The sequence below is a fragment of the Triturus cristatus genome, chromosome 2_2 (assembly GCF_964204655.1).
Source record: "Triturus cristatus chromosome 2_2, aTriCri1.1, whole genome shotgun sequence".
Taxonomy (NCBI): domain Eukaryota; kingdom Metazoa; phylum Chordata; class Amphibia; order Caudata; family Salamandridae; genus Triturus; species Triturus cristatus.
This window is the reverse complement of record NC_140582.1, coordinates 86926257-88079689: the sequence shown is the minus strand read 5'-3', so window position 1 is coordinate 88079689 and position 1153433 is coordinate 86926257. Positions and strand designations below refer to the sequence as shown.

Below are 1153433 nucleotides of genomic sequence, written 5' to 3'. Positions count from 1 at the left end.
GCTAAATACCGGTCGGTAACGCTAAAATCTACCGATTTTCGGTATTACCGACCGGTATTTAGCTACCTACATCTGGCTACAAGTGTATTGTGATCCCCCATGGACATCAGTAATTATAATGTACTATAGGTCGGAGGTTCCGTCCCTCCTCTACTCCAGGGGTCTTGAAAGGCGCATGCCAGTACTTCATATCTAAGAAATTGACCATGAGGCAGTTGGTGGGAGTCCATTAGGTCCTCCATGGGGATTAATATCCCCTGCTAATAGCAGTCGCCCACCGTGAGTATACCCACATCCGTCCAAGCTGTCAATTGGCTTTAGGTGAAGTAAACGAGAGGATCGCTGTGTGGCAGCCCCGTTAAGGGCAGCGATGGGGCATACAAAGTAGCTCCCTTGGTTTTGCATACACACCTATGCCAACATCTTAGGGCCATGTCAAGTAATATGACGGCTTGGGGATCGTGATTGAGTTATTTAGTAGTTTAGTAGTTTGGCCACTAATAGGTCTATTTGCATGGTTTTTCCCGATTGCTGTAGCTCGTCTTGATTGGCTCCGTCTAGCCACTATGTGAGCCACTGGAGTTGAGATGCTAGAAAATATAACTTGAAGTTTGGAACTCCTAGACCCCCCCTCGTCTGTTGGACGTCTGAGTGTCGTCAAGGACACTCTATGTCTGTCCCCGTCCCATATTAGATCTCGTAGAAGAGATTCTATTTGCTTAAACCAAGGAGCCGGTACACATATTGGCAAACTAATAAAGAAGCCTTAGTAGCATTACCATCTTGAAGGTCGCTATTCGGGCCTTGATGGGCAGTTTTAACAACCTCCAAAAGAGCACGTACACCCTCAGGGAGCGCAAGGCTCCTCCCAGATTGCTGTCCCCCAAGTCTACTATCGTTTCAGATATTCAGATTACGATCTTGAAGTACGGAGACTGTTGGGTGAGCAGAAGAACTATCATCCCCTCTCCAGAGATCCCACTCATGAGTTAATTAACTTAATCACTAAAATGGTTGCGGATGCCAAGAGTAAGAATTGGATCACGATCAAAGAGGCTGAATTTCTTGTGAACACCAAACCCAGAATACCGGCTTTCTATATACTCCCGAAAGTGCATAAAGCTCAACGGCCTCCCCCGGGTCGCCCGATAGTTTCGGGTATATCTTCCATTCTTGAGCCACTTTCCCAATTTGCAGACTTTTTCTTACGGGAGTCAGTCCTCAAACAACAATCATATGTGCAGGACACGACGGATATATTGAATATCTTGAGCACTTTGGAATTTGATGCTTCACAACAATTCTTGCTCACTATTGACATCGAGTCTTTGTACACTAATATCCCCAAGGAAGCCACGCTGGTGGCAGCAGCGAGGGCCCTGGGGGAACAGGACTGGTTCTATGACACACCCCAGTCGTTTGTGCTCCAATGTATCGAACTTGCCCTCACTCGCAACTATTTTTGCTACAAGGACGAGCTATTTTTACAGGTGTCTGGTACATCTATGGGCGCAACTTTTGCGCCGAGCTTGGCCTGCATTTATGTAGGCCAGTTCGAGGAACATTTCTTGTACCAGTCATCTAATCCTTTCCAGAGACATATTTGTCTCTGGAAAAGATATATTGACAATGTGATATGCATCTGGGAGGGTACTGAGAGTACCCTTCTGCAATTTTTGAATTGGCTGAACAATCTTGACCCCTGTCTTAAATTCACCTGGATCATGCGGTGTACCTAGACCTTGACATCAAGGTGCAGGGTAACAAGCTGTTCACGATCGTCCACCAAAAAGGGTCTGATAGAAATTCTTTGTTACACTATCAGTCATATCACCCCAGGGCTCTACGGGATAATTTGCCGGTAGGCCAATTTTTCAGGTATCGCCGCAACTGTTCTACTGTAGAGAGTTTTTCCGAACAGACAGAGGAGCTCTCGGGCAAGTTGATCCAGAGAGCTTATCCCAAGAAGATCGTCAGTAGGGCACGCAAAAGGGCCCTTAATACACCACGGGAGGCTCTTTTAGAAAGGAATAAAAGAGTATCAAGTGACTGCCTTACTGTGGTGATGACGTATGACCCCTTGGCAACCAAGATAAGACAGTTGATCAGGAGGCATTGGCCATTATTGTCCACCGCTAATTTTAAAATGCCCCAACCCAGATTCGCGTTCAAGCGTGCTACCAACTTAAAAGATAAATTGGTACACTCACGTTCACAGGTGACACAAAGGAGTTCCTCGGTACCGGCCGGACATTACCCTTGTGGCAGCTGCTCGTTCTGTAACTTGACGGACAAAACTAAGTCTGTAATTCTTAACAGCGGCAAAATTTGGCATTTGAATAAATTTTCAAACTGTAACACCACAAACATCATCTACAGACTCACATGTCAGTGTGGGTTACAGTATGTGGGCCTAACAACAAGGAAAATAAAAATTCGGGTCCAGGAACATCTAAGCACTATCAAAGCTGGGAAACTTACCACACGCCTGGTACAACATTTTTGCGAATCCAAACGTGATATACAGGCCTTAAAATGGGTGGTCCTGGAAAAGGTAGTGGCCGTTAATGACTGTATTGAGCAAGTCCTAGCAACCAGAGAAGCGCGCTGGATTTTTTCTGAGAAAGTGGACCAAGTGGGGCTAAACGACCACATAGAGTGGAACAAAATCAGTAGGTAATGGAACCCTTGATAGCAATGCGAAGAACTGTGTGGGTTCCATTGCAGGAAATCCCAGGTTGTAGGCACCCCGCCTTTTGGGTTGTAAAGATGGTTGGACTAATTCACTATAACCCCACCGTGCAGTCTCCTGTTCTAAGATGCTTAGAGATGTCTCGATCCCGGGGGCTCTGAGACCCCTATTTTGATAATGTATAACTACACATTTCAAGATGGCCGCCGCGGCGGGTAATCGATTGAGGGCCATACGGCTGGATTGACTGAGGGGGTCACATAGTGGTTATGAGGAGAGCTAGCGCATTATCCGTGTCAAACTCGAGTCACTGCGGACTATATGTGCTGATATACCGCTGTCCTGTCTCCACTGGGTATCTTTAGATCATGTTTAAATTATGGTCCATTAAATCCCGTAGACACTCTAAAATGGCCGCCATGGAAGGGCTACAGATCCAAAGTGTTGTGAGCTTGTCAGTGTCAAGCATGAGCCACTGCGGACTACATACGCTGAGATTATCTTTGTCCTGTTTCCACTGGGTATCTTTAGATCAAGGTATCTTTAGATCAGGTTTAAATGATGTTCCATTGAATCCCGTAGACACTCTAAGATGGCCGCCATGGAAGGGCTACAGATCCAAAGTATTGTGAGCTTGTTCCACGAGATGTGGGTTGGTCATGGAGGGGCGGGGCCCTAGCTCGAAAATATGAGTAGCCGCCGCACACCGGAAAAGTGAAGCGGGGAAGAGATACGGCCCTTCCAGATAGCGGTTGCGGTGAGAGAAGTGTGTCAGCGGTTGAGTGCTTTTAGTGATGCTCTGTGCAATGTCGACCTTGCACATGATTGGGGGCGATATTTGGACATGGTGGACTGGCTTTAGACATAGCTGCCTGGGGTATAACTTGAAATTAGAAACACCCCGTTACTTTTAAATGAGTGGTGGATGCACTAAGCGTGTGAGCGTGGAATTATTTGTGGTTTGCGCTATTTGTAATATAATATACAGTGCTACACCGTGCGATACGTAGCCTGATTGACGCCTTCTTTCCACAGGTGATTAACGAGCTAGCAATAGTGCAGCCATAAAAACCGGGGAAAGAGTATTCAATACAACCCCGTGCGGCATAGTGGAGGCAGGTACGCATGCCCTCCGCCTCTACATGGTAAATACCCCCATTTTTAATAAGAAACGTATGTGTAAAATTATGTGACTACAAACACACGTGGTTGGTGTGTTTCAATTGACAATGGAACAGAAATTGGCTATTCTGTTTTGTCTCCTTTTAAACAGCCCTCCCGCAACATAAAAACTTACGTCCAGTGAGGTGCTTGATTGAAACCCTTGCACTGATGAATTTGCCAGAACAAAGTTGAGTGGCAATGAAACATGTTGGCCTTCTTTACAAAGGCTAGCAACATCGAGTGCTTTTAGTTTGAGTAAGACTCACCGGTTTGAATAAAGAGGGTTATTGCAAGTGAGTCTTTAACTCAATTTTAATATTGCTTGGGACATCTGGTTCTTCGCAATACACGGGTTTCTTTTTCTTTGTTAGGAACAGTAAATATTTCTCTTTCTTGATCTGTTCCCTCTTTTTCTTTACTGGACTCTAGCTTCTTGACTCTTGTGAGTGGGTAACCGATGATGAGAAAACGTGTGCAAAAATCCGATTGGCTGCACTCTGCTAGTCCTACCAGCGTGTTCCCCCAAAGAATTGTGGTCCATGAAGTGGCGTCGGCGGGTACGCCTATGCCAAAAGTTCAAAATGAAAATAAGTGTCGCGTTAGCCATCCCTGGACACGTGTTTCGAAGTAGTTGCCTCTCGTCAGCAGGGAGTAGGTATGTGTGTAGGGTTGCTGCGTAGGCTGCCAAAAATATTCTCAGGTAAAGCACCACTCAAGGCGCGCAGGTGCGTAGCCATGGGCTCGTCACCCCACCGGCTCAGGGGAGCCTGAATGTAAACAAAAATCCGATTGGCTGCACTCTGCTAGTCCTACCAGCGTGTTACCCCAAAGAATTGTGGTCCATGAAGTAGAGTCGGCGGGTACGCCTATGCCAAAAGTTTAAAATGAAAATAAGTATCGCGTTAGCCATCCCTGGACACGTGTTTTGAGGTAGTTGCCTCTCGTCAGCAGGGAGTAGGTATGTGTGTAGGGTTGCTGCGTAGGCTGCCAAAAATATTCTCAGGTAAAGTACCACTCAAGGCGCGCAGGTGAGTAGCCATGGGCTCGTCAGCCTCACCGGCTCAAGGGAGCCTGAATGTAAACAAAAATCCGATTGGCCGCACTCTGCTAGTCCTACCAGCGTGTTACCCCAAAGAATTGTGGTCCATGAAGTAGCGTCGGCGGGTACTCCTATGCCAAAAGTTTAAAATGAAAATAAGTGTCGCGTTAGCCATCCCTGGACACGTGTTTCGAGGTAGTTGCCTCTCGTCAGCAGGGAGTAGGTATGTGTGTAGGGTTGCTGCGTAGGCTGCCAAAAATATTCTCAGGTAAAGTACCACTCAAGGTGCGCAGGTGCGTAGCCATGGGCTCGTCAGCCCCACCGGCTCAAGGGAGCCTGAATGTAAACAAAAATCCGATTGGCCGCACTCTGCTAGTCCTACCAGCGTGTTACCCTAAAGAATTGTGGTCCATGAAGTAGCGTCGGCGGGTACGCCTATGCCAAAAGTTTAAAATGAAAATAAGTGTCGCGTTGGCCATCCCTGGACACGTGTTTCGAGGTAGTTGCCTCTCGTCAGCAGGGAGTAGATATGTGTGTAGGGTTGCTGCGTAGGCTGCCAAAAATATTCTCAGGTAAAGTACCACTCAAGGTGCGCAGGTGCGTAGCCATGGGCTCGTCAGCCCCACCGGCTCAAGGGAGCCTGAATGTAAACAAAAATCCGATTGGCCGCACTCTGCTAGTCCTACCAGCATGTTACCCCAAAGAATTGTGGTCCATGAAGTAGCGTCGGCGGGTACGCCTATGCCAAAAGTTTAAAATGAAAATAAGTGTGGCGTTAGCCATCCCTGGACACGTGTTTTGAGGTAGTTGCCTCTCGTCAGCAGGGAGTAGGTATGTGTGTAGGGTTGCTGCGTAGGCTGCCAAAAATATTCTCAGGTAAAGTACCACTCAAGGCGCGCAGGTGCGTAGCCATGGGCTCGTCAGCCCCACCGGCTCAAGGGAGCCTGAATGTAAACAAAAATCCGATTGGCCGCACTCTGCTAGTCCTACCAGCGTGTTACCCCAAAGAATCGTGGTCCATGAAGTAGCGTCGGCGGGTACACCTATGCCAAAAGTTTAAAATGAAAATAAGTGTCGCGTTAGCCATCCCTGGACACGTGTTTCGAGGTAGTTGCCTCTCGTCAGCAGGGAGTAGGTATGTATGTAGGGTTGCTGCGTAGGCTGCCAAAAATATTCTCAGGTAAAGTACCAGTCAAGGCGCGCAGGTGCGTAGCCATGGGCTCGTCAGCCCCACCGGCTCAAGGGAGCCTGAATGTAAACAAAAATCCGATTGGCCGCACTCTGCTAGTCCTACCAGCGTGTTACCCCAAAGAATTGTGGTCCATTAAGTAGAGTCGGCGGGTACGCCTATGCCAAATGTTTAAAATGAAAATAAGTGTCGCGTTAGCCATCCCTGGACACGTTTTTCGAGGTAGTTGCCTCTCGTCAGCAGAGAGTAGGTATGTGTGTAGGGTTGAAATGAAATGAAATGAAATCCAATTTATAACGTGCTACTTAGCCCAGTGGGCGTCAAGGCGCCTAACCAAAAATACTAGTTAAATCAGACTAAAATAGAAATTGCTTACTAATAGGCTTTAGTAAAGTACCACGTTTTGAGTGCTTTTTTAAAGAGGGTTATTGAAGGTTGGGCCTTAATCTCTAAGGGGAGGGCATTCCATAACCGGGGAGCCACAATGGAAAAGGCCCTACTTCCCCATCTGACTTTCTTAAAACGGGGAACTACTGGGAGGTTCATCTCTGAGGAACGAAGACACCTGCTAGGAATATAGCAGGTTAAAAGAGAGCCCAAAGCGTTAGGGGGTGCAGCCCTTAAAGCTCCAAACACCAGGATTAGAAGTTTAAAAGAACTCCTATACTGGATTGGGAGCCAATGTAGGCTTTTTCTAGCTAAGGTGGCCGATGAGGCAGCAGGAGCAGCTAGAACAAATCTGCGTAGGCTGCCAAAAATATTCTCAGGTAAAGTACCACTCAAGGCGCGCAGGTGCGTAGCCATGGGCTCGTCAGCCCCACCGGCTCAAGGGAGCCTGAATGTAAACAAAAATCCGATTGGCCGCACTCTGCTAGTCCTACCTGCGTGTTACCCCAAAGAATTGTGGTCCATGAAGTAGCGTCGGCGGGTACGCCTATGCCAAAAGTTTAAAATGAAAATAAGTGTCGCGTTAGCCATCCCTGGACACGTGTTTCGAGGTAGTTGCCTCTCGTCAGCAGGGAGTAGGTATGTGTGTAGGGTTGCTGCGTAGGCTGCCAAAAATATTCTCAGGTAAAGTACCACTCAAGGCGCGCAGGTGCGTAGCCATGGGCTCGTCAGCCCCACCGGCTCAAGGGAGCCTGAATGTAAACAAAAATCCGATTGGCCGCTAGTCCTACCAGCGTGTTACCCCAAAGAATTGAGGTCCATGAAGTAGCGTCGGCGGGTACGCTTATGCCAAAAGTTTTAAATGAAAATAAGTGTCGCGTTAGCCATCCCTGGACACGTGTTTCGAGGTAGTTGCCTCTCGTCAGCAGGGAGTAGGTATGTGTGTAGGGTTGCTGCGTAGGCTGCCAAAAATATTCTCAGGTAAAGTACCACTCAAGGCGCGCAGGTGCGTAGCCATGGGCTCGTCAGCCCCACCGGCTCAAGGAAGCCTGAATTTAAACAAAAATCCAATTGGCCGCACTCTGCTAGTCCTACCAGCGTGTTACCCCAAAGAACTGAGGTCCATGAAGTAGCGTCAGCGGGTACGCTTATGCCAAAAGTTTAAAATGAAAATAAGTGTCGCGTTAGCCATCCCTGGACACGTGTTTCGAGGTAGTTGCCTCTCGTCAGCAGGGAGTAGGTATGTGTGTAGGGTTGCTGTGTAGGCTGCCAAAAATATTCACAGGTAAAGTACCACTCAAGGCGCGCAGGTGCGTAGCCAGGGGCTCGTCAGCCCCACCGGCTCAAGGGAGCCTAAATGTAAACAAAAATCCGATTGGCCGCACTCTGCTAGTCCTACCAGCGTGTTACCCCAAAGAATTGTGGTCCATGAAGTAGCGTCGGCGGGTACGCCTATGCCAAAAGTTTACAATGAAAATAAGTGTCGCGTTAGCCATCCCTGGACACGTGTTTCGAGGTAGTTGCCTCTCGTCAGCAGGGAGTAGGTATGTGTGTAGGGTTGCTGCGTAGGCTGCCAAAAATATTCTCAGGTAAAGTACCACTCAAGGCGTGCAGGTGCGTAGCCATGGGCTCGTCAGCCCCACCGGCTCAAGGGAGCCTGAATGTAAACAAAAATCCGATTGGCCGCACTCTGCTAGTCCTACCAGCGTGTTACCCCAAAGAATTGTGGTCCATGAAGTAGCGTCGGCGGGTACGCCTATGTCAAAAGTTTAAAATGAAAATAAGTGTCACGTTAGCCATCCCTGGACACGTGTTTCGATGTAGTTGCCCCTCGTCAGCAGGGAGTAGGTATGTGTGTAGGGTTGCTGCGTAGGCTGCCAAAAATATTCTCAGGTAAAGTGGCGCGCAGGTGCGTAGCGATGGGCTCGTCAGACCCACCGGCTCAAGGGAGCCTGAATGTAAACAAAAATCCAATTGGCAGCACTCTGCTAGTCCTACCAGCGTGTTACCCCAAAGAATTGTGGTCCATGAAGTAGCGTCGGTGGGTACGCCTATGCCAAAAGTTTAAAATGAAAATAAGTGTTTGCGTTAGCCATCCCTGGACACGTGTTTCGAGGTAGTTGCCTCTCGTCAGCAGGGAGTAGGTATGTGTGTATGGTTGCTGCGTAGGCTGCCAAAAATATTCTCAGGTAAAGTACCAGTCAAGGCGCGCAGGTGCGTAGCCATGGGCTCGTCAGCCCCACCGGCTCAAGGGAGCCTGAATGTAAACAAAAATCCGATTGGCCGCACTCTGCTAGTCCTACCAGCGTGTTACCCCAAAGAATTGTCGTCCATGAAGTAGCGTCGGCGGGTACGCCTATGCCAAAAGTTTAAAATGAAAATAAGTGTTGCGTTAGCCATCCCTGGACACGTTTTTCGAGGTAGTTGCTTCTCGTCAGCAGGGAGTAGGTATGTGTGTAGGGTTGAAATGAAATGAAATGAAATCCAATTTATAACGTGCTACTTGGCCCGGTGGGCGCCAAGGCGCCTAACCAAAAATAATAGTTAAATCAGACTAAAATAGAAATTGCTTACTAATAGGCTTTAGTAAAGTACCACGTTTTGAGTGCTTTTTTAAAGAGGGTTATTGAAGGTTGGGCCTTAATCTCTAAGGGGAGGGTATTCCATAACCGGGGAGCCACAATGGAAAAGGCCCTACTTCCCCATCTGACTTTCTTAAAACGGGGAACTACTGGGAGGTTCATCTCTGAGGAACGAAGACACCTGCTAGGAATATAGCAGGTTAAAAGAGAGCCCAAAGCGTTAGGGGGTGCAGCCCTTAAAGCTCCAAACACCAGGATTAGAAGTTTAAAAGAAATCCTATACTGGATTGGGAGCCAATGTAGGCTTTTCCTAGCTAAGGTGGCCGATGAGGCAGCAGGAGCAGCTAGAACAAATCTGCGTAGGCTGCCAAAAATATTCTCAGGTAAAGTACCACTCAAGGCGCGCAGGTGCGTAGCCATGGGCTCGTCAGCCCCACCGGCTCAAGGGAGCCTGAATGTAAACAAAAATCCGATTGGTCGCACTCTGCTAGTCCTACCAGCGTGTTACCCCAAAGAATTGTGGTCCATGAAGTAGCGTCGGCGGGTACGCCTATGCCAAAAGTTTAAAATGAAAATAAGTGTCGCGTTAGCCATCCCTGGACACGTTTTTCGAGGTAGTTGCTTCTCGTCAGCAGGGAGTAGGTATGTGTGTAGGGTTGAAATGAAATGAAATGGAATCCAATTTATAATGTGCTACTTGGCCCGGTGGGCGTCAAGGCGCCTAACCAAAAATAATAGTTAAATCAGACTAAAATAGAAATTGCTTACTAATAGGCTTTAGTAAAGTACCACGTTTTGAGTGCTTTTTTAAAGAGGGTTATTGAAGGTTGGGCCTTAATCTCTAAGGGGAGGGTATTCCATAACCGGGGAGCCACAATGGAAAAGGCCCTACTTCCCCATCTGACTTTCTTAAAACGGGGAACTACTGGGAGGTTCATCTCTGAGGAACGAAGACACCTGCTAGGAATATAGCAGGTTAAAAGAGAGCCGAAAGCGTTAGGGGGTGCAGCCCTTAAAGCTCCAAACACCAGGATTAGAAGTTTAAAAGAAATCCTATACTGGATTGGGAGCCAATGTAGGCTTTTCCTAGCTAAGGTGGCCGATGAGGCAGCAGGAGCAGCTAGAACAAATCTGCGTAGGCTGCCAAAAATATACTCAGGTAAAGTACCACTCAAGGCACGCAGGTGCGTAGCCATGGGCTCGTCAGCTCCACCGGCTCAAGGGAGCCTGAATGTAAACAAAAATCCGATTGGCCGCACTCTGCTAGTCCTACCAGTGTGTTACCCCAAAGAATTGTGGTCCATGAAGTAGCGTCGGCGGGTACGCCTATGCCAAAAGTTTAAAATGAAAATAAGTGTCGCGTTAGCCATCCCTGGACACGTGTTTCGATGTAGTTGCCTCTCGTCAGCAGGGAGTAGGTATGTGTGTAGGGTTGCTGCGTAGGCTGCCAAAAATATTCTCAGGTAAAGTGGCGCGCAGGTGCGTAGCCATGGGCTCGTCAGACCCACCGGCTCAAGGGAGCCTAAATGTAAACAAAAATCCGATTGGCCGCTAGTCCTACCAGCGTGTTACCCCAAAGAATTGAGGTCCATGAAGTAGCGTCGGCGGGTACGCTTATGCCAAAAGTTTAAAATGAAAATAAGTGTCGCGTTAGCCATCCCTGGACACGTGTTTCGAGGTAGTTGCCTCTCGTCAGCAGGGAGTAGGTATGTGTGTAGGGTTGCTGCGTAGGCTGCCAAAAATATTCTCAGGTAAAGTACCACTCAAGGGGTGCAGGTGCGTAGCCATGGGCTCGTCAGGTCACCGGCTCAAGGGAGCCTGAATGTAAACAAAAATCCGATTGGCCGCACTCTGCTAGTCCTACCAGCTTGTTACCCCAAAGAATTGTGGTCCATGAAGTAGCGTCGGCGGGTACGCCTATGCCAAAAGTTTAAAATGAAAATAAGTCGCGTTAGCCATCCCTGGACACGTGTTTCGAGGTAGTTGCCTCTCGTCAGCAGGGAGTAGGTATGTGTGTAGGGTTGCTGCGTAGGCTGCCAAAAATATTCTCAGGTAAAGTACCAGTCAAGGCGCGCAGGTGCGTAGCCATGGGCTTGTCAGCCCCACCGGCTCAAGGGAGCCTGAATGTAAACAAAAATCCGATTGGCCGCACTCTGCTAGTCCTACCAGCGTGTTACCCCAAAGAATTGTGGTCCATGAAGTAGCGTCGGCGGGTACGCCTATGCCAAAAGTTTAAAATGAAAATAAGTGTCGCGTTAGCCATCCCTGGACACGTTTTTCGAGGTAGTTGCTTCTCGTCAGCAGGGAGTAGGTATGTGTGTAGGGTTGAAATGAAATGAAATGAAATCCAATTTATAACGTGCTACTTGGCCCAGTGGGCGTCAAGGCGCCTAACCAAAAATAATAGTTAAATCAGACTAAAATAGAAATTGCTTACTAATAGGCTTTAGTAAAGTACCACGTTTTGAGTGCTTTTTTAAAGAGGGTTATTGAAGGTTGGGCCTTAATCTCTAAGGGGAGGGCATTCCATAACCGGGGAGCCACAATGGAAAAGGCCCTACTTCCCCATCTGACTTTCTTAAAACGGGGAACTACTGGGAGGTTCATCTCTGAGGAATGAAGACACCTGCTAGGAATATAGCAGGTTAAAAGAGAGCCCAAAGCGTTAGGGCGTGCAGCCCTTAAAGCTCCAAACACCAGGATTAGAAGTTTAAAAGAAATCCTATACTGGATTGGGAGCCAATGTAGGCTTTTCCTAGCTAAGGTGGCCGATGAGGCAGCAGGAGCAGCTAGAACAAATCTGCGTAGGCTGCCAAAAATATTCTCAGGTAAAGTACCACTCAAGGCGCGCAGGTGCGTAGCCATGGGCTCGTCAGCCCCACCGGCTCAAGGGAGCCTGAATGTAAACAAAAATCCGATTGGCCGCTAGTCCTACCAGCGTGTTACCCCAAAGAATTGAGGTCCATGAAGTAGCGTCGGCGGGTACGCTTATGCCAAAAGTTTAAAATGAAAATAAGTGTCGCGTTAGCCATCCCTGGACACGTGTTTCGAGGTAGTTGCCTCTCGTCAGCAGGGAGTAGGTATGTGTGTAGGGTTGCTGCGTAGGCTGCCAAAAATATTCTCAGGTAAAGTACCACTCAAGGCGTGCAGGTGCGTAGCCATGGGCTCGTCAGCCCCACCGGCTCAAGGAAGCCTGAATGTAAACAAAAATCCGATTGGCCGCACTCTGCTAGTCCTACCAGCGTGTTACCCCAAAGAACTGAGGTCCATGAAGTAGCGTCGGAGGGTACGCTTATGCCAAAAGTTTAAAATGAAAATAAGTGTCGCGTTAGCCATCCCTGGACACGTGTTTCGAGGTAGTTGCCTCTCGTCATCAGGGAGTAGGTATGTGTGTAGGGTTGCTGCGTAGGCTGCCAAAAATATTCTCAGGTAAAGTACCACTCAAGGCGCGCAGGTGCGCAGCCATGGGCTCGTCAGCCCCACCGGCTCAAGGGAGCCTGAATGTAAACAAAAATCCGATTGGCCGCCCTCTGCTAGTCCTACCAGCGTGTTACCCCAAAGAATTGTGGTCCATGAAGTAGCGTCGGCAGGTACACCTATGCCAAAAGTTTAAAATGAAAATAAGTGTTGCGTTAGCCATCCCTGGACACGTGTTTCGAGGTAGTTGCCTCTCGTCAGCAGGGAGTAGGTATGTGTGTAGGGTTGCTCCGTAGGCTGCCAAAAATATTCTCAGGTAAAGTACCACTCAAGGCGCGCAGGTGCGTAGCCATGGGCTCGTCAGCCCCACCGGCTCAAGGAAGCCTGAATGTAAACAAAAATCCGATTGGCCGCACTCTGCTAGTCCTACCAGCTTGTTACCCCAAAGAATTGTGGTCCATGAAGTAGCGTCGGCGGGTACGCCTATGCCAAAAGATTAAAATGAAAATAAGTTGCGTTAGCCATCCCTGGACACGTGTTTCGAGGTAGTTGCCTCTCGTCAGCAGGGAGTAGGTATGTGTGTAGGGTTGCTGCGTAGGCTGCCAAAAATATTCTCAGGTAAAGTACCAGTCAAGGCGCGCAGGTGCGTAGCCATGGGCTTGTCAGCCCCACCGGCTCAAGGGAGCCTGAATGTAAACAAAAATCCGATTGGCCGCACTCTGCTAGTCCTACCAGCGTGTTATCCCAAAGAATTGTGGTCCATGAAGTAGCGTCGGCGGGTACGCCTATGCCAAAAGTTTAAAATGAAAATAAGTGTCGCGTTAGCCATCCCTGGACACGTTTTTCGAGGTAGTTGCTTCTCGTCAGCAGGGAGTAGGTATGTGTGTAGGGTTGCTCCGTAGGCTGCCAAAAATATTCTCAGGTAAAGTACCACTCAAGGCGCGCAGGTGCGTAGCCATGGGCTCGTCAGCCCCACCGGCTCAAGGGAGCCTGAATGTAAACAAAAATCCGATTGGCCGCACTCTGCTAGTCCTACCAGCTTGTTACCCCAAAGAATTGTGGTCCATGAAGTAGCGTCGGCGGGTACGCCTATGCCAAAAGTTTAAAATGAAAATAAGTCGCGTTAGCCATCCCTGGACACGTGTTTCGAGGTAGTTGCCTCTCGTCAGCAGGGAGTAGGTATGTGTGTAGGGTTGCTGCGTAGGCTGCCAAAAATATTCTCAGGTAAAGTACCAGTCAAGGCGCGCAGGTGCGTAGCCATGGGCTTGTCAGCCCCACCGGCTCAAGGGAGCCTGAATGTAAACAAAAATCCGATTGGCCGCACTCTGCTAGTCCTACCAGCGTGTTATCCCAAAGAATTGTGGTCCATGAAGTAGCGTCGGCGGGTACGCCTATGCCAAAAGTTTAAAATGAAAATAAGTGTCGCGTTAGCCATCCCTGGACACGTTTTTCGAGGTAGTTGCTTCTCGTCAGCAGGGAGTAGGTATGTGTGTAGGGTTGAAATGAAATGAAATGAAATCCAATTTATAACGTGCTACTTGGCCCAGTGGGCGTCAAGGCGCCTAACCAAAAATAATAGTTAAATCAGACTAAAATAGAAATTGCTTACTAATAGGCTTTAGTAAAGTACCACGTTTTGAGTGCTTTTTTAAAGAGGGTTATTGAAGGTTGGGCCTTAATCTCTAAGGGGAGGGCATTCCATAACCGGGGAGCCACAATGGAAAAGGCCCTACTTCCCCATCTGACTTTCTTAAAACGGGGAACTACTGGGAGGTTCATCTCTGAGGAACGAAGACACCTGCTAGGAATATAGCAGGTTAAAAGAGAGCCCAAAGCGTTAGGGGGTGCAGCCCTTAAAGCTCCAAACACCAGGATTAGAAGTTTAAAAGAAATCCTATACTGGATTGGGAGCCAATGTAGGCTTTTCCTAGCTAAGGTGGCCGATGAGGCAGCAGGAGCAGCTAGAACAAATCTGCGTAGGCTGCCAAAAATATTCTCAGGTAAAGTACCACTCAAGGCGCGCAGGTGCGTAGCCATGGGCTCGTCAGCCCCACCGGCTCAAGGGAGCCTGAATGTAAACAAAAATCCGATTGGCCGCTAGTCCTACCAGCGTGTTACCCCAAAGAATTGAGGTCCATGAAGTAGCGTCGGCGGGTACGCTTATGCCAAAAGTTTAAAATGAAAATAAGTGTCGCGTTAGCCATCCCTGGACACGTGTTTCGAGGTAGTTGCCTCTCGTCAGCAGGGAGTAGGTATGTGTGTAGGGTTGCTGCGTAGGCTGCCAAAAATATTCTCAGGTAAAGTACCACTCAAGGCGTGCAGGTGCGTAGCCATGGGCTCGTCAGCCCCACCGGCTCAAGGAAGCCTGAATGTAAACAAAAATCCGATTGGCCGCTCTCTGCTAGTCCTACCAGCGTGTTACCCCAAAGAATTGTGGTCCATGAAGTAGCGTCGGCGGGTACGCCTATGCCAAAAGTTTAAAATTAAAATAAGTGTTGCGTTAGCCATCCCTGGACACGTGTTTCGAGGTAGTTGCCTCTCGTCAGCAGGGAGTAGGTATGTGTGTAGCGTTGCTGCGTAGGCTGCCAAAAATATTCTCAGGTAAAGCACCACTCAAGGCGCGCAGGTGGGCTCGTCAGCCTCACCGGCTCAAGGGAGCCTGAATGTAAACAAAAATCCGATTGGCCGCACTCTGCTAGTCCTACCAGCGTGTTACCCCAAAGAATTGTGGTCCATGAAGTAGCGTCGGCGGGTACGCCTATGCCAAAAGTTTAAAATGAAAATAAGTGTCGCGTTAGCCATCCCTGGACACGTGTTTCGAGGTAGTTGCCTCTCGTCAGCAGGGAGTAGGTATGTGTGTAGGGTTGAAATGAAATGAAATGAAATCCAATTTATAACGTGCTACTTGGCCCAGTGGGCGTCAAGGCGCCTAACCAAAAATAATAGTTAAATCAGACTAAAATAGAAATTGCTTACTAATAGGCTTTAGTGAAGTACCACGTTTTGAGTGCTTTTTTAAAGAGGGTTATTGAAGGTTGGGCCTTAATCTCTAAGGGGAGGGCATTCCATAACCGGGGAGCCACAATGGAAAAGGCCCTACTTCCCCATCTGACTTTCTTAAAACGGGGAACTACTGGGAGGTTCATCTCTGAGGAACGAAGACACCTGCTAGGAATATAGCAGGTTAAAAGAGAGCCCAAAGCGTTAGGGGGTGCAGCCCTTAAAGCTCCAAACACCAGGATTAGAAGTTTAAAAGAAATCCTATACTGGATTGGGAGCCAATGTAGGCTTTTCCTAGCTAAGGTGGCCGATGAGGCAGCAGGAGCAGCTAGAACAAATCTGCGTAGGCTGCCAAAAATATTCTCAGGTAAAGTACCACTCAAGGCGCGCAGGTGCGTAGCCATGGGCTCGTTCGCCCCACCGGCTCAAGGGAGCCTGAATGTAAACAAAAATCCGATTGGCCGCACTCTGCTAGTCCTACCTGCGTGTTACCCCAAACAATTGTGGTCCATGAAGTAGCGTCGGCGGGTACGCCTATGCCAAAAGTTTAAAATGAAAATAAGTGTCGCGTTAGCCATCCCTGGACACGTGTTTCGATGTAGTTGCCTCTCGTCAGCAGGGAGTAGGTATGTGTGTAGGGTTGCTGCGTAGGCTGCCAAAAATATTCTCAGGTAAAGTGGCGCGCAGGTGCGTAGCCATGGGCTCGTCAGACCCACCGGCTCAAGGGAGCCTAAATGTAAACAAAAATCCGATTGGCCGCTAGTCCTACCAGCGTGTTACCCCAAAGAATTGAGGTCCATGAAGTAGCGTCGGCGGGTACGCTTATGCCAAAAGTTTAAAATGAAAATAAGTGTCGCGTTAGCCATCCCTGGACACGTGTTTCGAGGTAGTTGCCTCTCGTCAGCAGGGAGTAGGTATGTGTGTAGGGTTGCTGCGTAGGCTGCCAAAAATATTCTCAGGTAAAGTACCACTCAAGGGGTGCAGGTGCGTAGCCATGGGCTCGTCAGGTCACCGGCTCAAGGGAGCCTGAATGTAAACAAAAATCCGATTGGCCGCACTCTGCTAGTCCTACCAGCTTGTTACCCCAAAGAATTGTGGTCCATGAAGTAGCGTCGGCGGGTACGCCTATGCCAAAAGTTTAAAATGAAAATAAGTCGCGTTAGCCATCCCTGGACACGTGTTTCGAGGTAGTTGCCTCTCGTCAGCAGGGAGTAGGTATGTGTGTAGGGTTGAAATGAAATGAAATGAAATCCAATTTATAATGTGCTACTTGGCCCGGTGGGCGTCAAGGCGCCTAACCAAAAATAATAGTTAAATCAGACTAAAATAGAAATTGCTTACTAATAGGCTTTAGTAAAGTACCACGTTTTGAGTGCTTTTTTAAAGAGGGTTATTGAAGGTTGGGCCTTAATCTCTAAGGGGAGGGTATTCCATAACCGGGGAGCCACAATGGAAAAGGCCCTACTTCCCCATCTGACTTTCTTAAAACGGGGAACTACTGGGAGGTTCATCTCTGAGGAACGAAGACACCTGCTAGGAATATAGCAGGTTAAAAGAGAGCCGAAAGCGTTAGGGGGTGCAGCCCTTAAAGCTCCAAACACCAGGATTAGAAGTTTAAAAGAAATCCTATACTGGATTGGGAGCCAATGTAGGCTTTTCCTAGCTAAGGTGGCCGATGAGGCAGCAGGAGCAGCTAGAACAAATCTGCGTAGGCTGCCAAAAATATTCTCAGGTAAAGTACCACTCAAGGCGCGCAGGTGCGTAGCCATGGGCTCGTCAGCTCCACCGGCTCAAGGGAGCCTGAATGTAAACAAAAATCCGATTGGCCGCACTCTGCTAGTCCTACCAGTGTGTTACCCCAAAGAATTGTGGTCCATGAAGTAGCGTCGGCGGGTACGCCTATGCCAAAAGTTTAAAATGAAAATAAGTGTTGCGTTAGCCATCCCTGGACACGTGTTTCGATGTAGTTGCCTCTCGTCAGCAGGGAGTAGGTATGTGTGTAGGGTTGCTGCGTAGGCTGCCAAAAATATTCTCAGGTAAAGTGGCGCGCAGGTGCGTAGCCATGGGCTCGTCAGACCCACCGGCTCAAGGGAGCCTAAATGTAAACAAAAATCCGATTGGCCGCTAGTCCTACCAGCGTGTTACCCCAAAGAATTGAGGTCCATGAAGTAGCGTCGGCGGGTACGCTTATGCCAAAAGTTTAAAATGAAAATAAGTGTCGCGTTAGCCATCCCTGGACACGTGTTTCGAGGTAGTTGCCTCTCGTCAGCAGGCAGTAGGTATGTGTGTAGGGTTGCTGCGTAGGCTGCCAAAAATATTCTCAGGTAAAGTACCACTCAAGGGGTGCAGGTGCGTAGCCATGGGCTCGTCAGGTCACCGGCTCAAGGGAGCCTGAATATAAACAAAAATCCGATTGGCCGCACTCTGCTAGTCCTACCAGCTTGTTACCCCAAAGAATTGTGGTCCATGAAGTAGCGTCGGCGGGTACGCCTATGCCAAAAGTTTAAAATGAAAATAAGTCGCGTTAGCCATCCCTGGACACGTGTTTCGAGGTAGTTGCCTCTCGTCAGCAGGGAGTAGGTATGTGTGTAGGGTTGCTGCGTAGGCTGCCAAAAATATTCTCAGGTAAAGTACCAGTCAAGGCGCGCAGGTGCGTAGCCATGGGCTTGTCAGCCCCACCGGCTCAAGGGAGCCTGAATGTAAACAAAAATCCGATTGGCCGCACTCTGCTAGTCCTACCAGCGTGTTACCCCAAAGAATTGTGGTCCATGAAGTAGCGTCGGCGGGTACGCCTATGCCAAAAGTTTAAAATGAAAATAAGTGTCGCGTTAGCCATCCCTGGACACGTTTTTCGAGGTAGTTGCTTCTCGTCAGCAGGGAGTAGGTATGTGTGTAGGGTTGAAATGAAATGAAATGAAATCCAATTTATAACGTGCTACTTGGCCCAGTGGGCGTCAAGGCGCCTAACCAAAAATAATAGTTGAATCAGACTAAAATAGAAATTGCTTACTAATAGGCTTTAGTAAAGTACCACGTTTTGAGTGCTTTTTTAAAGAGGGTTATTGAAGGTTGGGCCTTAATCTCTAAGGGGAGGGCATTCCATAACCGGGGAGCCACAATGGAAAAGGCCCTACTTCCCCATCTGACTTTCTTAAAACGGGGAACTACTGGGAGGTTCATCTCTGAGGAATGAAGACACCTGCTAGGAATATAGCAGGTTAAAAGAGAGCCCAAAGCGTTAGGGCGTGCAGCCCTTAAAGCTCCAAACACCAGGATTAGAAGTTTAAAAGAAATCCTATACTGGATTGGGAGCCAATGTAGGCTTTTCCTAGCTAAGGTGGCCGATGAGGCAGCAGGAGCAGCTAGAACAAATCTGCGTAGGCTGCCAAAAATATTCTCAGGTAAAGTACCACTCAAGGCGCGCAGGTGCGTAGCCATGGGCTCGTCAGCCCCACCGGCTCAAGGGAGCCTGAATGTAAACAAAAATCCGATTGGCCGCTAGTCCTACCAGCGTGTTACCCCAAAGAATTGAGGTCCATGAAGTAGCGTCGGCGGGTACGCTTATGCCAAAAGTTTAAAATGAAAATAAGTGTCGCGTTAGCCATCCCTGGACACGTGTTTCGAGGTAGTTGCCTCTCGTCAGCAGGGAGTAGGTATGTGTGTAGGGTTGCTGCGTAGGCTGCCAAAAATATTCTCAGGTAAAGTACCACTCAAGGCGTGCAGGTGCGTAGCCATGGGCTCGTCAGCCCCACCGGCTCAAGGAAGCCTGAATGTAAACAAAAATCCGATTGGCCGCACTCTGCTAGTCCTACCAGCTTGTTACCCCAAAGAATTGTGGTCCATGAAGTAGCGTCGGCGGGTACGCCTATGCCAAAAGATTAAAATGAAAATAAGTCGCGTTAGCCATCCCTGGACACGTGTTTCGAGGTAGTTGCCTCTCGTCAGCAGGGAGTAGGTATGTGTGTAGGGTTGCTGCGTAGGCTGCCAAAAATATTCTCAGGTAAAGTACCAGTCAAGGCGCGCAGGTGCGTAGCCATGGGCTTGTCAGCCCCACCGGCTCAAGGGAGCCTGAATGTAAACAAAAATCCGATTGGCCGCACTCTGCTAGTCCTACCAGCGTGTTATCCCAAAGAATTGTGGTCCATGAAGTAGCGTCGGCGGGTACGCCTATGCCAAAAGTTTAAAATGAAAATAAGTGTCGCGTTAGCCATCCCTGGACACGTTTTTCGAGGTAGTTGCTTCTCGTCAGCAGGGAGTAGGTATGTGTGTAGGGTTGCTCCGTAGGCTGCCAAAAATATTCTCAGGTAAAGTACCACTCAAGGCGCGCAGGTGCGTAGCCATGGGCTCGTCAGCCCCACCGGCTCAAGGGAGGCTGAATGTAAACAAAAATCCGATTGGCCGCACTCTGCTAGTCCTACCAGCTTGTTACCCCAAAGAATTGTGGTTCATGAAGTAGCGTCAGCGGGTACGCCTATGCCAAAAGTTTAAAATGAAAATAAGTCGCGTTAGCCATCCCTGGACACGTGTTTCGAGGTAGTTGCCTCTCGTCAGCAGGGAGTAGGTATGTGTGTAGGGTTGCTGCGTAGGCTGCCAAAAATATTCTCAGGTAAAGTACCAGTCAAGGCGCGCAGGTGCGTAGCCATGGGCTTGTCAGCCCCACCGGCTCAAGGGAGCCTGAATGTAAACAAAAATCCGATTGGCCGCACTCTGCTAGTCCTACCAGCGTGTTATCCCAAAGAATTGTGGTCCATGAAGTAGCGTCGGCGGGTACGCCTATGCCAAAAGTTTAAAATGAAAATAAGTGTCGCGTTAGCCATCCCTGGACACGTTTTTCGAGGTAGTTGCTTCTCGTCAGCAGGGAGTAGGTATGTGTGTAGGGTTGAAATGAAATGAAATGAAATCCAATTTATAACGTGCTACTTGGCCCAGTGGGCGTCAAGGCGCCTAACCAAAAATAATAGTTAAATCAGACTAAAATAGAAATTGCTTACTAATAGGCTTTAGTAAAGTACCACGTTTTGAGTGCTTTTTTAAAGAGGGTTATTGAAGGTAGGGCCTTAATCTCTAAGGGGAGGGCATTCCATAACCGGGGAGCCACAATGGAAAAGGCCCTACTTCCCCATCTGACTTTCTTAAAACGGGGAACTACTGGGAGGTTCATCTCTGAGGAACGAAGACACCTGCTAGGAATATAGCAGGTTAAAAGAGAGCCCAAAGCGTTAGGGGGTGCAGCCCTTAAAGCTCCAAACACCAGGATTAGAAGTTTAAAAGAAATCCTATACTGGATTGGGAGCCAATGTAGGCTTTTCCTAGCTAAGGTGGCCGATGAGGCAGCAGGAGCAGCTAGAACAAATCTGCGTAGGCTGCCAAAAATATTCTCAGGTAAAGTACCACTCAAGGCGCGCAGGTGCGTAGCCATGGGCTCGTCAGCCCCACCGGCTCAAGGGAGCCTGAATGTAAACAAAAATCCGATTGGCCGCACTCTGCTAGTCCTACCTGCGTGTTACCCCAAACAATTGTGGTCCATGAAGTAGCGTCGGCGGGTACGCCTATGCCAAAAGTTTAAAATGAAAATAAGTGTCGCGTTAGCCATCCCTGGACACGTGTTTCGATGTAGTTGCCTCTCGTCAGCAGGGAGTAGGTATGTGTGTAGGGTTGCTGCGTAGGCTGCCAAAAATATTCTCAGGTAAAGTGGCGCGCAGGTGCGTAGCCATGGGCTCGTCAGACCCACCGGCTCAAGGGAGCCTAAATGTAAACAAAAATCCGATTGGCCGCTAGTCCTACCAGCGTGTTACCCCAAAGAATTGAGGTCCATGAAGTAGCGTCGGCGGGTACGCTTATGCCAAAAGTTTAAAATGAAAATAAGTGTCGCGTTAGCCATCCCTGGACACGTGTTTCGAGGTAGTTGCCTCTCGTCAGCAGGGAGTAGGTATGTGTGTAGGGTTGCTGCGTAGGCTGCCAAAAATATTCTCAGGTAAAGTACCACTCAAGGCGTGCAGGTGCGTAGCCATGGGCTCGTCAGCCCCACCGGCTCAAGGAAGCCTGAATGTAAACAAAAATCCGATTGGCCGCACTCTGCTAGTCCTACCAGCGTGTTACCCCAAAGAACTGAGGTCCATGAAGTAGCGTCGGAGGGTACGCTTATGCCAAATGTTTAAAATGAAAATAAGTGTCGCGTTAGCCATCCCTGGACACGTGTTTCGAGGTAGTTGCCTCTCGTCATCAGGGAGTAGGTATGTGTGTAGGGTTGCTGCATAGGCTGCCAAAAATATTCTCAGGTAAAGTACCACTCAAGGCGCGCAGGTGCGCAGCCATGGGCTCGTCAGCCCCACCGGCTCAAGGGAGCCTGAATGTAAACAAAAATCCGATTGGCCGCCCTCTGCTAGTCCTACCAGCGTGTTACCCCAAAGAATTGTGGTCCATGAAGTAGCGTCGGCGGGTACACCTATGCCAAAAGTTTAAAATGAAAATAAGTGTTGCGTTAGCCATCCCTGGACACGTGTTTCGAGGTAGTTGCCTCTCGTCAGCAGGGAGTAGGTATGTGTGTAGGGTTGCTCCGTAGGCTGCCAAAAATATTCTCAGGTAAAGTACCACTCAAGGCGCGCAGGTGCGTAGCCATGGGCTCGTCAGCCCCACCGGCTCAAGGGAGCCTGAATGTAAACAAAAATCCGATTGGCCGCACTCTGCTAGTCCTACCAGCTTGTTACCCCAAAGAATTGTGGTCCATGAAGTAGCGTCGGCGGGTACGCCTATGCCAAAAGTTTAAAATGAAAATAAGTGTCACGTTAGCCATCCCTGGACACGTTTTTCGAGGTAGTTGCTTCTCGTCAGCAGGGAGTAGGTATGTGTGTAGGGTTGAAATGAAATGAAATGAAATCCAATTTATAACGTGCTACTTGGCCCAGTGGGCGTCAAGGCGCCTAACCAAAAATAATAGTTAAATCAGACTAAAATAGAAATTGCTTACTAATAGGCTTTAGTAAAGTACCACGTTTTGAGTGCTTTTTTAAAGAGGGTTATTGAAGGTTGGGCCTTAATCTCTAAGGGGAGGGCATTCCATAACCGGGGAGCCACAATGGAAAAGGCCCTACTTCCCCATCTGACTTTCTTAAAACGGAGAACTACTGGGAGGTTCATCTCTGAGGAACGAAGACACCTGCTAGGAATATAGCAGGTTAAAAGAGAGCCCAAAGCGTTAGGGGGTGCAGCCCTTAAAGCTCCAAACACCAGGATTAGAAGTTTAAAAGAAATCCTATACTGGATTGGGAGCCAATGTAGGCTTTTCCTAGCTAAGGTGGCCGATGAGGCAGCAGGAGCAGCTAGAACAAATCTGCGTAGGCTGCCAAAAATATTCTCAGGTAAAGTACCACTCAAGGCGCGCAGGTGCGTAGCCATGGGCTCGTCAGCCCCACCGGCTCAAGGGAGCCTGAATGTAAACAAAAATCCGATTGGCCGCTAGTCCTACCAGCGTGTTACCCCAAAGAATTGAGGTCCATGAAGTAGCGTCGGCGGGTACGCTTATGCCAAAAGTTTAAAATGAAAATAAGTGTCGCGTTAGCCATCCCTGGACACGTGTTTCGAGGTAGTTGCCTCTCGTCAGCAGGGAGTAGGTATGTGTGTAGGGTTGCTGCGTAGGCTGCCAAAAATATTCTCAGGTAAAGTACCACTCAAGGCGTGCAGGTGCGTAGCCATGGGCTCGTCAGCCCCACCGGCTCAAGGAAGCCTGAATGTAAACAAAAATCCGATTGGCCGCTCTCTGCTAGTCCTACCAGCGTGTTACCCCAAAGAATTGAGGTCCATGAAGTAGCGTCGGCGGGTACGCTTATGCCAAAAGTTTAAAATGAAAATAAGTGTCGCGTTAGCCATCCCTGGACACGTGTTTCGAGGTAGTTGCCTCTCGTCAGCAGGGAGTAGGTATGTGTGTAGGGTTGCTGCGTAGGCTGCCAAAAATATTCTCAGGTAAAGTACCACTCAAGGCGTGCAGGTGCGTAGCCATGGGCTCGTCAGCCCCACCGGCTCAAGGAAGCCTGAATGTAAACAAAAATCCGATTGGCCGCTCTCTGCTAGTCCTACCAGCGTGTTACCCCAAAGAATTGTGGTCCATGAAGTAGCGTCGGCGGGTACGCCTATGCCAAAAGTTTAAAATTAAAATAAGTGTTGCGTTAGCCATCCCTGGACACGTGTTTCGAGGTAGTTGCCTCTCGTCAGCAGGGAGTAGGTATGTGTGTAGGGTTGCTGCGTAGGCTGCCAAAAATATTCTCAGGTAAAGCACCACTCAAGGCGCGCAGGTGGGCTCGTCAGCCTCACCGGCTCAAGGGAGCCTGAATGTAAACAAAAATCCGATTGGCCGCGCTCTGCTAGTCCTACCAGCGTGTTACCCCAAAGAATTGTGGTCCATGAAGTAGCGTCGGCGGGTACCCCTATGCCAAAAGTTTAAAATGAAAATAAGTGTCGCGTTAGCCATCCCTGGACACGTGTTTCGAGGTAGTTGCCTCTCGTCAGCAGGGAGTAGGTATGTGTGTAGGGTTGAAATGAAATGAAATGAAATCCAATTTATAACGTGCTACTTGGCCCAGTGGGCGTCAAGGCACCTAACCAAAAATAATAGTTAAATCAGACTAAAATAGAAATTGCTTACTAATAGGCTTTAGTAAAGTACCACGTTTTGAGTGCTTTTTTAAAGAGGGTTATTGAAGGTAGGGCCTTAATCTCTAAGGGGAGGGCATTCCATAACCGGGGAGCCACAATGGAAAAGGCCCTACTTCCCCATCTGACTTTCTTAAAACGGGGAACTACTGGGAGGTTCATCTCTGAGGAACGAAGACACCTGCTAGGAATATAGCAGGTTAAAAGAGAGCCCAAAGCGTTAGGGGGTGCAGCCCTTAAAGCTCCAAACACCAGGATTAGAAGTTTAAAAGAAATCCTATACTGGATTGGGAGCCAATGTAGGCTTTTCCTAGCTAAGGTGGCCGATGAGGCAGCAGGAGCAGCTAGAACAAATCTGCGTAGGCTGCCAAAAATATTCTCAGGTAAAGTACCACTCAAGGCGCGCAGGTGCGTAGCCATGGGCTCGTCAGCCCCACCGGCTCAAGGGAGCCTGAATGTAAACAAAAATCCGATTGGCCGCACTCTGCTAGTCCTACCTGCGTGTTACCCCAAACAATTGTGGTCCATGAAGTAGCGTCGGCGGGTACGCCTATGCCAAAAGTTTAAAATGAAAATAAGTGTCGCGTTAGCCATCCCTGGACACGTGTTTCGATGTAGTTGCCTCTCGTCAGCAGGGAGTAGGTATGTGTGTAGGGTTGCTGCGTAGGCTGCCAAAAATATTCTCAGGTAAAGTGGCGCGCAGGTGCGTAGCCATGGGCTCGTCAGACCCACCGGCTCAAGGGAGCCTAAATGTAAACAAAAATCCGATTGGCCGCTAGTCCTACCAGCGTGTTACCCCAAAGAATTGAGGTCCATGAAGTAGCGTCGGCGGGTACGCTTATGCCAAAAGTTTAAAATGAAAATAAGTGTCGCGTTAGCCATCCCTGGACACGTGTTTCGAGGTAGTTGCCTCTCGTCAGCAGGGAGTAGGTATGTGTGTAGGGTTGCTGCGTAGGCTGCCAAAAATATTCTCAGGTAAAGTACCACTCAAGGGGTGCAGGTGCGTAGCCATGGGCTCGTCAGGTCACCGGCTCAAGGGAGCCTGAATGTAAACAAAAATCCGATTGGCCGCACTCTGCTAGTCCTACCAGCTTGTTACCCCAAAGAATTGTGGTCCATGAAGTAGCGTCGGCGGGTACGCCTATGCCAAAAGTTTAAAATGAAAATAAGTCGCGTTAGCCATCCCTGGACACGTGTTTCGAGGTAGTTGCCTCTCGTCAGCAGGGAGTAGGTATGTGTGTAGGGTTGCTGCGTAGGCTGCCAAAAATATTCTCAGGTAAAGTACCAGTCAAGGCGCGCAGGTGCGTAGCCATGGGCTTGTCAGCCCCACCGGCTCAAGGGAGCCTGAATGTAAACAAAAATCCGATTGGCCGCACTCTGCTAGTCCTACCAGCGTGTTACCCCAAAGAATTGTGGTCCATGAAGTAGCGTCGGCGGGTACGCCTATGCCAAAAGTTTAAAATGAAAATAAGTGTCGCGTTAGCCATCCCTGGACACGTGTTTCGAGGTAGTTGCCTCTCGTCAGCAGGGAGTAGGTATGTGTGTAGGGTTGAAATGAAATGAAATGAAATCCAATTTATAACGTGCTACTTGGCCCAGTGGGCGTCAAGGCGCCTAACCAAAAATAATAGTTAAATCAGACTAAAATAGAAATTGCTTACTAATAGGCTTTAGTAAAGTACCACGTTTTGAGTGCTTTTTTAAAGAGGGTTATTGAAGGTTGGGCCTTAATCTCTAAGGGGAGGGCATTCCATAACCGGGGAGCCACAATGGAAAAGGCCCTACTTCCCCATCTGACTTTCTTAAAACGGGGAACTACTGGGAGGTTCATCTCTGAGGAACGAAGACACCTGCTAGGAATATAGCAGGTTAAAAGAGAGCCCAAAGCGTTAGGGGGTGCAGCCCTTAAAGCTCCAAACACCAGGATTAGAAGTTTAAAAGAAATCCTATACTGGATTGGGAGCCAATGTAGGCTTTTCCTAGCTAAGGTGGCCGATGAGGCAGCAGGAGCAGCTAGAACAAATCTGCGTAGGCTGCCAAAAATATTCTCAGGTAAAGTACCACTCAAGGCGCGCAGGTGCGTAGCCATGGGCTCGTCAGCCCCACCGGCTCAAGGGAGCCTGAATGTAAACAAAAATCCGATTGGCCGCACTCTGCTAGTCCTACCTGCGTGTTACCCCAAACAATTGTGGTCCATGAAGTAGCGTCGGCGGGTACGCCTATGCCAAAAGTTTAAAATGAAAATAAGTGTCGCGTTAGCCATCCCTGGACACGTGTTTCGATGTAGTTGCCTCTCGTCAGCAGGGAGTAGGTATGTGTGTAGGGTTGCTGCGTAGGCTGCCAAAAATATTCTCAGGTAAAGTGGCGCGCAGGTGCGTAGCCATGGGCTCGTCAGACCCACCGGCTCAAGGGAGCCTAAATGTAAACAAAAATCCGATTGGCCGCTAGTCCTACCAGCGTGTTACCCCAAAGAATTGAGGTCCATGAAGTAGCGTCGGCGGGTACGCTTATGCCAAAAGTTTAAAATGAAAGTAAGTGTTGCGTTAGCCATCCCTGGACACGTGTTTCGAGGTAGTTGCCTCTCGTCAGCAGGGAGTAGGTATGTGTGTAGGGTTGCTGCGTAGGCTGCCAAAAATATTCTCAGGTAAAGTACCACTCAAGGGGTGCAGGTGCGTAGCCATGGGCTCGTCAGGTCACCGGCTCAAGGGAGCCTGAATGTAAACAAAAATCCGATTGGCCGCACTCTGCTAGTCCTACCAGCTTGTTACCCCAAAGAATTGTGGTCCATGAAGTAGCGTCGGCGGGTACGCCTATGCCAAAAGTTTAAAATGAAAATAAGTCGCGTTAGCCATCCCTGGACACGTGTTTCGAGGTAGTTGCCTCTCGTCAGCAGGGAGTAGGTATGTGTGTAGGGTTGCTGCGTAGGCTGCCAAAAATATTCTCAGGTAAAGTACCAGTCAAGGCGCGCAGGTGCGTAGCCATGGGCTTGTCAGCCCCACCGGCTCAAGGGAGCCTGAATGTAAACAAAAATCCGATTGGCCGCACTCTGCTAGTCCTACCAGCGTGTTACCCCAAAGAATTGTGGTCCATGAAGTAGCGTCGGCGGGTACGCCTATGCCAAAAGTTTAAAATGAAAATAAGTGTCGCGTTAGCCATCCCTGGACACGTTTTTTGAGGTAGTTGCTTCTCGTCAGCAGGGAGTAGGTATGTGTGTAGGGTTGAAATGAAATGAAATGAAATCCAATTTATAACGTGCTACTTGGCCCAGTGGGCGTCAAGGCGCCTAACCAAAAATAATAGTTAAATCAGACTAAAATAGAAATTGCTTACTAATAGGCTGTAGTAAAGTACCACGTTTTGAGTGCTTTTTTAAAGAGGGTTATTGAAGGTTGGGCCTTAATCTCTAAGGGGAGGGCATTCCATAACCGGGGAGCCACAATGGAAAAGGCCCTACTTCCCCATCTGACTTTCTTAAAACGGGGAACTACTGGGAGGTTCATCTCTGAGGAATGAAGACACCTGCTAGGAATATAGCAGGTTAAAAGAGAGCCCAAAGCGTTAGGGCGTGCAGCCCTTAAAGCTCCAAACACCAGGATTAGAAGTTTAAAAGAAATCCTATACTGGATTGGGAGCCAATGTAGGCTTTTCCTAGCTAAGGTGGCCGATGAGGCAGCAGGAGCAGCTAGAACAAATCTGCGTAGGCTGCCAAAAATATTCTCAGGTAAAGTACCACTCAAGGCGCGCAGGTGCGTAGCCATGGGCTCGTCAGCCCCACCGGCTCAAGGGAGCCTGAATGTAAACAAAAATCCGATTGGCCGCTAGTCCTACCAGCGTGTTACCCCAAAGAATTGAGGTCCATGAAGTAGCGTCGGCGGGTACGCTTATGCCAAAAGTTTAAAATGAAAATAAGTGTCGCGTTAGCCATCCCTGGACACGTGTTTCGAGGTAGTTGCCTCTCGTCAGCAGGGAGTAGGTATGTGTGTAGGGTTGCTGCGTAGGCTGCCAAAAATATTCTCAGGTAAAGTACCACTCAAGGCGTGCAGGTGCGTAGCCATGGGCTCGTCAGCCCCACCGGCTCAAGGAAGCCTGAATGTAAACAAAAATCCGATTGGCCGCACTCTGCTAGTCCTACCAGCGTGTTACCCCAAAGAACTGAGGTCCATGAAGTAGCGTCGGAGGGTACGCTTATGCCAAAAGTTTAAAATGAAAATAAGTGTCGCGTTAGCCATCCCTGGACACGTGTTTCGAGGTAGTTGCCTCTCGTCATCAGGGAGTAGGTATGTGTGTAGGGTTGCTGCGTAGGCTGCCAAAAATATTCTCAGGTAAAGTACCACTCAAGGCGCGCAGGTGCGCAGCCATGGGCTCGTCAGCCCCACCGGCTCAAGGGAGCCTGAATGTAAACAAAAATCCGATTGGCCGCCCTCTGCTAGTCCTACCAGCGTGTTACCCCAAAGAATTGTGGTCCATGAAGTAGCGTCGGCAGGTACACCTATGCCAAAAGTTTAAAATGAAAATAAGTGTTGCGTTAGCCATCCCTGGACACGTGTTTCGAGGTAGTTGCCTCTCGTCAGCAGGGAGTAGGTATGTGTGTAGGGTTGCTCCGTAGGCTGCCAAAAATATTCTCAGGTAAAGTACCACTCAAGGCGCGCAGGTGCGTAGCCATGGGCTCGTCAGCCCCACCGGCTCAAGGAAGCCTGAATGTAAACAAAAATCCGATTGGCCGCACTCTGCTAGTCCTACCAGCTTGTTACCCCAAAGAATTGTGGTCCATGAAGTAGCGTCGGCGGGTACGCCTATGCCAAAAGATTAAAATGAAAATAAGTCGCGTTAGCCATCCCTGGACACGTGTTTCGAGGTAGTTGCCTCTCGTCAGCAGGGAGTAGGTATGTGTGTAGGGTTGCTGCGTAGGCTGCCAAAAATATTCTCAGGTAAAGTACCAGTCAAGGCGCGCAGGTGCGTAGCCATGGGCTTGTCAGCCCCACCGGCTCAAGGGAGCCTGAATGTAAACAAAAATCCGATTGGCCGCACTCTGCTAGTCCTACCAGCGTGTTATCCCAAAGAATTGTGGTCCATGAAGTAGCGTCGGCGGGTACGCCTATGCCAAAAGTTTAAAATGAAAATAAGTGTCGCGTTAGCCATCCCTGGACACGTTTTTCGAGGTAGTTGCTTCTCGTCAGCAGGGAGTAGGTATGTGTGTAGGGTTGCTCCGTAGGCTGCCAAAAATATTCTCAGGTAAAGTACCACTCAAGGCGCGCAGGTGCGTAGCCATGGGCTCGTCAGCCCCACCGGCTCAAGGGAGCCTGAATGTAAACAAAAATCCGATTGGCCGCACTCTGCTAGTCCTACCAGCTTGTTACCCCAAAGAATTGTGGTCCATGAAGTAGCGTCGGCGGGTACGCCTATGCCATAAGTTTAAAATGAAAATAAGTCGCGTTAGCCATCCCTGGACACGTGTTTCGAGGTAGTTGCCTCTCGTCAGCAGGGAGTAGGTATGTGTGTAGGGTTGCTGCGTAGGCTGCCAAAAATATTCTCAGGTAAAGTACCAGTCAAGGCGCGCAGGTGCGTAGCCATGGGCTTGTCAGCCCCACCGGCTCAAGGGAGCCTGAATGTAAACAAAAATCCGATTGGCCGCACTCTGCTAGTCCTACCAGCGTGTTATCCCAAAGAATTGTGGTCCATGAAGTAGCGTCGGCGGGTACGCCTATGCCAAAAGTTTAAAATGAAAATAAGTGTCGCGTTAGCCATCCCTGGACACGTTTTTCGAGGTAGTTGCTTCTCGTCAGCAGGGAGTAGGTATGTGTGTAGGGTTGAAATGAAATGAAATGAAATCCAATTTATAACGTGCTACTTGGCCCAGTGGGCGTCAAGGCGCCTAACCAAAAATAATAGTTAAATCAGACTAAAATAGAAATTGCTTACTAATAGGCTTTAGTAAAGTACCACGTTTTGAGTGCTTTTTTAAAGAGGGTTATTGAAGGTTGGGCCTTAATCTCTAAGGGGAGGGCATTCCATAACCGGGGAGCCACAATGGAAAAGGCCCTACTTCCCCATCTGACTTTCTTAAAACGGGGAACTACTGGGAGGTTCATCTCTGAGGAACGAAGACACCTGCTAGGAATATAGCAGGTTAAAAGAGAGCCCAAAGCGTTAGGGGGTGCAGCCCTTAAAGCTCCAAACACCAGGATTAGAAGTTTAAAAGAAATCCTATACTGGATTGGGAGCCAATGTAGGCTTTTCCTAGCTAAGGTGGCCGATGAGGCAGCAGGAGCAGCTAGAACAAATCTGCGTAGGCTGCCAAAAATATTCTCAGGTAAAGTACCACTCAAGGCGCGCAGGTGCGTAGCCATGGGCTCGTTCGCCCCACCGGCTCAAGGGAGCCTGAATGTAAACAAAAATCCGATTGGCCGCACTCTGCTAGTCCTACCTGCGTGTTACCCCAAACAATTGTGGTCCATGAAGTAGCGTCGGCGGGTACGCCTATGCCAAAAGTTTAAAATGAAAATAAGTGTCGCGTTAGCCATCCCTGGACACGTGTTTCGATGTAGTTGCCTCTCGTCAGCAGGGAGTAGGTATGTGTGTAGGGTTGCTGCGTAGGCTGCCAAAAATATTCTCAGGTAAAGTGGCGCGCAGGTGCGTAGCCATGGGCTCGTCAGACCCACCGGCTCAAGGGAGCCTAAATGTAAACAAAAATCCGATTGGCCGCTAGTCCTACCAGCGTGTTACCCCAAAGAATTGAGGTCCATGAAGTAGCGTCGGCGGGTACGCTTATGCCAAAAGTTTAAAATGAAAATAAGTGTTGCGTTAGCCATCCCTGGACACGTGTTTCGAGGTAGTTGCCTCTCGTCAGCAGGGAGTAGGTATGTGTGTAGGGTTGCTGCGTAGGCTGCCAAAAATATTCTCAGGTAAAGTACCACTCAAGGGGTGCAGGTGCGTAGCCATGGGCTCGTCAGGTCACCGGCTCAAGGGAGCCTGAATGTAAACAAAAATCCGATTGGCCGCACTCTGCTAGTCCTACCAGCTTGTTACCCCAAAGAATTGTGGTCCATGAAGTAGCGTCGGCGGGTACGCCTATGCCAAAAGTTTAAAATGAAAATAAGTCGCGTTAGCCATCCCTGGACACGTGTTTCGAGGTAGTTGCCTCTCGTCAGCAGGGAGTAGGTATGTGTGTAGGGTTGCTGCGTAGGCTGCCAAAAATATTCTCAGGTAAAGTACCAGTCAAGGCGCGCAGGTGCGTAGCCATGGGCTTGTCAGCCCCACCGGCTCAAGGGAGCCTGAATGTAAACAAAAATCCGATTGGCCGCACTCTGCTAGTCCTACCAGCGTGTTACCCCAAAGAATTGTGGTCCATGAAGTAGCGTCGGCGGGTACGCCTATGCCAAAAGTTTAAAATGAAAATAAGTGTCGCGTTAGCCATCCCTGGACACGTTTTTTGAGGTAGTTGCTTCTCGTCAGCAGGGAGTAGGTATGTGTGTAGGGTTGAAATGAAATGAAATGAAATCCAATTTATAACGTGCTACTTGGCCCAGTGGGCGTCAAGGCGCCTAACCAAAAATAATAGTTAAATCAGACTAAAATAGAAATTGCTTACTAATAGGCTGTAGTAAAGTACCACGTTTTGAGTGCTTTTTTAAAGAGGGTTATTGAAGGTTGGGCCTTAATCTCTAAGGGGAGGGCATTCCATAACCGGGGAGCCACAATGGAAAAGGCCCTACTTCCCCATCTGACTTTCTTAAAACGGGGAACTACTGGGAGGTTCATCTCTGAGGAATGAAGACACCTGCTAGGAATATAGCAGGTTAAAAGAGAGCCCAAAGCGTTAGGGCGTGCAGCCCTTAAAGCTCCAAACACCAGGATTAGAAGTTTAAAAGAAATCCTATACTGGATTGGGAGCCAATGTAGGCTTTTCCTAGCTAAGGTGGCCGATGAGGCAGCAGGAGCAGCTAGAACAAATCTGCGTAGGCTGCCAAAAATATTCTCAGGTAAAGTACCACTCAAGGCGCGCAGGTGCGTAGCCATGGGCTCGTCAGCCCCACCGGCTCAAGGGAGCCTGAATGTAAACAAAAATCCGATTGGCCGCTAGTCCTACCAGCGTGTTACCCCAAAGAATTGAGGTCCATGAAGTAGCGTCGGCGGGTACGCTTATGCCAAAAGTTTAAAATGAAAATAAGTGTCGCGTTAGCCATCCCTGGACACGTGTTTCGAGGTAGTTGCCTCTCGTCAGCAGGGAGTAGGTATGTGTGTAGGGTTGCTGCGTAGGCTGCCAAAAATATTCTCAGGTAAAGTACCACTCAAGGCGTGCAGGTGCGTAGCCATGGGCTCGTCAGCCCCACCGGCTCAAGGAAGCCTGAATGTAAACAAAAATCCGATTGGCCGCACTCTGCTAGTCCTACCAGCGTGTTACCCCAAAGAACTGAGGTCCATGAAGTAGCGTCGGAGGGTACGCTTATGCCAAAAGTTTAAAATGAAAATAAGTGTCGCGTTAGCCATCCCTGGACACGTGTTTCGAGGTAGTTGCCTCTCGTCATCAGGGAGTAGGTATGTGTGTAGGGTTGCTGCGTAGGCTGCCAAAAATATTCTCAGGTAAAGTACCACTCAAGGCGCGCAGGTGCGCAGCCATGGGCTCGTCAGCCCCACCGGCTCAAGGGAGCCTGAATGTAAACAAAAATCCGATTGGCCGCCCTCTGCTAGTCCTACCAGCGTGTTACCCCAAAGAATTGTGGTCCATGAAGTAGCGTCGGCAGGTACACCTATGCCAAAAGTTTAAAATGAAAATAAGTGTTGCGTTAGCCATCCCTGGACACGTGTTTCGAGGTAGTTGCCTCTCGTCAGCAGGGAGTAGGTATGTGTGTAGGGTTGCTCCGTAGGCTGCCAAAAATATTCTCAGGTAAAGTACCACTCAAGGCGCGCAGGTGCGTAGCCATGGGCTCGTCAGCCCCACCGGCTCAAGGAAGCCTGAATGTAAACAAAAATCCGATTGGCCGCACTCTGCTAGTCCTACCAGCTTGTTACCCCAAAGAATTGTGGTCCATGAAGTAGCGTCGGCGGGTACGCCTATGCCAAAAGATTAAAATGAAAATAAGTCGCGTTAGCCATCCCTGGACACGTGTTTCGAGGTAGTTGCCTCTCGTCAGCAGGGAGTAGGTATGTGTGTAGGGTTGCTGCGTAGGCTGCCAAAAATATTCTCAGGTAAAGTACCAGTCAAGGCGCGCAGGTGCGTAGCCATGGGCTTGTCAGCCCCACCGGCTCAAGGGAGCCTGAATGTAAACAAAAATCCGATTGGCCGCACTCTGCTAGTCCTACCAGCGTGTTATCCCAAAGAATTGTGGTCCATGAAGTAGCGTCGGCGGGTACGCCTATGCCAAAAGTTTAAAATGAAAATAAGTGTCGCGTTAGCCATCCCTGGACACGTTTTTCGAGGTAGTTGCTTCTCGTCAGCAGGGAGTAGGTATGTGTGTAGGGTTGCTCCGTAGGCTGCCAAAAATATTCTCAGGTAAAGTACCACTCAAGGCGCGCAGGTGCGTAGCCATGGGCTCGTCAGCCCCACCGGCTCAAGGGAGCCTGAATGTAAACAAAAATCCGATTGGCCGCACTCTGCTAGTCCTACCAGCTTGTTACCCCAAAGAATTGTGGTCCATGAAGTAGCGTCGGCGGGTACGCCTATGCCAAAAGTTTAAAATGAAAATAAGTCGCGTTAGCCATCCCTGGACACGTGTTTCGAGGTAGTTGCCTCTCGTCAGCAGGGAGTAGGTATGTGTGTAGGGTTGCTGCGTAGGCTGCCAAAAATATTCTCAGGTAAAGTACCAGTCAAGGCGCGCAGGTGCGTAGCCATGGGCTTGTCAGCCCCACCGGCTCAAGGGAGCCTGAATGTAAACAAAAATCCGATTGGCCGCACTCTGCTAGTCCTACCAGCGTGTTATCCCAAAGAATTGTGGTCCATGAAGTAGCGTCGGCGGGTACGCCTATGCCAAAAGTTTAAAATGAAAATAAGTGTCGCGTTAGCCATCCCTGGACACGTTTTTCGAGGTAGTTGCTTCTCGTCAGCAGGGAGTAGGTATGTGTGTAGGGTTGAAATGAAATGAAATGAAATCCAATTTATAACGTGCTACTTGGCCCAGTGGGCGTCAAGGCGCCTAACCAAAAATAATAGTTAAATCAGACTAAAATAGAAATTGCTTACTAATAGGCTTTAGTAAAGTACCACGTTTTGAGTGCTTTTTTAAAGAGGGTTATTGAAGGTTGGGCCTTAATCTCTAAGGGGAGGGCATTCCATAACCGGGGAGCCACAATGGAAAAGGCCCTACTTCCCCATCTGACTTTCTTAAAACGGGGAACTACTGGGAGGTTCATCTCTGAGGAACGAAGACACCTGCTAGGAATATAGCAGGTTAAAAGAGAGCCCAAAGCGTTAGGGGGTGCAGCCCTTAAAGCTCCAAACACCAGGATTAGAAGTTTAAAAGAAATCCTATACTGGATTGGGAGCCAATGTAGGCTTTTCCTAGCTAAGGTGGCCGATGAGGCAGCAGGAGCAGCTAGAACAAATCTGCGTAGGCTGCCAAAAATATTCTCAGGTAAAGTACCACTCAAGGCGCGCAGGTGCGTAGCCATGGGCTCGTCAGCCCCACCGGCTCAAGGGAGCCTGAATGTAAACAAACATCCGATTGGCCGCTAGTCCTACCAGCGTGTTACCCCAAAGAATTGAGGTCCATGAAGTAGCGTCGGCGGGTACGCTTATGCCAAAAGTTTAAAATGAAAATAAGTGTCGCGTTAGCCATCCCTGGACACGTGTTTCGAGGTAGTTGCCTCTCGTCAGCAGGGAGTAGGTATGTGTGTAGGGTTGCTGCGTAGGCTGCCAAAAATATTCTCAGGTAAAGTACCACTCAAGGCGTGCAGGTGCGTAGCCATGGGCTCGTCAGCCCCACCGGCTCAAGGAAGCCTGAATGTAAACAAAAATCCGATTGGCCGCTCTCTGCTAGTCCTACCAGCGTGTTACCCCAAAGAATTGTGGTCCATGAAGTAGCGTCGGCGGGTACGCCTATGCCAAAAGTTTAAAATTAAAATAAGTGTTGCGTTAGCCATCCCTGGACACGTGTTTCGAGGTAGTTGCCTCTCGTCAGCAGGGAGTAGGTATGTGTGTAGGGTTGCTGCGTAGGCTGCCAAAAATATTCTCAGGTAAAGCACCACTCAAGGCGCGCAGGTGGGCTCGTCAGCCTCACCGGCTCAAGGGAGCCTGAATGTAAACAAAAATCCGATTGGCCGCACTCTGCTAGTCCTACCAGCGTGTTACCCCAAAGAATTGTGGTCCATGAAGTAGCGTCGGCGGGTACGCCTATGCCAAAAGTTTAAAATGAAAATAAGTGTCGCGTTAGCCATCCCTGGACACGTGTTTCGAGGTAGTTGCCTCTCGTCAGCAGGGAGTAGGTATGTGTGTAGGGTTGAAATGAAATGAAATGAAATCCAATTTATAACGTGCTACTTGGCCCAGTGGGCGTCAAGGCGCCTAACCAAAAATAATAGTTAAATCAGACTAAAATAGAAATTGCTTACTAATAGGCTTTAGTAAAGTACCACGTTTTGAGTGCTTTTTTAAAGAGGGTTATTGAAGGTTGGGCCTTAATCTCTAAGGGGAGGGCATTCCATAACCGGGGAGCCACAATGGAAAAGGCCCTACTTCCCCATCTGACTTTCTTAAAACGGGGAACTACTGGGAGGTTCATCTCTGAGGAACGAAGACACCTGCTAGGAATATAGCAGGTTAAAAGAGAGCCCAAAGCGTTAGGGGGTGCAGCCCTTAAAGCTCCAAACACCAGGATTAGAAGTTTAAAAGAAATCCTATACTGGATTGGGAGCCAATGTAGGCTTTTCCTAGCTAAGGTGGCCGATGAGGCAGCAGGAGCAGCTAGAACAAATCTGCGTAGGCTGCCAAAAATATTCTCAGGTAAAGTACCACTCAAGGCGCGCAGGTGCGTAGCCATGGGCTCGTTCGCCCCACCGGCTCAAGGGAGCCTGAATGTAAACAAAAATCCGATTGGCCGCACTCTGCTAGTCCTACCTGCGTGTTACCCCAAACAATTGTGGTCCATGAAGTAGCGTCGGCGGGTACGCCTATGCCAAAAGTTTAAAATGAAAATAAGTGTCGCGTTAGCCATCCCTGGACACGTGTTTCGATGTAGTTGCCTCTCGTCAGCAGGGAGTAGGTATGTGTGTAGGGTTGCTGCGTAGGCTGCCAAAAATATTCTCAGGTAAAGTGGCGCGCAGGTGCGTAGCCATGGGCTCGTCAGACCCACCGGCTCAAGGGAGCCTAAATGTAAACAAAAATCCGATTGGCCGCTAGTCCTACCAGCGTGTTACCCCAAAGAATTGAGGTCCATGAAGTAGCGTCGGCGGGTACGCTTATGCCAAAAGTTTAAAATGAAAATAAGTGTCGCGTTAGCCATCCCTGGACACGTGTTTCGAGGTAGTTGCCTCTCGTCAGCAGGGAGTAGGTATGTGTGTAGGGTTGCTGCGTAGGCTGCCAAAAATATTCTCAGGTAAAGTACCACTCAAGGGGTGCAGGTGCGTAGCCATGGGCTCGTCAGGTCACCGGCTCAAGGGAGCCTGAATGTAAACAAAAATCCGATTGGCCGCACTCTGCTAGTCCTACCAGCTTGTTACCCCAAAGAATTGTGGTCCATGAAGTAGCGTCGGCGGGTACGCCTATGCCAAAAGTTTAAAATGAAAATAAGTCGCGTTAGCCATCCCTGGACACGTGTTTCGAGGTAGTTGCCTCTCGTCAGCAGGGAGTAGGTATGTGTGTAGGGTTGCTGCGTAGGCTGCCAAAAATATTCTCAGGTAAAGTACCAGTCAAGGCGCGCAGGTGCGTAGCCATGGGCTTGTCAGCCCCACCGGCTCAAGGGAGCCTGAATGTAAACAAAAATCCGATTGGCCGCACTCTGCTAGTCCTACCAGCGTGTTACCCCAAAGAATTGTGGTCCATGAAGTAGCGTCGGCGGGTACGCCTATGCCAAAAGTTTAAAATGAAAATAAGTGTCGCGTTAGCCATCCCTGGACACGTTTTTTGAGGTAGTTGCTTCTCGTCAGCAGGGAGTAGGTATGTGTGTAGGGTTGAAATGAAATGAAATGAAATCCAATTTATAACGTGCTACTTGGCCCAGTGGGCGTCAAGGCGCCTAACCAAAAATAATAGTTAAATCAGACTAAAATAGAAATTGCTTACTAATAGGCTGTAGTAAAGTACCACGTTTTGAGTGCTTTTTTAAAGAGGGTTATTGAAGGTTGGGCCTTAATCTCTAAGGGGAGGGCATTCCATAACCGGGGAGCCACAATGGAAAAGGCCCTACTTCCCCATCTGACTTTCTTAAAACGGGGAACTACTGGGAGGTTCATCTCTGAGGAATGAAGACACCTGCTAGGAATATAGCAGGTTAAAAGAGAGCCCAAAGCGTTAGGGCGTGCAGCCCTTAAAGCTCCAAACACCAGGATTAGAAGTTTAAAAGAAATCCTATACTGGATTGGGAGCCAATGTAGGCTTTTCCTAGCTAAGGTGGCCGATGAGGCAGCAGGAGCAGCTAGAACAAATCTGCGTAGGCTGCCAAAAATATTCTCAGGTAAAGTACCACTCAAGGCGCGCAGGTGCGTAGCCATGGGCTCGTCAGCCCCACCGGCTCAAGGGAGCCTGAATGTAAACAAAAATCCGATTGGCCGCTAGTCCTACCAGCGTGTTACCCCAAAGAATTGAGGTCCATGAAGTAGCGTCGGCGGGTACGCTTATGCCAAAAGTTTAAAATGAAAATAAGTGTCGCGTTAGCCATCCCTGGACACGTGTTTCGAGGTAGTTGCCTCTCGTCAGCAGGGAGTAGGTATGTGTGTAGGGTTGCTGCGTAGGCTGCCAAAAATATTCTCAGGTAAAGTACCACTCAAGGCGTGCAGGTGCGTAGCCATGGGCTCGTCAGCCCCACCGGCTCAAGGAAGCCTGAATGTAAACAAAAATCCGATTGGCCGCACTCTGCTAGTCCTACCAGCGTGTTACCCCAAAGAACTGAGGTCCATGAAGTAGCGTCGGAGGGTACGCTTATGCCAAAAGTTTAAAATGAAAATAAGTGTCGCGTTAGCCATCCCTGGACACGTGTTTCGAGGTAGTTGCCTCTCGTCATCAGGGAGTAGGTATGTGTGTAGGGTTGCTGCGTAGGCTGCCAAAAATATTCTCAGGTAAAGTACCACTCAAGGCGCGCAGGTGCGCAGCCATGGGCTCGTCAGCCCCACCGGCTCAAGGGAGCCTGAATGTAAACAAAAATCCGATTGGCCGCCCTCTGCTAGTCCTACCAGCGTGTTACCCCAAAGAATTGTGGTCCATGAAGTAGCGTCGGCGGGTACACCTATGCCAAAAGTTTAAAATGAAAATAAGTGTTGCGTTAGCCATCCCTGGACACGTGTTTCGAGGTAGTTGCCTCTCGTCAGCAGGGAGTAGGTATGTGTGTAGGGTTGCTCCGTAGGCTGCCAAAAATATTCTCAGGTAAAGTACCACTCAAGGCGCGCAGGTGCGTAGCCATGGGCTCGTCAGCCCCACCGGCTCAAGGGAGCCTGAATGTAAACAAAAATCCGATTGGCCGCACTCTGCTAGTCCTACCAGCTTGTTACCCCAAAGAATTGTGGTCCATGAAGTAGCGTCGGCGGGTACGCCTATGCCAAAAGTTTAAAATGAAAATAAGTCGCGTTAGCCATCCCTGGACACGTGTTTCGAGGTAGTTGCCTCTCGTCAGCAGGGAGTAGGTATGTGTGTAGGGTTGCTGCGTAGGCTGCCAAAAATATTCTCAGGTAAAGTACCAGTCAAGGCGCGCAGGTGCGTAGCCATGGGCTTGTCAGCCCCACCGGCTCAAGGGAGCCTGAATGTAAACAAAAATCCGATTGGCCGCACTCTGCTAGTCCTACCAGCGTGTTATCCCAAAGAATTGTGGTCCATGAAGTAGCGTCGGCGGGTACGCCTATGCCAAAAGTTTAAAATGAAAATAAGTGTCGCGTTAGCCATCCCTGGACACGTTTTTCGAGGTAGTTGCTTCTCGTCAGCAGGGAGTAGGTATGTGTGTAGGGTTGAAATGAAATGAAATGAAATCCAATTTATAACGTGCTACTTGGCCCAGTGGGCGTCAAGGCGCCTAACCAAAAATAATAGTTAAATCAGACTAAAATAGAAATTGCTTACTAATAGGCTTTAGTAAAGTACCACGTTTTGAGTGCTTTTTTAAAGAGGGTTATTGAAGGTTGGGCCTTAATCTCTAAGGGGAGGGCATTCCATAACCGGGGAGCCACAATGGAAAAGGCCCTACTTCCCCATCTGACTTTCTTAAAACGGGGAACTACTGGGAGGTTCATCTCTGAGGAACGAAGACACCTGCTAGGAATATAGCAGGTTAAAAGAGAGCCCAAAGCGTTAGGGGGTGCAGCCCTTAAAGCTCCAAACACCAGGATTAGAAGTTTAAAAGAAATCCTATACTGGATTGGGAGCCAATGTAGGCTTTTCCTAGCTAAGGTGGCCGATGAGGCAGCAGGAGCAGCTAGAACAAATCTGCGTAGGCTGCCAAAAATATTCTCAGGTAAAGTACCACTCAAGGCGCGCAGGTGCGTAGCCATGGGCTCGTCAGCCCCACCGGCTCAAGGGAGCCTGAATGTAAACAAAAATCCGATTGGCCGCTAGTCCTACCAGCGTGTTACCCCAAAGAATTGAGGTCCATGAAGTAGCGTCGGCGGGTACGCTTATGCCAAAAGTTTAAAATGAAAATAAGTGTCGCGTTAGCCATCCCTGGACACGTGTTTCGAGGTAGTTGCCTCTCGTCAGCAGGGAGTAGGTATGTGTGTAGGGTTGCTGCGTAGGCTGCCAAAAATATTCTCAGGTAAAGTACCACTCAAGGCGTGCAGGTGCGTAGCCATGGGCTCGTCAGCCCCACCGGCTCAAGGAAGCCTGAATGTAAACAAAAATCCGATTGGCCGCTCTCTGCTAGTCCTACCAGCGTGTTACCCCAAAGAATTGAGGTCCATGAAGTAGCGTCGGCGGGTACGCTTATGCCAAAAGTTTAAAATGAAAATAAGTGTCGCGTTAGCCATCCCTGGACACGTGTTTCGAGGTAGTTGCCTCTCGTCAGCAGGGAGTAGGTATGTGTGTAGGGTTGCTGCGTAGGCTGCCAAAAATATTCTCAGGTAAAGTACCACTCAAGGCGTGCAGGTGCGTAGCCATGGGCTCGTCAGCCCCACCGGCTCAAGGAAGCCTGAATGTAAACAAAAATCCGATTGGCCGCTCTCTGCTAGTCCTACCAGCGTGTTACCCCAAAGAATTGTGGTCCATGAAGTAGCGTCGGCGGGTACGCCTATGCCAAAAGTTTAAAATTAAAATAAGTGTTGCGTTACCCATCCCTGGACACGTGTTTCGAGGTAGTTGCCTCTCGTCAGCAGGGAGTAGGTATGTGTGTAGGGTTACTGCGTAGGCTGCCAAAAATATTCTCAGGTAAAGCACCACTCAAGGCGCGCAGGTGGGCTCGTCAGCCTCACCGGCTCAAGGGAGCCTGAATGTAAACAAAAATCCGATTGGCCGCGCTCTGCTAGTCCTACCAGCGTGTTACCCCAAAGAATTGTGGTCCATGAAGTAGCGTCGGCGGGTACGCCTATGCCAAAAGTTTAAAATGAAAATAAGTGTCGCGTTAGCCATCCCTGGACACGTGTTTCGAGGTAGTTGCCTCTCGTCAGCAGGGAGTAGGTATGTGTGTAGGGTTGAAATGAAATGAAATGAAATCCAATTTATAACGTGCTACTTGGCCCAGTGGGCGTCAAGGCGCCTAACCAAAAATAATAGTTAAATCAGACTAAAATAGAAATTGCTTACTAATAGGCTTTAGTAAAGTACCACGTTTTGAGTGCTTTTTTAAAGAGGGTTATTGAAGGTAGGGCCTTAATCTCTAAGGGGAGGGCATTCCATAACCGGGGAGCCACAATGGAAAAGGCCCTACTTCCCCATCTGACTTTCTTAAAACGGGGAACTACTGGGAGGTTCATCTCTGAGGAACGAAGACACCTGCTAGGAATATAGCAGGTTAAAAGAGAGCCCAAAGCGTTAGGGGGTGCAGCCCTTAAAGCTCCAAACACCAGGATTAGAAGTTTAAAAGAAATCCTATACTGGATTGGGAGCCAATGTAGGCTTTTCCTAGCTAAGGTGGCCGATGAGGCAGCAGGAGCAGCTAGAACAAATCTGCGTAGGCTGCCAAAAATATTCTCAGGTAAAGTACCACTCAAGGCGCGCAGGTGCGTAGCCATGGGCTCGTCAGCCCCACCGGCTCAAGGGAGCCTGAATGTAAACAAAAATCCGATTGGCCGCACTCTGCTAGTCCTACCTGCGTGTTACCCCAAACAATTGTGGTCCATGAAGTAGCGTCGGCGGGTACGCCTATGCCAAAAGTTTAAAATGAAAATAAGTGTCGCGTTAGCCATCCTTGGACACGTGTTTCGATGTAGTTGCCTCTCGTCAGCAGGGAGTAGGTATGTGTGTAGGGTTGCTGCGTAGGCTGCCAAAAATATTCTCAGGTAAAGTGGCGCGCAGGTGCGTAGCCATGGGCTCGTCAGACCCACCGGCTCAAGGGAGCCTAAATGTAAACAAAAATCCGATTGGCCGCTAGTCCTACCAGCGTGTTACCCCAAAGAATTGAGGTCCATGAAGTAGCGTCGGCGGGTACGCTTATGCCAAAAGTTTAAAATGAAAATAAGTGTCGCGTTAGCCATCCCTGGACACGTGTTTCGAGGTAGTTGCCTCTCGTCAGCAGGGAGTAGGTATGTGTGTAGGGTTGCTGCGTAGGCTGCCAAAAATATTCTCAGGTAAAGTACCACTCAAGGGGTGCAGGTGCGTAGCCATGGGCTCGTCAGGTCACCGGCTCAAGGGAGCCTGAATGTAAACAAAAATCCGATTGGCCGCACTCTGCTAGTCCTACCAGCTTGTTACCCCAAAGAATTGTGGTCCATGAAGTAGCGTCGGCGGGTACGCCTATGCCAAAAGTTTAAAATGAAAATAAGTCGCGTTAGCCATCCCTGGACACGTGTTTCGAGGTAGTTGCCTCTCGTCAGCAGGGAGTAGGTATGTGTGTAGGGTTGCTGCGTAGGCTGCCAAAAATATTCTCAGGTAAAGTACCAGTCAAGGCGCGCAGGTGCGTAGCCATGGGCTTGTCAGCCCCACCGGCTCAAGGGAGCCTGAATGTAAACAAAAATCCGATTGGCCGCACTCTGCTAGTCCTACCAGCGTGTTACCCCAAAGAATTGTGGTCCATGAAGTAGCGTCGGCGGGTACGCCTATGCCAAAAGTTTAAAATGAAAATAAGTGTCGCGTTAGCCATCCCTGGACACGTGTTTCGAGGTAGTTGCTTCTCGTCAGCAGGGAGTAGGTATGTGTGTAGGGTTGAAATGAAATGAAATGAAATCCAATTTATAACGTGCTACTTGGCCCAGTGGGCGTCAAGGCGCCTAACCAAAAATAATAGTTAAATCAGACTAAAATAGAAATTGCTTACTAATAGGCTTTAGTAAAGTACCACGTTTTGAGTGCTTTTTTAAAGAGGGTTATTGAAGGTTGGGCCTTAATCTCTAAGGGGAGGGCATTCCATAACCGGGGAGCCACAATGGAAAAGGCCCTACTTCCCCATCTGACTTTCTTAAAACGGGGAACTACTGGGAGGTTCATCTCTGAGGAACGAAGACACCTGCTAGGAATATAGCAGGTTAAAAGAGAGCCCAAAGCGTTAGGGGGTGCAGCCCTTAAAGCTCCAAACACCAGGATTAGAAGTTTAAAAGAAATCCTATACTGGATTGGGAGCCAATGTAGGCTTTTCCTAGCTAAGGTGGCCGATGAGGCAGCAGGAGCAGCTAGAACAAATCTGCGTAGGCTGCCAAAAATATTCTCAGGTAAAGTACCACTCAAGGCGCGCAGGTGCGTAGCCATGGGCTCGTCAGCCCCACCGGCTCAAGGGAGCCTGAATGTAAACAAAAATCCGATTGGCCGCACTCTGCTAGTCCTACCTGCGTGTTACCCCAAACAATTGTGGTCCATGAAGTAGCGTCGGCGGGTACGCCTATGCCAAAAGTTTAAAATGAAAATAAGTGTCGCGTTAGCCATCCCTGGACACGTGTTTCGATGTAGTTGCCTCTCGTCAGCAGGGAGTAGGTATGTGTGTAGGGTTGCTGCGTAGGCTGCCAAAAATATTCTCAGGTAAAGTGGCGCGCAGGTGCGTAGCCATGGGCTCGTCAGACCCACCGGCTCAAGGGAGCCTAAATGTAAACAAAAATCCGATTGGCCGCTAGTCCTACCAGCGTGTTACCCCAAAGAATTGAGGTCCATGAAGTAGCGTCGGCGGGTACGCTTATGCCAAAAGTTTAAAATGAAAATAAGTGTCGCGTTAGCCATCCCTGGACACGTGTTTCGAGGTAGTTGCCTCTCGTCAGCAGGGAGTAGGTATGTGTGTAGGGTTGCTGCGTAGGCTGCCAAAAATATTCTCAGGTAAAGTACCAGTCAAGGCGCGCAGGTGCGTAGCCATGGGCTTGTCAGCCCCACCGGCTCAAGGGAGCCTGAATGTAAACAAAAATCCGATTGGCCGCACTCTGCTAGTCCTACCAGCGTGTTACCCCAAAGAATTGTGGTCCATGAAGTAGCGTCGGCGGGTACGCCTATGCCAAAAGTTTAAAATGAAAATAAGTGTCGCGTTAGCCATCCCTGGACACGTTTTTTGAGGTAGTTGCTTCTCGTCAGCAGGGAGTAGGTATGTGTGTAGGGTTGAAATGAAATGAAATGAAATCCAATTTATAACGTGCTACTTGGCCCAGTGGGCGTCAAGGCGCCTAACCAAAAATAATAGTTAAATCAGACTAAAATAGAAATTGCTTACTAATAGGCTTTAGTAAAGTACCACGTTTTGAGTGCTTTTTTAAAGAGGGTTATTGAAGGTTGGGCCTTAATCTCTAAGGGGAGGGCATTCCATAACCGGGGAGCCACAATGGAAAAGGCCCTACTTCCCCATCTGACTTTCTTAAAACGGGGAACTACTGGGAGGTTCATCTCTGAGGAATGAAGACACCTGCTAGGAATATAGCAGGTTAAAAGAGAGCCCAAAGCGTTAGGGCGTGCAGCCCTTAAAGCTCCAAACACCAGGATTAGAAGTTTAAAAGAAATCCTATACTGGATTGGGAGCCAATGTAGGCTTTTCCTAGCTAAGGTGGCCGATGAGGCAGCAGGAGCAGCTAGAACAAATCTGCGTAGGCTGCCAAAAATATTCTCAGGTAAAGTACCACTCAAGGCGCGCAGGTGCGTAGCCATGGGCTCGTCAGCCCCACCGGCTCAAGGGAGCCTGAATGTAAACAAAAATCCGATTGGCCGCACTCTGCTAGTCCTACCTGCGTGTTACCCCAAACAATTGTGGTCCATGAAGTAGCGTCGGCGGGTACGCCTATGCCAAAAGTTTAAAATGAAAATAAGTGTCGCGTTAGCCATCCCTGGACACGTGTTTCGATGTAGTTGCCTCTCGTCAGCAGGGAGTAGGTATGTGTGTAGGGTTGCTGCGTAGGCTGCCAAAAATATTCTCAGGTAAAGTGGCGCGCAGGTGCGTAGCCATGGGCTCGTCAGACCCACCGGCTCAAGGGAGCCTAAATGTAAACAAAAATCCGATTGGCCGCTAGTCCTACCAGCGTGTTACCCCAAAGAATTGAGGTCCATGAAGTAGCGTCGGCGGGTACGCTTATGCCAAAAGTTTAAAATGAAAATAAGTGTCGCGTTAGCCATCCCTGGACACGTGTTTCGAGGTAGTTGCCTCTCGTCAGCAGGGAGTAGGTATGTGTGTAGGGTTGCTGCGTAGGCTGCCAAAAATATTCTCAGGTAAAGTACCAGTCAAGGCGCGCAGGTGCGTAGCCATGGGCTTGTCAGCCCCACCGGCTCAAGGGAGCCTGAATGTAAACAAAAATCCGATTGGCCGCACTCTGCTAGTCCTACCAGCGTGTTACCCCAAAGAATTGTGGTCCATGAAGTAGCGTCGGCGGGTACGCCTATGCCAAAAGTTTAAAATGAAAATAAGTGTCGCGTTAGCCATCCCTGGACACGTTTTTTGAGGTAGTTGCTTCTCGTCAGCAGGGAGTAGGTATGTGTGTAGGGTTGAAATGAAATGAAATGAAATCCAATTTATAACGTGCTACTTGGCCCAGTGGGCGTCAAGGCGCCTAACCAAAAATAATAGTTAAATCAGACTAAAATAGAAATTGCTTACTAATAGGCTTTAGTAAAGTACCACGTTTTGAGTGCTTTTTTAAAGAGGGTTATTGAAGGTTGGGCCTTAATCTCTAAGGGGAGGGCATTCCATAACCGGGGAGCCACAATGGAAAAGGCCCTACTTCCCCATCTGACTTTCTTAAAACGGGGAACTACTGGGAGGTTCATCTCTGAGGAATGAAGACACCTGCTAGGAATATAGCAGGTTAAAAGAGAGCCCAAAGCGTTAGGGCGTGCAGCCCTTAAAGCTCCAAACACCAGGATTAGAAGTTTAAAAGAAATCCTATACTGGATTGGGAGCCAATGTAGGCTTTTCCTAGCTAAGGTGGCCGATGAGGCAGCAGGAGCAGCTAGAACAAATCTGCGTAGGCTGCCAAAAATATTCTCAGGTAAAGTACCACTCAAGGCGCGCAGGTGCGTAGCCATGGGCTCGTCAGCCCCACCGGCTCAAGGGAGCCTGAATGTAAACAAAAATCCGATTGGCCGCTAGTCCTACCAGCGTGTTACCCCAAAGAATTGAGGTCCATGAAGTAGCGTCGGCGGGTACGCTTATGCCAAAAGTTTAAAATGAAAATAAGTGTCGCGTTAGCCATCCCTGGACACGTGTTTCGAGGTAGTTGCCTCTCGTCAGCAGGGAGTAGGTATGTGTGTAGGGTTGCTGCGTAGGCTGCCAAAAATATTCTCAGGTAAAGTACCACTCAAGGCGTGCAGGTGCGTAGCCATGGGCTCGTCAGCCCCACCGGCTCAAGGAAGCCTGAATGTAAACAAAAATCCGATTGGCCGCACTCTGCTAGTCCTACCAGCGTGTTACCCCAAAGAACTGAGGTCCATGAAGTAGCGTCGGAGGGTACGCTTATGCCAAAAGTTTAAAATGAAAATAAGTGTCGCGTTAGCCATCCCTGGACACGTGTTTCGAGGTAGTTGCCTCTCGTCATCAGGGAGTAGGTATGTGTGTAGGGTTGCTGCGTAGGCTGCCAAAAATATTCTCAGGTAAAGTACCACTCAAGGCGCGCAGGTGCGCAGCCATGGGCTCGTCAGCCCCACCGGCTCAAGGGAGCCTGAATGTAAACAAAAATCCGATTGGCCGCACTCTGCTAGTCCTACCAGCTTGTTACCCCAAAGAATTGTGGTCCATGAAGTAGCGTCGGCGGGTACGCCTATGCCAAAAGATTAAAATGAAAATAAGTCGCGTTAGCCATCCCTGGACACGTGTTTCGAGGTAGTTGCCTCTCGTCAGCAGGGAGTAGGTATGTGTGTAGGGTTGCTGCGTAGGCTGCCAAAAATATTCTCAGGTAAAGTACCAGTCAAGGCGCGCAGGTGCGTAGCCATGGGCTTGTCAGCCCCACCGGCTCAAGGGAGCCTGAATGTAAACAAAAATCCGATTGGCCGCACTCTGCTAGTCCTACCAGCGTGTTATCCCAAAGAATTGTGGTCCATGAAGTAGCGTCGGCGGGTACGCCTATGCCAAAAGTTTAAAATGAAAATAAGTGTCGCGTTAGCCATCCCTGGACACGTTTTTCGAGGTAGTTGCTTCTCGTCAGCAGGGAGTAGGTATGTGTGTAGGGTTGCTCCGTAGGCTGCCAAAAATATTCTCAGGTAAAGTACCACTCAAGGCGCGCAGGTGCGTAGCCATGGGCTCGTCAGCCCCACCGGCTCAAGGGAGCCTGAATGTAAACAAAAATCCGATTGGCCGCACTCTGCTAGTCCTACCAGCTTGTTACCCCAAAGAATTGTGGTCCATGAAGTAGCGTCGGCGGGTACGCCTATGCCAAAAGTTTAAAATGAAAATAAGTCGCGTTAGCCATCCCTGGACACGTGTTTCGAGGTAGTTGCCTCTCGTCAGCAGGGAGTAGGTATGTGTGTAGGGTTGCTGCGTAGGCTGCCAAAAATATTCTCAGGTAAAGTACCAGTCAAGGCGCGCAGGTGCGTAGCCATGGGCTTGTCAGCCCCACCGGCTCAAGGGAGCCTGAATGTAAACAAAAATCCGATTGGCCGCACTCTGCTAGTCCTACCAGCGTGTTATCCCAAAGAATTGTGGTCCATGAAGTAGCGTCGGCGGGTACGCCTATGCCAAAAGTTTAAAATGAAAATAAGTGTCGCGTTAGCCATCCCTGGACACGTTTTTCGAGGTAGTTGCTTCTCGTCAGCAGGGAGTAGGTATGTGTGTAGGGTTGAAATGAAATGAAATGAAATCCAATTTATAACGTGCTACTTGGCCCAGTGGGCGTCAAGGCGCCTAACCAAAAATAATAGTTAAATCAGACTAAAATAGAAATTGCTTACTAATAGGCTTTAGTAAAGTACCACGTTTTGAGTGCTTTTTTAAAGAGGGTTATTGAAGGTTGGGCCTTAATCTCTAAGGGGAGGGCATTCCATAACCGGGGAGCCACAATGGAAAAGGCCCTACTTCCCCATCTGACTTTCTTAAAACGGGGAACTACTGGGAGGTTCATCTCTGAGGAACGAAGACACCTGCTAGGAATATAGCAGGTTAAAAGAGAGCCCAAAGCGTTAGGGGGTGCAGCCCTTAAAGCTCCAAACACCAGGATTAGAAGTTTAAAAGAAATCCTATACTGGATTGGGAGCCAATGTAGGCTTTTCCTAGCTAAGGTGGCCGATGAGGCAGCAGGAGCAGCTAGAACAAATCTGCGTAGGCTGCCAAAAATATTCTCAGGTAAAGTACCACTCAAGGCGCGCAGGTGCGTAGCCATGGGCTCGTCAGCCCCACCGGCTCAAGGGAGCCTGAATGTAAACAAACATCCGATTGGCCGCTAGTCCTACCAGCGTGTTACCCCAAAGAATTGAGGTCCATGAAGTAGCGTCGGCGGGTACGCTTATGCCAAAAGTTTAAAATGAAAATAAGTGTCGCGTTAGCCATCCCTGGACACGTGTTTCGAGGTAGTTGCCTCTCGTCAGCAGGGAGTAGGTATGTGTGTAGGGTTGCTGCGTAGGCTGCCAAAAATATTCTCAGGTAAAGTACCACTCAAGGCGTGCAGGTGCGTAGCCATGGGCTCGTCAGCCCCACCGGCTCAAGGAAGCCTGAATGTAAACAAAAATCCGATTGGCCGCTCTCTGCTAGTCCTACCAGCGTGTTACCCCAAAGAATTGTGGTCCATGAAGTAGCGTCGGCGGGTACGCCTATGCCAAAAGTTTAAAATTAAAATAAGTGTTGCGTTAGCCATCCCTGGACACGTGTTTCGAGGTAGTTGCCTCTCGTCAGCAGGGAGTAGGTATGTGTGTAGGGTTGCTGCGTAGGCTGCCAAAAATATTCTCAGGTAAAGCACCACTCAAGGCGCGCAGGTGGGCTCGTCAGCCTCACCGGCTCAAGGGAGCCTGAATGTAAACAAAAATCCGATTGGCCGCACTCTGCTAGTCCTACCAGCGTGTTACCCCAAAGAATTGTGGTCCATGAAGTAGCGTCGGCGGGTACGCCTATGCCAAAAGTTTAAAATGAAAATAAGTGTCGCGTTAGCCATCCCTGGACACGTTTTTCGAGGTAGTTGCCTCTCGTCAGCAGGGAGTAGGTATGTGTGTAGGGTTGAAATGAAATGAAATGAAATCCAATTTATAACGTGCTACTTGGCCCAGTGGGCGTCAAGGCGCCTAACCAAAAATAATAGTTAAATCAGACTAAAATAGAAATTGCTTACTAATAGGCTTTAGTAAAGTACCACGTTTTGAGTGCTTTTTTAAAGAGGGTTATTGAAGGTTGGGCCTTAATCTCTAAGGGGAGGGCATTCCATAACCGGGGAGCCACAATGGAAAAGGCCCTACTTCCCCATCTGACTTTCTTAAAACGGGGAACTACTGGGAGGTTCATCTCTGAGGAACGAAGACACCTGCTAGGAATATAGCAGGTTAAAAGAGAGCCCAAAGCGTTAGGGGGTGCAGCCCTTAAAGCTCCAAACACCAGGATTAGAAGTTTAAAAGAAATCCTATACTGGATTGGGAGCCAATGTAGGCTTTTCCTAGCTAAGGTGGCCGATGAGGCAGCAGGAGCAGCTAGAACAAATCTGCGTAGGCTGCCAAAAATATTCTCAGGTAAAGTACCACTCAAGGCGCGCAGGTGCGTAGCCATGGGCTCGTTCGCCCCACCGGCTCAAGGGAGCCTGAATGTAAACAAAAATCCGATTGGCCGCACTCTGCTAGTCCTACCTGCGTGTTACCCCAAACAATTGTGGTCCATGAAGTAGCGTCGGCGGGTACGCCTATGCCAAAAGTTTAAAATGAAAATAAGTGTCGCGTTAGCCATCCCTGGACACGTGTTTCGATGTAGTTGCCTCTCGTCAGCAGGGAGTAGGTATGTGTGTAGGGTTGCTGCGTAGGCTGCCAAAAATATTCTCAGGTAAAGTGGCGCGCAGGTGCGTAGCCATGGGCTCGTCAGACCCACCGGCTCAAGGGAGCCTAAATGTAAACAAAAATCCGATTGGCCGCTAGTCCTACCAGCGTGTTACCCCAAAGAATTGAGGTCCATGAAGTAGCGTCGGCGGGTACGCTTATGCCAAAAGTTTAAAATGAAAATAAGTGTCGCGTTAGCCATCCCTGGACACGTGTTTCGAGGTAGTTGCCTCTCGTCAGCAGGGAGTAGGTATGTGTGTAGGGTTGCTGCGTAGGCTGCCAAAAATATTCTCAGGTAAAGTACCACTCAAGGGGTGCAGGTGCGTAGCCATGGGCTCGTCAGGTCACCGGCTCAAGGGAGCCTGAATGTAAACAAAAATCCGATTGGCCGCACTCTGCTAGTCCTACCAGCTTGTTACCCCAAAGAATTGTGGTCCATGAAGTAGCGTCGGCGGGTACGCCTATGCCAAAAGTTTAAAATGAAAATAAGTCGCGTTAGCCATCCCTGGACACGTGTTTCGAGGTAGTTGCCTCTCGTCAGCAGGGAGTAGGTATGTGTGTAGGGTTGCTGCGTAGGCTGCCAAAAATATTCTCAGGTAAAGTACCAGTCAAGGCGCGCAGGTGCGTAGCCATGGGCTTGTCAGCCCCACCGGCTCAAGGGAGCCTGAATGTAAACAAAAATCCGATTGGCCGCACTCTGCTAGTCCTACCAGCGTGTTACCCCAAAGAATTGTGGTCCATGAAGTAGCGTCGGCGGGTACGCCTATGCCAAAAGTTTAAAATGAAAATAAGTGTCGCGTTAGCCATCCCTGGACACGTTTTTTGAGGTAGTTGCTTCTCGTCAGCAGGGAGTAGGTATGTGTGTAGGGTTGAAATGAAATGAAATGAAATCCAATTTATAACGTGCTACTTGGCCCAGTGGGCGTCAAGGCGCCTAACCAAAAATAATAGTTAAATCAGACTAAAATAGAAATTGCTTACTAATAGGCTGTAGTAAAGTACCACGTTTTGAGTGCTTTTTTAAAGAGGGTTATTGAAGGTTGGGCCTTAATCTCTAAGGGGAGGGCATTCCATAACCGGGGAGCCACAATGGAAAAGGCCCTACTTCCCCATCTGACTTTCTTAAAACGGGGAACTACTGGGAGGTTCATCTCTGAGGAATGAAGACACCTGCTAGGAATATAGCAGGTTAAAAGAGAGCCCAAAGCGTTAGGGCGTGCAGCCCTTAAAGCTCCAAACACCAGGATTAGAAGTTTAAAAGAAATCCTATACTGGATTGGGAGCCAATGTAGGCTTTTCCTAGCTAAGGTGGCCGATGAGGCAGCAGGAGCAGCTAGAACAAATCTGCGTAGGCTGCCAAAAATATTCTCAGGTAAAGTACCACTCAAGGCGCGCAGGTGCGTAGCCATGGGCTCGTCAGCCCCACCGGCTCAAGGGAGCCTGAATGTAAACAAAAATCCGATTGGCCGCTAGTCCTACCAGCGTGTTACCCCAAAGAATTGAGGTCCATGAAGTAGCGTCGGCGGGTACGCTTATGCCAAAAGTTTAAAATGAAAATAAGTGTCGCGTTAGCCATCCCTGGACACGTGTTTCGAGGTAGTTGCCTCTCGTCAGCAGGGAGTAGGTATGTGTGTAGGGTTGCTGCGTAGGCTGCCAAAAATATTCTCAGGTAAAGTACCACTCAAGGCGTGCAGGTGCGTAGCCATGGGCTCGTCAGCCCCACCGGCTCAAGGAAGCCTGAATGTAAACAAAAATCCGATTGGCCGCACTCTGCTAGTCCTACCAGCGTGTTACCCCAAAGAACTGAGGTCCATGAAGTAGCGTCGGAGGGTACGCTTATGCCAAAAGTTTAAAATGAAAATAAGTGTCGCGTTAGCCATCCCTGGACACGTGTTTCGAGGTAGTTGCCTCTCGTCATCAGGGAGTAGGTATGTGTGTAGGGTTGCTGCGTAGGCTGCCAAAAATATTCTCAGGTAAAGTACCACTCAAGGCGCGCAGGTGCGCAGCCATGGGCTCGTCAGCCCCACCGGCTCAAGGGAGCCTGAATGTAAACAAAAATCCGATTGGCCGCCCTCTGCTAGTCCTACCAGCGTGTTACCCCAAAGAATTGTGGTCCATGAAGTAGCGTCGGCGGGTACACCTATGCCAAAAGTTTAAAATGAAAATAAGTGTTGCGTTAGCCATCCCTGGACACGTGTTTCGAGGTAGTTGCCTCTCGTCAGCAGGGAGTAGGTATGTGTGTAGGGTTGCTCCGTAGGCTGCCAAAAATATTCTCAGGTAAAGTACCACTCAAGGCGCGCAGGTGCGTAGCCATGGGCTCGTCAGCCCCACCGGCTCAAGGGAGCCTGAATGTAAACAAAAATCCGATTGGCCGCACTCTGCTAGTCCTACCAGCTTGTTACCCCAAAGAATTGTGGTCCATGAAGTAGCGTCGGCGGGTACGCCTATGCCAAAAGTTTAAAATGAAAATAAGTCGCGTTAGCCATCCCTGGACACGTGTTTCGAGGTAGTTGCCTCTCGTCAGCAGGGAGTAGGTATGTGTGTAGGGTTGCTGCGTAGGCTGCCAAAAATATTCTCAGGTAAAGTACCAGTCAAGGCGCGCAGGTGCGTAGCCATGGGCTTGTCAGCCCCACCGGCTCAAGGGAGCCTGAATGTAAACAAAAATCCGATTGGCCGCACTCTGCTAGTCCTACCAGCGTGTTATCCCAAAGAATTGTGGTCCATGAAGTAGCGTCGGCGGGTACGCCTATGCCAAAAGTTTAAAATGAAAATAAGTGTCGCGTTAGCCATCCCTGGACACGTTTTTCGAGGTAGTTGCTTCTCGTCAGCAGGGAGTAGGTATGTGTGTAGGGTTGAAATGAAATGAAATGAAATCCAATTTATAACGTGCTACTTGGCCCAGTGGGCGTCAAGGCGCCTAACCAAAAATAATAGTTAAATCAGACTAAAATAGAAATTGCTTACTAATAGGCTTTAGTAAAGTACCACGTTTTGAGTGCTTTTTTAAAGAGGGTTATTGAAGGTTGGGCCTTAATCTCTAAGGGGAGGGCATTCCATAACCGGGGAGCCACAATGGAAAAGGCCCTACTTCCCCATCTGACTTTCTTAAAACGGGGAACTACTGGGAGGTTCATCTCTGAGGAACGAAGACACCTGCTAGGAATATAGCAGGTTAAAAGAGAGCCCAAAGCGTTAGGGGGTGCAGCCCTTAAAGCTCCAAACACCAGGATTAGAAGTTTAAAAGAAATCCTATACTGGATTGGGAGCCAATGTAGGCTTTTCCTAGCTAAGGTGGCCGATGAGGCAGCAGGAGCAGCTAGAACAAATCTGCGTAGGCTGCCAAAAATATTCTCAGGTAAAGTACCACTCAAGGCGCGCAGGTGCGTAGCCATGGGCTCGTCAGCCCCACCGGCTCAAGGGAGCCTGAATGTAAACAAAAATCCGATTGGCCGCTAGTCCTACCAGCGTGTTACCCCAAAGAATTGAGGTCCATGAAGTAGCGTCGGCGGGTACGCTTATGCCAAAAGTTTAAAATGAAAATAAGTGTCGCGTTAGCCATCCCTGGACACGTGTTTCGAGGTAGTTGCCTCTCGTCAGCAGGGAGTAGGTATGTGTGTAGGGTTGCTGCGTAGGCTGCCAAAAATATTCTCAGGTAAAGTACCACTCAAGGCGTGCAGGTGCGTAGCCATGGGCTCGTCAGCCCCACCGGCTCAAGGAAGCCTGAATGTAAACAAAAATCCGATTGGCCGCTCTCTGCTAGTCCTACCAGCGTGTTACCCCAAAGAATTGAGGTCCATGAAGTAGCGTCGGCGGGTACGCTTATGCCAAAAGTTTAAAATGAAAATAAGTGTCGCGTTAGCCATCCCTGGACACGTGTTTCGAGGTAGTTGCCTCTCGTCAGCAGGGAGTAGGTATGTGTGTAGGGTTGCTGCGTAGGCTGCCAAAAATATTCTCAGGTAAAGTACCACTCAAGGCGTGCAGGTGCGTAGCCATGGGCTCGTCAGCCCCACCGGCTCAAGGAAGCCTGAATGTAAACAAAAATCCGATTGGCCGCTCTCTGCTAGTCCTACCAGCGTGTTACCCCAAAGAATTGTGGTCCATGAAGTAGCGTCGGCGGGTACGCCTATGCCAAAAGTTTAAAATTAAAATAAGTGTTGCGTTACCCATCCCTGGACACGTGTTTCGAGGTAGTTGCCTCTCGTCAGCAGGGAGTAGGTATGTGTGTAGGGTTGCTGCGTAGGCTGCCAAAAATATTCTCAGGTAAAGCACCACTCAAGGCGCGCAGGTGGGCTCGTCAGCCTCACCGGCTCAAGGGAGCCTGAATGTAAACAAAAATCCGATTGGCCGCGCTCTGCTAGTCCTACCAGCGTGTTACCCCAAAGAATTGTGGTCCATGAAGTAGCGTCGGCGGGTACGCCTATGCCAAAAGTTTAAAATGAAAATAAGTGTCGCGTTAGCCATCCCTGGACACGTGTTTCGAGGTAGTTGCCTCTCGTCAGCAGGGAGTAGGTATGTGTGTAGGGTTGAAATGAAATGAAATGAAATCCAATTTATAACGTGCTACTTGGCCCAGTGGGCGTCAAGGCGCCTAACCAAAAATAATAGTTAAATCAGACTAAAATAGAAATTGCTTACTAATAGGCTTTAGTAAAGTACCACGTTTTGAGTGCTTTTTTAAAGAGGGTTATTGAAGGTAGGGCCTTAATCTCTAAGGGGAGGGCATTCCATAACCGGGGAGCCACAATGGAAAAGGCCCTACTTCCCCATCTGACTTTCTTAAAACGGGGAACTACTGGGAGGTTCATCTCTGAGGAACGAAGACACCTGCTAGGAATATAGCAGGTTAAAAGAGAGCCCAAAGCGTTAGGGGGTGCAGCCCTTAAAGCTCCAAACACCAGGATTAGAAGTTTAAAAGAAATCCTATACTGGATTGGGAGCCAATGTAGGCTTTTCCTAGCTAAGGTGGCCGATGAGGCAGCAGGAGCAGCTAGAACAAATCTGCGTAGGCTGCCAAAAATATTCTCAGGTAAAGTACCACTCAAGGCGCGCAGGTGCGTAGCCATGGGCTCGTCAGCCCCACCGGCTCAAGGGAGCCTGAATGTAAACAAAAATCCGATTGGCCGCACTCTGCTAGTCCTACCTGCGTGTTACCCCAAACAATTGTGGTCCATGAAGTAGCGTCGGCGGGTACGCCTATGCCAAAAGTTTAAAATGAAAATAAGTGTCGCGTTAGCCATCCTTGGACACGTGTTTCGATGTAGTTGCCTCTCGTCAGCAGGGAGTAGGTATGTGTGTAGGGTTGCTGCGTAGGCTGCCAAAAATATTCTCAGGTAAAGTGGCGCGCAGGTGCGTAGCCATGGGCTCGTCAGACCCACCGGCTCAAGGGAGCCTAAATGTAAACAAAAATCCGATTGGCCGCTAGTCCTACCAGCGTGTTACCCCAAAGAATTGAGGTCCATGAAGTAGCGTCGGCGGGTACGCTTATGCCAAAAGTTTAAAATGAAAATAAGTGTCGCGTTAGCCATCCCTGGACACGTGTTTCGAGGTAGTTGCCTCTCGTCAGCAGGGAGTAGGTATGTGTGTAGGGTTGCTGCGTAGGCTGCCAAAAATATTCTCAGGTAAAGTACCACTCAAGGGGTGCAGGTGCGTAGCCATGGGCTCGTCAGGTCACCGGCTCAAGGGAGCCTGAATGTAAACAAAAATCCGATTGGCCGCACTCTGCTAGTCCTACCAGCTTGTTACCCCAAAGAATTGTGGTCCATGAAGTAGCGTCGGCGGGTACGCCTATGCCAAAAGTTTAAAATGAAAATAAGTCGCGTTAGCCATCCCTGGACACGTGTTTCGAGGTAGTTGCCTCTCGTCAGCAGGGAGTAGGTATGTGTGTAGGGTTGCTGCGTAGGCTGCCAAAAATATTCTCAGGTAAAGTACCAGTCAAGGCGCGCAGGTGCGTAGCCATGGGCTTGTCAGCCCCACCGGCTCAAGGGAGCCTGAATGTAAACAAAAATCCGATTGGCCGCACTCTGCTAGTCCTACCAGCGTGTTACCCCAAAGAATTGTGGTCCATGAAGTAGCGTCGGCGGGTACGCCTATGCCAAAAGTTTAAAATGAAAATAAGTGTCGCGTTAGCCATCCCTGGACACGTGTTTCGAGGTAGTTGCTTCTCGTCAGCAGGGAGTAGGTATGTGTGTAGGGTTGAAATGAAATGAAATGAAATCCAATTTATAACGTGCTACTTGGCCCAGTGGGCGTCAAGGCGCCTAACCAAAAATAATAGTTAAATCAGACTAAAATAGAAATTGCTTACTAATAGGCTTTAGTAAAGTACCACGTTTTGAGTGCTTTTTTAAAGAGGGTTATTGAAGGTTGGGCCTTAATCTCTAAGGGGAGGGCATTCCATAACCGGGGAGCCACAATGGAAAAGGCCCTACTTCCCCATCTGACTTTCTTAAAACGGGGAACTACTGGGAGGTTCATCTCTGAGGAACGAAGACACCTGCTAGGAATATAGCAGGTTAAAAGAGAGCCCAAAGCGTTAGGGGGTGCAGCCCTTAAAGCTCCAAACACCAGGATTAGAAGTTTAAAAGAAATCCTATACTGGATTGGGAGCCAATGTAGGCTTTTCCTAGCTAAGGTGGCCGATGAGGCAGCAGGAGCAGCTAGAACAAATCTGCGTAGGCTGCCAAAAATATTCTCAGGTAAAGTACCACTCAAGGCGCGCAGGTGCGTAGCCATGGGCTCGTCAGCCCCACCGGCTCAAGGGAGCCTGAATGTAAACAAAAATCCGATTGGCCGCACTCTGCTAGTCCTACCTGCGTGTTACCCCAAACAATTGTGGTCCATGAAGTAGCGTCGGCGGGTACGCCTATGCCAAAAGTTTAAAATGAAAATAAGTGTCGCGTTAGCCATCCCTGGACACGTGTTTCGATGTAGTTGCCTCTCGTCAGCAGGGAGTAGGTATGTGTGTAGGGTTGCTGCGTAGGCTGCCAAAAATATTCTCAGGTAAAGTGGCGCGCAGGTGCGTAGCCATGGGCTCGTCAGACCCACCGGCTCAAGGGAGCCTAAATGTAAACAAAAATCCGATTGGCCGCTAGTCCTACCAGCGTGTTACCCCAAAGAATTGAGGTCCATGAAGTAGCGTCGGCGGGTACGCTTATGCCAAAAGTTTAAAATGAAAATAAGTGTCGCGTTAGCCATCCCTGGACACGTGTTTCGAGGTAGTTGCCTCTCGTCAGCAGGGAGTAGGTATGTGTGTAGGGTTGCTGCGTAGGCTGCCAAAAATATTCTCAGGTAAAGTACCAGTCAAGGCGCGCAGGTGCGTAGCCATGGGCTTGTCAGCCCCACCGGCTCAAGGGAGCCTGAATGTAAACAAAAATCCGATTGGCCGCACTCTGCTAGTCCTACCAGCGTGTTACCCCAAAGAATTGTGGTCCATGAAGTAGCGTCGGCGGGTACGCCTATGCCAAAAGTTTAAAATGAAAATAAGTGTCGCGTTAGCCATCCCTGGACACGTTTTTTGAGGTAGTTGCTTCTCGTCAGCAGGGAGTAGGTATGTGTGTAGGGTTGAAATGAAATGAAATGAAATCCAATTTATAACGTGCTACTTGGCCCAGTGGGCGTCAAGGCGCCTAACCAAAAATAATAGTTAAATCAGACTAAAATAGAAATTGCTTACTAATAGGCTGTAGTAAAGTACCACGTTTTGAGTGCTTTTTTAAAGAGGGTTATTGAAGGTTGGGCCTTAATCTCTAAGGGGAGGGCATTCCATAACCGGGGAGCCACAATGGAAAAGGCCCTACTTCCCCATCTGACTTTCTTAAAACGGGGAACTACTGGGAGGTTCATCTCTGAGGAATGAAGACACCTGCTAGGAATATAGCAGGTTAAAAGAGAGCCCAAAGCGTTAGGGCGTGCAGCCCTTAAAGCTCCAAACACCAGGATTAGAAGTTTAAAAGAAATCCTATACTGGATTGGGAGCCAATGTAGGCTTTTCCTAGCTAAGGTGGCCGATGAGGCAGCAGGAGCAGCTAGAACAAATCTGCGTAGGCTGCCAAAAATATTCTCAGGTAAAGTACCACTCAAGGCGCGCAGGTGCGTAGCCATGGGCTCGTCAGCCCCACCGGCTCAAGGGAGCCTGAATGTAAACAAAAATCCGATTGGCCGCTAGTCCTACCAGCGTGTTACTCCAAAGAATTGAGGTCCATGAAGTAGCGTCGGCGGGTACGCTTATGCCAAAAGTTTAAAATGAAAATAAGTGTCGCGTTAGCCATCCCTGGACACGTGTTTCGAGGTAGTTGCCTCTCGTCAGCAGGGAGTAGGTATGTGTGTAGGGTTGCTGCGTAGGCTGCCAAAAATATTCTCAGGTAAAGTACCACTCAAGGCGTGCAGGTGCGTAGCCATGGGCTCGTCAGCCCCACCGGCTCAAGGAAGCCTGAATGTAAACAAAAATCCGATTGGCCGCACTCTGCTAGTCCTACCAGCGTGTTACCCCAAAGAACTGAGGTCCATGAAGTAGCGTCGGAGGGTACGCTTATGCCAAAAGTTTAAAATGAAAATAAGTGTCGCGTTAGCCATCCCTGGACACGTGTTTCGAGGTAGTTGCCTCTCGTCATCAGGGAGTAGGTATGTGTGTAGGGTTGCTGCGTAGGCTGCCAAAAATATTCTCAGGTAAAGTACCACTCAAGGCGCGCAGGTGCGCAGCCATGGGCTCGTCAGCCCCACCGGCTCAAGGGAGCCTGAATGTAAACAAAAATCCGATTGGCCGCCCTCTGCTAGTCCTACCAGCGTGTTACCCCAAAGAATTGTGGTCCATGAAGTAGCGTCGGCAGGTACACCTATGCCAAAAGTTTAAAATGAAAATAAGTGTTGCGTTAGCCATCCCTGGACACGTGTTTCGAGGTAGTTGCCTCTCGTCAGCAGGGAGTAGGTATGTGTGTAGGGTTGCTCCGTAGGCTGCCAAAAATATTCTCAGGTAAAGTACCACTCAAGGCGCGCAGGTGCGTAGCCATGGGCTCGTCAGCCCCACCGGCTCAAGGAAGCCTGAATGTAAACAAAAATCCGATTGGCCGCACTCTGCTAGTCCTACCAGCTTGTTACCCCAAAGAATTGTGGTCCATGAAGTAGCGTCGGCGGGTACGCCTATGCCAAAAGATTAAAATGAAAATAAGTCGCGTTAGCCATCCCTGGACACGTGTTTCGAGGTAGTTGCCTCTCGTCAGCAGGGAGTAGGTATGTGTGTAGGGTTGCTGCGTAGGCTGCCAAAAATATTCTCAGGTAAAGTACCAGTCAAGGCGCGCAGGTGCGTAGCCATGGGCTTGTCAGCCCCACCGGCTCAAGGGAGCCTGAATGTAAACAAAAATCCGATTGGCCGCACTCTGCTAGTCCTACCAGCGTGTTATCCCAAAGAATTGTGGTCCATGAAGTAGCGTCGGCGGGTACGCCTATGCCAAAAGTTTAAAATGAAAATAAGTGTCGCGTTAGCCATCCCTGGACACGTTTTTCGAGGTAGTTGCTTCTCGTCAGCAGGGAGTAGGTATGTGTGTAGGGTTGCTCCGTAGGCTGCCAAAAATATTCTCAGGTAATGTACCACTCAAGGCGCGCAGGTGCGTAGCCATGGGCTCGTCAGCCCCACCGGCTCAAGGGAGCCTGAATGTAAACAAAAATCCGATTGGCCGCACTCTGCTAGTCCTACCAGCTTGTTACCCCAAAGAATTGTGGTCCATGAAGTAGCGTCGGCGGGTACGCCTATGCCAAAAGTTTAAAATGAAAATAAGTCGCGTTAGCCATCCCTGGACACGTGTTTCGAGGTAGTTGCCTCTCGTCAGCAGGGAGTAGGTATGTGTGTAGGGTTGCTGCGTAGGCTGCCAAAAATATTCTCAGGTAAAGTACCAGTCAAGGCGCGCAGGTGCGTAGCCATGGGCTTGTCAGCCCCACCGGCTCAAGGGAGCCTGAATGTAAACAAAAATCCGATTGGCCGCACTCTGCTAGTCCTACCAGCGTGTTATCCCAAAGAATTGTGGTCCATGAAGTAGCGTCGGCGGGTACGCCTATGCCAAAAGTTTAAAATGAAAATAAGTGTCGCGTTAGCCATCCCTGGACACGTTTTTCGAGGTAGTTGCTTCTCGTCAGCAGGGAGTAGGTATGTGTGTAGGGTTGAAATGAAATGAAATGAAATCCAATTTATAACGTGCTACTTGGCCCAGTGGGCGTCAAGGCGCCTAACCAAAAATAATAGTTAAATCAGACTAAAATAGAAATTGCTTACTAATAGGCTTTAGTAAAGTACCACGTTTTGAGTGCTTTTTTAAAGAGGGTTATTGAAGGTTGGGCCTTAATCTCTAAGGGGAGGGCATTCCATAACCGGGGAGCCACAATGGAAAAGGCCCTACTTCCCCATCTGACTTTCTTAAAACGGGGAACTACTGGGAGGTTCATCTCTGAGGAACGAAGACACCTGCTAGGAATATAGCAGGTTAAAAGAGAGCCCAAAGCGTTAGGGGGTGCAGCCCTTAAAGCTCCAAACACCAGGATTAGAAGTTTAAAAGAAATCCTATACTGGATTGGGAGCCAATGTAGGCTTTTCCTAGCTAAGGTGGCCGATGAGGCAGCAGGAGCAGCTAGAACAAATCTGCGTAGGCTGCCAAAAATATTCTCAGGTAAAGTACCACTCAAGGCGCGCAGGTGCGTAGCCATGGGCTCGTCAGCCCCACCGGCTCAAGGGAGCCTGAATGTAAACAAACATCCAATTGGCCGCTAGTCCTACCAGCGTGTTACCCCAAAGAATTGAGGTCCATGAAGTAGCGTCGGCGGGTACGCTTATGCCAAAAGTTTAAAATGAAAATAAGTGTCGCGTTAGCCATCCCTGGACACGTGTTTCGAGGTAGTTGCCTCTCGTCAGCAGGGAGTAGGTATGTGTGTAGGGTTGCTGCGTAGGCTGCCAAAAATATTCTCAGGTAAAGTACCACTCAAGGCGTGCAGGTGCGTAGCCATGGGCTCGTCAGCCCCACCGGCTCAAGGAAGCCTGAATGTAAACAAAAATCCGATTGGCCGCTCTCTGCTAGTCCTACCAGCGTGTTACCCCAAAGAATTGTGGTCCATGAAGTAGCGTCGGCGGGTACGCCTATGCCAAAAGTTTAAAATTAAAATAAGTGTTGCGTTAGCCATCCCTGGACACGTGTTTCGAGGTAGTTGCCTCTCGTCAGCAGGGAGTAGGTATGTGTGTAGGGTTGCTGCGTAGGCTGCCAAAAATATTCTCAGGTAAAGCACCACTCAAGGCGCGCAGGTGGGCTCGTCAGCCTCACCGGCTCAAGGGAGCCTGAATGTAAACAAAAATCCGATTGGCCGCACTCTGCTAGTCCTACCAGCGTGTTACCCCAAAGAATTGTGGTCCATGAAGTAGCGTCGGCGGGTACGCCTATGCCAAAAGTTTAAAATGAAAATAAGTGTCGCGTTAGCCATCCCTGGACACGTGTTTCGAGGTAGTTGCCTCTCGTCAGCAGGGAGTAGGTATGTGTGTAGGGTTGAAATGAAATGAAATGAAATCCAATTTATAACGTGCTACTTGGCCCAGTGGGCGTCAAGGCGCCTAACCAAAAATAATAGTTAAATCAGACTAAAATAGAAATTGCTTACTAATAGGCTTTAGTAAAGTACCACGTTTTGAGTGCTTTTTTAAAGAGGGTTATTGAAGGTTGGGCCTTAATCTCTAAGGGGAGGGCATTCCATAACCGGGGAGCCACAATGGAAAAGGCCCTACTTCCCCATCTGACTTTCTTAAAACGGGGAACTACTGGGAGGTTCATCTCTGAGGAACGAAGACACCTGCTAGGAATATAGCAGGTTAAAAGAGAGCCCAAAGCGTTAGGGGGTGCAGCCCTTAAAGCTCCAAACACCAGGATTAGAAGTTTAAAAGAAATCCTATACTGGATTGGGAGCCAATGTAGGCTTTTCCTAGCTAAGGTGGCCGATGAGGCAGCAGGAGCAGCTAGAACAAATCTGCGTAGGCTGCCAAAAATATTCTCAGGTAAAGTACCACTCAAGGCGCGCAGGTGCGTAGCCATGGGCTCGTTCGCCCCACCGGCTCAAGGGAGCCTGAATGTAAACAAAAATCCGATTGGCCGCACTCTGCTAGTCCTACCTGCGTGTTACCCCAAACAATTGTGGTCCATGAAGTAGCGTCGGCGGGTACGCCTATGCCAAAAGTTTAAAATGAAAATAAGTGTCGCGTTAGCCATCCCTGGACACGTGTTTCGATGTAGTTGCCTCTCGTCAGCAGGGAGTAGGTATGTGTGTAGGGTTGCTGCGTAGGCTGCCAAAAATATTCTCAGGTAAAGTGGCGCGCAGGTGCGTAGCCATGGGCTCGTCAGACCCACCGGCTCAAGGGAGCCTAAATGTAAACAAAAATCCGATTGGCCGCTAGTCCTACCAGCGTGTTACCCCAAAGAATTGAGGTCCATGAAGTAGCGTCGGCGGGTACGCTTATGCCAAAAGTTTAAAATGAAAATAAGTGTCGCGTTAGCCATCCCTGGACACGTGTTTCGAGGTAGTTGCCTCTCGTCAGCAGGGAGTAGGTATGTGTGTAGGGTTGCTGCGTAGGCTGCCAAAAATATTCTCAGGTAAAGTACCACTCAAGGGGTGCAGGTGCGTAGCCATGGGCTCGTCAGGTCACCGGCTCAAGGGAGCCTGAATGTAAACAAAAATCCGATTGGCCGCACTCTGCTAGTCCTACCAGCTTGTTACCCCAAAGAATTGTGGTCCATGAAGTAGCGTCGGCGGGTACGCCTATGCCAAAAGTTTAAAATGAAAATAAGTCGCGTTAGCCATCCCTGGACACGTGTTTCGAGGTAGTTGCCTCTCGTCAGCAGGGAGTAGGTATGTGTGTAGGGTTGCTGCGTAGGCTGCCAAAAATATTCTCAGGTAAAGTACCAGTCAAGGCGCGCAGGTGCGTAGCCATGGGCTTGTCAGCCCCACCGGCTCAAGGGAGCCTGAATGTAAACAAAAATCCGATTGGCCGCACTCTGCTAGTCCTACCAGCGTGTTACCCCAAAGAATTGTGGTCCATGAAGTAGCGTCGGCGGGTACGCCTATGCCAAAAGTTTAAAATGAAAATAAGTGTCGCGTTAGCCATCCCTGGACACGTTTTTTGAGGTAGTTGCTTCTCGTCAGCAGGGAGTAGGTATGTGTGTAGGGTTGAAATGAAATGAAATGAAATCCAATTTATAACGTGCTACTTGGCCCAGTGGGCGTCAAGGCGCCTAACCAAAAATAATAGTTAAATCAGACTAAAATAGAAATTGCTTACTAATAGGCTGTAGTAAAGTACCACGTTTTGAGTGCTTTTTTAAAGAGGGTTATTGAAGGTTGGGCCTTAATCTCTAAGGGGAGGGCATTCCATAACCGGGGAGCCACAATGGAAAAGGCCCTACTTCCCCATCTGACTTTCTTAAAACGGGGAACTACTGGGAGGTTCATCTCTGAGGAATGAAGACACCTGCTAGGAATATAGCAGGTTAAAAGAGAGCCCAAAGCGTTAGGGCGTGCAGCCCTTAAAGCTCCAAACACCAGGATTAGAAGTTTAAAAGAAATCCTATACTGGATTGGGAGCCAATGTAGGCTTTTCCTAGCTAAGGTGGCCGATGAGGCAGCAGGAGCAGCTAGAACAAATCTGCGTAGGCTGCCAAAAATATTCTCAGGTAAAGTACCACTCAAGGCGCGCAGGTGCGTAGCCATGGGCTCGTCAGCCCCACCGGCTCAAGGGAGCCTGAATGTAAACAAAAATCCGATTGGCCGCTAGTCCTACCAGCGTGTTACCCCAAAGAATTGAGGTCCATGAAGTAGCGTCGGCGGGTACGCTTATGCCAAAAGTTTAAAATGAAAATAAGTGTCGCGTTAGCCATCCCTGGACACGTGTTTCGAGGTAGTTGCCTCTCGTCAGCAGGGAGTAGGTATGTGTGTAGGGTTGCTGCGAAGGCTGCCAAAAATATTCTCAGGTAAAGTACCACTCAAGGCGTGCAGGTGCGTAGCCATGGGCTCGTCAGCCCCACCGGCTCAAGGAAGCCTGAATGTAAACAAAAATCCGATTGGCCGCACTCTGCTAGTCCTACCAGCGTGTTACCCCAAAGAACTGAGGTCCATGAAGTAGCGTCGGAGGGTACGCTTATGCCAAAAGTTTAAAATGAAAATAAGTGTCGCGTTAGCCATCCCTGGACACGTGTTTCGAGGTAGTTGCCTCTCGTCATCAGGGAGTAGGTATGTGTGTAGGGTTGCTGCGTAGGCTGCCAAAAATATTCTCAGGTAAAGTACCACTCACGGCGCGCAGGTGCGCAGCCATGGGCTCGTCAGCCCCACCGGCTCAAGGGAGCCTGAATGTAAACAAAAATCCGATTGGCCGCCCTCTGCTAGTCCTACCAGCGTGTTACCCCAAAGAATTGTGGTCCATGAAGTAGCGTCGGCGGGTACACCTATGCCAAAAGTTTAAAATGAAAATAAGTGTTGCGTTAGCCATCCCTGGACACGTGTTTCGAGGTAGTTGCCTCTCGTCAGCAGGGAGTAGGTATGTGTGTAGGGTTGCTCCGTAGGCTGCCAAAAATATTCTCAGGTAAAGTACCACTCAAGGCGCGCAGGTGCGTAGCCATGGGCTCGTCAGCCCCACCGGCTCAAGGGAGCCTGAATGTAAACAAAAATCCGATTGGCCGCACTCTGCTAGTCCTACCAGCTTGTTACCCCAAAGAATTGTGGTCCATGAAGTAGCGTCGGCGGGTACGCCTATGCCAAAAGCTTAAAATGAAAATAAGTCGCGTTAGCCATCCCTGGACACGTGTTTCGAGGTAGTTGCCTCTCGTCAGCAGGGAGTAGGTATGTGTGTAGGGTTGCTGCGTAGGCTGCCAAAAATATTCTCAGGTAAAGTACCAGTCAAGGCGCGCAGGTGCGTAGCCATGGGCTTGTCAGCCCCACCGGCTCAAGGGAGCCTGAATGTAAACAAAAATCCGATTGGCCGCACTCTGCTAGTCCTACCAGCGTGTTATCCCAAAGAATTGTGGTCCATGAAGTAGCGTCGGCGGGTACGCCTATGCCAAAAGTTTAAAATGAAAATAAGTGTCGCGTTAGCCATCCCTGGACACGTTTTTCGAGGTAGTTGCTTCTCGTCAGCAGGGAGTAGGTATGTGTGTAGGGTTGAAATGAAATGAAATGAAATCCAATTTATAACGTGCTACTTGGCCCAGTGGGCGTCAAGGCGCCTAACCAAAAATAATAGTTAAATCAGACTAAAATAGAAATTGCTTACTAATAGCTTTAGTAAAGTACCACGTTTTGAGTGCTTTTTTAAAGAGGGTTATTGAAGGTTGGGCCTTAATCTCTAAGGGGAGGGCATTCCATAACCGGGGAGCCACAATGGAAAAGGCCCTACTTCCCCATCTGACTTTCTTAAAACGGGGAACTACTGGGAGGTTCATCTCTGAGGAACGAAGACACCTGCTAGGAATATAGCAGGTTAAAAGAGAGCCCAAAGCGTTAGGGGGTGCAGCCCTTAAAGCTCCAAACACCAGGATTAGAAGTTTAAAAGAAATCCTATACTGGATTGGGAGCCAATGTAGGCTTTTCCTAGCTAAGGTGGCCGATGAGGCAGCAGGAGCAGCTAGAACAAATCTGCGTAGGCTGCCAAAAATATTCTCAGGTAAAGTACCACTCAAGGCGCGCAGGTGCGTAGCCATGGGCTCGTCAGCCCCACCGGCTCAAGGGAGCCTGAATGTAAACAAAAATCCGATTGGCCGCTAGTCCTACCAGCGTGTTACCCCAAAGAATTGAGGTCCATGAAGTAGCGTCGGCGGGTACGCTTATGCCAAAAGTTTAAAATGAAAATAAGTGTCGCGTTAGCCATCCCTGGACACGTGTTTCGAGGTAGTTGCCTCTCGTCAGCAGGGAGTAGGTATGTGTGTAGGGTTGCTGCGTAGGCTGCCAAAAATATTCTCAGGTAAAGTACCACTCAAGGCGTGCAGGTGCGTAGCCATGGGCTCGTCAGCCCCACCGGCTCAAGGAAGCCTGAATGTAAACAAAAATCCGATTGGCCGCTCTCTGCTAGTCCTACCAGCGTGTTACCCCAAAGAATTGAGGTCCATGAAGTAGCGTCGGCGGGTACGCTTATGCCAAAAGTTTAAAATGAAAATAAGTGTCGCGTTAGCCATCCCTGGACACGTGTTTCGAGGTAGTTGCCTCTCGTCAGCAGGGAGTAGGTATGTGTGTAGGGTTGCTGCGTAGGCTGCCAAAAATATTCTCAGGTAAAGTACCACTCAAGGCGTGCAGGTGCGTAGCCATGGGCTCGTCAGCCCCACCGGCTCAAGGAAGCCTGAATGTAAACAAAAATCCGATTGGCCGCTCTCTGCTAGTCCTACCAGCGTGTTACCCCAAAGAATTGTGGTCCATGAAGTAGCGTCGGCGGGTACGCCTATGCCAAAAGTTTAAAATTAAAATAAGTGTTGCGTTACCCATCCCTGGACACGTGTTTCGAGGTAGTTGCCTCTCGTCAGCAGGGAGTAGGTATGTGTGTAGGGTTGCTGCGTAGGCTGCCAAAAATATTCTCAGGTAAAGCACCACTCAAGGCGCGCAGGTGGGCTCGTCAGCCTCACCGGCTCAAGGGAGCCTGAATGTAAACAAAAATCCGATTGGCCGCGCTCTGCTAGTCCTACCAGCGTGTTACCCCAAAGAATTGTGGTCCATGAAGTAGCGTCGGCGGGTACGCCTATGCCAAAAGTTTAAAATGAAAATAAGTGTCGCGTTAGCCATCCCTGGACACGTGTTTCGAGGTAGTTGCCTCTCGTCAGCAGGGAGTAGGTATGTGTGTAGGGTTGAAATGAAATGAAATGAAATCCAATTTATAACGTGCTACTTGGCCCAGTGGGCGTCAAGGCGCCTAACCAAAAATAATAGTTAAATCAGACTAAAATAGAAATTGCTTACTAATAGGCTTTAGTAAAGTACCACGTTTTGAGTGCTTTTTTAAAGAGGGTTATTGAAGGTAGGGCCTTAATCTCTAAGGGGAGGGCATTCCATAACCGGGGAGCCACAATGGAAAAGGCCCTACTTCCCCATCTGACTTTCTTAAAACGGGGAACTACTGGGAGGTTCATCTCTGAGGAACGAAGACACCTGCTAGGAATATAGCAGGTTAAAAGAGAGCCCAAAGCGTTAGGGGGTGCAGCCCTTAAAGCTCCAAACACCAGGATTAGAAGTTTAAAAGAAATCCTATACTGGATTGGGAGCCAATGTAGGCTTTTCCTAGCTAAGGTGGCCGATGAGGCAGCAGGAGCAGCTAGAACAAATCTGCGTAGGCTGCCAAAAATATTCTCAGGTAAAGTACCACTCAAGGCGCGCAGGTGCGTAGCCATGGGCTCGTCAGCCCCACCGGCTCAAGGGAGCCTGAATGTAAACAAAAATCCGATTGGCCGCACTCTGCTAGTCCTACCTGCGTGTTACCCCAAACAATTGTGGTCCATGAAGTAGCGTCGGCGGGTACGCCTATGCCAAAAGTTTAAAATGAAAATAAGTGTCGCGTTAGCCATCCTTGGACACGTGTTTCGATGTAGTTGCCTCTCGTCAGCAGGGAGTAGGTATGTGTGTAGGGTTGCTGCGTAGGCTGCCAAAAATATTCTCAGGTAAAGTGGCGCGCAGGTGCGTAGCCATGGGCTCGTCAGACCCACCGGCTCAAGGGAGCCTAAATGTAAACAAAAATCCGATTGGCCGCTAGTCCTACCAGCGTGTTACCCCAAAGAATTGAGGTCCATGAAGTAGCGTCGGCGGGTACGCTTATGCCAAAAGTTTAAAATGAAAATAAGTGTCGCGTTAGCCATCCCTGGACACGTGTTTCGAGGTAGTTGCCTCTCGTCAGCAGGGAGTAGGTATGTGTGTAGGGTTGCTGCGTAGGCTGCCAAAAATATTCTCAGGTAAAGTACCACTCAAGGGGTGCAGGTGCGTAGCCATGGGCTCGTCAGGTCACCGGCTCAAGGGAGCCTGAATGTAAACAAAAATCCGATTGGCCGCACTCTGCTAGTCCTACCAGCTTGTTACCCCAAAGAATTGTGGTCCATGAAGTAGCGTCGGCGGGTACGCCTATGCCAAAAGTTTAAAATGAAAATAAGTCGCGTTAGCCATCCCTGGACACGTGTTTCGAGGTAGTTGCCTCTCGTCAGCAGGGAGTAGGTATGTGTGTAGGGTTGCTGCGTAGGCTGCCAAAAATATTCTCAGGTAAAGTACCAGTCAAGGCGCGCAGGTGCGTAGCCATGGGCTTGTCAGCCCCACCGGCTCAAGGGAGCCTGAATGTAAACAAAAATCCGATTGGCCGCACTCTGCTAGTCCTACCAGCGTGTTACCCCAAAGAATTGTGGTCCATGAAGTAGCGTCGGCGGGTACGCCTATGCCAAAAGTTTAAAATGAAAATAAGTGTCGCGTTAGCCATCCCTGGACACGTGTTTCGAGGTAGTTGCTTCTCGTCAGCAGGGAGTAGGTATGTGTGTAGGGTTGAAATGAAATGAAATGAAATCCAATTTATAACGTGCTACTTGGCCCAGTGGGCGTCAAGGCGCCTAACCAAAAATAATAGTTAAATCAGACTAAAATAGAAATTGCTTACTAATAGGCTTTAGTAAAGTACCACGTTTTGAGTGCTTTTTTAAAGAGGGTTATTGAAGGTTGGGCCTTAATCTCTAAGGGGAGGGCATTCCATAACCGGGGAGCCACAATGGAAAAGGCCCTACTTCCCCATCTGACTTTCTTAAAACGGGGAACTACTGGGAGGTTCATCTCTGAGGAACGAAGACACCTGCTAGGAATATAGCAGGTTAAAAGAGAGCCCAAAGCGTTAGGGGGTGCAGCCCTTAAAGCTCCAAACACCAGGATTAGAAGTTTAAAAGAAATCCTATACTGGATTGGGAGCCAATGTAGGCTTTTCCTAGCTAAGGTGGCCGATGAGGCAGCAGGAGCAGCTAGAACAAATCTGCGTAGGCTGCCAAAAATATTCTCAGGTAAAGTACCACTCAAGGCGCGCAGGTGCGTAGCCATGGGCTCGTCAGCCCCACCGGCTCAAGGGAGCCTGAATGTAAACAAAAATCCGATTGGCCGCACTCTGCTAGTCCTACCTGCGTGTTACCCCAAACAATTGTGGTCCATGAAGTAGCGTCGGCGGGTACGCCTATGCCAAAAGTTTAAAATGAAAATAAGTGTCGCGTTAGCCATCCCTGGACACGTGTTTCGATGTAGTTGCCTCTCGTCAGCAGGGAGTAGGTATGTGTGTAGGGTTGCTGCGTAGGCTGCCAAAAATATTCTCAGGTAAAGTGGCGCGCAGGTGCGTAGCCATGGGCTCGTCAGACCCACCGGCTCAAGGGAGCCTAAATGTAAACAAAAATCCGATTGGCCGCTAGTCCTACCAGCGTGTTACCCCAAAGAATTGAGGTCCATGAAGTAGCGTCGGCGGGTACGCTTATGCCAAAAGTTTAAAATGAAAATAAGTGTCGCGTTAGCCATCCCTGGACACGTGTTTCGAGGTAGTTGCCTCTCGTCAGCAGGGAGTAGGTATGTGTGTAGGGTTGCTGCGTAGGCTGCCAAAAATATTCTCAGGTAAAGTACCAGTCAAGGCGCGCAGGTGCGTAGCCATGGGCTTGTCAGCCCCACCGGCTCAAGGGAGCCTGAATGTAAACAAAAATCCGATTGGCCGCACTCTGCTAGTCCTACCAGCGTGTTACCCCAAAGAATTGTGGTCCATGAAGTAGCGTCGGCGGGTACGCCTATGCCAAAAGTTTAAAATGAAAATAAGTGTCGCGTTAGCCATCCCTGGACACGTTTTTTGAGGTAGTTGCTTCTCGTCAGCAGGGAGTAGGTATGTGTGTAGGGTTGAAATGAAATGAAATGAAATCCAATTTATAACGTGCTACTTGGCCCAGTGGGCGTCAAGGCGCCTAACCAAAAATAATAGTTAAATCAGACTAAAATAGAAATTGCTTACTAATAGGCTGTAGTAAAGTACCACGTTTTGAGTGCTTTTTTAAAGAGGGTTATTGAAGGTTGGGCCTTAATCTCTAAGGGGAGGGCATTCCATAACCGGGGAGCCACAATGGAAAAGGCCGTACTTCCCCATCTGACTTTCTTAAAACGGGGAACTACTGGGAGGTTCATCTCTGAGGAATGAAGACACCTGCTAGGAATATAGCAGGTTAAAAGAGAGCCCAAAGCGTTAGGGCGTGCAGCCCTTAAAGCTCCAAACACCAGGATTAGAAGTTTAAAAGAAATCCTATACTGGATTGGGAGCCAATGTAGGCTTTTCCTAGCTAAGGTGGCCGATGAGGCAGCAGGAGCAGCTAGAACAAATCTGCGTAGGCTGCCAAAAATATTCTCGGGTAAAGTACCACTCAAGGCGCGCAGGTGCGTAGCCATGGGCTCGTCAGCCCCACCGGCTCAAGGGAGCCTGAATGTAAACAAAAATCCGATTGGCCGCTAGTCCTACCAGCGTGTTACCCCAAAGAATTGAGGTCCATGAAGTAGCGTCGGCGGGTACGCTTATGCCAAAAGTTTAAAATGAAAATAAGTGTTGCGTTAGCCATCCCTGGACACGTGTTTCGAGGTAGTTGCCTCTCGTCATCAGGGAGTAGGTATGTGTGTAGGGTTGCTGCGTAGGCTGCCAAAAATATTCTCAGGTAAAGTACCACTCAAGGCGTGCAGGTGCGTAGCCATGGGCTCGTCAGCCCCACCGGCTCAAGGAAGCCTGAATGTAAACAAAAATCCGATTGGCCGCACTCTGCTAGTCCTACCAGCGTGTTACCCCAAAGAACTGAGGTCCATGAAGTAGCGTCGGAGGGTACGCTTATGCCAAAAGTTTAAAATGAAAATAAGTGTCGCGTTAGCCATCCCTGGACACGTGTTTCGAGGTAGTTGCCTCTCGTCATCAGGGAGTAGGTATGTGTGTAGGGTTGCTGCGTAGGCTGCCAAAAATATTCTCAGGTAAAGTACCACTCAAGGCGCGCAGGTGCGCAGCCATGGGCTCGTCAGCCCCACCGGCTCAAGGGAGCCTGAATGTAAACAAAAATCCGATTGGCCGCCCTCTGCTAGTCCTACCAGCGTGTTACCCCAAAGAATTGTGGTCCATGAAGTAGCGTCGGCAGGTACACCTATGCCAAAAGTTTAAAATGAAAATAAGTGTTGCGTTAGCCATCCCTGGACACGTGTTTCGAGGTAGTTGCCTCTCGTCAGCAGGGAGTAGGTATGTGTGTAGGGTTGCTCCGTAGGCTGCCAAAAATATTCTCAGGTAAAGTACCACTCAAGGCGCGCAGGTGCGTAGCCATGGGCTCGTCAGCCCCACCGGCTCAAGGAAGCCTGAATGTAAACAAAAATCCGATTGGCCGCACTCTGCTAGTCCTACCAGCTTGTTACCCCAAAGAATTGTGGTCCATGAAGTAGCGTCGGCGGGTACGCCTATGCCAAAAGATTAAAATGAAAATAAGTCGCGTTAGCCATCCCTGGACACGTGTTTCGAGGTAGTTGCCTCTCGTCAGCAGGGAGTAGGTATGTGTGTAGGGTTGCTGCGTAGGCTGCCAAAAATATTCTCAGGTAAAGTACCAGTCAAGGCGCGCAGGTGCGTAGCCATGGGCTTGTCAGCCCCACCGGCTCAAGGGAGCCTGAATGTAAACAAAAATCCGATTGGCCGCACTCTGCTAGTCCTACCAGCGTGTTATCCCAAAGAATTGTGGTCCATGAAGTAGCGTCGGCGGGTACGCCTATGCCAAAAGTTTAAAATGAAAATAAGTGTCGCGTTAGCCATCCCTGGACACGTTTTTCGAGGTAGTTGCTTCTCGTCAGCAGGGAGTAGGTATGTGTGTAGGGTTGCTCCGTAGGCTGCCAAAAATATTCTCAGGTAAAGTACCACTCAAGGCGCGCAGGTGCGTAGCCATGGGCTCGTCAGCCCCACCGGCTCAAGGGAGCCTGAATGTAAACAAAAATCCGATTGGCCGCACTCTGCTAGTCCTACCAACTTGTTACCCCAAAGAATTGTGGTCCATGAAGTAGCGTCGGCGGGTACGCCTATGCCAAAAGTTTAAAATGAAAATAAGTCGCGTTAGCCATCCCTGGACACGTGTTTCGAGGTAGTTGCCTCTCGTCAGCAGGGAGTAGGTATGTGTGTAGGGTTGCTGCGTAGGCTGCCAAAAATATTCTCAGGTAAAGTACCAGTCAAGGCGCGCAGGTGCGTAGCCATGGGCTTGTCAGCCCCACCGGCTCAAGGGAGCCTGAATGTAAACAAAAATCCGATTGGCCGCACTCTGCTAGTCCTACCAGCGTGTTATCCCAAAGAATTGTGGTCCATGAAGTAGCGTCGGCGGGTACGCCTATGCCAAAAGTTTAAAATGAAAATAAGTGTCGCGTTAGCCATCCCTGGACACGTTTTTCGAGGTAGTTGCTTCTCGTCAGCAGGGAGTAGGTATGTGTGTAGGGTTGAAATGAAATGAAATGAAATCCAATTTATAACGTGCTACTTGGCCCAGTGGGCGTCAAGGCGCCTAACCAAAAATAATAGTTAAATCAGACTAAAATAGAAATTGCTTACTAATAGGCTTTAGTAAAGTACCACGTTTTGAGTGCTTTTTTAAAGAGGGTTATTGAAGGTTGGGCCTTAATCTCTAAGGGGAGGGCATTCCATAACCGGGGAGCCACAATGGAAAAGGCCCTACTTCCCCATCTGACTTTCTTAAAACGGGGAACTACTGGGAGGTTCATCTCTGAGGAACGAAGACACCTGCTAGGAATATAGCAGGTTAAAAGAGAGCCCAAAGCGTTAGGGGGTGCAGCCCTTAAAGCTCCAAACACCAGGATTAGAAGTTTAAAAGAAATCCTATACTGGATTGGGAGCCAATGTAGGCTTTTCCTAGCTAAGGTGGCCGATGAGGCAGCAGGAGCAGCTAGAACAAATCTGCGTAGGCTGCCAAAAATATTCTCAGGTAAAGTACCACTCAAGGCGCGCAGGTGCGTAGCCATGGGCTCGTCAGCCCCACCGGCTCAAGGGAGCCTGAATGTAAACAAAAATCCGATTGGCCGCTAGTCCTACCAGCGTGTTACCCCAAAGAATTGAGGTCCATGAAGTAGCGTCGGCGGGTACGCTTATGCCAAAAGTTTAAAATGAAAATAAGTGTCGCGTTAGCCATCCCTGGACACGTGTTTCGAGGTAGTTGCCTCTCGTCAGCAGGGAGTAGGTATGTGTGTAGGGTTGCTGCGTAGGCTGCCAAAAATATTCTCAGGTAAAGTACCACTCAAGGCGTGCAGGTGCGTAGCCATGGGCTCGTCAGCCCCACCGGCTCAAGGAAGCCTGAATGTAAACAAAAATCCGATTGGCCGCTCTCTGCTAGTCCTACCAGCGTGTTACCCCAAAGAATTGTGGTCCATGAAGTAGCGTCGGCGGGTACGCCTATGCCAAAAGTTTAAAATTAAAATAAGTGTTGCTTTAGCCATCCCTGGACACGTGTTTCGAGGTAGTTGCCTCTCGTCAGCAGGGAGTAGGTATGTGTGTAGGGTTGCTGCGTAGGCTGCCAAAAATATTCTCAGGTAAAGCACCACTCAAGGCGCGCAGGTGGGCTCGTCAGCCTCACCGGCTCAAGGGAGCCTGAATGTAAACAAAAATCCGATTGGCCGCACTCTGCTAGTCCTACCAGCGTGTTACCCCAAAGAATTGTGGTCCATTAAGTAGCGTCGGCGGGTACGCCTATGCCAAAAGTTTAAAATGAAAATAAGTGTCGCGTTAGCCATCCCTGGACACGTTTTTCGAGGTAGTTGCTTCTCGTCAGCAGGGAGTAGGTATGTGTGTAGGGTTGAAATGAAATGAAATGAAATCCAATTTATAACGTGCTACTTGGCCCAGTGGGCGTCAAGGCGCCTAACCAAAAATAATAGTTAAATCAGACTAAAATAGAAATTGCTTACTAATAGGCTTTAGTAAAGTACCACGTTTTGAGTGCTTTTTTAAAGAGGGTTATTGAAGGTTGGGCCTTAATCTCTAAGGGGAGGGCATTCCATAACCGGGGAGCCACAATGGAAAAGGCCCTACTTCCCCATCTGACTTTCTTAAAACGGGGAACTACTGGGAGGTTCATCTCTGAGGAACGAAGACACCTGCTAGGAATATAGCAGGTTAAAAGAGAGCCCAAAGCGTTAGGGGGTGCAGCCCTTCAAGCTCCAAACACCAGGATTAGAAGTTTAAAAGAAATCCTATACTGGATTGGGAGCCAATGTAGGCTTTTCCTAGCTAAGGTGGCCGATGAGGCAGCAGGAGCAGCTAGAACAAATCTGCGTAGGCTGCCAAAAATATTCTCAGGTAAAGTACCACTCAAGGCGCGCAGGTGCGTAGCCATGGGCTCGTCAGCCCCACCGGCTCAAGGGAGCCTGAATGTAAACAAAAATCCGATTGGCCGCTAGTCCTACCAGCGTGTTACCCCAAAGAATTGAGGTCCATGAAGTAGCGTCGGCGGGTACGCTTATGCCAAAAGTTTAAAATGAAAATAAGTGTCGCGTTAGCCATCCCTGGACACGTGTTTCGAGGTAGTTGCCTCTCGTCAGCAGGGAGTAGGTATGTGTGTAGGGTTGCTGCGTAGGCTGCCAAAAATATTCTCAGGTAAAGTACCACTCAAGGCGTGCAGGTGCGTAGCCATGGGCTCGTCAGCCCCACCGGCTCAAGGAAGCCTGAATGTAAACAAAAATCCGATTGGCCGCTCTCTGCTAGTCCTACCAGCGTGTTACCCCAAAGAATTGTGGTCCATGAAGTAGCGTCGGCGGGTACGCCTATGCCAAAAGTTTAAAATTAAAATAAGTGTTGCGTTAGCCATCCCTGGACACGTGTTTCGAGGTAGTTGCCTCTCGTCAGCAGGGAGTAGGTATGTGTGTAGGGTTGCTGCGTAGGCTGCCAAAAATATTCTCAGGTAAAGCACCACTCAAGGCGCGCAGGTGGGCTCGTCAGCCTCACCGGCTCAAGGGAGCCTGAATGTAAACAAAAATCCGATTGGCCGCACTCTGCTAGTCCTACCAGCGTGTTACCCCAAAGAATTGTGGTCCATGAAGTAGCGTCGGCGGGTACGCCTATGCCAAAAGTTTAAAATGAAAATAAGTGTCGCGTTAGCCATCCCTGGACACGTGTTTCGAGGTAGTTGCCTCTCGTCAGCAGGGAGTAGGTATGTGTGTAGGGTTGAAATGAAATGAAATGAAATCCAATTTATAACGTGCTACTTGGCCCAGTGGGCGTCAAGGCGCCTAACCAAAAATAATAGTTAAATCAGACTAAAATAGAAATTGCTTACTAATAGGCTTTAGTAAAGTACCACGTTTTGAGTGCTTTTTTAAAGAGGGTTATTGAAGGTTGGGCCTTAATCTCTAAGGGGAGGGCATTCCATAACCGGGGAGCCACAATGGAAAAGGCCCTACTTCCCCATCTGACTTTCTTAAAACGGGGAACTACTGGGAGGTTCATCTCTGAGGAACGAAGACACCTGCTAGGAATATAGCAGGTTAAAAGAGAGCCCAAAGCGTTAGGGGGTGCAGCCCTTAAAGCTCCAAACACCAGGATTAGAAGTTTAAAAGAAATCCTATACTGGATTGGGAGCCAATGTAGGCTTTTCCTAGCTAAGGTGGCCGATGAGGCAGCAGGAGCAGCTAGAACAAATCTGCGTAGGCTGCCAAAAATATTCTCAGGTAAAGTACCACTCAAGGCGCGCAGGTGCGTAGCCATGGGCTCGTTCGCCCCACCGGCTCAAGGGAGCCTGAATGTAAACAAAAATCCGATTGGCCGCACTCTGCTAGTCCTACCTGCGTGTTACCCCAAACAATTGTGGTCCATGAAGTAGCGTCGGCGGGTACGCCTATGCCAAAAGTTTAAAATGAAAATAAGTGTCGCGTTAGCCATCCCTGGACACGTGTTTCGATGTAGTTGCCTCTCGTCAGCAGGGAGTAGGTATGTGTGTAGGGTTGCTGCGTAGGCTGCCAAAAATATTCTCAGGTAAAGTGGCGCGCAGGTGCGTAGCCATGGGCTCGTCAGACCCACCGGCTCAAGGGAGCCTAAATGTAAACAAAAATCCGATTGGCCGCTAGTCCTACCAGCGTGTTACCCCAAAGAATTGAGGTCCATGAAGTAGCGTCGGCGGGTACGCTTATGCCAAAAGTTTAAAATGAAAATAAGTGTCGCGTTAGCCATCCCTGGACACGTGTTTCGAGGTAGTTGCCTCTCGTCAGCAGGGAGTAGGTATGTGTGTAGGGTTGCTGCGTAGGCTGCCAAAAATATTCTCAGGTAAAGTACCACTCAAGGGGTGCAGGTGCGTAGCCATGGGCTCGTCAGGTCACCGGCTCAAGGGAGCCTGAATGTAAACAAAAATCCGATTGGCCGCACTCTGCTAGTCCTACCAGCTTGTTACCCCAAAGAATTGTGGTCCATGAAGTAGCGTCGGCGGGTACGCCTATGCCAAAAGTTTAAAATGAAAATAAGTCGCGTTAGCCATCCCTGGACACGTGTTTCGAGGTAGTTGCCTCTCGTCAGCAGGGAGTAGGTATGTGTGTAGGGTTGCTGCGTAGGCTGCCAAAAATATTCTCAGGTAAAGTACCAGTCAAGGCGCGCAGGTGCGTAGCCATGGGCTTGTCAGCCCCACCGGCTCAAGGGAGCCTGAATGTAAACAAAAATCCGATTGGCCGCACTCTGCTAGTCCTACCAGCGTGTTACCCCAAAGAATTGTGGTCCATGAAGTAGCGTCGGCGGGTACGCCTATGCCAAAAGTTTAAAATGAAAATAAGTGTCGCGTTAGCCATCCCTGGACACGTTTTTTGAGGTAGTTGCTTCTCGTCAGAAGGGAGTAGGTATGTGTGTAGGGTTGAAATGTAATGAAATGAAATCCAATTTATAACGTGCTACTTGGCCCAGTGGGCGTCAAGGCGCCTAACCAAAAATAATAGTTAAATCAGACTAAAATAGAAATTGCTTACTAATAGGCTGTAGTAAAGTACCACGTTTTGAGTGCTTTTTTAAAGAGGGTTATTGAAGGTTGGGCCTTAATCTCTAAGGGGAGGGCATTCCATAACCGGGGAGCCACAATGGAAAAGGCCCTACTTCCCCATCTGACTTTCTTAAAACGGGGAACTACTGGGAGGTTCATCTCTGAGGAATGAAGACACCTGCTAGGAATATAGCAGGTTAAAAGAGAGCCCAAAGCGTTAGGGCGTGCAGCCCTTAAAGCTCCAAACACCAGGATTAGAAGTTTAAAAGAAATCCTATACTGGATTGGGAGCCAATGTAGGCTTTTCCTAGCTAAGGTGGCCGATGAGGCAGCAGGAGCAGCTAGAACAAATCTGCGTAGGCTGCCAAAAATATTCTCAGGTAAAGTACCACTCAAGGCGCGCAGGTGCGTAGCCATGGGCTCGTCAGCCCCACCGGCTCAAGGGAGCCTGAATGTAAACAAAAATCCGATTGGCCGCTAGTCCTACCAGCGTGTTACCCCAAAGAATTGAGGTCCATGAAGTAGCGTCGGCGGGTACGCTTATGCCAAAAGTTTAAAATGAAAATAAGTGTCGCGTTAGCCATCCCTGGACACGTGTTTCGAGGTAGTTGCCTCTCGTCAGCAGGGAGTAGGTATGTGTGTAGGGTTGCTGCGTAGGCTGCCAAAAATATTCTCAGGTAAAGTACCACTCAAGGCGTGCAGGTGCGTAGCCATGGGCTCGTCAGCCCCACCGGCTCAAGGAAGCCTGAATGTAAACAAAAATCCGATTGGCCGCACTCTGCTAGTCCTACCAGCGTGTTACCCCAAAGAACTGAGGTCCATGAAGTAGCGTCGGAGGGTACGCTTATGCCAAAAGTTTAAAATGAAAATAAGTGTCGCGTTAGCCATCCCTGGACACGTGTTTCGAGGTAGTTGCCTCTCGTCATCAGGGAGTAGGTATGTGTGTAGGGTTGCTGCGTAGGCTGCCAAAAATATTCTCAGGTAAAGTACCACTCAAGGCGCGCAGGTGCGCAGCCATGGGCTCGTCAGCCCCACCGGCTCAAGGGAGCCTGAATGTAAACAAAAATCCGATTGGCCGCCCTCTGCTAGTCCTACCAGCGTGTTACCCCAAAGAATTGTGGTCCATGAAGTAGCGTCGGCGGGTACACCTATGCCAAAAGTTTAAAATGAAAATAAGTGTTGCGTTAGCCATCCCTGGACACGTGTTTCGAGGTAGTTGCCTCTCGTCAGCAGGGAGTAGGTATGTGTGTAGGGTTGCTCCGTAGGCTGCCAAAAATATTCTCAGGTAAAGTACCACTCAAGGCGCGCAGGTGCGTAGCCATGGGCTCGTCAGCCCCACCGGCTCAAGGGAGCCTGAATGTAAACAAAAATCCGATTGGCCGCACTCTGCTAGTCCTACCAGCTTGTTACCCCAAAGAATTGTGGTCCATGAAGTAGCGTCGGCGGGTACGCCTATGCCAAAAGTTTAAAATGAAAATAAGTCGCGTTAGCCATCCCTGGACACGTGTTTCGAGGTAGTTGCCTCTCGTCAGCAGGGAGTAGGTATGTGTGTAGGGTTGCTGCGTAGGCTGCCAAAAATATTCTCAGGTAAAGTACCAGTCAAGGCGCGCAGGTGCGTAGCCATGGGCTTGTCAGCCCCACCGGCTCAAGGGAGCCTGAATGTAAACAAAAATCCGATTGGCCGCACTCTGCTAGTCCTACCAGCGTGTTATCCCAAAGAATTGTGGTCCATGAAGTAGCGTCGGCGGGTACGCCTATGCCAAAAGTTTAAAATGAAAATAAGTGTCGCGTTAGCCATCCCTGGACACGTTTTTCGAGGTAGTTGCTTCTCGTCAGCAGGGAGTAGGTATGTGTGTAGGGTTGAAATGAAATGAAATGAAATCCAATTTATAACGTGCTACTTGGCCCAGTGGGCGTCAAGGCGCCTAACCAAAAATAATAGTTAAATCAGACTAAAATAGAAATTGCTTACTAATAGGCTTTAGTAAAGTACCACGTTTTGAGTGCTTTTTTAAAGAGGGTTATTGAAGGTTGGGCCTTAATCTCTAAGGGGAGGGCATTCCATAACCGGGGAGCCACAATGGAAAAGGCCCTACTTCCCCATCTGACTTTCTTAAAACGGGGAACTACTGGGAGGTTCATCTCTGAGGAACGAAGACACCTGCTAGGAATATAGCAGGTTAAAAGAGAGCCCAAAGCGTTAGGGGGTGCAGCCCTTAAAGCTCCAAACACCAGGATTAGAAGTTTAAAAGAAATCCTATACTGGATTGGGAGCCAATGTAGGCTTTTCCTAGCTAAGGTGGCCGATGAGGCAGCAGGAGCAGCTAGAACAAATCTGCGTAGGCTGCCAAAAATATTCTCAGGTAAAGTACCACTCAAGGCGCGCAGGTGCGTAGCCATGGGCTCGTCAGCCCCACCGGCTCAAGGGAGCCTGAATGTAAACAAAAATCCGATTGGCCGCTAGTCCTACCAGCGTGTTACCCCAAAGAATTGAGGTACATGAAGTAGCGTCGGCGGGTACGCTTATGCCAAAAGTTTAAAATGAAAATAAGTGTCGCGTTAGCCATCCCTGGACACGTGTTTCGAGGTAGTTGCCTCTCGTCAGCAGGGAGTAGGTATGTGTGTAGGGTTGCTGCGTAGGCTGCCAAAAATATTCTCAGGTAAAGTACCACTCAAGGCGTGCAGGTGCGTAGCCATGGGCTCGTCAACCCCACCGGCTCAAGGAAGCCTGAATGTAAACAAAAATCCGATTGGCCGCTCTCTGCTAGTCCTACCAGCGTGTTACCCCAAAGAATTGAGGTCCATGAAGTAGCGTCGGCGGGTACGCTTATGCCAAAAGTTTAAAATGAAAATAAGTGTCGCGTTAGCCTCCCTGGACACGTGTTTCGAGGTAGTTGCCTCTCGTCAGCAGGGAGTAGGTATGTGTGTAGGGTTGCTGCGTAGGCTGCCAAAAATATTCTCAGGTAAAGTACCACTCAAGGCGTGCAGGTGCGTAGCCATGGGCTCGTCAGCCCCACCGGCTCAAGGAAGCCTGAATGTAAACAAAAATCCGATTGGCCGCTCTCTGCTAGTCCTACAAGCGTGTTACCCCAAAGAATTGTGGTCCATGAAGTAGCGTCGGCGGGTACGCCTATGCCAAAAGTTTAAAATTAAAATAAGTGTTGCGTTAGCCATCCCTGGACACGTGTTTCGAGGTAGTTGCCTCTCGTCAGCAGGGAGTAGGTATGTGTGTAGGGTTGCTGCGTAGGCTGCCAAAAATATTCTCAGGTAAAGCACCACTCAAGGCGCGCAGGTGGGCTCGTCAGCCTCACCGGCTCAAGGGAGCCTGAATGTAAACAAAAATCCGATTGGCCGCGCTCTGCTAGTCCTACCAGCGTGTTACCCCAAAGAATTGTGGTCCATGAAGTAGCGTCGGCGGGTACGCCTATGCCAAAAGTTTAAAATGAAAATAAGTGTCGCGTTAGCCATCCCTGGACACGTGTTTCGAGGTAGTTGCCTCTCGTCAGCAGGGAGTAGGTATGTGTGTAGGGTTGAAATGAAATGAAATGAAATCCAATTTATAACGTGCTACTTGGCCCAGTGGGCGTCAAGGCGCCTAACCAAAAATAATAGTTAAATCAGACTAAAATAGAAATTGCTTACTAATAGGCTTTAGTAAAGTACCACGTTTTGAGTGCTTTTTTAAAGAGGGTTATTGAAGGTAGGGCCTTAATCTCTAAGGGGAGGGCATTCCATAACCGGGGAGCCACAATGGAAAAGGCCCTACTTCCCCATCTGACTTTCTTAAAACGGGGAACTACTGGGAGGTTCATCTCTGAGGAACGAAGACACCTGCTAGGAATATAGCAGGTTAAAAGAGAGCCCAAAGCGTTAGGGGGTGCAGCCCTTAAAGCTCCAAACACCAGGATTAGAAGTTTAAAAGAAATCCTATACTGGATTGGGAGCCAATGTAGGCTTTTCCTAGCTAAGGTGGCCGATGAGGCAGCAGGAGCAGCTAGAACAAATCTGCGTAGGCTGCCAAAAATATTCTCAGGTAAAGTACCACTCAAGGCGCGCAGGTGCGTAGCCATGGGCTCGTCAGCCCCACCGGCTCAAGGGAGCCTGAATGTAAACAAAAATCCGATTGGCCGCACTCTGCTAGTCCTACCTGCGTGTTACCCCAAACAATTGTGGTCCATGAAGTAGCGTCGGCGGGTACGCCTATGCCAAAAGTTTAAAATGAAAATAAGTGTCGCGTTAGCCATCCCTGGACACGTGTTTCGATGTAGTTGCCTCTCGTCAGCAGGGAGTAGGTATGTGTGTAGGGTTGCTGCGTAGGCTGCCAAAAATATTCTCAGGTAAAGTGGCGCGCAGGTGCGTAGCCATGGGCTCGTCAGACCCACCGGCTCAAGGGAGCCTAAATGTAAACAAAAATCCGATTGGCCGCTAGTCCTACCAGCGTGTTACCCCAAAGAATTGAGGTCCATGAAGTAGCGTCGGCGGGTACGCTTATGCCAAAAGTTTAAAATGAAAATAAGTGTCGCGTTAGCCATCCCTGGACACGTGTTTCGAGGTAGTTGCCTCTCGTCAGCAGGGAGTAGGTATGTGTGTAGGGTTGCTGCGTAGGCTGCCAAAAATATTCTCAGGTAAAGTACCACTCAAGGCGTGCAGGTGCGTAGCCATGGGCTCGTCAGCCCCACCGGCTCAAGGAAGCCTGAATGTAAACAAAAATCCGATTGGCCGCACTCTGCTAGTCCTACCAGCGTGTTACCCCAAAGAACTGAGGTCCATGAAGTAGCGTCGGAGGGTACGCTTATGCCAAAAGTTTAAAATGAAAATAAGTGTCGCGTTAGCCATCCCTGGACACGTGTTTCGAGGTAGTTGCCTCTCGTCATCAGGGAGTAGGTATGTGTGTAGGGTTGCTGCGTAGGCTGCCAAAAATATTCTCAGGTAAAGTACCACTCAAGGCGCGCAGGTGCGCAGCCATGGGCTCGTCAGCCCCACCGGCTCAAGGGAGCCTGAATGTAAACAAAAATCCGATTGGCCGCCCTCTGCTAGTCCTACCAGCGTGTTACCCCAAAGAATTGTGGTCCATGAAGTAGCGTCGGCGGGTACACCTATGCCAAAAGTTTAAAATGAAAATAAGTGTTGCGTTAGCCATCCCTGGACACGTGTTTCGAGGTAGTTGCCTCTCGTCAGCAGGGAGTAGGTATGTGTGTAGGGTTGCTCCGTAGGCTGCCAAAAATATTCTCAGGTAAAGTACCACTCAAGGCGCGCAGGTGCGTAGCCATGGGCTCGTCAGCCCCACCGGCTCAAGGGAGCCTGAATGTAAACAAAAATCCGATTGGCCGCACTCTGCTAGTCCTACCAGCTTGTTACCCCAAAGAATTGTGGTCCATGAAGTAGCGTCGGCGGGTACGCCTATGCCAAAAGTTTAAAATGAAAATAAGTCGCGTTAGCCATCCCTGGACACGTGTTTCGAGGTAGTTGCCTCTCGTCAGCAGGGAGTAGGTATGTGTGTAGGGTTGCTGCGTAGGCTGCCAAAAATATTCTCAGGTAAAGTACCAGTCAAGGCGCGCAGGTGCGTAGCCATGGGCTTGTCAACCCCACCGGCTCAAGGGAGCCTGAATGTAAACAAAAATCCGATTGGCCGCACTCTGCTAGTCCTACCAGCGTGTTATCCCAAAGAATTGTGGTCCATGAAGTAGCGTCGGCGGGTACGCCTATGCCAAAAGTTTAAAATGAAAATAAGTGTCGCGTTAGCCATCCCTGGACACGTTTTTCGAGGTAGTTGCTTCTCGTCAGCAGGGAGTAGGTATGTGTGTAGGGTTGAAATGAAATGAAATGAAATCCAATTTATAACGTGCTACTTGGCCCAGTGGGCGTCAAAGCGCCTAACCAAAAATAATAGTTAAATCAGACTAAAATAGAAATTGCTTACTAATAGGCTTTAGTAAAGTACCACGTTTTGAGTGCTTTTTTAAAGAGGGTTATTGAAGGTTCGGCCTTAATCTCTAAGGGGAGGGCATTCCATAACCGGGGAGCCACAATGGAAAAGGCCCTACTTCCCCATCTGACTTTCTTAAAACGGGGAACTACTGGGAGGTTCATCTCTGAGGAACGAAGACACCTGCTAGGAATATAGCAGGTTAAAAGAGAGCCCAAAGCGTTAGGGGGTGCAGCCCTTAAAGCTCCAAACACCAGGATTAGAAGTTTAAAAGAAATCCTATACTGGATTGGGAGCCAATGTAGGCTTTTCCTAGCTAAGGTGGCCGATGAGGCAGCAGGAGCAGCTAGAACAAATCTGCGTAGGCTGCCAAAAATATTCTCAGGTAAAGTACCACTCAAGGCGCGCAGGTGCGTAGCCATGGGCTCGTCAGCCCCACCGGCTCAAGGGAGCCTGAATGTAAACAAAAATCCGATTGGCCGCTAGTCCTACCAGCGTGTTACCCCAAAGAATTGAGGTCCATGAAGTAGCGTCGGCGGGTACGCTTATGCCAAAAGTTTAAAATGAAAATAAGTGTCGCGTTAGCCATCCCTGGACACGTGTTTCGAGGTAGTTGCCTCTCGTCAGCAGGGAGTAGGTATGTGTGTAGGGTTGCTGCGTAGGCTGCCAAAAATATTCTCAGGTAAAGTACCACTCAAGGCGTGCAGGTGCGTAGCCATGGGCTCGTCAGCCCCACCGGCTCAAGGAAGCCTGAATGTAAACAAAAATCCGATTGGCCGCACTCTGCTAGTCCTACCAGCGTGTTACCCCAAAGAACTGAGGTCCATGAAGTAGCGTCGGAGGGTACGCTTATGCCAAAAGTTTAAAATGAAAATAAGTGTCGCGTTAGCCATCCCTGGACACGTGTTTCGAGGTAGTTGCCTCTCGTCATCAGGGAGTAGGTATGTGTGTAGGGTTGCTGCGTAGGCTGCCAAAAATATTCTCAGGTAAAGTGGCGCGCAGGTGCGTAGCCATGGGCTCGTCAGACCCACCGGCTCAAGGGAGCCTAAATGTAAACAAAAATCCGATTGGCCGCTAGTCCTACCAGCGTGTTACCCCAAAGAATTGAGGTCCATGAAGTAGCGTCGGCGGGTACGCTTATGCCAAAAGTTTAAAATGAAAATAAGTGTCGCGTTAGCCATCCCTGGACACGTGTTTCGAGGTAGTTGCCTCTCGTCAGCAGGGAGTAGGTATGTGTGTAGGGTTGCTGCGTAGGCTGCCAAAAATATTCTCAGGTAAAGTACCACTCAAGGGGTGCAGGTGCGTAGCCATGGGCTCGTCAGGTCACCGGCTCAAGGGAGCCTGAATGTAAACAAAAATCCGATTGGCCGCACTCTGCTAGTCCTACCAGCTTGTTACCCCAAAGAATTGTGGTCCATGAAGTAGCGTCGGCGGGTACGCCTATGCCAAAAGTTTGAAATGAAAATAAGTCGCGTTAGCCATCCCTGGACACGTGTTTCGAGGTAGTTGCCTCTCGTCAGCAGGGAGTAGGTATGTGTGTAGGGTTGCTGCGTAGGCTGCCAAAAATATTCTCAGGTAAAGTACCAGTCAAGGCGCGCAGGTGCGTAGCCATGGGCTTGTCAGCCCCACCGGCTCAAGGGAGCCTGAATGTAAACAAAAATCCGATTGGCCGCACTCTGCTAGTCCTACCAGCGTGTTACCCCAAAGAATTGTGGTCCATGAAGTAGCGTCGGCGGGTACGCCTATGCCAAAAGTTTAAAATGAAAATAAGTGTCGCGTTAGCCATCCCTGGACACGTTTTTCGAGGTAGTTGCTTCTCGTCAGCAGGGAGTAGGTATGTGTGTAGGGTTGAAATGAAATGAAATGAAATCCAATTTATAACGTGCTACTTGGCCCAGTGGGCGTCAAGGCGCCTAACCAAAAATAATAGTTAAATCAGACTAAAATAGAAATTGCTTACTAATAGGCTTTAGTAAAGTACCACGTTTTGAGTGCTTTTTTAAAGAGGGTTATTGAAGGTTGGGCCTTAATCTCTAAGGGGAGGGCATTCCATAACCGGGGAGCCACAATGGAAAAGGCCCTACTTCCCCATCTGACTTTCTTAAAACGGGGAGCTACTGGGAGGTTCATCTCTGAGGAATGAAGACACCTGCTAGGAATATAGCAGGTTAAAAGAGAGCCCAAAGCGTTAGGGCGTGCAGCCCTTAAAGCTCCAAACACCAGGATTAGAAGTTTAAAAGAAATCCTATACTGGATTGGGAGCCAATGTAGGCTTTTCCTAGCTAAGGTGGCCGATGAGGCAGCAGGAGCAGCTAGAACAAATCTGCGTAGGCTGCCAAAAATATTCTCAGGTAAAGTACCACTCAAGGCGCGCAGGTGCGTAGCCATGGGCTCGTCAGCCCCACCGGCTCAAGGGAGCCTGAATGTAAACAAAAATCCGATTGGCCGCTAGTCCTACCAGCGTGTTACCCCAAAGAATTGAGGTCCATGAAGTAGCGTCGGCGGGTACGCTTATGCCAAAAGTTTAAAATGAAAATAAGTGTCGCGTTAGCCATCCCTGGACACGTGTTTCGAGGTAGTTGCCTCTCGTCAGCAGGGAGTAGGTATGTGTGTAGGGTTGCTGCGTAGGCTGCCAAAAATATTCTCAGGTAAAGTACCACTCAAGGCGTGCAGGTGCGTAGCCATGGGCTCGTCAGCCCCACCGGCTCAAGGAAGCCTGAATGTAAACAAAAATCCGATTGGCCGCACTCTGCTAGTCCTACCAGCGTGTTACCCCAAAGAACTGAGGTCCATGAAGTAGCGTCGGAGGGTACGCTTATGCCAAAAGTTTAAAATGAAAATAAGTGTCGCGTTAGCCATCCCTGGACACGTGTTTCGAGGTAGTTGCCTCTCGTCATCAGGGAGTAGGTATGTGTGTAGGGTTGCTGCGTAGGCTGCCAAAAATATTCTCAGGTAAAGTACCACTCAAGGCGCGCAGGTGCGCAGCCATGGGCTCGTCAGCCCCACCGGCTCAAGGGAGCCTGAATGTAAACAAAAATCCGATTGGCCGCCCTCTGCTAGTCCTACCAGCGTGTTACCCCAAAGAATTGTGGTCCATGAAGTAGCGTCGGCAGGTACACCTATGCCAAAAGTTTAAAATGAAAATAAGTGTTGCGTTAGCCATCCCTGGACACGTGTTTCGAGGTAGTTGCCTCTCGTCAGCAGGGAGTAGGTATGTGTGTAGGGTTGCTCCGTAGGCTGCCACAAATATTCTCAGGTAAAGTACCACTCAAGGCGCGCAGGTGCGTAGCCATGGGCTCGTCAGCCCCACCGGCTCAAGGAAGCCTGAATGTAAACAAAAATCCGATTGGCCGCACTCTGCTAGTCCTACCAGCTTGTTACCCCAAAGAATTGTGGTCCATGAAGTAGCGTCGGCGGGTACGCCTATGCCAAAAGATTAAAATGAAAATAAGTCGCGTTAGCCATCCCTGGACACGTGTTTCGAGGTAGTTGCCTCTCGTCAGCAGGGAGTAGGTATGTGTGTAGGGTTGCTGCGTAGGCTGCCAAAAATATTCTCAGGTAAAGTACCAGTCAAGGCGCGCAGGTGCGTAGCCATGGGCTTGTCAGCCCCACCGGCTCAAGGGAGCCTGAATGTAAACAAAAATCCGATTGGCCGCACTCTGCTAGTCCTACCAGCGTGTTATCCCAAAGAATTGTGGTCCATGAAGTAGCGTCGGCGGGTACGCCTATGCCAAAAGTTTAAAATGAAAATAAGTGTCGCGTTAGCCATCCCTGGACACGTTTTTCGAGGTAGTTGCTTCTCGTCAGCAGGGAGTAGGTATGTGTGTAGGGTTGCTCCGTAGGCTGCCAAAAATATTCTCAGGTAAAGTACCACTCAAGGCGCGCAGGTGCGTAGCCATGGGCTCGTCAGCCCCACCGGCTCAAGGGAGCCTGAATGTAAACAAAAATCCGATTGGCCGCACTCTGCTAGTCCTACCAGCTTGTTACCCCAAAGAATTGTGGTCCATGAAGTAGCGTCGGCGGGTACGCCTATGCCAAAAGTTTAAAATGAAAATAAGTCGCGTTAGCCATCCCTGGACACGTGTTTCGAGGTAGTTGCCTCTCGTCAGCAGGGAGTAGGTATGTGTGTAGGGTTGCTGCGTAGGCTGCCAAAAATATTCTCAGGTAAAGTACCAGTCAAGGCGCGCAGGTGCGTAGCCATGGGCTTGTCAGCCCCACCGGCTCAAGGGAGCCTGAATGTAAACAAAAATCCGATTGGCCGCACTCTGCTAGTCCTACCAGCGTGTTATCCCAAAGAATTGTGGTCCATGAAGTAGCGTCGGCGGGTACGCCTATGCCAAAAGTTTAAAATGAAAATAAGTGTCGCGTTAGCCATCCCTGGACACGTTTTTCGAGGTAGTTGCTTCTCGTCAGCAGGGAGTAGGTATGTGTGTAGGGTTGAAATGAAATGAAATGAAATCCAATTTATAACGTGCTACTTGGCCCAGTGGGCGTCAAGGCGCCTAACCAAAAATAATAGTTAAATCAGACTAAAATAGAAATTGCTTACTAATAGGCTTTAGTAAAGTACCACGTTTTGAGTGCTTTTTTAAAGAGGGTTATTGAAGGTTGGGCCTTAATCTCTAAGGGGAGGGCATTCCATAACCAGGGAGCCACAATGGAAAAGGCCCTACTTCCCCATCTGACTTTCTTAAAACGGGGAACTACTGGGAGGTTCATCTCTGAGGAACGAAGACACCTGCTAGGAATATAGCAGGTTAAAAGAGAGCCCAAAGCGTTAGGGGGTGCAGCCCTTAAAGCTCCAAACACCAGGATTAGAAGTTTAAAAGAAATCCTATACTGGATTGGGAGCCAATGTAGGCTTTTCCTAGCTAAGGTGGCCGATGAGGCAGCAGGAGCAGCTAGAACAAATCTGCGTAGGCTGCCAAAAATATTCTCAGGTAAAGTACCACTCAAGGCGCGCAGGTGCGTAGCCATGGGCTCGTCAGCCCCACCGGCTCAAGGGAGCCTGAATGTAAACAAAAATCCGATTGGCCGCTAGTCCTACCAGCGTGTTACCCCAAAGAATTGAGGTCCATGAAGTAGCGTCGGCGGGTACGCTTATGCCAAAAGTTTAAAATGAAAATAAGTGTCGCGTTAGCCATCCCTGGACACGTGTTTCGAGGTAGTTGCCTCTCGTCAGCAGGGAGTAGGTATGTGTGTAGGGTTGCTGCGTAGGCTGCCAAAAATATTCTCAGGTAAAGTACCACTCAAGGCGTGCAGGTGCGTAGCCATGGGCTCGTCAGCCCCACCGGCTCAAGGAAGCCTGAATGTAAACAAAATCCGATTGGCCGCTCTCTGCTAGTCCTACCAGCGTGTTACCCCAAAGAATTGTGGTCCATGAAGTAGCGTCGGCGGGTACGCCTATGCCAAAAGTTTAAAATTAAAATAAGTGTTGCGTTAGCCATCCCTGGACACGTGTTTCGAGGTAGTTGCCTCTCGTCAGCAGGGAGTAGGTATGTGTGTAGGGTTGCTGCGTAGGCTGCCAAAAATATTCTCAGGTAAAGCACCACTCAAGGCGCGCAGGTGGGCTCGTCAGCCTCACCGGCTCAAGGGAGCCTGAATGTAAACAAAAATCCGATTGGCCGCACTCTGCTAGTCCTACCAGCGTGTTACCCCAAAGAATTGTGGTCCATGAAGTAGCGTCGGCGGGTACGCCAATGCCAAAAGTTTAAAATGAAAATAAGTGTCGCGTTAGCCATCCCTGGACACGTGTTTCGAGGTAGTTGCCTCTCGTCAGCAGGGAGTAGGTATGTGTGTAGGGTTGAAATGAAATGAAATGAAATCCAATTTATAACGTGCTACTTGGCCCAGTGGGCGTCAAGGCGCCTAACCAAAAATAATAGTTAAATCAGACTAAAATAGAAATTGCTTACTAATAGGCTTTAGTAAAGTACCACGTTTTGAGTGCTTTTTTAAAGAGGGTTATTGAAGGTTGGGCCTTAATCTCTAAGGGGAGGGCATTCCATAACCGGGGAGCCACAATGGAAAAGGCCCTACTTCCCCATCTGACTTTCTTAAAACGGGGAACTACTGGGAGGTTCATCTCTGAGGAACGAAGACACCTGCTAGGAATATAGCAGGTTAAAAGAGAGCCCAAAGCGTTAGGGGGTGCAGCCCTTAAAGCTCCAAACACCAGGATTAGAAGTTTAAAAGAAATCCTATACTGGATTGGGAGCCAATGTAGGCTTTTCCTAGCTAAGGTGGCCGATGAGGCAGCAGGAGCAGCTAGAACAAATCTGCGTAGGCTGCCAAAAATATTCTCAGGTAAAGTACCACTCAAGGCGCGCAGGTGCGTAGCCATGGGCTCGTTCGCCCCACCGGCTCAAGGGAGCCTGAATGTAAACAAAAATCCGATTGGCCGCACTCTGCTAGTCCTACCTGCGTGTTACCCCAAACAATTGTGGTCCATGAAGTAGCGTCGGCGGGTACGCCTATGCCAAAAGTTTAAAATGAAAATAAGTGTCGCGTTAGCCATCCCTGGACACGTGTTTCGATGTAGTTGCCTCTCGTCAGCAGGGAGTAGGTATGTGTGTAGGGTTGCTGCGTAGGCTGCCAAAAATATTCTCAGGTAAAGTGGCGCGCAGGTGCGTAGCCATGGGCTCGTCAGACCCACCGGCTCAAGGGAGCCTAAATGTAAACAAAAATCCGATTGGCCGCTAGTCCTACCAGCGTGTTACCCCAAAGAATTGAGGTCCATGAAGTAGCGTCGGCGGGTACGCTTATGCCAAAAGTTTAAAATGAAAATAAGTGTCGCGTTAGCCATCCCTGGACACGTGTTTCGAGGTAGTTGCCTCTCGTCAGCAGGGAGTAGGTATGTGTGTAGGGTTGCTGCGTAGGCTGCCAAAAATATTCTCAGGTAAAGTACCACTCAAGGGGTGCAGGTGCGTAGCCATGGGCTCGTCAGGTCACCGGCTCAAGGGAGCCTGAATGTAAACAAAAATCCGATTGGCCGCACTCTGCTAGTCCTACCAGCTTGTTACCCCAAAGAATTGTGGTCCATGAAGTAGCGTCGGCGGGTACGCCTATGCCAAAAGTTTAAAATGAAAATAAGTCGCGTTAGCCATCCCTGGACACGTGTTTCGAGGTAGTTGCCTCTCGTCAGCAGGGAGTAGGTATGTGTGTAGGGTTGCTGCGTAGGCTGCCAAAAATATTCTCAGGTAAAGTACCAGTCAAGGCGCGCAGGTGCGTAGCCATGGGCTTGTCAGCCCCACCGGCTCAAGGGAGCCTGAATGTAAACAAAAATCCGATTGGCCGCACTCTGCTAGTCCTACCAGCGTGTTACCCCAAAGAATTGTGGTCCATGAAGTAGCGTCGGCGGGTACGCCTATGCCAAAAGTTTAAAATGAAAATAAGTGTCGCGTTAGCCATCCCTGGACACGTTTTTTGAGGTAGTTGCTTCTCGTCAGCAGGGAGTAGGTATGTGTGTAGGGTTGAAATGAAATGAAATTAAATCCAATTTATAACGTGCTACTTGGCCCAGTGGGCGTCAAGGCGCCTAACCAAAAATAATAGTTAAATCAGACTAAAATAGAAATTGCTTACTAATAGGCTGTAGTAAAGTACCACGTTTTGAGTGCTTTTTTAAAGAGGGTTATTGAAGGTTGGGCCTTAATCTCTAAGGGGAGGGCATTCCATAACCGGGGAGCCACAATGGAAAAGGCCCTACTTCCCCATCTGACTTTCTTAAAACGGGGAACTACTGGGAGGTTCATCTCTGAGGAATGAAGACACCTGCTAGGAATATAGCAGGTTAAAAGAGAGCCCAAAGCGTTAGGGCGTGCAGCCCTTAAAGCTCCAAACACCAGGATTAGAAGTTTAAAAGAAATCCTATACTGGATTGGGAGCCAATGTAGGCTTTTCCTAGCTAAGGTGGCCGATGAGGCAGCAGGAGCAGCTAGAACAAATCTGCGTAGGCTGCCAAAAATATTCTCAGGTAAAGTACCACTCAAGGCGCGCAGGTGCGTAGCCATGGGCTCGTCAGCCCCACCGGCTCAAGGGAGCCTGAATGTAAACAAAAATCCGATTGGCCGCTAGTCCTACCAGCGTGTTACCCCAAAGAATTGAGGTCCATGAAGTAGCGTCGGCGGGTACGCTTATGCCAAAAGTTTAAAATGAAAATAAGTGTCGCGTTAGCCATCCCTGGACACGTGTTTCGAGGTAGTTGCCTCTCGTCAGCAGGGAGTAGGTATGTGTGTAGGGTTGCTGCGTAGGCTGCCAAAAATATTCTCAGGTAAAGTACCACTCAAGGCGTGCAGGTGCGTAGCCATGGGCTCGTCAGCCCCACCGGCTCAAGGAAGCCTGAATGTAAACAAAAATCCGATTGGCCGCACTCTGCTAGTCCTACCAGCGTGTTACCCCAAAGAACTGAGGTCCATGAAGTAGCGTCGGAGGGTACGCTTATGCCAAAAGTTTAAAATGAAAATAAGTGTCGCGTTAGCCATCCCTGGACACGTGTTTCGAGGTAGTTGCCTCTCGTCATCAGGGAGTAGGTATGTGTGTAGGGTTGCTGCGTAGGCTGCCAAAAATATTCTCAGGTAAAGTACCACTCAAGGCGCGCAGGTGCGCAGCCATGGGCTCGTCAGCCCCACCGGCTCAAGGGAGCCTGAATGTAAACAAAAATCCGATTGGCCGCCCTCTGCTAGTCCTACCAGCGTGTTACCCCAAAGAATTGTGGTCCATGAAGTAGCGTCGGCGGGTACACCTATGCCAAAAGTTTAAAATGAAAATAAGGGTTGCGTTAGCCATCCCTGGACACGTGTTTCGAGGTAGTTGCCTCTCGTCAGCAGGGAGTAGGTATGTGTGTAGGGTTGCTCCGTAGGCTGCCAAAAATATTCTCAGGTAAAGTACCACTCAAGGCGCGCAGGTGCGTAGCCATGGGCTCGTCAGCCCCACCGGCTCAAGGGAGCCTGAATGTAAACAAAAATCCGATTGGCCGCACTCTGCTAGTCCTACCAGCTTGTTACCCCAAAGAATTGTGGTCCATGAAGTAGCGTCGGCGGGTACGCCTATGCCAAAAGTTTAAAATGAAAATAAGTCGCGTTAGCCATCCCTGGACACGTGTTTCGAGGTAGTTGCCTCTCGTCAGCAGGGAGTAGGTATGTGTGTAGGGTTGCTGCGTAGGCTGCCAAAAATATTCTCAGGTAAAGTACCAGTCAAGGCGCGCAGGTGCGTAGCCATGGGCTTGTCAGCCCCACCGGCTCAAGGGAGCCTGAATGTAAACAAAAATCCGATTGGCCGCACTCTGCTAGTCCTACCAGCGTGTTATCCCAAAGAATTGTGGTCCATGAAGTAGCGTCGGCGGGTACGCCTATGCCAAAAGTTTAAAATGAAAATAAGTGTCGCGTTAGCCATCCCTGGACACGTTTTTCGAGGTAGTTGCTTCTCGTCAGCAGGGAGTAGGTATGTGTGTAGGGTTGAAATGAAATGAAATGAAATCCAATTTATAACGTGCTACTTGGCCCAGTGGGCGTCAAGGCGCCTAACCAAAAATAATAGTTAAATCAGACTAAAATAGAAATTGCTTACTAATAGGCTTTAGTAAAGTACCACGTTTTGAGTGCTTTTTTAAAGAGGGTTATTGAAGGTTGGGCCTTAATCTCTAAGGGGAGGGCATTCCATAACCGGGGAGCCACAATGGAAAAGGCCCTACTTCCCCATCTGACTTTCTTAAAACGGGGAACTACTGGGAGGTTCATCTCTGAGGAACGAAGACACCTGCTAGGAATATAGCAGGTTAAAAGAGAGCCCAAAGCGTTAGGGGGTGCAGCCCTTAAAGCTCCAAACACCAGGATTAGAAGTTTAAAAGAAATCCTATATTGGATTGGGAGCCAATGTAGGCTTTTCCTAGCTAAGGTGGCCGATGAGGCAGCAGGAGCAGCTAGAACAAATCTGCGTAGGCTGCCAAAAATATTCTCAGGTAAAGTACCACTCAAGGCGCGCAGGTGCGTAGCCATGGGCTCGTCAGCCCCACCGGCTCAAGGGAGCCTGAATGTAAACAAAAATCCGATTGGCCGCTAGTCCTACCAGCGTGTTACCCCAAAGAATTGAGGTCCATGAAGTAGCGTCGGCGGGTACGCTTATGCCAAAAGTTTAAAATGAAAATAAGTGTCGCGTTAGCCATCCCTGGACACGTGTTTCGAGGTAGTTGCCTCTCGTCAGCAGGGAGTAGGTATGTGTGTAGGGTTGCTGCGTAGGCTGCCAAAAATATTCTCAGGTAAAGTACCACTCAAGGCGTGCAGGTGCGTAGCCATGGGCTCGTCAGCCCCACCGGCTCAAGGAAGCCTGAATGTAAACAAAAATCCGATTGGCCGCACTCTGCTAGTCCTACCAGCGTGTTACCCCAAAGAACTGAGGTCCATGAAGTAGCGTCGGAGGGTACGCTTATGCCAAAAGTTTAAAATGAAAATAAGTGTCGCGTTAGCCATCCCTGGACACGTGTTTCGAGGTAGTTGCCTCTCGTCATCAGGGAGTAGGTATGTGTGTAGGGTTGCTGCGTAGGCTGCCAAAAATATTCTCAGGTAAAGTACCACTCAAGGCGCGCAGGTGCGCAGCCATGGGCTCGTCAGCCCCACCGGCTCAAGGGAGCCTGAATGTAAACAAAAATCCGATTGGCCGCCCTCTGCTAGTCCTACCAGCGTGTTACCCCAAAGAATTGTGGTCCATGAAGTAGCGTCGGCGGGTACACCTATGCCAAAAGTTTAAAATGAAAATAAGTGTTGCGTTAGCCATCCCTGGACACGTGTTTCGAGGTAGTTGCCTCTCGTCAGCAGGGAGTAGGTATGTGTGTAGGGTTGCTCCGTAGGCTGCCAAAAATATTCTCAGGTAAAGTACCACTCAAGGCGCGCAGGTGCGTAGCCATGGGCTCGTCAGCCCCACCGGCTCAAGGGAGCCTGAATGTAAACAAAAATCCGATTGGCCGCACTCTGCTAGTCCTACCAGCTTGTTACCCCAAAGAATTGTGGTCCATGAAGTAGCGTCGGCGGGTACGCCTATGCCAAAAGTTTAAAATGAAAATAAGTCGCGTTAGCCATCCCTGGACACGTGTTTCGAGGTAGTTGCCTCTCGTCAGCAGGGAGTAGGTATGTGTGTAGGGTTGCTGCGTAGGCTGCCAAAAATATTCTCAGGTAAAGTACCAGTCAAGGCGCGCAGGTGCGTAGCCATGGGCTTGTCAGCCCCACCGGCTCAAGGGAGCCTGAATGTAAACAAAAATCCGATTGGCCGCACTCTGCTAGTCCTACCAGCGTGTTATCCCAAAGAATTGTGGTCCATGAAGTAGCGTCGGCGGGTACGCCTATGCCAAAAGTTTAAAATGAAAATAAGTGTCGCGTTAGCCATCCCTGGACACGTTTTTCGAGGTAGTTGCTTCTCGTCAGCAGGGAGTAGGTATGTGTGTAGGGTTGAAATGAAATGAAATGAAATCCAATTTATAACGTGCTACTTGGCCCAGTGGGCGTCAAGGCGCCTAACCAAAAATAATAGTTAAATCAGACTAAAATAGAAATTGCTTACTAATAGGCTTTAGTAAAGTACCACGTTTTGAGTGCTTTTTTAAAGAGGGTTATTGAAGGTTGGGCCTTAATCTCTAAGGGGAGGGCATTCCATAACCGGGGAGCCACAATGGAAAAGGCCCTACTTCCCCATCTGACTTTCTTAAAACGGGGAACTACTGGGAGGTTCATCTCTGAGGAACGAAGACACCTGCTAGGAATATAGCAGGTTAAAAGAGAGCCCAAAGCGTTAGGGGGTGCAGCCCTTAAAGCTCCAAACACCAGGATTAGAAGTTTAAAAGAAATCCTATACTGGATTGGGAGCCAATGTAGGCTTTTCCTAGCTAAGGTGGCCGATGAGGCAGCAGGAGCAGCTAGAACAAATCTGCGTAGGCTGCCAAAAATATTCTCAGGTAAAGTACCACTCAAGGCGCGCAGGTGCGTAGCCATGGGCTCGTCAGCCCCACCGGCTCAAGGGAGCCTGAATGTAAACAAAAATCCGATTGGCCGCTAGTCCTACCAGCGTGTTACCCCAAAGAATTGAGGTACATGAAGTAGCGTCGGCGGGTACGCTTATGCCAAAAGTTTAAAATGAAAATAAGTGTCGCGTTAGCCATCCCTGGACACGTGTTTCGAGGTAGTTGCCTCTCGTCAGCAGGGAGTAGGTATGTGTGTAGGGTTGCTGCGTAGGCTGCCAAAAATATTCTCAGGTAAAGTACCACTCAAGGCGTGCAGGTGCGTAGCCATGGGCTCGTCAGCCCCACCGGCTCAAGGAAGCCTGAATGTAAACAAAAATCCGATTGGCCGCTCTCTGCTAGTCCTACCAGCGTGTTACCCCAAAGAATTGAGGTCCATGAAGTAGCGTCGGCGGGTACGCTTATGCCAAAAGTTTAAAATGAAAATAAGTGTCGCGTTAGCCATCCCTGGACACGTGTTTCGAGGTAGTTGCCTCTCGTCAGCAGGGAGTAGGTATGTGTGTAGGGTTGCTGCGTAGGCTGCCAAAAATATTCTCAGGTAAAGTACCACTCAAGGCGTGCAGGTGCGTAGCCATGGGCTCGTCAGCCCCACCGGCTCAAGGAAGCCTGAATGTAAACAAAAATCCGATTGGCCGCTCTCTGCTAGTCCTACCAGCGTGTTACCCCAAAGAATTGTGGTCCATGAAGTAGCGTCGGCGGGTACGCCTATGCCAAAAGTTTAAAATTAAAATAAGTGTTGCGTTAGCCATCCCTGGACACGTGTTTCGAGGTAGTTGCCTCTCGTCAGCAGGGAGTAGGTATGTGTGTAGGGTTGCTGCGTAGGCTGCCAAAAATATTCTCAGGTAAAGCACCACTCAAGGCGCGCAGGTGGGCTCGTCAGCCTCACCGGCTCAAGGGAGCCTGAATGTAAACAAAAATCCGATTGGCCGCGCTCTGCTAGTCCTACCAGCGTGTTACCCCAAAGAATTGTGGTCCATGAAGTAGCGTCGGCGGGTACGCCTATGCCAAAAGTTTAAAATGAAAATAAGTGTCGCGTTAGCCATCCCTGGACACGTGTTTCGAGGTAGTTGCCTCTCGTCAGCAGGGAGTAGGTATGTGTGTAGGGTTGAAATGAAATGAAATGAAATCCAATTTATAACGTGCTACTTGGCCCAGTGGGCGTCAAGGCGCCTAACCAAAAATAATAGTTAAATCAGACTAAAATAGAAATTGCTTACTAATAGGCTTTAGTAAAGTACCACGTTTTGAGTGCTTTTTTAAAGAGGGTTATTGAAGGTAGGGCCTTAATCTCTAAGGGGAGGGCATTCCATAACCGGGGAGCCACAATGGAAAAGGCCCTACTTCCCCATCTGACTTTCTTAAAACGGGGAACTACTGGGAGGTTCATCTCTGAGGAACGAAGACACCTGCTAGGAATATAGCAGGTTAAAAGAGAGCCCAAAGCGTTAGGGGGTGCAGCCCTTAAAGCTCCAAACACCAGGATTAGAAGTTTAAAAGAAATCCTATACTGGATTGGGAGCCAATGTAGGCTTTTCCTAGCTAAGGTGGCCGATGAGGCAGCAGGAGCAGCTAGAACAAATCTGCGTAGGCTGCCAAAAATATTCTCAGGTAAAGTACCACTCAAGGCGCGCAGGTGCGTAGCCATGGGCTCGTCAGCCCCACCGGCTCAAGGGAGCCTGAATGTAAACAAAAATCCGATTGGCCGCACTCTGCTAGTCCTACCTGCGTGTTACCCCAAACAATTGTGGTCCATGAAGTAGCGTCGGCGGGTACGCCTATGCCAAAAGTTTAAAATGAAAATAAGTGTCGCGTTAGCCATCCCTGGACACGTGTTTCGATGTAGTTGCCTCTCGTCAGCAGGGAGTAGGTATGTGTGTAGGGTTGCTGCGTAGGCTGCCAAAAATATTCTCAGGTAAAGTGGCGCGCAGGTGCGTAGCCATGGGCTCGTCAGACCCACCGGCTCAAGGGAGCCTAAATGTAAACAAAAATCCGATTGGCCGCTAGTCCTACCAGCGTGTTACCCCAAAGAATTGAGGTCCATGAAGTAGCGTCGGCGGGTACGCTTATGCCAAAAGTTTAAAATGAAAATAAGTGTCGCGTTAGCCATCCCTGGACACGTGTTTCGAGGTAGTTGCCTCTCGTCAGCAGGGAGTAGGTATGTGTGTAGGGTTGCTGCGTAGGCTGCCAAAAATATTCTCAGGTAAAGTACCACTCAAGGCGTGCAGGTGCGTAGCCATGGGCTCGTCAGCCCCACCGGCTCAAGGAAGCCTGAATGTAAACAAAAATCCGATTGGCCGCACTCTGCTAGTCCTACCAGCGTGTTACCCCAAAGAACTGAGGTCCATGAAGTAGCGTCGGAGGGTACGCTTATGCCAAAAGTTTAAAATGAAAATAAGTGTCGCGTTAGCCATCCCTGGACACGTGTTTCGAGGTAGTTGCCTCTCGTCATCAGGGAGTAGGTATGTGTGTAGGGTTGCTGCGTAGGCTGCCAAAAATATTCTCAGGTAAAGTACCACTCAAGGCGCGCAGGTGCGCAGCCATGGGCTCGTCAGCCCCACCGGCTCAAGGGAGCCTGAATGTAAACAAAAATCCGATTGGCCGCCCTCTGCTAGTCCTACCAGCGTGTTACCCCAAAGAATTGTGGTCCATGAAGTAGCGTCGGCGGGTACACCTATGCCAAAAGTTTAAATGAAAATAAGTGTTGCGTTAGCCATCCCTGGACACGTGTTTCGAGGTAGTTGCCTCTCGTCAGCAGGGAGTAGGTATGTGTGTAGGGTTGCTCCGTAGGCTGCCAAAAATATTCTCAGGTAAAGTACCACTCAAGGCGCGCAGGTGCGTAGCCATGGGCTCGTCAGCCCCACCGGCTCAAGGGAGCCTGAATGTAAACAAAAATCCGATTGGCCGCACTCTGCTAGTCCTACCAGCTTGTTACCCCAAAGAATTGTGGTCCATGAAGTAGCGTCGGCGGGTACGCCTATGCCAAAAGTTTAAAATGAAAATAAGTCGCGTTAGCCATCCCTGGACACGTGTTTCGAGGTAGTTGCCTCTCGTCAGCAGGGAGTAGGTATGTGTGTAGGGTTGCTGCGTAGGCTGCCAAAAATATTCTCAGGTAAAGTACCAGTCAAGGCGCGCAGGTGCGTAGCCATGGGCTTGTCAGCCCCACCGGCTCAAGGGAGCCTGAATGTAAACAAAAATCCGATTGGCCGCACTCTGCTAGTCCTACCAGCGTGTTATCCCAAAGAATTGTGGTCCATGAAGTAGCGTCGGCGGGTACGCCTATGCCAAAAGTTTAAAATGAAAATAAGTGTCGCGTTAGCCATCCCTGGACACGTTTTTCGAGGTAGTTGCTTCTCGTCAGCAGGGAGTAGGTATGTGTGTAGGGTTGAAATGAAATGAAATGAAATCCAATTTATAACGTGCTACTTGGCCCAGTGGGCGTCAAGGCGCCTAACCAAAAATAATAGTTAAATCAGACTAAAATAGAAATTGCTTACTAATAGGCTTTAGTAAAGTACCACGTTTTGAGTGCTTTTTTAAAGAGGGTTATTGAAGGTTGGGCCTTAATCTCTAAGGGGAGGGCATTCCATAACCGGGGAGCCACAATGGAAAAGGCCCTACTTCCCCATCTGACTTTCTTAAAACGGGGAACTACTGGGAGGTTCATCTCTGAGGAACGAAGACACCTGCTAGGAATATAGCAGGTTAAAAGAGAGCCCGAAGCGTTAGGGGGTGCAGCCCTTAAAGCTCCAAACACCAGGATTAGAAGTTTAAAAGAAATCCTATACTGGATTGGGAGCCAATGTAGGCTTTTCCTAGCTAAGGTGGCCGATGAGGCAGCAGGAGCAGCTAGAACAAATCTGCGTAGGCTGCCAAAAATATTCTCAGGTAAAGTACCACTCAAGGCGCGCAGGTGCGTAGCCATGGGCTCGTCAGCCCCACCGGCTCAAGGGAGCCTGAATGTAAACAAAAATCCGATTGGCCGCTAGTCCTACCAGCGTGTTACCCCAAAGAATTGAGGTCCATGAAGTAGCGTCGGCGGGTACGCTTATGCCAAAAGTTTAAAATGAAAATAAGTGTCGCGTTAGCCATCCCTGGACACGTGTTTCGAGGTAGTTGCCTCTCGTCAGCAGGGAGTAGGTATGTGTGTAGGGTTGCTGCGTAGGCTGCCAAAAATATTCTCAGGTAAAGTACCACTCAAGGCGTGCAGGTGCGTAGCCATGGGCTCGTCAGCCCCACCGGCTCAAGGAAGCCTGAATGTAAACAAAAATCCGATTGGCCGCTCTCTGCTAGTCCTACCAGCGTGTTACCCCAAAGAATTGAGGTCCATGAAGTAGCGTCGGCGGGTACGCTTATGCCAAAAGTTTAAAATGAAAATAAGTGTTGCGTTAGCCATCCCTGGACACGTGTTTCGAGGTAGTTGCCTCTCGTCAGCAGGGAGTAGGTATGTGTGTAGGGTTGCTGCGTAGGCTGCCAAAAATATTCTCAGGTAAAGTACCACTCAAGGCGTGCAGGTGCGTAGCCATGGGCTCGTCAGCCCCACCGGCTCAAGGAAGCCTGAATGTAAACAAAAATCCGATTGGCCGCTCTCTGCTAGTCCTACCAGCGTGTTACCCCAAAGAATTGTGGTCCATGAAGTAGCGTCGGCGGGTACGCCTATGCCAAAAGTTTAAAATTAAAATAAGTGTTGCGTTAGCCATCCCTGGACACGTGTTTCGAGGTAGTTGCCTCTCGTCAGCAGGGAGTAGGTATGTGTGTAGGGTTGCTGCGTAGGCTGCCAAAAATATTCTCAGGTAAAGCACCACTCAAGGCGCGCAGGTGGGCTCGTCAGCCTCACCGGCTCAAGGGAGCCTGAATGTAAACAAAAATCCGATTGGCCGCGCTCTGCTAGTCCTACCAGCGTGTTACCCCAAAGAATTGTGGTCCATGAAGTAGCGTCGGCGGGTACGCCTATGCCAAAAGTTTAAAATGAAAATAAGTGTCGCGTTAGCCATCCCTGGACACGTGTTTCGAGGTAGTTGCCTCTCGTCAGCAGGGAGTAGGTATGTGTGTAGGGTTGAAATGAAATGAAATGAAATCCAATTTATAACGTGCTACTTGGCCCAGTGGGCGTCAAGGCGCCTAACCAAAAATAATAGTTAAATCAGACTAAAATAGAAATTGCTTACTAATAGGCTTTAGTAAAGTACCACGTTTTGAGTGCTTTTTTAAAGAGGGTTATTGAAGGTAGGGCCTTAATCTCTTAGGGGAGGGCATTCCATAACCGGGGAGCCACAATGGAAAAGGCCCTACTTCCCCATCTGACTTTCTTAAAACGGGGAACTACTGGGAGGTTCATCTCTGAGGAACGAAGACACCTGCTAGGAATATAGCAGGTTAAAAGAGAGCCCAAAGCGTTAGGGGGTGCAGCCCTTAAAGCTCCAAACACCAGGATTAGAAGTTTAAAAGAAATCCTATACTGGATTGGGAGCCAATGTAGGCTTTTCCTAGCTAAGGTGGCCGATGAGGCAGCAGGAGCAGCTAGAACAAATCTGCGTAGGCTGCCAAAAATATTCTCAGGTAAAGTACCACTCAAGGCGCGCAGGTGCGTAGCCATGGGCTCGTCAGCCCCACCGGCTCAAGGGAGCCTGAATGTAAACAAAAATCCGATTGGCCGCACTCTGCTAGTCCTACCTGCGTGTTACCCCAAACAATTGTGGTCCATGAAGTAGCGTCGGCGGGTACGCCTATGCCAAAAGTTTAAAATGAAAATAAGTGTCGCGTTAGCCATCCCTGGACACGTGTTTCGAGGTAGTTGCCTCTCGTCAGCAGGGAGTAGGTATGTGTGTAGGGTTGCTGCGTAGGCTGCCAAAAATATTCTCAGGTAAAGTACCAGTCAAGGCGCGCAGGTGCGTAGCCATGGGCTTGTCAGCCCCACCGGCTCAAGGGAGCCTGAATGTAAACAAAAATCCGATTGGCCGCACTCTGCTAGTCCTACCAGCGTGTTACCCCAAAGAATTGTGGTCCATGAAGTAGCGTCGGCGGGTACGCCTATGCCAAAAGTTTAAAATGAAAATAAGTGTCGCGTTAGCCATCCCTGGACACGTTTTTTGAGGTAGTTGCTTCTCGTCAGCAGGGAGTAGGTATGTGTGTAGGGTTGAAATGAAATGAAATGAAATCCAATTTATAACGTGCTACTTGGCCCAGTGGGCGTCAAGGCGCCTAACCAAAAATAATAGTTAAATCAGACTAAAATAGAAATTGCTTACTAATAGGCTGTAGTAAAGTACCACGTTTTGAGTGCTTTTTTAAAGAGGGTTATTGAAGGTTGGGCCTTAATCTCTAAGGGGAGGGCATTCCATAACCGGGGAGCCACAATGGAAAAGGCCCTACTTCCCCATCTGACTTTCTTAAAACGGGGAACTACTGGGAGGTTCATCTCTGAGGAATGAAGACACCTGCTAGGAATATAGCAGGTTAAAAGAGAGCCCAAAGCGTTAGGGCGTGCAGCCCTTAAAGCTCCAAACACCAGGATTAGAAGTTTAAAAGAAATCCTATACTGGATTGGGAGCCAATGTAGGCTTTTCCTAGCTAAGGTGGCCGATGAGGCAGCAGGAGCAGCTAGAACAAATCTGCGTAGGCTGCCAAAAATATTCTCAGGTAAAGTACCACTCAAGGCGCGCAGGTGCGTAGCCATGGGCTCGTCAGCCCCACCGGCTCAAGGGAGCCTGAATGTAAACAAAAATCCGATTGGCCGCTAGTCCTACCAGCGTGTTACCCCAAAGAATTGAGGTCCATGAAGTAGCGTCGGCGGGTACGCTTATGCCAAAAGTTTAAAATGAAAATAAGTGTCGCGTTAGCCATCCCTGGACACGTGTTTCGAGGTAGTTGCCTCTCGTCAGCAGGGAGTAGGTATGTGTGTAGGGTTGCTGCGTAGGCTGCCAAAAATATTCTCAGGTAAAGTACCACTCAAGGCGTGCAGGTGCGTAGCCATGGGCTCGTCAGCCCCACCGGCTCAAGGAAGCCTGAATGTAAACAAAAATCCGATTGGCCGCACTCTGCTAGTCCTACCAGCGTGTTACCCCAAAGAACTGAGGTCCATGAAGTAGCGTCGGAGGGTACGCTTATGCCAAAAGTTTAAAATGAAAATAAGTGTCGCGTTAGCCATCCCTGGACACGTGTTTCGAGGTAGTTGCCTCTCGTCATCAGGGAGTAGGTATGTGTGTAGGGTTGCTGCGTAGGCTGCCAAAAATATTCTCAGGTAAAGTACCACTCAAGGCGCGCAGGTGCGCAGCCATGGGCTCGTCAGCCCCACCGGCTCAAGGGAGCCTGAATGTAAACAAAAATCCGATTGGCCGCCCTCTGCTAGTCCTACCAGCGTGTTACCCCAAAGAATTGTGGTCCATGAAGTAGCGTCGGCGGGTACACCTATGCCAAAAGTTTAAAATGAAAATAAGTGTTGCGTTAGCCATCCCTGGACACGTGTTTCGAGGTAGTTGCCTCTCGTCAGCAGGGAGTAGGTATGTGTGTAGGGTTGCTCCGTAGGCTGCCAAAAATATTCTCAGGTAAAGTACCACTCAAGGCGCGCAGGTGCGTAGCCATGGGCTCGTCAGCCCCACCGGCTCAAGGGAGCCTGAATGTAAACAAAAATCCGATTGGCCGCACTCTGCTAGTCCTACCAGCTTGTTACCCCAAAGAATTGTGGTCCATGAAGTAGCGTCGGCGGGTACGCCTATGCCAAAAGTTTAAAATGAAAATAAGTCGCGTTAGCCATCCCTGGACACGTGTTTCGAGGTAGTTGCCTCTCGTCAGCAGGGAGTAGGTATGTGTGTAGGGTTGCTGCGTAGGCTGCCAAAAATATTCTCAGGTAAAGTACCAGTCAAGGCGCGCAGGTGCGTAGCCATGGGCTTGTCAGCCCCACCGGCTCAAGGGAGCCTGAATGTAAACAAAAATCCGATTGGCCGCACTCTGCTAGTCCTACCAGCGTGTTATCCCAAAGAATTGTGGTCCATGAAGTAGCGTCGGCGGGTACGCCTATGCCAAAAGTTTAAAATGAAAATAAGTGTCGCGTTAGCCATCCCTGGACACGTGTTTCGAGGTAGTTGCTTCTCGTCAGCAGGGAGTAGGTATGTGTGTAGGGTTGAAATGAAATGAAATGAAATCCAATTTATAACGTGCTACTTGGCCCAGTGGGCGTCAAGGCGCCTAACCAAAAATAATAGTTAAATCAGACTAAAATAGAAATTGCTTACTAATAGGCTTTAGTAAAGTACCACGTTTTGAGTGCTTTTTTAAAGAGGGTTATTGAAGGTTGGGCCTTAATCTCTAAGGGGAGGGCATTCCATAACCGGGGAGCCACAATGGAAAAGGCCCTACTTCCCCATCTGACTTTCTTAAAACGGGGAACTACTGGGAGGTTCATCTCTGAGGAACGAAGACACCTGCTAGGAATATAGCAGGTTAAAAGAGAGCCCAAAGCGTTAGGGGGTGCAGCCCTTAAAGCTCCAAACACCAGGATTAGAAGTTTAAAAGAAATCCTATACTGGATTGGGAGCCAATGTAGGCTTTTCCTAGCTAAGGTGGCCGATGAGGCAGCAGGAGCAGCTAGAACAAATCTGCGTAGGCTGCCAAAAATATTCTCAGGTAAAGTACCACTCAAGGCGCGCAGGTGCGTAGCCATGGGCTCGTCAGCCCCACCGGCTCAAGGGAGCCTGAATGTAAACAAAAATCCGATTGGCCGCACTCTGCTAGTCCTACCTGCGTGTTACCCCAAACAATTGTGGTCCATGAAGTAGCGTCGGCGGGTACGCCTATGCCAAAAGTTTAAAATGAAAATAAGTGTCGCGTTAGCCATCCCTGGACACGTGTTTCGATGTAGTTGCCTCTCGTCAGCAGGGAGTAGGTATGTGTGTAGGGTTGCTGCGTAGGCTGCCAAAAATATTCTCAGGTAAAGTGGCGCGCAGGTGCGTAGCCATGGGCTCGTCAGACCCACCGGCTCAAGGGAGCCTAAATGTAAACAAAAATCCGATTGGCCGCTAGTCCTACCAGCGTGTTACCCCAAAGAATTGAGGTCCATGAAGTAGCGTCGGCGGGTACGCTTATGCCAAAAGTTTAAAATGAAAATAAGTGTCGCGTTAGCCATCCCTGGACACGTGTTTCGAGGTAGTTGCCTCTCGTCAGCAGGGAGTAGGTATGTGTGTAGGGTTGCTGCGTAGGCTGCCAAAAATATTCTCAGGTAAAGTACCACTCAAGGCGTGCAGGTGCGTAGCCATGGGCTCGTCAGCCCCACCGGCTCAAGGAAGCCTGAATGTAAACAAAAATCCGATTGGCCGCACTCTGCTAGTCCTACCAGCGTGTTACCCCAAAGAACTGAGGTCCATGAAGTAGCGTCGGAGGGTACGCTTATGCCAAAAGTTTAAAATGAAAATAAGTGTCGCGTTAGCCATCCCTGGACACGTGTTTCGAGGTAGTTGCCTCTCGTCATCAGGGAGTAGGTATGTGTGTAGGGTTGCTGCGTAGGCTGCCAAAAATATTCTCAGGTAAAGTACCACTCAAGGCGCGCAGGTGCGCAGCCATGGGCTCGTCAGCCCCACCGGCTCAAGGGAGCCTGAATGTAAACAAAAATCCGATTGGCCGCCCTCTGCTAGTCCTACCAGCGTGTTACCCCAAAGAATTGTGGTCCATGAAGTAGCGTCGGCGGTACACCTATGCCAAAAGTTTAAAATGAAAATAAGTGTTGCGTTAGCCATCCCTGGACACGTGTTTCGAGGTAGTTGCCTCTCGTCAGCAGGGAGTAGGTATGTGTGTAGGGTTGCTCCGTAGGCTGCCAAAAATATTCTCAGGTAAAGTACCACTCAAGGCGCGCAGGTGCGTAGCCATGGGCTCGTCAGCCCCACCGGCTCAAGGGAGCCTGAATGTAAACAAAAATCCGATTGGCCGCACTCTGCTAGTCCTACCAGCTTGTTACCCCAAAGAATTGTGGTCCATGAAGTAGCGTCGGCGGGTACGCCTATGCCAAAAGTTTAAAATGAAAATAAGTCGCGTTAGCCATCCCTGGACACGTGTTTCGAGGTAGTTGCCTCTCGTCAGCAGGGAGTAGGTATGTGTGTAGGGTTGCTGCGTAGGCTGCCAAAAATATTCTCAGGTAAAGTACCAGTCAAGGCGCGCAGGTGCGTAGCCATGGGCTTGTCAGCCCCACCGGCTCAAGGGAGCCTGAATGTAAACAAAAATCCGATTGGCCGCACTCTGCTAGTCCTACCAGCGTGTTATCCCAAAGAATTGTGGTCCATGAAGTAGCGTCGGCGGGTACGCCTATGCCAAAAGTTTAAAATGAAAATAAGTGTCGCGTTAGCCATCCCTGGACACGTTTTTCGAGGTAGTTGCTTCTCGTCAGCAGGGAGTAGGTATGTGTGTAGGGTTGAAATGAAATGAAATGAAATCCAATTTATAACGTGCTACTTGGCCCAGTGGGCGTCAAGGCGCCTAACCAAAAATAATAGTTAAATCAGACTAAAATAGAAATTGCTTACTAATAGGCTTTAGTAAAGTACCACGTTTTGAGTGCTTTTTTAAAGAGGGTTATTGAAGGTTGGGCCTTAATCTCTAAGGGGAGGGCATTCCATAACCGGGGAGCCACAATGGAAAAGGCCCTACTTCCCCATCTGACTTTCTTAAAACGGGGAACTACTGGGAGGTTCATCTCTGAGGAACGAAGACACCTGCTAGGAATATAGCAGGTTAAAAGAGAGCCCAAAGCGTTAGGGGGTGCAGCCCTTAAAGCTCCAAACACCAGGATTAGAAGTTTAAAAGAAATCCTATACTGGATTGGGAGCCAATGTAGGCTTTTCCTAGCTAAGGTGGCCGATGAGGCAGCAGGAGCAGCTAGAACAAATCTGCGTAGGCTGCCAAAAATATTCTCAGGTAAAGTACCACTCAAGGCGCGCAGGTCCGTAGCCATGGGCTCGTCAGCCCCACCGGCTCAAGGGAGCCTGAATGTAAACAAAAATCCGATTGGCCGCTAGTCCTACCAGCGTGATACCCCAAAGAATTGAGGTCCATGAAGTAGCGTCGGCGGGTACGCTTATGCCAAAAGTTTAAAATGAAAATAAGTGTCGCGTTAGCCATCCCTGGACACGTGTTTCGAGGTAGTTGCCTCTCGTCAGCAGGGAGTAGGTATGTGTGTAGGGTTGCTGCGTAGGCTGCCAAAAATATTCTCAGGTAAAGTACCACTCAAGGCGTGCAGGTGCGTAGCCATGGGCTCGTCAGCCCCACCGGCTCAAGGAAGCCTGAATGTAAACAAAAATCCGATTGGCCGCTCTCTGCTAGTCCTACCAGCGTGTTACCCCAAAGAATTGTGGTCCATGAAGTAGCGTCGGCGGGTACGCCTATGCCAAAAGTTTAAAATTAAAATAAGTCGCGTTAGCCATCCCTGGACACGTGTTTCGAGGTAGTTGCCTCTCGTCAGCAGGGAGTAGGTATGTGTGTAGGGTTGCTGCGTAGGCTGCCAAAAATATTCTCAGGTAAAGCACCACTCAAGGCGCGCAGGTGGGCTCGTCAGCCTCACCGGCTCAAGGGAGCCTGAATGTAAACAAAAATCCGATTGGCCGCGCTCTGCTAGTCCTACCAGCGTGTTACCCCAAAGAATTGTGGTCCATGAAGTAGCGTCGGCGGGTACGCCTATGCCAAAAGTTTAAAATGAAAATAAGTGTCGCGTTAGCCATCCCTGGACACGTGTTTCGAGGTAGTTGCCTCTCGTCAGCAGGGAGTAGGTATGTGTGTAGGGTTGAAATGAAATGAAATGAAATCCAATTTATAACGTGCTACTTGGCCCAGTGGGCGTCAAGGCGCCTAACCAAAAATAATAGTTAAATCAGACTAAAATAGAAATTGCTTACTAATAGGCTTTAGTAAAGTACCACGTTTTGAGTGCTTTTTTAAAGAGGGTTATTGAAGGTAGGGCCTTAATCTCTAAGGGGAGGGCATTCCATAACCGGGGAGCCACAATGGAAAAGGCCCTACTTCCCCATCTGACTTTCTTAAAACGGGGAACTACTGGGAGGTTCATCTCTGAGGAACGAAGACACCTGCTAGGAATATAGCAGGTTAAAAGAGAGCCCAAAGCGTTAGGGGGTGCAGCCCTTAAAGCTCCAAACACCAGGATTAGAAGTTTAAAAGAAATCCTATACTGGATTGGGAGCCAATGTAGGCTTTTCCTAGCTAAGGTGGCCGATGAGGCAGCAGGAGCAGCTAGAACAAATCTGCGTAGGCTGCCAAAAATATTCTCAGGTAAAGTACCACTCAAGGCGCGCAGGTGCGTAGCCATGGGCTCGTCAGCCCCACCCGCTCAAGGGAGCCTGAATGTAAACAAAAATCCGATTGGCCGCACTCTGCTAGTCCTACCTGCGTGTTACCCCAAACAATTGTGGTCCATGAAGTAGCGTCGGCGGGTACGCCTATGCCAAAAGTTTAAAATGAAAATAAGTGTCGCGTTAGCCATCCCTGGACACGTGTTTCGATGTAGTTGCCTCTCGTCAGCAGGGAGTAGGTATGTGTGTAGGGTTGCTGCGTAGGCTGCCAAAAATATTCTCAGGTAAAGTGGCGCGCAGGTGCGTAGCCATGGGCTCGTCAGACCCACCGGCTCAAGGGAGCCTAAATGTAAACAAAAATCCGATTGGCCGCTAGTCCTACCAGCGTGTTACCCCAAAGAATTGAGGTCCATGAAGTAGCGTCGGCGGGTACGCTTATGCCAAAAGTTTAAAATGAAAATAAGTGTCGCGTTAGCCATCCCTGGACACGTGTTTCGAGGTAGTTGCCTCTCGTCAGCAGGGAGTAGGTATGTGTGTAGGGTTGCTGCGTAGGCTGCCAAAAATATTCTCAGGTAAAGTACCACTCAAGGGGTGCAGGTGCGTAGCCATGGGCTCGTCAGGTCACCGGCTCAAGGGAGCCTGAATGTAAACAAAAATCCGATTGGCCGCACTCTGCTAGTCCTACCAGCTTGTTACCCCAAAGAATTGTGGTCCATGAAGTAGCGTCGGCGGGTACGCCTATGCCAAAAGTTTAAAATGAAAATAAGTCGCGTTAGCCATCCCTGGACACGTGTTTCGAGGTAGTTGCCTCTCGTCAGCAGGGAGTAGGTATGTGTGTAGGGTTGCTGCGTAGGCTGCCAAAAATATTCTCAGGTAAAGTACCAGTCAAGGCGCGCAGGTGCGTAGCCATGGGCTTGTCAGCCCCACCGGCTCAAGGGAGCCTGAATGTAAACAAAAATCCGATTGGCCGCACTCTGCTAGTCCTACCAGCGTGTTACCCCAAAGAATTGTGGTCCATGAAGTAGCGTCGGCGGGTACGCCTATGCCAAAAGTTTAAAATGAAAATAAGTGTCGCGTTAGCCATCCCTGGACACGTTTTTCGAGGTAGTTGCTTCTCGTCAGCAGGGAGTAGGTATGTGTGTAGGGTTGAAATGAAATGAAATGAAATCCAATTTATAACGTGCTACTTGGCCCAGTGGGCGTTAAGGCGCCTAACCAAAAATAATAGTTAAATCAGACTAAAATAGAAATTGCTTACTAATAGGCTGTAGTAAAGTACCACGTTTTGAGTGCTTTTTTAAAGAGGGTTATTGAAGGTTGGGCCTTAATCTCTAAGGGGAGGGCATTCCATAACCGGGGAGCCACAATGGAAAAGGCCCTACTTCCCCATCTGACTTTCTTAAAACGGGGAACTACTGGGAGGTTCATCTCTGAGGAATGAAGACACCTGCTAGGAATATAGCAGGTTAAAAGAGAGCCCAAAGCGTTAGGGCGTGCAGCCCTTAAAGCTCCAAACACCAGGATTAGAAGTTTAAAAGAAATCCTATACTGGATTGGGAGCCAATGTAGGCTTTTCCTAGCTAAGGTGGCCGATGAGGCAGCAGGAGCAGCTAGAACAAATCTGCGTAGGCTGCCAAAAATATTCTCAGGTAAAGTACCACTCAAGGCGCGCAGGTGCGTAGCCATGGGCTCGTCAGCCCCACCGGCTCAAGGGAGCCTGAATGTAAACAAAAATCCGATTGGCCGCTAGTCCTACCAGCGTGTTACCCCAAAGAATTGTGGTCCATGAAGTAGCGTCGGCGGGTACGCCTATGCCAAAAGTTTAAAATTAAAATAAGTGTTGCGTTAGCCATCCCTGGACACGTGTTTCGAGGTAGTTGCCTCTCGTCAGCAGGGAGTAGGTATGTGTGTAGGGTTGCTGCGTAGGCTGCCAAAAATATTCTCAGGTAAAGCACCACTCAAGGCGCGCAGGTGGGCTCGTCAGCCTCACCGGCTCAAGGGAGCCTGAATGTAAACAAAAATCCGATTGGCCGCACTCTGCTAGTCCTACCAGCGTGTTACCCCAAAGAATTGTGGTCCATGAAGTAGCGTCGGCGGGTACGCCTATGCCAAAAGTTTAAAATGAAAATAAGTGTCGCGTTAGCCATCCCTGGACACGTGTTTCGAGGTAGTTGCCTCTCGTCAGCAGGGAGTAGGTATGTGTGTAGGGTTGAAATGAAATGAAATGAAATCCAATTTATAACGTGCTACTTGGCCCAGTGGGCGTCAAGGCGCCTAACCAAAAATAATAGTTAAATCAGACTAAAATAGAAATTGCTTACTAATAGGCTTTAGTAAAGTACCACGTTTTGAGTGCTTTTTTAAAGAGGGTTATTGAAGGTTGGGCCTTAATCTCTAAGGGGAGGGCATTCCATAACCGGGGAGCCACAATGGAAAAGGCCCTACTTCCCCATCTGACTTTCTTAAAACGGGGAACTACTGGGAGGTTCATCTCTGAGGAACGAAGACACCTGCTAGGAATATAGCAGGTTAAAAGAGAGCCCAAAGCGTTAGGGGGTGCAGCCCTTAAAGCTCCAAACACCAGGATTAGAAGTTTAAAAGAAATCCTATACTGGATTGGGAGCCAATGTAGGCTTTTCCTAGCTAAGGTGGCCGATGAGGCAGCAGGAGCAGCTAGAACAAATCTGCGTAGGCTGCCAAAAATATTCTCAGGTAAAGTACCACTCAAGGCGCGCAGGTGCGTAGCCATGGGCTCGTCAGCCCCACCGGCTCAAGGGAGCCTGAATGTAAACAAAAATCCGATTGGCCGCACTCTGCTAGTCCTACCTGCGTGTTACCCCAAACAATTGTGGTCCATGAAGTAGCGTCGGCGGGTACGCCTATGCCAAAAGTTTAAAATGAAAATAAGTGTCGCGTTAGCCATCCCTGGACACGTGTTTCGATGTAGTTGCCTCTCGTCAGCAGGGAGTAGGTATGTGTGTAGGGTTGCTGCGTAGGCTGCCAAAAATATTCTCAGGTAAAGTGGCGCGCAGGTGCGTAGCCATGGGCTCGTCAGACCCACCGGCTCAAGGGAGCCTAAATGTAAACAAAAATCCGATTGGCCGCTAGTCCTACCAGCGTGTTACCCCAAAGAATTGAGGTCCATGAAGTAGCGTCGGCGGGTACGCTTATGCCAAAAGTTTAAAATGAAAATAAGTGTCGCGTTAGCCATCCCTGGACACGTGTTTCGAGGTAGTTGCCTCTCGTCAGCAGGGAGTAGGTATGTGTGTAGGGTTGCTGCGTAGGCTGCCAAAAATATTCTCAGGTAAAGTACCACTCAAGGGGTGCAGGTGCGTAGCCATGGGCTCGTCAGGTCACCGGCTCAAGGGAGCCTGAATGTAAACAAAAATCCGATTGGCCGCACTCTGCTAGTCCTACCAGCTTGTTACCCCAAAGAATTGTGGTCCATGAAGTAGCGTCGGCGGGTACGCCTATGCCAAAAGTTTAAAATCAAAATAAGTCGCGTTAGCCATCCCTGGACACGTGTTTCGAGGTAGTTGCCTCTCGTCAGCAGGGAGTAGGTATGTGTGTAGGGTTGCTGCGTAGGCTGCCAAAAATATTCTCAGGTAAAGTACCAGTCAAGGCGCGCAGGTGCGTAGCAATGGGCTTGTCAGCCCCACCGGCTCAAGGGAGCCTGAATGTAAACAAAAATCCGATTGGCCGCACTCTGCTAGTCCTACCAGCCCAAAGAATTGTGGTCCATGAAGTAGCGTCGGCGGGTACGCCTATGCCAAAAGTTTAAAATGAAAATAAGTGTCGCGTTAGCCATCCCTGGACACGTTTTTCGAGGTAGTTGCTTCTCGTCAGCAGGGAGTAGGTATGTGTGTAGGGTTGAAATGAAATGAAATGAAATCCAATTTATAACGTGCTACTTGGCCCAGTGGGCGTCAAGGCGCCTAACCAAAAATAATAGTTAAATCAGACTAAAATAGAAATTGCTTACTAATAGGCTGTAGTAAAGTACCACGTTTTGAGTGCTTTTTTAAAGAGGGTTATTGAAGGTTGGGCCTTAATCTCTAAGGGGAGGGCATTCCATAACCGGGGAGCCACAATGAAAAAGGCCCTACTTCCCCATCTGACTTTCTTAAAACGGGGAACTACTGGGAGGTTCATCTCTGAGGAATGAAGACACCTGCTAGGAATATAGCAGGTTAAAAGAGAGCCCAAAGCGTTAGGGCGTGCAGCCCTTAAAGCTCCAAACACCAGGATTAGAAGTTTAAAAGAAATCCTATACTGGATTGGGAGCCAATGTAGGCTTTTCCTAGCTAAGGTGGCCGATGAGGCAGCAGGAGCAGCTAGAACAAATCTGCGTAGGCTGCCAAAAATATTCTCAGGTAAAGTACCACTCAAGGCGCGCAGGTGCGTAGCCATGGGCTCGTCAGCCCCACCGGCTCAAGGGAGCCTGAATGTAAACAAAAATCCGATTGGCCGCTAGTCCTACCAGCGTGTTACCCCAAAGAATTGAGGTCCATGAAGTAGCGTCGGCGGGTACGCTTATGCCAAAAGTTTAAAATGAAAATAAGTGTCGCGTTAGCCATCCCTGGACACGTGTTTCGAGGTAGTTGCCTCTCGTCAGCAGGGAGTAGGTATGTGTGTAGGGTTGCTGCGTAGGCTGCCAAAAATATTCTCAGGTAAAGTACCACTCAAGGCGTGCAGGTGCGTAGCCATGGGCTCGTCAGCCCCACCGGCTCAAGGAAGCCTGAATGTAAACAAAAATCCGATTGGCCGCCCTCTGCTAGTCCTACCAGCGTGTTACCCCAAAGAATTGTGGTCCATGAAGTAGCGTCGGCGGGTACACCTATGCCAAAAGTTTAAAATGAAAATAAGTGTTGCGTTAGCCATCCCTGGACACGTGTTTCGAGGTAGTTGCCTCTCGTCAGCAGGGAGTAGGTATGTGTGTAGGGTTGCTCCGTAGACTGCCAAAAATATTCTCAGGTAAAGTACCAGTCAAGGCGCGCAGGTGCGTAGCCATGGGCTTGTCAGCCCCACCGGCTCAAGGGAGCCTGAATGTAAACAAAAATCCGATTGGCCGCACTCTGCTAGTCCTACCAGCGTGTTACCCCAAAGAATTGTGGTCCATGAAGTAGCGTCGGCGGGTACGCCTATGCCAAAAGTTTAAAATGAAAATAAGTGTCGCGTTAGCCATCCCTGGACACGTTTTTCGAGGTAGTTGCTTCTCGTCAGCAGGGAGTAGGTATGTGTGTAGGGTTGAAATGAAATGAAATGAAATCCAATTTATAACGTGCTACTTGGCCCAGTGGGCGTCAAGGCGCCTAACCAAAAATAATAGTTAAATCAGACTAAAATAGAAATTGCTTACTAATAGGCTTTAGTAAAGTACCACGTTTTGAGTGCTTTTTTAAAGAGGGTTATTGAAGGTTGGGCCTTAATCTCTAAGGGGAGGGCATTCCATAACCGGGGAGCCACAATGGAAAAGGCCCTACTTCCCCATCTGACTTTCTTAAAACGGGGAACTACTGGGAGGTTCATCTCTGAGGAACGAAGACACCTGCTAGGAATATAGCAGGTTAAAAGAGAGCCCAAAGCGTTAGGGGGTGCAGCCCTTAAAGCTCCAAACACCAGGATTAGAAGTTTAAAAGAAATCCTATACTGGATTGGGAGCCAATGTAGGCTTTTCCTAGCTAAGGTGGCCGATGAGGCAGCAGGAGCAGCTAGAACAAATCTGTGTAGGCTGCCAAAAATATTCTCAGGTAAAGTACCACTCAAGGCGCGCAGGTGCGTAGCCATGGGCTCGTCAGCCCCACCGGCTCAAGGGAGCCTGAATGTAAACAAAAATCCGATTGGCCGCTAGTCCTACCAGCGTGTTACCCCAAAGAATTGAGGTCCATGAAGTAGCGTCGGCGGGTACGCTTATGCCAAAAGTTTAAAATGAAAATAAGTGTCGCGTTAGCCATCCCTGGACACGTGTTTCGAGGTAGTTGCCTCTCGTCAGCAGGGAGTAGGTATGTGTGTAGGGTTGCTGCGTAGGCTGCCAAAAATATTCTCAGGTAAAGTACCACTCAAGGCGTGCAGGTGCGTAGCCATGGGCTCGTCAGCCCCACCGGCTCAAGGAAGCCTGAATGTAAACAAAAATCCGATTGGCCGCTCTCTGCTAGTCCTACCAGCGTGTTACCCCAAAGAATTGTGGTCCATGAAGTAGCGTCGGCGGGTACGCCTATGCCAAAAGTTTAAAATTAAAATAAGTGTTGCGTTAGCCATCCCTGGACACGTGTTTCGAGGTAGTTGCCTCTCGTCAGCAGGGAGTAGGTATGTGTGTAGGGTTGCTGCGTAGGCTGCCAAAAATATTCTCAGGTAAAGCACCACTCAAGGCGCGCAGGTGGGCTCGTCAGCCTCACCGGCTCAAGGGAGCCTGAATGTAAACAAAAATCCGATTGGCCGCACTCTGCTAGTCCTACCAGCGTGTTACCCCAAAGAATTGTGGTCCATGAAGTAGCGTCGGCGGGTACGCCTATGCCAAAAGTTTAAAATGAAAATAAGTGTCGCGTTAGCCATCCCTGGACACGTGTTTCGAGGTAGTTGCCTCTCGTCAGCAGGGAGTAGGTATGTGTGTAGGGTTGAAATGAAATGAAATGAAATCCAATTTATAACGTGCTACTTGGCCCAGTGGGCGTCAAGGCGCCTAACCAAAAATAATAGTTAAATCAGACTAAAATAGAAATTGCTTACTAATAGGCTTTAGTAAAGTACCACGTTTTGAGTGTTTTTTTAAAGAGGGTTATTGAAGGTTGGGCCTTAATCTCTAAGGGGAGGGCATTCCATAACCGGGGAGCCACAATGGAAAAGGCCCTACTTCCCCATCTGACTTTCTTAAAACGGGGAACTACTGGGAGGTTCATCTCTGAGGAACGAAGACACCTGCTAGGAATATAGCAGGTTAAAAGAGAGCCCAAAGCGTTAGGGGGTGCAGCCCTTAAAGCTCCAAACACCAGGATTAGAAGTTTAAAAGAAATCCTATACTGGATTGGGAGCCAATGTAGGCTTTTCCTAGCTAAGGTGGCCGATGAGGCAGCAGGAGCAGCTAGAACAAATCTGCGTAGGCTGCCAAAAATATTCTCAGGTAAAGTACCACTCAAGGCGCGCAGGTGCGTAGCCATGGGCTCGTTCGCCCCACCGGCTCAAGGGAGCCTGAATGTAAACAAAAATCCGATTGGCCGCTCTCTGCTAGTCCTACCTGCGTGTTACCCCAAACAATTGTGGTCCATGAAGTAGCGTCGGCGGGTACGCCTATGCCAAAAGTTTAAAATGAAAAGAAGTGTCGCGTTAGCCATCCCTGGACACGTGTTTCGATGTAGTTGCCTCTCGTCAGCAGGGAGTAGGTATGTGTGTAGGGTTGCTGCGTAGGCTGCCAAAAATATTCTCAGGTAAAGTGGCGCGCAGGTGCGTAGCCATGGGCTCGTCAGACCCACCGGCTCAAGGGAGCCTAAATGTAAACAAAAATCCGATTGGCCGCTAGTCCTACCAGCGTGTTACCCCAAAGAATTGAGGTCCATGAAGTAGCGTCGGCGGGTACGCTTATGCCAAAAGTTTAAAATGAAAATAAGTGTCGCGTTAGCCATCCCTGGACACGTGTTTTGAGGTAGTTGCCTCTCGTCATCAGGGAGTAGGTATGTGTGTAGGGTTGCTGCGTAGGCTGCCAAAAATATTCTCAGGTAAAGTACCACTCAAGGGGTGCAGGTGCGTAGCCATGGGCTCGTCAGGTCACCGGCTCAAGGGAGCCTGAATGTAAACAAAAATCCGATTGGCCGCACTCTGCTAGTCCTACCAGCTTGTTACCCCAAAGAATTGTGGTCCATGAAGTAGCGTCGGCGGGTACGCCTATGCCAAAAGTTTAAAATGAAAATAAGTCGCGTTAGCCATCCCTGGACACGTGTTTCGAGGTAGTTGCCTCTCGTCAGCAGGGAGTAGGTATGTGTGTAGGGTTGCTGCGTAGGCTGCCAAAAATATTCTCAGGTAAAGTACCAGTCAAGGCGCGCAGGTGCGTAGCCATGGGCTTGTCAGCCCCACCGGCTCAAGGGCAGCCTGAATGTAAACAAAAATCCGATTGGCCGCACTCTGCTAGTCCTACCAGCGTGTTACCCCAAAGAATTGTGGTCCATGAAGTAGCGTCGGCGGGTACGCCTATGCCAAAAGTTTAAAATGAAAATAAGTGTCGCGTTAGCCATCCCTGGACACGTTTTTTGAGGTAGTTGCTTCTCGTCAGCAGGGAGTAGGTATGTGTGTAGGGTTGAAATGAAATGAAATGAAATCCAATTTATAACGTGCTACTTGGCCCAGTGGGCGTCAAGGCGCCTAACCAAAAATAATAGTTAAATCAGACTAAAATAGAAATTGCTTACTAATAGGCTGTAGTAAAGTACCACGTTTTGAGTGCTTTTTTAAAGAGGGTTATTGAAGGTTGGGCCTTAATCTCTAAGGGGAGGGCATTCCATAACCGGGGAGCCACAATGGAAAAGGCCCTACTTCCCCATCTGACTTTCTTAAAACGGGGAACTACTGGGAGGTTCATCTCTGAGGAATGAAGACACCTGCTAGGAATATAGCAGGTTAAAAGAGAGCCCAAAGCGTTAGGGCGTGCAGCCCTTAAAGCTCCAAACACCAGGATTAGAAGTTTAAAAGAAATCCTATACTGGATTGGGAGCCAATGTAGGCTTTTCCTAGCTAAGGTGGCCGATGAGGCAGCAGGAGCAGCTAGAACAAATCTGCGTAGGCTGCCAAAAATATTCTCAGGTAAAGTACCACTCAAGGCGCGCAGGTGCGTAGCCATGGGCTCGTCAGCCCCACCGGCTCAAGGGAGCCTGAATGTAAACAAAAATCCGAGTGGCCGCTAGTCCTACCAGCGTGTTACCCCAAAGAATTGAGGTCCATGAAGTAGCGTCGGCGGGTACGCTTATGCCAAAAGTTTAAAATGAAAATAAGTGTCGCGTTAGCCATCCCTGGACACGTGTTTCGAGGTAGTTGCCTCTCGTCAGCAGGGAGTAGGTATGTGTGTAGGGTTGCTGCGTAGGCTGCCAAAAATATTCTCAGGTAAAGTACCACTCAAGGCGTGCAGGTGCGTAGCCATGGGCTCGTCAGCCCCACCGGCTCAAGGAAGCCTGAATGTAAACAAAAATCCGATTGGCCGCACTCTGCTAGTCCTACCAGCGTGTTACCCCAAAGAACTGAGGTCCATGAAGTAGCGTCGGAGGGTACGCTTATGCCAAAAGTTTAAAATGAAAATAAGTGTCGCGTTAGCCATCCCTGGACACGTGTTTCGAGGTAGTTGCCTCTCGTCATCAGGGAGTAGGTATGTGTGTAGGGTTGCTGCGTAGGCTGCCAAAAATATTCTCAGGTAAAGTACCACTCAAGGCGCGCAGGTGCGCAGCCATGGGCTCGTCAGCCCCACCGGCTCAAGGGAGCCTGAATGTAAACAAAAATCCGATTGGCCGCCCTCTGCTAGTCCTACCAGCGTGTTACCCCAAAGAATTGTGGTCCATGAAGTAGCGTCGGCGGGTACACCTATGCCAAAAGTTTAAAATGAAAATAAGTGTTGCGTTAGCCATCCCTGGACACGTGTTTCGAGGTAGTTGCCTCTCGTCAGCAGGGAGTAGGTATGTGTGTAGGGTTGCTCCGTAGGCTGCCAAAAATATTCTCAGGTAAAGTACCACTCAAGGCGCGCAGGTGCGTAGCCATGGGCTCGTCAGCCCCACCGGCTCAAGGGAGCCTGAATGTAAACAAAAATCCAATTGGCCGCACTCTGCTAGTCCTACCAGCTTGTTACCCCAAAGAATTGTGGTCCATGAAGTAGCGTCGGCGGGTACGCCTATGCCAAAAGTTTAAAATGAAAATAAGTCGCGTTAGCCATCCCTGGACACGTGTTTCGAGGTAGTTGTTTCTCGTCAGCAGGGAGTAGGTATGTGTGTAGGGTTGCTGCGTAGGCTGCCAAAAATATTCTCAGGTAAAGTACCAGTCAAGGCGCGCAGGTGCGTAGCCATGGGCTTGTCAGCCCCACCGGCTCAAGGGAGCCTGAATGTAAACAAAAATCCGATTGGCCGCACTCTGCTAGTCCTACCAGCGTGTTATCCCAAAGAATTGTGGTCCATGAAGTAGCGTCGGCGGGTACGCCTATGCCAAAAGTTTAAAATGAAAATAAGTGTCGCGTTAGCCATCCCTGGACACGTTTTTCGAGGTAGTTGCTTCTCGTCAGCAGGGAGTAGGTATGTGTGTAAGGTTGAAATGAAATGAAATGAAATCCAATTTATAACGTGCTACTTGGCCCAGTGGGCGTCAAGGCGCCTAACCAAAAATAATAGTTAAATCAGACTAAAATAGAAATTGCTTACTAATAGGCTTTAGTAAAGTACCACGTTTTGAGTGCTTTTTTAAAGAGGGTTATTGAAGGTTGGGCCTTAATCTCTAAGGGGAGGGCATTCCATAACCGGGGAGCCACAATGGAAAAGGCCCTACTTCCCCATCTGACTTTCTTAAAACGGGGAACTACTGGGAGGTTCATCTCTGAGGAACGAAGACACCTGCTAGGAATATAGCAGGTTAAAAGAGAGCCCAAAGCGTTAGGGGGTGCAGCCCTTAAAGCTCCAAACACCAGGATTAGAAGTTTAAAAGAAATCCTATACTGGATTGGGAGCCAATGTAGGCTTTTCCTAGCTAAGGTGGCCGATGAGGCAGCAGGAGCAGCTAGAACAAATCTGCGTAGGCTGCCAAAAATATTCTCAGGTAAAGTACCACTCAAGGCGCGCAGGTGCGTAGCCATGGGCTCGTCAGCCCCACCGGCTCAAGGGAGCCTGAATGTAAACAAAAATCCGATTGGCCGCTAGTCCTACCAGCGTGTTACCCCAAAGAATTGAGGTCCATGAAGTAGCGTCGGCGGGTACGCTTATGCCAAAAGTTTAAAATGAAAATAAGTGTCGCGTTAGCCATCCCTGGACACGTGTTTCGAGGTAGTTGCCTCTCGTCAGCAGGGAGTAGGTATGTGTGTAGGGTTGCTGCGTAGGCTGCCAAAAATATTCTCAGGTAAAGTACCACTCAAGGCGTGCAGGTGCGTAGCCATGGGCTCGTCAGCCCCACCGGCTCAAGGAAGCCTGAATGTAAACAAAAATCCGATTGGCCGCTCTCTGCTAGTCCTACCAGCGTGTTACCCCAAAGAATTGAGGTCCATGAAGTAGCGTCGGCGGGTACGCTTATGCCAAAAGTTTAAAATGAAAATAAGTGTCGCGTTAGCCATCCCTGGACACGTGTTTCGAGGTAGTTGCCTCTCGTCAGCAGGGAGTAGGTATGTGTGTAGGGTTGCTGCGTAGGCTGCCAAAAATATTCTCAGGTAAAGTACCACTCAAGGCGTGCAGGTGCGTAGCCATGGGCTCGTCAGCCCCACCGGCTCAAGGAAGCCTGAATGTAAACAAAAATCCGATTGGCCGCTCTCTGCTAGTCCTACCAGCGTGTTACCCCAAAGAATTGTGGTCCATGAAGTAGCGTCGGCGGGTACGCCTATGCCAAAAGTTTAAAATTAAAATAAGTGTTGCGTTAGCCATCCCTGGACACGTGTTTCGAGGTAGTTGCCTCTCGTCAGCAGGGAGTAGGTATGTGTGTAGGGTTGCTGCGTAGGCTGCCAAAAATATTCTCAGGTAAAGCACCACTCAAGGCGCGCAGGTGGGCTCGTCAGCCTCACCGGCTCAAGGGAGCCTGAATGTAAACAAAAATCCGATTGGCCGCACTCTGCTAGTCCTACCAGCGTGTTACCCCAAAGAATTGTGGTCCATGAAGTAGCGTCGGCGGGTACGCCTATGCCAAAAGTTTAAAATGAAAATAAGTGTCGCGTTAGCCATCCCTGGACACGTGTTTCGAGGTAGTTGCCTCTCGTCAGCAGGGAGTAGGTATGTGTGTAGGGTTGAAATGAAATGAAATGAAATCCAATTTATAACGTGCCACTTGGCCCAGTGGGCGTCAAGGCGCCTAACCAAAAATAATAGTTAAATCAGACTAAAATAGAAATTGCTTACTAATAGGCTTTAGTAAAGTACCACGTTTTGAGTGCTTTTTTAAAGAGGGTTATTGAAGGTTGGGCCTTAATCTCTAAGGGGAGGGCATTCCATAACCGGGGAGCCACAATGGAAAAGGCCCTACTTCCCCATCTGACTTTCTTAAAACGGGGAACTACTGGGAGGTTCATCTCTGAGGAACGAAGACACCTGCTAGGAATATAGCAGGTTAAAAGAGAGCCCAAAGCGTTAGGGGGTGCAGCCCTTAAAGCTCCAAACACCAGGATTAGAAGTTTAAAAGAAATCCTATACTGGATTGGGAGCCAATGTAGGCTTTTCCTAGCTAAGGTGGCCGATGAGGCAGCAGGAGCAGCTAGAACAAATCTGCGTAGGCTGCCAAAAATATTCTCAGGTAAAGTACCACTCAAGGCGCGCAGGTGCGTAGCCATGGGCTCGTCAGCCCCACCGGCTCAAGGGAGCCTGAATGTAAACAAAAATCCGATTGGCCGCACTCTGCTAGTCCTACCTGCGTGTTACCCCAAACAATTGTGGTCCATGAAGTAGCGTCGGCGGGTACGCCTATGCCAAAAGTTTAAAATGAAAATAAGTGTCGCGTTAGCCATCCCTGGACACGTGTTTCGATGTAGTTGCCTCTCGTCAGCAGGGAGTAGGTATGTGTGTAGGGTTGCTGCGTAGGCTGCCAAAAATATTCTCAGGTAAAGTGGCGCGCAGGTGCGTAGCCATGGGCTCGTCAGACCCACCGGCTCAAGGGAGCCTAAATGTAAACAAAAATCCGATTGGCCGCTAGTCCTACCAGCGTGTTACCCCAAAGAATTGAGGTCCATGAAGTAGCGTCGGCGGGTACGCTTATGCCAAAAGTTTAAAATGAAAATAAGTGTCGCGTTAGCCATCCCTGGACACGTGTTTCGAGGTAGTTGCCTCTCGTCAGCAGGGAGTAGGTATGTGTGTAGGGTTGCTGCGTAGGCTGCCAAAAATATTCTCAGGTAAAGTACCACTCAAGGGGTGCAGGTGCGTAGCCATGGGCTCGTCAGGTCACCGGCTCAAGGGAGCCTGAATGTAAACAAAAATCCGATTGGCCGCACTCTGCTAGTCCTACCAGCTTGTTACCCCAAAGAATTGTGGTCCATGAAGTAGCGTCGGCGAGTACGCCTATGCCAAAAGTTTAAAATGAAAATAAATCGCGTTAGCCATCCCTGGACACGTGTTTCGAGGTAGTTGCCTCTCGTCAGCAGGGAGTAGGTATGTGTGTAGGGTTGCTGCGTAGGCTGCCAAAAATATTCTCAGGTAAAGTACCAGTCAAGGCGCGCAGGTGCGTAGCCATGGGCTTGTCAGCCCCACCGGCTCAAGGGAGCCTGAATGTAAACAAAAATCCGATTGGCCGCACTCTGCTAGTCCTACCAGCGTGTTACCCCAAAGAATTGTGGTCCATGAAGTAGCGTCGGCGGGTACGCCTATGCCAAAAGTTTAAAATGAAAATAAGTGTCGCGTTAGCCATCCCTGGACACGTTTTTCGAGGTAGATGCTTCTCGTCAGCAGGGAGTAGGTATGTGTGTAGGGTTGAAATGAAATGAAATGAAATCCAATTTATAACGTGCTACTTGGCCCAGTGGGCGTCAAGGCGCCTAACCAAAAATAATAGTTAAATCAGACTAAAATAGAAATTGCTTACTAATAGGCTGTAGTAAAGTACCACGTTTTGAGTGCTTTTTTAAAGAGGGTTATTGAAGGTTGGGCCTTAATCTCTAAGGGGAGGGCATTCCATAACCGGGGAGCCACAATGGAAAAGGCCCTACTTCCCCATCTGACTTTCTTAAACCGGGGAACTACTGGGAGGTTCATCTCTGAGGAATGAAGACACCTGCTAGGAATATAGCAGGTTAAAAGAGAGCCCAAAGCGTTAGGGCGTGCAGCCCTTAAAGCTCCAAACACCAGGATTAGAAGTTTAAAAGAAATCCTATACTGGATTGGGAGCCAATGTAGGCTTTTCCTAGCTAAGGTGGCCGATGAGGCAGCAGGAGCAGCTAGAACAAATCTGCGTAGGCTGCCAAAAATATTCTCAGGTAAAGTACCACTCAAGGCGCGCAGGTGCGTAGCCATGGGCTCGTCAGCCCCACCGGCTCAAGGGAGCCTGAATGTAAACAAAAATCCGATTGGCCGCTAGTCCTACCAGCGTGTTACCCCAAAGAATTGAGGTCCATGAAGTAGCGTCGGCGGGTACGCTTATGCCAAAAGTTTAAAATGAAAATAAGTGTTGCGTTAGCCATCCCTGGACACGTGTTTCGAGGTAGTTGCCTCTCGTCAGCAGGGAGTAGGTATGTGTGTAGGGTTGCTCCGTAGGCTGCCAAAAATATTCTCAGGTAAAGTACCACTCAAGGCGCGCAGGTGCGTAGCCATGGGCTCGTCAGCCCCACCGGCTCAAGGGAGCCTGAATGTAAACAAAAATCCAATTGGCCGCACTCTGCTAGTCCTACCAGCTTGTTACCCCAAAGAATTGTGGTCCATGAAGTAGCGTCGGCGGGTACGCCTATGCCAAAAGTTTAAAATGAAAATAAGTCGCGTTAGCCATCCCTGGACACGTGTTTCGAGGTAGTTGTTTCTCGTCAGCAGGGAGTAGGTATGTGTGTAGGGTTGCTGCGTAGGCTGCCAAAAATATTCTCAGGTAAAGTACCAGTCAAGGCGCGCAGGTGCGTAGCCATGGGCTTGTCAGCCCCACCGGCTCAAGGGAGCCTGAATGTAAACAAAAATCCGATTGGCCGCACTCTGCTAGTCCTACCAGCGTGTTATCCCAAAGAATTGTGGTCCATGAAGTAGCGTCGGCGGGTACGCCTATGCCAAAAGTTTAAAATGAAAATAAGTGTCGCGTTAGCCATCCCTGGACACGTTTTTCGAGGTAGTTGCTTCTCGTCAGCAGGGAGTAGGTATGTGTGTAGGGTTGAAATGAAATGAAATGAAATCCAATTTATAACGTGCTACTTGGCCCAGTGGGCGTCAAGGCGCCTAACCAAAAATAATAGTTAAATCAGACTAAAATAGAAATTGCTTACTAATAGGCTTTAGTAAAGTACCACGTTTTGAGTGCTTTTTTAAAGAGGGTTATTGAAGGTTGGGCCTTAATCTCTAAGGGGAGGGCATTCCATAACCGGGGAGCCACAATGGAAAAGGCCCTACTTCCCCATCTGACTTTCTTAAAACGGGGAACTACTGGGAGGTTCATCTCTGAGGAACGAAGACACCTGCTAGGAATATAGCAGGTTAAAAGAGAGCCCAAAGCGTTAGGGGGTGCAGCCCTTAAAGCTCCAAACACCAGGATTAGAAGTTTAAAAGAAATCCTATACTGGATTGGGAGCCAATGTAGGCTTTTCCTAGCTAAGGTGGCCGATGAGGCAGCAGGAGCAGCTAGAACAAATCTGCGTAGGCTGCCAAAAATATTCTCAGGTAAAGTACCACTCAAGGCGCGCAGGTGCGTAGCCATGGGCTCGTCAGCCCCACCGGCTCAAGGGAGCCTGAATGTAAACAAAAATCCGATTGGCCGCTAGTCCTACCAGCGTGTTACCCCAAAGAATTGAGGTCCATGAAGTAGCGTCGGCGGGTACGCTTATGCCAAAAGTTTAAAATGAAAATAAGTGTCGCGTTAGCCATCCCTGGACACGTGTTTCGAGGTAGTTGCCTCTCGTCAGCAGGGAGTAGGTATGTGTGTAGGGTTGCTGCGTAGGCTGCCAAAAATATTCTCAGGTAAAGTACCACTCAAGGCGTGCAGGTGCGTAGCCATGGGCTCGTCAGCCCCACCGGCTCAAGGAAGCCTGAATGTAAACAAAAATCCGATTGGCCGCTCTCTGCTAGTCCTACCAGCGTGTTACCCCAAAGAATTGAGGTCCATGAAGTAGCGTCGGCGGGTACGCTTATGCCAAAAGTTTAAAATGAAAATAAGTGTCGCGTTAGCCATCCCTGGACACGTGTTTCGAGGTAGTTGCCTCTCGTCAGCAGGGAGTAGGTATGTGTGTAGGGTTGCTGCGTAGGCTGCCAAAAATATTCTCAGGTAAAGTACCACTCAAGGCGTGCAGGTGCGTAGCCATGGGCTCGTCAGCCCCACCGGCTCAAGGAAGCCTGAATGTAAACAAAAATCCGATTGGCCGCTCTCTGCTAGTCCTACCAGCGTGTTACCCCAAAGAATTGTGGTCCATGAAGTAGCGTCGGCGGGTACGCCTATGCCAAAAGTTTAAAATTAAAATAAGTGTTGCGTTAGCCATCCCTGGACACGTGTTTCGAGGTAGTTGCCTCTCGTCAGCAGGGAGTAGGTATGTGTGTAGGGTTGCTGCGTAGGCTGCCAAAAATATTCTCAGGTAAAGCACCACTCAAGGCGCGCAGGTGGGCTCGTCAGCCTCACCGGCTCAAGGGAGCCTGAATGTAAACAAAAATCCGATTGGCCGCACTCTGCTAGTCCTACCAGCGTGTTACCCCAAAGAATTGTGGTCCATGAAGTAGCGTCGGCGGGTACGCCTATGCCAAAAGTTTAAAATGAAAATAAGTGTCGCGTTAGCCATCCCTGGACACGTGTTTCGAGGTAGTTGCCTCTCGTCAGCAGGGAGTAGGTATGTGTGTAGGGTTGAAATGAAATGAAATGAAATCCAATTTATAACGTGCCACTTGGCCCAGTGGGCGTCAAGGCGCCTAACCAAAAATAATAGTTAAATCAGACTAAAATAGAAATTGCTTACTAATAGGCTTTAGTAAAGTACCACGTTTTGAGTGCTTTTTTAAAGAGGGTTATTGAAGGTTGGGCCTTAATCTCTAAGGGGAGGGCATTCCATAACCGGGGAGCCACAATGGAAAAGGCCCTACTTCCCCATCTGACTTTCTTAAAACGGGGAACTACTGGGAGGTTCATCTCTGAGGAATGAAGACACCTGCTAGGAATATAGCAGGTTAAAAGAGAGCCCAAAGCGTTAGGGGGTGCAGCCCTTAAAGCTCCAAACACCAGGATTAGAAGTTTAAAAGAAATCCTATACTGGATTGGGAGCCAATGTAGGCTTTTCCTAGCTAAGGTGGCCGATGAGGCAGCAGGAGCAGCTAGAACAAATCTGCGTAGGCTGCCAAAAATATTCTCAGGTAAAGTACCACTCAAGGCGCGCAGGTGCGTAGCCATGGGCTCGTCAGCCCCACCGGCTCAAGGGAGCCTGAATGTAAACAAAAATCCGATTGGCCGCACTCTGCTAGTCCTACCTGCGTGTTACCCCAAACAATTGTGGTCCATGAAGTAGCGTCGGCGGGTACGCCTATGCCAAAAGTTTAAAATGAAAATAAGTGTCGCGTTAGCCATCCCTGGACACGTGTTTCGATGTAGTTGCCTCTCGTCAGCAGGGAGTAGGTATGTGTGTAGGGTTGCTGCGTAGGCTGCCAAAAATATTCTCAGGTAAAGTGGCGCGCAGGTGCGTAGCCATGGGCTCGTCAGACCCACCGGCTCAAGGGAGCCTAAATGTAAACAAAAATCCGATTGGCCGCTAGTCCTACCAGCGTGTTACCCCAAAGAATTGAGGTCCATGAAGTAGCGTCGGCGGGTACGCTTATGCCAAAAGTTTAAAATGAAAATAAGTGTCGCGTTAGCCATCCCTGGACACGTGTTTCGAGGTAGTTGCCTCTCGTCAGCAGGGAGTAGGTATGTGTGTAGGGTTGCTGCGTAGGCTGCCAAAAATATTCTCAGGTAAAGTACCACTCAAGGGGTGCAGGTGCGTAGCCATGGGCTCGTCAGGTCACCGGCTCAAGGGAGCCTGAATGTAAACAAAAATCCGATTGGCCGCACTCTGCTAGTCCTACCAGCTTGTTACCCCAAAGAATTGTGGTCCATGAAGTAGCGTCGGCGAGTACGCCTATGCCAAAAGTTTAAAATGAAAATAAGTCGCGTTAGCCATCCCTGGACACGTGTTTCGAGGTAGTTGCCTCTCGTCAGCAGGGAGTAGGTATGTGTGTAGGGTTGCTGCGTAGGCTGCCAAAAATATTCTCAGGTAAAGTACCAGTCAAGGCGCGCAGGTGCGTAGCCATGGGCTTGTCAGCCCCACCGGCTCAAGGGAGCCTGAATGTAAACAAAAATCCGATTGGCCGCACTCTGCTAGTCCTACCAGCGTGTTACCCCAAAGAATTGTGGTCCATGAAGTAGCGTCGGCGGGTACGCCTATGCCAAAAGTTTAAAATGAAAATAAGTGTCGCGTTAGCCATCCCTGGACACGTTTTTCGAGGTAGTTGCTTCTCGTCAGCAGGGAGTAGGTATGTGTGTAGGGTTGAAATGAAATGAAATGAAATCCAATTTATAACGTGCTACTTGGCCCAGTGGGCGTCAAGGCGCCTAACCAAAAATAATAGTTAAATCAGACTAAAATAGAAATTGCTTACTAATAGGCTGTAGTAAAGTACCACGTTTTGAGTGCTTTTTTAAAGAGGGTTATTGAAGGTTGGGCCTTAATCTCTAAGGGGAGGGCATTCCATAACCGGGGAGCCACAATGGAAAAGGCCCTACTTCCCCATCTGACTTTCTTAAACCGGGGAACTACTGGGAGGTTCATCTCTGAGGAATGAAGACACCTGCTAGGAATATAGCAGGTTAAAAGAGAGCCCAAAGCGTTAGGGCGTGCAGCCCTTAAAGCTCCAAACACCAGGATTAGAAGTTTAAAAGAAATCCTATACTGGATTGGGAGCCAATGTAGGCTTTTCCTAGCTAAGGTGGCCGATGAGGCAGCAGGAGCAGCTAGAACAAATCTGCGTAGGCTGCCAAAAATATTCTCAGGTAAAGTACCACTCAAGGCGCGCAGGTGCGTAGCCATGGGCTCGTCAGCCCCACCGGCTCAAGGGAGCCTGAATGTAAACAAAAATCCGATTGGCCGCTAGTCCTACCAGCGTGTTACCCCAAAGAATTGAGGTCCATGAAGTAGCGTCGGCGGGTACGCTTATGCCAAAAGTTTAAAATGAAAATAAGTGTCGCGTTAGCCATCCCTGGACACGTGTTTCGAGGTAGTTGCCTCTCGTCAGCAGGGAGTAGGTATGTGTGTAGGGTTGCTGCGTAGGCTGCCAAAAATATTCTCAGGTAAAGTACCACTCAAGGCGTGCAGGTGCGTAGCCATGGGCTCGTCAGCCCCACCGGCTCAAGGAAGCCTGAATGTAAACAAAAATCCGATTGGCCGCCCTCTGCTAGTCCTACCAGCGTGTTACCCCAAAGAATTGTGGTCCATGAAGTAGCGTCGGCGGGTACACCTATGCCAAAAGTTTAAAATGAAAATAAGTGTTGCGTTAGCCATCCCTGGACACGTGTTTCGAGGTAGTTGCCTCTCGTCAGCAGGGAGTAGGTATGTGTGTAGGGTTGCTGCGTAGGCTGCCAAAAATATTCTCAGGTAAAGTACCAGTCAAGGCGCGCAGGTGCGTAGCCATGGGCTTGTCAGCCCCACCGGCTCAAGGGAGCCTGAATGTAAACAAAAATCCGATTGGCCGCACTCTGCTAGTCCTACCAGCGTGTTACCCCAAAGAATTGTGGTCCATGAAGTAGCGTCGGCGGGTACACCTATGCCAAAAGTTTAAAATGAAAATAAGTGTCGCGTTAGCCATCCCTGGACACGTTTTTCGAGGTAGTTGCTTCTCGTCAGCAGGGAGTAGGTATGTGTGTAGGGTTGAAATGAAATTAAATTAAATCCAATTTATAACGTGCTACTTGGCCCAGTGGGCGTCAAGGCGCCTAACCAAAAATAATAGTTAAATCAGACTAAAATAGAAATTGCTTACTAATAGGCTTTAGTAAAGTACCACGTTTTGAGTGCTTTTTTAAAGAGGGTTATTGAAGGTTGGGCCTTAATCTCTAAGGGGAGGGCATTCCATAACCGGGGAGCCACAATGGAAAAGGCCCTACTTCCCCATCTGACTTTCTTAAAACGGGGAACTACTGGGAGGTTCATCTCTGAGGAACGAAGACACCTGCTAGGAATATAGCAGGTTAAAAGAGAGCCCAAAGCGTTAGGGGGTGCAGCCCTTAAAGCTCCAAACACCAGGATTAGAAGTTTAAAAGAAATCCTATACTGGATTGGGAGCCAATGTAGGCTTTTCCTAGCTAAGGTGGCCGATGAGGCAGCAGGAGCAGCTAGAACAAATCTGCGTAGGCTGCCAAAAATATTCTCAGGTAAAGTACCACTCAAGGCGCGCAGGTGCGTAGCCATGGGCTCGTCAGCCCCACCGGCTCAAGGGAGCCTGAATGTAAACAAAAATCCGATTGGCCGCTAGTCCTACCAGCGTGTTACCCCAAAGAATTGAGGTCCATGAAGTAGCGTCGGCGGGTACGCTTATGCCAAAAGTTTAAAATGAAAATAAGTGTCGCGTTAGCCATCCCTGGACACGTGTTTCGAGGTAGTTGCCTCTCGTCAGCAGGGAGTAGGTATGTGTGTAGGGTTGCTGCGTAGGCTGCCAAAAATATTCTCAGGTAAAGTACCACTCAAGGCGTGCAGGTGCGTAGCCATGGGCTCGTCAGCCCCACCGGCTCAAGGAAACCTGAATGTAAACAAAAATCCGATTGGCCGCTCTCTGCTAGTCCTACCAGCGTGTTACCCCAAAGAATTGTGGTCCATGAAGTAGCGTCGGCGGGTACGCCTATGCCAAAAGTTTAAAATTAAAATAAGTGTTGCGTTAGCCATCCCTGGACACGTGTTTCGAGGTAGTTGCCTCTCGTCAGCAGGGAGTAGGTATGTGTGTAGGGTTGCTGCGTAGGCTGCCAAAAATATTCTCAGGTAAAGCACCACTCAAGGCGCGCAGGTGGGCTCGTCAGCCTCACCGGCTCAAGGGAGCCTGAATGTAAACAAAAATCCGATTGGCCGCACTCTGCTAGTCCTACCAGCGTGTTACCCCAAAGAATTGTGGTCCATGAAGTAGCGTCGGCGGGTACGCCTATGCCAAAAGTTTAAAATGAAAATAAGTGTCGCGTTAGCCATCCCTGGACACGTGTTTCGAGGTAGTTGCCTCTCGTCAGCAGGGAGTAGGTATGTGTGTAGGGTTGAAATGAAATGAAATGAAATCCAATTTATAACGTGCTACTTGGCCCAGTGGGCGTCAAGGCGCCTAACCAAAAATAATAGTTAAATCAGACTAAAATAGAAATTGCTTACTAATAGGCTTTAGTAAAGTACCACGTTTTGAGTGCTTTTTTAAAGAGGGTTATTGAAGGTTGGGCCTTAATCTCTAAGGGGAGGGCATTCCATAACCGGGGAGCCACAATGGAAAAGGCCCTACTTCCCCATCTGACTTTCTTAAAACGGGGAACTACTGGGAGGTTCATCTCTGAGGAACGAAGACACCTGCTAGGAATATAGCAGGTTAAAAGAGAGCCCAAAGCGTTAGGGGGTGCAGCCCTTAAAGCTCCAAACACCAGGATTAGAAGTTTAAAAGAAATCCTATACTGGATTGGGAGCCAATGTAGGCTTTTCCTAGCTAAGGTGGCCGATGAGGCAGCAGGAGCAGCTAGAACAAATCTGCGTAGGCTGCCAAAAATATTCTCAGGTAAAGTACCACTCAAGGCGCGCAGGTGCGTAGCCATGGGCTCGTCAGCCCCACCGGCTCAAGGGAGCCTGAATGTAAACAAAAATCCGATTGGCCGCACTCTGCTAGTCCTACCTGCGTGTTACCCCAAACAATTGTGGTCCATGAAGTAGCGTCGGCGGGTACGCCTATGCCAAAAGTTTAAAATGAAAATAAGTGTCGCGTTAGCCATCCCTGGACACGTGTTTCGATGTAGTTGCCTCTCGTCAGCAGGGAGTAGGTATGTGTGTAGGGTTGCTGCGTAGGCTGCCAAAAATATTCTCAGGTAAAGTGGCGCGCAGGTGCGTAGCCATGGGCTCGTCAGACCCACCGGCTCAAGGGAGCCTAAATGTAAACAAAAATCCGATTGGCCGCTAGTCCTACCAGCGTGTTACCCCAAAGAATTGAGGTCCATGAAGTAGCGTCGGCGGGTACGCTTATGCCAAAAGTTTAAAATGAAAATAAGTGTCGCGTTAGCCATCCCTGGACACGTGTTTCGAGGTAGTTGCCTCTCGTCAGCAGGGAGTAGGTATGTGTGTAGGGTTGCTGCGTAGGCTGCCAAAAATATTCTCAGGTAAAGTACCACTCAAGGGGTGCAGGTGCGTAGCCATGGGCTCGTCAGGTCACCGGCTCAAGGGAGCCTGAATGTAAACAAAAATCCGATTGGCCGCACTCTGCTAGTCCTACCAGCTTGTTACCCCAAAGAATTGTGGTCCATGAAGTAGCGTCGGCGGGTACGCCTATGCCAAAAGTTTAAAATGAAAATAAGTCGCGTTAGCCATCCCTGGACACGTGTTTCGAGGTAGTTGCCTCTCGTCAGCAGGGAGTAGGTATGTGTGTAGGGTTGCTGCGTAGGCTGCCAAAAATATTCTCAGGTAAAGTACCAGTCAAGGCGCGCAGGTGCGTAGCCATGGGCTTGTCAGCCCCACCGGCTCAAGGGAGCCTGAATGTAAACAAAAATCCGATTGGCCGCACTCTGCTAGTCCTACCAGCGTGTTACCCCAAAGAATTGTGGTCCATGAAGTAGCGTCGGCGGGTACGCCTATGCCAAAAGTTTAAAATGAAAATAAGTGTCGCGTTAGCCATCCCTGGACACGTTTTTCGAGGTAGTTGCTTCTCGTCAGCAGGGAGTAGGTATGTGTGTAGGGTTGAAATGAAATGAAATGAAATCCAATTTATAACGTGCTACTTGGCCCAGTGGGCGTCAAGGCGCCTAACCAAAAATAATAGTTAAATCAGACTAAAATAGAAATTGCTTACTAATAGGCTGTAGTAAAGTACCACGTTTTGAGTGCTTTTTTAAAGAGGGTTATTGAAGGTTGGGCCTTAATCTCTAAGGGGAGGGCATTCCATAACCGGGGAGCCACAATGGAAAAGGCCCTACTTCCCCATCTGACTTTCTTAAAACGGGGAACTACTGGGAGGTTCATCTCTGAGGAATGAAGACACCTGCTAGGAATATAGCAGGTTAAAAGAGAGCCCAAAGCGTTAGGGCGTGCAGCCCTTAAAGCTCCAAACACCAGGATTAGAAGTTTAAAAGAAATCCTATACTGGATTGGGAGCCAATGTAGGCTTTTCCTAGCTAAGGTGGCCGATGAGGCAGCAGGAGCAGCTAGAACAAATCTGCGTAGGCTGCCAAAAATATTCTCAGGTAAAGTACCACTCAAGGCGCGCAGGTGCGTAGCCATGGGCTCGTCAGCCCCACCGGCTCAAGGGAGCCTGAATGTAAACAAAAATCCGATTGGCCGCTAGTCCTACCAGCGTGTTACCCCAAAGAATTGAGGTCCATGAAGTAGCGTCGGCGGGTACGCTTATGCCAAAAGTTTAAAATGAAAATAAGTGTCGCGTTAGCCATCCCTGGACACGTGTTTCGAGGTAGTTGCCTCTCGTCAGCAGGGAGTAGGTATGTGTGTAGGGTTGCTGCGTAGGCTGCCAAAAATATTCTCAGGTAAAGTACCACTCAAGGCGTGCAGGTGCGTAGCCATGGGCTCGTCAGCCCCACCGGCTCAAGGAAGCCTGAATGTAAACAAAAATCCGATTGGCCGCCCTCTGCTAGTCCTACCAGCGTGTTACCCCAAAGAATTGTGGTCCATGAAGTAGCGTCGGCGGGTACACCTATGCCAAAAGTTTAAAATGAAAATAAGTGTTGCGTTAGCCATCCCTGGACACGTGTTTCGAGGTAGTTGCCTCTCGTCAGCAGGGAGTAGGTATGTGTGTAGGGTTGCTCCGTAGATTGCCAAAAATATTCTCAGGTAAAGTACCACTCAAGGCGCGCAGGTGCGTAGCCATGGGCTCGTCAGCCCCACCGGCTCAAGGGAGCCTGAATGTAAACAAAAATCCGATTGGCCGCACTCTGCTAGTCCTACCAGCTTGTTACCCCAAAGAATTGTGGTCCATGAAGTAGCGTCGGCGGGTACGCCTATGCCAAAAGTTTAAAATGAAAATAAGTCGCGTTAGCCATCCCTGGACACGTGTTTCGAGGTAGTTGCCTCTCGTCAGCAGGGAGTAGGTATGTGTGTAGGGTTGCTGCGTAGGCTGCCAAAAATATTCTCAGGTAAAGTACCAGTCAAGGCGCGCAGGTGCGTAGCCATGGGCTTGTCAGCCCCACCGGCTCAAGGGAGCCTGAATGTAAACAAAAATCCGATTGGCCGCACTCTGCTAGTCCTACCAGCGTGTTACCCCAAAGAATTGTGGTCCATGAAGTAGCGTCGGCGGGTACGCCTATGCCAAAAGTTTAAAATGAAAATAAGTGTCGCGTTAGCCATCCCTGGACACGTTTTTCGAGGTAGTTGCTTCTCGTCAGCAGGGAGTAGGTATGTGTGTAGGGTTGAAATGAAATGAAATGAAATCCAATTTATAACGTGCTACTTGGCCCAGTGGGCGTCAAGGCGCCTAACCAAAAATAATAGTTAAATCAGACTAAAATAGAAATTGCTTACTAATAGGCTTTAGTAAAGTACCACGTTTTGAGTGCTTTTTTAAAGAGGGTTATTGAAGGTTGGGCCTTAATCTCTAAGGGGAGGGCATTCCATAACCGGGGAGCCACAATGGAAAAGGCCCTACTTCCCCATCTGACTTTCTTAAAACGGGGAACTACTGGGAGGTTCATCTCTGAGGAACGAAGACACCTGCTAGGAATATAGCAGGTTAAAAGAGAGCCCAAAGCGTTAGGGGGTGCAGCCCTTAAAGCTCCAAACACCAGGATTAGAAGTTTAAAAGAAATCCTATACTGGATTGGGAGCCAATGTAGGCTTTTCCTAGCTAAGGTGGCCGATGAGGCAGCAGGAGCAGCTAGAACAAATCTGCGTAGGCTGCCAAAAATATTCTCAGGTAAAGTACCACTCAAGGCGCGCAGGTCCGTAGCCATGGGCTCGTCAGCCCCACCGGCTCAAGGGAGCCTGAATGTAAACAAAAATCCGATTGGCCGCTAGTCCTACCAGCGTGATACCCCAAAGAATTGAGGTCCATGAAGTAGCGTCGGCGGGTACGCTTATGCCAAAAGTTTAAAATGAAAATAAGTGTCGCGTTAGCCATCCCTGGACACGTGTTTCGAGGTAGTTGCCTCTCGTCAGCAGGGAGTAGGTATGTGTGTAGGGTTGCTGCGTAGGCTGCCAAAAATATTCTCAGGTAAAGTACCACTCAAGGCGTGCAGGTGCGTAGCCATGGGCTCGTCAGCCCCACCGGCTCAAGGAAGCCTGAATGTAAACAAAAATCCGATTGGCCGCTCTCTGCTAGTCCTACCAGCGTGTTACCCCAAAGAATTGTGGTCCATGAAGTAGCGTCGGCGGGTACGCCTATGCCAAAAGTTTAAAATTAAAATAAGTGTTGCGTTAGCCATCCCTGGACACGTGTTTCGAGGTAGTTGCCTCTCGTCAGCAGGGAGTAGGTATGTGTGTAGGGTTGCTGCGTAGGCTGCCAAAAATATTCTCAGGTAAAGCACCACTCAAGGCGCGCAGGTGGGCTCGTCAGCCTCACCGGCTCAAGGGAGCCTGAATGTAAACAAAAATCCGATTGGCCGCACTCTGCTAGTCCTACCAGCGTGTTACCCCAAAGAATTGTGGTCCATGAAGTAGCGTCGGCGGGTACGCCTATGCCAAAAGTTTAAAATGAAAATAAGTGTCGCGTTAGCCATCCCTGGACACGTGTTTCGAGGTAGTTGCCTCTCGTCAGCAGGGAGTAGGTATGTGTGTAGGGTTGAAATGAAATGAAATGAAATCCAATTTATAACGTGCTACTTGGCCCAGTGGGCGTCAAGGCGCCTAACCAAAAATAATAGTTAAATCAGACTAAAATAGAAATTGCTTACTAATAGGCTTTAGTAAAGTACCACGTTTTGAGTGCTTTTTTAAAGAGGGTTATTGAAGGTTGGGCCTTAATCTCTAAGGGGAGGGCATTCCATAACCGGGGAGCCACAATGGAAAAGGCCCTACTTCCCCATCTGACTTTCTTAAAACGGGGAACTACTGGGAGGTTCATCTCTGAGGAACGAAGACACCTGCTAGGAATATAGCAGCTTAAAAGAGAGCCCAAAGCGTTAGGGGGTGCAGCCCTTAAAGCTCCAAACACCAGGATTAGAAGTTTAAAAGAAATCCTATACTGGATTGGGAGCCAATGTAGGCTTTTCCTAGCTAAGGTGGCCGATGAGGCAGCAGGAGCAGCTAGAACAAATCTGCGTAGGCTGCCAAAAATATTCTCAGGTAAAGTACCACTCAAGGCGCGCAGGTCCGTAGCCATGGGCTCGTCAGCCCCACCGGCTCAAGGGAGCCTGAATGTAAACAAAAATCCGATTGGCCGCTAGTCCTACCAGCGTGATACCCCAAAGAATTGAGGTCCATGAAGTAGCGTCGGCGGGTACGCTTATGCCAAAAGTTTAAAATGAAAATAAGTGTCGCGTTAGCCATCCCTGGACACGTGTTTCGAGGTAGTTGCCTCTCGTCAGCAGGGAGTAGGTATGTGTGTAGGGTTGCTGCGTAGGCTGCCAAAAATATTCTCAGGTAAAGTACCACTCAAGGCGTGCAGGTGCGTAGCCATGGGCTCGTCAGCCCCACCGGCTCAAGGAAGCCTGAATGTAAACAAAAATCCGATTGGCCGCTCTCTGCTAGTCCTACCAGCGTGTTACCCCAAAGAATTGTGGTCCATGAAGTAGCGTCGGCGGGTACGCCTATGCCAAAAGTTTAAAATTAAAATAAGTCGCGTTAGCCATCCCTGGACACGTGTTTCGAGGTAGTTGCCTCTCGTCAGCAGGGAGTAGGTATGTGTGTAGGGTTGCTGCGTAGGCTGCCAAAAATATTCTCAGGTAAAGTACCAGTCAAGGCGCGCAGGTGCGTAGCCATGGGCTTGTCAGCCCCACCGGCTCAAGGGAGCCTGAATGTAAACAAAAATCCGATTGGCCGCACTCTGCTAGTCCTACCAGCGTGTTATCCCAAAGAATTGTGGTCCATGAAGTAGCGTCGGCGGGTACGCCTATGCCAAAAGTTTAAAATGAAAATAAGTGTCGCGTTAGCCATCCCTGGACACGTTTTTCGAGGTAGTTGCTTCTCGTCAGCAGGGAGTAGGTATGTGTGTAGGGTTGAAATGAAATGAAATGAAATCCAATTTATAACGTGCTACTTGGCCCAGTGGGCGTCAAGGCGCCTAACCAAAAATAATAGTTAAATCAGACTAAAATAGAAATTGCTTACTAATAGGCTTTAGTAAAGTACCACGTTTTGAGTGCTTTTTTAAAGAGGGTTATTGAAGGTTGGGCCTTAATCTCTAAGGGGAGGGCATTCCATAAGCGGGGAGCCACAATGGAAAAGGCCCTACTTCCCCATCTGACTTTCTTAAAACGGGGAACTACTGGGAGGTTCATCTCTGAGGAACGAAGACACCTGCTAGGAATATAGCAGGTTAAAAGAGAGCCCAAAGCGTTAGGGGGTGCAGCCCTTAAAGCTCCAAACACCAGGATTAGAAGTTTAAAAGAAATCCTATACTGGATTGGGAGCCAATGTAGGCTTTTCCTAGCTAAGGTGGCCGATGAGGCAGCAGGAGCAGCTAGAACAAATCTGCGTAGGCTGCCAAAAATATTCTCAGGTAAAGTACCACTCAAGGCGCGCAGGTGCGTAGCCATGGGCTCGTCAGCCCCACCGGCTCAAGGGAGCCTGAATGTAAACAAAAATCCGATTGGCCGCTAGTCCTACCAGCGTGTTACCCCAAAGAATTGAGGTCCATGAAGTAGCGTCGGCGGGTACGCTTATGCCAAAAGTTTAAAATGAAAATAAGTGTCGCGTTAGCCATCCCTGGACACGTGTTTCGAGGTAGTTGCCTCTCGTCAGCAGGGAGTAGGTATGTGTGTAGGGTTGCTGCGTAGGCTGCCAAAAATATTCTCAGGTAAAGTACCACTCAAGGCGTGCAGGTGCGTAGCCATGGGCTCGTCAGCCCCACCGGCTCAAGGAAGCCTGAATGTAAACAAAAATCCGATTGGCCGCTCTCTGCTAGTCCTACCAGCGTGTTACCCCAAAGAATTGTGGTCCATGAAGTAGCGTCGGCGGGTACGCCTATGCCAAAAGTTTAAAATTAAAATAAGTGTTGCGTTAGCCATCCCTGGACACGTGTTTCGAGGTAGTTGCCTCTCGTCAGCAGGGAGTAGGTATGTGTGTAGGGTTGCTGCGTAGGCTGCCAAAAATATTCTCAGGTAAAGCACCACTCAAGGCGCGCAGGTGGGCTCGTCAGCCTCACCGGCTCAAGGGAGCCTGAATGTAAACAAAAATCCGATTGGCCGCACTCTGCTAGTCCTACCAGCGTGTTACCCCAAAGAATTGTGGTCCATGAAGTAGCGTCGGCGGGTACGCCTATGCCAAAAGTTTAAAATGAAAATAAGTGTCGCGTTAGCCATCCCTGGACACGTGTTTCGAGGTAGTTGCCTCTCGTCAGCAGGGAGTAGGTATGTGTGTAGGGTTGAAATGAAATCCAATTTATAACGTGCTACTTGGCCCAGTGGGCGTCAAGGCGCCTAACCAAAAATAATAGTTAAATCAGACTAAAATAGAAATTGCTTACTAATAGGCTTTAGTAAAGTACCACGTTTTGAGTGCTTTTTTAAAGAGGGTTATTGAAGGTTGGGCCTTAATCTCTAAGGGGAGGGCATTCCATAACCGGGGAGCCACAATGGAAAAGGCCCTACTTCCCCATCTGACTTTCTTAAAACGGGGAACTACTGGGAGGTTCATCTCTGAGGAACGAAGACACCTGCTAGGAATATAGCAGGTTAAAAGAGAGCCCAAAGCGTTAGGGGGTGCAGCCCTTAAAGCTCCAAACACCAGGATTAGAAGTTTAAAAGAAATCCTATACTGGATTGGGAGCCAATGTAGGCTTTTCCTAGCTAAGGTGGCCGATGAGGCAGCAGGAGCAGCTAGAACAAATCTGCGTAGGCTGCCAAAAATATTCTCAGGTAAAGTACCACTCAAGGCGCGCAGGTGCGTAGCCATGGGCTCGTCAGCCCCACCGGCTCAAGGGAGCCTGAATGTAAACAAAAATCCGATTGGCCGCACTCTGCTAGTCCTACCTGCGTGTTACCCCAAACAATTGTGGTCCATGAAGTAGCGTCGGCGGGTACGCCTATGCCAAAAGTTTAAAATGAAAATAAGTGTCGCGTTAGCCATCCCTGGACACGTGTTTCGATGTAGTTGCCTCTCGTCAGCAGGGAGTAGGTATGTGTGTAGGGTTGCTGCGTAGGCTGCCAAAAATATTCTCAGGTAAAGTGGCGCGCAGGTGCGTAGCCATGGGCTCGTCAGACCCACCGGCTCAAGGGAGCCTAAATGTAAACAAAAATCCGATTGGCCGCTAGTCCTACCAGCGTGTTACCCCAAAGAATTGAGGTCCATGAAGTAGCGTCGGCGGGTACGCTTATGCCAAAAGTTTAAAATGAAAATAAGTGTCGCGTTAGCCATCCCTGGACACGTGTTTCGAGGTAGTTGCCTCTCGTCAGCAGGGAGTAGGTATGTGTGTAGGGTTGCTGCGTAGGCTGCCAAAAATATTCTCAGGTAAAGTACCACTCAAGGGGTGCAGGTGCGTAGCCATGGGCTCGTCAGGTCACCGGCTCAAGGGAGCCTGAATGTAAACAAAAATCCGATTGGCCGCACTCTGCTAGTCCTACCAGCTTGTTACCCCAAAGAATTGTGGTCCATGAAGTAGCGTCGGCGGGTACGCCTATGCCAAAAGTTTAAAATGAAAATAAGTCGCGTTAGCCATCCCTGGACACGTGTTTCGAGGTAGTTGCCTCTCGTCAGCAGGGAGTAGGTATGTGTGTAGGGTTGCTGCGTAGGCTGCCAAAAATATTCTCAGGTAAAGTACCAGTCAAGGCGCGCAGGTGCGTAGCCATGGGCTTGTCAGCCCCACCGGCTCAAGGGAGCCTGAATGTAAACAAAAATCCGATTGGCCGCACTCTGCTAGTCCTACCAGCGTGTTACCCCAAAGAATTGTGGTCCATGAAGTAGCGTCGGCGGGTACGCCTATGCCAAAAGTTTAAAATGAAAATAAGTGTCGCGTTAGCCATCCCTGGACACGTTTTTCGAGGTAGTTGCTTCTCGTCAGCAGGGAGTAGGTATGTGTGTAGGGTTGAAATGAAATGAAATGAAATCCAATTTATAACGTGCTACTTGGCCCAGTGGGCGTCAAGGCGCCTAACCAAAAATAATAGTTAAATCAGACTAAAATAGAAATTGCTTACTAATAGGCTTTAGTAAAGTACCACGTTTTGAGTGCTTTTTTAAAGAGGGTTATTGAAGGTTGGGCCTTAATCTCTAAGGGGAGGGCATTCCATAACCGGGGAGCCACAATGGAAAAGGCCCTACTTCCCCATCTGACTTTCTTAAAACGGGGAACTACTGGGAGGTTCATCTCTGAGGAACGAAGACACCTGCTAGGAATATAGCAGGTTAAAAGAGAGCCCAAAGCGTTAGGGGGTGCAGCCCTTAAAGCTCCAAACACCAGGATTAGAAGTTTAAAAGAAATCCTATACTGGATTGGGAGCCAATGTAGGCTTTTCCTAGCTAAGGTGGCCGATGAGGCAGCAGGAGCAGCTAGAACAAATCTGCGTAGGCTGCCAAAAATATTCTCAGGTAAAGTACCACTCAAGGCGCGCAGGTGCGTAGCCATGGGCTCGTCAGCCCCACCGGCTCAAGGGAGCCTGAATGTAAACAAAAATCCGATTGGCCGCTAGTCCTACCAGCGTGTTACCCCAAAGAATTGAGGTCCATGAAGTAGCGTCGGCGGGTACGCTTATGCCAAAAGTTTAAAATGAAAATAAGTGTCGCGTTAGCCATCCCTGGACACGTGTTTCGAGGTAGTTGCCTCTCGTCAGCAGGGAGTAGGTATGTGTGTAGGGTTGCTGCGTAGGCTGCCAAAAATATTCTCAGGTAAAGTACCACTCAAGGCGTGCAGGTGCGTAGCCATGGGCTCGTCAGCCCCACCGGCTCAAGGAAGCCTGAATGTAAACAAAAATCCGATTGGCCGCCCTCTGCTAGTCCTACCAGCGTGTTACCCCAAAGAATTGTGGTCCATGAAGTAGCGTCGGTGGGTACACCTATGCCAAAAGTTTAAAATGAAAATAAGTGTTGCGTTAGCCATCCCTGGACACGTGTTTCGAGGTAGTTGCCTCTCGTCAGCAGGGAGTAGGTATGTGTGTAGGGTTGCTCCGTAGATTGCCAAAAATATTCTCAGGTAAAGTACCACTCAAGGCGCGCAGGTGCGTAGCCATGGGCTCGTCAGCCCCACCGGCTCAAGGGAGCCTGAATGTAAACAAAAATCCGATTGGCCGCACTCTGCTAGTCCTACCAGCTTGTTACCCCAAAGAATTGTGGTCCATGAAGTAGCGTCGGCGGGTACGCCTATGCCAAAAGTTTAAAATGAAAATAAGTCGCGTTAGCCATCCCTGGACACGTGTTTCGAGGTAGTTGCCTCTCGTCAGCAGGGAGTAGGTATGTGTGTAGGGTTGCTGCGTAGGCTGCCAAAAATATTCTCAGGTAAAGTACCAGTCAAGGCGCGCAGGTGCGTAGCCATGGGCTTGTCAGCCCCACCGGCTCAAGGGAGCCTGAATGTAAACAAAAATCCGATTGGCCGCACTCTGCTAGTCCTACCAGCGTGTTACCCCAAAGAATTGTGGTCCATGAAGTAGCGTCGGCGGGTACGCCTATGCCAAAAGTTTAAAATGAAAATAAGTGTCGCGTTAGCCATCCCTGGACACGTTTTTCGAGGTAGTTGCTTCTCGTCAGCAGGGAGTAGGTATGTGTGTAGGGTTGAAATGAAATGAAATGAAATCCAATTTATAACGTGCTACTTGGCCCAGTGGGCGTCAAGGCGCCTAACCAAAAATAATAGTTAAATCAGACTAAAATAGAAATTGCTTACTAATAGGCTTTAGTAAAGTACCACGTTTTGAGTGCTTTTTTAAAGAGGGTTATTGAAGGTTGGGCCTTAATCTCTAAGGGGAGGGCATTCCATAACCGGGGAGCCACAATGGAAAAGGCCCTACTTCCCCATCTGACTTTCTTAAAACGGGGAACTACTGGGAGGTTCATCTCTGAGGAACGAAGACACCTGCTAGGAATATAGCAGGTTAAAAGAGAGCCCAAAGCGTTAGGGGGTGCAGCCCTTAAAGCTCCAAACACCAGGATTAGAAGTTTAAAAGAAATCCTATACTGGATTGGGAGCCAATGTAGGCTTTTCCTAGCTAAGGTGGCCGATGAGGCAGCAGGAGCAGCTAGAACAAATCTGCGTAGGCTGCCAAAAATATTCTCAGGTAAAGTACCACTCAAGGCGCGCAGGTCCGTAGCCATGGGCTCGTCAGCCCCACCGGCTCAAGGGAGCCTGAATGTAAACAAAAATCCGATTGGCCGCTAGTCCTACCAGCGTGTTACCCCAAAGAATTGAGGTCCATGAAGTAGCGTCGGCGGGTACGCTTATGCCAAAAGTTTAAAATGAAAATAAGTGTCGCGTTAGCCATCCCTGGACACGTGTTTCGAGGTAGTTGCCTCTCGTCAGCAGGGAGTAGGTATGTGTGTAGGGTTGCTGCGTAGGCTGCCAAAAATATTCTCAGGTAAAGTACCACTCAAGGGGTGCAGGTGCGTAGCCATGGGCTCGTCAGGTCACCGGCTCAAGGGAGCCTGAATGTAAACAAAAATCCGATTGGCCGCACTCTGCTAGTCCTACCAGCTTGTTACCCCAAAGAATTGTGGTCCATGAAGTAGCGTCGGCGGGTACGCCTATGCCAAAAGTTTAAAATGAAAATAAGTCGCGTTAGCCATCCCTGGACACGTGTTTCGAGGTAGTTGCCTCTCGTCAGCAGGGAGTAGGTATGTGTGTAGGGTTGCTGCGTAGGCTGCCAAAAATATTCTCAGGTAAAGTACCAGTCAAGGCGCGCAGGTGCGTAGCCATGGGCTTGTCAGCCCCACCGGCTCAAGGGAGCCTGAATGTAAACAAAAATCCGATTGGCCGCACTCTGCTAGTCCTACCAGCGTGTTACCCCAAAGAATTGTGGTCCATGAAGTAGCGTCGGCGGGTACGCCTATGCCAAAAGTTTAAAATGAAAATAAGTGTCGCCTTAGCCATCCCTGGACACGTTTTTCGAGGTAGTTGCTTCTCGTCAGCAGGGAGTAGGTATGTGTGTAGGGTTGAAATGAAATGAAATGAAATCCAATTTATAACGTGCTACTTGGCCCAGTGGGCGTCAAGGCGCCTAACCAAAAATAATAGTTAAATCAGACTAAAATAGAAATTGCTTACTAATAGGCTGTAGTAAAGTACCACGTTTTGAGTGCTTTTTTAAAGAGGGTTATTGAAGGTTGGGCCTTAATCTCTAAGGGGAGGGCATTCCATAACCGGGGAGCCACAATGGAAAAGGCCCTACTTCCCCATCTGACTTTCTTAAAACGGGGAACTACTGGGAGGTTCATCTCTGAGGAATGAAGACACCTGCTAGGAATATAGCAGGTTAAAAGAGAGCCCAAAGCGTTAGGGCGTGCAGCCCTTAAAGCTCCAAACACCAGGATTAGAAGTTTAAAAGAAATCCTATACTGGATTGGGAGCCAATGTAGGCTTTTCCTAGCTAAGGTGGCCGATGAGGCAGCAGGAGCAGCTAGAACAAATCTGCGTAGGCTGCCAAATATATTCTCAGGTAAAGTACCACTCAAGGCGCGCAGGTGCGTAGCCATGGGCTCGTCAGCCCCACCGGCTCAAGGGAGCCTGAATGTAAACAAAAATCCGATTGGCCGCTAGTCCTACCAGCGTGTTACCCCAAAGAATTGAGGTCCATGAAGTAGCGTCGGCGGGTACGCTTATGCCAAAAGTTTAAAATGAAAATAAGTGTCGCGTTAGCCATCCCTGGACACGTGTTTCGAGGTAGTTGCCTCTCGTCAGCAGGGAGTAGGTATGTGTGTAGGGTTGCTGCGTAGGCTGCCAAAAATATTCTCAGGTAAAGTACCACTCAAGGCGTGCAGGTGCGTAGCCATGGGCTCGTCAGCCCCACCGGCTCAAGGAAGCCTGAATGTAAACAAAAATCCGATTGGCCGCCCTCTGCTAGTCCTACCAGCGTGTTACCCCAAAGAATTGTGGTCCATGAAGTAGCGTCGGCGGGTACACCTATGCCAAAAGTTTAAAATGAAAATAAGTGTTGCGTTAGCCATCCCTGGACACGTGTTTCGAGGTAGTTGCCTCTCGTCAGCAGGGAGTAGGTATGTGTGTAGGGTTGCTCCGTAGATTGCCAAAAATATTCTCAGGTAAAGTACCACTCAAGGCGCGCAGGTGCGTAGCCATGGGCTCGTCAGCCCCACCGGCTCAAGGGAGCCTGAATGTAAACAAAAATCCGATTGGCCGCACTCTGCTAGTCCTACCAGCTTGTTTCCCCAAAGAATTGTGGTCCATGAAGTAGCGTCGGCGGGTACGCCTATGCCAAAAGTTTAAAATGAAAATAAGTCGCGTTAGCCATCCCTGGACACGTGTTTCGAGGTAGTTGCCTCTCGTCAGCAGGGAGTAGGTATGTGTGTAGGGTTGCTGCGTAGGCTGCCAAAAATATTCTCAGGTAAAGTACCAGTCAAGGCGCGCAGGTGCGTAGCCATGGGCTTGTCAGCCCCACCGGCTCAAGGGAGCCTGAATGTAAACAAAAATCCGATTGGCCGCACTCTGCTAGTCCTACCAGCGTGTTACCCCAAAGAATTGTGGTCCATGAAGTAGCGTCGGCGGGTACGCCTATGCCAAAAGTTTAAAATGAAAATAAGTGTCGCGTTAGCCATCCCTGGACACGTTTTTCGAGGTAGTTGCTTCTCGTCAGCAGGGAGTAGGTATGTGTGTAGGGTTGAAATGAAATGAAATGAAATCCAATTTATAACGTGCTACTTGGCCCAGTGGGCGTCAAGGCGCCTAACCAAAAATAATAGTTAAATCAGACTAAAATAGAAATTGCTTACTAATAGGCTTTAGTAAAGTACCACGTTTTGAGTGCTTTTTTAAAGAGGGTTATTGAAGGTTGGGCCTTAATCTCTAAGGGGAGGGCATTCCATAACCGGGGAGCCACAATGGAAAAGGCCCTACTTCCCCATCTGACTTTCTTAAAACGGGGAACTACTGGGAGGTTCATCTCTGAGGAACGAAGACACCTGCTAGGAATATAGCAGGTTAAAAGAGAGCCCAAAGCGTTAGGGGGTGCAGCCCTTAAAGCTCCAAACACCAGGATTAGAAGTTTAAAAGAAATCCTATACTGGATTGGGAGCCAATGTAGGCTTTTCCTAGCTAAGGTGGCCGATGAGGCAGCAGGAGCAGCTAGAACAAATCTGCGTAGGCTGCCAAAAATATTCTCAGGTAAAGTACCACTCGAGGCGCGCAGGTCCGTAGCCATGGGCTCGTCAGCCCCACCGGCTCAAGGGAGCCTGAATGTAAACAAAAATCCGATTGGCCGCTAGTCCTACCAGCGTGATACCCCAAAGAATTGAGGTCCATGAAGTAGCGTCGGCGGGTACGCTTATGCCAAAAGTTTAAAATGAAAATAAGTGTCGCGTTAGCCATCCCTGGACACGTGTTTCGAGGTAGTTGCCTCTCGTCAGCAGGGAGTAGGTATGTGTGTAGGGTTGCTGCGTAGGCTGCCAAAAATATTCTCAGGTAAAGTACCACTCAAGGCGTGCAGGTGCGTAGCCATGGGCTCGTCAGCCCCACCGGCTCAAGGAAGCCTGAATGTAAACAAAAATCCGATTGGCCGCTCTCTGCTAGTCCTACCAGCGTGTTACCCCAAAGAATTGTGGTCCATGAAGTAGCGTCGGCGGGTACGCCTATGCCAAAAGTTTAAAATTAAAATAAGTGTTGCGTTAGCCATCCCTGGACACGTGTTTCGAGGTAGTTGCCTCTCGTCAGCAGGGAGTAGGTATGTGTGTAGGGTTGCTGCGTAGGCTGCCAAAAATATTCTCAGGTAAAGCACCACTCAAGGCGCGCAGGTGGGCTCGTCAGCCTCACCGGCTCAAGGGAGCCTGAATGTAAACAAAAATCCGATTGGCCGCACTCTGCTAGTCCTACCAGCGTGTTACCCCAAAGAATTGTGGTCCATGAAGTAGCGTCGGCGGGTACGCCTATGCCAAAAGTTTAAAATGAAAATAAGTGTCGCGTTAGCCATCCCTGGACACGTGTTTCGAGGTAGTTGCCTCTCGTCAGCAGGGAGTAGGTATGTGTGTAGGGTTGAAATGAAATGAAATGAAATCCAATTTATAACGTGCTACTTGGCCCAGTGGGCGTCAAGGCGCCTAACCAAAAATAATAGTTAAATCAGACTAAAATAGAAATTGCTTACTAATAGGCTTTAGTAAAGTACCACGTTTTGAGTGCTTTTTTAAAGAGGGTTATTGAAGGTTGGGCCTTAATCTCTAAGGGGAGGGCATTCCATAACCGGGGAGCCACAATGGAAAAGGCCCTACTTCCCCATCTGACTTTCTTAAAACGGGGAACTACTGGGAGGTTCATCTCTGAGGAACGAAGACACCTGCTAGGAATATAGCAGCTTAAAAGAGAGCCCAAAGCGTTAGGGGGTGCAGCCCTTAAAGCTCCAAACACCAGGATTAGAAGTTTAAAAGAAATCCTATACTGGATTGGGAGCCAATGTAGGCTTTTCCTAGCTAAGGTGGCCGATGAGGCAGCAGGAGCAGCTAGAACAAATCTGCGTAGGCTGCCAAAAATATTCTCAGGTAAAGTACCACTCAAGGCGCGCAGGTCCGTAGCCATGGGCTCGTCAGCCCCACCGGCTCAAGGGAGCCTGAATGTAAACAAAAATCCGATTGGCCGCTAGTCCTACCAGCGTGATACCCCAAAGAATTGAGGTCCATGAAGTAGCGTCGGCGGGTACGCTTATGCCAAAAGTTTAAAATGAAAATAAGTGTCGCGTTAGCCATCCCTGGACACGTGTTTCGAGGTAGTTGCCTCTCGTCAGCAGGGAGTAGGTATGTGTGTAGGGTTGCTGCGTAGGCTGCCAAAAATATTCTCAGGTAAAGTACCAGTCAAGGCGCGCAGGTGCGTAGCCATGGGCTTGTCAGCCCCACCGGCTCAAGGGAGCCTGAATGTAAACAAAAATCCGATTGGCCGCACTCTGCTAGTCCTACCAGCGTGTTACCCCAAAGAATTGTGGTCCATGAAGTAGCGTCGGCGGGTACGCCTATGCCAAAAGTTTAAAATGAAAATAAGTGTCGCGTTAGCCATCCCTGGACACGTTTTTCGAGGTAGTTGCTTCTCGTCAGCAGGGAGTAGGTATGTGTGTAGGGTTGAAATGAAATGAAATGAAATCCAATTTATAACGTGCTACTTGGCCCAGTGGGCGTCAAGGCGCCTAACCAAAAATAATAGTTAAATCAGACTAAAATAGAAATTGCTTACTAATAGGCTTTAGTAAAGTACCACGTTTTGAGTGCTTTTTTAAAGAGGGTTATTGAAGGTTGGGCCTTAATCTCTAAGGGGAGGGCATTCCATAACCGGGGAGCCACAATGGAAAAGGCCCTACTTCCCCATCTGACTTTCTTAAAACGGGGAACTACTGGGAGGTTCATCTCTGAGGAACGAAGACACCTGCTAGGAATATAGCAGGTTAAAAGAGAGCCCAAAGCGTTAGGGGGTGCAGCCCTTAAAGCTCCAAACACCAGGATTAGAAGTTTAAAAGAAATCCTATACTGGATTGGGAGCCAATGTAGGCTTTTCCTAGCTAAGGTGGCCGATGAGGCAGCAGGAGCAGCTAGAACAAATCTGCGTAGGCTGCCAAAAATATTCTCAGGTAAAGTACCACTCAAGGCGCGCAGGTCCGTAGCCATGGGCTCGTCAGCCCCACCGGCTCAAGGGAGCCTGAATGTAAACAAAAATCCGATTGGCCGCTAGTCCTACCAGCGTGTTACCCCAAAGAATTGAGGTCCATGAAGTAGCGTCGGCGGGTACGCTTATGCCAAAAGTTTAAAATGAAAATAAGTGTCGCGTTAGCCATCCCTGGACACGTGTTTCGAGGTAGTTGCCTCTCGTCAGCAGGGAGTAGGTATGTGTGTAGGGTTGCTGCGTAGGCTGCCAAAAATATTCTCAGGTAAAGTACCACTCAAGGGGTGCAGGTGCGTAGCCATGGGCTCGTCAGGTCACCGGCTCAAGGGAGCCTGAATGTAAACAAAAATCCGATTGGCCGCACTCTGCTAGTCCTACCAGCTTGTTACCCCAAAGAATTGTGGTCCATGAAGTAGCGTCGGCGGGTACGCCTATGCCAAAAGTTTAAAATGAAAATAAGTCGCGTTAGCCATCCCTGGACACGTGTTTCGAGGTAGTTGCCTCTCGTCAGCAGGGAGTAGGTATGTGTGTAGGGTTGCTGCGTAGGCTGCCAAAAATATTCTCAGGTAAAGTACCAGTCAAGGCGCGCAGGTGCGTAGCCATGGGCTTGTCAGCCCCACCGGCTCAAGGGAGCCTGAATGTAAACAAAAATCCGATTGGCCGCACTCTGCTAGTCCTACCAGCGTGTTACCCCAAAGAATTGTGGTCCATGAAGTAGCGTCGGCGGGTACGCCTATGCCAAAAGTTTAAAATGAAAATAAGTGTCGCGTTAGCCATCCCTGGACACGTTTTTCGAGGTAGTTGCTTCTCGTCAGCAGGGAGTAGGTATGTGTGTAGGGTTGAAATGAAATGAAATGAAATCCAATTTATAACGTGCTACTTGGCCCAGTGGGCGTCAAGGCGCCTAACCAAAAATAATAGTTAAATCAGACTAAAATAGAAATTGCTTACTAATAGGCTGTAGTCAAGTACCACGTTTTGAGTGCTTTTTTAAAGAGGGTTATTGAAGGTTGGGCCTTAATCTCTAAGGGGAGGGCATTCCATAACCGGGGAGCCACAATGGAAAAGGCCCTACTTCCCCATCTGACTTTCTTAAAACGGGGAACTACTGGGAGGTTCATCTCTGAGGAATGAAGACACCTGCTAGGAATATAGCAGGTTAAAAGAGAGCCCAAAGCGTTAGGGCGTGCAGCCCTTAAAGCTCCAAACACCAGGATTAGAAGTTTAAAAGAAATCCTATACTGGATTGGGAGCCAATGTAGGCTTTTCCTAGCTAAGGTGGCCGATGAGGCAGCAGGAGCAGCTAGAACAAATCTGCGTAGGCTGCCAAATATATTCTCAGGTAAAGTACCACTCAAGGCGCGCAGGTGCGTAGCCATGGGCTCGTCAGCCCCACCGGCTCAAGGGAGCCTGAATGTAAACAAAAATCCGATTGGCCGCTAGTCCTACCAGCGTGTTACCCCAAAGAATTGAGGTCCATGAAGTAGCGTCGGCGGGTACGCTTATGCCAAAAGTTTAAAATGAAAATAAGTGTCGCGTTAGCCATCCCTGGACACGTGTTTCGAGGTAGTTGCCTCTCGTCAGCAGGGAGTAGGTATGTGTGTAGGGTTGCTGCGTAGGCTGCCAAAAATATTCTCAGGTAAAGTACCACTCAAGGCGTGCAGGTGCGTAGCCATGGGCTCGTCAGCCCCACCGGCTCAAGGAAGCCTGAATGTAAACAAAAATCCGATTGGCCGCCCTCTGCTAGTCCTACCAGCGTGTTACCCCAAAGAATTGTGGTCCATGAAGTAGCGTCGGCGGGTACACCTATGCCAAAAGTTTAAAATGAAAATAAGTGTTGCGTTAGCCATCCCTGGACACGTGTTTCGAGGTAGTTGCCTCTCGTCAGCAGGGAGTAGGTATGTGTGTAGGGTTGCTCCGTAGATTGCCAAAAATATTCTCAGGTAAAGTACCACTCAAGGCGCGCAGGTGCGTAGCCATGGGCTCGTCAGCCCCACCGGCTCAAGGGAGCCTGAATGTAAACAAAAATCCGATTGGCCGCACTCTGCTAGTCCTACCAGCTTGTTTCCCCAAAGAATTGTGGTCCATGAAGTAGCGTCGGCGGGTACGCCTATGCCAAAAGTTTAAAATGAAAATAAGTCGCGTTAGCCATCCCTGGACACGTGTTTCGAGGTAGTTGCCTCTCGTCAGCAGGGAGTAGGTATGTGTGTAGGGTTGCTGCGTAGGCTGCCAAAAATATTCTCAGGTAAAGTACCAGTCAAGGCGCGCAGGTGCGTAGCCATGGGCTTGTCAGCCCCACCGGCTCAAGGGAGCCTGAATGTAAACAAAAATCCGATTGGCCGCACTCTGCTAGTCCTACCAGCGTGTTACCCCAAAGAATTGTGGTCCATGAAGTAGCGTCGGCGGGTACGCCTATGCCAAAAGTTTAAAATGAAAATAAGTGTCGCGTTAGCCATCCCTGGACACGTTTTTCGAGGTAGTTGCTTCTCGTCAGCAGGGAGTAGGTATGTGTGTAGGGTTGAAATGAAATGAAATGAAATCCAATTTATAACGTGCTACTTGGCCCAGTGGGCGTCAAGGCGCCTAACCAAAAATAATAGTTAAATCAGACTAAAATAGAAATTGCTTACTAATAGGCTTTAGTAAAGTACCACGTTTTGAGTGCTTTTTTAAAGAGGGTTATTGAAGGTTGGGCCTTAATCTCTAAGGGGAGGGCATTCCATAACCGGGGAGCCACAATGGAAAAGGCCCTACTTCCCCATCTGACTTTCTTAAAACGGGGAACTACTGGGAGGTTCATCTCTGAGGAACGAAGACACCTGCTAGGAATATAGCAGGTTAAAAGAGAGCCCAAAGCGTTAGGGGGTGCAGCCCTTAAAGCTCCAAACACCAGGATTAGAAGTTTAAAAGAAATCCTATACTGGATTGGGAGCCAATGTAGGCTTTTCCTAGCTAAGGTGGCCGATGAGGCAGCAGGAGCAGCTAGAACAAATCTGCGTAGGCTGCCAAAAATATTCTCAGGTAAAGTACCACTCAAGGCGCGCAGGTCCGTAGCCATGGGCTCGTCAGCCCCACCGGCTCAAGGGAGCCTGAATGTAAACAAAAATCCGATTGGCCGCTAGTCCTACCAGCGTGATACCCCAAAGAATTGAGGTCCATGAAGTAGCGTCGGCGGGTACGCTTATGCCAAAAGTTTAAAATGAAAATAAGTGTCGCGTTAGCCATCCCTGGACACGTGTTTCGAGGTAGTTGCCTCTCGTCAGCAGGGAGTAGGTATGTGTGTAGGGTTGCTGCGTAGGCTGCCAAAAATATTCTCAGGTAAAGTACCACTCAAGGCGTGCAGGTGCGTAGCCATGGGCTCGTCAGCCCCACCGGCTCAAGGAAGCCTGAATGTAAACAAAAATCCGATTGGCCGCTCTCTGCTAGTCCTACCAGCGTGTTACCCCAAAGAATTGTGGTCCATGAAGTAGCGTCGGCGGGTACGCCTATGCCAAAAGTTTAAAATTAAAATAAGTGTTGCGTTAGCCATCCCTGGACACGTGTTTCGAGGTAGTTGCCTCTCGTCAGCAGGGAGTAGGTATGTGTGTAGGGTTGCTGCGTAGGCTGCCAAAAATATTCTCAGGTAAAGCACCACTCAAGGCGCGCAGGTGGGCTCGTCAGCCTCACCGGCTCAAGGGAGCCTGAATGTAAACAAAAATCCGATTGGCCGCACTCTGCTAGTCCTACCAGCGTGTTACCCCAAAGAATTGTGGTCCATGAAGTAGCGTCGGCGGGTACGCCTATGCCAAAAGTTTAAAATGAAAATAAGTGTCGCGTTAGCCATCCCTGGACACGTGTTTCGAGGTAGTTGCCTCTCGTCAGCAGGGAGTAGGTATGTGTGTAGGGTTGAAATGAAATGAAATGAAATCCAATTTATAACGTGCTACTTGGCCCAGTGGGCGTCAAGGCGCCTAACCAAAAATAATAGTTAAATCAGACTAAAATAGAAATTGCTTACTAATAGGCTTTAGTAAAGTACCACGTTTTGAGTGCTTTTTTAAAGAGGGTTATTGAAGGTTGGGCCTTAATCTCTAAGGGGAGGGCATTCCATAACCGGGGAGCCACAATGGAAAAGGCCCTACTTCCCCATCTGACTTTCTTAAAACGGGGAACTACTGGGAGGTTCATCTCTGAGGAACGAAGACACCTGCTAGGAATATAGCAGCTTAAAAGAGAGCCCAAAGCGTTAGGGGGTGCAGCCCTTAAAGCTCCAAACACCAGGATTAGAAGTTTAAAAGAAATCCTATACTGGATTGGGAGCCAATGTAGGCTTTTCCTAGCTAAGGTGGCCGATGAGGCAGCAGGAGCAGCTAGAACAAATCTGCGTAGGCTGCCAAAAATATTCTCAGGTAAAGTACCACTCAAGGCGCGCAGGTCCGTAGCCATGGGCTCGTCAGCCCCACCGGCTCAAGGGAGCCTGAATGTAAACAAAAATCCGATTGGCCGCTAGTCCTACCAGCGTGATACCCCAAAGAATTGAGGTCCATGAAGTAGCGTCGGCGGGTACGCTTATGCCAAAAGTTTAAAATGAAAATAAGTGTCGCGTTAGCCATCCCTGGACACGTGTTTCGAGGTAGTTGCCTCTCGTCAGCAGGGAGTAGGTATGTGTGTAGGGTTGCTGCGTAGGCTGCCAAAAATATTCTCAGGTAAAGTACCACTCAAGGCGTGCAGGTGCGTAGCCATGGGCTCGTCAGCCCCACCGGCTCAAGGAAGCCTGAATGTAAACAAAAATCCGATTGGCCGCTCTCTGCTAGTCCTACCAGCGTGTTACCCCAAAGAATTGTGGTCCATGAAGTAGCGTCGGCGGGTACGCCTATGCCAAAAGTTTAAAATTAAAATAAGTCGCGTTAGCCATCCCTGGACACGTGTTTCGAGGTAGTTGCCTCTCGTCAGCAGGGAGTAGGTATGTGTGTAGGGTTGCTGCGTAGGCTGCCAAAAATATTCTCAGGTAAAGTACCAGTCAAGGCGCGCAGGTGCGTAGCCATGGGCTTGTCAGCCCCACCGGCTCAAGGGAGCCTGAATGTAAACAAAAATCCGATTGGCCGCACTCTGCTAGTCCTGCCAGCGTGTTATCCCAAAGAATTGTGGTCCATGAAGTAGCGTCGGCGGGTACGCCTATGCCAAAAGTTTAAAATGAAAATAAGTGTCGCGTTAGCCATCCCTGGACACGTTTTTCGAGGTAGTTGCTTCTCGTCAGCAGGGAGTAGGTATGTGTGTAGGGTTGAAATGAAATGAAATGAAATCCAATTTATAACGTGCTACTTGGCCCAGTGGGCGTCAAGGCGCCTAACCAAAAATAATAGTTAAATCAGACTAAAATAGAAATTGCTTACTAATAGGCTTTAGTAAAGTACCACGTTTTGAGTGCTTTTTTAAAGAGGGTTATTGAAGGTTGGGCCTTAATCTCTAAGGGGAGGGCATTCCATAAGCGGGGAGCCACAATGGAAAAGGCCCTACTTCCCCATCTGACTTTCTTAAAACGGGGAACTACTGGGAGGTTCATCTCTGAGGAACGAAGACACCTGCTAGGAATATAGCAGGTTAAAAGAGAGCCCAAAGCGTTAGGGGGTGCAGCCCTTAAAGCTCCAAACACCAGGATTAGAAGTTTAAAAGAAATCCTATACTGGATTGGGAGCCAATGTAGGCTTTTCCTAGCTAAGGTGGCCGATGAGGCAGCAGGAGCAGCTAGAACAAATCTGCGTAGGCTGCCAAAAATATTCTCAGGTAAAGTACCACTCAAGGCGCGCAGGTGCGTAGCCATGGGCTCGTCAGCCCCACCGGCTCAAGGGAGCCTGAATGTAAACAAAAATCCGATTGGCCGCTAGTCCTACCAGCGTGTTACCCCAAAGAATTGAGGTCCATGAAGTAGCGTCGGCGGGTACGCTTATGCCAAAAGTTTAAAATGAAAATAAGTGTCGCGTTAGCCATCCCTGGACACGTGTTTCGAGGTAGTTGCCTCTCGTCAGCAGGGAGTAGGTATGTGTGTAGGGTTGCTGCGTAGGCTGCCAAAAATATTCTCAGGTAAAGTACCACTCAAGGCGTGCAGGTGCGTAGCCATGGGCTCGTCAGCCCCACCGGCTCAAGGAAGCCTGAATGTAAACAAAAATCCGATTGGCCGCTCTCTGCTAGTCCTACCAGCGTGTTACCCCAAAGAATTGTGGTCCATGAAGTAGCGTCGGCGGGTACGCCTATGCCAAAAGTTTAAAATTAAAATAAGTGTTGCGTTAGCCATCCCTGGACACGTGTTTCGAGGTAGTTGCCTCTCGTCAGCAGGGAGTAGGTATGTGTGTAGGGTTGCTGCGTAGGCTGCCAAAAATATTCTCAGGTAAAGCACCACTCAAGGCGCGCAGGTGGGCTCGTCAGCCTCACCGGCTCAAGGGAGCCTGAATGTAAACAAAAATCCGATTGGCCGCACTCTGCTAGTCCTACCAGCGTGTTACCCCAAAGAATTGTGGTCCATGAAGTAGCGTCGGCGGGTACGCCTATGCCAAAAGTTTAAAATGAAAATAAGTGTCGCGTTAGCCATCCCTGGACACGTGTTTCGAGGTAGTTGCCTCTCGTCAGCAGGGAGTAGGTATGTGTGTAGGGTTGAAATGAAATCCAATTTATAACGTGCTACTTGGCCCAGTGGGCGTCAAGGCGCCTAACCAAAAATAATAGTTAAATCAGACTAAAATAGAAATTGCTTACTAATAGGCTTTAGTAAAGTACCACGTTTTGAGTGCTTTTTTAAAGAGGGTTATTGAAGGTTGGGCCTTAATCTCTAAGGGGAGGGCATTCCATAACCGGGGAGCCACAATGGAAAAGGCCCTACTTCCCCATCTGACTTTCTTAAAACGGGGAACTACTGGGAGGTTCATCTCTGAGGAACGAAGACACCTGCTAGGAATATAGCAGGTTAAAAGAGAGCCCAAAGCGTTAGGGGGTGCAGCCCTTAAAGCTCCAAACACCAGGATTAGAAGTTTAAAAGAAATCCTATACTGGATTGGGAGCCAATGTAGGCTTTTCCTAGCTAAGGTGGCCGATGAGGCAGCAGGAGCAGCTAGAACAAATCTGCGTAGGCTGCCAAAAATATTCTCAGGTAAAGTACCACTCAAGGCGCGCAGGTGCGTAGCCATGGGCTCGTCAGCCCCACCGGCTCAAGGGAGCCTGAATGTAAACAAAAATCCGATTGGCCGCACTCTGCTAGTCCTACCTGCGTGTTACCCCAAACAATTGTGGTCCATGAAGTAGCGTCGGCGGGTACGCCTATGCCAAAAGTTTAAAATGAAAATAAGTGTCGCGTTAGCCATCCCTGGACACGTGTTTCGATGTAGTTGCCTCTCGTCAGCAGGGAGTAGGTATGTGTGTAGGGTTGCTGCGTAGGCTGCCAAAAATATTCTCAGGTAAAGTGGCGCGCAGGTGCGTAGCCATGGGCTCGTCAGACCCACCGGCTCAAGGGAGCCTAAATGTAAACAAAAATCCGATTGGCCGCTAGTCCTACCAGCGTGTTACCCCAAAGAATTGAGGTCCATGAAGTAGCGTCGGCGGGTACGCTTATGCCAAAAGTTTAAAATGAAAATAAGTGTCGCGTTAGCCATCCCTGGACACGTGTTTCGAGGTAGTTGCCTCTCGTCAGCAGGGAGTAGGTATGTGTGTAGGGTTGCTGCGTAGGCTGCCAAAAATATTCTCAGGTAAAGTACCACTCAAGGGGTGCAGGTGCGTAGCCATGGGCTCGTCAGGTCACCGGCTCAAGGGAGCCTGAATGTAAACAAAAATCCGATTGGCCGCACTCTGCTAGTCCTACCAGCTTGTTACCCCAAAGAATTGTGGTCCATGAAGTAGCGTCGGCGGGTACGCCTATGCCAAAAGTTTAAAATGAAAATAAGTCGCGTTAGCCATCCCTGGACACGTGTTTCGAGGTAGTTGCCTCTCGTCAGCAGGGAGTAGGTATGTGTGTAGGGTTGCTGCGTAGGCTGCCAAAAATATTCTCAGGTAAAGTACCAGTCAAGGCGCGCAGGTGCGTAGCCATGGGCTTGTCAGCCCCACCGGCTCAAGGGAGCCTGAATGTAAACAAAAATCCGATTGGCCGCACTCTGCTAGTCCTACCAGCGTGTTACCCCAAAGAATTGTGGTCCATGAAGTAGCGTCGGCGGGTACGCCTATGCCAAAAGTTTAAAATGAAAATAAGTGTCGCGTTAGCCATCCCTGGACACGTTTTTCGAGGTAGTTGCTTCTCGTCAGCAGGGAGTAGGTATGTGTGTAGGGTTGAAATGAAATGAAATGAAATCCAATTTATAACGTGCTACTTGGCCCAGTGGGCGTCAAGGCGCCTAACCAAAAATAATAGTTAAATCAGACTAAAATAGAAATTGCTTACTAATAGGCTGTAGTAAAGTACCACGTTTTGAGTGCTTTTTTAAAGAGGGTTATTGAAGGTTGGGCCTTAATCTCTAAGGGGAGGGCATTCCATAACCGGGGAGCCACAATGGAAAAGGCCCTACTTCCCCATCTGACTTTCTTAAAACGGGGAACTACTGGGAGGTTCATCTCTGAGGAATGAAGACACCTGCTAGGAATATAGCAGGTTAAAAGAGAGCCCAAAGCGTTAGGGCGTGCAGCCCTTAAAGCTCCAAACACCAGGATTAGAAGTTTAAAAGAAATCCTATACTGGATTGGGAGCCAATGTAGGCTTTTCCTAGCTAAGGTGGCCGATGAGGCAGCAGGAGCAGCTAGAACAAATCTGCGTAGGCTGCCAAAAATATTCTCAGGTAAAGTACCACTCAAGGCGCGCAGGTGCGTAGCCATGGGCTCGTCAGCCCCACCGGCTCAAGGGAGCCTGAATGTAAACAAAAATCCGATTGGCCGCTAGTCCTACCAGCGTGTTACCCCAAAGAATTGAGGTCCATGAAGTAGCGTCGGCGGGTACGCTTATGCCAAAAGTTTAAAATGAAAATAAGTGTCGCGTTAGCCATCCCTGGACACGTGTTTCGAGGTAGTTGCCTCTCGTCAGCAGGGAGTAGGTATGTGTGTAGGGTTGCTGCGTAGGCTGCCAAAAATATTCTCAGGTAAAGTACCACTCAAGGCGTGCAGGTGCGTAGCCATGGGCTCGTCAGCCCCACCGGCTCAAGGAAGCCTGAATGTAAACAAAAATCCGATTGGCCGCCCTCTGCTAGTCCTACCAGCGTGTTACCCCAAAGAATTGTGGTCCATGAAGTAGCGTCGGTGGGTACACCTATGCCAAAAGTTTAAAATGAAAATAAGTGTTGCGTTAGCCATCCCTGGACACGTGTTTCGAGGTAGTTGCCTCTCGTCAGCAGGGAGTAGGTATGTGTGTAGGGTTGCTCCGTAGATTGCCAAAAATATTCTCAGGTAAAGTACCACTCAAGGCGCGCAGGTGCGTAGCCATGGGCTCGTCAGCCCCACCGGCTCAAGGGAGCCTGAATGTAAACAAAAATCCGATTGGCCGCACTCTGCTAGTCCTACCAGCTTGTTACCCCAAAGAATTGTGGTCCATGAAGTAGCGTCGGCGGGTACGCCTATGCCAAAAGTTTAAAATGAAAATAAGTCGCGTTAGCCATCCCTGGACACGTGTTTCGAGGTAGTTGCCTCTCGTCAGCAGGGAGTAGGTATGTGTGTAGGGTTGCTGCGTAGGCTGCCAAAAATATTCTCAGGTAAAGTACCAGTCAAGGCGCGCAGGTGCGTAGCCATGGGCTTGTCAGCCCCACCGGCTCAAGGGAGCCTGAATGTAAACAAAAATCCGATTGGCCGCACTCTGCTAGTCCTACCAGCGTGTTACCCCAAAGAATTGTGGTCCATGAAGTAGCGTCGGCGGGTACGCCTATGCCAAAAGTTTAAAATGAAAATAAGTGTCGCGTTAGCCATCCCTGGACACGTTTTTCGAGGTAGTTGCTTCTCGTCAGCAGGGAGTAGGTATGTGTGTAGGGTTGAAATGAAATGAAATGAAATCCAATTTATAACGTGCTACTTGGCCCAGTGGGCGTCAAGGCGCCTAACCAAAAATAATAGTTAAATCAGACTAAAATAGAAATTGCTTACTAATAGGCTTTAGTAAAGTACCACGTTTTGAGTGCTTTTTTAAAGAGGGTTATTGAAGGTTGGGCCTTAATCTCTAAGGGGAGGGCATTCCATAACCGGGGAGCCACAATGGAAAAGGCCCTACTTCCCCATCTGACTTTCTTAAAACGGGGAACTACTGGGAGGTTCATCTCTGAGGAACGAAGACACCTGCTAGGAATATAGCAGGTTAAAAGAGAGCCCAAAGCGTTAGGGGGTGCAGCCCTTAAAGCTCCAAACACCAGGATTAGAAGTTTAAAAGAAATCCTATACTGGATTGGGAGCCAATGTAGGCTTTTCCTAGCTAAGGTGGCCGATGAGGCAGCAGGAGCAGCTAGAACAAATCTGCGTAGGCTGCCAAAAATATTCTCAGGTAAAGTACCACTCAAGGCGCGCAGGTCCGTAGCCATGGGCTCGTCAGCCCCACCGGCTCAAGGGAGCCTGAATGTAAACAAAAATCCGATTGGCCGCTAGTCCTACCAGCGTGATACCCCAAAGAATTGAGGTCCATGAAGTAGCGTCGGCGGGTACGCTTATGCCAAAAGTTTAAAATGAAAATAAGTGTCGCGTTAGCCATCCCTGGACACGTGTTTCGAGGTAGTTGCCTCTCGTCAGCAGGGAGTAGGTATGTGTGTAGGGTTGCTGCGTAGGCTGCCAAAAATATTCTCAGGTAAAGTACCACTCAAGGCGTGCAGGTGCGTAGCCATGGGCTCGTCAGCCCCACCGGCTCAAGGAAGCCTGAATGTAAACAAAAATCCGATTGGCCGCTCTCTGCTAGTCCTACCAGCGTGTTACCCCAAAGAATTGTGGTCCATGAAGTAGCGTCGGCGGGTACGCCTATGCCAAAAGTTTAAAATTAAAATAAGTGTTGCGTTAGCCATCCCTGGACACGTGTTTCGAGGTAGTTGCCTCTCGTCAGCAGGGAGTAGGTATGTGTGTAGGGTTGCTGCGTAGGCTGCCAAAAATATTCTCAGGTAAAGCACCACTCAAGGCGCGCAGGTGGGCTCGTCAGCCTCACCGGCTCAAGGGAGCCTGAATGTAAACAAAAATCCGATTGGCCGCACTCTGCTAGTCCTACCAGCGTGTTACCCCAAAGAATTGTGGTCCATGAAGTAGCGTCGGCGGGTACGCCTATGCCAAAAGTTTAAAATGAAAATAAGTGTCGCGTTAGCCATCCCTGGACACGTGTTTCGAGGTAGTTGCCTCTCGTCAGCAGGGAGTAGGTATGTGTGTAGGGTTGAAATGAAATGAAATGAAATCCAATTTATAACGTGCTACTTGGCCCAGTGGGCGTCAAGGCGCCTAACCAAAAATAATAGTTAAATCAGACTAAAATAGAAATTGCTTACTAATAGGCTTTAGTAAAGTACCACGTTTTGAGTGCTTTTTTAAAGAGGGTTATTGAAGGTTGGGCCTTAATCTCTAAGGGGAGGGCATTCCATAACCGGGGAGCCACAATGGAAAAGGCCCTACTTCCCCATCTGACTTTCTTAAAACGGGGAACTACTGGGAGGTTCATCTCTGAGGAACGAAGACACCTGCTAGGAATATAGCAGCTTAAAAGAGAGCCCAAAGCGTTAGGGGGTGCAGCCCTTAAAGCTCCAAACACCAGGATTAGAAGTTTAAAAGAAATCCTATACTGGATTGGGAGCCAATGTAGGCTTTTCCTAGCTAAGGTGGCCGATGAGGCAGCAGGAGCAGCTAGAACAAATCTGCGTAGGCTGCCAAAAATATTCTCAGGTAAAGTACCACTCAAGGCGCGCAGGTCCGTAGCCATGGGCTCGTCAGCCCCACCGGCTCAAGGGAGCCTGAATGTAAACAAAAATCCGATTGGCCGCTAGTCCTACCAGCGTGATACCCCAAAGAATTGAGGTCCATGAAGTAGCGTCGGCGGGTACGCTTATGCCAAAAGTTTAAAATGAAAATAAGTGTCGCGTTAGCCATCCCTGGACACGTGTTTCGAGGTAGTTGCCTCTCGTCAGCAGGGAGTAGGTATGTGTGTAGGGTTGCTGCGTAGGCTGCCAAAAATATTCTCAGGTAAAGTACCACTCAAGGCGTGCAGGTGCGTAGCCATGGGCTCGTCAGCCCCACCGGCTCAAGGAAGCCTGAATGTAAACAAAAATCCGATTGGCCGCTCTCTGCTAGTCCTACCAGCGTGTTACCCCAAAGAATTGTGGTCCATGAAGTAGCGTCGGCGGGTACGCCTATGCCAAAAGTTTAAAATTAAAATAAGTCGCGTTAGCCATCCCTGGACACGTGTTTCGAGGTAGTTGCCTCTCGTCAGCAGGGAGTAGGTATGTGTGTAGGGTTGCTGCGTAGGCTGCCAAAAATATTCTCAGGTAAAGTACCAGTCAAGGCGCGCAGGTGCGTAGCCATGGGCTTGTCAGCCCCACCGGCTCAAGGGAGCCTGAATGTAAACAAAAATCCGATTGGCCGCACTCTGCTAGTCCTACCAGCGTGTTATCCCAAAGAATTGTGGTCCATGAAGTAGCGTCGGCGGGTACGCCTATGCCAAAAGTTTAAAATGAAAATAAGTGTCGCGTTAGCCATCCCTGGACACGTTTTTCGAGGTAGTTGCTTCTCGTCAGCAGGGAGTAGGTATGTGTGTAGGGTTGAAATGAAATGAAATGAAATCCAATTTATAACGTGCTACTTGGCCCAGTGGGCGTCAAGGCGCCTAACCAAAAATAATAGTTAAATCAGACTAAAATAGAAATTGCTTACTAATAGGCTTTAGTAAAGTACCACGTTTTGAGTGCTTTTTTAAAGAGGGTTATTGAAGGTTGGGCCTTAATCTCTAAGGGGAGGGCATTCCATAAGCGGGGAGCCACAATGGAAAAGGCCCTACTTCCCCATCTGACTTTCTTAAAACGGGGAACTACTGGGAGGTTCATCTCTGAGGAACGAAGACACCTGCTAGGAATATAGCAGGTTAAAAGAGAGCCCAAAGCGTTAGGGGGTGCAGCCCTTAAAGCTCCAAACACCAGGATTAGAAGTTTAAAAGAAATCCTATACTGGATTGGGAGCCAATGTAGGCTTTTCCTAGCTAAGGTGGCCGATGAGGCAGCAGGAGCAGCTAGAACAAATCTGCGTAGGCTGCCAAAAATATTCTCAGGTAAAGTACCACTCAAGGCGCGCAGGTGCGTAGCCATGGGCTCGTCAGCCCCACCGGCTCAAGGGAGCCTGAATGTAAACAAAAATCCGATTGGCCGCTAGTCCTACCAGCGTGCTACCCCAAAGAATTGAGGTCCATGAAGTAGCGTCGGCGGGTACGCTTATGCCAAAAGTTTAAAATGAAAATAAGTGTCGCGTTAGCCATCCCTGGACACGTGTTTCGAGGTAGTTGCCTCTCGTCAGCAGGGAGTAGGTATGTGTGTAGGGTTGCTGCGTAGGCTGCCAAAAATATTCTCAGGTAAAGTACCACTCAAGGCGTGCAGGTGCGTAGCCATGGGCTCGTCAGCCCCACCGGCTCAAGGAAGCCTGAATGTAAACAAAAATCCGATTGGCCGCTCTCTGCTAGTCCTACCAGCGTGTTACCCCAAAGAATTGTGGTCCATGAAGTAGCGTCGGCGGGTACGCCTATGCCAAAAGTTTAAAATTAAAATAAGTGTTGCGTTAGCCATCCCTGGACACGTGTTTCGAGGTAGTTGCCTCTCGTCAGCAGGGAGTAGGTATGTGTGTAGGGTTGCTGCGTAGGCTGCCAAAAATATTCTCAGGTAAAGCACCACTCAAGGCGCGCAGGTGGGCTCGTCAGCCTCACCGGCTCAAGGGAGCCTGAATGTAAACAAAAATCCGATTGGCCGCACTCTGCTAGTCCTACCAGCGTGTTACCCCAAAGAATTGTGGTCCATGAAGTAGCGTCGGCGGGTACGCCTATGCCAAAAGTTTAAAATGAAAATAAGTGTCGCGTTAGCCATCCCTGGACACGTGTTTCGAGGTAGTTGCCTCTCGTCAGCAGGGAGTAGGTATGTGTGTAGGGTTGAAATGAAATCCAATTTATAACGTGCTACTTGGCCCAGTGGGCGTCAAGGCGCCTAACCAAAAATAATAGTTAAATCAGACTAAAATAGAAATTGCTTACTAATAGGCTTTAGTAAAGTACCACGTTTTGAGTGCTTTTTTAAAGAGGGTTATTGAAGGTTGGGCCTTAATCTCTAAGGGGAGGGCATTCCATAACCGGGGAGCCACAATGGAAAAGGCCCTACTTCCCCATCTGACTTTCTTAAAACGGGGAACTACTGGGAGGTTCATCTCTGAGGAACGAAGACACCTGCTAGGAATATAGCAGGTTAAAAGAGAGCCCAAAGCGTTAGGGGGTGCAGCCCTTAAAGCTCCAAACACCAGGATTAGAAGTTTAAAAGAAATCCTATACTGGATTGGGAGCCAATGTAGGCTTTTCCTAGCTAAGGTGGCCGATGAGGCAGCAGGAGCAGCTAGAACAAATCTGCGTAGGCTGCCAAAAATATTCTCAGGTAAAGTACCACTCAAGGCGCGCAGGTGCGTAGCCATGGGCTCGTCAGCCCCACCGGCTCAAGGGAGCCTGAATGTAAACAAAAATCCGATTGGCCGCACTCTGCTAGTCCTACCTGCGTGTTACCCCAAACAATTGTGGTCCATGAAGTAGCGTCGGCGGGTACGCCTATGCCAAAAGTTTAAAATGAAAATAAGTGTCGCGTTAGCCATCCCTGGACACGTGTTTCGATGTAGTTGCCTCTCGTCAGCAGGGAGTAGGTATGTGTGTAGGGTTGCTGCGTAGGCTGCCAAAAATATTCTCAGGTAAAGTGGCGCGCAGGTGCGTAGCCATGGGCTCGTCAGACCCACCGGCTCAAGGGAGCCTAAATGTAAACAAAAATCCGATTGGCCGCTAGTCCTACCAGCGTGTTACCCCAAAGAATTGAGGTCCATGAAGTAGCGTCGGCGGGTACGCTTATGCCAAAAGTTTAAAATGAAAATAAGTGTCGCGTTAGCCATCCCTGGACACGTGTTTCGAGGTAGTTGCCTCTCGTCAGCAGGGAGTAGGTATGTGTGTAGGGTTGCTGCGTAGGCTGCCAAAAATATTCTCAGGTAAAGTACCACTCAAGGGGTGCAGGTGCGTAGCCATGGGCTCGTCAGGTCACCGGCTCAAGGGAGCCTGAATGTAAACAAAAATCCGATTGGCCGCACTCTGCTAGTCCTACCAGCTTGTTACCCCAAAGAATTGTGGTCCATGAAGTAGCGTCGGCGGGTACGCCTATGCCAAAAGTTTAAAATGAAAATAAGTCGCGTTAGCCATCCCTGGACACGTGTTTCGAGGTAGTTGCCTCTCGTCAGCAGGGAGTAGGTATGTGTGTAGGGTTGCTGCGTAGGCTGCCAAAAATATTCTCAGGTAAAGTACCAGTCAAGGCGCGCAGGTGCGTAGCCATGGGCTTGTCAGCCCCACCGGCTCAAGGGAGCCTGAATGTAAACAAAAATCCGATTGGCCGCACTCTGCTAGTCCTACCAGCGTGTTACCCCAAAGAATTGTGGTCCATGAAGTAGCGTCGGCGGGTACGCCTATGCCAAAAGTTTAAAATGAAAATAAGTGTCGCGTTAGCCATCCCTGGACACGTTTTTCGAGGTAGTTGCTTCTCGTCAGCAGGGAGTAGGTATGTGTGTAGGGTTGAAATGAAATGAAATGAAATCCAATTTATAACGTGCTACTTGGCCCAGTGGGCGTCAAGGCGCCTAACCAAAAATAATAGTTAAATCAGACTAAAATAGAAATTGCTTACTAATAGGCTGTAGTAAAGTACCACGTTTTGAGTGCTTTTTTAAAGAGGGTTATTGAAGGTTGGGCCTTAATCTCTAAGGGGAGGGCATTCCATAACCGGGGAGCCACAATGGAAAAGGCCCTACTTCCCCATCTGACTTTCTTAAAACGGGGAACTACTGGGAGGTTCATCTCTGAGGAATGAAGACACCTGCTAGGAATATAGCAGGTTAAAAGAGAGCCCAAAGCGTTAGGGCGTGCAGCCCTTAAAGCTCCAAACACCAGGATTAGAAGTTTAAAAGAAATCCTATACTGGATTGGGAGCCAATGTAGGCTTTTCCTAGCTAAGGTGGCCGATGAGGCAGCAGGAGCAGCTAGAACAAATCTGCGTAGGCTGCCAAAAATATTCTCAGGTAAAGTACCACTCAAGGCGCGCAGGTGCGTAGCCATGGGCTCGTCAGCCCCACCGGCTCAAGGGAGCCTGAATGTAAACAAAAATCCGATTGGCCGCTAGTCCTACCAGCGTGTTACCCCAAAGAATTGAGGTCCATGAAGTAGCGTCGGCGGGTACGCTTATGCCAAAAGTTTAAAATGAAAATAAGTGTCGCGTTAGCCATCCCTGGACACGTGTTTCGAGGTAGTTGCCTCTCGTCAGCAGGGAGTAGGTATGTGTGTAGGGTTGCTGCGTAGGCTGCCAAAAATATTCTCAGGTAAAGTACCACTCAAGGCGTGCAGGTGCGTAGCCATGGGCTCGTCAGCCCCACCGGCTCAAGGAAGCCTGAATGTAAACAAAAATCCGATTGGCCGCCCTCTGCTAGTCCTACCAGCGTGTTACCCCAAAGAATTGTGGTCCATGAAGTAGCGTCGGTGGGTACACCTATGCCAAAAGTTTAAAATGAAAATAAGTGTTGCGTTAGCCATCCCTGGACACGTGTTTCGAGGTAGTTGCCTCTCGTCAGCAGGGAGTAGGTATGTGTGTAGGGTTGCTCCGTAGATTGCCAAAAATATTCTCAGGTAAAGTACCACTCAAGGCGCGCAGGTGCGTAGCCATGGGCTCGTCAGCCCCACCGGCTCAAGGGAGCCTGAATGTAAACAAAAATCCGATTGGCCGCACTCTGCTAGTCCTACCAGCTTGTTACCCCAAAGAATTGTGGTCCATGAAGTAGCGTCGGCGGGTACGCCTATGCCAAAAGTTTAAAATGAAAATAAGTCGCGTTAGCCATCCCTGGACACGTGTTTCGAGGTAGTTGCCTCTCGTCAGCAGGGAGTAGGTATGTGTGTAGGGTTGCTGCGTAGGCTGCCAAAAATATTCTCAGGTAAAGTACCAGTCAAGGCGCGCAGGTGCGTAGCCATGGGCTTGTCAGCCCCACCGGCTCAAGGGAGCCTGAATGTAAACAAAAATCCGATTGGCCGCACTCTGCTAGTCCTACCAGCGTGTTACCCCAAAGAATTGTGGTCCATGAAGTAGCGTCGGCGGGTACGCCTATGCCAAAAGTTTAAAATGAAAATAAGTGTCGCGTTAGCCATCCCTGGACACGTTTTTCGAGGTAGTTGCTTCTCGTCAGCAGGGAGTAGGTATGTGTGTAGGGTTGAAATGAAATGAAATGAAATCCAATTTATAACGTGCTACTTGGCCCAGTGGGCGTCAAGGCGCCTAACCAAAAATAATAGTTAAATCAGACTAAAATAGAAATTGCTTACTAATAGGCTTTAGTAAAGTACCACGTTTTGAGTGCTTTTTTAAAGAGGGTTATTGAAGGTTGGGCCTTAATCTCTAAGGGGAGGGCATTCCATAACCGGGGAGCCACAATGGAAAAGGCCCTACTTCCCCATCTGACTTTCTTAAAACGGGGAACTACTGGGAGGTTCATCTCTGAGGAACGAAGACACCTGCTAGGAATATAGCAGGTTAAAAGAGAGCCCAAAGCGTTAGGGGGTGCAGCCCTTAAAGCTCCAAACACCAGGATTAGAAGTTTAAAAGAAATCCTATACTGGATTGGGAGCCAATGTAGGCTTTTCCTAGCTAAGGTGGCCGATGAGGCAGCAGGAGCAGCTAGAACAAATCTGCGTAGGCTGCCAAAAATATTCTCAGGTAAAGTACCACTCAAGGCGCGCAGGTCCGTAGCCATGGGCTCGTCAGCCCCACCGGCTCAAGGGAGCCTGAATGTAAACAAAAATCCGATTGGCCGCTAGTCCTACCAGCGTGATACCCCAAAGAATTGAGGTCCATGAAGTAGCGTCGGCGGGTACGCTTATGCCAAAAGTTTAAAATGAAAATAAGTGTCGCGTTAGCCATCCCTGGACACGTGTTTCGAGGTAGTTGCCTCTCGTCAGCAGGGAGTAGGTATGTGTGTAGGGTTGCTGCGTAGGCTGCCAAAAATATTCTCAGGTAAAGTACCACTCAAGGCGTGCAGGTGCGTAGCCATGGGCTCGTCAGCCCCACCGGCTCAAGGAAGCCTGAATGTAAACAAAAATCCGATTGGCCGCTCTCTGCTAGTCCTACCAGCGTGTTACCCCAAAGAATTGTGGTCCATGAAGTAGCGTCGGCGGGTACGCCTATGCCAAAAGTTTAAAATTAAAATAAGTGTTGCGTTAGCCATCCCTGGACACGTGTTTCGAGGTAGTTGCCTCTCGTCAGCAGGGAGTAGGTATGTGTGTAGGGTTGCTGCGTAGGCTGCCAAAAATATTCTCAGGTAAAGCACCACTCAAGGCGCGCAGGTGGGCTCGTCAGCCTCACCGGCTCAAGGGAGCCTGAATGTAAACAAAAATCCGATTGGCCGCACTCTGCTAGTCCTACCAGCGTGTTACCCCAAAGAATTGTGGTCCATGAAGTAGCGTCGGCGGGTACGCCTATGCCAAAAGTTTAAAATGAAAATAAGTGTCGCGTTAGCCATCCCTGGACACGTGTTTCGAGGTAGTTGCCTCTCGTCAGCAGGGAGTAGGTATGTGTGTAGGGTTGAAATGAAATGAAATGAAATCCAATTTATAACGTGCTACTTGGCCCAGTGGGCGTCAAGGCGCCTAACCAAAAATAATAGTTAAATCAGACTAAAATAGAAATTGCTTACTAATAGGCTTTAGTAAAGTACCACGTTTTGAGTGCTTTTTTAAAGAGGGTTATTGAAGGTTGGGCCTTAATCTCTAAGGGGAGGGCATTCCATAACCGGGGAGCCACAATGGAAAAGGCCCTACTTCCCCATCTGACTTTCTTAAAACGGGGAACTACTGGGAGGTTCATCTCTGAGGAACGAAGACACCTGCTAGGAATATAGCAGCTTAAAAGAGAGCCCAAAGCGTTAGGGGGTGCAGCCCTTAAAGCTCCAAACACCAGGATTAGAAGTTTAAAAGAAATCCTATACTGGATTGGGAGCCAATGTAGGCTTTTCCTAGCTAAGGTGGCCGATGAGGCAGCAGGAGCAGCTAGAACAAATCTGCGTAGGCTGCCAAAAATATTCTCAGGTAAAGTACCACTCAAGGCGCGCAGGTCCGTAGCCATGGGCTCGTCAGCCCCACCGGCTCAAGGGAGCCTGAATGTAAACAAAAATCCGATTGGCCGCTAGTCCTACCAGCGTGATACCCCAAAGAATTGAGGTCCATGAAGTAGCGTCGGCGGGTACGCTTATGCCAAAAGTTTAAAATGAAAATAAGTGTCGCGTTAGCCATCCCTGGACACGTGTTTCGAGGTAGTTGCCTCTCGTCAGCAGGGAGTAGGTATGTGTGTAGGGTTGCTGCGTAGGCTGCCAAAAATATTCTCAGGTAAAGTACCACTCAAGGCGTGCAGGTGCGTAGCCATGGGCTCGTCAGCCCCACCGGCTCAAGGAAGCCTGAATGTAAACAAAAATCCGATTGGCCGCTCTCTGCTAGTCCTACCAGCGTGTTACCCCAAAGAATTGTGGTCCATGAAGTAGCGTCGGCGGGTACGCCTATGCCAAAAGTTTAAAATTAAAATAAGTGTTGCGTTAGCCATCCCTGGACACGTGTTTCGAGGTAGTTGCCTCTCGTCAGCAGGGAGTAGGTATGTGTGTAGGGTTGCTGCGTAGGCTGCCAAAAATATTCTCAGGTAAAGCACCACTCAAGGCGCGCAGGTGGGCTCGTCAGCCTCACCGGCTCAAGGGAGCCTGAATGTAAACAAAAATCCGATTGGCCGCACTCTGCTAGTCCTACCAGCGTGTTACCCCAAAGAATTGTGGTCCATGAAGTAGCGTCGGCGGGTACGCCTATGCCAAAAGTTTAAAATGAAAATAAGTGTCGCGTTAGCCATCCCTGGACACGTGTTTCGAGGTAGTTGCCTCTCGTCAGCAGGGAGTAGGTATGTGTGTAGGGTTGAAATGAAATGAAATGAAATCCAATTTATAACGTGCTACTTGGCCCAGTGGGCGTCAAGGCGCCTAACCAAAAATAATAGTTAAATCAGACTAAAATAGAAATTGCTTACTAATAGGCTTTAGTAAAGTACCACGTTTTGAGTGCTTTTTTAAAGAGGGTTATTGAAGGTTGGGCCTTAATCTCTAAGGGGAGGGCATTCCATAACCGGGGAGCCACAATGGAAAAGGCCCTACTTCCCCATCTGACTTTCTTAAAACGGGGAACTACTGGGAGGTTCATCTCTGAGGAACGAAGACACCTGCTAGGAATATAGCAGGTTAAAAGAGAGCCCAAAGCGTTAGGGGGTGCAGCCCTTAAAGCTCCAAACACCAGGATTAGAAGTTTAAAAGAAATCCTATACTGGATTGGGAGCCAATGTAGGCTTTTCCTAGCTAAGGTGGCCGATGAGGCAGCAGGAGCAGCTAGAACAAATCTGCGTAGGCTGCCAAAAATATTCTCAGGTAAAGTACCACTCAAGGCGCGCAGGTGCGTAGCCATGGGCTCGTCAGCCCCACCGGCTCAAGGGAGCCTGAATGTAAACAAAAATCCGATTGGCCGCACTCTGCTAGTCCTACCTGCGTGTTACCCCAAACAATTGTGGTCCATGAAGTAGCGTCGGCGGGTACGCCTATGCCAAAAGTTTAAAATGAAAATAAGTGTCGCGTTAGCCATCCCTGGTCACGTGTTTCGAGGTAGTTGCCTCTCGTCAGCAGGGAGTAGGTATGTGTGTAGGGTTGCTGCGTAGGCTGCCAAAAATATTTTCAGGTAAAGTACCACTCAAGGCGCGCAGGTGCATAGCCATGGGCTCGTCAGCCCCACCGGCTCAAGGGAGCCTGAATGTAAACAAAAATCCGATTGGCCGCTAGTCCTACCAGCGTGTTACCCCAAAGAATTGAGGTCCATGAAGTAGCGTTGGCGGGTACGCTTATGCCAAAAGTTTAAAATGAAAATAAGTGTCGCGTTAGCCATTGCTGGACAAGTGTTTCGAGGTAGTTGCCTCTCGTCAGCAGGGAGTAGGTATGTGTGTAGAGTTGCTGCGTAGGCTGCCAAAAATATTCTCAGGTAAAGTACCACTCAAGGCGCGCAGGTGCGTAGCCATGGGCTCGTCAGCCCCACCGGCTCAAGGAAGCCTGAATGTAAACAAAAATCCGATTGGCCGCACTCTGCTAGGCCTACCAGCGTGTTACCCCAAAGAAATGAGGTCCATGAAGTAGCGTCGGCGGGTACGCTTATGCCAAAAGTTTAAAATGAAAATAAGTGTCGCGTTAGCCATCCCTGGACACGTGTTTCGAGGTAGTTGCCTCTCGTCATCAGGGAGTAGGTATGTGTGTAGGGTTGCTGCGTAGGCTGCCAAAAATATTCTCAGGTAAAGTACCACTCAAGGCGCGCAGGTGCGTAGCCATGGGCTCGTCAGCCCCACCGGCTCAAGGGAGCCTGAATGTAAACAAAAATCCGATTGGCCGCACTCTGCTAGGCCTACCAGCGTGTTACCCCAAAGAAATGAGGTCCATGAAGTAGCGTCGGCGGGTACGCTTATGCCAAAAGTTTAAAATGAAAATAAGTGTCGCGTTAGCCATCCCTGGACACGTGTTTCGAGGTAGTTGCCTCTCGTCATCAGGGAGTAGGTATGTGTGTAGGGTTGCTGCGTAGGCTGCCAAAAATATTCTCAGGTAAAGTACCACTCAAGGCGCGCAGGTGCGCAGCCATGGGCTCATCAGCCCCACCGGCTCAAGGGAGCCTGAATGTAAACAAAAATCCGATTGGCCGCCCTCTGCTAGTCCTACCAGCGTGTTACCCAAAAGAATTGTGGTCCATGAAGTAGCGTCGGCGGGTACGCCTATGCCAAAAGTTTAAAATGAAAATAAGTGTCGCGTTAGCCATCCCTGGACACGTGTTTCGAGGTAGTTGCCTCTCGTCAGCAGGGAGTAGGTATGTGTGTAGGGTTGCTGCGTAGGCTGCCAAAAATATTCTCAGGTAAAGTACCACTCAAGGCGCGCAGGTGCGTAGCCATGGGCTCGTCAGCCCCACCGGCTCAAGGGAGCCTGAATGTAAACAAAAATCCGATTGGCCGCACTCTGCTAGTCCTACCAGCTTGTTACCCCAAAGAATTGTGGTCCATGAAGTAGCGTCGGCGGGTACGCCTATGCCAAAAGTTTAAAATGAAAATAAGTCCCGTTAGCCATCCCTGGACACGTGTTTCGAGGTAGTTGCCTCTCGTCAGCAGGGAGTAGGTATGTGTGTAGGGTTGCTGCGTAGGCTGCCAAAAATATTCTCAGGTAAAGTACCAGTCAAGGCGCGCAGGTGCGTAGCCATGGGCTCGTCAGCCCCACCGGCTCAAGGGAGCCTGAATGTAAACAAAAATCCGATTGGCCGCCCTCTGCTAGTCCTACCAGCGTGTTACCCCAAAGAATTGTGGTCCATGAAGTAGCGTCGGCGGGTACGCCTATGCCAAAAGTTTAAAATGAAAATAAGTGTCGCGTTAGCCATCCCTGGACACGTGTTTCGAGGTAGTTGCCTCTCGTCAGCAGGGAGTAGGTATGTGTGTAGGGTTGAAATGAAATGAAATGAAATCCAATTTATGACGTGCTACTTGGCCCAGTGGGCGTCAAGGCGCCTAACCAAAAATAATAGTTAAATCAGACTAAAATAGAAATTGCTTACTAATAGGCTTTAGTAAAGTACCACGTTTTGAGTGCTTTTTTAAAGAGAGTTATTGAAGGTTGGGCCTTAATCTCTAAGGGGAGGGCATTGCATAACCGGGGAGCCACAATGGAAAAGGCCCTACTTCCCCATCTGACTTTCTTAAAACGGGGAACTACTGGGAGGTTCATCTCTGAGGAACGAAGACACCTGCTAGGAATATAGCAGGTTAAAAGAGAGCCCAAAGCGTTAGGGGGTGCAGCCCTTAAAGCTCCAAACACCAGGATTAGAAGTTTAAAAGAAATCCTATACTGGATTGGGAGCCAATGTAGGCTTTTCCTAGCTAAGGTGGTCGATGAGGCAGCAGGAGCAGCTAGAACAAATCTGCGTAGGCTGCCAAAAATATTCTCAGGTAAAGTACCACTCAAGGCGCGCAGGTGCGTAGCCATGGGCTCGTCAGCCCCACCGGCTCAAGGGAGCCTGAATGTAAACAAAAATCCGATTGGCCGCACTCTGCTAGTCCTACCTGCGTGTTACCCCAAAGAATTGTGGTCCATGAAGTAGCGTCGGCGGGTACGCCTATGCCAAAAGTTTAAAATGAAAATAAGTGTTGCGTTAGCCATCCCTGGACACATGTTTCGAGGTAGTTGCCTCTCGTCAGCAGGGAGTAGGTATGTGTGTAGGGTTGCTGCGTTGGCTGCCAAAAATATTCTCAGGTAAAGTACCACTCAAGGCGCGCAGGTGCGTAGCCATGGGCTCATCAGCCCCACCGGCTCAAGGGAGCCTGAATGTAAACAAAAATCCGATTGGCCGCTAGTCCTACCAGCGTATTACCCCAAAGAATTGAGGTCCATGAAGTAGCGTCGGCGGGTACGCTTATGCCAAAAGTTTAAAATGAAAATAAGTGTCGCGTTAGCCATCCCTGGACACGTGTTTCGAGGTAGTTGCCTCTCGTCAGCAGGGAGTAGGTATGTGTGTAGGGTTGAAATGAAATGAAATGAAATCCAATTTATAACGTGCTACTTGGCCCAGTGGGCGTCAAGGCGCCTAACCAAAAATAATAGTTAAATCAGACTAAAATAGAAATTGCTTACTAATAGGCTTTAGTAAAGTACCACGTTTTGAGTGCTTTTTTAAAGAGGGTTATTGAAGGTTGGGCCTTAATCTCTAAGGGGAGGGCATTCCATAACCGGGGAGCCACAATGGAAAAGGCCCTACTTCCCCATCTGACTTTCTTAAAACGGGGAACTACTGGGAGGTTCATCTCTGAGGAACGAAGACACCTGCTAGGAATATAGCAGCTTAAAAGAGAGCCCAAAGCGTTAGGGGGTGCAGCCCTTAAAGCTCCAAACACCAGGATTAGAAGTTTAAAAGAAATCCTATACTGGATTGGGAGCCAATGTAGGCTTTTCCTAGCTAAGGTGGCCGATGAGGCAGCAGGAGCAGCTAGAACAAATCTGCGTAGGCTGCCAAAAATATTCTCAGGTAAAGTACCACTCAAGGCGCGCAGGTGCGTAGCCATGGGCTCGTCAGCCCCACCGGCTCAAGGGAGCCTGAATGTAAACAAAAATCCGATTGGCCGCACTCTGCTAGTCCTACCTGCGTGTTACCCCAAACAATTGTGGTCCATGAAGTAGCGTCGGCGGGTACGCCTATGCCAAAAGTTTAAAATGAAAATAAGTGTCGCGTTAGCCATCCCTGGTCACGTGTTTCGAGGTAGTTGCCTCTCGTCAGCAGGGAGTAGGTATGTGTGTAGGGTTGCTGCGTAGGCTGCCAAAAATATTTTCAGGTAAAGTACCACTCAAGGCGCGCAGGTGCATAGCCATGGGCTCGTCAGCCCCACCGGCTCAAGGGAGCCTGAATGTAAACAAAAATCCGATTGGCCGCTAGTCCTACCAGCGTGTTACCCCAAAGAATTGAGGTCCATGAAGTAGCGTTGGCGGGTACGCTTATGCCAAAAGTTTAAAATGAAAATAAGTGTCGCGTTAGCCATTGCTGGACAAGTGTTTCGAGGTAGTTGCCTCTCGTCAGCAGGGAGTAGGTATGTGTGTAGAGTTGCTGCGTAGGCTGCCAAAAATATTCTCAGGTAAAGTACCACTCAAGGCGCGCAGGTGCGTAGCCATGGGCTCGTCAGCCCCACCGGCTCAAGGAAGCCTGAATGTAAACAAAAATCCGATTGGCCGCACTCTGCTAGGCCTACCAGCGTGTTACCCCAAAGAAATGAGGTCCATGAAGTAGCGTCGGCGGGTACGCTTATGCCAAAAGTTTAAAATGAAAATAAGTGTCGCGTTAGCCATCCCTGGACACGTGTTTCGAGGTAGTTGCCTCTCGTCATCAGGGAGTAGGTATGTGTGTAGGGTTGCTGCGTAGGCTGCCAAAAATATTCTCAGGTAAAGTACCACTCAAGGCGCGCAGGTGCGTAGCCATGGGCTCGTCAGCCCCACCGGCTCAAGGGAGCCTGAATGTAAACAAAAATCCGATTGGCCGCACTCTGCTAGGCCTACCAGCGTGTTACCCCAAAGAAATGAGGTCCATGAAGTAGCGTCGGCGGGTACGCTTATGCCAAAAGTTTAAAATGAAAATAAGTGTCGCGTTAGCCATCCCTGGACACGTGTTTCGAGGTAGTTGCCTCTCGTCATCAGGGAGTAGGTATGTGTGTAGGGTTGCTGCGTAGGCTGCCAAAAATATTCTCAGGTAAAGTACCACTCAAGGCGCGCAGGTGCGCAGCCATGGGCTCATCAGCCCCACCGGCTCAAGGGAGCCTGAATGTAAACAAAAATCCGATTGGCCGCCCTCTGCTAGTCCTACCAGCGTGTTACCCAAAAGAATTGTGGTCCATGAAGTAGCGTCGGCGGGTACGCCTATGCCAAAAGTTTAAAATGAAAATAAGTGTCGCGTTAGCCATCCCTGGACACGTGTTTCGAGGTAGTTGCCTCTCGTCAGCAGGGAGTAGGTATGTGTGTAGGGTTGCTGCGTAGGCTGCCAAAAATATTCTCAGGTAAAGTACCACTCAAGGCGCGCAGGTGCGTAGCCATGGGCTCGTCAGCCCCACCGGCTCAAGGGAGCCTGAATGTAAACAAAAATCCGATTGGCCGCACTCTGCTAGTCCTACCAGCTTGTTACCCCAAAGAATTGTGGTCCATGAAGTAGCGTCGGCGGGTACGCCTATGCCAAAAGTTTAAAATGAAAATAAGTCCCGTTAGCCATCCCTGGACACGTGTTTCGAGGTAGTTGCCTCTCGTCAGCAGGGAGTAGGTATGTGTGTAGGGTTGCTGCGTAGGCTGCCAAAAATATTCTCAGGTAAAGTACCAGTCAAGGCGCGCAGGTGCGTAGCCATGGGCTCGTCAGCCCCACCGGCTCAAGGGAGCCTGAATGTAAACAAAAATCCGATTGGCCGCCCTCTGCTAGTCCTACCAGCGTGTTACCCCAAAGAATTGTGGTCCATGAAGTAGCGTCGGCGGGTACGCCTATGCCAAAAGTTTAAAATGAAAATAAGTGTCGCGTTAGCCATCCCTGGACACGTGTTTCGAGGTAGTTGCCTCTCGTCAGCAGGGAGTAGGTATGTGTGTAGGGTTGCTGCGTAGGCTGCCAAAAATATTCTCAGGTAAAGTACCACTCAAGGCGTGCAGGTGCGTAGCCATGGGCTCGTCAGCCCCACCGGCTCAAGGAAGCCTGAATGTAAACAAAAATCCGATTGGCCGCTCTCTGCTAGTCCTACCAGCGTGTTACCCCAAAGAATTGTGGTCCATGAAGTAGCGTCGGCGGGTACGCCTATGCCAAAAGTTTAAAATTAAAATAAGTGTTGCGTTAGCCATCCCTGGACACGTGTTTCGAGGTAGTGGCCTCTCGTCAGCAGGGAGTAGGTATGTGTGTAGGGTTGCTGCGTAGGCTGCCAAAAATATTCTCAGGTAAAGCACCACTCAAGGCGCGCAGGTGGGCTCGTCAGCCTCACCGGCTCAAGGGAGCCTGAATGTAAACAAAAATCCGATTGGCCGCACTCTGCTAGTCCTACCAGCGTGTTACCCCAAAGAATTGTGGTCCATGAAGTAGCGTCGGCGGGTACGCCTATGCCAAAAGTTTAAAATCAAAATAAGTGTCGCGTTAGCCATCCCTGGACACGTGTTTCGAGGTAGTTGCCTCTCGTCAGCAGGGAGTAGGTATGTGTGTAGGGTTGAAATGAAATGAAATGAAATCCAATTTATAACGTGCTACTTGACCCAGTGGGCGTCAAGGCGCCTAACCAAAAATAATAGTTAAATCAGACTAAAATAGAAATTGCTTACTAATAGGCTTTAGTAAAGTACCACGTTTGAGTGCTTTTTTAAAGAGGGTTATTGAAGGTTGGGCCTTAATCTCTAAGGGGAGGGCATTCCATAACCGGGGAGCCACAATGGAAAAGGCCCTACTTCCCCATCTGACTTTCTTAAAACGGGGAACTACTGGGAGGTTCATCTCTGAGGAACGAAGACACCTGCTAGGAATATAGCAGGTTAAAAGAGAGCCCAAAGCGTTAGGGGGTGCAGCCCTTAAAGCTCCAAACACCAGGATTAGAAGTTTAAAAGAAATCCTATACTGGATTGGGAGCCAATGTAGGCTTTTCCTAGCTAAGGTGGCCGATGAGGCAGCAGGAGCAGCTAGAACAAATCTGCGTAGGCTGCCAAAAATATTCTCAGGTAAAGTACCACTCAAGGCGCGCAGGTGCGTAGCCATGGGCTCGTCAGCCCCACCGGCTCAAGGGAGCCTGAATGTAAACAAAAATCCGATTGGCCGCACTCTGCTAGTCCTACCTGCGTGTTACCCCAAACAATTGTGGTCCATGAAGTAGCGTCGGCGGGTACGCCTATGCCAAAAGTTTAAAATGAAAATAAGTGTCGCGTTAGCCATCCCTGGTCACGTGTTTCGAGGTAGTTGCCTCTCGTCAGCAGGGAGTAGGTATGTGTGTAGGGTTGCTGCGTAGGCTGCCAAAAATATTTTCAGGTAAAGTACCACTCAAGGCGCGCAGGTGCATAGCCATGGGCTCGTCAGCCCCACCGGCTCAAGGGAGCCTGAATGTAAACAAAAATCCGATTGGCCGCTAGTCCTACCAGCGTGTTACCCCAAAGAATTGAGGTCCATGAAGTAGCGTTGGCGGGTACGCTTATGCCAAAAGTTTAAAATGAAAATAAGTGTCGCGTTAGCCATTGCTGGACAAGTGTTTCGAGGTAGTTGCCTCTCGTCAGCAGGGAGTAGGTATGTGTGTAGAGTTGCTGCGTAGGCTGCCAAAAATATTCTCAGGTAAAGTACCACTCAAGGCGCGCAGGTGCGTAGCCATGGGCTCGTCAGCCCCACCGGCTCAAGGAAGCCTGAATGTAAACAAAAATCCGATTGGCCGCACTCTGCTAGGCCTACCAGCGTGTTACCCCAAAGAAATGAGGTCCATGAAGTAGCGTCGGCGGGTACGCTTATGCCAAAAGTTTAAAATGAAAATAAGTGTCGCGTTAGCCATCCCTGGACACGTGTTTCGAGGTAGTTGCCTCTCGTCATCAGGGAGTAGGTATGTGTGTAGGGTTGCTGCGTAGGCTGCCAAAAATATTCTCAGGTAAAGTACCACTCAAGGCGCGCAGGTGCGTAGCCATGGGCTCGTCAGCCCCACCGGCTCAAGGGAGCCTGAATGTAAACAAAAATCCGATTGGCCGCACTCTGCTAGGCCTACCAGCGTGTTACCCCAAAGAAATGAGGTCCATGAAGTAGCGTCGGCGGGTACGCTTATGCCAAAAGTTTAAAATGAAAATAAGTGTCGCGTTAGCCATCCCTGGACACGTGTTTCGAGGTAGTTGCCTCTCGTCATCAGGGAGTAGGTATGTGTGTAGGGTTGCTGCGTAGGCTGCCAAAAATATTCTCAGGTAAAGTACCACTCAAGGCGCGCAGGTGCGCAGCCATGGGCTCATCAGCCCCACCGGCTCAAGGGAGCCTGAATGTAAACAAAAATCCGATTGGCCGCCCTCTGCTAGTCCTACCAGCGTGTTACCCCAAAGAATTGTGGTCCATGAAGTAGCGTCGGCGGGTACGCCTATGCCAAAAGTTTAAAATGAAAATAAGTGTCGCGTTAGCCATCCCTGGACACGTGTTTCGAGGTAGTTGCCTCTCGTCAGCAGGGAGTAGGTATGTGTGTAGGGTTGCTGCGTAGGCTGCCAAAAATATTCTCAGGTAAAGTACCACTCAAGGCGCGCAGGTGCGTAGCCATGGGCTCGTCAGCCCCACCGGCTCAAGGGAGCCTGAATGTAAACAAAAATCCGATTGGCCGCACTCTGCTAGTCCTACCAGCTTGTTACCCCAAAGAATTGTGGTCCATGAAGTAGCGTCGGCGGGTACGCCTATGCCAAAAGTTTAAAATGAAAATAAGTCCCGTTAGCCATCCCTGGACACGTGTTTCGAGGTAGTTGCCTCTCGTCAGCAGGGAGTAGGTATGTGTGTAGGGTTGCTGCGTAGGCTGCCAAAAATATTCTCAGGTAAAGTACCAGTCAAGGCGCGCAGGTGCGTAGCCATGGGCTCGTCAGCCCCACCGGCTCAAGGGAGCCTGAATGTAAACAAAAATCCGATTGGCCGCCCTCTGCTAGTCCTACCAGCGTGTTACCCCAAAGAATTGTGGTCCATGAAGTAGCGTCGGCGGGTACGCCTATGCCAAAAGTTTAAAATGAAAATAAGTGTCGCGTTAGCCATCCCTGGACACGTGTTTCGAGGTAGTTGCCTCTCGTCAGCAGGGAGTAGGTATGTGTGTAGGGTTGAAATGAAATGAAATGAAATCCAATTTATGACGTGCTACTTGGCCCAGTGGGCGTCAAGGCGCCTAACCAAAAATAATAGTTAAATCAGACTAAAATAGAAATTGCTTACTAATAGGCTTTAGTAAAGTACCACGTTTTGAGTGCTTTTTTAAAGAGAGTTATTGAAGGTTGGGCCTTAATCTCTAAGGGGAGGGCATTGCATAACCGGGGAGCCACAATGGAAAAGGCCCTACTTCCCCATCTGACTTTCTTAAAACGGGGAACTACTGGGAGGTTCATCTCTGAGGAACGAAGACACCTGCTAGGAATATAGCAGGTTAAAAGAGAGCCCAAAGCGTTAGGGGGTGCAGCCCTTAAAGCTCCAAACACCAGGATTAGAAGTTTAAAAGAAATCCTATACTGGATTGGGAGCCAATGTAGGCTTTTCCTAGCTAAGGTGGTCGATGAGGCAGCAGGAGCAGCTAGAACAAATCTGCGTAGGCTGCCAAAAATATTCTCAGGTAAAGTACCACTCAAGGCGCGCAGGTGCGTAGCCATGGGCTCGTCAGCCCCACCGGCTCAAGGGAGCCTGAATGTAAACAAAAATCCGATTGGCCGCACTCTGCTAGTCCTACCTGCGTGTTACCCCAAAGAATTGTGGTCCATGAAGTAGCGTCGGCGGGTACGCCTATGCCAAAAGTTTAAAATGAAAATAAGTGTTGCGTTAGCCATCCCTGGACACATGTTTCGAGGTAGTTGCCTCTCGTCAGCAGGGAGTAGGTATGTGTGTAGGGTTGCTGCGTTGGCTGCCAAAAATATTCTCAGGTAAAGTACCACTCAAGGCGCGCAGGTGCGTAGCCATGGGCTCATCAGCCCCACCGGCTCAAGGGAGCCTGAATGTAAACAAAAATCCGATTGGCCGCTAGTCCTACCAGCGTATTACCCCAAAGAATTGAGGTCCATGAAGTAGCGTCGGCGGGTACGCTTATGCCAAAAGTTTAAAATGAAAATAAGTGTCGCGTTAGCCATCCCTGGACACGTGTTTCGAGGTAGTTGCCTCTCGTCAGCAGGGAGTAGGTATGTGTGTAGGGTTGAAATGAAATGAAATGAAATCCAATTTATAACGTGCTACTTGGCCCAGTGGGCGTCAAGGCGCCTAACCAAAAATAATAGTTAAATCAGACTAAAATAGAAATTGCTTACTAATAGGCTTTAGTAAAGTACCACGTTTTGAGTGCTTTTTTAAAGAGGGTTATTGAAGGTTGGGCCTTAATCTCTAAGGGGAGGGCATTCCATAACCGGGGAGCCACAATGGAAAAGGCCCTACTTCCCCATCTGACTTTCTTAAAACGGGGAACTACTGGGAGGTTCATCTCTGAGGAACGAAGACACCTGCTAGGAATATAGCAGCTTAAAAGAGAGCCCAAAGCGTTAGGGGGTGCAGCCCTTAAAGCTCCAAACACCAGGATTAGAAGTTTAAAAGAAATCCTATACTGGATTGGGAGCCAATGTAGGCTTTTCCTAGCTAAGGTGGCCGATGAGGCAGCAGGAGCAGCTAGAACAAATCTGCGTAGGCTGCCAAAAATATTCTCAGGTAAAGTACCACTCAAGGCGCGCAGGTGCGTAGCCATGGGCTCGTCAGCCCCACCGGCTCAAGGGAGCCTGAATGTAAACAAAAATCCGATTGGCCGCACTCTGCTAGTCCTACCTGCGTGTTACCCCAAACAATTGTGGTCCATGAAGTAGCGTCGGCGGGTATGCCTATGCCAAAAGTTTAAAATGAAAATAAGTCGCGTTAGCCATCCCTGGACACGTGTTTCGAGGTAGTTGCCTCTCGTCAGCAGGGAGTAGGTATGTGTGTAGGGTTGCTGCGTAGGCTGCCAAAAATATTCTCAGGTAAAGTACCAGTCAAGGCGCGCAGGTGCGTAGCCATGGGCTCGTCAGCCCCACCGGCTCAAGGGAGCCTGAATGTAAACAAAAATCCGATTGGCCGCCCTCTGCTAGTCCTACCAGCGTTTTACCCCAAAGAATTGTGGTCCATGAAGTAGCGTCGGCGGGTACGCCTATGCCAAAAGTTTAAAATGAAAATAAGCGTCGCGTTAGCCATCCCTGGACACGTGTTTCGAGGTAGTTGCCTCTCGTCTGCAGGGAGTAGGTATGTGTGTAGGGTTGAAATGAAATGAAATGAAATCCAATTTATGACGTGCTACTTGGCCCAGTGGGCGTCAAGGCGCCTAACCAAAAATAATAGTTAAATCAGACTAAAATAGAAATTGCTTACTAATAGGCTTTAGTAAAGTACCACGTTTTGAGTGCTTTTTTAAAGAGAGTTATTGAAGGTTGGGCCTTAATCTCTAAGGGGAGGGCATTGCATAACCGGGGAGCCACAATGGAAAAGGCCCTACTTCCCCATCTGACTTTCTTAAAACGGGGAACTACTGGGAGGTTCATCTCTGAGGAACGAAGACACCTGCTAGGAATATAGCAGGTTAAAAGAGAGCCCAAAGCGTTAGGGGGTGCAGCCCTTAAAGCTCCAAACACCAGGATTAGAAGTTTAAAAGAAATCCTATACTGGATTGGGAGCCAATGTAGGCTTTTCCTAGCTAAGGTGGTCGATGAGGCAGCAGGAGCAGCTAGAACAAATCTGCGTAGGCTGCCAAAAATATTCTCAGGTAAAGTACCACTCAAGGCGCGCAGGTGCGTAGCCAGGGGCTCGTCAGCCCCACCGGCTCAAGGGAGCCTGAATGTAAACAAAAATCCGATTGGCCGCACTCTGCTAGTCCTACCTGCGTGTTACCCCAAAGAATTGTGGTCCATGAAGTAGCGTCGGCGGGTACGCCTATGCCAAAAGTTTAAAATGAAAATAAGTGTCGCGTTAGCCATCCCTGGACACATGTTTCGAGGTAGTTGCCTCTCGTCAGCAGGGAGTAGGTATGTGTGTAGGGTTGCTGCGTTGGCTGCCAAAAATATTCTCAGGTAAAGTACCACTCAAGGCGCGCAGGTGCGTAGCCATGGGCTCATCAGCCCCACCGGCTCAAGGGAGCCTGAATGTAAACAAAAATCCGATTGGCCGCTAGTCCTACCAGCGTATTACCCCAAAGAATTGAGGTCCATGAAGTAGCGTCGGCGGGTACGCTTATGCCAAAAGTTTAAAATGAAAATAAGTGTCGCGTTAGCCATCCCTGGACACGTGTTTCGAGGTAGTTGCCTCTCGTCAGCAGGGAGTAGGTATGTGTGTAGAGTTGCTGCGTAGGCTGCCAAATATATTCTCAGGTAAAGTACCACTCAAGGCGCGCAGGTGCGTAGCCATGGGCTTGTCAGCCCCACCGGCTCAAGGGAGCCTAAATGTAAACAAAAATCCGATTGGCCACACTCTGCTAGTTCTACCAGCGTGTTACCCCAAAGAATTGTGGTCCATGAAGTAGCGTCGGCGGGTACGCCTATGCCAAAAGTTTACAATGAAAATAAGTGTCGCGTTAGCCATCCCTGGACACGTGTTTCGAGGTAGTTGCCTCTCGTCATCAGGGAGTAGGTATGTGTGTAGGGTTGCTGCGTAGGCTGCCAAAAATATTCTCAGGTAAAGTACCACTCAAGGCGCGCAGGTGCGCAGCCATGGGCTCATCAGCCCCATCGGCTCAAGGGAGCCTGAATGTAAACAAAAATCCGATTGGCCGCCCTCTGCTAGTCCTACCAGCGTGTTACCCAAAAGAATTGTGGTCCATGAAGTAGCGTCGGCGGGTACGCCTATGCCAAAAGTTTAAAATGAAAATAAGTGTCGCGTTAGCCATCCCTGGACACGTGTTTCGAGGTAGTTGCCTCTCGTCAGCAGGGAGTAGGTATGTGTGTAGGGTTGCTGCGTAGGCTGCCAAAAATATTCTCAGGTAAAGTACCACTCAAGGCGCGCAGGTGCGTAGCCATGGGCTCGTCAGCCCCACCGGCTCAAGGGAGCCTGAATGTAAACAAAAATCCGATTGGCCGCACTCTGCTAGTCCTACCAGCTTGTTACCCCAAAGAATTGTGGTCCATGAAGTAGCGTCGGCGGGTACGCCTATGCCAAAAGTTTAAAATGAAAATAAGTCCCGTTAGCCATCCCTGGACACGTGTTTCGAGGTAGTTGCCTCTCGTCAGCAGGGAGTAGGTATGTGTGTAGGGTTGCTGCGTAGGCTGCCAAAAATATTCTCAGGTAAAGTACCAGTCAAGGCGCGCAGGTGCGTAGCCATGGGCTCGTCAGCCCCACCGGCTCAAGGGAGCCTGAATGTAAACAAAAATCCGATTGGCCGCCCTCTGCTAGTCCTACCAGCGTGTTACCCCAAAGAATTGTGGTCCATGAAGTAGCGTCGGCGGGTACGCCTATGCCAAAAGTTTAAAATGAAAATAAGTGTCGCGTTAGCCATCCCTGGACACGTGTTTCGAGGTAGTTGCCTCTCGTCAGCAGGGAGTAGGTATGTGTGTAGGGTTGAAATGAAATGAAATGAAATCCAATTTATGACGTGCTACTTGGCCCAGTGGGCGTCAAGGCGCCTAACCAAAAATAATAGTTAAATCAGACTAAAATAGAAATTGCTTACTAATAGGCTTTAGTAAAGTACCACGTTTTGAGTGCTTTTTTAAAGAGAGTTATTGAAGGTTGGGCCTTAATCTCTAAGGGGAGGGCATTGCATAACCGGGGAGCCACAATGGAAAAGGCCCTACTTCCCCATCTGACTTTCTTAAAACGGGGAACTACTGGGAGGTTCATCTCTGAGGAACGAAGACACCTGCTAGGAATATAGCAGGTTAAAAGAGAGCCCAAAGCGTTAGGGGGTGCAGCCCTTAAAGCTCCAAACACCAGGATTAGAAGTTTAAAAGAAATCCTATACTGGATTGGGAGCCAATGTAGGCTTTTCCTAGCTAAGGTGGTCGATGAGGCAGCAGGAGCAGCTAGAACAAATCTGCGTAGGCTGCCAAAAATATTCTCAGGTAAAGTACCACTCAAGGCGCGCAGGTGCGTAGCCAGGGGCTCGTCAGCCCCACCGGCTCAAGGGAGCCTGAATGTAAACAAAAATCCGATTGGCCGCACTCTGCTAGTCCTACCTGCGTGTTACCCCAAAGAATTGTGGTCCATGAAGTAGCGTCGGCGGGTACGCCTATGCCAAAAGTTTAAAATGAAAATAAGTGTCGCGTTAGCCATCCCTGGACACATGTTTCGAGGTAGTTGCCTCTCGTCAGCAGGGAGTAGGTATGTGTGTAGGGTTGCTGCGTTGGCTGCCAAAAATATTCTCAGGTAAAGTACCACTCAAGGCGCGCAGGTGCGTAGCCATGGGCTCATCAGCCCCACCGGCTCAAGGGAGCCTGAATGTAAACAAAAATCCGATTGGCCGCTAGTCCTACCAGCGTATTACCCCAAAGAATTGAGGTCCATGAAGTAGCGTCGGCGGGTACGCTTATGCCAAAAGTTTAAAATGAAAATAAGTGTCGTGTTAGCCATCCCTGGACACGTGTTTCGAGGTAGTTGCCTCTCGTCAGCAGGGAGTAGGTATGTGTGTAGAGTTGCTGCGTAGGCTGCCAAATATATTCTCAGGTAAAGTACCACTCAAGGCGCGCAGGTGCGTAGCCATGGGCTTGTCAGCCCCACCGGCTCAAGGGAGCCTAAATGTAAACAAAAATCCGATTGGCCACACTCTGCTAGTTCTACCAGCGTGTTACCCCAAAGAATTGTGGTCCATGAAGTAGCGTCGGCGGGTACGCCTATGCCAAAAGTTTACAATGAAAATAAGTGTCGCGTTAGCCATCCCTGGACACGTGTTTCGAGGTAGTTGCCTCTCGTCATCAGGGAGTAGGTATGTGTGTAGGGTTGCTGCGTAGGCTGCCAAAAATATTCTCAGGTAAAGTACCACTCAAGGCGCGCAGGTGCGCAGCCATGGGCTCATCAGCCCCATCGGCTCAAGGGAGCCTGAATGTAAACAAAAATCCGATTGGCCGCCCTCTGCTAGTCCTACCAGCGTGTTACCCAAAAGAATTGTGGTCCATGAAGTAGCGTCGGCGGGTACGCCTATGCCAAAAGTTTAAAATGAAAATAAGTGTCGCGTTAGCCATCCCTGGACATGTGTTTCGAGGTAGTTGCCTCTCGTCAGCAGGGAGTAGGTATGTGTGTAGGGTTGCTGCGTAGGCTGCCAAAAATATTCTCAGGTAAAGTACCACTCAAGGCGCGCAGGTGCGTAGCCATGGGCTCGTCAGCCCCACCGGCTCAAGGGAGCCTGAATGTAAACAAAAATCCGATTGGCCGCACTCTGCTAGTCCTACCAGCTTGTTACCCCAAAGAATTGTGGTCCATGAAGTAGCGTCGGCGGGTACGCCTATGCCAAAAGTTTAAAATGAAAATAAGTCCCGTTAGCCATCCCTGGACACGTGTTTCGAGGTAGTTGCCTCTCGTCAGCAGGGAGTAGGTATGTGTGTAGGGTTGCTGCGTAGGCTGCCAAAAATATTCTCAGGTAAAGTACCAGTCAAGGCGCGCAGGTGCGTAGCCATGGGCTCGTCAGCCCCACCGGCTCAAGGGAGCCTGAATGTAAACAAAAATCCGATTGGCCGCCCTCTGCTAGTCCTACCAGCGTGTTACCCCAAAGAATTGTGGTCCATGAAGTAGCGTCGGCGGGTACGCCTATGCCAAAAGTTTAAAATGAAAATAAGTGTCGCGTTAGCCATCCCTGGACACGTGTTTCGAGGTAGTTGCCTCTCGTCAGCAGGGAGTAGGTATGTGTGTAGGGTTGAAATGAAATGAAATGAAATCCAATTTATGACGTGCTACTTGGCCCAGTGGGCGTCAAGGCGCCTAACCAAAAATAATAGTTAAATCAGACTAAAATAGAAATTGCTTACTAATAGGCTTTAGTAAAGTACCACGTTTTGAGTGCTTTTTTAAAGAGAGTTATTGAAGGTTGGGCCTTAATCTCTAAGGGGAGGGCATTGCATAACCGGGGAGCCACAATGGAAAAGGCCCTACTTCCCCATCTGACTTTCTTAAAACGGGGAACTACTGGGAGGTTCATCTCTGAGGAACGAAGACACCTGCTAGGAATATAGCAGGTTAAAAGAGAGCCCAAAGCGTTAGGGGGTGCAGCCCTTAAAGCTCCAAACACCAGGATTAGAAGTTTAAAAGAAATCCTATACTGGATTGGGAGCCAATGTAGGCTTTTCCTAGCTAAGGTGGTCGATGAGGCAGCAGGAGCAGCTAGAACAAATCTGCGTAGGCTGCCAAAAATATTCTCAGGTAAAGTACCACTCAAGGCGCGCAGGTGCGTAGCCATGGGCTCGTCAGCCCCACCGGCTCAAGGGAGCCTGAATGTAAACAAAAATCCGATTGGCCGCACTCTGCTAGTCCTACCTGCGTGTTACCCCAAAGAATTGTGGTCCATGAAGTAGCGTCGGCGGGTACGCCTATGCCAAAAGTTTAAAATGAAAATAAGTGTTGCGTTAGCCATCCCTGGACACATGTTTCGAGGTAGTTGCCTCTCGTCAGCAGGGAGTAGGTATGTGTGTAGGGTTGCTGCGTTGGCTGCCAAAAATATTCTCAGGTAAAGTACCACTCAAGGCGCGCAGGTGCGTAGCCATGGGCTCATCAGCCCCACCGGCTCAAGGGAGCCTGAATGTAAACAAAAATCCGATTGGCCGCTAGTCCTACCAGCGTATTACCCCAAAGAATTGAGGTCCATGAAGTAGCGTCGGCGGGTACGCTTATGCCAAAAGTTTAAAATGAAAATAAGTGTCGTGTTAGCCATCCCTGGACACGTGTTTCGAGGTAGTTGCCTCTCGTCAGCAGGGAGTAGGTATGTGTGTAGGGTTGAAATGAAATGAAATGAAATCCAATTTATAACGTGCTACTTGGCCCAGTGGGCGTCAAGGCGCCTAACCAAAAATAATAGTTAAATCAGACTAAAATAGAAATTGCTTACTAATAGGCTTTAGTAAAGTACCACGTTTTGAGTGCTTTTTTAAAGAGGGTTATTGAAGGTTGGGCCTTAATCTCTAAGGGGAGGGCATTCCATAACCGGGGAGCCACAATGGAAAAGGCCCTACTTCCCCATCTGACTTTCTTAAAACGGGGAACTACTGGGAGGTTCATCTCTGAGGAACGAAGACACCTGCTAGGAATATAGCAGCTTAAAAGAGAGCCCAAAGCGTTAGGGGGTGCAGCCCTTAAAGCTCCAAACACCAGGATTAGAAGTTTAAAAGAAATCCTATACTGGATTGGGAGCCAATGTAGGCTTTTCCTAGCTAAGGTGGCCGATGAGGCAGCAGGAGCAGCTAGAACAAATCTGCGTAGGCTGCCAAAAATATTCTCAGGTAAAGTACCACTCAAGGCGCGCAGGTGCGTAGCCATGGGCTCGTCAGCCCCACCGGCTCAAGGGAGCCTGAATGTAAACAAAAATCCGATTGGCCGCACTCTGCTAGTCCTACCTGCGTGTTACCCCAAACAATTGTGGTCCATGAAGTAGCGTCGGCGGGTACGCCTATGCCAAAAGTTTAAAATGAAAATAAGTGTCGCGTTAGCCATCCCTGGTCACGTGTTTCGAGGTAGTTGCCTCTCGTCAGCAGGGAGTAGGTATGTGTGTAGGGTTGCTGCGTAGGCTGCCAAAAATATTTTCAGGTAAAGTACCACTCAAGGCGCGCAGGTGCATAGCCATGGGCTCGTCAGCCCCACCGGCTCAAGGGAGCCTGAATGTAAACAAAAATCCGATTGGCCGCTAGTCCTACCAGCGTGTTACCCCAAAGAATTGAGGTCCATGAAGTAGCGTTGGCGGGTACGCTTATGCCAAAAGTTTAAAATGAAAATAAGTGTCGCGTTAGCCATTGCTGGACAAGTGTTTCGAGGTAGTTGCCTCTCGTCAGCAGGGAGTAGGTATGTGTGTAGAGTTGCTGCGTAGGCTGCCAAAAATATTCTCAGGTAAAGTACCACTCAAGGCGCGCAGGTGCGTAGCCATGGGCTCGTCAGCCCCACCGGCTCAAGGAAGCCTGAATGTAAACAAAAATCCGATTGGCCGCACTCTGCTAGGCCTACCAGCGTGTTACCCCAAAGAAATGAGGTCCATGAAGTAGCGTCGGCGGGTACGCTTATGCCAAAAGTTTAAAATGAAAATAAGTGTCGCGTTAGCCATCCCTGGACACGTGTTTCGAGGTAGTTGCCTCTCGTCATCAGGGAGTAGGTATGTGTGTAGGGTTGCTGCGTAGGCTGCCAAAAATATTCTCAGGTAAAGTACCACTCAAGGCGCGCAGGTGCGTAGCCATGGGCTCGTCAGCCCCACCGGCTCAAGGGAGCCTGAATGTAAACAAAAATCCGATTGGCCGCACTCTGCTAGGCCTACCAGCGTGTTACCCCAAAGAAATGAGGTCCATGAAGTAGCGTCGGCGGGTACGCTTATGCCAAAAGTTTAAAATGAAAATAAGTGTCGCGTTAGCCATCCCTGGACACGTGTTTCGAGGTAGTTGCCTCTCGTCATCAGGGAGTAGGTATGTGTGTAGGGTTGCTGCGTAGGCTGCCAAAAATATTCTCAGGTAAAGTACCACTCAAGGCGCGCAGGTGCGCAGCCATGGGCTCATCAGCCCCACCGGCTCAAGGGAGCCTGAATGTAAACAAAAATCCGATTGGCCGCTAGTCCTACCAGCGTATTACCCCAAAGAATTGAGGTCCATGAAGTAGCGTCGGCGGGTACGCTTATGCCAAAAGTTTAAAATGAAAATAAGTGTCGCGTTAGCCATCCCTGGACACGTGTTTCGAGGTAGTTGCCTCTCGTCAGCAGGGAGTAGGTATGTGTGTAGGGTTGAAATGAAATGAAATGAAATCCAATTTATAACGTGCTACTTGGCCCAGTGGGCGTCAAGGCGCCTAACCAAAAATAATAGTTAAATCAGACTAAAATAGAAATTGCTTACTAATAGGCTTTAGTAAAGTACCACGTTTTGAGTGCTTTTTTAAAGAGGGTTATTGAAGGTTGGGCCTTAATCTCTAAGGGGAGGGCATTCCATAACCGGGGAGCCACAATGGAAAAGGCCCTACTTCCCCATCTGACTTTCTTAAAACGGGGAACTACTGGGAGGTTCATCTCTGAGGAACGAAGACACCTGCTAGGAATATAGCAGCTTAAAAGAGAGCCCAAAGCGTTAGGGGGTGCAGCCCTTAAAGCTCCAAACACCAGGATTAGAAGTTTAAAAGAAATCCTATACTGGATTGGGAGCCAATGTAGGCTTTTCCTAGCTAAGGTGGCCGATGAGGCAGCAGGAGCAGCTAGAACAAATCTGCGTAGGCTGCCAAAAATATTCTCAGGTAAAGTACCACTCAAGGCGCGCAGGTGCGTAGCCATGGGCTCGTCAGCCCCACCGGCTCAAGGGAGCCTGAATGTAAACAAAAATCCGATTGGCCGCACTCTGCTAGTCCTACCTGCGTGTTACCCCAAACAATTGTGGTCCATGAAGTAGCGTCGGCGGGTATGCCTATGCCAAAAGTTTAAAATGAAAATAAGTCGCGTTAGCCATCCCTGGACACGTGTTTCGAGGTAGTTGCCTCTCGTCAGCAGGGAGTAGGTATGTGTGTAGGGTTGCTGCGTAGGCTGCCAAAAATATTCTCAGGTAAAGTACCAGTCAAGGCGCGCAGGTGCGTAGCCATGGGCTCGTCAGCCCCACCGGCTCAAGGGAGCCTGAATGTAAACAAAAATCCGATTGGCCGCCCTCTGCTAGTCCTACCAGCGTTTTACCCCAAAGAATTGTGGTCCATGAAGTAGCGTCGGCGGGTACGCCTATGCCAAAAGTTTAAAATGAAAATAAGCGTCGCGTTAGCCATCCCTGGACACGTGTTTCGAGGTAGTTGCCTCTCGTCAGCAGGGAGTAGGTATGTGTGTAGGGTTGAAATGAAATGAAATGAAATCCAATTTATGACGTGCTACTTGGCCCAGTGGGCGTCAAGGCGCCTAACCAAAAATAATAGTTAAATCAGACTAAAATAGAAATTGCTTACTAATAGGCTTTAGTAAAGTACCACGTTTTGAGTGCTTTTTTAAAGAGAGTTATTGAAGGTTGGGCCTTAATCTCTAAGGGGAGGGCATTGCATAACCGGGGAGCCACAATGGAAAAGGCCCTACTTCCCCATCTGACTTTCTTAAAACGGGGAACTACTGGGAGGTTCATCTCTGAGGAACGAAGACACCTGCTAGGAATATAGCAGGTTAAAAGAGAGCCCAAAGCGTTAGGGGGTGCAGCCCTTAAAGCTCCAAACACCAGGATTAGAAGTTTAAAAGAAATCCTATACTGGATTGGGAGCCAATGTAGGCTTTTCCTAGCTAAGGTGGTCGATGAGGCAGCAGGAGCAGCTAGAACAAATCTGCGTAGGCTGCCAAAAATATTCTCAGGTAAAGTACCACTCAAGGCGCGCAGGTGCGTAGCCAGGGGCTCGTCAGCCCCACCGGCTCAAGGGAGCCTGAATGTAAACAAAAATCCGATTGGCCGCACTCTGCTAGTCCTACCTGCGTGTTACCCCAAAGAATTGTGGTCCATGAAGTAGCGTCGGCGGGTACGCCTATGCCAAAAGTTTAAAATGAAAATAAGTGTCGCGTTAGCCATCCCTGGACACATGTTTCGAGGTAGTTGCCTCTCGTCAGCAGGGAGTAGGTATGTGTGTAGGGTTGCTGCGTTGGCTGCCAAAAATATTCTCAGGTAAAGTACCACTCAAGGCGCGCAGGTGCGTAGCCATGGGCTCATCAGCCCCACCGGCTCAAGGGAGCCTGAATGTAAACAAAAATCCGATTGGCCGCTAGTCCTACCAGCGTATTACCCCAAAGAATTGAGGTCCATGAAGTAGCGTCGGCGGGTACGCTTATGCCAAAAGTTTAAAATGAAAATAAGTGTCGCGTTAGCCATCCCTGGACACGTGTTTCGAGGTAGTTGCCTCTCGTCAGCAGGGAGTAGGTATGTGTGTAGAGTTGCTGCGTAGGCTGCCAAATATATTCTCAGGTAAAGTACCACTCAAGGCGCGCAGGTGCGTAGCCATGGGCTTGTCAGCCCCACCGGCTCAAGGGAGCCTAAATGTAAACAAAAATCCGATTGGCCACACTCTGCTAGTTCTACCAGCGTGTTACCCCAAAGAATTGTGGTCCATGAAGTAGCGTCGGCGGGTACGCCTATGCCAAAAGTTTACAATGAAAATAAGTGTCGCGTTAGCCATCCCTGGACACGTGTTTCGAGGTAGTTGCCTCTCGTCATCAGGGAGTAGGTATGTGTGTAGGGTTGCTGCGTAGGCTGCCAAAAATATTCTCAGGTAAAGTACCACTCAAGGCGCGCAGGTGCGCAGCCATGGGCTCATCAGCCCCATCGGCTCAAGGGAGCCTGAATGTAAACAAAAATCCGATTGGCCGCCCTCTGCTAGTCCTACCAGCGTGTTACCCAAAAGAATTGTGGTCCATGAAGTAGCGTCGGCGGGTACGCCTATGCCAAAAGTTTAAAATGAAAATAAGTGTCGCGTTAGCCATCCCTGGACACGTGTTTCGAGGTAGTTGCCTCTCGTCAGCAGGGAGTAGGTATGTGTGTAGGGTTGCTGCGTAGGCTGCCAAAAATATTCTCAGGTAAAGTACCACTCAAGGCGCGCAGGTGCGTAGCCATGGGCTCGTCAGCCCCACCGGCTCAAGGGAGCCTGAATGTAAACAAAAATCCGATTGGCCGCACTCTGCTAGTCCTACCAGCTTGTTACCCCAAAGAATTGTGGTCCATGAAGTAGCGTCGGCGGGTACGCCTATGCCAAAAGTTTAAAATGAAAATAAGTCCCGTTAGCCATCCCTGGACACGTGTTTCGAGGTAGTTGCCTCTCGTCAGCAGGGAGTAGGTATGTGTGTAGGGTTGCTGCGTAGGCTGCCAAAAATATTCTCAGGTAAAGTACCAGTCAAGGCGCGCAGGTGCGTAGCCATGGGCTCGTCAGCCCCACCGGCTCAAGGGAGCCTGAATGTAAACAAAAATCCGATTGGCCGCCCTCTGCTAGTCCTACCAGCGTGTTACCCCAAAGAATTGTGGTCCATGAAGTAGCGTCGGCGGGTACGCCTATGCCAAAAGTTTAAAATGAAAATAAGTGTCGCGTTAGCCATCCCTGGACACGTGTTTCGAGGTAGTTGCCTCTCGTCAGCAGGGAGTAGGTATGTGTGTAGGGTTGAAATGAAATGAAATGAAATCCAATTTATGACGTGCTACTTGGCCCAGTGGGCGTCAAGGCGCCTAACCAAAAATAATAGTTAAATCAGACTAAAATAGAAATTGCTTACTAATAGGCTTTAGTAAAGTACCACGTTTTGAGTGCTTTTTTAAAGAGAGTTATTGAAGGTTGGGCCTTAATCTCTAAGGGGAGGGCATTGCATAACCGGGGAGCCACAATGGAAAAGGCCCTACTTCCCCATCTGACTTTCTTAAAACGGGGAACTACTGGGAGGTTCATCTCTGAGGAACGAAGACACCTGCTAGGAATATAGCAGGTTAAAAGAGAGCCCAAAGCGTTAGGGGGTGCAGCCCTTAAAGCTCCAAACACCAGGATTAGAAGTTTAAAAGAAATCCTATACTGGATTGGGAGCCAATGTAGGCTTTTCCTAGCTAAGGTGGTCGATGAGGCAGCAGGAGCAGCTAGAACAAATCTGCGTAGGCTGCCAAAAATATTCTCAGGTAAAGTACCACTCAAGGCGCGCAGGTGCGTAGCCAGGGGCTCGTCAGCCCCACCGGCTCAAGGGAGCCTGAATGTAAACAAAAATCCGATTGGCCGCACTCTGCTAGTCCTACCTGCGTGTTACCCCAAAGAATTGTGGTCCATGAAGTAGCGTCGGCGGGTACGCCTATGCCAAAAGTTTAAAATGAAAATAAGTGTCGCGTTAGCCATCCCTGGACACATGTTTCGAGGTAGTTGCCTCTCGTCAGCAGGGAGTAGGTATGTGTGTAGGGTTGCTGCGTTGGCTGCCAAAAATATTCTCAGGTAAAGTACCACTCAAGGCGCGCAGGTGCGTAGCCATGGGCTCATCAGCCCCACCGGCTCAAGGGAGCCTGAATGTAAACAAAAATCCGATTGGCCGCTAGTCCTACCAGCGTATTACCCCAAAGAATTGAGGTCCATGAAGTAGCGTCGGCGGGTACGCTTATGCCAAAAGTTTAAAATGAAAATAAGTGTCGTGTTAGCCATCCCTGGACACGTGTTTCGAGGTAGTTGCCTCTCGTCAGCAGGGAGTAGGTATGTGTGTAGAGTTGCTGCGTAGGCTGCCAAATATATTCTCAGGTAAAGTACCACTCAAGGCGCGCAGGTGCGTAGCCATGGGCTTGTCAGCCCCACCGGCTCAAGGGAGCCTAAATGTAAACAAAAATCCGATTGGCCACACTCTGCTAGTTCTACCAGCGTGTTACCCCAAAGAATTGTGGTCCATGAAGTAGCGTCGGCGGGTACGCCTATGCCAAAAGTTTACAATGAAAATAAGTGTCGCGTTAGCCATCCCTGGACACGTGTTTCGAGGTAGTTGCCTCTCGTCATCAGGGAGTAGGTATGTGTGTAGGGTTGCTGCGTAGGCTGCCAAAAATATTCTCAGGTAAAGTACCACTCAAGGCGCGCAGGTGCGCAGCCATGGGCTCATCAGCCCCATCGGCTCAAGGGAGCCTGAATGTAAACAAAAATCCGATTGGCCGCCCTCTGCTAGTCCTACCAGCGTGTTACCCAAAAGAATTGTGGTCCATGAAGTAGCGTCGGCGGGTACGCCTATGCCAAAAGTTTAAAATGAAAATAAGTGTCGCGTTAGCCATCCCTGGACATGTGTTTCGAGGTAGTTGCCTCTCGTCAGCAGGGAGTAGGTATGTGTGTAGGGTTGCTGCGTAGGCTGCCAAAAATATTCTCAGGTAAAGTACCACTCAAGGCGCGCAGGTGCGTAGCCATGGGCTCGTCAGCCCCACCGGCTCAAGGGAGCCTGAATGTAAACAAAAATCCGATTGGCCGCACTCTGCTAGTCCTACCAGCTTGTTACCCCAAAGAATTGTGGTCCATGAAGTAGCGTCGGCGGGTACGCCTATGCCAAAAGTTTAAAATGAAAATAAGTCCCGTTAGCCATCCCTGGACACGTGTTTCGAGGTAGTTGCCTCTCGTCAGCAGGGAGTAGGTATGTGTGTAGGGTTGCTGCGTAGGCTGCCAAAAATATTCTCAGGTAAAGTACCAGTCAAGGCGCGCAGGTGCGTAGCCATGGGCTCGTCAGCCCCACCGGCTCAAGGGAGCCTGAATGTAAACAAAAATCCGATTGGCCGCCCTCTGCTAGTCCTACCAGCGTGTTACCCCAAAGAATTGTGGTCCATGAAGTAGCGTCGGCGGGTACGCCTATGCCAAAAGTTTAAAATGAAAATAAGTGTCGCGTTAGCCATCCCTGGACACGTGTTTCGAGGTAGTTGCCTCTCGTCAGCAGGGAGTAGGTATGTGTGTAGGGTTGAAATGAAATGAAATGAAATCCAATTTATGACGTGCTACTTGGCCCAGTGGGCGTCAAGGCGCCTAACCAAAAATAATAGTTAAATCAGACTAAAATAGAAATTGCTTACTAATAGGCTTTAGTAAAGTACCACGTTTTGAGTGCTTTTTTAAAGAGAGTTATTGAAGGTTGGGCCTTAATCTCTAAGGGGAGGGCATTGCATAACCGGGGAGCCACAATGGAAAAGGCCCTACTTCCCCATCTTACTTTCTTAAAACGGGGAACTACTGGGAGGTTCATCTCTGAGGAACGAAGACACCTGCTAGGAATATAGCAGGTTAAAAGAGAGCCCAAAGCGTTAGGGGGTGCAGCCCTTAAAGCTCCAAACACCAGGATTAGAAGTTTAAAAGAAATCCTATACTGGATTGGGAGCCAATGTAGGCTTTTCCTAGCTAAGGTGGTCGATGAGGCAGCAGGAGCAGCTAGAACAAATCTGCGTAGGCTGCCAAAAATATTCTCAGGTAAAGTACCACTCAAGGCGCGCAGGTGCGTAGCCATGGGCTCGTCAGCCCCACCGGCTCAAGGGAGCCTGAATGTAAACAAAAATCCGATTGGCCGCACTCTGCTAGTCCTACCTGCGTGTTACCCCAAAGAATTGTGGTCCATGAAGTAGCGTCGGCGGGTACGCCTATGCCAAAAGTTTAAAATGAAAATAAGTGTTGCGTTAGCCATCCCTGGACACATGTTTCGAGGTAGTTGCCTCTCGTCAGCAGGGAGTAGGTATGTATGTAGGGTTGCTGCGTTGGCTGCCAAAAATATTCTCAGGTAAAGTACCACTCAAGGCGCGCAGGTGCGTAGCCATGGGCTCATCAGCCCCACCGGCTCAAGGGAGCCTGAATGTAAACAAAAATCCGATTGGCCGCTAGTCCTACCAGCGTATTACCCCAAAGAATTGAGGTCCATGAAGTAGTGTCGGCGGGTACGCTTATGCCAAAAGTTTAAAATGAAAATAAGTGTCGCGTTAGCCATCCCTGGACACGTGTTTCGAGGTAGTTGCCTCTCGTCAGCAGGGAGTAGGTATGTGTGTAGGGTTGAAATGAAATGAAATGAAATCCAATTTATAACGTGCTACTTGGCCCAGTGGGCGTCAAGGCGCCTAACCAAAAATAATAGTTAAATCAGACTAAAATAGAAATTGCTTACTAATAGGCTTTAGTAAAGTACCACGTTTTGAGTGCTTTTTTAAAGAGGGTTATTGAAGGTTGGGCCTTAATCTCTAAGGGGAGGGCATTCCATAACCGGGGAGCCACAATGGAAAAGGCCCTACTTCCCCATCTGACTTTCTTAAAACGGGGAACTACTGGGAGGTTCATCTCTGAGGAACGAAGACACCTGCTAGGAATATAGCAGCTTAAAAGAGAGCCCAAAGCGTTAGGGGGTGCAGCCCTTAAAGCTCCAAACACCAGGATTAGAAGTTTAAAAGAAATCCTATACTGGATTGGGAGCCAATGTAGGCTTTTCCTAGCTAAGGTGGCCGATGAGGCAGCAGGAGCAGCTAGAACAAATCTGCGTAGGCTGCCAAAAATATTCTCAGGTAAAGTACCACTCAAGGCGCGCAGGTGCGTAGCCATGGGCTCGTCAGCCCCACCGGCTCAAGGGAGCCTGAATGTAAACAAAAATCCGATTGGCCGCACTCTGCTAGTCCTACCTGCGTGTTACCCCAAACAATTGTGGTCCATGAAGTAGCGTCGGCGGGTACGCCTATGCCAAAAGTTTAAAATGAAAATAAGTGTCGCGTTAGCCATCCCTGGTCACGTGTTTCGAGGTAGTTGCCTCTCGTCAGCAGGGAGTAGGTATGTGTGTAGGGTTGCTGCGTAGGCTGCCAAAAATATTTTCAGGTAAAGTACCACTCAAGGCGCGCAGGTGCATAGCCATGGGCTCGTCAGCCCCACCGGCTCAAGGGAGCCTGAATGTAAACAAAAATCCGATTGGCCGCTAGTCCTACCAGCGTGTTACCCCAAAGAATTGAGGTCCATGAAGTAGCGTTGGCGGGTACGCTTATGCCAAAAGTTTAAAATGAAAATAAGTGTCGCGTTAGCCATTGCTGGACAAGTGTTTCGAGGTAGTTGCCTCTCGTCAGCAGGGAGTAGGTATGTGTGTAGAGTTGCTGCGTAGGCTGCCAAAAATATTCTCAGGTAAAGTACCACTCAAGGCGCGCAGGTGCGTAGCCATGGGCTCGTCAGCCCCACCGGCTCAAGGAAGCCTGAATGTAAACAAAAATCCGATTGGCCGCACTCTGCTAGGCCTACCAGCGTGTTACCCCAAAGAAATGAGGACCATGAAGTAGCGTCGGCGGGTACGCTTATGCCAAAAGTTTAAAATGAAAATAAGTGTCGCGTTAGCCATCCCTGGACACGTGTTTCGAGGTAGTTGCCTCTCGTCATCAGGGAGTAGGTATGTGTGTAGGGTTGCTGCGTAGGCTGCCAAAAATATTCTCAGGTAAAGTACCACTCAAGGCGCGCAGGTGCGTAGCCATGGGCTCGTCAGCCCCACCGGCTCAAGGGAGCCTGAATGTAAACAAAAATCCGATTGGCCGCACTCTGCTAGGCCTACCAGCGTGTTACCCCAAAGAAATGAGGTCCATGAAGTAGCGTCGGCGGGTACGCTTATGCCAAAAGTTTAAAATGAAAATAAGTGTCGCGTTAGCCATCCCTGGACACGTGTTTCGAGGTAGTTGCCTCTCGTCATCAGGGAGTAGGTATGTGTGTAGGGTTGCTGCGTAGGCTGCCAAAAATATTCTCAGGTAAAGTACCACTCAAGGCGCGCAGGTGCGCAGCCATGGGCTCATCAGCCCCACCGGCTCAAGGGAGCCTGAATGTAAACAAAAATCCGATTGGCCGCCCTCTGCTAGTCCTACCAGCGTGTTACCCAAAAGAATTGTGGTCCATGAAGTAGCGTCGGCGGGTACGCCTATGCCAAAAGTTTAAAATGAAAATAAGTGTCGCGTTAGCCATCCCTGGACACGTGTTTCGAGGTAGTTGCCTCTCGTCAGCAGGGAGTAGGTATGTGTGTAGGGTTGCTGTGTAGGCTGCCAAAAATATTCTCAGGTAAAGTACCACTCAAGGCGCGCAGGTGCGTAGCCATGGGCTCGTCAGCCCCACCGGCTCAAGGGAGCCTGAATGTAAACAAAAATCCGATTGGCCGCACTCTGCTAGTCCTACCAGCTTGTTACCCCAAAGAATTGTGGTCCATGAAGTAGCGTCGGCGGGTACGCCTATGCCAAAAGTTTAAAATGAAAATAAGTCCCGTTAGCCATCCCTGGACACGTGTTTCGAGGTAGTTGCCTCTCGTCAGCAGGGAGTAGGTATGTGTGTAGGGTTGCTGCGTAGGCTGCCAAAAATATTCTCAGGTAAAGTACCAGTCAAGGCGCGCAGGTGCGTAGCCATGGGCTCGTCAGCCCCACCGGCTCAAGGGAGCCTGAATGTAAACAAAAATCCGATTGGCCGCCCTCTGCTAGTCCTACCAGCGTGTTACCCCAAAGAATTGTGGTCCATGAAGTAGCGTCGGCGGGTACGCCTATGCCAAAAGTTTAAAATGAAAATAAGTGTCGCGTTAGCCATCCCTGGACACGTGTTTCGAGGTAGTTGCCTCTCGTCAGCAGGGAGTAGGTATGTGTGTAGGGTTGAAATGAAATGAAATGAAATCCAATTTATGACGTGCTACTTGGCCCAGTGGGCGTCAAGGCGCCTAACCAAAAATAATAGTTAAATCAGACTAAAATAGAAATTGCTTACTAATAGGCTTTAGTAAAGTACCACGTTTTGAGTGCTTTTTTAAAGAGAGTTATTGAAGGTTGGGCCTTAATCTCTAAGGGGAGGGCATTGCATAACCGGGGAGCCACAATGGAAAAGGCCCTACTTCCCCATCTGACTTTCTTAAAACGGGGAACTACTGGGAGGTTCATCTCTGAGGAACGAAGACACCTGCTAGGAATATAGCAGGTTAAAAGAGAGCCCAAAGCGTTAGGGGGTGCAGCCCTTAAAGCTCCAAACACCAGGATTAGAAGTTTAAAAGAAATCCTATACTGGATTGGGAGCCAATGTAGGCTTTTCCTAGCTAAGGTGGTCGATGAGGCAGCAGGAGCAGCTAGAACAAATCTGCGTAGGCTGCCAAAAATATTCTCAGGTAAAGTACCACTCAAGGCGCGCAGGTGCGTAGCCATGGGCTCGTCAGCCCCACCGGCTCAAGGGAGCCTGAATGTAAACAAAAATCCGATTGGCCGCACTCTGCTAGTCCTACCTGCGTGTTACCCCAAAGAATTGTGGTCCATGAAGTAGCGTCGGCGGGTACGCCTATGCCAAAAGTTTAAAATGAAAATAAGTGTTGCGTTAGCCATCCCTGGACACATGTTTCGAGGTAGTTGCCTCTCGTCAGCAGGGAGTAGGTATGTGTGTAGGGTTGCTGCGTTGGCTGCCAAAAATATTCTCAGGTAAAGTACCACTCAAGGCGCGCAGGTGCGTAGCCATGGGCTCATCAGCCCCACCGGCTCAAGGGAGCCTGAATGTAAACAAAAATCCGATTGGCCGCTAGTCCTACCAGCGTATTACCCCAAAGAATTGAGGTCCATGAAGTAGCGTCGGCGGGTACGCTTATGCCAAAAGTTTAAAATGAAAATAAGTGTCGCGTTAGCCATCCCTGGACACGTGTTTCGAGGTAGTTGCCTCTCGTCAGCAGGGAGTAGGTATGTGTGTAGGGTTGAAATGAAATGAAATGAAATCCAATTTATAACGTGCTACTTGGCCCAGTGGGCGTCAAGGCGCCTAACCAAAAATAATAGTTAAATCAGACTAAAATAGAAATTGCTTACTAATAGGCTTTAGTAAAGTACCACGTTTTGAGTGCTTTTTTAAAGAGGGTTATTGAAGGTTGGGCCTTAATCTCTAAGGGGAGGGCATTCCATAACCGGGGAGCCACAATGGAAAAGGCCCTACTTCCCCATCTGACTTTCTTAAAACGGGGAACTACTGGGAGGTTCATCTCTGAGGAACGAAGACACCTGCTAGGAATATAGCAGCTTAAAAGAGAGCCCAAAGCGTTAGGGGGTGCAGCCCTTAAAGCTCCAAACACCAGGATTAGAAGTTTAAAAGAAATCCTATACTGGATTGGGAGCCAATGTAGGCTTTTCCTAGCTAAGGTGGCCGATGAGGCAGCAGGAGCAGCTAGAACAAATCTGCGTAGGCTGCCAAAAATATTCTCAGGTAAAGTACCACTCAAGGCGCGCAGGTGCGTAGCCATGGGCTCGTCAGCCCCACCGGCTCAAGGGAGCCTGAATGTAAACAAAAATCCGATTGGCCGCACTCTGCTAGTCCTACCTGCGTGTTACCCCAAACAATTGTGGTCCATGAAGTAGCGTCGGCGGGTATGCCTATGCCAAAAGTTTAAAATGAAAATAAGTCGCGTTAGCCATCCCTGGACACGTGTTTCGAGGTAGTTGCCTCTCGTCAGCAGGGAGTAGGTATGTGTGTAGGGTTGCTGCGTAGGCTGCCAAAAATATTCTCAGGTAAAGTACCAGTCAAGGCGCGCAGGTGCGTAGCCATGGGCTCGTCAGCCCCACCGGCTCAAGGGAGCCTGAATGTAAACAAAAATCCGATTGGCCGCCCTCTGCTAGTCCTACCAGCGTTTTACCCCAAAGAATTGTGGTCCATGAAGTAGCGTCGGCGGGTACGCCTATGCCAAAAGTTTAAAATGAAAATAAGCGTCGCGTTAGCCATCCCTGGACACGTGTTTCGAGGTAGTTGCCTCTCGTCAGCAGGGAGTAGGTATGTGTGTAGGGTTGAAATGAAATGAAATGAAATCCAATTTATGACGTGCTACTTGGCCCAGTGGGCGTCAAGGCGCCTAACCAAAAATAATAGTTAAATCAGACTAAAATAGAAATTGCTTACTAATAGGCTTTAGTAAAGTACCACGTTTTGAGTGCTTTTTTAAAGAGAGTTATTGAAGGTTGGGCCTTAATCTCTAAGGGGAGGGCATTGCATAACCGGGGAGCCACAATGGAAAAGGCCCTACTTCCCCATCTGACTTTCTTAAAACGGGGAACTACTGGGAGGTTCATCTCTGAGGAACGAAGACACCTGCTAGGAATATAGCAGGTTAAAAGAGAGCCCAAAGCGTTAGGGGGTGCAGCCCTTAAAGCTCCAAACACCAGGATTAGAAGTTTAAAAGAAATCCTATACTGGATTGGGAGCCAATGTAGGCTTTTCCTAGCTAAGGTGGTCGATGAGGCAGCAGGAGCAGCTAGAACAAATCTGCGTAGGCTGCCAAAAATATTCTCAGGTAAAGTACCACTCAAGGCGCGCAGGTGCGTAGCCAGGGGCTCGTCAGCCCCACCGGCTCAAGGGAGCCTGAATGTAAACAAAAATCCGATTGGCCGCACTCTGCTAGTCCTACCTGCGTGTTACCCCAAAGAATTGTGGTCCATGAAGTAGCGTCGGCGGGTACGCCTATGCCAAAAGTTTAAAATGAAAATAAGTGTCGCGTTAGCCATCCCTGGACACATGTTTCGAGGTAGTTGCCTCTCGTCAGCAGGGAGTAGGTATGTGTGTAGGGTTGCTGCGTTGGCTGCCAAAAATATTCTCAGGTAAAGTACCACTCAAGGCGCGCAGGTGCGTAGCCATGGGCTCATCAGCCCCACCGGCTCAAGGGAGCCTGAATGTAAACAAAAATCCGATTGGCCGCTAGTCCTACCAGCGTATTACCCCAAAGAATTGAGGTCCATGAAGTAGCGTCGGCGGGTACGCTTATGCCAAAAGTTTAAAATGAAAATAACTGTCGCGTTAGCCATCCCTGGACACGTGTTTCGAGGTAGTTGCCTCTCGTCAGCAGGGAGTAGGTATGTGTGTAGAGTTGCTGCGTAGGCTGCCAAATATATTCTCAGGTAAAGTACCACTCAAGGCGCGCAGGTGCGTAGCCATGGGCTTGTCAGCCCCACCGGCTCAAGGGAGCCTAAATGTAAACAAAAATCCGATTGGCCACACTCTGCTAGTTCTACCAGCGTGTTACCCCAAAGAATTGTGGTCCATGAAGTAGCGTCGGCGGGTACGCCTATGCCAAAAGTTTACAATGAAAATAAGTGTCGCGTTAGCCATCCCTGGACACGTGTTTCGAGGTAGTTGCCTCTCGTCATCAGGGAGTAGGTATGTGTGTAGGGTTGCTGCGTAGGCTGCCAAAAATATTCTCAGGTAAAGTACCACTCAAGGCGCGCAGGTGCGCAGCCATGGGCTCATCAGCCCCATCGGCTCAAGGGAGCCTGAATGTAAACAAAAATCCGATTGGCCGCCCTCTGCTAGTCCTACCAGCGTGTTACCCAAAAGAATTGTGGTCCATGAAGTAGCGTCGGCGGGTACGCCTATGCCAAAAGTTTAAAATGAAAATAAGTGTCGCGTTAGCCATCCCTGGACACGTGTTTCGAGGTAGTTGCCTCTCGTCAGCAGGGAGTAGGTATGTGTGTAGGGTTGCTGCGTAGGCTGCCAAAAATATTCTCAGGTAAAGTACCACTCAAGGCGCGCAGGTGCGTAGCCATGGGCTCGTCAGCCCCACCGGCTCAAGGGAGCCTGAATGTAAACAAAAATCCGATTGGCCGCACTCTGCTAGTCCTACCAGCTTGTTACCCCAAAGAATTGTGGTCCATGAAGTAGCGTCGGCGGGTACGCCTATGCCAAAAGTTTAAAATGAAAATAAGTCCCGTTAGCCATCCCTGGACACGTGTTTCGAGGTAGTTGCCTCTCGTCAGCAGGGAGTAGGTATGTGTGTAGGGTTGCTGCGTAGGCTGCCAAAAATATTCTCAGGTAAAGTACCAGTCAAGGCGCGCAGGTGCGTAGCCATGGGCTCGTCAGCCCCACCGGCTCAAGGGAGCCTGAATGTAAACAAAAATCCGATTGGCCGCCCTCTGCTAGTCCTACCAGCGTGTTACCCCAAAGAATTGTGGTCCATGAAGTAGCGTCGGCGGGTACGCCTATGCCAAAAGTTTAAAATGAAAATAAGTGTCGCGTTAGCCATCCCTGGACACGTGTTTCGAGGTAGTTGCCTCTCGTCAGCAGGGAGTAGGTATGTGTGTAGGGTTGAAATGAAATGAAATGAAATCCAATTTATGACGTGCTACTTGGCCCAGTGGGCGTCAAGGCGCCTAACCAAAAATAATAGTTAAATCAGACTAAAATAGAAATTGCTTACTAATAGGCTTTAGTAAAGTACCACGTTTTGAGTGCTTTTTTAAAGAGAGTTATTGAAGGTTGGGCCTTAATCTCTAAGGGGAGGGCATTGCATAACCGGGGAGCCACAATGGAAAAGGCCCTACTTCCCCATCTGACTTTCTTAAAACGGGGAACTACTGGGAGGTTCATCTCTGAGGAACGAAGACACCTGCTAGGAATATAGCAGGTTAAAAGAGAGCCCAAAGCGTTAGGGGGTGCAGCCCTTAAAGCTCCAAACACCAGGATTAGAAGTTTAAAAGAAATCCTATACTGGATTGGGAGCCAATGTAGGCTTTTCCTAGCTAAGGTGGTCGATGAGGCAGCAGGAGCAGCTAGAACAAATCTGCGTAGGCTGCCAAAAATATTCTCAGGTAAAGTACCACTCAAGGCGCGCAGGTGCGTAGCCAGGGGCTCGTCAGCCCCACCGGCTCAAGGGAGCCTGAATGTAAACAAAAATCCGATTGGCCGCACTCTGCTAGTCCTACCTGCGTGTTACCCCAAAGAATTGTGGTCCATGAAGTAGCGTCGGCGGGTACGCCTATGCCAAAAGTTTAAAATGAAAATAAGTGTCGCGTTAGCCATCCCTGGACACATGTTTCGAGGTAGTTGCCTCTCGTCAGCAGGGAGTAGGTATGTGTGTAGGGTTGCTGCGTTGGCTGCCAAAAATATTCTCAGGTAAAGTACCACTCAAGGCGCGCAGGTGCGTAGCCATGGGCTCATCAGCCCCACCGGCTCAAGGGAGCCTGAATGTAAACAAAAATCCGATTGGCCGCTAGTCCTACCAGCGTATTACCCCAAAGAATTGAGGTCCATGAAGTAGCGTCGGCGGGTACGCTTATGCCAAAAGTTTAAAATGAAAATAAGTGTCGCGTTAGCCATCCCTGGACACGTGTTTCGAGGTAGTTGCCTCTCGTCAGCAGGGAGTAGGTATGTGTGTAGAGTTGCTGCGTAGGCTGCCAAATATATTCTCAGGTAAAGTACCACTCAAGGCGCGCAGGTGCGTAGCCATGGGCTTGTCAGCCCCACCGGCTCAAGGGAGCCTAAATGTAAACAAAAATCCGATTGGCCACACTCTGCTAGTTCTACCAGCGTGTTACCCCAAAGAATTGTGGTCCATGAAGTAGCGTCGGCGGGTACGCCTATGCCAAAAGTTTACAATGAAAATAAGTGTCGCGTTAGCCATCCCTGGACACGTGTTTCGAGGTAGTTGCCTCTCGTCATCAGGGAGTAGGTATGTGTGTAGGGTTGCTGCGTAGGCTGCCAAAAATATTCTCAGGTAAAGTACCACTCAAGGCGCGCAGGTGCGCAGCCATGGGCTCATCAGCCCCATCGGCTCAAGGGAGCCTGAATGTAAACAAAAATCCGATTGGCCGCCCTCTGCTAGTCCTACCAGCGTGTTACCCAAAAGAATTGTGGTCCATGAAGTAGCGTCGGCGGGTACGCCTATGCCAAAAGTTTAAAATGAAAATAAGTGTTGCGTTAGCCATCCCTGGACATGTGTTTCGAGGTAGTTGCCTCTCGTCAGCAGGGAGTAGGTATGTGTGTAGGGTTGCTGCGTAGGCTGCCAAAAATATTCTCAGGTAAAGTACCACTCAAGGCGCGCAGGTGCGTAGCCATGGGCTCGTCAGCCCCACCGGCTCAAGGGAGCCTGAATGTAAACAAAAATCCGATTGGCCGCACTCTGCTAGTCCTACCAGCTTGTTACCCCAAAGAATTGAGGTCCATGAAGTAGCGTCGGCGGGTACGCTTATGCCAAAAGTTTAAAATGAAAATAAGTGTCGCGTTAGCCATCCCTGGACACGTGTTTCGAGGTAGTTGCCTCTCGTCAGCAGGGAGTAGGTATGTGTGTAGGGTTGAAATGAAATGAAATGAAATCCAATTTATAACGTGCTACTTGGCCCAGTGGGCGTCAAGGCGCCTAACCAAAAATAATAGTTAAATCAGACTAAAATAGAAATTGCTTACTAATAGGCTTTAGTAAAGTACCACGTTTTGAGTGCTTTTTTAAAGAGGGTTATTGAAGGTTGGGCCTTAATCTCTAAGGGGAGGGCATTCCATAACCGGGGAGCCACAATGGAAAAGGCCCTACTTCCCCATCTGACTTTCTTAAAACGGGGAACTACTGGGAGGTTCATCTCTGAGGAACGAAGACACCTGCTAGGAATATAGCAGCTTAAAAGAGAGCCCAAAGCGTTAGGGGGTGCAGCCCTTAAAGCTCCAAACACCAGGATTAGAAGTTTAAAAGAAATCCTATACTGGATTGGGAGCCAATGTAGGCTTTTCCTAGCTAAGGTGGCCGATGAGGCAGCAGGAGCAGCTAGAACAAATCTGCGTAGGCTGCCAAAAATATTCTCAGGTAAAGTACCACTCAAGGCGCGCAGGTGCGTAGCCATGGGCTCGTCAGCCCCACCGGCTCAAGGGAGCCTGAATGTAAACAAAAATCCGATTGGCCGCACTCTGCTAGTCCTACCTGCGTGTTACCCCAAACAATTGTGGTCCATGAAGTAGCGTCGGCGGGTACGCCTATGCCAAAAGTTTAAAATGAAAATAAGTGTCGCGTTAGCCATCCCTGGTCACGTGTTTCGAGGTAGTTGCCTCTCGTCAGCAGGGAGTAGGTATGTGTGTAGGGTTGCTGCGTAGGCTGCCAAAAATATTTTCAGGTAAAGTACCACTCAAGGCGCGCAGGTGCATAGCCATGGGCTCGTCAGCCCCACCGGCTCAAGGGAGCCTGAATGTAAACAAAAATCCGATTGGCCGCTAGTCCTACCAGCGTGTTACCCCAAAGAATTGAGGTCCATGAAGTAGCGTTGGCGGGTACGCTTATGCCAAAAGTTTAAAATGAAAATAAGTGTCGCGTTAGCCATTGCTGGACAAGTGTTTCGAGGTAGTTGCCTCTCGTCAGCAGGGAGTAGGTATGTGTGTAGAGTTGCTGCGTAGGCTGCCAAAAATATTCTCAGGTAAAGTACCACTCAAGGCGCGCAGGTGCGTAGCCATGGGCTCGTCAGCCCCACCGGCTCAAGGAAGCCTGAATGTAAACAAAAATCCGATTGGCCGCACTCTGCTAGGCCTACCAGCGTGTTACCCCAAAGAAATGAGGTCCATGAAGTAGCGTCGGCGGGTACGCTTATGCCAAAAGTTTAAAATGAAAATAAGTGTCGCGTTAGCCATCCCTGGACACGTGTTTCGAGGTAGTTGCCTCTCGTCATCAGGGAGTAGGTATGTGTGTAGGGTTGCTGCGTAGGCTGCCAAAAATATTCTCAGGTAAAGTACCACTCAAGGCGCGCAGGTGCGTAGCCATGGGCTCGTCAGCCCCACCGGCTCAAGGGAGCCTGAATGTAAACAAAAATCCGATTGGCCGCACTCTGCTAGGCCTACCAGCGTGTTACCCCAAAGAAATGAGGTCCATGAAGTAGCGTCGGCGGGTACGCTTATGCCAAAAGTTTAAAATGAAAATAAGTGTCGCGTTAGCCATCCCTGGACACGTGTTTCGAGGTAGTTGCCTCTCGTCATCAGGGAGTAGGTATGTGTGTAGGGTTGCTGCGTAGGCTGCCAAAAATATTCTCAGGTAATGTACCACTCAAGGCGCGCAGGTGCGCAGCCATGGGCTCATCAGCCCCACCGGCTCAAGGGAGCCTGAATGTAAACAAAAATCCGATTGGCCGCCCTCTGCTAGTCCTACCAGCGTGTTACCCAAAAGAATTGTGGTCCATGAAGTAGCGTCGGCGGGTACGCCTATGCCAAAAGTTTAAAATGAAAATAAGTGTCGCGTTAGCCATCCCTGGACACGTGTTTCGAGGTAGTTGCCTCTCGTCAGCAGGGAGTAGGTATGTGTGTAGGGTTGCTGCGTAGGCTGCCAAAAATATTCTCAGGTAAAGTACCACTCAAGGCGCGCAGGTGCGTAGCCATGGGCTCGTCAGCCCCACCGGCTCAAGGGAGCCTGAATGTAAACAAAAATCCGATTGGCCGCACTCTGCTAGTCCTACCAGCTTGTTACCCCAAAGAATTGTGGTCCATGAAGTAGCGTCGGCGGGTACGCCTATGCCAAAAGTTTAAAATGAAAATAAGTCCCGTTAGCCATCCCTGGACACGTGTTTCGAGGTAGTTGCCTCTCGTCAGCAGGGAGTAGGTATGTGTGTAGGGTTGCTGCGTAGGCTGCCAAAAATATTCTCAGGTAAAGTACCAGTCAAGGCGCGCAGGTGCGTAGCCATGGGCTCGTCAGCCCCACCGGCTCAAGGGAGCCTGAATGTAAACAAAAATCCGATTGGCCGCCCTCTGCTAGTCCTACCAGCGTGTTACCCCAAAGAATTGTGGTCCATGAAGTAGCGTCGGCGGGTACGCCTATGCCAAAAGTTTAAAATGAAAATAAGTGTCGCGTTAGCCATCCCTGGACACGTGTTTCGAGGTAGTTGCCTCTCGTCAGCAGGGAGTAGGTATGTGTGTAGGGTTGAAATGAAATGAAATGAAATCCAATTTATGACGTGCTACTTGGCCCAGTGGGCGTCAAGGCGCCTAACCAAAAATAATAGTTAAATCAGACTAAAATAGAAATTGCTTACTAATAGGCTTTAGTAAAGTACCACGTTTTGAGTGCTTTTTTAAAGAGAGTTATTGAAGGTTGGGCCTTAATCTCTAAGGGGAGGGCATTGCATAACCGGGGAGCCACAATGGAAAAGGCCCTACTTCCCCATCTGACTTTCTTAAAACGGGGAACTACTGGGAGGTTCATCTCTGAGGAACGAAGACACCTGCTAGGAATATAGCAGGTTAAAAGAGAGCCCAAAGCGTTAGGGGGTGCAGCCCTTAAAGCTCCAAACACCAGGATTAGAAGTTTAAAAGAAATCCTATACTGGATTGGGAGCCAATGTAGGCTTTTCCTAGCTAAGGTGGTCGATGAGGCAGCAGGAGCAGCTAGAACAAATCTGCGTAGGCTGCCAAAAATATTCTCAGGTAAAGTACCACTCAAGGCGCGCAGGTGCGTAGCCATGGGCTCGTCAGCCCCACCGGCTCAAGGGAGCCTGAATGTAAACAAAAATCCGATTGGCCGCACTCTGCTAGTCCTACCTGCGTGTTACCCCAAAGAATTGTGGTCCATGAAGTAGCGTCGGCGGGTACGCCTATGCCAAAAGTTTAAAATGAAAATAAGTGTTGCGTTAGCCATCCCTGGACACATGTTTCGAGGTAGTTGCCTCTCGTCAGCAGGGAGTAGGTATGTGTGTAGGGTTGCTGCGTTGGCTGCCAAAAATATTCTCAGGTAAAGTACCACTCAAGGCGCGCAGGTGCGTAGCCATGGGCTCATCAGCCCCACCGGCTCAAGGGAGCCTGAATGTAAACAAAAATCCGATTGGCCGCTAGTCCTACCAGCGTATTACCCCAAAGAATTGAGGTCCATGAAGTAGCGTCGGCGGGTACGCTTATGCCAAAAGTTTAAAATGAAAATAAGTGTCGCGTTAGCCATCCCTGGACACGTGTTTCGAGGTAGTTGCCTCTCGTCAGCAGGGAGTAGGTATGTGTGTAGGGTTGAAATGAAATGAAATGAAATCCAATTTATAACGTGCTACTTGGCCCAGTGGGCGTCAAGGCGCCTAACCAAAAATAATAGTTAAATCAGACTAAAATAGAAATTGCTTACTAATAGGCTTTAGTAAAGTACCACGTTTTGAGTGCTTTTTTAAAGAGGGTTATTGAAGGTTGGGCCTTAATCTCTAAGGGGAGGGCATTCCATAACCGGGGAGCCACAATGGAAAAGGCCCTACTTCCCCATCTGACTTTCTTAAAACGGGGAACTACTGGGAGGTTCATCTCTGAGGAACGAAGACACCTGCTAGGAATATAGCAGCTTAAAAGAGAGCCCAAAGCGTTAGGGGGTGCAGCCCTTAAAGCTCCAAACACCAGGATTAGAAGTTTAAAAGAAATCCTATACTGGATTGGGAGCCAATGTAGGCTTTTCCTAGCTAAGGTGGCCGATGAGGCAGCAGGAGCAGCTAGAACAAATCTGCGTAGGCTGCCAAAAATATTCTCAGGTAAAGTACCACTCAAGGCGCGCAGGTGCGTAGCCATGGGCTCGTCAGCCCCACCGGCTCAAGGGAGCCTGAATGTAAACAAAAATCCGATTGGCCGCACTCTGCTAGTCCTACCTGCGTGTTACCCCAAACAATTGTGGTCCATGAAGTAGCGTCGGCGGGTATGCCTATGCCAAAAGTTTAAAATGAAAATAAGTCGCGTTAGCCATCCCTGGACACGTGTTTCGAGGTAGTTGCCTCTCGTCAGCAGGGAGTAGGTATGTGTGTAGGGTTGCTGCGTAGGCTGCCAAAAATATTCTCAGGTAAAGTACCAGTCAAGGCGCGCAGGTGCGTAGCCATGGGCTCGTCAGCCCCACCGGCTCAAGGGAGCCTGAATGTAAACAAAAATCCGATTGGCCGCCCTCTGCTAGTCCTACCAGCGTTTTACCCCAAAGAATTGTGGTCCATGAAGTAGCGTCGGCGGGTACGCCTATGCCAAAAGTTTAAAATGAAAATAAGCGTCGCGTTAGCCATCCCTGGACACGTGTTTCGAGGTAGTTGCCTCTCGTCAGCAGGGAGTAGGTATGTGTGTAGGGTTGAAATGAAATGAAATGAAATCCAATTTATGACGTGCTACTTGGCCCAGTGGGCGTCAAGGCGCCTAACCAAAAATAATAGTTAAATCAGACTAAAATAGAAATTGCTTACTAATAGGCTTTAGTAAAGTACCACGTTTTGAGTGCTTTTTTAAAGAGAGTTATTGAAGGTTGGGCCTTAATCTCTAAGGGGAGGGCATTGCATAACCGGGGAGCCACAATGGAAAAGGCCCTACTTCCCCATCTGACTTTCTTAAAACGGGGAACTACTGGGAGGTTCATCTCTGAGGAACGAAGACACCTGCTAGGAATATAGCAGGTTAAAAGAGAGCCCAAAGCGTTAGGGGGTGCAGCCCTTAAAGCTCCAAACACCAGGATTAGAAGTTTAAAAGAAATCCTATACTGGATTGGGAGCCAATGTAGGCTTTTCCTAGCTAAGGTGGTCGATGAGGCAGCAGGAGCAGCTAGAACAAATCTGCGTAGGCTGCCAAAAATATTCTCAGGTAAAGTACCACTCAAGGCGCGCAGGTGCGTAGCCAGGGGCTCGTCAGCCCCACCGGCTCAAGGGAGCCTGAATGTAAACAAAAATCCGATTGGCCGCACTCTGCTAGTCCTACCTGCGTGTTACCCCAAAGAATTGTGGTCCATGAAGTAGCGTCGGCGGGTACGCCTATGCCAAAAGTTTAAAATGAAAATAAGTGTCGCGTTAGCCATCCCTGGACACATGTTTCGAGGTAGTTGCCTCTCGTCAGCAGGGAGTAGGTATGTGTGTAGGGTTGCTGCGTTGGCTGCCAAAAATATTCTCAGGTAAAGTACCACTCAAGGCGCGCAGGTGCGTAGCCATGGGCTCATCAGCCCCACCGGCTCAAGGGAGCCTGAATGTAAACAAAAATCCGATTGGCCGCTAGTCCTACCAGCGTATTACCCCAAAGAATTGAGGTCCATGAAGTAGCGTCGGCGGGTACGCTTATGCCAAAAGTTTAAAATGAAAATAAGTGTCGCGTTAGCCATCCCTGGACACGTGTTTCGAGGTAGTTGCCTCTCGTCAGCAGGGAGTAGGTATGTGTGTAGAGTTGCTGCGTAGGCTGCCAAATATATTCTCAGGTAAAGTACCACTCAAGGCGCGCAGGTGCGTAGCCATGGGCTTGTCAGCCCCACCGGCTCAAGGGAGCCTAAATGTAAACAAAAATCCGATTGGCCACACTCTGCTAGTTCTACCAGCGTGTTACCCCAAAGAATTGTGGTCCATGAAGTAGCGTCGGCGGGTACGCCTATGCCAAAAGTTTACAATGAAAATAAGTGTCGCGTTAGCCATCCCTGGACACGTGTTTCGAGGTAGTTGCCTCTCGTCATCAGGGAGTAGGTATGTGTGTAGGGTTGCTGCGTAGGCTGCCAAAAATATTCTCAGGTAAAGTACCACTCAAGGCGCGCAGGTGCGCAGCCATGGGCTCATCAGCCCCATCGGCTCAAGGGAGCCTGAATGTAAACAAAAATCCGATTGGCCGCCCTCTGCTAGTCCTACCAGCGTGTTACCCAAAAGAATTGTGGTCCATGAAGTAGCGTCGGCGGGTACGCCTATGCCAAAAGTTTAAAATGAAAATAAGTGTCGCGTTAGCCATCCCTGGACACGTGTTTCGAGGTAGTTGCCTCTCGTCAGCAGGGAGTAGGTATGTGTGTAGGGTTGCTGCGTAGGCTGCCAAAAATATTCTCAGGTAAAGTACCACTCAAGGCGCGCAGGTGCGTAGCCATGGGCTCGTCAGCCCCACCGGCTCAAGGGAGCCTGAATGTAAACAAAAATCCGATTGGCCGCACTCTGCTAGTCCTACCAGCTTGTTACCCCAAAGAATTGTGGTCCATGAAGTAGCGTCGGCGGGTACGCCTATGCCAAAAGTTTAAAATGAAAATAAGTCCCGTTAGCCATCCCTGGACACGTGTTTCGAGGTAGTTGCCTCTCGTCAGCAGGGAGTAGGTATGTGTGTAGGGTTGCTGCGTAGGCTGCCAAAAATATTCTCAGGTAAAGTACCAGTCAAGGCGCGCAGGTGCGTAGCCATGGGCTCGTCAGCCCCACCGGCTCAAGGGAGCCTGAATGTAAACAAAAATCCGATTGGCCGCCCTCTGCTAGTCCTACCAGCGTGTTACCCCAAAGAATTGTGGTCCATGAAGTAGCGTCGGCGGGTACGCCTATGCCAAAAGTTTAAAATGAAAATAAGTGTCGCGTTAGCCATCCCTGGACACGTGTTTCGAGGTAGTTGCCTCTCGTCAGCAGGGAGTAGGTATGTGTGTAGGGTTGAAATGAAATGAAATGAAATCCAATTTATGACGTGCTACTTGGCCCAGTGGGCGTCAAGGCGCCTAACCAAAAATAATAGTTAAATCAGACTAAAATAGAAATTGCTTACTAATAGGCTTTAGTAAAGTACCACGTTTTGAGTGCTTTTTTAAAGAGAGTTATTGAAGGTTGGGCCTTAATCTCTAAGGGGAGGGCATTGCATAACCGGGGAGCCACAATGGAAAAGGCCCTACTTCCCCATCTGACTTTCTTAAAACGGGGAACTACTGGGAGGTTCATCTCTGAGGAACGAAGACACCTGCTAGGAATATAGCAGGTTAAAAGAGAGCCCAAAGCGTTAGGGGGTGCAGCCCTTAAAGCTCCAAACACCAGGATTAGAAGTTTAAAAGAAATCCTATACTGGATTGGGAGCCAATGTAGGCTTTTCCTAGCTAAGGTGGTCGATGAGGCAGCAGGAGCAGCTAGAACAAATCTGCGTAGGCTGCCAAAAATATTCTCAGGTAAAGTACCACTCAAGGCGCGCAGGTGCGTAGCCATGGGCTCGTCAGCCCCACCGGCTCAAGGGAGCCTGAATGTAAACAAAAATCCGATTGGCCGCACTCTGCTAGTCCTACCTGCGTGTTACCCCAAAGAATTGTGGTCCATGAAGTAGCGTCGGCGGGTACGCCTATGCCAAAAGTTTAAAATGAAAATAAGTGTTGCGTTAGCCATCCCTGGACACATGTTTCGAGGTAGTTGCCTCTCGTCAGCAGGGAGTAGGTATGTGTGTAGGGTTGCTGCGTTGGCTGCCAAAAATATTCTCAGGTAAAGTACCACTCAAGGCGCGCAGGTGCGTAGCCATGGGCTCATCAGCCCCACCGGCTCAAGGGAGCCTGAATGTAAACAAAAATCCGATTGGCCGCTAGTCCTACCAGCGTATTACCCCAAAGAATTGAGGTCCATGAAGTAGCGTCGGCGGGTACGCTTATGCCAAAAGTTTAAAATGAAAATAAGTGTCGCGTTAGCCATCCCTGGACACGTGTTTCGAGGTAGTTGCCTCTCGTCAGCAGGGAGTAGGTATGTGTGTAGGGTTGAAATGAAATGAAATGAAATCCAATTTATAACGTGCTACTTGGCCCAGTGGGCGTCAAGGCGCCTAACCAAAAATAATAGTTAAATCAGACTAAAATAGAAATTGCTTACTAATAGGCTTTAGTAAAGTACCACGTTTTGAGTGCTTTTTTAAAGAGGGTTATTGAAGGTTGGGCCTTAATCTCTAAGGGGAGGGCATTCCATAACCGGGGAGCCACAATGGAAAAGGCCCTACTTCCCCATCTGACTTTCTTAAAACGGGGAACTACTGGGAGGTTCATCTCTGAGGAACGAAGACACCTGCTAGGAATATAGCAGCTTAAAAGAGAGCCCAAAGCGTTAGGGGGTGCAGCCCTTAAAGCTCCAAACACCAGGATTAGAAGTTTAAAAGAAATCCTATACTGGATTGGGAGCCAATGTAGGCTTTTCCTAGCTAAGGTGGCCGATGAGGCAGCAGGAGCAGCTAGAACAAATCTGCGTAGGCTGCCAAAAATATTCTCAGGTAAAGTACCACTCAAGGCGCGCAGGTGCGTAGCCATGGGCTCGTCAGCCCCACCGGCTCAAGGGAGCCTGAATGTAAACAAAAATCCGATTGGCCGCACTCTGCTAGTCCTACCTGCGTGTTACCCCAAACAATTGTGGTCCATGAAGTAGCGTCGGCGGGTACGCCTATGCCAAAAGTTTAAAATGAAAATAAGTGTCGCGTTAGCCATCCCTGGTCACGTGTTTCGAGGTAGTTGCCTCTCGTCAGCAGGGAGTAGGTATGTGTGTAGGGTTGCTGCGTAGGCTGCCAAAAATATTTTCAGGTAAAGTACCACTCAAGGCGCGCAGGTGCATAGCCATGGGCTCGTCAGCCCCACCGGCTCAAGGGAGCCTGAATGTAAACAAAAATCCGATTGGCCGCTAGTCCTACCAGCGTGTTACCCCAAAGAATTGAGGTCCATGAAGTAGCGTTGGCGGGTACGCTTATGCCAAAAGTTTAAAATGAAAATAAGTGTCGCGTTAGCCATTGCTGGACAAGTGTTTCGAGGTAGTTGCCTCTCGTCAGCAGGGAGTAGGTATGTGTGTAGAGTTGCTGCGTAGGCTGCCAAAAATATTCTCAGGTAAAGTACCACTCAAGGCGCGCAGGTGCGTAGCCATGGGCTCGTCAGCCCCACCGGCTCAAGGAAGCCTGAATGTAAACAAAAATCCGATTGGCCGCACTCTGCTAGGCCTACCAGCGTGTTACCCCAAAGAAATGAGGTCCATGAAGTAGCGTCGGCGGGTACGCTTATGCCAAAAGTTTAAAATGAAAATAAGTGTCGCGTTAGCCATCCCTGGACACGTGTTTCGAGGTAGTTGCCTCTCGTCATCAGGGAGTAGGTATGTGTGTAGGGTTGCTGCGTAGGCTGCCAAAAATATTCTCAGGTAAAGTACCACTCAAGGCGCGCAGGTGCGTAGCCATGGGCTCGTCAGCCCCACCGGCTCAAGGGAGCCTGAATGTAAACAAAAATCCGATTGGCCGCACTCTGCTAGGCCTACCAGCGTGTTACCCCAAAGAAATGAGGTCCATGAAGTAGCGTCGGCGGGTACGCTTATGCCAAAAGTTTAAAATGAAAATAAGTGTCGCGTTAGCCATCCCTGGACACGTGTTTCGAGGTAGTTGCCTCTCGTCATCAGGGAGTAGGTATGTGTGTAGGGTTGCTGCGTAGGCTGCCAAAAATATTCTCAGGTAAAGTACCACTCAAGGCGCGCAGGTGCGCAGCCATGGGCTCATCAGCCCCACCGGCTCAAGGGAGCCTGAATGTAAACAAAAATCCGATTGGCCGCCCTCTGCTAGTCCTACCAGCGTGTTACCCAAAAGAATTGTGGTCCATGAAGTAGCGTCGGCGGGTACGCCTATGCCAAAAGTTTAAAATGAAAATAAGTGTCGCGTTAGCCATCCCTGGACACGTGTTTCGAGGTAGTTGCCTCTCGTCAGCAGGGAGTAGGTATGTGTGTAGGGTTGCTGCGTAGGCTGCCAAAAATATTCTCAGGTAAAGTACCACTCAAGGCGCGCAGGTGCGTAGCCATGGGCTCGTCAGCCCCACCGGCTCAAGGGAGCCTGAATGTAAACAAAAATCCGATTGGCCGCACTCTGCTAGTCCTACCAGCTTGTTACCCCAAAGAATTGTGGTCCATGAAGTAGCGTCGGCGGGTACGCCTATGCCAAAAGTTTAAAATGAAAATAAGTCCCGTTAGCCATCCCTGGACACGTGTTTCGAGGTAGTTGCCTCTCGTCAGCAGGGAGTAGGTATGTGTGTAGGGTTGCTGCGTAGGCTGCCAAAAATATTCTCAGGTAAAGTACCAGTCAAGGCGCGCAGGTGCGTAGCCATGGGCTCGTCAGCCCCACCGGCTCAAGGGAGCCTGAATGTAAACAAAAATCCGATTGGCCGCCCTCTGCTAGTCCTACCAGCGTGTTACCCCAAAGAATTGTGGTCCATGAAGTAGCGTCGGCGGGTACGCCTATGCCAAAAGTTTAAAATGAAAATAAGTGTCGCGTTAGCCATCCCTGGACACGTGTTTCGAGGTAGTTGCCTCTCGTCAGCAGGGAGTAGGTATGTGTGTAGGGTTGAAATGAAATGAAATGAAATCCAATTTATGACGTGCTACTTGGCCCAGTGGGCGTCAAGGCGCCTAACCAAAAATAATAGTTAAATCAGACTAAAATAGAAATTGCTTACTAATAGGCTTTAGTAAAGTACCACGTTTTGAGTGCTTTTTTAAAGAGAGTTATTGAAGGTTGGGCCTTAATCTCTAAGGGGAGGGCATTGCATAACCGGGGAGCCACAATGGAAAAGGCCCTACTTCCCCATCTGACTTTCTTAAAACGGGGAACTACTGGGAGGTTCATCTCTGAGGAACGAAGACACCTGCTAGGAATATAGCAGGTTAAAAGAGAGCCCAAAGCGTTAGGGGGTGCAGCCCTTAAAGCTCCAAACACCAGGATTAGAAGTTTAAAAGAAATCCTATACTGGATTGGGAGCCAATGTAGGCTTTTCCTAGCTAAGGTGGTCGATGAGGCAGCAGGAGCAGCTAGAACAAATCTGCGTAGGCTGCCAAAAATATTCTCAGGTAAAGTACCACTCAAGGCGCGCAGGTGCGTAGCCATGGGCTCGTCAGCCCCACCGGCTCAAGGGAGCCTGAATGTAAACAAAAATCCGATTGGCCGCACTCTGCTAGTCCTACCTGCGTGTTACCCCAAAGAATTGTGGTCCATGAAGTAGCGTCGGCGGGTACGCCTATGCCAAAAGTTTAAAATGAAAATAAGTGTTGCGTTAGCCATCCCTGGACACATGTTTCGAGGTAGTTGCCTCTCGTCAGCAGGGAGTAGGTATGTGTGTAGGGTTGCTGCGTTGGCTGCCAAAAATATTCTCAGGTAAAGTACCACTCAAGGCGCGCAGGTGCGTAGCCATGGGCTCATCAGCCCCACCGGCTCAAGGGAGCCTGAATGTAAACAAAAATCCGATTGGCCGCTAGTCCTACCAGCGTATTACCCCAAAGAATTGAGGTCCATGAAGTAGCGTCGGCGGGTACGCTTATGCCAAAAGTTTAAAATGAAAATAAGTGTCGCGTTAGCCATCCCTGGACACGTGTTTCGAGGTAGTTGCCTCTCGTCAGCAGGGAGTAGGTATGTGTGTAGGGTTGAAATGAAATGAAATGAAATCCAATTTATAACGTGCTACTTGGCCCAGTGGGCGTCAAGGCGCCTAACCAAAAATAATAGTTAAATCAGACTAAAATAGAAATTGCTTACTAATAGGCTTTAGTAAAGTACCACGTTTTGAGTGCTTTTTTAAAGAGGGTTATTGAAGGTTGGGCCTTAATCTCTAAGGGGAGGGCATTCCATAACCGGGGAGCCACAATGGAAAAGGCCCTACTTCCCCATCTGACTTTCTTAAAACGGGGAACTACTGGGAGGTTCATCTCTGAGGAACGAAGACACCTGCTAGGAATATAGCAGCTTAAAAGAGAGCCCAAAGCGTTAGGGGGTGCAGCCCTTAAAGCTCCAAACACCAGGATTAGAAGTTTAAAAGAAATCCTATACTGGATTGGGAGCCAATGTAGGCTTTTCCTAGCTAAGGTGGCCGATGAGGCAGCAGGAGCAGCTAGAACAAATCTGCGTAGGCTGCCAAAAATATTCTCAGGTAAAGTACCACTCAAGGCGCGCAGGTGCGTAGCCATGGGCTCGTCAGCCCCACCGGCTCAAGGGAGCCTGAATGTAAACAAAAATCCGATTGGCCGCACTCTGCTAGTCCTACCTGCGTGTTACCCCAAACAATTGTGGTCCATGAAGTAGCGTCGGCGGGTATGCCTATGCCAAAAGTTTAAAATGAAAATAAGTCGCGTTAGCCATCCCTGGACACGTGTTTCGAGGTAGTTGCCTCTCGTCAGCAGGGAGTAGGTATGTGTGTAGGGTTGCTGCGTAGGCTGCCAAAAATATTCTCAGGTAAAGTACCAGTCAAGGCGCGCAGGTGCGTAGCCATGGGCTCGTCAGCCCCACCGGCTCAAGGGAGCCTGAATGTAAACAAAAATCCGATTGGCCGCCCTCTGCTAGTCCTACCAGCGTTTTACCCCAAAGAATTGTGGTCCATGAAGTAGCGTCGGCGGGTACGCCTATGCCAAAAGTTTAAAATGAAAATAAGCGTCGCGTTAGCCATCCCTGGACACGTGTTTCGAGGTAGTTGCCTCTCGTCAGCAGGGAGTAGGTATGTGTGTAGGGTTGAAATGAAATGAAATGAAATCCAATTTATGACGTGCTACTTGGCCCAGTGGGCGTCAAGGCGCCTAACCAAAAATAATAGTTAAATCAGACTAAAATAGAAATTGCTTACTAATAGGCTTTAGTAAAGTACCACGTTTTGAGTGCTTTTTTAAAGAGAGTTATTGAAGGTTGGGCCTTAATCTCTAAGGGGAGGGCATTGCATAACCGGGGAGCCACAATGGAAAAGGCCCTACTTCCCCATCTGACTTTCTTAAAACGGGGAACTACTGGGAGGTTCATCTCTGAGGAACGAAGACACCTGCTAGGAATATAGCAGGTTAAAAGAGAGCCCAAAGCGTTAGGGGGTGCAGCCCTTAAAGCTCCAAACACCAGGATTAGAAGTTTAAAAGAAATCCTATACTGGATTGGGAGCCAATGTAGGCTTTTCCTAGCTAAGGTGGTCGATGAGGCAGCAGGAGCAGCTAGAACAAATCTGCGTAGGCTGCCAAAAATATTCTCAGGTAAAGTACCACTCAAGGCGCGCAGGTGCGTAGCCAGGGGCTCGTCAGCCCCACCGGCTCAAGGGAGCCTGAATGTAAACAAAAATCCGATTGGCCGCACTCTGCTAGTCCTACCTGCGTGTTACCCCAAAGAATTGTGGTCCATGAAGTAGCGTCGGCGGGTACGCCTATGCCAAAAGTTTAAAATGAAAATAAGTGTCGCGTTAGCCATCCCTGGACACATGTTTCGAGGTAGTTGCCTCTCGTCAGCAGGGAGTAGGTATGTGTGTAGGGTTGCTGCGTTGGCTGCCAAAAATATTCTCAGGTAAAGTACCACTCAAGGCGCGCAGGTGCGTAGCCATGGGCTCATCAGCCCCACCGGCTCAAGGGAGCCTGAATGTAAACAAAAATCCGATTGGCCGCTAGTCCTACCAGCGTATTACCGCAAAGAATTGAGGTCCATGAAGTAGCGTCGGCGGGTACGCTTATGCCAAAAGTTTAAAATGAAAATAAGTGTCGCGTTAGCCATCCCTGGACACGTGTTTCGAGGTAGTTGCCTCTCGTCAGCAGGGAGTAGGTATGTGTGTAGAGTTGCTGCGTAGGCTGCCAAATATATTCTCAGGTAAAGTACCACTCAAGGCGCGCAGGTGCGTAGCCATGGGCTTGTCAGCCCCACCGGCTCAAGGGAGCCTAAATGTAAACAAAAATCCGATTGGCCACACTCTGCTAGTTCTACCAGCGTGTTACCCCAAAGAATTGTGGTCCATGAAGTAGCGTCGGCGGGTACGCCTATGCCAAAAGTTTACAATGAAAATAAGTGTCGCGTTAGCCATCCCTGGACACGTGTTTCGAGGTAGTTGCCTCTCGTCATCAGGGAGTAGGTATGTGTGTAGGGTTGCTGCGTAGGCTGCCAAAAATATTCTCAGGTAAAGTACCACTCAAGGCGCGCAGGTGCGCAGCCATGGGCTCATCAGCCCCATCGGCTCAAGGGAGCCTGAATGTAAACAAAAATCCGATTGGCCGCCCTCTGCTAGTCCTACCAGCGTGTTACCCAAAAGAATTGTGGTCCATGAAGTAGCGTCGGCGGGTACGCCTATGCCAAAAGTTTAAAATGAAAATAAGTGTCGCGTTAGCCATCCCTGGACACGTGTTTCGAGGTAGTTGCCTCTCGTCAGCAGGGAGTAGGTATGTGTGTAGGGTTGCTGCGTAGGCTGCCAAAAATATTCTCAGGTAAAGTACCACTCAAGGCGCGCAGGTGCGTAGCCATGGGCTCGTCAGCCCCACCGGCTCAAGGGAGCCTGAATGTAAACAAAAATCCGATTGGCCGCACTCTGCTAGTCCTACCAGCTTGTTACCCCAAAGAATTGTGGTCCATGAAGTAGCGTCGGCGGGTACGCCTATGCCAAAAGTTTAAAATGAAAATAAGTCCCGTTAGCCATCCCTGGACACGTGTTTCGAGGTAGTTGCCTCTCGTCAGCAGGGAGTAGGTATGTGTGTAGGGTTGCTGCGTAGGCTGCCAAAAATATTCTCAGGTAAAGTACCAGTCAAGGCGCGCAGGTGCGTAGCCATGGGCTCGTCAGCCCCACCGGCTCAAGGGAGCCTGAATGTAAACAAAAATCCGATTGGCCGCCCTCTGCTAGTCCTACCAGCGTGTTACCCCAAAGAATTGTGGTCCATGAAGTAGCGTCGGCGGGTACGCCTATGCCAAAAGTTTAAAATGAAAATAAGTGTCGCGTTAGCCATCCCTGGACACGTGTTTCGAGGTAGTTGCCTCTCGTCAGCAGGGAGTAGGTATGTGTGTAGGGTTGAAATGAAATGAAATGAAATCCAATTTATGACGTGCTACTTGGCCCAGTGGGCGTCAAGGCGCCTAACCAAAAATAATAGTTAAATCAGACTAAAATAGAAATTGCTTACTAATAGGCTTTAGTAAAGTACCACGTTTTGAGTGCTTTTTTAAAGAGAGTTATTGAAGGTTGGGCCTTAATCTCTAAGGGGAGGGCATTGCATAACCGGGGAGCCACAATGGAAAAGGCCCTACTTCCCCATCTGACTTTCTTAAAACGGGGAACTACTGGGAGGTTCATCTCTGAGGAACGAAGACACCTGCTAGGAATATAGCAGGTTAAAAGAGAGCCCAAAGCGTTAGGGGGTGCAGCCCTTAAAGCTCCAAACACCAGGATTAGAAGTTTAAAAGAAATCCTATACTGGATTGGGAGCCAATGTAGGCTTTTCCTAGCTAAGGTGGTCGATGAGGCAGCAGGAGCAGCTAGAACAAATCTGCGTAGGCTGCCAAAAATATTCTCAGGTAAAGTACCACTCAAGGCGCGCAGGTGCGTAGCCAGGGGCTCGTCAGCCCCACCGGCTCAAGGGAGCCTGAATGTAAACAAAAATCCGATTGGCCGCACTCTGCTAGTCCTACCTGCGTGTTACCCCAAAGAATTGTGGTCCATGAAGTAGCGTCGGCGGGTACGCCTATGCCAAAAGTTTAAAATGAAAATAAGTGTCGCGTTAGCCATCCCTGGACACATGTTTCGAGGTAGTTGCCTCTCGTCAGCAGGGAGTAGGTATGTGTGTAGGGTTGCTGCGTTGGCTGCCAAAAATATTCTCAGGTAAAGTACCACTCAAGGCGCGCAGGTGCGTAGCCATGGGCTCATCAGCCCCACCGGCTCAAGGGAGCCTGAATGTAAACAAAAATCCGATTGGCCGCTAGTCCTACCAGCGTATTACCCCAAAGAATTGAGGTCCATGAAGTAGCGTCGGCGGGTACGCTTATGCCAAAAGTTTAAAATGAAAATAAGTGTCGCGTTAGCCATCCCTGGACACGTGTTTCGAGGTAGTTGCCTCTCGTCAGCAGGGAGTAGGTATGTGTGTAGAGTTGCTGCGTAGGCTGCCAAATATATTCTCAGGTAAAGTACCACTCAAGGCGCGCAGGTGCGTAGCCATGGGCTTGTCAGCCCCACCGGCTCAAGGGAGCCTAAATGTAAACAAAAATCCGATTGGCCACACTCTGCTAGTTCTACCAGCGTGTTACCCCAAAGAATTGTGGTCCATGAAGTAGCGTCGGCGGGTACGCCTATGCCAAAAGTTTACAATGAAAATAAGTGTCGCGTTAGCCATCCCTGGACACGTGTTTCGAGGTAGTTGCCTCTCGTCATCAGGGAGTAGGTATGTGTGTAGGGTTGCTGCGTAGGCTGCCAAAAATATTCTCAGGTAAAGTACCACTCAAGGCGCGCAGGTGCGCAGCCATGGGCTCATCAGCCCCATCGGCTCAAGGGAGCCTGAATGTAAACAAAAATCCGATTGGCCGCCCTCTGCTAGTCCTACCAGCGTGTTACCCAAAAGAATTGTGGTCCATGAAGTAGCGTCGGCGGGTACGCCTATGCCAAAAGTTTAAAATGAAAATAAGTGTCGCGTTAGCCATCCCTGGACATGTGTTTCGAGGTAGTTGCCTCTCGTCAGCAGGGAGTAGGTATGTGTGTAGGGTTGCTGCGTAGGCTGCCAAAAATATTCTCAGGTAAAGTACCACTCAAGGCGCGCAGGTGCGTAGCCATGGGCTCGTCAGCCCCACCGGCTCAAGGGAGCCTGAATGTAAACAAAAATCCGATTGGCCGCACTCTGCTAGTCCTACCAGCTTGTTACCCCAAAGAATTGAGGTCCATGAAGTAGCGTCGGCGGGTACGCTTATGCCAAAAGTTTAAAATGAAAATAAGTGTCGCGTTAGCCATCCCTGGACACGTGTTTCGAGGTAGTTGCCTCTCGTCAGCAGGGAGTAGGTATGTGTGTAGGGTTGAAATGAAATGAAATGAAATCCAATTTATAACGTGCTACTTGGCCCAGTGGGCGTCAAGGCGCCTAACCAAAAATAATAGTTAAATCAGACTAAAATAGAAATTGCTTACTAATAGGCTTTAGTAAAGTACCACGTTTTGAGTGCTTTTTTAAAGAGGGTTATTGAAGGTTGGGCCTTAATCTCTAAGGGGAGGGCATTCCATAACCGGGGAGCCACAATGGAAAAGGCCCTACTTCCCCATCTGACTTTCTTAAAACGGGGAACTACTGGGAGGTTCATCTCTGAGGAACGAAGACACCTGCTAGGAATATAGCAGCTTAAAAGAGAGCCCAAAGCGTTAGGGGGTGCAGCCCTTAAAGCTCCAAACACCAGGATTAGAAGTTTAAAAGAAATCCTATACTGGATTGGGAGCCAATGTAGGCTTTTCCTAGCTAAGGTGGCCGATGAGGCAGCAGGAGCAGCTAGAACAAATCTGCGTAGGCTGCCAAAAATATTCTCAGGTAAAGTACCACTCAAGGCGCGCAGGTGCGTAGCCATGGGCTCGTCAGCCCCACCGGCTCAAGGGAGCCTGAATGTAAACAAAAATCCGATTGGCCGCACTCTGCTAGTCCTACCTGCGTGTTACCCCAAACAATTGTGGTCCATGAAGTAGCGTCGGCGGGTACGCCTATGCCAAAAGTTTAAAATGAAAATAAGTGTCGCGTTAGCCATCCCTGGTCACGTGTTTCGAGGTAGTTGCCTCTCGTCAGCAGGGAGTAGGTATGTGTGTAGGGTTGCTGAATAGGCTGCCAAAAATATTTTCAGGTAAAGTACCACTCAAGGCGCGCAGGTGCATAGCCATGGGCTCGTCAGCCCCACCGGCTCAAGGGAGCCTGAATGTAAACAAAAATCCGATTGGCCGCTAGTCCTACCAGCGTGTTACCCCAAAGAATTGAGGTCCATGAAGTAGCGTTGGCGGGTACGCTTATGCCAAAAGTTTAAAATGAAAATAAGTGTCGCGTTAGCCATTGCTGGACAAGTGTTTCGAGGTAGTTGCCTCTCGTCAGCAGGGAGTAGGTATGTGTGTAGAGTTGCTGCGTAGGCTGCCAAAAATATTCTCAGGTAAAGTACCACTCAAGGCGCGCAGGTGCGTAGCCATGGGCTCGTCAGCCCCACCGGCTCAAGGAAGCCTGAATGTAAACAAAAATCCGATTGGCCGCACTCTGCTAGGCCTACCAGCGTGTTACCCCAAAGAAATGAGGTCCATGAAGTAGCGTCGGCGGGTACGCTTATGCCAAAAGTTTAAAATGAAAATAAGTGTCGCGTTAGCCATCCCTGGACACGTGTTTCGAGGTAGTTGCCTCTCGTCATCAGGGAGTAGGTATGTGTGTAGGGTTGCTGCGTAGGCTGCCAAAAATATTCTCAGGTAAAGTACCACTCAAGGCGCGCAGGTGCGTAGCCATGGGCTCGTCAGCCCCACCGGCTCAAGGGAGCCTGAATGTAAACAAAAATCCGATTGGCCGCACTCTGCTAGGCCTACCAGCGTGTTACCCCAAAGAAATGAGGTCCATGAAGTAGCGTCGGCGGGTACGCTTATGCCAAAAGTTTAAAATGAAAATAAGTGTCGCGTTAGCCATCCCTGGACACGTGTTTCGAGGTAGTTGCCTCTCGTCATCAGGGAGTAGGTATGTGTGTAGGGTTGCTGCGTAGGCTGCCAAAAATATTCTCAGGTAAAGTACCACTCAAGGCGCGCAGGTGCGCAGCCATGGGCTCATCAGCCCCACCGGCTCAAGGGAGCCTGAATGTAAACAAAAATCCGATTGGCCGCCCTCTGCTAGTCCTACCAGCGTGTTACCCAAAAGAATTGTGGTCCATGAAGTAGCGTCGGCGGGTACGCCTATGCCAAAAGTTTAAAATGAAAATAAGTGTCGCGTTAGCCATCCCTGGACACGTGTTTCGAGGTAGTTGCCTCTCGTCAGCAGGGAGTAGGTATGTGTGTAGGGTTGCTGCGTAGGCTGCCAAAAATATTCTCAGGTAAAGTACCACTCAAGGCGCGCAGGTGCGTAGCCATGGGCTCGTCAGCCCCACCGGCTCAAGGGAGCCTGAATGTAAACAAAAATCCGATTGGCCGCACTCTGCTAGTCCTACCAGCTTGTTACCCCAAAGAATTGTGGTCCATGAAGTAGCGTCGGCGGGTACGCCTATGCCAAAAGTTTAAAATGAAAATAAGTCCCGTTAGCCATCCCTGGACACGTGTTTCGAGGTAGTTGCCTCTCGTCAGCAGGGAGTAGGTATGTGTGTAGGGTTGCTGCGTAGGCTGCCAAAAATATTCTCAGGTAAAGTACCAGTCAAGGCGCGCAGGTGCGTAGCCATGGGCTCGTCAGCCCCACCGGCTCAAGGGAGCCTGAATGTAAACAAAAATCCGATTGGCCGCCCTCTGCTAGTCCTACCAGCGTGTTACCCCAAAGAATTGTGGTCCATGAAGTAGCGTCGGCGGGTACGCCTATGCCAAAAGTTTAAAATGAAAATAAGTGTCGCGTTAGCCATCCCTGGACACGTGTTTCGAGGTAGTTGCCTCTCGTCAGCAGGGAGTAGGTATGTGTGTAGGGTTGAAATGAAATGAAATGAAATCCAATTTATGACGTGCTACTTGGCCCAGTGGGCGTCAAGGCGCCTAACCAAAAATAATAGTTAAATCAGACTAAAATAGAAATTGCTTACTAATAGGCTTTAGTAAAGTACCACGTTTTGAGTGCTTTTTTAAAGAGAGTTATTGAAGGTTGGGCCTTAATCTCTAAGGGGAGGGCATTGCATAACCGGGGAGCCACAATGGAAAAGGCCCTACTTCCCCATCTGACTTTCTTAAAACGGGGAACTACTGGGAGGTTCATCTCTGAGGAACGAAGACACCTGCTAGGAATATAGCAGGTTAAAAGAGAGCCCAAAGCGTTAGGGGGTGCAGCCCTTAAAGCTCCAAACACCAGGATTAGAAGTTTAAAAGAAATCCTATACTGGATTGGGAGCCAATGTAGGCTTTTCCTAGCTAAGGTGGTCGATGAGGCAGCAGGAGCAGCTAGAACAAATCTGCGTAGGCTGCCAAAAATATTCTCAGGTAAAGTACCACTCAAGGCGCGCAGGTGCGTAGCCATGGGCTCGTCAGCCCCACCGGCTCAAGGGAGCCTGAATGTAAACAAAAATCCGATTGGCCGCACTCTGCTAGTCCTACCTGCGTGTTACCCCAAAGAATTGTGGTCCATGAAGTAGCGTCGGCGGGTACGCCTATGCCAAAAGTTTAAAATGAAAATAAGTGTTGCGTTAGCCATCCCTGGACACATGTTTCGAGGTAGTTGCCTCTCGTCAGCAGGGAGTAGGTATGTGTGTAGGGTTGCTGCGTTGGCTGCCAAAAATATTCTCAGGTAAAGTACCACTCAAGGCGCGCAGGTGCGTAGCCATGGGCTCATCAGCCCCACCGGCTCAAGGGAGCCTGAATGTAAACAAAAATCCGATTGGCCGCTAGTCCTACCAGCGTATTACCCCAAAGAATTGAGGTCCATGAAGTAGCGTCGGCGGGTACGCTTATGCCAAAAGTTTAAAATGAAAATAAGTGTCGCGTTAGCCATCCCTGGACACGTGTTTCGAGGTAGTTGCCTCTCGTCAGCAGGGAGTAGGTATGTGTGTAGGGTTGAAATGAAATGAAATGAAATCCAATTTATAACGTGCTACTTGGCCCAGTGGGCGTCAAGGCGCCTAACCAAAAATAATAGTTAAATCAGACTAAAATAGAAATTGCTTACTAATAGGCTTTAGTAAAGTACCACGTTTTGAGTGCTTTTTTAAAGAGGGTTATTGAAGGTTGGGCCTTAATCTCTAAGGGGAGGGCATTCCATAACCGGGGAGCCACAATGGAAAAGGCCCTACTTCCCCATCTGACTTTCTTAAAACGGGGAACTACTGGGAGGTTCATCTCTGAGGAACGAAGACACCTGCTAGGAATATAGCAGCTTAAAAGAGAGCCCAAAGCGTTAGGGGGTGCAGCCCTTAAAGCTCCAAACACCAGGATTAGAAGTTTAAAAGAAATCCTATACTGGATTGGGAGCCAATGTAGGCTTTTCCTAGCTAAGGTGGCCGATGAGGCAGCAGGAGCAGCTAGAACAAATCTGCGTAGGCTGCCAAAAATATTCTCAGGTAAAGTACCACTCAAGGCGCGCAGGTGCGTAGCCATGGGCTCGTCAGCCCCACCGGCTCAAGGGAGCCTGAATGTAAACAAAAATCCGATTGGCCGCACTCTGCTAGTCCTACCTGCGTGTTACCCCAAACAATTGTGGTCCATGAAGTAGCGTCGGCGGGTATGCCTATGCCAAAAGTTTAAAATGAAAATAAGTCGCGTTAGCCATCCCTGGACACGTGTTTCGAGGTAGTTGCCTCTCGTCAGCAGGGAGTAGGTATGTGTGTAGGGTTGCTGCGTAGGCTGCCAAAAATATTCTCAGGTAAAGTACCAGTCAAGGCGCGCAGGTGCGTAGCCATGGGCTCGTCAGCCCCACCGGCTCAAGGGAGCCTGAATGTAAACAAAAATCCGATTGGCCGCCCTCTGCTAGTCCTACCAGCGTTTTACCCCAAAGAATTGTGGTCCATGAAGTAGCGTCGGCGGGTACGCCTATGCCAAAAGTTTAAAATGAAAATAAGCGTCGCGTTAGCCATCCCTGGACACGTGTTTCGAGGTAGTTGCCTCTCGTCAGCAGGGAGTAGGTATGTGTGTAGGGTTGAAATGAAATGAAATGAAATCCAATTTATGACGTGCTACTTGGCCCAGTGGGCGTCAAGGCGCCTAACCAAAAATAATAGTTAAATCAGACTAAAATAGAAATTGCTTACTAATAGGCTTTAGTAAAGTACCACGTTTTGAGTGCTTTTTTAAAGAGAGTTATTGAAGGTTGGGCCTTAATCTCTAAGGGGAGGGCATTGCATAACCGGGGAGCCACAATGGAAAAGGCCCTACTTCCCCATCTGACTTTCTTAAAACGGGGAACTACTGGGAGGTTCATCTCTGAGGAACGAAGACACCTGCTAGGAATATAGCAGGTTAAAAGAGAGCCCAAAGCGTTAGGGGGTGCAGCCCTTAAAGCTCCAAACACCAGGATTAGAAGTTTAAAAGAAATCCTATACTGGATTGGGAGCCAATGTAGGCTTTTCCTAGCTAAGGTGGTCGATGAGGCAGCAGGAGCAGCTAGAACAAATCTGCGTAGGCTGCCAAAAATATTCTCAGGTAAAGTACCACTCAAGGCGCGCAGGTGCGTAGCCAGGGGCTCGTCAGCCCCACCGGCTCAAGGGAGCCTGAATGTAAACAAAAATCCGATTGGCCGCACTCTGCTAGTCCTACCTGCGTGTTACCCCAAAGAATTGTGGTCCATGAAGTAGCGTCGGCGGGTACGCCTATGCCAAAAGTTTAAAATGAAAATAAGTGTCGCGTTAGCCATCCCTGGACACATGTTTCGAGGTAGTTGCCTCTCGTCAGCAGGGAGTAGGTATGTGTGTAGGGTTGCTGCGTTGGCTGCCAAAAATATTCTCAGGTAAAGTACCACTCAAGGCGCGCAGGTGCGTAGCCATGGGCTCATCAGCCCCACCGGCTCAAGGGAGCCTGAATGTAAACAAAAATCCGATTGGCCGCTAGTCCTACCAGCGTATTACCCCAAAGAATTGAGGTCCATGAAGTAACGTCGGCGGGTACGCTTATGCCAAAAGTTTAAAATGAAAATAAGTGTCGCGTTAGCCATCCCTGGACACGTGTTTCGAGGTAGTTGCCTCTCGTCAGCAGGGAGTAGGTATGTGTGTAGAGTTGCTGCGTAGGCTGCCAAATATATTCTCAGGTAAAGTACCACTCAAGGCGCGCAGGTGCGTAGCCATGGGCTTGTCAGCCCCACCGGCTCAAGGGAGCCTAAATGTAAACAAAAATCCGATTGGCCACACTCTGCTAGTTCTACCAGCGTGTTACCCCAAAGAATTGTGGTCCATGAAGTAGCGTCGGCGGGTACGCCTATGCCAAAAGTTTACAATGAAAATAAGTGTCGCGTTAGCCATCCCTGGACACGTGTTTCGAGGTAGTTGCCTCTCGTCATCAGGGAGTAGGTATGTGTGTAGGGTTGCTGCGTAGGCTGCCAAAAATATTCTCAGGTAAAGTACCACTCAAGGCGCGCAGGTGCGCAGCCATGGGCTCATCAGCCCCATCGGCTCAAGGGAGCCTGAATGTAAACAAAAATCCGATTGGCCGCCCTCTGCTAGTCCTACCAGCGTGTTACCCAAAAGAATTGTGGTCCATGAAGTAGCGTCGGCGGGTACGCCTATGCCAAAAGTTTAAAATGAAAATAAGTGTCGCGTTAGCCATCCCTGGACACGTGTTTCGAGGTAGTTGCCTCTCGTCAGCAGGGAGTAGGTATGTGTGTAGGGTTGCTGCGTAGGCTGCCAAAAATATTCTCAGGTAAAGTACCACTCAAGGCGCGCAGGTGCGTAGCCATGGGCTCGTCAGCCCCACCGGCTCAAGGGAGCCTGAATGTAAACAAAAATCCGATTGGCCGCACTCTGCTAGTCCTACCAGCTTGTTACCCCAAAGAATTGTGGTCCATGAAGTAGCGTCGGCGGGTACGCCTATGCCAAAAGTTTAAAATGAAAATAAGTCCCGTTAGCCATCCCTGGACACGTGTTTCGAGGTAGTTGCCTCTCGTCAGCAGGGAGTAGGTATGTGTGTAGGGTTGCTGCGTAGGCTGCCAAAAATATTCTCAGGTAAAGTACCAGTCAAGGCGCGCAGGTGCGTAGCCATGGGCTCGTCAGCCCCACCGGCTCAAGGGAGCCTGAATGTAAACAAAAATCCGATTGGCCGCCCTCTGCTAGTCCTACCAGCGTGTTACCCCAAAGAATTGTGGTCCATGAAGTAGCGTCGGCGGGTACGCCTATGCCAAAAGTTTAAAATGAAAATAAGTGTCGCGTTAGCCATCCCTGGACACGTGTTTCGAGGTAGTTGCCTCTCGTCAGCAGGGAGTAGGTATGTGTGTAGGGTTGAAATGAAATGAAATGAAATCCAATTTATGACGTGCTACTTGGCCCAGTGGGCGTCAAGGCGCCTAACCAAAAATAATAGTTAAATCAGACTAAAATAGAAATTGCTTACTAATAGGCTTTAGTAAAGTACCACGTTTTGAGTGCTTTTTTAAAGAGAGTTATTGAAGGTTGGGCCTTAATCTCTAAGGGGAGGGCATTGCATAACCGGGGAGCCACAATGGAAAAGGCCCTACTTCCCCATCTGACTTTCTTAAAACGGGGAACTACTGGGAGGTTCATCTCTGAGGAACGAAGACACCTGCTAGGAATATAGCAGGTTAAAAGAGAGCCCAAAGCGTTAGGGGGTGCAGCCCTTAAAGCTCCAAACACCAGGATTAGAAGTTTAAAAGAAATCCTATACTGGATTGGGAGCCAATGTAGGCTTTTCCTAGCTAAGGTGGTCGATGAGGCAGCAGGAGCAGCTAGAACAAATCTGCGTAGGCTGCCAAAAATATTCTCAGGTAAAGTACCACTCAAGGCGCGCAGGTGCGTAGCCAGGGGCTCGTCAGCCCCACCGGCTCAAGGGAGCCTGAATGTAAACAAAAATCCGATTGGCCGCACTCTGCTAGTCCTACCTGCGTGTTACCCCAAAGAATTGTGGTCCATGAAGTAGCGTCGGCGGGTACGCCTATGCCAAAAGTTTAAAATGAAAATAAGTGTCGCGTTAGCCATCCCTGGACACATGTTTCGAGGTAGTTGCCTCTCGTCAGCAGGGAGTAGGTATGTGTGTAGGGTTGCTGCGTTGGCTGCCAAAAATATTCTCAGGTAAAGTACCACTCAAGGCGCGCAGGTGCGTAGCCATGGGCTCATCAGCCCCACCGGCTCAAGGGAGCCTGAATGTAAACAAAAATCCGATTGGCCGCTAGTCCTACCAGCGTATTACCCCAAAGAATTGAGGTCCATGAAGTAGCGTCGGCGGGTACGCTTATGCCAAAAGTTTAAAATGAAAATAAGTGTCGCGTTAGCCATCCCTGGACACGTGTTTCGAGGTAGTTGCCTCTCGTCAGCAGGGAGTAGGTATGTGTGTAGAGTTGCTGCGTAGGCTGCCAAATATATTCTCAGGTAAAGTACCACTCAAGGCGCGCAGGTGCGTAGCCATGGGCTTGTCAGCCCCACCGGCTCAAGGGAGCCTAAATGTAAACAAAAATCCGATTGGCCACACTCTGCTAGTTCTACCAGCGTGTTACCCCAAAGAATTGTGGTCCATGAAGTAGCGTCGGCGGGTACGCCTATGCCAAAAGTTTACAATGAAAATAAGTGTCGCGTTAGCCATCCCTGGACACGTGTTTCGAGGTAGTTGCCTCTCGTCATCAGGGAGTAGGTATGTGTGTAGGGTTGCTGCGTAGGCTGCCAAAAATATTCTCAGGTAAAGTACCACTCAAGGCGCGCAGGTGCGCAGCCATGGGCTCATCAGCCCCATCGGCTCAAGGGAGCCTGAATGTAAACAAAAATCCGATTGGCCGCCCTCTGCTAGTCCTACCAGCGTGTTACCCAAAAGAATTGTGGTCCATGAAGTAGCGTCGGCGGGTACGCCTATGCCAAAAGTTTAAAATGAAAATAAGTGTCGCGTTAGCCATCCCTGGACATGTGTTTCGAGGTAGTTGCCTCTCGTCAGCAGGGAGTAGGTATGTGTGTAGGGTTGCTGCGTAGGCTGCCAAAAATATTCTCAGGTAAAGTACCACTCAAGGCGCGCAGGTGCGTAGCCATGGGCTCGTCAGCCCCACCGGCTCAAGGGAGCCTGAATGTAAACAAAAATCCGATTGGCCGCACTCTGCTAGTCCTACCAGCTTGTTACCCCAAAGAATTGTGGTCCATGAAGTAGCGTCGGCGGGTACGCCTATGCCAAAAGTTTAAAATGAAAATAAGTCCCGTTAGCCATCCCTGGACACGTGTTTCGAGGTAGTTGCCTCTCGTCAGCAGGGAGTAGGTATGTGTGTAGGGTTGCTGCGTAGGCTGCCAAAAATATTCTCAGGTAAAGTACCAGTCAAGGCGCGCAGGTGCGTAGCCATGGGCTCGTCAGCCCCACCGGCTCAAGGGAGCCTGAATGTAAACAAAAATCCGATTGGCCGCCCTCTGCTAGTCCTACCAGCGTGTTACCCCAAAGAATTGTGGTCCATGAAGTAGCGTCGGCGGGTACGCCTATGCCAAAAGTTTAAAATGAAAATAAGTGTCGCGTTAGCCATCCCTGGACACGTGTTTCGAGGTAGTTGCCTCTCGTCAGCAGGGAGTAGGTATGTGTGTAGGGTTGAAATGAAATGAAATGAAATCCAATTTATGACGTGCTACTTGGCCCAGTGGGCGTCAAGGCGCCTAACCAAAAATAATAGTTAAATCAGACTAAAATAGAAATTGCTTACTAATAGGCTTTAGTAAAGTACCACGTTTTGAGTGCTTTTTTAAAGAGAGTTATTGAAGGTTGGGCCTTAATCTCTAAGGGGAGGGCATTGCATAACCGGGGAGCCACAATGGAAAAGGCCCTACTTCCCCATCTGACTTTCTTAAAACGGGGAACTACTGGGAGGTTCATCTCTGAGGAACGAAGACACCTGCTAGGAATATAGCAGGTTAAAAGAGAGCCCAAAGCGTTAGGGGGTGCAGCCCTTAAAGCTCCAAACACCAGGATTAGAAGTTTAAAAGAAATCCTATACTGGATTGGGAGCCAATGTAGGCTTTTCCTAGCTAAGGTGGTCGACGAGGCAGCAGGAGCAGCTAGAACAAATCTGCGTAGGCTGCCAAAAATATTCTCAGGTAAAGTACCACTCAAGGCGCGCAGGTGCGTAGCCATGGGCTCGTCAGCCCCACCGGCTCAAGGGAGCCTGAATGTAAACAAAAATCCGATTGGCCGCACTCTGCTAGTCCTACCTGCGTGTTACCCCAAAGAATTGTGGTCCATGAAGTAGCGTCGGCGGGTACGCCTATGCCAAAAGTTTAAAATGAAAATAAGTATTGCGTTAGCCATCCCTGGACACATGTTTCGAGGTAGTTGCCTCTCGTCAGCAGGGAGTAGGTATGTGTGTAGGGTTGCTGCGTTGGCTGCCAAAAATATTCTCAGGTAAAGTACCACTCAAGGCGCGCAGGTGCGTAGCCATGGGCTCATCAGCCCCACCGGCTCAAGGGAGCCTGAATGTAAACAAAAATCCGATTGGCCGCTAGTCCTACCAGCGTATTACCCCAAAGAATTGAGGTCCATGAAGTAGCGTCGGCGGGTACGCTTATGCCAAAAGTTTAAAATGAAAATAAGTGTCGCGTTAGCCATCCCTGGACACGTGTTTCGAGGTAGTTGCCTCTCGTCAGCAGGGAGTAGGTATGTGTGTAGGGTTGAAATGAAATGAAATGAAATCCAATTTATAACGTGCTACTTGGCCCAGTGGGCGTCAAGGCGCCTAACCAAAAATAATAGTTAAATCAGACTAAAATAGAAATTGCTTACTAATAGGCTTTAGTAAAGTACCACGTTTTGAGTGCTTTTTTAAAGAGGGTTATTGAAGGTTGGGCCTTAATCTCTAAGGGGAGGGCATTCCATAACCGGGGAGCCACAATGGAAAAGGCCCTACTTCCCCATCTGACTTTCTTAAAACGGGGAACTACTGGGAGGTTCATCTCTGAGGAACGAAGACACCTGCTAGGAATATAGCAGCTTAAAAGAGAGCCCAAAGCGTTAGGGGGTGCAGCCCTTAAAGCTCCAAACACCAGGATTAGAAGTTTAAAAGAAATCCTATACTGGATTGGGAGCCAATGTAGGCTTTTCCTAGCTAAGGTGGCCGATGAGGCAGCAGGAGCAGCTAGAACAAATCTGCGTAGGCTGCCAAAAATATTCTCAGGTAAAGTACCACTCAAGGCGCGCAGGTGCGTAGCCATGGGCTCGTCAGCCCCACCGGCTCAAGGGAGCCTGAATGTAAACAAAAATCCGATTGGCCGCACTCTGCTAGTCCTACCTGCGTGTTACCCCAAACAATTGTGGTCCATGAAGTAGCGTCGGCGGGTATGCCTATGCCAAAAGTTTAAAATGAAAATAAGTCGCGTTAGCCATCCCTGGACACGTGTTTCGAGGTAGTTGCCTCTCGTCAGCAGGGAGTAGGTATGTGTGTAGGGTTGCTGCGTAGGCTGCCAAAAATATTCTCAGGTAAAGTACCAGTCAAGGCGCGCAGGTGCGTAGCCATGGGCTCGTCAGCCCCACCGGCTCAAGGGAGCCTGAATGTAAACAAAAATCCGATTGGCCGCCCTCTGCTAGTCCTACCAGCGTTTTACCCCAAAGAATTGTGGTCCATGAAGTAGCGTCGGCGGGTACGCCTATGCCAAAAGTTTAAAATGAAAATAAGCGTCGCGTTAGCCATCCCTGGACACGTGTTTCGAGGTAGTTGCCTCTCGTCAGCAGGGAGTAGGTATGTGTGTAGGGTTGAAATGAAATGAAATGAAATCCAATTTATGACGTGCTACTTGGCCCAGTGGGCGTCAAGGCGCCTAACCAAAAATAATAGTTAAATCAGACTAAAATAGAAATTGCTTACTAATAGGCTTTAGTAAAGTACCACGTTTTGAGTGCTTTTTTAAAGAGAGTTATTGAAGGTTGGGCCTTAATCTCTAAGGGGAGGGCATTGCATAACCGGGGAGCCACAATGGAAAAGGCCCTACTTCCCCATCTGACTTTCTTAAAACGGGGAACTACTGGGAGGTTCATCTCTGAGGAACGAAGACACCTGCTAGGAATATAGCAGGTTAAAAGAGAGCCCAAAGCGTTAGGGGGTGCAGCCCTTAAAGCTCCAAACACCAGGATTAGAAGTTTAAAAGAAATCCTATACTGGATTGGGAGCCAATGTAGGCTTTTCCTAGCTAAGGTGGTCGATGAGGCAGCAGGAGCAGCTAGAACAAATCTGCGTAGGCTGCCAAAAATATTCTCAGGTAAAGTACCACTCAAGGCGCGCAGGTGCGTAGCCAGGGGCTCGTCAGCCCCACCGGCTCAAGGGAGCCTGAATGTAAACAAAAATCCGATTGGCCGCACTCTGCTAGTCCTACCTGCGGGTTACCCCAAAGAATTGTGGTCCATGAAGTAGCGTCGGCGGGTACGCCTATGCCAAAAGTTTAAAATGAAAATAAGTGTCGCGTTAGCCATCCCTGGACACATGTTTCGAGGTAGTTGCCTCTCGTCAGCAGGGAGTAGGTATGTGTGTAGGGTTGCTGCGTTGGCTGCCAAAAATATTCTCAGGTAAAGTACCACTCAAGGCGCGCAGGTGCGTAGCCATGGGCTCATCAGCCCCACCGGCTCAAGGGAGCCTGAATGTAAACAAAAATCCGATTGGCCTCTAGTCGTACCAGCGTATTACCCCAAAGAATTGAGGTCCATGAAGTAGCGTCGGCGGGTACGCTTATGCCAAAAGTTTAAAATGAAAATAAGTGTCGCGTTAGCCATCCCTGGACACGTGTTTCGAGGTAGTTGCCTCTCGTCAGCAGGGAGTAGGTATGTGTGTAGAGTTGCTGCGTAGGCTGCCAAATATATTCTCAGGTAAAGTACCACTCAAGGCGCGCAGGTGCGTAGCCATGGGCTTGTCAGCCCCACCGGCTCAAGGGAGCCTAAATGTAAACAAAAATCCGATTGGCCACACTCTGCTAGTTCTACCAGCGTGTTACCCCAAAGAATTGTGGTCCATGAAGTAGCGTCGGCGGGTACGCCTTTGCCAAAAGTTTACAATGAAAATAAGTGTCGCGTTAGCCATCCCTGGACACGTGTTTCGAGGTAGTTGCCTCTCGTCAGCAGGGAGTAGGTATGTGTGTGTAGGGTTGCTGCGTAGGCTGCCAAAAATATTCTCAGGTAAAGTACCACTCAAGGCACGCAGGTGCGTAGTCATGGGCTCGTCAGCCCCACCGGCTCAAGGGAGCCTGAATGTAAACAAAAATCCGATTGGCCGCACTCTGCTAGTCCTACCAGCGTGTTACCCCAAAGAATTGTGGTCCATGAAGTAGCGTTGGCGGGTACGCCTATGCCAAAAGTTTAAAATGAAAATAAGTGTCGCGTTAGCCTTCCCTGGACACGTGTTTCAAAGTAGTTGCCTCTCATCAGCAGGTAGTAGGTATGTGTGTAGGGTTGCTGCGTAGGGTGCCAAAAATATTCTCAGGTAAAGTACCACTCAAGGCGTGCAGGTGCGTAGCCATGGGCTCGTCAGCCCCACCGGCTCAAGGGAGCCTGAATGTAAACAAAAATCTGATTGGCCGCACTCTGCTAGTCCTACCAGCGTGTTACCCCAAAGAATTGTGGTCCATGAAGTAGCGTCGGCGGGTACGCCTATGCCAAAAGTTTAAAATGAAAATAAGTGTCGCGTTAGCCATCCCTGGACACATGTTTCGAGGTAGTTGCCGCTCGTCAGCAGGGAGTAGGTATGTGTGTAGGGTTGCTGCGTAGGCTGCCAAAATATTCTCAGGTAAAGTACCACTCAAGGCGCGCAGGTGCGTAGCCATGGGCTCGTCAGCTCCACCGGCTCAAGGGAGCCTGAATGTAAACAAAAATCCGATTGCCCGCACTCTGCTAGTCCTACCAGCGTGTTACCCCAAAGAATTGTGGTCCATGAAGTAGCGTCGGCGGGTACACCTATGCCAAAAGTTTAAAATGAAAATAAGTGTTGCGTTAGCCATCCCTGGGCTAATGCGACACTTACTTTCTTCGAACAATTTTGGCACAGGCGTAATCGCCGTCGCCACTACATGGACCACAGTTCCTTGGGGTAACATGCTGGTAGGACAAGCGGTGTGCGGCCAATCGTATTTTTTTGCAGAAAACGTGGGCATACTGGCGAGAACCGGCTGGTAGCCTCCCTGGTGTTGCGTACGTGAGGTGCCCACTCACTTTTCACCTTCATTTTTTCTTGAGTATTCTTTACTTCTTTCTGTGAAGGTGTTGGATAACGGTGGGCTGTTATTTAGTTTGTTTTCAACATTTGAGGGGATTAGGACTACATTTATCTGGATACAATACCAGTAGCCGAGGAGAAATAACAATTTCCATGAGCTGTGCAGGTCCTAAAGCAACAATAAAAGTCATATCCCTCCCTAGTGCTAAGCCTTGTTTGATTTAATGATTATTGAGTGGAGGGCGGCTTGGCATATACCCTCTGTAGCTCCTACTTGTGATGAGTTAATTTCTAAGGCAAACAGGAGCGGGGATAGAGGGCATCCCTGATCCCTGCCTCTATATACTTTTAATTGTGGTGGCAGTGAGGTTCTCATTTTAACCCTTGCTGTCGGGGCCCTGTACAATAGTCTGGTCCCTTTAATCCAATCGTCATCTAGGCCCATCCGTTTCATTACAGTGAGCAGAAAGTCCCACCTTACTGTATCGAAGGCTTTCTCCAAGTCTACCAACAGCAGCATTGCTTTGTGGCCTGTCTGTATTACTGGGTGATACATGATGTGGTAAAATCTTCTAAGGTTGTGCGAGGAACTACGAGTGGGTATAAACCCGTTCTCGTCCGAGTGCACTAATCACTGCATGCGGGGGAGGAACCTAAGGGACAGCACCTTGCTCAGGATTTTAAAATCAAGGTTCAGCATAGAAAGACTGCAGTATTCAGTTACTTTCATGCCCTGTTATTTGCTTTTTTGTAGGGGTGTTACTACCGCATCCCTAGTGGACTCAGGGAGCAATCCAACCTTCCAAGCCTCTGCATAAACTTTCTCAAGATGAGGTGCCAGCACCCTAATGTATGCCTTATAATATTAAGCCGGTAGTCTGTCTGGGCCTGGTGTTTTGCCTGTTGCTAACCCTTTTACTGCTATATGTGAAAAAGTGGTTCTGCCACTCTTAAAAATCTAAAGAACTTTTCTTAGAATGATGTCTCTCCAAATGGATGAGAACAGTCAACAAATGAGAAAACAAGACCTTATGTCCAAACCAAAAAGCGCAAAACTCGTCTTATATTCAACGATATATTTTTATCTGTTTTTTAAAAATCAGTGTAAACTTATTGCAATACATATATTTACATACACACAGAATAGTTCTTCTGAGCTAACATTTAGGACTTAGATGTGCACAAACATTGAAATATTTACATGTCACAAAACATTCCACAGAATACATGGACATATACTACATTGAAAAATTATATTTAAACACAGTGCACGGGGCTCCATGTGGATCTCTTTGTAAGAATTAGAAGGTGACTCCAAGGGGCCTTCCGCCTCTTCACCAGGCCAGTCTATTGACTTCAAAGTCTCATTCTTACAAAGAGATCCACATGGAGCCCCGTGCACCTGATGCCGGAGGAATGGCTTACCTGATTAATCTTTGGAGTGACCAGATCACCAACAGCACGTGATTAAGACTACAGTGCCATAAATAGATGACTGGGTGGAAGCCCCACAAAGGCTACACACAGATTTTCCAGTTAGTCCCGAGGAAGACCACACTAAGACGCTTATAAAATCGTGTTTTTTCAGGGGTCGAAACGTCAACGCTTTATTGTCAAGTGTTGATGATCACCCAGGATACCACACAAATAATTTGATTAATCACTTACTGGGCTGATATTTCTTTTTTCTTCTTTCAAAAATTTCGCACTGTGTTTAAATATAATTTTTCAATGTAGTATTTGTCCATGTATTCTGTGGAATGTTTTGTGACATGTAAATATTTCAATGTTTGTGCACATCTAAATCCTAAATGTTAGTTCAGAAGAACTATTCTGTGTGTATGTAAATATATGTATTGCAATATGTTTATACTGTTTTTTCAATAAACAGATAAAAATATATAGTTGAATATAAGACAAGAGTTTTGCGCTTTTTTGGTTTGGACATAAGGTCTCGCTTTCTCATTTGTTGACTGTTCTCATCCATTTGGAGAGACATAATTGTAAAAAAAAGTTCTTTAGATTTTTAAGAGTGGCAGAACCACGTTTTCACATATATTAATAACCCCTAGGTTCTGCAATAGACTGGGCTACCCCATTGCTTTATATCGTTTAACCCTTTTACTGCAGCGCGGATTTCCTGTACAGTAATGGGGGGCCCCCAGTTTCTCACGGTGTTCCTCAGCTAGTTGTTTTATGGGTATTTGCATCAGATAACTATCTAATACTTCTGCAGTATGGCAAGGAGGGGCTTTATACAAGGTCATATAATAGTTACAGAATTCTTGATTTTTCAATGTGGGCAAATATATGGGCTGTCCGCTGTGAGTGTGTATCTTAGTAATGGATGAGCTTCTGGACTCGGTTTTAATGAGCCACGCCAGCATTCTACCTGCCTTTCCCTCCTCCTCATGTACCTTTGTGATGTATTGTTTGCGATCATGGGTCCTCAACTTCTCTAATGTGACATGATACTGCTTTCTCGTTGCTCTGGCTTCTGCTATTTTTTCCTGGTTTCCCACTACTGTGTTATCAAATATACATATTTTCTATTCTATTATTAGTAAATCTTTGCGTAGTTCTGCTAGTGCTCATAACGACTGACTAATGCTTTGCTTTCTCACCACCGCCTTGAAAGCCTCCCATTCGATCAGCCACGTGGACGCAGTAACCTGATTATTGGTGAAGTAGCTTGAGATAGCTTCTGCTAATAAGTTCTGATAATCTGTGTCTTCCAGCAAGGTTCGATCAAGGCGCCATATGGGGACTGGTGGCCTCTCTCCCATTGGGGCATTACATAGCAGTACCGGACTATGATCTGAAATGGTTCTCCCCAGATATTCTGTATGTGTTACAGTCTGGGCTATTCTGTGGGAGCATACAAAACAATCTATTCTAGTATGTAGTTTGACTACCGTTGAGTAGTATGAGTATGTGCGGTCTGTATCATGGCAAGTTCTCCATATATCAACCAATCCCCAGTTTGCAAGCCATTCCCGCAGTCCAGTTGCCAGCTTCCTCATAACGGTCTCTTTCAGGGGAAGGACAGATCTGTCTAGGTGTATGTCAAGTACACAATTAAAATCGCCTCCTAACAGGAGCGTATCAGGTGAAAAACCTGCCATGTGCATGGACAGCATCCGGAGGTAGTTCAGCTGTTCTTGATTGGGGGTGTAGACGCTACCCAAGGTGCTTTCTTTGCCATGTAGTCTGCCTTCTAAGAGGACATATCTCCCCTCTTTGTCCATGACTGAGTGTATCAGTTCAAATGGTGTTCCCGCTCTTATCCAGATTAATGTGCCTCTGGCATATTCTGAGTAGGACGTTGCGTAAGGTTGGCCTCTCCATCTTCGTCTCAACCTTCCTATTTCTGGCCCTATTAGGTGTTTCCTGGAGCAGGGCAATTTGGGGTCCCCTGCCTGTAAGGTATCTATGGATATTGTTTCACTAAGTGGGGACCCCATTCCCTTGACGTACCAAGAAGGAAATGATACCCCCTTTGCGGAGTTAGGTGTGCTCTCTATGTTCACATACCGGGGCCCAGCCCCCATCTGTGTCTCCACCCCCCTACTCTTGAACTAAGCTTTTGTCCTCTATGAAGCAGGGTGTGGAAAGGGAAAGGAAGGAAGGGTAAAGGAAAATAGATTAAACCCCAACAGCAACTCCCGCATCCCAGGGCAGCACAGCATGGCCTGTCTGACAAACAGCATGAAACAACCATGTGATATTCGAATATCTCCTCTGGTAAGCCTGTATGGGCTTTACCAGAAGGGGCATGCCAAGATGTGTTGTCCAACTCTCCCAGTGTACTACAGCAGCCCGGTACGTATCATGTAAGTTCAAGTATCCTGGCTTAAGGATAACCTCTCGTTCTCGCTGACTTCCGCTCAGATGAAGAGTCTCTGTCTTTGGAGGTGTGTTGGGTCCCAATCTCAGCAACCGTCTGTTGCGCCGTCCCTCTTTACATTTCTGTCTGTGATAGTGAGGGACCATTTCCTGTGTTGGTCGACATGCCGCAGCAGGGGTGACGCCGCTCTCTCCTTATCAGGCCAGCAGCCGGAGTCCCGCGATCTCACCACGGGCCAGGACCGCGCAGAGCCAGCAGCAGTGGGATAATCGGGCAGCTCCTCTCAGGCAATCCTATCGTCGTCTGTAGCAGGAGCTGGCGTCCACCTTCTTGTCTCGGACCCTCATCGTCAGCCGCCATACATTTTGCTGCTTCCGACAGTTTTGGTGGGAGAACTTTCCCCTAGGCTTGGCTGCCGCTGGTCACCGCTCCATTTACGTTATTTTGGTGCTACTAGGGCCGACCCCTATAGTAGGATGTTGGCGGATTTAGGCCCCAGGCAGCAGGAGCCTCACAGCGATTTGGCCATCTTGCTTGCTGGCTCTCTAGCACCCCTAAAACTGCTACTTTGTCAGTCTAAATTGCAGCTTGGGCAGCTAAGTCAGCTGCACAACTCCCATTTTGCATGAAATCCATCACACTGATGGCCTAAAGTGTGCCTCACATGGACCAATGGAAGCTTGTCTTGTAAGACAGCTACTTTCCCCAGAGCTGTTTTTTCTTGGTAGGTTTTCCCTTTATCCATTTAAGCACCAATCTTTTACATTTGCATGTGTGAAATATACACCCATACATCCAATCTGTCTTGCATGCACACATCTAACCTGGGGGGAAAGCTGTGCTTGGGGCATGCTGGGGATTGTGAAAGATTAATTATGCTTTCACAAAAATGTTCCCTGTCTGCATTGCAAATCCAGTACATGTGGGGCTGCATCGGAATCCATTCTTACTTTGCACACCATGCCACCTCAGTTTGGACCCAGCTAAATGCAAATCAGTCTTGACCCTGCTCCAATAGTAACAGGACAGCTGGAACTGCCGAGCCTGGTCCTCCCCGATCGAGAACACAAGCAACCCAGGACCGGTTTTGCCCTGGTTATGGACTTATTAGCTGGGTACAGCTGGGCATACCCGTCCCACTTAGGGCTTTCAACACACAATCTCTTTCCTTGTAATCCCCTTCTGAATCATTCTCCCCATCATCCTGTACACATTTAACCTTCCAATTACCTTTACAGTTCTCCCTCCAGTATACTTCTACATATATGCACAAAATGTCCTACCACCCCACATCATTAACAGCTCGACAACTTTTGCTAGAAGCAGAGGTGATTTTGACTTTCACATCGATAGCATTGACCATGCATGTTCCTGTTCGATTGTCTTCCTTCATATCCACTGAATACATTGGCATTTGTTTTCTATCCTTACCATTGTTCATTTTAGGATCTTTTACTTTCCCCACCACTTCCTGTTCTTTGACACTCACAACTGCTTTAGCACATCTATTCCTCAATTCAGCCTTTTGATAAATAGCTACAATGTCCTTCAATTGAGGTTCTCTATTGACCCACAAACGACCTTGAATGCGACTGTCATTTGTGTGCACAATGATCTGGTCTCTGACAAGTTAGTCATGCAAGTTACCAAACTGACAGGTTAAAGATACATTTTTCAAATGCTGATACATAATCATCCAGACCTTCAGTATTCATTGCTTCCTCTGGAAAAATGTGAAGTGAATAATTGCAACACACACGTGAGATGTATGAATCAAGATCATCCACAGCATTATCAAATATGTTTCCTTGACCTTCTTGTCGAGGTTTTTTTTCAATCATTGGTATATTTTCTAAGTGGTGTAAAAATATTTTCATTTTTCTTTCCAGTGACAACTGCTCTTCATCAAAAGTTGAAATATAGTTAATGATTTTTTTACCACTCTTCCCATTTCATAGAGGTATTACGAGCTACTAGAAAGGGTTAAGGTGGAGTACAATTTATTCACTGAGTAATACTCATTATATCCAAAAGAATAGTCAGTACAGATTACCTGAATATTTTCAATAACCTCAAAATTTATGACATTGCACAGAAAATGAGGATTAAATTTAGTTCCTATGAATAATAAATAAATAAAATCAAAATAAATATTGTTTACCAGCAATAGGAGTATGTTTTGTGTTTATATATTGCAGTCACAGTATATGACTCCACCAAGTATGCAACAACCACAGTGCGACCCAGAGCAAATATGGCGCCATATGAGGTCACTGGGTGACATTTGCGTTTGATGCTACACACAAGTTCACCAAGATGCCCCACTGACCAGAAGAATCTTCCAGTGCCTCCTACTTGTGCGAAGTCCACATATTTCAAATTATAGCATGCGCCAAGTAACACACTCGGTAAGCACTAATAGCTTTAATTGCTCCAAAATGAATATATTTCACAGCAATATATACATTTGCTTGTCATCCAACACAATAAATATAGTTCCAGAGCTGAAGAGTTGTGTTGAAGAGGCACAATGACAAAAATGTCTTGTTTATAGTTTGGCTCCTATTTAATTACAGTTCCCAAGGCTGATAAAATCTCTCCAGGGTATCACCCTCCTCTACACCAATTTTATAATGACGAGACGTACTCTAAATGACACAAGTTGTAGGTTTATTGCAACCCTGGTGACACACAAATGACTTATTCTGCAGCACCTGTTCAACTGACTTTACATTCCATATGGAATATGAAATACCTAGATGTCATCAGTTGAGCTCAAACCGCGATACAGTCAGGTAACATAACTGAACCAGGCTCTCCAATGCCAAGTGCCTCCCTACGGAACTCCATTAGATCCTGAAAGAATTCCATAATCTAGAGGGCCCAATCACAAAAACTCCACAATCTTAACAACTCTTTTAATCCATCACAGATCTCTTTGTGGCCATAAAAAAAAGCAGGAACTTTATCTTGCAAACAAGACACAAAACCTACAGCCATATGAAGCCACGACAAAAAGTACCATACCAACCAGTAGACATTGGACAGTTGCACCTTTCAAGCACTTGTGAGCCTCAGAACTCCGGGGACTGGCAAGCTGAGTAGGACTGTAGGCTCTCCTTAAGGCCCATGTCCTTATAAACATCCAAGTACATCATACTATCAGTGACTTCTGTAATCTCAGCAATGAACACCACTTGCAATTTCATATCTTCCGGGACCCTCGCACCAGAAATTAAGGAATCATATATACATATATTTGCTCATCAAGAAAAAACACCTCGACCCAGTAGATCTCACCAGATACACACCAATTTGTGAATTGCCTACCTGTGAAAAACTGATAGAAAGAATGGCATTCACTCAGTTTTGCTGGCACCCTAAGTGTACCCCTCTGTTTAAAAACAAATTACCTGTAGGGACCTCCTTCTCCGCAAAAGCAGCTAAATTATGGAGCCTTCTCCTTGAGAAGATATAAATCACTGAAAACCAACTGCAATCAAGGTAGTCGGTAAAGACACTGCTCTTCCCAAAATGATGCAATGATAGCTAAGCCCTAAACATTGAATATGAGTCAAAACCTTTTGAGCTTATGCTGTCCCGGGTGGACTTTGCAGGGCATATACTATTTATTTCAACGTCTTATATAAGGCCCCAGCACCAACAGGTGCCTTATATAAACAGGGATTTTACAGCTCTTTAAAAGGAACATCGATGAAGATTCAAATAACAATGTATCTGAAAATACAAAACATGATTGAAGTCACAATTAACATCAGACATAGACAACAAAAAGCAGCACATAATAGCTGAACAGACAAATACCCGAGAATGCCAGCGACAGGGGGACCCTGAGAACAGTTTACATGGAAGAAATTGGTTTTAAAATTATTCCTGAATGCAATACCTGTGAGTATATTCAAGGATGTAGCTTAGTCAGTAATATTTGGAGGTGTGAAAATCAAATTTCCCAACTAAAAAAGTAGTAGGCCACAGGGTGAATGTGTGAAGTGACCAAGAGTCAGCATGAACTGTTCCATGAGCAACAGAGATGTTACTGATTTACATGAAGTGGGTCTCTGGGGCTGACTTAGATTATGGCCGACATCTACTCTGTTTCAATAGTGATGGAGTACCCGTCTGCTTGATTTTGAGTCAGGCGGTCCACAAGTTTTACACTAACTGTGTATAATTTACTCTGTCAGTGTAAAACTTCCTTTGATGGTCCAACAGAGTAGGTATCAAAACACAAATGGGGAGAGGAGAGGTAGGTAAAGCAGGGACCTGTCCTCCCCGGCACTATATAGATAATCAAGAGAGGTCCCCTCCGTAGGAAGAAGAGAAAAGGGAGAAGTATTTTATTTACTTGCAGGAACACAATGAAAAGAACGAGATTTTTTCTTTTCATAAAAATCCCTCACCCACCAGGATTTCCCATTGGCCTCTAAGGACAGGGGCGTGCTACTACCAACAGATACATGGGAGCACTTAGTTGTAAAATACAGGGGTGTCCCTATACACCTAACCACCTATGTTAAATCAGAAGGGAGTGGGTTTTGCAAAAGTGAAGAAAAAGGTTTAAAAATACCAAATTAGTGGACCCAAAAACAATTTTATTTCCCACCCCCAAAATGGTATGCTAAAATCTGGGTACGTGTGTGAAAACCCTAGGCGTCAATACCTATTGTTTCCCTTATTGGTCAACTAGTTTCATGCCTTTCCCCAAGGCATTTTGTCAGGACCTAGACAGGAGAAATGATGTTCCCACTCCAGGTATCACAATAAACACAATAATAATGAAAAATGCAAAATAAATATACAGCACCTAATTGGCCTGTGTTAAATATAAAAAAAACTTAAAATGAGACCATCATTGGGTTCCATGAGTCCTTCGAGGAGTTAAAGGAGGGGTGCCTGTAGTCAAACCTCCATCACTGGGCAGAATTGGAATCTATATAGGATAATACCTACATGGTGAAAGGTTCTGACACCGTGATGAATTGATCGGTATAAATAGACAGTCATTGTATTTTGAATCATGTATAATTGATTGGGTGGTAGGTTTTTTGACACCGAGAATAATGATTTACAATGGGAACCTTGCATAATAATAATGTTGTTAGAGAAAAATGTTCAAACTGCCAGTAATAATATTGTACCACCGAATAATCCGAGTGATGGGATGACCATTACAAAATAGATGCCTTTTCTGCTGAGAGATGATGACAATTATGTAGTCCAATCTTTATGCTTGTAATTGTGCACTATATGGTAATGGTGGCAACAAACGTACTCTGACCCGTGACCAAGGAGCGGCTGCTCTGAAACGCGTTGGGCGTTTATTGCTTTTTGGAATGAATAAGCATTTTCACTCCAAACGAATTGGGCTCGGCATTGATTTTGTTTATTAAGATACCATGGGATGGATATATATATATATATATATATATATATATATATATATATAGAGAGAGAGAGAGAGAGAGAGAGAGAGAGAGAGAGAGAGAGAGAGAGAGAGAGAGAGAGGGAGCGTGCAAGGATGGGAGACACTAGCCCACCCTGTGCAGGTTGCTTAGTTGTTTTGGTGGAAATCTGAAAGTTTTCCAGGGTTGTTCACTGATAGTTGGGGTTTTCAGTGTGAGAGGGGCTAGGTGGGTAACTACAATGGTACTATGCGTTGTCAGATAGACATCTAGAGTATGAAGAGCTCTCTCTGCAACTGTTTCAAGGAGTTATAAGAATGGTTCTTCTAAAGTTAGTGCCTTGAGCTCACTGACAGGTCAGAGTAAAGGGATAGCTATTAAAAAAGCTACCTTTCAAGATAAGTATTGAAGTTGGAAGGAATGTAGTGCATCAATTGGTAGCCCCATGACCCCAGTTAGTACAATGTTACCATTCCAAGATGGTGCTGGTGGAAGTGTGGGTGGAATTACTCTTTAAAGTACTTCCATAAATGCTTTAATGACTGGCATTTTAAATAAAGATATATGTTGTCTGTTTTGTAGATAGGCTAAAATGTCTGGAAGGTGCAGGTGTATTGAAGTGTAGGCTAAATCTGTTTTTTGGCGTAAACATAATTTACATAAATGTTTACACACCACATGCGATTACAACCCGGTCATTACAATGACCGAGTGGTTACATTGCATGCCATTACAACGCCAACATTTACAACGACTTGTTGTAGGGGGCAAAAGGTGTTGGATTTTAAATCCAACACCTTCCCTACTGTTGCACAGACTAGAGTTGGAAAAGTAAATGATACTATTCCAACAACCAGCGCCCCGCCCTACAGCAAGTCGTTGTAATGACTTGCTTTGTATTGGTCTGAGATGTAACAACGCGGTTGTTGTAATGACCTCTTTATAATGGCATGCGTTCTAAACGCATGCTGTGTAACGTGGCCCATTCATTTTTGGGTGACGCAGGAGATAATAATGGTTTTTACGGGTGCATCTAGTGGGTTTACTTTTTGATGCTGGCCGTAGAGGACCATTTGTTTCCATTTGGCTGCGCAGCATTTTCTGGTTGTAGGCTTTCGAGCTTCTTTAAGAATATCCATGCAAGTCTGAGGTAGGTTTAGATACCTAAATTCTATGACTTCAGGAGCCATATGGCAAGGTTAATTTCCTCGGGACAGGGATGTCTGATTCTGCTATGGTTCTGTGTGAGAAGGTCCAGGTTGAGGGGAGGTTTTTTATGTGGAACTTGTGAGAGTTCCAGTAGAGTGGTGAACCATGGTTGATGATCCCAGGTTAGAACTAATAGTATTAGGGTGAGCGAGGTTTGCCTGAGCTTCCTGACCACAAATGGAAGTAGAGGGAGAGGTGGGCAAAGCGTAGGAAAATATCCCTTACCAGTTCATCCATACACCATTGCCCTTTAATAGTGGGTGTGGGAATATGGACACGAAGTTTAGGCATTTTGTACTTTGTGAGGTTGCAAACGGGTCTATTTGTAGGAACCAACACTTGCGAAAGTATGGTAGGAGGACTTTGGGGTGGAATTCCCATTTGTGAACTTGTTGCTCCATTCTGCTGAGGAGGTCTGCAACTTGATTGCTTGTCCCTGGTACGTGTTCTGCCAGGAGATGAATGTTGTGATGTGAAGCTAAGCACCATATGGTCTGGGCTAGGCGGGATCATTGTAGAGAGTGGGTACCTCCCCGTTTCTGTAGATAGTAATTGGTTGTCATGTTGTCTGTCTGGATCAGTACAACCTTGTTTAGCAGGCGAGTTAAGAATGCTCTCAATGCTGGGTGAACACTTTGAAGCTCTAGGTAATTGATATGGAGACCCTGGTATCCCATACATCCTAAATTGTCAGATATTGAAGATGAGCCCTCCCAACACATCAGAGATGAATCTGCTGTCAGAATGGTCTGGGAAACTGGGTCTAGAAACGGCCACCCTAAGGAACTGCATATTGCTTTGGGAAAGTACTGGATGCAACTTTTGAAGGGCAAGATAATCTCAATGTTATTGCTGCTATGAAAATAGTGCTGTATAACGTGGCTAAAAAGCACATTATCAAAGTCCATAGCTTTTGTGTCAGACAGACCTATTGGTCTTGCCAATGCTTATTTTTACCGCCAGGACATGAGGGGGAAAGCAACAACACAGCGGAGTGGGAAGGGGCCAGTAACAACACAGAGGGTTAAAGGAGCAAGCAATGACACAGATTATGACAGGAGGGTGCAATCAATATCTCGAAGCGTCAGGGGAAGGGCGAGGGGGTAGAAAGACAGAAAGGAGATGGCCTGCAAGCACATGCACACTTCTGGAGTGCTACAATTCAAAGAAAATAATAGACTGGGCTCAAAAGTGTGAGCAGTGGCGGACACTCACTGGGCAAAGAAGCAGTCTTGGGCCATGCTATAATGAATCAAAAAACATATAAAGAGGAAGTGAACCGGCAGTGACTGACCAAAGAGAAGCAAGGAAATGAAAGAGACAATGAAGCCAGCCAAAGGAAAGCACTGGAAAGACTATAAGCCCTGTGTAAGCTGACAAAACTCTTGCAAGCATTTCAGGTGTCAGGTGAGAGCTAAATAGTGAGACCTATTTGCTTGGCCAGTTCCTATTTGTTCCAGATACTAAGGTAATATTGCATCTCATATATTCCGCAATGGTCCATCCTAAATTTCACTTGTGAATTCTGTTGCCTGACCTGCGGGATGTGGAGTGAACCATTGCCTGTTCCTCTTGATGTATTCCCAAACGTAAAAATCTTTTTAACTTTTTTATTTGGATGCAATGCCTATTCCTTTAAGGATCATAGCTTTTTAATATAAAATCCTCCTCGGGAAAGAAAACACAAGGATGATGGTCTGCAGTTCCTAGCAGGCCACTACCACAGTGTTACTAGCCAATCAGAAGGGTTACAAATAGCGATCTACCTAATTAATACTCATTAGGCCGTTTGTTCTAGGACCTCCTGTGAATAGACCTATTAGTACGTAGGTTGTATTAAAAAATCAGAGAATGTTGCAAAATGTTGGTGCGCAATTTGCAACCATTTCGTACGACCTCTCTCTTCGTTCTTTGCGCCTGAAATCTTCCATTAATTCCACATTACAGACAGTCGCGAGGACTCATAATTAGTGCGTAGACACTTTCCAACAACCGTCCACTAATACCCACTCCTTACACCTATTTACTGATGCGCAGGGTTACGCCATAATTAGGTAAAACAATGTTTAATTAATCTTTCTACCAGTGCGAAATCACGTTTTTTAAAGTGGATTTGCAATTGTAAAGGAAGCCATTTGTAAATATATCTACTCGCTCAGGTGGTTTTATGAATAGGGTGCACAGTATTTAGTTACAGACAGAACACCGTTATTAAGACATGTTGATAAAAATGAAACATTTTCACCCGCCTGGATTTTTTTTTCCCATGATGGTACTGACTCAAATACTTTTATATAGTTTACACTGTTTATCATATAGTAAGTTTTGCCAAGCAAGCAGTCGATTTTTCTGTCGACATTAGTTAGTTAGGGGCTTTATTTCCAGCCCTGTTGCGTGAATTGAGAATTCCTTTTCCATTTATGAAATAATTGCCGCTCTCCAACAGGTAATCCCCATACAGTGAGTGCCTCGTTTCTCCGGCCTCTCGCACCCTCCTGGGGCTGGTCAAGACCGGCTTCTGAAGCTCAGGAAGCCGGGCGAGGTGCAGACAGGCTGGGGAGGGGCATCTGCCACTGCTGCCCGGCTTGCCCCGCTGGGAGTGATAACCAGCTGCTGCTTGCACTCACTGCCCTCCCTCCCTCCTGGAGTCCCCGCTCCTCTGGGAGCTGGGACTGAGCCCACGGGCGTGAGGGAGGAGCCTGGAGGAAAGCTGTGCCTCAGGACGGAGGATAACGGCCCGTCTTTAGCCATCTCTTTTTCTTTGCGAGAGCGCAGCTCTTTCCCTCCACCACAACTTTCGTCGGCGACCGTCCCAGAAAAGAAGCCAAGGTGGCGGCCAACAGAGAGCAGCGACTCCCGCCTGATCCGGTGCTCCAGCCTGCAGGTGAGTGCCGCGGACAGGGTCGCTTTCTGGGGCAAGGGAGGGCGCTGCCCAGGCACAAGGTGCCGCGAAGCCTGACGTGCAGGAGCGACATGCGCTGCCGAATGGCTTGTATCGGACAGAGCCATTTGTTGCACAGTGATGGGTAGATGCTACCCAGCACAGGCATAGGCGCGCGCTAATGCTTAAGAGTGACAGGTGCCTCACAGAAGGAGGTGTTATTCAAACACTGGCATGGTCCTGTGTGAGGTGCCACAGGGGAAGGGGGGCAGATGGGGGGTACTGACAATGCTGTCCCGTGACAGGTGCTCCGGTGATGCGCATATAGTTACCAGGTTACAGGCGTCGCTGTACACACGAAGGAGTTCCTGTTCAAATAACCAACCCGTGAGTGCTTCCCACACCCCATTCTTCCCTTGAATCAAAGGGCGCCGTTTTATCGCCACAATACCCCTTGTAAGAGCTCCCGGTTCTCCCACTAATTCCAAAATTCCTAGAGGACTGCAGAGAATTCCTCCCTGCGGCCGGGGGCTCCTATTGCCTTGAGGATCCCTTTCATAGTTCCTGCCCTTTTGGGTCCCTCCTGCCAAAGCCCGTATTGCTGCGCTTAACTTATTCCTCCAAATTGGTCTTATGCTGCTATAAAAATTGCTTAGCTTGTTTGTCACGAGGCTGCAGTTTGTATTATGAAGTGCCAAAAGAGGACCAGTGGTAAAAACGAGATTGGATTTGGGCGTCTTGAGGGCCTCCGTGCTCTGCTTCACTTTAATTGGTACACGAGTCCGTGTCTTTCTCAACCCCTCTTTAGCCTCACCTCAGCTCGAGTGGTTTAAAGGCATAGTTCTCCATGCCTGTCCCCATGTCAGCCAGTTGTGCTGCCCCCCTACTACCAGTCCGCTGCCTGTAACATGCAGGGCACAAGTCCTAAACAAGCATTTGCAAGGCTATCGGTCTCACCTTTGGGACCTTGCATTAGTCTGGGTGCTGATACATCTACTGTTCTTTAACATGGACGGTAAGTAAGCATCAACTGCGTGACATACCAGGTATGGGAACACATGGAGAGAAATATTGCCTTTCAGCTAGAAATGCTATAGTCCAAAGCTCTGTTTTTAATGTAAAATCAGGGCCTTCGGTGGTCATCTCACGGACAATACAAGATTTGAAAAAAAGATTATTGTCTACGGGTGCTCCTGGAAGACAATTTCTAAGGACTGAAATCTAGCGAATGCTAAAGTGATTCTGGTATTTTACTGACTTCTGCTGGTCGTTTTCTATCAAGACAGTTAAATAGAGGCAGTTGAACAAGCAGAAAGCAATTCTGGTATTTTACTGACATCTACTGGTCGTTTTCTATCAAGACAGTTAAATAGAGGCAGTTGAACAGAAAAAAGTCCCTAAGTGGAAGCACACAAGCCCTAGAGCTGATCTCCAGAGCCCACAAAGTACATACACATATAAGTATATACTAAAGTATATACAAGAGGTCTCGAATGCTCGACCTGAAAAAGAAGTGGGGGGACTAACCTAGTTAGGCAGTATGCATGTGACATCACGGTGCGCGACATCATGACGCAAGACATCACACGTGGCATCACAGGAACTGACATCATAGTAAGTGGCATCACAGGCCACAACTTTACAGGAATTGGCATCACAAGAAGTGACATCAAATCTAAAGCCCTCACATATATGTTTAGCAGGTCTATCATGTGTACATTTTAGCGCATTGCAAGGATAATAGCACAGTGCGCTATGGGAGATGATATGTGACTTCTACACCTTGCAGTCCCCCAGTTTTATGTAAGACATCCTGTACATTCATTTACAAACTTACATAATTTATTGTAGATGTATTATGCATGTGTTCATGCAAAGCGCTCCGACACCCTGCATTGGGATGAGTAGGGCTATACAAGAAAAAATAGTGGTACTTAAATTATTTCAACGCCTCGTCAGGTGTAGTAAGCTCTATATAAATGCAATTTGCTTTGTGTAAATACTGGGAAAGGCCAACACACCTGACATTCTAACAGTGCATGCAGATCTCCTAAAAAGAGACTGAACAAAGTGAAAAGCGGCCTCTCTTAAGTATGTGTGAAGTGCGAACAAGGTGTGAGCCTTTGTTTCCCCTCCGCTTGTCTTTGGAGTCCATCCGAGTGAATCTGGACATAGAAATGATTTTCAGTAAAGCAAGAGCGTTTGGTTCATATACCCACTCGCCAGCAGAGAGAGCCAATTGAAGACATCAGAGAAAAGATGTTCACATTCAGGTCAAAGAGCACAAATTGCAATGTATTTATATGACTTGGTTTTGGTATTTTTGCAGTTTGTGGGCGATCTAATGAAATATTGTTTCTTATATCTGTTACCAATACTAGATTACAATCAGTGCTTTATTCGAGGGTTTGCATATAGCAATAATTAATGATTAATGCTGAAACCGACGGAGATGGTCTTTGGTAAAGACTCTCTAATTTATTAATTTATAATCAATTGGGAAGAAAATTATACATCGGAGTCACAGTTTAAAGGCTGTCCAATATGCTGCCCATCTGAGAGAAAACATAAGCTTGCATCTTTCCGTAAACTTCTAAACACTTGTTCAGATCAGATATGTTCAGAAAAACTGTTATGGCAGTATTATATTCCACTAAGTCCCACTAGCTCTTTTTCATGGCACAGAGAAACCCTGCATGCATTTCGTTATATACGTAACAGTTTTGTTGGCTTTAAATCACAGGGTCACAGCAACCTGGAATGATGCCAGGAATCTAAGAGCAACTGGCAGGGTGGTTGTGCAAGGAGAGCAAATTAAATAAACAATTTTAGCCTTCTTTTACTTGAGAAAGCTAAACGTTTACCCTGCTGCAACCAAACAACTAATGGTGATGCATTTTACTATCTGAAAGAAACACGTTAGTTAGATTCCTTACCTTAGAATATCCCCAGGCGTCAGGCTGGATCCGGAAAGATTTTTCGTCAGCAGTACCCCTGCGCGTCGGTAGGCGTCGTCTGCGGCTCCGCGTCCATCGTCATGATCGCCGGGATGACGTCGGAGTACTTAGACGCCGCCCTCGCGCGCTGACGTCAGTTCTTCTTTTTTCCACACCAGTAAGCGCATATCCGGGAAGAGCGTACCCTCAGTCATTTTTTGACTAACTTTTTGGACATTTTGTCTATCTTTTTCGAGTCGACTTCGACTGCTGGTGCCGGTAGGGATGCCCAGGTTCAAGCCGTGTGACGTCTGTCATCAACTGATGTCGGTTACCGACCCCCACCATCGCTGTCTCTACTGTCTTGGGGCCGACCACGATGACAAGTCGTGCCCCAACTGCCGGGCCTTGACGTCGAAAGCTAGGCGAGAGCGGTCTGGCAAGCTCCTCGAAATCCGACAGTCGGCTCCACACCGCTCGAAGTCCCGGTCGAGGAGGAAGTCGAGGGGCCGGTCACAGAGCCGCAGTCCTCACCGCTCGTCGGGATCCAAGTCCTAGCACTCAGGTAAGTCGAGGCATGACAAAAAGAAGTCGAAGAAGCAACATCGCTCTTCTGACTCCCCTCGACGGCCGAGGGCTCGGGTGGCACCACCCGCGCGGCTCCACCGGAGTCGCATCAAGCCCCACACCCTCCGGTCCCTGGGCTTCATGCGACTTCGGGAGAGATTCAAAACTTCCTTGTGGCCATGAGGACTCTCTTCCAACCGTCGAGGCCTGCCGGCCCGCCTCCGGTCCGACTGGGGGTCTTAGCGAGCCGGCGGCTTCGGCCCCGGCACCGTCATCGACTTTGGTCCCGATGCCGCAGGCCCCCGTGGGATCCAGGCCTGGATCCCGGTCGACGCCAGATGACCTCACGACTCCTACGCTGGCGCCGAACCCCATGGTGTCGATCCCGATGCCGTCCTCGCACAACGCCATCCCTGGTTTCATCCCCGGTCCGGGTCCGGCGTCGGAGCGGCGCCGCCCGGCGCCGTCTCCGGCATCGATGGGTGAGCTTTTCGCCTATGACCGGCTCCGTCATTTCTGCCTGATTACCAGGACACGGATGAAGGGGAGGACTGGGAGGGGTCTGAGGACCCTCTGGCACAGCAGTGCCAGTTAAGTCAGGACTGGGCAGATGAGCTGGGGGAGGCCAGTGGTCTAGACACTTCGCCTGACACTGGTTTCATCTCTCCTCCTTCGATGGCTACAGAGGAGGGTGCTACTTATGCGGTGGTACGGCCAAGGCCTTGCGCTTGGAGCTCTCTGCAGCGGCCGTGAGGACTAACCTCCTCACTGAGGTACTTCAACCGCCAGTAAGCTCTTCGGAGCCTCTGCTGCAGTTTAATGAGGCCCTCACCGAAGTTCTGATGGGCACTTGGTCCAAACCCTCCCCAGTCTCTCCTGTAGATCAGAACGTGTCCCTGCGCCAAGCTCCGGGCGACCCCTGCTTTCTGTCCGTACACCCCACCCCTGAGAGTCTGGTTATCCAGGCCTCCACGTCCCAAACCGCATTCCCATCCGCACCTCCGGACCGGGAATCAGGACCGGGGATCCAAAAGGATGGAACAGTTTGGCAAGAAACTGTTTTCCTCACTCAGTCTTGGGTTGCGGTCCACTAATACCGCATGCCTTTTGGACAGTTACACCCACTGTCTATGGGATACGGTGGTGGACGTGCTGCCCCAGTGTCCAGAGGAGGCCATGACACGGCTCACCCAGGCTCTTGCTGAGGGGCGTGATGCAGCACGGTATTCCATTAGATGTGGACTTGACACCACGGACTCGCTGGGCAGAGCGATTGCAACGACGGTGGCGATTCGTCGTCACGCCTGGCTGAGGTCCACGAACTTTTCAGGGAATGTCCAGAGCACTCTCATGGACATGCCCTTTGATGGCCGTCGCCTTTTTGGCGACAAAGCAGATAGCGCGCTGGAGAGCTTTAAGGACTCCAGGGCTACGGCCAAGTCCTTGGGTCTGTCGGCCCAGCGCCAGCAAACTTCTGCTTTTCTCCCCTTTCGTGGCCAAGGAAGGGACGCCCCCGCACGTTCGTCCAGCCACAGGCCACAAAACCAGCCTCAGCGCGGTCGGGGACGTGGATTCTGCTGTGGCGGAACAGGGGGACAGAGAGCCGGCCAGTCCACAACCGCAGCATCTGCCTCGAAGCCTTCCTAGTCCGAGCTTTCAGGCCCATTCCATGCCAGTGGGAGGCAGAGTTCGCCATCACCTGCTCCACTGGCGTTCCATCACTACAGACAGGTGGGTGCTGCAAATCGTCCGAAGGGGCTACTCCCTCCCCTTCGAGGCGACCCCTCCGGCCTTGCCACCGCAGTACCACCGCATGTCGGGGGATCACTTGCAACTTTTGCAGGAGGAAGTTACGGCCCTCTTGGCCAAGGGGGCCATCGAGCGCGTTCCTGGCCCAGAAGTAGGACGGGGTTGTTACTCCCACTACTTTCTGGTTCCCAAGAAGGGCAAACGGGGTCTACGCCCTATCTTGGACCTCAGGAGCGTAAACGCCTTCCTCCGGAAGGAGTTCAAGATGCTGACATTAGCTCAGGTTCTGGCAGCCCTAGACCCTGGAGACTGGATGGTAGTGTTGGACTTGCAGGACGCTTATTTCCACATCCCCGTCCTTCCGGCCCACCGGCGTTACCTGCAGTTCACGGAAGCCCTCAAGCACTTTCAGTTTACCCTGCTCCCCTTCAGCCTCACCAGTGCCCCTCGGGTGCTCAAGAAAGTGATGGCGGTGGTCACAGCTCATCTGCGCAGATTAGGGGCTCCAGTCTTCCCCTATCTCGACGACTGGTTGTTGAAGGCGGGCTCGCCCGACCTCCTGCATTTGCTGGGGTTCTCCATCAACATGCCGAAGTCACATCTGAGTCCCTCCCAGAAGCTCTTCTTCATCGGAGCGGTTCTGGACTTGGTGCAGTTTTGGGTCTATGCTCCCAAACAGCGGGTTCGGGATATTCAGGCTCTGATTCCGATCTTTCAGCCTTTATCCCGAGTTTCGGTCAGGATGGCCCTACGGCTGCTGGGTCTGATGGCCTCCTGCATCCTGCTGGTACATCACGCCAGGTGGCGGATGCGGGCTCTGCAGTGGGACCTGAAGTTTCAGTGGGCTCAACATCAAGGCAACCTGTCCGACCACGTCCTGATCTCGGAGGGCACTGCAAAACAGTTGCAGTGCTGGCTCACAGACCGCGATTGGGTCAGTGGCAGATCCCTCTCCCTACCCCAACCAGAGCACGTAGTGGTGACGGATGCGTCCCTCCTGGGATGGGGGGGCCACATGGGAGAGGTGGAGATCAGAGGCCTCTGGTTTCCAGCGGAGTCCTGGCTCCATATCAACCTATTGGAGCTGCAGGCGATCCAGCTTGCACTGAAGGCATTCCTTCCCTCTGTCCGGGGAAGTGTAGTGCAGGTGTTCATGGACAACACCACCGCCATGTGGTATTGCAACAAACAGGGCGGGGTGGGGTCGTGGACCCTTTGTCAGGAGGCTCTGCGCCTCTGGACATGGCTGGAACATCAGGGCATCAACCTGGTGGTTCAACACCTGGCGGGCTCTCTGAACGCCAGGGCGGACGAACTCAGCCGTCGGTGCACGATGGATCACGAGTGGCGTCTGAGTTAGGACGTAGCGCAAGGTCTCTTTCAGCAGTGGGGAAAGCCTTGGTTAGATCTATTCGCCACCGAAGAGAACGCGCAATGTCATCAGTTCTGCGCGTTGGAATTTCCAAGGCGGCACTTGCTCGGAGACGCTTTTCGTCGCGAGTGGAGTTGCGGTCTGTTATACGCCTTTCCGCCTATACCACTTCAGGCCAGAGTGCTGAAGAAGTTCAGGCGCGACCGGGCCCAAGTCATCCTTGTGGCTCCGGATTGGGCACGAAGATATTGGTATCCCGAGCTACTCAGTCTGTCAATCGATCCCCCGATTCGACTGCCTCTTCAGGAGGACCTTCTGTTGCAGCAGCAGGGGACGGTCCTCCACCCGAACCTGTCCAGCCTCCACCTCCATGCGTGGAGATTGAGCGGCGGCAGTTGATGCCATTTGACTTGCCTCCTGAAGTCTGTGATGTCATTCTGGCAGCCAGGCGTCCCTCCACTAAAACGGTATACGTCTGCAGGTGGAACAAATTTGTGGCATGGTGCACAGCAAAGGCTATGGATCCCCTTTCCGCCCCTCTTTCTAAGGTTCTCCTCTTTCTTCTTTCCCTGGCCCAGCAGGGCTCTGCTCTGGGCACCATCAAGGGATATCTTTCAGCTGTTTCAGCCTTCTTGAGGCTTCCTGATCAGCCTTCTCTTTTCAAGTCCTCTGTTGTCAATAGATTCTTGAAAGGCATTACTCACATGTTTCCTCCTGTTCCCTTTGTAATGCCTCAGTGGGACTTGAATCTGGTGTTAACTTATCTGATGTGCGCTCCCTTTGAGCCACTTCATAACTGTCCTCTTCGTCTTCTGACTCTCAGGACTGCTTTCCTGGTTGCCATTACCTCTGCCAGAAGAGTGAGTGAACTCCATCCAGGCTCTTTCTTCTAAACCTCCTTTCCTCTCTGTCCATCAGGACAAGGTTGTTCTGAGGACTCGCCCTTCTTTTCTTCCCAAGGTGGTTACTGCCTTTCACATCGGGCAGTCCGTTACCTTACCCACCTTCTTTTTGCCTCCGCATCCCTCGAAAGAGGAAGAGAGGCTCCACCGTCTGGACCCAAAACGTGCGCTCTCCTTTTATCTGGATCGCACAAAACAGTTCTGGGTGGACGACCAACTCTTTGTTGGCTACGTGGGCGCTAACAAGGGGCGGGCAGTGCACAAGCAAACCATCTCTCGGTGGATCGTTTTGGAGCATTAAGGTCTGTTATTCCTTGGCTAAGAAGGATACTCCTGTGGGGCTGAGGGCCCATTCCACTCGGGCCACAGTGGCTAGTACTGCCTTGGGAGGGGGAGTCCCTCTGCAGGACATTTGTCAGGCAGCGACGTGGGCCTCGCTGCACACGTTTGCCAAGCATTACTGCCTGAACAGCCAAATCCGGAGAGACGGCTTCTTTGGCCGTTCCGTTCTCCAGGACTTCCTGGTGTGATCTTGGTTCGCAGACCCACCACCGGGGTTGGTATTGCTGGGGTATCTATTCTAAGGTAAGGAATCTAACTAACGTGTTTCTTTCAGATGCACATTAGGAATCTAACTAACGTGTTTCTACCAGATGCACAAGTTACTTACCTTCGGTAACAATATATCTGTAAGAAACATTAGTTAGTTAGATTCCTTACGGCCCCACCCATCCTCCCCGTTCTGCGAACCGATATCTAGGGTTAAGGTCATCCCTTTCAGGGCCCTAGTTTCATGGCACCAGTGTTGGTTTCTTGCATGACTCTGCGTTCCTGACGCGGAAAGCTATGTACAGAACTGACATCAGCGCGCGAGCGCGGCATCTAAGTACTCCGACGATGTCATCCCGGCGATCACGACGCCGACAACGGACGCGGAGCCGCAGACGACGCCTACCGACCCGCAGGGGTACTGCTGACGAAAAATCTTTCCGGGTCCAGCCTGACGCCTGGGGATATTCTAAGGTAAGGAATCTAACTAACTAATGTTTCTTACAGATATATCATTACCGAAGGAAAGTAACTTGTGCATTAACTCCAAAGTAAAATCAATTTAACTTTTGCCCAGCAGGTGGCGCTTGTCTTATCAATTGCACGCAAACTCTAAAAGCTGCTAAAACATTGTAATCTTCGCTGTTTAAACAGGACAGAGCACTGGAGACCCGGTTAACCGATATTCCCCGGCGTGATTTCCAATATTATTGCGCTATTGGCCACGATTAGGATTTAGGCACTGAACTGGGAAAGACAAAAAAAAAACCAGAGCCTGGCAGAATAGCATGATGAAATGCTGCGTTTTTCACAGCATCCCAACCAAATAATAACGAACAATAAAGGAAATAAAGGGTACATTAGTTAAGATAACTATAGCAACTTTAGCAAGCAAGTACTCACACATGTTATAGTTAGCTGGACATTTCACTCGTACACAACCATTGAAATTCCCCCGTTATAGTTAGTTCAGCTAACTATAACTCGCGCGACCGCAATCCACTGCTGATGACGTCACATATTACATCACTCATGACATGGTCAGTGACATCACTGATGACATCTCAAATGACATGTCTTTCACGTGGGTCTTCAAAATTCAATCTGAAACCAAATCTGAAACCTTCCAACAACAACAAAATCTCATCCTTCTAGTCGTAAAACTGAAGCCAGTATGACTACCTGTCCACTTTAACAAGTGTAAGAGTCCTTTTCCTGATGTCCAGGTCCCTCGCCACTTCCACCCTCTCTTACCATCTGCCCTTGCCCCCTGTCCGGACTGACAACTGTTTCCCCATATTCTGGGGATACTGGGTAACGGGATGCTTTCCCCTACACTTAGAGTAGCCATGTCTGAACTTGCAGTATTCTCCATAGCAAACCCCCTTATTAAATGACCTGCATGCCCCGCGTGTTACGCTTGCCCTCTACCTGTTTGTCTTCCCTGAGAGGGTCAGTATGGTCCACCACTTGTAACCATAGGCATTTATCCAACTCTCTTCATTTACCTTCAGCATTCTCTGCTAGACAGGGCCTAAATTCCTCATCCTAATGCCCCCAAGCCAGCCCACCCAAACATCACTTGTGCCTCGCATATGACATTGATGCATTTAAACACCACCACTTAAGGTTCTGGGAATTTCTCGCAATGCACACTAGTGTATATTACAAAGGCTGCTGTCCCATTCTCAAAAGGTACCAGGTCCTTCAATCTTATGCCCAACGGATATTATCTTCCTTGGACCTTCCTTTGCTCTCATCTTTCTATGCAGTATTTAAAATACTTCGATATATTCCCCTTTCCTTATCTTGTGTTTTGTGGCACTCATCACGTGTGTTCCCAGAGGCTTGGTAGAACCCATGTACAGGAGTTCATACCTACTTATACCCCTGCATCAGATGTCTTTTTCCTTTAATCTGTTACGGTAGCTGCATGACCCAATTTAACTTCTCCCACCATGTCTGTAACCTGGTTGTTGTGGTCTCCATGCTAGTCCCTTTGCCCAGTGTCTGGTTCCTGCATGTCTTATCTCTGATTCGATCCCCGGGCAAATTTGACATTCCGGTGGTCATCAGTGGCACAATAGTGAACTGGGTTTGAGGTTGGTGGAGCACTGGGGACTGGGTGACAGTTGGATGCTGAGCTGTTGTTTGGACTGGGGGTCTTTTGACTATTGCTGAATAAATACTTGGAAATAAACATTGTGTTGGAGTGGTGACTACATCTTAACACTGGCGACAAGCGCCTGCTTGGGGACAAGCATTCATTGACCTCCAGTTTCCCCATGAACCCATGGATGTTTATCAAAAGTTACTGGATGAAAGTTTGGCTTCAGCGATGTAGAGGGTTGAGGTTGTAAGTACACTTGACGTTGGCATTGAAAAGTGCCAATACCCTGGTTGCCTGTGTCTAGTAAACTTTCAGGATTGTTAATTTGCTTAGAGGACCAGCCGTTCTCCGATTGCTCACTTTAAATTATGGCACACGTTTCCTAAAATTCCATCCATGCGCATCTACTTACAGAAGTGGGTGATAGCACCATGATGTGACGTTTTCCTTATGCCGCGACGGCTGATGTCCCCGTGTCTGGAATGTGTGATCCATTTCCACTCCTACGAGCCTCCGAAGCTGTGGCAAAAGTGCAGGTCCGACGCCGATTTTCTTCAAAAGTGGTGAAGCCGTCATCTTTGTTCCATGTCATGAGACATTCGCAAAGCTTTCAGTGCGCGATATCGGCGGAGCGTAGTCTTGACCACAAAACTGTCATCGGGTCATGGAGCATGCGCAGTGTACATTAAAGGGTCCCAAAGCATCTGAGTAGAGCCTTTTTTTTTGTGCATGCATGGTGATGTGCACACCCTTACAATTGACTTTCACGTAATTTAGGCGCACCCTGTGTCATTGTATGCCGGTGATGCGCACACCTCTCAGTATGAAATAGTGGGTATTGATTCATCCTAATACAAAGCAACGCCAGCAGCGCAGTGATGCGCGCACACATTCTATTTGAATGAATTTGCATTGGATTATAATTTCAAGAGGTAGCACTTTCACTAGTGTGGTGTTTACATTAAAAGGTGGTGGAATTGTACTGTGTTTTTGCCACTTTGATTCCTTCTGCTTACTGTTTACAAGACTTATAACATTAATTAAAGTATACTGTTTAGTGTTTTTCTTCTCCTTTTCACTAGTATAATTTCTTGTGTCTACTGTTTGCAAGATTATAGAAATAATTTAAGTTTACTGGGTTTTTTTCCTTTCCATTTCAATATGGCATCATCCAGCATGTCTCAGCCACAACAGTTTATTTCTGATAAGGGTGATCCCATTTTACCATGAACCAGAAGGAAACTTTTATTTGATCCGTACCTACTTGCAATTGGTGGTAGAAAACAAGCTGTTTTATTACACAGTCTAGGGATTGAAGGCAGACATGTTTATGACAGTTTGGAAGAAATAGTTTTGGGGTGTGGTGAAGACGAACCAGACTATTTTTGACATGTCTGTCATAATGTTGGAAAGGCATTTTGGAGCAAAACTTAATATTGTGTTGGAACGACTCAAGTTCTTCACAAGAGTTCAGGGTAAACAAGAGAAAATTGGAAGGTATGTTGCAACACTAAAAACGCCGGCACGCACCTGTGAATTTGAGCAACTCACTGATTTCCTGTTGAGGGACCAGATAGTTAGATGCACCAATGATGTTAGAGTCCAGCAGAAGCTTCTTGCTAAAAAAACTGATTTAAAAGAAACAATAGCTATTGTAGAGGATATGGAAAATACAAACATATAGGTGCGTGAGATGAGGGATGACAAAAACAAAAAGAGATGACACCTGATGAGGTTGTTGTACAGAAGATAAGGAAAGAAGGGGATAAGGGAGGTGAAAAACGAGGCAGTGGTGAAATGAGGAAAAAATCTTTTGGACATGAACATCCAAATGTTGGACGCCCTTCTATTGGTTTGAAGTGTTTCAGATGTGGAAGTGAGGGACATTTGTCCAATAGTCCTGGTTGTTTTGTAAGATTTGTCACGTGCAAAAATTGTGGTAAGAAGGGTCATTATGCTCGAGTATGCCGCAGTGCCAAGAGTCAGGTAGTGCATTGTATAGAAGAGGAGAAGAAGTTTCTCTTGACCGTAAGGGATGGCGGTGCTATTGAAAGCGACAAGTTGGAGATGCCTGAGTGTGAGATTATAGTTGGAGGAAAACAATTATCAGTCTTGGCAGATTCTGGATCACCTTATACTTTGGTTGGTGATACAAATTGGAAAGCCTTGTTTAGAAGAGATGGGATCGAGCTTTCTCCCTCAGTGAGGTATGGTGGTGTAAAGATTGTTGTGATGGGGTATGCAGTGTTAAAGATACAATTTTTGAACAGGGAGACTGTGGGGAAAGTTTACAATGCGAAGACAGGAGATAACCTGCTCGGGTGGTGACACCAAAGGGACATGGGTATCACCCTAAACCCTTATACCCCTGAGAATGTGCCCATAAATCGACCACCTGAGGATGTGTGTTTTCAAGTTCTTAAAGTGTTTTGTGAAAACCTGGGTTTGTTAAAGAATTTTGAGCACAGAATTGTTTTAAAGTATGGAGCCCAGCCTTTTTTGGGCAAAGTTAGGAAGGCATCACGTCTGATGATGGAGCCTTTGGAACGTGAGATTAAAAAATTGTTTGAATCTGGTGCTATTGAGGAGATAGAATGTTCAGAGTGGTTAGCTCAAATTGTTTTGGCCCCCACGGATGGAGGGAAAAAAATCAGGATGTTTGTGGTGTCAACAATCACATTTGGGTAGACAGACAACTTTTGCCTAACATTTTGGAAACTTTGGCTCTAGTAAAAGGTGCCAAGTTCTTTAGTGTAATGGACTTGTCCTCCGCTTACCACCAAGTTTTGCTGCATCCAGATTCTAGACTCTTCACATTATTTGTAACTCCTTCGGGTTCTTTCAGATTTGTTCACAAGCGTTTCGGACTGGCGTCTGCAGCTGCTTGTTTCCAAAGAGTCATACCTAAGGTGTTGGGAGGTGGTATGCAAAGTTCTTAACTTTCAAGATTACATTTTAGTTTATGGTAAAGATCTGGATGAGCATGACAGGCAGTTGTTGAAAGTTCTAAATCACTTGCAAGATGCTGGATTGGTAATCAAGAAAGAAAAGTGCAAGTTTCGAGTGACTTCAGTGAATCAACTTGGATACACAATTTCAGAAGAAGAAATTAGTCCTAAGCTGGATTTAGCTGAAAGCATTGTGAAAGCACCCATGCCAGAGAATAAGGATCAAGTATGATCTTTCCTGGGACTAGCGAAATTTTTGTCTTTACCTTTAAGATCATTGTTGAAAAAGAATGCAAAGTTTGTGTGGTCGGAGGAGTGCATTTTTGATTTTGATAGCATAAAAAGTATTATAGGAAAGATGCCTACTCTAGGGCATTTTGATGCGTGCAAGAAGACTACTGACAACGGATGCCGTCATGAATGGGTTGGGGGCAGTTTTGTCTCAAGTTGTTGATGGTGAGTCAAAAATTCCGGCATTTGTTTCTCGTTCACTTCAAGGAGCAGAAGAACTGTATTCCGTAGCATAGCATGAGGAGTTGGCTGTGTTTTGGGAAACCCACCATTTCAAATTCTTTCTGTGGGGCATACCTGTGGTAGTCAGTTCAGACCATCGGCCGTTATGTCAGATTTTTACATGCAGGGATGTGGAGAATCTATCTCTGCGCATCAAAAGATGGATGGAAGGGTAAGGCAATACCTCTGCCTCATCCGTAAGCCTCACCCATCTGCCTGTGGCACTTTGACCGAATGCTGCATCAAGCTGCACTTCACCACTCTCCTGCATTCTTAGCTTCCACTCAGTTGGCCAAGCCCCCAGTAGGCCAGTATCTCTGATGCCTGACACAATTAAACCACTTCCCAATTATTTGTCTAGCTTTAATACAACCCCCACAGGCAGCTGGCTTACCTGAGGATATGCAGCTCCTATAGGCCCCCTCCCCCAAGGTCACAACACACGTGCTTGTTGGCCTCAGCTCAGGGAACCACCCTCCTTGGTACCAGCTCCTTGGTACGTCTGCCTCTCTGACATGGTCTGAAGTGTGTGTTAAGCTCTGGCACCAAGCAACACACTATGTGCCACCTGGCAACCTACTCTCTCACCGCATTGCCGTCTCCACAACCACAGCTTGTGGATACACCACCTGCTCCCAGTGGTACAAATGAACTCCCTGTTACTCAAGCTGGCAGAACAGGTGAAGCCCCATGCTCTTTTTACAAGCACCACACTGCCTATCCCAAGTGTTTTGGCTAGTCTCATAACCGGTGCAGACACCGTTGCCCCACCTCCATGCCTTAGCTCTTTTCTGCATGCACAGATCTCCATTGCAACTCCTTTGACATAGGGCGTGCCACAATGGAGACCTGCACCACTCCCACGCCTTTGCCCACTCCTGTCACTGCATCACTCTTCCTCATTTTAATGCATGGAAGGGAGTAGGCCACAACGGCCACCATCACTCTCCCTGCTAACCTCCTGACAGTATCCCCTTACTGCGGGACCAAGGCCAACCCCAGCACTCTAGGCTTTAACAGATCTTCCCTCCCTGCCTACTTAAGTTTCAACTGCACCTCAACCACAGTAACGTGCGTCACACCCGACATCTTTTTTAACACTAGGCCTACCTGCTTGGTAAGAGGACTGACGTGCAGCCAAAACCTGAAAAGGGCAAACTACCCCAAATGCAAACTTTTCTCCTCTGCTGACCCTGCCTCTAAGCCCATTGTCCAATCATGCCAATTGCTGTCCTATGACTTCACCACTCGCCCTAAAAACGCAGGAGGGCAATGTTCCTTCGCTGCCCACCAGCAATACCCCATAGCGCACTGCACTCCAGCCACTCAACATTATGTCACAAAATTCTTTACTAGAGCATTGCCTGCAACTACAGGAAATGCAGAAAGGCAGCAGAAAGCACACTAGATTCTCAAAAATTGTTTTGATGTGGGAAGGGGATCCCCAAGCATGGGGAATTGCTCTCCAGCACTTGAGTCCCAATATTAGTTCTGTCCTTTTTTGTCCAAATCGGCGGCTTACCTCTGATCTAGTCACTGGGGAGTGGGGTAGATAGGCCAATAGACACCAGGGAAATAATGTATAAGTAAATGGAGTGGAGGGCTTGGCTGTCCTGGCATCAGGCTGCACTGCCCCACCCCAAGGGCACAGTGAGACTCAACTTCCATGGGGCAATTTGGGAAGATTACTTCAATTGTGCCAACTACAGTTTAAGGATAGCCCACTGCTTAAAAGGCAATTATTTCAAGCCTTACTGTCCCTTGTAGGGTGATGGATTGAGAGGTTTAACCCAGTTTGTCCATTCCAAGAGTACTGAAATTCAACTCGATGCCAGGAGATTGTTGGGGGAGTGGCGTTCTAGTGTGGACAATTGTTCAAACCCCCCATATCCCTAAAAGTCTTTTTAAGCACCCAGGAAGTTTACGGTCAACCGGCCGAACACATAGGAGCAGAAAAGCCATTAGATAGTAGATAAAGAATGTTTAAGTGAATGGGATAGAAGGCTGGATAGTTCTGGATTGGGGCAGCAGCCCCATCCTTAGGAAACGGGGAACACAGATTGGTGGTATACTCCTAGTCATGCATCTCCGTGGCAAAATTGAGTGGTGGAAAAGCACTTTAGACACCAGGGAATTGTTTTGATGATGGGATTCTCTCCCCGAGCATTGCTATCCCATCACTCAGACCTGTAACAATCTATCTGCCCAGTGCTAATAGCTGGTGGAATACCCTACAAATGACAAATCTAGGCCTTAAATTACAAGTTTCTTCTTTGATTCCATGGGGTTGGAAAGAAAGTAGGATTGCCCTAAAAATGGCAAAACTAAGCCTAAAAAGCCCCAATTACCTCTCAACCTCTGTGGGGGATGGGTGCAATGTTTGGACCGTTGGTCAGATCAAGTAGCCATACTAGTTTTAGGCCATTTTGAAAACTAGAGACTAGAGACCCGTGAAACAGCTCTGCAAATTTCAAAACAGGGATAAAAACTTATATAATTTAAAAAATATATATTTTTATTAATCATTGGTCAACATTTCGCTCCTACTAGGGCAAGACAAAGTATCACATTAATGACATGCATATACATATGTCTTCACCAATGAGCAATACAATAGAAACGATAACATAACATGGTACAGTCAATATGCAGTTACAACATCATCAGTGATAATATGCTAGGAACGCAGTCCTCCTCCTCCCTCCATTCCATTTCCACCCATCTGGCACCTCCAATCCGTCTGGAGCTGGCCCCCCACATGCAGTAATTCATAACCCTCCCTTCACACTTCTGGGAAATCCCCAAGGTACCTCCACCCCGCACTCACGGTGTTCCCTCATCGACCACTGCTGTCCCCCCATACCCCAAGTCATGCCCCTGATTGTGAGAAGGCTCCATGCCCAGTGATGGCGTACCTGGTCATCAGTCCTGCCCCAACCCGTGTGCATGGTCTCTAGCAACGCAGCCCAGACCTTTAAGTCATCTTGTAATTTGTTGTCTCTACGATTACGTTTCAGATGCACCTCTACAGCCATGGCCCACTCTTCCACATCCCTGCACTACATTGTGATGGAGGGGGCCCTCATACCCAGCCACCCAACGGCTACCCTCCGTTTAGCTAATACCAAGGCTAACTAGAGGAACCTCCATTTCGTTTTGCCTCCGTCGGGACTCTTAATACCCATCAAGCACATCTGGGGTGATTCTTCTACTATGAAAGCTGTTGCCTCCCTTACCTTCACTACCACCCGTAGCCAGTAGTAATATACACTTGGAAACTCCCATGCCATATGCAAGGAGGAGGACCCTTCTCTTCACCTGGGACAATCTGCCCCCTGCCCACATACATCCTGCTAAGTTAAATTGGTTTTAAGTACGTGCAGTGCACATAATTAAAGTGTGCCAGTCTGAATCTAGTGTTGTACGATACCTTCTTCACCAACTCTCAGGTTGCACTCCATTCCGGATCCGTGAGGCGTGCCATCTATTCCTCCCCAACACTTGCCGCACCACAGGTTTGATCCAGGATCCATCTGCCAAAAGTGTCTTATAAAGGTGAGTCACCATGTGCCTCATCAACTCTGCCGTTAGCATTAGTTGCAGGGTGTCCATTAATTGAGGAGTGTTCAGGAAATATGTCCATATTTACCCGAGGAAACAACAGGGTCTTCCTCCTATTAATGAGCAGACCTGCCACGCCCCCAAACATTTCCAATCACGTCAGGTGCGGTACCATCTCCACAGAGCGCTCCAGATAAAACATCATCTGCGTAGAGGGAAATCAGGTGTGTAACATCCCCCACCACGATGCCTACATCTCCCATATCTTTCCAGAGCTTTGTTGCCAACAGTTCCAATACCAAGGCGAAGAGGAGTGGCGTGCGAGGGCAGCCCTGCTGCATGCCTTTCTGCACAAACAATTTGTGTGACAGCATTCCCTCTCTGCGTACCCTAGCGCTAGGCTCCGTGTATAATAACTGCACCCATTTACAAAACTGAGGACCAAACCCGAGTTTGTGGAACAAAAGTTGCATATAATGCCACTCCACTGTGTCAAAGGCCTTAGTAATGTCCTCCGATTCAAGTGCCAACTCCCTGTTACTACCCTGCATGGAATGTAACACGTGCGCAAGCCTAACCCAGGTTTAAAGCTGGGCTTCGCTCTGTCATAAAACTAGGAGTGGGTGGTAAACTCTACTTTCCGCTGAGATTTGCCACTCCTTGCCCGCTTGGAGCACAGAGTTCAGTAAAAACTCTGCTGACCGCTGTGTGGCAGTTTAAAGGCGCTCAACATTCTTGAAACGCTTGCCATGTGACTTTATGTGTATGCCAAGGGTCCTTTATCTAAGGCGAACTAATCCTCCACCACAAAGCCAGCACATCATTGCTGAAGGGTGTTGTGCATATGCGTGCGATGTGCATGTGAAAGCATTTAATCAGGGTCAGAGTTTGTGCTTATGCATGCAGTGATGGCAGCTGTGAACCTGAAGCCCAAAAAAGAAGTGGGACTTCGAAGCACAGTGAGATGTTTATTCACAAAATACACGCAATCCCGACTGACCCAACCCCTGGGACCAACCTCCCCGCTGCAGTTGTTATACAGCCCATATGTTTTCTCCAAATGTCACGCATACCCAACTCTGCACAGGCTTTCTCTATTGGTTGTGTTGCAGCCTTATACCTGGCTGTGTAAGCTCTGGAACTGAAATCGCTGGTTCTACTGGGTCCTGCTGTGGTTTGTTGGAGGCTGGTGCGGTCGGTGCTCCTGGGTCCTGCTGTTGCTTGTTGGAGACTGGCGCTGCCATGCAGGGCCAGTCAAAGTGGTTGAGTATGACAAGTTGCCGAGGGGTGCGCGCAGGTTCATAGAGGCCCATTGTGGGTGCGGTGTCAATTTTAAATTTATGTTAATCGTTTACTGTTCGAAGAATGTCCGATTACAGTTTGACTGTGCGAATGTATTCTAAACTCCTGACATGCTTTTGTGTATGTTTGTGCCTTCTCTAAAGCAACAAAAGTACAACATACTAATGCACGTGACCGTGTGTCTTTAACTAAAAATCTATGCATCTAGTTAGTAAGTATGTACATAATTTTTCACTTTAACCCCAAGTGCATATACACAGTGTGGAGCTTACATGTTTGTCTGTGAGCAGCCTTATGTAACACACCCACAGTAGACGACAAACATGCAGTTAATGTGTGTTTGGCCATTACCGGTGTGTTAGCAACTTTATCTAACATATCTACAATTTAACACCACCAGTCTATACATTAGCTGAACGTCCAGGAACTATAACGTTTTCAGAATAATAGTCACAACAATGACGTTTGTGTAGAAGAGTGTACACCTAGAACATTCTTGTAGAATCGGTCAGCATTCCACCATAGGTGGAACTATGTGGAATCTTACAGAGTTTAAGATAACTCCGCGGAATCCCACGGAGTAGAACTCTGTGAGTTCTGGCCCCCCCTACATAACACCACACTGGTTTTCATGCACCAGGGTTCGCATCACGCCAGTCAATCTTTCCGCCAGAACCTTACAAAATACCTTGGTGTCCACGTTGATCATGGTGAGGGGCCTATAGGAAGATGGGTCCATCGCTCCCACCCTCAAGGTATAAGGACTATATGCATCACTTCCTCCCTCAAGATGGGGGGCAGTGTTCCACTCTCCTGTGCCTCACGAAGTACCTCAAGTAGCGGGACCGCGCGCTGCGCCACATGGGTCTGGTAGGAACTTCATGCGACCCATTACTTCTATAACCTCCTCCAGGGAGATCTCTGCCTCCAATTCTTCTCGCAATGAGGGTGACAATACAGGCAGGTCCGCACCGTCCTGATATCCAGCCACTGTTGCGGCATCCGCCGCCTTCCCCTGCCATAGAGATCCTGTAAATGATCCCCTAAAGTAGCATTAATAAGGCGTTGGGTGGTGGTTAGAGCTCCACGCAAGCATGCCAATAACCTACTGCCTTGTCCCCCTCCCGATGCAGCCATTGTCAATATTCCCGCTCTGCGCAAACCTGTCCACTCTATCCCATGTGTCTCCCAAACATCTTTTTAATCGCAACCACTCTCATACCGATCGCATGCACCTCTCTGGGCCTCCCCTAGCTTAGTCTCCAGGTCCCCTAGCTCACTGCAAATTGCTGGTGCAGGCCGCTCAATTTACTTGAACATTTCCCTCGAATTACTGCCTTTAGTGCCTGTCATTCAGTATCAAGTATTAAGTGATCTTTTCACCTAGCATTTGCCTAAACGGCTAATCCAGGAATGTGTCTGTCTGTGGATGCCAGTACCTCCTCCCTTCCTGAACCAGTGGTCCACTCCACTCCAGTAATAGTGGGAGTGATCAGATAAGAATCCTCCCAGGTATGCCATCAACTGAATATCTGCTCTTACAGTCACTGTAGCCAGAGCACGATGACTATAGGTGTACTCCCTCCTTCACCTGGTATTTCTCCCGCCACACATCGTCACATCCCAGATTACACATGGTTTTAGTCATCGTGTCTACTATTCTAGATTTAGTTGTTGCTCTGGGGGGGGGGGGGGGAGTAGGGTTCTCCTGTCCACATTGGCATCCAAGACACAATTAAAGTCCCCAACCCTAACAGCCTCTCCACCATATTATCCATCAGTAGGGCGTGCATTTTTGGGAAACACTCCCTATCATCTACATTTGGGGCATATGTATATTCAGAATGGTGATGTCCACCCCGTACAGCACGCCCTGTACCAGGATTTATCAACCCTGTGTATCCGCCTCCATATAGAGTGGGCAGAAGGGGGCCCCGTAAGCCACCCAGACCATCACCACACAAGCGTAGGAGAAGGTGGATGTTATCATTTGACTCCTCCATTTTCTTCATCAGCTTATCGGCTTTACTCTCAGTGAGATGTGAATTGTGCAGGCACTCGATACTCACACCACTTCGTGTCAAATAAGAGAGTGCACCCTATATCTCTTCACACAGCTATGCAGACCTCTGACTTTCCATGTGATTATGTTATAATTCTGTAAGATGCCGGTGGTTAATACCACCTCCCCTACTGCCTCTGGAGCCCACACATCCACTGAAGGTGGGCCACCCCTTCCTGCCTCACTACATCCCTGCTCACACCACTCGAACATTCCATAGCATAACCTGTACCATAACAAAAACAACTACAAATGCCCCCTCCCCTTCCCATCCTGGACAGTCGTACGACGATACAATAAACAACCCAATTGTGAACCTGCACCAACTAGCCACAGGTACCCCCTACCTCAACCCCACTGTGAGCAAACTGGTTGGCACTCTATCCCTACTGGCAGCTCCCAACCCTCACAAGGTAATCTACACTATTCCCCCCGAAAGGTAGGAGCAAGTAGTGCTGACATTTCCCCATCCCAAACAGGGCAAAGCTCAACACCATGTCACACCCTGGCTGCCTAAACAGTGCCCTAACTAACAACCCCCATAGGAGCCAAAATGCAGTAGCTCCACGCATCACGTATTATCCAACTGGAGCATCCCCTTAGCAAATAGCCCTGAGCCACCGCTGGTCCCTCATCTCGCAATCCCTCTCCTCCTTTCAAAATACTTCCAAACCAAGACCATGGCCGGGCCTGTTCACCAAGAAGCAATCAGCCATGCCAACCAGACTTTGAAGCATCAGTCCCTGATTGAGTTGGGACTGAACCCTCTTTCCCGCTGTTCTGGGTGCAGATTAACATATAGGTGGAAATTGTTGAGCTAGTGAGCGTGCCATCCTTCTGCATCGATCCGGGATTCTGTTCCCTTCCCTGCAATCGACTGTCCCGGCAATACACTTCACTGTGGTGTTCTTCGTTCCCCCGCCTCATCGGACTCAACCTGTCCTTAGACAGCCTTGTTCTCCCTGCGGTACTTTGTCCCATTGTTCAAGCCGGACCCAGACATCCACGGGACGGTAAAAAAAATTGATCCTGCCCTGAGTGACCACCTGGAGCCTTGCGTAAAACAACAGCATGTAGGGCAACCTCATAGTCCTGAGTTTTTGCGTAACTTCTACAAAAGATTTTTTCTGAGAAATTGAATCTTTATGTATAGTCTGGAAGAATAGCAACATTATAATTCTTGTACTTCAATGGTCACACCTCCTGGCCTCCTTAAGCATACAGTCCCTGTCGCTGAGTAGACCTGGGAATGTGTCAGAATGGAATGCTTGCCCACAAGAGGTGCAACGAGGGGAAATGTCTTATTTATCCTTGTTGCTTCTTTTCAAATGTACTGCATTCTGCAGCACACTTAGAAAGAGGAAAATGCCTTTGAGGATTGTTTTTGTTCAGGAAGCAGTCCCATCCTTCACAAAAACAATCCTTCCTTCAATGCAGGCACCCTTGCACCATGGTACAACAGTGCCAGCATTGGCACTAGGCAGCAGTTTGTACTACAGCCCATGCAGTGAGCAGGAACGCTGTATAATGTTAAATACTGTACATTTCTGCCCTCTCCCTTTCATGCAATGCGGCACAGCAAGGTGGCTTGCTGAGTTGCGTTGTGTAAAATATTGATAAATATAGGCCTGAGTTTTGTGACACATATGTTGAATTATTTTAGTCCCTCAGGGTAATACAGAGAGAGTAAGGGCATGCACACAAGCCACACCACCCTAGTCTTCCCTGCGTCTCCAGTTTTGAGAAAGGCCAGGTTCCCTGATTGCTGACTGGCCCCGCATCCAAATAGCTCAGCTACCCCCCTCTCAAATGTTGATATATTTCCAAACATATATCTTGTGCTTTTCACAGTGGTGTTTTCACTGGAAAAAACTGTGAAATCTCAGTGTTAGGACTTTTGTCGCTTTCCACAAATTCTGGAAATTTCCATCACAGAAATGTAAGGAAGTCCACTTTTTAAACCGAAGTTTGATGTTTGCAGGGCATTCATTGGTAGAAGTGTGGGAACAATGCGTGAAAGGGAATTTGTTATTTTGGACGGAATTTCTCTATATATTGACTTCTTATTGTAAGTCAATGTCTCAAAAACACTTACTCAGAATCACATTATAGGCATTTCAAAATTCAGAGTGGTGCAAATGATCGATAAAGACTAAACTCAGATTTTGTGGTACGCTTAAAAAACACATATATTTCCTTCATCCCAAATGTCTACTAACTAGATTTTTCAATATGAACTTATGCTGATTGGTGCACTGTGACAACTCATTGTATGTCCTGACTGTTGTTGCCTCTTGATATCAACATACAAGCACTTTGCTTCTCTTCAAGTGTAACAGTCTGTTGGACAAAACGGTATATAACTTTTGTGGATCACATTCAGTTTAAAAGATATAAAGGAAAACCTGGTTTCTACTTTTGCTTTGTTCCCACATATATTCATTATTTGTTTTTTATTTTAACAATTAGTGTACGTGGGAAATCCTTCACCAATATACACAAATGCCCCCTTCTTGAATTCAGAAATGTGTCTACTTTTCTGAAATCAACATAACGAATTCCTAGTACTGAATCTGTACATTTTGACAAATGTTTGATTTTTCATCTGTGCTAAGGTGCAGGCACCATTTATGTGTGTAGGTATGCGGTAAAGCACCTTTCCAAATAGTTACTTTCACCACCTCTCTATGCCAAAAAGCATATTTTAAGCCCTCACACTGGGACTTCCCCCAAGGTTTTACTGAAGTCAGGAATTTGAATGTTGACTCCTGTAAAACGTTGAGGAAGTGTACTAGATACCTGCCTCCAATAAAATCCTGAAGAAGGCCTGACATGAAGCTTGAAACGTCCATATTGGCGTGTAGAAGTGGGAATAATTATGCTAATTCCATTGTAACCTTGAATTTTATATTGAAAGCGTATAAGGCGATGCGGTGACGAGAGGAGCAGGCATTACTTTAAAGATCAAAAGGCACAGTTTGTTGGGAGGTCACTTTGATATATTTTCCGTTTGGACTTCCTCATGCCATGCTATGTTGGATTTGTTTCTTGTCAATTGCAGCTAGATTGAAACTTTTTTTGTAAGCCCCTCAGTGATTAGTTTCCTGAGAGGTGATAAGTCTAAATTGAAAATTGATGGTTGCTCTCTACATTTGATTTTGTCCTGATGATGACCTGATAAGCAATAAGGTAGAAACGCAGTTGAAGTCTTCCTTTAGCAAAATCAATAGGAAACATATGTTGTGTTTTGTTTTTGCCATTTGACAAACCTATTTCATTATCTTTCTTTTTGTCATTGTTTTTTTGTTTACACCTAAGTTTGTATTTTCTTAATTGTACACATTTGTGTAACCTAGTGAGCACCCGTTTATTCTTGTTCAATATTTTTTGTGTACTTTTTCTTCAGTTATTAACAAACTTCTCTTTGGATAAATGCCTGAGGGTACTAAAATTGTTTTTCTTTGGAAAAATTGTCATTCTATTTATTGGGTTGGTATAGGTTATAATTGTTTTCCTTATTTTAATTATTACCTGAACCATTGTTGCTTTCATATTGTTTATTGACCCTAGATTTGGGGGACAGGACTGCCCGTTTGTTGCAATCATCTAATATAGCATTACAGCCTGCCTCTGAGGGAAAAAACTGTTTTGGCCTATTATGAGGGACAGGGCCTTAGTAACTGTTATTGACTGAGGCAGAAGATCTATAATGCTATTAGAACATTTCACCCACTGAGAATAGAATGTTAAAACTAGACAGGGCGAAACAGAAAGGCAGGCTTTGAAATGATGGAGCAGAGTGTCTGTACCAACCATGTTCAGTCTTAAGCCACTTTATCGCCTTCAATTGAAGTCTCAGCATTCCAATGTTCTAATAGAAGTTCATCTATTATACCATTAAGCAAGAGTTACTATAGGTATCTGGCCAGTGTGGTTACGGTACAAAAATATTTTGGCCTATTTGCTGTGCAGGACACAAATAGTCAAAAATGCTCAGACTATTTAATACTTCATCTTCCTTTTCGAGGCACCATTTCCCATCATGTAATCTAACTAGATTAACTACCTTTGACTAAAAGTCCGATCTTTATGGCCTCCTACATGTGTCATAAGGTCTTGTATTCAACTGTTGTGTTAGTGCTTTGTAAGGATCTAGTCCATTTCTGCACTTTTGGTACTGCCTGGAGCAGCATATATAAAGAAGGAGATTGCATCGCAAGGGTACCAAGGGTTAGCAAGGCATTCATAAAAAGTGCAAATCTGTATCGTTCTACGGTGCATTTAATCAAAGGGAATTGAAACTTGGCTTGAACAAAAATTTTATTTCACGGGCAAATTCAAATGAAATTATGAACTTCGTGATTTCTTTTTGTCCAAAACGCGGGTATGGTATTTTGTGTAATTTTTGCACATGGGAGAATAGTGCGTGTAGAAAATGATGCGGGAGGACTGAAAAACCATAGTAGAGAAACATTTTCTCCTCAAACTAGTTTCATGCGCAGTGCTTAATTTGTAATAAAATAAATGCCGGGCCAACGTCAGGAGGCCACTCAAGCTGACACCACCCATTGCCCCTGCCAAAGCTGCCCAAACAAAACTATTAACCATCATACTCCGAACAGTTTGACACATCAGACTATACCAGGCCCCCATAGTTGTAAGGATCTCTTGGGCAGCTGATATTAGTAATTTTTAATGTATAATTATTAAGAAACATCTGTTGTTGTGCTCCTCTCTAAATTAGACACCATGTGTCAGACTGTCATATGTACTGGTGTTGACAATAAGTACCGGTGCTGATCGCTGAAAACCACCGGTTAAGCACTGATCATGCATGACTTTTGTCAGCAAGGCATGCCCTTGTGTTAAATTTACATGCAAGATCCCCAATGCACATTTTGGGCAGGTCAATTTTTTGTGTGTACTTTTTAAGAAAAGTATACTTATTTTGCAAAACATTTGCAATTTCTCACACTCAAAACGAAGGTTATACAAATAACAAAAGTGCTGTTATTGAGTAGAAAGCACTCATAGTTGCTTGACAAAAAATGAAGATTTGAATATCTTGAATTGGCGGTGTCTCAAGACAGAGAGATTTTTTGGGAAATGCTTACATAGTTTGATAGAACAGGGAAGGCAATCTATGGGCTAAACTCAGAGAGGAGATAATGTTGCTCACAGCCCATTCTGTAGGTTAAGAAATGTTGCTTTGACATATAGGAACAGTAGACTTGACAATATATGAAGGGAAATGAACCAGTGGAGGACCCTCCCACCATGCACCTCGAATACCTACAGAAACCTAGGTGAAGTCAACAGTACAATACAATGCAGTAGAGTTTTGCCAGAAATTGTCAGCTGGTGAACCACTTGTGGACGTTGGGAAAATACATGTAGCGTTTACAGTCCCCACCATATTTCTGTAGTGCAATAAGAACATGTTTACCATGTGTGTTTATATCACTAACTGAGCAATGGGTAGGGTGAATATGTTGCAGGTAGCTGCCTTCCTGTGTGCCCTGTTGTGAATTATACATCCTGATCCTCACTTAGCCCTTACCATTTGTAATGACATCAGGAGGTTTGTACCAGCTACCCATAAGTGATATACCTTCATGCCTGTACCAACATAAACAATCCATGCACTGTCACCACTCACCTTTGTGAGATATTTGCAAAGGGGATGTTCCTGCCCATGTGATGAGGGCATGCCATAGATGAAGTTCAAGGGTGTGACACTGGTGTGCTTCAATCTGACTCCTTTATGATGATGACAAAGTAATAATATAGTGGTATAAACAGTGCAACCAGTGACCGTTGCTTGAGGAAGACATCCTCCTATGCGACAAGCCAGTGGGCAAACTCTTCACCTGTCCCCTGCTCACCTTCCTACTGCAGACGATGGGACAGGCCACTGTGATTCACATAACTCCCAAATAGCCACAAATGCATTAACTCGTGATTATCCCATTGTTGAACACGGGTGTGCCACAGTTCCTTCCAGCTCCAATATCACTCTCCCAAACTGCTAACGGTAACTATCCTTTGGCTGCATCTAGAGGCCCTGAAATAGACATGTTGGGCCTCAAGAGATGGTGTTGATTTATAAAGTAGTGACTTATATTTAACAGTCTGCATAACCTATGACATCGTTCTTGATTGCCTATGAAGGAAACACAGGATTTCCCAATCTGCTAGACCAGGAACCTGGGCAATAGTTAATAACAAAGACCAGAGGTTCACTGTAGACTCGTTTGCAAAATAGCAATTGGATGATTTTTTTGGATGCAGCTGCTGATAATTTATCCACAAAGTTTAGCGAGTAATATCAGCAGCAATTATGTGAGGATAAATTGCTCGACACATGAAAGGGTGCTAATGTGAATACAAACGTGAAGGGTACATCTGAAAAAAAAGAAAACATATGACTCACTACTCCTTGAATGATTTACAGAAAAGGGGTCATAAATGTGAGTCTATATAGCGTCGGTAGTCAACGGCATTTTAACCTCAGGGCAATAAGTGGTCATCATCAGTGCAGGAGAATATGAGGTTCCCTGGGGGCACTAGGGCATGTGCACCCCCTTTGCGCGCCTGGTGCTCTTTGGTATTACAGAAAGGGCTGGCGCACATATAGCACCAGCACTATCACCAGAGGGTGTTCCCTCATTAGCATGGGGGCGTGGCCCCATGTAAATGAGGAAGTCCCTTTTCCTCTGCTCCTGCGCCCTATCATGGATGCGGGCGCAGAGGCAAAGAAGCTGTCAGTAGGTGCACTGGCAGTGCGCCACCCCCTAATAGCAGTCCTCTAGCGTGAAAGGGGGTCCTATGTACCCCCCCAGACATCCCCACGCAGGCAGGTGCAGTCACTCACTGCATCCACCTGCAAGGGCATCTCTAATGCCCTTTGAAAGTGCAGGCGGGTTGCCACCTGTACAGTGAAGCCTGGAGTGGCTGCTTCAAAGCTACTCCGTTTTTCACTTCAATGCGTTGCCACCAGGGTAGCCCGACTTCTCGGCTGCCCTAGGGGAGTGAATTCAATGTGATAGGGTGCACTTTATTTGTTTGCGCCTGGTGGACCTGTTTTAAGGTGCGCCATAGGGCATCCTGGGACAGTGCGCCCTATGTGTAATAGGTCCCAGATGTAAACGAAGTGTTGTAGCAGGGTCCACAGAGGTCTTCAGTGAACCGAAGTAAAGCTCCCACTTATAAACGTTTACAACATCGCTGCTTGTGTGGCTGGGACCAACCCCCTCAGGGGACCTCCCTCCATCATCTTTCCACCAGGAAGTGTGAAGGGAAGCAGTACTCCGCTACTGTCATGGTAACACGGGCCTGCAGGGCCTGTTCTATGCTGTGACTTGGTGGAAAGGGATTACTTTCTGTAATCCCTCTTTGCCAGGTCACCAAGTACTCCATCTTGCTGAGGTTGAATCTACTGTAATAAGGGCATGTGCAGGTCATCTCTCCTCTGCATTATTGCCCCAAATAACGTGTTCTCAGCTCGCCTCTTTAGCAAGAGACTCCCTATCAGCTATCAAGCGTGTTTCATCAGTCAGAGAACATACTGTTTCCCTATAATTTGTTTTCATAAACACATTAATTCCCAGGGACTCTCAGTCCCGAAGCTGTCATTCATAATTATGTCGCAGACCTGGGCACACACGTTATTTCAAGTGATATTCCAGTGAGTCAGCATACCAAGAGATAGAGGGAAGACACTATGGGCCAAGTTTCGAGCGATAACTATATGTGTGGTAACGGCTGGCCTCAGCTGAGTTGGATTTTATGGAGAGGCCCCTCCTAAGGAGAGTTTGAGTCTTAACTCAGTCCAGATGTCACACAGTGACTCTTCTTCAGCACTTCTTCCAGATAGCATACTAGAAGGGTCAGCATAGACTGCTGCAATCGCTCAAACCGGAGTGTTTTAATGTTATAATCATTTCTCTGAGAAAAAAATTAAAGCAAACATTGTTATGCATAGTGCGTGGGACAGCAATGTCTGTGCATTTTAGGTGATTCAAAATATGCTTAATTACTGTCCAATATTGTCTTTATATTTTTATTCTAACTAGATTTTGGGTTTCAGTTCAGGAAAAACATTCCTTTTTATTGCTGCCTGTAGCCATCTTTCCCTTGTAGAATCCAACTATCCCATTAGATTTGAATTTAACATTCAAGCTTCTAAAATATGTTAATGTAAAGAGGTTTCTTATTTGCAAGTCAGAAATCAAATTTTCATTGTAGGACAATAATTCATTCAGGTGTACAAGAGCTGCCCTTTTATAGGAAATACTGCTTCTTTATCACCCCACTGTTGTGTGGCAAAAATGTATGATGCCTTTGCACAGTGAGAAAGACAAACAGACGCACAAACTCATATAATATACTCAGGTGTAAAAAAGTGTGGGGAGTTTTGCATTTAATTCCTTACACTTGTGCCAGGTGTCATCTGAAGTTTTACACCAGATTAATAGTCTTGCCCCACGAATGGGCAATAATGCACAGGTGAATATGCTCCTTTTGCCCACGGTATTCCCGTAGGTTTTACCTTAGCCTGCTCACACTTACCACCCACTTAAAGCTGATGGTAAATACAAGTGCAGAACAGTGGGATAGCACAATTGGCTCGCAACTCTCGTGCTAAAATGGGAGCAAGTTTTCTTTCACCCCGTTGAAGCCTTGTTGCCAGGGTCTAAATGAGACCCAGGGGATCTTGTCTTCAGAAGAAAAAGAAATCTCACTTATCTTGTGAAAGGATTTCTCATTGCTCGTCGCAGAACCTTCTAGAAATGTGCCCTCTGGGAATTATTAGGTGTGGAGCTAGGGTTTCCTCTTAGTAGAGATCGCTCATAATTTCAGATATGAAGTGTGTGTTGCAGCGCGGAATGCAAAATCCCTCCCTTCGTCACAGATCATAGATCACACACAATAACACCAACATACATCCTTCTAATAACCTGTTTCAAGGAGGTGATTGTTCCACTCGCTGTAATGGAAGAGAGTACTCACATATCCCTATTCATAAAGATCTAAACTTCACCTTTAATACTCCTCCCATGAATAGGCCATGGATCTACTAGCTGCAGGTTGGAGTGATAACAAAATCTATAACATAATTTGCATAAATACATTTTCTCAAATAATAACGACCCAACACAGTTCTTGTAATGAATCTTAAATTTTATCTAAATAATTGAAATTCGAGTCTCTGGTTTAATCAAGCACATAGATCATCATAGTTACCTATTCTGGCTAAAAGTCGCCCTCGAAGTCAAAATCTTGGTCATCAGTTCATACTGTCAGAGTCTTAGGAAACAGCTGTCCTGCAGTGTCACCGTCCTCTCCGTCAGCATAACGTGAGGAAATCGAAAATCTTCTGAAGGGTCTCGCGATACCAACCTCTCTAGTCTACCATTTTTATAGTAAAATTTACATTCCAAAGTGTAACAAATGATATTTTGAACGATTCTAATTGGTCCGTTGAAAATTGTTCGACTTCTTTCCCATACATATAATGTGTCTTTAGATATAGTTCCAATCCACGCAATAGTATCTTTTCATTGTTTCTCACAGAGCAGCTGGCCGAAAGCCCGGTGTGTCCTTGGGTGGCACAGTTGAGTTAGGGTCGTCCAAAGGCTACTGCAGCTGATGGCGACGCATGCGCACTTCACCCAGAGATGCTCACAAATGAAATCGTGTTCGTCAAATAGGAATGTCGGCCATTTTGTGGCCACCAAATGGTCAACTTAAGCAAAGAAACACAAAAATGTAATTAATACATGGTAATGACTAATAATCTGTTATCCCCTTACTAATACCCATATGTGTGTGTATTTATCTAGCAGAAGCAATACTTAATGCAGGTTATATTCACATTAATAAAGCACACATCACGAATACATCACGAAAGCAACATATAATTATGCAATTTCTGATTGTCTATTATTAGTATGCATACGAAAATTAGTTTACGTCATTAATTAGGCCATGCAAATGCAATTCCCACGTGTATTTCTTATATTAGTAATGTTGGTCAATTCACACAGCAAACAATTAGTACAATTACTATTAATTAATTATTCATATTAATCTAAACATTCAGAATGGAGAGGGTATACAATTTTTAAAGAAAACCCCACTCCAGCATGCGCATTGAACTGGACAGCAGGAATTGTAAGCCTGAAATAATGAGACATTCAGAATTGCCTCTGGGTCTCTTTGGCACCTACCTGATGCGTAATATGTGTAGAGGTTTAGGATGAATACGTTGCTCCTGTAAGAGCCGATCTACAGAATTGCAAGCTCGTAACACGTTCCACAGGATTGATCTTCTCAGTGTTAAATATTGTGCAGGAGCCCCAAGTTTTTCTTGGGAAAGTGTCATTGGCACTGTCAAATTACAGGGTTGCTGCATATCATCTTCATTCCATATGACGCCCCCTCCGTCCACCACTTTACACTTCCTGTCTCTTTATCTCACTCTTAGGGATTCTTTTTCATCCCTTCTTTCTGATGAACAATTATTACTGGCTCTGAAACACACTTACCAGTGCACACAACCTGCAACTAATGACACAAATTAAGCACTGGCTCTTCCAACCATCAGACACAGCTAGTTGACCCTTTCATGTACACCTTGTGTGAATATACAACAGCTCTTACTCTCTAAAACAGGTTGCCTCCAGGGGTCACATTTGTACAGCTTGCTTTTGATTGTGTGCCCTGCTTTTGTTAAAAGCTCAAGTCTCAGTCGCTGCAAGGTTAAGTGATCAAAGTCCAAATGTCACCATTAGCTCCCAGTAGAATATTTGAGACAGATCAATAAGTTTTCAACATCTTTCAACATGGTCTCTGACATTCATCACACTGTTGACCATTTTATTCTTTGTACCAAGCACGCCATAATGCCAGATTTTTCCTTTCGTCTAGGGTGCCAGAAGAGAATGGGAAATGGTTCAGTGAAGACAGAGAGGCAGCCAGAAGCCCTCCCTGCGAGCCTCACTGCGAACTCAGCAAATGGCGGAGCCACAGCAGAGACCCTGAGAAGCAAGGTCCTGGAGCTTGAAAGAGAGCTGAAAAAAAGGGATGAAGAGCTGCGAAATAAAGAGCACATATTCAGAGATCAGGAGGATCAGCTGGAGAGGCAAAAAAAGGCGATGGCGGAGATTGCGGAGAAGCTTCAAAACAAGTGCACCGAGCTAAGCAAGTTGCAAGATGTCATACAGACACAAGGTGGGAACTACTTGCAACCCTCCCCATTCAAAACAGCACTCAAGATTAACCAAACCATTTCTGAGTTCTTTCGTGGAAGTAAAAGGCGTGGTGCGAAAGACGGGGTGTCTGCTGAGCCTACCACCAGGACCTATGACTTGCATCATGACCAGCCAAAGTTCTCCTTTGAAAAAGCAAGGGTCAGAAAGGATTCAAGGTGAGAATATTTATAACAAATGAAAAACAGGAATGCTGTTTGGAAGCTCAAAGAATACATTTTGAGTTATTTTCCCTATTCCCTAAGGTAAGGCTTGCACTGAGCTTGCACAAGCACGTTTAGTCCCCCTAGCTAAGTGATATTTTACCTCTGACTCCTGCTCACATGCTTATCCAATCTTTTCAAGGTAGAAATTAATGCTCGAATGGGCCCAACTAGCACATCCCAGCTCCTCTGACAGCCACCTAGGTCTTGATCTAAAACTGCTCCTGATCCGGAAGGCCTTGAACTTGTTAAAGTGTCCAGAATCCAAATTCAAGAACCCCAGGCCTGTTAGTTAGCGCTGGAACCATAACTGAGCCTGACCCACGAACAGTCCCATAGCTGTGCCTGCACTTTAACAATGCAAAGTGGTCAAACCGTTTGTCCAGGATACATATCATACACTTTGTGTAGTGGGTTTATCAAAGCAAAGCTCTTTGCACCCAGTCCCGTGCTTCTTTAATTAGTCTTGCTTTCATTCTACACTGTACATGAAATATGTTGCATACAGATTGTCTAGGTATAGGATTTGGTCTCCTTGGCAATTGAGGATAGGAGTAACTGGGGAGGCGTTATGGGATCACTAAATTGAGTACCCTTCGATAAGTAATAGTAATACCAGTTATCCATACCTAGTCTGCAGTTTGTACTGTGCAAATAATTGTTATTTTCAGGTTATTCTCATTCTAATACCAGGACCAAGGACATAAGAGCAGATAGGGAACACACTAGATGGTCTAGAGCAGAAGTTCCCAACATGTAGACTTCTGTGGAGACCCACTGAATCATCACTGGAATTTGGAGACCCCCACTAAGACATTATTGGAAGCTGGGAACTCCTAGCCTAAGCAAGTTCTATGATTTGAACCTCAAACTAATGCACAAAAATATGTGTACACCAAGCAAATGCTCAACTATTTAAATATTCAGTTTAATTCACAATCAAGAATAGAAAAGGTGTTCACATTTACCATTTTGGTTCTTTATTTTTATATACTTTATTAATTTTAATGGATGAATATTAATGTCATTCAGTTTTATAACACAGTTGCAGACCCCCTGGGTAGGCATCATAGACCCCCAGGGGTCCTTGGACCACAGGTTAAGAATCACTGGCCTAGAGAGCATAACTCGACTAATTCATGGGAAAGATTACTACTACAATTGAAAAGGGATTCAGATAGGTTGACCAATGAACTGGTCCTTGATCACTAACATGGACACGAGTGTGATAAAGTAGTAAAGGCACCTCTAGTCCTTGACCCACTGCACAGTACACTTCCTGTTAGCCCTCAGTTTGTTTATTGTAATATTATGGGGCCAGAGAAAGAAGGATAGTGAGAATGATAGATAGTAGTTGCCCCTGCCTGAAGAACTTTATAACTTAAGACTACCACCTATGTCAGATGTCGGAAAATGGATAGTAATGTATTGCCTAGTCGTCAAGAACGGGGGTACGGTATGTGATTTTATTTTATGGGGCCACGATATTAAACAAAGCATTTAGTAGACTACTGCTAAAATGTGTTGATGATACTAATCATTTGTGTTCGCATTGAGGCTTATGATGTATAATGCACCTTATTTGATATTTGTCTTATTAAAAAAAAAAGAAAAAAAAAGAAACACATCTTTAAAAGAAAGGATTTAGGAGTCAATTCAGATGCCTGAAAAAATTAGGCAATAGCCTTTATAGTTAATACAGCATTAAAAAGATAAGGAAGAAATGGAGGAACTCTCTTGAAATGGAAGGTGTGGTAGCTCTCCAATGCCACTCCTCTTTACAAAGAAGAGGCAGGGGAACAACACAGCTGCAGTGTGGAGCTTTATGAGGACATTGATGTATGCAGTAGAATTCCTTAGAAATTCTCTTTCTCCTTTAGAAACAGCTCAGCTAAGCAGGCAGGCTGCCATCTCGGACAGGTTGTGATGGGATTAGATAAGGAAGGGATTTCATCATAAATTGATCTACATGCCTCCTTGTAACCCCAGATTTGCAAAGGCGATGATATAAACTAAATCATCAATATTATTAATTTAAAAAAGCAACATGCTTCTTGGTCAGAGACAAGACGGTCCTTTATTCTCTGTTCACATAAATGTTGAAAATATTCAATGAAATATAATAATCTTTAGTACTTTAATTTATGCATCGAATCATAAATCATAGGCCACATATGCATAAAATAATCCTCATACCAGTAATATCTTCTTCTATTCTCCTACAAGCTTCTTCCGGTTTGTGACCTCTTTCTGGTTTAATCACTCAGGATGATACAACCATGTGTCCACATAAACACAACTGGCCAAATGTATAACAAGGGTAGACACAAAAAGTAGTCGCAAATTGGCCATCGATTTTCACACCAGAATTTAATTTTGCAATATGACGTAAGTATTAATAGGTGGCATTACAAAATTTACAGTTCTAGGGCGTAAAAATGTGACCTGCCTAACAAATAATAAATGTGTAGGTCACAATTTAAAACCCCTGTGATTAACTACATACACCGGGATGGTGGATTGCAAGTACAGCAGACCACCATCCTTGAGTCCCTGTGTTTACATTCCCAACAGGAACAATTTTTTTAAACAGGCTGTTCCCCTTAAAGGAAGTGATGCTGCCTTAAAAAAATAAAGGTTTCCAGTTTCTCAGAACACCAGAGGGAGCAGACAGTGATTCCAAGGACCACCCCTACTCTTCCTTAGGCTGCAACACAATTTGCTAAGAGAAAGGATGCTCAAAGGGGCTCCTTCCACCTTTGAGAAACAGTTACCACGTCCAATGAGGTGTAGGTAACTCATCAATGGTTTGCAACCACAAGCGTGGTCTCAATCGATACACAGCATACCGAATTGCAAGCATGAAGGAACGCCCCTTTCATGTCCCTTCCTAATGTAATTGGTATGGGTCAGTACACCTGTTTTGGATTGGTGGTTAAATATCATTTATAAGTGCAAATCCATATTTGTGAAAACCATCATAGGGTCCTGATGAATCACCACTAGATCACTTCGACTAATCAAGGCGTGAAACATGTTGACACTCTGGGAGTAGAGCGTCTCTAGACTCATTGTAGCTTGACAGTCGCCTACCCTGTTTTTTCTTTTAATCAGACTGGGAATTTTCTTATGACAAATGACAAATTACACTGAAGTTGTAAATTGGCAGCAATTGGGTTAGCATTAGCGGAATCCATCTTGCACCCAAACCTCTTGCCTACTAGGATAATCTGTGCGATTGCATGTCATGAAGTACCTCTCTGCAGGTTACTATACAGAGTAATAACAATACACTCGCAAATGCCTATTGACATATACTTTATACAGTAAATATGTGATGCCTACTGCCTTTTTCATTGCTTTTCATAATAAGCAAGATCAGGCTTATAGGCTTGATCATTGGCTTGGCACCATAACCAACAGTCCTGCTACATTGATAATAAGCTTTACGAAGACAAAAATTACAATAGAACACACTGTATTTAGGAGTAAGACGACAACTGCGCAATCAAATTCTGTACTCGGTGCACGAACATGTGGGCGGAGCCAACGTACATCTCTAAGTAGGACTTCTGAAAGCTCTTTTTTCTGTTCATCACATAATGTTGTGTGATAGCTGAACTATTAAGACAGACCTACAAAAGACACCAGCCCTTGGTGGCAGATGGATTGAATAGAGTCTTTCCAAAAACCTGTAATCTTTTTGAGGGGTGGAGAAGAAAGAATCCGATTCACTAGAGAAGCTTTACATATACACACTGAATGTTTCCATTGGTTTAAGAAAAAGTTTAAAATTGGGGGATGAATAGCTGATGGCTTCTTGGCTATGGTGGACCACCAAGGACATAACAGCTAGCTCACTGGTTCACAATTTCCACTCTGTGAATGTATCCACTTCACAATAAAAGGTGTCATCTATACCAGGGGTCTCCAACGAGTAGCTCGGGAGCTACTGGTAGCTCGCCAGTACCCTCAAAGTAGCTCTCAGAGGTGAAGTCATTCCCAGTATCTCATTCAGAGAGTCTATGCGGAGACTCTAAGCATATTAAAAAAGGCAGCACTGCTCATCTGAAGATCTTTAGCCAACCAGCCTACAGCAGGGACTCATCTTAACAATCAAACACACACTGTGTCGGCCTACTGAGTCCGCCACATGGCCATCTTTATCCAGTCTCGGACTAAGTCACAAGGTGATTGACCATGTGGTAGTCCCCTGCTTTATCAATTTCACCATGTGCGTGAACAGTGGGCTATAAATGAAGAGTGGTAGTGGTAGCCCAAGCAGTAATCAATGTTGACCCACTAAAGTGTGGGACTGCAGGAGTCAGAGTGAAAATGTTTCAGTTGGGTGTATGAGCAGCCAAGGGCTGAGGAAAGCTATAATCCTGAGCAGAGAAAATTAAGAGCCTCATCTGCATTTATTTATGTGTGCGTCCATTATAAACACTATTGCTTCCTGTAAGCTACACCTGGTGTCAAGGACTACCAAATGGGTATGCTAGCCCCCATCATATGGGTTTTGTCTGTGGCACAATTGTGTCAGTTCATGGCATAATAGTGCCAATGACATAATTGTGGCCATCCTGAACTATTTTGGGTATTCTTGGTCTAGTTATGGTATACTGGCAGCCATCAGTGACATATTAACAGCATTACTGCACTATATTTAGGTGTCCCTGATATAATTGTGGCTGCCCCTTGCATAATAATGGCCATGACTAATAATACGGTGGCCATCCTGGTCCTTATGGTGTCCAGCCTTGGCACAATTGTATACTGGTGGGCATTATTGGCATTATACAGTCGTCCTCAGTGCTATGGTGCCATGGCTTATGACTGTAATACCGGAGCCTTCCATGCAGTCTGTCCATGTGAGGCATTTGTACAGGCGAGTGTTCAATTGAAATATCAAGCTGATGTTTGGGGGCCCTGTATTTCCTAAAACTGAAAATGTGTATTTTAAAGGCATTTTTTTCAAACATAGGTTTTCTTCAGGAAAATGTAGTTTATTTGCCCAAAATGGAAAGTGGTGATAGAAAAATCTGAGCATTTTCAGAGATTGATATGCTGATGAAGACAAAAAGTTGCAATTCCAAACAGATTCAAAGTTGATACTTGAAAGATAAGTCAAGCTGAATTGAGGAAACTTATTGCTGTGGTTATGTCCTTTGTGCCTCAAGGCATGTGAAGATTTGAATGTTACTTTATCCGTCGGGTGGGGGCATTTAATATTGATAAATGTTTCCTTAACATTTCTTCTGGTAACATTGCCTGGAATACTTGGTTGGCACTATGCTAATCCTGCTTAGGGCGGTCATAGTGTAATGTTTACATGTGCTGTCAATATTTTACAGTGATACAATTTGCTAGTAGCTCGACAGGACTTTCCTTGAGCTGAAGTAGCTCTCAAAACAGAAAAGGTTGGAGACCCCTGATCTATACTCACCTATGCAGCATCCAGCTTTAATACTAGGTGCCCTTCAATGTGCAAAAGCTCAACCCATGCTTCGCTATAGAAATAAAAAGAAAACTCAAAATAGTAGTTATCTGGAGACACTTTTATAAAGTAACTATATTATAATTGTTGCTGCCTCACCAGAATGTCAGTACATAGTTTCTGTCCTAAGCTTTAATCAGTCAAGAAAAGTGCATATTCCACCTGGTGAGAATCATCCTAAAAGGTAAAAAATTAACAATACAACAAAACGGTGGATGATGCAATGGGCATTCTGTCTGTTGTGACATACATTTAAAAGTATTGCCATTGATTGGCTGATAATGCAGGGGCTTTGAAACAACTGCTAGATCCGGATTACTCTCACAGTGGTGTTTTATGTTTATTCTTTATAGCAATCATTAGTCACTGAGGTCTGTTGTTAGACAATTACTGTATATATGCTACCCCGCTGTTTTTGCCTTTTCCCATATGTTTAATTATTCTGATCTATTTTAAGTAAATTAAGGTGCTGATCATGTCATTATTTAATCTATACCAATAGTACTTAAGACAACCATGCTGGTCTGCTTCCTCAACACAATTAGGGCTGATTTAGAGTTAGGGGGAAGAGTTAGTTACTGCATCATGTTTGTGAGACAGAACCAGCGCACAAAAGTCTAAACCAGGCTCTCGTCTTTTATCTAAGCAATGCACCGATTCCAATATCAGAAAAGAAAATAAGACACAAGGCTCTGAGTAATTTCAATCACACACAGTAATTTCCAACTTACGTAGAAAGCAGCCTGGAAATTTGGTGAATAGCAGCCTGAAACAATATTTCTGAAAGCCTGTATTACAAGTTTTCGCTGGCAACAAACGGCCTCTGGAAATATCTGCGGTAAATTGCTGGGAGTGAAACATGAATACTATGCACCATGTGGTAGTTTCCTGAAAGTGTTCATTTATGGGGTATAGAAAGAATATTTGGTATCTCACTCGCTGGCTATTTTTTGTGCTCCAGACCATTACAGCTCACTTTTAAACACCCTCAAATGTTTTTTTTAACTGGTGCATGTATAGTGCAAATATTGTTGTACATTGTTAAAACCTATTTGTACATTTTTTTGTGTTAACACCTATTTATTACATGCAAAACATCTAAACAGTGCCTCACTTCCCTTTCCATGCTAAATAAACATTTGGAAAACATTTAAGGTTATTGTTTCATATTTAAAATAGGCAGCCTAGTTTGTGCACCTGTATGAACTGTGCATTGGTAAACCTGGAAAGGCGCCAGAAAGATAAGCCTTCTCGGGGAGATGTAATGAGGAGGAATATATCTATTTCTTCTGGTTTCTTCCACTTTGTATGTGTGCAGTATTCGGCAGCACACATAGAAAAAGGAATATACCTCCCAGGTTTGTATTTGTGCAGGAAGGTGCCCCTTCCTGCACAAAAGAAATTCTGCATGCAACGCAGGCACCCTTGCACCAGTAGCAAATTGCGTGCCAGCACATGGAAAAGGGCATAAATTCACCATATTCCATTAATAAAGGTGCATTACTGACCTTTCCTTGAGGCACAACGCAACAAGATGACTTACTGAGTTTCCCCACATTGTAGTAATTTTGGTAGGTTGATGTAAAACACTCAGGGGCCAATTACGATGTCGGTCGGTAAGCCTCCGACTGCTCATCGGAGGCTTACTGCCCTACATGGCTAGTTTACAGTACGACCGCCCAATTATGATGTAGGTGGTCGGATTGTTAACGGGCCAGTCTTTCAGACGGGTTTCCGACGCGCTCAAGGAGCCTGTCGGCCAGTCAGAAACCTTTCATAATCCCCTATGAATGCCGTTTCCGCCGTAGGGATTATGATGCCAGTTTCTGACAGGCTTTTTATGTTGGCCTTTATGACATTCTGAAAAGCCTGTCGGAAAGTGACTCCGGGGGTCCCTAGCAGGGCCCCCATCCCTTAGTGTCACACGGTGCTGGGATTAAAAGAAACTTCCCTTTCTCCATGGGAGCTTGTGCTGTGGCCGGTTTCCGACCGCAGCAAAAGCTCCCATTGAGAAATGGGAGCTTGCGACAGCACCATGTGCGGTCACAATGCAAAGCAATTGCGGTGTCGGGATCGACAACCGGAGGTCGGTTGGTCCGAAGACCACAATGGTGTCCAGACATCATAACGATGCCCTTAATGTGGTAGAACACATTTTACATCTCAAAATATAATCAAATAAAGTTGCAGTCTCTTTTAAGGATGTAGTTTGCAAATAAACTTATTGTTTTGGGAATGATTTTGGCATTGAAATGCCAATGGTTGAATAATTTGGAATCAGTGGAGTTGTTGTTGGTGACCTTGTCGTCGCTGGCTAGTTTATGGGCAACATGCTTTTTAACATTTAAAACATGCCTAGAACTATTAAGCTCAAAGCGCATAATGTGTGAGTCAAGATGTCTGCCAACGCTTTTAAATTTTGGTGGGTATGCTTTTGCATGCTGATGAGCATAAACTTCTACTCTGAATCATGGTAGTGGTTCTGGGTATTGATGTGCATGAGGATGTGGTGAATCTGTGCTCTATTTTGCATGACAGTTTTTGTAAATTTGTCAATAAAGAATTGTGATTGCTTTTCACTGCATTTTGGAGATGTATTTGTTGTGATTGTTTTTCATAGAATTTTGGGGATTTATTTGTTGTCATGCCTAGAAAAGTATGCTTTACAGGTTTCAAAAGGATACTTGACGGAGATTTTTGTTAATTTTTTTTAAATTGGAAGTAGTGGAATACCCTATCCAGGAGGATTAACCTCTGAGAACTTTGTGATGGGTGTGACAACATTTTAAATTTATAGGACTGATGTTTTTAGCGAGTGTTAATAGTGCTGCTGTCATTTTTGAGAAGTTAGTATGCTGGAAGCAGCATGAGTGTAGTTTGTAGTTGATTTTGGCTCAGGGTATGGTTGTTTGAGCGTTGTGTAATCCACAAATATGGAGATCATAAATCAGTGTCTTGCATAGTATGCAGACCAACGAGTTCATCTGTAAATTCAGCTGAGTCTGGTGAGATGACATAATCTCTGACCATTTTCCGTTGTTTCGGGGACTTGGTTGCTGTTTAATGTATTATGAAGCAGTGAGACTTGAAGATGAGTTAACTAATAGGTAAAGATCCCATAAAAGATAATAGGCCTTGTTACTATGTTGATCGGTAAGCCTCCGACCGCTCGTCGATCTGACTGTGTTCCGACGGGCTCAAGGAGCCTATAGGCCAGCCGGATACCTATCCTAATCCCTTATGGACAGTGTTTATGCTGTCTGGATTATAATGTTGGTTTCCGACAGCCTTTCCATGATGGGCTTTCCGCCATGGAAAGGCTGTCGGAAACTGCTTTTGGGGGCCCTAGCAGGACCACATTCATCCAAGGCCTAAAGTTGTTGGCATGGGGGGCACCAATGGAGAGGAGAGGACTGACTATGAGTCGGAAATCTGTCATCAACTTGCCATCAAGATCACGACAATTTGAGCACCGTGGTGACAAACAAACTGATTGATCTAATTCAAAAAGGAGAGGAATATGGCTGGCTCTCAAAGAAGGAAAAATAACAATATATCCTTTGGTTGGCGAATACTGAAAGAACTCTTACTCATTCACTCACCTAAAGTTCACACACATCCAATCATGGGGGATATAGTACCAATTGGATAAGCAGTGTGCCGGTACACAAGAAAAATATTGGAAAAGTTATGTATCAATTTATTTATAGCATAGAAAACAATTGAAGCAATTTAAAAACAGTTAATCATACATAGTATATATATGTTCAAAATTAAAAAAACATCACACTATAAATAAACAAATGAACAAATGTAATAACAAAGACAATTAGACAAGAGAATTAAAAAGACACTACACTTTGTCATAAAGGGACAATAACCGTATGAGGTAACATTGGGGCTGGACCCTGATGTACAAAAGACAATAAATATCTAGTGTGGCAGCCCACTTTGCCGATTATGGGTCTATTGCGTCGATGCATTTCGATGGTATTATCTTGATTTAACCCATCTTTATCGAGACTAAAGATATTATTCTCTGATAGTATTTTAAAAAGTAGCTTGACCAAAGTGCAGAAGTCACTTCTAGCCTGAAACTCCTTGTCGGGGAATATAAAATGCTTCTCCCAACACCAGAGAATGTTTTTAAACCAACAACTTGTATAAGAATCAATACGAAATGCAGATTTGAACAACAGCTAGCCTCACTGTCCTCCTTTTGTCGTGCAATCTACAGCACCAATAAGGGATAACCTCCAATGTTGGTATAATGCTGCCTACTTAGGCCTGTATGACATATCAAAGGGTTCCTATATGCCCTTCATTTGATAGGGTCTTTAATCCTTAAGTATGAAGGCGTCACTCTGCATCTGTCCACTGTTGTTTCTCAAAGAAGGAAGGCAAGTATTTACTAAATGAAAATCTAAGAACGCCTTTGATATATATCCTCACAAAGATTTACCAAGATCCTGCAAACCCCCCGGGACGGCCAATTATTTCAGGGGTCAATTCAATCTTGGAAAGACCAGCAAAATATGTAGATACCTTCCTAAAACCATTGGTTCAGGCTACTCCCAGCTTTTGAGGGACACTACGCAAACGATTAACATCCTGGAAGGTATGCCATTTGATCCATCATCAGACTGCCTGGTGACTTTAGATACCGTTAGCCTGTATACAATCCCGCAGGATAGTGGTCTGGAAGCACTTGAGTACTTTCTCAATATAAGAGACCATCCACATGCTGTCCGTACAGATTTTCTGCTGTCACATTGCAAAATGGAAACGTTATATAGATGACGTGTAACTCCAAGAGTTTTATTGCTGGTTGAACAACATAAACTGCGACATCCAATTCTCAATAAACTTCAACAAGGAGGAAATTAATTTTCTAATTTTTTCTAATTTTGATTGTACCAAACGGGAAAATTACTCCAGTAATTTGAAAAAATTGATGGTCCGGCTATAACAGTGAAACTACCCACGGAAACTATTAAAGAGAGCACTAAAATGAGATTGGTATACACCCAGAGAAACACTGTTGGACCCCAAAGGAACGGAACGAGAATAAACCACTGGTATGCGTAACCACATTCTCAGGCATCACCAATGACATTAAGAAAATCATTAGGAAATACTGGAACACTGTAAAAGGTCTTCAAGAACCGCTAGAAACTCTCTTATTTGCCCTGAAAAGAAGTAAAAACTTAAGGGACAAACTGGTACGAGCAAATACACCAGAAGAAGGAAAGTGCTTCATTACCCACAATGCTTGCACTGCCCCCGATCAGAGGACACAACAAGTGCAGAAATTGCTCTTTCTGTGCTAGTACTATTGAAGGAGAACAATTCAACTAACATGGGATAACAATCAAACATGCTATGAACTGCAACACAGATAATGTGATGTACTGCGTCACATGCCCAGGCTATGCCCATGCAATTTAGCCTATGTTGGAAAAACTGCTCTGGCCATCAAAAAGAGGATAACCCAACACAGGTCTCACATCAAGTGCAAAATTCCAAATGCACCAATGGTTCACCACTATGTAGAAAACAATCATGGACCATCGTACCAGCAATGGACTATGTTAAAGTATGTGAAGGGAAGGCAGGTAGATGCAATTTTATCCAAACTAGAAGCGGAAATGATTCTGCGCCTGGGCACAACTAACAATGGCCTAAATGAAATCAGTGAGATAGTCCATTGTCTCAAAAAAAGAAACAAGCTATAATGCACAGGACAGTATAGCTTTGGGCACGCCATGCAGTCCTATACAGGTTCCCATACACAGTCCAGTTATGCTGCAAAAGTGATTAGTTTCCATCCAGTCTGAAAATCTATCTTTCATTAAGAAGAGTATGATAAGGCCAATACACTTAAGCTTATATATAATGTTCAAGATATACAAGTATTGACAGAATTATGTAAACATCTTCTGGTCATAACTACATGTGTAAGATCAGCCATAACTGCCAAATTCCGCGTGGAAGAAGAAACTCATAAGTACATACCCTCCCTCACTAATATATATTCAGTAGCAGTAATACCAACACAGATGTAAGAGTGCACATAGATTTTTTTAAATAAATTCCTATAAGGGGTGGATGCCCTCTCACTGTGCAACCATATGCCAGCGATATACAAGGGAATGAGTTAGTTCGAAACCAAAAGGTGAAATATTCAAGTGCCTAAAGAGTTTAGTAGAAAACTTTTTTCTACTATTTACAGTTGCAATGTTCGCGGGCCCTCATAATACTCCTGGCACTATCAATAAAGTTACTGTTGTTCAATAACACGGGGTAAGGCAGCACGCCATGCATAGGAAGTCAGGCATAACTTGGGAAGGCCAGGCATAGCTCACCCGCCCCCTCAATTTCCGCTTCCCAGACGGAATTGAAGGAGGGTAAATACAAAGCAGCAAACCGGAGAAGTGAGGCACCGACGACCGGGGTAAACCGCTGCGGGAATAAATTCCTTCAAGTGATCACCGATATTAAGGTAACAGGCAGAAGCGCATGGGAGGCAGAGATCTGCAGTGAGATATAGAACTGCACGATGTACGAGGTGATAGCCACCTGTTAGCAAAGCACACTTCCCACACACAAGGAAACAAGGAAGATATTATGATTGATCCAGCGCAAAGGACAACATTTACATATCTCCTTATATCACAGATTCTTATTCACAAAGGTTCATTCATTCATTGGTGGGGTCCGTAACACCAACACACTTCACATTCACTCAAAACTCACTCAAATCTGTACACAGGAGAAGAGGTTGCTGGACGTGTGGATACCTTATTATCTATCAGGATTAATTTCCTTACTACTTCATATACACATTCTATATACAATTTTCAGAATCCTGACTTTATGATCAAGGCACTCCACTGTTTGGTCGATGGACTAGTTGGACTGGTTGATGGTGAATTAGAACCTGCTAAAACACAATTCAAAGTCTAGGAAAACATTTTATATCATCAGTAATTAATTTAAAAACCACAAAAGTAATTTCTTTTTATTTCAATTTTGTTTATCTAAATCATTAATCAATCCCTTTAATCTTGCATTTATTTATTATCGCTCATAATTTGAAAAATGTGATCTATTAAAGAGTAATTAAGCATTTAGACATTTCATTTAAGCATAAGTTTAAGAAAAATGCAGTAACTCATTTGCCAATGAACAGGCGACGATAGCTTCAGATCGAATAGGGAGTTATCCGCATTCTCAGATAAAGACTCCCTCAGACAGGCTGTCTGACCCTCACCAAGGGATCAAACCGTCAGGCAAAAATACAGGATATAATGCAATATCTCTGAGATTTAGCAATGTCCATACATCAATCCGCAGCATGGATTAACTCCACACCCAGACTGGCAGCATAGAACTTAATGAGAAATATAAAAGTCGGAAAAATTGAAAAATAGGAACAACCACCACCCTACAAGAACTCTCTCCCAAAAACTCTCCTCCAAAATCCTCCCAAAGAACTCTCAAAGAACTACCCAAAAACTCTCCTCCAAAATCCTCCCAAAGAACTCTCAAAGAACTACCCAAAAACCTCTAAAGAACAACCCAAGAACAACCGCAATAGCAACACCTCCCGTAATGACAGATGAGGGCTTATTATATCTTTCCTTGCCTTACTTCATACAAAATATGGCAACTTTAGGGGCAAACCAAATGCTCTGATTGGACAGTTCGGGGTTATCAATAGTTCTGTAGTAGGGGATCTCTGTCTATAGTCATAATCTAGTGAATAGTCCCGCCCATGTGCGTGGACCCCGGAGCAATAAAAAATTATCTCTAAAAGGTGACAAATCATGCAGACCTGCATACACCTTTAAGAGTGAATTTAATTTAAAGACAGATAATGCAGCCTATACCCACAGGCTACACTGTCCAGTACTTCAACTAGAATTCCACCAACATCCACAAACAGCACTGCCTGTCTAGTTTTTCTCCCCATAGGAAAAAACCCTGCCTCTACCAGCAAAAGCCTCTGGAATGATAGAGAGGAAGGAGTGGACAGACAAGCTCCATAGGCTGCCATTATGTGGCTTAAAACAGGATACTGTGCCTTTAAGAAAACTTTCCAGGTTTCCAGAACTTTCCCCAGTATCCCAGAATGCCCAGCAGGTCCCATTTACTTTCAGTTCTTTTTTCCGGCTCCTGCTAGCAGGACCCTGGAGCATTGAGCTCTCCCCTTTTCAAGGGTTTTTTTTGGAGATTTTGTCAATTTTTGTCACTTTTTCAAGTGCTTAGTAGCTGGTACTGTCAACATGCCTGGCTTGTTCGACAAGTGCCCGGAATGTGGTAGGAAGAAGGCTAAAACTGATCCACACGAGGTGTGTATAGGTTGCCTTACCCAGTCCCACGTGCCTGAAAACTGTACCATCTGCCACTCGTTCTCAGCCAGGACCCTGAGGGACAGGATGAAAATCAGGCTTCAAGTTCTGGAGGAGAGAAGACTGAAGGCACCAGGTGGGTCTGGAGGGGCTGATTTGCCCCATACTGAGGCCTCTGGTGGGCTCCCCAGGGGCAGGAAGACCAGTAAGCGCTCCCACTCCCCGTCGACGTCGAGGGCGGTGACGTCGAGGAGGATGACCACCGTCTGTTCGCCGTCTCCCCAGGGCTCTGGGGAGAAGCGGCGTCGACGTCGAGGGACCTGAATAGGCCGCCGTCGACTACATCGGCTTCGTCGGCGACGACACCGTGTTCGGCGCCGTCCAGCAGTCGGCGTCGAGATCGGACCCGGCGTTGGCGCTCGCCGTCGAGGGGTGATCGCCGTTCGCCGTCGATGAAGAGGAGACGGTCGACGTCGCCGCCGAAGAGGAGATCGACGTCGAGACGCTCGAGGTCGAGGAGATCGCCGTCGACGTCGAGGCACAGGTCGCCGTCGAGGCGAAGGTCGCCGTCGAGGCGAAGGTCGCCGTCGAGGCGAAGGTCGCCGTCGAGGCGAAGATCGCCGTCGAGGCGAAGATCGACGTCGAGGCGAAGATCGACGTCGAGGAGAAGATCGACGTCGAGGAGAAGATCGACGTCGAGGAGAAGATCGACGTCGAGGAGAAGATCGACGTCGAAGAGAAGGTCGACGTCGAGGAAGAGAGAGTCACCGGAATCGGTGTACTCTGTGGTGTATACGCCCCCTCGGATGCCTCCGTCACCGCCTCCTCTCCCACCTCCGCCGACTCCTCCGCCACCACCACCACCAACGCCACCTCCTCCATCTCCACCACCGCCACCTCCACCGCCACCACCGCCTCCACAGCCGCGGACACTGCCTCCGCCGCCCCCACCTCGGTCGCTGCCACGCACTCCGGTGGGACCGCCGCCGGTTCCCCCGCGGTCGGTTTCCCTTCCGAGGTACCCGACTCCGCCGCAGGGGACCCCGAAGCCACGACGCCCGCGGTCGCCGGGACCGGCTAGACCGGCGGACAGGCCGAAGCCGAGGAGGTTGCGCTCCCGCTCTCACAGGAGGAGAAGGTAACGGAGCCGTGGACGGTCATCGTCGGACTCCGGAAGACGCCGTAGGAGGCACAGGTCCAGGTCACACACGCGCTCCTCGACCAGAGACTTTTCCCCGACGCTGTCGGACTCACCGGGGACTAGGGTGTCGCCGGTGGACGATTTGGTCTCTTTCCAAGAGGTGCTGTTGAGAGGGGCAGCAAAGTTGGGTATCACGGTGACGGTTCCAACACCCACGACATCCGTGATATTCGAGACACTTCATAAGAAACATCTGTCTCGCCCTCTACTGCCTCTTGTACCAGGACTGGTGGAACCCGCGTTGGAGCTGTTCCTCACTCCCGCGATGACGAAGGCCGCCCCCTCCAGGCTCATGAAAAAGTATAGGGCCCCGGAGTCGGACCCTACCTTTTTGAGAGTGGACCCGAAGCCGGATTCGGTCATCATGACGGCGGCGAGGAAACAACATGCGACCGTGCCTTCGTCGACGGTCCCGTCTGACAAGGAAAGCCGCTGGCTGGACTCTGCGGGCAGGAAGGTGTGTGGGACCGCCGCCACTACCATGAAGGCGGCGAGTGCAGGGGCTTTGTTGGGCCGTTACGTCCGGGCCCTGTGGGAGTCCCTGCAGCAGTATGCGGACCTACTGCCCCGGGACAAGAAGGAGGACTTCTTGGAGACAGTGCGCGAAGGCATGCTGGTTTCTAACCAGGTGATCGGCGCAGCGGCGGATGTATCCTTGCTGGCCGCCCACGCTTACTGCCATGGCGTTCACCAGAGGCGGCATTCGTGGCTGCGCCTGACGTCCCTCAAGCCAGAGGCGCAGCAAAGAGTGGCCAACCTGCCCTTCTCGGGGGAAACCCTGTTCGGGAAACATGCGGACGATGAGATGGCCCGCATGAAGGTGGAGGCGGAAACCCTGACGGCCGTTGGGTTGGAGAAGGCCGAGAAAAAGAAGCGCCCGTTCCAGAGGCGGTTCGGGTCTTCGGGCAGAGGGCGTGGGCAGGGTTCGGGACAGCAGCAGCAGCAACAACAGCAGCAGTTCCGCAAGCCCTTCCAGAAGCGCCAGAGGGGTAGAGGAGGCCAACAGGCTACTGCCACTACCAAGGGCCCGGCCGGGTCTCGGCCCTGAGCGGCTACTTCCCCCTCAACCGTTACCCACTCCAGTGGGGGGAAGCATTCAATTTTTTCCGGCAGAGTGGAGAAAAATTACTCAGGACAAGTGGGTGCTGAATATTGTTTGCAATGGATACAGTCTTCGGTTTATCAGCCCGCCTCCGGCGATTCCGCCGGTCAGCTCTCGATTCCAGCTGAGAGAGCTCCAGGTGGAGGCAGACATCTTGTTGAGAAAAAAGGCGGTAGAAGAGGTACCTCTGTCTCAAAGGGGAAGAGGTCTGTACTCTCGGTTCTTCCTCGTTCGCAAGAAGGACAAGAACGAGTTCAGGCCCATTCTGGATTTGCGACAGGCAAACAAATGGATTCGCAGAGAGAAGTTCCGCATGCTATCGTTGCACCAGATTTACCCTCAGCTGCAACGAGGAGACTGGCTCTGTGCCATAGATCTACAGGATGCGTACTTCCATGTGCCCATAGCGAGGAAGCACAGGAAGTTCCTGCGATTCCAAGTCGGCGCCAATCACTATCAATACACAGTACTGCCATTCGGGCTAAAGTCTGCTCCCAGGACCTTCTCGAAGTGCATGGCGGTGGTGGCGGCACACCTGCGGAGGAACAAGGTGTTTGTCTACCCGTATCTGGACGATTGGCTGATCAAGGCTTCATCCTTCTCGGAAGCACAAGATCACTTCCGATGGACGTGCGCTCTCTTACACAAGCTGGGGTTACACGTCAACATGTCCAAATCGGTCACGACTCCGGTCCAGTGCATACAGTACCTGGGGGCCTCCATCGATACGCGGTCAGCAAGCGTGTCTCCTTCGGAGGAGAGACGGTTATCACTTCTTCAGAAGGCTCAGGACCTCAGGACTGCTCCATCAACGACAGTGAGGAAGGTGTCTTCTCTACTGGGATCGATGGCCTCCTGTATCTTCCTCACGCCTCACGCACGGCTACACATGAGGCCACTGCAGGAGTGCTTGGAGGATCAGTGGGATCAGAGGACAGGCTCTTGGGACGACAAGATACGACTGTCGCTGCATACTCTTCAATCTCTGAAGTGGTGGTGTTCGGCGGAAAACCTCCTCCAGGGGGTTCCCTTCCACAAGGACATTCCCACGACGAGTGTAGTGACGGATGCTTCTCTCCAGGGCTGGGGAGAGCATTCCGGGGACTTGCAGATTCAAGGAAAGTGGTCTCCTCTGGAATCGACGTACCACATCAATTTCCTGGAACTCAGATCTGTCTTCCTGGCACTGAAGGCCTTCCTTCCGTCCTTCCAGACCAACTCGCTGCTGATACAGACGGACAATGCAACCACGATGTATTACCTCAACAAGCAGGGGGGGTCGAGATCGCGCACTCTGTCACAGGAGGCGTAGGCGATCTGGCGCTGGCTGCTGGCCCGAGGACTGACGATTACGGCCACGCATCTGCCAGGGGTGCAGAATGCTCAGGCGGACGCCCTGAGCAGGCTGATTCAGGAAAACCACGAATGGGTCATAAACGACGAAGTACTAGGAGAAGTCTTCGCAAGGTGGGGGACTCCAGACGTAGATCTGTTCGCCACCGCCGAAAACAGCAAATGCCGAGACTTCGCATCCAGGTACTACCAGCGGGGGACGCTGGGGAATGCGCTATGGATCGATTGGTCGAACAGCTTTCTGTACGCTTTTCCACCCATTCCCCTGATTCCGGCGGTACTCATCAAGCTGTCCCAGTCCAGGGCGCGGATGATCCTGATCGCCCCGGAGTGGCCCAGGCAGTGGTGGTTCACGGACCTTCTTCACCGGTCTCTCCTTCCTCACATGCGGTTGCCGTGCAGGCCGGACCTTCTCACGAAGTTCGGGGGGCGGATGGTGCACCCCAACCTCTCGTCTTTGAGTTTGGCGGCATGGCTCCTGAAATAGTGCAATATGGCCATCTGAATCTACCGGACGATTGTATGGACATTCTGAAGGAGTCTAAGCGACCTTCCACTAGGACATCCTATGCTTACAAGTGGAAGAGGTTCTGTATCTGGTGTAAGTCCAAGAACTTTGATCCGACAACATGTAAGGAGGATGTCATCCTTCCATACCTTTTACATCTGGCGCAGTCTGGCCTTAATTTCCATTCCATTAAGGTTCATCTGGCTGCTTTGACTGCTTACAGGAAATGCCCTTCACAGACTTCCTTCTTTCAGATCCCTGTGGTCAAGGATTTTTTGGAAGGCTTGAAGAAAGTGTTTCCTCCCGTCAGACTTCCCTCGTCTTCCTGGGACTTGAACGTGGTGCTGTCCAGACTGATGAAGGAGCCTTTTGAACCCATTCACAAGGCTTCATTGCAGCACCTATCCTGGAAGGCGGCGTTCCTAGTGGCCATCACATCGGCCCGTAGGGTGAGTGAACTTCAGGCATTATGTTGTCAAGAACCTTATACTGTATTTCATGCTGCTAAGGTTGTGATGCGTACTCACCCTAAATTTCTTCCTAAGGTTATCTCTGATTTTCATGTCAACCAGACTATAACTTTACCTACGTTCTTTCAGAATCCCTCTTCGCCAGCGGAAAGGTCTCTCCATTCCCTGGATGTTCGGAGGGTGTTGAAATTTTAACTGGATAAGACCAAGGATATTCGTAGGTCTGACCAATTGTTTGTTAATTATGGCTCAGTCAGGACTGGTCTTGCGACCTCTAAGCAGTCCATTTCTCGGTGGATTGTGTCCTGAATACAATTGTGTTATCAAAAGGCTAATAAGACCTTAGGGGGTAAACCTAAGGCTCATTCCACCAGGGGCAAAGCTGCCACGACGGCTTTGCTGCGTAATGTTCCGATTGCGGAAATCTGCAAGGCGGCCACTTGGAAGTCGGTCCATACCTTTGCTGCGCATTACTGTCTGAACACGGATGCCAGGGCAGATGCTCAGGTTGGGCAGGCTTCGCTGCGAAATTTGTTCGCACAGTAGTGGTAGTGTCTTGTGTGTTCTCCACCGCTTTTGTTGTGTGGGGATGGGCTTGCCATTCTATTCACTAGATTATGACTATACACAGAGATCCCCTACTACAGAAGGAGTAGTTTCTTTTCTGTAACTCCAGTTCTGTAGTAGGGGTATCTCTGTTATAGTCATAAGCGCCCGCCCTCCTCCCCGGTGGAGAGATACTTATTCATTTGTAGAATGCTACAGGTCTGGCGTGCTACGCCTTCAAAACGAACTGAAAGTTAATGGGACCTGCTGGGCATTCTGGGATACTGGGGAAAGTTCTGGAAACCTGGAAAGTTTTCTTAAAGGCACAGTATCCTGTTTTAAGCCACATAATGGCAGCCTATGGGGCTTGTCTGTCCACTCCTTCCTCTCTATCATTCCAGAGGCTTTTGCTGGTAGAGGCAGGGTTTTTTCCTATGGGGAGAAAAACTAGACAGGCAGTGCTGTTTGTGGATGTTGGTGGACTTCTAGCTGAAGTACTGGACAGTGTAGCCTGTGGGTATAGGCTGCATTATCTGTCTTTAAATTAAATTCTCTCTTAAAGGTGTATGCAGGTCTGCATGATTTGTCACCTTTTAGAGATTATTTTTTATTGCTCCGGGGTCCACGCACATGGGCGGGACTATTCACTAGATTATGACTATAACAGAGATACCCCTACTACAGAACTGGAGTTACAGAAAAGAAACTACTCCTTCATTGCACTCTTCCTAGTGCAAACTGGTTCTTCATAGTGACTTGGCACAAAAGTTCCCAAATTGTAATGGTTCTTCCGATTCCCATGTGGGGACCAGAAAATGTATCTTTTCAAGGCAAGAGGGTCCTATTGACAGGTTCATTCTTTGTCTCTTCCGTGGTTCTCATACATTCATCTACTGGCTTGCAGTCAAGTCCCAAACACATCGACCTTGGCAGGAAACACGGTGTCAGGAGTTCATTTCACCTTGTGATCTCCAGAGCCATCTGAGCATGCGCAGAAATCATTGCGCGCACATGGTGGCATCTGCTTCAGAGAACGCCATCTTGAGTACTGCGGCCTAGTAGGCCCGAATGTTAACTAAGCGAAAATAGACATAACAGCAATTAATATAAAGAAATGAAGGTTCTAATGTTCAAACCCACACTAATCCCAATATATATTAGTATCTTCCTAGCTGCAGCAACATTTAAAGCAATAATACTTACCATACGATAACTTTGGCCACAACACAATCACGAAGCAATATAAACCATGCAGTTTTACTATTTCAACACAATCTAAGGATAGTTTGCGTACCATTGTTAATTATTTAATTTTGCCATGCAATTAGCAATTTAGTCTCACGTGTATTTGTTTATCAAGGTGCAAATATTGATTAGTACCACTCCCACTTCAAACATATTATGTAAATTAATTTTAGAATGATTACGAAATTAATTTCATGCAAATTAGAGGAGGTATACAAAATCTTGTTTTACCTGCTCCATCAATCCCCCCTTTGGTGATTTTTTAAACATCACCACTACTCACTAGTTTCACTAAATTTATCTAAGGAAATTGTTTTATTCGGATCCACTTGCATTTGTTAGTTTAAACAATAGTGTTCTCCACACTGTTCTCTTTTGTTTTCTTGTACACATTTTCTTTAAATTCTTCTAATTCTATTTCTCTTTCCCTTATTTCTTTCTCTTTATTTTTCTTGGTTTCTCTTTTTATCTTATTTTGTAGTTTCCTTCTTTTTATGCACAGACATCCTAATCTCAATATTAACACTAGAATAATCACATAAGTCACAGGTATTAGTATTTTGCCCACAAAAGAGCTATCTAATTTTGTTAATAAATTCTTAAGAGGAAAATCTTTTACCAAGTTTCTCCCATACACCTTCAACCTCTATTGGAACAATTTCTTCATGCAATTCAGTTATATTCTTAATATATTTCTTTATATTCTGACTTTTGTCAGGACTGTAAGTACAGCAATTTTCTACTTTCAGCATTTCAGACTCCTCCCTCTTTTGCCAATATAATGTCAAGCGCAAGTCGATTTTGCATTACCATAGCTCTTATGGCAACCATTTCGGTATTTACCATTAAGAACCCTCCAGCTGTGTTTGTTGATAAACAATCCACAACTGTAGACAATCTTCAAATTTTATGTGCATTCAGAGATATTCCAACGGCTGGTATCAGTGCTCCAAAAATATCACCAATAATTTCTGACCAACTCTCCCTTCTTCTACGTGTTAGCTGTCTACCCATTTCATGCAATCCATTTTCTCCCCTTTCCACATGAAATATTTCTGGAAAGACCAGGCCTAAGTAGCAAGTTCCGTACCAATGGTCCGGCAACCTATAATAAGTTCTGTTTCCACAAATGTAATATATTCCAGGGAATACAGGATCTTTTCCTCCTTTAAATCCCCATCCTCCCAAGATTTTGTATGAATCCTGGCAATCACTTGCACCCACAAAATAATTGGCATATAAAGTATTTTCTCTACTTATGCACAATTTCCCTTTCTGGGGCCAATCTAAAGCCATTGCCAGGTTTATCTCTTCCTTTAAATAATTTTCCTTCCCATCATCCCAAAATGGTGTTTTTATTTTTTCCCCAGTCACTTTCTCTTGCATTTTAATTCTCCTCTCCTCCACCATATTCAGGAAAGTTTTCTCTTCTTTTCTTAATCTACAAGTAAGGCTGTTTTTAAACACATTTTCTAAGGTTAGTTTTCTTTTTTCTAGGAAAAATTTGCCAAGAGTTTTCCCAGGCTTCACCTTGTTTAATTCAGGAACTACAGGAATTTGTGAGAAAATATTATCTATGTCAGTGTAATAATATTCTAATTTGCCTGTTTTATAAAACAAACTTGCTAGGACACTACAAGTCATCCCATATGTCAAAGGAAGATGATGATAAGTGACACCTTCAGATACAGATGCAGGCAACTGCATACAAACGTAACAATCTCTAACACCCATTTTTTCTACATATTCATATAATAGCTTTGTGAAAACATTCTTAGAAAAATCATTGATGGATTTATCTTTGTGAAGTTCTGGTCTATCTACCAGTTTTGTGATATGACTGTCATCAGAGTTTTGGCTAATGGCTCCATTCATTGAGTGTCTGTCTACATTTTCCAATGTTAATCTAAATGAAATAGTTATTGCCAATATAATCCAAACAAGCATTAATAATCCTGTACAACAAAAACACATTCTACACCATCTTCGGAAAAATCCACATGTTGGACTTCTATTCTCAGTGTTTGCCATGTTTTGAATAATCAGTGCCTTTTGACTTAACCTCTTTATTCAAAAAAATTATTTGTCTAAACCTAAGGCTTTAGTTGCCTATTTGGCTCTTTCTGGTCATTTGTCTTATCCGGGCTTTCAATTCCTTTTAGAGTCCTTTGCCTCTTAATTCATGTGTGTATCATCCTTATCTATGGGCTCACAGTCTCCATTCAGAATTTCTTGGTCATCAGTTTCTTCTCTAATGTCAGACAATATTACTCTCAGGATTTTCGAGCCTTTTTCTTCCTTGTGCACTTCCTGCACAGTCACTCTCAGACTTTCTTGGCTATCAGCTTCCTCTTGTATATCAGGAAGTGCCACATATGTCCATTTCGGTGACTTGTACTTCTGGTTAGGCCTTTTTATCCTCTTTGTGCGTTGCAAGTGCTTCTGATCCGTGTCCTCTTGTTTTTCCTGACTGGACACTTCATTCACTTGTTCAGCATTATCATGCTTTATTCTTGTCAATCAGTATCTCAATTTCTTGATTTTGTTGTGCCAAGCATCTTCTTTCAATGGCCTTTTCAATTTAGATCCTTTCGCATCTCGTTCCGTTTTAAAGCCCTTTTTCTCAAATTTCTTCTCCTTTATTTTCTGCTTCACTTTCTTCTGATTTTGTCTCCGTTTGGATATCACTTTCTTTTAATTTTATTCTCAATATTTCAGGTTCACTGTCTGAATCTATCCCTTCTCGTGCTTCTTCCATAAATCTTCCTGCTGACTATCTGACCCTTTTTCTACCTGTTTGGGTTGTGTCCCTAAACCTCCTCGGGGTTCTTCCGCAATCATTTCACCCTCACTCTCTGTATCTAATTCCTCTTCTTCTATCTCTATAATTTCTGGAGGAATTTCTCTTGTACTTGGGATTTCTTCGTCAAAGATTACTTGTTCAGTTTCTCCAGTTTCATGTTTAGTTCTTTCTCGTATTCCTGCGTGTTCTGTCTCAGATTCAGAACTAGTATCTGAAATTTCAAGTCATCGTCTAAGTGGTACATTTTCTTGACCAATAATTTGACTTTGACCTTGTTCATCGGCTTCTGGTACTTGTCTTGTTTTTGTTTCTTCTGATTCCGAACTAGTATCTGATACTTCCCGATGTTCTCTTTCAGATTGATCTTCCAGATTTGGGACTCAAAGAGTGTGACTGGCATGAATCCAGTTCTTCACCCCTGCACACGTCACAGCAGTTGTCGTTGTCAGAATCACTTGACGTGGTCTTCCCCAGCGTGGAACCAGACAATTTCTTCTTCGGTGTACTTTTGTGCGGACCTAATCTCCAGGACTCAGATCATGAGCTGGCTTCCTTTCAACAGTGGTCGCATCTGGTCCAACCTGATGAAACACAGAATGTACCATATCAGCCAATCCTTTACAATAGTCCAAGGCGAAGTCCTCAGATATAGGCAGCAGTTTGTTGACAGGAATGAAAACATATCTCATTGCTCTGCCCATTATATTCTTATGGGGGCTCAGACCAGTTTTCCTATCAGGAATTGATCTAATGCTCATTAAGACAAGAGGCAAGACATCTGGCCATTTGACACCTGTGGCCTAACACATTTTCCCCAATCTGTTCTTTATTGTGCCATTCATCTGTTCCACCACTCCAGAAGCCTTTGGTCGGTAGGCACAATGCAATTTTTGTTCTACTTTTAATGCTTCACGAATCAGTTTAATAATTTAATTCTGAAAATGTTTCCCTCTATCTGTTTCAATCGTTACAGGGAAACCAAACCTAGGAATGAACTCTCTCAGTAGGAGTTTTGCTACAGTGACTCCATCATTCCTTCTGGTTGGGTAAGCCTCAACCCAAAGAGAAAACAGACAAACAATCACCAGTTCATATCTTAGCCTGTTGCATGAGGGCATTTCAATGAAATTAAGCTGCATACAAATGAAAGGACCTCCCTCCCATCCTATGGTTCCCAAGCTCACCACAGTTTTCCTTCCTGGATTAAATTGCTGGCATATGAGACATCTCTGGCAAAGGCTCTCAGCTATAAGCCGGAATTTTGCATTATACCAAGTTTGTTTGAAAAGTCTAATCATGGCATCCCTTCCTATGTGTGCTTGTCCATGGTACATTCGTGCCATTGTAGAGATCATGCTATCAGGCATTACTGGTCTTCCATCTCTGTAAACCCAAACTCTGTCCACCTCCCGTTGTGTGCATCCGGATTTTATCCATTGTTTTTTCTCCTCTTCTTATGCTGCTTCCAGTAACTGTCTCACCTCATCCCATGTACTTACTGTGTTAGTAAAAAGCAAGGGTCATAAATCCATTTCCTTTTCCTTTTCCCTGTTACGATTCAATGAAGTCAAATTTCGAGCACAGTGTTGTCATTTGCAAATTTATTACCAGCTGACACATAATCTGTTCCTTTCTTGTGTGCTGCACATTTTATGACAGCTATTTGTTTGGGCAGTAGAATCGCCTCAAGTAACTTGTCAACTATTTCTGCGTTTCTAATTGGAGTTCCACTCGACGTCAAGAAACCTCTTTGGGACCATATCTGCCCAAAGTCATGCACCACTCCAAACCCATATCGGCTGCCAGTAACCAGTGACTCACAAATTCTTTCCACACTTGCATGCTCTAATCAGTGCAAACAACTCGCAACTTGAGCAGATCGTACTCCTTTCAAACAAGATGCTTCTAAAACGGTGCATACAGCATATGCAAAATTCAAAATTCCTTCTTCAGTTCTCAGGCATGATCCATCTACAAACATCACACAGTCAGACTCTTTCAAAGGCTTGTCCTTTATATCTGGATGCATTTTGGTGCAAAAATCAAGCACTTCCAGACAATCATGATCAACATCATCCTTCACTTCTGCATTCACAGCATCAGGCAGTAACGTCGATGGGTTCACATTAGAGCATCTTACAAGATTCACATTTGTAGCACCCAAAATCACCTTTTCATATTTAGTTAGACGACTATGCGACATGAACTGTGTTTTACTTCTTGTCAAAAGGATTGCCACATCATGTGGAACAAACACTCTCACAGGATATCCCATTACAATTCCTTCACTTTGTTCCAAGCTCTTACATGTGGCAGCTACTGCTTTCAAACATCCAGGCAACGCTACAGCTACTGGATCTAGTACAGCTGAAAAATAGGCAATTGGTCGTCTCAATCTTCCATGTCTCTGCACTAACACGGAAAGAGCACATCCATCTCTTTCACTGCAATAAAACTCAAACTCTTTTTCATAATCAGGCATTCCAAGAGCCGGTGCTTCACACAAGCTGTCTCTCAATTGTTTAAAAGATATAATCTCTTCTTTATTCAGCTCAATTGGATCTCTCACATCACTCTTTGTCAAACGTACCAATGGTTTTGTAATCAAAGAAAAATTCCTAATCCACTGGCGACAGTATCCCACCATTCCAAGAAACATTCTGACTTCTCTCTGTGTCATTGGGGCTCTCATTCCTTTAATGATTTTAATCCTATCCAATGTTACTTTTCTCAGGCCTTTTTAAATCTTATGACCTAAGTATTGTACTTCTTTCTGACAAAACTGCAATTTTTATGGTGATATTTTAAGTCCTTCATCTGTCAAATGACTTAACAGTGCAATTGTGTCAACGACACAGGCTTCTCGCGTCTTCGATGCCACTAATAGGTCATCGATATATTGGACTAGCACTGAACTTTCTGGCATCCTTAAATCTTCCAGTGATTTCTTTAGGATCTGATTAAATATTGAAGGACTTTCTGTTTACCCCTGAGGGATACGGCACCATGCCAAATACGCTCGCCAAACCGGAACGCAAATCTTTGTTGGCTATCAGGGTGCAATGGAATAGAAAAGAAAGCACGACACAAATCAACGACTGTGTACCATTCTGCATCATGGGGAATATGATATAGAATTACTGAAGGGTTTGGCACAATGGGACAGCAAGGAACAACAATTTTATTCACCTTTTTCAAATCCTGCACTATTCTAAAAGTCCATTTAGGCTTTTTCAAACCCATGATCGGTGAATTACATGGACTGCTCATTATCTCTCTTAGAATTCCTTGTTCAATCATTCTGTCTATTACAGACGTTACTCCTGTAACTATCTCTGGTGTCAACTTGTACTGAGTAGTATTTGGGTAATTTACTCCGACATCTTCTCCTGTGAAATCCCACACTTCTGTTTTCCCCATTTCTTTTAATTCCTGAGTTATTCCCTCTGGATCAAATACAACAAATGCATCAGTAATTTCTGGTTCTAGGTTAGCCATTGTCATTCTATAAAGAACATCATCGTCTGGAGTTTCAAAAGCTATACCGTCAAGTGTACAAAAGATGGTGCAGTTCATTTTGCAAACTAAGTCCCTACCTAACAGATTTACAGGACTAGTGTTACATACTACAAAGCGATGCATATCAGCAAATTTCCCAATTCTAACTCTTACAGGATCGGTAAGATGGGCTTTTATCTGTTTGTTAGAAACTCTAACCACTTGGATTATCTCACCAGAGAGAGGAAGAATTTTTTCTTCAGCTGATCTAACAGTTGAACGAGTAGCACCAGTGTCCACTAGGAAAGGAACATTTACTTCATTCACCTTTCCATCCACAAAGGGTTCAGTCTGGTCTACTTCTAGAGTTGCGCCAAGTACGCACTCTTCTTCCTCTCCTAGGCACCGTCAATAACTCTCCTCTGACTCACTTTCATTGTGTTGGAGCCAAAACTGCGAAATGGCACCAGCGCGCGGTAGCTTTGTTACCTGTTCTTCGTTGTAGAATCCTGTCTCATTACTGTATCGTTGAGAATTTAGGTTCTGTGAAAAAGGTGGCTTTGGCACATGACACTGTTGGGTAACAACCTGCTGCTGTCGCGGCGGTTGGCAACTCACCTCATTCTGCACCTGTGGATTTAATGATGAATTATCACCATTAGCTTTCAGTGGCAATTTACTCTTGGATTTCCAATGTCCTAAGTTTCCGCAATTATGACAAGGCAACTTCTTTTTAGCTTCATCAATGCTAATCTGCCCTTTTCCCTTTCCAATATTAGGTTTTGGTATTGCTTGCCCTATTCCACTGGTTTGTTTAATTAACTGGGCTTCTTGTCGCTCCGCTACTTTAACCTGTGCCCACATTGCCTTTTCCTTCAACTTGCGTTGTTTGGCTTCAATTTCATCACTAAACTATTTTGCATGAAGCAACACTTCATCTATTTTTTTATTTTGCCAGTCTACCGTATGTTGGTTAATCATTTCACTAACTTCAGGCCTTAAACCATGGACAAATCTGTAAACAAAATGACTCAAATCCTTTTCACTCAGTTTCTCATCGCCACTGTATTGCTTAAAAGCCAAAAGCAACCTCTTGTAATATGCATGCACTGATTCTTTGACCTCCTGGTGAGTTCTGCCAATTTTTACCCAATCAGTTTCTTTCGGAGGTACTTTATTTTTCAGAAAAGTAATTACCTGATCATGTTTTTTCATTACTTCTGGATCTGGGGCTCCTGTCTTAGGATCCCTAGGGTACTCTTGGGTTGGCCAATCTATAGTGATCTTACATTCTGTCCATAAATCTGCAGGCACAAGTATGTCAAAAAGGCCATTCAGATCTATCCATAATACTTTTGAAAGTTTGACAAACCTATCTACCTGTCTATACCATTCAACTGGTTTTTCTCTCAACCTTGGAAAATCATTTGTAAATGATAAAATATCCTGTCTAGTCCATGTAAAATGTACATCTCCTCCTCCAGGAATTTCTCTCATGGGACATTCTGTTACCACTGGCTCTTTCTCTCTCATCGGGAAAGCTAGGGAGGCTTTGTCTGTAGTTTCCTCTCTCCTTCTAAACCATCTACTTTTCCATCGATCCACATCACCCCATATTCTTAATAATGCAATTAACTCTTTAATTTGGGTTAACCTTCCTGTAGTATTCAAGTTTTCAATGTTTTTTTCAGTAAAATCTACTCTGTATGGCTTCTGCAATGACCTTATTTTTTCAAAATCTATTCCCATTTCACTCGCTGTCTCGTCTAGCTTTTCATGCAAACACCTTGCTCTCCAAGTAATGCTTTTACATAAAAACATTAATTCCTCATCTTGGTATGCTTTTAATTTTTCAGTTGGAATGGTTCCTACAATTAATTCTTGTAAAGTTATTTTTAATTTCGCTACATCTAAAGGTTGTGGTTCTGTATCCTTTTTCTGCAAACTCCTTAACCAATCGGGGGTTGTCGCTATTCGTATTTTATCTACCATTTTCTCTGGGGTTTCTGTGGCTGATTCTGTTGCCATAGGAGTCTTATTTACTGGACTCTGGTTTACAGTCACATTTTAGGTGTACTTAATCCTGATATTCCTGCATTAACCTTCCATTCATTTTCTCCTGAACTACTCTTTTCTTTCTCCTTTTGCACACTGCAATTATACAGGACTGTTAAGCAATGCTCACTATCTTTTTGTTTATCAAAAACTGGTATCACTGGTCCTATAGTTACAGGCACAGTCACTGCTTCAATATTCTTTGTTAATTCGCTAATCTTTTCAGTTAATTCCTGTGTTGTTCTAGCTAGTTCAACAGACTTTTCAATCTTACCGTCTGTGACATTTCAGAATCATTAAATGGATTATTTTTCCCAAAATTATTTGGCATTTGTTCAAGACTTGTATTTGTTACAGTTGCCTTTGGTGGTGTACTTGGTGTCACCATCACAGAATCCTGTTGAAATGGAGGTGGTTCTTTGTGGAAAATGTCCTCCAGCACTTCATCCTCAGATTCACTCACTCCATATCTGTAACCTTCTGAATCCGTGTTATTTTTTTTTCCGTACATTTTCTACCACCCGTATCTCCAGCACTTCTCAGAGGAAACATTCCATCAGTCATGCTCGCACTACGCCATCTTCTCATTCTGTCATCATGGCTTTCTTGACCATAATGTCCACCAAACACATAATTATACCTTTTCCACGCCGAGACCTTTCTCTTTCATACATTTCTTCTTCCCATTCAGTCAAAGCCTCAAATTGGGTAGGTCTGGGTTTTGGTTCCAATCTCATCATTCTATCTCTCAAATTTCGTAGTACAGCTAGACTAAATGAACGATTCTCCGGAAACGCTAGTACTCCATCATCTTTGGTATACTTTACTTAATTTTCCAACCAAATGCATGTATGATAACCATATTTCGTCACCATAAAGGATGCAGGCGTTTACGGTGGAGGAAGTATCTGTCCTTCTCTAGTTACAATCGGCTTATCTTTCTTGAATAGGTTTTTGATTTTTAAACCATGACTTTTTCTCCTTTTCAGGTGGATCGTAATACATCCTATTTTATTCAAACTCTTAATGAATTAAGCTCTGCAATTTACCTTTTCACTGCTTCTCAGTTTTCTGACCAATCGCGACTCACAATAACGCACCAATCCAGAGCATCTATGTCACTCTTGTAACTCTCCAATCCTAGCGCGTCTCACACTAACGCACCAATCAGTGAAAGCTTCGTCTTTCCACAGCTGACCAATCCCAACGTGGTTTTTCTGTTGTCTGCCTTTCCCACTACTCGTGCTCTTGCTGACCCCTCCTTTACAAAATCTATCGGCAAACTTTTCTCAAGTTTTTCTTTAATCAAAATCTGTTAGTAACAACATAAACACATCTCCATTGCCTGTTTCGCTAAACCAGAGAGAGCTCTGTCCATTTACACAAGAATTCTGTCTTTCCAGTAGGCAGCTTACCTCTACCCTACCACAGATGTTTTTGTTTTGCCGATAAAGTAGCACTTCCCTCTAACTTAACCATCTAACAAGTAAAAGGCAATCCCGTTTCGCTGGGGATAAAACACATATGGAGACTATAATGCTCCTGAGAATTAAGGCCAGAGTTTCACAAGAAAACCTATTACTATTCCACTCTCACACATTCATACGGAGATTTCCCTTAACATAACACAATTCCGTGTTATCACAAATCTTGAAACCAGACAATGTTCAATTCCATGTGACTTCTCTTGCCACATAAATCCACTCCCTACATCCCGGAAGCTTCAAATTTCCAACTACACTTAACATAAACAATACTCAACCTAAAGTGTTAAACATAATCAATAATCACCAAACCAATACAATAGAAACCATCACCTCTGCTACCAGGAAATACTGATCCATCCACAAAGGACAACATTTACATATCTCCTTATGTCACAGATTCTTATTCACAAAGGTTCATTCATTCATTGGTGGGGCCCATAACACCAACACACTTCACATTCACTCAAAACTCACTCGTATCTGTACACAGGAGAAGAGGCTGCTGGACGTGTGGATACCTTATTATCTATCAGGATTAATTTCCTTACTACTTTATATACACATTCTGTATACAATTTTCAGAATCCTGACTTTATCATCAAGGCACTCCACTGTTTGGTCAATGGACCAACTCGTTGGACTGGTTGATGGTGAATTAGAACCAGCTAACACACAATTAAAAGTCTAGGAAAACATTTGATATCATCAGTAATTAATTTAAAAACCACAAAACTAATTTCTTGTCAAATCATTAATCAATCCCTTGCATTTATTTATTACTGCTCATAATTTGAAAAATTGGATTTATTAAAGAGTAATTAAGCATTTATAAACTTAATTTAAGGATAAATTTAGGAAAAATGCACTTAATCATTTACCAATGAACAGGCGACGATAGCTTCAGATCGGATAGGGAGTTATCCGCATTCTCAGGTAAAGACTCCCTCAGACAGGGTGTCTGACCCTCACCAAGGGATCAAACCGTCAGTCAAAAATACAGGATATATGCAATATCTCTGAGATTCAGCAATATCCATACATCAATCCGCAGCATGGATTAACTCCACACCCAGACTGGCAGCATAGAACTTAATGAAAAGTAGAAAAGTCGGAAAAATTGAAAAAGAGGAACAACAACCACCCAACAAGAACTCTCTCCCAAAAACTCTCCTCCAAAATCCTCCCAAAGAACTCCTCTCAAAGAATAACCCAAAAACCACTAAAGAACAACCCAAGAACAACCGCAATAACAACTCCTCCCGTAATGACAGATGAGGGCTTATTATACCTTTCCTTGCCTTACTTCATACAAAATATGGCAACTTTAGGGGCAGACCAAATGCTCTGATTGGACAGTTCGGGGTTATTAATAGTTCATTGCACTCTTCCCAGTGCATACTGGTTCTTCATAGTGACTTGGCACAAAAGTTCTCAAATTGTAATGGTTCTTCCGATTCCCATGTGGGGACCAAAAAATGTATCTTTTCAAGACAAAAGGGTCCTATTGACAGGTTCATTCTTTGTCTCTTCCGTGGTTCTCATACATTCATCTACTGGCTTGCGGTCAAGTCCCCAACACATCGACCTTGGCAGGGAACATGGTGTCAGGAGTTCATTTCACCTCGTGATCTCTAGAGCTATCTGGGCATGCGCAGAAATCATAGTACGCACATGGTGGCATCTGCTTCAGAGAACGCCATCTTGAGTGCTGCGGCCTAGTAGGCCCGAATGTTAACTAAGCGAAAATAGACATAACGGCAATTAATATGTAGAAATGAAGGTTCTAATGTTCAAACTCACACTAGTCCCAATATATATTAGTACCTTCCTAGCTGCAGCAACATTTAAAGCGATAATACTTACCATACGATAACTTTAGCCACAATACGATCACGAAGCAATATAAACCATGCAAATTTACTATTTCAACACAATCTAAGGTTAGTTTGCGTACCATTGTTAATTATTTAATTTTGCCATGCAATTAGCAATTGAGTCCCAGGTGTAATAATGTTTATCAAGGTGCAAATATTGATTAGTGCCATTCCCACTTCAAACATATTATGTAAATTCATTTTAGAATGATTATGTAATTAATTTCATGCAAATTATAGGAGGTATTCAAAATCTTGTTTTACCTGCTCCATCACGATCTTGTCACTAAAAATGAAGGGAACTACATGTTTAGCGTGTTTTAACAGACTGTGCATGTCGCACAAGGTGTTAGTAATCCAAGAGCTACACATGCTTGCCACATCAACAGGGGATTAACGCAGACACCGCGGTCCACTGTGGTAGGACTCCCAAATAGTGTCCGCAAGTAATACATGTTTGCCACCTCCATGTCATCCCTCCCAAATAGCATCCGTGAGTAATACATGCTTGTCACATCAAGAGGGGAACAACACAGATACCGCGGTTCACAATGTCACCCCTCCCTAATAACATTAAAAAAACTGCCTGACCCAGCACCCCCTTGCTGCCCTGTAGGTTCACGGACCAGAAGTAACAAAGGGTCCCACATCATCGCATACCCTAAGGTAGGATGCATACTCCTCTTTATTTACATGCAAGTAAATAGGCTGTAATTGCTCACCCTTCAGAAAAGATTTTGCTCATTTTTCAAGGTTGAACAACTAAGCAGGATTCATTGACCTGCCCTGAACATGGAACAAGAGACCAGATAGATAAACTGAGATAGGCTTTGCCTATATCCCTAGGAAAACGGTACGTCCTCTAAAAAAACAAAAAGAAAAATGAAGTTGAACCCACTCCACATTGTTTCAAAGTTATGACATACAAGAACATACATAAGATAGTAATTGCTATTTTCTAACATCCTCAGTGTCCATAAAACCACCTGTCCTAAAGAAGACCTTCCCCGAAATTATCCACAGGCCCACCTAAGAAGATCGAAACGCGACGGCGCAAACACTACCGGGGCCAAGAGCGCCCTGAATTGACACACTGTGTGCTAAGTAGTAGTGCACTATGCGAGATGGAATCTGGGATCACATCCCGACATAGACTCTTGCTCTGACTTCAATGGGGCCTAACAGTAGGGAGCTTCATTACTTACGGAGAGGCCGACCCAAGTGGTAAAGGTTCCACCAATAATACGTTTCAGGACACCAGACAAACAACTCCATATGTTCTGCAGCATGTTCACAAATGTATTCATGAACTGTATTCCAGATGTGGCATTATTATTTTTCGTACCCCATGAACTGTTGGTTGGATTAATCCTTTACATGTATTCATGAAATGTTGTCATGTCAGTAATGTTTCTCATTAGTTGTGTTTCTTGTCATTATGTCTATATATGTATAGTATGTTTTCTTTGGGAAAAAAATCCTTTTTCTCTAAAAAAACACGCAAAAAGAAAAAAATCTATAGCAGAAAGAAAATATTGCTATGACTTACAAAAAAGTTTCTGTAATTTATTTCAAATATACAGGTGTGACAGTCAGGGGTACGCGACCTAGATGAAAAACTGTAATAATAGCACGTCAAATTAAATACAGCAGGGAGAACAATACTTTGATTCCTTCCAATCGTCTGGGAGGCAATACCCTAATTTTGATTTGCCCTTGTAAATCCCCGCACCATGTGGTGCCAGCCACGCGGTGCAGGGATCTACATAAACCCCCTTTTCTCTGTGGGAGCTTCTGCTGCAGGCAGTTTCCGCCCGCCGCACTAGCTCCCATGAAGAAATGAGAGTTTGCGACCGCACCATGTGCGGTCACATCATAATACAGTGTTCGGAACCGCTAACCTACGGTCGGTTGCTTCACACACCAAGACGTGTTAGTCAGAGGCAACGCCGAACGACATCGTAATAGAGCCCTAAGTTGTTTGAAATTAACGTATAATAAGAGTAAGATTGGACTTTTATCAGACTGACAGGACACAGACTGCTTTATTGCCAAGTCAAATTTAGGTTAATATTGTTCTGACATTAGCCTAGCTTGGATAGTCGCAGTGCCTCTATTGAGCCAGGTGTTTATGAAGATAGACTTTGGTGTTGGCAGATGATGTAGTTAACTGAATGTACGTGCAATATAATACAACACGCAGTACTTCATTTGTAAAAACCTCAGTGCTGGGACTTAAAGTTTTTATCATAGAATCCCGTAACCAGCGCTACCGAATGTGGTGTTGACATTTGATTTATCTATCACCAGACACACCCTGGCAAAGTACAAAAAATCTCAGGAAATAAAACTTTTTTGCTCTGATGCATTTACTAAAACTACGTTGTGTGCGAGTCACACTGAAGTCCAGTGGTCCCATCCAGCTCAGCACCCAGCAACAGAGTGCCTGAGAGGTTGTCCCAGGCAGCGAGATGCACGCAATGCAGTCACCGCTGCATACCACGAGTGCAGCATTTGTCTTTAAAAAATGACTGCACTACCGCTGCTCGCATGAAAGAAAGTTATAGCGCCGGCCCTGTAAAATAAGTGCTGGTGCTGAGCACTGGAAACCACATGCAAAAACAACAACTGATGGACAGAATGGAGAATAATGTCATACTTCCACCCCAGTACAGAGATCTGGGCCTAAATCCATCGTTTTTTTCGCTCCCCATGCCATTCCAGATTGAACCCAGCCATACACAAATCAGTCTTGACCCTGTGCCCAATGGGAACAGTCCAGCCCGAACTGCCAAGCCAGGTCCTCCCTGGACTGGAAACAGGCATCCTAGGACCGATTTTGGGGTTTCATCCCTTATCAGCCAAGATAGCGAGTGTTTTGATTTGTTCTGCATTCCGTCCCTCAATAGTGTGTCTTTTGCACCAGAAACCACAGATGCAAATTAAGCACTGACAACGCGGTTTTCGTGTTACATTGCGTTAACTTTTCCCCCGATTCTAGAGAAGGACACATAGTATGTTTAGTCCAGTAAAGCTGAGAGGGGCCTTAATGTTTTTGGGGGTGCCCAAGTGGAAGATGTTTACAATTTTGGTGAGGATTTGTGTTTTTTATACATCTTTTTCTGGCTAAGATATGCAAGAATGGGTGGTTCAAGGTTGAATATTTATGATCGTGTTTGCCTAAGGTTGTCAAGTTTAAAGGTGAGTGTTGCAAGCTGTGCTAGAGGATCACTGGTTGAAGGTGGTGTTACTGGTGTTTGGGCCTAGATTTATAAGAGGGTGAATGGTGGAAGGTGATTTGCTTTAGAGACAATTGTGTATTTGTATGTGGTTGTAGTAGTGGGTGATGTGGGTGGGTGGATGTTTGTGAGTGGTAATTTGAGTGAAAGAATAAGTGGTTGCGGGTGCAGGTGATTAATGTAGCTGTGGGAATCTTGTGCCATGGATTGATGTGGTGAGTGGTGTGAGTGTCTGTGGCTGAGTGCTACTGCAAGTGTCTGCAGGTGAGTGGTGTTATCAGTAGGAACAACTACTGTGCCTGTATATATCATTACAGGCATGTATTTTAAGTCACTAGAAGCATTTACTTTCTACATACTCTGTGCTCTGGAGGAATCATTTTTTTAAAGAACCACAGTGAGCTGGATTCACCGTTCCTGAGTACAGTAAACGAAAAACCCAAAGGGATCTGAAGATACACCAAAAGGGCTGGGGCCACACCAAAGCAGAACTGGACAGGGTGGCACCCACCAGCACTCATTTCTGGGGACCGGTGCTTATTTTTCCTCATCAGATATTGACAGGGAGCAAGAGGCAAAAACACACAAATGAAAAGAAGGGAGAAGAGAAAGACGGAAAACAGTAACAGGGGAGAAAGCTGGGACCGGCAAAAGTGAGATAAAAGGGCAGGGAGTGTCCAGATGTGGAATAAAGAGGCCTGCACAGGCTTAGATGCGCGAACACCCATTGCCGATACGACAAAAATCTTCTGTGAATGTCCCTCGATCTAACGGTTCTGGCCATATGTTGGATCAGTTTTGAGTGCCTCTATGCCTCACAAATACCACTCACCTCCTCAGTTATTCTTCTCCATGATGTACAGACCGCGCCCACAGCACCGCCTTTCATACAGCCCTGGCCACAGCTAAGATATGTATTCTCCGCCAATGGAAGTCGTCAATACCCCAGCTTCACACAAACTTGCAGGATAAGACTGAATTGTTCCTCCAGACATGGGTACCTTTCTTCCATGACGAGCACACTGACAGGCACCCTGTCCCGTGTGCCACAGGCCTCCCACCCACATGAAATATGCTGGGGCATACAAAACCGTACAACTGATTATAATTAAAACACAAACTACTTACACACCTCCCTACCCTCACTACCACTTGCATAATGTTGCATTCTAACCCTCCCTCTTCACCCCACCACTATCTTACCCCACCCCACCATTCCGTCTCCCCTGCCCCACACCTCCCCCTGTCTACCTTCCCCCACACCTCCCCTGTCTCTCCTCCCCCCACCCTCACCCCCTATCTCCCCAAGGCAATTATAGACCCCTTACCTCATTCTCCCCCGATCCCCACCATGATCCCCGCCCCATTTTCACATCCTCGTCACTTCTCCCCCCCTACTTTCCACAACCCGTTCTCCCTCCCTGGACATGCAGACCTACCAAATGACATGACCCACCTCCCCTCACACCAGCCCAGTCTTCTTCATCCTTATCTCTTCTATTGAGTTCCCACCCATCTCCCCAACAATATTTGGATATACCACTGACAGCAGGACCGGAGGCTAGTCCCCCCTTCCCTGTTCTGCATCACAACCTTGACCTCCGCCACACCCGTTGCCTGTACCACCCAACCCTGGGGGCCCCCCTCATTATTTTCCACATCCCTCCACACACATCTCTCTTCCCTTGCCCTCACCCGAAAGACTGTGACACTGCAAACACCGCTGAATGTGTTCCCTGGGGACCATTTTAGCGACACAGGCCTTTAATGTTCTTCTCCTTGCAGGCCACCATCCTTAATCCTCGGTACTACTCAAGAGGTTTTGCTAGCCCCCTCCAGCAGCCCTCGGACATTGTCTCCTACCACACCCTCTACAACTACTTCTCCACCCCCCCTTCTACCTCCTTATTGCTATCTATCCACTCATCCTTTTTGCTGCTACACGAAGTTGTCATATCTGACTGTTGGATGATGTTTATCCATGCTGTACATTTCTATTCCTTACTTAATAAACAATTGCAACACAAAAAGACTGCACAGGCTTGAAATTTGGTGCACCAACATATTATAGCACCAGCTTTTGAGCACATCTATGACCACCATCACTACTTCTTTTACAAATGAAGCACTGGCCCTGATTACGGATGTCTGACTATCCAACTGCCCCATTAGGGGTGCACTATATATAAGCCAATACAATATATTAATCTACTTGCACAGATCTACCCCTAGATTTATTCACTTACGTACCAGCTGCTGTGTCAACCCAGTTATCACCTTCTGCTCCCTGTCTATGCCTCCTCAAAAGTAATGTGCTCCGTTCTCCACACCAAGCAGTATTTCCTTGCTTTCTGAAGTTTTGAAGTTCATCAAATATTTTCCTTAGTCCTTCTTTATCTCACCTATCTTTGGCCAAAAGTTGCTCATTAAATTAGTGAGCCCTCATGGATGGATGTACGGAATTGTCATGTACTGTATGGTCTCTTGAGCATTGGTTAATAAAAAGAATTACAAAAATAATAATTAGTGAGCCCAGCCTCGGTAGCCCTCCCTGAGCTGCAGTTGCTTTAAATGGTATGAAAAAAGGTGTTGAGCTCCAGAAGGGGCATGGCCTAAAAAGCACATGTGAAAACGTCCACAAGAGGAGTGACATGCCTAACTAAAGGGCCCAGATCAACTCACATGAGATGGATTCCGGTGCTTGACAAATGAATAAGTAGTATCTTTCTGAACAAAGATTATCCAAAATCAGCAGACAACAAAGTATTCATTTTAATAGTTTAAATAACACCATTTTCCTGGGTCATAAGCAGTAAAACACTGGATTAGGTACACTTAAAAGTAATCAGTGCTTTAACTTCTTGCTACAGTTACCCTTTAAGAGTCAAGTGTACAAAAGGCATAACTTGGTTATTCAGTTAGAATGAAGTAGTATCTTAGGACTTGATCACTAATAGTAAGCAACAATATTCACCATATCGCATTGTCCCTGTGTACGAAGGAGGCTTCTGTCCATGTTGCACTGCCGTTCTGATGTGTGATAAGCAGGCAGGCCGTTTTGTTTTCTTGAGCCATAGAAGGACAGAAATGGAAGCTCTTAAAGAGTCCTGGTTCAGTGTCCATTTTGTTTAACTGTAACAGGACTCAACCTGGCAGGCCCTGTCTCACTTCAAGCACTGCTGAGCAGCAGCCTGGCGTCTGCTTGGATGGATTCATAATGCATACAAGAGTCAGGTGGATAGTTCTATATTTGTGATTTGCCTGATCCATTTGAAAACTTCCATTGCTTTAACCTCAAGTTATCATAATTTGTAATAAAAAATAACAAATTATTTACAAACCAATTTGCTGAAGCAACCCACACCAGCTCATAATACCTTTTTAGTGATATATAGCATTGTTAGATTCCTATTCTATACCGCTCTTCAGCTTCTCTTCCCGAGCTCCATTCTGTGCCCCTTCTCGTCCTCCCTACAAAATTACAGCCTTCTAACCTGCCTTCACCTTACCCTGCTGCCCCTTTTAGTTCGGGGCCTTTCAGCATCTGTGCATTTTCTCTTTCTCATCCTGACCCTAGAACTATTATCCTTCCTGTATCCTTAACTCACATGCTCTGTTTAACTACTCTTGCTTCTGTTTGCTGCCCCCTTTTCTACTCTAGCCATTTTGGTTACTCTATCCCTTCCTGCCTTCTCCTCTAATTGCCATCTCACCTTTCAGGCCACTCCTCCTGCCATCCCTGCCAATTTCCTCCCTTCACGCATCTCTCCTTCCATACATCAGGATCTGTGCCCTTTCCCTTCGGCTCCCCATTTCTGAGCCCCCCTCTCATGGCACTGACCCCCCTCATGCTAGCTCATCTTAAGTCCCACTCACATTTTTCTCATACACTGTGGAAGCTCTTAGTTTCCAAATTGCAAAAGTAATAAATGAGGTCTCCCTTTACACATTGTGAGCTAAACTCTGTATTATATATTTATGTTCTCTAATGCAAATGTTTTAGTCATGGTCAGATTTTCTACCATCTGCTTGAGGTCTGTTGAGGACAATATGGTAGATTTGTTGATATTTTCTGATCCTACTTGGAATCTTCTCAATTATGTGTGAGTAAGGCTAGAATTGGTGTGCAATACTCACTGGGCAGTTTTATTTCTGTGGCATATTTTAATTGTCTTTTCTTCTTCCAACATTTTAAATAGTTCCTTTTTGGAGTAGTCTCCATAATGAATGCAATTGCAAAACATTTACTTTATTTAGCTCTAATATTTTCTACCATTTATGGCTGGTTAGTTTAAATACATGGTGAAATTTAGGGTCTCAGGCGCTCACTCGATGTTAACACAATATCTCATGAAACAATCAAGTCTCGGGGTGCTTAAACTGGGGGATGCATACCCACCATCTGCCAACGAACCTGCAGGTTTACACAAACAATTGTACAGCCCCAAGCATACGCTCAATTGTATATACAATCTTAGTAGCAGGTCTTCAGACATACATTTCTGATCTTGATAATTTGTTGATGCTTCTTAATCTTGGTCTCAACTCTTAGCCAACACATGTTTTGTTGTATTCACGACTTCATCAGGGCTGTTTTATCTCTAAATCGAACCACTTATTCAGTCTTCTAGTTCCATCCGGAAATTTAACAGTTAAGAGACCATGAATAAGAAGCACCAATAAATTAACAAGATTAAGAAATGTATGTCTGAAGACCTATTACTAAGATGACTGAAGACCAATTACCAAGAATATATATACAATTGAGCATGTGCTTGTGGCTGTACAATTGTTTAAATACAGTCAGTTTCCGCGATACACGGTTTTGAACCTCTGGATCTATCGTCTGTTAAGTCTAGGTGCTCGACCAACTGCTCAACAATGGAGTTTTATTGTATCATCAAGCAGCTTAAAGGTGATCTACTTCCAAAATGGGAAATAATGTTCCTATTAAGTAAGGGTTCCAAAATGTAGGTAACAATATATTTGACCAGGATGTTTGGGGCGTGGGGCTTTTAAACGTATAATTTTACACCGAACCAAAGCATGATCCGACTGGGAAACGGCCTTAACAATGCGGGCTTAGCCACGTGTGCCCATTTCCCCACAAGCCATAGCACACATGTGCCGTGGTTAAGGCAATGCTCTGTGTGTAGTTGCCAAGCAGAAGGGAAAGACAAGAAGAGGAAGACTCGGGAGAGGATATGGCAAGGTAAGTGGGGCTGGGGCTTGGTCTTGAGGGGGTAGTTTTTTGGAGTGGGGGTAGGTTTTAGGACTAAGGAGGGGGTCGTTTTTAGGGTAGGTAACAGTTTTATGGCTAAGGGCAGGGAAAAAGGGACAGTTTACAGGGCAGGGAGCAGGGTTGGGGTAGTTTAGGGATGTAGAGGTAGTTTTTAGGGCTCAGGGCAGGGGGCTGGGTTGGCGTAGTTTTTGGGGCATGGGCTTAATTTTTAGGGCTCATGGCATGGGGAGAAGGGACAGTATAAAGGCAGGGTTAGGGTGGTTTAGAGATGTAGGGGATAATTTTTAGGGCTAAGGGCAGGGGGCTGGGGTTGGGGTAGTTTTGGGGGCGTGGGCTTAATTTTTAGGGCTCATGGAAGGAGGAGATGGGCCAGTTTACAGGGCAGGGTTGGGGTAGTTTAGGGATGTATTGATAGTTTAGGGCTCAGGACAGGGGAACTGGGGAAGAGTAGTTTTTGGGGTGTGGATTTATTTTTTAGGGCTCAGGGCAGGCGGAAAAGGGGCAGTTTACAGAGCAGGGTTGGGGCAGTTTAGGGATGTTGGGATAGGTTTTAGGGCTCAGGGCAGGGGAGAGGAGTCGGGTGGTTTTATGAGGCGTGGAATTAATTTTTAAGGCTCAGGGAAGAGGGAGAAGGGACAGTTTACTGGGCAGGGTCGTGGTAGTTTAGGGATGTAGGGGATAGCTTTTAGGCTCAAGGCAGGGAGACTAAGTCGGGGTAGTTTTTGGATCGTGGGCTTGATTTTTAGGGCTCGGGGGAGAGGGACAGTTTACAGGGCAGGGTCGGTGTAGTTTAGGGATGTAGGGGATAGTTTAGGGCTCAGGGCAGGGAGGCTAGGGTCGGGGTAGTTTTTGGGGTGTGGGTTTAATTTTTAGGGGGCAGGGGAGAGAGAAAAGGGACAGTTTACAAGGCAGGGAGCAGGGGCATGATATTTAGACTGCATGCGCCTTTACCCATCATGTCATTACCATTAAATTGCGTGGTAAAGGCATGTGTGTTAAAGACGCGGTCGTGGTAGAGACCCAGCGGCGGTTTCTTTATTAGGGCGTCACCCCCGTTTGTTTTGTTTCCCCAGGTGGCACAATATAAAATGTTTTGATTCCATTTAGCACTGCTTTTCTTCGGAATGCATGTCCCGGGCAGAGTTCGCATTTTTGAGAGTGAGGATAGCCATGAGTTGGGGGGCGTGGAAATGAAATGATAATTGGCAGGTCATTCAATTGGGTTTTGGGGTGAAGTGCGCATGTCGGGTTGGACGGGTGCCTAGCTGTGACCAGCCCAACATGCTCACTTGCAGCCTCGCCTACCAGTGCAATGTTAAGAGCCCGGGGGTCTACAGCCATAGCCCCCCAAGTCGCCTAAGGAGTGCTGGCAGTGCCTGACCGATCCAATGTTCGCACTGCTCTCATGCTGTTTGCAAACATACACAGCAGAGGGAGCAGCATCTACATTGGCTCAGGAGATGGGGTGGGACTGAGGGGCCGAGCTGGTCACAACTTCATCCATGCACGCCCAGAGGCAATAGCTCAAAGTCACGAGTAAAGGAGGGAGTGTAGAAGCGGTCACAGAGTCAACTCGGTACAGGGTTTAATGCTGCTGTGACACACGGTGAGTCAATCATCGTGAAAGGTGTTAGTGCAAAGGCGGTCACAGGGTTTAATAAGTGTGTCTGCAGTGCGCAAATCACAAACGTACTTAATGAGCCAGGGCTTCTCTGCGGACCGTGCTACGAAGCTCAGACTAAGTTTGTTAAGAGCAGGGCCGAGTGCAAAAGTTGTTCTGATGCCTCCGCCATGCTTTACATCTCAGTTCAACTTGCATGTGGATTTCCGAGGGAGACTAGTGTGCGTGTTCTTCCTGCAGGGTCGGACAGGCCTATGTGCCATTCTGTCAGTTCCTGGTCGGCTGCTCCGTCAGGAAACATGTTCAGATAGTGGCCTGGTGGTGCCAGTTAGAGAAATTACGTTGTAGAATTAGAACATGCCATTCAAAACGGCATTAGCGGGATCCAGCCAAAGAAATATTCACATTCTGTGGCGAACACAGGGCCCAGACGGAAGTGGCCTTAAATGTATCTTGCAAATTTAGTTTGGAATGATGCAGAATTTCCCGCACTCCACTTCCTACAGGCGCGAGAAAGGAATCTTTCCTAAATGCACCATCTGAATGGAATGAAAAAAAAACCTGCTTGCAAAATGGGGTTTATAGCAGTACTACCTGACCTGAGATGCACAGTAGGGATTCATTTCCAAAAAGATAAACATATAGAAAGAAAGGAAAATGGCATCTAGTCATCTTCCTTTGCTTTTTAGATTCATTTAGAAGTAAATAATGTGTGCACGCGTTTCAAGGAAAGTGCATTGAACATATTTTAGGTCAAATGTTTGTTCCAGAATCGCATACTTCATTTTTATCAGCACGTTGTTATAGCTCAAAGAGATCATTCTGTAGAAGCGAATACAGCATAAAGTGCTAGCAAAATCGCCCGAGAAATTAAGGGGCACATGAGTCATATAAAATACAGGTCGCAAAGGGGCAGATTCTGCACATCTGCCCCTTTGCTACCAGTATTTTTGCATTCGGGATGCATCAACCCAAATGCAATTTCGCAATTTAGGGAATCGCAAATTTAGCGATTACCTAAATTGAGAATGCATTTAGGGAATCATAATTTGCGATTCCCTAAATGCAAAGCGTGATGCACTTTAAAATTGAGATTTCGCAATTTGGAATTGTAAATTACCATCAATTTCAAGTTGATTGTAATTTGCGAATGCCATGTTTCGCACACACATGCCCTTGGGGCATGTGCACGCGCAACATGTGATAACTTGCCAGTTTCAGGGGTGCATCAGGGTGACCTTTTAGCCCCCTTTCACCCTTGAAACTGCATGCGTAATTTGCGAGTACCTATTTGGCATGCAATTCCCATTCTCTCCTATGGGCCTCTAGGCCCATAGGAATGAATAGGAATTGCAATTTCTTAATTGCGAATCACAATTTGCAATTAAGGAATATGTAGGAATCGCTCATTATTTAGCAAAACCTACATGCATAGGCAATTGTGATTCCATAATTGCGATTCCTTAATAATCGCAATTATGGAATTGTAATTGCCTACATTGATGCATGTGCCCCTAAGGTATGCTGGAATTTGTCTAACCTGAGAAACTCCGACACCCCTTGGTACGTAATTTATTGGATGTCATTAATTCCACCTATTTCGCCTTTTTGTGAATATCGTGGATTTTGGTGCTTAGTGCACCAAAATCTGTACGTGCTCGTAAATACCGGGTCTATTTCATGTAAAGGTCCAGCAGATTTCCGTTTGACCTGCCAACCATTAAGAGAGAAAGAACTTTACCGTACCGGTACTTGTCGAGTGTACTAAACACCACACTGTTTTAATTAGATTCCCTGCGCAAACAGCTGGTTGTGCGGTGCAAGGATCGTAATTTACAGAACAGTTGTAATATGGTCCTGTAGAGACTGCCACGTGGGAGCCTTTGGCAGGCTACACGCTGTGACAGGCGGTGAGTCACTCGTGGAAGGTGCGAGTCACTTGCACAGTGATACCACTTCAGCACAACTGTACATCTCACAGGCCCAGTTTCTAAATTCAAAGAGAGAAGATTTTAAAATCACAGATGCCGGCTGAAAAGAATGTTTGCTTGCCGGAATGTGAAGTGTTAGTGTTTACTACAAAATTCTACAAGATCTCAGAAGCCGCTACATTGCTGACAATGAGGGTGACTACACTACACCACTGGATACAGAAATGTTTTTTTCCAGGAACAAGTGACATGATCTTAGGGTTGGCTGGATGTGCGTGCTGGGGCAAAGCACATAAGGAAACCACTTCAAGGTCCCTCTGCAGGTACTCAACATTGTTATCTCAGGCTGTTATGAATTTCTGTGGTTATACCGAATAAGCAGTTACCTACATCATCATCATATGAGATCTCTTTGTTAGTGTCATAACTACACCATCACAATTGCTTTATTATCCTTCCTGCTTTCACGAATTTGCTTGAAAATGCATCATTTGCAGACTATTTAAAAAAAACAAATCTCGGGGAGAACCCCCCAACCCTCCTCATTACGGTTGGGATCACTCGCCACAGTGCACTCATCCACACTTTTTATGCCTCTCCACTTTCAAATGTCACCAGCCGCCACTGTAGAGACGGCGTGGCAAGGGCATGCGTGGCAAGGAATGCGTTGTACCATCATACAACTGATCTAACTAATTAGGGGAGAGGAGTTGGCCTAATGGCTAGGGCGGCCGACCTCGAATCTGGGGAACTGGGTTTGAGTCTCGGCAATGACGCTGAACATCCTGTGATTCTGGGCAAATCACTTAATCTCCCTGTGTCTAACAAAAATGAATGTGATCTCATGTAATGCAACTGGTGCTATGTAAAGCGCTCTGATACCCAATTCGGGTCAAGTTTGCACTATATTAAACTCTGTAAAAAAAAAAATCCTAATTATGTGTGTACCAGGCCTTTGGACATGTAGCACTGCCATCAACTAACTCTTCCTTGATGACATAACAGGAAGTTATAGTATTTGATCTTTGGTCCTGATAACATAGCAAGTTACTTTATGTAACAGCAGGGAATCCAAACATTAATTGTATGTCTTGTAGAGGAACCTTCATTGAAACAGATACATGAAATAAAACATGGAATGGCATTAACCAAAACCCTGCTGGAAATCTTCGCACGCATGGTGTGTTGCAGGAGTCATCTTTTGTTGGGGAAGGGGAGTAAGCAATCTAAATTCAATTAATATTTGTGAGTTATGGGACCACAGGCATTCTGATGAGGTGGCCTCATCCTATTGCATTAGGCCACTAAATAATGTAAAAAGACGTGAACTCCCAGAAACCCTTAAATTTTGGGGTATTAATGATCAATTTGGAGATCACAGGCCAAACGGAAGTCCACTGAATAGGCCCTGGATTCTGAAAAATTGGACCAGGTGCCTTCCAGGAAAAGGAGCAGGAGGGGTAAGGCTGTGTCTTCCCCACAGGCTCAGAGCGAGGGTCAGTCTTTTGAGGAAGACTACCCAAGGTATTGTGAGGTTACTGTCTCAGAGGAACTTGAACGTGACCAGGTTGAGTTCTTGGAAACAGGGGGCCCTTCCAGGGCAGATCTGAGTCAGGAGCAGCAAACCTGCCCTTCTCTTGAACCCCTCAGACAGCAAGCTACTGCTGAGGCTGCTCGGAGTGTCAGTGGGTCCCACAGAATCTAATGAGATGAGGGACTCCTATACTCAGAGGGTAGAGACCCCAAGCATGGTGCCACCAGGAGGTTGGTCATACCTCTGAAGTTTAGGGGCTTCTACTCACCCTTGCACATGACATTCCCCTGGCAGGTCACTTAGGCCAAAGCAAGACTTGGGACAGGCTTGTCCCTCACCTTCACTTGCCTCACATGTCACTGTGAGGACACAAAGGGGGTTTGTCGCTCCTCTACCACCTGTCAAGCCAGTGTTAAGTCAGGTGGTACCTGTGGTGGGGGTTCCCTTTGAGAGGGCCGGGATTGACATAATTTGTCCCATTAACCCTCCTACTGCATCTGGGCAGTTACATACCAGTGGTGGTGGACCATGCCACTAAATATCCAAAAGCAATTCCCTTTAGGCCTACCACAGCACCTGTGGTGGCAAGGGCCCTCCTGGGGATTTTCTCCAGGGTGGGTTTTCCTAAGGAGGTCCTAACTGACAGAGGTACAAACTTCATGTTAAGTTACATAACTGCAACGTGGAAGGAGTGTGGTGTAAATTACAAATGTACCACACCCTATCACCCACAATGCAAGGGGTTAGTTGAAAGGTTCAACAAAAACCTAAAGGGCATGATAATGGGAACCCAGAAAAGCTTAGGCAAAAAAGGGATGTCCTGTTGTCCTGCCTTCTCTTTGCCTACAGAGAGGTCCACAAAAGGGGGTTGGCTACTTGGGCACCCAGTTAAGGGTCCCTTGTGTTTAGTGGAGGAGGTATGGGAGTTACCTCTCAAACCACCTAAGCAAGACATAGTGGACTATGGACTTGGTATCCGCTTCAGGATAGCTGAGTATATGAAGAAGGCAAGTAAAAACCTTGGTTATATGGAAAACAGAACTCTAATTTTTTTATTAACTAATCGTGGCTGCATAATTGTAGTAAAAAGTGGTTGGCACAAACACTGACACTAAAAATAACAAAAGCGTGCTTTGTCTTTACAGGTCAGAGTGAGTCAATCCCTTGGCTTACAAAGTACTGTAAGGAGACTAAAAACAGAAGTACTGGGGTAATCATTGTTACCCGTTTTTTCCTCGGAGTTTGACCTAGATGAAATACAACTGCTCAGTATTTATTTCTTATGACCATGCTGTCCCTACTCCTTGTCGCTGTCACACGTCCTCGATCTCACCTGCTTTTGTGTTAATTTAATGGGTTGCTTGTCACCTTTGAATGTATGTTAGGAAACAAATGTTCTCCACGGTAACAAAACCAGCACACAAGAGACCCAGATGTTGACCGCTGATTATACTGGATTTTTCTGCAGCCTTTAACATTGTCAACCAACCCTATCCAGAACCTGGAGTCTCAAATGTGAATCACTAGAAATGTTCCAAATGCTGTTGCTACTCTCTTTCACTCTCTCTGCATTTGTCCTCTGCCACTTTTTCAATTTCTCTTTCTTTGCATTAACTTTCAGAGATGACATTGTCTGCACATGAAATTAATGCACACTGCCCCATTCGCTGTCTAATTATGTTACAACTGCTAGAGAAAAACACTCACCCTAAACAGCCATGCAGGCGTTGATGTGTTAAAAATGCAGCTCTCCAGTATTGCCCTATTTCTCCCCTCTCCAGTACTTAGACCTTCCTCATGGCTCTTGTTTCATGTGCCTGACTAGTGTTTTTATGTCACGGTCATTAGAAATATTAATAAAAGCAGCAATAACTGGTATTTGTCCCCCTTTGAATGATAAACATAAAGTGGCAAATGCAAGTAGAAAACACATTGAAAGTATTCAAGCTGTCCATTTGATTCCTGAACTTTTTTTAAAAAACACATGCAGAATTGCCATGTATTAATTGAGGCGTTTTTCATAAAATTGCACCTAAGAACCAATTTTTGGCACTTATCGAATCTCAAAAATATAACCAAATAGCAGCTATTTTTTTTATAGAGAAAGGTATTGAATCCAGCAGCCCATAATTCTCCTTTCGTCAGTTTATTGCATCAGTCCTTCTACCACCAGTGCTTAAATTGTGAAAGCATAATTGCGGTGCGCGAGTACCGTGTTCTTCCACTACCCGTGGCCTCACCTTAGTGCTGTATCACGTCACTTACTGTCAACTTTTTCATGTACCCTTTTGGCCCCATTGCACCGTTCTGCACGTGTTTTAATTATGAAGTGCTTTACACCCAATTCTTCTTCCTTCCCGGCAAGTAGGTTTTTCATGTGGTGAAATAGCATTGCTTCTCCCCTTCCTGTGTCTCATCCCTCCCCCTACCTACCCCCCCCCCCCCCCCGGGTCTTGTTGCCACTCGTCATTAATGCTTGATTATTGGCCCCTATTCACAACTCATTGGCCTGTTATTCCCACTGCTTGTACCTTCCTACCCCATGGTGCGGGAGTCCATAAGTAACACAAAGTTGGAGGGAGATTATAAAGGGGCATACTATGGTTTAGGATCAGAAACGCAGCTTGGGGCATTCTTAAAGAAGCATTATAATGTTTGGCTCCTAAATCTAAAACATTCTTTTAGCAGGCACTCCGGACAGCGCCGAAAGCTCCTACGTAACTGCCGTTTTCATTCCCGCCCTCGTGTATTTATAGTATCCCATACGTCATACGGGACTCTACCAAAATACAGCACGCACACGGGTGCGTTGTCTCCAACCACCCCACCAACCATGGGGAGATGGAACAGGCTAAGTCTTGCGAATTGCATTTCAACACTTTTGCAGAGTAACTTCATGCGAATCTTACGGTACTTTCCAACCGGCAGAGTTAATTGCAGGCATATTTGGCAAGTTCCGGTGCATAGGAAATGAACATTTTAGCCCTTAAAGCATTTCTACATCTTTATAATTTTGGAGACATCTAACAAGCATGGAAAGGTCCCACACCGGTCGTGGAAAGGAAACGGGCGCAGTTTAGGGGACGAGTGGGTGTCAGGCCCGGCTCCAGGAATTTTTATTTGGGTGGGCCAACGGTGCATTTGGGTGGGCCACTCCGGGCTCGATTTGTGGCATATATATCTAGACAGGCCTGCTTCAGGACCCTCCTTTATCTCTTCTTAGTCTTACAAGGCCCAGTAAAACGCACTCTTTTCCAAATCTCTTTCTAAATATCACTCTCAAAAAGTGTTTTTTCCATGTAATGTGCCTTTGATGGGAAGAGGAGGTTCCTGAGGTGGGAGTATAAGGCTCCCTCTGTGCGAGCCTTCAGGGAGAATCCCTCTTCATTACTACCTCCACCTGACCCCGTACTCTGCAACGCACTTCCATACAGGCTTGATTATCCACTACTCCTCGCCAGTGCACCTTATCTCACAGCTGACCTTTGGCCCCAGCCCCATATCAGGCACCATCGGGCTCCACTTTAATTTTTCCCGGTAAAAACATGAGTAAAATCACCTTCAAACTTTAAACATTGAATATAGCAGTAAATATAATTAGCACAAACTTTAAAGTATGTTCCACAGTAGCCCTTATAACCTAACTGCTAATTAAATAAACAAAAACAGAAAGGCTATGACAGGGTAGGCTTCAGCGTTGATGCGAAAGTCTTTTTTGGCACCGCACCAATAACCTCTTTCTCCGTAAAAAACCTTTACAACCACCTTCCAACAGTACCCGTCATCCCTCCATGGCCCCCCTTATTGACCTCCTCCTCGGATTCCCTCACTGCCACCCTCCACTAGTGTCCCTCATCTCTCTGTAGCCCATCCCCTTCATGACCTCCTCCTCGGATTCTCTCACTGCCACCCTCCACTAGTGTCCCTCATCTCTCTGTAGCCCATCCCCCTCATGACCTCCTCCTCAGACTCCCTCACTGCCACCCTCCAACAGTGCCCCTCATTGCTCCTTAGCCCCTCCCCCTATTGACCTCTTCCTCGGATTCCCTCACTGCCACCCTCCAACAGTGCCCCTCATCTTTACGTAGCCCCTCTCTCATATGCATTTCATTTGTTGTACAGCGCTACTCATATCAGTGTAGTGTGTGTCAGTACTTTACACCACGCACACATTATACAGAGACAATGAATCATACAAATATGTAAATCAGTCTACAGGGAATGTCACATAAGCAAATGAGGATTACAAGGTGTATGAATCACATGTCATCCATACTGGTGGGCCGGATATTTTAAGAGGGTTTGGTCTGGGGAAACACAACCTTACGATTTAAAGAGTATTCCATGGGGTCAGCTTTACTGATAAAAATGTATATCTGCCCAAACATACTCATTTTAGCAACATTAGAATAATAAAAGACTGGGGAAGTTCTAACTATATCACAAAAAACAGAAAGCGAAGTTCTAACTATACCATTCTTGTTTGTATGCAGCTCTTTGATGACCGTTCATTGGTCACTGTCCTATGTTAGGATTGCAACTTCTGAACTGCAAGGAGCATAAGTATCTCTGTGACAAAGGCAGGAACCCACTGAGCTTCCACATAAAATACAGTCCATCTGCATTTAAAAACTACTAACAGACAAAGGATAGCTCTCCAGCAGGATCATTTATCACCAGCGTTATCTGGGCATTTTGTATTGTCTTAATGTTGTCCTGCATCGGCCATGATAATGATAAAAAATGTTTAAATGAAGCACACACGAAGTATGTGTCCTGCTGGGCCTGTGCATATTTTAAAAAGAAAAACAAATAGTAACACATTCTCTTACCTACTCCATTAGTCAAACTTTGTGTCACAGCCTGAAGTGATAAGCAGCTGCAGGGGTCAGGAAAGGTGAATAGGAATAAACAAACTTCTTTTCTCCTGCCCTGCATAGAAAAAGATATATCCACGCACAGAACATTGGCGCCTTTGCCATGTGGAGAAGAAGGGGTGAAAAAATAAACAAAGCCTCATTAACATGTAAATGGTCTTTTAAAGACCTGTGAAGTACTCGGGTGCGGCTGCCATAATCTCTAAAACTGTCTCTGTGTGTGTGCGCGCCCGGGAAGCTGTCTCGGCCCGGGCTGACACACAATGTGTGCTTTGCGCGCCTGCCTTCAAGCCCTCACTGCGAGGGCCAAGGCTCCTGTTTGGGTGGGCCAGGCTCATGTTTGGGTGGGCCTGGCCCACCCGCTAAAACCGGGCCTGGTGGGTGTTTGGGGTGATACACCCCCTTAATCAGTGCACAAGTCCTGAAAAAAGAAGTGGGGGGACTCACCTACTTAGGCAGGATGCAAGTGACATAACAGCGTGTGACATCATGACGCGTGACATCACACGTGGCGTCACAGGAATTGGCATCATAGGAAATGGCATCACAAGCCACGACTTTACAGGACGTGGCATCAGCGCTATGTTAATTACATTTATTTTGTGTGAATACTGGGAAAGACCAACACATTTGACATTCTTACAGTGCATGCATATCTCATAAAAAGAGACTAAACAAAGTGAAAAGCTGCCTTTGGGAGGGAGGAGGGGCAAGCCGACACAAGACCAATTTTCTGTGTGTGTAAAAGGCCGCTTTATTGAAACAGGTGTATATCACAATTTCATCACCTTGGCAACTGCCTTCCAAAACTAAAACCTCACTATACATGAATTTCCTGACCCCTTGTTCCCTCCCCCACCCCTACGATCCCCGCATCAGATCCCCCACCTCACAAAATACAACATAACATTCCATAACAATAATGTTACACAATCCTACACAATCTAGCATTTACAAATCCTAACCTCCCCTGACCATAATCCCTACCTGCCTTTGTGCTACTGTAACTAACCAACCTCTAATCTAAACTTATCCTACCTGGTTACCCTTTCCCTGCTCCTGCTACCAACGTATAACAAAAAACTACAGCCAATCCCGGCCAACTGTCAACCACCCCACCTGCACCTGTCCAAGCGACAAATACAACTTATCCAAAAAAAAACTATATACCTGTTCCAACAAACGCTGGGGAGGGATGGTGGGGACAAAAAACCTCACTACAACAGCGCTCCCAGCCACCAGGTCACCAAACCTAAAATGGTGGCTGGGCAGGTCACCAAACCTAAAATGGTGGCTGGGAAAGCCTGAAAACTAACTAAATACCCTTTTGGGCTAAACTGCCAAAATTGGGCTAGTCCCAATGTAGCCCAAAAATTTAAAATGGCCGCTCGCCGGCCAGACCCACTCCCTCCCAAAAAACCTCACTACAACAGTGCTCCCAGCCACCAGGTCACCAAACCTAAAATAGTGGCTGGGAAAGCGCGAAAACTAACTAAATACCCTTTTGGGCTAAACTGCCAAAATTGGGCTACAATTGGGCTAGTCCCTATGTAGCCCAAACACTCAAAATGTCCGCTCGCCAGCCAGCCCCTCCCAGTCTGCCCAGGGGGCAGACCTCGCCGTGCTTGGCTGCCCCCAAACCCCCCTTGGGAGGGAGGGGGGGCAAGCCGACACAAGACCAATTTTCTGTGTGTGTAAAACGCCGCTTTATTGAAACAGGTGCATATCACAATTTCATCTTCATGGCAACTGCCTTCCAAAACTAAAACCTCACTATACATGAATTTCCTGACCCCTTGTTCCCCCCACCCCTACGATCCCCACATCAGATCCCCCACCCCACAAAATATAAAATAACATTCCATAACAATAATATTGTGGCTCAATGGTTAGAGCGGCAGACCCTGAGGCAGAGGTCTGGCCCGAACCATGGTTCAATTCCCGCCTCGGTGGGTCTTGGGCTCCATTTCCCCGTACCCGATAATTCTCGCCTCGGTGCCTATTCTAATCATGGGTCCCACTCTGCAACTCTGGGCAATAGCTTGCTTAATCTCCACAACGGCCCCAAAAGCGCTAGGATGCCTGGCTTAACCTTGGGGGTGCCCAGGAGTGGGCACTTCACAGGGAAAGGCCAGGAAGGGTTCCACAGCGGTATGTGCACAGCGCCTGAGAGATCCTCTTGGGGGTGTGCGGTGCGCTATATAAATGCACTACATTTACATTTACACAATCCTACACAATCTAGTATTTACAAATCCTAACCTCCCCTGACCATAATCCCTACCTGCCTTTGTGCTACTGCAACTAACCAACCTCTAATCTAAACTTATCCTACCTGGTTACCCTAACCCTGCTCCTGCTCACAAACTACCAACATATAACAAAAAACTACAGCCAATCCCGCCAACTGTCAACCACCCTGCCACCCAGGAAAAGGCGGGAGGGTAGACGAAGACGCCGCCTCCGCCTTTTTCTGCCCCCCCAACAACCCTCCCCTTTCAACGTTTATGGACGCCCAGCAATCTGGCCAACACTTCCCTCAATTCCAATAAATTCAAGTCCATACTCAGCCGGGATAGATGGACCCCGTCACCTCTGAAAAAATCCGGCGTGTCATAACTAGTATCTTTGTGCGCAATCCTGAAAATCCCCGACTGCCGACAAAATTTCACCATTTCCATATTCAGCTTACGCCGGGCCTTGTCCACCGCACCCGGGTTAACCGCCCCTCTCCAAGCCCTGCGAGGAACAAATTCCGTCCAAACAATTGCACAACCGGACCACTGACACTTAATCAAAGCCAAGTCCCGCTTCATACATCTCATAAGTGCCAGGCCCGTTTCTCTTATCATATTGTTCTTCCCTAAATGAAGTACCAAAACATCAGGGCACCTAACAGCCACCAAAACTCAGTTGAGAACTTGCAGCAACTCCTTCCAACGCATACCACCCCTGCCCTGCCAACACACAGTAAACAGTTCTTTATGAAACCCCAAACTCTCCCCAAAACAGCTGGAGCGGGCCTGAAGTGGCGCCCGCTTCACAAAAGAATGACCGACAATCCAAATAGACATCTCCCTGGCGAGGGGACCCATCACCGAACCTGAAACGAAAAACATAAATGAACAACAGGAAAACAGGAACAACCGCGCTATAACTCCCCAGGTACACTGCGCACATAACGCTGGTAGCAGTCAGAAGACCATCTACCCAATCTCATGATGTCCCCTCGCCCCCAACCTCTATTGCTTGCTTCTGACGCCGCCCCAATCTGAAAAAAAAGCATCCCAAAATCTTTTCCCTCAATCCCCAGCCTACCCAGCGCTTTCCACAGTACAGCTAAAAGATGCAAGGCTTTCACACCCCGTCCGTCCCCATGCCTGAAGACCAAACCCCCCAAATCCCCCGAGAAGGGCCTCCACCTCAAACCCCACCGATAAGGGCAAGCCTGCGGAGCATCCCCCTTTTGCAACAAAACCCATTTTCCCCCTCCCCTCTGATCCGTCTTTGATTTTCTCAGCCATATGCTGACCCTATCTTTACTGAAAGACACCTCCCTCCATGACAGCCCCTGATCAGCTTTGGTTCCCAACAACTCAGAAACCCGAAAAGCCCTCGAAAAACATCCAGGACATCAGTGTGGAAAAAAGGCCAACTTCCTGCTCGTCAAAACAAGTCCCAGGTAACACCCCAAGCACCCTCTCCAAAAGCCCCCACGACAGAGGATTCCGCACCCGCGTTGCGCGGTCGCATTCACGGGCCCAACCTTCCAACATGCGCGTCCCAAGTTACCCCGCAGAGGGTGCGTAGCCCCACAATAATTTCCCGTTGAACGCAATCCCCGCCAGCTTACCCGCTATCGTGACCCTCGTAAGACCCTTCTCAACCAAATCCAAAATAAACTGAATCACATCTTCCTATCTAGCGGCCAAAGAGTCCCGCCGCCTAGCGCCGGAGCGCAAAAATTCCTCCCATGCTGTCCGATACGCCGCTTTCATGGATCGAGCCAGGGAACCTAAAACCAGTTGCAACATCCTGTGTTGCCTACTTACCATAAATGTTGTGGCATTCTGGTCGGGGTCCTGTCCGCGTCCTTGGCAAGCCCACGGAATCTTCCCCACTGTGAACGAGACAAAGCATCCGTAATGTCATTGTGCACACCTGGCACATGCACCGCGCGAAAAGCGATATCATGCTTCAAGCATCCCAACACAAAAACCCTCAACAGTTTCAGGACCTGTTCATCCCGGGCAGGCTGGCGATTCACAATGTGCACCACCGCCATGTTGTCAATTCTGAAGGTTATTTTCTTGTGCGCCAAGAGTTCACCCCATAATGTGATTGCCACCACCAGAGGGAAAATCTCCAAAAAGGCTATGCTCCTGCCACCATCCAACCACTCCTGGGGCCAGTGCTCCGCACACCACCTCCCTTGCCAGTACAAACCAAAACATGTGCTCCCCGCCGCGTCCGAAAAAATCTGGACATCCCACAACATGTCGCTTCCCTCATCAAGGGCATGCCATTGAAATGTTGCAAGAAAAACTGCCACATCCTCAAGTCCTCCTACACCCCCACTGACAGACGTACATGATGATGCGGAGGCCTCTGCCCCACCAGTACCCTGCACAGTCGCCTACAAAAAGTCCTCCCTACTCTCACCACCACACAAGCGAAATTGAGATGACCCAGCAGTACTTGAATTTCTTTCACTGTGACCTTATGTTTTACCAACATTGTTGCCAGCAGCCCCAACATTTGCTGCTTTTTGTCTGTCGAAAGGCGTGCCTCTATCAACTGTGAGTCCATTTCAATCCCTAAGAAGGACAGGGCCGTGCTGGGTCCCAAAGTCTTCTTTGGTGCCAACGGCACGCCCAGTTCCCTCATGATCTCATTGAAACTGTCCAGAGCCCTCTGGCAGTCCGCGGAGCCTGAGGTGCCAACAAAAAAGAAGTCATCCAGGTAGTGCGTAACTCCTTGGTGAATCGTCCGTTCCGTAAACAACCATTGTAGGAACATGCTAAAACACTCAAAAAGTGCGCATGACATAGAACAGCCCATCGGCAATGCCTTGTCCATGTACCAATGACCACCAAACTGGATGCCCAAAAGATCCCAGTCATCTGGGTATACTGGAAGCAGCCGGAAAGCCGACTTTATGTCGCACTTTGCCATCATTGCTGTTGCGCCCGCGGTCACTACTAGTGACATGGCTATGTCAACAGATGAATAGGACACCGTGGCCTCCCGCTCGTCGATGAAATCATTCACCGAACCTCCTTCAGGCCACGACAAATGTTGAATGAGACGGAACTGACCCTGCTCTTTTTTAGGCACCACACCAATGGGTGACACAATCAAATTTGGTAAAGGCCACTCCTGAAAGGGACCCGCCATGCAGCCCTCACGCACTTCCTTATCCAGCTTTTCTTGCACTACCGGAGAGTGCTCTTTCGGCGATTTCAAATTGTCCGCCCACCGTCTCGTCCTCGGTCCATCGCACCCCAGTCTGAAACCCTCAAAAAAAACCAATCTCAAACGCTCAGTAGCCTCCACATCAGGATACCCCTATAAGGCTGCCACCAATTTGTCTACGTTAACCAGAGTACGAGCCCTTTGGCCCAGGCCCCTTAGATCCTCACCCCCCTCCCAAATACTGCTGCTGCTGACCCCCCGACTTAAACCCTCCTGCCTGCCACTGCTGTGACCCTTGCTGCTGACCCTGGCTGCCCCAACAGTTGACCAGCGCGTGCCGTCCTCCGCACCCTGAGCAATCGTGCCAGAAACGGCAGTACTCCCGGGTACACAAACCCTTGTTATAATCCCAGCAAGCACCTTTCGCCCCAAGCTGTCCTCTGCCTGCTCCCCCCCCCCCCCCCCCCACGGGTGGGGCTTCCTCGAAAGGACCACTGGCCAAAAAAATGGTTTTCCCAGACCCAGCTAAACCCATAGTGTGTTGCCACAAATCCGTATCGAGCTCACCCTATTTTGCCTCCGGGTCCCACGCCATGCGTGCCCGGAACACCTCATCGTATTGGGCCCATGCATACCCGCCCCCGTAATCTGAGCCTTCCTGATCACATCCATGTATTTAAACATGGCCACAGACCTTTCAGGGTATTTTTCGCAATAAACGCTGGCATAAATGAGAAATGCTGCCGTCCAATTCTCAATCGTCAAGGGCACCTTAGGCCGTTTTGCCAACTCTAATTCTTCCTCTTTAGAGCCCTCCTTTGCCCGCACTTCTCTGTGGAGGATTTTAAGCATTTCGACATATTCCCCCTTCCATATACGTTCTTTGGTAGACAACATTAGATGAGCGCCCAAGGGCTTTGTAACACCCATGTATGGCAACCGTTTAATTTTCACCTCTTTACTCTCCAATTTAGTCTCCACCTCCCCCGTCTGAATCTCAACCGTCACCTTCTTGTCCGTCCCGCCTCCCGTGTCTATGGACGTCTTACCTGTGCACTCCACTGCTCCCTTACCTGAGTCCTCCGTTCCTACCCCAACATCCACCACATAAGCACCCTTGTTTAACCTACCTCCTGCCCCCTCCTCCCTGTCAGGTCCACCTACACCCACGGACACCATCACAGGACGCAAGCGCGATGACCGTTTACCTGGCGCCAAGGACTCCTTCCGCCGTTTCACCCTGCGTCCTGTCAAAGGGGCCGACCGCTCCTCCTGACGCGATGTCCGACCCGTGGGCTGCGTCTGGAGTCGTGACACTTGTAAAATACTATGTACAACATTACTCTGCCCCCCTCTCACCCATCTTCAACATCCTGCACTTCTCCTTCCTCCATACTATCCTCCTCGTAATCCAACTCCTCCTGTCTAGCACCCCCAGCGCTCCCCGCTGGTGGCGCAGAATGCACCCTTCTAGAAAAACAGAGATCTTCCTCCTCGGTGCTTCGTCTTCGGCGTTGTCCCCCAGGACGTTGGGAGCCCGTGGGTGTTGGGGCCGGTGAGCCCGTCCTGGGCCTACTTATGCCAGTCGCGACGGGATCCCCTGCTGGTACTGGGTACGCCGCCCGAGGCTCCACCCTCCCTTCTCCTTGGTGCCAATGGGCCGCTCCCAGCCCTACCAAGTCGGGCACCCCGCAATGCTCTGCGCGTTGCTCCACCGCCTGAAACAAAAAAGTATGGTCTGGTGGGCTGGGCCTACCTCTCTTCTCTCTCCCATCCCACCCCCTCTTACTTGCGGCCCCTAAAGTGCTAGTTGCCCATGCCTGCCCCACCGCCCTAAGATCCACCACCTCCGCCGCGTCCCCCCATCCCCTTCCCCATCACTCCACTCCAAACCAGCTGCACCCTGTCTCCCTAAGCCCAGCCCCCTCGTCCCCTTGAACCTGCTCGGACTCCCCCCGCACCCCCCAACTACTACCCGTCGCAGAGAAATCCATGACCCCTCTTCCCAAAACATCGGACCCCACCCCTCCAGCCCACCATCCTCCTGTGCCCCTGAAACGCCCTCTGCCCACGGTGAAAAAATATCCAGCCCGGCCCAGTCTCTCTCACTCCCGTCCGACTCAATAAACAAAGGGGAAACCTTCCCCCCCACAGCCACACCCCACCAATCACCCGCCTGAGCCTCCTCTCTTGCACCCCCACTCCCAACAAACTGCCCGGTAATCTCCTGGCCGGACCACCTGCCGCCTCTCCCAGCCCTACACCCTCCCTGGGGGTCTTGAAAACTCTCCTTCATCTGCTCTCCCTCCCCTCGCACATGCCTGCCCCCTGCCAGCTTTGCCACTCCTTGTCTCCCGGACAAAACTTCCCTCGGGCCGCTCTCCTCACGTAGGAGTGGCCCCTCTCTGCCTGTGACTGCAGCGGGGAGCCGCGCGACGCACTTCCCCGCCAGGCCCTGGCTTTAACAAGCTTCGATGACACTGGGACCCCCCCTTTCCGCCTCCTCCCGCACCGGGGCAGCACTGTCATAACCCCGCGCTGCCCCTCGGCCCAACTGCAATTGCCGCCTCCGAGGCCGCTCCACTGACATATGAGCGGCCCCCAACAGAAAGTGATCCCGGCGGGGAGACGCATGCCACTCTCCTCCACCAGGTAAAACCGGCGCGCAAACTATTGGCATTCCCGACTCCCCCCCCTCCCTCAAAACCGCCACAACTGCCGGGGCCGCGCTCCTGACATCCGCGCGGCCCCAAGAACTCACCTTCGCCTTCCCAGCCTTCCGGGGGGGGGCGAACAAGCCGCGACGGCGGCCTCCACCCCGGCTGACACGCGCCTCACCGGGCGCGTTGCAGAGGAGGCCTCCGCCATCAGGAGATCAAGCCGGCCGGCCTCGCTCAAGAGCCTCACCGCCTCCAAAACACGATAATCCTCACCAGCCATAACGAACAAATAAAAATGACTAGCACAACGCACCTGCCTCAACTTCCAATGTACCCTGACAAAAAACCTCACTACAACAGCGCTGCCAGCCACCAGGTCACCAAACCTAAAATGGTGGCTGGGAAAGCGCGAAAACTAACTAAATACCCTCTTGGGCTAAACTGCCAAAATTGGGCTAGTCCCAATGTAGCCCAAAGCCTCAAAATGGCCGCTCACCGGCCAGCCCCTCCCAATCTGCCCGGGGGGCAGACCTCCCGTGCTCGGCTGCCCCCCAAACTCCCCTTCTTCAGTATGTGTGAAGGGCTAACAAGGTGCGAGCCTTTGTTTCCCCTCTGCCACATTTGCTTCTAGGTGTGTGGCTCCTGACTGCTCCCAGCCAGGGTACTTGAACAAAAGGAGGCGTGATGACCCTTCTAATTTGGCCTTTGTAATGGTAGTCTGGAATAAGAAATCCCTGTTCCCGCTGCACGTTCTTGCTTACCTAAAGCAGGCAACGTGCAGGCACTGCTGAATGTTTCCCGGTGTTTGAAAATGACACCATAACGAGTTCAGCACTTTATTCAGTGGGCCCCAACTTCTTGGCAGGGTGGACGGTGTTCACCCTGAGAAAATAGTTGGTGGACGCTGTTCACCTGCGTGTACCCCCGAATAAGTGTAATCTTTTGTAAATAATTGGGCACAGGTACTTTAAGACGGTTGTGGTGAAGTGTTTGTCACATTTCACTTGGGACTTTTAGTTACACATGCAGAAAAAACACACATCTCTGTTTTCAAGGTCTTAAAAATGGTTATTTTACAAAATATTTAGTTTTAAGTAACCCTCACTAGCCACGCTCCCCTCCCTTCCTTACTGTTCCTTAAACCCCCCTCACGCCCTACTTTGCATATAATGTATTTTAACCATGCTGATGGTTGGGAAATCTGAAGCTTTCCCCCCTCAAAATATCTTAATGATAAAGCTAAGCCCCTGGATGGAGATTTTGTAGATATTATAGGCCCACGGTTTGTGCTGCTACACGTTTCTCAAAAAAAGGCCATATTGACATCATCAATCCGTTGATTAAGCAGTTGTTTGTGATATTTATTTATCACTTAACTCCTATTGTAAAAAAAAAAAACTGACTCTCTCCAATGCACTCCCCTATATTTCACCATATACCTCTCTCAATATACCTCATTCTGATTCTGTGATCTCCAAAACAACCCTTTCTTGACTCTTCCCTCTGCTGTCCCTCCTTGGATCAGCCCACATCTCATTTTAATACTATGATCTTCCAAACAACCCTTCTAAATTCTTCCCTTATTTATCCCTCCTTTGATCCATCCCAAAACTCCTTTTACTAGTATAATCTCCTTAATCCATTTCTTGGGATTCTTCCCTCCGCCGTCTCTCCTTATACTCGTCTCAAACCTCATCTTACTTCTAGGATCACCAGATAAGCACTTTCTAGACTTTTCCCTCTTTTATCCCCCCATTTTCCTATTCATTCCAACTAACAGACTCACCTGTGCACCTCTCAAATTAACTCGAATGGTCACTATACTAACCCACCACCAATCCTTTTTGGGTTCCGGAGTAGTTTTCTACTCGCCAAAAAGCGTTTTGATGCCTCGTCAGGGTTAGTAAGCACTATATAAATACAATTACATTACAATACAATACAACATGCTAATCATGGCTGCTCTTTTGTTAGGTTACTAAAATGCGTTCATGATTAAAAAATTAACAGCAAAAACACTGTGGCACAGAGTTAAAGCATTAATGAAAATTGCCGTGCTGTGTTACACTGGGAGAAAACGCAGCATAGAGCAATATTTATTAATTTTGGCTTGTTACTGCTTTCTTCCACTGCGCTGGTGCTCTTAAAGGTTGCCCTCTGCGATGCACAACTTCACAGAAGTCCGCGTGCACTGTCTAGCATTGGATTCTTACTGGAAATATACCCTTCCAGTACAAACTCCATGTCTAGACAAACGTAGAAAAATCCCAAGCACTCAGGCCTGATTTTTCAAAATGGCACGCAGCAAGACAACTTGCTGTGCTAACTGACAGGTAGAGAGCCAGAATGCACCATGTCTACTGATATATGACCATATTTGCCACCATTTTACAAGAAAAATGGGAGGAATCAGGAGAATGTATTTCCCAATTTACTTCTAATGAGGGCTGAATCGGGTTACTGTCATTAATGGGCTTTGTAAATTTACTGCTGCAGGATTGGATGTTTAAAACGCAAATGTACGTATTTTTTATTACCTGTCAGAAGCACAGAGAAAGTGCTATGGCAGGCAGAGAGAGCATCACACTAGTGTTGTGCACTGGCCTGAAGGATGAGGTTACTGGCAGTGCAATCACAGAGTTACACAATACCAGACCCTGTCATCTGAAACCCCAGAGGGGGTTTTTGCATGCAGGAATCGGGAGGCGGGAGACTAGCCTTGAAATCGGTAGTCTCACGCCTGAATCAAGAGGGTTGGCATAAGTGTATGACATTCCTGCTAACTACTTGTGCTGAAGCACTGAGTGCTGCCTAGTGCCAATGTGGGCACCCTTACGCCATGGTGCACGGGGGCCTGCATTACAGGCAGGATTGTTTTTGTACAGGAAGGTATCCTTTGATGAATTTTCCTCTTTCTATGTGTCCTGTAGAATGCAGCACACGTTGAAAGAGGAAATAACAAGGAGAAATGAAGCTATTTCTCCCTGTCTGTTCGTAATGTGTACCTTTTTGACGTAATCCCAGATTTACTACCCTTTGTAAATTGGTGATTTTCTCAAACTCCATTGGTGGTTGCTGAGAATGCCCATGACGCACCCATGAAATGCCTTCCCAATGCAGAGAAACGTAAGGCAGCAATTTGTGCTAACTAGCGTTACTCTGTATTTACTAGGCCACGCAAAGCAACAGCTATTCCATGATCCAAGGCTGTGATCCTGAGTACAATGGGAGTGGGGTCAGATATGTGGCTAATAACAGCAAAATAACAACCAAATACCAAAATATTCTGTCACTATTTGGTTGCCTTTTCACCTACAAGCAACTACATCTAAAATATAATGCACACAACTTAATGGATCAAGCATTGGCAAGGCCACTTGGTCTGGCATTGACCACCAGCCTTTAGCGTTGTTAATGTTTAGTTTTTCATAGTTTTTTAAAAACCTTTATTTTTGGGATGCTGCCAGGCCATCATCAATTTAAAACATGCTTGGCTAAAAGCAGAGATGTTTTTGGCCTCAAAAAGAACCCATTTCAGTGGCGGTCCCTGGCACCAGAGGGCCCCTTGTGAAAGTGCAGAATGTTGTGACTGAAAGTGAAGTCAGCCAGTGGCTGAAGTGGGCTGATACTTTTTCCATGCTGTATGCTGTAGTGGGGCAAGAAAAATTGAAGGACACAATACCAAGCCAATGGATGATGACTAGCTGAATGGCCCTACAAGTAATCATATTCCAAATGTAATTGTAGTAAAATCAAAACGTCTTGGCCAACCCATGACCTAAACAGGATTGCAAGTTGAATTAATCTATTTAACTGTTCTTGTAGGTAAGCTCAGTTGCTTTAAACAGTGTATTACACAAGTAACAGACATACTGCTGCAAAATGTGCAAAAAGACTCAGTTTTGCAGTGCTTCAAGTGCTTTCAACAGATATAATTTTAGTAATAATATACTGTACCTAAAGCAATCGTTATTTTATAGGTTTTCATTAAATGGACATTTTCCAGAACTGGCAAGACTCAAAAAGAATACCTCTGTCACTGCACTACAGATTTTCAAATGATTCTCCCAATTAAAGCTGAGATTAGCTCCCAAGTTAAATTTGTCGATTAACCAGCGGCACCCCTTTTAATTTTCTTTCAGCTAGCAAACACCCTGTACAGAAGGCTTGTTTTGTCTTTTGGTGTCTGTCCATTTTCTACTTTCGCAGTACAGGAGACCTGAATCCTTCTCTTTCAGCCAGAGACAATGTAATATTGGAATTAACCATTCAGGAACAATTGTGATTTTTTCTTACAAAGTATGGGAACTCCTTTGGTAAAATTAAAAGTAGCTCTCGCCCACCTCGACCCATGCTCCAAGGGCATTTACTCAGTATCTCCCAGTAAGAGTTCACTTTGAAGGAAGTATCAGCAAAGCCAATAGTTCTCTCCTTGTGGGCTATTGACTGACAGTGTTTTTGCGGATGCTATGCAGCACAGGCAGAACACAGAACATTAAAAAAAATAGCATGATGAGATATACGCATGTACATATATGGGATTACGCAACCTTTATTTTCTTTATATTGTAGTTACTGTTACAAGATGGTGGACATCTCTTCGAGAAGTAAATAAAAAATATATTTTAATATGCATAAAGGTCTTTTAAAAAATGGAGTGGTCTGGAAGTGGTGATGGTTCTGATCCCGAAAGCTGGTTGATACCCAGCTTGACTAACTTCCTATAGGCCGCTCTCCATGCTACATACGTAAGTAAAATTGCTCTGTAAAGTCCTGGCTAACCAACTACTCAGAGTTGTAAGTTCCCTGATACATCCTGACCAAACAGGGTTCATTCCTGGCTGGAGAACAATGTATAACATACGACGGCTCTTCCATGTGATGCATTCACTTGCCGATTTCCCAGTCCCAGGCATGCTGGCTGTACTGGACTTGGAGCACGCGTTTCACCCAGTGGGATAGTTATACTTATGGGAAGTCCTGTGACATATGGGCTTTGGGCCCCAACTATATTAAATAGGTGCAGTTGCTGTAAACACTAAGGTGTGCACAGGTACCATGGTCTCCGACCTGTGGAGCACAGGCAGACCCCCTGTCTCTGGTACTCTTTGCATTGGTGGTGGAACCTCTCATTTGTCAATTGCATGTGAAGCTGCGGCTCTGGGGGATCGAAATGGGGAGACAAAGAAAATGTGGTGTCCCTCTATGCAGACGAGGTTTTGCTATACTTAAATGATCCGACAGGGGCAATGCCTTTGCTGCTGGGGAGCTGGACCTTTTGCCGAGGTTTCCGTCCTGCACAAGAATAAGACAAAAGCCTCTTGCCTCCCCTGGGGTGGTGGCGCTGTACCAACCAGGGACTGTTGTCCCAAGGAGTTGGGACTGAATTAGGAAGTTGATTGATTCGGGTACCTTGGTATATGGTTTCCCGCAAACCATAACATCTCACTATGACTTAAATGTTGGGGTGTTGATGAAAGGACTTTACAGCTCTTTCAAGTTCTGAATCCAGCTGCCACTTTAGTTTATGGGTCGTGTGTCGGTGACCAAAATGGTGTTCCTTCTTAGATGTGTCTTAATGCTGCAAAAATGTTTTGTGCCCGCTCCCAATGGCAGAATTCTGCCGACTTGATCAAAAGCTCAAGTTGACTGGTGTGGGGCTGGAAGAGGAGCCAAGTGAAACTGTACACCTTAAAACTCCTCCTAGTCCAGGGTGGGGTGGACTGTCTATAACATGCAGCAATGCTGCTCCAGCATGCGGTCGGCTGGTTTGAGTATGAGCCTTATTGAGAGTGCATCATACTGGCTGGGGCTTGAGGGCCTCACTTTCTACAGAAGCTCTTGGTAATGAGTACGGGAGTCCTGAGGTACTCCCCCTCCTGAAAAGACACCAGCAGGTGCAGGTTGGGCACAGAGTGGTTGTTAGAACCCTGCTGAAAACCTGCCACTATGGAAGCTAAGCCTATGGATTGAATGTCCTAATCCCAGTGGTAAAATAGCAGTTGTGAAACTGTATTTGACTTATACTGTAATAATAGATTTATCACCATCACCTTCGAAAAGGTGTGGAAACAGTTTGGGGTAGAAATGGGACAAGTCTTGCTCTACACAAGGCTGGCTCATGTGGCACTCCAGTAGTGGACGCCATTCCTGGACAAGCTGCGAGAACACTGCATGGTGCGACAACTGACCTAACTGGCAGGATGTAAGCAGCTGATCACAAACATAAAAGGCGGTGCTGGATGACAAGGGGGCACAACAGAGGGAGGAAAAGACAGATGGGAAGCCACGTGTCCGAAAGTACTGACAGTGCAAGACTGAATGAAGGCCTGTGCAGCGGTGAAGTGGCTATCTCCCAATGCCAGGTTCAAGTTAATACACTTTATCTACTTGCACAAGACCTACTTCACACCTGGCAAGCTGACCTGAATAAACCCTTCTAGTCCAGTGGCTTGCGGGAGGTGTGAACTACATGCAGTGGATGTCATGCACATGACCTGGACATGTTCTGCAGTGACAGCCTTTTGGAGTCCTGTCACAATGGTATTATTGCTCATTACAGCACTTAATTTGGAGGGGTCTGTGAAGTTATACCTCCTTATATCCTTAAGGACTGGAAGAACAAGAAAATGGGAAACGAATGGTGGCACTTTGTTTGGCAGGAGCTAAACAAACGATTGCATGCACTGGGTAGCACCACAGCTCCCGGGTATGGAAAAAAGACTTATTGGCGTGGGCGACTGCAGACACCCAACTCATGAAGCAAGTGAGGAGAGATGACAAGATGGCAGAGGACCTAGTGGATTGGGATGGGATGATTAATTAGATTATGGGACAGCAGGACAATGAGACTCTCCAGATATCCACAGAGGATATGAAGATAAGGATTAAGTTGTACAACTATTGCACCAGAAAACTATTTTGGGTGGGGGAGCAGTAAAACTGTGAAGCAATGGGAAGTGGGTAGGGGAGCACCAGATTATTATGAGTCGGGGAGGAATAAAAAAAGTAACATGATAAAAAGACAGTAGGTAGGCAATGGATGATCTGAGGAAACAACACAGTGCATGTGGAGGTGGTATTTGGGTGGAAATAAAGCATGAGGCAGAGAGCAAGAAACACATACACTCTAATTGAGTACAGAAAGAAAAAGAATAGAGTACTTCTTTGAACAGTGGACGGAAACAAGTCATCCAATCAAAGGGATGGGAAGGAGGCTATGCTCCATGGTAGAGACAAACACATTAAGAGGAAGAAAAATCATCAAATAAGTCGCAAGCAAATGAGTGTGATACTAATGCCAACAAGTGGCACTATGGGCTGGCTCTAAGCCCACTGTAAGTTTTTTGTATGAGCCACAAGAGGTCTTTCAATAACAGATAGCTAAAAGCTGTAGGTGACAACTAAAAACCAGAGAATGTCAACATTTCATTGTACTATTGAAAACCTACAGACCAGTGACAAAGACAGACCAGTGACAAAGTAAATAACATTTTACTGTGTTAGCATGGTCTTTGCAGCGAGAGACTGACCCCTCTATGCATATGAACACACAGGGACAGCTCAGAACAACCTATTGCTTAGATACCTGTTAGAACACACCTTTCAAAGGGCAAGCAGGAATTATTGGGCCTAGCAGTGGTGGTTAAGGCCTTCTACTCCTTGTGTTATTGGGCCGGGCATACCATGGGCTCTGAGCACTGTGCCAAGTACTCCATCAGCACGACTCTCAGTGGTAGCGCAGGTCAAGAATCTAAGTCTTCTCAGTTAGGAGGTAGGTGTAAGGTGAGCTCAGACTCCCAACTCAAAAGACATCCAGCAACCCCAATAAATTATTGACTAGTCACATAATTGCTTTCATGCAAAATGGAGTACTTATCGACTAGCACAAAGTAAAAGACAACACACTGCTAACACAGCCTACTTGAGGCCAGCCCACCAGTGTTACTCAGGTCAGCTTTCCAGTCACACATCTGCGTTTATAGTTATAAGCCATTCATGTGTGGCAACATCCAAGCTAGGCCTGCTAAGGCGTTCAAGTCTCAGAAGTTCTATGAGGGCTCTTTAGTAAGATCCTGAATCCCTGCAATGGAGCGTGTCAATTCAGAGCAAGTTCCCCAGAGCCAGGCAGCTTATTGTCAATCACACCCACTGTTGCAAAGTGGCAGTTCTGAGTCCCCAGGCCCTCCTCGGTGGTCCAGCTGTGCCCAGACAGCATGACACTGTGGTTGTGGCAGCTTCGGCCCCCTCAGTGTTTCTCCGATGCAGTAAATCTCCTGGGATACATGCAGGTATCCGATGCTCCCTGACGTAGGAGATGAAGTAGTTGCTCTCACACTCCATGGGTCACGGCACCTTCTCAACAGCATGTGGATTTAGGGCGATGACCCTCTTTCTCCTTCACAGCTCCTTCATCCTTACATTCAGGTAGGGTCACAACAGCACATACAGGACAACTGCCCTCTCTCTTTACCACAGCGGCTTCAGCTGGCACAACCAAGGGGATGGCCCTCTTCAGGCCTCGCCGCTGTATCGGTCAATGGCCCTCCGTCTCTCACAACGCAGCACCAAGGTCAGTCCCCACCTAGCATGGGGGTCGTGGACTTAAGCAGATGGTCCGGCAACCATGATCGGTTTAGTGGTCTTGACAGACTAGAATCTCACACTCCACAACAAGGTTCCCACTGGACCGCTCTCCCTCTATGTGATCCCTTTCACCTCAGAAGGCCACCGGTCTTTGATCAGGCAGAAGCTGATGATATAGGCCCCAGCCCTGTTCTTAATGATTATCTTATTTCCTTTCTCAAGGGTGCCTAGGCCCCTTTGACCTCCTTTTCACAAAGAGCTCCTATTGAAGAACCTGACTGTTCCTTCCTCCAGTGTGTGTTCCATCCCGGTCTCAGGAATGCAGCAATCCACAAATCTGTCTGGCGGAACACCTCTATCTCCCCCTGCTCCTCCAGCAGGCATTGAGTCTCCCAAAATGGAAGCCAGTGTTTTCTGTGTATCCAATGGGTTGGATGTGTTTGCATGCACACACATATTCTGGCGCTCACATGCAGCTGGTCGCACTATGTTTCCCACACTGTGCCATCTCTCGGGTACAAGTACAGCCTCACGCTCATACACAACTGCTTGCGCTATTTCTCCTGCACTGTAACTTCTCTCTGGCACATGTACACCCTTGCACTCACTGCACACAACCCAATGCACGCCAAAGGTTCAGTCAAGCACACAGCAGTGGAACTTTTCTAGAGTGGGCCAGGAGACACAGCTGCTGATGCACAAGTCATACCTCTATTAGGAGGGAGGGAAACATGCACTGGTGATGCACATTTGGTATCTGTACTATGAGGGAGAGAAGTTTGCACACCTGATACACCCCTTCTACCTCTCTGTGTTTGCAAGGCTTGCTGCCATGGCTAGCCCTCATGTGATATCTATTTTTGTGAGCGGAGTTGGCACTGCTGATGCTTATGTGGTTCATGTTCTTTGTGTTTTACTGAAATCTGAAAACATGATTTGCAATACACAAATGAAAATGCTTGACGATGCCATTGCTTGTTTTTCATAAGCAGTGCCTCCTGTCAAATGACCTTTTACTCAAAAACAAATATTTACCGTAGCATGGGTAAAATAAATTGCAACATAGTACATTTCATTTTGGTTCATAGCAGCGGTAGCTCGTAATGCTTATTAATAGTGGGGCTGGCACAGGGGGGCACACACTCACTTCCATCCATCAATTGGCAATCACATAATTATACTCATGCCCACCCATCCACAAGCACATCCACTCACTTCCATCCATTCACAAGCACACAAACTCACACCCACTACTTACTACCACATACACGCACACACTTGCACACACCCATACAAATACCCATACATTCATACCCATATGCACGCACCCTACCACTTAAAAAAAAACACCAGTCTGTGTCAGTGATGACAAGACCTGCGGGTGATGGAAGGCACTGGAAGGAGTTCAACGCTTTGGAGAGCGAAGGCAACACTAGAAAATCCTTCTGCCTCCCATGACTAACCATTTGTCATGGGTCAGCTAATTTGAGGAGGTACTTCCCTAATTCCTTACAGAGTGCAGTGGGGTGACTAAGACTTGCTGACTTCGCCCCACTATGTGACGGTTAAATATAATGGTGTTGCCCTTTGTACCTCTGAACCTGGTTATACAATTATAAATTACAAAGAGTTCTGCTGGGTAACACAATTCTTCAACGAGAATTGTGAAAGATGTTGAACATTCAACATCCATGACAAAGGGTCGAGAGATGATGCCTTTGCTCAATTTGGGGGAAAAATGGGGTTACAAAATGTATTAATCATGCTCTATAAACAAATGAAAAAACATGTGTCCAACTTGTTGTGAAAACAAATTGGAAAAAAAACACTCAAATTAAAAACTCCACAGACAATACATAAAGGACTTTTTCTAATTTGGTATATTCAGCTTCATATATCAAATGCAACATCTAGCAAAATAATCTATTTACTTTCTATTTTTTACAATAAGCTGCCCATAATATATTTAAAACATATAATAAATCTAAAACCATGACTCACTGAAAACACGATAAACAGTGAAAATGAAATAATCATTATACATAAATGTAAAACATACAAAAGATGAAAACACAAAATGTCTGATGCCAAAGAATCAAGGTTCAAACTTCCTTTTATCTTCGTTTTCAGTCTTAGAATAGATAATGTAGAACATTAGACTATGCCATCAACGTTTCCACCTTATGGTTAAGTGTTAATAACTAAGTAACTTGATGGAGTAGCATGGGCAAGCTCTGAGCTGCACTTGGAATCTACAAACCTTTTTAAAGGAAACTAAAAAAGGATATATGGATTGATGATATTCCCCATTCCAGTTGGATACATGTTGATCCTTTGGTAGGACATAATCGTGAATTGGAGAAGTTTGGGTTTTCTCTCGAATTTTATCTTTTGAAGGCTGGCCCCTGTTTTTTTCATATTTTTAGTCCTGAGGAAGACTCACTATGATGCTTAGTTATTAAAACTTAACCATAGGGTCGAAAAGGCATTGTTTAATGTCCTACATCAACTAATCTAAGACAGAAAACAAAGATTAAGCATAGTTTGAATCTTGATTCTTGGGCATGAAACATATTTTGCTTTCATCTTCTGTATGTATGTATAATGTGATATAATGTGATTATTTCATTTTTATTGTGTATCATGTTTTCACTGAGTCACATTTTTTGATCTATTATATGTTTTGAATATATTATTGGCAGCTTATTGTAAAAAACAGAAAGTAAAATGTTTTTTTTGCTAATGTAGCATTTGATATCTGGCGCCCAATATATACCAAATTAGAAAAAGTCCTTTGTGTCACATCGATGGTGTTTTCAATTTATGTTTTTTTTTCAAATTGTTCTCACAAAAAGCTGGTACCCATGTTTTTCTCATTTGCTGATCGGGGATGATTAAGAAATTTGGTAAAAGAACAAAAAAAAACACCCCAGCATTTTTCTCCTAAACCGAGCAAAGGGATTGTTTCTCGACCCTTTGTCATGGATGTTGAATGTTGAACATCTTTCACAATTGTCATTGAAGAATTGTGTTACCTGACAGAACTCTGTAGTTTATAATTATAAAACCGCTATGTGACGGGGCATCATTGATAAAAAGCCCTGAGCACTTCATGGGTTAAACCTGAAGCGCCCAAGGCTTACTCAGTTGGTGCCATCATGAGAGGGGAGGATCTCACAGGGCTTTGTCGGGCTGATGAGTTCACCTCCCTCAGGGCTGTGAAATCTTCAGCCTGGCAAAACTTGGCTCAGGAAGCTAGGTGCCTTCGCGTTAGCGCAAGTAGAGACCATGGCTGCCTGACCCTTGCATGGTGAGTGTCTGTCAGGCTTACCGTTTCTCAAGCTGACAGACCCTCATGATGCTTTGGAAAATGGAGGTGGTCAAAGCCCTGCTGCCTATCATGACTAGTTGGCCCTTCTACACAGTTCTTTTAGATTCACTGTTAAAAGAATTATTGTAGTTGCAATTGTATTTATATAGCGCTCATTATGCCTAATGAGGCACTGAAATAATTTGCTATTCGAACCCAGAGTTATTGGATGTCTAGTACAGTGTTTCCCATACTGTGGGTCTGGTCGTGAGCCAATATTTAATGGGCCACCAAAAGTCCAAGCCATAAATAACGATGCCTTTAAATATTGTTTTTATCTTGTCACATTATCTGCGCTTCAAGATAAAGGTCAAAAGTCAGGCTATGTTTCCTACTGATTATTTTTGTTAACATGGGAACTGGTGTTTACAAACTCCTCTCGCTTCGCAGTCTGAGAAAGAAAAGGAAAGTGAATTATGTGACAATCTTGCTGGAGTACATGAAGTGTGAAAGAAAAGGCTGTAGATTGTCATTTTTTTGTAAAACACAACAAAATGTAAATACCTGTAAACTGTACACATTCAGCAGTTAGGAAAACAAAAATGAAACACATGTTTTTGTAATTCTGTAATGTGATGAAAACAAAGATTTTAATAGGATTGGAACAAATCAAGACACTTAATTTGGTGATTCACAAATAATAACTATTCACTGGAACCCGATCTCAATACATTATTATTTGTGTTTGCAATATACTTTTATCTATAAAACTGTATTTCTGTGCAAATGTAGTGGTCATTTTAATGGAACATGTGCTGTCTGTAAATGACAAATGCGCTACCACATGATGCTTTAGTTACATTAAAAAAATCGCCCACCTCATGTCTATTATAACTATGTGGGTCACAAAAGTTTGTTGTACCAAAAAGTGCTTGTGGTTCGAAAAAGTTTGGGAAGCACTGTTCTAGTACTTGATTAGCTTTTCCTTCTTCTTTGCTGATGTGTGTTTTTTTGTGCTCTGCCTTAAAACCATCTCATGCATTTACTCCAGTTTATTTGTTATAGAGTAAATTATTAGAGTTTAGGTGTGAATTACCAGTGGGAGTATGAGAGCCTGTGCAAATGTTTGGTGAGATGAGTAGGTAGATTAAGAGGAGATCAAAATATTGGGGCTGATTTAGAAGTTGGTGGATATATACTCTGTCACAAATGTGATGGATGTCCAGTGGGCCATATTACAAGTGTATTATATCTTTATGTTCTTGTAATTAAGTTGACGGATTTTCTGTCATGTTTGTGATGGAGTACCCTACTGCCAAACTCTAAATCATCCTGTAGATAGGATGGAGTCGTAGGTAGATGGTATAATGGGTGCCGAAAGAAGATATCAGTAGAGTGGGGAAGGTACATACAAGTCAAGATAGGTTGTTCACAAGATTAGCAGCGATCACAGAGGAGAGAAAGGGTACTTTGCGGCTCGAAGCCTGGAAGTGCAGGCAAAGATGCAGGTGGGACTAAGGGTCAGCGATTCAGGAAATGGTGACAAGAAGTGTTGATTTTATGAAAAATAATATGACCAGTGGCAGCCATTTTTTGTTGAGGAAGAAGGGAGGTGGATGGGACTCACAGGCACGCATACACACTCACTCACACCCATGCAAAAAAGAAGCAGAGAACTCTGGGTAGTTCTCAAGTTTAGGTGGAAAGCAACTCCTGTATAGAGCACTCTCAACACCAGCAACGCTCTGGATCTGATCACCTCAATGTCTTCTTTTCTATCAAAGTCTTTAAACATAGGATTAGCACAGTGCCATCCACACCGATGTAGAAAGGGACAAAGTCTTTTGCCATTTTTACAGCATAGTCTTTAAGCATAGGATTAGCACAGTGCTATCCACGCCGAGCTGTAAAATAACAAAAAGCATTCACCACTCCAGGTACAGTATTACTGCTTTGAATTGGTAAAATACCAACCAAGCCAATCTGAAATGAGTAAAAGCAACCCCTGACTCAGTGGTTCGCTCTACTTAGAGCTCTTCGGAGTGACCTTTGACCCTGTCACCAGGCAGGTCGCTCCCCCCATCCACCACGCAGCCCCCTGTGGGTTGAACCTCCGTTGCCGCTTTTGCCGCCTGACTGCTCGCTCCCTCTTTTATTCTGTACCCCTGCGCTTGGCTTTCTGTGCCACTTTGATTTTTTCATTCTGTGCCCCTGTGTTCTGCCTTCTGTAACCCTGTGCTCTGTTGTCCCTCTCCCACCGTCTTTTCCCGCCGTTTTTTCCCCAGGTTTTCCCCCGCCGCTGAGCCCCTGCAGCCCCGCCCCCTTCACTCCCATAGGCCGCCCCGCTCCCACCTCCCAGCTGCTCCTCCCTCCCTCTGCCCTCATATGGAGGCCGCGAAGCGGTGTTAGAGAGTGACCTTTGACCCTGTCACCAGGCAGGTCGCTCCCCCATACACCACGCAGCCCCCTGTGGGTTGAACCTCCGTTGCCGCTTTTGCCGCCTGACTGCTCGCTCCCTCTTTTATTCTGTACCCCTGCGCTTGGCTTCTGTGCCACTTTGTTTTTTCATTCTGTGCCCCTGTGTTTTGCCTTCTGTACCCCTGTGCTCTGTTGTCGCTCTCCCGCTGTCTTTTCCCACCGTTTTTCCCCCGGGTTTTCCCCCGCCGCTGAGCCCCTGCGGCCCCGCCCCTTTCACTCCCATTGGCCGCCCCGCTCCCTGCTCCCAGCTGATCCTCCCTCCCTCTGCCCTCATATGGAGGCCGCGTGCAGCGGGCGCGCCGCTGGCGCGTCGAAGGTGCGCCTAAGGCAAGCCCGTCTGAGCCCGTCCGCGCCTGGACCGCACCCAGCGCCAGAACTCCTGGACCCCGCACCCCCCACAACGCCAGACTGCACTACGACGCAAGCACCCTCCACTCTCTCAACACCAGACGAGACCACCCCTGCTACCGGGCCACCCCGAAATGCACCCAGGGGCCTTTCACCTGCCAGAACTGCAGATTCACCAGCATCCAACCCTCCACACCACCAGCCAGAGAACCCAACCACCTCCACTGCATCCTCCTCAACACCCGCTCCACTCGCAAGCACGCCATCGAACTCTGGGACCTCCTAGACTCCACCGCCCCCGACGTCGCCTTCCTGACGGAGACCTGGCTGAACGCCACCTCAGCACCAGACATCGCCATAGCCATCCCACAGGGCTACAAGATCTCCCGCAGAGACCGCACCAACGGAGTGGGAGGAGGAATCGCCATCATCCACAAAGACTCCATCAAAATCTCAACGAACACCGATGACACCCTCACCACCGCCGAGCACATGCACTTCCAGATCCACACCGACCCCAACACCACCCTCAGAGGAACTCTCATCTACAGACCTCCCGGACCCCGCCCACAGTTCAGTGACACCATCGCCGACCTCATCAGCACCCACGCCCTCGCTTCCACGGACTACATCCTCCTCGGGGACCTGAACTTCCACCTCGAGAACAACAACGACGCCAACTCCACCGCCCTGATCGACAACCTCGCCAACCTCGGACTCAAACAGCTCGTAACAACACCTACTCACGCCGCCGGACACACGCTCGACCCCATCTTCTCCGCAAGCCCCCACATCTCCTTCAATCACCGAACAACACTGGACCGACCACAGATGCGTCCACTTCACCTTCAGAAAACCCACCACACACAACCGCACCCAACAGCTACCACGCCGCTGCTGGGGCAAGGTCACCGAGGACCAACTGACTACCGCCCTCGCCCTGAGACCACCCACCGACCCAGACACCGCCACGACCAACCTCACACAGTGGATCAACGACTGCGCCAACACCCTCGCCCCTCTCAAGTCCTCTACAACCAACCACAGCAACAAGAAAGCCGCCTGGTTCACCGAGGACCTCCGGATCTCCAAGCACACCTGTCGGAAGCTGGAGAAGAAATGGCTCCATGACCGAACACCAGACAACCACACAGCCCTAAAGAGCGCCACCCGCAGACACCACCAACTCATCAGGACCGCCAAGAAGACCGCCTTCAAGGACCGCCTAGACAACAACGCACACAACACCAAAGAGCTCTTCAGCATCGTGAAAGAACTCTCCAACCCCAGCTCCAATACCAACGACATCCCGCCATCTCAAGACCTGTGCGACTCCCTGGCCACCTTCTTCCACCGCAAGATCACCGACATCCACGACAGCTTCAACTCCGACCCCCCCGCACCCACCACCGAGTCCACCACCCCTGCGACTACCACTCGCACCAGTCGCCTGACCGTCTGGTCCAGCGTCAGCGACGAAGACACCATCAAAACCATGAACTCCATCCACTCCGGATCCCCATCGGACCCCTGCCCTCACCACGTCTTCAACAAAGCCAGCGCAACCATCGCACCCCACCTCCGGAAAACAATCAACTGTTCCTTCGAGACAGCAACCTTCCCAGAAAGCTGGAAGCATGCCGAGATCAACGCCCTTCTGAAGAAGCCCAAGGCGGACCCCAAGGACCTCAAGAACTTCCGGCCCATCTCCCTGCTCCCTTTCCCGGCAAAAGTGACCGAGAAGATTGTCAACAAACAGCTGACCCGCTACCTCGAAGTTAACAACATCCTGGACCCTTCCCAATCCGGTTTTCGCAGCAACCACAGCACCGAGACCGCCCTCATCGCCGCCACTGACGACATCCGGACCCTGATGGACAAAGGAGAAACAGCCGCCCTCATCCTCCTGGACCTATCAGCAGCCTTTGACACGGTCTGCCACCGCACCCTATCAGCACGCCTCCATGACGCCGGTATCCAAGAGAAGGCCCTGGCCTGGACCACATCCTTCCTCTCCGGCAGAACCCAGAGCATCCGCCTCCCACCCTTCCACTCCAAAACCACAGAGATCATCTGCGGCATCCCAAAAGGATCCTCCCTCAGCCCGACGCTGTTCAATATCTACATGGCCCCCCTCGCCCACGTCGCACGACAACACAACCTCAACATCATCTCCTACGCCGACGACACCCAGGTGATCATATCCCTCACCGAAGATCCCCACACCGCCAAAGCTAACCTCCACAGAGGAATGAAGGCCGTAGCCGATTGGATGAAGGACAGCAGACTGAAGCTGAACTCAGACAAGACAGAGGTCCTCATTCTCGGACCCACCCCATCAGCCTGGGACGACTCTTGGTGGCCCACGTCACTAGGCACAGCCCCGGAACCCACGGACCACGCACGCAACCTGGGGGTCATCCTCGACTCCACTCTCTCCATGACCAGGCAAGTCAACGCCGTCTCCGCGTCCTGCTTCAACACCCTCCGTATGCTCCGCAGATCTTCAAATGGATCCCCCTCGACACGAGAAAAAACGTTACCCAGGCCCTCATCACCAACAGACTCGACTACGGGAGCGCCCTCTACTCAGGAACTACAAACAAGCTCCTGAGACGACTCCAACGCATCCAGAACGCCTCGGCCCGACTTATCCTCGACGTCCCCCGCCGCAGCCACATCACACTCCACCTGAGAGGCCTGCACTGGCTCCCCGTCAACAAAAGGATCACCTTCAAGCTCCTGATCCACGCACACAAAGCACTGCACAACACCGGACCCACCTACCTCAACAACCGACTCAGCTTCCACACCCCCACCCGAAGCCTCCGCTCAGCCAACCTCGCCCTCGCCACAGTCCCTCGCATCCGAAAAACCAGCGCCGGTGGCAGATCCTTCTCCTACCTCGCCGCCAAGACCTGGAACACTCTCCCCACCAACCTACGACAGACCCAGGACCTGCTGGCCTTCAGAACACTCCTCAAGACCTGGCTCTTCGACCAGTAGCACCCCCCCTCCCCAGCACCTTGAGACCCTCTCGGGTATGTAGCGCGCTTTACAAATGCAGTGATTGATTGATTGATTCAGAGAGGTATAGCTTTGTCCAGACACAAGGGAGCACCCAGTATAAGTCAAACTAATACCCTTTCAGGCATAGAGTGATGCATAAACTATTCAAAAAAGAAGCAGAGAACTCTGGGTAGTTTTACAATTATAGGAGAAAGCAGCAAGGTTATACGTGAGTGCACAGCCTGGACCTGTCACTATGCAGTAGTGAGAGTATTGCCCACCTCAAATGGCCAGCTGCTTAGACGACCATAAATAAAGCATATATTCACAAAAATATGAGAGGCAACACAAAACTAAATACACTGTATTAATACAGTTTGAAGACTGAATGCTGAGTCCACACAAAGATTGAAAGATTCAAATGTTCTTTATTCCAAGATGTGGTACAACCATATTCGCAGCCAACGCGTTTCACCCAAACATGGCCTTCTTCAAGGCTGTTAGAAATCATACAAAGATATTGGTTGTATAATTAATTTGTACATATAAAACTTCACAAACGTTTAGGTGGAAAGCAGCTCCTTTATAGAGCACTCTGAACACTAGCGAAAGTAGAATGGGGAAGGTACATGAAAGTCAAGATAGGTTGTTCACAAGATTAGCAGCGATCACCGAGGAGAGAAAAGGTAATTTGCAGCTAGAAGCCCAGAAGTGCATGCAAAGATGCAGGTGGGACTAAGGGTCAGCGATGCAGGAAATGGTGACGAGAAGTGTTGATTTTATGAAAAATTATATGAGTAGTGGCGGCCGGTTTTTTTTAGGAGGAAGGGAGGCGGACGGGACTCACAGGCACACACACACACTCACTAACACCCATGCATTCACACACGCCGCACAAACACATCCATTCACAACACTCATTACCAAATATTCAAACATACATGCACACACACACACCAAACATTATTCAACAAAACAAAAATCACACTTACCTGCAGCTCTGCTTCGGAGGCCCCAGGAGGGTTGGGACTGCTGCCTTCCCTCACTGCATGACCATAGGTCAGCCAATGATGGAAGGCAGCAGTCCCAACCTCGTCAAAGAGTGGGGTGGGGTCGGTGAGACTGCTGACCCCACCCCACCTTGTGATGAAATGTTACTGATTGATACTCAACCATGGGTGCTTCAGGGCTTAAGACAGAAGCGCCCAGATTCAAGGCAATGAGTGATGCTACCCCTCATCACGAGGGGGAGGGCTCAAGGACCTTTGATGAGCTGAGGAGGTCATGCCCATAGGAGCTGTGACATCCTCAGCCCAGCAAACTTCAGCTCAGGCCTCCGCCTGTGCATAGAATGCATGTCTAGCTCCTGGCTGCCTGACCTGAAAATGAAGAGTATCTGTCAGACCAACCTTTGCTCAGCCTGACAGACACTATTCGTGAGGGGCAAAGGATGAGAGGGAGTGGCCCCTCAGCCCCAAAGGACCGACCGGCATATAGAAAGGAGAGACACTAAAATCAGTTCTTCCACTTCCATTCAGAAAAGAGTATCTTTCTGATACTCCCAATTATTAAGCAAGGCGGTAATGTTTTTTTTCACAAATGAGGCGGGACTTGTTCATAAATCTCCATCCACAGTGCGTTAAGCTGAAAGTCACCTTTGTGTCTGTAGGGAGTGCAAGGCTTTGCTTTCTGTGTCAAGGGATTCAGATTAGTAGCTAAGTGCAAAGGTTGAAAGATGCAACAGCACAAGGATTTGCAAGAGATTTACATATAAAACAGCACAAGTTAACACAGCTTCCTGCAAGACAGTGCTTAATTTTTAAAAGAAGTGCTATGGTCCAAAGTTTTGCACAAAAGCACACAACAGGCACTACAGAATGTTGGGGGAATTTAAATACCAAAGCTGCCTAGCCTTCATTCCAACTCATGCCTCTTTCTCCGACCACCAGACACTCCCTGCCCTTTATCTCACTCTTTTTCGTCCCTAATTTCTCCCAGTTTTTCCATAGTTCCCTTTCTCCTCCTTTTCCCTTTTGTATTTTTCTCTCTCTTTGGTTCAAAATCTGATATATGAAAAATAAGTTTCAGTCCCTAAAAATGGGTGCTGCGGGGACCCCTACAACCAACAGCTTGTAGGCCACTCTGCTTATTGCTGCCTTACTTTGTGATTTTGTTGCCGGTGGCTTTGGAGTACAGCTGCACCCATGAGTTTTATTTGCTTTGTTTGTTCACTAAATTGCTTCGTATCTTAGTGGTGTTTCTTCCCATGGCCACTTCACAGTACTGTGAACTTGTTGAAAATGCTGCCGCATGTAGGGACAAATCTCATGTCAGGCTCTAAGTGAGGATTTATGCACCACCCCAAAAAGGAGACACTCTTCAAATTCATTGTTCAGAGTTCTTGGTTCATTTGTGAATTAAGCTGCACCCCCTTCTGATTGTACTTGTACAAGACGATAGTGAGAATCTCACCAACCTTTTGATCCACAGAATTTGCAACACTAAACAGCTGATTGTGATAAGCCCACATTTTGTTATTTACTGTCCCTAATAAAGCGGACCGAAATGTTGAGCTCAACCTTAATGAATCTGCATTCAGGTTAACATCGGAAGCTTAGCCCAGACCGAATCTTGCAGCAACTTGGATAGCTTTTCATCCATACATCGACATTATCTTCAGTTTATCTGTGGAATTGAGCCACACGCCTGCATGTTTTAATCATGCCATTGTTCACCACTCCTCAAAAAACGATAACAGAACCCTCAGGAATCTCTGATTGCAGACATGTCCCTCTATTGCCTCCAGTCTCTAAAATTCTTCAGTCACTAGCAAAGGCGCAACTAGAGACAAATTTCAGGGGGGGGGCTAAATCTGCCAGCAATAGGCAGAGTGCAGATGCAGGGGCTCTAAGAAGGGGTGATAAAACAACAAAGCCTTGTTGACAAGTAAATGGTCTTTTAAAGACCTGTGAAGTACATAGGTGCGGTTGCAATAAGACGGACACCAGACCAGCCAGCCCGCAGCAGCTCAAAAACTGTCTCTGTGTGTGCCCGGGAAGCTGTCTGAGCCCGGGTTGACACACACAATGGGTAGGGGCTAAAGCCCTTTGAGTCCTGTTGCGGGCCTGGTCACTAGTCACATAGAATTAGGATATTTTCTAGAAGACTGATGTCTACTCAATGATCAATAAGCAGGTTTTGTGCCTGACCCTAGCACTTTGTCCTTGACAGCCTCCATAAGGTGAAGGTAGTCCTACTATTTTGTCCCTTTTGGGACTGCCAGCAGCATTTGACACTGTCAATCATAGGATCTTGTTGCACAGATCTAGGCAAATGTCAGGTAGTGCGTGGACCGTTCGGCTCATTCCTGGTAGGTCATATTATAAATCAGCCTTCCCGTACTTCTCAAGAGTGCCCAGCGTGCATTGACTGTCAGGTACCACAAGGTTCATCATTATATCCAAGATTAGCCTATACATGAAAAAATGGCGTTTTACAAACCTGTGAGAACCAGTTTTGTATGCATGCTGCTAACACTGAGCTCATCTTGAGGTGGGGAACTGCACTGCAAGTGCCAGTAGATTTTCTGATGGTACGCAGGACATAGGCTTCTGGATGAATTTAAATTGCTGAAGTTAAATTCCACCCATGTTGAATTGATATTAGTAGGTAGCCATGAGAATTCATGGTCATTCCTTCTGGCTACTGGAGCTCGGAGAATTCCTCGTCCGATGAAGGAGTGGTGAGAGATTTGTTTTTTAAATCTGATCACCAACTATCTCTGGCATTCCAAGGTTAAACTCTCCCCTCCCCCCACTTGTTCTTCCAATTTTAACTGCATAAAATGCCCTTTACTCCTAACCCCTGAATAATATTTGAATAACAGTACAGATTAGTTCACACCTGGCATGGTATACCATAATGGGCTGCAGTTTGGTTTTACCAAGGCTCTTTTTGCCCATAACTAGATTATTAAAGCTATGGCAGCTAGTCTTCTGCTAACATCCCCTAAATTTTGTCATGCTGTTCCCCTCTTTAGGACACTATTGCCTGCCCATTAAGGCAAAATCTCAATCAAGTTGCTATTCAAGGCGCAGGCCCCTCGTTAAAGAACATAAACTCACAAAATATGGCCAGGGATGCTCTCATAGTTCGTGTCATTAGCTTCTCCGTTTTTCTCATTTTCGTCAGCGAAACGAGGTCAGTGACAGGATAAGCCTTTTTGCCTGCCACCAGCAGGCTTCTTCTGCATCTTAAATTGGTCTATCAGTACCCTGCGACCTGATGCTTTACTCCATCCAGGTGGGACATTGATGGCACATGTGTGTAGTTCAGAAATGTACAGTTGAATTCACCTTGCCCAAGGGTTTAGCCCAAAGCTGCCATCAGCTCTGCCCTACCATTAAGTAATAGAAACATTACTAATTATATCCCATATTGAAGATCTCTATTTTTTATGTGCAGTGTTACTTTGTGCCGTTAAAGCACTTACTAGGCAATAACTGACCGTTAATATATGTGTCACTGACTTCTGAGATTGTACCCCAGACGTCTTTAGTGAGTAAGCCTTGGACTGCTTGACTTTGGTATCCTGAGGGCCGAGTATGGGCTCTACTTGGTGCTCAGTTTTGGGCCCAGTAGTAAGCTAGAGCCCCGTGACACCAGTGACAAAAACTCTGATTGATACAGTCTGAGCCCAGTAAGCCCTGTTTTTCCTAGGATAGTTAAAAACGTTGCCACAGGGAAGATGTAAAAAGTTTTATGTGGCAAACCAGTAATGTCACTTTCTGTTGAGATGAATGCTGTGAAATGCAATGATGTCACTTCCTGTCTTTATAGAGGATGGGAATGCAGTGAACTCACTCCCTGTTGTGAGAGGGGTTGTAAATGGGTTTGGCTAGTTTCTTCTTTAAGATGGATTAAGCTGGAAACCAGTGATGTCACTTTCTGTTGAGATGGATGCTGGCAGAGAAAATCTTCCAGAGGACTTTGCAGGCTAAGTCCAATATGGCAGAAGGTTCCGTACAAAGAATACATTGTGTTTTTTTTTATCTAAGCCATATGTAAGAGAGAAGAGGACATTTACAACACCGTTAAATAGGAAAGGAACAGCTATCATCTTATAAAGAGAATAATCACCTCAGCAGCTCTAATTCATAAAGCCAAGCCTTCTGAAGGGAGGCAGAGCGGCTATTATTGGCGAGGCTCTGCATATTTTGAGGGCCCTGTCCTTGTGCTGCAACATTCATTTGTCAATGTTAAGGCAAAAATACAATATATTAATGAGGAGGCAGCTGACACTTCTCTACTTGAGTGCAAGTGGAAAATCTCTATGACGAGGAAGCTCTAAGGACCTATTTTTAACAACTCAAATTGAATAAAAGAGCCTTTGAGATCAGAGACTGACTTTTTATGCAATACAATTCTCAAATCTAGTAACACTACTAGGGCAATATTTAAAACACCGAAAGCTTTCTGTAGTGCCTCTTGCACAGTTTCATCCGCACTGTCATCACAAGCATTCTGTGAAGAACTTGCTCAATGTTTCACTATTAGGGTATTGCTTATTTCCGGGAAGGCAGTGATTTAATCCCTGTGTCTTGTGGAATATACTACACAAGAAATAATGTAAGTAAGTTTGAACTTCTTTATTCAAGTTTCATATTCAAAGACACTGCATTGAACCTTATCTCTCTATCTTTCACCACAAAATGTCTTTGGATAAATTTTCTGTAGTGGTATGGTTTTTCCACCTCTAGCTTCTTCACTCTTTCCAAATACCAAGACCCATATCTCAGGTAGTTTAAGCAATCAAATTCACAAAACACAGTAATCAATGACTCCACAGTCTTCACATGCAGTTCACAGTCACCTTCCCGATCAGAATGTACCAAGTTTTTCACTAGAGCTAACATGTGTAAAACATTTCCCTTGCAAAGTTCTGATTCTTCTTCACTTCTTCTTCAAGACTGATTTGTATATGGCTGGGTCCAAACTGGGGTGGCATAGCGCGCAAAACAACAATGGATTAAACCCAGATCTTTGACTGGGGTGAGCAGTGTAAAAGTTTCAGCACTCCGTCCATGATGTTTTTGTGTTTGCTATTTTCGCCCTAAGTGGCCAAGGGTATGCCCAGATGTGGATACCTTGCTCGTTGTGCCACTGGATTCAAGCTAGCCTGGCTGATGAGGGTTAAAACGCTGAAACCGGTCCCCGGATGCTTGTGTCCGGTCTATGGAGAACCTGGCCTAGTAGATGGGGCTGGACTGTTCCCATGAGGAACAGGGTCAAGACTGATTTGTGCAATTGAGGCAGAAGTCACTAAACTCCTTTGGGACAATAAACCGGCTTGCATAGCTATGGCAAAACTATATCACACCTGGTATGATGGGAGCATCGCTCTCCCGAACATCCAAACATATTATTGGGCCTCCCAACTGATAGTGGTTAACCACTGGATTCATGTCCCCCACTCGGACCCAGCCTATATCCTCGACCGCTTGCAGCTGGGTGAGGAGGGGCCATACCGGCCGCTATATAGCAAGACCCGGACCTTAATGGGCCCCACAAACCATACACTCTGGGTATGGAATATAGTGCAAAAAAAGTCAGGGTGGCACAACAAAATCACACAAGCAACACCCCTCTGGGTCACGGACAGGCAGGGAAGATTGGGAAAAAGCAAAGGCTTTAATCCAAAGTGGGTGATCTTTGGGTAAGGGGAAAAGTGATCATATTTACATGGCTCCAGATGCAGTATGAGATGGCGCCAATGGAGCACTTCCGCTACCGACAGAATAAACACGCCCTCGAAGCGGCAATTCCCGGGTAGCCATCAATCTTATCAGTTGTAGGCATTGGGTTTGGTTGTCATCGCTTTCTCAGAAGACTCAAACTCTTGTGAGTTTCTGGTTTCTGCTATTGTTTTGTAAGTTTTTCAGGCTTTTTTTCAATTGTATACGATTCGTAGCACCAGGTTGTTACAATGATTAAATTTTGTTCCTCTTCACCCATCAGTTTCAATCTTGTGTGATCTTTGTCTTGCGGTATTTCTGCAGCATCTCAAACTCTCTGTCCAGCCATTGTTGATGTTATCTTTTCTTACAGATTAGTTTGGCATATGACAAATTTTTCTTTGTTGAAGGAGTCCTCAGATTTTGTAGTTAGCAACAGTATGTCAGGAGATAAAGATCCTCTACTACCACCTGCTTCGCTCATATTTACAAATTTGAATCAACGGAAAACTGGAAACAAAAATATTATTAAAATAATTACCAATATGATGGCTAAAACACATCATTATAGAGCTGCCATTTTGGAAATGTCGGAAGGCGTGCTCTGTTTCTATAAGACTACTGTACCCCAAAACATATGTTTTGACAGCAAAATGAAGTATATAGGTCTCATGGTTCCTGAATTTTACATCATCACTGCAACACATCAGCCATTTTCAAAAATGTCACCCACAAAAATTCAGCTCCTATTAGCAATGTCTACCCAAGCTAAATTACTTTTCTAATGATACAAAAACACTAATCAAAAATGAAAATCTATGGACAACAATTTTTTTTACAGATGTATATCAAGGGGCCAGGACTATTGTGGTCAGGAGGAACGTCACGTTTCTGAAGGTGGAGCCCCCACTGTCTCTGGTGTCGGAAACCCTACAGTGACCGCCCAACTCAATTGTGGCCTTCTGCGTAGGAGCATTAGTCCTTCTGCTCTATTTAGAATGGATGGTCTGATGTAATTGTTTTCAGCTTGGGGCCAGCAGGGAAACCCTGGTGGTCCTGAACAGAAATAATTAAAAATGACCCCAACTTCCTAGTTGAAAAATCACAGGGTGTCAGGGCCATTAGTTTTTTTTTCAAAAGCAAACTCCTGCTTTGGAAGTTATTTCTAAAAACAAAAAAAGATTCTGAGTGGCTACTTCTAGCATGAAGGCTGCTTAGAAATCTATCAGTGTGGCAGAACAAAAGACATTACAATACATTCCTTTATAACACATGCCTCTACCACACATGCCTTTTCCACACAGCCGTTACCACGCAGATGCATTTACTATGCATGCCTTTACCAGGCATGCCTTTACAACACGTTGTAAGTCTGTGTAAGGTAAGGGACCCCTCACGCATATGTACATATGTTTAATTTAATATTTATTTATTTTTTCTTTTTTGGGAGGGAAACCCCCCTACCCCATTGGGTTTAATGTATTCCTAACCTCCCTTCACCACTACCGACCTCAAATATAAAATTACCTCTACCTCCCTTTACCACTATCCACCTTTAAACCCCTTAATTAACTTCACCTCTCTTTACCACTACTCACCACATATCCTAAATTTAAACTTACCTCCTTTTACCACTGCCCACCTTTAAACCCTGAAATTAACCTTACCTCCTTTTACTACTACCCAACCCTGAACTCTAAAGTCATCTTATCTCCCTTTACCACTGCCTGCACCTAAAAGCTTGTTTAAAAAACATAACATAATAAGAATATTATTTAAAAAATGGTAAAGAGACAAATACTTACCTGCTACGTGGGAAAGACATTGTGTGGTAAAGACTTTGTTGTAAAGGCTGTTTCCCACTGCAGCAGTGGCTCCTCTGAAGGCATAGAGATCTCCTTAAGGTGACGGAGAACTCTTGGTGGCCGGCAGTTTAGCCAGGTTGGCAGAAGTAATGACCTCAGCCACCATGACAGACCTCATGCCACTCATCCTACTATAAATGAGGTTGTAAGTCCAATAATGAATGTTCTCCCAGAACAAGAGCTTTTTGGCATTTCTTTGGAGCATGACTCATTTGTGAAGCTTTGACCTGCTAAAGGGAATTATGGAAGCTTTTCACTTTTCAGAAATATTTCAACAACTGAATGACAGTAACTCACATTCAGAATAAACCTTTGGTTCGGTTTTCTGACCATATTTTCCTTTTGAAGGGTGTACCTATTTAAGCCTGATTGGAATATTAATGCTTTAGTTGCACAATAAAATTGTTTAGTAGGAAATTCACTTTATCTTTGGATTTTCTGCCGCTAAGACATTCTTTATTTCTTGTGGCGATTTAAATCATGTTATTTAGGGTTTTAATTCTTATTATACCTAGCTGTGTATAAACCCCATTCTCAGCCAGGTTATCGAACAATCATCTGTCTCATCTCTGTTCACTTCCTAGTTGCACTTTTATTTATTTTACTGCTGTAGTGCTAGTTTGAATTAAAAAGGTTCAAAATACAGAGTAACAACACAGTCTTAAAATAGAAGACATATATTTGGAAATTTAGCAAATTTATGATCAAATGTTTTGAGTTCTCTTACATGTTTTTGTGAATAGGTCCAAAATGTCCAACTCCCTCTTAGCAAAAGTGCAAAGAGGGCACAGTTCTTTCTATTTTGAATAGTTATATATGAATAATCCCAGTTTATTCCCATATAAATTTTTAATTACTAAGGCATGTAAGAGTACATAAAAGGTATGTAAAAAGGTACTATGGGAATACTATTTTATCGACTCCAAAAATGCTTTCGTGAACAGGCCTCGTTGTCTCACAGAAATCTGGTGACTGGGCCCCCATCTGCCACAAACGTGCGTCCGTACTTAAAGATTGTCTTGTTCACAAATGAGTGAAACCGGACAAGCTGGAGGCTGAAGTGGGGAACATTTTAATTCCATGCCAGCATAAGACCACACTCACCGAAACACCACTTACTCCAACTATGGCAGCTAGACTTCCTCTCCCCTCTAGGCCAAATCTGCATATTCCATCTGAACCTAGAGCTCCTCAGCCACCTGGATCACATCTTCAGCTAACTATCCCCCCTGCAGCCCCTACTGCCTTGGCAGGTGTCCCTATTCTTCCTGCACCTCGAGGTCCTCCTTCCCATGCTGCACACGAGCCCTGTCTAACATCCCCATCACCAGTGATCAGCCTTCTCCCTGTCTGCTGCCCCTATGTTGTGGTTATGGCCAATATCCCTCCTCTGTCTGATCCCAGCCGGGAGTCCATTAGTCAGCTCCAAAAAATGTGTGCCACTGGCCTGCTAGCCATGCTGGATTTAAAGTAGAAGTTCATCAAAATATCCTGATGATACATCGTGTGGCCTGGATTGGCCCCTCAACAAAGGCCTTCATAGCATCAGCAAAGCAAGGAAAACTTTTCTGACTTAGCTGATGCAAAATGTCCTCGCTAGCGGTTTGTACAACTGGTGTGGACTGCCCCAGGAGCATGATATACCCCCGTATACATTCTTTCAAAAGGGCAGCACATGCTCAGACTGACAAGAGGGTTAAACCTGGCATCATGGTACGATAGGGGACAGAGCAAACAATAAGGTTTGGGACTTGCGCGTTGCCATGGAGGGGCGCCGACTGTTAGGTAGGTATTGGACCCTGGGGCACTGTGAATGGGTAGATTGGAAAATATCAAAGGGGATGATGGACGGAGTGTTGAACATTGCAAGCACTCACCCCAGTCAACTGATTTGGGTTTAATCCATCATCATTCTTTAGCTCACTCCGCCACCCCAGTTCAGACATGGCCATATGCACATCAGTCTGACCCTGTGCCTCATGGGAACAGCCCAGTCCGAACTGCCAAGCCATGTCTTCCCTGGACCGGAAACAAGCATCCTGGGACCTGTTTCTGGCTAATCAGCCGTCATCAGCCAGGCTATCTTGAATCCAGTGGCAAAGTGAGCAAGGGACCCACGTCTGGGCATACCCTGCCAACTTAGGGCGAACAAAGCAAAACCAAAGGGGATGATGGACGGAGTGTTGAACATTGCAAGCACTCACCCCTAGTCGACTGATCTGGGTTTAATCCATCATCATTCTTTAGCTCAATCCGACACCCCAGTTCAGACATGGCCATATGCAAATCAGTCTGACCCCGTGCCTCATGGGAACAGTCCAGCCCAAACTGCCAAGCTATGTATTCCCTGGACCGTAAACAAGCATCCTGGAACTGGTTTCTGGCTAATCAGCCGTCATCAGCCAGACTAGCTTGAATCGAGTGGCAAAGTGATCAAGGGACCCACGTTTGGGCATACCCTGCCAACTTAGGGCGAACAAAGCAAAACCAAAGGGGATGATGGACGGAGTGTTGAACATTGCAAGCACTCACCCCCAGTCAACTGATTTGGGTTTAATCCATCATCATTCTTTAGCTCACTCCGCCACCCCAGTTCAGACATGGCCATATGGAAATCAGTCTGACCCCGTACCTCATGGGAACAGTCCAGCCCAAACTGCCAAGCCATGTCTTCCCTGGACCAGAAACAAGCATCCTGGGACCGGTTTCTGGCTAATCAGCCGTCATCAGCCAGGCTAGCTTGAATCCAGTGGCAAAGTGAGCAAGGGACCCACGTCTGGACATACCCTGCCAACTTAGGGCAAACAAAGCAAAACCAAAGGGGATGATGGACATAGTGTTGAACATTGCAAGCACTCACCCCCCAGTCAACTGATCTGGGTTTAATCTATCATCATTCTTTAGCTCACTCCGCCACCCCAGTTCAGACATGGCCACATGCACATCAGTCTGACCCTGTGCCTCATGGCAACAGTCCAGCCCGAACTGCCAAGCCATGTCTTCCCTGGACCGAAAACAAGCATCCTGGGACCGGTTTCTGGCTAATTGTTAGACCTGGCACCTTGGCGTGAGTTTCCCTTCCACTTTTTGATGGTGTGCCTCGATTGTTTTGCTGGTGTTGTCTGCTCAGGGCGCCGCGCCACAGCTAATCCGTGCCGCAGCGCAAGTGCTCCCTAGATAAAGTGTTCATAATTGATATACATGATTGGTTTATTGGATTCACTGTCAGTCCCCAGTAAAGTGCACCCGGAGTGCCAGGGCTTGTGAGTACCAATGCCGCTAGTGGGCTGCAGCGCTGGTTGCGCCACCCACACCAGCGGCCATGTAAAATGTGTCCTGGGTCTGCCACTGCAGACCTGGCGTACAGTCCCGTACTGTCATGCTGGCCGGACAAGTGCACACACCTGCCCGCCTCCAAAACCTTCCCTTTACCTCATGTTAGTCACCCCTCTGGTAGGCCCACGGGCAGGGTGCATTGTAGGTGTAAGGTAGGACAAGCCCTGAGTGTGTGGCCTGTCCTAGTAGTGAATTACCGCCATATTCGTGGTTCACTATTGCAAGGCTGCCTGTTCCCCTTAGGCCAGATGAGCTGCTGGAATTATTACATTCTATAATCCCAGCAGGCTCAGGGAACACGGTAGAGAGATATGTTTCGTATGCCTGAACTCGGAATGATAAAATACTTCTTGTAGCCAAGTTTATTTTACTATCCTGGGTTTGTAAATACGACTTTTAGAAAGTTAGTATTTACTCGCTTGACCACTTCAGCCCGCCTCTGCTGTGCGTGTATCTGACTGTCTGGGCTATGTGAGTGACAGGGCTGGGGGGACGGCAGGTAGCGAATGGCAGGAGGACACCTTGGTGGGAGGTGGGAGTGCCCCTTGGACCCTGAATAGGGCAGTACTCCACTACCACAATGCTGGCTCCGCCCCCTGGGGAGCGACTGATGACTCAGCCTGCACCTGGCCCAGGACGGGCGAAGCGCTGTCCACAAGGTGCTCCTGCAAGTACTTGCCCCCTGAATGCCGGCTCCACCTCCTGTGGAGCGGCTGATGTGCCTGCCCCTCATACTGAAAGCAGAAGTCAGAGTACCCCCAACAAAGTGCTCAGGACTGAGAACGGTTATGCGAAGGCCCCCCTGGCCTGAAAGAACAAAAGAAATGTGGTATAAAAGTAGGAGCCCTGCTCCTTGCAAATCAGAATCCTGTTTACCACAAAGAACCTCTGCCCGACTAGGAGGAGAAGAAGACGCTGGAAGGACTGGCCTGCTGCTTGCCTTGCTGAGGAAGGAGAGGAAAAGACTTGCTGAAAAGACTTTGCTGCTTTGTGCTTGAACATTCTCCAAGGGCTTGATCTGAGCTTGCCCCCTGAACTGAACCCCAGGACCAGTGGGTTCTCTGTGCTTTTGCTCGTCCACCAATTCGAGCCGTGTGTGCATCCTGCTGGAAAGGGACTGCGCCCCTCATCGCCCCCTCCTAGGGCCGTGACACTCGGGAGATCGACGCCTTAACCCCGTGAGAGCCCCGCTCCGTCCGAAACCGTTCTCTGTCCCCGGGCTAGGTTGTCTGCGCCTCTGTCACTGCCTGCCGCTGGAGCGCGCTGAAAGCGCTGTCACCCCTCCCGCCGGAATCCTTCCGACGATCGTGATCTTCGCCGGGCCACCAGCTGCACGGACCGTGCCCTGTGACCCCGCTTCGCTATCCCCTGCACCGCCGTGCTAAGGGTCGCTGGCCGCGCCTGCCTACCTGCCCACACCCGCTGATTGAGGACCCAAGAACACTTCCCAAAGCTGAGCGTCGCACCGACCCGTGCCGACTCTCCACACAACGTTGCTAAAGGAGTTCCAGTATCGGGCTCGGGGCCCGCACCGCCTTATTTCCCCATAAATCCTCACTGCACGCCCGTCTCACCTCCCGCTGCCCCGGAGCCGCCGGGGGGAGCTGTGCACGGCACAGGTGTGCCCACGACAGATGCGTGAGCCGCGGTAGGCCTGAAGTAAGTCAAGACTGGAATCCCCCAAGTGACATTGGTAAAAGACTAAAGAAGCATCCGCTTAAGGAACCGTTTGCCTGCTTTATAATCTGGTGGCATGGAAACAACATTACTAGTCTTGTGATAAGTCTGCGTATTGAGATAACTATTTTTATATAAAGAAGCGTATTTTCACATACCTAAACCTGATGTCCGTTTCTGGGGGAGATTAATGTATTTACTGTGTGTGTGATTATAATTGCTTAACCAACAACGCCTGAAGAATCGCCTTGGCTGCTCACGCCACGCACCTAGAGGGTGAGCAAGGGTCATTCCAAAAGGGGTTATCCTTTGCCCTGACGTGGAGGAGAGGGTCCCTGCTTGACACAAGGACATCCTTGCACCAATCAGAGATCCCCGAATCTAACATTGTTGGCAGCGGCTGGGATTTCGGATTTGCACTTGTAATTTGGCTACAGTGAATTATTAATCGCCAGATAGTGAGAGCAGACCAAGTAACGCAGCCACAGGTTTTCATTTTTTGAACTTTGTTGAGACATCTGCCATTATTGCAACCATGCCTGGCTCACTCCCTGCTGGAAGAGCACTCTGTGATTTCTGGAATAGATGAGGTGGATTGGGAGGGACTGGAAGGTTACACAGTAGAGCAATTGAAAGGCTACAGTGTAAAACTCCGAGTTCCCCATGCTGGATTCAAGAGGAAGAACCCGTACACCAAGGCGTTGAGAGCCTGGAAGGAGTCAAGAGGCCCACAGAATGCTGGGGACATCATCCCACCCGACAACTTTGGAGAGCCCAGCAGAGTCCTGTCGCCAGAGGAGCTGGCAGACAGGGCGCATGCAATGGAGATGGCAAAGTTGGCAGGACAAATGGAAATGGAAAAGCAGAAGTTGGCCTTGGAGGCACAATAACGCCAAATGGATCATGATATAAGATTGAAGGAGCTGGAGCTGAAGGCGAAAAGTTTGGACACCGCTCCTTCTGGTGGCAGCACTCCGCCGGTGCAGGTAGAGTCCAAGGTGTACATCCCCAAAGATGTAGTTAAGGAGTATTTTAGAAAGGATGACATAGGGCCGTGGTTTAGAGCCTATGAGGTAGCCATGTCTTCACACCGGGTCCCTGAGAAAGACTGGGGAGCGGGGTTGTGGGGAAGGTTCCTTGCTGAAGGGCGTGACACACTGTTAGATTTACCCTTAGATCTCCAAGCCTCATACCCCCATATGAAGGAAGCTTTAATGACCAGGTATGGGTTAACTCCTGAGCTATATAGACAGAGGTTCAGGGAGACTAAGAAGATCCCTGAGAGTACGTATTTGGAGTATGTAACTTTTTTTTGCAGAGCACTGGATGGTTGGGTGAAGGGTAGCAAAGTGAATGATTATCAAGGGCTGCTTGATTTAATTGCATGGGAGCACTTGTCCAGTCAATGTTTTCCTGAGCTACGCCAGCACCTGATTGATAGCAAGCTGTCCAACCCGAGGAAGCTTGCTGAGGAGGCGGACCGCTGGCTCAGCACCAGGGTCCACAAGGGTCAAGTGGGAGACTCCGCCAAAGGTGGGCAGGGTCCCCAGCAGAAGAGTGGGGGGGACAAGGGTAAACCGAAAGGGTTCCAAAAAGGCCCCCAAAGTAATCCCCGAGGAAACCAGCAGAAGGGTTCTCAGCCTCCCCCGCCCCTGCAGCAGAACGGGGCCCGACAGGTAGGCCTGTTCCAAAGGGGCCCTTCAATTGTTACAGGTGTGGTGACCCGGGTCACATTGCCACTGATCCTAAGTGTCGCCTGTTTGGTAAGACAGCACCCACTGGTGCTCCACCCCGGCAAGTAGCTAATGTTAATTTTGGGGAGGAGTTAGCAGTCCAGGGGGGTGGGGGTCCTGCGCATATGACCCTAGTCTCGCTAAGAGACAGTGAGATGGTCCCTGAAACCTACTTACCCTCTAACACTAAGAAATATGGGCAAGTAGTGACCATCAATGGAAAGAAGGTTGAGGCTCTTAGAGATACAGGAGCCAGCGTGACCTCGGTGAGGCAACACCTGGTGTCTCAAGAGCAGATTGTACCCAATGCCTACTGTAGGGTTGTCAATGCTGACAACTTATAGAGTCGTTGTCCAATGGCTCAAGTTCCCTTTGAGTGGGGGGAGGTCTCTGGTACTCTACAAGTCGCTGTGAGAACTGACATGCCTGTAGACTGTCTGCTAGGGAACGGCCTGGAGAGCTCCCCTTGGGAAAAGGTGGAGAAGACCACGCACCTGAGGATGGTGGGTCTACCCGACTGGGCGTGCGTGACCACCCGGTCAATGGCAGCCAGTAGGGGTGTTGAAAGGGTCCTGGAGCCTGAGGGAGAGGTCCAGGAACCGGCCTTAGGGAGAAGGCGCAGGAGGCGCAGGAAACCGGCCCCCGAAGTTCCCACGGCCCAGGAGGAAGCAGACCCTGAGGGGGATGCTCTGGAGCCTACCGGGGAACAGATTGCCGAACTGGGGGACCTGCCTGAGCTGACCCATTGGCAGCAAGAAGGAGGCCCCTCCAGGGAGGAATTCTGCAGGGAGCAGAAAGAATGCCCTTCTCTCGTGGGTATGCGGCAGCAGGCTGCAGACCAGGCCAATGGTGTTCAGGCCAAAACACACTACGTGTACTGGGAGAGTGACCTCCTGTATTCAGAGCCTAAGGCTGCTGAACCTGGGTCAGCCCGTGTGCTGGTGGTACCCCAGAAGTTCAGAACCTTCCTACTGGGGCTGGCTCATGATGTGCCTTTAGCAGGACATTTGGGGATGGACAAGACCTATGACAGGCTTGTCACCCACTTTTACTGGCCCCAAATGCACAAGAATTCAGATTCCTACTGCAGAACCTGTCAGACTTGCCAGGCAAGTGGTAAGAGCGCACAAGGCTCCTCTGCAACCCTTCCCCGTGGTCGGTACGCCATTCCAGCGAGTGGGTATTGATATTGTTGGGCCTCTGGACCCCAAGACAGCCCTGGGCAACAGGTTCATCCTGGTCTTGGTGGATCATGCCACCCGGTACTCTGAAGCCATCCCTCTGAGGACAGTGACGGCCCCCGTGGTGGGACGGGCACTGATGGGAATTTTCTCCAGAGTGGGATTCCCTCTAGAGGTGGTGAGCGACAGGGGGACCAATTTCATATCCACATATATGAAATCCCTGTGGAAGGAGTGTGGGGTAACTTACAAGTTCGCCACTCCTTACCACCCCCAAGGAAATGGGTTGGTTGAGAGATTCAACTGAACCCTCAAAGGCATGATCATGGGCCTAGACGGTCCAATGAGGCGTAAGTGGGACGTCCTCTTGCCATGCCTGCTCTTTGCTTACCGAGAGGTGCCACAGAAGTCTATAGGGTTCAGCCCCTTTGAGCTTCTGTATGGTCACCCGGTAAGAGGACCTCTGAGTTTGGTAAAGGAAGGCTCCCCAGAATGTATATAGTTACATGCTGGCCTTCAGAAACCAGACTAGGCGTTTCAGGCAACTTGCTGAGGCAAATCTGGAAGCCAGCCAGGAGGAGATGAAGCGGTGGTACGACCGGAATGCCACTCTGGTAGAGCTTCAACCTGGACAAAAGGTGTGGGTCTTGGCCCCAGTGGAGCCTTGTGCACTTCAGGATAAGTGGACAGGTCCATTTGAGGTTGTGGAGCGCAAAAGTCCTATCACCTACTTGGTGGACATGCAGTCTCCCAGGAACCCTTTGAGGGTCCTACATGTTAACCGCCTTAAGCCCCACTCAGAGAGGACCGAAGTGGGCATGCTGCTGGCCACTGATGATGGAATGGAAGGGGAAACTGAGCCTCTTCCTGACCTCTTAGTAGCCTCTGAGAAAGATGGGTCAGTGGATGGAGTTAACCTCTCACCCACCCTGACGCCTGAACAACAGGAAGATTGCCACCACTTGCTGGGGCAGTTTCCAGATAGGTTCTCCCTGGTTCCTGGTGTCACAGATTGGTGCGTCCATGATGTGGACACAGGAGACAGCTTACCTGTGAAGCACAAGGCTTACAGGGTAACTGACAGGGTCAGAGCTTGCATCAAGGAGGAGGTCTCCAAAATGCTTGCTTTAGGGGTGGTTGAGTCCTCCAGCAGTCCTTGGTCCAGCCCCGTGGTCTTGGTCCCCAAAGCTGCTGCGCCGGGAGCCACACCTGAACTCCGGTTCTGTGTGGACTACAGAGGACTCAGTTCAGTAACTAAGACTGACGCGCACCCCATCCCCAGAGCTGATGAGCTCATTGATCGGCTGGGGGCTGCCCGGTTCCTCAGCACGTTTGATTTAACGTCTGGATACTGGCAGATCGCCTTGACCGATGGCGCAAAGAGAGGTCAGCATTCTTTACACCAGATGGGCACTTCCAGTTCCGGGTCATGCCATTTGGAATGAAGAATACCCCTGCCACCTTTCAGAGGTTGGTCAACCAGGTACTGGTTGGGCTGGATGAGTTCAGTGCCGCCTACCTGGATGACATCGCAGTGTTCAGTGCCACCTGGCCCGAACACCTGCGCCACCTCTGGGAAGTGTTGATGGCTCTGCGCCGAGCAGGCCTCACGATCAAGGCAAGCAAGTGTCAGATCGGGCAGGGTTCCGTGGTGTACTTGGGACACCAAGTGGGGAGTGGCAAGGTGGCACCCTTGCAACCCAAAATTGAGACCATCCTGGCTTGGGGACCCCCCAAGACACAGACCGCAGTGAGGGCCTTCCTGGGGCTCACTGGGTACTACAGGAGGTTTGTCAAGGGCTATGGAACGATTGTTGCCCCCTTGACAGAGCTGACTTCCAAGAAGCAGCCCAGGAAAGTGATCTGGACTGACACCTGTCAGAAAGCTTTTGACACCCTGAAGACTACCATGTGCACGGCGCCCGTGCTCTTGGCCCATGACTTCTCCAAGGAATTCCTAGTACAGACAGACGCTTCAGAGCATGGTGTAGGGGCTGTTCTCTCACAGATGACTGAGGAGGGCTGGGACCAACCCGTAGCCTTCATCAGTAGGAGGTTACTTCCACGGGAAAGTAGGTGGAGTGCAATTGAGCGAGAAGCATTTGCTGTGGCCTGGGCACTGAAGAAGCTAAGACCCTACTTGTTTGGGTCTCACTTCCGGGTTCAGACGGACCACAGGCCCCTCAGATGGTTGATGCAAATGAGGGATGAGAACCCAAAGCTGTTGAGGTGGTCCATCTCCCTACAGGGTATGGACTTTACGGTGGAACACCGTCCTGGTACAGATCACGCCAACGCTTACGGTCTGTCCAGGTATTTCCGCCTTAATGACGAGGAACCCCCTGGGCAAGGGTAGTTCTCCCCACATTTCAGCTGGAGGGGACACGTGTTAGACCTGGCACCTTGGCGTGAGTTTCCCTTACACTTTTTGATGGTGTGCCTCGATTGTTTTGCTGGTGTTGTCCGCTCAGGGCGCCGCGCCACGGCTAATCCGTGCCGCAGCGCAAGTGCTCCCTAGATAAAGTGTTCATAATTGATATACATGATTGGTTTATTGGATTCACTGTCAGTCCCCAGTAAAGTGCACCCGGAGTGCCAGGGCTTGTGAGTACCAATGCCGCTAGTGGGCTGCAGCGCTGGTTGCGCCACCCACACCAGCGGCCATGTAAAATGTGTCCTGGGTCTGCCACTGCAGACCCCGCGTACAGTCCCGTACTGTCATGCTGGCCGGACAAGTGCACACACTTGCCCGACTCCAAAACCTTCCCTTTGCCTCATGTTAGTCACCCCTCTGGTAGGCCCACGGGCAGGGTGCATTGTAGGTGTAAGGTAGGACAAGCCCTGAGTGTGTGGCCTGTCCTAGTAGTGAATTACCGCCATATTCGTGGTTCACTATTGCAAGGCTGCCTGTTCCCCTTAGGCCAGATGAGCTGCTGGAATTATTACATTCTATAATCCCAGCAGGCTCAGGGAACATGGTAGAGAGATATGTTTCGTATGCCTGAACTCGGAATGATAAAATACTTCTTGTAGCCAAGTTTATTTTACTATCCTGGGTTTGTAAATACGACTTTTAGAAAGTTAGTATTTACTCGCTTGACCACTTCAGCCCGCCTCTGCTGTGCGTGTATCTGACTGTCTGGGCTATGTGAGTGACAGGGCTGGGGGGACGACAGGTAGCGAATGGCAGGAGGACACCTTGGTGGGAGGTGGGAGTGCCCCTTGGACTCTGAATAGGGCAGTGCTCCACTACCACAATGCTGGCTCCGCCCCCTGGGGAGCGACTGATGACTCAGCCTGCACCTGGCCCAGGACGGGCGAAGCGCTGTCCACAAGGTGCTCCTGCAAGTACTTGCCCCCTGAATGCCGGCTCCACCTCCTGTGGAGCGGCTGATGTGCCTGCCCCTCATACTGAAAGCAGAAGTCAGAGTACCCCCAACAAAGTGCTCAGGACTGAGAACGGTTATGCGAAGGCCCCCCTGGCCTGAAAGAACAAAAGAAATGTGGTATAAAAGTAGGAGCCCTGCTCCTTGCAAATCAGAATCCTGTTTACCACAAAGAACCTCTGCCCGACTAGGAGGAGAAGAAGACGCTGGAAGGACTGGCCTGCTGCTTGCCTTGCTGAGGAAGGAGAGGAAAAGACTTGCTGAAAAGACTTTGCTGCTTTGTGCTTGAACATTCTCCAAGGGCTTGATCTGAGCTTACCCCCTGAACTGAACCCCAGGACCAGTGGGTTCTCTGTGCTTTTGCTCGTCCTCCAATTCGAGCTGGGTGTGCATCCCGCTGGAAAGGGACTGCGCCCCTCATCGCCCCCTCCTAGGGCCGTGACACTCGGGAGCTCGGCGCCTTAATCCCGTGAGAGCCCCGCTCCGTCCGGAGCCGCTCTCTGTCCCCGGGCTAGGTTGTCTGCGCCTCTGTCACCGCCTGCCACTGGAGCGCGCTGAAAGCGCTGTCACCCCTCCCGCCGGAATCCTTCCGACGATCGTGATCTTCGTCGGGCCACCAGCTGCACGGACCGTGCCTTGTGACCATTCTTCGCTATCCTCGGAACACCTCAGGCCGCGCCGCCCCCGCTGTGGAGACCCCCCCTGCACTGCCATGCTAAGGGTCGCTGGCCGCGCCTGCCTACCTGCCCCCACCCGCTGATTGAGGACCCAAGAACACTTCCCAAAGCTGAGCGTCGCACCGACCCGTGCCGACTCTCCACACAACGTTGCTAAAGGAGTTCCAGTATCGGGCTCGGGGCCCGCACCGCCTTATTTCCCCGTAAATCCTCACCGCACCGCACGCCCGTCTCACCTCCCGCTGCCCCGGAGCCGCCGGGGGGAGCTGTGCACGGCGCAGGCGCGCCCACGACAGATGCGTGAGCCGCGGTAGGCCTGAAGTAAGTCAAGACTGGAATCCCCCAAGTGACATTGGTAAAAGACTAAAGAAGCATCCGCTTAAGGAACCGTTTGCCTGCTTTATAATCTGGTGGCATAGAAACAACGTTACTAGTCTTGTGATAAGTCTGCGTATTGAGATAACTATTTTTATATAAAGAAGCGTATTTTCACATACCTAAGCCTGGTGTCCGTTTCTGGGGGAGATTAATGTATTTACTGTGTGTGTGATTATAATTGCTTAACCAACAACGCCTGAAGAATCGCCTTGGCTGCTCACGCCACGCACCTAGAGGGTGAGCAAGGGTCATTCCAAAAGGGGTTATCCTTTGCCCTGACGTGGAGGAGAGGGTCCCTGCTTGACACAAGGACATCCTTGCGCCAATCAGAGATCCCCGAATCTAACACTAATCAGCCGCCATCAGCCAGGCTAGCTTGAATCCAGTGGCAAAGTGAGCAATGGACCCCCGTCTGGGCATACTCTGCCAACTTAGGATGAACAAAGCAAAACCAAAGGGGATAATGGACGGAGCGTTGAACATTGCAAGCACTCACACCCAGTCAACTGATCTCGGTTTCATCCATCATCATTCTTTAGCTCACTCCGCCACTCCAGTTCAGACATGGCCATATGCAAATCAGTCTGGACTTGTGCCTCATGAGAACAGTCCAGCCCGAACTGCCAAGCCATGTCTTCCCTGGACCGGAAACAAGCATCCTGGGACCGGTTTCTGGCTAATCAGCCAGGCTATCTTGAATCCAGTGGCAAAGTGAGCAAGGGACCTATTCTGGGCATACCCTGTCAACTTAGGACGAACAAAGCAAAACCAAAGGGGATGATGGACGGAGTGTGTAACATTGCAAGCACTCACCCCCAGTCAATTCATCTGGGTTTAATCCATCATCGTTCTTTAGCTCACTTCGCCACCCCAGTTCAGACATGGCCATATGCAAATCAGTCTGACCCCGTGCCTCATGGGAACAGTCCAGCCCGAACTGCCAAGCCATGTGTTCCCTGGACCAGGAACAAGCATCCTGGGACTGGTTTCTGGCTAATCAGCCGTCATCAGCCAGGCTAGCTTGAATCCAGTGGCAAAGTGAGCAAGGGACCCACGTCTGGGCATACCCTGCCAATTTAGGGCGAACAAAGCAAAACCAAAGGGGATGATGGACGGAGTGTTGAACATTGCAAGCACTCACCCCCAGTCAACTGATCTGGGTTTAATCCATCATCATTCTTTAGCTCACTTCGCCACCCCAGTTCAGACATGGCCATATGCAAATCAGTCTGACCCCGTGCCTCATGGGAACAGTCCAGCCCGAACTGCCAAGCCATGTGTTCCCTGGACCAGGAACAAGCATCCTGGGACTGGTTTCTGGCTAATCAGCCGTCATCAGCCAGGCTAGCTTGAATCCAGTGGCAAAGTGAGCAAGGGACCCACGTCTGGGCATACCCTGCCAACTTAGGGCGAACAAAGCAAAACCAAAGGGGATGATGGACGGAGTGTTGAACATTGCAAGCACTCACCCCCAGTCAACTGATCTGGGTTTAATCCATCATCATTCTTTAGCTCACTCCGCCACCCCAGTTCAGACTGCCAAGCCATGTCTTCCCTGGACCGGAAACAAGCATCCTGGGACTGGTTTCTGGCTAATCGGTCCCAGGATGCTTGTTTCCGGTCCAGGGAAGACATGGCTTGGCAGTTCAGGCTGGACTGTTCCCATGAGGCACAGGGTGAGACTGATTTGCATATACCATGTCTGAACTGGGGATGGCGGAGTGAGCTAAAGAATGATGATGGATTAAACCCAGATCAGTTGACTGGGGGTGAGTGCTTGCAATGTTCATCACTCCGTCCATCAGCCCCTTTGGTTTTGCTTTGTTCGCCCTAAGTTGGCAGGGTATGCCCAGACGTAGGTCCCTTGCTCCCTTTGCCACTGGATTCAAGATAGCCTGGATGATCACGGCTGATTAGCCAGAAACCGGTTCCGGGATGCTTGTTTCCGGTCCAGGGAAGACATGGCTTGGCAGTTCGGGCTGGACTGTCCCATGAGGCACTGGGTCAGACTGATTTGCATATGGCCATGTCTGAACTGGGGTGGCGGAGTGATCTAAAGAATAATGATGGATTAAACCCAGATCAGTTGACTGGGGGTGAGGGCTTGCAATGTTCAACACTCCGTCCATCATCCCCTTTGGTTTAGATTGTAAAATATACTATGTTTGGAAAAGGAGGGTTAGACGGGAGGAGACAGTGTGAGGGGTGAAAGGTGGGTCTGGGTGCATGAGGGAGTGGGGGCTTTCATGGCAGGCAGCTTCCAGGCAGCGAAAGGCCACCTGCAGTCCCTCATGGCATCTCAATGTTTGCTGTCACAAAGCACCGCTGAGGCTCCAACCTTTTTTTTTTTAGAGTTGGGCACTCACGATGCTTGCAAAGTTGTTTTTTAAATGCCAATTTGTGAGTCAGTTAATTTCCCAAATCAATGATCCTTATTAGCTTATTGTATTACAAAAGTGAAAAATAACTAAGCGACATTATACCTCAGTGGAAGAAGATCATTAGAAATGTTCCACAAACTTTCCTTCCCACTGTGGTGGGGCTAGTGTAAAATACTGACAAACAGACATCCCTCATAAAAATATCCGATCTAAAACAGTAAGGGGCATATTTACAAGGGCTTCATCTCTGCTTTTTTGGCTTTTAAAGCCAAAAAAGCAGAGATAAAAATATTGCCCTATTTACAAGAGGGTGCTAACATGCATTAGTGCATGTTAGCACCCTTTTTTCCGACTCCTCCCTTTGCATCTCTAATGAGATGCAAAGTGGGCGTCACTGGGCAGTACAACCTTGTAAATATCGCTGATGTGCACATCACGAAATTTACAAGGTGGCCCACGCATTTTAGCATACGTTAGTTTTGGGCGAAATCCGCTGTTTTCGCCGAAAACTAACGTCTGCTAAAATCATGACTAACCCATACCTAACATGGGGGGTGGATTCTTGTGTTACGACCACATGGTCGTATTAACAAGCATATTGCCGTTTTGCAGGGAACATCGGTGGAAAACCAGCGATTACCCCGCTATCGCTGGAATTTATATTGCCATTGCGCTATGCGTTGTAAATACAGCGCAAGCATGGCGATAAATTCCAGCGATAGACGGCGATAATTATGAAAGCGCTAAGCTCACTTTGAGATATTTATCACCGTCTGTTGTAAATATGCCCCTAAGTCTTTTATAAACAACTATTAATAGCCCTCATTACGTCTCTCGCTTGCATGAATGGACGTTCCGCGCGCCCAGTGACAATCACAAGATGGTCGTCAGCACGTCCTCCCCGAGCCTCTCCAAGGCATTCATCACAACTCTTTTTTGAAGTCTTAAATTACCCGGACAGAACAGAAGCTGTCCTCGAGCAGCCCGTAATTGGGCCTGTCCCCCCGGAGTTCGCTGCCGTCATGACTGCAAGCACGTCCCTGCTAACCCCTGAGGAGAGGCACACGCAGCATTAATCCTGGGTTGGCCTCTTAGCGGGCTGTCTGTGCCGCAGCTGGTGCGTAAGGAGTCCCTGTGACACAACTCAAGAGCCAAGAGCTCATAATGTGATCATAAAAATCGAACCTTGAATACAATCTTAGCAAAAATTCCAAGCATTGCACTGAAACCAACACTCATGCGATATTTGTCATTTTGTAATCGGAGAACTCGGGAGGAGGGGGATAGTGAGGGCTAGAGCATATTACACTTCCTCAGCAACATTATCTGGGCCCTCCTGTGAATGAAGTCACAATAGATTTTACGACCGAACCAGACATCATCAAACTAAGGGACATGTGGAGCCAAAATGGTTGGTGTCAGATGATAATGTAAGATTGGAAAAGAAGGTTAGCTTTTTCGGCAAACGAATGCCCCTCCCCCCTTTCCGTTTTGCCCTTCCTTATACCTCATATTAAGTCCCGGAAGACCAACTCAGGCCGTCAGAAGGAAAAAACAAGCATTTGCAATGCAATTGGTCTCGCTTTTGCGAGTATTTAAGCTATTGGCACTGTACATGACGATGCTTTTTATTTATCTGTTTTGATAATTAACACATAAGTAAAACGCATTGTCATTTACAATGCCAATAGCTCAAACTCTTGTAAATGAGACACCTATTTAATTTAAAAGAAGCGGGGCCCATTGTCCCTGGCTGCTTGGAAAGTGAAGCGGGCGTGGCGCACTGAATGTTGCAGGAAAGCATGTCCTGCCTGCAGTAGGAGGAACTCATTAAAGAAAATAGTGCGTACAGACTAAATAAGAGCTACGGTGTAACAACTGAAATAAAAGGGCCAGTCCTCATAGGAGGTTACAAATGAAGACAAGGCGGTACTAAGGAGGGACTAAAATGCCTATTAACGAATCAGAAGCCAGAATTTATGAAGGACAATGACACAAGCCAATGACAAATATGGGCGGAGAGTGGACGGGGCTTCAAGTTTGTACTCCAATAGAGCATGCCTCGCAGAGCAGCGCATGAGCTGCCCAGGCTCATCCTAAAAAACACAAGGGGGGCATTTAGAGCACGGCGCATTAGCTGCTCCTTTTCCCGGAGAAACTGAGGCTTGGAACCTAATAGCACTGTACTGCACGTGCTTGGGCATTTCCTCCCACAGTTACCACATGGCTCATGATAGTTGTCATGCAAAACGGTTTTTACACTTCATGATGTGGTTTTTACCCATTGCTTAATTTGTACTGGTGGTTGTCAGTGGTGGACACTGGCACTCATTTTTGGAAACCAGGATTTATTTTTCATTGTTAGGCTTTGATGTAGAGCTTGACCTAGCATATGCAGCATGAAAGTACAAAACAAAAGATGGGAAGGGTGGAGAGATGGGGCAATGTATGGAAAGAAGGATGGATGGAGTGATGGAGGAGGGATGGATGGATAGAATGATGACTGCATGACAAATAACACGGAGACATGGGGATAAGAATTGAAGAAGAAATGATGGATAGAGAGATGGGTGGATCGATCAAAGGGGTAAAGAATGGATGGAAGGAGTAGAGGAAGGGTGAATCAGAAAAGGATATTAGGATGAATGGAGACAATAAGGTTTGAGTGATAGAGAAAGAAAGTATACATTGAGAGAAGGATGGATGTGTGGGTGGATGGCATGGAAGGAAGGGTGGCCCAAAAAATTGAGAACTGAGGTGTAAAAGGCACCTTTTGGTCAGATTGGTTTCACAATTCACTCGGGTAAATCTCGCTCCCTTCACGTGTTCACTCAGTGCCATAAAGGATATGGTTCAAAGTGGGGGGTGTGGGCATTAGCTGCAGTAATCATTGTACTGCACTTATTTCCTGATTTTGCTTTCTCAAAATGTGCATCCACTCTGCTGTTGCCACATGGTAGTATAACATGTACATCTCTTGCTATCACAAAAGAGTTGTAGAGGGTTCTAGAAAGCTAAAAATCTTCTTCCAACAGTCTTATGAGGCACATAAACCGCAGGAATGGCTGGTTTTCAAACACGTTTTATTGTACATTATTTACGTCTTAAAATTGTCTGATATGTGGGGCAAAACATCATGTGGCGAGGCCTCCACAGATGGTGTGTTTTACCTCCAGAACGAGTTCACTGATAATGTGGACAACAGTAGGATTCTCCCATCTTCCACCAAAGATCTTTGGATCAGAACAGCCCCCTGTTTTCGGCATGAAGCACCTGTCTCTCATCAAAGATATTTCTCACTGTCATCTTTACCATTGACTCAATCTGTCACTGACATGAACACACTGAAGCAGCCGAATGCAAATGCACTTAATAAAACACCAAATTAAATTAAAAAAAATAAAGAATTGAATACAACAGTAATACCTTCTTGTCTTTGAAGAGAGAGGTCTGAAGGGGCCCCTTTCAAAGGAGTGAGAGCAGGCTTCTATACCAGCTGCAGCATTCCGTACACCACCATTGAGACTCACATCAATTGCCTTTTTCAGAGTGCTGAATTGTTACAGTGCTTCTTGTGATGGGGAGTGTACTTATGCCCATAACATTTCTAAAGTGCCCATCCAAGGGAATTGAGTCCTTGGGGGAAACTTTATCTAATAATTGTTGGTATCCCAGTCCTCTTTGGATTGAAAGTATCTCAGTCTATGCAGAGGAGATGCAAACACCAAAGGCACAACTCAGCAAATAGCATCAAGGCTGAGACCACAAAAATAAGTTCATACATTTATAAACACCAAACACCACCGGAGATTGGCCTGATATGTAACAAGACGTCAGTGTCTCAATACAATTCATGTTAAGCCATTGTGTTTCCGTGACATAGTTTAATATTTACAATATTTGGCCATGATGACGCAAGCACATACTATATTTGGCCATGCGTGAGGCAGCCTTGGGCCAGGGTGGGAAGCCTCAATATTCAAGGTCTATCAGTTAGCTCACAATGGCTTAGTCCAAGGATAAAGATTGTATTTTAGCAGTTCTGACCCTTGCAAACGTCTGCTGATGAAGTGTCACAATAGACCATAAACTCATACAATCAAGTTATCATAAACTCATACCCAGAGCTTTAAGTTGCATGAAAAAGGTTAAAGGGGACCTCTAAAGGGAGAATATCCCAAAACGTGCCTCTAATAAATCTCCACCATCACAGGAGCCTATTGCATATTAAATATAATCCTGTATTTGACAAATCCATATCTGGACAAATAATTACTGACATTGGTAGGCAAAAAGACATTCCTTTGGGTGTTTGTAGAGCACAAACAATGAAACACTTGATATGATTTAAAGGTGAGTAATGATAACTTGATTGAATGACATGTGACTATCAAGCAGGTAGATTTTTTTAGCTTCATTCAGCAAAGAGAAAAGTGTTCAGTGTCCCTTTTTAGGTCTCTCCTACCAGACATCACAACTTGTCTGCTTGGGAAAGATCTAGTGGAAACGTGCCCTCCCATTGCTTACCATTGGTTGACTTTACTATAAATCTGAATCGCTTGGTTCTTATTTAGTGGCTTGCCTTCCTCTTGTGTTTGTCCCTTCTCTGGAGCATAGCTTCTTTACGACTCTTTTGACTGGTGGGCAACTTGTATCTTTCCACTGCTCACATTCAGGAACAAACTTTCTTCTTTCTCATTTAGCACTCCATGAAAGTGCATGCATTTTCTAGCTCTTTCCGTCTTGTTCTGCTGCCTCACCATATGCCACCCACATGCTGTGTTGCTACCCATCCCTCCCAGCTTGTCTATAAAAGCACAAGAACAGGGATATTTTTTCAGGATATGGCTGCTTTTTGTTTTATGTTCTGCATTCCACATATTGCATGATAGCACAATCTTTGGCACACACAGTGTTTTATGGGGCTGGGGGAAGAGCCATATGTTGCATTCACTCAGTTGGCATCTAATGCAGAAGGTGTACTTACCATGACACTTCTCCTGGAGGCCCTTATATCTACTCTGTTGGCCAGTGCTGGAGACAAAATGGCTGAATCTTATGGAAAGTGAATGAGGCTTTGGTAAAAATTCTGTGCCCAATTTATATATTTTCAGATGGAGTAGAATACGGCGGCATAGCATTGTCCTTTACAACCACCATGTGCAGGGTACCTAGGCCTCCATGTTTACATAAGTCCTTCGGGCCAGCGGATGTATCTATCAATCTAGGAACAGCAGTGATGGTGGTTGCTCGAATTAAGTTTGACAGATGGCTCCGTCAACATGATGGAGCTGTCTGCCAAACTTTCAAGTTTTTTCTTATTTTCTAAACAAAACCCCAAAGTGGGGGTTTTGAAAATCAAAAAAAACAATCCCCCCCTCCTCACCATGGGGTTCATTTTTCAGTTTGCAGTGCCTATTACCACCAGGTTTTTCCTGGCGGCGATGGTCTGTGAAAACTGTCCTCTCCGTCCATCCATCGAAATTAGGTGGGTGAACAAACTTGTCAACCTCCGATAGCCTTTTCTCCATTGGGTCATAAGAGGGGTGTAACCAAATCGGAGACGGAGTAATCTCTGCTGTTGTTACACCGCCTGCCTTTAAGGCAGACGAGTAGACCATTATTTTGGGGGAAAGGGTACTCTGTAGCTGTTTGCGCTGAAGTACCCTTTCCACCAACATATAAATTAGGCCCTTTGCTCAGAGGTTCCTGAGTAAAAAGTACTTAAAATAATGCCATTTATAAAGATTGACAACATTGAATTCAGTGTACAGTTTTAAGATACCATAATATATGTATTTGCTTTTCCTTCAATATTTTTAAATGTTTTTTCTTTTACTTTCATTTTACACAATATTTCACATACAAATATTGAAAAAGCCAACAGCTCCGCACTCACATTGTAAATGCAAGACCTATTAGTTTTGTCATGCTGTGTTGGTTCCAGAGTGCTCAGAGCTGTCAGGCCATGGTTCACTTGCAGCTATACTTCATTCCAACAGCAGTACTAAAATATAAAGAAACATAAAGGACCGGATGCTAGATGTACTCTGGTATTACTCCTCTCATATTTCTGAGTTTCAAGACTAAAGCTGAAGTGATCCTGTCTTACTGCTGTAATTAAGTAGTAAGCAGGAGTACTATTAAATTATGTTACACCTATTCATAGCAACATTTTTGTCAACCATGCCTAAATGATGCTTATAAGAATGAGATAGGGTATCAATGGCTGTCTGAGAACCAATTTTTTGTCTTGCATGAAAAGTGCATTTGGAATTCTTGGCTAACCATGGAGACGCTGAGCTTAGATGCTTGCTTATAACGGACGTGTGATGGATAACGCCTGCCTTGCGCTTTGCGTCGCTGCATTGTTTTAAGCCCATAATCATGTCCCTCGCGTCAATGTCTCTCATGCTTGGTGTTGGGCAGTAAAGAACAGGCTGACGTGTGCTTCCTGGCAGTACTGCCACCAGATTAGTAATGTGTGCCCTTAGGGCAGTGGGGAATACTCAGTGTATTGTATCCTCTTGCATTATGGGCTTGAAACAGTGAGATGCCCTGTGTCAAACATCCCTTAGATTAGGATCCATGTTTTAAACACAAAATAATTCCACTGGGGTAGAAGGATACCTCACTTTGCCCATAGTGTTACATATACATGGCTTGCAGTGGTGCCTTAGCTCAATATTATGTAACATTAATAAACTTTTATTTCAATTTCTCAATACATGAGGGTAGCAAATAATTGTGTATGTTTACTTTGTGATGTTGGCATTTTATGAACAATAACACAGTTGTAATTGACTTTTGGGACAGCTATGTGGCCTACATGGTAGACTGCTATGTACCCTAGCCCTGAGTGCCCGACTGCATGTGAATCTAGTGTCATGACTTTTATTTTGTTGCTGGCATCACACTAATCTCAGCATGTGTTTAGAGGCCCAGGCCTGTTGATAGTAATACAGGCTCTAGAACCTGTTCTGTGACTTGAAGAGGTGCACAAAGGTTGTCTTCCTGGCAGGCACTGGACTACTGTCCAGACCCTTGTCGTATCATATAAAGCAGTGGTGGCAGCGTACTGTTTTGTGAGTCAATAGTGTGATCAAACCTTTTTCTCTTTGTCAAGGAGAGGCAAGCCTACTGACTCCGGTAATGTAGAGTTGAGTTGCTACATGAAGCTCAGAACCTTGCACTCACATCCTGCGTGCATGTCTAGTGCGTACATGTGAGTCAAAGTCATGGGGCCAATGGGATCCATTTTGGATGGCTCTGGTTTAGCAGTGTACTAGACGGAGGTGAGGGTAGCTTCCCCAGAAAGTGGAAGTGTATTGATTGCATTCCTATGGCTAGAGGTTTGCGACCCAGGCACTGAAGTGAGGAAGGATGGAAAAAGAGCTAGCTTTAACAATTAAAAGAGGACCCTCTTAGCAAAGGGCAGTTGTTTAGTATTTCATGAGCACTACCCTTTAGTAGTGTCGGGAGGTTACATAGGCCCCGGGGACAAACACCTCCATTTTACATGTTCACTTTTAAGGTTGACCTCTTTATAAACAATGACTTTGAAGACACATTTGCTTTCGCTCCTGCATCGGATAATGGTCTCAGTAAATGGTTTGCTTACACTTCTTTGTAGGCACATTATCAGGCTATGGAACATTTTGTAAAAGGACTAGGTACACAGCGCAAAATGTTGTGTTTTGTTGTCTGTTCGGCGACAGCACTGGGTGGGCAGAATCAACAATGACAGCCGCAACAAGCTCAGAACAAATGGGTTAAGTTCATTATATAAACTACACCAAGCCTTTGCTTGGACAGAGGTGCATTTTGATGGGTTGTCGGGATTGCCCCATGACAGGATTCTAGCCCAGCTGAATCCCGTCACTATCCTGAGGAGGACGGTGGCCTGTTTTACAGCAAGTCTGGCTACCAGATGACCAATACCCGCAGAGGAATGGGGAGTTTAACCATTTAATGTATTTTGACAGAATCGCTCACCCTAGGGTATCTACGATAGGCAACAATAGGTAGGAGTACAATTATATGTATTCATATAATCCAATGCAAATGCCCAATGGTTGAATAGTTCATTCTGTTCACCATTCTTGTAATGCTGGTAACATTGTTTTACTTCGTTTTATTAATCATTCCAGTGCTCATATTTTACACAAGAGTCCAATTGCTTCAATAGATTTTTGAAATGCCAGTTTGTGTACTTGTTGTGTCTTCCTTTGGACATGCTGAGTTAACAACGAAAGGGTAGATCTGTTTCCACGATTTCCTTGAGGAGTCAGGGTTGTCATGATCTGAGGTTGCACAAACCGTCTGGCTCCTTGTAATGTTTAGAGATCCAGGTGGCTCACTGTTAGCAAGCACAGAATTAGGTCAACATATTCTGATAGTATGCCTGGACTCAGTCCACATAGTTTTGATGTTTATGTTGCCCAAATGCACAGTCTTACTCAAATAGAAAGAACCGTAGATGGTTGGGTTAGCAGGCAATAGCATCCGCCTTTGTCCTCTTCTCCTCTCTTTAGCACCAGCGATCTCTGGTACAATTACCAGACATGAAGTCGGGTGCAAGTGTTGTTACTGCTACTCTCTTTGGTTTGTACACTGTGCCCACCTGTAATACTGAACGTGTGGAAGGGAGATGGGGAGATTTCATCAGGTACTAACTTCTGAAGGAGACCCAGATTATTACCATCTCTTCATCTTCACCAGAGTGACCTCTAATGGTCACAAGGCAGCCCCAGGATATCCAAGCATGCAGATGAATGAAGATGCATCAGGAGCATCAGTGCTTACGGTTTTTAAAATTAAACACTGGATTTAATTTGCATTAAGGGGGTGCAAGATTTAATTTCTCCTGCCACTGTTTGTAAAGGTAGCAATCTATTGCAACTTGACAAAGTTGAGTTTACCACCTTGGTAACCCCTTCGCCGCGCGGCATATTCTACTGTGGTGCGAGGGGGGGCTGGGCGTGGCGCTCAGGTACCCAGGACGGCTCCCAGCCGTCATAAATCACGGTGGGCGTGTGCTCATGACGGCCGGGAGCCGTCCGAACTCCGCCCACTAATTAATTCGCCCACACAGGCGGGGAATTAACCGCGCGTAGGCGGAGCGGCAACGATCAGACGGCTCCCAGCCGTCATGAGCACACGACTACCGCGACTCATGATGGCCGGGAGCCATCCTGAGCATCGATGAGGGTAAAACATCACTGTATTGTCATATTTGTCTCTCAAAAAGTATATTTGCCTGGGTTTTTCAAACACGATTTTTCACACTTCACAAACTTCATGAAGTTGTTGAAATTGGTGATGTTTAAAAAAAATCGTGAGGTAGGCAAAAAGTAACTTTGCAAAACTCCAAGCACATCTAATTTAGGTATGTGATTTATTCAAGGTGGCAACATTTACAAAGAATTCACAACAGCAACATAAGTTGCTGTTCTGTGTAAAAGGGAGAGACATATTATAAGCTAAGATATCTATGACACTGTTCTTGTCCCTCCTTGCGCAAGTGCACTTTAGGCTAACCGTGCACCAATGCACACATCTTTGTACTATTCAGTGGAGGATTGTGCTTAATATCAAGTAGAGTTAGACTGGAAAGGGCAGTACTAAATACTATGATTTGATTTAGGTTAACACTTTTATAACTTTGTATTTGTAATGTACAGTACAGCACAGAGGCAAAGTTTGGAAACTTGAGAAAATAAATCTTTTACTTTGGGTTACTTTGGGGCTACTTTCCAGTGCGTAATCTGTTTTTAACTGAAATGTCAATTCTAAAATCAACACTTTTTACCTGTTTGCATGAGGCAAACTTGCTGCAAATTGTTGCTAAACTTGTCCCAAGATGTATAAGAAGTGACGCATCCTTTATGTGCCTTTAGCCTCCTTACGAGGATGTGACTTCCAGTGGTTGCCGGCACAGGTAAGAGCAGTGGTGCGAGGGCGGGGTAGGGGGAAGTCAACAGACGACGGATAGGTAAAATTAAATAAAAACATTAATCAAACCACTTACCTTGCGCTCGTCGTATCGCCGACTCGGCAATGCAGGAAGCACAAGGTAAGTGGGTTTATTAATTTTCTTATTCAATTTTACCTATCCCATCTGTTGAATCACACCCACCCCCACCCTACAACGCCCAACTGCTCTTATTTGTGCCTGCAGCCACTGGTGACTTTGCTATGGAGTAGTCTGATGCACATTCCACCAGAAGCTTGTATTTAATTGCAAATGCTTTAAAGCTTTGGGTCTAATTTTTATTATGAGACGGCCTAAAGCTGTCACTGTCAGTTCTGGCCCTCATTTTAAGTGGGCTTTTCATTCTGATGGAGTCAATAACATGAGTTATCAGTCCATCATATTTACATGGTCTGGGTAACTTCCTTTGCCAAGTGATCCCACCTGTAAAAAGCAGATGGTGTCTCTGGTTGAAATGCGGTGGAAAATGAGGATTAACCAGCAAAATCTGAAACAGAATTGCCAATTCACCCAGTAAGCTGCAGTTTCTCGGAGCCCTCGTGGCCCCACAAATAAAAAATGGTAACTCCGCCCCATGTATTGGGGGAGGTGGGGTGCCGAGTTACAAATCCAGAGCACTAAGAATGAGGGTCTGCCTGTCAGAGTCAAGAATGATTATAAGGTGCTTGCATTCAATGCTTAATTTGAGCCTGTGGTTTCTGGTGCTCGGCACCCAAACTTAATTGTCAACACTGGCACTTATGACAGTTTGCCACATGGTGCGTTGTTTGTCAGATTTAGAAATAAGCACAACGGTTGTTTATCAGTTCAGTATACATTAAAAATGACTACTACCTGCCGCCCAAGTTATTCTTATAGCTTTGGGGGCCTGGAATAGTCTTAGTTGTCACACTTGTGGGAGTGTGATGGTTAATAGTTGTGTTTGTGGTGTTATTGGCAGCATTGCAGAGGAAATGGGTGGTGCAAGCTGCAGCAGCCTCCTGGCGAGGGCCCTGGTACTTATTTTTTCACAAAGTAATCACTAATTCAGAGGCTAGGATCTGGGGCACCGACTGCATTCCTGTCGTATTATGTGATTTAATAGAACTAGCAACAGTTCTGTCTGTGCTTCATGCCATAACAGACAAGTAACATGCTAAGTTTTGTAACACTTCTGAAAGCTTTCATTCAGAGAAACAGGAAGGTAGTCATCTGGCTGTAGATGCTGTATGATTGTGTTACAATACAATTAACTGCACTTTCACAGCCCTCAGGCCCCTGTTGTCAAAGTAAATCTGTGCACGTCATAATATATCAGACTCTCCAGCGGTTGTATCCCCGTTTGAGGTCAATGCTGTTTTATGCGTCGTCTTTCATTTGCTTATATGTAAATGACCATGCGCCCTCCGCAAATAGCGGTGGGGTGCCCTTAGTCACTCCATCTGCAGGAGCCAAATCGGGGAGTCCCTCTTCTGTTTTGCCAGGAAGTGGAGAGGGTCATCACTGATGTCATCTTAGGGCGCCCAGGCAGCTATAAGGTATTAGGAGACAAGGGACTGGCCTCTTTTTCTCTCAACCACGCACCAGCCAGAATTCCACAGTAAACACCTACCCACCCTCGCCTGGAGGAAGGAGGAATTGGTGGAATTTCTTGCAGCAGAAAAAGGGGGGCTACCCCAAATTTGGACTGATTTACAGAACTTGGAGGGGTGTTGTTTTGTGCGGTCACTGGGCAGGTAGGAGGGGGGACTGACCTGCTGGTGGTCCTGGACCTTTCTGCCCAACTCAGGGATGCAAGGAGTGGAACATTTTGGGGATTTTGCCTGGTGACCGGTACGCCAGCAGGGACAGAGCGCCATGCGGTGCCCTTGGTGTATGTGGAACTACGGGTGGTGTATTGCCCATCCATCTTAGTGATGATGGGGAAGTTGCCACGAAGTTATGCCCCGGATGCCCTGGGTTGAGGGTGTGGGCGATGGGCATGGAAAAGGGGCCTGCTGGCACTTTTGCATTCCGAAGTGTTGCCAACTGTTTTATTGCTTGCGCACTCTTTGAACTGTTTTGCTGGACTTTTGTACTGTATTCTCAGAAAAATAATGGCTTGGACTCAACTTGTAAGCGCATTCTGAAGTGTTGTGCTGTAATGAGTGGAGACAACTGTTTTATTGCTTGCACAATCATTGAGCTGTTTTGCTGATCCTAGATTATGCATTCTCATGACAATGTCTTTGGCTGATCTTACAGTGTCCTCATAATAATAATAATGTATGCCTTAACTATGGTTATTATTCCTCACTGATGCAATGTAACTGTGAATAAAATGCTACGCCCTTCAACCCCATTAAATTGCAGTTGTATATCTCTTTGGTAGTCGTTTCAGTGGGGGGGGCGGCGAGTTACACGTTGTGAGCACACTATAAACATGTATCTGCCCTCTCAGCTATTCTTGTTCCTGGAAAAGAGTTTCTTTCCCTTCCAGAACGTGGTCAAGTAAGTGGTCTTTGTAAGTGGGTAGGGAAGGAAAAAGTGTCTTTTACTTTCTGCTACATGGTCTGAACTGGCGGCATGTTCTGCCCTTTCTTCTTTTGCGGTTCCATCTGCCACATTCCTGCTGTCTCCCTTTCTCTCCACCTTTCCCTCAATGATTTTCTTTCACACTCTCTTTTGCTCTTTCTGTGTATATTTCTCTTTCTATCCCTTTTCAACGTTCCCTCACACTCTGCTGTTTCTCTCCCCTTTCTGGTGTTGTTCATTCCCCTCTTTCAGTCAGTACTATTTTTCTTTACACATGTTGCTTGGTCTTTCTCTGTCCTCCACCTCTCTCCATGTTTCGTCGTCTCTCCCCCTCTTGCCTTATGTCTCACTATCCCATTCTTTAATACCATCTCACACTCTCAAGCTTCTCTTCCTCTTGCTATCCCTCCCTATCTGTTTCTCAACTCCTCCCGCACACCTTACTAAGTTATTCCTTCCTTGTTCAAGAAATGTGTGTGCTTGTCTGGGGCACCCCTTTTTATTGTTTCTTTGGGTTGTGAACAGTTCTGGTTGGATCACACTGTCAATTGTGAAAAGTGCCTTAATTGCCTGGTGAGACAAGTCCTTCTGAGCGCATGGCCCAATACACCCTGGAGGGGAGAAGTAGGGACACCACACCAGAACAGGGCCCAGGAAAGCACAAGCAAAAGTAGGGTTTAAAGGAAGAATGTGGGCGGCATAAGTAATACTTGAGGGTAAGGGGTCAAAGGCCAACCAAGGGTGCGAGGGGGGCACAAGCCGGGCTCTTGAGTGTAAGGGGGATGTTGGACAAGCTGCTGCGTAAGTGGAACGCCGGTCAGACTGCAGCATTGTAGTGTGGCTGAAGGAATAAAGGGCGTAGACAAGAAGTATTTTCCAAGCATATAGAAATGCTTCAATCCAGGTTATGAACCCACGACTGAACAAGACAGGAACCAGGCATTTAATGACTCAAGAGAGTCTTACATTCTAGAATACCTGTCATGACACATAGATTCCTAGTACATAACTATTCCATAAAGTGGTATTACATAAGAATAAACACACCATTAAATAATATGTACAATACCCTTACCACACATCCCCCTTTTTATATAAACAAGAGAAATAGAACACATAAATAAAAATGACAGTATATGTGCAAAAAAGATGAAAATTAGTAAATCAATTTTTTAATAAGAACCCAATCACCTGAACTCAATGATTTGTCTTTGACATGCATACGTTTATCATAATCACTTTTATAAGCAACTTGTTTTAGCTTAACTTTTTCCCTGACTTTATTCAAGTCAAGGGCCGGACGATCACACTTGTCCATTAACCATGCAGGATTAAGTTTAGGAATGGGAGAACGACCTCTGAGTAAAACATATGGAGAAACACCTGTGGTACTATGTGGTGTTGTATTATAATTCCAGAATTTTTTAAATAAAAAGGAAGCAACATCCAAACCGTTAGCCACAGCAGTTTGAACTCCTTCTTTAAGTAGGCGATTGGCACGTTCCACAAGACCATTGGAAGATGGACTATATAAAGGACCTAAAATATGCTTAACATCAAGTTTTGTGAGAAATGAATTTACTTCTTGTGCAAGGAAATGAGAACCATTATCAGTTATAACTTCCGTAGGAGTGCCCTCAATACAAAATAGAAGTTGCAAAAACAGTACAACTGAGTTGGCATCAGCATTTGTGACAAAGGCAAAATATATCCATTTCTATGGCAACAATGAGGAATTTCTTGTCGCTACCAAAAACAGAGAAGGGCCCAGCGAAATCAAGACTGATCTTTTGCCAAGCACCATTAGGTCATTGAACAGGACAAAGGGGTGCACTAAAAGTTTTCCAGTGCTTATCAGAACACAGGCATTGCGGACACTGGTCAGTGTGACCTTTGACTTGGTTGTCAATACCAGGCCACCAATGTGTCTGTTTGATTTTACTTGTGGTAGCAGTAATTCCTAAGTGCCCCTCGTGGGCTAAAGAGATAATGATATCTCTCAGACCCTTGGGAGGAACAAACTTGTCTTGACGTAACAAAATGCCATTAGAAAAAGATAACTCTGGGGCTATTTGGGCAAAAGTCTTTTCTTCCAGAGAAAGATTTCTGTCAAGTGGCCAAACTTTAACAAAAAATTTCTTGACGTTTTGCATTGAGTCATCGGTCTCAAAGCAAAGTAAGCATTGTTCTTGAGTGATTTTAGTGTTTTGAACTACATCCTCAATAGAAAAAACACATTCCCAAATCATAATCACTTCTGACCAAGTCATCAACTCCAGATAAAGGGAGACGTGAAAGACAATCAGCATGTACGTTTTTCCCTCCTGGTAAATATTCAATATCAAAATTAAATTCCTGAAGTCTGGCAAGTAATCTTATGAGTCTTGAAGAAGCTTTGTTAGAGCAACTATCACCAAGCATATATATCAAAGGTTTGTGATCCGTGTAAAGTTGGAATTTAGTCCACCAAATGTACATCCTAAACTTTTCAACTGACCAGGAACACGCTAATGCCTCGCGCTCAATAGTACTATAATTTTGTTCAGCTGAACTTAGAGTGCGAGAGGCAAAAGCTATGGTGCTTTCTTGGCCATTCACTATTTGACTTGGAACAGCACCAAGACTCTTGGCACTAGCATCCACAGTTATAATGCACTCAACACCATGTGTGAAAGGTTTAATAGCAGGAGCATTGATAATCAAATTCTTAACAGAAGTAAAAGCTGCTTGTGTGTCTTCAGAACATAAAAATTTAGCATGTTTTTTAAGTAAATCCCTGAGAGGTTGCACTAGCAAAGCATAACCTTGAACGAAACGAGCATAATATTCGCTTAAACCAAGGAATGCTCCTAAAGAGTCCTTGTCTAATGGAGTTGGGGCATTATTGATTTCATCAAGTAAGGAGGTTTTAGGTTTAATGCCTGCACCAGAAATACTGTGACCAAGATAATCAACTTCTTGAGTAAGAAACTTGCATTTTGTAACATCAACAGTCATTCCATGTGTTTGCAAAGTGTTAAGAACTCTTTCTAGAAGTATGTAATATTGTTCAATAGATTCAGAATGTACTAAAATGTCATCCTGAAATGCCTGAATGCCAGGAATGTCATCAAACATTTGATCCATTAACCTCTGAAATATATTGGCAGCGGACGCCAAACCAAAAGGAAGACTTTTGTACATGTAGACGCCAAATGGGGTGACAAATGTGGTTAACGGTTGAGAATTTACTGACAAAGGAACTTGATGATATGCAGAGCGTAAATCTATGGTGGAAAAGAACTTACTACGGCCTATTTTCGCTAGCATATCGTGAATACGGGGCAAAGGGTGGCAATCCACCACAATGTTGAGATTCAATACCCTCAAATCAGCGCAGAGACGAATATCCCCTGAAGATTTGCGTGCAACCACTGCAGCCGAAACCCACTCAGAAGATTCAATGGGACAAATTATGTCTTGTGAACACAACAGGGCTAGGTGAGCCTTTAGATCTTCTCTTACAGAAAGAGGTACAGGTCTAACATTTTGAATGACAGGAACAGCATTGTCCTTCAACTTAATAGAATGTTCAAATCCTCTTACCAAACCAATATTGTCACTGAAAACAGTACTATATTTATCTAACAAATTGAGTAAAGAGGAATCCTGAGACGGAGAACAGTTTACAGATAATGTAGGCAGATCACCAAACACAACTGGTTCAGCATGACCTGGTCTCAGTAAGATACCCCGACCAGCTTGATCAAGCCATCCAAGAATGTCTCTACCTTTCTGTGCCACATATATTTTAGTATGAATCTCCCTATCTTTAAATTTGAGAGTGTCACTAAAATATCCACACATGATAATATCATACTCCCCAAATGCTTTGGGATTAACATCAGAAGTAGATAACACAGTGTTGGTCCAAAGTTTGTCAAAAGTTTTGTCAGCCAAAATAGTAATTGGAGAACCTGAATCTGCAGTAATATGAAGTGAAATAAGTACTTCACAAATTGGTCCTTTGATCACTTTATCATAGAGCATGTTAACATCTACAGAGAAGGAAACAATATTCAATGCATCACAAGTTGACTCATCTTCAGTACTAATTTGACTAACTTTGCTCTTGTCCTTAACTGCTTTACAAACGGTATGAAAATGCCCAATTTTCGTACAATTTATACACCTTTTATCTTGGGCAGGACAATTAGGAAAAGTGCCTACATGGAATTTAGAGCCACACCTTTAACAAAATACATTAGATCTTCGTTCAACTGTCTTCTTATTTTTTAAATGAGTAGCAACTACATTAACATCTGGTTCACTATTACTGTTTGTAGAAAGAGCCATAACACTGGTGCTAGGAGTAACTGTGGGATTAGTATTAGTATTTTCAGCAAGAATTTTAGATGGAGTAACAGAACATTCAATGCACCTAGCAATTCCCATAACTTCCTCCAACGTAGGATTCTTACAGGTGAGTATACGCTCTTGTATCTTCTTGTTAAAACAGTTGAAAACAAGTTGATCCCGTAATGAAATGTCAAGAGTCATACCAAACTCACACTTAGCTGCCAGAACACGTAAAGTAGCTAAATAATCCTCAATGGATTCATCATGTTGTTGTTTTCATTTAAAGAACACATGACGTTCCACCATTACTGACGGTTCATCTTTATATTGCTTTCTCAAATGTGCAAGTGCTTCAAGATACACATTCCAATTGTCATCACCAGAGGTTGCAGGTATTACAGGTAAGTTATCAAACAGCTGTTGACCTGCTGTGCCTAGATGATTAAAATGAATAGCTCTTTTTCTGGAAGGAGAGCACTCAATAGCATCAATTGCCTCTAGATCATTTGAAAATACTCTCAACACACTCATGCCAAGGAGTAATAGGTTTTCCTGGTACTTGTAAAAAGGAGGTGGAGGGAAAATGTTATTGGAATTAGCCATGAGAAAAATAATTAAATCTTACTTGAGTAACAACAACATGCAGCTTGAACTGTGATGATGCAAGCAAAATCCTGTAAAATTGAAACAAAATAAATAAATAATGTGTGCTCGTCACAGAAGAGTAAACCGATCAATGCAGTGAAACAGTTAATATGTAAGCCAAGTTATCCCAAAGTTCAAAGATGGCTGCCAAAAACATCAAAAACGTGATATGCTTATGACGTGGAGCGTGTTGCATTGCTTGTCTCTGAAGGAGATAGAGTGGAATGAGTAGAACGAAGCTCTGATTCAAAGATCAGCAGCGCTAAGGAATCTCAGCTTCGGCAGTGCGTGAGGCAAGTGCGCGAGAACAGTGCGCGAGGAATACATGCCGGTAAGGTTTAAAAATTAACATTGGCTGAGAGTCGAGCCAACGTCCGAAATTATGCCAGAAAACAGTAAAAAATTACTCACAATGTCCTCGTACACACCAGAGAAACGGGTTTTGCCGAAACCGAAAGCACATTGAGATCGGCACCCGATTTTACTGGAAAAACTGTAGGTAGCTCGACATAGGTCGGTGGGTCCAACGTCGGATATCGAAAATCAGGAAAATAAAGCCAAAAATCGTCGCCAATTTATGTAGTGTGGCTGAAGGAATAAAAGCCGGAGACAAGAAGTATTTTCCAAGCATATAGAAATGCTTTAATCCAGGTTATGAACCCACGACTGAACAAGACAGGAACCAGGCATCTAAGGACTCAAGAGAGTCTTACATTCTACAATATCTGTTATGACACATAGATTCCTAGTACAGAACTATTCCATAAAGTGGTATTACATAAGAATAAACACACCGTTAAATAATATGTACAATACCCTTACCACAAGCATACAATGAGGGGCAGGGCTTTAAGTGGAATGAAAAATCTGGAGGTGGGTCCCTCAAAGGGGTGTGATCAATGAAATTAAGGGCGTGACTTAAGAAAACATAAGCTAAAAATCTGTGCTAATTATAGTGTGCCACCTGACTGGTATTGTGCTGCTTAATATATCCAGGTATATAATACAGCAAGTAACAAAACACCTACACGAAGCCAGATTTAGGGTACAACAAGGCGCGGCAGACGCTTTTGAGGGACTATGTCTCCAGCAGCAGTGACATCTTGAACCTAGAATGTGGTAAATAAGGCATGGCACGGTGGCAGGGTTCTATATCATAGCGGCAAGGACATGATGGGCTGGTGAAAACTAGTAATCTGAGGCACGAGGGAGTCACTTGAGAGTGCCTTGCCCACAAGCACTTTTATTTGCATTAGTGCTGAAGCTGGGATTATTGATTTTGGTATATTTCTTTCTTTTATGTAGCATTTTGTATTGTGGTGACGTTTTTCCAAACAGCCACTTTGCAGGCCCGATTCCACATTTGGATACTCTCAAAAGATTTAAGTGGGAAAAAAAATTGAGGGTCTCTCAAAGGGGCGTGGCCACTGTAATTCATGGGCGTGGCTTAAAAATACGCTAACTAAAAATCTGTGCTTCGCATAGTGTGCCATTTTGCTATTTCTGTCATTGCATACATATATATAATACTACAAGCAACATTACACCTACAACAAGTCTGGGCTATAGGCTTTGCCAATGGTTGTTAGTTGCGTAAGGTACATAAGCAACAACTATGGCTTTGTTGTATAGAATATTAAAAATGCTTAAGAAGAACTATAACAAGTCTCTTTGAAATTACATCAGAGGGAGTGAAGGGAGGTACTGCTCCAAAGTTAAGATTTTTTTTCCACCCTGACGGTGAGGGCCAAAATGGAGAGGCCAGTAGAGACCCGTCTCAGGGCCTGCTTTTTATAACTGCTGGTGCTAAGCACTGGCAGGACCCGGACCATTTAAAGCGCTGGCTACTGGTGGGTAATAACTAAAGTCAGCTCAGGTCATGAACAGCCTTGGCATCACAAGTGTACGCACGCAACCTCTTTATGCCTTCCTCTCCACTCTGGATGCGCCGAGTCCTGTCTTGCTCTCCGTTACAGTGAGCTTCTCCTCTCAGGTCTCCCACCTCCCTAAAAAATAAACATTACGCAGGTTAGGAACCTGGAAAAAATCCGAAGACTGGCCTATAAATCATTGCAGATTGCACAGGGCAGGCTGAGCACCAACATTGGGACCCCCGGCCATTGCACCAACTGTAAAGTGATAGCTACCAGCGGTGGCTCCCCTGCTAAGGGGGAGGAGCATTGCCCCACTACTCTGCGAGCAGTAGTTAAAGGAAAACTAAAAGGATAATAACCAGTCAATTAATCAGGGGTTTCAATTTGCGTGGCTACTCACCCTTGAGGGTCTCAATGCACAATTTTATTATCATGTTAGTGTTCTGTGTCCTGGGGCGGGGCTGGGCTGCCAGAGCAAGGACCGGGGGGAGAAGTGGGGAGCACACTCTAAAGTGCGCATGACAGTTTGGCCAGCGGTCTTGGACTGGCCAAACCGTCATGCACACTTTGCATGTTCTCCACCAGCTGTACTGCACAGCCTGGAGGGAGAACATGCCCAGGCTCCCACTTCCTCTCTTAGTGCCGAACCACTGCGCTCAGACCAATCACAACGCCGCTGTAAGGCAGTTTCATGATTGACTAGGGGAGTCAGGAGCCTCTGTGCTTCCTGGTCCTACTGTGGAGGAGCCGAAGAGGACCAAAAGGCGGCAGCCGGCCAGTTGCACGGCCTACAGGTAAGTGTTTTCTTTATTTTTTTTATGTACCATCCCTCTCCCCTGCCCCACCACCCCATTAAATAGCGGCCTCCACTGATAGCTATGTCCCTTTTCACCAGTGATGGGTTGCGTTCTAGGATGCTGCTTTCCTGCAAGTGTGTCTCCTGTGGCATTCCATAGTCCTTCTTCAAGGCCTTGGCTACGTGAGTGGGAAGCTTTTCAAAATTTCTAAAGCGCATGAATACCCTTGGGTGTCTTGGTGCTGATACGTTTAGCAGTTTGGGAGGAGGAGATAGGATTAAATGTTAAAGAGCCATGTTTTGAGCAGCTCTCTAAACATCAATAAGGTGGGAGCTGCTCTAATACTTATAGGCAGTTTGTTCCAAAGTGTGGGGGCTACTGAGGAAAAACAGCTGTCCTCTATTTGAGTCTCTTAAAATTGGGGCAGGAGACCCTCATTGTGTTTTTAGATTGTACGTCTCTGCTGGGTACGTACCAGGTTAGAGAGTGTTTGAGCTGACAAGGACTTGAGTCATACGATCCTTATAGGTAAGGCAACAACGCCTTAAATTTAATTTGGTTGCTCACTGAAATCCAGGGGAGTCTTCTGATGGAGGCGGAAACAGGTTGGAGCTTGGGGAGATCAAGAATAAGTCTCACCGCCGCATTCTGTACACTCTAACTTTTTCAAATATTGTTTTTGAAGATTGGCATGAAGTCCATTACAATAATCCAGTTTGGTAAGAATTAGTAATGAGATAACTGTTTTTCTTGAGTTAAGTGGAATGAACAGAAGGATCTTCTTAATTATTCTCAATGTGTTAAAACTAGAATAGATAACTGAGCTGATATGTTTATTCAAATGTAATTTATCATCTCTAAGTATTCCTAAATTTTTTACTTTTTGAACTGGAATGGTGAATGTTCCTGGCTCAGATGGCCAACAAGGTGGACCCTAGTTTAGGGTTCTATAGGGTTCTGTCGCTGGTGGAATGCATGGGAGTACACATACATAGTATCCAATCACTCAAACTTATCTTGGCACTCTGTTGCTGCTGGAGACAGCACTGGTGCACCAATTATCACTTGATATGAAGAGCTTGAATGTCAGATGATCTTTGCTAGTGGTGCTTTTCAATGAGGCACCATTCCATTGTTTGGCTGCAAGGTACAAGAAAGAAACGCGTTACTTACCTGTAACAGCAGTTATCCAGTATTGGTGTCTTTCATAGATTCACATGCCTGAATCATTCCCCATCGTCGAGACGGGAGCCTCCGTTACATAGAAAAGTAATGTCCTATAGACATACATAGAGAAAAATAGGCCCAAGGGCCTCCCCTTAGTGGCCTATCCTTGTCCTTATGTAAAAAGGACCAAACTCTTAGAGCCAGCCAATCAGCTATCACCTCCCTCTAGAACCTTCCTGACAGGAGCCTCAGTCCCTCAGATTTTGGTACGCACTAAGCTAGGTAGGCGTAATATAGTTAGAGAGAGATGAGTCCTTCCAGGGGAGGCGGGAGGGTTGCATGTGAATCTATGAAAGACACCAATACTGGATAACTGCTGTTACAGGTAAGTAACGCGTTTCTTATCCAGTATTAGGGGTGTTTTTCATAGATTCACATGCCTGAATCAGAGTAGTCAGCAATACATTAAGCACATTTCTGATGTAACATGCCATATAGTCATTTTAGATAATACACATATTACCATACCAGTTTGAAACATTGGCATACGTCAATACAGTATATCAGCAAAAGATGTGCATACCAGGATGGCGGGATGTTGGAAGGCTCACCTCACTGGAATAGATGGCGAAGCACAGCCTGGCCCACTGCTGCATCCTTCAGAAGTTCAGCATCTAGGCAGTAGTGTCTGGAGAAGGTGTGCGGTGACTTCCACGTCGCCGCTCTACAGATGTCCAAGATCGGCACTCCAGCGAACAGCGCTGCTGATGTGGACATCGCTCTGGTGGAGTGCGCCTCCACCCTGTCTCTTAAAGGCCGTCCGGCCCCGTCATGGCAGAATGCTATCGCTGAGGAGATCCACCGTGAGATGCTCTGTTTCGTTAGAGGCATGCCCAACCTTGGCCTACTGTAGGCCACAAATAGCTGTGATGACTTTCTGAAGCCCTTTGTTTTGTCTATGTAAAACTTAAGACACCTTTTGAGGTCCAGAGAGTGGAGCGTCCTTTCTGCTGCCGTGGTAGGGTTTGCAAAGAAGGAACGTAGAACCACCGGCTCATTGAGGTGAAAGTCTGAAGGCACTTTCGGTATGAACTTGGGATTTGTCCTCAGCACCACCCTGTCCTGTTTGAACTGCATGAAGGGTTCCTGAATGGAGAGAGCTTGTAGCTCGCTGACTCTCCTGGCAGATGTTAGAGCGAGCAGCAGAGCCGTTTTCCATGAGATGTACTTGATGGAAGCTCGATGAATGGGCTCAAAAGGGTGCTTCATGAGTTGGTTAAGAACTAAATTGAGGTGCCACGTCGGAGGGACCCGTCTAGGTCTTGGGAAGGACCTATATAGTCCCTTTAGGAACTGTTTGATAAGCCTATTGGACCAGAGAGACGGGCCTTTGTAAGTCCGGGTGAAACGTGAAATGGCCGCCAGATGCACCTTTATGGATGCATGCGCCAATCCCGACTGTGCCAAGTGTAGAAGATATGGCAATATCTGGTCAGGTGTGATATGGAGTGGTCTCAGGCCTTTCTCTAAACACCATACGCAGAAGCGTTTCCATTTGAGAGAGTAGGTTTTGTTGGTACTGTCCGCTCTCGCTTTTGCCAGCACGTCCCTGCAGTCCTGCGGGATGTTTAAATGACAGAACTCTCTGTGCTCAGGAGCCAGGCCGATAACCTGAGCGATTGCAGGTTCGGGAATTGCACCTGCCCGTTGGACATTGTCAGCAGGTTCGGGTGCTGTTTGAGACGAATCGGTGTCCTGATGGAGAGGCGATGAAGGTCCAAGAACCAGTGCTGCCTCGGCCAGAACGGGGCAATTAGGATCAGGGTACAAGGCTCCGCCTTCATCTTCCTGAGGACCCTGGAAATCATCGGGAACGGCGGAAAAGCGTACGCAAATACGCTGAACCAGCCTATGGAAAAGGCATTTCCGAGTGACCTTGGTTGGGGATGCCAGCTTGCGTAGTTTGGGCATTTGGCGTTCTCCTTGGTGGCAAACAGGTCGATTCCTGGGACTCCCCATTTTGAGAATATGTGAGCTAGCGTATTCTCGTCGAGCCCCCATTCGTGGGAGAGGGATTTCTGTCTGCTTAGGACGTCTGCAATGGTGTTGTCCTTGCCCGGGACATAGTCCGCTCTGAGAGTAACCCCATGGAGAACAAGCCAGTTCCAGATCTTTTGCGATTCGCGTGATAGAGTGAGCGAACGCGTTCCCCCCTGTTTGTTGAGATAGTGCATCGTCGTGGTGTTATCCGTTCTGACGAGCACCTGGGAGTTCTGGATGCGTGGTAAAAAGGCTTGTAGCGCTAGATACACAGCCCTCAACTCCAGAAGATTGATATGGAGATGCTGCTCCAGATCTGACCATTTGCCGCTTACTCGGAGATCCTGAAGGACAGCTCCCCAGCCTGCCAGAGATGCATCGGTGGTGATCACCAGCGGCGCTGCTGGAAGTAGGAAAGGCAGTCCCATAGACAGATTCCTGTAATCTTTCCACCATTCGAGGCTTTTGGATATCCGCGGTGTTATCCTCACAATGTCTTCGAACGAACCCGTACTCTGAGTCCATTGGTTCGTGAGGGCTTCTTGCAATGGACGCATCCGAAGTCTGCAGTGAGGGATGAGGAGTATACAAGAAGACATCATTCCTAGGAGTGATTTGTAGGTGCGAACTTTTGGGGACTTCCTTGATGCCACCACCGTGGCCAGAGAGATTATCTTGTTTTTTCTTTCTTCTGAAGGAAATGCCCTTGCGCATTCCGTATTCAAGGTCGCCCCGAGGAAGGTGATGCTTCTTGTTGGGGACATATAGGATTTCTGAAGATTGAGAGTCAATCCTAGATGTTGGAAAAGATTGGTGCAGGCGTTGGAGGATTTGGTTGCGCCTGCAGCTGTCGGTGCTTTTACCAGCCAGTCGTCGAGGTAGGGGAAGACTTGGTGACCCATTTGACGCAGGAAAGCTGCCACAGGTGAAAGGCACTTGGTGAAAATCCGCGGAGCGGATTTGAGGCCAAACGGCAGGACCTTGAATTGGTAGTGCTGTCCTGCCACCTCGAAACGTAGAAACTTTCTGTGCCCCCTGAGTATCGGGATGTGATAGTAGGCATCCTGAAGATCCAAAGATGTCATGAAATCTCCTTTTTCTAGAATGCCTAGTATTTCTTGGAGCGTTACCATCCTGAACGACTGACTCTTCAGGAAAGAGTTGAGTGCCCTGAGATCTAGAATGGGCCTCCACTTCTTCTCCTTCTTGCGTATAAGAAAGAAGCGGGAATAGAATCCTTCCTCCCTCTGAGCCGATGGAACCCGCTCGATCGCTCCTTTCTTCAACATCGCAGATATTTCTCGGAGCAGCAGTCGCAGATGTTTGTGTGGGAACCTGCGGGGAGGGGTTGCAGGTGGGATGGTGGTAAATTCTAGGGAATGGCCGAATCTTAGTAGTTGGAGTACCCATCGATCCGTGGTGATGAGGTGCCAATTTTCCAGGAAATGGGTCAATTTTCCTCCAATCCTTGATGAGGGAGATTGTCGCTGGACTGGCTGGAGTAACTGGTCACTGGCGTCCGCCGGTGCCCCTCTTCTGGTTTTTACCCCTGAAGTTAGATCTTCCATAAGAAGACTGCCGACCTTTTTGCTGCTTCTGCTGGTACTGGGATTTATTCTGGGAATACGAGGACCTATTCTGGTAGGATCCCCTGTAGGAGGACTGGCCTCTGGATTTGTTGCCCCGAAAGGACTGATTCCTTGCCTGCAAAGTTCCAAGCGCTCTAGCCGTATCAGTATCCTTCTTGATAGCTTGGAGCGCCTCGTCGATTTTATCCCCGAAAAGGTGTTGTCCATCGAAGGGCATGTCCAGCACCTTCGTCTGCACTTCCTGCCTGAAGGATGTTGCCTTTAGCCATCCCTGACGGCGCAGGACTGCAGCCCCAGCCAGTTGACGAAAGCCTGTCATGGCCACATCTATGGCACAATCAATGATTTCTGCCGCCGAGGTTTGGCCCTCAGAAAGTAGTGCCTTGACCTCCTCTTGAACCGCTCTTGGTAGCTCCGCTATATATGGGGCTATATCCTCCCAAAGTTGGCGGTTGTAACGCCCCAACAGGGCTATGGAGTTGGCCACCTTGATGGTCATTGCTGATGTGGTCGAAAACCTTTTACCAATCGTGTCCAACTTTCTGCCCTCCTTGTCTGGTGGGGCTGACAGAGGAGAGGAAGGGTTACGAGAATTCTTCTGAGCCGCCTGGGTCACGACCGAATCCGGTTTCGGGTGACCATTAAGGCAAGCTGGCGCCGTGGATGGAGCCTTGTACTTTTTATCCAGGCGTGGCACAACCGCAGGTACGGAGGCCGGCGTCAGCATTAGTTTCTTTCCCTGGTCCCAGAGAAAGTCAATAATTGGGATTGACTTCGTCGTCTTCTTCGTCTGCTCCTTAAAGTCATGCAAGAAGCACTCAGTCTCCGCCGATTCCATGACCATATGAAACCGCGTCGCTGCTCGTTCAAGTATCTTATGAAAACCGCCAATATCCACGGGCGGTGAATCAGCCTGGCGCGGTTGTGGGGAAGCTGGGGAGGATGCCACATACTCCTCCTCCTCATCCTGATCCGTCTGGTCTTCCTGGACTTCCCCCTCTTCCATGTCCTCTGCCTCCTCATCCGATGACTCTATCACCTGAGGTGGCAGTTTTTCCTGGCAGGCCTGAGTAGCTGGTCGTGTTTGCTTTGGAGCTGTCGTTGGTGGATTTGTAGTAGGCACCGGGCCCCCTGTTTCTAGTGCCGGCGATTCCGGGGAACGCTGCTTGTAGTCCCGGATAAGGTATTTGAGGTCATTAACAATCGACAGGGGAAGGCATACCATCGGGGTGACCTCCGTGCGAACCTGCTCCCGGACGGGTCGTTCCTGGCCGCTCATCTCTTCCTGTTCTTCGTCCGTGCTCTGACATTTGACGTACAGCTCAGAAGGGGAAGTAGCCTGATCAAAGAGTTCTTCTTCTGACTCCTCACTTTGAAGAATCTCCATAGGCAAATTGGTTTGCACCTTACTTGGAGACGTTGTTTCCGGTGTAATCTGTGTTCTGGTCAGTTTGCCAGATCCAGAACCCTGTACAGGATCCCCTGCAGTCTTCCGTGTTGTTGTTGACGGTGGTAGGGCCATAGACGACATTCCTACTAGTTCGGATTTCTTCCATGGCTCAGAAATACCCATGGACGACGACGACGTCCCCGTCGACGATACCGTCGTCGACGGCATGGCCTTCGTCGACGGTGTCCCCGTCGACGATGTTTTCCTCGTCGACGATGTCTTCGTCGACGATGCGCTCGTCGACGATTCATTTGTCGTCGACGCCTTTGTTGTCGACGCCTTCGTCGTCGATGCCTTCGTCGTCGACGCCTTCGACCTCGACATCTTCGTCGTCGACGCCTTCGTCGTCGACGTCCTCGTCGTCGACTCTTCCGTCGACGGGGGGCTCCTCATCGACGATGTCGTCGTCGATGGGACAATCTTCGTCGTCGACGATGTCTTAGACGTCGACGACGGTTTTAGCAGTATAACAGACGAAATAGGTGTACCTGCTGACGACGATGAAGGGGTGGTCGTCGTCGACGAGAAGACTGACGACGCTGTCGTTGTTGACACAGTTGTCGTCGCTGTGGAGACATGACCTGGTGCCCTTTTTTGCGCTGAGGAAGGTGTCGCAATTTTGCTGGCCGACAGGGTAGGCTTCTTAAAAGTCAGAGAGTCCTTGTCAGACACTGAAGATTTTGAAGATCTTGCCTCTGAAGACTTCTTGTGTGTCTTCATAGGAGGAGCGTCTGAGGGGCCAGGAGACGTCACTCTCGGCCTCTTCAGGGAGACTTCAGAGGTTCTGGAAAAGCTTCCCTCTGAGGATACCACACTCTCCCTGTCCTTAAGCCTGTCCAGCCAGATAAGCAGACGACCCTCTCTGTCTCTCAAGGTCTTGTGAGGAAAAGGCCTACATATTTTACAGTCCTTAGGCACGTGGTCAGGATAAAGGCAATATAGGCAGAGGTCATGCTTGTCGTCCACATGTAGCCTCTTTTTCCCACATGAAGAGCAGGCCCTGAAAAGGGCTTTCTTCTGCGATTCAGACATGCCAGGAGTTTAGAAGAAATAATCACTCACTGCAGTAATAAGCCTGAAGCAATCTCTGTTCAAGTCCTTGAAGAAGTAAGTCACTTAAAAAAGTGAACAATCTGGTTTTAAAGAAATCCTGAGGAGAACTCAGGTTGGAGACTCCCTAGCACAACGTGCGGTAGAAAATCTGAGGGACTGAGGCTCCTGTCAGGAAGGTTCTAGAGGGAGGTGATAGCTGATTGGCTGGCTCTAAGAGTTTGGTCCTTTTTACATAAGGACAAGGATAGGCCACTAAGGGGAGGTCCTTGGGCCTATTTTTCTCTATGTATGTCTATAGGACATTACTTTTCTATGTACCGGAGGCTCCCGTCTCGACGACGGGGAATGATTCAGGCATGTGAATCTATGAAAGACACCCCTAATACTGGATAACCACTCCCTCTTTTACGGATGCAATGAATGCATAGGATATAAGTAGATCCAGTCCCTTTTGCTAGCTAGCAATTTCATACTTGGTCATGTCCAACTAAAGGTAATTGCAATAGGCCAGCAATAGGTTAAATACCGTAACATGGCGGACAAACAATAAATATCCAGGAACTTTATAAGAGGGAGGATCTGATAGAGACAGCTTTAAGTTCTTGGTTTCGCATTCACTAATATGAAGCAAGTTTGACTCAGGGGTTACCTGCTTGTTTAACTGGTGAGGAACAACTCCTTATGATACATGACTGTGAGGAAATTACTTTCTGCAGGTTGATTCCTCATTTTTTTTGCCCCACGTTTTCACTATTAGGGACTGGTGTAATGACTTTGCGAGTGTATTGAGGCCTTCTAACCAGACCTCAGTGCCAGTGTTCTGACCCTTAAAAGTGTATGTTTAATTGGCTTCTACCCTATTGGCATACTCTAACTTACTTATAAGTCTATATTAGTATATGGTATATAGGGTACCCAGGGCCTTTAAATTAAATTGTTCCTCATGGACCACAGCACTTATTGTGCCACCATCAGTGTGGCAAAGTAAAACATGTTTTCCAGCCTGCTACTGCAAACAGGTAGGGCAGTTTTAAAAGGACAACTCCACTTTGCCATTTAAACTAATGACAAAGTCCAGATCTGCCCTTTTAATATATATTTAAGGCACCCCTAAGGTGGGGCTGTTGAGTCCTAAGGTAGGGTGCTGTATAACAAAAAGTAGGACATGTGTTTTTATATGTCCTAACAGTAGAAACCTCTGTGGTTTTTTACTGTGTGAAAGATAGTAGCCCCATTGGCAAGTACAGGGCTGCATACTGATCAGTCAGCCAAGCTAACTCCTGACTAGGACTACTAAAGTTGGTACTTCAAGTTATTAAAAAAATCATTGCATTAAACTTGACCTGATGCTGAAGTCGAATTTAATGTAACTTTTCAGTAAAAAGCAACTGTAGTAAGTTGCCACTCTGTTGCCCACATTTGCTGGTGGCCATTTACGGTTGCTGGCCTTGAGACAGCCTTCTGTCCTCTTGGGGAGACATGTGTACAACTCCCAGGAAAGGACATAATAGAGACCTGCTGTTGATAGAGGCATTACCTCTCCATGGCAGGAAGCCAAAGGAGATATGGTGGACACACACAAGAAGGGCTGCTATTTAGTTTTGGTATACAGGTATGCGTTAAGGACAGAGGGGGAAACAGTTGCCAAACCAGTTTTCCCATGGGCGTGTAGCCCTCAAGTAGCCCACCCTACCAGATGAAGTTAGGGACGTGGGGAGGGATGGGATATTTGCGTCCATGTGATACACAATTCTTGTATAGTATGGTGCACTTACAATGCATGGTGATTTCAATGTGATGCATTACTGTGTATAACCACAATAAGTTGTAACTGAAGGGATGAAAATGGAAAATTAATAAAATATGTTTTAAAAAAATAGCCCACCCTACCAAGAGAAGGGTTCTGTCATCCTAGGCAGAATGTTGCACCTAGGAATAACTAAATGCCACATGGAGAAAGTTGTCATCAAGCGGAAGAGGACCTGGTAGCCAATTGGTTAGTAATCACTGCATCTCCCAAGCTCAAGTCGTGGACATAAAAGTGGCACCCCTGCAATGGAGAGAGGAATTAAGAAGGACTACCCTGCTGTTCCCTGGATCCAATGAAGAGAAGCTGCGCCAAAGTCTGGACTGTGCCAGCTGATCCATGGACTAGCAAAAAGAGAACTGTGCCTGTTGTGCCCTGCTTGAGGAAAGCCATCCTTGAGCCCCAAACAGAACAGGTGAACTCTAGGAGTCAGTTGGCTGACTTCTTGTTATAGCTCCAGGGCCACAAAAGCTGATTAAGCTGCTGTGGCAAGTTGGTAGCCACAATCGCTTGATCGTTACTAACCACTCAAGCACAGCCTGGAAGACTGAGTCCCAACACACAAAAGTTGCTGGACCTGGGAGAGTCGGAGTGCAGTTTGGCCACCCAAGACGGACTCTAGCCTCAGTTAAAGGGAACCTCTGTGGCCACAGACCAGTGGCAATTGGTTTTTGGCGGGAATTCACCTGGACTTAGAGGGACATCAACCTCTGTGGCCAAAGTAACCCCACTGTGTTTTTGGACCCAGGGTTGGCCCCAGGAAGATCGCCATTGACCAGAATAGCAACTACTTTGGCTGCAAGGTAACAGTCCTTCTTAGCCTTACTGGCCACTCTGACTTGCTCCTTACTGGAGTCTGTCACCCAAAGCGGGTTTGAGTAACCGAACAAAACTTTACAAAAGTTTTCAAAGTACTTACTAACTGCAATAGTTGTCAATGCTTGTATGTGATTGGAGTGAAAAAACAGTGGTTTACGATTTACTTAATAATTCATATCTCCGGAATCCTTCAGTGGAATTACTTTGTTTTGGCATCTAAAATTTCATAAAAATAAAATCTATTTTTATAAAATGATGTCAGATTTCCTTTGGGTTGTGTTTCTTTCTTATTCAATTGTTTTGTCTAAAGGCTTTCTCTTTTTCCTTTCTTAAAGCCTGACTGCTCGAAGCCACATCTACCCAGAGTTGAATTAAGGTTTTAGAAATGAGCCTTACTGGACCCAAGACAGGTTTGTGAGTTTATTACACGGTGCGGTTGCACGACCACAGCATATAATAAACCGCTTTTCCTCACAATGACCATTAATCAGATTCCTTTATCCGTGCCTATTAAGATGTTTTGCTTTGAAGGGATTTCTTGTGATCGTATTTCAGTTCATCCATCACCTTATTGAAAGGATGCATTTTTACAGTTGGGTCATCATAGGTCGCCTTTCAAATTCAGTAGAAAACGGATGTACTCCACATATATGTATGTGTGCATGGGACTCGTAGAGCACAATCCTAAACCACAAAGCAATGTAGTGCTGTACAGAAATGGATTTACACAGCAGGGGATTGTAACGAGAGATGGAGATACATGGCAGAAGGGAATGCTCAAGGTTTACAGAGCAGACAGAAGGTAGATATTGAAGTGTGATGAGATTCGACTTCATTTGCTTGCAGAAGTGTAAAAGGGTGTTTGTCATATCTGGATAGGTTTCTTGTTCTAGATTCCTGGGACATTAGGCAGAAGACTAACTTTATGGTTTATTTTTGTTTTTCTGTAATTTTTATTTTTTTGGTTTCGCAGTGAGTACAAAATAAAACATAATATACAAAACAAAGGCTCTGCCAAGCAATGGCATGAGAGAGAATTAACAACATAAACAACAGAAGAAGCAATAACCCACAATGCAAGGGTGGCAGGGGGCCCGTAGGGGGACACCTGACTTGCCAACCACCCAGACACATAAAAAGAAACTAGAGGGAAGGCTACTGCCAGAGCCACGGAAGAAAGAGGAAGGAGGAGAGGGAAGGCCGCAGCAGTGCAAATGCAGTGACACACAGAGAAGGAGGCACCACCAAACCATGGGGGCAGGAAAAAGGATGATGGGAGCAAGGGGGGAAGGAAGGGGAGAGGGGATGCGAGGGGTGGTGAGGGAGGAGGCAATAAAGGGAAAGCACGCCCATAAGCGGGACACCCAAGAGTCCAGGGCAGCTTGGACTGGGCCAAACATGCCCTCATCAAGAATGGGGCCCAAACCTGGTAATAAACATCAAGCTTGTCAGAAAAAACGTAAATGGTCTCATAAAACGCTGTCAATAACATTGTTGTGAACCATTCCGCATGGGAAGGGGCATGAAGGGGGCGCCAATGTCGCAGGAGACTGAGCTTCAGTGAGGTCAGAGCTGTGGCTAAGAACCAGCACATATGATGCATGATGGGGGGTGGGGGGAGTCATGCAGTAGCACTGCCTGGTGAGAAACCGGGGAGGGAAGAGGCCCTCCCTTCCATAACCTCCAGTCATACAAAATGTGAATAGTGTAACAGCCCGGCTGATCACACCGCCAGCAGTGGGAGTGGGGCAGAAGGCCAGCCTGCTCCAGCTTGGATGGCTTCCAGTACCAGTCCTGCACCGTCTTGAAGAGGAAAAACTTCATCCTGGACTCCCACACCCCGCAGTCCAGGTTGTCAAGGACCACTGTCCAGTCCTCCACCTCATACTCGACATGCAGCTACGTCTGCCAGGAGATGCGCAGGCGCTGCGAATCGGGCAACAGATACTTGTGCTGCACCATAAGGTTGTACAGGCCTGACATCACTCCACGGATTTATCCACACACTCATAGATAGATGATAATGGAAGATGATGGCATACCCCAAAGCGGCATCCCCAGACCACTGCTGAGGCAGTGGCAGAGCTGGAGGTAACGCCAGGACTGGGTCGTGGGGAGATGCAATTCCTCCTGCAGGGCCACAAAAGAGTTAAGAGAGCCATTATCCAGGATTTGGGAGAGCAACTAGATACCGGCATGCCGCCAAATTGACCAGTTGGGCAGAACACCTGTAGTGCGAATGGATGCATTCCACCAGAGGGGGGCCTCTGCATGCAGGTAGGGATCAACTGAAAAGAGACCGTGGGCCCACCTCCAGGCAGAAGCCATTTCCCGGCGCATGGGGTTGGCCGAACAGTCCCTGAGAGCCCCATATACATAGAACAGGTGGAGACCGGACAGGTTACGGGTCATTCTCTGCTCAATCAGGACACAAAAGGGAGTGGTCTGGCATCCCCGTTGCAAAAACGCCAGTTGCGACAGGTGGAGTGCCAGGGAGTAGTGTTCCACTGAGGGCCAGCCCAGACCCCCGCACTCCATGTGGTCCACACGTTTAAGGATCACCAGCTGTGGCCTAGCTACGTCTCATATGAATCCCTTGATAGGCTTGTCAATATCTCCAAGTAGGGAAAGCAGGACCTGGAGTCGCAACATGTCCAACACGTACATGAACCGCGGGAGGGTGACCATTTTGACAGCCTGTACTCGCCCCCAGAGTGAGAGATTAAGGTGTATCCTCTTCGCAAAGTCCACGCACATCCACTCCAGCAGGGGTCAATGTTGTCCCTCATAATGTGCACCAATCCCTCATTAACAAGGATGAAGAGGTAGTTGAGACAGGACGGCATCCAACAAAAACAGCGTCTGCCATGGTTAATGGAGAGGGGCAGCGCCTCACTCTTCCCCCAATTGATCTTGTATCCTGCAATCTGCGCAAACCTGTTCACTAGGGTAAAAAGAGCCAGAAGGGATCTAGGGTGGTCCAGGAGCATCAGCAAGATGCCATTCACATTAAGAAAGGTGAAAGAAGGACCGCCCAGTGTGGGGATGACCACTATCTGCAGCAACTGAATGGCCGCAGCTAGAGGTTCCAGAGCGAGTAGGAAAAAGCACGGAGAGAGCGGGCACCACTGATGTGTCCCCCTTCAAATTGGGACGGAGACAGACAAGTAGCCTCCACAATTCACCTGGGCTAGCTGACCTTGGAAATTAAGTTTTCCCCCAGAAAACAAACTTACAGTGGGCTGCAAAAATATAGCTCCATTTGATGAGTTTGAACACTTTCTGAACATCCAAAGACAAAGCCAGTGCCTCATCTGGCAGATCTTCAGCCAGCCAGAGGACATAAGCTATGGTCCTCAAATGATTGCAAGAGGTCCGAAAAAGCCGATCTGAGTATGATGGATCAATGTGGAGAGAACCTTCCTAAACCCAGCTGCCAGAGCACCAGCCAGTATCTTAACATCACCGTTAAGAAGTGAAATGGGGAGGTAGCTATCACAGGACAGCGGGTCTTTGCCCAGCTTGAGGAGCACCGTTATGATGGCTTTATTAGACATCGGCCCCAGACTGCCCTGCTCCTCACCCTCCTTGTAAGACACCTCAAAAGATTGGGTGGAGGTCCATTTATAGAATTCCGATGGGAAACCGTCCTCTCTGGGAGCTTTGCTGTATGGGGGCGGCAGATATCTCCTGCGCACTTTCCTCCTGAGTGATCGCCCTGGAGAGGAGGGCCTGCCCCGCTCATTGTTATGCTGCGGAAGACAGACTTACACAAAGGATTGTGCAATGCACTCTATGGGCTCCTCAGAGTATAAAGGCGACCATAGTACTCCGCAAAGGTATCTGCTATCCCCTGGGGGGGGGGGGGGGCAAATGCAAAAACAACTGTTGATGGACAGAATGCAGAACAATGTCATACATTCACCCCAGTACAGAGATCTGGGCCTAAATCCATCTTTTTTTGCTCACTATGCCATTCCAGTTTGGACCCAGCCAAATGCAAATCAGTCTTGACCCTGTGCCCCATGGGAACAGTCCAGCCCGAACTGCCAGGCCAGGTCCTCCCTGGACTGGAAACAAGCATCCTAGGACCAGTTTCGGGGTTTCACCCCTCTTCAGCCAGGTCAGCTTGATTCCAGTGGCATGTTGAGCACGGGACTCACGTCTGAGCATACCCGTCCCACGTCTTTTGCATCCTCTGGGGGTGAGTGACGAGGTGGCCGGTCCGATCCCTGACTGTCAGGATAGCAATTGCCACTTCCTGCTGGTAAGGTGCACCGTGAACAAATCTGCCAGCCTGCTCGCCCTGTTCATAGTAACAATAGCATAGTTTGTGGAGCCTTATTCCACCCTAGAAAAATCATCCAGCTCGATCCACTCCTTCTCCAGGCGTCGGTGACTGGAATCAAGAGAATGGGCAGAGTACAACCAGGTTAGACACCAGATGTTCTCTTCCAAGGCGGCCTGTTGTTCCATCCTCCGCTTATTATGGAGAGTGATATCACAGATTAGCTGCACCTTGTGACCTTTGTTGCCACCCAGAGCATTCATGCAAATTCCACCTAGCCTTTTTTATGTCAAGATATGCCTGCACATGGGAGTGGAGGTGCTGCTTCCGCTCAGGCTGCCGATAGCGAGAAGCATTAAACTACCAGGTCTTTTGGATCTGCACGGTCAGAACCCAATACAGCTTAAGACTGACCGGGGAATGATCAGAGAGAGAGCCCACCAGAATATGGGCATCCAATACCAGCTGGGTGAGGGAGTGCAAGACTAGGAAGAAATCCAGCCTGGGCTGGGTGCTGTGGACTGGTGTGAAGATGGTGTTGGAGTTATTGGTTGGGCACAGAAGTTGCCAGATAGCGAGTAGAACATTGTCTCCCAGGACGTTGAGCAAGATGGCCTTGTCTGCATTGGTCATCAAGTCAATCAGACCGGTGTGGTCAGTGACAGCATCCACAGCCAAGTTTAAAGTCACCACCCAACAGGACGGGCACGGAATCCAATTCGGCAAGGACCCATTTAAGGCGGAGGAGGAAAGTCGCCTTGGTCCCTACAGGGGCATGTATCAAACCCACATAAACAACTCTGTTGAAGATCCTGAGACAGGCAAAAATGTACCTCCCCTCTGGGTCCTTCCACGTCTTCAAAACGGTGCTGGGAATATAGCGGCACAGCAAGATGGCCACCCCGCCTTTGGACGGTTGGGGTGCATCCCTGTGGGATCAGGGTGCGTGGCTGCTGCGAATAACCCTGCCTGAGTTTATCAGACTCGAGGCCAGTGAGATGGGTCTCCGGCAACAAGGCAATATTGACCTGCTGCATGTTCCAATATGCCAGGACTTTCTTACACTTGATATAATGGGTGAGGCCATGGACGCTCTAGGACAGGATCGTCAGGACGCCTTGGGCATCAGGAAATTTCGAGATGAGGAGAATGAGTGAACCAGACTGGTGGGAGGCCAACGGGGTGCACAGCAGGGGCCATGAGAAAAGGAGGGCTGCGGCCTAGAAGGGGAGAGGAGAAGAAGGAAGGGAAGAGTTGGGGGAAGACAGGAAGCAAGGAGGGAGGCAGGGAAGGGTAGAGGAGGTAGAGGGGAGCTAGAGCAAATAGGGGGTTGTGGACTGCCCTAACAGAAAAAGAAAAGAGGGAGGGTCAGGGAAGAGAACCAAAAACACTTTAGTTGGGGGAGTTGAAAACCTATGCACCCACTGGGTCCCGAATGACTGACAGGGCCGGAGACAAGAACAGGATAGTTGCTGTCTGGGGGGCTTACAGGAAGGCAGATACACGGGAGATAGAAGCACCCTGCAGGCTGGGAATAGATGGGGAGGGTTGTTGCGAGGAGTGGCAGGACGGGCCCAACATCCACACAGTCAGGTGTAGGGGCGTATGTCAGACGGGATCCCCGAGAATTCCCCCACAATAGTACAAAGGAAAATAAACCCAGAAAACAACTGGGAACAGCAAAGAACATAAAAAAACAGCACCATCAAACATCGTCATCATCATCATTGAATTCCCCCACCCCCACTGACGTGCCACAAAAAAGCACCCTAGTACAACAGTACAAACCCGTTAACCAGCAACAGTCGGGGTAGGGGAACAGGGCACACATACGCAATCACATAAAAAACACAAACATCGGTTTACAACATGAGATACGCAGCCAGTCGGTGTGGGCGAGGGGTCATCCATATGTCCTCAACAGATGAGGCTGGGGTCTCAGGCAGCTTCAGCAGAGAGCGGGATTTGTCTCTGCTTGCCCCCTGGGTGAGTTCCTGAATCATTCTGATGGCTCTGTGGGAGTGAAAAGGGAGGTTCCTGTCCAGATGTTGGTCCAGTTGACGGGACTGTCTAGACGGCGGGAGCGCGAGGGCATCCCCACCAACAACCTCAGGGCGGGGAGCAGTGTCTATGTCAGAATCCTGCTAAGAGTCCAGGAAACCTTGAAGTCTCTGGATTTGCCACCCACAGTGATCCACATGCAATTCAGTTCAGACAAGCCAAACTTGATGACCCACTTGCGCATAGCCGGAAAAAGGGCTAGAAAAGTGTGTCTCTTATCGCTAGTCTCTGGGGAGAAGTCCCCTGCCATGTGGATCACATGGCCTTCATAGTCGTATGGTGCATGTTTTTAGGCCTGGGTCAGAATGTGCCTGTTCTGTAAGTGCCGGAGGAAGCTTTCTATGAGCCGGTGAGGCTTCTTAGAGTTAAGGGTCCGGCAGGACTGGGTTCAGCAGGCCCACTGTATCTCAAGAAGGGGTGGAAGGAAAGGACAATGAGGCGTGGAAGGATGGCACAGAGGAAGTGCCCTGCATTGTCCTGCTCCACCACCTCCAGGAAGCCCGAAAAACGGATGATGTCCCTCTGGCCTCGAAGTCGGTGACCTTGTGGCAGAGGCACAAGAGCTCAGACTCATGGTCCTCAACGATCATCATCCTCGACTCCAGGCAGGGTGCCTGATCCAGGCAGTGATGTGGCTGGGCCAAGGCCGATGGAGGGCCACCAGAAGCAGGCCCTCTAGGATCAGGGGAACCAGAAAACAAAAGGGCAGGTGTGTGGGATGTCAAATGGGCAACGGTGCTGGTCCCCACATATAGGCCCTGTGACCATCTTGGCACAGCAATCACATCGGCGGCCTCAAAGAGGCCACTGCCGCAGTAGAAGGCATCCGGAATCGGATGATGAAGGGCCCGCACTCAGGAAGATGGAGGACAGGCGGCCCCTGTAGGCGCTACTCTGGCTCCAAGGCGCAAGCAGGCTGGAGATGGGGTTGGGCTCACCCACGAAATGAGGAGGGCTGCTCTTGCACCGGCATCCCACGTGCGATTGGTGCAGTCGCTCAGGGACGCCAAGCCCGTGACACGGCCAGAGAGTGACCCCATTCTTGGGAGGCTGGGGCACTGCAGGATGTGAACGGATGGCCCCCGGAGGATAACAAAAACTGCTCCAGTGGCCCGTGCCAAATGGGTGCTCTGGTTCTAGGAGCCCATTTTTGTCGGCTGCCACGCGTTGCCCCCCACTACTATATGGTTTCATCCTACTTGTATCATTTGGTTTTCAGTCTTCCTATGTGCTGGTCAAGGAGCTGCTTGTTCCATTAGAGATTCTGAGCTTGCAGGCCAGATACAGACAGCTTTACATTTGGAGTGCTTTGTAAACAATACAGCACTTTTTAAAGGTTATGCACAATGTCAGGGGGAGCTTGGGTGATCTTGTTGAATTTCTGTAAAATGAAGGGCCGGTGGGCTGCTGTTTAGAGGCTGCTTTCAATAGGTGAATTAGGATTCTGGCACGTTCAGTAGTGCGTTAACTTAATCAAGATTCAAGGACCAGAGTTTGTACACCATTTATGAAGTGTGCTCAATAAAGTAACAGAGGGCTTTACGTGCAGTTTTTGTTTTCTGAACAATGTCGGTCTTGAGGCTTAGTGAGATGTTAATTTGGAAGACAAGTGAATCAACACTGTTGGTCATTTCGGGTGTGATGCTATCTAGAGTCACTGATGAGAGAGAGATAGTCCTGAATTTTTTGTCTATTCTTTGACGCGATGTTGGTGAATTTGTTTTTTATAAGGTTAAGATTGAGGTAGGCTTTAGATGTCCTGGTTTGGATGTTCGTCAGTCAGTTCTTTAGATGGTCATTATCATGTAGGAATAAAACATTCAGGTGGGGTTGTCTATCATCTCTATATTGATGTCCTTCTTTGCCATGTTAGCTCAAAGGGGAACCATGTGGAGGCTGGAAATCATGTCTAGAGAGAATTGAGCTGTGGGTTATGAAACACAGGTTATGGGGATGACTTCCAATCTGGAGCTGCTAGTGAGAGAGCTAGGATCTATTAAATAGGTACAACCTGAAATGCAATAAGCATAATTATAAGCACATTTGATGGAGCGGGTGCTTAATAGGGCCTTGTGGTTGACCATGTTGAAGGCTGCAGAGTGATCAAGAAAGCTAAGATGATGGATTTTCTCTTGTTAGTGATATGGAGTGCTTCTTTAGCTACTTGGAAAGTGGGTGTCTCTTCACAGCACTGTAGCTTGAGTTCGGATTGGTAGCTCTGTCCGACATGTTTTTTAGACGCTTGGTAGCTTTGTCCGACATTTTTTTAGGCGCTTGGTTTTCTTTTAGATTATTTTTTTTCAAGACGGGAAGGTGGGTGGTTGATAGTAGTTAAGTATGTCATATGTTATGTTATGTTATGTTATTCACTTTTATTAGGCGCACAGCTGCCCCAGCGAAGGGGCGTCCTGGCGCCTGATCAGGTACACAACACAACAGGTCAAGGCCAAGAAAAGAGAAATCAGATAGCAGGGGCAAACAGATGTGTTTTAATGGCGCGTCTAAAAAGAGTCAGGCTGTTTAGGGCGCGAATATGTAAAGGAAGGGAATTCCATATGGTTCTAGGATGGATTTTTTCATTAGGAACAGGATTTGTTAAGTCTTGAGAGAGTCTGTGAAGATGTGATGGTTGAAAGATGCATTCATGATGTTGAGGTCAGGGACCACAGTGTTGTCACTGAGCTCTTTTAATACAATTACAGGGAATTTGGATGTCAGTGCTATAAGATGTTACTTCTAGATTGGCTAGGTCATCTGTGGAGAGGATGTTGAAAGTGGACATTCCAGTCTGTGGCAAGTAGAAATTCAACTAATGATTTTCCGTGGATCCAAGTTGATGATGTGTTGCAAGATTTTTGTACTCTTGTTTGCACAGAATTTGTTTATGAAAATTAATTTTGCTCTGGGGTGATGTAGAAGACACTCTAGCATAGGGGTCCTGAAGTTATGCTATGCTGATTAGTAGAGCACGCAATCTCCCAGGGTTGTATCCTGGTGCTGAGCAGGTGTGAGTCCAGTCAAACTTAGGGTCTAGTGGAACTTCTCGAAAAGCCAAGTCTTTGTCTTCTTGTGGAATTCAAGAACTGAGGAAGAGGCTCTTATCTGTAGTGGCAGGCTGTTCCACATTTTATGTGTAATGTAGAAGAAGGCTCTACTGCTGGATCTTGTTTCCCGTATGCGTGGGATGTCTGCACGTAGGAGCCTGGACCAGCAAAGGTGCCTGGAAGGTTTGTGAAAGCAGATGCGATTGTTGTGGTATGCTGGACCAGTGTTATGTAGTGCCAAGAAAGTGTGGGTGAGTAGTTTGAATTGTGCTTGTTTGTTTATGTGGATGCCAGAGTTTTGTGTTGATCCAGACATAGAGGGTATTCCCGTAGTCCAGCTTGCTTGAGACGTGGGCTTGCGTGATGGTGTTCTGGGTGCTCATTGGGAGCCATTTAAAAATCATCCTTAGCTTCTTCAGGATATGGAAGCATGAGGCGGTGATGGTGTTGACCTGGGCTGCCATGTCGAGTTTGCTGTTGATGACAAACCAGAGGTTCTTGATGTGAGAAGCAGGGGTGGGTGTCGGTCCTATCTCTGTTGGCCACCAAGTGGAGTCGATCAGTGAATTGCTCCTTTCGGTCTTGCTGGTGTTCATCTTCAGACAGTTGGTCATTTCAGTCATGTAGGCATTGAACTTGATCTGGGTACTGGGCGTCTTGTCCATCAGGAAGAAAGAGAATGAGTTGTTTGTCTTCGTATTGGAGAGGATGCTGATGTCTGTTGTGAGAGCGGATGAAGTTGGCTAGGGGGTCATGTATGGGTTCAAGAGGGTCTGACTCAAGAAAGATGGCTTTGTTGAACAGGGTGATGCAGTTGGTAGTTTTGGGATATCTCTATGTGATGTGATGGGAAGCTATTTCTTCTTCTGTTGTTTGGAGAGTACCTTGCTATTGGTAAGTTTGTGGTTGTATCAGAGGATGAGCGATTTTCATTTCTGTAACTGAGTGATTCTGGGGCCAGATGTATGACCGCCAAAAATTACGACTCGCAATTTGCGACAAATTGCGACTCACAAATAGCGAGTCGCAAAAAACAATGTATGTACCCAAGTGTACCCCAATTTGCGACTCGCTAATGACTCGCATCGCAATTTAGCGAGGACGCAATTATCGACTCTCGAAGCGCACGCAAATAGCAAGCACGACTGAAAAGAGCATTTTTGCATGTACAAATAGCGAGCGTGGCCAAAAAGAGCATTTTTGCATGCGCAAATAGCAAGGGCGGCTGTAAAGAGCATTTTTTGCATGCGCAAATAGCTATAGCTAATAAAAAAACACTTCTTGGGAGAGAAGGACCCCAAATCAGGAAGTGGTGTCCCAGGAGAATCCTGATCAAAATAGACAGCACATTGCAAGGTGCAACAGCACAGTCCAACACTGCAAGTCCAACAAATTAAGACAAGCAAGATGTCCAGAAAGTCCAGTGAGAAAGCGGGGAAGGAGAGGCTGCGCAAGATCAAATTCTCAGAAAAAGAACTGAACATATTGACAGAAGAATGCTGCAACAACCACAAGCAGCTTTTTTGGAGGTCATCACACACTACCTGAAGATGAGAAAAGGTGTATCTAGAGAGACATCCAGCTTTGCATAAATGCCCTGGGTGTGGCTGACCGGTCCCTGGACGACATTCAGAAAAGGTGGTATGACCTGTGCTCCAGGGCCAAGGAGAGGGTGGCAGGACGGCTGCGTGAAGCACAAGAAACAGGAGGTGGCCCATCCAATGTTCCTGAAGCTTCAGCAGCAAAGGCAATGGTGGAAGGTACCCCTGAGAGAGAGGTAGTAGTGGGATATGGGACCCTGGACACTTCACAAACTCCACCACCCCCTGGTAAGTGTGAGATATGTGCCATATTAGTATGTCAACCAAAAGCCAGCTTCCCACATGCATGCCCCACACCCAGACCCAACTGCATCTACATGCTCCCGCTACATGATCCAAAAGTAATGCTAGGTGCATTATGGGAAATGCAGTACGTGACATGAACAGTGCAGTTATGGACTGACATGACTTGTGAACAGCACTACCACTGAGACAGTGACTCAGAATATACCCTTTATTCCCTTTTTTGCAACACAGATACACCTCTGGGAGGAGAGCCAAGGAGAGCTGTAAGTTACTCACAGCAGGAGCAGGTACAGATGTAGGAAGGACAGGATGAGTCATGTTGTTCTAATGCCCTGGGAAGTGCTGCGTAGAGGTAATCACAGGCTCCAGCGCTTGACACAGCAGCATTCATCATCACATCACACTCTGGGCACAAGGGCCCGGGTCCCGCGTCCGACACAGCAGTCCGGAAGGTGGCTTCAGCCTCGGATATACACTCCAACACACTGGAGCAGGCACTCATCAGGCATTTGGTGGATTGGAGCAGGCCATGTTGAAGGTACAGCGCCTGCAACAAAAGCAGATCAGGCTGATTAATGCAAAGCTGAGACAGGGGTTTAACAACATCACCCAACAAATGTCAGAAAACCAGGCCCGGGTAAATTTGATACCCTTACAGGGGCTATTGGGCAGCTATGCACCGAGTTGTCGGAGGAGACAGTGCAGCACAGAAGAATGGAGCGCAGCAGGGCACAGAGGATGCGTGCAATGAGCAGGGCAATTGGTAGGCTGGCAACAGCAACAATGCAACACAGCAAGAGCACCCTGGCTCTGCAAATTGAAATGGGCCACTACAGTGGTGAAGTTGCATGAGGGCTGCAACAAATTACAGCTGCAGTAGAGGCAATCCTGATGAACATGGTTGCTACAGGGGGAGCCACCAACACAGCTGTCCGCGAGGTTTCCAGCCGCTGCAGTGTATCCACTGCAGACACACCTATGTAGCGGCGAAGCAGCAGTCGGTAGCCAACAATCCTACGTGCTAGATCCCCACATGCTGGATGTAGGGGCAGAAAATGATTTTTCTTCTAGATAAGTGGCTGTTATGTTTTTGGGTGGTGCAGTAACCTGATGACATTTCTAGTTTAAATTGGTAATGTGGATTGCGATGGACAAGTTGTCCAGCATTGTCCATAAAGATGCCCTGCAAATAAAGGGATAATTGTTTTGTGAAATTCACATTTTGTGGTGTCATTTGTTGTTTATAGACTGCCAATGTTAATGATGTACCTTGCAAAATAATGTCTGCCTATGTGTTCCTTGCTCCTTCTCCCCTCTGCTGCTGATCTTCCATCGCTTGGCTGTTGGGCTGGTGGGTCAGATTCTTCATCTCCAGAGTCTGACTCAGATACCTCCATGGGCATGCCACGCCTGCAGGCAATGTTGTGGAGTATGGCACAGGTGGCCACGATTTTGCAGGCTGCGGATAGAAAGTCTGATGGATGTTTGGCGGGCTTGGGGCTTTTGAAAGTAAAGACGGGGAAATCTTTTACACTTTGTTTTTAAACTGACTTGCTGCTTGAAATAACGTGTACTTGCTTATTTGCACATTTGCTCTGGGGAACTGAAAGATTGGGAATCTTGTTTTTAAATTTGAGCTCTGTTAAACGCTGCTTTTAATTGGATTACTGCTTACTTGCACATTTACGGCGTTTCCGTTCCGTCACAGCTGTAGTGCCGCTTGTATGGAGAAACGCTGCAGGCCACACCCCCCACACACTAACTCCACCCCCACTTCCGGCTGGCTGTCGGGCTGGTGGCGGGAGACAGCATTTAAACAAGATGCTCCCCCGTGCGCGCAGCAGGCGTGCCGCTGGCGCGCGGACGGCATGCCAAAGGTAAGCCCATCTGCACCCGTCCGCGGCCGACCACCCTGCCAGTTCTGGCCCCAGAGTCCAATATAATTCCCAACAGTTATATGCGCTCTGCCCGTTGATGGGTGTAGATTGTAGGCATAGTATCAAGGTGGGAAATAATAGCGTGGCATGTAGTCACTGCTCTTTTTCTGTCAGCAATCAGCTGACGCCCATTAGTTGTAGATCACTGAGGAAGCACAGAGTAGATATCCACGACCACCTGTTAGATGGTCAAGTGGACGTGCTTTTCCTCACAGAAACGTGGCTAAACGAGGACTCAGCTCCGGAAATTCTTGAAGCCCTCCCCAACGGCTATGGTATTACTAGGGTTGATAGACTCACCGGTAGGGGAGGGTGGATTGCAATAATTCATAAACACTTCATACAGTGCACCCTTGAGCCTATGGATATCTTGGACAGCGAAGCTGGTTTCTTCTCCATTATGGCACCCAATAATTATATCATAAAGGGGCTCTTGGTTTATAGACCCCCAGGATCATCCACACGGTTTGCCCCTAGCTTGATAGAGTGTCTTATCCAACTAGCACTTAGGTATGAGAAATTACTGCTACTAGGGGATAGGAATCTCCACCTTGATGATGCTTCTAATGTGGGGGCTCAAGAGATCTGCCAAGAACTGGCAGCATTACAGATGATATTAAAATCGGAGCTCCCCACTCATCATTTGGGTCATCTATTGGATCCTATTTTTGCGAATTGGGGGGCACTAGAAATAGAACCACCGCTGCCGGTCTTATGGTCAGACCATTTCCTGATTTCTTTCAAAATTAGGATGCCTGTAATTAAGGTACAGGAAAAGGTGGAAAGTAAGGAGAAACGTAGGATTTGGGCGGGCTTCTCTTTCGAAAATTTCAACATGGCCCTTATACAGGGTGGGCCTCCGGGCGGCCTGGATATTGAGTCGGAGGCTCTCGATAATAATGCACCCTGGTCCACCAAAGTATCAGGGAGACAAAAAAAGTCTGCCCCCTGGTTTTGGGTGGAACTTAGAATGGCTAAGGCAGCTTGTAAACGCCTCGAAAGACGGTGGAGAAGAGACTTCTCGGTTATCGGTAGGAGTGAATATAAAGCCAGTCTTAAGGAATATCATGCCCTTATTAGAAAGACGTGGGCTTCATATTATAGGGGGAGGATAGAGACAGCGGAGAACTCGGTCGAGGAGTTGTTTAATGTCTTTAAAGCGATATCCTCCTTGTCTACTATTGCTGCACCTATGATAGGCTCAGTGGAGTCCTGTAATCGAGTGGCAGACTTCTTCTCAGAAAAGATTTACTCCACCTTCCCGGTTTCGGCTCGGGATAGGCGCGTGGATGCTGTTGTATCCCCTAACATATTGGGGACAGAATGCCCCAATATGGGCTGGTTGAAATTTGGTGTATTCAAATGTAATTTGTGTTTGTTATTTAGTACTTTGTATTGTTATTGTTTGGTCCGATCAAATCTTTGGATTGTAATTTAATTCTAATGATCCATCATAAAAGAAAAAATTAAAAAGAAAAATTCAACTAATTTAAAAATAATGAAATAAACTATTTCTAATTAATTTAGTTTTGATCACTACGAGTGCACGTGTGATTCTGTCTATTGAATTAGTGAATGGTATCGGTATTGACATCTCTTGCGTTGTCGTTATTGAAATTCTTAATGGGTCACAAATTGGAACCTTTCTCAATAATATTCATGAGGTGGGTCATTGGCGACCCATTAGGAGTCGCTGAAAGTGTTCAACGCACTTTCATCCATGCCGTTTTGCGATTTCCTAATTGCGAATAGCAAGGATTCTCAATTAGGGAATCGCAAAACGGTTTATTAATACATCTGGCCTTTAAACTCTTTTGCTGGCAGACGTCACATGAGGTTAATACCAAATTGCCCCACGCTGCATCCCATATTTCCTGAAGCGCTGTGGCAAATAGACGATTTTGAAAAGCTTGCTTTCACAAGAATCTCTGCTCGCCACAAGTAGGCAATACCTCCCTATGAAACGTGCTCCCTTTTTGAGTTGAAGTCTCACACCCAGGAGAGCCCTTCCCAGAATGAAGTAGAGGATGTGAAGGGGCAATTTTCGTGGATCATTGAGAGACAGGAGCAGGCAGGCTTTGCTTGGTGCTTGGGAAGAGTTGCAAAAGTGTTTAGGTGAGGCATGGTTCTGCCAAGATGCTCTGGGATACTTTTTACAGTGAAGTACCTTTCTGAAACAGATACTGTATTAAACTGTGGTAAACGTTAGGTGGGGAAAATGTAGCGAAACGTAAGTAGTGAACCTCTTAACGGCTTAAACATGTCACAGATCAGTTCATTCTTTAGAGACTGTTATTAAGTTACGCTCGGGGAGAGAGCGTGTGCAAGTGGATGAGCAGAAATGAAATGAAAATAACACATTTGTTGCCCGGGTGTTGGAGAATTTCCCAAAAATGTTTTACAGTCATGTATTTGGCACTAGCAACAGGGTTATTTGGCAGTTTGCAAAGACATGGGGTGCAGTGTTTATATTTACTCAAGACACATTGGGATACTTGAAGCTGTAGCATATGGTAATTAAGTGTAGTATCTTGCCCACGCTAGTGAGTATCAAGTGGACACTCTGTGATGTCATGGCTCGCGTTGTGACATGCATGGAACAAACGTTAAAAACGGATGGTTGGCAATGTGAGGAAAGCTGATGCAACCGCCGGCCGGTCTGTGGGATGTTGTGGTATACAACTTGTAATAAACGTTGCTGTTGTATTTAGGTCGTGTTGTCTCTACAAACAAATGTGGTGATGATCTTCATCCCACACAGAACCCATGCATCTCTGTTAAGCCTCGTATTGGTGTTCCTTACCTGCTCGCCTATGTACCCCAATCGGATGATGGACGGTGAACATTTTATCCACATTATCGTTTCAGAGGAAACAGCCATTTGACATGCGCAGAGATCAAACCAGTCTTAAGTGTTCTATTAAGTAGGAAACATCTGCTTCTCGTGTGGCAGAAAAGTTAAACATCAGCGTTGAGCTCTGCTGTCTGTTCCCGAAGCAGCCGGAAGAGTAGGAGTCAGCACTGTGCGACTGAGGGCAAGTAACTAACGAGAGTCAGCGAAATGAGGAACCAGCGGTGTTTCTTGGAGGTGTGCTCGATATATCATTTCAAAGTCAAGTGAGTGTCTCATCAGAAAGTAGCCAGGTCCAGGCAGCAGTGAAGCGGAAATTTGCCAGGAGAGTTCAAAAGGCCAGTGTTAGGTAACGCCTCGTCACAGATTGCAAAGCGGTTTGCGAGGCACTGCAAGTTCCAGTGTAGCAGAACGTCTTATCAGGTGACTTTTGCAATGAGATGGCTGTATTCATTTGGGGGGGGCCCTAGTACTGTACTTCGATTTTTGGTCAAATCATTCCTCACTGGGCAGTGTTCCCCACATCATACATGTACTTTATGACATTGGTTTCTGTTACATGTGACAGCGAGGTGACATGCACACCTTAAAAAGACAGTCATTGGATGTGAGTACTGCTCGTTCATCTAGTAGTTTCATTTTTTTTTAATTAAGAGTTTTCTTATCTGGTAATGCAGGCTGTCAGTCCTCCTCCACCATTCTTAGATTCACATGGTGAATCCCCAATTACAGGGTATCATTGGCTAGACACATTTGAAACATATCTTGGGGCAATCGGTGCCCACAGATTTAGGCCAGAAAGGAAAAAATACCTTTTATTGCAATCACTTGGATTTGAAGGTAGAGCAACACCTAAACATCTACCAGACATTGTTGGGGGTGAGGGAGAGGAACTGGATGAGTACCAGGAAAGACCCCTCAACCTTAAGTCTGAACTTCCTATCTGCACGCTCAATTCCTATCCTGCTTCTCTTTATCATGCGCCACAGCCTTGTAGAGAATCAAACATAGACTGCCTACTTCATTTTGCAAACAATTTGTCCTGCAGAAAATTCATTTTTTGTTCATGAAAGGTGCCAGTCAAAAGCCACTGCAACTGGGCATTGTCCCTCGTATATTTGTGCCATAGCATACTAAACATAATAGGGCCAAGGCCATGCTTCACATACATGTCAAAATTCGGGGGGCCTTCCGGAGACGCTGGCTGACTTTCTTCCAACCGAGCATCAGCAAAACAACAACGACAGCAAGAAACCCAAAACTTACTGCCTTTGGGCATTTTCAAAAGTAGGCCAAATTCACTAAGTTGCCCAGCAAAATGCTCACAGACACTTTGCACCAAAAGTGTTTTTCAAAACCGCACCAAATCCAATAGCGGTCCTCAAACCACACCAAATACAGACCAAAATGGTACCATCTCCAAGTACAAACCAAAGCAAACTCACCTGGTGCACCGCAAGCCAAGCAAATGTATCCTCCACTGCCGACTCTTCGGACCAAACGGTCAAATCCAAGGCTTTTCACCGTACAGGACCCCAGCCGGGACGATCGCTGGGCGAGGCACCGACTGGTCAGACAGACGCTGCAGCTGCAACTTCAGGACTCTCTTGTGCAGGGATCCCTGGTCAGCCTGTCCGACCCGACGTGGCCACAACCTCCTCACCCGTCCACGGGCGAGGATGGGTCACCCGATGGGGTCCCTGTTTGGGCGCCAACTGAAAGAAGTGACCCGTTTTGGGTCACTTGCGACCACCTCTCAGCCTTCCACACAAATGAAGAGTCCGTCAAAAAGTAGAGAATACAAACCAAGTATAAGTTTATTCAGTACACTATAGTGGGGTCCCGTCTGCCCAGTCACTTGGGGTGCTGCAGAGGGAACTGACATCAGAACTCATGGTTTATGTAGGATTTAAAATCAGTAAAACACGCCCAAACTGGAAATTTCCAGTTGGGACCAGCCACACAATGAAGGTACAGTAGAAGAGGTTCCGATCCTGAGACTGGGCACACATTATCTGTGTGCCAAGGTCAGTCCACCTGCGCCCATAGCCTAGCTAGTGGAAGCAGGCTTCTATCTGGTGAGAAAGGTATACGCAAACAATAACAATATATTCATTAGTACAGCAAGGCCCAACCTTGAGAGAAAGAACAAATCACGGCTGCTTCTAGCAGAGCTGAGAGGAGAATAAATCACGATCATAACAAAACATGGCGGCTAAACGTAAAATGGTGCTGTGAATGCTAACTTAAGCTGAGCAACACCTAGCAATACAGCGAAGACATTTTATTATATTCCAACACTTTAGAGACTGTTATAAGGCTATGCTCATGGAGAGAGCCTGTGCAAGCGTATGAGCAGAATTGGAATGAAAATAGCACATCAGTTGCCCAGGTGTTGGAGAATTTCCCACAAACGTTTTACAGTCATGTATTTGGCACAAGAAACAGGGTTATTTGGCAGTTTGTAAGGACATGGGGTGCAGTGTTTTTATTTACTCAAGACACAATGGGACCCTTGAAGCTTTAGCATATGGTCGTTAAGTGTAGTTTCTTGCCCACGCAGGTGAGTAGCACGTGGACACTGATATCATGGCTAACGTTGTGACACGCATGGAACGAACGTTAGAAACTGATGGTTGGCACTGTGGGGATAGCTGATGCAACCGCCAGCCAGTCTGTGGGATGTTGTGGTATACAACTGGCAAAAAACGTTGCTGTTGTATATAGCTTGTGTCGTGTTGTCTCTACATACAAATGTGGCGACGATCTTCATCCCACACAGAACCCATGCATCTCTGTTAAGCCTTGTACTGGTGTTCCTTACCTGCTCGCTTATGTACCCCAATCGGATGATGGACGGCGGACATTTTATCCACATTATCGTTTCAGAGGATACAGACGTTTGACGTGCGCAGAGATCGAACCAGTCGTAAGTGTGCTATTAAGTAGGAAAACATCTGCTTGTGGTGTGTCGCACAAAAGTTAAATGTCAGCGTTGAGCTCTGCGGTCTGTTCCCGAAGCAGACGGAAGAGGAGGAGTCGACACTCTTGCGACTGAGGGCAAGTAACTCACGAGCATCAGCGAAAGGAGGAGCCAGCTGTGTTTTTTGGAGGTGTGCTCGATATATCATTTCAACGTCAAGTGAGTGTCTCATCAGAAAGTAGCGGCGTCCAGGGAGCAGTGCTGCGGAAATTCGCCAGCAGAGTTCAAAAGGCCAGTGTTAGGTAACATGTTGAAATAGATTGTAAAGCGGTTTGCGAGGCCCTGTAAGTTCCAGTGTAGCAGGAGAACGTCTTATAAAGTGACTTTTGCAATGACTCGGCAGTATCCATTTGGGGGGCCCTAGTGCTGTACTTTGATTTTTGGTCATATCATTCCTCACTGGGCAGTGTTCCTCATGTCACACATGCACTTTATGACATTGGTTGCTGTTATATGTGACAGCGCGGTGACGCGCACACCTTAAAAAGACAGCTTTCGGATGTATCTTGGTCTGCACACAAGGAGTGTGTACTGCGTTTTCATCTAGTAGTTTAAAAAAATATATTAACAGTTTTCTTCTTTGATAATGCAGGCTGTCAGTCCACCTCCACCATTCTTAGATTCACCTGGTAAATCCCCAATTTCATGGCGTCATTGGCTATATGCATTTGAAACGTATCTTGAGGCAATTGATGCCCACAGATTTAGGCCAGCAAGGAAAAAAGGAAAAAATACCTTTTATTGCACTCGCTTGGGTTTGAAGGTAGAGCACCACTTAAACATCTACCAGACCTTCTTGGGGGTGAAGGTAAGGAAGTGGATGAGTACCAGGAAACTATAAAGAAACTTGCAAGCGACAATGAAGTAAGAACAGGTGATCCTGCTGATTGTGTGGATCTTTATGTCAATATACGTGTGGGTGAAAAGGAGTTACGCCTTCTGATGGATTCAGGTGCATGCATCACCATGATCCCTCCAACATTATTCAGTGGTGGATGGTGACATTTGAAAGTGGTGGGGCGTAAAATGATTTTCATACTTCACCACAGCAAGCAAGCGTAGCAAGCGAGCCCGAACAACCTAACGGTGGTTCAGAGGGGTTCTCCCCCCGAGAAAATTGTGAAAAAAGAGAGGAAAAATTGTACATTTTCAAGCAAATTTGAGAGAGCAGGAAGGTTAATAAAGCAATTGTGAAAGTGCAGTTATTACATTAATAAAGAGATGTCATATAACATAGGTAGCTGCTTATTCCGTATAACCACAGAGCTTCATAACAGACTTCGAGATACAATGCATTTCTGAGTACCTCACATGTTTTTTATTTAACAAACAACTAAACCGGTCGCAAAGTAGCAGCATTCAACATATTGTATACTTTTTGTATATAAAATCAGCACGTCTGTCTTTAACCCCTTTACCGCGGTGCAAATTCCGCCTCGGTGCGGGGCGTTCCATTGAGTGGGCGGGGCTGCGTCGACCAACGGATACACTCATTCCGTACAGTACAGTCAACTCAGTTCTCAGGTCCTCTTTTTTTAGCATAGGATAAGCTTCCACAGCCTCATTCAGAGCATGCTCAGGGAAGGATTCATCACATTTTGCAAAGTGTTCACTTTGCAATAATGCAGCACTCACCAAATGTTTTGTGAAAGAAAAACGTTCTTGTGCCTGCACAATCACAATGTCACATATCTCCTTTGCAGTTCGGACCAGACTGGTGATGTTTTTCCTGCGGTTTGAAAAAAATCCTCTGGCAGTTTGCTGACTAAATTGTCAGCCTCATCTCTCACTTTGCTTATGCTTTCGACAAACATAGTGGTATATCTTAGCACAGAGACAGTATCTATGTCTCGTGCTTGTAATTGCTGGTATAAAGTTGGTCGGCATAACAGTGCACATAATGTCATTAGGGTACACACCTCTAATTATTTTCTGTACTCCACCAAGGCTTCCACTCATTACGGACGCACCATCATAGCTTTGTGCGATAAGATTTTTTTTTTTTGAGGCAGCTCTGGAAAAATTGAGCTCAGTTGACGCAGTATAGCTGCAGTAATGGTTTCTGCACTAGAGTCTCTTAAATGTGTGAAGCCATAGAACCTCTCCACAACTTCTCTGTCATTATCAAGGTACCAAAACACTAATACGGACTGTATTTTTGTGGCCACATCAGTGGTGTCATCAGCCTGAATAGCCACAAAGTCTGTGTTTTGCAACTCTTGCACAATACGGCTTCTCATAATTTCTTTTTTTCTTTTTGTATTTTTTTATTTTTATTGTCATTTCAAAATAAATGCAATATACATTTTATACAACAACAAACAGGCTTGGTGCACAGGTGTTAAGTATACAGCAGTATGATACACCCATATCTATCTTAAGTCGGCATGTGCCTATCACAGCAATGTATCTCCAAATTTTCAGGAACAGTATTCATGTCGCAGTAAACAGTCAAAGGTAGTAATACCTGAATATGACAGTAGTTACCAGACTATACACATATTACATCTCCATACCGTAGTAACTATACATCCTCGGTTTGGGCTGCATTTAACACAGCATCTCCATCACCACTCGTTCGCTCCCGAACCCAAGTAGTAAGCGGCTTCCATATCTCTCGGGGTCTAGAAGTAGGTGGCATCAATTCCCAGAAAGTGGTTAACTGGACCTGACTGTATGTAACCTCTCTAATCCATTCCGTGATCGTAGGTTTCCTCTCCCCCCCCGTGTATCGCAATTTGGCGTTTGGCGAATAGTAACAGTAATGCATGTGATTTACGTTTTTTGGGATGCGTGTCTTTGACGTATCCTAACAGTGCCAATAGTGGGGATGGGGACAGGTTTAGGCCCAGGATCTGATTGATAGCCATAAAAATCTGGGACCAGTAGTCAGCAAGCGCAGAACACTGCCATGCCATGTGAAGGAAAGAGGCAGGAGTCACCCCACATCTCCAGCAGCAGTCATCATCTCTCAGTCCCATTCTATGTAAACTTATAGGTGTTTTGTAAAATCTATGAATACATTTGAAATGAATCAAGCGAAGTCTGTAGTTTGGGGACAGCTCAGTTAACTGAGTGCAACAGTATGTCCATTGAGCTTCAGTCAGGGGAGGCGAGAGCTCTGCGTTCCACTTCAGCCAAGCACTAGGTTGCGTCACAGGGGCATTGGTTTGCATACTTATGTAAAGCCTGGTTATAAGCCTACGTGGTGAGGGCGAATGACGTAGATTCTCCAGTGCTAATAGGGGGGGGCGGTGGGGCTGGGAATTCATTGTGCAATTTGTGATATAAAAACATCTCTCCAAATGGAACTCTCTGCCACCGGGGGGTCCCTAAAAGTGTGTCCTCCTTGTAGAGGTCCGCAAACGTGTGAAGTGACATCTTCTGCGCTATCTTCTTGTTGATCTTATCTTTGATGTTGGGTAACATTGGATTTTGCGCTAAGGGAATAGAAGGGGCATATAATATCTGGGCTCCTGCCCGCCTCCGTAAACCATCTTAAAGTTTCAGAAGTGCCAATACCGTCTGCGGGGCGTCGATATTTCTGATACACCACCACCTGCAGAGGAACTGGTGCCACCGCATCTTTTTCAACAGCGACGTGTGGCTGAAAGGGCGTTGGGTGGACCCAATAATGCAAAAATTGTGCCTGTGTGCAGAGTACATATAATTTCATATCTGGGGCTCCCAGGCCTCCCTGTTTTAGCGGAAGTGACAGTAGCTCCCACGATACACGAGCCTGTCCGCCCGCCCACAATAAAGATATTAACAGTGAGCACAAAGTGCTGAAGAACGTCTGTGTAATTATGATCGGTAGATTTACGAAAAGATACAGAAATTTAGGTAGCACAACCATTTTTGCCAGTGCGATCTTTCCTGCCAGCGACAATGGAAGGGTAGCCCATAAAGAAACCTTCTCTTCCAGCCAACGTTTACTGGTTTTAACAGGGTGACAATCATCGCTTCTCTCATTGTTTTGGGTAGTATACCCATTTCGTGGCCTTCCACGTAAACCGCTAGAAGCCTAGGCGCAAGTTCCTCCACGTAGGTTTTATAGAAAGCGGTTGTCAACCCGTCCGACCCAGGGGCCTTTTCCAAAGGCAAGCTTTTAATCACGTTAGCCACATCTTCCACCGTAAAGGGTAAGTGCATGTACTCCCTGTGCCGGTTGTTAAACCACACCAGTTCCAGGGAACCTAAAAACGCTTGCATGCCGTCTGGGCATTCAGTTTGTGTAGCTCTATATAGTTTGGCATAAAAGGAGGAGACCTCATTGAGTACAGCCACTGGACCTCTGACAGTACCACCACCCCGACAATCATTTCGGGAATGTAGGCAGTGGACTGCGGAGTGTGGAGCATGCCAGCAAGTGTCCGTCCTGGTCTGTTGCCCTCTCGATATCTACGCTCTTCCGCATACTTCCCAAGAAATTTCACCTATCTCTGTGCCTCTTCGGCATATTCTAATAATTTGTCCTTCAACTGAGCCATAAGAGCAGGCGTGCCTTCAGAGTAAACGCGCGCCTCAAGATCCTTTATTTGAGCCTCAATGTTCATCAATGTTTGTCTAAGAACCTTGAGTACCCCCGCCTGTCTGGAGATGCACCGCCCTCTAATGACCACCTTGAATGCTTCCCACAAAGAGGCTTCAGTGTCAACAGTTCCGGTGTTAAGGGTGAAATAGTCAATAATATCCCTACAGATTTCCTCCTTAAATGCCTCATCTAATAACGCATGTGGGGGCAGTCTCTAGGAGAATGCTCTCCGCGTCGTGTCAGGGACTAAAAGTTTCAATAAGCATGGGGAATGATCCGATAATGTTCTGGACAAGTGCGTCACCTCCACCACCCAGCTTGCCACATCCCGCGTTGTAAGCCAGTAATCTAACCGCGACCAGGCTTTATTGTGTTCAGAGAAGCAGGTACCCTCTCTGGATAATGGGTTTCGTAAGCGCCAAATGTCAACCAGGTCCCCATTGTTGAGTAAGGCATTTAGAACTTTGCCAGCCACGGGATGATGCGTCCGTGCCGTACCCTGTCTATCCATGTCATCATTTAGAACGGCATTGAAGTCCCCCCCCCCCCGTAGCACCGTGGTACAACCAGTCACTTTAATTTTGGCCATAGATCTTGAAGAAAGCAGGGAGAGTCGATATTATGCCCATATATTGCTACTATGATTAAGAAAACCCCTCCCAACGACCCCAACAGAATAACGTACCTTCCTTCAGGGTCCTTGTGCGCTTTCCAGTCATTCATTCATTTCATCTTTATTCGATCATATAAAAAAGATCATAAAAGCACATATAAATAAATCACATTTAAAACTAATTTCACAATTTCTACAATAAAACCAAAAGTTCATAAAATATTTTAAAAAGGGGAGATTAGCCTTTTCGTGTACTAACTCTGGGTGCTTGTGTTATCTTTTTTACACACTCAGTGGCCTGGACGCTGACCCTTTCCTCTTCCTCATGCAAGCCCACAGAAATGACGCAACTAGATAGCACACCAGGGGGTTGGGAAGTGTTTTCAGAAAATATAATGCTACCCGACATTGCTTAAAATTCATTTTCTTTAAAATTGGTTTAAGGTAGACAGTTCTTTCCTTCTCGTATAGGCTGCAGAATAAGAATATATGCAATTCTTTTTTGAGGTGATAAATTATCACAGGGACACAAACTTATGTCAGCGTGGTTATATGTTTTTTCCGGATAGCCTACCATTAAAGGTATCAGATTAGTACGAAACCTTAATAATATAAATCTATGTTGCATCCTGTTTACATTAGTTAAATAGGAAAAGTCTCCCCCAGTTGGACGTGGGTTGAGGCTATATGCCCGAGCTGCATATTTCTCATTTTGTTGTACTCTTCGTTTGTGGTTGGTCTTCAACATAAATATATTACTCACTCTCTGTTTGGAGACCTTCGTACATGCTAATGGGTCTTTAAAAAGTTCGTGGAGACCAATCTCCCTTAGCTGTGACTCTACATAGTTGAGCCACCCAGTGGTGGACGGTGACATTTGAAAGTGGTGGGGCGTAAAATGTTGGTCATACTTCAGCATAGCGAGCGAGCGAGCACGAACAACCTAAGGGGGGTTCGGGGGGGGTTCTCACCCCGAGAAAATTTTGAAAAAAGAGTGGAAAAATGGTGCATTTTCAAGCAAATTTGAGAAAGCAGAAAGGTTACTAAAGCAATGAATACAGTAATAAAGAGATCATGTCATATAACATAGGTAGCTGCTTATTCAGTATAACCACAGAGCTTCATAACAGACTTTGAGATATAATGCATTTCTGAGTACCTCACAGGTATTTTTTATTTAACAAACAACTAAACAGGTGGTCGGAAACTAGCAGCATTGAACATACATATGTTTACTTTTTGTATCTAAAATCAGCACGTCTGTCTTTAAGAGCAGCAAACTTTTCAATTACTTGAACGTTAAAATCAGAGATATTTTGAACTAACTTGCTCTCTATAGAGAGCATTGCCAAAGCATTTAGTCTTTCCTGAAGCATGGTGTTTCTTAGGAATGTCTTAATCCTCTTTAAGGCGGAAAAGATCGTTCTGCCTCTGCTGTTGTCATAGGAGTGGTTATGACAATTTTAAGTAAAGCCACTGTCTCTGTAAATGTATTTTCCATATTAGGTTTATGAATTAAAGCCAGCAAAGACCTGGCATCTCTGGCCTTTCGGTAGACAGGCATTGAGTACAGTACAGTCAGCTCACTTTTGAGGTCCTCTTGGTTGAGCATAGGATAAGCTTCCACAGCCTCATGCAGAGCATGCTCAGGGAAGGATTCACCATATTTTGCAAAGTTTTGAGTTTCCAATAATGCGGCACTCACCAAATGTTTTTTGAAAGCAAAACGTTCTTGTGCATGCACAATTACAATGTCACATATCTCCTTTGCATTTCGGACCAGAGTGGTGATGTTTTTCCTGTGGTTTGCAAAAATCGAAGCCTCTGGCAGTTTGCTGTCTAAATTGTCAACCTCATTTCTCACTATGCTTATGCCCTCGACAAACATAGCGGTATTTCTTTTCACAGAGACAGTATCGATCTCTCGTGCTTGTAACTGATTGTATACATTTTCGACAGCTGACATTATGTCTTGAAATAAAAACAGAAAGAACTGAAACTCTCTATCTTCTAGTGTTCTAGCAAAGCCACGGGCTTCACTTTGAGTTTTGAAATCAAAGGTTTCATTGACTTCTATATTATGAAAACATTTCACAATGTCCTCCCTATATTGATATATTAGTTGGACTGTACGTATGTTAAAGTTCCAACGAGTTGAGGATCCCCTTGGAACCCTTTTGTCCACAATCTCCTGAAGTGCTTCCGTTCTTTTTGGGGAACGTGAGAAGAATGCTGCCATGCCTCCTTCATCCTGAAAGAAAATTTGTGTCTCGGAGATCTTTGATACTGCCTGCTGCATAATAAGATTAAGTTGGTGGGCGTAACAGTGCATGAGCATAAGGGTACACATCTCTAATTCTTTTCTGAACTCCACCAAGGCTTCCACTCATTACGGACACACCATCATAGCTTTGTGCAATAAGTTTTTTTTTTTGGTGCACCTCTGGAAAAATGAAGTTCAGTTGACGCAGTATAGCTGCAGTAATGGTTTCTGCAGTAGAGTTTCTTAAATGAGTGAAACCATAGAACCTCTCCACAACATTATTGTCATTGTCCAGGTACCGAAAGACTAATACGGACTGTGTTTGTGTGGCCACATCAGTGGTGCCATCAGCCTGAATAGCCACAAAGTCTGTGTTTTGCAACTCTTGGACAATATGGCTACTCATAATTTCGAGCATACACTCAAGGAGTTCATTTTGTATAGTTTTAGAGGTGCCCTTAAAGACTGTAGCAGTTGCTAAATGTGCTTCCATTTCCTTGTCTATGCTTGCTATTAAATCCACAAGGCCTTTGAATATTCCTGGATTTGTGGAATCTTCAGATTCATCATGGCCTCGCAATGCCAGTTCGAAAGCACCACAGAAACGAATGCAATCAATTATTTTTGATAGTATGTGCCTATTCCGATCAACTGCTTCATTGTGTTTCTGTATTGTTTGGCGGTATGCACTGTTTATGTGCTGCTCAATCGGTGTGTCTCCCAACATTCCCAGTCTTGTCACGTTTTCCATATGCTTTCTTGTGTGTGCATGCTTTTTGATTTTTTCAGACAGATGCTTCAAGTCTATCACTCCTTCTCTTGTCCAAGGAAAATCACCATTAAACAGCAAGCAGGGGAAGCAGAACAGTTTGTTTCTTGACGGACACCCTGTAAGCCATTCAGCTTTTGTGTACCAGGTGTTTGAGAATGTACGTGTGTACAATTTTCCTCTGTCCTGGGTAACTTGTTGTAGTTGTAGGTCTGGCCGATCAGGTCCTAATCTCTTTATATGTAGTTTATCTTGTAGTGGCCGTGCATGGAATGACCGTGTAATTAATTGTTCTACCGTATTCATCATGGATGTCGATGCTGTCCTTACCAATATGAAAGAAGCCTGTCAATAGTCAAAGTACAACGTATAAGATTTGGTGCAATAATATCAAATTTCAGTATAAGTACATCTATCATGTGCATTATCGCAATATATCTCCAAAGCTCCCCTTTGGACAACAGGACTGCTAAAAATACAGCCTTACTGCCTGCTGCCTCTGTGTGCCATAGTGGTTGCTGAAGACACTGCAAAAGAGACTGTTTGAGGGCCTTGAACAAGGCAAGGAAGGAATAGATAGTGCCTTTAACAACCGTTATTGCCCAAAGCACAGGGCTAAGGCTCAGTATTAGTAATTGCTATCCACTGAGAGAACAATCTTCAGAATGTGCACCCACCCCAACCACCATCTAGAGTGACCAGTGACCACAAACATAGCCCTAATTCCAATCTAAAAAAGATATCATCAGTTTCCTTACCTTTAACACTGTTGTTTGCTGGGTCGTAGACGGGATGAAAGAGCAGCAAAGGAGGTTGGGTCCTCCTGTTCTCTGTCCAAAAATTGCCCAAAAATTAGGTAGTGGACCGGTTCAGTTAATGTTTCAGGCTTTACCAGGTGCTGAAAATAAAAATATAACACTTTATTTTTGAAACATTAGGGTAATCAAACAAAGACTGGGGGGGAAAAAACATAACGCTACAATTTTTACCTGCTTGCAGTTTGCATGCAGCTCTTAGATGACAGTTAATAATAGCTCACTGTTGTATGTTAGGATTACAACTTACAAACTGCAAGTAACAAAATGATCTCTCAAATGCAGTGACTCACTGACCTATTCACATCATGTGCATTTTGTGATCTGCATTAACCTTCTGAAGTTCTGCGCTACCTTTCCATGAGTCAAAACTTCCATTACACAAAACTGTGATCTCTCTCTAGGAAAAACATTAACAATATCCTCACAATATGCTCCTCATGCACACCAACACCCAAAGATACTACAGACATTATTAGATAGTCCATTTCACCCTCATACACAATAGATCACCAGTGCCATGTAGTGGGCAGCAGGATGCTCTCTAAAACGACAACTCAATACAAACTACTGAGTAATGCTTCTAAACAAGAGAAATGGCACAGTTCATTCTCTCACTCATTCAGATACAAAACTCACATCAAAGCGACTGTGCAAACTTAGACTCAGAAACGGCACATACGCGGCTCTTCCATTAATCCAGTAGGGATAGCTGTTAACCTGAATACACTGAAAAGTCCCACAGTTCAACAGAGGTGATAAAAAGACCAGACTACCATGACTCTGCTCAGCGAGAAAGTCCAAAACCTAGGGGTAGAACAATTAATTACACGGTCATTCCACTTTGATCTAAGCAACGACATGAAACAGCATAAAAAATGCGTAAGCTGGAAGAGACATATACATAACATAATGAGGCAGAGCTGCCTATGACTGAATGCCTCAAAGACTGAAAACGTGGTTTTCAGTGGCTCCATTGAGTACACACTGACTTCCCTATAGCTGAATGGGGTGAGACAAAGTTCAGAGGATGCCATGGGATGTTTAGTATAATTCTGGGAAGACTGAGCTAAGGCAAAAGGCCTTGTAGAACTGGCAACGTTAGTGAGTCTGCTCTTCAGCCCATGATCAGCAGTTATTGCTTTTTTATATAAATGGTTGAAAAGTAAACGAGAATATCAAACTTGTTTTGCAAATGTGTGTACTTCGTACAAAACTGTCAAACCTCTGTCATTCTGTTATCAATAACCACCACTAAGTCAATGTGTACAATAAGGAACCAAAATGATAAATAAAGAAATTGTAGCTGACAGTGTGGACCCTGTGTAGGCCACAATAAACTGTAACAGCATAAATGACTTTTCTGTTCACAGAGGCGACCGGCGCTGTGTATATTGCAAAACCCGGGGGCTTATGTTTGTTTGCCAAGATTAGCGTAGGAAATAAGAATGCGCCTGTGTACATTTCAGAAGTGTGTATTATGGGCCGCGGAAGGGCCCGGTTTTTGGATCTTCGCGTTTCCTTGTTGCACGACTCTCGGGCCGCGGCACCGCATTCTGTAACGTGTAACCACCAGTGTAGGGTGGCACTGGGAAAGCGGACTGATTATGCAGATGAAACTGTCAGCGGCTGGCGCTGCAAATTTACGGCAGTAAACAAGGAGCCGTAAACAGGCCCTAAATAATCCATCACTTACATGGTCGGCTAGGCAGTGGCGATCATCTCATTAGCTGGGGCCACAACACGTCACTAACTGAACCAGGGAGGGAACGGGCGGGAACCGAACCCGCGTATCAACTTAGATCAGCCAGAGGCAGAGAGACAGACTACTACTACTAGACGTCATTGCCTGCACCTCTCTGATTCAAGGGACCGACCGAGCGCTGCAGCAGTCCTGAAATGCACTCGAACAGTTTGAGTAAACGCAGAAAATATTTGAGTAGTTCCAGAATAGTTTTTATGAACCTGCGATTGTAGATGTAAATCGAGCGCACATGTGACTTCTGCAGCAGACTCCCTTTGCAGAATCAGAAACATGCAACCACGGATCCCAGTGTCACAGATGCTCTTGCACTGACTGACACGTGCAACTACTGTGACTGCTTTTAACCCCCTTGATTCCATGATTTTAGCGTTTGATGTTTTAAAAGTAAGTGTACATTTACATTTTGCTAGAATGAAGTCACTGGTTGTTACTGAACTCACATTATTACCACACAACAGTAAGGAGTTTCCATTACAGAACAATGCACATTAGCCTTTCAGAATATCAAGTCACCAAGGTCAATGCCCTTCTGTTTAGCTTTTTTGATTTCGATTAGGATTCATCTTAGAATTGTTTCTCTTATCACTGCACTTTATTACTGTGTTTTTGGAACAGGGCAAATTGTCATTCATTTTCCAGCTAGTTGTAATTTTTTTTTTTGCAGCATCTCAATAACATGTGCCTGCAACATGTTGCCTGCAGTTTTAGAAGGAAATGCGAGGAGGAGAATATTGGAACATTCCCATTGTTTTAAGTGATGCACAAGAAATTAACAGGGTCGTTTATATTTGAATGTTTTATTCCTTTTCTCCTAGCTTTTCGAAACGTCTTCCAAGTGATTGATTACAGTATTGTCATTTAAGTTACTATGAATTTAGGATTGTAAAATTGAGGAAAACTAAACGATAAAGATATCAAGCTGATCAGTGTTTCATGTGTATTCTCTACAGACAAACTGGAACCGATTGTTAGTATTTTTGTGAACATGACATCAAGCCAACATGTTCAGGAGCAGCCATGAAATATAGCAGTGTTCAGAGCCGTGCCCTAATGATTACAACTTTACGGGTTCAGTCTTCCAGAAAAGATTTAAAAAATCACAGAGAGTAAAAAGCATTGGTAAAGCCAGCAGGTCTAGGTTTAATGTATTAACACGTGCGCCGCTGCTGCTGCACTGCCTTATACTGTTAGTGTTGTTAATAAAAAAACTTACATTATATGGAAAGAATAAAGAGTCTCGACGACTCGTGCTCGTGACTGCCTGACTGGTGACTCTCTCTGACAGTCTGTGACCTGATCTGACTCCTCGTGTCGTGTCGCGTGTCGTCTCGTCTCGTGTCTGTCGAGTGTCGACTCTCGTGTGGCACTGGCAGCAGGCAGCAGGTGCACTGGCGCGGTGACGTGGTGCGCCGACAGCGTAGGAATGGCCAATCACTACTGCAGGGCTTCACATTGCCGCAGTGTGATTTGCCATACGCGGCACCATGAGTCATCATGATGACCATGCTGCTGCTGCACTGCGCGCTTTGAAAGACTCAGCTAATCCTGGCGCTGCATTACCAGTGCCACTGCGCCAGCAGCGCCAGGATTGGCTTAAGAGCAGGGTTACTCCCTGCCCATAATGAGACCCAGGGGGCTGCGTCATGAGACGCACCCTCGGGTCCCAGGCGCCGCTGAAGTCGATGGGTGCTATAGATACAGCACACACACGTGTGCGCATGTTCGGGCCAGGATTCAACAATAAAGCCCAAAACGTGACATGCGCAGTGAATTGAATCAATGTCTGCTGCGCTATTCCGACGTCAGCGGCAGCCCCGCCCCCACACACACCCACCCACAGACTGCGAGTGAGTCACTTCAGTCACTACTAGTGCGTTGCGCTGCATTTATTGCAATTTGCAATTTATTGGGGAATTATAATTTATTATTTTGTGTGACTGTGCGTGGGGCAACGCCCCAAAGCCCCCAATGGACGCACCGCCACTGGAGCCACCTAGACCTCTTCCACTTGTCCATTGCCAAACAGCTCCTTAGTATTAACTGATTCAATGGAACTGTATCTTGCCTCCAAATTGATTGCCAGACGAGGAGTGGGGCTAGCTGGATATAATCTGAAATATAAGGTATGTCCAATTCCAAGTGTAAAATACCATTTGGAAAGGAGGAGGGTAAACCCACTACCGATTTCAAAAATATATTTTTAATAGTTTGTAGTGGTGTCGTTACTGTCATACCCCACACCCCAGCTCCATAAGTCGCTGCTGCTTTAACTCTAACTTGATATATATTTTTTATCGGTATCAATGGTGTGGCCCCCAATTTTCTAGCAAAACCTTTTAAGGCAACGATACCCCTCTCCATCACCATCTTTCTACCCTCCATTAGTTTTGCCCACAGTAGATCTTTGTCAAAAAGGATACCCAAATAGGGAAACGAGTTGACTATCTCGATTTTTTGCGCCCCTGCACAGAAGTGCAGTACTTTTTCTTTCTTTGTGGCCCCTGCTATTAATACAAACATCTTGGATTGGTTCACTTTTAACTTAAGAGAATCCATAAAGGAGACATATGCAGTAATCAGCCTTTGTAGCCCAATCCCTGTTCTGGCGATTAAAACCTCATCATCTGCGCAGGCCAATAGAGGTAGCATTTGGTTATCGAAAAGCGGAACGTCCCTAGTAGCCAATGTCAATGCCTTTTCTACTCCATTTGTATATAGGGAAAAAAGAAAAGGGGCCAATACACACCCCTGTCTTACACCCCGGGAGATTCTAAAAGAACGCATACAATCTCCATTTTTGGTATAACGCACTGAAGCCGTTGCGTTTGCATATGATTGCCTGATAAAATCTAATATGGCAGGTTCAACCCCCATCGTCTCCATTATGGACCATAGCTTATCATGGGCCACGCAATCAAATGCTGCGCCGAGGTCCATGAAGGCCACGTACAGTTTGCCGTTCTTCATTCTGGTGTACTTTTCTATTGTCAGTGCTAAGTTTAGACACTGATCTACAGTCCCCCTTCCCTGCTGGAAGCCGTACTGGGCGTGTATCAAGATCTTATTTTCTCTTCCCCAATCCTCTAAGCGAGAAAGGAGAAGACGGCACATAAGCTTTGATGTTGTGTCCAGCAGGGAGATAGGTCTGTAGTTTTTTGGGTCTGCCCTGTCCCCTTTTTATAAATGGGTACTATCACCCCTGTGGACCACGAAGGGGGTGGAGCTCCCAATGCTATACTATTTAAAACATTTGTTAGTAATGGGATCCATAAGTCCGGGTTGTCCTGAAAGAGGTCTATTGGGACTCCATCAGGTCCTGGGGCCTTTCCCAAGCTACATGAGTCCAACCCTGCTTTTACTTCAGTAAGTGAAAAAGATAAAGGAACTTGACTTAACTCCTGCATTGGTGCGTGACAATTTGGTGTACCTAGGTGTGAAGTAAAGATATTTTCAAAATGTAGTACCCATGCCTCCTCCTCAATATGTATGTCTAAAGATGGATCATTGGGGGTCTTAAAATAAGGCGCATTTACCAGCTTCCAGAACTCAAAACTGTTTCCAGATTTAGCTGCTTCATCCAGATTTTCCCATAGCTCCACCCTGATTTCATTTTCTCTTTTTTTCCTTGCTAATTTATATGCGGCCCGCAATGTTCTTATTTCTTCATAGTTCCTCGACTTAGCTTTTAAAAATGTAGCAGAGCCTTCCTGGTTTTTGTACAAGCAGGGTCAAACCAACTCCCACCTTTGCCTCTATTTGGCGCTTTTGTTTTTGTTAAGGCTGATTTTATATTTCCCAAGATATTACAGAAACCTTGAATAACTTCATCTGCTTTGGCATCTGGGTCTAAACATAGAAAGATATCTTGTTTGGTATTTTCTATACTTTTTGGGACCAGCTTAGTTTTATCAATGTGTGCCCATTTGAGCTGTACCCCATTTTTCCTACCTACGAAAGGTGTATCCACATTACTTCTCTGTTATCTCTCAGGTATTGATACATTCAATTCCATTGAAACTATGGCATGGTCGCTAAAAGTTGTAAAGATAGTATCGACCCTTACAACTCTTGCGATGAGCGGAGCCGTCAAAAGTATATAATCAATCGTTGAACCCACCCCATTTCTTTGGAAAGTTTCCGGGAGTATATCTAAACTAAAGTCTGGATCCCGGGTTATTTCCATATTTAAAGAAGCTAATAACTTATTTAGGCCATTACCATAATCACTGTGGACAAAATGTTGTATGGGATTGCCCCGCATATCCTCGAGTCCACATACATGGGTGATATTATGATTACAGGGATGTACGTTAAAGTCACCTAGCCATATAATGTTTGTGTTCTGGGACTTATTCCTGTGTATGATGTCAGATATGGCTTTGTCTAATTCGCCCACAATCGTATGCATTGTTGGGCCAAATCGGTTATTATAAAAGTTTACTAAGACCCATATCCCTTCCTGCTGTATTTCCAATACGAAAATATGAAAAATTTTGTTTGGTTGTAAAATTGTTTTTATTTTTACCACTAGGTCGTTCCTAATTAAGGTTAGAATGCCACCCTTTGCCCTCCCAGAAGTAGATGGAATTGCTTCACTCTGATAAGATCTGAAACCGTTTATGAATATCGGGTCCAGGGCCCAAGTTTCCTGGAAGCATACTGTTTCCTGATCATTCCATGACTGTAGCCAATTTGTATCAGTCAGCGTACGAATGATACCCGCCACATTCCATGAGGATATTTTCCATACATTTCTGTGTTTCTCCTGTTGTGGGGAAGGTAAATGTGGACTAGGTACCTGTAGAATAAGTGGTTGTAAGCGCTCCATATTTATCAAAATTTCAGGGGATTGCCTTTTTCGAGTCTTCTGTGTGCTTGTGTGAGCTGACTGTAGTCAGTCACAAGCATCAAGGTCGGAAAGGGGCGCATATCTGTTCTCCAGCCTCCAGTCGATAGTCCCACTATTTCCCCAGGGTTGGCTCTCTAATGATCTTTCCTTAATTTGTAAATCACCTGGGGATCTAAATAGTGTGGGTGGTCTATAGAAAACTCCTAATGGTAAAGCAATAATGTGTGAATTTCTCATATAGACATTACCCAGGTGCTCCAGGATAAAGCCAACAGCAAGTTTGCTTTTAAAGTTTAAAACCACACAATCTCCTGTCAGATCTTTCCTAGCTGGGCCCACCCATGATACCCTTCTTGCCATGATTATCTGGTTTCCAATATTCCTGCCTTTAGCCCCCACCATATCCAGGTTTTGATTTAACCAGTGGAGGGATTTCGACATCAATTGTGTTGTTGATTCTGTTTGTCCTTCCCGCAATGGTGGAACATTCCCCAGCACTAAGGCCAAGGGAGCCGCTGCTGGTGGTAAATGTAGGGTCTGTGCCTCATTGACCTCATCATGATAGAGGTTCTTTCTATTGCCAGGCTATCCTGGTTACCCCCCCCCCCCCCCTATCAGTGTACCATTCTGGCCTATAGGATATATATTAGAATTTACCACTGCCTGGGTTATTGTGTCAGGCACTTCTATAGCATTTCTTACACTGGGAGGCTTTGTGTTACAGGGAGCCAAGCGGCTGATTATAAGTGGAGCTGCATTAGAAGTTATTGCCTCCTGATTTTCGTTTGCCTGTTGAGCCTTGTTTGCTAATCCAAGAGATGTATTTAACATCATTGTGCTACAGCCAGATCCCATTCCAGGCTTATCCTGGGGGGGCGTTCTTTCTATCACTTGTGTGCACGTTTTTAGAACTACCTCTAGTGCATGGAAATTTTCTTTGGTATGAAATTCTAAGGCAGTTACCTTTTACTCAATCTGATTTAATTTTAGTGAGATAGGGTTTAACATTGTATAAACCAATGTTTCTAATCTCTGCCACATAGGTTCAGTCATAAGGGGGCAGGAAGCCAAATCTCCTGTTTCTCAGTCGATTAGTTCCTGCTGGGCTGTTCCCAATATTACGTCCCCCTCTCGCTTATTAAGTCTCGGGGCTTTTGATGGTTTGGGTCTTTGCGAGTCCCCCGCCCTTTTTCTCTTTACAGCAGTGTCAATGCTACTCTTTGGGGGTCCTTTCCTTGCAGCCACCCTTGATGAAACTCTTTGCGAGATGACAGTCAAGTCCATGTCCTGCGGTGTAGGTTCTATACTGGTGGCTTCTTCCGTGACCAAGTCTCTTAGCAGTGGCTCAATTAAATTATGCTTTGGCAATGTCCCTCCCAAAGATAACCTTTTCTGATTAGGGGGTTCCAGCGATAATCGGCATTCTGTTATCTCAATCTCATGTTCCAGGACTGACGTAGCCCTTGTTAAGAAAGAGTCAAGTGTCCCCACTATACTTGTGCCCCCACGGGGATTTTGACCCTCTCGTTTGCTCATTCTAGCTCTGCTTTTTAATGTAGTCAGAGGGATGGTAAAATTGGGCAATCAAGGAATAGTGATGTCTGGCTCAGGAAACACTCCTATGAAAACAATTAAAACGCTTTTACCTTTGGTCTTCTCTGGACTTTCCTGTAGTTGTTAGAGGGGGGCCCCAGCCCCCTGGCTCGTCCCCGCTCGCGTCCCGCATCGCGGGTGAGCGCCGTGATTTTAAGCGCAACCTACGCGCTGGGGCTGCTGGGCGTTGTAGTCCTCCTCCGGGTGTGGGCTCCTCCAGGCGGGCGGGCAGGAAACAAACAAGCAGGCAGCTACAATGCGCCACGGGTGAGCGCTGTGATTTTAAGCGCTTCCTACGCGCTGGGGCTGCTGGGCGTTGTAGTCCTCCTCCGGGTGGGGGCTCCTCCAGGCGGGCGGGCTGGAAATAAACAAGCAGGCGGCTACAATGTGCCACGGGTGAGCGCCGTGATTTTAAGCGCGACATACGTGCTGGGCGTTGTAGTCCTCCTCCGGGTGTGGGCTCCTCCAGGCGGGCGGGCAGGAAACAAACAAGCAGTCAATACCACGTTTAACCAACACTGCCACCCCGCGAGAATATTTGGAATAAACCGATGTGGATGCGAACCCCCACCTTTTGTATTTGAGTTTTGGGGAAGGCTGAGCATGTAAGTGAGTTTCCTGTAACATACATAAATCTATATTATGCCTTGTGAGGTATGAATGTACTAGCCTGGCTTTCCTACTGTCGTTTAATCTTCTTATGTTGCATGTCAAGCAGTTTATACAGGTCTCGTGTTGTGCAAGAAAATCATGTGTGTACCATTACTGTGTCTAATGCACCGTACGTTGGCCTCACGTCTGGACGTGTGTTTCATCCAACAGCCTACCAATACACCTGCCAAACAATAAACAACATCTTCCACCCACCACCCCCCTCCCACACCAACCCCCCAATCAGGTTGAAGAAGGCCCCCCCAACAATAAAGTATAAAACAGCATAATCCTGGGAAAACTCCCATGGGGATGTAGGAGTTCCGGCTTACGTCCCTACCATGGCAGGGTGGCCAAGAAACTGCAAGGAGTCGAGCCTGCATTTCAACAAAATGAGTAAGGTGCGGCTTCACATCTAAAATAATCATTCTACTCCCGGTCACCATACTCCAATCTTATTCTAGGAGCGGACAGCAACAGAAGGCAAAATATTAACTATGAGAGACAATTGCGCATGGTCCCGGGATACTCAACAGTTATGCAACAGCCCCAGGTCAAATCAGCATATAACAAACAATCTAAGCTATCATTCATTAACTACAAACAGCTGTATTAATCGAACCAAAAGGGTCAGGATCCAGTACTAAAGCAGAACATACGCTCCAATCCCCTCCAGGATCCAAGAGGAATAGACAAATAGCATTTCACGCTATATAAAAGAGTATACTATAGTGTCTTCAATCATTGTCACTTAGCTGGTGTTCGGTCAATTCCTCCAATCTAGGACTCTTCTTGGCCTGCCTACCACCAATGTTTTTGGCGAATTTCAGGGCGGATTTAGCATCCGTGAAGAAGTGGGAAGAGCCGTCATAAAACACCTTAAGTTTAGCAGGATATAGTAACGAGTAAGGGATTTGCACCTGCAGCTGGATCCTCTTTGCCGGTGTAAAGTCCGGGTTGAAGGAGACCTGGTTTCCCTGATGTGTTATTTTCCCCATTGCACGCGCCTGGTGTAATATCACATTGTGATCTTGATAATTCAGTAATCTCACCAGGATGGGCCGGGGAGGTGCTTCCACCGGGGGTTTGGGACCCAAAGCGCGATGAGCTCTCTCCACTGCAAACACCAGTAAGAGGTGTGCGGCAAACAGGTCTCACAACAATTCCGACACAAACACCTCCATTTTGGTAATGGCTGTAGTTTATGGAATTCCTGTGATACGCAGGTTGTTGCAGCGGGACCTCACCTCCAAATCCTCATTTTTGGCACGTATGACACCCAGTAGCTCATCCATCTGTAGTAGTTGGTCTTTTGTTTCCACCTGAAACTCATGAAAGTCTGATTGTTTATTTTCCAACACGTCCAGTCTGTGTTCATGAACCCCGACTTGAGTTTTCACAGCTTCCATTTGAGTCGTTAATGTGTCCAATTTCGCGACGATTGTGCGGAGGCTAGAGCGCAATTCAAGCATGAGGGTACGAAGATCTTCTCCCTGGTCCCCCAATTGTCCCTCACTGGAGCCCCCTGCGGCGGTCTCTGGGTCAGATTCCGTTAGGCGAGTCATCCTTCTCTGATTAAAGCTTATTTTGGGCTGTTTGGCATCTTGTTTGCCCATGGTTCGGTTTCAGGGAGTGCACCACCTCAGTGAAAAATGGGCATCGCGACACCCTCACTGTGTTTACTGCTTGTTCCTCAGCACGTGGTCTTCAGCGTTATCCGGACCCTCAGTCACCAGATGAGATATGGTGGCTCTCAGTCCACGCACCACACATGTCCTTTTCCTTCTCCTCTATGTGGTGTAGGGAGGGGGCGACACCCACACTACTATGCGTAATTGGCTCCGGGTGTTACGGCACAGTGGGATTTGTAGACAATGTAGGCGCAAATCGTCTCCCCAACGCACCCCGTCTCAGGGCAACAGCCAACACCACTGTCCGTTCTTAGAGGCAGCCACACAAACATGACACAGTTCCTACAGAAGTAGCGGCTGTCCGGCCAGAGCACTCCCTCACTAGAAGTCTTTTGCACCCCAACGTGGCGATGGCGGCAGCCAACCAGCAACGTGCATCGAGTGGCAGTTCATGAAATATATTAAAAAGGCATCGCGCTCACCGAAACAGTATGCAGTCACACAATGGCGTACTCGCCTGCCAGTTGGTCTCACCAGTCTAGCAATCTCACTGTGAACTATCAGAGCGAGGCGGCATCCCGTTGTGCCTCACTCGATCGGTTTATCTGACAGGGCAAGCACTCTCCTCTTCTTCTGGCGACACAACAATGGTCGTCTCTCCCAACCCTAAAATGGCACCTCCAGGATGCGCGGGGGTTCACTAGATGTGTCCCGCCTCAGTTCACTCGTCCCCCTCGCCATGCGGCAGTAACACACAGGCATCGGAGCTCGTCCCGCACCTTCGTTGGATGGCGGACCGGGGTTGTGAGGGCCGTAATCCACGGCCTCAATTAGTCTAAGCACCAGCTCCTCACCTCCGTCGGGTCTGCCCTCTCCTCCGCTCTTAGCGCTTCGGGGCTTGTAGCAGGATAATGTCTCACAGATCGGCCATTCCGCAGCGCGGCAGACCACGCCCCCCGCTACTCATAATTTCTAGCATACACTCAAGGAGTTCATTTTGTATCATTTTAGAGGTGCCCTTAAAGACTGTAGCACTTGCTAAATGTGCTTCCATTTTCTTGTCTATGCTTGCCATTAAATCCACAAGGCCTCTGAATATTTCAGGTTTTGAGGAACTTCCTGATTCATCATGGCCTCCCAATTCCAGTTTGAAAGCACCACAGAAACGAATGCAATCAATTATTTTTGATAGTATCTGTCTATTCCTATCAACTGCTTCATTGTGTTTCTGTATTGTTTTGCGGTATGCATCATTTATGTGCTGCTCAATCGGTGTGTCTCCCAACATTCCCAGTCTCAACAGGTTTTACATATGCTTTCTTGTGTGTGCATACTTCTTTATTTTGTCAGACAAATGCTTCAAGTCTGTTACTACTTCTCTTGTCCAAGAAAATTCATCATTAAACAGCAAGCAGGGGAAGCAGAACAGAGAATGTCTTGACGGGCACCCTGTAAGCCAATCAGCTTTTGTGTACAAGGTGTTTGAGAATGTACGTTTATAAGATGTTCCTCTGTCCTGTGTAACTTGTTGTAGTTGTAGGTCAGGCCAATCAGGTCCTAATTGCTTTATATGTAGTTTCTCTTCGAGCGGCCATGCATGGAAGGACATTGTAATTAGCTGTTCTACTGTATTCATCATGCTGATGCTGAGCTTACCAATATTAAAGAATCCTGTCAATAATCAAAGTACAACGTAAGGTTTGGTGCAATAATATCAAATTTCAGTATAAATACATATATCTTGTGCATTATCGCAATATATCTCCAACGGCTCCCCTTTGGACAACATGACTGCTAAAAATACAGCCTTACTGCCTGGTGCCTCTGTGTGCCATAGTGGTTGCTGAAGGCACTGAAACAGACACTGCTTGAGGTCCGTGAACATGGCAAGGGCTAGATGGTGGCTTTAACAACCGTTATTGCCCAAAGCACAGGGCTAAGGCTATTAGTAAATTCCATCCACTGAGGGTACAATGTTCAGAATGTGCACCCACCCCAACCACCATATAGAGTGACCACATACATAGCCCTAACTCCAATCTAAAAAATAAAATAGCATCAGTTTCCTTACCTTTAACACTGGTGTTTGCTGGATCGTAGCTGGGATGAAAGAGCAGCAAAGGAGGTTGGGGCCTCTTGTTCTTCGTCCAAAAATTGCCCAAAAATTAGGGTTTGGTTCAGGTTGTCAGGCTTTACCAGGTGCTGAAAATAAAAATATAACAATTTATTTTTGAAACATTAGGGTAATCAAACAAAGACTGGGGGGGAAAAATAACGCTCCAATTTTTACCTTGCAGTTTGCATGCAGCTCTTAGATGACAGTTAATAGCTCACTATTGTATGTTAGGATTTTAACTTACAAACTGCAAGTAACAAAAGGATCTCTCTGACAAAAGCAGTGACTCACTGACCTATTTACATCATGTGCATTTTGTGATCTGCTTCAGGTACATGTTCTTTGTAGCAGGCACATTAACCTTCTGCGCTACCTTTCCATGAGTCAAAACTTCCACTAGACAAAACTCTGATCTCTCTCTAGGGAAAACATTAACCATCAGCGTTATTATGACATTTTTATTGTCTCTCGTCAGGAGGCCGCTTGCTAAAGCGCTTTGAGAAAAAGGGTACCGAATAAGGGCCATCATAACTTAATGGAACGCCTGAGTGTGCATGGATTACAAGCTAAGTGGACATTACTTAATGCCTCGAGTTACCCCAGGTTGTTTCCGGCCAATAACTTAAGTTGAGGAAGTGCTTCGGAGCTGAGTACTTCCCAGCGCTCACACAGCAGGTTGTAGCTTGCACAACATGTTTTGTGAGTAGGTGACAGGGCATGGAACAGAGCTGCATGTATTTTAAATGTTATAATTATGCTGAGCTCTTCCGTTAATTGGCCTATCTTATCTGGATTTTAACTTTTTATGCTGCTCATCTGCTCATTACCGCAGCCATTTAATTCAATTAGCACCTTAATTACAGGAACAGCAATGTCTTCTGATAGCCATTATTAAAGAGTCTTTAATAATGGCTATCAGTACGTTTATGCTTTTATGCTTGATTCAGGAAATGTGTTATGAAAACCAAGATGTTCCAGACTCTGCTGCTTTAAAGCATTCTTTGCGGTACCCCCGTTGTTCCTGGCACTTTACTTTTTTATTTTTAAAAGGGTCAGTGCAAAAGGGGATATTTTGTGACTTTGGATTTTGCGCAACGTGGGGGTGGGGAGGCACTTTGATGCGCACAACACCAAGGAGACAGAAGGTGTACAGGTGCACAGAGGAATGCATAGGAAGGCACAGAGGTGCACAGAGCGGGAGGCAGATACAAGTGCACAGAAGCGAGGCTGCGAGGTGCAACTGGATGAGCAGATTCTTGCACATAGAGGTAAGGATGCAGGGGTGTACGTACGGGTGGCCACTGGATTGCATAGGAAGGCACAGAGGGGCACAGAGCGGGAGGCACAGAGGAGTGCACAAAAGAGAGGCCAAGAGGTGCAACGCGGGATGGGAGACAGATCGATGCACACAGAGGGAAAGAGAGAGGGATGTACAGGTGCGCACTGGAGGCCACCGGGAGGCAGATGACTCACAGACGGAGGCATAGAGGTATGCATACAACAAGAGAGGCTGTGAGGTGCAATGCGGGGGTGGAAGGCAAATCGATGCACACAGGTGGAAAGAGAGAGGGATGTACAGGTGCACTGCACACTGGAGGCCACAGGGAAGCAAAGAGGACACTCAGACGGAGGCATAGAGGTATGCATACAAGAGAGGCTGTGAGGTGCAAAGCGGAGGTGGGGACAGGTTGGTGCACTGAGAAGGAAGGACACAGAGGGGTTACAGGTGAACACGGGAGGCCACCGGAGGCACACAGGTGCATACAGCGGGAGGCGGAGAGCAAAAGGAAGGACAGATTCTTGGACATAGAGGTAAGGGCAGGGTGTGTACGGTTGGACACTGGAGGACATAGGGAGGCACTGAGGTCACACAGCGGAGGCACAGAGAAACTCACACAAGAGAGGCCGAGAGGTGCCTCACGGGGCACGGGGGAGCAGATTGGCTCACACAGAGAGAAGGAGACAGAGGGGTGTACGGGTGCACACAGGAAGCCCTACAAGGAATTTGGAAAATTAACTGAGGGCCCAGCGGTGGCCCACCCAGCCGAGCGGCGGACTGAGTGACTCCGAGTCCGAGGGGGAGCACGTGGGTCAGTGACTGGCCAGCCTAGCGGTTCTCCTTTGCTGTCATCTCTCCAGGGTCTAAGCGTTATGTAGTAGTGTATACAATTGGCGCGGTGGGGAGGAGAGAAGGCGTTAAGGCCAAATATATAACCCTCTCTGATGGGAGCTTGTCTTTACTCACTGTGGTTTTGTATCGAAGCAGCACCTCATGGCCACATGCACATAGGAGCAGACTGGACCGTCCAGTCCCCTCCTATGCGCATGTGGCCACGAGGTGCAGCTTCGATACGATACCACAGTGAGTAAAGACAAGCTCCCATCAGAGGGTTTATTTTATTTGCCCTTAATGCATCCTCTCCTCACCGCCGCGCTGATTGTATACACTCAGTGTACACCGGACCCCACTGCCTCCGGCCCCTAGACATATCTCCCCCACCCGGGACCTCACAACAAAGTCAATCATACACAATCATTATGTGTACATAATATACAAGGGCCGGCCAGGAGCCGAGGCCCGAGCCCCTGTGAAATACTGATGCGCTGCGCCGCCTGGGTCACACAGTGTGGGCCCCCGCCCGACTCTTACTTTTCAATGAACAGATTCTATTATCTCAACGATGCTCGAGCCACGAGCAGTGGACACCGGCACGAGGTCTGTGTGGTGTTGTGTCATGTGGCGCGTGAAGTGACGGACTGCTGCTGCGCTGCGACGACAGCGTAGGAACGAAATGGCCAATCACTACTGCATGGCTTCACATAAGCCACAGTGATTGGCCATACAAGTGCAGCAGTGCCACCACCCACGTGCGGCACCCAATACTGCTTATGCCTTCCCTCAGGCTAAGGCTGTGCGGTGTCTCAGCCAAGCCTGGTGCTGCTAAGAGCAGGGTTGCTCCCTGCCCATTATGAGACTCGGGGCAGCTGTACCCTAGGGTCCCTCGCCAGTCGCTCTGCTAAGGGTAAGGTACTAGTGTGCGCATGTTCGGGCTGGTCATAAAAATGAGCAGCCCAAAAACACTACTGCTGCAGCTGCATTAATAGTGCTGCGCTGAGTCTGTCACTCAAGCTGCCGCATCCCCAACCCCTTCAGCGCCGTCCGATTGCCTCGAGTCGTGCGTGGCCCAGTAGCGTATTCAGCAAGACTTTGTTTTACTAAAGTTGGTGGCAATTAAATTTGAGCGTGACGGTCGGTGAATGGGTCCATGTGGCTTAGTGGGGCAACGCCCCAATGGACGCACCACCACTGACATTATTTGCCACCAAATGGGGTGATATTGAGTTGATGCCACCTGATCGTGCACCGGTTTTCCATGAGGGTCGAACTTGCAGTGCTATGTGATAGAGGAATAATTGAACCTATCGAATCTTCTGTTTTGGCTTTTTCCATTGGTAGTAGCAAAAATAACAAACTTAGAGTATGCATTTACTTGCGCAGCCTTAACAGAGAAATTTGGGTGGATTCCCATCCTCTTCCCACCATTACAGAATTGTTGGTAATGGTTGCTTGAGCAAAATTTTTTACGAAACGTGATCTGGCGTCTGCGTACCACCAAGTGGAATTGGAACAAGAGTCACGTCATCTTACAGCTTTTGTGTCCCCCTCAGGTATTTTCCAATTTTGTCGCATGATGTTTGGGTTGGCATCAGTGGCATCTGTCTTTCAGCGCCTTATGGTTAATTTACTTAAGGGGTTAAAGAATGTTGCAATTTTCCAGGACGATGTACTTATTCATGCCCCGTATAGAAAGACTCATGACGAAATTTTAAATAAGGTCTTGTCCATCTTTCAAAACCAGGGTGTTGTTCTCAAACGTGAAAAATGAGAGTTCTGTAAAAACGTGGTGGAGTACTTAGTACACATATTTCCAAGCACAGGTTTCCTGCCAAGACCAGACTTAGTTCAAGCCATATTGAAGGCACCTGCACCTTCTGACAAAGCAGGTATAAAATAGTTCTTGGGGTTAAGTGAATTTTATTCACGTTTTATTCCTGATTATGCCATGAATGTATGACCCATTTCAAATCTGTTAAAAAAAGACGCGATGTTTGGGATGCCGATTGCTTTTTAATGGCTTAAAAATAGTTGAGTGTAGTTAAAGCGTTACAACCTTATGATCCGGCTGCACCGTGCACTTTAACTGTTGATGCAAGTTGTTATGGTTTAGGTGCAGTCTTGACTCAAAACATTGACAATGTGGAATGCACCATAGGTTTCGCTTCTAGAGTACTCAGGGAAGCCGAAACACATTATTCAGTAACAGACAAGGAATTGTTGGCTTGTTGGTGGGCCATAGAGAAGTTTAGGTGTTATCTGTGATCACAAGCCTTTGGTATCTACCCAAGGTAACACAACCAACAGAAACAACACTCCCCGCATAGCTAGATTGTCTTCCAAACTATTACAGTTTCAATTCAATGCTGAAGAAATCTATGGTGGTAAGAACATCCACGCAGATGTTCTCTCACACGTTCCTATGAAGGATAAAGAAGTTGAAGACAGAGGTAAACATTTTAATGATGAAGATTTTGATGACTGCATAGTTGCAGCTGTGGAAATACTGCACACTTGTGCTATTGATGAGGATGAATGGAGAAAAGCTATGGGGCACGAAGAAACTTTTAAATGTGTTATCAAATATGTTGAGGGGTGGCCAAGAGAAAGTAATGTGGGTGTAGACATCCAGCCTTTTGTCAAAGTGTGTGACAAAATGTCAGTTAAAAATGACTTAGGGCTCAGGTTAGAGAAGATTATTCCTCCTAGTGATCTTAGGAAGGTCCTATTGTCTAAAGCACATGAAGGGCGTTAGGGAGCCACTCTCACGAAACACAGATTGCGTGAGTATTTTTGGTGGCCTTAGATGGCCTGAGACATTAACGCATTTCGAGTCCACCTTTGAATCCCATTCCCTTGCCTGACAAACTGTGGAAAAAACTGGGTATTGATGTTAAGAGACCCTTCCACGTGTTACCACATCAGTCATGGTTTGCCATAGTATTGGTTGATTATTACTCCAGGTGGCCAGAGGTCAAATGTGTTGCCAAGTCTGATTCAAAAGCATTGATGGAATTATTTTGAGAAATTGTTATGCGGGAGGGTTTCCCTTAAACAATAGTTTGTGACAATGGAGTACAATTTGTGTCTACTGAAGTAGCCTCATTTTTCAAGGAATGTTCCATCAGTCACCTTAAGTGTTCACTCTACCACCCACAAACCAATGGTTTGGTGGAACACTTAAACAGGGTTCTAGGTGATTGCATACGGTGGGCTACTACCCACAACAAAGTTATACCAGTTGCAGTCAGGACCATGTTGTGGTTCTAAATAACTATGCCACATTCCACAACAGGTGTTTTACCGTTTGAACTTATGATGGGCCGGAAACCATGCACTGAATTCAGGCCAGCCTGGATGTTAAAATGGTTCAAACAGAGTTTGTCTTCTCAGGAGTTAGATGGAATGGTCAGAAACAGGGTTGAAACCACTCAAGCCAACCAAAAGTGCTATTTTGACAAAAGAATAGTGGCTCAGCGTAAAACTTTGCAGTGGGTGATTTTGTAAAGATCTACAAAAACTGTCTTTGTTTAGGAAGGGAATCTAAGTTTACTGAACCGGTGTGCATAGACAAGATCTGTGGCAGTGCTGTATGTGTCAGTGGATGCAACTGGTGGAATATGAACAAAATTATAAAGGTTGATCCCCAAGTGTTGAATAAACACGCACAATGTTCAAGGACTGATGTTAGAAAAGTGTTTAGTGACAAACAAATCAATGCCGGTCAAGACAGTAGGCCTCTTGCTCCTCTCAGGAAAAGGGGAAGGGATATAAGGCTACCTTTGAGATTCAGGTCGTTGGCCTTTTTCTTTTCCTTTTAGCAATTTCTGGAGTGAGCTTCACTGGTGGTTCGTTTGTTCATCTTTAGGTACTCTAGGTGTTATTGTTTCCTGATTTTGTTCTCATCATATTTTTTCCTTGTATTATGTATTTCATTGCTTTCAGTTCCATTGCTTTGTTTTCTGTTGCTGTCTTTTAGTTTGAAATCTTTTTGAGTTAGCAGCAAACAAAATGCAGCAAAAGATAAGGCCCATGTCATAGGCAAACAGCCATCATATTGCTTCGCAGAGCATCAAAATAACCTCAAAACAAACCCCTCCCCCTCCCCCTTCAGCTCCGCCCCCACCCACCTGCTTCCCCATACAAGATAGCTAGACATAAAAGGTAAGAGCAGACCCCTTCAGTCCATTGCACAGTGCTATAATGCTTGATTTGTGCATTGGTTTATTTCGGGAAGACGCAGGAGCCGTAAGTATCTAGGGCAGGACAGCTCACGGAATTTAGTGCACAGCAAGGTGATAAATGACTGCCATATATCAGCAAATGAAGCTCTATCCCCCTAAAGCGAGGAAGCGATGCATTCCATGCCAAGAACAAACCACAAATGATGCAACCATCCCTGCAAGGTTGCCGTTCTATCTGTGCCCCAGTGTGATAAAATATTCTGTAGTGCCGCCCCTAGGGCTATACCTAATGGTTTACCTTTGTGGGACTTGAGGGGAAAGGTGAGCCTGTCAGACACTCCCAGGACCACATATGCAGGCATGCGTAAAGCGTGGTGTAAAAGTCACAACCAATCTCGTCCAGCACTTGTTTCCAGTAAGTGGTAAGGGTAGGGCATTCCCACAGAAGGTGCGGGAGTGTACCTTCAGCATCACAACCTCTCCAGCAGGTAGGGGAGCGGTCTGGATCATACTTGTGGAGTTGGGAGGGAGTGAGATACCAATATGTCATGATCTTAGTGTCCGCCCCAACACTAGATGTATTACGTGCTGTGTGCCGAACCCTATAGATGATATCCGACCATTCTTTAAGGGTCAAGGTCCGTACCAGCTCACTCAACTTCCCACCGTCATTGGCCCTCTGACTTAACCACCGGTTCTGGGGTACGCAGGATGTGGTAGAGTTCTCTGATAAGTCGCTTTGTGGAATGTTTCGAGAGTGGCCAGCGCTCTTACTGAGGGAGGGGCCTCTCCGCACCAGGGCGAGTTTGGGGTTGCATAGCCCAGTGTTGTATTTGGAAATAATGGAAGCGTTCCATTTCAGGTACGTCAAAATCAGTCTTAAAGTCCTCAAAGGGTCGGGGGCCCTCTGCATCAAAAAAATACCCTATAGACCTGAGCCCTGCTGAGTCCCAGTGGCTGAATGCGTTCCAATCGAGGCTTGGAGAGAAGTCTGGGTTTTCCACAATAGGAGTGAGGGGTCATGGGAAAGTTGTCAGGCCATTGAAGGTAGCAGTGGCGTCCCAGACTTTTAATGTGGTGCGAGCCACAGGGGAGCTGTACAGCCCAGAGGGCCTGGAGGCCTTGCGGGGGAAGTGGATCTTCCAGAGAGCCTTTTTCGCTAGCGCTCGCTCCATAAAGAGCCAGCGCTTCTCAGATTCTGGTTGAACCCATTCTAAAAGAGATCGTATCTGTGTAGTTTTATAATAGCAGTCTAGATCAGGTATCCCCAGCCTCCCCTCTTAATGGGGTCTAAAGCTCAGAGCTCTATTTATTCGCGGTGTCTTATTTGCCCAGACATGGTTGACGAACTCGGATTGTAGCTGTTTTAAAACACCTGAAAGCGGCTCTACCAGGAGAGTCTGGAAGAGGTATAGGACCTTTGGAGAGTATGCTCATCTTAAGGGATGCAATTCTACCTAGCCATGAGAGATTAAACAGCCACCAAAGCTTGAGCTCCTGCCTGATCTGGCGCAGCAGCTGGGAATAGTTAAGAGATGCCGTCTCGGCAACAGAGGAGGACAGCGTGATGCCCAAATATTGCATAGTCTTTTGATCCCATGAAATAGGGCATGCCTGGGCAGGGCCGTGATGGTGGTCTGTTTCAATGAGAAGCCCAACACTTGGGACTTGGTCACATTGACCCTGAATCCGGAGGCTGCTGCGAACTCCTCCAGTTTGGCCAGGAAAGCCGGAACTGAGGTGTGCGGTGATTCCAGAGTGGCGACTACATCATCGGCGTAAAGGCTGATGGTATGGCACTCCCCCCTAAAAAGGATCCCCTGGATCTGTTGATTCTCCCGAACCCGTTGGGCAAACAGCTCCACGTAGAGGGCAAATAATAATGGGGAGAGTGGGAAGCCCTGGAGCGTGCCCCTGGAAATAGTAAAGGGATCAGAGGTAAAGCCATTTACCCTAACGATAGCTGAAGGGCAGCGGCAGCCGCTGAAAACCCATTGTCGAAAACGACGCTCAAATCCAAACCTCTCCAGGGCTGTCTCTAAGAAGGGCCAGTGGACCCTATCAAACGCCTTCTCTGCAACTATTGATAGGAAGACACGCTCCTCTTGCTGGTGGTGGGATTTATCCAACAATTGTAGCAACCGTCTAGTATTATCGCTGCACTGTCTAGTCGCCACAAATCCGGCCAGGTCCGGGTCTATTAATCCCGGCAACATAGGCCCCAGTCGAGCCACAAGGATGCCTGTAAAAATCTTAAAATCGATATTCAAGAGAGATATCGGCCTGTAGGAAGCATAGAGTCTACTGTCTTTGCCAGGTTTAGGCAGTACTGCCACTGACGCTAGGAACATTGTGGGTAGTAGCTCTGTAGTATCATCTATGGCATTGAAAAGTCGTGTCAGTATTGGGACTATAAGTGAGCAGAAAGTTTTATTTAAAAAAAGGCGGTAAATCCGTCTGGGCCGGGGGATTTAAGAAGTTTAAGTCGAGCTATGGCTAAGATAACTTCTTCTATTCTAATAGGGCTATCTAGGGTCGCCCCCTGGTCAGCAGTGAGCTTGGAGTGGAGTACGTCTTGGCAATACCTGGAGGGATTCTGGTCAGGGAGGGATTGTGCAGCATACAGATTTGCATAAAAATCCTGGATGCGTTTGCTACGTCCTTACCTCGTGTGTGTTTGATGCCCTCATCAGTCAAGATGAGTGGGACTGTCGCTGTCTCTGTGCACGCAACTTATGGGCTAATACACGTCCACATTTGTCCCCCTCGGTATAAAATGTATGCTTCATGCAGAATGCAGTATATTCTGCCCTATCAAGATCAAGGCTGGCTAGCTGCGCCCTGGCCGCTTTCAGCTTTCTCCATATGCTAGGCTATGAGGCCGCCTCTGGCCACTAACTTGAGGGTTTCCCAAAGGGAGATGATAGAGGTGTCTTTTATAGCTAAAAAGTCTTCCAATGTTTTCGTGAGGCATGTGACGACCTCGGGCAGCGGAGGAGTGAATCTCTAAGTTTCCAGGAGTATGATGGTCTGAAGGTGGGGGGAACTGCAGAGTAAGGGCTGCATAGTCCAAGAGTGTTTGGGGTGCAGTTATCAAATTCTGCACTATCTGGAGAAGAGAACGAGTGGTTAGGACATAATCCAGTCGCGCATAAGTCCCCTGGGCATGGGAATAAAAAGTGTACTCAAGTGAACAGGGATTAAGATGCCGCCATAGGTCTACCAGCCACAGGTCATGTAGCCATTGGTTATGTGTATCAGAGAGAGACCCTGTCTGTCCCTGCCTTTGCGTGGAGAAATCAAGCTGGGCGTCGAACACGATATTCAGATCACTCCCTATAAATACTTGGCAATCAGATATAGAGTTCAAGTGTCCTATTTCCCTGTGTAAGAAGGTCTCCTGCCCCTTACTGGGGACGTATATAGTGGCTAGTGTTAGTGTGTGTGGCCCTATGTTCACGGAGTGCGCCAGAAGCCTCCTTTTGATCTCCGATACCTTAGCCCCCACTGCTAAGGTGATGGCCTATGCGGATGATACCCTGTTGCTGTTTACCTGGGATAAAACATTGGATTCTGTCCTAGCGGCGCAACAATGCTTAGTTTCCATCTTTAATTGGTTGGCGGATGCACAGCTTAAGTGCAATGAACAAAAATCTGAGATCTTGCTCTTTGGCAAATTTCCCGCTGATTTTCGAGAGCAGTTGTGGCCGCAGTTTCTTCGGGTCAGCCTGCTAAGAACTTGGGAGTATGGTTCGATGAGAGTCTTTCTTTCTCAACACACATTAAGAAAACAGCTGGCTGTTGTTTTGGCCTTCTTAAGACTCTCAGGAACTTTTCCCCACTCCTTCCGCAGGCAGCAAGAGAAACTGTTACCTGTGCGTTGATTCTATCACGATTGGACTATGCCAATGCTCTCTATGCCGGTGTCCCTGCCTACCTGCTTAAAAAACTACAGGTGGTCCAGAATATGGCAGCCAGACTGCTTTCCGGTATTCTGGCAAGGAAGAGTGTTGCTCTCCAATTGCGCTCTCTCCATTGGCTGCCTGTGGTGGATAGGGTCAAGTTTAAACTTCCGGTCTTGGTCCATCGTGCCCTCTATGGCTATGGTCCCCTTTATCTTCAGAGGCGCTTTTCCTTTTAAGTCCCCTCGCGGGCCCTTCGTTCTTCGTCCCTTCGCTTTGCCCAGGTTCTGCGTTTTAAGTTCCAGAGGTTGGGGGGGCAGTTCCCTCGTGGTTAAGTCAAGTGTGGCCTGGAATGCCCTCCCCTTCGACCTTCGTTCCACTCAGGACCCAGTGGTGTTTAAAAAGAAGCTTAAAACACATCTTTTTGTCTGATGGTCTCTCCTTGCTCCCCTCTGGTATCGCACCGGGACACTCACGAGTATCCGAGCGCGCTATAAATGGATATAACATAACTGTCCCTGGGAATGTGCGCGCCACCAGGATGGCCACGCTGGCTTTCTTAGTAGGGAGGGAAGAGAAGTACTGTTGCGGGAAGGCCTTGGAGGGCATTTTGTGGGTATCACTGGCCAGCAGGTGTGTCTCTTGTAATAAACAGATAGTGTTTTCTAAATAAGACGGGATAGCTCTATGCTTAACTGGGCTGTTAAGCCCTTTTGTGTTGAGCATCAGGAACTTAACACTCATCTGTGTGGAAAATAAAAGAGTGGAGCTATGAGTTTTAAATGTTTAAGAGCTAGTTGGGTTGCGGCCGCCCTTTTCATGGTATATCCTAAGTAAGGTGCCAATACCATGCATGGGTTGTTGCTCTGTGTGCGCATTAGGAGAGACTTAACAAGGAGGAGGAGGTCCCAACCTTGAAAACAACAAAACCCCATAACCAACAAAAACATAACGTCATGCAAGAATCAAAGTCAATGTCCAGAGCGTCCTGCTCTTGGTAAAGAGAGAAAAAAGGTAATCGTGGCCCGTGGCTCCCCGCTCCCACCAGAGAAAGCCCATGAGAGTTGTATCAACACCCTCCTCTAGGGGCAGGGGTGTGTGGATGATGTACCAAAATGCAGTTGGCAGAGATCTTCTCTCACTCCGAAGACGCCCCAGCAAGGGATGACAACAATGCCTGCCGTTCTTTGGTCATAGCCACCGGGTCAGGCGAGTCGCTGGGCTTGGGGGTTTGATAGTGGTCCATCCATGACCTCTTCGGCGCCTGCGAGGATGGGAATTCTGACTAGGGTGGTCCGGTGTGGGTTCGTCAATGCCTAAAAGTTTATAAGTCACAGAGGGTGAACGGATTTCCCTTAATTCTCCTTGTAGGAGAAAATCAATCTGAACGGGTGTCCCCATGAGTATTTTCTACCGGCTTCTCGGAGATTGAGTGTAATTGGCCGGAAGGACTTGCGTTTGAGAAGCATAGAGGCAGCCAGATCCTGGAAAAGTGTAGGTTTCTGTCCTTGATACGTGAAGTTCAGATGTCGTCGAGACTCGCAAAGGATCCTCTCCTTTAGCTGGTAATCATGGATGCAGGTCAGGATGTCTGCCAGGGGCGCAGGGGCCGCTTTTCGTGGGTCCACCTTGTGGGTGCGGTCTAGCTTGATCAGGAACTCTGGAGTTTCTCCTAGGATGGAGCGGAAAAGGCCCGCCTTGATTGCCTCGATGTCACCATCGCTGTCTTCATGCGCCATACCGCGGATGCGAATATTATTCGGCCGTGACCTGTTCTCCAAGTCCTCAGTGTGGGCCTGTAGGTCCAGATTCTGCTCCTGTAGTCGGAGGATGTCTTGTTGGAGATTTTTATTTTCTTCGTCCCTTCCAGTGTCATGCTTCTCCAGCATGTGAGCTTGTTCTCCCAGGGAGTCCACATCACAGCGGACATCCCAGAGGTCTGCTTGAATATCACGTTTTTATGGCTAGGTCATCTTGTAAGGGGGAAAAGAGGGACTCTAAGAATGATCGACTGACCGGGGCCTCTGGACCCTCACTTCTCTCACTCTCGTCCTCATGCCCCCGGGATGGGAGATCCTGCGCGACCACTGAGAGGCAAGATCAGGCGGCAGAGTTTGGAACGCGGTGTGGGCATGTTAGTTGCCCATGGTCTGTGTCCGTAGATTCCCTGTCTCGACTTTGTCGCGGTGGCGTCGCTCTCCCAGCTCGAGTGTCTGCGGATAACGCTCTTCTACCCTGGGGGCCCACTGCCAACAAGAGGTGCTAGTGATGTCGAATGAAGCCCCAGAGAGTTCAAGCGTCAGGTTGGTAAATGGGGAGGGCCCGCTGCTGATGCCACCAGAAGACGCTTGCACCTACAGTAGGCAATGGGCCCAGACCTAATCACAGGGTTGACACCTCCACCAGGGCTCTCCGTTTGGGCCCCTACTTAGCGTTGTCTAAGTCTGCCCAGCCTGGCTATCAGATATGCGTCTGGTCCTTAGAAGGGGCTCCGCTGTGGTGGGAGGCGTTGCTTTCAGTGAGGGCGATTCTGATGATCCCCCGCCCGGGCCAGAGAGCAGAGGGGCTCAGCTTAGGACCTCCAATGTGTGTGCTCACCTCCGAGAGCTCTCTGACGTCAAGGCCGGGCCTCAAGGCCTCTCACAACTGGCACGGGTTGCTATGCGTGCCTCTCTCCACCTCCTCCCTCTGTGTCATACTGCCGCAGATTAGGGAGAGCCGTCAAACCATTGTCGAGAGGCTCCTCAGCAGGCCCTTTAGTTGGTAGGGGAGGGAAGGCAACGTAGTAGCAGCTTAGTGCCGTTCGGGCCGCGGTAGCGGTGGCTCCTCCCCCCCCAGGACGTTAGGAGTGAGGCCTGGTTACAACGATGATGCCGGGGCCTCGTATGATGGCCGTGTCCCGATTCTGCCTCTGCTGCCCCAGGTTGAGACCCATTCGGCATCGCCGGAGGGTGCATGGGATTGATGCGAGGCGGCTGTCCCACCGGATACACCGGGACCGCTGAGGCATGCTTGCTCACCTCTGGGAGCTTTTTGACATCCAGACTGGGTCTCCGGGGCACGCGCTCTCCCCTCCGTCTCCTCTGTCCAGAGACGTGCTGCCCGGGGTCAGGAGAGCTGCCCAGTCAGCTCTCAGGGGCCCCTCCGCCTGCCCGTCAGATTGTAGAGAAGCGCGCCCGTCTGTGGCAGGGTGCCGCGCTGTTAGCGGCCGTGGCAGCTCCTCCCCTTGAGGTCGTCAGGAGAGAGGTCTGCTGGCGGTGCTGACGCCGGGGCCTCGCGTAGCTCCCGCCTTCCGATGTCGCTTCTGCGGCGCCAGGTGGGATCAGCTGTCGCTCCGCCGGGGGAGATGCTGCAGGGACAATGCATTGCAGCAGCCCCCTGGGACACACTGGGGGCGCCGAGGGGTACCAGTCCCCCACTCTTACTGTTGGGTCGCCGCGAGCCCCCCGAGCGCTCTGCATCTCCACAAGGCGACCCTGTCGTCGGAAAAAGGCTGGCTTATTTTTATTATTTATTTATTTATGTCATTTGTAGAGCGCATGAATCACCCCGGGTGGGGTATCTCCGCGCTGAGGACGGAAGAGGTGATGGCTGAGTGTTTAAAAGAGTGATGTTTGGAGTCTTTTCCTAAAAGACAGGTAATTATTACAGAGACGGATGTCCAGAGGTAGCTGATTCCACAATTGAGGGGCAAGATAGGAGAATGCTTTGCCTCCTAGTCTGGTTTGTTTTATCCTAGGAATGGTGAGGAGACCTTTTGCTTGGGAACGGAGGGTACGTGAAGGGGAGTATCTGACTAGTTTGTCTGCCAGATATGTCGGTCCCATATGATTAAGGCCTTTGAACACCAGACAGCAGATTTTGAACTGAATCCTTTTACGTATTGGTAACCAGTGTAGCCTGCGGAGAAGGGGGAGAGAAGGGGTTCGGTAGGGTGCACTGGCTTTCAGACGAGCTGCCGTATTCTGGACCACCTGTAAGCTGTTCAGGGAGGACTCCTTTGCGGCGATTAGAAGAGCATTGCTGAAGTCCAGACGGCTGAGTACTAAAGCATGTACCAGAGTTTTCCGAGTGGAAGGGGGGAGAAAATGGAATACTCTACGTAGTAGACCAAGGGCGTGGAAGCATGCTCGTTTGGTGAAAGTAATGTGGTCGTCCAAAGTGAGTTTGCCATCTATTAATACCCCTAGATTTTTTATCACTAATTTAGGGGAAGGGGGTGGGCCTAATTCTTCTGGCCACCAACTCGGTGCCCAGCTGGTAACCGCATCCTTAAATAGCATTATTTCTGTTTTTCCCGCATTGAGCTGTAGGAAATTATTGCTCATCCATGATGTTATGGTTTTCATGCCTTCCAAGAAGATATTTTTAGTGTTGGGGAAATCTTTATCAAATGAAAGAAGAAGTTGGGTATCGTCTGCATATGAGAGTGGGGTAAACCCAATATTTCTCAGGAGAGTGGCAAGAGGGGCGACGTATACGTTGAATAGGGAGGGGCTAAGGCAGGAGCCTTGTGGTACTCCCTTTGTTACCGACGAGATCTTAGATCTGAATGGTCCTAAGTTTACTGTTTGGGTTCTTCCTTTGAGGAAGTCTCGTAGCCAGTCTAGAGCCGTGTCCTGTATTCCTATGGCTTGTAGTCTTTCCAGAAGAATCTGGTGTGAAATGGTATCGAATGCAGCGGACAAGTCGAGCAGTATTAGAATGACTGCTCGGCCCGCGTCCGTCTGCATTCGAATGTTGTCTATGACATTAACTAGAGCTGATTCTGTGCTATGTCGAGGGCGGAATCCTGACTGTGAGTGGTTGAGGCAGCCGGATGATTCAATGAAAGCAGAAATGTGAGTGTTGATATGTTTTTCTAGCAATTTGCTGTGTAGGGGGAGTAAAGAAATTGGACGATAATTGGATATCACATCGGGGGGCAGTTTGGTTTTTTTTTTTATGGGCATGATCTGTGCTGCTTTCCATTCATCGGGAAGCTTGCCTTCCTCGATGAATTTGTTGAGAATGTGACAAAGGGGTGCTGCAAGTTCCACTGCTAGGCTTTTTGATATTTTAGCTGGTATAAGGTCCTTGGGGGAGCCTGACTTAGCGGATCTCAAGAGAGATTCTGTTTCTTGGATTGTGAGCAGAGGGAAATCTTGGAGGGTAAGGTGGGTAGATGGAGAGGGAGCTATTGTAATGTACGGGTTCTGGTGCGTTGATGTGGTAGTTATTTTGTTGTATATATCGTTTATTTTTTGTGAAAAATGGTTGGCTATGTTGTCCCATAATGTCTGAGTGGGTTCATCTTCTGGGTTACAAGCTTTAGGATTAATGAGGGTGTTAAGTACTTGAAAAAGGACTTTGGGAGTGTTTTTTTGTTGCCTCTAATTGGTTGGCTATGTGGTTTTTCCGGGCAGATTTTATGTTTTTATGGTAAGAATCCAGGGCTAATTTGTATTTGCCCTTGTCCAAGGAGTCTTGAGTTCTGCGCCATTGAAGTCCAATTTTTTTACAGTGGCTTTTATCTGCACGGAGGTCTCCGGAGTACCAGGGGGCCTGAGTACGTTTGGGGATGGCCAAAGAGTGTTTCAAGGGAATCAGGATTTCTATGGTAGATTTAATTGAGTTCTGGAGGGTAGTTATACATGTGTCTAATGAGTCAGAGACAGATTGTTGAGGAGGAATGAATGAGTCATGAAATAGTGTGGGAGTTAATTTATGCCATTGTCTGTATTCTCGTGATAATGATTTTTTTTTCATCATTGTATGGTCGGTGGGGCCTATTAGATTAAATTCTATAGCAGAGTGATCAGACCAGATCAGCGGGCTAGTTGATCTATATTCTGTGTGCGGTGTGTTAGAGAAGACTAAGTCCAGGGTATGGCCTCCAATGTGTGTTGGAGCAGTATTCATTTTTGTGAGTCCTAGCGTTGAGAGCTCGGTCAAAAGAGTAGCCGCCTCTGGGTCGTTAGGGATCTCACTATGGACATTGAAGTCACCCAGAAGAAGGAATCTACTGGAGGATATCACGTGTGAGGCAATCATATTAAGGAGGTGGTAGATGGAGTCAGAAATAGGTCCAGGAGGGCGGTAAACAAGTGCTCCTTTCCAACTCAGCTGAGAGTGAATGTCAATTCTGAAGGTTAAGATTTCGATTTTATCACTAGTATATTGGTCAAGCACTGTTGCTTTTATTGAATCTTTGTATATGATGGCTATGCCACCACCTGTCTTACGTGGTCTGTCAACCTTGAGCAGACGATATCCATCAGGTATTGCTATGGCAATGGCAGGGGTGGAAGAGGGTTTTAACCATGTTTCAGTAAGAAAGTCAATGTCAGGGAGGGTGGAGGAAAGTAGGTCCCAGATGTTGATCGTGTGTTTGGGCAATGAGCGTACATTGGCTAGGAAGCAGTTCCAACTGGTTCTTATTTCCCTTGTTTTATCTGGATGATGTACTGTTGGAGGGTCAGTAGTAAGGGAAGGGGGGAGTGCTTTGAAAGCCACAAGATAAGCATGCTATGGGGCCTTCAATAACTACAGGGAATTTGTGGGTACATATGTAGGTTTTTAAATGATGAGCGTGGAGGGGTGTGTGGTCTTTTAAGTGTTTTAGCTCTAAACTCGAGTATTTAATACGTATGGTGGAATGAGAGCTCAGATGGATGGGAGATATAGCAGAGTTCATGATTCCTGGCGACGGACGGGCGCAGACGGGCTTGCCTTTGGCGCGCCGCCAGCGCGCACGCTGTCCGCATCCGCTGCGCGTTCGTCCTGACATGTGTTTTATCCCCGGTGCCCCGGAAGTGAGGGGGGAGAGAGGGAGGAGTCAATGTCCAAGGTCCACCCTCCGTACGATCGGCACTTGCCGCGACGGACCGGGGTGCAGGGCAGCCTCAAAGCGCAGCAGGAAGGTCTGTATATTTCCCCAGCGTGGACAGCTTCAGAGCGTGGACAGTCCCGCTTCGCCTCCTGCACACTACAGCACCACTTTAGAGAGGTTGGTCGCCGATAACAGTACCCTCGCACCGCTAGAGTTGCTATTAAGTGCCCGGTGGGAGCAGAAACTCCGTGAAAGCATCCTACCACGATGCCATCTTGACCACGCCCCCTGTCGCTGTCTTTTGTAAGGAGAGGAGATATGTAGTATCTTGTCCACACGGGTGAGTAGCGCGTGGACGCTCGGTGATGTCATGGCTCGCGTCGTGACACGCATGGAATAAACTTTACAAATGGACGGTTGGCACTGTGGGAAAAGCTGATGCAATGGTCGGCCTGTCTGTCGGATGTTGTGGTATACGACTTGTAATAAACGTTGCTGTTATATTTAGCCTGCGTCGTGTCATCTCTACATTAAGGTACATTAATAAAAAACAAGTAGCCTCCCTCAACTTTTTCCACAGCAATAACGATCCCTTGTTGAACGTGGAAATGTGCTGAGCCCAAATAAGAGATATCATCAGAATTACAGAAGGTTTTAGGGCCCGATGGCAACAGATTGATAAGCGGCAAAAATAAACTGACTCTATTTATGTCCGCCATGTTCCCCACCGGAAAAGAAGGTTCCACACATGGTATATTTCTTTACAATGTTCATCATTGCGTTAAGAACCGCTCTTTTCTGTCTGGGGGAAGGAGGGTAGATGTGATTATGGCCAGCTTGCGATGCCAGGCCAGTGTCCTTCCTGCGATCGGGATATTTTCTCTTATTCCCTCTTTGTTGTGAAATTCAGTTTTTGGCATTACACGCAGCGCGGTGTGCTATTCCCAGCGGCGCGCACATGTCCTTCTTGGCATTTGGAGATGTGGTTTTCCAGTGAAATAATAGAGAGTCTGTGCTCAAAAATGTGTCTCCATTGTTCCTTTTCTGGCAACACGATAAAACATAAAATGCATTAAAGAAACAGCGTTCAGACGTCCAATTCCAGCAACTGCACAGCTTGATTTGTCCCAAGGGAAACAACTATCTAGAGGAAAATAAATCTATTCTCGACTTGTGCATTACAAATACAATTGTTATACTCCTTGCTCTGCGGCTGTACGTGCTGGAATCAGCCACCATGCCACGTCTTTGTGCAAGGGCTATCACATAAACACCACATGCACACAGGGACAGGATTGACTCGGAGAGCCTGGGACGGGTGGTGGGGGCGGTACAAGTAATGTTGTGGGAAGGGGTTGCGGAGAAGGGTAGAAGGAAGTAACAATAAAGTAAAGCTTCCGCAAACAGGACCCGCAACCTAAAAAGAAAATAGTGCTGAAAATGAACAGATACAAAGCAAAGCGTGAGGTTAGTGGTAATTGTCCGGTGCTCCCGGGATGAAGAAAAAGAATAGGGCGGGACAATGCCGGCGGATTACCCAATAGGAAAGAAGCTTTTTTGACCGAGAAAAAAGGGGCCAATCATAAGGCAGTGGGCTGGCTGGAAGTGCACAGACTGATTACAGCAGGTCTCGGAGAGACAGCGCATGCGCTGCCTAGGCTCTACCCACATAGGTACTGAAATTTAAAGTGCAATTCAGGATATCAGCAAAAAGTGGAATCTTGCCTGTTCGGACCTGTATCATTTAGGCAGTTTCTCTGTAAACACAAAACCTATTTGCTAAACAGGACGTGCTATATAATAGGGTATGTCAAATTGTACTTGCTACATTTTTGTTGGTAGATCCCAAAATCACTCATTTTAGGTAAAAGAGTGGAGATGAAGTTATCACAGATGTTTAGCATTTATATTAAGCATAGACCTAAAAATGCTAGTCATTTCTTGAGGCATAGAATTCACAGTTTATTCTTGTAGAGTTCTTATTCTCATTTTAATCTTCTTGTTGTGCATATTTTGAGTCTAAGGTAAGTGAATAATGCTGTGTTTCCAACATCTACACAATTAAGAATGAACGTGAAATTTTTTTGGGTTTTTTTTTACGAAAGACTATCATTTTGCTCTTCTGTTTAGTTACCTTACCAGGCCTTGCATTGCAGTACTTTGACGTCCTTGTGAAGTTCCTGAGGGCATTCCATGCGTATACCTCATTTAAACCTACTGTCAAGGAAAAGCCATGGCTTTTAGCCAGGCAAGCTTAATCTGGAACAGCTTTTCAGCTCATATCCCCTGTTGTCCCTATCCGTCCATTTAAAAAAACATATCTTTCCTAAAGGCTGCAACTCTTGTAAAGAGTTCCATATAGTTAGTCACCAGAAGACAGAACGTTGCTCTCTTACCCTTCCATTTTTAAGCGAGGTCACTTAAGGTGAGTAAGGGCATAAAAGTAAAGCTCAACTGGGAGGAAAGTGGGCTATGAAGTGCATGGCTTTATGAGTGATGCATCAAAGTTCATCCACAAAGGTGTTGTCATGAGCAGCAAATCCAATGCCTTTGCCCCAGTACATATTATGTTGCAGTGTTCTGCATTCAATGGAGGACATGTATTCAAAAAGGCACCACTCGTCTTCGTGAAGAGAAGACCTAAGTGTAGACCAAAAAAGATGACGAAAATAGAATAAGCACTTCGGTTGTGGGCAAAAGCTGGGAGCATGCTAGTAACCCAGAAGCTACAACTGGACCAAAACCTCTAGACAGAAGAAGATAAAAAACTGAAAATATAACTAAAAACTATGGACATTCACAACAGAGCATTTTGTTTTACAGGGAGTGAGTCCCAGTTCTCAAAATAGAAACACAGAAGCCCATTCTCTTGCTCAAATTACAAATTTCACACAACCAACTCTAAGATTTTCATGACACTTAGTAGCACTTTTAATAAAGCAAAGGCTAGACAATCAAACGAACATAAGTGCCATGAAGACCCTTCTGGAAGGGAAATAAGGAGCCGATTACGACTTTGGCGGTGCTGCGCTGGCTCTGCACCAACTCAGCACCACGAAAGCCGTGCAGGGACCCACAGCCAGATTATGAGTTGAACTCGTGTCTTTTCCTGTCTTTTCTTTTGCCGTTCCCACGTCGGTGCCCTGAAAACGGTCACCTGCAATGGGAACGCAAAACAAGTTCCAGAACAGCATGGATTGTGAAGTCCATGCCGCCCTGCAACTTGTGGTGCATGCAAACAGGGGGGTACATGTTATGCCCCCCTCAATGCATCCCAATGGCAGTGGGGGCATGGGTGACCCTGTAGGGCCCCCTTTGTTTCCCCTCCGGCAGCCTTTCCATAGCTGTGAGCCCGCTATGAAAAGGCTGGTGGAGGGGAAACTCATTATATACTCGGCTGACCGCAGCAGTTCAGCCTTTGATTATTATATAGGCCTGCGTGCTGAGCCACCGCCAGGAACTGGCAGTTCCCTGGTGCAGCCCATAATAGGGCGGACGCAGGACCGCCACCGCTATCCCACCGCAAGTCTGGCAGTCAAAGACCACCAGACTCGTAATTGGCCCCTAAGTCATTACTAGTTTTGAAGAACCTCAAGCTTAATCCACTTCACTGTTCAAGCCCGTCTTCTTCCTACTAAATTCACTTTCATCACCTATCTCTGCCAGACACCTTGGGATACCCTTATGTGCTCATATGTCATGCAGTTCAACTCCTCAACAGGCACAATAGCAAGATACCAACTGATAAAGATGAAGAGCATTTAGCCTCTCCTTCTTTTTATCACCTCGTTTTAATGCCCCTTGACAAGATCATAACATTTTCCCCTTCCACCATGGAGACCCTCTCTAGACTTGCACAAACGGCTGTTAACGGATATCAAGTTGAATAGTTTTTTGCCAAAAGGAGGCATCCATACAAATTACTTACCCTCGGCCTCAAGGTGAGTCACAGTAATTCTTCTAACCACCTCATTGGGAGCTTATCACACTATGCCCCTGTCAGGAATCTGCAATCTACTAACTGACATCAGCTCAGCCCTCTGTGAACTGCAACCATTAGCTCACAATTCAGTACATTTATGTCATTGATACTTTCCACAGGCGTTCACTCCATGACCATATTCCAACTCATCTTCCACAGCCTGAGCTTGAAAGATGTTAACCTAACCCCAGTGACCAACTGTAATCTTGTATTGTCATTGCTGTATGTCCTGCAATTTAATGAGTATTCCACCAAAATACCGATAACAAAATATCTTAGGGGCAAAATACTGAGGTCTTAATAACAAGGGCCAAAATATTGTGAGGCTAGGTGCATACAGGTAAGTATAGATTTACTATCCTTTTTTTAACACACATTTTATTGACCCCATCAGGATATCTGGCATCACAATGCCTCAACAGTTCAGGTTATTCTGTTACATCACATAACAAAGGAAACAACCAACAGTAGTCGAACATTGCACATCCCACCTCCCCAATCCTCCCGCTCCCCCCATAGGTGAGCCTTCCCCGCCCAAGTAGATAGTTTCAGGGTGGAGCCCTTTGAACTTCTCCGTGTCCGGTACACTCTCCATAGTTCCTAACTTCTACATTTAGATTCTCAACCCGAGAGTATCGGCTCCAAACATATTACCCGGTGATCAGTCCATGCTGGACAGATTTTGTTATATTTAGGAGGGCAGCCACTGGCCACATACACCGATTTCTCCTAGATTTACTATTCTTAACTCCACATCTGTGTACCTTGATGAGATGTCATTATTTGTATCCATGAAATTCTGATATACAATCAGTTAATGTTTGGTAAGTAAGGCAGTAGTGATAAACGGTGCATGTCTGCATCCTAACCTCAAGACACACGCAAAACAATCTTGTTCTGGCTTTGTCTTCAAACGTCTTCACGCACTACATGTTATTTGTTACTTTGTGCAACCTCTTTACTATGCCAATAAACTATAAACATGGACTGGTTAACACAGGCAAGGAATATGAGACAAATATTGCAAAAGACATGGAGATTTGTTCTGATGCATCATTTTTTATAGGGCTTTCCCCCTTTTGGCACAGGACTGGGCTTATTCAATATTCAGGATTATGCTGCCCTGCTCACATGCACAAACTTGTGACATGCTATCCCAGAAGCTCAGATGGCAGCATGCTAAGCACCACACTTTCACAATTTCAAAACAGACCATAAATGCTGTGCAGCAATTAAGAAGGAGCAAGGACTTTGTCGGAAAAGGGCACCGGCTCGATCAGGATCGGGTGGGCTGACAGTCATGTGGAATAGGAAGGGGCTGAGGGTAACTTGCAGCTGGGGAACAGGTTCTGTTTCCACAGTAGTCAGGTGGTGTGTGCAGGGAATGCGGTATTGGACTCCCATTGAAAGCGACACAAAATCCGGAGAGACATACATAGAGTACTCATGAATCTGCAATAAGCAGGAACATCATAAGAATTATGGGGATTCCGGGCCAAACATATTTTGTTGCCCCCCTGCTGAACAACTAAAACTGTTATCCTTCTCCAGGTCATTCACTCCCTTGGTGACTTTAGCTGGATCATTGCCAACTCTCTTACTTGGACATCCTACATCTGGGCCCAACCCTGAAGCAAACAATATCGATCTGGCTGCACAGCACCAGAGAAAGATAAATATTAGCAGCCTAAACAAGCCCGCTCATGTGTTGCAGTGAACTTGTGTCTCGTCTTTTGAGCCTGTGCATACGGAGGGTGGTTCTTTTTGTTTACTGCACTCCAGTTCCTGCCCTGTAAGGAACAGGGACTCTGAGTCAGGTCCTACTAGGTCTTAATCACATCGGCCCAGCAGTGCCTCCTCGAGGATGGTGCAATCATGCACTGCCTGTGCTGTGATTGACAGTATTCGGATTCAACGGACCAGCAAGCTGTTATTGCACCACCTGGAAGCAGCAGCTCCACAAGGACGTTGCATTCACAGAGAGGCCACACCATGCCAGTCTTTTCTGCACAGTGGCTCTTGCTAAATTAAGGTAGAGTGCAAGAAGCTCTTTCATCTAAAATAGGTTACCTCAGAAAAACTGAAGATCTGTTGGAAACCAGGATATCAGCAATGAACGCCAAGATCCGAAATGTGGAAATATATGTCTGACATATGGTGACATCAAACAACTTAAAAAAGAGCCTCAGTCCCAAAAGAGCCATAGTTTTTGAGATGGCGCAAAGTTCATGCTTGGTAATGTGTACCTTTTTGCCTTTCAGTTTGTGCCCGGAACTTTTCCCTGCTCAGCCATTTTTTAGGAAGCACCCACATTCATACTGTCACAAAATCCATGAAAAGGTCCAGGACTGGGAGCCTGTGAAACAGGAGACCCAAGATTCAAATGACTAGTGTCAGTAGTATATGAGAATGATGACCAATCAATCCAGGACAAGGAAGTTCTTAGACTAGCATGAAACAGAAGTCAAGAAACATCAGAACTAGGAAAGGCTAGGACGACCTGTGACAGTACAAGTTAATGCAGAGCCATGCAGAGAGGTTCTAGGTCAGTGGTGTGGGCCATATGGGCTGCACCTGTAAATATATCTTCAAAATCTGATGTTGCACAAAATGCTCAAACTTGACTTGACCCCACTACTAAGAAGTCAAATTTAAGAGAAAACTATTTTCTCTTCCAATCACAATGATAATATCAAGGAGCACAATTATTTTTTTTATTTGGATAATCAAGTTTATTGGTATTTTAGAGAACAAATCACAAATTATAATGGCAGCACAATCGGACACAGTACGTAGGTAAATTACATTGCAAAGAAGGACAACAGAGACTTGTACGACACTCTGGGAATGGATAAAATACTTGCATATAAACATTCTTATACAAGACGCACTCGTGCCCCTCAGAGCACCAGGTTGAACCATTTGCCCCATATCTTGCCAAAAAGCTCGGGGCGGCCCCAGGCCTCAAAGAGGGGTTCCTCCTGAGTTCCACACCAATCCACTCCTCGTCTCCACTTCCGCACAGTAGGTGGCTTGGCCTGAGACCAAAGTGCCGCTATATCGCGTTTCGCCGCCGCCGTTCCGAGGAAGCGCTTATCGGCCCGAGAACCATTGAGGCTGTCAAACACACCCAAGATCAGGCGTAGCGGGTCGTGGGGAACCTCCCACCCCAAGGTCTGTGTAAGCTCTAACTCTACCCCCGCCCAGAATGGTGCAAGAGCGGGGCATTGCCATGTCATGTGGTAGAAGTCCGCAGGAGCGTGATTGCAGCGCGCGCAGGACGGTGACGGTCGCACACGTGCACTGTATAGGCGCGCTGGGGTGAGGTATGCCGTGTGGAGGTAATAGAGTTGGACTAGACGCAGCATTGAGGAGGTCGTCAGCGTCTTGGGAGCCATAAGGGCATCCCTCCAGTCTGCGTCTTGTAGGGGGCCAGCAACCCCTCCCAGCGGGCACGTAGCAGGTCCAGGGATACAGGGCCATTGTTCACTAAGGAGCTGTAAATCCGCAACACCCCCCCCCCTCTACCTAGGTTCCCCATCATCACTTGGGCCTGCCTCCAGGGGACTGAATTCCGAAAGCGATGTTGTAAGTCTGCAAACGACCTAATGTGGTCCCTTACCAAGACGTCCCCCAACAACGAGATCCCGATGTGGTCCCATCGGCGGAAGTCCCGGAGTGACGAGACCTCCTCCAGCCAAACACCACTCCACAGAGGCGTCTGCCTGGTGAGCTTCCGGTACCAGTTCGTGTGGCGTAAGGCCGTACGCCAGGCCATAAGTACCGTTCGGGTGATGGGGGGAGGGCCTGCGGCACGGGGGCCCCGTAAAGGTAGGCTTGGAGCTGTGGGAAGTCCATTGACCGGAGCTCCACCCCGTACGCCGGGTCAGACCAGCTGCCCGCGAACCAGTCATGGATTATAATGAGCTTCGTGACCAGATAGTATAGGTGGAGATTGGTTACCCCCATGCCCCCATCATAGGGAGCCAGGGACATTCGTGACCTCCCGCCACCCCACAGAAACCAGGTAAGGGCGCTGTCTATTTCTCGAAACCAACCCCCCGGGAGATGAAGGGTGATATTTTGTAAAATGTATAGAAAACGGGGTAGGACCATCATTTTAAAAATGGCGCTCCTGCCAAGGGGATTGAGGGGGAGGATTGCCAGTTCCTGAGGTCCGCCTTGGCCTTAGTGACCAGGGGCGTGATGTTCAGGGCCCATTCGAGGTCTGGAAGGAGGGCAACCCACACCCCCAAGTACTTAAACAACTGCCTGCGCAGGGGGATGGTCGTTTGCCAGTCGAAGCATGCCCGGGATGGATGTAGGGGAGCCAGGGTGGACTTTGCCGGGTTGAGCCGGAGGCCGGAGACCCATTCAAAGGCTAGGAGGGTGTCCAAGCATCTCAGGCCTGAGCTCTCTGGGTCCGCAGGGAAAAGGAGGACATCATCGGCATATAGGGTGATCTTGTTGATCTGGTATGGGTCCCAAGCCAAGCCTCGGATGAGGGGATCCTGGCGGGCGAGGGAGGCCAGGGGCTCTATTGCTAATGCAAATAGAAGCGGCAAGAGCAGACAGCCCTGGCGAGTGCCCCTCCGAATGGGAAACGTCTCAGAAAGCACACCATTAATGAGGACCCTTGCCCTGGGGTTGGAGTATAGGACCCGGATAAGGGGTCGAAACGAGGAGCCGAAACCCATCCTCTCCAACACGTCTCCAAGGTAGTTCCAATCCACTGTACCAAATGCTTTTTCGAAATCAACGAAAAGCAGGGCCAGATATGGGGTAAGGTGGTGACGATGTGCAAGGGCAAGGTGGAGACGACGTATGCAGTGACGGGTGCCCCGGGCAGGCATAAAGCCGCATTGATCTGGGTGAACCAAATCTTGCAAGTGGGGGCGGAGTCGCTGGGCCACAGCAGTAGCGAAAATTGTAACCTCGGTGTTTATGAGGAAGATGGGGTGGTAGTCCGGACATGCAAGGGAGGGCGGCTGTGTCTTTGGAAGGACCACAATCGTGGCCACATCGGTCACAGGTGGGAAGGACTCCGTGTCCACTACATATTTGAACAGTTCCACTAAGTGTGGGACCAGTGTGTCACGGTAAGTTGCGTAATATTCTTGGGGGTAACCATCGGGCCCGGGCGTTTTGCCGGAATGCAACAGTGTAATGGCCCCGTGTATCTCTTCTGGGGTGAAGGGAAGATCTAGCATCTCTGAGACCATCTGGGAGAGGCAGGGCAGGTGAGTCCCAGTCTCAGATAGCAAATCAGCCAGGGCGGTCCTGGGAGGACGAGGATGAGCAGCATAATAGCCCGCGAAAGTTCGGGCGATAGCTTGGGAGGTGGCATGGTGAGCCCCGGTCTCGTCACAGATCTCAGGGATAATGCGGTTGGCTCTGGGGTAGGACACTAAATTGTGAAGTAATTTGCCATTCTTATCGCCCCAACCATACAAGCGTGCCACAGAGGAGCGCCAGAGCATTTTAGCGGATTCTAGCGAGATCTGGCAGATCTCTTCCCGGATCAATGTGAGCCGACGATCGGAGTCATCGCTGTCCGCGCACGCCAGGGCCTCCTCCAACTGTGCCGCTTGGGCCTCCAGCTGTAGGAGTCGGGCGGTTGCTCCGTGCGCCTCACGTGGACCAAACCTCTAGCCACCCCTCGCATTGGTGGCCTTGGCGGCCTCCCATAGCGTCCCCGGCGAGGAGACCGAGTTCGTATTAGTTGAAAAGTAATGCCTCAGCTCCTGCCCGAGGGACTCAACGAAATCTGCGTCTTGCAGAAACCAGGCATTCATCCGCCATGCCGTACGAGTACCGTTAGGGGGGTTCCCCAGATGAAGGGAGATGGGGGAGTGTTCCGAGATGCCTCTGGGCAAGACAGTGGCCCCGGACATCAGTTGACAGTCAGGGGCGGGTAGTAGAAACAGATCGATGCGAGAGTGGGTATGGTGGGCCGCCGAAGTGTGAGTATACTGTGTTCTGCGGGGGTTCCACACCCTCCAAGCATCACAAAGACCCAAGGCAGAGGCCCAGTCAGATAAGCGTTAAGCAGAGCCAAGGCGGGATGCCGAAGGAGCACCTGTCGTGTTGTGGGAGGGTTGCAGAACGGCATTGAAATCCCCTCCAATGACCATCAGACCCTGTGGAAAGGAGGAGACCACAAGTGTGAGACGGCGAAGGGCAGAGGCCATGGTGGCGGGGGGAATGTAAGTACACAGAAGATTAACGGGGTGTCCCTCAATCGTACCCGTCAGGGCCATGTACCGGCCGTGTGTATCCGTTTCGGCCTGCGCCAGGGTAAAGGGAAGGCCCTTCCGAAGCAGCATGGCAACCCCCCGGGAACCCCGTGTAAAACCTGAGTGCCAGACCCTGTCGAGCCCATACCGGGCAAGGAAATTGCATTGGGTACCCATAAGGTGTGTTTTTTTTGTAAGAACAAGATATCTGGCGTATGTCGTTGGGCGCTACGAAGGACAGCAGTACGTTTTATGCAGTGTAATAGGCCGTTGACGTTCCACAACAGGATGTGAAGGGGTTTATGTAAGGTGGACTTCATCGGGGTGGGAAGTGTGTGGAAGAAGTAACGTAAGCGCAAACCAGCCCGGGTCCCAAGGGAAGTAGCGTTTCATGGCCGGGGTCGTGTGGGTAAAAGTTGTGCGTTCTGGTAAGTCTCATGTTGTCGTCAGTGGCATACATGCGTGGATAGCTACCAAGGAAAACAAGGAACAGCAGCCCGTAGGCGGCTAAAAACAACAAACAATCGGGAGACAACGTTCTACCCACCCTCCCTCGCCCCCCAACTTCCCCCACCCTACACTTCTGAAGATGAAGCATCTGTTGCCCTGAAAAGGAAAACAACTCAAAACAACAACCCACTGGTGAGTCTAAATGCTAAGCTAAAACGGTTAGCTGAACATGAACGTGGCAGAGATGGACCCCATCTATATAGCCGGATAAGAGATTTGTCAACAGCTGCAATTACTTTTCAACAAACATGCATTAAGGAGTACACATAAGTTCAAGAGCTTGAATAGGAAACAGTTCGCCGAGCCGTGGTTACAGTGAAGATGGAGTGCACCTACTACAGAGGTGAGAGAACAGCTGTAAGTTTAGGTGCCGTAATGGAAACAGAGTTCCTGTTTCAGCCGCAGTTCAAGGTCCCTCATCATCTCCGGATCCATGAAGCGCAGGGCTCCTAGACAGGTCTGAGTCAGAGAGGGCACCTGGTGAACGGGATGCCTCACCCTGACGGTCATTTTTCTTACGTGACCGAGTCCGGCATCTTTGGGGTTTAGGCAAAGTCGGGTGGGGCTGCGGGGGGCCCAGGACGCCTAGGCCCAGGGCGGGCCACGTGCCCGGTTCGGGAGAGGCCCTGCCAGAGGTCACAGCATCGCGGGGCCCACAGCTCCAAGAAGGCCCAGAGGCGGCGCCCTTCGCAGGGTCCAGAGGGCGTCTGCAGCCAGCCTGTAGAGATCAGTTTCAGGGGGGGAGACATACGTGGGGATGCCTAAAGAGGGCTCCGGCCTCCGCGCCGCCGCCCGACAATGGCGGCCGAGGTCTGAGGAGGGTCCAGGGGGCGCTCCGAAGTAATCCCCAGGAGGCCGCAGAGCGATCCCGCCGCCAGTCGAGTCCTGCTTCTCGGAGCACCACACGCGGCGTCTGTTGCCGGCACGGCCGTGGAGGCTCCCGCGCCGAGGGCTCACCTTCAGGTTGGTCCAGACATTGGGGGCAAGTAGAAGGGTCCCAGACACCGCCGTCGCCCCACCGCAGGCGGGGGACGGGCCGTCTATGGATGTCGTCAGGCCCGGGAACGGGGCAACAGCGGGATCGCCATTTTGTGGAGCTGAGGCCACCGGCTGAAGAAGAGCCCCCCCCCCCGGGCCGCTGGAGCACCGATCCGCCCGGGAAAGGGACCGGAGCTGAGCCATTGAAGTAGGAAGGCTCCGTGGGCAGAAAAGAGAGGTGAGTTGCAGATGTCGGAGGGGGTCCCAGAGCACTCTTAGAGTGCGTCCGCTATCCTGACGCCTCAGGCCACGCCCCTCAAAAATATTTTTAAACAATTCAAATGTCAAGTACAATTATAATCTTTCAATTCATATCATTCAAGAAATGTGCAGACGGGAGTCTTGAAAGTTCTTGTATTCAGTTATGTCGTTTTTATTTTCACAATCAGATGAAAGAATACATGCATCAGCCCAGCTAACGTGTTTCTTCCGTAAAAGGACTTCGTCAGGCCTATAAAAACAATTAAATAAACATCTTTTAGTATCAACTATATACCTCAAAAGAGAGACACAAGATAGACATGACAACTATCAGCAAGACTAGAACGTCCTTTCCCTTATTCTTAGACAAAGAGAAGATCAGCCAGATCTTACACAATACAAATTACATAATTGACCCCTGCCTATATACACTCTAGTTAACAATGATGACATAATTGTCCTAACAAAAATTCCATAACTGCATGTATTCTTTCAGACTCCATTCTGCACATGTTTCTTGAATGATAAGAATTGAAAGATTATAATCGTACTTGACATTTGAATTGTTTAAAAATATTTTTGTGCTCCTTGATATTACCATTGTCAGAGCCAAGCAGACATGAGCAGCGCTAGGAGGGTCAGGACCAGCTTGAAGAAGACTAAGAGATCAAAACTTGAAGAGCAACGACCAGTATGTCCAGAATGCTAGGATAAGCAGGACAGGGACTAGGAATAAAGAGGGAGCAGTACGAAGGGCCCCCAGAATACCAGATCAAGAGTACTAGGTAAACTAAAAGGATCATGATGAGGAGGACTAGAAACAGGGCTAGGAGGGCCAATATGATCAGTTCTAGGGGACCAGGGCTCAGTGCCAAGTACCAGGTGGGGCAGGGCAATCATTACATGTTGCAGGACCAAGGTCAGGAAGATCTGAGGTAAGAAGGCCATACAGCATTTGGAAGACCAAGTGAAATGAACAGTGGTGGGCAGGAGGAACCAGGACCAAAATGATCAGGCTCAAGAGGACTTGATCAAGGACAACCTGGATCAACAGGGCCTGGATCAATGGCTGCAGTATCAGTAGGACTAAATGGACAAGGAACAGATCCAGGAAAACAAGGACTACCAATCCAGGAAGACAAAGACTAGGAGTGCCAGGACACTTGGCTAGGGCCAAGAGGACCACAAAGGTACAGGGCCAGATTCATGCGCACTTTGCATGTTCTCCACCTAGGCTGTATTACAACCTGGGTGAGGAACATGCCCAGGCTCCCATTCCCTGTTTGAGTGTTGAACCACAGCACTCAGACCAATCAAAACGCTGCATTGCAACATTGTGCATGGCTTAGGGGAGCCTGGGTGCTTCCTGCTTCTTGGTTGCACAGAAGCCAGGATGAGGACGGAGAGAATGGAGGTAAGGCGGCAGTTGGCATGCCGTCCAGCTCGCAGGTACGATATCTTTTTTTTTAAACCCCCCTCCGTGCCTTTCCTCCGCTCCACCCCACAACTGCTTCCCGGGAAGGAGCTGCCACTGCTTTACGGCCACTCAGCATGCAGAAGGGGATAGGACGGGCAGGACATTGGCCTGGCTGCTACGGTCCGAGATCCCTAGGACACAGATAGGAGCGGTTAGAAAACAGGGTCAGATTATTGTGAATACACAGGAAGTAATCTGTGTCACATTCCATGACTAATACACTGACCTCTACTGGCCACTGAATGTTTCACCGCCTGAGCAGCTGTGCCATTATGTTCTTGCCACGCATGCTCCCTTGCTGGATCTCCTCCGGTGGTAGGAGTTGGACGAAGCATTGCTTCAGATGGCACACACAAGGCGCCAGGCATCAATGGCCTCCCAGTGGAATTTTATGTTATGTACAACACACTTTTAGCTGACAAGTTGCCGGCAGTATATAAAGCGTCTTTGGGCGGGGCAATTTGCAAAGGTCAATGAGAGAGGCTCAGATTGTGGTTCTCCTGAAAAAAGGGAGAGACCCTTTAGATGTTCTCTCCTACGGTCGCCTTTCCCTCCTCAACCAAGTCTATAAGATCTTGAGTCACATCTTGGCAAATCGGTTGCTGCCACGGTTAACGTCGCTCATCCACACAGCTCAGAATGGGTTCATCCCATTCTTGAATGTATGCCGGCTGCTCATGATGGCTGTGGTGTGGTCACCCTTGGGAACAAAGTTTCGGTGTCCTTGAACATCAAGAAGGCGTTCAACATGCTCAGTTAGTTATACTTGGAAATGGTGCTGGAGCCTATAACCATTGGTCTTGTGTTCTGAAGACTAGTGACATTTTTTTACGGGAGGCCATCGGCTCGAGTGTGGGTGGGACAGGTCATATTGAGTGAGTTCTCTATAGCACGCAGCACCCAGCAAGGACTTCTGTTGTCTCCGATATTATTTACTCTGACCATGGAGCAGTTGGCTTGTATGCTGCGACAGAAAGCCCTCGAATGGGGCATTCTCCAACATGGCGAACATCACTTGGTATCGCTGTATGTGGATGATGCACTAGTATATTTCTGCAAGCCTGGGGAGGCATTTCCGCATCTGAATGCAGCTCAAGAAGATTTCGAACTACATTTGGGCCTCCGTGTAAACTAAGCTAAGTCCTGCATTTTCTCCCTTAGGAAGCAGTTAGCATGTCATGAGTTAGTGCCCAATGATGTGAGACTGACGTGGGCATGTGATATGTTTAAGTACTTTGGGGTTCAAGTGTACCATGACAGTGAGGACTTGATGATGTTTAATCTGGGCAGGGTCCTGGTGACCACCATGCACTCGCTTCCATTTCGATGTGTGCACTACCTTTGTCACCAGTGGGCCGCATAGTCATTGCCAAAATGCTTATCCTGCCTCAACTACTATATGTTGCTCTTCTTTTGCTGTGCACCTTCTTTTAGGATTTGCACGAGATGATGTCGGACTTGATCGGGGACATGGAAAAAAGTGGCACTGTACAAGACACAACTCCCACTTTTGAAGGGAGTGCTGGGGGCACCCAACTATGAATGATATTATGCCGCTGTGCATTTGCAGTGGTCGCTTGGCTGGCTTCACACTACTACTAGCCCAGAATGGACCATGCTGGAACAAGAGTTGGGGTGTGGTGGGTTAGTGGAGTGGCTCTACACAAGCAGGCCCTGTGAGGGACACAACTGCCCAGAACCTATACGGTTGCGCAGGCCTGCTGGAGTATGTTCCTACATACTACAGGGGGACTCGTGCCATACTCCCCACTGGTCACGTTGTGCGAACCGCCGGGCATGAGAAGCACTGCAAACACATTCGACATGCACCCGTGTCTGCAGCTAGCATTCCGAGGGTTGGGGGACCTGGGCGAAGAAGACAGGATGAGCATGTTTGCTCAGCTGCTAGCTACCTAGGAGTTAAGCTCAAGTCTATTCCTGACATCTAGAGCATTGCCATGTGCGATGGCTAACGCTTTGGGCCAGATGGAGCTGCAGCAGGATGCAATATTGTAGTGCCTACTAGCGCACACGGGAGGACGCCAGGCCGTGGCAGGATTATATGCAGCATTACAAGTACAGCTAGGGAAATCATGTGATGTCAGAGCCAAGTGCTTTGAGACAGACATTATGGACAAGCAGTGGTCCAATGTCAAAAGACACACCAAACTTGTTTTGCAGATTTCTTACCTGTCAACAAAGCGCATAGGTCACGTGTTAACAGGCTGGTACTCAGTATGCCCCCGATGTAACGATTCTGAGGCTGGCTTTTATCATATGGTATGGAAATGCCGGGATATATAGAGAGCTTGGGCCGGTATACTTTCATGTGTATCGGACCTGGTGGGCAGGGCTCTGGCCCCTAATCTGGGCTACTGTCTACTGGGTTGAATGAGCAGATCCCAAAAGATTAAATTGGAATGTTGCCTGATTGATTTGCCAACAACACTATAGCCGTAATGCAATGGCATGGAAGTCTTCTGAACCCCCCTATATCGCAGTGGCTGACGGGCCTACGGAGGTGGGCGGTGGTGGAGCAGGTGGCAATACCGGTAACGTCCCATAGATCTGGTGCACAACATGACATCACTGTATGGGATGCATATGTTATCAAACTAGAGGCTCAGCTGGATGATAGACCGCCCTGACGACTGCCAGTGTGGACTGTGGCTTCTTCAAGCGGGTTTTTTGGTCATGAGGGCAGATGATGTAAGTGTAGAGAGAAACCTTGGGGGCCTGCCCAGTGCTTCAGAGGAGAGCAGGGGCAACAAGGTTGGTGGGTGTCTGTAAATTGGCCAGTGGGCAGGGGGGCCTGTGTGACTGAGATTGTTGCAGCAATATGGACAGAATCTGCATATGTTGGTGGGATTGCACAGGGCACGAGGGTTAATGCTTTTGTTTCCTGTTCTTACTTGACATTTTGGAAGCTTGTGTTTTTGTTAACAAGGTGGCAGTTATAGAAGAAAATGCATTGATGCTTGAGAACGCCCATGCTCCACCAATGGATTGACCTCTCAACACAAGGTAGCGCAAGACAACAATTTGTGCTGCCTTGTGTTTATCTGGATTTACTAAGCCACTCAGAGCCATGCAAGGTGGCTTTGCATGGCTCAGTAAATCCCGTTTAAGAGCTTTTGTGGCCTTGCGTCAAATCGCTTGACGCAAAGGAAACACAAGCCCTTAGTATATCTGCCCCTAAGTGCATAGTAGTAAGACTCCTGGTGTGATGAAAGTATTAGTGCATTGACTAAGGGAATGCATTTTGCATGACGTGAAGGAGAGTAGATACAGCTTCCCTACAAAGTGGGAGTGTATTGACTGCATCCCAGTTGATAGAGTGTGAAGACCCAGAACTGAAGTGAGGGAGAATGGAGAAAAGGCTACCCAAAAATATTCTGTGAGGTCCTTTTAGGCAAAGGGATGCTGATTCGTTATTCCTGAGTGATGACAGAGGGTAGATGTTAGAAGTAAGTGGTAGTTCATAGGTTTCTCTTGCTAAAGGTGTGAGAGTTCCTAAGCAGGGCTGCCATTTTTTCTGTGCCTGTTGACTACTCTGAAAGGCTGATGTCAACCAGGTGCTGTGATCTCATGCTTCATTTTATCATTTTGGATACTTCTGTTTGGAGCCAGAACTATTTGTGCTGCTGTAAGAGCCATCACCTAGTACAAAGGCTGTGTCTGAGTGACAGCCAGAAGATGATATTTGAAAAGAAACACCCCAAATCAGTTCTGAAACCTCAATAGTGGATCCACATCCCCTGTCTGGAAAACGAGTATTAAAGTGGAAATGAGAAATGATCGATCAGTAGGTCACAAAAATGGAGGTAACAAAATGTCTCTGTTTATTCAGTGTCTTATTTCTTACAATATTTGTAATAAAGTCAATGCATACAAATCTCAAGTTTATTTTCTTCTGTATCTTTGAAGTAATTATGTCTTTTTTAAAATTTAATGTGTAAAGTCATTCATATTCCAATTACATTCCGTTCAATTAAATATAGTCCATTCCTTTGCTTGTTACTTCTTGACAGAATACTTCCTCTGATGGCCTGATAAAGTAAGGGCCATCGAAGGAAGATTTAAATGCAATCTACTGTATTTAGGGTAAAACCTAGCTGTAATGGACAGGGAAAAATATAATGGCTCTGTCACCCTGGGTAAAAACGCCCATCATGTGGGACCATTTGTTTTTTTGGTTTTCAAAAACAAACTCCTGCTTTGGGAGTTTGTTTTTGAAAAACAAACTTTTCTTCAAAAGTGTAATGGACGTATCCGACTGTACTGTCCCTCAAATGTTTTGTGCATAGACAGGAACCACAATGACAGCATTGCCTGTCAATGTAGAGCATTGCCAATAGGGCCAGCAGACAACTCTAAATGTGGCCGACATGTCCCTCAAGATGTCAGAGGTATTGTCCTCCACCATCCTGATAGATTTAACTCCATATTCGAAACTCTAAATGAGACCCATAGTTTTCTTACCCTCTGTCATTAGATTGGAATGAAGCTTCTGCATTGCACTGTCTTGGCCACTTCATAAGAGGTCCAATGCAATTCATTCTATTTTCATAAAATCACCCAAAATATTTTAACAATGTTACTGGGAAACAACATTTCTATTTCTGGTTTTTGCTTTTACCAATCATTGTTTTTAGGTGTTTTAGTCTGATTTGTTTAATTGAATTGAACCATAATTCGAAATTGCAGAATGCAGTACAAGAATTGTCCATATTACATGGAGCCTTTTGGTAATCCTATATCTGTCCCTTATACTTTACCATGGATTTGTGAGCGAGTATATAACTTTAGTAGAGTAATCAACTGGTTTTGCAAAGGTTCTAATCATTATTCACATCTTCAGGTAAATGTAAAGGAGTAGGAGCATTTGTGGAGCATGAGACAGCTTCATGCGGGGCCTCCCAAGTCACTATGTGTTGGCCCATGGTGTAATGGAGTGCCATTCTGTTCCCTGTCTGTCAAAATAACTTGGAAACATTAAAAAATGTGGGACCTTTCGACCTATAGTTAGGTTAGTGCCTGCATGTGAGACATTTTTACCACTAATGGCCTCATGTCGCAAACTCATAAGGTTTGTGACCACAAAAGCACTTGCCATTATATGCAAAACCCTTTTTATGAGTTGGAAATTTCTTTAAACTAACATAAGGACATTTGTGATTATTTCCGATTTGCAAATAGGAGGGTTCATGATAGGGGTTTCTTCCCTCCCCTTTCCAATTCGGAATGGAATTTATTGATAGTTTTTGACTGAAATTTCTGTTGCATACCATTGAAGAGTTAATGTCCTCCGCCTTGAGGCAGTAAATCATTTGCAAGGGACCCCTTATGACAGGATGTTGGCAGCCTTCGGAAGGGAGAAGATTTCCCAAAAACTGCCGGCCAAATAGCAAGCGGGTAAACAATGAATTTTTTCTTCTATTTGCACGGCTACCAGGCGATCAATGCGGAATATCTACTACTTAGCCAGCGGTTGGGTAAATAATTATGTTTTTCTGAAATGTGCATGTCCATTGGCCAAACAGTGCAGTATCTCTATTATTTAGGGAAATGCTGATGTTAGGGAATAAGAGCTCACCTTGGGACTCTGCTTGGTGGAGCACGGAACTTGGACCCACACCCTCCCCAATTGACCAAGCTAGGAACCTAGGCCTCATCCTGGACACCACACTCACCATGAACTCTCAGGTAAATGCTGTCACCTCCTCATGCTTCCTCATCCTCGGCATGTTACGTAAAATCTTCAAGTGGCTCTCCGTGGACACCAGAAGTACCACCATGCAGGCCCTAATCACAAGCTGATTGGACTACTGCAACACAGTCTACACCTTCAACCCAACCTATATTCTTCAAAACCTTCAAACCATCCAAAACACTGCTGCCAGACTCATCCTTGACCTCCTGTGCTGAACCAACACCATATCACTCCTCAGGGAACTCCACAGGCTTCCCAACCAGCAGCACTACAAGTTCAAACTTCTCACACACATTCAAGTCACTACTCAGCATGGGACCCGCATACCTCAATCACCGGCTTCACTTCCACCAACCCACCAGGCAACTTCGCTCAGCATCACTTTTATACACACACACTTTTAATCTTTTCACTCATTACTCTACATGGGGGCAAATAGCCTGTGTGTGGGAATAAAGGTATACAATCATTATTTTTGTGAAACTTTAATTCAGATCCGTCAACAAAAAGTACATATCAATTGTTCAATTTCAGAGGATATTTATCAGGGGGGAATGATTGCAGGAGCCTTATTTTCAATTTCGAATTCTATTTTAATTGACAAAGGCGCTCAACAAACATAGTCAGATCCTTGCCGATACAAAGAGTATGTAGAGTAAATGCCGAAGCCGCAGCCTTTGGAATTAGGGAACCTGGGTCAAGACTCTGTGTTTTCTCAACATCCTGTGAGTCTGGGGAAATCACTCAATCTCCCCGTGTCTAATAAAGAATGTGTTCTTGTGTATTGTAACTGGTACTCATGTAAAACCTCCAATACCTTCGGGTCGAGTTCGCGCCATATAAAACTCCAGAAAACAAAACAAAAATATAGATTTGGGGGCAGATTTATAACGGACTTGCGCCACTTTTACGCTGCCGTTGTGTCACTTTTGTGACGCAGCGGCGGCGTAAACCCTGCGCCATGTTGCGCCCCATTTACAACGTGACGCATCTAGGGAGATGCGTCACGTTGTAAAGCTTGCGCCACATGTGGGCGTACCTGCACAGGGGGGGGCGTTCCGGCGCAGGAACGCCTCCGAAAAGTGGCTGAGTGAAATCTACAAGATTTCACTCAGTCACTTTTCCGGCCATGCTGCGTCAAAACCCTGCGCCTGCTTGAAGCAGGCGTAAGGATTGACGCAGCATTGTAACGATAGGGCACCCCCGAGCCTTGCTGGAGCTGCATCACACTTGCGACGCAACTCCAGCAATGCGCCAACCTTCCACCATCAGATGCGTCACGCATCTGTTTATCCTTGCGCCACGATGCGCTGCATTGTAAATGCGGCGCATCTATTGTGGCGCAAGGGTAAACTTTCGTGACGCATCTTCCCTGGCGCATCCATGCCGATTTGCAGGGATGCGCCAGGGAACATAAATCTGCCCCATAATTTCGAACTTAATTCTAAGCTAGAGATGCTTGGCACATAACTTAACACATGGTTTGTTTGCAAAAAGCGGCATTCCTTTTTAATCTGCATCTACTACTCACAAGGAAATGTAAACTGTCCTCAACTTCCCTATTTCTGATTCACTTCACCCCTGGGAATAGAGTGCCAGGTGGCGCAGCCCATAAAGCAGTGCGTAAGGAGCAGATCATTTTGCGTCTTACATCATTCAGAGGGGTTAAATGGGTTCTTAGCCATGCTTAAATTATGAGTCCTCTGTGCCTAATAGATTTTTTAAAGCCAGCAATGCAACGATCCTAACTAAACATCTGATTCTCACAAACCGAAATGGCAACAAAGACATCCAAATATTTGAAAGGGAAAACATGGAAGCAGATTCCTATCAATTATAATTTTATTAGAATATAATTACAAACAGAATGTCGGCATGTGATACAATCTTAACGGTAAGGATACATGAATAGCTTTCAATAAATTATATTTTCACCTCCAGTTGTTATCAAAAGGAGATTCCGGATTCTGTGAAGACATACACATACACTAGGAACAAAAAAGAAAAAGAAAAACAAGCATTTGCAATGCAATAGGTCTCGCATTTATACGAGTTTGAGCTATTGGCATTGTAAATGACAATGCTTTTTATTTAATTTTGGGTTTTTTATAACATAAATAAAAGGCACTGTCATTTACAATGCCAATAGCTCAAACTCGTATAAATGCGAGACATATTGCATTGCAAATGCTTGTTTTCTAATAGGATCTGAAGATAAAAAAACTGTAAGAAGTGAGATGTTCTATTGCATTGCTACGTTCCGCAGCAAAAATAGAGGAAACCATGGTGCTGGATAGAGACAATATAATGGACTAAGGAGACATTGATTGGTTGTTTAGATGTCACGTTTCAATTTGTTACTCCCAATTTTCTTGGGAATTGTGGTTCTTTTTGCCATGCGTTTTTGTCTTTGAACCAGGAGAAGAGCCATACGGGGAATCCCTTGCAATTAGTCTTTTGTAAGGGATTCTGCATTGTATATCTGGAATAGTGTGCAAGTGATGTCTGTCGATCAGTGGCATTTCTTACGAGGTGCAGCTGGAAGGGTTGTGTGTGTCTATTTAATATGGTGAGAATGTGGCCCACAGCATACTTTACAATATAGAAAGAAATCTATTTAAAAAAAGGCTGCAGAGGAGGTCGATAAAATGAGTACCATTGAGTTTGGTAAAAATAAACATTTGTTATTCCGCGCTAATATACCTCCGAACGTGCTCTTTACAAATAAACATGTTATGTTATGCACAGCAGGGGCCTGTGTCTCGCCTCTGTTTCCTGCTCCTGGTGATATAAATGTGATATAAATGTTTGCCCATTGGCCGCTGCACTCATGTAGGCCTTTGTCTTGCTATCAGTTTATGTGCTTTGGATCAAGATAAAACTACAGATCCGAGACCCCAAAATGTAGTGCATCAGTTCAAAGGTAAAACAGGCGCCTTGTGTCTTCATCAGCTGGGAGGGTTGTCCCGTATAAAATTGGACATTCGGGTTTTCCGCGTTGCATTGTTTGTAGCCTCCTCTCCGTAGCCCCTTCTTCTGTGTGACTGTGAGAAGTTGGCCTGGCATATGCTGTTCCTAGTTATAGGGACACCTTGCACCAGTCCAATTCGACTCCTATTGATGATAGGTTTAAGACAACCTTTAAAGAAAGCTATCCTAGTGGTAGCTGTGGAGAGCAGCCTTCAGGCTAAGTCTTGAAGGAGTGTTAAGCTTATTGTTTTACCATAATAACCTCTTGAATAACCAAATGAAAGAGTAGCCCACACAGGTATATATATAAAATATATGTATTTATTCTAGACAGAATCCCACAGTCACTTTATGTGGCTAGTGGCAAGGTTACACTTCAAACAAGCATTTATAAACACAATAAATAGCACAGAAATCAATGGGCCCCAGGGGGGGACCAAACCATATACTAAAATAGTGGTATAAGAACCACGACAATTCTACAGGCAATGCCTAGGGCATTCAGGATCGCTGGCCCCTTCAGAATCCACCCACAGTTAAGAGGAAGGGGACCCACGGGAGGCGTGTGCAGCGCGGGAAGTTGCTAACGGGATCGCAATGTTAGCCTATGGAGAATGTCGCGGTTGAATAATTAAGGTTTAAGGACACTTCTAACAACAGTACAAAGTTAAGGCTTGAGACTTAAGGCTTTGGAGAGCCCACCACCACGGAAGTACCGAAGTACCACTGTTACCTGCCCCAGGGAAGCCGGGTGCATAGGTCGATTCTGGTGTCGGGTCGCGGGCTGATTTTCTATGGAAAAGTAGTCCAAACTGCTGCTAGCTGAAAGCGTCGTTGAAGTCGTGAAGATTAAAGTTGAAGAGAAGATAAAGATGAACCTGAAAGCAGAGGGGACAGAGTCTGGGTCACAGCACAGTGACCAGGGAGCTCACAGGGAGGAACTCGTGGATGTCGGGTGCTTCAGGTGTGGAAGGTACAGCTGGGCTCTGCAGTCACGGGCTCCGGGAGGCTTCAAGGAAGGCCAGCTTCTGGAGGGCGACTGTCCCACGTCGGCTGAGGGTCGCTGCGGTGTTAGTGTCCCGATTGGATCCACTAAGCATTGGCAACCGCAACCCACGCAAGATGAACAAAGCAGCTGCTGGTGCAGACCCACGTGGTCTGAGGGTGCTCTCCTTTGCAGGGAGCGTAGAGCAGGCCTGGAGCAACCAGGGGAACTCTTGGAAAAGAAGATTGTCCTCCGTCAGGGCCCACAGGTCGAGAGACAAGGGACCGCGGAAGGCAGCAAAATGGAGTGCGTAAAAGGGCTCCCACGGGCCACCGGAGCGGGCCAGGGAGCTGAGAGTTGGCACAAATGCTGCTGGATGGTTGGCTCAGAAATGGGCCAAAGCACAACTTCCCCACTGGTCGGGGTCGTGTGCTGGACAAGAGGTGGTCGGTGTCTCAGGGTATGCGGGGATCTCGACACCCACGTGGTCCAGGGTGCTCAGACTTGCTGGACACACTCACAGGACGCTGGGATGCACTGGAGACCCACCTCGAGGTTGCTGGAAGGCGTCGAAGGTCGTGAGAGCAACGAAGTTCCAACCGGGTATCTTGTAGTCTTTTAGGTGCCTGCCAAGCAGGGGGATAACTCCTTTATCCCAAGGGAGATTTCTTCAGTCAGCTGGGCAGCAGCTCGTCGAAGGTCAGTTCTGTGAAGTCCTGTCCGAATCTAAGGCTCTAGGGCAAAGTTATTCCCATATATCCCCAAGATTAGGGGATGGTCCAAAATAGAGCCTACCAATCAGAGTAGAGGCGGGAAAGGGTGGCTACACCCACTCCCCTTTGTGTGTTTCCCGCCTGGGCGAGGGGCAGGATGCCCCTGAACCGGTTCCAGGCGGTGTATGCAGAATTGGGGCTCTGCAGCTGCCTACGTGCAACTCTGAAAGGACATTTGGTGCACCCACCCTGTTCCAATCCACATATCCTGTCTGGGGAGGTGCTGGCACCTCCCTGCCACAGGAGCCCTATTGTCCAGATGGCGAGGCTGGGGTTTTCCCCAGCAACAGCCAGCCAGAGTCGTGTAGGTGGCGGACAGTAGCCATTTTGTGGTACATGTGCACTTTTAAATTGGTGTCCAAATTCTACCGCTTTTCCCATATCACCCTCCTAGCAAGGGGGAATCGTGCCCCCATGCCCATGGCTGGACTGGGGGTATGATTCCTTCATGTTTGACACCAAACACGATATGGTTCTGTGTAGCCATTCCTAAGTTACAGCGATGACGCAATAACTTATAATGCGGTTAAGAGTATATGGTATGGCTACACTACAAACAACCCAGTAACGATTTTACGAAGGTTGCAGAGAGGTCCTACTCACGTAGGGGTCCCCCTCACACATACCTCAGCACCCAGCCCTGTAGGATTACCAGGGCCTGCCATAGGGGTGACCTATGAGAGTATATGTGTTGTATGGTATGGGACATAGGGTACCTACATCCCTGTAAGGGGTGCTAGCACCACCTTACCCAGGCTACAGTAGTGGCCTGGTGGTGTCAGTTTGGGTGGCTGTCCCAGGGTGGCACAATAAGTGCTGCAGCCCTGGTAGGCCTACTGGGGGACCCATGCCCTGGGTACCTAGGGTACCATCTACAAGGGACTGGTAGGGCATGCCCAGCATTCAATTATGTTTGTACCTAGAGTACTCACAACAGTTTTAGGGAGAAAGCAGATAGGCTGGGGTCCTGGATAGCAGGATCCCAGCCAGACTAGTCAAAAACCACTTAAATACCAGGCAAAAAGTTGGGGGCAACCATTAGTCAGATTCCACTCTCCTACATAACCCCCCCCCCCCAAACGAAAGGAGATAAGGCAAACCTTGTCCAGATAAGCCTTTATTTCCTGAGTGGCCATATATGGAAGAACCTGTACTAACATGGTTGCTCCCTGTGTCATGGTCCACTTGGGAAATCCTACCCCAAGGGGTTCTAGAGTTTCTCCAAAGTCTAGGGAAATTACCTGTATTGGTTTTTGGGTCAGAGGTGGGCTGGTGGGGTGTCTGAGTCTGGAAGTGAGACCCTACTTGGGTTGGTCTCAACCTCCTCAGATCACTGGCCACTATGGAAGCCTTTCTGCCCATGACTGTGTCATATCTGGCCCTAAGGGTCAACCTCTGGCTGCCTACAGCTGGGGGTTGGATCCCTTTGGCTGGAATAGTGGAGGGCACTGGAAGGTTTGGGGCAGCTAGGCCCCAGGTTCCCTGTGCTCAACAACATCCATTTGAGGGGTGCCTATACCTAGGGGTAAGGGGGATCCCTCAGTTTGTAGAGGAATATTCACCTGGCTGAAACTACTCTGCTGGGTGTCCCTAATCTGTTGATGAGGGGGTTCCTCTGGGCAGGGGCCCAATAAGGGTCCACTGACCTCCCTGACCTCTGCAGCCCTGGGCTGACTGAGGCAGGGTAGAGAGGGGCAGGATACCTGCTCCAGACTGGGTACCACCTTGGAAGGGTCCCCTGCCATCAGAGAGGTGGGCAGGCCAAGCCTGTCCACTTCTGGGGCAGTTACTTCACAAGGGGCAGGATCAGTTCCCTGAGAAACTGGACCTTTACCTGTAGTCTGGTGGGGGGAAGACTGCTCCTCCTCCCCTATGCTCTCTGTTTGGGTAGAGTGATCCATAGTTTCAGGCTTCACTCTTTCTATTTTCTCCTGGGGTGGAGGTGAGGCCCTCAGGGTCTCATCCACTTTCTCAGGGATTCCTACCATTTTCAAATGGGCCTTGTGGTCAACCTCAGCCCAGGCTGAGATTTCTAGATCATTCCCCAGTAGACAATCTACAGGCAAGTTTGGGGACACTGCCACTCTCTTGGGGCCAGTGACCCCTCCCCAGCTGAGATTTATCACTGCCATGGGATGATCTGTTCTGATTCCATCTATGTTGGTCACCTGGTAGCTAAACCCAGGTAAAAGCTGATCTAGGGGCACTAGCCTATTGGTCACCATGGTGACACTGGCCCCTGTGTCCTTATAGGCCACAGCCTTCTGACCATTGATTCTTGGTTCTTGTCTGTACCTGCCCAGAATACTGGGGCTCATGGTAAAGTTGGCAAACCCCATGCCACCATCACAGACCATAGTTGCTTGAGTAGGGGACCTGGATAGGCCAGAGTCCCCCTGAGTTCCCCAAGAAATCCCAACTAAGTTTTTGGGTGCACTCCCACCACCTGGGGCATTACTACTAGTAGTAACAGGAGGTGTTGGAGCTGGTTTTGGAGGAACATTCTCTTTATTGCCATTCTTTGGACAGCTGGAGTCAGTTTTCCAGTGGCCAGGTTCCTTACACACATGGCAATATGGTTTCTTGTTATTAGAGGAAGTATTTTGGGACCCACCCCCAGCACTGGGTTTTTGGGGCCCTTCAGAGGACTTTTCTTGTTTATCATCCCCACCTTTCTCTTTGGGCTTAGTGGAATCCTTCTTCTGGTCACCAACTTGGTTCTTAGGCCTAATCCTGGTTCTGACCCATTTGTCTGCCTTCTTTCCCAATTCTTGGGGAGAGGTCAGATCAGAGTCCACCAGGAGCTGGTGTAAAAGTTGGTTCTGACAATTATTAAGAATCTGCTCCCTCATAATGAGATTATACAATCCTTGATAATCGTTAACTTTACTGCCATTTAACCAACCTTCCAGTGCCTTGGTTGCACAATCCACAAAGTCTACCCAATCTTGATTCTGTGCTTTCTGGGTGTCTCTGAACTTAAGTCTGTATTGATCAGTGGTTAAGCCAAACCCATCTATTAAAGCAGCTTTCAAGATGTAATAATCATCAGCATCCTCTTCTCTTACAGAGAGGAGCTTGTCTCTACCTTTATCTGAAAAGGAGAGCCACAGGATTGCTGCCCACTGCTCTACAGGGACCCTCTGTACTCTACAGGCCCTTTCAAGAGCAGTTATCCATTTGTGGATATCATCCCCATTATGATAGGGGGGCACAATCTTGTGGAGGTTCCTATTGTCAGGGACTTTCTCTCTAACTCTAGGGGTTTCATCACTGCCACCAGGGATCTCTAGACCCCACTTTCTTGAAGCTTTCTGAAGCTCCAGGGTTTCCCTGTCCAATGCTAACTGTTCTCTTTTAAGCTGAAGCTTAGCCTGCTCAAATTTGAACAGTCTGCATTTCCTCTCATGAGAGGATTCTCTTCTCTGAGAAGAGGCAGAGGACCCTTTGGATCTCCTAGAATGGTTGGATCCCACTGAGGGGGATCTGTTCCTTCTTGGATCCACCACTCTCCTTTTAAGGGTGGAGGGAGTGCCTCTTGAGCCATCACCTCCATGCTGTGAGTGGTTTGTTTCTTCCAGGTCAGGATTTTCATCCTCTTCCTGTTCCTCATCAGAGTCCACTCTGGGAGTGTCCTCTTCTGAAGGATGCCCACCCACTCTGTCTGTCCCTCTGGACCCTATGGATTCCATAAAGTCTGCTATGAGCAGGATTTCCCTGAGACGTTGTGTGTTGGCACCTTTGTTTGTCTTCAGTTTTCTAAGGGTGCACATTTCCCTGAGCTCTGCAAAGGAGAAATTATCATACTTATCTACTGGGACCCTCTGGGGTCCTTCCATAGCCTTAGTGGCACCTGCACCTGAAGACATGTTTAGTGTAGTGATGTATCTACCTACACTAAGTGTGGCCTACTGAACCCTCTCTTGAGTTGTAGTCAAGGTGTGCTAAACCCTCTACACACAACTCCAAGTTCAGTAGAACTTATTGTATTCTAGCTTGAATTTATATGTACCTTTGGTACCTTGTGGCTTTCACTTTAGAAATTCAATTTGTTATCTGGTAAAACAATGGCAAGCTTGAATCCAACCGCTGCACACCAATGTGAGAAGTTGGCCTGGCATATGCTGTTCCTAGTTATAGGGACACCTTGCACCAGTCCAATTCGACTCCTATTGATGATAGGTTTAAGACAACCTTTAAAGAAAGCTATCCTAGTGGTAGCTGTGGAGAGCAGCCTTCAGGCTAAGTCTTGAAGGAGTGTTAAGCTTATTGTTTTACCATAATAACCTCTTGAATAACCAAATGAAAGAGTAGCCCACACAGGTATATATATAAAATATATGTATTTATTCTAGACAGAATCCCACAGTCACTTTATGTGGCTAGTGGCAAAGTTACACTTCAAACAAGCATTTATAAACACAATAAATAGCACAGAAATCAATGGGCCCCAGGGGGGGACCAAACCATATACTAAAATAGTGGTATAAGAACCACGACAATTCTACAGGCAATGCCTAGGGCATTCAGGATCGCTGGCCCCTTCAGAATCCACCCACAGTTAAGAGGAAGGGGACCCACGGGAGGCGTGTGCAGCGCGGGAAGTTGCTAACGGGATCGCAATGTTAGCCTATGGAGAATGTCGCGGTTGAATAATTAAGGTTTAAGGACACTTCTAACAACAGTACAAAGTTAAGGCTTGAGACTTAAGGCTTTGGAGAGCCCACCACCACGGAAGTACCGAAGTACCACTGTTACCTGCCCCAGGGAAGCCGGGTGCATAGGTCGATTCTGGTGTCGGGTCGCGGGCTGATTTTCTATGGAAAAGTAGTCCAAACTGCTGCTAGCTGAAAGCGTCGTTGAAGTCGTGAAGATTAAAGTTGAAGAGAAGATAAAGATGAACCTGAAAGCAGAGGGGACAGAGTCTGGGTCACAGCACAGTGACCAGGGAGCTCACAGGGAGGAACTCGTGGATGTCGGGTGCTTCAGGTGTGGAAGGTACAGCTGGGCTCTGCAGTCACGGGCTCCGGGAGGCTTCAAGGAAGGCCAGCTTCTGGAGGGCAACTGTCCCACGTCGGCTGAGGGTCGCTGCGGTGTTAGTGTCCCGATTGGATCCACTAAGCATTGGCAACCGCAACCCACGCAAGATGAACAAAGCAGCTGCTGGTGCAGACCCACGTGGTCTGAGGGTGCTCTCCTTTGCAGGGAGCGTAGAGCAGGCCTGGAGCAACCAGGGGAACTCTTGGAAAAGAAGATTGTCCTCCGTCAGGGCCCACAGGTCGAGAGACAAGGGACCGCGGAAGGCAGCAAAATGGAGTGCGTAAAAGGGCTCCCACGGGCCACCGGAGCAGGCCAGGGAGCTGAGAGTCGGCACAAATGCTGCTGGATGGTTGGCTCAGAAATGGGCCAAAGCACAACTTCCCCACTGGTCGGGGTCGTGTGCTGGACAAGAGGTGGCCGGTGTCTCGGGGTATGCGGGGATCTCGACACCCACGTGGTCCAGGGTGCTCAGACTTGCTGGACACACTCACAGGACGCTGGGATGCACTGGAGACCCACCTCGAGGTTGCTGGAAGGCGTCGAAGGTCGTGAGAGCAACGAAGTTCCAACCGGGTATCTTGTAGTCTTTTAGGTGCCTGCCAAGCAGGGGGATAACTCCTTTATCCCAAGGGAGATTTCTTCAGTCAGCTGGGCAGCAGCTCGTCGAAGGTCAGTTCTGTGAAGTCCTGTCCGAATCTAAGGCTCTAGGGCAAAGTTATTCCCATATATCCCCAAGATTAGGGGATGGTCCAAAATAGAGCCTACCAATCAGAGCAGAGGCGGGAAAGGGTGGCTACACCCACTCCCCTTTGTGTGTTTCCCGCCTGGGCGAGGGGCAGGATGCCCCTGAACCGGTTCCAGGCGGTGTATGCAGAATTGGGGCTCTGCAGCTGCCTACGTGCAACTCTGAAAGGACATTTGGTGCACCCACCCTGTTCCAATCCACATATCCTGTCTGGGGAGGTGCTGGCACCTCCCTGCCACAGGAGCCCTATTGTCCAGATGGCGAGGCTGGGGTTTTCCCCAGCAACAGCCAGCCAGAGTCGTGTAGGTGGCGGACAGTAGCCATTTTGTGGTACATGTGCACTTTTAAATTGGTGTCCAAATTCTACCGCTTTTCCCATATCACCCTCCTAGCAAGGGGGAATCGTGCCCCCATGCCCATGGCTGGACTGGGGGTATGATTCCTTCATGTTTGACACCAAACACGATATGGTTCTGTGTAGCCATTCCTAAGTTACAGCGATGACGCAATAACTTATAATGCGGTTAAGAGTATATGGTATGGCTACACTACAAACAACCCAGTAACGATTTTACGAAGGTTGCAGAGAGGTCCTACTCACGTAGGGGTCCCCCCTCACACATACCTCAGCACCCAGCCCTGTAGGATTACCAGGGCCTGCCATAGGGGTGACCTATGAGAGTATATGTGTTGTATGGTATGGGACATAGGGTACCTACATCCCTGTAAGGGGTGCTAGCACCACCTTACCCAGGTTACAGTAGTGGCCTGGTGGTGTCAGTTTGGGTGGCTGTCCCAGGGTGGCACAATAAGTGCTGCAGCCCTGGTAGGCCTACTGGGGGACCCATGCCCTGGGTACCTAGGGTACCATCTACAAGGGACTGGTAGGGCATGCCCAGCATTCAATTATGTTTGTACCTAGAGTACTCACAACAGTTTTAGGGAGAAAGCAGATAGGCTGGGGTCCTGGATAGCAGGATCCCAGCCAGACTAGTCAAAAACCACTTAAATACCAGGCAAAAAGTTGGGGGCAACCATTAGTCAGATTCCACTCTCCTACAGTGACCCATCCTTTTACGCACATTGCGTGGGTGTAATTCTTTGGCGTTAAATGCAGAATGTGTTCGGTTCCAGTACTTTATGTGTACCTTGGAACCTCTGCAGCCGGATTCTTAGCTGCGATAACGGGTGGCGGGGTCTATTGAACCCAGTGGCGCAACTAGAGCCACATTTCGGGGGGGGGGGCTAAGAAAAAATTTCGGATTGGGGGGGGGGCTGAATCTGTAAGCAATAGGCAGAGTGGAGCTGCAGGGGCTCTTAGAAGGGGTGAAACATCGAGGCCTCATTAACATGCAAATGGTCTTTTAAAGACCTGTGAAGTGCTCCGGTGTGGCTGTGTGTGTACCCGGGAAGCTGTCGCATCCCGGGCTGCCACACGGGGGAGGGGGGAGGGGGCTGAAGCCCTTTGAGTCCAATGGGGGTTGCGCGCCTGGTTCAAGCCATCTGTCTCCTTTGAGTTTGGTTTGTGCAGATTACGTTCTCTCTCCCGTAGGACAGGATTTCAGGCGATGGAGGTGAGGGGGGAGAGCTGGGCAGTGTTTGCAGTCACTGCACACACAGCTGAGGCGTCGCCTGTGTTGCGTCGTGGTAACTAGTAATTATCAGCCGCTGCGCAGCGCAACAAAATAGGCCACACACAGTTGGGTCTCTCGGCGCGAACTACCGAACTCGGGGCACGCCCCTCTTTATTTAACTCGACGCGTACGCCACCGTCGCGGCGTACGCATCACGTAGTTTACATGTGCGCTCTAGCGTCCAACGCTAGAGCGCTAACTGCAACATCCCTCTCCAACTTGGATGACGAAACTCCGACTCAAACTCCCCACTCAGTCACTTACTTGGCAGGCAAAGTCTCTGAGGCGGCTACTTGGTGGAGGATTCCCTCTCAGCCCATACCTGGTCGTCGCTCGGGTGTTGGCGTCTGGCAGGCAGTCGCGTTCCGCCCGGTCGGCTTGGGAGCTGGGCCCGCCCGGGACTGTTGTTGACTCGGGTTGGGTCAGAGGTGATGAAAGTTCTCTTTCGGGAATCCTGGTGTCCTCCTCCTCTTCCTCCGCGGCCTCTGGCCGGTGTTCTGTGGCCGAGGGTATGCGCTTGAACCACAAGATGTTACGTGTGGCTGACTCAGCCCCTCTTCGGGCCGTGATCATTGTTCCGTAGCGGCGTTCCACTGTCCAGCTCCCGGGCTCGTACGGTGGCTTGAATTTCCCCCCGGGTCTCCGGGTCTTTATGAGGACATTGTCTCCCGGCCCTAGGGCGCGCTCCCGGCTTCCCCTGGCCCGGCTTGCTTGCTGGTTCCGCCGCTCTCGTCGTTGCAGAGCCTGCTCCGCTGCAAACGGTGGGGGGGCCCACCCGGGGACTGTGGGTAGGCCATCACGGCGTGTCCCTTTTAGCATGAGGACCCAGGGAGCTTGTCTGGTGGAGCAGTGCGGTGTGCTGCGATACTCCCCAAGGAACCGTTGGATTTCTCGTTCCGGGTCCAGATGTTCGGCGCTGGCTATTCGCAGAACTTTGTTTAGTGTCCGCATGAAGCGCTCAACCTCGCCGTTGGCTTGGGGCCACTGTGGAGTGATCCGCCTGTGGCGTATGCCGTGATGCGCGAGGAATTCGCGGAATTCATGGCCCTGGAACGGTGGCCCGTTATCGCTCTTCAGTTCTGAGGGGCGCCCGAACATGTGGAATATCTTCTCTAGTGCTGGCCCTACAAACGTGAAGGCTGTGGATGGCAGCGCCTCCACTAGGGGGTATTTGGAGAAGTTGTCCACGACTACCAGCGTTACTCTCCCGTCTGGGAGGGTCCCAAAGTCCACGCTGACTTTGTCCCAGGGGTGTCTCCCGGGCTCTTCAGTCACGATGGGGGCTGGAGGTTCAGGTCGGCTAGTCATCTGACATGCCGGGCAGTTCCTTACGATGTTTTCCACCAATGCGTCCATTCCCGGAAACCACACCTTTTCTCTCATTCTGGCCTTCATCCTCTCCGTTCCTTGATGACCTCTGTGGGCCAGGAGGGTGGCTTGGTGGCGAAGCGCTGCTGGCATGACGATCCTCGCTCCTCTCAGGACTATTCCATCTCTGGTGGCGCTGAGCTCATTCCGTACGCGCCAGATCTGCTGCAGGTCAGCCCTCTCGTCCTCTGTCCACGTGTTGGCAGACTGTAGGAAGTTGGTCCACGACCCCTGTTGGAGGGCTTCCCGGGTTCTGGTCATTACGGTGTCGCGCTCCGCAGCTTGCAAGATCTCTTGGAGTGTCAGTACCTGCGGGCAGGTTAAGGCCGCGACGAAGTCTAGATGCGCTTCAGCTGCGTCTTCCTCGTCCTTCCCGGCTTGTGGGGGCTCTCTTGTGTCCGGGTGTCTGGACAGGAAGTCGGCCGGGTTCTTGGCGCCAGGCCGGTAGGTTATGTCCATGTGGTATTGTTGGAGTCCAATGGCCCATCGTTCAATTCGTGGCGGGGGGTGTGGTGTTGTCCCTTTAAAAAGGGGTACCAGGGGCTGGTGGTCCGTCACGACCGTGAACGGATGTCCACAGACGTATAGGTGGAAGTGTCGACAGCCCCACCTTATGGCCAACGCCTCCCGCTCGATCTGGGAATACCTTTGTTCGGTTGCTGTGAGTGCTTTGCTCGCATAAGCCAATGTGGCCCACCGCCCTGGCTCTTGTTCCTGCGTGAGGACTGCCCCGAGTCCCACCGGGCTGGCATCGACTAGTAGCTCCGTTCTTCATGTGGGGTCGAAGTAAACCAGAGTAGCGTGGTCGAGGAGCGCTGTCTTGATAGCTTGGAACGCGGTGTCTTCCCGGGGCCCCCACTGCCACGGTGCGTCCTTCTTCGTCAGTTGTCTGAGGGGCTCGGCATGCGTCGCTAGGTTCGGAATGAATCGGCCGCAGTACGTGGCCATTCCCAGAAAGCTGCGTACTTCCGAGGCAGATGTGGGTGCTGGGGCGTCCTTGATGGCTTGGGACTTCCGGGGGTCCACCTGAATGCCGTTGTTGGTGAACTTGTACCCGAAGAATTGTATCTGCTGCTGGAATAGCTGGCACTTGTCCTTGTGGAGTGTGACTCCGTAGTCCCTGAGGCGTGTCAGTGTGGCTCTGACTCTCCGATAGTGCTCATCTATGGTGGTGGAGTGGATCAGTATGTCATCACTCACATTCATAACTCCTGGCAGGCCTTGTAGTATGTCCCTGATCGTGTTCTGGAAGATCTCCGCCGCAGACGATATCCCGAAATTGAACCGCCTGTATCTTCTCAGCCCAAGGTGTGTACTGAAGGTGGTGATGTACCTACTCTCTTTGGCTAGTGTTAGCTGGTGGTAGCCGGCGTTTAAGTCCAACTTGAAAAACCACCGTGCCCCGTTGAGGTCTGCAATGATGTCGTCCATGGTGGGTGTGATGTGTCTCTCCCTCTTGATGGCTTTGTTGGGGAGCCGCATATCAATGCACACCCGGATCTTGCCTGGTTGGCGAGGCTTCTCCGCGATTACCATTGGGGACACCCATGGGGTGGGGCCAGTGACTGTCTCTATGACCCCTTGTTCTTCCAGCTTCTTGAGTTCTTCTTCCACCAGAGGGCGTAGCTGAAAGGGGATCCGTCTGTGCTTCAGTGCCGTGGGTGTGATAGAGCGGTCGATGTGGAGTCTGACCGGCGGGCGCTTGATTTTCCCCAGGCCCGTGAACAGTTCAGGGAACTGGTCCAGCAGGTTGGCCGTTTGATTATCTTGAACTTTCCGGATGAACACTAGGAGTCCTAGGTCCTCGGCGGCGTGTCCACTTAGGAGCGTATCTACCTCTTGGTTGATGATGTGTACATCAATTGTGATCTCGGCGTCCTCTGTTCCCACCGGTACTGTCATTTTTCCCAAAAGGGGTAGTGGGACGTCGCTGCCATATGCATATATGCGGGCCTTCGATGCCTTGAGTTCTGGCTTCGGTCGGAGTCGGTTGTACTGCTGCACCCCCATGACGGTGACTAATGCTCCCGTGTCGATCACCGCGTTCACCTTTGACCCTGCGACTCTGACGTCGCACCGGGGTTGTGGCCGTCTTGTGCTTTTTAGGGCTCTGGTGAACGAGATCACGTATGTCTCCTCTCCATCATCAGACTCCGAGTCGTCCTCCTGCAGGGCTCGCGTGTGTCTGGGTTCAGCGTCAGTACGTGAGGAGAGGGACAGTTGGGATAGCTGTCTCACCATGCCTTTCGCAGGCCTCTTGCCCCTGTGATCCTTCCGCGGGGCGCGCTTCCGGCAGACGGAGGCAAAGTGGTTCAGGGTGCCACAGCTGGTGCACGTTTTACCTTTTGCAGGGCACGTCTTGCCTTTGTGTTCTTCATACCCGCAGTAGTCACACTGCGCTGGGGGCGACCTCCTGGGTGTTGGTCGGCGCGTCTGTTCGCGCGTCCTCACTGCGTCTGCGCGCTCTGTCTTGACGGTCACTCCTGGCCCCGTGCCTCGTGTGAGCGCTTGTTCCATCTCCTCCGCACGTGCGTCGGACAGGTCGTGGGACCGTGCCAGCACCAGAATGTCAGCCATCGGGATGTTTGGTTGGCGGAGGATGAGGCTCCGCATCTTCTTGCTTCGGATGCCATAGATGAGCTGCGCCCTGATCTCTTCTTTTGCTCGGTCACCAACCAGGTGAGTGTCTGCGAGCACCCTCAGCCGTGCATGAAAAGCATCCACTGACTCCCCCTCTTTCTGCTTCGCCTGACGCATCTTGAAGTTCTCGAAATCCGGGTTCATCTGGGGGTCAAAGTGAGTGTTGAGGGCCGTCATGGCCGCGTCGTAGTCGTCCGCATTACCGGTGTTGGGAAGGTGCTTAAACAACAGGTAGACTTCCTCCCCCGCGTAGTGAAGAAGGAGCGAGCACTTCACCGCCCCGTCCGTCTCCCGAGAACCGATGAAGTAGTTGTTGAGCCTGCCGATCCACGTCTGCCAGCGTGGGGCGGCCGTGGCGGGGTCAGCCGTCTCGCTGAAGGGTGGCAGGACACCGGTCGGAGGGTGAAACGGGTGGGCAGGCGCCTGGGCTCCGTCATCTCCCATGGTGCGGCAGGTAAGGCGTGGCACTGGGAAGCAGGGCAGCTGCTAGAGGACCAGCGTGGCGAAGAGCAGACGAGGGCTGCGTGGAGGACTTCGGGGCCTCTGGGGGGGGCTGGCGCAGAAGATGTGGCATGATGCACCAGGAGAGGTGCAATGCTGAGGCGAGACCAGCGGGAATCTTCTTCCACCGGTTGCAGGCACAAGTGATTGGTGCACATACACTCACCGTGTGGAGAGGGCAGCAGTGAAGTCCAGGCCCTGGCAGCAGTAGCAGGAGACACAGACACGTGGTGGCCCTGGCTCGAGTGAGCAGCGTGACTGTCCGGAGGGAGCTCAGGCGAGGCCAGAGCAGAATCGCGGGACTGCCGCGATCCCAGGAGCAGAGGCAGCGCTCGTTGCAGTGCACGCGGCAGGTCCGGCCGCCTCGTCGCCAATGTTGCGTCGTGGTAACTAGTAATTATCAGCCGCTGCGCAGCGCAACAAAATAGGTCACACACAGTTGGGTCTCTCGGCGCGAACTGCCGAACTCGGGGCACGCCCCTCTTTATTTAACTCGACGCGTACGCCACCGTCGCGGCGTACGCATCACGTAGTTTACATGTGCGCTCTAGCGTCCGACGCTAGAGCGCTAACTGCAACAGCCTGCGTGAGAAAAACTGGTCATCGGGTGTGATGTAGGGAAGTGGCAGATCTCTGGAACCACAGGAAGGCACGTGCTCTCAAGTGTTCTCGAAAGTTAGACTCTGTGGTGTGACAAAACTCGGTGCGGTGCTGCTGGGAAGTCTGGCGCAGTTTGCATTCATTGACCGCAGTTGTTCCGTCAAGACCCCAGCCCAGTTATTTTAACTTCCTTCCAAGGGCCCGTGCGTACATCTCCAGTTGTGATGCTCTGTCTTTGTCTACGTTAACCCGAGGTGAAGGTTTAATTCTTTAAAGTGGTTACTAGAGTGAGCGAGTACAGCGCATGCTGACGTCATCCTCATCAAGAGCCATACGCTGTATGTAACTAATAGAGATCTATTGGTGCAGCTCGAGCTTGGGGAAAAAGAGGCCAACATAAAACAAATAAAAAACGCAGTCCATTCAATTAAAGAATCGAACATTTAAAAATAAAAATAATGTGGGCACGCAGTTACCCAAGAGCACTGAATGACGCTGTCACACAAACATAGTACAAAGAAGGGAAGATAGCAGTCTGCGCCTCAATCGTGCTAGGACAGTGCCTGTTTCATTGTGAAAGCAAGAAGATTGTGCTGCACGGTTAAACAAACATTGGCGGCCGCGATCATACATCTGGCTCAGAGTGGCAGGAGCACTGCATAACAATAACAAGCGTTGGCCGCGCGCGAGCGGCTGGAGACGCAATATGTGATGGGAGAGGGGGAGAAGCGGGAGTTGTGTGTGTGTGTGCGTCATCGTGATTGCGATCGCTCTGAAAGCGAAAGTGATCGCGATGACGCACGAGTTTTCAAAGTGCTGCTGGCGGCCGGCTGCGCGCGTGCACGATCGCGTGAACGCAAGCGTTAGGCCAGCCAGCAGCACTTTGAAATTCCCACATACAAAATGTCTCTTCGAGCCAGCGCATGCGCTGGGCTCAGCGAGACCTAACAAGACAATGCATACTACTACATATTTAACTGACAAACCTACACTTAATAATATCACTCTGAGAAATCACCCCATATTTTTTAGCATGTCTATAACTCATTCATTTATTTTGGGGCAGAGTAGTGGTTTTACATTTTTTCAGGATGATTTTATTAGCTTTAATGAAAGCGAGCTATCTTTTTTCTTCCATTGACAAATTTGAATTATCTTTGAAAGAGTGCAAGGCCACCAAGAATGGAGATATCTGTGACAGTTGTGTGGCAATATTGAGCATAACAGTGAACACTTCTATCATGTAGAAGTGTTTTATAAGGAATTGATTCATACAGTAAATTTGAATAACATATAGCTAACTTGGCACTTAAAAATGCCATAGTCATCTTCACGCAATGTTTAGAAAGTACCTGCGCTGGCTGGGTGTCAGGCTTTGAACATTTGCTCATGTGGAGATTTTTCAGGTAAGGCAGCAATTCCTGGACACATTTTAAACTTGCATTTTATTAGTACACCACGTGTTGGCCATATGGGGCTGGGGTTACTGCTCTTCAGGCTATGTTGCAAAGTATACCTAAAAATGTAATATTTTTATAAAAATATGTTGCTTTCTGATTTGCGGAGAAATGATATTAGATGAGACATCATCTTGAAAAGCACAACTGCTAAAGGGGTAATGGATAATGCCTGTACTGGTAGTGAAGCAATAGTTGTGTTCCCTCCGGTCCCTTAACAAACAGGCTTTATGGTCAGTTCTGAAAGTGAACTAAATATTTCAGAACTTCATTCATGGTCTAACTTCGGAGTTCAGCCATCTAGTGAGGTTTGTAAGAGTTGTCCCCTCAAACCAAGGAAAATTAGAACACAATGGGGCCGAACGTTTTTTTCAGTGTACAGAAAAAAGATTCCACTGCAGCAAATCATGTATGTGTGCATCAGTGTTTGCCCAATGGAAACGTTTGATGTACAGCAAAAAACAATGATTTCCACATCAGTAATCTGTTCCAGACACAAAGCGCCAGTACCCTAATAGACAAAAGCCAGTCATAAATTGTGCGCTAGACAATTACACCATTTCCAAATACTGTGAGAAAAGATATAGAGCACATCATTGTTCCATATCCGGGTAATCAAAATGCATGTGCGAGGAAATTAAAAATGTTCACAATTTATGTTTTATGCCAGTATGATGCCTTAATGTCCCTGGCAATGTCTAGTTTCTATAAAGTGTGCTGTCCAATATTTCAGGATGCTGCGATCAATATGTTGCTCAGCAGTATGCTAGCCTGTCTGTTGTGCTGCTCCAATATGCCAGAGTGCTGCTGAGATAAGACTGAACTCTGCTCAACGGGCCAGTCTGTCTGTGTGCACATTGCTGTGCCAATTCCCCATTGTGCTCTCCATAACAGTTTCTGCATTAGAAAAGTAGTTTCCTTGTGATCCCTTGGAAGCGTGCACAGTGATGACAATGCCTTGTCATGCCAGTGTTCTCTCTTACACCAATCACACAATGCCATGCCAGTTTCTGCATTTCCTACTCACCCCTGCCATTCCAGTGTTTGTATTGCCCCAGAAAAGGGCCATTAACTTGTAACCATTACAATCTTTCGTATCGCTGTGGCGTTCTAAAGCATTTTTTAAGGTGTCAACAAAATGTATACAGCTAATGATCTTCATAGGCAAGCACATCATTCACATATTGAGCATATACTCAATAGATCACGATATTGGTCACATTTTGATTCCCATCCTGTCAAACAGCGTTCTATGCAAACGGAGTTGCATTTCATTGCGCCTGCCTTTCATGACACTTTTCTGTTTGACTAAATATTATTTATCCCCAACAAGCTCCTCTACCCTCCCCTAGCCCCTCCCCCTCATCATGTTTGATTTACTATGCCTAAGCCTCAGTCTCAGTCAGGGCCACTGGAATTACACATCAAGGGATGACCAAATTATGCAGCATGGTTGAGTACATTATGCGGCAAGAAAAGGCAAATTATGCAGTGCAATGCTGCATATTTTGAAGCAGTATTATTTCTTGATTTTGTAATTTTTACACGATAACACTGTATGGGTAAAGGTTTCACCTCATTTATGTTAGTGCAACGCCTATTTACAGTAGTCAGAAACTGAAATGTGATCTGCCTCTCTGTGACAAAATAACTGCTACTATGTGGCAATACATGTGGTAGCATTGTTAGTAACTTTTGATCTTTTTGAGCTATAAACAAATACTGATAATAACAACAACAAGGAAAACACTGCGGCTGCAGAACTGCATAATTCCAGTGGCTATACCTCAGCCCATATGTATGATGATTTCTTCTGCAGTTCTACTTAGGAAGCCACAGTAGCTTTCCAGTGATCACCTTAATGCCTCTTCTTTGGATGAAGCACCAATGATATCACTCCATATACTATTTTATCCTTTCCTCGCCGACTTATCAATGCCATTACAAGCTAATGGGGTAACCCAAAATGTGTCGAATGACCTGGTTACAATGCAATAAGGGCAACAATTGATGCTGATGTCGCTCCTTAGAAAAAAACAAAGAGGCAATGACTTGAAATTAATTAGCTATGTCACTGTAAAGGTTTTCTCATAATCACTACACAAGAGAGGGACGAATACTCTTCAGAAATACACCGGAGAGAAAGACAAAACAAATGAATTCTAGAGACAAAATCTTCTTTATATTCTTTTGTTATGGAAATAGCATAATCAATAAAACATATCAAAATATATTAGTAGATGTTTGCTCAAATAAGAAGTGCAGGAAAAAGTGCTCATGTGCGAGGTGAGTGTAGGAAGGGAAAGTCAAAAAGGAAACAGTTGAAGATCCTAGTATCATAATTTTACACAAAAGGCACTGGTTGCAATGATGCTAGGAAAACTAAACCAGTGTGTTTAAGAAAACAAGTTACTTACCTGTAACTTTGGTTCCCCAGTATTGGTAACTTTCATAGATTCTTATGCTTTGTATCATTCCCCGTCGTCGGAATGGGAGCCTCGGTAAATAAAAAATATCATAACCATAGAAACAAAAGAGAAAATAGGCTTAGGCCTCGTCTCATTTTGTAGCATATCACCCTCTTTGTGTAAAAGAGCCCAAACTTTTGCCAGGACCAATCAGCACAGCCTCACCCTCTGGAACCTTCCTGAGAGAGCTCAGAGCCTCAGATTTTCGTAGCCGTTGTGCAAACAGCCACTACCTCAGTAAACAGGCAGAGCTTTCCCAGGGGAGGTGGGTGGGCGCATGAGAATCTATGAAAGTTACCAATACTGGGGAACCAAAGTTACAGGTAAGTAACTTGTTTTCTTACCCCAGTATTGGAACTGTTGGAAACAGCCCACTCCCACTCCGCAGGGTGGTGGTGGACCTTCCCGACACAATGGGGTAGCTTGGCTCGAGTGGTCAGGAAACAGGCGCAGTGCTAAGCATACAATATACCCATACAATAACCATGCGTGCATCCGTTCCAAAAACGACTCTACACCGTAAAAATTATGAAAATCTTCTTCTTTATCTTTTTCTCTTAGTTGCTGATTGGGAAAATAAATAACAATCACAATATACAAATTCTTAAATAGAGCAGGTCAAATAAATATTTGCTGTTCGCTGAAATAAATAGGGGTGATCATAAATAACAGGACATAAATACAAGTGCAATATATACGGACAATTAAATACTTTGAGGTAATAAATACTGTACCAATAAATACTGTACCAATAAATACTGTACACCAACAAGTCCTGTGGACCTATAAATTCAGTGCAGCAATAAATAGATAAGAACTTAATAAATACAGTATCCCCAATAAATAATTAGAAGTATACAGTAACACTCATGAATCAGATGACACTTCAATTCTTAAGGGCTGATTTGGCCCAGGCACAGCTTGTAGGGTGTGGAAGGCTTGAGGGGGGCTACTCCCTGGCTGGGACAAGGCTGAGGCCTAAACTGAGGTAGATCAAAGGGGGGAATACCAATGCCCTGGCTTTCCTTCTCCACACAACCTCTCTAGGTTAGTCCCAGTTCACCCCAGGCACAGTCAGGTGGGTTTCAGCACCTCCCTAGCCCCTTAGAGTAGTCTCTCAGGTCTCCACAGGGCCTTAGGCGCCCTCTACTCCACTTACTGCCCTTTTCTGATGTTCCGACGCCGCTGGAGTCGTGTCGACGCCGTGAGGCAGTTCCGGTTCGGTCTCGGCGGCCTCGGCACAATGTCAGTTCTTTGACGACGCCGGCAGGCGGTTCCGGTCCGATGTCGGTGGCCTCGGTTCGATCTCGACCTCCGATTCGACGGCGTCGGGCAGTCTCTTCACGATGTCGACTTCGGGCGGCTCCGGTCCGATGGCGCTCTCGGCTCCGATGACGTCGGCCGGCCTGGCCTCGATGTCGACTTCCGGCGACTCCGGGGTGCGATCCTCACCCCCGACCTCCGGTGTTCCTCCTCACAGGTTCCGGGCGACTCCGGAGTGCGATCCTCACTCCCGACCTCCGGTGTTCCTCTACCTCGGTCTCCGACGACTCCGGAGGGCGGACTTCACTCCTCCGATGACGCCGCTCGCTCGACCTCGGTTCACCTCCTTCTCGACCCTTGGTATTCCTCTCGACCTCCGTCGGCGCCCTCTTACGACCTCAGGCGGCTCCGGGTACGACGTCTGCTACCTCAGTCAGCGCCGCTTCTCCACCTCGGGCTCCAGGTCTTCGGCTACTCGACGCCAGGCTCCAGGGAAACCAGTTCTCAGGTCAGGATTTTGCTGCTTTCTTGGTTCTAAGGCCTGTTCCTGCTGTCCAGGTCCTCAGGATGGTTTTCTTCTGACTTCTTCCCACACGGGGCTATAGGCTGGGATCCATCAGTAGGGACAAGTATCAAGGGTGGGTTTATGGACCCCACTCCAGGCACAAGTTTCCACCCCTGCTGCTTCACTCCTTCCTCCTTCACTGTCGTGCTCCTCTCTCTTCACCAGTCAGGTGCCAACTGCCAGCTCCAACTGCCAACTGCCTCTCTTATCCTCCCAACATTCTAAACGGTTTCCAACTGTCACCCAGTTCTGGAATCTCCTGGAAGGTTCTGGAAGGTGCTGGTAGGTTCCAGTGGATGCTGGTGATGTCACAGGAGGCCACCATTTTGTGCTTCAGGCCCTCAGACAGAAGTTTCAGGGGTAGGTAAAATGGCTCCCTGAATCTGCAGCAACACTTAAAAAGTCTGGTGGTTCCCAAAAAGGAAAAATTCAAACAGGGTTTGAGGCAAAAGTGGGACAAAATAAATAATGATGAGGAGGGACCACCCAAAGGGCTGACAGGTCTAACACGCGTCCCCCCCAGCTGAAAGTGGGGAGAGCTACCCAACCCCTTGGGAGTTCTCATCACTAAGGCGGAAATACCTTGAGAGACCGTCTGCATTGGCGTGGTCCACTCCAGGCCGATGTTCCACCTGAAAGTCCATCCCCTGTAGGGAAATAGACCACCTCAACAACTTGGGATTCTCCCCCTTCATTTGCATCAGCCAACGAAGGGGTCTGTGGTCGGTCTGAACCAGGAAGTGCGAGCCAAACAGGTATGGCCGCAACTTCTTCAGAGCCCATACCACTGCAAAGGCTTCACGCTCTATTGCACTCCACTTCTGTTCCCTGGGAAGTAGTCTCCTGGATAGGAAGACCACGGGTTGATCCAGACCCTCTTCGTTGAGTTGCGATAACACTGCCCCAATGCCATGTTCTGATGCATCTGTCTGGACAATGAACTTCTTGGAAAAGTCTGGGGCCCGTAAGACCGGGGCCTCGCACATGGCTTTCTTCAATTTCTCAAAGGCTTGCTGACAAGCCTCCGTCCAGACTACCCGTCGAGGTTGTTTCTTGGACGTGAGCTCCGTGAGAGGGGCTACGATGGTACCGTACCCCTTCACGAAGCGGCGGTAGTATCCCGTGAGGCCCAAAAATGCTCGGACCTCAGTCTGTGTCTTGGGGGGTTCCCAGGCCATGATGGCCTCGATCTTCGCCTGGAGGGGTTGCACCGTTCCCCTACCCACCAAGTGTCCAAGGTACACTACCGACCCCTGCCCGATCTGGCACTTGCTGGCCTTGATCGTCAATCCAGCTTGTCTCAGGGCCTGGAGAACAGCTTGCAGGTGACGCAAGTGATCCTCCCAGCTGTTACTGAAGACGGCTATGTCATCCAGATAAGCAGCAGAGAAACTCTCCATTCCGGTGAGGATCTGGTTTACCAGGCGCTGAAACGTGGCAGGTGCGTTCTTGAGCCCAAAGGGCATCACACAGAACTGGTAGTGGCCATTGGGCGTGGAGAAGGCTGACCTTTCCCTTGCTCCATCAGTCAAAGAGATCTGCCAGTACCCTGAAGTAAGGTCAAAGGTACTTAAATATTGGGCAGCTCCCAGCCGGTCAATTAATTCATCCGCCCTAGGGATCGGATGTGCATCAGTCTTTGTCACTGAATTCAGTCCCCGGTAGTCCACACAGAACCTCAGTTCTGGTTGGGCACCCGGTGGTGCAGCTTTTGGTACTAACACCACCGGACTGGACCAGGGGCTGCTAGAAGGTTCAATCACTCCTAGCTCCAGCATCTTAGTGACTTCACTATGAATGCTGGCCTTCACCTTGTCGGACATCCGGTAGATCTTGGACTTCACAGGTGGGCTGTCTCCTGTGTCCACGTCATGGACGCACAGGTGAGTCCTACCCGGGACAAGGGAGAACAACGAAGAGTACTGCCCCAGGACCTGGCGACAGTCCTCCTGCTGTTCAGGAGTTAGAGATGGGGAGAGAATCACTCCCTCCACCGACCCATCCTTTTCCTGAGACGCAAACAGATCAGGGAGAGGTTCGCTTTCCACGTCCTCTCCTCCGTCAGTCACCATCATCAAGATGACTTCGGGCCTCTCGTGGTGGGGTTTGAGGCGGTTGGCATGCAGCACCCGCAGGGGCTGACGAGTGGTCTTCAGGTCCACCAAGTAGGTAGCCTTACCCTTCTTCTCCAACACCTCAAAGGGTCCTGACCAGCGATCCTGGAGGGCACTAAGCTCTCCAGGTTCGATCACCCACACCTTCTGGCCAGGCTCCAACTCCACCGGGTGAGCGTTGTGGTCATACCACGCCTTCATTACTGCTTGGCTGGCTTCCAAGTTGTCAGAAGCTTGCTTCCACAACTTAGCCATTTGGCTCCGGAAGGCCAGCATGTAGCTCACCACATCCTGGGGGAGCTTTCTGGGAGTTCTTTCCCATCCGTCTCTCACCAGGTTAAGAGGTCCGCGTACAGGGTGCCCATACAGAAGCTCGAAGGGGCTGAAGCCCACTCCCTTCTGTGGCACTTCCCTGTAGGAAAAAAGTAAACAGGGTAGGAGGACGTCCCATTTCCTCCGCAGGCTTTCAGGCAGACTTCTGATCATGCCTTTCAAGGTTTTATTAAACCTCTCCACCAGACCATTGGTCTGGGGGTGGTAAGGAGTTGTGAACCGGTAGGTCACTCCACACTCCTTCCACATTGCCCGCATATACGCTGACATGAAGTTGGTCCCCCTGTCGGACACAACTTCCTTGGGAAAACCCACTCGGGTAAAGATCCCCATCAGGGCCCTAGCCACAACAGGTGCTGTTATGGTCCTCAGAGGTATTGCCTCTGGGTACCGTGTGGCATGATCCACCAGAACCAGGATAAACCTGTGACCAGCTGTAGTCGGTGGATCTAATGGACCCACAATGTCGATGCCCACCCTTTCAAAGGGGGTGCTAACGACAGGAAGTGGTTCCAGGGGAGCTTTCAGCTTCACCCCTGTTTTCCCACTGGCTTGGCAAGACACACATGTCCGGCAGTAGGTATCGGACGACACTTTCATCTGAGGCCAATAAAAGTGTGGGACAAGACGGGCGAAGGTCTTGTCTTGCCCCAGGTGTCCTGCCAAGGGTATCTCATGAGCCAACTCTAAAAGGAAGGCTCGATAACGTTGAGGGACTACCAAGGCTCGTGACGATCCATGTAGGGGTGCCTTGGGTTCACTGTAGAGGAGGCCATCCTCCCAGTAAACACTGTAGTTCCCTTCAACGTTCCCTGCTGCCTGGGCTTCGGCCTGTCGCCTAAGCCCCTCAAGGGTAGGGCACTCCCTCTGGCCCTGGCAGAATTCCTCCCTGGACGGGCCTCCCTCCACGTGCCACTCGGCCGGGATGGGTAGGTCCTCCAGGTTGGTAACGTCCCCCTCCGCAGACTCCTGGTCCACCACCTCCGGTGGCCTATCCGTCCTACGGGGTGGAGACGCCGAGGCAGGCTCCTCCTGTCCTCGGTTCTTCCCTTGACTGGCAGCTGGCTGGGCCTTTGTTCCAGGCTCCAGCCGGAATGAACTCCCTCTTCGGGTAGTCACGGACCTTGTGCTAACACAGGCCCAGTCAGGTGTACCCAGCATCTCGGTATGAGTCCGGTATTCCACCTCCTTCCAAGCGTTGTGCTCCATGTCATTGCCCAGCAGACAATCGACTGGCACGGCAGGGCTTACGGCAACTCGAAGTGAACCTGCAACCCCCCCCCATTCAAAGGGAACCTCAGCCACGGGATAGTGACCGGTTCTGCCGTCAGCCATCGCGGCTGGGTGGAGTACATCGGGAATGACTTGCTCTGGAGACACCAGTTGGCTACGTACCATAGTCATACTGGCTCCTGTGTCTCTCAGAGCCTCCCCTCTTTGGCCATTGATGGTGATCCACTGCCCATACTTTGCAGTATTTGCGGGCACCTGGATCTTAGGAACCATCTCCCGTTCTCCCAGGGACACTAAAGTGACACCCGCCCACTCCCTTCCCTTAGTTAAGGGCATCTCCTCCCCGAGCACTACACTAGCTACTCCGGGGGGCTTTCCTCCAGTGGGAGGGGGTGAGCGTTTCTGACACTTCGGATCTCCTTTATAGTGTCCAACGCCACCGCACTCGTAGCAATGGACAACCCTTGGCTGCTGACTCTGGCCAGGATTAGGGTTTCTGGGTGGGTTAGCCTTAGAGGTGAATCCTGTTCCCTTCCCTTGGAAGTTATTTTGGGGGCCTTTGGAGAACTCCTTTTTCTTTTCCCCTCCCTCTTTCTTCTGGGGGGCGCCCTGTCCGGCCTTTTGAGTATCCCCTCCAGTCCCCCTTGTGGACACCCGGGTACTAGCCCAAATGTCCGCCTCCTCAGCAAGCTTCCGGGGACTGGTCAGCTTGCTATCCACCAGGTGTTGCCGCAGTTCAGGGAAACATTTCTCGAGTAGGTGTTCCTTCAACACTAGGTCAAACAGCTCCTCGTAGTTCCTTACTTCACTGCCCTGAATCCAACCTTCCAGTGCCTTCTTTGCATAGTCCAGGAAGTCCACCCAATTCTGTGTGCCCAGTTTGTGACTACCCCTGAACTTCTGTCTGTACTTTTCCGGAGTTAGTCCAAACTTTCTGATGAGCGCCAGTTTCATGGTGGGGTAGTGGGTTTGCTCATCCTCTTCGAGGGCCAATAAAGCATCCCTACCAGCTGGAGGCATGTACTTGTACAGTCCCCCTCCCCAATACTTCGCTGGAACCCCATGGGCCCTCAATGAGACCTCATAGGCTGCTAGCCACTTGGCGATGTCGTCACCTGCCCCATAGCTCGCTACAATGTCCTTTGGCAGGTAAGGTTTGGATTCCCTGGTGTTCTCTTGGGTTTGGCTGCCACCATTGGGAACAGGTTGTGCCCCGATTCGCAAAATCTGAAGATCTATTTCTTTCAGGCGCAATTCATGGGCCATCCTCTGCTCCTCTTTCTCCTTTTCCAGCCTTGCTAAGTCCCATGTGAGCTGTCTCTTCTCTCTCCGGTCTGCTAACTCCACTTCGGATAAGCCCCCACTAGAGACAGTGCTGCCCTTCCTAGAAAGTGTCCTGGGCCCTGCGGACAGGTTCCCCACCTCAGGTTGGTACATCTCAGCCCCCTCAGGGTCAGGCTCTCCATCCCTGTCTTCCTCCTCAGCCTTGCTTTCCCTGCGTGCCTCCCCCCAAGCCCTTAAGCTGGTTTGGAGTGCACCCTTCTTTGCTCCTGGGGGACAGTACACCCCCTCTCGCTGGCAAAACTCCCTGAGTTGGGCCACAGTGTACGTGTCTAGATTTTCAAGAACAAACTCCATCTTGCCCACTCAGGTTAGAGGACAGGTTTTTGTGCAGTAACTATGCAGGGGGGTACCTTTAATAATACCTCCTCCCACCACCAGAGTAAATTTGGAAAAAACAAAAACCCACAATTAGGAAGGCCGCAATTGAGAAAACTCCCGGTGTAGGCCTATGGACTACCCACAGTTATTGTTGAGTATACGTAGGCACAGCTCTATCCCACCGCTGAACACCAATTTATGTTGGAAACAGCCCACTCCCACTCCGCAGGGTGGTGGTGGACCTTCCCGACACAATGGGGTAGCTTGGCTCGAGTGGTCAGGAAACAGGCGCAGTGCTAAGCATACAATATACCCATACAATAACCATGCGTGCATCCGTTCCAAAAACGACTCTACACCGTAAAAATTATGAAAATCTTCTTCTTTATCTTTTTCTCTTAGTTGCTGATTGGGAAAATAAATAACAATCACAATATACAAATTCTTAAATAGAGCAGGTCAAATAAATATTTGCTGTTCGCTGAAATAAATAGGGGTGATCATAAATAACAGGACATAAATACAAGTGCAATATATACAGACAATTAAATACTTTGAGGTAATAAATACTGTACCAATAAATACTGTACCAATAAATACTGTACACCAACAAGTCCTGTGGACCTATAAATTCAGTGCAGCAATAAATAGATAAGAACTTAATAAATACAGTATCCCCAATAAATAATTAGAAGTATACAGTAACACTCATGAATCAGATGACACTTCAATTCTTAAGGGCTGATTTGGCCCAGGCACAGCTTGTAGGGTGTGGAAGGCTTGAGGGGGGCTACTCCCTGGCTGGGACAAGGCTGAGGCCTAAACTGAGGTAGATCAAAGGGGGGAATACCAATGCCCTGGCTTTCCTTCTCCACACAACCTCTCTAGGTTAGTCCCAGTTCACCCCAGGCACAGTCAGGTGGGTTTCAGCACCTCCCTAGCCCCTTAGAGTAGTCTCTCAGGTCTCCACAGGGCCTTAGGCGCCCTCTACTCCACTTACTGCCCTTTTCTGATGTTCCGACGCCGCTGGAGTCGTGTCGACGCCGTGAGGCAGTTCCGGTTCGGTCTCGGCGGCCTCGGCACAATGTCAGTTCTTTGACGACGCCGGCAGGCGGTTCCGGTCCGATGTCGGTGGCCTCGGTTCGATCTCGACCTCCGATTCGACGGCGTCGGGCAGTCTCTTCACGATGTCGACTTCGGGCGGCTCCGGTCCGATGGCGCTCTCGGCTCCGATGACGTCGGCCGGCCTGGCCTCGATGTCGACTTCCGGCGACTCCGGGGTGCGATCCTCACCCCCGACCTCCGGTGTTCCTCCTCACAGGTTCCGGGCGACTCCGGAGTGCGATCCTCACTCCCGACCTCCGGTGTTCCTCTACCTCGGTCTCCGACGACTCCGGAGGGCGGACTTCACTCCTCCGATGACGCCGCTCGCTCGACCTCGGTTCACCTCCTTCTCGACCCTTGGTATTCCTCTCGACCTCCGTCGGCGCCCTCTTACGACCTCAGGCGGCTCCGGGTACGACGTCTGCTACCTCAGTCAGCGCCGCTTCTCCACCTCGGGCTCCAGGTCTTCGGCTACTCGACGCCAGGCTCCAGGGAAACCAGTTCTCAGGTCAGGATTTTGCTGCTTTCTTGGTTCTAAGGCCTGTTCCTGCTGTCCAGGTCCTCAGGATGGTTTTCTTCTGACTTCTTCCCACACGGGGCTATAGGCTGGGATCCATCAGTAGGGACAAGTATCAAGGGTGGGTTTATGGACCCCACTCCAGGCACAAGTTTCCACCCCTGCTGCTTCACTCCTTCCTCCTTCACTGTCGTGCTCCTCTCTCTTCACCAGTCAGGTGCCAACTGCCAGCTCCAACTGCCAACTGCCTCTCTTATCCTCCCAACATTCTAAACGGTTTCCAACTGTCACCCAGTTCTGGAATCTCCTGGAAGGTGCTGGTAGGTTCCAGTGGATGCTGGTGATGTCACAGGAGGCCACCATTTTGTGCTTCAGGCCCTCAGACAGAAGTTTTAGGGGTAGGTAAAATGGCTCCCTGAATCTGCAGCAACACTTAAAAAGTCTGGTGGTTCCCAAAAAGGAAAAATTCAAACAGGGTTTGAGGCAAAAGTGGGACAAAATAAATAATGATGAGGAGGGACCACCCAAAGGGCTGACAGGTCTAACAGGAACTTTCATAGATTCTCATGCTTTGTATCAGAATAGCTAGCAGTAAATCACAAAAGCACATTTTGGTAGACACTTGGCCTTACATAACCATCTCAACTTACAGTAAAACCTAGTACATGGTAATCAAGAAAAAACAATCATCACTGAACCAAATGTGCTTACCAGGATGGAGGGATTGTAGGGAAAGCTCACCTCTCAATGAAAAAGATTCCTGAGGACTGCTTCACCAACAGCAGCGTCATCTCGTCCAACCGACTCCAGGCAGTAGTGTTTCGTGAAGGTGTGTACACTGCTCCAAGTTGCTGCCCTGCAAATGTCTTTGATAGCAACTCCAGCAAAAAGAGCCACTGAAGACGCCATCGCTCTTGTAGAATGAGCACGGGACCTTCTGTCCAAAGGTTTGCCCGCAGCCTGATGACAGAATTGAATTGCACTGGAGATCCAGCGGGAAATGCCACTCTTAGCGAGAGGCAATCCCTTCCATGGTGCACTGTAGGAAACAAATAACTGTGTAGACTTCCTGAAAGATTGTGTGCGCTCGAGATAGAATTTCAGACATCTCTGGACATCCAAAGAATGCAATGTTCGTTCCGCCTGGGTAGAAGGACGTGGAAAAAAGGAATTCAAAATCAAGGGTTAATTTAGATGAAAATCCGAAGGCACCTTCGGGATGAATTTTGGGTTGGTTCTCAATATTAGCACATCCTTTTTGAACTGAAGAAATGGCTCCACTATGGACAGAGCCTGGAGTTCACTAACCCTCCTAGCCAATGTCAACGCTAAGAGGAGGGCTAGCTTCCAAGAGAGGAACTTCAAGTCCGCCCTGTGAATTGGCTCAAAGGGAGCTTTCATGAGCTGAGCCAGTACTAGGTTGAGTTGCCAGATCGGTGGAGGTGCTCGGACCGGAGGATACATCCGAAACAACCCTTTAAGGAACTGTTTTACAATCCTCGCGGACCATAGAGATGGCCCGATGCCTTTCGTCGAAAACGCGATATGGCAGCCAGATGTACCTTGACAGAAGAGTGCGCCAGACCTGATTTAGCCAGCGACCGCATGTAAGGTAAAACCTGATGTGGCAGGGATTTATAAGGATGGAGTTTATTCCTCTGGCACCACAGACAAAACCTCTTCCATTTTGCCCTGTATGTCTTATTAGTGCTTGGCGCCCGCGCCTGAGACAAAACATCCCAGCACTCCCTGGAGAGATTCAGATGACGGAACTCTCTGTATTCAGGAGCCACGCTGTCAAGTGTAGTGACTTCGGATCCGGATGGAGCACCTGTCCCTGATCCCGCGACAACAGAGATGGAATCAGCGGCAAGCGAATTGGGTGATCCTGGGAGAGAAGCAGGAGTTCCGTGAACCAGAACTGCCGGGCCCACGCTGGAGCAATGAGAATCATCTTGCACGGTTCCGCCTTGACCTTCCTGAGAACTCGAGGAATGAGGGGAATGGTAGGAAAAGCGTAGCAAAATGCACCGAACCAAGCAATCGAAAGGGCATTCCCCAGAGATCCTCGATGGGGAACCTTGCTTGCGTAAAACCGACATTTGGCGTTCTCCGGGGACGCAAACAGGTCTATGGTCGGAGTACCCCATACCTCGAACACTCCCTCCAGCGTGGCTTGGTCTAATTCCCACTCGTGAGTCACTTCCGTCTGACGACTCAGAGCATCCGCCGTGATGTTGAGGCATCCTGCTAGGTGCTCGGCTTGTAGGTTGATCTTGTGAGAAATTGCAAAATCCCAGATCGTCTGAGCTTCCTTGGACAGAGTTCGCGATCTTGTTCCCCCTTGCTTGTTGATGTAGTGCATGGCCGTCGTATTGTCCGTCCGGACCAGCACTGCACGATTCTGAATTCTGGGAACGAACGTCAGCAAGGTTAAGCGAATGGCCATCAGCTCCAAGAGGTTGATGTGGTTTATGCTCTGTGCTGGACTCCAGTGACCGCTGATTTGAAGCTCCTGGAGTACCGCTCCCCAGCCTTCTAAGGAGGCATCTGTGGTCACCACCATAGGAGACGGTGGAGTCCGGAATGTTAATCCTACTGCGATGTTCTCCTTTACCAGCCACCACTCGCAGTCCTTGCGCTTACCTGGTGTTACCCACACCTTGTCGTTGAATGACCCTTCTGCCTGGCGCCATTGTTTGTCTAACTCCTCCTGCAGAGGACGCATATGAAGCCTGCAATGCGGTATTAATGGTATGCAGGATGATATCTATCCGAGTAAGGACTTGTACAGGCGAACCGACAAATATTTCCTCTGCAGCACTTGACGAGCGGAGGTGATCAGCTTGCGTTGACGCTCCTCCGACGGACGAGCGGTGCATAGTGTCGTGTCCAGAATAGCTCCAAGGAACCGTTGCGACCTGGAGGGTATCAGCACCGACTTGGACCTGTTGAGCTGAAGACCCAAGTGGGCGAACAACTGAATGCAAGTTGAAACGGCTTGAGAAGTTGCCTTGAGCGATGGAGCCTTGACGAGCCAGTCGTCCAAGTATGGGAACACTTCTAGGGATTGCTTTCTGAGAAAAGCAGCGACTGGTGCCAGCATCTTCGTGAATATCCGAGGTGCAGACCGAAGGCCAAACGGAAGCACTTTGAACTGGAAATGGCTCTTGCCTACTGTGAAGCGTAGATATTGCCTGTGAGCTGGGTGGATTGGAACGTGGAAGTACGCATCCTCTAAATCCAGGGACGCCAAAAAATCGCCCGGATTCAGTAGACGGAGAATATGCTGGAGAGTGACCATCCTGAAGGAGAGCTTGATGAGATAGGTGTTGAGCTCCCTTAGGTCTAGTATAGGACGCCACGTATCTGCCGTCTTCCGAACCAGGAAGAACCTGGAATAGAAACCCATGCCCCTCTGTGAAAGAGGCACCGGTTCTATTGCCCCCTTGATGAATAGTTGGTGGGCTTCGAGATGTAACAGTCGGAGATGTTTTGAGGGACGGGCGTCCGGAGCTCTCGTTGGAGGAAGATCTTGGAATTCCAATGTATGGCCACTCTGAACAATATTCAAAACCCACCGGTCCGATGTTATAAGGACCTAGCTGTCCAGACAATAGGAGATCCTGCCCCCAACCGTTGTCTTTGGTAGGGGAGGAACAGTAGTCAGAGCCAGGAGGCCGCTATTGCCTCTTGGCATTGCCTCGTCCCTGACGATTCTGACGTCCTCTCTGGGACTGACGAGAGAAAGACGCCGATTGACCTTGGCGTTGGTTCGAGTACTGACCCTTGTATGATTGTCCTGACTGCGTTGAATACTGACGCTGGTTGCCTCTGTAAGAAGTGAACCCTCTTCCACGAGCTCCTCTGAATGGAACCTTCCGATAATTTAAGGATCCCAAGGACTTTGCTGTGTCCGTGTCCTTCTTGATGCTCTCCAGGGCCTCATCGACATGCTTGCCAAAAAGCATTTCCCCGTCAAATGGAAGGTCCAGGATCTTATTTTGGACCTCCTGACGGAACCAGGTTGCCCTTAACCAGCCTTGACGGCGCAAGACCGCTGATCCTGCCGAAGCCCTGAAAGCGGTAGAGGCTATGTCCATAGCACAGTCAATGATCTCAGAGGAACATCTCTCTCCTTCCATGAGGACTTGCTTGGCCTCCTCCTGATTAGAGTCTGGTAGTAGATCAATAAACGGCTCCATGTCGCACCACATTTGGCGGTCGTACCTGCCTAGAATGGCTAATGAATTTGCTGCCCGAACCAACAAACTGGCCATGGTGGAAAATCTCTTCCCTACATTGTCCAGCCGCCTGCCATCCTTATCCGGAGGCGTAGTCAAAGGTGTTGAAGGATTCTTGGACTTGCTCTGTGCGGCCTGAGATATCACAGAGTCAGGCTTTGGTTGTCCAAGAAGACATGCAGGACTGCCCTCAGGGGCCTTGTATTTCTTCTCCAGCCGGGGAAGAACCGGGATGACAGTGGCCGGGTTCTGCATAATCTTGATTCCCTCATCCCACACATGCTCAATGATGGGAATCGACCTGACGGACTTTTTGTGTTGTGCCTTAAAATCATATAGAAAACAGTCCGACTGTTCCACTGTGAGAGGCAGACCAAATCTATTGGATGCACGCTCCATAAGATTATGGAACGCCCCAATATCTGCCGGAGGCGACACGTTCGTGTCCCGCCCTGTAGCATCCGGATCTTGCATTCCAGTATCATCAAGTGGATCAGTTAGTGGGACCACGTGCACCTCATCCTCTTCTTCATCCGTATCAACATCCTGTGTATCTTCATTGGCAGGTTCCGGATACGAAGTCTGAGGAACCACTACTGGTACCACCACTGGTGAGGTACGTGGTATATTTTTAGGGGGAGGTGGCAAGTCCACTGACGGCCCTCGCGGAACCACTGATGTAGATGGATGCACTGGTTGAACGTCAGGGTGTGATGGAAATCGAGCTCTGTAGTCCTGCAACATCATCTGCAAGTCCGTAACCAGAGCAACTGGCATAGCTATCATGTCCTGTCTCAAAGTGCGAGGACGTACTTCCTGCTGAACATATTGTTGTTCCTCCTGCTCATCTTGTTCATAATAATCATCAGTATTAATCTCTGGCTGCTTTACATGCAGATCTGAGGGACCGTAGGCATCCCCATACTGCTCAACCTCATCCTCCTCCTCCGACTCATCTAGCAGCATAGATGGTGGTAAAGGCGTAACCCGCCTAGGTGATGTCATCTCAGGTGTAATTTTCAACCTCTGTATCGAAAAACCAGAAATTTGACCCGTCGACGGAGTCGTCGTCGAAGGAATCCCAAGCGTCGACGAAATCGACGATGAAATCGTCGACGGCACAGTAGTCTTCGTCGACGGAGTGTGAATCGTCGTCGTCAATAAGGTCGTCGACGATGCTTGAATCGTCGACGGAGCCTTTTTCTTCGTCGACGGCAAGCTCGTCGACGGAGCTTTCTTCATCGTCGACGGGACAACTGTCGATGGTCTCGTCGACGAGCTCGTCGTCATCAGCATCGACGACGACGTCGCCGTCGTTGTCACCGTCGTCGTGGTCTTCGTCGTCGAAACTGCCGTCGACAGGAGCTTCATGGAAACCGTCGTTGACGACGAGAATGAAGCTATCGTAGACGATGAAACAGGAGCAGACATCGTCGACGGTCCCGTCGACGAAACCAAGGAAACAGTTTTAACAGTGGAAATCGTCGTCGACGTACCTGCTTTAATCACCGTCGACGGACGCTGTTTCTTCACAGGAGCCATCTGTGGAATTCCTGCAGAGTGTTTCTTAGCAGGCTTTTCCTTCTGGGACGGAGGAGAAGATATAGAAACCTCCTTTTTGTCCCTAGAGGCTGTGTCCACACCAGCAGCCTGTCCCTGCCTCTCCTTTTCACTTTCGTGAGGAGATTTCATGGGACCAGCCTCCTCAGACCTTTCAGAGATCCCGTGAAGGGCTTTGACAGGGGGTTCTGCAGAGATGGAGGGAGATGACCTACCCCTCTTCTTTGATCTCCTGGAGGAAGTGCCAGAAATCGAATCTTCCTCATCTGAAGAAAGAACCTCCTTCCTGGTCTTCAGCTTTTGCAGCCATGTCAGCAGTCGACCCTCTCTGTCCCGCAAAGTCTTAGTAGATAGAGTCCGACAAATCTTGCAGTCAGTGGCCTTGTGTTCAGGGTATAAGCAGTAAATACAACTCTCATGCTTATCCTCAATGAAAAGTCTCTTCTTTCCACAAGAAGCACAGGGCCTGAATAAGGCTTTCTTTTCCTTATCTGACATAATGTCACTATAGATGTTAAAATGTAAATATCTGAAATAAAAGTTGAGAAAACTGAGCAGAGCTCAGTGGAGACTCCCTAGCACAACGTGCGGTAGAAAAATCTGAGGCTCTGAGCTCTCTCAGGAAGGTTCCAGAGGGTGAGGCTGTGCTGATTGGTTCTGGCAAATGTTTGGGCTCTTTTACACAAAGAGGGCGATATGCTACAAAATGAGATGAGGCCTAAGCCTATTTTCTCTTTTGTTTCTATGGTTATGATATTTTTTATTTACCGAGGCTCCCATTCCGACGACGGGGAATGATACAAAGCATGAGAATCTATGAAAGTTGCAATACTGGGGTAAGCTTGTCTACAAACAATTGTATTATATTCTTCCTTTTCCGCTTTACAGATTGATGCTCTTATTAAAATCCATCATCCACTTTTGGGGAGGACCATTATAGTGTAATTCAGGCCATAGACTGAGGGGTGTCGACGTTTCAACCCAACTTAAGCGTTGATGGTAAATGTATACCTCTGTGTACGATTCTTCAACAGGACAATGAAAATAAAAGGGACACCCTAAATAAAATAAAGTACAATTAGAGCCTGTTTCCCCTGGTATGTGAATTGTCATAAAAACAACATCAATTAAGTGCCTAAAGAGGCAGACCGTGTCCATCCACAGCTCCCAATAAATGGGTGATCTGTAATATAAATATGTAAAGGTGGACCGGATCAGTCCACAGCTCCTGGTAAATGGGTGGTTTGTGACATAAATATGTAAAGATGGAAGAACCACAAAAAATGTGTGGAATTATTAAGATTAGAGTTCAAATAATGTTGACTTAACACCGCACTGAAGTGGAGTAGTGTGGATCACTTAGAGGTTCCAAAATTCAGAGTGATGAGTTAACATACACTTTGCATCCAACGTATTCAGATGCCCATACGAAATGTGGCAAACACATTGCCAAGATTATCTGAATGATTAAGCAAAATAAGGAAAAGGGTCAATCTATGCATGATGTGCAGCCAGCGAAAAAACAAGCAGAACCATCTGCTTTCAGAAAGCCTAACATAATATACCTTGATAGCCGACACGCGGCAGAAAGCAGAAGCTCATGTCAGTGCGGTAGGTCTCTGGAAATGCGTGCGGGCGGCCTTCTATTAAGAGATCTCAGCGTGCTATCGACACATTGTGGCCGGTGATTGGCAGCCGTCGACTGTCATAACTGCAGTTGGTCAAGTATACACAAGAATTGTTATGATGGAAGAAAGACTACCTTCTATATGGGTGTGTTATAAAGAGCTTACATTATTAGGAGGTGTTAGAGGTGAACCTCATTCTTAGCACCCGTGTACCAACAAAATACCTCATGTCTTAAATAATTTCAGACATGTTGAAGAAGAATGTACGTTATTCACATTGGATCCACATTGTGTTGCATAATTCATCAAAGAAGAAAAACATAGAAACCATGTTCGACAAAACAAAACATATTATGCTCTACCCAATACATTAGAGATAGAATTATGTAACGTGCATTATAACAGACTTGTCACATATCACAAAACAGAACAGATGATTTTTAAAACAACACATTAAGTGGCGGACAAAGATGAGTATACAATAGTGCAACATTGACATAAAGTGTCTTATAAATAACCTGAAGTGTATTATACATAAATATATACAAGTGACATGAACAGGAAGGTATATACAATACAAAAGATCACTGAATGTCTAGGTCTCATCATTCTCTCTGAGGAAGTTGGAGGGTTCATAATCTATACAGGGTCATAAGTTAAAAAGGTGGGATGTCAACCATTGTTCAAGATGGCAACTTGGCAGGCAATTTCTTCATTCTCATTCAAGACCCGTGCTGTGTTGTCAAAAATATGTATCCATTTGCATTCCCTGAGGTTCAGGGTATTGACAAAACTCCCACCCCTGGTATTGAAGCTCACGTTCTCAACAAACCCACCACTTCAGACTGTCAGCTGAATGTCCAAATGTGGAAACATGTTCAACTAGGGGTGCCCCCTGGACCTTGCATCTTATCCTACTACAATGCTTTAGTATGTGCGTTTTGACCTTCTGTGTGGTTTGTAAAATATTAATAAACTCGCAAGTGCATGTTATGGAGTATACCACCCCTATGGTGTTGCAATTGGTGTGATCTTTGAGAGTGTGAGAATAATCAGTGTGTGTAAAACTCTTGATTTCTTTGGTCATGGAACATGCTTTACATCTCCCACATTTAAAATTACAATTGACAGGTAGTATCTGGCACAGGGTAGAAGTGTTTGTTGTAATAGATGTGGTTAGTAGGGATTTAACCACATGGTCCCTTATGCTTTTCCCCTTCTTGAAGGAGTGCATAGGTGGGTTGGGGATGCCTACATCCTCAGCCACCAGCTGCCAGTGATGATTGATAATTTTCCGGACCTCTTTGCTCCGTGTGCAGAATGCGGTTACACAAATCATGCGTTCCTGTTCAGGAACAAGTCTTTGTTTGGGTTCCAGAAGAAATTCCCTGTTGCAGAACCATGCTCGTTTTTTAGCTTTCTTCAGTAGACTCTTCAGGTACCCCCTCTCTGCTAGTCTGGCCATGAGATCATCTGATTCATTAAAAAAATCTTCTTTCTTGGTACAGTTCCTCAGTAACCTGAGAAACTGACCGAACAGTAGATTGTCTCGGAGTTTCCTAGGGTGATGACTCGAATTGCGTAAAAGCATGTTCCTTTTGCTCTCTTTTTTGTAAAGCGAGGTAAATTGCCTACCCCCATCCTCCTTGATCGTAATGTCCAGAAAGTTGATCTTACTGTTACTGTACTCAAGTGAGAATTGAATGTCACTCGACCTATTATTGAGCCAATCATGGAATTCGAGCAACTCTTGCTCACTCCCAGACCCTAAGCTCAAGATTACCTCTGTATGGATTCTGATCACTGAATATGAGACAATGCTCATAGTTATCTATATACAGAATAGCAAAAGCTATTATAAAGTGACATTCGATTCTCACTGCATGAGAATGGCATGAGTGTCAGATGTTTAGGTCATGTTGAGAAGTTATTACAAACTGGAACTGGCAGTACAAATGAAACCCTTTTTGGTAACAAAGGGCTTAGTTTTTTATGAATTATTAAAGTTATAACTATAACTTTTCGAATCTCTAATGTTTGTGGAGAGTAAATTGGTTTTGTATAAAAACCATAAATGAAGTTTTCATAACTATAACTAATCTTAAATCTTAGTTTTTTAATTGAATTCGTATTTTTTTTAATTGTGTTTAACCATATAATGTTTATTATGCTATTAGTTCTTTTAAATTATTGGTTTGGTACTGCAGCACTTTCATGATAGTTCAAAGTTCATTACTAATGTCATCGTCGCCTTTCTGATTTATTCTGACTAAAGGACAATTAATGCTGTTAGAGAGCAGTTCAAAGTATTTCGATTGAATATACTCCGTACTATTATTGATTTGTGCTAGATTAGGGTGAAGCAGAGCATAAATTAGTTTTTCCAGTTGTAGTGATGGTCCACATTATAATCTATATTCCTGCCAAAGTTCATGTCATTCTATTCAGCCATTTTGCTACTGCATCCTTCTAAAAAGCCTATGGAAAATGTTTTGGTGGAAAAACGTGTTTTGGGACACCCCTTTTTTGTTTGCACCCCCTTAACTAATCACCCAAAAACTTTGCGTCATCAACCAATGTATGAAAAAGAATAGGTATCACTCTCTCTCTCTTTCCGTTCTCTTTCTCTCGCTCTCTCTCTATATATACATATATGTGGGAAATTGAGATAGAGAGTGCACTTAACATACTAGACTAAATAGAGCGTAATCTTTGAATTTAAAGAATAAAGTCTGTCAATGCAAATGGAACATATCTATTATCTTAAGTAAGAAACTATTGTTTTCAATAAGGAAACAGTATCTGTAATGCTAGTTTAATTATAAAAATAACTAAAGTGAAACAAAATATTGATGATAAGACAAAACTTTGAAGATATTTACAGTCTACTGATGTTTATTTGTTCTTTCTTTAAACTGGCAACCTGTCTTTAAACAAAGCTTTTAATCTAAGACATCAAGATAAACAGATGGACTTGTTCTACTCCAGAATGTTGTTTATCAAAATTGATGACTAAAAATAATAGTAAAATGCATCAGGTATGTGTTTTCACATCTGAATGTAGACTACATTCAATTCACTGTGAATTGTAGAAAGCGGGAGTTTTTGGGCCTTTTAAGAACCAATCAATTGTAAGCAACTCTTTGCCCGCAGGAATGCTTACAGTCTGCATTTCAAACCATGAAAACACTAAATTAAAAACAAAAGGAAAAGAAGTAAGGTCAAAATTACAGAAAAGCAAATGATTGTGGTTGGAAAGGTAAAAAAATATAAACCTAATTTACCAATACTATCCTCCAAATGAGTTTCATATGTGAAGATATAAGTCTAAGGATTTATTGAGATCCCTTGGACGGATGAGTTAAAAATGACCAACCCAGCAAACACTGGAGTAATGTTTTTCAAGTATCAGAGATAGAAAGTTATAGAACATAAATAAATCAAATTATATTTGAGTGTTTGCTTGATTACCTGCTGTACTGTGTATTCTTTTTCAGTGGTGACATCCAATTGTACCTAGCTGGTATATCATCTGTACCTTTAGCTCCTCATCACATCTGTAATTCTGTTTCACATACAACAGGAGTTTTAGAAGCCAATCATGGATCCAATTATAGTTAGTATTGTGATTTCAAGGTTTTGGCAAGTAAGAAAGTCCTGTGTGCAGAGGAAGTGTATGTATTTTGGGGTAAAATTCCCTGAAACACGGGTTCAGTTCAATACATATCATGAATAATGTTAATTTATGTATCAAGTGACTGAACAGATTATAGGTAAGGCTTATAAAAAGTCTTTCTTGTTTTCAGAGTTTATTGCTTGTGAATTTTCTCAGTGCTGTCTAAATGCTTTGAAATCAGAGTTTATGGTATTTATTCAGCTCTTTAATCAAGAAAATTGACAACAAATGTGTTTATGCATAACATGTTGATTTTTTGCACTGATTGTTATAATACACATATTTAATTTAACGGAGAAGTATTGCAGAGATGCAGTGCCTTCCCACTGACAGTGTCCACTGGACCTACGGCAGATTGTGCTAAGCATAGAAGCTTAAGTATTGCACTCTCTCACTCACAGAATCTCACATTCACTCTCATGCATATTATTACCCCTTCTATTTCTCAGGACTCTTTCAGTTTCCAGCCCGGCCCTCTATGCCAGCATAGAAAGATTCAAGTTTATTGAAAAATTAAATCTTTACTCCCTAATAGCACAACCACTTTTTCTGAATTCTGATATATTCATCACAGCAGATGCAGACGGGCTTAGGTGTATTAGAATATCTACACACATAGTAAAGTGAAGAACACCTTTTAAAGAAAGAGGTCTTGTGAGAATATAAGTAGACCACTGACTTCTGAGAGTGTAAAGGGAAAGGCAATACTCCCCTACTGGCTAAATTGTTATAGATGTGTCTTAATTTGACACAAGTGACGCATTGAACACCAGACAATAATCATGAAGGATGGAAAAAGAAAGAACACACAGGAGAGGTTGCATTGAGTTGTGGCCAGTAGGCAGGTTTGGTGTAGGGAACACTGAAAGGAGAAGAGAGCAGGAAGTGGCTGTCTGAATAGACGTGTAAACAAAAAGAACACCAACACAGATTAGGCAAAGCAAAAGGATGATTCAAGCATGTCTTCCAAGCACAAGAAGGCACTGGAAAAGTAAAGGATACGGAGCATCTACCTTGCGCATATGAAAACAAAAACAAAAATGTCAGGGCAGTGGCAAGTCGGTTAGTTAGGATTCAAATGGCAGCAGGTTCAGATTGGAAACCATAATGAGTGTTGGCAAACATGTAGAAACCAGCCCAGAACTTGGGAGGCTTTGATTCCAATAGGGTCATGATGGTGTAATGGCAGCTCATCCTGCTCTGAAAGCAGCCTTTAGCCCACCAGGAAAATATCACAGTGAGAGAATTGTGAAAAAGCCTCCCACTGGTCTTGATTAGGTATTTGCTAACACATAAACCTCTATATTTAATGAACAATAAGGCCCTCCTCATAACGGCCATCTTTTTATCTGCATATCAACCACTTGGTAGCTGTAACTGTGCTCGCTGTGACATTGAAGGATTTATGACTGCCGGTATATGTTTTGAATGCAAAACTTTATCGAATTGAACAAGCAATTGACTTACATGAAATAATTTTGTTTTTTAATACAAATGAATTAGTAATATAATGTACTGTAAAATGATGGAGTTTTATTCATTAACGTATGAAGGAGTATGTTATGAATCAATAGCATGCACAGCTTAACTTTGAAAAGATTTTTTCTATGTTCATGAACTATTGAGTCTATTTCTAAAGGAATTCGATGTATAGGAAATCACTTGACAAAGGCTAAACGCCGAAACGCGTCGTCCTTGACTTGGTGCACAGTAAATCATTGTGCTGTCTTCTGGTTTGCCGCATCCTGTCCTTTTTGTGCTATTTGGGGCAAAATTCATGGACTCCTTAGTATTTTCGAGCGGCTGCTGTCGCCGCTGGCTGGCACCGACGCCGGAGACAGGGAACCACGGAGAGCAGCTATGCTGGTGTGTATATATATATATATATATATATGATCCCAGGGGGGCATAGAAGGGCAGCACTCACGCCAGCAAATTCCAGGCAAGTCGTAGTTGTTTAGGCGACCATAGTTTTATTTGTATTTTTTATATTCTCCATTATTCTCCATTTAAAACGTGCAAAGTGCATCAAGGAACAAACAATCGACCTACGCGTTTCGGCCAGAGGCCTTCGTCCGGGTCACATGATTACAAGTGCAGGGTGATTATAAAGAGGTTGGTTTGACCCGCCCTCATTTACAAAAAAAGTCATAAGTTAAAATCTTCTTTAATGGAACAATATATAATGACATTTTAACAGTAATTCATAGCCATTGCACAAGGGCACTTATCTTTAGAAGACAGGTTTTGGAGCTTGATCACATAGTATTCAGGTAGTGAAGTACCTTTACTAAAACATTATGTTATCATAAGAAACGGTCATTTGATTACCTGAGAACCATGTGCTTTCATTGCATGTAGTTAATCACATTGTCAATGTTAAGAAATATGCAAGAGAAGTGCAAGTACAGATATAATGGAGGAGACAAATAAATAGGAATGGTGAAGTACCTCAGGTATAAATAAAAATAAAATCCTGTTCTTACATTATATACAGTTATTTACATTATCACTGTTGGGTTTGCAAAGTGTGCAAAGAAGCAAGTTCAAGTATATGGAAGAGGTAGATGTAAAATTCAAGGTGTCATTTTCAAAATTTTGGTAAAGTACCGGTTGTATTTAACTTCTGAAAATGTTATACTTCACAGTTACCTTGCCCTAATTATCTCATAATACCAGAACTAAAGACAAACACTATCTGCAAGTTTTTTTTAATTGAACAGGTTATGAAGCAGCTACGGATCTCATCTTATACTTTTACTATTTCTCATTATACTTTAAATAATTTCCTCATGTTATAATAGTTTACTTGGTATAGAACAAAACTGTCTTCCTAATGTGCAGGCGCTGGCTAAGAGCAAATCAAGTATAATATGAACCAAAGTATATAGAGTAGAAAAAATGTAAAGACTAGTTTTCTAGGTTTGTTAGAGATAGACAGGGGTTGCTTCTGAGAATGTAATTCTACAGAAAATTGTGCAATGCTGCATCCGCATTAAGTCCCCATGGTATTTCTGTTCTTTTCATAATGATCCATTTCGATTCTGCTTTTCTTAACAGCAATTCCCGATCTCCACCTCTGACGTTGAGGGGAATGTGTTCTATTCCATAAAGTCTGAGGTTATCACAGTTTCCTTTGTGTTCCTTTCAAAGATGTTTGGCAATTGCATATACAAACTCTTTGTTCTTAATTGCCCTGAGATGTTGTAGAATGCGTAACTTTAGTTTGTTCACAGTGCTTCCTACATATTCTTTTCCGCATTCGCATTTTAGGGCATAGACCACATGTGTCGTTTCGCAAGTGATCTTTTCTCTGATGATAATTTTCTCCCCCAACATGGTGTTTGTTTTCTGTTGGTTTAAGCCATAGTTGCATGCTTTGCATTTTGGACATTTAAAAAATCCTTTTGCTCTTAACCATTGTGTTTGACTGCCACCATGATCTGCTCTCTGATAGTGGCTGTGTGTCAGGATGTCTCCCAAAGAGGGTGCTTTCTTGTACGTTATGTTAAGATGGGTCAGATGTGACTTCCTTTAAGTCATTGTCCCTTCGCAAGATCTTCAAATGGACTTGGAGTGCATCCCTTATTGTATTACTCGAGGAATTGTACTGTGTTATGTATCTTATTTTGTTAACCTCAGGATTATCATTCTGTCCAATGTTTGTGCTCTTGGGAAATAGTAAGGTTTCTCTTCTCTTTTTCAAAGTCCTTAGTTTAACATGCTATGAAGGAAGTGCTGTTCTATATGACTCACTAAACTATGTTTTTGCTCTTGATGCCAGTGAGAAAAAACTTATCATGGATGCTCTCACCAAAAACCAGTTTCTTAAGAGGTTGGAAACTCAGCAAATCCGAGACATGGTGGAATGCATGTACCCCAGGAACTACCAGCAAGGAAATTACATCATCAAACAGGGAGAACTTGGCACTCATCTTTTTGTATTAGCAGGTAGGTGCAATGTAAACAGTGTGTGACCCTATACCACATTTGATATATCCATTATATTGACTACACTCACCATATCGTCACATTAGATGCAGAGTTAAGACAATTAAATATATGCTGGAAATCGCGTTGCACAATTAAATTGTACGTTTCATTATATTGTTTTTAAATTGTTAATATTGTACCTTTTATAGTTATTTAACCAAAATAAAGGAACTACTGGTACTGGAATTTATGCTTTCCTTGACAATATAGTGATAGGCGATGGTCTACAAGCAATTCTTGTCAGGTTGATATTATTGAAGGATACTGATCTAGTGGTTGTGACTGCTAGACAAAGTCAATTATATTGCATTCATTTCTCTATCAATATATCTTGTATGGAGGCTTCTTTGAGTCAATAGAGACCAGAAAAGAAGTTGTCTTCTGTGGTTCTTTTTTAATTTAAAAAAAATATATGTTTATTTAGTTAACATCGAAACCATCTGATACATACAGAATGTAATTTCCTCAGTCATCATTCAGGCATTTAAATAAGACCAACGTCCATAGTACATTACATAGGTATGGGCTGCAGTTGGGGATAACAAATCAAGCAAACCATACATGATGGCGCCTCCCCATACCTGTGCGTCTGCTGGCCAGAAAGAATCGCTGGAATGTAAAATGGTCCACAATAGAGAAGACTGACAACCGTATTTGAGACACACCCAACCAAAAGACGACCTCTCCCACCCTCGCCACCCTGTGGTTCTTTTAATAATACAAAACCTAAAAATGCCAAAGTACTACATTGTATCATCTAATTTTCCTGTTTTTTTGCAACAAATGTGGGGACATTCTTAAATGTGCCACCTAAATGAATAGGTCACTAAAAGGGATTTCAGGCTAATCATTTCATTTACTGCATACAAAAGATACATATTATTTTATACAATAGCCCCACAATTTTAAGCACACAAGCTAACTTAAATTTGGATCCCGAATTTCGATTAAAACGATGGGGCTAGTTGGCACAAGCGCTCCATTTTAATTTCCATTATGATATGGGCATATCTCTTTCTACATTTTGTTCACGGTTTGCTCTGACAACTTTTATACTTTGGTGAATTTCCATACAGCAGATCAGTTCTAAAGCATACTGTCAATCTAAGGATCAAAGAGGATTTACAAGACATTTTACTTATAAAGGACCTGCTGCCCTACTATAATTCTGTGCATACTGGTTAACCAAAAGAATGCTCATCCGATGTTGTGTTCTGTTTCACAAACATCTATTAACATGTAATCTGAATATGATTCTATGAATCATAATCATAACAAGCATTGGCAAAGCTAATAGGGCTGGTCGCCAACCTTTTGTCTTTGCTTGTGTTGGCTGTCACTGACCACACTTTCCCTAAACAGTCCCTGGCAGTGAAGAGAACTACTTTGTGTGGATGTGCTCTTTTTGAAGGAGAAGAATGTCATCACTCTCAGTGAAGTTAATAAATGGCTTAAGTGGGTTGACATATTTTCCCATGCTGTAGCAGGCAGAAGAAAATGTGAATGACACCACTACAGTCCAATGAATAAGGAGGACTGGCTGAAAGCCTCTTTAAGTAAGTGCATTATGTATTGTACTAAAATCTAAAGGTCCTGGCTAAGGCCATGCCTAAAAATGTGAGTTGACTATTAATACTAATGAACACAAATCATAGACTCAGGATCACCTTCTTGACAGAAATCTGAAGGTCTCACAAAACATCTTAAAGGAATCAACATTTATATGAGTCAGACACTCCCTGTCAACATCTGGTGCCTTCTTAACAACTTCGGCTCATTAGCTTAACTATAAATGTTCAGATGTGGAAATACTGCGTGCCAGAGAAATGTGGATACTGTTATCCGTTGGCCCCTATAAAGTATCCATGGAATTATGATGTAGAAGAAACAGAATTCCAAAAGTCATGTGAACGAAATGAGCCCAGTTCTGAAGGAAGTCCTAATTGCTATTTTTTACAAATATCTCCTGCTTCTAAAATACATTTCTGGATGTGGATCTCCCGATAAACATTTGCAGATGTGCACACGTTATGACTTTTAGAAAAAGGGTGCATCCCAAATTTTCTAAGGGATGTCCTGACATTATGCACCTGACCATCGTTCACCCCTGACAAGTACCACTTTCAGTAGGTGAATGTGCACAGCTGACAGGGTCATATCTGTGTGAATTGTGCAGTTTGCCGCTTAATTCTACATCAGGAATTTTGCACTACTTAGTCTGCACTCATGAGGAATGCACTCCGCAAGGGTAAAGACAGGACCACTGTTTGGTTGTATAATTGGCTGCAGCCTATTTAATTACAAAACATTTGAATTTGACGAATATTAGGAGAATATTGACCATCCTGCTTGATCAAAACAAACCTTAGGTGAATATATTTGAATCATGAAAACTGTTAATCAATACTTCAAGCCAGCCTAACCCACATCCAAAGTCATGCAGACAAGGTTTAAACCAACAAAAGGCAACTTATGTTTGTCCAACGTCTTTGTTTTTGGTGTTTCTCATCAAAAATGCTCTTGACATGTATCAAACCCTATTTTGCTATTCGGTAACCTGTTACTAAATCACAGAATGGGTTTTCAATTCATGATTTTAAAGGAGGCGTGTTTGGGGCGTCCTTTCCAAATACCGAATCGTAACGGTATGCTGGAATGTTTTGTGACTGTCAATGCAGTTGCAAAACCTTTACATTTTACCACCTAATTCAAGTAGTTGGTAACCCATTTGCAAATTGGAAGGGGTCCCATCCCCCTTTGGAAATGGCAGCGAAAACGTTTTTTCAGAGCAGGCAGTGGTCCCACGGACCACTGCCTGCTCTTAAAAAAGGAAAATAAAGCTTTTAATTTTTCTTTTTAAATGCCACCCACTTTACTTTAAGGAAAACGGGCTGCAAGGATTCGCAAATAGGGAATCCAAAAAGGTTACTTAATACATCTGGCCCTTAATCTCTAAATTAAAACATTGGGCATTATGGAAATCACCTCTTTACACATATTCTGGACAATGAAGAGGAAGCTAAAGAGTGTGACCACGGAGTCACACTTGTTTATAAGCCTCAAGCACCTTCACACAGCACAGCAGGATGGAGAAACCACGCCCTGATAAACACGAAGGTAGCCACTTTCAACAGGGCTCTTGCCACCAAAGCATTATCCGGAGGGAGCAAGCTCTTGACTGTAGGAAAAAAGAAACCTTTCCCCCCCATCTGAAACAGGCTAAAATTGAGCCTGCTCTACCTCTTGAAGGAGACTATAGTGAAAACGTGTTATTGATGTATGGGGGACATAGTGTGAGCACACTGGTACCACACGTCACAGAGATGAACCCAGGCCCTCTTGAGAACATTCATTTGGCACTTACCAACTGACAAGACTTATGTACAGTATGCTAAAATTTCTTTACACTCTGGCATATCCAGGAAATTATAAATTGATGCCAATATTAGGTGATCAAGTCCTACCACATCCCTCCTAACAAATGTAAACACCATAATGTGAACATCCCTGCGGTAGACCTAGAAAGTAAAGATCTGCAGACTCACCTTCACCTCGAGCCAGCCCAAGCCCACTTCTAAAGACATTCTGACAACTTTAAACTCAACAGAAGGTGCCCTATGTTTTTCCATCATATTTCGTTTTCAGTCTTTCATTTCACTTTGTGTGATTACTGGCTTGAAACTGCCCTTCTGGACGCCTGGAATTACACCATCAGGAGTTTAGGACAATCTTGGTCTATAAATCTTTGCGTGCTTGTTAATCTGGACAGTAACCAATATAGTGTAGGGCGAAAGGTTTGGCTTTTGAAACAAAATGTCTAGCTCTGTAAATACACCTGAGGCTAGGGCCTTCCCTACCTTATCATACAGTATCATGGCCTCGACACATTGGACCAAAAAGGCTGGAATCTTTGCATGCCATTGGTGGCACCTTAAACCCCACTCATGAGGCACTCACAATGTGTTATGAGGGCCAACCTAACCACAATATTACTCTCATGCAGATAATGTCCATGTGGCTAGAGAGAGATAGTAAGTGGTGGTGTGGGTTAGAAGCAAAAACCAGAAGCTTGGTTATCTGGAGAACTGCAAGGCCCACGCTGGATAGTGACTTGCTTATTTTTAAGCAGCAAACTCAAAACTGCTGAAAAATATAATGTGTTCTGTTTCCCACAAGTCTTTCAATTCACGCTCAGTGCACTGATTCACACACTCTCCTTCCCGTCCGCCGCGTTGATCAGTGCATCCGTTTCCTCACTTGGGCCATTGTTTCCCCCCTCCAAACCCTTTGTGTCGCTTGTCTCTGTTCTGAACTATCTGTGCAGGTTGCAGACAAGCTGTGTGCCTGTTAGCTGCCCCAAGTTATTTGTCTCAGTTTCCTGTAATATGTTGTCTGCATTTTGGGCACTACATTTCTGGATTAGAGTGGCGGCTGGTGTGTTCACCGTAATTACCCTAATATTCTTATAGGGAGCACACACATATTTCTCCGGTAAAGCACTCATGTTATCAGAGCGCCTTGTATCCTCAGACAGCTCGTGGCTCAACAAAGGCGTTTCTTTGCCCGCTAGCACTGCTAGCTAGGATAAAACAGCCCTGGGGCTCTGTGTTGCTCCTCCTTCCCCAGCTCGTCTAGTGGTCACCGGTGTTCTTTTAATTGCACTTTCACATAGTGTGCATATAACGTGCCAGTCGCCCCCAGCTAAAATAACATCCTTATCCACCTCACCACCCCTTAGACACTATAGAAAGACATAAAGCAGATAGTTGGTCATCACTGCATAGTCCTTTATTATAACTTAAAGCAGAGTAATCTTTTATTGTTCATTGACTGAGACACTTGACCATTTATTCAAGGCATAGGTAAACCAAAAAGACAAACATGTTAGCCAAAAGAGTTAGGTTATTTCCATTCCAAGGAATACATTTTTGCAAAATATATTATATACATTCTAGTCATGGCCTTAGCCATCCGGGTATCAAGACACGCAGTTCGGTAATTAACCCCCCGGTGCTTGCTGTGCCAGCAGGCCCCAACCTGCACTGTTTTTATCAGTAGTAACTTTCAGTCCTCCATCCAAGAGAGAGGCACTACCACCAGGGCACTGCTTACGCCTTGGCCCCAACGGGTTCCTGAACACCGGATACCCCCTCCAAAGTTTCTTAACATACAAACAGGCATCTTGGGTAGGGCAAGAGAGTCCAGGACCACCATCAGGTCAGTCCCCCTCCCGCCAGCCCGGAGCCCCCATTGAATGCTCGCCCTGTTCCAGGGTCAGCCAGTCCATGCCAAATAAGGAGTCCACACCATTTTCTTGCCCGGGACCCCACCACAGGGCGAGGAGCTTACTGGCGCTCTCGCCCTCCCCCACTTATTGCTTGATAACCTGACCCTACCGCCATGGCCCCTAGGACCGTCTGGATGAACAGTTTGAGCCCTTTGTTAGACAAATGCACACCATCTCGTAGATATAACTCTCTATTGGATGCCTGTATCAAACTGTGCCATGATTGTCGGCAGGGCTGATCCAGTCAATAACTTAGCGACTGCCTGTTTCAATTTCTTCACTGATCTGTTCACCGCTTGCGTAGGCGCGCCTTTGGCCCAAAACTGACGTGGAATTACCTCTGACCAAAATGTAACCATGCCCGGCAAGAGGTTCCTCACCCGCAAAAGCATAGAGAATAAAGCTTCTTTAACCCCCTCTCTTGCCAGCAGGGATCATATCATTACCTCCCGAATGAACAACCAGTATGTCTGGGATGGGCATGTCGCCTATGTCTAAGGCCTTCCTCAAGTGGTTGAACAGTTCTCTTAACTATTGCCCTCCAACCCCTAACCAGTGGTGTTTGACTCCCATTGACATTTGCGACCTCTCTAAATCTGTACCACGAAAATAATGTCCTGCTCTGCGTACAAAAGAATGGCCACACCAGCATACCTGTGTCCATGGCCGCCCGACAACGGTATGGAAATAAAAAAACAAAGAAAGATACCAAATAAAGAGGAGGGGAATTCATAACACTGTTGCGCAATAGGGGTAGCGCTAAGCTCCCGGTCACCCCCTTTTTAAGCTAAATGGGGTCTCACATAGCGCTCAAAACAAGATGACCTCCATCTGCCTACCCTTTTCATCGCTTCAAATGACAAGCCCATTGAGGCTGCTGTTGTGGCAGCCCCAATGCGAAAAGAATGGCACGTGAAAGGTGAAGTCGCCTCCCCCAACAACGACAAGGGACGCTTACATAAGAATGTGAACTGAAATCTAGTCAAAGGGGAACCGTCTGCATGCACTAATAGCCTGGAATCCCCTTCTCTCTGACACATCTGGATGAATGCTTGTATCAATGTCACCGGACAATGCGTGACCCCTGGAGCAGCCCACTTGTGCACCCATGCTCCCTTCCCCAACGGGTCCGTCATTGACCTCCTTACCCTGACCAATAGCATGTCCTTTGATATCACAACATCATCTAGGTTAAACCCCAGCCCTCCCTCTATCCATCTTTGAAGCGGGTATAAGTTCTGAAATTCTGAATGCCCCAAAGAAGGCCAGTGAATATGCTAAACTTGAAAGGTGTGTCTCATAAAGGGATGTGCAAATCTTAGGTAATACCTCCAACATACATGATACCGTCCTTTAAACCCGGGGACAAGCGTTCCCGACCTTTTAAGGCCCGTCGGACCCTGTGATCCTTGGTGGGGTCCGCAACCCCTTCCAACCCTGCAAAGAAGGCAATCGCCGCCAGCTGTCTCCTAGCCATAGACAATGATTTCCTGTTCTCCTTTTGTTTAACTAAAAATAAGAGCACCCCCTGTGGTGTGAATCTCTCCGCCCCCGGTATCACTGAAGGAAGCCATATATGCTCGCCATGCATTCTCATACGTACTCTTAATCTTGGGAGCCAGGGAGGCAGCTATCAGATCGGGAGCAATGGGGCACCAAGCTTCCACTACTCCTCCGGTAAAACCACCATCTGTCTGTCTGCTTGCGGCCATCGTGCTCTGAATTCTGTTAACTTAGAACGAGACAGGGCATCAGCTACTGTATTGTTTACCCCAGGCACATGCTTAGCAATGAAATACACATTATGCTTCAGGCAGCAACAAACAAACTCCTTGAGTAAGTGAAGTACCAAGGGGCATTTAGCCCTTTGGTTGTTTATTGCCATCACTGCGGACATACTGTCAGACCAGAACACAATGCATTTATTAGCTATGAAGATGCCCCAAAGGTGTAATACCACTATGATAGGAAACAGGAAAGGATGATAGGAAACAGCTCTAGGAATGTCACATTGTGTGTGACCCCTGACCACCCCACCGGCCAATGCTTCATGCACCACATTGTGCCCAATATTGCACCCAACCCCACGCTGTCTGCTGCATCGGTGTAGAGCACCACTTCCGTGTTAGATTGCTCTGGTTGCTGCCAGAGCAGGGAGCAATTGAACCCAGTCAGGAACCCCCTCCAGGTGTGAAGATCATCTTTCACTTCAGATAAAAGTCTGGTGTGGTGATGTTTTTTTCTGAGGTCTGGACATTGATCTGGCAATGTTCCTGGAGAATGCCCTGCCCATGGGTTTCACCCTGAGAGCGAAATTTAGTTGCCCTACCAGAACCTGTAACTGATGCAAGGTAACCTTACAGGTAGCTAGACACTCATCTATGGAAGCCCTGAACACCAACACTTTTTCCTGCGGGAGCCTGCACCCACCGCTATGGTATCGATCTTGATGCCCAGAAAAATCATGCAAGTCGCTGGACCCTTGGTTTTATCAGCCGCCAAGGGGACCCCTAATGACCTTGCCAAGTGTTGGAAGCCCAGCATGGCCTTCCCACACGCCGGTGAGCGTGGAGGACCCAAGAATAGAAAGTCATCCAAATAGTGCACCACGTCTTGTGAGGACACCAGATCTTTTACCCCCCATTCCAAGAAACCGCTGAAGGACTCAAACACAGAACAGGCAATAGAACAACCCATTGGCATACACAGGTCTACAAAGAAATTCCCTTCAAAAGTAAAACCTAATAATCGAGTGTCATCTGGGTGCACCGGCAGAAGGCGAAAGGCGGCTTCTATGTCGGATTTCGCCATCAAGGCACCCTTGCCTAATTTCTGTAGCTTGTGAATTGCTGTGTCAAATGTAGTGTAACGCACTGTGCAAAGTTCTGGCGCCGATCTGTCATTGACTGAGGAACCTGGTGGGCATGACAGTTGTGAATAAGTCTGTATTTCCCAGCCTCCTTCTTAGGGACTAGCCGCAGAGGTGAACATACCAGGTCTTGCCATGGTGCTTTTTGGAACGGGCCTGCCACGTTCCCTAACATTACTTCTTGCATGATTTTTTCTTAAGCGCCGTCTGGGTTGCGCAGAACAGACAGCTGGTTGTGCGGGGGTACTGTGGAAGGAGGGGCGCTAGATGGAATACGGAAGCCATATTTGAAACCATGATATAATAGGTGTGCCTCTTGCCTGGAATCATATCTACTGAGGAGATGGGCCAAAACATGCAAACGAATGGGAGTGGGTACTTCCTTATGACTACTGAGAATTGCGACCCCTGGGCGGGTACTGATCTTTTGGCTTTCCACTTTCTTGAAGCACTTGCTGTCAGGGTGACCCTGGGTTCCACAGACGGAACAGAGGTGTTTAAATTTGCAAGTGGACCCTCTACTGCATTCATTTTTATTATACTGCCAGCAAGCCTGATCCTTGTCCCCTGCCCCTTTGTCAACCCGAAAGGGATGCGGGGCTCTGGGAACTGGTGGTGCCAAGTAGAATTCTGCATGTCATATGTTAATTTCCCACTGATCCCATGCCATCTCTGGCCTTACCGCCTTCATCTGCCTAAATTTTTTGTCATATTGAAGCCAAGCCATGCCCTGAAATTCTGAAGCTGCTCCATGGATCATTGACATATAACTAAACAGTTGAGCATCCACCGCTTGGAACCTCTTTACCAGAATAGCTCCCTAAATAGAGAACCCAGTAACCCAGTTCTTAATAGACCAGTCCACCCATATTTTCTTTTGTTTAAACTCACCCTCTTTGCCTGCCCTGCTCTTCCCCGGTACCACTCACGCATTAATTAGATCAAAAACATCGATATATTCTCCTTTGAAAAACGTTTCCCTAGTTTCTGCCACCACCTAATACCTGCTGATGGGGCTAAAGCGGGTGCCGCGTAACCAAAGAGCATTGGGCTGACAAAGGGAGGGGTCTGCACTGTCACTATCGCTGTAGGGGCCGCCAGAGGCTGCTGTACTGACCCTGGGGTAACCAGATTACTGTGATGGGCCTGCGATGTGGAAGCGACTACCAGGGGAGACTGTGCCACCCCACCGGATTGTCCCCACACCTGCGCCACCCCACTGCCCTGCTGTGCTACTAGCGGTGCCAGAGCCTGCGCCATGGACAGTGCTCGCGCAGTCACGCCAACCTGTGCTGGCATAGCTCCTTGAACACTTGCGGTTGCCTGCGCAGTAGGAGCTGTGCTGTTTTGAGCAGAGTCCCCCACCTGGGGTGACCCTCCATTCGCCTGGCCCCCCCGATTGCTGCCAGCTCCTTGCTCCACTCCACTGGGAGCTTGGTTCATGACTACTGCAACCGGGGGCCAATCCCCAGCTGCTGCCTCACCTGCCAGGACCTCCTGCGATTTCGTACCCCGCTTAACCAGTTCCTGGAGGGCATCATTGTACCAAGCAAAGACTTTCCTAAGTAATTTGGGGAATGGGGTAGCCTGCTGGGGCCTCTCTCCTGACCCTTGCATCAGCGTTGGAAGGGCCCACTCTATACCGTGTGTCTTCGCGACGTTCCATAGCTCACTGAGCGACCGGAATTCTTCTGTAGTGATTGGAGCATCCTTGCTACTTCGGGCGCGCTTTGGTGGCATCCTGCGACGTAACGCGCACTCGGTAAATGAAAAGAGAGGTCGTTTTTTGGATGCCTTAATCCAACACAAACACACCCCTGCCCATTGCTAGGGGCCATAACACTGACCGGACGTCGTTTGCCTATTTCCACTTCCCAATCAGCGTGCTCCGTCGCGACACCACTGCCAGCGCTCAAGGAAAATTGACCGGGAATACTTAAAACCCTAATGCCCTAGCATCTCTCTTCATGCTGTTACAGTTACTGCGATCTCCAACATAACCGGGGCACCCAGAATACTTACAAACCGAGTGCCCTGGATTAACATGACATTAAAAACCCAGACTGAATCTCCTATCATGTACTGTCGTACAGTAAAACATCACACATGCACAAACGGAAAGCATGTCACGCGTGGGTATGCCACCGAGACCCAGGGCACCGGGTATACTTACTACCCTAATGCCCTGGATTGGCCCTGAAAAATTCATGCAAAGGTATCATAGCACTTTACACAAGCACCTGTTACATTAGGGACGGTCTAAACCATTTTGTTTAAAAACTGTGATGTGCCCAGAAAAACGGAATATTGAGCGACCCTGCGGAGCCTCGAACCTCCCACGACGACACCTTGCCCGAGCATCCGGGCAAACATTCATTACAGCATTATGCAAACGCAAAAAACCCTAGATATGACACTGTATCACAGAACCAGCTTTAGAACACCGTGAACATATTTTTAAAATTCCTCTCAAACACACGACTATGCTGTGAGGCCCTCTCCCTTTCTCCGTGTGCACTGAGCCAGCCTACTAACCTGCGTCCTTTTCCACCGATAGCGCTTCGAACACCACCTACTGGGAAACCCCTCGAGCACTGTCGCACCACGTGGACAAACTGGACCGCCGATTCCACTCGCTGTAACTTGTTGCTGGTCTGCCACCTCCGGAGCTGCTGTAAAGGACGAAAGAGGGTTTCCCTGCCTCTTCCACCGCTTTTATCCGTGCCAGGGGGATGTTGGCGACACTTGCGCCCTTTGATGACATTGAACGGGGGCCGCCCGCAACACTCTTCGCTTCTGGCCCCCAGCCTGCCTCGCCTACTGGAAGGACAAAAACAATACCGCCTCCCGCCTGAGATACAACTAAGGCGCTACATCCCTAGGTGCGGGTGGCGCCGATCAATTGTTTCATGCATGTCCTCTCATCACTAAATTTGCATGTTTTTGTTTGTGCCCTTCACAAATCTGCAGCTTCTATCTCTTAGAACCTATGCTTTTTTCTTCTATTTTAATGGTATACACACCCTTACACACATAGCATTACGGCTTCATGGTATGTCATTTCCGACTCCACATGGCTGGCTAATTTCAACTTTCTTCCTGGCATGAAAAGAAAACAAGGTACTTACCTGTAACTTTGGTTCCCCGGTATTGGTAACTTTCATAGATTCTCATGCTTTGTATCATTCCCCGTCGTCGGAATGGGAGCCTCGGTAAATAAAAAATATCATAACCATAGAAACAAAAGAGAAAATAGGCTTAGGCCTCATCTCATTTTGTAGCATATCACCCTCTTTGTGTAAAAGAGCCCAAACTTTTGCCAGGACCAATCAGCAAAGCCTCACCCTTTGGAACCTTCCTGAGAGAGCTCAGAGCCTCAGATTTTCGTAGCCGTTGTGCAAACAGCCACTACCTCAGTAAACAGGCAGAGCTTTCCCAGGGGAGGTGGGGGGGCACATGAGAATCTATGAAAGTTACCAATACTGGGGAACCAAGGTTACAGGTAAGTAACTTGTTTTCTTACCCCAGTATTGGAACTTTCATAGATTCTCATGCTTTGTATCAGAATAGCTAGCAGTAAATCACAAAAGCACATTTTGGTAGACACTTGGCCTTACATAACCATCTCAATTTACAGTAAAAACTAGTACATGGTAATCAAGAAAAAACAATCATCACTGAACCAAATGTGCTTACCAGGATGGAGGGATTGTAGGGAAAGCTCACCTCTCAATGAAAAAGATTCCTGAGGACTGCTTGACCAACAGCAGCGTCATCTCGTCCCACCGACTCCAGGCAGTAGTGTTTCGTGAAGTTGTGTACACTGCTCCACGTTGCAGCCCTGCAAATGTCTTTGATAGCAACTCCAGCAAAAAGAGCCACTGAAGACGCCATCGCTCTTGTAGAATGAGCACGGGACCTTCTGTCCAAAGGTTTGCCCGCAGCCTGATGACAGAATTGAATTGCACTGGAGATCCAGCGGGAAATGCCACTCTTAGCGAGAGGCAATCCCTTCCGTGGTGCACTGTAGGAAACAAATAACTGTGTAGACTTCCCGAAAGATTGTGTGCGCTGATTGTGTGCGCTCGAGATAGAATTTCAGACATCTCTGGACATCCAAAGAATGCAATGTTCGTTCCGCCTGGGTAGAAGGACGTGGAAAAAAGGAATTCAAAATCAAGGGTTCATTCAGATGAAAATCCGAAGGCACCTTCGGGATGGATTTTGGGTTGGTTCTCAATATTAGCACATCCTTTTTGAACTGAAGAAATGGCTCCACTATGGACAGAGCCTGGAGTTCACTAACCCTCCTAGCCGATGTCAACGCTAAGAGGAGGGCTAGCTTCCAAGAGAGGAACTTCAAGTCCGCCCTGTGAATTGGCTCAAAGGGAGCTTTCATGAGCTGAGCCAGTACTAGGTTGAGTTGCCAGATCGGTGGAGGTGCTCGGACCGGAGGATACATCCGAAACAACCCTTTAATAACTGTTTTACAATCCTCGCGGACCATAGAGATGGCCCCGATGCCTTTCGTCGAAAACGCGATATGGCAGCCAGATGTACCTTGACAGAAGTGTGCGCCAGACCTGATTTAGCCAGCGACAGGATGTAAGGTAAAACCTGATGTGGCAGGGATTTATAAGGATGGAGTTTATTCCTCTGGCACCACAGACAAAACCTCTTCCATTTTGCCCTGTATGTCTTATTAGTGCTTGGCGCCCGCGCCTGAGACAAAACATCCCTGCACTCCCTGGAGAGATTCAGATGACGGAATTCTCTGTATTCAGGAGCCACGCTGTAAAGTGTAGTGACTTCGGATCCAGATGGAGCACCTGTCCCTGATCCCGCGACAACAGAGATGGAATCAGCGGCAAGCGAATTGGGCGATCCTGGGAGAGAAGCAGGAGTTCCGTGAACAAGAACTGCCGGGCCCACGCTGGAGCAATGAGAATCATCTTGCACGGTTCCGCCTTGACCTTCCTGAGAACTCGAGGAATGAGGGGAATGGGAGGAAAAGCGTAGCAAAATGCGCCGAACCAAGCAATCGAAAGGGCATTCCCCAGAGATCCTCGATAGGGAACCTTGTTTGCGTAAAACCGACATTTGGCGTTCTCCGGGGACGCAAAGAGGTCTATGGTCGGAGTACCCCATACCTCGAACACTCCCTCCAGCGTGGCTTGGTCTAATTCCTCGTGAGTCACTTCCGTCTGACGACTCAGAGCATCCGCCGTGATGTTGAGGCATCCTGCTAGGTACTCGGCTTGTAGGTTGATCTTGTGAGAAATTGCAAAATCCCAGATCGTCTGAGCTTCCTTGGACAGAGTTCGCGATCTTGTTCCCCCTTGCTTGTTGATGTAGTGCATGGCCGTCGTATTGTCCGTCTGGACCAGCACTGCACGATTCTGAATTCTGGGAAGGAACGCCAGCAAGGCTAAGCGAATGGCCATCAGCTCCAAGAGGTTGATGTGGTTTAGGCTCTGTGCTGGACTCCAGTGACCGCTGATTTGAAGCTCCTGGAGTACCGCTCCCCAGCCTTCTAAGGAGGCATCTGTGGTCACCACCATAGGAGACGGTGGAGTCCGGAATGTTAATCCTACTGCGATGTTCTCCTTTACCAGCCACCACTCGCAGGCCTTGCGCATACCTGGTGTTACCCACACCTTGTCGTTGAATGACCCTTCTGCCTGGCGCCATTGTTTGTCTAACTCCTCCTGCAGAGGACGCATATGAAGCCTGCAAGGCGGTATTAATGGTATGCAGGATGATATCGAACCGAGTAAGGACTTGTACAGGCGAACCGACAAATATTTCCTCTGCAGCACTTGATGAGCGGAGGTGATCAGCTTGCGTTGACGCTCCTCCGACGGACAAGCGGTGCATAGTGTTGTGTCCAGAATAGCTCCAAGGAACCTTTGCGACCTGGAGGGTTTCGGCACCGACTTGGACCTGTTGAGCTGAAGACCCAAGTGGGCGAACAACTGAATGCAAGTTGAAACGGCTTGAGAAGTTGCCTTGAGCGATGGAGCCTTGACGAGCCAGTCGTCCAAGTATGGGAACACTTCTAGGGATTGCTTTCTGAGAAAAGCAGCGACTGGTGCCAGCATCTTCGTTAATATCCGAGGTGCAGACCGAAGGCCAAACGGAAGCACTTTGAACTGGAAATGGCCCTTGCCTACTGTGAAGCGTAGATATTGTCTGTGAGCTGGGTGGATTGGAACGTGGAAGTACGCATCCTCTAAATCCAGGGACGCCAAAAAACCGCCCGGATTCAGTAGACGGAGAATATCCTGGAGAGTGACCATCCTGAAGGAGAGCTTGATGAGATAGGTGTTGTGCTCCCTTAGGTCTAGTATAGGACGCCACGTATCTGCCGTCTTCCGAACCAGGAAGAACCTGGAATAGAAACCCCTGCTCCTCTGTGAAAGAGGCACCGGTTCTATTGCCCCCTTGATGAATAGTTGGTGGGCTGCTTGACGTAACAGTCGGAGATGTTTTGAGGGACGGGCGTCCGGAGCTCTCGTTGGAGGAAGATCTTGGAATTCCAACGTATGGCCACTCTGAACAATATTCAAAACCCACCGGTCCGATGTTATAAGGACCCAGCTGTCCAGACAATAGGAAATCCTGCCCCCAACCGGTGTCTTTGGTAGGGAAGGAACAGTAGTCAGAGCCAGGAGGCCGCTATTGCCTCTTGGCATTGCCTCGTCCCTGACGTCCTCTCTGGGACTGACGAGAGAAAGACGCCCATTGACCTTGGCGTTGGTTCGAGTACTGAGCCTTGTATGATTGTCCTGACTGCGTTGAATACTGACGCTGGCTGCCTCTGTAAGAAGTGAACCCTCTTCCACGAGCTCCTCTGAATGGAACCTTCCGATAATTTAAGTATCCCAAGGACTTTGCTGTGTCCGTGTCCTTCTTGATGCTCTGCAGGGCCTCATCGACATGCTTGCCAAAAAGCATTTCCCCGTCAAATGGAAGGTCCAGGATCTTATTTTGGACCTCCTGACGGAACCAGGTTGCCCTTAACCAGCCTTGACGGCGCAAGACCGCTGACCCTGCCAAAGCCCTGAAAGCGGTAGAGGCTATGTCCGTAGCACAGTCAATGATCTCAGAGGAACATCTCTCTTCTTCCATGAGGACTTGCTTGGCCTCCTCCTGATTAGAGTCTGGTAGTAGATCAATAAACGGCTCCATGTCGCACCACATTTGGCGGTCGTACCTGCCTAGAATGGCTAATGAATTTGCTGCCCGAATCAACAAACTGGCCATGGTGGAAAATCTCTTCCCTACATTGTCCAGCCGCCTGCCATCCTTATCCGGAGGCGTAGTCAAAGGTGTTGAAGGATTCTTGGACTTGCTCTGTGCGGCCTGAGATATCACAGAGTCAGGCTTTGGTTGTCCAAGAAGACATGCAGGACTGCCCTCAGGGGCCTTGTATTTCTTCTCCAGCCGGGGAAGAACCGGGATGACAGTGGCCGGGTTCTGCATAATCTTGATTCCCTCATCCCACACATGCTCAATGATGGGAATCGACCTGACGGACTTTTTGTATTGTGCCTTAAAATCATATAGAAAACAGTCCGACTTTTCCACTGTGAGAGGCAGACCAAATCTTTTGGATGCACGCTCCATAAGATTATGGAACCCCCCAATATCTGCCGGAGGCGACACGTTCGTGTCCCGCCCTGTAGCATCCGGATCTTGCATTCCAGTATCATCAAGATCCACGTCCGCATCCCCTGGATCAGTTAGTGGGACCACGTGCACCTCATCCTCTTCATCTGTATCAACATCCTGTGTATCTTCATTGGTAGGTTCCGGATACGAAGTCTGAGGAACCACTACTGGTACCACCACTGGTGAGGTACGTGGTATATTTTTAGGGGGAGGTGGCAAGTCCACTGACAGCCCTCGCGGAACCACTGATGTAGATGGATGCACTGGTTGAACGTCAGGGTGTGATGGAAATCGAGCTCTGTAGTCCTGCAACATCATCTGCAAGTCCGTAACCAGAGCAACTGGCATAGCTATCATGTCCTGTCTCAAAGTGCGAGGACTTACTTCCTGCTGAACATATTGTCGTTCCTCCTGCTCATCTTGTTCATAATAATCCTCAGTATTAGTCTCATGCTGCTTTACATGCAGATCTGAGGGACCGTAGGCATCCCCATACTGCTCAACCTCATCCTCCTCCTCCGACTCATCTAGCAGCATAGATGGTGGTAAAGGCGTAACCCGCCTAGGAGATGTCATCTCAGGTGTAATTTTCAACCTCTGTATTGAAAAAACAGAAATTTGACCCGTCGACGGTCCCGGAGTCGTCGTCGAAGGAATCCCAAGCGTCGATGAAATCGACGATGAAATCGTCGACGGCACAGTAGTCTTCGCCGACGGAGTGTGAATCGTCGTCGTCAATAAGGTCGTCGACGATGCTTGAATCGTCGTCGACGGAGCCTTTTTCTTCGTCGACGGCAAGCTCGTCGACGGAGCTTTCTTCATCGTCGACGGGACAACTGTCGATGGTCTCGTCGACGAGCTCGTCGTCATCAGCATCGACGACGACGTCGTTGTCATCGTCGTCGTGGTCTTCGTCGTCGAAACTGCCGTCGACAGGAGCTTCACGGAAACCGTCGTTGACGACGAGAATGAAGCTATCGTAGACGATGAAACAGGAGCAGACATCGTCGATGGTCCCGTCGACGAAACCAAGGAAACAGTTTTTACAGTGGAAATCGTCGTCGACGTACCTGCTTTAATCACCGTCGACGGACGCTGTTTCTTCACAGTTGCCATCTGTGGAGTTCTTGCAGAGTGTTTCTTAGCAGGCTTTTCCTTCTGGGACGGAGGAGAAGATATAGAAACCTCCTTTTTGTCCCTAGAGGCTGTGTCCACACCAGCAGCCTGTCCCTGCCTCTCCTTTTCACTTTCGTGAGGAGATTTCATGGGACCAGCCTCCTCAGACCTTTCAGAGATCCCGTGAAGGGCTTTGACAGGGGGTTCTGCAGAGATGGAGGGAGATGACCTACCCCTCTTCTTTGATCTCCTGGAGGAAGTGCCAGAAATTTAATCTTCCTCATCTGAAGAGAGAACCTCCTTCCTGGTCTTCAGCTTTTGCAGCCATGTCAGCAGTCAACCCTCTCTGTCCCGCAAAGTCTTAGTAGATAGAGTCCGACAAATCTTGCAGTCTGTGGCCTTATGTTCAGGGTATAAGCAGTAAATACAACTCTCATGCTTATCCTCAATGAAAAGTCTCTTCTTTCCACAAGAAGCACAGGGCCTGAATAAGGCTTTCTTTTACTTTTCTGACATAATGTCACTATAGATGTTAAAATGTAAATATCTGAAAGAAAAGTTGAGAAAAACTGAGCAGAGCTCAGTGGAGACTCCCTAGCACAACGTGCGGTAGAAAAATCTGAGGCTCTGAGCTCTCTCAGGAAGGTTCCAAAGGGTGAGGCTGTGCTGATTGGTCCTGGCAAAAGTTTGGGCTCTTTTACACAAAGAGGGTGATATGCTACAAAATGAGATGAGGCCTAAGCCTATTTTCTCTTTTGTTTCTATGGTTATGATATTTTTTATTTACCGAGGCTCCCATTCCGACGACGGGGAATGATACAAAGCATGAGAATCTATGAAAGTTCCAATACTGGGGTAATCGGCAGATCTGGGTGAGGAAAACAACAAACTGAAAATGCCTTGCTACAGGAGCCTCAGTGGAGGCAGCCAACCGCAAGGCGAGTAAAGAACTAAAATTGTTAAATTAGATAGGACTGATGTCACAATGTATTGTCCAAGGAGGTATTGTTGCTCTCATTGGATCGGTTCTCTATGATAGTACCTTAACTGGCATATTGCAATGACATGACATCCCAAAATTTGCCTGGAACGTGCAACACTGCTGACATGGAAGGGTTGAGTCTGATCTCGCTGGCATTATGAACCATTCCTCTTTGTCGTCTATATTGCCTCCTGCATGCCCTCCATATTGCTTCTCCCACATCTGCCATCATTGTCAGTATCGGCAACCAGTCTGCTGATATACACCCCGTTCCAAATATTATAGCAATGCTGCTACATCTTGCAAGATCTCAGAATATAGCTTTGAAAATTACGTCTTCTTGGCATTTACATATGTCTAAACACATTGGTGTGGTCAGGTCTGGCTTGCAGGAAGAATGTGTCTAAATCCGAGGCGGGCACACCTCAGAAGCTCTGATTCTTACATACAATACTGCATTAAAAGACACAGTTTCTAACGGAAACGGAGAAGAGTTAAAATTGTAATGTGAAGACAGTTATCAATCTAAGGAAATGTTGGTGATTTTATAAAACCAAGTGTCACAATTTTCATTAATGCAAAGGTACTGATTATATGTATATGCATCAGTATGTCAGAAATGTATACGCCTTGAACATGACAATAATAAAAACAGTTTAAAAAAAACAAAAAAAGACACAGTTTCTTTACCATACCTTTAATTTTTAAAAAATCCAAACCGCAAAGACACACCTTTCCCCTCTTCTTTCGGTGTCTTCTGCATACACAAACACAACCTCTTTATGCATTTATAACCTTCACTCCCCTTCTTTATCTCTTTCTCACACACTATTTCTCCTACTCTAGCTACAATTTATTCACCACTTCACACAAAAAAATCCTATTCCTCTCCATCTTTCTTTCTATTTTATACAGCTCTCACTCCTATCTGTTCACCATAACACATAATTCCACTACACAAATACACTACACACCATACAATTCCCACCCATAAAATAACAAAACCAGATAATTCCACTACAAACAACATACATCCACTCCAAAAAAAACCTAAGTAAAAAACAATATCATTTATAACGCCAATAGCGCCAACTTTAAAAAATGCTAAATCGATTGCATTGCAAATGCTTGTTTATAATTGGCCTTAGTCATCTGCTTGCTGGACTGCAGCATGATCAGCACATTGCATGCATAATGGTTTGCTCCTGTTACATCAGTACAGGGCACAAGTATGATGGAGCATTTGTCAGTGTGGGAAACAAGAACCTGCAAGGGAGAGAGGTGAAAGTTGGGTGCCAAGTAAAAGCTACATGGGTACGCCCTTGCTTTGTTTCTGCTTCTGAAGAGGAAGTTTTAAAGGAATCTAACCTTTGGTGTATAGGCATATGCACTTCTGCACTGAAATTGAGGGACATATTTATAAAAAGTTCATGCAACGCAGGGCAGAAAGTAAAGTAGCTGCTCTGCATTGGAAGAACAATAAAGAACGCCATATCTAATAAGTTATGTTCCAATGTCTGCCTAGGGCCAATGACAGCCCCCTTGCACCATGGTGCAAGGCTGCCTGCATTACGGGCAGGATTGTTTTTATGGAGGAAAGTATGTCCCTCTTCGGAATGCTCACCAATCATTAGAATGTATGTATATGGAGGAAGCAGTGGAGTGCCAAAAGAAAGGAAAGAGCCCGGGCTCGACGCAGGAGTGACAGAACGGTTCCTATGTTGATAGGGATATTGTTCCAGATCCTTGATGCAATGATTGAGAAGCTTTGTCTTCTCATTTTTTCTTTAGTTTTTTGTTCCTAATATGGCAATGACTTGGCTCTTGGTGTGATGCTGTCCTTCTGAGATGGCTACTCTCATAGTAATGTAGGCTGCTATCTTGGTTCTCATGGCCTTGCAGGCAATGCATTTGCTCAAAGATGAAGCAGGCCTCAAACAGGAGCCAAGAAATTTCATTCTCTGTTGAGGTTATGTGGTTGAATTCACTCGGTGCCTTCATGAGATGAGCCTGGAGCACCAATGTTACTTTAATGGATATTAATGTCGAGTTACGGAGGCCAGTAAGCAGAATGTTGCCATTGTCTACCCTGTTGACCCAAAGTCAGTTTCAGTAGGAAATTTTTCCTTGTTTTAGAAGTGTATGTCAAGTGTATGTCACATTCCATCCTTTGCATCTGTACTATAATACAACATATGTAGCAAAGCAATCCAGTAACTTAATTTCTTTAATCACATATGTCACAAGAGGTTTGCCAGACATTGCTTCTACACCATGTTTCCAGCAACATTAGTGAACACTTAGGGCCCAATAACGAGTCTCGCAGAGGCACAGCGGTGGCGGTCTAGCCATTACTGCCTAGTCGCCTCCAGGGAACCGCCGTTTCCTGGTGGTGGCGCAGTGGTGTAGAGGCAGCAATATGCTTGGCTGGACCGCCGCGGTACCACCAAGCATATTACGAGTTTGCTCTCTGCCACGGGTTTCATGGCGGTTCCTTCTCCGTAAAAACCATGGCGGACAGGAAATAAAAGGGGGCATGTAGGCCCCCTTGTGCCTCTGGGCCCTACGGTGCATGCAGGGGAGCACAACAGGTGCCCCCTGTGTGCATGCACTGCAGTTACTGCACGGCATGGACTTTACAGTCCATGCTGGAACTGTTTTTGGCGTTCCGATTGCGGTGCCCATTTTAAGAGGCACAGCTGTGGGAACACTAAATAAAGCCAGTCAGACTCGAGGAAACTCGTAATCTGACAGGTGGGTGACCACAGGTTTGGGGGTGTGGGAGCGGGCCGCCGATAGGGTGGTCTGCTTCAGCACCGCCAGACAGTATTCTTGCATTGGACTTTCCAGTGAAAGGCAAAGGACTGAATTCATATTTTGGAGCTTCAAATGAGATGACTGGTCATTTCTTAATGAAATGTGATGGGTTCCCCCCTCCCAAATGAGGGATAATTGAAAGCTAGACATCTTATATGAAACCTTTGCCTAATCTGATGATGTCTCCTAAAGAATATTATTATTTCTGTTGTGGGATGTTGGACGACTCGCAATGTTTGGTCCCAACCTGGGTAGTAACTTGTTTTTGGATGCAATAGGAAACTCACACTGATGCCTACCACTCATCAATATAAGGTCTGTTAAACTGAAGAAGATTTCTACACAATGTTAAAACCATTCCAATGTTCCCCAGGAGAACCTCCAACTAAAATGTTTTCAACAAATGCTTCTCATTCTTTGCTCTTTATTTTTACAGCAGCCAATAAAATAACACTTATCCGAAAAACTACAGTACCCATGAGCACCTAGTGCCCCATAACAACCATAGAGAGTATCCCTATATAAGCCATGTCTGAGGCAACTACGTCCTCTTTCTTTGGTGATCATAGAACAGTTAAGTCCGACAAGTTAAGAACTCAATCCTGTAGAACCATCCTTTGTGATAAAGCAATCCTTCACGAACCAAGACATCCGGAAGCCCAACGGGGCTAAACTTCTGAACCTAGGCATTCGACCCACCATATGCGAACAACCAATAGACAGCGATGTCGAAGATTGAACTGTATAGACACTCCAAATATTCTTCCTCACGCTTTATTTACTATCCGTACCTGCAATAGAAAGGAAAATCCGTAACCATAACCCCATCTGATTTCGTAATCATCACAATCAGACAAAACGGGGGGGAAAATACAATATAATCATTATGCAGTATTATTACAATGCAAATATTGAATATAAATACACAACCTCTGGGTGGGATAATCCTTGCCTCTGTGTCCTTAATAGAATTGAAAATTCTTGTCACGAAAGTTCGCAAATTTTTTATTCTATGTCAGGACCGGAGGCTCCGATAATGCTTGTTCAAAGCTTAGCCACCACCACTGACGCTACATCAACAATAGATTTATAATAGAATGACTCCCAGAGAAAAAGACTTGGACGCCATAGCCCCTTGAACAGAGTGGGTACCATATTTCGAGACATCAATGCCCGCTTCGCTCATGAGCCAACGCACCCATCTAGACAAGGTGGCCGGGGTCACTGGGCGATTGGACTTCTGTAGTGCAATCAGTATTTGACCCATCATATCAGAACTCGGAGTACTTACCTCATACTACTTCACACATTGAACCACACACAGCTTAGGATTGTCCAGAAAAGCTGGATAAGACACTGCAAGAGTATTGCATTTAGTACGTTTTGAGATAACAAATGTGACCCCTTCAGGCGAGAATCTACGTCCCGCTAGATCCAGAGCTCAGATGTCAGAGACTCCTTTGCATGAAACCAGACATAAAAACATGGTTAGTTTGGCAGAAAGTTGCTTTCGTGATAAATACTTGTTGGCGGGCCAGGTTTCCAAGAACCTCAAGACTATAGATACGTCCCATAGAGTCGAATATTTAGGACAAGGGCTTTTTACCATCCGAATACCTCTAAGAAGTTTACATACCAGGGGTTGCTCACCAACTAGTTTGCCATCCACTAGAACATGCCCTGCCGAGATGGCAGACAGGAAGTTATTCACTGTTCTGTAAGCTAGGCCAGATGTTGCCAAGGAGGCTAGCAAATTCACGACCATAGAGACATTCGTTCTAGTGGGATCCACTTCTCGTTGAGAACACCAGCTACCCCATCTGTTCCATGCTGATGAGTACCGTTTGTGGGTGTTAGCGGACCATGCCTCACTAATGAATTTGTGAGCGTCTCTTGAAAGTCCCGGAATCTTCCATCAGTCCCTGAAAGCCACCATGCTACCAGAGGAAGTAGCCCTGACTCTATCAATGAATGCGGAGCCTTTTGAGGGTCCAGCAACAGGTTCCATCTCTGTGGAAGGACGATCGTCGCAGCACAAGACATCTCCAGAAGGACTGGGAACCAAGCTTGCGCCCTCCACAACGGGGTGATTAAGACTAACTCCGCTTGCTGATGCCGGGTCTGAGCCAGTACTCTGGGTATCATCATAAACGGAGGGAAGGCATAGGACCGGGGACCAGTTCTGGAGAAACGTGTCCGAGGCTATCGCTTCTGGATCTGGGCGCCAACTGTAGAATTCTGGGAGTTGCATGTTGAGCCGTGATGCGAACAGGTCCAACTAGCATGGGCCCTAAAGTTGGTTCAGAGATCGGAAAACCTGTGGGTGAAGCCTCCAATCGCTGAAATCCCGGAGATACCGAGAGTGCCAATCGGCCACCTCGCTGTTGCTTCCTGGGAGGTATTCCTCTACTACTGAAAGTCTGTGAAGTAGGCAGTAGTGCCAAAAGTCCTTGGCGATCTCCGCCAGGACTCGGGACCTCCTCCCTCCCAATTTGTTCACATAACGAACCACAGACACGTTGTCCATGCGAAGCAGGATACAACGGTTCGTCTTCTGAGGTGAAAGACTGTGGATCGCAACCGAGCCGGCCAGCAGCTCCAACAATTGATGTGTAATGAGTAGTTCCTCCTGTGGCCAACGGCCTCTTGTGGATAACGAACCGCACAGGGTTCCCCAACCCCAATGGCTGGCATCCGACTCGATCACTACCTCGGGAATGGATCCAAAGATGGCGCTGCCATTCCAAGACTCCATGTGGTCAAGCCACCACAGCATTTCCAACCTCGCGTCCTCTGAGAGGGGAATCCGTTCCGCATATCCGAGGCCTTTGTGGAGATGCTGAATTTTCAGTCTCTGGAGTGCACGGTAGTGAAGGGGACCCATGAAGATGGCTTGAATCGAAGAGGCCAGTAGACCAACTACCTGGGCCACTGACCTCAAGGATACAATTTGCCTCGTCAGAATCAATCTCAATTCTTTCTTGATTGATCTGATTTTCTGAGATGGTAGGAGAAGCTGGCAGCACCGTGAATCGATCTGAAAACCCAGGAACTTGATAGATTGTGCTGGAGACAGAGTTGACTTCTGAGGATTCACAACAAATCCCCGATTCTGTAGCAGGGAGATTGACCATTCCAGATGCATAATCACGAGCTGAGGGCAGCGAGCCATGATGAAGATGTCGTCCAGGTAGACGATTAATCGAACTCTGCGTGCCCTCAAAGATTCTACCACCGGGCGGAGAAGTTTATTGAAGCACCATGTTGCTGACAAAAGACCGAAGGGAAGGACTTTGTATTCGTAACAGGCGCCTTGCCAAAGGAACTGAAGAAACCGACGTTGTGGGGCATAAATGGGCACGGATTCAACGCGTCTTTTAGGTCTAGATGGACCATCCAATCGCCTTCCTGAAGAAGGTCGCGCAAAAGATAGATTTCCTCCAGCTTGAAGTGTCGGTAAATTATCCATCAGTTGAAATCTTTCAGATTTAGGACTAACCTGGACCCGCCCCCCTTCTTCTGGACCAGGAAGATATTGCTGATAAAACCCCGGGGGTGAGCCTCTGTGGTGGCTATGGCCCCTTTCCTCAGAAGAGAATCTATCTCTTCTGTGATAAAACTCTGTTCTTGTTGGGAAAAATATATTGGAAGAGGGAAAGATCCCTGAGTGGGGGTATCGTCATGCTCCAGTTTGTAATCCTGTACCATCTCTAAGATCCATGCATCTTGTGAGATCGTCTGCCAGGCCTGTAGGAAAAATTGGATTCTTCCCCCCAACACTACTTCTGAACACAAGATTAGTCTCACCTGCATTTCCGGCATTGTGCTCTTTGCCCTGATTGCCTCAGAACCTGCCCTTCCGGAATTGGTTCTTTGCTCTCTGGGTTTGGTAGAAGGAGGAGTTGTCGGTGTAGTTGGGGTCTTGGTACCCTCCTCTCTGCTGGTGATATTGGCTGCGTGGGGCACCTTGGTTGTACCCCCGGCCAGACGTGGCTGCATGGGGCACCTTGGTTGTACCCCCGGCCGGACAACCGCCCTCGGTATCGTCCGGCCCTGCCGAAAACCATCCGGAAAGCTCGCTTGAGGGAGTCTTGCGCTTTGTCTAAGCCACTGAAGGTGGCTACAAACTTAGTCAACTCCTTCAGAAAAGGTTGTCCGAGTAAGAGGCCTTGAGCCAAGGGCCCTGACTCTTAGGAGGATAATTCTGCCAGCTTTTGGTAAAGCTTGAGGAGGATGGAACGTCTCCTAGTGCTTGACATGGCGCAGGTCGCATTGCCAAGTTGACACACCTCCCTTTGCGCCCTCCCGATCAGCTCGTTCGGGTCGATCGCCATTGTTGACTCCTTTGCCCTAAAGCCTAATTCTAAAATTTTGGTTAGTGGGCCCGACAAATCTAATCATTTTTCCTGGCATGACTTCCATGCCCGATCCAGGCCCTTCTTAGGGTCTTTGGCGTACTTCTTTAAGTACGTCAGCATGGTGGGGTCCACTTCCGGGGTTTCTGCCAACTTTGCTGTCAGTTCTGGTCACAGACATTCCGACTGTAGTCGTGCCCTGACGTCCTTATGGAAGGCCTGCCCGAGGTGTGTCTGGACATAATCCGCCACCTCCTGCGGTAGGAGCCATGCCATTGAATTAGGGTGAACAATGTCCGCTGGCTCGAAGGTGAGGAGCTAGGGTTGAGAGGGGGTCTCCAAGTGATATTCCTTTTTAGATTTCTTGGCAGGTTTAGGGGTCTCCTCCTACTCGGAAGCTTGGCCTGAGGAAGTGTTCCCTTCATCCACTTGGTAGGAGTCTGAGGTCCCTGCCTCTTTATCAGGCGTGGTATAGGCGTGATCATTCGCCATGGCTCTGGCTAGTCTCGCAAAGTAATCTGCATGAGGATTGGGTACTTTCTTGCCACCGGGTTTAGGGCGTGAGCCCGCGTTGGGAAGCCAGCCCTGCTGCCGAGCATAGCTACATAAGTGGCGCTTCAGGGGTTCAATAGCTTTGACTAGGGCTGTATTAACATATTGTTGAACCCCTGTGTCCAGGGCTTCTACAAGGTCCTGTTCCATAGAACCTGATGGTTCCACTTCATAGCACTCTTCCTCATAGAAGAATTTGGCCATGGTAAGTAATTGTTGGATATAGCTACAATACCCCACAGGAAGGTAGTTAGGCGAGGGTAAACCCACAATCAAGGATCCAACAAAATGGAAGTTCAAGGGGGAGAGGTACAACCCCAGGCAAGGCAATATGTAGCACAGCAATTATATGGTGGAGGGAGGGCCTGTGAACCTCTCTAGGCAAAGCCAATGCGTTATTATACGTCCCCCAGCAGAATAACCTTATTCAGTTTTTCACTAGTGCCACTTCTGTTCTAAAACATTATGTGGAAGGGTAGGTTCGTAGGCAATCAGGACAACGAGAACAATGCCGGAAATGTATGTTGAGATGAACATTACGTTTATTGAAAAGAAGAAACTCCAGCCCACAGTCTCTGCAGTAAATTCCCTGTCAACTGCCTTTCACAGTCTCAGTTTTGACAATAAACTTTCTAATGAGAAAACTCCATGCGGAATGAACTAATCATGGAAATTACATTAAGCATGAAACACACAAGACAAAATACATAATATGAAACTAAAATAATTAATTGAACTACACATTACCATATAGCCTTCCCCTTCAACAAATAAATAATTAAAAACAAGAACTTTAACATATGAACAATTTCTCATTCACAATGACTTTGTATGTCTGCTAAACTGAAAGACACCACAAACTTTCTCAGGCAACTTTATTTTGATTAGATCACCAACTTTGATGAGCATAGGTTTAACCACCTTGCAACGGTCATAACCATCTTTTCTTTTAGTCTGAAGATGCAATTCCCTCACTTTGGATTTCTCCATTAGACTTTCTTGACTTACGTTGTCATTACAGTGACTTGCGACCCAAGGAAGATCAACAGCAGTATGTGGTTTATGTTTTTTAAAACTCACAAAAGGACTCACACCCGTAGTTGAGTGAGAGTACATTTGTATTCCTCTACCAGCCTCTTAACAGCTTGAATCCAATTACTGCCAGTATACTTTGCAGTTTGAATGGTTTCTTTTAGCATTCTTTTAAATCTGTCCACTATTCCATTTGGTTCTAGAAGGGTTAGGGCACATTTTTGATGGGTTATGCTCCTACCAACCAAATATTTCTACATTTTCTTTGAGCTCAATTGTAACCCATTGTCTGTTAACATTGTTTTGGGATTGCCTCCCCTTGCTAAATCTTGGTAAAAACTTTGATGACTGCTGCAGTGTTAATCTCATCAGTCACGCTGGAACCGCACTAGAAAGATAGAACCACAAACTTTCAGGTAATTAGTAAATACCTTTTTCTATTTGGACCAGGGTAAGAGCAGATCCAGAGGAGACGACAGAAGGAAAGGAGGTGGTGAAATACGTTGCATGACTTAAAATAATGGTAAAGAACACTCTAAAAAGTACAAGATTTACCAAAAGTAAAAAAGTATGAAAAAAAGGAGGAAAAGAATAATTTTAGTTGGATAAGAAACTCCAGAATTCCTAAAGATAGTACAGCGAAACAAAAACTCAAGCACAATAAAAGAACAAAATAATACACTAATCGCCGATACACGATAATGTATCCGAAATTCCACTGTGGAGAAATAAGAATTGTAACCGGTACAGTTAACTTCAGACAACAAGTCCTCTTTCTATGTCGATATCCATGTAAAGACAAATGAGGCAAAATGGGCCCTTTTTCTCGATTTACTTGAGCTCAAAGTGACGGATAGAGAAATGAAAAGAGGCTTAGTCCTTTCTCACTGTTGATGATCCTGAATACGATAGGAGTAATTTCTGCATTCTCTAATGTTTGAAGTTAAGCTCCTGGCTTGGAAGATGCAGGAGCATGATGAGGGCAGAAGGAAAATCCGTTTGTAGGAGCGAGAGAAGGAATTCCACTCTGAGTCAGTGAGTTTGAGCGATTGAGTCTGTAAATTGGATGCTGTTGAGCGCACATCAGTATGACGCGTGTGAAGGTGCGCGTGTAGCTATGTTCTAGTGTGAGGAGCGCATGTTGAAGGGCGTGTGGGAGGAAAGGTAGCTCATTGACATGCTTGTGGTTGAGTGTTGGCTGGTTGGAGTTGTTGTAACATCACATTCTCGATTCCAGTGCAATATGAATCTCCCACTATGCACAAAAGTATAAAAAAGTTAAACAAAGTCTGTAAAGATAGTCTAAAATGCAATCTATATAGGGATCCGGTAAAATGAGTGGAAAAAAGCATTAAAAAAATATGCCGCAATGTGTAGCTTACGCTGATTTAACGCAGAACTACAATTGGGTTGTCTTTACATAGTACAATTCAAAATCATTAGTGGAGAGCAAAGCCTTCTAGTAACAGTAGTTAGGCAAGCTTCCCATGAATTACTAACGAAGTGGCATAGTAGGCAGTGTTGGAGTTTCCCTGCGAGTGCGTCAGGTGAAGAGCTAGTCATTGCCAATGTGAAGTTGATACTTCCAACAAATTCCATGTAGAATGTTGAGATGAACATTAAGGTCCTCATTTATGAAAAGTGTTGCATCGCTGCGTGAAAGCAGCGATGCAACACTTTTCACTGCACCCTCTTTGTGACCTGATGGATGCACGTATTTATTTTACAGCGCACCATGTTGCAAGGAATGACAGATACATCAGGAATCCTGACGTATCTGTTGGTGCAAAACCCACACATTGCTGGTGTTTGGTCATAAGCATGACGTAACTCCAGCAATGCATGGGGAGGCCTATTCCCATTGCACTGTGTCACCCTTATGCCTGCTGTGAGGCAGGCGTAAGCTTGTGACGCAGTAGCATCCTAGAAATGGCTCCATTAAATGTGACAGATTTCACTACACCACTTCTACGAGGCTTTTTCACGAGGGAACGCCCACCCTGCATACATTATACCTTCCGTAGGTATAATGTAGCGCTGGCATTTACAAAGTGATGCGTCTGTTTAGATAAGTTGGGCTTTATTTAGGAAAATTGTCGCATCGCTGCATGAAAGCAGCAATGCAATACTTTTCAGTGCGCTCTCCCTGTGACACAATGTATGCGCCGTATTTAACTACCCGGGCCCGGTATAAGTGGGTAGGTCTGAAGGCTACGTGTTACTGGCACAAAATACATGAGTAACCCCTCGTGTTTAAACCTACCGGGTACTGTGATGCCTGGTTAGTCCACAGTTCTGGGTAGTTCCAGTACTACCAGGTATCTGACTAGTTAGTCGTATGGTTGATGTGAGTGTGCAGCCATAACACCATGTGAGTTTTAGTTGTAGATAGTATACCCCCTTGTTTGGTCCTGACGAATCGCCCGTAGACTATTCATTCGGCGAGAAACATGTGGACCTACTACCTATAAGAGCGCCATAACCTGAGACATAACCTCTGCCTAGCGCCTTATATCCTTTGTTTTTACTTAGGGTAGGAGACCCCTTGATTAAAGTTGTTGTCGCAGGTACTCCCAACCCTATTTTAGATTCACTTGAAACACAAATTCATCTACACACACCAGGCCCCTCACCCCCACTTCACCAAACGGCTGTTGGAAAAAGATCTCCGCTAAAGTGCCCCTACTATAGGGAGCCCGTCGGGTATTGCACCGCCGACCCGACGAGGAGCAGCCCGATGATGAAGGGTGTGTGAGGGCATTATAATCCAATGAAATGGATTCCCAACTTTGAACCACTCTGGTCAGGTTGGTTAATATTCCCTATATCTGACTCTCAATTCAGAGGAACAGCATCATTCTTTTGTCATAGTGTAAAAGTGTTGCAAGCCTTCATAAATAAGGCCCTAAGTTTATTAAAGAGAAGAAACCCCAGCCACAGTCAACTGCCTTTCACAGTCCCAGCTTTGGCAAAAAACATTCTAATGAGAACACTCCGTGCTGAATGACTTTGTCATGGAAACTACAGTAAGCATGCAAACACATGAGACAAGATATATAATGTGAAATGTAAATAATTAAGTAAATTGCACATTACCACATTGTGCATACTAAATATTGAAGTCAGATTACTGAGGATACTAAATATCAAAGACAAAGTATTTTTTTTTTTTTAAATGATTGACAGGTAAGTCTAGATTTTCTTTACCTAACTTCACATATATGTACCGATACAATACATTTATCTTCAAGATATGTAGCTGTGGAGTTAGGAATAGTAAATCTATACTTCCCTGTAGGAGAGTAGGATCTGCTTCACATGTTTACCCCCACTTTTTTTTGGTGTTTCACTGTTTTTCGACTTTAGTCTGGCTGGGACCCTGCTAATCAGGGCCCCAGCCTAGCTGCTTCCTCTCTAAAATGATTCCATGTACTGTACAGTTCAGATTGGATCTGAGGTGCCCTTATAAGTCACTAGTATATGGTATACTATGTACCCAGGTCATAGGTACCCCAGAGTCCTACCAGGGGCTGAAGCATGTATTATGCCACCCCTGGAAAGCCACCCAAAATGACACCACAGGTCTGCTACTGCAGCCTGGGTAAGGTGGTGCATGCACCCCTTACTGTGATATAGGTTACCTATATCACTATATACATATATATCACATAAGAACCAAGCACTCTGCCTTCAAGATTGATAAGGCCTGCCTTAGGAGTGACTTATAGGTTTCTATGTGTGTGTGTATATACATATATATATATTCACTGAAAAAACCATAGGTTTCACACATGTTATAGTTAGCGGAAATTTTACTGATAAAAAACCAATGAAATTCCCCTGTTATAGTTAGTGCAGGCAACTATAACTCACGCGACCGCAATCCTCTGCTGATGCTAATACTGTATTTAGACACTTATTTGCCCATGTCTTCTTCCATACATTTTTAGCTATACATATATTACAAATATTTTTTTTTCATAAAGACACATATGTCATCAGCAGAAGATTGCGGTCGCGTGAGTTATAGTTGCCTGCACTAACTATAACGGGGGAATTTCATTGGTTTTTTATCAGTAAAATTTCCGCTAACTATAACATGTGTGAAACCTATGGTTTTTTCAGTGAATTTGCAAGGTTTTTTAAATGCTAATTCCTAACTATAACGTGTGTGAAACCTATGGTTTTTTCAGTGAATTTGTACGGTTTTTTAAATGCTAAGTTACTTTACGCCATTCGTGGTGTGCGCGCCCACTTAACGCAGTTCGTTCCGTGCGCGCACGGTGCGCTTCGCGCACCGCGCGCCCACTTTACGCAGTTAGTGGCGTGCACGCACGGTGGGCACGCGGTGCGCTACGCGCACCGCGTGCCCACGTTACGCTAGATGGGCCATGTACTTACTTGTAGGTACCAAAAAACAAACAATAAACACAAGGGCTCTTTTTAGAGCCACCTTATATCCAAACACTTAAATGCGATTTTTTTTAAATTTGTTTTATTAAGTTTTTTTTCGGGTGCGCGCTGGGTGCGCGCACTCGGCGATATTTTGTAACAAAATATTAATCTTTTTTTTTGCCCTACAAGGTCCTACTTTGACCCCCTTACAATGCCTACTGGGTCTATTTCTACCCACTCTGCCCCCTTTTCAAGTTCTCCCCCTTTGTTTATCACCCCCTCTTTATGCGATAGACAAAATGGCGGCCGCCGCTTCCTGATTTCCACCGATTCGAATGTTTACTAAGATCTAACAACCAATCAGAATTGCGCTCGCGCACGGCGAGGTGCGCGCACCCAGCGCGCACGGAGCGCGCTTAGATATATATATATTGATTTAAAGGCTATTTTCTCATAATCTACTGAACAGATTTACACCAAACCTACAAAAGGCACTTCCTTGACCTGGGGACTACCTCTCTGCCAAATTTCTAGTAATTCTATTCAGCCGTTCGGGCTGTAGCCCTGTCTAAAGGTCCTATGGAAAAATGCATGGGGAAAACGCGTTTTGGGACCCCCCTTTTTTCTCAGCCCCCGCTTGACGAATCCCCCCGAGACTTCCAGGGTAGGAGCGGAGCGTAGCGCCCCACCTATTTTGAAAAATTCACGAGGATTCGTCGACCGGCGCCAAAGTTATTCAAAATAGAATGTTGAGGTTTTCCTATGGAAACGTGGTCCTAACTATAACTACCTACTGGCGACCGCCAGTAGGTAATATATATATATATATATATATATATATATATATATATATATATATATATATATATATATATATATATATATATTCACTGAAAAAACCATAGGTTTCATGCCTGATATAGTTAGGAATTAGCATTTAAAAAACCTTAGAAATTCACAGAAAAAAACATAGGTTTTAGGGGTGTTATAGTTAGCTGGACATTTCACTCGCACAAAACCATTGAAATTCCTCCGATGTAGTTAGTTGTACTAACTACATCTTGCGCGCCCACAATCCACTGCTGATGATGTCACATATTACATCATTCATGACATGGTCAGTGACATCACTGATAACATCTCAAATGACATCACTGATGACATCATCCAGTGACTGTGTGTTTCTGTAAAGTTTAAATATGTTTAATATATATAGGGAAAGGGTGTATAACTGTCTGAATGGATGATTTAGTAGGTGCGTGACAGGCTCTATAAGTGAGTGATTAAACGTATCTTACTGAATGCATGGGTAAGTGACTAAACTGTGTGAATGTCTCTATCCGTCTGTCTGTTGGTGTGTAAGCGGCTGCATGGGTTGGCGAATAGCTACATGAGTGTCTATATGGGTTATTGATTGATTGTCTGAGTATCTGTATGGGTGTCTGAGTGTATGTAAATGTAAAGTATTTGTATAGCGCGCAGCTACCCGGAGGCATCCCGGGACTTGTACTCATACCGCTGTGGAACCCTTCCTGGTTTTTCCTATGAGATGTCCACTCCTGGGCACCCCAAGGTGAAAGCCAGGCATCCTTTGCGCTGTGGGGGCCGTTGTGGAGATTAAGCAAGCTATTGTCCAGAGTTGCAGAGTGGGACCCATGATTAGAATAGGCACCGAGGCGAGAATTAACAGGTCCGGGGAATTTAAGTCCAAGAGCCGCCGAGGTGGGAATTGAACCCTAGTCCAGGCCAGACTTCTGCATCAGGGTCTGCCGCTCTAACCATTGAGCCACACTTCTCCCATGTGGGGGTGGGGTGTGTGTGACTCTGTGCATAGATGTGTGAGTGGGTGATTCACTGGGTACATGGTTTCAATAGTGCATCTGTGATGGACTGTATGGGTGGGTGAATGTGTGTATGGGTGTGTTAGCGAGTGAATGTATATCTCAGTTGTATATGTGTTAGTAACTACATATGTGAAAGGCAGTATATGTGTGAGTTGGAGTATATAATTGGCTATAAGTGAGAGTGTGTGATTGTGAGAGGGGCTGTATGGATGAGTCTGTGCTTGAATCAGTGATTGTATAAGAGCATAAGTATGTGCTAGAATTTGTATGAGTAAGTGAGCTGGTGTGTGTATAACTGTATAGGTGAGTAAATGGCAGTGTGCTTAATTATTTGCATGACTGACTAGGTGTGTGAGTACCTCTATGGATGAGTGGCGGTGTGTGAGTTTCTATATAGGTGTATGAGTGCATATGATAGTCATGTACTGAGTGACCATAAGTATGAGTGACTCTATGGGTGACTGAGTGGATGTGTGTGTAAACCTAAGAATCAGTGAGTGGGTATGTAGTTATTGGTGTTGGAGTGTCTATGGTTTTGAGAATAGCAGTCTGTAATTTAGAGTGAGTGTATCAAAGGTTATATTAGGATGTGAGAAGATGCATCAATTTATCACATGAAAGATGTCATCAGTGATGTCATCAGTGATGTCATTTGAGATGTCATCAGTGATGTCATCAGTGATGTCACTGACCATGTCATGAGTGATGTAATATGTAACGTCCTCAGCAGTGCATTGCGGGGTCGCGAGTTATAGTTAGCTGAACTAACTATAACGGGGTAATTTCTATGGTTTTGTACGAGTGAAATGTCCAACTAACTATAACTTTCCCAAAAACCTATGTTTTTTTCAGTGAATTTCTAAGGTTTTTTAAATGCTAATTTCTAACTATAACGTGCCTGAAACTTATGTTTTTTTCAGTGAATTTCAAAGGTTTTTTAAATGCTAATTTCTTATCATAACTTGCCTGAAACCTATGTTTTTTTCAGTGAATTTAAAAGTTTTTTTAAATGCTAGTTTCTAACTATGCCTGCAGAGGTAGGTCATGTGAAGAAAGAAGAAAAACGCACAGAAAGAAGCAAAAGAAATGCAGAAAGAGGTAACAGAAGTCCACAAAGAAGAAGAAAATTGCAGGAAGAAGCAAGTCGTGCAGAAAGAACCAACAGAGGAGCAGAAAGAGGCCTGGTTGCAAAATCATCCTGTACCCTCAACTTTTTCAGATGGGTACTGGTGGTAACTGACTCTGACTAACCAGTCCTAGAGCCAGTGCTATTCTAAAAGACACTTAGAATACAGTGAAAACACCTACATACATTAGGGAACACTATGCGTTGGGGTACTCCTGTGATTACCATGGCCTCCTCTGTAAGCCCCTAGTACATAATAGGGCAGGGGGATTAAAACTACCTCTTAAAACACGCCAGAGGGTGCGTTTGCACACTGGTGAAGGGAGGGGGGCCTGAAGTAACTTGTGTGCAAACACAACCTGTGGCTGTTTTAATTTGGGGTATAAAGTCCCCTTGAATCCTGAGTGGCCCTTGGGTCCAACTAGCCCACCAGGTACCTCCAGTTAGCGCCACAGAGCTATGTTGCAAAGAGGTGTAAAAAGGGGGACGGCCTGGACCACCTCTCTGCAACACAGCGCAGTGGCGCTTACTGGAAGCACCTGGTGGGCTAGTTATCCCCCAGGGGCCCTCAGGATTGATGGGGAATTATTTCCCCAACTTAAAACGCGCCACAGGGCGTGTTTGCACAAGTCACCTCAGGCCCCGTCCCCTCCCTTCCCCACTGTGTAAACACGCCCTGTGTCCGTTTTAAATTGGGAGATTAAGTCCCTTTGCATCCTGAAGGTACCTAGGGTCAAACTAGCCCACTAGGTACCTCCAGTAAGCACCGTTGCAGAGAGGTGTAAAAAGGGGTACGGCCTGGACGACCTCTCTGCAACGCAGCGCAATGGCGCTTACTGGAAGCACCTGGTGGGCTAGTTATCCCCCAGGGGCCCTCAGGATTGATGGGGAATTATTTCCACAACTTAAAACACGCCACAGGGCATGTTTGCACACATCACCTCAGGCCCCATCCCCTCCCTTCGCCACTGTGTAAACACGCCCTGTGGCCGTTTTAAGTTGGGAGATTAAGTCCCCTTGAATCTTGAGGGTCCCTAGGCTCAAACTAGCCCACTAGGTACCTCCAGTAAGCGCCACAGATCTGCGTTGCAGAGAGGTTTAAAAAGGGGTGTGGCCTCAGAACACCTCTCTGCAACACAGCTCCCTGGCGCATACTGGAGGTACCTGGTGGTCTAGTTGGCCATCATGGAACCTCAGTATTGAAGAGGAATTAATTTCCCAACTTACAACTCGCCAGGGTGCGCGTTTGCACAAAGGTGAAGGAAGGGGGCGGGGCCTGAGGTGACATGTCTGCAAACATGCCCTGTGGCGTGTTTTAAGTTGGGGAATTAATTCCTCTTCAATCCTGAGGGTCCCTGGGGGCAAGGCTCCTGCCCTGCCATAGCAAACAGTGGTGTCCCGGGGGTGGGCACCCCGGGACACTGCAGGAGCCAGCCCTGGGGGGTGGCGGTCCCAGGGCCCTTGAGGGCCCCAGGAGGGGGGCTGCGTGGCCCCCCTCCCACCATTTTCAAAGCCCCGGGGGGTGGTGGTCCCTGGGGCGTGTGGGGGGGCTGTGACCCTCCCCACATATTTTTTTAAAGCCCCAGGGGGTGGTGGTCCCCGGGGCTGGGGGGCCCCTCTGGGCCCCCCATTACATTAAAAATATTGCCCCCGGGACTTGGCCCCCCCGGGGGCTAAATAGTAACGAAGCGCGGCAGACTGTGCTTCGTTTTTGGGGGGGACGGATCCACGGATCCGTTGCGCATGTTGCCGTTTAAAAATTATATATATATTTTTTGGGGGGCCCTGGAGGTCCTTTTGGGACCCCCTAAGCAGGCCTAGGGGGTTAGGGTGTTTCTACCCTGCCCCCTTTTCGTGTTTTGTGCATTTGTTTCACTAATTTCTTGTGCCTCGGTTCTACCGAGGCACACAATGGCTGCAAACACTTCCTGGTTTGGAGTGTTGACAGCCAATTAGCATAAAGCTCGTGATTGGGAGGGTGCGCGGATCCAGCGCGGCCATAGATATCGAAACTTTTTTAATTATCATTTTCTCAGCAACTACTGAACGGATTTACACCATTTAACAAAAAGGGTTCTTTCTGAACCAAGAACTACCTCTTTGCCAAATTTGGGGCAATTCCGTTCAGCAATTTGGGCTGTAGCCGCGTCTAAAGTTTCCTATGGAAAATTGCATGGGGAAAACACGTTTTGGGACCCCCCTTTTTTCTCAGCCTCCGCTTGCCGAATGACCCCGAAACTTTCAGGATAGGAGAGGACCGGAGCAGGCCATAAGTTTTGAAAAATTCGCAAAGATTTGTCAACCGGCGCCAAAGTTATTGGGAGTAGAATGTTGCGAATTTCCTAGGGAAAATAGGTCCTAACTATAACTACCTACTGGCGATTATATATATATATATATATATATCAACCACCAACTCCAATCTTCACCAAACGAAAGGACACCGACACCAACGACTTCACTGAATTCACGCGTTTAATGCTCTTACTCCATTGCTACGCGTTTCGGCATCACCTGCCTTAATCATGCAACAAGAAACAAGTTCAGTGTATGGGTTAAAATACAAATACGTAAACTGCATTTAAAGGTCACATGGTTTTTTCACACCAATCACTGGCTTATAGACATGGAGAGAAGACTTCTCATTTTCATGTAGGACTTTCTCTAATTCATTTTTTTCTTTTTTAATCTAAAACAAAACTTTATCCAAACAGGCAATACCTAGTGACAAATATTGCTTCATATTTGTTATACAATCATCCTCGTGGCTGTAGATAAGAATATAAAAATATATAGATGCACGTGAAACAATAGGACAATTTTAAAAGAAACTATAACAGGAGATTCCTTCTTAAAAATTTCCATGAAAACTCCTTCAGTGCAAAAATTACAATCAATGAAGTGCAAAAGTGCTTGTCTCCCAATATACCAATAAAGTGCGAGTGCAGAAAAAGTGCAAAACCATTTCACGCTTCGCATCATATTTCCTTTTTCCAATCTTTGGAAAATATTCCTATTCTAAAGTCCTGGGCAAGTGCCCTACATGTTTAGCCTGTAAAATACATCTATCAAAGTCCTTGCAGTTTCTAAAAGACTAATTCACAATTATTCCTTGCCAGTGATAAAATTGAATACACAGTGTCATCTAATGTCAATCAATGCCCGCCAGTAACTAGTTATTTACTCCACGTGGAGTTTGTCAATCATATACATTATGGCAGATAACAATTTGTTTTCTTCGTTTGTCTTATCATATTGGTGATTTCTATATTTTTGCTCATGGTTCTGACTTTCTCTCTGTTGTTCTCTGTCTGTTTTTTGCTTCATCTCCTTCTTTTGTCCGTTTAGTCTCGCATTTCTCAACTTTCTCTCTCTTATATTTTTTCTTTTTATAAGAAATATCTAAAAGGTGAACCAATCAGGAATTAGAGTAACAAACAACAGCATAGTAAATAACTATTGAACTTTGAGCAGTACCATATTTCTATGGAAAGGCAACTATTAAGACTCTTATCCTTATTAAATTGTAATTTCATAATACATCATAAAAGCCACCGCAATGGCATTATCTAAATGATTTACTATATACATAAAGTGCAAGTGCTTCTGTATGTAAAACCCATCCGATATTAGTATACAACCCGTCCATTGCAGCAGAATTTCTTAATGCCTATAACAAGAAGTAAACACAAATTGTTGTAAATTCCCTAAATCTCGTGAACATAATTTCAACTGGACTGGCAAGAAATACAAACATCTGTGAGAAAAAATGATAGAACAATGTCAAATTCAAAACACAGTGACCTTGTTAAAATGCTTTACACAGTTATGTTAAAAGACGAACACTCAAAGGATCTATCTAATTTTGTTAATTTTCTAAATGAACATGTAGATCTTCCTCAGCGTTCAGACCAAATGGGGCCTTCGAGTTGAATAAGACAATATATTTTGATTCCAGTCGTCTCAATTTGCGCTCCCTATTTCCTCCCCTCCGGGATTTGGGAGCTTGATCTATAGCAAAGTAACATATCTCATTTACATTCCCATTATGGATCTCATGAATGTGTCGAGCAACTGCGTAATTGGGGTCTTTGTTGTTTATTGCCCTCAAATGTTGCAGGATTCGGATATGAACCATATGAATCGTGCTGCCGACATATAGTTTGGGATATGAGCATTTCAGAATGTAGACTACAAACTCACTTCTACAGTTAAGCGAGCATCTAATCTTCCATGGATTTTTTATCAGTGTAGATGTGACCTGCGTTTCGTTTTTCCCAAATTTGCAAGCTTTACATTTTAGACAACGGTGAAAGCCTGGGCTAGGTTTAAGCCACATCTGTTTAGATTTTACTTCTGGGCTTGTCACCACCAATTCATCTCTCATGGATTTGGCTTTTCTAAAAGTTAGCAGCGGTCTAATGGGAATAAGGTCACTCAAAATAGGATCTCCTTTGAGTAAGTGCCAATGCCTAGTTAGACTATGTCTAACATCTGCCTGGTATGCTGAAAAACCAGTTATTAGTCTTATTGCACTTCCCTTTTCTTTTTTCATTTTGACAGTTTGCTCATTAGGTGTCTTAAGGAGCTCTTGTCTTTGCAAATCCTCAACTTTTTTCAGTGCCTGATTTAGGGTTCTAGCCTCAAAACCTCTTTGTAAAAATCTGGAATTAAGCTCAGTTTGTACTTTGGTTAATTCACTGCCTTCACTGCAGTTCCTCTTCATTCTTATATGTTCTCCATATGGAATACTCTTTTTTAGACACTGGGGGTGAAAACTCCCAGCGTGCAAAATCGAATTTCCTGCAGTAATTTTCCTGTAGGTTTTCGTGTGAATGCTCCCATTCGCAACATATACTTCCAGATCTAAGAAGGATACTGATGATTTGCTGATGGTTTCCGTGAATTTCAGATTTAAATCATTATCATTGATTAGATCAATGAAGTCCTTTGCACTATCAGTGGTCCCATCCCACACCATAAACAAATCATCGATGAATCGTACCCAGAAAATGATGTTTTTCTCCCAGGTCGTTTTGTATAGGACTTTGAGCACCTGATCCTCCCACCAACCCATGTGCAAATTCGCATAGCTGGGGGCGAAGCAGGTGCCCATCGCCGTTCTCTGCTGTTGTTTGTACATATCAGTTCCAAAAAGGAAAAAATTGTTCGTAAGGCAAAGTCTACACATTTCCAAAAGCATCATAGAATGTTGATAAAACTGGATCGGTCTAGTTTTCAAAAAGTGTCCAGTGGCTTTCAGGCCGTCAACATGTGCGATGCTAGTATAGAGACTAGCTACATCCATCGTTACCAGGGTATATGTTTCTTTCCATTCAATCTCTGCAATCTTGCTTAAAAAGTGTCTTGTGTCCTGGATATAGGCAGGAAGTGATCTGACACAAGGTTGTAAAAAAGAGTCTAAATATTTAGAAGTAGACTCGAATAGGCTACCAATTGCCGAGATTATCGGTCTCCCTGGTGGAATTTTTTGGTTCTTATGAACTTTAGGGATTAAATATAACACGGGGGTAACCGGGTTGTCGATTTTCAAGAACAAAAATTCTTCCTGAGACAAGAGGCCCATTCCACGCCATCTGGAAAGATCTTTATGGTACTTAGCTTTAACCTCATCTATATATATATATATATATATATATATATTCAGTGAAAAAACCATAGGTTTCACACATGTTATAGTTAGCTGGACATTTTACTCGTAAAAAACCAATGAAATTGCCCCGTTATAGTTAGTTCAGCTAACTATAACTCGCGCGCCCGCAATGCACTGCTGATGACGTCACATATTACATCACTCATGACATGGTCAGTGACATCACTCATGACATCACTGATGACATCTCAAATGACATCACTGATGACATCACTGATGACATCATCCAGTGAATGTGGGTTTTTCTGAAAATTAAATATGTTTTATATATGTATATCTCAAGGTCGATGGAAGAATAAATGGGTATATAAGTGTCTAAATGGATGATTTGTTTTTGAAAAATTGATTGTGTAACTGACTGATTAAGTGTATCATAGTGAATACATGGCTTAGTGAGTAATGTTTAAATATGTAAATATCTGTATCAGTCTCTCACTTTGTGTATAAGTGGCTGCATGGGTTGGTGAGTAGCTACATGGGTGTCTATATAGGTTATTAGTTGGTTTTTTGAGTATCAGTCTGAGTGTCTGCATGGTTCGGTGGGGGTATTACGTAGTGCATAGGTGCATGAATGAGTGACTCACTGTTTGTATATGTTGAACACAGTATGTGTGCAGGACTGTATGGGTGGATGAGTGTGTGTATGGGTGTGTTAGTGAGTGAATGACTGTCTCAATAGTGTCTTTATGAGTAACTACATATGTTTTAAACTAGTATATGTGACTATTGGTGTATATATGTGAGTATATGTGAGAGTGAGAGATTGAAAGAGTTCTTGTATGAATAAGTATGTGTTTCTATAAGTGATTGTTTAAAAGACTAAGTATGTGTAAGTTTCCGTAGAAGTAAGTGTGGTGGTGTGTGTATAACTGTATATGCAAGTAAATGTATGTTTGATTCTTTGTTAGCATGAGTGACTATGTGTGTGAGTAACTCTATGGATGAGTGGCATTGTGTAACAGGATGTATAGGTGTATGAGTACATATGATGAGTGAGTACATGTATGAGTGACTGAATTGGACTGTTGGTGAATGAGTGGATGTGTATGTGGATCTTAGAATTACTGAAAAGGTTGTTTTAACTGGTATTGGTATGTCCATTGTTTTGAACATTGTAGTTTCTATTTTTGAATGTGTGTGTCAAAGGTTATATTAGGGGATGAGGAGGTCTGCCACTCTATCACAAGGATGATGTCATCAGTGATGTCATCAGTGATGTCATTTGAGATGTCATCAGTGATGTCATGAGTGATGTCACTGACCATGTCATGAGTGATGTAATATGTGACGTCATCAGCAGTGCATTGCGGGCGCGCGAGTTATAGTTAGCTGAACTAACTATAACGGGGCAATTTCATTGGTTTTTTACGAGTAAAATGTCCAGCTAACTATAACATGTGTGAAACCTATGGTTTTTTCACTGAATTTCTAAGGTTTTTTAAATGCTAATTCCTAACTATAACGTGTGTGAAACCTATGGTTTTTTCACTGAATTTCTAAGGTTTTTTAAATGCTAATTCCTAACTATAACGTGTGTGAAACCCATGGTTTTTTCAGTGAATTTGCAAGGTTTTTTAAATGCTAATTCCTAACTATAACGTGTGTGAAACCTATGGTTTTTTCAGTTTATTTTTTTCGTTTTTTTAAATGCTAAGTTACTTTACGCCATTCGTGGCGTGCGCGCCCACTTAACGCCACCAAAAGCACAGGGGGTGGGGTCAATGTGGATAGTGGTTTTTTATTTCGATTTTATATTTGTATTATAATTTAATGCAATTTTTTTTTATTTCATTTTTTGTAAGCCTTTTTTGAATAATTTATGTACTATATCCTGCATTATCGAAAGGTTTTTTTTAATGCATTTTTTTCCGTGCGCGTACGGTAAGCTGACGCTACGCGCTTGTAAAATACGCGTACGGTAAGCTGACGCTACGCGCTCTGGACGTAATTAGTGCAGCACGCCTACGTGATACGTGCGTGCCGTACGCGTATACCCGGAAGCAACGTCGCGGTTACGCAGGGGCGTGTAATGCGCATGCGCGATACGTGATACGTGCGTGCCGTACGCGTACACCCGGAAGCAACGTCGTGGTTACGCAGGGGCGTGTAATGCGCATGCGCGAAAGTGACGTAAGCGCTGCGTAAGCGCACCGTAAGCGTCACGTGCGCGCACGGTAGGCCATGTGACTTACAAAGAACACTTTTTATTGGTTGAAATTACTTTCACTTCCAGAAACTTCCCACACCACACCCATTCCCCTCTTTACTGCTTGAAAGAACACTTTTCATTGGTTGATACTACTTTCAGTTCCAGATTCTTCCCACACCACACCCATTCCCCTCATTTCTGCTTGTGATTCTCTAGGAGCAGGAGCTGGATTGACATTGGGATACAATGGCAGAACAGCAGAGCTCTTCTGAGAGTGAGGCCAGCAGCACCACCATGATCCAGAGAAGGAGGAAACAAAAGACTTCTTTTGTATGGGAGTATTTCACTTTTCCAGAGGGGGAGAAAAAGGTCAATGCTCCAAAGGTCACTTGCATACTTTGTGATCGTGTTTTATCAAGAGGAAATCCAAGTAGGAAATATTCCTTTGGAAATCACTCTATGATGAGACACCTTCAGGACAGACACCCAAGGACCTTTGCTCGACATACTGGAGAAAACTCTTCAGTAAGTCACCAGAGCCCAGCCTCAGATGCTCAGCCGAGTACATCATCGGCAGCTCAGCTGAGCCCTTCCTCTGTTGTTGGAGCATCACCTTCTTCTTTTCCTTTGGACATCAACCCTCGATTTGCGAGTGTTGAAATGAGGTGTACAAAATGTGGTGGTCTTATTGCTTTTGGGGAGGTCAGTCTTCCCCTTATTAACAATAAGATAGACCAGCATGTTTGTAGACGCTCATAATACTCCCATTCTTTCTTTCCTCCATCCCTGTATGAACCCAACGGCTCTTATAAGAGCCAACCTTACCTCACAATTTTTTTTATTTTTTTTTAAGCTTCCCTTTTCGCAAAATTTTTTTTCCGTGTACGCGTAATTCCGCAGGTCGCCGTGCGCGTACGCTACGCGCATACGGCGATTTTTCGAAAAATAATTTTTTTTTATTTTTGCCCTTGAGGGTCCTTCTGGGACCCCCTGACCAAGGCTAGGGGGTCAGGAACTGTCGAGCCTGCCCCCTTTTCACATTATCCACCTTTTTTATTCACCCCCCTGACAGTTCGAGAGAGAAAATGGCGGCCGCCGCTTCCTGGTTTCGACCGATTCGAATGTTTACTAAGATCTAACAGCCAATCAGAATCGCGCTCGCGCACGCCACCGTACGCGTACCGTAAGCTTACCGTAAGCTTACCGTAAGCGCACGGTAAGCGCACCGTAAGCTTCCACAGATATATATATTGATTTAAAGGCTATTTTCTCAGGATCTACTGAACAGATTTACACCAAACCTACAAAAGGCACTTCCTTGACCTGAGGACTACCTCTCTGCCAAATTTCTAGTAATTCTGTTCAGCCGTTCGGGCTGTAGCTCGTTCTAAAGGTCCTATGGAAAAATGCATGGGAAAAACGCGTTTTGGGACCCCCCTTTTATCTCAGCCCCCGCTTGACGAACCCCCCCGAGACTTTCAGGGTAGGAGCGGAGCATAGCGCCCCACCTATTTTGAGAAATTCGCGAGGATTCGTCGACCGGCGCCAAAGTTATTCAAAATAGAATGTTGAGGTTTTCCTATGGAAACGTGGTCCTAACTATAACTACCTACTGGCGACCGCCAGTAGGTAATATATATATATATATATATATATATATTACCTACTGGCGGTCGCCAGTAGGTAGTTATAGTTAGGACCCCTTTTCCATAGGAAATCCGCAACATTCTATTTTGAATAACTTTGGCGCCGGTCGATGAATCCTCGCAAATTTCTCAAAATAGGTGGGGCGCTACGCTCCGCTCCTACCCTGAAAGTCTCGGGGGGATTCGTCAAGCGGGGGCTGAGATAAAAGGGGGGTCCCAAAACGCGTTTTTCCCATGCATTTTTCCATAGGACCTTTAGAACGAGCTACAGCCCGAACGGCTGAACAGAATTACTAGAAATTTGGCAGAGAGGTAGCCATAAGGTCAAGGAAGTGCCTTTTGCAGGTCTGGTGTAAATCTGTTCAGTATTTCCTGAGTAAATAGCATTTAAAAGCATATATATATGTGGGCGGAGCCTAACCACACATCTCATCCTGAGATCTGATTGGCTGTCAGCACTTCATCCAAGAAGTGTTGGCAGCCATCTTGGGACAAATATACATGATAGCACCTCATTAAAAAGCATTGCAGTTAATAGAAGGTTTTAAGACTTTAGTTACATTATAAATCATTTGTTGATGGTACCATACTCATTTTAGGAATTGTGGTATGTTCTAAGGTGATTTCACCATGTGAAAAAGCCTTCTGCTGGGATATCATGATTGAGAGAAAAATATTTTCTCATGCTTTTACCACAGAGGTTTGGAAGGTGATCTATAGGCTAAACTGAGAGCTTATTTTCTGTAAATTCACATTATCTTTCTCAGTCATGTGAGAATGAAGTCTGATATTCTCAGTAAAACATGTACATCCAACAAGGGCAGAGACTGTCAGTTGATTCCTTTGTGTTCTACTGCAGCTTCCCAGAGTGTTCCAAAGAACTACTAGAGCGCTAACAGTCCTACTTATGATAAACGTATGGCACACCTGAAGCCATCTTGCTTGGATTAAAGTGGTAACTCTTAAAACATTTAATTTAAAAAGGAACAAAATGAGGGGGTTCATTTTTCCATAAAAAGTATGATTAGTGCTGCAGAAAGAAAAATTAGGGCACATTTTGAGTGACTTCTCAAATCCTCTTCTATTTCATTAAAAAATTCTGACATGCAGACTGAAACATGCACTTTCAATACCAGCAGCAGTTTTCCCTGGTGAGCAGTAGCTTTACTACAGTGATCTAATGAGCAAAAAGAGTGCTAACATTCTGAATTTATGGCAAATGTGTGACACATCTGAATGCCTTCTTGATGGAATCAAAGTAAAAAACTGAAAGTATTTCCTACTGAGGAGACTGCAGTAAATGAGGAAATTAGGAAACTTCATAACAAATAAGTCTCCCAAGATGGCCACCAGAGACAAAAGAGCCCAAATGTAGCCCAAATATCACCCAGATGTAGCCCAAGTATAGCCCAATGACAGAATGTCCCAGAATGTTCTTAAAAACAACTAGAGCGCTTACTGTCTTCATTATGACAAAAGTATGGCACACCTGAAGCCATCTTGATTGGAATAAACTGGTAACACTTAAAACATTTAATTTAAAAAGGAACACAATGAGGAGGTTCATTTTGCCATAGAAATTATGATTAATACTGAAGAAAGAAAATGAGGGCACATTTTGAGTGACTTCTCAAATCCTCTTCTATTTCATTAAAAAATTCTGACATGCAGACTGAAACATGCACTTTTAATACCAGGAGCAGACTTCCATGGTGGAGTAGTTTTACTACAGTGATCTAATGAGCAACTAGAGTGCTAACATTCAGAATTTATGGCAAATGTATGACATATCTGAATACCTTCATGATGGAATCAAAGTAAAACACTGAAAGCATTTCCTACTGAGGAGACTGCAGTACATGAGGAAATTAGGAAACTTCATAACAAATAAATCTCCCAAGATGGCCACCGGAGACAAAAGAGCCCAAATGTAGCCCAAAATCAACCAGATGTAGCCCAAATATAGCCCAATGACAGAAGTGTGCAAAACACTTATTATTTTGTGTTTTTGCAGTGTTATATAGTGCAGACTTGTCAGGTATTGGAGTGCTTTACATGAGCATTGGTTACATCACACAAGAACAAATTCATTTTGGTTGTAGACATGGGGAGACTAAGTGATTTGACCAGAATCACAGAATGTCGAGCTGAAGCAGAAACTTCAACCTGGTTCCCCAGTTGCAAAGTCTGCAGTTCTGGAAGTAACACCACATCCTCTCCCCTAAGTGCAACATTTAATCAAGTGGTCAACTGGATAAAAAAACATAAAGATAACAAATAATTTAAAAGTGCTTTGTCGCTATTTGAAAACTCAGAAAATATGTCCTTATTTTAGTCTTTTAGAGCACTAACCATAATTTTGATGCCAATAAGACCCTCTCATATATGTAATTTCTAAAGGAAATGCTCTAGGTATTACAGTTTTGATTACATCAAGATGATGTCAGGCGTTCCACACTTTTGTAATAAATATAGAATGTTAGCAATCTAGTTGTTCATTAGGATACTGTTGAGAGGCAGAGGCCAGGGGCACGGACTCTGAAAATTGAAGGCAGGTAGGAGGGTGCAAAGGCAACAATTTAACCACACTGAGCAGGCAGGAAGGGCCGTGGAAGCACAACAGACTATGGAGGGCAGTGGAAAGGGGGGCAGGGGCAACAAACCAACAATACAGGACTTGCAAGAGAGGCTGTTGGAGGGAAGATCTATTACGGGTCAAGGAAGCTAGGGGCGGTCCCCAGATCCCCGGGAGCCACCACAGAACTGAGCAGGAGAGTGAGTCAGGGACAAAAGGGGCACCTTAATTTGAGCCGGGGTGCCTAGGAACGCTTGCTCCAAAAATGAAGAAAACAGACATATGAGACATGGAATTGGAGGCAGAATACAATGGCAGTTTAATGAGAAGATGCAACTTCAAAGAAACCGCAGAATAGAGACATAAAGTACAAAAAACAGAATCCAGATAATCATACAGCTGTCATAATATTCTCTGTATCTCAATTAATGTACTGACAGAGAGAGAGAGAAAACACATCTATAAATGCATCATGAGAAACAAGTTACACCAAGGAAAATGTTACCTAGGAACACTCACGTTTACTCTTAGAGCAAGCATTCCTGCAATTACAATACAAAATCTTTTAAATGCAAAAGTAAAGAGAACAATGGTTAAACATAACATGACATTTCATATAGGTAAAATAGAATAAGATACTTCAAGCAAAGCAGAGCAAGACATTTTAAGCAAAGGAAGACAAGAGCTCCCAGCTCTTGGGGAAAACCTGCACTGCCTGTTAACCTACATACAGACGGCGAGATAGTCCGTCGATATCTGTGGGTGCTCCCTTTTTATATCATTTTGTGGGCTCCTTTGCACGCTACATCTACCTACGTATGCTACCCAAAAGCTTCGACTGCAGATTTTACCAGACATTTCGTCATTTACCCACTTAATGCTGACAATGGACTGGGTGAAAAGGTCAGTCTCTCAGGCCAATCGCTTATCGTAAGTTCCATAGAGCAAGCAGAAAATAATGGGTATTGTACGGGAATTCAATATATTCATGTATAAAATCTCCTCAGTTCTCCTAACTTGACGCTCTGCGGTTGCCACTTCCTTAAAAGCGGGAAACCTGCCCAGGAAGCAAGTACCAGTCCAGGATGCAGCCTACTGTATATCGACAGCTTCAGGGGGATGTTGAACTTTGATACCGAGCACGGAGCACTCGGGTAGGGTGGGGGCTACTAGTTTGGATCAGAAGGCCTCGCAGACCTGCCTTCAGACTGCTATACACTAAAATTGCAGAGCTATGGTCAATTTAACAAAGAGGCCTACATATTGAACAGAAGGGCCTACACAGGGGTTTTATGCTGGCTGAGTGGTAAGGATGTCTCAGGATAATTATATAGCAATACAGGACCCGCTGGTCAATTTATTACGGCCTACAAATGCAGCTGGCAGGGCAAGGACAAGGGTCTCATACTTCAGGTGTGGACAGAACGGGCCAGGGGCCCCCTGTGATACAAAATCTACCCTCCTTCAAGGCTGTGGCAATGTAATAGACCATTGTGGGCAGAAGGAAGAGGCAATGGTAGTACAACCATACATGCCAACAGACCCGATTCAGCCAGGAAACGTCCAATGTTTTTAAGCTCAAATGGGCTTTATTTGATCTGTCTCCTGTCTACAATATCCTCTTTTTCAATGTAACTCAAAGGGGAAAATCAATACCCCAGTTTTTTTTCAAAATCTCCCTCTTACCAAGTTCAAAATGTTCGCAAGTATGGTACATTGGATCATGGAAGGAAATGGGATAGGGACATGGACTTGGATAACAGAGGACAGGAGGGACATGGAGAGGTGCACCAAACTGACCCTGCAGGGCAGGCATCAGGGTTTGCAGCAGCACAATACACCACACAGGGCATGCAGGACGGGAGTGCAGCACAACAATCCATAGAAAGCAAGAGGGAGGGGACAGGACCATGCACATGGACAACAGAGAACAGAGGGGCAAGAGGCAATGGTAGCTAGCTGACCATAATGGACAGACAGGAGAGAAAGCTGCAGCATAACAGACCATAAAGGGCAGGAGGGACGGATCAGGGGCATTACAATGGAACAGACAAGCCAGGAGGGAGGGAGTAGGGCTGGGGGCAAGGGGGCAGGGCAGGAGCAGCAAGATAGCCATGGAGGTCAGGCAGGATGGGCACTAGAAGCAAGACACACCATGAAGAGCAACAGTGAGACTGTGATGGCATACACACAGACCATGGAGGGAAGGTGGGAGGGGGTCAGGGGCAGCTAACTGACCACACAGGGAAGGTGGGAGGGGCCATGGCAGCACAGAAGACCATGCATGGCAAGTGGGAGGGTTAGTGGCAGCACAATGGCTATGATGGGCAAGAAGGAGGGTGGAGGGGCATGCACAAAGGACAATGGAGGATAGAAGGGAGGGTCAGGACCTGTGCACAGACAAGAAAGTTCAGGGGAAGGGACCTCACAACAGACCACACGGGGCAGGCAGGAGGAGCAGTTGCAGCACAACAGACCAGGGAGGGCAGAAGGGTGTGGCAGTACAATGGACCATGTAGGACAGGAGGAAGAGGATAGGGGCATGGCATGTGGACAGGCAGGGTGGAGGTGGCAGGGACAGGTTACAGTCATCTGACAATGCTAGGCAGGTGGGAGGGGAGTGGCAGCTCAACAGAACACTCAGAGTAGATAGGAGTGGCAGGTCCATGGGACATGGTGGGCAAAAAGGATGGAGCAGGGGCATGCACAAAGACATCGGAGGGCAGGGGGAAGGAGAATAGGGGCAGCAAGCTAAGCACAGAGTTTAAGCAGGAGGTCAATGATGGGGCATAGAATTGGGCAATGGAGGGCAGGAGGACTGGACTGGTACATCATACTAAATTGAGGGCAGTGGCAGCACATCAGACCATGCATGGCAGGAGGGAGGAGGCTAGTCCATGGATTCACACAACAGAGGATAGGGAGGAAGGGGATGGGGCAGCAAGCTAACTGTTCAGAGAAGGCGGGTATTAGGAACTTTATTGTTTTTAAAACATTGTGTCTGTGCGAACTACTTAAAATATGAACAAGTATGCAGCATAATCTCACTTTTATTCAGGAAGAAGAGGACGTTTGTGACTGTGACTCCGGGCTCACTTGGCAGAAACACCCCCTGACCCTCCACCCCCTATCGCAAAATGTAATGCCCGTGAAAAGGGTAGGTGAACACAGTGTTATATAGAACATAGTCCTGAGAGCACGATTGAAAATGAAAACTAGATATAGTGTATGGTATAAACTATGCACCAAAAAGTGTGATATAAGATGAACCGGGCGTGAAATATAATTTGCAATACATTGTGCGCAATGACAGATTCATTGGAGAGCGCGAGATAGCACAGGCACTAGCGCGTGCTATGCGATATGCGCCTTGGAGTGTAATATCCACAGGGCAGTGTTGTGTAACCTAACTAGTCTCTAAAGTTGTAATATAAAATATGTGCTGGGGAGTGTAACGTTGCATATGCACTGTGACACATATATGGATCCCAGATTGTAATATGTATGGCATAGCACTGTGCGTTATAACATAGGCATCGAGAAAGGCACGTTAGATGGGGCAATATAACCCGTGCGAAGACAAGTGTGGCATGACATATTCACGGGGTGGTGTTAAAGTGCACATGGGCTAGAGAGTGTCATAGCATATGCACTAGCTAGTGGAATACAACACAGAGGTGTGTGGCACTCGGCAGGCAATGGTGGGTGTAACACAGCATTGGGCTCTGTCAGGAGCACGCTGTGACTCTCAAGTGATGTTCGTCCCCTTTCCAGAGAGTAAAATAAAAAGTATTACACATCCGGCAGTGGATGTGTGTTTTATTAACCGTGAGGGGGGTTTCTTGCATAGTTTTGGTCGAATTTTTGTCGAATCCCCTTTGAATGGCTTGGTGTGCATGTGTATTAAATGTGCCCGTCAATAGCTACCCATGTTTGTATAAATAAACGACAAGGGTGTCTACCAGGATTAGGCACGGTAGGGCATCAGACATGTCAGAGCTTCACTAGTGGTGTAAATACATTCCACGTGGATTCATTGCATGCATAGTCGCCTTTTAGTGAATATCACGCAAATCGTCATGGTGATAGGTACGTACGGTTTGTCCAGCATGTCCTAGGTGTGTCTATAAATATATATTTTTTAAAAATAATAAAAAACAGTGGCCGGCCCTGGGGATTGGGGTCAAAAAAATATAATTAGGAGACTGGCCCTGGGGGATGGGGTCATCAGGGCCAATAAATTAGAATAAGAAGGGGAACCAAACAGCCCCCCTTCTTAAAAAACTAAAATAAATAAAAGACTGGCATCGTGCCGGAGGCCATGCCCCCTCCGTGCAGCACTCTGCAAACGCGCCCCCAACAGGCATCTCCAGTATGCGCCAGGGAGCTGCGCTGCAGCCAGGTGTTCTGAGGCCAAGCCCCTTTTTACACCTCTCTGCAACGCAGCTCTGTGGCGCTTACTGGAGGTACCTAGTGGTCTAGTTTGACCCTAGGGACCCTTAGGATTCAGGGGGACTCTCAACTTAGAACAGCCACAGGGCGCGTTTACACAGTGGTGAAGGGAGGGGACGGGGCCTGAGGTGACGTGTGCAAACACGCACTATGGCATGTTTTAAATTGGGGATATAATTTCCCTTCAATACTGAGGGCCCCTGGGGGCTAACTAGCCCACCAAGTGCTTCCAGTAAGCGCCACTGAGCTGCATTGCAGAGAGGTGGTCCAGGCCGTGCCACTTTTTACACCTCTCTGCAACGCAGCTCTGTGGCACTTACTGGAGGTACCTAGTGGGCTAGTTGGACCCTAGGGACCCTCAGGATTCAAATGAACTTAATCTCCCAACTAAAAATGGACACAGGGCGTGTTTACACAGTGGTGAAGGGAGGGGACGGGGCCTGAGTTAATGTGTGCAAAAACGCCCTGTGGCCTGTTTTAAGAGGTAGTTTTAATCCCCATGCCCTATTATACACTAGGGGCTTACAGAGGAGGTCATGCTAATCACAGGGGGACCCCAACGCATAATGTTCCCTAGTGTATGTAGGTGTTTTCACTGTATTCTAAGTGTCTTTTAACATAGCACTGGCTCTAGGACTGGTTAGTCAGACTCAGTTACCACCAGTATCCGTCTGAAAAAGTTGAGGGTACAGGATGATTTTGCAACAAGGCTTCTTTCTGCTCTTCTTTTTGTTCTTTCTGCACGTTATCCTTCTTCCTGCACTTATCTTCGTATTTGAGGACTTCTGTTGCTTCTGTTTGCACTTCTTTTGTTTCTTTCTGTGCATTTTTTCTTCTTTCTTCACATGTCCTATCTCTGTAGGCATAGTTAGAAATTAGCCGCTATGCCCAGGTTCGTCACGCTCTGCTCTCGGTCTTTGAGGAGGGGACCAAGATCCCGGTTTCCTCGCCCCTCGAGGACCGCATACTTGACGGACATGTCCCCGACAGTACTATTTCTTTAATTTATAAAAAACTGATCAACCACCGGGCTGACCTCTTGGTGCGCCTTCGGGAGGCTTGGACGGGGGATGGGGTGGAATTGGACGATGAGGACTGGCAGTCTGCACTGTCGTCTCCCAAGGAGGTCGCCATTCCAGCCCGTCTCCGCTTGGTACAGCTTAAGATTCTTCACCGGGTGTATGTGACGGGTCCCCGCTTGGTCTCGATGGGATTTTCCGACGACGGGCTCTGTAAGCGGGGTTGTGGGCTCAGCGCCACCTTTCTCCATATCCTGTGGGAGTGCCGCGAGGTGGCGGAATACTGGCGCCGGGTCCATACGGTTATGGGACAGGTCACTGGGGTTGTGCTGCTGCCGGAGGTGCGTCGCTGTGTCCTGAATGTGTGGGAGCCCAATGATTACAGCGCAGCTCAGACTCGGTGGGCGGCCCTGGGGAACATGATTGCTAAGAGAGACATAGCGCAGCTTTGGGGTGCCCAGCGGCCTCCCACCGTGTCCGTATGGAAGGAGAATATGGACTGGTGTATGTTCAGGGAGAAGACTGTGTATGTGGCCCGTGGCAAGCCAGGGGCATGGGGTAGAATTTGGGGGCAATGGAACGCGTATCGCGGGGGTATCTGTACGCCCCCCCTGGTGGACACCGATATCGCCATGTCCCCCTGACCCTTGATGGTTCCTTGCACCTTTTGGAATAACTAAATATGGACGTTCATCTCCCGTGACCCTCCCCCCCATCCCCAGCCTTCCGGTACTCCTTCCTTTTGCCGGCTGCTTAAGGTTTGCAATGGAGTTCCCCGGAGAGCGCCTGACCCGCACTGTTTGCCCTTATGCCTCGCCTTTTGTTTTTTCTTTTAGTTTTTGTGTCTGTTGGACTTAAGTCTCCTGTTCCTTTAGGAATATCCGGAGCCACTACGGGGCTGGGCCCCGGGAAACGCCTGCTGCCTTGATAAATGTATATTTCTCTCTGAACCTAGCGGCCGGCCCTGGTGGTTGTAGGCCCGTACTTGTAACCGACTTATTGTTCAATAAAAATCTTTAAAAAAAAAAAAAAAAAAAAAAATTAGCATTTAAAAAACCTTTGAAATTCACTGAAAAAACCATGGGTTTCACACACGTTATAGTTAGGAATTAGCATTTAAAAAACCTTAGAAATTCAATGAAAAAACCAAAGGTTTCACACATGTTATAGTTAGCTGGACATTTCACTCGTAAAAAACCATTGAAATTCCCCCGTTATAGTTAGTTCAGCTAACTATAACTCGCGCGCCCGCAATGCACTACTGATGACGTCACATATTACATCACTCATGACATGGTCACTGACATCACTCATGACATCACTGATGACATCTCAAATGACATCACTGATGACATCACTGATGACATCATCCAGTGATTGTGTGTTTTTATGAAAATTATATATTTTTTATATTTATGTATATCTCAAGGTCAAAGGAAGAATAAATGGGTATATAAGTGTCTAAATGGATACTTTTTTTTGGAATTTTTTTAGTGTAACTGACTGTTTAAGTGTATCATAGTGAATACATGGCTTACTGAGTAATCTTTAAATATTTAAATATCTGTATCAGTTTCTTACTTTGTGTATAAGTGGCTGCATGGGTTGGTGAGTAGCTACATGAGTGTCTATATAGGTTATTAGTTGGTTTTTTATCACTATGAGTGTCTGAGTTTCTGTATGGTTCGGTGGGGGGTATTACTTAGTGCATAGGTGCATGAATGAGTGACTCACTGTTTGTATGTGTTGAATACAGCATGTGTGCAGGACTGTATGGGTGGATGAGTGTGTGCATGGGTGTGTTAGTGAGTGAATGACTGTCTCAATAGTGTCTTTATGAGTAACTACATATGTTTTAAACTAGTATATGTGACTATTGGTGTATATAAGTGAGTATATGTGAGAGTGAGAGATTGGAAGAGTTCCTGTATGAATAAGTATGTGTTTCTATAAGTGATTGTTTAAAAGAGTAAGTATATGTAAGTTTCTGTAGAAGTAAGTGTGGTGGTGTGTGTATAACTGTATATGCAAGTAAATGGATGATTGATTCTTTATTAGCATGAGTGACTATGTGTGTGAGTTACTCTATGGATGAGTGGCATTGTGTAACGGGATGTACAGGTGTATGAGTACATATGATGAGTGAGTACATGTATGAGTGACTGTAGAGGACTGTTGGTGAATTACTGTATGTGTATGTGGTTCTTAGAATTACTGAATAGGTTGTTGTAACTGATATTGATATGTTCATTATTTTGAACATTTTAGTTTCTATTTTTGAATGTGTGTTTCAATGGTTATATTAGGGGGAGAGGAGGTCTGCCACTCTATCACAAGGATGATGTCATCAGTGATGTCATCAGTGATGTCATTTGAGATGTCATCAGTGATGTCATGAGTGATGTCAGTGACCATGTCATGAGTGATGTAATATGTGACGTCATCAGTAGTGCATTGCGGGCGCGCGAGTTATAGTTAGCTGAACTAACTATAACGGGGGAATTTCAATGGTTTTTTACGAGTGAAATGTCCAGCTAACTATAACATGTGTGAAACCTTTGGTTTTTTCATTGAATTTCTAAGGTTTTTTAAATGCTAATTCCTAACTATAACGTGTGTGAAACCCATGGTTTTTTCAGTGAATATATATATATATATATATATTCACTGAAAAAACCATAGGTTTCACACACGTTATAGTTAGGAATTAGCATTTAAAAAACCTTGCAAATTCACTTAAAAAACCATAGGTTTCACACAAGTTATAGTTAGCTGTACATTTCACTCGTAAAAAAACAATGAAATTCCACGTTATAGTTAGATCAGGTAACTATAACTCGCGCCCCCGCAATGCACTGCTGATGACGTCACATATTACATCACTTATGGCATGGTCAGTGACATCACTCATGACATCAATGATGACATCTGAAATGACACATTGTGCATTGCGGTCGCGCAAGTTATAGTTACCTGATCTAACTATAACGTGGAATTTCATTGGTTTTTTACGAGTGAAATGTACAGCTAACTATAACTTGTGTGAAACCTATGGTTTTTTAAGTGAATTTGCAAGGTTTTTTAAATGCTAATTCCTAACTATAACGTGTGTGAAACCTATGGTTTTTTCAGTGAATTTGTACGGTTTTTTAAATGCTAAGTTATGTATTTATTTTTAATTTTTGAGCGCATGGTGCGCTTCGCGCACCGTGCGCGCGCTGTTGGCACTCGGTGCGCTTCGCGCACCGAGCGCCCACGTTGCGCATTGCGTACCGTGCACGCCTCGCCATTTTTTACAAAATATCAATTGTTTTTTTCTCCCTTGGGGGTCCTTAGATTTATATATTAAATGTGATTGTTAATTCTTTTTTTTTTTTTTTACCGTACGCGTACTGTAAGCTTACCGTACGCGCAATCCGCGATTTTTTAAAAAAATTATTACATTTATTTTTCATACTTTTTGGTCCTTCGTGAACCCCCTGACGAACGCTAGGGGGTCTGCAACTCTCTTCGTTGCCCCCTTTTCATGTTATCAACCTTTGTTTTTCAGTGCGAGAGACAGAAAATGGCGGCCGATACTTTCTGATTTCGACCGATTCGAATGTTTACAGTCATGTAACCACCAATCAGAATTGAGCTCACGCACGGCACCGTACGCGTACGGTAAGCTTACCGTAAGCGCACGGAGCGCGCCTATAGATATATATATTGATTTAAATGCTATTTTCTCAGGACCTACTGAACAGATTTACACCAAACCTACAAAAGGCACTTCCTTGACCTGAGGACTACCTCTCTGCCAAATTTCTAGTAATTCTGTTCAGCCGTTCGGGCTGTAGCCCTGTCTAAAGGTCCTATGGAAAAATGCATGGGAAAAACGCGTTTTGGGACCCCCCTTTTATCTCAGCCCCCGCTTGACGAATATCCCCGAGATTTTCAGGGTAGGAGCGGAGCGTAGCGCCCCACCTATTTTGAGAAATTCGCGAGGATTCGTCGACCGGCGCCAAAGTTATTCCAAATGGAATGTTGCGGTTTTCCTATGGAAAAGGGGTCCTAACTATAACTACCTACTGGCGACCGCCAGTAGGTAATATATATATATATATATATATATATATATATATATATATATATATATATATATATATATATATACATACGCACATATAGAAACCTATAAGTCACTCCTATGGCAGGCCTTATCAATCTTGAAGGCAGAGTGCTTGGTTCTTATGTGAGCGGGTGTCCCTGCATGAGCAGAGCCGCTCTGTAGCGTTCGGAGACCCTTCTCTGATGCTGTTTGTAGTGCAGCCTGACCATATACTTTTAAGTGCATTATAACCAATCGGTAAATGTTAACTTTGGACTGGCTGCACAGAAACATGTCATGTTTGGTGTCAAACACCTTGGAATCATACCCCCACACCAGTAACTGGTGTGGGAGTATGATCCCACCCTTCTAGAGGGAGAGGCATGACAGCACTGGTATACCTGGTAGAAACCTAATAGAGCCCTGGCATCACAAAATGGATGCTGCAGCCACAGACACCGGTCTGGCCTCCTGCTGCTGACCGAAACTCCGGCAGGGGAGGCCTGGACAATAGGTTTTCTGTCACAGGGAGGTGTTATCACCTCCCAGACAGGCTTAGGTGTATTAGGGCTGGGTGGGAGCACTCTCTGAGTGCTTTGAAGTCCTACACTGGGGGCACATTTGGTGTCCCTGTGCATAGTCCAGCTCAAACCGGTTCAGGGGCTTCCAGCCCCTGCTCTGGCGCGAAACTGGAAAAAGGAAATGGGTGTAGCCACCCCTCTTTGCAAACCTTCCCATAGGTGGGTCCACAGAGTATGTCCAACCCCCTACCTTAGTATAAGTATGGGACCCCTGTCCTTAGGACTTTAGATTACCCTGAACGAAACTCTGATGCTGAATCCTGGACCTTCGACCAGATGACTGAAGAAATCTCCCTTGGGGTTAAGGAGTGACTCCCCTGCTTGGCAGGCACCAACTAAGCAATTTGCCGGTCTGCATTTCCGAAGCTCCCGCTGGACTCCGAGGTATTTGCAGCCCAGGAAGAGGATTTCCAGACATCTCAGAGGCCGACCCGAGTCCCCAGCAAAGCTGAGACCCGCAGCCCTCGTGAGTAGCGTGGAACCGGAACTCCTGGTCACCGTGCACTTTTGCAAGTGCATTGACTTCTCGACGTCCCTTGAAGTTGTGCTTGGGCTAACTTGTAGCCCCCTCCTAGAGCACTGAATCCACCGAAGATTGTTGGCCTGGTCATTCCGAGTGACCTGTGGGCCGCCATTTTGTGTTTCGTCTCTAGGTCCCTTCGCAATCCCTGGCCCTGGATTTCCTTGGGCATTCCGGGTTGCATTCCGGGTTGCTCCAGACGTGCCCTGACTCCCCACCAAGTGGTGAGTCCCACAGACCTTGCTGGTCTGCACCGAAGCATCTTTCTCGTTTCTGCGTAGGTCGCTGTTGCCAAGGCTTGTTGTTTCCAATCCGGGCACCGACGCTGCAGCACTCGACATCCTTCATGGGACAGCTCGAATCCAGCTCCTGGTCGTCCTCGACGCCTCCTGGTCCTCGTGGCTGAAGAGTCAAGCTTCACCTCTTTCACCTGAAATCACCCGACATCGGTGGGCATCTGCTCACCGCCTTCCTGGTCACTAGCAAGTGACCCAGACTCTGTCCCATCTGCTTTCAGGTTCTTCTCATCTTCGATCCAAGCTTGGATCTCTTCGGACACTTTGCATCTTCACGGCAGCAGCACTTCCTCGCCAGCTCCCATTGAAATCGACGACGCGACCCGACACCAAAAGACACCTATGCACCCGGCTTCCCTGGGTGAGGTAATACGAGTACTCCGGTGCTCCCGTTGGTGCTAGCCCTAGAACTTCCTAAGTCCAAAAGGGTTTGGTCCTGACTCATTTCTAAGTGTCCCTAATCTTTAAAAATCTAACCGCGACTTTCCCCATAGAAGCTAACGGGAGCTTGCGGCTGTGTTCACACACTGCACACGGCCCCGTGGGTACCCTGTATCACTACCTTAGGTGGTTCCTTGGGGTCCCAGCGATTCTACAGGCTCTAGGCCTTGTGTCTAGTTAAGTCGTGGTTCTTATGCCACTGTTTTAGTATATGGTTTGGTTCGCCCCTAGGGCCTGACGTGTATTTGTGCTATTTTCCTGTGATTATTGAAGTATAACTTATGTGTTTTGACCTCTAGTCCCATAAAGAGACTAGGAGGGTGCGTTTAGTAATAAATACATATATTTTATATATATACCTGGTGTGGATATCTTTCATTTAGTTACTCAAGAGATTATAGACTGGTAAAATAAGCTGGTTTACATTCCTTCAAGACTTAGCCTGAAGGCTGCTCTCCATAGCTACCAATAGGATAGCTTTCAATAAGGTTTGTCTTTAACCTATAACCAATAAGGGGTTGTTTGGACTGATACAAGGTGCCCACTATAACTAGTGGACAGCATATATCAGGCCAACTTCTGACATTCTCTATATGTACTCACCTTTTGAAATTTTACCCCATCATATTATTTCCTCGATATTCAGTAGTACAATCGTTTTGAGTTATGTTATGTTATGCGGAGCACACTGCCACTCGGGAGGCTCCTATAGTTAGCGCTAGCTGCTCCATGCTTTAGGAGTGGTGTAGTAGAAGGCTCAATCGCCGAATCTGGTTTTCCATAAGCGTGAGTTATGTGCAAATAGGAGTCGTGACGAGCGGAGATGTATGAAAGGTTTGTCAACGCAGATGCGATTGCTGAGGTATGATGGGCCAATGTTATGCAGTTCCTAGAAAGTGAGGGTGAATAGTTTGAATTGTGCTTTTTTGTGAATGGGGAGCCAGTGGAGCTCTTTCAGGTGTGGTGCGATGTGAGTGCGGCATGGGAGGTTTAAAGTGATTCTGGCTGCCAGGTTCTGAATGGTCTGCAGCCTGTGGTTAAGTTTTGTGTTGATCCCAGCATAGAGGGTGTTCAGGTAGTCTAGCTTGCTTGTGACCAGGGCATTATGAGTTCCAGGTGCTGTATGGGAGACATTTAAAAATCTTCTTCAGCATCTTTCTGGGTATGGAAGGATGATGCAGTAATGGCATTGACTTGGGCGTTCATGTCGAGTTCGCTGTTGAAGATGATCCTGAGGTTCTTGGCGTGGGTGAAGTGAGTTGCTGTCGGTCTTAGCTCTGTTGGCCATCAGGTGGAGTCCCAGGGGGATGTGCTCTTCCCGGAGATCACGATTTCGGTCTTGTTGGTGGTCAGCTTTAGACAGTTGGTCTTCATCCAGTGGGCAGTTTTAGTCATGCAGACATTGAACTTGATCTGGTTATTGGGTGTCTTGGCTGTGAGGGAGAGAATGAGTTGTGTGTTGTCTGCGTAGTAGAGGACATTGATCTTGTGAGAATAGATGAGGCTGGCTAGAGGGATCACGTATGCGTTGAAGGAGATGGATTCATGGAGAATCTTTGCAGAATTCCGCAGATAAGGTTGAAGGCATCCAAGGTATACAGTGCCAGGCTAATTGACTGGGTCTTTCCTGTCAGGAAGGAGCAGATCCTTTGATGTGTGTCCTTGGCTTCCAATGTCATGTAGGCGGTGGATGAGGATGGAGGGGGAAACTGTGTCAAATGCAGCTGAGAGGTCAGTGAGGAGGAGGAATGTCAAATGCTGTAGAGACGTCCAGGAAGAAGAGGGACACTGTGTCTCCTCTGTCCAGAGTCATGCAAATGTCATCCATGGCAGCGATGAAGGCAGAGCTGTGGTTTGCTTGAGTGGTGTCGAGAGTTTGGTGGTCATCAAGGTATTTGGTGAGGTGCTGTTAATGATTTTCCCCTAGACTTTGTCCTCAATGATAGCATGGATATCAGTCTGTAGTTGGCAAGCGTTGAAAGGTCTGCAGAGGGTTTCTTCAGCAATGGGAGGACAGTTGCGTATTTCCAAGCATCTGGGAAGGTCTTTTAAGGGGTTGAGGCAGTCAGAATGGACGTGTGCATGGCACTGATGGGTTGCAGTCCTCTGGAGTAGGAGTGGTGGGGGCAGGTGGCTGATGGGGCCCCTCAGTGGAAGGCCTTCATGGTGGTGGCTGTTTCTTCTGGGGTTATGACGGGCCATATGGTGAGCAATGGTTCTTTAGATAGGATTAGGAGGTGTTTGGAAAGGGCTGTAGGGTTGGTGAGTGTAAATGGCAGTGATTTTGTTGCTGAAGAATTGAGAGTGATTGTTACAGAGGTCCTCGAGGGTGTTGTTGAGTTTGAGGTGGCCAATGGTGAGGCGAAATCTTTCACAATGTCGAATATTTCTTTGCTTATGTTTGTGTTGGCATCAATGTGGTCCACCCGAACTGCACAGTTGGTGGTCCAGATCATTTTGTGGTAGCATCTTAAGGTGGATTTGAACATGCTCCTGTCTGCATTATTATCTATTTGCATTCCAGTAGTTTCCATTGATGTTCCTTCAGTCCGATTACCTCTGTGTACCAACTGTTCTAGGGTCTGGAAGTTGTTGTACTGCCTGTGCCAGGGAGTCAGTGCAGGAGGTGATCAGATTGTTGAAATTCTTGAAGGCTTTGGGAAAGATGCAGCCGTGTTTGGGTCAGTGAGTGTTGAGAGCGGTGTTACAGTTCTTGTCAATTATGCTGTTCCTGGTCTGGCAGTGATGCATGTGCGCTAGACTGGGACGGGTTACGCTGAACTTGATGAAGACGTGGACTGCCCAGGGGGCTGGTGTGGGTTCATCAGTTAAGATGTTGTCGAAGTTGCTGAAAATAGGGTCCAGGAGGTGTCTCGCAACATAGGTAGGTCCCTTTACTAGTTGGGTTAGGCCCAGGTTTCTAAGGTCCTTAGTCAGTGCTCTTGTTTTGAGGTTGGCGTAGTCTTCCAGATGGAGTTTGGGTCTCTGAGGAGGATCTAATTTTCCAAATACACTATTTTTCAAACGTTTTCCTCAAAAATTGTCAGGATAAAAATAATTCCATACTCAAAAAATATACAAAAGAAATGCATTTAGAGCTTTTGATATCTCCCTGCTGTTGCAGCAGGTTTTCTTTTTTAACAGTGAAGTGGATAGAACTAACTCCACTATGCACCAAGCCTGAGCCGTTACTTCATGCCATTACTAGAGGCCATTCCCCTAAAACAAATATTCCTGGCCATGATCCGGATCATAGAGACAGTCAGGCAGAGGAGCGAATGGGCGGACAGGCGGATGGGTGATTGACCGGTGCTTGATTTGACTGGTGAAGGGGAGATTTCAGTTTCCAGGACAATTCATGAAAATTCAGGTCTTGTGCGCAGGAAGATATATTTAAGGCAGATGCATTAGTTTAATAAAGATACTCATTCAATTCCAGGCCTCTCCATGGGAAAATCACTTCTACTGAGTGCTGGAAGGCTTACATTTTAATCTCATATAATCCTTTCCTTCTTTATAGTAAACAGCTTTATGTCACACTCCTGAACACACTCATACCGATCCTTGCCCTATTTGGTAAAATCATATGTAGGCAACAATATGATTCAGGGTTTCCCTTACTCTAGGAGTAAAGGGCTGATTTAGAGTTTGGCAGTAAGAGTATTCCATTGCAACAGCGACAGAAGGTAAGCTATTCAGCCGTAAACCCAATTTAGAGTGGGCTGTAGGATGGCTTTTTATACTGTCCTAACCTGGCAGTGAGGGACAGTAAAATAATTTAAACAAGCATTTGCAATGCAATAGGTCTCGTATTTGTGCGAGTTAGAGCTGTTGGTATTGTAAATCACAATGTTTTTTACTTATGTGTTTTGCTTTGAAGGGTAGTTAATGTATGTGATGTGTAATGGAATTAAGTGGGTTGTATTGGAATTGTTAGTTCTGTGACTGTATGGGGTGAAATTATGTGGGATGGGGTGAAAGCTGCATAGAATAGATAGTAGGGAATATAAAGAGGGATAGGTAAATTGTGCAGGAAGTCTAGATAGAGGAGCAGAAGGAATGTGTGAGAATGAGAGAAAGAAGGAGAGAGCAGGCCACAGACGTATAAAGATGAAGGACCTGTGTATGCAGGAGATACCCTAAGAAGAAGAGGAGAGCCTGGGTTTGAGGGAAGAAAACTTTGAGAAGGCACAGGATAGAAACTGTGCTTGAAGACCAGAAGTAAACCACATGAGAGTGGTGGGAAGAGTGCTTGAGAGAGTGAGAGAGAGGGTTGAGAGAGAGCATGAGAGAGAGAGATAGAGTGACGATTGGAAGGGGCACCCGGGGTGTTGGGAGGGAGAGGCAAAAGGTAGACCAGTGCACAGCGTGAGGAGGTACAGGAAGGTAGCGTGTGTGAGCAGACAGTATACAGAGAAGATGGAGTGTGAGGGAGAGATGAGAGGGCGCAGTAGGATTTAGAGGTGAGAGGGGGTAGTAGGAGTGCAAGGAATAGATCAGAGTGGCAGTGGGTGTGTAGAGGAGAGTTGACAGGGTTTGTACAAGTGCAAGGGAGATTGTTTGATTAGAATGGTTTGTTGTGGAATTGTGCAGTGTGGAATTGTGTAGTGGAAATATGGGGCATAGTGTGCCGTGGAATTATGTGGATAGTAATCAAATGGTATTACGTGTACTGGAATTATGTACAGTGTGAATGTGTGTTATGAAGTTAAATATGTGGAATGGTATTGTGTCTTGGGAATGGCATGTTGTGGAGTTGATTTATGTTATGTGCTGTTAAATGTGACATGATGTGTAAATGTGTGGTGTGTATTGCAGGTATGTGGTGTTTTGTGGAATTCTGTTCTGTATTTGAAATATGTGGTTTAGTGAAGAATTATGTGGTGTGTATTAGAAATGTGTGGAGTTGAATTGTGTGGCTTGGAACAGTGTGGTGTTAAGCAAAGTTATTCTTATTGGAATTATGTGTCATGGTGTGGTTATGGCTGCATTGCGCATACAATCCGGCATCAAAGTATTTAATTAACCAAGCATTTGGCACCTCGGTGGAACATCATTCAAATTATACGGCCACATCAACATCCCGTCAACGTTCTACAAAAATTAACCATTCCGAAGAAGCTATCTTAAAAATATTGCACACATGTACACACACACACACACACATACACACCCACACTTTAAACATAAACACTTGAGCCAAGCAATGGACCCCTGTTTACCAAATCCGTTAGAAATCAAAGGTAATGTTATTCTAGAAATGCATTCATTCACATAGTGCTCCACACAGGTTCACAGCAGGATCAGTATAATTCATGAGGAAAGAATACATTAATCTATCCTAGTCTTGCCACCCACTGTCCACTAGAATTTACTAATATCAGTACAAATTGCAACCGACCCTAATCTCAATAGCCCACTGTAACTTCAGTCAATGAGAATGCCAGAAACAAAAGATTACGCCCGCCACTGCACAAATGTGCACTCAAGCGAACAACTTTGGACTTGATGAAGGAGAGTAAAGCCCATGGAGAAGCCTTGTCTAAAGAGTACTAAGAAACGATGCAGCTATGAGTGGACTACACAATCACAGAGCTATGCAGGGGCAATTTAGAGAACAGTTGTTCCCAAGAAAGTCTATTTTCAACCGGCTTCTGAAAGAGCCAGCTGAAGGTGGATTTTAATGAGTTCGTTAAAAAAAGAATCAGTGTTAAAAAGTCTCAGTAAATTTACATTTTCCTGCTTTTGACGTCAGATACCTGGTCATTTCAGATTTTGCTACAACCGCAATTGGGCATAACGGGGCTGCATATTAGCATTCTCTCTCGTCACTACCTGAAATACTGCTGTTAGCCTCTGTAACACTGGCACCATACACCGAAGTAAATGTGCTAGAATCACTAAACAAGAAAAGCAGACGACAACCTGAGCAATCTTGAAACCACTTTGGCCCGGAGCATGTGAGGTACTTATGTAGGAACGGAGGCAAGCCATTCTCCTTCAACAGAGAAAGGTCAAAACGACGGGTGGCCGGGGGACGGTGGTCACATGCACCATCCCGAAACAATCATGATGCAGGCATATTTCAATAGAAGAGTTATATTTTTTTGGGTTTAGAATGAAAATCTGGGTAGAGATGAGAAAGGAACTTACGTTGAACGCTAACTCCCGCACAGCTATCATTAATTGCAAGCTTAAAATTCCCCTCGCTGCCATGTGAAGCATGTGATTAGGTCTCCCGGTCTTATGGTATTTATTTTGTGTACTTTTCAGTATGTATTTATGCATATTTATTTTTTGCCCATCTTTTTAGTATTTATCCGTATTTAATTTTTTATTTTGAGAAAAAATGGCGTCGTAAAATGGTGCACAATGATGTTCCATTGACTATGTTGGCACTGTGCCCTTTTGATGTTTGACAGATGGCCATTGTGATTCTATGGCACCCAAATCGCGGAAGCCACCGCCTGGCCCCGGCGGTGTGTCACCAACACCCCCATTCACACAAGTGCGGTACTGATAGGCCGAGACATGTGGAAATGGCGGTTGGCATGCTCCGCCGACTGAATGGCGGAGCCTCGTGTCAATGTATGGCACCCAAATCGCGGTAGCTACCACCTGGCCCCGGCGGTAGCATCCCCGCTGGCATCATCCGATGCCAGCGGGGATGCATCCATGGTGGAGAGAACGGTGACTCTGCATCACCTTCCACCACACAGTGGCCAGTGCCCACCCTCCCAGCCACTTCCTCTGGTGCTGCCCGTGTCCGCCTCAGTAAGAGGGGAAGAGTGTCCTTCAACCCTGGCACTGCTGCCCTTGCCCCCCCTGCTGCCATCAGTGCTGAGTCTGTGGACCTCTTGCACCAGCTGTGTGTAGGCCAGACAGCTCTCCTCAATGCCTTCATTGACCACGACAAGAAATTGGCCCAGGTGGTTGCTTTCATGGAGGGCATGCATTCAGACGTGGGTGGGCTGCACCGGACAGTCCAGGCTTTGTCATCAACAGTGACGTCTGCCCTGCAACAGACACATAATCACAGTCCAGCTCCAGTCCCTTTGTCCACCCCCTGGCAATGGCCACGTCTGACGATAGTGACCACGGTCCACATATGTCAAAGTCACGATACAGCACACGAAGCACACAGCAGCAGCAACCCAAGCGGTCCCGGGCGCAGACACCATCCCCACAGAAGACAAAAGCCACCCCAGAGCGCAGGGAGAAAAGCCCGTCAGGCGACACCAGTAGACACAAAGCAAAGCAGCAGACCTCAGGCACACATGCCTCAGTGGCATCCCCATCCAAGGACTCTCCTGCCCCTAAAGCATCGCGCAAAGATAATCATACAGTGTCTGTGCACAGCAAGGAGGTGGTGCATGCCAAGGGTACACCTAGGAAGGGCTCCAAGGCAGAATCACCAACCACCTCGACTCCCATTCCAAGCCCAGTGAAGCAGTGGCCGGAGGGCACTGTAGGGGTAACACCTATTAAACAGGGGAAGGGGGGGTTGAGGCGAAGCCAGGCAAAGTGTTCCGCTGGGTCCAGCACATCACCAGAGGGGCTGCCAACGCCTGCACCTGCTGCAGCTGTGATGGTGAGTGTGCCTGTTGTGCCCACACCACTTCCCATTGACCCAAAGTCAGTCAAGCCATTTAGGATCCCCAGGAAGTGGAAGGGCACCCCTCCACAATCTCCCAGCCACACCGTGTCTCCCGTCTGCATGACTCCACCTTCACCGGCCACTGGCCTTGTCGTTAACTGCTGTGTGCCCCCTGCATGTGCAGCTTCTCATGGACTCACTCTGCACTTTTTCCTGCCCACTGGCCTTGTCGTGCACTGCTGTGTGCCCCCTGCCTGTGCAGCTTCTCATGGACTCACTCTGCACTTTGTCCTGCCCACTGGCCTTGTCATTCACTGCTGTGTGCCCCCTGCCTGTGCAGCTTCTCATGGACATGCTCTGCACCTTATGCCTTGCTCTTCTCTTCTCATGGTACCTATCTGTGCAATATGTGAATAAAGACAGTTGCTCCTGTTTGTCAGTGTCCTTACTGAATAAAGTTCTTTTGCTGTGTGTAAATGGTTTACTGTGCCACATGGTCTGTGTGCCACTTCAAAATAGTCAATTTTTGGGTGCACTTACTCTCTTTTTTTCAGGGGTGACAGGGTTTTCAGTTCTTCTTGACCCAGATACTTGTGTGGGCAATGGTGTCAATTTACAATGGATAGCAGTAGTCATTTACAGCCTCATGCATCAAGCCAAAATCCAGTCGGTAAAATACCGATTCCTTATTAGCTCCCGGTAGCGAGTCCCAAATACCCAATCCCAATGCATCAACCCAAAACGTGAGGAAATAACGAATCGCTAAAGAAATATCCGCTAACATACCGAATCGGTAATACCAAAAATGCTAAGTTACCGAATCGCTAAATACCGAATTAGCAATTACCAAAATCACTATTAGCTCCCGGAAAGTGCCAATAGCAAATAACGAATCGCACCCCAATGCAACAAAACTCGCTAATAACGAAAATCCCAAAAATCGCTATTTTGCAAGAGCTAAATAAGGGGAATCAAAACCTGGAGGTAAAGTTACAAAAAAAAAAAAGAGATGATGCAAAAAAAATTTCAACATGTGCAAATGATTGAGGCAATCACTAAACCCTTAAATGTGGCCCAGGAGACCCTGTTGGCTCCCACAAAATGGCTGCCCTCTACGTGCTTGCAAGGAGGATGCGGATCAATGCAGCAGGACAGCGCAGGAGAAGGGTCCAGGAGCGAGTTTTCAGACTGCGCATAACCTTGCTCGGGCAGAATGAAGACGAGGTGTACCAGAAGTATCGCCTCAATCGCGCTATGATCATGCGCCTGATTGCAGACCTGGAACCATTACTGCAGCACCAGACACACCGGACAAATGCAATCCCTGCGCACGTTCAGGTCCTATGCAGCCTGCACCTACTGGCCTCAGGGAGTTTCCAGGGGGTAATTGCGGTGGCCGGAGGTGTTTCGCAAAGCGCACTGTCACGCTTCTTCAAGAAATTCCTAGATGCCATGCTGACAATGCTCCACACACACATCAGCTTCCCCACAACCCCACAGCAGTTGGACCGCACCAAACAGGCTTTCTACCAGGTGGCACAATTCCCACATGTGATTGGATGCATCGACTGCACGCATATCCCCATATGTCCTCCGGCAGCAAATGAGTACCTATTCCGGAACCGCAAGTCATACCACTCGATCAACGTGCAGGTTGTGTGCGATGCCAACAACATCATAACGGACCTAGTGGCACAATTCCCAGGGAGCACACACGACTCATACATCTTCCGCAACAGTGGAATGCACAGGCGACTAATCAATGGAGAATTTGGAGAGGGACTCCTGCTAGGTACGTAGAAATACGCTTCCCCACACCAACACCACACATGTATGTACATCACCAATGCTAAGTCTATGCTTCTATCTTCTAGGTGACAGTGCTTACGCCCTGCGGGAATACATACTCACCCCATACCTAAATCCAGCAACCCCGCAGGAACATCGCTACAACGCTGCACACATCAGCACGAGGAATGTGATAGAGAGGACTTTTGGGATTCTCAAGAGCCGCTTCCGTATCCTCCACAAGACTGGCGGCGCCATGCTATACCAACCAGAAACATGCTGTCGGATAATTGCTGTATGTGCAATGCTGCACAACATTGCCACCAGAAGGGGGATACCCATAGAGGTGGACAGGGATGACGACCACCGGGCTGACCAACCACCCGCCCAACAACGACAGGCACACATCCCAAACACAGCAGAGGGCCATAGGAGGCGGACATACATAATGCAAAATCATTTTTGATCCTTGGTAAAATGAGACATTACAAGTTGGTTTGGGGTGCAACTGTTTAATGCACAGTAGCACTGAGGATTGTGCAACAAAACTAGCATTGTAAATCATGCTCCAATTGCATTATTGTAAATAAAAGGTGCCTTAAAGTCACGCCTGTGCATACACAGTGATTGGATGGCCATGGTTGCCCCACCATGGTCCTGCATGCATGTCCAACTGTCTAGTGGCGCTTCCCACGTACCCCAAGCCTCCGCTCAGGTGTATCCAAAGCCTCACCACGGCCTGTCCCCGCGGAGGCACGCGAACTGCGGCGCCTGGTGCTGGCCTCTGCCTGTGACACGCTGCTGACACTGGAGGCAGCCTCACTTGTGTCATCCCCTCCCAATGCAGCAGCACTGCATGTGCTGCTCTGAAGGTGTTCCACAGCAGTGGTGATGTGTCCTAGTGACTTTGCGACATCCCTGCAGAAGTGCCCAAGGTCCACCTGCAGGGCGACTGAGCGGCGTGCCAACACAGCAGTGCTGTTGCTGTGCCGTGTGATGGCCTTGGTAGCGGCGGCGGAACGCAACATTTGCTGCCGGTGACTCCTCTTCTGGCACTCATGGCCCTCCCTCGTGGCACGGGTGAGCTCATGTACCTCCTCCTTGAGCTGAGCATTGCCCTCTGCAACCGCTGGGGTCATGTCCCTGACCGCCTTGCTCATGTCCGTGACTGCTGCAGTCATGGCGCGCATCTCCCTAGCAAGGCGCACGATATTGCAGCTAATGTTAGCCACATGTCGCCCCTGCATGCGCTGTGTACGCAGCATCCTCTCCTCGATTGCAGAGGTTGTTGGGACATCCTGTTCGGCTGAGGAGACGGAACTGCGACGAGCCCTGTGCCGCCGTGCGCGTCTAGCACCTCCAGGTGGTGCATCAGGTGTTGTGTAAGTGCGCTGGCTGGGTGCCAATTGCGAGGTGGGTGTATCCATCTCCTGCAAGGGCGCAACTTTGGACCTGCGCCTCTGCGCTATTGTGGCTGTAGTAGCTGCAGCCTGTTTTGCTGGTGCCGTAGCTTGAGGCGCTGGTGCTGGTGCCGTAGCTTGTGGCGCTGGTGCCGTAGCTTGTGGCGCTGGTGGAGGTGCCGTAGCTTGTGGCGCTGGTGGAGGTGGTGCTGTTGGGGTGGCAGGTGTTGGCGATGCATGCGCGTCCTGCGCTGTCTCCTGGTCTGACTCGACGGGTGTTTCCGAGATGATCAGCTGGCTGCTGTCGTCCGAATCCCCAGGTGATGCATCTGTGTGTGAAACAGTGCATGGTTAGTGGGATAATTACAACTACATAGTGTTGTACACATGAATGTCCCTCTGTGGTCCACTAAATGAACAGTCTCCATCCATGTTCAATTGATGTGGTGTATGGTCATTGGATATACGCCTGTACATGCACACTGGGCTGACTAGACTACAACTCCCAAGATGCACTGGTGTCATGTGTAAAGCTGTCTGTGCCAGAGCTGCAGACACACTGAGATCGGGCTGGGGGCATGGGAATGGATTTACGCAATGCTGGGTGCGGGCACAGGCATGCATCTTACCTTGGGCACTTGTGGCTGCGCCGGACGTGTCCATCTGGGTCACCCCCACGACGGCTTCCCGCTCTATCGTCCCATCCACAAGGTCATCCAGGGCTGTGTTGGCTGGTGCTGTGGATAGTCCGCCTCCAGTCCTGCTCGCCTCCCGGAGCCTCTCCGCAATCCTCTCTTTGGCACGCTTCCGCAGGTCGTACCACCTTTTTTTGAGGTCGTCGATGCTGCGGGTCGTGACGCCAACTGCATTCACCCTCTCACGGATGCGCAGCCATATGCGCCGCTTCTCCTGCTCAGGCACCTTAAGGGACAGCTTGCCAAAGAGGCGGTCGTGTTTGCTGGAGACTCCCTCGATAAGGTACTCGAGCTCCCTATCAGAAAATTTTCGCTTTCGCTTGCGTGCAGACTCTGCGCTGGATGGCACTTCCTGCGCCATGATGTGTGTGGCTTTGGATTTGCAGAGTCGGTGTGGCCTCACTCTGCACAGGCAGTCTTCCTTCCCAGCTCCTGTCTGCTCCTCTGTCGAGGCAATGTGGGTGGGGCAGCAGTATTTCCTGGTTGGTGATGTCATCTGCACGTTCCCGGAGCGACGCCGCAAATTGCGATTTCGCTAATACCGATTCGGTAATAGCTAACTCGGTATTACCGAACTCGCTATTAGCTAAATCGGTATTACCGGACTCGCTATTTGCTAATGGGAGTTTGCATGCCCCGCTATGTAGAAATCGGTAAATTTAGCGATTTTTAAGGAATCGCTAAATGTTACCGAATCTGTTGATGCATGCCATATACCGATTCCTTAATGGCGATTCCTTATTTTTCGCTATTAAGGAATCGGTATTCGTTTGGTTGATGCATATGCCTAATACTTAATTAGTTCATGTTGGTTATATTGTTGGGGGGCACTGCCAGCACAGAGTGGGTTTCTGCACCCAGTATTGCAGGCAGGCTGGCCAGGGTCATCATGTATGTGTGTTCTTCCTTCATGTGTGCCCAGTGGTGCATGTGTGTGGTCATCTTGTGATGGCCAGTCATCCTAGTCCCATGGCTTACTTTCCATTTGTGCTCTTGGGTGGCCAAGTAGTGTGCAGTGTGAAGGGGGTGAGTTTGTTGGGAGTGTTGATGTGTACATGCCTCTGCACTGTCAAATACACATTTGTCACCCAGGAGCTGTGTGTCTGTTGTTTTGATTGTTCTGCCCTGTGGATGTAGTTGTATGCCCATGTGTGAGTTGTATGTTGTGCACTGTGCAGTGTGTTGGTGTGTCCTTGCAGTTCTGTCTGACTCCTACTTGTTGTATTTGTCACTTGTGAGTATGCAGAGAGTGTTACTGGCAAGTCAGTGTTGTGTTTTGTTGCACTTCCATGTGTCTTGTTGCTGTTTGTGGAGACTGTGCAGACCTGCTGCTCCACACTGCCATTGTGGTTGTGTTTTCTCATGCATTGCTTTCACATGGTGCCTTCTTGCCTCCAGTGTGGCATGTTGTGTGTGTTGTCATTCCATCCCCTAATACCTCTACCTGCAGATTCTTCACCAATTGAATCAGCACCCAACTGGTCCCTCCAATGTAATGGGTGAGAGGAGATGGTTAAACTTATAAGGCCTGAACACAGTACTGGAAATATTGATAATCAGTCAAGCCAATAATGCCCAGTAAATGTTTGTACCAAAAACACGTTGCAGCCAGGCATATATCCATGGCTGTATTTAAGGAAATCCCATCCTATTTTTTAACTCCGCATATTGTCTAGTTGGAGCATGGAGAGCATGGAAAGTTGCTCCCATTGAGCACAATTGTCAGTATTTTTCCGCTTTTAAAAATAAATACAGACAGGAAACACGTTGTTTTCTATCTGTATTTATCTTTAATAATCAGTAAAAACAGAAAACTGGGAGCCTTACATGTGATATTTAAAGCACATGGCGCCCATAAACTAGTGTGGTAGAGATGCTTTTTATTCCAGGGAAGTGAGGGAGGGCTCTAGCTAGGAGATATGCCGTCACGGCCAGAAAAGTGGGGGTTTGAGTCCAATGAAGTCCGGAGAGGGCACTAGCTGCTAATCATACTGTCATGGACAGGGAAGTGGGGAGTGAGACTAGAATAGAAGAAATGCTTTTGTGTTCAGTGAAATCCGACGAGAGGTTTAACTCATAGAGATGACATTGCGTACAGGGAAGTGAGTGATGTAGTAAAGTTGGGGTGAATGCCCTAGTCGATAGAAATTTTGTCACACCTAGGGTGGTGGTGATTATGTTTAGGGCATCAGGGATGCTTTTGTGCAATAGGTTGGGCATACAAACACGGCACACGTCCCCTAAGCCTGTCAAAGCCTTGTTTCAGAATACAAGCACACAAATCTTCTGTAATATTCCCTCTGTCTTCTCTTTCAATGATTTATTTCCTACCTTTTTTCTTTTAATTTAGACAAACTTGAAAAGTAATTAGAGGTAGGCTGTAGCGGGCAATCTCTCAGAAAGCCATGTTGTGTCAGAACATTAGTGACTTCCCCAGTTGCAGATTGAAGTGCGATTCCGTTAATTATTTCTTTGTTGTCCAAGAAAGAATCAGCTGCGCTCATGGAGTACAGGCTAATTACAAGCGTGTGCTGATTGGTTGCGGGACAGAAGCTTACTTGATTAGTTTCCTCATTTTCTTGCACCACGAGGAGAAGCCTCGCTCTACGGAGAGGCCTGCCTGCGTAAGCTTTATACAATCTAGACGTTACCAGGCAGTGCATCTTTGAGGCTGGTAGAAGGCACGTTGGGGGTTCTGCGCCCTGCACACCAAGAGAGTCTGCATGTTTATCTCAAGCCTTCAAAGGGCCGATTCTAAAGTGACGAGGCAAGACCTGGATGTGTGACACCAAGCTATCGCTGCAGCATGCCTTTGGCGTAGTCTAACTGAGTGGATGACGATGAGACAGTCATGATGGAATAAGTTGAATTCCAAAATAAAACGGGTTCATCCGCGAATAAAATATTTGTCCACCACTATGATGAAGTGAGTAGTTAGGCAAGCGTAGCAAAGCTGTGTCTAAGGGGTAAAAAAAAAGATATTGAACGTAATTAGTAAGTCAGGAGAATTTACCAGGGCAGCGAGTGGAAACACCACCTTCACAGCAGCTCCGATCAGAGCACAACAGATGGTCTTTTCCGCAAGGGCTGAAGGTAATTAAAGGAGTGTGACAAATGCATGAGGATTGTTAAAGGGGCAGTCTGTCATTGTTAAAGGGGTAGTCTGTCAATGAATAGCAACTGTGACAAAATAATAAACTGAGTGACCAAAAAAACAGGGAACAGCAAAAAATGGGCAGGAAAGGAAGATAAAAATAGTCCCATAAAACACAGATGTAGAAGCAAGGTTTAAGATACAGTAGTTAGGCTGTGCTGTGTGGGAGGAAATGAAAGACAAAAAGGAGGGACAAGAGTAATGATTAACCACTAGCAACAGAGGATTTTTAAAGGACACTGAAACAAACAAATGAGAAGCAGTGGGTGGATTTTACCTCCAAAAGAAGATACAATAGGTCTCGAAAGCTCGACCTAAAAATGACTCCCACACCATGAGAGACAACTCCCATTGTGTGGGTGGTCATTAGTTTTACTATTTTCAAAAACAAACTCCCAACTTGGGAGTTTGTTTTTAAAAGTAGTAAACCTTTCTAAAAGTTTGATAGCCGGCCATCATATTTGACAGAGCCATCCATCAGACTTTTAGAACACTGACAGAAATTGCCAAGACAGCAGTTCCTGACAATGTTAAGAGATGTCTGTGATGCCAGTGGGCATCCATTAATTTGGGGTCTGAAATGTTTGGATGTCCATCAAGGCAATGATGTAATTTACCCTGTCGCCCTGACAGACATTTCTCTGTCCTCCAAAATCTAAATCAGGCCCTAACTTATGTTCACGTTTAGGGTGGCCAAATTGCTCTGAGTATAGTCACTCCGGGTGCTTTCAATCCGCAAATTGTTGCTGTGAAGTGTAAGTTATATTATGTCAAATAGAGCAAACAAGGACTAAAACTGAAAGAACGCACTACTTGGCTGAATGAAGTTGGTATTTAGAACCACCTAACACATTTCAAGAGTGTTCTAGTTTGCTCCACAGTTTTCTGCAGTGATTGGTATTGTTTTGCAGCAGCAAAACCAATGCTTGCATGTTGCCTGTGCTGATGGAGCAAACATTGCATTTTTTTGTTACATAACTGCAACGATACTCACAAAACGCAATCTAGCAATTACAGAAAGAGGTGCTGTTTAGCACAATATTACCTATTGAAAAGTGCAACTTTTATCTCCATTTCTTTTTTGGGAATGCAGTAGTGTTCTGCATCTGCAATGTTACACTTTTACATATTTAAACAAAAGGAACGCGTTACTTACCTGTAACTGCGGTTATCCAGTATTGGTATCTTTCATAGATTCACATGCTTGAATCATTCCCCGTCCTCGGGATGGGAGTCACCGGTAAATAACAAAGCAATGTCTTAGTAGACATATATAGTAACAGGCCCCAAAAGGCCTTAGCTTAGTAAGCTATCCACGTCCTTATGTAAAAAGGACCAAAGTTTGGCCAGTAGCCAATCAGCTAGCACCACCCTCTAGAACCTTCCTGGAAGGAGCTCTAGTCCCTCAGATTTTCGTAAGCACAGTGCTAAGTAGTTGTATCAATGAGAGATCCAAGAGAGCCCTTCCAGGGGAGGTGGGCGGGTTGCATGTGAATCTATGAAAGATACCAATACTGGATAACCGCAGTTACAGGTAAGTATCGCGTTCCTTATCCAGTATTAGGGTATCTTTCATAGATTCACATGCCTGAATCAGAGTAGTAAGCAATAATAAGCACATTTCGAAAGGTACTGTAAATATACAGTCACTAGATAATAACATATCCATGTGAAAGATAAAAGCACTAGAAACAATGACTCAGCCAATGTATACATTACAGTGCGAAATGTGCGTAAAGAGGCAAGGATGATGGGATGAAAGGAAGGGCACACCTCTACTGAAATAGATGACGGAGTACCGCTTGGCCCATTGCAGCATCCTTCATGATGTCCGTGTCCATGCAGTAATGCTTGGTGAATGTATGCGGTGTCTTCCATGTGGCTGCTCTACAAATGTCCACAATGGGCACCCCTGCAAACAGTGCCATGGAAGTAGACATTGCCCTTGTGGAATGGGCACGAACTGTTGATCGCAGTGGACGTCCTGCCTGCTGGTGACAGAAGGTGATGGCTGAAGAAATCCAGCGGAGATACTCTGTTTGGTGAGCGGTAGCCCTTTTCTAGGCCTACTGTACGCTACGAAGAGTTGATTAGACTTACGAAATGCTTTCGTTCTATCAATGTAAAACTTTAGGCAGCGCTTAATGTCCAATGAATGTAGAGTTTTCTCCGCCACTGTTTGTGGATTCGGGAAGAATGAACGTAGCACGATAGGTTCGTTAAGATGGAACTGAGATGGAACTTTAGGAATAAACTTCGGATTTGTGCGAAGAATGACCCTATCCTGTTTGAACTGAAGGAACGGGTCTTGGATTGAGAACGCCTGGAGTTCCCCCACTCGCCTTGCCGAGGTAAGGGCCAGCAGGAGCGCAATCTTCCAGGATACATACTTAAGGTCTGCTCTGTGTATTGGCTCAAACGGGTGTTTCATTAGTTGAGCCAGAACCGTGTTGAGATGCCAAGCCGGTGGTACAGGCTTTACTGGAGGAAATGTTCTCAACAGTCCTTTAAGGAATTGCTTAATAAGTCTATTAGACCACAAAGATGGACCTGTAGAGGATCTCCTGAAGCGTGATATTGCTGCTAGGTGGACTTTAATGGAGGCATGAGCAAGACCAGATTTTGCCAGGTGGAGGAGGTACGGCAAGATTTGTTCCGGGGTGAAAGAAAGAGGGTGTAACCTGTTTGTTTTGCACCAGATACAGAATCTCTTCCATTTTAATGAATACGTTTTGTTGGTACTATCTGCTCGAGCCCGAGCCAGAATTTGTCTGCAATCCGGAGGAATGTCTAAGCCCTGAGACTCTCTGAACTCAGGAGCCATGCTGATAACTTGAGAGATGCCGGATCCGGATGCTGAACTTGCTGATTGTTGACCGTTAGAAGAGATGGAAACGGCTTCAATTTGATTGGAGGTTCCAGGGAAAGGAGGTGAAGTTCCGTGAACCAGTGTTGACGTGGCCAAGCTGGAGCTATCAATATGAGAGTACAGGGCTCCGCTTTCATCTTCCGTAGCACCCTGGGAATCAGGGGAAACGGCGGAAAGGCGTACGCAAAGACGTTGCACCATGCGATCGAAAAGGCATTCCCCAGAGACCCTTGTTGGGGATGCCAGCTTGCAAAGTGTTGGCATTTGGCGTTTTGCTGGGTGGCGAAGAGGTCCAGAAGAGGGGTGCCCCATTGAGCAAATATGTTGCTGAGAACTAGTTGATCCAGCTCCCACTCGTGGCATGCTGCCTGTCTTCTGCTCAGAGAAACTGCCAACACGTTGTGGGCGCCTGGAACATAATCTGCTCGTAGAGAGATGTTGTGACGGGGCAGCCAGTTCCAAATTTTTTGCGAATCGCGAGAGAGTGTTAGCGAGCGAGTTCCTCCCTGTTTGTTCAAATAGTGCATTGTCGTTGTGTTGTCTGTTCGGACAAGCACTATGGAGTTTTTGATTCTTGGAAGGAAGGCCACCAGAGCTAGATAGACTGCGCGTAGCTCTAGAAGATTGATATGAAGTGCCTTCTCGGAAGGGGACCACTTCCCGCTTATCTGCAGTTCTTGAAGGAAAGCCCCCCAGCCCTCTAAGGAGGCGTCCGTGGTGATTATATGAGGAGCAGCAGGAAGCAAGAAAGGCAAGCCTTGAGAAAGGTTCTGGGGGCAAACCCACCATCGTAGAGCCTTTTTGATCACAGGGGTCACCTGGATGACGTCGTCGAAGGACCCTGTACACTGGACCCATTGATCCGACAGTGCTTCTTGAAGGGGTCGCATATGAAGACGACAATGCGGGACTAATAGGATGCAAGAAGACATCATCCCGAGTAGAGATTTGAAGAGACGCACTGACAGCGTCTTTTTGGACATTATCCAGAGCGCTAACTACTGAAGTTTGTCTTTGCGTTCCTGTGATGGGAATGCTTTTCTTAGTATGGTGTCTAGTGTAGCGCCCAGAAAATTCATGGGCTGAGATGGCTGAAGGACGGACTTGTCGTGATTGAGAGTTAGCCCAAGTGAATTGAAAAGCCTCAGACAAGCGTTAGAAGACCTGGACGCGCCTTCTAGAGATGTAGACTTGACAAGCCAGTCGTCTAGATATGGGAAGACCTGATGATGATGATGGCGTAGATATGCAGCCACTGGACCTAGACATTTGGTGAAAATGCGTGGCGCCGATTTGAGTCCAAACGGCAGAACCCAAAACTGTTAATGTCTGCCCGCCACCATGAATCGTAGGAATTTTTTGTGGTTGCGGTGTATTGGTATATGAAAGTAGGCGTCTTGCAGGTCTAACGACACCATGTAGTCGTTCGCATTGAGTAGATGTAATACCTCCTGAATGGTGACCATACGAAACAACTGCTTTTTCAGAAACTTGTTCAGATTCCTCAAGTCCAATATCGGTCTCCATTTTTTCTCCTTTTTTCGGATGAGGAAGAAACGGGAGTAAAACCCTTTTCCTCGTTGGCTTGGGGGAACTCTCTCTATAGCTCCCTTTTGGAGCTTAATCTTCACTTATAAGAGTAAAGGACGTAGATTTTTGTGAAGCATTTGGCGGAGAGGGGTTTGAGGAGGGATCTGTATGAATTCTAGAGAATGGCCGAATTGTACTAATTGTAGGACCCAACAGTCCGTAGTTATTTTTTGCCAATTTGGGAGCAAGTGGGAAATTTTTCCGCCAATCTTGGAGGGTGGAGAGAAGTTTGAGACCGGCTGCAGTTGAAAGTCATTGCCGTCGAGCGGCACCCTTTTGTCTTCCTCCCTTGCTACGAAAGGAAGATTTTGGGTATGAGGATTGCTGTCGCTGTTGGTATTGCGAACGGTATTGCTGCCAAATTCATACATCTAATATTTTTGTCCTTAAATTACATCACATCCGACTTTATGCTGTAAATATGAGCCCAAAGATGTCAATATTGTGCCGCTGCCCTCAAATTTAAAGCACTCACCCGCTGTCCTGTGTTCCGACAGCCACGCTCTCCAAGTTCTTCCGCATTAGCATCTTTGCTTTCCGCCATGAAATTTAAAGAGACGCTCGCTAGATTGTGGAAATCAAAATAGGACTTACACCAACTTGTTTTCAAAATACCAAAAGTGTGGCGGCCATTATTAAATGTCTTAGTAGCTACCCATCATATATATTTTTAGAGTATTTGATTCAATTTTTCAGTCAACATTTAGGAAAGACATGTTTTTTATTATTCAAGTCTTTAATTCAATGTTTCAGTCAAATTTTAGGAGAAACATGTTTTTATTATTGTCATGTTTCCTGGTGTAATTACACATAAAGACCTGTATGTCGGTGGTAAATTAATCCCGTATATATTAGGGCCATTGATATTTGTCAAATATATAAATATCAAAGTAGTCCCGGATCTAAATACCTCATTGCGAAAACGTGACTTTGTTAAAAGAATCACCAATGTTGATCCAATCATAAATATAAAAATACCCCTGAAGAACCATTCTTAGTATTAATATGTTCCATCAGTGGGTAAGAGAATTTCTTTTCTTCCAAATTGGTCTCCATAGAGTATGACAAAACTGGAGTCAAAAAATCGTCCAGTACACATATATCTCTAACCAGTTACAAGGCCCAGCAACAAATGGAATATAATAATCATATTGGAAGAGTACAAACATGAACAGGAATAGACCTCACAACAAATTATTAGGTAACATAGTATTGAATCTATTGTTTCAACTAAGTGCACAAAATAACAAAATTGAGTAGTGCAATAGCCAATGTTATTGAAAAACCTAACTGAGGAATGTTCATGGCAAAACACCCAGAAGAGAGGCCCATTTTAATAGTATCAATCCCATTCTATCACTGAGTAGAAAAAATCCACTTTCTATTGAGTTTTCAGAAAGTCAAAGTAAAAGACTTTCAATCCAATAGGCATAAAGTGCCAAAACCAATGTACGTAAAACACTGATAAGTAAAATTCAATTTATCAGCTAAGAGTTTATCCGATTTCTCATCTAGAATTATCCATAAAGATTGCATATATAAGGCAGCCGCCTTATATTCTGAAAATAAAACAATAGCAAGTACTCAGGAAAGGTATATCAAAGTCCAGGAAGACAGTTTAAATTAACTACCATCACCATAGCAACATAGGATAGAAGAATAGATTACAGAATCTCAAACATCTCTTTATCAATGTTAATCCCATGTTCTACAGCCCTTAAGTTGATAATCCATTTACTTTGTTTTTGACGTAGTCTGCTGGTTCTGTTACCCCCTCCTATGTTCGGGAGCACTACTTCAAGACCATGAAAACCAATATGAACAATTGTTACTTACCTGTAAACAGGTGGTTCTCCAGTATTGGTGTCTTTCATAGATTCACATGCTTGAATATTCCCCGTCGTCGGAGTGGGAGTCCCACGGTAAATAATATAGCAATATATACAGTCATAATATATAAGTAATCATATAAAACAGAGATATAAATAGGTGATAAGCATCAAGAATGTCCCTATATGAAATCTCCATAGAGATACATGGGGAGAGAAAAAAGACATTCGCAGTCTATCTCTGTCATTATGTTGGTCCAAACTACGGCCAATCAGGCGCCAGCTCCTCTCTAGAAACCTTCTCCTCAGAGCTCCTCACCTCAGATTTTCGTAGCACCAGAGTGACTTTAGAGTTTATGAGGAGAAGAGAGCCTCTGAAGGGAGGAGGGAGGGTCGCATGTGAATCTATGAAAAACACCAATACTGGAGAACCACCTGTTTACAGGTAAGTAACAATTGTTCTTCTCCAGTATTGGGGTGTCTTTCATAGATTCACATGCTTGAATGTAGAATAGATAGCAGTAACAATTAGCATTGTTTCCATAATCATATTAAACTGAAATCGTAATGACAATCAACATCCTTATATATATGATATCATTTAATATCTATATAAGTGCAAATGAGCCACTATTCAACGGTAAATGGAAACAATATGGAGGAGGGAAGGAAGAGGCTCACCTTATTTAAAAAGATTGCGAAGCACTGCCTGCCCAACTGCAGCATCCTCTTCGTTTAAAGCCGCCAAACAGTAGTGTCTTGTAAAAGTATGTCTGCTCGACCATGTAGCTGCTCTGCAGATTTGATGTAAAGGCACTCCAGCAAATAAGGCGGTTGAGGATGACATTGCTCTAGTGGAGTGAGCCCTCACTGGTGACTGCAAAGGCTTGTTCGCCTTTTGATGGCAGAAGACTATGGCTGCTGACACCCATCGTGCAATTGTTGGTTTTGTAACTGGACGTCCCTTGTGAAAACGCCCATAAGCTATGAAGAGCTGATCCGATCTTCGAAAAGAAGCTGTTCTGCTGATGTAGAACTTTAAACATCGTTTCACATCCAGGGAATGTAATTGTTGCTCCGCAGGAGTTTGAGGTTTAGCAAAGAAAGTCTTTAAGATCACTGGTTCGTTAATATGGAAGTCTGAAGGCACTTTAGGCAAGAATGTTGGATTAGTGCGCAGTACTACAGAATCTGGTTTGAACTGTAGGAAAGGAGGATTTATTGTAAAAGCGTGAATGTCACTGACGCGACGTGAAGACGTTAGTGCTAGAAGAAGAGCCACCTTCCATGTCAGATACTTCAAATCGACCTTGTGTATTGGTTCGAACGGTGGTCTCATTAATTGTGCCAACACGATGTTAAGGTGCCACAATGGAGGAGGGCGTCTAACAGGTGGGAATTTACGAAACAACCCTTTGAAGAATTGATGCATTATCCTCGAAGAGCAAAGGGAAGTTGAACCATCCTGACGGAAACGAGAAATTGCCGCCAGAAAAACTCTCAAGGTTGCAAGAGAAAGTCCGGATTTAGCCAATTGTAAGAAGAACGGTAGCAGTTGTTCTGGTGTAGAGTGAATTGGATGAACCCCAGTAGATGCACACCAATGGCAGAATCTCCTCCACTTTAATTTGTACGTTTTCGCCTTAGAAGGAGCCCTCGCCTGAGCCAAGATGTCTCTACAGTCCTGTGGAATATCTAGATGGGCAAATTCACAGTGCTCAGGTTCCAAGCTGATAAGCTCAGTGAGGAGGGATTCGGATGACAAACTTGCCCCTTGCTCATTGTAAGTAGATCTGCACGAGGATGCAAAAGGATGGGTTCGCATTGGGAAAGTAGGAGTAATTCCGAGAACCATGCCTGTCGAGGCCATCGTGGGGCTATGAGAAGTAGATGGCAGGGCTGCCTCCGCATCTTCCACAGGACACGAGGTACGAGAGGGATTGGGGGGAAAGCGTAGGCAAACAGATTGTACCAGTTCATCAAAAGGGCATTGCCCCGTGACCCTTGATGGGGATGCCAGCTTGCATAATCTCGGCATTTCCGGTTCTCCGGTGTGGCAAAGAGATCCAGCTGTGGACGACCCCATCGTCGAAATATCATCTCTAGAGTTGGTTGATGTAGCTCCCATTCGTGGGTCGATGAGGAGGATCTGCTCAGGGAATCCGCCAGAATATTGGATACCTCCGGTAGATGAACTGCTGCAATCGTGATGCAATGGTCGAGAGACCAGTCCCAGATCGACTGAGCTAGTCGAGACAGTTTCGGAGATTTCGTTCCGCCCTGCTTGTTTATGTAGTGCATGCAGGTTGTATTGTCCGTCTGTATTAGGACTGTTTCTCCGTGGATTAAAGGAAGGAACGACTTGAGAGCTAGAAATATAGCCAAGAGCTCCAACCTGTGCCAGGTTTTTTGACATATCGTCCACTTCCCCTTTATTGACAAATCCTCCAGATGAGCACCCCATCCTTCTAGAGAGGCGTCTGTTGTTATTGTCATGTCTGGTACTACCGACAGAAATGAAATTCCTTTTGTTAGATTTGATGGCTGTGTCCACCATTTGAGTGCCGAATTCATACGGTCTGTGACGTTTACAACGTCGTTGAACGAGCCAGTAACTTGACGCCATTGGATGTCTAGTTCTTCTTGGATGGGGCGTGTCTTTAATCTGCAATGAGGGATCAAAGCAATACACGATGACGCCATCCCTATAAATGACTTTAATAGTCTTACAGAAACGGACCTTTTTGATCGTATAAGGGACACCAATCGAAGAATCCTTTGTAGACGGTCTTGGGAGAGAAACGCCTTTGTTGACACTGCATCCAATGTTGCTCCTAGAAATTCTTTGCGATGAGATGGGAGTAGTTGGGACTTTATGGAATTTATGGATAGTCCTAAGGAGCGAAACACCTCCTGACAAAGACGTGTGTCCCGTAGAAGTTGAGTTTCCGATTGCGATTTTAGGAGACAGTCGTCCAGGTATGGGAAGATTTGAACACCCTGGAGACGTAAGAAAGCTACCACAGGAGCGAGCACTTTCGTAAACACTCGAGGGGCTGATAGTAGAACGAAAGGTAATACCTTGAACTGGAAATCCTTTTGACCGACTCGAAAGCGTAGAAATTTCCGATGTCGATGTAGTATGGGGATATGAAAATATGCGTCTTGGAGGTCGATTGTTGCCATGAAATCTCCCTTTGAGAGTAATCGCAAGATCTCTACAAGCGTTAACATACGAAAGGATTGTTTCTTTAAATATTTGTTGAGAGCCCTTAAATCTAGTATTGGCCTCCATTCCCCGTTCTTCTTGGTAATAAGGAAGAATCGGGAATAAAATCCTCTCCCTCTTTGAGATCTTGGTACTACCTCTATGGCTCCTTTGTGTATTAAAAGTTGAACTTGATGAAAAAGTTCTTTGATATGAGCCGGCAGTGGTCCGGTAGGTGGCGTGGGTGGGGGAAATTCGATGAACTCTAACGTGTGACCTTTTTCTACAATGTCCAGAACCCAACGGTCCTTTGTTATGGAGGACCATTGAGAACAGCACAGTGAGATTCGACCTCCAATTTTCTGGGACTGATGTAAGTCATTGTCTTTTAGGAGTGGAACCTCTGTACGAGGATTTCCCTCTGAAAGTCTTGGAAGACTGCTGCCGAGAGGATTGCTGTTGATTGTAGGTATAACGATTGGAACCCTGGTTGTATGGTCGATATTGATTGCTTCCTCTCCGAAAATTAGAGGAGGTGCCGCGTCCGCGTGCACCCCGAAAGGGCTGTTTCCTAAATTGCAGCGTACCTAGAGAGCGAGCAGTTTCTGTATCTTTTTTGATCGATTGGAGAGCTTCATCCACATGATCTCCGAATAAAGATTCTCCGTCGTATGCCATATCCAATATTTTCGCCTGCACCTCCTGGCGAAAAGATGTCGAGCGCAACCAACCTTGCCTGCGCAATACCGCTGCTCCAGCGAGTTGACGGAAACCTGTACAAGCGATGTCAACTGCACAGTCAATTATTTCTTCAGATGTTCTCTCTCCCTCTTGAAGTAGCTTCACAGATTCAGTCTTAGATGCATCAGGTAGCATTTCAACTAAAGCCGATATATCCGCCCATAGTTGCCGGTCGTAACGACCTAAAATGGCTAAGGCATTGGCCGCTCTTACAGTGGTGGAAGCCATCGATGAAAATTTTCGCCCTATGGCATCCAAGCGACGTCCATCACGATCAGGTGGTGCAGTGATTGTAGATACAGGGTTTCTAGCCCGACGTTGCGCTGCTTGTGTGATTACCGAATCTGGTTTTGACTGACCAGTGAGGCACGCTGGAGCTCCTACTGGCAGCTTATACTTCTTCTCCAACCTAGGTAACTGTGTCGGAAGGCTATTTGGTGTTTTCATTATCTTTTTACCTTCATCCCAAATAAACTCAATAATAGGGATTGTATGCGTCTGCTTGAAAGGTTGATTTTTAAAATCATACAGAAAACAATCCTCTTCTTTATGTTCCGTAGTTAATTTGAACCGTTGGGCCGCTCTATCCATCAACTGGCGAAAACTTGCAATGTCAACTGGTGGTGAGTCTCCTGGTACCACTGGAGAGGGAGATGGTGTTTGGGCATGGTAGTCATCCCACTCCGCCATATCATCATCACCATCGCCACCATCATCCAGGATCTCACCATCTTCCTTGTCTTGAGGAACTTCGTCTTCATTGTCATGTTGAGTCAATGTCCGAGCTGATGATTGTATCAGCGGAACTGAAGGCGTTATAACTGGTACTGGCGCCGACACAGGTGTTGGAACCACTGGAACAGCAGGAACTATAGACTCTTGTGGTGATAAAGGAAAACGCTGATTATAGTCATCCAACATGAGTTGAAGATTTGTAATAAGCGACAAGGGTAACGTCGCAGTCTGTTCTTCCATAGGAATTTCTTCCAGATAAAACTGTTCATCCTCATCATCATCACTTTCCTCCTGGCATTTTATTATCAAATCCGATGGACTGTGTGCTGTACCGAAAGATTCAGGTAGACCTTCTCCTGAATCTTGATCGGAATCAGTTGCGAACAAAGATGAAGGAAGTTGAGGATCATCCAAGGGTATGACCTCATTTAACATATCCTGTTGGCAACAAAGGTACAGAGGCAAAGGACGAAGTAGTCGTTGAAGGCGCGGAAGAACTTTGTGTATCTATTGACCTCTGCGCAGAAATTGTCGTTGCTGGTGTCAAAGACGATTTTGAAACCTTCTTAATCTTTATCTTCATCAACGAGACTGCCGTCGACGGGATCGGAAGTACAGGAGCCACTGTCGACATCTTCGCAGACGGAATCGTCGACGGAACCAACGTCGACGGGGCCATCGTCGACGGGACTGTCGTCGACGGAGTCGTCGTCGACGGGGACGACGACGAGGTCTTCTTTTTCTTCGTCGACGGAGCACTCGTCGACGAATCAATCGACGACGTAAGCGTCGACGAAGCAGATTTTGCAGTTTTCGACGACGATGATGTTAGCGTCGACTAGATCTTTTCCTTCTTCGTCGACGACGATGCAATAGGCAACACTGATGACACAGTTTTTATTGTACTGATAATCATCGTCGACGACGATAACGTCGACGGGACCGCCGTCGACGACTTCGATGCTGACGCCGTTGTCGTCAGAGTCACCGTCGACGAGCAGGAAACGGCGGATTTCATCGTCGGAGGTCTTGTCAACGATGAAGCCAATTTCTTGCCAGAAATCAGGGAAGTCGATGCCTCAACAGCCTGAGAACTAGGTCTCGTGGGCGATATCGCAGTAGTCATGGATGAAGACATGGCAGATGTCATAGAAAGAGATATTTTCTTCTTCTTAATGAAAGGAGAAGGTAGATCTTGAACACTACTGCGTTTTGAGGTTGTGAGGGAACGGCCAGAAGTAAGGCTTTCTACTTCAGAAACCACCTCATCCTTATCTTTCAGTCTCTGGAGCCACAACAAGAGACGACCTTCCCTGTCTTTAAGAGTCTTTGTAGAAAAAGTTCTACAGAATTTACATTTACCCACTTCGTGGTCAGGGTAAAGACAGTAAATACACTTACTGTGTGGATCTTCTGAATATAAGCGCAGCTTTCCACAAGAGGAACAAGCTCTAAACAGAGACTTCTTACTTGAAGACATGCTGAAGAGAAAACTGAGCAGAGGTCAGGGAGACTCCCTTTCACACGACGTGCGGTAGAAAATCTGAGGTGAGGAGCTCTGAGGAGAAGGTTTCAAGAGAGGAGCTGGCGCTTGATTGGCCGTAGTTTGGACCAACATAATGACAGAGATAGACTGCGAATGTCTTTTTTCTCTCTCCATGTATCTCTATGGAGATTTCATATAGGGACATTCTTGATGCTTATCACCTATTTATATCTCTGTTTTATATGATCACTTATATATTATGACTGTATATATTGCTATATTATTTACCGGGGGACTCCCACTCCGACGACGGGGAATATTCAAGCATGTGAATCTATGAAAGACACCCCAATACTGGAGAATGATTATTTCTGTTGACCTGTGCATCGTGTTGAAATGGAAAGCCAGGGGATACTGGGCATTGTTGTTGCGTATTGCCCTTATATGCTCCTGTATTCTCTCTTTTAATGGTCTTATAGTGCTTCCTATATAAATTTGACCACAGATACATTTGATACAATAAATTACAAATTTGGTGTTACAATTTATAAATTCATTTACTGTATATATTCTTTCTGTATTATATTTGAAGGTCATAGTTCTATTCATGGCAAACTAACAAATATTGCAATTGCCACATTTGAAAAAGCCTTTAGGTTCACCCGATAGCCAAGTCTTATTGGGAGTTACTGGAATAAAACTGGGACAGAGAGATTGACTTAGGGTATGACCTCTTTCAAATGTAACACTTGGTCTTGATCCAACTACTTTCAAAATGTCTTTATCATCTGTTAATAACTGCCAATGATTCTTAAGTATTTTGAACAATTCACCACTTATGTTAGAATATGGTGTGATGAACCTGATTTTCCTTGTCATGCATGTCTTCTTTTTGTTTTTTGTTCCTGCTAAAAAATACGTTCTATTTATTTTGTCAGTCCTGTTACGTGCTTTTCTAATATCAACATTTTTATATCCTCTGGCCTTGAACCTCTTTTCTACAGCATCCAGTTCTTTCTTTAGGATGCTGGTGTCACTACAGTTCCTTTTAGTTCTTATCATTTCCCCCAGCGGGATTGATCTTAATTGTGATGGAAGATGTGCACTATTGGCATGCAATGTAGCATTGCAGGCAGTTGCTTTTCTGAATGGTACCGATTGTAGCTTATATTTGTCAACCACAATGGTAATATCCAGAAAGTTGATAGACGAAGTGCTTTGTTCTTTTGTAAAAGTCAGGTTGAAGGGATTATCATTTATGTAGAAAAAGAACTCCTCCAAGGCCTCCTTTGTACCAGCCCAAAACATTAAGATATCATCTATGTATCGTCCTAGGTATAATACATGTTCCATAAGTGCATGAGGACCCTTTCTCCAAAGATGTATCAATTCAAAATAACCCATATAGAGGTTGGCAAATGAGGGAGAAAATTTGGCCCTATTGCCATACCCCTTATTTGGCGATACCACTCTCCATTATGTAAGAAGATGTTATTATCAAGGACCAGTTCAATAAGTTCCAATAACATTGCAGTGTGTTCATATAACTGTATGGGTCTGGTATCTAAAATATTTTGTATTGCCATTAATCCCAGTCTCCCCGGAATGCTTGTATATAATGAACATACATCCAAGGTCACTAAGTAATGACCCTCAACCCAATCCACATCTGAAATTTTGTTGAGTACATCTGAAGTGTCCTTAATGAATGATGGCAGATTCACTACCAAAGGCTGCAGGAAAGTGTCAATATATTCTGATATCCTCTCCGTTGGAGAACCGATACCCGAAATAATTGGTCTCCCGGGAGGAAACCCCCCCCCCCCTTGTGTATTTTATGTGAACAATAAATACAGGGAATAGTTGGATTATCGTTGTACAAATATCTGAACTCAGTGTCTGAAATAAGACATTTATCCTTATAGTATAGCAGTTTACTGTGTATCAGATCCTTAGTTGTATGTAAGGGATTGACCTCTAGATGGATATATGTGGTTTTGTCCAACAACTGTCGGTCTATCTCCGCCATATAATCTTTCTTGTTCATTAGGACCACATTACCACCCTTGTCAGCCTCTCGGATGACAAGGGAATGATCGTTTTTAAAATCTAATATTGCCTTCCTTTCCTCAATGGAGATATTTTGTCCATAATATGATTTTTTAGTGAGTACCTTGTCTTCTAGTTTGTACAGATCACAGAAAACATTCTGTTGAAATTTATCTATCAGGCTTGGTCCTGACAGTTGGGGGGTAAATCTCGATTTATGTTTAAGGCCACTATCAATGTTGGAGAATGTAATCAAATCCAGATCTGCTGCCACAGTTTCAATGGTAGGGATGTTATCTTGTTCCGCTAATGAAAGTAATAAATGTATGTCCTTAATATCTTTGATAGAAGGCATGTGAGCCCAATTCTCATCCAAATGTGGACCTATTCGCGACTCATTTTTATCTTGAAAAAATGTAAACATGTTCACCTTTCTAATAAATTTAAAACAACTTATATGGAAAAATGTAAAGTCAGGTAAAGCACTAGGACAGAAATTCAATCCCTTGCTTAAAAGATTTATTTCAGCATCATTTAGAACATGATTTGATAAGTTAACAATATTTATATTGTCTGATTGTACAACATCATTGATACATTTTATCTCTTCTGATTGCGTGTTATTGATCTTGTTGTTACACCTGCCTTTTCTTTTTCGACCTGAGCTACATTTTCCCCTCCTTGTTTTTTTAGATCCATATCTTTTTTGAATGCCTGCTTGTTCCCTTTTCTGAAACGTTGTAGCTCTAAAAAAAAGAGGGGTCCACAACTGCACCTATTGTTTGTTCCTGCAGGTTAAGTGATTCACTGCTATTTAGACTGCTAATACTCGAAGTGTCTGAGATACCAACTGTATCAACTGACTGGAGATTACGTTCTAATGTCTCCATATTGTTGCTAGTCTTGATGTTATCATACTTTTTAGCAAAAGTAAATACTCTTCCATTCTGATAATCCCTTTCATCTCTCCTGATCTTCTGTGATTTTTTGTCTTTTAGATATAACTGCTGTTTATGTAACTCTTCCTTAAGAATCACCAGATTCCGTTCCATTACTTCTGGTAGATTTAGATCTTGTATTTCCTTTTCCAGACTTGCGATCTCTCCTAAGATTTTATTTTGTTTTAATTCTGCGTCCCTAATTAGGATGTCCATCATATTCACTGAAGAGTTAGACAGAAGTTTTTCCCACTCTTTGAGATGACCTTTGTCCAAATCTCAAAGGACGGAAATATTAAAATCCGTTGTCCTCTAGGGACTCGTCCTTTTTCAATATATTTACGTAAGACTGTTGTTATAGACAACCGTTTCTTACTGTCTACGCTGGTGAAACGTTACGCCTCCAGCTCATCAGCTATTTAAGACATCAGTCAAACCCAAATTTGTGACAGAGAATCAGTTGAAATTTCCGCTTATTGTTCTCATTTTATGTGATATGACCCATAGTCTCTTTCCCTTGTTCGTTCTCCTGAAAAATAAGGATTTGTCATCATCTCAATATCAATCTTCCTTCCAGATCCTTTATATATTCCCACCTTTAAGGGCAACATCAATTTCGTGGATTACTGCCTTGCAACCTCTTTTACTTGGCCCACTTCCTCTAGAACTCTTCATTCTATGACAGGTCTGTTCAAAATTGTGGCATTTGGTGTCATGCAGTTTCATGGAAAGTACACAATTTTTAAATAACCACAATCGTGCATTATTTTGCATGAAAATTGCTCACACAGTAGACATTTAATTGCAGTCGAATATGAGTATTTTTTTTTATATTTCACATAATGCGAAATTCAGCAATTTCAATAATTTCAATAATTTCTGAGACATAAACATGTCTAGACTATTATCTCGAATTTGATCTCTAACTTATTTTCATGTCTATGTGGTCTTTCAGGAATTTCCTGTGACCACACTCTCCAGTTTTTGTTCTCTGTTGGTGCGCATGATGGTGATAAAAAGTATGCATACCACAGAGAGGGGACAAGAGCACTTGTAACTGTAGGTGTATGGCCGGTGTATCCTTAAGACACAAGCTTGACTAAGAGGACACAGGGTCTGTAGGAAGGTGGATACACAAATGTCTCATCTCCTGGAATGTTAAGGTATCATACCTAGAGGGGGTCTTCTGCAGACCTGCCCCTCCTGAGAGAGCATCCACTTGATCTCCTCCCAGAGGCATGATCTAGTGAGGGTGTGGTGTGTGCACCTACCTACACTAGTTGTTTCTACTAAACCTCTCTAGTAGTTGTAGTCAGGGTGTGTTACTCCCTTCAACCTACAACTACAAAGTCCAGTAGGACTTAAGTATAATAATCTATGTTATATGTACCTAGACAATATCTGTGTGATCTTTCAATTTAGTATCTCAAGATTACAATGGTATTACAACAGCAAGCTCAGATCCCAACCGCTGCTCACCAATGTGAGAAGTTGGCCTGATGTAATACCATTGTAATCTTGAGATACTAAATTGAAAGATCACACAGATAATAATCTATGTTATATGTACCTAGACAATATCTGTGTGATCTTTCAATTTAGTATCTCAAGATTACAATGGTATTACATCAGGCCAACTTCTCACATTGGTGAGCAGCGGTTGGGATCTGAGCTTGCTGTTGTAATACCATTGTAATCTTGAGATACTAAATTGAAAGATCACACAGATATTGTCTAGGTACATATAACATAGATTATTATACTTAAGTCCTACTGGACTTTGTAGTTGTAGGTTGAAGGGAGTAACACACCCTGACTACAACTACTAGAGAGGTTTAGTAGAAACAACTAGTGTAGGTAGGTGCACACACCACACCCTCACTAGATCATGCCTCTGGGAGGAGATCAAGTGGATGCTCTCTCAGGAGGGGCAGGTCTGCAGAAGACCCCCTCTAGGTATGATACCTTAACATTCCAGGAGATGAGACATTTGTGTACCTCCAGAGGAATAAAACAGGGTTCCAACCCTACCCTTAGACAGCTAGTGGAGCTTCTGGAGGCCTATGATGCTGAAAGAGCTGCCAGGGATGGTGCCATCGCTGTAGATAAGGGTCTACCCACCACAGATGAGTCAGATGGGACTTCAGAGGAAGAGGTAGACAGCCAGGGCCAAGTAGGAAGACTTAGCCAGGCTAACCTAAGCTTACATGGGAGTTTGCATGGGGTCCCTCCATACAGACCCCCAAGTAGGCTTTCCCAGAGAAGCAGGAGGGACAGATCCCCTTCAAGGGAATCCATCCACTCCCATGTCTCTAGCATCTCTAATGCTTCCTCTCACAGGGGAATGACTTCACCTGAGAGAAAGGAGCATGCAGCCAGAATGAGGGAGGCTAATCTGAGGATTCAGAGGGAAGAACTTGCCCTTGCCAAAGAGAAGCTTGCTCTGGCTAGAGAACAAAAGTTAAGTGGGTTAGAACCCACTGGTGGCAGCAACATTCCTAGAGATAGGGATAGGTCTTATGACCATAGAAACCTAAGCAAGATAGTCCCCCCATATCAGAATGGGGATGACATCCACAAGTGGATGACTGCTTTGGAGAGGGCCTGCAAAGTACAGCAGGTACCCCAAAGTCAGTGGGCAGCTATCTTGTGGCTCTCCTTTTCTGACAAAGGCAGAGACAAGCTCCTCACAGTCAGTGATGAGGATGCAAACAATTACAAAGTCCTGAAGAGTGCTCTGATAGATGGGTTTGGCTTAACCACTGAGCAATATAGGTTGTTGTTCAGAGACACCCAGAAGACACAGACACAGGACTGGTCTGATTTTGTGGATTGTGCCACTAAGGCTTTGGAAGGTTGGTTAAATGGCAGCAAGGTGCAGGACTATACAGGATTGTACAACTTGATTATGAGGGAGCAGATCCTTAGTAATTGTCAGAACCAGCTTCTCCATCAACACCTGGTAGACTCAGATTTGACCTCTCCCCAAGAATTGGGTAAGAGGGCAGATAAATGGGTCAGGACCAGGATTAGGCCTAAAAATCAGGGTGGTGACCAAAAGAAAGATACCACCAAGCCTCAAGAGAAGGGTGGGGATAAAGCAAAAGAGAAATCTTCCTCAGGGCCCCAAAACTCCACACAGGGTGGTGGGTCCCAAGCTCCCTCCTCTACCACAGTTAAAAAGCCTTACTGCCATGTGTGTAAAACACCTGGGCATTGGAAAACTGACAGCAGTTGCCCACAGGCTAAAAACAAAACTGTTCCTCCAACTACTCCTGTCACACCACCTATTACTGTCAGCAGTAATCCCCCAGGTGGTGGGAGTGCCCCCAAAAATTTGGTTGGGTTTTCTTGGGGAACACAGGGGGACTCTGGCTTAGCCAATTCCCCTACAGCAGCTACTCTTGTCTGTGATGGTGGCATGGGGTTTGCCAACTTCACTGCCTGTCCCAACACTTTGGGTAGGTACAGACAGGAACCCTACATCAATGGTAGAAAAGCTGAGGCCTACAGAGACACTGGAGCTAGCATCACTATGGTGGCCCATAGGCTAGTTCCCTCTGAGCAGCTTTTGCCTGGTTTCTCATACCAGGTGACTAACATTGATGGCAAACAAAACAGTCATCCCATGGCAGAAGTATGTCTCAGCTGGGGAGGGGTCACTGGCCCTAAAAGGGTGGCAGTGTCTCCAACCTTGCCTGTGGACTGCTTGCTGGGGAATGACGTAGAACTCTCAGCTTGGGCTGAAGTTGAACAAGACACCCATTCCAAAATGGTAGGCCTTTCCAAAAAGGGTAGTGGGGTTGTGCCAGTCCCAACCCCTGTCCAAGTAGCTTACTCCCTGAAAAGGTTGGAAGGGCAGTGGTAGCCACAGCCCAGGCACAGACAGACTTCCCTGTAGAAATTGGCAGAGCTGTGACAGTCACAGCTCAAACACAAACTGAGTGCCTTCCTGAAAAGGTTGGCAAGGCTGTAATGGTCTCAGCCCATACTCAGACTGATATAGGTGTAGTGAAGCCTGAAACTATGGATCACTCCACACCAACAGAGAGTAGTGGGGAGGAAGAAAAGTCTCCCTCTCCCCAGACATTAGGAAAAGGTCAGCCTCCTCAGGGATCTGACCTCACCCCTTGTGAAGGAACTGCCCCAGAGGTAGCCAGGCCTGGCCTGGCAGAGCCTCTGATGTCAGTGGCCCCTTCCAAGGTGGGACCCAGTCTGGTGCAGGTAGCCTGCCTCTCTCTACCCTGCCTCAGTCAGCCCAGGGCTGCAGAGGTCAGGGAGGCCAGTGGACCCCAAGAGGGCCCCTGTCCACAAGAACCCCCCCATCAAAATAATGAGGATTGCCTGGCTAGTAGCCCTAGCCAGGTGATGGGTAAAAACATTCCTGAGGGATCCCCTTCACAGGTAGTTAGGGACCTCCCCCAGAGGGATTCTGTTGGGCACAGGCAAACCTGGGACCTTAGGGCCCCAAACCTGACCTGTCCCTCCAATAAGCCCACAAAAGGGACCCAGCCTCCAGCTTTAGGTAGCCAGAGGCTGACCCTGAGAGCACAGTGCAACTCAGTGAAAGAAAGAAAGGCATCCATGGTGGAGGATGATTGGAGGAAGCTGAGGCCTCACTTTGAGGACACTCACTTCAGTACTCCATCTCAACACCAGCCTTTTACTTTGCAAAGACACACCAAAGGTAGTGATTCCCTATGGTGGAGACCCTATGATACCTTTAGGGTGAGGGATTGCTTAGTGGACCATGAGACAGGGGGTAACCATGCCAGTGCTGGTTCTTCCTTATATGGCCACTCAGGCAATAGAGGCTTACCTTGTCAAGGCCAGCCTTATCTCCTTTCGTTTGGGGGGGGGGGGGGGGTTGTGTAGGAAGGTGGATATCTGACTATGGTTACCCCCAACTTTTTGCCTAGTGTCTAGCTGGTTTTTCGACTTAGTTGGCCTGAGATCCTGCCATTCAGGGTCTCAGGCTGTCTGCTCTCTCTGTAAAATGGACTCCATGTACCCTAGGTACATACACAATTGGTAAGGATCACCTTATTGGACCCTGTACAGTGTACCCTAGGTACCCAGGGCATAGGTGTACCCTAGGCCTCCCAGGGGGTGCAGCATGTATTATGCCACCCCTGGTCTGGCCTTCCAATCAGACACAACTGGCTGATCACTCAGCTGGGGCAAGGTCGTGTAATCACCCCTTGCTTAGATATAGTATGCCTATATCTACCCTTATATATAGACACATGTGTACCTATCAGTCACTCCTATGGCAGGCCTTAACAATCCTGGAGGCAGAGTGCTTGGTAACATGTGAGATGGTGCTCTAGCATGAGCTGAGCCTGTCTGCAGCTTTCGGAACCATGCCCTTATAGCTGTTCTATGATATAGCCTACCATATACTCTTAAAGTGCCTTATAATCTTAAACGGTTATGGTAACTATGGTTGGGCTGTATCAAAACATGTCGTGTAAGGTGTCTAACACTTTGGAATAATACCCCCATACCATTTCTGGTGATGAGGATATTATTCCTCCCTTCTAGAGGGAGAGACATGTTAAAATCCTACTTTGCTGTTTAACTCTAACCAAAGCCTCAGCATCACAAAATGGATGCTGCTGCCACAGACACGAGTCTGACCCCCTGCTGCTGGGAGTGATCCTGGCAAGGGAGGCTTGGACAATAGGTTTCCTGCTTGGGGAGGTGCTAGCACCTCCCCAGACAGACTTTAGTGTATTGGGGCAGGGTGGGCTGAAAGGAATGAGACATGCCTGGGGCACACAAGGTGTTCCTTGCATAGTCCAGCTCAAACCGGCGCTGGGGCACTCCAGCCCCAGCTCTGGCGCGAAACTGGACAAAGGGAAGTGGGTGTAACCACCCCCTCCCAGGTCCCACCCATAAGGCGTGACCTAGCAGGTATCCCAGCCCCCCAGATTAGTATAAGAGTGGGAGTTGGGCCTCAAGGCTTTAGATTATCCTGAACCTGCAAAACTGAACAGAAACTCTGGACCTTCGACATTCGACGAAAGAAGAAGACTGAAGAATCTCCCTTGTAGCCAAGGAGTGGCTACCCTGTGCAAACAGGCACCATCAAGAGACTACCATTTGCTTTGCGACCGTTCTACGAGGAACCGACTGCAGAGCCCGACCAGAGCCTTGACTTCCAGACTTCTCCGACCCTCATCCACATCTGCAGCAGAGCTGAGATCCGTGGAGGCGACGAGCGACGTGGGACCGGCTACCTGGAAAAAGTGGCTAGTAACTTACAGCGCAGCTTCTGAGGTACCCTCGAAGTTGTGCACCGGGGATTGAGAAGCCCCAACCCCAAGCACCATCTGCACCGAAGATCAGCCCCCCACACTCCACGAGTCCTGCGTGGGGCCCTTCAGCATTTTCCTGCTTGCCGCGTCTGTCCGGTTGCTTGCCCGCTGGCTAGTGGCCTCTGTGACGACGCACCCTGAAATCTTCTGCGCTGGTTTGGCTCCTCCAGACTGGCTCCCGCTTCTCTGCAAAGAAGAAGCACCCCAGACCGTCCTGGTCTGCACCAGAAGCAAGTCCTTCGTTCGTCGTGGGTTCCGCTTGCCAAGGCTTGGTGAGTCCTAGTCCAACTTCGACGCCGCCGACAGCAAGAGCCTTCGTGGGACAGCTCGCCTCCTGGTCCTGGTTGTCCTCGACGCTTCCTGGTCCTCCTGGCTGCAGCGACAAGCTTCACCTTCACCTGCAAGTCTTCACGACATCGCCTGGTTCCTTCCTGGTTCCACGTGGTCACTGGCTAGTGACCTTGACTCTGTCCCTTCTGCTTGCAGGTTTCTTCTCTTCTTGATCCCAGCCTTGGGATCCACCGGACACACTTCACTGACTGCCTGTCAGCATCTTTCTTCAGGCATCCATAGGAGTCGACGACGAAAACGACGCATCTTCACCCCTATGCACCCGCAGCCTGTGGGCTAGGTAACTTGGGTACTCCGGTGCTCATCAGGATAGTGACTATCCTAGTGTCTAGTTTTCAAGTCTCAACTTCCTAGCTACTCCGGAAGTGTCCTAAATCTACCGTTTTCTAAACTGTACTATTGCTATTGACTTTTACGCATTACGCGTGAGTGTTTCCACTCTGCACACGAATCCCGTGGACCTCCCACTTCCTAACTAACGCTAGTGTAGTGTAGCCCCAGCGATTCCCTAGGCCTAGGCCTACTCTATTTCCGTGACAGTGGTTCTTATACCACTTACTTAGTATATGGTTTGCGTGGCCCCTAGGGCCTAACTGTATTACTTACCTGTGTGACTTAATGTATGCATAAATAAGACTGTGTTGTACTTACCTCTAATCTCATAAAGAGTGCTGAGGGTTTGCTTAGAATAAATACACTTTATTTTATATATATATCTGTTGTGGTGTCCTTTCATTTGGTATTCAAGGGATTATATATGGTATCACAGCTGGCTTCACATGCCATTCAGAGTTTAGCCTAAGACTGCTCTTGTCCATGCTACCACTAGGATAGCTGGTCTATAAGGTTGACTTTACAACCAATCACCATAAGGGTATTTGGACTGATATAAGGTGTACACTATAACTAGTGACATCATACATCAGGCCAACTTCTCACAGGGTCCTTGTACCCAATGGGGCCCTGATTTAGCTTGGAGAGGATCCAAAGAAGTAACCAAGTTTCTAAGGTCCAGTATGATCCTTACCTTTACAATTGTGATAATGAATTCACGCATATGACTGTGTGCCCTACTATCCATGCATAAATGTTTTAGAAGGCCAACTATTTACATTAGGGTATAACACATTTATATATAGAACTTGATGAATGCAATAGACCCGTAGGGCAGGTAGGCAAGGGACATGTGAACCAATAATGGATAACTGAGGGCTTATGGGATGATCATTTCCTTATGTTTTTTTAAACATACCTTGGATCGTGCAAATAGTTAAACAATAAACTACAAACACGTCTTACCTCAGGTAATTTTTATTCCTTCTATCTTTTTGCTAGTTCATATTATTCCAAGTGTCCCCACAGGGTTCTTATTTCATATTGATGCCTCAGCCTCCCTACTGGTTACCCTAAGATGCATTCACTTTTATTTCTATACTATTTCACAACAAAGATCAGTGCTTAGTCTTTATAAGAAATCTCTACATCTATCCTCACCTCGGTATTGATTCTTGTTGTGATCTATCATGTTACAAGTATATCACTATGAATGTTAATGCAGTCTAAATGAGCTTTTCACAATTTTAATAAACAAGTATGTATCTGATTAGCCACTGGGTCGTTTGATATAACTTCATTTAAAATCTAAGCTGTCAGACACAAGATGCAGGCAAGGTAAATCTCCAAACAAAAATTGGCTTGTGGTCCCAAGGTGCATTTTCTTTTTTTATGTTCGTATGAATAAACCCAGAAATAATTAGATCAAATCTAGAAGGACTCCCTGCTTAGGCTCAACTCCATATGTAGCTTGGTGGTGCTTGTAGAAAGACTTTCAAAGGAAAAGGCATTGGCAAAGCCATTAGTTCAGGTGCTAAATCATGTAAACACCACGCACAAATACAAACATACCATTTTATCTATGTCTATGTGCAGCCTGCAGCTTTCTGTGCCACCTATACCTATTTCCTATATTTTCCCCCCAAGCTTGTGGTGCTGCACAGCCCCAGCAACAAAATATTTGAGAATAAAAAACAGCAGCAACACAGGCTTGGCAAATAAAAACAGAGCACAGACTTTAAAGATAATTTTCTGTGGATCCGCAGCACAAATAGTCTGTTGGCTTTTGTTCATGCTACTGTTTGCATGCACTAGAATCTAGTGGCCACATGCATCAAACTTAGGAATTGCGATTCCTAAATTACGATTTTTAAGAAATCGCAATATAGGAATCGCAATTCCTTTTGCATGTAAGAATCGCAAAACAATTTGCGATTCCTTCACTTTCCTTATGTGTGACTCGCAAATTGCGAATCGCAAATAAGGAATGGCTTCCCAATCATTCCTATGGGCCTAGAGGCCCATAAGAATTAATGCAAATTGCATGTGCAATTTGCGAGTACCAAATAGGTACTCGCAAATTGCGCATGCAATTTCAAGGTTGCCAAAAGGACACCTTGATGCACCCCTGAAAGTGCAATTAAAAAAACATGTTGCACACACACGCCCCAAGGGCATGTTTGTGTGCAACCTAGAACTTTGAAAAATGCACTTTTGTGCATTTTTAGTTTTTGCAAATTACCATCAACTTTAAGTTGATGGTAATTTGCGTTTCTTAAAAGCGAAATCGCTATTATTTTTTTTCTTGCAGTGCATTCAGGGAATCGCAATTTCCGATTCCCTAAATGCAATCGCAATTTAAGTAATCGCAAATTTTGCGATTACTTAAATAACGATTTTTACATTTGGGATGATGCATCCCAAAAGCAAAATTTGCGGTTGCAAAGGGGCAGCTTCTGCAAATCTGCCCCTTTGTGATCGCAAAAAACAATGATGCATGTGCCCCTATAATCCTGCCATAATGAATTTGGCATTGCTTGTTGTTAATGTGTTTGATTATTTTAGTTTTGACCATTTCTGTCTTTGGGTAAGCATGGCAAGGATGCATTAAGGCTAAGATAAAGAAAGCAATAAAGAAGTGGTCTGACCAATCCAGTTTGAAAGTGTTGATTATATATGTTTTTTTTTTTTATTATTTCTATGAAAATCAAATCCATTGTAGAACACTTGCTCTGTGGTAAGAGACAGTACAATTATGAAGTAGCTTGGTGTCTGAGAGGAAGGACTTTAGAAACTATGGACCCGATTCACAAAAGTAATCTGAGAAAAAATCCTAACTTTACGACTCGGTATTGACAAAAGGCATTTAGGAGTAGTAAAGTTAGGATTTTGTCTTAAGTTTTGGTCTTAAGACAAAATCCTAACTTAAGTTAAACTTAAGTTAAACTTAAGTTAGGATTTTATCTAAAGACCAAACCTTTTTTGAATTGGGCCCAAAGTGTGGGACTCTTCATCTTTTTCCCAGTTGAGACTGAAATCACCAAGGAAATTCTGATCCCAAAATGAGTTGATCAGTGCTATTATCAAGCGAACCATCAATACAAAATCATGCTATTATTTGGATTTTCAGCCTCATTGGTTTATATGTCATGTTTAGATCTCCACAGTGAGGCATTAGAACAAGAAGAGTGTTTTGAAAATCAGTTTGCAATTAAGTGACTCCTTGTGGCTAAAGCCAACGCCACCACTTTTGTTTCTGTTCTTCCAGGGAGTAGGTGTTGTACCCTAGTGATAAGTTATGGTTTGGATGAGGAGCCAAAGCAGGTATCCTTGAGTTCAATAGTGTCAAGGTCGCAGTATTGTGTCAGGCATATTTACATCAGAGGTGCATTACATTCAGCAGAGTTATAGTTCACAAGGGTAGCTTTGGTGTTTAGAAGATGGGGCAGTAGATAGAGAGGAGCTTATTCTGAGGTTGATTGGGTAGATTGATCTTTGTGTTTAGGGTTGGGGTTCTGTGAACACAAGGTGTTCATGTGTGGGATGCAAAAGTGGCAATGTGAATGGAGGAATGCTCAGAAGCTGTTGCTTTGATGATCATATTGGGCTGTTCAGGAGATGGTCTTTTGGGTGAGATGTGATGGGGATTTCGGAGAGCAGTGGGTGGGAGGAAAGTGCCTGTGAAAAACAGATGGTGTGTGTTTTTGAGATGGTGTGTGATCTCTTCCGGTGAACTTTGCTTTGGTCTGATGTCAAGCAGTTTATTTTGGAGAGTGGATAACGGATGTGTGCTTTGATCAATATTAAGTGGTTGCAATAAACAATGGTACACATAATCACACCTCCCATGTGAACCATGCATGTAAGTGGTTGAGTCCAGCTTGCTGTTATTTGGTGACAAGGGACTAAACTGGGGGGTTAGGTGACATACCGAAGCTGCATAAAGCTCAATACTCAATGCCAAGAAGTCCTTGTCCTCGGAAACCAACCCATCAGCATGGGACAACAGCTGGTGGCCACCCGCCCTCGACAACCCACCGACCCCCTCGGACCACGCCAGAAACCTCGGCATCGTACTTGACTCAACCCTCACCATGAATGGACAGGTCAACGCCGTCACCTCCAGCGGCTTCAACACCCTCCGCAAGACCTTCAAATAGATCCTCCCGAGTCAAAAATGACAGTCACCCATGCACTCATTACCAGCAGACTGGACTATGGAAACGCACTCTATGTCGGCATAAACAAATACCTAGTCCGCAAACTCCAGACGATACAGAACACCACCGGCAGTCTCGTCCTGGGCATCCCCCGGCACGAACACATCAGCCAACATCTATGAAGGCTCCACTGGATCCTCATGGAGAAAAGAGTCACCTTCAAAATACTCACCCATGCCTACAAATGCCTACACAACACTGGATCCAAATACGTCAACAACAGAATCAACTTCCACGTACCCAAAAGAAACCTCCGATCCTCCAACCTCGCACTAGCCGAAACCCTGCACATCCTCAGAGCCAGGGCAGGCGGAAGATCCTTCTCTCACATTGCGGCTAAGACCTGGAATGATCTCACAGCAGAGATCAGACGCTCCCCCTCCCTAAGCACCTTCAGGAAGACCGTCAAGACTTGGCTCTTCGGCTAAGCAGTTCTGCGGACCCCCCCAGTGCCTTGAGACCCTCACGGGTGAGTAGCGTGCTTCCAATCCCCTGATTGATTGATTGATTGATTTTGAAAGGTGGTAGAAGCTTGTGGGAGGGCTGTGGTATTGGACCTTGATGGTCTGTGTCAGTGCAGGAGTAGGCTTATTCCAGGCAGTGTCATCATAAGGATTTTTGCGTCCGTGGGCAAGACATAGTTTGGAGCGCACTTTCATAACAATTTTGAATTTCTTTACTCATTTTCAGCTAATTTAAGCCTGCATGATGCCAAACGAACTTTCAGAAACCGGTTCACACAAAAACAGATGATATATGTCCTTTCAGGACCCCCAGAAATGTTTAAGATGCCACTGGGCAAAGAGAGACATACTCAAAGGTGGAGATAGACAAAGAGGAGAGAGGTTAAGATATGAAATAGACAGAGGTGAGGTAGATGGGGAAATGATTCACGTTCCAGTGACCCCCTGGGATGGTGGGGGCTGTGGGCAATTTGGCACTTTGACCATCCCTTACAATGTCTATGATTCAAGGTTATGTCAGGTTACCTTCATTTATGCTGGCATTATTGTGCCTGGTTTGATTCTCCAGAGGATACATGGGTGATAATGTGGAGATAAAGGAGTGGAGGATGGAGGATAGTTATAAAATGGTGCTCTCTTGGGGAGAGATGGTAGACATGGTATCACTATTAAGGTCCCTAGTCCTCGTAGAAGCTTATAGGATCTTTGGGGTATCAAGCAATGCGGGGAAGATATGGAGATAAATATTTGAGGCCTGGATTCTGACCGTACCTTTTTCATACAGAGTGAGTGGCTTGTGGGTAATGTTTCTGGTTATGGGTACCTGTGATAAAAGATTATTCCCTGAAGGGATTGTTTTCTTTGAGTCTGAGAACAAGTATTATGTATTAGTGCAGGAGATAATGAGTTTAGAAAAACAAATGTAGGGCAGTGTTATGGAGCCATGTCAGATGACAGAATGTATCATTGATTACTTTTCTGGGTTGGTGGTCAGGTCTTGATGTTTGTGGTTTTGAGGGTAGTTTTAGGTAAATTAAGGGAATTGGATCTCTGGGGTACTGGTACAGAAGAATTGTGTAAACCCCTTTATGACCACAAAGAAGAAAACAAGTTACTTACCTGTAACTTTGGTTCCCCAGTATTGGTAACTTTCATAGATTCTCATGCTTTGTATCATTCCCCGTCGTCGGAATGGGAGCCTCGGTAAATAAAAAATATCATAACCATAGAAACAAAAGAGAAAATAGGCTTAGGCCTCATCTCATTTTGTAGCATATCACCCTCTTTGTGTAAAAGAGCCCAAACTTTTGCCAGGACCAATCAGCACAGCCTCACCCTCTGGAACCTTCCTGAGAGAGCTCAGAGCCTCAGATTTTCGTAGCCGTTGTGCAAACAGCCACTACCTCAGTAAACAGGCAGAGCTGGGCGCATGAGAATCTATGAAAGTTACCAATACTGGGGAACCAAAGTTACAGGTAAGTAACTTGTTTTCTTACCCCAGTATTGGAACTTTCATAGATTCTCATGCTTTGTATCAGAATAGCTAGCAGTAAATAACAAAAAGCACATTTTGGTAGACACTTGGCCTTACATAACCATCTCAATTTACAGGTAAAACTAGTACATGGTAATCAAGAAAAAACAATCATCACTGAACCAAATGTGTTTACCAGGATGGAGGGACTGTAGGGAAAGCTCACCTCTCAATGAAAAAGATTCCTGAGGACTGCTTGACCAACAGCAGCGTCATCTCGTCCCACCGACTCCAGGCAGTAGTGTTTCGTGAAGGTGTGTACACTGCTCCACGTTGCTGCCCTGCAAATGTCTTTGATAGCAACTCCAGCAAAAAGAGCCACTGAAGACGCCATCGCTCTTGTAGAATGAGCACGGGACCTTCTGTCCAAACGTTTGCCCGCAGCCTGATGACAGAATTGAATTGCACTGGAGATCCAGCGGGAAATGCCACTCTTAGCGAGAGGCAATCCCTTCCGTGGTGCACTGTAGGAAACAAATAACTGTGTAGACTTCCTGAAAGATTGTGTGCGCTCGAGATAGAATTCCAGACATCTCTGGACATCCAAAGAATGCAATGTTCGTTCCGCCTGGGTAGAAGGACGTGGAAAAAAGGAATTCAAAATCAAGGGTTCATTCAGATGAAAATCCGAAGGCACCTTCGGGATGAATTTTGGGTTGGTTCTCAATATTAGCACATCCTTTTTGAACTGAAGAAATGGCTCCACTATGGACAGAGCCTGGAGTTCACTAACCCTCCTAGCCGATGTCAACGCTAAGAGGAGGGCTAGCTTCCAAGAGAGGAACTTCAAGTCCGCCCTGTGAATTGGCTCAAAGGGAGCTTTCATGAGCTGAGCCAGTACTAGGTTGAGTTGCCAGATCGGTGGAGGTACTCGGACCGGAGGATACATCCGAAACAACCCTTTAAGGAACTGTTTTACAATCCTCGCGGACCATAGAGATGGCCCCGATGCCTTTCGTCGAAAACGCGATATGGCAGCCAGATGTACCTTGACAGAAGAGTGCGCCAGACCTGATTTTCCAGCGACAGGATGTAAGGTAAAACCTGATGTGGCAGGGATTTATAAGGATGGAGTTTATTCCTCTGGCACCACAGACAAAACCTCTTCCATTTTGCCCTGTATGTCTTATTAGTGCTTGGCGCCCGCGCCTGAGACAAAACATCCCTGCACTCCCTGGAGAGATTCAGATGACGGAATTCTCTGTATTCAGGAGCCACGCTGTCAAGTGTAGTGACTTCGGATCCGGATGGAGCACCTGTCCCTGATCCCGCGACAACAGAGACGGAATCAGCGGCAAGCGAATTGGGAGCGATCCTGGGAGAGAAGCAGGAGTTCCGTGAACCAGAACTGCCGGGCCCACGCTGGAGCAATGAGAATCATCTTGCACGGTTCCGCCTTGACCTTCCTGAGAACTCGAGGAATGAGGGGAATGGGAGGAAAAGCGTAGCAAAATGCGCCGAACCAAGCAATCGAAAGGGCATTCCCCAGAGATCCTCGATGGGGAACCTTGCTTGCGTAAAACCGACATTTGGCGTTCTCCGGAGACGCAAAGAGGTCTATGGTCGGAGTACCCCATACCTCGAACACTGCCTCCAGCGTGGCTTGGTCTAATTCCCACTCGTGAGTCACTTCCGTCTGACGACTCAGAGCATCCGCCATGATGTTGAGGCATCCTGCTAGGTGCTTGGCTTGTAGGTTGATCTTGTGAGAAATTGCAAAATCCCAGATCGTCTGAGCTTCCTTGGACAGAGTTTGCGATCTTGTTCCCCCTTGCTTGTTGATGTAGTGCATGGCCGTCGTATTGTCAGTCCGGACCAGCACTGCACGATTCTGAATTCTGGGAAGGAACGCCAGCAAGGCTAAGCGAATGGCCATCAGCTCCAAGAGGTTGATGTGGTTTAGGCTCTGTGCTGGACTCCAGTGACTGCTGATTTGAAGCTCCTGGAGTACCGCTCCCCAGCCTTCTAAGGAGGCATCTGTGGTCACCACCATAGGAGACGGTGGAGTCCGGAATGTTAATCCTACTGCGATGTTCTCCTTTACCAGCCACCACTCGCAGGCCTTGCGCATACCTGGTGTTACCCACACCTTGTCATTGAATGAACCTTCTGCCTGGCGCCATTGTTTGTCTAACTCCTCCTGCAGAGGACGCATATGAAGCCTGCAATGCGGTATTAATGGTATGCAGGATGATATCGATCCGAGTAAGGACTTGTACAGGCGAACCGACAAATATTTCCTCTGCAGCACTTGATGAGCGAAGGTGATCAGCTTGCGTTGACGCTCCTCCGACGGACGAGCGGTGCATAGTGTCGTGTCCAGAATAGCTCCAAGGAATCTTTGCGACCTGGAGGGTATCAGCACCGACTTGGACCTGTTGAGCTGAAGACCCAAGTGGGCGAACAACTGAATGCAAGTTGAAACGGCTTGAGAAGTTGCCTTGAGCGATGGAGCCTTGACGAGCCAGTCGTCCAAGTATGGGAACACTTCTAGGGATTGCTTTCTGAGAAAAGCAGCGACTGGTGCCAGCATCTTCGTGAATATCCGAGGTGCAGACCGAAGGCCAAACGGAAGCACTTTGAACTGGAAATGGCTCTTGCCTACTGTGAAGCGTAGATATTGCCTGTGAGCTAGGTGGATTGGAACGTGGAAGTACGCATCCTCTAAATCCAGGGACGCCAAAAAATCGCCCGGATTCAGTAGACGGAGAATATCCTGGAGAGTGACCATCCTGAAGGAGAGCTTGATGAGATAGGTGTTGAGCTCCCTTAGGTCTAGTATAGGACGCCACGTATCTGCCGTCTTCCGAACCAGGAAGAACCTGGAATAGAAACCCATGCCCCTCTGTGAAAGAGGCACCGGTTCTATTGCCCCCTTGATGAATAGTTGGTGGGCTTCGAGATGTAACAGTCGGAGATGTTTTGGGGGACGGGCGTCCGGAGCTCTCGTTGGAGGAAGATTTTGGAATTCCAACGTATAGCCACTCTGAACAAGCTGTCCAGACAATAGGAGATCCTGCCCCCAACCGGTGTCCTTGGTAGGGGAGGAACAGTAGTCAGAACCAGGAGGCCGCTATTGCCTCTTGGCATTGCCTCGTCCCTGACGATTCTGACATCCTCTCTGGGACTGACGAGAGAAAGACGCCGATTGACCTTGGCGTTGGTTCGAGTACTGAGCCTTGTATGATTGTCCTGACTGCATTGAATACTGACGCTGGTTGCCTCTGTAAGAAGTGAACCCTCTTCCACGAGCTCCTCTGAATGGAACCTTCCGATAATTTAAGGATCCCAAGGACTTTGCTGTGTCCATGTCCTTCTTGATGCTCTGCAGGGCCTCATCGACATGCTTGCCAAAAAGCATTTCCCCGTCAAATGGAAGGTCCAGGATCTTATTTTGGACCTCCTGACGGAACCAGGTTGCCCTTAACCAGCCTTGACGGCGCAAGACCGCTGACCCTGCCAAAGCCCTGAAAGCGGTAGAGGCTATGTCCATAGCACAGTCAATGATCTCAGAGGAACATGTCTCTCGTTCCATGAGGACTTGCTTGGCCTCCTCCTGATTAGAGTCTGGTAGTAGATCAATAAACGGCTCCATGTCGCACCACATTTGGCTGTCGTACCTGCCTAGAATGGCTAATGAATTTGCTGCCCGAACCATCAAACTGGCCATGGTGGAAAATCTCTTCCCTACATTGTCCAGCCGCCTGCCATCCTTATCCGGAGGCGTAGTCAAAGGTGTTGAAGGATTCTTGGACTTGCTCTGTGCGGCCTGAGATATCACAGAGTCAGCCTTTGGTTGTCCAAGAAGACATGCAGGACTGCCCTCAGGGGCCTTGTATTTCTTCTCCAGCCGGGGAAGAACCAGGATGACAGTGGCCGGGTTCTGCATAATCTTGATTCCCTCATCCCACACATGCTCAATGATGGGAATCGACCTGACGGACTTTTTGTATTGTGCCTTAAAATCAAATAGAAAACAGTCCGACTGTTCCACTGTGAGAGGCAGACCAAATCTATTGGATGCACGCTCCATAAGATTATGGAACCCCCCAATATCTGCCGGAGGCGACATGTTCGTGTCCCGCCCTGTAGCATCCGGATCTTGCATTCCAGTATCATCAAGATCCACATCCGGATCCCCTGGATCAGTTAGTGAGACCACGTGCACCTCATCCTCTTCATCTGTATCAACATCCTGTGTATCTTCATTGGCAGGTTCCGGATACGAAGTCTGAGGAAACACTACTGGTACCACCACTGGTGAGGTACATGGTATATTTTTAGGGGGAGGTGGCAAGTCCACTGACGGCCCTCGCGGAACCACTGATGTAGATGGATGCACTGGTTGAACGTCAGGGTGTGATGGAAATCGAGCTCTGTAGTCCTGCAACATCATCTGCAAGTCCGTAACCAGAGCAACTGGCATAGCTATCATGTCCTGTCTCAAAGTGCGAGGACGTACTTCCTGCTGAACATATTGTTGTTCCTCCTGCTCGTCTTGTTCATAATAATCCTCAGTATTAATCTCTTGCTGCTTTACATGCAGATCTGAGGGACCGTAGGCATCCCCATACTGCTCAACCTCATCCTCCTCCTCCGACTCATCTAGCAGCATAGATGGTGGTAAAGGCGTAACCCGCCTAGGTGATGTCATCGCAGGTGTAATTTTCAACCTCTGTATTGAAAAACCAGAAATTTGACCCGTCGACGGTCCCGTCGACGGAATCCCAAGCGTCAACGAAATCGACGATGAAATCGTCGACGGCACAGTAGTCTTCGTCGACGGAGTGTGAATCGTCGTCGTCAATAAGGTCGTCGACGATGCTTGAATCGTCGTCGACGGTAGGATCGTCGACGGAGCCTTGTTCTTCGTCGACGGCAAGCTCGTCGACGGAGCTTTCTTCATCGTCGACGGGACAACTGTCGATGGTCTCGTCGACGAGCTCGTCGTCATCAGCATCGACGACGACGTTGCCGTCGTTGTCATCGTCGTCGTGGTCTTCGTCGTCGAAACTGCCGTCGACAGGAGCTTCATGGAAACCGTCGTTGACGACGAGAATGAAGCTATCGTAGACGATGAAACAGGAGCAGACATCGTCGACGAAACCAAGGAAACAGTTTTTACAGTGGAAATCGTCGTCGACGTACCTGCTTTAATCACCGTTGACGGACGCTGTTTCTTCACAGGAGCCATCTGTGGATTTCCTGCAGAGTGTTTCTTAGCAGGCTTTTCCTTCTGGGACGGAGGAGAAGATATAGAAACCTCCTTTTTGTCCCTAGAGGCTGTGTCCACACCAGCAGCCTGTCCCTGCCTCTCCTTTTCACTTTTGTGAGGAGATTTCATGGGACCAGCCTCCTCAGACCTTTCAGAGGTCCCGTGAGGGGCTTTGACAGGGGGTTCTGCAGAGATGGAGGGAGATGACCTACCCCTCTTCTTTGATCTCCTGGAGGAAGTGCCAGAAATCAAATCTTCCTCATCTGAAGAAAGAACCTCCTTCCTGGTCTTCAGCTTTTGCAGCCATGTCAGCAATCGACCCTCTCTGTCCCGCAAAGTCTTAGTAGATAGAGTCCGACAAATCTTGCAGTCTGTGGCCTTGTGTTCAGGGTATAAGCAGTAAATACAACTCTCATGCTTATCCTCAATGAAAAGTCTCTACTTTCCACAAGAAGCACAGGGCCTGAATAAGGCTTTCTTTTTCTTATCTGACATAATGTCACTATAGATGTTAAAATGTAAATATCTGAAATAAAAGTTGAGAAAACTGAGCAGAGCTCAGTGGAGACTCCCTAGCACAACGTGCGGTAGAAAAATCTGAGGCTCTGAGCTCTCTCAGGAAGGTTCCAGAGGGTGAGGCTGTGCTGATTGGTCCTGGAAAAAGTTTGGGCTCTTTTACACAAAGAGGGTGATATGCTACAAAATGAGATGAGGCCTAAGCCTATTTTCTCTTTTGTTTCTATGGTTATGATATTTTTTATTTACCGAGGCTCCCATTCCGACGACGGGGAATGATACAAAGCATGAGAATCTATGAAAGTTCCCATACTGGGGTAACAAATGTTACTTACCTGTAAACTGTGGTTCTCCAGGATTGGTGTCTTTCAAAGATTCACATGCTTGAATATTCCCCGTCGTCGAAGTGGGAGTCCCACGGTACATAAAAAAAGCAATAAGCCTCAGCTATATAAATATATATATAAATATATAAGAATAAAATACATATATAAATAAACATTATATATTTTAAAATAACCTACAAAGTCAAAAGTACCATAGGATAACATTGACATATAGGAATGCATTGAAAAAGGAATCACTTTACTGACATATCCATGTCGTTTTATAGCCCAAACCCCAGCCAATCAGGTGCAAATACCCTCTAGAACCTTCTCCTCAGAGGCTCAGGCCCTCAGATTTTCGTAGCACAAGAGTGACAAAAGAGTCTTATGAGGAGAAGAGAGAGCCTCTGAGGGGAGGAGGGTGTGTCGTATGTGAATCTATGAAAGACACCAATACTGGAGAACCACAGTTTACAGGTAAGTAACATTTGTTCTTCTCCAGTATTGGGGTGTCTTTCATAGATTCACATGCTTGAATAGACTAGTACTCTGCAGCCTGAAGAGGCAGTATCAAAGTTGCATGAAATACAATGACATAGCATCATAGAATCACAAAACTGATAACAACCCAAGGAGGAGCGATGTAACAGAGGCTCACCTTATTTGAAAGGATTGCGAAGAACTGCTTGGCCCACTGCTGTATCGGCCTCGTTGACTGCCTCCAGGCAGTAGTGCCTCGTGAAAGTGTGCCTGCTGGACCACGTAGCTGCCCGGCAGATCTGATGAATGGGCACACCAGCGAATAAGGCAGTGGAGGAGGACATCGCCCTCGTAGAATGCGCCCTCACTCTGGAAGGAAGAGGCTTGCCAGCCTTCTGATGGCAGAAAGATATCGTTGAAGAAATGCAACGTGCAATTGTTGGTTTGGTAACAGAATGTCCTTTACAGGTTCGCCCATAGGCAACGAACAGTTGGTCAGATTTGCGAAAGGGTGCCGTTCTGCTGATATAAAATTTAAGGCACCTCTTTAAGTCCAAAGAATGCAGTCTCTGTTCCGCTGGAGATTGCGGATGAGGAAAAAAGGTTTTTAAAATCACAGGCTCATTAAGATGAATGTCGGATGGCACCTTCGGCATGAAAGCTGGGTTAGTTTGAAGGATAACACAGTCCGATTTAAATTGGAGGAAAGGAGGCTGGATTGTGAAGGCGTGAATGTCACTCACTCGACGTGAGGAAGTCAGAGCAAGCAGGAGGGCAACTTTCCAGGTGCTCAGGTTCCAGGCCGACAATTTGAGCGAACTGGGATTCGGATGGCAGATCAGACCGTTGTTCATCGTGAGAAGGTCCGGCCGGGGGCGAAGAAGGATGGACTCGCATTGCGAGAGGAGCATTAACTCCGAGAACCCTGCCTGCCGAGGCCACCGAGAAGCAATCAGGATAATGTGACATGGTTGTCTCCGCATTTTCCACAACATTCGAGGTACCAGCAGGATCGGCGGAAAAGCGTAGGCAAATATCTTGCACCAGTCCATCGAAAGGGCATTGCCGCACGACCCGCTGTGGGGAAGCCAACTTGCGTAAGACTGGCATTTGCTGTTCTGTGGAGCTGCAAAGAGATCCAAGCCCGGGTGACCCCAGAGGCTGAAGACGAAGTTCAGAGTCGGCTGATGCAACTCCCACTCGTGGGTCGATGACGCGGACCAGCTGAGAGAATCCGCCAGAATGTTGGAAATGCCTGGTAGGTGGACTGCTGTGAGCATGATCTGATGGAGTATGGCCCAATCCCAGATCTTCTGAGCTAGCTGGGAAAGCAGCGGAGATTTGGTACCGCCCTGCTTGTTTAGATAGTGCATGCTGGTGGTGTTGTCCGTTTGAACGAGCACTGATTCCCCTTGAAGCAGAAGTCGGAACGATTTGAGTGCAAGGAAGATTGCCATCAGTTCTAGCCTGTTGATGTGCCAAGAACGTTGGGACAGATTCCACTTGCCTTTGATGGACAATCCTTGAAGGTGACCGCCCCATCCTTCCAGGGAGGCATCCATGGTAAGGTAAAGTTCTGGAGCCTTTGCCAAGAAAGAAGTGCCGGCTGCGATGTTGCGAGGTTGCGTCCACCAGCGCAGAGCTTGTTCCATGCGAGCGGTTACGAAGATCCGGTCGCTGAATGAACCGGAGACCTGACGCCACTGCTTGTCCAGTTCTTCCTGAATTGGACGACTCTTCAGTCTGCAATGCGGAATCAAAGAAATGCAGAAGGACGCCATCCCCAGAATGGACTTCAAGATGTGGACTGAAACGGACCGTTTTGATCTGATGTGAGCTGCGAGCTGCAGGATCCGTTTCTGCCGGTCGTCGGAAACAAAAGCCATGGCCATGGAGGTATTGAGAGTAGCACCTAGGAAAGTCCTGTGAAGAGCTGGCGTGAACTGAGATTTTTGTGTGTTGACTGACAGTCCCAGAGAGTGGAACAGAGTCCGACAAAACTGAGTGTCTAAGGATGCCTGATGGTAACACTGAGACTTGATGAGACAATCATCCAAATATGGGAAGATTTGAATGCCCCGCAATCCTAGATAGGCCACCACCGGGGCGAGGACCTTCGTAAAGACCCGGGGGCGGAGCGGAGCCCAAAGGGCAGGACTCTGAATTGAAAGTCTCTCTGGCCTACACGGAAGCGCAGGTATTTTCTGTGGCGTGGTAGAATCGGCACATGGAAATAGGCATCCTGTAGATCGATTGACGACATGAAGTCGTCTTGAGAGAGGAGCTGAAGAATTTCCCTCAGTGTAAGCATACGGAAAGTCTGATCCTTTAGAAACTTGTTCAGAGCCCTCAGGTCGAGGATAGGGCACCACTCTCCAGACTTCTTTAGCACAAGGAAAAAACTGGAATAGAAACCCAGCCCCTTCTGAGTCTTTGGAACCACTTTGATGGCCCCTTTTTTGAGCATGAGTTTGATCTGTTGGAAAAGCTCCTTGAGATGAGCGGGAGAAGGACCGGCTGGGGGGGTGGTCCGAGGGAATTTGACGAATTCCAGAGCGTGGTCTTTTGAAACGATATCCAATACCCAACGGTCTGAAGTTATTAGTGACCAATTTGAAAAGAATTTCGAGATTCGTCCTCCAACTCTGATAGGGGGGGCCTTGAGAGGAGGGGGGTGTAAGCAAAGAAAGTCATTGTTTTTTGTAAGTGTTTCCTCGATAGTTAGACTTTCCCATGTAGGACTTGTTAGTCTGTTGTCGATAAGACTGTGGACTCTGGGAGGAAAAACGCTGATTTCCTTGATGGTATGAGCGGTATTGTGTTGATCCGCCACGAAAGGAGGAGGTGGTGCTGCGTCCACGAGCACCCCAAAAAGTCTGTCTTTTAAACTGCAGCGTGACAAGGGAACGAACTGTTTCTGTGTCCTTTTTTATTGTTTGGAGCGCCTCATCTACGTGCTGGCCAAACAGCGATTCCCCATCAAAGGGCATGTCAAGGATTTTCGCCTGGACTTCCTGTCGAAAAGAAGTAGAGCGCAGCCAACCCTGTCTCCTTAGAACAGCTGCCCCAGCTAGCTGGCGAAAACCAGTTGAGGCAATATTCACAGAGCAATCGATGATCTCTGAAGATGCTCTTTCTCCCTCCTGAAGAATCTTGAGAGCGTCCGCTCTAGAGGGCTCTGGGATGAGGTTGATGAAAGCAGCCATGTCGGACCACATTTGGCAGTCGTAGCGGCCCAAGATGGCCAGGGAATTTGCTGCTCTAACAGTTGTAGAGGCCATGGTTGAAATTTTTTTCCCAATGGGGAGAACTCAGGCGGTCCGCCTTGGTCCCTACACTGCTAAAAAAACTCTCACATCCTGTGGTGTTCCCCAAGGCTCTTCCCTTTCCCCGCTTCTCTTTAATCTTTACCTCCGACCACTTATTCAATCACTCTTGAAATGGGACATCGTCACTTATAACTACGCTGACGATCTCCAGATCATCTTCCCCCTCAACTCTCCAAATGCCATCAAAACTTTTCATGGAGCCATGACTCACATCCAACTCTGGATGAACCAGAACCAATTGAAGTTGAACCCCGGTAAAACTGAGCTTCTACTCCCTGGACTCAGCTCCACCTACTGGGGCCCACAGTTCTGGCCTCCAGAGTTCGGCTCCCCCCCCGTTCCTGCAAAAACAGTAAAAAGTTTAGGTGTCATCATTGACACCGAGCTTTCTCTCAGGGCTCAGGTGGGAGCGGTGGTTTCCTCCTGTATGTTTCAACTTCGGAGGATCCGCAAAGTCCGCCATTTTCTCCCCCCGGCAGCACTCACCCAAACTGTTATCTCGCTGGTACTCTCCCGCCTGGATTTTTCTAACGCTATCTATCACGGTCTTCCACAATACCTGATTCAACGCCTCCAGGTTGTTCAGAACCAGGCTGCCCGCCTGATCCATGGAACACCCAGATGGCAATCAGCCAAACCTTTGCTTGTGAATCTGCACTGGCTCCCGGTCGAGCGAAGGGCTGCCTTCAAGGTGGCTTGTCTTACCTTCAAGGCACTTCATTGCCCTTCCCCTGCTTTCCTGAAATCCACCATCCACCCTTACTGTCCCATACGTCATCTTCGATCCGCTCACCTTGACTTGCTGATCATCCCCAGGGGCAAAACCAAGAGATTCGGCGGACGCCGGTTCTCCCAGTTGGCCCCTGGACTCGAACACCCTCCCTCTTTCTATCAAATCCTGCTCTTCCTTCCTTAACTTCAGGAAAATGCTAAAAACTTTTCTCTTCCCTGCCCCCATGTAGATTCTGTTACCTCCACTTCCCCCTCACTCTGCTCTGTTCTGTCTACCAGCGCCAGGAAGCTTCGGTGTCAGTGCGCTTTACAAGCAACACTTAACATAACATAACATAACAATGGCATCCAAACGACGCCCATCACGGTCAGGTGGAGAGGTAAGCGGAGAAGAGGGATTCTTTGAGCAACGTTGTGCCGCCTGAGTGATCACGGAATCCGGCTTTGGCTGGGATACCAGGCAAGCAGGAGAAGAGTCTGGAGCCTTTTAGTTTTTTCTCCAACCGCGGGAGAACTGCAGGACCTGAATTTGGTATTTTCATCAATTTTATACCCTCGTTCCAAATGAAATCAATTATGGGCACAGCCCGAACCTGCTTCTGCGGCTGAGTTTTAAAATCATATAGAAAGCAATCCTCCTCTCTCACTACCATTGGGAGATGAAAACGCTGCACCGCCCTCTCCATCAATTGATGGAAACCTGTAATATCAACAGGAGGAGAATTCACTGGTGACCCCGGAGGCGGAGGCGGCAAATTGATCTGGTAATCGTCCCAGTCAGCCATAGTATCGTCATCATCCCCCAGAAGTTCACCTTCTTCTGTAACCGGAAGGATGTCAGCGTCATCTGTAGGAGGAACTTGTAAAGGGACGGATGGTGTTGGTTCCGCCGGCGGCAGAGGAGGTGCTGGAGTATTCGGAGGCGCTTCTCGTGGAGAGCCGTGGGAAGAAGATGGGAAACGGCGGTTGTAATCCTCCAGCATAAATTGGAGATTAGAAATGAGGGATAATGGCAACTGTGCCATCGGAATCTGCGCAGGAGGTTCCTCCTCTTCCTCCTGATAATAATGGTCCTCCTGGTCCTCATCGTCGAAATCTTGACATTTTATGAAAAGCTCCGATGGACTGCGAGCAGCCCGGAATGTGGTGTCATCATCCGAGGCAGAATCATCCTCATTGCCAGAGGGAAACAGTTGTGGCGGTGGTTGAGTGGCTGGTGACACTGCAATGGAATCCAAAACAGCGTGACGACGCTGCAGGAGCGAATCATCGACAGGAGCAGGCGTTGGCGTAGAAACAGGCACCAATGGAAGAGATGCAAAATTTGGCGTGGACGAGAGACCTGCCGTCGACGAAAGAGCCAACGCCATCGACGAAGCCACCGGCGACGAAGCCACCACCGGCGACGAAGCCACCACCGTCGACGAAGCCGCCGCCGTCAACGAAGCCGCCGTCGACGAAGCCTTAGTCACCGTCGACGAGGAGGTTCTCTTCTTCTTAATCGTCTGAAGATTTAGTTGTCGACGGGACAGCTACAGGTTTGTTTGTCGTCGGCGAAGATATAGGAATCGTCGACGAGTCAGCTTTCATGGAGACACAAACCACCGTCGACGAAGATAGTGTCGACGAAGCCGCCGTCGACGGCATAGGGAACCTGCTGGAAGCCGTCGTCACCGTCATCGACGAAGTAGTAGAAGCTGCAGATTTCGTCGACGGAGTGACCGTCGACGAGCCCATCGACGGTCTGGCACGTTTATGAAAGGAAACATGCGCTGGAAGAGCCACAGACGCCTGAGAGTGAGATCTCGGGGCGTGGGCGTAGCAGCAGAGTGTATTGGCACTTTAGCAACCTCCAAAAGTTGAAGCTTCCTCTTTTTAAGAAAGGGGGAGGGCAAGTCATGCACACTGCTATGCTTAGAGGAGGCTCCAGTGCGTCCAGAAGCCACACTTTCGGCGTTAGAGAGAGGGTTATCTGAGACTTTCAACTTCTGTAGCCACAGAAGGAGGCGGCCCTCTCTATCCTTTAGAGTCTTCTGAGAAAAAGTTCTGCAAATTTTGCAGTTTCCTACCTGATGGTCAGGGTAGAGGTAGTATATACACTTTTCGTGAGGGTCCTCTGAATAGAGCCTCAACTTCCCACAAGAAGCGCAAGGACGGAAAAGAGACTTCTTACTTGAAGACATCAGGAAAAGTTGAAGAAATCCAAAACCAGAGAAAAAAAACTGAGCAGAGCTCAGGGAGACTCCCCACATGACGTGCGGTAGAAAATCTGAGGGCCTGAGCCTCTGAGGAGAAGGTTCTAGAGGGTGTTTGCGCCTGATTGGCTGGAGTTTGGACTATAAAACGACATGGATATGTCAGTAAAGTGATTTCTTTTTCAATGCATTCCTATGTGTCAATGTTATCCTATGGTACTTTTGACTTTGTAGGTTATTTTAAAATATATAATGTTTATTTATATATGTATTTTATTCTTAGATATATATATATATATTTATATAGCTGAGGCTTATTGCTTTTTTTATGTACCGTGGGGCTCCCACTTCGACGACGGGGAATATTCAAGCATGTGAATCTATGAAAGACACCCCAATACTGGAGAATCTCACTCAAGTGCAGAATCATTTTTAGGAGCAAAATTACATTTAGGTGGAAAATCCTCATTGATCGGGCAATGTACATGATTGCACTTCTTTGCAGCTGGAGTGCTTTATGTTAGCACATGAGTAGTACATTTATTGACCACAACCTGAGGGGGGTTTCAGTACTGGTTGTATTGTCCCAGTGCTAATATTTTTTTGTAATAGTTAGTTCCCCACTCAGTTTAAAGTTTGGTAACATGTACACAAATCCCGGGATCAGCAGGGGTACTGTTAGTTGCAAAAATACATTGGTACAACATCAACTGGTGCGTGGAGACATAATTAAGAGCAAAAATCACATTTAGTTGTGTATAAACAGTTACATGCAAAATCACCTTTATCAAAGTCATCAGTAGTGTGGTGCCACTCAATGCAGTATTGCACTGCAAACAATCACCTCCTTTTGTGGTGGTCAAGGCCTTCCCACCACAGCGCCTTTTTGCTAAACATCTACCCACCTTAGGATATTAATAAGGCAGGAATCAGATTATGATGCCTTGTAAAAAATAGTGACTGCTGGGATGAAGGTATGCATAAAACAGTTGACCACTATTCATTGCTTAATTTGAGCCGGTGGTTCCAGGTGGAGGCCACCGTCATCATTTTCGGAGACTTTCACTTACTTTCCCTCAAAAAAATTTAATCTAAAGCAAGCAAGAGAAAAATATAAAAGGGGGAAAGAAGGAGAAAGAAAAAGGTGAACAAACAGTGACAAAATGAGAAATCAGGAAAAAGAGAACATGCAGGAGAAAGATCAAGGGACAGAGGGAGTCTAGTTCTGGATGAAGGAGGCATGAAGTGGAATCAAGAATATGCACCCATGGTAAGAAAATAGCATTAACTGCAACAGAAAATGACCAACAGAAGCTGCTTGCTATTTGCCATTTCTCAGAGCAAGAGAGATAAATGGCAAAAAGGGATACGAAACTGGTAAAAGAAAGATAGGAAAACAGTGACAAAGTGAGAAGGCAGGACTAAATAAGTTGCAAGAGCGAGATAACGAAAAAAGTTGCCAGATGTAAAAAGTCATTGTGCATTCGCAACCCAGACGAATCGCATAATCATGGCCTTGTGACTGCAAAATGGTTTTTTTCTATTGACCGAACCCATTTTCTGAGTGGGAAAAGCCTTTCCAACTCACAAAATGAGTGTTTCAATCTATTCTGAAGTGCAATTAAGAGAGGGTGTGACGGGGTGTCCCGTCCTAATTGCTAGTCGCAATGTTATGCATCAATGTTGCACGACAGCAATTGCGTATGCAAACCATTGGTCAGTTACCAACACCTTAAAGAAGGGGCAGCCGGCGGTAATTGTAATGGTAATGTTCGGAACATATGCTGCTGTCAATGTGCGCATTCGAAACACCGGTGGCTGTGTCTGCAGCACCAACACACTCCCTCCCCCCTCCCTTCCTCTCAGAGCATCACCAGAAGCTGCAAAACATGGAATCTCCATGCTGTTTACTTCAGCACACGAAGGACTGCCCCACAGCTATGTACAATGTCATGCTCAAGTGCTGGGCCCACCAACCAAAAAACCAACCTTCCTCCGGCACCCTGATATCACTGCTATCGGAGGTGAGGCTCACTGCGAAGCAAGCTTCTACTCTGTCTGCGATCCTTCACAATCCCATACGGGACTTCACAGCCAGCGCTCCGGCACTACTCACTACCAACCCTCCCAGAGCCAGCGCTTTTGCACTACTCACTACTAACCGTACTACAGTTAGCAATTCTGTACTACAAACTACCCACCACCTCGCACCACCCTGCATTGTCCCTTACCCTCCATTTGGCCTCTCCAACTTTTTTCTTCCTTACTTTCTGCTCTGCTCCACCTTTCCCTTTGCTTTTCTTCCCGAATCAATGCCCCCTCCTGCCTGTTCGATCCCCACAAACCGCATTGCTTTGTGTCCTCCTATCTATCACCTCTACGGTGCTGTCCTTGTACCACCCTCACTCTGTCTATGCGGCCCTCCCTTTCCATATCACCCTGCTTCTGTGTCCCTCTGCATCTATCATCTCTCTGTGCTGTTCACCTTCCTGGCTGCACCACCACCCCTCCAGCTTCACTCCCTGTACATGGCCAGCTTCCTGTAGCACCCTCCTGATGGTCGATACCACCTCCGTGCCCATTTCACTCTGCTCGCACTGCCACCCTCACTCCAGTACCACCACCCTCCTTCCAGTCTGTGCCATTTATATTCTCTTTACCACCCTCCTCGCAGTTACTCCACCCCATAGTGCTTGTTCCAGACTTCATTCCCTTTATGTACCCCAGTCTCTTACTTGTGCCGCCCTTCATTCCCACTGTATACCCCTGTATCTTACTTGTGCCGCCCAGGATCACAGCAGGTGATGTGGCACTATTGGCAGAGCTGTCCACTTTGGAACTGGAGGAATGAGGTTTCAGTCTTCGATAGGCAAAACAGCCAGTGGTTCTGGGCAATTCACTTAATCTTCCGTGCCTTAAAAAAAAGCATTAGCATAGCCAATAGGTCTCGCCTTTGGGACCTTATAAGTATTTAGTTATGCAGCACAATATCCTCGGTGCAACAACATTAACTGTTGCATGGCTAAACACTTATAAGGTCCCAAAGGCGAGACCTATTGGCTAAGCCAATGCTTGTTGAGAATGCAAACACAGGGATGGTGGTTTTCAATCCCTTGCAAGTCACCATCCGTTTGTATGTAGCCACTCATAAGGAGCGACCTACCTCATTAATATCACTTAGGCAGGGTCTCCTGTGACTGGAGATTTTGTGACACGACCTATCAGTACTTGCAAAATCAGAGACCGGGCAAAACGTGGGAGCGCAGTCTATGACCCCTCTTTGGGGTTTTCTGTTTACACACAGAGCCCGGGAAGTGTAGGGTGGTGGAAGAAAGAGGCATCGAGTGGAACCAGGACCAGGCAGCCTTGCTATTCACGGTCCCAGCCCTTGGCTTTGCTAGCCGTGGCCTCCTCGGGGAAGCTTTCGACAAGGTTGCTGTTTTTAACATTTATAAATATATGTGTGTTTATTTTATCGTGACTTAAGCACTGCTTAGATGCTCTTGTAATTCAGCATATCGACCCACTAAATGCAATACAGACGAGGAATGTGCTTTTTAATTGACAGCACCAATTCCATTACATAAATTGACAATTGGTTAATGATATTTGATGGCGTTCACTCTTTATGAGGCTTCCCCTAAAGGACTGCTGATGATTGGCATGAGGCGGCCTAGCGTGGGCTCTGGGCAGGGGCGGATAGTTCAGTCTCTGTAACCTGATTTTAGCATGCTTCAACGAGGTTAGAATAAAGAGTAAGTGAATTACTCTTGAGCACAACAAACCTGGTTTCCTCTAAGGATTTATATTTTCTGCAAATGTATTTTCCTTGGCGATCTGTGCGACCTTTTGCCCCCCTGCAATGAACACGCAAGTGTTTGAGCATCCGGTCATTTATTATGTTTTAACGATACAAACCAGGTAGTGGCCCTTTGCATGGGGAGCATCAGGATCTGAATTGCTTTCTTTACTCATAAACAGCAACCAGTTCCCGTCAACCAACAATATTAATTTTATTGGCATCTGAAGGATGAGAGGACGAGCCAGCCCTGCTGTAATCTGTACCTTTGACTGCAAGGTCACAGAACGATCTCTGCAACAGGAGCATTTACTAATTAAGCTATCACAGGAAAAGGAAATACTTTAACCCAGTATAAACAGCCTTTTTACAGCCACATAGCCTGCAATCCGCAAAATTGTAGTGTGTGCAACAAAAACAAAAGAAATTCGTAAGGTACATAGGGCCTCATTTATGAAAAGTGACGCATCACTGCGTGAAAACAGTGATGCGTCACTTTTCACTGCGCCCTCCCTGCGACTCCAATGATGCGTCATATTTACAGTATGACGCATCATGTCGCAAGGAGTCACAGATACGTCAGTATTTCTGACGTATCTGTAGGGGCAAAAGTGACGCATTGCTGGAGTGTGTCACAAAAGTGATGCAACTGCAGCAATGTGTCCTTTCACATGGGGCAAGCCCCATGTGAAAGGGCCTGCGTCAGTCTTACGCCTGCTGTAAGGCAAGCGCAAGATATTGACGCATTTGCACCCTAGAAGTGGCGCAGTGAAATCTCGTAGATTTCACTGCGTCACTTCTACGATGCTTACTTACGTGGGAACGCCCACCCTGCATACATTATACCTGACGCAGGTATAATGTAGCGCAGGGGTTTACAAAGTGACGCATCTAGGTAGATGCGTCACTTTGTAAATATGGCGCATCATGGCGCATGTTTTACGCCACTGGTGCGTCACAAAAAGTGACGCACCGGTGGCGCAAAAGTGACGCAGGGGCTCATAAATGAGCCCCATAATGTAGATTGTAAATCGGAAGGCCTTTCCAACTTGCTACATACAAATTACGAATGATTGCAATTTTCCAGGACACAGTGGGGTGAAAGAGGTTTCATTGCTTGCCCTTCTCAATGGATTATATCAATGCTTTGGGGCCTTCATTGTGGCGGAAAACTATTGATAGGGTACAGACCTGTAGCTGTAGGCTCAGGCCATAGGGATTCACAAAGTGAAAGCTGTCCACGAAAGACCGCTTACACTCTCGGCGAGTAAAGCCTTTCACCATTTCACACAGCTCAGATTTTGGGCTTGGCTTGGCAGTACAGCTGTCTGCAACATGTATAATTTCCTATATCTCGACACATACATAGAGTGGGATTTATGTCTCTTTAGGAGAAGTTTTGCTCTTTTAGTTCATGCTATTGGCTTTTTGGTATATGATTCGCCTTGTAGGCTGGGAAGTGGCGCGCAATGCAATAGAGACCATTTTACGCATTGTCAAGTGCGAGTCTGTCATGGCCATCCAGCATTCTCGAATACACCATTTATAATCTCTTTGTACCCACTTCCCCATTAGGGTTTCAACAGTTTTCTAATTTAAGCTTGATTCCTGTGGCTCAGACACTTACGAATGTGTTTAGCTGTTTGCCTTGTGCTCTAAATAGTAGAAGTAATTATTACGGAATTTTTGGTGCCTAATTTAAGATGACAGACAGGGTTTGTCGTATAGTGATAAGAACTCACGACCTCTGACACCGCAATTTTACATCGGCGTATCATCAACTCTATAAAGCATCCTTTCACTCATTCATCAATACATCATTTCCCCTGCCCGAGTTCACTCTTTCAAAAGCATGGTGTTAGATCTGGGGGTCTCTAGTTGGCAGAGGTAGGTACCTTTGACCAAATAGGGACCCTTGCTTCTAGTCAGGGTAAGGGGGATACACACTTTAGATAACCCCTGCTCACCCCCTTGGTAGCTTGGCACAAGCAGATAGGATTACCCCAAAGGCAATGTGTAAAGTATTTGTACCAACACTTAATGATTAAAGCACTTATAGGTCAACTGCATTTATCATTTCAATTACATTTTATTCAATAAAAAAGTTTTTTGTACAAATTCATTTAACACACAAAGAAAACATAAAAATTCATGTGAATTAAAAAACACTATTCTCTCTATGTACAACTTAAAAACGAACAAAGGAGAAATACACAAAGACAGTACACTATGTCTTTTTTGTGTTAATTCAGATCTACATATAGACAGCAAAGAGCATGGATTTATGTTCCATGTCTATCACTAAAGGGTGACTCTTGCCAAATTTAACACGACTTCTATTGTGGGCGTCAACGCGTATCGGTGGCAGATTCGCAATAGGACCACCTTCCTCAGGACATTAATTTTTCTCCTCTCATTAAAAACGTATTTTTATCATCATGTCTCAACTTTGTGTCAACCGGTGCAACTGCACTCAGTTTAGGGTTTCAAGTCTTATTCACTAGATGTTGAAATCAATTGACAGTTTGTATGGCGTCTCTCTGTGTTATTAAATCTTCATTCTAGAAGGAGGTCTTGATTCAATGATTAAATATACCTCGGGAAAACCACACAGGACCTTCATCCAACATTCTAAATTCAATTGGTATGACAACCGCTCTGAGTCGCGTATCAGTCCAATTACGGGTGTTGAAAATTTCCGTAGTTTTATAGCGATAGGGTACTTTGTTCGTGGCTCTTAAATCCGACGAAGCCACATTCCCTAGGGTTTCACAAGTATTCCCTAGGGTTTCCCTTAGGATTTGTTGAAATCCTAAGGGAACATTTTCTTTAACTTGACAGTTACCGGGTGCTCCATCCCTTTGGATCAAAGAGCCCCATCTCCTTGTGTTCAACACTCACAGTAACACAGTGAAAACACCACAAATGGATACCACACCAGTTTAGAAAAAGAAAGTATCTTTACTAAACTTGAACAAGACCAAAACGACAAAAATCCAACATACAAACTCAGTAAAATGTCTTTAGAAAGGTTGTTGCAAAAATAAACTTGTAGAAATCAAATAGCACCGACTGTGGCTAGCACGACGTCAGGACAGGGGAAAATCCAAATTACGGCGCCGCCCGTGAGGGTCGCACCGTCAGGCACGGAGTCACTCAGACCCCTGAACAACAGTACCTTGAAAAAAATGATGTCGGTGATGATGCCCAGCGTCGAAGGAGAACAATGTTGTTTCCAGTGATGATGCAAAATCGGCGGTTCTTGCACGTCACCCTCGGCGGTTATCGGCGCCGCGATAACAGGAGGCCGGCACTTGGCGAAGACACTGAGTCAATTCGAGTGCTGGCGTTGGTCATGGCCGATCATTGCCGGTGTCGCGGGCATCGTAGGGCGTCGGAGCTGCAGAGCAGGCCGGGCGCAGTGTCGTCACTTCGCGAGCGGCTCGACGGGCCTCAATGCAGGTCGCGGCGTCGATAGCGTCGGAAAACAGATTTTCTTCTTCTTACTCTTGGCCAGCTCCCAACAGCAGAAAGGCCTCACAGACAGTTACAGGCCCTCCTGGCAAACTGGAACTCCTAGCAAGGAAGTTCAGGGTGGCTGGAGGTGAAGTTCTTTTGTGCCTGGGACTTCAGAAATAGGAGGCCAGCTCTACTCAGGCCCTTGGAGATTCTTAGGAGGTACAAAGCTCACAGCACAGTTCCTCTTCAAGCAGGGGGACATAGCACACACCAGAAAGTCCCTTAGTCCACCTCCTGAGCAGAAACAGCAAACTGCAGGTCAGCCCCAGACACATAGCAAGGGCAGCACTCTTCCTCAGTCTTCTTCAGCTGTTCTCTTTGGCAGGGATTTCTTCTTGATCACAAAGTTTTCTTGTCTAAAGGTTAGGGTTGTCAGCTCTGATATTTATACCCCTAAAGTCTTTGTTCTTCATGTGTGAGGGGTCCTGGACCCAGTCCAAACCAGTTCTGGGTGCACTCTGCCAGTGCACATCTTCTTCCTTTGTGAGTGTGGGCCAGGGCCATCAGACGCACTGCAGGAGGTGGAGCCAGCATTGTGGAAGGCAGGCACAGCCCTATTCAGACCCAGGTGCTACTCCTCCCACCACTCCAAATGCAGATAGGTCTATTCAGCCTAGTGCTGACTCGCCCAGCATCCTGGAGCTACCCCAGCCCCTGTCACTCACAAACCAGACAGTCAATTTACAAACAGGCAGAGGCACATAGAAAGGTTGAACAAGAAAATAGCCACTTTCAAAAAGTGCTATTTCCAAACTCTGAATTTAAAAACCATGATCCCTAAAAGATGAGTTAATGAATTCTGAGTTCAGGCGATCCAGATTCCAAATTTCGATCTTGCTCCTATGGGAAGATATGCAGGTAAACATGTTACACAGCATTCCCCATTCTGTCCTATGGGCAAGATAGCCTTTCAATAGTGAAAAAACGAAATTGGCAGTATTTCACTATCAGGACATGTTACCCACACTAGTACATGTCCTACCTTTCACATATACTGCACCCTGCCCAGGGGGGTACCTTGGGCCTACCATAGGGGTTTTCAATGTGTAAGAAAAGAGAAGGGTCAGGCCTGGCAAGTGGGTACACTGGCCAGGACAACATGGCAGTTACCAAACTGCACACAGGCACTGCGGTGGCAGGTCTGAGACACCATCTTAGGGCTACTCCTGTGGGAGGCACAATCAGTGCTACAGTCCCACTAGTAGCATTTGAATCACCAGCCCTGGCACACTCAGTGCACTTTACTAGGGACCTACTGGTAAAACAAATATGCCAATCATGGATAACCAATTGCAATAATAATTTAACCAGGGAGCGCTTGCACTTTGGCAATGATCAGCAGTGGCAAAGTGCCCAAAGAATCTAAACCAGCAAAAACGAAATCCAGCACAGTGTCAAAAATACAGGAGGTAGAGGCAAAATGTCAGGAGAAACCACGCCAAGGATGCCAGATCTAACACGTGGTCACAGGCTTGACTGTCTTATTAGGTCCTGGCTTGAAGTAATATCCAAAAATATGGATGCCAGCAGGATAACATGAGTCTTTCTTCACTTTCAACTTTGGTGAGGTCACCGGGCTAAACTACCAGCAGAAGCCATCCACTTCTGCTGCTACATTTATCATATTCTTATTATTAACAACATGTGTTTAATATTTGGAGATCTCAGTTTAGAATGGATGACTGATTTTTCTTTTCTAGAAGTGACACTCGTGACCTCTGGCACATCACATTTTGTCAGTGGTATGCATTCTGTTCATTGACCCATCGTACTGGCTTAATGATTAATGCATAATTTTTCATATTGAATCAGTGGATGTCATGCAGTTTGTCTGGCAAACAAAGTCTCAGATGTGTATACATTTCTCTGACTCAAGAAGTAATAACAATATTTTCTATATAGTGCCACACACCAAACGTCTAACGTTTCTAGAGGCCAGATGTACATAAGTAATCGCTTGCAATTACCAAATAGTAAAGTCTGCGAATCGGGCTGTTTGCTAACGAAAAAAAGCTTATGTACATCTGGCCCAAGGTGGTGTAAATTATCAGTAGAACATTTTACCCAGTTTAGTGATTCTCAATGTACAGACTTTATAAAGACTAAAAGCTGAGTAGATCTTGCCAGGATTTGAACTTGCAGGCTGACATTCACCACCTGGATCACAGGCAAACATCAGACTCACTAAACCATCATGAGTTACAACATTGAGTGCTGTGGCTATTCTGGAACTGTGTAGCTCTCCCATTTGCAATTGCCATGAACAGAGGTCTCAGGTCTAAGTTATATTTCCTATTGCAGCTACAAAATATACTGAGATTTCATGTGTACGTTGCAGTTCAGATACAAGGTTGAACTATGTGCTGCAGCAAGATATTGTCAAGAACTTTGAGCTCTCCAGCATGCAATCAGGTGTGTATCCAAGGACTGATTTCCATTCTGTGTTCAGGCTTCAGTAAGGCTGCGCTCTTCCGATTATCTTTTAAAATTGTATTGTTGTGATTATTTCTGTCAGTTTGCTTTTTAATTGAGGGAAATCAAGGGGGGCTGAAATTTTATTCTCGATTTTGCACTGTGGGATCTGGCGGGAAACTAACCGCTTACAGCCAATGACAGGGGGAAGCTGTGAGGGCATTTTTCTGTGGCCATCTTGAGTGCGACGCGCGTTTTGCGCGGTCAGCACTCTAGTTGTTACACGCTGTTCCCCCGGGCCCAGGCAAACCTTTTTAAACGGATTAGTCGGGCGGCGCGGTGCTTCAGTAAGGCTGCGCTCTTCCGATTATCTTTTAAAATTGTATTGTTGTGATTATTTCTGTCTGTTTGCTTTTTAATTGAGGGAAATCAAGGGGGGGCTGAAATTTTATTCTGGATTTTGCACTGTGGGATCTGGCGGGAAACTAACCGCTTACAGCGAATGACAGGGGGAAGCTGTGAGGGCATTTTTCTGTGGCCATCTTGAGTGCGACGCGCGTTTTGCGCGGTCAGCACTCTAGTTGTTACACGCTGTTCCCCTGGGCCCAGCCACGCCTGTGAAATAGGATGACTGTCAGGAAGCGCAGCGGACGAGCGCAGCGGGCGCGCCGACAGCGCGCCGAAGGCGCGCTTAAGGCAAGCCCGTCTGCGCCCGTCAGCCCACTGTCAGGGCATAGGGCATGCCACTCTGCCCGTTCCACCAGCCCAGTGTCCCTGTCGTCTGCGTGGCTTAAATCCTTACAGCCACCTCGGTGCCCTATGGATAAGGTCTGCTCCGTCCTCCCCTCCTCAGACTATGTCTGTGACAGTTGTGCTTTTCATTTTTCGCCTGAGCTTACTGCACCTGACTCAGTGGATAGTACTTTTAGTGCAGTCACCATCTGCGCCTGCCTCATTAATGCAAGATCCGTGAACAAACATTATTTGGATGTGTTTGACTTAATTACTGATAACAAACTGGACATTCTGTTTGTGACCGAGACTTGGCTTGATGCCTCTTCTAATCCCTTAGTCCATATGGCTACTCCCCCGGGATTTAAAGTCCACCGGGTGGATCGCTGCTCTGGCAGAGGGGGTGACCTGGCCATCTGGTACAGAGACAATTGGACTTTACGGAGTGAAACTTCTACTCTCTGGAGCAATTGTGAGGTCTTGCATTTTAATCTCCAACTATCGGCCCATTTCACTCTTGGTGGCTCTCTGATATATCGCCCCCCCCGGTTCTGCGGCGAACGTTTTAGCTGCCTTTGGCGAGGCTTTGGCTGAGCGCGCCTTGAGGTTCTTTAAGTTTGTTCTCCTTGGGGATGTTAATATCCACCTTGACTGTTGCGAAGAGGCAGATTCTGTCGCATTTCTTGACGCGCTTCATCTCGTAAACCTCTCCCAATTGGTCCTGTCTCCAACTCATCAGGGTGGTCACACTCTTGATATGATAGGCACTTATTTTCCTACCTCGGTCATGAAGCCGCGCCCTGTGGCATGGTCGGATCATTTCCCTATTTTCTTTTCCTGGCCTTTACAAGACTCTTGGAAACCGACTAATAGTAAACGCCCGCCCCTCTCAAAGAAGGTGGTTTCTACTCAGCTCAGCCTCGCACTTGATGCCTCTCGGCCCTCCTTTGGCACAGACATGGAAGTCAATGTCACTCAATTTGATGAGTGGATCTTAGGTGCTGTGGCGTCGGTGTCGGCAGCGGGGCCGGTTAAGCTGAGAAGAGAGGCTCCTTCCAAGCCATGGTTTACTCCCTTGTTGAGGAATCTTAAGCACACCTGCAAAGTGGCAGAGAGGTCTTGGCGTATCGGTGGATACCTACACCCTGATAAAGTGCTTCTTAGATCCAAACAAAAACTCTACTATAGAGCGATTAGGGAGGCCAAGGGCTTGTACTATGCTGCACGTATTGAACGGGCAAATAACAACTCTAAAGAGATCTTTTCTATAGTGCAGAGTTTCCTAGCTCCTAGTGCCCAGGTAGCCGTGGCCCCTGTCTCCGATACCTGGTGTAACACTCTGGCATCTTTCTTCAAGGACAAAATTATTAGTATTCAAGAGACATTTCGACCTTCAAGGAAGTCGGCTAGTCCTGAGCTAGTCCCCATCCTACCTAGGGCTTTTCCGATCAGCAGCTTCTCAGAGTTCTGTCCGATTGATTTGTCCAGCTCCCTTAAAATTCTTAAAGCCCTTAAGTCTGGATCGCCGAATGATCCGTGCGCGGCCAGATTACTCTCGGACGTGGCAGATACCGTCAATACTGAGGTTAATTTCTTGATCAACCATTCACTTAGGGTAGCACATGTACCCAGGGCATGGAAACATGCTTTAATTCTGCCACTTCTTAAAAAGCCATCCCGTGATCCGCAGCTCCCTGAAAACTATCGTCCTATCTCGCTTTTGCCTAGTTTGGCCAAAGTTTGTGAGAAGGCGGTCACGTTCCAACTGACCAATTTTGTCGAGGTGGCTGGTGTTCTTCATCCCGCGCAGTCTGGCTTCCGTGCCTCCTACAGTACCGAATCCGCTCTGTTGGAGGTTTCGGAATCCATTCGAGAGTGCTTGGACGCCGGCGGGAGAGCAGCATTAATACTGCTTGATCTCTCGGCGGCGTTCGACACGGTGCCTCACGCCATGCTCCTCGACCGCCTCTCTGACATCGGATTATCTGGGAAAGCTCTGCTCTGGATCAGCTCTTTTTTGGAGGGCAGGTTGCAGCAGGTTTGGATTCCCCCATGTGCCTCGGTCCCTTTGAGGGTTACCACAGGGGTGCCGCAGGGGTCATCACTTAGCCCTCTGCTTTTCAACATCTATATGACTCCGCTGGTCTTCTTGGCGGAGTCTCTGGGGGCTAAAGTGATGGCCTACGCGGATGATACCCAATTGTTGTTCACTTGGAATAAGGTGGACGACTCGGTGGTTAGACCTCATCAATGCCTATCTTCCGTTTTCCAGTGGCTGGCCAACGCACAGTTGAAATGTAACGAGGCAAAGTCGGAAGTCCTGCTTTTTGGCTCTTTCTCCTCTGAATTTAGAGCAGGACTCTGGCCTTCCGGCTTTCCTTGTCCTCCGGCGTTCAATGGAGCGGTTAAAAATCTTGGCGTCTGGTTCGACGAAAACCTGAACTTTGCCTCACACATAAAAAAACTTGCTGGCACTTGCTTTGGGCTTCTGAGGAGTCTTAAGAAGTTTCTTCCCTTGCTCCCAGTTAGGGACAGAGAGACGGTGGTGCGTGCTCTGCTTCTCTCCCGCCTCGATTACGCCAATGCCCTCCTGGTAGGCTGCCCGGGCTACCTTGTAACGAAACTGCAGGTGGTCCAAAATTCGGCAGCCAGACTCCTGGGCGGTCTGTCCCCCTGGCAAAGTGCTCGGGCTCAACTTCGGACACTCCATTGGCTCCCCGTGGAATCTCGCCTTAAATTCAAAATGCTTTCCATTGTTCAACAGGCCCTTTATGGTTTGGGCCCCAAGTATCTGCAGGACAGATTCTCCTTTTATATCCCTATGAGACAGCTGAGGTCATCCTCGTTGTTGCTCATGGAGACCCCTAAATTTAAGCGTGTTCGCATGGGGGGCAATTCATTTGCCCGCAGAGCCTGCATCGCTTGGAACTCTCTTCCCTTGTCTTTGAGGGCTATTTGTGATCCGCACTTGTTTCGTAAATCCCTGAAGACATTGCTATTTTGATGGATATCTGTAGTTTGGCCGCCTTGTTTGTTGTTAGCGCCGGGACACTTCCGAGTAGCTGTGCGCTCAATAAATTAAAATAACATAACATAACATTTGTTTATCTGCAACTCCATTTATTACAACTAAAAGAAGTGCTGGTGCTTGTTTAGGTGAAATAGTATGTGAACCCCTCCAGCAAGCAATCTGCCTTGTGTCCAAGATCTCTAATTTCATTCCAATGTTTGAATAGTGCTATAAAACAAAAACATTCACTGGAATGTTGAGTGCTCAATTGAAGGCAATGGCTAAGGGATTATATTGGATGGCATAGACCTCCTCTCCAGCATTCCAATGTTTACCTTCGTGTTTCTCCCTTTTTATTTTAGAACATTCTGCCTTCAGTAGCTAGAATGTTCGGATAGCGTTAGAGCCCTTCTGTATTGGGCTACACCATTTGTTAAAGTCCTTTACCGTCGTTATAGGCCCTCGCCTGTAGCTTGGTCTTATAATTCAGATTCAGTGACTTTAACCGCTGGTATAGCTCTCGGTAGCAAGCTATATTCAAAGCCAGACCTGTTGACTTTGTCAGTACTTGCATTGTACATGTCAGACCCTATCCTGTTAAGGAACGAGGGATACTATCATGGAATCCTTCAAGTCTGAATGCAGGGCTGGAGGTATGATATCCTTCACAGGCCTTTATCCCTGCATTGGAGGCATTCGTAAACAGAATCCCTGTCTCATTAATATCAGTGGATAAGGATGCTGAGACCCATACTGAATGCACTTTTTGCACTGCCGTTTTGAAGTCACCCAAGATTACTACATTGTGGCCTTCAAGTCGGGGGGGAATGTCACTTGTAGAATTTTGGGCCAGATATACAAAGAGTAGGAATAGCGATTTTATGCGAATCGCTATTTGGAAATTGCCATTCCCTATTTATGAAATGTTTTGTTTCATACATGCGATTCTTAGTGGGTCACAAATCGACCTGCTTCATGAAAAATAATGAGGTAGGTTGCAGTTTGCGACCCATTAGGAATGCCTGCCATCACATGGATGGTGGCCTGCTGAGGTCAGCAGACCCCCATGTCGGTGATTGCCTTTGAGTAAAGTTTTGTTGTTGTTGAAAAGCAACCTGTTTTTCTTCAAAGGAAACCAGGATGCGTTTCAACAATAAAAAAATTAACGTTTTGTTTTCATTTTTTAAGAGCAGGCAGTGGTCCCAGGGACCACTACCTGCTCTTTCAAAATGTTTTTCTAACATTTACAAAGGGTAAGGGGTCCCATGGGGACCTCTTCCAATTTGCGAATGCCTTACCACCAACTTTGAGTTGATGGTAAAATATCAATGTACTGCGACGACATTTCGGTCGCAAAACCTTGAAACATAACCCTGGAAATCGTTATTTGAAAGGGACGCCTTAAACATGCCCCTTCTAAATAGCGATTTCTACATCCAAACTGCAATTCTGGAGAATTGCAGATTGAAGGTTTGTACATATGTCAAATACTTTTTCGCCACAAACTGGCCGATTTTGCTAATCAGGTCGTTCGTGATGGCAAAATGCTTTGTACATATTGCCCATAATTTCTCAATTTGCATGCCTTTTGTTAGACTGTTCAATGGTATGTGATAGTACAATGCCATAGGATTGTTGCATTTTAAATTCAGTCGCTTGTGTTTCTATTGTACTATTACACTGTCCTCTTAATTTTATTCACAGAGGGAAAATTGGAGGTTTTTCAACTAAACAAACTTCTAACATCCATACCAGAGTGGACAGCATTTGGGGAGCTTGCAATTTTGTACAACTGCACAAGAACTGCTTCAGTAAAAGGTAGTGTTTATGCTCATATCTTTTGCTAGCACCTACTGCTAAAAATCATACACTATATAACAATGTTAGCACGTTTTGTGAACATCATTCCCCAGTGCTGGCTTGGCCTATGCCTGCCCTTTTCCACAATGAGTTTAATTGAAATCCAGTGTCAAAGAATTTATTAATTTTGATGTCATATTTGAGACTCTAAGAGTGTGCCCTGGATGTGGCGCTGCTGCTTGGGTGTGGGTCCTGAATTTGGAGTATGGAATACCGTTATAGCTTATTATCTATTTCAAAATATTGAGAACATCATTATTGCCAGTTAATTGAATGGATTTTCTATACATCACCCCACATATTTGTACATTGACACTATATGTATTCAAGGTATATAGATGTGGAGTTAAGAATAGTAAATCTATACTTCCCTATAGGCACTTACCTTTTGATACTTTGTCCTCGATATTTGTGGTACAATATATAAGGGATAAAGTACCCCCTGCTGAACATGATAAGGATATTGCAAGTCACTGCAGAATTCCTTTATAAGGTTATGGAACTTCAAGATTACTTTTAATATCCTTATTATGTTTGCCAGGGGGTTACTATATATCATAGAACACATGGTCACACCATCACCTTTCGACAAACAACTTACAACCGTGGTGAGTAGCTCTTTCATATGAAGGAGCAAGCATGTTTGCAAACATCAGGAATAAAAATAAAACCTCTAGTCCAAAAATTAAACATATCACTAACCTTTTACATATTTGCTGCAAACAGATATTAGAAACTTTTCAATACAAGCCTGTTGTTTTAAAAAGAAAATCTGCTCTCAATGTGTAGAAAGATGTACTTTCTGCTGGTCTTTGAAAGCTAGAACAAACACCTGTCCTCCAGCTCATATTTACCACCTGTTTAAAGCAGGTAGCAAATGTGAGAGCAAGTCCCTTCAGAACATGGAAAACGGTGCAAATCACCTCGGGTATAACCAGGTCCATACAGTTATTCCCCATTCTGGGGGAACTAAAGTGTAATTTGGTTGTATGCAATCAAGCCACGGCTTCAGATAATTTTTCAAGAGAAATAATGATATACGAGGCATCAAAATGAATGATTTCTATGGTGTATAACTATAGTTCTCATCATTTGTCCCCCTCTCTGGTTCACATCAAAGCAACATTGTCTTTATCAATATGGTCATATTTAAAAATTCTGCTGCAAGAAACAGCAATTCCCATAAGTAATTTCTACTAGATGCACATGTTGATGGAAGGGACAACTTCAAATTACAACATGGCTACTTAATTAATTTGTCCAGGAAGATAGCTGTGATACAGATCTTTGATTTGTCTAGGAAGGTAGCTGTGTAACAGATCCTGGATTTTGGAAGTCTGAAGTGTCAAAATGGTGTTATTAGCATGGGGTAACTGGACCTCTAGCAGGGTTGAAGAGCAGACACCTTGATAAAAAGAGAGATTTGGGATACTGAAAGCAAAAGCTGCTATTTCTTAGGCACAGTATTTGGCCTTTGGATGGAAATGATTGATAGTGTAGGTACAAGAACAAGGTGTGAATTCAGCAGTGACACACATTGCGCTGGAGACAATAAGCATTGCTGCTGGTATATATGAAGCTTCTTAGAAACCTGCAGACACATTTCCCAAAGCTATTATCTCTGTTTAAATGCTTTTCTATATGTATTTATAACACAAAGTGTGATAACATGTCATATATAAATACATAATATCAACCAACCAATATTCGAGGTTGCTAACTAGCTTTTTACCAAGAAACATGAACCAAGAACGACAAAAAGTATACAGAAAAGCAACAAAAGCATACCATGAACATACAGCATATGAAAAAATGAAAGGAAATAGAAAACCTCATTGGAGCATACAATGCGAAAAAGGTTAGGATACAAGGATGTCAGATTAGCTGACTAATCTGATTGGGTAATCTTGGTGTACTGTTAATTATACAGAACAGAGTTACTGTAGTACAGTGAGAGATCACCGTATAGGGCAAGACCCCCCATGTTAGAGAAAACTGACCTAAGTTCAATAGTGGAAGTGAGGCAAAAAGCTTAGATATAACCAAAATGTCTAGGTCCTTACAAGAAGCATAAGAAGAATCGTCATGCTATGTCCTCAAGGAAAGAGTCCTTGACTATGGCAAGTGAGGAGTTGAGCCAATGTTTAGTAAGGAGATTGAGACCAACAACCTAGTTTGTTTCATATAGGAACACAAGTTCAATGGAGGGCCTGATAGACCATATACCCGGAAGAATGAGCATCCTTCAGATGTCTTCCCGGAATGTAGTGAGGGAGGGGCATGATCATAAAATATGAATAATATCACTTCCCGGTAGGCCACACCTTCAGCAGTTCGTATATATGACTAATTCTGCTTCGTTGAGCTTTACAGGGGTCAAATACCTTATCTAGATAAGTTTGAAGTATCCTAACTTGAGTCGTGGTTCATTCAGGTCTCAATTGTGAATAGAGGGTAGGTTTATAATGGCTAGCATAGACCTCCTCTCCAGCATTCCAATGTTTCTCCCTTTTTAATTTAGAGAGTTCTGTAGTCCACTTCTGAATAGGTTTTAGTGGTGTAACCCGACCACCTGTGTTTCAGGTTACTGCGTGTTGGCTTCAAATATAACTCTCTTCTATGATCAAGTTAAACAGTCCTGATGTTAACTTCTTGAGTGAGCCCTTTTTTACAAAATACTAATGTATAAGTGAAGTTTGCATTCCGTTGGGCATGGCTTTCAGCTTATTGTTAAGACAGCTTTGTAGTTGAGTGTACATCCAAAGTTGGTTTGAGTCAAATTGAAATTCCTCACAGAACGTCTGGAAGTCTTTTAATGTTCTGTTCACCATGATGTGTTTAAAAGTATGTATGCCTTTAGAGGAGCAGTAAGGCCAAATGAAAGGAGAGTTGCCTATTTGAAGGTCTACATTAAGGCATATGAGGGACCCAAGATGTAGGAAGCCATTGTATTCAAGCAATCAGTGATGCACCTCCAGGTTGTTACTAACACAATTAATGTCTTGTTTGAGGGAACAACAGATCCCTTATGCCTTCTGTAAAGTACCTGAGCCCCCCTTGCACCCCTTTGTAGGTATCTCTCTATGATGACCCAGATGGGGAGGTTTCTATGTTGATATTTGATGTGCTGTACAATAATGTTAGATGTAGGGGAGTCTCAGTCCTCTGGAGACTGTATCTGCATATCTTTTCAGTATGTTGAGTCTGGATCATTCGTTCCCCAATATGTATTATTTAATTTGTCTGTCTATGAAGTGCAGAGTGGATTGTGGGATGACCAATGGCAGCATGAAGACGTAGTTGAATCTGGGTGCCACCTTCACTCTAATAATTTGAATTCTGTCCAACAGCGAGAGTTGAAGATGGTGCCATCTCTTGAAATCACGTTGCATTGGATTGATTAGAGAAAAAGTGTTATCCTGTGCCATGCTGGTGATGTTGCTGCTGCTCAGGATTCCTAGATATTTCATTTTGGAGAGGACCCATTTGAAAGGAAAGCCATACAAAATGCCTGTAGTGGTCGCTCCCATCGCATGCATGGCTTTGCTTTTGGACCTATTAAAGGAGCATTCAGAAAAGGTGGAAAATGGTGTGATCAGTGACATCAACATCTTAAAGGACGCGTCCTGCAAGGTAAAGGTCAACAGGATGTCGTCGGCATAGAGCATGTGTCAGATCTCCCGCAGATGTCTTAATCATGGCGATGCCAAGATGTTCTAAGCTATAGCCAATGGTTCTAAGCCTATGAAAAACAGGAGAGGGGAGAGAGGGCCTCACTGCCTTGTTCGCCTGTCTAGGTCTATTGTGTGCCCTCTTACACTGATGGCACAAAGGACTTCCAGCTGTCAGTCTAAGTACCCCCACTATATTTAGGGTGTATGTTCTGATGTACCTTGTTTACAGTACGGGACTGCTTGGAATAGCCTGGTGGTCCAGATCAGAAAATAAATAAAATGACCACCACGCCCTGGGAGAAATCGCTCATGGTCTCTATGCCATAATGGTTGTGTTTTTCAAAACCTCACACTTTAGGAGTTTGTTTTTTAAACAAAAAAGCTTGCTGAACGTTCACATGAAACAGGGCAGCTGCTCAGTAAACTTACAGTGTCTTCAGAGGCTCCACTGTGGCGGCAGGTCCTCTGAAGCCAAAGAGATCTGTCTGGCAGACATTGGACCATAACTATGGCTTGCTGTAGTTCTCCAAGAGTACATACTTACGCTGTCCTTGCATATAGGTGTGCAGACCACAAATCTCTAAATAACCACTGCACTCCAACAATGGAAATATTACGACGACTTACGTTAGTAGGCCAGTGAATGCCCTGTAAAAAGAGAGAGACACACTTTAAGAAAACTAATGTGTTGGAAGGAGCTCCACTGAAGCCGTCCAGGCCACTCTATCCCAAATGCAACTACAAAACATATCTCCCATATGTGGTACAATGTAGAGGACATTGTTAATGGAGTTAATCTTCATAGGGTGTTTAGAGTCTGCTCACCTGCCTTCATGAGGTGGATGGATCATCCTGGAAAACAACAGAAGAATAACGAAATGTGTATTTTTCATTGGATAATTAAATTTTGAGGATCAAAAGTCCTCTTTACTCACACCCTCATAAACTTTACAGCAAGAATGATCAATTTTGGAGGCATTAGTAGCTCTGCGGGTGAGCAAGGCTAACTGTATTTACAGGTGGGACTGAGGGGGTTCCCTGAATAATGAGCAATTATTGGGGAAATCTGTAATTCCAATTCTGTTTCACAGTGCTTAATTTGACCCGGTAGTTGCAGGACTCATGTTTGGAGACCGGCACTTATTTTTCCTCAGCAATTTTTCACCAGAGCAAAAGAGAGAAAAAAACTAAAGGAGAAAGAAAGAGGAAGAGAAAGATGGAAAACCAGTGACAAAGAGAAACCAGGGATGAAAAAGAACCTGCAAAACTAAGATAAAGGGTCAGGGAGTTTCCGGTGGTGGATAAAAGACACATGAGGTGGAATTAAGAGTCCGCACCCTTGGTATTTGACACCGCCACTATACATAGCACCGGCCACTAGCATCTGATCAAAACTTTGTGCCCCGGCCCATATTGTTTTACAAATTAAGCACAGCTGATTCCCCATGTAACCTTTAATTTCTGTCATTGTTTTATCAGGACTCACCTGATTTTAGCAGGCGATGTTTGTGATTGAAAGACACAAGAGTCATGTTGCTACTGAAGATCTTGTAATTACAATCTGGCTTGTAACTCTCATTGCCTGGCCCATCAGAATTCAAAAGCTTCTCGTAATGAAAGGGCATGCATTTATGACAAAACTAATAGTTGGCATCGCACAATTCAAGTGAGCTCACATCCCTATAAAAGTTAACAGTTTTTAACAAAATGTCACACTCTGCTGTCTGATAGGAAAATGTTTGGCTTATGATTTGTAATTTAATGTATTGTTTTCAATCACATTGTTCATCTTCCCAAAGCCGCGAGCAATGCCAAGACCTGGGCATTAGACAGAGAGGTGTTCCAGAACATAATGAGAAGAACAATGCAGACTAGACAAGAAGAGTACAGACAACTCCTGAGAAGGTAAACCACAAACATTCTTATTTATTAATTTTTACTTAGTCTTAGAACTATGTAACTTTCAAAGGCCCATTAGCTTACCTTCATACAATCCATTAATTTGTTTCTTGCACACCATTGATTCTTTCCTTGAACAATTTCTGTTGTCATTTAAACTACAGAGAGTGTTGATTCTTATCAAATATTCTATTGTAGGCTAAAATAATTGGACATGGGTAGTAAGCCATTTGTTCCAGTCTGATCACTTGCCTTAAGCAAAGACTATGAAAGAGTTCCAGTTAAGTTGTGTGCCTTTCTGGCTGCTACTTCTTACCAATAGTCCGATGATTTAAACTCTGTATTTAAGACTCACATTATTCAATTGGGATGTTGGAGTTTTGGGGAGAGTCTGCAAGATGCACATGAGCAATTATTTTTTAATTGCATTTTCTAGAAAGCACCTCAAACATGCTTGTTGCATCTGCAGACGTGCCCCAGTGCACATCTGTGAATGCAGTAGACGAAGGCTGATGTAAATATGAATGTTCAGGGCATTTGGTTGATCGCCAGCACTTTTTATGAATTGGTTGCTTGAGTTTTTGAAACCAGTTGAGGAACCAAACAGCAAAATAGTACATTTTCTAATATCAGACACCATCAGAAATAGACAAATCTTTGCCTCAGTGGTGGGTCCTCCACTAAGGAGGAAGAGCGTCACACCACTGCTTTTCAATAACTCGAAATTATTATAATTTTATTTTTTCCTGCTGCTGCAGCTTTGCGGCAGGGGCTGCTCTGCTCACAGAGCAGGGGGAGGAGTGGTGGGCAATCTGTAAGTGCGCATGAATATTTGGCCAGTGGTCTCAGGCCGGCCAAACAGTCATGCGCACTGTGCATGTTCTCCACTCAGGCTGTATTACAACCTGGGAGTAGAACACGCCCAGGCCCCTAGTCCCTGTCTGGGCACCGAACCACAGCGCTCAGGCCAATTACAACGCTGCATTGCAGCGTTGTGATTGGCTTACATGAGCTAGGGTGCTTCCTGTTCCGGCCGGACACGGCAAGGAGGTACGTTTATTTTTCTTTACCCCCCGTGCTCTGCCACGCCACCCCTGATCTTTGCCAGCCGCCATCACATGCTTTTACATGTGAGCTGGCTAAAAAGCTCACTGAATACGGTGATTAATTAACATTTACAGTTTCCCACACTTAAACATGAATATGACAGGTGGGTACAGAAATGTATTTTGACCATCTAAATTTAGAGATGCCATAGACATGATGGTTTAAATAAGGCTTGCGGGCTCCAGATTCTGGTTCATAGTAAAAATTGACAGCATTTTCAGAAGAATGCCCTGTAAGGTTATACCCCATTCCGCTAAATGAAAGTAGACCCATAGGCCACAATTACCAGTTGAGCAAGTGGAATTTCCAGGTGTGTTAAAAATAAAACACAATATGTTGGTAAGCTTAAAGTCCAACTAGTATTTAATGTGATATAGCAAGTGACAAAGCCAAATATATAAGACAGTTGGAATTTCCCATGATCAAGGCTCTGGCTCCAAAATTGGCAGTGGGAGCCAATGGCGCTAAAAACATTTTTTTTTAAAACAGAACCAGTATACATAGGTTTTTTTTCTTTATACACATCAGTGAAGAATAATCATGCGAAAACCTATCTAAAGTGCCAGTGGTCGGATCTCCCCCTCATGAAAGTGCAAAATAGCCTTCAGGCTGAAGATATTCAATCCCACATTACAATCCTTATTATTCTCACTAAATCTTGCTTCTCTTGCCAGTTTTGCAAGCAAGGTTATCCTGTTAGGAAATGTGCAAATGAAACCCCCTAGCTCTATGGCTTCTTGGCCTACTGGAGCCAAGAAAGTTTACAATCATATACAGTATCACAGGAAGCTTCAAGCTAATGCTAATATAAAACAACATCCATATTTCATTAGATCTTTGATACGGTCAGGATTACATATATGGTTAGTAACATTGCTCTACAAAAGAGAATCTGAACATGAGAAAGACAGTATAGAAGTTTGTTTCACAGCCCCCTTTTTTCATAGAGGAAAACATTTGGTTTACAATAGTTCAGTAGAATACAGTCTTACCTTTTCTTTATCAATCTCATTGTTGTCACGTTCCTCGCCATCTTAAGAAGGAGCAAGAGTAAAAGTATTTAGCAGTGTCTTTAATTTTGCAAGAAAACTGTGTGATGTTCAAGATCAATCTAATAGCTCGTTGAAATGAATGAATGAAAAAATGTATTGTCCAGTTAATAAAAACTTACAATTAAAACACCATTATGCAATTCTTCTTACATTTCATACATTATTAAGACCACATAATAATAAGATACTTTACATAAATTTATAAAACCAAGTATATATAAAACCATCCTCATTGTCCACAGTTAAGCAGTTTCTTCTCCACTATTTCTATAAACTTCAGAAGTCTGCTCATAAATTGCAAACTTTCTCCTTGTAAACTAGCTATGACTGCTTGTCGGCAGGTTCGTATCATTTGACTATTAAAGTCTGACCTTAGCAGCCTCCTACGTTCCTCTATTAGTGCAGGGCAGCTACAGATGATATGGCAAATATCTTCCCTCTTGCAATTACAGAGGCAACACAACCTCTCACTACTCATCAATTTTCATGTAGGGGAGTCTCCAAGAAATTGGCTGTTTCCAAATCGGAGATTCATAAGCTTCAGCTTTGCCCTTTGGCTATTTGAGTCTCCTAAATAGTTCTGAGGTTTTATCATACCATACGAAGCATTAACTATCCATGCATGGGATCTCTTTGCCAGTGCTGCTTTATCCCATAAACACGACAATGTTTTGCTGCACCCATTTATGACTTTATTAAAAGCCACCTGTGAAAGAGGTATGGCCCATAGTTGTCCTGCCTTGAACGTATCTATCGCCAGTTTAAAATATTCATGTTCCTGCTTATGTTTATTATCGCATATTGCCTCCCAGACCACTGTCATAAGCGAGGAATTATTATCCCTTCTAATTTTATGGCAGAATTTTAAATATGCTCCTAAGCTATTTAGGTTCTGTCGTTTAAGTCCGAACTCAAGTCGGATTTGTGCTGGTGAAGTATGTTGCGAAAGATTAAACAGGCGTCGGTAGGTCCCTGTCACTAGCTTATCTATGGTGTTGTCAGCACATCCTCTTAAGGTCTACTCCATATGCGAGAGTTGGCACATGTTTAACTGACATAATTTGTAATAGTTGGTTAAAGGGAAACCCTTTTAAGTTATTCTGGAGTATGGAAAATGCGGCAGTTAATGATTTATTTCTTCTCTGTAGTGCTGCGCACTGCTTTTTACCCGTGCCCCTAGCATCTATTATAACACCCAGATATCTATATTCAGTGACCGATTCTAAAACAGAACCTTCCATTCTCAATTTTGGTCTTACAGCAAACCCCTTGTCATCAGCATTGTTTTTGTCTTTTTTATATTAATCTTTAGGCCATGAGTGGGGGCGTACTGTGCACTTTCATTAATTAATCTCTGCAGTCCCACTTTGGTGTAACTTATTAAAACAATATCGTCGGCATGAAGTAAATGTGAAACAGTAAAACCTACCACAGTCGGTGAGTGAGAGTTAATTTCACTAAGCCTTGATGAAATCCCAGCTAAGTACAAATTAAATAAGGTTGGGGCCAAAACACACCCCTGCATCAGCCCGTTTCTTATCACCATTTTTTTAGACAAAACTGTGCCTTGGCCCATCTAATCCAATCTAATAGCAATACTGATGACAATTACAATCATAATAATATCAATAATGGATGCAAATATCTTCATACCACAAGAGCTAAAAACGTCTACCGCGAAAGCCATATGCAGCTTAAACTCAAGTCAGAGTCTCTTTGTATCTTGTGTAATGTCTTTACAATCTGAGTACAACATCCGGTCCCTAACTTCTGCAGAGCCCCATCTTTGGATGCTAAGAGGTAGTCTAAAGCCATATTATTTTGAATCAGCATTTTAAAGCGTGCATCCAACTGTTCTGTTACTAAGCCCAATGCTTTTACAGGGGAATTTGCTATCTCTTCCAAAATCTCTGCATTTCTTCTTATCTACAGCAACAGTCATACATGGGAGTTAGAGCTGAGAAGAACCTGGAGATAGTTTAACAGCCCACTTACTCCTTTTTCATTCTATGGGATAATCATCAAAATGTCTAATGGCCTGAACAACATAACATGGATAGCAAGTCCCAGTCCAATGTAAAGACAACCAAGAGTAGGCCCGCGATCCGCAATTAAAATATGTATGATCTCCCTGGTGAGGACATTTGAGAAACAACAATCCATGGGGAAGGCTGTCCTCAAATGGAGGTAAATTGAAAGGAATGTTTTCTGCTGTTAAATCACATTTACTGTGTCCCACAAATATACTGGAGGCATTTAATCCCCAGTGCTCGCAAATAAATTATTGTTCAGTCATTGCAAGATGAGTCATATCTGGCATGTTGCAATTAAATTGACTATTGAACTTTCAAGGACTGGTAAATAAGAGGTGGTGATGCCAGCACACACTGTCATTTTGTGTCCAAAGGGGAAAAGCTGAAGACATGTGTCATTAAAACTGATGGGCACTCCAATCAAAGGAGGAATGCTCCCTCCTATATCACTATATCATGCACATGCATGAAAATCCAGCAGGAGGAAGAGTTAATGGTCTGACTGTACTTTTTCAACAGCAACATATAGGCGCCATCCTTGTAAGCTAAGCGGTGTCTCCGTATAAGGAAAGCTCAGTCTTGGAATAGTTCCACATTCTGTGGCACGCATTTACCTCACTGTCAGCTAGATGTTCAAAGCAGCAAAGATGATAGCGGGCCAGACGCACAGAAAAATCGGATATTCAGAAGGAGGAGGCTGCTTACCTGGAGGCAGTAACAATGAGAGGCTGTTGGGCATCATCAAGCGGTAGTGGAGCAGGCAAAGGAATTCGACCAACCAACAGATGACAACTCCATAGCAGAAACTGTTTCAGCGTTTAATCCAGGTATGGGTCCATGCATTGAGGCCGCTGTAGGAGCACTGTTGTCTCTCGGAGGGCCGACTCATTTACAGTAAGAGGAGTGGATCCAAGTCATCAGGCTTCAGCACTTGACAGCTGGGTTTGTAATGAGCAGTATCTAATAAAGTCCACACCAGCAAGGCTGCAGGGAAGTCTTCCTCTGGTACACTCAAGGATATACCCACTCACCAGACTAGAAGGAATGGCAGACCACAGTTTGACACTTGTGTAATGTGGCTTGCACATGAGAATGGAAATGGTACAGACATTGTATAGGCTTTTAGCAATAAGGTACAACAGCATTGTTAGACCTGGCATCATTGGCGTGGGTCTCCCTTCCTCTTTGCGCTTCCGATCTTTTATGTTGGCTGGATTTAGATGCTCTGGGCACTGTGCTACTGCTGATCAGTGCCACAGTGCGAATGCTCCCCGTGTAAAGATGACTGTAAGAATTAGGATAACCATAATGCCTAGGTCTGTGTAACATGTTCTAATAGCGAGTTACCCTCCATTTCACTGTTACTATTGTGAAGCTATCCGTTCTCATAGGCCAGAATGGGCAGGTTGAGGATTACCTTCCATAATCCTATCTGACCCCCAGAACCTGATAGAAACTTCGAGTTTGATATGTTTATGCTCAGGACATTGAGATACACCTCTTAGTAAGAACCATTTATATATCCCATGTTCGAAAATGCCTCTTTTGGAAACGCGGTATTCTCTTGCCTGAGCTTTCCTGTAGGCTTTGCTAGTATGTGTATTGGTCGTCTGGTTTTGGAGCAGCAGGGCCAGCTGGGTCAGACCTGGCTGGAGAGAGAGATTGGTATTCAGAGCATGGGGAGGGGTGACTCTTTGATCTGAGCAAGGGCATCCCTGGCAAGGTGAATGATGGCTCCACCCCACCCACTGGGCGTCTGATAGCAGACCTCCGCATTCTGAAAGGGCAGGATGTCGCCTCGTAAACCAAGTGCTCCCCGATCCCATCGAACTGGTTCTGACTGGATTTAGTGATTTGTGGCTTTAGAGAACAAAGACTTTTTAGGTATAAAATGCTGCACTGGAACCTTGTCCAAGTGTGTTCCTTCTGGATGTCAAGACGAAACTCTGTCTGAGTGAACAGAGGAAAGGACTTTTGAAACTTTCACCAAGCTTGCTGAAGAAACTACCCGAGGGCCTTAATCAAAAGCGCCTCCTGCCGAAGTCTCAGGGACATTAGACTTCACCCCGCCAGCCGCTGGAATTCCTGTGCAAGGAATTCTGCTTGCACGTGAGGCTTCCATCGAGCAATCCGGAGCCTCTAGTGCTGCTGTGAGGAACGCGGACTGGGAACCTTTGCTGAATCTGTGTGGGTCGCTGCAGCTAAGAGAGAGCTGCCGCCGCTGAGAGCCCGCCTGAATTTGAACTTTCGGAACCTATTCTGAATCCGTGTGGGCCGCCGCAGCTAAGAGAGAGCTACCGCCGCTCAGAGCCCGCCTGAATTTGAACCTTCGCTGAATCTGTGTGGGCCGCTGCAGCTAAGAGAGCGCTGCCGCCACTGAGAGCCCGCCTGAATTTTCACCTCCAGAACCTTCGCTGAATCCGTGTGGGCCGCCACAGCTAAGAGAGAGCTGTGGCCACTGAGTGCCCGCACCTATGCCAGCTTTTCATCATTGTGATCTGTCCTGTGGGCCACCACAGCTAAGAGAGAGCTGCTGCCGCTGGGTGCCCGCATCTTTGCCAACTTTGCCTCATCGTGATTCGTCCTGTGGGCCGCCGCAGCTAAGAGAGAGCTGCTGCCGCTGAGTGCCCGCACCTTTGCCACTTTGCATCATCGTGATTCGTCCTGTGGGCCGCCGCAGCTAAGAGAGAGCTGCTGCCGCTGAGTGCCTGCACTTTTGCCAACTTTGCATCATTGGGATCTGTCCTATAGGCCGCCGCAGTTAAGAGAGAGCTGTTGCCGCTGAGTGCCCGATCCTTTGCCAACGTTGCCTCATCGTGATTTGTCCTGTGGGATGTCGCAGCTAAGGAAGAGCTACTGCCGCTGTGTGCCCGCATCTTCTTCACCATTGTCAAGGATTGTTGTTATCGTCTCGTGGGCCGCCGCAGCTGAGTGCTGCTGCCGCTGTGAGCCCACCATGGAGCTGCAAGACAGGAGTCATCGCCACCACCAGCCCGGGTTGCCACGTGCTGCTGACGCTGAGATCCCGCCTGTCCCCGAGTGCCCGAATCATTGTGGGTGCACGCTGCGGAACCCTGCAGCCAAGACTTGTGGTCGCTGGGAGTCAGCCTGTCACTGTCTCCGCTTCTTCGAGAAGCTGCATGCTGTGTCCCCTTTCAACGGAAGCTATCTGGTGCGCAACGGGTCGTGTAGGCCCCGGCATTGAACTCAGTCAGTGTTACGTCTGGTGAATACGTTATTGCCTTTTTGAGTCCCTACTGGTTTACGTGCATTGTAGCTTGTTAAAACGCTTTGAGAGTCTTGAGTTAAACCTTAGATAAAGATATTATATTTCTATACCTACTTGAGTTGTGTCCTTTTGTGGTGTATTTACTGCCTTATTGTGCATGGTCATTAATGCTTCACACACTGCCTCTGAGATAGGCCTAACTGCTCGTGCTACGTTACCACAGGGTTGAACAGGGGTTGTCAAAGGGGGTAGCCCACTTGCCCTGACTTAGGAAGAAGGGTCCCTACTTGGACATTGGCACCAGCCATTGCCAACTAGAGACCTCCATTTCTAACAAGCATTATCTTGTAACTATGGATCCAACTTAGAAGAGATGACAGGGAGATTTAAGTGGAGCATCGTGGGCCAGCCCATGAATGTTTCATTCTGACTCAATTTGGTTTTTGGGAAGGGATTGCTCTCAAGGACCACAAGGCTAATCGTAGAGCATTGGGCCATTTTAACTTTGTCTCTGAACATATTTGAGCTATTTTTATCTTCAGAGACCTGGTATTCCTTTCGAATTAACTGCTGATTCTGGGTGATAGGTATTATGGAAATGCTGTCTAATCCTAAAGTCTTACAAAATGCCTGCTCGACTTAGGACACAAACTGTATCACCGGTCTCTACTGACTTGGCTTAATACCCCAAACCTAGGTATGAAATCGCTGAGCATTCACTTACCTACAGAAATGGAATCTGCGTGGGCACAGGGGTATGCTTCCACCTATCCTGAAAACATACATACCATGATGAAGACAAAAGAGTAGTTTGCACATTTAGGTACTTGAATAAATTCAATCTAAATGTGAATGAAGTGGCTACAATGCAGAGGAGGAGCAGCGGGAGTGGTCTAAACTCCTTTTCCAACACTAAATGATAAGCATGTGACATAGGATTGACAATAACTTTGGGTTATGCAAGAAAAGAAAGCTGCACAGCAATGGGCTGCAGGGGCAGGCATCATGCTGTTCCTCCCATTATGGAACGCTCCATGAGACAGCCCAGCGAGGCTGGGGATTAGAACTTTAGGTGCAACCACACCCCCTCAGGGTCTCTTTTACAGTGTTTCTTGATCCTGGATTGCTTTGCATTTTCAGACACTGTTACCTGTGATTGAAACAATTCTTATAACATGGGTACAGGAAATAGATAAGTTCTCACAATATATGTAGCAACATCAGCAGTTTTAGACAGAGTGGTGTTCTTAGCAGCTGAATCTGCTAGGGCATTGCCCCTTAAAACATTATCGTGACGGTGCTGGTGACCAGCACACTTTAATACTGCCATCTTTTTCAGCAATTGCATGGCGTTTAAAAGATCCCAAATTCACTGCCCCTTTTATACAGGGGCACCCGCCGAGGTCAAGAAAGCCCTCTGCATTCACTGAAATCTAAAATCAGTGTGACTCCAAACGCATACTTCTGACCCAATGTAAGTAACAGTCTTTTTCTTCACTAGGATGCATGCCTGACTGAGGATGATGAAGTCTTCGATTTGGGATGATTTCGCTGTGGGCAAATAACATCTTTCCAGAACTTGATATACAGTGCAAACAGTGTAACCAGCAACTAGAGTACCGTCATCATTTCGAGACATGATCCATCCACAAAATAAATTAGCAAATATTTATTGAGGGCCACAGTTAAATTAATACTTGGTTCAGTAACCTAGTCAGTTGTTAAAATACAGTCTTGTGGGTTAACATCTTCACTGCTGGGCATCCCTGAAGCGGAATTCAAAGAAGGACGGCAAACTAAAGCAATATGAGAAGCAGACAACAACAGTATTTCTTACTTAGACAATCATGCTTTAGAGAGAGGCTAAGTTTTTGTAGTGAGAAAGAGTGCATCCACAGAATGGGTACAGCTTTAGCACAATAATTTCACAGGCTTCAACAAGATTTGTGGTGCCCGCCACCGACCATAAACAAGGTTGGAGTCCAGTTGCAAATGGAGCCAAAGTTGAGGAGTAATAGGCTTTAGGCATTTTCTTCTCCCTGTGGGTTTGTACAAGTACACCAACCACAAATCTGTTTCATGTATGACAATACAGGGCAAAAGCTTTGCAGAGAGCTCTAAGATAGGCGTGGATATCAAATCTTGCTTTATCTTTACAAATGCATTTCCAGCTTCACTGAAACACTGCAAAGGTTCAACCTTGTGTGTCTTTTAGAACAAATTCTCTTAAAGGATTGGTCATTTTGGCCAACCCCAAAATCAATTGCAATACCTCAAAATTAAAAAAAAACTACATACCTGGGAAACAGTTGCAGGATGGGGGAACTTAAAGACGGCTTCTACTCTTTCAGAGAACAGGTGGCTCTTGCCAGTAGAAATCTTGTGGCCAAGGTTTCGACCTCAGAGGAGGAAAAACTGCAATGTTTCCTTTTAAGCCATCTGCCTCATCATAGCCAAATTAGTGAATATTGATAAGAGTAGACCCGCCAGGCGAAAATTAACGTGCCAAAATACATCTTTAGGGTATATAAATACATGAGGGAGATTCTGTATATTCTTGTGGAGGTGAATTCATGAAAGTTGGTACCTTCAGAATGTGAACAAGAAGAGGTTTGGATTCTGCTCATGTGTGGTAAAGTCACAACAAAGGTCAACAATAGTATACCACTGCCCAATGGCCGGGATGTAGGAGAGAATGGTGGCAGGGTTAGGGAAGCCTGGGATCACCACATTATTAATAGCCATAGGACCTTGAGCAAACCTTTACATATTGGCTTACACTGCCTTGCATATCGGGAGAATGGGGGTATTACTAACAATAAGTAATATAATCCCTTGCTTAATTAAATCAGTTATCACAGGGTAGATTCCTTCCTCTGCCCCATGTTTAAACAGGAATTGGGTATTTTGGTTAACTTTTCTGTGGGTTGAACCTTATCTTTACTGGTTCCATCAAGAAAATGAATTTCATATTATTGGCACCTGTGAACCACAATGCAGACAGTACCTGTGAAAGTAATTCTGATAAAGTAAGGGACATGACAGCAGGAACCACTCCCTCTGAGCAAAGCAAGCTTTCACATAAAATGTCAAGTACCATACTCTCTTGTCTTTGAGGTATATTCAAGAAAACCCTATGTGATGTACAAAATACAATGCAATTTAAATTATAGAGGATACCCCTACCTGGCAGTTTTGTTGGTGAAGTGGGACTAAGCAAAAAGAACAATTGTTACTTACCTGTAAACAGGTGGTTCTCCAGTATTGGTGTCTTTCATAGATTCACATGCTTGAATATTCCCCGTCGTCGGAGTGGGAGTCCCACGGTAAATAATATAGCAATATATACAGTCATTAGATATATATATATATCTATACATAAGTAATCATATAAAAACAGAGATATAAGTAGGTGATAAACATCAAGAATGTCCCTATATGAAATCTCCATAGAGATACATGGAAAGAGAAAAAAGACATTCGCAGTCTATCTCTGTCATTATGTTAGTCCAAACTACGGCCAATCAGGCGCCAGCTCCTCTCTAGAACCTTCTCCTCAGAGCTCCTCACCTCAGATTTTCGTAGCACCAAAGTGACTTTAGAGTGTATGAGGAGAAGAGAGCCTCTGAAGGGAGGAGGGAGGGTCGCATGTGAATCTATGAAAGACACCAATACTGGAGAACCACCTGTTTACAGGTAAGTAACAATTGTTCTTCTCCAGTATTGGGGTGTCTTTCATAGATTCACATGCTTGAATATAGAATAGCTAGCAGTAACAATTATCATTGTTTCCATAATCATAACAGCACTAAAAATTGTAATGACAATCAATATCCTTATATATATATGATATTATTCAATATCTATATAAGTGCAAATGAAACCATTATTCAACGGTAAATGGAAACAATATGGAGGAGGGATGGAAGAGGCTCACCTTATTTAAAAAGATTGCGAAGCACTGCCTGCCCAACTGCAGCATCCTCCTCGTTTAAAGTTGTCAAGCAGTAGTGTCTTGTAAACGTATGTCTGCTCGACCACGTAGCTGCTCTGCAGATCTGATGTAAAGGCACTCCAGCAAATAAGGCGGTTGAAGATGACATTGCTCTAGTGGAGTGAGCTCTCACTGGTGACTGCAAAGGCTTGTTTGCCTTTTGATGGCAGAAGACGATGGCTGCTGAAACCCAACGTGCAATAGTCGGTTTTGTAACTGGACGTCCCTTGTGACAGCGCCCATAAGCTATGAAGAGTTAATCAGACTTTCGAAAAGAAGCTGTTCTGTTGATGTAGAACTTTAAACATCGTTTCACATCCAAGGAATGTAATCTTTGCTCCGCAGGTGTTTGAGGATTAGCAAAGAAAGTCTTTAAGATCACTGGCTCGTTAATATGAAAGTCTGAAGGCACCTTAGGCAAGAATGTTGGATTAGTGCGCAATACTACAGAATCTGGTTTGAACTGTAGGAAAGGAGGATTTATTGTAAATGCATGAATGTCACTGACGCGACGTGAAGACGTTAGCGCTAGAAGAAGAGCCACCTTCCATGTCAGATACTTTAAATCGACCTTGTGTTTAGGTTCGAACGGTGGTCTCATTAGTTGTGCCAACACGATGTTAAGATGCCACAACGGAGGAGGGCGTCTAACAGGTGGAAATTTGCGAAACAACCCTTTGAAGAATTGATGGATTATCCTTGAAGAACAAAGGGAAGTTGAACCATCCTGACGGAAACGGGAAATTGCTGCCAGAGAAACTCTCAAGGTTGCATGAGAAAGTCCGGAGTTAGCTAATTGCAAGAAGAACGGTAGCAATTGTTCTGGTGTAGAGTGAAATGGATGAACCCCATTAGCTGCACACCCATGGCAGAATCTCCTCCATTTTAACTTGTACGTTTTTATCGTAGAAGGAGCCCTCGCCTGAGCCAAGATGTCTCTACAGTCCTGTGGAATGTCTAGATGGGCAAATTCAAAGTGCTCAGGTTCCAAGCTGATAAGCTCAGTGATGAGGGATTCGGATGACAAATTTTCCCCTTGCTCATTGTGAGTAGATCTGCTCGAGGATGTAGAAGGATTGGTTCGCATTGGGACAGCAGGAGTAGTTCCGAGAACCATGCCTGCCGAGGCCAACGGGGGGCTATGAGAAGTAGATGGCAGGGCTGCCTCCGCATCTTTCACAGGATCCGAGGTATGAGAGGGATTGGGGGAAAAGCGTAGGCAAACAGATTGTACCAGTTCATCAAAAGGGCACTGCCCCGTGATCCTTGGTGGGGATGCCAGCTTGCATAATCTCGGCATTTCCGGTTCTCTGGTGTGGCAAAGAGATCCAGCTGTGGGCGACCCCATCGTTGAAATATCATTTCTAGAGTTGGTTGATGTAACTCCCATTCGTGGGTCGATGAGGAGGACCTGCTCAGGGAATCCGCCAGGATATTGGATACCCCCGGTAGATGAACTGCTGCAATCGTGATGCGATGGTCGAGAGACCAATCCCAGATCGACTGAGCTAGTCGAGACAGTTTCGGAGATTTTGTTCCGCCCTGTTTGTTTATATAGTGCATACAGGTTGTGTTGTCTGTCTGTATTAGAACTGTTTCTCCTTGGATTAAAGGTAGAAACGATTTGAGAGCTAGAAATATAGCCATGAGTTCCAACCTGTTGATGTGCCAGGTTTTTTGACACATCGTCCACTTCCCCTTTACTGACAAATCCTCCAGATGAGCACCCCATCCTTCTAGAGAGGCGTCTGTTGTTATGGTCATGTCTGGGACTGCCGACAGAAATGAAATCCCTTCTGTTAGATTCAATGGTTGTGTCCACCATTTGAGTGCCGACTTCATCCGATCTGTGACGTTTATAACGTCGTTGAATGAACCCGTAATCTGACGCCATTGAATGTCTAGTTCTTCTTGGATGGGGCGTGTCCTTAATCTGCAATGAGGGATCAAGGCAATGCACGATGACGCCATCCCCAGAAATGACTTCAATAGTCTTACAGAAACGGATCTTTTTGATCTGATAAGGGTTACCAGTCGAAGAATCCTTTGTAAACGGTCTTTGGAGAGAAATGCTCTTGCTGACACTGTATCCAATGTTGCTCCCAGAAAATCCTTGCAATGAGAAGGTTGCAGATGGGACTTTGAGGAGTTTATAGAGAGCCCTAAGGAGCGAAACACCTCTTGGCAAAGACGTGTGTCCTGTAGAAGTTGATCTTCCGATTGTGATTTTAGGAGACAGTCGTCCAGATATGGGAAGATCTGAACACCCTGGAGACGTAGGAACGCTACCACAGGAGCGAGCACCTTTGTAAACACTCGAGGGGCTGAACGTAGGCCGAATGGTAATACCTTGAACTGGAAGTCCTTTCGACCCACTCGAAAGCGTAGAAATTTCCGATGCTGATGTAGTATGGGGATATGAAAATATGCATCTTGGAGGTCGATTGTTGCCATGAAATCTCCCTGTGAGAGCAATCGCAAGATCTCGACAAGCGTTAACATACGAAAGGATTGTTTCTTTAGATACTTGTTGAGAGCCCTCAGATCTAGTATGGGCCTCCATTCCCCATTCTTTTTGGTGATAAGGAAGAATCGGGAATAAAATCCTTTTCCTCTTTGAGATGTTGGTACTACCTCTATGGCTCCCTTGCGCAGTAGAAGTTGAACTTGATGAAAAAGTTCCTTGATATGAGGCGGTGGTGGTCCGGTAGGTGGCGTGGGTGGAGGGAATTCGATGAACTCTAAGGTGTGACCTCTTTCTACAATGTCCAGAACCCAACGGTCCTTTGTTATGGAGGACCATTGAGAACAGCACAGTGAGATTCGACCTCCAATTTTCTGGGACTGACACAAGTCATTGTCTTTTAGGAGTGGAACCTCTGTACGAGGATTTACCTCTGTAAGTCTTGGAAGACTGCTGTCGAGAGGATTGCTGTTGACTATAGAAATAACGGTTGGAACCCTGGTTGTATGGTCGATACTGATTGCTTCCTCTCCGAAAATTAGAGGAGGTGCCGCGTCCGCGTGCACCCCGAAAGGGATGTTTTTTTAAATTGTAATGTACCCAGAGATCGAGCAGTCTCTGTATCCTTTTTTATCGATTGGAGAGCTTCATCCACATGATCTCCAAATAAAGCTTCTCCGTCATATGCCATATCTAATATCATTGCCTGCACCTCCTGGCGAAAGGATGTTGAGCGCAACCAACCTTGTCTGCGCAATACCGCCGCTCCAGCGAGTTGACGGAAACCCGTGCATGCGATGTCCACTGCACAGTCAATTATCTCTGCAGAAGTACTCTCTCTCTCTTGGAGTAGCTTCACAGCTTCACTCCTAGACGTCTCAGGCAGTTTTTCAACTAGAGCTTATATATCCGCCCATACTTGACGGTCGTAACGACCTAAGATGGCTAAGGCATTAGCCGCTCTTACAATGGTGGAAGCCATCGATGAAAATTTTCGCCCTATGGCATCCAAGCGACGTCCATCACGATCAGGTGGTGCAGTGATCGTAGATGCAGGGTTTCTAGCCCGACGTTGCGCTGCCTGTGTGATTACAGAATCTGGTTTTGATTGACCAGTAAGGCACGCTGGAGCTCCTAATGGTGACTTATACTTTTTCTCCAGTCTAGGCACTTGTGCCGGAAGGCTATTTGGTGTCTTCATTATCTTTTTGCCTTCCTCCCAAATGAATTTGATAATAGGGATTGTATGTGTCTGCTTGAAAGGCTGATTTTTAAAATCGTACAGGAAACAATCTTTCTCTTTATGTTCCGTTGTTAATTTGAACCGTTGGGCTGCCCTATCCATCAACTGGTGAAAACTTGCAATGTCAACAGGTGGTGAGTCACCAGGTACCACCGGAGAGGGAGACGGTGTCTGGGCATGGTAGTCATCCCTCTCCGCCATATCGTCATCATCCTCATCACCATCGTCCCCATCATCCAGGATCTCACCATCTTCCCTGTCCTGAGGAACTTCCTCTTCAGTTTCTTGATGAGGTCAGAGCTGATGATTGTCTCAGCGGTACTGAAGGTATTACAACTGGCACTGGTTTCGATATAGATGTTGGTACCACTGGAGTAGCCGGAACTACAGACTCTTGTGGTGTTAGAGGAAAACGCCGATTATAATCGTCCAACATGAGTTGAAGATTTGTAATAAGCGACAATGGTAACGTCGCAGTTTGTCCTTCCGTAGGAATTTCCTCCTGGTAAAACCTTTCCTCATCCTCACTACTTTCATCCTGGCATTTTATTATTAAATCCGACGGACTGTGTGCCGTTCCAAACGATTCAGGTAAACCTTCTTCTGAATCTTGATCCGGATCAGTTGCAAACAAAGGCGAAGGAAGGTGGGAATCATCCAAAGATATGACCTCATGTCGACTACTTGGTGGCAATGGCAACAAGGGAGCAGCAGCAAAAGACGAAGTAGTCGCTGCAGACGCGGAAAAAATTTGTGTATTTGTTGACCTCTGCGTTCTTTTAATCTTTATTTTCACCGATGAGACTGCCGTCGACGGGATCTGAGGTATAGAGGCCACTGACGACATCTTCGTAGACGGAACCGTCGACGGAACCACCGTCGACGGAAGCACCGTCGACGGGATCGTCGTCGACGGAGTCGCCGTCGACGAGATGGACGTTGACGGGAACGACGACGAGTTCTTCTTTTTCTTCGTCGACGGAGCACTCGTCGACGAATCAATCGACGACGTAATCGCCGACGAGGCAGATTTTGCAATCTTAGACGACGATGGTAACGTCGACGAGATATTTTCCTTCTTCGTCGACGACGATGCAATAGGCAATACAGATGACACAGTCTTTATAGTACTGATGATCATCGTCGACGACGATAACGTCGACGGGACCGCTGTCGACGATTTTGATGCTGACGTCGTAGTCAGAGTCACCGTCGACGAGCAGGAAACTGCGGATTTCATCGTCGGAAGGCTCGTCGACGAAGAAGCCATTTTTTTGCCAGAAAACTGGGAAGTCGAAGCTTCAGCAGCCTGAGAACTATGTCTCGTGGGCGACAACGCAGTAGCCATGGAAGAAGACGTGGCAGATGTCATAGACAGAGACATTTTCTTCTTCTTAAGGAAAGGAGAAGGTAGGTCTTGTACACTACTGCGTTTAGAGGCTGTGTGGGAACGGCCAGAAGTAAAGCTTTCTACCTCAGAAACTACTTCATCCTTATCCTTCAGTCTCTGGAGCCACAACAAGAGACGGCCTTCCCTGTCTTTCAGAGTTTTTGTAGAAAAAGTTCTACAGAATTTACGTTTACCCACTTCGTGGTCAGGGTAAAGACAGTAAATACACTTACTGTGTGGATCTTCTGAGAACAAACGTAGCTTTCCTCAAGAGGAACAAGGTCTAAACAAAGACTTCTTACTTGAAGACATGCTGAAGAGAAAAAACTGAGCAGAGCTCAGGGTGACTCCCTGTCACACGACGTGCGGTAGAAAATCTGAGGTGAGGAGCTCTGAGGAGAAGGTTCTAGAGAGGAGCTGGCGCCTGATTGGCCGTAGTTTGGACTAACATAATGACAGAGATAGACTGTGAATGTCTTTTTTCTCTTTCCATGTATCTCTATGGAGATTTCATATAGGGACATTCTTGATGTTTATCACCTACTTATATCTCTGTTTTTATATGATTACTTATGTATAGATATACATATATATATTATGACTGTCTATATTGGAGAAGGAATGCTTATCGCTAATAGGCCCAACAGAAAACAATCCTGTATCTGTAATGGAGATGGGGGCTCTTTGATTGGAAATACTGAGTGCCTCAATGGACCTGCCCAAGAGAGGTAAAGAAGGCAATTCAGAAATTTTGAGAACCGAGTGACTTACCCCCATGTCAACAAGGCAAGTGGTCTGTTTATCATTGATAACACACTTTAGATAAGGGCCCATCTAAAGTTACCATGATATACATGACATAGTTGGAACTTCTTGGGCTGTCCTAAAATTCAGGGGTGAAGATTCTGTATAATTTGGTGATGCTCAGGTTGGGCAGGAAGCACTGATGCATTGGGATTGGTATTAGGGCAGTCTTGCATGCAATGCCCCAGCTAACCAAATGCCAAGCAAAAATCTCATAACCTTGGAGCCTCTTCCCAGCCCCTTCCCTTTCCCTTTCCAATTCTCCAACTTCCCTGACCTCTGCTGCCTCCCCTGCTTTGTGGAACTCCTTTCCACACTCCATTATTCAGTTGCTGCATGTTTTTCTATTTCAGTGACATCAATTTTGATTCCACATTTATTTCTCTTGAGATGCGACACTGGGGTTCACGACAGTCACTGCTAACTTCTTAATCTGCCATTCAAAATATATAGTGGTCAAAAAAGAAGCACCAACAGCTTCCTGAGCCATCTCTGTAAGATGGGCTATACCCGAATACCTTTCAAACACATCCATAGGTCTATCCAGATAATCTGAGCCACACCCTTATTCTTCTAACAATGGGAATTTTAGTCTGGTTAAATTTCACCGGACCTTACTCCGGAATCACCTTCAACAGTAAATCCATCACCACATTAAATGCTCCATCATTCCTTAGGGCCTCTCTCTGCAATGGTCCTTTCTCCACCAGTCTTTATTTCACTTTACTTGGCACTATCAATCATAGTACCTGATTCACCTCTGCCCAGTCAGGTCTGTACCTTTCCAAAACACTCTACGATTCTTCTCAAAATTGAGTTGGGTTCTCCCGAATGTTGGGGAATTGTGTCTTTATGCTCATTAGTCAAAGGGGCTTCAAGGAACACGGACTACAACTCAACCTCCAACCGCTGGGTAGTCTGTCAAAGGGGGGAAGGGTGGAAGAGGATGGACTCTCATCCTCAGCATCACTTGGATGGGGAGAAGGGGGAGGCCACCTAGACAGCTACCATGTGGTTTGTTTCAAGCTGTCAAGAGTGATCGCAGAACTTTCCTCTTGCCAGCCTGTATGCCCCAAGTCAGAATGCATGCATGCTCTACACTGATAAACAATAGTGGAAATAGCTTCCAACTTGGTTCATTTGGTGCCTGCCAATTGCATCGAAGAGCTCATTTGTATGTCATCTCTTTGTGCTCTGGCTGCTGACTGCCCTGCAGATGCTGCTTCGTTCCAGGACACGACTACTACTGCACCCCCACCCCCATTGGAGAGCATGGGGAACATGTCAAACATGTTCTCGTCTCTCATATCCCTGTTCTCCTTCTTTTTATTTATTTATTCTTATTTAAAGGATTTTATAAAGTGTCAACATGACGCGGGGGAATCATAGCGCTGTACAAGGCAAGCTTTTAATAACATATACTCATAACAATTGGCAGTGTGCCCCGGATCGCAATGGGAGTACATAAACATGAAGTCTCTTTTTGGGCCTAGTATCCAGGATTTTCCGTTTGTTGACATGGACTATCCCGGAATATATTACAGAGACTCCAAAGGAGTCTGGGTGTCTGACTGACCGTCTCATGACCTCAAGTATAAATGGGTTCACAGAGTGAAGATTATGTTCATCAGAATTGTTTTCACCTCCTTCCTGAAGGTGGCAGGTGAAGGGCTGGAAGGGAGTTCCAGAATCCGGGTTGCTGCAGATAAAAACAGGCATAGGGCCTGCTTTTCTTGAATATTGATGGTTGAAGTCAGAGGGAGCTGGTGCTGTGCAGGAAGCGGCTTCCTCTCGCTATGATGAGGCTGTGTGCTAGCTATTTCAGGGTGCAGAGGTGTACCACTTTGTACACCAGACAAGCTGCTTTCTAGTAGGCTTCTGGCATCTAAGGGGAGCTAATGGAGTGACGTGAGAGAGGGAACGATGTGACTGAAATTTCTTGTGCCTGTTACCATTCGTGCTGCTACATTGTGGGGTGCCTTGAGAGTGGCGAATTGAGATTTTAGTGTTCTAATGGCTGTGGCTATTATATAGTCCAGTCTGGATACTCTCATGGCTTTCACTATATTCTTGAAATCTGGTGAAGAGATAAACTGCTTGATCTTCTTTAGGAGGCTGAGTTGGAAGACTGCACTGCATGCGGATGCATTGATATAAGCTTTCATGTTCAAGGTTTTCTCCAGGAAGATTCCTAGGGATTAAGTGAAGGTGATGATTGGGTATTGGCCGTTAAGAGTATCCAGGTGGTGTATCTATTCCTGTATTAGCAGGGGAGGTGTTGGCAGGAGAGATGTAGAGGAGTTCTGTCTTAGAGGTTCCATGTATAAATAGAAATGGGTGGGAGGTAGGGTGGAGCCTTGGAGTATTCCTATCCTAATTACAGATGGGCTCATCGTTTAATCAGTTGCATGCTGTTGTTTAGATACAAGGAAAACCAGTTGAGCACATTTCCTGATAACCCCATTTTTCCTTTAAGTGTCCTCAAGAGCGTGATATGGTTCATCATGTCAAAAGTCAAGGATAAGCCGAGAGTAGGCCGAGGAGAATGAGGAGGCATTAGTTGTATTAATCTAGAATTTTGAGAGCGTCATCCATGATGTCTATGATGGCTGTTTCTGTGTCCTGGTCTGAAGTGAGACTGAAAGTTGTCAAGCAGGTTGAATTATTTAATATGTTCACAGAGTTGAGTTAGCATGCATTTTTCCAGGACTTTTGCCATTATAGGGAGGTTAGTCACTGGGCGAAAGAGTTTAGATCTGCTTGGTCTGAGCCTGGTTTTGTTATAAGGGGCATAATTTCTCCAAATTTCAGACAGTCTGGGTCAAAGAGACATTAACCATCTTGGGCTATAAGGAGTAGAAGAGGTGGCTGAGATCTTTTATTGGGGGGGGATTGGGTCAGAGAAATGTGATGTGGGTTTTAGTGAAGATATGACCCTTTTTTTTTCATTGATGGTATTACATTTATTCCACAAGCCCGTTTTCATTTCACGCCGCTCTTGCTGCCAGGACCACAGGCGCGTGAAGAGGACTGTGGGCTGCCGCAGCGCGGGACGTACGCGGGCGTGCCTGGGCCAAGGGCAGGCCCGTCTGCGCCCGTCAGCGGCCAGAAGAGGCTGGGCTGGGCCAGGTCCCTGAAGTTTGCTGTAAAACGCCGAAACCCGGGGTAAAAGACTGAGAGTTAAAACGTTTGTATGTACACATATCCCCATTTTTCACCGTTGAAAGGTGGGATCATCCTGTAAATACTAAGAAACATCACAGACATAGGGAAACGTAAGCTTGTGGGTGCTGCTGCTGCTGGTAGCAAGAATAAAACCGCTAGACTGAGTGCACCAATAACCAATTATCTCAACAACGAAATGGGCATAATTATTAGTGAAATAGAAAATGTGGAAGAACGTCTAGCGGCTACCAAGAACGCATTAACAACTATGGTAGACGTGACTATACTGGCTCCACCTGTGTCTGCGCCAGAAGCAGATTTGACCAATAACACCCAAATTAAAAGCTTAACAGCCCTAGCTCATAACACCTGCGGGGCTCCCTGTGTATCAACTGAACCATTGGAAATATCGGCCTCACCGGAGGATATACGTAGTTTTATTCCACCAGTAACTTAAAGTAAGCGGTTAGTGAAAGGAAAAGGCGATGAATTATCTAAACAATCCCAATAAACAGCATGGGGGCCAAAAGTATAACACTATGAGAAAAATCTACTAAAGGAAATTGGGAAAAATAAGGATGACGTAACTCAAATCCTGAAAGCAATCACAGACTTGTCATCTCACGAGAAAGGATTATTTGATACAAATCTATCTGACACAGCAGGGAGAGGAAAAAGGAGAGACACTGCTAGTAATAAGATTGCACTTGGCCCTGTGGGACCAGCATCCAGACATGATGAGAAAAATAGGGAAAAAATCTTGGAGAACATGGATAAGGAAACCAAAAAAAAGGGATTTGTATCCATTGTCGTCATCCAAAAGTGTGACTAAATCAACGAGTCCCACAATTAGAAACCAAGAGAAAATAGTGCAGAAATCTGAACCCAGACAAAATCATCGAAGCTTCCTTCATCTACCACCTGAGTCTACGCCTTACACTATTATCCTTAAAGATGTGCCAGTATTGAAGGTCAGCGCCAATGAGGATTGGGTAGACCTAAAGAACAAAGTCTTGCATTGGTTCATGAGGCACGCCTACCATAATTCAAATATTTTGGCAAGGAACTGAACATCATTGTGGTGAGAAGAGTACCCTGGGTAGGGAGATCTCAGAAAATCGGAGAGGGGGACTGTGTGGTTGTTTCTGTTTGAAGAAATATCTAATAAATACCCCTTGGATATTTTTATAGACCAACTATGATGGACCAAAATGCGTATGGCACCGGTCCTTTGATAGCAGATGGGCATAGACCGCTAGTCTTGTCTAATAGATTTTCAGTCCTTAGACGATGCAGTGATGTTGATTGACTGCACCAGGGTGCTGAACAATATCCCAAACAAAATTCTTCCACTACTGATAAAGGACCATTGCCAATATTAAATCCACAGGCCCATAATCTGATTGTAGTATCATGGAACATTGGGAGGCATTAATATGAAACTAGATGCTAATGTATGGCCTGAATGTCTAAAAAACTGTCAAATTGTTTGTATACAAGAGACGTGGCATACAGAAACCTTTTTTGTTGATGGTTTCTGAACAATTGATACACAAGCAACTCCCTCGAGAAATGGAAGGGCAAAGGGGGGCTTGGCAGTTTTACTCTCGGTTAAATGTCCGCTGATCTTGAAGCAAGTCTATATTGATTCACCCTATTTTCAATTTTTTTGGTTAAATACTAAGGATCACCAGTGTTTTGTGATAATCAATTTTTTTATAATAATGTCTTTGACAATACCAGAAGTAATTTTATCCCTGGAGAAGGAGCTTGACCTGTTCTTAAAACAGATCAAAAGCGATTATCTCCTGATCTGGGTTGGAGATTTCATCAGTAGGAAATGTGGTATTCTAGAAGGAGAGCACTGTGGATATGAGAATGAGTTCTGAGAAAGTTATACTAATTTCCCACATAATATGTATGGCGAATCAATTAATTAGGGTATGTATAAATATAACTTGGAAGTAGTTACCAACCTTCGAAGGGCATGGCCAGTGCTCAATAATTGATCACATACTAATATCGACACATGGGAAAAAACAAATGGTAAAAATGGAGGTGGAAAAAAGTTGCCTAAGTGACTATAATCCATTATTCCTGACTGTTAGACTAAATTACATCCCCCAGGTAGGGCCATGTCTAGCTCCGAGTCTTAAAACTCAGGGAGAAAATAGCATCTCGATTAGATGGTCCGGGATAAACCAGATAGAGTTCATAGAGAGCCTATTGAGTGATTGTAAAAATGATATAGAACTATGTAAAAGGGGGGACTCAACAAATATACAGATTATTGGGGCTTTCTGTAATATTACTGCAGCTGTTTCACAGGGACTAAAAATTAAGAGTAAAAATAAAAAGGAAAAAGACAGTTAGTTGGTTTGACTCTGAATGTTCAGAGGCAAACCGACTATTAAAGAATGCCTTGAAAATTAGACCAAAAGATAGCGAACAGATCAAAAACCGGAGGATGATTTACAAACAGACGGTGGCAAAAAGAAAGAGGGAGATTCAAAATTAAGCATGGCAAAAGCTTACACAGGCAGCAAACACCAGGGATTCTTCCCTATTTCAGAAAACGGTAAACCACCGTTACTTTAAAGATAGTTGTGCTGTAAGAATAGAAAGTCTAGTACAACCACAAGAGTGGATAAGTCATTTTATGCAGGTTTTTAACTCCGATAATGAAACCCCTGTTCTAACAGCAAATAGCGATCCCATATATATTTCTGAATCGGCTGATAACAACGTTTTCATAAACTTTGATACTTTTAACTTGAAACCCATTACTGCAGATGAAGTTTCGTCAGTCCTGAAAAAAAGTGCAAATGGAAAGGCACCTGGTGTTGACGGGGTCCCCATTGATATGTGGGTTTTTGGGGGCCGTTGCTATAAAATGTGTTTAATACAATCGCTGATGGTTTAGTCCCAAGAACATGGCCTGAAAGTATCATTGTCCCGATTTTCAAAAAGGGAAACAGGAAAGACCCTAAATGTTATCGCCCGATCTCCGTTCTCAATACAACATCTAAATTAATTGGCAGAATATTGCTGGAAAGGTTGGAATTGTGGGCAGGGGAAAATAAAATCCTTACTTAAACACAATCTGGCTTCAGAAGGGATATAGGGACAATAGAACAGTGTATTAATTTGCACCTTTTGATTTCCAAATACACAATCACGAAAAAGGGTCACTTACATCTCTATTTTATCGATCTCACTAGTGCCTTTGATTTAGTAAACCATTCAAAATTGTGGCAAACGTTGATTAGTATGGGTAGTATGGGAGCACCAAATGATATTGTTAATTATCTTTCACAAATATACAGTTGCTTGAGTACTAGAGTGTGTTACGGATTAGAAGGAGAGTGTACAACAAGTTTTAGGGTAACCCGGGGAATTAGGCAGGGTTGCGTCCTCGCCCCTCTCCTATTTTTGTTATATATAAATGGAGTGGACGCAGAGTTACAAAATCTAAATGCTGACGTCCCAAGAGTAGGCAAACGCCCTGTCCCAATATTACTCTATGCGGACAACGCATTGCTTTTATCTAGAACTGCGAATGGACTACAGTCTCTGATTGAAAAATTAGCTGATTTTATGAACGATAAGGATTTAGTACTCAATTTGAAAAAAACATATACGATGGTGTGCGGGCAAGGGAAACCAAAAACAAAGATTCACCACGTAAATACTGTTCTATCAAAGCAACAAATTCATTTGTATACTTGGGCTTGGTTTTTACTGCAAAGGGACATTTGAGAACTCATATTGAACAATGTAAACTTAAATTTGTTAGTTCAACTGAGGCAATTTTTAGATTTTCGAAAAAGATTGGTAATAAATCAATCAAGGAAATTATGACTTTGTACAAGAGCAAGTGTCTTAGTGGAACTTGCTGTGGAGCAGCACTCTGGGGGGCAGCAAAATGTGCAATCCTTCAAACTCAAAAAAATAACTTTCTACAAAGACTGCTAGCTGTACCAAACTCCACTCCCATATACAGTGCACATAAAGAACTTGGGGCACTGTATATTAGTGATTTTCTAAGCACCATAAGTTTAAATACTTGGTATGGGATATGGAGTAAAGAGGGTACAAAGTTCACACAAAATGTAATTAGAGACTGCATTGCCCTTGAACATGGGAATAAAATCCCGTGGCTGATATATATTAGAAAGCTTCTAAAGGAATGTGTCTCAGATGTTGATCTGGAAAATCCCTCCCAAATACTTGAGTATGATAAAAAAAGAAGTTAAAAGTAGTTTGGTGGTCTCACGTACCTGGTTGAGGGAAGTCGATGCTAACATGAAACCCTCGACAAAGGAATACTGTGAGAGGACCTTTGGGATAGGGATACAAAATTATTTATTACAGGTCACAAATACAACGCACCGTTTTTATCTCATAAGACTACGGGTGGGTTTAGCTCACCTTTTAATAGCCTTCCCAAAAATGGGCGAGTGGAACCAAAATTTGCCAAAGTGCCAGTGTGATGGCAAATCAAACCAGACAACGTTGCACTTTATTCTGTTCTGCAATTTCTAAACAGAGCTTAGGAAGTGTCTCCTATGGCCTATGGGCCCGATTCACAGAACTAACTTAAGACAAAATCCTAAACTTACTACCATTTTGGTATTCACAGAAGGCACTTACTCATTTCGGTATTCACAGAAGTTAGGAGTCCTAACTTTAGGACTCCTAAATGCCTTCTGTGAATACCGAAAGTCTTAAAATTAGGATTATTCTCAGTTTAGTAGTAGTATAGTTAGGACTCCTAACTTTAGGACTCCTAAATGCCTTCTGTGAATACCAAAATTCTTAAAATTAGGATTTTTCTCAATTTAGTAGTCCTAAGTTTAGGACTCCTAACTTTAGGACTCCTAAATGCCTTCTGTGACTACCGAAAGCCTTAAAATTAGGATTTTTCTCAATTTAGTAGTCCTAAGTCTAAATTTAGGACTACTAAATTGAGAAAAATCCTAATTTTAAGACTTTCGGTATTCACAGAAGGCATTTAGGAGTCCTAAAGTTAGGAGTCCTAACTATACTACTACTAAACTGCGAAAAATCCTAATTTTAAGACTTTCGGTATTCACAGAAGGCATTTAGGAGTCCTAAAGTTAGGACTCCTAACTTCTGTGAATACCGAAATGAGTAAGTGCCTTCTGTGAATACCAAAATGAGTAAGTGCCTTCTGTGAATACCAAAATGGTAGTAAGTTTAGGATTTTGTCTTAAGTTAGTTCTGTGAATCGGGCCCTTTGTTTTTAAGGGAGAGGTTATTTTCATATAAACCTGCTTTTGAATATATTTGTAGCCTAACTGATCTTAAAGTCTGCAATGCTGTGGCGGTTTTTATTCAGAAGGCAATCAAAATAAGATATAATAACTCACACCTTGAAGCTCTAGTCTATGAAGAAACCGGGTCTGAGGATGAAAAATGATGTTTACATTGTATATCTTTGTGTTTGGTATAATATATACCTTAGCACTTTGCACTTTACGGTATTAAATTTTATGAGTTGTTAAATTAAATGGTTAATCATAAATGTATCAAAATATATTGTAAAGAAAGTATCATTTTCACACTAGTACTGTACCGAAATGGATACTTTTGCATATAAAGTTTGTTGGGGGTTTTGTCATTAGACTTTCTAATGTGAACTGTGTTTGGTATAGTATATCCCTTAGCACTTTGCACTTTATGAAATTACACTCTTATGAGCTGTTAAACGAAATGGCTAATCATAAATGTATCATAAATATATTGTGAAGAGAAAATATTATTTCCACTCTAGTACTGTATCAGACCGGATATTTTTGCACAGAAAGTCTGTTGGGAGTTCTGTTATTAGACTTTTAATATGATTCGTTATTTTAATGAATTTTATAATATTGTGATGTGTAGATGTTTATGATTTTTAGAATGCTTTTATGGTTTGTGATTTTAAACCGAATAAAGCTTATTGAATTTGAATTTGAATTCCACAATGTATTCTTTTTGGGGTTGAGGGGTGGGCCGTAAGCACCTCCATTTTTCTCATGTTTTCCAGTTGACCCGATGGTGTGTCTTCTCCTGAGGTTAGGTTTGTATTTGATTCTCTCCTGATGGAGTTGTCCATCTTTTTTAGCATCCCATCGAAAAGGTTCACAAACTTCCCACAGGTTTTGTGGAGGCTGTTAATGGTCTTGGCATTGCTGGGGCAGGTTTGGGGCTTAATGATTTCAAAGAGTTTCCCTAGTCGGTTTCTGGTGTTGTCAAATTCCGATCTGAAAAACAAGACTTTACTATCCCATGGACGTTTCCTGTAGATGTTTTGGGTGTCTTGTTGTTGGATTAGATGTGACGAGGAGAGTGTATGTCTCCATCTTCTTTCTACTTGCCTGATTTTCATCCTTTCTTCATTTTTGTTCTGGTTGTACCATGGAGAAGAACATTTTTTTTTTCTTTTCAGACATACCACTTCATGCATGATGTTGTTCATCATATCATTGTAGTGGGAGGTTAGCTCTTGTATGCTATGCATTTCATTAGAGAATGTGCATTTCATGAGGAAAACTTCAAACAGTTTGGTCCGGTTGATCTAATTCATGTCTCTTAACCCGCTTGTTGGTCTGACACGTTGGCCTTTGGTCCAGTTCTTAATTGCATTAGGGTGGAACAGGTTTGGTCATTTGGAGGATGGATTTTATGTTCCATTACCCTTCTTTTGCTATGATGAGGTCCAATGTTGCCCCTTTCACATGGTTCGATACTTCACAAGCTTGCCAGAGTATGTGATTGGTAAAGAAGTATTTTATTATGCCTGCATGCGTGTCATCATCCTTGTTCCAATGGAGGTTGAGGTCCCCCATGAAAATGGGTTTAGGTGACTGAGAGATTGGATTGTGATGATTTCCATCAGCTGTTCATGAAGCACTGATACTCTCTGTAGGAAATAGATAAGGCCAGTGACTAAAATACACCGAGCATTCCGCCTAAAAGATTTCAATTCCCATGTATTCCCAAGTGTGAATGTTATCTACATCAAAACAGGAGAGGTTGTGGGAGCTGCAGTGAATGACAGCAACCCCACCTCCAGGCAGGTCCAGTAAGTCTAGTCTAGTCACTTATTGTAAAAGTTGGGAGATACTAAGATGTCCGTCAAGGAGGCAGATGATGGACTGAGCCAGGTTTCTGTTAGAAACAGAATGTTCAGCTTGTTTGAGATGATCATCTCAGCAATGTCTGCTGCACCTTTTTACGTTGATCTGCAGTTGTGGAGCAAGCATTTCAGGGCATCTCTGGGTGTGTGGCATCAAGATGAGGTTCTCTGGGTTTTGCCCATAGGTGTTCCTGCATGTTCTAATTGCATCTGAGTTATCAGTGACCTGGATATCATTTATTGGCTGCTGTGATATTGTGGGAAGCCTGCTGTAGAACTGTAGCAGTCAGTGAATTTCATCTTCTTCAAGACTATTGTGTGATCTCAGAAGTCGGTGTCATTCAGAGTAGGCCTAGACATCCGATTTTGAGTGTTGGCTGTTTTCCTTAGGATGTGGAGCATAAGGTGGTCTGGCAGTGTGAGAATGTGTTGTCTGGGGAATCTTATTTCATTGAGGTGGGTAGAGGTGGAGTCCAACTGATTAGGCCTGTTTATCTTGTATTTTAGGCCTCATCGAGGGAGGTGTGAGAGCGAAGCAGCAGTCGACCGTCAGCATGTGATATCACTGGGTCTTCCAAGGTTGTTAGCACCCTCTGTTGGGTCATCATAGGAGGGTGATACGAACCATTCTAGGGCTTCCTGGTGCTTTTGAAGGTAGTGCTGAGATAATTTGAGGCATGTGGAAGTGTCTAGAGGTTGAACTGATCACTGCCTGGTGGGGTTGCATGTACGGTGTAGGTCAAGGGTGTTCTGTGTTGCATACAGATTGTCTAAATGGACCTTGTCGGACCCTCATCTGTGTTAACTATTAATCTGTGGCTAGTGTTTCCTTTATGTTTATATCAATTGTCTTTCGTTTGTGCCTGTTATTCCCGTCTTGTAGTTCTTCATCTGTGTTTCTCTTGCTTGCCTTGGGGGTTTGATAAAGTCCCTTAAGAAGCAGCACAAATCCCATAAAGTGGGCCTTGTGTGCTGTTTGGGGAGAAGGAAATGACTAACCGGTTTTGAAGAGAATTTCTGTCTGCCTCTGATAGTGGCTGTAATTTGGCCTGCCATCCACCAGTGCAGAAGGTGGGTCACTGACTCACATTATGCATGGAGGTCCCTGTGTTGGGAAAATAAAAGTCCTGCCATGGGCTGGCTTTGCTACTCCGTTTGGGGGTTTAACCTGTCCAGAAATTCCTCCAACTAGGTAGGAGAGAAGTTCACTTGGTGGGAGAAGGCCCTGGTTCTCGCCAAGCAAGTGACACTGTTTGCAGCTTGCAGACTCATCACAATGGGCCTCTGGGTCTCTCTTCTGCTCTCCTCTGCTTGCTGCTCCCCTTTCTCTCCTACCTCCATCTTCCATGGCCTGGGCTCCAGAGTACAGCTGGGCAGTGAGTACAATACAGGACAGTGCACAGCTTTGTCTCGCGGGTGGGGTCGTCATTCGGCTGACACTACCATGTCTTCTCTTGCTCCCTAGGCCTGATGGTTTGCCCCGGCTTGGCCATTCTGGGATGGATGGCACTCTGAGTGGTCTCCTTGTCAACCTCCTTCCAAGGCATGGTGAAGCATGTAATGCTCCCTCTTCCCAATAACATCCTGCCCTTCCCTCTTCCCTTCTACCCGGCCCACATCCTGCACTAGATCCCTTGCACAGACTTGCCACCAGTTCAGAGCAGGTGGTAAATGTGTTCTTTAAACCCCACAGAAATGGAAATTCTATGCAGAATTTCGAACCAATAGACCAGGGTCTGAACAGCTATTCCCCATTTCGTGAGATTTAACATATAATTGTACAGTATTAGAAGGATGTTACTGCACAATAAAATCAATACCAGCAGAGCTGTTTTCAAGGCCTTTTATAGTGCTGCAGCTTGAACGTCATCCCACTCAGGATCAGAACTGAGCTGAAAACCCATTTTTTTCAACATATACCTAAATTAGTTCTGATGGTCTTACCTGCTGGGTCCTGTTTTTTATCTTTCTGAACTATCTCTATAGATTTGTGTCACCTAACTCTGATATACGTCCCCAATTCACCAGGGTCAAGATCACAAAACATTTTTCACTGGTGCTATTTTATTTCATTGGTGGTAGGTTAAGGCAAACACATTTCAACTGGGTACAGGGGACATTTATATGCTGTCTCAACTTGCAGGAGGGTGTGAATAAAAACATCACAAAAATGAAGGACGTTTTCTCTAAGGGAAGTACGATATGAGTAGGGTTGGGCAGAATGTCCCCTGAATTGGTGGGATTTTGGTCACTATGTGTAACTCCTTAAAGCGGAATTAAAACCAAATTCTGCCAGTCGCCATGAAGAATTTTTCTCCCGCGAGGTAACAGAAAATGGGAGCTGTCAAGCGTGCGAGATTTAGGGTCCTCTAGTATGATCTTCTAACGTGGGCAGGCGCGAGCGGTCATAGTCAGAGGGCTGCCGCTCAAGTAGATTTGCTGCTGCTCGAGTAGATTTTCTATCTGAGTGGCAGCAAAATCAATTTGAATGGCCACACGCTCATGCGCAACTCATGGTGCTGTCGTGCTGAGGCTTCAGTACTGCTCGCGCTACCGGTGCTAAATTGCAGTGCAAGCAACACAAGCTGCATGTTTTCTGCTATTAGGGAAACTCCGTGGAATTTCACAGTTTTTATGTAATTCACGGGAATTACGCAGAGGGAAAATCAGCAAGCTCCACCCACCCATAGAGGCGAGCTGCCTTCCGCCTATACAGAGTATTGGAAATGGGTCAACCATACTAGTTTTTACGTATGTCCAGAAGTGGAGAGCAAAAATTTAGTCTGACATCCCAGGAACCTCAAAGGTGCTGATCTGGCAAAGGGCAGCTGAATCCTCAGTCTGCAGCAGGTACAGAGAAAATGCTTATGAAGTAATTTTGAGGTGGTATTTGGTACAAGTGAGACTGAAAGCAGTGTTTGGTGGGTCTGACATGTGCGGCCAGGGCATGTAATAGGAGCCTACTTTCATATGTTGTGCGAACGCAAGACCTCTGACCTCCTGGTCAGGGAAACTGCTCTCCCCTTGCGCATCTCCGTCGTTGAGGCTCCCTCCCCAGTGCCTCTCTGGTTCCAGGTAGGTGTTCGAGGCCCTCCTCCACCCACAGGCTCCTGCCTGCGCCTCATCCCTGGTGGTCCAGTGGGAGAGTTTTGCTCTTCTGCTGGTCTGCTCTGCCATCCTTCCTTCTGTCTGCTCTCTTTTCGTTTTTTTTTTCTTTTTTCTGTCTGTGCCCTTTTCCTAATTTCCTTTTTCTATCTTTTTGTCATTATTCTCCCCTTTTCACTGTCTTTTCTCCCTCTGCTGCAGCCCCCATGGCCCCCTGCTTGTTTCCGCTCCCGCCCCCAACCCCTACTTAATGGCAGCCGCTGGGCGGGTGCGCAGCTTGCACGCCAAAGGCAAGCCCATCTGCGACCCAACCGTGAACAGAGACAGGGACCCGGGTCCTCTGACCCCCCCGCCGCTACGACCCCAGGACTTTCCACACACTCAACCCTGGACGCACCTGCAACTGCCAGCTCTCGACACCAAGCAACTCCCAAGACCCTTTCTCCTGCTGACACTATTGCCGCACCTTCACCCACCTCTGGACCAAGACAGCTACTGCCAACCCACCGGACGCCAGTGCACCCATACCCCTGAGCTGCATCCTCCTCAATGTACGCTCCCTGCACAGACACGCAGTAGAAATCTGGGACTTCCTCAACACCCTCTCGACCAATGTCGCCTTTTTCACTGACCAACGCCAGCTCCGCTCCCAACATCGCAACCGCCATCCCTGATGGATACAAGATCCTGAGGAAAGACTGCCCCAACCACCTCGAGGAGGCCTCGCCATCATCCACAAAAGCTCCCTCCGACTGACAACCTCCATCTCGAACGACGCCTCGCCCCCCATGGAACACATCCATATCCAGATCCAGCTCAACCCCAGAACAACTCAATGCGGAACTCTCACCTACAGACTTCCAGGAACCCCACTCCCCATTCACCAGTACCATTGCAGACTACATAGCGTCCTACGCCCTCGCCTCCATGGACTATGTACTGCTCGGAGACCTGAATTTCCACCTTGACAACCTCAGCGACCCCATCTCCACCGCCCTCCAAGAGGACCTCGCCAACATCTGACAGAAGCAACTTGTCACCACCTCCACACACATGGTGGGACACACCCTTAACCCCATCTTTGCCAGAGGAAACAACATCTGCTTCCGTCACACCACAGAACCTCTTTGGACGGACCACCACTGCTTCCACTTCTCCTTTTCTAAACCCCCCGCACACAAGCCAACGCCACACCTCCCACCCAGAAGTTGGAGCAAGATCACTGAAGAGCACCTCGCCTCCACCCTCAGCTGCACCCGTGCCCCCACCATGACCGACACCAACTCTGCAGCCAATGACCTCCACCAATGGATCGCTGACTGTGCCAACATGCTCGCCCCGCTCCAGGAACTCCAACAGATGACACAACTCGAAAGCCACCTGATTCACCACAGATCTACAAGAATCCAATTGCTCATGCCGACGACTGGAGAAAGCATGGAGGAATATAAAAACCCCGGAAGCACGCAACGCCTACAGGGCTGCCACGACGGCACACCACCAACTCATCAGTTCTACGAAGAGAGACTAAATTCAGGACAGAATCCTCTCCAACTCCAAGGAACTCTTCACCATCATACAAGAATTCACCAGACCCCACAGCGAGACATCCAACATACCTCCCTCCCAGGATCTCTGCAACAAACTCAGCTCCTTCTTCCACCACAATATCAGGACACTCTACGACAACTTCGACCAAGGCACCGACCCAATAACTCCCACCAGCAACACCACCAAGCCGACCCTCCTCACCTATACCCCTTTCACCACAGAAGACACCTCAAAAACTATAAGGAGCATCCACTCTGGAGCACCCATCGACCCCTGCCCACCTCACATCTTCCACAGAGCCACCTCCGCCATCGCACCAGAACTACGACGTACAATCAACTGCACCCTCAAAACAGGCACGTTTCCCGATGACTGGAAGAGCACCGAAGTCAAACCCCTCCTCAAGAAGCCCTCCGCATACCCGACAGACCTCAAGAACTACAGGCCCATCTCTCTACTACCCTTCGCCACCAAAGTCACACTGAAAAATGTCAACACCCAGTTAACGCACTTCATAGAATCCAACAACATCCTCAACTCATCTTAATCCGGGTTCCGCAGCAACCACAGCACCTAGACCTCCCTTCTAGCCGCCACGGATTACATCCATGCACTCCTCGATCAAGGCCCCACTGCAGCCCTCATCCTACTAGACCTCTCAGCAGGCTTCGACACCGTCTTCCACAGCACACTAGCTGCTAGACTCCATGACGCTGGCATACAGGGAACTGCCTTAGACTGGATCTGCTCTTTCCTCTCCAGCAGAACACAAAGAATAAGTCTCCCCCCATTTCTCTCCGAACCTACAGAGATCAGATGCGGAGTACCCCAAGGATCCTCCATCAGCCCCACGCTCTCCAATACCTACATGGCCCCTCCTCACAACCATCATCAGAAAACATGGACTCAGCATAGTATCCTACGCCGACGACACCCAGCTCATCCTCTCCCTCACCAAGGAACACAACATCACCAGACACAGTTTCCAGGAAGGAATGAAGGACGTTGCAGCCTGGATGAGCAGTAGCTGCCTGAAGCTCAACTTGGAGAAAACCGAAGTCCTCATTCTCGGATTCACCCCCACCTCGTGGGACGACACCTGGTGGCCTCCCCACCCTTGGAAACCCTTCCACCCCCATGGACCACGCCCACAACTTCAGCATTATACTCAACTCCACTCTCATGATGAACCAACAGATCAACGCTGTATCCTCTACATGCTTCAAAACCCTCCGCATTCTCTGCAAGACCTTCAAATGGATCCCACCCAAATACAGAAGGACAGTCACCCATGCACTCATCACCAGCAGGCTGGACAACGGGAAAAACTCTGTACGCCAGAATCAACAAATCTCTCCTTCACAAACTTTAGACCGTCCAGAACGCCGCAGCCAGACTCGTACTCAGCATCCCACGACACAACCACATCACCCAGCACCTCCGAGACCCCCACTGACTCCCCATCGAAAAAAGAGTGACCTTCAAGCTGCTGACACACGCTTACCAAGCCCTCCACAACACCGGACCTCAATACCGCAACGAAAGAATCTCTTTCTATGCCCCCATGAGAAACCTCCGTTCTGCCGACCTAGCCCTGGCCGAAATCCCCCGCATCCACAGAGCCAGAACGGGAGGCAGATCCTTCTCCTACATAACGGCCAAGACCTGGAACGAACTCCCCCTCAGCATCAGACGAAGCCTGACACTGTAAATCTTCAGAAGGACCTCAAGACCTGGCTCTTCTGATGACCTCGGAGCTGCCCGAACCCCTTCCCCCCAGCGCCTTGAGACCCTCACGGGTGAGTAGTGTGCTCTACAAATCCCTGATTGATTGCTTGATAGTAAATTTTGGTGGGTAGTCCTATTTTATTTTAAAGATGTTACTAATGTAAAATTACTAATGGCCCTGCAAATTGTCCTGCTGAGTAATGTTTATTATGGCAGTTTATTATATCCTTTGTCCTCTTCCACTGGTAAATTGAGCTTCCATTTATTACTGGTATCCCAATTCTTAATTTCCCAAAATGTAAAGCCTCAGACCTGTCTAGCACTGACCTGTTATGGACGAAGATCTCGCTTGTACGTTATGGAGAATCTAATGTTGACAGTCAGAGATAAAATGATGCGTTTTAGAGGATATGGCCTAACTTTCTTACATTTATAAAACAGCAATCCCCTACTATGTGCATTTACCCCCCTCCTATCAACTGATTCTTACAGCAAGCATAAACTAATCTCCCTAACTTGAACCATCAACAACGGGCTGACTTTAATTAAGTAATGTTGTGCTCTGCCATGTTAACTTACTCAATAGTTGTATAAGAAAATACCAATACTACCTTTGTTCCCCCAAAAGCTGCTTTTGTTGTGAAACACAGTGGTCACAAAAGAATTTGGAGCACCATCAATTGATGAGCTTGGAGGGGGTGTGGCTAGGCAGCCAAGCATGGTGGCCATGTTCTGTTAGAGCTCCCGTGCCCCGCTGCTTTGAGCATTGTCCTGTCAGGAGTTTAGAGCCCCTTTGCTTCCATTCTTTGCGGTAGAGTAAAGGGGGAACTGATGGAAATCGGCTGTAGCACCAGTGGCTGGAGTTATCCCTTGTACGGTGCCGCTTTCTCTTTGGTCCGCAGTGCCAAAACTGAAACTGTGTAGGACCGATGCTGTCCTTGTGCACATCTCTGGGACACACTACCCAGCTGATACCTTGCATCTTGTGCTAAGGTATGTCTTTTGGAGCGTGATGTCGGGGCTCTCCCACGGCTCCTGAGAAGATGCCCTGTGTGCGATTCTGGTTGGCGGCTGCTCCCACAACAGGTTCTACCACTTGGATTGGTGGGGTGGGGAGTCCCTGTCTGAGTCCCGGTGCATAAGAGACATCCGCAGCGGGACGAAAATGGAAAATTAAGGGTAGCGGGTCAAAGTTGCATGCGTGCCCTTAGGAGTGCTCCTCTGACATGATGACTTATCTGTGCCCCTTTCAAGCATCATTAGTGGTGCCTTTATACCAATGAAGGGTCAATCATTATTTACACAGCTGACCATTAAATATCAGACAATTCTAATACAAACATCTGGGACATGATGTGAGACTCCATAAGTAATTCTCATACCAGTATGGATGATATCCACCTCTCCCTCTCAGCACTCAAGGCACTTTAAAATGGATCAACAATGGAGCTGTGTGCTTCCCGCCTTGCTTCTATATATAAGGACTGCATGTGCCCCCAGTTTCTGCACCCCCACTCCAGGGTGTGGCCGCTATCTGATGGACCTCAGTATGGCAGGGTCCGCCTCATCTGTTCATAGTCTCCTTTCATTGAAGGTTGACACCCTGGGCAGTACTATCCCCGACATCACATTGTGCATGCTTTGATCATACTAAGTTTTAGCATTAACTCTGGCCGTGGGAGGCCAACCTGATAAACTGGATCAGATACTTACAGCCATTGCTGAAACTCGGTTCTCTTTGGAAGCAAAGATGGATGTGCTCACTATTGACTGCACGCTACTTTGAGAAAATCTGCCCAAACTGAGTGAAAGAGCTATGGCTAACTTCCTTGTTCAGCAGTCACGAACATTAACTACACGGATGAGGAGTATGGAAGAGGGATTTGACGACGCAGAGGGCTTTGTCTGCTGTAATAACATTCACATTACAGGTCTACAGAGGGCCTAAAGCATGCTGTCTCAACTAGCCTTATCATGAACTGGCTGAAATCTGACATTACCCCTGAATCTTTTTCTTTATATTTTGTCGTGAAGCAGGCCCACAGAGTTCCCGCCGAAACGTCTGCTCCCTGGAGCATGGCTGAGATCAGTCATGGCAAGGATTCTGAATTTTCAGAAATTAAATGTTATCCTAATGGTGGCAAGGCAATGTGACAGCATTAGAGTAGAAAACATCGAGGTGACGTTTTCCCGGATTATACATTGGCTGTTAAGCACAAACAATCTTTTTTATGGAGGTTAAATGGAAGTTTTGAATTCTTGGCTTGAAATACTCTCTTTTTCCCCAGCAAAGCTATGCATAATGGAAAGCCCACATCCCCACTTCTTTACAGAGTCAAAATCAGCCTGGGACTCCATTGAGTCCTTTGATAAGGGCTCTTGTGTGGCATCGCCAGCATGCTCTCATCTCTTAGATCGTCCGGGGTTACCGGGACATCTTTTGGGCCCACCCTTATTGTCCTTGATGCAGGAGAACAACTTTGACACAAATTCAAGAGGAGCGACGTAGAGTGGTGGAAGTCGTTCCTGCTTTACAGGACATAGCAGCCACTCTGTGCCTTGTATGTTCAGGATCTAGGGGCCATATGTATGAATACATTTTCCCATAGACACATAATGGGTAAAATCCTTTGATACATCTGGCCTTAAGAGCTCAGATGATACCTAGACCTGGGCGGAGCTTGAAAAGTTTCACTCCACGATATTCCACGAAGTTACTGAAAAACACCGCCAAATTCTGTGGAGTTCTACGAGCGGGCAGAGTATGCTTCTGAGAGAAGAGACAGTGGGTCACGTGCACTTGTCATGGAGGCTACCCCTCGTATATGCAGAATGTAACACAGGAATAGAGCATGTTTTCCCCCTGCCCATCATATTCTACCACCAACACCACCCGGCAATTTTCTAACCCGTGGGGCGGCAGTGTAGCACTGCTTCCATTGTGACTACACGGATGGGCTCTCAGGATCCAGCCTTGGGCAGGAGGGCGATTGTGCAGACACTGAAAGTCTTGTTCGCCTTTCTCAGACCCTCACAGAGAGCTTTTCCAGAGACCCCAAAATATGACTGAAAAGGCTGCAAGCTCATTAACCGGAGCTCTTCCAAAAATATTACATGGGCATCCCAACATGAAAACCACCAAACAAACTTTGGGGAGAAGATGTGGTCTGACGGCTAGATTGCCGGCTTTTGGTGCTGGAAACCAGGGTTCGAGCCTGGGGGTCGCGTCCACATCCTGTGATTCTGGGCAAATCACTTAATCTCCCCGTGCCGAAGTGTCCTTGTGTAAAGTAACTGGTGCTCATGTAAAGCGCTCCAATACCTTTGGGTCGAGTTTGCGCTATATAAATCTGCATTAAAAAAAAACGAATGTTGCAGTTGAGGAGAGCCAAAGGTATCAACGCATACAATATCGGTGTTGTGAGAATAAACGCGAGCTTCATCTAACACAGGCTGGTAGTGGACTAGGTACCACCCCTGCTGTGCTTGGCTGCGTTGGCACTTTTGGGGGGGCCAGGGAGCAGGTGAAGTGGAGTGGATGCTGTTATGGGCTGGACACTACACAAAGGGCAAACATGATTGTCATTAATAGTGTGCAAGGCTTTGCCAGCTGTGTGGTATAGTATCATGGCATCATCTTTACACAGGGACAAAGTAAGTTAATCCTATTTACCGTGACGTATTCAATGAAAAATATTGCTAAAACAATCATTACAGAAGGCGTGCAGCATTTGCATATAAAAACAATGCCAATATTTACACGAAGAATTCATTTCCCCTGAACCATAAAGTCTCTCCCTGTTGTCCCATTAACCTAGATAGGACTCTGCAAACATTGATATAAACTGACACTCTCGTGGGCCAGAAATAAAGCATTAGATCTGGCCCTGAGTCACGGGTGCTCTATCGATCACCTCATTGCCTAATCCCATTAATTAAAGGCTGACTAATTGGCTCCATTTGATTGCTACCTGTGAATCTACTGCACCTGACCTCAGCTTCTGAGAGTAAATACAGCGTAAAGGAAAAGCAGCTCAGAAATACATTGAAAAAGTGTTCTATTCCATTCTTGCTTAGCTCACTATTGGATTTTCTTTCAATGACCTGAAGGGAAACGTCACATTTAATAGCTCTGGGCAGGACCTTACCCTACAGTTGGTGTAGGGGTAGGCTTCCTGTGCCAGATCTTTCCACTCTCCTTGCATGCTAGTCTGTGCTCTGCGTCTTGTCTGGTTGCTGAACTAAGTATTCCGACTCTGAGGTCTCACTCCCTTCCACTCAAGAAGGGACGCTGCATGGCGCTTAAGGTTTTTTTCAGTCTCAGCTCAGCTACACTTGTGAAGCCTGCAAGGAAAGGTCGGTGGTTCCAGGAACAGCCTAAAGTCTCTGTGAAGGGTGGGCAGAGGAGCAGCAATGCAGCAGCAGTACATTCATCCGACAGGTCAAATAGGTGGTATGAAAAACTTGAGGGATCTCTCAAATGGGCAGGGCAAATGTCATTAAGAGTGTGGCTTAAAGTACGCACAGCTAAAAATCTGTACTTAACATAGTGTGCCACTGGACTGGTATTTTGTTGCTTCTGTCATTGCATCCAGATATATAATACAAGAAAAATCACACTTACACCAAGCCAGGACTATTTTCTTTGTCAATCGTTGTTATTTGTATAGGATAAATAAGCAACAACTATGGCTTCGTTGTATGTAGCATTGAAAATGCTTCAGTCGGGCATTAAACAGACCATGCTGATGTCTTTAAGCGTAAAAGGCCATTTATTAGGACCAGGCTGCACAACAATAAGCAATAACCCAATAACATCAACATCAATAACAAACCCCCACATCAACTCTTCATCCCTTCACTCATTTCACCCACTCCGAACTCACATTTCCTACCACTCCATGTCCCTTCCGTTCCTCATCCATTTCCACAAACCTCCTAGCATCCTCCCCGGTATCACCTGGCATTCCACTCATGCCTCCAGCTCCCCACATCATTCACTCTTCCCCCCCGAGGGATGGGTGCGCCCGCTATTGACACCCCCCACCCCTCCAAAGTATCGCCAACCAGGGAACCCCCTTTAGGGTGGTTACTTGTCCCCCCCCCCCCCCAGGCTCAGAACATGCCTCTTTCGTCTCCCACCTATTCAAGCATCCCTGCGACACCACATCGCCTCATTCCATAGCTTGCTAACCACATCCCTCATCTCCATCATATAATAAGCATTCCCCAATCTCGAAAGATGAACTCCATCTTCCCTAAACAGTAGTGGTTCCTCCAGTCGCAGTCCAGCGTGACCAATAACCTGAATGTCCTTCTCCCCACAGAAAACCCGCATCGTCCTGTTGAGCTTCCGGCGTGCTTTTTCCACAGCCCCGTGTTTGATGGCACCCCTCCATACTTTCCTAGGAACAAACTCAGTCCAGGCAATGCAAGTCCCTGCCAGCCTGTGTTTCAAAACCTCCAAGTCTCTGCATCAGCTGTAAGAGCGCTAAACCCGACAGCCGAACCAAATCGTTCTCTCCCAAATGTATGATCAACAGATCAGGGCATCCCTTCTGGGGAACCATCTTCGCGAGCCAGGGCAATAGTGCCCCCCATCGCATCCCCCCTTTTCCCCGCCAGTGCACCTCATGATGTTGTCCTTTGAGTCCCAGGTTACGGCTGTACACCTGTTGCGTCTTGGCCCCCAGTCCCCCCACGCAACCTACGGGAGAAAAATATGTTAGAAACACAGTTTAAAACTAACCACCCATTCCCCCAACACCTAGCACCTGGCCCCCAGACTCCTCACTTACGAACATACCGCTCACAGCACAGAGACTTCCACCTCCCAATCTGCCGAATCCTGTCCCAGGACCAATCCAGCCGGGCTGCTGCTGTCGCCGCCCCAATACGGAACGAGTGGGTCCCAAAACCAGCCGGCTCCAAGCCCAAGCGCCTCAAAGCCATACGCAGCACCGCCAATAACTGCCCCACAGTCACCATCGCCCCAGACACGTGACAAAATATCTCACCACTCGCCACCCGCGTGGAAAGCACAAACGTCCTCCATTCATCCACCGGGCACACACCCCCACAACCATTCTCACACAACCAAACCCACTTACCCCACCCCAACTGATCCGTTTTGGACTGACCCAACCAAATCCCCAGTCGCCCCGCATCCAACCTGATCTCCTCCTACCGTCTGCCACACACTGCCCGCGTACCCAGCAACTCAGAGACCCGAAAAGCCCCAAAAAGCATCCAGATCATGCACAAACAGAAAATTTGAACCTCAAAATCATTGTAACAACAAAGCGGCAGAACCTCAACCAACCTGACCAACAGTTCAAACGTGATTGCCTCCCGCAATACCCTTCCCCCCCTACTCTCCATGCCCCAACCTCTGAGTACCCTACTTATAATCACATCTTTCGTAAGGTCAAAACCAAAAAACAAACAACAATAGAACAACACTCCTGCCAATTTCCCAGATATAGTCGCAGACGTCAGCCCTTTGTCAATGCAATGCATTTCAAACTGCAACACTCCTTGCTCCAATGCCGAGCGGTCCCCAAAAGCCGAATCCCCACGCCATCTCATAAAGCATCCAAACTCAGCCCATGCCAGTCTGTAGGTCCGTCTTGTGGTATCAGCAATAGAGTTTTCACCCAGGCCTATCACCCTCACTCCCCCAAGGCCCAGATGCCGTCCGGCAGCTCAGTCTTGCACAGATCCGCTCCTGGTGCCAATCGCCGGAACCGCTGCCACTGCGAACGAGACAAAGCATCCGCAATGTCATTATTCGCTCCAGGGACATGCGTGGCTCGAAAGATCACATTCAATCTTAAACACTTCAACATGAAACTCCTCAGCAAGCGCAGTACTCTCAGGTCCCTTGCCCTTTGTCGGTTGACCAACATGACCACAGTCATGTTGTCCACATGGAACAACACCGATCTGTTCTGAAACTCAGGTCCCCACACTTCCAGAGCCACCAACAAAGGAAAGAATTCAAGAAACAAAACACAATGCTCCTCCCCTGCTTCACCCAGTGAGCCGGCCAGTCTTCAGCACACCAACTGCCATCCCAGAAAATCCCAAAACCAGCTACCCCGGCTGCATCAGAGTAAATTTTAACTTGCCAAACCATCCTTTCGTCCACAAAGTCCAGGGACACCCCATTGAAATTAGTCAAGAAAGTCAGCCATGTCCTCAAATCCGCCCGTACCCCCCATGGAGATCCGGACCCTGTGGTGCGGTAGAACTGCCCCCGACATGGCCATGCCGAACCGCCTACAGAATGTCCGTCCTGCCCTGACCACCCTGCACGCGAAGTTCAAGAAACCCAGCAGTTGTTGCACCGCCCTCAATGCGATCCTCTTCTCTCCGATCACCCTCAAGAGGCACGCCTGTATCTCTGTCACTTTCGCGGCAGGGAGCCGAACTGTCCACTGAATGGATTCCAGCTCAATGCCCAAGAATGTCAGACTACAGCACGGCCCACTTGTCTTTTCGGGGGCCAAAGGGACTCCAAATTGCAGCGACATCTCCTGTAACCATGACAGAGCCCTGCCACAGTCCCCCGAGTGTGCCTTCCCTAGAAAAAGGAAGTCGTCCAGATAGTGAGTGACGTCCCGATGCCCACTAATCTGCATAAAGGCCCACTGCAAAAATGTGCCAAACAGCTCGAACAGCGCGCAGAAAATCGCGCATCCCATAGGAAAAACTTTGTCCACGTAGATGGCCCCTCTGAACTGCATTCCCAGCAGAGAGAAATCCGCGGGGTGTATAGGCAGCAGGCGGAAAGCAGACTTCACATCACATTTCGCCAATTCTGCCCCCGGCCCACACACCCTCACAAGGCGGATCGCATCATCCACCGACACGTAAAGCATCCTTGAGTCCACCTCCGCGATGAAGTCGTTCACAGACTGTCCTTCCGGCCATGAGAGGTAATGTATCATGCGAAACTCACCCTCCTCTTTCTTAGGCACCACCCCCAGCGGGGAGATGATCAAGTCGTCTGCTGGCCAGTCGTAAAATGGGCCCGCTATCCTCCCTTCATCCACCTCCTTCTGCAGTTTGGCTGCTACCACTCCCGGCAATTCCTTGGCTGATTTCAGATTGTCCACCCACCTCCTCACCCTGGGACCCTGATAGCCTACCCGAAAGCCCTCTGTGAAACCCCACTGAATCTTCGAAGCTGCCTCCCTGTCCGGGTAACACGAGAGCCACGGGGCCATTGTCTCCACCCTAACCGGTGTAGGCGCCCTTCTGTCCAGCCTGTCCCCTACCTTTCGTGTTTCGCCACTGCTCGGAAGGGGTGACCAGGTTAAGGCATTGGGTAAGGGCGTGCTTCCCCCCACACTTGGAGCATTCATGTTTGAACTTGCACGGGTACCGTGAGCAATAGCCCCGGTTATAGCTCCAACAGGCCCCGGTATTGTAACTGCCTGGCCTGGCGGTCTGACCTGTGCTACCTGTACTGGTGGTATTCTCCCCCGCCCCGCTGTGAGCGGGACGCGGCTGAAAAGACCAATAAGTGACTGGCAAACCGCTAGCCGTCTGGGTAGACGCCGAGGAGTGCGTTGATGCCATCCTCTGCATCCAAAGTTCTTGATCCACCTCCCCCAATGCTTTTCCGGATTCGCACTAACCCTAGCCCTGAACTCCTCGTCGTAACTAGGCCAGGCAAACCACCCGAATAGCATTTGGGCCTTCCTGATGATGTCCATGTACTTCAGCAACGCTATGGCCCTATCCAGATGTTTCTCACAGTAAATACTAGCGTAAATGAGAAATGCCGAAGTCCAATTTTCCATGTACACCGGGACCCTGGGCCATCTAGTCAACTCCCATTCCTCCTCCTTGGAACGCTCCTTCGCCTGCACCTCCCTGTGTAACAACTTAAACACGTCCACATACTCGTGTTTCCAGATTCTACTCTTAATTTTGTCCGACAGATGTGATCCCAGGGGCATGGCCAAACCTATGTAGGGCAACTTTTTCTGATGTTTGTCCTCCGACTTGTCCCCTTTGTCGTCCTTCCCTTCCACCTTGTCCGTCTGAACCCCCGCCATAGCTATAGACTTACCTCCTACCTGCTTGTCAACCAGTGCAGGCCTGCCCTTTGGCAACCTACCAACCTCCCGCACTGACCCCTCCCCCACACCTATTGACCTACACGTCTTCTTCCTACCCCCTTTTGGCCCACCATCCCAAGCTGTCCACCAAGACCCCTCACCTGTCAGCGATGAGTGCCGCTCTCCGGGCCGTCCTCTGGAGGTGGAAGCCTTGGGTGTCTCCGCCTTCTCCTTTCCTGATGGTTGCCGAGGGACCTGCAAAACACCAAGGTCGCTGTTGCTCTTCCCCCGTCCCGGTCCATCATCGTCATCCCTCACCTCCCCGTCCTCAAGCTCCTCACTCTCTTCATCATAATCCAACTCCACCTCAGGCTCCACCTCCACAGGCGCCCACAACACTTCTCTCACCGCTCTCTTCACACCTTTACTTCTCACCGCACTCGTCCCCCCGACACACACGACGCCGTTGCCCACTCCCGCGCCGGCGAGATGGCCACTGCGGACCGCCCTGCTGCTTCCAGCCGGCGACCTGGCGCCGTCTTGCACCCCATCGGGCCACCCCACACTCTACTGACCTCCGCCGGGTTGGATCCCCCCTACCCCCCAGGTCGCTCCAACCTGGGTGGTCCCCGGCACCCTCAGGCTTCAAAGCTGTCCTGGCTGTCCTTACCTGCATCTGCGGCTCCTTGAGGCTCTCCTCCCCACCCTTCTTGCCCTTCACAGCCCCGTCTAGCTCCTCCTGCTCTGCCCACCTCTCCTCCTCCGAAGTGGGAGTAGGGGTCCCCTCAAACTCATCTTCCCAGACCCCTCCCACCCTGGATGCATTCTGTTCCGCTTGCCTTGCCTCATTCAGCTGCACCAAAAGGCGCTGCTCCCTGATCCTATCCTCCCACGCCAGCGCCTCCCAGCTTGGGAGGCGAGGGGGGGCAGTAGCCCTGAAACCCCCACCCAGGCTGCAAAATCCCAGTCAGAGGGGCCGTCTCCGGGCCGAGAACCCCACTGCCGCCCTCCACCGGAACCGAAACCCCTTGGGCCCCCCTCCCACTCTCAACGGAACCGGGGTAGCCACCCAGGACCCCTTAGAGAGGTCAATGGGAGCATCCTCCCACTGTCCCAAGTCCCCTACTACCTCCCTTGCGCCCACACCAGTCACCAAGACCTCAGAGTAGGGGCCCCCACACCCCCTTGCCCCCCCTCTGCCCCTGCACGCTCCAAAATTGCAGCCGCTGCCTCCCTCTCTGGCCTAGGCCCGACAGCCCCCCTCCCTCCTCCACCAGTGTGCACTCACTGGGCTGAATTAGCAGCTCCCCAGGGGTCGCCTGCGTAGTCGCGAGCCCCCCCCCCCCGCCCCCTGCTCATGGAATTGCAACTGCGGGAATACTGTGCGCGGAGGCAGGCTTTTCCGCCGGCCTCCGCGAGCAGGCTCCTTTTTAGCCACGCCCATCCCCCTGCCAGGCGCACTCGTCCCCGGCGGCAGCGGTTCCTCCTGACACGCTAGAATCGCCGCTGCCACCCCCACCGAAGCCGCCTGCGGGGCCCTCGTAAACCCCACCCACGCCTCCCCAAGCACGCCGGGCCGGAGGAGATCCTCCCGCCCTGCACGCCCGAGCACCATCAACGCCTGCCTCACCTCGTCCGCCGAGACACCCGACATGCCGTCACCGCCTCAACCTCGCTCCGAGCTCCCAGAACCACCGGCCAGTGGCTCCCCGCACAGAACACTGTTGAACCGCTCCACCACCGGAAACACGATCCCCTGCCTCAACTACCTATAACCTCACTGACTACTTCGTCCCTTTAAACTGAACCCTCCCAGTGGTGCGGAGTACAGGAAGAGTAAGTCGCCTTCCTCCCCTGCGCTCTTATACCCACCCCCTAACTCCACCCCCTTGACCCTGCCTGGTCCTCCCCTGCACGAAAGACCCCGGGGGAAGACTAGTCTGCAACTTTGATTCCCCCGGGGCCCAGCATTCTGACATGAAGAGACTGAAAGAACGATAACAAGTCTCTTTGAAGTTAAATCAAAGGCTGTGAAAGGTGCTACTGCTGCAGAGTTAAGATTTTTATTTCATCCTGAAGGTGAGGGCAAAAATGGAGAGCTCGATACGGACCCGTCTTAGCACCTGCTTTGTAGAACTGCCGGTGCTCAGCACCAACAGGACCCGGCACACTTAAAGCACTGGTCAAATGCCATAGGCTCCAGCAGCGGGTTCAAGGCATGCACGCAGCATGCAAAGCTAACAGTTGGGCGGTAACCAGGAAGGTTGCTTGCTTGCTATTTGAATTTCAGCAGAATTTATAAAGCACTGCAAATGTGATCATCAGTGGTCCGATTCAGCCTAAAACAGGTTAGCAGAATAGCAAAAACACACGGGGGGATTTCCCCATAATGTGAAAAGCCAGGTCTTTAAGCCTTTTCTGAAGGGAAAGTGGGATTTGATACCAGTCAGATGATTAGGCAGCGAGTTCCATGGTTTTGCGGCCACGACTGAGAAAGCTCTTCCTCGCCATCTCTTCATCTAAGCTCTAGGCACTGTCACCAAATTAAGGTGAGCTGAGCGTAGATTTCTCCTAGTGAAACATTGTCTTGATTTCCACCGAGCTGGCCTGATAAAGGACCTTGTACACTATGAAGATGGCTTGAACGTAATGCACTGTTTTTTATTGGGAGCCACTGCAGATGATATAATCCCTTGGCCACCGACTGACGTTTTGGGATATCAAGAGTAAGCCTGGTCAACGCATTACCTGCAGTTTGCCTTGGGCGCTGTTGTTGGTAGTATAATAAAGGGCATTACATAGTCGGTTTTTGACGTGGCTAATGCCAGGGCCACTTGTTTCCATGCCGAGAGGTGGATCAAAGGAAAGATCTTCCTCATTATTCTGAAAAACCAGAAACAAGTTGATTGCTAGGCGGGTGGTCTGCCAATCCAAAGAGAGCTTGCAGTCCAGAATCAACCCTAAATTCTTAGCCTTCTCAATTGACACAAGTAATATACCTAATGTCTCAGCCCGCTAGTTATCATTCCAGATGGAGGTTTGGGTTCCAAGGAGCAACACCTCAGTTTTCACCCCATTGAGCTTCAGGTAGTTTTTTAGATTGAAGTTAGCTGCAGTAGCTTCTGTATTTTTTTAGAATCTACATGATGATCTGGGTGTCGTCAGCATAAGAGACCGCTTGTAGCTCAAATGAACGTATGATCCTGGCAAGTGGGGAGACATACAGGTTAAAAAGGTTTGGGCTCAGAGATGAGCCCTGCAGCACCCTACATGGCAAGGAAAACAGGTCAGATAGAAATTCGTTCACCATTACCCATTGGTATCTGTCCTTGAGGAAGAAAGACTGTAGTGTTAGACGTCAGTGATACACAATTCCTGGAGGCGTTCGACCAGCAGAGATGGGGAGATGGTGTCAAAGGCCATGGACAGATTCAACAGGATCAGTGCCACACCCTGCATCCATTAGCCGCCCTAATACAGTCTGTGGGTGACACCAACGCTGTGTCTGTTCTTTGATTTTTCTGGAACCCATGCTATGACATGTCCAAACAACTCTTCTCTTACACATAGGCCATCAGGTGGCTATTAAGATGTTTTTCCAAAATCTCAGCTGGAACAAGGAGCAGAGAGATAGGTCGTAAGTTTTTAAGGTAACTGGGGCTCAAGGATGGGCTTCTTGAGAAGTGGCTTCACTACTGCTTCCTTCCACAACCGAGGATAGCTCCCGGAGGAAATGGCTTTATTCATCATAGGTGAGAGGGAGTGCGCTTCCAAGCTGGCTGCCATATGTAGCATTTTAGGAGCACATGGTTCAAGGAGAGAACCTGACTCGGTTTTTAGAAGGTGCAGATCCACAAGTTCTGGAGTGAGGAAAGGAAACATCGTACGCCTATTTACAGTTGCTTCCATCAATTCTGAGGATATAGGAGATTCTGACTGCTGCTCTCCACTTAAGGGCAACAAACTTTCCGCTACTGGTATTGATGCTTGGAGCACTTAATAAGTATTAGCAAGGTTTGATTGAAAGAACTCAGCTAGCAGATTACATTGCTCCAGTGAGCCCACAAATTCAGGGGAGGCCAGGGATGTAGATAGCTGCTGAACCATTTTGAAAAGTTCCATAGAGGAATCTGTTGCCTCAATTTTATTAGTGCAGTATTTCGATTTTTCTTCTTTAAGACCTACCTTATATTCTCTGATCAGTGTCTTGTAAGCAGACCTTTCCTGTACCTCATCGTTTTTTTCTCCAGGCATGTTCCTGGCGACAGCAGGCCTGCCTGAGCAACCTCAGTCTGTCTGTGAACCAGGGGACCAAAGACTCTTTTCTCCTGGACTTCCATATGGGAGCTATCTTGTTTGTGGCCATACATAAACAGATAGAGAGATCCCCCACCCAACACAATCACAAAAGATTCTGCTGACACCCCCTTCCAACCCCTGTGATAAAAATGCATGCTGGGAAGTACAGTGTTTGTAAATAAACTTTGGAGGGAATACCAAAACTTGTGGTTTGTAGTGCTGCGGGCAGGCAAACACTGGCACGCGGCTGTTAGCAGAGTTTCTGCTGAATTCCATCCTCTGAGCAGAGCGTGGAGTGGCAAAACTGGAGAACTACTGTTTGTTTTAGAGTTCAGTTGGTTATGTGAATGGTAAAGTTAGGGAATCTCTCCTTGGGGGGTACTGTAAGTTGTATATCACATGTTAATTGGAAATGTTGTTCTCAGGACTTCTTGTCCCAAACTTATCTCCGGGTTGAATATCCACTTATTCTTACCATATGGAGTTAACACTGACTCAAGAAACGCAGTCCCTTTCAATGTCTTGTTTTCAAAGCTTTATATAACATAGTCATATGGAATGTCAGGGGAATGAACTTTGTTCAGAAGTGTTACAAAATCCACTCAGTGTTATAGCATTGGAATACCCAGATGGTTTTATTATAGGAGACACATCTAATCCAAGCGGAGGTCTCTAAATAGCAGCGCAAATTGGGGAGACAGTTGTATGGCATAGGGGGTATGGCATTTGCCAAGGAGTTAAGCCCTCTGTTCCATTTGAAGTAGATGATCCTCAAAAAGATGTTTGCAGATATGTGCTCGTCAAGGGTAGACTTGATGCCACTCTGCTGGTGCTGGGTGCTTTGTATGATCTTAGTGTGGATCAGGCGAGATACTGGCAAACCCTATCCACCTGCCTTTCAGGCTGGGCCCATGTCCCTTGGATCCTTGGAGGGGATCTAAATTGTGTGTTAGATCTTGGCATTGACCGCTTCCTACTGCCCCCTGTACAATCTCCTACAATCCCTGCCTCTAAGGGCCTCTGTCATTTGCTGGACAGTAGGATCCATAGAATACATGGCATTTGCACTATTCTTGCAGGTGAGAATACAACAATTTCACTCCAGTCCATAGCATGCATTCCCAGCTGGATAGATTTGTAAGCACTACAAGACTACAGATGCACATTCCCTCAATCTCAAACATCCCCAAACACTTTCACATCGCAACCCAATGCGCCGTGGTGCAGCACAAATTATGGGGTTTCCCTGAAAATTAAATAAGGGGCCAGAGTCCCCATTATCCAACAAATATTCATAGGCTTTGAGCTAAATAGGGCCCCCCTGAAGAGACAGCAGTTCCCTGAAGGACTGTGGGCCTTCTTGCACCACAAGGGCTGCAGGGGCTTGGGTTATGCCCCTGCCATCATGCATGGTATTGGAACTGGGTAGACTAGCAAAAACAATTCCTACATAGCATTTGCAAGTTAGCATGCTACAAGTTGCTGTGTTCTGTCGTATGCTACAAGAACACATCAGAATTTTTTTTCATGAGACTGAAGGTATATCCTCTTCCTTCCTTATCAAATTGGAGACCTTCAAAGTAGTCACCAGGGGGTGGTAAATAAAAACTACACTGGGGTTTGACAGATCGTCTCTATGGATATATTGCATTTGGAGGCTACACTGAGATCCGCAGAGAATCTTCTCCTTTCAATTCCAAAAAGTGCTGATGAAATCCACTACCTAAAATCTACGTTCTGTGACAAGCTAGAACTCCTATTTAATCAGGACACATAACAAGAGAGATAAACCTGGCTGCCTTTCTCGCCTACTTAGTGAGACCATCAATTTCTTATTCTGTCCCCCTTCACATAATCCTTCCTATAGGAACATCAGTATTTACACAGTCCGACAAAAAACAGTGCTTTTTCTACATTATATAAAGACTTATGTAATACTATGATAGTCCCCTCTGCTGTGCTAGAGACATTGATAATTGCCTCATGCAGGTAAGTATGCCAGTGAAATGTTGTGACCTCCATGGATTTACTCATTACAATGCAAGGAACGAAGGAAGTAGTACTAGACATGCCTTGTGGAAAAATTACATGGTGTGAAGGTATTCCGTCCAAATTATTAATCTTATTTGCATCTCAGTAGTCCTCTAGAATGTTGAAGGTTTATGAGGAATCATACAAGAGTGACTCCCTTCTACCAACGCCAAGTGAGGTGCTCATAGATGCTGTGCTAAAGCCAAGGAAAGTATCCACAGATGTGGCGTCCTATTGTCCATTATCAATCCTTAGCCTGACTTACAAGATCTTAGCTAAGGTGTTGGCAGCTCGGTTGCTACCGGAGCTTTCTTGGATTATTCATATTGACCAGTCTGGTTATATCCCCAACCGTAATACTACTCTGGATCTAGGTAGACTATGGGGCATTGTGCATAGTGCCAGAGATGTAGTCCCCCGAGCGGCATGTATTACTCTAAACCTCGAAAAGGCCTTTGATTCCCTACAATGGAGTTACTTTGTAAGAGTGTTGGAATGGTTGAGTATCACTCCATATTTCCGGAAGTCGGACCATGTCCTATACATCAAACCAGTGGCGAGGGTTAAGGCTGGGCAATGTGTTTCTTGAGTCCTGGTAATTGGGAGGGGAACTCAACATGGATGTCCCCTTTCACCCTTATTGATAGTCTTAGCTATTTTATCTATTGGCAGCACACCTGAGACATCTGGAGTTGTACTGGTGGGTCCCACTGCAAGGAACTACACACTCTATTGTTATATGATGACAATATTTTGTTATATGTCAGGGACATAACAATAGACCTAGACATTAAGCAAGTGCTTGAAGACTACATGGGCATCAGGCCTTCTGATTAATTGGTCTAAGTCCTGTATTTTCACTTTGGATGCTGGCTGCCAACTCCCTCTACATCCAGTTTTGTTTGATAGACTGTTGTGGAAGGTGGTAACATTCAGATATTTGGGAAATAATATATATCACTTGTCACAAGACTTGCAAATGATCCCTTCCTGCACAGTTATCCTTTTGGTCTTCTCTACTCCTTGCAGGGGTGGGACGGTAGATCTCTTATTAAGATAGTGGTGCTACTGTGCCTATTTTGTTATTTCACTAATCTCCCCATCTTCCTTTCTCGTATCGTTTTCAAGGAGCTGGATCGGTAGCTTGGGGAACTGATCAGGGCCGGTGGCCATTGTCAGGTGAATTACAGCCTGGTGGGGAACATGCAAATTGTGCATGACTGTTTGACCCTCCAAACCGTCATGCACTCTTAAGTGCCCACCACTCCTCCCCTTGCTGGCTGTGAGGATAGCCAAGCCCAGACCCGCCCCACAAACCTGCCTGACAATGGAAAAAAATATGATAATTACAGTGTTATTATCCTTTTCTTTTTCCTTTGTCCACTGCTCAAAATGCAATGGGGCAGCGAGCCTCCGCCTTAGCGGAGGAGCCGCTGCTACTTGTGCCAATCAAAACAATTTAACACAAGCAATGGCAAAGCCAATTGGTTTTGCCTATGCGGGACCTACACGCGTTGCCAATGTTTTTTTCGAGATGCTGCCGAGCAGTGCGGACTGCAGTGCAACATGGCTTAAAGTAAGTAAAAACAAAGCACTAAAGCTCGGCCAGCTTTGACCACGTCATATTGCTTTTTGGTGTACTATAAGGCATGTTGCACAGTAGCCTGCGCTGCTGTGCAACATGTTTAAAACAACATTGATAGAAATAAAATAAAAAAGGCAACAAGAAGCGAAAGAGCAAAAATGGAAAGGAATAGAAAATGAAAAGGAAATCGCCCCCATAACAGACCACTAAGGGTATCACTGTTCTGGGATGCGATATTATTTCCTCATTGTTTCCCATCCCCAGCGCCGCCTTTGGTTAGCAAACACTGTGAAAGAGCCCACTGCTGCATTCTGGGGCTATGGGAGCAATAAATAAAAGCAATCAGCACATGTATTGCAATCTTGAGAGTGAGAGCACTGAGCGGTGGTGCCACGGAAAAGAAAGCGCAGTTATCGTCACTAACAATTGTGTTAAGTGCAAAACGTATTTTTTAAGTTCATAAAAGCCGCATGCGTGTCTTGCACAGGAGTGCCTTACAGTTACAGCTTGAATTGGCACAGATAGCAAATTAATAAAACAGACAATGAATTATTATTTTATTTTTTTGCTGTTTTGTGTAGCGCAAACTCGAAGTGAAAGCATTGAAGTGCTTTACATGAGCAAAAATTGAATTACACAAGGACACATTTATTTTTTGTTAATAGGCATGGGGAAATGAGGTGATTTGTCTAGAATCACAGGATGTTGAGATGACGCCGAGACTCGAACCTGGTTACTCAGTTGTAAAGTTAGCAGCTCTGCCCATTACGCCACATCATCTCCCCACAATAAAGAATGCCATTCCTCTCAAGAAAATTGTTTGTGAAGAAGATGAGCACGGACGGAGTGTTTACGCAAAGCTACATTTCTGGCGATTTTCATTTATATTGAGTGGTTCGTTTCCTGCATCAAATATGAAAATTTAAAAAAAACTATCTGCCAAAATATGTTTCTGACACCTGGGCGTTGCCTTTCTCGTAGATATGGGAATTTAGAAGCTGGGCAGCAAGGTGAGGGAGGAGTGTAGCGATTGGGAAACAATGGACAGAGGGGGGGAAACGGACAGCGAACAAAAGTGAAAAGGGATTTCCCCCAATCGATTAAATGGTGGTGCCGGGGAAAAGAAAGCACAGTTTTCTACGTAAAAAATTGAGCAAATTAAAAAAAAAAAAAATTTTCATGAAAGTCACGTGCGTGTGTTTCACAGAAATGCCTTGCAGTCACTGCTTGAATTGGCACAGATATCAAATTAATAAAACAGACAAGGATTATTTTCTTTTTTACAGTCGTATATAGCGTGAACATGAACCAAAGGCATTGCAGCGCTCTAACTGAGCAAAAATTAATTTACGCAAGGAAAAATTAATTTTTTTGTTCATAGGCATGGGGAAATTAAGTGATTTGCAGAGAATCACAGGATAGCGAGATGACGCTGAGACTCGAACCGGGTCCCTCACTTCTAAAGTCTGAAGAACAGATGATGGATGGAATGCTCAACAAATCAAACATTCACCTCCAGTCACAGGTCTGGGTTAAATCAATAGTTATTTTGCCTCCACTCCATTCTAGTTCAGACCTAGGCATATGCAAATCAGTTTTGACCCTTTCATATGGCTTGGTCCAAACTGCAGTGGCCTGGAGAGCAAAAAAACTAGGGATTGAACACAGATCAGTGATTGGGGTTGAATGTTTGATTTTTTTTCGGCATTCCGTCCATCATCTGTTCTTTTTGCATGCGCCGCCCTAAGTGGGAAGAGTATGCCCAGCCTTGGGTCCCATGCTCTGTGTGCCACTGTTTTCAAGAAAGACTGGCTGATGAGGGGCGATACCCAGAAACCAGTCCCGGGATGCGTGTTTCCAGTCCAGGAAGGACCTGACCTGGCAGTTCGGGCTGGACTGTTCCTATGCGGAGCAGGGTCAAGATTGATTTGCATATGTGGTGGCGTGGTTGCTGCAAATGATGTGAGTCGAGCACGATATCAAGCTCACTAAATAAAATGAAATAAATAAATATTGCTGTGTGCAAACTGGGGAGGCGTGGTGAGCAGAAAAACGATGGATTAAACCCAGATCTTTGACTGGGGATGAATGATTGATTTGTTCAACTTTCCGTCCATCATCTGTTTTCCTTTCCACTTCTAAAGTCAGCAGCTCTGCCTATGTTGCCACATCGTCTCCTCTCAATTAAGAATGCCATTCCTATTGGGTAAATTGTTTGCCAAGAAGATGAGCATGGTGTGTAAAGCGAAGCCACTTCTCTGACAGTTTTTATTTATATTGGATGGTTTCCTTCCTGCATCAAGTGTGAAAAGAAAAAAGCATTCTGTCTGCGCAAATATGTTTATGACACCATATTGCCATAAAAGAAAGAGGAAAAGTTAAAAGGAAGCAGCACAAATCACAGACAGCTGCAAAACACGCTTGCTCACAAAGAAAAAAGTAGGTAAAACAAAGTGGATGAAAAGAAGTACTTGGGCCAAGCTCCACTGATAAGAAACACACACGAAGAACAACAGTATATAGCATGCTATACCCAATAGAAACGGAGGAAAACAGAGTGGCAGGCACATGAACGAACGAAAAGTAAGGATGGGCTGTAAGCCCCTTTCAAGATGTATATGGATTACAAGAGATTTCACAAGCACAGCACAAGCTCTGTGCAGGCGAAACCTAAAAAATTATGTGTTTGGAATTTATTTGCAACAGTATGTACTTTCTTGTATACTAATACTCATCTTCTGATTACATTAGGAACTTTGTATGTTACCTGGTCTTACAACACCAAAGTTGTTAAAAAACGCAGAATTCCATGTAACCGATTAGATGACTGGTGCACATGTTGAAGTCTGGTGGGACAGGGAGTATGAGAATATAGTTATAGAAACTCCTGCCATTCTGCGAAATCTGCGATACAATATTAAATCTAGGTAGCTTCAGGTTTGGTAGGAAGCCAGGAGAACATTTTACAAATTATAATATACTTTTTAAAATATTAACTTAAAATGTTCATTTGGAGAATTATATGTAAGGCTCTTGGTTTTATGGCAGTTGTCTTTATGTAAGTATCCGTCTGCATTTACTCATAATGATTTTTAATCATTTTAACTTAATTTATCCACATTTATGTTTTGTATGAAAAAGTAGCTGCAAATATGCACATTTGCCTGTGGTTGCTTACAGAGGAAACATATTTTCATACACAAAACAATTTTGCTTGACATTTTAGGACACGCACATGCAACAGAAACAGGTAGGCATTGGCCAGGTGCTGTACTCCAACTTTTCTCAAGCTCCTCTGCCTCTCTGTCTGACAGGCTGCTGAACAACAAAACCATTCATGCCTCCAAAAGCTCTCTGGTCTCTCTGATACTAGATGCCTTATTACCAGATTGTACTAGCCTACATATGTCTACAAAAAGCCTTCCTGGTGTTAGCCAGATGCTGCAGAGAGGCCAGAGTGGATGGGATAGGGAACATCAATTTATGGAGAATTTGCAAGGGTTATAAGTGTTGCAAAATACGTCTTCCTCTGATGCACTTGGGTGAGAAGTGACACTACTACAAACTATACCACTGCCACTGCATGTTAGGCTGTGACTCAACAGGAAGTGGTTAATATCTCTGAAAAAGAATTCTAGGTTTTTAGTAGAGCATTGGCAAACTCAAATGTCAATCCTTTGAAAGGCATTAGCAACCTTTTTTGCTTTGCCAGTGCTTGTTGCTGAACAGCATTGTCAAAAAAGAAGAAAAAACAAGCACTGGAAAAGCCAATTGGTTTGATGCTTTTTGTGGTGATTTCAGATCTAATACTGCAAATAATGAAACCCATGGGGGAAAGTGGGAAACAATAGATGCCATGGGGATTCTTTCATTTAGTATATGTTCATATTTCTGAAGATGGGTATTTTGTGGCAGAAAGTATCTAACTAATTTGCCCAATGCCTTTTATCAGAGCAAAGAATATTTTAGAACGGAGGCTCTAATTTGTTTTCACTTTTCTGGCTAAACATGTCCAGTATGAAAACTTAGCATGCAGTACAGAATATTTCGAACTACTATTTCAACGTTTAACAAAATAATAAGACAGTTGGTGTATTTACCATCTTGTATTGTTGCAGTTTTCAAGCAATGGGCTTTGATTTCTCATTGGAAATTCACTGGCAACACTGATGTCTCAGAGAACCGGGCATGTACGGAAGCAAAATGTTTGTATTTTCTACCCAAACCATGCTCTCTGTCCTGTTTTTTGGCCCACCACCGTCCACTGGAGGAAACAAAGCCTCACATTTTAAGCAAAAATAAAATGCAACTTAAGAGCAGAGCAACAGGCGGAGAAACACACATAAAAGTGAGCAAACTACAGTACAATTAGCAAACTGCTTAGTCCTACCTTTCTTTTGAATGCATAAAACCACTGCTCTTCAGGGGATTCCATTCACGGAAGCAAGGCACCAGGGCCTGGAGGCTACTGTTGATGCTGCAACATGCCTGAGCATTTGCAGTGACACAGTAAGCAATATTCACATTGTCATAATTTCTATTTGGGAATGTGCAGCACAGTCCTGCAGTTGATGGATGAGAATTAATGGAAAAATGAACACTGAGAAACCGCATTGGAGAAAGCCACATCATGGAAACCCAATTTTAAAGACTTTTTTTTTTTAAGGAAGAACCAATAAATTAAAATTAAAGGAAATAAAAAATCCAAAATTACATTAATCTTGGGTGGAGTTTAAGGGTAGTGAGGGTTTCTTTAAGTTCAGTGGTGGGTGATGTTTAGAGAAAGACCACTGAACTTTGCAACGTAGTCTCTTTGTCAGATCATCAAAGATTTTCCCCCATTTGTCGCATGGACCTTTGTTGGTTGACATGAAGCATTGAAAGAGAGAAGGCATCAACAATAAATTAAAAGAGAGAAGACATCAACAATACATTTCAAATTTGTGAAGCCAATGTGACTCCACAATAAGGACCTAAAATCGCCAAATACAGTTCAAGGTTTTTTTTTATTTTGTATTACCAATTATTGCAGTATATATGCACATAAAAAGTTAATTCAATAAATGCAGCAAAAGATAGTTACAATAGTATAGAAACAAATTAAAGCAAACATGTGTTCCATAAAGAAACTTCCATTCTCTTTTCTAAACATGGGTCAAATATAGGATCATCTATCAAGGGTCTCTAAATCGGGAGCATAGAAGGTGTCAGCAAGAAATGACTACAGTAGAAGTCTTGTGTAAAAGAAAAAAGTGTTTAGAAAGCTTCACACTTGCAAGAATAAGGCAAGCAGAGAGGTCTGTACTTCTCAAAGTCTAAAGGGAATCTGCTCTGTGTCCAACTGTGAGAACTCCAATTTAAAAGTAGCAGGAGATTCAAAAATGTCTTATCTCCTTTCACACCACCAGGAGCCAATCAAATTGTTTCTTGAGTGCATCTGCAATATCCCTTAAGTTTCACAGCTCATCTAACTGGGACTGCAGTTCTCAACCTTGAACATCTCTCTTTCCTGATACATGATGAACAGAAGGCCTCTTTCGACCATTAAGTCTCTGTGTTCACTTCCAAGTGTTCCCTCTAATTACTATCAGTAGTCTAACACAGACAGTAAGTCTTTCTCTAGCTAACCAAAACCATAATAATAAACCTGCAATGAAAGAGAGAACATGCTGCAAAGCAAAATGCATTTCATCTGAGGCCTGTAGTCAGGCTAACTTAGCTCAGCATTTAATATTCACTTCAAATACCTGGTTATACATGTAACTTGAAAAATAAATGTAAAACAGGAGCAAAAGCGTACAATTTTTCATGTTTAAACTGAACATTAGTCCACATGTGTATAAATCTCTTTAGTATCTACAGGTAATATGTTTCCTTAATGCTTTTAAATGCTTTGCACACATTAATAAAGTTAGGGTCTAATGTCAAATGTGAATATATAATTGCATGTATGTAATGTGTAAGGGTGGAGCCTAAATTGCTCTGCTCCAATAGGGATAATGAGGGGTATTTAGGGGTCACGAATATGTGGAGTTCAGGTGTGGAGAGGGTTTTTAGGGTTCAGCAATGTGTGGCATTTAACGGTGGTGAGGGTTTTTTAGCGTTCACAGAAGAGTGGAGTTTAGGGATGGTGAGTGGTTTTAAGGATCAATGATGTGTAGACTTTAGGGGTTGTGAGGGGTTTGTTTAAAGTTAACTGATGGGTGAATTTTATGAGTGGTGAGGGGTTTTAGAGTTTCAGGGATGGCTGAAGATTAAGCCTTGAAAGGTTTTTTTTTAACATTCGGAGGATTCAGAAATGGATGTAATTTATGGATAGTGAGGAGTTTTAGGGTTTAGGGATGGGCAGAGTTTAAGGTAGAAGGGGGGTTTAGGGTTATTGAGGAATTTCTAAGGTTCAGGGATAAGTGGAGTTCAAGGGTAGAAAGGGCATTCAAGGTTCTGGGGTGGGTGGGTGGGTGGAGTGTAGGTGGAAGGGTGGGTGTAGTTAAGGCATGATGAGACGTTTTTAAGCAGCTGGGATGGACAGTGCTTAGGGCTTGTGAGGGGGTCTGGGGTGGATAGTGCTCAGGGGTGGTCAGGATCAGCGAATTAAAAACATCCCAAAAAATGTTTTGACAATGTAGAAATAAAAATTCTAAATAATGTCTTCTGAAGTAAAGCATTGAAATAAATACCTGCAACAAACGTGTTTCTGAAAGTAAGACCTGTAACCATTACATTTATGCCTTAAAAATAAGTATGCAAAAGCTAATTTTGAAAAAAAAGGCATTCTATGAATTGGTTTCTATGAAATGGTGAATGCCATTCTTCCTGCAAATTTTCATTAAACAGTTTAGGTGAAATTGTTTCTCAGTAATGAGATATTTTTTTCTATTAAATATACACAAACAACTGCCTGCTGTACGACATGCTGTTTGTCACTAGGTGTCCGGACAGTATAAGCAAATCTACGTACCACAGGCTGTTGTTAGGTGTCCCAAGAGTGAGCAGCACAAACCTACCAAACCAGGCTGCAGTAACATAAGCTATTATTTGTTCCAATAGTAAGAAGCACAGGTCTGCCAGACCAAGTGCTGTTGCTACGTGTTTAAATATAGAGTTCTATATTCCTTTACTGGTAAATTAGAAGTATTCAGATATATGGTACAATGTAGATTTTCCTAGCTACCATGTAGAAGAAAGTGTTACATTTATTAACCGCACCAAGGTATTATGCTTACCTTTTCTACTTTAATTCGAATAGCTGTTCGTTGTGTCTTAGGTACACTACAACCCTGCAGGACAGAGGCCTCCCACATTAACAGGCAAGGACACTGGACACTACTTCCTACCTTAAGACCTGAACTTGAAGTGTAGGGATGAGCAGAGTATTCCAGGCCAGGATGGTGCAGCAACAGCATGGTTGGGTATGTCCTTCCCTTGAAGTAGGGGAACAAATGCGATAGAGTGTCCATAATAAAGGATATTTCAGTCCACATGCCTACCTGCTAGTCTTTGTTCACCTTGCATACTTGGACAGAACAACTGGGAATGAGGAGAAAAGAATCTTAGTGGGTCAAGCACACACTGTCTTGAAGATGGACAAATTAAGCAAAGCCCTGCCTGACTACACCTGCCCAGAGTTAGAAGCATCATACAGGGAGGTTAGTGGGTCAAGCATGAGGAGGGAGAACTGATAAAACAGATGTTCATGTTGTTGCTTTTCTCAGAGAGGGAGTAACAATCATGTCCCGAGTAGCCTGGTGGGTAAGCTCAAAGCTGAAATGCGGTGTCTGCATGAAAAATCAAGGGACAGTGAGGCAGTGAATTTGTCAGATCACCCTGTGATATGCAGCTGGCCATGTCACTTGCAGGGCGACAAAGAGGGGACAGCAGCTTAGTGTTGCTCCCCTGCTAACTAGAATGGGGAGTGTATCCCAAATTGTTACCATAGGTACAGTGCCCCCCCCCCTCAGTTTATTCCCTCAAAACCTCATGAGTGGGCATTTGAGGCCACAATGTCTTATAAGGGGTTAGCAGGTAGGGCACGGCCACTTTGGTGGTAGGCATTCTCGTGGGTCACTGTGACACACTTTGGTGAGAAACCCTGTCATCCTGTGTAAGGAGAATGTTGGGCGAGGTCAACAGCTGCTATCAAACTGTTCAGGAGAAGAACTAATCTCAATACGCTGAAATGTATGGAGCAATCTGTTTTACTTCAATATACACAGTATTCTGAGTAGAAATCTGAGTGAGAGCTCTGGCACCAGACTAGGTGCACTTGGCCGATGATGGGGTGGATATTTTCTGGTTTAGAATTAAGAGACCACAGTAATCTGAGGTACCATCCCTGAGGCTTAGACGAGTTACTGAGTGATTCTAAAGCTTTATACAACTACAAAGGCCTGCGGATAGTGGATTTTGGAGCCAAAATGAAATTCCTCAGGTCACTGGAAGTCATTATGGCAGGCCTCATATGATGTGACTGCGCTCCTGTATTCCTCAAGGGACAGTTAGAATCTTTAGCAACTGTGGAGACTGGCCAGGATCTCGCTCTGACTTCTCAGAAGCATGACGCAAAAATGAAAGAATAGGGTGGAAATCTGTGTGAAGTAAATGAGCTGTAAAAATGAAAAGCACTGGTGCTCATACTACCAACAAGATAGCTCCAGTTTTCTCATGATGGGTGTTAGCTGTTAGGTGAACTTACTGCTGGCATCTTGATCGCCTGTAAGCTAACCCAACCTGTGTAATCAATGAAATTGCAACACCATTTCATCCACAATGAGTTGTCAGCGTCATTTATTGTGCTGTGTGCATGATATTGTAAGATTTTCTCTCTCCACACATCCACCAAGGGCTAGGGGTAGGAATGCTTAGATTTGCTGGTGCCCCCTCTGCCACCAAGCAAAACACACAAGATGATGGACGGAATGTTGCACATTGGCAAAACATTCACCCCCAGTCACAGATCTGGGTTTAATCCATCGTTATTTTGTTCACCACGCCACCCCAGTTCAGACATGGCCATATGCAAATCAGTCTTGACCCTGTGCCTCATGGGAACAGTCCAGCCCGAACTGCCAAGCCATGTCTTACCTGGACCGGAATCAAGCATCCTAGGACCGGTTTCGGGGTTTCACCCCTCTTCAGCCAGGATAGCTTGACTCCAGTGGCGTAGTGAGCACGGGACCCACGTCTGGGCATACCCTTCCCACATAGGGCGAACAGCAAAACACACAAGATGATGGACGTAATGTTGCACATTGGCAAAACAATCACGCCAGTCACAGATCTGGGTTTAATCCATTGTTATTTTGCTCACCACGCCACCCCAGTTCAGACATGGCCATATGCAAATCAGTCTTGACCCTGTGCCTCATGGGAACAGTCCAGCCCAAACTGCCAAGCCATGTCTTCCCTGGACCGGAATCAAGCATCCTAGGACCGTGTTAGACCTGGCACCATTGGCGTGGGTCACCCTTCCATTTTTGTCTGTGCCTCAACGTATTTTTGTGCTGGTGTTAGCTGCTCAGGGCCCTGTGCCACTGCCATCCAGTGCCACAGGGCAAGTGCTCCCTATGGGAAAATGTATTATGTGAATTGACTTCCATGTTTGGCTTATTTGGTTTACTATCAGTCCCTAGTAGAGTGCACCGGGGGTGCCAAGGGCTTGTATATCCAAATGCTGCTAGTGGGCTTGCAGCACTGGTTGTGCCCCCCACAGAAGCAGTCTGGTAAAATGTGTCTAAGGTCTGCCATTGCAGAACCTGCATGCAGTCTGGTACTGTCATGCTGACTGGGCAAGTGTCCCCACTTGCCAGTCCCTAAACCTTACCTTACCTTCATATTAGTCACCCCTATGGTAGGCCCTAGGGCAGGGTGCATTGTAAGGATAAGGTAGGACATGCCCTGAGGTGTGTGGCATGTCCTAATAGTGAATTACAGCCATTTTCGTTTTTCACTATTGTAAGGCTACCTGCTCTCCATAGGCCAGAATGGGCTGCTAGATTATAACACTTTATAATCCTAGCAGGCTCAGGAAGCATGGTAGAAATTCATGTTTAGTATGCCTGAACTCAGAATAATAAAATACATCTTTTAGCAAAGGTTATTTTAATATCCTGGGTTTGCAAATGCTACTTTTAGAAAGTTAGCCTTTGCGTGCCTAACCATTTCAGTCCGCCTCTGCTGGGAGGGGCTGTCTTCTTTGCGTGTAGCTTAAGTGACAGGGCTGGGAAGTTCCAGGAGACAGGCTGGGGCTGCCAGGTGGTGAATAGAGAGATTACACCAGGATGGGTGGGAGGAGTGCACCTTGACTCTGAATAGGGCCGTGCTCTGCCACCACAATTCTGGCTCCACCCCCTGGGGAGCGTCTGATGTCTCTGCCCTGCCTACTGAAAGAAGAAGCCAGAGTCCCAACAACAAAGTGCTCCTCACTGAAAAGAACTGGACTGGGATTATGCAAAGGCCCCCCTGGCCTGTAAAGACAAAAGAAACTTGGTATAAATGTAGGAGCCCTTCTCCTAAGAAATCAGATCCTGCTTGAACCACGAAGAAACTCTGCCTGACTGGAAGGACCTGGAAGAAGCTGAAGGAGGAGTAACTTTCCCTAAACCTGGGGGATTGGCCTGCAGTTGGTGCCTTGCTGAGAAAGGAGAGGAAAAGACTAAGAGAGACGTTGCACTTTGTTTTCAACAAATCTCCAAGGGCTTGGAAGAAGACCTTGCCCCCTGAACTGAGTCCCAGGACCATTGGACTCATCTGCCTTCCAAAACTGAGTTGCCTGGACAATTCTTGCTTGTTTCCCGCTGAATTTGTCCCCAGTACGACTCGTACTCCATCCGCCGCGAAGCCGTGTCTTTGCCGCCCGGCACCGTGTGTCTACGCTGATCCAAAAGCGCTAGTACGCACCGTATCCCTCCCGGCCGCATCGCACCTAACCTTCCCCGCCGATTCGAGTCGTACAACACTGGCTGCCTAATCCTGTACGCCGGACCCAAGCTTCGTTGTCCCGCAAGTACGGTCCGTACGCTGCTAGACGTACTGCACTGTGCCGTGCTCAGAGCCGAGACGCCGCATCGCACCGATTCTCCCCGTACGCTGTACGGCGCCGAGAAGTGTCGCCGCCTATCCGCACCGAAGGTACGGCTCGAACGCCGAACGCCACGGACTCTGCAAGCCGATCCGGGCCATCCGCACATATCCCTGAAGGTCCCGTACCAACGCCGCGTCCCGACGCCGCGACCCGACCAGCATCCGAATACGCTGCCGAACTACGACCCGGACCCATCAACTTGTCCCGCACTGTCCGTTGCGGACCCTACAACACCAAGGTACTTTGTTCTGTTCGCACCGCAGCGTGCATGTCACGGACCCCGGAGTCCGCAACGATTGTTTGACTCGTACTTTCCTTGCTTTTAATGCCAACGAGTCGCACATCCAGGTACGAACCGAACAAAGCCTGAAAAGAAGCGTAATTGACTAAGAAAAGCCTATTTTTGTATTCTAAGCCTTCCTACAAGAACATTGAACTTTAAAATAATACTGTGGTCATTTTATTCGTTATTCTGGTCTTGTGCTAAGCCTTATATAAAGAAACCTATTTTTATACAACCTTGACTGGTGTCCATTTGTGGTGTGTCATTGTATTACTGTATGTGTTCACAAATACTTAACCTATGACGCCCTGAGAATAGTCTTGACTGCTTGCGCCACACTACCTAAAGGGTGAGCAGGGGTTATTTGAAAGGGTGATCCCCTTACTCTGACTTAGAAGTAAGAGTCCCTGCGTGTCACAAGTACATACCTGTGCCAACCAGAGATTCCCAATTCTAACATTGGTGGTCAGCGGTGAGGATTTGAATTTGCATTTGTGCGTCATGTACAGTGATTGAGTGAACACCACGTAGTGAGTTCAGACCGATAACGCAGCCACACAGTATTGATTTTTGTTTTTGCTGAAGAATCTCCACTTTAAGAAACCATGCCTAGCTCAGTCAATGGAGGCAGGGCGTCCGCTATATTCTCTGGGGTTGATGACATAGATTGGGAGGAGAAGGCACTGATGAGGTGCACAAGTGAAGTCTTGAAAGGATACCTCCCCAAGTACAGAATTAACCAAACTGGATTGAAAAACAAGGAGCAGTACACAAAGGCGCTGAGGGCCTGGTACGAATCCAAGTTCCCAGAGAATGCGCTGGAGGTGATACCCCCAGAAGGTGCTTCTGAGCCTGGCAGAGGCCTGTCGCCAGAGGAGATGGCCGACAGGATGGCTGCAAGAGCACATGAAGTGGAGATGGCAAAACTTCAAATGGAAATGGAAAGACAAAGGCTGGCCATGGAGCATGAGGTAAAAATGAGGGAGTTGGATCTCAAGGCCAAGAGCTTAGACCGCTCTCCCTCTGGTGGCAGCAATTTAACAGAGTCAAGGGTGCACATTCCTAAAGATTTGGTGAAAGAGTATTACAAGCAGGATGATATTGGGCAGTGGTTCAGGGCCTATGAAGTAGCCATGTCCTCCCACCGGGTCCCTGAGAGAGATTGGGGAGCGGGGTTGTGGGGAAGGTTCCTGAGTGAGGAGCGGGACACACTGCTAGATCTCCCCTCTGATGTCACCACATCCTATCCACACATGAAGGAAGCTCTGATGACAAGGTATGGGTTAACTCCTGAATTGTACAGGCAGAGATTTAGGGAATGCACCAAGAAACCTGGTACCACTTATGTAGAATATGTAACTTTTTTTCCCAAACCTCGAGATGGTTGGGTGAAGGGTAGCAAAGTAAATGATTACCAAGGGCTGTTTGATCTAATTGCATGGGAGCACTTGTCTGATAATTGTTTTCCTGAGCTACGCCAGCACCTGATCGATAGCAAGCTAACTAACCCTAGGAAGCTTGCTGAGGAGGCGGACCGCTGGATCAGCACCAGGGTCCACAAGGGTCCCGTGGGAGGCCCCGCCAAAGGTGGTCAGGGTCCCCAGCAGAAGAGTGGGGGGGACAAGGGTAAACAGAGGGAGTTCTACAGAGGGCCCCAAAGTACTTCACAGGGGAACCAAGGGAAAGGTTCTCAGCCACCCCCGCCCCCGAAGCAGACCGGGGGCCCGACAGGTAACCCTGTTCAAAGAGGGGCCCCCAGATGTTACAAGTGTAACAACCTGGGGCACTATTCCATGTATCCCAAGTGCCCCATGTTTGTTAAACCAGCACCCCCTGGTGTTCCACCCCCCAAGCAGGTGGCTAGTGTAGTCTTTGGGAGGGAGGTAGGTGTCCAAGGGGAGGGGGATCCCGTACAGATGACCCTAGTATCATTAGGAGACGGTGAGATGGTCACTGAGGCCCAACTGCCCCCCAATACTCAAAAGTGGGTGACCATAAATGGCAAAAGGGTGGGGGCTCTTAGAGATACAGGAGCCAGTGTGACTGCTGTCAAGCAACACCTGGTGTCTCAAGAGCAGGTGTTCCCACGCGCATTCTGCCGTGTTGTCAACGCTGACAACACAGAGAGCCATTGTCCAATGGCTCAAGTTCCCTTTGAGTGGGGGGGGTCTCTGGTACTCTGCAAGTCGCTGTGAGAACTGCCATGCCTGTAGACTGTCTCCTAGGGAATGATTTGGAGAGCTCCCCTTGGGAAAAGGTGGAGAAGACAACTCACCTGCGGATGGTGGGTTTACCTGATTGGGCGTGCGTGACCACCCGGTCGATGGCAGCCAGTAGGGGTGTTGAAGGGACCCTGGAGCCTGAGGGAGAGGCCCAGGAACCAGCCTTAGGGAGAAGACGCAGGAGGCACGGGAACCTGGCTCCTAAAGTTCCCACGGCCCAGGAGGAAGCAGACCTTGAGGGGATGCCCTGGAGCCTACCGGGGAACAGATAGCCGAACTGGGGGACCTGCCTGAGCTGACCCATTGGCAGCAAGAAGGAGGCCCCACCAGGGAGGAATTCTGCAGGGAGCAGAAAGAGTGCCCCTCTCTAGTGGGTATGCGGCAGCAGGCTGCAGCCCAGGCCAATGGTGATCAGTCCGGTACTCACTTAATCTACTGGGAGAACGACCTCCTGTACTCAGAGCCTAAGGTTGCTGAACCTGGGTCAGCCCGTGCGCTGGTGGTACCCCAGAAGTTCAGAGCCTTCCTACTGGGGCTGGCTCACGACGTTCCGTTAGCAGGGCATTTGGGGCAGGACAAGACCTTCGAAAGGCTTGTCACCCACTTTTATTGGCCTCAAATGCGCAGGAGTTCTGACACTCACTGCAGGACATGCCAGACTTGCCAGGCAAGTGGTAAGAGTGGAAGGAAGCTGAGGGCTCCACTCCAACCTTTCCCTGTGGTCAGTACCCCATTCCAGCGAGTGGGGATTGACATTGTGGGGCCACTGGACCCCAAGACAGCCATGGGCAACAGGTTTATCCTGGTCTTGGTGGACCATGCCACCCGGTACCCTGAAGCCATCCCTCTAAGGACAGTGACGGCCCCCGTGGTGGGACGGGCACTGATGGGAATTTTCTCACGAGTAGGATTCCCTCTAGAGGTGGTGTCTGACAGGGGAACCAATTTCAAATCGAAATATATGAAATCTCTTTGGCAAGAGTGTGGTGTGACCTACAAGTTCACCACCCCTTACCATCCCCAAGGAAACGGGTTGGTTGAGAGATTCAACTGAACCCTAAAGGGCATGATTATGGGCCTTGAGGAGCCCATGAGGCGTAAGTGGGACGTCCTCTTACCATGCCTTCTCTTCGCGTACCGTGAGGTGCCACAGAAGTCTCTGGGGTTCAGTCCCTTTGAGCTTCTGTATGGCCACCCAGTACGAGGACCTCTTAGTCTGGTCAAGGAACGCTGGGAGCAATCTCCCAGGAAACCTCCCCAGAATGTATATAGTTACATGCTGGCCTTTCGGAACCAGACTAGGCGTTTCAGGCAACTTGCTGAGGCGAATCTGGAAGCCAGCCAGGAGGAAATGAAGCGGTGGTACGACCAGAAGGCCACTCTGGTTGAGCTTCAACCTGGTCAAAAGGTATGGGTCCTGGCCCCGGTGGAACCCTGTGCACTCCAGGACAAGTGGACAGGACCCTTTGAGATTGTGGAGCGCAAGAGTTCTGTCAACCAATTGGTGAACTTGCAGTCTCCTAGGAACCCCTTAAGGGTCCTACATGTCAATCGACTAAAGCCCCACTTGGAGAGGTCCGAAGTGGGCATGCTCTTGGCCACAGATGATGGGACGGAGGAGGAGTCTGAGCCTCTTCCTGACTTCCTGGTAGCCTCAGAGCGAGATGGGTCAGTGGATGGAGTTAACCTCTCACCCACCCTGACCCCTGAGCAACAGGATGACTGCCGCCAGCTGCTGGGGCAGTTTCCTGACCTGTTCTCCCTGGTTCCGGGTATCACAGATTGGTGCGTCCATGATGTGGATACAGGAGACAGCTTACCTGTGAAGCACAAAGCTTACAGGGTAACTGACAGGGTCAGAGCCTGCATCAAAGAGGAGGTCTCAAAGATGCTTGCTCTAGGGGTGGTTGAGTCCTCCAGCAGTCCTTGGGCCAGCCCACTGGTCTTGGTCCCAAAGGCTGCCGCGCCGGGTGCCACACCCGAACTCCGGTTCTGTGTGGACTACAGAGGACTCAACTCAGTCACGAAGACTGACGCGCACCCCATCCCCAGAGCTGACGAGCTCATCAATCGGTTAGGGGCTGCACGGTACCTCAGCACGTTTGATCTAACGTCTGGGTACTGGCAGATCGCCTTGACTGATGGGGCCAAAGAGAGGTCCGCATTCTCCACACCAGATGGGCATTTCCAGTTTTGGGTTATGCCATTTGGGATGAAGAATGCCCCTGCCACCTTCCAGAGGTTGGTCAACCAGGTGTTGGCTGGGCTGACCGAGTTCAGTGCCGCATACCTGGATGACATCGCAGTGTTCAGTGGCACATGGAAAGAACACCTGCAACATCTCTGGGAAGTGTTGATGGCACTGCACAAGGCAGGCCTCACGATCAAGGCAAGCAAGTGTCAGATCGGGCAGGGATCAGTGGTGTACTTGGGACACCAAGTGGGGAGCGGCCAGGTGGCGCCCCTCCAACCCAAGATTGAAACCATCCTGGCTTGGGAGCCCCCAAAGACCCAGACAGAGGTGAGGGCCTTTTTAGGACTCACAGGGTACTACAGGAGGTTTGTCAAGGGGTATGGCAGCATTGTTGACAGAGCTGACTTCGAAGAAGCAGCCCAGAAAAGTGATCTGGACTGACACCTGTCAGAAGGCTTTTGACACCCTGAAGACTGCCATGTGCACGGCGCCCGTGCTCTTGGCTCCTGACTTCTCCAAAGAATTCTTTGTGCAGACAGATGCATCAGAGCATGGTGTAGGGGCTGTTCTCTCACAGATGACTGAGGAGGGCTGGGACCAACCTGTAGCCTTCATAAGTAGGAGGTTACTTCCCCGGGAACAAAAGTGGAGTGCGATTGAGCGAGAAGCATTTGCTGTGGTCTGGGCATTGAAGAAGCTAAGACCCTACTTGTTTGGGTCTCACTTCCGGGTTCAAACCGACCACAGGCCCCTCAGGTGGTTGATGCAGATGAGGGGTGAGAATCCTAAGTTGTTGAGGTGGTCCATTTCCCTACAGGGGATGGATTTCACGGTGGAACATCGCCCCGGTACAGACCACGCCAACGCTAATGGTCTTTCCAGATTTTTCCGCCTTAGTGATGAGAACTCCCTGGGGTAGGGTAGTTCTCCCCATATTTCAGCTGGAGGGGACACGTGTTAGACTTGGCACCATTGGCGTGGGTCACCCTTCCATTTTTGTCTGTGCCTCAATGTATTTTTGTGCTGGTGTTAGCTGCTCAGGGCCCTGTGCCACTGCCATCCAGTGCCACAGGGCAAGTGCTCCCTATGGGAAAATGTATTCTGTGAATTGACTTCCATGTTTGGCTTATTTGGTTTACTATCAGTCCCTAGTAGAGTGCACCGGGGGTGCCAAGGGCTTGTATATCCAAATGCTGCTAGTGGGCTTGCAGCACTGGTTGTGCCCCCCACAGAAGCAGCCTGGTAAAATGTGTCTTAGGTCTGCCATTGCAGAACCTGCATGCAGTCTGGTACTGTCATGCTGACTGGGCAAGTGTCCCCACTTGCCAGTCCCTAAACCTTCCCTTACCTTCATATTAGTCACCCCTATGGTAGGCCCTAGGGCAGGGTGCATTGTAAGGATAAGGTAGGACATGCCCTGAGGTGTGTGGCATGTCCTAATAGTGAATTACAGCCATTTTCGTTTTTCACTATTGTAAGGCTACCTGCTCTTCATAGGCCAGAATGGGTTGCTAGATTATAACACTCTATAATCCTAGCAGGCTCAGGAAGCATGGTAGAAATTCATGTTTAGTATGCCTGAACTCAGAATAATAAAATACATCTTTTAGCAAAGGTTATTTTAATATCCTGGGTTTGCAAACGCTACTTTTAGAAAATTAGCCTTTGCGTGCCTAACCATTTCAGTCCGCCTCTGCTGGGAGGTGCTGTTTTCTTTGTGTGTAGCTTGAGTGACAGGGCTGGGAAGTTCCAGGAGACAGCCTGGGGCTGCCAGGTGGTGAATAGAGAGATTACACCAGGATGGGTGGGAGGAGTGCACCTTGACTCTGAATAGGGCCGTGCTCTGCCACCACAATACTGGCTCCACCCCCTGGGGAGCGTCTGATGTCTCTGCCCTGCCTACTGAAAGAAGAAGCCAGAGTCCCAACAACAAAGTGCTCCTCACTGAAAAGAACTGGACTGGGATTATGCAAAGGCCCCCCTGGCCTGTAAAGACAAAAGAAACTTGGTATAAATGTAGGAGCCCTGCTCCTAAGAAATCAGATCCTGCTTGAACCACGAAGAAACTCTGCCTGACTGGAAGGACCTGGAAGAAGCTGAAGGAGGAGTAACTTTCCCTAAACCTGGGGGATTGGCCTGCAGTTGGTGCCTTGCTGAGAAAGGAGAGGAAAAGACTAAGAGAGACTTTACACTTTGTTTTCAACAAATCTCCAAGGGTTTGAAAGAAGAGCTTGCCCCCTGAACTGAGTCCCAGGACCATTGGACTCATCTGCCTTCCAAAACTGAGTTGCCTGGACAATTCTTGCTTGTTTTCCGCTAGATTTGGTCCCAGTACGACTCGTACTCCATCCGCCGCGAAGCTGTGTCTTTGCCGCCCGGCACCGTGTGTCTACGCTGATCCAAAAGCGCTAGTATGCACCGTATCCCTCCCGGCCGCATCGCACCTAACCTTCCCCGCCGATTCGAGTCGTACAACACTGGCTGCCTAATCCTGTACGCTGGACCCAAGCTTCGTTGTCCCGCAGGTACTGTCCGTACGCTGCTAGACGTACTGCACTGTGCTGTGCTCAGAGCCGAGACGCCGCATCGCACCGATCCTCCCTGTACGCTGTACGGCGCCAAGAAGTGTCGCCGCCTATCCGCACCGAAGGTACGGCCCGAACGCCACGGACTCTGCAAGCCGATCCGGGCCATCCGCACATATCCCTGAAGGTCCCGTACCAACGCCGCGTCCTGACGCCGCGACCCGACCTGCATCCGAATACGCTGCCGAACTACGACCCGGACCCATCAACTTGTCCCGCACTGTCCGTCGCGGACCCTACAACACCAAGGTACTTTGTTCTGTTCGCACCGCAGCGTGCATGTCACGGGCCCCGGAGTCCGCAACGATTGTTTGACTCGTACTTTCCTTGCTTTTAATGCCAACGAGTCGTACATCCAGGTACGAACCGTACAAAGCCTGAAAAGAAGCGTAATTGACTAAGAAAAGCCTATTTTTGTATTCTAAGCCTTCCTACAAGAACATTGAACTTTAAAATAATACTGTGGTCATTTTATTCGTTATTCTGGTCTTGTGCTAAGCCTTATATAAAGAAACCTATTTTTATACAACCTTGACTGGTGTCCATTTGTGGTGTGTCATTGTATTACTGTATGTGTTCACAAATGCTTAACCTATGACGCCCTGAGAATAGTCTTGACTGCTTGCGTCACACTACCTAAAGGGTGAGCAGGGGTTATTTGAAAGGGTGATCCCCTTACTCTGACTTAGAAGTAAGAGTCCCTGCGTGTCACAAGTGCATACCTGTGCCAACCAGAGATTCCCAATTCCAACAGACCGGTTTCGGGGTTTCACCCCTCTTCAGCCAGGATAGCTTGACTCCAGTGGCGTAGTGAGCACGGGACCCACGTCTGGGCATACCCTTCCCACATAGGGCGAACAGCAAAACACACAAGATGATGGACGGAATGTTGCACATTGGCAAAACATTCACCCCCAGTCACAGATCTGGGTTTAATCCATTGTTATTTTGCTCACCACGCCACCCCAGTTCAGACATGGCCATATGCAAATCAGTCTTGACCCTGTGCCTCATGGGAACAGTCCAGCCCGAACTGCCAAGCCATGTCTTCCCTGGACCGGAATCAAGCATCCTAGGACCGGTTTCGGGGTTTCACCCCTCTTCAGCCAGGATAGCTTGACTCCAGTGGCGTAGTGAAGTACTGGGAATTCCCAGCGGTGCAGGGGAACACACCCTAAGACTTCGGGTTCTTTCCTGTTTCAGACCTACAGAAACACAGAGTCTTCTAGGTGAAGTCAAAGATCGATTTATTGGCTGCAGACCAATTACAGGTATCCGAGAAGTACAACACAATGTATGTTCTCAGGAGACTGCTTAAAGTTACAGAAACGGGATTCTCCTTAAATACAAAATATCATGCTTCAGGCACACATTCCTTGTTTTATGGCATGGTCATTCACATGTATACATTACAAACGAAAAGGCAGAGTCATGATGACCATCCCACATTCCAGTTTAGCCAGCCCACAATTATTTACCCAGCGAGGCTCAGATCCCACATCAGATATCAATAGGCCCCAATAAACACGAACATCTCCTGTTTGGAAAACAACCCATAAAGCAGGAAGAGTCAGGTGTGAAAGAGATTAGCCGGAGGCTCGTGTGGGATGAAAAGGCTTTATGGTGTGTCAAACCCTGATGCTAATCACAGGTGGCCGTAGGACAGGGAGCTCGTGAGACCGGACTGACCTGGGGCAGCGGAGCCAAGCTGCCCAGGTCACAGAGAAGTCAAAGGAGGGCACATGTGTTCTAAAGGCCCGTATTTGTTCGTAATGTGTAGCCTATGTGAGGGCAACCATAAGATGGCCACCGCTCTAAGATGGAACCCACGTAGTCAATGTATAACATCGTATACACAGTGCATTTATAGCTAAAACGTTATACAAAGCACTTGTACATACCGCATGGACCATTCGCAGTTCGCTAATACCGGGATAGACAGGGGTAGGGCCCTGCCTCCTACGCGGTCCCAAATTCTAAAGTACCACAGACCCTCCTTTTGCCCTTACATAGGCAATAACTATACTCACATCAGTCCGAGTCTAGGTCAATATTCACGAAGTCATGGATATGTTGCTGTAGCATCATCCTATTACTTAGCTCGTCCCTCGATACAGGTTTCCTTACACATAATGTAGCACAGAGGCCACATATCGCAGGAGCACACTGTATGCACAGACAGAACAGGAAAAGGATGGCTAAGATCATTCCAATGACCATCAGAATCTTCCAACCCCAGGCAGATATCAGTTCCCAGAACCACCCCACCAGTGACCAATCTCCTTTATCCACGTGTATGGATTCAGATATTTTATGCAGTTTGGAGATGGCTTGATAAACTGTTGGGGCGTTATCTGGTATGAAAATGCAACAGCTAGATTGGATAACCTTACATACCCCACCGCGGTCTGCAAGTATGACGTCTAGAACCATGCGGTTCTGCAAAGTCATGAGGCGATCCGCTTGGAGCTCTGCTGTCAAATTACCAAGGGCACCAGCCGTTACATTAACAGTGGATTCAACCACACGAGTCAGTTGTCTCAGGTTCCTACTATTGACCATAGGTCCCCAAAACGGCAGGAAACCCAAAAAGAAGTCTCCCGCTTCCTGACCGGCAGTATCCTCCTTACTAATCACGCCTCTCACAACTCTGGTCTTGTGATAGTCAGAGGCAGCAGTAAATGTCGGCGGTAGCAAATTTCTAATATAACATGTGCCCGAGAAGTCAGGGGGCAACCATGTATATGCTCGGTCATTGCAGACAAAATATGTACCCTTGGCAGCCAAAAACGCAGGGGAAAACTGCGATGGAAAAGTGTATGTTTCAGTACAGTCACTTTTCCCCAGTTGAGCTCTTGGATTCTGACCATTACCTTGTAAACAGAACCGACCTATGTGGGGTACGACCCAAATTGGGGCTGAAATTTTTCGCTGTCTTTCACCCAGACTAATACTATACCCCGTCGCGTTCCACCCTACATAAGCTCTCAATTCATCTTTGGGAATAGATGAGTATGCATCAATATCTCTGCTCATATCGGCAACTCCTTTCATTAAAGCTTTATTATTTGTGCTAGGTCTGATGGAACGCGGTTGTCGCGGGGAGTAGGCATCTAGTGCAAAGAGAAACATGGTCTGGAATGCCCATGACGATCCATTGTAACTAAACGGCAGCACTAGATAAGGAATACCCTTGTTAATGGTATGTGGCATTAAACCGCACACCCAGCAATTGGTTGTATTCATGACTAGTTGGTGCTGGTGCAGGAGCTGAATAAACGAGTTGTTTACAAACTCTGATCGTCTAGTTTGTTCATGTTCAGGCAGAGGGTGAAAAGAGTGCAAGGAGGCAGTAGGAGGAGGTATAGGCTGTACAGTGGGTGCAAAGGGCTCTTGAGAGGAGAAGAATACAAATCCTACAGTAAACACCATCATACTACATAGTATAAACATACATAAAAATACAAAACGTTTGCTCTTCATTATTTTACATATTTTCGCTTTAAAATTCATTTCCTCAGCGAGTCTCTCGATCTTGAAAAACTCCATCCTCTAATCGTGCCGCTCGCAGCGGGTGAGTATCTTCTGCTAAGGAGTACGCCTGTCGGTCCAGGGAACGCCCTAGACCAACCAGAACCGTTGACCTAACGTCTTCGGCCTGTACCCCAAAGTCTTGGCACCGCGACCCTGCGGCTGAACCCGGATGGTGGTTCGAAAAACAAAAATCAAGAAAGTCCTTCAGATGGGAGAGCTATAATATCAAAAAATAGTAAGGGAAGGGAATATTTATTTGTCCATAGGCCTTGGTCTCAGGTTGTAGCGGAAACGGCCAGGTACTGTCTGATCTTGAAACAAGAGTTCAGGCTCTGTGGTGTCCAATCGAATTGATGGTGGCACAGCTTCTTGCAAAATATCGTCACTCTGTTGTGCTGAAGTTGTGTCTCTTACGCGTGCATCACTGAATGGTACAAAACGGGGTACAGTGTCTGTTTCAGAGTCAGCGATACCCTCCTGGACCCACTGGTCATAATGTAGAGGCAAAGGGATCCTCTTGATGTGGGCGCCGTGGATCCAATTATTTTTCCCCTTTACTCGAACCGCTGATCTAGTAGACAGAAGTACGAGGTGAGGGCCAATCCAACGGGGCTCATCGTTGCTCTTTCGCTGGAAGTTCTTGATGAGCACCCACGTGCCAGGGTCAATAGGGTGTCCTGGAGCTTCAGAGGCCTGGGGGAGAGTATCATGCACCTGTTGGTGTAAAACACGCAATTTAGCCGTCAATTCATACAGATAATCAAGCAGTACTGGATGTTCGATTTCGCTGAATTTCGTCGGTCTTGGCACACCCCATACATTGGCCGGGCGGCCAAAAATTATTTCATATGGACTGAGTCCCACTCGTGAGTGCACAGTCATTCTGGTGGATAGGAGTGCTAAAGGCAGAGCGTCAGGCCATTTAAGACCGGAGCTCGCCTGGATTTTGGCCAGCTTGAGTTTTAGAGTGTCATTGTAGCACTCTACTAATCCAGCTGATTGGGGGTGATTTGCAGGGGGAACTTTTGCTTGATCCCTAACCCCTCACACACATTCTTCATCACTCGACCCACAAATTTACTCCCATTATCACTCCACACCATTCTTGGCATTCCAAACCTGGGAAAAAATTCCTTCACAAGGGCTTTGGCTGTGGATAAAGCAGTGTTGTCTTTTAGGGGATATGCTTCTATCCATTTTGAAAAAGCGCAAACAACAACCAATACATATTTCAGGTTGTTGCACCTTTCCATGTGGATAAAGTCTAGCTGCAAAACTTCAAATGGATATGATGGAGGTGCAAAATGACCAGCTGGAGTTGGGGTTCCCCTACCAGGGTTGTATTTCAAACATACCATACAATTCTTGACTACATTCTCTGCACACTTGGGAATTCCAGCATTCTGCCATACTGGGGCCAATAACTTACAGATTCCTTTCATACTGATATGTGCCATTCCATGTGCCATAGTAACCACTGGAAGCACATATGCATCAGGTAACAACCATCGCTGATGTTCTGACAAATCAACTCAACAACCATTCGCATCCAATTTACCCGTACTTTCTCTCCACTTGCTCAACTCTTTCTCTGTGGCTTCAGCTTGAAAGGACTTCACACTCTCTATCGTGTTTTCACACATTCCAACATCACCAACCCATCTTGCAGGGCCCGCAACATACATTCGAGTCTTCACATCTTTTGCTGTTTCTTTCGCGATTTCATCAGCAAACGCATTACCACGGCCAACATCATCAGTGATTTTCTTGTGCGCACTGCATTTCATAATTGCAACTTGCAACGGCAGTGTCAGTGACTCAAGGAGATCATTCACCAACTTGCCATTCTGAATTTTAGCTCCATGCGAAGTCAGGAACCCACGTTCTTTCCACAATCGCCCAAAACTATGCGCCACGCCAAAGGCGTACTGGCTATCAGTATATATGTTCACTTTCATTCCTTCAGACAACACGCATGCTCTTGTAAGGGCAATCAATTCTGCTGCTTGAGCCGAATTTTGTGGCACACGTGCAGTTTCAACAATCGTGTGCAAAGTCGTGATAGCATATGCAGCAGTCGTATCACCATTCGGAAGCTTGAAACACGAACCATCCACCCATAAGGTACCATCACACTCGGTCAGGGGAGTATCTTTAAGATCCACTCTCCCTTTCGTCTCTTCTTCTGTTCTGAACAGACAATCATGTTGCTCAATCTCATCTAGGTCTGCTGGAATTGGTAATAATGTAGCTGGATTCAACGTGTTGCATCTCTTTATGTGTATATGATTTGCTAACAGTGTTAATTCATATCCTGACAATCGCGCACTAGTTAAGTGCTGTGTCTTGGTCCTGTTTAACAATGTGTCCACAGCATGTGGAACCATTACAATCAATGTATTATCCATCACCAGTCCAGCAGACTGTCGAATAGACATAGCTGCGGCGGCTGTAGCTGTCAAACAACTTGGCAATGCCCTCGCTACCGGGTCCAAGGTTGACGAAAAATATGCGCATGGACGCGGTCTGTCGCCAAAAGGCTGTGTTAACACTGATAATGCGCAACCGTTCTTTTCGTGAACATACAATTTAAAAGGCTTACTGTAGTCAGGGGTAGCCAACACAGGAGCTGAACACAATGCATCACGTAATTCCCAAAAACTTTTCTGACACTCTTCAGACCATGGAATAGGATTCGGTGTGTCTTTACATGTTAATGCTAACAAAGGTTTTGCCAGCAAAGAGAAATTTGGTATCCAGTGCCTACAGTATGAAGTAATGCCCAAGAAAGCACGTACTTCTCTCTGTGTTCTAGGCACACTCAACTGTGCAATGGCTTGAATTCTTTCTGGGGTCAGTTTCCTTCCCTCCTTCGATAAGAGATGACCTAAGTAGGTCACTTCTTGTCGACAATATTGCATTTTTGAGAGGGACACTTTGTGATGGAAGGCAGACAAATGATGCAACAATGACAATGTAGCTTCTTTGCAAATCTTTTCAGTATCCGCGGCGATTAGTAAATCGTCAACGTACTGAATGAGGGTAGCACCACTAGGTAAAACAAGTGCGTCAAGCTGCGCTTTTAAAGCTTGACTGTATATTGATGGACTTTCACAGTAGCCCTGGGGAGCGCGTTTAAAGCGGAAGCTTCGACCTCCTAAACTGAAGCCAAAAATGTCTCTGCTCTCCTCTGCAATTGGGATGCTAAAGAAAGCATTCTTTAGATCGATCACTGAGAACCATGCAGCGGAGGCTGGAATCATAGTTAACAAGGCAGTTATATCAGGGACAACTAGAAACTGTGGCACAACAATCTTATTAACCTCTCTAAGATCAATCACAAATCTGTAAACAGGTGGCTGTGAAGGGTCCGTTCGTTTTAAGACAGGTAAAACAGGACTATTGCAAACGTTGCCTCTTGTCTCTTCAATTACACCCTTTTTAATCAAATCGCTGACAATTGCTAACAACGCTTTCTGACCTTCATTGGAGATCTTATACTGGGGAATACGTGGCAATCTGACATTGGCTTTCAAAGTTACCACGTATGGCGGTATTTCCAGGAGACCCACATCATTGGGACCAGTAGCCCAAAGGACATCCGGAAGGGATGACAATTCAGGTGGCATTGCATTCTTAGACAAATACATTGGGGAAATCACTTCCTTACCTAATGTAAGTTGTACTCCTGAGGGAGAACAATATAGCGTTGCATGCAATCTTTTTAACAAATCTAACCCTAGCAGATTTTCACCACAACCTGTCGTTAGGATGAGGGGTGCTTTTAGCTCACAAGGTCCAACAGAAAGTGGCACAGGACTAGAAATCGGGTTCCTAACTGGGGCGCCAGAAAAACCTACTGAAACATTCATTTCGCCAGACAAAGGTGCGCCAGGGAGTTTTGAATGCATGATTGAACTCTTTGCAGCACCAGTGTCTAGCAGAAAGGGCTCTGTTACACCCGCTGTAGTTACTTTAACATATGGTCCGCTCTGATCCACTGGCACTGAAACAACTCCCTCTCTCTGTCTACGGCTGTCCTAGTAATCATTACCTTCCACATTGTCGTCTTCTGCATAATAATCATTATTATAGTACTGAGCTGTATTACCAGTTCCATTGGCTTGCTGATCAAAGCTATTTATCGTATTTTGTGGCGGAAGAGGACGCGCGTTCTGGGGAGCATTTCCACGCCCTCTACCTCTAGGAGCTTGTTGACCACCTCTACCTCTTGCGCCATACGCATTACTAGTAAGCTGCATTAATTTAGGACAACTATACTTGAAATTACCTTCCTCTCTGCAATATGAACATTGATTGGGACCTACAGGGATACGTGGTTGATAATACCCATTCATTTGCTGGTTATTCTGAAACTGTTGGGGCTGCTGGTAGATACCTTGGGTTTGCCTATAATTATTCTGTCCTCCACGTGGCGGGTAAGCCTGCTGTAAAAGGACCTTCGTTTTCAGTTCTTTCGTTTTCTTATCTGTTCTATCTTTCTCGTCTTTATCTCTATTTTCATAATACTGTGCAGTAGCCAGTATTTGCGCTGAAGAGGAAACAGCCCAAGAACTCTCTGAATCTTTTAATTTTTTACACAACTCGGGAAGTAAATTCTGCACAAATTTATCCACAAATAATCGTTGGCCACCTTCAGTACTCATGTCTTGACCACTGTGGTCGATAAACGTTTCTTCAAACCTGGTAAAGAAATCAGACACTGTCTCATCTTTCTTCTGCTTACATGCGGATAGTTTATACCAATTTACGCGCATCGCGGGCATTAAAGTTTTCATGTAGGTAATAATTCTACCAGGGAGGTCTGCTACCAAAGGGTCAGGCTTCGCGCCACCAACTTGTCCAGCATCTGCAGCAATAATATTAGCCCATGTGTTACCCAATTCTGCAGCGTGATCTACATTACGAATGGATCCCCATAAAGGCTGTGGAACCACATTCCCAAACAACATATCTATGTCGGCCAGATTCATGACACACGATTCTGCAGTTTGTGATAACTCCTTATAATATCCTGTAGGGTTTTTACGGGGGTCAGGCAATGTCTGCTTAAGCGCTAACACCTCAGATCGCTTCCATGGGACATGTACCCAAACACGCTGAAAATGAGCTGGGACAGCTGGATTAGCATTTGGATCAGCAGGTCTCCACACTGGAGGAACCTCACGCATCGGATATTGGCGCGCTTTTACCTTCTTCCCCACAGGGAATTCGTGTTCGAACAAGGATTGCTGACAATCGCCATTTCTGAAGGACAGTAAAGTCGCAACTGCTTTATCTACATTGGGACCCACAATTGTACCTGTTCCAAAATCAAATCACACTCGACATAACTCCTGCGGGTTTGGGTTTGAACCATGATCCTCCAATTCCTCACAGAGGAATTCACACATTTTGTCAAAGACATACCTCTGTGTTGGGGCATCCCATTGGTGGAAAACGTTAACAACTGATTCCTCATTATAGAGTGAAGGGAAACCAATCCACCTACGCGCCAGATGATCTAACACCTCTTTCTCGTCGGGACCAGGCAGCTGACTACGCAGTTGCTTACGTTGCAAACCAGGAGTCGCACTAGATGACCCAAAGAGAGGCGACATTAAACTAGTAACTACATTAGCTAGTCGTTGTCGTGCTGAAGGAGAAGTTGAGGCGAAAACGGGGGGATAGACAGAGGGAAGAAAAACGGATTCAGATACAGGTACTGGGGTAGTGCAAGAAGGAGCGCCAGGGGAGGCAGCTGATGTGCTAGGCAAAGTCGCAGGAAGCGCATGGGCAACAGGTAGCAAAACTGGCGGCCCTTGAGAGGGCTGCACTGCAGGGATAGGAGCCAGCTGAAGAGGAGCTGGCGGCTGTGGGAAGGCTTGCGGTATATTAACTGGAGGCTGCACATTTACAAGCTGTGGAGGCGCTGTGGCATTTTGCGCATACGGGGGTGGCGAACTTAGCAAATGGGACATTAGGGAATCTTTCTCTTTCTCTTTTGTTTCATCTTGCATAAGGGGTGACAAAACAGGGTAACATTTATCGATCCCTAGTTTGCGCTGTCTATGTAACTGTTCATTCATTTGTTCCTCCTCATTATCTTTAAATTGCACAGCTGCTTGCATCATTGACATACCTCTTTCTCTCTTATTCCTTTTCGCTAGCTTAATTTCCTTCTGTTTGGCTTCCTTTCGCCATAGGCGGAAAGAATCAAACATCGCCGGCCGGGCTTTCTTTTTAAACAATTTAACTTCCAAATTATCTAAGATATCTGTATCGAAACTACCATTTTGGGGCCATTTTAAAACACCGTCCTTTCTGGTGTATCGGATCCATACTTCTTTATATGCAATGGGGCCCACGCCATGTTTTACATAAAGCTCATAAGTTGGAGTTCCAATTGGAGGAACCGGACATGAATCCTCTAACTGGAAATCCCTTCCACAACCCAAACAAAACAATCTTCCAAATACACTAGAACCAGGCATCTTCGCTCACTAGTCTAGTTTCAAACTTCAAAGGATTATCGATTACGATAGTCTCGTGAATACACGAGTCCTCTGGCTTTGGGACTTGCAAGCTCCAAATCAAAGCGATCCCGAAGGATACCAAAAATCCCGAAGGATACCAAACAAACTAGGAGACGCTCCACTTATACTTAACTGAATATCGATGATCGATGGCGTCACCAGAAGACTCTCTCGGTTGTTTCGCTCTACCAAAATCGTCAAGGGTCCAAAACAGGGCGATAAATCAGGGCAGCAGTCCTTCGTAGCCGTCGGGACGCGGAGAACCTCGCAGAAAAGACTTTCGGACCACGTCGACATGCAGGGGTCGATGAAGTGGCGGCCTTCCTCCGGAATTTCCATACGAAGCTCCTCACGAACCTCTGGGTTGGACTGGTACAGCTGAAATCGCCCCGAGTTGGGCGCCAACTGAAGTACTGGGAATTCCCAGCGGTGCAGGGGAACACACCCTAAGACTTCGGGTTCTTTCCTGTTTCAGACCTACAGAAACACAGAGTCTTCTAGGTGAAGTCAAAGATCGATTTATTGGCTGCAGACCAATTACAGGTATCCGAGAAGTACAACACAATGTATGTTCTCAGGAGACTGCTTAAAGTTACAGAAACGGGCTTCTCCTTAAATACAAAATATCATGCTTCAGGCACACATTCCTTGTTTTATGGCATGGTCATTCACATGTATACATTACAAACGAAAAGGCAGAGTCATGATGACCATCCCACATTCCAGTTTAGCCAGCCCACAATTATTTACCCAGCGAGGCTCAGATCCCACATCAGATATCAATAGGCCCCAATAAACACGAACATCTCCTGTTTGGAAAACAAGCCATAAAGCAGGAAGAGTCAGGTGTGAAAGAGATTAGCCGGAGGCTCGTGTGGGATGAAAAGGCTTTATGGTGTGTCAAACCCTGATGCTAATCACAGGTGGCCGTAGGACAGGGAGCTCGTGAGACCGGACTGACCTGGGGCAGCGCAGCCAAGCTGCCCAGGTCACAGAGAAGTCAAAGGAGGGCACATGTGTTCTAAAGGCCCGTATTTGTTCGTAATGTGCAGCCTATGTGAGGGCAACCATAAGATGGCCACCGCTCTAAGATGGAACCCACGTAGTCAATGTATAACATCGTATACACAGTGCATTTATAGCTAAAACGTTATACAAAGCACTTGTACATACCGCATGGACCATTCGCGGTTCGCTAATACCGGGATAGACAGGGGTAGGGCCCTGCCTCCTACGCGGTCCCAAATTCTAAAGTACCACAGTAGTGAGCACGGGACCCACGTCTGGGCATACCCTTCCCACATAGGGCGAACAGCAAAACACACAAGATGATGGACAGAATGTTGGACATTCACCCCCAGTCACAGATCTGGGTTTAATCCATCGTTGTTTTGCTCACCACGCCACCTCAGTTCAGACTTGGCCATATGCAAATCAGTCTTGACCCTGGGCCACCAAGACGCAGTGAACTAGGAGGTTACATAGAGTCCATGAAGGGTTTTCCAAGGTCTCCCAATAGCAGCATCTATTTTGGGAACTAGGCAAGCCACTCGATCAAACTACCCTTCAAGAAACCATGACTCACCACGTTACAAGTAACTTGTAAGCTGGTAATAGCCCACACTAACATAGATGGAAATATAACAGAAAACTTAGTGGACATATGCAACTGGACCCCAAACTAAATAAACCAGAGGCTTATCTGGGGCACTCAAAGTGAGGGTTAAACAAATGGAAATAAATAGAGAAAAGAAACTGTGGTGGCTGCTCTTTTAGATGCTTTTATCACAACAAGCGTAATGTGAGACCATGAAAAACACGGCAGCCATTTGCACAAGGACTTGTTCAAACACATATAAATTAATGCAAACGAACAAATTTGAAGGAAAATATGCACGCAAACACAGTCACATCAAAAGCTTCGACTGGATTTACTCCTTCGCAATTAATTGGACTCAAGTTAGGCTGCCACGGTAAGGACAGAGAAGCAGATAATTATGTTAGGATGAATCACAACGGAGGAGAAGAACACGTGTTTTTCAAGAACAGTTGGCAATTCTCAATGATGCACATGGAGAAAAGAATACTAATAAATAACAAAGATCAGAGTGATGGTCAAAGGGAGACCAGCCTCACAAGACAAAAAGAAAGATGGCAAAAGAGACTAAATTAAATGATACTGCATACACCTAGAAGTCATACTCACAAACTGTGAAACAATAGAGGTACCAATAAACCGCTTAGTCAAAACCTCCCTGATATTATATTTTAAAGAACTAATTATTTTAAAAATGCTTAAATAAACAAAAGTTATCAAACATATAGGAAATAAACATGAATGAATGAATAAAGAACAGTCAACATGACTAAGATAGTTAAGGGACAATGACACATGCAGTGATTGGCAGTGACTGTCAAGTCATGTGAGAATCATTGCAGGGCTGGTTCTGTCATTCAGTCTTCGAGGGTCAGATCTTAGTAATAGTACCAACGAGTTGCAAAGACAAATAACTAAGCAAGACCAATAGAATGAAAACCATGCAAAATAAAAATGTGACAGGAATCAATGGTCCTAAACAAAATTTTATAAATTGCAAAAGCAAGAAAATAAAATAAGCATGAAAGGAAATAGTTGGTGCGCACAAAGACAGAGGTGGCACCACAAATCCAAGAAATAACTCATTTTCGAGTACAATTTTGTAGGAAAAGTCATCATAGATGGTGGTCGGGGGGCAGGAGAGCTATCAACTACTGTAACAGTAGGGTATTCTGAATTACTTTTGAGGACATTTCTCTTTACAACAGAAAGAAAAGATCTGATTCATGCCCTTTAATGATTTGATATGTGCTGATTTATTCCTCAGAGGGTTAAATTTAGTTTTAACATAAGCTCATGTTAAAGCCAGGCAGCCAGATTGGAGTTTCCTTACTGCCATTTTAGGCCCTTCTTTAACTGAGACTACTTCGTTTACCAGGTGGAATAACTCACGCGAAAGAGGCCACCCCAAACTTAGCCTATTGGGGCAATAGGCCAGACAAGCGCAAAGTCCACAGGGGTACTTAAGAAAAGGGAGTCAATCAAGACCAGTAGACCAGCGGTCCCTTAGTATACTTTCACTTATTCCACATGTGTGCAGCTCTCCCTATAGTTTCCTTCACCTCTCTCAGCAGAACAATCTTGCCAGCAATATTTGAAAAAATATACAGGAAAAAGGAGGAGGTTTCAGTTAGGGGGTATGGGATGTGGGGCCGCAAGCCGTACTGCATTCTATCTCACCCACCTCTGCTGCCTTCGCACTCACCCCCCTTGCAGGGCCCCCTAACGGAGGGCTCACACCGTGAAGAATAAACTGTTCACCTCCTCCCTTCTTGTGCCACGTAGTCCTCCCCGCCTTAGCCTGGGAGAACTTATATTGCTATGTGGAAGCTGAAACTAGGCAACCAATCCGGCAACCATTCAGACAGGGCCGAAAATACTCCAGTCACCAGTCCAGGCTCCAAGGCCCTTGGTGGCAATGTTCAGGTGGGTTGCAAGGGACAGATGGCGGGAGCCGAAATAAGAGCGCAAACAACTGATCAGCATGCTCAACCCGCACCACATACCACACACCAGTTTCGGCTGCCTTAAGCCGGTCTGATGGCCTTAGCCTCGAACCCCACCCACAACCTGCAGGCTCTCTCTGGTTCACTCCGATGTTCTGTTTCTGCTATTGGTACTCCCCCAGGGCGCTACAAGGCACCTCGTTTAGGTGCCAGGGCAGCTTCTCTAGCCCATACCTGGGCCAGGATATATGCTGGATTTGCTGGGGCCCAAACAGGGCAGCGCGGGCTGTTGCCAGGCTATAGAGGTAACCGTGGCTCTCTAACAGTATAGGGCCGCCGTGGGAGGACCCTGACACGGAGAAGCTTATAGTTCGCCATCATGCCAGAAGAAAGAGGATCACAAAATGTGATTCCCGTCTAGAAGTGCCACCCTGAGGCTGAGGAAACACCCCAAAGTGCTTGGGGCAGAAGTAGAAGAAGAGGCTGGAGTCACTAGATAACTTTCTCGAAGCAGCAGGTTAATGAAGGGATAAGCAAACGCTGCAGCTTCTGATTCATCTAGTAGGGCCTGATGACTGGTGTCAAATGAGGACGTGCTCTACAAACAATACTGAGACAAGTGAAAAACTCAAAGAAATACAGCATGCACAACGCAATACAAAGTAGATGTTGGAACAAGAACAAAACATTCTTAACTCGGCATGTCAGGATCAGGGCGAAATTCTAGAGCCTTTTGTTGCAAAGCTAGAAATCTTGACAGAACACTGCAATTTCAGTACATTCACATGGGTGGCTATCATCAACCATGCAACTCAAGCTCTTTCAAAGAACACCATCATTAAAAGAAATCCTGAACAAGGCAAGAGCTGGTGAGCAGGTCAAAGACAAAGCATCACTCTGCAAAGCAAGAGAAGAAATAAGGGGCACACACACTGGAAGAGGAGAGTGAGGAAGCAGCTTGAATATCCAGAGAACAGGCCAACACAATTACAGAAAAAGGAAGTTGGGTGTCACATGAGGCTTCCAACCACACAGGCACCCATTAGGGAGTGTCAAACAGCAGCATATTGTGTGCAAGTGATACAGACAACAGTTGAACCAGAAGTTGAAAGGAAGAATCACGCCACAGAAGATCTGTTAATGAAACCACATCCCAGAAATCAGTACAGATATACACCCTAAAAAGTCACAAAAGAGGGGAGGGAACTGGGAGGTACAACTGAATGTCACGTGAGAGGAATGCAGGCAAGACCCACACAACCAGAAGAAACGGAGTGAGATGCACATACTGTCAGTAGCAACATCAGTCATCAGACAAGAATAAGAAGGACAGCGAACCTGGCTGATGCAAGCACAAATCAGCAACTTCAAGTACTTCATGGGATGGTAAAGGATGGGATTTGAATTGAATAACAGTTACAATAGGGTTGGGAACCAATCTTCAGATTGTCAGAAAGGAGTCACTAAGAATAGCAAAGCTTTTTGTTGACAAACCTGGTCTTGGAACATTGGTTAGAATAAAGGGTGGAAAGCATAATTGTGGATTTGATCTCAAACAAAGTCATCTGTAGCAAAATCCCGAGAACACACTCTCCAGCTCTAAAAAGGAAAAAGGTGAGAACTTAAACAGGAAGGGAAGCGGACTATGAAGAAGAAACCCCACTTGGCAAACAGTTTTTTGAAATCAGAAGGGTGCAGGCGTCAATCACGTAAATCCTAAAGATGCCTTCAAGCTCATACTGTGATTATGTTGAAATTTCCCAGAAGATATTATTCTTGCACAGAGTTTCCTTTGTAGGCAAAAATTGCAAAGCTTTTGGCTAATTTGACTAAGGGCCTGGATCTTGCGCCTCCTAATTGGTTTATTTATTTGATTGCCATCAAATTTTCTATGTGCAGGAGGGTGGCACAACTTATCTTGTCTTGGCAAAGCTCCAGATTGCAAAGGGGCCTGCAACCATCTCTTAGCAAGTTATGTGCAGAGATGACTACTGGTTGGACCATGTGCCCAAATCAAGAAATGGCCACATCTTGTACCCCAACATGAGAGGCGTGCATCAGATTATAATACTAGATCTGGGTGGAATAGAAAATCACTTTCCTGTTCTATGGGCTCTAGCCACCACTGGAGTTCTAAGTCGGTCTTCTGATCTAGAGAGATGCTATCTGAAAAAAAGAGACCTTTTGGTGTACATGATGGGTTTTTAATCTTCTGGTGATGATGAGGAGCGGAAACATTACTAACATGAAGGAGGGCAAAAGACCCATCAAGTGACTAAGCAGCCTCAGAGATATCATGGAGTTGCTGAGAACCTAAAGCATCTGTCCTTTTATCATTTCCTCTTTGGATTGAGGTAACTGCAGTATGGATTTATTTTAATACATGAGAAAATTAAGGATTTCCATCTACCTGGAAAGGACAAGATTGTATTTCTCTTGATTGACAATAAACCCTGCACTCTGGATCAAATAAGCTGAAACTGACAACTGTTGTTGGAGCAGGTTCTGATTCTGGGCTAGAAACAGAAAGCCATCTAGATAGACCAAACCCTCACATTCTGAACCTGTTAGAATTTAACATCTAGTTTAATGGCTTTTCAAAAAGCACGACGGTGCTGATGAAAGTCTGAAAGGAAGACACGTGAAGTGGTAAGTTTTTTCATCCCATTTGAACTGAGGAATTTCCCGCAATAATTATTATATGAAATTGTGAGTTAGGCAAATCTAGCATTTCCGTTCAGTACCATTCCAGAAGGCAATCTCTAAGATTGGTAATTGTCTCCGTTAAGAAAAGAAGATTGACTACACAAAGATTTAAAGATTTGAGATTTATTACTGGTCATACTTTTTTGTTGACCATCAGATTATGTTTCAGGTGCCTGATGGCTGGATGGACCGAATTAGGTTAACGCTATAGCCCTTTTTTGAAGAAGAATGTGAACCTCTTGAGACTACAGAGAATTCAATTCCTTTGAAATATGAAAGGGATTTGAAAGAACATCCTAAAAAGCAGAACTGTAAAGTTCTACAGCATAACCATGGACCGTGTGTAGAACCCTAGTGTCTGCTGGGATGTTTTTCGATGCTGGCAGAAAAAGCGCCAACCCGCCTACTTTCAGAAGGTGTTCAGAAATAGAATCACCCATCTGGAGTTTGATTGTCCTTTTCATGTGATCCGTGGTTCCTGAACCCTTTGCCTCTTTGTGAAAAGAACTGTGATTTGAAATCTTGACTGTAGCAGTTGAAAACTCTGAAATAAGAGTTTACTCTTGACAAATATTGGCCAGCAAATCAGTTCCGTCCTAAGCGGGCCCTGCCAAAAGCACTAGAGCCAAAGATTCTTCTGAGGGAGAACTAAGCCTTATTGAGGAAAGCAAACCTTGACAAATATTTATTAAGGAATCGCTGAACAGCAATCCTTTGGTTTAGCGTCCAAACTTCTTTGTAACCATATATTCCAGTTTTGCCAATCTTTAGTAAAGGACTCTACTTTCACTCCTGAACGATGGCGGCATTCACATTGCCTAGTAGCTCACCTGCACTTTGGGCCTAATCTGATGTGGTGATGGGTTCGATGTCCAAGCCTTCCAACCTTGTTTCCTCAGCAATACCCAAGATTCTTCTGAGGAGCCAATAATCTATCCTTGGCAAAATGGCAATGCACGATGTACCCCTTTCTTCAGGTGTTTACTGAACTTTGAGAACATTTGTGGTCTATGATCAGTGTTGCTGAGATGTTTTTTGGCAAAGATAGATGGAGACATTCAGATCACAACCAATGGCAAGTTTGTTTGTTTAGAGGTTTTCTTAGCCTGTAAGTGACTGAATGGGCTACGTTATAAGCCAGGATTCACTCAGTTGTTTTTGAGTGTTATGTAGAGGTAGGTTGAAATGTAGGCTCATCAGCAACATCTAAAACTGAGATTTTAGAATAGTTAAAGGAATCATATTGAAAATCAGAATTGGAAAATGTATGCCTTTTCTCCGGGGACCCAAACCTGGATGAATCATCTGGGTTACTAGAGTCATCATTATCATCATCTGTATTAAAGACATCTTTGTCATCATCGGTGTCATTAAGATGTACATCAATCAATGGCTGAGCTTTGTTTGCTGATTTGGGCTTCTCAGCACGGAATACCTGGAGGATTATAAATCTTAGTCAAATGTAATATATATGCGCTTGTTAGAGCAAAGACGACTTATATTCACTTGGTAAAGTCACAGGATCTAGTGGTAAATTCTTAAGAAATGCACAGCAGCTGATGCTTCTCCTCGTCTACCCCCCACAATGTCTTCTGTTCTTTAAAGTAAAATTAAATGTGAGTAGCAAAGTGTATAGTGTTGACATAAACTGTGAGGTGTGACATGTCCAACAAGGCTAGGTGGTCAACAGCCTATGTAAAAATAGAAGGCCCCAAATTGAACATACTTATGGCTTGAAAAAGCCCTGACTGACTGGATATGCCACACAAGATGGGGTTACTTTTGGCAAGCGTGCAGGAAAGATAAGCTCACCTGTCTTGTCTTACTGCTGTCATCATCTTGGTGTAGTAAGCTCATACAATGGCTGCCAAGTGGCTGCTTCTTTTGTGACTGACACCTTTGGTTAGTTATTCTGTTTAGCAGAGAGCATTTGTATCTTGTTGGTTGCTTGTATCATCTACAACCACTACTGAAATTTCCGGAGAATAAATAAGTTATATGTGCCAAAGTCACAAAATGCAAGATTGTTTCACAAAAGGGGAATAGTTAATTGATGTTGTACAGGTATTCCTGGAACATAGTATTTTAAGATCATTTCTCAACTATAATATTGCAATATCTGAAAGTTATCTCCTTTCATGGACATGACAGTTTTGTTCAACTTGTGACAATGTCACTGTAAGGGCCTCATTATGATGGCAGTTGGACGAGCGGTTTGGAGACTGGCCGACAAGTAGTGGACGTTTCCACCCACCATATTATGATGAGACTGCCGTATAGAAACATGCCTTTTACTAATGTGGCTTCTGCTGTGGCCTGGTAAAGGGTCTCAGCGCAAGCCACAGTAGTAAAAGACATGTTTGCAAACACTAATGCACCGTGAGCCAGGCACCATGTGGTGCCAGGCACATGGTGCATGGATGTTTGGGGGCTCCACACGTGCCCCCGTGGCCACATAATGGAGGCTCACGGGGGCCCTGCTAGGTGTGTGAGGGCATTTGTTCCTACAGAGTAATGCTCCCTGCGGACACGGGCCTAAAGAAAAAATCTACCTTCTGCCCACCCACTAATAAAATTCCCAAGGAAGTTGCCATCTTTGAAAAAACTTTACTGTCAGCCATAACAGAAATGGAAAACAAGAAACATGGGATAAAATTCAACACGACAAAAAATCAAATTCAAGCCCTCTCTACACTTCAAAATGACACTTCTATCGTGATAAAACAGGCTGACAAAGGCGGATCCATAGTCATTCTAGACAAAGAGGACTATGTAAAAGAAGTCACCAGACAATTAAATGACATCCAATGCTACAAAAAAGTGAATAAAGATCCAACATCTGATCTTCAGCACATACTCTTTCCAATTTTATCTAAAGGCTTCGATGAAGGTTATCTTTCGAAAAAAGAACTTGAATTTTTGCAAAATAAGAACCCAAGGACACCCTTATTTTACGTCCTGCCAAAAATCCATAAAAATGAAACATCACCCCCCGGCAGGCCAATTATATCGGGCTGCGACTCTCTGCTGGAACCAATCTCAAAGTTTGTAGATTACTTCCTTAAACCATTCATAGCTGGAGTACCATCTTTCCTAGCTGACACTACAGATTTTCTCAACAAACTTTCATCTATACATTACATCCCCAATTCATTTCATCTAGTTACTCTGGACGTAGTCTCCTTATACACACAAATACCTCAGGATGACGGCCTTTCAGTCATTCAATCATACCTTGAAACAAGAGTGAACCCCAAAGTACCAACAGAATTTCTCATGAAACTTGCCACCTTTGCACTTAAAAAGAACTATTTCAACTTCAATGGAGAATTCTATTTTCAAGTTAAGGGAGTCGCTATGGGATGTCCATTTGCACCGGAATTAGCGATACTCTTCATGGCCAAATACGAAGAGAAATTCATTTATAATGATAACCCCTTTTCACAATACATCGGCAAATGGACTCGTTATATTGACGATGTTTTCATGACCTGGACTGGTTCCCTTGAAAACCTGAAAAACTTCCATCATTGGCTGAATAATCGTACTGCCGACATCCAATTTACTCTCAACCATTCTCAAACCAAAATTGCGTTTCTTGACGTAGAAATCTATCCCTCTGACAACAGCTTGGCCACTACCTTGTTCAAAAAGAAAACAGACAGGAACAAGACCTTGCACTATTCCAGCTATCATCCGAGAAATTTACGAGACAATTTACCTCTCGGACAACTTCTACGGATTCGAAGGAACTGTCAATTCAAGGATGAATACATGGCCCACGCTACTACACTATGTGACAATCTAAGGAAGAGAGGATATCCCATGAAACTACTAAAACGATCAATGAAAAGAGCTTGGTGGTCACCTCGAGAAGATTTACTAAAAAAGAGAGAGAGCCATCCACTAGAAAGGATCGTCTGTGTTTCGACATTTTGTCCTAACTCTAATCTAATGAGAAAATGCATTATACATAACTGGCATCTAATAAAAAATCTAGACGTATCACTAAAGCAAAATCCTTTATTTGCATTCAAAAAAGATCGCAATATTGCCAATCAAATCATCCGAGCAGCCATGCCACCAAGAAAAACACCGACAGTGCGGGATTTTGTAGGATTACAACCCATTCAGGGCCATCGCAAATGTGGCTCATGTGCATGCTGTGACACGACTATCGAAGGCGACCTCTTTGAACACAACCAGATCTACTGGAAACATGAATCATTTACCAACTGTCGAAGTAAATCAGTGATATATGCCATACGATGTCCGTGTGATTTAGTCTATATAGGCAAAACTAGCCAAGAAATTTGAATCCGAATGTCTCAACATAAGTCTCGAATCAACAACAATGTTATATCAGCCCCTTTGGTAAACCATTGGCGAACCAACAGCCACCAAATCAAAGATCTAAAATGGACAGTAATCGCCAAAGTAAATAGAGACACAAGAGGTGGCGACCTGGAGCAGAAACTCTCTAGAACAGAAGCCATGCTTATTCTCAAATTCAACTCTGCCACCAAAGGCCTGAATGAACTTTCTGAATTATACAACCTAACTTAGTACATGGTCTGAATACCAGCACTGGATTACTCCTAAATTAAAGTACCATCCGCTACCTTGAAAGAATGAGTGTCAAAAAGGACAACCAACCTGCATGGAACAACACACACTACTACAACCAATACCCACGGACTGACACATCATGTCATACGAGTCGAACTAGTTCATCTTGTCCCCCTTTCTCATGGAACTAGCACTCTTGAGCCCATTTCCACCATAGGAATCATCTCTCCACCTGCACTGGGCCGTGGACCCTTCAACCGCACCACCCGATGAGATAAACGAAATTGATCTTGCTCTCCCCCCCCCCCTTTTTTTTTTTTTTTTTTTTTTTTTTTTTTGAATATTAAATCGGAAATATTTACTTAAGGACCATTAACGTAACGGACCACGTTGTATTGCAACTTTTTGAATCCCTTGGAATTCAGTTCGTAAGTTTTCACCACCATTCTGTGGAGACCGAAACCAAACGCAACTAATAAAATGTGAATCACTGCTTTTTGATAACTTTTCCACTCCGTGGGAAACGCTATCCCATGAAGGACACAAATTACATTCTATCACACACGATCCGCCATGACCAGTCCTGTTTCTATGCCTAATCCCTCCTCCAATCAGCCACCAGACGCTTAAAACGTAAGCAACAAGGGACCATCATCGCGACGAAAATCGGCAGATTAAAACACGGAAACGAACGGACACCTTACGAAAACCCTCTGACTTCGACAGGTATGAAACGCTACCAGATTGAGACTACGTCCCTTCAGCCTTTCATTCCCCCTTCCCGGTTTCTAATTCTCCTAATATCCTACCGTTTTCTCACAGAGTTGATCATCACCATTTCTGATGTAAAGCGGCGCCCCCGCAGCGAACTCAATTACAACCACAAGATACTTCCTCTTAAGGTAAATCCTGGCTCTCACACGCGACGTACCCTAATGTTCCTTCCAAAGCTTTAAGCTCGATCTGATGCCATGTTCGTTGCTCCCCCATTGTCTCAACCAGGTTCAGCCCAACCAGCTGCCTTCCTGTTAAACAATCAAACTTCCTCACGTGGGTTTAGCAAACCCACTCAACTGTAAGTCAATTCCGAATTTACTCAGTTTCTGAATGCTCTTCTTTTCCTAAATTAGGCATGGTTTTCCTGACACCCCTTCACTATTTCTTCTTTCTTTAGACAAATCCCGTCCGTCTCCATCTGACACAAGGTAAATTAATCCAGCTCCTTCACAAAGACTTATGAGAGAGGGTAATGGGAAGTTCCCGAATTGATTTAGGTTTTCTATCACTTTACAGGTCCTGAAGAGAGACCCGATGATCCATGGGTCTCGAAACGCGTAGACCTTATTCTGTGACCACAAGAGGCTAAAAATACCGAAAACTAAGAAGTGTTAGAAGTCAAACTTGGCGTTCTAATAATTAACTCTGTGGTCTTTTGATTGTTTAAATTGTGCTTCAATGTGTATTAAGTCTGTGTGATAGTAGGAATGGATGTGAGTGCATGAGATGTGTATGTGATATGTCAGGATTGAATGTATAAATGTTGTAAATATACTATTAATTATTTTTTTCTAAATATTCAGCCCCTTGGGCAACAGGAAGGTTATAAAGACCTATAAATCAGACTAATAAAATATTGATTTAATCAAACAAAAGAATGAAGTTATTCTTCTGACACATTTTGTTTCACGCTCTCTAAATGTGTATTCCAGATTAATATGGAAGCTTAAATAGAAGGGCAGTTCTAGCACTTCAATTGTTTATTTGGTAAAGGGTCTCAGCGCAAGCCACAGTAGTAAAAGACATGTTTGCAAACACTAATGCACCGTGAGCCAGGCACCATGTGGTGCCAGGCACATGGTGCATGGATGTTTGGGGGCTCCACACGTGCCCCCGTGGCCACATAATGGAGGCTCACGGGGGCCCTGCTAGGTGTGTGAGGGCATTTGTTCCTACAGAGTAATGCTCCCTGCAGACTCTGTGAAACGTAATTGACGTAAGCAGACAAATCCGTACTTACAAGGAACTGCATACCCCTGTGATCTTGATTAGCTAATCTGTATGCTTGACATTAATGCGCTCCGAGTCCCTCCCTCTTGATATATTTACAGAAGTGAGCCTGCACATACCATATGGTAAAGACCTGCCACCCTTATCCCACACCTGGGACAGCAGGCATTGTTTCCTCGATAGATTACTGAGATTCATCTTTGAGTCAGATATGCACCATATAATAAAATGTTTGTATTTGAACCTCTCACTTCACAAAACCCTAAGGGTGCAGTCCTTAATATTGACTTCCAGTCTTTCTTCTCTATTTGCTTGCCTATATCATGGGACCCAATCTTTTAGAGGCATTTAAGACTTTTGATAGTACCATCCAGAATTGTTTGGTACAGTAAGAGAAAGTGTTTCCTCACATTCCCCCTGTTAAGTAATGTTTGTAGCACAAGTATGGTGAGCTCTTCGAATACTCTGCTGAGCACTCCCTTTCTCTGTCAGTGAAGAAGCTTGCATACTTTGTTTGGATCCTTCCTTTGTACTCATTTTCTACAAAGGGGATGTGGATTCACTTAGGTCCTAGAAACAATTTCAGAGATTTTATTTCAAGTATTATTTTCTGGTTTTAGTGTAGACGTAGCCTTTGTACAAGGTGATGGCTCTAACAGCAGGTAGCGATGATGCAGGCTCAAAGCAAGAATACCATTGGTGAAATGATATGTTTAGTCTCAGTACTTGGCTGTCATCGACCTTCCTGTAGGGGGGATTCAGGACAGGCATAAGATACAGGCCCTGCCTGGAATATCCCTTAACCTTCTCAACAGGATCTGTTAACTGACTCCTTATCCTTTACCATCCTCAAAATGGTAAAATCAGCAATCCCCTTATTAAAGGTAATTGTAGAATTGATAGGAGCATCCCTGTCACCATTCTCCATTACTGGTGTTGGGATCTACTCCCTCTAGATTCAGAAATGGGGCCAATATACTTTCACTGTCTGGAGAAGCTGTACCCCATCTTCCATTTTGTGCCACACTAAAGCAGGTGCCTTCTAAAATGGATCCCACAGGTCACAAAACTCTGACTCTCTCCACACATAGAGTCTTGCTACCACAGATCCACCAGGTATACAAGCCCTCAACAAGCACAAAGAATATCAGGGCAAGGATATGGATGTTCCATCTCAGCTGAACTTTACCTGAGTGGGTCCGATAGGCCACACTTACCCAAAGACGGTCTGCTCAGGAGAATTAATCCAAACAAAATGGTACAGTCACCACTGATTTATATCAACAACCCAGTCCGTAGAGAGTAGTCTAACATCATTAAAGTGGGCCTGTTTTTGAACTCCTCCAGGTCACAGAAAAGGCTCTGGCCTTAGCTTTACAGTGGACAGGGCTAGTCTAACAAAAAGCCAGGATACCAGTTTCACATTCAATTGGGTCACTATGGGCATGAGCATACCCCTGTAAACCAAGCAGAAGACATTCCTGTGCCAACAAAATATCTTCTTGGTTCTATTTCATGCCGGAAAAGTTGGACTGAGGGGGGAAAAAGGACTTATGTGTAATGATACATAGCTAGGCAAGGATAGTGAACATGAACAAAAGTATGTACAACACGTATAAGAGATAAAGAACACCGACCTTCCTATCTGTCATAAACTAAAACTGACTCAGTCCTCAGTGGATGATTCTACAGAAAACAAACTTCATAATCATACTGCGTTATTATGTAAATGTGTTTCCATTTTATTAAATTTCCGAAATTCTGGTTATGATTTGCAGCCTGATAAGAAATGTAAATGCGTGGTAAACAAATTATACTTGATTACATGTATTCATAATAAATAGAAATGCAATTATAAGGAGAATATTCTTCATTCTTTTTTGAAGTGTGCCCCTTTTGAAGGACTTGCCCGAAGATAAGCTAACAAAGATTTCTGACTGCTTGGAAGTGGTGAGTTGTCTTATATCATTAAAAAGTGTGAAGAGACAATATATGTTTGACAATAGCATGGACCTCAGAATAATACATCTTAACAGCTTTTTCAACAGATTTAAGCTTCTCACTCAAGGAATTTTAGCAGGATGAATAACAAATGGTGCATATCAAGACACATTGGACAAATACAATGATAGGCTGTAAGAATATGGGTTATAGGTTGTAATAGAAAGGGAGATTATATGGTGTATTAATGCATTGGAACCTCTAAGGGAATATTATGTACATACATTTCAGCATGCTTTGACCTCTTCATAGGAATGTGACCTGCACTCAGGTAATTTCTAGTAGCAACAGTCCATGAGTGATACTACTACCTGTATATAGGAGCTTTCCATTGCTATTCACAGAAACTGACAAAGGCGCAGGGAAAAACATTTAATATGCTCATCAACTGGTCAGATTTAAGCCCGAGTATTAAGGCTCTACTTCAGTGATACTCAAAGTACAGCCAGGGTGCCGCACACGGCACTCCTGACCTTTACATATGGCCCCCTGGGCAGCAGGAGCACTGAGCTGCCGTTTAGTCGACTCAGCACAAACATGGAAAAAAAGTTAAATATACTGCAAACACTTACTTAAAGGTTAATTGCAGTTAGAGAAAGGAAGAAACTAGGCCCTTAACTTTAGGAACACCTTCATTTGTAAAGACAGCCACTAGATATATATGCCTTGCTTCCCCTACACTCACTTTACACCCCCAGTTCGCATCAGTACGGCCCTCGGTCACACCAAAGGCCAAACTTTGCAGCCCCCGGGAAAATGTTTGTGAGTACCCATGCTCTACTTGAATAATTGAGTCAGCATTCATATTTAGTCCAGTCATAAAAGAAGCTAATTAACTTCTGCAATTAATCACCTCCAGAGCCTCATGAGTTCAAGTTCATTGCTTCTGCATGTGCTTCAATTTAAACACATTTAAAAAGGAAAACATTACACTTCATGGAAAAACAAGCCCATACATAAACCAATTTGTAGTCAGAAAAAAATGCATCTTGTGCAAGTCTCTCATGAACACAAAATGCATCAAATATCTTTCTTCTTTCGCAATTCGATGTGTCTTTAAGCATATCACAATTGATCCTTTTAGCACTTTCAAATAAAAACATGGATTTATGTTTTTCCTCTCTGAATTGGAAATGAATTTAAACTACATAAAATACATTGTATGTTTAATCTAAACCTTCTGGCAACCCTTGGTCTAGGCTCTGGTGGAAAGATAGTGTTGTATTATCATACATTAAAATGATGCCAATTCCACAGTTATTCAACAGCAAGAGGAAGGGAGTTCCACGTTTTCTGCCTTATAAATATTTTGGTACTGTTATTGGAACTGCATGCTAAGAAAAGAAAATCAGTGTGTTATATGTCTTTAGTTACAAAATGGATGCAAGGGAGTTTTATTTATCTACAGAATGCCATTATAACAATCTAATGCTGTCCATTTCCTGGGTAGCTATTACCACGTGTGTTACTGTGACATCCACTGAAAGGGGTTCCTCTACGGAATAGTCTGAATGGGTTCATTGTAAGCAATGTTTCCATTTCTAGCAGATTACTAATGTATGTAGTAATATTATCAAACCTGTGGCCTAATATACAAGGAGTACATGAGCAAAACTTGGTCACAAACTTCTGTTGACTGGGTGTGAGTGTTTGATTGGTTCTGATGCTCCGTTCATCACCACCCCCTTTTGTACCGCTTTGTTCGCCATGAGTTGGCAGGGTATGCTCAGACGTGAGTCCCTTGCTCACTTTGCCACTGGATTCAAGCAAGCCTGGCTGAAGACGGCTGAAATGGCTTTTTGAGAATGCATTCTTATTTTGAGAAACAACTTATGTTGCACAGCATAATGTTTTGTGGGATTGCAGGCAGTACCCCTGTTAGAAATTGTGTTGTCAGTTGACTGGACTACGAGCCCTAGTCAAGCCACAGCCACAATCCTAGTCAGGTTAGGAAGTAGGCAAACCCTAAATTAACCTGTGCTCACCGCCTGGTAGCTTGCCACAGAGCAGTCAGGCTTAACTTTAGAGGGGGAGTGTAAAGTATTTGTGCAACACTTAAAACAGTAAAAGAGTGAAAACACCACATAAAAAGACTTCACACCATCTTAGAATAATAGAGCTTAATTTCATAAATAAAACGAGACAAAAATGACACAAAACAAGTAAGTAGAACTTGATATATTAAATTTCAAAGTATTTAGGTAAAAAAAGTGCTAAGAAACAAAAAGCGCTATTTGGGATATCAAGTTGCACCGGACCGGGACAAAGGCAAAAGTTGAGGCCGACTGCGATGGAGTGCGGGCCTGCTACAGGGCCCCAGTTAGGCCAGCTGAACCAAAGTACCTTAATCCTGGCGGCAGAGCTCTTGCATGGATCTGTATCAAAGATGCGTCGCGTAGTGGAGGTGATGCGTTGGTTTCGAGGTGCGTCGAGGCTGCGTTGCAAGGTCCTGATGCATCGATGTCGAGGATCCTGTCAATGGGGCTTGCAATGCGAAGTCCAGTGTCGAGAATGCGAGGCCCAGCAGGGGCTTTGCATTGGTTCTAATGACCAATGAGGCTGTGATGCAGAGATCTGTCGTCGAGGCAGCCATCAACAAGGGATGTGAGGAGCTTGCGCCGGATGGGGCGTCAGTCAGCGGTGGTTCTGAAGGTGATGCTTCGGTCCCAGATGCAGTTTGGGCCTGGCAAAAGGTTTATTTTGCCAGGTTGAAATGGCAGTTTAAACTGCACACACAGTCTATGCAATGGCAGGCCTAAACCAAGGTTTGAAGGGCTACTTAAGTGAGTGGCACAATAAGTGCTGCAGCCCCACTAGTAGCATTTAATTTGCAGTCCCTGGGCACATGTAGTACTAATTTACTAGGGACTTGTATGTAAATGAACTATGCCCATTGGGTATGAGCCAAAATTGCAATATTTAGAGGAGAGATCACATGCACATTAGCACTAGTTAGCAGTGGTAAAGTGCGTAGAGTCCTAAGGCCAACAGAAACGAGGTCAGAAAAAGTGGAAGAGTAAGGCAAAAGGTTTGGGGGTGACCCTGCAGAGAGGGCCATTTTCCAACAACCCCCAACTTCTCGTTTATTTCAGGTAAGATGAACCCATTATCTGTTTTCAAAATGAGTAAATTAAAAAAACATTTCCAGAAAAACACTCAGCTCCTCTTTACAACCTGGTCGAAATTATCTGGAGATGCCTGGGAAATTTAATTACCACAAGGTCAGCGTATTTACCAAACGTTTTACCTCCTGTGGTTTAACTCCTAATGTCAAGTTTTGCAGGTAGGAATACCGAATAATGTATAGGTCCAGTTTTTCCTATTTCTGACCTTTTTTTCCCCCCAGTGAAAATGTCTCCAGTTAATATTGGGAAAGGCTACTGTGGGGACAAACCACAAATGAGGGTGTAATTTCCAGGCCGTCTTCAGGCAGTACATTGAAAATGTAACTACTGTAAAAATATGACATGGTCACAATTTCAAAAACAATGGGAATAGTGATTTGCTCATAATTGAGGATTCCGAGTGCAGAATTGGGTCCAATCATCATTTGATCTCAGACCCAGAAGTAACATGGAACTCAGAATGAGCCCGAAAAGCTACAAAAACAGTAAAGACCTATTACAGACATAATACGTGAAATTCTAAAGGCATTGTTAATTATCGAGAGCACAACCCTCGTGTAAATTCTAATTTTACTCTTAAGGAAATGTGAAATGTTGAAACTTCCCAGTACATCTGGGGTTAAGAGTAGGGCAACGCCATGAGTTGAAGAAGCAATGCATGGATGAAGAGGTTAGATTGGCAAAATTCACATGCAAAAATATTCAAGCACTCAGTTTGGGGTCATTTAGAAGTGTGCTGTAATTCTATTTTTTCATTTTTGCAGTTTTATTAGCGCGAACTTGACTCGAAGGTATTGGAGCGCTTTACATGAGCACTAGTTACATTGCAGAGGGACACATTCGTTTTTGGTAGGCACGGGGAGATAAGGTGATTTGCGCAGAATCACAGGATGTTGAGTCAATACCCATACTCGAGCCCGGTTCCCCAGCTCCAAACTTGGCAGCTCTGGCCGTTATGCCACATCACCGCCCCTCAAATATGTAGTGATCAAACAACTCCACACCATTGAAAACAATAGTGGAAAATACCAAGCTACCAGGCCACTTAACAAATTTTCTGTGGCTGCCACAAAACTGATTTACCACTTTGTCTCTAGTCTGAGGCCCTGATATAGTTTCTCTAACTTGACGACACAACTTAAAGGTTGCCTTGGCTGTGAGATATAATTCTTGTGAAAAACCAATAGTTTAGTGATTGTGTGTGTTCACAAGCAGTAATCCCCCTCAGAGACGTATCCAAGAATCGCTCATGATGACCCGAGTGAGCGTGCAGTACCAGTGCAGCACTTTCCATTTCATTGAACCCCTCCTGTGTCCTACCCCGTCTGTGCGTTAATGGTATATTCCTGTCAGAGTGCCCAGGGAGTTCACTGACGAAGTAATTTAGAGTGTTGCAAATTCTCTCTTCTTGACTCTTCTCCTCTGGGGAGGGTTACCAATGAAACGAAACACCGCAGCAGATGTTACAAATTAATAATTCATATCAGTTTCTGATGTATTTGCTGGAGAGCACAGATTTGAAAGAAAACGTGTTCCCAAAATCTTTATGGTTCAGATGTATGTCAATTCTGACCAGAGAAATGACAACAGGGCAATATGCTGTGTGCGAATAACTGCTAAGGGTGGGGAGGCAGGCCGAAGCTAAAAACATTTGTTCAGGGATCTGCAGGAAGTCTCGGGCGAACTCAAACCTTCTTGCGTTTCAGACGTCTACGAATTTTGGCAGCTAATGGAGACTTTAGCAACGATCATTTTTGTTATTTTGGTGTCTTGGAAGGAACAGCAAAATATGTTTTCTTATTTTGTCACTATAGGGTAAAATAAAACACGATATTATGTTATATTATAGGGATTTGTACAGCGCTTCTTTTGCCATTAGTGTGGCCTCGCAGTGCTATCGATTTTTGGCAGACTGGAATGTGATTTCTGAATCTTTGAGTTAGACAATCAACAGTGTTGGTGTGGATATATTCATGCTGGGAAATTTGTATGCGCATTACACAGCTTAAAGTATGTGTCTGAGTTATTTGAGAGTAAAATGTTTTGTCAAGGTCCATAGTATCTTTTTAACTAGACTGTGTGGTGTTGGGTAGGTGCTGTTTAGCGTGCTGTGTGCTGTAGTGGCTTGGTATATTGTTTGTGGGGAGTGAGATGCTGCCTGAGCTCCATGAAGTCCACCTCTCATGGGCCTCTGAATTTTAATGGATGTTTGATCACTGTCCTGTCTAATGTGTTCTTTTGGATGTTGTGGGTTGGCCCCTAGTGGAAGATTGTGAAAAGGTTTCATTATGCACCCATAATGTTGAGAAGTTCCTGGTTACTGGCCCACCCATAGCTATCTGAGCCTGACGCTTTCCTATTTTTATGAACTTTCGTCATTTTCTCTTTTGAGTGTTCATTTTTGCGGGTAACTTGTGAGAATTTTGTATGTGAGAGCATACCTTCCTTTCCTTTGTCTTGCATCACTCCACCCCACGCAACAACACCCAAACAGTCAGCACAACACATGAGACAGTCTTTTCACATCCTTTAACCCCTTCAGCGCGGCGCGGATTTCCACGCGGTGCTGAAGGTTCTGAGCGCGGGCGGGGCCATGACGGAGCGGTTCCTTCATGCGCACAGCGCAACCGACGCTCATGACGGAACCGCTCCGTCATGAGCGTCGAAGGGGTTAAATAAAGCTTGGATATTCCATACAGATGGATATCAGTGAGTTACAAAAGAAACAATGGAGCATACTGGATTGCGCTGCACAGGAGTGTGGTGCATTGCAGTTGTGACTAGTACTGAGTGTGGGTATGAGAAGGTCCAGAACTATTATCTTACAAACTTTGGGTATTTATTGCAAAAGATGTGAAAATATATGCAAAGGTAATGAAGTTACACTTTAATTGGGCTGTCACATGAAAATTATGATTTTCCATAGCTTTTTGTCTGCATATGTCATTTATATTGAGTAAACATTACATTCAAGTAGAAGATGCTCAACAAGCACAGGTCAGATAGAAGTGGATTTGCCCTGTTGAAAGCGTAAAAGTCAAAATGTTTGAAAACGTTTCTAAGTCCCACTCCAGAAGAAAAACATTGAAATTTCTTCTAACTTTATGAGTTTTTGAGAAGAAAATTTCCTCCTTGCACAGGCCATCACTGAAATTGTAGCTGCTGCCCTAGAACCAGTTGCTGGATACTTGAAGCGGGTTGGTCCAGCTGAAACCCTGGTGCTCTGGAGATTTCTATCAGAAACTCTCCCAAGTCCCAACACAGAATGGGACTTAGTTGCTTTTTTGGAGGTGATGAAAGCCCTTAGTGGGAAGAAGATGAAATTCAAACCCACGCCATTTTCTGCGGGAGCGCTGGAGGAATTTTGTTTCAAAGTTTCCAAACTTTCTTCTGGTGCCCTAACAACTACAGAGCTATACTTCTCAGACTCCTGGACCTTTTTGGAGAGCGTTTAGAGACTCTCAGTGTGTGAGACAGAGGCCAACAGCAAAGTTCAGTCCATGCCCAGTTGCTAGTGGTCAGCTGGGCATTTCCAAAACAGCTTTTTGTGTCTCTGTAGCCACACAGAAGGTCAGACAACTGACCCTCGAAGTCCACTTCTTTGTCCTGGGTTCAAGACAGAATAGATCCAGTCCTTCAGGGCTCCTCGCAGGTCACAGACAGCTGGTCTGTTCCTCTTCTGATCATCTTCAGGTCCAGAAAGTGTTATGAACAGGTGCCTTGGAGTGAAACCTTTGTGCCTTGCACCAGCACTTGAGTGAGGGTAACTCCTGGGCACTCCCTACCCAATGGGGTAAACGTTCCAAGGGCAACCATAACAATTGTTTTGGCAATTCCACTTTGCCCTACTGCAAACAATCCCAGAGTTCCCCCTCACCCTCAAAATCCAAGCTGGGGAAACCATTCTCCCCATGTGCAGCGCCTTTATGCCAACTCAGAGGTGTGGCCAGCGTAATGAGCAGTACTCTCCACTGTGGTACCTCAAAGCCAGTTCTGGCGAACTATCTTCCCATGGCCATTGGTGCCATCATGACTAGAGGACACAAGCTGGGGCCTTTCCAGGTGTCTCCTAACATTTACTTGTGACAAAAAAGGTCCCTTTGAAGTAAATGAGGTTCCTGCGCCCACCCAACTGGTCTTCCTGAAAGGAAAAGTAAATATCCTTTCACTCCCAGGCATTTGTTCCAGCTCTGGGAGCACACCTCTTTCACACATAATTAAGGCAGAGTATAGGTTGGACCGTTGCTGAAGAGCTAATGCAAATTACCCTCCACCAGCTTCAGGCAGGGCAAAGTTAACTTTTTAAAAGTTAATTTCCAATATATTTAATACAAATCCGACTTTACCATTAGATGGAATTTTTATGATATATAAAATAGGTCTTTGAATGAAGTACAGTTCAAAAGTTATAGATTTAAATACGTAAACTAATACTTTGACTTTTCCTATGTACCTGTTACATCGTGACCAGTGACAATGTAGATTTAGGCCCAGTCACTGAGGGAATATGCCATTTGCAAAAAAGACCCAACCCAGCTCTTCCGCATATGAACTTTAAACACCTATAACTTTGGCGAGGAATGGGACAGCTTGATCACAGATGTGTGGGTTTCTTGCTTGCTTATATTATCATAGAATATAGATATTTGTTTAGGGCACATTCTGCCATTAGTATCGACTGACAGAGTTGTTAGACTCCAGGTTCCTCACACCCTGGTCTTGAGGATTCCCTCTCAGACGGGATTCTGATTTCAGGTTATTCCAGTTGGATACTCAGTAGTTTGAGTGCTGGTGATAAACTGCCTTTCTGTACATTTGGTCACATGAAGTGATGTTCGCCAAGGACCGCATATTTGGCTTTGGATTAATGCATCCAATATCTTCAAGTGTGAAGTCAATGGCGCATCCAGCATTTGGACACTATGCTTCACTATAGAACTTTCTTCAACAATGTTCATCCTTGCATGTTACTGGGGGCTATGGTGTAGAGGTTTATGCATATGTTTCTGGATTTTTATTGACAGCAACTGAAGGGATGTATGTCGTTACAACGCACACTTTTACAACGCATGCACTTACAACGCATTTTTTAGAACGCAACATCCACTACAACGCATTCCATTACATAGCATGACACTACAACGCATTTTTAAAAACTACCTTTACAACGCATTCCATTACATCGCATACTACCTTTACAACGCATACCATTACAACGCATAATATTAAATTGCATTTAAGGTAAGTGTTGGATAGTATAGGGGTAAAAATTGCTATTCTAACTCCAGGGGGTGCAACAGTAGGGTAAGTGTTGGATAGTATAGGGGTAAAAATTACTATTCTAACTCCAGGGGGTGCAACAGTAGGGTAAGTGTTGGATAGTATAGGGGTAAAAATTACTATTCTAACTCCAGGGGGTGCAACAGTAGGGTAAGTGTTGGATAGTATAGGGGTAAAAATTGCTATTCTAACTCCAGGGGGTGCAACAGTAGGGTAAGTGTTGGATAGTATAGGGGTAAAAATTACTATTCTAACTCCAGGGGGTGCAACAGTAGGGTAAGTGTTGGATAGTATAGGGGTAAAAATTACTATTCTAACTCCAGGGGGTGCAACAGTAGGGTAAGTGTTGGATAGTATAGGGGTAAAAATTACTATTCTAACTCCAGGGGGTGCAACAGTAGGGTAGTGTTGGATAGTATAGGGGTAAAAATTACTATTCTAACTCCAGGGGGTGCAACAGTAGGGTAAGTGTTGGATAGTATAGGGGTAAAAATTACTATTCTAACTCCAGGGGGTGCAACAGTAGGGTAAGTGTTGGATAGTATAGGGGTAAAAATTACTATTCTAACTCCAGGGGGTGCAACAGTAGGGTAAGTGTTGGATAGTATAGGGGTAAAAATTACTATTCTAAATGCAATTTAATATTATGCGTTGTAATGGTATGCGTTGTAAAGGTAGTATGCGATGTAATGGAATGCGTTGTAAAGGTAGTTTTTAAAAATGCGTTGTAGTGTCATGCTATGTTTTGGAATGCGTTGTAGTGGATGTTGCGTTGTAAAAAATGCGTTGTAAGTGTAGTGCGTTGTAAAAGTTGCGTTGTAAAGGTTGTTCCCCCAACTGAAGTATTTATGATAAAGTGCCTGGCCCTGGCAACTGTTTCCAGCAAAGACCACACAGCAATAAAGCATACTAACAAAAGCACTTTTGGTATGTTTATTATGGTACTGCTGAAGACTGCAACAGAATGAGGAGATGGGCCTAGCAGCCTCAACTGCTGACTTTGGAACTAGGGGTCAGGTTTGAGTCCTGGTGGTGGCTCAACATCCTATGATTCTAGGTAAATCACCTATGCTTCTGTGATCACTCAGTGCGAAGAAGAGACACACTCTGAAGGGTTACTGATGACAGGCACCTCTTTTATTTATGGCAAGCTGCACTGGGTAAGGAGGCTATTGTACCAAAACAGCAAAGCAAAAAAATACCAAAGTTTCTTTAGATGAAAGGAAGGACGGGCATGTTAAAGAATCCACTGTTTCTATGAAGTGTTCCTCAGGCGGAGAGGGGTGGAAGGAAGGTTTGCCATCAAAGAAAATAACAGAAAAAAATTAATATGTAAGGAGCATTATTTGACCTCCACCCAGACACCCTGGTGGTCGTGCCGCATGCTCTGTGCTCTAAAAGTGATTTGATGTGGTTTTAGTCACACCACCACCTCCCTACAGCAAAGTAAAAAAGGAAAGACATTTGCTTGAAGCCATGGCCCTCCGGGGTTGTGGCAGAGGGAGTCCTTACCAGTGGTGTAGTTAGCCTTATGGCCGCCCGTGGCGTTCCGCGCTTTTGCCATCCCGCGGTGACCCCATTGAAGGCAGGAGGTGGTGTTAGGGTACTTAAGAGATTCAGTGGCGATTGCCGCCCCGTGACGGCCGATATGTAGAGGAGGGGATTGCCACCCCGAGATGACAGTTAGGAGCGGGAGGAGTCCGCCACCCCCAAAACGTGTGCCGCCTGGGGAGGACCAGCCGCCCCCGTTGCTACGCCACTGGTCCTGGCATCCTCACTCCCCTTGGGACGGATTGACTTAGCGGTGGTGCCTTTAGGCAGTCTCCGGTCGTCTGCCTCAATTTTGAGTATGGTGCCTCCTGTCTCCAGTCGCCTCTTCCCCATGCTGCTCTTGCCAGACACCTTCTCCTCCAGACTTTCCCCTAGGTGCTCCTCAATCTTGTCCTCTGCATTTTTCTTCTCACTCTGCGTCTTCCGTTTTCTCTGTTTCGCGTCTTCTCTCTCTTCTGCTCCTCGCGCCTGCGGTGTTTTTGCCAACATGGCGGTCACGTGTTTCTGCACTGTTGGAGTAGTAACCTTGCTTCCTCCCAGGTATTCTACCGCAGCCACCATCTTGGGTGTCACGCTCAGGAAGGGCGCGGGATTACAGCTCCCCCATCTAAAATGTATCTGACCTTGTGTAACATAGTCTGGTTCTCATGTAAAGCTCTCCAATCCTCTCAAATCATGCTTTAAAAAAACTACAAAAAATAGATTATTTAAAGGAATATATTTTGTATGGAATTGTTGTTAAAATGGAGCATGTTTGTTAATTAGTGGTGGGCGGTAAACTCGCAGAGTTTTGCCCACCGCGCAGAGTTCCTGAAAAACTCTGTCACCCGCTGCATGGTGGAGCGGCATGCCAATATTACGTTGATGAGTGTGAGTTGGAAAATGTAGTGCTAGGACAAGTACCGGCGCGATTTCTCAATGCGGGCGATCATGGCAGGGTGCTGCCGCTCATGCTGCTCACGTTGAGGAAGCTGCCGCTTGAGTACAAAATCTATCCAAGAGGCAGGAGGAAACAGCGCTGTCTGGTGCGTCGTGTTGTTCTGTTCGCACTGATTTTACAGCGCTGGACAAGCTCCTATCGGTAAAAATCAGTGCGAGTAGCGCGACTCTCTGGAATTCCACCACTTGCGGAACTTCGTGTCATTTCACTGAGTTTTTAGGCAACTCCGTGGAATTCTGTGGAATTCCATGAAGTGAAGCTTTGAGAGTTCCGCCCACATCTACTGTTAATCTCACTCTCTATATATATGTATATTGACCCATCCTCCCTCTCTTGCTTATCAGTTCTTAATGCCATACCTGATTGACATATAACACCAGTGGTCGAAGTGGGCGGGATCGGGAGGGCACGGCGTGCCCCGACTTCTCTCATTTAACATATTCCGTTCCCCTACTTTTTTAGTTTACACGTGCGTCCCAGGATGCCAGAAATAGCCAAGATCTATAGATAAGGCTTGGCGTTCGTGGCCATTCGGGAGGCGGGACGGGCAGAGAAGGAAAGGGACTCTGTTTCTTTCTTCCTGCCCAGGGAAGACAAGGACAGTGTCCACGTCTCCTGCTCTGCTGCTGGCAGCTACCCACTGCCCCCAGCAGCTGCCCTCACACACTTTCTTACTCTGCCTCCCTCTCTTTCTGTCTTGCTCCTCCTCACTTATTGACTTCTAGAAACAGTTATTACTTCCTCTTTCCTCTCCTTTCCTTTATTTGTTTCTCCGTGAAATGGATCAAAAAAAAAAATTCCTTCTGGAAATGTCGTCTTTTTGGGCCATTTTTCTATTCCAAAGTGCAGCCTTGGGAAGGAGAGAAATTAAAAGTTCAAAATGTGGAAAATAACGAAGTAACTGATACAATAATAAAGAAGCATTTGCAATGCAATCGGTCTCGCCTTTGGGACCGTGTATGTATTTAGCTATGCAGCACATTAGCCTGGATGCTGAAACATCTACTGTTCTTTAACATTGAGGGAAAGTAAGCACAAAACTGAGTGGCACAACAGGTATAGGAACACATGGAGAGACATATTGCCTTTCAGCTGGATATGGTATAGTCCAAAGCTCTGTTTTCTTCGGTGGTCATACCACTGAAAATACAAGATTTAAAAAAATATTGTTGTCTACTGGTGCTTGTGGAAGACAATTTCTATTGACTGGAATCTAGAGAATGCTAAAGTGATTCTGGTATTTTACTGACCTCTGCTGGTCGTTTTCTATCAAGAAAGTTAAATAGAGACAGTTGCCAGATTTTTTTTAAAAAAGTCCCTCAGCAGAAAGCAATTCCGGTGTTTTACTGACCTCTTCTGGTCGTTTTCTATCAAGACTGTTAAATAGAGGCAGTTAAACAGGAAACAACGTCCCTAAGCGGAAGCAGACAAGTTCTAGGGCTGATCTCCAGAGCCCACAAAGTACATACTCATATAAGTATATACTAAAGTATATACAAGAGGTCTTGAATGCTCGACCTAAGATTTTGTCCCTGCTTTTCCTATTTCTGTGTCAGTGCCACTGAAGGCAATGCCAATCTCACTTAGAAACAAAACTGCTCTGTGATTTTTATTTTTTTAGACGCTCGTTTTGTGCGTTTACTTTACAATGCGGGAGAGTGGTGGGCATCACCTCAGCAGCTGTGCCCTGTCTGGTGTTACAAAGCCTGAAGGTTGGGAGCTTGGCAAGCTCACTCGTTTAAGATTGCTTGCATGTAAGAACTTTCTTTAAAGTCAAGCTAGTCAGTGATTTAATGTATACAGAAGAAAATCGCGTTATGCAAGATACGTTGCCTCATGCTGCATATTGCACATCTCAAATTACACTCAATTGAGTCATGTGGGTGGCATTGGAATTGACACTCTTTTAATTTAAAAAATACATCGTTCTTCCTATAACTCTACTTACATCCTGTGTCTCCTAATGGAAAGTTCAATGCGGATCAGCATTTCGTTCTCGGGGAACACTCATAACAACAGGTTTAAGGTTAGAAGGTAACACAGAACATTTGGAGGGAGAACATTTAGAGGGGGGGAGTCCTTACCTTGTAGGTGTGACTTTAAGGACATCGTGATCTTTTATCGACCAAAGCTAAACACAACAGTGCATGTGATAAACAAGCACTGGCAAAGCCAATAGGTCTGGCTATAATGGGCTAATGAATGCAAACAGCATCTGTGCATGCTTTGTTTTGCATGCATTAACGCATTAAATCCTGATCTATTTCTTACCCGATGACTGTTTTCCTCTTGGCTGAACAGGGTTTAGAACTTGTTTGTACTGGAAGTAGGAACACACTGACTGCATCAATACACCGCACGGTTCACATGGTGGAGATCTGTTCCGACCATCCCTGCAGCCTAAAGAAAGTCTTAAGAATGAGTTCAATGCAGTCCTACAAAGGTCAGATTATAGACGAAGGTCCATATAAGGCCATGAACATGTATGATGCAGCCACATTTACCTGTGCAGCATGAGCTTAATACATCCGGCATTGGAGAGAGAGCAAGCGCTGCACGTGAGAATCATTTGCCCAAACAATTGGGTCTGTGTAGAGTAGAGCATGTCTGCCGGTCCCTGTTCGTCCTGGTAGCACATAAAGGAATTTGAGTGTGTGTTATAATAATAATTGTGGAAGTCTAAAAGAAAGAAATTAATTTGTGCATTTTATTTTGTCTTTACAGTCCTGAGGATTCTAAAGATGTTTTGTAGTTATGTATGCAGGTGTTAGACTTTAAGCACAAAAAGTACATATTTGGTAAATTTGCCACATTAAATATTAAACATGCTAAATTTCTTTCCGCGTTATTTCATGTCAGAAACATTCGAAAGGCACACAACAGTGACAGGAGAAGACCAGGGCAACTCAAATGTTTGCCTACTCAGTACTCTTTGAACATATTGGAAAATGTTGCGCCTGTGAGTTAAATATACATGCGGCTGAAATTAAACTTTGAGTTTTAATCATAAAATGATGTCTAAAGATTTATCGACCTTTCTGCAAAAACAGACCTACCCTCTAACTCTATATCAGTTGACATTTATTACTTTTGTCTAAACTTTTTTCGCAAACTGGATCTACAAGGAAATGCGAAAATATACACCATAGGCAGAACTTTGAAGATAATGCTACACAGCAAAGTTTCAATAAAATTGCAAAAAAGTAGGAACTTTGGCTGAAAAATGAAGGCTGTTAGAACGAGTTATGGACCGGAATCAAGTGAATCATCTGTCCCAACACTAAACTTCCTTCGTTAATTTTTGTAGGGTCTGGCTACAGGCAGTTTGGCTGGGTGGCAAGGCTCTGGTGTCACCACTACACACAGCATGCAACCGCAAGCAACAACACAGCAGACACTACACAACATATAGTACATCATGCAATATACAGAAAGGGGACCAAGTGGATTTTTGCTCTTCTCAGAGGTCCTTTTATTTTACCTGTTTTGCGAGTGTATTCTGTTTTTCTGTTAGCAGTGCACTATGAACCTCCGTACATTAAGGTAGATTGATAAGCATCCTTAAATGCGATCAGAAGTATGGAGATCAGGAGGACCGGAGGACCTTTAATTACTTTTCTCATTGATTTCTCATGCTCGGATTTATTTAACATGGCCTCTGCCTCCATCTGCTGGCCATTCTTTGTAACGCATTGGCTTTTTGTCGCCACTGCCAAGTTAAGATGAAACCTTCTCCGAAGGTGATTAATATACTGACGGTTTGAAACAAGAGGCTGAATCCTCACACAGAATTCACAAGGCCAGCTGCAAGTGGTCAAGCACATCCCACAGCGCTCAAATTTAACATGACAACAGAAACTGCAAAAACAACGTGAAACTACAACTTTAAGTTACCTGCCGCCCTTTTTCCTTCAAAAACGCGCCTACCACTATCGTCCCCGTTTCCTCAAAGTTCTTGAAAGGGGAGAGCTAGACTGCTAAACTTAGGCGCTGGGGAACTGAGTTTGAGCCTCGTTGTCTGCTTAACATCACGTGATTCTGGGCAAATCAGAGGAGAGCTAGACTGCTAAACTTAGATGCTGGGGAACTGAGTTCGAGCCTCGGCGTCGGCTCAACGTCACGTGATTCTGGGCAAATCACTTAATCTGACCCGTGCCTACCAAATAATGAATGTGTACTTGCATATCGGTCACTGGTGCTCGTATAAAGCGCTCCAATAACCCGACCGTTCACACTATATAAATCTGCAAAAAAAAAGTTTGCTCCCAGGTGATAAAGGCAAACCAGGCATTCGTGACGGAGCTTAATTCGACCGTTTGCGCTATATAAAAGGGGCCAATAGCCGTGGAAGGACACAAATGAAGACATGTCCAGCATAAGGAGGGACTAACAAGCCTACAACCAATCTGAAGGCAGCATTTAAGACACAAGCCAATGAAAATAATGGGTGGAGAGTGGGCGGAGCTTCCACGAAGCTTCCCTGCTATCGTGTATACTGCATGTCTCAACGAGACAGCGCAAGCGCTGCCTAGGCGAGACCTAAAAAACTATATAGGCGGCTAGAAATCTCTCCTGTGGAAAGGGGCGTGGTCAGTGTACTGAGCGTCAAGAGCGGTCTGTTCCTGGCTATGAACAGCAAAGGAAAACTACGGATCTGTAAGTAACACCTTGTTATGAGGATGAGGGAGGACGTGTGTACATTGAGAGGACATGACATGTGCACGAACACAGGCTGCACATATATAGATACCTTCAGACTTCTCCGTCCAGCTGCAGGCCTCAAAGGGTTAGAATACTCTGATAGGAAGCATGCTAAATCTTTGAGGCACACGCATGCTGGACTGTGCAGAGCAGCTGTTGTGCCTTTTAGTCCTGCACTGCCCCCCACCGCTGTTTGCACTTCCAGTCGAAGAGGAGCTATTGTCTTCTGGGGGGTGCAAGATGCTGTCAGAGCAGGGTTACCATATCTTAGGACCCCACAACTGGGAGATTTCGCAAAAATAGAGGAAGGCACACAATTTTACAACAGCGAAGTGGCAGAGAATGACAGCCCTCAGCGGCACAGAAGAGGCTCTGAGAAGACATATACAATGTAATTTTTAAAACCAGCATCATGCCTGTTAATTAAATTACTTACTTATAACAGATGCTAACTAACCCTGCTCTGGAACCCATAAAAAAGTGATTCTCGCTGTTTACAGTTGACCCACTCTAAAAACTGGGACATGAGCCAAATTTCCTGAAATCTACGGAGACAGCTGTTGAAAAACCGAGACTGCCCCAGCAAATCAGGGACGCCTGGTCAGCCTATGCCAGGGCCACAGAGCCTTCATTCCATAGCGCAGTCCTGATATAGTTGGAACCCACACATACACGCTGTTGTTCCTAGCGGCATAGATACTGACATCAGGGAAGGCTTGCATGACCATCAGGCATGGCCGCGTCCCTGCCTGCTCTCACATTATGCACTCTATCTAGGGGATTAATTAGACTGCCACACAGGAGACAGTGCTGAGGAATGGGCCTGTCAGGGCCTTTTCAGAATTGTAATTGTAGCTGCATTTACATAGCGCTTCCTACTCCTGACAAGTGTGGCACTCAGTCGTGGAGGGGATTCGGCAGGAGCCATCCTTCCTATGACACCCGCACATCCTTCTCTGTTCCAGCAGCCAAACTATGGAACTCTTTACACCCAAACATAAGATCCATGGACAGCCACCTTAGCTTAATAAAACTACTCAAGAATAGACTCTTCCCCACATAACCACCATAAGCAAACAGAAATATACAGCATATCCCTCTGTACAAAAGCATTTATTTATACTATAGATATGTACCTATATATACGTATTGCTTTGTATAAACGTGTGGAATAATTGTTTAAAAAATGGATATTCATTAGTTCTGCTTAACAAATGTGCATATTACCTATAATTACATTATTCTATGTTTTTAATATATATATGTGACTGCATAAATAATTAAATCGTTTATCATAACTATTTATCCACAATTGTTTCACTATTGAATAATAAAAAATAAATATATATATATATAATTAATTTGAAGTACAATAACACTTGAAAGCCGGAGCTTATTTAATGCATCTTTAATTTACATATACTACCTTCCTTTATTCATCTATATACCTTCCATGTACTTATGGATCTATATATTACTTTTCTTTTAATTTAGCATATCCAATGAACTAAGGGGCATATCAGCAAGGGCCAGCGATAATTATCGCTCAACGCTCTTAGCATGAGGATAATTATCGCTGGCCAACTCTGAATTTTATTGCGGAGATAGCGTGCTATCAGCAACACTTATCTCCAAAGCGATAAAATTCAGAGCGCAAGCTGCCAATTGCCAATTGTGAGATTATCGCTGGAAATACAGCGATAATCCCACAAGGTTTGGCGATAGCTTGCTGATAGGGATAGACATACTTAGCCATGATATCCACCTTACATAGGATATCATGGCTAAGTCAGAAAAATACCAGACGTAAAAAAGCAGCATTAACTGCGGTTAGCGCTGCTTTTTTTTATCTCTAACAGGGTTAGCGGTATCCTTGTTAATAGGAGAAATGTCGCTAAGCGACATTTCTCCTATTATTTTACTCTGGAACGCCCCCTTTGCATCTCATTAGAGGGGAAGCGTAGAGTAAAAGGGTGCTAACATGCAAATTTGCATGTTAGCACCCTGTTGCTGATAGGGCGCTAGTTTTATCTCTGCTTTTTTGGCTTTTAAAGCCAAAAAAGCAGAGATAAAGCCATTGTTGATATGCGCCTAACTTATTTCTCACCCTATACCGTTCTCAATATATCCTCTACCTCAACTCTCTGGTTCATCTCAAATCTCTTCCTACTACTCTCTCCAATTCACCACCCTACCCTATATCCCACCATATACCTCTATCAATATATCCTCTACATCTACACTCTCATTCATCCCAAACCCCATACCACTACTATGATCCTCAAAATAACCCTTTCTAGACTCTTCCCTACTTTACGCCTCCTTGCATCATCTTATACCTCTTTTACTGTTCTGATCCCCTAAAACAAGCCTTTCTAAACCTTTCCCTCTGACTCTTTCCACTACACCGCCCTTTTACTCATTCCAAGCTCCAAAACAAAAAAGATTTCTAAATCCTTTCCTCTTCCATCCCTCCACTATCCTTTTCAATCCAAATAACAGACTAACATATCCACCACTCAAATTAATTTCATTTTTCACTATACTGATTCACCACTAATTCTTTATTGGTTCTGGAGTAGCGTGCTACTCGCTGAAAAAGTGCTTCAACACCCCATCAGGGATAGCAAGTGCTATATAAATGCAAACCTTTTTCCCTTTTCTATCCCTTTTCTATCCCTACACTATCCTTCTTAATCCAAAAACCTGACTAATATATCCACTACTCAAATTACTTTCATATTTCACTATACTAATTCACCACTAATCCTTCTTGGGTTCAGGAGTAGCGTACTACTCGCCAAAAAAGTGCTTCGACGCCTCATCAGGGGTAGTACGTGCTATATAAATGCAATTACAATACAATAAAAATTAGAGTGGCGTCAAAATGGCCAGATTGATTTTATTCACCCAAACACATTAGTGCCACTTTACTGAGTTTGCCAGTGAAGCGTTACTTTTGTTTTCTCGTCTTTCTTTGAACAACATTGTTTTCCATGGGTGGGGAAGTGCACCATTCCTGGAGGTACTTACTAGGGTGGGGCATCATGTTTGCAGGTATATTATTTTTCTAAAATCACTTGCTGCCTCCTTCCTGGCCTCCAGTAATTTTCCGCAACAATAAAAATGTACTCATAACTCCGGTGATTAATGTTCTTCCTAGAGAGGGATGGAGTTTTGTCAAGTGGAAGATAAGATCCATGGACAGCCACCTTAGCTTCAGAAAACTACTCAAGAATTGACTCTTCCCCACATGACCACTATAAGCAAACAGAAATATACAGCATATCCCTCTGTACAAAAGCATTTATTTGTACTATAGATATGTACCTATATATGCGTATTACTTTGTATAAACGTGTAGAATAATTGTTTGCCATTCATGTTTGCACTGCCCTTGTGGAAAAAGGGAGATCTGCTGATGACAGAAACTCCATAGCTCAGAGACAAATGGCTTGTGATTCCACTTTTAAGCGTATTTGGGACATTCTATGATTGGAAACGAATCCCACTTTGTGAATGTATTTTAATGTCAATAACTCGTTAAACCTTAAATACATGTGTATCCATGGGTTGAATTAAATAACGTAATAAGTTGCAACTAGGTAGTGAAATGCCAAACAAACACTAAAAATTAGAATGATTTGCTCTTTCTGGCCACACCTCTGCCCACTGACCCAATCCTCAGATTATTCCCGCCCCCTGATCCCCTTCTTTTTTTCCCCCACTTCGACCACTGTATAACACTATTTGATTCATGTTGTGTGTTGATCATGTAAGTGACTATTCCATCTATCCGAGGTTTTGTGGTTGGGAGTAAATTGCACAGCTTTATGTCAAATGTTCATTTTCTACACTATTTGGTTTACATTTCTATTTTCCCCAGTGCTTGTCATCAATGCGCTAAATTTAGAACAAGCTCAGTCATTTGTCAAATATGTGCCAATGTGTTTTAGTTCTGAAGACTCGATCGCAGATTTTGTGATTCTCTGGATATGTATAAGATGCAGAGGTCGGAGTAGGCATGATCAAGCAGGCACGACTTGCCCATACTTTTTTAATCTATGAAAAACTATTTCTCTACTTTTTGTAAAAATACAACTATCCCGGGATGGTTAATTCCGACAGTTTAAATGCTTAAGCTGAAGTGTCATTCAGGGAGTGTCCTGTGCTATGAAACCGAAGCCGGGCAGACAGCTAAACAAGCCTTCCTGCCAAGGTGCCTGCTTGCCTGAAAGAAATGCAGATGTGTGCTACAAGTTAATCTGCAAATGTAAGGGGTAATCTGCAAATGTAAAGGTTCTGGATTTGATTGATGAAATCACTCATAGCTTTGTGATTACGAAGAATTATTCTTTTTGAGTGGTAGTGCAAAGAGTTAACTACTGAGCTGTCAAGGAGGTGCTTTTGATTTCAATTGTATTCATATAGTGCTTACTAACCCTGAGGAGCTGTTGAAGGGAGAGTTATGTAAAAAATCAAAATGCATTACATACAGTCTGGGTATTACTAAAATACATTTTGGAAGCACTATTTTATCTTAAACTTTTTTGTGCATTTTGTAGCAGTATATCTTACACTGTGTAATGCAAGTTTAAAGTAAGGACTTACATATTCATAGTGCTTTCTGTCACAGGCTTCGACCTCGTACCACTAAAAATACACTAGTCACTATTCTCCACTGCAGCAAGCAAGATGTACTAAAGGGCATTTCCCACTGAATAAAAACGTGCTTTTATTTATTTTTCATTTAAGCTACACGTTATTTTATATAAACAGGTAAGGATGGGTTTTGCTGGGACCAGACCCGAGTCAGGTGATGCGTCAGCCGGCAAAGCCCTAAACCGGCAATGAATAATCCAAATTTCGTCAAAGGTAAACGACGTACTCTCTATATTTAGCTACCTGGTGGTCAACGACCAAAAAACCTCACAGAATATTTTGTTTTTTCAAGCAGAAACAAAAAAGCTAATGCTTAGGAAAACAATCTTGTTGTAACGCAATCAAACAGTCATGTTATTATGAGCATTATATGCAAAATACATCTCTTTCGACGAAGTGCTCACTGACGCCGCGCTTGTGTGATGGTGAGAAAAGGAACTGTAAAGCAACATATTTAGCTCAGATCGTCGATGGGTGCCTCTAAATTCCTTAGTGAATGAGGGCGCCTCTGCGGCCAAAATACAACCCAATCTTCTTTGAGTTAAAAAAATTAACGGTCCAATTATCAAATATTGTCGATGTTTCGATCTCCTACTGAAAGATGATTTCCATGGGGTCGTCATAATGACGAAGGGATAGATGCATCATGCACCTCATTCAAACAAACAATGGTCTCTTGAAAGAAGTTATGTCCCCCTGTTCCAGAGAGATAGTTCCCTGTATCTTAGAAGCCTAGCCTAGAGCATCCATGTTATAGCATAATTCTGGTGCTTAAAAAATTATTTATATATGGGACCAGGGGGCAACCAAATTAAAATTAATGGGAAGCTTTATAGTGCCGAACTCACATATCAGGTAAAACCGTCCCATTGCGCGCGCTTTCCGATACATCGAGAAGACAAGTGATCACAAAAATGTGATCTTTTTTGTATATAATGTTCATACCAGCATGACTATTTGAATACATTACAACTGACCTTTTTCCTAAGCATTGGACTTTTTGTTCTGTTTTTTTTTATGTAAAGCAAATTGTTGTTGGTGCGCAGGTCATTCCACAAAAAGAAGTAAGGTATTTCAGTGTTGTTCTGTAGGAACCATTGTAGCAGGCATCTCAAGAGTCTCGTGTTGAGGGAAAATGCAAAACATACATTAGCATTAACAACAGCTTAATAGGAGGTTGTAACTGAGGCCTTGCAGTGGTTAAAAAACTCAGTTTGTGTACTTTGTAATATTGATCCAGGGCTGAGGGTTGGCGTGTTCACCTTGTGTACTTTGTAGACAGGTACACGCATTCTCTGTGGGTTTTTAACAGGTCAATTAATTACGCACGCACCTGTACACCCATGCACACAGACAAGCACGCACTCCTACACAGATACACATACTTACTTTACTTTCACCAGCTCGTCTGCCCCGCATTAACCATCTGTTGCTCTTGCCTCCACTCCTACAGGAATACTACGACAAGGGAGATTACATCATTCGAGAAGGAGAGGAGGGCAACACTTTTTTCATTATAGCAAAAGGACAGGTAAAACGTAAAAACATTGAACTTGAATTCTTATCTCCCATGTTGTAATGCATGCACTGATGCGTGTGCATCACTTATGCACGTGTGGACAGATGTTAGGTCCGAGGGCAGACTGCTCATGAGCACGGAGTGGTATGCCCCGCAAAGGGCCCGAGCTCTGACGAACGGCTGTCTTCTTAGCCCGGGGCAGAGTTGAACTGGTAACACAACCCGAGCAGGCGAGCCTTGCTGCGGATTCCCACAGGACTTGGGTCGAAGGGGCAAGCGTTTTAAAGAGAAAGCCCCGGGCCAGGACACACCTGGGCTCGCGGACACTCCAATCTGCTCCTTTCCGTTAAGCACGTGCCCCAGCTGAGAAGAAAAGTCCGGGGTCCTATTTGATTACCACTCAGCACAGTCAGGGGCGCAACTAGAGCCACATTTTAGGGGGCTAAGAAAAAATCTGGGGGGGGGGGGGGGGGGGGGGGTGATTCTTCCAGCAATAGTTAGAGTGGAGAAGCAGGGGCTCTAGAAGGGGTGAACAAACAAACAGAGCATCATTTACAAGCGAATGGTCTTCTAAAGACCTGTGGAGTACTCGGGTACGGCTGTGTCTGTGCCCGGGGAAGCTGTCTCACCCCCTGCTGCCACAGGGGGGGGGGGGGAGAGAAGCCCTTTGATCCCAATGGGCGTTGCGCGCCTGAGCACAGTTCACCATAAATGAATCGTGACTGGCGTTTTCATCCATGCGCAATGTATGTAAAGCAAAAATAACGTGGCTTCTTTATTTTAGTTCTTTACATTTTATCTTGGGTGTTGTTTCAAGAGCGTGAACTCCACCAGGGGCAGCGGAGCTACGTACCAGACAAGAAGACCTGAGCAGACTGCTAGGGAGCGGGATGGAGAGGGTGGGTCGGGTAGCTAGAGACGTATTACGTGGTGTACATTATACACATGTGGTGGACGTTGGACAACCGGTCATCCATTTGAAATGAGATGAAGGGCAGTGCCCCTGTGGCACCCAATCTTAGACAACACTAAGAATATTTGGAATCAGCAATATACACATAGCTGAACAGATGAATCATCACACAGGCCTTCCGCAGTGGTGTCCTGCCAGGGTGGCTACAGCCAGTGGGAAACTCCAGAACCACATAGAAGGCGTCCCAGGTGCTAAGAGCTATACAAGGACATACGACTGCCAGAACCTTGATATACGATGACATGTGACGGCACGCGTATTTATATTTGCATGGCTTCTAGGTAACGTCCTTGAGGTTGTGAATTGCACCTTCAATTTTGTTTTTAAAAGTCGCCATATCGTATTTACATGTTTACTCCCAAAAAACACATACTTTGAGTTACAGCCTGAATGCCATGCGAAAGCCAACACATAAACACATTTCAAAACCTTACATAATTTTCTGAAATATTTAATAGATATAAGATAAGTCAATTTATCCACTGGGTTTTTCGGCCTCTATTTTTTCAATGTAAGAACACATCTGTAAGGGAAGCAAAAACCCTTGCCCCTAAAGCAATTCAATCGCCTTAGTTTTGTGATCCAAAGTCTGATGCTGTATTTTTTGTTACCAGTCAACAGCATGGTATTCTGAATAGCAGAAAATGTGCTGCATGCTGGCTTTTGGTTGCTTCTCTTAATCCTAGACCTCAGAGCTCACAACTCACAAGCCTGTTTTTTCACAACAGGTCATTGTCACCAAGAGCACCGAAGGTCAAAGAGAGCCGCAGTTCATTAAGGCACTGGCAAAGGGGTCCTCTTTCGGGGAGAAGGCTCTCATCAGGTCAGTTTTTCAGATGTTGTTTACTCCTTGGGTATAGCTACACACATGTGCTTTTGTACCAAAATGCTTTTTAATTGTCGAGTCTGTGAGAGAAAACATGTTGATCTTTGTTAAGCACAGCCACCGTTTAATATATACAACCTGAGCAGGGAACTACTAATATAACCGTCCATCTATACAGATTTCACTATTTGCAGGTTGTACCTATTGGGCTCTCCCATTCATGCACAGGACAGAGAACCACAGGCAGGAAGGAGTTTGCGCCCTGGCGAATCAGGGAAGACTCTGCCATCTTGTATCCTGCACCCTTTCTCTCACTATGAATCCCCTAGAGGCTGCCAAGTCAGGATATGTGATTTCAGTAACAACAGACAGCAATCTGACTAATAACAACACAATTCAATCCTAGTCTGAATGGCAGCAGCCACATTGGAAGGAAAAATGGCCACCCATCTATGTTAACTATTCCAAATTACGTCCAAGTCCCTCAGATCAATTTTACTAGTATGTTTTTGTAGCTCACAGACGTTGGTGTTGCGAGCCAGGTAGGGCGCCAACACTTGGGACGCACACATGGGAGAGTCCACCAGAAATCCTCCATGAGCGTCAGAACAATGGTTGAGCCTGGTGTCCCACGTCAGGATATTAATGAATACGACCCGTCTAATCATGACTCACCACATTATTCAGATGCCTTCTAACCACTGAAAATGATTTTGTATTCCTTTCACCTAAGCATTACAAGAAATAACTACAAACTGTTAAATAGCATTATATACAACCAAGAGATAGCCAGAACCGGTAGGGATGTAGAGCCTATGCAGCTAGAGCCCTGGGGAATGGCCTTGTTCTTGACAACATGGGTGCACGTGATCGTAGTTCAGCTGGGACATAAGCTGCACGGACGCTACCACCAAGCAAAGGGGGCAGACTTTATTTTTTGGTGCTCACGACGTATTATTTGTTTTTCGACCTGGGTAATTTTACATGAATTGTGTCAAAGAAATACGTTCAAATTTGTTTGAAAATTGGGTTTTGTCGTCAGCAAAATCCAATGTGATAATAAGGAAATTTATTGAGCGCTTGATTTCTCCATCTGGAGTGTCCCCACGCTAGGAAATCAACCACATGGGCTCCGAACAGAGAAGAGCTAATTACGTTTGTCTAAATCTGCCTCATATCTAACAGAAGGGTATTCCAAAGTTTGGAGACCTGGAGGCTAAAATAGTGACTTCCCATATGTGCTCTTTCCACCCTTGGGACTGCCGAGAGCCCATCTTCAGCAGATCTGAGACACCTGCTGGGTTGATAAGGCTTGACCAAGAAAAGAAGGTAGTGGGGTCTTTTGATTTTCAAGATTTATGACAAAAGCAAAGAGCTTTAAAGGAAACTCTCTTGGGAGGGGTTCATTTTTAAGGGTGACGGTCGCTTTTAGGACTCAGGGCAGGGGGTTTGGTGTACCTTTGGGCAGGGGCAGGTCTTTAGGGCTCAAGGCAGGGGAGGGGGTCAGGATAGTTTTAAGGGCTGGGTTTGGGGGGATTTATTAGGAGTGGGGGTGGTTTTTGGGTTCAGGGTGCCAAATTTGACAGTTTTGTTGTTCTTTCCAAAGAGTAGAAAGAGCAAAACTGGGAGGCAAGAATAGGAACACAGAGACAGAGAAAGGAAAGCATGGAGGAATATATTTTATTTTTCAGCATTCATTGTACTTTTAATGCTGAATCTGCAGAATATATCCAAAAATAAAGTGATGGTGGAATGCTTGAATTATTCTCAGCAGCTAGTTATTACTCGGGCTGCATCCCAGTCCACCTCAGTTTGGAGCCAGCCATCTGCAAATAATTCATGACCCTGGTCCAGTAGGAACAGTCTAGCCCGAACTGCCAGGTAAGGTCCTCCGTGAACCAGAACACAAGCCACAGAGGGCTGGTTTTGCCCAGGTTGGGGCTCTTCAGTCCAATGTAGCATACTTCCAGTGGCACAGTGAGCATGGTGACTCACGTCTGGGCATACCCATCACACCTAGGATGTCACACTTATGTTTGGGACAGAATGTTCCCATGAGTAGTAGGATCATTACTAATTTGCAAAACGTGGGCCTGGTCTGGGTTGGCATGGTGGGTGAAAAATGATGGACTGGGATGCTGCCCGAGTGATTGCAAGTGGCTGAGATGAATTCAAGCATTCCCTCCATCACTTTGTTGTTTTTGCAGAATTAGCAGAAAGGGCAGAGGAGGCGTATGGTGTAAGAAACTAGTGTGTACCAACCCTTTCTAATGGTAGTCTTCCCTCTGCCTTGTATAGGATTTATTTGTATGTATTTTATCTTCTTCTTTGAAGACTGCAGCAGTCCATGCCGTGCAGGTACTGATTTTGACATTCTCATTGTGGGACCTATTTCATAGGCACTGGGGTCACCAAGGAACCACCCGCCAGACAGCAGAAAACTCTTAATCTGGCGGGCGGTTCCAACATGGGTTAGACCTTAAGTGGGATGAAAAAAAAGTGGGCTCTCTAAAAGCGGTATGACCTATGTAATTAGGGGCATGGCTTAACAATGTAAGCTATATTTCCACAATTTCCATAATGTCACTCAACTGCTATTTTGAATCCTGTCTAAGCTTCCTGTACCGTATCCAGATATGTAACACAACAACTGACAAACACCTAAAATCAACCAGGACCAGTGCTTTGTCAGTGTTTGTTAGCTTTTTAACATGAATGAGTAACAACAATGATTTTCTTGTTTATAATTAATATTGAAAATGTTTCAATTCTTACATTTTGTGACTGTGAAATAAACATTACTGAACTCTGTGACAGGGATAGTGGGCTTCGAAAATAGTTCATAACATGCAGAAATGGGATCAGTGCCTACCTCATCGAATTATGTGTGTGTTAGTATTTTAAGTGTGTATCACATTATTTGGAGTCTGTTTACAAAGATTTAACGCTGTGTTTGCATTACAAAAAAGATGCAAAACAAAAGCGAAATCTTTTTTTTTACTAAATTACTTTTAGCACTGGAAAACACTTGAAAGTAGCGCAATCCAGCACATAAGGCTGCTTTGCATTACTTAGCACCAAGGGGGTGTATCATGGGTGGTGCATGGGCGTTTCCGTGCAACCACCCAAGGTTTCTGACGCTAATCCTATTTATTTAAAAAAGTAGACAGGGTTTAGCGTGAGTGAATAGCGCCCATTTCAAGTAGGCGCTATGAAGGAGAAATTCTTCCATTTCTCCTTTATTTTATTTTGTATGTGTGCTGCACTGTACAGCACACATTGGGGCTGATTATGATGCCGGACAGACCAGAGTCCGCCCCGCATCGTTCTTAAACTGGAACCCAACGACCTCCCGTCGTCGGTTCCATCCCAGGCATTAGGATGCGACTGAACCCTTTCAATCGCAATCCTATAGTTTGCTATGAGAGCATTTATTCCGAACAGAATGCATGCTCTCGTAGCAAAGAGCAGGGGTGCAGTTCATCCCTTCCCTTCATCCCTTCAAGGTGCCTGCCACTGGGTGCAGAGACAACGGGTGAACCATAGGTGCCCCCTAGGCCACCATTCCACGGCCTTGCACCCATGTGACCCCTGCTGGGACCCCCTAAACCTGTTTCCCAATGCCTTTTTGTGCCGGAAAGTCTGGCACAAAAAGGCAGTGGGTAACTGCCATCGTAATCCCTCGGCCGGAAAGAGCCGGCCGGGGGGTTACTGTCGGCCTTCCGAATGGCGGATGGGCTCCCCGAGACCATCGTAAGCCATTCGGATTACTGATTCGGATTCCCTTCCGACCGAGCCGATCGAAATGGCTCAGTCCGAAGGGAATCCGAAGGAGGGCTTCCAGCCCGCAACGTAATCGGGCCCAAAGTGGGAAAGAGTTTCAAGTTAGTCTACGCATGGCATTTTGTACTGGAATGGTTCCCTTCCAAGACAAAACCTATGCTAGACTCACAGAGAAACCCTTGCTCTATAGTGCAAAGGTCTGTCCCTGGAGTACAGCATCTTATTTCTGCACCAGTGCTAGAGGTGGGGAGAAGAGTGCCATATTTCTGTAAATATGGCGCTCTACTGCTCTCTCCTTCTTAGGCAGAGCAGCATTTGCGTCTGCTGCACTGGGCTGTGTGAGAAACTAGTAAATCTGCCCCTTAGGCTGGTAATTTCCTATGAGTTTGACCTGCCAAATTTGAGGGGGGCGTCCAGGGGTGGAAATTTGCGGAAATGTATTCTAAAAAAAAAAAAAGACTAGAAAAAAATGCTGTGTCTGTAGATGGCCGCATTGGAGAGAAACTGAAGCATCTAACTTATGTTTCGTCAAAAGGCACTTTATTGCCAGAATAAAAGAAGCCAGGAAAAACATTAGCTTTTGCTAATGTGTATTTTAGTTGCAACCACTCTGCACCTCCTCATTGCTTTAAAAAAAAATAAACCAAACAACTTTAAAAAGTAACTTAGAGGGATCACGGGAAAACAGACAAAATATCTCTTATTGAGTCGATAAGCAGTTTCCCTGTTCTACAACCTTGAAATGGATTGGAGGGATTCTGAATTTGGCGCTAAACGCAGATCGGAAATTTGACCAATGTGGCGATTTCTACTGGTGTGATGAAGATTGCTTCCCCGTAGTCACCACTCTGCCCCCCACACCCCTTCACCCCTGGACGCTGGAATCCCTCCAAACATTTCAAGGTTGTAGAACAGGGCAACTGCTTATCGACTCAAAAACAGATATTTCGTCTGTTTTCTGGTGATCCCTCTAAGTTACTTTTTAAAGTAGTTTGGTTTGGGTTATATTTTTTTAAAGCAATGAGGCGGTGCAGAGTGTTTGCAATTAAAATAACACATTAGCAAAAGCTAATGTGTTTGTTGGCTTCTTTTATTCTGGCAATAAAGTGCCTTGTGGACGAAACATAAGGTAGATGCTTCATTTTCCCTCCAATGCTGCCATCTACAGGCACATCATTTTTTTCTAGTCTTTTTTTTTTTTAGAGTACATTTCCGGAAATTAATTTTAAAACACAAAGAATAGGTACCACATAGACAGTGTTACCTTCTTAAGCACACACACACAAACACACACACACACAAAATGTCATTTTGCATGGGGCTCTGAAAATCCTTGCACTGGAGCTGCTTGTACACTAGCAGTGCAAGATTGGCAAGCGCACGATTGCACGCACAAAATTTCCACCTCAAAGTAGAATATGTTTCTACTTGATTAATTTGCTGCGGCCCTACATGAATACTCCTAAGAAACTTCTGTCTATTTTTACCCTAACGGGTGACTCCACATCTTCAACAGTATTCCAAAGTTGTCAGTAACCTGTTTTTCCTGGAGGTCTTGTACGCTGAAGTATAAGTGGAAGAAAGAAAAGGTGCTTTGTAGTGGGTGTGGTGGGGGTGCAGGTAGGTCCGAGCAGGTACTGCATTAGAGAGACAGAGACACACACATTACTATTGTTATCAGCCTGAAGGTCACGAGCTACCCCGGCCCTTTATTTATGCTCTCTGACCACGCCTGGCCAGAGAGTGATAAATAGTGTGGTAGTGTTTCCGGGAAGAGGGCTGCGCTGGGATAAACTAGACTGTTACATCCCATCCCAAATCAGTTCTTTTTATCAGCAATATTTGACAAGATCAACATGCAAATTCAGTCAGTCTTTGGTTTGGTCGAGGGTTAGTCCTGAGGTTATATCGATGTTGGCGACCACTCTGGCTCCTTGTGGGGCTGGCCATTTCTCCTTGGCCGGCCGCGGCCTGAGGGCTGTGTTCAGCAGCTGACGACGATGCTGTCTGACTCCGAGATATATCATCAGTGAAATTGGGTTCTATCTCACTATATATGGTGTCTTCACTTGACGTCTGTTCGGAGTTTTGCCCCTCGACGTTTGCCACAGGTACCCTCTTAAACCATGATATATTCCTGGTTACTACTTCTCCGTTTCGCTCAGCAGTATTGGCTGTCCCTCGAACTGCCCTCACAGTCCACAGTCCTGTCTCATACGTAGTGCGGAACTTTCCTCCGCTCCTGCGATTTCTTATTAGGACAGCACATTCTGACATCAGTGTTCGGGTTCGTGCTCTTCTTTGGTGACTTGCTTTTTCGTTGTTCACCAATCTTCTGGCTTGGGTGTTTGCGGGGTCATATGGCTCTGGTTCCCAGTTATCGGCCATGGGAAGGGTGTCACGTCGAGGTCCTGCCAGCATCAGGGACCACGGGGTCCTCTGTGTTGTGCAGTGTGGTGTGCTGCGGTATTCCCGTAAGAATTTCTGTAGCTCGACTTCTGGGTCTTTTTGTTCAGTGATCGCTATTCGTAGAATCTTGTTCACTGTCCGGCTGAAGCGTTCCACTTCACCTTTGGCTTGTGGCCACTGCGGTGTGATACGGTGATGTTTTATTCCTAGCCGGGTGAGAAAGTCTTTGAATTCGTTGCCTTGGAATGTGGGACCATTATCTGTCTTGATCACATGTGGTAATCCAAATAATGCGAATATTTTTTCCAACACTGGCTGTAGGTGGTTAAATGCGGTGAATGGCAGGACTTCAATGAAAGGATACTTTGTGTAGCTGTCAACCAAGACAGCTGTGACTCTCCCATCCGGGAAGCCCCCAAAATCAAGGCTCACCCATGACCAGGGTGACGGAGCAGGGTCTTCGGTTATTACTGGAGCTGGTGCTTCTGGGTTTCCGGCGAGTTGGCAGGCCCTACAATTTCACACAATAGTGTCTACTGCTTCCTCTAGCCCAGGGAACCACATTTTTTCTCTCATCCAGAAGTTCATCCTTCCTGTGCCTTGATGGCCTTCGTGTGCTAATACAGTCGCGCGCTCTTGGACACTATGTGGAATGCAGGTGTGTGCGCCCCTCAGCAGTACGCCACACTCAGCGATGCTGAATTTGTCTTGGATTCTCCATACTTTTCCTAGCCGGGTCCTGTCAAGATCGTTCCATCCATGAATGTTCTGGAGAAAACCTTTCCATGAACCTTTCTGTATGGCGTCTGTCACTGTTCTGAGTACCATGTCAGTGTCCATGTGTGTCTTGATCTCGTCAATGGAGAGTGCTTGTGGGCATGACCATTGTGAAATCATGCTGACAAATTCTTCCGCCCTTAACTCTTGATCAGAGTTCACTTCTGCGGGGTGCGCCGGATGATGCAACAGGAAGTCAGCCGGGTTCTTCGCACCTGGTCTGTACACCAGTTCAAGTTGATAATGCTGGAGTTGAATCACCCACCGCTCGATTCTGGGTGGGGGATGAGGTGCAGTCCCCTTGAAGAGCGGGAGTAGCGGTTGATGGTCTGTTACTACCCTGAATGGATTACCACTAACATACAAATGAAAGTGATTACATGCCCACTTAATGGCAAGTGCATCTTGTTCGATTTGAGAGTAGCGAGTTTCGGTTGAAGTCAGTGCTTTGCTCGCAAATGCCAGCGGAACCCAGACTCCTGGCTCAGTTTCTTGAGTCAGCAGGGCCCCGAGCTCCACCGGACTAGTGTCCATTATTATTTCCGTTGCCCGAGTCGTGTTGAAATACGCCATGGTTGTACTTTCCAGCAATGCCGATTTCACCTTGCGGAATGCTTCTTCTTCTGCCTGAGTCCATCGCCAGACAGACTCTTTCTTAGTCACGTTTCGCAGCGGCTCTGCGATGGTGGCAAGGTTCGGAATGAATCTCCCGCAGTATGTCGCCATGCCCAAGAAGCTTCTGACTTCTGATGCAGTAGTGGGTGCGGGGGCGAGTTGAATCGCCTGTGATTTTCTGGGATCCACCTTCACCCAGTCCTGACTGAACACATATCCGAAGAACTCGATGGTTTTCTTGAAGAACTGGCATTTCTCTTTGTGGAGAGTCACTCCATGCTCTGCCAGATGCTTTAGGGTGGCTCTGAGTCGACGGTGATGGTCCTCAATTGTTGCTGAATGTATTAAGATGTCATCACTGACGTTAATGACCCCTTGAAGCCCTGACAGAATTTCTTTTACAGCATTCTGGAATATTTTTGCTGCTGAAGATATCCCAAAATTTAATCTTTTGTAGCATCGAAGCCCTAGATGTGTTGAAAACGTGGTAATATACCTACTTTCTTTCGCTAGTTTCAGCTGGTGGTAGCCAGCGTTTAAGTCTAGTTTTGAAAACCACTGAGACCCGTTGAGGTCGTCCAGAATGTCGTCGACTGTTGGCGTCAGGTGCCTCTCTCTTCTAATCGCTTGATTGGGCATTCTCATGTCAATGCAGATCCTGATCTTCCCTGGTTGCTTTGGCTTTTCGGCGATGACCATGGGAGATTCCCATGGAGTTGGTCCTGTCACTTTTTCTATTACTTCCTGCTGCTCAAGCTTCAAAAGTTCCTGTTCCACTAGTGGCCTTAGATGAAACGGTATTCCTCGATGCCGTAAGGCGACAGGCTTTACAGCTGTGTCGATGTGCAGTTTTATTGGTGGCCTCTTCATGCTCCCTAGGCCCTCAAATAGCTGTGGGAACAGCTCCAGGATGTCCTCTGTTTGAAGTGACTTCACTGCATTCGCAAATTTGACCAGACTCAGATCTTCAGCTGTGTGACTCCCGACTAATATATCTGCCTCCCTGTCAACTACGTGGAATGTTGTAGTAACTTCATGGTTTTCTGACTTGACTTGTACGGACATTTTTCCTTTCAAGGGAAGCGGTGTCTGACTTCCGTATGTGACGATTTTGACTTTTGATGGCATGAGCGCCGGCTTTAGTGTTGACACCCCATGACGTTCACCGACGCCCCGTGTCAATAAGGGCTGTTATAGGCGACCCGGCGATCTTGATGGCACATGTCAGTTGTGGGCGTCGTCTTCGCTTGAGGTCATTTACGAATGAGATGAGGTGGCATTCTTCTTCGTCATCTGAGGATGAGTCTTCCAGATATTGCAGACGGTGTGCCGCCGTCATTGGTGTCTTCGAGGTGGCAGGTTCTTCCAGTGTGAGGTGCCTCACTGCTTTGGATGGCGGCTTCCGCACTGGGATTCCTCTGTTCCGCGTTCCTCCTCGGCATACACTTGCAAAGTGGTTGGGAATGCCACATTTCGTACAGGTCTTGCCTCTTGCCGGGCAGTTGTCTTGGGGGTGTTCTTCCTTCCCACAGTAACCGTACTGTGGCCGTCGTGAATTTCTAGTAGGCCATCTTCCTCGCCCACTGCGAGTCAATGCGCGAATGGCGTCCACTCGCTCTGTTTTGATGGTCACCGCCTGTTCGGCTGTTGGGTTGAGTGCAGCTTCCATGGCGTTCGCCCAGACGTCTGATAGCTCATGCGATCGTGGTAGGATCAGTATGTCTTCAAGAGAGATGCGTGGCTGGCGAAGAATGAGGGTCCGCAGGGTCTTGTTGCGGCATCCTTGGATGACTTGCGCCCGTACTTCCTTAACCTGGTCATCCTCGGTACACGTGCTTGCTAATTCGCGGACCCGTGCGTGGAACGTGTCCATGGTCTCTCCCTCCCTCTGACGAGCTTGTCGGAGTTTGAAGCGTTCATAATCAGGGTTGAGTTTGGGGTCAAAATGGGCATTTAAGGCTCTGACCGCTGCATCCTAGTCTGTCTGTGCTTCTGTGTTTGGGAGATGTGCGAATAACTTGTATATTTGGTCCCCTGCGAAGTGCAACAGAAGTGACCTTTTTACAGCTCCATCTGTTTCTCTGGTTGCTATAAAATAGTTGACGAGACGGCAGATCCACACTTTCCCACCTGGGTGATGCCATTGCAGGGTCAATCAATTCGCTAAACGGGGGAAGTGCGCTGACTTGGGAATGCAGGTGAGGAGGTGGTGCTGCAGGGGCTACTGGCTGCTGTGCTGCCGCTGCTGCCTGGTCAACCATGGTCAATGGCTACCTTGTGGTCTTCTCCAGGTGTGGCTTTACTCAGGTGTAGCTTCTTTGCGGTGCTGGACGCTGCTGCTGGTGCTTTGTGCTACTTTCCAGCTTTAACGCCTGCGTCTGACAGTGTTTGGGACACTGCTGCTGGTGCCTGTCACCACTTTACAGTTTTAATGTGTGTCTTTGTCAGTGTTTATTGTCCCTTTTGTTGTTCTGGGACGTGCATTTGCTAGTGCTTGTTGGATCCTTGCTGCCTGTTGTCCCGTTTGTTATTCCGGGACTTGGATGTGCCTGTGCTTGTTGGTTTTTCTTTTTCTCTCTCTCTCTCTGCCCCAGGTGAAGTCTGTGTCCGGCGGTGACAGTCTAATTAGAATCAGCAAGGCGCTGACACCGCACTCATGCTGTTTTGTTCGTGGAGCCGGGAGGTGGCAGGGTGCTAACGCGCATGCGCGCACCGTTTCCCCTGACGGGTGCTCAACCGGGCTTTGATCCGGGAGCATTCAATGCGTCATGGGCTGAACGCGCAAGCGGGCACTGGGGTCTCCGCTTGTGACGACTCACCGGCTGGGCAGATGATCACCAGGCGCTTCTGATTCTGCGGTCCCACAGTCGGCAGGAGTTCTCCGTCATGCGCAGCCGCGCTGCACAGCGCTGGGACTTTCTTTCTCCTGGCAGGCCGGCTTTGGTCATGGGCAGTTCCTGGTTTCATGGGGACGTTGCGATCCCACCCTCGTCGCCAGTGTGGTGGGAGTGCAGGTAGGCCTGAGCAGGTATTGCATTACAGAGACAGAGACACACACATTACTAGTGTTATCAGCCGGAAGGTCACGAGTGACCCCGGCCCCTTTATTTATGCTCTGGCCACGCCTGGCCAGAGAGTGATACATAGTTTGGTAGTGTTTCCGGGAAGGGGTCAGCGCTGGGATAAACTAGACCGCTACAGTGGGCATAGGCTGCGTAGCATCGCATTTCTACATGGTGGCGTGCACGTGCATGGCAATGCAATGAAACCAACTAGCTTAGAAATTTTGCAGGCTGCGGGCATATTTCATATGATTTCACCTCCATGTCAAGGCCTCTTCAGATTTCTCTGCAACATGTTTTGCCATTTAGGGCCAGATGCACCAATGCCTTTTCTGGCCGTGAACCCTTTGATTCGTTAAATCACAGGGTTTTTTAACAAGAAAACATTTTTTTTAATAAACTAAACCCATTGAGCAATTCGGTAACTTGTTACCAAAAGCCACATGAATAAAGGCTTGTTGTGGTCGCAAACTGGCCGATTTGAAGAATGACCCATTTGCTAACGCAAAAAGGCTTTTTTACATGCTCAAAGCCCTATTTTCGATTCAGTAACCTATGACTGAATGGCAAATTGGGTTTGCGATTCGGATTAGGAAAGGGTGTGTTTAGGGTGTCCCATCCTTATACCTAATTGCAGTGGTATGTGTGAATGTTTTGGAACCAAAATGTGGTTGCAAAACATTTGTATTTTATCGCCTACTTTAAGTAGGTGGTAACCCATTCGCAAATAGGAAGTGGTACTCAAGGGACCCCTTCCTCCTTTGTGAATGTTTGTAAAAACTTTTTTTAAGAGCAGGCAGTGGTCCCACTGCCTACGCTTAAAAAATGAAAAGAAACCTTTATTTTTTTTTGTAACACAATCTGATTTTCTTTCAGGAAAAGGGACTGCATTTAAAAGCAATTACTGACATGGTGATCTGCTGACCCCAGCAGGCCACCGTCCCTGTGATTTTAGGATTCCGAATGGGTCACAAACTGATACCGACATCATTAATATTCCTGAGGTAGGTCTTTTTGCAAGCCACTGAGAATTGCAAAATGTGTCAAAGACATATTTGTACATTGGTGTTTGTGATTACCAAATAACAAATCACAAAAATTCACTATTTGATCATCAAAAGCAATTACCTTTTTGTACATGTTGCCCCAAATCACTAAACAGGTTTAGGAAACTGTTAGGCATCGTTGTTTGGAAGGACGTGTTTAGGGCATCCTTTCTAAATAGTGATTGCTTATGGCATGTTTGAATGTTTTGCGAGCAAAAGCCATCCCTAAAGCATTATTATTTTACAAAATACCGAAAGGAAGTGGTAACCTGTTCACATATGGAATGGGGTCCCCAAGAGACCAATTCCCTTTTGTAAGTGGCCAAAACTAATTTTGGGGAGTTGTCAGTGGTCATGGGACCACTGCATACTATTAAAAAATTAGATTAAAAAACTTTTCTTTTTTTATGCGTATCCTGTTTCCTGTTAGGAAAACGGCCTGCATTGAAAAAAATGCATTCCTTTATTTAAAAGCAATTACAGACATGGTGGTATGCTGATCCCAGCAGGTCGCCAGTAAGGAGATTGCAGCGAATCGTAGTGGGTTGCAATTTGCGACCAACATCATTCATATTCATAATGTAGGTTGAATTGCTACCTACAGTGATTTGGTATTTTGTGAACTGACCTATTAGTACTCTGGTCAGGTTTCAAAATACCATAGGATTCATAAAAAGTCAGAGTGCAAATTTCAACCACTTTATTGCGAGTGTGTGAATGCATGGGTGTGGCCCACCTGCTTCCACCTGCTGAAAGTACCGGCTGCCACTGAGGATGAAAGTTTATGTTGGCCCTGCCGGGATTCAAACCTGTGATCTGAAGGATGCTCTATGGACATAGATGTGGCCCGGCTATTTTATAACCCTGATGTGGGTCCCAAGCTCACTGTACCTCTGGATTCAAGCAAGCCTCGCTGATGAGGACCTATCTTGGCAGTTCGGTCTGGACTGTTCCCATGAGGCACAGGGTCAAGACTGATTTACATATGGCTGGGTCTAAACTGGGATGGCATGGTGAGCAAAAGAACAATTTGTTTAACCCAAATCTATTGCCTGGGGGAGAGTGTGTTATTTGCTCTGCATTCCGTCCATCATCTGTCTGTCTTTTGATTTCTCACCCTAAGTGCGCCGGGTATGGCCAGATGTGGGTCCTGGGCTCACTGTGCCACTGGATTCAAGCTAGCCTAGCTAATGAGGGGTGAGGCACCGAAACCGGTCCCAGGATGCCTGTTTCTGGTCCAAGGATGACCTGGCTTGGCAGTTTGGTCTGGACTGTTTCCATGAGGCACAGGGTCAAGACTAATTTGCATATGGCTGGGTCTAAACTGGGGTGGCATGGTGAGCAAAAGAACGATGGATGTAACCCCAATCTATTCACTCGGGAAGACTGTTTGATTTGCTCTGCAATCCGCCCATCATCTGTGTCTCTTTTTATTTTATAACCCTCCCTTACACGATGGGTTTAACCCCGATCTATTCACTGGGGAAGACTGTTTGATTTGCTCTGCAATCTGCCCATCATCTGTGTCTCTTTTTATTTTATAACCCTCCCTTACTCCACTTGTCCCCGGTATGCCCTGATTCACCCTTTCTTCCTTCAGCTCACCCCCTGTTCTTCTTACACCCTCACCTTCCTGCTATCTCTTTCTGCCTTTCCCATTCTCTACTTATCCCTGTATTTCTCTCTAATTCGTTTGGTATCCTCTACTGACTCAATTATGAGTTCCCCAGTTTTGGTGCAATCTGTATTGCACCCAATAAATAATGATGATCTAGGGATGTTGATTTATTGATGCAATAAATACTGTCAATTACAAGTGTGTCCCTTAAATTGGGGAATAGCATCAGGATGTTAGTGCTTGATGCATCAAAATCCACATATCCTAATGTTTAGTAGACATTTTTCACCCACTGAATTTCGGCAGGTTTGACCTGTGCTAAAGTGCTTTATTATTTGGGGTGGGTTGCTGTCCAGCACAAGTCATAAAGTTGCTATCTTGTTAGGTCCAGTCAAAGGTTTACGTAATTAAACCTGAACTCAAACCTGCTAGCTATGGCAGTGAGCAGACAGGCTTAATGTAGAGAAATGTACCAAAATAGTTGCAAAGTCAAAAACACAACACCATAAAAATTCCACTCCTATTTATCAAAATAAAGTAAAGTTCAATGAACAAAATTATACCAAAATTACAAACAAAAATAAAGGGAACAGGAGAAATGAATTTTTAAAAGGTTTAAGAGAAAAGTGGGCTAAGAAGCGCAAAGCGCTAAATTGTGGTCAATGATCACAGTAGAACAGGGCCTATGTATGAATTGAGGCTGGCTGCAATGGAGCGCAGATCAGATGCAACAAGTAGATTGGCCCCGCTAGGGCCTGGAAGTAGGGAAGCTCGAAAAAGCTTCTGAATCGCAATCTGAAAAGAGTCGTCGTTTTTCTGAAGAAAAACTCTTCTCTGTGCTGGAGAAGCCTGAAATTCAGTCAGATGCAGTGGACCTGTTAGTTGGATAATTTTTGCAGCAGGCCCCCTAGATGCTCTGGAGCAAAAGTTTTGAAAACTTTCCCAAACTTTCTTTGGTGCCTGAACAACCACATGGGTACCCTTCTAAGGTCCCAAAGACCCCGGAGAAGCACCTAAAAACTCTCAGGGTGTCAGACAGAGGGCAACAGAAAAGTCCTGGCCAGGTCTAGTTGCCACGGTTCAGCTTTTTTATGTTCCTGGAGCCACCCAGGAGATTAGCCTTATGATCCTTGGAGATCTTTCTGTCCATGGATTTTAAGTGGATGTTGAGCCTAACCTCCTCACGTCCTTCTCACATGTCCCAGATACCAAGTGCAGCAGGTTCAGGCCGGCTGATATCCTTTCACAAGTTCAGCTGTGTTGTTATGAAAGGGGCCTTGGGCTGCCAAATGTATGCCTGGCACCAGTTAGTGCGTGGGGGTGACTCCAAGGTACTTCCTAGCCAACGGGGTAAAAGTTTCCCAATGTATCTATACCCACTTTCTCAGTAGTTCCTGTTTGCCTTGCTGCAAACTGGCCCAAAATGCGACGTGCCAGGGCATTTTCAAGATGGCTAAAGTCTTCAGACACACTACATTTAGGCTATGAGAGCTGTGGGTGTAAGGGAGAGTGTCAGGGGTGTGGAATTTAAAAAATAATATACTTGGTTAAGGGACAAAATGCTAATGAGATATGCATGTCCTGTAAAATCCACTTGTCCCACCTACTCCCCACATCAATTATAACGGCTGACAGTGAAACATTTAATATATTTTTAATTTGTTCTAAAAACAATTTCAAAGACAAACTTGACAAGCGACGTTATCCAAAAGTATATTAATTGTATAGAAATACAACAATAAATGATCTTGCATGGCAGACTGCTCTAAAGCCTTATTTCGAGTCTTGCAGTCCTCCTGCAGCACCGCAATTGCTGCGCTGGCAGGAGGACCGCCAAGCCCGTGGTGCGTCCACCTGCTGGATTCTGATTTGAATCCTGGACGGGCTGTGCTGCAGCAGTCTCACGGCGGTGGCTGTGTTTAGCTCATATGAGAGCCTTAACAGCAGCCCACCACTTTGACAGCGCCTGCAGCACATTCCTGCACGATGTGGCATCCACCGTGTCATGCATGTCACACTGTGCAGCATCGGGGTGCAATTCCAGGGGAGCACAACATGTTCCCCTCCCACATGCACCCCCTGGCTCAGAAGTGGCAGAGGGCCCTAGTAGGGCCCCCTGAGTTTCATCTCCACCAACCTTTTCATGGCGGGCTCACCGCCATGAAATGTGCAGTGGAAATGCAATTCGGAGTATGCTCTATGGTGCCGCAGTGGCACCGCCAGCATATTCCTGCTCCTTTCCACTGCACCTCCACCACGGGATCCTAGATCCCGGCGGAGATCCTGTGGTGGTCCGACCGCCACACTCGAAATGCGGCAGGCAGACCCGCAGTGGTAGTCAGACTGCCATTGTGAGTGCGGTGGTCCTAGGACCGCTGTACTCAAAATAAGGCCCTAAGACTCATATTGACAATACTTCAATAGATACACATGCTTTGTGCCTCCTGCTGTAAGCCAGAGATCACAGCTCTGCTGGGGTCATATTCCTCAATGTTGGGTCCTTCTATCTTAAGAAGCATTAGATCTTGGAGAACCTCTTGATTTAACTGTGTTCTTTGTGGGTTCTTAATGATATTAATTGCAGAAAACACACATTCAGCTTCTGCTGTAGATACACTGTTTGTGAACATCATCTCCACAAGCTTTAGTCAACATGGAAGGTTTTGTTGCTAGCAAGGTGGAGTATGCAGGCGATAGAGCAATACCTTTGTTCTGAAAGCCTTTTATATGGGTTTACAGTCCACAAAACCTCTCTACAATTGCCAGCCTCTCGTCTGTGGTGAAAAGTAACTCAAAATGTTGAACAATTGGCTCAATATCAGAGAGTTCCTCTCTACTTTCTGGTGACAGTGTATAATCAAATACCTTAAATCCTTGAACTGGCATGCAATAAAAATTTGCAAGCCTCTCATCAATGTAGTTAACCACACTGTCAATGAGCTCACTGTCACTTTGGATTGTTGCTGGCGGTGTGCAGTGTTCTGATAACTTTATATTCCCAGCCATTAGTAGAAATGTTTCCAAAGTAATTTTCTTCGGGGTGGTACAGTTTTTTAAACTGTTGCATATATTCATCCAACTCACTCTTTAGGCCTACTAGGGTCAATGCACCCCTTTCTACAGAAGGTGGAATATGCAATACAAGCAGTTCATTAGACTGGTAAAATTCTGAAAGCTGAGGCCACTGGCTTCAGATCATCTCTCAGACTGAAAAGGATTTTTAAAGCTAGTTACAATTGAGAGTTACTTTTATGCTTTAGAGGCAAAATCATGACTCCCTTTTGCAACCTGTCCCAGATGTAGAACCACTGTCTGCAGGCATTGTTGCATGACTGCCAAAGCTCTAGTTTTGCTGGATACCCATCTAACCTGTTTAATATCAGTAAAGTCAACTATTCTTGAAATTTGACATCTCTTCACCTTTTAAGAGTATACCAGTAACATTTTAAAATCCATTTAAAAGTTTGTTCAAACTGACAAATAGAGGGATTGGAATTTACAGTGAATCTCAAGCTGAAGCTTTTGAGCTACACAGTGGAACGGCAGAATAAAAGGAATGTCTTTTTTCAGGAGTGCAGCAACCCCTTTCTTAGATCTCATCATAACTGCAGCACCATCATGGTTGACAGCTATTAGTGATGGGCCCGGATGCTCTGGAGACCTCATACCTACTGAATCCAAAGACAACCTTTGGATTCCTTAAACTATATCATCCAGAACACCTTGAGCATGTTTATAGTCAAGTGGAACAAGATCTGCAAATAAAGGGCCCGATTCCGATCTCGGTCGGAAGGGCTCCGAATCGGATTTGGTTTTACCTACACCGATCCGGACAGCCTTTACAATTCGTTTTGCCCGGATCGAAAAGGCTGCCGGAATCGGTCTTTGGGGGACAAGAGCAGGCCTCCCTTCACCCGGGGCCCTCCACATCGTGCCTGTGGGGGTACCCATGGGTCCCCCCTTTCAAACCATGCACAGTGTGGCAGGCACCAAAGTGTGTCCGCCACAGGATGCATGGTGATCCCCAACCACCCCTTTTGTCAATAGGAGCCTGTGTATGCGTTTGGTACACAGGCTCCCATTGAAGTCAATGGTAATCCGGCCGAATCGTATCCGGATACATTCAAATGCATCGTACTTGTTCGGACGGACTTCCCTGACACGAGTCTTACAGAAAGCATTCCGGACGCGAGTCATTCAGTTTGCTTTCCGAATGAGATTGGAATCAGGCCCAAAGTGTAGGGTTTCCCACCGTTGACTACTCTCACCAGCACAGTTTCTTGTTCAATGATGGTACTATCTGTGCTTCCATCAGCAATAGTGCAGATGAAGCAAGAATCTGAATTTTCTTTTTTGATGTCCTGTCGAAGTATATCTGCCACACATCTTATGAATGCTGAGGCTTTTTCGCGCTTGTATAATTTACTCCTATATCCTCACCTGCTTTCATCATAGTTCTACATAGGGTTTCAATGTTTGAGAGTGGCTTCCCTTGTTTTGCAATTAGGTAAGCATTGATAAACAAGATGGTCAGTTTCTTTCTTTCTCTCTCCTTCAGTTTTTACAGTGCTTGCATGATGAAGGGCTGCTCTGTAGAGGCACTGGAATTTGAGGTACTCGCTGTAAACGTCTGAGACAGCAAGGGCATTTCTTTCATTTCCTGGAAGTGCTATGAAACACGTTGTATGTGCCTTACTAGTTTCATGAGCTCTGATTGGTTCAATTCGCAACTGTTCACATCTATTTAAGAAGGCTTTTCCACCTGAATCCGAATAACTGACTGCTACAGTAGCATATTTTTGGCAAATAGTGCAGTGCATTTGTTGGTCCTTCTCCCTTCTGACTTTCATCCAGGGCTAGCCATGCACAGGATTCCATCCAGTGAGACTGAAAACATGATTTCTTTTTTCAACACCATACCTTTTTTTCCTGGTTATGTTAGGATTATATGGGATGGTACAAAGTCCAACCTTAGTTGGTTCTTTTTGGTTTCCTTCTCCTTGGCTTTTCTTTATCAGTGTCTTTACTTTTTTTTAATCCAAACTTTAATAGACTTTGCTGAGACATATTTGCCAATATTACGACTTTGGTGATCCTCCAGCGGCGCCCCCACTGCGCCATCCTCTGGAAGACCACCAAAGCTGTGGTACTCCTGCCCGCTGTATTATGAGTTTAATCCTGGTCAGGAAGGCGGTGTTGCAGCGGTCTCACGGTGGTGGGCTGTTAGGCTCATAGGAGAGCCTAACATGCAGCCCACCGCCGTGAGCGCGCCGACTGCATGTTTCTGCATGGTGTGGCATGCATGCCACACCGTGCAGGAACTGGGGTTGAAAATCCAGGGGTGCACAAAATGTGTGCCTCTGGGCCCTGGGGTGCATGCAGGGGTGCACAACATGTGCCCCAGGTGGGCATGCACCACAGTTCCTGCATGGCATGTACTTTACAGTCCATGCTGTGCAGGAACTTTTTTGGGTGTTCCCATTGTAGTGCCCATTTTCTGAGGCCCAGCCATGGGACCGTGAAAAAAGCCCGCCAAACATGAGGAACTCTCCTAATGTGGCAGGCAGCCCGACCACGGGTTTGGCGGTACAGGAGCTGGCTGCCGGCATGGCGGTCCGTTCCTGCACCTCCAAACACGTAAACAGGCCCATAAACTCACCATCCCGAAATGTTGAGCTTTTTTTGGCAACAAGGTTCTCATATAGAAGACTGCACTAAATATTGATACAGTTTTCCTCCTACAGTTTTCCAAACTCTTTGAGAACGAGGTTTTAGGCTGCCTGCAGCTGCAATAAACCTCTATGCTGCTACTACGTTTCATAGGGATTCTGTTCTGTTTTATGCCAAGTTGTGGATACACTGAAGTGTGGTCCTACACTGGCGGATCACTGACTTAACATCAAGACAACAAATATTGACTTACAGAATTATTGAAACTTTAATATCGTTAACAAAAATATCGAGATCCTATACTTAATTTTAAAAGTCACTAATATTGCACATATAAATGGATCACTGACAGAATATAGAATGCCAAAATATCGACCTGCCAAAATATCGTGGACAAAATATAGAATGCCAAAATATCGAATTCCTATCTACAAACAGGTAAGTGCAAAAATATCAAATCCAAAATATTGTTGTAAATAATATAGTATGTTAAAATATCGAATTTTTTAAATGTCTTAAAAGTAATGTAAAATTAATAAAATAATAAATATAATTAACTGAAACATACTTAAAAACACCTAAATAACCTTAAAATTAATAAATGATTAATGTAAGTTATAAAAAAATAAACATACATTTTTATTTTTTAATACATATATATATTAACTTAATATTAATAACAAATATTCAATATTTTTAGCGTAGGATAGCGGAAGGGTAAAAATTACTATTCCCACTCCAGTGAGTGCAACAGTAGGGAAAGCGTTGGATAGTGTAGGGGAAAAAATTACTATTCCCTCTCCAGAGAGTGCAACAGTAAGGAAAGCATTGGATAGCGTAGGGGTAAAAATTACTTTTCCCACTCCAATGTGTGCAACAGTAGGGAAAGTGTTGGATAGCGTAGGGGTAGAAATTACTTTTCCCACTCCAGAGAGTGCAACAGTAGGGAAAGCGTTGGATAGCTGGAGGGTAAAAATTACTATTACCACTCCAGGGAGTGCAACAGTACGGAAAGCGTTGGATAGCGGGAGGGTAAAAATTACTATTCCCACTCCAGTGAGTGCAACAGTAGGGAAAGCGTTGGATAGCGGGAGGGTAGAAATTACTATTCCCACTCCAGTAAGTGCAACAGTAGGGAAAGCATTGGATAGCGTAGGGGTAAAAATTACTATTCCCACTCCAGAGAGTGCAACAATAGGGAAAGCTTTGGATAGCGTAGGGGTAAAAATTACTATTCCCACTCCAGAGAGTGCAACAATAGGGAAAGCGTTGGATAGCGGGAGGGTAAAAATTACTATTCCCACTCCAGAGAGTGCAACAGTAGGGAAAGCGTTGGATAGCGTAGGCCTAAAAATAACTATTCCCACTCCAGTGAGTGAAACAGTAGGGAAAGCATTGGATAGCGTAGGGGTCAAAATTACTATTCCCACTCCAGTGAGTGCAACAGTAGGGAAAGCGTTGGGTAGCGTAGGGGTAAAAATTACTACTCCCACTCCAGTGAGTGCAACAGTAGGGAAAGTAATGATTTAATATTTAAATAAAAATACATTAATTATCAATACCAATAAAAATTAAATAAAATGAATTACCAATTACAAAATATGTAATAATTAATTATAAATACCAATAAATATTATTTATTAAAAATTAATTACCTATTAATAATTAATTAACAACCAATTAATTTTCAATACCAAAAATTTAACAAGTAATAAAAAAATTGCCAATTAATAATTAATTAACAATACATTAATTATCAATACACAAAAATAATTTCAATAATTACTTAATTACAATTAAATTACTTCCCACCCTATTCCCCTATAAACCCACAACCCGCTCCGAATAATACATTAATACAATTAACATAATTATCAATTCATCCATTAATAAAAATTAATTACCAATTAATAAAAATTAATTACCAATTAATAATAAATTAATTATCAATACCAATACATTAAAATAAATATTGACCTAATTACAATTAAAATACTTCCCACCCTATTCCCCTATAAACCCACAACCCGCTACAGAACTAAAACGCAAAATTAAACGAAAAATAATTAATAATTCCTAAAAATGTATATTTAATTTACAATAATTAAATTACTTCCCACCCTATTCCCCTATAAACCCACAACAAACTACAGAATTAAATTACGCAAAAATTAAATAACATAAAATTCATTACTTGAAAAAAATTAAACATACATTACAAAAATAATCTACACTTTTAACACATATACTAACATAGAAAACACTTTAAAAAATTCGATATTATTAAAAATTCAATATATTTTAACTGCCTATATTATGTACTTCGATATTTTGAAAGTCGATATTACTTACCTGCATTTCGATATTTTTAACCACTATATAATGTCCATTCGATATTATGTCCATTCTATATTTTGACTTCGATATGCTGTCCATTCTTTATTTTTTTTCTATATTGTGTCTAGTTACCATATAAATATCGACGTCAAAAATATATAATCTAACATATATCAAAAACAAAAATATCAGAAACAAAAATATTGTGACTTATAACTAACCATAGACTATGTCAAAACTACCAAAATCAACAATTTCAACTGCAGAAATATCGTTAAAACAAGTAATAAGTAGCAGTAAAAAAATACGCAAAGCACAATTTTTAAACAAACAAAAAGATATATCCCACAATAATAACTACAATATATAAATAAAATATAATATTTTACTTAACCAAAATAAAGCACATATTTACATCCCACTTACATACAGCACATATTTATATTCACAAACAAGATTGTTTTGTTACTTAAAATAAATACATAAAAGATTCAATAAAGTCAGTTATCTTGAATATGAACATAAAAAACATTAATTGTGTTTTCTAAATAAGGACATAACTGAAAAAATAAATGAAATGAAGCTAAAGCAACCAATAATATTAAACTATACAAAGCTATAACAGATAAAAAAAAGATTTACCAATTAAACAAACAATATAAAAGCCACAGTAATTTAACCAAAAAATAGCTAAAAAAAGCCAACTATCTGAAGAGGAGAAAACACTGCCAGTTTTTCTCTGTAAAAGGAAGCCTGCAACATATACAACCATACATCCTCTTCTCCAAGTAAGAAAAAGTTATATTTTAAATTCGAAGTTAAATAATTTTAACTTTAAAAAACAATTCTTATTAAACAATTACTAACACAGTTTTTTTTAACATTTATCCTTTTCTACAGATCATTTAACCTTCAACTAAACTCCATCGACAAGTACACATCAAAGACCACAAAAAAAGTAAGTATATCTAAAAAGCTGCTTTAAACATTCTAAAACAGCATCAGTTAAAAGTCTGAAAAACGTAAACATCATTATACATCAGAAATATTATATATATTAAAAAATAAAACTACTTTTTCCCTTCCAACAGAAAAAAACACCTGTTTCAAGTAGATGCTTGCTGAAGAAAAAGTTTCCAAGACAACAAAACATTGCTCCTGGAGAGTAATTTGTAACCCAGCTTGTTTGAAAACGTCTTTCAGAGCAGAGGGGGAAATCTGCCATCAGACCTGGATTGCAGTTATTATAGGGGAGGGGCTGCTCATTAACCTAGCCAGTAGCCTAGAAGAGTTTATCTTGGATTTAATGAGTGAGGAACTATGGAATTACTTGCAATAGGGCACATAGGAGCATCTGCAAAGGTTTATAGTGGAAATGTTTACCCTATTGGTTAAGGAGGGGCCAGGAGTCTACCCATACGCTTTTGTCTGGCATAAATTTGGCTCCCCAAGACACCTTCTTCAGAGCACTCTGGACGTATGGAAGAACAGAAAAAGGACTGCACCTGCTGTTTGATTCTGTGAGGAGACTTGAAGGGCTGGCCCAGCTCCTACCTGTATACAGGACAAAGAAGTGGACCCTAAGGGTCAGTTGACTGACCTTCTGTGTGGCTACGGGGGACACAGCAAGCTGCAAGAGGCCTTTTTCCTGAAGTGCTCAGCTGACGAGTACCAGCTGGATCTGACCTGGACCCTGCTGGTGACTCTGCTGGAATAGGTTTTGACCCACAAGTGCTGTTCCTTAGGTCCTTAGGTCCTGAGACCCTCAGCTGTGTCTAACTAGACTCTTCCTACCACTCCTTTAAACCTTAGACTTTAAACATTTTTGGACTTCAAGACCTCCGGAAGATCGAAACAAACCTGCCAAATCCATCTGCCCAAGGTGAGACACCACTGGGCTGAAAAAAACAGGTTTCCCCCATTCAGAGCTTCTCAGCAGCACATCCGTTTTAAAGGGCCTCAGCGAGAAGGTATCAGCCTCATGGAACTCTCGTCTGACACAGCCAGCAGTTCTGCCCCACCAGAGGATTTTGAGCTCTGAAAAAGATACCAAGGCCCTGATGTTGAGTTCGGTGGATATAATACACTGTCACAAATGTGGCAGATATCCTGCCTGCCTTGGTTGTGGGGGGGTAAGGCACTCGTGGCGGGACCTCCTCATTGCAGTTTCTCATTGCAGAGGTCCCACCACGAGTGCAAGCCCCACGCCACAGCTGCAGTCCCTCTGTCACGAGTGAGGAGGCTCTTTTTGAATAGGGCCCCAAGTGTTTATTATGTGGCTAGATTGCCAAGGTAGAAGACTTATGCTGACATATACATATAGGGGCTGATTCCGATCCGGGTCCGAAGGGCACCAAACGCGATCCGGCTGGAAAAACTACGAGCCGTACGCGTGTTTTCCGCCCGACTCGTACAGCTGTACGAGCGAGCCAGTACGATGCGAGCTACATGAAATACACCGACCGAGTCGTTTCCGGGTCCGAACCGCTCCGTACGTCTCGGTCTTAAGCTAACCGTGGCGTGCAATGGATGCGATTCACGACTGAGCCAGTACGATGCACGTGTCGGACAGCCTGTGCGAACCTGTGTGTTCGGCTTGCAAAAGCTCCCGGAGTCGGACTTCGGGGGTCCGCGTCGGACCCCTCAACACCCGCAGCCGTACGACTCACACACAGGGGGAGACCCATGGATCTCCCCCAAACAGGCATGTACGGCGCGGATGGCACCGATGCGTACCCACTGTAGGGGGCGCACTTGTTCGAGACGTACCCATTCAGTCAATGGGAGCGCATGTACGCATCGTACAACTGGCTCCCATTGACTTCTATGGGAGTCCGGCCGAACCGAGTCCGACAGCATACGTGCGCATCGTACTCGCTCGGTCGGACTGTAGGGGTCCGGCTCGGTCGGAAAACACTCCAAGTGTTGTAACTGAATGCTATCTCTACCTGAACATCCACAAAAACCCCATATACCCTTAGACAAGGCTAGCCACGCTACACTTAGCGCCTGGCACTGGGCGCTTTACTTCTTCAAAGTCCTCGCTGTACCTGCTATTAGAGCATTTTAAAAACTTGTGTTGTTTTAGTTGAATGGTGCTGATATTTTCTGTTACTTTTTGCTCTGTTTTTATATATGTCCGCATACCTGCATTATAAAACTTTTCAGACCCAACCGCGGCTTTAGCGGTTCTCATTTTGGGGGTAGGAACGGTCACTTGGTGGGCGCCATTTTGGTCTGCGCTCTAGTTGGTCGGCTGACCCGCTAGATCCCTATATTAACCAAGTATGGTTACGCGCAGCGTTGGCGCGCAGCGGGAGCGCCGTAATCGCGCCGGAGTCACGCCAGAGTCCAGCCCGTCTGCGCCCGTCCGCGCTAAGGACGGGCAAGGAGTCGGGCAAGGGTCGAAGCCTTCAGGAGAAATTGGTGATAGAGAGGTCAGTTCTAAGTTTCTATATCAGGAGCTATTCGCCCTCAGACCCCCACGGTTAGCATGTCATTTTACATGCCGCCCGGAGTCTCTTACCGATGCCACGTTTGGCTGCTGCTCCTTCAGAACCGCCATGGCGCAGCCAGATTGTGCCGCCACTGGTTGTCCTTCCTCAGTCTCTCCTTCCCCCCCTATGCCTGAGATCGAAACTGGCTTCCTCATTAATGCCAGATCTCTGGTTAAGAATAACATCGCCTTCAGTGAGTTTGTGGAAGTAAGAAAGCCTTCCTGGGTGTTTATTACCGAAACTTGGGCATCTGACTCCTCGGGGCCTGACCTGGTTGAAGCTGTCCCGGAGGGTTATGCGCTGCTCAGGTCGGATCGAGTTGGGCGTAGGGGAGGTGGCCTGGGGATCCTCTATAAGACTTCCCACTCGTGTTGTATCTCTGTCATATCCGCTCCCTCAGACTCCCTGCAGGCTGTACACTTTTTAATAACTTCTCCGTCGGCTACCCCTTTTGCTGGCATACTGATTTATAGACCCCCAGGACCTAGAGGGGAATTTAGCCATTCTCTGTTTAATCCCCTTGAGCCCTACTTTGGCTGTGCCCAACTTACCGTTTTGGGAGATTTCAATTTCCATTTGGAAAATTTAGACTGGAGAGACTCTTTCCCTTTTAGAGCCACTGGCTGCTTGTGGCTTCCAGCAACTGGTTACCTGTGCCACACACAGGGCAGGTCATATCCTGGATGGGGTGTTCTCGAATGACTCAAGGCTGACGACAGATGTACCAGTTCCGTTGGTTTGGTCAGATCATTTAGCGGTCCCATTGCAGCTTTTGGCCTCTCCCGCATATTCTAAGCTGAGTGGTCCTAGTAAGAGAGAACCTAGGCGCAATTATGGGAGTATCTCCAATGACACCTTGGCTCCCTTAATTTCCAATGCAGTTACCGGGACAGCAAAGGATGTCAGCACAGCTGCACTTGAATGGACGGTTTCCATTTCCTCGGCGGTTGATGTGTTGACTCCTGTTTTTTTTTCGTTATTCGGCTAGGAAAAGACCCTCGGCCCCATGGTTCTCGGAGTCGCTGAGAGCTCTAAGGCAAGGCTGCAGGAAGCAGGAAAGGGTATGGAGGGAGAGCTGGGATAATGTGGAGAGGGAAAGACATAAACTTCTCCTTAAGGGATATAAATTGGAGGTTATTACAGAAAAGCAGGAGTACTTCTCCAAGCTGACCACCGCTCTCACCTCCCCTAGAGAACTCTTTAAAATCGCAGATTCTCTGTGTTCCCTGCAAATGCCCGACCCGATTCCCAGCTCTCAGGGTCTTTGTGACAAGATTTCTTGTTTTTTCCATTCAAAAATAGCCGATATTTATTCGGCCCTTGAGTTGCAACGGGCTGCGCTGTCGCACCTTCCCCCGGTTTTATCTGCTGTGGGTGGGGAAATGGTGGCCGCTTCGGTGAATCTGTCCAACTTTCCACTGCTCTCCCTTCAAAAACTAGACCTACTGTTAAGTAAGATCAGGTCAGGGTCTCCTTTGGACCCCTGCCTCCTCAGAGTTCTTAAGGAGTGTCGGGAAGCTCCCCTGCCTCCTCTCCTGAGTATCATGAACCGGGCAATACAGGAGGGCATATTTCCCTCTGTGTGGAAGAGTGAGGTTGTTAAGCCCCTGTTAAAGAAACCTACATTAGACCCGGAAATCCTTAAAAACTTCCGTCCGATCTCATTGCTTCCTGCACCTGCAAAGATGCTCGAAATCCATCTGAATGAGCATCTGACGGCATTTCTGGACATCTCGGGCTGTCTTGATCACTCTCAGCATGGCTTTCGGAGACATCATAGCACGGAATCGGCCCTTACGGTAGTGCTTGATAACATCCGCAGGGAGGTAGATCAGGGCCATTCTGCCCTTCTGGTTCTGCTGGACTTAACGGCTGCCTTTGACACCCTATCTCCCTTGGTTTTAATTTCTCGCCTTAGGGAGATAGGGGTGGAGGGTGTGGCCTTGAGCCTTCTGGCTTCTTTTCTTGACCAGAGGGAACAGAGGGTCAAACTGGGTGAATACCTTTCTCCATCCCTTCCGGTTAAATGTGGGGTCCCCCAGGGGTCGGCCTTAAGTCCGACCCTCTTTAACATCTATGTGGCCCCACTTGCCAAGTTAATAAGATCTTTTGGGATGGAGGTGGTGTCATATGCTGATGACACCCAGAATATGGTGTCCCTCTCCCATTCTGGCAGTTCCTCTGCTCTCAACTTTCGGAACTGCATGGAGGCAGTCTCACATTGGATGATTTTCAATTCCTTAAAGCTGAATGGAGAAAAAACCGAGGTTCTGATCTTCGGGGGAAATAGGGACATCTGGTCCTCTGAGTGGTGGCCTCCTTCTTTGGGAGTTTGTCCTGTCCCCTCTGACCTGGCCCGCAACTTAGGAGTTCTGATTGATCCTTCTCTCTCTATGTCTTAGCAGGTTAATAAGACCGTTGCAACCTGTTGGGGTATTATCAGAGTCCTTAGAAAGATCAGACACTATCTGTCTCCTCATGCCAAATGGGGGGGGAGGGCCTTTTCCTCCTTGGCACCTAAAATGTGGAATACCTGTCCTATTGAAATTAAAACTCAATATACTGTCCCTATGTTTAGGAAGACATTAAAGACGTGGCTTTTTCCCAAGGCCTACCCGTAGTCTTGGCTCCTGGTCTGTTTCTGATTTACTTTGCTGTTAGGCGCCTTGATGCCTTTGGGCTTAGTTGCGCATTATAAATATCCTTTCATTTCATTTCATATTGAGCCTCATGAAGAGGCCCAAGGTTAAGGGATAGATGATTCCAACTCCCAAAGTTGCCATAACCAGCAGGTATGGTAACTGGAGGCTGATCAAATTAGCTCCAGTACAAGTTGGAAGAGTACACTAATAAATGGGAATTAAGGGAAGAATCAGATGTGGCACGTCCAGACTCTGGTTATTCTCCATTCCTGGCTACATGTTTGATTACCCAAAGATTTAAGCTGCTTTGAGCAGCTAGATCTGCCGGAGGAAGCTGCTCTGCTCGCAGGCTTACTTCATTACTCATAGTCGCGATGGGCCCGGTACTACAGTGACTAGGTCCATCGGAAATTATGAGCAACTCGTAATTATGGCCATAATCCGCTCACAAAATGGCAAACAAGCTTTTTTCACATTTGGTTTAAAATTTCAGCTTTGTGAGTCATTTTCATGCTGTGATTTACACGTGTATTCCAAAATGTATTTTCACTGCTCTTCTGTGGTTATAAAAACGCTGCATGTTCTCCAGCCTCGGCTCAATAATTACACATATGTTCAATAACACACATCTTTGATGTTGGCCAAACAGTGTTATAAATGCAAAAAAGTACTCCAGGAACCAACAAAATCGGGGGACTGCTACAAAATTAAAGTTTGTTCTCAAAGGCGGAGGGACTGACAGTGTCTACCGAGTGCTTCAACATTGCATCAGTTTAATAATCTCTGCCTGTATGCAGCATGAGGGTGTTTAGGGCTTCAAGCATGTGCAGAAGAGCAGGGAACATTAAGCAAGCAGCATGTTGTAACAGCATTTAAACTCACGGCAAAGGAAAACAGCTGATAAGGATCACATTAAACATGTTCTACTCTATGCATCAACCAGGTATTGCAATGCCTCCAGGAATGGTGCACTTCCCCACCTGTGGTAAACAATGTTATTGAAAGAAAGACGAGAAAACGCAAGTAGCGCTTCACTGGCAAACTCTGTAAAGTGGCACTAATGTGTGTGAGTGTGAATAAAACCAATCTGGCCACTTTGCAAACACTTTCTTTATTTAGTTTTTTATTTATTTTTCATATTTTGAACCTTTTTTCCTCTCCGTCGCGAGGCTGCACCTTGTAATAGACAAATATCAGAAAAAGACAACATTCACAGCAAAAGTGTTTCTTTCTTTTTTTGGATCCATTTCACAAGGAAACAAATGAAGGCTGCGCGGGGCAGGTGGGGGAAAAAATAACGTGCAGGGGATATGAAGGTTCGAGTCCGGTGTGGGCTCACTATCCTGTGAATCTGGATAAACACTCTACATGTAAAAAAACGTTCATAGAAACGTAAGAAAATATAATGTGTCTAGTGAATCATTTAAGTTCTGTTACATTCTATTGATAGTGCTACAGGACAGTGCTTAATTGCATTAATTCACACTTGAAATCTTGCCATGACTTCTGCAGTATTGTAACGTGGTGTTTAAAAATGGCAACTAACAAATGCCGACTAACAAAATGCAGCTAGCATGTGCATCTGCAGTATAACTGTTTGAAATGCATAGACAAGGAGCTCTCTTCATATCTGGATAGCAGTTCGTATAAATCAAGATATACTTCTTGAGAGATAAACTCTGTAATACTGAAGGTGACGATATAGATATCATCAAGGTACATATATGTGGAGTTATCTATAGTAAAACTTTGCTTGCCCATAGAAAATGACCTACACGAAAGCGGGGAACATGGCGGCCGTCAGCTAAGCAATCGCGGGTCTACAAGTCCCCCTGGTACAGTAATGTAAACGCTGGGACTTCCTCAGGCCTCCCCGCTCCCTCTCCACTTCCTGCTCCCCCCCCTCTCCCCCCCCTATAATACCTTCTCTGATGTTGCGTATTCCAGCCTGTTGATGACTCCAGATCTGCGGTAGGGATCCGGCGCGCTCCGAGCCCCACGGTGGGAGGGTGCGGCTCGGGGTTGGCATCACTGCCTTTTGCCAACTTCCAGGTCTGGGTTGGCAGAGGCAGAGTCAGCACCGGAGACTGCAGAGGAGACTGCAAGTGGCGATACAGGCCTCCTGCGTAGTTCTAGCACAGAAGCTAGAAGAAGTGTCTCTAAGAACTGATACTCTGGAGCAGGAAATCCCCAAGATAAAGAAGTCACTTGATACATCCTCAGCAGAGATGAATAGATTAATGAGGCAAAATAAAGAAATGAGGGATGACCTGGAGCGCCTTGAGAATCACTCAAGAAGGAACAATTTGAGACTGATTAAGGTCCCAGAAGCCCTAGAAGGGTCTGATATTAGGGCTTTTGTGACCTCACTGTTAAGAGACACAGTCCTTAAAAACTGCCCAGACATAGACCTATTCACGGAGATACAGCGGGTTCATCGAGATACCTACAAGAGAAACCCTGCGAGACAGAAGCAGAGGAAAATTTTGATAAACTTTCTTACGTACACCACAAAAGAGGTGTTATAATCTAGTAAGTGATTAATGCATCCTCTCTGTTGCTGCCCTTGCCTTGCTGCTCAGTCTATGTGATGTCATCAGAATGTTGAGAGTGTTTGAGTGGGAAGAAGGAATCAGTTGGTGTGGAAGGGCTGAGCAGCAAGGAGGCTGCTCCTGGTGGGGCATTGCATGGCATTGTAAGAAGCATAACATGAGACATAACTTGGATCCTATCTGAAGAATAAAGCTGTGATCCTGAACTACATCACTGGACCACGTATCTTTCATTTAATTGTAACAAGAGGCTATTTTAGCAATAGAACTTAAGGAAGGTTTACTGTCGTCCGGATCATTTTCCTTCTCAGTTAGATCAGATGTGTGCCACACTACTGCCCAGAAGCAATGGGAAATGGGCAAGCGGGTGGAGGAGCTGAATAAACTGGGTGCCAGGACGCAGCTAAAATTCCCGGCCTCACTCCGCACAATCTGGAACAACCATATGTATGTACATCGCTCAGTGGAGGAGGTAGATGATCTGATAACAGAAATTAAGAAGGGAGCAGGAACGTAGAGGAGGAGGGGGAGATGGAGGGGGGCTGGAGAGTTAGAGGAGCCCCGGAGGAAATAGGTGAAATAATGAGGTAATATGCCCGGGGGACTGAGGCCCATTAGGCTTTATGTGTAGTATAGTAGGGAAGGTTCCCCGGGGAGGGATAGGCAGGGGCATGGGGATTGGGAGGAGGGAGGTAAGAGGGGGGGAGCATGAGGTGGGGGGCAGCGGGAGAAAATTAAATTAAAAAAACCTCTATCACGTCAGAAAAGTCAGCTGTACGATTATTATAATAGCTGTAGCCCTAGCTAGGATAACACCTGGATGGAACACTCTTTTTAATGGGAGTTAGGGACTTAAATCTCCTTTCATGGAACGTCAGTGGCCTTAGATATATGCGCAGACAGAGATTGGTTATGAAATATTTAGAGCAGAGTCCAGCTCAAGTGTGTCTGATTCAGGAGACTCAACTGGATATCTCAGAGAGCCGTACCACCTTCTCGCAGTACCCCTGGATAGAATTTTGCACATCAGAGCACACAGATCATTGCAAAGGGGTTCCTGTTCTGATTAAACGAGCAGCAGGCTGTGTTATAAAATCGTTTAAAACAGATAAAACTGGGAGGTGGCTTATAGACCTTTTAGACTTTGAAGGGACGGAGCTGGCCTGCCCTTCATTTTACGGCCCAAATATTGACGATCCTACTTATCTATGCAACCTACAATGGAACGTAATTGAAGTTACTTCCCCTATGATAATAGGGGGAGATTTCAACGTTCTGCTTGATCCTGTGCTTGATAGATCGAATCAGAGTCGGCATTTAGGGGCTCCTCGAGTCCGTCAGGCCCTAAATAATATGATGCATGATCTGGAACTTTTAGATATATGGAGGGCTAAGAAGGGCAATACCCATGGATTCACTTTCCAAAGCAAGAAATGCAGACATTTTTCAAGGTTTGACTATTTGTTGGCAGACAGATCTATCATGGATGCCATAACATCTATTAATATCTATCCAAGTCATATTTCAGATCGCTCCGCGATCACCATCTCCTTAGTAGAAAGTAGCCAATCATCGAGACCTAGATAGACACTCAAAAGAGCGATGCTGACGGATCCAGAAATAGCAGAAGCGCTTAAACGTGCATGTCTCGATTACTTTGTAATCAATATTGGGTCTACGTCTCTAGATATTGTATGGGACGCTTTTAAGGCCTATCTGAGGGGCACTCTACACAGTCTTATATGCGCCAAGAATAGAGCAGAATCCCAAATCTTTAAAAAAATGGAGGATAGAGTAGGCTTATTAGAGGCCGATCTCTTCCGTATGAATCAGGGGATGGTTGAAGTGAAGTCACAGGCCTAGAGACTGGTGGACGGCGCCCGCCAGGATTATAGGATTAAGTAAAACAAGAAGTCCAAAGCACAATGGTTTGCAAAATCAATGCAGAATTTTGAGTACGGGGAAAAATCGGGCGCGTTCCTGGCTTGGAAGGCCAGAGTAGATCGGTCTAGGAATCACATAAACCAACTAACAGTACATGAAAATGGGGATACCTCTAATAAATTAGAGGATATGCAAACCTGTCTAGTTACTCTATTTTCTGAGTTATATAAGGAAGAAAACTTCCTGAATCCTGAGGCTCTTAAACCCTGGCTAAGAGAGATATCCTTACCTATTTTAACATCATACAGCAGTGAGCTCCTCGATGCCCCATTAACTAGGGAGGTTATTCGTTCGAGTCTCGGTTAAAGTAAGAGTGGTAAAGCAGCAGGCACAGATGCACTCCCAAATGAGGTGTATAAACTCCTGATAGAGGAGTTAGTCCCGATCATGGAAACTCTGTTTAATTCGGTCTTTCAACCAGGGGGTCAAGTTCCTAGGTCCTGGAAAGAGGCAACGATTGTACTTATCTTGAAACCCTCTAAAGATCCTTCGAGAGCAGACTCTTACAGACCAATCTCCCTGTTGAATGCAGATTATAAGATCTTTATGAGCATTCTGGCAGGGAGATTGGCCAAGCTTGTACCACAACTGATTCATTTAGATCAGAAGGGTTATATCCCTACGAGGTATATTCAAGAACAGACTTAGCAACTCATTGGCACTATAGATCTTACCTCAGAACGTGTTGAGCCCTTGCCTGTGGTTGCCCTTGACGCGACCAAAGAGTTCAATAGAGTGTGCTGACAGTACCTGTTGGAGGTGTTGAGAACAATGGGTTTCGGATTCACTTTCTTATTTACTTTAAAAAAAAGTGTTACGAGGGTGCCTCAGCCAGGATCTTTCTAAATGGGACCTTAACATCAAGCTTTAATATATTGAGAGGGACAAGACAGGGCTGCCCGCTTTCACCCCTATTACTTGATTTATATATAGAGCCACTGGCCTAGGTGATAAGATCGGATACCTCTATAACTCCCTTTAGATCTCATCTTTATAGCAGCAAGGTCGCACTTTACGCGTACGACCTGCTGTTATACACGGCCGACCCGGCCGTAGCAATGCCTAGGGTTGAACATCTTTTAGAGGAATTCGGGTCTTTTTCGGGATACTCAGTAAACATACAAGATTGGGATTGGAAAGTTAGCCAAGATTTTAAATATTTGGGTATTATAATTGTTAAGGAGATAGATGAGATCCCACAGATCAATTTAGATAGGTTTGTAAGAGAAATAGCCCGATTGTTAGCAAGGTGGAAAAATCTCCCCTTAACCATCTATAGAAGGGTCAATCTAATTAAAATGGTCAAACTCCCCAAACTAACCTACCTGTTTAATGCCATCCCCCTTGGTTTTCCCAAGTTAGGTATCTATAAAATCCAGGGGAAGATCGTAGGCTTCATATGGGCCGTTAAGGGTGCAAGGGTGGCATGGAAGAAACTCAGACGTAGGCTCATTAAAGGAGGTTTGGCTCTCCCAGATATTAATTGGTACTGTGCAGCCTTCCAATTTAAAAACATCCGGATGTTGCTTTGGAAGGCTGATGATTCATCCTAGGGGAGGCTTCTGGGCAAATTGGATAGGAAGGAAGGCGGGGATGGTTGTTTGTACAAATGTGGTGCCCCTAGGTACTTCAAAAAAGTACGCTTAAAATATTGAATTCTGCCCTCCACGTATGGTATAAGGTTAGGAGTAGGTGGGGTCTAGGCTACTATTCAGACTTTGCCCCAATCTGGGAATCTCCGGGGACCCTGTTATGTTTGAAAGACAGCTTGAGTATACCAATCAGAAGGGCAAGCATCACAAAATGGTCAGATTTGATATCATCTGGGGGCTCTCACCCTTGGGAGGCTTTGAGAGCAAAGATTGGGAACGATTTTTCCAGGTTTAAGTATATTCAATTATCCTCATGGTTTACGTCCGAAAGAAAAGAAGCTCGTGGCGACTTGGAGTTGGAGTTATTTCTCCAAGACGTCAATCTTAAGAGCAAGGAAGTCTCTAAGTGGTATGAGAAACTCTTGGATGCGGACGAGAAGGAGTGCCACAACATCTAGTCTGGAACGGGGCTCCCCTTGAGTGTGACATGGAGACAGTTTGGGACCACTCCTTGAGGCTCCTATACAAATTTGTAAAACCATCTAACCTGAAAAAGAATCATTTCTTCACCATAAATCATTTATGTTGGACGCCGGCTGAGATAGCAAAGTTTGCTCCTATCCCTCCCCCCAAGTGCACAAGACGGAGCATTGCAAAGTGGATGGTAGGGGAACCTCAGATTTGGCATTCAACAAATGTACTCATTGTATAATGGATATATAGATATATATATATATATTTGAAAAACAAGGCTATAATACTATAATGTCAAAAAGGTGATGTATTTCTCACCCTGAATTGACTCACCTTTGTAGAAACTGACACTAACTGTATTGATCAGTTTGTTTATAATTAAATCAAAATAAATTAAACTTCTTGAGAATATGCTGCCAACAGATGCATGGAACATGACATTATTGGCATTCAAAGCAAAATCTAATAAACACCCTCCATGAAAAGTTTAATGGTGTACTTGTAAAACAGACAGATGCGGTAGAAATATGGATATATTGATTGGGTAGATATAAACTTATGGTGCTGTGCTTGGCTACGGGGAAGAAATCGTTTACAATGCACGTGTGAACGCATGCCATTATAACACAATTTTTACAACGCAAAATCCATTATAACGCATGTCATTACAACGCATGCCATTACAATGCATTCCCCAAAGTAACGCCCCTGCGGAGTTATAATAGTAATTTGTGTTGCAATGGATTATGCGTTGTAATGGCTTGTGTTGTAATGACAATTCGTTGTAATTGATTTTGCTTTGTTAGAAATGCATTGTAATGACACGCGTTGTAAATGCGTGCGTTGTAACGTGTCCTATTCATACGGGGGTGCATGGTGGGGGTTGTATTTGTTATGATCCGGTAATTAAGGTTTTGGTTCAATACATAATCTTGCTTACAGTGCAATGTATCTATTCACATAAGACATCTGGAAATCAGTGGCGTAAGTAAACCTCTGGGGTCCCCCCCTGCAAGGAATGGTGAGGGGCCCCTCGCACCACCCATATCCACGAGCTAACAAGCTGAGGGAGCCTCCCTTTATTTATGGAAGACTGGGGGCCCCCCTCGCACTGCGGGGGCTGTAGGGGTGTCTGTTATGCCCCTGCTGGAAATTATTTTAGTGCTTTCTGTTATCAGTTACTATATTAAATCCTAATAAAGAGTGATTAAAAAAAAAGATATATATATATATATTTTTTTTTTAGGTTATTATGACACATGCATAGGTGGAACGTTTTGTCCGTTGTGTTCATAAGTTAATGAGTAGTTGGTCAGTGATCTCTTGCTTTGTGTCCATAGAGGCAAAACCATCACTAGAAAGGTAGACAAAAAGGGCAAGAAATATCCCCATTTCCCACGGTGCTGCTAGACTGTAATTGATGTGGTACCGGTAAGGTCTATGTCTGATGCACCCTGTTGGAGGAAGTCGGTCCTTTTTGTGGAATATTTGTATTAATTTTCTGTCACGCTATTTATTGTGCTTAATTAACATCAGTCTTTGTTAGGGTGAATTTTCTTTAATGCCTAAGTACTAGGCTTCCCTCTCTTTCACTCACCACAATACCCTCATCATGCCCATTGTGCCAGATCTCATCCAGAACCATCTTCTTGATATAGGTTTCGCATTCCCCTCCTTGACACCACTGTGCCCCTACACCTTCCTCTGCAACACGTCCCACTATGTTCTTTCCTTTAAACATCCACCTCCATATCTCTTCAAAGTCCGCTCTCCTCCATTACAATCACAACTGACTTCACCCCTCATTCTCTAACCCTCAACCACACCACCTTGGCCTCTGTCCCATGCCGCAAGCTGCTAGCTAGGCAACCTTTTCTCCACTAATCATATTTGGATACACCCAACTGCAGTAACACACCCCTCAAAGCAGTAAACACATAGTCAAAATTCTCACATCCACTCACATTTCATGCTTCTTCAATCTGTGGTTATATCATCTTTTGCACCACTTTGCACATACAGTCACTTGCATTACATGCCTCTAACACCAGCACACACTCAAATTTTTACACAGCAACTTTGCAAGGGCTTCGGACTGGACCACCTCCTTCCTCTCTAGCAGAGCTCAGAGCGTCTGCCTCCCCCCTTTCCGCTCCGAAGCCACCGAGATCATCTGCGGCGTACCCCAGGGCTCATCCCTCAGCCCGACATTGTTCAACATCTACACGGCCCCGCGCGCCCACGTCGCCTGACAGCACGACCTCAACATCATCTCCTATGCCGACGACACCCAGCTGATCCTCTCCCTTACCAAGGACCCCCTCACTGCCAACCACCAACCTCCATGAAGGAATGAAAGCCGTCGCCGAGTGGATGAAGAACAGCCGACTGAAGTTAAACTCGGACAAGACAGAAGTCCTCATCCTCGGCTCCACCCCCTCGGCCTGGGACGACTCCTGGTGGCCGACCGCACTGGGAACAGCTCCAACACCCACCGACCACGCACGCAACCTAGGATTCATCCTCGACTCTACTCTCTCCATGACAAAGCAGGTCAACGCCGTCTCATCCTCCTGCTTCAACACCCTCCGCATGCTCCGCAAGATCTACAAGTGGATCCCCACCGAAACAAGAAGAACGGTCACCCAGGCCCTCTTCAGCAGCAGGTTGGACTACGCAAACGCCCTATATGCAGGAGCCTCGGCCAAACTCCTGAAACGACTTCAAGGCATCCAAACGCCTCTGCACGCCTGATCCTCGCCGCAGCCACATCACACCCCACCTGAGAGACCTGCACTGGCTTCAACAAGAGGACCACCTTCAAGCTCCTCACCCACACACACAAGGCACTCCACAGCACCGGACCAGCATACCTCAACAGACGACTCAGCTTCTACACCCCCAACCGCCATCTCCGCTCCGCCGACCTCGCCCTCGCCACAGTCCCCTGCATCCGAAGAGCGACCTCTGGCGGCAGATATTTCTCCCACCTCGCCGCCAAGACCTGGAACACCCTCCCCATCCTCCTACGGCAGACCCAGGACCTGCTCACTTTCAGAAGACTCCTCAAGACCTGGCTATTCGATCAGTAGCAGCATCCCCCCCAGCGCCTTGAGACCATCACGGGTAAGCAGTGCGCTTTACAAATGTTCTGATTGATTGATTGATTGAGTGAATGCCCTACTTTCTATCTCACTACCACACCGAGCTCATACTTTGGCCTCAACATACCTGTTACATTTAAGGAATATTTATTTCTTATCAGGTAAGAAGGTGCAACAGAAATACAACTAGGAACAGCTCAGCCCAAAACTACTTTCACCTATCTCCAGCCCCTTCTCTCAACTGTCCCTTCATGAAATCCCCACGCAAACCACAAACACATTGTACATTCCATTTTCCATCCATTCCACATGGCTCTGCTGCACACAAGGTATCATAGCATTGCATCACACTATACTGTGACTCACTCATGACACATCTTCCTCCTTTACCTACCACATAAACTAAGGGCCCGATTTATATATTGCTGGGCAAAGGTGCGGGCCGCCATATTTTGAAATGTCTGCTGGCCCAGCAGACATTTCAAGCATTGCCAGGAACCGCCGTGACTGTGGTTTCTGCCAATGCATTGTAAGTTTTCGGTATGGCTTTGTCAACATGAGCCGTATGTGAAACATACATTTTTTTTTTATTTTCAGACCGAAAATCTCAAAGCGGGATTTTCTTTTTTAAAATAAAAAAAACAATGCCCTCCTCACCATGGGAGTTTTCTCCCATAGCGAGGTGGGGGTTGGGCACTTTTCAGTCTCCCTTACCGCAGTCATTGAAAAACAGCTACATTTCTGTCCATTTAAATTATGTGAGCAGACATATAGCCAAACCCACAAGGGTCCTACATAGAGTTTGACCACGGCAGAGACGGAGTAGACTAATACCATTATCAAACTATATTCCGCCCAAATTTAAATCAGGTAGGTAGACCATTATGTTGGCGTGGAGGTAACTCTGTCGCTGTTAAAGGTGGGGTTCCCTCCTTGTCAACATATAAATCAGGTCCTACCTAAGTTTCTAAACACTGAATAGAAAATAACAATTAAAAAACTGTGAAAGAAGCAAACCAGAATACACTGTGGAATTTGGTTCTCAGGAACAGAGCAGAATGCTATCCTAGGGTAAAACAAAATCATCATACTTCCTTGGAACCCTCCTGTTACTTTGGCTTTGTCTGCTTACCACCAAATTCCAAGGAGACACACACCTAGATGAAGAAAATGTACAAGGTCAAGCAGACTCCCTCTCAGTTGCTTGACCCAAATTACTGCTTAATTCACTATACATGCTTTCAACTGCTTTCGCTGCAAAGTCCAGGAACATGTTACTCTTATTCTCTTCTTCCTTACCCACACAAATCTCATGACTAACATTTGTTGATACCATTCCAAGGTTTCACACTGAACTCCCTTCCACATTTACAGGGTCAGACCTTTTAGATACTCCAGTTTTCTTACCCGCAGGCAATTACAATCGGACTTACTCCCCTACTCACAGAACCCTTCATGAGGGTTTCCCTTCTCAAGGTCCACCTTGTCCTTCATTTTATCTTTATACACTTCTACACTTTGTCTCACGTCCTGGACTACCTTGTCGCTAGACATATTACTACTGGATTACTCTCTGCCCTGTCTTTCCTTTATCCACCATGGAGTTAGGCATGAACCTGGTTGACTACCTCTAAAAAGTTTAAGCGTGGTCAAACCTGTCACAGAATTGGGAGTAGTCCTATATGACAGCAATGTGGCCAACAAGGCCTTCTCCCAACTGATACCCACTTACCAGGCAACTATCGACTCCTTAATGACCCGATTAAAGTGCTCAACCTGGCCATTACCATCAAGGTGGTAAGCCACTATTCATTTTAGAGGTATGCCACATCTGTTCAAGAAAGTTGCAAATACAGGGCCGTGGCCAACTGCCGGGGGAAATGGCCGCACGGTAGCTTCGCTTTGTCGCGCCACTCCCGATCAATCCGTTAAACACAGTCTTGCCCCGGTCAAAACAGTACATCGAGGAGCACACCTGACCCTGATGCCAAGCCCGACCACCGAACTGAAACTCGCCCAGACCGGCGGTGCCGAAGCGGCCGAGCGACAACGTTAGCAGTTCCGCGGAGCCGGGGACACCGGGACTGCCGGGTCTCCATCAGGCAGCGTGCATCTACTCTACGCCACGGCTGTGGCGAGGAACAGAGGCCTATACTGACGCTCGAGGGGCTTGACTGCGGCCGGCGGTGCCACCGGTGAGTGTGTTGCCCCCACAGAGACTAACCTGACAGTCGTGGGCCAACGGAACCCCCCTGAGAGCGGGTAGATTTGGCAATGCTGGCAAGTGACCTCCAGGCCGACCAGTTACTCCCATATAACGCCCGCCAACTTCACAGTCCAGTCAAGACTCATTCACGAAACGGACCGTGGATACAGAGCCCACGACTAATACCGCCGTGGCGTGCCCTTCTCCTCTGACCTACCTGAGCCCGGCAGATGGGACTTGGTAAGCCGCGGCTGCAGTGTGGGCGTTTGCGCCATACAGAACTGCCCTGGCGCCGACGATCCAACGGAGCTCTAAGTGCGGACCCTGATGGCATTCTTTGGGGCCATGGTGTTTGAGGGCAGTGAGACAACAAAGTGAGTGAGCTACGCCTTTCACGACTTCGGGGATCCTGGGCCTGGCGCCGCCTGGGGAACTGGAGCCAACCGACAACACCGGCTGAATCTGTTGCTCCTACATCCGGACCACCGTGCATTGAATAATCTGATCAGATGCGGAGCCCAGCATTTGACCGGATGGCGCTTCCCCAGATGATATAGCTGCGTTCTCCCCCCCCCCCCCCACTGTTGGTGTGGGTCCTTCTTGAAGCTGCGGCAACCCTGGGTCAGGGTCCGACTGGTGGAAACCGACAGGCCGTTGTCTGCAACTCTCACCAGCAGGTGGCGACGAGTAGCTAGTGTGACCCCAGCCCCCATCTTCGGCACACTACACACCCCCCACCACCACCATCATGGCGAGCGAACGCTGTGCGCTTCAAGCCAAACTCGATAAGTTTGCGTGGCAGAAGGACCAAGAGGAGAAGCAAGCTGACTCTGCACCTGATGGGAAACAACCGGACCCCATGCTGCAAGATATTTTGGCCGCAATAACAGTGGTGTGCACCTCCCTGGAAGGCCGCATAGACACCGTCACCTCAGAGGTTTCACTGATGACAGCGGACATGAAGAAAATGGCGGAACGCATGCATGAAGTTGAACTCTCGACCAAGGACCTGTCTACGGATACCGACCTTCTCAAGCACCAGGTGGCCGAACTCCAAACCACACCAGAAGCAAGGACATTGCAGCTCGATGATTATGAAAGCTGCATGTGGCACAATAACATCCGCATTTTGGGGGTGCCGGAACGAGCCGAGGGGCCCGTGGCAGACCTCTTTGTTGAGGACCTAGTCATCAACCGCCTGAGGACGAACGGACTATCCCAACATTTTTCCATTGAACGCGCACACAGAGTGCCTGGGGGCAGAGCAAGGCCTGGTGCACCCCCTCGACCATTGTTTGCAAGAGTCTTCAACTTTTGTGACAGAGATGTTATCCTTCAAACGGCGAGAGCGGCTCCACTACTGCTTATAGACAACAGCAGGATCATCCTCTTTCCGGATTTCAGCCTGCGGGTCCAGAAACAGTGCCGCAGTTTCCTAGACGTTAAACGTGCATTGCGGGACCAGAGCATTAAATACGCCATGCTGTTCCCGGCGAAACTACGGGTGGAATCGGAGTGGGAGGCATGGTTCTTTGCTAGGCCAGAGGACACCTGGGACTGGCTCGAGGGCTGGAGAACAGTTGAAAAACATTGCTGCAAACCGGCTGAGGACGGAGGCAGTAGAGACAGGACGAGTCCACAGACTGAGCCCCAGCCGAGTGATGATGCGGGAACACGGGGCCCAACAGGATAGATACGGGAAGCCTAGCAGGGATGTGACTGATCTTTGGTCCACGGGACTGGTTGAAGCGACTCTCAATGACCGCAAGACGCTCAATTATGTACTTGCCTTGCACAATACCTTCAAGGGGCCATTTTGTAAGCATAAACCAGTAATGCAACTATGCCCGCCTCCGGTGGGGATACCGCCACGCTATTTGTTTTTTGGAGAAGTATCCTTTGATCTGCATTATGGACACATTATGGGGTCAAATGTTAGGGGGTATGAGTATTCGTATGAATAATTGCCTAAGGGAGTGGGGTTGGATCGCGTTCCTAACACTTGAGGGTGGGCGAAAGGCACTTTGCTAGTTGAGGGTGGCGGGAGGTTCTGTGCCCGCCACGCAGGGAGGCAGTGAGGGGGATGAGAGTAGGGGACCGGGGGGGTTTGTTTGGATTCTTTAGTTTTTTCTCTTGTGATGAAGACTGCAAATTTTGTTGTGCATATGATGGAGTACACAGGACACACCTCTGACACGTTATACATCACAGTACACGATGGAACCTTGGCCTGATGATGCATTATGCCTCCTGCTGGTACTATGTCTGCCCGTACAGCGCTGAGTTGTCTCCGCATATTAACGTGGAACATTAACGGGCTGGGTGATAAACTAATGCGGGGGTGGTGCTCCACTATCTTAAGCGACAGGCCCCAGATGTAGTACTGCTCCAAGAGACGCACCTCCAAGGCAACACGCTCTTGACCATTGTGGTTACAGACTAGTAACGCACGCCGGGTTCACATCTAGCTCGCGGGGGTGGGCATTCTCATTCGTAAACAATGCCCCTTTATTCTAGTTAACATTTGGACCGATGACCTGGGTAGATACGCTGCTGTAGCGGGCATGTGAGAAGGGAAGCCCCTTAATATTGTTTCAGTCTATGTTTCCCCAGCTCTTAAGATGTCTACACTCTTGGATCTGGGCATGTTGCTGCTGGAGCTTCCAGTCGGCTCACTGGTGCTGGGGGGTGATTTCTAATTTGGCCTTAGAAGGGAGTTTGGATTGTTGGCCTCCTAGACTGAATACATGACACATCCGCCCTGCGGGACTTTCTCACTGCGTTTGGTCGTCTGGACCTTTGATGTCATTTAAACCCCTGTCTCCAAGCTTTACATTTCACTCTGGGGCCCATGGAATTCAATCTCGTATTGATCACCTGTTCACTCATATGGATGACCTCCACTACTTTAGTGAGGCCACGCTTCTCGCCAGTGGCATCTACGACCACTTCCCAGTTATAACCCAATTGACTATACCCCAGGAACGTTCACGCCTTATCCTCTCTATCACCCCGTGGAGCCTGAAGATCCCACATATCCGGAGTGCTCTCATGGACGGAGTTGGTTATTACTTCACAGAAAATACACACTCAGTACAATCTAGTGGTACATTATGGGGGGCCTTTGGGGCAGTAATCAAGGGTCAGGAGCTTTCACTGATGGCGGACCATAAGAGGGAACGGGTGGCCAGACTGACGGTTTTAGAATAGGGAATACGAGACTTGGAGGACGAGGTGGCGGTCCCTGATGACGACCGCTCTATCCATGCCTTAGATATGAGGCGCCTGGACTATCGACAGTTAGCTAGGGACGCAGTCAGGGCTAAGCATACGGCAACTGCACACAGGGTTTACGAATTAGACGACTCCACTGGTAAGATGCTGGCATGGTTGGAAAGGCGTGAGACAGCTCACAGATGGGTGCCCCTCATAAAGATCGGTACGGGGGATCCAATATCTGACCCTCAACAGATTGCTGAAGCCTTCCCCTCTCACTTTGCTTCTATATATACCTCCACCACAGGCACCACTCTGCAGGACTCCCAAGATCTCTTGGCCACAATTCTCGTTGCGGTCCTCACCCTGGCTGACCTCGACTCCTTGGTAGGGGACCTAACTGAGGAGGAGCTGGCGACCGCTAGTAATGCCATCAAATCCAGCAAGGCAATGGGCCCTAATGGGCTCCCGATAGAACTTTTTAAGCTCTTATCCTCCAAGATAACACCCGCCTTGCATACCATGTATATTGAGAGCTACCAGTTGGGCTCTCTCCCCAAGGAACTGATGCATGCCACTATAGCTGTTATACATAAACCGGGCAAGTCGGCAACGCGCTGAGAGTCTTATCGACCTATTTCACTATTGACATCCGAAAATAAAATCCAGGCCAAGGCATTAGCCAACCGGCTCCTTCCGATGCTGTGCAAAATCATTCACCCTGACCAATCTGGCTTTATGCCTGGCTGCAACACGGCCCATAACCTCCGCCGTTTGCATGGCGTACTGGGGAGGACCGGTACCATCCTGGAGGATGCGGCACTCTTATCCCTTGATGCAAAAATGGCGTTCGATGTCATCGAGTGGCCCTATTTGTTTGCCCTTCTCGACCGGGTGGGGTTCGGCCCTAATTTTATCCGGTGGGTCCAATTGTTATACATGCGCCACACAGCACAAGTGGTTGTTAACCAACACACCTCCAGTAGTTTTAGCCTCGGCAGGGGCACCCATCAGGGTTGCCCTCTCTCGCCCCTCATTTTCGCCCTCTTGCTGGAACCGTTGGCGACGTTGATACTATGATTAGGGGCCTGCGGTGGACAGACCATGGGGATAGAATTTCCCTCTACGCAGACAATTTCCTGCTGTATGTGGCAGCCCCTAGGGCCTCGATTCACAGAATTTTACATATCGTCGCCATCTTTAGTGCCCACTCCGGCTACACTATCAATTGGGGAAAGTCGGTCCTGTTCATGCTGCAGGGTCCGGTCCCTCGGATGCCCAAGGACATCACTATCACGGTTGCTGGTGAAGGCTTTCGCTACTTCGGCATCCACATCACACTTAACCCCACCCGATTCTATGAGGCCAACCTCCTGCCTCCGTTGTTCAGATTCCGTACAGACGTCACTCACTGGCAGACGCTACCCCTGAGTCTGCTCGGCAGAGCGGCGTTATTCAAAATGCTGGCCCTCCCTCGCTTTTTTTATGCACTACACCACACTCCTCATAAGGTCCCAGATGCATATTTTGTCAGTGTGGAGAGTGAAGTTAGAAACCTCTTGTGGGATGGAAAGTGTCCACGTATTGCGACACACAAGCTTACCAGAGGGTGGTATGATGGGGGGTTGCTCTGCCCGACCTGAGGCGATACTACTGGGCCTCCCAGTTACCTGTGATAAACAAATGGGTTTTTGCCCCACCACTAGAGCCGGCATACCGCACTGTTAGGTGGGTTATGTCCAAGGGCGGTTATCAACGAGCGCTTTACTCCAACCCCAAGAGACTTCCCCGACAGGCCCGACTGCGCACACAGTGAAAATTTGGCATATAGTTACCAAGAAAATGGGTTGGCATAACAAGATCACGTCACTCAACCCCCTGTGGGAATCCGAACGATTGGACACACTGAGTAGGTCTCCAGGGTTCGATAAATGGGACCTTATTGGACTTTCCTTGGTGGGGGACCTATGGAAATGCAGCGGCACGGTCTCATTTGCAACTCTTCAAAAAGAATATCAACTCGCCGAGCCAGAGACTTACCGTTACCTACAAAATAGGCACGCCCTCACCTCTGTGATCTCTAAGGAGGAGTCCTTGCCTGAGGCTTCCCCGTTGGAGGACAGACGTTTGACTGACCCTCTGACAAGTAAGGCGATCTCGCTTACTTATCATAAACTTATCAATAACCATCCTGACCCCTTAGTCCGACTTCGCCAACAGTGGAAAACGGATGTAGGTTATTTAGAGGATGATGACTTGCAGGAAGCCCTCTCCTCTCCCCGGGTGGTGGCCTTCCGCCTGCGCCTGGTCCAGCTCAAGGTCTTACATAGATCCTACTTATCCACGCACATACTGGTTAAGATGGGCCGTCGGACAGATGCTGGCTGTCTCAGGGGGTGCGCTTCAGAGGGCACCTTCTTTCACATCATATGGGAGTGCTCGCGGTTACAGCCCTACTGAGAAAAAATAGTCGCCGAGCTGGTGAGGGTGGGTGGGAAAGCGATCACGTTATCTCCCCAGCTTTGTTTATTAGATATCGAGGAGGCCACGGACCTGACCCAAACCGAACGTACGTGGGCATCATTGGGATTTGCTCTGGCGAAAAGAAATATTGCTCAGGGGTGGGGTACTGATGTCTCACCGACCTATTCAAAATGGGCCAGGGATATGGACAGGGCTATGCTTGCCGAGAAAGATATGTTCACGCACCGTGGTTGCCTGGTGAAATGGAACCATAAATGGGCAAAGTGGAATGTTTCCAGAGGTGGACTTTGTATTTCCCCTACTGTCGAATTACGCACAAATTTCTGGATATCGCTGTTCTTACTATTTAACGACATAATGTATCGTGATGTAGTATGTATAGCTATGCAATTGTCATATCTGTGTCTCTTTGCAAGTATGTGTGCCCGTGATAGTTTATTTTACCATCACAACTGTTTAATAAAAAGAGAATAAAAAAAAAAGAAAGTTGCAAATAGTGAACTGCAAAACTGCAACCATTGTCCGAGAATGAGCTAACTCGAAAGATCTTGCCTACAAAATACACTCTCCAAACAATTTATCACAATCTCAGTAGTAACATTTCCATAATCTTTACTTCAGGCCATTTGGAAATGTATTTGCCAGGAACAAAGCATGTTTTTCCTTCCTTGAAGGAGGACTGAATGGTCCCACAATATTGATGCCTAACTTCCCTCAAGGTGCTTCCGGTAGAGGATCTGGAACAGGTGATGAAACACATCCTCTGGTAACTTTATCACATTTGGCACTCAACTCACAGGCTGTCACAGCACTGTCTACCATTTCATCTAACCTGAGTCATCCACAGTATTCCCAAATACGCCTTTTAGTGTCCGACATTCCAATGTACTCCTCATGACCTTGGGCTACCAATTTCCTGCTTATAGCTTGTGGTGGAATGATTTTCTCCCCGCATCAATACATCACTTTCCCATGCAAGCTCATCTTGAATTTTGGAAAGAGAACCCACCTCCCCTTGCAACTTAAGCTCCGCCGGCCGTTCAGTTAGTGGATGCCCCTGACTTTGCACATCACTGGGGGGCATATGTATTAAAATCCGTTATTGCGATTCTCAAATAGCGATCTTTTGAGAATAGCTATTTGAGAATCGCAAAACTTTTGCGATTTCTTGTTATTCCTTAATTGCGATTAGCAAATTGCGAAATCGCAATTAAGGAATACATTCCCATTCATTCCTATGGGCCAGCAGGCCCATAGGAATGAATGTGAAGTCATTCTCAATTTGCGATTCGCAAATAGAGAATCGCAAATTATGATTAATTTCAAGGGTGCAAGGGTGTCATAAGGACACTCTGATGCACCCCTGAAATGAGCATGAGTGCGCATATGGCGCACATACATGCCCTAAGGGCATGTATGTGCGCCACATGGCACTTTGAAAAATGCCAAAAAGTGCATTTTTCAAAGAAATCGCAAATTACCACCAACTTGAAGTTGGTGGTAATCTGCGATTTCTTAAGGAGAAATCGCACAACTAGGGTGCTTGTTACATAGCATTTAAGGAATCGCAATTTGCGATTCCTTGAATGCTTACGCAAAATTAAGGAATCGCAAAATTAGCGATTCCTTAATAATGTGATGCGAAAATGGCTCATACATCGTGTTTTGCGATTTTGGATTTTGTATTTGTTTTTTTGCAAATCGCAGCGTTTGCGAATACAAAATCGTTTGATACATATGCCCCTGGGTCACTCCTCTAAGCCACAATCCATTTGTCTTCAGTACACACATACTCCATGGATAGCAAAACATCTGTGATAATGAAAACAACTTCTTTATCATGATCACACTCACTGTCACCCATAGGCGGTATTGGTAATTGGGACATGCTGTCTCCTTGTTGATTCCTTCTACCAGGCACATAGTCAGCAATAAACCAATAGTCCTGTAGTTCGGCAGTCAACCTAGCAGTCATGACTCTTTCTACAGCAGGGGGTAAGCATACTAGCTAAAAGCTTGTGATCAGTCTCCAACTTGAAATGTGCCCCCCATAGAAACATCCAAAATGTGCAACAGCTCACAAGCAAGGCCAACAATTTATTTTCTATATCAGAGTTAATGTATTCTGACATCCATAAAGTTCTCGAACTACATGCAACAATCCATTCGTGTTCACCATCATGTAAGATAGCGCAGCTCCCAGACCATCGTTGCTGATATCCACGGAAACTAAACTTTGATTCTCAACTACATAGGGTTTCAAACATGATGCTCCCACAATAGCTTTAATAAGTAGGACAAATGCATCTTTCTACTCATTTCCCCAAATAAATGCCTTGTTTTTTTCAGGAGTCCTCTCAATTATTCTACTTTGGAGGTGTAGTACTCAATACATTTCGTGGAAAACTCAGTCAGCCCCAGGAACAACATTAATAGCTCTTTGGTAACCGGTATTGGAGCTTCAAAAATTACTTTCACATGGCAGTCTTTTGGTTGCATGCCATCCCTGAAAAATGTGTGCCCTCAACATGCCACAGTCTCAACCTTAATTTGACAATTCTTATGTTTCATTCCTTTCTTTGCTCATGCATGGAGGACTGCAAGTCATGCTGTTCAACATTTTCCTCAAACACAAAACTGTCATCTTGAAAAGTGGCCACTCACAGAATATCGATGTAAAAAATATAGATGTAAAAAATATCGATGAAATAATATAGAATGCAAAAATATCGACTCCCTATACTTAAACAGGTAAGTACAAAAATATCGAAAATAATAATATTGATGCTGAAAATATAGTTGTACAAAATATCTATTTGTATATATATATAAAATCAAATAATAAATATTAAATATACTAAATAATATATTTTTTTTAAATAAAGTAGATTTAAAATACATTTCAACAAATATAACAAATGAACATTTAAATAAAAAAGTTAAACACGCATACATAATAATTAATATCAGTCATAAAATGCTTTATTCGACAATAAGTCATGAAAGCAGGATCCATTGCACAATAAATGACCAAGTATATAAAGTTGTTAAAAAGCGGGAAGTTTTCCCTCAAATATAAAGACCATAAAAAGAATAAACACAGCAATAATAAAATTCATAGACTCCTCTCGAGACTAAATACCAATGTACAAATAATAGAAAATGTGACAAACCATTTTCATTCATTACAGAGCCGCAGTTACTTCTCCTCTTAAATATATACCAATGTGAAAAAGACGAAAAGGGAAAATAAACAATGCAATATTCATGAATTATAATGCCGCAATCACCTTTGATCTAATTATCCATGCCCATCCTAAAAATGTGGCTGTAGCTATAAGAAGCGTTAACCATGTTTCGGTGCAAATTAATCTAAGTGCAACCTCACATTTTCGAGTGCCCAGGGCATGGCAAATAGGAGCCAGCCAAATGCGCCGTGGAATTATGTAAGCAGGACTCACAAATCGGAAATGGGCCAAAGACTCTGTGGGTACATGGCAAGAGGGACAGGACGTGTCAACTACTGTCCCCCAACTTGCTGTGAAGGACTTAACGGGCAATGTACCCACTCTCAGTTGGAACAACAGCTTTCTATCAAGAGGCTTTGTAATAGTGTCCCAGTAAACTTCTAGCCTTTGTGATGGTTTAGCCATCAGAAATTGGCCTGTCAAAGTCGATGGGTCACTTTTCCTGAAAGTGTTGGCTTCCACCCATCCCCAGTATCTTTCCTTCAGTTGCACTTTCGATGGAAACCGCATATTTTCTGGATTCTCCCAAAGTGCGACCATGCCAATGTTTCCTAACATCGATCTGACGTAATGTAACCATTTGATTTTCTTAAATTGGTCAGCTCTTATTAGGTCTTTAAAACCCTCAGCATATGAAGACAAATCTGGAGTTGACCAAAGTATTCGCCAGTACAATAGAGGACGTAGTCTGGCACTGTCAGCCAATGCCTTCCTACCTAAGTCACTAAGTAATGGCAACGCTGGTGTACTTTGCAGAAGATTAGTAATTTTTCTTAAGAAATAATTTTCGGCTACAGTCAATTTAGAGAGGTTTTTATATCCCCATAACTCTGCCCCATAAAGGACTGCACTGACAACTTTCATGTTGTAAATAGTCAAGACTGGGCTAACCGGTTTTGTGAAAGATGTATTGAACTCGGTTATAAGGGTACCACTCTGTATGACGACCCCAAGGTATGTATATTCTTTTACCTGCTCCAGCGGACGTTTATTCAGCAGCATCGTTCCTCTAAAGGATCTATGAGGATTACATGTCATGTATTTTGTTTTAGAGACATTTATGTCTAATCCCTGCAGTTAGCAAAATTCCTCAAAAAGAGATAGGACTCGCTGTAAGCCTCTCGGTGTTTTTGCAATTAGCAGCGTGTCATCGGCAAACATAAGAATCTGAATTCTTACACCCGCCAATTTAGGAGCATCCGTTGGAGTGTCTTCCAGGAATTTAACAACCTCATTAATAAAGATGGAAAACAAAGTAGGGGCCATCACACAGCCGTGTCTCATCCCTCTTTCCACTCTAAATGGGGGGCCCTGGCTTCCCCACCTAATTTTTGCATAAATGTCCTGGTGGAGTCTAGCTATGAGGGATAATAGAGTATGGGGCATCTTCAGGTCTTGCAATACTCTCCACAATCTATTGCGGAAAACGAGATCAAAGGCTGATTTCAGGTCTACAAAGGCAGCATACAAGCTGCCTTTTTCCAAGACCACCGTTTTCCAATAAAGTAGTGTAAAACGAAAGGTTTGATCAATAGTACATCTGCATGCCCAGAAACCAGCCTGAAAGGATGATAAAATATCTTGTTCACTAATCCAATCCTGGATTTTATTTAACACCAGGCGTCCCATGATCTTCTGGGATGAATCAATTAAACTTATCAGTCTATAGTTCCCAGGTAATGACTTATCACCCTTTTTATATATTGGGATTATCTCAGCTCCTTTCCATGACTCTGGTACCGACAGACCTTTAGCAATTTCGTTCATTAAAGTCAGGATATATCGGTTCCATTTGTCTTTATTGGAAAGTAATATGTCAGCTGGAATTCCGTCAGGACATCTCCCTATCATCTAAGCCACCAGCGTATTGGGATTGAAAATGCGTTACCCATTGGTCTTGTATATACATATATTTACTTTAAAACAATTAATAAACTATTAATTTTAATTTATTTTATAATGTTAAAATTATATATTTTTTGTCTATATAGATATATATATTTATTTTAATATAATTTTACCATTATAAAATAAATTAAAATTAATAATATATATATATATATATATATATATTACCTACTGGCGGTCGCCAGTAGGTAGTTATAGTTAGGACCCTGTTTCCATAGGAAATTCGCAACATTCTATTTGGAATAACTTTGGCGCCGGTCGACGAATCCTCACGAAATTTTCAAAATAGGTGGGGCGCTACGCTCCGCTCCTACCCTGAAAGTCTCGGGGGGATTCGTCAAGCGGGGGCTGAGATAAAAAGGGGGTCCCAAAACGCGTTTTTCCCATGCATTTTTCCATAGGACCTTTAGACACAGCTACAGCCCGAACGGCTGAACAGAGTTACTTGAAATTTGGCAGAGAGGTAGTCCTCAGGTCAAGGAAGTGCCTTTTGTAGGTCTGGTGTAAATCTGTTCAGTAGTTCCTGAGAACATAGCATTTAAATCAATATATATATCTGAGCCAGCTTACGGTGCGCTTACGGTAAGCTTACCGTACGCGTACGGTGACGTGCGCGAGCGCGATTCTGATTGGTTGTTAGATCTTAGTAAACATTCGAATCGTTCGAAACCAGGAAGCGACGGCCGCCATTTTCTCTCTCCCACTCTTAAGGGAGGAAGAATAATAAAGTCAAAAAACATGTAATGGGACTGTTTAACCACCTAGCCATGATTAATGGGTCCCCAAAGTTACCCCAAGGTCAAAAATTCCTTTTTATTTTTTTATGAAAAATCGCCGATTACGCTTACCGTACGCGTACGGTAAAAAAAATCAAAAAAAAAATTAACCACACTCTCCCCACCCCGCGTGCAAATGGTGCCCGAAGTGCACCATTTGTGCACGGCATATTTATTATGTTGAAGAATTTAAAAGATTACCTTTCCCAACGAAGCGCATAATATGTCCTCCATGTGCGCACGGTGCGCAAAGCGCATCGTGCGTACATGGCCCATCCACGGCACTAACTGCGTAGCACCGTGCGCGCACGGAACGAACTGCGTTAAGTGGGCGCGCACGCCACGAATGGCGTAAAGTAACTTAGCATTTAAAAAAACGTACAAATTCACTGAAAAAACCATAGGTTTCACACACGTTATAGTTAGGAATTAGCATTTAAAAAACCTTGCAAATTCACTGAAAAAACCATAGGTTTCACACATGTTATAGTTAACTGGACATTTTACTGATAAAAAACCAATGAAATTCCCCCGTTATAGTTAGTGCAGGCAACTATAACTCACGCGACCGCAATCCTCTGCTGATGACATATGTGTCTTTATGAAAAAAAAATATTTGTAATATATGTATAGCTAAAATTTAATGGAAGAAGACGTGGGCAAATAAGTGTCTAAATACAGTATTAGCATCAGCAGAGGATTGCGGTAAAATGTCCAGCTAACTATAACATGTGTGAAACCTATGGTTTTTTCAGTGAATATATATATATATATATATATATAGGCACGAAGCATTCATCAGTTTTCTCCACGGAAAAGAATGCACAAACTCCTCTTCGTCGGTAAATACTTTTTATTAGTAAAAGTATAAGAGTCTCCCTTCTGTCATGACGCGTTTCGCCACCGAAGTGGCTTGATCACATATATATATATTTTTTTTTTTTCAAATCCACAAGAACCCACAAGGCCGGGTGCACTGACCGGTTGGCGTCTTTGAGATTCAGGAAGAGACCAGCACAGCAGGCGCCAGCAGTTACCTGACGCGTTTCGAGTTTACACTCTTCCTCATAGGTTTCACTGCTTACAAATGACTGCCATCAAAATGGTGTTTCCAGCGATCTCCCTTTCTTTATTTCCATACCAACAATCAAACTCAGGTGAGTAAAATCCTGGTGCATACTGGGACTGGAAGTCCATACAATCTAACCCAAGTGGGCTTTGTGGCAGCCAAATGTACAAATAAAGTTCAATCACTGGTGTGCTTTTAAAGCATCTCCCACAATTTTCTTTTCGCCAGTTTGTTCCGCATCGCTGATTTAACAAACCAGCAGCAGAACCGCCTTGATACGCGGCGGTGCTCCCCACGGCCGGGTCGGCCGTCATATTTTCAAATCCACAAGAACCCACAAGGCAGGGTGCACTCACAGGTTGGCGTCTTTGAGATTCAGGAAGAGACCAGCACAGCAGGCGCCAGCAGTTACCTGACTCGTTTCGAGTTTACACTCTTCCTCATAGGTTTCACTGCTTACAAATGACTGCCATCAAAATGGTGTTTCCAGCGATCTCCCTTTCTTTATTTCCATACCAACAATCAAACTCAGGTGAGTAAAATCCTGGTGCATACTGGGACTGGAAGTCCATACAATCTAACCCAAGTGGGCTTTGTGGCAGCCAACTGTACAAATAAAGTTCAATCACTGGTGTGCTTTTAAAGCATCTCCCACAATTTTCTTTTCGCCAGTTTGTTCCGCATCGCTGATTTAACAAACCAGCAGCAGAGCCACCTTGATACGCGGCGGTGCTCCCCACGGCCGGGTCGGCCGTCATATTTTCAAATCCACAAGAACCCACAAGGCAGGGTGCACTCACAGGTTGGCGTCTTTGAGATTCAGGAAGAGACCAGCACAGCAGGCGCCAGCAGTTACCTGACGCGTTTCGAGTTAACACTCTTCCTCATAGGTTTCACTGCTTACAAATGACTGCCATCAAAATGGTGTTTCCAGCGATCTCCCTTTCTTTATTTCCATACCAACAATCAAACTCAGGTGAGTAAAATCCTGGTGCATACTGGGACTGGAAGTCCATACAATCTAACCCAAGTGGGCTTTGTGGCAGCCAAATGTACAAATAAAGTTCAATCACTGGTGTGCTTTTAAAGCATCTCCCACAATTTTCTTTTCGCCAGTTTGTTCCGCATCGCTGATTTAACAAACCAGCAGCAGAACCGCCTTGATACGCGGCGGTGCTCCCCACGGCCGGGTCGGCCGTCATATTTTCAAATCCACAAGAACCCACAAGGCAGGGTGCACTCACAGGTTGGCGTCTTTGAGATTCAGGAAGAGACCAGCACAGCAGGCGCCAGCAGTTACCTGACGCGTTTCGAGTTAACACTCTTCCTCATAGGTTTCACTGCTTACAAATGACTGCCATCAAAATGGTGTTTCCAGCGATCTCCCTTTCTTTATTTCCATACCAACAATCAAACTCAGGTGAGTAAAATCCTGGTGCATACTGGGACTGGAAGTCCATACAATCTAACCCAAGTGGGCTTTGTGGCAGCCTGGTCTCTGCCAATATCAACAGGGCTTTTCCCCAGCATTTTCAATGTCAATGTTTTGGGAATCTTCTGAACAGAAAATGTTTGCAACTACTTGAAGCTACTTTTCCATTAGTAGATGACTGAATGCTTTGGCCTTTCCAATAGAAGAAATTCTGGGAGTTGTGTTGCAACCTGTATACGCGTGTAGAAATAGAAGGTACTTGCTAATGTCACTGTCGAGCAAGGCCTGAATACCAAGAATATCATATACAGGATTCATAGATGATACTTGTTTTATGTCACTAAGATAATACAATTTGAAACCTTAGTTCTTGGCATGATACAGTAGAAGAATTAGCAAATCTGTATCTTCCTCTAAAATGGTAGTGGATGAATATTCAGTACATCCATGTTTCCTTAACTGCTCAGCTATGAGTAAAATGATTAGCTGTTTGTTTTGGGAATTTGACAAGAACTTATCTTTCCCGCCAACAATCTTAATATCTTTTGTAAATTTGACAGCTGTGCTCATCTGAGAGTTCGGTTGCCTTCTGTGGGTCATGTCCTTGATGGATGGAGAATCATCGTAATTATCTTACACAATATTAGCTTTCCCATAGTGTTGAAGCGTGAAAGTAGCATAGGAGTTCGAAATATTCGCATATCTGTCCTGTTTGCGCAACGGAATACGTTGCAATCGTGAGCTGCCATCCATGACATACTGATCAGTAGATTGTATTTCAACATCCTCAGTGTGTAACTCATCAGACGTCTTTAGTATTGCATGTGCTAATTGAGACTTATCAGCCTTTCATAACACACTGCGAGATTCAAATAATGCAGGAGGGAAAGCACACAGCATGTAATGCATGATATCTGCAGGATTCATGTCAATAGAAGCAGTGACAGTCATTATTCTTTGAAACATCAATGCTGGATATATCTCAATATCAACATCTACAGTAAGGATGTGGTCAACCTTATTGGCTACTAACAATTGTAGAACTATCATCCATATCTAATAAGGGACTTGAACCACTGGCAAGTGCAGCATTTTGTTCACATTTTGCAACTTCATTGTAGGAAGAACAGAATCCTAGCCTATGAAGAACGTCAATAAGGTACCTTGATCTGAAGCTATGGTGCAGTTGAACACAAGTCCAATCTGGAGCGGATATATTAAGGCTCTTAGGGGGATAGCTTGCATAATGCTCTACCGTATTACACACACTTTAGTTGAGACATCTTTTCTTTCAAATATCTTGGAACACATCAATCTCAAATTACTGAGAAGGTAATCTAAAGGACTTTCATCATTGAGGTCATTTGTAGCTGGATATACGTCTTTTCTTGCAGAGTGAGCTGACTTAACATCATGTGTAGCTTCTATAGTTCAATGTCATAATCCTTTGGCTTGAAATGATAACTTCAAAGAATGTTATTAGCTACTTCCCGAAGAGGTACCACATAAGCTTTTCCACTTTCCCCAGATATAATAATACCATCTCCATAATAATCTACAGGCTTCCTTTTCATGTGCTTATAATCGTATGCTTGGATGTCACTTCCTTGTGGATATTCCTCAATTTTGGATATTAGGTCTGCAATGTGCATTGGTTATTTATCATTCTGGTCTAGGTAACTACACGTCTTCAGAAAAGCTTCATGTTCTTCATTACTTGGAGATCCTATTTTCAACTTCTTCGATTGCTGTTCAACAGTTGAATGTTCTTTGGGGCTGTTTCTTCTGCTTTGAACGTTTATACCGCATGATTGGTGGTAAACACAATCTGCAGCATGAAGATCCGAAACAGAAAATTCAATACCGCCTCTTACTAAAAACAGCCATTCTTCACCCCGACTTTCACTGCACCTTTTTATAGTTTCCTAGAATTCAATGTCCGTACATACACATGTTCTGTTTTTGGTTTGTGCTTGCACAAAAAGTTCATATGAGTTCTGCAAAACAAACAGTCAGTCATACTGCAGAATGCCCCAGCAGCTATTCGAGTATTTCTCTTTGCAATAGATGCTTCACTTGCCTCTCAATTCTTAACTTCAATATCTTTCTTATCAGTAAACCTCTTCCGACATGAAACATGAACTCTGGTTCCAGAAGTTATGACGACATCACTTTCACTGTTGCAACTGGCAGTGTTGATGCCCTCAGCTCCTTTTTTAACCTACATCGCAATCTTCTGTCAATCACCCAATCTCTCTTTACAAATAGGACGCTGCTGTTCAAGGGTAGCCATATCCTGTGAGGAAAGAAAAATAAATTAATAACCAAAGGTACAGTGACTATTTAAGTGTACCAGCATATTTAAAAAGTCTCATTTGTGTAACTAATACTCTAGTTAAAACATTCTAATATGCCTTATTATATAGTTACATTCCACCATTTTGAAATGTGATATTCAGAGCTTTCCCATAACCCGATTTTGTTGGATTAAGGATATGTCAAACGGTACCTATTCCTGAGTAGAAACCCACTTACAAAGCTTCTGCTGCAATTGCCCACATATTACACCAGTTTAACTGGACTAAAAGTAATTTTTTAGTGAGGAGACAGGGCTTGTTTTTGAGCTGACTGTGACTCACTCACCACAATACCTATAACACTTAACTCATTCTAAGCAGTGATCCCAGGCTTAAATACTAGACAAAGAGTTAACGAAAGAAAAAGGCATTTCGTTTACCATTATTTAGCTATTTATTAGCACATATTCTTTGCACTTTAGAAAAAGGACACGAAAATGCAGACATGATGTAAATCTGAGAGCACTACCCAAAAGTCCCTTAATGAGGGTAGTAGCACTGATCCCGTTCCTCATTGATAGTGGGAAATTCCAAGATTTAATCTTCAGGCAAAGCAGAGACATTTTATTGGGGGAAATCAACCATCACCACTGCTGCTTGTCCTTTATCCCTTTGTTTCTTTTCCTTCTGTGGAAGAAATGTTCATAGTTTTTTTTTCCAGGAAAAGCCCAGACATTTAGATACCCTAGTTGAGTGCACAGGAATTAACATATTTAGTTTGGAAGGTGCCGAGTAGGCCCATGCAAAATTTGCATTACATTGGCATAATCTTGCATCATTTTGGGAATTTTGAGGTATGCTTGTTATGCGAAGTTCCTGATATTATACCATTTTGCCAAATCTACTTATGGTGCATTCACAGCAAAATTTAAGCCGTGGAGTATGAACGACCAGAACACAAGTTTCTGTTGTTTGCGCGTCTTTTATTTTATAAGCTATTTTTTTAGAGCGAAATGCGTCCTCACATCTATTTTGCATTTTTGGGCTAAAATATATCACTAAATGCCGATTTTTCATTTCACGTGACTTTGCATAATTTGATATCACTTTTGCAGAATTTCACGGAATTACACAAACGTTGCATACACCTATTGATGATATGTTGCTTTTTCATTGTTAGACTCTGAGTCTTCAACACAACAATAAAACATATATTGGATGGATTACCTGAACTGTACTAAAATGTCCTTGCTGATTTCAACCAGGCTGGGGTTCAAGTTAACAGGAATTGTGACAGGATGAAGTAGCCCTCATAGGCATCCCTCTGCCCTGCCACCCCTCTGAAAATGAAACTGATACTGGACAGTTTAATTGCGCTTACATTAAAAAGAACAACACCATACTTCTATGGGGTTATAATATTAGTCACAGGGAGGAGTGACACCATTGATTGGTCATCACAGTAACTAGAATACAGTGGCTAGTTACTAGCCACACTAATCTTTTTTTATTTAAGAGTGAGGTATGGCTAACGATAAAAACATTACTTTCAAGTTGGAGGTGGTGGGGGTTGCAGTTTAATATAATGATTAGTATACAATGCTATCTAGTTGCTACATTTTTGTTATTGTTATTCATTTATTTAGCATAGGATAGACCCAATTTGTAAAAGAGAAATTTCCATAGGAATAGTTTCATAAATCAATAAAAATATAAAATATGTAATATAATATATAATAACACAGTAAAAAGTAAAATGGTATAATTTATAAAAATATAGTACCGTAAAATATGAGATATAAGTATACAGAAACAGTTGTATAAAGTGAGTTGAGTATACAGGGCTAGAGGCATGCAGTGGGCACAGAACATTTCAAAAACAGTGTCCATTTCCTAAGATGACAGCAATAACACAAACGTCTTTTACAGTTGAAAGTGATGTGGAAATAATAGGATTTGCAACTCCTTTTGGTATATCAATGGATCTAATGTCTGATGGGATGGTGTTCCTAGGTGCACTTCCCAAGAAGGATTATTTGATTTAGTCTTCAGGTGCCCAGTGTTGTCTGCCACTCATCCGTTGTGCCCATGTGGGATAGTCCTAGGAGGGTGATACTGCTACTGCCACCCTCAAATATTCTTTGCTATGAAGCCCTATGTAATAAACATGTTATTATTTTCATAGCCTTCACAAATCAATAAGCATTTTAAAGTAATTGTATGCATAAATCTAAGAATCAACTCAAAGTATTCTTGTATTCTCATTCAACAGTGATGACGTAAGGTCAGCAAACATCATCGCAGATGAAGATGATGTGCAGTGCCTTGTGATGGACCGAGAGTGAGTATCAATGACAATGGTATCTCATCTTTGCTGAGATTTGCTTTCAAATATTGCATCATACTATCCACTATGGCACTCATTTAGAGTTTCTAAGAAGATGTACGTTAACAGTATGAATGAGGAATCATTTTTATAACACTTGGATTTAGTTTACTAGGGAATGGCATATAGAAAAATAGTTTCTGCATGTTTTTAAATATTCATGGGGTTAAGTTAGCTCTGATAACACCACAATAGTAATGAAGTAATACCACACCCTTTCAAATATGCCAAATGTATGGTAGTTGCAATAATTATCTTTTACCACAAATGTTGGTCATTCCAATCTTCTTTTAACCCCTTCCATGCCCATGACGGAACGGTTCCGTCATGAGCATCGGTTGCGCTGTGCTCATGACGGAACCGTTCCGTCATGGCCCCGCCCGCGCTCGAACCCTTCAGCACCGCGGGGGAATTCCCGCAGCGCTGAAGGGGTTAATGAGGAACTATGATTAGAAACAATCTGACATCATGCAAATATACTGAGAATCAATTAGGCTCTAGCATGACATAAATGGGCTTGATTACAAGTTCAGGACAGAATTTCAATCCCTGTGCCAACAGACGTTGGCACAGGGTCCATAATTCTGAGTTGTGTGATAATGACGATATCTTCACAATTCCCCTCTGAAAGATTTGGGCATTGTAACTTTGTCATAGTTTCAGGGCAAAAAGCTGGAAAAAATGTCAAAATTTGAAGTTGTTTTAGTTAAAACCTGGATTCCTCATTTTATGACTCATTGTACATGCAGAACTCAGAAAGGAAAGGTATTTACCACAACTGATACGTACCTCACTCTGGGATAATGGTATTTCTTGGATGTGGCAAACGGCTCACCCTATTCTGCACAACTCATACAATACAGGCTTTGATTGCTCAGATGTATGTGACTACACAAAGAGTAGAGCATATCTTTAAATTTGGAATTTATAGGCTATATGCACTTAATTATATGTATATAGCCATTTGTTTAGTTCTAAGTATATATATATATATATATATATATATATGGTGCGCACTCTAGGAGATAATATGACCGACGTCTTTAAAATCCACGTGGTCATTTCAAAAAGAGAGACTGTCCCATGATCAAGGCTCAGAGGAGCTGAAACGCGTTGGGATATTGCATTACCTGCACGCTTATCTTTATGTGGAATAAAGCGCTTGAAACTACTTTTATTAGGTGTCGGTGTGCCTCTTTTCAGGAGAGAAGGAGGTAGTGGTTTGTTATATTTATGGGTGGCTCCATCCCCATAACTCCGACCCGCCCTGCCAGGGTATAAGGTTCAAGTTGAAGGAGCAAACTGTTTGGATACACTTACTTGAGCTTGACCCGTCGGCTTTCACAGAGAAAAGACAGGTCAACCCCTAATGAAAATCTCAGTGCGCGCCGGAAAGGGAAGTGAAAAGGAATGTTTCCACTTGCTGGATGAAAGCGTAGATTGTGCTACCTGGAGATAAAATAGCTTGGATATGCAGGTTTGCAAGAACGAAAAGGGCATTGAACAGTATTAATTGAATATTTGGACTGCAGCATTGTGACATTGATTTTAGAATAAAATCATGCTGCTTTCTGTTAATAAACAGACACTTCTGTTTTTAGGTGCGCACTCTAGGAGATAATATGACCGACGTCTTTAAAAACCACGTGGTCATTTCAAAAAGAGAAACTTTCCTGTTATCAAGGCTCAGAGGAGCTGAAACGTGTTGGGATATTGCATTACCTGCGCGCTTATCTTTATGTGGAATAAAGCTCTTGAAAGTACTTTCAGTAGGTGTCGGTGTGCCTCTTTTCAGGAGAGAAGGAGGTGGTGGTTTGTTATATTTATTCCCCATAACACCGACCTACCCTGCCAGGGTCTAAGGCTTAAGTTGAAGGAGCAAGCTATTTGGATATATATATATATATATATATCAAAGAAACTTCCCTGATGTGCAGTCTCGCACAACGAAAGGAACGGACAACTTCAATCGCCAGTGCTCAAAAAATGGTGTTTATTCAAAAAGTTACGTGCCTAGTCCATGACGCGTTTCGAGCCACTCGGCCCTTGCTCACATGACCGCGTTACGTGCATCACAGTACATTTAAAGTGAAATCACCCACTAGCACCTGTGAACAATCTGAAAGCATAACTAAGGAAATAGAAAAAACACTATTGCGTGTAAATTCATTGAATTGACGACACGATGTCACATTGATTAAAAAGGTCACAACAAATACTTCTGCAACGTAGTAAATTTGAACTTAAACACTGTCAACAAAATATGAATGAGTTTCTGCTGACACGTTATCTGTGTGGACCATATATATGATAAGCATTGTCAGCTGTACGCAAAGATTCAATCTGTCAGGAAAAGGAGTTATTTTTATAGGCAGTTAGTCTGTAAACCTGAAAAACTACCAAACTTAAAAAAATGCATGAAATATACATAACAATTCAATGCTATTTGTTGTATATAATTGGCAGTTGTTGTTACTGAGTACAAATACTCAAATGTAAACAGGTCTTGTAACTCCACAGGTTAAATAATCATATGGTATTTGAGAGTAGGTATGCTGATAAACTGAAGATGGTCATCAAAGATAACATCCTTGGAACCTTTGATATAAGTGGTCAAATCCAAATTTTAAGGTATGTGCACAAAAGTGCCACAGTTAGTATGCTAAAGTAATAACCAGTGCTCAGTGCTAAAGTGCCAATGTAATAAAGTGTAAAGTGCTAGTGGTTAAAAAATTGGGTTAAGTACAGCCGAAAAATCACAGACTCCAAAGTGGAGAGGGATTAACGGGCACTGTGTTAACATAGAAGGTAAGAATACCTGATGCTGACAAAAGGGATCCCCCTTAAAAAACAACCCTGTATGTTGTGTGGATCAATTGGAACTCCAAATGGAAGTGCACAACTATTTAAATGATTAGACATTGTCAAAGTAGAGGATTGTATGGTCATAGATTAATACCCAAACACATCGTCGGAGGTTATTGGCATGTATGGTAGTGACGGATTCACCATGGGCATGTAAAAGGAATGCATCAGTAGTTAACAGTAATTGACACTCTGGGACCTGGATTGAACAGCTGGGATGGAATAGCCCAAAAACTAACTGGTGCCCGAATCTCATGGATTGGCCAGGCATAGCTTACAGAAAATGGTGCATGTCCTCCCCAATATTGAGACCATGGGGGCTTTTGGTGTCAAGCTCGATGATGTAGCGAGACTCCAATTGTCGCAATTGCTTTTCACGATTACCTCCTCTTTTTAGAATGGGTACGGAGTCTAGAACGCAATATTGTAGACAATTGAGATTGTTGGCATGTGTCATTTTAAAGTGTCTGGCCACTGGATATGCGGGGTCTGAATTGACAATTGCTCGCAAATGTTGGAGAATGCGAGCATGCACCGGTAACTTGGTGCTGCCGATATATTTCAGTCCGCAAGTGCATTGTAACATGTAGACGGCATACTCCGTTCTACAGGAGTAGTGCCCTTTGATGGGAATACTTTCCGACGAAAAAGCCGAGGTGTAGCTGTTTGTATTTATTCCAAATTTGCAAGCGCGGCAGGAACTGCACCTGTAAAATCCAGACTTGGGAGATAACCAACTGGCTTTGGATGTTACTTCAGGACTAGATCTCACTAAGTCGTTGTGCATAGAATATGCCTTCCGGAAAGTAATGGTAGGCCTCATCGGGAGTACTTGTTTGAGCGTGGAATCTGTCAAAACAATAGGCCATTGTTTGTTAATAATGGACTTGATTTGTTTAGCCTGTCTGCTGTATGTGGTGATGAGCCTGCATGTCACTTGATTGCACTGGGAATCGTCTGTAGGATTTGCTGAGGATGTGTTGGATGTATGCGATGTGTTGCTGAGTAATGATAATCTGTCTGTGCTGTTAGCCTTGTCTCTGGCTGATTTGAGTTTGTGGGGATTATATCCTCTCTCTAAGAACCTCTGTGTAGCCTCATGTTGATGTCGGTTCAACTCATTGGGGTCGCTGCATGCTCGGCGAATACGGAGATATTCGCCGTATGGGAGACTAGTGATGGTGTGGGCCGGATGGAAACTTTTGGCATGTAAAATGCTGTTACCTGCTGATGGTTTACGATACAAACATGTTTCTATGTGATCGTTCTCAATGTACACTTTGATGTCTAGAAAGTTGCAGACTGAATTGTCTATGTTGGCTGTGAATTGTAGATTGATGGTGTTCAAGTTGATTTTGTTAACAAAATCCTCAGCCTCATCGTGTGTACCATGCCAAATGACAAAAATATATATATATATATCAGCAAACTCCTCGTAACTCTCCTCGTCTCTTTGAGCAGAAAAAGGAGCGTAGACCACAGCAAATTGGTGGTAAAGTTCGTTTATTGTTCCTTCTTACAGCGATGTAGCAGCCATTACGCGTTTCAGCCCCTGAGGGCCTTGATCACATGACACGCTGGTCATTGGTCACATGCTTTTTAAACCATTTTTTCATTGCTATTTTTTTGTAATTTAAAGTGCAAGTGTGCTTCAAAGTGACAGTGCTTTATACCACCTGAGTAAAGTGACAACAAAGCATTAGCTTACTGACATTATCCCAGAATATTAAAGGTTCACACAATATACGATATCCACAATGTGAACAACATCTCAGGGGCAAAGAAAATTACTTGAGTGCAAAATTCGCAATACAGTACATTTAGGATAAATCCTTAGTGCAAATTACTTGAAGTCAAACTGTGCAAACATCGCAAATTAAAACAACAACAAGCTGCCCACAAATATTAACTGTACCTAAAATCATAGCATATATATACAATGTGGTCAGGAAGCCTGAGCGCTCAGCATCGGGTGCAGGCTATAGGCCAGACCAATGGCCTAAATCAATTTTCCAACAAACTTTAGCTGCACACAGAAATCCTTCTATTCAATTGATATTTATTTTAAAACAGACTGACTCTGTTTTAAAATAAATATCAATTGAATAGAAAGATTTCTGTGTGCGGCTAAAATTTGTTGAAAAAAAAAATATATATATATATTCACTGTGAAAAGCAAAGGTTAGAGAAACATTATAGTTAGATGAAATGTTTAGTAACAGCATAGGGCCTCATTATGATGTCTGGCGGAAAGCAATCGACAGCTCATCGGAGGCTTTTGCCCGATATCATAGGTTTCCGCCTGACTGCCGTAATATGATACTAGCGGTTGGAGGGAAACCCACGGGGGAATTCTGCTCCACTTCTGACGGGCTCACAGAGCCTGTCATGGCGGTGGTTGGAAAGGTAGTCCCAAAATGGCAGCGGAGCCAGCCTTGGCTGCGCAGTTGGGATTACATTGTTGCTTTCTGCCTGCCTGCCCGAAAAGGCAGGCAGAAAGTGACTTTTGGGGCCCCTAGCAGGGCCTCCTTCCCCCCTGGTCCTCCGCTATGGGGCCTGGTGGGTGCCTGTGGTACCCTCCTAAACATCCCTGCACCGATGGTGCCTGCCACACGGTGCAGGGATGTTTGAAAACATCTATTTTTCTATTACAGCTTGTGCTGGGGCCCTTTTCCGGCCACCATACAAGCTGCAATAGAAAAATTGATGTTTCTGACTGGCCATATGGCGGTCGCATCCTAATACTGCGTGTGGAACAGCTGACTAATAGTCGGGCTGATTCCATCCATCTATGGTGTCGGTCGGACGCTTATCCAACCGACATCGTAATAGGCCCCATAATGTATAAAAACTCTAAACATGACAGGATTACAACAGTTATAGTTATAGTTACCTCAAGTAACTATAGCCATATGCGCTAAGGTAACTATAACTCAAGCACCTACCATGCACAGTTTTCTTATCAATAATTTCACTGCAAATGTTGCAGTGTTATTATTAATGATGTCATAGATGTCAAGAGTGATTTAATATGTGGAGCAATTAGCAGTGCATTGCAAGGGCTTGAGTTATAGTTACCCTAGGGCACGAGTTATAGTTACTTGAGATAATTACAACCAAATCTGCTGAATTTCGATGGTTTTATGCGTGTAAAATCTTAACCTAACTATAATGTTCCTGTGCCCTTTGGTTTTGTAGTGAATTTCAATGTTTTTTAAAAATTATTTTTCCTATTTATAACATCCCTGTTACCTTTGGTTTTTCGGTCAATTTCTACGTTTTATAATGCTATTTCCTAACTTTAATGTCCCTTTAATCTGGGTGTGTGAGTAAGTGAATGGGTATGTAAGTGAGTGTGTGAGTATGTGGTGTGTGTGTCAGTGCATGTGTGACTGGCTGTGTGTATCTGTGAGTGGGTTTGTGAGTAGCTCTATGGGTCTGTGAGTGGGTGTGTGAGTGGCTGTATGGGTGTGTACATGGGGGTGTGAGTGAATGTGTGAGTGCCTCTTTGTGTCTGTGAGAGGGTGGTGAGTGGTTCTCTGGATCTCTGAGTGGGCGTGTGAGTGGCTTTATGAGTGTGTAAGTGGGTGTGTCAGCGGTTTTCTTAGTGGGTGTGAGTGTTTGTGTGAGTGGGAGAGGGGGTGTGTTAGTGCATGGGAGACAGGCTGTGAGAGTCTGTGAGTGGTTTTGTGCATCTCTAAGTGGGTGTGTGAGTGGCTGCAAAGGTGTGTGAGTGGTTGCGTGGGTGTGTGTGGGTATTTGAGTGTCTGTGTGGGTCTGTGAGTTGGTGTGTGAATGGCTGTATTGATGTGTGAGTGGTTTGTGTAAGTGGGTGTGAGTGGGTCTGTGAGTGATTGTATTTTTTTTTTTATTGGGGTCTTTATCCGTGGTACCATTGCGGATTCACACAGGGACATGGACCCACCGCAGCTGAGTGCTGCGGTGGGTCCATAGATCCTCGTATGCCCCCCAAAAAAACATTTTTGTACATTTTCTTGCTCATGAGGGGTCCCTCACAGACCCTCCATCAGCCTCATGGGGTCAGGATACCTCTATCCTGACCCCTTATATCCCACTGACACTTTATTTCACCCTCCTGAGAACCGTTTCCTGATCGACAAAATGGTGGCCACAACTTTTCTCTCAGGTTGTGGGCGACCAATCACAGTACTTTTGTGCACGTTGATCTGCGGATCCACCATGGTGGATCCACGTCTCAAGATATACATAAATCTTTTTTCTTTAATAACTCCTAAACTGCTGAACAGATTTACACCAAATTACAAAAAATACTCTTTCCAGACCAAGATCTAGCTGTCTGCTAAATCTGGTGTAATTCTGTTCAGCTGTTCGAGCTGTAGTCATATCTAAAATCACTATGGGACATTGTATGGGGAAAATGCCTTTTGGGCCCCCCCGTTTTCTTGGCCCCTGCTTGATGGATCATCCCAAAACGATCTCGACAGCAGCTGAAGTAACTAGCTCATAAGATTCATCAAACGGCGCCAAAGTTACTAGCAAAACAAAAAATGCTTTTCCTATGGATACTAGGTCCTAACTAGCACTACCTACTGGCGACTGCAGTAGGTAATATATATATATATATATATATATATATATATATATATATATATATATATATATATATATATATATATATATATATATATTATTATCTACTGGCGGTCGCCAGTAGATAGTTATAGTTAGGACCACGTTTCCATAGGAAATCCGCAACATTCTATTTTGAATAACTTTGGCGCCGGTTGACGAATCCTCGCGAATTTTTCAAAATAGGTGGGGCGCTACGCTCCGCTCCTACCCTGAAAGTCTCGGGGGGATTCGTCAAGCGGGGGCTGAGATAAAAGGGGGGTCCCAAAACACGTTTTTCCTATGCATTTTTCCATAGGACCTTTAGACAGAGCTACAGCCCGAACGGCTGAACAGAATTTAATGAAATTTGGCAGAGAGGTAGTCCTCAGGTCAAGGAAGTGCCTTTTGTAGGTTTGGTGTAAATCTGTTCAGTAGATTCTGAGAAAATAGCCTTTAAATCAATATATATATCTGAGCCAGCTTACGGTGCGCTTACGGTGCGCTTACCGTACGCGTACGGTGACGTGCGCGAGCGCGATTTTGATTGGCCCTTAGATCTTAGTAAACATTCTAATCGGTCGAAACCAGGAAGCGGCGGCCGCCATTTTCTCTCTCGCACTCTGACAGGGGATTGAAAAACAAAGTCCCAAAACATGTAAAGGGGCTGTTTAGACAGCTCCCAAGCACCTAGCCATGTCCACGGAGTCCCCAGGGATCCCCCAATTGAAAAACGGCAATTTTAATTTTTTCGTAAATTTCGTCGATTACGCTTACCGTACGCGTACGGTAAGAAATAATAAAAAAAAAAAAAATGTCCACATTCTCCCCACCCCGTGTGCAAAAGGTGCCCGAAAGTGCACCTTTTGTGCATGGCTTATATATTTTACCTATCACAGCGATGCTCATCATATGTCCTCCATGTGCGCACGGTGCGTAACGTGGGCTCACTGTGCGTGCACGGTGCGCGAAGCGCACCGTGCGCGCACGGAACGAACTGCGTTAAGTGGGCGCGCACGCCACAAATGGCGTAAAGTAACTTAGCATTTAAAAAACCGTACAAATTCACTGAAAAAACCATAGGTTTCACACACGTTATAGTTAGGAATTAGCATTTAAAAAACCTTGCAAATTCACTGAAAAAACCATAGGTTTCACACATGTTATAGTTAGCTGGACATTTTACTGATAAAAAACCAATGAAATTCCCCCGTTATAGTTACTGTAGGCAACTATAACTCACGCGACCGTAATCCTCTGCTGATGACATATGTGTCTTTATGAAAAAAAAATATTTGTAATATATGTATAGCTAAAATTTAATGGAAGAAGACATGGCCAAATAAGTGTCTAAATACAGTATTAGCATCAGCAGAGGATTACGGTCGCGTGAGTTATAGTTGCCTACAGTATCTATAACGGGGGAATTTCATTGGTTTTTTATCAGTAAAATGTCCAGCTAACTATAACATGTGTGAAACCTATGGTTTTTTCAGTGAATATATATATATATATATATATATATATATATAAACTTGTCGAAAACCGCTTGGTTAATCCTGCCGCGTCTCCAGATCAAAGGGCGCGTCGTCTTGTCAGACCAACCCTGCAAGGTCCGTAATGAATTTCCACGAATTCCCTCAAAAAGGATTGACGACGCCGTGTCTTGTGCTGCAAATTAGTTTTATTTGTCAGCTGCTGGACGCGTTTCGCCTGACCTGCAGGCTTGGACCTTTTTGTATGCAATGGATGGTTGTGTTCCAATAATGGGCATCATATCTTGGTCCTGTTGTAGTATCGACCAGTACTTTTGGATGATTTGTCGGATTTTGTACGATTCTTTGCTGTATGTAAGTATCAGCCGAGGAGCAGACTCAGTCTGCTCCTCGGCTGATACTTACATACAGCAAGATCTGATGCCCATTATTGGAACACAACCATCCATTGCATACAAAAAGGTCCAATCCATTAGAGACCTTACTACAAAGAGCCATTTTCAAAGCATCAAAACTGTACAATCTAACTGGCTCACGCAACAACAAATAGGCTTCAGAAAATGTAACAATTGCAAAGCATGCAAAATTGGGAAAAACATGAGAACACTCACCGATCCAGAAGGCAAAACCATTCACATCAAACATAAAATAACATGCACAACAAAATTTGTCATTTATGCAATCCAATGTGACTGTGGTATGCTCTACATAGGTAGTACCATTTGCATGTTAAAGAAACGTATCTTGGAACATGTCAGAGCGGTAAAAAATAAAGATCTCTCCTATGCTACCGCAAAACACATGATAGCATGTCAGGAGGGAAACTGGATGAACATGTCATTCTTTGCAATCGATTCTATTGAAACCAATGAGAGGCTGGGCGACCGCCAGAAAAAACTGAGACAACTCGAATCGAAATATATAATCCGACTTCGGACCAAGCACCCGAGAGGGATGAACTTGGACGGGGAACTTTATGTACACCTCTAGCTGGACTGTGCTACATAAGGATTCTTTGCATGCGTATCCATCCTTGCAACTCCCTTTCCCTATCTTTTTGAAACTAGCTACTTATTGCCTCTGCAGATCCTCTGATTACTTATAAAATTTTGGATACTCTCTGGAACACTAAACTGGCCACTAATGCCAGTTTACTAAACACCTATTACAAATTGCTATACATTGCTACTTCAAATGTTCTGTAACCAGGCTACTTATAGAACTGGAACATTTAGCATTCATATATTGAAAAACATATTCTTTGAGCAGTATCGTTTATCTAAAAAAGCATTGTGAAATTATTTTTCATTAATTAATACTGTTGCAGTTACTGACAACTGTCCAAATGCCTACTGTTGTTTTGGGAAACCCAATTAATTTGTTTCTCACTGTTACGAGGTGATTACCTAAATTTATTTTCAACATTTGAAAAAAACTTCAGTTCCCAGAATCCTATGGAGCTCACTACGTTGTATAGGAAATGCTTTAAAATGTAACAGGAAATGGTGTCACCTACCGTGAACAAGGCCGACAGGGCTGAAACGCGTCGGTGTAACAGAAGGGAACTCTGTTAAGAATAAATATTTACAAGGTTCCTGAGTGCGAGTGTCATTTGCTTTAAAATTGAATTTTGGCCGCTGGCTTGGCCCAACACTCGCACCCGCTGCTGAGCGATCCGAATCCAAGCCGCATTGAAGAGCATATATATATATATATATATTCACTGAAAAAACCATAGGTTTCACACATGTTATAGTTAGCGGAAATTTTACTGATAAAAAACCAATGAAATTCCCCCGTTATAGTTAGTGCAGGCAACTATAACTCACGCGACCGCAATCCTCTGCTGATGCTAATACTGTATTTAGACACTTATTTGCCCATGTCTTCTTCCATACATTTTTAGCTATACATATATTACAAATATTTTTTTTTAATAAAGACACATATGTCATCAGCAGAAGATTGCGGTCGCACCTGTTATGAGCCATGCACAAATGATGCCCTTCGGGCACCAATTGCACACGGGTTGGGCAGAGTGTGGATAATTTTTTTTTTTTTAATAATTTTTTACCGTACGCGTACGGTAAGCGTAATCGGCGAAATTACCGAAAAAATAAAAATTCCGTTTTTGCCCTTGGGGGATCTTTGGGGACTCCCTCAACATGGCTGTGTGTGGGAGCTGTCTAAACAGCCCCTTTACATGTTTTTGTGCTTTGTATTTCACTCATCACTCTCAGTGCGAGAGAGAAAATGGTGGCCGCCGCTTCCTGGTTTCGGCCGATTCGAATGTTTACTAAGATCTAAGAGCCAATCAGAATCGCGCTCGCGCACGCCACCGTACGCGTACGGTAAGCGTACCGTAAGCGCACCGTAAGCTGGCTCAGATATATATATTGATTTAAAGGCTATTTTCTCAGAATCTACTGAACAGATTTACACCAAACCTACAAAAGGCACTTCCTTGACCTGAGGACTACCTCTCTGCCAAATTTCTAGTAATTCTGTTCAGCCGTTCGGGCTGTAGCTCGTTCTAAAGGTCCTATGGAAAAATGCATGGGAAAAACGCGTTTTGGGACCCCCCTTTTATCTCAGCCCCCGCTTGACGAATCCCCCCGAGACTTTCAGGGTAGGAGCGGAGCGTAGCGCCCCAGCTATTTTGAAAAATTCGCGAGGATTCGTCGACCGGCGCCAAAGTTATTCAAAATAGAATGTTGCGGATTTCCTATGGAAACGTGGTCCTAACTATAACTACCTACTGGCGACTGCCAGTAGGTAATATATATATATATGTATGTATATATATATATATATATATATTCACTGAAAAAACCATAGGTTTCACACATGTTATAGTTAGCGGAAATTTTACTGATAAAAAACCAATGAAATTCCCCCGTTATAGTTAGTGCAGGAAACTATAACTCACGCGACCGCAATCCTCTGCTGATGCTAATACTGTATTTAGACACTTATTTGCCCATGTCTTCTTCCATAAATTTTTAGCTATACATATATTACAAACATTTTTTTTTCATAAAGACACATATGTCATCAGCAGAAGATTGCGGTCGCATGAGTTATAGTTTCCTGCACTAACTATAACGGGGGAATTTCATTGGTTTTTTATCAGTAAAATTTCCGCTAACTATAACATGTGTGAAACCTATGGTTTTTTCAGTGAATTTGCAAGGTTTTTTAAATGCTAATTCCTAACTATAACGTGTGTGAAACCTATGGTTTTTTCAGTGAATTTGAACGGTTTTTTAAATGCTAAGTTACTTTACGCCATTCGTGGCGTGCGCGCCCACTTAACGCAGTTCGTTCCGTTCGCGCACCGTACGCGCACAGTGAGCACGCGGTGCGCTTCGCGCACCGCGCGCCCACCTTACGCAGTTAGTGCCGTGCACGCACGGTGGGCACGCGGTGCGCGCAGCGCACCGCGTGCCCACGTTACGCTAGATGGGCCATGTACGCACGATGCGCTTCGCGCACCGTGCGCACATGGAGGACATATTATGCGCTTCCTTGTGATAGGTAATCTGTTGAAATTTTTTGGGGAAATGCTGTGCTCTTATATGCCATGCACAAATGGTGGCCTTCGGCCACCATTTGCACACGGGGTGGAGAGAGTGGGTTTTTTTTTAAAATAATTTTTTACCGTACGCGTACGGTAAGCGTACGGTAAGCGTAATCGGCGAAATTTTCGAAAAATAAAAAATTACCGTTTTTTGCCTTGGGGGATCTTTGAAGACTCAACTAACATGGTTATGTGCATGGGCGCTGTCTAAACAGCCCCTTTATATGTTTTTGGCATTTGTTTATCAGCTCCCCCCTCAGAGTGCGAGAGAGAAAATGGCGGCCGCCGCTTCCTGGTTTCGACCGATTCGAATGTTTACTAAGATCTAAGGGCCAATCAGAATCGCGCTCGCGCACGCCACCGTACGCGTACGGTAAGCGTACCGTAAACGCACCGTAAGCTGGCTCAGATATATATATTGATTTAAAGGCTATTTTCTCAGAATCTACTGAACAGATTTACACCAAACCTACAAAAGGCACTTCCTTGACCTGAGGACTACCTCTCTGCCAAATTTCAAGTAATTCTGTTCAGCCGTTCGGGCTGTAGCTGTGTCTAAAGGTCCTATGGAAAAATGCATGGGAAAAACGCGTTTTGGGACCCCCCTTTTATCTCAGCCCCCGCTTGACAAATCCCCCCGAGACTTTCAGGGTAGGAGCGGAGCGTAGCGCCCCACCTATTTTGAGAAATTCGCGAGGATTCATCGACCGGCGCCAAAGTTATTCAAAATAGAATGTTGCGGATTTCCTATGGAAAAGGGGTCCTAACTATAACTACCTACTGGCGACCGCCAGTAGGTAATATATATATATATTTTTTTTTTTTTTTTTATCCAATAAGGTTCTTAACCTTAGGGACTGGAATTGGGCTTTTGCCAAAATTGGCCGGCCACCATCTCAGTGACCAAAAGGAAGCGTTGGATCCTGGCCGGCAAGATTTCAGTTTTTTCGCCGTTCAATTTCAGGCAGTTGGTCTGCATCCAGGTATTTACTTGAGTCATTAAAACGATCGGCTGTCTCTTCCACATTATTTGAGACTGATATCACCACCTGGGTGTCATCAGCATAGGAGACCACCGAAAAACCACACTGCCTAATGATCGAGGCTAAAGGAGCCACATAAATATTCAAAAGTGTGGGGCTCAAAGAGGAGCCTTGTGGCACACCACACAGCAGTTTGAAAGATTTGGACGCAGAGCCACCGAGTTCTACTGCAAAAGTTCTATCCGTTAGATAGGGTGACAGTAGAGTAAGGGCGGTGTCTTGAATCCCCAGCTCCGCCTGTCTGCCAGTTAATATTTCAAGGTTAACTATATCGAAGGCCAATGATAGATCTAACAAAATCAAGGCAGCCTTCCCTCCTGCATCCAGTGTTCTTCTAAGTTCCTCTGCCGCCATGACCAGAGCAGTCTCTGTTCTCTGGCCCTCTCTAAAACCATATTGTGAGTGGTCCAGGAGGTCTCCTGCAGAGATGAAAGTTGTAAGCTGTGTATTAAGCAATTTCTCCAATACCTTAGACGGTAAAAGGAATCCTAGAGATCGGACGGTAGCTGCTAGGTTCCTTAGGGTCAAGGTTGGATTTCTCTAACAGAGGCAGGACTGAGGCTGCCTTCCACGCCTCAGGAAACAAGCCTGTCTGTATTATCTCCGTGAACACTAAACTAAGTTGTTCACTGAATATTTCAACTTTAGGAGGACAAGGGTCTGACGGGGCTCCTGCTTAGTTGTCTTCACCACTTGAATGATCTGCTCCACCAAGGGAGAAGAAAAGGAGAAACCACTGCCGGGTGTACGAGTATCTGGCCCTGGCTTAGTTATCTTAGAGGAGGAGTAATTGCTATCTTTGTAGGTTTTATACACTATCTCAACTTTGTTTATGAAAAACTGGCTCTGAGTACTACAAAATTCCGGGCTAATAGCTAGGGAGGAGGAGATCGAACTAGCCAAACCTTCAGTGAGAAGGTTTGTTCCACTGAGCCTGGGCCCGCAGATGCAATCATACTTATCCTATGTCAACAAAGCATATCATCGTTTTGTTTTGATGAAATTCCTTCTAAAAATGGTTCCCTGGTTACTGGCATTCCCCAAAGGTTACTCGAAACCAGAATTACTAAAACCCTGCCCTTCTGACAATTCCTCGGAGCAGGATACCCTCCATCTAACGTTCTTCTACGCCTATTACGATCCCTTGATCAGGAAGCACATTTTCCCCTACTCAAAGATTGCCAATTTGTTCAAGTGAGGCCGGCCTTGTTTTATCTTCAAATGCTAGCCTCACCCAGGGTTTGTTTTTGGGGTGGCAAGTTTTTTAATTGGGGCCATTAGACACAGGACTAAGCTGCCGTTGCAGTAGCTATCCTGTGTTATCAGTCAGTGTAAATATGTTCTCCTAAACTATGCAATGTATTTTTAATGAGATAGTATTTATGGTCCTGCCTCACCATTTTAGCACTGCTGCACTTTATATGATATACTCTTTGTAGGTTTCCAATGTGACCATTGTTATAGTAACATTGGACGCCTTTTATCCTATGACATATTTGGATGAAAAGTGTATTTTTATAAAATACTGTTTGCTTTTTTGGCTCTTGGCTGCCGAATAAAGTGCTTTTGACTTGACTTGACTTAATGTTAAGTTATAGTTAGGAAAACTTTGTTATTTCTTTATACAAAACTAATTTACACAAACGTTAGAAATTCTTGATGGATGTTTGTTATAGTTATAACTTTAAGTTATAATTTGTGCCCCACCCAAAACTTAGTATAACTCTCACACCTCTGTACACAGTGTTGTCAACTCACTAGCCCCCTACATTAACTATAATTCCGCCCAATACCATGCACATTGTTCTTATAAATAATGTCACTTAAGACTTCATGTGTCTTGTGCATGCTACAAGTGATGTATAATGAAAGGGTATAAGCAGTACATGGAGCGGTGTGAGCTATAGTTAATGTAGTGTAGCTAGCGAGTTGACAGCACTGTGGACAGAGGTGCGGTAGTTATACTAAGTTTTAGGGGGGCGCAAATGGTAACAAAGTTATAGCTATAACTTTAGAATTTCTGAGTTTTGTGCCCGATTGGGAAGGCTTCGGGTGCAGGGGGGCCTGTTACAGGCCCCCAAAGTCTGATTCCGATTGCCGACTTTAGCCGGACGGCACAATTTGGAAAGGCTGTCCAAATCCAGCATCGTAATCGGTCGCCCGTAGAGACGTACGAATCTGCTCCGTACGGCTCAGTCATTCCGAATACCTTCGGGTTCAGAGTAGGATATTCCTAATGCCTAACTCGCATCATATTCGGCCGGTCGGAAACCTTTCCGTTTTGGTCAGAAAGACGCTTTCCCGATCCGATTCGGATGGAGCAAATGCCGTTAGGAGGCCTTCCAAACTGCATCGTAACCGGCCCCTTAGGGCCCCTTACAGGTGCATCGGAATCGGCCACTCGGACTCACGGAGCGCAACTCGCTAGGAAAGCTCTCCGGATCCCAGTCGTATGGAGGGCTTTCCTAGCAAGATCGTAATCAGCCCCTTGGTCTTAACCTTTTGTCTTTTCATTGAATTTATATATACATACACATGACATGGCACTGAAAATATATGTGGACAATAGCACATTATTTAAAGCAATTGTACTAATAAACACACAGTCTCATATAAACCACATTCTCAGATATATTACTACAGTTCAAGGTTCAAATTTGAGTTTATTACAACAGTACTGCAAAAGTGACATGAGAAAATATTCTATTCATTACCCTTGCTGAGGGGTGGGGATCATTACTCTAAAGAGGGTATGTTAGCACTGAGTACAGAGTCATCACTATGTCGCCCAGGCCACTATGCAGAGACACAGAGATCTGTCCCAGTTCTATTCATTCATCCATTTAAACATTTACATGTAGTTTGAATCAAAATGGAGCGTTACCTGATACCTTTTCTACAAACAAGTGTATAAATGGAGATGTTGATTTGATTGGCAATTTACTGACTCCTAAAGTTGGATCTGCAATGTAATGACCGCAAATCCTCTGAATCCAATTTAATGGGAATATTCAAATTCCTCTAGTTGAGCCCAGCACAACACCTGGAAGGAATAAGCAGCCAGGTAAAGAATAGATCAAGAAAAGACAGAACAAAGTAAAACAGTGTTTCTGGTAACAGGTTAAGGGAAAATAAGTTATCTCTAGTTCAGATTAATGATATGTCATCCTGGGCTCGACAGAGGTCAAAAGCAATAGCTTGTGTAGCAGACAAAGCGATAAGTAGACAGAAAGAAATCAACAGCAATAAAAGTACCATATCAATTCAGTTACTTCTGAAAGGTTTACGAAGGCCCTATTTACTTTCGTAACCCAGGCTTAGTATATTAGTCTGTAAAGTAAGGGGAACAGTCAGAACACTGTGGCCTTAACCATGCATATGCCTTAAACACGCATATGCCTTGTTAAGGCAGTGTGCGCTCTAGCTGCTGGCTGGCGGAAGCAGGAAGCAGCCAAGCAGTAGGAAGGATCGGGAAAGGACGTGGCGCGGTGAGGTATGTGGGGCTGGGGGCGGGTTTTGGGGGGTAGTTGGTATGTTTGGTGGGGCTTATGGTAGTTTTCAGGGCTGGGGAGGTTTGGGGTAGTTATCAGGGGTGGGGGTTCAGGATAGTTTTTAGGGCTGGGGGTTTGGGGTAGTTTTCATGGGTAGGGGGTTCAGGGTAATTTTCAGGGGTTAGGGTAGTTTTCAGGGCTGGGGGGGGCTCATGGTAATTTTCAAGACTGGGGGTTCGGGATAGTTTTCATGGCGGGGTTCAGGGTAGTTTTCAGGGCTGGGGGGTTTGGGGTAGTTTTCAGGGCTGGGGATTTGGAGTAGTTTTCAGGGCTGGGAAGGTCGGGGTAGGTTTCAGGGCTGGGGGGTAGTTTTCAGGGCTGGGGGAGGGTGTTGTTTTTTTGGAGGGAGGGGATAGTTGTAGGTGTCAGGGCAGTGGCTTCGGGGCTGTTTCAGGGCTCAGGGCAGGGGGCAGGGATCGTAATACACTTTAGGGTAGTTTTCAGGGTACTTTTTAGGTCTCGGGGGTCGAGGTCGTTTTTAGGGCTTAGGGGAGGGTGGGGCAGGTTTAGGGCTCAGGGAAAGGTCAGGGTAGTTTTTAGGGCTTAGGGGAAGTCAGGGTATTTTTTAGGACTGGAGGCAGGAAGGTTTCGAGGGCTCGATGGGAAGGGGTTGGTTTTCAGGAGGGAGGGGTAGTTTTAGGACTCAGGGCTGGTGCAGGGGCCGTGGGTGGTTAAGACGTACCTGTCAAGTCTTAACCACGGATATTTATTTACAATACATGCCTTAACAACACATCATTTGTTGTAAAGGTACATGTGGTAAAGGCATATTCGTGTTTAAGACTTGCGTTGTAGAGACTGCGTGGAATAGGCATGCGTAGTAAATGCATGCATGGTTCCATCCCACAACTGTAGAGTAAACACGAGCAGCTATTTCTTCCTTGTGGTGATGCAGCGTGGAATTTCAAATCCTCCCTTCGTCACAGACCAAATATCACACTAACACTTTCACTCAATACATTCATTGGTGGGGCCCATAACACCAATACTCACACTTTATTGGTCTGCTCTTACGGGAGAGATAAGTGTTCCAAACTCGGACGTGAAAAGAATACCTTATAACCTAGAGTTATTTTATTTACATAAACATACACTACATATCCTTAATCCAGTACATCTTAATCCTGAACCTCAAGATATTCCTTCCACTTAGCCGATGGACCATTTAGTTGAGTTGGAGAAGTGATTTCAATCCTCTTTCATTTATATTCAAATCTTAATCTATTCCTTCTCAATAAATAACCCAACACATTTTCTTATTAATCAATAATATTGTTTATCTAATTAATGCAAATTTTAATAAAACGTTAATCAAACCATAGAACACCATATTTACCTAATCTGGCTATTAGTCGTCCTCTAAGTCAATCAAGTCGTCATGCAGCACGCTACAGTCCCAAAGATTGGGTCTGAACCATAAGCGTGTACGCATCAATCAATGCCCATCAGTTTTGAGAGTCCTCAGTTCATTAGGGAAATGGGCAGCAATTTAGTCTGTCAGAGATTCAAGGAAAAACTGTCCTGCAGTGTCACCGTCCTCTCCGTCAGCATAACGTCAGGAAAAAGAAAAGGTCCGCACAACTCACTATTCTACCATCTTTTGATAATGAAAGTAATGATTAAATGTAAAGAAAGTCAGTTTTGGGCACTTCTGATTGGTTGGTTAAGATCATCCGTTTCGGTCTCCCAAAGTCTATGATGTCACTCCATTAGACATGATCCATCCGGTTGTCAAAAACTGTCCATTGTTAAAGCTCTTGGCAAAAGTCCAATCGTGACCTTGTTTGGGTACAGGCTGTGTAGGTCATCTTGAGGCCACTTGTTCAGGAGCCTGGGACATGCGTACTTCTTCTGAAACCTCGTGGAATGGTAGGTGTCTCGTCGTGTACGTTGGTCGGCCATTTTGTCATAGGCCCAATCGGTCAACTTAAGCAAAACAAACACAAAAGTAATTAAAACATGGAAATAACGAATAAAATGTATAACCCTCACTAATTCCCCTATGTGTATGTAATTATCTAGCATAATTGCGACATTTAAAGCGTTTATATTCACCCAATGATGCCATCTGGTGCAACTTACAATTACGTCACAAAAGCAACATACATCATGCAATATTCTATTTTTCTAGTATTAGTATGCGTTCGTATATTAGTTTACAAATTATTTTAGCCATGCAAAATGCAAATCCCACGTGTAATTCATACATTAGTAAGGTTGGTTAAGTACCACTCAAAACACATTAATAATATTACAATGAATAGATTATTCTAATTAGTATGAACATGCAGAAATGGGGGAGGTATACAAAATTTTGTACTACCCACTCCATCAGAGGCACACATACAATGGTAGAATATTTGTTTTTCTGGATGCACGACTGTAGAGTAAGTAATATTTAAGCCAAACACACAAATTCATAGTTTGCAAAGCCTATAGTTTGAATGCTCATTTTTCTCATGACTGTTTAAGTTATAGTTTTTTACAGTGAACATTTATTGCTTGAACTCAGAGATAGATGTAGAAAGAGGTTCAAGAAAAGCTTGAGGAAAAATGTGCTTTATATAGGTCGCCATTTTCAAAATTGTGTGGGTGACCGAACTTGAAATGAAAATATTTATCTGCCTAGAAGCCAAATATGCTTGAATAGAGCTGTAAAGACGCTGCTGCTAGAAGAACAACAGTAGCACATTTTCAGTATCGCTGGTAAGTAATATATGTTGACATTTAGGTGTGCCTCATCCCCCTTTATTATGGAAGACCATCTTCCAGGATATTCGAAGCGACTCACAGGCAATTGTATGCGCACAAATCTAATAGAAAGTACATATCCCTAATACAGAAATTTGACAATGCATTGGTGGGAGGAAAACGTTGCCTCAAGTATTTATTTGAAAATTGCCCTTCCTTATTTAATACATGTACTATGTTACATTGCCAATATATATATACAATCTGATAAGGTATTAACTCACTGAAATCGCATATTGAAATGTTCCAAATATTCCATTGAAATGCCCTTGACCCAATGGTTTAAGGGAGCTTCTTAACTTTCTAGGATTAAAATTCTCAGGCATGTAACATTAGGAAGTCAATTCTGTATTAAATCTGCATTGAGGCAAGGCTTTTGTAGACAAGTATCTCTCACGCTGAATTTAATATTAGAGTTGTATAGTAGATCACTTTCCAAGTACAAAATACAATTGTTTTGCCTATAAATATGTAACACCAGCCAATGATTTCAAGATCAAATCATATATCAATATAGCATAGAAGCAGTCCAATAAGAGAAAATGGGATAATCTACTTATCAATGTAAACAAACATCCATCAAGAATTTCAGAACCAGGCCTAGTGTGCGTATGTTCATTTTCAGATTAATATAATAAGAAGTTCTTCTATTGAAGACGAAAGTATCACCAATAAAATAAAAAAAAGAACAGCCATACTTTGAAAAATGACTTTACTGAAAAATGCTATGCCATGAGAGTTCATGAAATTTCAGAAGGACTGAAAACATGCTGCTTTTTCAGAACCACCATTGACCATTACAGTGTTTCCATTTACATAGGTACATTTATCAATATGTGGATATCCTGAAAATATGATCTGTTTCTCTAGAGCCAACATTGAACCAGTTTTACCAAGAATTAGCTTTTGGAACCAAGAGAGAAAAAAATATGCTGTGTTCATGGTTTTTTACCAGAAAGAGGTGATGAAAGCATGGGTATTTGTCTAATGGCCAAACCCCAAGGGTTAATCAGAAGTTATCTATGTCAATAGCATGCAAACTGTTCCTTGTCACAAAGGAAAGGATAAGATAGCTTAGATGTAATGCAAGTGAACACTATTTATGGTGTTTATTTACATGAATGGCCCTAGGCTGTGCCCATATTTTACCAAGCAGTTGCATCTTAATAAATTAGGAGAACATTCTAGATTTACTATTCATAGAATTGTTTACTTTTCAATACTTTTTTGAAGACATGATAGTGATGCCTCTCAGATGATTAATCTGTGTTGAAAAAATTATGGAAAGATATGGCAGTGGGTGATAGATAAAATTGTTACATCAAAAATGTCTGTGAGTATATTTCCATGTTGATAATCTGAAAGCAGCTGTTTCACTGATCATTTCATTATTTAGTTATGTATGTGTTGTATTATAAATTGTGCAAACATACTTCTTCCATGGACATTTGCATTTGTTTCTAGTTTGTATGTCTTTTCTGTTCCAGTATATATAGAATTTTTTTCCAAAGTATTTAGACGGACAATATTTACTAATTGCATTGATAGCATCACATGATTGATTTCACATTTTAATTGGATTTATATAAAAATATGAAGAATGTATTGAACATTGTAGTATTCAATGTCAAGATCTCATGTTGTTTTGGGGGTTACGAGCATACAGAACACTGACTTATTTTTTTTCAATTTCTTTAAATAAATCATTGGATATGAAAAAAACTATCAGTGCTCAAAAGAATGTCAAAATGTTCCTGATTTGCAAACATATGTTGACATTTCTTGCATATACAGCCATCCACATTTGCATCTCAGAGATTTAAAAATATTTTTTGACTGATTCACAAAAGTACCAGATGTGCATGTCCATTGCCTGTCACTTTTAGAATTCATGTACATAAATTTAATGCATACCACTATTTTTCATAACCCTTCCTGAGCAGAATGCCCACACTGTCAAAACTCATATGCGTAATTTTCTTTTGCATTTTCATTTATATGGAAAACCTTTTTTCTTGTGAAGCATTTCTTTCCCACACATCCTCAGTGACACTTTGGTTTGTTTGCACTTTCCCAGACAAGCTACACTAATTACACCCAGGTAATTTAGATGTGTGTGTGGGAAAATATGAGGGGGGAAAGTGTTGCCATTGTTTGTGAATACCGTTAAATTTATGACCCTAAAGTTGTTCACCTTATTTTCATAGAAGCCTTTCCTTCCACTTCTTTCACAACTTTACCATCGCTTACAACTGCAGGAATATTCATTGAGTTAACACTTATCCACTTAATATTGACATCCCCTAAAACAATAAGTACAAAATTCTGCCTTTGTTAATTCAGAATCAGGTTTTCAGTGGAAAGAAGTTTGAGAATGAAGTCTAAAAAGTTTTGTTGTGCTATTTGATTCATATTGATCATGAGGGCAAAGAAAAGCATTTCACTACATTTTCTTAAACAAGGCCTTAAACATTAGATGAGAAATTCACTAAAACTATGCAAGATATTCTAAAAGTCTCATGTGAAGTATGAGTGTGTCTTGTAGCTGCAAGGGCTGTGTTACAATCACATTTTTACTGCAAATGGTTTGTGACCACTGAATAGTGTTTGCTTTTAAGAAATACATTAAAAATATTATTGTTCTTCAAATCTGGTTATTTTAATTGAGAATTGTATGTATTTTAATTTTAGGACATTCAATCAGACAGTTGGAACTTTTGAAGAACTCCAAAAGTACCTTCATGGATATGTGGCCAACTTGACCCTGGATGATGAAAGAAGAAATGCAAAGTAAGCCTATATTTCATTCACAAATTAAATCTAATGTTTAGCACTCACAACAAGGTGAGATTAAAGATAGCTTATATTTTCACCGGAGAAGATTCCTGAGTGGTTGTGTTGGCAAACAATAAATCTTAACCTGATAATCATGCTATAGTAAAGGGTTGTAGAATTTAATTGTTGTGGAACCACAAGAAAGTCATATCAGCTGCACCACCTCTCTATGAGCGGTGGGTTTATATAGACAGCAATCCACTTCTAAAGAATGTACAAATCATCAATATTCTTTTCTGTAACTGTTGTTAGTAAACTACATTGACTGAAAGTCTTAAAATTTGCAAAGGATTTGTAGAGAAAGGTGTATAACAATCATACATTTGCTTCATCTTATCTAAAGTTTTGCTTTATAACATAACCTGAAAATACAATATAGAGACACACACCTATAATAGGAGATGATCTTGGTCTCTGATTTGAAAAGAAAATGTAAATTCTGATTTACTGCCAAGCTACCGTCTCCACTGCAATCATACAAAATGCAGAAATGAATTCACACTCACAGAAAAGGAAAATAAACATTTTCTTATGAGACACGTCTAACAGTTGCACACAAAATGACCGAAAATCAGAAATGTATTTATGATTTTGTGTAGGAGTGCTCCTGTAGCACATACACAAACATGTAATTGCAAAAGGTATAGGTGTAGGTCTTTGCTTATGCCGGTCCTATATTTTATGTGCAGAGTTCTTTGTCAAGAGTGTGAGGAACTTTGTTCACATGGTGCTACGTATTAGGCTTAGATGTGTAGAATACTTACTAGAAAGTGAGAGGTGGAAAGAAAACATTAAGGGAGAGGCACATGCAGGTACAACATTACTCCTACAGTGATGGTGGCAGACATCTCCCCCATGTGTGCAAAGCTACTAGTAGTAACTTTACTCTTATAAATTCTGTCATTCAAGGCTTCACCCTCTGCTTCGAGGGGGTGGAGACGTAAAAGCTACACCATTCCTATCCTTGTAAATGTGAATTAACAAATTACACGTAGGTGTATTAGTAAATATGTATATGTGAATAAATATACATGTGTAGATTTACCTTTGTGAATAAGGCGCTATGGTGCTCTTCCCTCATTCTTTATGAGACTCTTGAAACCCTGTAACACTTAGAGACAATAGCCTAATAAAACCTCTTCATAAAAAAAATACATCTTGTTGATTTTTTTGTGTCAGTTCTGGAATAGGTTTCCAATGCTTAAACTGGTTTCCAGGTCAGCCCCCCCAATTCATCCTGAAATGGTGCCCCCAAGACACATGAAGCCCAGACAAACTCAGTGTGGGCAGGGCAGAACAGAATCCATTAAGGGGAGGGGTATCTAAGGCTCTTTTCCCCTTCCATCGAAAATGCTCCTGGTCATTGGGCCTGATTACAAGTTGAGGCATTATTTATTGCCCCTGGTAAATAACAATACCACTGGGTATATTATTTATCGAATGCGATAAATAACACCTATTACGATTTTATGGGGCATAATATGACTAATGCACCAAAATCTGCATGATGCCGTAAATACCATATGTTTTCCCCTGTTATATTTTAGCAGGATTGACCTCTCGAAATTTGATGGAGTTTGAGTTATTTAACTCATTGGATAAATATTGGATGTGTTAAATTCTTCAAACTCGTAATTCCGACCCATGCATAACCAGGGGTTATCACAAGGGTCAGAATATTACGAGCAACTCATAATTAGGCCCATAGTGGCTTACTTTAAGGACAATCAGATAGACCTTTTGACAGAGTTCGGCCTTAGCTGGCATCGCAGCAGGACTTTCAAACTGCCAATCATGGGAACAGAAAAAAGAGACAATATGCATATAACTTTTAAAAGAGGTAGCAAAGAGTTAAACCTGAACAGTAGTTTACATTCTTAAGCTCAGTATGCATGTAAAACATGTAGGCATATGTGAGAAATGATGACCACATTATATATAGCAGACTACACAAACCTTTTTGGAACTAATAAGTATTTATTACTACTGACTATCTCAGTGGTATGCAATTCATCAACCTTAGAGGAATCACAGGGTGGCTGTTGGCGGAGCCTTAGCTGTCTCTGTGATAGTAACCCCTCACCCGGCAGATTGTCTGCCACGGGAGCACTAAGTCTTAAGCAGGGTGGCAAACCATCACAGATTTTCCCTGCCTGCATCTGCCATGTGATGATACAGGCAGGGAAAATGTACTATGAGCCCATGCACAAGGAGAAAACTTGATCCGCATCAAGGCCTTTAAAAATGGTTCCCTCTCAGCAAGCCTTCCGTGTTGTGAAAAGAGCAGTTGCAGGAGCCACTTCATTCACTGCACAGAGATCTCCAGCACAGGTAGGGATCTCTAAATAGGGTGAAAAGTCCACTGTCAGGATGGTGAAGACCATGCCTTCCACCCCCATGACAGTTTGATGGACCGTCTGTCATGGTCTAAATTATCCCACTAGTACTCATGCAGCTTTTCAGTCTCACACTTTGTACTGGATAACTGAGTCAGAAAAGAGCCCCCAACAGCATCAAGGGATTTGTTGCAAAATATATCGACACGAATATGCGAAACATACTAAGAACCAACACCCTTGTTTGGCTGCCACTCTTAAAAGTCATTTGAAAAGAATTGCTTATCTGTTCATAAGCACTCCATTTATGTCATTCACATGGATGCCTCATGCTAAACTTGTTTTAACACCTTCAAAGGGTTTTTAATCATCTGTGTTTTGAACATAATTTCCCCACAAAGCCCAGCCAATTATGATTTTGGAATGAAAATTACTAAATTTGACTTTGGGAAGAATACAGCCTGCATATTCAACCAGGAACAAACAGGTGATGATAAATAGCATTCACAAATAAAATAAGATGAGAAATAATGATTCAGTCACAGGAAGTGTGACTTAAGGTTCAGTCTTCCTTTTTTCAATAAAAATAATCGCAGATTAGCACCTTTCTGAATCCACTTTTTTTAGATCTGGCTTGACAGCGCAGTTGTCTCTGAACCTCTTGTGATCAACTGACAAGAAAGCTTTAAGAAGCACTACTGAGAGACAGGTTTTGGCTCGACCCAAATGTTGATTTCATTGAGCACAAATTTGGATTGGGCAGACTTTGTCTGCTTCCATTGAAAAGGAGTCCTTGAATTTCATTTTTGCCTTATGGGAAAGCTAGGGAACTGGGTTCGAGTCTCGGCAGGGACGCTCAACATCCTGTGATTCTGGGCAAATCACATAGGGGGTCATTACAATGGCGGTCAGACTTTTGTTCATCCGCCATCATTGTGGTAGTGGGACCGGCTTCCTACGAGGTGGCCTACCCACCTACCGCATTACGATGCGACTGCCACCACGGCGGACCCAGGCCTCATCCCTAACATTGCGGCGGGGATACAGTCAGCAGCCCGCCCGCAATGCCCATAAAAAGGCACTTGCTGTGCCTGCCACATGGTGCAGGGATACATAGGTGCCCCCCAGTGCCCTTGCCCCAGGCCCAGAGATGAAGGGGGGCCCGCTTTGGGCCCCCAAATCCGTTTCTGCCATTCCTTTTGCTGCGGATTGTCTGCCTGAAAACGAACGGAGGAAAGGGATATCATAATCCCTACGGCGGTGCCTTGCAGGCACCGCTGCAATGTTGGGCAATGGACCGCCTGTCGGAACCGTGGTGGGAGGTCTCTACGACCGCCGCGCTTAAGCAACAATTCCCCCGCCATCATAATTTGGTGGGGGGGGGGACCGCAGCACGAGTGCAGAGGCTTGTCGGTGGCGTGCCTTCCGCCTTTGCAATCAGGCCCTTAATCTTCTCATGCCTACCAAAATGAATGTGACCAACTGTACCACAACTGGTCCTCATGTAAAGCGCTCTGATACCTTGGGGTCGGGTTTGCGCTTTTGAAAACTCCCCACTCCCCCAAAAAAGAGCAAGTTACAGTGTCAAGTCATTCATCAAGGATTTAGACCTGATCTGTTTTTATGAGAAATTCCGATAAGGCAGAAGGTACTGACTTATTTTTGAGAATATAGGCCTTAAATAGTGACTCGTAATTACACTATGTTAAAGCTTGTAGACAGGTATTTTGTTACTGGGAATCTCCCAGATTGCAATAGTATGTAAATGTTTTGGTGTTAGTCAACCCCTCTGACAAAACCTCAAGTAGAAGACGTGCACTTTGTGAATCCTTATTACACCATTTTCGAAAGTGTTGTATACTACATGATACATGAGATTCTGCAATCCCTATATAAACGCCTGTCTCTACAATCAGTGAATTGTGATGCACCCAGTCACCAATTATAAAGAAAAGGCATCAGATCTCGACTGTAATTAGTTATTGTAGTTGGGTTCTCACGTCACAATGCCTGCTGCAAGAGCTAGCAGACAAGGTTTTGGGAAGCCGTTCATGTCAAAATTACAGCTTCTATGGGGAGCTGTAATTTTGACATGAACGGCTTCCCATACAATCTGAAAGGCTTAAAGCACCTGTTTAAAGCAACGAAAATGGAACATTGATTTTCTTTCTTCTGCTCAATTGTTTCGTTTTCAATAACAACAAGAGACAACATGTTTAATTTTTCTACTCATTAGATAGAGAAAAGCTAGAGGTTTTCTGCATGTTACTATAAATTCCAAGCTCCTGTAGCTTTTATTTATTTCTTTAAACTGACTTGTATTGAATAGTTTATATATGTGTTAGCAACAAACAGGTTTTTGATGTGTTTATTTTTGCACTGGAGGTTTTACTTTTATTAGGGTTGAGTCTGCGAGAGCATGCGCTGGTGCTAGCGTTACACTATTGGATACAAAAAGGGCTTGGAGCCCACCCACTGTGGTTTGCTTCAGGTCACTCTTTTTTACAGCCTCCTTAATAAGCCAGTGCAGGCGAAACATCATTTCCGATCATTGCTGTGGAGCAGGGACCGAACACAGATTGATTCAAGTTAATCTGTGCCTGTCCGCTACTCCCGACGTGATTGAGTTTCTATTTCTTCCCCACTCTTAACTCCCTCTGCCTGCTGCTCCCTCCATAGCCCTTGCACATTTTTCTTGTTTGCTTTGAGATGTTTTTTCATCCTTTATTCTCTGCCATAAAAGTACTTTGCCCTAATCAAATATTCAGCACCTGTGCACGAGCAATTCTTTTATTTTGTTGCAAGGTTAGGCAGACGGGAGGTTAACGGGGGGGGGGGGGGGAGAGACTGTCTGCCTCAACACTCTCCTGGGAAAAGCCCTGCATTCGTCTCCATTAAGTAGCAGGGATCCTTTTGGAAGCCTAATAATGGAATGCAGGTTACTCTTCCCATGGAGCCCTTGTTTCATATGGTGGGCACATTTCCTGCGGACGCAAGTGGTTGAGATTGCAGTTTGCGTTTTTATAGGCTCATCAGAGATGGTTGTGCTGCAGCTCAGAAGTGGCCCCATCACAGATAGAAGGCATTAGTTCTGATCCCGGGCCTCACGCTTGACCAAGCTGTGTGACCCTCTGAAAATCAATATCTCATTGTGCCCCTTTACCTGCTGAATATGGAGAGGTAAATCACTAGGGCTCTCTAGTAATATTCATTGAATAATTGACTGGGCATTTCAACTTGCGTGAAGTGCTTCGAATTAAACAAAAGGCTGTCAGTGTCTTGGCGCACAATTAAACACATACGTAAAAATATAAATGCATGGTCAGTGAGAGGAACATAAAGGGTGTGCTATACGATGGGCTGCTATGAACTAAACACGCACAAAACAGTTTTCAAACGTGTTTAATCAGCGCTGTGAAGCTACATACTGATTGGCACACGGACGCTTGAGCACAATGTAGGGCAGCTAAAATCGGAGACACGTTCAGTAAATCGGCCTCGTTCCTCTATATGGTTATGGAACTTCTCTTTGACTTACAATATCCTTATAATGTACAGCAGGGGGTACTTTATCCCAAATATAATATATGGGATTCTGTGATCCCTGTATAAATTCCTGTCTTTAATTTCTTTATACTCAACGACTTGTGACACACCCAGTAGCCGATTATAAAGAAAAGACGTCAGAACTCGACTATTATGAGTTATTACAGTAGACTTTTTACGTCACAATGCCTGCTGCAGAGCCAGCAGCTGAGGTGAAAGGCAGGTCAAGTCACAAGCATAATTAAAGCAGCTGTTTCAGGAAATGAAAAGAAGAGTTGTTTTTCTTTCTTAAACTGTATTTCAGTAACAAACAAAAAGAACATGTTGTTTTTTGTACTCCTTAGATAATTACAGAAAAGTTAAAGTTAGAACCTTTCTGTATGTTTGTACACATTTTTGCTGTTGCAGTTTTTAAAAAACTGACTTGTATTCAACTGTTTCTAATATCTTTTTGCAACAAATATCTAACTGGTTTTTGATGTGTTTAATTTTGCTCTAAAAGTTTTATTTCTGTTCTTCATGTTTGCAAACATCCTATCTCGTTCATGTGAAAGAGTTACACACCAAGATTTTAAGTGGTTTGTAGGAAAGGTAATGGTGTGACCATGTATTATATGGGATAAAGTACTCCAGGCATAATTGATAAGGATATTACAAGTAACCTTGGAATTCCATAACCTTATAAAGGAACTCAGCCTTGGGCTTCATTCTTCTATATGGTTATGGAATTCCTCTGTGACGTGCAATATCCTTATAATGTACGACAAGGGGTACTTTATTCCTTATATATTGTTTTGCTAACTGTAAATTTTGAACGTATATGTAATTTTATGATTGCATATCAAGACATGCCTTGTGGGAAAACGTATGTGGTTCATGAAAAAAGTTGTGTAAGAGGACCTATGACTAATTATTTTATTATAAACATTTACGACAAATGCGTGAGCCTGTCCAATTTATTATGAAAAGAATTTGTTAAATGCAAAAGGACATTAAAGGTGGATTTACATTACTCTGTGTTAAAGGCTGTGGACAAATATTCTGACACAGGGGATCCCACAGATTACTGTAATATACAAAATTATTGGTGTAAATGTGCCGAAAATGTATGACAAATGGAGTAGATCTGACTTATTATGTGTAATAAACATATGTTGAAGCCAATAGGCCTTTAAAAGTGGATTGTTACCACACCATGGTAAAGCCTGTAGATAGGTATTGCATTAGATGGATTCTCACAGATTACCACAGAAGGCAAGCTTTTGCTGCTGGTTTGCCTCTTTGGGTCCCCCCCTCTGACATACCTCTTGGGCCAAAAATATGAACTTTGACAATCTTTATTAACCTTTCAGGAAGTATTCATTATTGTTTTTATTGTTTTTCCAACAGAATGTTTGTGTATATTTATAAAATGTCTAACTGTATACCTTTAGGGATGCCTTGTGAGCAAGTTTATGCAGAATTCAGCAGACCTCAGTTGGTTATGGTGAAAAGCCAGTGATGAATGCTATTGGCCTGGTTGGTTACTTGGGACATTTATATCAGATGTCATTAGTTTGATATGTTTATTTAAAAAGGGTTGAGAAAGGCAGTAAGCATGTCCAATGTATTGTGAAAAGCACTTTTTGACAGCAAATGTCCTTCAAGTGAGGATTGTCATTCCAGTTTAAGGAAGACTTGTTTAGACAAATAGTTACAAGGAATCTCACCCATTTCTGAAGCAGACAAATACTTACAGTTGAAGATTTGCAGTGTGATGATCCTTGTTAGAGCCTTCTTAAGAACAATTGTATATTTTTTCCCAATTGTGTAATTGAATGCGTATTTGCGAATTTGCTAACTGCCTTACGGCTACTGTAAGAGAAAACGTTTGGTCAAAATGGTCAGCCCAAGTAGGTGATGGCGACAAACCAACAATAAAGGTTATAGGTCTGGCGGTTCATTTGGGAAGGTATGCCAGATTCCATTGGACTGATCTGTTTATTAAGAAAGTGTGTCTGACTTAAATATTTTGAAAAAAAACATAGGATAAAGCCAATAGGTCTACAAGGTGAATTTTCAATTGCCATTAGACTGAGATAACGACTGTAGACTGGTATTTTGTTACATGGAATGTCAGTGATTACTATAGTATGCCAGATGTTGGTTAGCACCATGACAAACTCTGCAGGTAGATTAAATCTTTGAGAATCCTTGGTATGCCGTTTCGGAGGGGTTTGATATTGGTTTGCCAGTTGTAAATCTAATTTTATGAATGTGTGCTGATAGTTTCTTTGTGGCAAAGCTTGGACTTAATAAAGTAGACCTGAGCTTGTTATGATGACAAGTCAATGATAAACATTATGGGCCTAATGTATTAATTGGGAAAAGGTATGTCAGATGCCACAGGTCTGATCTGTTTATTATGAAACAAATGATGACAAAAAGCAGTAGACCTAGTTTATGCATGTGAAAAAACTATGTTAAACCCAAAGACATTTAAGGCTGGATTGTTATCACACTGTATTAAAGTCATGAGGTATTGTGTGACATTAATTCTCATAATTTACTATATAAGGCAAGGGGTCTTGTGCTTGTTTTTCTCTGACAAAACCATGAGGGATTTGCACTGTGAGAATCATTGTTGGTGAGAGGGGATGAAAATTATGTACATATTACAAATTGTATGACTGTATTCTTGATGGTTTTCTTGTTGGAAAGCTTATGCTCAATATAGTAGGTGCGAGTTGGTTATGATGAAGAGGCCAATGGTAAAGAGTATAAACCTTATAGATCGTTAGGAAAGGTCATAGCAGATGCCATAGATCAGATCTGTTTGTTATGAAAAACGACAACAAAGGCAGTAAGCCTGACATATCTATTGTGAAAATCTCAGGAGGCCATGGCAGGTGTAGTTTTCTGCCTGGCCATTGCAATAAAAAAAAACATAAACAAGCTCTACATACATATACTGAGAGGGTCTTTGGGTCAGCCCCCCCTTTCTGTTCTAGTGTTAACAGCACTTTGCTTAACAGCACTTTGCTGGATCACATGCAGTGATATTCAGTGGCTGTGTTAGTGAGCAGTCCTTTAGTTTTCCATTTCTTTTATATTCCCCTTTTGTCCCTTTCCATGTTCTCCTATTCTTTACTGAGAGCATCCTGGAGCTTCCCAGACAGTCCTAACGGACTGCTTCCTTCCTGCTTGAATAATTTTCTGTATGCTTTACCCTGTGCACTGGGAGGCCATTTTGGAATGGTGTAGCCTACAGTGTATCATTGCTATAACGTTTGAAGATGGCTACCATGGCTAGAAGCATTATGTTGGCCATCTTGGATCAGGATAACAACAAAACAAGTATACACTTTAACATTCAAAGATGACAGCCAAGTACAAACATTAGGATGTCATTCTTTTACTGTTCCAAGATGGGGCAACACATTGCTCCTAAATGTGGCAGCTATGCTGGAACTTTAAAATACTGATACACTAAGTACAATACCACTGCAAGATGGGTGTCTCCTGATATGTTTCATTTCATTATTTCAAGCATATTTCTGCCGTTTAGGTGATAACATGCTTTCTTTTTACGACTAGTATTATTTTAATGTATCTTCCATATGCTTGTTGTGTGTCTGTTTATTGCAGATCGGTAAGTGGGTGAATGCAAGTATGTGGGTGGATGAATGAATGTATGAAGGCAAGGATGACTGACACAGTAAATGTATGGAGTTAATAAGTGGCTAAATTCATTAGTGACTTAAGATGCACTTCCAGCTATAAGCCAGATCTATTGGCATTGCTAAATGCTTGCTTATATTGAAGGCTGTATGCTTCTGTTTGTAGCAAGTGCATAACCACCTGAGCTAGCTTAACAAAATTGAGTCTTTGATTTTCATTGTACACAGAGATCTGTGCAACAAATACATTAATCCGTTGAACTACTTATACGGAGGATAGACCTGTAACACACAATGATCTACAGCAGCCACAGTCATCCTCCAAGCTGTTTTAATATGAATCAAGCTTGCGACCAGAACTAGCACACCAGTCTATGCAGAGAGTGCATTCATCACCTGAGCTATTTTACTAGTATTACACCCTGAAACCTGCTGGAGACACATAAATGTTTACACCTGGTCCCTTAACCCTAAAGTAAACCATACTCCATCCCTCAAGACTCCATCTTTCTATGCTCAATCCATTACTACCAACTCTTCATCAAATATGTAGGTTCTCTAAGTACCCAATTTCCATTTCTACCACCGTCTTGGGCAATTGTTGCAGACCTAATGCAAGCTGATAAGTTTTAGTGATCCATCTCAACATCATTGTCAAACAACAAATGGCACATCAATTTCAATGCACATTTAAGCCAATAGTAAATCATTGCTGCAAATATCATTGGTCCATCAGTGTAAGTGTATTATAATTACAGTGAATCTGTAATAACAGTACTTGCCACAAGTAAGAGTGACTCTAAATACCCATCATTGATTGCTCCCTCTCTTGTCTAGCAGATCGGCATGTGAGCGATTGGTAAAGACGGTGTCTTTGGAGGTAATCCAGTTGAAGGAGAAAGTCGCCAAGCTGCCTTCTTGCCCATTCCAGAATCTGGAAATAATCGCAACACTTGGCGTTGGAGGTTTCGGAAGAGTGGAGCTTGTAAGGATTCTCAGAGCATTTTATTACTGTCTGCAGTCCCATAAAATATAATAATATACAACCAGTGACATATTACATCTTGGGGTGCTTTTTTTGCATTATAGCCAGAGGATGCAAAACCTATATTTCACAAAGATGCAATAAGTATTTCACAAATATTACCTCATTCCTGTGAAATACAGATTTAATCTAAGGGAGGCCTAGTCTTAGTCTCATTTACTTCCGTACAGCTAATTAGTCTCTCAGCATTACACCATATGTAGATAATAACAATCTTATACCATTTTATAGAACTTCAACATGGTCATTTGTTTAATCGGTACCCCCATTATGAAAACTAAACAAAACCTGCACACTCTAATTGTAATCGTGCAGTCAGCAGCTTCAAACTTTCATGATGTTTAATCCTAGAATGGGTTTTTAACAAAGCAAAGTGTGTTTTCCTAAAACTTTACATTCTCATCTACAAATGATTCTCTCGTTGTTTGAAGGACAAGCAACATTTTACAGTATTCTCTTACTGCTTTCAATAAGCACTTCCCTGCCTAACATAAACATTACATAAACCAATTTTTTATGCTAAAAGCAGCAACATTAAAATGTTCAGTTCATTATATATATATATCAGCAAAGCATCTCCATTTTACTGGGGCCCCCCGGTCTTGCAGGGGGAGCTCTAAAAGCCAGGAATGGAGATCCTGGTAACACGGCACTTCCACCAGCACAGACTAGAGCCCAACACCGACATGATTGACAGGCTTGACTTTTTATTCGTCATGGAAAACGGAGATAAAACACCTAATCCTTACGTGTTTCAGCCGTTAGGCCTTGGTCACAGGTGAGTGTAATGTTCGTATGTAGTCCCAAGTGGTCACGTGGCTTACTTTCTGACTACAAACCCCAAAATGCAATGTTCTTTTCATTTGAGACACGGCATATTTTCAATATTGCGATATATATACATATACGTTGCTACTAAGTAGCAACCCACAGGTTGAGGAAGCACTCGGGCAGCAGCAATGCACGGCAGACCACACACGCAGCAGGAGCAGCCTGACGTGTTTTGGAAATCTCCTTCCTCATAGGCTCAGTCCCACAGATAAAAACAGCATTTGAGCCACACTACATTTATTGCCTAAACTGCCTTCTGATAAGCTGCTTCATATGCCACAACATGATTGGTTCACCGGCCACTCTGGAATTCTGGGACATGTAGTGCGACACTCTCACCCTGATGGGTGCCGTGTCCTGTGGGTCCTTAATGCATAGCCCTCCAATGGGCCCCGCTGTGCACGCAGTCTAAATTCCTGGCACTGCTTGCCCCATGTGGAACTGGACGTATTTCCAGCCCCTAGCTCTCTTTGCCAATCCTAGCGGTGGTGCCCCCTCCACGGCTGGGCAGCCGCAAAAATATGCTGCTCCTCTTGTCTGTGTGCCCGAGTGCTTCCTCAACCTGTGGGTAACTTTGTAGCAACATATATATATATATATTACCTACTGGCGGTCGCCAGTAGGTAGTTATAGTTAGGACCACGTTTCCATAGGAAAACCTCAACATTCTATTTTGAATAACTTTGGCGCCGGTCGACGAATCCTCGCGAATTTCTCAAAATAGGTGGGGCGCTACGCTCCGCTCCTACCCTGAAAGTCTCGGGGGGATCCGTCAAGCGGGGGCTGAGATAAAAGGGGGGTCCCAAAACGCGTTTTTCCCATGCATTTTTCCATAGGACCTTTAGAACGAGCTACAGCCTGAACGGCTGAACAGAATTACTCAAAATTTGGCAGAGAGGTAGTCCCTAGGTCAAGGAAGTGCCTTTTGTAGGTTTGGTGTAAATCTGTTCAGTAGATTCTGAGAAAATAGCCTTTAAATCAATATATATATCTGAGCCCGCTTACGGTACGCTTACCGTACGCTTACGGTAAGCGTACGGTGGCGTGCGCGAGCGCGATTCTGATTGGCTCTTAGATCTTAGTAAACATTCGAATCGGCCGAAACCAGGAAGCGGCGGCCGCCATTTTCTGTGTTTCACTCTGAAAAAAAAAGAGTGAAAACAAGAAAAGGGGGCAATGAGGAGAGTTACAGACCCCCTTACATTTGTGAGGGGGTCAAAGAAGGACTGTAAAGTACAAAACAAACATTTATTGATTTTTAAAAAAAATCACGGGGTACGCGTACGGTAAGCTTACGGTAAGCGTACGGAAGAAACATGGCGTGCGCGAAGGAGATTCTGATTGGCCCATAGATCTTAGTAAACATTCGAATCGGCCGAAACCAGGAAGCGGCGGCCGCCATTTTGTGTGTTTCACTCAGAAAAAAAACAGAGAAAACAAGGAAAGGGGGCAATGAGGAGAGTTACAGACCCCCTAACATTTGTAAGGGGGTCAAAGAAGGACAGAAAAGTACAAAAAAAACATTTATTGATTTTAAAAAAAATCACGGGGTACGCGTACCGTAAGCTTACGGTAAGCGTACGGTAAAAAAAATAAAAAAAAATAAATGAAAAGCAGATTTAAGAGTTTGCTCATCATATGTCCTCCATGTGCGCACGGTGCGCGAAGCGCATCGTGCGTTCATGGCCCATCTAGCGTAATGTGGGCACGCGGTGCGCGAAGCTCACCGCGTGCTCACTGTGCACGCACGGTGCGCGAAGCGCACCGTGCGCGCATGGAACGAACTGCGTTAAGTGGGCGCGCACGCCACAAATGGCGTAAAGTAACTTAGCATTTAAAAAACCGTACAAATTCACTGAAAAAACCATAGGTTTCACACATGTTATAGTTAGCTGGACATTTTACTGATAAAAAACCAATGAAATTCCCCCGTTATAGTTACTGTAGGCAACTATAACTCACGCGACCGTAATCCTCTGCTGATGACATATGTGTCTTTATGAAAAAAAAATATTTGTAATATATGTATAGCTAAAATTTAATGGAAGAAGACATGGGCAAATAAGTGTCTAAATACAGTATTAGCATCAGCAGAGGATTGCGGTCGCGTGAGTTATAGTTGCCTACAGTAACTATAACGGGGGAATTTCATTGGTTTTTTATCAGTAAAATGTCCAGCTAACTATAACATGTGTGAAACCTATGGTTTTTTCAGTGAATATATATATATATATATATATATATATAATACATATATATATTCACTGAAAAAAACATAGGTTTCAAGCACGTTATAGCTAGAAATGAGCATTTAAAAAACCTTAGAAATTCACTGAAAATAACATAGGTTTCAGGGACGTTATAGTTAGTTGGACATTTCACTCATACAAAACCAGAGAAATTCCACCATTATAGTTAGTTCAGCTAACTATAACTCGTGCCCCCGCAATGCACTGCTGATGATGTCACATGTTACATCATTCATGACATGGTCAGTGACATCATTGATGACATCACTGATGACATCTCAAATGACATCACTGATGACATCACCCAGTGACTGTGTGTTTCTTTAAAGTTTAAATATGTTTTATTTATATGCCAAGGTGTATTGAAGAATGAGTGGGTATATAAGTGTCTGGATTGAGGATTTAGTAGGTGCGTGACTGACTGTTTAAGTGAGTGAGTAAATGTGTCTTACTGAATGCATGGGTTAGTGACTAAACTGTGTGAATGTCTGTATCAGTCTGTCTGTTGTTGTATAGGCTGCTGCATGGGTTGTTCAGTAGCTACATGAGTGTCTATAAGGGTTATTGATTGGTTGCCTGAGTATTTGTATGGGTGCCTGAGTGTGTGTGTGGGTGGGTGGGAGGTGTGTGACTCTGTGCATAGATGTTTGAGTGGTTGATTGATTCACTGAGTGTATGGGTTCAAGAGTACATGTGGAAACAGCTGTATGGGTGGGTGAGTGTGTGCATGGGTGTGTTGGTGAGTGAATGGATGTCTCAGTGGTACAAGTCTAAGTAACTACATATGTAAAAGTCAGTGTATGTGAGAGTTGGAGTATATAAATGACTATACATGAGAGTCAGTGATTGTGAGAGTGGCTGTATAGATGAGTGTGTACTTGTATCAGTGATTGTATAATAGAGTGAGTATGCGTTTGTTTTTGTATGAATAAGTGATGTGGTGTGTGTATAACTGTATAGGTGAGTAAATGGAAGTGTGATTGATTCTTTGCATGACTGACTAGGTGTGTGAGTAACTCTGGATGAGAGGTGGTGTGGTTTTTTCAGTGAATTTCTAAGGTTTTTTAAATCTTAATTTCTAACTATAACGTGCCTGAAACCTATGGTTTTTTCAGTGAATATATATATATATATATATATATATATATTACCTACTGGCGGTCGCCAGTAGGTAGTTATAGTTAGGACCACGTTTCCATAGGAAAACCTCAACATTCTATTTTGAATAACTTTGGCGCCGGTCGACGAATCCTCGTGAATTTCTCAAAATAGGTGGGGCGCTACGCTCCGCTCCTACCCTGAAAGTCTCGGGGGGATCCGTCAAGCGGGGGCTGAGATAAAAGGGGGGTCCCAAAACGCGTTTTTCCCATGCATTTTTCCATAGGACCTTTAGAACGAGCTACAGCCCGAATGGCTGAACAGAATTACTCAAAATTTGGCAGAGAGGTAGTCCCTAGGTCAAGGAAGTGCCTTTTGTAGGTTTGGTGTAAATCTGTTCAGTAGATTCTGAGAAAATAGCCTTTAAATCAATATATATATCTGAGCCCGCTTACGGTACGCTTACCGTACGCTTACGGTAAGCGTACGGCGGCGTGCGCGAGCGCGATTCTGATTGGCTGTTAGATCTTAGTAAACATTCGAATCGGCCGAAACCAGGAAGCGGCGGCCGCCATTTTGTGTATTTCACTCTGAAAAAAAAGAGTGAAAACAAGGAAAGGGGGCAATGAGGAGAGTTACAGACCCCCTAACATTTGTAAGGGGGTCAAAGAAGGACAGAAAAGTACAAAAAAAACATTTATTGATTTTAAAAAAAATCACGGGGTACGCGTACGGTAAGCTTACGGTAAGCGTACGGTAAAAAAATAAAAATAGATAAATGAAAAGCAGATTTAAGAGTTTAGAAATTAGGGAGCTCTAAAAAGAGCTGTTGTGTTTATGAAGTCATTTTTTTAGTGGTACCTACAAGTAAGTACCGATGCAGAGTCTAAGGTTCAAGAGGAAGACTCTGTTCCCTCCATCATTGAAGTGCACACCATCTCCTCTATAAATGTCTTGCATGTCATAACGCAAGTTGTTGTGGTAAATGGCACCCATACCATAGTCACGGAGGAAAGCAGAAACAGATTTGTTGACGTGCTTTCTTGCTTTGTCAATCTGTGGACAGAAATGATTGGACCAGTTCCATTTTTGCCTTTGGCATATGTTGGAAAACACAAAGGCAGTTTTAGGGAAAAGTGTAAACAGTTGTGCAAAGGTGTCCTTCATAAGCATTTCCAGACCTACCCCAGTCAAAGTGCCTAGGTCATTGCCACCACAGTGCACTATTATGAGGTCAGGGTGTTGGATTTGAATGAAGGATTTCACCAATGGCATCAATTGGTGCCACTTTAACCCTCTCTGACCAATCCATTTAATGTCTACATTTGGCAAAGCAAGGTCTCTCACCATATCTGTTTTCTCTGCAAACTTTTCACTCCAGAAGACATAGCTGTGCCCTACAATCCACACTGTGAACATCTTCAAAGGAGAACTGGATGCACTCAGGAGGTGTCTTTCAGTAGAATGGCAATATGAAAAGAAAGACAGTTTGGAAATGGAGGCATACATATTTTTTTAAAACAAAAAGAACTGATTGGCTGTTTCATACCATTCTAGAATAAAAACTAGGCTGTATGTGAAAATTAATAGAAGCATGTTTTGTATTGGTACAAAAAAATGTGTAACCAAAGAACAGTACTATGGATTTGCTGTAAGGTTTGAAAAGTCAAGCACTCTTGCTCTGTGGAATTGAAACATTGTGTGTCGAACTTCTGACCTAACTGCACACAGCAGTGTTCCATGAGCTGTTGCTATGGTAGCAGGCAGAAGTCAAGTTGGGGGAAGGGTACTAGGCAGAAGTCAAGTTGGGGGCAGGGTACTTTTGGAAAAGGGTTGGTTTTCAACCAATAGAAATGTGTGATTACATTTGAAAAAAAGGGGGAAGCACTGAGATTTGAAACTTACATGTATATGTGTGGAAAAATAGAGGGAAAGTTTGCCATTATCTGGTTCTGCTGAGAGGAGAGAGGTGAACACAACAGAGATCCTGGCTCTGATAATCTGCTGTTTGAGTGTCACATTTCTTTCACAACTAACTAATTTTAAAGGTGAGTTTAGAGTTTGAGAGGGGATGTATGTGGTAACTTAAGAAATGAATAATAGAAATGGGAATTGTTTTTGTTGTAGTTACACATGGTGGTTTCATAATGTGACAGTGTGTAAAAGTGATTTACACTTGCCCCGAAAAAAAAAGAGCAGTAAGTGTGCTTTCAAATTGGCAAAGAAATTTCGTTTTGGGACTAATGTGAAAACATGACTCTGTGTGCATAGAAGAATTATAGGCAGAGATTTATTGCGTCTTGCTCTGGTGATTTCACAGTTGCATTAGATGGAAAGGGGGAGCGAATTTTTTGGGGAAGAAGCAGAGGCTTAGCACACACCCATGTGCTTGCCATGTATAGTCATGCACAGTATTTAGAAGCCAGTGGGGTTTTCAGGTTTAAGTCTGTAATGCAAATACATTCAGCATCACTAAGGCTGGTTGCCCTTGGTGGAGTGTAGGCAGTCACAGAGAATGCACATGGTGGTGGTCTGAAAAAAAAACAGCTTGGACACGTGCAATTAAATAAATCAAAAATAGTGGTTTCATAATGTGTCAGTCTGTAAAAGTGATTTCAAATTGTAAAAAGAGATTTTCACTTGGCCCGAAAAAAAAAGAGCAGTAAGTGTGCTTTCAAATTGGCAAAGAAATGTCGTTTTGGGACTAATGTGAAAACATGACTCTGTGTGCATAGAAGAATTATAGGCAGAGATTTATTGCGTCTTGCTCTGGTGATTTCACAGTTGCATTAGATGGAAAGGGGGAGCGAATTTTTTGGGGAAGAAGCAGAGGCTTAGCACACACCCATGTGCTTGCCGTGTATAGTCATGCACAGTATTTAGAAGCCAGTGGGGTTTTCAGGTTTAAGTCTGTAATGCAAATACATTCAGCATCACTAAGGCTGGTTGCCCTTGGTGGAGTGTAGGCAGTCACAGAGAATGCACATGGTGGTGGTCTGAAAAAAAAACAGCTTGGACACGTGCAATTAAATAAATCAAAAATAGTGGTTTCATAATGTGTCAGTCTGTAAAAGTGATTTCAAATTGTAAAAAGAGATTTTCACTTGGCCCGAAAAAAAAAGAGCAGTAAGTGTGCTTTCAAATTGGCAAAGAAATTTCGTTTTGGGTCTAATGTGAAAACATGACTCTGTGTGCATAGAGGAATTATAGGCAGAGATTTATTGCGTCTTGCTCTGGTGATTTCACAGTTGCATTAGATGGAAAGGGGGAGCGAATTTTTGGGGGAAGAAGCAGAGGCTTAGCACACACCCATGTGCTTGCCATGTATAGTCATGCACAGTATTTAGAAGCCACTGGGGTTTTATTCAGCATCACTAAGGCTGGTTGCCCTTGGTGGAGTGTAGGCAGTCACAGAGAATGCACATGGTGGTGGTCTAAAAAAAAAACAGTTTGTACACGTGCAATTAAATAAATCAAAAATAGTGGTTTCATAATGTGTCAGTCTGTAAAAGTGATTTCAAATTGTAAAAAGAGATTTTCACTTGGCCCTAAAAAAAAAGAGCAGTAAGTGTGCTTTCAAATTGGCAAAGAAATTTCGTTTTAGGACTAATGTGAAAACATGACTCTGTGTGCATAGAGGAATTATAGGCAGAGATTTATTGCGTCTTGCTCTGGTGATTTCACAGTTGCATTAGATGGAAAGGGGGAGCGAATTTTTTGGGGAAGAAGCAGAGGCTTAGCACACACCCATGTGCTTGCCATGTATAGTCATGCACAGTATTTAGAAGCCAGTGGGGTTTTCAGGTTTAAGTCTGTAATGCAAATACATTCAGCATCACTAAGGCTGGTTGCCCTTGCTGGAGTGTAGGCAGACACAGAGAATGCACATGGTGGTGGTCTGAAAAAAAAACAGCTTGGACACGTGCAATTAAATAAATCAAAAATAGTGGTTTCATAATGTGTCAGTCTGTAAAAGTGATTTCAAATTGTAAAAAGAGATTTTCACTTGGCCCGAAAAAAAAAGAGCAGTAAGTGTGCTTTCAAATTGGCAAAGAAATTTCGTTTTAGGACTAATGTGAAAACATGACTCTGTGTGCATAGAGGAATTATAGGCAGAGATTTATTGCGTCTTGCTCTGGTGATTTCACAGTTGCATTAGATGGAAAGGGGGAGCGAATTTTTGGGGGAAGAAGCAGAGGCTTAGCACACACCCATGTGCTTGCCGTGTATAGTCATGCACAGTATTTAGAAGCCACTGGGGTTTTCAGGTTTAAGTCTGTAATGCAAATACATTCAGCATCACTAAGGCTGGTTGCCCTTGGTGGAGTGTAGGCAGTCACAGAGAATGCACATGGTGGTGGTCTGAAAAAAAAACAGTTTGTACACGTGCAATTAAATAAATCAAAAATAGTGGTTTCATAATGTGTCAGTCTGTAAAAGTGATTTCAAATTGTAAAAAGAGATTTTCACTTGGCCCTAAAAAAAAAGAGCAGTAAGTGTGCTTTCAAATTGGCAAAGAAATTTCGTTTTAGGTCTAATGTGAAAACATGACTCTGTGTGCATAGAGGAATTATAGGCAGAGATTTATTGCGTCTTGCTCTGGTGATTTCACAGTTGCATTAGATGGAAAGGGGGAGCGAATTTTTGGGGGAAGAAGCAGAGGCTTAGCACACACCCATGTGCTTGCCATGTATAGTCATGCACAGTATTTAGAAGCCACTGGGGTTTTCAGGTTTAAGTCTGTAATGCAAATACATTCAGCATCACTAAGGCTGGTTGCCCTTGGTGGAGTGTAGGCAGTCACAGAGAATGCACATGGTGGTGGTCTGAAAAAAAAACAGTTTGTACACGTGCAATTAAATAAATCAAAAATAGTGGTTTCATAATGTGTCAGTCTGTAAAAGTGATTTCAAATTGTAAAAAGAGATTTTCACTTGGCCCTAAAAAAAAAGAGCTGTAAGTGTGCTTTCAAATTGGCAAAGAAATTTCGTTTTAGGACTAATGTGAAAACATGACTCTGTGTGCATAGAGGAATTATAGGCAGAGATTTATTGCGTCTTGCTCTGGTGATTTCACAGTTGCATTAGATGGAAAGGGGGAGCGAATTTTTTGGGGAAGAAGCAGAGGCTTAGCACACACCCATGTGCTTGCCATGTATAGTCATGCACAGTATTTAGAAGCCAGTGGGGTTTTCAGGTTTAAGTCTGTAATGCAAATACATTCAGCATCACTAAGACTGGTTGCCCTTGCTGGAGTGTAGGCAGACACAGAGAATACACATGGTGTTGGTCTGAAAAAAAAACAGCTTGGACACGTGCAATTAAATAAATCAAAAATAGTGGTTTCATAATGTGTCAGTCTGTAAAAGTGATTTCAAATTGTAAAAAGAGATTTTCACTTGGCCCTAAAAAAAAAGAGCAGTAAGTGTGCTTTCAAATTGGCAAAGAAATTTCGTTTTAGGACTAATGTGAAAACATGACTCTGTGTGCATAGAGGAATTATAGGCAGAGATTTATTGCGTCTTGCTCTGGTGATTTCACAGTTGCATTAGATGGAAAGGGGGAGCGAATTTTTTGGGGAAGAAGCAGAGGCTTAGCACACACCCATGTGCTTGCCATGTATAGTCATGCACAGTATTTAGAAGCCAGTGGGGTTTTCAGGTTTAAGTCTGTAATGCAAATACATTCAGCATCACTAAGGCTGGTTGCCCTTGGTGGAGTGTAGGCAGTCACAGAGAATGCACATGGTGGTGGTCTGAAAAAAAAACAGTTTGTACACGTGCAATTAAATAAATCAAAAATAGTGGTTTCATAATGTGTCAGTCTGTAAAAGTGATTTTCACTCGGCCCGAAAAAAAAAGAGCAGTAAGTGTGCTTTCAAAATGGCAAAGAAATTTCGTTTTGGGACTAATGTGAAAACATGACTCTGTGTGCATAGAGGAATTATAGGCAGAGATTTATTGCGTCTTGCTCTGGTGATTTCACAGTTGCATTAGATGGAAAGGGGGAGTGAATTTTTGGGGGAAGAAGCAGAGGCTTAGCACACACCCATGTGCTTGCCGTGTATAGTCATGCACAGTATTTAGAAGCCAGTGGGGTTTTCAGGTTTCAGTCTGTAATGCAAATACATTGAGCTTCACTAAGGCTGGTTGCCCTTGGTGGAGTGTAGCACTGTGGACATGGGCTTTTTAAAAAATCTGAAAAGTGGTTTCATAATGTGACAGTTTGTAAAAGAGATTTTCACTTGCCCAAAAAAAAGAGCAGTTTGTGTGCATTCAAATTGGCAAAGAAATTTTGTTTTATGACTATTGTGAAAACAAATGTAGTAATATATTTAAATACAATAAAGGATTTTTTTTTTAGTTTTTTTCAGGTATTGCTGAAGAACAGTGAACAAAATTTAAGATGCCTACAAAATCTCGAGCTCAAAAAACGCTAAAAAAAAAACTATATTTGAAGACAACTGGAGGACCAAAGTTAGTAGAAGATGCTCATGTTGGGAAAAAGAAAAAATCTTCTGGTAAGCAGAAAAAACAATTTCTTAACAAAATATTCAAAACAAAGAAAAATGTACAAAATGTCTGTCCTCGGAAAAATGTAACAAAACATAGAGAACAGCAAAAAATTGAGAATTTAGTTAATGCAAATATACCTTCTGCAATTGAAAAGTTTAACATAAACAGAAAAACAGCGTTTAAAGAGATACGTAGAAAAATGTTTCAGAGAAGAGTTATGTCCAATTTGATAAAGGATGTAAAGAAATATAAGCAAAAGGCAAAATATTACAAGAGAAAAAAAGAAATTGAAGCCATTGCAGCAAAAGCATTAGAATTAAAAAGGAAACTATTCATATTAATTTTGAATAGGATGCGTACATTAGATAAAATGGTTAATGTACTGAAATCACAAAGCGAAAGCAAAAGAGTAGTGAACAGAACAAACTTTTGTAAAGTGTTTTTAGGAAAGTGGATGCATAGTTCAAGTAGTGAACCTTTTTTTAATGAAGAGAGCTATTTTCAAAGTAATAGTTTGCTGCATGCAGTTGACACCAGAGGTCGTTCATACGAAGTAAAAAATGGTTGCATAATGGAGAAGGAGATAATGGTTCCAAGAGATGAGGTACAAGTGATGGCAGATGAGGCAATGGGGAGACGTCCTAAAGCCCCAGTGTACACTTGGAATTGTAGTAGTATTTGCACTGTGCGTCAGGAATCTATTGACAGATTTCGAGAGTTTCTAAGAGAATATAGTAAAAAAAGTGTAAAACAAAAGATTAAGGTGCTTCAAAGTCTGGATCCATGCAGAGTGAGAGAGAATACTGGTTTGCAGGGTCATTCTCTTGCTTGTCTATCTAGAAAAGTGTGCAATAGTGTTTTCCATCATTTTAGGATGCTGGCTGTTCATCATACTGAAATGAGAAAGTTTGTGAGACGGTTGTATTTTGCCAAAAGTCCAGCAATAAAGTTAAATGAATTGAATAGGGCTCTGTTCCGAGGAACGGTATCAGATGTAGAGAAGGTTGTTGATGAAATTCAGTTTTGTTACTTTGGTCCTGAACAAAACAGTGCAGAGAAGGACACAGTAAATGAGGCAGAAGTGGAAGAGAATGTAGAACCCTCTGTAAGTAACACATTTAACGATCACATAACAAAATTTGCAATAGTCTCTAATGAAAGACCAAATGTTACTTGTATTTGTTGCCGCAGAACTCATTATAGAAAACAAACTAGGAATGTTGATCTCTACAGAAAGAGTGAAAATGAAGATAATTATAAGTGGATGGATTTTGCCACATATATATTTCTTGAAAATTGTTTTGAATTGGGTGAAGATCAGCGTATTTGTAAATACTGTTACAACAAGTTAGAGGAAAATAGAATGCCGACCAGAGCTGTACATAATAATTTAGAATTGGATGCTATTCCTGCTGAACTTTCTGAATTAAATACATATGAGTCTATACTCATTCAATGTGTTCATCCGTTCCAGACCATAGTACGTATGGAGCCCAAAACTGGTAAATTACCTCCTTCAGATTTACTGAGAGGTTTAAAAGGTAGAGTGGTGTATTTGCCCTTGGATTTGAAAAAAAATATGGAAACTATTGATGCGGATACTTTGGAAACTGAACCATTAATTATTCTGGTTAATGGTGTACCTACAAAGAATAAGAAGATTTGGCAGGAGCTGGTAGATGTGCGGAAAGTACAAAGAGCAAATTTGTATTTGAAAAAAAATAACAAATGGTATGAATCAATTTATATAGAAGAAGAAGAAGAAGAAGAAGATTTTCAAGAACACACAGAAACACCAACTGGACAAATTGAAAAAGTGGACAAGTCAAAGGAAGAAGAAATTTATGAACATTTTAGCATACATCCTCTCCATTCGAAAGAAGTTATGGGAGACAATATTGATCTCTTTCAGATGAAGAAAGCAAAAGGAAATCCCGTGAGTGTATGGGAGGAGAGCTTGGAAGCTCGATGTTTTCCCCAGCTGTTTCCTAAAGGAAAAGGAGGACGATACGATGAACGTCCAGAACAGATTCCAGCTTCAGAGTATCGGACTACAAGACTATATGCTGAAGATCCCAGATTTCGACAAAGTATTCCTTATTTGTTCCATCTTTTATTTGAAAGCGACTTGTCTGCACTGTCTTATGCAGTAAATCACATTTTAAAAAGTGGAGTACATTTACAAAATGTGTCTGCTAAGGATTTTATGGAGAAAGTGCAGCACCGAGATGATCATTTGGAAACACAACTGATCAATCTGATGGCTTGTCAGCGTGGGACAAATGAATATTGGTACCGACGCCATGGTGAACTAAAATGCATGTTACACAATTTAGGAACACCAACATGGTTCCTTACCCTAAGCTGTGCCGAGTACGCTTGGGATGATTTACTGGATTTTCTACGAGAGGCCAATTCAAACATTAAAAACATCGAATACAAGACAGCAGGAGAACTGTGCTCATTGGATCCGGTTAATGTTTGCAGATATTTCAATCATAGATTTGAGGCTATGATGTCCTTCATCTGCAATAAAAAAAATCCACCCCTTGGAGAAGTAGTGGATTTCTTTTGGAGAAAAGAGTACCAGGCAAGAGGTGCTCCTCATATTCATATGCTGCTGTGGATCAAGGATGCCCCAAAGTTTGGAACAGATACTGATGAAGCAGTGTTATCTTACATTGAAGAATATGCAACATGTGGTATACCAAAAAGCAAAGAAGAGAACAAGTTAAAGGAGCAAGTTCTACGTTTCCAAAGTCATCGGTGTGGAAAATACTGTCGACGGAAATACAAGAGCAAAGAAAAATACTACACTAAATGTCGATTTGGATTTCCTAGACCTGTTCTTTCAAATGGAAGAGTCAACAGTTTTATGTCAGCTGTGAGACATACTATCACAAGAAAATCACCTAAGAATACCTACAACCTTAAAAGAAAAGAAGAATCAAAAAATATAAATGACTACAACCCAGTCATTTTATCCATGTGGAACGCTAACATGGATATACAGTATGTAGCTGACAATTCCATTGCTGTTGCACGATATGTAACGTCTTACATTACGAAATCAGAAAAAACAGAATTGAAGGAAATGTGGGAAGAGATTTCTCACGAGAAGACTGTCAGTAAGAAGCTGTACAGTTTCAGTTTGAAGATGTTATCGCATCGAGAAATTGGATCCTACGAATGTTCAGATAGGTTATCTTCTGCAAGTCTCTACTCGAAGTCAAGAAGAATAATTTGGGCAAGTTTAGGCCTTGCAGCAATGAGAAATCGGGTACTGAAATCTGTTGGAGAAATTGAATATTTGGCCGAGAATGACCCAGAAAGTACAGATATATTGAAAACAAACATGTTGGACACATATTATCCCAAGAGAAGTCATCATCTGGAGAACATGTGTCTCTATGAAGTGCTGCAGAACTACATTTATTCACGGAAAGCTGCAGAAGACATCAACAGTGGAAAATATAAAGTTGTTGGTGAAGAAGGATGTTTGGTGAAGCAAACCAAAGGAAGTTTGATAAATCACCGGAAGCTGAGTTGCGACACAACCGACAAGAAAGAATTTTACTACTTGGCTCTTTTACAGTTGTTTAAACCATGGCGTACAGAGGATGAACTACTGGGAGAATTCCAGAGCTATGAAGATTCTTTTAATGCTTGCAAAGACAGCATACAATGCAGTACATTCTCAACTTATCTGCAAATGTTAAATGAAGAAATTGAACAGGAAACTACAATTGCAGCAGAAATAGCTAGAGACAGTTCTCAGGACAGCCAAAGTTCAGGAACATACAGTCAAGATCCCCTAGGACAACCAATCGTTGAAAATGAAGCATCAATAGCCATGAATGAAGTGGAAACGGCTATGAATCAAGCTCAAGAAGAATTTATAGACTTACAAAATTTGGAAAGACAACTGAATCAAGAGCAGCAACACATTTATGAAGAGATCAAAAACAAAATTGATCACGGATTTCTACATATAAAAAAAGAGTGCTCATGCACATCATTTCATCCAATCAGGATGTATGTAAGCGGACAAGCTGGCACTGGAAAAAGTTTCCTAATTAAAGTCATCAGAAGCTACCTAAAGCAAAAAACGGATTCTACTTTGTCTTGTGTGGTTACTGCTCCAACTGGGTTAGCAGCATATAACATAAAAGGAATCACCTTACATCGTTTGCTAATGTTACCAGTGGAGCATGAGAACAAAATACAATTCAACAAGCTAACTGGAGAAGCATCCTTGGAAGTTTCAAGAGTATTGAAGAAGATGCAAGTTCTCATTATTGATGAGGTGAGCATGGTATCAAACTTAATGCTTGCCTTTGTGCATTTAAGAATGCAGCAAATTTTGAAGACAGACTATGACGTGTTATTTGGTGGAAAACACGTCATAGTTTTTGGGGATCTTTTGCAACTTACTCCAGTTAAAGGACAACCAGTGTTTAATACTGTGACACATGAAGACACGAAGAAGTCATTGGGAAGCATTGGAAATACAAATATTTGGTCCTTCTTTGAGTACAAGGAACTTACAACTAATATGAGGCAAGCAAACGATGAAGAATATGGAAGTATTCTGAAAGATATCAGAATTGGACTACTCACAGAAGTTGGGAAAAAAGCATTACAGAGTCGGCTGCTACATAATTTATTTCCAAAGGAAGAAATAGTTGCAGAGAAAATATACAAGAATATTGCAGAAAACAAAAGTGTCATCTGCTTAATGCCAACTCTACGTGAATGCTCAATATTTAATGAGGAGCTTTTGAAATTGGAAAAGGAAGAGATCAGGAAATTGGAAGCAGTGGACAAAATTGAGGATGGAAGAATTACTGTCACAGTAACAGGCAAACTGAAAAATAAATTGGACTCACTAGAGAAGAACATCTCCAAAACAGCAGGATTAGAAAAAAATCTATATGTTTGCATGAACTGTAGAGTATTTTTAAGGAGAAATTTGGATGTTGAGAAAGGCTTAGTGAATGGAGCGATGGGAAGAGTTGTGAATTTTATTAATTATCAGAAAAAAGAAGGAATTGAATGTTTACAGATAAAATTTTATCAGATAGATGAAGTTAAAGATATTTGTCGTTGTACAGTTCGTTTTATGCTTGTGAAAGACTTATATGTACGTAGGAAGCAGTTTCCGTTTTCTCTAGCATATGCTGTAACTATCCACAAGTCTCAAGGATTGACTGTAGATTGTGCATTTGTGAACATTGGTTCAACTGTGTTCAAAGAAGGTATGGCATATGTAGCTTTGTCACGAGTCAAAACATTATCAGGTTTATTCATGATAGACTTTGATGACTCAAAAGTTAGTGCTGATACAAACTGTGTAAAGGAGTATAATAGATTAAGAAGAAGCTATGCTCCTCATTTAGGTCAGTATCCTGTGTTGGAGAAACGTGTAGTTTATCGTAAAAGGAGAAATGAGAATATCTGTAATGAAGATATAGAGAAGAGGAAAAAAAAGAGGAGTGATGTAATTGCAAGCAAAAAGAAAAAGGACAATGAAGAACAGGTTGTAGGATGTCATTTTGAAAATAGCTCTGGTGTCAACTGCTACGCTAATGTAGTGCTGAATGTTGCATTTTATCTGGAAAGTTTGCAAGAGCAGATAATAGTAAATCAGGGAAAAAGATTCTGTTCAGAGCTGAGTCTCCTTTTTCAAAAGCTGAGTAAAGATAAAACTCAAATAGAAAGTGCTACTGATATTAGAAAACTTTTAGATGTATGTTCAGGACGAACACAGTTTTCACAAAATGAACAGCAAGATGCACACGAATTTTTGATGTATTTTCTTCAGGTAGTGGAAGAAGAAGGAGTTCCCATTGACATTTTTTTTGGTCTCTCTTATAAATGGGAACATAGTTGTGATAATTGTTATAATATATGTGGCTCTATTGTTGATAATGAAAGGTTTATTTATTTGACATTGCCAGAGAGTAAAACAGTCACTTTTGCAAAATTAGTTAAAGATGCTAATCATAGCATGAAATGTGGTGAGTGTAATTCTGACATGTTTTCAACATTAATTTTAAGGGAATACGGACAGTATGTAATTTTAATGATGCAACGATGTAGAGCTGATGGTTCAAAATTGGATACTTTAATAAAGAAGTTTACAGGACAGCAATTATCAATTTCAGGAAAAACTTTTGTAACTGTTGCAATAATTTTCCATGATGGACCTACTGTTACTTCTGGACATTACACAGTTTATCTAAAATGTGAAAAAGGCTGGACACTGTGTAATGATTCCCAATTGATTTTCAAACAACGTTTGCCTTTTGATTTAGCAAATTCCTATCTAATCTTCCTGAAACCTAAATTTTAGAGAGACTTGGCAAGATCTGGACAAAATAATTTTACCATTTTACTGGATTACCATTGCAATTTTGTAGAAAAAATATTTTTAAAATTATCATTTGGCCTAAAGGAAAGATAACCAATTGTAATGTGGACTTTTTTAATTTTTAATGCAATTTTGAAAAACCAATAATTTATAGATAATCGGTAACTTCTGCACATTTTAAATTTTGGAATGCTATTGGACTGCCATTGGAAATTTTTTCAAAAATGATTTAAAAAATTACTATTTGGCCATGTGGAAAAGTAAGCAATTCTATTGTGGACTAAATAAATTATTCAAAAAATTTTCGTGAACCAAAATGTTACAGAGAATCGGTGAGATCTGGACAGATTAAACTTTAGAATTTTAATGGATTTCCCTTGGAAATTTATTCCAAAAAAAAAAAAAAAAATACTATTTGGCCTAAAGGAAATGAAATCAGATGTATTTTGGAGTTATTTGAGATATAATATTGTGATTATACTTCTGAAACAAACATATCAGACGGTATTTTAAAGAAATAAGTATTGTTTTTAGATGATATTTTTTTAGAATAATATGCATTTCTGTAATGATAAGTTTAAGTGAGAAGAGATTCTGGGCTTTTTTAATACAATCTTTGAGATTGTTATTTTTTTTTGCCCGCTGTAAAATGATGAATGCAATTGCTTTCACAATTTATAGTGAAATGCAATATATTCTGAAAACAGCAAAAATAAGGCAAAAATATTTTTTTGAAAAAAATGTAAATATGTATACTGTATTATAAATTGTTAAAAAAATATTAATACTTTTTTCTTTTTTTTCAGATCGATATTGAAAATTTTCGAAAACTACAACCATTTTTAAAACTATTTTTTAAAAAAACAAATGAATAAATATTTTTTTGAGTGAGTATGGTAAGTCAATAATAATAATTGTAGTCTCTCAAGGACCTTGTAATGTGATAATTGATTTTTAGTGTTTTTTTTAAAAAATAAAAAAAAGGTACGCGCACCGTACGCGTACGGTAAAAAAAAAAAAAAAAAGGTTTTAAAAAACATATGTAAAAAAAAGATGAAAGATAAGGTTGGCTCTTAAAAGAACCGTTGTGTTCATGCAGGGACAGAGGAAAGGAAGCATGGGAAAATCATTCAAAGCTACAAATGTGCTGATCTATTTTGTTGTTCACTAGGGAAACACTGGTCTCCCTATGACAAATTAGACCTTTACAAAATGTGCAATGAATATCAACCTTCCGAAATCGAAGGTTCATTTCCAGAGGGCCAGCAAAAGGAGATTCTCCCCCCACAGATGAAGGGCTCACCTGACCTGCAGAAGAAGGAGTCAGCCCTGCAGATGATGGTCCAGGCTGAGCTGCTGTGGATGTACTGGCTCGTCTTTCTGAAGAGTTACCTCCAAAAAGATGACCATGTGTCCTTCCGTGTACATCCTGGAGGTGCCTCTTCATGGTGTGATTCCCAAAGGAATACTTCCTGTTAGGATTACCTCTAGAAAGTACACGCTTACACAGACAGCAAGTAACTAAGGGTGCATTCACCTTTTGCTGGCCTTCTGGAAAAGTAAAATAATCCCAAACATAAGAAGGCTTTTGTTTCCTCGATCTCTGCCTCAAGACAGTGCTGCTGGTGCTAGGCTCACTCTCAGAAGAGCTCTGCTGTTCTGCCATCGTATCCCAAAGACAAACCAGCTCCTTCTCCCAAGGGATCACAAGCAGAAATGAGGGGAATGGGTGTGGTGTAGGAGAGTTCTAGAACTGAAAGTAGTTTCAACCAATCAAAAGTTGTGTTTCATGATCACATGACCTACCGTACGCTTACGGTACGCTTACGGCAAAAAGTACGCGTGCGCGTAAAAAAGACACGCGCTTCCGCGCATGCGCATAACAGTCACTCCCCGGCACTTCCGCGTAACGTGCGCGTGTGGCGTAAGCGCGCACGCGTCCCACGCGCAGTACGCGCGGCTACGCAAATTGCGTAACTATACGCAAGCAGCGTAGATAGATTACGGACGTTGCGTAAACCGTACGCTTACCGTGAGCTTACGGTACGCGTACTAAAAAAAAAAAAAAAAAAAAATCTGGTAATAAATTTTACATGTTTATTTTAAAAAATATATTAAAAAAAAATATTTAAGGATTTTAAAAATTTAAGCATAGTCTTTATAAAATGAAAGAAAATTAAATTAAAAATATGTTTGAAAAAAATGAAGAATAAAAAAAAAAATTAGCATTTAAAAAACCTTGCAAATTCACTGAAAAAACCATGGGTTACACACACGTTATAGTTAGGAATTAGCATTTAAAAAACCTTGCAAATTCACTGAAAAAACCATGGGTTTCACACACGTTATAGTTAGGAATTAGCATTTAAAAAACCTTAGAAATTCACTGAAAAAACCATAGGTTTCACACACGTTATAGTTAGGAATTAGCATTTAAAAAACCTTAGAAATTCAGTGAAAAAACCATAGGTTTCACACATGTTATAGTTAGCTGGACATTTTACTCGTAAAAAACCAATGAAATTGCCCCGTTATAGTTAGTTCAGCTAACTATAACTCACGCGCCCGCAATGCACTGCTGATGACGTCACATATTACATCACTCATGACATGGTCAGTGACATCACTCATGACATCCCTGATGACATCTCAAATGACATCACTGATGACCTCACTGATGACATCATCCTTGTGATAGAGTGGCAGACCTCCTCTCACCTTAATATAAGCTTTGATACACACATTCAAAAATAGAGACTAAAATTTTCAAAACAATGGACATACCAATACCAGTTACAACAACCTCTTCAGTAATTCTAAGATCCACATACACATCCACTCATTCACCAACAGTCCTATACAGTCACTCATACATGTACTCACTCATCATATGTACTCATACACCTATACATCCTGTTACATAATGCCACTCATCCATAGAGTTACTCACACACATAGTCACTCATGCTAATAAAGAATCAAACATACATTCACCTGCATATACAGTTATACACACACCACCACACTTACTTCTACGGAAACTTACACATACTTAGTCTTTTAAACAATCACTTATAGAAACACATACTTATTCATACAGGAACTCTTTCAATCTGTCCCTCTCACATATACTCACATATATACACCAATAGTCACATATACTAGTTTAAAACATATGTAGTTACTCCTGAAGACACTATTGGGACAGTCATTCACTCACTAACACACCCATACACACACTCATCCACCCATACAGTCCTGCACACATGCTGTCTTCAACACATACAAACAGTGAGTCACTCATTCATGCACCTATGCACTACGTAATACCCCCCACCGAACCATACAGACACTCAGACTGATACTCAAAAAAACAACTACTAACCTATATAGACACCCATGTAGCTACTCACCAACCCATGCAGCCACTTATACACAAAGTGAGAGATACACTTAATCAGTCAGTTACACAATCAATTTTTTAAAAACAAATCATCCATTTAGACACTTATATACCCATTTATTCTTCCATCGACCTTGAGATATACATATATAAAACATATTTAATTTTCAGAAAAACACACATTCACTGGATGATGTCATCAGTGAGGTCATCAGTGATGTCATTTGAGATGTCATCAGTGATGTCATGAGTGATGTCACTGACCATGTCATGAGTGATGTAATATGTGACGTCATCAGCAGTGCATTGCGGGCGCGTGAGTTATAGTTAGCTGAACTAACTATAACGGGGCAATTTCATTGGTTTTTTACGAGTAAAATGTCCAGCTAACTATAACATGTGTGAAACCTATGGTTTTTTCACTGAATTTCTAAGGTTTTTTAAATGCTAATTCCTAACTATAACGTGTGTGAAACCTATGGTTTTTTCAGTGAATTTCTAAGGTTTTTTAAATGCTAATTCCTAACTATAACGTGTGTGAAACCCATGGTTTTTTCAGTGAATATATATATATATACACTCAAAAAACCATAGGTTTCACACATGTTATAGTTAGCTGGACATTTCCCTCGTAAAAAACCAATGAAATTCCCCCGTTATAGTTAGTGCAGGCAACCATAACTCACGCGACCACAATCCTCTGCTGATGACGTCAGATATTACATCACTGATTACATATGTGTCTTTCTGAAAAATAAATATTTGTAATATATGTATAGCTAAAGATTAATGGAAGAAGACATGGGTAAATAGGTGTCTAAATACAGTGATGTAATATCTGACGCCCACGAGGTGTTGTACGTGCCATGCGCGCACGGAGCGCGCACACCGCGCTTTTTCGTAAAAAAAATAAATGTTTTTTTCACCTTTGGGGGTCCTTCAGTGACCCCCTGACAAAGGCTAGGGGGTCAGGAACTGTCCAACCTGCCCCCTTTACACGTTCTCCACCTTTGTTTGTCACTGCCTCAGACTGCGAGAGACAAAATGGCGGACTACACTTCCTGATTTCGACCGATTCGAATGTTTACTGACATCTAACAACCAATCATAATTGCGCTCGCGCACGTCACCGTGCGCGCACGGTGCGCGCTTAAAGATATATATGTACTTTTAACTGAAATTTTCTCAGGAACTACTGAACAGATTGACTCCAGATATTCAAAAGGCACATCCCTGACCTGAGGACTACCTCTCTGCCAAATTTCAAGTAATTCTGTTCAGCCGTTCGGGCTGTACCTTGGACTAAAGGTCCCTATGGAAAAATGCATGGGGAAAACGCGTTTTGGGACCCCCCCTTTTTTCTCGGCCCCCGCTTGACTAATCACCCCGAGACTTTCAGGGTAGGAGCGGAGCGGAGCGCCCCACCTATTTTGAAAAAATTGCGAGGATTCGTCAACTGGCGCCAAAGTTATTCAAAATAGAATTTTCAGATTTCCTATGGAAACACGGTCCTAACTATAACTATCTACTGGCGACCGCCAGTAGATAATATATATATATATATATCTGTAGATCTATTCACTGAAAAAACACAATTATAAAGAAATGTGCCTGTAATGGTTAGCAATGCAAACAACACATACAAAAGTTAATCGCAAATCAAAAATATATTTGACCTCCCCTCCTCTTTTAACTTTGCACCCCATCGGATCTTGAGGAAATCTAAAATATCCACATTGGGTATCACTTGCTAATGGCTTACCACATATGACACGGATTAATTACACAGCACCAAAGTTATAAGCAAATGCTAATTTATAGTCCCCCCCTTTAAGTAGAATTCCTTTATTGATTGGCCGAAACCTTGACAAACCAATAGAAAGCAAGTACTTCCTAGCTTCTGCTTAACTTTGAGCAGATTCATCGCACAGCGCCAAGCTTAAAAGCAAATAAACAAGTTTCCCAATCCTCTCTCATTATGAATAGACAAATACAAATAGTGATCTGAAATTTCTGTATTTCAGACATATTCATAACAGATTGCCAAAGTTATAAGCAAATTAACAAATGGCCGTGCAGCTGGCATTTACAAGACTGTTAAAATGTTCAAGTCCATGCCACATCTTTTTTTTAAATGCTAATATCTCAAAATCTATTGAACTGATTTGCAGCAAACAAAAACAAGTATGCTTTCTGTGTAAATGTCTATTTTAATTGCAAGTGTGATGTAAATTCGTTCTATGGTTTTGTCGCAACTTTTTAGTAAAATTTCCTATGGGAGTTAAAGTAGGAAATGAATGATACTCTTTTTCACCCTCCTTAACTTTTTTTTCCCATAGATGGATCTCTTCGTGAAACGTGGCATGCCAAAACTTAGCTGACTGAGTTACTAGATTTTCAGATTTGCCAAATCTATCCCTGGAGTCAAAAGTTACAGGCGAATCCAAAAAATGACACACTTGAAACTCCGTACATTATTTAGAGCTAGGCAGGCGGGGTGATCCGTCAAACATTAGAGAATATGCTGTCCGCCATACTACAAGTGCCATAAGCTATAATATTTAACGTTTTGTATCAAAGCTTGTATTTCACAGAAAAGAGGTTTTAACTGTGAATTATTATTTCCTGAAATTCACAGTGCTGCATTCATTTGCAGGATATTTAGCCTCCAAAAGCAAATAAATAAGTTAAATGGATGGTTAACAAAACATTTCTTCTTATTTTCAGCTGTTAAAAGAGACTCTTTACTTCCAAATGTAGAACACTGATAGCAAAAACGACACTGTCCTATATTGCACTTTATTTTGTTTCATCACGTATGTCTTGTTAAGTTTACTCTATAATGCCAATGTACTACTAAAGAAAAACACATTTTAGAGCCCGTTTTTAATTTCCTTACAATGCATTTTGCATTTCAAACTTGACTTATAATATTAAACATTGTTGCATAAAACGTATTTTAAATACCAGTACGCTATCCCCAACAAAACACACATTTCTCAGAACACTGACACACATATCTGCTGTCTCGGACAAAAATGAATATTAAACAGTTGAAATCTTTCTAAAACATATGAAAATAAACGTAGAAATAATCTAACAGATTCTGATTTAAAAGCTTTATTCAGTGTAATTAAAAATACCCATAAAAGTACAATAAATTATATTAAAATAGAATACAGTAATATCGTGCAAGGTTAAAATAATACCCACAAATTAAATTGCTTTGCGTGAGCAATTGAATGAGGACCATGTAATGCTTAGCATCACCCAATTCCAAAACACTTTAAAATTTGGGAGTATTTCTCCCTCCTTGACATTCCTGCTGATCCCTCCCCAACCCGTCCTTTTCCCCTCACAGCTTCTCCCTCCCATTTAATACTGTGCCATTCAATGTTGCTCATTACTGCCTTTATTACATTGCAACCTTGCTGTAAACCTTTACTTCAATAAATATTATGACACAAAAAAACAAGCATTTGCAATGCAATCGGTCTCGCCTTTTGGACCTTAGTTTGAGCCGGTGGTTTCCGATTCTGAGCCCCGGCACTTATTCATCAACACCGGCGCTTGAGCAATACAATATTTTAACACTTCTAGCCAAGCAGTATCATAGCACCAGGATTGGATAACTGGGAGTCTGCAATTTGTATGCTGCAAGCTACAAATAAGTGTCTGAGATGTGGCCGTCTGCAAGAGTGCTGCAGCTTTAGCAACAAAATAAAAGAGCAAAGAGGTAGCAGGAAGGGCAAGTTAACGAGCGTTTTGGAAGATTAAATCTTATCACTATTCACACTCTCCACTGAGTATGCCTTTAGTCTCAGATGAATAAATTACCTAATTTTCAAGCATTTATTAATCCCTGATAAGAAATGAAAGGCACTTTAGGTTTGCATGAAGGAATGACGATTACACTAGATACATGGCTGCCACTGTATTAGGAGACCAAACACGAATGAAGCAAAACAATATATTTACTACATGCCAGTATATTTGGCTAACAAAGAGTCATAAGTACCCTAGTTTTTTGTTTCTTTGCATACTGGTTTGTGCAGGGTTTCCAGTTTTATCTGGCGCGCACAAGAAAAGAGGAGCTTTTTCTAGCGATAATTGAAACCTCTTTTTGAAGCAGAGTTTATGTTTGCCATAAGGAACAATTACTCTTCAATTGTCTATCACAATTCAAGCGCATTTTGCTCGTGCTACTTAATTACACACAGCAGACTACTGTGTTCCTTAGACTCTCATGTGTGCCTAGGTCCCTGAGAAGTACCCGTTAAATGTTTTCGGCTCCAGAAAGGCACAAGCAAGAGGTTTGGAGTTTCACTGTGGGCTCTGTGCGAAGGGGCGGCATAGTGATTAATGTTGGCTTTCTGGGTCCCATTTTAGTCATTTCAGACACAGGAGCAAATGTGCAGAGCTCATCTTAGTCCCGAATAGTGGTGGTATTTCCCTTACGGTCGGACAAATCACGACTCTCCAAAGGAGAAGTGTGTTGCCAATATTTTAGAAGAATAAAAAAGACAAATTAATGTAAATGTAGTTTTCTAGCGAAATTCAAACCCCATTATAAATCTTGTTTGTTAATTGATTTTCACCTGGTGTTGTTTTTTAGTTAAATGGTTGTAATTACCTTGTGTTAAGCTGCTTGTGTAGTCCGTGAATTTATTTGTAGAATTGTGCCTCTGGAAGTACTTGCTTCGGAGTTCTGACTGACTCCGACCCATCCTTGCAAGTCTTTTCAAGGGTACTGCCTTCTTTGGGAGTGTGCTTCTGATGTTCTTACCTAAAGTTGTGAGATTCCCAGATTGTGTCTCGACCCCGCCTCAACGTTGGAGTGCAGTTGTCATAAAGAAACCAAAACGACCAACAGCTGTGAGCGTTTTGGCCGAAAGCTAATCAAAACCCAGCAATGTCAAAAGAAAATGGTTGGAGCACGTGGAACAAACCAGCAGCTGCATGTTTACAGACACTACCATTGAGGGGGCGGGTCAGGATAGCACAGGCTTAGCTATTGAGTAAGTCAACTCGGCGCAACACGGCCCTTTCTCTCTGTATGCAGACAGAAGCAGTGTCACGCGGAGCTGACTCATTCTATAGATAAGCCTGTCCCTATCCTGATCCGCCCCCTCAATTGTACTAAATATTACACAACACCCGTCCATGAACTACTCACCGCAGGAGCCCCTTCAGGCTTCAGCAGGGTTGGATTGGGATCAAAAATTGGCCCGGGCACAAGGCGAACTCTCACTTCTTGTGCCTGGCACTCAGCTTTGCCATTCCCAGCTCTGTAATTCAAAAGTGAAAGCGCTTGCAAAACAAACAATTCATCCTCTCGTGCTCTAGAAGCTGCAATTTCTCACGAGCTGCGGGAGCTGACAACGCTCTCCTCCCCGGTCTCCTTCCAAATCAGGGCATACAGTGTGTTCTGCGCAGGCGCAGCCCCAGAGGTATCGCACGATGCGAAACCTAAAAAACGAGTGCGATTGTACCTAGCCAATCAGAGGACAAATAAGCATTTAAAATGCAATAGGACTCGTATTTACACGAGCCCTATTGCATTTTAAACGGAAGTGCTGGCATCAAAGAAGGCATGAACGGGAGGGGGTGGGAGGGGTGGTGGTGGTTGGAAAATTCACGGACTACGGGAGGGAACGGGGAGAGGCAAGGGATCCAAACTGTTTTTACAGTAAAGGGGCTGATAGCCTCGGAATGAAAAAAATTATGTCATACCCGTCAGGAGGCGGGATTACCAAGCCAAGCACCAATCCGAATGCTGAAATTATGATTCAAGCCAATCAAAAGCAAGGCTGGAAAGTGGGAGGAGCTTCCCCCACTATACTTATATATAGCATCTCTCGACGAGACAGCGCATGCGCTGCCTAGGCGAGACCTAAAAACTATGGAGTATTTAAAAGCAGTCAGTTCATTAAACGCTGAAGGGTAGGAGCCTGTGTGCAAAGTTCTGTGGGATGTTAATCAAGAAAGCAATATATAAGCAAAATGTCAGTGACAACAGCTAAAAAGCGGCATACATAAAACACCTAAAAGAAAAACCGAGTCATCCAGGGGAAACTCTAGAGGCATTTCTAAGTGCCTCAATGGAGAGAGGCAACTATCCTGCAAGATGGATTAAGGTTGGGGCCTCAGGTAAGTAAAGTCCTAATAGTGCTCACAAATCGAAAGGAGGCTCCGAGGGTCTTCTGAGATCAGGCTCGTAATTCTTCCTAATTTTCATTACGTGTCTCAGATAGGTATGAACAGTCACTGTTATTTCATCTGTAGCCAGACTCTGGAGAAAATGAAGTGCCTGTGTGCAATGTCTTAAAGAAAATCTGTTCAGGAGGGCTTTGTTAATACAAGACCTAGGTTTGGAATACAAACTACAAAAAAACATTATGTATAAAATGCTTTGAGTAGAAACCTTGTCACAAGGACATGGGTCGAGGTTACACTCTCAATTACTGCAATAGGAGAAGGCAACTAACCTATGAAAAAGGTTTAATAATGTAACATAAAAATATGTAACATGTAATATGGTGCAATATTGCCATCTCGGAGTTCAGGTGACATTTATTTTCAACTATTACCTGTTACGTATTGTCTTTACATAAATACACACCCACGCAAACACACACACACACACACACACACACACACTAAATGTATGTCTCAGCAAAAGGCCTTGAGTGATCTAGTGCCCATTAATTTATGGCCTCGGGCCGAGCCCAGCCCTCAGCATGTGGTGGAGAATACTATGTATTGTAGAGGCTGGGTGGCACTCTACATCTCTCCCTTATTTTAAGATGTTTCTCCATGAATGAACGACACAGGCAAAGTCCTTCAGTCTCTGGCTGGGGGCCGGGTTAGGCCAAAGACCATACTTCTGGTTCTGGGAGATGTTACCAGTCCCTTGACACTCCCGCAGACTGTTCATGGAACCCCCAGTCAGTCTACTTCCAGTTGCTAGTTGTTCCTGAGACGGTCACACTGTGACATTATGGGTTAGCGCTCTTCTGGCTGCTTGTGCTGTGTCATTACTTGGTGGTGAACTGGGGCTCAGAGAGTATTTTTTGTCATTGACTGCATTCTCGTCCACCAGTCCCTGTGAAAAAAACAGTGCAGCTGGTACTTCCTTGAACCAGGAGATGTTACTAGTCACTTGGCGCCCACCTCTCTCCACCTTTACCATTGTCCCATCGATCCTGACCACCTCCCAGACTTCAGTCTCAAACGGTGTTCTAAACTTCCTCCCAGGATGCCTGTCTTTCATGACAAAAGGTGCTCTAACTCGCAGAGTGGGTTCCTGTGCCTGACGACGCCGGCTGGCTTTTTCATTGCTGGTTCTTGTCTGTAGCTGTGTGGCTTCAACATTCAAGTCTGCTGGGCACCATTCCGTATCAGCCAGGATACTATCTTGTGTGGGCCTCAGAAATAGCAGGTTTGCTGGAGCACAATTAGTAGTGCTGTGAGGGGTTTGCCTGTAGGCTCACAGAAACTTGTGTAAACAACACTCCACATCTTCTCCCAGGTCCAAAAAAAAATCAGGTGTTTGTTAAGCGCGACTACTCACCCATAAGGGTCTCAAGGCGCTGGGGGTGGGGGGGGGGTTGCAGGTTCCAGTGCATCAAGGAGGGGGTCTGTCGAAGAGCCAGGTTTTGAGGTTTCTTGCGAAGATGGGGAGCGATGTTATCTGTCTGAGGTGGAGCGGAAGGCTCTGGCCACGAGGAAGGAGAATGAGCGGCCTCCCGATCTGGTCTTTCTGGTGAGGAGGACCACTGCGTAGGAGAGCTGGGCTGATCGTAGGGTCCTTTGGGGTGTGTGGAATTTGAGTCGGCTGTTCAGGTATGCTGGTCCGGTGTCGTGGAGAGCCTTGTGAGCGTGGGTTAGCATCTTGAAGGTGACTCTAGCTTCGATGGGGAGCCAGTGGAGTGTTCCCAGGTGCTGGGAGATGTGGCAGTGTCTTGGCAGGTTGAGGACCAGTCTTGCGGCGGCGTTTTGGATGTTCTGTAGCTTGCGGGTGAGGTTTTTGTTTATTCCGGCATAGAGTGCATTGCCGTAGTCGAGCCTGCTGGTGACCAGGGCGTGAGTGGCGGTCTTTCTGTGTTCAAGGGGGATCCATTTGAAGGTCTTACGTAGGAGGCGTAGGGTGTGGAAGCAGGAGGACGAGACGGAGTTGATCTGGCGGTCCATTTTGAGCTCCGAGTCCAGGATGAATCCCTGGTTGCGTGCGTGGTCCGTAGGGGTAGGCGGGCTTCCGAGGGCGGGGGGCCACCAGGTGTCATTCCAGGCGCCAGGTCAATCCTGATCCTCAGTGTTCGGTTGAGTGCTCGCGTACACCTTTTTGCTTTGGGCCACTGGGGGGGTGACCTTCCCATGATGAATGGCCAGAGACTACAATTATTTCTGAAATTCATGCCCCTAGAACGGTGGTTCATTGTCCAACTTCACCTCGTCTGGAAGGCCCATCCACACAAATATCTTCTCGAGGACTGGCTTGATGTGAGTTGAGGCCGTGGACGGTACTGCCTCCCCCACCGGAAATTTGGAGTATGGATTGATGATCTCCACAGTGGTCCGACCATCCAGGAAGCTCCCGAAATTGATGCTGACCTTCGACGAGGACTGAAGGCTGGGTTCTTCCATCAGGATTGACGCATGTGTTGGGACTCCGCTCATGATGGCACAAGAATGACAGATACGCCCTTTGAAGTCGACCATCGCATCCATTCCAGGAAACCACACCTTGCTGCAAATGTAGGCCTTTCTTCTTTGCTGTACCTTGGGGCCCCTGGTGTGCCAGGTTGATCACTCAGGCCCAAAGACTTTTGGAAATCAGAATTAACTGTCCAGTTATAAACTCCATCCAGGAAGCATTGCCATTGCCTGTCGGCCAATGCTTCCTTCACTCTGGTCAGGCTCCCATCGTTTCTCTATGTGCCCTCACATATTTCTTGGAGGGGTAACGCCTTGGGGCAAGCGTTGTTCATGATCATCTTGATGAAATCCTCTGTCCCTTCTTCTTCAGCTATCAGGCTCTCCTCATCCTGTGGTGATGGGTGCCATGATAGGTAATCAGCAAGATTATTGGTGCATGGTTGCAGTTGGACAGCCCACCTTTCTATTCGTGGGGGAAGCCAGGGGGCTACGCCAGCAAATAATGGAAGGAGTGGTTTATGGCCGGTGACAACTTTAAACTCGTGGCCGATATATAAAGGAAAGTTTTGGCAAGTCCCTTTAATGGCCAGAGCTTCGATTTCAATTTGTGTATAGCGGGACTCTGTTTTAGATAATGCCCTGCTGGCATATGCTTCTGCTTCGTCTTCCTCGGAGGGTGGAAGTAGGCCATGGTAACCTTGTTGAGGAGTGCTTCCTTGATGGACTGAAATGCTTTGACAGCAGCTGAACTCTAGTCCGAGGGAACAGTGGTGCGCATGAGGGCCCTGAGTGGTTCTGACATTGACGCCAGATTTGGGATGAATCTCCCACAGTATGATGCTATCCCCAGGAAACTGCAGACTTCAGTGGGGCTCTGCGGTACTATTGCTGCCTTATTATAGCGGCCTTCCATGGATCAACTTGGAGTCTTTCTCGCGAAAAGATGTTTCTGAAGAACTCTACTGAATTCTGATACAAGGAGCATTTGCTTTTATGCAGCGTCATGCTGCTGTCGGTGAGCCGCTGAAGGGTGTCTCTCAGACGAATGTGGTGTTCTTCCAAACTCTCAGAATAGATAAGGATATCATCATTCAGATTGATTACACCTTGTAGTCTCAAGAGGGTTTCTTTTGGCATTCTTCAACACCTCTGCCGCTGATGAGATGCTGAAGCTCAACTGCTTATAGCATTAAAGGCTGACGTACGTAGAAAATGTTGTGATGTAGCAACTTGCAGGGTCCAGGACTAGTTGATGATACGCAGAGTTTAAGTCCAGTTTTGAGAACTATTTACCCGATTGAGGTGGGCTATGATGTCGTCCATCGTCGGTGTTATGTGACGCTCCCTTCAAATTGCTTGATTCGGGAGTCTCATGTCAACTCAGAGGCGTATCGCATCAGGCTGTTTTGGTTTCGGTGCGATGACTAGTGGTGATTTACAGGGTGTGAGGTCGGACACCTTTTCAATGACCCCAAGTTCTTCTAATGCTTTCAGTTCCCGTTCTACCTGTGGCCGAAGATGGAAGGGAACCCTCTGGTGTTTCACTGCAGTTGGCCGTACGGATTTGTCAATGTGTCGCTAACTGGTTTTCCTTTCATTATCCCAAGCCCTGAAAGTTGAGGGAACACTGCAAGAAGGGAGTCAGTGTGTGATTTCTGTACTTGTTTTGCAAAGAACACCAACTGGAGATTGGCAGCCATATGGCAAACAAGTAGCGTGCCCTTCTCACCTTTAGTGACGTGAAACTTTGCCATTATGGAATATCTATTACTGGTAACATTAACATCAATCGTTCCCCCTGAGTGGCTCCATTCCTCCAAATATGTAAATCTTCACCCGGCTGGGAGCTAATAGAGGATGTGGAATTAACTGTTCATATTGTTTGGAGTCCATCACATTCACTGATGCTCCTGTGTCAAATAGAGCGTGGACGAGTTTGCGGCAGATTTGGATTATGCACTTGGGAGGCAGCCACCTCTTTTGCGCTGCACTGCCTGCAAAGGACACCACAAAGACGTCATGTTCCCACTTATCCAGGGTGGCTTCCCAGTCTATACCTACTAGGCTCTTCCGCCGCAATGGTGTCATCCAGCAAGAGCTGGCACAGAGCTGCTGATGGCCATCGTTGTTGTTCAAGCATCGTGTTTCCCTCCATGACACACCTTAGCAAAGTGGTTCGCCTTCCAAACACTTTGAGCACGTCTTCCCTCTTGCAGGACATGTCCCCACCACTTTATGGTCAAGGTCACAATTTCCACAGCCCCTCCCAGGTTTTGGGGTTGGCCCCTGATGCGTATCTCCTGATTGCCGATTAATGGCATGGGCCTGTTCAACTTTGATGGCGGAGGTTTCAGTGCGATGGAGGAAGATGCTGCTTTGCCTAAAGCTGCTTACATTTTCTCTGCTCCGGCATTCAACAGTTAATGGGAGCGGGCCAAAATGAGGATATCATCCAGCAAGGTTGGCAAAGGATTAGACATCACTGAACTGACGATCTGCACCCTTGTATGGTTTGCGCCCTAATTTCTTCATGTTGGTTTATGTTGGTGCAGGTGCTGGGAAGTTTTCTCACCCGAGCGCGAAACATATTGACAACTCAGTACTTAGTTGTGTGGATTGGCGCAATTTGAAACGTTTGTAATTGGGGTTGAGTTGAGAGTCAAAGTGGTGATCAGCCGGGGGTTGGCATTCGGATGTGATTCACTCATGTTGCTGGACCAATAGGCGCAGGACATGGAGAACTGGGGTAGCCCTTGGGTTGGCAATGCATGGGTGTGAGCTCCTGGCTGGTGAATTGTAATGGCCAAAGGAGAGCAGCATAAAAACACCATGCAGGTAGATATTTACAGTCAAATGCTCCTAAATCTTCTCTCAGCAGTGTCCTTTGAGGTGTGCCAGGTAGTGCCCTTCAACAGAAGCGGTTTGGAATTGTGGTGGCCAGATGAGAAGTGTCTCGATTCCCGATACAGGGAGGCATAAGAAGGGCCAAAGGCGAGGGAAACACACTGCCTGTTCCTGTCATCTTCCAGCAGAAGAGTTCCGATATTGGGCGATGAATGCCAAAGCAGGCTGCAGGCACACCCTCCCTGAGGGGAAAGCATGACATCTGTTCCAGGGAGACTGTTAGGACTTCTTTGCACTGGCCCATGTTTGGCTCTGCCCACTTGAGCACAGGGCCAACAGCCACGCCGATACACCAGGCAGCGATAGGCCACGAAGCGGGAGGCTGGCAAACTGTAGCTGAGGAGGCCGCCAGCACAGCGTAGCAGGGGCCCACACAGGCAGCAGCAGCCAAGCAGAGCCATGGGTACGGCAGCACTTGGGGTGGGCCATGTGAGATGGTGCTGGTGAAGGTACCACCCGGAGCGGCCTAACACAGGCAGGGTGCCCAGACTTTTGTGAGCTTTTTTAGGTATGCAGCACCAGCACGGTGGGGCAGCCGTCAGGAAGCAGCGTTGATGTGCACCAGGCAGCAGCGGGGGTCACACGTGATCACACTGGCCTTCGTCACCAGTGTAGCGGGCCATCCTGGACCTGGCTGCGTGACTAGACCCTATACCCTGAGCCCTGGACAAACCACACACAATAAATGTATGTCTCAGCAAAAGGCTTTGAGCGACCTAGTACCCATTTGTTTATAGCCTTGGGCCGAGCCCGGCCCTCAATGTACGGTGGAGGATACTATGTACTGTAGTGGCTGGGTAGCACTCTACACCATGTTCAGCTGTTGATACTACAGTGCACGTTCTATGGGCTACTGCACTTGAGAAGGTAAACCTTGGAATATTTTGATGCCTATCTCCATGTTTGGCGGTTGTCCTGGGCCCAACTAAGCTAAAGGCAGAGAGAGTGCCCTGGAAATCACAACTTTGTTTGACAAATTTTGTGGCTGCAAAGCAAGAAAATTGCAGCCACAAAAGCTACATTTAGGGTATTTTTGTGACAGGCACAATATCTGCCAGCCATGAAAATACTGTGGCCTAGCCAGCAAACCAGCACTGCACACTAAGCATGAGCTGGCGAACAAGATATCTGATGCCCGATACAGTGCAGAATACAGTTTAAAGATGTGTGCTCTCTCTGGCACCATCCTGACATGTCATTTTCCAGCATGGCACACATGCTGTTGGAGGGAGCTGTTCATGTGCACCACTGGTAATGTGCACAGTTGCACCCTCCTCCCATCTTAATGTAAGGCGGGAAGAGGGCGGAAGGGGTTACTGTAATGGCACCATGTAGCAGCATGCGTTTCACACTGCTAGTTGATGCTGGGGGCTTGGAAGGAGTAGGAAGGTGAAAGGTAGGGCCAGAGAAACTAAAGGGTCAAAGAAGGGGAGGGGTCCAGGAAATAAAGTTTACTGAGGTGGGAGAGTAGCAAAGGAGGAGGACTGCCAATGGAAGGTGTGTGGTAAAGGGCAGGATGACACCTGCAAGTCAGGGGACTGGTGACCAAAAGATAAGACTGTCAAGGGGGCTGAGACGCTCACCTTCTGTACCCCGGTCTCCATCAGTCTTACTCCTTTTGTGCAGGCCCGGCAAAAGTCATTTTGAGGGACTTGGAGGCAATCTCTGCCCCAGGAGGCTCAAAGTGACATTGGAAAACAGGAGAGAAGGAATAAAAACACATCTCTTCTACCCACCATCCTTTTATTGACACCGTGTCGCAAATAAGCTTCCTATTTGTTTGTTTTTTTAGTGATTTTTCAGAGCCATTTGCAAAACTCACAGGATTTTAATGAAGCAACAATTTTGCAATTTTTGGGCAAATCACGAAATTGCTAAATCTTGGAGGATCTATTAAGGAGGAGAAAGAGATGGCATTGACTGACAGGCCACAGAAACATTGCTGATCATTTTTAGTTAGGACTTGTAAAAATTATTCCTACTAAAGGCCTTAGATGAACTGAAGAAAGAGAGTGCCTGGCTGGTCATAGTTGCCCTTAGCCACAGGTTGGAGATGGTGTTAGAAGATGTTATGTTATTATTAGGCATTGACCTGAGTTTCTAAATCTTGAAGAGCAGGTGGGGGAGAGCTACAATGGTAAAGGCTGTCACAGGCAGTTTGGAAAGAGGTAGAGCAGGTAAGCTAAGGGGCGAAGAACTGGAGGGCTTAAGATAGATATTTGCATTGAAATGTGTGTTGTAGAGGTATGGGCTGATGTTAGGAAGTATTGCAAGGGACAAGCCTAGCACCACTGCTGTGCTGACTCTGGTGTAGAAAAAGAGGTATTCTCTCCTCCCTATTTATGGGGAAAGAAGAGCAGACAGTTTTTATCTGGTGAAGTGTTTCAGCAGATGATGGACTAGTCAGAGTAGGGAGGGCAAAGTACACTTATGTGAAAGAAAAAAGCGCTTCTCCTACCTGCCCGCAATGGTCAGCTTGCTGCCCCTATCCCTACCACCTGCACTTTGTGGTCTGTTGTTTTGCCCCTTCCCCTCCTGCAGCAAATATGACAACCGTAAGATGTTAACAGGAGTTCAGACCCATGCAAGTATTTGTAATTTCACTGGGCTGACTCTAATTGAAATCTGATTAGTAACATCAAAATGTGATTTTGTTAAATTTCAGAAGAGAGGAATGATGTGCTGGCAGAAACTATGGGTTAATTGAAAACAGGTGGATAAATATATATTATTATTATTGATTTTTTTTTTACAATTTCTGCAATCTGTGACACTGAAACATCACTAAGGGCTTGATTTAGATCTTGGAGGGCGAGTTGCTCCCTCACAACAGTGACGGATATCCCCTCCGCTGAAATATAAATCCCATTATATCCTATGAGATTTATATTTCAGCGGATGGGATATTCGCCACTGTTGTGATCAAGTAACTCATTTGCCAAGATCTAAATCAGGCCCTAAGTCTTGATTAAATGTTGGAATGCGTTTTGGTGGTGTAATTGCATTAAATGTGGCTATTCATGTCAGAAAGTCTGTGAAATGAAATGAAATGAATGAAATGAAATGAAAGTAAATTTATAACAGCGCGAATTGCTGCCCTGAGGGGTCCAAGCGCTAAGGAACCAGATGGTAGGGTAAGTGAGGTTGTAGACCGGTAGGAAAGGCGAACTAGGTTTTATTGAGGAGAATTGAACAGGTGTGTTTTTAATTGTTTGCGGAAAGAGACGAGGTCAGGGTTGGATCTCAAGTGGGAGGGGAGGGAGTTCCAGATCCTGGTGGCGTTGAAGGCAAACGTCTGTGTTGTCCAATTCGATGGCTTCACTTCATTAGTTGCTGCTTTCATTGAGTTCTAAATTCTTATTTTATATCACAAAAACGACTACGTATGTGTCTACTAAAGTGTTATGTCTGGTAACGACCGGCCTACACTACGGTCAAGTGGGTCACACATTTGGAACTGAGTCTTGGTTTATTGATGGCAGAGTTCATATCATTGTACGCAAGGACATGAGGAAGAGGACGACGCGGTTCAGTCCAGAGGGAAAAAGGATCCTCACAACGGAGGTGATCGAACACTACCATCAACTGCTCTGGTTTCACTAACTCTGGGCATCGCATTCCAACGACACGTGTCTGTGGGCCCTTGCTGACTACTACCTTCGGCCTACACTAATGTCCAGCAGGCCTCACACTAATCCAATCCAGTCCGGACCAGGCAGGACCCGGCATTAACGCAGGCTGAACACACGCTCAGCTCTGGTGCTTCTACCTCCGTCAACCACAAATCATTGCCAAATGCCATTCCAACGTTGTGTGTGAGAGTTCCAGAAGAAACTGGCTGAACAGCGGCTGGCCGTTGCTGAGCGCTGCCTCCAGCCTACACTGCGGTCCAGTAGGTCACACATTTGGAACTGAGTCTTGATTTCATGATGTCCGAGGTCATATGTTAACTGCAGCATTTATGTCACTATACTCTCTTCGATCTGGTACCAGCAACTCTGTGCATAGCATCCCAACAACACGTGTCTGAGTGCCCCTGCTGACCGCTGCCTCCGGCCTACACTGTGGTCAAGTTGGTCACACATTTGTAACTGAGCCTTGATTTTTTTATGGCAGAGTTTATGTCATTGTACAGGCATCATCGCAGACTGCATCCCCATTCAGCTCTGGTGCCACTAACTCGGTGCCCCGAAATTCATGGACACTCTCTGGTTGAACTTTGGTGGCGTCTGAGTATGTGGCCAAAGGGTTGTCTTCATCATCATTTAGCTGATACTGATTTTGTGTTAAGAATGAGTCTGTAGCATTCATCTCCTCCATATTGCCTGTTTCTGCTTTGTTCTGCCCTCTGCATCATGCCCTGAAAGAACACCTTCCCCTGTCCCCTGAAACACTCTGCGATATTCCCCTTGGACATCGACAAGGACCGGCTCAGCTTTCGTGGCCCTATCTCAGTGCACCGCAAGTCACCATCCTGTGGCGGTGTGCCTGTGCCTGCCGCAGTGCATCCGGGCACTAACTCTGTGCAGCTCAAGTCATGGACCCTTGCTGTTTGAACTTTGAACTTCTGATTGTCTGATCACTGTTGTAGTTTTTGCCAGCACCAACCACTCCCTGAGGACTGGCTTACACTCACCCCACACCCATCTAGCACAGGCGTCACTGGACATGTGACCCTGGCAATAAAAGGGGCCAGGCGCAAGTGCCCGTAGCCAGTTCCACAAACCATCTGAGTGTGTCCGTGTGGTCATTATGTATGCATGAGGGCCCCAGGCCCTACCACATAACATTGTGCTGTGTACAGGGGATGCAACCATGTCACCTCAGGCAGTGGGGTAGACCTGGGACATGTAGCTGTGTCGTACCCCCTGTGAGCGTAAGTGGAGTGGACTGGCGTGCGACAGTCCAGCGTAGGGGTGTGGTTCGTCAACCCAGGGCTCTGGGTGTGGTTAAGTTTTGGCCTTGCCAAGGCAGTAACTAATGCATGTGTCTCTGTTATAGTGTCGGCGCCACCCGCCCCGCAATGGACAATGTTGCAATGTAGCATGCCCCTAGAATGTGGGCTCGGCCGAAGGGGCAAATGAGGGAGCGCAAGCCCTCTCGGGGTCCGGGATCATAAATGATAACTGTTGTGTGTGTTGCTGTTACTGCAGCATAAGCCAAAGGTCGACCCTCAACCGCATCGCGAGTTCAGCCAGCCATGAACTCTGCATCTGTGTCCGCCCCATCCTTATCATAGGCCTACACACACATGGCCGTCCACCTTCAATACACAACATCACAGTGTCGTTCCCAGGCTTGTGGATATGCGCAGACAGGCATGACAATGGTGTGCCGTAGGAGTGCAAGTGATGCAACCGCGCTGCGCACAATAGTAAATAAGCTCGGGGGAGGGAGGAGCAGCAGTGAGGCTACGTAATACATATTGATACAGCTCATTTGCTATAAGCAGTACATGTCAAACATCACTAAGTCACACATATCACACACCAATGAACCAGTGAGCCTGCCAACACATCATGCATAACCAACTATTGACTCATGTCTCTCTGCACTGTCACAGGTGACCAAGGATATGCACTCTGCCCTTGGATGATGACACCCCTCCGAGCCCCGAACACACAGGCCCAGAGGCAGTACAATGCGGCCCACAAACGCATCAGGGGCATCGTGGAACGCACATTTGGTGTGTTGAAGTCCTGTTTCAGGTGCCTGGACATCACAGGTGGGAGGCTCCTGTACAGCCCCCCAGACATCATGCGCAAGATGATCGTTGCATGTTGTGTGTTTTTCCAACTTCTTTTTATTGGCATTTATTAGTACAATTGTTACAGATATATATTTTGTTGCATGTTGTGTGTTGCACAACATTTGTGTATGCACCAATGCCTCATGGCTTCAAGTACCACATGCACCGCACGATGATGAGGAAAATGAGGCAGGTGGACCACACCCCACTGCAGCTGCAGCAGGAATAGCCCGTAGGAACATCATCATTGACAATTTCTTCACATGAGCACGTCACATTGTCACAGTCCTTAGCAATCATGGGACAGTACAAAATGACCACAGGCACAGCATGTGCAAATAAATTCATTCCAACACACATACCCTGAGAGCATGTCACTCCTCTGTACAAGCACATCACTCTGACAAGTGTAAGAGCAACATGTAGTGCTAACAATCTCGAAAATTGAGAATAGATGTTGGGTGTGTCACCTCTGTACAGAGAGGCTGTTTGAAGTGTCACGTATTCGAAATGCCATTTCTGTGTGTCAAAGATAGTACGGAATCCCACTCATCAGCGTTTCCCCTGTGTCCCAAATCATTACATATAGGCTGTCATTTGTGACCTACAATTGACAACAGGGCTTCTTTTGGGGTCAGATATGTACCACCATGGTGCAGGCATGCACCCTGTGACTCAAATCCCACTACATGAGAAACATGGACGTAAGGGGGAATCACTACCCCTACATCCGTCCATGCTTTCATACTTGAATAATCATGGACATGACACATCTGTGTGTATTGGAATTTATTATTCACGTTCAGTGGAGTGTTGAAGCTGGTTTAGTACTGGGCTATGCAGACAACACTTTACAATGTTGCCCCACGGAGGGCCAGCCAAAGTCCTTGAGGGAATGTCAAGTTACTGGTAAGGGGAAGAGTCCAGTCCGCAGGCTGATTGCTGTGTCATTGTCTTGCAAACAATATATGACGGTCCATGTCGAAGTGCAAGGTTAGTGTCGCAGACCGTATCTGGGGACAGTGCAAGGTGTTATTCCAGGGCATGATGTAGAGGGCAGAACCAAGCAGAAAGGAGCCATATAGCGGAGATGGATGCTACTGCTTCCTACTTAACACTAAGGCAGATTCATCCTCATCTTCGGCCTTTGACGTTTCATGTGCCTCACATGTGGGTGGTGGTGTTTGGTCTGCAGCACTGTGTGACACTGACACATCAGGGGCCGGAGATGTGGATGTAGAAGTAGCAGCAGCATTCATCTGCGCAATGTCTTGTGGCATCACTCCCATGATGAGGATCTGCAGGGCATGGAAGATCCCATCTACAGCTTTCTTGTGTGCAGCCGTGGTAGCCATTCTTTGGGCCTGCATCCGCTCCATGTTCTCCATGACCCTCCTCATCTTTCCCAAATCACGAATGATATCGCTGTAGCCACTCTGACTGGTCAGTTGTTGTTGTCTCCGAGTCATGACTCCAGCGACGCCAGCCATGGATTGTTGGAGGGCATGAGGCAGACTATGGGTGCCCGTTAGGGAGTGTAAGCGGTCCCTGATGGGACTTAGACACCCACGTATGGCATCTAGTTTGGCTGCCATGAGTTCGAACCCCACCCACACCTGTTCAGCCAGCCCACTCTGGCAGTCTAACACACGGCGTTGGAATGCCATGTGTTCTTCGGTGAGGTGCTGGGGGCCAGAAGTGGTGGTGGGTGCTTCCTGCTGTGTGGTCTGTGCAGGGGGTGAGCTCACCTCGATCGTGCTGGGCTGACCTGCTACTGGAGGTGGGGTGAGGAGGGAGTCCATGAACCGTTGGAGTTCGTCTAGGTCGATGTCCTGGGGGCCATCTCCATCATCACTGATGTGATGTAGGGTCTGCTCTGCACGCGGTGTTTATTGTCCCACTGCAATGTAAAGGGGAGATGCAGTTTCACACAATGTTCCATGTATGTTGACGTATTGGCGAAGTTTCCTACAGACTGCATGACAATGTACATTGGGAATGTTTGTGGTGAGATGCCTATTTGATGCAGGACAGTGGACGTTTTTACTTCATCAGGGATGTGAGGTTGTACTCGTACCTTGTCATCTCGCAGTTTCCTGCTATGCCAGATGTGATTGGCCATTTTGTATACACATGCGGCACCAGTTGTGTCCTGTGTTCTGTTGTGAAAGTGTTGCAGTTTGTACCACATTGTTGTCAATGTTGAGATTCTCTTATTCTCATGTGTGTGTGCTGCATTGTGGGTGAGTCGCCCCTGCAGCTCTGATTTGGCGGCAATGTAATAAAAGCAATAATGAGCAACATTGAATGGCACAGTAATAAATGGGAGGGGGAAGCTGTGAGGGGAAAAGGAAGGGTGGGGGAGTGGGAGGAGGGAGCAGTGGGAATGTCAAGGGGGACACAGTAATAAATGGAAGGGGGAAGGTCGGAAGGGAAAAGGACGGGTGGGGGAGGGATCAGAGGTTGTTTGTGCACGTGGATGTGTCAGTGTGTGACCTGCTCCCACACTCAGCCACCTCAGTGTCGTGGTGTGCACAATGTCATGATGATTGGCCTGCAGCCATGCTAATCGTCATGTAGTGTCACTTGCATTGTCAGTGTGGCTTACAAATGCGTATCTTTGCTGGGTTTCGCACGTGTGCATGTGTTGGTGTTGAGATTGTTAATGTGTGGGGTGGGACCCCTTTGAGGACATGGGGTACGGGGGCCTACTTGGCGATTGTATGTGTGCTGCAGTGTGCCACAGGGAGCAGGGACATGATCAGGAGTCAATGTGGGTGTGCAGTGTGCTCTACTGAATTGTGCATGTGTGCCAGTGTGCCCATCTCCCCCCGTCCCCCCAGTCCCTGGTCGGTACTCACCCTGTTGATGTTGTGTCAGGTCATGTTGGGCAGTGTCCGGATCCCCAACTCCTGGCACCGTATCCCGACTGATGAATGTGGCAACCACTTTCTCAATGTCATCCAGCTCCTGGTGTGCCGCTGGACCCCCATCTCTAATAAGCGTTGCTGCTTTCATGTTGGCATCGAGTTTCTTCTTGGTTTTGCCCTTCACATCATTCCAGCGCCTCTTGACCTCTTCCATTGTCCTCCTCAACGCTGCAACTGCATTCACATGTTCCAAGATGGCCTGCCATATTTGCGTCTTTGTTGCCAATGACACGTTGGAGGTGCCGAACAGTTGTTGGTAGTGTTCTATCACCTCCGTAACGATGATCCTGTTTTCCTGCAGACTGAACCGCGTCTTCCTCTTCCTCTTCTCCTTGGCCTTTCCCGACCACGAGGTTCCTTGCTGGTCATCTGTGGGGCTTGTGAGGTTCGCGTTGTCCTCTGCACTCGGTCCGGGTGCATCCATGGTGCTATGCACTTTATTTTTTTTTTGCATTTCTTTTGCTCTGATTTTATAGTGCATTTTCCCGCTTGACGCGTGGGAATTGCAGGCCTGTCGCTGGTTATCGCTGATTTTTGTATCGCGATTGGCCACATCGCAACTTTTTTCGCGTTTGTGTTTTGCGTTTTTTTCGGCGTCACGTTAGTTTTAACACGGTCATTTGACGCGTTATCGTGGGACTATCGCATGGTGCCGCCGGGTTGAGAATACAACGTTAACACGGTGTTATTTTCCCGTGATAGACTGCGATATGCAAAATTGCATTAAGCTAATTTTGCGATAATTAACACACGTTCATGAGAATATCCCCCTAAGAGTGTGCATTTTGATACCATCACCGTAATGTCTGAACATCTAAAGCATGTTTAAGTGGCTTGCACAAAGAGTCCGCTATATAAAATGAAGTTGGCAGCCAGGGAAAATTACGCTATTTCAAGCGATATGGGGCTAATGCCAGGAAATATCTATTTTACTTTACTTAAATCAAACGGATTTTACTTATAACAAATTCAAATAGCACCTCAACAAATCTGTTTAGGTGATATGGCCCTAGTCAAGTTTTACAGCACTGATATTATAATTTAAAAGCACAGAGTCAGTTAAAAGTTGTGTGTGTGTGGGTGAGTGTGTGTGTGTGTGTGTGTGTGTGTGTGTGTGTGTGTGTGTGTGTGCGTGTGTGTTTTTCCGGTGTTCGGGGTACCAGGCCTTGTCAAGCGGCCAGGACCAGGCTGCCCCGCTACAGATGGAAGAACCACAGCAAAACTTCTTACGTGCTTCACAAAGGAAAATTAACCCTTGGATTTACTCACAGAGCCACTGAAAGTTGTATTTAAGGAATGTGAAGAGAAAAATGTTATTGTGATGTTGCTTGATGTCGGTCTCCCACATGCACGTAACATAGAACAAGAAATTAGAACTACACATTGTATTCTGTTTTAGAATGACATGATGTGAGTATTGTTGGGATTCTAGTGGGGGACGGTTGAAGCTGACATTTATTTGGCGACGAGCGGGCGTAGTATCACCTCAACACTGATCTGCTTGAATCCTCCACAGAAGCTTTTCCTCCTATGGCAGCTGATACTTCAATGAACGAAAGATTGTTGATCCATATCAGACTGGAAGTCGGAAGTTATGGTATCGAACTGTTTGCGGTGAGGAGGAAAGTGGGTGGTTTGCCTCGTAAAACATGTCTCATAAGTGAAACCCAGCTTTGTGGTGTGAAACGCATTTTGCGTTCCAACGCTGACATTCAATGAGGAAAAGGCCGCTATGGCAAGAACCTTACCGTTATTTCTTGCTTACGTGTGATTATGACGCAGCAGCCCGGGTTTCAGCTTCGAGAGACAACTGTCGTCATTACGCTGCATGCTCAGAGAGAGGCTTGGTTTTAGCCAATTAAATGGCTACACGTCATCTGTAGCATCCATTTTACATGTTTGGGATCACAGCCATAGATTAACTAAACAATACCGTTAGCAATAATTCCGTTGTGCTTTTGCTGCAAGGCTCTTGTTTAAATAAAGATACGAGGAAGTCTGCAAAATAAAGATACGAAGAGGTCAAGCGCGACTTTATCTTCACGCTAAACAACTACTTGTTTATTTACCACGAGTAAGAGACAGTAGGTTGCGCTAACGTGTTGCTGTTGAACATTTACAAGTAAGTAACAGAATAACATTGCTTGTTGATTGAAGCACGATATATATAAAAGTAAGGATTTCTCTTGGAAATGCGTGTTGACTTCTAAGGATTCTGACACAAGTTCAATTGAAACGCTTGTTGTTACTCTAAGTCTTCTTTAAAAAAAAAAAAAAAAAAAGGAGGTTAATCCTTTAGCAAAAATTGAATTTCACGTGTTAAAATCTGCATTGTTAGCCAGTGTTTTTGGTCACTGGTACACCATTGGAAAAGTAAGTAAATTTATTTCTTCTGGATATTTGTATCTAATATTGACTCTCCATGTAAAGATAATAAGGAAAAATCTATTTCTTTATTTGTCACCACATTATTAGTGAATGTACAAGTGGAAAATAAGTCTTTATGTATAATTAATATATTGTTTAGCTGGCAACTTTTGTACGTTATTCAAAATATGCAGAATGTAACGCAGCCTCCGTTTTTCTTAACGAGTCCCGGTGAACCTAATGTGAAATGGCAGAAATGGAAGAAAATTTTTGTAAATTATGCAAGAGTGAGTGGTACAAATTTAAGTGCTGGACGTAAACATTCATTATTATTACATTGTCTCGGAGGTGAGGGGCAAGAAGTGTTGGAACATTTACCAAAACTCAGCGCAGCAGAACAAAGGAATCTCAATGAATATGAGATATGTATTTTACAATTGGATCCTCATTACCTTCAAAGGTTAAGTACAATAATGGAAAGGTATCATTTTGGACTTCGCGAACAAAAGAAAGACGAATCTATTGAAGAGTTTGTATCAGCTCTTAGGAAACTTGCATCTTCTTGCAAGTTTGTTCTGCAGTGGAGGAGAGGATCAGAGACCAGTTCGTTCTAAAGTGCGCACATGATAATATCAGAAAAGAACTATGGTTGAAAGATGAACCTCCGTTGGAAGAAGTCACAACTATCGCAAAGCAAGTCGAACACATGATGAAGTGTGTGGATGAACTTAGTGGTGAGAAGAATAAACCTACCACAACTGAGACTAAAGTTGAAGAGGTTGTGTGCCAAGTACAGAAGAAAGATTTGACAGATAAGGATAAAAACATCTCCGTGCCTAACAATGTTGTTAACTCTACTATTGGAGGGAAACCTACTTCCTTTAGGTGTGGTCGTTTTGGACATCTTGCAAACTCGTCTTTTTGCCCTGGGTTGCGTGTTGTGTGCAACACCTGTGGTCGGAAGGGCCATTTTGCAAAATGTTGCAAAAGCAAAATTAACAGCGGTGATCGTTCATCTGCAAAAAAATCAACCAGAAGTGAAGGTAGTCACTTTTCAGATTGATGAAAAAAGAGCTGATCATCCGTCTCATATGGTGGATATTGAAGGTGTGTCTCTCAACTTTAAGTTTGACTCTTGCTTCCATTTGACAGTGATAGGTGAAGATGTTTTTCTTCAACGTTTCCTTAACAAAGTCAAGCTTTCTAAGAATGATCTTTCTCCTTTGGGTTATGGGGGCATGCCTATAAAGAAGGGGTATTTTATAGCTACTATGAGCTCTGTGGAAGAATGATTGCAGGTAAGGTATATGTGGCTAAACGTGGTGATTCTCTTATGGGCTGGCCCCACCAACGTTTCCTTGGTGTACGTTTGAATCCTAATGCCTCTCCACAAGTTCAGGTACAAGCAGTTGATGATCTCTCTTCCACATTTGTCGAGCAATTCTCAGACATATTTAGAGACAGTCTTGGTTGTCTCAAAGGGTACAAACATCACATAAGGATAAGAGAAGGGGCTGTACCAGTTGTTGCCAAGGTAAGACGAATTCCGTTAAATGAACAGGTTGGTGTTCAGAGGGAAATCGATAAATTAGTAAGTGCGGGAATCATTGAACCGGTAGAGGCTACTGAATGGTTGGCTCCCATAGTCCTAGCCAAGAAGGCCAGTGGGGAGCTGCGCTTGTGCATCGACTTACGCGCTTTGAATAAAGAGGTTATCGTTGATAAGTTCCCTTTACCCAAAATTGATGAAATGGTTAGTACTTTAGTTGGCGCAAAATACTTCACGACTCTAGACTTATCATCAGGTTGAATTAGATGAATCCTCACAAGAGTTAACTGCTTTTGTGACTCCCATGGGGACCTTCAAATTTCGTAGAATGCCGTTTGTGCTCATTTCAGCTGCTTCGGTTTTCCAGCGGGTTATGTCTGGCATTCTTAGAGGTCTTACTGGTGTAAAATGTTATCAGGATGATCTTTTGATCTTTGGTAACTCTGTGCAGGAGCATAATGTTCCTGTCTTTGCTGTATTAGAACGACTTCGGAAAGCTGGTCTATCTCTTAGAAAAGATAAATGTAAATTTGGTTTGGAGGAAGTAAATTATCTTGGCCATCGTATAACTGGTCATGGGGTCTTTCCTAAGAAAGAATTGGTGGATTCCATTATAAAGATTGCAGAACCAGTTAACAAGGAAGAACTTTTATCTTTTCTTGGCATGGTGGAGTTTTACAGCAAATTCATTCCTGACTATGCTGGTAAAAACTCATAATTTGAGGAAGCTCACTGTAAAAAATGTTGCGTTTCTTTGGTCAGGTGAGTGTGTGAAAGAGTTTGTTTCAATTAAGGAAAAACTGAGTAAAGCTCCTGCTCTTTATGCCTTCGTCCCTGGTGATCCAACTTTCATCATGACTGATGCTAGTGAAAAAGGATTAGGTGCAGTGTTACTCCAAAAAAAAAGGAGGTCTGGATTGTTTAATTGCTTGTGCCTCAAGATGTCTCAGGGGGTCCGAGATCAACTACTCTGTCATTGAGAAGGAGTCGTTAGCCATATTTTGGGCATTAAAGAAATTTAGGAACCTGATTTGGGGAACAAAAGTAAGTGTTTTGTCTGACCATAAACCCTTAAAAGAGGTGTTTTCGAAGAAAGGCCTTGATTCCATTTCATCTAGGACTAAGAAATGGATAATTTCTCTTCAGGAATTCAATTTTGATGTGGACTATATTCCTGGTGTCATAAACAAATCCGCTGATTGCCTTTCTAGATTGGTTGATATGAATGATAGTGTTGAGGATGAAGATGATGTAATTAACGTATGTGAGATCACGGATGGTACCGTCAGTGAGGTTGATTGGAAGTTTGAAATTGGGAAGGATGATGAGATAAAGAAAGTGATGGAGATGTTGAGGAATAATAAGTGTTTGAAGAAGCCATAGGCTCTTGTTTCTATTGAACTTTCGGTTGTTGATGGTATGCTTGCTAGGGGCACAAAATGAGTTCCACCTCAAGGCATAAGGAAGAAATGACTCAACTTTGCTCACAATGGTCATCTTGGGATTGTTAAGACAAAAGAATTGTTAAGATTACAGTTTTGGTGGCCTAGCATGGATCTTGATATTGAGAGGATGGTTTGGGAGTGTGCAGAATGTTGTGCTAGCGATAAAATTTTGAAGACAAAACAAACTCCTATGGTTTGCAGGAAATTGCCTATTCACCCTTGGGATGAAATTTCCATTGACATTGTAGGTCCTCTACATGGTGTGAGTGACACTCCCTATTTGATAGTTGTTTTAGATCCCTATTCCAGGTGGGTGCCGTTAGAGAAACTTCCACTGAATGTGTTATTAAATTCTTACAAGAAATGTTCAAGAGAGAGAGTTTTCCCAACAGAATTCTCACAGATAATGGGCCTCAATTCTGTTCTAATGATTTCAAACACTTTCTTAATAACTGCGGTATTCTTCATAAAAGGTGTGCCATTTATCACCCTGAAACGAATGGAGCAATAGAAAGGGTTAACAAAACTCTTAAAGAAAGCATACAACTTGCCAGAGCTAATGGTCTGAATTGGAAAAATTCACTTCAAGACAGAATCACTGCTTATCGTTTATCTCCCCATTTTACCACCGGAAGCTCTCCGTTTGAACTCTTTAAAGGCAGAATTCCTAATTCTTTATTGTGTCCTGGTTGGATGAAGTTAAATAAAGGGTTTGTTGATAATCAAATAGGAGATTGGACGAAAAGAGAACTGGATAAACAGTCTTTGATAAAGTTATATGTTGATGAAAGGAAAAGTGCCCAATTTCAGGTGCTAAAAGTTGGTGACAATGTCAAGATCAAACCTCCTGTTGGTTGTCGACTTTGGTCTTAGTATACTAATGTCAGTCCGGTTGTTAAAATTTTTAAGAATGCTGTTAAGACCAGTGATGGAAGGATTTGGAATAAGAGTGGCATAGTTGTTGTTAATTCTGATGTTCCGTCAAATGAGACTCATGATAATAAGGTTGACTCCTATTCCAAATTATCTTGTATTCCATCTTCTTTCTCTGGCTCTTCTGGAGTTTCTGGTTGTGTTAGAGAGAGAAGTCAAAGGTTGCGCAGACTTCCTGTGTACATGAAGGACTATGTATAATATACCTTCATTGTTTTCATATTTTGTTTTAGGCATATTTTTTTTAGTGATATTTAGGAATGTTTTTTTCCATATTTCTATATTGATTATTTTTAAGTCTTTTGTCATTTGTTACTGTTGAGGGGGAAGATGTGTGATGTTGCTTGATGTCGGTCTCCCACATGCACGTAACATAGAACAAGAAGTTAGAACTGCACATTGTATTCTGTTTTAGAATGACATGATGTGAGTATTAATGGGATTCTAGTGGGGGACAGTTGAAGCTGGCTGTTGGTGGATGAGGTGCAATAAACCTACTTAACAATCTTCAAAGGTGTTCCTGCCTCTTCTTCACTTTGAGAACACCACAGTTATCTCAAACAGTAAGCAGAATTATATGTGCTATCTGATTGTGTGGTGCACCGTGCTATCTCCCTGTACTTCACAGTGTCCTGAGGAGTCAGATATTTGGAAGGCAACCTAAACTAAATACAAACAACAACCACACGTTGAATGGACACTCAGAACTCTACAAGACTGGCACAAGGACTCTTCCATTACCATATGCCTCAGGGCGTCTGTGCATACCTCCTTGACTTCAACATTGCAGCTTCACCTTTAAAGAGTACAATGTCACCAGGTGTCAACTGCGACTTTAACTAACCTAATTGTGCTAAGATCTGGAAAACATATGACAGCACCACATCAACCGGGGGCTAATAAAAAGATCCAGCAAGCCAATCCATGTGCATAGTTCAGTTGCGGTATGTATATATATGTAGTCTTCATGGTCTGGGCCAAAGTATTGAGCATATACGTTTCATAGAATCTGCACATTCATCTTTCTATGTGTGTGCAATCTACGGGACCAATTGCGTTAAGGAGCCCTTTCTATTTATTTTATTTCATTTCATTTTATTTAATATATTTCTAACACACACCATCACTCATGGAATAGTCTCTAAGGCAGAAGACAGTGGAATCTCTCATCACGTCCTAATTATACCTGCAACTGGGGGAAGAGCGAGGTCTTCCTGAATTTAAGGAGAATACATTTTGTCCAGTATACATGAACCTTTAAATTAAATTAGCTTGACAACAGGAAGCCAGTGGATTGGCTTTCTATATTCCTATACATGCTCAGACTTTTTGTGTGGGACAGAGTTCTGATGACAACATTGTGGATGTGATGTCGGCACACCATGCTATTTTGTGGAAAAACCGAGGAAGGTGGCATTGTTAGAATCAAGCAAAGATTGAATAAAAGCATTGACTAATGGAATTTTATGAGAGAAAACGAGGAGAAGAAAAAATAGCCATACTGTGCTTTAGGAGCGAGCCTTGGTGCCACTGAGCGTTGATGTGAGCATCTATAAGTATGTGGTGTGCCACATTCTGCGTAACAAGACTAAACAGATGATGGCTAGAGATTAGGACGTCACAGAAGCTCTATCATAAAATGCCATTAACCAGCCGGAGAGAAGATTAAGTAGCCACTTTTGACAAATAAAATGCACCAAATCTTGGAGTTATTCTTTTAACTTTGATCAGGGCTAACATAGGGACAAATCTCTCCCTACAACTAACCACATGCTTTTCTTTACTTGTAAGTCTGTGCAAGACAAACTTGTTACTACTTAAACACATTTTTGCTGATAAATGAGGAATTTATTTAAACTTAGTGTCTGTGTCAAAGTTAAAAGCTTACACCTTGTTTGTTCATTAAAAGGTAGTGAAGGATGCATAGAGTTGAAAAAAGCTAAATCACCATAAAATTGTATAATATAGTTTAGTATGATTTTGTCTGTTTGAATGGTTTGGTTCATGGAGTAAATATTTGTGTACATTTGCAGGTTAAAGTGAAGAATGAGAACATTACTTTTGCACTGAAGTGCATAAAGAAGAAACAAATTGTGGATAACAGACAGCAGGAACATATCCATTCCGAAAAGAAGATTCTAGAAAATGCGTGTTCCCCCTTTATTGTAAAGTAAGTGAATGCGAGAAGTTTCACAATAGCGTTATGCAATTTTTATTTACACAATGGAGCAAATAAAAATATTACCATGCCTTCAAATGTAGAAAGCACACCTAAAAGTCTAAAAAATATAGAATATGTCCGGCTATGGAAAATGTTACTCTTTGGTTTAATTCTTTCAAATTGACATCCATCTCTGCCAAACCAACTGCATCTAAATAAGGGCCTCATGTACAAAAGCCTCTTTGTGGTCCGAAACTCCGATTTGACAAAATCAGAGGATTTATGACCACAAAATGTCTTTTAACAATTAACAAGAGCCTTTTTGAGTCAGAAAAGTCTTCCCAAGTAAGGATTTTGCGATCCTTTCTGGATCTCAAATCAAACGGGGTTAAGAATGGGCGTCCTATTCCTATTTACGGGTTGCACAGGTATGTATCACTGGTTTGAGTCTATTCTCCTCTGTCTTTTCTACAACTACTGGAGGTGTCGGACTGTAGAAACGTTGCCCTTTTTTCAAGGACTCCCCCTATTTTTCACCTTTTGTTGGACACTGTATTTTTGCTGGTGTAGATCTCTGTGCCCTTTACCCCTGCCAACCAGTGATAAAGTGCCTGTGCTACCCCTTTCAACATGGTGACTTTGGCATACCCCTGATTGGCATATTCACCCTACCTGTAAGTCCGTGGTATATGGCACAAAGAGTACCCAGGGCCTGTATGTAAAATTACACTTGTGGACTGCAGCACCCATTGTGCCATCCTCTACAGTGACAGTGTAAAAATAACTGCAGGCTTTCCATTTGTAGTCTGGCTGTTGCAGTTTTAAACTGCAAATTCAACCCCTTTTTGACAGATTAAAACCATCTTTTGAGATATTTATAAGTCACCCCTGTGTAGGCTTATGACCTATAATGCAATGTGCACGATATTTAAAAGTGGGATATGTTGGTATGTAATGTTAAACATGTCCTGACAGTGAACAATCCCCAAAAGCTATTTGCACTGTACCAAGGCTAGCTGTTCCAGAGGAAAACACAAGGTTACATTATTACATTAAATAATGCTAATTTTGGTTAGGCAACAGCTGGAAAAATAATTCAAAGTCTGTTATGTGATGTTATGTTAGCGTTATTTGTAGAGCGCACACACGCCAGTCAGTTTCATAGAAATGGTTAAATCGATGTTTAATAACTATTAAGGGAAACATAAGTTTAGAAAGTTACATTTTCTCTGCCTAAGGCCTCTGGAAGCCCATTTGCATGACGTCCAACTGTCACATTGCAGCTGAAAAGCCCCCTTAAGGGGTGTGAAAGTTATTGAGTGAGTGAATTTTTTTGTGATTTGATTTGTATACTGCTTGTCATAGACTGAAACCTACCCATCAACTTTCTCACCTATGTATATGACAAATCTAAGCTTCTGTTGGTACTAAAAAATTGGGGTCTCCAACCTTTTCTTTTGTGAGAGCTACTTCTGCTCAAGGGAAGACTTGCAGAGCTACTAGCATATTTTATCTCTGTAATATAGTGACAAAACGTGTTCATATTACACTATGACCGCCATAAACAGGACTACCAATAGTGACCAATAAGCATTCCAGGCAAGGTGACCAATTGAAATGCCAGGAAAATGTTAATTCATATTAAAAGCCTCCAACGAGTTATGAATTAAAATTCGAATCTTCACATGCCTTGTGGCACCAAGGACATAACCATAGCAGTAAGTCTCCTCAACTCACACTCTTCTGTCAATAGGCTATCAACTTTAATGTGTTTTAGAATTGCAATATTTTGTCTTTGTTAGCATATTAGTTATTAAAAATGCACATATTTTCCCATCAAATACCACCTTTCTCTTTTTGGTAAGGAAACTCAATTTTACAGAACAAAACCTTTTTCAGAAAAAAAAAAATTTTGTCTTAAAAAAATTGTTTTCATAAAAAAAAAACAATACAAAGCGCCCAAACATAAATACATCATTTTCATTGAGCACTATCATGTAAAAATTCCTCACATGGACAAATTCAGCTTCAAATACTCCGGTATTACAATCATAGACCATAAGTGGTCACCATAACACAAAGAATGCCTGTGTTATGCTAATATTAAAACCACAATTATCCCAAAGCTACCACTATGCTAAGGCTGGACGCCAGACCATCCAGGGTCCCCATTCTATACCAGTCATTGGCATTATTATGCAAGAAGCTGTCACAATCTGCCAGAGATGGCTAAAAGTATGCCGGTCATACTCTTAATATGTGAATTGCGGTAGCCAGTATAGTCTAGCTTTACAAAAGGACACCAAGGATGGCCATTATTATGCTATTGCCACTATTATGCCAGGCAAAGCGCTGGGATGCCGTTTGGTAGCCATGCGCTATATAAATGTGTATTCATTCATTCATGCACTGACACAATCGCACCAAAGATAAAACCCTTGACTTTAGATGTGGCTTCCGAGAAACAACACTCTTTATTCGGGAGGGGCACAATGTCAGACTGGCACACACATAAATAAATGCAGATAAGGCTCTTAATTTTCTCTACCCTGGATCCATACCCTGCTCTTATCAGCCCCTGGGCTAATCATGCTTCCAACTAACACATTTTCACTCTGGTACTTGCAGTCACACAGTTTGATTGGCCAGCACTGGTAACTGCTGGCACTCTTCTTTGTTGGTGCATTGTTTGCACATGTGGTGCAACTGATAGACCAGTACATATAACATGGTTAATCTCGTTGTGACTTAGTTAGATTTAAAGTGGATACAGATGGTTATTTGGCAGACCCCATAAGCCAAGACAGTGCATGTTTGAGTGTTATCATAAGACCCTGTCATTGATTTGGCTTGTCGTCACTCTAACGGTGTTGAAATGAGCATTGCTGCTTTGTTTAATGTGCACAGACTGCGATTGCCTTAGCTTCACCTCTGAGAGCTACTTTGTCGGTGCGGGTGAGCTACCATTAGCTCCCGAGCTACTCGTTGGAGACCCCTGAGGTAGATCAGTCAAAAGCCAATCAGTGGAACAATGGGCACTTGCCCCATTTCAAATATACGTATTGCGGACCATATTACAGATTTTATTACAGACATGGGTCAGTGGCAAACAGCCTGTTGTGAGGCGCACCAATTGTGGGCCTCATATCAATTGTCACAGTCAGTACGCCCTGCCAAGGTTTCCCTTTAGGAGACGGTCCCACTATACCAAGCACCCCCATGCCAGCGTGGTTGTATGTCAGAATGCAGCTATCAGAAACATCATCGCGCATAAATATTGTCTAGTAAATATTGTTTACAAAAACATCGTCCCATTAGGTGTAGAAAAAATGCAGTTATTTTTGCCCAAATTGATTGTTGTAGCATGCTTTACCTGATTTTGTCTAATTATGTCCTGATCACAGCGGAATCTGAGTGATCAGATCAAGGTGCCCTCACACACCTGGTTGGGTGTTGTACTTCATCATTGGGAGCTACTCGTCAAGCTGTTAATTGGCATTTCATCAGGATCGGAGTAGTGCCTACCCTATGTAGTGTGAAGGTGGAGCCCGTATGAGAATATATTGGATCCTCACATCAACAATGTATACTGCACCTACTGTGATGGAGAGAGGCTGATTCTATCCAAAATTCAAGGGAGAATCACCCCTTAGGTGAGCAGAGGACAGCGACTAGCTGCGGACAATTGAATGTGATCCTCGCAGTATATTCGCCAGTGACCTAACCTCCTCTGCCAACCTTCCCACTACATACAGTAAGCACTACTCCCATCCTGATGAAATGCCAATTGAACCTCCTGGCAGTCGCTGCATGAAACATGTTGACCCTACTTCACTTATACTGCAGCTATTAGGGTACATTATCACCTCTGATAGCTCCTTTGTTTTTAATCTGTCACGTGACCACCATTCCATTAAAGTCCACTTGGCTCTTTTAGACTTGTTTTAAATCACCTCATCACCAGCCTATTTCACCCCCTCACCTTCAGTCATCATACAGCTTATTGATTAAAAGATCTCCTCCAAAGAGCTCCCAGGCCCGTCACACATTGCAGTGCCGGTTTGACGAGGAGTGCCCAATGATGAAGCATGACACCTTACCTACCGGGTGTGTGAGAGCACCTTGATCTGATTCCTCGGATCCCCGTGTTCAGTTCAGTCTGGTCCGACCTTTAATTTTACCTATCCAGGGTCTTTCCAGCCCATTACCTGAGGAACTGCTCCCTCTATATTTCATCTTAACAAGCCAGTGACTTTTGTCTAGAAATGGTATTGATGTTCTCTTTTGGGAGGCTTTCTCATAGCGCCAAGATACCCTAAGGCAAAATGCTGTCCTCAACAAAACAACACGTGATTTAGCATAAGATTTTATATTATTACCCCGAATGGGGTAATATTTGTATAAGCTATATTCAGGATATAATTTATGTGAAAAAGTATTCAGGCAATGAAGTTCTAGTACGATACTGCAGTTTAGAGCACTCACACACTGCACCAGCCTGCGGGGGGTCACTGCCCCAACCTCCAAGTAATGGCCGACACTCTGCATTGAAAGATTGGCAGGAATTTTCAAACCACTGGACTGTCAGTGCTGCATGCACTGCTCCCAGTGCTGGCACTGGGGACAGCACAGTTTAAGTAATATGGCACACAGGCCATGTCTGGCTGGGTGCCCCAATGGGTGTGCTTTGTGCAGACAAGCAGAGTGCACCATTTTTAGGTTGGGTGTTAGACGAGACCATTTGATTTTACTAAAATTATATATACAATATACTTATTTATAGGGGCCTTCAGCCATGCCCCTTCATCTGTTGTTCTGCTGCTGTGTCGATTGCAATGTTGTTCTGCTCACTGCAGCATACAGCATGCGGTAGTGCGTTAGCTCACATCAGCCACTGGATAACTGAGCTGTGAGTGACAGCATTCTGTCCTTTCACAAGGAACACATCCACACACAAAGTAGTTATCTTCATTGTCATTGACTAGTAGCTCAATGTGTGCCTTTCGGACAAACATATTTTAGCTTTTAGCATTTTGTTTTATATTGAGAAGGGTCCAGCATTTCCCCAAAGAATAACGTTCAACAAAACCCATGACAAAACAAACTAAGCATTGACAAAGGCCGATATCCACTACCTACTCTTTTGTATTTGCCAATGCTTGTTAATTGGCTCATGATGTCCTCTGGAGAACTCCATCCACTTGCTTTCGAGTCCCCTGCAGACAGAGCAGTGGGCACAAACCCAAGCCAGAGATGGCTAAAAGTATGCCGGTCATACTCTTAATATGTGAATTGCGGTAGCCAGTATAGTCTAGCTTTACAAAAGGACACCAAGGATGGCCATTATTATGCTATTGCCACTATTATGCCAGGCAAAGCGCTGGGATGCCGTTTGGTAGCCATGCGCTATATAAATGTGTATTCATTCATTCATGCACTGACACAATCGCACCAAAGATAAAACCCTTGACTTTAGATGTGGCTTCCGAGAAACAACACTCTTTATTCGGGACGGGCACAATGTCAGACAGGCACACACATAAATAAATGCAGATAAGGCTCTTAATTTTCTCTACCCTGGATCCATACCCTGCTCTTATCAGCCCCTGGGCTAATCATGCTTCCAACTAACACATTTTCACTCTGGTACTTGCAGTCACACAGTTTGATTGGCCAGCACTGGTAACTGCTGGCACTCTTCTTTGTTGGTGCATTGTTTGCACATGTAGTGCAACTGATAGACCAGTACATATAACATGGTTAATCTCGTTGTGACTTAGTTAGATTTAAAGTGGATACAGATGGTTATTTGGCAGACCCCATAAGCCAAGACAGTGCATGTTTGAGTGTTATCATAAGACCCTGTCATTGATTTGGCTTGTCGTCACTCTAACGGTGTTGAAATGAGCATTGCTGCTTTGTTTAATGTGCACAGACTGCGATTGCCTTAGCTTCACCTCTGAGAGCTACTTTGTCGGTGCGGGTGAGCTACCATTAGCTCCCGAGCTACTCGTTGGAGACCCCTGAGGTAGATCAGTCAAAAGCCAATCAGTGGAACAATGGGCACTTGCCCCATTTCAAATATACGTATTGCGGACCATATTACAGATTTTATTACAGACATGGGTCAGTGGCAAACAGCCTGTTGTGAGGCGCACCAATTGTGGGCCTCATATCAATTGTCACAGTCAGTACGCCCTGCCAAGGTTTCCCTTTAGGAGACGGTCCCACTATACCAAGCACCCCCATGCCAGCGTGGTTGTATGTCAGAATGCAGCTATCAGAAACATCATCGCGCATAAATATTGTCTAGTAAATATTGTTTACAAAAACATCGTCCCATTAGGTGTAGAAAAAATGCAGTTATTTTTGCCCAAATTGATTGTTGTAGCATGCTTTACCTGATTTTGTCTAATTATGTCCTGATCACAGCGGAATCTGAGTGATCAGATCAAGGTGCCCTCACACACCTGGTTGGGTGTTGTACTTCATCATTGGGAGCTACTCGTCAAGCTGTTAATTGGCATTTCATCAGGATCGGAGTAGTGCCTACCCTATGTAGTGTGAAGGTGGAGCCCGTATGAGAATATATTGGATCCTCACATCAACAATGTATACTGCACCTACTGTGATGGAGAGAGGCTGATTCTATCCAAAATTCAAGGGAGAATCACCCCTTAGGTGAGCAGAGGACAGCGACTAGCTGCGGACAATTGAATGTGATCCTCGCAGTATATTCGCCAGTGACCTAACCTCCTCTGCCAACCTTCCCACTACATACAGTAAGCACTACTCCCATCCTGATGAAATGCCAATTGAACCTCCTGGCAGTCGCTGCATGAAACATGTTGACCCTACTTCACTTATACTGCAGCTATTAGGGTACATTATCACCTCTGATAGCTCCTTTGTTTTTAATCTGTCACGTGACCACCACTCCATTAAAGTCCACTTGGCTCTTTTAGACTTGTTTTAAATCACCTCATCACCAGCCTATTTCACCCCCTCACCTTCAGTCATCATACAGCTTATTGATTAAAAGATCTCCTCCAAAGAGCTCCCAGGCCCGTCACACATTGCAGTGCCGGTTTGACGAGGAGTGCCCAATGATGAAGCATGACACCTTACCTACCGGGTGTGTGAGAGCACCTTGATCTGATTCCTCGGATCCCCGTGTTCAGTTCAGTCTGGTCCGACCTTTAATTTTACCTATCCCGGGTCTTTCCAGCCCATTACCTGAGGAACTGCTCCCTCTATATTTCATCTTAACAAGCCAGTGACTTTTGTCTAGAAATGGTATTGATGTTCTCTTTTGGGAGGCTTTCTCATAGCGCCAAAATACCCTAAGGCAAAATGCTGTCCTCAACAAAACAACACGTGATTTAGCATAAGATTTTATATTATTACCCCGAATGGGGTAATATTTGTATAAGCTATATTCAGGATATAATATTTATGTGAAAAAGTATTCAGGCAATGAAGTTCTAGTACGATACTGCAGTTTAGAGCACTCACACACTGCACCAGCCTGCGGGGGGTCACTGCCCCAACCTCCAAGTAATGGCCGACACTCTGCATTGAAAGATTGGCAGGAATTTTCAAACCACTGGACTGTCAGTGCTGCATGCACTGCTCCCAGTGCTGGCACTGGGGACAGCACAGTTTAAGTAATATGGCACACAGGCCATGTCTGGCTGGGTGCCCCAATGGGTGTGCTTTGTGCAGACAAGCAGAGTGCACCATTTTTAGGTTGGGTGTTAGACAAGACCATTTGATTTTACTAAAATTATATATACAATATACTTATTTATAGGGGCCTTCAGCCATGCCCCTTCATCTGTTGTTCTGCTGCTGTGTCAATTGCAATGTTGTTCTGCTCACTGCAGCATACAGCATGCGGTAGTGCGTTAGCTCACATCAGCCACTGGATAACTGAGCTGTGAGTGACAGCATTCTGTCCTTTCACAAGGAACACATCCACACACAAAGTAGTTATCTTCATTGTCATTGACTAGTAGCTCAATGTGTGCCTTTCGGACAAACATATTTTAGCTTTTAGCATTTTGTTTTATATTGAGAAGGGTCCAGCATTTCCCCAAAGAATAACGTTCAACAAAACCCATGACAAAACAAACTAAGCATTGACAAAGGCCGATATCCACTACCTACTCTTTTGTATTTGCCAATGCTTGTTAATTGGCTCATGATGTCCTCTGGAGAACTCCATCCACTTGCTTTCGAGTCCCCTGCAGACAGAGCAGTGGGCACAAACCCAAGACAGGTTCATTACTATGCGTGAGTAAATCCTCTCTACATCCTGCTGTGATTTATGTATCAAGTGCTGGGTAAACAGCTGCAGGATTCGTTGCATAGAGAATCGAATCCAATACTTAATTTGAGTCAATGCCCTATTGGACACCACACAGTAGGGCATGGACCTATCACAGAACAGGGTGATAATGAAACACATGCGCCGTTAGTAGGAATGCTCCTGACAACAAAGACGGACAGAAAAAAAGTTCCTCCGAACTCAAATGGCCTCCCTCCATCAACGCCAGGTGTATCCCTAATACAAGAATTTGGCAAAGAATCACTGAAATGTGTAACTATGATGACTCCAACGTTTACATAACTCGGAATCAAAACAATTGCTGAAATTGTTTTTATTAAGTGCAGATGGCAGAAATGAAAAAGAAATATACATGGATTAAGTCTGTCCGTTGTACTTTGCAAAGCGGAGAAATTCAAGGAATTTGGCAGGTTTTGTTCTGTAAAGAGCTGAGGCTATCGGAATCTGGAAAGAGGGCTGCAGTGCCAAAGTCAAAGAAACTGAATGCACCAAGAGCGAGAACATATAAGCTGTGCTTTAAATGTTACTGGTCAGTGGCGTAATGCAAACTGATGCCCCCCCCCCCTGCAGGATGTGAAGAGGGGCTCCTGGGTCTCCCATGTTCCCCAGATATTCTTCGGCGTTGAGATGAATCGGGGTCCCCTGAAGGGTTATGGGAACTCCTGAAGGGTTGTGGGCTGCAGGGGCCTGCGTCACGCCCCTGTTGCTGGTATATGACTAACTGGAAATGTCAGACTTGCATAGCCTGGAGTTAACCCCTTTACATTTACTGTTAGGACTGTTCATGCCACCAGGCAGGGGGGTCGCGCTTGTGGTTGTCAGCATGATACTGACAGGCAAAAGGGTCTGAGCCATAGACCCTGTTTATTTTTAGCTCCTCGGATTCTCCATGCAATTCAATTCAATTAAATGCAACTTTATTCGATCATATTGAAATAGACCACTAAAGTACAGCACATTCATAAGCAACAGAGCACAATAAAACAGTACAAAGTCACCTAAAACCATTGAGTAAAAAAGTCAAAATAAATAAACAATCAGGATTCGAATAAAACACAATCGCAAAATACAGTATATGAGGTATGTCAGTTGTAGAGCCTGCCTGCGGGCTTTTTTTTTACCAAATACATGGGACACAAAAACGTGATCATAAATACCTTGTTACAACTCGAGGTGTAATTGTGGTCGAGGCAAAGGACGTATTTCATCTTTGAATTAAGTTTACTATTAATACAGTACCTCACAACCCTACCAGAATATTTAAACGTCAGAAATGACATACTCTTAAAATCATTTAAAACCAAAACACACAGGAGGGAATCAACTACATAGAGCGCTAGCTGATCAATTCGCTCGCCTTTAACACCGATTCAAAAAAGTGTCTATGGTACTCGCGGTCTCCTCTGAACCACAGATTGTAAAAAGTGCAGTGCTTCTGTCCAGTGGCAGAAAGAATATATTTAATCAATAGTGGCTTTAAAACAGACGACCTATAGTGAGAATAAAAAGTACAAAACAATTACATGTTAAGTGCGCTGTGCTGATTTCTGATCACATGGGCAGGGTGATAAGTCTTGCGTCCAATCATACCACTGGGAAAGGTGACTGATCAATGGAAGAGACTTTGTCGGAACCTGAGGATGATAAAGTGCTGGTAACTGGGTGTGTCATGCAACAAAAATGGCTGGATGTTCCTAGACGGTTTAAGTTGCATATATGAAGCCACAGTAGGAAGTTCGGATACCCTTGCCAATCTCTTCCTCCCATGGCCCTCTCAGTGCTTTTTTATTTGTAACGTTGGCAAGGATCGTAAAGGGTCTTCAAACAAGTCCCTAATACCCAAAGCCATGGCCATGTCCCTGATGACTCTCCATGCTAGTCACACTAAGGGTTACCAGAATGAAATGGACCCTGTCAGTTCTTTATTAAGGCCTTTGGAGCACCTCACCACAAATGACACAAGAGGGGGCAAGGTGGTAGGAAATGACCTTAAAAGTTGCTTTGTTGCTAGGGAAATGGAGCACTCAAATGAAAAATTATTGTTTTGCCTGATGCTTTGAAGAAGTCTGCTGCAGGTCTGGTCATCCACAACACCCCCACATCATGCTCCTCCACTGACTGCATAATGTGATGATCATAAATTATACACGTTCAGATCCAAAGGCCGTATCAGTGTGCTCCCTTGCTGGGCTGCACAAGGAGCAGAGCAGATACATTTGTGCCATGGGCTCCCTTATGTTATGTTACGTTTCACTGTAGCAGTGGTTACCAGCATCATATCCCAGGAGAAAAATGCAGTTTTCATTTTGTAGTAAAAAAAAATGGGAAAATAATTTTTTAAGCCCCATCTTTAAAGGACAAAAAAAAAGTGGTATACACTGTACAATTAGGGGTAAACGAGCAGTTAACATTTTAAAAGGCCATAGATTGCATTAATTCAACAGAACGAGATATATATACCACACAGTTTCACAAACAGCAAGCACTTCCATAGCCAAAATAGTTTGGCATTGGCAATCTGGTGCAATAGTTAATTGTTTGTTGGTTGTTTTGCTGCTGCTTAAACATGGTGGCCATATGCTTGCAGTAAACATTTAAAAATGTTAAAAAGAACAATCACACATAGGTTTACATAAACAGTATGGGTGCTTCCTGGCAGGCAGGTATCCTTAGAATAGATATAGAACTCCTTTTTAGTTGTATTACACAACTCAGACGAATATGATTGTTACTGGCACAAAGAAAATGTACCATGGGCTTCAAATTACTATAGCCTGAAGACAAAATTCAAACAAAGAAGGATGTCTAAAAAAAAAGAAAAAGATATTAAAGAATTGAAAGAAACAGGCAACGTAAAGTAAACAGCCTGGGCTTGGTCTGTAGTGCACTTTATTTAGGTGGATGAGCACAGATATTCTTGAAAAATACAATCACAGTGCAAGAGCGCAAATGGCTGAAATAGGCAGACCCATTGGCAGTGCCAGTGGTGTGGTTAGACGTTTTTCCGTCTGTGGTGTTCCCTGCGTTTGCAGCCCATGGCAGCCACATGTAAGAACGGGGGTGGGGGGGGGGGAGGCTGGTGATTCCTGCCTATGCGGCCCCGCAACAGCCGCTGGTAAGAGCGGGGCGGGGGATGCCCCTACCCCCAAGACTTGTGCCACCCGGGGCGACTGTCTCGCCCCTTTCCACGCCACTGGCCAGGGCTTAATTTGTGCTGGTATTTGCAGGTGCTTAGTTCTTAACGCTGGCACTATTTTTGTGACTGTCAACCACATGGTGGCACTGTCTGCCTAGTTTCAGCACAGCACATTATTTTAGCAAACTACTAAAACGATATAATAGGAGTGCATCCAGACCATTGCTACTGGCATTTTGCAGCTCTGGCCGGGGTGGTGGGTGATGCAAGCTACAGTCGCATCCATAGTGATATTTTGGGCCCTGCCGCTTATTTTATTTTAAGAAATTGTGCACTGTCCACTGCTCCATGCTGTATGCTGTGGCGTAACTGCAACAAATGATGGACGGAATGCTGAATGATTCAAACATTCTCCCTGAGTCAAGAGATCTGGGTTAAGTCCATTGTTCTTTTGCCCACTACGCCACCCCAGCTTGGACCCAGCCATATGCAAATCAGTCTTGACCCTGTGCCTCATGGGAACACTCCAGACTGAAGTGCCAAGCCAGGTCCTCCTTGGACCTGAAGCAAGCATCCTGGGACCGGTTTCAGGGTTTGTCCCCCTTCATCAGCTAGGCTAGCTTGAATCCAGTGGCACAGTGAGCGAGGGACCCACGTCTGGGCATAACTGTCCCACTTAGGGAAAAAAGTGTAACTGCAACAAATGATGGACGGAATGCTGAATGATTCAAACATTCTCCCCTTGTCAAGAGATCTGGTTAAATCCATCGTTCTTTTGCCCACTACGCCACCCCAGTTTGGACCCAGCCATAAGACAATCAGTCTTGACCCTATGCCTCATGGGAACAGTCCAGACGGAACTGCCAAGCCAGGTCCTCCCTGGACTGCATACAAGCATCCTGGGACCAGTTTTGGGGTATGTCACCCTTCATCAGCTAGGCTAGCTTGAATCCAGTGGCACAGTGAGCAAGGGACCCACATCTGGGCATACCCATCCCACTTAGGGGGAAAAGTGTAACTGCAACAAATGATGAACGGAAGGCTGAATGATTCAAACATTCTTCCCCAGTCAAGAGATCTGGGTTAAATCCATTGTTCTTTTGCCCACTACGCCACCCCAGTTTGGACCCAGCCATATGCAAATCAGTCTTGACCCTGTGCCTCATGGTAACAGTCCAGACCAAACTGCCAAGCCAGGTCCAACCTGGATCGGAAATAAGCATCCTGGGACCGGTTTTGGGGTATGTCACCCTTCATCAGCCAGGCTAGCTTGAATACAGTGGCCCAGTGCTGTGGTGGGCAGAAACAAAATGTAACTGACAGTTTACCACGCCAACAGGACTAAAAAGGGGAGGGAAAGAGCAGAGATTTTTGAAACATTGGTCACATCCCTTCAGTGCTAAATATCATGCAACTGTCTTAGAGCAACGCTGATGCAATGTGTGGCCCATATCCCTTTGCACTACTGCCTACAGACTTCTCACTGAACTATTGACTTCCATCTGTTTTCTGCCTGCTCACTAAGGGCCAGATTTCAAAGCATTTTACCGGTCACAAACGGCCCATCGCGACGTTTGCGACCGGAAAATGCATTTTGCCATTTACAGAAGGCAAAATTTGATTCTGTAACTTGCATTTTGCATTTTGCTTTTTGCTTTTGCGATTTGGTATTAGGAAGGGGTGTGTTTAGGGAGTCCCTTCCTAATACCGAATAGCACTAGTATGTATGAATGTTTTGCGACCTGGAATTCGGTCTCAAAACATTCGGAGTTACCTCCAACTTCAAATTGGTGGTAACCCATTCGCAAACGGGGAGGGGTCCCCAAGGGACCCCTTCCCCTTTGTGAATGTGGGTGTTAACTTTTTTAAAGAGCAGGCAGGGGTCCCACGGATCACTGCCGACGCTTAAAAAAGGAAAAGGTAATTTTTCATTTAAAAAAAAAAAAAAAAACATCCCGTCTCCCTTTAAGGAAAACGGGCTGCACTACTCAAAAAATATTGCTTCATTTAGGAAGCAATCACGGACATGGGGGTATGCTGACCCCAGCAGGCCACCATCCCTGTGATTGTAGCCATTCACAATGGGTCGCAAACTGCGACCTGCATCATGAATATTGATGAGGCAGGTCCATTTGCGACTCACTGCGAATTGCTAACAGTGTCAAACACACTGTTCTACATCGCAGTTTGCAATTTCTTAAGCGAATCGCTAAAATTCGCAATTAGGAAATCGCAAACATGTGATTTCATACATCTGGCCCTAATACTGCACAACCATTGTCACCCAATATTGCCAACACTCATTTAACTGACTTTAAGAGAGAAAAACAGTTATTCACATCAAAAAGACAAGCCGGGGTTGCCACTCTTCATTTCAAACTATGCTGTTTGCAGCTCATGCAACAATTCAAACAGTTACCAAGGAGGTGTATGCGCTTAATAATTTAAAAAAATGAAAACGCACATGGCCCCCTTTTATGCCTGCATGCAGGCCCAAAAGCAGAGCCAAGTTAATAAGTGTGAGCATCTCAGACATCTGTAGCCTCATAAAATACCTACATTTGCAAGCGTAAAGGCAATTTTGTAATCGTGAAATGTGAATTTAAACTCCTAAGTAAATGTTATTGCATAATATTTTACTTCAGCATGGGATAATATTATGTTTGAGCAAATTTGCTAGGTGAAGCCAATGATGGCCCTTCCAAGGTTGGCATACCTACCTAAGTCGGTGAAGTTGGTAAGTTGCCATTCACAAGTTTTTGACAGGGACATTCCCAACCTGGGTGTAATGTGAGATTTTCGTCTCTGATGGACAAGAATCAAACCCAGCCCATGATGGGAATGGGGAGGAAGCAATCTAGAACCAGCAGGGCCAGAGAGGAAGGCAGAGACGGGGCTCATCCTTGGAGACAACAAGTTAGCAGTAGAAGTTTTGTAACATATTCACACTGGGTACATTTTTTGTTAGATTTTTGTGTATCTCCTAGATGGAGATAAACCCACAAACAAATCTGATTTCTTCCTATTCGACCCATTCACCACCATAGGACAAGTACAACCTAATGATGTGACTGGGCATGATTTAACAACGGTTGTTGTCCAGAATGCAGAAACATCTTTGGCGACCCAGCCTCTGTTGCTTACCCTTGAACTTTGGCGCCACTATGCTAGAGCCCTGGGGAGTGTATGCCTCTGATTAAGGATAATAGAGAGGAAATAAGTGTTAGCAGCAAGAGAGATGACAAAGGTGTCAAGTGCCCCAAGTAATGGATTTGCAGCTGCTATTCCATCGCCAAGTTTCGAAAACCCTTTTGCAAAGTATAAGGTTTGTCTGCATTTAGTGGCCCCTGTTAACATTGTTTTCACACGTAGGGAAGGTATGTGAAGATTGCCTCTAGCCGTAATGGCAGAATTTAAGCCAGGAAAATTGGCGATGAGTGCTTTTACCTATTTTTGAGAGGGACACAGAAATAATAATCTACTGCCCAAACGTGTGTGCTGATTTTTTTAAAATATAAAACAAAAACAAAATAGAATTTTTTCACTGTCAAGTGGAAATCGTATTTCATCCGGCCAAGCTGGCATTCCTGTTTCCATTTTGAAGGCACATGTTTCCACACTGTTTACAAGCAGTTGTCATTTACACAATTGAACCCAGAACCACAGTTCAAACCATAGAATGTGATTAAAACAATAGAACCGTAGCACCAAGCAGACAGCAAGTGCCAAAAGGCAAGCAAAAGAGGCTAAGAGTCCTTCAGTGATAGGGCACAAGACAGCACGAAACAGGAGGGGGCTAGACAAACTATTTATTAATCATCTGAGACAGATTAAATTGCGCATTTTAGTTTTTCTCCAAAAATGTTTCCAGATTTAACAACTTGCATGTGGCGTCAGAGCGCTCATTAGGCTGTTTGATAGAGAAAAGGTAATTCCCCACACAGGCCCTTGGTTATATTCTGAGGGAAAGGCGAGGACCCCCGCTGCTTCGGTAATCAGTGAGGTGACTTTCAGCCCACCCCCCTCCACCCTTCATTAGAGGAACAGAAAGCTGCCTGTAAAAACAGCTTCTAGCTGCAAGCGGACGGATATTAAAAACTGAAAGTGGCTCAAGAATCTACAAATGGCTCAGAAGAGCTTCATTAAGTGCAGCGCGAACCATGATGCCTTGCTTAAAGGGCCACGCTGATAGGTCAGCGGGAGGGTCAGTGCAAATGTGGGGAGATATGTTCAGGAGGGGATAACTTTAGACCACATAATGCACGAAATGCACCTACTTCTACTTGATCAGACCAGAATCAATTAGAATTACAACCTAACATTGGCAAAACCGATAGATCGCACATAGTGCTCTAAATGGGCCGGTACTGTCCGGTACGGAGTACCGGCACTTTTTATATTTTGGGAGGGAGAGTACCGGCACTTCTCAAGAGAAATGTTATACTTTTAATTTGAGAGTACCGGCACTTCTCAGAAACAAGCAGGTACTCTGCTACAGAGTACCCGCACTTCTATTTTTCCATTTCAAGCACTGATTGCACATTTGAAAGTCGGCTGGATTTTTGGCTTTGCCAATGCTTTTTGTTGATGCTCAACAGCATCTGTGTGAGAATTTAGTTTGTTGTTTGAGGGGTTGTGAGCCCTTCAGAAGCATCAGCCACAATCCTTGTCAGGGTGAACCACAGATAGTCACTACATTAACCTGTGTTTAACCCTCTGCACCAAAGCAGTCAGGCTTAACTTAGACGCAATGTGTAAAGTATTTATGCAGCACTTAAACAGTAATAAAATGAAAACACAATACAAGAATAATCCCACACCAATTTAGAAAAATAGAGCAAAATGTATTAAATAGTTTGACACCAATACGGCAAGAAGTAGAAACGGAGATATGCAATTTCAAAACTTTAGGTTAAGTGTAGAGCCTGAAAACACAAAGCTCCAAATGTGGTTATCTGGTCGGGCTAGATTTGAGCCAAGTCACAAGTTCAGGCCAACTGCAAATGACTGCAGGACAGATACAGGGAACGTGTTAGTCCCACTGATGCTCTGGCATCGGTCTGCATCGGTTCTGATGAGGAGCTGCAAGGGCTGCAATACAAGGTCCTGCGTCGAGTTGCACCACGCTGCATTGGTTCTCAGGAAACTCACAGTTAGGCCAGGAGGAGTACACTCTGATGCCAGCAAGGGTCCAGGACCTGAATGGCACCACTTGGGGACCAGGACTCACTCCAACAGAGGCCAGCAGCAGAGCACAGGCAAGTCCAGTTGAGTCTGGGCAGATGGACGATAGGTCTCTGGAGCTTGTTATGGCCCTGTAGCTCAGAAATGGAGGCCAGTCAGCTAGCTCTTGCAGTCACTCTGGTGGTTCTGGGTTCAAGGAGCAGGTCCAGCCTTTCTTCCACAGGCAGCAGGGAAGCAGACTAGTCATCTTGAGTAGGGCAGCATTGGCCACTTATGTCTAATCATTTATGATTGCAAGACGATAGATGCCCACCTTGAATCAGTAAATAAAACATTTATATAAAACTTATGTAGAAAGCACATCTACAGAAAAGAGTGGCCATAGCAAATTGCAGCTGTAGGGCACTTAAAAGTTAAGATAAATTACTAAATAAATAAAATATGGGACAGAGAGGGGCGAGGGAGCAACAGAGGAATGGGGCTGGGAGAGCAACATAGAGAGTGTTCTGGCAGGAATGTACAGTACATAGAGCTCTCCTGCCTTTAATATATACTGCAGATATACACAGACAAGAGTGGGAGAGAGCTAGAAAATAGAAGTGGTCCAATGGAGTGCTGAAAACAAAAGAAAAAAGTAATTCTTTGAATGTAAGCAGTGGAGGCATGTAAGTCATCCAGTTGAAAGGCTAGTAAAGAAGCTATTCTCCAGGGGAGAGACAAACACATGAAAAGAAATGGAAAGCTTTGAATGGAGAAGCAAGCAACTGAGTTTAACAAGAAAGCTAAATGTTTTTTTATAAGCAATAGACTTACCTAAAGCCCATTGTAAGTATTTGCATTGTACACAGTAGGTCATTCGACAACAGACAGCCAAAGCTGTCTGAAGGCAAGACCTACAAATTGCAGGGGCCCAAAGTTTTATTGGGAGGGTCGCTGTTAGCACTTTTCTGATTAATCGAAATCCACATCTGATGCTAGTCATCAAATCAATACATTTAAATAATTGTGAAGTGCATTAGGCCCCATAAGGAAGACAGAGTGGTTACATTTCCAAACCATAAAGGTTTATTTAAGGTTACAAGGTTTACAAAGTCAAAATCATCAAATTAGTATCAATCAATAATCAATCAAAAAATGCATTAATCAGTAGGAAGTTCAAATCAATCAAAGTCATATAAGTAAAAGGACAAATTATTTTAACGTTTTCTCAATGGAAAAAGTTAAGTAAATCAGTTCTCCCATGAAGGGAGCCCCTTACTCTGGTCTAAGCTGCCTCTAAGTGGACAAAAGCGTGTCTCAACGAGTTCATCGAGTCCTTCTTCCGGGTTCGGCGACGCGGGCAGGTTTACTAACCTCCAGGGGAACTATGATGTGGAACGAATGTGTTTCTCCCCCTGTTGACGCGCCATGCACCTGATGATGATGTTTTTATAATAGGTTTTGGTGACCCCTTTGAGATATAAATAATACATAAGGTAGGGGTACCAACTAAGGGTTGACTATCAAACTATTTTCACCCTTTTTCACACCACACTGTAGATAGTTTTTAGCACACATCACTTTAGTATTATAGGTCCTGACGAAGCGCCATGGGATCCTTCTGACCGACTGGGCGCGAAACATGTTGACCAGAAGAGTAGAGCGTAGCTAGCCACTCCTCCTTTTGTGAGCAAATATAGCTTTAACGCCACTCATCCTTTTTAACAAGGTGGTTGACTGAGCCAATAAAGTTACATTTCAGATTAACCAACCTTTTTTACCCATACACATCTACACACCCGGACCCTCACACGCATGCACCATACGGCAGGGAACAAAAGATCTCCGATAAAGAGCCCCTGTATGGGTGCCCGTCGGGTATTGCACCGCCGACCCGACGAGGAGCACTACACACCTTTTGTTGATATCTCAACGAGTTCATGGACAGTTCTTTCCCTGCTAGCTTAAATCACACAACTCTAACATTTGCTACACCTGCAGATGGTTCCCATGAAACACTCCAGTCAGGTTAAAGAGCACAGATACAATCTAGTATGTCGTTTAGAGAACCTTCATTGTGTTTGATTCTGAGAAACTTCGTTTCTTAGAGAATTCGTTTCTCAGAATCCAACACAATGAAGGTTCTCCAAACGAGCTTCAGACTTACAGTCATCTGTAACTAACAAGATACATTGGACCAGCCTGTACTCTGGGGGTGTACTATTACTCCTCATAAAACATTCTGCAGTTATTATGTGAACTAAAACATTTCACATAAAAAAGTAAGCAAAGACACCAGATTCAGAAATTGTGAGCTCAGCTTCTCCTAGAAAGGAAACACACGTGACATGAAACAAGATGGCTCCCAAATGTCAGCCATACTAAACACAGACCTAAATTAACTATGGTCAATCTAAACATGAAAAATACACCCTTAATAGCATTTGCATGTTTCTAGGTTAATGTTGATAAATGCAAAAATATGTAATATGAAAAACAACTCCATCACATCCAAATGCTGGAGTTGACAAATACTAAGTATGTCTAGTTCTGATTCCAACTCATGCCTCCATCTACCCCGACACTACACTTCCTGTCGCTTTATGTCACTCTTACAAGTTCTTTTTCATCCCACCTATCTCCATTCATCACTTTTTCCCTATATTTCTCTTCTTCCTTCCATTTATGCCTTTCTTTTGATTACCTTGGATGACAGTCTAAAAACGTGCCTCTGCCCATCACCTGCAACCACCGGCACTAATTAGGTAGTGGATCTGAACTTATCAAAATTTATTGCAGCATAGGTTGTAGCATTCACAGACCACCACTGATATACTGCTTTGATGCGAGCCAAACTGTATGGGATCAGAGCCTCACAGCCCAAGTATCATCTGACATAAATAGTGAGTTCTAAATATTCCCCCCTGGAGTTAATAACAAAAAATCTATACCTAAGGGAGCAATATGTTTGCAAACAGCATTTAGACCACAATATTTATGTGAGCCAATATTTTTGCTATCGCTATTCTGACATGTTGCCAAACATGGATTAAAAAGTACTTTGCAGCAAAAAGAGCCAAAAGCGACTTTTGCTTTGACAGGACACCAACAAAGAGTTTTCAGAAGCAGCTAAACAGAAGAGACTTCGGGAAACAAACACCAATTTACAGATGACATTTGAGACCATTTCCAAAAGTTTACCTATAAATTCCTATTATGTTCGCCATCCTGTAGTACAATTGATGTTGTTCCTTTACAGAAAAGTCTAGTACAAGCCCAGAGAGTGTGGTTTTATCGAGAGGGCAAAGTTGTCTCAACAGTAGCGCATCTCTTTTGGAACTATCAAGTGGAAGGCCACTAATTCTTGCTCATTGCTCAATGACCCAGATTCCCTCTGAAACAGAGGAAAAAAAGGTTATTTGGTCTGTTGGCATGTGGAAAGATCTATTTGTCACTGGTATATGGCTACCAGTAAGAGGCCATAAGGATTCCGGCTAGGGAACAAGTAAGTATATTAACTACCAGGAGTGCGTCAAGTTCAGAAGTAGCTCACAGGCATCAATTAAGAGCATGACAGAGCAAGGCTCCGCCCTATCTCACCGACTGCACGTGACCTATGAGAAATTGCTGACTCTCCCATGAACCAGGCCAGAAACCATATCGGTCACTGCCAGGCTTCCAAAATGCGCAGAAGCTGGCTTACATTTAGAGATTTGTAAGGAAGAAGGGTCAACCACTGCCAAGATATTAACACACAGAATACCCCTGCCATCTAACGTCTCTGACGGAATTAAAACCTGGAAAGCTATTGGCAGCTGGCTTGGATGAAAAGAGTCCTGATGAACAATACCATTATTATAACTGACATCCATACAATGTCTGTTGCTGAAAAACAGCAGCCTAATATTGCAGATTCTAAACATGATTTGTAAACTAGACAATGAACAACTATTTTTAATTCCTAATGCAAAGGGCAAAGTAATGGATCTGTAAACCACTACAGACAAGACAGACATATATTCACTAACAAGGCTGGTTTATCTTATTCTGGGAACCGAGGTGGGCATAATTGTCTCTGAAGTAAATCCTCAGAGAGAAGAGAGAATGTAAAACTCTTTTGATCAGTATTAGTATTGTGAATCAGACTTAGTACCACAGGAAGCAGAGACCGTACTGAATCCAGCATCAATGTAGAAGCAAAGACTAACAATAAAGACTATTGACTTTAAGATAACGACAAACTCACAATGATTAAACTGGTCAGCGCTGTGAACACATCCTGCTGCTTCATCCTCAGAATGCTTCGTAAGATTTTCAAATGGTTCTCTGAGCACACAAGACGCACGATCATCCAGGCCCCCATAACCAGTAGACTCAACTACAGCAACACACTGTTCGTCAGTATTTCCAACCAGTTCACACAAAGACTCCAGACCAATGTTCCCTCTAATTTTTTTCCTCTGTGTGCGGCAGTGGAGGGTCTCTGTGCGCTGCAACCTTGGCTATGTGCGCCAGGAACCAGACCGCGTGCGTGTGCAGCGCCAAATGTCACTCCAAACGTTTACTTTAAAAAGTGAAAAGATGGTGCATTTTTACACATACAGCGCCACGTTAAGGGTTTTAAGGTCGGTTTGCAAATTGGATAAACACTCCATGACATTAATTGGTTACACAGGCAAGTACACTTCAGGTTTAGAAAAGCACAAGACTCCAAGGGGCATATTATCAAGAACGGCGTAAAAATTATCGCCGCAGCTTGCAAAGAGAAGAGCAACTTTAAAAACACAGCGTGTACTTTCTGAAAGTACACGCTGGGTTTTTAAACTTGCTCTACTCTTTTGTTTATAAAGCGCCATGTGGAGAACAGGCCCGGCTCCAGGAATTTTTATTTGGGTGGGCCAAGGGTGCATTTGGGTGGGCCACTGCGGGCTTGATTTGTCGCATATATGTCTAGGCAGGCCTGCTTCCGGGCCCTCCTTTATCTCTTCTTAGTCTTACAAGGCCCAGTAAAACACACTTTTTTCCAAATCTCTTTCTAAATATTATCACTCTCAAAAAGTGCTTTTTCCATGTAATTTTCCTTTATTGGGAAGAGGAGGTTTCTGAGGTGGGAGTATCAGGCAAGTGACACTTCTCGGGTTCCCTCTGCGCGAGCCTTCAGGGAGAATCTCTCTTCATTACTACCTCCGCCTGACCCCGGACTCTGCAACGCACTCCCTTACAGGATTGATTATCCACTACTCCTCTCCGGTGCACCTTATCTCACAGCTGACCTTGGGCCACAGCCCCATATCAGGCACCATAGGACTCCACTTTCATTTTTCCCGCTAAAAACATTAGTAAAATCGCCTACAAACTTAAAACATTGAATATAGCAGTAAATATAATTAGCACGCACTTTAAAGTATGTTCCACAGTAGCCCTTATGACCCGACTGCTAATTAAATAAACAAAAACAGAAAGGCCAGGACAGGGCGGCTTCAGCGCTGATGCAAAACTATTTTTTGGTGCCACACCAATAACCTCTTTCTCCGTAAATACCTTTACTACCACCTTCCAACAGTGCCCCTCATCCCTCCATGGCCCCCTCTATTGACCTCCTCCTCGGATTCCCTCACTGCCACATGCCACAGGTGCCCCTCATCTCCCCATAGTCCCTCCCCCTTATGACCTCCTCCTCGTATTCCCTCACTGCCACCCTCCAACAGTGCCCCTCATCTTTACTTAGCCCCTCTCTCATATGAATTTCATTTGTTGTATAGCGCTACTCATATCAGTGTAGTGTGTGTCAGTACTTTACACCACGCACACATTATACAGAGACAATGAATCATACAAGTATGTAAATCAGTCTACAGGGAATGTCACATAAGCCAATGAGGATTACAAGGTGTAGGAGTCACATGTCATCCATAGTGGTGGGCAGTATATTTTAAGAGGGTTTGGTCTGGAGAAGCACAACCTTAGGATTTCAAGAGTATCCCATGGGGGTTTTAGCAACATTAGAATAATGAAAGACTGGGGAAGTTCTAACTATATCACAAAACAAAAAAAGCCAAGTTCTAACTATACCATTCATGTTTGTCTGCAGCTCTTTGATGACAGTTCATTGGTCACTGTCCTATGTTAGGATTGTAACTTCATCAGGAAGTACCACAAACTTGGGAGTACTTTAAAGTTATGCAAAAGCAGTTACTTGTAGCTGGGAAACTGCTTGTCCTTCGATCTCCTTTTAAATGCTTCCCCCTCCGGGACATTTTAGGGGATATAAAGATCAGACAGTTGGATGAACTATGTCTGCTTAAGACGTGGCCCGGATAGACCACTGGATTCCTTAAAAGAACAATCATTGTGTGGTCTCGTAAGTAAATACCCCTTGGACAAAATCTGCTAAATATTCAAAATAATTCTGTCTTTATCATTTAGTCCACCAATCTGCCGCCAAGCTTTAGTCCATGCGACACAGAAGGGCATCCCTTAATGCAGTGCAGTGTTCTGGTATGGTTTCAATTGGGTCTAATATCCACAGAAAATGCGGGATCTTTGCCCACGTTTTGTTTCAGAACCGCTGATGCTGCACATTTCTTCAGGGGATTAGCGTTGTGCCAAACAGGCACATTCTGTGTTTTTAGCAGGTGAGCAGAGTTCCAACACAACTGGTAGGACGAGGCGTTTTTCATACTGATGCATACTCTGTTGATCAGACCACAGCACGGATGCCCTTTCACACATGACAGTAACCCGATTCAAATCTCCCACTTTGCTCTTCTGAAATGTTGGCATGTATGAATTCAGTGCCAGATACTCCTTGCAATTTTATCTGCCTCTTGTCTGTTCGTGCGTTCTCCCTTTGTGCCAGTAGGTAGTGTGGAGAGGCAGGTGCTAAGAAGGGGTGAAAAAAAACAACAAAGCTCATTAACGTGCAAAATGCCTTTTAAAAACCCGTGAAGTACTCGGGTGCGGCTGTTGGGTGCCCGGGAAGCTGCCTCAGCACGGGGGCCCACACACGACGGTGGGGGGTGAGGAGGGGCTGGAGCTGAAGCACTTTGAGCACAATGGGCTTTGCGCGCCTGCAACACCAGTCTCTGCCTCCCGCATGGATATCGCGCCGCTCGCGTTTTAAAAAGCGGCGGTGCGAACAGTCTCGTAGGGATGTCTGTGCGCGCTAAACCCAGGGCACTGCGCGCTCCGGCTGACCATCGTGCGCGCGCGCCTGCGCGCGCAGCTTAGTGGGAACAGTGCTCCAGACCATCCAAAATACTGCCGCCAGACTCATTCTAGATTTCCGCAGAAGAGCTCACATCACTGCCTATCTCACTGAACTACACTGGCTACCCATCCAGAAACGTTGCCAATTCAGACTGCTCATAAACCCTTCAAAACACCGGACCAGCATACTTCAGTGACCAACTTCAACTCTACCACCTTTCCAGACGCTCAAAATCTCTCTCCCTCGCATGGGTCCCTCGAATCAACAGATGCAAGTCAGAATGGTGTGCCTTCTCCTTCATCACATCCAAAAACTGGAATGAATTTCTTCAACACATCAGCTACTTCTCTTCTCAATTTCTGCGAGAAACTGAATACCTGACTGTTCAACTAGGAGTGCAGTCCAGTCTATGCTCCTGCTCCTGCTGCAGCGCCTGGATACCCTCATGGGTGATAAACTGCACCATACAAATTGTCATAACCATATTCCCTCTAACTACTGGGACAGGTGTATGGGATTTTGAACACATACATAGGTCAAGGAGGCTTCAATTAGCTGAAATAAGTCATGAGACTATCTTAAGGCCACATGCAACCAGAAACAAATTAGCTTCTTCTTCATTTCCAGAATCACATCACAGAATCATTTGCCCTAGAGACATTGTATCTAGCTAGGTCAGCATTAAATCAGTTTTGGTTGTCGTCTTGGCAGCAGACAAAGATGCAAAGGCTTTCATCACAATCTTTACTGAGACTTCCAGGAAAAGTTTTGCATATCCCTATGAGTGGAAATAGCCTCATGATCTAAAAGCTTCTGAGAAATAAAGTTCTGGTTACATATTTGTAATTTGCTTCTGTGGTGTCCTCGGACTTACAATACCTTTATTTACAATAATTGAACATTGAGGGGTGGTCCAGTCACACGAGAGGAGCAATGAGCAACATTTGTGCAGCCACACCTACAGCCCTCCTTTATATAGTTTATTTGTTGGGCACATCAGATTGCGGTTGGATGGGGGAGGAGCAGCACTAGAAGATAGGATACAACCACACATAACCATTCCAAGCCCCTCCCACAGCGATAGAAAGCAAAGGAAAAGCAGGACTAGAGAGAAACCCCTAGAGACAGCATCAGTAACAACAGTCACAGAAAGAAGCTGTAATTATCAGAGGTGATAGGATGGAGAACTTTTATGTGACCTCCCCCAGTACAACATCCAGCTTTGCAGGAGGGCTTTGGCCCTTTGAAAGGAATGCCTTCAAAGTAATAGTGGATAATCCAAGAACATGGCATGATTCATTCTTGAAACAGTGTCAGATCGATGGTTGCGATCTCCCCAGGAACAGATGACCAAGCCCTCTATTCCCTCTTACCAAACCCAGTGACAGATGGAGAACAGCTGCCCCTGAATTTAGCCAGGGGGGAAAGGGGAAGTGGATGACAAACACAAGAGAGACTGCCTCAGGACACTGGTACTTCTTGATTGACTTTCAGTGGAAGATACCTGAAATGAAACACATTTATTAAATTCTTCTTGCCTCAAAAACTATGTTAGCTTCTTTTTATTTATTTCACCTGCTGAGTATCTTACCCTTTTTTTACCAGAGACTTAGCCTCTCTCTATATATGTTTGCCTTATTATTTGATCAGTCTTCAGAGCTTTTATGTCCTAAATTAATTACTCTAGCCAGAGTCTTTTCATGTGATGGATACGCCAAACGTAAGGTTGTAAGACGTTGTGCCCAATTCTATTCAACAGAAACTAGCTTGTCTCTTCTGTAATGTAAGGCTGTTCATAAGGGCAACCAAGTTACTCGAATCTCAAAGTTTCTTTTAATGTCAATAGAAAAGTTTCTTGAAGATTATCATTAAATTGCCAAAAAGCAGTTTCTTTGGTCAACCAGGATTCAGACTTTGAAGTATCTGGAAATGTAATTCTGCTGTCTTTCAAAATAATTGAACCTGAACACGCTTACTTAGAAGGGGAGAAGGCTTCTCTTCACAGAAGCTCTTCTCCAACTCGAACGTCTTCTCTCTTCGGGAACTTTAAGGTTGACTGGATGTCCTCTGACTGAAAACGTGCACTAAAAGGAAGATAACTCGGGCCTCATATCGCCAATTGGAAACTCTCCTCAGGAAAAATACGGGCGCCTTCAAGACAAGCGTCCGTTACGGAGTTTGAAATCAGTTGAAGTGCGCCGCGCGACTCCCGCGCAGGCGCATTGTAAACGGTGAAGTGTCTCGCGTCTGAAACAACTAGACCGAGAACACTTCCAGGAAGTAGAGGAGCTGATCTACCGAAGGATGGAAGAAACGCTTAATCCATATAAAATGGATTTTAGAGAAGTCTTCCAAGTTGGGGCCAACCTCAGCCATCGTGGATACTTTACAGGACACTGTCGAACTAAGCATGATTTTACATCATCAGTAGAAATAGTAGAGCAAAACCATGGCGTCTTGACAAACAGCAATCATTGGAAATCCAGAAAATAGTTGATGGAAAATATCACAAATCAAAAAGCATTTCTATCCATGGGTAGGCTAGGTGGATTCTAGATTCTGAAGCCCAGAGGTCCAGAACAAACATAAATAGCAGTATCAAGGTAGTAAAACATGGTAATTGAGTCGAGGGGAATTTTAACATAGGTGAATAAGAGCTTCATCTTGGATTGGTACACCATTTGGAATTGTGGCCGCCATCTTGGACTGGGGCCATCGTCTTGGATTGACCCAGGGGCACAGGGCATCTTTCCATTGAGTTTCACCCCTTCCTGCTGCACACTGTATTTAATCCCTGTGTCTTACCTCTCTTGGAGGAGCTATAATCAAAATGCAGTGCACCAGTGCATGTTTCACAGCCCTCCAGACCAGCCTACTGTGCAGGCATAGGTGTCCGTGTCTGGTTCCTAAAATTATTGACTGCATGAGCCAAATTATTAAAACAGTGAAACATTTTTAAGATAATTTGTTTGGAACAGGAGACAGTTGCTATCCTTTGCTGGAGTCAGATTACACTCTGCCTTTCCAGGTAGGAAGGGATAATGGCAGTGTTTCTAGAGGGAAGTATATCAAACTGGTCAGAATGATAGATATTGCGGCTGCCTGGAAGCCGAACATTTCCCTTTCGGAGGAGTTAACATGAGTAAGTGGTTGCCCAGTGTCTGGTAGCCATGAGGTAGTGAGTAACTCAGGATACATAGCAGGAGGCGAGGAATGGTAGGAGGAAGAATAAATGTATTACAACAGCAACAGCTGGATCACCGCATGTGCCGACAACCTGACTCTGCTCAAGCACAGTCCAACAGCAAGAGCCCAGCCACAGGCCACAGAGGACCTCAGGCTGATGAAACACCACTTCAAGCAACTAGAGCACCGATGGAGAATAAGTCAAGAGAACGCAGATAAGGACATCTTCAAATCTGTTCTAAGACGCTATCACGAGCAGATAAGGAACACCAAGTGCACGGCTCCTGCAGTTCGCATCAACACCGACACTAACAGCATCAAGGAAATCTTTGCTATTATCAAAGATTTCACTGTGCCCCCTGATGACTCCAGCAACATACATCACCCCCTTACCAGACCATTGCAACAAGCTCTTAGAATTCTTCTGTAACACAATAACCTCCATATACAGCAAGTTCAACCCTCAACCTACCAATCAGGGAAGCACTAACTCTCATCCCCAACGCTTCCATTGACTCAGCTTAGTCCCAGACACCTAGAAACATGCCACCTTCATCCCTGCTCTGGGAATCATCAGCTGGTCCACCCACGCTTTCCGACTATAGACCCATCTCCCGCCTACCATACCGGGCAAATGTTTTAGAGAAGCCAATCAACCAACATCTCATCGACCAGCTCTGTAACCACCAGCTCTTTGACACTGCGCAGTCTGGATTCAGGCCCAACCACAGTAAAGAGAAACCACTTATTGCCGACCACAGATGACATCTGCATGATCCTTGACAGAGGAGACACAGCAGCACTCATTCTCCTGCACCTCTCTGCAGCATTTGTCACAGTCTCACACCCCATTATCACCCGGCACTTAAATGAGATTCACCTCAAAGGACCAGCTGTCCGCTGGATCTGCTCCTCTTTAACGGATAGGACACAAGCTGTCAGCCAGGCACCGTATCCCTCTGAAGCCCACAAACTCATCTGCAGAGTGCCTCAAGGTTGATTGCTCAGCCCCACACTCTTCAACACATACATGATCCGTCAGAACAACATAATACACATGTACAACATCAACATCCTCTCCTACAATGATACCATGCACTCTTTCCCTCGAACAAGACCCCCAACACAAGAAATAAGTTCTCCGACTGCATGACCCTAGTCACATAAATGAATAAAAGCCAACTGTTTCAAGCTCAACTCCGACAAGACAGAAGTATTGATTTTCAGGAGGAATACCTCACCATGGGACTCCAACTGGTAGCCAGCCAAACTTGGCTCCACACCCAGCAACCATGCCAGGAATCATCATCGACAGCAAGCTAGATATGATGGCACAAGTTAACACCATCACTGCATTCTGCTATCATACCCTGAAGATGTTGAGGAAGTTCTTCAACTGCAAGCGACAGTGGAAAAACTATCACTCATGCCTTGGCCGCCAGCAAGTTGGATTGCAGAAACACCCTCTACATCATGATCACTAAGCATCTCAGAAGTTTATAAAACTAAAAAACATCTAGAACGCGGCGGCCAGACTCATCCTCAATCTCACATACACAACTCACATCCAGCACAACTCGGAGAGTTCCACTGGCTCCCAATACAGAAACTCACTCATTTCAAATTCCTAATTTGCATTCAAGGAACAACACAACTTTGCCCCACCTAGCCGAACAGTCACATCTTCTGACAACAACCGCCCAGTAACGTGCTCTTCAGGACTATTGCTTACACACATCCCACGCATAGACAGAACCAGATTAGGTGGACTGATGTTCTCTTACATCACTCCTAAAGCTTGGAATCACCTACCACTCCACATCAGAGTCTCCTCCTCTCTTCTTGAATGCTGCAAGATGCTGAAGGTGTGGCTTTTCAAATAACCAACCTACTGTAGACAGTGCTAGGCACACACACCTGTTTAGTCAAAGGATACCTTCAGTGGTGATAGTGTACTTTACAATTACACGTAACATAATAGAGGTGATTAGAAAAGCCAAAAGAGAAGATTATGATCTGAGGCAGTGTATAATTAGTTAAGGAATAAGTGTTGGGGTCCAAAGATTTGCTCAGAAGTCCATGGCCCGAGTGAATATCAATACTAAGGCTGCTGAATTTTTTTATTCCAATACAAGCCTCTTTCTTTCACAGCCGGCCAGTCACTGCACCTTTATCTAATTCTTTCGAGATATTTTTCATGGTGTTTAGACAAAATATCCGAGAAATAATAATGTGTGGACAAAATATTGTGTCAAGAATATTGAGGACAAACATATCGTGATGGTACGTTCTATAGGTAAGCAACGTTTTACTACATATAACCTCACATACATGTACCTGATATTCTGTCAGGGATTTCATTTTCATCCTTGCTTTCTCCCTATTTCCGCGTTTTTCTGTATTTCTCTTTCTCCTTCTATGCTCTTTTTGCATTGCCCCCTCTCCCACTCTAGAGCAAAGCCTGATGAGGATAAATAAGTGCTGGGTCCCCAAAAATGAGTTCCCTTGGGCCCCACCTGCAACCACTTAAGCACTTAGGCAATCGGTATATAGGGGAAAATAGATAACACATGGCTGAAACTAGAGTTTTGAGCAGTGATTAAGAGAGAAATTGGGAGAAGGCAAAAGGGAGAACAAGAAGGAGTCAGTGTTCTACCAGTAATAACCAATGAGATAGGAGTAGCTTTTATCATGTAGCATGTTGATGAGAAGCAGAGGAGGATAAAGAAAGAGGGCTGGTGGTTCTGACAAACATTTGTGTTTAAACTAAAGCTAATATGTGGTGTGTGAATGGTGGATTAAGGTGATAAAGGTTTCAATAAATTATAGACAATACAAATGGATCCTACAAGGGAGGGGGACCAGATATTTTCCCTCAGTGGATGCAAAATAAGTGGTTGGGTGCTGCAGCCAGCAGTGCCAGGCCTACTTCCCCATGCATTCTATGAGATACAACCCTTGCAGCTCTTGTAGAGTTAGGACAAAGGGTCAGGTGGTTGAATACCAGGGGCCGTATTATAGAAAGACCACCAGAGTGGAACTGTGCACCGTATCTGGAATATTATGCAATGCATTCAATACTTTTAGAGAAGAAAGGAAATTGGGAGATTGCTGGACTGTTTTGGAAAGGAAAAAAGGTTCAGTCATCCGTTTCTTGAGAAATGGGATAACCTTGGTTATTTAAGGCTTGGTAGATGGATGCTTTGGAGGAGAGAGCTATTGGAGAGCGTGGAGAGCATGAAAACATACTGGAAAGAATCCAAGGAGCTTGGTTATTTAGACGCTAAATCCCCCCCTTCATTTTTGTGAAAATTACACTTATTACTATGTGGATGTACTGATCCTACAGGATAAAACACAGCCTCCAGACACAGTTTTGAAGAAATTCTGATACAAAAACCCTCAACTGCTTTCATCCAAGTAACGCTCTCCAGTCAGTAGAACCTTTCTATCACTCTAGAACCAATATGGGAGTAACATCATTGAATTCAATGACAAATGCAGAGAGCATTGGTAGAATGACTAATACATATAACGAGTTTATATACCTATAATAGTGGATACATACCTAATAACTAAAAGTATAGGTACATATAACATCATCCTCCTTTTAAATAAGAAAACAAAACAGTTAAAAAATAACATAATCCTTAAACGTGATCTGAACAGTAGTAATCCGACTTCCCATAACACTTTTCTTTCTAGTTTGTAATCAGGGCCTGCTCCTCCATTTGAGCAGAGGAGTGTCGCCCCACAAGCCAGAGAGCTGAAAAATAAAATAGTAATAACGTTTATTTATTACCATTCAGCAACCCGGCCCCAACTAAGTGTCAGGACGGGGCGGGGCCTTTGCTGCCGAGTGGCAGCAGCAGGGAGCTGTGCACTAAAGTTTAAAATGCGCATGTCTCTTTGGTCGGCACTGGCATTACATTTTAAATTCTGAATTTGTGCTTTTCCAGAATAAGGACTCTTAAACTATATTGCCTACCAGTATCGATAACATGTTACTCCTACACTACACCTTGTAGTCCTGTCTGATGGAACATTTCCTATACACTGATTTACAAACCTATGATTGTCTCTGTGCAATGTGTGTGTGATGTAAAGTGCTCTGACACTTTACACTGGTATGAGTGGTGCTATAAAACTAAATGAATCTGAGAGACAGTTGTTCTGGAAACTTGAGGGGCACTGTTAAAGGGTGGTGGTGAGGGAACCCATGGCAGAGATGGTCATTGGGGAGTGCCAACATTGTCGCACAGGGTGCCACCAGTGCTAAAACCGGCACTGCCTAAAATGACATATGTGAGCCCATTTCCCGCACGGGGGCAAGTATCCATATAGGAAGCTCCCTGTGGAACGGGGCACGTCGCAGTACCATTTCCACATATTGTTGCCAGATACTCCCAGTGTGCCGAACTATGTAGGGCATATCGTCCGATACTCCCCTGCTCTGCATCAGTGCCACCGGTAGTTTATCCAGATGAGCTCGTCGTGCCAGCAGTCTTTTCTCCCAATTGTCTCAGTCATTAACCAACAGGACGCGTGCTGTAAGTGCATCACGTGATTGGTATATGTGCAGTCTAGGTGCCTCCAATCCCCCCTCTTCGTAACGACAAGTCAATGTACCCAATGCCACCCTACTTCGCCGTCCAGCCCACAGCAATGTCACAAGCACAGAGTTCAGTTGCTTGAATATCCAATTGGGAACCAGGCACAGAGAGTTCTGTGTCATGTACAGGCATCGAGACAGCATCACCATTTTTGACACTGCCAATCTGCCCATCAATGAGAGTGGCAACGGGCTTCAAAAGGTCACCGAACGTCGGAGCGTATCTTTGACCCTATCCACATTAAGGTGCATCAGCTGGTTGCCTTCAAGCGCCACTTGCATGCCCAAGTATCTAAAATGTGGCCGTTCTCATCGTATCCCAAGATCAGGGAGACTCTCAGAGGCAGGGTGGCCATGTGTGCCAGAGGGAAGAGCAAGCATTTGTGCTGATTGAGACACAACTTAGAGTATTCCCCAAAGTCCACCAAGTGTTGCAGCAGCCTGGGTAAATCCATGCGAGGAGAGGCTATATAAAAGAGGGCGTCCTCCACATACAAAGAGATTACGTGCGATGTTTCACCTATCCAGATGCCCCATTGTTCTAGGTCTCCTCGCACCCACACGCCAGCGGTTTGATGACAAGGGCAAAGAGCAGCAGTGAGAGCGGGCTCCCCTGATACATTCCCCACTCCAACGCCCAGTCCTCCTATCGAGCTCGACACACTCAGACCAGAACACGCAGTTTTGTGTACAGTATTTTAACCCATCAGCAAAACTGTGGCCCGAAGCCTACTGTCTTCAGCACTTCCAGCAGGTACCCCCAGTCAACCGTGTCAAAGGCCCTTGCAAGATCTATCGACACCAGGGCCAGCTCCTCATCTCTATGTTTCACCTCATGCTTTATATGTGTTAACCATCGTCAATTCATGCCAGTATGACAACCGGGTATAAAGCCACACTAATCCTCATTGATCAATCGGGGCGTGTCTTTAATATTAATGTCCTCTCAGTTTTTGTTGTTGTTTAACAGATCTCTGCTCACTGGGTCACCTTGACTTTGATTGGCAAGGTATGTTTTGTACAACAGGGAGCATGGAGCAGGCAAGGCCGACATCATTTTTGCAATACCATCCCATTGAACAAATATTATATTCAGATGACACAAGAGGTTGTTTAAGAAAGGTGGTATATCAATATGGAGACATAATGGTGTTTACATGTGACTAAAAAGCTGTGTCACCTCCTATTGAGGGCCCTCTACAGGATTATAGTCCACTGCCGAGGGTCTGGCCAGTTATTTAGTGTCTTTTTCAGATGTATACACCAAAGCTGAAGGCAAGACTTTAATAACTTCTACAGTTGAGGCATACAAGCTGTAAAGCTACTGGAACATTTTGTCATTGAGGGTAGAATGTTCTAAAGTAAACAGCGAGAAACAGAAAAACAAACATTGGCATGTTGGAGAAGAAGGTCTATACCATTCATATCGGCCCTCTACCACTAGTCTTCTTTGTAGCTGCCAACATCCAATGCTGTAGTTCATATTTATGAAAAATATGGAAGGTTCCAGCCATATTTGAGAGGCTCCCCTGCAATGGCTTTTCGGAAATCTTTGCCTGAACTGAGATTGGGTTTGTACAAAACCACCTTACTTCATGAGAGCTCTCATGGTATTCCGTGACAGGTAAGATTTTATATTGGAGCTTGACTTTTGGAACCCTGGCGTACATGACAGTGCATTGTCCTTTGCTAGACCCCTGGTAAATAATAGATTTAAAAAAATACCTCTTCATTTTGAAAACTACACAGACGAAGAGAAACTCTTTTTTTATTATTAAGGGTTTGTAAAGCAGTGTTGCTGAATAGTTAGAAATGTTTTAATGAATGTACTAAAATTATATTTGGAGTGTTCAATCATGAGGTGGATATGGAACTGAAATATTGTAAAATGTGGTCTGATGGTATCATGAATAATTTGTATTATATTGTTAAGCTTCTGGCAAACTGAATAAATTAACCAATGTAAAAGTGAAATAATTATTTTTACTATTTTATGTTTTTCCCAGATTATATCGCACTTTCAAAGATAACAAATATGTGTACATGCTGCTGGAGGCTTGTCTTGGAGGAGAGCTGTGGAGCATTTTAAGAGACAGGTAGGTACTTAAATACAAAATAAAAGGCAAGACCTGCACGGGGGATGCCAATCGAATTGTTTATGAATGAGTTCACGAATGTTGAACTTGTGCAGATTTGTTGGTGCATTTGATGGCGAACCTTTTGCTCTCAACCTCCCTTCATTGTGACAGGGTTTGGTCAACAGGGAACGATTTGTTTTCATACATGCATGTCTTTTGTCTGCACTAGGTACCCTATTTCTTTGGTAGCAGCTATTTACTCTGCCGCCGGGTAAAAAAGTGACTTTTGTTCTGCTATTTACTCAGCTGATGGCTAAATGTTTGAAGTTATTTACTTTTTGTCTGGCAGCCGTGAAAATAGCATAGAAACTTCACTGCCGCTGGCTAAATATTAGAGATTCTGCACTGCTTGGTCGATGGCCATGCAAATAGCAGAAAAACTTCACTATTTACCCACCTGCTTACTAAGTAGTGGAGAATCTGCACTGATTGGCTGGCGGTCTTTCAAATAGCAGAAAAACGTCCTTATTAACCCATCCACTGGCTAAATAGTAGAGATCCTGCACTGTTTGGCCTATGGCCGTGCAAATAGCAGAAAAATTCCACTTTTTACCCGTCAGCTGGTTTAACAGTAGAGATTCTACACTGTCCGGCTTGCGCCTGACAAATATCTGGAAAACGTAAATATTTACATGGCTTCTGACTAAAACATAGAGATTTTTCACTGTGCGCGTGGCAGCTGTGAAGTAGCAGCAAAACTTCATTATTTACCCGACCGCTGGCTAAACAGTGGAGATTCTGAACTGTCTGACTGGCAGCTATATAAATAGCAGGAAAACTTAAATATATACCAGTCTGCTCACTAAATAGTAGTGATTTTCAGTGTCCGGCTGGCAGCCTTGCACATAGCAGAAAAAAGTTACTATTTACTTGGCTGCTGGCTAAACAGTAGAGATTCTGCACTGTTTGGCCAGCTGCCAACATCCTGTCCTCATAGGCACCCTCCCATTTGCAAATTAGATACCATCTCACTTCGGGGCCGTTAGTCCATCAATGGTTTGCAACAGCAATTGCAAGCACAAACTATCAATAAATTGCTTTCCTAATTGAAAAGGGGAGGATTAAAACCCTGTTCATGAACCTTCCTATTTGCAATTCAGAAACAATTGCAAAAGTCCTTTTACTAGTCTAAGGAAATTTCCAATTCATAAAAAGGGTTTTGTACATAATGATAAGTACCTTTGTGGTGACAAACATTATGATTTTGTGACATCAGGCCCTTAAGGCTGAAACTGGCTTAGATGCAAGCACTAACTTAAAGGTCTAAACATGTCAAATGTTTGAATGTGTCCAAGTTATTTTGACATACATGGCACAAAATGCCTCTCCATTTCACTGTGGGCTAAGAGATAGTGACTTGGGAGGCCAGGCCGTTAATGGAGCTGTGTCGTGATACACAAATGCTCTTTTACATTTACCTGCACATCTTACTAATGATAAAGATGATTAGAACCTTTGCAGGACTAGTTATATCTGTTTCCACTTCTAAAGTTACATACTCGCTCTTATTCAGAAAGCCATGGGAATGTACAAGGGCCAGATATTGGATTACCAAAAGGATTCATGTTATGAGAACACCTCGTTTTCTACAGCAAGTCAGTACATTCTGAAATGATTAATTATGTTTCAGCTCAAGTAATCAAATCAGACAAAAACTCCTGGAAACAATGATTTGTAAAAGTAAAACCAGAAGTGGAAAACTTATATTCCAGTAGCATAAAGCCATCTAATGTTTAGGATGATTTTATTAAAATAGAAACAATTGCATAGGGCTCTTTCTGAAGTGACCAACATAGTATATTTAAGAGGCGTCATTCTAATCTCATGACAGAAGTTGGAGAAACTATAGGCCTGATTTAGAGTTTCAAGGACAGAGTTAACTTCATCAGGATGGTGGAGGACAATAGCTTTGACGTCATAAGTTTACAGTTGTCCACTGGCCCTGTGGATAACTCTCTACATTGACAGCAACTGATGTCATGGCAGTTCCTGTCTATACATGAAACATTTCAAGGACCGTACAGTCAAAGATGATGGCCAGCTAGCAAACCTTTTTTAAATATTGTTTTTCAAAAACAAACTCCCAAAGCAGGCGTTTGGTATTGAAAAACAAAGCATGCCAGGAGTTTTCTTCCAGGCTGGCTGGGTCATTACATTTTTTTCCAGTCATTTACAGACAGGTTTTACTCGAAATAGGGTAGATGGTATAATGTCCTTCCTTTGACAGCCTGCATTTTGTTGGGCCATCAGAGGAAGTATTGTGTCGAAAAGCCACAAGCCAAGGTAATGGAACCATAGTTAATTGAACTGAATGTCATTGGAATATGAATTAATTTTCCCAGTAAGTCAGAGAAAGGCATATAGGCATCAAAGAGACAGAAGAAATGGAACTTCTAAAACTTAAGACATTTAGGGCCTCATGTAGGTAGCCTAATACCGGTCGGTAACGGCCGATTTTCGGTAAATATACCGTTACAGACCGGTATTTAGGCTTTTGCTATGTAGGGGGACAATTTCATGATTCGGTAATTTACCGAATCGGTAAAATTACCGAAGCGGTAATTTTACCGATTCGGTAAATACCGAATCATGAAATGAGATGTAGGGGGAGTGTGTGGGTGTTGTGTGGATTCGTTATTTACCACCAACTAATAGTTGGTGGTAAATGACGAATAGGTGTGAAAAAGCATTTTTGTGCACTTTGCAGTGTGCAATGTGTCAGACACACATGCCCTTAGGGCATGTATGTGTGCCACATGTGCACACATGCAGGAATCAGGGGTGCAACAGGGTGTCAATGTGACACCCTGCCACCCTTGATTGAGCTCCCCCCATTACCGATTCGGTATTTACCGATTCGGTAATGGTAACTGGCTTCCCATTGATTCCTATGGGCCTCCTGGCCCATAGGATTCAATGAGATACAGGTTACCATTACCGAATTGGTAAATACCGATTCTAAAATACCGACACTTACCAAATCGGTATTTTTTTACCTACATTACATTTACCGATTCATAAATACCGAATCGGTAAAATTCGGTATTTATGAAGTGGTAAATGTAATTTACCTACATAAGGCCCTTAGTCATTGATTTTATTACAAATATTGTGAAAAGTAAGATATTTAATATACAGAGACATTTTGATACCACCATTCTTGTGATCTACCTATCGATCATTTAACCGTTCCACTTTAATACGCATTTTCCAGATGGGATGTAGATTAATAGCTGAGATTTCAGTACTGATTTGGGGTATTCCTCGTGTAAATAGCTTTTTCTGGCTGTCCCACAGACACAACCTGTGTGGTAGGTGATGGTTCTCATAAGCAGTAACAATAGTGCTGGCTCCAAGCAGAAGTATCCAAAACAAGGACACAATAAAGCATGAGATCTCAGCACCTGTCTGTTATCAGTCTTTCTGGGTAATCTTTAGGCACAGCTAAAAGGACAGCCCTGCTTATAAACTTTCAAACCTTTAACAAGAGAAACCTATGGCCAACCTATTACTTCTACCATCTATCGTATGTTGTCACTCATGACAAACTAATTAGCAGCCCTTTTCAAAGATGGGCCTCACACAATTCTATTGTAGCATTTTCTCTATTCTCCTTCACTTATGTTCTGGGTCTCTGTGGGAAATTGAGTTGTTGGTTGACTGGGCTGTGAGTCCTGGTCAAGCAACAGCCACAATCCCTTGCAGGTTAAACCACAAAAAGAGACTAAATTAACCTGTGCTCAACCCTGGTTTTCTTTGCACAAAAAGCAGTCAGGCTTAATTTAGAGGCAATGTGTAAAGTATGTATGCAGCACACAAACAGTAGTAAAATGAAAACAACACAAAAAAATCCCAAACAAATTTAGAAGACTACAGTAAATTCTAAAAAATTATTTGACAACAAAACAACAAAAATCAGTAGAACTGGAGTTGTGGATTTTCAAAGTTTTAAGTGAAATCTAGCGCCTAAAAGATCAAAGCGTCAATTGCGGACATCCAGTCGTGCGAGCCTGAGTCAAAGTTGACAGTTAAGGCAGACCGTGATGGAGCACGTTTCAGATACAAGAAGTGGCTTTGGTCGGGTCAGAGCTTACCTTTCGACATAAAAAATTGCTGAAGAAAATTGTCTGAGAAGGAAAAGTTCAGGGGTGGAAGGCTGCAGGAGCTGTCTGAGGAGGGAGCTTTGTCATCATTTGCCCTTTGGCCGAAGCCGCAGTGAAGATTTCTACGTTTGGACTTTGCCTGCGAAATGGAAGTTGAAAAACTCCAGAGGGACAAAGCACAGGGCTGTAGCTGAAGACAGGTCCATGAGGTTGGATACCCCTTTGGCGAAGGACCACTGAAACGTATGTGCTGCTGTGGAGAAGAACGTCGCATGAGAAGCCACAAAGTCAATCTGTCTGGCGATGTACCTCGGACAGATAAGTGAGCAGGTTGGTCCTAGTCTCCTCCTGGTTCTCAGAGCACTTTTGGGACAAATTGTGTTTATCCTCAGTTTTGAAAATTGGTCAAATGGGTACCTTTAGGACCATAACCAAGGGTTCAGGACCAGTGGGACACTAGGGGTTTAGGACTCATGCAGGCTGGGTCCAGGTGCGGATTCATGATGGTGGGAGCCTTTTGTGTCCCTGTGGATCTGAACAGGAGGCCAGTAAACTAGCCCATGGAGTCACTTCTGGTAGTCCTGGGTGCAGGTGAAGATGCAGGGCTGGTCTCTGAGGCTTCAAGGCATGCTTTAGGCAGCAAAACAGTCCTTCCACGTATAGCAGTAGCTTGGTGGAGTGCACAGCAAGTCACAGCAGCAGGCAGATCTTTGAGAGTCCTTCTGCAGGTCGAGTGGTGAATTGAAGAGTGGGTCTGAAGGTCCTATTTTGTACCCTGGTGCCTGTCTTCTGGAAGGTGGGAGAAAATTCTGAAAAGGTTCTTTGAAGTGCATGGAATTTCCTGATTCCCCTGCCTTGGTTCCAAGCTGGCTGCAGTGACAATACAGAATCGTTAAGCCCTTTGTGTGAAGGCAGAGCACAAGCTATGCAGGTGTAAGTGGGGCTGGGCTCTGCTCTGACCCTCCATCTTGCCAGTAGAAGTCTCATTCAGGCACACCTTACCTCTATTGTATGACTCTCTGGGAGGAATTCACAAAGTTTAAGTGTCAGTTACACCCAGTCATGTGACCCAGGCCAGGCTACAGGTACAAAGGGGTTAAGGGCAGGAAAATGGCAACTTTATAAAAGTGCTATTTTTAAAATTATAATGAAAAGTCTGACTTTACCATCATTGAGGGTTTATCATTATAATTTCATAGGTACCAGACATGATATATCGACCTGTGCTATAGACTGTGTTTTGTATATGCGTGACTGTAGGTATGACATGTGGGGGTTCTAGACTTCTAGGTGAGCCTGACTGGAATGTTGGAGCACGGGACATCTGGGTGTCATTGGGACTGGATGCCCTCTCCTGGGCTTTGTATTTCTAGGCTGTATACTTATCGTTATCATTCATAAATAAAGGAGTACTCATGTTCAAGCCTGCTGCCTCCGTGTGCCAATACTTTATTACCTTCTCCCATTTAGGAATGACAGGGTATTAAATGTAATAAAGAATCCCCAATGTTGTCCTATGAGAGGGTTAGACCTCACAGTAGTGAAACCGGAATTTAGGAGTTTTTCACTACAAGGACATCTAAAACGTAGAAGTACATGTCCATCCTTTTAATTACACAACACCCTGCCCTATAGGCTACCTAGAGCCTACAGTAGGATGATTTATATGTAATAAAAGGGAAGTTTAAGGCTTGGCAAGGGAGTTTAAATGCCAAGTTGCATGGCAGTGTAACACGGCATTCAAACTGCAATGGAAGGCCTGGAACATGTTTTAATGTGCTACTTAGGTGGTTGGCACAATAAGTGCTGCAGGCCCAGAAGTAGCATTTAATTTACAGGCCCTGGGTATATGGTATACCACTTTATAAGGGACTTATAAGTAAATTAAATATGCCAGTTAGATATATGCCCATCAAACCATGTTTAAGGGAGTAAGCACAAGCACTTTAGCACAGATTAGCAGTGGTAAAGTGCACAGAGTCCTAAGGCCAACAACAGCAAAATCCAGCAGAAATGTGATGTAAGTAGGCAAAAGGTTTGGGGAAAGAGCCCCCTAAGTCTGACAGTTCCAACAGTCTCCAACCTCTAGCCACAGAAATGCAGTCAATACATGTCCACTCTGTAGGGAAGCTTTATCTACTCTCCATCTCGTCATGCAAACTACATCCCACTGGTTCATGCACTAAGACTTTCATCACACAAGGCGTCTTACGACTATGCACTTAGGGGCAGATTTACAAAGGGCTTGCAATGTGCTTGCATCACAAATGGTGAGTCAAGACACCACATGCCCTCAAAGGGGATTTAATAAGCCACGCAGAGCCACCTTGTGTAAATCCAGAGTATCGCAAGGCAGAGCAAATCGCTGCCTTGCGTTACCCTGTGTTGAGAAGGCGTTCCATGGGTGTAGCCTGGACAATCCCATGCCTCCACCCATAGATTTTGATGCAATACCAGATTTACTAAGGTGAGTAAACCTGGGATTATGCCAAAATGGCGCACCCTCCCAAGTAACAGCACCGAATGGAGGGTAAGCCCAATATACCCTTGAGGGCTTAGGCGGATAAATTGATAAAGTAAAGCAGAAGTCCGTCAGACCATCTTCAGGACAGTTATTATAACTAACTGTCCTGAAGATGGTCTGACGGACTTCTGCCATTCAAGACCGAAACGTCGACTCCATCATCTATTTTCGTAATATTCGATAAATGCAGTTGATTATTTTCTCAACGATGAGATTGGTCTCTGTTAAAACTATACTGAAATAGATGTTTTTTGATGAAATGTGGATCTGATTTAACCCGCTTTTCATGACCTATTGCTCAAATCAATGATTCTTTTGTACTCCTTTTTATTCTGATTTATATATAAAAAGATTTGTGTTTTATTCACAAAAAAAGAACTCCCGTGTGTGTACTCTTTATCTGAAGATTGTTCTTGTTGATAAATTTACTGTTGGTGTACAATTTGTTTAAATACACCCCTAAAATGATTCACTAAGAAATAGAACCAAGTAATTACTTTATTACAAGCAAAATCCCTCCCAAGTGAGGCATAACAAGGAGAAACATCTGCATTCTACAGCACACAGCGAAAGCGAAAAATGCCTCAAACCCATTCTGCAATCCTTCACAGATCACACTCATTTTGACCCATCCATATTTAAACTCCTCTGTAAATTTCAGTTCCTATGCCCTCAGATCCACTGCCGGACTACTGTGCTAGCATCAGACTATGTCTTCTGCACTCAGTGTGTAACAGTCCTGGCTTTTTATTCACTTTGTATGCTCTGATTTTTCAGCAAATCCTTACCAGTTCTATATGTGGGCTGACGAGGTAGGGGTTTCTGGGTGTTGAAAGTATAAAAAGCATGACTAAGAACCATTTACAAAAGGGATATCCTAATACACGTGGCCTAGGCTTACGTAGGTGTCCTCCTGCTCCTGGTCTTCAGCCATCATTTTCAAGTACTTTCGTGCCTTTAGGCGTCGGTCCTCCTCCTAATCCTGTTCCAATCCCATCTTTTCTGAGTTGTTTTAGTTTTCCTGATCCTCATACTAGCCGTGATCTTACTAGTTCTGTTTACCAAGGTTCATATTTTTCTAAATATGGGGGCCCTGTTTGTAGTTCTTTGTGACCTTGGTCTTCCTGGCCCTGCTCCTGGTTCATTCTAGTATTATTCTTTCCTGGGCCTCCCGAACCTGGTACTACTGACCCTCATTCTGATCCTGCTGGTCTGCTGGGTCCTTATCCACCTTGTCTTCCTGTCCTGGTTCTCCTAGGGCTGACATGCCTAGACTTCCTGGTGTAGGTCATCGTGATTGTCCTTGTCCCTGTGGTCCACCTGTTAATGCCTCCACTGCCCCTGGTCGTCCTTAGTGGGTCCTCTAGGGCTGGGCCTGGTCATTTTAGTCCTAGTCTGGTCCCATTAGTCCTCATGGCTCTGGTTGTCCTGGTCCCCTTGATCCTCACCAACCTGATCCTATTACCCCATTTCCTATGCTCTACTCCACTCTGGTCCTCCAAGCCCTGTCCCCGACCCTGCTTATACTGATTCTTATAGTCAACCTAATTCTTCACCCTCTGGTCCCTGGTCTTAAAGGCCCTAGTCGACCTAATCCTGACCTGACTAGTTCTCCAGGTTCTCCTTAATCATGTCATGAGACTCTTGGCCCTAGACATCCTGCTCAATGTCATCTTGAACTAACTTGTCCACTTTATCCCGATCCTCCTTATTCAGATCCTCCTGTTCTTAGCCATTTTCAGCCACCCAGCTTGGTCATCAGGCTACTGTCATACTGGTCTTATTTGTTCTCTTTTCCTCCTTATTCTGGTACTGCATGTCCTGGTATGCCAGGTCCTGATACTCGGGCCTCTGTGACTTAAGCTTCCTTTTCCTCTTGTTTGTGGTCCTAATGGGCCTCATTGATCCTTCTAATCCTCCTTGCTCTTGTCTTAGCCTTCATGGTATTCTTTGCACTGACCTACTCGTCTTCCTTGCTTATTTTAGTCCTTGGTCATATTGGCCTGGATCTTCGCTTCCTGGATCTGGTACTGTTCCTCTTGGCCCTGGTCTTCCTGCTGCTTGTCCTCGTGCTGCTACACATACTCATCATGGTCCTCCTTTGTCTGGTGCTCCTGGGCCTGGCCATCCATTTGCTCATCTTCCTGGCCATACTGTTCCTAGCCCTGTGGCCTGAACCTCCAGGCTGTGATCATCCTAGTCCTGCTTTTCCTTCCGGTCCTGGTTTTACTAGTCCTGGTTCTTAAGGTCCTGATTCTCTTTGCCCCGACCCTCTTGGTCCTCTTGCTCTTTTATTTACTGGTCCTCTTGGAACTTTTCCTTCTGGCTTTGGTTGCCTGTGTTCTTAGTCTCAGCTACATGGCACTCCTGTCCAAGGGCATGTTATTCTTGTTTTTCATAGTCTTTGTCCTTCTCGAGATTTTGGGCCCATTGTCCCTAATCCTCTTGCTCTTTTTCCTCATAGGTTCAGTTCTCCTGGACCTAGTTAACCTGGACCTGACCCACCTCCTATCTTAGACATGGTCTCTATGGTCTTGATCCTTTTTGTCCTTCTATGCTTGTTATAATAAACTGTGCCTTTTGGCCATAATGGTCCTTCCTGGCTCCCTCAGTCTTGGCCCATCTGGCCCTGTTCCTTTGTGATCCTCTTGGGCCTAGTCTCCTTCTCCTGGTTCTCCTCACCATCAGCCTCCTAGCCCTGGTGCCACAGGTCCTGGTCCATCTTGCTTCTTGTGTCCTAGCTCTATTAGTCTTTGTCTACCTGGTTTGGTTGCCTTGTTCTCCTTGGTCTGTTCCTTGTCCATTTAATCTACCGGCACTGCAACCATTGATCCTGGTGCTCTTTATGCAAGCTCTCATTGTTCTGTTCCCCCTGATCCTGGTCATTTTGATCCTGGTCCTCCTGCCCACCACTGTCCATTCTACTTAGTCTTTCAGAATCTAGTTGGCCTTCTTACCTCAGATCCTCCTCACCCTGGTTCTGCTACTTGTAATGATTGCTCTGCCCCACTTGGTAATCCGGGCCTATGTCCATTAGGTACTGACATTTGTGACCCTCTTAGCCCTGTTTCCGGTCCTCCTGATCATGATGATTTTAGTTTACTTAGTGTTCTTGCACCAGTTTTCTCGGTACCCATGTTACTGCCCCCCCAGTTTACGCAATCCCTTTCATGCTTATCGTAGTATCCTGGTCATACTGGCCATTGCCCTTCAGGTCCTGATCGCCGCAGTCCTTGTCATTCTGTTCCTGGCCCTCGTCCTCTTGCTCCTTGCACGCATGGTTCTGCAGTAACTTGTCCTGTTCCAGATCATCCTAGTCTCTCCTAGTTCAGATGTTACTGGACCTCTAGATCATGCTAGTCTAAGAACTTCGGGCCCGATTCACAGAACTAACTTAAGACAAAATCCTAAATGTACTACTTTTGGTATTCACAGAAGGCATTTAGTAGTAGTAAAGTTAAGATTTTGTCTTAAGTCTGTCTTAAGTCAAACTTAAGTCAAACTTAAGACAAAATCCTAACTTTACTACTACTAAATGCATTCTGTGAATACCAAAAGTAGTAGGACAGACTTAAGGCAAAATTAGGACAGACTTAAGACAGACTTAAGACAGACTTAATACAAACTTAAGACAAACTTAAGACAAACTTAGGACACACTTAAGACAGACTTAAGACCAAATCCTAACTTTACTACTACTAAATGCCTTCTGTGAATACCAAAAGTAGTAAGTTTAGGATTTTGTCTTAAGTTAGTTCTGTGAATCGGGCCCAACCTCTTCCTGTACTTCTTGGCCCTGGTTTGACTGCTCATCATTCCTATGTACTCTGCTCCTAGTCATTTGGATCCTGGATCACCTGTTTCACAGGATCCTAGTCCTGAACCTTTTCATCTTCCCTGCACTTATTCTCGTCCTTTAGTCTTCCTGGTCCTGCTCCCCTGGTTTAACTAGTTCCCTGGTTTGCCTGTTCTAATCATTCTGATCCTGGTCACCTTGGTCCATGTAGTCCTAGTCTTAGTTCTGGTACAACTTTGTCTGGCCGTCAAGATGTATTGGGTCTTCTGGTTCTAGTTCTATTGGCTTTGGTTTCCTTAGCCCTCCTAGTCCCCGGTCCTCCTGCCCTATCTTACTCCTACTAGTACTTCTGGTCTCCTGGTTTGAGTATTCTACTTGTTCTTGTCCATCTGACCATGGGCCCCTCTATCATGGTCCTCCTAGCAATGGTCCTATTGGGTCTGATCTTCCTCATCCTTCTGGCATTGGTCCTCCTAGTTCCCATGTTGTGGGTCACCATGGTTCATGTAGAACATTTCACACTGGTATAGGACCCCCCTGAGTCTGACACTCCTGGACCTTCTGATCCTCTTCCCACTGGACCTAGTCCTCCACATCCTTTATAACCACCTGGTCATTCTAATATAGGGTTGACAGGTCCTGCTAGACTAAGTCCTTTCTCATTGTGGTCTTCCTGGTCCTTTTGCTTCTGACCCCTTTGTCCTTCTTAATCTGATGTCTGTGGTCTTGCCTTCCTGTCTCTGGTCCTTCTCTCCATTGGTCTCCTGGTTCTGGTCCTCTTTGGTTTGTCTACTTGGGTCTGCCACTCCTGGCCCTGGTTGTCCTCGTTTCTCAGGTCCTAGCCGGTGTACATATGCCCTCATAGCCCTCCTTTTTAATATGGGCCAGGGCCTTCTGCAGGGGCAGTTCCTGTATGAGGGTGTTGGGAGCGGAGCCCCGCTAGTCTTGGAGGAAGGAGATGAAGGAGAGTGGAAGACGGTCTGAGGCACTCATAATGCCCAGCCTCTAAGTAGCGGTGCACCACAGCAGCAAACAAACACACACAGCGCATGTGAGGTGGACGACTTCAATACCGCCCAAAACCCATATGCGCAATGTGTGTTTGTGAGAAAAAGGTGAGGGCAGTCAGGCACTGCCTAAAGCAGCAGTATTTCCAGGGCTTCGTTCAAGAAATCAGCTCGCCCGGATTTGCTACGTGGGTTAATGTCCTTCCAGGATCCCGCCTCCTCTTCTGACTGGCTGACCCTTGCTACTGTCAGCCTTTGAGAATAGGAGGCTGGATTATGGTGGGCAAAGTAAGCCATGTGTGCCTAAATTCTTAACCATTGCTGAAGCCTTTTGCCTCCTGGTGACCCTTCAGCCTCTGCAGCCCTCTGTCTTCTCACTCGGGCCGGCCCATCGACTTCTGACTCACCTGCATCGAAGCTGGGAGCATTCGGTGACATATATTCCTTCTTCCTTCACCACCTGCAGTCGAGAGACACCTCTCGGAGCAACACCTTTGCACCTGTTAGCCGAAAGCGTGAGTACTAGTATTCTTAGCCTCCTCTGTCAAGCTGCCATAGAGGCTGAGTCTTTGTCCAACGTCATCTACTTTCAGGGTTTGCCATCACTCCTAATTCCCCCCTCAGGCCTCTTACATCTCTCTTCTGAACCCTTATCTGCTCTTATTTCCAGTACAACTCTCCACAGTCACATTGTCTTTAAATACGTGTGTGTCAGAGTACAATGCAAGCATGCAAGTGTGAATCTTTGCAGTTGTAATTCAAAAAGCCTGTACACGACTGCAAAGATTCACACTTGCATGCTTGCATTGCACTCTGTCACGCACGTATTTGAAGACACATTGTCTTTAAATATGTGCGTGTCAGAGTGCAATGCAAGCATGCAAGTGTGAATCTTCGCAGTCGTAATTCAAAATGCCTGTACACAACTGCAAAGATTCACACTTGCATGCATGCAAGTGTGAATCTTTGCAGTTATGTACAGGCCTTTTGAATTGCTTATCTGATGGGAGCTAATGGTAGAGGAGAATGAAAAAAGCTTTTCTTTTGACATTTTAAATAATGTATGTTAGAGGCAAAGCAAACAATGTTCTTATGACAGAATAAAGCAGTAAAAAGCACATTTTCTCGCCAATTGTTTTGAAAAAGAAGTTAGCTGGGACAAGCCAAACAAAGCCAGCTAGGATAGATATTTTTGGCTCTCCACTTTCAGAGTTCACCAGCATCATGTACAGAGGAGAAAACATTAAAAGTTAAGGTAACAATGAGAGGCAAAGAGATATCAATTTATTGGTTGATTTGTACAAAGTGAAACCATAAAAACTGGATTAATTTGAGCTACCCCTCTCCAAAGTATGTGATCTTAGGCAAATAGTTTATTTTCATTTTTCTTCACTATCACACATGAAAGCAGCTTCAAATACTTAATTTAGAATGCAAGCTGTACATAAACATATTGTGTTTTATTCACTAGACTATAATGTTGCTCTATTAGAATCTGGGCCACGTACAGGGTTCAGATGCCTACTGTCTTGTCTCTTAGTTAACCAAAGGCACTGTCACCCCCGGAACGGTCTCCTAAATGACCGGTTTGCTTCACTTGCTCGCAATAATTCATGTTTTACTCTTACGCCTCACCATTTTCAAATTCCACCAGCCGCCACTGGCCTTCTGTTTGTTCTACGTGTTGTCCTTCTGTTCCTTGGGCCTTCTGTTTGTTCTACGTGTTGTCCTTCTGTTCCTTTGGGCCCTTGCCCATTGGGTCCAGATCCTCCTGTTCCATATCCTCCTGGCTCTCCTGGTTCTTCTTGCCCTGGGACCCCAAGTGCTGTTTTTCAGGTTCCTTTACCTCATCGTCTATTTGTTTCTGGGTCCCTCTGGCATTGGTAATCGAGGTCCTCTTAGATTAGGTCTCTGTGGGTCTGATTCTTCTTGACCTGGTGCTCTTGGCTCTGGTCATCCTAGCCCTCCTAGTAGTCCCACTCTTGGCTCCTATTTATCTACTTTTCATCCTTCTCCTCCTACTGCTTCTTTCCCCAGCACCCACTCCACAATGACCTTAGTCAGGTATCGCCTCCAAGCCTGTCCCAGAGATTTATGTGTTTTTTGGCTTCCAGATTTCTTTTGCTGGGATAGCACTCTCAAGTACAGACATAAGGGCTCAGTAGAGACAGGATCTTGCCTATTTAAACACTGCTTAAAATGTTAAAAATCAAAACTACGATTCCCAAGATGCATTGTGCAGGTGACTAAAATGTCAGTGTTGCTGAAGGAACCACTCATAGCATAGGACCAATAAGCACCAATGCTCTAAACCTACTCTGCTTTGCGAATAGTGTGAAAAATTGTGTTTATTCACAGGCAGTAGAGTGAACTCCTCCTGTGAAATACTCAGATGCATTGCTTACCTGTCTTCTGCTTTCACTTCCCCATTCCACAGGAGCCCCATTATAGTGTCTCACTCAATTTACCTCCTGCAAGTGCCTCAATGCACTACACCCCCAAGCACCAATTACTTCTAATGGGGCCCAGCTACCACCATTCTGTCTGCATTCCATGTTTGCTGCTCCTGTTGGCTGCTGCTATGTTGCCAGATTTGAAATAGTGAGCAAGCACAACTCCCCTTAAACAGAAGCCTAAAGCTAGCACAAGGCCATCCATAAGAAGCCCAAAAAGAGCCCTGCCTTCAAAAATCATCAAAAGGAGTATCATGAACTTAAAAAAACCAATGTATACTCATGAGTGAATAAAACATGTATGTAACATGCTTTAAAACCATATTCAGCATTTTTTGCTGACAGCCACATATTCCCTGACTGACGCACAAAATATCTGTGTGCCATATCCCTGAAGTTTGATTTCTACATGCCATATTTGAATATTAAAATAACATAATATTGATTTTATGGTTTTTTATCTGTAAACAGCTTAGCTTAATTCATGCACTTACCTCATGCAAACTATTATGCATTGAATATGCACTTACTTTCAAATGCTTCACACATGTTGTAGCCCCCCAGAAGATGACCACCACACTACCATTGCCTGGAATCCCTTTTTTCCTATATGGCCGGCTAAATAAAGTCCTCCTTCAAATTATTTATCTGGCCGCTGGTCAAATGATACATCATCTCTACTATTTAGTCTGTGGCTGGCTAAACAGTAGAAATTATGTACTATTATGCCAGCCACTGAGTAAATAGCAAATATTTTGTACTATTTGGCCGGTGGCTGGGTAAATAGACACTTCCTTTTGCTTGTCTTAAAAGCCTGGAAACGCATAGGTAGGCAGATCATAATAACTGAATTGAACCATAGTAGAGCATTTGAATGTTTTTCCCTAACATTTTGACCAGAAGCATACTATGGCACAGAATCCAGCAGAGCAGCACAGCTCTCCAGGGGGGCCTGAAGACCATTAGGATTAGGGCTGTACCATTCTCCTTGTGACGAAAGACGTGTGGTGCAGACGCGCTACAGTAAGGCTGAGGATATTATTTTAACTTGCGTAAATTAGGAGTATCTTCTATTTTAAAAAAGCTTTTTGGCATTTTATTGAAAAGTACTCACTGTCTCTGCTACATTTCACTGCACTCCGCATTTCTCCTTGGTCCACCGCGGGTTCTCCTTTGTGTGGAGGGAGATAGCAGATACAGTCATTTCTTCACTTCCGGGCTGAGTTGGGGGTTAGCAGTCTAGCTGCTCTCTTCCACTATTTAAATCCATGTCTGGCACGACGCGCAGTGGACACACGCATCAGGCATGCCGCTGGCTTGCCAAAGGCATGCCAAAGGCAAGACTGTCTGCGCCCGTCCGCGCCCAGCCGTCGTCAGGAGCCAGGACCCCTGCATGTTTCTTATCAGATTTAGGAATGAGGCAGAAATATTCCTACTCAAGCCAGGAACTCCTTAATATTAGACGGGGCAGTTTGGGTAAATGCATTAATCATGCACATGAAACTCCTGGGGCTTTCCCTGTAATGGAGGGGCCCTTCACGTGCAAGTCCTGCCAATTTCAAAGCCTGAAGCCTGAACAGAAGCACATAGATCCTATGATATCTGACCTAGGCAAGGGTAAATACCCCCCCAATGTAGGTACTCATTCCCAGACTTCACCGGGAAATTATACTGGCAAATCTGGCCAAGGTTGGAACGGCTTTTTGAGCAACGTAAGATCCCTGCCCAAGCACCCTGTTGAAATTTGGGATTTACTTGCCTCCAAGAATCCCGATATTGTATTCTTGACAGAAACCTGGCTTAAACCTAGTTCCACCCCTGCTATCGGATTATGTGATGTTACATCACATGCGCTACAACGCATGCGATTACAACTGGGTCTTACAACGACCGCATTGTTACAACGCAAGCCATTACATTGCAAGTCGTTTCTAAGACTTGCTGTAGAGGGCGCGCGGGATTTAGGAATAGTATAATTTACTATTCCATCTTCAGCGTGTGCAACAGTAGGGAAGGTGTTGGAATAGTAAATTATACTATTCCTTAGTTTAGCGCGCTCCCTACAGCAAGTCATTGAAACGACTTGCGATTTAATGGCTTGCGTTGTAATCGCATGCGTTGTAGCGCATGCAATGTAAACGCTGTTTCCCCCGCTATCGCAGTGGCACTCCCGGGTGGCTACCGTAGTCAAAGGTTGGATAGATAACCACTTGAGCAATGCTTCAATAACAAAATTGAAATTTTAGTCTTTAGAATTGAATTGCTACCCCAACATAGCTGGAAATGCGCTCTCGTATATCGGCCCCCTCCTTGATTTCTCGCTCCAGCTAATGAAATCAATTGCCCCCCATATCATTTCTACAACAAAATTCCTGCTATTAGGGGACTTTAGTGTATGCAGTGAGAGCACTGCCAATCAGGATGCCTCTATGCTCCTGACAGATTTAGCCACTCTAGGACTAGGTAAGATCAATGACAGTCCGACACACTCAGCAGGACACACGTTAGATCTTATCTTGACCAATTCTCCCAGTATTTTCTGCAAAGCTCCTTGTCCACTTACATGGACCGACCACTCATTAATCGACTTTCAAATTAAGGGCCCCAGGGTATACTACGCACCCCATTTTGCCCCATACAGCCTCCGTGGACAGTGGCATAAAATCACTCCAGATCATTTCCAGGATACAATCCAGGCATTCTGGAACCTTGAATCAGATAATGTTGAGGAATGCTTGGCTCGTTATAATTCCACAGTAAAAACAGCCATTGATCTGCTGGCCCCATTGAAACAGTGCCCTAGTTTGGCTAGGCACCCCCGACAGCGTGGTTCTCCTCTAACCTACGGACGGAAAACGTTTTTGTAAAAGTCTGGAAAGGCGCTGGCGTCATTCCCATGATGCACAGGATAAAGAGAGATAAAAGATCGCTCTGGCTCAATATCACAAAAACATAAAAACTGCATGCAGAGCCCATATTGCGCTGCAACTTAACTAGGCAGGGAGTGCCCCAAAGTTTTGTACCAAATTCTTAAATCCTTTACAAACCCGAGGGCCTGTAATAATGAGGAGGCCCCCTCCCAAGCACTCTATGATAAAATAGCTATTCATCTCACACAGAAAAGTGAGCTGATCTACGATAAAATCACCTCAGTCGGGAATCTTCAGCATGATACTGCATTCTGCTGCCCTCCAGCTCCGACTAATGTGCATATGTTGAAAAACGTCCCCCCTCTCACAATTGGTGGCGTGGAGTCACTGTTGAATACAGTCAAATCAGGCTCCCCCTTTGGATATTATTCCAGCCAAAACTTCCTCATTGCTCCCCAAACAGTTATACCCCCCAATTTGCTCTATCCTCAATCTCTCGCTGAATGGAAGGCGGCACAAATAATTCCCATCTGTACAAATATCAAGGCCCCCGTGGAGGACCTATCTAACTATCGCCCAATTTCCCTCTTGCCTCTCCTGAGTAAGATATTGGAAAAACATATCAACAAACATCTATCTGACTATCTTGAATCCACTGGATGCCTTGACCCATCTCAGTCTGGATTTAGGCCAAGGCACAGCACAGAGTCAGCATTGAGTGCTGTTACCAAGAACATCAGGCAGTCCCTGGACAACTGACAAGCAGTACTAATAGTGCTGCTTGATCTGCCGGCTACCTTCAACACAGTCTCTCACCAGATTCTGCTCAGGAGACTTAAAGAAATTTGAATTCAAGGACAAGCCTTTGAGTGGATGTCGAGCTTTCTCTCCCTCCGAACTCAGACTATTAACCTGAGCCCCTTCCGTTCGAAGACCATTGGACTGACTAAAGGAGTACCTCAGGGATCGTGTCTCAGTCCCACCAAATTCAACATTTATGTTGCTCCATTAGCAGGATTACTCAGGCAACTGGGCTTCACAACAATTTTGTATGCTGATGACACTCAGCTACTACTCTCATTTGACAAACACACTCCCAATGCCCGGTCCACCTTCTCGGAAGGCATGATCGCTATCGCTAGCTGGATGAGGAATAATTTCTTCCAGCTTAGTGCTGGGAAAACCGAGATTATGCTGTTTGTAGTCACATCACTGCTGTAGTCCCCAGGTTGGTGGCCAGATGATCTAGGCACCACCCTGATCCCAAGACAGTGTTCAAGAACCTTGGCATACGCTTGGGCCAGAAACTGACAATGAAGGAGCACGTTGCAGCCAGTGTAGGCTCTTGTTTTCATGTGCTAATCCTTCTACAGAGGATATTCCCCTTCCTTCCTTTGACCACACGGAAAACTCTCATTCAGGCACTGGTGTTGAGCCGCCTGGACTACTGTAATGCCCTTCTGATCTCAGCAAATGAGTCCTTGCTGAGCAGACTACAAGTAGTCCAGAACACCGTGGCCCGCCTTGTCTCGAATGCCCCCACCAGAACTGCCTCTCTCTCTCTTCTACAACAGCTTCACTGGCTCCCGGTACGCAAACGGATCAAATTTAAGATATGCTGTATTGTGCATAAGACACTGAACAGCAAAGGTCCCAGCTATCTTGCAGGAAAATTCAATCAATACCTGCCACCCAGATCCCTACGTTCATGAGCTAAATCTTTACTCCTTGTACCGCGTTTCAAAAAAATCGCGCTTGGGTGGGAAAGCTTTCTTTCACCCAGCCCCCTTCTATCAGAATCAACTCACTATCCGGCTTCGACAATGCCCTGATCACCTTTAATTCAAAATGCTCCTCAAAACTGGACTGTTCTAATCCTTTCTCTCCCCAGCCTACTGCAGCTCCTCCTTAGCGCGGAGATACCCCTTTGGGGGTGATTTGGGTACTTTAGAAATTAATAAATATCAAATTGTGCAAGCTGTGTCAGGACTGTTATTTGTCCATGGACATGGGTTGGCTAGACCGATTCCACCTCTTTGCTTGAAGCCTCCTCTGAGCAGAAGCTAACCAATGATACAGTTTTTAGATCAATAGAGGCCTTTTCTATATCTTCATGCATCCTCTTTGTCCATCATTATTGGTTGGTCGGTAACTGATGCAATATTTATTACACTTGATAAAATCCAACTCCATTGGGTAACAATTTATCATGTCTGATAAATATCGCCCATTCACCATTTTTACCTAATAATGGGGAATAACCTTCAAATTTTGTTGCTTACCTCACTGTTTTTTACCTGCCCTTTTCCCCCCAATAAATATCAGTTGGTATTGACCTGGTGAGATTCATCTGGGGATGGGATTTTTTTTTTTAGGAGGTACCACACATATTGGATCTTACTGGCCAAATCAGAACGAGGGCATGTTACCGTACATGTCCATTCTCTACTAGGGTACAAATCAATGCTTCTTTATACTCACTCACAAGGATCATTTTACGCCCTTTACTTGCAACACTACGCAATCCATAAAGTTAGCCAGTGGAAGTGTTGTACTGTTTTAAATTGTTCCTGTCTATCCTTTGTGGACAATATATATTTAAGTAATTTCATGACACGTTTCACAGACTTTACTGATCATCAACAAATTTGAAATTTAGCCCTTTTAAGCCTTGTAGTCATACTGCTTCATAAATACTTTTGGTTCCAATATGACCAAGATGCACTAATGGCCTCCATTCACACGGAAGGGGGCCCCTGACACTATAACAGGCAGGGAAAAAAGGGGAAACTGAGGAATGCCATCAAAACAAAATATCTCTGCCTGTGTATATCATCTAAAGTGCTAATCGTCACTGATAATAATAAAGCATGAAACACTGGCCTTCACAAAATGTAATCCACAGAAACACAAATACCAAAAAATATATCAAGTTTATTCAATAAATATAATATTGCAATTATATGAAAACATAATAAATACTATACCATAAATAACCCAAGTGCATCCGACATCACACACCCACAATCATTCATACAAAATCATACCCATACATACTCAAATGTCCTGCAAAATAAGGGTTCACAATTTTCCAATTAACAATATACATACATGGAGACACAGCCCCCTTCTCCACATGTGACAAATAATAGCTCTGTCAAGTCAGTTAGAGTGGAGCCTGTGAGTCAATTTCAGAATTAATCAACAAGTGAGCAAAAACAGTTGATAGTACAATTCATTTTTGGACTTCAATTTTAACTCAACATATTGATGAATACAAATGGGGAACAGCAAGTTAACAGGGAGACTCCAGCGCCGACGCGCGTTTCAGTGGGTGACCTGGGTATGGGTCTCACCTTCTTCAGGGCACAATAATTACAAACAAGCAATGGAGGACGCGCCTGGGGAGACAAAAATTAAAACACAGTATGTAATTGTCATGTTTCCCGTTCCTACCCGTATGAGTGTGTGTGGGACATTCGAGTCGGCGTTCTAGTGCCCTCAACCTGGGAACATACCGCAGGGCACCACCAGGGCACTTCCAGCCGTTGCGGCTTAAATAGCAGCAGTTACGAGCCCCAGGTGCTTCTGATTCTTTCACGAACGAGTCCGGAGCCGTTTCTTCTTCTTCCATGTTTGCTGCAGTTTTATGGTGAGACGCGTAGGAGCGCGTCTGGACTGTCGCACCTAACCAGTCCCTGGCATTCTCGGTAAACCTTGCCTAGAGCTTCCCAAGATGGGGAAAACGTGCGCCGGAGCGCGACGTGCTGTTTCCCTTCCCAGCCTCCTCCCCCATGGCAAACACACTCGCGTGTTGCCAAGCCAGGACAGTGAGCTTTCCCACAAAACGGTAGCGCAGGTGCGCTCTACCGCCTTTCACGTTGGGGGATCTGTCACAAGAACTTTGCGGTCAGCGCAGGAACGCGTTACAGCTATTGTTTGTTATGTTGGACATATCGAAATGCCTCACCACGGTAAGCTCAGGAGTGCATTACCGCCTTTGTTGTTGCTTTGGGGGCATTTCTTGTTCATTCCTCACCGTGGAAAAGCAAGAGCGCATTATCGCCTTTGTTGTTGCTTTGGGGGCATTTCTTGTTCATTCCTCACCGCGGTAAGTGCAGGAACGCATTACCGCCTTTGTTGTTGCTTTGGGGGCATTGCTTGTTCATTCCTCATCACGGTAAGCGCAGGAGCGCATTACCGCATTTGTGCATTCCCTTGCGACCATCCTTCTTGATACATTACCACAACGCGCAGGAGCGCATTACCTCATTCTGTTATTTGACACTTCTTGGTTCACCTTCTACTGCCACCCCACAGAAAGCGCAGGAGCGCCCTTTCTTTTACTTTGTGTGGTCTGATGGAATCCGGATCTTGGTACTATATCCAGTGCAAGAGTGCCTCCTATTGTTGTCTCTTCTTTGTTGGAACATCATTTCCAGGTGACTATAGTCCCTTTCTCCATTCCTCATTAGTGCGTATGTGTGTGTGCGTCTATGATTGAGGGCAATAGTGATTGCCTGTTGGTTTACCCTTCCAGGTGAAGATCCAGGGAGTCTATTATCAGATCCTCTCACCAAGACGACACACCACCTTATTTAGGATTCCTTCCCCATGTCTTCACCATAAACCCGGTCAGGTATTTACTAGACAGACAAGGGATTTGGTGGGAGACGGTGGAGGTTATTCATATCATCCCTGCGAGACCATCCTACAAAAGGTAGGAATTGTGGGGATCTGACAGTAATACAATAATACAGTGCTGTGTGCCATGAATATGCACAACCATTATCCAGCACAACGTGAAAAAGAAGGAGAATGCACAGGGTCATGCCAGCTGAGTATGATAACCAGAAAAGGTAAAAGAGACCGTGCACACATGGAGAAACAAGAGTTGCAGGAAACGGTATACCCAATATATAGTTCAGATAGCAAAAAACACCACTGTGACAGACCCCCGTGCTAGAAGAAAAGACAAGTGATATTGGTACGCATGCTCCACACATTCATAAGGACGGTATTTCAAGTGAGCCCAAAAGGAAGAACAACTAGTTACAAGCACCTGTCCAATAACCAAAAAATAAAACAATCCACCTGGTGGGAACCAGAAAATTGACCAAGAAAACGTCCCTGGTGGGTGGACGATAAAGAGACTTGTGGCCAGAGCCTGAAAAAAACAGATGACAAACATAAGCAAGCTGCGGAAAAAACAGTATAGTGATAATAAAATTTTTTAAATTAAAAAAAAAAACATAAAAGGAAAGACGGGAGCTTACCACCAAGATCAATGGACAGTCCCTGAATCAGGAAGAAGTAATGTCAACGTCAACGTCATCAAAAGAGGGATCACAAATGGACCACCGAGGGTCATGGGACAACGTGATCATTCGCAGAGGCCGCCAATGCTCTCCTGTGAGGGACGAGGCATACGATAGGGCTAATAGTCCGCAATGTCTGATGCGCCTGAAAAAATATAATAAATACATTTTAAAGCGTGAGCCTTGGCTAAGGGTAAAGGAACTGACCGTATACTGCGCGCCCTGAGCTGTGAGCACGGCGGGAAGATGGGTAGCCGAGATATAAGAACAACCATGACCAGCAAAGTCTGCTGGTTCCCCAGAGCGCGAAAAATGCCCGCTGTGATCGAAGTGCAGTAAGAGACACTGAATCACTGCACTAGTAAGGTCTACCTTGCGCCATCTCTGTGGGAAAGCCAGAATTCGCCCGAGGAGTGCGCTTGGCCGCAGCGCCACCTAAGACATAGTTGCGATACCAGGGGTCATGTACAGCTAGAGTGCTGTACATGAATATTCTAAGAAATGTTGGGCGCTAGATGGAAGGAAGAAAGAGACACTGGCCATCCTGGATACTACATATGAGAAGGAGCGCAGATGGCCCCTTTCATTGAAAATGTCCTTTATTGGTCACTTTTTATCGATGATATTTTCTTTGTGTGGAGAGGCAATCAGGACACTCTGAACAAATTTACATCATGGATCAACCAGCTGACCCCAACCTTAAATTTACGGCTCACACTAGCAACGTGAGGGTGGAATTTCTAGATGTGTGGATCGAACACCAAAATTTCCATCTATTGGTTTCCCTCTACACTAAACCAACGGCTAGCAACACCCTACTACATTTTAGTAGCTTCCACCCCTGATGCCAGAAGGACGGCATTCCGTTAAGCCAATTTCTTCAGCTCCAAAGAAATTGTACTACCATCAAGGATTTTATGGATCAAGCCGAAATTCTCAAGGATAAACTCATCAGGAGGGGATACCCCACTAAACTTATCAAAGACTTACTCAAGAGAGCTAGATATTATGATCGTGATGCAATGTTCAGACCCAAGAACAAAGAAAAAGTCGACAAACTGGTGTGCGTAACTAAGCACTTTAATTTTGATAATAAGGCGCGTCAAATTATTAACTCACAGTGGCACCTTCTGAACATTGAGGAGCATGAAGAAAAACTTCCCAGACCTCTTTTTGGCTTTAAGAGGAACAAAAACCTTAGGAATCACCTAGCGAGGGCTAAGAGGTCGGAGCCTAACAAGTTTTGTCAAAAGTCCATCACGCGGGCGAACCGGTCAGTGGTAAGCACAAATGTGGCTCCTGCCAAGCGTGCCCCAATGCCATCGTGGGTGACAATATTAGGATCCATGAGAGGATGTTTTTTCTCAAGGAGATGACAAACTGTCGATCATCCAACATTGTGTACATCATACTCTGCCCCTGTAATTTGGCCTATGTAGGCGAGACTGGTAGGGAATGCAGGATAAGGATTGGCGAACACAAATCTAACATCAGACTGTCTAAACTAGCTGTGCCTCTAGTCAACCATTGGAGAGAGGCCAACCACACTGAGGGAGACATCAGGTGGTCGATTCTGGAAAAAATTCTACCTCAACTCGGAAGGGACACGGTTGCCATCCGCAGAAAAAGAGAAGTGTTCTGGATTTTTACCCACAACACTAAAGACAAAGGCCCTAATGAACTCCTACCGTGGGAGAATGCCATCTTAGCAAAAATCTGGGGGTCCCCTATTTGTTCTATTGGCTGCCTCTCCCCCTGTGATCTTCGCCTTTCAGTGCTCGGCTGTCCTGCGTTTTGGGCAGAGCCTCCTGCCCAATTTCTTTCTGCCCCTGTTTGCTCTATTACACTTATTTGTTTATGATGGGTTCTGGCATGGTTTACTTTATTCCAGGTTGACTTTTATTTTTCCATGGCTCTCCGAGGCCCTCATAGTTTATTGTACCATGGGCCGCCCGGAACCTTGGCAATTCCACTTCTGCTTTTCTCCATTTTTGTTCCTTGTTTATTATGGCATAACCTCTGTGACCCTACCGCGGGCTTTTCTTCTCTCCCCAGGTCTCTCTTTTTTTCGTACCACCGGCTTATTAAAAAAAATGTTTAATACTTTTTGTTTCTCTACTTAGACTCGTGTAACCAGTAGTCCCAGTTTCCTTCCTTTATTGTTGCAGTTATTCTGTCCAGGTCTTGGTCCTCCTTTCTTGGTTCTATTATTTTATGGCCATTTAGCTTTATCATAGTGATATATTCCATCTGTGCCTATTTTATCAAGGCACTGCCTAGTCCAATATGGCGCTACCCTTATGGTCCTCTTTCCATTTCTCTTTTGAGCCTTAAACACGGGGAGGAGCGATCCTGCTCGCCTGTCGCACCTACGGTGCGGTACGACGGCAAGCTTTCATTTAAATATCCTGCCTTGCATGACTTCGTTGCCACGACCCGGGAATCCTGCCAGGACCTTCTACTCCTGTACCAGCCGGAGGTGCTGGACGGGTTCGGGACATCTCCTTTCGTACCACGGGGTAAGTTGTTCCTCGGGTCTCCAGCCTTTGTTGCCTCGGCAGGCCCATTCGTCCGTCCCACTTGCTCCCGGGGGTAGAACCGGCCACTGCGCTCCTTCGCATATGTAGTATCCGGGAGGGCCGGTGTCTCTTTCTTCCTTTCATCTAGCACCCAACATTTCTTAGAATATTCATGTACAGCACTCTAGCCCAGCAGGATTGTGACCCCTGGTATCGCAACTATGTCTTAGGTGGCGCTGCAGCCAAGCGCACTCCTCGGGCAAATTCTGGCTTTCCCACAGAGATGGCGCAAGGTAGACCTTACTAGTGCAGTGATTCAGTGTCTCTTACTGCACTTCGATCACAGCGTAAATTTTTCACGCTCTGGGGAACCGGCAGACTTTGCTGGTCATGATTGTTCTTATACCTCGGCTACCCATCTTCCCGCCTTGCTCACAGCTCCGGGCACGCAGTATACGGTCAGTTCCTTTACCCTTAGCCAAGGCTCACGCTTTTAAATTTATTTATTATATTTTTTCAGGTACATCAGACATTGTGGACTATTAGCCCTCTCATATGCCTCGTCCCTCACAGGAGAGCATTGGCGGCCTCTGCAAGGGATCACGTTATCCCATTACCCTCGGGTGGTCCATTTGTGGTCCCTCTTTTGAAAATGTTGACGTTGACATTACTTCTTCCTTACTCAGGGACTTTTCCATTGATCTCAGTGGTAAGCTCCCATCTTACCTTTTATGTTTTTTAAAATTTATTTTTAGGTCTCGCCTACGCAGCGCGCATGCGCTGCATTGGAAAAGACCTTGCATTGCTTTGAATGCAACGAGTGCACATCTGGCGATTCCCTTGCGGGAGCGAGCTTTAACATATGGTTCCTGCTTGCTCCCGCAAGGGAAACAGCTGTAGGCCCCCTCCTCTCTCCCCTCCCCCTGCTGCCGCCTCCTCTTTCAGTGCGAGGCACACGCTGGTCTTCATTATCTCCTTTGTTTCGGTCCTGAACTTTTCTGCCCTCATCTCCCTTGACAATACTCACCCTCCTTCCTCTTTATCTTTGTCAGTACTTGGCAGCCTAAGCCATCAAGTATCCACTTTATCTGGTTAGGAGACCTACAGGTGCAATGGTTGAAGAAACCACGGCGAACAGATTCTCTGTTATGAAAAAGACGCCAATCTCGCTGATGCCCGCTGTACACCTAGGGCATCTACTAAAACGTATATTTCTAACCGATTGCGTACCCTGCCAGAACTGCAGCCAATGGGAGCAAGATTAGTGTTAGCTAATCAGAGGGAGCCTGTGCTGTCCCGAGGGAACTACGGAGGGCAAAACATGAAGAACATGATACTGTGAGGAGCCGTTGTTACGATACCGCATAGCTATCAATCTTTGAGGGCTACGACGCGCACAAGAGCTAGCTGACATTTACGCGTTTCCCGTTGTATGAATACCAATGTTTCTGTATTCTAAACACTCTTTATTGTTCATAGACAGAGCTCAGGTTTTCTTGATTCGAATGCACTGGTCAGGTCTTTTTGACGCGATAATATATTCAGTGTTCTTAGTAATTCTGTGCTAGTTTAGTGATGTGTGGATGTTTCTAAGCACTGGCAAAAAAATCCAGAATTCGTAAAGAAAAAGGTTTCTCCGTATTGTTTACAAAATTAATGCCATTTACAGATGGCCACCTCAATCGGGCCTTTCATTGGTAAAATCTTCAATGGTTTTAGTCCTCTTTCCACTATCATTACGTAATAGCGTTGTCTCCTTCCACTGTCAGTCAGTCCTTTCTGTGCCGAGCTCTTGTTTACTTGTTCTGCGACAACCCTCTTCTCACCATACACCGATCTCCTCCCATTTCTGTTTTCACAGCTATCCCGTGTTTCCCCCTCAATTTGAGCCTTCTTTTTCCCTTTTCCACCCACCTTTTTCCCTCTCACCCTTCTTTCTCCCTCTCTCCCCCTCTTTTCACCCTCTCTCACCCTTCTTTCTCCCCCCTTCCACCCCCTCTCCCAGCCTCCTTTCTCCTCCTCTCCAGCCTCCTTTCTCCCCTACTCCAGCCTCCTTTCTCCCCCTCTCCCACTCACTTTTCTCCCCCTCTCCGGCCCTCCTTTTTCCCTCTCCCGCCCTCCTTTCTCCCCCTCTCTTCTAACCTGCCACCTCTTTCTCTCAATCTCCCCCTTGTATCTCCACACTTTTTGTCTTTCCTCTGTATTTGTCCCTCCCTCCTCAGCCAGCTTCTCTTCCCACCTCCTCTAGCTCGCCGTCTGTGCTCCACTCACAGCTGGTTCTCACCAGTATGTTCTTCCCAATACTCTTTGCTCATCTGTCTGCGACCAGGCAGGGGTTAACAGCGGTGTGAGGTGGGACTGACCTTCACTGTCCCAGCTGTCTGGTTAAAATGTATTTACAGTCAGCGCACGTGCAATCTACTGTGTTGTGCAAACTCCGGGTGGAATGTGTGCCTGGTGCAAGCTGTGACTACTGGGGGGGGGGGGTGTCCTACAATGTCATGGGTTCACCATCTCAAAGGAAATACTGCTTTTTTTCTTCAAGCTCTTCTAGAGCACACGAATATCCTGTTTGCACAGTGTGTTTGCGACTTGCCAATCTCGCCAAAGTCGTTACTCCTTCATGCGTTACCCTGATAACGCTGTTCACATACTTACAAGAATGGGGGTTGTAAGTAAATAAAATGTTTATTTACAGCATCTGCCGAAGTGAAGGAATTGTATAATACTCTAAGGGCACAGTTCATGAAAGATGATTGAATGACAATAACAAAAAAAGATTCAGACTAACACTACAACCCAGACAGCGATTTAAGATGCAAGGGTGACTCAGTGAGTTAAGCAAAATGGCTCAGCAAATTAAAAGCTTACCTTTCACATTTGGTATACTCTGCATAATGACCTACATCAGCACAGCCATAACCCAGTGTGTAGCAATTGTATAGCTCTTCAATCCCTGGTTAGATTTCCCAGTGCAGAATGAGAAGAGTCAAGCTCTGCACTTCCTGAAGCTGCGTGTGCTGCCATGATGCAGCAGTATGTTTGTGATGTATCTACCAGCAGGTATGGCTTTGTAGTTGTCACATCCTGAAGCCCTCCAGACACCGTGTCTCGAGTCTACAGCTTAGTAGAAACCCCCTTGAAGTGCGACTTATAGCAGTGTCTGCAGCATAGCACTGCACTGATTCAAAGAGTGTCCACAGTTGCAAACATTCATGTGCACAACAGAAAGCGATTGAGCTCCGGAGAAACCGCGCTGTTCATGACATGAGCTGTAAGTTACAAAAAAAGCATTTGCATAGCCAATAGGTCTCGCTTTTGGGACCTCATAAGTATTTAGTTATGCAGCACAATATTCGTTGGTGCAACACATCAACGGTTGCATGGCTAAACACTTATAAGGTTCAAAAGGCGAGACCTATTGGCTATGCCAATGCTTGTTTATTTTTTTATTATCACTATACCGTTTTTTCCGCAGCTTGCTTATGTTTGTCATCTGGTTTTTTAGGCCTTGGCCACGAGTCTCTTTATCGTCAAACCACCAAGGACGTTTTCTTGGTCAATTTTCTGGTTCCCACCAGGTAGATTGTTTTATTTTTTGGTTATAGGACAGGTGCTTGTTACTAGTTGTTCTTCATTTTGGGCTCACTTGAAATACCGTCCTTATGTTTGTGTTTAGTATGGGTACCAATATCACTTGTCTTTTCTTCTGGCATGTGGGTCTGTCACAGGGGTGTTTTTTGCTATCTGAACTATATATTGGGTACACCGTTTACTGCAACTCTTGCTTCTCCGTGTGTGCACGGTCTCTTTTACCTTTTCTGGTTATCATACTCAGCTGGCATGACCCTTTGCCTTTTCCTTCTTTTTCATACTGTGCTGGATATTGGTTGTGCATATTCATGGCACACAGCACTGTATTATTGTATTACATACTGTGTTTTATTTTTTGTCTCCCCATGCACGTCCTCCATTGCTTGTTTGTGATTATTGCGCCCTGAAGAAGGTGAGAGCCATACCGAGGTCACCCACCGAAACGCGCGTTGGTGCTGGAGTCTCCTTGTTAACTTGCTGTTCCCCCTTTGTATTCATCAATATGTTGAGTTAAAATTGAAGTCCAAAAATTAATTGTACTATCAACTGTTTTTGCTCACTTGTTGATTAATTCTGAAATTGACTCAAGTTCTCCACTCTGACTTGACAGAGCTATTAATTGTCACATGTGGAGAGGGGGCATGTGTCTCCATGTATGTATATTGTTAATTGGAAAATTGTGAACCCTTATTTTGCAGGACGTTTGAGTATGTATGAGTATGATTTTGTATGAATGATTGTGGGTGTGTGGTGTAGGCCAGTGTTTCATGTTTTATTAATATCAATGACGATTAGCACTTTAGATGATATACACAGGCAGAGATATTTTGTTTTGATGGTATTACTAATGGCATCCATAACAGGTGTTTCATTTACCCAATGTAATGGAATTTGATTTACTGGTCTCAGAAATATTGGAGGCTGATATGTTCTTGTAAGGATTTGATCTCATTACTCGCAGATTACAGTAGATATCAGAAATGAGCATTTATTTCACTGACTCATGTTCCCACAAACTCATTGAGCCTTCTAGTTAAACTTTATAATCAGAGAACTATAGGTTCGACAATACATAGGCAAACCATTGATTGGGTGAGCTACAATGACTTACAAGAGGTGTTTTAAGATCTTTGTAACATTTGTAAGCCATATTGCACACAACTAAAATGGTGGTGCATGCAACATGTGAAATGCCCAATCTGAAAGTACTTAAGTACCAATATCCACTGATGTGATCAATTCTGGGTGGTTAGAGCAGAAAGTAGACTGTGCATTAATAGGACGTGTTAACGTTGGAAACAATGTGTATTGTTTAACCTCAGTATGGGTAATTCACCATATATCCATGAAATGCAGATCCGCTATATCTTCTATGAGTGTGGAAGGTGAATTTGCCTGATTCCCGGAGGAAGAGATCCTGAGCAGGTTCAGGTTCAAGCTGTATTGAAATCTCCTACAGCCAACAAACTCTTACCGCAAATTACACAGGCCGTGTACTACAACAGTTTTTGCTTCTCGCATCGACCCGTCCAATGATAGATATGTATGCGACAACCACATGTCCCTTGAATTGCAGTGTCCCTGGTACTAGCAAAAAAAACAACATTGTTGGATAAAAGTAAAATTAAATTCCGATAACTGTCCTAAAGGGCACTGTCTGGTGAAAAATCAAAGACTAGAGCACAGGCTATAAAACACTGTTGTTATGGTGAGTAAATGGCAAACTAAAAAGTATGTTAGAGGTAAGCTCCATGGGTTACCCGGAGTTCCCCCAAGTTAAATCGTAGCAATCCACTCCATATTTTAGCCTTTCTATGGCTTTACACTGTTTGTGCTTGGCCACTTACCCATCAGCGAAGACAGATATTAGTCCTCCACATGCCTGATCACCAGGATGTGGATGATTAACATAATATTCACACTTGTGATCTACGTAAATTGATCCACATAAAGATCATCTTAGACACAAGCAAGGTATCAATGAAGAGCAAACTTACAGTCAGTAGGCACATTAGCACAATAGGTGGCTTTAAAGAGTGGGGCCAGATACCTTTTGAAATCCTACAGCACTCAACTAAATGTTCATGTTATCTCTTTGTCTGCCTCTGTCTCTGTCCTGTCCTCTCGTTGCTGTTTGTTCTTTGCCATTTTCAACCTCTGAGACTGCCAGTCATGTTGCAGGTCCTCTGATGAATCCTCTCTGTTCTCGCAGTCTAGTTCCAAGCTCTGTATTTTGATGGCTTCAACACTGGTGGATACCAAGTGTTGTTTGTCATTAATGTGGTAGATAAGATAAAAAGGATACCCCCACCTATAAATAATTTGTTTAGATCACAGATAATCTGATGTGATTTTATGTGATTTCCTCTTTGCATGACTTACTGCTAATTAGGCCTGGGCGTTGAATTCCGTTCCGCTGGCGGAATTTGTGGAATTTGGGTAATTTTGTCTTCTGTGGAGAACGCGGAATTGCCAAAAATTCCGCCATCCATGGCTTCGTAGAATTTTTTGCTTCTTTGCGCTTTCAAAATGCTCGTTCTCAAGATATTTCTCCCCAAGCACGCAAACAGCTTTCACGAACAGGAAAAAAGCATCGCGAACGGGCGGAACAAGCAATTCCGCGTGTTCGCGGAATTTCTGCGTGCTCGCGGAGATTATTTACCATTTCAGGGAGCTTTGCGTAGCGAAACTACGCAAATTCCTCCACCCGTACTGCTAATACATCCTGGAACAATGAGATTGTAAGCTCCTCATAAGGTATTGGTTCTGCTCCCCATGCAGCCCATATGTGTTGTCTTTAACGTAGAAAAATATGCACCTGGGCCAACATGTCTGGCACTAAATTATCTTTCATGTGATAATGCAGATCCTGCGAGTGCAATCAAGTACAACTCTCAATTCATTTTAACATCTCAGAAAGGTGTGGAATAAACTCTTCCAGCTTAGAGCTCGGTATTGTGCCAGGCATATTCCTAATTCATAGATAATTTTGTTTGGACATGTTTTCCCATTGTGCACCTTGTTTAGAAGGTCTTGATGTTGCTTTTCAAGCTTATTGGCCCTGGATTCCAGTTAAACTATGTCATGTGCACCCATCACAGTTGCCAGTTCTAGCTGATTCAACCTTTATTTCATCTTTTTGCAGTGTGTGATCTTGTTTGGATATAAATTTTGCACAATCTTGTCGCAGGGGCTTAATTTCCTTTTTGAACTGTATAATAATGAGGCAGATGTTACCGATGATAGTTAGGGCTGCCATGCCTTTGTTTTCCATGAGGTCTGAGGAAGTCCCTTGTGTCTACAACAGTGGAAGTCCCTCTGCTTTGGGTGGCAACTTGGAGCAGTCAGCATGTTTTTTTTATATTAAGTCCTTTGGTCAGTTTGCCATGTGTTGATGCCATGTTGGGGTGAATATCTTCCAAATTCTGTGGGGTGGCCGTCACATAGGCGGCAGGCTGGGTCCACCACAGACAAGGGCCAATTAACCCCTAATAACCTACTATTATAGGAATGTAGCTCTTCTATGTATGGTGTGAATTCGCTGACAACAGCTCTGACCCCCTTGCCTCAAACCTTCAAATTTGTGGTTACAATGTGTATCTGCTCCCCACTGCCTGACCCATAAGGTAGCTGCAAAACCACGTGTCGTGGTGAGTAACATGCAGCATCCAAACGAGAGGGCCATGCAAGAAACACGGCCCCAACTTTCCTTTTAACAGGGGAGTACTTTAGAGGGAGTGGAACACAGGTATGTGTGCCACCTTCAGCCTTGCTATGTTATTATTCCTTGCTTATTGGTGAGATAATTGCCTTTAAGGTAGTTTGCTGGAGATCGCAACAGGTCTAAAGTGATTTGCCATGTGTTCAGTTGCTCTGGTGAGTGTGCTCATTCTCTTGTTTCTCAGGCCATGGTGATGGCCATCTTGGGGATAGAACGCCAATCATCCTCTTTCTTGAGCTTTTGACAACATGCCCACTGTCACTTCACTACCACAATGACAGTAGGCTGCTTTCAACGCTCGTCAGACCTCTGATGGAACAGGATCCATTTTCCCAATTGTATATTGACTTGGAGGGAGCCGCCCTGGTCGGGGAGCTTGGTGAGGCCACTTCTACATATATCTTCATCATAGAAATGCCTGTTTCCTCCAATATTTAACTTCATCAATGCCTAGTCTCTTTTCGCAATGCTTTATTCTCCAGTTATCCAAAATGGCAGACCTGATCCACAACTAGCATTACCTATCTCCTCCCAAAGCCAAGCTTCTTTAGGCCCACCTCCCCCAAGGATCAAAGAATACTCCCACCCCTTGTGGTCGCACCTCTTCTTACCTCTCTACCCCACACGGCGAGAGTCTTCTGCAGGTTTGTCGCGGTCTCTCCCCACAAAGTAGAAGGGTATTATCAATTTTTATGGCAGGCAGATACGATTTGAGAGAGCAGGAAATCCTTTGTCTAGAGAAAACTAGCAAGAGGGTGCTCAACGGAAAAGGAAGAGATTTAGACTTTTGGACATAACCTGGGCTATGGCATGGCTCTTTCCTAACTTATGTTACAGAGTTTGCCTCAAATGTGAGCAGATAATGCTTTCTCTGTGGCTTCACTTTTGGCCTTTTGTGCAAGGAAACTGTTGATCTTCAACAAAGTTAAATTATTCTGATTTGTTTGCAAAAAATGGTTATCATGGGTATGGATGAATATGTGTATTTTGGGTTTCTCAAATTGCCCAAAAGACCAAAAGAACAGCTATCCAGACCATTGCTACTCATATCCAGATGGAAATCAAAGTCTTTGCTTGTCAGTTTTTTTCAATGAGTTGCAAATGTTAACCTCTAGATATTAACAAGACCGAAAATACACCATTATTACTTTAATTGTCATAATTCTTCCTCAAAAAGCCAATCATTTTCGTGGGATGTTTGGAGAGATGCTATCTTCCAATAATATACAAATGTATTTGAAATAAATCTTATTGACTTGTAAACACATTATTGAAGCAACTGTCACCTACACATTTTTGATATCCTATCTAGATATAGCAAGTGGAAAATATTAATGGCAACAAAAATATATTTTATTGCAGAGGCAGTTTTGATGAACCCACTTGTAAGTTCTGTGTCGGCTGCGTTATGGAGGCGTTTGATTATTTGCATCCTATGGGTATTATTTACAGAGACTTAAAACCAGAAAACTTATTGCTTGATGCTGGAGGTTACATAAAACTGGTAAGGTTGGCTTTTTATTATGTGGGCTTCTTCCTCTTCAAATGTATTTAGTTCTTCAATGATTTTCCCTTTTCTCTCTCTCTCTCTCTCTCTCTCTCTCTCTCTCTCTCTCTCTCACACACACACACACACGTGCACACACACACACACACACACACACACACACACACACACACACACACACACATGACTATTACCAGACACTGGAGCTACACATTGATTTCTGTTCATATATTCCTCAATGAAACGTAAAAAACAGAAAGAGCTGTAATGCCTGAATTATATGAGCAGAACTACAAAATGATAGCTGCAGATAGTACTCATGTATAAGAATGAGAGATCAACATTAAAAGTAGTAATAGATTTGCGTTTCATTAAAGTATCCGTGAATCACAAAACTGGTCAATAATGCAGACCTGAGTAAAGAGTAATTCAATGTACAATTTTATATGAATTTGTTACTTACCACAGAGTTGAAATTCCTTCAATTTGTTCTGCCGCTGAATTGAGCAAGTACATCAATGTATATGAGTTGAAAGGGTTAAATGAGCAGAAGTGATTGAATTTGTATCGCACACTGATAGTGCTTTGTGAGATCCCTCCTTTTGAATAATGAGGATGCATGCATTAAATTGACTAATTCACTTCTTTGTATGTATTTTAGGGATTTCTCCATAATATGTGTATTTACACGTGTGCATCCTATGACAAGCACATATGCCCTTCCAACAAAAAATATAAAACAGTTAGAAACCTTCTTCCAAGGGGGGGTTATTTGCCTGAATGCAAAAAAATGAATGCATCTATAATAATAAACTTTTGAACATGAACTGGAAAAGGATATATGATTATTTGCATCTTTGTGTCAATCAGATATTAGCATTTTCATCGACTGGTCTTCCACTGGCATTAATCACTTGAAAGAGGCCTGATTCAGAGTGGGGGGTTAAATTACGATCCCTCCTAAACAGGCGTTTTCACTGAGTTTCAGAAATAAAGGTTATGTGGTAAATCACCTTTTCCTTCACAGATTTAGAAAGGACAAATCTACTAAAATATATTGTGAAACAATTTGCTGAAAAATCCAATATATGTGGAAATTGGTGCAAAAATACCGATTCTTCATTTAATTTCAAATTTGTGTTGAATACATTCCGATTGGGAGGTTAATATAGCACCTGTTACATTTTTCACCCCAGGCGTTTTATTGTGCACAGTGAAAACCTCACCCTTTGCAGAGACACTTGACATTGAGGCCAGAATGCAGAACTAACTCAACCGCCTTCTGAAAATGTGTCTGTTACTTACACAAGAATCCATTTGCGGGCATATTGTCCTCCATTTCCCACCAAATGCTTGTAAATGTCATTAATTTACAAGTGCTAATGGTGGAGAAATGAAGATCAAAAATATTTAACAAACTCCAATGCTGTAGGAAATGCCCATGTTTTATTGTGTGGATTATACAATTTACTATAAATTTGGTATGCCAACTCAGTTTGAGCCCAGCCATATGCACATCAGTCTTCACCTTGCTCCTCATGGGAACAGTCCAGCCCGAACAAGGGCAAAACCGGTACTGGGTTGCTTGTGTTCCGGTTCAGGGAGGACCTGGCCTTGCACTTCGGGCTGGACTTTTCCCATGAGGAGCAGGGTCAAGACTGATTTGCATATGGCTTGATTCAAACTGAGGTGGCATGGTGGATGAAAAACAATGGATTGGGATGTTGCCTGAGTGAGTGCCAGTGGATGAGATTAATTAAATCATTCCATCCATCACCTTGTTGTTTTTGCATTTGATGCCCTAAGTGCGCCGGGTATGCCCAGACATGGGTCCCGGCTCACTGTGCCAATGGGACCAAGCTATACCTGGCTGGAGAGCCCTAAGTAGGGCAAAACCGGTCCTAGGGTGCTTGTGTTCCGATTCAGGAAGGACCTGGCCTGGCAGTTCAGGCTGGACTGTTCCCATTAAGAGCAGGGTCAAGGCTGATTTTCATATGGCCGGGTCCAAACTGAGGTGCCATGGTAGGGCAAAAAATAATTGATTGGGATGAGACTTGAGCAATTGTCAGTGGCTGAAATCAATTAAAGCTTTCCATCCTTCACCTTGTTGTTTTTGCACCAAATAGTTTAGGGCAGGAACATGCCAACTTTCTAAAAGTAGCATTTTCAAAATTGTACCTTAAAGTCTGACTTTAACATTAAAGAGGATTTTTAATTATGATTTCTCAGACGTCAAACATGAAATGCTACCTGTTCCCAATCAAATGTTAGGACTTAATAAATGCAATAGGCCTCACAGTGATGAAAAAACAATTTAGGAGTTTTTCAATACCAGGACATGTCAAATTAAAATCTTTAAATTACAATGCACCCTGCCCTATGGACCACATAGGGCCTACCTTAGGGGTGACGTATATGCAATAAAAGGGGAGTTTAAGCTTTGCAAGTGGATTATAGTGCCAAGTCAAAATTGCAGATTAAAGGTGGATTCAGGCTGCAATGGCAGGCCTGGGACATGTTTTAAGGGGTCACTTAAGTGGGTGACACAGTAAGTGTTACAGGCCCACTACTAGCATTTACTTTACAAGCCTGGGTATATGATATACCACTCTACTAGGCACTTCTAAGTAAAGTAAATATGTCAATCAGGTGTAAGCCAATTTTACCATGTTTAAAGGGAAGCACAAACACTTTACCACTGGTTAGTAAAGTGCACACAGTCCTAGGCCAACAAAACAAATCCAGCAAAAATAGGAGGGGTGAATGCAGAAAGTTAGGGAAAAGACCATCCTAAGGCTGACAGGTCTAACGGCAGCACTTCCTAGACTCTGTGTCTTTGCTCTGGAAGTCTCATAGCACTTATGGTAAATGATCATCCAACAGAGACCTGAATTAAGGACTGTCTTTTGTAACAAGAGGGTATTGTCTTTAACACATCAAATTGTGGACTCTGTATGGCGATATGCAAAATACCTAAAACTGTTAATTACTCCCACATCACAACTGATCACTTAATGTACACCTCCTAACTGGCAGACCAGTGTTTCATGGCTGCTCTCACAACCTCTTATTCTTTTGAGAGTTTTGGACTAAGCGTCTACTCTCCTGCTTCCATTGAATCATCACAGGGTGCAAGATGAGCCAACTAAGGAAGTAGGCACTGTCCAGAGAAGATATTAATAGAGTTATGTTCTTGCACAAATTAATATTTGGCCTTAAGTACAACTTTCCGCTGGTTCATCAAGGCAATTACTTGGTGCCCATTTTAAAATGTGTAACTAAAAATGCAGAGCATATGTGCACATTGCGCAAATAAGGCGTGGTTTTTAATTGCTCTTATTGTGTCCCTCACTGGCTGCGGAATACACTAATTTTGACCACACTCAGAGCCAGACTGGAAATCAAAGCAGCCCTGCCAAAAATGTTGAAACCCAGCCCGGCTCTCTTTTTCCCGCACCCCTCCTCTCTCTCTTATTTCCATCCATCCATTTCATTATCTGTTTCTCTCCTCTCTCTCACATCTCGCAGTCTGATCTCTTTTTTCTTCTCATTAGCCTGCTGTAACTGTCCTCAGAGAGCTGGATAAAGTGACACATGCCCCAGCAGCTGTCCCGGGCCTTAAATAACCGGTCTCCAATAGCTCCAGCCCACCGGGGGGAAAGGCCGATGGAATGAAAGGCCAGCCTCTGACACTTGTGTAGCTTCCAAATCTGCTGGAGCGGCACTGATATCCAGAATATGCACAGCTCCATTGTGCCCATTATTGCTACTTGGAAGAAGGTAATACATCCCTGGAATATCACAGAAATACCTGTAGCACACGTGATGGGGAACATGGCGGCTGGCTGACGCCGGTTGCGTGTGCTCCCGAGTGAGGGAATGAGGGAGTCTGCCATCCGAAGGCGTGAAGCGGTTATCGGCTGCTTTATAATACTTTTTCAGTGCTGCGCTCTGTGTACGCTTACCTGATTCAGGCCCCCTCAAAATGCGTATGGGCACAGCCACGGAATCCACCGATATCGGCGCTTTCAGGGGGAATTGGTGTTGGGCGGCGACTTTGCTGCGGAAGTCCCGTGTGGCGACGGCTCTAGCCGGGTTCCGATATTGCGGTGGCAGAGTCAGCACAGGATCCGTGCATCCTGAAGGTAAATGTTGTAATGCGGTCTGCGGGGGCTTAGAAGCAAGCCGTGCCGGTCTGACACTAAGCCTGGTTAAGGAGGAGATAACACAGCAGCAGTGTTTGAGGGAGGTAAAGGTAAAGCGGGGGTGGATGGAAAACGACCCCCCCCTCAGGTGCCTTTTCTTCCTATGAGTTCGGTGAATGAGGAGGTGGGGGCTGAATGTCCTAGAGGAGTTTTGGTGCAGTCACCTAGTAGTGGTAACGCTAGCAATATTCTACCTGCTAGTGAGTTAAAAAAACCTCATACAAGGAGTAGGTATCATCTACGTATGGCGCCAGAGAGGAAAAGTGTAATTGGGAAGGTAAAGGATCCTACAACCAGAGAACCGTTGGTAGATTCCCGGTAAAAAAGACGTCTAAAGGGACTGTGAGAGCTAAGAGGTGTGGGCCAAAGGAAGGGCGGTTACTCCCTAAGCCTCCCCCTCACTTAGGTCTTACTTTAAAATCATGGAGCAGGTTGCTGCCTCCACACAGGGAGCAGGGAGCACAGCTATTGAGGTTTCCTCCCAAGCTGAACCGTTGTTGCTGGAAAATCGTTTATTCCTGTTGGCGGAAAATCAAGGTGACATCCAAGGAACACAGGATCACACAATGGGGGAGGGACTACGGATAAGACTCCTAGCCTGGCGCAGGGCAATGGAGAACCTGTGTCGGATCATGGCCCGCAAGAGGTGTCCCCCCCAGTGAACCAGCTAGAAATTCGACTTTTTACCCTGAGACAAGATATCCTGGGAAAGTTTGAGATCTCCGAAGGTAATCAAAAGGGAATTCAGGAAAAATGTGGGATACTTGAGGAGAAACTAGATGGTATTGCCCAACGTACCTCAGTCCTCGAAGGTGAGGTAAAGTCTTTGTCAGCTGCCCTGGCTGGGAACACCAGTGATATCGTGGAATAAGTCACTGCAGGAAGATCTGGAGAGGCTCGAAATACATGCCAGGCGTAACAATGTGAGGCTCCTTAATATTCCTGAAAACTTGGAAAAAAATTACATCAAAGGCTTTGTCTGTAAACTACTGGGGGAAGGTCTACTGCAGGATAGGCCAGACATCGATTTGGACAGAGAAATCCAAAGAGTGCATAGGGACCCTTTTAGGTTAAACCCAGCGAGGAAGGCTCCAAGGAAAATGTTGTTACATTTTCTCACTTACACTGTTAAAGAGTTAGTGCTGGGGCGTGCCTTGAAGGAGAATTCCCTGAAATATGGGGACCTCAGCTACCAAATAAGATCGGATGTTGAGAGGAGAACAGCACAGAGACAATGGGAGCTGGGCTCAAAAATGAATTACCTACGCAGCAAGGTCGCCCAGGTGCAGATGAAGTTCCCTGTGATGTTAAGGATAATGTGGCAGAACAAAATGCATAATATCTTAGAGCCAGAAGAGTTGGACTCTTTTCTGGCCCAGATGGATGGTTGTGCATAGTGGATAGTCGAGACTTGGAGGATTCTAGTCCCAGCCACATTGAGATGAACGCACCTATGAACAGCAATATATTTGCTATTTTTAGTCACGCCTTAATTTTCTCTTATTAACTACTATTTCGTTTTTGTCTTGATTCCCTCCCTAAGCTCGGGGGTCGCGAAAGGCGATTATCTCGCCTAGGGAGAGGAAAGGGGGTTCCCCGAGGTTTGCAGTGGGTGGAGGGAGCATGGGAATTTTTTTTTAAAATATACTCTAGTTCTGTCATTTTCCGTAGGTTTCCAGCTTATGTGGGTTTCTCAACCTTTTCTGGGGTGGCAGCCGATTATGATGATAGGTTAAAGGGGGCATACGGGGTCCGGGGACTGAAAATGTGAAGATGAGTAGATTAAACCTGGTTCATTTCATATCTTGGAATGTTAACGGTCTGAGATCCAGAAAGAAGTTGGCCCGGGTCTCTGAATTCCTTAAGAATAGTGCAGCAAACATTATTTTACTTCAGGAGACTCACTTGAAACGGGAGGAGTGCAGGTCTTTCTTTAATAAATTGGGCTGGGTCCAGGAACCAGTTTGCTCCAACCAGAGAGGGAACTCAAGAGGGGTAGCTGTAATTATTAGAAATAACTCGGGCATAAAGATACTAAGATACGAATCGGACTCCTCCGGCAGGTGGTTGGTTGCTAGTTTGATGATACAGGGAATGCCAATAGTATGTGCCAACTATTATGGTCCAAATGAGGATTCTCCAGAAGCCTTAGTGAAACTTGAATTCTGTCTTTTACAGGCTACAGCTCTGGTAAAAATTGGAGGAGACTTTAATATAGTGCAAAATAAGACCCTGGATAGGACTTCTAAAGTTAAGTATGTTAGCCCCCCTAGAACCTCGGCAATGTTGAAGACCATGATCCGTGAGCTTAATCTGGTAGATATTTGGCGAAGTAAGATGGGGGACGTAAGCGACTTCACCTTTTACAGCAAAAAATATCGCCATCACTCCCGCATTGACTACTTCTTGATAGATCAGGACCTATTAGGAGAGGTAGATTAGGTTAAACATCTGCCCGCCATTCTTTCAGATCATTCGGCAGTTTTCCTCTCCCTTATGCATTATTGTAAAATAGGTATGAAGAGATGGACCTTGGATAGGACCCTATCAAGTGTAAGGGATGAGGCTACTATATTATTTCAGGCTAATATTGGCTCAGCTAAAATCCAAGTCATCTGGGATGCTTTTAAAGCTTTTCTAAGGGCAATATGTAGATCAGTAATGGTGGGGAAGAGGCGGGTCTTGAAGCTGCAGGATGATGAACAAATTAAAGAGATCAAGTGTAAGGAACATGACCTCCAAAAGGCATCATCCGAGGGCTCTAGCAGAGTTTCTTGTCTTAGCAAAGAACTAGATCTTCTCTTGGCGGAATATCAGGGGCAACTTGACAAAGATTGCTTGACAGGTGGAGAGTAAGTAAGATGCACCATTTTTCATATGGTGAGAGGGCAGCTCGCTTCTGGCCTGGAAAGCAAAAACTGACAAGCCGAGAAACTTAATCCGAAATTTGAGGAATGCTGAAACAGGAGCTCTATTAGACACTAACCTAGATTTGTGTGCTACAGCCCGTAGGCATTTGTGTAGATTATACAGTGATGATATTTCGCCTAGTAAGAAGACTATAGAGGCCTGGTTGGAGAAGAATGAGCTTCCGAGTCTAAACAATGACCAAAAGAAGCTTTTAGAGGTAGAGATCACGGAGGATGAGGTCCGGGCACAGATCAGGAAGATGGCAGGTGGGAAGACGGCTGGGCCTGATGGCCTCCCTGTTGAGATTAATTGTAAACTCCTTGATATCATTGTCCCAGTGCTGAAAAGTTTATTTAATGTCATATTTTTTTAAGGGGAAAAAGTCCTGCGGTCATGGGCTGAGGCCACTGTTACTTTGATTTTGAAACCAAACAAAGGCCCTCTGGTGGCAGAATCATATAGGCCAATATCTATTTTGAACTCAGGCTATAAGGTGTTTTCGGGGATATTGGCCTCAAGGGTCACCCAGGTCATCAAGGAGGTTATTCATCAGGACAATAGAGGTTTTATTCCTGGAAGGCAGCTTAACAAGCTTACCTGTTTAATGCTGGGGGTCATCGATCTGACGGAAACCCAGAATTTACCTGTAACGGTAGTAGCCGTAGACGCGACAAAGACGTTTGATCAAGTCCACTGGCCCTACTTGTGGGAGGCTTTAAACATTTTTGGGTTTCCGCAGAACATGGTAAGGGCCGTTAAAAATCTATACAATATGACTAGAGCCAGGGTGTTGGTTAATGGGATTTTATCAGACTGGTTTAATATTACACGGGGTACTAGGCAGGGGTGTCCCTTGTCCCCACTTTTATTTAATCTATATATTGAACCGTTTGCCTCCTCGATTAGAGCAGATCCTTCCATTCTTCTGTTTAAACCTGCTGGCTTGGTGGCAAAAATAGCTCTGTACGCTGATGATCTCATACTTTATACCATCAATCCAGAGGTGGCACTCCCCAACTTAATGGCCAAGGCAAAATCCTTTGTGAGAATCTCGGGGTATAAGGGGAATAGCGGGAAGACGGAAATTATGGAGTGGAACCAGACTAGGCAAAGCCCAGAGACGAAGCCTCAAATGCGATATCTGGGGAAAATAATTACGCAGAAGCTAGACGATCTCACCAAAGTTAACAGGAAAAAAGCAAGTCAAGAGGTTGGGAGGCTTTTAGTACGGTGGGCAAACCTACCCCTAAACATATATGGCCGCGTCAACCTTATAAAAATATTTGTTCTCCTTAAGATTGCTTTCCTTTTCAACTCAAGTAGCCAAACTACAGGGGAAGATAGGCAGCTTTATTTGGTCCTCAAAGGGTTCGAGGATATCTTGGAAAAAGCTGAGGAGGAGGCTGGAGAAGGGGGCGTTGGCCCTTCCGGATTTAATGGCATATTGTTATGCATTCCATTTTAAGAATTTTCAAATGTTGATGAATAAGACTGACCAGTCTCCCATGGGAATACTCTTTGGGGAAATGCTAAGTGGACTGAGGGGTGGACAGAGTCACTTTCTTTTTAAATATAGGGACCCAAAGTACTTTAAGAAGGAAAAGCTGAAGATTCTGCAGGGCGCCCTGAGAACTTGGTTGTTTTTCCGTAAAAAAAATAAGAGTTCCCTATTACTCTTCTTGGGCCCCGATTTGGGATTCTCCGGGAAACCCTGAGTGTTTTAGAGACCAGCTTAGTCGGCTATTAAAATCTGCAGGGCTATTTTGTTGGGGGGATCTTAATTCTGGTTCATCTTTGGTCAACTGGGAAGTTCTGAGTAATTGTACCGGGATCAAATAACTAGATTTAAATATTATCAGTTCTCCTCCTGGTGGGCAAGGCAGATTTGGGTAGAGGAGGAAGAAGATTCCTGGCTAGGTCAGGCGATGAGAACAGGCCCTCTGAAAAAGGAAGTGTCTTTGTGGTATCAGGCCTTGGTAGAGGCAGATGACCACTTAGGCATGGATATCTCAAAGCTTTCGGCTGAAGACCTAGCGAGTGAAAATGCTAAAGAGGTTTGGCTAGATTCTTTCACGATTCTACGAGCTGTTGTGAAACCCGCTTCTCTTAAGCGTAACCATCTTTTTACCACACCTAGGGTTTATTGGTCTCCAGCCAAGTTGTCGAGAGTTACCGGAAACCCGTATGTTTGCCCAAGATGTATGCATCCCTTGGCTGATGATATCCACATGTTTATGACATGCCCAAAGATCACTTGTTACTGGATTGAGATGTGTAAGTTCTTGGGAGAAGTAATTGGTCAACAAGTCGAGGTGAGCCCAATTCTTATATTTTTTGGGCTTTAACAGGACGATTTAACACGAAAAAATGCTGTTATCTCCAGATTTATTTTTTATGCGATCCTCCTGGCGAGACGAGAGATCTGTAGGCTTTGGAAGTCTGAAAATCCTCCTTGCTTTTCTGACTGTGTTAAGAATAAAATCTCTACAAGTCAGTTTGAGAGGCTTGCGATTTTAGAAGCTTGAAGAAAGTTTGGACATTGTTGGTCGAATGGAGCAAACGCCCCAGGAGGTCCGATGATTAAGCCAAAAAATCTTGTTGTCGGTCCTGGTTTCCTTCTGCAACGGGCACACTGGGGAAGGATGGAAGTGGAAACAGCATCTTTTTCTTGGATGGCAAGGCTCTGCTTCTTGGTTTGGCAATTGGGATAGGAGCGTTTCCAGCAAGAGAATTGGCAGAATGAGGACAAAAAAAAAAGAAATACCTGTAGCCGGCATTTCAAGGTCGCACAGCAGGATTGTGGCATTTTGTCTGTAGTGAGAGCTGGTTTCTATCCAAATATCATGCAGTGCATGGTGATCCAATGAATATGGCTCAGTCATGGCAAGTTTATTATGAGAACTGGTGCACATCAATGTGCAGCCAATGCCCTCAAAAGCTGAATGTCCACTTTGTGAATCAGAGACTTGATTGTTTTACAAATTATGTGGAAATATAGTTAGCAGAAATCGGGTTTTGGGCATATTGATACATATATGATTTCATTTGGACCGATATTACATTTTACAGTATTTCTATCCCTCAAGAGAATTTATTACATGGCTTCCTCTAAGACTGAAAATAAATTAAAGAAAATGATAATGGAAAGACACCCAGAGACTCTTATGATTAACAGCTAATATAGCGCTACATCATTCAAGACATACACAGACCTCCCCTTGTTTCCCAAAGACACAGAAGCATGGCAGCAGGCATTTCAAACGTTCATCCAAGACAACAGATGCAGTTCTATGTGTCAATATCAAGACGATTAAAAATTGATAAAATATCGAATCTAGTGTATACAATCCCACTTTATCATTAAGGTGATATGTACTTACCTTGACCATATAGTGGCAGTTGATATTAAGGATTTGATATTTTTGTAGGTTGATATTTCCACCACCGTACTGTGACCCCCTTACAGTTGAGTGGTAATCCCGAGGGAGATTGGGTCATGGCAAACAGAACACTTAACACACATCATAAATTGCTATAACAATGACACAGTTATGATCCAAGCAAATGACTGGAGCCTGAAAGTGACTTCATATGCCTAAAAATGTGGAATGAAAACAACCAGGTAAATTTTACCTCAACAGGTACCCAATTTTCGGAGTGACCACAAGCCAGGCTGTCCATGAACCTTGATTCAATAAAGCAGGTAAAATAGCGGAGGTGACATCCCAAACCCTTTGAGCCCTGTGACATTTTAGATTTGATCCCTTGTATCACCCTCAAAACATCTGCCTCTCATTTCCTGCTAAAGAGCTAGGGGAGGAACCAGCAATGGAAACTATTTCAGAGATAGTTAAGGTAATGACTGGGGTTGCAGCTACTGACCCATGCTACCTCTAATTGATACCCATGCTGCAGGGATAATTACTCTGTTAAGATCCCTACTATTGATCCCATTCAACAACCATGCCTGAACCCCTGGGGGGCTGAGTGACCAGTTTCAGATCTCAGACAAGGTGGCCTGGGCCAAAGGAATCATGTCCAAGCAAAGTCCAATTCAAGAAGTGATAAGGAAAGAAAATCCAAATTTGGGGGCATTGACAGTGCCCCAAACAGGTCATGCCTACACACCACTCAAAGCAGAGCATTTGAACCCTGAATTACCTCAATTATAACTATTAACATATCTGGCCAACACACCACAACTGTCCCTGAAGGTGGAAAAACGAACAGGATTCAACATCAAAGAAAAAGTAAGCCACTCCCCCATAGGATCTAACACTGATGACCACTAAAAAAACAAAAAATATTATTATTCAAAACCTCAGGACTCATTCTTTTCCTGCCACTCCTGTCAATGCCATGGTTACTTAATTCCAAAAATAGAGTATTGTCCACCTTGAATAAAAAGGGTATCACTTCATCACTTAAGACGCCGAGAATTTACACTTTGCCTTTATTTTCTAATGATTTATTTTACAACCCCCCATCCACACACACACACATTTCTCAATAAATTAATTTCTGTTCACATTATTTCCTATGGGGTTCTATTTTAAGTCCCTGCCTCCACTATTTCTATGGGAGTGTGTTGCAGTTCCAGTGGTTTGCCATGTGTGACAATGGAATTACTTCAGGTCATAGCTGGAGTTCATTTAATAATGTTTTGGTCCTTTTTGTCACACCTAAGTCACTGAACCAGCCTGCATTGTAGCTTTCAGCCAAAGGCACTAAAACAGCTAAACCAAGCAGTAAGATTGGTCGTAGGTGTGAAGATCACAAGACAGATTACACCTTATCTCTTAGGCTTACACTGGCTGCCTATTGAACATTGGCAACCTATAAATGTTATGCATAATTCACAGGTTTTAGGCATGAAATAACTGATTAAACTATTCCACTATTAGAAGCCAACATAGACTCCTTCCATTTGCACTTTCCCCACCAGAAAATTCCCCATTTGCTCCTCACTGCGGGAGCTACAGCAGATGAGGAAAGCAACAGGAAAAACAGAGATGGGTGAAATCATGAGGTCATCCCTTGTATAACGGTGAAGCATTTCAGAAACTGAGCCTGGTTTGATTTACAGGTTACAGCCTGTCCCCATTTCACAGTTTTGCCCTTTCCCCTTTGTGTGGGTTCCTCACTCCGCAGCTCTACAGCGCAAGTACGGTCCACCACACATCAAAAGAGACCCTCTTACTCCTTGTATTGTATTATAAAGCTGTTGGCGTTTTGCATTGTGTTCTGTGGCATAACTAGTTTGCTGTCTGTAAACACACACTGGAAGAAGCTGAGACCGACTCCCATTACGAAGCCCGGAAGCATGGTGAAGCAGACCACAGAGCATCTTACTGTAAAAGTCTAACTTGCCTCCGGGGTGCACTGTTGGATCCCGTCCTGCTTCCAGCTACAGATGCCACAATGCAGGATGTACACCCCCACTCGCTGAACCCAGAGCATCTATTATGCATGGTTACAGCCATTCAAGATGAGTCAACGTTGGGTGAAGGGGAACCGCTAAGACACATAGCATCCACATTCTCCTTGGTAAAGAACGCTCTTTTTGTAGATGTATGGAGAGATTAGCAGACAACAGAAGCTGAACATTCTGGGAAAGGTTTGTAGGCTAACCTTATTGCATTGTTGATAGCTGATCATGAAGTTAACAATAAGTGTATAGAGTGGAGAAATAGCAGTTATTGGGTGATCAGGCAATTAACACATGTCCGAAGTTACCAGGAAATACAGTGGCAATACCAGGAATTATCTCCTTAAAACCCTGCATATCCTGGAAATTCTTGGAGAAGCTGCCAAAGAATACTGATGCTCTTACAGGCGGGAATAATGTTTTCCTCCAGTTATTCCAAACATTTCCATACCAAGATCTAAGTACTGCAGAAGAGGCTGCCAGTAATGGTACTCTTGGCCGAGCTGTTTTAGCAATATTCACTCTCCAGCTGCATAATAGGGACAATAAACATGGTACACTTCTCCTGTAGTACATGCACATTGTGGGGATAGTAAAGGTCCCTGACATGGCTCTGAAGAATTTGCAGCCCTATCTCAAGTTCCCCAAAGCAGCGCAAAGGTTTTGACCCTCATCGCAGCTCACTCGTTAATCATGCATGAATGTGAGAGTTACAGTTTGTAATGCGTATTGAGGCTAAGAGCAGGGCTCTGTGGTCTTTTACCTGCCCCTGGCAGGGAGAGTCGCCTGTTGACCTTGCCTGCTTTTTCTATTGGTCTGCCAGTCTCATGTAACAGGCCTTTACTCATCCCTGTGAGTTTACCAGTTTAGAGAGTGTGTATGAGGCATGTACGGAGCACGAATGATGCATGCAACTGCAGCAACACTGGGTTCCACTTTATGTGTGCTACATTTTGGAGGGTTGGAAGGTTGGAAGCAGAGCCCAGGTAGCACATGCGGATTGCATGGCTGCCCATAGACCGTTCCAGAGATCCTTTGTAGTGGGTCAGACTAAAGAGCGTTAAGGAAAGCAGACAAAAGGTCACTTTAAAACTTTTCTGGCCCATTGTCCTCTGGGGAGGCCACCACCCAATGCACATGAGTGAGGGCGCCTACCCTTCTTTTGTGCCCTTGTTGTGGGTTTCCCCTGAGAGGGACTCCCAGCTCCTCCTCACCATCCTCCATAACATAGGCTTTGCTGGACCAGTCTGAGTGGAAAAAGTAAAAGCTTAGAACTGCCCTGAATGGGAATCAGTTGTTCATGTTTATAACAACTGGTGTCTGCAACTTTGGTATAAAGAGGAGACAGAAACTTCCAATCAAAGTTCCAAGGTTACTTTACTAGATTCTTGGGTCTACACATCAATAGTGACAAGAAACTCTCCTGTAATCCAGGGTTGGAGTACCCCTTTGCCAACATCCCTTGTCAGGTTCAAGATAAGATACCTGGAGGCTTTGCTTTGACCTGCCTGCAAAGGCTGCCTAGACTCTGCTTTGGGGCAGAGAGCTTAACAACTGCTCAGGATGGAAATTGGAGGTGTTCCTACACGAGGAAGACACTGGCCAGAAGGAGTGGGAGCAGGGAAGGAGGCAAAGCAGTACAGGCCAGACATCCACTTCAGTACCTGAGAAGGCCCTACACCTCTCTGCATAGGTGAGGCTTGGAGTCCGTGGAGTGTCTCCCCAGTGTGACCTGACTGTGTACGCCCCTGGAGTTAGGGTACTGTAGAACCCAAGTCTATCTGAGTTTTAGTGCCAAAGGGCACAACAAACAGCCACCCGCTGTCCCTAAAAGAAAAGTGAGAGTGGGGGAAGTGAACTGCATCGATTGAGGGGCCAGCAGCAGTGACCAAGCACTCAAGGTTACAAACAGAAGTGGGCTCCTATGTTGTTTAGTTGGTGGTTTGTGTCTGGGACTGAGGAAGATCCCAAGTCACAGGACCCACCAAACCATGAGCACTGCATTTCCACAACCGACTCCTGGACGGGTGCTGAAACTTCCTGAGCTCATCTGTGATATCGCACAGGCAATGCAAACAATGGATATACACCCATCAGTCAGGCTGGGGCCAGGTCCCTGCCTCCTGACCTCCATGGTGCACACCAATTAGAGGTGTGCTTCCCACGAACACTCCAGAAAGCACAGGTGGTGTTTCCCATAACCAACAAAGGGCATTTAAGGGTACTGTGGAAGACATAAAGAACCAAGGAAGTGGGGAACTGACCATATTCTAGCAGGGATTAGATAACTGTGTGTATTGACTTACAACCAGGCCTGTTGCCCCACTGGACTTTCTGCATGTCACCCCTCTACAGGAGAGAATCCAAGAAATGACACTGACTGTTGCACCAGAAATATAGGCAGCAGAGTTCCCATGGGAACAGCCCAGGCTATCTCCAGAGTAACACAAGAGAATTACTACTACTCACCAACCTCATTTGTGATCCCCTGCTATTTTCTGCCCATCATCACTTTGTGTACATATTAATTAGAAATCCTTCTTCTTTTCTAAAGAATAAGCATTGGCTAGACATGGAGTTATCGACCTGCCTTCTTGAATTCTGATTCTCTAACCCCATGCCACCTCCCTGAGTAAGTCCTGGACTGATTGACTGTGCAGTGCTAAAGGGGTTAACTGGTACTCTGTTTTGGGTCTAATAGTAAGGTTAAGCTCCAGGATACAACCTAACCCCAGTAACCCATGACTGATCACAAACACATGAATTGTTTCGAAAAGACCTTATATTACTAGTAAAAAATAAACTTGAGATACTCTTTCTTTCCATTGCGCTGTTCATAGACACTTGTCAAATCTAGACAAGCATTGGCAAATTCTGCAATTAATATTCATGCTATTAATTTCCATATAATTGATCGGAATGGGTCCCATTTACGTAATAATTGGCGACAAAGAAAATCTGACACCTTGTTGCACTCGAGGACCGTCGTCCCCATGCCCTAAACAGTATTCAAGGCAGGTTTGTTGCTTCAACTCACATAATGCCTTGAATTATATAAAGATATCTAGTTGATTTTTATTCAGGGTGTAATGTGTATCACCAGATAATGTTAATTTGAGGGGAAACACCAGATAATGTTAATTTAAGCGGAAATAAAGAGGTGCCTACATTTCAGTCACCTATCAAAGGATATTGCATAATTTATTTAATTAAAGTTTGCCTGGAACTAAAGTAACCCTTTTTTTGAGCTCATGGTACATGTGTGCAGTTTCTTCTACGGAAAAGTATATTTGCGACTTGGCCAAATATCTTTTCGACAAAAAGAGCAGTGGTAAGTTTTTCCATTGATTTTGTTTTCGAAATCATCTTCGGGTTATGTACACATTTCTCGCCAATATTGACCGCAACCAGATGTTTTATTAATTACTTTGAATTTCGAATGACATTCAGAATAATAATTGAAACAACATTTCTCGATTAACGGCCTATATTTAGCAGCCATTCTTTTTTAGAGTTTTAATTTCTTTACTGAACATATAATAAATAACTTTAAGATAGAATACAGAGTATATAAACCGGATATTCGAATATTAATTATATAATGCATACGTTTTAACTATTAACTTATAACATGATATACAACATTCAAAGCAGTTATTAAGTATATTAAAAGCCATTTTCTTTCAAACAATCTCACATCTGAATTGACTTAACCCACAGATTTATCTTACTACTTACATTAATTTAAGTTACTGGTATTATAATTCATATTTTTACAAATTCCCTGTTGGTGTGAATCTGGAGGATGTTTAGTATTTCTTTACTGTGTTTTAGCACAATTCAGTTTGTAAAAATATTGTATCTACACAATACATTTTACACATTGTGGAGACCAATAGGTAAGGGAAAAAAGAGGAAACAGTGGCGCAAGCTCAATATAGCCAGTTGTGTTCTAGGGACAGTTTCAGCTAGTTCTTCTGAGTCTAAGTTGTATTTGTGTTCCCTGGCACAAATGGGGTGTGCACTGTGTCCTGCACTAAACAGTGTTACACGCGCTCCTCATCTTTCATGCCTACTGATGTGGTCATTAGAATACACTCATGATCTGAGTTCCAAGAGCATGCGCATCTTCGATCTTGTGGAGAGTTTATGGTAGTTGGGGAGGCTGGAATAACCACAAAGACGTAGTGCAGATCCACAAGATCTCTGGCCCTCTCCCAGACATCGCCCTAGAATGATGATAGGCCAAAGAGAACTGCAGGGGTCTGGAGGGAGAACATTGACATGCAGAGCATTAGCCTCAATAAAGTGGATTGCAATATGCGCGACCCGTATGAATCATCATGTGTTCACTGGTCGCAGTTTCAGGTCACAATGGATCACACGGTGCTGTCCTCTCCACCCACCAATAAAAGCATGCTTAGGTCTGTTTCTAGACACTGTCTTCATGGATAGGACAGAATGCACCCTGTCATTATTCCTGAAATGTCGGAAGGTTTAATACAGAAAGGGCAAAAAGTGTTCTAATCCTGGTGAGCTGCTGAAGGCCATGATACCAGGAAGACGGATATTGCTGAAGAATAATGCGAGACTTCCAAAGTCACGAGGATATGGGGTTTAGATCTGCAGCAGAGCCTTAAAAAGCACAAGGGAACCATATGGCACTTTTTATAATAGGTAGCAGTATTTTACAGCTTTTTCAAAAATCTGCTTATTGATTTTGTCATTTGAAAGCAGCACTTCAATATGTTAATCAACATGTAGTTCTTCTGTAAATCAAATATACACAGCATGCTGATATGTTGCATGTTGTTTGGTTCCAACTTGTTTCAGCAATTTAAAATAAATACATGCAGTCAACAGGAAGAGGCTGGCAAACATTTTCATATTTAGAAGTCATGTATAATAGCTCAAAACAAGGGAATAGCAGAAAAAGACCTGTGTCACTGATTCCGAAAGGTCACAATATCAGTGTCAAGTCTTGCATAATTGTTAGTGAGATAGGAGATTAAAAAGGTGGGAATCTGCACATATTATCTCATTTTCCTGACCTCAAATGATGGTTATTCTCTGATTTTGGGGGCTCGAAGTTGAGTAAGATTTCATACCATAGGCGAGCAAGTGACCTTCTAGGTAGTCCCTTTCTCTCCTCAACACGCAATGCAAGACTTTTGGGCTTGGTCTACCCGTCAAGATCATGGTTCTGTTTGTCTATCGATGGGAGCATCTTGGCGCCTTCCACTGCATTGCTATGTACTGTTTTGCTAAAATGCCAGATCTATGTTTCTGTTACCTGCTTTCCGTAGTGCTGATTTTAGGAACAGCCCCAGCAAGCAGGTCTCTGATGTGAGCAGTCCCTCTCTTCCCAAAGTGACTCCAACTGCCCCGCGACGCTCCTCCAATATACCTGCATCTCGCCACAGGCCCAGACAATGATAACATCCAGAATTACCACAGCCACATCCATGACAAGCTATATCCTCACTGCCCATCAGCAGATTTATCTGCTTAGGGGACATGTACCATATGTAAATGCCTGAATTGAATATATTTAAGTGTCACGTTCCTAGAGACCTTTTGTGTGTCCTCCATTCTTCATTCCTGATCTCTCTGCCCAATTCGACCTCCCATTTAACCTTTATATGCAATAGATCAGGTTTTGTCAACTCTAATAGGGAGCGATTAAACCAGGCCACCAATTCATGGCTGCCACCCACTGTAAGTAGTAATTGCAAAACATTTTGGGTTTTTGGTTTGCAAACATTAGATTTCCACTTATTCTTGATAGGTTGTGTTATTCACCTGTAGCTCAGAAATTGTGAAGGTGGAAGGCCCACAGTATAATAGGCTAGTGAGGGACAATAATTCATTGTTTTCAAATATATCACCAACCATTGTCAGGCCTCCTTTCTGTCCAGCGGGTTAACACTGGAGGCCTGAACCTGTCTCCATCAGTCGAGAGCCCCACTAGGTGTATCGTAGAAGCATAAAGTGGACTAGGCGCTGTCTTTCATATACAATGCGCCCATCATCTTAAACCGATCACTGTCAGGTTATTAGTTGTGTCTGATTCCCTTTGTAGACCCAGGATCCTGACTATTTACTCACCCACCTCCTGCTAAACCTGCTGTCATTTGACCTAGTTCTTAGTGAGTCTATCGCCCAGCCATCTGGCCACCTGCTGAATCTTCTATGCTAATTAATATAATTCAAAACCAGGAAACCCCAGTTCACAGTAGCCCTTAGGTTCCCTGGTGTTCTTTGTGTTGTCTACTCGACCAAATGAAGCCTCTTAGAGTCGCTTCTATCGTCCTGTACCAGGACTCCATTATACATATATATGGGCAAATCACTAAGGTAGTATAGCAGTCTCTAGAAGTGTCAACATGCTTATCGATGATATCTTGCCCATGCAATACTATCTAGCTTAACTGATATCAGGAAGACAGAAGGCTGGTTGCCTGAGTGTAATTTGCAACCTATGATAGCTATGGAGCATGCGCATTAATCATTGAGATGTCTTATCAAAACACTATAGTTGGAGTGCACGCTACACGTTGAATTGTCTTCGATCAGCATTGCATAAACCCGGCCCTCATTACAAGTTGCCTTAATTCAGAAGGGACTGATAACAGGAGTAAACGACCCAATCGTAATTATGAGATCCTCAATAACTCAGTTAGATCGGTGGTGTTTCAACTGGGATCGATTGGAAGGAGGCAGAGTTCCTGGGTGAATTATCAGTGGGGGGAAAAGTACCAGGGGAATCAGAGCAAAATTACCAAGTCCATAGTAACTCCTCATTTTTACTAGGACTGCCCGGCTTCTACTAATAATCACCCAATAATTTCCTGCTACCCATCCAAGTGTTACCATACACCTGGTATTGGTAACTCCTAGGGCAGATGAGAACACGGAGCATTCAAAATGAGTCCCTCCGTGGCATTTCACTTTGCAAGGACTGAAGCCTGAGTCCTCCCAGCCTTGATTAAAATCTATGATCTACATGTTAACAACATATCTCTGTTCCAAGGATTTAAGTTATTGAGTCTGCCTTTTAAAGGTCATGAATCTGCCCCTGCATATCCAAGACCTCATCTGCGTGTACATGTATGACTTTCAGAAACTCTCTATAGTTTCTAGAAGTACTTCTGGAAACCTGTGCCAGTTGCCGGCTTCCTGAAGCAGCCCCAACAATATTTTGGAATTATATTGTGGCATGTTAATAATAATATAAATAATTGTTATTCGGCATTGGCCACAGCCATAAAAGAGACAACATTAAAATGACAATAAAACATCAGCAACAGGATCACCTCTTGACAGCGTGACACCAAGTGCAAAATTCGCAAATTGTGGGCGTAAATATTAATCACTTCCCCCATCAGTTAAATAGCCCAATACGGTATAAAAACCCCAGCCACTTTAGTTGATGACACACAATTAAAACAAAGAAAGACCCTGTTGAAAGCCTAAACAAATACTTCAATGTCAGCTTGAAGCTTGGATGTACAGAAACAATCTCCCTACATATGTAGTCACCTCTAGAATGTCTAGACTTTAGAGCAGCTTTTAAACAGTTGACAACACAAAAAAGTGTGTGGATGTTAGGCAGGAGCTGGAGATACAGAAGGGCGAAACAAGCATGCCTAAAATTCATTTTTTTAAAAAGAGGTTTAAGAAACAGCTGCCTTGGATACATAAAATATTTATATAAAAATATTAAGTGTAAGGTATCTTGTGGAGACCTATTGTCGAAGCCACAAGGACCGCTCACTTCTACATTCGCAACAAAGCCAGTTGGTGAAGCCAATAAATGATGCTCCAGGTTCAATCTGAAACGGGTAAGTAAAAATCGATTGTGTGCATTTGTTAAAATCAATAGATAATTCTCCATTCCCAACACTGATTTTACTAGGACATGCCCTCTAGCCATGGGTTTTCTAAGCTCCTTTTGCTCCCTTAAGGCCATGGCATGCTTAAAGAATAGTTATTTCACTATGTGCTTATCATGAGATTTCACTGTATCACGATGCGTGAAGACTGTTGCTCTACCTAAGGCCATTAGGGTATCATTGACATATGTTAACCATGGAATTTTTAAACCATGCTCAAGAGAGAGACAATCTTCAATCACTAGGCGGTTAAAACCCACCTCCTGGCTTGTCCATATCTTCATACAACACATCAGAGGTTTAACCGCCGCCCAATCTATTATGTATTTCATTCCTAATTCTTCGTGTGCTATATACGCAATAGTACCCTGGGGCATTTTCAGAATTCTTCTGAGGTATTTATTTTCTGTGGTTTGGAGAGTGTTCACCGCTACATAACCCCATACCTCACAACCATATAACGCTTTTGAAATGCAAAAAGAGTTGTACAATTTTACTATTACTCCCGGTGACCATGTACCCAGTCTATGTGCTTAGTTTGCGATTGCTCCCATAGATTTTCTCATTGCAAGTGTTTTTCCCTCCTTCAAAGGTTTAAAGTTAAGTTTGTCATCAAATATGCGTGCCTACTTTGTAGGTATTGTTCCTTGTGATCTGCTTACCGAATGCCATTATGTACGATTTTGACAAATTCAGTGAGAGATCCATCCCGTTCGTGATGCCCACAAATCCATCCAGTACAGCCTGCAAGCCTCTAGGGGTTCTTGCAAGCAATACCGAATCATCTGCGTACAACAAGACTGGGACCCTTTTTACTATTCTTGGGGTATCAGCCCGAAGTGCAATCAAGTATGCTTCCAATCCATTAATACATGGCATAAATAAAAATGGGGCCAATATACATCCCAGTCTTACCCCTCTAGAACATTTAAAATGATCAGTCACATGCCCATCCTAAGTGTATCTGACTGCAGCACCAGCATTAAAATGTAGGGTCAATAAAACATTTGTAATCGCGGGCTCAAACCTGAGGTCACCCAAAAGCGCCCAGAGCTTGCAGCAGTTCACCCGATTGAACGCTGCAGTAAGTTCCATAGAACCTAAGAAAAGAGCTCCCGGCTTAGCTATCATGTATTTCGCTATAAACAGGTAAAGATTTAAACATTGGTCCATGTTTGACCTGCCTATGTGAAAGCCATTTGGACCTCAGAGATGACTTGGTTAGTGTCCGCCCAGACTAAGAGCCTGTTTAATAACACTCGTCCAAGGACTTTAACTGTAGCGTCAACGAGCGACATAGGGCGATAGCAGTGAGGTCTGTCCCTGTCCCCTTTCTTGAAGATCGGTACAATAATTGCCAAGGACCACGAGGAGGGCATTGTTGTCCTCACAGGCAGAGTTTAAAATCCTAGTTAAGAGTGGAGCCCAGACCTCAGCATTATCACAAAAAAGGTCCGGAGAGATCCCATCGGGACCAGGTGTCAGAAACTCTTTCCTAAGTGCCAGAAGTCCACAGGTGCAGATGACTAACTCTAAACACAATTAACTTCTTGGGTCTAATACAGCTTAAAAGCAATAGAGCAAAGAAAAAGAAAGAGAAAAGAGTAACAAAAGTGTCTCATTAATGAAGATCTAATTGGGGGAGAAATCCCTTCTTAGGACGAATGCCCTCACTCACCAAAAGTGACATGCTTCATCATTTGGGCTTTGTCCTCCCAATGGGAAAACCTAGTCCCACTGGGGGCTACAACCACATCTCTAAGAGATGGGAGCTCTGGGATGTTTTGTTGTTAAACCTCAAATAGGGATTCTAAAATCCCAAAAGCGAGCAGTATAGTGATGCGAGGGTGCAGCGCAACAAGTAAGTGAAAAAGTGTGAATCTAAAACTGCCTAGTGCAGATGAAAAGGAAACTTTATTGACTCATCTATACTGGCAGAGTTAAAACGCAGTGCTATGCAGTATATATTAAAACTGCTAGAATGAAAAGAAGGTCGACATGTTTCAGCCATTAACCATCTGACAAGTATGTTTGGCTTTCTTCAGGACCAATAAACAAAGCTGCTGCTGTGAAGTGAGAAAAATATAAATGTGTGAATCCTTAATACAAAACCAGTAATCCAAGTGCAGAATCGGTATCACTGGAACTTGTCCAAATTGTAGGACAAGTGAGCCCACCTCAACCTGGTCACAACTCAAGGAAGGAAGCCCCGCTCTCTCCGTCGGTACTCCGTTGTAGTACAAAATTGTGACCGGAGTTTTAATATATACTGCATAGCACTGCGTTTTAACTCTGCCAGTATAGATGAGTCAATAAAGTTTTCTTTTCATCTGCACTAGGCAGTTTTAGATTCACACTTTTTCACTTACTTGTTGCGCTGCACCCTCGCATCACTATACTGCTCGCTTTTGGGATTTTAGCATCCCTATTTGAGGTTTAACAACAAAACATCCCAGAGCTCCCACCTCTTAGAGAGGTGGTTGTAGCCCCCAGTGGGACTAGGTTTTCCCATTGGGAGGAGAAAGCCCAAATGATGAAGTATGTCACCTTTGGTGAGTGAGGGCATTCGTCCTAAGAAGGGATTTCTCCCCCTATTAGATCTTCATTAATGAGACACTTTTGTCACTCTTTTCTCTTTCTTTTTCTTTGCTCTATTGCTTTTAAGCTGTATTAGACCCAAGAAGTTAATTGTGTTTAGAGTGTATTGTTATAGGGGGTATAACTTCTTGCAGGTCTTTAAATATCTATACCCTTGGACCCCCCTCAAGAGTTTCTGGTGTGTTACGAGCAGATGACTAACTCCCAGATCGCTGCTGCGACTGCCCACGCCACCCTAAGGTGAGCGCTGACACCCACGAGGGGGAAAGGGGAATGGGATAGAAAAAATATAGACTGCTACCAGGATCAGGAATCTGCCAAACTCTCTGCCTTTACGATATTCAGAGGAAGAGAATTTGGATGTGTTGCATCTATCTTGAACTGTTAAGACAGAACCTGCATAGGGGTGAAACAACAAAGTTTTAGCTCTCTCTCACTCACTCTAACATTCTACTGTTTTCTTATCAAAACTCTCTCTCAGTCAACTCTCTTCTACCTGCTTTTACTGGTATTCTAGTCCCCCTCTAGAATTGTTCTTGAGGTAAACTTCTTTTACAGAACTGAACCATTTCTAAGATTGATAACTTCACTGGAATGCAGGGATGTTTCATGAAGAATTCAGAATGTCCAGCAATGTAGTTAAACAACAATTTGCCTTTAAAACACAATATTATCTCTGACTTCCAGTAACTCTAATTCTAATCTTACTGTCCTTGCAGAGTCCGATGGAATACAAGCTTACTGTTCTTAGATTCTCTCACATGGTTCATGAACTCCTGAATTCTTTCTCAAGATGATAGAGATTATGTTCTGAAACACTAATCTCTTCAAAAATGTGGAATAACCCTGATGTGCACACCTCTCCATGAAGGTGGAGTCATAAAAAACAAGGATTCACTAGTATCTAAACTCTTTTGGGCAAGCGCTGTGACAGAACGTTGCTCCTTCACCTCAGGTGACAGTTGAAGGGCGCAGTTCATTGGGAGCATGCACCAGAGGAAGGCTGCTGCTCGCAGAAGTCTCAGGAAGCCTAGAACGCTGAGGAGGCATTGGATGGCGGGCGCCATCTTGGAAGGTTTTTTGTGCAGTAGTAGCGATAAATAACAGCAGTCTCCGCATGAGGATCCATAGGTGGGGACGCTGTCGCAACCATTGAGGATAACCGGCAAACCTTAGTCTTTTCTTCCTATGTGGGTCGTTTGAGAATCTAGCAATTGTTTTCCTGACACCAAGAGCCTTGTTCCGTATTTATCCCTCAATTCCCAGTTTCACCTTATCAAGACTAAAGGAAATGGCTCTTGTGCTGGATGGAGAGCTATCAACCATAATGGATTCCTCGCTGCAACTGTAGTTGTACACTCCCTCAAAGTGGGCCTTCTACTGTTCAGATGTAATATTATGAGCTAATCCTGGCTTCTCAAGGTCTGTGTAACAGGGGCTATTTGATGATCTTCCAAAAAAGTGTACAGTTCCTCTTTTCACATGCTTCTGTCAGTTCCTCCCAAGCTTGTTTCTGGAGGTATTGCTTCCGCCCTTTGATGGTCTCCTTATAATTACTGCAACATGTTGCCACCCAAGCCCTGTCACGTGGGATCTGTTTAGTGGCCTTCTTAAGTTGACGCAGGGCCCGGGAGCACTCGCTGTGAAACCATTTTGGTAAGTCAGTACTAACAGTAGCTACGGATACTGTTAGTAGACTAGCGTCTGCGCCCGGAAGCGGCTAGGGCTAGTAACTCTGCCCGCGGGCCTACCGGCACCCGGGAGAGAGTGTCCTATTCCAGGGAGGCACTTGGTGAGCTGGTCACACTCACTCGCAGTTTGACTAGCGGACGGCTCGGGATAATACCTGTTCTGCTTGCGGGTTCTGTTTACGCCCAATACCTCTCTCAGCCCCGCAACCCCCTGGATCCCTGTCTAAGCCCTGTAAGCCGCAATCTATCTTAGCGGCACTGATTAATGTGCGCTCTCTTAAAAAACATCACTGCGATGTGTTTGATCTTCTCTTTGACCGAACGGTCGACCTTTTGTTTATCCAGAAACGTGGTTGGATAAAACATCCGACCCGTTTGTTACCCTGGCCATTCCTAAGGGTTACAAAATCACCAGGGCAGATCGCCTGGAAGGGAGGGGTGGGGGAGTGGCGATCATATATAAGGATAAATGGGACCTTATCAGGGGTGATATTCATGCATGGGGTGACGGCGAGGCTTTGGACTTCAGTATCAGGTTTTCCCCCCATTTCTTGCTGGGAGGCTCGCTGATCTATCGCCCTCCGGGCTCTGCTCGGTCCTTTTTGCAATCATGATGTGCTGACCACCAGGGCCCTTCGCCTTTCACAATACTTGTTATTGGGGGATTTGAATATCCTCCTGGACCAGGCTGATTCGAAAGATACCCTTGCGTTTGGGGACATTCTCCAGCTCGCCCAACTGTCGCAATTGGTCACTCGCCCCACTCATCAGGGCGGTCATATCCTTGACCCTATATGTTCCAACTTCATTATCACGGCCGAGGATCCTCTGCCAGTCTCATGGTCAGACCATTCCCTCACTTTCTTCTCCTGGAAGTTAGTTTCGGCCTGTCCTGATGGCTACTTCTCCTGGAAACCAGCCTTCGGAAAAATAGATCCTTCAAATTTGGCTTTGGTTCTGGCGGCATCAAGACTTACCCCGGACCTCGATGGGAGTCTTGCGGGCTTCACTAATTGGTTATCCAATTCTATGTCCACACTTGCTACTCCTACTTCATCTAGGTTCTCGAGGGCCTCGCCTTCTAACCCCTGCTTCTCAGCCGATCTGCGCTTGCTTAAACAGGAATGTAAAAAACTTGAACGGGTCTGGCGCCGTAGTGATTACTGCCACCTGGCTAAGGCTACTCTCAGGGGCAGGCAAAAAATCTACTATTACAGTCTAAAAAGCAATACTTCACAGCCCGTATTGAGCCGGCCCGTAACAACTCCAAGGAGATTTTCCATATAGTTCAGAGTTTTACATCTCCTGCATCTCAAACGTGTGCTCTCCCGGCCACTGAGGGCTGGTGTAATACTTTATCTAACTTTTTTTTAGTTAAAATACGCACGATCCAGGTGACCTTTACTTCCTGCCCTGGTCCTCCTTCCTTCTGTCCCTGGGCCTACTGCCATACCGCCGGCTACCCCAAGGCATGCTCTGCTAGCCTTCTCCCCTGTGGATCTGATTAGCTCTCTCAAAATTCTGAAGGGCCTGAAGTCGGGCAAAGATGAATACTTGCTCTTGCTAAGAACTGCAGAGCAAATGCAAATGCACTTGAGAAAACGTCTTCTTTTTCCATGAAGAGCCACCTATTTCTACACCCAAACACATTTTGGGGATGTTCCGATTCCATTCATACTTGGGAAAGGATTTACTACTGTCCTTGTCAGGAACAGATTTCTGTCTTTTTCTGAGGTGGAGTGGGGCAGTGGGGGAGGCCTTTGGTGCAAAATGGTGAGTCGGGGCAAAGTTTGTGAAAACCTGTTGTGTCAGGGCCCTAGGCCCACATGATAGCAAATGACTCACACCGACACTGTCAGGCTAGTTAGTCAACTGGCCACGAGCACATGTACACGGGCCCCTTTATTGGCCGGGTCACGTCACTCGTGACTCCGGTGATGGATGGGTGTGAGGTGTGTGTGTGCCCAGAAATACCAATAACATATACACCACAGGGTCCATCAGTTTCTCGGGTCAGGCATTCAGAGGACAACAGACCAGGACTGGTGACTCCAACGGTAGCAGGACAATCTCGGCGGGCCTTCATCATTTAACCTGTGTGATTCAGGACACGAATGCTTGCTTGAAAATGTACGCGGCGCACTAGTAGCGTGTCTGTGGAATCATGTCCTTTGGTCCCAGATGACTTCCTTTCACTGACCTTGAGGATGGTAGGTGGTGTTTAACAACTGTTCAATAACTGTGTCGCGATGCCCCCTGGGTTTTCTCCTCGGGATGACGCTGATGCTATAGAGGGGTCCCCCTCCCATCCGTCCCCAACCCGGATTCGTATGACAGACCCTCGGGCGAGGGAGACAGGTGGGCGAGGGAAGGCAGGGAGGAGGCAGCTGGGAGGAAAACCTGAAATGAGACAAGGAGAGGTGTTTTAGAGACTAATCGTCCTCTCCCGGGGCTAGAGTACGTTCTGCGGTGTTTCCTACTTCACCTGTCTCTCTCTCTTCCCTGGACGTGTAGAGTTGGGGTCTGTTTCCTTGTCGGGGTCCCTGCCCGGGACTGGCTTGGTTGCCTGGCCACTTCTCGCCGTGGAGATCTCAGGCCGGCCGCTGGAGTGGCTTTCTCGGCTGGCTCTAGGCGAGGTTAGTCCAATGCGTTTTTGAGCTAGGCCTGCGCCGCTGCGGTTGCTACAACTCAAGGCCCAGGTATCCGTGGGGCAGAGGAGCGCCGCGACCATAGGTGAGCTTGAGAGGCAGGTAATGAGTAACCGCCAACCGCGCTTCTACTCGAAGCCCAGGTATCCGTGGGGCTGAGGAGTGCTGAACTAGCGGTTCGCTGGAGGGAGCTGAAGGTAAGGAGAAGTTGGAAGCACCCTGTAGCCGCCAAAGGCGCTTCGACTCAAAGCCCAGGTATCCGTGGGGCTGAGGAGCGCTGCAGTAGCGGTTCTAGTGAGGGAACTGACGGAGACACCCAGGTACGGTAACTTGCTGGAGGAGCTCCTGCACCCGGGCGCTAAGAGAGTGCAGAACGGGGCCCCCGGAAGCAACTCCTCGTTTACAAGAAGGGGCAGAGGGCAATCCTTGGGCGCTTCTGATGTTTTTTGTGGACAACCACACCTTGTCGCCTTTGTGGTACTCCGGAGGGGATCGGCGTCGTTTATCGGCTTGAGCTTTATAGCGGTTTTTTGCCAGGCATAGATTGTCGCGGGCTTGTTTGAGAGCAGCGCGAATATTCTTTATTCTGTCTTGTACTTCTGGAAGGTTGCTGTGTGTGTGTGGGAGGAGAAACGGGAGGAATCGGGGGTGATGACCGGAAGCAAGAAAGAAGGGTGAGTGATGCGTGGAGGAGTGTATGGAGTTGTTATAGGCGATTTCGGCCACCCAGAGCCAGTCCACCCAGGAGCCCGCCGCTTGATCCACGTAACAGCGTAGGTACAGTTTTAGGGTCTGGTTCAGTCTTTCGGTCTGACCGTCCGTTTGGGGATGGAAGCTGGTGGATAGGGAGGATTGGATGCCGAGTTCGTCGCACCATACCTTCCAGAAACGGGCTGTGAATTGCGATCCCCTGTCTGATACGATCCCGAGGGGAAGGCCATGGAGCCGTACTATGTGTATCAGTAGGAGTTTTGCCAGGGCCCCCGCAGTGGGCACTTGTTTGCACACGATAAAGTGTCCCATTTTGGTGAGGTAGTCAACGACGACTATTATCGCAGAGCAGCCCTGGTCCTTAGGCAGCCCGACGATGAAGTCGACAGAGATCCTTTCCCAGGGTAGCGTCGGGGTCGGAAGTGGCATCAGGAGGCCTTGTTCTTTTTGTCGATCTGATTTCATTTGGGCGCAGACGGGACAGCTTTTCACCCATTGTAGAACATCGGGTCGAACTGAAGGCCACCAGCACTGTCTCAACACTAATTCTAGTGTTTTTGTTCCTCCCATATGACCGGCGCACGGTGCATTGTGACACCAGGTGAAAATGAGTTTGCGTAGCCGAAGAGTAGGCGGCAACACTCGAGAGCCGCACACGGGAAGGCCGCTGCGTATTCGCTATTCTTTGTGTCGCTTCAGCCAGTTCACCCAGGTGAACGTCCGTATGCCTTTCCTTACTTCCTGTAGGAATGATACGGTCTGTAACCTGCCCACCACTTGACTTGGTGACATTATGGGTTGGTCGATGGACTCCGCCGGGAAGCCGGGAGGTTCCTGCCTCGATAAGGCGTCCGCCTTCTTGTTTTGGGCTCCTGGCCGGTAGGTCACTAGGAAATGAGCATCCATCTTTTTTGGCGGGGCGAGAGATGTCTTGCGGATCGGAGTAACTGAAGATTCCGGTGATCGGTGAACACCGTCACCTGGTGTTGTGCGACCATCAACCAATGCCGCCACTCCAGGAATGCTTCCCTGATGGCGAGCAGCTCCTTTTCGGAGATGGTGTAATTCAGTTCGGCGGGGCATAGCTTTCGGGACATGAAGGCAACCGGATGGAGCTGTCCGGTATCTGGTTGTCTCTGTGACAAGACTGCCCCGACCGCCACATCGGATGCGTCTGCTTCCACGATGAAGGGAAGGTCGGGCTTGGCGTGGCGGAGGATGGGAGCTGAGGTAAACGCCTTCTTCAGTTGGTCGAACGCCATTTGGGCCTCAGGAGACCAGATGAATGGAACCCCTTTTCGAGTCAATCTGGTGAGAGGGGTCACGAGTTGTGAGAAGTGGTGGATGAACCGTCTGTAAAAGTTCGAAAAGCCCAGGAAGCTCTGGACCTCCTTCACGGTTCGGGGTTGAGGCCACTCGACCACGGCTTGTACCTTCCGATCGGCCATGATTTGCCCGGTGGGGGTCAACAGGACACCAAGGAATTCCACAGTTGTTACATGGAACTCACATTTCGAGAGTTTACAAAATAGCCGATGTTCTCTCAGGGCTTGAAGCACGGTCTTTACGTGATGTATATGGTCGTGTGGTGTAGATGAAAAGATCAAAATGTCATCAATATACACCACAACGTATTTGTCTAAAAAGTCCCTCAACACTTCGTTGAGGAAAAACTGGAAGGAGGCCGGGGCATTACAAAGCCCGAAGGGCATGACCAGATACTCGAATAGGCCAAACCTGGTTTTGAAGGCGGTCTTCCATTCATCCCCTCTTCGTATGCGGACCAAGTGGTATGCCCCTCGGAGATCTAACCTGGTGTAGATGTTTGCTTCTCGCACTTGTTCCAGGAGCACGGGGATTAGTGGAAGGGGATGTTGATTTTTGATGGTCAACGCGTTTAGTGCACGGTAGTCTATGCAGCAGCGGAGTTCGCCGTTGGCCTTCGGGATGAAGAAGAGGGGTGATGCCGCTGGAGACCTTGAAGGGCGAATGAAACCTAATTTGAGGAATTCATCCAAGTACTCCCGGAGATGCTGGGTTTCGGGGCCCGTAAGGGCGTATATTCTGCTACATGGAACTGCCGCACCAGGTATCAAATCGATGCGGCAATCGTATGGCCGGTGTGGTGGTAACTCTTCTGCTCTTTGTTTATCGAAGACGTCTACGTAGGTGGAGTACCAGTGCGGGAGTGAGACGTCCTTCTCGGCTGCAGTGGCCACGTGCTGGATGGGTGCGTCATCCGTGCCTGTTTGACAACTCGTTTTGTTGCACCGCTGTTGACAGAAGACAGAGTTGAAACTTATTGAGTTGTCTGCCCAAGTGATGTGAGGTTCGTGCATTCTCAACCAGGGCAACCCCAGGATGAGGTTGCAACGCGGTGCCTGGATAACGTTAAATGTGAGCCACTCACCATGATCTTCCCCTATGGTGACCCACAGGGAAGGGGTTTGACAGGTTATGGGACCGGAGTCCAGCTCTTTACCGTCCACCGCGTAGATGAGTTCTGGCCGTTCCTTGAGCCGTAGCGGGATTCCAAGGCTTTCAGCCTCGGTTTTGTCAACGAAACACCCCGTGGCTCCAGAGTCGATCATGGCTCGCACGGGTTGGGGACAGCGGTTCACTACTACCGACACGGAAACAAAGAAGTGGTTGGGTTCCTTGGTGATGTCGGCTTCGGTCGAAGGGATGGAATGGTAGCTCGAAGATGTCCCTTCCTGAACCTTCAAGCTCTCTGGTTTCCCGTCGGTTCGTCTTGGGTAACGGCTGCTGCTTGGCTGCTGCGGTTGCGGCCGATCTTCGGACGCACGGGGCATTCTCGCAGGAAGTGTCCCTTCTTGCCGCAATATAGGCAGAGTCCCTGCTTCCGTCAATGGTCTCGTTCGCTGAGGGTTAGAGATGCTCTGACGGTTCCTATTTCCATAGGTTCGGTACGGGTGGTCTGTGCTCCACAGCGCGGGGGTGATCGTATGACCCCGAAGTCTTCTCCTTACGTTTCTGATCTCCTTTTTGTTCCCGCAGCCGATACTCTATTCGGGACGCCAATTCGATCATGGCCGCGCAGGTGCGGGGCTGGGGATCTATTTTGGCGATCACGTCTTTTAGTTCTTCTGTTAGCCCTCGGTAGAAGATCGCCGCCTGCTTGGATTCTGGCCAGTCTGTTTCGGCCACTAACCGCCGAAAGCTGTTGATGTAGCCAATAAAATCGTTGTTGCTTTGACGAAGGTCAAGGAGGTCGCTGTCGGCCGAGAAGGTGTCCGCCCGGCGATCAAAGGTCTTTTCAAACTCCAGCCGAAAGGCGTCCCAGTCATAGAGGAGTAAATCGTCTCTCCTGATGATCGGAACGGCCCATTGCGCGGCTTCTCCTGCCAGGTATGAGATGAGAAACGCTACCCTGGCTTGGTTGGTCACAAACAGTTTCGGTTTGCAATGGAAGTGCAACAATATTTGGGTCATAAATACCTGCACTTTTTGTATCTCCCCGTGATATCTTTCCGGAGGAGCTAAAGGTACGTGGGAAGGCATCTCCACTACCACTTGGGGAGAGGTTGGAGGGAACACGGTCCCTGCATCAAAGGGGTTTCTCTGAAGGCGGTCCAAGCGGGTATGCAGGGCCGCTGTTTCCGCTCTAGACGTGGCCAGCTCTACCTGTACCTGTGCCAACGCGGCTAACACGTCCTCTAATGTGGCCATCTCTATGTCAGCGTGATCAGGAGGAGGGGAAGTCGTGGGCCAATGATTCTGTCGCGATGCCCCCTGGGTTTTCTCCTCGGGATGACGCTGATGCTATAGAGGGGTCCCCCTCCCATCCGTCCCCAGCCCGGATTCGTATGACAGACCCTCGGGCTCAGGAGACAGGTGGGCGAGGGAAGGCAGGGAGGAGGCAGCTGGGAGGAAAACCTGAAATGAGACAAGGAGAGGTGTTTTAGAGACTAATCGTCCTCTCCCGGGGCTAGAGTACGTTCTGCGGTGTTTCCTACTTCACCTGTCTCTCTCTCTTCCCTGGACGTGTAGAGTTGGGGTCTGTTTCCTTGTCGGGGTCCCTGCCTGGGACTGGCTTGGTTGCCTGGCCACTTCTCGCCGTGGAGATCTCAGGCCGGCCGCTGGAGTGGCTTTCTCGGCTGGCTCTAGGCGAGGTTAGCCCAAGGCGTTTTTGAGCTAGGCCTGCGCCGCTGCGGTTGCTACAACTCAAGGCCCAGGTATCCGTGGGGCCGAGGAGCGCCGCGACCGTAGGTGAGCTTGAGAGGCAGGTAATGAGTAACCGCCAACCGCGCTTCTACTCGAAGCCCAGGTATCCGTGGGGCTGAGGAGCGCTGAACTAGCGGTTCGCTGGAGGGAGCTGAAGGTAAGGAGAAGTTGGAAGCATCCTGTAGCCGCCAATGGCGCTTCGACTCAAAGCCCAGGTATCCGTGGGGCTGAGGAGCGCCGCAGTAGCGGTTCTAGTGAGGGAACTGACGGAGACACCCAGGTACGGTAACTTGCTGGAGGAGCTCCTGCACCCGGGCGCTAAGAGAGTGCAGAACGGGGCCCCCGGAAGCAACTCCTCGTTTACGAGAAGGAGCAGAGGGCAATCCTTGGGCGCTTCTGGAGGGGCGCCGGCGGTACCACTCACCTCGCTCGCCGGGGTCGGAAGTTGTAGCGGGAGGAGTTCCTTGGGTGCGGGAGGAGATCCTTGAGTGCTGCGAGTCTCTGGCTGGATCACGGGCTAACGGGTTCTTCGGAATCCTCGGCAGAGGCTGGCGGAGGGCCGTTGACGGGAACCAAAATGGTACGAATCATTGGCACCGCCCCCTTGCGTTGTTACGTCTTTTATGTCTGCAGTGCTGCGGGACAAGGGGGAAACGTAGGCGCTACTCCTTCTGGGTGATGTAGTCCCTGCGCGTGGTTCAGTCACGGAGTTTGCGCGGGTTCGTTCCCGCCCGCCGGGGTGATCATGACAAACTGGGTGCATCAATATCATGGTTGGAGTCCATGGTGAAAGTTCACTGGATTATTTCTGCATAGCCGGAAGTCTCTATGAGGCTGTCTTGCTGTGTCCGGTGACCTGTCAGTGGGACAATGTCTCTTCCAGCTCTCCCACCTGGGGAGGCCCTTCTTCGGGCTTGCCACGGGACTGCTGATAGGCTGCGATTGGGGATGCGTCTGTGCCAGCTGGGGGCAGCTGCAAACCGCCGAGGAGCCAGTAGCCAGTCTCTCGCACAAACCTCAAGGGTGTATGGATCTTGGTCAGGACATGCTCTCGCTGCCGCAGTTCAGGTGCAGACCAGGGTTAGCAGGTAGCCTCTGAGTTTTCTTGTTGGCTGGTTTGGCAATAGCGTAGAACTCCACTCCATGTGTCTTCGAGATTGTGTCAGTTGACGCACTTGAGGACTGGCATGGTGGCATTGCCAGGCGTGTGATGAATCTGGACGATGGCGGGTGATGACATGCCTTGATGGATGCAGGCATCTAGTTGGGAGTCGATCACCTGAGGCAGGGAGTGGCCAGGTACCTCCATGTTCTCAGCGGAGGCATTGGGAATTGTGAACTGGTGCTTCTTGGGCTGTTGGGACTTTGATGACGGAGGAGTGATGAACACGCTGAGGAACATAAGGCTTGAGACTCTGTTCGCGCAGGCTATGCGGCTTACTCTCGGACTCCCGCTGTGCGGCTGCCAGTTCCTTCATGGGCTATTATCCTCTTCCCTTGCTGACGCTGTGTTAGGACTCACTCCTGTTGTAGCTTGGGTTCTCTTCATCGTGCGGCCCTGCCACTCATGACTTCCCCTTCTGGCCTCAGTTGGTTGTCCGATTCTCGGTGCGGACCCTCCGGTCATACCTCCATGTTTTCTTGCTGAGTGCGGTGTCATGCACCTGGCACTGATGACATAGCTGCCATTGGGACTGGACGACAGGTGGTGACGATTAACTAGGAAATGAAGCTTCTGGACGGACGTCGTAGCCACATGATTGCTTCTTCTGTATCTTCTCTTGCACCTCTGGCATTTGCAGTCAGGAGCAGGGATGCCACTCAACTCCAACTGCTGACACTCGGGGCTACACAGTCTCACTGTGAAGCGATGGGAGCAATGCTGTTTGCGCGTGCTGCAGCTTACGTGTGGTTCTCCCTTGGTGCTGTCGCCAGGGCCGTCGGTCCGCCTTGGTGGCTGTCTGGTGTCTTTGGAGGTGTTCTTGGCTTGTGGTGCTTCGAGTCCTCGTGCTTCTCCTCTTATTGTCTTTGACGCACCTGCGTGTGTCCAGCTCTTCTAGGTGACACGATTCCCACTCACCTTCTTCTGCGTCTCCTCCGGGTGCAGTGACATGCACCATGTTCTAACAAGGCCAACGGGCCTGTTAACTTCAATGGTCTCTTGACCATCCAGGTGAGACTTCAGTTGCTCTTTTCAGCTGCATGGCAAGCAGCTGCTCATCTTGGGTGCTCCTTCTTCAGGCAGCTTCTTGATCCCCCTACTCCGGGCATTCCCTCTCCAGGGAATGACTTCCGCGGGCAGTAGTGAGCTAGTGAGGACGGCCATCCACTTGTGGTGTGCAACTCTCCTCTCGTCAGCTTTGGGTCACTGACGACTCCGGCGTGAGGCAGTATGAGGGAGGACACTGTTCTGTGTTTGGCCCCTTCTAGGCTTCGTTGAGGCGATGGAGATTCTTCTTGAGGCCTTTGGCATTTCCTCTTCTCTACGAGGAGGTCTTGCTCTCCTGGGCGACTGCCCATGCAATCTCATTTCGGGGTGCCTTTGTCGCGCACCTCGGACTTGGTGCTCTTCCACCCTCTTCTGGGTATTCCTGCTTTTGTGCGTCTTCACAACCACTTCTCTGTGCTCTCTCTGTGTGCATCTCTTCGGTGAGATTCTGACTGCTCCCTTCGTTTGCTTCATTGCTGCTGTGGAGATGTATGAGATGTCTCTGCTGTATCTAGCAGTGCTTCTTTCCTTGGGAAAAGTCTCTTGTCCTCCTGGTTATTCGTGCTTCTGGATGCATGTGTCACGCACTGCAGACTGTGCACACTGCATCTTTCCTGGGGCGCTCTCTTCTGGCACCTAGCGTGCCTTCCCTTCCTCCTTACATTGGTCATCGTTCACCACCAGGAGCGCGTAGCGCTCTCTTCTCAATCGCTGTGGCGTTGGGCAGCCACTGGGGGTGCGCTCTCTGCATCAGACAGAGGGAAACTGCTTTGGGTGTTGCTCTGCACCCCCCTTCAGGGTTTGTCAGTCTCTTGCCATACTTTGTAGAAGTGACAGGCAGTGCTTGGTTCAGTGACAGGGTCCCGGGGACATGGAAATTCTGTGGCCCTTCCTTTGTGCGGACGATGTTATGCTGGGTGCGGCAGGTGCTTGCCCTGTGGAATTATTCGGGCCGTCAACTTGCTGATGGATTTCGCTCAGCTCTTCCTTCTACGTCATGAGACGGTTCACTGCCCTTCCTTCGTGCTTGCGTATATACCCGTTCTCTTAGGGCTCTTACAGTGTCTCTGCACATGGTTGATGTACAGGCAAACCTTGGTGAGCTGATGCCTCTCACTGACACCTTGTGTCCCTGTGCAGACGTGTCCTGTTGATTACCGTGTTGGTATATGGCTGCCGGTGGCTGTGCGGCTGGCAATGCCCTTTGTATCTTTGTGGGTTTGCTGGCTTGCTGGCTTGTACAGTCAGTGGCAGCTCTGGGGTGTGTATCAGGTGAAAGCATGCCCTGCGTGCCCTCAGTCTGCCTGATTGGCGCGGGTGGGCAAACAGCAGCGGGTAGTTTATGTTCCCTGGGCTCCACGTCTTCCAAGCCTCTCTCTCTAGCCACCTCACAGTATGCAGAGGGTGCTGGTGTGGTGAGGCAGGCAGCTGGTTGGTGCTACACTGGCTTCGCTGGGCCCTCAGGGCTCAGATCGGTCTGTTGCAATAAGATGCTGAGGAGGCAGGTGTGGGTACCTCCTTCGTTGGGGGTGGTAATGCGGCCCTTCTCATGTGGCGGCTTTTCATCATTGTTGGGCATGTGCTGGCTCCGGCCCTTGTTCCCTTCCCGGGCTGCCTCTTGCGTTGTCCACATTAAACTGTGGTGCACCCAGGCAACCACTAGATGGCGCTGTGAGCGATTCCCCTTTTTCCAGCCGCAATCCTCTCTACGACTCACCGACCGTGCGGGGTCTATGGTTTGGCTTACCACGCAGGTGCAACCCCATTTACACCCTTCCCGGACCTCCGCATATTCTGCAGCGCATCACGCCCGGACGCGCCACCGCCAGCTGGAGCAGCTCATCAGATACGGCCGTGGCTGCCGGCACTTGCGCGACTTCTTTGGGTCGCAGCAGAGGCGGGGGCAGGAGCGGTGAGCTGCTGGCGCTTAAATCTCATGCGCCGTTCCCTGGGGGCACTGCTGACCGTGGGATTGATGTGTAGGGGCAGACCAGTCGCCATCCATGGGCTGCGTCGTCCGCAAGGCATCGTGGATCGCGCCTCTCACGTGCTGCGGCTTCCTTTCTACCCTCATTTCTTTTCACCCACGAGAGGGCATGTAGCACAGTGCCGGGACGCGCCGATTCTGAGTTCCCTACTGGCGGGTCACCAGGCTGCTATACCCTCGGGCACAGACTTCACCGTGCTCATCCGATGGGGTGGGTCTGCTTTCTCCGTGCAGCTCACGGCTTCTTTCCCGAACACCTCCCCCTTAGTCGCTCACATGGCTGTCCACTGGGGGGGTCGTTGCCGCTCTCCCGGGGTTCGAGCAGTCACTGGGGGCAGCTTCGTCTCCGATCATACTCAGGGCAGACATAGCGAGGCTGGACAGCTTGGGGTGCGTCAGGGGGTGCAGGGGTGACCACTGACCTTGCTGTCGGGCTGGCCGGTTCCAGGGTTATAGCAGCGAACGCGTGAATGTGTCTGCGGGTGCCCTCTGAGACTCCCCCCCCGTGATGCCGGTTCAGTCACTAGGCAGCCGCCGTCTTTTCTCCCTCTTGGCACGGCCTCGGGTCTCGTGCTGGTGTTTGTAGGCAGCTCGCCAGGGTGCCACGTGCTGTGGGCAGGTTCTCCCCCCAAGACGAATGAGGAAGCAGCACGACAGGCATGCGGGGTTGGCTACCCGCCTCGTCGCCAAATGTTGTGTCGGGGCCCTAGGCCCACATGATTGCAAATGACTCACACCAACACTGTCAGGATAGTTAGTCAACTGGCCACGAGCACGTGCACTCGGGTCCCTTTATTGGCCGGGTCACGTCACTCGTGACGCTGGTGATGGATGGGTGTGGGGTGTGTGTGTGCCCACTCCCATAGGGGAAGTGGCTACTAACTCTGTGCCTGTCGAGACACTAGAACGTGTCTCACAGGACACAACAAAAACCCTCAAGCAAGTACGCTTCTCACTCAATGTGCACAACCCTCCAGGGTGTTCCAACTCTGGAAGGCCAAGTTGCTGTTCCTGTGAGTAGATTTATTTACATCTTTGTGTGAGTAAGTTCCTTTTACAAGTCCAAAACTAATTCTGAAAGTGGTTTACATTTGCAAAAGGGCTATTTGTATGACCAAGCCAAACATGCATGCAAAAATAATTTCCCTAATCGGGATCCTTAAGCTGCTGCTCCACAGATGTATGTGCTTTCCTATCTGAATAAAATTTGCGAATGTAGCATCTCTTTTGTTTCCATTAACAAACCGTACCCTCAACCTGTCCCATACTCACAACACTTCCCAAGTATTAACATTCGATACAACCACAGCTCCTCCTCAGTAAAGAAAGTTTTTGTAGAAAAAAGTTGAACAGGTAAAGTTATGGATTACATTTTAAAATCGTAAATAGTATAAAAATTGAATGAACTAAAATGGCATTTCTATTTTGTTGATTTAATGTTAATAATTGTGTACCCGCAAAATTTGCTGTATGGCCAATGCTTCAGAGTAAAAAAGTATGGAACATGTATCTTTATGAATTGTTCCCTAATTTTTTATTTGTTTTTTGGGCTATAGGCATCTGGCATTTGGCCTTTGGAGCGACCAAGGCTTGCTATTTAGACTCCAATTCCAGGTTAATTATCTGTTTTGGATTTAAATTGGTGTATTTGACAGACACTTTGGTAAGACAGCAGTAAATGTGTGCAACGTTTCCTAAGGAATACTAATGTGCTACCATGGACACATGAATCAGTCACACTACACAACTTAGCTAAATGATGGAAGCTGTGATGCATAGCCATTTTAAGACATGAGCACAGTGGTCACTTGCCCAGGTCTTGCACCTTTGCAATGTCCTCCTGGTAAAGTGATTGGGGCAGTCAGAAGTCCCGCTATAAACAACCAGTGCACATTTAAAAAACAAGTACTGGCAAAGCCAATAGTTCTCTCTTTAATATGGTAAAATGTTCAAATAGAATTTGTACAGGCCTGTGTTTCCATATATTAGCGTATTAAACACAGATATATTTGATGTGTCAATGCTTGCTTTCCATTTTTAGCACTGTTAGTCTCTGCCCTCAAAATAATCTGTTCCAAAGTTACTTTTATCAATGTAAGAGGTCTGTAGTTTTAAGAGATCTGCTGTGCCTGATACTGCCTACAAGGTGCAGAGTTTTTATCAGACATTCTATATTTCAACTGCTCTTATTTTGGGAGGATGGGTAGCAATTTTGTGTCAAGTCATTACAGTGCATGCTTATTGCATGAAAGAAGTTACTTTGCTATAAAGAGGAGTATTACATCTGTCTTTCCTAAGTGACTCCATTAAAGAATCGTGTCTTAAAAAGGCAGTTCACTCGGGTCCACACATATCACCCTGCTACTGCCCCTAACATATGGTCTCCCTTGGAGAAGGTATAATTAGTTAAATAAAATAATAAATCACTGGAGTGCACACATCAGTTGTTTAATCACCGTTGTTGTTATGATCAACACACACACACATATATATATATATATATATATATATATATATATATATATATATATATATATATATATATATATATATATATATATATATATATATATATATGACTGAATTGCTGCCTTCCAACTTCCCCACGGGCGATGAAAAGAACCAGCACGAACTCCTCTTAGTTGGAATGACAGGATGTTTATTGCTCACTCAATATGTCATTACGCGTTTCGACTGACGCAGCAGCCTTGATCATATATATATATCCAAACAAAGTCCTGAACTCCCAAATACACCCAGGGGAGTTAGAAAGCAGGTACGGACCTCAATCCATGCTCGATGCTGCCGTCCAAAAGAATACACCAAGCAGTTTTACGGTTTAAGTCCTGACATTTATTTCATTTAGTTAGACAAGTGTCCGCCTCAGACGCGTTTCGATCGCCTCCGCGATCTTGATCACCTGACGCGCTGATACCGGACCTTCCTTTAAAAAGATTGTATCACCCAATCAAATCTCTTGTTCACAATAAACATAAACAAAATACTAAAGTAGTGGGAGTGTATCATCATGAGAGTGTTGTAGATTCAATTCAAAACAATTAATAACCCAAAAAATGACAATAATTAGTACAGATCACAGAAATAAGCATATAATAGCAATTGAATGAATATCTGGCAAGTGCCCCAAAATGCTATAATGCTAATAGTTGATCACAACCATGATTGGATGTACTAAAATAAGAGATCTAAAGTTAATTCATTGGTTCTAACAGGAATGCACACTCATGTTCTCAGAATAACAAATTAATATAGTTTAAATTAAAAAAACAGTATAGTTTCATTAAATCAAGTAAAAGGGAGAGATAAAAAGTAAAAAAAAAGGGGGGGATAAAATGGATATAACAAAGGAAAGGAAGAGAGAAAGAGGTGAAACAGAAGACATATAAGTATTCGTCCTTTAAAGAGAAAACTGATGTTGTGACCGCCAGTGAAGACTAAAACAACTAGGTGTTGAAGTGACTAATTGACAGACTGCAATTCAACAAAAGAAACGACCAAATTGTCAAATACAGATATTTACAAAAAGTTGTGCAGGTCTTCACTCGTATTCATCCCATTAGGCATTTTAGTGTCAAGTAATAGAATGAAGGAGGATTCTAACTGACGAAGTTGTCTCTCTCTGTTACCCCCGCAAATTGAGGGGGGTACTGCCCCAATGACAAAGTATTTCAAGTCACAGATTTTATTAGAATGAATGGCTTTAAAATGTCGAGCAACAGGGTATGTGGAATGCGAGTTGACAATCGCACGAAGGTGTTGCAGGATGCGATTGAAAACCGGTAATTTAGTACTGCCCACATACTTAAGGTGACAGGTGCATTCAAGCACATAGACTGCAAAATCCGTACGACAAGTGTAGTGATGTTTTATTTGTACTGGAATGTTCCTAAATGCTGTGTTGTACTCGGAAACATTGATTCCGAATTTACAAGCACGGCATGATGAACATTTAAAAAAAACAGAACGTGACAGCCAGGTGGTCTTTTCACTGAAAAAACCATAGGTTTCACACACGTTATAGTTAGGAATTAGCATTTAAAAAACCTTGCAAATTCACTTAAAAAACCATAGGTTTCACACATGTTATAGTTAGCTGGACATTTCACTCATGAAAAACCATTGAAATTCCCCCGTTATAGTTAGTGCAGGCAACTATAACTCACGCGACCGCAATCCTCTGCTGATGCTAATACTGTATTTAGACACTTATTTACCCATGTCTTCTTCCATTAATTTTTAGCTATACATATATTACAAATATTTTTTTTTCAGAAAGACACATATGTCATCAGTGATGTAATATCTGACGTCATCAGCAGAGGATTGCGGTCGCGTGAGTTATAGTTGCCTGCACTAACTATAACGGGGGAATTTCAATGGTTTTTCACGAGTGAAATGTCCAGCTAACTGTAACATGTGTGAAACCTATGGTTTTTTAAGTGAATTTGCAAGGTTTTTTAAATGCTAATTCCTAACTATAACGTGTGTGAAACCTATGGTTTTTTCAGTGAATTTGTACGGTTTTTTAAATGCTAAGTTATGTATTTATTTATTTTAAGGTTTTTCACTGTGCGCGTACCGTACGCGCACGGTGCGCTTCGTGCACCGTGCGCCCACGTTACGCAGTTCGCGGAATTTTTCCGTTTCTACCGTACGCGCACGCTACGCGTACTCCGCGAATTTTCGCAAAAAAATTAAAGGAAATTTTGGCCCTTGGGGGTCCTTCTGGGACCCCCTGACTAAGGCTAGGGGGTCAGGAACTGTCCACCCTGCCCCCTTTTCACGTTCTCCACCTTTGTTTCTCACCCCCTCAGACTGCGAGAGACAAAATGGCAGCCAACACTTCCTGGTTTCGACCGATTCGAATGTTTACTAAGATCTAACAACCAATCAGAATCGCGCTCGCGCACGGCAGCGTGCGCGTACGGTAAGTTTTACCGTACGCGCACGGAGCGCGCTTATAGAGATATATATGCTTTTAAATGCTATTTTCTCAGGAAATACTGAACAGATTTACACCAGACCTGCAAAAGGCACATCGCTGACCTGAGGACTACCTCTCTGCCAAATTTCAAGTAATTCTGTTCAGCCGTTCGGGCTGTAGCTTGGACTAAAGGTCCTATGGAAAAATGCATGGGGAAAACGCGTTTTGGGACCCCCCCTTTTTCTCAGCCCCCGCTTGACGAATCCCCCCGAGACTGTCAGGGAAGGAGCGGAGCGGAGCGCCCCACCTATTTTGAAAATTTTGCGAGGATTCGTCAATCGGCGCCAAAGTTATTCCAAATAGAATGTTGCGGATTTCCTATGGAAACACGATCCTAACTATAACTATCTACTGGCGACCGCCAGTAGATAATATATATATATAGGCTGGGCACTTGCTTTGAATAGCTACGCTTTTTATCTGCAAAAAATAAAGGAAAAACTTGTTCTCCTCGATTGTGGTCCGTACCTGTTTCTTGCGCCCGCGACTGGGGTAGCTCAGGATTGTGGATTCTATATATATATATATATATATATATATATATATATATATATTATATAGGTAGTGGGAGCAAACGCTGGAGGGAGCGGCGCAGGCAGCATGCCAGGCGCTTCCCACAGGGGGGCCAGAGCAAAGAATTTGAGACGATAATGGAGGAACAAGACAACACCATAATCAACCTCTCTGACATGGTACTCACCAAAGCTGAACAACAATTGTTGACGCTTGGATTGACCTTTTTCCCAGAATCTAATTTTTCCTATAAACAGACACAAATTGACATATTCAAATTCATTTGTAAATAAACATTAAGGACATTTTTCCAGCTCAACAAATTTCTACCTAAAATCACAGAATCTGGAGCTGGTACAAGTGGCATTGGCAATCTACAATTTAAGGATCTTACCACTATCCAAGTGTTACAATCTCTAGCTCATAATGAACTTGATGATTCCATTGCTGAACATGGTCTAGCGGATGATATTCATCCGGGTGCGGCTGCATCCAGTCTATTTCGCCCTCCTTCTTCCTTCTATTCCCTCATGCCCAAAGACTCCATTGATGTCTTCAGCGACATGGTTATTGACAAATTGAAAGATTTTAATACTTCTGTCAATTCCAAAACCCGTTATCGTAATTACCGTTCTAAATGCTATTGGATCCTAATGAAAAGGCTACAAAACAACAACGAGGTAATAATTAGCAGTGCTGATAAGGGTGGCAATATTGTTCTATGGCCTAGGACAGAATATCTGGCTGAAGCTCAACGCCACCTATCTGACTCTAACTGTTACTGCAAAGTCCCACGTCAACAATTGAATGTAGTCAAGGAACTTGTATTTAAACATCTTCATCAATGCAAAAGACTAGGCCTTTTGTCTAAAAATGAGTTTCTTTTTTTGAAAAACGATCACCCCACTACTCCCATTTTATACTTTATTCCAAATGTGTATAAGGGCATATCTCCTGTGCCGGGAAGACCTATTATTTCAGCAAGGAACAATGTTTTGGAGGCTATGTCCAAATACGTGGATTTTTTCATATGATTCGTCTGCCCTCCTTCATTCAGGATACAGGAGATTTCCTGAGAAAAATTAAGGAAGTTGTGTGGCAGTCTAGTTATTTGTTAATATCCATGGACATAGCCTCGTTGTATACTAGTATTCATCATGCCGATGGACTTGTGGCTGTTCAGTATTTTTTAAATGATCGAGCACTATGTTTACATGACCATAATTGCATACTTCTTAGTATGATTGAATTGTGTTTAAACAGCAATTTGTTCCTCTTCAACAAAGTTTTATATCATCAATTGAGGGGAGTGGCTATGGGGGCGTGCTTCTCTCCCAGCTATGCCTGTTTGTTGGTTGGCTGGTGGGAGGAGCACGTCCTCAGGGCACAGCACAAAGCAATTTGGGACACCCATATTAGATACTACTGCAGATACATCGACGATGTTTTTATAGTATGGGACGGTTCCCAGGAACAAGCTATGCAATTTGTGACATCCATCAATGACAACAGGCTCAATCTCAACTTTACAGCGTCGATTAGTGATCATAGGGTTGAATTCCTAGATGTGTGTTGGACCCGGCCTCGTGGCGTGGTCCCGAACCCTCCCACCAGACGAAACGGGGGCAACCCCAACCCTTCGCGGTCCCCCTAGCTTGTACCCCGCTACCCGCACCAGCCTTCGCGACGCGGCCCGCCCAGGCTTCGGTCCCTGCGAAGCCCCAACATCAAGGCGCCAAGACCCGACCCAAGGGGGTCGAGTGGCCACTCCACAGATCCCGGAGGAGGGGAGTTTCGATGGGGCCTCCCGCCGGCCCCCGACACCTGGGCCCGAACGCCCTCCGGCCTTCCTGGGCGATGGCTCCACCCCCCGCTGGGTGTCTGGACTCTCTCATCCCGGCCCCTCCGGCCCCCCAGGCGCGAGGGTCCGGACATCAAAGGACCCCAGCCATATATCTGGGGCAGCCCACAATCAGGACAGGAGTTGTATCCTGGAGTCCAGAGCCCTGCTGATCGGATCGCGGCTGACCCTACGGAGAGAGACTCATTGCCTGGAACTGAGAACTCGAGCCCTGCTGAATGCGTCGCGGCCCCCCCTTGCTGAGAAGAAGACCCTCACGGAACATCGGAGCCCTGCTGACCTCGTCGCGGCTCCACCTCGCTGAAGCCACCACCGGAGCCCTGCTGACCTCGTTGCGGCTCGACCTCACCGAAGCGACCCCTCGAACCCTGCGGACGACGTCCCGGCCTGATACTGAGACTGTCCCGCTACCCCCGTTCCTAACCAAACCCTGAGACTCTTTTGGATCCCGTGATCCACCTGTAAATATTGCCACGGAGACCTACCCTTAATTCTGATAAACGACTTGTGAGCATTGATACTCTGGTTGTGTCCCTTTGTGGTGGGAGGGGATTACTTGGCTGTACGATCCTAGGAGAAGGACCTCGCCCAGGAGGCTTCTCAGCGGCGCTCGGCTGCTTCCTTACGGAACGGTGCCTCTCGGGGTGGTCAGTCCGACACCATCTGACTCCCCGGAGGTCGCCCTTCTAACAATGTGGAAGTGTTTGTAAGGAACAATTGCATACAAACTAAATTACATAGAAAAAGTACCGCAGGAAACTCAACCCTCCATGCCACCAGTCAGCATCCTCAACATCTGATTTGAAGCATACCATATGGTGAATTTCTTCGCATCAGGCGTATTTGCAGTCTCGAATGAGATTTGGTTGATTGTCAACTTGATGCCTTTAGTCGCTTTCTCAGGCGTGGCTACAAACATAATGATCTGAAAGTGGCTTTGGATAAGGCTAACAGTCAGACTTGTGACTTATGTCTGGCACTTCAGAAAACTTTGACTCAGGACTCAGTTATTCAACCTACCATTGATGAAAATAATGTGATGATCCACCAATTAGACTTATAACAGCTTAGAGCAAGCAACAACAACAGATCCGTAGGATTATTAATACCCAATGGCCTCTTGTCCTAACTGATTTGACTTTAAAAACTCTGTTGCCAACTGCTCCTACTATAACATTCAGAAGAGCACCCTCTATGAGGGATGCTCTTGTTAAATCTAGCCCGGAATTAACACTTAAAACTACTTGGCTGTCTAAATCAGTTTTTTTAAATGCACATCATGCTGAACCTGCAAATTTGGTGTTAATTGTACTGAATATATGACAGCATTCAGCAATATTCCGGTCCCCATTAAAGAGCATTACACTTGTCGGACTGAATTTGCTGTGTACATGTTAGAATGTACCTGCCATCTGAAGTATATTGGCAGTACGAAACTGGCTGTGTACAACAGAATTCTACAGCACTTGCGTGCCATCATTAATTCGGATTCTAATTATCCCGTGGCGCACCATTTTAAAGCTGTGCATTCTAACAGAATTGATGATTTGAAATATTCAGTACTTGGGTCAGTTCCCATCTCTATTCGGGGTGGCCACAGAGAGAGGAAGCTGCGACAGCTTGAGTCTTTTTTTATCATGACTCTCGACACAAAGATGCCTAACGGGCTTAACACCAGTGAAGACCTACATAACTTTTTATAACTTTTTTAAGCACTTTTAGCTTTGGTAGGTCTCTCCTGTACATCATATCATGTGATATTGCCCAGGCTACACGGAGATCCAGCTGTCTCTTCCTCCTGTCTGGTATTTGCGGTTTATGTCTAAATTCAATATTTTTATTCATCTAATTTTATCTGGATTTTATTGCTATCCAGCCTTGCTGCTCGCTGTGTTCTCCCTATTAGCTTGTTCTAGTTATTTGACTATTAATTCCAGTCATCTACATTTCTGCTTTGGCTTTTTTATCTAGCACTTGCACTTTGAGTACAACCGTTAGGTTGTAGGCGTCCTCATCCAGCCTCTTTTACAATTTGTGTACACTTTTAGGTTTAGGGTTAGTTTTTGGCACTTGCACATTTTGCACACAGTTCGAATGTACCTTGCACATATCAATTGGTCAAATGGTTATTTGTACTTATAAGAGTACACAGCTAACATAGTTCTTTGATCATCACTTTTTTCACATTTGGCCCATTTTACATTTCGGATACCATATTTCTGTGAGCAGGGGGGTATATTTGTTTTAAATTTGACACTATCATCTGTTCAAGGTGCACTTGCACTTTACCTGTTCAATGATATTTTGCACAGTGTAATGAATTGATATTTGTTGTATAAGGTTATGTTATCTTGTACATATAGGTTTTATATATCCCCTCTATAAGTTATGCTATTTGAGTATTTGCATTCCAATTGTTTTTATGGGCAAAACTGTTTTAATTAGTTCTATTGGTGTTTTTCATACCAGAAATCATATGTATGAATTTTATGTACTGCTATTTATATTGTACTCTATATATTTATTTGGACCAATGGCCATTATTTGTGAAATTGTCTTTCACACTGTAGTCTGTTTTTTATGTTCCCATTATCACCTGACCAATCACATGTTTTTTGATTGGTCACACACAGTATTTCGAGAGTGATTCGTCAACAGCGCATCATGTGAGCAAGATCGCTGTTAGCGATCGAAACGCGTCTGGGCGGACACTGGTCCGATAAACTTTGTGGTGTCATGATGAAATTATGAAGAAATAAAAAATTCTACAAATCATCTTGCGGAGTGCAGTCGTGGTCCGTACCTATACTGTGGATACCCCTCTTTGTAGTAGGGGTAACAGGACTGTTCTGTTTTGTGTATATATATATATATATATATATATATATATATATATATATATATATATATATATATATATATATATATATTCACTGAAAAAACCATAGGTTTCAGGGGTGTTATAGTTAGCTGGACTTTTCACTTGTACAAAACCATTGAAATTCCCCCGTTATAGTTAGTTCAGCTAACTATAACTCGCGCGCCCGCAATGCACTGCTGATGACGTCACATATTACATCACTCATGACATGGTCAGTGACATCACTCATGACATCACTGATGACATCTCAAATGACATCACTGATGACATCATCCTTGTGATAGAGTGGCAGACCTCCTCTCTCCCTAATATAACCTTTGATACACACATTCAAAAATAGAGACTAAAATTTTCAAAACAATGGACATACCAATACCAGTTACAACAACCTCTTCAGTAATTCTAAGATCCACATACACATCCACTCATTCACCAACAGTCCAATACAGTCACTCATACATGTACTCACTCATCATATGTACTCATACACCTATACATCCTGTTACACAATGCCACTCATCCATAGAGTTACTCACACACATAGTCACTCATGCTAATAAAGAATCAAACATACATTTACTTGCATATACAGTTATACACACACCACCACACTTACTTCTACGGAAACTTACACATACTTAGTCTTTTAAACAATCACTTATAGAAACACATACTTATTCATACAGGAACTCTTTCAATCTCTCACTCTCACATATACTCACATATATACACCAATGGTCACATATACTAGTTTAAAACATATGTAGTTACTCATAAAGACACTATTGAGACAGTCATTCACTCACTAACACACCCATACACACACTCATCCACCCATACAGTCCTGCACACATACTGTGTTCAACACATACAAACAGTGAGTCACTCATTCATGCACCTATGCACTACGTAATACCCCCCACCGAACCATGCAGACACTCAGACTGATACTCAAAAAACCAACTAATAACCTATATAGACACCCATGTAGCTACTCACCAACCCATGCAGCCACTTATACACAAAGTGAGAGACTGATACAGATATTTACATATTTAAACATTACTCACTAAGCCATGTATTCACTATGATACACTTAATCAGTCAGTTACACAATCAATTTTTCAAAAACAAATCATCCATTTAGACACTTATATACCCATTTATTCTTCCATCGACCTTGAGATATACATATATAAAACATATTTAATTTTCAGAATAACACACATTCACTGGATGATGTCATCAGTGATGTCATCAGTGATGTCATTTGAGATGTCATCAGTGATGTCATGAGTGATGTCACTGACCATGTCATGAGTGATGTAATATGTGACGTCATCAGCAGTGCATTGCGGGCGCGCGAGTTATAGTTAGCTTAACTAACTATAACGGGGGAATTTCAATGGTTTTGTACAAGTGAAAAGTCCAGCTAACTATAACACCCCTGAAACCTATGGTTTTTTCAGTGAATTTCTGAGGTTTTTTAAATGCTAATTCCTAACTATAACAAGCCTGAAACCTATGGTTTTTTCTGTTAATTTCAAAGGTTTTTTAAATGCTAATTTCTAACTATGCCTACAGAGATAGGACATGTGAAGAAAGAAGAAAAAATGCACAGAAAGAAACAAAAGAAGTGCAGAAAGAAGCAACAGAAGTCCTCAAATACGAAGATAAGTGCAGGAAGAAGGATAACGTGCAGAAAGAACAAAAAGAAGAGCAGAAAGAAGCCTTGTTGCAAAATCATCCTGTACCCTCAACTTTTTCTGACGGATACTGGTGGTAACTGAGTCTGACTAACCAGTCCTAGAGCCAGTGCTATGTTCAAAGACACTTAGAATACAGTGAAAACACCTACATACACTAGGGAACATTATGCGTTGGGGTCCCCCTGTGATTAGCCTTACCTCCTCTATAAGCCCCTAGTATATAATAGGGCATGGGGATTAAAACTACCTCTTAAAACAGGCCACAGGGCGTTTTTGCACACGTTAACTCAGGCCCCGTCCCCTCCTTTCACCATTGTGTAAACACGCCCTGTGTCCGTTTTTAGTTGGGAGATTAAGTTCATTTGAGTCCTGAGGGTCCCTAGGGTCCAACTAGCCCACTAGGTACCTCCAGTAAGTGCCACAGAGCTGCGTTGCAGAGAGGTGTAAAACGTGGCACGGCCTGGACCACCTCTCTGCAATGCAGCTCAGTGGCGCTTACTGGAAGCACTTGGTGGGCTAGTTAGCCCCCAGGGGCCCTCAGTATTGAAGGGAAATTAATCCCCAATTTAAAACGTGCCATGGTGCGTGTTTGCACACGTCACCTCAGGCCCCGTCCCCTCCCTTCACCACTGTGTAAACGCGCCCTGTGGCTGTTCTAAGTTGAGAGATTAAGTCCCCTTGAATCCTAAGGGTCCCTAGGGTCACACTAGACCACTAGGTACCTCCAGTAAGCGCCACAGAGCTGCGTTGCAGAGAGGTGTAAAAAGGGGCTTGGCCTCAGAACACCTGTCTGCAGCGCAGCTCCCTGGCGCATACTGGAGATGCCTGTTGGGGGCGCGTTTGCAGAGTGCTGCATGGAGGGGGCATGGCCTCCGGGACGATGCCAGTCTTTTATTTATTTTATTTTTTTAAGAAGGGGGGCTGTGTGGTTCCCCTTCTTATTCTAATTTATTGGCCCTGATGACCCCATCCCCCAGGGCCTGTCTCCTAATTATATTTTTTTGACCCCAATCCCCAGGGCCGGCCACTGTTTTTTATTATTTTTAAAAAATATATATTTATAGACACACCTAGGACATGCTGGACAAACCGTACGTACCTATCACCATGACGATTTGCGTGATATTCATTAAAAGGCGACTATGCATGCAATTAATCCACGTGGAATGTATTTACACCACTAGTGAAGCTCTGACATGTCTGATGCTCTACCGTGCCTAATCCCGGTAGACACCCTTGTCGTTTATTTATACAAACATGGGTAGCTATTGACGGGCACATTTAATACACATGCACACTAAGCCATTCAAAGGGGATTCGACAAAAATTCGACCAAAACAATGCAAGAACCCCCCCTCACAGTTAATAAAACACACATCCACTGCCGGATGTGTAATACTTTTTATTTTACTCTCTGGAAAGGGGACGAACATCACTTGCGAGTCACAGCGCGCTCCTGACAGAGCCCAATGCTGTGTTACACCCACCATTGCCTGCCGAGTGCCACACACCTCTGTATTGTATTCCACTAGCTAGTGCATATGCTATGACACTCTCTAGCCCATGTGCACTGTAACACCACCCCGTGAAAATGTCATGCCACACTTGTCTTCGCACGGGTTATATTGCCCTATCTAACGTGCCTTCCTCGATGCCTATGTTATAACGCACAGTGCTATGCCATACATATTACAATTTGGGATCCATATCTTTGTCACAGTGCATATGCAACGTTACACTCCCCAGCACATATTTTATATTACAACTTTAGAGACTAGTTAGGTTACACAACACTGCCCTGTGCATATTACACTCCAAGGCGCATATCGCATAGCACGCGCTAGTGCCTGTGCTATCTCGCGCTCTCCAATGAATCTGTCATTGCGCACAATGTATTGCATATTATATTTCACGCCTGGTTCATCTTATATCACACTTTTTGGTGCATAGTTTATACCATACACTATATCTAGTTTTCATTTTCAATCGTGCTCTCAGGACTATGTTCTATATAACACTGTGTTCACCTACCCTTTTCACGGGCATTACATTTTGCGATAGGGGGTGGAGGGTCAGGGGGTGTTTTTGCCAAGTGAGCCCGGAGTCACAGTCACTAACGTCTTCTTCTTCCTGAATAAAAGTGAGATTATGCTGCATACTTGTTCATATTTTAAGTAGTTTGCACAGACAAAATGTTTTAAAAACAATAAAGTTTCTAATACCCGCCTTCTCTGAACAGTTAGCTTGCTGCCCCATCCCCCTCCTCCCTATCCTCTGTTGTGTGAATCCATGGACTAGCCTCCTCCCTCCTGCCATGCATGGTCTGATGTGCTGCCACTGCCCTCAATTTAGTATGATGTACCAGTCCACTCCTCCTGCCCTCCATTGCCCAATTCTATGCCCCATCATTGACCTCCTGCTTAAACTCTGTGCTTAGCTTGCTGCCCCTATTCTCCTTCCCCCTGCCCTCCGATGTCTTTGTGCATGCCCCTGCTCCATCCTTTTTGCCCACCATGTCCCATGGACCTGCCACTCCTATCTACTCTGAGTGTTCTGTTGAGCTGCCACTCCCCTCCCACCTGCCTAGCATTGTCAGATGACTGTAACCTGTCCCTGCCACCTCCACCCTGCCTGTCCACATGCCATGCCTCTATCCTCTTCCTCCTGTCCTACATGGTCCATTGTACTGCCACACCCTTCTGCCCTCCCTGGTCTGTTGTGCTGCAACTGCTCCTCCTGCCTGCCCCGTGTGGTCTGTTGTGAGGCCCCTTCCCCTGAACTTTCTTGTCTGTGCACAGGTCCTGACCCTCCCTTCTATCCTCCATCGTCCTTTGTGCATGCCCCTGCACCCTCCTTCTTGCCCATCATAGCCATTGTGCTGCCACTAACACTCCCACTTGCCATGCATGGTCTTCTGTGCTGCCATGGCCCCTCCCACCTTCCCTGTGTGGTCAGTTAGCTGCCCCTGACCCCCTCCCACCTTCCCTCCATGGTCTGTGTGTATGCCATCACAGTCTCACTGTTGCTCTTCATGTTGTGTCTTGCTTCTAGTGCCCATCCTGCCTGACCTCCATGGCTATCTTGCTGCTCCTGCCCTGCCCCCTTGCCCCCAGCCCTCTGTTTACATGTGCAGACCCCTACTCCCTCCCTCCTGGCTTGTCTGTTCCATTGTAATGCCCCTGATCCGTCCCTCCTGCCCTTTATGGTCTGTTATGCTGCAGCCTTCTCTCCTGTCTGTCCATTATGGTCAGCTAGCTACCATTGCCTCTTGCCCCTCTGTTCTCTGTTGTCCATGTGCATGGTCCTGTCCCCTCCCTCTTGCTTTCTATGGATTGTTGTGCTGCACTCCCGTCCTGCATGCCCTGTGTGGTGTATTGTGCTGCTGCAAACCCTGATGCCTGCCCTGCAGGGTCAGTTTGGTGCACCTCTCCATGTCTCTCCTGTCCTCTGTTATCCAAGTCCATGTCCCTATCCCATTTCCTTCCATGATCCAATGTACCATACTTGCGAACATTTTGAACTTGGTAAGAGGGAGATTTTGAAAAAAAACTGGGGTATTGATTTTCCCCTTTGAGTTACATTGAAAAAGAGGATATTGTAGACAGGAGACAGATCAAATAAAGCCCATTTGAGCTTAAAAACATTGGACGTTTCCTGGCTGTATCGGGTCTGTTGGCATGTATGGTTGTACTACCATTGCCTCTTCCTTCTGCCCACAATGGTCTATTACATTGCCACAGCCTTGAAGGAGGGTAGATTTTGTATCACAGGGGGCCCCTGGCCCGTTCTGTCCACACCTGAAGTATGAGACCCTTGTCCTTGCCCTGCCAGCCGCATTTGTAGGCCGTATTAAATTGACCAGCGGGTCCTGTGTTGCTATATAATTATCCCGAGACATCCTTACCACTCAGCCAGCATAAAACCCCTGTGTAGGCCCTTCTGTTCAATATGTAGGCCTCTTTGTTAAATTGACCATAGCTCTGCAATTTTAGTGTATAGCAGTCTGAAGGCAGGTCTGCGAGGCCTTCTGCTCCAAACTAGTAGCCCCCACCCTACCCGAGTGCTCCGTGCTCGGTATCAAAGTTCAACATCCCCCTGAAGCTGTCGACATACAGTAGGCTGCATCCTGGACTGGTACTTGCTTCCTGGGCAGGTTTCCCGCTTTTAAGGAAGTGGCAACCGCAGAGCGTCAAGTTAGGAGAACTGAGGAGATTTTATACATGAATATATTGAATTTCTGTACAATACCCATTATTTTCTGCTTGCTCTATGGAACTTACGATAAGCGATTGGCCTGAGAGACTGACCTTTTCACCCAGTCCATTGTCAGCATTAAGTGGGTAAATGACGAAATGTCTGGTAAAATCTGCAGACGAAGCTTTTGGGTAGCATACGTAGGTAGATGTAGCGTGCAAAGGAGCCCACAAAATGATATAAAAAGGGAGCACCCACAGATATCGACGGACAACCTCGCCGTCTGTATGTAGGTTAACAGGCTGTGCAGGTTTTCCCCAAGAACTGGGAGCTCTTGTCTTCCTTTGCTTAAAATGTCTTGCTCTGCTTTGCTTGAAGTATCTTATTCTATTTTACCTATATGAAATGTCATGTTATGTTTAACCATTGTTCTCTTTACTTTTGCATTTAAAAGATGTTGTATTGTAATTGCAGGAATGCTTGCTCTAAGAGTAAATGTGAGTGTCCCTAGGTAACATTTTCCTTGGTGTAACTTGTTTCTCATGATGCATTTATAGATGTGTTTTCTCTCTCTCTCTGTCAGTCCATTAATTGAGATACAGAGAATATCATGACAGCTGTATGATTATCTGGATTCTGTATTTTGTACTTTATGTCTCTATTCTGCGGTTTCTTTGAAGTTGCATCTTCTCATTAAACTGCCATTGTATTCTGCCTCCAATTCCATGTCTCATATGTCTGTTTTCTTCATTTTTGGAGCAAGCGTTCCTAGGCACCCCGGCTCAAATTAAGGTGCCCCTTTTGTCCCTGACTCACTCTCCTGCTCAGTTCTGTGGTGGCTCCCGGGGCTCTGGGGACCGCCCCTAGCTTCCTTGACCCGTAATAGATCTTCCCTCCAACAGCCTCTCTTGCAAGTCCTGTATTGTTGGTTTGTTGCCCCTGCCCCCCTTTCCACTGCCCTCCATAGTCTGTTGTGCTTCCACGGCCCTTCCTGCCTGCTCAGTGTGGTTAAATTGTTGCCTTTGCACCCTCCTACCTGCCTTCAATTTTCAGAGTCCGTGCCCCTGGCCTCTGCCTCTCAACAGTATCCTAATGAACAACTAGATTGCTAACATTCTATATTTATTACAAGAGTGTGGAACGCCTGACATCATCTTAATGTAATCAAAACTGTAATACCTAGAGCATTCCTTTAGAAATTACATATATGAGAGGGTCTTATTGGCTTCAAAATTATGGTTAGTGCTCTAAAAGACTAAAATAAGGACATATTTTCTGAGTTTTCAAATAGCGACAAAGCACTTTTAAATTATTTGTTATCTTTATGTTTTTTTTTCTAGTTGACAACTTGATTAAATGTTGCACATAGGGGAGAGGATGTGGTGTTACTTCCAGAACTGCAGACTTTGCAACTGGGGAACCAGGTTGAAGTTTCTGCTTCAGCTCGACATTCTGTGATTCTGGTCAAATCACTTAGTCTCCCCATGTCTACAACCAAAATGAATTTGTTCTTGTGTGATGTAACCAATGCTCATGTAAAGCACTCCAATACCTGACAAGTCTGCACTATATAACACTGTAAAAACACAAAATAATAAGTGTTTTGCACACTTCTGTCATTGGGCTATATTTGGGCTATATCTGGGTGATTTTGGGCTACATTTGGGCTCTTTTGTCTCCGGTGGCCATCTTGGGAGATTTATTTGTTATGAAGTTTCCTAATTTCCTCATGTACTGCAGTCTCCTCAGTCGGAAATGCTTTCAGTTTTTTACTTTGATTCCATCATGAAGGTATTCAGATATGTCACACATTTGCCATAAATTCTGAATGTTAGCACTCTAGTTGCTCATTAGATCACTGTAGTAAAACTACTGTTCACCATGGAAGTCTGCTCCTGGTATTAAAAGTGCATGTTTCAGTCTGCATGTCAGAATTTTTTAATGAAATAGAAGAGGATTTGAGAAGTCACTCAAAATGTGCCCTCATTTTCTTTCTTCAGCATTAATCATAATTTCTATGGCAAAATGAACCCCCTCATTGTGTTCCTTTTTAAATTAAATGTTTTAAGTGTTACCAGTTTATTCCAATCAAGATGGCTTCAGGTGTGCCATACTTTTGTCATAATGAAGACAGTAAGTGCTCTAGTTGTTTTTAAGAACATTCTTTGACATTCTGTCATTGGGCTATACTTGGGCTACATCTGGGTGATATTTGGGCTACATTTGGGCTCTTTTGTCTCTGGTGGCCATCTTGGGAGACTTATTTGTTATGAAGTTTCCTAATTTCCTCATTTACTGCAGTCTCCTCAGTAGGAAATACTTTCAGTTTTTTACTTTGATTCCATCAAGAAGGCATTCAAATGTGTCACACATTTGCCATAAAATCAGAATGTTAGCACTCTTTTTGCTCATTAGATCACTGTAGTAAAGCTACTGCTCACCAGGGAAAACTGCTGCTGGTATTGAAAGTGCATGTTTCAGTCTGCATGTCAGAATTTTTGAATGAAATAGAAGAGGATTTGAGAAGTCACTCAAAATGTGCCCTAATTTTTCTTTCTGCAGCACTAATCATACTTTTTATGGAAAAATGAACCCCCTCATTTTGTTCCTTTTTAAATTAAATGTTTTAAGAGTTACCACTTTAATCCAAGCAAGATGGCTTCAGGTGTGCCATACATTTATCATAAGTAGGACGGTTAGCGCTCTAGTAGTTCTTTGGAACACTCTGGAAAGCTGCAGTAGAACACAAAGGAATCAACTGACAGTCTCTGCCCTTGTTGGATGTACATGTTTTACTGAGAATGTCAGACTTCATTCTCACATGACTGAGAAAGATAATGTGAATTTACAGAAAATAAGCTCTCAGTTTAGCTTATAGATCACCTTCCAAACCTCTGTGGTAAAAGCATGAGAAAATATTTTTCTCTCAATCATGATATCCCAGCAGAAGGCTTTTTCACATGGTGAAATCACCTTAGAACATACCACAATTCCTAAAATGAGTATGGTACCATCAACAAATGATTTATAATGTAACTAAAGTCTTAAAACCTTCTATTAACTGCAATGCTTTTTAATGAGGTGCTATCATGTATATTGGTCCCAAGATGGCTGCCAACACTTCTTGGATGAAGTGCTGACAGCCAATCAGATCTCAGGATGAGATGTGTGGTTAGGCTCCGCCCACATATATATATTGATTTAAATGCTATTTTCTCAGGAACTACTGAACAGATTTACACCAGACCTACAAAAGGCACTTCCTTGACCTGAGGACTACCTCTCTGCCAAATTTCAAGTAACTCTGTTCAGCCGTTCGGGCTGTAGCTGTGTCTAAAGGTCCTATGGAAAAATGCATGGGAAAAACGCGTTTTGGGACCCCCCTTTTTTCTCAGCCCCCGCTTGACGAATCCCCCCGAGACTTTCAGGGTAGGAGCGGAGCGTAGCGCCCCACCTATTTTGAAAATTTCGCGAGGATTCATCGACCGGCGCCAAAGTTATTCCAAATAGAATGTTGCGGATTTCCTATGGAAACAGGGTCCTAACTATAACTATCTACTGGCGACCGCCAGTAGATAATATATATATATATATATATATATATGTATGTATATATATATATATATATATATATATGTATATGTGCTCTATAAAGTGGCACATTGATAGTGCTTAGTGACGGCTGTGAACAAAGTGTGCTACTATTCACAATAAGAAAGGCAATGTCGACAGAATTGACAATAAGATATGTAAAACACAGACTCCAGTTCCATTTCAGGTTTTGAAAGTAAACTATTGTATTATAATCAGCATCTATATACGTCAAAGTTTCGACTCCCTAACAGAGATACCTAATGGGATCTTCATCAGAACAAATTAAGGTAGCGACCTACAAGAATAATGGTATATACAATTACCTTGTAGTGTACACCAAAAAAGCCACTCTTAGAAGTGCTACTGTGTGCCTTGTAGGAATCCTACCTCTCATTGACTTGCTTTCAAAGGAAAGATCACAATCATACAAATCTTCAGACTATGAATGTGAAAAAGTCTTAATAGAACAGCCAAAATTCCAGGTGAAACTATAATACTGTTCTTCTATTTCTAAAAGACCGAATCTAATAGTCTGTGAAAATGTAGTGATTCTCAACCCCTCATCTCTTTAGGACCATTACAATCATATGTGCACATTGTAAGAGAAAGATCCCATGTCTCTAATAGTGCTCTCCCAAGAGAGAGCTTTTTATTCCTTGTATGTTGAGATTATATGGCAGAATCTTACCAGGGTACCTGGGTCAGTATCTATCAGGCCTGAACGAACAAAATGGTATTGGCAGACTCAAGCATGCGAGGGACATTTTGCATTTAAATAGAACAAAAAAAGGAAGTTCAGGGGTGACTCAGCCGACTACCCGACCATATTGCTCAAAGTCTTGGGAAGACAGACACACAAACAGCTCAAATCAGCCTAAAAACCATTTTTGCAACTTGCAGGTAATAATTGCTATTAAGAGGAGAATAGGAGTACTTGCACACGTTGGAGCCCTGTCCTGTTGATTAATTACAGTTGTGGTCACACATGTGCATAGGCTCTTATTTGAAGCAATGGGGAGCCCATGGAAGGTGCACACTTATTCTTACAATAGAACCTAGAATTTATTGTCTATCCAGGTTTCCAAGAACACCACGTTTCCCCTTATTATGTTTCCTATATACTAGCAGCGTTATGACAAATACTGGCTAAACTCCACCAGGGCCGGACTGAGAACATAAACCAGCCCTGGCAATTCAGTCTGACCGGCTCCCATGGGGGGAGAGGGGATGCTAGTGTGAAGCACTACTGCTGCTGCTTTTGTTACAGGGGACTGATATTGCACCACCGCTGTAAAACCGGCCCCCAGTAACAAAAACGTCCCCCACTGCTTCAAAACTGCCCCCCCTCACCCTTCCAGCCTACCGGGAAAACGTTGATGCTTGCTACTGCCAGTCCGGCCCTGGACTCCACTGATCCGAACACAGCATTATCAGCAGTCCTCGAACTTGTGTGCTGTCAGTGGACAACTGGCAGACAGAAGTTTCTTACCTACTAATTTGCCACTCCTGCTTAATCTGTGCAGTTGGCACTTGTTAGCCGTGACAACTGAAGGCATGGCAGAAGCCTGCTGCTCTCAGACCACTCCTGCAACAGGATGTGACACTGGCAGCCATTTTAGGGTAATCGATTTCTTGGGACAGTACAAGGAACCCTAACCAAGAATACACCTTTTCTTATGGGTAGTAGAAAAACCGCAATCCTTTTTCAAATTTCATTTTTTGTGATGGGGCGTTATCAAACTTTGAATGTAAGATTGTAACAATGTTGCAATATTTAAACATACATATAGCATATAGTACTTATCTAAATAGGAAAATATGTTTTCTTTTTTTACTTCTTAGTCGAGCCTGTTTCGATTTTTGAAAACTTACAGATAAGGCAAAATCATAAATTCAAAATGGATGCATGGTGGTGGAAGGCCATTGATGTACTATGCGTCTTGTGTGTTGTAGGCAGTGATAACCTTTCGTTTCTTTAGTGGCTTTCTTTGAGGATAGAAATAGTGGGTTTATAAATTGAACTGACCAATAGTAAAAGTCGGAGGAAGCAATAAACTTAGGGGCTGATTATGATGTTGGGTACAAAGCCTCCTCCCGACATTCGGAATCTCCTCGAACGCATTGGAGCCCTTCTGACCGTCTCGGTCAGTTTACATTCTGACCGCCTGATTACGATGTTCCCGGTCGGAATGTAAACTGCATGGTCATTCCAAATTGGTCCTGAGCGACTTGCGGATTATTTGTGGTGGTCGGAACCGCATCGTACAGCATTTCCGCACTCGGGATTACGATGTCGTTTTCCAACAGCCTTTCCGTGTGGCCTAAATCTCCATCATGAGCTGCCTGATGGGATTCAATTACACCGCGTAATAGTTTCAAAACAGTGGAAAGGCTCTTTCTGCATTTCAATGGAGATAACAGGAAATATGTAGCCCTTGAGTGACCATTGCTTACACCATGCAAGGAAGGGGTTTATAAGGATCCAAAGACGGACATTGTAACTAACAACCTGTTTGCTTAGACCAAACAATGCAAAGCATAGGCAAATATTTATGTGAACATTATATAGTTTTATGAACTCGGCTGTCACGCACAGGATTTTTAATCATAATTTTCACGCTTTGCATTTGCATAGAAATATGTGTAAGATAAGTGTTTCGCATCAAAGGGATGTTTCTTTTTAGAGGGTGAAGCCTTTTTACAAAGATTGCTTTGCCAGCCACGAAGTAGTGCATTGCAGCTGCTACTGCCAGTGAAGAAACACACCTCATACACTGCAGTGTAAGCACTCCCAAGGATACAAAAGAATGCATTGAACAGCCAGGAAATACTCCTCTGGGATTATCCAAGATGTGATTGACAGCATTTTAAAGCAGTGTCTGAAGAGGGCCCGGCTCAAAGCAACCAATGGCCGAGGGGTTTTCCCAAATTCAACTCTCTGTGTACTGTACACAATAGGTTGGCTTCAGCAGACCACCAGCCAACTGCCTACTTACTGAACATTTCTTTTGTAATATAAGAGCACTGCAGCAGAACTGTATGTGTGACCAGTGACTCAGTGATTGGGCTTACAGCACCTTGTGTAGTGTGTTTTTTTGTTCTGTTTACAGTGCAGAATGCAGCCTGCCGGTCACAGTGTGAGGAGAAGACAGTCATACTTGTCTCATCGTTTTATCAGACCGAAATCAAGCAGTTTATATGTAACCTTTTCATTCAGAATGTCAACACATTTAGTGGACCTCAAGCCTCGTTGCTCAGCCCTAAATTATTCCATCTAAACATCACTCCTCAGGCAAAGATTGTACGTTCCTACGTTTTTTTTTATTTATTCTTACTCTGATGATTCCCAATTTATTTTAAAGCTGGACTGCGACCTCCCTCTGCTGCAGCTTAATTTTATAGTCTGACTGGCAGATATTGCAGGATGGTTTAATTCAAAGACAAGCTGAACTCATCAAAAACAGAAATATTCCTTTTTGGAAATCCGGCAATCTGGAGCCATGGATGGTGGCCGGCAGACCTGCCCCGTCAAACGTTTCTTCTGCCTGGAACCTAGGAGTTAGGTTTGATACTTCTTTGCCTTTTCATCAACACATTTCAAAAATAGTTTCTACCTGGTTTGGTTTATTATAAAGTTCGGGAAAGATCCTCCAGCAGCTCATTTGGCATTGGGGTTTAGTAAATTCTGCCATATATCTCAGCGACTTAAAAAACTTCACTGGTTGGTTATTTGCAACATCTTTTCCAAGCTCTCTGACTATATCAGCTATCTTTATCCAACACAGACTCCTCTTGTCTTCAACAAAAGTTTAAATGGTATGTTTCCTTGCTCCCTACAGTCAACTTCAGTCAATTTCATCACTGCTGACAATCCACTGCGAAAGGGATTGGGGGCAAACGTTCAGTTATCTCACTACTACAATCTGAAACTCATTACCACTATCCTTGCGCCTTACTGTGCCATACCTGAAATTCAGAAAGCTACTAAAATCAAGTCTCTTTTCTCTGTAAAGATCTAGCTCTGGCATTACTGAGTTGTTACCCTTTATAGTCTATTTGATGGGTTTTCTGTGCCAGGACTCCGGCAAAGGTAACCGTTGCGCTTTACCAGTTGCATTGATTCAAGAGGACACCTGGTAGTCAAGTTACCAATATAGCCTTAGAGCCCTCCTTAGCGAGATCTAGCAGCCATTAAAGGCCCTCTCCAGCCAGGGCCTTTAAAAATGTAGTGGGCCTCTAATGGCCGGCAGAAGCCTTTGTTCACAGCAACAGCTGTGAAATGAAAAAAGCATTCAAAATGTTGCTCAACCGGGCTTCTGCCAGCCATTAGAAGCCAGGAGCACTCCATTGCCTTCAATGGAGCGCTCAACATTCCAATGTTCTAATACTGTTTCCATGTTTGCTAAAATCAGTGGTATTATCGAACCTAAACTACCAGCAGTGAAGGCAGCTAGTAACAGTCATCAAGCACAAATACCACATTGTTCCATACAATGTGTGTACATTAACTGTCATTACATGGAATAATCGAAACCATTTAAAATAGGGAAGCGTGCAGTAGCACATGAGGGACGAAGGCACAAATCTACCTGACAAGATACACATTTGTGTTTTGTCTAAAGCCCATGCCACAGTTGCACAGCATCCCAGGTAATTCAGAATTAAGTTCTCCACTAGAATTCCAATGAATGTGGCACCCAAAAGCATACCTCCCACAAACATCACTGACTGAGCCAATGTCTCAGCCCACAGCCTCATAAAATTAAATTATACAGAACACCTGCACACAACTCTGCATAATCAACAAATGGGAGACCTTAAGTTCTCAACAGAAAATGTTTTTACAAAAGAGATGCTATCACAGAAGGCATCCGGAGCATTCAGAACCACTGGGAGTTTAGAAAGTCAGTGAAGACTTGGCTATTGCCTGCCTAATCCTTCAGCCCTGTCTTTCCTATTGCAATGCGATCTGGAATCCTATGTATTAGAATCATCGCCTTAATAAAAAATAAATCAGCATTAAATAATATTATTAGAATGTATAGAATATACATGTTATTTACTCAACATACCAAATGTTTTTAGTCTACTCTCCCTATTCGCTTTTTGCCAAGACATTTATTGTCCTCCTGCACATCTGCTGCAGGCCTGTTTATCACTAATGTAGTCTTCCTTCAAACCGCCTGCCTCCCAGCAACTCATCCCTCTCTCTCCTTCTCACCCATCACTAATTGAGATGAGCTTATTCCCACTATACAGGATAGTATCCCTATGGAGCTACTAAGGGCAAATTTCACTTAGAAACCTGTGCTGGGCAGATTATCAGCAGCAATGGCTGCCAGACACAATGCTATGTTATGTTGTGTTATTATGTTACGTTAAATATTGTTGAACATAGTCTTAACTGTTTGGGTCCCAAAGGTTCATAGTGTATGGTTGCGCTCTGCTCTGTGTACTTGATGATGGAAGGCAGTCACAGTCTCCTCCAGCCATCTACCGCTACAGTCAACTACCTCATTCAGATGCTAGTCCACACTGAAATGAAGCCAGCTAATGCCCCTTCTACACCCACTTCAGGTATTACCCTAGTAAGCCCAACTCCCAAGAGGTTTCATAACTCACAATTTAAGAAATAGTTCTCAAAAAAGACTAGAGTGGCTGTTTTGCCTGACACTTCTAGACTGTGGCAGCTCCATTGCTGTGTCTCACTCCTTACCTGAGGTCAGGCAATTTTGGAAACTCCTGAGTAGTCTGTTGTACATCTACAGTAGGTTAAAAATAAATCTGCATGAATCATTGACCCAGGGAAGAGGGACGCTGAGGAGCTGCTCCTGTTACTGTACTGTGCTGATCTAGAAATTAAGAAGCAGCGCAGGCTGCCACGCTACTTCGCTCCTAGGAAGCTGACATTTTAAAGCTGATATTTTAAAATTGCATACTGTGTTTTTACTGAAAATCTGATTAAGAGATTACTTGTCTGTGTTCTTCATCCCGCTCGGACTCGATCCGCCTCGGCTTGTGCCGCTAGAGCGGCGAGTCCCTGGAAGCGGCACTTCCGCCCTCAGCGCTACGGGGAAGGTGATTGGACTAGCCACCCTCTACAGCGGACTATTTAATATGGGGGAGTGGCGGAGGCGCAGCGGACGGGCGCAGCGGGGGCGCCGACTTCGCGCCGAAGTTGCGCCTAAGTTAAGCCCGTCTGCGCCCGTCCGCGACCAGACGGGACCAGGGGCCACCCCCCCTGCTCCGCACCCCACTAACCCCAGGCTTTATTACTCTAGCCATGCCTTGCGATCTCTTCTTCCCCCAATAAACAACACTTGCCCCTGTCTACGGGCTATGGACGCCCCTACATCCTGCCAGGTTTGCTCCCTGACTCTAATCTCAGTACCCTCACTTACCCATATATCCAGTTCTACGTTTTGGAAGCCCTCCCCATGTCAAGTCATCCCCTCCCCCACACATCATTCCACCGATTTTACTTTTCTGAGCTTGAATTGCAGGTCCCTGCCTAAGCATAAGAGGGACATTTTTGATCTTTTGGTTTCCGACAGTCCGGGGGCCCTGTTCTTGACAGAAACCTGGCTGAACGACTGCACGGGACCTGACATTGCCACAGCTCTCCCTAACAACTACACCTATGTGAGCCGTAACAGACCGGGCAAGGAGGGAGGTGGCATTGCCATTATATACAAACGGACTTACTCATGTAAGTGGGAAGATTTAGCCATACCCAACTGCGAAGCTGGTTGCTTCAAACTATTATTGAATCCTAACTACACCCTGTCGGGCGTTTTACTCTATCGTCCTCCGGGCGCTGCTGGCACATGGGCCTCTTCTCTATCGGAAAATATAGCTCCTCTATTGATGCAAACCTCGAACTTTCTTCTCCTTGGCGATCTTAATATTCACTTTAATAACACACTCTGCCCTATCTGTACACACCTTCTTCAAGATTTGGCCGCTCTTAATCTACATCTTCACAACACTGGCCCTACACACAAGGCAGGTAATCTACTTGACCCCATCTTTTCGAACCTTGACGTCATCACCTGCCTCCCTTCCAAACCTATTACCTGGTCCGACCACTACATTGTCGAATTTAACATCTTGACTAGTGCTATTGTCGGTCCACCAGTTCACATTCAGACCCTCAGACCGAATAGAAAGTGGAAAAAACTCAATCTGCCACAACTGAATCGCCAGCTTGTCACAACCCTACCCTCTCTACCCAACAATATCACTACCAAAGATGAAAGTTTAATTAACACATGGCTTTCTTCAGCCATTGACATCTGTCTCCCGGCCCGAAATGGAAAACAAAACTTTACCCACCCCCCTGCCCCCTGGTTTAATGACCAACTCAAATGCGCCAAATCCAAGTGCAAGAAACTTGAACGCATATGGAGATCTGAGTATTCCCCCAATGATAAAGAAATTTATAAAACGGAACTTCGATACTACCACTCCCTGTGCAAATCTGCCAGGGCAAACTATGTAAACACCTCTATTCTATCAGCCCAAAACCGCCCAAAAGCTCTTTTTAGAGCAGTCCAAGAACTTTCTGGACAATCAAACTCGCCAAAAGCCCCCTGTTTGGACACAGTCCAATGCAATACACTTGCTGAATTTTTCACGGAGAAAATAGACCGCATCTATGCCGGTTTTGATGTCTCCCCACGAGCATTGGACAACCCCCCCAGTACAGATCCTGACACCACCTTCCCCCAGGATACTACTACCCTTGCCCCTCACACTTCCATTTACAAATGGGATCCGATCTCTTTAGAACTTTTCTTTAAACTCATGGCTAAAATCAAATCTGGCTCCCCACTTGATGCCATGCCCCCTCAAATTTTAAGCACCCTTGACACTCCCGCTCTTTTACCCATCCTAGCCCTCCTGAACGCATCTCTGTCGGAAGCCACCGTTCCTGCAGTTCGGAAACACGCCATGGTGGTTCCCCTTCTCAAAAAAACTAATGCCGATCCCAACAACCCTTCTAATTTCCGACCCATATCTCTACTCCCTTGCCTGTCCAAGGTATTAGAAAAACACATCAACCTCTGCCTCTCCTCTCACATTGAGGACACGAAATTCCTACACCCATCCCAGTCTGGCTTCAGGGCTGGATTCTCCACCGAATCCACCCTCTTAGGTGTCACAGAGGCTATCAGACAGCAGGTGGACAGAGGGGAGACGGTGGCGCTTATCCTGTTGGACTTAAGCGCTGCTTTCGACACCGTCTCCCATGACATCCTCCTCTCCACCCTAAAGGCCGCTGGTATCCATGGCACTGCTCTAGCCTGGATCGCCAGTTTTCTGTCCGCACGCACTTTTCAGGTCTTTTCCTCCACTTCTGCCTCCACTGCCCTCCCGTCCCCACACGGTGTACCCCAGGGCTCTATCTTGAGCCCCCTTTTCTTCAATATTTATGTCAGTCCTCTCGCCTCTCTGGCAGAACAATCTGGTCTCTCTATATTTTCATACGCGGACGACACCCAAATAATTTTTTCTCTCTCTTCTAATAAACACGCCCCCATTTCATCTCTCCGATCTGGGCTCATTAATATTGCCAACTGGATGCAGACCAATAAACTAAAACTGAACGGCGACAAAACCGAACTTCTTCTATTCGGTCCTGACACCTCTCTCTGGGGCCCTAAGCATTGGCCTCAGCAAATGGGTCCCCTGCCGGTTCCATCCACCAAGGCTCGCAACCTGGGAGTTACATTTGACAACCAACTGTCCATGAAGCAGCATGTTTTGAAAGTCTCAGCCACCTGTACTAATATCATGCGGTGGCTGAGAAAAATAGCATGGATGCTTCCGCCAGACACCCAAAGAACTGTGGTCCAGGCTTTAGTAACCTCCAGGTTAGACTACGGTAACGTGCTCCTCCTTGGGGCTAGCAAGGAGGTAACACGTAAACTACAGGTGGTGCAAAACATGGCAGCTCGCCTGCTCTGCAACCTGCCCAGAACTGCCTCTGCCACCGTTTCCTTGCGCAGCCTTCACTGGCTGCGCATCGAATCAAGAGCAAAATTCAAAGCCCTCTGCTATATGCACCGGATTAAAACAGGCAACTCCCCCCCTACCTTTCCATTTTGGTTCAACCGTACTGTCCAGTGCGCACCCTCAGATCCTCCTCTCTTGGCACCTTCTCCGTGCCCCGTTTCAAACGCACCAGAGTTGGTGGTCGCTCCTTCTCCTATCTGGCGCCATCACTCTGGAACACACTCCCCATTCCTTTGCGCTTTGAAACTTGCTACCTGAAATTCAGGAAAGGCCTGAAAACTTGGCTTTTCTCTGCTTAACCTTCTCCCATCTTTTGTCTCCCTGCTTCTTTTCCTCTGTCAGCGCCGGGAAACCCCTGGGTATCTGTGCGCTTTACAAACCCAAATATAATAATAATAATAATAATGTGATATTCTTTAAATAGGCGTGTCTTCAACATGAAGAAGGGTATGGCAGTCCTAATGAATATGAGGGTGTCATTCCAAATCCTGGGTGCATAGCTAGAAAGGCCTGCTGCCTAGTTTTTTTTTTTCTCACTTTTCTGCCTTCATCTGATGGTGTCCTGGCTGTGTGTGTCCTGAAAACCACCAGATATGGTAAATGTAATGTCAGCAAGGAATGGGGGTTCTGTAGCTTAACTTGAATCCTCACTGCTTGAATCAATTCATGCGGTTCCAATTAAATTATAGCATGATTGAGATTTATCTGCCTGACTGTTTGAGAAAATGAAGGGGTTAGATATAAGACCATGGGGGGTTAGATATAAGACCATGGTCTACACTACTTACCAGAGGACACGCATCCAGCTCCAGAGCCCTCAATGTCTTCTGTGCTACCAGGACCCAACGAGTGCATGCAGACATGGAAATCAATGCAGTGGGAAGCAGGTGGGACCTGAAATAAACACTGAAATATATTAGGAAAACTAGTGCAGGTATTAAAGCTTGAAAGAACTCAAACCGTATCATTAACAGTACAAATTCAGGGGGTGACCTGACCACATTGCTGGATAGACACTTTTGGCAATGGCTCAAGCTACTCAACCTTATCCTGCATGTTTCATGGAAGCCCTAAACCATCTGCATACATACAGTTAAAGAAAATCCATATATGAGTTGACCAAAGCGGTGCTTGGAGTAGAGGCACCCTCCATGGTGTGCAGGCATAATCACCAGTGTCAGGGCTTCCGGGTGCAGTGAGACAGATCATGGCCCATGTGATATGTTGCAATTAGAGCTGGAGCCTCGTGCGGCTTAGGCGATGGGCCAACATTGCAGCCATGATAAACTGAATCAGCCACAGACCTGCAGGTGGAGTGGGGGCATTGGCCCAATGGTCAGGATTGAGGCCTGAATGACGCATCCGGTGGGACTCCCTTTGCCCCAGGAGAGTAGGTGAAGGCTTAGGGTCAGTATGCGCTCCATGGTCAGAGCTGCACCCGGCTGGTTGGAATCGAGGATATATCTGACTGACTGATGAGCCTGAGTGTCTTTGTGACATGGCAATTTCAGAATTAGTGATATAAATCACATAGGGAGGGGCAAGAAAAGGGAGACCACAAGCAAAAAGGGAGAAGAATTATATTGTAAGTAGTTATTACAGCACTACAGTACAAGTCAAGGTACAAGTGACCATAACACTCAAATGAGCACTGGGCGTGCTAGTGGTAGTGAACGGCGCAGTGACACAAGGGTGAAGAACAGCGTGAACGGCGACAAATGATAAGGTAACAATGTGGTCAAAGGAAACAAAACATTATATACAGTGTAGTTTCTAAACCAGAAATATATTGACCACAGCAATGGCAAAGTTCTTTGCTGGGGAGGGTCGACGACGTTTCAGCCTGATTGATTCCAGGCCATCATCAGGACAATGGTCACAATTTATAAGGAGCGCTGTAAAGGGGAAGGGGAGAAGTGAGGTCAGAGGCATCGAAAGGGCCCGAAGATGAAAAAAAGACAGAATCAGGCTGTGAACAATTACCTGAGTGTTATGCAAAGTAGATCAAGAAGTCCAATTAAGCACGAAGTCAACGGTTTTTATTTGGGGGGAGAGAGAAGAAGCGCGGTGTCTAATCAGTGCGTGGTAATGTGCCCTGGAGATTTAGAAGAAAAAGGGGGGGGGGGGTAAAGGGGAAAAGCCGGATTAATGGGACAACATGGCATGAGTGAATGACTCCCTGCAGTGGTGAGAAGACTGATAAACAATAGTTACCCAATTTGGAAAACGAATCGGCATGAGGATCGGTAATTCAATTATGAAAATGGCGGTTGTTAGGAAGGTCATTTGCGAAAGGGGGACCCCAAATGCACAATAGAGAACCGGTTTAGGCGGGGTAAGAGACAATCAACTTGAAAAGAAAACCGAAACCGGTTCAGGAGATATATGTTTTTGGGCCTAATAAATAGGTCCCTATTATAAAGCAAAACAAAACTGGAAGAAGAAAAACAGAAGAATATACATCAAACACCCAATGAGGATATCTTTTTTATTTATTTTTTTATATATTTTTTGATTCAGTGATTCATTTTAGTTAGTACAAAAACATTCTTTATCTAATATATAAATGTTTAAGAATTAAACATACATTTGGAGAACATCAGTGTATATATATTCAATCGTAAAAAACATAAAAACCAAAGTTCAAAGCCCCGTAAACAAACACTCAGATTCATACATTTACTCATTCAATCTAAATCACATTCATCAATACACATCACAAATGAACTGGATTATCCTTCGGTATTTAGGTGGATATGGTCGTTGGTGTATCTTCCAACGAAAGCCAGATGGTATTCAAGGAAGAAGGAGTTCGCCAAATCAAGCGCCAACGCGCGTTTCGGTATCGGACCCACTAGGGGATCCCACCTTCATCAGGGCGGACCAAGGATAATGGGGGGCAAGAACAAAACCTAGGTATTTAAGGAAATAAACACAAATATACCACATATAACAAAATCAAGTTCCAACAACAATAAAAATTGTTAAACGCAATTTTCTTCAAAAAAAGAGTACTCTTTTTTTGAAGAAAATTGCGTTTAACAAAAAAAAGGTCCAAGTTCCGAGAGAAGAGATTTCAATGTGTGCTGTCAGGAGAAGGAAAGGAAGAGGGGTTAGGGGAGGGACCCTAGGTCGGCAGTGAATTAGTAGCGTGAGTGCCCAGCGAAACCGGTGCATACCTGCGAGCCAAAGGCTCGGGCTCGTTCCGGCGGCAGAGCGCGTCGGTCCGTAATTTACAGTTCAGTCTGGTAGAATCAATCTGGAGAAGAGTAGCGGGCGAATGAAGCGTCCGATGGTTTGGGGAGCTAGTAGGGAATCGGCGATAAGTGCCTGCGGGGAAGACATGTGACCGAGGTCACGTGTGAAAAGAAAAGCTGGGCCTGTAACCTGCTAAGTGAGGCAGGGTGCCCCAGGGGGACGCTGTAGAGAAGGAAAAGGGACGCTATAGCGTCAGAAAGACACCGAATGTGAAGGGTTCAAGGCTGTAGGCAGACACTTATTTTGACCATTATTTTTAAATTTTAACAATTTAAACAGTTGTCTAAAGAAGGGCGAATATAGCAATAGCCAATATGGTAAAGCATTGGAAACACGGTCAGAAAAAATTCTTTATACAGTATGCACATAATGTTAATGAAATGGTAACATTAATAATTAAGTGAAAGAGGTCATTTTATTTGCACAGGTGGGAGAGACAGGAAAAAAAAATAAACAGCATGTACCTATGATTTAGTAGCTAATGTACGATAGTATAAGAAAAAGGAGTACCGGTTAAGGTTCGGGGCGTTGTTAGATTGCAGTCAGGGTAAACTTAAGGAGTTACATCATGTGTTGTGTAAAGCAAAAGTCAGCAGGGGCAGAGAAGAACAATGGGAGAGGTCATGATGTAGTGGTGACTGTGTTCCACTCATCCAAGGTATTCAATCACCGGTTGACAGAGTCACAGCGTGCAATCCATCTGCATTCGCACTTATTCAGCAGGAGTTGCAAGTTACCACCGCAGAGTGAGAGTACTGGACGGTCGATCACTTGCCAAGTTAGTTCAGTTTCGGGGGGTGTTTTTTTTCTTTGAAATGGGCCACGAGGGGTGCAGTTTCAACATTACATCGTATGCGGCTTTGGTGTTGAAAAAATCTGCTGTTTTACCATCTGGGTTGTCTGTCCGATGTACAGAAGATTGCAGGGGCATTGGATAGCGTAGATAACATTGTTCGTGCAGCAGTTGGAGAAGTTTTTGCGTTGGTATGTTTGTCCTGGTGTTACAAATACCTTTGTATTGTGGGTGAGGTTGTATGCTGAACAGGTGTGGCATTTGTAATGGCCTATGATCGGGGGGAGGCCCCACAAGGTAGTCACAGATTGGTTTTTCTTTTCTTTTGTAGGCCATGTGATGGCATGGATGAGTTTGTCCGACCGGTTATTGCCCCTATTATATGAAAAAAGGGGGGATCCTTGAAGGGAGCATGAGTGCGTAAGATGGGCCAGTTTTTCTTTATCACTCTGCTGACCATATTGCTTGACGGGCTGTAGTTGGAAACAAATGGAATGCGCAGTTTAGTTCTTTTTGGTGAGGGGGAGAGAAGTACTTCCCTGTGGCAATACCATGCCCGTTTAGAGGCCCAGGATACAATGCGTTTGCGATAGCCTCTGGATATCAATTTTTCAGAGAATGGCTGCTTCTCTAAAGTAGTCTTTACGCCATTTACAATTTCCTCAAATGCGGAGAAACTGGCTGTAGGGTAGGCCGTCTCTTAAGCCTCCAGGATGATAGCTTGAATACATCAAGAGAGTGTTGCGTTCTGTAGGCTTGCGGTAAAGGCTAGTGCCTATTGTACCTTCTTCTACGTGGAGGGTGAGATCGAGGAAAGGGAGATCATTTGTTCTGACATCATTGGTGAATGTGAGATGGTTTTGGCAGTTGTTTAGCCAAGACATAAATTATAGGAGGTATTCATGTGTCCCATGCCAAAGTAGAAGGATATCGTCGATGTAGCGACGCCAGAGATTAATTTTGTTGAGAAAAGGATTCTGAACAGTAAGGAAAAGAGTGGTTTCAAGATGGTGAACATACAGAATGGCAAAATTTGGGGCAAAGCATGGCCACATAGCAACACCTCTGATCTGTAGAAAAAAGGTTTCTTTGTACAGGAAATAGTTATTTGTGAGTGCAATGCGTAGTAGATCCATGAGAAAGTCAGTGGGGATGCGGGTGGGTCTGGGACGGGTGTCCAGGAGTAGTTTTATGAAAGTGAGGCCCTCAGAGTGGGGTATGTTGGTGTATGGTGATTCGATGTCTAGACCTATCATTAGGTCATTGTCAATATCAAATGGGGTGTCCTCAATGATGTTAATTAGGTGTGTGCTGTCTTTGACAAAGGTGTCTGTCAAAGGGACAAGTCCTTTTAAGAAGGAATCAATATATTTGCAGAGTGGCTCCAGTATGGAACCACAACCGGACACTATGGGTCGTCCTTGTGGGTTAATGGAGTCTTTGTGGATTTTGGGTAGTACATACATCACTGGTGCACGTGGGTGTTGATTGTTTAGGAAAGCGTATTCTTTTTTGGAGATGATGTCCAAGTGTAATGCTTGGGTGGTGACTGTCTGTATTTGCTTGCGAATGTCTGGAAGAGGGTCTGCTGGTAAAGGTTGGTAGTGGGAAGTGCTATTGAGTTGACGTAATATTTCAATGTCATATTTTTCTATGTCCATGATCACTATGCCACCACCCTTGTCTGCGGGTTTGATAACTATGTGTGGGTTGTTGCTGAGGTTATCAAGGGCCTGTTTCTCACCGATAGGTATTTTGTATGGGACGAATTCAGATTTGGACTGTATCTCCTTCACTTCATGTAAGACAAGCCGTTCAAAAGCCAGGATTTCCGGTGGCATGGTAGAGGCAAGGGGGAGAAAAGTAGAAGGTGGGTGAAATTGTCTTTTGTGAGTTTTGTTGGAGTCAACCTCATCCCCAAAAAAGTATTTGAGGCGAATGCGCCTGAAAAATAGGAGTAAATCTTCTTGTAGTTTGAAGAAGTTGCTGCGATCTGCTGGGACAAAAGAGAGGCCCTTACTGAGGATTACAATTTCTTCCATGGACAAAATATGTTTGGATAAATTCAAAATTGGGATGGGGGAAAAGGTGGAAGGTTAAGGGTGTTGTACAATGGACTGTTCAGGTGCGGCACTTGGCCTGGTTGTGGTAGATGAGCAGGCCTGCTGTCTAGTAGCAAGTTCTGGTGTAGTAGTTGGCTCGATTATAGTAATGTCACTTTCTGTGGAAGGAGGAGCAGGTAGCATGAAAGGCTCCACTAAATCCGTACTGGTCATAGGTACTGTCCGGTTAGGTACTAGGGGGTCTGGGCACAACATCAAGGGTTGTATTTCAGTGTTGTGTTTGGTCCAGGAATGTGGCATCATTGTGGGCCCCATTGATAGAATTTCCGGCGTGTTTGTCTTTCGCCTGCGTACTGGTATTGGTAGTTTGCTCTCTGTTGTCCCCGGCCGTGTCCGTGGTGTCCTCCTAAAAAAACGATGGTAGTAAAGGTGGTGGGTGGGAGGTAGAGGTCTGTTCTGTGGTCGTTCACTACTTGTACCTTCACCAGAATCGGAATCTTCAATGGAGGTGTTGGAAGAGTCCGAAAACGTGATGGCTTGATTATTTCTGTATCTGCCCCAGAAATAATCAAGCCGTCACTTTTTCGGACGTAATGGATGTAGTGTGCCCGGCACCCTGAGGAAAAGACCTATTCATGTTTCACACCCGACAAGGGGAAGCAGCACAATAAACTGTACTACCTCATGGCAAAAGCCTACCAAAGTTAAAAAAAAGTGCAGAAATCACATACCTCCCGAGGTTTCTTTCTAACCACGTGCCGCTATCGGCCATGTACAAAAGTAGAGGTGTTGCATAAACCATGACTCTGGCTTGGCTCTACAAGATTTGCTTTCACTCTGATGGGTGTCACAAGGGAACTTAGCTCACTGTTTCAGCAATTGAATTTTATTGTAGCCCTAAACCCACTCAATACATAGTTGATGTGGTGTTTGTGCTTACTAGGCTACTAACACTCCCTAAACAGGGATTCAGGGATGGAGTACTAATTTGAAAACCCAGTTTTGTTCTTTACACTATCACACACAAATACTGGACTAAGAAATTACTCCTTATGCTTAAAAGTGTTTATTTCTACAGACTTATCCTGTTGCTTAGCACATGCTTATTTAACTACACAGAATATTATCAAAATAGCTCTAATACATTTTGAAATGATGACAATGTTTATGAACGTTTCTCCCATACAGAAATGTCATCTGGCAACCTAACGCCCTAAAACCTATTTCTATGTGCTATACTATGAGAGCATGGAGTAGCATAAATTGTATCTAAAGTTTCTTAAGGAAAATCAACACACTGCATAACTGTTTACAGCAAGAGGCTGTAATTATCAGTAGCTGGAAGAGAGTGTGTCCTTGAAAGAAAAATATATATCAGCATCAGATCCTCTCCTCTTGGACTTGGACTTGGCTAGGTGTCAGCTGCCGGTGCTGGATGGGATGCTGCAGCAGCACAGTAGTCTAGCAGCTGCTGTCAGGATCTTCTGGCAATATCCTTCGTGATAATCTGGGGTAAAGGACCTCGCTTGCCAAGTGGTCACTTAACGGGCCTTTTATACTGTGCCTTATCCAATATGTACAATTTCTGACAAAACCTTAAGAATGTCTAACATATCCTGTGTGCAGCGATATGCTAGTCTTAAACATAATATTATCGACAAATAAGGTAAAAACACATAAATTCTAACTATGTTATTTATGTTGTTATGATTTTTCTTATCTGACCTTGAAATAGAGATGACAAGGCACTTGTCCCAGACTGATGCTGCATCTCATTGATGTCATAATATGAATGATTTGACACTTTCTCAGATTCTTGCAAAGATAAGGACATACACCATCTGCATCAAAGGCAGACATGCCGATGATATGGCGAAAATCAGGAAAGTGGATATGCACATGATAGAGTCTAGCCTTAGGGACTTTTTACCAGAGGGATAAACACAGACCTCTAACATGGAGACTGAGAGTGGAGGCTTCATCTAATGCAGTTTTCTCCCAGTGGCTCATTTAAACAGTTGGGCAGTATTTATCAAATAACTGGTAGCACCAGTGGTAGATCCACCGAGTGGGAAGCAATACAGCTTGTACTCAGGAGAGGGGTGTTTAGCTGTAACATACAACATGAAAATGTAATTGGAAACTACTCTTATGTAACAAGAAACAGGTAACAGAAAAGGACCTACTCCTGCACCTAGAAAGTACCTCTAAATAGTCAGATATGAAAACAAATATTAGTAACATGGGACAGACTAAACTGATATACAGTTATTTCACACAGACATGAATCATACAGGGAGGGTGATAAGCTGGGCAGTTTATTTGTGTGACTTCTTAAAAGAGAAAAAACACATGCTCCATACTCATGGTGAAGGACAGACACTGGGGGGATACACTAACACTTGCAGGTGTAAATTATGCCTTTTTTACACACTTGCAAGAGTTATATAGACATCCCTCAGAGGTTGACCCAAGCAAGCAAAGGATTACATACAGGGGCACCCGTTAAAATGTTTTACTCTCAAACAGAGAAATTAGTGGCGTAGTGAAACTTGAGGGGGCCCCCTGATAAGTACACGGAGCACCCCACCCATCCCTGGCCACCACCTAGCACTTTTGATGAGGGGACCCCCTTAAGCTCGTGGCCCCCGCACTGCGGGGGCTGCGGGGACTTATGGTACATCACTGAGAGAAATGCTCAACACCACTCACCAAAGGGGTAAATAGTTGCTGCAAAACATGAAAACTCCTGGTGACGATTGTTTCCCTGTCAAATTGTATCAAATTAATGCACGGAAACTCGCAGCGGAACCCCTGGAAGTGTTGATGCTGGAAGTGTTGATTGTCCTTATTCCAAAACCAGACAGGGATACCACAGACTTGACAGCATGCTGCCCATTATTGATGGTAAATGTGGATGGGAAAATACTCAATAAAGTGTCGAGAAACAGATTACAGAGCGTGGTGGTGGGTCTCATACATATGGACCATTGTGGGATAATGCCACAGAGTACACTATGCAGCCTACGTTGGCCCTCCCATGTATTCCACACACTGGAAACAGATAAGGAAGATTATACCTTATTCCTATTAGATATTGATGAGCATTCAATATTTTTAACCGGTCCTACATGTTCGAGGTGTTGCAGACTGTTGGCTGGGGCAGGATTAAATAACATAGGCCAAATTGCTATACACTAGTCTCATGGCTAGGGTCCGAAAGGGAAGTATGGTCTTAGAAAGGATTGAAATGGAAAGGCGGACAAGGCAGGGCTGCCGCTTGTCCTCATTGTTATTTGCTCTGGCCATTAAGCCACTCATATGTAGGCTAAGAGAGGCTTTAAAAGGTTGGGGTGTGCGAGTGAGAGCTACCACACACGTATTTTCATTATTCACAGATGACACATTAGTATACCTTATATATCCAGCCTACTTCACCTCAATTCTTTTACAGGCATTGGCAGGATAAGTAGAGGTTTCGGGCTTGCGTATTAACTGAAGCAAATCCATACTGTTCCCTCTAGGGGGCTCCAAGGAATGGTGGGAGGTGCATTACCAGATGTGGGCATCACTTAGGCTACCACAGATTATTTATACCTGGGAATAGGAATATGCCATGAGGAGTCCGAAAGACATAAATTAAACAAGAGTGGAGTTAATATTGGGCTGAGGACCTCTATTAAATTCTGAAATCCGCTCCCGCTTTCAGAAATCGGCAAGATAACCCTGGCCAAAATGATGTTTTACCAAGATGTCTCTAAGTACTGCAGGTCCCACAGAAGATATTCACTCAACTGCACCAATTCTTGATGGAACTGATGTGGGTAGATAAAGCAGTATAGTCAAGTTAGGTACTGTGAAGCAGAATGGGATCAAGGCGGGCTGGACATTTCAGACTTTGTGGCCCAACTACAACAGGCGGTGCAAAGGCTAGATGAAGTAGAGAAATTAGGGAATATCTTGTTAGGAGGGACATATGGTAGTGTTCTGTTACAAACCCTACTGATGATGGGCAGAAACATCCCATTTTGAAAGCCTTTTGTGATTGAGCAAATTTGTATAATGTGGGACAAAGTAGCGAAAAAGCTAATCAAGTTTGCAACTGATATGCACATCTGAAGTGTTCTTCCTTCGCACAAATAGCCCAAGACATGACAGTTGATAGGTGAACACAGGTAGGTTGTCTGACAATTGCTGGCCAATGTATTATACAATTATAGCATTCGAGGAACCACAGGAGCATTATGGGATTGGAAAAGGCAATTTTCAGCAGTATGCACGAATAGTCCGCAAGGCTTGAGAAATGTTACCTACTTTCCGGGGGTCATCAGCCTACCCAAACAATGATTGTGTTGCAATTTCTGTCATAAAGCAGGAAACTAATAACTAACATATAAAAGGCTTTGAGGACAGATAGACAAAGAAGGAAATTAAAAGCTCAGGAGAAATTGCAGTCGCAAAGGGATGAATTACTTACAGTAAGCAGTGGGGCAAAGCCTGTCAGGGATAAAAGGCTAGATTCATACATGTCACATGGAAAAGTCAGGCAATACATGGCTTCCGGGTTGGTTCACTAAACCATAAAACGGGTAGGCTCTTTCAACTCATTATGAAGCAGTGCCTGATAGGGTTCAGTAAGAAGAAGCAAAAAGGACGCACTCACAGGAAATATGCGACATTACATTCCGTGTTGGCTGAGAGGTGAAAGCCATACATTGACTTAGCCCAAGGCTGCCAACTTTACACAGCTGGAGTAAAGACATGGTGAAATGGGCTACAGTGGGGTAAATACAAATGAAAAGTGTGAGAAAGGATAATAAGCTTGCTGAGGACTTGATAGAAAGGGCAATGATGATCCAGTCCCTTACTGACCCATCGGACACTAGACCACTTTGATCAGGTTGGGGAATCTGTAGACATTATAACAGGATTGCACAAATCACCTTGTAAAACCAGCAAACTACCTTAATTCGTATGCCACACTATGACTATGCACGTGAAGACCTCATAGGGATATGGAAGATGCATCTACCTCTAAGGACATGTAGTCAATGAATGGGTAATGTGTAACTAACGAGTACTTGTGAGAACCTTAAATACACAAGCAGTTTCATTTTACCTAATCAATTGAGCATGGGCAAGAAAGGCTGAAATAGAACTGTAAACTAATACCAGTGAGATGAGCTGCACCAAAAAGTTGTAAACGAGTCCCTGAATGTATAATGTGCAAGTTAATAAAAAATAAGTGCAGACAAATGAAAATAAAAACTTTAACAGTAAAAGAATTTAAATAACATTGGTTTTTATTTGTAACAGGTGGACTTCGGGTTTGCCAAGCAGATTGTTCCAGGACAGAAAACATGGACGTTCTGTGGGACGCCTGAGTATGTCGCTCCAGAAGTCATTTTGAACAAAGGACATGACTACAGTGTAGATTTCTGGTCCCTTGGAATCCTTGTGTATGAGCTCCTGACAGGGAAGTAAGTGCCATCTGAAAGGTGATTTACCATTACCATACATCAATAGCTTGCAAATCAACTTGTGGCATTCTGGAGGTAAAGGAAAATGACTGGGGATCTACTTAGCGAGAAATAAACAGCAATGTTCAGATCGGTATTTGGGGACAAATTTATCAACACTTTGCACCAGGTCAAAGTCACCAAAAGTGACACAAATCGAAGCAAATTGTTAGTTTGGTATCTACTTTCCAGTGCAAAACTTGTTTTGTGCTGGAAAGTAGCCGTAAAGTAACGAAAAGCAGCACTCTGCACTACTTCACATCAAGGGGGCATCCTTGATGCCTCCTCGAGGCGGGTGCAAAGTTGGAGAAAAGTTTTTTATTTACCAAACATTTCTAACTTTGAATGTGTGCTGTGTTGTGAGGCACACACACAAAGTAGGACTGTTTTACCTATGTCTTAGCATATTATTTTGCCCTGGAAGGGTATCCTTCCAGTACAAAACCTATACTAGACATCACAAACACACCTTTGCACTTTGGTGCAAAGGTGAGTGCATGGCGCTAGGGAGCAAATAATTCACTAGCACAGTGAATGACAGAAGCAGCTTCATATCTTTGTAGCTACTGCGCTGTCCTGCTCTCTCTCTTTACCCTAACACAGCGCAGCAACTTTGAGTGTTGCACTGTGTTGCGTGAAAAAATAGAAATTGTGGCCCTGAGTTTCCTAGACTGCTATTATGCCTGCCCTCTCCGTCCCCTGCACACTTCCCCCACCGACTAACTCCATCAAAGGAACTTCCTATACAGTAATTACACATGTCGTAACTCTGAAAAGAAAACTAAACACGTATTAACATGTTATGATTTGTTTAGCCTCTGCATAGTCTCTGTTTTCCAAATAAAACAGATTAATTTACTGCCTTGTTTGAATAATGATACTTTCTGCCAGCTGCCTTGTTAAAGGAATTTCTACTGGCTTGTCAGTGCAGATTAATACGGCTTGAGTTTGTGTCTCTCCTCAGCACAAAGTCACAGCATGGACAGTGTTGTCCACACCTCTGTCAGTGTGTGCTTCCCCTCATCAGGACTTTCCAATTTAAAGACTACATCCTCTCGAGAAGAAATCATTACACTATTGTGTTTGCAAAAGGCCATTTTTATTAGGAGTAAGGTGAGCAACCTTACCTCCTCTGGCTAAGCCACACATACTAGTATACAGTGGCAGTCTGTGCAGGTAAGCGCGGTGGGGCAGGAGGGGGGAAGTCAACAGATGACGAAATAGGGAAAATTAAATAAATAAATAATTCCTATTCTGTTGTCTGTCAACATCCCCCCTGCCCCGCCCCACCATGCTTACCTGCAGGGACTGCTGCTGCTAGTATGTGTTAGACAACTTTCTAATAACATATTACTAACGCTTCCCCAACCCCTAAACAGCTCCCGAACAAACATTCCCCCCACCCTGTCCCCAGAACACTAACAACAACCCCCAACATGTTGGCTAAAGATAATCCTGTGCTCTCCTTTCTCTCACCTTCATTTACTTGATTGTGTTGCCTGTCTACCTTTGGACGATGCCCTCCTCATTGATATCTGTTTCTTCCTCTCTCTTTCCTACTTTCTCTACCCCCATTTTCCCACTTACTCACCACTCCGTCTTTGCCCCATCCACCCGCCATCAGAAAAACCCTCTTCTGAAGCGTTATTTCTGTCCCCTGATTTCCATGGCACAACTCAATGACACACTCCTCCATCTTTGCCTTACATGTCTCCAAATATAACTTGTTCCCCCTCAAAGAAACATGTGCCCTATTGTGCCAGAACATCACTGGGAATTCATAACTTATCTCATTGTGCCTGATCTCCTTAATACCCCTGGCCCCAAATTTCCCTGTTTACTTCTTTCCTTGCCTTGTTTTCACTGCTGGCTTCTGGCCTCTTGCCTTGGGCAGCAACTGAGTCCAGCACAACAATGTCCCGCCCATCCTGCAAAGTTCCCATGGCCCTTTTTTCATTATCTTAATCAGTTCCAACCCCATAACCTGGACCAGGTAATTTTTCCTGAGGTGAAATACCGCTGCATGTGGCTGCAGCCATTTCCCGATGAGTTCCCATAATGAGGACATCGACAACCCCCATCTTATTCCACCTACCCTGTACCACCTGACCACTTTCAAAGCCCAGTAGTTGGCCAAAGAATTGTTTCACTTCCTGGATCTCAGCCCATTGCACAATTGAATGCCCACATATCCAAATTTCCAATTTTCGATCTTTCACCTCCTTCTCACCTGTTGGATAAAAGCACAGCTGTTAAGTTTACTTTAAACTCAGTTGCCTCCCTGCCTCACATAACCCCACATGCAATCCCTCTTCCATCTCCATAGGGCTTTCAATCTATTGTCACTCATCCATAGGCAATATCCTTCCTTCCTTCGCTGCACCTATCCTGAATGAATGTGTCCCAAACTCCAAGTCGCTTCACCCTGCTTGTTTCAATCCGTGGTCTTATTACCCACAGTCCCTTATGGCACAAGCTCTCACCTGGTCCTCATGTCAAACACTGCCCCATCCCCCATGCCACACAGCCTCACAAAACATACCAAGCCATTGTACTGGGCAAATCCCCCATACTCCAGACTTATCTAACCATATTACACTCCCTTGACCTTTCTGATTGTTCTTGCTCTTCTTCAACCGAAGGCCCAACCCCGGTTCGTTTCAGGCAACATTTCTCTAGTCTTATCTCCAGTCACTTCACGGTCCCAACAGTTCCAATACACTACATACTGCGAACAGTATTCCAAACAGCACAACTTCCTCTGTGGAAGCACATGTGAATCACATTTGGTCTACCAGAATCCTCAACACTTCTATTGTTTGCAGCTTCCATAGTTTCACAATCTTATTCTTTTCCCATCATGAGCCCACCAAATTTTCCCAGAGAACAGGATCCCTGCTATCTTCGCACGAATGGTCACTGGCGCAAAAACCCTTCTCATTCTGCCTGATTACAAAATTATGCCATTTCATCCCTCTTCCAAATCCTGCCATCTAGTCTGCATCTTAATGCTCCTGACTGTAAGAACTGTGTTCATCCAATTCTGTATGTTCGCTTCATTGATTCCACCAATGGGTTTTCCACCAGATGCTTAGCTCTCACATTTCAATCTCCCATAAATCCTCCAGAACTCTCAGGCCTCTCTTGTTAGATCTGGTGGCTAAACCACTGAACCTCGCCCACTTTTAACGAGATAAGGCATCAGCCACCCCACTGTCCAATCCAGTAATATGGACTCTAAGCAAAACGTTCCATTACCAAATCCTCAACACCAGATCTCTCAGCAGTCTCAAGACATGCTCATTTTTAATTATCATTCTGTTAATCACCTGTACCACTGCTTGGTTATCAATCACAGATGTCACGTTTTTTATTCCTGAACTCCTGGCCCTACACTAGGAAAGCAATGGTACACAGTTTGCCCTTCCACTCCTTTGGCCACCTCTCAGCGCACCATTACCTTTCTAGTGAACACCAAAACCACTAGCACCTGATGCATCTGAAAAGATCTCACCCATCAACCTCAATGGGTCTTCAAGGAGCCCCAATATCACACCATTGTAATGGTCAAAATGTACCACCCACATCCTTTTTCCATTTCTCTGTTATTTCTACTGGGTGGTGTGGTTTTGTTGCCCCTATCATGGTAAATGCTGTTGTGTTGGAAAAGCCCTGCCCTGACCAAGACCTTACAGGCAATGTTTATATGCCCTAACATCTGCTGCAGCATTCTCAATTCAGATTGTTACTTCCCCGTCACTTTCTCCAGCAACTGTCTCAACATAGTCAGCTTTTCGGTCAAACCCTCTAATTTTGTGCAAACATGTATGATCTCTCTTTTTTCAGTCCTCCTTTCCTGGGGTGTGACCAAATGACGATCTACAATTTGATTCTCATGGGCATTGAAAAAATCGAGTTTCATAAAAGAATCACAAAGCGACCTGAAGATCTAATTCGTCGTCTTTGCAGGTAAGACATTAATGTATGCCAATCGGTCGACTACACAATCTAAATACAGTTTAGGGGTGTGTTGGAATAGGTGTTTTTAAGAAGGATTTAAAATATCTGAGGTGGTTTTGTGACCTGCCAATGATAAATGCTTGTAGTGGGACTCACAGAAAGAATAAATACATTAAATGGTGTTGTTGGACCTGGCTGTCTCTACAGGGCCACCTCAGATTCTTTGCTTTCCTCTGCCTTCCTTTTTTTAACTAATTTTTGTTAGGTTGTAGGACTTGGTGCATCTTTTCTCTGCTAACCGGTGGAAAAATGCTAATGCTCTCTCTTCTAAACATGGTAAAATTGGCCTAAACCTTATTAGTATATTTGATTTATTAGTACGTCCCTAGTATATGGCACTACCTGTATACCCAGGGCCTGTCAATTAAATGCTACTAGTGAACGGCAGCACTCAGTAAGCCTATGCCCATTATGTAGTAGCCTTTTTAAAGCATGCCTCAGGCTTGCCACTGCACCCTGTATTGTAGTTTTAAACAGCCATTTTGATCTGGCAAAATAAATCTCTTGCCAGGCCTAAACATTCCTTTTTTAATACTTCTAAGTCATCCCAAAGGTGGTCCTAAAGGTTCACATGGCAGAGTGCATTTAAAAAGTAGGACATGTTGGTTTAAGTTTTTACATGTCCTGGTACTGAAAATCTCCTAAAATAATTTTCACTGCCACAGGCCATCTGTCCCGTAGGCTAACATTGGGTTACCTTTTAACACTTAGATTGGGAGCAGATAGAGATATGCTGTTCACACTCAAATTATTTAAAATTTTAAATCCTCTTTAATGGTGAAGTCAGATTTTAAGTTACAGTTTTAAAAATGCCACTTTTAGAAAGTTGGCATTTTTCTGACCTAAACCAAATGTGCCTTTTTGCCTGTGTCCAGGGTTACATGATTGAGAAGGGCTCTCCTGTGGTGTTTTGTGTATTCCTTCCGGACACTGGGCAAAGTAAGCCTACAGGTGGGGAAAGGGTCTTTCCGACAGGATAGCTGGGCAGGAACTATTCCCTGCCCTGATTGCACTTCCAAGTGCCCAGCACAAACAAAGGAAGCTGACTCTAGGCCTGCCCTTGCCCTTGTCTCCCTTGGCAGTTCAAAGCCAAACCAAGGGGAAGGAAAAGAACTGACCGGAATCAGTTTTGAGGGTAGGCCAGGGAATTCCCCACAAGAAAGTTAGCACAAGATTCAGAAGGACTGCCCTACTGCCTGAGGAATAGGACTGCCCTGCTGGCTGAAGAAGGAAGATTGGATCTGCTTTTCTTGAACCCAAGCTACCCAGAGTGACTCCAAGAAGCTTCGTTGCAACTGCCAGCTGACCAGCATCAACTGGACCTGCTTGTAAATGCTGAGCCCTGCAGCTCACTTCTGACGGAAAGAGTCTTGCTCCCCAAGAGGGCATGCCCTTGTCCTGAACCATTGACTGGCTTCAGACTGAACTCCTCCTGAAGAAAGGGTGAAGATACAGATGTTTTGGGCCCCACGCAACCACAACGTGACTACCACCAATACGAAGCTTTTACCCCTACGCTATCCAACGCTTACCCTACGGTTGCACTCACTGGAGTGGGAATAGTAATTTTTACCCCTACGCTATCCAACGCTTTCCCTACTGTTGCACTCTGGAGTGGAAATAGTAATTTTTACCCCTACGCTATCCAACGCTTTCCCTACTGTTGCACTCTCTGGAGTGGGAATAGTAATTTTTACCCCTACGCTATCCAACGCTTTCCCTACTGTTGCACTCTTTGGAGTGGGAATAGTAATTTTTACCCCTACGCCATCTGACGTTTTCCCTACTGTTGCACTCACTGGAGTGGGAATAGTAAACTTTGCCCTCCCGCTATCCAACGCTTTCCCTACTGTTGCACTCTCTGAAGTGGGAATAGTAATTTTTACCCCTACGCTATCCAACGCTTTCCCTACTGTTGCACTCTCTGGAGTGGGAATAGTAATTTTTAGCCCTACTCTATCCAACGCTTTCCCTACTGTTGCACTCTTTGGAGTGGGAATAGTAATTTTTACCCCTACACTATCCAATGCTTTCCCTACTGTTGAACTCACTGGAGTGGGAATAGTAAATTTTACCCTCCCGCTATCCAACGCTTTCCCTACTGTTGCACTCTCTGGAGTGTGAATATAAATTTTTACCCCTACGCTATCCAATGCTTTCCCTATTATTACACTGTCTGGAGTGGGAATACTAATTTTTACTCTCCCGCTATCCAACGCTTTCCCTACTGTTGCACTCTCTGGAGTGGGAATAGTAATTTTTACCCTCCCGCTATCCAACGTTTTCCCTACAATTGCACTTACTGGAGTGGTAATAGTAAATTTTACCCGCCCGCTATCCTACGCAAAAAATATTGCATTTTTTAAATAAATATTACGTTAATATATATGTATTATTATATTGTTTTTTACTTACATTAATTATTTATTAATTTTAAAGTAATTTAAGTATTTTTAAGTATGTTCAGTTAATTATATGTTTTATTTCATTAATTTTACATTAATTTTAAGACATTTAAAAAAATTCGATATTGTGACTAACTATATTTTTTACAACGATATTTAGGATTCTATATTTTTGTACTGACCTGTTTGGAGATAGGCCTTTGATATTTTGGCATTCCATATTTTTCCTTCGATATTTTGGCAATTCGATATTCTTCTTCTCGATATTTCGTCAGTGATCCCTTGCAGATATCGTATTTTATTTTCAAAGAATTCTGATAGATTTTTACAGTTTTAGTGAGGGTTTGACCTCAATATTATAGGTTTTTGGCTGTAAAAAGATATTGGCAATTCGAAAAATCTCACAGGGCTCATTTTTCAGGTTACTGATTTCCAAAGTAAAAAAATTAGATTGGGCAATTTTAATAGCTTTCCTGTAAGATTGAAGCACACACGTTTTTATTTATTTTTTTCTTCTGCCCTATAATTCCTTCTCCATTTCCGTTTCAAATGTTGACATCTTTTCATTTCCAATACTAGCTCCATAGAGAATCATGTTGCTGTCTTTTTTTCTTTATAAGAGGTCCGAAGGGGGGCGTACTTAATCATAGTTTTGTCCAGTCATTGATAAACTCTTTTTGAATCAGCTTCCATGTCACCTATTAAGATCTGATCCTCGATTTGATTCCACTTCCGAAGAGGAAAGCCAGCAATAGTATTTACTTGTTTAGAAGAGTTTAGCACAGGTTAATTTAGTGACATTTTGGGGGTATCCTTTTTAAGGGGTGCTTATTATTTCAGTGGGACTTTCACCCCGCTCACCTAATAACTCAGTTTCTTACATGTGTGAATTATTTCTCACAGTTTAATCTTTGTAATGGTATAGGTTTCTTAAAGTGTGTGAAGCTGTAATACATCAGCTCCAGGGGTGGGCACATTGCTTAATTTGAGCCTGTGGTTTCCGGTGTTAAGCTCCTGCCTTTTATTGTCAACACCAGCTCGTATACCAGCTGCAACATGGTAGCAGTGTTGACCTGATTTTGTGAGAAGCACAACCAACAGTTGTTTAATAATTAAATATGCAATAAAATCAGTAATACCTTCCACTCAAAGCTTTAAGAATAGCTTGGGCGGCATGTATTTGTCATTTTTAATGTATTCTTTATGTCTGAGTTGTCATGCTTGAATGTGTGTGATGGTTTGCTGTGATGGTACCGTTATCGGCAGCGCTAGTGGGGGCAATGGGTGGTGCAAGCTGCAATGACCTCCTGACAAGGCTCATGCCACTTATTTTTTTTTTTACAAATTAAGTGTGAACATGCACAGAGATGGGCATGTTAACAGGTTAAGGCAAAACACAAAGGCATCCGCAGGGGCAATAAACACAAAATAAAACTGGGACAGTGAAACAAATGAACCAGGGGCATCTTTTAAAGGCCTTCTAAAAGAGTTTTGTGGAAGGATGTGGGTCATGCCAGTGCATTCTGAGTGAACCGAAGAGGCAAGGTCTACAGTTAAGCAATGCAAACTAAGTTAATTGTGGATTGCTGATACTAATTTAGAATATGTTTTATAAACAAATAACAATATGTCAACTAAAATACTGTCCTGATCTTCCCCCCTCTCATGGTACAAGTTTGCATTCTCACCTTAAATAGCAACACACCGTGATGCTCCTTCAAACCAATTCTCCCACTCAGGACCTGAAAGGTCTCCTGTTGGAATGCCAAAATGAGAAAGAGTACCAACCCCATCTCCTGTGAGGTCACCTTTTTGGTCAGTGCGGTTCTACTTTTTATGTTGAAGTGTTATTTTGAAGTTGTTGCTTTCTTAGGATTTTGTGACAGACTATAAAGCGGGGTACAGTGAAGAAGAGTTCACTTAGTTTGATAGAGTTTATTTCTCTTGTAATGATCGTACTGAACAGGTCACTTTTGATAAGTCATTTATTAGACCATTCATAGTGAGCGATTGTTACTTTTTTATTTTTCCATTCAATATTTCTTTGGAAACTAGTATCACAAAATGTAATAGACCCTTATACATTTTGAGCTATAGACTCTTCTTCAGGAGACGGGTGAGGTGCTAGGTGTGGAAAAAGACATGCAGAAGCCTCAATTGTATGACTTCTGATTCAAAATATACATTTCGGTATGTACTTCAATCCCACACGCAGACGGCTTGGCAGCTGGGCCATACCGAACCAAGAGCTACAAGGAGGAGGTCCAACTTTCATATCAAAATGACTAAACTTTTTGCATCACCACAATTTCTTCAGGGTAGGAAACACCTTTTACCCACCTGCAAATGACAGGCACAACCATGGGCTTTGGCGCTGCTCCATTCTATGCCAATATCTTCATGTGTAAATGTGAGCATAGTGATATGCTCTCCAACAAAAACCGACAGATCGGACTGAGGGTGTAACTCAGGTTTATAGATGATGCTTTCTGTACTTGGAACAAGAGTTTTGATGGGCTGATCTTTGCACTCCCTTTTCAATGAGGTGAGCTATGTCTCTCCTTAATAGATATATATGCTCTGAGATATGCCGGGGGCTAGTCCGGTGAGTTGTTGATTATCTTAATATTGTCAGGCATGCTGGATACCTACAATAAATATGCTTGAGGCACATTTACACAAAATTAATTTTATTTGCCTATGCAGGCCCTAAATATCTAATTTCCAACATTGATACAATTCTAGCCGAGAAAGGTCTGGACATGGAATGGCCCTATATGAAAAAGCAGTCTCAGACTCTGGGTAGCCCTATTTCCAGGACACAATGGCAAGAATTCTGTCTGATATTTCTTCCCTCTGTAAGAGTGTGCAGAACAGGGAATCCATGAAAAAGCTCATGATGATGTGGCATGTCACACCTGTTAGGCAGCTGATGGGTTGGACTGAAGAGGGTGGAAGGTGATTCTAGGCCGCATCAGAGGGGCAGTAGGTAACCAACTAAATCAAATAAAGTCCTATGACTCTAGTTCTGGGCCTTTAACCTGTGGAAATGGTCAACATGTCAAAGATTGATTGGAGACAATTGCCAGTATGCCTGCTCCTTGCTGCAAAGCAACTCTGTGGCTGAAATGGTAGTCTTCTGCCATCCCATTGATGCAGGAATGGGCGGGAAAGCGGTGGTCAGTGCTCGGCATAGGGAAGTTAAAATCAGGGTCGGATTGGTAAGGCGGGCACTCAGGCAATTCCACCTCGACAACAGCAACGACCCCGACTCCAGCACTTTTATCACCAACCTTAGAACTAAAGCAGCCCATCAACACACCCACCCACAGAGCAGGTCACACTCTCGACCCCATCTTTGCGGGAGGAACAAACATTGGCTTCAACCACACTACCCAACCCCCCTGGACAGACCACTGCTGTGTCCATTTCACCTTCAACACCACCATCGCACACAAGCCCGCCCCACGCCCGCCACGACGGAACTGGAGCAAGGTCACAGAAGAACTCCTCAATGCCACCCTCCGCCAAAACCCCCCCGCCGCCATGACGGACACCAACACTGCAACCAGGGACTTTTACTGCTGGACCTCCTGCTGCACGGACAAGCTCGCACCGCTTCACCTCCCTGCCAAACAATGCCCTCTGAAGGCCGCCTGGTTCACCACAGAACTCCAAGAAGCCAAACACACCTGCAGACGACTAGAAAAAACCTGGCGTAACCAGAAGACCACGGAAGCACGAAACAACCCCAAGAACGCCCTGAAAGAATACCACCAGCGCATAAGAGACACCAAACGGACCTTCATGAAAGACAAAATCCAGATGAACGCGACTGACGCCAGAGAACTGTTCAATGTCATACAGCAGTTCGGAAGACCCACCTGCAAAGCCACGGACATCACACCCTCCCAGGAACTCTGCGACAAGCTCAGCTCCTACTTCCATCCGAAGATCAAGGACCTCTACGACAACTTCAGCGAACCAGCCCCAGACACCACCCCCCTACCCATAACCACCGACAAGCCGACCGTCACGTCTTGGGATCCCGCCACCATCAAACTCATCACCACGACCTTGATGAAAACTCACTCATGAGCACCTACCAACCCCTGCCCACCGCACATATTCCACAGAGCCGTAAACGAATTTGGTCGCGCCATCAACGCCTCACTCACATACGGCATCTGCCCGACGATTGGAAACGGGCGGAGGTGAAACCCCTCCTCAAAAAACGTACGGCCGACCCAACAGACCTGAAAAACTACCGGCCCATTTCCCTCCTCCCCTTTGCAGCCAGAATCACAGACAGACTTGTAAACGCCTAGCTGGCCACCTTCATAGAAGATAACTCCATCCTAGATGCCTCCCAGTCTGGATTCCACAGCAACCACATAACCGAGACCGCCCTCCTAGCCGCCACTGACGACATCCCCATGCTACTGAACCAGGGGCACACGGCGGACCTCATCCTGCTAGACCTCTCCGCGGCCTTTGACACCGTTTCACACCGTACACTCACAGCCAGACTTCTCGACGCAGGGATACAAGGAGCCGCTCTCTACTGGATCCAATCCTTCCTCTCCGGCCGAACCCAGAGGATCAGACTCCATCCCTTCCGCTCCGAACCCACCGATATCAACTGCGGAGTATCCCAAGGATCATCTCTCAGCCATACGCTCTTCAGCATCAATATGGCCCCCCCTTGCCGCCATCGTCAGACAGCATGGGCTCAGCATCGTATCCTATGCCGACGACACACACAGCTCATCCTCTCACTCACAAAGAATCCCAAAGACACCAGACTCTGCTTCCAGGAAGGAATGAAGAATGTGGCAGCCTGGATGAAGGACAGCTGTCTGAAGCTCAACTCAGAGAAGACCGAGGTCCTCATCCTCGGACCCTACTCCACCGCCTGGGACAACACCTGGTGGCCATCCACCCTCGGGAGCCCATCCTCCCCCACCGACCCGTCCAGAACCTCGGCATCATCCTCGACTCCTCCCTCTCCATGAACCGCCAGATCAACGCCGTCGCCTCCACCAGTTTCAACTGCCTTTGCATCCTCCGTAAGACCTTCAAATGGATTCTCCCGACTGCAGAAGGACCATCACCCACACACTCATACCAGCAGACTCCTCTATGCCGAAATCAACAGAACTCTTCGACACAGACTCCAAACCATCCAGAACGCCGCAGCTAGACTCGTCCTCGGAACTCCGCTGCGCGAGCACATGACCCAACACTTACGCGACCTCCACTGGCTCCCCGTCGAGAAGAGAGTCGCTTTCAAACTCCTTACCCACGCCTACAAAACCCTCAACAACATCAGACCCAAAACCTCCGCTCCGCTCTGCCGACCTCCCCCTGGCAGAGGTCCCCCGCATCCGCAGAAACAAAACTGGAGGAAGAGCCTTCTCCTACATCACAGCCAAGACCTGGGACGAGCTCCCAGTGAACATCAGATGCACCCCGACCCTGCACACTTTCAGGAAGGACCTCAAGACCTGGCTCTTCGAATGATCTGGAAGTGCCCCCCCCGCCCCCAAGCGCCTTGAGACCCTCGCGGGTGATTAGCACGCTCTATAAACCCCTGATTGATAGATTGATTGATTGAGGGGCTGGTATCCGAGTTCCAGCTGTGGGCTGCTTTCTTGGGCAGCCTGGGGGCCGATTTGGATGGTGTCTGTATTGTTCGGATGCAGCCAGCGGCCCAGTGGGTGCCTGAGTGGCCTTTCTGGAGGCAGATGGGAGTCCATTACCTCCCTTTTATCAACGGGAAGAGGTGTCACTCCCTTTCTCTCGCTGGGCCGGCCCATTTATGTATGCATATTGAGCGGGGGTCTGAGCAGAAGTGGCCTCACTTGCTTTCAGGTGTGTTTCACCTGTGTGAACTAATCCGTGCATTTTTAAAAAATCTAATTAAAGTTAAGAAAACATGCCTTGTCAGAGACGCCCCCACCTCCTTTTTTCTATAAAACTTCGTCGAAGCAGTGTTTTGCGGAAAGGCAATATGCAAATGTGGCCACTTTTTTTAGTGTGCCCGGGCCGATTTTTAATCCCAATCCAATCCTGGTTGAAATGGGGAATTAACATATGGATTACAAATTTGAGAACTAGTGGCATGCCCTAACAGCCTACTTATCAGGCAAAGAAAGGCCTGACCTGTGGCTGCCCCAGATCTTTTGGAATCACTCTGCTTACCAACCTAATGGGAGAAAACAATTGTATCTTTTTTGTGTTTGCTGTTAAAATGCTTAGGATGGAGAGCGACTGTAACACTGAGGTCCTGTATATAAGGACGATTGATCGAATTCATTAACTGCTCGGAGTGGGGTGAGGAGGGGTGAGGGCAGGTTTTAAGAGCTTCCTTTTCAGTAAGCTTGAGAACGTCTGTGGTTTACGCTTCGCTTCAGGAATCTAGCGATTTATATATAGATGCTTCGCTACCTAAAAATCGCATAAAATGTTCATTGGAAAAAAAAAAAATTAATTAGAGATTAGGTGCATGTTTGTTGACTGTACCGAAAACCTGACTGGAGTTTGCTATTTGGTGGCCATTCAGTGGTTGGCGATGGTCACCAGGCAAATAACGCAGGCCCAGTTTCCGAGGGTAGAAGAACTCCCACATCAGTATTTCTCACCCAGAAGTCCCCTTAGTGAAGGTATTGATACTTCTGGGAGGTGAGCATACAGGACATTATTCATCTTGCAGTCATAAATGTAGAATCATTTTAGGAATCGATGCTCATGCACTGATTTTTGTATGTATTTCCCCATTACAGTATTTCAGCTGCATTTAGCAGGTTAAAAGTCTGGGGAGAAACAAAATATGAGGCTTCCCCACCAACCTTTAAAATGTCGGTTTCAGATGATCGCAATTCTCTTTATCAGGATTTACTGGACTCTCCCTATGAGAGTCTGGGGTAAAAGTTGACCTCCTCCCCTGTGCAAGACCGGGGCATTTACACAACTTCATTTCATTAATATATTTTATTTTAAAAAGCAACATGTTTCCATAATGTAAAGGTGTTAGTAAAGTGGGCCCTTTGAGAACCATCTGCATGGTATTGCTTTGCAGCATGGAGTCCTGGGTCCCCGTTGTCCCCTGCAGGCCACCGTCCTGTTTGTGCTGCCAACAGCGGCTCATGAATTTGTATCTCTGCACGTGAAACCAGCCGAAGCTGAAAAATCATTACAATTTCCGCTCTAAAACTGATACCCCGCTGTCTTATCAGATGCTGACCCTTCTGTGCTTATTTTTGTGTTTTAGACAGAAGCCCAGAGAGAGGCTGGGAAATCTGAAGAATGGAATATTTGACATTAAGAGGCACAGGTACGTTAAACAATGGGAAGTTTACATTATTGTTTTTTCGTTGAGTATTTTAACTTAAATACATATTCACAATGAGTTATGAGTCTGTAAAACATCTACATGTCTCGTGGAGCAGGGTACTTGGTATAGAAACCAGCAGGATGGGCAGGTCCTAGGCAACAATGAGGGGCTTTAGTAGAGGGGTCAAAACAGATAAATACCGATGACTGAGACATATGGGGAGATAATACCGCCAGGGCCGGCTTTAGGGCAGTGCGACTGGTGCGGCCGCACTGGGCCCTGACCTGTGGATGGGAGCGCTTTGACCTCAGTGGGGCTCTGTGTTTAGCAATATTTTATGATAGGAGAGATGAGGGGCACTTTTGCAGCTGGTAGTGAGAGAATCTGAGGAGGCAGTAATGGGACGTGGGGGCGCCAAAAGTGATTGTCGCACCGGGCGTCACAAGCTCTAAAGCCGGCTCTGTATACCGCAGGAGATAACGGAGTAGTAGTACAAAAGGTGGAGGTAAAAACAATTATGAAAATTAAACAAATGGGTTAGGGGAGTAGTTGAGGGCAGTGGTGTAACGCAAAACGATGTACCCCCCTGCGGAATGTGAAGATAGCCCTCTGAGTCCCAGTGGTGGCTGGCGACAATTGGAAGTGGTGGGCGTAAAAGTTCCAGATGAGTCCCCTGTGACGAGCAAGCATAGCAAGCGAGCCTGACCAGCAAGGGGGATTGAGGCGGAGGGTCCCCCCCCACCCCCCAAGAAATTTTTTAAAAAGAGTGGGCAAATTGTGCATTTTCAAGAAAATTTGAGAAAGCAAGAAGGTTAATAAAGCAATTTTGAAAGTATAGTTAGGACACAGAAGATGACCTTTATGGGATTAATGAGCACTCTTCCGAAGGCTGCCATTATATAAATGTACTTCCAGTCCAGTAAATAAACCTCTGATTGGGTAACGTGTGTGCTGCAAGAGTGTGTGGTGAACATTATCAATGACTAGTATATGAGTGCTTGCCTGTGTTTGTTGTAAGGCTGTCTACAAGTGTCTGTGTGGTTGTTTATGTGTAATTTGTATGTGTGGGAGATATGCTCCACGTGGGTGAGGCATCCCTTTACTCTGGCTTCCTTCCTGAAGAAAGGACCATTTCCAGATATCCATGAGCCATGCACCTGGGGAGACGGCACATGTGGCCAGGCATCTCAAAGCATAGCCACTGCGTATTTCAAGGATAATACAGCAAACAATGTAGTGGCACCATACATAAGGATAAAATAGCCGGAGGACATTGCAAATGTCAGGTTGAGGTAAGCACCATCTCTAATGCGAGTGCTGCAAGATGTAAGGAGGCTCAAGGAGCGAACTGTGCCCAGAGGCCACTGGGGTCCCTCCACATACGGCCTGCAGAGCTAAAAATGGCTGAAAAGAGTTCACAAACTACAAAGAAAACCTGTAGGATGGCGTCAGTGTGCTCCAACATGAAACCATGACCAAAGGCACCCACTGTCTTTGAAATGGGGTCTGGGGGCAATGGTGCACCACCAACATGTAGGCTACACCCCTGTTCAAATGCTGGCACGCCAGTTTCCCCCATAGTTAAAATGTGATCCTGTACTAATTTACTATTTTTCTCAAATCCTTTGATTCAACGCCTAGCTCACTAGATCTCCAGTTCAATCAATCACCTTCCCCTATCTTCCGTTAACTCATCCCTCATCAGCTTACTCACTCACCCATTCAATCACTCGTGTTAAATGAAGGTTTAATGTTCAATTATAGCCTAATTGTTCCTTGTTGTTGCACATGACTTATGTTGTACTGGTATTTTCTCATGACTCTTACATTGTATGGGGACCTGTTTTGAGACTAACACAATACATGGAGGAAAACAAACTAAGTACTGAACTAAAACCCTGCCCTATGGCTATTTAAAAAAAAAAATCTTTGTGTATATCTTTAGACAGGGGCTGGAAGTGTATCAGGTTTCGAGCATGCATTTAAATTATTATTATTTTTATCCTCAGAGCACTTTACGGCATATGCATTGGGTGCATATGTGCAACACTTTGCTTGAATCGATTTGGTGTAGCGTTTCATATAGTGGTTGTGTGATCGAGTCGTTGTGTCCAAGTGGGTGTGTGTCTGTGTGTGAGTGCTTCTGTTTGTGTGTATGTTAGCAAACACTTACCTTTATGTTTTAGTGGCTTTTTTGCTGGTATGTGTGGGTGTTAATTTTATACGTCTTTAATAAGGCATATGAACTCTTGGACCATAATACGTGGGGCTCCAAATTCCACTGTCGGTGCAAACTGCTGCTTGTGTCCATAGTGAGATTACCGTCTGCACTCAGTTTGCAATTGTTCCTAGCCACAATTTTCGGCAGAACAAAACTAACTCATGCAAATTGTACAAATGCACTGTTTGCAAAATACAGGAAGTGCATGAATTGGGAAAACGTGTTATTTGCCTGTCCTTCCCATTCACGAGTAATCTGACTCCATATGTGCACTCGCTAATTTGTGAAACCCCTTACACACAAATGCAAATTATATAGTGTTAGTGAGCAACTTGCCCAGGCAAAATGCAACCCCTTTGTGATCGGGCACTGGGTGGTGTTTTGCCAGCATCTGGATACCCTGAGAATTCTCTGACACTGTTATTAGCAGTTTAGGAATACATTTAGGCCCTGCCGCAACCACAGTTCGGGGGGAAGGGAGCTTTTAGCATACGAGATACAGAAGTGTCGAAGCCCCTTCATTTCGTTTTTCCGGGGGCCCACCAGGTTGATGAGGAATCAGTGGTGGCTGATAGGGAACGGGAGTGGGCAGTGGGGGGTAGAAAATAAAAAAATAGAAAGGGAACTTACCTGCGGTCACGTCTCCTCTGTCTCAGGAAGCACCTGTGCTATCCTAAGCCAATCACAATGCTGAAATGCAGGTTTGTGATTGGTCTGGGGACAGGGAGCCTGTGCATGTTTTTCACCAGGCTGTGCATGGTGGGTAAGATGCAAAGTGCGCAGGACTGTTTGGCCGGCCCAAGAGGGACGGCCAAACAGTCATGTGCACTTTGGGAGTGAAAATCACTCCTCCCCCTGGCCACTGCTCTGGCAAGCCCCACCCCTTCCCCGCACCTAGGAATGGAAAAATAAAATTATAATAATGTTCAGTTATTATCATTTTATTTTTTCTCTTCACTGCTCTCAAAGCACTGGGGCGACGCTTCTCCGCCTTAGTGAAGGAGCCGCCACTGCCGAGTCCCCCATATCTCACAGATAATTATTCGCCTCTGGCTGAATGAAACACCTTGAATAGTTGGGGGCCCCCTGGAGGATCGGGAGCTCCCTGCACCGCAGGGGCTGCAGGGGTCCGTGTTACACCCCTGGTTGAGTGAAGTGAGTGACTGAAGTAAGTAAAATAATTTTGCAGGATTCAGGGCATAAAGCCCGACCTCAGTTACTTTCAGCAGAAGTGTAAAAAAAAAAGAGAATGATAACAAACCAGGGTTTATTATAGTTTTTTTCCCGGCCGAGTCTTGTGGGTGGGGCCAGGGGGATGACAGGCACCAACGAGGAGTAGTATCCACTGCTATCAGTGTGCATGTCAGTTTCAATCCGACATTCGCACTGAAGCTGTCACCAACCCGAACTGCATTGCCGGGTTGGAAACAGCAAGCACAGGCTCCCAGTCTCCCTGGGAGTGCCAATCGAGGGCGCTCAGCCTAATCCTGAAGCTGCTCTCATGCATGAGAGCAGCTTCAGGATTGGCTGCAGGTGAGTCTGGGAGCCTGTTCCTGCAGTGGATCCATGAGGGGAGCAGAAGACTGGCAATGTGGCGGGCTGTAGGCAGCTGGTAAGTTCTTATTTTTCCCCTTTTTTCATTGTTGTCCCCCTGTCCCCCCGCCTCACCCTTCCGGCAACGGCCGCTACTGGTTACTCCACCTGATTCGGTGGCAATTCTCCATTTCCATTCAAGTTCTTACGTGGAGGTTCACTAGTATTTGCTGGTGAAATGTCCAGGAGTAATACCCAGAATCCTGTAAGCATTGTAATTTCTGATTCGGTGGGTAACTTTGTTACTTTATTTTTCTGGCTGCTCCCTTGACACACAAAACCACTTCTTTGCATGAGGTAATGATTTATATCCAGAGCACTTCTCAGGTGTAAAGCTTGCGACGTAATCGCATGCGACATAACGCATGCGTTATAATGGATGTTCCCCAGTTTAAACTATACCTGACTCGTTATGTATTTTGCCTGCTGAGTCTAGCACTTGGGTCGAAATTTACTAAGGGTTATGTGGGAACTTACGCTGTGCTGCACAGTTTTGCACTTCACCTGCTGGCTTTTTTTATTGGTAAGTACATTGACACAATGCTTTGGCCGCTTTCTGGCCCAAGAGCAACTATGTTAAACATTAGTAAATAAATTCTTAAAATGATATTACATGTAAAGCATACACTCGCTACACAAATTAAATTCTGGGCTTATGTCCCTCCTGGTATATATAATGCCTGTACTAGCATTGTCAATGCATTTGTATTGCGTTGTGAAGCTATTTTTAGATATTGGCAAACAGTATTTTATGATAAGTTCAAACAATCTGGCCTGGTCAGTGACAGATATAAGCAGCCTTTGCTTAATCAAAACTTTGCATATTTCAGCCAGTACACAAATTCTGCAAATATAAATTATTCAATGGAGAGAACTTAAAAGCAAGCTTAAACTATTAACTAAAAGTTAATAAAGTAAGATATGTTTGTGGAAAAATGTTGATGTGTGATTTTTTTAAATATAATTAACTATCACAAATAGCTTGATTTCTGGTGCTTAATGAATGAAATCAGTAATTCCTTCGGTGTCACAGGTCGGTGACAACAGATTTCAAGGAAGAATTCTCATCTGACCAAGCTTCATGGAAGTTCTGTCAGGACCCCTTTAAAACAACTCTGGACTAGAGTGAGATCTAAAAGATTCACATAGAATTGTTCAAGCAGATACAGGCAAGGCCTTAGAGGCTAGCAAAAGTTGCAAAGTGGTTGGCCCCAATGCATGGGCCAACAATCTACAGAACGTTATTCAGATCTGGTGGGCAGCAGTACTACTGTCAGATTTAAAAGTAATTTGTATTAACGCCAAGTAACCTGGCACTTGAAATGGAGCATACCACTTGTGAATCCAAATGAGGCACCACAGGACTTTCATAGGACTTTCCCATGGAGCAACAGAGTACTGGTGATGCTAAGGTCCAGACTGCAGAGTTTACTGGCAGCGTTTACTCAATTCAAATAAGATCTTGCCATTTAAACAGATAGTCGTTTCAAAAGGGATGTCCAGGGAGCATGGTTAATGGTGAATACTATGACTAGCAGGGCTGTACTGGGAAAAAAAGGCAGCCCTGACAAATTTTATCAGACCAGCCCTCATGAGGCATGTAGCGAGCTAGCCTTACCTCTGCAAAGGGGTTTGTGGGGGTTGATGGGGAGCTCCCCCCCCCCCCCAAATTGGAAAAAAATGCAAATATGGTGTGTTTTGCAACACATTTTTCACTATGGAACCTTGTCCAATCATTGAATGGATGGATATATGGATGTATGGATAGAGACTGGAGACATGCCTGCATGGCTCAAAGAATGAATGAATGAATAGTTGTATGGTAAGGAGCGTGTGGATGAATTAATGAAAGAATGGATGACGATGAATAAAGACTTTTAGTTACGTGGAGCAAATGGTCTAAATGCACTGACGAAAGGTGGGTGCACTGGTTTCATTTTAGTTTTTGCATTAAACCATCATGTACCCCAAACACTACCGCCAACAGTCCATGTGAAACATGCATAGCCTGCATGTATGAAACCCAGTGGGCTGATTTAGTGCCTAAAAGGTTTAAACACAAACCATTAAACTTTGATCTAAAATGGGAGAAAGAAAGAGATAACCATGTAGTGACCAGATTGCACAATGTGAAACCATGAAAGCTTGCATCAATTCGACTTCCACTTGGCCACATTGTGTAATCCTAGGCAATTAAGTTTTTCATAGTGCCTCCTTTTCCTTCATCATCACATGAAAGCACCCTGAAATACATCAGTTCATGGTGGTGGGGGGAGGGGGGGGGGGGGGGGGACTGCAGAATGCCAAAATACTATAATGCTCCTCTATCTGTAGTAACACCCTAGGCCACTTATGGTGGCAATAGACTACTGATTTTCGTTTTGGTCACTAATAGCCTCGTCATCAGGGCAATGTTTCTAAGTTCATGAATAAAAGCACTTCCAACATATACCTCTCAATGCAATGGTATAATTTATTATAATAATTGAAATGCATTACAACAGTCAGATAATAAAGAAATGCACTGTTTTGAATTTTGAAGAGTCTTTATCATACATGTACCAGAATCTTTGAGCCAAGCAACATCAGCCCACTCATTCCCCTTCCTCCTGCTAATGGTGACCCTGCAGGAGACAGGACAGTGGCATATTGCGAAATGATGGGGGTCCCTTCAGAATGTAAGGAGGGGTCCCTGAGTCTCCCATTGCTCACAGATATTGATTGACCTTGAACTGAATGGAGGCCCACTGAAATGTTGAGGCAGCCCCTGAAGGGGTGTGGGCCCCCCTGCAACGCCAGGGCTGCAGGGGCTTGTGTTACTCCCCTGAGACGGGAACCAACCAAATGGAAAAATAAATGGGTTTGAAGCAGGTGTGGGTTGACCAGCATGCTTTAAAACAATTTTTCTACATTGTTTGTAAAGAGCAGAAGTTTTGCAGACAAGAACCAACAAAACCAGTCCCCACTCTGCCAGCATACTGGGATAATATCTGGTGCCGGGTACAGCAGTCTAATCGTGACACATATAAAAGGACCCTAACTTCTAGTGTAATAGCATTGCTCTGTGCGTTTGAGAACTTCTGAAGTACTATCAGCAATGTTGATTGTATCACAGTAGGGTGCAATTGACTGTGGGTGCCCCTAAAAAAACGATTTATTGTCACCAGTCAGTGTAGTCCTCCAACTGGGAGAGATGGTTATCTCATCAGCGTTTAAAGGCGAACATAAGTTGTAACAGAGACAAGTATGTGCGGTCAGACCTTGTACCGTTGTTTAATCTGTACACATCTGGTTTGAATAATGATATATGCCATGGTTGTTTTTCCCTCCCTTTTCTTTCCTATGGCTAGTCCTTTCTTAGTGTGCAATGTATGCTATGCTGGTATTGTACCTTAGAGTTTGAAGGATAGTATACTCCATCACAAAAGTGGTAGATATTTCTTCTTTCTTCTTATAAGTCCATTATAGTCAATGGCACTTGAAACACTGGGGACAAGATATCCATCAGGTTTTGACAACCTTTTGTTCTGCCAAACTCTATATAAGACCCATTGTTTTTTAGACAGCACTCCTGTGGGACTGCATCAGGCCCTTAATATGGTTACTAAACATGCTTGTTGCAACTCTTTGAAAGTAACTCAGGTGGTATGTTTTACCAAAGTGGATAAGTTGAGAGGTTAATAAATGGAGTCAAATTGCAATGTTGTTTCAAACTAAAAATACTTGTGGCACAAAGTTATGTGTTACCAAAGCTAAGGCCTGAAATGTTTCCCTACCCCACAATAAATATACAAAAAAGTCAAGTTGTATGTCATACATTTCCGTTGGTCAGTCTGAAAATCTGATTAGACTTTATTATTTGGTGGCTGGGCCCAATTCACGTAAGCTCACCTTCATGATTTGTTTCGTCCAGTTCTTATATATAGCTTAGAGAGACACTCCCCTGTAGCCAGAGGGTCGCCAGAACAGTAGAGATCCTTTAGCCGGCGACCATTGTTCTCTTCCACTTCTCCTTTCATCTTGTCTACGATACCTCATCTTCTAAATTAACTTACAGACCATCAACAAACTGAAATTAGGGAGGGCATTTTATTGGTTACAGCATTATAAACTGGTAAACACATCTATTTAATATCACTTTAAAAACAGATATCACTGTTTAATGGTCATCCAATTTGAGTCCAAAGCCTTGATAGTATTTTGTTGCCTGTGCAGGATTATTTTGCAAGTTGTTAATATTGAGGGCCCGATTCACAAAAGTAAACTTAGACTTGAAGTCTAACTTTAGACCTTACGTCTAATTTTGGACCTGATTTCTAAATTTAGCCCTGAAGTCTAAGTTTAAACCTGAAGTCTAGGTTTAGACTTCAGGCCAAAGTTATACTTCAGGTCTAAACTTAGACATCAGGTCTAAAAATAGACTTTGGGTCTAACCTTAAACTTCAGGTCTAAAATTAGACTTTAGGTTTAAACTTGACTTCTGGTCTAATTACATTTGTTAATCAGGCCCTGAGTATTAGTGCACTTTGGACTTTACTTAAGGCAATACTATATTAACATAATCATGACTCCTCATAGCATGGCCACATTAAAAAATATATGACTTCCTCCAGCAGAATTCTTGGATTTCTAGCTAATGGTTAAATTCAAAATTTGGCCCCTGGAATAAGTCAGAAACATTTCAAAATGTTAGTTCTGTTAGGCAATCATGACAAAAAGAATGTTGAAATTCTTATCTTGGATTTATCAGGGCACAGAAACAATCAAAGATAATGCCCTAATGTATATCAGACCATTGAATTTTAAATTTGTGTTATTTCATTTTGCATGTCTCTGTATCGCCACTGTACCCAGGGGTGTAAGTCCGCTTCACTGTATAAAAGAAAGCGGGAGACAGTGGTTTTAAAGTACATTGAAATGACTGTAGAGAAACAGAACTGAAACTATTTAGGATTGTTGGAAATGGCCCTCCCTGCAGGGTCACCCCCAAACGTTTTGCCTCCCCTTATTTGCTGAACTCATTTTTGTTGGCCTTGTGACACTGTTCACTCTACCACTGTGGATCAGTGCTTAAATGCTTGTGCTCACTCCTCTAAACATGGTTTGATTAGATTAGCCACATTTGGCATATTTAATTTACTACAAGTTCCCAGGGCCTGTAAATTAAGTGCTACTAGTAGGCCTGTGGCACTAGTTATGTCACCCACTTAAGTAGCCCTTTAAACATGTCTCAGGACTGTCATTGCTGAGCCTGTCTGTGCAGTTTACACTGCAATGTCGACTTGGCATTTAAAACTCCTTGCCAAGTCTTACACTGCCCTTTTGATACATTTGTCACCCCTAAGGTAGACCCTAGGTAGCCCATCGGTCAGGGCACTGTGTATTTAAAAGGTAGGACATTGTCAGGATTCAAGAAACCCGGGGTCACTCTGCATGTGCCATCATTAATGGACGTTGCCAGAAACTGAAGGACAGAAGCTATGGTAACATCTGGAAAAAAGCATGGTGCAGGAGGAACTCTAAAAAGGCCACCCACGCATTTTGTGGGGTGCAGTTCTAGTTCCTTTCTCCTTTAGCTTAGCCCAAGATTCTATTTGAAGAGCATGCCTTCTAGAATCCGCACGCTTGATTAAAGTGAATTTGGCAAGCTCAATTAGTTTCTGAAGCTCGCCAGGTTTTAGAAAGGTAGAGTAGTATTCCGTTTTGTGCTTTGTGTATATTCCGTTTCGGGAATAGGTAACGTCTGTTGCACGTCATGTCGGTAGAAACCTATTTCCTCATACCGTTGTTCTGTTCTTGGAGCCTGTGCATTGTGTGGAACTTGGACTTTGCTCTGCGCATGTCCCTTTACGGAGTTCCTGGGAGTGAGCAGTGTTTCTATGTAGAGCTTGCTCCATCAAGAAAAAGAACCACCTACTAGTCCCTCAACGTCTGGTGTTGGAGATAGTGTCTCACCCCTTTTCCCTTGCGGTCGAGCATCAGGTGTGAGTGTCTCTCTAGGCACTCCTTGAGTCTGCCCGTCCGGTTTTTCCTGAATTCTTCAGAGAAGTCTACTGCGCATCGGTTTATCTCTGGATCGGAGCCAACAGCTAAGTAGCAGTTGTCTTTGAGAACTGTATTTTCTTCTAAAAAAGTGTTGAAAGATTTATTTGCATCTCAGAAAATGTGTATGTGTTATATTAAAATGAGAGACTGAAAGATGTAATTTGAACGAAAGGTTATACTTACCAAAAAACGTGTGACAATAATCTACAACATCTTGAGAACTTTTAGAGGAAAAAATCAACATTCTCCTATAGAAGAAAATCACTGGTCTAGGTTATCTGAGTATGTAATGTCTAGAATAGTGTTAATTTGAAAAGTACAAGTTAAGTGCTCTTCTTCTGTGTAGTGTGAAATCAAATGGGTGTCTCTGTAGTTTTTAGGCTATCCAGCCTTCAATTACACCACTCAGAATAGGCAGTAGAGTGGTGAAAAAACAGAGTGGAAGCTGATACCTGTGAACCAGAGACTGTCTCTTTTTTTCGTATGTTATTTCATCCTTAGCCCATTTCCCCCCTGAGGACCCATCAGTTTACTGACAAATAGTATGTTGCTGGAGTGGTTCTGGGAGGGGCATTGGGACCAATTGCCTTTCTGCTCCTGCGCAACCCTAGAGGTAAGACCCTTTTGACAGACATGTACTTATGAGTTTTACATGTCCTAGTTGTAAAAAATTCCGAAATGAGTCTTTCACTACAGTGAGTCCTACCGCCCTCCGGGTTACAATTGATGATTCCTTGTTACACCTAATAAGCTGTAATTCCCAATTCAAAGGAGGTAGAGCTGTCATGTTTAGTACCTCTGGAAATGTAATGTTAACTCCTCTTTAATGGTAAAGTCGAGTTTATCATTATAATTTTAAAAATTCACTTGCTTGAATGTTCTTAAGCATTTATTCGCTTATCGTTTCTTTTCTTTTCTATTAATTCATTTATAGTTATAAAGCATGCCTAACCATAAGACACACCATTTTCACAGTGAATTACATACAATAAACAAACATTTTAAACTTCAACGAAATTGAAATACAATCATTAAAGGCAATAATAATAAATACATAAAACATAAATGGTGAAATGCATTCTAGTTGAATCCAGTCAATTTATAATATAACAACCAGTATTGACAATAGACACAGAACAAGGGGTATGGGGTAATTACAATTGCACCTATCTCAATGTCAAAAAATTGTGATATTTTACAATATTCAAGGGTGCAAGGAATCAGAGGCTCAATACCCCTTAAACCTCCTAGGATATAAATCCTATACATTTGCGACAAAAACAGTGATTCAGCACTCCAACATGTGAAGAGATTAATATACTTTACAAGTACAAGCAAAGTAAAAAGAAGCACATCAATTCAGCAGGTTCTTGTTTCTTTGTTTCTATATTGAAAAAAATCTTCTTAAAAACGACCGTAGCCAACGCGTTTCGACCCAAAGGTCTTCTTCAGGGCTACAAATAAGTGTACAATATATACATTAAGACAGATACACAAGATATTTACAGTTTAAAACAAGTGCTCATGATTAACCCAAAAGGAAAAAGTGAAAAACAATATTTCCACAATTCATCACAAAGGGCAATATATACAAATATTTACATTAAAACAGTATCATTTTGGGATTTTTACCTTATTTTACACAGTTTGAACCTGCTGAAACCTTTAGACAAACGTGGGACATTAACCACAGAGAATATTTCCATCCAAAAAATATTTACGTGGAATGGGGCAACAATCATTTAACTCATGTGGAATAATGTGTACATAATTATACATATACAACATAAACAACAAGAGAAACCTCAAGGTGCTATTAAATACATCAAAGAGGCTTACCAATAACAATACCAGTAGTATCTCTTAGTTCATTAAAGTTTCTTTTTTTTCTTTTTTTTCCTGAATTCCAACTTGGTCCCTCACTCTAAATGGGAGTGCCAGTAGGACCTAAGTGAGGAAGGAAAGATGATGGACAAAATATTGCAAGTATGCTAATTTCCCACACAAACTACTCAAAAGAGGAATAAATAGTTGCACATACCTCTTATTCCTTAAGTACACCAACACAGTAAATATAGCTTGTTGAGTGACTTCTTAGTAGACTATTCCAAATAATTCATTCTGATCTGAAGTCTCATGGACATAAAAAAGACTTCCATCTCACCTGCATCTGCACCTGGACTCTACCTTGCCGAGTGGTACCACACAAGTTCTGGACTCTTGGAAGTGAGGCCTAAGGTGCTCTTCAGCCAACCTACGCATCCTGGGCCCGATTCACAGAACTAACTTAAGACAAAATCCTAAACTTACTACCATTTTCTTATTCACAGAAGGCACTTACTCATTTTGGTATTCACAGAAGACACTTACTCACTTCGGTATTCACAGAATTTAGGAGTCCTAACTTTAGGACACCTAAATGCCTTCTGTGAATACCGAAAGTCTAAAAATTAGGAAAATTCCTAATTTTAAGACTTTCGGTATTCACAGAAGGCATTTAGGAGTCCTAAAGTTCGGAGTCCTAACTATACTACTACTAAACTGAGAAAAATCCTAATTTTAAGACTTTCGATATTCACAGAAGGCATTTAGGAGTCCTAAAGTTAGGACTCCTAACTTCTGTGAATACCGAAATGAGTAAGTGCCTTCTGTGAATACCAAAATGAGTAAGTGCCTTCTGTGAATACCAAAATGGTAGTAAGTTTAGGATTTTGTCTTAAGTTAGTTCTGTGAATCGGGCCCACACATCAGAACTGGCACATTTTCGTGGTTGCATGAATTGGAACTGGCGCATCTTCACCGTTGCGTGGATCGGAACCAGAGCATCCTCACCGTTGCATGGAGCAGACCTGGCGCATTGCCGTTGAAACCAGCTCATCACCCTCGGATTTGGCACATCATTTGCTACAGGGGCATAATCCGACACATCGCATTCAGAAACAGCGCATTGCCCTCTGTACTGACCACTTGCAGACTTTGCACGGAGAAAACCGATGCATCTCCCTCTGTTGCGGGATCAGAACCGACACATCGCCTCAGCTGCACCCCGCATCTTCCTCAACGTTGAAGCAACCAGGATCAAAGGACTTTTGTTCAGCAAGCCTATGTGGGTCTCTGTATGCAGCCCATGCTCCATCGTGGTCAGCCTGAATTTTTGACTTTGTCCCAGTCCAGAGCGAGTAGATATCACAAATAGGCGCTTATTGCTTCTAAGCGCTATTTTACAGTCTATTCTTTAAAAACTCATATTATAACTGTTATAACTTTTGTCATTTTGGTCTTGTTCTGTTCATTAAATTAAGCTGTATTTTTCTAACCAGGTGTGGCATCTTTTTGTCTGGTGTTTTCACTGTTTTAATCTTTGAAGTGATGCACAAGTATATTATTCATTGCCTCTCAAGTTAAGCCTGACTGGTCTGTGCCAAGCTACCAGAGGGTGAGCACAGGTTAATTTAGGGTGTGTTTGTGACTTACTGTGACTAGGATCATGGTTCTGTGTTGGACAGGGTGCATACCTCTGTCAACCAGAAACCAAATTTCTAACAAGGATTAAAATCTATCAACATGTAAATTGAGTGTTTGTGACAACAGTGAAAGAGGATCAGGGTTAAATAGAGCGGTAGAGAAGAAGAACAGAATTGAAGGGGAGGGGTAGATTATTTCAGGGTGTTTGTCAATTCAGACAAAAGTAAAACTGAAAGATTTTTAGTTTCTTGTGGAAAGTTCAGAAGTTTTCATGGCATCTCAATTCTTTTTTAGCACCAGAGAAGGATTGTGAACAGACACAATGAGTTTTCAGATTTTTAGATTGTAGTATCTGGTTGACTTTGCTTTCAATTTAGTTCCTCTTTAGATTTTTATGATGGATCGTATGTAGTTTGGTTGTGCTGGCTATTTTGTTTTAAATTTAAAATAATCTTTACAGATTTTAACACAAATGTAAGGACAGTTCGGGAAAGCAAATAAATAAGAGACAGAATGTGCTTGTCATTACAATTCGTCTCACATTAGTACCGTTAATCTCATTAAGCACAAGTGAAGTAGGTAAGGAACATAGGAGGGACAGGGCCAAGACTGGACATAAAATACCATGTCAATATTATCTTATATGTACCATGGAACAAACAGTCAACACTTGAATTGTTACACTAAGTCAGTTAATTGAATTCATTTGGGTTTGGTTATTGGTAGTTATGATTGAAAGAAAACCAGGGTCGTATGCGCAATGGAACATATAAAATAGTCTCTAGTTAGAGGTAAATGGGCCTATGGTGGTTGCAGGTTGAAGTGTAGTAGCTTCAAGTTAATCCCCACATAGGCCTATGGTATGGACACCAGGGAGAGAGTTGCCGCGAGGTTTTATCTGACCCTCTAAGAAACGCGAGCCATTCGCGCCACAGATGGAATGAAACTATGCCTGAGTTCGTCCAAATAGTGAGAATCAGCTTGCAGGCAAGGATCAGCATTAGTTATAAAAGAGATTCATCTTTTATTTGAGAGTATAGCTGACCCAGTAGTATATAAGATAATTCACGAGTGGGATTAATACCCAGGGTGTTTTTGATCAATTTAATAATGTCATACTAGAAATTCTGGTGTATGGGACAATACAAAAGCATGTGGATCACGTCACCTTTGGGTACACTGCAGTTCAAGCATGTGGAATCTTGTATGAGATTAAGTTTGTGAAGTATTCCGTGGATACAATAGCATCTGTGAATGATCATGTACTTGGTTTGGGATAGCATTGGTGATATCTTATTTGTAAAAGTGGATCTGTAGATTTGCTTCCAATCAAATTTTGTATTTTTCTTGGATGGTTCTGCCTCCCATTTTTGCTTGTTTCATGTGTGAGCTCTGCAGGATTTTGGCGGGAGTAACTTATATACATGTCCGGCGTGTACAAGTTACTGGAATAGGGAGTGAAGGGTTATTCTTTATTGTTGGATGTTTCAATATCTGGACTTTTAGCCTAAAAAATGCATAAAAGTTGAGGTTATCTAGCCTGAAACTAGATTGTAAGGTGGAGAAAGGAGTGGGAGATTGCCATCAAAGATGTGTTTGAGCAAGTTTAGTCCTTTCTTCGACCAGTCGCGCCACAACACGGATGACCATTCAGTTTAATTTTGGGGCTGAGCCATATAGATGACAAGTTAGAATTACAGATCTTTATTTTCGAATGGTAGTTCATTCTTAAAATAGCATTTTTAATGTTATTCAAGATATATTTAGAATGGGGGAGGTGGAAATTGTGCATTGTTAGGAACGCACTAATGGGTTTGTCAAATAGAAATGATTTTTCTTGTTTCACCCAAACTGGTAAGTACTCTGCCTCATCAAGGAACCAGTTAGTTCCTTTTTTAAAATACATATGCTGTTTGGTAGTTCCTAAAGTTAGGGAGCCCCATACCACCATTATCTTTAGATAGCCTAAGATTTTTGAGTGGGATTCTTGGTTTCTTGCCTTGCCATAAATAATTATTGAAAGTTTTGTTGTTTTGTGTTAAGAAATCATCTAAGAGTGGCAAGGAGCATGCCAATGAAATTATTAACATGGGAAGTGATCATCATTTTGAGGGACTCTGCCCTACCCAACCATGAAAGAAATTTGGTTGACCAGCCATCCAGGAGATTGCTAACCTTCTTAAGTATGGAATCTTCGTTATACTTTAAAGTAGTGATAAAGTAATTGGAAAATTCTATCCTTAAATATTTAATGCAACCTGGTTGCCAAGAGACCCAAATTGCCTAGAATATCTTTATTTCCAATATTATTGAGAAGTTTAACCTCAGACTTGTCTTTATATAGCCTGATACATCTGCAAATTCTTGAATTGATGTCATTAAGACAGCAATAGAGGTGGGGGCTTCCTTGGTGGTAATTAAGATATCATCTGCATATGCAGCTATTTTTATAGTGTTATCACTGAACGTTACCCCTGATATATTCACCCATTTTCCCTCAGATGATGTAGAACAAGCGCTAATGCTAAGAGAAAGAGAGGAGAAAAGAGGGGACAGCCTTGTCTGGTTTCTTGTTTCAAAGAGAATGTGTTAGAGATAGTGCTCGAACTCTTGCGGTCGGGTTGTGATAGAGTGCCATAATTATAAGTATCAAGGACTCAAGGAATCTAAACTTCTCAAGGACCAGATTTAAGTAGTATCAATCAACTTTTTCAAATGCGTTTTCCGTGTCAAGCATAATTGCTACAGTTACCCCTTACCGTTACTGAAGGGGAACCAGTCACGCCAAGCTTGCTTCCCCACGTGCAGTCGTTACGGAGCCACAATTTTGTTTACTTAGAGAGCGGCTTGTGTCTTGCAGTGGCAGATTTCAATCAGGTAGGTCTCTTTGTATGTGTATTTATTTATGGAAGGGATGCTAGCAGGGTTAGGTACTTCTTACTTGCTTATGTTTCCAATGGAGTCAGCGGCTTAGATGATGGACCTTCTGGTGATACTCTGACCTCGATGGGAGATGTGCGGGGTCAATTCAGCTTGAACAGAGTCTGTCATCAGAATCCTTGGACTGATATTTTGAGCAGTGGCTAAAAGTACCTTAGGGTGTGCAGCATCAAGATGCACTCATTTCAGCCTCCTTCACTCTAAAATTACACAGTGTAGGCAGGATTTTTAATGTATAATTGTTTACCTGGAACAGAGCTGCAGGTTCCAGCCACTATCTTCCGCCTTGTCATAGCCACGCCCTTCCCCCCGGCTTTGCTGGTCTAATTTGAACTTGATTCTCGCCTAAGTGGGAAGGCAGTGCAGTTCATATAGCGTTGGGATAACGTGGTTGTATTTTTAGGTATCTGAGACCAGGCAACCCACTGAATAGATAACGAACATGAGAGAGGAGAGTGCAAACCTGGGAACTCCAGAGAGAGTAGCATTCCCAAAATAGATTTGGGAGATTACCCGAGCTTGGACAACAAGGTGAAAGTCAATTAGTGTAAAGAAAGGTTTGAGCTTTTTTAGGTAAAATGTTGATCTGGTTGCTTTCACTCTATGGTTGATTTGTGAGGTCATTGGTAGGGAGAGATCAGTCCAGATGCCTGATGATTTTACTTTAAGAGATATGACGAGGGTAAAATCATAAGATTGTAGCTCCTTTAGAAATTCTGTGTTAAATTGGTGGTGGGTTGTTTTTGTACATGAATGAATTCAGTTCTCTTAGGAATGATTCTAAGAAAAGGTGTAGGCCCAGGTGAAATTTCTGTTACGCCAGTGTAATATTGTGTAATTTCCTCCTATTTTGCATTATGCATGATACACTAAACTCTCCAAAAAATGTACTTACTCCTGGTAACATAATTGAAGACCATAGGTGCAAAAATCCCTTCACAGGAGCACTGGACAATGTGAATCACCAGAACATGAGCTGCTGATGTTCACAGCATTTGTCTTTTTTTGTGCAAATTCTTTTGCAAAATGCATTCTTGTTTTCCAATTGGACACAAATACTAATTTTGTACTAAAATATAGTGCTAAATGCTGGATTTGCATTTCGCATAATTTTTCTGAAATTGGGCATAGTTAAGATAAGGGAAAGTATGCAAACTTCGCACTCCCTTAAAAATGTGTTGACATCCAGTCCTGAACTTTTTTTCAACAGATTTTTAGGATATGGGCATCTTGTGGGGGCTTGGTTTCCAAGTAGACGTGAGTGTCCCCGGTGCACAACTCAACACCCATATTCTCCTTTAGGGCACTCAAAGATTCCATATAAAAGACAAATAGCATTGTTTTCAGACTAAAGGGACTCCGCAGGTGATATTGAGTTAACCAGCTGTTTGCGGGTTGTCAGGAAGGCTGCAGATCAATTGAGGACTTTTCCACTGTAGCACATGTGGATTTTGGCAGAATGTATCCTTTGGAGGTCAATAGTGTTGAAGATTGTATGTCCATACATCAAGAAGAATGAAAAGCCATGCGCTTTCTTTGTTTAGACTGCTATGGATATTGTCAAATATATTTACAGTACTGATTTCAGTGCTGCATCTCTTGTCGAAATCAGTGTAATATGGGACTAGGAGATCACTACCGAGTATATGGGGGCATATCAGCAAGAGCCGGCGATAATTATTGCTAAGCGCACTTAGCGCTAGGATAATTATCGCCAGCTAACGTGGAATTTTATCGCTGAGATAGCGTGCTATCAGCAACGCTTATCTCAATAGCGATAAAATTCCTCACGCTAACAGCCAAAAGTGAGATTATCGCTGGAAATCCAGCGATAATCTCACACATTTTGGCGTTAGCTTGCTGATAAGGCAGGGCATACTTAGCCATTATATCTTCCTTACATTGAATATAATGGCTAAGTTAGGGTGAAAGCAGGCGTAAGGAAAGTAGCGTTAACTGTGGTTAACGCTACTTATCTTATCGCTATGCCTGTTAGCGATTCCCTTGATAATTGGAGAAATGTCGGTTAGCGACATTTCTCCAGTTATTTTGGGACGGAACGCCCACTTTGCATCTCATTAGAGATGCAAAGGTGAGCGTTATGGGAAAGGGAGCTAAAGCAAGGAATCACGCGTTAGCGTGACCTTGATGATTAAGCGATAAAATTATCGCCGCTTTTCCTCCGAAAACAGACGCTAAAGCGGCGATAATTTGTCATTGCCAGCTTGCTGATATGCCCCACGGTTTCTTAGTTCAAATGCTACACATTTTTTAAAGCTTTTCCCAAGTTTATGAAGTTGGTAATAGGTCTGCTTGTTCTTTGAGCAATCGATTGTCCTGATGTAAGGCTGTCATCATACTCCAATAACTCTCTTTCTGTGTGTGTGGTATTAGCTACTTATCATAGTGAAGAGCTTTTTAAGCGCCTGCACTAATTTACCAAGATGCTGTTTCATTTAAATCATATTCATATGGTCTGTTTCTACTTAAGGCATTCTCTTTTTTCCGTACAATGATTCATGTCTCAGAATAGTGTTATTTGGCTATTAAATACTTTTTGCTTCCATTTGAACTCTGAATGTTTTTCATCAATTCATGATTTTCCATATTTTGTGATGCAGAAATGTTTTGAGAAATGTACTGATCATTCTAATTGTCTTAATGTAGAAAACATGTACTACTGCTTTCAATGCAAACAAGCTAAAATAAAAGCAGCTTTCAATTATGGTCCAAAACGTTTCACCCAACATTTCCAAGCTTTTTACTAATTGTGCTGTTATTAAAATTAGCTTTTAACACAAACAAAAGATTGGCACAAATGGAAAACCACTACCTACTAGAAGCACATTCGCATACACATGTAAACACACATATAAGCACACACAGACAGCAGTGTCATTGGATTTTATAGAATTGAGATTATATATTGATATTTTCAAAGAATTGGAACAATGTGGTGTTAGATATATAACAAATGTGATGGAACTGATGTCTTTTGTGCCATATAAAAGTGACTCTATATTGGTTATCCTGATTTTTATAGCTATAGGAAGATCTCAATGAGCCCTGAGACTGCTTCTTCTCTTGGTTTTTCAGAATGTAACAATGATTAAAGTGTAAAAAAAATGATAGGGGTATTTGATTATTTTAAACGCTGATATTTATCCTGACTCACCTAGCTAACCTCTGTCTAGCGGAAATTTATATGAAAGATGGTTAAATATAATCATTACCCAGTGGACTTGGTTGAGTGTATTTGACATCAATGACAGAAACAGTTCAAGTGATGGACAAAATTGAGCAATTGCCCAGAGCCCCCCACCATCCAAGGGTCATTCTGGGAAAGTGAAATTTTTCTGTGTCTCACCTCTATATCTGTATGTCAACCTTTATTCTTTTCTCTTCATACCTCTATCTTAACTCTCTTTCTTGCCTAGGTAATTTGAAGGATTTTTGGGGACCCCGAGCAATGCGTATTTGTTTTTTCTTATTATTACCATGTGTTAGTGGTTTTAACTTTTTGACAATACATACAGTTAACATTTTCTTCCTTTATACGGGTAAGGTATATCTCAACTGTTTTTGAGCTACTCTATTTCTTAAGTTTTTTTGCGCAGAGGGGTTTCCAAAATATATCTTGTCCAGGACCCATCAATCATTACATTGACATTGGTCAATGTTATTTCTTATTTAATTCTTTTTGTACTTTTCTCATCAGGTGGTTTCATGGTTTTAACTGGGAGGGACTGAAAACAAGAAATCTTCCTTCACCTTTAAAAAGAGAGGTAGAGTATTTTACTACTGTTAACAATGGTGCTGAGCATCTTCAAGCTTCAATCATGGAATATGTCTAAAGAGTAACTTTTTAAATGGAACAGTTCTTTTTATAAGAAATCAAAGGTCATTTTACAAACCTCACCCTTTGGTAACAAACTTTTAAGTTTAGAGACAGATTGTAGAGAAAAAATTATCTACCACAATACCTCTTATCAAGTCAATGTTTTCCTACATTTTTACATTATATAAAGTGTATTTTGCAACCCTTCTGCCATATTGCATATTTCGTGGTCTGAAGTAGGGTAGCCATCTTGTTGGTGTGGTTTGCATATCTTTTCTATAGGATCACACTTATAACCTGCTCTACAATCTCTGCAGTGTTTACCAACAGCTTTTGATCAGTAGTTAAGAGAACCAATGCATGGGACAATTTCATATGCTGGAAGATAGTCTAAATTTTGTGAGCTTTCTTAAGTGGTCAGTTAGGCCCCAGTGTACAGTTCAAGTGCACAAAACACCATGGTGCAAATAGCACATGTGTTTTAATCACCCAGTATATGAACTTGATTAAAAAAACACAGAGTAGGGGGCATAGCATTTTTTTGTCACTGTTTCCCTGGAGCCAACAGCTTCTGCAAAACATAATAGAGCTCAATTAATGCTCAGTTTATAATAGTCACAAGGTCAAAAAGGGTGCGGCCTGTTTTTGCACTACTACCGGGTGTACATGGCTGTTACAAATATTGCTGAGGTAAATGTCAGGGTAATTACCCCAGCAGTTATTGCACCTCCACAGCTTAAAAAATGCACCCAGGTAACACCGAATATATGTGTTTATGTTTTGGCAATGATATATAATGCACTCAATGACATCTTTACTCTTATATTCTCATGGCAATATATTGAACACTAGTAATTTCCAACATCTCAGATTAGGATGAACATGTCAACTTCTATTTAAAATCTCTCTTCTCTTTTCAGCTTAAAGGGCCCATGGACCATAGCTATTTTGACAACTATCCTCCAGAAGAGGGGACCGTTCCAGATGAATTGTCCGGCTGGGATATAGATTTTTGAATGACTGATACTAGAGCATAGTTTTAAGGCGTCGACGAAAAGCAGCAGAACACTCAGAATGGGACTGGGTGAAGCTGTAGAATTGCAGTAAGGTCTTTCTGCAGGTGCCATTCAGCACGATGTGTTGGAAAAGATTCCTGAATTGTATAAAAAGTACTGAGATTTCCTACGTGTGATCAAAGGGGAAGCATCCATGTAAGAGACCTAGGTGCTGTGCTGAAACAGGCATACACGTGTGCTTGCATTGATTTCTATTTTGATAGCTGAACTGAAGAACCAGACCTGCTCTACAGTGAGAGAATGGCTTCTCACTGAGGAGTGTGAAATGAAGCTCAACCTTTAATTCTTCTTAGGTTGATTCAAGAACATTGAATTGTACTTATGGAATATTACATTTATTTGTGAAATGGTGCGGAGGCTTTCTATTGGTGGAGCCTCTCATTAAAGGATTGTTTCTTTTGTATTATTTGCACTAATTTTGGATAGATTATTAATTTAAGATGCATTTGTTTTGCACATGGTTTGGTTGAAAGACATTTCGGCGCTAAGACACAATTTTGAATTTGAAAATAAAGTTGAACATGGTTACCATGTGGCTATGAAGACATGAGGGGAATGCATATTCTTTTGAAAGATGAAAAGCGGGGTTATGAAAGCGATTCGCCACAAAATGTGTAATAATAAACATCAATTAAAGAAGAACAAAATTGTGAAAAGTGATACAATTAATGTATGGTCAAGTTAACTTTGTGATTTGTGAAATTATATCTCAGAATCGCCCAAAAATGATTTACTGGGGAGGTTAAGAGTTGCAAGTTTGTGGTAAATATATATGAGCTGTACACTACTTCAAAAATGTCAACTCATGTAGTGCTTGACTAAATTCATTCTAAATTGCACTTACAAAATTTCTTGGATTAAGCCATTCTACATCTCATAAACGTTACACAAACCTTTGTGATCGTAAAAGACCGCTGGGTAGTCGTATATGTGTTTAGGGGGCATTTAAATGCCAGGAATGGAAAAAATTGTTATCACAATCCAAACAATGCATACATTCTAAAAGGCAGACTATAACTGATGGGGCATCGTCAAGAAATCATAGTCAAAACTGTACATACATCATCTCATTTAACATAACACTTGAATAACATGTTCTTAAATTTTCTGTATGCACAAGGTACAATATAACTCCCACGTCCTCATCTTCTGTGACTTTTTTTACAATCACATATTTTCAAATGGCTTCATCTTGATTCTGACATCTTTGGACTGTCCTGACTCTGAAGATTGGCCTATAAGCCCTGGCATGGCTATTGGATAAGTAACCGGACTGGCTCATGGTCTCACTCACGGTATAGGGTCACTTGCCAATTACACTATCAGCAGTAAAGTGGGGCTAGTAAGGCAATCATTGTGACAGCCCTGGTAATCTTAATAAAGGTCACACGCACTCTATATGAGTGAAATAAATAATCCTTTGGCAAACAGGCTTAAAATGTGTCATTAGCAAGCTGCTCCCACATGATAATTTGCTCCGAAATATGCAAAAGTCGTTATTTGTTTCTGAAAATTAAAATAACTTAATGATGACATACAATAAAACTCTGGCATTGAATCGTGGTAAAACTAAATCGTATTTTACTATTGATTGATCTCTTAAGCAATAATTACCACCACTAGAAACCAGCAACATAAAGGTCTTGCAGACCCCTGATATACATACCCATTTTCAAATATCTATAGCGACAGATACACAGTGATGTGCCATATTTAAATTAATATTTTCATTTAGGATTTTTTTATAAAATGTTTTACAAAACACAAACAAGGATGCAATTCAAAATGTTTTTATGTATGATCCTTTTGGTGGTAGGAATATTTATTGTGAGTTAAATATTTTAAGATAGAGCTGGATGTTAAAGGGCTTATTCATACATGTTAAATGGGGAATCTGGATTCTCGAAATTGAAAGGAGGAGGGAACACTTCCAAGTTGCTTAAGAGTGTAGAAGAAGTGGGTTCTGCACTGTGACATGTTTTCAGGCAAATAAGAGAAAAACACAATGCAAATGTCTTTTTCCATGTTGGAAAATCTGCCTAGCGTAGGTTAGCGTTTCCAGATGTAGCATTTGAAATCTATGACTGGTGTTGATTTACTGCACTGTGCCTGACAACCAAAAATAGTTTGTTTATGCAAAGAAAATGGTAATGTATGACTGAAGTGGACATATTTCTGTTCACTTACATTTACAAATGTTTTTGTTAAATTTACTTGTAGTTTACTTGTAGTGTTTATATCATGTAATTTAACTGTTAGGTATCTTGTAGAGCATGCTACTAATATTGTAGTTTTCAATGATCATCTATTTTTTTAAAAATATCAACCGTTCATAAGGTTAGTGAAAGGAAAAAAGAATGTTTATTATGTTTATTAGAGTTAAAATTCTGGGGGTTGTGGCCAGAGAGACGACCCAGGAAGATGAGTATCTACCAGGTTCCATGACTTGGACCCCCGGCAAACACCATAAAACTGCCAAAACCATGAACATTTTGAAAAAAGTTTAAGCTGATTATCCCCACATCTCTATTAGCAGATGGGTGAGGTCTCATTGAAAAGGAGAAGACTCTGATTCGTTTGGTAAGCCAGATATGCCCAACAACAAATCCCAAGATGGCTGCCAAGAAGGTTCCCTTGCAGGGAGCAATCTCTTAGAATGTTTGAAGGGGCGGGCTATAAAACAGGTGGAATTTGATCACACAAGGTGGCGAACATGACAGAAAATGTCTGATCAGCAAGCCATTAGCAGATTGGAGGTGTAGGCTGGAGGAGACGATAGCAGGCCCTCCCTCGAAAATCATGGACTGCAGTGGGACAGAGAGGCAGGCCCTGAAGGGAGCTGAATCGACTCCACATTTAGGAGCATCGGGGTAAGTGGTGCTCATAAAAAACTGCCCCATTGAGCCTATAAGATTAATTTGATTTGAGAGAGGCTCCTTAGAGGAACACAAGGAGACATCCAGCCCCCTCCACCCTGTACAGCAATAAATGGGAAATCTACTACCAAATGGACCTAGAGCTCCCATGCACTGGCCCTGACCTATACCATCTTATAAAGGCCACAAACTTGCCACAGGCTCTCTCACCAAACTTAAGCAGTCACCATCCCTGTTGATTATTTTGGGTTTAAGCCACTGCTAATACCATGTAGTTCTGTCCTTGCCCCCTCCCCTAGCAGCAGTACACATGCTTCCCACAAGCAAAGATGTTTTGAATTGTAGCTGCAAACCTTGAGACATCAGTGACAAACATTACAACTTTGTGATATTCCAATACTGTCATCGACTGCCACATGTAATAGGCATATGGCCACACACTTTAAGTGCACTCATCCAATATGGTGGCAAATTGTGCCTCCCAAATCTGCATCCTTCAAAGAAATGCTACAGACACTAAAATCAGAACATCCCCAACCACAAGAAAGAGGGAGCAATCCCAGACATCCGGAGAGCTTGATACCGCTTAGAGCGCCAGGATACCCGTTGGGTGGCAGACTCGCGCGTTACAAGAATTTATACAATACAATACAATACAATACACTGACCTCCACTCACAGCCACAAACGATGACATACAAAGGTGCTGTATGAAATCTGTAAAGCTATCACTTTTTTGCATCAAGACTTTAACAAGGCATACATTATCTTATCTAGACCATTTGCTACAAAAAAATAATTAAAACGTTCTCACGTGGAGAACACTTTAGTATAACAATCCCATGAAAATGACAAATAAGCTCTCAGAATAGATGCCTTGGAACCACAGAACCACACTATGGGATTACCTCGAAAGTCGATCCTGAAGCAACAGCATACACTCTCAAGACATTTCTAAAGAGTATTCTAATGCTGACCTACAATCTATGTAGAGGTGTTGTATGCCAAAATACCCCAGCTTCCTGAAGACAAGCCTAACATGCCTGGACTGCCCCCATAGCGTCTACTCAACATTTCAACAAAGACATAACCTGCCACCAGATGCACTGGCTCCAGTCCGTTATTTTCAAGAAAAACAGAAACTGCTCGCTAAGGGCCGTAAATAAGACCTGCTGACCATTAGAAGGGACATTTTCACATTTTTTCTCACCCTTGCAAAGCGTAGAGGATTCAAGGAAATCACTGCACATCTACAAAGAGAGAAGATTCCCTATCGAAAAGGCTACTCCTTCTGCCTCTTCTTTACCATCAAAAGAAAAACCCATGCAATATAGGAGGTGCATGATACCTCTGAAATTCTTGGACTGCAAGAGTCTTCATCTTACTTCCATAATGTGGCACAACCTGCTCTAAATGAACTCAGAGGAGGTTGGTGCACCCAGAAATCAACTGCCTCACTCACTGAGAGTAGATGGCTATGATGTCAACGTGAGCGAAATAACCATTCTCTATCATCAGAAGGTGGCTGAAAAGTCTTTTCCTATCTCAATGCGACCGAAAAAGAGTCCTAGAACCCTCCCATTATGAAGACCTGTTTGACTTACATTTAATGGCATATATATCTTAATTGTTGGGGTGGAGGCCAACATTTCTTTTATGGTTAACCCCCATAGCATATGACTTTCAAGAAGATGTGGCTGGCATATCGTGAACCCAGCAACTGGTTAAGGTTTGTTGGTCAGTTATTTACCTGTAGTTTTGATTTTGGTTGTGTTGTCTTTCAGTATATACGCATGGATGTTGGTATGACCACTTTACGAAATGAGCAAGAATAGGTTCAGCCTCAATAATAGCGGTTGACTGCAGGTTAGGATCAGTGTTCAATATATACTATCATTCTCGAGAAATTATGCTTTATTCAAATTGTTGGTTCTGGGAGCCTACCCTAAGTGAAAACTCATCAGTAAACAATGATTCCCCTGGTGTTGGGCTCCTTGAAACTTACAAGGCCTTAACTTTCCAGGTAAACGGAGAGTGCTCCTCCAATGGCTAATGTAGTTATGGGCCCACTCCACGATAAAGCACACACACATCATACTTGTTGGACTTATCCGTTTCTGCAGGGTGGTCCCCAAACTTTATACCTTCAGTCTCCTGTTTTCTGAACCCATTTTTTTGTTGGCTTGTAGGACTCTGCACACATTACCACTGCTAACCAGTGCTAAAGTGCTTGTGATCACTCCTTTAAATGTGGTAGAATTGGCTTACCCCCAATTGGCATACTTACTTTATTTGTGTGTCCCTAGTAATGCAATACTACATGTACCCAGGGCCTGTAAATTAAATGCTACTAATGGGCCTGCAGCATTTATTGTGCCGCCCATTTAAGTAGCCTTTCCAAACATGTCTCAGGCTTGCCATTGCAGCCTGAGTGTGTAGTTTTAAACTGCCAGTTCGACCCCAGCAGAATAAACCTTTTGCCAGGCCCAAACCTAACTTTTTTATCCATTTAAGTCACTCACAGCTAAGAGGGCAGGGTGCAGTTATATAAAAAGTTGGAAATGTACATTAAGTTTTACACGTCCTAGCAGTGAAAAACTCCTAAGTTAATGTTTCACTACTGCACCCAGCAGATAACGTTGAGTTACCTCATTACATTTAATAAGTGGCAACTTTCAATTGGGAACAGGTAGGCAGGTTGAGGTTGGTGTCTAAATAATAGTAATTAAGATCCCTCTTTAATGGTAAAGTCTGAGTTTTAGTCACAATTCTGAGAATTCCACTTCTAGAAAGTTCTCATAGAACAATGAATTCCCTTGCTGATAATTATTCTGTCCACACAATGTTTTGAAAAATGATCTAGTTTTTTAATTTTCTTGACCATATATTTCTATAAATCTTTATTTAATTTAAACCATAAACGTATACAAGATCCATATTCTTTGGACACTGTGCTTTTGTCAATTCTTTAAGCCCACATACTTAAAATGACAAAGAACATGATTCATAAATCATACATCAAATTAATATCAAAGAACAATACGACAAATACAATTTCATTATGCCAGTCATCGATTCCAGAAATAGATGGGGTCTTCCTAATCAAAATTATTTCCAAAGTGGAAACTCCTTATATAGAGGGATTGTACCATGATTTTATTTTGATAGAGCTAGGTAATTCATGTTCATTAAAGGATTGCCTGTGTGTGGTTGTTAATTATCACCAACTCCCTCATGCAACAAGATCAATGCATTTCAAATTCTTCTTATTATGGGTTGTCCTCAGGACCCAGACAGGTTTCTGGATCGATGCCCGTATATAACCATAAAGGGAATAAATAAAAAATGTTTGTAAACTATGTAATTTCAAATTAGGGCTTTGTCTTATTTTTCATTTATTGTCTGACATATACCTCTCCCTATTTCTTCCATAAGAGCTTCTGACACTTCAACCTCTTCGTGGGCTTTTTTATTTGTCTTATTTCCTTACTTTCTAAACTTTAGCCACTGTCCTTTTCTTGGAAAAAATGGAGTACTGTGTTAGTCTGGATCCACTTAATTTTCACTAATGTTTAAGGAGTGCAGTTTGCTACTCACATTTGTTGATAAAGTTATCTTACATCTGACTTAACCGCGCTCTGCCACAGTATGAATTGTTTGTTTGCTGTCGGAACTTGGTTTCCTCTTGTGTGCAGTCTTTTCTTTCACCAGTTGACTCAGAAGACAAAGTTTCAGAAAAAGTAATGAATTTATTTTTCAATCTTCCTTGGTACTCGTAGAGTACTCCAAATAAACAGCAAATAAATGATATCCCTCTGGACCTATATTTCGTTACATATGGCTAGTTATAAACTCAAGCATGGGGCACAAGAAGGCACTCAACTGCACACAAAACTAATTTTTTCTATTTTTCTCATTTTTGTTTTTATTTATATCATTTTTGAATCATTCATCTAATATGTTTCTTTTTTACACATTATTTCATATTAAGCATTTGTAGATGATTACATAAAACACCATAAAAAGTGAAGCAAAAGTACAAAAATATACAAATCTTATTTTTGCAAAGTCAGAATATATACAACAATATTACTCAGAAATGGTATCAATAAAGTGCAACAACATAATATTCACAATAAATGAAAAAATAAAAACTCACCATCCCCCATATTCATACACACCTCTTCTCATACCACATATGCCTCACTTACACTCAATACACACATACTATACACCGCAAACCCAGACTGCATACACAGATGAAACCATCGGGGTGAGAAACTCAACCCTCAAATGCAGTGCTGTGTATTGGGGCGTTACACACAAAGCTGGTCAACGCACGTTTCGATGGCCTATTTTCCTTTTCTTGCCATCTTCTTCAGGACCTGTTACTTTGAATATTTGAAATGGGAAGGTTGAAGGAGAGGAAGAAAAACTTTTTTTGTTTCTGAAATGATAATGGAAAGCATTAATTATTATTACTAGCAGAAAAACCCCACAGGAGATATATTACTTTTTCTCCTTAGTCTATACATAAATTGCACAAATGTGTCTTCCCAAGGCGTTCTCTTGAAGTGGATAGACCCTCACCAGCGATAATCATGGAAAGATGAATAGAACACCAAAGGCTGTGGTGAAACATGTACTTTCCCTGGATTTACAAGAAAAAAGCCTATCATAACGTTTATCCTCCTAAAATTACTTTGCCAAGGATATCTGTCATTCTTATACCAAGGAGATATAGGGGCATATCAGCAAGGGCCGGCGATAATTATCACTAAGCGCACTTAGCGCTAGGATAATTATCGCCGGCTATCGTGGAATTTTATTGCTGAGATAGCGTGCTATCAGCAACGCTTATCTCAAAAGCAATAAAATTCCTCGCGCTAACAGCCAAAAGTGAGATTATTGCTGGAAATCCAGCGATAATCTCACACATTTTTGCGTTAGCTTGCTGATAAGGCAGGGCATACTTAGCCATTATATCTTCCTTACATTGGATATAATGGCTAAGTCAGGGTGAAAGCAGGCGTAAGGAAAGTAGCGTTAACTGTGGTTAGCGCTACTTTTCTTATCGCTATGCCTGTTAGCGATTCCCTTGATAATTGGAGAAATGTCGGTTAGTGACATTTCTCCAGTTATTTTGGGATGGAACGCCCACTTTGCATCTCATTAGAGATGCAAAGGTGAGCGTTATGGGAAAGGGAGCTAAAGCAAGGAATCACGAGTTAGCGTGATCTTGCTGATTAAGCGATAAAATTATCGCCGCTTTTTGTCCGAAACCGAACGCTAAAGTGGCGATAATTTTTTGCCTAGCTGCAAGTTTTTATAACCATAAAGGGAATAAATTAAAAAAAATTGTAAACTATGTAATTTCAAATTAGGGCTTTGTCTTATTTTTCATTTATTGTCTGACATTTACCTCTCCTTATTTCTTCCAAAAGAGCTTGGACACTTCAACCCCTTCGTGGGCTTTTTTATTTGTCTTATTTCCTTACTTTCTAAACTTTACCCACTGTCCTTTTCTTGGAAAAAATGGAGTACTGCGTTAGTCTGGATCCACTTCATTTTCAGTAATGTTTAAAGCGTGCAGTTTGCTACTCATAATTGTTGGTAAAATTATCTTACTTCTGACTTAACCGCGCTCTGCCTCAGTATGAATTGTTCGTTTTCTGCTTGAACTTGGTTTCCTCTTGTGTGCAGTCTTTTCTTTCACCAGTTGACTCAGAAGACAAAGTTTCAGAAAAAATAATGAATTTATTTTTCGATCTTCCTTGGTACTCATAGAGTACTCCCAATAAACAGCAAATAAATGATATCCCTCTGGACCTATATTTCGTTACATATGGCTAGTTATAAACTCAAGCATGGGGCACAAGAAGGCACTCAACTGCACACAAAACTAATTTTGTCTATTTTTTTCATTTTTGTTTTTATTTATATCATTTTCCTAATCAAAAATATTTCCAAATGGAAACTCCTTATTTAGAGGTATTGTACCATCATTTTATTTTGTTAGAGCTAGGTAAATCATGTTCCTTAAAGGATTGCCTGTGCGTTGTTGTTACTTATCACCAACTCCCTCATGCAACAAGATCAATGCATTTCAAATTCTTCGTATTATGGGTTGTCCTCAGGACCCAGACTGGTTTCTGGATCAATGCCCATATATAACCATAAAGGGAATAAATAAATAAAAATTGTAAACTATGTAATTTCAAATTAGGGCTTTGTCTTATTTTTCATTTATTGTCTGACATTTACCTCTCCGTATTTCTTCCAAAAGAGCTTGGACACTTCAACCCCTTCGTGGGCTTTTTTATTTGTCTTATTTCCTTATTTTCTAAACTTTACCCACTGTCCTTCTCTTGGAAAAAATGGAGTACTGTGTTAGTCTGGATCCACTTAATTTTCACTAATGTTTAAAGCGTGCAGTTTGCTACTCATAATTGTTGGTAAAATTATCTTACTTCTGACTTAACCGCGCTCTGCCTCAGTATGAATTGTTCGTTTTCTGCTTGAATTAATTATTCTGTCCACACAATGTTTTGAAAAATGATCTAGTTTTTTAATTTTCTTGACCATATATTTCTATAAATCTTTATTTAATTTAAACCATAAACGTATACAAGATCCATATTCTTTGGACACTGTGCTTTTGTCAATTCTTTAAGCCCACATACTTAAAATGACAAAGAACATGATTCATAAATCATACATCAAATTAATATCAAAGAACAATACGACAAATACAATTTCATTATGCCAGTCATCGATTCCAGAAATAGATGGGGTCTTCCTAATCAAAATTATTTCCAAAGTGGAAACTCCTTATATAGAGGGATTGTACCATGATTTTATTTTGATAGAGCTAGGTAATTCATGTTCATTAAAGGATTGCCTGTGTGTGGTTGTTAATTATCACCAACTCCCTCATGCAACAAGATCAATGCATTTCAAATTCTTCTTATTATGGGTTGTCCTCAGGACCCAGACAGGTTTCTGGATCGATGCCCGTATATAACCATAAAGGGAATAAATAAAAAATGTTTGTAAACTATGTAATTTCAAATTAGGGCTTTGTCTTATTTTTCATTTATTGTCTGACATATACCTCTCCCTATTTCTTCCATAAGAGCTTCTGACACTTCAACCTCTTCGTGGGCTTTTTTATTTGTCTTATTTCCTTACTTTCTAAACTTTAGCCACTGTCCTTTTCTTGGAAAAAATGGAGTACTGTGTTAGTCTGGATCCACTTAATTTTCACTAATGTTTAAGGAGTGCAGTTTGCTACTCACATTTGTTGGTAAAGTTATCTTACATCTGACTTAACCGCGCTCTGCCACAGTATGAATTGTTTGTTTTCTGTCGGAACTTGGTTTCCTCTTGTGTGCAGTCTTTTCTTTCACCAGTTGACTCAGAAGACAAAGTTTCAGAAAAAATAATGAATTTATTTTTTGATCTTCCTTGGTACTCGTAGAGTACTCTTCATGTGTCTTGTCTAGTGTAGAACTCTTCCTTCAGATAAGGTTAGATCGTTTTCAAATTGAAATTTTTGTTGTCTCTTTCGAATTTTGTGTTTTTCTTATTTATAGTATAATACTTAAATTCATTTACTTCTTTTACAATCTTCTTGAATAATGTTTTAGCTTCCGCAATAGCTTGATTGACTTTTATGGCCTTGTACGCCCACTGTTTGCACTAAAGAAGAATGCAAGCATTGGTAGACACTTGGTCAGATCATATGCTCTTCCAGAAACAGTAAAATCTAATTTAAAGCAAATTTGGAATATGGCTCCATTTGAAGGGCCTCATAAATGTGGAACACGTGCCATTCAGCAAAACAGTATATGGCATAGAATTTTAGATGGGGAATATTAAATGGAGGCACACCACTTTTTCTAACTGTAGAACAAAAGATGTTGTTTATGGAATTTTATGTCCCTGCCAAAAGTTATACATTGGATTGCCCAGCATAAATCTCTAATAAAAACAAAGGCAATTACAACACCAATTGTCAGCAGCTGGACAGTACTAATGGTAGCCCACCCCAATCCAAGAGGAGGAGATTTAGAGGCAGTTCTCCAACAAAAAGAGGCATATTTGATCTTGCATTTAAATACTACAGCTACGAGATTAAACGAGGTGTCTGAACGACAATGATTATAAGGTTGATCAAAAGGTACACATTGCAAGTAGTGTGGAAAATGTAATATTGTGAGAGTGAGCATTATTTGACAGAAACATCTAACTATTAGCTAAAATCCAACATACCAATAGTATTGTAGGCAAAATCAACCTCAAGCGATGACAGAATGAATACCTCAATATTAACTGAAATGGAAATCCAAAAATAGATCTACTAATATACTGAGTTAATTAAAAAAATTACATATTGCATTCAGATAAAAGGACTAAATACATGCTAGTCACTAGAAAAAACACGGATCATAACTTGCACCGAGCACTACAAGGACCAGAAAGCAACTGACATAATTGGGAAGTCGACTACGCAAGTCTAGCCAAACGACCAACATTCCAATGCAATCAGAAGCCATGAGGTAAAGATTGTTACAGACAAGGAGTCCAGCTAAAGAGCAGACAGAATATTTTTCATTGAATGGAAAGTAAGTAAAAACTCAAAGTGAATTTACGTAGGTAAAGACATTCTCATTTAAACCTCGTATGTTGACTTGCACTAACACGATACAAAAAGCACTGTAACTTGCAGCTAGGCAACAAATTAATAGGATTTTCTGAAAGATAATTAATGGAGTTCAGGTTTCGAACAACGCTCGGCCTGAATCTATTCCAGTAAGAGAAAAAGAAGCTTTATTCAGTGTATATTCACAGCGAGCCACAGATGAAAAAAAAGGATAAAGCGATACACAAACAGAAACGCAGCAGAACGAAAGAAACCCCCTTTTCTTCTAAAGATTCAAAAGAAACAAATGTTTTTGTATACTTTCCCCCAGTTTATCACAAAGTTACAGATTGAAATCAGGAAGGACTACACATAAGAGGAAACCAAGTTAAGCAGAAAACGAACAGTTTGGTACTCCTGTGGTACTCCTGTGGTACTCCTTAAACATTAACGAAAATGAATTGAATTGAATCCAGACTAACATGGTACTCCATTTATTTCACTTTCTCCAAGAAAAACAGAAGCTGGGTGTCATCAGCATATGGAGATTTTTTTTTGCCATTGGAGCAAAAATAATCTCTTACGCTGATGACACCCAGAAACTGTTTACCAGGGAAAGGGATAAAGTGTCCCCTGGCGAAAACATTTGAACCTCTCAGACAGCAGTTTTTCAATGTCTGACACACCACCAGCACACATTTAATGCTGAAAAGACTGAGATACTCTTCTTTGGTGTAAGTGCATATGTGCCTTGGCAGTCCTTTAAGCCAGCGAATGTTCCTCCTATATTACACCAGGCTAGCTCTTTTAAGGATCAAGGCATTAAGTTTGATGGCAAGCTCTCTTTTCAGCCTCAGGTTAATGCAGTGGTAGGGACTTGTTTTGGTCTGTTGTGTGTTCAAAAAACGTTTCTACACTTTCTCCCTTTCTCAGCTCGGAAACAGTCAGTACAGGCCTTAAAACACATTTAGGCTTGACAACGGTAATGCACTGTATTTGGGCCTGCCTGACTATTTGATCAGTAAGTTGCAGTTGGTCCAAAACACAGCAGCCCATACTCTTCTTGATATGCCATAGAGAACACATGTAGCCCCACATTTAAGGGTGGTGCACTGGCTTCCTATTAGGAAGAGGATACTTTTCAAGACCCTGCTGCTGATCCATAGGGCCCTCCATCAGTCTTGTGTTGGGTACCTCAGAGCAAGGATTTGTTTTTATGTACCATCTAGGCGCCTGCATTCAGCCATCCTTTTTCTGGTCAAAATCCCCTAGGATTCAGCAGGCCAGAATGGGTGGCAGGTCTCCTTCGCATTCTTAGGACCTTCAGCAAGGAACAAACTCCCTCAGGAGTTACAGAACATCTCAGCCACTTCCCAGTATCGGAAGAAACTGAAAACATGGCTTTTTAATCAGAATTAATTGTTAGGTCTCTCTGCCAGTCAACCCTTGAGTTGCAGAGCACCAGGACACTCCCATATAAATCCCCTTTACATTGCATTACAATACAAAAGGATGGTGGCTACATTTTGAAAGAAAGGGAAATAAGATGAATAAAAAAGCCCACGAAGGGCTTGAAGTGCCCAAAACTCTTTTTGAAGGAAAAAGAAGAGGTAAATGTCAGACAATGAATGAAAGATAAGGCATAGCCCTCATTTGAATTGACATAGTTTGCAAAAATGGTTTTATTTATTCCCTTTATCAGTGGCGTCACTAGGGTTGTCACCCCCTCACGACTTACCCCATGTCGTGCCTCAAACAGTTGGAATTGTCACACTTATAGCAGTGTGATGGCTAGTAGTTGTGTATGTACTGTCATTGGCAGTGCTGGCATGGGCAATGGGTGGTGCAAGCTGGGGTGGCCTCCTGACGAGGGCCCTTGCACTCATATTTTTACAAATTAAGCACTACAACCACTACTTTGACCCTCAACTTCAAAATGTCCATTTTCCACTCAATTACTGAAGTTTTTACAGTGAAAAGCCATCACGCTGACAGGTTTTACTTTGATGCAACTGCAATTTATCGACACAAAATTCTACATATCCTCGTTCAGTGACTTAGCAATGGTCAACATTTACCAAAACATAGGTGACAGCTGCAGTCGAAAAAGCAGAGCAGAGCTCTTAAGTTTCCCCTTTCCATGCGTGAGTAGCTCTCCGAGACCAAGGAAGTTTCTTTGAATTCTGGGACGAGCAGTCGTGGCTTTATATTGGGTTAAATAGGACTACATCCCAGCAGACAACGAAAAACCTGGCCTGAATAGACACCTCAGACAAGGAAATGGGAAAGTTTAGAGCTCTGAAAAACCTTTGTAAATAGAGCCCATGAAAGTTACTCTAACGGTAGCATTGGCACTTCGTAAAATAAATGCACCATTTACACTGTTTTAACCACAGAGCCCCTGAATTAATTGCCAGTGGCAGCACAGAGTGGCACTCCTGCACAAAATAATTGAAGCCGTTTTATCTTGTTGCACAAAATTTTATAAACTCTCGGGATAGAAAAACACTAATTGCTGCCGCAATTACCATGTCTCGAATTATAGTAAAGACATGTGTAACCCTGGAGTCATTAATAATCACATAGTCATACCTCACAGTAACCTGAACTCATGTTCACCTACCCTTTTCCCGCCCACAGTTTACTTCTCTTGCAATGTTCTCACAGCGGGGTTGGGGCCTATCTAGGTTACAGCCATAAAAAGTTGTTTTTGGCTTCTGGACCTAAACAACACTGCTTGCGTGTATGTGGCGTTTTTTTAATCACCCACCCCGCTGCGACGTGCAACTTTTTTCCTTACCTGCCCTTCACCTGTACCGTCCGTGGATTTTCTGCTTTTAACTTTTCTCCATCGGTGCTTCATGCAAAAGCGTTCCTTGCGTGAGTGACGTTTCGAACGTCGCCGATGTCCGGACGCGAAGTCGTGGCCGGCGGCCGGGTAACGGGTTCCTCCTGATTTATCTATGTAGCGATTTAAAGCAAAGGCTCACGGTGTCACCCCATGTGATGGTGTCACCCGGTGCGGTCCGCACCCCCCTAGTGACGCCACTGCCCTTTATAGTTTTATACCAGCATCGATCCAGAAACCAGTCTAGGTCCTGAAGATAAACCAAAATAAGGGGAATTCGAAATGTAACGAGGGAGTTGGTGATAATTTAAAACCACGCCGGGCAATCCTTTAAGGAACATTGGATACCTTGCTCTATCAAAACAAATAATGGTATAACCCCTCTAAATGTGCACAAAAAAGGAGTTTCCACTTCGGGAATAGTTCTGAATAGGAAAACTCCGTCAATTTCCTGAATTGATGACTGGTATAATAAAATTGAATTTGTTATATTGTGTTTTGATATTAATTTGATTTATTAATCGTGTACTTTGTTATGTTAAGTTTATGGGCTTAAAACATTGACAAATGTTTGTGGTTGATGTCCAAAAATATGGAACGTGTACAGGTTTATAATAACTAAAAGTTTATAGAAATCAATATAAGGTCAAGAAAATTAAAAAACGTAATCATTTTTCAAAGATTATGTGGACAGAATAATTTACAGCAAGGAAACTTGCTGTTCTATGAATATAAGTAGCCCACCCTAGCTGAATAAATAGGCCCAACCTCCTAAATCAGTACTTTTAGAAAGTTGCCATTTTATTGTCCCAATTATTTTGTGGCTGCAGCCTGTTCCTGGGTCACATAACCAGGCATAGCTGACGGTAGGTCTTTGTGGATTGCTTTTAGCCAGTGAGACAAAGGGGAGCTAGGTGTTGGTAGGATGGGCCACTCTTAACTTATGAGGGGGGACGAGCTGTTACCTATCACACGTGCACATCACAAAGTCTGTACCTTACCACTCCACCAAAGGGTTTGTCATTAGTCATTTGTGTCCCAGACAAGCTGGGGCCATAGCAGGGAGGAAGGGGATTCCTGACATCTCAAGGGCGGGGGGGCGGGGTTGGAAACATATAGAACCTTCTCTTACTTCAAAGTGGGCATCAGGTATAAATATTGGACCTCAGACCCCTTTTCTTCATTACACCTCCAGACCTGAGGAAGACTCAGAAGGGACTGCTGTGATGCTCTGCAAGAAGGACTGCTACTTTGTTGCCCTGCTGTCCTGCTACCTGAGAGAAGGGCTGGATCTGCACCTTATACCCAAGACCACCAAAGTGACTCCAAGGGCTTGTTTGCTAGCCCCCTGATCAGAAGCCTCAGGAGCTGAACATGCTACCTCCATCTTAAATCCAGCACCTGGACTTCCTCAGCTGTGAGTCCTGCCGTGCCTCCCTTAGAAGTGTGCTTTAAGGAGTTCTGCCAGCCCAGCTGTGGCCCCCATCAGAACCGAAGAGAAGTGATGGAAACCAAAGCCCTGCAAAGCCTCACTGCACAGCTGCCATCCTCATCAAAACTGACGCAGAGTGGTGCAAAGTCTCACCGCAAAGCTGCCAGTCTCATTGGAATAGACATCGAGCAATGCAAGGCCTTGCCACACAGCCACCAGCTCCATCATAACTGATGCAAAGCCCCGCCAAGTTATTCCGCACAGCCGATGGAAACCGATGCGAAACCCCGCAAAGCCCCGCTGCACAGCTTTATCAGAACCGACAGGAAACCTCACAAAGCAAATCAGCGCAGACTGTGCACCAGTGTTTAAGTGACTTTTTCTGTGGGATGGAGCGTGTAACCAGTCCACGCTCCATCACGATTGGCCTGAATTTGTGACTTTTTTCCTGGTCTAGAGCTACCAGATAACCACAGTTGGTGCTTAGTGCATCTGGGCACTAATTTCACTTAAATCTTTTAAAAATGCATATCTCTGGTTCTACTGTTTGGATTTTTGTTGTTTTGGTCTCAAATGATTTATTAAATTGTACTCTATATATTTCCAAATTGGTGTGGAAGTTTTCCTGTGTTGTGTTTTTACTTTATTACTGTTTGCATAAATAGTACACACATTGCCTCTGAGTTAAGCCTGACTCCTTTTGTGCCAAGCTCCCAGAGGGTTCAGCGCAGGTTAATTTGAGGTTTGCTTGTGGCTTTACCCTGACAAGGATTGTGGCTGTTGCTTGGGTAGGGTTTCACCCCAAGTAGCTGAATTTCCAACCAGACTCCCACTTTACCACCGCATTCCTTAATCCAGGGAGTGCAAAATGTTCATCTGATAGTTATCTGGCGCCACGAACATGAAAGAGATAGTGATTACACATTCTATTCAAATGTACATAAAAGCTACACCCGAATTGATTGCTTCTTAGTTTCTAGAAACCTGCTGCCTGGAACTCTGGATTCTACAATTGGCATAACAACTGTATCCGACCATGCTTCTTTATTGCTATAGTTGAGCCCTTTTCTGCAACAAAGACCACCCCACAACCATGGTTAATAATCAGCCTTGCCCTCCACAAAAACATTAGAAAATCTACAGAGCAGTACTTTAATGAGAATGATAGTGGAGAAGTAAACCAATTAACACTTTAGGAGGAAGAAAAGGTGATAATAAAGGGTACGTTTATCTCACACACTGCCACCTTTGAATGCATATCCCGCCGAAAAAAATAGACCTTGGAACACAACTCTCTCAGGTGGACACCATAATAAACAAAAGGGTTCTGTGAGGATCCTCAGGGACTTATGCAGAATAAGGGGGGAACTAGGTCAATTATTGATGAAGGATGCAGTGAGGAAACTCTATATGTGAAACAATTTTATTCAAGTTCAAATTCAAAATATCTTTATTTCGGCCGTTCTGGTCATAAAAGTACATTTGTTTAAAAAAGCAACACATTTCATACGGCTTTGTTATACAAAATGAAATAAAGTGCTGAACAGTACAATACTTAAAAGGTCTCAGTAAAAGCTTTAATGTATATAAAACTACTCAATTGTATGCGATAAAAAAGAATAAAAATGGTTTAAAAATTAAGAATCCAATTGAACCAGACTAGATTTTAGTACAGTTGAACGAACACACCACATAGACAATAAATATCGGGAAACTGAGTACACAATAGGGAGGCTGGTATCATATTTTAATATCCTATAAACCTCCCCGCAATGAGTTGTCCCAAGATTCCGGCAGACCTGTTGGAGCCATCGGTACCTAATCTTCTTATATGCCGGACAGACAAACAATACATGTTGGTCCGTTTCGGAGATGTTCTCTCAAACCGGACACCCCTTGAACTGTGCACCACCCCAGTTATTTGTGAAGGCACGGAGTGGTAATACCCCGTGCCTAAATTGCAAATAAAGTTTTTTGGCTAGGGGGGCTGAATAATGTCAAGAACAGATTCTAACCTGTATTGGTCCTTGACTTCTAGAAATTGTACAGTCAGTGTACCAGTGGTGGAGTTCCCCTTAATCTGATTTATCTTAAATGCTCTAAAAAGCTTTATAAAAGCCTTCCTGGGAATTGTTGGGCAAGATACTTCAGCGTTGGCCCATAGGTCACCCATCCTTAGAGTAACTAAGGTATTTTTTATATAGGTTAACCATGGGATTTTGTCCACCCCCTGCATGTTTAAGACCTCCTTCATCTCATCCTTAAAAGCCACCAGTTCTGGTGTGCACCATAAATGTCTCCAGTGGAGAAGGGGCCTAAGGGCAACTTACTCAGCAATTGGACCGACCCCAAGGTCCATATGGAGTGGCGTCAGTGTTGTACTTTTTGGGAGGCCTAGGATTTGTCTAACGAAGGAATTTTTGTTCCTAGAGAGGGAGTCAGATGGTTGATGGCCCCAAATTTCTGCCCCATACAGGGCCGCCTCCCTTGCTTGTGTCTTGTAAATCTCCATGGCCGGGCCAACCATTTTGTGGGTGTTTTTCTTAAGCATCTTCGTCAGCCCCCCCGAAGTGTGGTCTAGTCTTAAACTAGCCTTCTTGATTTGTGCTTGCCACTGCATTTTATCAGTGAGGGTTAGTCCTAGATAGTCAAAAACTGTAACCTTTTCCAGATGTTTCCCATCTAGGCAGGGATTTGGACGTGTGTAATCGCCTGCGTTAAAAACCATATATTTGGTCTTTAGAGAGTTTACCTCCAGACCCCTACTTTTACAAAATGACTGGAAGATGTCTAGGGCCCGCTGGATTCCCATATGGGATTTAGATAGTAGCAGAGTGTCGTTGGCGAACATCAGGGCCGGAACCCTGTGTTTCGCCAACCTGGGGGCATCTACGTCCCTCCCACCAATCAAGTCCTCCACAAGGCCGTTAATAAATAGACAGAAGAGGGTTGGGGCCAAAACGCACCCCTGCCTCACCCCACTGTCTATAACTATAGGATCTGTAAGCTCACCATTTTTGCCATATCTAACTTGTGCATAGTAAGATTCATGAAGCCGCTTCATGTGATAACAGAGGTACGGAGAGACCCCCATACTTATTAAAATGGACCATAATTTGTCCCTGGCGACCTGGTCAAATGCTGATTTTTTGAAACAATCTTATTATAAAAAGGGGGAAAAACAGATCATATTCTTACATACAAACCAAGACAGGTGAAAATGCGTAATCACTAAGGACACAATAAATGGCAAAGGTAGGAAATATCTAACTACCCTTGAGATACTCACTGTGTTAGCCTACTATTTCTACCTGTTTTGCCACCAGGAGCTAGACTCGCTGCATCAAGATGAAAATCTTCGTGGTTATGCACTTTAGGTCAGATTATTTCAAAGCTAGTGGAAGATACCTCAGTAGATGAAGTCTGAGAGGCAATAAAAAATATGCCTAGCCATAAATCCCTCAGACTGGATGGTTCATTTTATCAAAGTTATTTTAGTTTTCTTGCTTATCATCTCTGAAAGGTGTTAAATTATTTCTCAATTTTGAAAATGGTAACGGAGACCATGTTTAGATAACGACCAACTGTTGTGGGGCTCATACTGCCCTATAGCACTATGAAATGGCAATGTGCAGCTACTTGCATCCATCCTTGTTAGGAGCCTTAATTCACTTTGGTTTAAATTAATCGTAATACAGCAAACAGGGTTCATTAAAAACAGACAAGTAGGCAAAAATACAACACTAGCAATCAGCTTGATGGAGGTAGCTGAATGAAATAAACAGCTGATGGTCCTTCTCTCGCTTGATGCAGATAAGGCCTTTGATAGGGTTACTTGGCCATATTTAATGAAAGTATTGCATAAAACACAAATAGGCCCAAAAAATTGAAACATTCATACAGGCACACTATAAAACCCTCTCCACCAAACTCAAAATAAATAGTGAATATTCAAAAACTATCCCGATAAAACGAGGAACACAACAGGGATTTCCTCTATCACCTCTCATGTATGTGCTTACAATGGAGCTCCTAATCCAAACAATATTAAAAAACTCTGATATTAAGGGTATCACCATACGGGGCATGGAACACAAATTAGATTTATTGGCTGAGGATAACCTTTGTTTTTTCACCAACCTGAGACATTCGCTGCATACCAGAGTTACCAAGTTTCTCAAAGCTATCTGTGTTTAAAATAGCTTATATGACATCCAAAAGTGTAGGCATTGCAGATCCTCACCATAGGGCACAAGAACCCCTAAAGCAACATTTGTTCACTTGAAGCCAATCCCCCATCAAATACTTAGGCATTAAATTTCCCCTTAAGTCAAAAGATCTAGTTGAGAAAAATACTTTCCTACTACAAACACTATACAAAGACAAATATCACTGGGGCAAATTAGAGATCTTCTGGATGTAAAGGATAACTATCCTTAAAATGAACTTTATGCCTCACCTTTAAATGTGACCCAACTATTGCACCCATGTTTCTCCAAACCAACCATCTCCCAAATTAACAAGAAAATGCTTGAGTTTCTTTAGAAAGACATATCTCCAAGGGACTCTGAGGGTCTCTAGGCTTCCTGTAAAAATGAGACTTCTATTTAAGACCCTTGTTCTGGGCCACAAGGTCCTTAACTAGACTGGCGCTGGATATCTTAGGGTAAAGATTAGTTTCTATGCTCCTTCCAGATGTCTTCACAATGCCAATGCTTTTTTGGCCAAAATGTCCAGAATCTGATGATCTAGGGCTGGAGTCAGATCTTTCTCTTTTTTAAAACCATCCGTCTGGAATAAACTACCTCCTGAACTTTGGGGCATCTCACCTACCTCCGTGTTCAGAAAGAAACTAAAGACATGACTTTTTAATTTAGCTTAAATCTGCTTTGGTCCCTAGCGTAGTATTTATAGAAGTGCAGAACGCCAGGACAGTCTCTGGAGTAACAGTACGCTATATAAATGCCCTTTCATTCAGAGAAACCTTGTGTTGACCCATGACAGAAGGTGGTCTAAAATTCCACGATATAAAAATCTCATCATAGCATCCCAGATACATCCAGCACTGGACTGGAACCATGATCCAGACAAGAACTGAGGAACTTGCTGGTGTTATGGTAACATTTAACATGATGGGTTTTTTTCAGAAGTGACTTCACATGGGAACAAATAGCTCAGAATAGAGCAATTCCAAAACAATTCCTCTTCAGAGCTGTGGAAACAAAAATATCTCCTGCAATGTTGAAGATTAGGTCTTACACTGTGTGTAAAATGCACACTTTGAAATCTGGCTGGAGTACAGGCATCAGCTTGCCACTTTTCAATTTTTGGAATGTGCCTTCCCGTTCTAAGGGTTAATATAAATTATATTATCAAGTAATAATAACAACATGTTAAGACATACAACAATTTAAAAAGATAAAACGTCGACTCTAACTACACACATTCAGTGGTTTGCCAAAGCTGAGTAATTATCTCTGACATTTTTCATTGCAACACTGTTTCATTTTTTAAACTAAATATATTGTGATTTTTAACTAAGTGTTTCTTGCAAATCTAAAGGCTATTGGTATATTTAAATTATGTTTTTCAAAAGACTTCCTATATCCAAAGACTCTTAGCTTTATTTATATAATTTAATAATACATTTGCTGTCTAGGTCTTCATTTTAAACATGAATGACAGTTATGAAATGTATTTTCATTAGTTACCTATGAACATTGAAACAAAATATACTGGGGGCCAAAGCTAAGGTAATTTTCTTTTGCATTTGCAAATATGATAAAGCTCTGCATTCTGTGTTCATGCTGTGTGTGTTTAGTGAGTTTGAACAATAAAGATTTTGCAAAAAAAGTCCTGAGCCTTGAAGTTCTTTTTTCAAAAAACATATGTGATTTTCATGAAACTATTGCTGATTCTTATGAGAGACTTGTTTTCATTACCTTTGAATTTAGATTGCTGGGCAAGACTCTTAATTAAAAGGACACAATCAATTAATTCTGCTTATTCTTTTATAGGTAATCTTAAAAACATACCAAATTGAATAATGTCAACAAGATGTTAAATACTGTCAAAATAAAGCTATTAACATGGTACTTCTATGACATTAACATTTTCCCTAAGGCTAAATCAAAAGATAATAATTCTTGCTGTGGTTACATTGCTTCAATTATTGAAAAAGCAGACTTCTTAAAACAGGTACATGAATAATTTTAAATGCAATACAGATTAGGGACAATCTAAAGCAAGATGTAGCAAAGAGCATGTGCATTGCATTGTACATTAACAGTTACCACAATCAACCACAACTACCTTTCTAAATCCCTTAATGCACTAAGTGGGGTGAGACTGAGCTCGATTTAAATAACTTGTCCCTTAGTCTTTTGTTTGGGAGTTCATTAAGATAGCTTATATCCAATGATTTCTCCAGATATGTCAACATTAACGATCCAGACTTGTTCCCCTTAAACAATATTGATGCCAACTTAATGCAGCAGAATCTTTATGTAGCGTACTTTTCCTCTTGTTCATTCAAAATATATTTGGGAAAAAAAGCAGTTGTAAGCAGGATTTTTTTGTGCAGGAAGGAGCAATGTCCTGCACAAAAACGATCTTCTGAGGGATTTTCCTCTTTCAATGTAGAAAGAAGAAAAAACGAGGAGAAATAAACATATTTCTACTTGTTATGCCTCACCTTGGGAGGCGTAGAAGTTTTGGCACATTCCTAGGTCTATTACAAACAATCAAGTACATGTACTTGTACCAATGTGCACTGTAACTAAAAAGCAAATGCTCACAATTTTGTCTTGTTACTTGATTTCTTTTATATTTGAACAAAGGTTGTTTTTGCACATAAGTTAAAATGCTGTGTTCATTCTTGTTACAACAACATAATGTGTGTTACATATAATCCAGCACCAGGATACCCGTAGGGTGACAGAGCGCTATATAAGTCTACAATAGAATGCAATACATTAATCAACTAATCTGTTCAATTCACAGAATACAGATTTAAGTTTTTAACAATCATATTAACATTCTTCCATGGGCAATCCCAATGCATTTCGGGACTGGTGTCCCTTCGTCAGGGGACAATTGAAGAAATGGAAGGAATACGCGCTGTCTCTCAAATGTAAAAAATCACTATGAGACTCTGGTGAGAATGAAAACACCACGTCAAACAATGCCCCACAACCTACTCGAATACAGCCCAAATCTCCCAAATCACAAGTGCCACCTTCCGACTGCGTCTCCTCGCCGTTATGGATTCCTAGGTCTACCATTTATGGTAAATTTTGCAATGCATCAAAATTCATGGGTGTTGCGTGCATGGAATGTCTCCCTCGGGCAGAGTAATGGAAAGCAGCGATTTGCGCTGCGTTACTCTGCATTTATTAAGCCACTTGAGGGCCACACAAGGTGGCCTTGCGTGGCATGATAAATTGCACTTAAGGGCTGTGTCACACTTGCACCCTGTTCCATGGTGCTAAAGCAACACAACCCTTTGATAAATATGGCTCGGAGGTTATAGGAGGTTTTCCTAACATATATTTAAAAGTAAGAAAAAAAAGAAATTCCATGCAAAAAAAGAGGGTTGTACAAGGTTGACCCTTGAAGAGAGGCAATAAAAGGAGCAAGAAAATAAAACTGAAATTACAAAAAAACACTGCATAAGGTTAGTTATTTCTATCACATGTATAGAAAATGCATTATCTTTAGAGGTCTGCATTTATAAGATGACATTTTGTTGTGTACATTGTAGTGTCCTGCAGTATTAGCTTGTACTTTAAAAAATGAATTTGAGTTTTTTTGTTCCTTTTCTGTCTCTAATTTTCTAACGCTGTGTTTTTCTGTAGTTTTCTTCCTCTCCTATTCTTTCACTCCTTTTCGAGCTCTTTTACGTCTTAAAAATGTTTCCATACTATCCTCCACTACAGGGCTTTTTCATACGTTTGCTTTTTTCCTGTGAATTTATTTCTGCTTTCAAGTTCTTTTTAAATTTATCGGTGGGAATTTGTGTTACACTGCCCGTATTTTGATTTGGCAGCCCCCTATTCCATTAATCACTGTCCTCTTTTTTTTCTTTCTTCAATGCTCATTTAATTCCTACACCCTCACCCTTCTATTAACGAAAACAACAGAGGCTCCATTCGCAGATACGATTCCCAGATGTCCCTCACAACCAATCGCTGACAGATTCAGCCACACTACCTAAAATAAATCAATTCACCAGATTATCCTTTCATGTATTTATTTATGTATTAGTGCTACTTATGTGGCCTCATGGGCACTTCAGAGTCCTTTACTTGCTTTGTGAAGCAGCAGGAGTACACATGTATGCAGGGCATGCATGACCTCTATCCGATATTCGTCCATCACTACCATCAAGTCTGTGACCTAGCCATAGGGGGTGCTGAATAGTAAAAAAAAAATTGATTTTGGATTTTGCCTCAAATGCTGGGTTCTGGGCATTCTGCAGCTTGGAGAATTGACCTGCTATTAATCTGGCTATTCCTGGGTGTTTAACTTGTTGAAGCTTTTTGAGTGGTCCGGTGCTGTAATTCACCGGAGATTACTGGTTGGGATGTAGTGGAGGGTCAGAATCTACATTTAACATTGACAACCTCCATACTTTCTTTTCCAATACAGAGATTTGAGCAGTAAAATAGCACCTTGTTGGTGGAGTAAGATCATTCACCTAACATACTATTCATCTAACATGGAGCCAGAGATCCGGATTTTGCTTTACATATCACCTCTATTTGAAAAGAGCAAGTAACCACACCGTTCCACAGAACAGAAGGTTATTTGATGAGAATTGGGGTGGACAGTACCGGAAAATTGTTGCTTGCAGAAAAGGCCTGATCCCCCACGTTGGGTGGTTTTGAAATGAGGATGTTTTAGATAGCCACCCGGTCCCATAGAATGTATCTGCATGCACCCCTCATGGACGGGGACTGTTCCGAGGCCATAAATAAATGGGCGATGGTTACACGTGACCACTAGCTGAGCAGTCACCAGCAAGTGTTTGTCGTGACTAAGCGCTGACCAGCTAGGCCTGCATGTGTGGTAGGCCCAGCCATTGACCATGGCAATGAGGGAGAAATGGGCCCTCACCCTCCCTCCCACCTCGACACTTGTCCAGCTCCCGGCTACAGTTGCTGTTGGGTCGCCGCTGGTAACATCGCTGTGGACAACGAGGCCCTCACACCCTCCTGCCGCCACATAGATATCATTACCGGCAGTGCAAGCCTGGAGTGCCTGCCGCCCGGAGCCACGCCTCATCTTCGCACGCCGCTGCCTGAATACCATCAATGGCAGTGCAGCGTGCGCATCTTTCCATCACCGTTACCTGCAGCGGACCACTCCTGCTCTGAGGCCTGTGGATGCCTTGAAAGAAAAGGGGCATGGCCTCCTGCCTCCGACGTGATCGGCTCACTTCAACGGAGTGGGCCTGTAGCTCTGCGACGCCTCATCCCCCACTGCTGCCTGGAGATCCAGAGCTCACTGTCTGGGGCAGAGGCCATAGTGTCAATGTGCTAGAGTCGTTGTCCCCACTACCGGTGCAGCAAGAAGCCTGTGATCAGCCTGCTGTATACCAGACCAGTACAGACACAGGTTTGTCAGCCCAGAAGAGCTAAGGAGGAGGCAACCCGTCACGAATCATGGTGAGAGGCATATTACAAACAAGGGTCAGGACATAGCAGGAGTTCCAGAATCTGTTTGGGCCAAAAAAACAGGCCACACCCTTACCACTGAAGGAGGCTGTCCCTCTCTCTGCCTCACCCACGTTCGGGACTGCTCACAAAAATTGGAAAGGAGGAAACCCATTGAAACGGAATGTCGATACCCATCTAGGTGGGCACCTGAGTGTCAGAAACACCCCACCAGCGCCTAGGACCCTTCCCCACAGCGTCCTGCCCACCAGGCAACCGGGTCTGCCATGCTGCAACAATGGGAGGTCCACTGCCCCCCCAGCAACCGGCACACACTCAAGTGACACCGGCACCGTACTTGGATAGCTCTGTCATGCCAATACCCCCCTTCACCCAGCTTGCTGACCCTGTCACAGCTGCGCCCAGGTAGAAGCTCTGGCTTGGGTGCCTCAACCACTACTTCAGAGGCACGATAGAGAATGACGTGGCTGTGAAGCGCTTATTGCTGATGCACTTGGGGGTGATGAACTCTACAAACTTTTTGAGACACTACCAGACAATGGAAATGAAGATGACTACGACGCTGCAATTGCTGCCCTCAACAGGCATTTCGACCCCCAAATGAACCTGGAGTACGGTTCAAATTACGGCAAGCCAAGCAAACAGATGCAGAGACCGTTGACATTTTCTATGCCAGGTTACGGAGACTCGCAAGCACATGTACAAACATTGACCAACGGGAAGAGATCGGTGTGCCAATAATACAAGGGTGCAAATCTGTCGCACTGAGACGCCAAATACTCTGCCAACCGGGGATGTCCCTATAAGAGATCCTCATCCTAGCACACGCTCATGAACTGTCCAACAGCCAGGTGGAGGAAATGAAGGCTGCCAGAATTCCAAGCAACGCCACTACCTCATCACCGAGGACCACTCCTATTAAGGAATAGACAGTGGATGCGGTGCAACGGCGCCCCGGTCCGGCACAGATGTGGACCACATCTGGCAATCCCCTAGGGAAGTGTGGATATTGAGGTGTTGACCACAAGCTGCCTGAACCATGCCCAGCAAGAGTGCAGACATGCTCCAAGTGTGGTAAAATCAATCATTATGCAAGCGTCTGCCACGGAGGAGGAAGGAGATTCAGAGGAGGCACATTAAGAGGATGTGCCACAACCCAACGTCATTTGACACCAAAGACCCCCCTCCCACAGAAGCATCCCACGTGCCAGGTACTGCTGCCCATTTTGAAGATGATGCCGCCGCCAACATTTTAGCAATATCGTTTGCCTGACTGTTTGGTTGCAAAACACATACCCTGCCTATGTGCACCGTGCACGTTAACAACAACGGAGCATCTGTGAATGTAATGGACTCAAGACAGTACGAGAAACAGTTTCCTCGACCACCACTTACTCCTAGTTCGGCAAGAATATACACCTATAGGGGTACCGTACCCCTACCGCTCATGGGAGTGATCGAAGTCGACGTCACCAGCGCCGAGCACTCCATCAGGACCAAGTTCCATGTCACGGTAGGACATAAGGAAATGCTGCTTGGATGCCACACGGCAGAGTATCTAGAGTTGGTACTCTTCGCAAAACAAGTCCATGACACGCACACAGAAGACATATTAAACAGGTTTCCTCAACTAATCTCGGGGTTAGGAAACTCAAAAACCACCAAGTCACGCTGAACATCGACAAGACCATCAAGCCTACGGCACTCAGGCACAGGCGCGTCCCATTTCATCTCTGCCCCCTCGTAGAGAAGAAGTTACAGAACCTGGAAAAGTAAGGTGTCATCAAAAAGGTATTGGGTCCCACACCATGGCTCTCCCCGCTGGTGATTGCACCGAAGCCCAAGCAGCCAGGAGCCATGAGGCTCCCCAACCAGGCCATCCGGAGAGAGAGACACGTGACCCCCAACGATGGATGAAATTGTGGTGGACTTAAACAGTGCCCAGTGGTTCTCCAAACTAAACTCAGGACAACACCAGCTGGAGTTGGCGCTTGAGAGTCGCTACATCACAAAATTCTCTATGCATCTGGGCCTCAGGCGTTACACCCAGCTCAGCTTCGGCGTCTTCACAGTGGCCGAGGTGTTCCAGAATGCAATCAAGGAGACTCTCTTGGGGCTGGTAGGTGTAATAAACCTGAGAGACGACATCCTCATATTCTCCCAAAGCCTTGAGGAGCACCATGTCTGACTGCGGGCCACCCTACAACGCCTTGCGGACTGCGGCCTCACCCTGCACCGAAACAAATGCTCATCCTACCGGAGCTCAATTGACTTCTTTGGCTACGTATTTTTATGAGATGGGCTCCAAGTTGATGCCCGGAAGGCAGAGGCCATCCGAAATGCCCCAGCACCACAGACGCTGACGGAGATACGCAGTTTCCTCGGAATAGTAACATACTGCGGGAGCTCATCCCCGGTCAGGCCACGTTATCAGAACTCCTGCGGCAACTCATGAAGACCAGCGTACATATAGACATGGGGTCCCAAGGAAGAAACTTTGGCAGCATAAAGAAAGCACTGCTGGACCAAACTACCATGGCCTACTTCCATCCAAGGAAAAGGACTGAACTGGTAGTGGATGGCAGTCCCGTGGGGCTCGGGCTGCTGCACTCCTACAAGAGGATGCAGGGAGACTGTGTTCCGGTCGCATATGCAAGTCAGGCACTATCACCTTTGGAGACCCGATACGCACACATAGAGCGAGAGACCCTGGCCATCAGATGGGCATGCCAACATTTTCACCTCTGCCTCTGCGGCCAGCAATTTCGGGTGGTGACAGATCACAAACTAATTTTGCCTTTGTTCAATGGATCGTTCCGCCAGGCACCCCCAAGGATAGAGAGGTGAGCCATACAGCTCCAGGCATACTCGTCCCAGCTAATCTACCGACCTGGGGCGAGCAATCCTGCCGACTTCCTGTCACAACACCCATCACGGGGCCCACCTGTCGGACAAACAATGGACAAAGAGCACACAGAATGCTTCATAAACATGGTGGACACCTGCCCAGTGGCCGTCACGCAAGAGGACATAAGAAGTGCCATGAATGAGGATGGCACCGTCTTGAAGGAGGAAGAGACCCTGGCTCAAGGGCAATGGCACCGTTTCCTCAAAGGACCCAAGTCTTTGGTGGCAGATGAACAGAACATGCGCCGCCAACTCTGGAGAGTACAACACAAACTGAGCACCAGTGGATCTGGCCTGGTTCTACAAGGACAGAGGATACTCATCCCAAAAAGCCTCCAAGGTCGGTTGGTCGCACTTGCTCACCAAGGCCACCAAGGAGTGGCGAAAACTAAGGAGAGACAGCGCGAAAGTGAGGTTTCCCGGCATGGATGAACTGGTGGATGAAGAGCTCCGACGCTGCCATCCCTGCATGATCACTAGCGGGGACCCCGCTCCCACGCCCATGTTGATGGAAGAGCCGTGCCTAACTCCCTGGACAAAAATCAGCATAGACTTTGTAAGATTCCCTGATGGGTGAAACACTGTTGTGATCATGGATTTATTCTCCAAGTTTCCCTTAGTAGAACTGGTTCCCTCCACTGCATTTGTCCACGTACAGCAAGTGCTAGAGAAAACCTTTGCACTGCTTGGCCTCCCAGAAGAAGTCAAGTCTGACAATGGACCCCCATTCCAGTGGCAAGACTTTCACGGCTTTTTGGCGCGAAGGGTGGTTAGACACCACTCTACTGTTCAAACGGCTGCTGCAGGACATCATTACCGAGGACACTGAGTGGGTGCCGCCCAGCCTGGACATAGGAAAAGTGCAATAGAAGCGGCAGACAACCAATGAAAAGGCCACCAAGGATCGGCACTCAAGCGTTCGAACGCTGCAAGGGGGGACCCGCGTAGTGCTTAAAGATCACTACCCGGGATGGAAGTTCTGCACTACCTATGAACCAGAAATATGGACAGTTATACGGGTTGATGGCACCATGATAACAGCCCAGCGTGGTCGGCACACAGTGGTGAGGAATATGTCTTGGTTTAAGGAGATACCTGTCGGTGCTGCCCTAGCAAGCACCCTGAGAGGAGAAGGAAGTGAACTGGAAAGTGATGACGGGCTTTCTGGTATGGCAGGCACCCAGGGTGCAACACGTTCCTCCTAGCCGACTGGAGTGGTGACAACTGAAGGCAGCAGGCAGGGCGGCCTGTCCCCGAACTCCCAGGGGTGCCCTCAGGAAGCATCACGGGTGCAGATCTCAGTAGTGAACATGATTGTGATGGAGCACCTAGATGTCAACGGTACCTGTGGCAGCCCAATCTAGTGCCCAGCTAGAGGTTAAGAGACTTCATGTGTTGACACTTTTAATTCTATCTGTTTTGGTGTTTTCTTTTGATTAAAAGAAGGGAGAGAGGGGGCGTGGCTTGGCGCCCGAAGGAGATGGCGGCGTTCGGCTAGGAGCTCCGTTCACACCAGGGTCTACTGGCGGTTCGCGCCTCAGTTTCCACCAGCGAAGGGCAGTCTTCTCTGTCGGAACATGCCAGGATCATTTTCAATCCTTTTTTGGCGCTGAGGCACACTTATTTTGGGTCTTACAGCCCATTTTATTTTCGGTCGCGGCTCGTCATCGGCCGCGGCCGCCATCTTGTTTACTCTCGCCCGTGATCGCCTCAGCAGCGCGTTTCTTCGCGCATGGATCCCCTGGACGCCTCATGCTTACACTACTGGCCCCAGCATCTCCTGAAGCACAGATGTGGATAATCAGCACTCTAAGGTGACTTTTTTCTCTTCAACTATTATTTCCGCTGCCTTTTTCAGCTGACTGGAATTTTCAACTTTCCTCATATACGGCGGCCATCTTTATGACTCCAGTCTCCAACATTTTTTGACTCTAATTCTGTGGCCTGGCATTTTCCTTCCTTTATTAATTTGCTCCCTGGTCCTTTCTCAGTTGGGCAATAAGATATTTTTTCCTCTTTCTGACCTCACGCTCTATTGGCGTGCTGATGGCGCATTGCTCTAGTCAAGTTCAAAAACGTAGTTATATTAAGAACTCCAAATTATTCACGGCACTGGCCCATTTGGAAGCTTCTCAGTCTCTACCTTCAACTGAGATGACATCGACTGCGGACATCTCCTCACAGCCTTCGGCAAAAGTGAACTCTAAGAGGTTAAAGAAAGACCCGCCTTCGCCTCCTAAGTCCTCCTCGCCCATCTCTATGGAGTTAATCCTCGAAGAGATACGGGCCCTGCGCCCTTACATGGAGGAGACGAATGCTAAGTTGCAGATTCTCACTGACAATTGGGCTTCGATGGACGAAAGAGTGTCGTCGGTGGAGCGTGACGTCTCCTCTCTTCAGGAATCCGCGTCCAAGGTCTCCCACATGCACACGCAGATTTCCTCTCTTCAGAAGCAGGTGGAGGACCTTGAAAACCGCAACAGACGCAACAATCTCCGTCTTTACGGCCTGGTGGAGGGTTGTGAGGGAAATGATCCCATCAGTTTTTTCAAGTCCTTTCTCCCGAAGCTTCTTCACCTACCTGAAGACACCTCACTGAACATCCAACGTGCCCACAGGCTTGGTCGAGCATCCGCCTCTCCTTCCATGTCAACGAAGCCTTGAGGTGTAATAATGTACTTTCTAGAGTACACAGACTTGTTGAAAGTCCTCTTAGCCGCCAAAGCCTCCCCTCGCCTCACATGGTCAGGCTCCACTTTGTTCTTTGCGCAAGATTATGCCAGGACCACTGCAAACCGTCGCAAGGCCTTCCTAGATATGAGACCTGACCTTCGCTCCATTGGTGCCAGATATGGGCTTTTTCATCCTTGTCTATTTAAGGTCACCCATAATAACAAGACTACGACATATGAGGATCCTGCGCGACTTCGAAGTTTCCTGAACTCCTGCAGTCAACCTGACATGGAGATAGCTGGTCCCTCTTCCCACCCACCATGACTTGTTTTGTAGTTGAAGTTTGATTCCCTAATTTGTTCTGCTTTAATGCTTCATTTTTGCAGGTTCTTCAGATTGTATGACTTCTCGTTAAGATTATATTTTTCATTTTATCGTCTGATAGTGTTGTTCTGGTTCCTCAGTTGGTCATATGTTTTGTTTTTTTATCTTCGTTGTATTTGAGTTTCTAACTATGTTCTTTCTCCCTTCACAGATCATTGTTTTGCGTTCCGTTGTGTTATCTCTGGTTGGACGTCTCTCTCACCCCGAATGCCCTGCCTCTCCCAGTTGGCCCTACCTCCCTCCCCTCATCTCCACGTGTGTTTTCGCTTATTCCCAGTTCCTGATTGTATTTTTCCCATGCTACCCCTCGTAAGTACTCTTCATTCCTTATTTATCATGTTTTTCTATGTTCTATATTTTCTTCTTTTACCTTTTCCCTTGTTGTTTTCAGATTTATTGGTGTCATTACCTTTTCCATGGTTCTCCTCCACTTCTCTTTCTTCATTCTTTCTTCCCCCCATTGTGTATTGGCTCTCCTGCTTGTATTCATCTCCCTTTACCTATTTTACTCTCCTCTGGCCCTTACTTACCATTATCCCTGAGAATTGCTGTATCTTCTTATCATTCTTTTTATTTTCTTGGCTCTTTTCTATTTACATGGCTTCACCGGTTCCTCTCTCATGTTTTCTTCTACCCTTGTTTCACCACGTCAGTTCTTACCTCATTCTCTTTTCCTCTTGTGCCCTTGCTCGTTGCGAGGCATTTCCTTGCTGTCCTACTCTCCAATTGGTTCACTTTTTGATTAATCCTTAATGTCAGTTCGAATTGTTTCCTGGAATGTTAAAGGTCTGCATTCTCCTATCAAGAGACAAAAAATCCTCTCTCATTTAGCCAAATTAAATGTAGACATTGCATTTTTACAAGAAACCCATTTGTCTGACGCTGAAGCTGCTAAACTTAAGAGAGGTTGGGTGGGTGCTGTATTTTCGTCTCCGGGTGATGGTAAGAGAAACGGTGTGGTTGTACTAGTTCGCAAATCTCTTGCTCATTTGCCCTTGACTTCTGAATCAGATCCTGATGGTAGATGGTTGTACGTCAAACTCTCCTCAAAAGGCGTCCCTCTCTCCCTCCTTAATATCTACGCCCCTACCGGTGGTGATCAGGTCTTTTGGCGCGCAATGGCCTCACGCATTACTGAGTATATTGATGATAATTTTATTTTAGCAGGTGATTGTAACCTACCCTTTGATCCTTTTTTAGACAGAAACTCCAAAGCACCTTTTATCCCTAATAAATCCCATAAGCTTTTTGCTCAAGCGATTTCCCAACATAAACTCATTGATGCCTGGCGTCTCTGCAATCCTACTTCAAAAGAATTCACTTTCTACTCCCCGACTCACCATTCCCAATCGCGTATTGACTATATTTTCCTCTCCCATCATATGTCCCAATCCCTCACCCATGCTGACATAGGCCCCATCTTATTCTCTGACCATGCCCCCGTTTTGATAAACATTGACATTTTACCCAAGTCCTCTGGACCAAAGAGATGGCGCTTTAACAATACTTTACTCCTCGATCCCAAATTCTCCGCCTCCTTTGTAGAATTCACCACAGAATTTTTCACCATTAATGACACACCCACTATGCCCAATCACGTTGTCTGGGACGCCTATAAAGCAGCAGCCAGAGGTTTTATTATCAGCTTTGTGGCTACTAAACGCAAGAACGCTCGTAAACGCACCAGTGACCTCCTTTGTACGATTAAAAAGTTAGAGCATTCCTTCTATACATCCCATTCGCAAGAAAGTCTGACTGCTCTCATTGCCGCTAAGATGCAATTTAACAAACAATCCACTGAGGATGCTTCATTGTTTTTGTTGAAATCCAGTTCAAAATTCTATGGGGGTAAAAATAAGGCGGGGAAGGTTTTAGCCAATTATTTAAAAGTCAAGCAAAACAAACTGAATATTGAATCTGTCTACGATGATAATTCTGTTTTAAAGCATACAGATGTTGATATTTTAGAGCAATTCTCCCAGTTTTATTCCAAACTTTACTCATCTGAGACGCACCCCACTGCTCACTCTCTCGCTACTTTCTTTGCCACCATCCAACCACCTTCCAATTTCCCTGTTGATTTATCCGCACTTGAATCACCAATCTCTAGTGATGAACTACTTACAGCACTTCAGTCACTCAAGAAAGATAAGGCCCCTGGCCCTGACGGGTTCACAGTTGAATTTTACCTGCATTTTTCCAAATTGTTGTTGTCCAGACTCCATTCCCTTATTGATTCCTTCATATTAAATGGCTCTTCCTCAGGTACATTTTCAGACGCCCACATCTGTGTTATACCCAAAGAAGGCAAAGACACCCAGCATTGTAAGAATTATAGACCAATTTCTTTGGTCAACATTGATTACAAATTATATGCCAAATCTCTCGCCATTAGATTAGACCCTTATCTTCCCGAATTGCTAGGCCCTGAACAATCTGGCTTCGTTAAAGGTCGCTTCATCACAGACAACACCAGACTTTTATTTAATGTCCTTTCCAAATCCCCACAGTTCCAGCATTCACTAGCAACCATTGCCCTAGACGCAGAAAAAGCGTTCGATAGGGTGGAGTGGACTTCCCTTTTCTCCGCCCTCAAATGGTTTGGATTTGGCCCACATTTCATCTCTTTTATCTCCTTCCTTTATTCCAGCCCTAGAGCGGCGGTCTGCGCCAATGGCCTAGTTTCCTCTTTTTTCAATCTAGGTAGGGGTGTTCGTCAGGGTTGCCCTCTTTCCCCTTTTCTTTTCAATTTGGCCCTGGAACCCTTTCTTTCAAAGCTTCGTCAAAACCCCAACTTACATGGTTTCCAAATCTCCCAAACTAATATTAAACTTGCTGCCTACGCAGACGATATCCTACTATTCATGTCTAACCCCGCAACTTCTATTCCCGCATTCCTAGCTGAGGTCCATGATTACTCTCAGATTTCAGGTTATAAGCTAAACAATGACAAGTGTGAGATTTTACCCCTTACTAAGTTCACTTTTAAACCGGACTTTATGGCGTCCAATTTTACTTGGAGCCCCTCACACATCAAATATCTAGGTTTACACATTACTTCCTCCCTCTCTGACACTGTTTCGTTATGCCTCAATAAATGCATCCAGAAATTGTCCGACCTCACTTCCAGATGGCACCCATTATACCTTTCCTGGTGGGGCCGTCTTGACACGATTAAAATGATGCTCTCCCCGTTAGTCCTTTACACCATTTCCAACATCCCAATTCCCATCCCTGCTAAGTTCTTTAAGAAAATCAACACTATTCTCTCTTCTTTTCTTTGGTCCGGCAAAAAAGCGCGTATGTCCCTGCTCAGATTGCAACTCCCCAAGTCTGAGGGTGGAGTTAATTTTCCGAATTTTCCCGCCTACCACAAGGCATTCCTTTTGCGGCAAGCTTCCCATTGGCTCCAAGACCCCGCTGAACCGTCCCCCTTATGGGTTGTCATTGAGCGACTTTCCTTATCCCCTTTCACTTTTGCTGAATATCTCTCATTCTCTCGTAAGCCTCACTTTTCCTCCATTCCTATCCATAAGTTTACAGCTAAGCTGCTTCTTTCCACCTCTCCAGACCCCCCTTCCTCTGTGACAGAGTTTCTCAATTCCACTATCTGGCACAATAACAGTATAACCATCAATCGTAAGCCCTTTTATTGGAAAACTTGGAGACAGAGGGGTTTGATCTGGGTATCTCAACTCTTTTCTAATTCTGATTTCTTATCATTCTCCGTTCTCAGCCAACACTTCCATCTCCCTCGTTCTTTTGCCTGCAAGTATCTTGCGCTTAAAAATGCAGTTATGTCCACTTATGATCTCCTTTCTAACCCCCTCATGCATCCTCACCCTCCCAATCCTACCTCACAGCTTCATTCCTTCTTGCGTACTCACCCTACAGCCTCCTCATTATACCACTCATTTCATGCGAGTCTCACACCTAGATCAAAATCCAAAGTTGAGGAACAGTGGGAATCTGACTTTGCCATCTCTTGGCCCACCTCCCTTTGGGACAAATTATGGACCAAACTTCGCAAGACATCTAGAGCTGCCTCCCTCACACAAACTCTTTTCTTCATTTACAACAGACTTCTCTTTTCTCCCCAGGTGTTGAATAAGAGATTTTCTTCTACACCGGATCTCTGTTGGTCCTGTTCTGCTCCTAAGGCCACTCTTTTTCACATGCTTTTCTCTTGCACTTTCACGAAGAATTTCTGGACACTGGTTTGGGCCCAAATCAATGCCATATTCCACACTACATCCCCCTTCTCTTTTGTCAATATTTTTTTAGGGAGCCTTTCCCCTTGTTGGGATGACACTGACCTTAATACGCAAATTGTTGATTTACTGTTAGCTGTTGCATTCCAGCAAATCACCGTCAACTGGAAAAACTTTACGAATATTTCCTTCAAAGCATGGTGGTACAATGTTTGTTATGATCACAGGCTAGATACTGTTTTTGTACACCCCCTCAGTTTAGCTGCTAAATGACATGATTTATGGCTTCCTGTAACTTTGTACCTAGATACCTGTGCTAAACGCTCCTCTCATGTATCACCTATTCAGCAAGAGGTCTCTAAACCCCCCTGAGTGTCATTGCTTTTCATTTGCATTATTCTTTTTATATAAGTTACTCTGTTGCTCATCATCACCAGCGCTGTTTTTTGTTATTTAGCCTCAAACCTTGGTCATCCTCTGATTAATTGTATATTTTCATTACTATGTTTTACTTTTCTCCTCTAATTGAAGATATGTCTGTATTCTTTCACATGTATTGACACCTTTACTTTTCCAATAAAAATCTTTTGAACTTAAAAAAGAAGGGAGAGATGTAGAGAGCCACCCGGCCTCTCCCTTAGAATGTATCTGCATGCATCCCTTGTGGCAGGGAGGGTATAAATAAATGGGCTATGGTGCACGTGAGTACTAGCCGAGCAGTCACCCAGCAAGTGTTTGTCGTGTTTAAGCGCTGACCGGCTAGGCCTCAATGCGTTGTAGGCCCAGCTATTTACAGGTATAGCATAGATGTGGTGTTTTGCGAGTGGTGCTAGGAATTTCTCCTAATCCCACAATAGCAGTGATTCCACCCACACCTCCACAATGCATGCTGCTCACTATGGTTTTAGGTGATCTGTACGCCTCGAAACAGGGACATGAACAGACGTTGCACCCTATTGCGGTTGTACAACCTTCAAACTCTTGACAATGCGGGTGATGTGCAGGTAAGGCAGCTGCGTGGGTAACCTTTGCAAAGAACCTATCGCAAAAGCATCGGAGAAGCCCTTGCTCTTGAGCAGGGTCAGGAATCTAAAAAAAAGTCATAAAATAATTGATATAAGCGGGTTGAAGGATGGATTGCTCACATCTACACAGAAGAAAAGCTGCTATACAAAAATAATAATTCACAACTAAACTAAAAAAAGCCTGCAGGTTTCTTAAAACATGGTCAGAAGAACAGTGTGGTTTAGGTTTTCACACAATACACTAAGATGTTGGCAAATGGAGGGGGAGTTGCGTTGACAGGTTACATGTAGCTAGGATGGCTATGTGCAGCACGATGCCCTTACTAAACTTTAATACCCGGTGCATGGCCCCTTATACATCATGTCCGGTTTCACACTGGAGTCAGCACTGCAATTCTGACGCTCAAAGTGTATGTGAATTGCCATTGCAAGCACCCAGTGGTCACCAATGTCAGCATCCATAGGCCAGCCTGTTCTCCTCATGCCCACATTTGTTATTCATTTTTGGTGCTTGAGAAGAAAAGTGGGCATCACAGGCACTTCTGGTTGTTTATTGATTACAACTAGTGAATTCTTTCACTATCATTTACTGCGATGGACAAATGGGAGACGAATTAGGTGGAGATTAGGGGTTAACATGGAATGAGGTACAACACCTTAAATGATTGGCAGAATGCAAAATATGCGTGCAGGATTTATGTGAACGTAAGGCCATTTTTTGCGACACAAGGTTTGTCACAGAGTGCTGGGTTAATTGTGAAGTGAAACAATATCACTTTTGCGTGCATACAGGTAAGAAAAACATTTAGGCCCGATTTAAAGATGTTTTGCATCAGGTTTGCATTACTTGTCTAATGCAAACCTTACGCAAAGTGTTCAGGTGGGATATACAACACAAATTGTGATTTGAGTTGGATTGTAACCCAAAGTAACGCAAAGTTGTGCAAAGAGCAGCCCTGCCTTTCAAGGGGGCATTCCATGTATGGCACAAGAGCATTCCCAGGCAACTACCCATGTGAATTGACACATATCCCTATCTACAAATAATTTTAGACAGGGATTTGTGCCAAAATCCTGCGCCTTATTCCAGGCAGGCAAAGCAAGGAGAACGTTTTCATTTCTGCTAATTTTTTCCTCTTTGCATGTTCGCTGTGTTAGAGCAGATTTTCTAATTAAAATTAATGTTCATTTGTGTGTGTTTTAAGCAAGCATATCCAGGCCTTGACATAACAGGGCCTCAGACTGCCAGCACAGACATGCAATTTTGCAATTACGAAAAGTTTAAAAAGGCCTGCTGGTGTTCTTTTCCATTACATGAAAATAGCAGAAATAGGATCTATTCTGTGGTGCTGTGCTTAAACGAAATCTAATTTCTTCCATAGCTTTGGAGGAAGCTGTGTTCTAATTGTACTCTCTCTTGCAATAAATTAAGTACTTTTGTGGTTGATTCTGAACATCTATTTAATTTAATATGTGCACAGCTGTCGTCTTGTTCTTAGGTTAAGGTGTTAGTTTTAATTATGCATTCTGAAGGTGTTTTATCAGTGTTGCAGTTAATGTATCATCTTTCATGAAAATCGATTGGTTTTGTTATTATTTCTTCATTTCACACCATGTCATGAGTGTGACTTTTGTCACTGTTCAAAAACCTATAAAAAATTATCATTTTCTGGGATGTATGCCAATGCATTTTGTATATTTTCCAGAGGCAGACTTCATGCTGAACTTTTTACTGACTTTGTACATATATAATTTACAGACGTTTTGCCTTTTAAATGTAGCAGACTCTATGACAGTTTGCTATTTGACTCTTTACTTTACTCTTTATGGGCTCTATTGCTTCTGATATCAAATAATTAGTCACCTTTTACCTTTTGCCTTTTGTAATGATTCTTAATTTTTAATTTTGAATAAACCTTCATGGTTTTGACCTTCAATATTGTCCTCCATGGGTTCAGTTTGTTTGCCTGGGGCATTTGTCCTATGGGACTCACGCAGTCATGCATATCGGCCTCTTGCCCTTTGAAATTATTAGTGCAAAGCGCAGACAGAATTGTGTTGCGGGCAACAGAGCAAATCAGTGCAAATTGAGGCAAATCAGTAGAAACCTAGGCACAAAATTTGACAAAAAAATCTTCCTCTAAAAATGGTCAGACTTGGAGAATACTGGAATCACATTAATGAATGCAGGCTTATCTGCAGTGGTACACCAGATATACCTGACCTGTTAAAGCTTTTCGGAGTTGCATTATATGATTAGAAAAAAGGCTTCTGAAGAAAGTTGTCATGCCTGGTAAGTTGTGTTATGTGTATTGTGATAGTGTACTTGTTTATCTTTCGACTTGTGATTTGAAGTGAATTGATTGTTTTGTGGTGTGCAAATCTCAGTGGTGTTATATCAATGTTGTTTTGTGTTACTTATTGTGCATGCGTCTAAATCTGCATTGCATTATAAAGTTTTGCGTGAATTGCGGAAATTGTTTGAATCATGCTCTTGATGAATAAATATTGTGATTTATGCACTAAGCTTTTTGGATTCAAGTATAAGGTTTACGGATTTATGGAAATCCAAGATCTCAAAATAAAATATCAAGGTTGTCTACTCAAGAGGCATGTGACATCACACTATGTTATAGATTAAAGCCCAAGGAAGTCCTTAATAGTCTAGCTGTATATGAATTAATCAGGGTACTCATTTTTTTTTTGTTGTGTGAATGGAAATAGACACACTGACTCAACGGTGGGTTATCGCTGGTCAAGAACCTATCTTAGTGTGAATGGCAGCAGCGGCCCATCTGTATGGGCTGAGGTGCCAACCCCCCCCCCCCACCTTTTTTCAGGCAAGAAGAGTGCCTGTCAGGCTGAACAAAGGTCAGCCTGGCAATCACTCTTCTTGTTCAAGTCAGACAACCAGGGGCTAGACATGTGCTAAATGCACAGGCTCCTGGCTGCCTGAGCTGAGGTTTGCCAGGCTGAGGATTTTGCAGCCCTGTGGGCATGAACACCTCAGCCTGGCAAAAGTCCTCGAGGACCGCTCCATTGTGACGATGTGGAGCGTCACACATTGCTTTGGAAATGGAAGCTTCATTTTTAAGCCTTGAAATGCCTAGGGCTGAGTGTCAATCGTTGACACCTCATCACAGAGTGGGGTGGGGTCAGTAGTCTCACTGACCCCATCCCATTCTGTCACGAGTGAGGGAATGGTGCCTTCTCTCATTGGCTGACCTTAGGTTAGCCAGCAGTCTGGACCCTCCTGGAACCTCCAAGGCTTTCCTCTCAGAGATCTGCATGTACGGTATGATTTATGGGTTTTTTATGTTTGGTGTGTATGTATGAATGTGTGTATTTTTTTAGTGAGTGTTGTGAATTAGTGTGTGCGTGTGTGTGAATACATGGGTGTGAGTGACATGTAAGCATGTGTCTGTGCCCCCATCCCCCTCCCTGGTAAAATTACAAAACGCCAATGCTAAATGGTGGTATTGTCAAAGGGTACCATGCGATTTGTGGTGAATTTTATTGTATTGTGTTTCAAGCCTTGTTTTGAACTAATATTAGTATTATATGGTGAGAAGGTTTGAGACTACAATAGGCATACATTTGAATAAGCTAGCAATTTGTGCTAATGTAGAAGATTCCCCACCTTTCCCAATGGTACCTCCAGTCTCGAGATGCTGATGGACCATGGGTAATAAACATATTTATGGCATAAAGAATGGAATAGAATTACTGCTGACAATAAAAAGTTAGAGTTTCCTGTTTATGGTTTGAGATGAAACCGCAGAATAGGCCTGTGTAGTTTGAAGACTTGAATGAATTCCACTATGCAGCGAATGACAGAGCACATACAAAAATGCTTCAAGGGCAAATTGGTAAAGGTGTCAACCAAATAATGGATGTGCAATTTCATTTACAAAAGAAGGTATGGCGACAGGAAGCATTAAAAAAAATATGTGCATTCCATGTTAATACTGAAGAAACAGACAAAATGAATACTAAAGATGACAAAAACGAGAACAAGAAAGGGACAGAAAGGAATTAGAGTGAATCAGAGGAAGGGAATGACTTTATTGACAGATTGTAGACGGAAGTGAAATCACCACCATATAATAAGACTCAGTTGCAGGCACAAGTGGAGGAGATAGGAACAGGAGAGCTGAGTGTCAGGAGAGATGAGATGGTGCCTAGGTTGTCCTCACACGCTGGGCTGAGAGGCAAAATTTATATTTCAATCTCCAAGGAGATTTGGAATTAATGGCAGTAACAGGAATTGATGAAGGCATTATTTTAAAGTATAATAAAAAATAAATTATAATTGAGCCCAAAAGCAGGAAAATGAGTTCATCAAGCATTTGAGAATTTACAGATATTGGCTAAAGAAATTAAAGTGGAGAATTTGAGAGTCATATAAGAAAAAAATATCTGGAAATGAATAGATGAATCCACATCTAAAAACATTACAAGACACTCAAAGGGAATTATTAGAGACTATTATAAATTGAAATAGGTGACAAAAGTTTGGGAAGAATGGGCAGAACTGCCTGATAAGCTTTGGGGGAGAAAAGGAGTAGAATGGAGAATAATGAGAGTGTGAGTGATTCCAAGTATGAAGTGGTTGTCGAAAAAGGGTTTCCGCTGAGACAAGTGCTGGGAGAAGCGGGAAACAACCTTTACAACACAGCCATTACATCGCACTACCTTTACATAGGCTTTACGTGGCCTTTAATGCCACGCTCTCCAACTTCCTGTCCTCTAATAACATCTTGGATCCCTCGCAAAATGGCTTTCGCCCCGGTCACAGCACTGAGTCAGCAGTGTTGGCCGTGACAGAACATCTTTGGGCATCTTTGGATAATGGGCACACTGCGGCATTAATTCTGCTAGACTTGAGTGCCGCATTTGACACCGTGTCCCATGCCATTTTGCTGAGATGATTAGAAGAGGTTGGGATCAATGGCTTGGCCTTACACTGGCTGGCATCCTTCTTAGAGGATAGGACTTTCGAGGTTTCTGTGCCCCCGTTTTCCTCAGGGACTTTCAAGGTGAGACAAGGTGTACCTCAGGGCTCATCTTTGAGCCCTTTGCTTTTTAATATCTATGTGCTGCCACTGGCTCTTCTCGCAAAGAGCCGTGGTTTGACCCTTGTCTCTTATGCTGACGATACACAGTTGGTGGTAGCCCTGTCTAGCAATACCGTTAGGGGTAATAGCCTAGAAGACGCGGCCCGCTTCTGCACCAATTTGGCAGCAGTGGCGGACTGGCTTACCATCAACTGTTTGCAGCTAAACGCTGAGAAAACGGAAATTCTGTTGACGGGGAAAGACCAGGGTCTTTGGAGTAATGATTGGTGGCCCCAGAGCCTTGGACATGCACCCCCTCCAAAGACGGTGGTGAAAAACCTCGGTGTTTGGGTAGATAGCAATCTTAACTACCAAACCCAGACTAAGAAGGTGGCGGGTACATGTTTTGGGCTGCTTAGGAGCTTTAAGTCTATTTTTAAGTTCTTTGATGCCCCTACTAGACAGCTGATTTTTCAAGCCACAATCCTGTCACGGCTGAACTATGCTTCGACTCTCTATTTGGGGGCCAATAAGGTTGAGGTCCACAGGTTACAGAGAGTCCAGACCGCTGCGGCTAGAATGTTGCTAGGTCTACGTAGATCTAGCTCTGCCTCGGATGCAATTCGAAGACTACACTGGTTGCCTATGGAAAGATGTATAGAGTTCAAGGCACTTTGTGTGGTCTTCAAGGCATGGAAGCTGGCTTCTCCACAGATATTAACAGACCTGATCCAGCCTTATGAGCCCACGCGCCAACTTCGATCCTCTAGCCAAAACCTGTTGAAGGTGCCACGGGTTAAGAAAACCAGGGCAGGCGGTAGATCTTTTAGGTATAAGACAGCCAGGCTGTGGAATTCTCTCCCAGCATTTATTCGTGGTCTAAGGGATTATCTGCCTTTCAGGAAGGCCCTTAAGACCCATCTCTTCCCCAAAGTCTAATCTGTGTTGGAAGGTGTCTTGAGGGCTTAGTCCTTGTCAGGAGCGCCGGGACGCCCCTTTGTTGGGGCAGCTGTTGCGCTATATAAATTGTTATAACATAACATAACATAGCAGTCATTACATCGCAACATCCTTTACATCGCATGTCATTACAATGCAGCCATTACATTGCATGTCACTACAACGCATGTCATTACAAAGCATGTCACTACAGCGCAGGCATTACATCGCAAGTCATTACAATGCATACCATTACAATGCATAGTACCCTTACACTATCCAACGCTTACCCTACTGTTGCACTCACTGGAGTTAGAATAGTAATTTTTACCCCTACACTATTCATCACTTACCCTACTGTTGAACTCACTGGAGTTAGAATAGTAATTTTTACCCCTACACTATCCAAAACTTACCCTACTGTTGCACTCACTGGAGTTAAAATAGTAATTATTCACCCTATACTATCCAACACTTACCTTAAATGTGATGTAATGGTATGCATTGTAATGGTATGCGTTGTAAAGGTATAATGCGATGTAATAGAATGCGTTGTAAAGGTAGTTTCTGAAAATGCAATGTAATGGCATGCGATGTAAAAGAATGCATTGTAAAGGATGTTGCGATGTATAAACTGCATTGTAAAGGCATGCATTGTAAATGTATGCGTTGTAACGTCATACGTTCGGAAGAAGCATATATGCATGTACCCTGGTCAAGAAGTGATTTCTAAACATTTACTAAGAATTCCCCTCTGATCGTAGAATAACCCAAAAAGTGGTATACAGAGGTGGAAAGGATAGTGACCATTTCAAAACTGCTTCGGACTAATTTAGATTCTTTATTTTCAATTATTGTACCTCGAGATTTGGGAACTGATACAAGTCCATAGCATAGTGGCTCGCAGAAGAAGCACAGAGAAAGGCCACTAAGATTAAGCCTTCTCCAATTGTCATGAAGAAATATAAACAAGTTATTGACCATTTCAAGGTTCCCCAGAAACAAGTAAATTTGGCAATGATTATGAGAGTGAGGAAAGAATCAGTGCATACATATTATGAGAGATTAATGCAATTTTGCAGAGAGTATAGTGGAGTTGAAGACCCCGCAAAAGAATGCATTTCTGGATTTGTTTCTGCTTTTGTGCGGGGATTGTGTCCAGAGATTAGTTTGCATATTCATCAAAGTGTTATGTGATGTCAAGTCAAATGTTTGGATGAGACTCTGGCCTAAATGAAGTATTGCAGTGATTGTTGTAAAGCTAAAAAGTAAACAACGAAGTGGAAATTAATGATAGCTCAAATTAAGTTTTCCAAAAGGGTGATCATGGTGGATTTCAGATGTCTGGACCTAGTTTTGGTTTTGTAGTGCTGGTGTTGGTGCTGCTATTAATCCACAAGGAAATGTTTCATAATTTATGCAAGGTGGGAATGGTGGTCCTCGTTGCAGAGTTGCACATTTGCTAATATTGTGCCTAATCCCAATGTTAATAATACACAGAGGAACCGTGGGTCATGCCACATCTCTGGGAACATTGGGCACTGGAGACGGGATTGTAAATTTAATCCAAATAGGTTTCAAAATAAGCCTCAAATGGTTCTCCAAATGCAGCAAAATATAAATCATATGTGACAGAATGGGATGTGACAGTCAGTGGCCTCGGTGCTACTAGCTTGTGTGCAGTACATGCAGAATCGAAGGCATTTCAAGGAGAATATGTCTTCAGCTCTGTTTATAAAACAACAAATACAGAATAATATACAGGGTTTTTAACAGAGTTTCAGATTTCCGAAAAATCCTTCAGTGATTAATGATCATTTTCCACAGTTTGCAGGTACATTCCTGCAGGACCTAGTTTGGCACAATGACGGTCCCTGAGGGGGAGGAGGATTACATGCTGGGTGCAGTTTTAGAGTTTAACCAACATGGCCATTTTGTAGAAGGAGAAGTAAATGGCCATCCAGTATCACTTTTCATAGATACAGGTGCTCCCCTCTTCACGGTTGGACCGTTGGAGGTAGCTAACCTACATCTCTTGAAAAAAGAAGTCCAGGTTTTGGGCAGTTCAAGTAAACAAGCAACCTTATAAGTTGCCAGCTAATGTCTCTTTAAAAATAGGTTCGATCGTATTCCATGACCACCCTGAGCCACCTAATGTGCTTTGCGTGGAGTTGCCGCTATGCCCCTATGATCTCATTGGGTCCCCTGAAACATCATAGTCATAAACAACAGAAGGAAGTAGTGTCACGGCCAGTAGGAGCAGTCAGAAACACAGTACTCAAACATTTAGCTTGAGACAAACTCAGTGGTCAAGCCTAACATCATAGCATTTAAGTTATCAAGTGTTTAAAGTGCCGCTTATCCATACAATTCAATACCAATCCGATTTGGCCCATTTGCACTAGGCTACCTACCTTGAGAACCTTCTGGAAACTTTGCGGCTGTCATGTTTTAATCCAAAATGTTCTACAACCTTCTAGAAATGTCTTGGTGGCCATTTTGAATCCAAAATGTCCTAGAATCTTCTCTGTGGCCATTTTGAATCCCAAGCTCCTGTTCAGTTTTCAGACTTACCTGTGCGATCCTGTCCAGCTTCAAGGAACAACTTCAGTCATCTTCCTAATTATCCAGTATTCCCAGCAAATAGTATCTCAGCATCCTCTGTCTTCACCGATTCCGGCACTATGAAACTTGCAGAAGTAAAGACTCAGATAAGTACAATTCATCCTAAGCTACACTATGAACGCTTAACATCTCAACTGACTAGAAATTGAAGATACTAATCTTCGATTTAAGAGAACATTTGTGAGACATTGTGTGAGGCTTAGTGTGATTGTTTGAGGTCGCTGTGACAGGAACAGGACCTAAAAACCAGATAAAGCTAACAACTCATTAGCACGACAGAGAGTGCAAGGTTCTAGGTGCTCATAGACTGAGGTGCATGTAGGCAAACTCTCATGCAGCAAGTCCAGAGTTCAGCTCTACAGTCGGAAAACCTTTGAGGTTGGGGGTTCATGCTTTGTACACTAGCTAAAAGTAGCTCAAAGGAAAAACAAGGTACATAGTGGGGGTTTTGCATATATACAGGAGGCCACAAGGGGGATTGAGTATCCAGTGGTTGAGAGGTGTAGGAAACATTGTCTTTTATCCTTACTGTGATACTGCCAGAGAATATAATCGAAAGTAAGAGAGACAGGGAATCAAAAGCAGCGGGGACATCCCCAAGCAGAGCAGTGTGAAGCAACACAGCAGCACAGCCACTTGCAGACGCAGCTGTCATATCTTCTTCTTCATCCCATTTCCCCCCTTTTTCTATGCATTGTCTCAGAATAAGCATATTCAATGCTTGATTTGAGAGTGCAGTTGGGTATCAGAGATCGGGCATCATTCATGGCTCCCGCTGGACCCAAGGATCTCAGGGTAGTGAATCTGGAGAGTTTACGAGATAACCATCCTCTGGAACCATGAGTTTATAATCAGTAGAAATTACAGTATTTTCAGGAAGAAGTGGTTTATTTAGGACATCATGAGGAAAAAGTAAGGAAGGTGTCCAAAGAATGTAATTTTGTGATCCTGAAAGTGAACCCACCAACAACACAGAGAGAAATGAGGATATTTCTAGGGATGGATGGTTACTGTTGTCAATGGATTCCAAACTTTTCCCTGATTGCAAATCCTTTACAGATGCTGACTCACAGTGATGTGAGGTACCCCTTGCCTTGGGACAATGAATGTCTGCAAGCGTTCCTGGAGCTCTGACACAGCTTGTGTAGCTCTACTGCTGTAGAAATGCCAAATTAAGAGAATGATTTTCATTTATTTTGCTATGCAAGAGAAGGGTGCACATTTCAGTCCTCACACAGCAGTACGAGGTGGCGAATTGGCGCATTACCTATTTTTCTGCGACACTGGATGTGGTGGCTGCCCCGCTCCCAGGTTGTATGATGAACAATGTAACTACTTCTATGGCAATTGTGCAAAATGAGACAATTGTAATAGGGCACACACTTATTGTGCTGGGTCCTCATTCATTTGAGATATTGATGACCACTATTCCCAATAAGGTGCGCGCGCACCTCTCTTCCCGTGAGCGCGCACTCCTGTGTGTGGAGGCGCACACACAGGACATCCCACGAGAGAGTTTGCGCCGCCGCTTTAAAAAGCCAGCGGCGCGAAAAGCACTTCCTTGGTGAGGTTTTGCCAGTGTGAGTCAGGACTCAGGAGTGCAGGTAAGGCTGGCTTGGGGCTTGGGGCACTTCCAGTATGTTTTTGGCACGGCGTGGTGCAGGGCGGACTGCGGGCTTTTGTTTAAGTATTCATGTTAATGACAGCCCCTTCACGAGCTGTGATTAACATGAATACCTAAACAAAAGCCCACCGTCTTCCCCGCACCGCGCTTTACTAACAAAAGAGTAGAGCAAGGTGAAAAACACAGCGTAGAGCAAGGTGAAAAACACAGCGTTTACTTGAAAGTAAACGCTGTGTTTTTTAATTTGCTCTACTCTTTTGTTAGTAAAGCGCGTTTAAGTATTCATGTTAATCACAGCTCGTGAAGGGGCTGTGATTAACATGAATACTTAAAGAAAAGCCCGCAATCTTACCCCGCACCGCACTTCACCAGTGCTTAATTTGCAAAATAATAAGTGCCGGGGCCCAACAGTACTCAAAAATCGTCCGCCTCCCCTATTCTGCCTTTCTCTCTCCTGATCTTGGTCAAAGTATGAAATGTACAAAAATAAGTCCCAGTGCCAAAAATGGATGCTGGTGGAAAACACCTGCAACCACGGGCTCACATGAAGCACTTCTTCAGCCTTTCCTGTGTAGGTGGCTGCATAGACATGGATGAATAGCTCAGCGTGACTCCTGTATGGAACTGTTCAGGTATAGGGCTGGATGCTTTGTAATGTAGAACCCTGTGCTCCCGGGCACAGACTGCAGGCATCCCTTCTGTGCAGTGTTAGAGTAGTATGCCTGCATAGACAAGGCTTTATAGCTCAGGGGAGCGCCTGTTCCTGTGGAGAGCTATCTGGGTAGGGGCTGCTTACTACATAGTGTAGAACCCTGTGCTTCCCGACACAGACTGCAGGGCACCTCTCCTGTGTGCCCAGGTGAAGAGGTGTACACAGATATCCTTCTGTGCTGTTCTAGACTGTCTCTTCTCCGGCTGTCCTGTGGACATGGCTGCACAGACAGCGAGGCTCCAGTCCCTGTGCAGAAAGCTGTATGAGCAAGGATAAAGACATTGTGGACTGTGTCTACAGAAGGTGTTGTCTGTGAGGGGGGTACGGTCTATTAGTGAGGCTCAATTCATCCTGAAATGGGTTACATGAGGTTAATTGTACGGCCAGGCCCGTGGTCACAGTGAATGACATGAACACGACTGAATTAGAAGTCACGTGAGCTACAGTGAGATACAGAGGCACTATTTCTGAGCCCTTATTACCAAGTCAATGTTTCATATAGAGCGATATGCACATTTATACAGTTAATGAAATAAGGTCTAGCTGCTATAAAATAATATACACGATCACTACCATTTTAAACACATCAAATCTCGTGTCTGGGTTCCGTGTCTGTAAATCTGCCCAGCGGCCTGTACTACCTATGTAAAGTACAGAGGGACTGCATCTCCTGCAGGCATTAGAGAGAGGACTTTTATTTAAGAGGTCATATTTATGGAAGAATGCGCATACGGTGTAAATGTGCGTGTTTTCTAGAGTGCGTTGGATGTTTCTGTAAGTGGAGGTGTCCGTGTTTCTATTGGTCTATTGCTGAGCCCCGCCTACATTTAAAGGTTAAGCTTTTAAATCTGCTTGTTCTGCATCTGCAGAAGCGCACAACCTGTGACCCCCTCCCTCTTCATTGCCAGAAGCTCTCATCTACGCGCAGAATTAATATAACACAGAAGAAATTTATCTGGAAAGATTTGTGCACATAAGTCAATAGACCCGGCCCGGAGAAATAAGTGCCGGTGCTAAGCTCCGGAAACCACCGGCACAAACTAAGCACTGCGCTTTACTAACAAAAGGTTAGAAAAGCAACCAATTATTTTTTTAATGAACATGAATGTATTTTGCACAGTGCAGAAAGATTTGGAACACAGTTTTTAATTGTAAAAACACATTTTTAAACACATCACTTTATATTAAAGTTGGCATTTATGAATGAAAAAAACCAAACGTGTTGTTTTTGACTGATAGTTTTATTTTGTCAAATGTTTTAATTTTTGGTTCGTTTTTGTAGTATTATTGGCACTCATCTCGGTAATGTTGGCCCAAAAGATTGATTTTCTTTGTCCAAACTAATGCTAACTAAAACCAGTTTAATCTTGTTGTAGCAACTGTCCAGGAGCGAGAAAGGAAACAACAGTGAGGAAAGAGAGAGAGGTAGGGAAAAAAAAGGAAAGGAGTGATAGGGAAGGACAGGGCCTCTAGGAGAGGTGAAAGGGAGGTAAAGGTTAATGGACAGGAGAGTTAGAAGGGCAAAATGTAGGGATAGATAAATGGAATAAGGGGAGAGGGATGAGACAAGGCGATGATAGAAACAAAGATCACGTGTAATTGAAGGATCAGGGAAAACTAGAGAAAGGGAAGAAAAAGTAGGAAAAGAGAAAAAACAAGTAAGGAGACGAGAGGTGAGGACAGAAGAAGAGAAAACCAAAAAGAAGAGGACAAGGGGAGCAATGGGAGGACACAGAGACAAAAGGATAAGCAAGACACATGAAAGAGAAAAGGAGAGAAAAAAGGGTTGGATTAGAAGGAGGCATAGAGTCTTTTGGGAGTCCACTGCCATTGATGTAGTATCTTAAAATAACTATCTTTCAGACGGGCCTCGCTTAACCCTCAATCATGTTCTTCTAATGGCTTCTCTGAATCCCCCTCATAGAATTGTGTCTGTAATTTCGACTTCCCTCCAATTATGAAGTGCATTTGAGGTGGCTTGCAAGAAGATCTTAACAATTAGATTTGCATATAAGCCAGAATCCGTCCCACATATTCCCTCCAGGTGAGTAGATATTGAAGAATTGGGGACTGTGGTATGTAGATAGGTCGTGGCCCCAGTTTTCCACGTATTGGGTGCACCAGTAGAGCATGTCTCCACTGTTGTTGGGTATGTGGGATATTATGAGATTGCACTAAGTCCTGGAAGGGTCTAACTAAAGCAGGGGTCTCCAACCTTTTCTGTAGTGAGAGCTACTTCTGATCAGTGAAAACTGTAGTGAGCTACTAAAAGGTTAAACAACTCACAATTTTTTTCCGAGAGACCCCCACGCCCAGCTTCATTGACTTTAAGGCTGTCTCACACCTCATTAACCACCACACTGCTAAGCACTGGGTCCTATAGCATGATAACCGCACCTTGGTGTTCATCAGGCAAGACATGGAAACACTTCCCACAAATGATCGAAAACCAAAGAAAACACTTCCAACCACCCACCTTACACATGCCATAGCTTGCTCACCATGTAGGTAAGTACTTCAGTGCCATACATTGGGTTAGTAAGCTCTATAAAAATGCTGCAACAAAATGCCTCTCCTTTCTTCGTTATCAAATAAAGAAAGGGAGAAAGGTTATGCTACAAAATGAATACATATGATTTTCTTTTATGTCCGGTGCCTTTGCAGACTATTAAAACAACAACAAATGACCGGTATTTGGAAAGGTGGCAACTCTAGTTTCACTATGTGCATTATTTTATTTTCAAATGACAATGCATGCTCATGCCCATAACCTCATTAAATGAGTGTTTTGTACCAACATCTCAATTTTTAAAACAGAAGGTAAAAGCTGTTCATGGGCACAAACCTGTGCCTTCATTGAGGAACTTCATTTTATGACAATTTAATCATGGAAAGAAAGTTGCTGGCTCCGGTTTGCGAACTTCCTGCTAGCACAGATAGATGCAATTTAATAAAAAGTAAATAAAAAAAGTCTGAAACACTGCTTATCACATGACAAATCTTCCTACTATGTACCAACTTGAAACTTGTTATTGTAAGCCTTAAGGGATGGTGTATTCTGGGCCTTGTTTGAACTTCATAATAGTCAGACAGTTGTCCACTAAATAAAATAGTATGGATTACCACACAAAATGAGGATAGAATGATTCACCACATGGCATTGGAGAGGTATAACCTTATCATCATTATGAAATGGGAGAAACATAAGCCAAATTGCTTCCTTGAATCAATATTTGATAAATGGCTTATTTGGGAAAACATTTATTTTACCAGGGCGAAAAGCCTATAGGAGGCAATAAGGAGCAAATGTTTTCTTTATTTAGTTTTTCTGGATTCTTCTATGTTTGAACCATTTACATATTAAATGTTTTGGGAGGCACTCAGGTTTATACATCTGCCACAGACCTGCCTACCCACTTCTTTAGAAGGTAGGAGAAAAGAGGGCGGATTTATTGTACATTGTATTAATTTTCAGCAGCATGTGGAAAATCTGAAAACCCTGTACAAACATATTCACAAAATAGAAATGTTGGTTTTCAAAAAAAGTTTTAAAATTGACGGAAGCCAACAACACTGTTAAAACAGTTGCACGCCCCTTGATTATTCTCAGCGTCAGGATGAGTACCTATATAAACATTGTTTTTCTTCCCTCCAGCTTTACATAACAAACTCCCATAAAATAACAGAGTAATGTTCTCACATCCCCCACATTGAATTTGGCATCTGGTTCATTGTAGCTGCACCTAATGATTAATCATTAAGGTAAGAGGTTTCAAACACTACTTTAGCTGGACATCTGGTTACTTAGCCAAGTATCTCTTTCAGCTTCTGTCAAGCAAAGAAATGCACACTAGTATCTTTTTAATGAGAGCCGCGTTTTCCATGCTGGTCAAATTATGGTTCTATAGCAGCGAACTCAGTGGATTAATGTACCTGCTGCAGAAATGTGTATATGTGTATATGTATTAATGCGCCTGCTGCAGAGATAGGCATGCAAACTGAAGGTCGCAGATTCAAACCCACTACGAAAGCTCAGGAGGTTATTGTGATTGGTGCAGAACTCCATATGTAACCCGCAGGTTACTAATTTTTGCCCCAGTAAGATAATTGAATAGGTTAATGCAGGACATCTACCTACATATAACAGTTTCCTGTTCTAGAATATACATTGGAGGTCAATGTACCCCCTTCACTCATCTGCATTAACCTATGTCTCATTGGTTCCAATGAAAGTAGGATAGATGAGGGGCTTGATGCACCTGTTGCGAAGCACTGGAGGTCACAGTTTACAAGTGACTGTCCCCACTTCCTGCCTCCTCTATGCCTATCTCTCCGTGTACGGGCTGATCATCTTTTCACTAATCTGTTTGCTGAATATAGTAGAACAGAGCTTAGAGATTTTTCGGTTGCATATCTATATAGTTTGTTTATTTACTGAATATAAGGATATTATGAATGTAAGTAACTGCTAAATGTGTACCTACTTTCTAACTACTGTTACGGGGGGGGGGGGGTTACATATTTCCAACTTCTCGAGTGCCATGCAATATCATATAGTGGGGCATATTCTCAAGGAGTTATCGCCGAGTTATCGGCACTTTAGCACAGCCACAGTCGCGATAAATTTATCGCCCCATTCACAATCTGGTGCAAACAGTCGATATCACCAGTTTTCCTGCGACAGCATCCTCAAAAAGCATTGCCACGGATGACCCCGGCAACTATCGCTAATGAGATGCAGAGTAGGTGTTCCCAAGCAAAAAGCCATGACAACACCACACCTCAACATTCTCAATGACCTGCCAGATCGGCGATAAGATCTCAAAACATGCGATAAGGCGCGTTAGCAGCAGGAAATTAACACCTGCTCTGACCTGGTGCAAAGTCGGATGGCAACTGGCACCAGAACAGGGAGCCCAGACCACAGCCACACCTGAAGAACAACAGATGCCATGGAGCCACTGATCATGCAGAATGGAGCCCCAACAAGGCCGCAACACCCACCACACCCAGGACCGCCACCCCCCCTACGCCCCCCGGGACCACCACAGAGGCAGCGCAGACCAAGACAGCAGACCTCCAGAAAACGCACCAACCTCACAGACCCAACACCAGAGAATGTCATTGCCCACTACAGGCTCAAAAGGACAACCATCCTACGCATCCTGACCACCATTGCCCACAGGCTGACAGTGCCAACACAGCGGACAACCAACATCCCCCTGCAGACAAAGCTGCTGGCTGTGCTGCACATGTTGGCCTCTGGTACCCTCCAACCAACAACTGCCAGAGTCGGAGGAGTCTCACAGCCAGCACAATCCAAGTTCATCACAACTGTCTTGGATGCCATCATCAGCTTGGTACCCCAGTACTCATTCTCCCCTCACACTGCGCATGAACAGTTGGAGACCAAGCAAGGCGTCTACGCCATAGCTGTCTTCCCGCACATGTCAGGGGGCAATTGACTGCACACATGTCCTACATGTGCCCCCCTGGTGACACTGCACACAATTACCTCAACAGAAAGCACACGCATTCCATCAATGTGCAGGCAACAGTGGACCACCTGGGAATCGCCACCAACGTCGTTGCCAACTACACAGGCAGTGTGCATGATTCCTACCCCTACCCACAGTCCATTATCAACCAGCGCTAACAGGAAGGCACCCATGTAAATGCACTGCTCGTTGGCAAGTACCAAATAAACACACTACACCCCCATCTCCACAATCATGCAAATCTCAACTCTGGGAATGCACACGTCACAGACTCACATGCAACATGCCAAACAACATGCCCACCCACCAGACACGACAGCATAACGTACTGTGGCAACCTGGGCTAGCCAAGTACATGAGCCATCAACGGCATGGCACCTCAGCCACACAATAGCGCAATGTGGGGAGAGGTGGGAACCAGGCATGTGCGACGGAGGCAAGTGACCGATGAATGAGAAGGTACACAATGCCAAGTGTGGCGGAGATGT

General features: G+C 45.7%; 1 protein-coding gene across 1 annotated transcript; it reads left to right on the top strand.

Annotated features, from left to right (window-relative positions):
• Positions 1-244185: 244185 nt before the first annotated feature.
• Positions 244186-1100357, top strand: PRKG2 (protein kinase cGMP-dependent 2). Its single transcript, XM_085643209.1, has 19 exons — positions 244186-244311; positions 275812-276310; positions 527657-527823; positions 656628-656741; positions 662257-662362; positions 756497-756560; positions 778324-778401; positions 780091-780185; positions 838219-838287; positions 860900-860998; positions 871425-871569; positions 920666-920802; positions 954457-954546; positions 987856-987997; positions 1064673-1064836; positions 1068722-1068844; positions 1078574-1078636; positions 1098619-1098685; positions 1099659-1100357. The coding sequence occupies exons 2-19, from the start codon at positions 275826-275828 to the stop codon at positions 1099752-1099754; spliced, it is 2304 nt and encodes a 767-aa protein (XP_085499335.1). The 5' UTR covers positions 244186-244311; positions 275812-275825; the 3' UTR covers positions 1099755-1100357.
• Positions 1100358-1153433: the final 53076 nt, after the last annotated feature.

Bases quoted from the DNA above. Each gene is read 5' to 3' on its own strand.
- PRKG2 (XM_085643209.1), top strand. From the start codon at position 275,826: ATGGGAAATGGTTCAGTGAAGACAGAGAGGCAGCCAGAAGCCCTCCCT. The intron at 871,570-920,665 runs GTAAGGATTCTC...GTACATTTGCAG, and splicing joins GTTTCGGAAGAGTGGAGCTT to GTTAAAGTGAAGAATGAGAA. The intron at 1,098,686-1,099,658 runs GTAGAGTATTTT...TTCTCTTTTCAG, and splicing joins CTTCACCTTTAAAAAGAGAG to CTTAAAGGGCCCATGGACCA.